Genomic DNA, 1,107,158 nt, shown 5'->3' on the forward strand with positions numbered 1-1,107,158 from the left:
TAGGTGCCCCCAGGATCATATGTATTCAATTCTTTTGAGTACATATACATAGGAGTGGAATTGCAGGCTCATATGGTAATTCTATGTCTAACTTTTTAAGGAAATGTCAAACTGTTTTGCACAGTGGTTGCAACATTTTCTATTCCCACTGGCAATGTGTAAGGGTTCCCATTTCTCCATATCCTCTCCAATCCTTGTTGTTTTCTGATTATCATTATTTTTATTATTGCCATCCTAGCAGGTGTGACATGGCATCTCATTGTGATTTTGATGTTCATTTCCTAATGACTAACAATGTTGAGTATCTCTTCATGTGTTTGTTAGTTGTTGGAGAAATATGTATTCAAGCCCTTTGCCTGCTATTTGAGTGATTTGTCTTTTTGTTATTGATTTGTATATACATACTCTGGATACTAGACTCTTACCAGGTATGCAATTGGCAAATATTTGCTGTAGGCTTTTGATGCCAGGTTGATTTTGTTTATGCCACCCTTTTAGATATTCCTGCATTACTGGAAGACATCCTGGCTGGCTTGTAACTCTGTTTTCCCCCGAAATAATAATAACAATAGTAAACATCAAAATCAATATGAAAATGGTTCATTAAAACTCTGGAGTTAGGGGTAAGGGTGTGGGAGGGAAAGAAGAATGTCAAATGTTTAAAGTCAATGGTAGATGAGAAAAAAAAGATTTTTTTTAAGATTTATTTATTTATTTGTTTGAGAGAGAGAGCACACTGGCATGAGCAGGGGGAGAGGTGGAGGGAGAGGGAGAAGCAGACTCACTGCTGTGTGTCCAGCTGGACTAGGATCTGGAGACGGGGCTCAACCTCACAACCCTGAGATCATGACCCAAGCCGAAATCAAGAGTCTGTCACTTAACTGACTGAGCCACCCAGGCATCCAGAGGAAAAAAAAGAATTTAAAATATAGGAATTACTTTGCGAAAGTCAGTATATTAATTACAAGGGAAAAAAATAGGAGGATGAAAGATGAGAAGTTTAAAAGCAGCAAGAAAGAATTTAAAAAAAAAGAATTTTTTTTCAAAATTTAATGACCATTTTTATTTTCAGATGAGGTTAGGTAACCATGAGGCAAAATTAAAAGAAATGTAAATTAGCATATTTGTTTGGGTTTGAGGTCTCATTTGTTAACACAAACACTTTAACTTAAAAGAACTTCTGGCAAACCAAATGTGAATTTTCAATACTACTCGTATTTATAAAAGAGAAAGGAAAAAAATGAATGAACCCAGTGAAAGCCATTCTTCCTAAACAGACTGCTGACTGGTGTACAGATGGTAAGAACCTTCTGCTCTTGCTGAAACTTCCAGAACAACACTGTAGCTCTTGCAGCATTTAGAACTGCCAGCCAAATGAAATATGATTACCTCCATATGATTTGTGTCAACTCCAGTTAGCAAAGGTATAAGTAATCATTTCTTTAGTTATAGGACTTTCTACTTGTACTTTTGAAGATATGTCAGCAGTTTGCATTTAAATCAATTGCATTTTATTCATATATAAAGGCACAGACTGAAAGACAAAGTTACCTGAAAAGATACTTCTGCAGTGAACGTCTATAAAATTAAACTTTTTGAAAAGGAAGAGGGCACTCTCTCATATGTGTTTAAATATATTTTGGCAGTCGGCCTGACATTTAGTTTTGATTATAATAAATTATTATTACAACTACCTATATGTTATGTTTTCTAGTTATAGTTTCTCAGAAGAGACTAGTAAAATTAGTTTAGGCTCTCTGTTAAGGACAGTGAGGGAATTTCTTTTTATTTCTTATGGAAGGAGCAAGACCAACTTAATATCTCCCAGTAGCACCTCCCAGACAGAAGCACAATAAGTATTTGACAACTTATTTTATACAATTTTAATACAACATACTGGAGACACAAATTAAAAGTAAAAACAAGCCAGAGGGAGGAACAGGTGATTTAAAGGATCCAAGCCTTGAAGACAATCAACACCACATAAAGTAACTATGAAACAGGCCTTAGAGGCACCTAGGTGGCACAGTGGTTCAGCATCTGCCTTTGGCTCAGGGCGTGATCCCGGGGTCCTGGAATCGAGTCCTGCATCAGGCTACCTGTGTGGAGCCTGCTTCTCCCTCTGCCTCTGTCTCTACCTCTCTGTGTGTGTCTCTCATGAATAATCTTAAAAACAAACAAAAAAAAGAAACCGGCCTTAATTTTTTTTAAAGATTTTTTTTTTTTTTTTTTTTTTATGATAGTCATACAGAGAGAGAGAGGGGCAGAGACAGAGACCGAGGGGCAGAGGGAGAAGCAGGCTCCATGCACCGGGAGCCCAATGTGGGATTCAGTCCCGGGTCTCCAGGATCGCACCCTGGGCCAAAGGCAGGCACCGAACCGCTGCGCCACCCAGGGATCTCCTATTTTATTTTTTTAGAGAGAGAGAGTGAGCGCGATTGGGGGGGGGGGGGGAGGGAGAAAGAATCTCAAACAGACTGCTGACTGAGCGCAGAGCCTGACACAGGACTGGATCTCAGGACTCTGAGATGATGATCTGAGCCAAAACCAAGAGTTGGAAGCTCAACCAACTGAGTCACCTAGGTGCTCCAGGTCTCTTTAATTTTCAAGGAACAAAGGAACATATCAATAAAAAGGACAATGAATTTGTTCATAGCTCTGCACTTTGAAGCTTACCGGTGACCAAACTGTGAACTGTTTGGGAAAAATATATTGTGTTGAAACTGTGGCACTACTAGGTCACCAAATCAATTCCAACATGAAAATGTTCAATGTTGCTTTCTTCATAAATAAATGCTGACAAACTGTCATGTTTTGGACAAGAGGATAATGGATAGTGGAAGAAGAGTACGGTATAGGCACTGGCTAGAGAAATGTACAATTGTTTTGCATTCACTTTTTTTTCCCCAAAGGAAGAAAATGGTAAGGGTATTAACCCTCTGAACTCCACCCAAATCAATTTATGGTGCCATAGGAAAATAATGATACCTAAGCATCTGGAGATTGGCATAGAGTTCATAGTTAATCCAGGGTTTACTGTGGTGGAGACTGCGGAGACTAGCAGTGAGGCGGACTGGGCTAGAACTCTGATGCAGTCCAGGCAAATGGGCAATTTCTATGTGCATGGGTTGGGCCAGTTATCCTCACTAGGAAAATGAGGATAGTGACTATGTCTTCATAGGTGTGTTGGCCAGATTACATGAGGCTATGCAGGTAAGCCTCAGCTCAGTGTCTGGTGCAGAATAAGCCCTCAGTAAACTTAGCTAATAGGATCTATGAAGAAAATGACTCAGTCTGAAATAATTGGGTCTTCCCTCACTTTCTTCTGGTCTAATTTTTTTTTTAAAGATTTTATTTATGAGAGAGAGAGAGAGAGCACAAGCGTTGGAGAGGGAGAAGCAGACCGCCCATCCAGCGGGGAGGCAATGCTGCGCTGGATCCCAGGGCCCTGGGACCATGACCTGAACCAACATCAGCTGCTTAACCAACTGAGCCACCCGGGCGCTCCTCTTATGGTCTAACTTAATGCCATTCCTCTGATAATTTTTCTGACCTTCCCACCCTGGTCACGCCCAGGTTATATGCTTAAATTGACCCTGTACACTATCAGTCACAGCCTTTATCATACATTATCTTTGTTTATTCAACTCTTTTGTCTCTCTGTCCAATTTGTTTTGCCCCAGGGACTTGGAGCTCTGTTTGAAGGGAATATCCATGATGTCTGGATTCTAATCCCTAGTACACAACAGAGTATACTTACTGGAAGACTTTAACATGTGTTTGTTGGATGAATAATTTGTCACTGAAGTTTTGTCAACATATGGGGTTAAGAAAAGTTGGTGGCGGGTGCGTTTAAAATACATAATTTTACAAAGCTAAAAATGCCCCCTCCCCCCCAACAATGAAATCAAGTGCAATCCTTGGAGAGAGGCTTAGTGAAAAGAATGAGGTATTCTCTGGGGGTGAGTAAGAGGGTAGGTTTTTTTCCTTTGGTTTGATTTTGCTGGGCCGAGGAGGAGAGCCAAGCACGGCTGCGTGGGTGCCTGGAGCCGGCCCGCACAGTGCCCAGGGGCTGTTTGCACAGCGGTGTCTCTAGCCGAACGCAAGCTGCCTTGGGACTTGGACGGGGCCTTCGTGGTCACCGCATCCCAGGCTCCGCTTTAAGGGCGAGGCCGACAGGGCGCGGTGCTTCCCTCCTGGTGGGGCTGGGCCGAAGTATCAGGTCCGCGGACTCTCCAGACCGTGTCGGAAGGGCCGCTCGTTCTTTAAAGAATAGTCGCCGCTGCGTTAATAGCATCAGCACCTGTTGGTTCAGCTCCCGCAAGGGAGAAGCTATTAATTCCTCCTTCATCACAGCCGCATCTCGGGCGGCGTGGACCCCGTTTTCCTCCTCGCTGCAGCTGTCTGCTCCCGTAAGGCACGCGTCGAACGGACGCGCCTCCCGGCCTCACCCCAGCAGTAAGCGGCCGCGGCCGAAGGAGGGAGGGGAGAATCCGACCAGACCCGCCAGGGGGGGCCACGTTGGCGGCGTTGACCCTGGAGGCCCCTCGTTGCCCTGGCGCAGGCCCGGGGCGCGCCCTGCACACCTCCCCGAGGGCGGCCTGGGGCGCGCCGAGCCCGCACGAGCCGCGGGAGGCGGCGGAGACGCTGGGCCTGAAACGGAAGCGATTCTAATCCTTCCTTTAGGGGAAGTTTTGAGGATCGGACCGAAAGCCGGGGCCCTTCCCCAGCCCGGTGCGGCCGGCGCCCCTGCCCCGGCGGCTCCTCCGCGCCCTCCCGCGGCCCCGCGGGCGTCGGAAGGCCCGGGGCTCGCGGCGTCTCGGCGCGGCCGGCGGCGGGGAGGGCGGCGGAGGACGGAGGGCGGCCCGCGCAGGCGCATGCGCAGCCCCCGCCGCCGGCCCCTCTTAAGAGCGCCGCGCAGCGCCCGGGCGAGCGCAGTGGGAGCTGGCGCGGAGCCGGGAGCCGGGAGCCGGGCGCCGGGGCTGTGCGGGTGGCCGCCGCGCTCCGCTTCCCGCTTCCCGCTTCCCCGCGGCCGCGAGGGCCGAGACCTCGTGGGAGGCTCCGGCCCGTGCGCCCCTCCCGAGGGAAGCGGCGGCCCGGGCGGGCGGGCCGGACGGAGGCTGCCGGGCTCCCACGGAGCGAGCTGCCGCCGGAGAGGCGGGGCCGGGGGCCGGGGGCCGGGGGCGAGCCGCCCGCCTGGACCCGCGCCCAGCAGCAGCCGCCCGGCCGGCTCCCGGGGCTGCGCCGAGGGCACTGGCCCGCCGCCCCGCGGACGCCCCGCGGACGGGAGCGCTGCCCCGGCGGCGCGGCCGGAGCCATGCGGACCGAGCTCGGGGCTGGGCGGGCTGAGCGCCGCCGGCCGCTGCACTTGCTGCCCGGAGCCCTGCGCGCGCTGCCCGCCTCCGCGGCCCCGTCTCGCCGCCCGAGGGGGGCGTAAAGCGGGGGAGGCGCTCCCGGACCCGACTCGACTCGGGCGCGGGACCCCGAGGCCTCCGCTCCGCGGCAGCGCCCCGGCTTCGGGTGGGCAGCGGGAGGGAGCGTCCCCTCGGGGATGCGCGGGGAGGCTCCGGCCGCGGGTGACGCCTCCCGGGGCTGCGGCACGGCCGCTCCGGGGCCGCTCTGACCGCGCGCCCCGACAGCCCCAGCAGCGCCCGCCGCCCGCCGCCCGCCCGCCCTCCAGGCAGCGCCCCCGGCCGAGGGAGGGATGGCTTAGGACTCGGGCGTCCTCCGCTCCGGACTCGGCGGCAGGGGCAGGGGCCGGGGCCGGGGCCGGGGCCGGGTCGGCGCCGCCGGGAGCCGGGTCGCGGGGACCGCGCCGCCGCGGAGCCCGCCGCGCGCCCCCTGGAGCCGCGCCGCCCGCGCCCGGGGTGGTGCCATGTGGGGCGGACGCGGCTCGCCGGCCGCCGCGCCCCGGGGCGCCGCCTCGCTGCTGCAGCTGCTGCTGGCCGCGCTGCTGGCGGCGGGGGCGCGGGCGAGCGGCGAGTACTGCCACGGCTGGCTGGACGCGCAGGGCGTCTGGCGCCTCGGCTTCCAGTGCCCCGAGCGCTTCGACGGCGGCGACGCCACCATCTGCTGCGGCAGCTGCGCGCTGCGCTACTGCTGCTCCAGCGCCGAGGCGCGCCTGGACCAGGGCGGCTGCGACAACGACCGGCAGCAGGGCGCGGGCGAGCCGGGCCGGGCGGACAAGGACGGCCCGGACGGCGCGGCAGGTAGGGCGCGCGGCGGGGAGCGCGGCGGGGGCGGCGGCGGGGGCGGCGGCGGGGGCACCCCTGCCCAGCTGTTAACCCGTGCTGAGCGGCGCACCGAGCCTCAGTTTCCCCATCTGTCACCCATAGACTGGCTGGGCTTGGACTTTGCGAAGAAAACTACGCACCCACGTAAGGCAGCGTGGAGGTGCAGACGGCCCCGCAGGCCTCCTGGCCGGGGACCTCGGTTTCCCCTGCCACCCCTCCTGCCTTCGTGGGTCTAACTCCTAGTAGGGGTGAGCGTCGTGGTGGTACCTGGGGAAATGGCGAGGGCGCCTCGTCCATGGCAGGCAGCTCCTCAGGACCTTCCCGTGGGATGCTGCGCTGTGCCAGACCCCGGGGCATTCCCATCCCCTGGAGCGCTTGGCTGCAGGGCCCCCGGCCTCTCTGGTTTCTGGGCAGTTCTCCTGACCGCTCAGACTTAGTAGGTGTGACATTAGAGCTATGCCCAAGCTTGCTCTTTGTGGTTTTAGTTGTTTTTTTTTTTTTTCTTTTTAAAATTCTTTATTTTTTCAAGTTGCCAAAGCCAGAGCTGGAAACCTAAACAAATCCACGAACGAATTTGATAGATTGCACTTCCTTCATTCTTCAGAAACCTCACAGACCGTGTCCCTCGAGGGTCTGCACTAGTGTGTGCTTGAGGACAGAAGGGAGGATTTAGCATCGGGCTAGAGGTAGAGGTCAAATGGCAGACGCGTCATGGACGGATGCCTCCTTCTGCAGCTGGTTATGCTAAGGAGAGGACTTAGTATCAGTGCGCTGAGCCAGGGTTTAAGCTGCCTGAGCTTTGGCACTGCGTGGCCCCGTGTTTACAGAACTGTCTCCTGGGCCTGGTAAGAGGCCACTCTCTTCAGTGCTGTTCCCTTTGCAGTCAGGCTTTTTATGAGCAAGTTACTCCTATTGTCCCCCGGCCTTGACTCTGAAGAGTACAGAACTGAGAGGAGTAATTCCAGAACAGGTGGCATCTTAAAGCTCGAGCTCGTTGTTGCAGGGTGTGTGGTGGTGGGATAGAACCTTGAGAAATGAGCCAAAGTCAGAACTGCTCCCTTGATGGATCTGCTAAGTTGGGCTCATCAGCAGTCTCTAAAAAGTTGGGGTTGACTTTGGACAAAGCAGGAGGCAGCTGACGTTTCATGAGGCACATTTCATGATGTGCGTGGGTGCGTGGGTGCCACTCTAGTTTTAAATCTTTTTCCTGAAAATTCTGTTATTCTCACTTCTCTCCTACAGTCCAGAAGGACAACATGCCTAATCAAGTGGTGCGGAGAGTTTATGGGGAGCACTGCATTCTTCACCTCTGTGCAGTTATTTACTTTCCTCGTTAAAAATCCTGGAAGGAGAAATAGTTCTTTCTGCTCCAAACTCATTCTGTGAACTTACGCTGCTTTCAGCTAGTTTCTGCTATGTTTGGAGCATTTTTTTTTTTTTTTTACTTTTATTTGTTTACATCCTAATAAGGTATTTGGAGAATGAAATATTTATCACCTGCGTCCCCTGCTCCAGTGTGTTACTGCTAGCCTGTTAGAACGGTACCATGGTCTGAACACCTGCTGTGCTGCGAGCTCTGGAGCAAGTGTTTCTCCCTGTTAAGGGGGGGGGGGGGCATTGTGTAAATGCAGTGTTTATTCCTCAGCAGTGAAGGTTTAGGAAATCGTCAAATGCCAGCCTTTGGTGAAATACCTTTGGTGAAATACCAAGCAGAGTTTTACTTCATGAGGCATTATTCTCCCAGGACTCCGTGTGGCCCTATGTTCTCAAAACCCCGCCGTCAGGAATATCAGAGTGCTGATAATTAGAAAGGCCACTGCTCTAGGACATGGTTCAAGGGTTCTTGATGAATTTGACCTCAGAGGTGCAGGAGAAATGGGCCTTTCCCCCAAGTGCTGGCTGTCCTGTACACTGCGCTGGCCCTGTGCTTTGCTGGGACTCGGGAGCCTGGTTCCTGTCCTTATGTATTTTCCGATCAAATAGTCAAGGCAGTGGGCGGGAGCACACCCCAAACACCGGCGCCTGGGTGGCTCATAGGGCTAAGCGTCTGCCTTCGGCTTGGGTCATGATCCCGGGGTCCTGGGATCAAGCCCCGCATCAGGCTCCCTGCTCAGCAAGGAGTCCGCTTCTCCCTCTGCCTCGTCCTTCTCCCTCAAATAAATAGAATCTTTTAAAAACCCTGATTCTTTGTAACATAGGGTGGAAGCCTGCAGCAGTGGCCCTGAGGCATTCTGCAGCCTCCTCTCTGCCCCCATCAGCCAGTGTGTCTGGCTTCTGGAAGCCCTAGAGTGCTAGCCCTATGGCTTCCAAAAGCATGTTTTAAGTAAAAGTGGAGCTACCAACTAAGGAAAGATGTTATTTTCATCTTTCACATTGTTTTTGCAGAATAAACCTCACTTGTTAAATATAATGCCTACTGCTCTATGGTCTGCACGCTTTCCCTGTGGCTCTTCACACACAACCCAATGCTGTTAAGTCCAGGTGTCACCAGTCCACCTCGGCCACCCTGGTCCCACCTGGGTGCCTTCTTGATCACTGGGGGCGGCCCTTCCTGGAACAAAGGTCTCATTGCTCCCAACATTTGTTATCCTTGGTCTATTGTTTCGTGCTGACCTGTAGCCTGGAATAACTTCCCTCTTGGGAATTCACTTCCCCTTTCCACCATGCAGCGTGTGTGGTAGGCCCAAGGACCAGTCCTCAGAGGCAAGTGAGTGTAGAGGGTGCTTTGTTTTTTTTGTTTTTTACCCTTTGACCTCTTGCCTTACATTACAGGTTTGGTCAAAATTTAGGTCATGGCTAGACCTAAATTTTTTATTTATTTATTTTTTAAAGATTTTATTTATTTGGGAGAGAGAAAACATGAGCAGGGGGAGTGGGAGAGGGAGAAGCAGGCTCCCTGCTGAACAGGGAGCCCAATGTGGGGCTCGATCCCAGGACCCCAGGATCATGACCTGAGCCGAAGGCAGACGCTTAACTGACTGAGCCACCCAGGTGCCCCTAAAAGAACAGCTCAAAAGTGCCAACAGAGGTTTGTAAAGAATGTAATTTTCTGGGGGGGAAAAAAAGACTCTTAAACAATGTAATTCATTTCTATGCAGGTCCTACAGCTATTTGTGAGGGCAGACTTAAGTTTGAGCAGTTTAGTTATTGTAGGAATCTTAGAAGTCTCAGGACATAAAATTCATATTTTTGCTAAATTGGACATCTGTCTCAGCCGTGTTGGGTGGGCCAGCCTAGCTGCAAATGTTAACCATTTTGCTCTGGGTGGTGCCGAGGGGGCCCTAGCACCTGCCCTGAGTGCCTGACAAAGGGACAAGGGCGTCCCATGGGCTGCTAAGAAGCACACAGACCGGCCCAGCTCTGGTCCTTCAGTGCCGGGTGTGGGTGTTGCTCATTTATGTATCTCTGCTGCCAAGCACCTATTTTTACTGCATTCTTAGAATAAATCATGATGATGTGTTTTTATCCTTTAGTCCCCATCTACGTGCCATTCCTCATTGTTGGGTCCGTCTTTGTCGCCTTCATCATCTTGGGGTCCCTGGTGGCCGCTTGTTGCTGCAGATGTCTCCGGCCTAAGCAGGAGCCCCAGCAGAGCCGCGCCCCCGGAGGGAACCGCCTGATGGAGACCATCCCCATGATCCCCAGTGCCAGCACTTCAAGGGGCTCGTCCTCCCGCCAGTCCAGCACAGCTGCCAGCTCCAGTTCTAGTGCCAACTCGGGGGCCAGGGCACCCCCAACAAGGTCACAGACCAACTGCTGCTTGCCCGAGGGGACCATGAACAACGTGTATGTCAACATGCCCACAAATTTCTCTGTGCTGAACTGTCAGCAGGCCACCCAGATTGTGCCCCATCAAGGGCAGTACCTACATCCCCCATATGTGGGGTACACGGTACAGCATGACTCGGTGCCTATGACTCCTGTGCCCCCTTTCCTGGACAGCCTGCAGACGGGCTACAGGCAGATCCAGGCGCCCTTCCCTCACACTAACAGCGAACAGAAGATGTACCCGGCTGTGACTGTGTAACCCGGGGCGCAACCAGGCTCCTAATGAGACAGGAGCATGGAGAAGCTATGCACTTGGACCAAAGGATCTAAGTGGAGGTCTGCCCATGTTGCTGGTGCGGACAGCCCCCTTCTCCTCGATGGCTTCGTTTGCCCCCAAGTGTATGAAACATTTCTTTCCAAGTTAGCCTTTCTGGATGTTTCCTCCCAGCGCATGATTGATTTCCAATGGAAAAAAGCATCATCTGGAGATGCCCATGTTGTTGCCAGTGGTTGTGTGACAGATGCTTGGGCCTTATATGCTCCTGAGGTCTGGCTGTCAGAAGAATTTTGTGATGGGATAGACTGAGGGTTCTCATTGTATCCTTATTATTGTCTCTTTTTGTTTTTTACTGTACAAGATCAGAATACTTGTTCCCTCCCTTTTACCTGGGTAAGATTTTTATAAGCATCCAAGTTTCAGGGGAAGATGTAAAGAACAAAACTATTATAAAGGGAAATCCAGTAGGAACTCCCTGAGATTAGTCCTCGATCTCAGTGTTTCACAGGCACATCTTCATTTCATTGTAAAAAGATATATATATTTTGTCTATTTTTGTGCTTTTGGGGGGGGGGTCTATTTTGTGCTTTTTTACCTTGTGTAGAGATCTTATTACAAAGTGATTTTCTACATTAAAAAGAGACTGAAAGAAATTGTATAGTTACTTAACTAAGGACATTTCAGAACTCTGGGATTATTTCAGTCTTGGAAGTAGCCAGTGGCGTAGTAATACAACCATTCATCTCACTCTTGATCATATCATCTAATTTTCTGGCATTAGAGTGACATCTGATAAGTAATTAGATGTTTTTTTTTTTTTTTTTTTTTTTTATTGAAATCCTAAACAGTCACCTGCTACTTCTCCAAGTTACTTTGAATTTTACCGTGTGGTATGGCTTGTCATTCATTCTATTTGGCTTCAGGATCCCCATGTCTGTATGGTACTGTGTGCAGGTAATTCCTGTTATAAATGAAGATCAGCATTTCTGCCTAGATCTGATAAAAAACATTCTCGTTTTCCTATAAAAATTCAAAGAAATGGTTTACAAAGATACTTCATATAGCTTCTCAGCCATAACCTGAGACTTGGGATGAAATTTAAACCACAAATAGAATTTACTTTGCAAATCATAAGGCTTTTTATAGTCTTATTATCAAAATGGCTTATTTTTCAGGCAGTGAGGACTGTTGAGTCAAGAGAACAGCTTTTCAAAGAGATACTGCCTTTCTTCCCTCTTGAGGTTAGTTTTTGTTTTCCTCTCTTAGTTCTCAACAAGCACTGTATTCATTACTAGTGTTCTGAATTATGAAATTTAAGTGAGTCTCTGTATTGTTTACTTGAAAGAAGTAAGTCTAAGTATGCGCAAGCAAATTTCCAACTGCTGGCAAAACCGAGATTTGCAATTAAACAAAAACGTTGTAAGGTATGGTCTTACACACATTTATATCTATCGTTTATTTATCTACCCGTCCATCCGTTCATTATCTACCCTATTCTCTCCTCTCTATCATCCCCCTCTCTCATGACTGAATGATGTAAAACCATTGTTGGCAAGTGGTATCAATGAAGATGCTCAAAATTTTTTAAGCAACAAAGGCAGGGGAAATCATTTTACTTACTAATAAATATTTTATGGTATTAATTCCAAGGGAGTTGGTTTTTTTTCATTTTTGTTTTACTTGGTAACTTTTCAGATGGTTTATTAAAACTAGTAATGTAATAAAATGGCTAAAGAATGATAAATATTGCTTTCTAGAACCAAGAGCCTACCTTTAAAAGTAATCAATATCAGCAAAATTTATATGTATATTCTAGTAGTATTATTTCACGTATTCCATGGGAAGTGTTGACAACACAAAAGATTCAGTCTTTTGGGATTACTGTAGTATGTGGCTAATGCATGTTCTAAACCTTGTCCTTGATGGAGGATTCTGGGTTATTAAAGTAAAATTCCTAGAAATGTGGAGACGAAAAGGATCTCAGGGATCACTCAGCCTAGAGATTGGCAAACTTTTTTTTTTTTTTTCTGGGCAGGAGCCAGAGAGTAAATATTTTAGGTTTTGCAGGCCAGATGGTCTCTACCAACTATTTGACTTTGCCATCGTCACACAAAAGCAGCCATGGGGATACATAAACATATGAGTATGGCCGTGTTCCAATTAACACCTTACTGATGGACACTGATGTTTGAATTCCATACAATTTTCAAATGTCACAAAATACTTGTTTTGTTTTTTCTCAACAATTTCAAAATGTAAAAACCATTCTAAACTCTCGGGCCATAAAAACTAGGCAGTGGACCAGATTTGGCCATTGGTCTTTGTTCATCAATTCGTAGTCTAGTCCACCCTTCGCTGACGCAGGAGTTGCTCTGTGACATCTTTGACAGGCCTTTCTTAACATAGAGGGACGGGGAGTGCTGGCTTCTCTGCGACTATTTCTTTCCTATGTGGTATTAAATATGCTGAAAGCAAAAGTGCATTTTAACGAGTTCTTCACCTAGTGAGTGAGGACAACCAGGTCTTTCCAAAAGTATAGATAACATCATTGGAAGAACCCTCAGGCCTTTTCAGTTTTGGTAAAAACACTCAAGAAGTTGAGCTTTCAAAGTAAAAGGTCAAACAGTTGGTTTAAGGATACCTTCCATCCTATCATGAAATCAGAATCTGTAAAGTATAGTTTGCACCCAGGAGAAGTATTTCAATGTCGGGGGCTGGGGGTGGGGGGAGGAGCAGTTACAAATAGAATAGTTTGTTACTGTACATTTCTTTCTTGGATCATGATGGTTCTGGGGATTTCTGTATTCCTCTGTGTGGGACAGAAAGACCCTCTGGTTGAAAGAAGAAATTAGCCAGCTCTTTCCATTTAAGGGCCTCGGGGAAGCTGCTTATCTCCTATCCTTCCTGCTGTGGCTGAAAAAGTTACAATTTAACAATAATATCAACATTCAAAGTGGCAAAAAGACCATTAAGACAAATGCACGTAGGTCTGGCGTGTTTACTCTGCAATACTCCTAGTTTCAGGCTAGAGTTCCACTTCTGATTATGTTCCTAGCTGCTTGGCTAATATTTCCCATATTAAATTTATCACGAGCTCATTTTTCTCAAGACTGCACAGTTTTATTTCATGAATTCTATGACTGATCTTTTCTCCTTGTTTTATACAAATTAGGGTTTAAGTTGCCTTCAGAAGTGCCTTCTGCCTGAAGAAACCGTGACAATCAGAACCCAGTTGGCGAGGAAAGTTAGGGCAGATGTCCGCAAATGGACTGGACACGGGAGAAAAGTTTCAGTGGTGCGAACCCCAGGGAAGGGTCTGGCCCCTGCCTGGTAACAGCACTCGCACGTACTCCCTGTCTGCGTCAGAGGCCCCGTTTCCTGCAAATTCACATTCTGTCTCTACCACACACACCCTCAGTGATTCAGTAAAAGCCATTTAAATGGAAGAGCAGCCTACTTGCCTTTGATTGCTTATGCTTTTTAAATGCTTGAATACGTTTGTTTCTGTTGAAGGGAATTCAGAACCCAGACTTCTCACTAATTTAGCCTGGGCTTCTTCCGTCAGAACTGGCGCAAATGTGTACTCTGTATTTTCCTACACTGTCCACTGCAGACCTCTGCTGGAGGTATGTGCTTGGCGAAGCTTGCTGGAATTTGGGGAGAAGGCTTATGACGTGCAGACAGAGAAAGTCCACTAACCCGCCTGTCATTAGGATGGACAAGGAGCAGCCCAGGAACTTGCCCGCCCTTCTGGACCTGCTGAGTGACTGCTAAGCCAAGAATTTATGAGCAGTAACAGCGAAGGGAACTTTCTAGGATTCTTAAAACCTGTGATCACTTCCCCATTCTGCTTATTTTCCTTGCCTCTGGAGCAGGAGACAAAGCGTCCGAGCAAGCTCTATGATCTTGAGTGGAGGAAGCTCAGGGAGGAGGTGGTGGCAGTGGCTTTCACAACCCAGGGAAGTGCGTGGGCTCCCCGGGGGGCCGGCAGTAGGTCTGGACCTGGCCACTGGGGAAGGTGCACCCTTTGTGTTCAACTTTGAGCCCCTTTCATTTTTAAAAGGAGCAGCCTAAATATTGCAAGGAGGAATAAATCATGCATACAAATGAGAACACCATTCCTCATCACTCAACGTTAATCCTCCTTTTCTTTTCCTTCTTAGATGCTAGAGCCTTGAGGACATTTCCACCCTGCTACCCCTCGCCCTTTCTCTCTGTTTTTTTAAGAGCCAGAGATCAGCTATTTTCATTCAGCCTATTCATTCCAAAATACTTATATAGAAAATTTCTTTTGCCTTCTGAAATGTTTTTCTTAATTGAAAGCATGAATGTTACTGGGCTTCAAGTGCCTTGGAGGGGTTGAGTCGGTGAGAGATGACAAAGAGTTAGAAATTATTAACTCTTTAACCAAAAATTAGAGATATGCTAGGTAAGCATTTTTTAGTGTGTGATTTGCATTTGCTTTTCTTTGCCCTCTGTTCTTCCGGATAGAATCCTTTATCGGTGAGAGATGGAAGAATTAAAAACCCTAGAGAAACAGTTACTCCTGTCCAAGAAGTTCAGTGTTTTTGATTGTTGACTATAACCCCACAGCACCATGACAGCATAACTCTGAGATAACGTTACAGTTTTACGCAGGGAGTTGGCAGTGAGGGTCACTGTGCTGTTCACAGTTTAAATCTTTAGCATGCCTTCAACATTTCTACACCAAATTGAAGGAACTAGACTCAAATCAAGAACAAGAAATTTAAAATTAATGCTTTAAAAAAAAGCTTTTAAATGAGGGATGATAAAAGGGGTAAAGTTTATGGTGGCAGCCTTAAGATTGATTTTAAACAGAAACCTTGCATCCCAGTTTCAACTATCTTGAAGTGTAGGTCTTTTCATTTAGAAAAATCATAGGTTACACAAGACATTATTTACTCAGACATAATAACTGCAGAAGACTGATTGCCATCTGCAACATGTATATAAAATTACCACATGTGTATACATATGTGTACAGAATGATCACAGGAAAATTTGAAACAGAAGTAACTTCTTCTATGAGGCTATCTCATTCAACTCTGGTCTCAATTCTTGACTGATTTTTTAAAACTGGAGGGGGTCTGCAGCGCTCATCTCTCCCTGTCTCAGCTGTAACTGGTTTTGTCGCACTTCCTCTGGAGATGAATGGACCCTAGTTAGAACCCATCTCCACCACCGGCCGTGTGCCTTCAACATAGGCTTTCCTGTCTCTGGAAAAGGGGATCTGCAACACCTACCTCCTCGGGTTGGTGTGGAGACAAAGGACATAGCGTAGCACGATGCTAGTGGCATCTGATAGGCTTTTATAATTTTTATAATACACATATAATTTCTTTTCAGATACTTTTAACCTGCTCAATACAAAGAAATACATAATTTATATTGACAAAATATGTCACAGATGAATAGATAGATCCTTAGAACTGCATTAAGAGGTTTTCCTTATTTTTCTTTCAATAACCAGTTTTACCTGCGTTAGTATTTCTAGCGTTGCCTAAGAGATTTGCACAGAAGTGGCTTCCTGTGACCCTCAAATCAATACCACTTTTTGTGATGCCCGAAATGGCCTTATTTCTCTGTGCTGTTCCTGTGTAAATTCACAGGATCTCTCTCCTCCCTGTACCTCCACTAGCTCTGGCTGTACCTATGGAACCTTTCTAGACTGCCAGTTGGCATCCCTCTGAACCAGCTGGGGCTCAGTCAGGAACATTCACTGCATCATTTTCTACACACAGTAAAGCACACAGTCTTCAGCGTACAGCTCAATAAACCATCATCAAGGTCAAGAGGCAGAAAGAATTCTGTTGACAGTTCGCTTCAAAGACAAGGGCTCTGCCGCAGTCTCTCACCATAGGTGAGCTTTGCCTGGTTTTGAACTTCATGCATATGGGATCACACAACACATACTTTTCCATGTCCAGCCTCTTTTGCTCTGTGTTGTGACTGACGTTGGAGGGAGCCGCAGTGCCTTTTCACTGCCGTGTAGTATTCTAGCATAAAAAATGCCATCGATATACTAAATTGTCCTCTCTACTGTTGATGGACATTTGGGTTACTCCCAGTTTTGGGCTGTTACAAACATTTTTAAACATGTGTTTTGGTGAACACAAGCACTCAGCTCTCTTGGGTGGAACTCCAGGAGAGGAACTGCTGTGTCGGGGTATATGAATGTTTGCCTTTAGTAGATGTGGCCATTGTCACACCAGTTATTTGCGACAGAGAATTTGTAAAAAGAGATGGTTAGACAGGTGTTAAGGAACTGAAACAGCAAAAGGGGAAACTGAGGCAATGCAGAGCTAGTGATGACTTGCAGTTACTACCTCTAGGGCCAAAGGAACAAAGGGAAGAAGTGAGGTGTGGGGCAGGCGGGGTCTTAGAATCCAGGTGCTTGAAGGAAAGGCCCTGTCATGCTGAGAGGGGGCACCTGCTGACTGGGACACCGCATGGTTGGCTCTGGGAATGCAAATTTTTTTCAAAGCTGGACACTGGTGCCAACTGCCGCCAAGGTGAAGGCTGTGTCTGTGGACCCGGATAGGTCAGGAGACAGGCAGGGCCTTGCCCTTGTGTTCCCTCAGTGTCTCACTCTCCCTCTAGTGCCCCCTGTTGGCAGAGCCTAGATGGCCAGCGGGGGCTCAGCTGCCCCACCGCAGTCCCACACAGTAGGGTGGGAAGGGTGGGGGTGGAAGTCAGTAACTGGAGTCCTTCTAGCTGACACTAGGCTTTGTGACCCGAATGGGTCTTAGGATTTTCCTCCTCTTTCTGATGTACATGTTGCAAATATATTAATCTACTTATGACAGCTGTGTATCAAGTCAGTGACTGGGAGAACTCAGTGTGTCTCATTTCAAGGCAAAAATAAAAACTCAATGTTCCATCAGAACTGGGTTTAATAGCATTCCTTGGGCAGCTGCACTGGTCGGGACTTTGCAGGCGTCTTTTTGAGGGCCCCGCTTGAGCATAGTCCTTTGTTTTATTTATAAAGCACGGACTTGGGAGGAGGTGGGAGTTGGATCCAAGTTCTTCTTCCATCCCTGAAGTGTGTGGCAAGCCAGGACGCCTCTTGGATCTTCAGTTGGTCAAAATGGGACTCAGCATCACGTCTGCTCAGGGGGCAGTTATGTGGGTTGACATAATATGGCAGTGCTGGCTACCTCAGTTTTCTCCATCGTGGTACTGGTTCTGTAGGCTGCCTTTCGGCAGCTCTGCTTTTATGTAAGTGGGGGTCTTTTGGCTGAATTTTAAACTATCTTTAAAACCTCACCTCGCCGTATTCTTTGTTGATCCTTTGTTGTTCTTCTGTCTTCATGTTATCCAGTAAACCTTAGAGATTGGGCTTTGGGAACTAAGGGAGGTAGAGACCGGGGAGGGCACAGTGCTGCTCTCTGCTCCTTTCACACACACTGGGTGTAATTCCCCAGTTCTCTACAGCACTTGTGTCACGCTGCTTGGTGCCACATTGAATTATGTAGGTGTCCCCTGAGATGGCGAGTTTCTCAAGGATGGAGACTAACACTTCAACTGTAAATGACGCCTCTGCACCCAGCACAATACCTGCGTCCAGTGCACATGTGGAGGTAGAGGTAGAAAATGTATTTGGACATAGAGATTTTAAGCATTTCAAAAGGAATTTATTGAGACATCCTTAGGCCAAGGCAATGCCATATTTATTGAAAAGTAGCATCCAATATAACTTGACATTATGGACTGGAACACAGATTTTTCTCTGCTCACAAAATTTTTCAAATAGCCATTCAGTTAACAATGCCTGAGACAGAAGAGAACTTTAGTCCTGTTTTAGATCCTTCTCGTGGCAACCTCTATAAGAATACTTGCTGCTCCCATCTAGATTTTTGTGACAGGTTGACTCCCAACATTTGGTCCAACAGAACTATGTGAGGATGGCAAAAGTTTGAAGTCACTACAGCCATCTTTTTTTTTTTTTTTTTTTAAAGATTTTATTTATTTATTCATGGGAGACACAGAGAGAGAGAGGGAGAGAGAGACAGAGATACAGGCAGAGGGAGAAGCAGGCTCCATGCAGGGAGCCCGATGTGGGACTTGATCCTGGAACCCCAGGATCAGACCCTGGGCTGAAGGCACCACTAAACCGCTGAGCCACCAGGGCTGCCCCACTACAGCCATCTTAAAACAATTTCTCCTGATAATAAATTGGAGGACTAAGAGTGATCTGTAGTGATGTATTAATCACTCTTACTAAGTTTTCATTTTCTTCTTTTTTTTTAATCAGTACAATTATTTCTGCATTCATTTTAAGAAATTTGTTTTCAAAGATTTTATTTATTTATTCATGAGAGACACAAAGAGAGAGGCAGAGACATGAACAGAGGGAGAAGCAGGCTCCTGTGAGGGGCCTTGTTGCAGGACTCGATCCTAGGACCCCAGGATCACGACCTGAGCCAAAAGCAGACACTCAACCACTGAGCCACCCAGATGCCCCAAGAAATTTTATATCTAATGAAAGGTGTTTTAGAACAGGACTCCTTTGTTGACTATCTAAGGATCAATATGCATTCAGGAATCCTTTACTGAGAAGTATGAGGAATTCATGTAGTTCAATGACTGCTGTTTTTCACAGTATAGTTATAAGAAAACACTGTGCTCAGCAAACAGTAGTCCAGCCCACATCCAGCCTATGATTAATAGAAAGTGAGTTAGAACTATGTGAGAACCTCATGGCTACAATTCACTTTGGAGCACTGCCCGTGTGGTGTTCAGTGCACCCAGTGGCCTGGATTTGCCGTAGAGTAGAATGCAGAATGAGGAGCCCCCTTGACATCATCCACAGGGCGTGTGCTTCCCGAAACACGTGCGCACCTCCCCACATGTTGCTGCAATCATTTCCAGGTTAGCAGCCCAGGCCCCTTAAGGAACCAAGAATAGGGCTCTTCCCAGACCCAATCTGCAGGCACCCTGATCACAGTCTTCCAGCCTCTAGATGGTGTTTGTTGCTTATTAGCCAAATAAAGGTTCGCTGTTTGTCAGCTACCCAGTCAACAGCATTTTTGCTCTAGCAGCCCAGCTAAGACGCCATCTGTCCTGCACAACATGGTATCGGCTTATATATTCTTTTGGGGGTTTTTTGTTTTTTTAAAGATTTTATTTATTTATTTATTAGTGACACAGAGAGAGGCAGAGACACAGGCAGAGGGAGAAGCAGGCTCCATGCAGGGCGCCCGATGCGGGACTCGATCCCGGGTCCCCAGGATCACGCCCTGGGCTGAAGGCGGCGCTAAACCGCTGAGCCACCCGGGCTGCCCTATACTTTTGTTTATTGTCTGCCTCTCCCTCTAGAATAGAAGCTGCGTGTGGCCAGGACTTTGGCTCAGCTCTACATCTCAACACATCTTCCATCTGTGTTGGAGGACAGCTTGTGTTCCAAAGGGCGGCGAGAAGGGGTGTCTGATACCCTCCCAGCCCGGGCCCTGGGGCGGGCAGAGTTCGAGCCCAGCGCAGGAGCGCACACGGGTGGCACCACCCATGCTCTCCCCCATCAGCATCTTACCGTGAAGGCCCCGGGTTCTCAAACTTCGTGCTGTCTGCTCAGTGGACTGACAGAGCCCTGCAACTTTCCCTTCAGCATATGGTGGCAGGGAGTGGCTTTTCTCTTGTCTCCTGACACAGGGACCGTGGTAAGCCTTTCCACCCTTTCCACGGCATTGTCCAACCTGCTTCGCAAAGTTCTCCAGAAGAAATTTTTTCTGTTGTGTTCTTGAACATTTGCGTCTGCTTCATTTTCTCCACAGAGCTGGTGTGTATGTGTGATTACACACACATGCCCCCACACACACACAGTTTCACGGGCCTCCTGCATGTGTGACTGAATCTCCCTCACGCACCAGGGTAGGTGCCTTGGGGGGCACCCTCAGCGCCCAGCCCCTCAGTGCCTGTCAGCAGGCCTGTCACCGCGCTGACAGGAAAGTGGGATCCCATTAAAACATTTGCCCAGGGGTGTCTGGGTGGCTCCGTGGCTGAGCATCTGCCTTCGGCCCAGGGTGTGATCCTGGGGTCCTGGGATCGAGTCCCGCATCGGGCTCCCTGCATGGAGCCTGCTTCTCCCTCTGCCTGTGTCTCTGCCTCTCTCTCTGTGCCTCTCATGAATAAATTTTTTAAAAACCCCACATATTCCCAGCTGAAGTATTCAAGAAATTTGCTCAGAGGTGGATTCTTTTATAGCCGAGGAAGGGTCTCCCCCAGCCCCACTCATCCCACCCCCATCTGACTTTAAACGTATCCGTGGAACGCATCCCAGGCCCTTTCCTGCAGCTGTCTTTGTAAGTAATTGCAGGCAGCTTCTCTTGACACGGGAAGGGGAAAAAGCGGCACGAACAGCTTTGTCGGTGGCTAAGGGCTGTTCTAGTTCGGCTCGCAGCAGCTACCACAGCCTCCATCCAAGGCCCTTTGGAAAGCGACAGCGACAACCATGGGTGCCCCTGAGCCACGGGCAAGGTGTGTTAGGTCAGCAGAGGAGCTTTAAATCAAATGAAACTTAATATAGGCACGGCTGCTATTTTGAAAGTCGGGAGAAAATCAGGAAATTTCTAGGCAATTAGAGTATTTCAAATCAAAACATGTTTTCTCCAAAGGAGAGGAAAGAGTACAGGTAGTATTCAACGTCAACAACTCTAACAGCAATTACACAGAAGCCCCTGAGACGGACCCTGCCAATTCTCGGCTCAGGCCAAGGCTGTGGCTCTGAGTCCCCACGCACCGTTCCTTAAACTTCCATCGCTCTGCAATCGAAAGCCAAGGACGAGTGCAGTTGCCAGAAGAGGCCAATAGTTGAAGGTGGAACTTTGGGGCCCCCCACCAAGAAACATAAGTCATTTTATTTATGCGTCTGGCCTGCTTCGGATAAATGAAAGCTTAATGTTTGTGAGCTGGACTATGCATGTCTGGTACTTTTAGCATTGGTGGGTGGAGGGATTTTATTTTGTCCTCTTTGGGGAAAAACATAAAGTCCCAGACTTCATCCATAGTTCCAGTTACAGCAGTGGCTGGTCTTTTCAACAATTGCTGGAAAGTTCCCTTGAAAGAGTCATACGTGGAACGGAACGTAGGCAGAAGATCAGAGGCTGAGGTGGGCGCCTGTCCTGTGCCCTGTGGCTTTGATAGACATTTTCAATCCCTCACATTCTATGTGTCTCTTACACAAACATGTGGAAAATAAATAGAATCTGAATGATTTTTCAAAGTAGCTGGAGTCTTTTTCACAGGGAAAGCTATTCTAAAGAGTATTGCTGTGGGCAGAAATGGAGGGTCTGACAAGTGTCTTCAGCTGCTAGCAGCCTCTCGAAGATGCAAGTTCATTCTGGTGAGCACAAGTGAGGGATGGCATTTCGAAAAAAAGCAGCGTAGCAGCAAAGGCAGATACTGTAGACATGACCGAGAAGTGGCAAAGGTTTGGAATATAACACTTTGCTATTGATTGTATCCAATCATTTTCAGTTTTGCACAATTTATGAAAAATAAGGCTGGGCCTGTGGAGAGCAGAACAAGGTCCTTCCCCGTTCTGCCCCAAGCTGCAGAGCTCTGCCTGGGGAGGGGCCCCGCCTCCCGTCCCTGCCCGTGCCCAGGATGTGGCCACCAAGGTCGTGACTGCCCTAGACCAGCCAAATTCAGCGATAATAAGACCGTCTGGGAGGAATGAGAGTCCGCTCTGGGAATCTGTAGTGGATCTGAAGTGGGCTGTTAAGAGGTTTGGGGGTTGCAGGCTCAGCCCGTGCAGGGAACCATCTCTCACAGGCTTTCATTCTTTTTTTTTTTTTTTTTTTTTTTTAATTTTTATTTATTTATGATAGTCACAGAGAGAGAGAGAGAGAGGCAGAGACACAGGCAGAGGGAGAAGCAGGCTCCATGCACCGGGAGCCTGATGTGGGATTCGATCCCGGGTCTCCAGGATCGCGCCCTGGGCCAAAGGCAGGCGCCAAACCGCTGCGCCACCCAGGGATCCACAGGCTTTCATTCTTTACTGTCCTTCACCCCTAGACTCTGACCTCACTGCAGTGGCTGAAGTGTAGAACTGCCCACACAAAGCCAGGCAAGCAGGTGATACGCCGAGCCAGCCCGAGGTGGACTGCAGGGCGGAAGGCCCCTGCATCCTCACTTCCCAGGCCAACGTCTGGGCCCCCAGATCCCCCTTTACCCAAGGTTCAGTGTGGCCTCAGCCATGTGATTTGTGTATCCCAGGGAACTTCAAGGCAGTGGATGATTTTCTAAATGTGGCTCAGGGTGTCTACAGGGAATAGGCAGGTGTCTCCTTACTCTTTATTTTTAAAGATTTTATTATGTGTGAGAGAGAGAAGGGAGTGCATGAGCAGAGGGGAGGGGCAGAGGTTGAGGGAGAAGCAGACTCCCCACTGAGCTGGAGCCTGATGCAGGACTGGATCCCAGGACCCTGAGATCATGACCTGAGCTGAAGGCACATGCTTAACTGACTGAGCCACCCAGGTGCCCCTCCTTGCTCTCTATAAAATAATGTAAGGGAGAACTTCTTTCCTTCTATCCTCTTGGGTTCTGTGATAGCCTAAGAATTTAACTGACACAAGACAGACTAGCAGGAGAAAAGCATACAAGTACATTTTTACATGTACATGGGAATCTTCAGCAGGAAGATGAAGACCCCAAGAAGCCATTAGGTCCAGAAGCTTACACACAGTTTTACACAAAGATAAGCTGGGGATGGGACCTGACAGAGGGGCTTGGGCTGGGGCAGTAAACCGTAGGACAGTCCTTGGGAGAGATCCGGGGTAATTTAATGGAAGGTCGGGTTATCTTAGTAGGTTTGTTCGTACAGATCCATTCCAGCGTGGATGCCCCAGTCTTCAGTGATAAGAATGTTCTTCTCTTCCCCGTGCAGGGAGGGTACCTTTCTCGGTGGCAGTGCTGGGACCTGCATTATGTAGAAGGGGGAGGTGAGAGAGCTCTCTCCCTGCATCTGCTGCTCCTCATTGGCCTCCAGTTCAAAAGAATCAGTATGTCAGAGTGGCACCGTTGGGGGGGCGTGTTCTGTGCCCCTTCAGTGACGGTCTTGTAATTTCATGCTTGACGATAGAATTTGAACTTTTCACATCTGCGTCTGCAGGGAAGCTGAGATAAACCAAGGGGAGGCCACTCATCAGTGGGAGAAGCCCTTCTCCGTACAGTTCTTTCCATCGTGTGATGAATCCAATTCAGTGTGGCCTCTCGGACTCTGCTCTCATAAAGGGGACCGGGGCTTGCACAGCTCATGTTAATCTACAATTCAGATTCTCCTGCGCTCCTGCCATTGAACTGCGTTTCCTGGGCCATCAGCTTTGGGGCAGAGCGTATACATGGCCTGTACCTGCTGACAAAACCTCTGTGTTATTGTCCCGAGTCCCAATGGCAGTGACGGCTTATTAGTGCAAGACAAAACTCCAAAATAAATCACGGTCCAATCATTTACTTTAACAAAAGATTTATTTGAAACAGATTTGTGCAGACATATACCAGTCAACAGGATTGATCAAAGCCACAAATCACTACGTTTTTCCAAAACCTCTAAAAATACAAGTAAATGCCCTTCATTTGTATTCACTCCAGGAGGGAACCCAGCTCCGCTATAATGTGCTGCTGTAATTTAACAACCAGAGGACATTAATAGGACGTGAAAATGGTAACACTTCGAGAGAGAGGGAACAAAAAACCCCACACTCCATAGACGCGCTCACTACTCTGCTGGGAGCCAATTAAACGTGCCCCCACAGCCCCGCTTCCCTCTGCATAACCAGATTAAAACCTCCCTGTCGCAAACAATATTTAAGCAATCTGAGCACAGATGCGACAGCAGACAGGAGGGCACATGGCTTTGCTTGCATGGGAAAGACACCACAAAGATGCTGCATTCAAACAGCAATTCGGTGACCTGCAGGAAGGATGAGGCACCCGGCTGCAGACCTGGGCTGCAGACCTGGCTGCTCCTGGCAGAGCCCTGTGCGCCCCACCCCTGCAGCTGGCCGGGCTGCAGCTGGTAGCGGGGCCCTTCAGAGGGAGGCTCCTGGGAAGCAGCAGGCACACTTCCGAACTCAGCAGTCACTGGCAACGCGGGAGAAGGACAGCGGAGGAATGCACGTGTCAGCACACACACTGATTTCATTAATGAAAAACCCGAAAAGCATCTATTTGTGCAGGGATCTTGTGGGAAGCAGAGAAACCCTATGACAGGGCAGATTTTCTTTTTTCCACGTTTTAATTGGTGTTTACTGATCCACCCGCAGGTGCATGGCTGTCCTTAGGGATGACTGGGTCCAGTGCCATTGGAAGTGAGTTCACAGCCTCATCTCCAGGCTGTCCCCCTCCTTCTGGCCCCTTCTCTGCCATACGGAAGAGCTTGCCTACAAAAGGCTCTTGATAAGCCCTCTCGACCCCTTGGGTTCCTGGGCAGGGTTATTTGGATAGCGCTATTACCTCAACTTTCTTCTTCCTATTTCTGTCATAAATCAAAGCCACCTGACACTTTGTTCCTGACTTTTAAAAGGAACAGGTCTCCTTTCTTTCTTTAGCCAGGTCAGAAGAAATGCCGATGGGCTAATCTTGTGAGCATGTTTTTCTTGGTCTGGAGCCTGAGAGAAAGAGCAGAGTGGTTGTCTCTAAGGCAACTAGGGCAAGAGATTGTCATTGAAAACGAGCCAGCCCGGGTGTAAAAGAATCACTCTTTTGTCTCCCCTCAGTCAGGGGAGCAGAGGTGTTTGTCAGAGTTAACAGCTCTGGATTATGCTTGGGGTGGGGTAACAGGGTGAGCTCGCCCTTCTTTTCTGCCCCCTTTTGTTTCACAGCTTCTCAACCCTGTGTTGGCTCCATATAGCCTTTTCTTCCCGTTGAAGACGGCATGCCGGTTTGCCACACTCAGACCCAACAAGCTAAGAGAGAGCTTTCAACAGACTGCTAGTGGAGGCTTGGCAGTCAATGCAGCTCTTGTAATGTCAAAGGAAATGTGTACTGTGGGACAATGTGGGATGCCGAGAAAAAAATAAACAGAGTATGACACATTAAGGTAGAGTATTTCATGTCTATTCCTTTTGGGGATACTTATTAATATCTTCTGGGGACCTCAAACTCTCACCTCTACAACCCACTAGAAACCCTTGTCACCATCCTCGTTGCCTCTGAGGATGGGAAAGTGGCCAGGATGAGGCTAAATAATCTCCCCCAAGGCTATACTGAGACCAGCAACTGTCTTGGGCCAATGGAGAACCAGCAACAAAGCCAAGTGATGTATATGCTTTCCCTTTGAGGAGGGAGCGCTTTCTTTCACTATCCATCCCCATCACTACTAAATTTGCTAATACAAGATTTGGTATGGAGAAAGCATTCCACGAATGTGATAGGGGATGCCATCCTTTACCTTGACCTGATAAACTCCTTTGTTTGCCAGGTTATTATTTCAGGCTCTACTTAACCACAGTTTCCCCGTTCCCATTTTTTATGGACCCCAGGAGATGAAGTCTACATTTCAAATGCTGAGGCTGAATCACTCCTTGAATTACCTTGGGACAATGACTCTTGGTAGTAAGCCAAACGCCAGCTGGAATGTGTGCACTTCCTTCACATGTTCAAGACGAAAGACTACCTTGCCCTCTGGCAGAGTTTTGCAAACATCCTATTCAACTTATGGTCTAAAACATAAACCTCTAGAAACGGAAACAGGATAGAAAATTCTCTTTAAAAAATGAGATAAAGGGTCATTGTTATAACAAATGGAGATTACAGACTCTAGCTTTCTTTTAAAAATTCAATTGTTAAGCCTATAATATATATGTCTATATGCATTTTCAGACATTAGTTACTCATACTCACTTTTTTTTTTTTTTTTGCATTTCACTGCTTCTTGACAAGTTATCACTGATTTTCACTGCCAGCTCCCTACAGCAAGACCTGCAGCCTTGTCAAGGAAAAGAAAACGTCAACAGAGTTCCCAGCCATGCTCTGCCAAAACTCAGGTTCATATTTTAGGATATTACTCCACGAATATTAAAGCAACAGCATCTCCCTTCTCCAAAGAACGGGTTTTGTATGCTCTACCGATCCCCTCCCTAGATGATCACACGTGTGCTGGGAGATGGGTGAACATAACACTGGTCAAGAAGTCCTGAACATTCTGCAGAGACAAAAGGTGGACACATCAGCCACACCCCCAAATTATGATCACGCCCATTCTGGTTAGCAATGAAGTGCTAATCTGGGCAACCAGGCAGAAATGGTTGGTCCATTCTGTTTCCCTACCCTGCCTTTTTAACATGCACTTTTCACGGCCATCCTTGCTGGGGTGCCAGGACGTAGGGGAACTCAGAGAGAAGTGCATGCGATGGCTGCTCTCTTCCTTCTGCAGACTCAGCCAGAACGGAGCACACATTCAAGAATCGGCAATCTGTGTATGACACCAGGCCGAGGCTGGGCCTCTGTGGATCCTGCTGCTTTAGCCCAATCCAGAGGCCGGCTCTAGAGTGCTGACCAAGTATGACCTGCCAGCCTGCATGTCACTTACCATGTGGCAGAGTGACAAGTCCCATGTGGCGTTTCCACTGAACTGACAGCTAGAGTACGCAACTTACTCCAGTCCACCCTGCTCCCTGGGGAGGGGCTTATGTGACACTCTGACCTCAATTTGAAGACAGGACAAATGACACAGCCCCCGAGTTGGCCACAGCTAACTGTCATACATCGCACAGATTGACAGCTGCTCCTCCTTGAAGCCCAATTTAGTCATTTACCAGATAGCTTAATCATATACGAGAATTAATAGAAAGGTATCCCATCTAATGCTTCCTTCTGTGTACATATTTCAGTATTGCAAACACTGTTTAGTCTGGTTCTCAAAAGAATTGGAATATAGACTCCAGTCTCAGAAAATGTGACTGCATTTAACATAAAAAACACATTTAACATAAAAAAAAACAAAATAAAAAACAAAAAGCCCAAAACAAAACATATACATGCTGTAATCTGAAAATCTAAATCAGAAGGTTTTAAATTTAAGAAAGAGCTAAGTGTCAGACAAAGAATGAGTTTTAGTTCCCCTTTCCAGAAGGCTTAGTTCCAAATGAAAAGTTCCAAATGAAACCATTTAGTCGGGATGCCTACCACACAGTTGATTCAAATTTTTGTTTCTCCTCTGTATTTAGGACATCATCTCTCTGGGTGTCCAATAAAGACCTAAACCTCTGTGTATTGTAATTCCAGGCACATTTTTTTTAGGGGAGGGGGTTGTAATTCCTGCATGACAGTCTCAGGGATTCATTTTGTTGAGTGCTCTAGTATTTAAAAATGGCTTACCACCTCGGGCAGGAAGGAATGGCAATTTTCTAAGCCTCACCTGTTCAATTCATTGTTCTGCTTCCCCGTAAGCCCTCCCTGGATCGTGGTCACTTTATAAGTAAAGGATTAGTTTTCTCAGTCAATGCAAATCATACTTTAAGTTATTACAATGCCAAATAAGATGTGGATGCTCCAAAAAATGAAGGATGAGGAAGCAAAGTGCACTATTGTTTTATTTCCCAATTTAGCACAGCCATCCCCAGAAGAACTGTGCCATTTTAAGTAGTAACAGCTGCCCAGAAGTATTTATGTTAAGCCATCCAAAAATCTGGTTTGGCAACCAAAGCGGAGAGGAGAGAATGTGCCTCCAGGCTGGCCATTTATTAAGGGCTCCAGGTGCTCACATTCATGCCTGAGGGCACACAAGTTCTATCCAAATTTAGAAGGTGGGACTCCACAGTTTGGAAAGTCAGTGACGCAGCACTTCTCCTCCTGTCTTAGACTCGGGACACTTTATTTGCAGAGGTACTCGTATCTACCACTGACGATAAGGAAGGACACCTCATCCATATAGAAACGTTTGGAATTCTTTCCAATTAAAACTGCATGTCAATGTCTTGCCTAGCCTCCTGCACGTATGATCACAACTGCCTGGGCTTCATTTCCGTTTCTACCGAGGAGATGTGGCTAAGGCGTCCTCTGTGTCCTCCTCCCGCGGTCTCCGTGTTCCTTGCCTCTTGCCTTCCCCTTTGATGGTCATCTTCCTCCACCAGCCTCAAGGGCCCCTACTCTCCCTCCGGGTTCACTCCTCCTCCTCTCTGACTATAGAGTCACAGAGGGACAGACGTGTCCCTTCGCTGGGGAGACACACTAAACTAATTCACTGGTTTCCCCACAGTGAAGATCCAAAATGGGCTCTGAATTCCCAAGAAAACAAGTGTGGTCTGACTTAAGCGATGCCCAAGGTCCAGTGGTCTGGAGGTCGGGAAATGCGAACTGAGGGCCTGATCAGAGCAGGAGTGCACTGCCCTGCAGGCTTCCCTGTCCTCGGGAAGAGGCAGGTAAACACTTGAGTCTAGGCGGGATAGCTATGCTTCTTCTCTTTAGTTATTGGAGGGGAAAGGGCGGTGGCAGAAGCGATTGCTCGCATCCACATGTGAATCTGTGCTAGGACAAGACGTGGAGCACATCTGGGCAGGTTGCCCACCGGCTGCCATGCACGGAGCACAGCGTCCGCCACGCGCAAGGTCTGCGATGAGGGCAGCCCGGACAGCCCCGGAGGCACCTGCGCGCTGGGGATGGGGCCACGGGGTTCAAATAAGCGCTCTCACCCCGATGACAGACAGGGCTGGGATTTCACCGCAATCAAGAGATTTATGCCAACTTCAGACAAACAAAACAGGAATCAAAGTGAGACATCAAGCTGCCTGCCGTGAGGTCCATGTGCTGCCTGGCGGACTCCATCGGCGAGTCAGCGGCACAGGAAGCGAGCGCCCCTGCTCCGAGTCCGCAAGGCGGGTTTCTCACGCAACATAAAACTCTTACCTTTCTCCCAGACCAACTAGTACTGATGTTAAATATTGGTGAAACGTAACGCTTTTAATTTCACACCTCACAGAGCAGAGCTGAATGCTTCATAATAACATACACAGCAGTTAGGCCAAGCACTGCCGACGAACTGGAAGGGGTCGGGATGGCTTCCCCTGCGGAATCTACTCCAGGTTCGCGAGGGAAGGGGCATCTAACAAACCGGTTGGCTAAGGCCACAGAAATGTGTTTCGTGGTGTTTTGGCTGCTGACACCAGTCTCTTCCGACAGAGATGTGTTAACACTGGGTGCAACAAACTGCATCTCTTTCCTGGGACCCATCAGGACAATTCATGTCTCATTTCTTCCTCAATTTCTTTTTGGTGGTGTCATAAGCACGGACTATCTCTTCCTGAGTAACGGCTCCATGCTCCTCTTGAGAGAAGGCATACCCATCTGCAAGAGGAGCACACACAGGGCTTGGTTAAGAGGACCATCGAGGAGCACGCTGCACTTAGAAAAAACATTTTTGTGGGAGACAGGCAGCTGACCTTTGCCGTGCGCTGGGCTCACCAGCCTCGGGGAGGTGGGGACCGAGACAGACAGACCTGTGGCTCAGAAGGGAAACATGGGCAGAGTGTGGGGTCGGGCAGGACAAGGCCTGACCAGACAGGGCCTGACTGATTCTGGCTGCTGATGCCCGCCCGATGCTGGGGTGGGAGGGATTCAGGGGGCAGCCTCCCTGCAGCTGAGCTCAGCCCGGGAAGCATAAACAGTGGGTCACTGGTCTGTGTCTGCACTTTCCCAGCACCAATCAAGAGGAGAGGCGACTTGCTCTGCTGCAGAAGTGTCCCAAGCTGCCTGAAGCTACAGGCTGGCTGGGTAATTTATGAAGCCGTAAACATGCCAGGGGACACACACACAACACTAGTGGTGAAAACTGGCAATGTGCACGTGATGCTTGGAGCATTCCTGCTTTTAAGCTGGACTGATTTGGACTGCTAATAAGAAATTACAGTGGGTTTATTCTTGTGTAAATAAAGAAAAGATCGCAAGATAAAGTCAAGAGGCTACAGGGCCGCAGAAAGACTGGCTCTTACAATCAGTTCCAATAATAATAAGAATAATACTAGCAGCAGCTGCCAACGATTAGTAAAAGCTATGTGTATCAGGCCTGTTCTATGTACTATACACAAACAGCTCATTCATTCCCCACAATGGCCCTATGAGACAGCTGATGGTATTCTTCCCATTTCACAGATGGGGAAACTGAGGCACTGGGTCACAGACCTAGTGAGTCGCAGAACTGAGAGCCAAATCCAGGCAGTGCTTTTGTAGGACCAACATTCTTTCTGCATCTCTAGTTCTAAGAGAGGTTTAGCATTCAAAAGCCCAAGGGTACTTCCCACCAAAGGAGCATTTACAAGACTCTCTCTCTGTTGGCAAATCTTTCTGGGCCAGGGCTAAGAAAACGTCCTACAGCTGGATTAGACGTTCTGACCAAAAGACCACACAGTAAAATGTCTGAAAAGGGTGAATCCCATCCAGGTGTATACATGACTTGTCAATGGATGTGTTAGTCCACTGTCACATTCTTTAAAGGAGAATAAAAAATCAGAAATTGTGTCCACGTATCACCTCCTGGATTGCTAATTATTTTACTCGGACACTTGGCTTACAAAGGAAAGTTTCGGAACTATAAAGACATCTAACAGCAATGTATAACACAGCTGTGGTGGGGCTGGAAGAGGAAGAGGCTCCGACAGAGGATGTGCAGGGTGATTCTGTACTCTGCATATGCTCGTAAACCAGAGTGTCTGACCCTGGGCTGGCTTCCCAGCTCTCCCGGCCACCGCCTGAGAAAACCCCATAGCTCAGGAGGGCCACCCCGGGAGGTGAGGGCTTGTCAGCACAGGTGGCCTGCAAGGCAACTGAAGACACGGGCTAGGTAGCAGGGGTGGGTGGGAGTGTAGGAAGAACTCGGGAAGGATAAGCACAGAAAGGAATCTTCCCCAGAGATCTTCATCTACTGGCTCACCTCCATCTCTACCAGAACCAAATCCACAAACCAAAAGATGGCACCATGTGGCAGCCATGGCGCAGCAGCCCCTGGCCAGGGTGAGCCCCATCTGGCGGAGGCCGATGTCCTGGGGCTGGAATGCGGGGCACAGGCCTATAGAGGGGGGCCCTGGGGGTGCTGGGTGCAGGGCCCGTGAACGTCTTTTGATGGCTTTCCGACACCACGAGGCTTCAGAGGCTTCGAGGGATCCGAAGAGGAAATGCCTCTTCTCTCCTTTGTTCCTCTGACAGCTTTTAGATTTCCCTGTGCCTGATCAGGGAAGCCCAGGGAGAGGGGGAGACGAGCAGACGTCCTGTGTCCGCCTTCTGAGGTGGGTGCCCCTCTAGCACAAAGTGTTTTTTTTTTACTGTAGTCCTAGGCCAGACGCCTTTCCCTGGCATGTCTCAAAGCACAATCTAGCAAACAATACTGGCTCCTCTAGTCGCAGGCTGTGCTCTGTGGTCACTGTGGATAGTCTTTATTCTGCGCTCTTCTAAAGGGAACATTTCCAGTAAACACCTGATGTTTTCCTGTGGGGGCCACGCGGCAGTCCGTGGCCCACCGTGCCACCCCGGGTGGACACTCCTCAGCCCGGCAGAAGTGGCTCTGGCCCAGTGGGGGCGCCCTCCAAGCGCTCTTCATGAGCCTTTCTGGTGGCAGGCCCATGACTATTGAGCTCTCCACCCTGCAGGCGGCTTTCTCCATCTGCTCTGCTTTCATCTTGGATCCTGGCACCCAGGGCCTGAGGCAAGAAAGGTGGTTCTAATCCTTGCTTGGCAGTGACTTGGCCATGGGACCATGGATTTTTTAATTTCTCTGAGTGTCCTTAGTTCACTGTTCTATAATATAAAGGGCCTGGACCAGGTGAGGTCGAAGTTCCCTCAGAGCTCCAACCCCCTAAATGGGTGCCCAGCTTTTCCAAGGCTAACTATACCCAGGCCACAGAACCCTCTCCTTCATTCAGGGCCAATTCACACTCAGCACCAAGGGAGGAAGCCTCTACCTTCATACCAGTGAAGAAGGGAAATTGGTGCAACAACCCATCCAAACAGAACAACTGCTACCTGTCTTTTTTGATGGGTTTTTTGGAGGGAGGGTCTTGGTGGAGAGGAAGAAATGCAGGGGACTTGTTGAGACACACAAAAAAACACGTTTGGGAGTGTCCTTTGGGGAAAGGTATCTTAGCATTTGGAACAGTCTACTCCTTGTTCAAGTAGAAGGAGCAAAAGTCGTTTTCATTCACATCCTGCCTCTGCCTACTGGGACAGAATAGAGCATGTAGCTGTAAGGCTTCTGTGGCTTGTATTTGTCTCACTGGTACAAGGGCCTTCTGGTGGGATTCCTCAGCCACTCCAGACTGGGAAGAGCTTGCAGGTGTCCATCTGAGAGGACCTTCCAAATAGCAGTTTCTTCTCCTGGGATAAGCTGAACACCCAGAAGTTACTACCAAAAGGCTTGTGCCAGCAGTTCCCATTGGTTGCATCTACCATCATGTTTCCAGAATGTTATGCACTAAGACTTTCTTCACTAGACTTTCTTAGCCACAGCAGAGACTTAAAGTGAACTCTGCAACTCAAGACGAAAAGGAGGATAGCTTGGTGGGGTTATCCTGGGGCAGGGTATCTCACTGGTTCAGATACAGTATTTTCCTTTCAGAAAGCAGGCCTGCTAGAAGTTAGGGCTGTAATGGGAAAACTTTAGTGCAACAACAGACTATAACCACTCAAATAGCCTCCTCCTGTCCAGCCAGCACTCCTCAGCCTGACAAAGACAACCACCATCAGGTCATCAGCTTCTACCTGGTGAACATTTAGATACCATTTGTATCCAAATGGGGAACTCAGAGGAAGCCTCCAGCTCTTAGCCTTTCCCACTTTCATTTGTCTTTCAGGAAGTCCTGGCAGCCACAAAGTAGTGATGGGGCTTAGGGAAAGCCCTGGATGGACCCAACTTCTGAACTTCCCCGGGCTGACTTCCCAGTGTATCTGCTTCCTACATGCTCAGCAGTAGCCAGAATCCTGGAGCAGAGTGAGGTAGGTGAAAGGACGCAGAGGGGTAGCTGAGTGTCTTAGTTGTTTTGTTCTCCCCAGAGAACACTTGGTGAAGTCCATAAAATCATGTCATTTTCCCCCCATTATTTTGGAATAACACTCCTCTTTTTTTTTTTTGTTTTTTGTTTCTGTTTTTAATAAAACTCCTCTTAAGTAGCTCTGATAACATCTTCATGAGAGTAGAAGTTTCCTGTGAAAAAGATTCCTAAAAGTAACAGAAATGATGGGGCGACCATGAGGAAAACAAGGAAATGAGACTATAGGAAATGCTGATCTGTTATAAATACTGTGTGTTGGTGGCCTGTAAGGAACTCAAAAATGCTGCCAAGATGAAAGTTTTTCTTCCAGTTTCCTAGGAAGACAGGCCCAGGACAGCGGAGGACAGACCCGGGAGGGATAGCTAGGCAGAGGCTGAGAGGAGAACACAGAACATCTCATAGGCCAGGGCCACTTCTCATTGCTCCATGGCCTTCTCTAGTTATTTCTGACAGAATGTTTGGTTAGTGATTGGTTTTTTACTATTAGTTGGTGGGTGTTTTTAAAATGTGGTGAGGGACTCCTGGGTGACTCGGTTAAGCATTTGCCTTCAGACCAGGTCATGATCTCAGGGTCCTGGGATCGAGTTCCAGGGCTCGCTGTTCAGCCAGGAGTCTGTTTCTCCCTCTCCCTCTGCCTCTGTGCTTTCCCTTCCCTCTCTCTCTTGCTGTCAGATAAATAAGTGAAATCTTAAAAAAAATAAAATGTGGTGTGACTTTAGAGGCTTTTTATTTCTTATACTCCTTCATTATCAATTTCTTTTGTCCTTCAAAATCCTAAGAGTTAAGAAAAAATTTTTAGTAGTTGTTTCAAGACATTTTATGACTCACAAAAGTTCTTACTCAGTCTTTGATCTCAATATATGTACCTTATATATTCTTTCTAGGGTTATTCTGAAATATTTGTTAGGGAAGCAGCAGGGCTCCATGGTACGAACCCCACCGTTTACAGAATCGGTACTCATTTTCTCTGTGCCTGCTATAGAGAAGGTGCTTTACACACACCATCCTGAAGCCTCACAAAGACTGTGTAAGATGTGTATCATTTTTTTTCCTTTTAGATGTATATTATTAGATTTCCTTTTTCCCACACTGGAGGAAAGTTTAGAGAAATATGTATGTCACCCAAAGTTACTCAACTAGTGGCAAAAAAAACCACCAGTAATACCTCACATTTATTGGACTCTATATTGTCAGGTACTATTCTAGGCACTTGGTCTAAATGTTCTAATTTAATTCTCTCAAAAAACTCAGTTCTTACATCTTCTCCATTTTACAGATACAGAAACAGAGAGGTTAACTTACCTAAGTTCACAAAAAAGTGACAGAGCTGAGGCAAGACCCCCAGGCAGCCCTGCTCCAGAAGCAGGCCCCACAGACTTACTCCCTGGACACTGGATCAGAGAGATCATGGCTATGACCCAGATCGCTGGGCCTTGTGGGGCCAGTTACTATGCTGACCTGAGTCTCTGCCAGGTGCTCTCAGCACTGATACCACCTACTCCCTGGGACGGGAAACAAAGCGCGTGGGATGCCATATGGAGTTGGTCTCTGTCATGTTAATATTCCACGTGGGAAAGTGAGGAGAGGGAATCCATCCCTTTCCTTCCTCTGTGAGAAAGTCTGTGAAGATCTATTGATGGGTAGAGCTCAACTGAGCCTGATATAGACCCCTCAGTACTTGTACTATGGATAAATGATTCTTCATTTCTCCTAAACCATCCCTGTTTCCTTCTGAACACCTCAGGAAAAGAAGAGAAAACAGGAAGCAGTGTTGTTGAAGAGAAGAGATGCAATGTGAGAGAGAGGGGGCGCTGGAAAAAGAAGCAGGAGTTGGAGGGGCAGAAGCAGGTGACAGACGTTGTGCCAACAGGCCTCACCTTGAGGAAGGTAGGTGACTGCCTCCCAAAGGACACCTGTGCTAACAACACCCCTCTGCAGGGAGCCAAGTGGCTGAATTGCTGAAATGGCCCCACAATCCCCCTGAGCTCTGCCACCCATCTCTTTTCATGGCCTCCTGCCCCCTCCCCTGGGGTCTGGTGCATTCCCACTGTCCCTGGCTTGGGTCTGAACCCTTCAGCAGAAATCAGGCCTGGCCTCCACTGTCAAGTGGGGGCACCAATGCTGGACTCAGCCTTCCTGGGAAATGTACAGAGATTTTTCCCCAGTGTTTGTCATTGTTTTAATTAATAAGCTAATATTAAGTAAGACAGTGCATATTGCTATCTTTGGGGCCAATAATTCAAAAGTAAGATCACTTCGGCCCTAGTTCAAAATCCTAGGCTGACAGAAGGATCTCGACCACATCAAGATTTTAAGTTTCAGGATTTTGTCATTCAGGCATTTGATCGGGTCTTAGGGAATTACCTACACTCAAGCCGCACTTGCCTTGGGCCAAACACACAAATTCCACCTCCAAGTGTGGGGCTCTGGCTGGACAGCGGTCTCCATCCCTATATCAGCACCAGCAAGCCTTAACAAAGCCATCGCCTTCCCTGAGTGGCTGGGGTCAGGCTAACCAGAATGTGGCACAGGTACTTACGGGGAACACACTGCTGGATGGAGCCTCCCCGGAAGAGAGTGGGGGGTGTCTTCCTGCTGAGCCTCTTCAGGAGGCGGTCACGTTCATTCATCCTGTGGGTAGATCAAACACAGTGAGTCCCGGCTCACGTGAACACCTCTCAAAGGGCCTCAGTTTGCAAAATAAATCAGGGGGAGAAAGGCTTCCTCATGTCAAGGAAAATGTCCAGTTTGGTGAACAGCTCTATTATTTACGGTAGATGCTATCTTGACACCTTGAGTGCACTACTCCCTCTTCTAAGAGGCGCTCTGTTTCCAGTCTGTCCTGTACGTAACGCCTCTCCACACTGCCTTCCTCTTAATTGAAGTGCACTACAAGTGCACTTTTATACCAGGCACACCCTTGGCTTTCCAGAACACTTCTGTGAGCAGTGATCTCTTTCTATGGTCAATGTCTTAATGCCTCTGTTTCACCTGCAGCCGCCTCTTCCCAAGCCAACAGCTGTACCAGGGTGAGAGCCTTGGGTCCCCAGCAAGAGACTTTTTTCTGCACATCCTGATTGTTAATTTTGAAACAGTGAAAATCAAGGTGAGTCTTTTCTGAAAACACAAGGATTAGGAGCTCTTCTTGCCTTTCCTGAAATGATTCCCTGCAAGTTTGCTGCCCCTGTAAGAACTATGGAGCACAGCTGTTGTTTATTCCTATATAGCAAAGGGGGGGGGGTGTACTTTAAAATTGCCCAGGTAGGCCACAGGTCTTTGTTTTCTTATCATTACAATGTCACTTGTTCCAGGAGATTCCTGGAGTGTGGGAGTTTGCCAATGCCTTCTGATAAGGGCTAAAGTGTATTCCCCCCCAATTCATACGTTGAAGTCTTAACCCTCAGTTAGTTACCTAGAATGGGACTGTATTTGGAGATGGGATCTTTATTTTTTAAAAAATATTTTATTTATTTATTTATTTATTTATTTATTTATTTATTTATTTGAGAGAGAGAGTGAGAGAAGACAAGTAGGGAGAAGAGGAAGAAGCAGGCTCCCCATGAGCAGAGAGATCAATGTGGGGCTTGATCCCAGGACCCCGGGATCATGACCTGACCTGAAGGCAGAAGCTTAACCAACTGAGCCACCCAGGCACCCCAAGAGATGAAATCTTTAATAAGGTGATTAAGTTAAATGAGGTCACTAGGGCGGGTCTTCATCTAATAGGACTGGTACCCTCTTAGGGAGAGGAGATTAGGACACAGACACCCAGAGAAGGAAGACCATATGAAGACAAAGCAGGCAGCCATCTACTAGGGGAGGAGCCTCAGAAGGAACCAACACTGCCAACACCTTGATCTTAGAATGCCAGTCTCCAGAAGAGTGAGAAAAGAAACTCCTGCTAAGCCATTCAGTCTGTGGTGCTTTGCGATGGCAGCCTTAGCAGACAAATCCACCCCTGACGGGTTGTTTGCCCGTGAAAGCACAGAAGCTGTGGTTGTCTGCTGACCTGAGCACCTGTCTTATGGGCTTTGAGCCTGAGAAGGATGGTCCCCTGACCGGAGTCCACTTCACAGCAACCTCAAGGGCCTTGAAAGAAGAACAGGGCCCAAGGTATTCTCAATAGTTTTGGAGATAAAGTTCATTTTGCACTTGCGTTGCCAGAAGAGAGCATTTTTCTGATTATGCTGGTTGAAAGGACAACATTTAATTCATCACCAATTAGAGGTAAGCCTCAACTAGCTAAGCTTGGCAAAATGTTTGATGGCTGATGAGGAAAAACACTTTTTTCTATCCGTTCACACTGGCTTTCCCTTCTCTCTCATGCCTTTTCTTCCATGGGCCGATTAATCTCACTGGGCCCTGCTGAGCAACTGCCCCAGACAGCAGGCAGAGAGGAGCAGATGAACAAGGACAAGCCCGTTAGCGTGCCCTGTGCTGACCCTCTGTGAGCTCACTGCCCCCCAACAGGCTGGTGCCCCCTGCACTGGCTACTTTTAGGACACGGGGGAGGGTAATGAAGGGCTGTCCTCCCTGTCTGACCCAGCTCTGGCCAGGATTCCTCAATGGAAGGCACTGCCAAGGCTCTACCCAGGGCATGAAGTGGGGGCTCCTGAGGGCTGAGCCGCAGCTCTGGAGGGCACACTTCCCAGCCAGGTTGTGGTAAGGGAAAGGAATTCCCTCCCCAGGAACCTAGTGCACAGACGCAGCCTAGGCTCTGCTCTCATACCCCTCCTCTGCCCTGGCCATCCTCATCCCTCCATGCTTAGGTCCAGAAGCTCTGCCTTGCTGTGGGGCGAATGAGAACTTCACAGGACCACACAAGTGGGAAATCACACATCTTGGTCCCTCAGTGGGCAGGTGAGGAAACAGAGACTGAGCTGTACCAAATACAAAGGTCACAGGATGCTTTGCTGGCTGTGTTCTTGCCCCTGCCTCTGTGCTAGGCAGATGTCCCTAATTCCCATGTGAAATACTATATGCTTTTCTCTCTTTTTTATAATGAAACACTCCAAACACAGAAACTAATACAGCAAAGGTCCACCGACCTGGTCCATTTAGCAAATGGTAGTTCCACTGCTTGACCCCTTGTTTTAAAGGGACCCACTCTTTCCTCCAGCCCTTCCTTCCATGTGGCAAAGGGTCCATAGGGTCAAGGAGACACGTTCACCAAGCCCATGCCTGTCACCTGGCCCAGGTATTTGGGACATCAGAAGTCTCTGTGGAGTGATGCCTCTCCAAGTTAGTTATCTAAGGCCAACCTGAACTCCTCACTAGCTCTATCCTCATAAGAGCAGATCCTATAGCCAGTGTACAGACTCCTCAGCTTGTGGGTGGCCAATGAGTGTTTTTTTGCATGGGGTGTGTATGGATGGAGATGTCCAAACACATGTGCGCAAACCCCTCTCAGTGCAGGACAGAGCTGGGGTTGGAAGAGAGGGTAGGGGGAGCAGCACAGCTAACTATTCTCCATGCCACCACTTTCTGGCTCCAGTCCCAAAGGATCTGGGAATCACAAAGCACCACCCTCTTTATGAAGGTATATTGATCAAGGTATATGGCTATTTGTTAGCTTGACTTGTAACTTTCACACACTCAGACACAGACATGGTACTTGGTCTCTATTTGCACTCTTGCACCAAGTCCTGTCCTGGTTGTGGGAACTACTTCACATTTTTTTCTAAGTGTATTTATTTTGTTAGTAATCTCTACACCCAATGTGTAGCTTGAACTCATGACCTTGAGATCAAGAGTCACAGACGCCTCCGACCGAGCCAGCCAGGCACCCCTACTTCAAATTTTAACAAAAATAAAATATCAAATATGAAGTCCCTTATATTCCTCCCAGATCCCATTCTTTTCCCTTCTATTATAATATGGTTAGAAATAATCTTCTGTGTTTCATACTTTTGTTTTACATATATATGCTACACAACTAATACTTATGTTCTAAAATACGTCTAACTGGTGTCATTTATTTTATGCTTCTCGTGTATCATTTTTCTTTGTGCCTTCTTTTTTCCTATCTTATATTCTTTTTAATTATCTCCTCATTTACAGAACTAGTTCTTTGCAGGTAATCTTTTTCCTTCTAGATAATTTTCTAATTACTCTGTCTTTGGTGTTTTGCAGTTTCATTACAACATTTAGTGTGACTAGGTGTAGATTTGTTTTTATATCCTGCTCAGCTGCTCAGACCTGGAAAGCCACTATAACTCAAAAGTTATCTTCATGTATGCAAAACACTCCCAATACTGACTGTGCCCCATTCTCTGTTTTTTCTTATGCAGGAGCTTCTTACATATAGAATTCTATCTTCCACATCACTGTATCTCCTCTACATTATCCATTTCCTTTCTTTCTTTAACTTTATTGAAACTATTATTCAGCTGACTGGCATGCTTTAATTTAGATTAATACCCTTTTCATGTTTATTTTCCAGACCCACCTGTTCTTACATACGGTCTTACTCTTGCTTTTTGATTTCTGTATCTTCTTTCTTCAGTATTTTATAGATTCTTTCAGACATTCCTTGCATCTCCAATGCTTTGGTGGAGAGGGGAAGCTAATAAATGTCTGCAGTATTCCATGACTCTCCTTCACTGTAGTTCATTTACTATATGTGTTCTAGTTATGAAATCATTCTTCAGAATGATTTTCTTTTGCCTCTGCCAGGATCCTATGGGTTACATCAATTTTTATATTAGCTTAGTTCCTATAGCATTGGGAATAGTCTAAAATTGGACCTCATACATAAGCATAGGCTTCCAGTTACTAGTGGATAAATCTTTCCTCCACATTGCTGCATTGTCAATCTAATAGGTTAATTGTTCCTAGTCTCTATTTCATTAAAATAACAGCCCTGTCAAATCTGCAGCTTTATGCATAGAGCTATGTGAATTCTATCACAATTTTTAAAAAAGAAAATTCAATTAAATGGAAAAGAGAAGGAATGAGTCCTGAACTGAAGTAAATTCCCTCCCATACCATGAACTGTTGCTAATGATGTGGGGGATGCTGGAGCTAATGTGTTTTCTTTGATTGTGTTCTATCCTAGCTGAATTGTGCATGCCAACTGTGACTTATGGATACAAAAGCTGTATATTATGTACTTTCACCAAACGTATATGCAATCTTGGTGCCTCCCCAGTAATGATGGTGAAACCCAACCTCATGCGACTCCATCCAGACAGGCTCTGTTTAGAAGCCGACATATCCTAGAGGTGGTAGTGTCCTCCTGTTTCACAAAATGAGCAGTTTAGGAAGAAGCAGGGAGCTAAGAAGCATTATGTCAGGGAATAATAAACTCTTAATATCACATTTCTGTCAGAAGGCTATTCCTGCAAAAATCACACGTGCATAACTGCCAAAGAGCAGGAACACGGAGAATATAGCAAATAATTGCAAATCTGTTTTTAGATCTTGTCAGGAGTTACAGCTGCTAGGAATCACAGCTGACATACAAAGCCAAAAACAAATAAGTATTTTTAGAAACTTATTTTTAAGTTACTGGACCATATTCAAAACAAATCTGACAGGTTCCTCAAGAAAAAAGCTAGTCTCCAAAGTTCCTTTTCCTTCAGGTGAGGCTAAACATCTACCAATCTATCAGACTACTGAAATTTTAACCTATTTTTAAGGATCCCTAGAGAATGAGATTTCATAGCCTTAATTGGTAACTTATTTTACGCCTTATAATCTGAACATCAAAAACTAAGAACCTTAAAGGCTCATGTACATTCCAGACCTACAAACGTTACCTTAGTAAGAATAATGTAATGAGGGAAATAACAAGAATAAAAACAAAATAGGTTTTCTAGCTTAAGATTCCAATAAGATAGGAGTTATGACCCTGGAGCTAGGGGGCTTTTATAAATTCTGTTCCATTAGGTGGTAGTAAATCATTCTCCTTCTTTCTGCCAGTCCATATACATCTGCCTTTAAAACATGACTTCCTTTCATTTAGCAATTATGGTGCAATTATGCTGCACCTGTTATGTGTGAGATCCAGTGCTGTCCCTGAAGCTCATAGTCTCTAAAGTGACCTTGCCATGTAGACGTATATTATGGCAAAGGTGATGAGTGCCGTAATGGAGATTATATGGGCCTCAAAAGTGGTAAAACTGAGGAGTGATAACTCAGAGAAAGTTCAGGAAGGCTTCAAGAAGAATCAACACTGAAGCTGCATCCTGAACAATGGACAACTCCTTGTCGGTCATCCAGATGGAAACACAGAAGAACAGATTTAGTGGGAAAGACAATGAGTCCAGTTTTGGATGTCAGGCTTCAAATTACCTCTGACACATTCAGGAGGCCATGGAATATTGGGATCTAGAGAGATCCAAGCCAGAGATGCCATTTTGGATTCCTCAGCCTGTAGAAACCCACAAAGACTAGGCAGGGTGAGGAGGTACCATAAGGGGTGATTCCTAGAAGCACCAACATGCCATCTGAGTGTTCAGCCAGAGGGTCTGTTCTCTCAGGGACCAAGTCATACTGTCTTGGTATTCTTCACAGTACCCACGCTGGGCTGAGAACAGTGTGGTTACATACATAAAGTTGCATTTGTGCTCTGTATTTACTGATTTGGGATGTCTTATTCTGTCTTTATTACCTTGTGTCTCCACAGCCTGATCCTGCCATCATTTGTCTCTCCATCTGTCACAATGCCCAACATTGGGTTAGCACACAGTGGGCTTTCCAGTAGCAGCCAAGATGAATTCCTCTATATTATTCTTTACAATTAACAGAATAGGGACATCGTCCCAATTCTCTTCCAGAAGAGGAAAGCCCCTTCTAAACTCTAGACTGTGAGAAACAAAGCCTAACAAAACAACTCCATGGCCTTTACAGAGATAGGACATTGTGTTTTGTTAAGAATTCAGATTACATGGAACAGTTGAAAGACAGTCTGGCTGAGGACTCAAGGTTAACTAACTTAATACAAATTCCGTTAAAAAAATAAAAGGATAGATCCGTCTTGTCTTCCCTGGTCTCAAGTCTCCTCTGACCACCACAATGAGGAACTAGAGGAAAGAAAGGCTTATACTAGCAAGGAACTTATTTTCTTCTGTTCAAAGTTTTGGAAACGGGGTATGGGATAAGGGGTAAGTGGACTATTCCAGGTGTTAGAAGAAATGTCACTCTCTTACAATGTAAGTTAGATGATTTCCTATCAAAAAGACAAGTTTGTCCTCAAAGGAGTTGTAGTACCAAATTAAGCAGTGAATTTGCAAGAGGAAACAGTAGATTTGCAGCCTCAAGATAGATGGGATCAGTCTGTTGACAACCACTCTGGGTCAGAACACAGGTGTTGCACGTAAGTCAACCCTGCTGCTGGACAGAACTGTCTGGGAAGCCTTTAACAAAAAGAGGAGCAGAGGACATTGAAAAGATTTAAAAGCAAAAACAGGTAACGTGATCTTTTCTAATGTGTCTGCTAGCAGGAGTAATAACTTAAATAAACCAATGCAGTTGGGAGGAAAGATCAAGAAGAAATAGAAACTAGCAGCTGGCAACCATATTGTCCTTTTACCTGAAACAGCAACTTGGATGACACTGGTGAAAATGGGTTCTCCTGAGAATTAGTACTATATTACCATATCCCACTGCCATTCAATTAGTGTAAAAAAGGCCATTTAAATGACATTTCTATCCAGAGAGACTTCTACTTTCAGGAAGATGGAATAGCTGTATCTTCCCCATTCCTCTTGCTAAGGACAGCTGACAACCCTGCCATTATATATAAAACAAATAGAAGAAGACATTAAAAAGTGAATAGAAGAAGGAACCTCAGAGTATGAGAAGCCTCAGTTTTCTTTTGGTGTCACAGATCCCAGACTTGGAGCTGAAAAGCCTGGCAACCCAGAAATGCCATGGGTACCACCAAGAAAGTCCAGAAAAAAGCCTATTTTCTCTAGCCAAAGGAGCAGGAAAGAGGCATTCTAGCAAGACAAAAATACCCTTTTAGAACATAATCATTCTATTCCAGCCTAACACCCCCCCCCAAAAAAAAAACCATGGCTCTTCTCCCACTCATGCCAGCAAAGACCAAGTGATAAGCCTAGACTTCCACCCTTACAAGGCTAAAAGGCACCTTATGGCCCTACTGAGGTGGTGATAGAGGAGGCCAAGTAGGGACCTGGGATTTTCAACCTTGCCAGCTGATAATGAGGTTTCAGGCCCACTGTGGTGTCTGCAGAGAGAACATGGGAAGAATGTTCTTCCCAGAGAAAGGAGGCATTCCTTCTCCTCCTCACTGGGGTGATATGAGAAGAGGTCTAAAAGAGAATTAGTACTTTCATCACTGCCCAGTAGTAACAGGAGCAGACCCCTGCCTCTTCCCCTGTCTCCCACCTACCTACCCATAGCAGTGTCAGTGGAGATCATGTGGACAACAGAAACTCACATCCCCACCTAGTAGGTTTCGATGGAGGTCAAACAGAGGATCTGGATGACTTCTACTTGGCAGGATCCAGAGTCAGATAACACAACACCTAAGATATCCATGTTTCATTTGAAAGTGACTTGTCATAAGAAGAACTAGGAAGATGTCCAAATGAATGTAAAAGAAAAATCAACTGAAGCCAACAAGATGACAGAGATGGTGGTATCATCTGGCAAGATGTTAAAGTAGCTGTGATTAAAAATGCTTCAATGTGCAGTTAGGAATATGCTTAAAACAAATGAAAATAAAAGAAGAAAGCTTCAAAAAGAAATATAAGATATGAAGAAGAACGAATTATAAATTTTAGAACTAAATAATATAATAACAAATAAAAAGATTAGTGGATGGGCTCGATAGCAAGATGGAGAGGTCAGAAGAAACAATCAGTAAATAGAAAGACAGAACAGTTCAATGATTGAGAAACAGACAAAATAGACTGAGGAAAAAACTAACAGAGTCTCAAGGGACTTGCAGGAATAAAAGATATAATATTCACATCTTCAGAGTTCCAGAAGGAGAGGAGAAAGAGAAAGAGGTTGAAAAAGCACTCAAAGAACTAAAGGCTGAAAACTTTCCAAATTTGGTGAGAGACATAAACCTACAGATTCAAGAAGCAGCACAAATTCTAAATATGATAAGCCCAAAGAAATTCAACCCAAGATAGATTATAATTAAATTTCTGGAAACTAAAGACAAAGAAAACATCTCAAAAGCAGCCAAAGATAAATGATGCTTTACCCATAGGGAAAACCAAATGGAATGATGGTGGGTTTCTCATCAGAAACTACTGAGGCGGGCAGCCCAGGTGGCTCAGCGGTTTAGCACTGCCTTCAGCCCAGGGTCTGATCCTGGAGACCTGGGATCAAGTCCCACATCAGGCTCCCTGCGTGGAGCCTGCTTCTCCCTCTACCTGTGTCTCTCATGAATAAATAAATAAAAATCTTAAAAAAAAAAAAAAAAGAAACTACTGAGGCAAGAAGTGGCCTAATATTTTTCAAGTGCTGAAAGAACTGTCCACTCAGTGAAAAGCTCTTTTAGGAATGAAGAAATCAAAACATTTTCGAATGGAAGGGACTAAGAGAATTTGTCACCATCGGAACTACCCTGTAAGAATAGCTAAACAAAAGGGAAATGATAAAAGAAGGAATCTTTTGGGACATCAAGAAGAAAGAAAGAACATGGTAAGCAAAAATATGGGTAATACAATGGGCTTTACCTTTCCTCTCAATTTCCCCAAATTATGTTTGACTAAGTTAGAGCAAAAATTATATACTGTCTGATGTGGTTCTAAATGTATATAGAGAAAATATTGAAGAACAGCATATTATAAGTGGGGGTGGGTAAAGAAATGTAAAAGGAAGTAAGGTTTCTGTACTGCACTCAGACTGGTAAAATAACACCACCAGTAGATTATGATTAGTTATGTAAATATAATACACAGAACAACAATAAAAAAAAGCTACATTGGGAAGCATATTCAAAACTACGATTGGTTAAAATGGAATTCTAAAACATGTTCACATAGCCCACAAAAAGGAAGAAAAAACAAAACAGAGAAATGAAAACCAGAACAGAGAACAAAAGATAAAATGGAGAATTTACTGGATTCTACTCTCACTGCAGAATTCTACCAAATATATTTAAATAAGATTTTTTTAAAATTTTGTATTTATTTATGATAGTCACAGAGAGAGAGAGAGAGAGAGAGAGAGAAAGAGAGAGAGGCAGAGACATAGGCAGAGGGAGAGCAGTCTCCATGCACCGGGAGCCCGACGTGGGATTCGATCCCGGTCTCCAGGATAGGCCCTGGGCCAAAGGCAGGCGCCAAACCGCTGTGCCACCCAGGGATCCCATATATATTTAAATAAGATTTAACACCAATTCTACACAATCTTTTCCAGAAAATCGAAAAAGGACATTTTCCAAATCACTTATGAAACCAATATTATTCTGATACCAAAATCATTTAATGATATAAAAAAAGAAAGAAAAAATGAAACCACAGCTAATACTCCTCATTAATATAGATGTAAACTTCTGAACAAAATATTAGTAAACATAATTCAGCAATATATAATAAGAATAACACCACATAAACAAGTGGGTTTTAATCCAGGGATGCAGCACTGGTTCAATATGCAAAAATCAATCAGTGTAATTCACCATATTAATAAGCTAAAAAGGGAAAAAAACACATGAGCATACCAGTTGCCACAGATAACAACATTTTTTAAGATTCAACACCCATTCATGATTTAAAAAACAAAACAAAACCTCCTAGCAAATTAGGAATAAAGGGGAACTTTTTCAGCCTGACAAATAACATCTACGAAAACCCCATAGCTAACACCATACTTGCTGATGAAAGATACTGATACTGATACTTTCCCCCTAAGGCAGGAAGCAAGGCAAGGTTGTCCCTTCTCACCACTCTTACTCAGCATAGTGCTGAAAGTTATAGCCAGTGCAATGCGGCAATAAAAGGAAATAATAGAAATATGGATCAGAAATAAAGTAATAAAAGTGTTTCCATTTGCAGATGATGTGATGGTCTAGAAAATACTAAGAAATATAAATAAGAAAATACAGACACACAGATACACATGCATATAAAACTCCCAGAACGAATAAGTGAGCTTGGCAAGGTTATAAGATGCATAAAAAAATCCGCTATAAGATAGCATACAAAAGTCAGTTGTATTTCTATGTACTAGCAATGAACACATGAATCCTGAAAGGAAACATATGATGTGATTTATGACTGCTAAAAAATATGAAATACTTAGGTGTAAATCTAGCAAAATACATATAGGACTTACACACCAAAAACTACACAATGTTGACAAAAGAAAGGTCTAAATAAATGGAGAGGCATGTCATTTTCATGGATTGGAAGAATCAATATAATAAAAATACTAATGCTTCCTAAATCAATATATAGGTTTAATACAATTCCTATCAAAATCCCAACAAGATATTTTGTAGGTATAGAAAAGATTACTCTAAAAAGTATACAGAAAAGCAAAGGAGCTAGAGTAGCTAAAACAATTTTGAGGGGTGCCTCGGTGGCTCAGTGGTTGAGCATCTACCTTTGGCTCAGGTTGTGATCCCGGGGTTCTGGGATCAAGTCCCACATCAGGCTCCCTGCAAGGAACCTGCTTCTCTTTCTGCTTATTTCTGTGCTCCTCTCTCCGTGTCTCTCATGAATAAATAAACAAAAATCTTAAAAAAAAAAAAGAAAGGATACACAGATGGCAAATGAACACATGAAAAGATGTTTAGCATTATTAGCAATTAGGGAAATGCAAATTAAAGCCACAATACACTTTTACTACACACTTACCACAATGGCTAACATAAAAAAAATAGTGACAACAAATGCTGGCAAGGATGTGGAAAAACTGGATCATTCACATATTGCTGGTGGAAATATAAAATGGTATGGCCACTCTGAAAAAGTCTGTCATTTACTTAAAAAACACATCACAACTTTGTGAATAAACTAAAAGCCATTGAACTATATATTTTCAAAAGGTAAAGTTTACATATTTGAATTGTATGTAAAAAGAAAAAAAGATCAGATAAACCTGAGCTAATGTGCAGTCCAAATTACCAACCCACAGATGGAAGCTAAAAAATGGTTCTTATTCTACAAAAGAAAAAAAAAACATCTAAATATGCAACTACCACAAACCCAGCATTTGCACTCCTGGACATTTATCCTAGAAATACAAGGACTTATGTTCACACAGAAACCTGTACTCATAATAGCCCCAAGCTGGAACCTGCCCCCCCACCAGATATCCTTTAACAGGTGAATGGTTTCATACCATGAAATACTACTCAGCAAGAAAGAGGAAGAAAGCACTGATAATATACAATATATATAATGTATATAATATACACTGATAATATACAATATACTCAACCTCAATATACAGGTTGAGTCCCTAGAGAATTATGCTGAGAAAAGGTCACTATATTTTGTATGACTCATTTACATAACATTCTTGAAATGACAAAATTATGGAAATGGAGTAGATTCAAGGCTGCCAGGAGCTATCTAGAAGGTAGATGTGGCTATAAAAAGACATGAAGATCCTCATGGTGACTAAATGTTTCCTATTTTAACTGCATCAATGTCAATTCCCCGGCCATGATACTGTTCTAGTTTTGCAGGATGTCCCCATCAGGGGAAACTGAGTAAAGGCTACATGGGTTCTCTCTTTATTCTTTCTTACAACCACATGTTGAGGCTGCAATGATCTCAAAACAAAAAGTTCAAACAAACCAAAGTATGCATTTCCTTCTATTTTGTGTTTCTTTGCAGGGTGAAGAAATACTGCATTGCTGAGCTCCTCGAGAGGGGGTAGGAGAGTCTCATCCATCTCCTGCAGCCGCCTACCCCAGGGAGAGGCCGTCCACCCCAGCAGAGCCGTCTGACCTCATTAGCAGAGCAGGCAAAGTCCAATTTGAATGACAGGCCCGGCACATATGGAAACCATTACCTCATTCTGCGACTGGTAACGAGGTGGTGAGGCACCCCTTACACAAGGCTGAGTTCCGTGGTCCAGTCAGAAAGCCTATGAAAAGGTCAGGTTGGAGTCACGGGGCTGTTAGGAACAGATAAATTAGCAGGGCACCTGGCTGACCCAGAGAGGCCTCGGACAAATGCTGTGCGGTAGCCCCTGGTATGCTAGAGTGAGTAAGGAATAGTTTAGGCTCTGTGCATTTCCTGATGGGGCATCTGGGAAACAACAAGGCCAAAGAACTCAGGGGTACACCCTCATGCTGACCAGGAAGATGCAGCTTTCCTGGCATAAAGTTCTGTTCAAGTTCTATTTCTACACACTGGACTATGCCATGTCCCTGCTCCAAATCATACACTAAATGTAAGACCCTGGCTTCCTCTCAAACCCAGTCCCCTACTATATACTTCCCCTCCCTCCCTCTGCTCCAGCCACATGGCCTACCTTGCCATTCCCAGAACACCAAACAGTTTCCCACATCAGGGTCTTCGCATGTGGCTGTTTCTCTGTCCGGGATATTCTTCCCACAGTGGCTCTCTCTTTCAGAGCAGCCTCCTCAAAGCAGATTGCTGTAAAACCTCCCCGCCTCCTCACTTCCTACACCAAAACCTTGCTTTATTTCTCTTTATCTCCCTTATCATGCTAGAGTTTGTGCTTATTTTCAGTTCCCCACCAGAAGGTGTGTTCTCGGAGGGTAAGTTCTATGGCTTTAGTTCACCACAACCAGTGCCCAGCACGGGAAAATGCTTAAGCACTCTTTGTGGAAGGATTGGAAAGATTAAGAGATGAAGAAGTGCAGGTGGGCCAAAGTACAAAAGCAAAGACAAAGATGAAAACCGCCAGGCCACAGGGCCCTCTGTCTTTCTCCTTCCCTTTTTTTTTTTTTAAGATTTATTTATTTATTCATTCAGAGAGAGAGAGAGAGGCAGAGACACAGGCAGAGGGAGAAGCAGGCCCCATGCAGGAAGCCCGATGAGGGACTCGATCCCAGGTCTCTAGGATCACACCCCAGGCTGTAGGCAGCACTAAACCACTGCACCACCAGGGCGGCCCTGTCTTTCTCCTTCCAAAGGCCATACTAGCACATCGTCCTGGAAGAAGAGGGGAGCCGGTGTGACCTGCCGGGATCTTGTCACAAGGAGCTTCTTTGTAAAGAAGAGTGTTTCCAGGGCCACAGGACTATGAAGTCTACATTCGAATGTTGCCAAAGAAAGATCAACGCTTCTCAGACAGACGCACAGACCAGCTAAGAGTTTCTTTCTTGGACAATGGAAACCAAGCATTTTAGCACAGGTCCAAAGTTCTTCCTCACGTGAAGTCAGGAAACAATGGCCTCATTTAAGGATGTTAAATTAATGAAACAAGGAGGCCCTTAGACTGATGTGGTTTTAACTCCATCGTGGCCTATGTAGGCGAACCAAAATCTAAGCTTGTAAATACCTCAAAGTTATGAAATTGAAACCTAAGAACAACCAATCACAAACCCAACTGGGCTTAGGGGATAGCCAATCCTTCATTTCCTTCATTTGCAGCTGACTCTTCTGTATAAAACTCTCTCCCTGGACAGCCCAGGTGGCTCACTGGTTTAGCGCCACCTTCAGCCCAGGGTGTGATCCTGGAGACCTGAGATGGAGTCCCACATCGGGCTCCCTGCATGGAGCCTGCTTTGCCCTCTGCCTGTGTCTCTGCCTCTCTCTCTCTCTCTCTCTCTTTCTCTCTGTGTCTCTCATGAATAAATAAAATCTTTTAAAAAAATAAATAAAAGTCTCTCCCTGAGCTCCTTCCTGTTGGTGGAGCGCTCCTAAACCCACTTCAGGTCTGCTGCTTCTGATTCAAATTGATTTTTGCTCAAACTCTTCCCATTTTTAGTATGCCTCAGTTTAGCTTTTAACAAGGGGCAAGTATGTGAATGTGGCCAAGGAGGGAAGATGCACACTTGGGAGGGTGGAAAGAATATTTATAAAAAGTTAATGATGATTTTTAAAGGGCTTGGTGCTTATAGAGAGTATCTGGAGAGAAATAGCACAGGGTGCTGGAAACAAGCAGAGGGAAATTTTAGCCAGGTATTAAGGACAGTTTTTGAACAATGAAGCCTATTGGGCGAGAATATAGTTAGCAGCTTTATCACGTAAAAGATTGAAAATCAGCTGTGACTTGACAGAGCATCTAATATATGAAGGAAAAGACACGGGGGTAACGACTTAATAATAGTATTTTAATCAATTAAATTCCTTGAATGTGAACTTGCCTTTATATGTAAAATGAAACAAATATGCCTACTTCAGCTTAAAAAGATTTGGGTCAAGTTTGAAGCCATTGAGAGTGTTCATGAATGTTAATTTCTTTTAAAATAGCAAACTTTTTAGCAGGCCTGTTAAGCTGCAAATTAATTACAGTAAAAATTGCTGTCCCATATGATTGGTCCTCTTCTCCTAGCACCCCTTCAACACACACACGGTCTGGGGCTGGACAGTAAACATGTGACTTTACAAATTCAAGTAAGAATCCAAACAAACAATTCAAAGTTGGCCCCAACGTCCCTGACTCAATTGTTGAAATAAGGAAAGGTAAGCTTCACTACCGATTAACCTTCTAAGCACTAATTAAAGATAATGAGGGATCAAGGTACGTGGCACAGCCTGACCTCTGTGTCCTCCCAGAATTCACCAGAGTCTGACGGCCCATGTAAGACTCAGCAGAGAGGGAAAGGATAAAGTGGATGCAGGTGCCTGCATCATACGGTTTCCCTGGGAAACACACACAGCCCAATGGGGGGAATACAATAAAGTCTCTTTATGAGAATTACATGGAGAAAAATGTGTAGATCTCAGCCTAGGGTATTTGTTTATAGGACTTCAGACCACAAGTCACTCAAAGTGGGGTACAGCCCTTGGACAGAACTAGAGGGCTTCAACAAATTATCTTTTAAACTATAACACTGATTCATGTTTCTGAGCGGCTTAAAGTCCATTCTGGAACAAGGTGGGGTCTTGTGTGTAAGTAAGATGTTATAAAGGGCAAATGAATTCAAGATTGTGAGTACTCTGGAGTCCAGCCATGCCACCACCAACCTTTGGAAGTATTTTCCTCTATCCTTCTACCTCATCGCTCATGCAGCAATATAATATTATCAATTAAGTCCTAGGTAGACTCAGACAAAGCTTTTGGAAAAAGGAATTTGTGTGCATCTGAATTTCCTTCCCTTTTCCAATGAATATATTGTAACTAGGATGTAGCACGGAGCCTAACCCTTCCTACATGTGTGTGGCTGCCATTCTCATCACTTGTGAGTCAAGGCCTTTTCTTAGCTTCACATGCAAGCGCTGGAGTCCAGTTTCTTCTTTCTCAGGGCAGAGAAGGCATCTGAGGCATAGGACATGGCAGGACAAGCAGCAAACACAGCCCCCTGAGGCAGACACCCACACTTAGTTAGCCAGGGCTGGACATGCAGGAGAGTCAGCTGGGCCCTCTGCAGGCACTAACCTGAGTTAGGTCTCCATTAACCAGCTGAGTTGCTTTGGAGTTGGAGCTAAAAGTCTCATTTTCCATAATCCTGTATGGATACTCACAATTTTGTTTCTTGTGGTCAAGCAGTTGGCCTAGTATCTGAAAGTATCTCTTGAAAAATGTCTGTTTCATCCAAAAAAACAAAACAAAACCCACACTCTTCAGCAGAACGTGACTATAAGTGGGTTTTCAAATCAGCAATTTGAAGAGAACAGGGGTGCAGTAAGTGTTCCAGTGAAGTCACACCTGCTGAAAAATTCTGTGTGCAACAAGCAGGAACCATACTGCAGCTGCCTTTTCAAATCTGTGTGTTGACTGTTAAGGTAAACAGAAAAGGAAAATTAACATTCAGTTATCTGGTGCCCTTTGAAGACTGTCCAGATTGAGAACCAGACCTACAGCCTGGGTTGCAGAGGGCTGGGAAATGTGACTCCCCGACTCCACTTGGCTGGTGGCCACAGATAGTCTTGGCAACCCATTGAATCCTCTCTGGGTCTCCTCTTTAAAGAAGCATCTTCAGGGAGAATGTGGGGAGTGAGGCAACACCACACAGACTTTGCCAGGGCCTTCTTTCACTACTTTTAAAGCGAGATTTACTGAAAACTGATAAGCACATGGATAGACAAGGCTGAAGGGGCTCTCCAGAGGTTAGGTCCTTGCCTTCTCCCAGGTAAAATAGCTACTAAACCTGCCTGGCATTTCTGGCAAACCATTTCTTTTCAAATTTCAAAATAAGATGATTGTCCACATCATTGCTTGCTCATGTTTTCCAGGTTAGAGAAGAGCACTCACTGAAAAGGTTCACCTGGATCCCACAGTGTGTGGCTGTCCTGACAGGTCTGGCCAGATTACCTTATTCTTGGTTCCTAGCAGTCTGTGGAAAGATGCATGGCAAATAGTGTTGGGATAACATTAGGAAAGATGTGGTAGAAAATAAAACTACGTGGGGCACAGGACAGGGAAAATGTGTTTGCCTTTTCTTTCCCAGTAGAAAAAAAACCTCTGGATTGTGAATTTTTTAAAAAATGAATTGGATGTTTGCAATTAATTATTCATGTGTTATTACTTGGCCTCTCTCTGAGTCATCCATAAGAATTGGGAAATTGTGAATTATAACCATAACGTATCTCCAGTGTCAGATGGTGTATTTCCAGGATAGAGAAAGAGGACAAGACAATGCTAAAAGCTAAGAAGGTGCATCTGGAAGTGACATAGTTTTTCTGAAATGAAGAACAATAGTCTTCAGAAGGTTAGCAAATCCCCTAAAAATCTAATGCAAAATTGCCATGTAGAGGGATGGGACAGAACTTTCATTAGATTATCAGAGACCTGAAGTGGACATGTTACTGTTTCCACCAACATCCACATCTTTCCTCCCCTGCAGAGGGGCATGCCTTCTCAGAGTGATACCCTGCTACCCCAACACTCCCCTATGGATGGATTGGGGTAATCCAAACTTAAACCAAGCCACCATGGCATTTCCCTGACCATAGGATATGCACAGGATGGCCCCATCCCCTTCCAGAAAAACAGAAACTTGGCAGCCCGTGTGGCTCAGCGGTTTAGCACCTGCCTTTGGCCTGGGGAGTGATCCTGGAGACCAGGGATCAAATCCCGCATTGGGCTCCCTGCGTGGAGCCTGCTTCTCCCTCTGCCTGTGTCTCTGCCTCTCTCTGTGTGTGTCTCTCATGAATAAATAAATAAAATCTTAAAAAAAAAAGAAAAACCGAAACTTGTGAACTGCTTGTCAGCGGCAAACTCTCCTTCCAATGGTTGTGAACAAGTTTCATGTAGGATGACCTCCCTGTGACCATGACAGGGGCTGGAGCAGATTTTGTATAAAGTGTTGGAGCAAAAAGATGGAAAGATTCTGGGTCCTGGTGACATTCCTGGCCAGGGATCCATCAACCATGACTGCCCTCCAGCAGGATATTCAAATTGTACAAGCTGGGACCTCTCATGACCTGAAGGGTGGTTTGAAATGGGGTCTCTCTGATTTGCAACAGGAAGCAGCCTCTAGTGATAGATTTCTTGTTCCAAAACAATTGTGAGCCACTGGCCCAAGGATAGACTTTAAGGAACCAAGAGTGTATGCCCAGGACAGTGACTAGGAGAGTAAATTGAAAGGGTACGGAGAGGAGATGGGACTTGGCTATATATTCTTGGCTTTGTGACCTCGAGGTGCATCTTGTGGTTATTTTTGGAATCTATAGGTTTTACCACCTTTTTCATTCTTATAACAGCATATGTTATTTCTAGCTGTTAAGGACATATAAAACATGTATGTTTTATAAACAGCCACCCATTAGGTCTTGTGTGAGAAACAACATTCCCCACATCAGCAGTGCCAGAAAGTTCCCAGGGCTGGAGATCAGCCTAAGGGGGCATTATCCTAAATTTGCTTATTTGGTTGCTTAGTGCTTATCTGCCAGGGGGCTAGTAACCTACAATTTCCTTTTCTCCTCAAAATGGTGTGAAGCCACTATATGAAAGCCTTCTTGTAATGTAAATCATTCAAGAGCAGGGGATCCAATGTGCATGTCCTGACACAACTCTGTATGACAGAGGAATTCTGAGGACAGCTATACCTCATTTTTGCATGGACAAACTGTAGAGACCTTGGTGAAGAAAGGCCAAATGGTTCTTTTTAATATTCCTTACTCATGAGATCTTATGCCACAGCTATTTCTAATTAGTGAGGCTTTTAATGGCTCCCTGTGGTTCACAGAATAAAACCTCAGCCTCATCACGGGTCATATGATTTGGTCCTTCCCTACTTGTCCAACCTAACCTTTCACCACCATGCTGGACTCCCGGCCCGTCATATTGAGCTTTTCATTGTGTTGGGAGAACTCTGCAGAGTTATTCCCTGCAGCCAGAATCCCCTTCCCCTGCTTTGCTCCCTGCGAACAAATTCTAATTTGCACTGGGCTCTCCCCTCCCTACAGTGTCTCTGTCATTCTTTTAAACCACTTTTCACACTGTATTCCCATTCTGTATCTGCTCATCTGACATCATCACTTTACTCTTTTCCTATTTCTTCATCAGCTAGCATGATCTCTGGCCAAATGCAAGACTTAATACATGCTCTTGCCTGGATTAGCATCACCACAAAGGATGACAACATTGGTATCTCTGGGTGAGTGACTATGAATGAGCAACCATGTGTGGAAAATTCTCAGAAACTCCACTTTTATCTAGGCTGACCCCTGAAGCTTAGAAGAGAACACACCAAGGTTCTGTCAGAGGAATCTACTGTTATAAGGAGACATTCAACAACAGGATATGCCCACTCACAGACATTTAAAAAAGTCATGATACTACTTGTTAGCAGGAGTTTTGTACAAAATGTTTTAAGAGTTTGGATACAAATGGGGAATGGTTTATAGAAGAGAAGAAACCAGAAGCGCTTGGGTGGCTCAGTCAGTTAAGCATCTGACTCTTGGTTTCAGCTCAGGTCATGATCTCAAGGGTCACAGGATCAGGCCCTGTTTTGGACTCTGTGCTCAGTGGGGAGTCTGCTTAAAGGTTCTCCCTCTCTCTCTCCCCTGCTCCTTTTCCTACTAGTAAGCACGGATATGCACGTGTACTCTCCCTCTCTAAAATAATCTTTTTAAAAAAAAGAAGAAAAAAAAAAAAAGAAAGGAGCACCATGTCCTGTCCTTCTCACAGATGGGTAGACAGTTTTGGGAGAACAAATGATAAACTTCACTATGAATTAATTCAATGATCAGATTTTTCTTTTGTTGCAACTTCATTTTCTTTTGTCATTTTTATAAATGGTAGATGTTCTTTTGTTGTAAATGGTAGAAGCAGGTGAGAAATTCTGTATACACACATTATATACACACATCTCAGTTGTTAGAAAGATGAAAATATTTGCTGTGGACACTAACGTGAACAGCAGCACAGAAAATCAAGATGGGTAAACAGAAGGTGCATCTCAGAGCCTGTGCAGCATTTCTAATGATGTCATAAGTTGGACATGCTCCAACAGAGCTATAAAAGAACAAACGTTGGAAAATACAAAATCTACGTGTGGTTTGAGTATAAGCTGCTGTGTTCAAGAAAGAAATTAGTGCAAGGAATCCAGCAGTGACAGAACAATGAAGTAAACTTGATGGAATGATGTGGTTATGTCCTTTGAGAATACTACATACAAAGGAAGAAGAAAAAGTTGCCTAAAGGAATAAGAAGCAAGCATCTAAAATACATAAATGAGGACGTATGCTGGGCCTCATGGAAGAAATCCCTAAGGAGCCTCAAGAAAGCTCTTTATCTGGAATCAGACGGTGCACTTTTCCCAGAGACATTCCTCACAAAACAGCACAGATACAAATCAACTGTTTTGAGGCTCTAAGTGGATTTTCATTTCCCTGTACTGAAGAAGCTAAAGTGAAAAACTTTGAGGGACAGCAGCAATGTAGTCTTCAGCCAGTTGACCTAGGATCACATGGTTTATGGGTGTAAAAAAGAGAAGGCCAAAATGGAACAGAAACACGTGGCTGCAGCATTTCTCCGGGTTATCAAACAAAAAGCTCACTTGGCTTTTACTCTGAAAAGTCATCGTGTCTCCAGTGCTCCTGCATACGGGGTATCTGTGGATGGTTGGTCAAAGAATACAACCAATTTGTCCAGCAATATGGCAGCAACCAGACTTGCTCACAATCTGGCCCCATGCCTTTTTGCTCTATCTGAGCACTTCAGGGTCTTTGATCTTCTGCAGCCAGTGAAAGACACTGCATGAACTGAAAACATGCAAAGAACTTTGTCTTCAGCCTGTGGCAATTTGGATATATTTTCAGTTTTCAATAGATGTGTGAGCCGGGCAAAAAGATGATAACAGCATGGACAATGATCCAAAAGTTGCACACGGCAAAAGTGCTATCAGCAAGTTCCTGTCCTTAGCTCTTTTCACAAAAGCAAATGCTTTCTGGACAGGTAGGATATAGTCGAGATGACAGAAGGTCTGGGTGACATACCAACACTTTGATAAACAAAACAACTATCATTCTTAGAAATACATAAAAAAAAGAAAAATACATAAAAAATCTAAAATTTTTTCCACCTGAAATCTTGACTATTTGTGATGAACTGGAAAAAATAAATATATGGCAGAATTGAAAATATTTTATTCCATTCCTGAAGAGTTATATTTATCCATAAATTCAAAGAGTGCATGTGAAACTCTTGTCATACTTTTTCATTGAAATGCCAGAAGTTTGTTATTCATTTTATATTCCTTAAACTAGATGTGTAAGTGATATAAAATAACTACCTGTGTTTTACTTTTTCTAAAGTATATGTTCTTACCAAAGTCTTCAAATGTTTTGATGAATGTATGCATGTGGATATTGTGACTAACTTGAAATACAGGGGTAATGTATGCTTTTAAGGTTATGGCACTGTTTACTATTTTCAACCTCTATTTTTAAAATTATTTATTTATTTATTCATTCATTCATTCATTCATTTGAAAGAGAGTGAGCATGTGTGTGAGTTAGGGGAGGAGCAGAGGGAGAGGGACAAGCAGACTCCCTGCTGAGCACAGAGCCCAGTGGCTGGCTAGATCCAAGGATCCTGAGATCATGACCTGAGCTGAAACCAAGAGTTGGACATTCAACTGACCGAGCTACCCAGGTGCTCCTCAACCATTAGTTTTTAAAATGTTTTCTGTATGCATTAAATATTTTTAAAATTGTTTAAGAGCCTTTAAATATTTCATGTAATGCACATCAAACCTTAATATATTAAAAGTCACAAATGTTTTCAAGTTAACCTGTTTCTATAAAGATTTCAGATTAAAGTTTTTTTATCTTTAATCTTATAAATATGTTACTTCTTAGAAAAGTGGTAATTATATATTGTTATTTTTAAAAAAGCATTATATGTCTGTTGTATGTAAAATAATACACAATTAATCTATTCTGTTCCAAGTGCATTGCTTGACCATATTCCTGTCTGCATAAGTCAGTCATATAACAAGAGAACAATCAATATCAGATGACATTATTCTGGAGAATTTTAATGCTTGTACAAACCATTGGCTGCCTCTTTATGTGACTGGGACATTTATAAGATACATAGACAAATTTATATTATTGATACAAATTATTTCTATATTATTTGTAGTTATATTTAATAATTGCACAATTATTTAACACTACTTATATATTATTATTTATGTTGTTTTATATATTAAGCAAATATATTATTACATTAAGTAAAAACCAAAGAAAATAGTCTGAGGTCACAAGGTGAACCCAGAAATACTTTTTAAAAAACTTTTATTTTTATTTATTTGAGAGAGAACAAGTGAGAGAGCACAAGTAGAGGGAGAAGGACAGAGGGAGAGGGAGAAGCAGACCCCCCCCTGGGCAGGAAATCTGACTCACAGCTGCATCCCAGGACCCTAGGATCATGACCTGAGCCAAAGACAGATGCTTAACTGACTGAGCTACCCAGGGGCCCCATGAAACACTATTAATATGGCAACTGATCTTCGTACATCAGGGCTTTTCTCAATACAGTCAAAAGAAAATAGAAAAAATTTGGATAAGACATCTGTCCTCTATAACACTTAGTTCAAATTTCTGTCATTTAAAAAATCATCTAGGAGCACAGAAAAAAAATAAAAATAAAAAAATAAAAAATAAAAAGTAATCTCACTGTTACTACTAATTAGCTTTAAAACAAATGTGTTGATTTTAACTGTTATAATAAATTCATGGGCAGCCTGGGTGGCTCAGCGGTTTAGCGCCACCTTTAGCCCAGGGCATGATCCTGGAGACCCCAGATCGAGTCCCACGTCAGGCTCCCAGCATGGAGCCTGTTTCTCCCTCTGCCCCTGTCTCTGCCTCTCTCTCTCTCTCTCTCTCTCTCATGAATAAATAAATAAAATCTTTAAAAAAAATAAATTCATACTAAAAATACTTTCTTTTTTACTTTTTTTGTACTTTCATATATATATATATTTTACTTAACATTTTAAGAATGGGACTCTTTGGCTTGAAAACGGTATGACAATCATGTATTTTACAATATTGGGTCATGCATTTCTCTTGCTTAAGCCTTCTCTATGGCTTGTGGTGGCTGAAATCCTGATCCCCTAACCTTACCTGCAAATTCTCATGTGAGCTGGCCTCTCAGGTGACTTTGCCCTGTACTTTGTGGGCACCAGCCAGACAACCACCTCTTCTGCCATTTGCAATGCATCTTCCCCAGATCTTTGTTGGGTTGGCTATATGTTTTATTTAGGTCTCTAAGTGACATCTTGAGAGGCTTTCCTGACATGCAAACCCATTCATCCCCCCATGACAAACTTCTGTTCCATGTTCCTCACAGCAGTTATCACTGATTCTCTTGTTATTCGCTGTTTGTTCAATGTCTGTTACCCTCACTGGAATGGGAGCTCTAACATGATGGGGACCTGTCTGTCTCATCCTACGCCATGCCCTGGCACATCCTTGGTTTTCAATAAATATCTGTTGCATGATGAGTAAATGACTTGTCCCGTATTAAGCCAATCACTGATTCTATTTGCTATGAAGCCAACATGTTTACTCATTAGCAAGTGTGAATTCCCAATTACCACCACCTAAGGTGCCTTGAGCCAATCCTAATTGCTAGGGCAGGAGAATAAACACTGAATAACTATATTATCACTGCCTTGTTAGCAAGGGACGACATAATTGCACCTCACTGAATGGCTAAACCACCAAGGCTCTAAGATAAGCAGGCATTCCTATGTCCTGTCCTACAGAGGGATTTACTCTTCTGTGCTCTAGAGAGACACATTCACTTTTTTTTCTGCTCTTATTAGTAGAGAAAATCTTCCCCAAATTTCAACAAATCTATTGCTAAATGCAGCAATTCCCACTACAAGGATCATCTCTGAGCACTAACTTTTACAAATTCTCTGAGTTCTCAACTCCAAGGTCAGTGATGTCATATTCACCTGTGGCCAAATGACCCTTAATGGGCTTCCCAGGTGCCAGGCATAGAGATGGCAACTACCGCGCCCTACCACAAACACCACACCTGGCACCTGTGTGGGCTGACTGAGGAAAAAAACCCACCAAAAATAAACAAAAAATGTCCAACCCTGCCTCTCAAGTTCTTTTTTCCTCTAAAAGTCCAATAGATCCAGGAGATCCAGTAATTCTCTTAAATGTACTCCAAGAGCAAATTTGTACCTGTTCCTCCAGGGTGCTAGAAGGTCTACACTTCTTTCCTCAGCCTCCCTAAGGATTTAGAAGTGGCCCCACTGAGAAGCAAGTGGAGGAATCTGGCTGTTCCTGGATTATGTTTAAATTGTTACTGGATTTCAGGATGGATGCTTCTGGTCATCTGTTTTCTGCTGGCTGGAATGCTTCACCATCACAGTTGGAGGCAGGGAGGAAAAGGGAGCCAAAGTGAAAGGCAGACACTCACTGATAATGAAGTAGAAAAGCGATTAGCCAAGATCTGCTAAAAAAAACTCCTGAAGAACTAATCTCTGCTTGGAATGTGAAATATCGCTATTCAAATGATAAGACCTACACCACACTGTGAAAAAAAAATTTTTTATTTAAAAATTCACCTCTGCATGTTTCTATTGTTGTTCAAATGGGTTAAATAAAATGACTTTCAAAAAAAAAAGGGGGGATTAGAGTTTTTCATACTGCTTTCCAGGGCATGTGATGAGCCATCAGCACTAGTTACTGACATTAAGCTCTCAAGTAAAAATAATTTTTGAAAAGGGGTCTTGTTGGCAAATAGAGAAAGCTGACATTAAACTAATGGAAGCCACGATGGGAAAAACAAATTTGCTCAAGTCATTCTGGAAACGGAGTCTAAGGATGCACTGCCAGCACACCAGAGCTGGACACTAACCTGCCTCCACGCCTATCAGCTAACCTAACTGCAACACAAATTAGACCATGATTTCTTCATCCTCTTTCAGAGATTGCATAAAGATTCAGTAATCCTATCATTACAGCAATGGCCAGGGGCTCAGCTCCTGGGATGTCCAGCATGGCTAACGAGCCACTAAAAGGGGAACTGGAAGTCCTTTTCCTTTTCTTGCTTCATAACAAATATAAAAGGTATTTATAAAAGTATTCTTAAATTATTAAATACAAAAGCTATTTATAAAAAAAAACCCACCACCACCACCATCAAGGCACTCAGGATTTACCACCCACAAAAATAACAGAGAACCAATGATTTTCTGTTGACACAGGAGGATTAGGTATTAGGTAAATGCTAATTAGGTGTTTTATTTCCTTAGGAGTTGCTTTTCTTCATCCTCTCTCTTTCCTGTGTCCAGGATGCAAACAATCACCAGAAATCCCCATTTGGGTAATCCAGTGAGCCTTTTGGTAATTTCCTGGACCGTTTACTCCCTTTCTTCTACTAATGCATTTCCTCACCTGTACTGAGTGTTTGTCAGCAATGGGGCAGGATTCACTGGGCTTGCATGGGGGTGCGATAGACTCTGCACTGCTCTAACACACTCTCCCTGTGGTCTCAACTGTGTGTGCCCTCTAAGGCCTCACCGTGGGTTCTTCCCTACACAGGATTAAATCCACTCAATTAATTTCTTTGATAGACCATCTTAGTCTCCATTAAGGTGATTCTAGCTGGAAATCATCTTCCTCAATAAGGCTTTTCTTTTCTGAATCGGATCAAAACAGCTGGGGGCCTTTGTGAACTCTTGTTCTTCTTTCTCTGAAGTCGACAGACTATTTGGCTTCTGTATTCTTGTAGGGGAGGGCAGAGTCTCCATGTGGGTTCCATGTTCTCTATGTTAAGAGATGCATAAGGCACCAACATCCAGCTATTATTTTCTGGTTTCCTTGGAGTTCTGCAAGTGACTTTATCATACTGGCAGGCTTTGAGTTTCTCCTGAGGCCTCCAGTCAGATTCCTGCTCTCAGGTGGCCACCCCTCCTGGTCTCTCTGGGGGCTCCACTGCTTTCCACATGTTCTGGGATGCAATTGGAAATGGAAGCATTTGGGTGGCTCTCAATACCTTGCCTTTGTAAAAGGAAGCCTGGAGTCAAAGATGAGGGTCTGGCCTCTGACTTTGCTTAGGTGATGCTGGGGGTGCTGGTGACACCATCACCTTGAGGCTGAGTTCCCTCTTCTGCAGAGGAGCAATTCATTCACAGCATGTGGTGATAATCATGGTGAGAAAAAGAAAATGGGGCATAACTCCTATTAAGTCCATGGCATTAAAAACAAGGCAGGGTGGGGGTAAGGGGGCATGCTTCTTGAGATTAAAAGAAACTTAAAAACATAGCAACCAACAGTTACCTGTGGCCCTTACCTAGATCCTCATATAAACCTAATAAATCTCTAAAAAGAAAGGTTGGGAGGACCCAGAAAATCTGTTTGTGGACTGGGTATCAACTAAAACCAAGGAATTATTAATTTTTTACCTGATAACAGGCATGAGTTACCATGTTTATATGCAATAGCACAAACAAGTATAACATGTATTAATGATAATACATGTTAAAATGGAGGATGTGATATTTAGAATTATATCCTGAAGTACATGAGGGTGAAATATGATGTCGAAGATTTGCTTTATATGCTTCAGCAAAACCAAAATGGGGCCAGGAAGGAGTCAGATGAAGCAGTTGTGGCAAAACGTTGGTAAATGTTAAAAATCCGGGCAGTGAGGATATGGGAGTTCTTCATCCTAGCTGCTCTACTGTTGTGTATGTTGAACATTTGAATAACTGAAAAAACTTGTCCAAATTAATATATTCAGGGCAGCCCAGGCTGATGTGATCACAGTGGTAAGAAGTCAGAGACAACTTAGTAATGTCATGGGGTGTGTCTGGGGGCAGCAGCATTTGTCCTCAGGGCTGCAGGTCCCTCCAGGACAACAGTCTCTCTGCCTCATTTGTCCTGAGCACCCAGAGCTTGACCCAGTACGACACTGTTGTCTAAAACCAACTAACCGAGAAGGGCCAAGAGGCAGCAGCAGCTGCAGAAAGGTATGACCAAGTTCGGGGAGGAGAAGCCTGGGAGGGCAAGGGGAGAGATGGGAAGCTAAGATCCATGCAGGTGAAAAGAGGGAGAGAAGGCAGAAATCATGGTGTGGCTCTGGTCTTCTGGTCTACACTTACCTGGACAAACTAATAGGAAAGATTCTAGACCAGGGAGCGGCATGAGTAGGGCTGTGCTTTGGAAATAGTCTTGGCTGTGTGTAGGGTGGAGCGAGGCAGGAAGACACCCCAGCCGGGAGACCAGCCAGGGAGACAGAGTGGCAAAGAAGCTACTGCCATTGACCTCGGGAAGGATGCTAATCCAGGGGCTGGAAAGATGGTCTATTTAGGAGTCCTGGCACCCTGCCACATGTGGCAGCAAAGAGGGGACAGGATGATGCCAGCATTGTGTGTGAAGTACTGCAGCAACCTGTCACTGATGAGGGCAGGGAACTCTGAAGGAAGGGCTAGTCCTCAGGAGAGATGGCGCACTCAGGTATAGACGTGCTGCGAGCAGACAGTCTGGACTGGGCACGCAGCCTGGCTGGGAACACACTCTTCTTTGCAAAGTGGAGTTAGGTAAAGCAAAAATCCAAGGTTGGCTTGGGAAACTGTCAGGACTGTGAACTCTCCCCCATGCTCCTGACCCAAGAGTCACCACTGCTTCCTTACACTGCTCTCATGTGCCTGGGGCCCAGCCAGCTCCTTGTCCTTCCCCCCCAGTCACGGGAGTGTACCCTGATGACACAAACCGAAGAGTACGCTGTGCTCACACTCTAAGAGCTCTGGGAAAAACCCACGTGTGTTATAAATGGCCAGAGAAACCTGTTACTCAGCTTCTACACTGGGGGACAACATGGGTGTTCACACTTGCCGAACATCTCCATGTGCTTTAACATGTATTATTTCATTTAAACCTCCAAGTAACTTGAGAAAGCTGAAGTCCAGAGAAGTTAATAACCCAGCAAAGGTCACACAGCTGAGCGAGTGGCGGGGCTAAGAGCCCAACTCCAGTCTGTCTGCCTCTCTGCTCTGTGCTCTTTCCTCTGCTTCATGACACAGTGATGGAAAAAATGCAGCTGGAAGTGAAATAAATCTTAACCAGGTGTTGGAAGCAGATATTTGCCACCTGGCCTGGAGAGGTTTGCTAAAATGATGCCATAATTTCCTATCCTTCTAGCTAATAAAAACCTAGTAGATACTGTAGGGAGGACAAGTGTAGAAAGGGGAAACAAAGGAAAATGGAGAGGATGTGCTGCCAACGGCCACTGCAAAGAGGAAAAAGGAGTTCTCCTGAAATGATAGAAAGTCTGTATTAGGGAAATGATATGCAATCAAGCTGGAGTATCTCCTATTTTGAGGCTTGCTTACACTCATCTTTGACTCAGCAGTTGTACAATTTTAACTTGGAGGTGTGACAACACCAAATAGCTTTTACACATTAAAGATCAAAGAATCTCTGTTTAAAGCCCAAAGCATAATGGATATTTTTTTAGTTGTGTACTCACCTCAAAATGTACTGGGGAGTTGTGTTTTGGTATAGTTGGTTTTTTAAAAGAGCATCAGGCGAGTGCTGCCTGGAGTGGAGGAATCATCTTTGGCGTGTTTGAAAATCGGGCTGATCTGTCTCAGGCTCTGGCCCCTATTTTTCCACTGATAAGACTCCATTCGGATTCCCAGATGGCGAGGTTGGACCAGTGCCCCACCTATCTGCACAGAGGTAGGCCCCAATGACATGGGAGCTGGTGAGCACAAGCTGCAGCACCCCGACTTGGGAGAGAATCACATTTCCCTCCTGGATTCCCGAAAGGCAGAGCAGCTGTCTAGATTACCCTGTGCACGCTGGCTCGGCCCCGGGGTCACACAGCCTGTGTATCAGCATTCACGAGGACAGAAAACCAAGTAAGAGATTCAGTGATCGCTCACCATAAGGCGAAGACCAGTCACCTGGCTACCTTTACCAAGGGCACAGAGTAAACTGTACTCCAGGGAGGCACTTAAGTGAAAGAGAATCCCACCGCTGTGCTGGTGAAAGAGAGGAGCAGCAACCAGAACTCCCTGACCTTGCAAGAGGAGAAAATCAGCCCAGGGCCTACCCTGCACCCCCTCCCCCACCCACTGCGATGAACAGAAAGAAGTTCTCAAACAAAACAAGGGTCTCCTTGTGGTTTATTCAGATTAAGCAGAACTGGGAAACTAGATGTTTTCATCAAATACATTCACCTCTCGACTGCTCTAATACCCAAACATCAGAACACCCTCTGCCTTGCACCAAAGGAGAAAACAATTTAGTCTGCCACTCCTACGTGACATCTTAGGCCTATTAGAAATTATATTTGTAAGGTAAGTGGCCACCGGTAGATCTTCTTCCACCAGAGAAAAGCAAAAATTGCCTGAGTTACCCTTTAGGAATAAAGAGGGAGCAAATACTCCCAAAAGATTGAAAGAAAGAATTCTTCCCTTTAGCTAATGTTCAAGACACGTGCAGAGTATTGTCGTGCTATCCTACACACAGAACAGCAGGGATATCTCGTGGTCAAGACTTCTGGGGAAGATGGTTTGGGGAAAGGTATTCTGAACAATACAAATATTAACAAGTGTCTGGTGTTTGTGAGGTACACAGACAATACATCAAGGAAAAGACAAAACATACATTAGGAAAAGAAAAAATAAAAACATTTCTGTTTGCCAGTTGAAGCATTTTCTTACTTCCCTGTAGTTTCTGGGCATCTTATTCTCAGATCTCATCTTTTCTCTTTCTCAGCTTGTTTTCTCTAAGTCATGAGCACAGGCTTAATTATGCATAAATAACACAGCTTCATTTCAGAAGACAAGACTTCCTAATGCAAAAGTGCAGAAGCATGCTAATGAGATTATCATAACATTATTGTGTTTACCAAAATAATAGAGAGTTTGGGGCTTGGAAAAAAAAAAGAGTTTGGGGCTTGGACAAGATCAATAAAACGGTAAGTTGAAGTATTTTATTGAACAGAGAAAGAGCATAGAGGGACACTCAGAATTCGTAGCTACTGTTTCAAATTTTTAATTGTAAATTTGGCAGCAAAGTGCTTTTTTTTTTCAATTACTGCATAAAAATTTTTGTTCTATTTCTTCTGAGCACATTCCTGAGAAAACCTGCTAGAATATTTGCCAATGACTTGGACCCAGGTTTTATGACTTGGCAGGATGTCCTGGAGGAAGGCTTTCAGAGTGGAGCAGCGGGGCTCTCCTGCGGCTGGGGATGTTGAGGACACCTGGTGTGCAGAGGCCCTGCCGGCAGGGGAAGGCAGGGTGGGTGGGAGGACGGGCTCCCAGCCTACTCCTCTTCGCGGGGTAGGGCGATGCTAATAGGCCACGTGTCTGTCCGTCTGTGAGTCTGCTGGCTCTACTCTGAAGCCCTGAGGTAGGTGGCCACTCACTGCAGGCCTAGCAGCGGCCTGCCCCTCTCCCAGTATCTCTCTGTGGCCACTCTCAACAGGAGCCAACGCAACAGGCACCACAGGTCTCCACAGACAATGCAGGCTCACCCTCCCTTTGTCACCAGCAACTCACCGGGCTTTTGCATTTGTAGTCAGTCAACAAATATTTACAGAGCTTTTATTACGTCCAGCCTAACAACTGAAGCAAGATGCACAAGCACACTTTAATACTAGACGGGGTGGGGTGGGGGGGCTGGGATTAAGGACCCGGGAGCTGCAAGGAGAGGGGAGAGGACTCGGGTCCCTCAGGAGGGTGTCCCTAAATCTTTACAAGGAAGCACCTAGCTGAAAAAAACCCCGCCCCACCACCCACACCAGAACCCTGGGCTTCCCCCTCCCGCCCCCCCCCCACTCCTCACGAGCACCAGAGGCTCACAGGAATCCGGGCAGGTGTGAAAGAAGCACACAAAGGTGATAAAGGAACAGTTGTGAGGCCAAGCAGAACAAAAATCTGAGTGGCCCAGTCGCCACTATCTAGTTTGCAAATAGACCACCCAGAAAATCTGGGAGCAATTAGGAGACAGAAAAACAAATGGTGGTGGTGGTGAGGAGGGTGCTCTGAGGATCTGAGGATGGTGGGAGGCAGGGATCACCAAGCGGAGATGGAGGCGAGACCCGGCCTGGAGGAGACTGGAGTGGGGGCGGTGCACTTACATTCACGCGCAATCCCCGCAACTACAGAAGTTGGAACATGGACAAGGCGATCAGAAAACAGATTTTCAAATGCAGACGGGAGGAAACCACATCTAAACTCTAATCATCTTCCCATACACATGTGAATGTTGAAAAGTGAACTTTGAACAGGATAAGTGAATTTTAAAAATGTCATTCTTTTTATCAATGGTCAGGAGGGCTCACACCCCTCCTGGGGCCAAACTGAAGACTAGCAGCTGACATTCCACATTCCTGCTGGGGGGTGGGGGGAGTGGGGGTGGGGGGTGTCAGGCACCAGGCCTGGGTGTACAGACTGCTGCAGGAGCCCCGGCTCCAGCTCCACCCCCACCCCTACGTATTAGTCTTCCCTTACACAGGAAGGGACCAGCTCACTGTACGAAATGGAATGTCCAAGGTCATGTGGCTGAGCAGCAGCTGAGCCAGAATTCAAACCCAGGCTCCCGATCCCCATGGGCTGCATGACCGCAGGCAATCCCAATGGTGCCTCTGCACGGGCTGCTCCCTCTGCTGGAAATACACACGCATCATTTCCATCATTTCCGTCTACTCCCTGCCTCCACACCCTTGTCTCCCATGTGAAGCTGTTGGTCTCTCAAGCCAGATGGCCTCCTGGATTGCTGCCTCCTCTGAATGCCTCCACGCTATGGACCCCAGACCTGGCCCTGTTGTAACCTCACGGGCCAGAACAAGACCCTGACCCGCATCAGATCAAACATGGTAAAGAGCATTCTTAGGCCACCCTAGACACAAGGTTTTCCTTTCAAGTGCTGGAGAAGAGTTTGATAGTTTGGCTTTCAAATTCTCCTTTTATGGGACACCTGGTTGGCTCATTAGGTGAGCATCTGCCTTTGGCTCAGGTCATTATCCTGGGGTCCCAGGATTGAACCCCACATCAGGCTCCCCACAGGTTGTTGGCTTCTCCCTCCGCTGCCTGTGTCTCTGCCTCTGTATCTCATGAATAAATAAAGTTTTGCAAAAAAAAAAAAAAAAAAAAAGGAAACTCTCGTTTTACTTAGAAACTACCTGTGATCTCTCAGCAGTTACTGTGTATATGTGAGTATTCTTGAGATCTAGGATGCCTTGGGAATTGTTTTCAGTGGTGCTAAAACTTGGTGTGCTTTTTAAGCTGAGCAGTTATTATGACTGATAGGCATTTTGTAGAGTTTTAAGTGTTTATTTATTTCAATTTGTAGTGGTTTCTCCCTATTTTTAGAATCTATGAACATGTTTTTTTCAGGTCTTAAGAATTTTGTAAGTCCTTGAAAATCTAGTAGGTGCTAAGCACTGTGCCTAAAGCATCTAACGGACAGAGCAGGCCTTAGCCATGTGCTGCCTTGTGTAACAGTTATATATAGATCTGCTTTAAGCCCTGCTGCTGTCCCCACAAACTCATGGCTTTCAGCTTACTGAAGACAGTGATTTTTGTCTTGTTGACAGATTATTTTTAGAGTGATGAGCACAACTGCCATGTAATGGATGCTAATGGACTCACTTGTTAAAAAATGTCATAAACACAAAAACCACAACTTCAACTGCGTACTCTACAACCCCTTCCCTAAAACATACGCAGTTATTTGAAGTTATATTCCTAATACTTCTCACAATCTGGATTCTCTTTCCTTCAAAAAAATGCTTTGTCTTCATTGCTTTGAAAGATGGTATGAATAAACAGAACATAAACAAGACACATAGTAGCAATGTCTAAAAGTATTCAAATTGTAGATTTCTGTTGCCCTGGCATTTAGCTACAGATTTCCTTGAAGCATTTATAGAAGAGTTATACTCATAATTTTCCAGACATTCCATGTGTCTAAGACAGCAATTTGTTCTTGGGTCCAGGTAGACTTCTTTTGGTAGTATATGGGCTTTAACTAGATGCAATCTAGTAACATTATAACATGCACGATTAATCAAAAGCTTTTCATATGCCAAACTTTTAGGTATGGGGAAGAGGCAGCTCATGCTCTACCACAAATAATGAGAGGGAACAGCAGCATATGTTTCTGTGAACTAGCCTGCACGTGACATGAGTTTTCTCGGCACCAATAGAAAATCATAATTCATTAAAAGGAAAACAAAAAACCCCATGTATACTTGCTGTGAACTGTAACAAGATTTACATGAATAACATGTATTATTTAGCATGCAAACCTTCATGGTAGATGCTCATCCTTTAGTATAATATTGGCCCTGCTATCAAAAGGCCTAGCTTTTAAAAATTCTTTGGTAATGTTACTAAAACAGAACATTTCCACCTTAGGCTAGTGTTGCTACTATTTCCATTTTCTACATGTGGGTTGTTTTTTACCCATGCCTGGACCCAATAGAAACCCCTGGGGACAGGCCAGATTTCATGTGGCCACTGACAAAATGTCATTTAAATCTCCTTTTGACTGTATTCTTAGAGAATAACCCAAACACGTAAAACTAAGTGGTCCTTGCTTGCATAGAATGTTGAGAAGAGAAAACAGGGAAGGGAAAGGTAGGGAGATGGGCCGGGAGAACTGGCCCCCACTCCCCACATTTGGCTGGAGATGGCCCACCTCTTTCCATTACTGTCCCGAAGCATCGCCTTCCCCATCACTCTGGACTTCGTCTCCAGCTCTTGTACCTCCTCCAGTAGCGTTTTTTTGCAGGTATGCTTGGCCCTGTGTCACAAGGAAAAGATAAAGAACACACGACACATGAACTTTCCATGGCGGTAGAGACTGATTGCTCCCTTTCAGGCCATATCTGGATGCCCTTTGAGGCTGTGGCTGTAGCTTCAGACATCACAAACATTCACAGTCCCTGTGTACAGCCAGGGCTCCACTCTCATAAACAAGGAAGCAGGACATAAACAAGTCCTGTAGAACACATTGGGGCCAGGAAGTTACCTGGCATCTCCTCCAAAGAACACTGCTTGTTCCCGAAAGCCTGGGGATCTAACTGAGGACCCCAGCCATTCAGACCAAAGACTGGGGTTAGTGGATATTCTGGGGTCTATCTCTAAAGCTTTTCACTGTCGGACCTAAGAACCCAAAAGATGCTTAAATCCTTACGTTAGTGGATGTGTACAGGTCCCTTGGCCCCTGCTGCTGCTGTGATCACAGAGCCCTGGGTGAGCAATGTGTTCTGTTTAGTATGAAAAGAGCCACTGTCACAGCAGGAATGGGATTTATAATGCTGGAGTTCATGCTTTCAAGTCAAATCCTAGACCTGAATTTTAGGGTCAACACAAATATTCAGACACAGCTTTTCCACCCTTCTCTTGCACAGACTTCTCATCAGGGCCCATAATCGTGGGCCTCCACAGGTGTAAAACAACTGATAGAAGAACAAAAACATGCTGGACTCTCCACTGCAGTTTAAACCGTCAGCCTGGTTGGGTCACTCCCCTTGAACTCTAGGAAGAGCTGCCTGCACCCGTTTTCCGGTTCAACTAAGAATACCTTACAACGTTCAAATACACAGTTGATCTCAGGGTCTTCCTAAAATTGAGACTAAACACAGAGCTACCGGCTGGAAATGATATAGTTGAAGAGAGGCATTTAACTAGACACAGGAATGAAATGGGAAGAGAAAAACAGAAAAAAAGAAAGAAAAAAGGCTCTGAGCTTAGCAATCAATCCAGGGCAGTTTTCCTTATTATGAAAAGCTTTTTCATTAGTTTCAAGAGTAAACAAATGTGAAGATCCTGCTAAGTACCAGGACTCAAAGACAGAAGAACAAAAAGGGAGCATCTCTGCAAGGAAGTGAAAAACAATGTAACAGGACTCAAGCTGTTTTAGTGGAATCACATAGTCCCACCCCCCCACCCCCCACCATCAAGGGAAGAAAGTCTGTTAAGATAATGCATCCCCTAACACTCCAAGTTAATCTATAATGGAGTATTAGTCCTAAAACACCGTATATGTGCCTGCCATTCCTTTCCCCCAAAGTAAACAGGAGAACTTAGCCACACAGGTTTTAACACATAATACCTTAATTACATCAAGCCGAGTCCCAGGACTCGGTAGAGATAACATGCTGCAGTTCAAAGCAGAGGCTGTGGAATTTTATTTTAAACAAGAAATAAGAAAACATTTAACATTTTGCTGGAGACAGTCAAAAAGGATGTTAAAATTTACACTGTCCCATATTATTGAATATGGTGGGCCTCCAGCTTTCATCCCATGGGCTTACAGGGCTAGAATGATAACAAGACAACTGAGCAGCAAGGAGAACTTGTTCTCCCCAGGAGAATCTGTCTGCGCATCCTGAGGATGAGTGTGTGTTCTGTTTCAGGACCCTCTTCCCTCCACCATCCTCCTCCTCTCCTTCTTCTGACTTCCTCCCCACACAGAGCAAGCAGAGCTCACCAACCTCTAGAACAGCCCTTGAAGTAGGCTAAGAACAGGAAGGGCTGGACTAGTGGGTGCAGGACACGGGAAGTCTATACCTTAGGCCAAGGGAGAATGTGACCCACTGCATCAAAGCTGCTGGTTTGGGCTCATTCATAAAATCACTGCAGAAGGAAATCATCTGAGTATGCTGATGCTACCAGGCACTGTACATGTTCTCAGTGGATTAAACTCCTATGTCTAAGAGTTATTTGGCAATTTTTCAGTCTTTCCACTAGGCTAACTCCCATGGGCTAGCCTGGGGACTTAACCACTATTTGGGAACACCGGGTGGCAACACCCAGTGTTGGGGGTGGTTCTGTGAGTCTTTCTGAATGTGGCACTGGGGTAGAATGATAGCAATGGAAAACTGCTTTCTCAAGAGACCTTAACTAATAAAGCCTTAATTAGATAAAGGATCCCTCCCCCATCAAAGTCCACCTGTGAAAAGCCAATCTTTAAGCATTAGCCACCGGCATGCAATTTAGATCTCACCAGGAGCTGAGGTTTGGCTTGCTTGGAGTCACAGCTGACGGAGTGAGCTCCATTATCCATGAGTGGCTTATGCCTGGTGGTCCAGGGCTGCTCCATCTAACCCCGCATCCAGAGACCAGATGATTACAGAAGGGATAACATAGGGATGCTTAGCCACTGTCAGAGTGTTAAGAATCATCTGTGAGCCTCCAGGTATAGTTGTGGGTAACTCCAGGTTATTAGGGACTTAGCTTAGAATCTTGAAATTTTCATCCTTTTTTTCCCTGGAAACTTTTTTCCTCAATTCTTTCTTTTGCATGGAAAAGTAGCAAGTCGAAAGGAAACATGAAATTCTAAATATGGATGAAAACGTAAATACAATGTGCTTCACGTGAACTTAGTTTCATTAGAAAGTTTTTCTTTTTCAAAAAAAATCAAGACTCATTTGTATACAGAAATTTCTTATTACCTTTTATTTCCTTTTAACTGCCTATCTGGGATTATAATAAGGAAATGAAGTCATTCTGGAATTGCTGAACGTATTGTGTGCTGACTGGTAAAGAATAAGAGATACAGTTAGATAAAAAGAGACTGGTTCCTGTGTTCAGTGGCCTTGAGCTTTATATTATTTTTATAAAGCAACTAGTGGATTTCTCCTAAATGAGAATAAGTATGTGGCAGCTTACCTAAGAATGCTGTCATGGGTAAACATTTTGGAAGTGTGTAAGCTAAAGGATATTAAAATAGTTCTGGGCAATTTAAACTTCATGCTTCTAATAAAAATACTCATTAGCCAGGTATCACATATAATCAATCAATTATTTTAGTAAAAGATGTGTTAGTTTGTCCCTCATGAAAATTGTGGTTAACAGGATAACAGAGTAGGTACTTTATGGCATCCAAATCTGACTTAAGATAGTCGAGTAATGGATCTTCAAGCAGAAAGCTGACAGACTTCATGGAAAAAATGACTAAATGACCTCATGCTGGTTTTTTTTTTTTTTTCCCTCTGACTCTGAACGGTCTAGGTCCTAAAATGGGTGAGAGGGACTGTAAGTAAGTGGGGGAAAATGCAGAAAGAGCAGCTCACTTTCTTAAGTACTCATAGAAATACACATGAAAACACGGGCCTGCCTTCTGCTGTGATTTAAAAGCTCTTTGAAAATAGAGTTAACCACTAAAATGCAAAACAAAGCAAAAGGTCTGTAAGATCGGTCCTAGGCAAGATGAGAGAATGCAACTGCACCATGGAAGACTCCAAACATTGCCCATGTCACCGTCACGGCACAGGCTTTTCACATGCTCCAGGAATCCGGTTCACTTTATTCAAAACTCTCCTTGGAAGTCCAAGGAGAGCCACAGCACATCATGTTTCAATAAATCGTTGACAATTGGAACCAAATGACAATTGGTGGTTGTGGACAGTCAGGATTCATGTTTTTTGTTCAGGGTGCAGGAAGGGGAAAACAGAACACATTCTGGAAAGCTGAAGCTCAGAAAGAGAAATCACAGTCCCGTACTATGGCAACTCTTAGTCTGCTTTCACTTCCTGAAGAAGCCTCTGAATTTACTGGACTCAACAACATCTCTTTCAGGCTAGGAGTATAACAGAAGATAAAACATGGGCCCCATAATCTCAGGGAGATCAAATCAGCTTGCAAAATGCTTGTCTTTGAGGAGAGAGGTGACTGTTATTTAGACTTTAACCGTGTATTATAAATTGAGCCTATACTTTGGGCAAATACTGCAGGGGAGAGCCAATATATACAATCCTCCCTGGTTTCCCCAAATAAAAAGAGGCAAAAGTACATTTCTCTAAGTGCCTCTGGAATTCAGTAGCGGCCTTTCCAGCTCAGCCCAGAGCTGAGGCACCATCTGCTCCTGGGAAGGGCTGTTTTCTGGGCCTATCTGGGGCAGGGGGCAGCAGGTAGGGCCAGCACCTTCTTCTTAGCTCATGGTCCCTTCTCCCACCTGGCTGCCAAGTTTCTTGGAAACAAGTGACTTTAACTCTTTCCATATGGTGGAGCTGGAGGCAGTGTCCTTTGATTTATCCTTGCTAAAAATGTAAATGGTGCTAATTTTACAGTGTCAGGAGAAACCAGAAACAAGTCCTGTTTGAAGGAATAATTTGCTTCATTGGTGACTGCTAACTTTTACTTGGCATGGATTGGGAAAGATCCAGAAGACTGATGAGGAGGTAGAGACATTGTAATCTGTAGACACTTTTTGAAATGGTAGAAAGATAAGATACTTCTGCTCAAGTCTTGCTTGGCAAATACACAGGCTCAATAAAATTTTTTTTCATGACATTAATCAAAATAGTTGAATTAAAATAGGCTGAGATTAATTTATAATCACATTCCTATTCTCAATCACTATAAATTGTAAAGTGATCTGATATAGCCAGTATCATGTTGTATTTACCCGAAACTAACCTGATTGGTACATAAAATTAAAGAAATTTAGCAAGGTAATACAGTGAGCCACAACTGGGCTCTGTGCTTTAAGAACAAATAATAGAACTAGCATTTTGTTTCAGAGCATTTATTAGATTAAGAAGACATCTTTCCGGGCTATAATAATTTTATTTCCCAGGATTCTAGCTATTTACAGAACACAATTTTAGCAGATAAAGGGAAGTAGTGGTAAATCAAGCCATTTAATAAATTAGAATTGTTTAATTTTTACTAATAGTTGCAAAACTTAGTTAAGAGAAAAAAAAAACACCCAAAATATGTGCTATACAATTCTCTCTCTTCCTCTCTCTCTATTAGGCATCACCAGTTGTCAAGATAATGCCAAAATGAAGACTTTTTCAAAAGGCATCCTTAACTGTCAGGCAAGAACAATTCACATTGACTGTGGGAGGAAGGGGGAAAGATAAAAATGAAATCTGATGTCTTTTCCTGGAAGGTTTGGATTAAAGTTGCAATTCTCTACCTCAGGGCCCCAAAATAATTATGCTTTGCCCAAAGTAAAACCAATCCAGGAGTCTCAATTTTCAGGGAAGTTGGCAACTATTTGTAGGAGTAATCAGCCTACCCCAAACAAAAATCATTATTATCTCATTTGGAGTATTCCATGTCTTTCTCATGGATGAAATTAAAATTAACATTACCTTAGAACTTAGTCGCTTAGCTAACCTTGTGTACAAGATATTTCAGAAACAGTATATTATTGTATTTTGAAACATATAAGCAAAAATTGAGCATGAATTATTTCCTATTTAACCTATATGATCCTAATTATTTCCTCTTTAACCTACATTATAATTTCATCTTTGTGATTAATCTTCTCATAGATCTGTACAGTGACACTCTAAATTATATTTGAAAGATTCCTACTATAAATTACATATATACAATTTACATTTAAATATGGGATTTAAAGCCAGGTTTTATTTGTGATCGCTTAGGTATTGATTTTTAGATATAAGGGGAAATGAATTTTGAGTTATGCTTCTTAAACCTGATGGAATGAATCTGTACCTAGAAACCCTCCTTAAAAATCATGTACAAGAAGCACCATACCTATTGACCTACACAGCCTGTCTCAGGACTCCTTTTTGTCTATATTCTCATATCAAGGTGAAACACAGGTTAAAATTAACACACACACACACACACACACACACACACACACACGGGAAACCCAAACCCCCAACATTCTTTACATCTGTTGCTGGCAGGAAGCAGGATACCTGTTCCTTCAGAACTCCCACAGCATCATGAAATAACCCTGTGGCGAGGGTTCACGAAAGGTGATTGCAAGGACGGCTGAGCAAGACTTAGGGTGACTATTTCACTTTTCACTTACGCTCTCCATGCTACATCTTCGATCAAACATGCTGTGGGCACCAGAAATAATCCCAACCAGAAGTGTGCGGAGCTCAGGACCATAGTTGCCTGCAAGAAACAGAAGTGACACCTGTATGAATACTTGTTCTTTCAAACACAGATGTAATTTAATCTCCCAGAATTGATTAAATAGAATGTGAAACATTCTATGACACAAAACCAACAGAAAAGCATTAAAATCAATCACAGTGAAAACATACACCCAGGAAGAATGTCAAGGGGACCTGACATGGTGAATGCCTCTTTCTTGATCTCCATCAGCATTGGCCTCCTTTTATTTTAACAAGTGTTGTCTCCCTCTGTCTATAAAGTGCTTTTAAGCCCCCTTCTGATCAGAATGGTGACCCTAAAGCCCTCCTTTGGAGAAAGCTAGAGCCAGACTCCTATCAAATGAACTTTTCTCTACTAGGCTTTTTATGTCCACTTTCCCTAGCCATGAGTTCATGTTCCTTCACTGCTCATTCATTCTTGGAACCGGTGCCTTGGTCCAAGGCATGGTGATTCAGAGGAAAATGTATGGTTATAGTCTTTGCCTTTAAGGAGCTTAAAATTATAAGTACAAACATACATGCATACACACCATTGTACAATACAATCTACAGGTCTTCCATGACTTATGATGGGGTCACATCCCAATATGCCCATAATAAATTGAAAATATCCTAAGCCAAAAATGTGTTTAATACACCTAACCTACTGAACATCATAGACAGTTGGGCAAAACCATCTATTATAAAATAGGCTTTTGCTTTTGCCTATTTTATAATATAGTACCAATGTGAAAGATTGCATGGAGTTTCCTCAAAAAGTTAAAAATAGGAATACCATATGATCCAGTAATTTCACTACTGGGTATTTACCCAAAGAAAACAAAACATTAATTTGAAAGGTATATGCACCCTTATGTTTATTATAGCATTGTTTACAATAGTTAAGAAATGGAAGCAACCTAAGTATCTGTCCATAGATGAATGGTCGAAGAAGATACGGTGTGTATGTGTGCACGCGTGTATATATACAAAGTCATGCACACATAATGGAATATTACTCAGCCATAAAAAAACAATGAGATCTTGCCATTTCTGACAACATGGATGGACCTAGAACGTATGCCAAGTGAAATAAGCCAGACAAAGACAAATAGCCTAAGTGAAAACTTACCAGTAAGATCTAAAAAACAAAGAAATGAACAAACAAAAACACCAGTTATGGAATGACTAAGTCATGGGGAATTAAATGCACAGCACGGGGAATATCGTCAATAGTATAGTAAATGTTGTACAATGACATGTGGTAGCTACACTATGAATAGACTTGTCAAATCACTATGCTGTACACCTGAAAATAATGTAACATGTATCATCTATGCTTCAATAAAAAGGAAACAAGAAGCAAGATTAAAAATATAATAAAGTTGTTGAATATCTTGTGTAATGTATTAAATACTGTACTAAAAGTGACAAATGGCTGTCTTGGTGTAGAATGGTTGTCAGGGGATCCCCGAGTGGCTCAGCGGTTTAGTGTCTGCCTTCGGCCCAGGGTGTGATCCTGGAGACCCAGGATCGAGTCCCACGTCGGGCTCCCTGCGTGGAGCCTGCTTCTCCCTCTGCCTGTGTCTCTGCCTCTCTCTCTCTTTCTGTGTCTCTCATGAATAAATAAATAAAATCTTAAAAAAAAAAAAAAGAATGGTTGTCAGTGTGTTGTTTATTTACCCTCACAGCACTATGGCTGGCTGGGAGCAGCCACTGCCCAGCCTCATGAGAGACAATCATGGCACATACTGCTGGCCGGGGACAAGATCCAAACTCAAAACTCAAAGTACGGTTTTTACTGAATGTATATCACTCTGACGCCATCACAAAGTTGAAAAATCGTTAAGTTGAAAGTCCATCTGAAGTCAGGGACCATCTGTACACAAGACAGAGGAGTATGATATGTATCATGGTCATATTCTACGGGGTTTCACAAGGCTAGAAGGCTAGTAAGACTTCTTAAAGACGTCAGAATGTGAGATGTGGCTGGAAAGATAAATGGGATTTCCACAGCTGAAGAGGGGTCGAGGGAGAGCTTTCCAAGGGTCAGAATGAATGATGGGGATAGGTAGTGAGGAGCACAGCTTTTGATGAGATTTACTCGATCCTGGCATTCTGAGTCACGGGCAGAGGATTTTAAGGAATAGAGTTGCACAGCCAACTACAATGTCAGGTGAGGAACTGAAAAGAGAATTTAGGGCCAAAGCAGAGGGAGGGACAAGTTTGCTCTGAACAAAAACAGGGGCTGGGGAGTATAGAGTCCTTAGAGTTCAGTTTTAGTGAGCAAGGCCTGGAGCATGGAGCTGGCTGGCAAGTGGCAGGCCGGCCTGGAAGGGTGGGCTACTTTCAAAAAGGACCAAAGTGACAGAACCCTTTACATCCGTTGGTTTGCTTTTCTGGAGGCCTCACCAGGTGATTCCACTGGAATAGATCTGTTTTGCCACAAAAACTCATTACAAAGCAGCATGAGGCTTTCCAAGGGCAGGTGGGCAGTGGGGCTGGGGCACTTGTAAGGTGAGGACACCTGCAGGGACTTGGTAGGGCTGAGAACATGGGTGGCTCAGGGCAGCTCTCTTCAAGTGTGAGAGGGTGGGGTTCACCCTGACCCCAGGGTGGCAGTGGCACGCAAGGATCCACTCACTCTCTGGTTTCTACCTTCTCTTCTGGGAGCGGGCCACACCCACTGGGGCCCTGCTCTGTCCATCTGCTTGTACCTGAGCATGGCTTCTGTCTCTGCCATCTCGGCTTCTCTGTCTGCACCCCCAATCCCCAGCGGCCCTGGCAAAGCCCACAACTGCCCACACTGGTCTTGCCTCTGAAGTCCGTCACATAGCTCTGCGTGGTACTCAGAACTTCATGACAATGAATCTGAGAAGCAGTGAGGTCTGGGGTAAGGCTGGACTCCACCCTGGCATTGGAGGACTGGCTTTCATTTTCTAAAACAAGAGAGCCAGCCTCCTAAAAGAACAGTTTTAAACCTCAAAACCATTTGAGTACATTGTGCCCTGTCAATTCATCCTCAGGAAGGAAGAGAATGTCAAAAGAGGTAAGTATGAGAATTTCCATTTAGTGCGGCCACCAAAGAAAGAAAGAAGTGTCCAAGAACAGGACTTAGCTGTAGAGGGGTGCCTACACACAGTGGGCCTCCGAGCAGCAATTCAAGTGATAGAGCATTACATCCGCTAACAGAGAGAAATGTCAGGGTATACTGCTATGGAAAGCTCCAGGTCCTGACACCTCTTACAGCAGACCTACCGTGGCAATGGGGAGGGGCGGGGGAGAGGTGGGAAAAGTGACATAATTAGGCCAAATCTCAAAACTGAACTTGAGACACCATGTCCTGATGCACGTCATTAAATGTTGAGCATTATACATATGTCTGTAGATGTCAATACAGACTCTAATTTTTGTTAAGTCCTGCTTTAGGACTTCCTCACCTTTCACAGACACATTCTGGGACTTCAAAAACTGTCTGTGGTCCCCGCCTTCTGACTTGGGACCACCACCCCCTTTCACAGGTGCATGCTGACACGTTCAGGAATAATCAGGGGGAGGATGATGGCTGATTGTTGTTTGCATATCTCTTTGAGGCTATCTCCATTTCCTGTTTTTTTTTTTTTCTGCACAAAACATGTCTTCCTCACATGGAAGAAACCTTTAACTCAAGCCCACCATCCCCCAAGCACACCATGGGAAGGAGCTGATTGGCCAGCTCCCTCTGCAAACCCAACCTTCCACCAACCTCCCTCCACCCCCAGCCCCCTACCCTGGGGTCAGTCCAGTGGCAGCTGAGCTGGCATCTTAGGTTTGGCTCTCCTATGCACACACGGCTAGGGTGGTGCGCCAGTGGCCCATGGAAGGTGGACTCCTTCGAGCTATACTTATGGGGATACATCCTGGATCATCCACCAGGTATATTTATCAAAAAGTAGGGTCATTTGAAAATTACACTTTACAACAAGGTACTACTTAAAACAGATTATGAAACTCCATGAACTTTGAACTGCCCTGTTGGCAATATGAAGCCCCTTCCTAAATGAACAAAAGTTACAAAGAGGTTTGGAAATATTGTTTTGTTGTTGGTTTTCAAAGCTTGGAGCTGGGAAGATTTCATGTATGTGAACCTAAAGCTGTGTCTCCAGGAAGGTTTCTACAGATTTTTACAGAATGACTGAGGCCCAAAGTCCTGAGAGTTTCCCTAAGGCCACAGCTTTGGTTATTCAAATTTAATTACATTTTTCTTGTTCTCTTAGCATAACAAAAAAAATGTTTATTGAGCTGGGCTGGGTAACAAATGGCATTTAAATTACCCTCTGCCCTCACCCCTCCTAAATACTACAGAGTAGGGTTTTAAAAGCATCCTTTTGATGTGCTGACCCTCTATTGGGAAGAGTGCACCCCTCAGTTAACACATCTTTACTGGCACTGACCTGAACCATTCAGATGCCAAGTGCAGAGGAACCCAAATGCAGGTAAACGGAGGCTCGGGTAGGTGAAACGGGTTGACACATTAGGGCATGAAGAGGTGAGAGCCCCGACAGGACTGGAGGTTTGTTTGTCTGACTGCAATGAGCTGCCCAGGGCAGCCTTGAGTTAAACCAGAAGTATTAATCATGGGCACCCACTACACGAGTGATCAGGGATTAGCGCATTCCTCTCCTGCAGCGTGCTACTAATCACACACACACTCACACACACACACACAAAACACACACCCCCAGGTCCAGCCACCCAAGAACGTGATGATAGACGAGAAGTTTAAAACCGGAAGCAGAAGTAACCAGAGCCAGTTAAGGGAAGTCTGTGCTCCCAGTGTGGGGCGCAGGGGAAACAATGAATGGAAAGTGGAGAAGCCAACAAACAGCTCACCTGCCAGAAGAAGGAACTAGGCTTTCTTTGCACACCCCTAAGTGACAGGGTTTCTCATTTGATCCTTCACAGTTCCCATTTCATAGAAGAAAAGTGAAGTCTGCAATCTTGCCCCCTGCCCAGGACCTGCTGCTAGATTCAAACACACTGGTTGGCCCCAAATTCCACTTCCTCTCCTCAGCATGAGGTACGATGAGCTTTCTTCTTCCCCGACCCCTCACTCCAACCCGTCCCTGAGCAGGAGAGAACATCTCCAAGTACAGATGTGACACCACGCTCCGGGCAGGAGTCTGACTTCGATTCAACATCAGAGACACAGAACACTAAATTCAAAAAGTGAGTAAAAAAATCTGGACACTTGCAATGTCACAACAACAGAAACAAGGAAAAACTACCCTGAGCCCTTCACCCTCAACTGGCCACAACTACAACAAAATTTAACCAAACTTTAAGGACCTGGTAGGAACAGGTTTGTAATCCCTAGCTCCTCTTTCGACTCTGGCTTACCCCTCACCTTTCCTAATTTGTTTTTTCCATTCAAAGTCAAGGGAGCCCTAGTTTTGTTTGTGAGCTCTGGCTTTTTGAAAACCTTGTTTTCCATGAATGTACATGAAGGAAGTTCAATCCAGTCTTCTCTTCACAGGAGCCCTTTTCAGAAGGGCAGCAGTGTACCTTCTAACATCATTCGCTCTGGGTGACCATGCAACAGGTGATATGTTTGGGAGCGGTTCACCCCTCCCAAGCCTGGGCTGAGAGGCAGGTGTGCTGCACACATCCAGCCTCCATGGGGAATTCTTGGAGCACGTGAACACAGACAGGTGTGGATTCTGTGGTGCAGAAGGAAAGAATTTCCCGTGGCCCCATAAAGGACAGAGCGAGACCTCATTCACTTGCCACAGGAGGGAGGATGCAATTTCAGGGTGAAATTGGGTTCCTTTCCTGTAATTTTGCATGCCCATTCTTCCCCTGTACAAAATGCCTATGGCCTGGTGCCAATTTTAAGCTTGGATTTACTGAGAAGGGGAAGAGATCTCTCAGGTGTCTTCCATGGAAAACATTCTTTTAAGATTACCCTACTGAGCACTCTGTGAATGCAAATGAATTTTTAGAAAAACAACCAAGTGATCCCAGAAGCACCTCCATGCCTGTGCTAACTCAGAAACTACCCCACACGCCTAATTCTGATAGTTAAATGCCAATCCAGGGGCACCTGGGTGGCTCAGTCGGTTAAGCATGTGCCTTCAGCTCAGGTCATCTCAGGGTCCTGGTATTGAGCTCTGCATGGGCCTCCCTGCTCAGCAGGGAGTCTGCTTCTTTGTCTCCTGCTACTGCTCTCCCTGCTTGTTCTATTTCTCTCTAATAAATAAATGAAATCTTTTTAAAAAAATGCCAATCCGTGGCATGTCTAGGTCCACCTGCACTAAAGGGGATTTGAAACCATAACCTCCAGCACAGAAATCTGCTGCCTCAGCCTCCCTCTGATCTGTACCTGATGGTAGGAGAGAATAGGCAGCCACCTAAATTTATCATTCCTACAATTGTATGGTCATTAAAAACAAAATGTATAACAAATCCTCTCTTTCTGACAGTGGACTTCATTAACTTTTTTTTTTTTTTTTTTTTTTTGTCATCAAAGCATAAGGTAGCCTTATCAGTGGACACTACTATTTTGAGATCCTGAAAAGTGACTGCTGGATGATTAACATATAGTCACATGAAACGGATTTTTTTAAAAGCATCCCCTTTTGCTCTCAAAAAAGTGTATTCACCCTCCAGGAGGATAAAAGAATGCTTTCATGATGGGGTTATAACTTCAAGAAACTCAAAAACACAAATCTTATGGATTTAGTTCAAAGAATTTTAACAATTATCTGCAACTGTATAACTACATCTGTATGTGCAAAAGGAATATGCAATCCCTGCCCTGATTCTTCACTATAGCTAAGTTTTTGCCTACTTTAGAATTTCATATAAGGGGAAAGTATTCATATTTTTGATTCTAGCTTCCTTTACCCAACATGATGCCTTTGAGATTCATCCATGTTCTTTTTTTTTTTTAAGATTTTATTTATTTATTCATGAGAGACACAGAGAGAGAGACAGAGGCAGAGACACAGGCAGAGGGAGAAGCAGGCTCCATGCAGGAAGCCCAATGTGGGACTCGATCCCGGGTCTCCAGGATCACACCCTGGGCCGAAGGCAGGCGCTAAACCATTGAGTCACCCAGGCTGCCCCTCATCCATGTTCTTGTATGTATCTATAACTCACTCTTTTTAAATATTTTGAATAGTATTGTGCCATGTGAATATATCACAATTTGTTTAACTAGTCTCCTATGAATAGGCATTTGTGCTATTTCTAGTTTGGGCCTATATTTAAGAATAAGGCTGCTCTCCACATGTTTGTACAAGTCATTTTTGTGTGCATATGTCTCTTTCTTTGGGGTAAACACTTGGGAGTGGGGTTTCTCTGTCATATGGAAAGTGCAGGCAGACCTCAGAGGTATTATGGGTTAGGTTCCAGAACACCACAATAAAGTGAATATTACAATAAAGCAAATTACATATTGCTTTATTGTAATAAATGCATTTTTTGGTTTCGTAGTGTATATAAAAGTTAGGTGTATACTATATTTGTAGTCTGTTAAGTGAGCAATAGCATTACACATACTTTAATTTAAAATTACCATATTGCTAAGAAATGCTAACCATCATCTGAGCTTTCAGCAAGTTGTAATCTTTTTCTGGTGGAGGGTCCCACCTTGATATTGATCTGCTGACTGACCAGGGTGGTGGCTGCTGAAGGCCGGGTGGCTGCGGCAGTTTCTTAGAAGACAACAGTGAAGTTTGCTGCACTGAGTGACTCTTCCTTTCATGAAGGATTTCTCTGTAGCATGTGATGCTGTTTGATAGCATTTCACTCACAATAGAACTTTCAAAATGAGTCAAGAGTCAATCCTGTCAAACCTTGCTGCTGCTTTATGAGCTAAGTTGATATAATATCCTAAATCTTTTGTTGTCATTGCAACAGTCTTTACAGCATCCTCACCAAGAGTAGATTCCATCTCAAGAAACAACTTTGTTTGTTCATCCATAAGAAGCAGCTCCTCATCTGTTCAAGTTTGATCATGAGATGGCAGCAATGTGGTCCCATCTTCAAGCCCCACTTCTAGTTCTCTTGCTGTTTCCACCATCTCTGCAGTGACTGCCTCCACTGACATCCTGAACTCTTCCAAGTCCTCCCTGAGGGTGGGTACTAACTTCTTTCAAACTCCTGTGGATGTAGATAATTTGACCTCTTCCCATGAATCATGAATGTTCTTACTGGCATCTAGAATGATGAATCCTTTCCAGAAGGTTTTCAATTGATTTTGCCCAGATCCATCAGAGGAATTCCTTTCTATGGCAGCTAGAGCCTCTCAAAATGTATTTCTTCAATAAGACTTGAAAGTTGAAATTATTACTTGATCTGTGAGTTCCAAGTATCAATATTATGTCAGCAAGCATGAAAACAACACTCATCTTGTGTATCATTGGAGTTCTTAGGTGACCAGGCACATTGTCAATGAGCAGCAATATTTTGATAGAATTTTTTTTTTCTGAGCAGATCTCAACTATGGGCTTCAAATATTCAGTACACCATGTTGTAAACAGATGTGCTGTAAAAAGATGCATCATCCAGGCTTTGTTTTCCATTTATAAAGCATGGGCACAGTATATTGAGCATCATTCCAAAGGGCCCTAAGATTTTCAGAATGGTCAGTGAGCACTTTACTGACTTTAAGTCACCAGCTATATTAGTCCCTAACAAGAGAGTCAGTCTGTCCTTTGGAGCTAAGAAGCCAAGCACTGGCTTCTCTGTTGTTCTAAAAGACCTCAATGGCATCTTCTTCCAATAGAAGGCCTTCTCATCTACATAGAAGATCTGTTTATCAGTGTAGCCACTTTCATTACTATCTTAGCTGGACTTTCTGGGTAACTTGCTGCAGCTTCTATACCAGCCCTTGCTGCTTCACCTTCCACTATTATGTTATACAGCTGGCTTCTTTTCTTAAACCTCATGAACCAACCTCTCCTAAATTCAAATTTCTCTTCGGCAGCTTCCTTACCTCTCTCAGCCTTCATAAATTGAAGAGAATTAGGGGCTTGCTCTGGATTAGCCTCTGCCTTGAGAATGTTGTGGCTGGTTTAATCTTCTGCCCAGACCACTTGAAATTTCTCCATATCTACAATAAGGCTGTTTCACTTTCTTATCAGTTGTGTGTTCACTGGAGTTATACTTTTAACTTCCTTCCAGAACATTTTCTTTGCATCCACAGCTTGGTTGTTTGGTGCAAAAGGGCTACCTTTTGGCTTGGTTCAGCTGTTGGCCTGCCTTCCTCACAAAGTTTAATTACTTCTAGGTTTTGATTTAAAGTGAGAGATGTACCAATCTTCCTTTCACTTGAACACTTAGAGACCATTGTAGGGTTATTCATTTACCTAATTTTAATACTGTGTCTCGGGAAATAGGGAGACACCCAAGGAGAGGGAGAGAGAGAGATGGGAACATTTGGTTGACAGTGCAGTCAGAACACATACATTTATGGATGAAGTTCATGGTCTTACACGGTTGCGGTTTGTGGTGCCCCCAAACAATCACAATAGTAACATTAAAGATCACTGATCACAGATTCCCATAACAAGTATAATAATGATGAAAAACTTTGAAATATTGCAAGAATTGTGAACATGTGACACAGATGCAAAGTAAGTGAATGCTGCTGGAAAAATGGCACCAGTAGATTTGCTCAAGGCAAGGGTGCCACAGACCTTCAATTTGTAAAGACACAGTAAAAGCACAACAAAACAAGGTGGGGTTATATGATTAACTTTATAAGAAATGGCCCACATAGGGGTACCTGGGTGGCTCAGTAAGTTGGGTGGCTGCCTTTGGCTCAGGTTATGATCCCCGTGTCCTGGGATCGAGCCCAGAGTGGGATGGTGGTGGTGGTGGTGTCCCTGCTCAGCGGGGAGTCTGCTTCTCCGTCTGCCTCTCCCCTTGCTTATGCTCTCTCTCTCTCTCAAATAAATGAATATAATCTTAAAAAAGAAATAGTCCAAGTGTTCACTGAAGCAGTTGTAGGAGTGAAGTGAATGTATGAGCATTTCTATTGTTTCACATCTTCACCACACTTAGTATTGTCAGTATTTGAGCTGTTCTAGTGGCTCAGGGTGGTAATGACATTCATTTTGCTTGCGGGGTCTACTCTGATATTATCATCACTTGAACTACTTATGACAGAAGCCACAGGACTTGGGGGCCTATCCCCACTGAATGGCAGGGCAGTTGTGACAAAGTTAAAAGTTCCAGAAAGAAAACTCTGAAGCCAACACAGATGTCCCTCACCACACTCCACTTCCATTCAAGGGAAGGAAGTCTTATTTCAGGGCAGGTAGAACAGGGTGATTTTTTTTTTTTTTAATTTTGTGGTGAAATTTAAACTCTTATTTATTCCCCAGCCAGTGATGAGACAACAGCTCCAAATTTTCCCAAACTCACTGAAAACAGGCAGTGTTGTTCCTGTAGTTCGCTTACTTAGAAAGCTGAGGTTTGACGTCCCTTGGATTATTAACTTATCCTTTTCCAGGTAGGGGTCATTTTTATTTCTCATTTTGCTCTTTAGCACCCCAGTTTAGAGACCACTAATTTCCTGAGATGGGTTTTTGGATGAGAAGACAGTTCTTACCACTCTGCAAGGGCCTGGTGTGTGAAATTAAGGGCAGGAAATCGGCTATTCTTCTCAGAAATGTGGGACTCATGTCCAAGGTGAAAAGAGGTCAGGTTTAAAACTGGTTCTGTATAATTTTTAAAATATGTAATCTGTACTCTTCTACCTTCAAGAACAAAAGAAGTGACATTCACTGAAGACATTCATGTAGCCTCTGTCTTCTGTGTCTTGGGGCAGTTGTCCTGCAGGGTGGATGAAGAGGGCCGCAGGGATTCCACGGTACCAGCTCTGACTCTCCTTCCATAGAGGTGGGCCTGCTGGCTTCCAGAAATTATGCTGTGGTTCTGAGTGTCTGCAGCACAGTGTTTCTTTCATGTTAAACAATTTCAACAATCACTATTTCTAGATTGAGATTCTCAGGTGGTTGCACATAAAGCCAAAAGAGTTGTGCTGTCACAGAAAGTTATCCATTTTCCTGAGAGAAAAATCAGATGCCTCACAGTTGCAACCACTATGGTAATTTAGAATATTAGCAAAGTATTTAGGACAGATATCAATAAAGATGGCTCATCTCACCTATTCACCATCTGAGTAATGAACTCCTAGAAGAGAGGTAAGTTTCCCTCATCATAATTATGACTAGCTGGGCCCTGAATCTAGAAGATCACAGATAAAGACACAGAGACTGGCTCCAGGTATAGCTAAAACTGCCCTCTTGCCTCCACAGAGCCCAGGGCTCTGGAACAGACAGGTGCTGCTTTCACTGCATTCATTCATTGGCTGCTATGGTGCCAATGGAATATACACCTTTGTGACACAACCTATGGGGCACATGCTCTTCCTATGGTAGAATAAAGAGGTTTTTCACTCACTCCTCTTCCCACAGAGGTGGATAAAATCAAGGTCTTGAATCAAGAGTTTGGTGGAGCCACTGCTGAGGAAAGGCATCAGAAGGACCAAAGAAAGTGACCAGCAGGTGTTTCTTGAAAGGGAGAGGGGCTGTGGGAGGCTGGATTGCACAGTCTTTTCTTTTTTTTTTTTTTTTTTAAGATTTTATTTATTTATTCATGAAAGACAAAAAGAGAGGCAGAGACATAGGCAGAGGGAGAAGCAGGCTCTCTGTGGGGAGCCCGATATGGGACTCAATCCTAGGACCCCGGGGGTCACGCCCTGAGCCGAAGGCAGACACTCAGCCACTGAGCCACCCAGGCACATCTGGATTGCAGAGTTTTGAAGAGCATTGTTTGTCAGCTTGAGCTGCCATAACAGCATGCCAGCGGCCGTGGGTGTAGGCCACAGACATTTATCCTCATAGTTCTGGAGGCTGGATATCCGCCCTCAGAGTCCCAATATGGCTGGTTTCTCATGAAAGTACTCTCTCTGGCTCATAGAAGGCTGCTATGTTCACATGAGCTGTGTGTGTGTGCATGAGCATGCACGCATGCAAAGACGGGGAGGAAGAGGGAAAGAGAGGCAGCAAGATCTCTAATGCCTCCTCTTACAAAGGCTTTACTCCCATCATAAGGGCCCCCATCCCTACCACATGACCTCATCTAAACCTAATCACCTCTCAAAGATCCCATCTCCAAATATCACTATATTAGGGCTTAGGGCTTTAATATATGAATTTTGGGAGGACACAAACATTCAGTCCATAACAAGCACAGACAGCCTGCCCAGACACCAATCCCAGTTCTGCCAGTTACTCTTATTTAACCACCATGCCTGAGTTTCTTCCTCTGTAAAATGGTAAAAATGTAATACCTTATTAGGGATACCATGAGGCCTAAATGAATTAATAAATGTAAAGTACTACAAAAAGTGCCTGGCACATGGTAAGTACTATACACATTCCTTTAACTGATTTTTTTTAATGCTATTGCTATAAGCCCAAATCTCACTTGGACATCCTTAAAGTGGACAATAGTGATGCAGAGTGATTCTTGAATGAGCTTTGAGGGTGAGCTGGGTAATGATGTTCTGCTCTAACTGTTAGGAGGTTTACCCACCACTATCCTCGGGTGGGTGGACAGGTTGAGCTGAATGATGCAGAATTCCCAAATTATATTGCAAATAGGTTGCTTAATGGTGACAGGCAGCAAGTGTTAACAGTGGGAACAGCTAAATAGTGAAATAGCCAAACTCTATTCTTTATGCTCAGGTACAAGCATTGCTCACTTGTGCTTACTGCTGATAGGGTGCCTTCTATTTTTAACTGATCAAGGTGAGCTTCCTATCATTATACCAGGCCAAGCACTCCTCTTATCTCTATAGAAAACCACTCAGTGCATAGACTCAGCTGTCATTCTACAATGATAAAAGATGTCCACTGATAACTTTATGCCTGAGTAGAAAACAGAATGGCTGCTAATTGTTCAGGAAAAATGTTCTCCATATGGGTGCATGTCAGAATGCTAACTATCGTGCCTGTTTGAGTCTTGGCCCAGGAAGCTGGGGGAAATTCTCAACCCAGACTGTGTCAAAGAGCCTAAGCTGCTTCCAAAGGGCCGAGGAGTGAGTGAGGTCTCCCCAGTGATACAGAATTGAACTGCTGTAGAATAATCAGCCAACAACTATCTTTATCCTTAGCATAAATGGAAAGGAATTCAGAGCTGGAAGATCCTGGAGATCCTGTCAGCCTTTAGGTTTTTCTGTAGGCCCCTTGGTGGCAGGAACCACAAACTAAAAACACAAAATCACTGTTTCGGGTGATGATAAAAACTTCTACCCCAGGAGATGGCCTTATGAGTACATAAGGCCAGCAGCCACTCACATGGCCTGACGGGAATGATCCTAGGAAAGACTGTCTCTCTAGCTTTTGTACTTGAAATTAATGAAGAGGTAGACAATGGGAACTGCATAATTAATAGAATGTATACACTCTCACACACATATCCTAAATGTGAGAAATTTTATCTCACTAAAAAGTCCTCATTAATCACTCCTTTGTGCATTTAGAATACCTTTAAAAATGCTAATATGAGCTGAAAGATTTGTGTGGTCTAAATTATAGTAAAAACCACAGATAAACAAGACACATCATCCTAGATCTTTAATCTCACCCAAAGATTTGAAAAATAGATCACTTCATGTTAAAACCAAGAAAAGAGGATAAGAGGTCGATGGTGGCAGAGTAGGAGGACCCTGGGCTTGTCTCATCTCACAAACACAACTAAATAACTATGAAATCATCCTCAATACCCCAGAAATTAACCTAAAGGTTGACAGGACAAACTCCACAACTAAAGCTAGAGAAGAGGCCAAATTGAAGAAGGTAGGAAGCGAGGAGACCTAGCTTAGGAGAGAAACAGATTGTGGCCACTATGGTGGGGAGGGAGCCATAGTTGCAGGGAAGGTCAAGAGAAAGACTACCCCTCTGGGGAGCGAGTGCATGGTGAAAAAGAATCCCCCTTGGCAACTGGCTTGGAGAGTGAGAGGGCCTGAACTTCATGAGTTCTTGTACCCAGCAAGGCTTAAAGCTTGAGGTTTTAAAGGTCAGCAAGATTGGTCCTGGGAGAGCTCAGAGGGCACTGCACTGCTCTTGGACAGAAGGCAGGGCAAACAGCCCACAGACAAACAGCGTGGAAACATGGATCTGAAGAGCCCCTGGAGCACACAGTTGGGAGATTATTTGCTCATCTCAGACCACATCTCAGAGGACAGCATTAATGAAAGACTGCTCAGAGAACAAAGGAACTGGCCAGTGCAATTTCCTCCCCCCACCCCAGGGCCACCTGCGGGAACCAGCAGAGTGCTGACACTCACTAACTTGCTTACACTAAGCCCCGCCCCCAATGTTCTCTTGGAAAACCTCCTTTCAATCATGATTGCCTCAGTCCCAGCATGGTGGGGGGCCCTCCCCCAGAAGACTGGTCCAAACCCCTGCCAACACATCTGCTGACCAGGGAGTTTTGCAAGGTCTCAGTTCCAGTGGCAGTGACAACAGGTCTTACTTCCCAAGCAGACCAGAGCACACCTAGTTAAAGTGTATTACATTCAGGCCAGGGACCAAATACTGCCCACAGTAGGCAGGGAGAGACTCTGGAAATGGCTAGCTTGAAGGATAAAGTGGTCAAGACACAATAGCAGAATGTACACAGCATACACTGGAGACACTTCCAGAAGTACCAGGCCCTGGGGAACAGGGGACACTACATGGCAGGGCACTATAAGACCTCTTCCTCATAAAACTACTACCCTCAAAAATAAGAGACTTTCCTTTTTATTTATTTATTTTTTTAAAAGATTTTATTTATTCATGATAGAGAGAGAGAGACAGACAGACAGACACAGAAACACAGGCAGAAGGAGAAGCAGGCTCTATGCCAGGAGCCCGATGTGGGACTCGATCCCGGGACTCCAGAATCACGCCCTGGGCCAAAGGCAGGCGCTAAACCGCTGAGCCACCCAGGAATCCCCAATAAGAGACTTTCCTAACACAGAAATAGGAAAGAGGAATTTGTCTCAAATGAAAGAACAGGACAAGGCCATGGGTGGAGACCTAAGTGAAACAGATATTAGTAACATGCTTGATAGAGAACTTAAAGCACCGGACTTGAGAAAAAAGTGGAGGACATCAGTGAAACAATTAACACAGAGATAAGGAATAACATAGCAGAGAAGATAAAGGGCTTAATAATGAAATGAGAAACACACTTGATGGAATGAACAGCAGGCTGGAAGAAGCAGAACAATTAATGACCTAGAAGACAGAGTAGTGGAAAGTAAGCAAGCTGAACCAAAGAGAAAAAAAATAGAATTATGGAAATGAGAATAGACTTACAGAAGTGACTGACTCCACCAAATGTATTAACATTCATATTATAGGAGTCCCAGAAGAAGAAGAAGAAAGAAAAGGGGCCAGAGAATTTATTTGGAGAAATAATAACTGAAAACTTTCTTAATCTATAGAAGGAAACAAATCCAGATCCAGGAGGCACAGAGAACCACCAACAGAATCAATGAAAGCAGACCTCCAACAAGACCTATTGTACTTAAAATGGCAAAATATAGTGACAAAAAATACTAAAAGCAGCAAGAAGATAGTTACATACAAAGGAAACCCCATAAGACTATTAGCAGATTTTTCAACATAAACTTCGCAAGCTAGACATGGCATGATGTATTCAGAGTGCTAAATGGGAAAAGCTTGCAGCCAAGAGCAATCAATCCAGCCAGGTTATTATTCAGAATAGAAGGAGAGATAAATGGGCAGCCTGGGTGGCTCAGTGGTTTAGCACTGCCTTCAGCCCAGGGCCTGATCCTGGAGACCTGGGATTGAGTCCCACGTCAGGCTCCCTGCATGGAGCCTGCTTCTCCCTTTGCCTACATCTCTGCCTCTCTCTCTCTCTCTCTCTCTCTCTCTCTAAAAAGGAGAGATAAAGAGTTTCCCAGACAAACAGAAACTAAAGGAGTTCATGACCAGTAAACCAGCCCTGCATGAAATACTAAAAGGCGATTCTGAGTAGAAAGGAAAGACCAAAAATGACAGTATGAATGTAGGAAACACAAAAGTAGTAAAAATGAATATTTCCATAAAAAATCAGTCAAGGAACTCACAAAATAAAAGATATAAAACATGACATCATATACCTAAAGTGCAGGAAGGACAGAAGCAAAGAATGGATTCAAACTCAAATGACCATCAACTCAATATAGCCTGCTATATGTAGAAGATGCTGTATATAAACCTAATGGTAACCACAAATCAAAACCACTAATAAATATGCAAAGAATAAACAGAAAGAAATCTAAATATGTCACTAAAGAAAATTGGCAAATCATGAAAGAGAGAAAGGATCAGAGAAAATCTTCAGAAACACCAACAAAACAAGTAATAAAATGGCAATAAATACATATCCATCAATAATTACTCTAATGTAATTGGACTAAATTCTCCAATAAAAAGACATAGGATGTCAGAATGGATAAAAAAAAAAAAAAGAATGCATCTATGTGCTGCCTACAAGAGATTCATTTTAGGCCTAAAGACACTTGCAGATTGAGTTAGGGAATGGAGAAACACCAATCATGTGAGCAATTATAATAAGGAATAAGAGTAGCGATACTTATATCGGACAAAATAGACTTTTTTTTTTAATTTTTTAAATTTTTATTTATTTATGATAGTCACAGAGAGAGAGAGAGAGAGAGGCAGAGACACAGGCAGAGGGAGAAGCAGGCTCCATGCACCAGGAGCCCGACGTGGGACTCGATCCCGGATCTCCAGGATCGCGCCCTGGGCCAAAGGCAGGCGCTAAACCGCTGCGCCACCCAGGGATCCTGGACAAAATAGACTTTAAAACAAAGACTGTAGGGGTGCCTGGGTGGCTCAGTTGGTTAAGCATCTACCTTCGGCTCAGATCATGATCCCAGTGCTCTGGGATCGAGCCCTGAATCGGGCTCCCTGCTCAGTGGGAGTTTCTTCTCCCTCTCTCTCTGCCCCTCCCTTTGCTCATGCTCTCTTTCTCTCTATCAAATAAATAAAATATTTTTAAAAACAGCACAAAACAAGACTGTAACAAGAGATAAAGAGGGACACTATATAATAATAAAGGGAACAATCCAACAAGGAGATGTAACAATTGTAAATATTTACACTCCCAATATAGGAGCACCCAAATCTATAAGATAATTAAAAACAAACATAAAGGAGCTAATCAATACAGTATTAGTAGGAGACTTTAACCACCACTTGCATTGATAGATTATTTAAACAGAAAATCACCAAGGAAATTACGACTTTGAATGACACACTGGACCAAATGAATTTAACAGATATATTCAGAACATTCCATCCCCAAACAGCAGATTACACATTATTTTCAAATACACACGGAACATTCTCTAGAACAGATCATGTATTAGCCCACAAAACAATTCTTAACAAATTCAGGAAGATTGAAATCATACCATGCATCTTTTCTGACTACAATGCTATGAAACTAGAAGCCAACCATAAGAAAAGCCCTGGAATGACCACAAATACATGGAGGTTAAATAGTATGCTACTAAACAATGAATGGTCAACCAGAAAATAAAAGAAGAAATTAAAAAGTACATGGAAGCAAATGAAAATGGAAAATGAAAACTTAATGGTGCAAAACCTTTGGGATGCAGGAAAAGCAGTTCTAAGAGGGAAGTTTATAGCAATGCAGGCCTACCTCAAGAAGCAAGAAAAATTTCAAGTAACCTAACTTTATGCTTAAAAGAACTAGGAAGGGATCCCTGGGTGGCGCAGCGGTTTAGCGCCTGCCTTTGGCCCAGGGCGCGATCCTGGAGACCCGGGATCGAGTCCCATGTCAGGCTCCTGGTGCATGGAGCCTGCTTCTCCCTCTGCCTGTGTCTCTGCCTCTCTCTCTCTCTCTCTCTCTGTGACTATCATAAATAAATAAAAAAAAATTAAAAAAGAAAAAAAGAACTAGGAAAAGGGATGCCTGGGTGGCTCAGCGGTTGAGCATCTGCCTTTAGCTCGGGGCATGGTCCTGGAGTCCTGGGATCGAGTCCCACATCAGGCTTCCTGCATGGAGCCTGCTTTTGTCTCTGCCTGTGTCTCTGCCTCTCTCTCTCTCTCTTTCTCTGTGTCTCTCATGAATAAATAAATAAAATCTTAAAAAACAAAACAAAACAGAACACAGAGCTAGGAAAAGAACAACAACAAATGAAGCTTTCAACCAGCGGAAGGAAGGAAATAATTAAGATTAGAGCAGAAATAAATGATATAGAAAATAAAACCAAGAACATTTTTACAATAGATTTGAAAGATTTTCTCCCTAAAACCAGAGTCTTCAAATCAGTATCATATTTGAGATGCAATGCCAGAGGATATAGCCCCAGGCTTCCCTGAGGGATGCATGTCTCCTCTCTCCTCCACTGTCAGGGGTGTTCCATGAACAAGTTTAAGGAAAAGTGTAATTAGCAGTTACTAAAACATATCTGGGTTTGAAAATAATTTGTACATTAGAAGGCCAATCAGCAGGCATAGGACATTTCCAGAAGTTGTAAGCAGGAGCTTACCGGGGATGGGAGCAGAGGTGGGGGCAGACATGGAAAGCCCTTAAATCATTAAGCTTTCACTACATCACACTTTTGCTCAGATCCAGTGAATCTTGATCTCTGCTGTGGATCAAGGTTTCTCTGTTCCCTACCCTATTGGGATAGTCGTTGAGGTGCTTCTCCTTTTTTTAAAAAAATCTTTTTTTAAAAAAAAAATCTTTTTTTTTTTTTTAAATCTTTTTTTAAAAAAGAGTTTAATTATTTTTTTAAATATTCTATTTATTTATTCATGAGAGACACAGAAAGAGAGAGAGGGCAGCCCCCGTGGCTCAGCAGTTTAGCACCACCTTCAGTCCAGGGCGTGATTCTGGAAACCTGGGATAGAGTCCCACATCGGGCTCCCTGCATGGAGCCTGCTTCTCCCTCTGCATCTGCCTGTGTCTGTGCCTCTCTCTCTGTCTGTCTCATGAATAAATAAAATCTTTGGAAAAAAAAAGAAAGAAAGAGAGAGAGAGAGAGAGAGAGAGAGGCAGAAACATGGCCCATCCATGCAGGGAGCCTGATCACGCCCTAGGCCGAAGGTAGGTGCTCAACCGCTGAGCCACCCAGGCGTCCTGAGTTTAATTATTTTTATGTGTGTGTGAGAGAGAGCACAATGAGCATGAGCAGGGGGAGGGGCAGAGGGAGAAGCAAACTCCCCGCTAAGCAAGGAGCCTGATGTACGACCTAACGTCCCTGGGATCATGACCTGAGTTCAAGGCAGATGAGCCACCCAAGTGCCTCCTTGAGGAGTGCTTCTCAATCTATATTCCAGAATGGAGATCCACAATCAGAAGGATTCTCACAGAAAGAGCGATGTCTTCTTGGGGATACAGATGCTGTGCTCCATTGCCTCACAAAGTCACAATGCACAGTTACTGAGGCAGCAGAGTTCTAGAACCCAGTGCAGCAGCCTTGGGCTAACTCCTAACTGCTTCTGCGGGGTCCTTCCCGGCAGCTGAGTACAGAGGTGAAGAATGAGGACTTTAGATTCAGATGGACCTAGGATGGAACTGTGCCTCTAAGCTTCAGACCAAGACACTGAAATGGGGTTAATTAACCTCTCCTTGCCTCAATTTCCTACATTGTAGATCAAAAGAGCAGCAGCACCTCCCTCCCAGGGCAATTGTGCCCAGCATCTAGTTAGCTGTGTTCATCCACATTTCATTTCACCTGAATCCCCAAGGAGGCCTGGGTTCACCCTTCAGAACTAAGTATGTATTCTTCCTTTCTTAAACTCTGCCTTGTTTCCCCCACCCCCAAACATGTGCACAGTGCCTCATGCTGATCTTGAAGTGGCTCCATGACTAAAAATGACTGAGGTGGAGCAAATGAGCTCAGTGGCTGGTGTGTGGCACCCAGTCTTCTGAGCCCCTGCCAGCTGGCCTTGGGCCACCCCTCAGCTGGCCTCCTCACAGCAGAACAATCCAGTGACCCCTCGATGAGACATTTTCTCCAATGTTTTCTTTAACTCTGACAACTGCAACTGAAATTTAGCAGCAGCATGTAGCCCCCCAGGGACGCCTTCTGCATATTTCTCTCTCTCTCTTTCTCTTGTTCACTCTTGCTGTTACTTTTCACTGCTCCTCCACACCAAAGTTCAGATTTCCTTTTTTTAATAGAAAAAAATGTTCTTGGGGGGAGGGGTTTGGTGGGGGAGGGACTCAGTTTAATCAAGCTTTCATGATAAGCAAATGAGTATTGCAAAATACCCATCCTGAGTACCAAATTAAGAAATTAAAATAATGCTTTCTACTACTCTTCAAGTGGATTTCTTTCTTTCACAAAACTACAAGCTTCACAGCAGCAACCAACCTGCCTTCCTTCCTCCAGTAGTTTTTGAGCACTCATTAGTGTCAACCTTTGCACTGGTCATGGCTACATCCACAGGCATCTTATGCACACTGACAGAATGCAGAGCATTGGTTCAGCTACGTATTCTTCTCTATGTATACGCTACTGGATGCCCTTGTGGATTCACAAGCATAACCTGCAATAACTCCAGCCTCCCAGCGAGGGTATCCCAAGCAATAGAAATGTACATTATTACTCTAAAACCAACCCTCACTTCTTCCCAACCCTTCCCTATCATTTTCTATCTTCCTTAAAGACACCACTGGTCTCGGTCAAAAGTGGGTGAGTATGACTTTATTTGAGCTTTTACTCTGTTTGATGGAACACCTCTTCCTGGGTACCCCCATGTATATTATTTCCAAGCCCCACAAAAACACTGCAAGTGAGAAACTAATTGTTCCCATTTTACGGATGATGCAGCTAAGACTTGGTGGTTAAGCAATCAACTCCAGGTCACATGGTGAGGGTCTAAGTCAGAATTTGAACCCAGGTCTCTCTGACTCCAGAGCCAGGGCCTGGCTGTCCCATGGTATGAGAGCCATATTCCTGACAAACACTGGCTGTGCTATCTACTCATAATTGACTAGTATCCTGCGACGATCTGTTCACATTTCAATAACTTTCCTTTTAATAAATTGTAAGCCTTTATGTTTGTATAATCCAGCTTCCATTTTTAGCTCAGAAACCCTACTTTAACTTTACAGTACATAAATTAATTCTTTTTCACATTTTGGACCCTTATCTTTTTCTATTTTGCTTGAAATGTGACATTTTAAAATAATACATTTAAATAATTTACATAATTGACCTATTTCATGGGAATTTGTCATTTCCCTGGCACAGTGCAGTTGTGCTGAGCAAGCAGTTATGTACCTTCACTCAATAAAGTAAAAGCTGCCATGTGTTGCTGCACCAAACAACATGCTGCAAGTAATGTCTGTTAATGAATGGCCCACAATCTAAATAGGCTGCAGGAGCTTGGCTGGCTCAGTCAGTGCAGCATGTGACTCTTGATCTCAGGGTTGTGAGTCAGAGCCCCACCTTGAGTGTAGAGATTACTTAAACAAACAATAAGTAGGCTTCAGGATCTGTTGGGGTTTCATGGTTCCTCATTATTCCTCAGTAGGACAAGTCTTATTAAAGTTGATATCTATGAAGCAAAAATAATATCTTGGCCTTCAAAGCATGCCAGAGGGCATTAAAAGATTAGAAAATAATCATTTTTATATAACGGAAGTGATGTCAGTGAAGAGAGGAGGCTTCCAGGCCTCTAGCTGATGGCCCAGCAGTTCTCCAAAAATAACTATATTTATATAGTATATATTATACTATATGTACTATTTTTGGCTTAACTATACTAGAGGTCTTATTACTCTGAGGCTCTCTAGAGAGAGTCTCCTGTGCAGGGATAATGGAGCATCTCAGATGCTCTCTAGGTTCAAACCCATTTGCCTGGAGGCACATGCTCATGTTCCTCTAAGTGTGGCTAGCAGGGTATCACCAGCCCCACTCTGCTCAGATCCTGCCCCTGAGAGGCAACACAAGAGAGGCGGGCCATGTAGAATCCCATATGAAAATACTAGAAACCTAGCCGTCGGGTGTCCTGTGCATTAGCAGGGGAAGGAGGGCTCACTAGTGCATGGCCCTGTTTGTCTGGTTGCCAAACTTCCAATTGTACCTGCTTCATATCAAGGCACACGTCACTTTCAAGTGGTGAAAAAGCAAAACTTTAAAACTTGTGGAAGAAAATGTGGAAGAATACTTTTATGACCTTGACTAGCTTTTAGAAAATTTGATACAAGACAGTAGAAACCATGAAGGAAAGAGATAAGTTTGTCTGCATTACAATGAAAACCTCTGCATTAAAAGACACAAGTTTCAAGAAAAGCCACAGGGTGAGAGATTCCCAGTACACCATTCCATTCCTGGGTATACACTCCAGGGAAACTTATACATGTCCACAGATATGGTCAGGAAAGTTTGCTGACGTATTTTTGATAATGGCAAAGTGTTTATCAATAGGAGAATAAATAAATTTTGGCATATTTATGTAACTGTAAACAGCATTAAAATGAATGGACTACAATTATGTCACTGTGGATAAACATCAAAAGTAATTTTGAAAGAAACCCCAAAACAACCCAGTGTTGATGAGAAGGGTATATACGATACAATATATCTAAAGTTTCAAAACCCTGAAAAATGCAACACCATGGATTGTTTATATTTCCTATAGGTTTATACATACATAATACATGCATGAAAATAGTAAACATTAAAGTCATGAGAGTATTTCTAGCTCAATATGAATGAGATTGGGAGAGCCACCAGGGGCACTCACAATATGGATAACATTTTGTTTCTTTTCAGAAAGAGATGAAGCGAGTGCCATATTAATATTTAAGTAGGCTGGGTATTTATTCCATGTCCTTTGTCTCTATGTGGGAAAGTTGTCACAAGGTTGAAAATTCCATTTTTTTAGGCTGTGGTGGCAGCAGCATATGGTGCAGCTATGTGTGGCTTGTACAAATCACTAGACTTAAAGATGGGGGTGGGTAGTATCCAGGTATGAATTCACAAAGTTCATTTCAGTGTTTGATGCTGCGTGGACCACATGGGGAGCAAGAGGGAACGGGCCTGTCATCTAGCAGCTTCTGGTTGGCAGAGCAGGAGAGGATATCCATATCTAAGGCAAAGTAGAGTAGTTTATAAGAGGGAAGTTTGTGTTAGGTTCAATAAATAGGTTCTATTTAGTTTCAAGTAATGAGAACCCTTCATCCAGAAAAGTTGGAACAAAATGTCAAGCTGGGAGTGATAGGAGTATATTCTGCAACAGAAAAATGTGCGTGGGTTTGGGCCATGTGTAGCGAGGGAGGCCTGCATGTTGGCCTGAGGGGTTTAGATCTAATTCAGGAGACAAGAAAAAGCCACAAGAGGGTGCTTGGAACAGGGGACGTTAATCACAGCAAACTCTGATGGCTCCCTATAAACTAGGATTATAGGAGCCATCGGAGTGAGGGCAGAAGCTGGAAGACCAAAACAGGGCCTCAGAAGTAGCTGAGGAGACAAAGAGAACCTCCAGGGGTAGGAGGCACAACAGAGGAGGTGGAAGCTTCTGGAGTGTGGAGAAGCAGCAGGAGCCAGCAATGAAGGGGAAGGTAGGACCAAAGGTTCTGAGGCTGACTGACTCTAGTTGGTTTTGGAGGGAGGCTGAGAAATGAGGCTGTGGAGCTTTTAGTAAGATGAACACAGGGCCACTGATGAGGATGGCCATGACAAAGAGAGAAGAACTACACTTATTCTGTGCTTGCCCTGTGCCGGGCAGTGTTCTCAGCCCTCTCCACAGAGTGGCGCGTTCCATCCTCCCGGCCATCCTGCAGGGGGCGCATTGTTGTTCATTCCTGTCTTATACACAGGTGAACTAATTCAGGTGAGAACGGTCACGAGACTCAGCCAGGGTCCCACAGCTGGCATGTGGCACAGCCAGGGTTTGAACCCAGCTGCCTGACCCCAGAGCCCAGGCTCTGTCACAAGAGAGGTGGGAAAGTCTTATGTATTTAGGTGTCCCTTGTACCACCGTGAGAGGTGAACCCCATGATTTCTGGGTGGCAAGAAGATTGAAGAAACTGGTAGGAAATGACCTCAATGTCTGTAAGTAGAAGGTGGAGTCATACATATAGAACAAAGCAGTCTGTGGCCACAGAGAGGCAAGAAACCTTAGAAAATGCTGCTTGGAGAATGCAATTCAGATAAACAGATCTTGCAGTACCAATGAGAGTCAACTATAAGCATAAACAGAGGAATCTAATGAGGATACAAACCATCTGACTTTCTTTAAAACTGTTGACAAGCCGAAGAGCACAGAGCTGAGCAAGCAGATGGTGGGAAGAGACAGGTGGAACTCTCAGAACAAAAGAGGGCATAGGAATTAAGGACAAGAAGGTACAAATCACTTAAATAATTGATTTTGGAGTCCAGCTGAGAAAAAGAAAGATGAAGGCTGGGAGAATGGGGAAGAGAGCATTCATAGAGTATTTACTGGACATTGGCTACAAGGTTAAGAGACTGGTAATGACAGTGACATTGGACAACAGGGTCAGTGGGAATGATTCAGGCATCTAGAGGCAGTAGAAGAACAAGGGCTTGCATAAGTCCAGGGCAATCAGACACTAAGATCTTGTAGAAAACACAGATTTCAGTGACCAAGTCATGGAGGTGGAGCAAGGCCAAGGAATGGGAAGGTGGCCACAGAGAACCTCACAGGCATTGAGGAGGTAGATAAAAGGATTACGAAGACCAGATAAACAGAAGAATCATCTTTGTAGGTAGAAAACTTACTAATAATGGAGCCAAAGTCAGGAGTGAAAAATCAGTGTGTGGCTATGATGAGGGCAGAAGATGGTAGAAGGAGACACATGAGGTTGAAGAGAAATGGCCTGTACAACGTTGCAAGAAGAAGAGTGTGGATTCCTCCCTCCTGGTCCTATGTCTGAAGAGAGATATATTGGGATATACAGCATATAAGTTGATTGCACTTTTTTAAAAAAGCAAATAGCAACAATAACATATCAAATGACAACCTAGGTCAGTAGGTTGGTTGGATACATTAAAAGGAAAACATTTCATTTTAGCTCCTGTAATGAGCCCAGCAAGAGAAGAGGTATACAGAGGGGAGAAGTGGATGGTAATTGCGCAAGAAATAGGGATAAAAGGAGCAAGGAGCTTATTAGAGAGATATAAAGTAGTTTGCATGGGGCGAGTGAAAGGAAAGGAGAAATCAGAGTGGAGACACATTTAAATCCAATGTGTTGTCTTGGGAACGTCCTATAGACTTCCTTCCATGTACCCAGGACACTCATGACTTCTTTACAGCTGTTAAGAAATGCACGAATCTTCCCAATGCCTTTGGCGAACAACTGGCCTTTGAATCAAAGCCTGACTCCTCCTCCACTTGACTCCAAGATGCTAGACTGGCCTGGGCTCCAGTGCTCCTGGGTGACTTGTGAAAGGAGCAGGCAATCCATTACGTGTCCTGTTTGCACCTTTGTTCCCATTACAACCGTAATTCAGACGAAACACACACACACGCCCGCATGTTCAGGCGTGAAAGTTAACACCATATACAGTAATATGAAATACTACATATGTGCACTGGGGTTAATTTACAGTTATTGTGGGATCCATAACTTTGTAATTTCCTGGCTTTGGTCTGTATAGTTTTTCAGACTCGACATTTTATTAACTTTTTCTTTAAACCAGCTATCTGTCTTTTGGCTGGTATCCCCCAGCGTATTAGCTTGCATATTTCCAAGCTGAATATCATGTTGTAAAAGTCTGTCTATTTCCCCTCATCTCTCTCAGTCCATCTGTATTTTTTTACATCTAACCTCCTGGGTCTTTGCCTTTTTTGGCTCTGTAAATTTAATTAATGTACTTTGACTTTCTTTACCAGGTCACTGTTGAAAATTTACATAAAACAGATCCAATTTTTTTCACCATACCCTAATAGAAGCACTTCAGCTACATTTTCCTTTCCCATAGATCTCAATTTATCTTTTCAGTACAGCTTCCTTCATTTAAAAATTCTTAGACGCAATCAAACATGAATACTTTTGACTGTACTTTCTACAGAGAGTCTGGTACATTTGAGACATTCTCCCATGTTAAAAACGGGTTAATATGTAAACAACATTTGATGTCATAATGCTCTTCATAAAATTATTCAGACCTTCTTTTTGTCTTTGTTCTTCTTAATCTTGAAGCGTCTGAGGGATTTCTTTGCTTTTATAGAATTGTTTTCTTATATTTCTCTTGATTTGGGAGAAATGAAGATGTTTTTCAGAGGAGAAACAAAATCTAGGTATTAGCCTTCTCCTCCATTTTCTTGAAAACAAAACCAATGAGGTTACCTTGAGCTGCTATTAAAAAAACAAACACAAAAGCCCTCCTAACTGAACAAATTCGAATGCATTTGAGATTTTGAATCTTAGAATATTAATTGCAAGGATCCATTAAGTTTTTCCTCATATTTTGCTTGCTTATGGTATTTAAAGCCAGTGATACACAAATTTATGTCTCTTTTATCTCTTTTTTATTTAAAAATATTCACTAGTAACCTATTTTCAGTTTCTCTGTTCTCCCTTTTAACAATGTGCTTTCTTGTTAGCAGAAACATTTTTATGTTTATACCCAGAGAAAGTAACATATATACTACATTCTTGGAAAAAAACAAAAAACTCAAATCAAGTCTAAGGCAGTAAGAGCTGAACTTCCATTTTGTCTGTAATTATTACTACTGATATCCTTAACAGGTTATAAATAAGTTGGCAATGAAACCAATAAAAGAGACAATGCTGAATTCTATTATTATTAGAAACCCTATTTAAACACTTCACCTGATTTCTACATTTTTCTTTGATGATCCCTACAGGTTGAAACAGTTCTTTTTTTAAATTTTTTTTAAAGATTTTATTTATTGAGAGAGAGAGAGAGGGAAAGAGAGAGAGAGAGAGAGAGAGAGAGAGAGAGAATGAATGAGCAAGGAGAGCAGCAGATGGAAAGAGAGAAACCGGCTCCCCACTGAGCAGGGAGCCGGAAGCAGGGCTCCATCCCAGGACCCTTGGATCAGGACTTGAGCCCAAGGCAGATGCTGAACCGATTGAGCCACCCAGGTGCCCTGGATGAAACAGTTCTAATTGTATCATGCCTTTCTTTTTGGGTCTTGAAATAATGTGATTTTTAACCAATAGGATGCTTACCAACGAATACAATGTACCAACGAATACAGCTGGATTGCTACGAGAGGGATCAGGCTAAAGTTCACTAAATCTACGGAATGCTATCTGGAAACACTTAAGAAAAAAGGAAGTTACCTTCTGGTTAGCTTTCCGCAGAGCACTGCTAGAGTAAGAGCTGAGGATCACAGTACTCTGCAGAGCAGACACATGAACTGTCATAACCCACAGCCTTCTACAGTTTGGACCTCTGACTCCGAAGGTCTTGGACAGTGAGCTGAGCATTGGGCAGACAGTACCATCGGTGGGTTGGCTAGATAAAGAAACTCCAGGACAGCCAAAAACAACCAGGAAGAAATAGCTTCATGTTATATGGGGGTAAATTGAGTCCAGCCTTGAAGGAATTTTGCTGGAAGGTGGGGTCGGATGGGGGTGGAGGGAACAGCCAACCTTGGAGCATTCTACAAATGGTCTTCCACTGCTTTCCCGTGGGACCCATTAGAGGATTCTGCTCTGACACTTCAGTGTCATGATACCACTAGTAATCATAGATGAGAACTTCAATGGAAATTTGTGGGATTAGGCTCCCACCGTTCTACATTTAAAGATGATTTATTATTTTTCTTTTAATTAAAGGACACCAGGAAAACATTTGTTTTCAGTCCTGATATGCAGGCCCACCGAGGCTTATTTCATAGAACTTCTCACTGAAGGTTCAGCAGGTCCTGTCTGCGTTTCCACAATGAATTACTTCCGTGGACACTCAGGCCCACAGCTTCCCCAAATCCTTGCTCATAATCCCCAACATCTGTTCTATGTCCAGTACTGACCAACGTGGGAATCGGCAAGTATTGGCTGTCAGCATCGACACAGATGAGCAAACATGCTCACAGAGCGTCAGCTGGCCCTGTGATTTCAGCTGAACATGCTGGACATAAGCTCGGCTCTAGTTTAAACCATTTGTGACACAGAGGAAACACCTGTTTAGAAGTCATCCCAAATAAATGGTGTTGAGTCATTGGAGAGGTTGGGGTTGATAGCAAGAGTTCAGATTGCAGAGCTCTGGGTACTTGGGTGCATTATGTACCTCAGATCCCTAGGGTTGATGTTAACATGTATTTCTCCAATATTTGGAGTGAGGATGGTCCATCTAAAGTTAGGATGAATCTTACTCCTTTTTTGGTAACACAAAATTTCATGAAATCCATAGCATCAACCTCAAACAAATATCCCATATTACCTTATTTTGGACTCAAGTCTAACATCTATCATTTAAAAAAATTAAAATATAGTGTGCTGTTCTTAATAGAATGCTTGATTTATGTGGGGAGAACAATATGACCCAAAGGAAAACTGGATCTTTGTATATTAGTGAATTACACTGTATGATGAACCATGTCTCTGTTTCTGCCCAGTCCCATCAACTGCCCAGTTGGGAAAAGTGACCAAATTCACTCAAGTCTGACGATCAGTAGAGGCATTCTACCTATTTGTGGTGTTGCTTTGTTCCAGACATATGCAGAAGAGAATAATAAAGAATAATGGAACAGAAAGAAAAATAAGGCAACACAATTTAACATGAAATATTAAATGAGACCACACATCCTTCACATATACAAACTACCTAACTTACTGGAAGCTAATATGGTGAGTTGAATGATTAAGTAACAATCTCCTTGAATCTGAGTTTGCTCCTACAAAATGTTGCTATCTACAAAATGGGGCTATCTTATTCTTGCAAGGTGTTTGCTGGGCATCCAATAACATATATAAGTAGCCTGGTACTTGGCACTGGAATTTTTAGTACACTGCAAACTGGCAAAATCTAACTCTGGCATGGAATGTGAGGTTACTCATGGTCCAGCCCCTCCTGTCTATCACCAAGACCCTGCTCTTGGCCCTTCATCACCAGAAGCCTGCACTCTAGCCATGTTGAACCATCTGCATGTCTCCAAATCCTCAACAGTCCTTTTTTCTCGGCCTTTGCTCATCTTGTTCTTTGCCCAGCTGACAATGCCCCATTCTGCCATTGCTCTGACTTTGAAAATTCCTCTTCCTCCCCTCAAGACTCAGTTCAAATATCCCTTCCTCATTTTCTCCAGAAGGATTATATACTTCCTCCCCTGCGTACCTCTATGATGATAACAATCTTATTACCACCACTTTTTACATGGCTACTACTTGTCAGGCACTGTACTAGTAACTTGCCCTCCCCTCATTTAATACACATGGATGGCCCTAGAAAATTCACATTATTGTGAACTGCCATCTATTGAATTTATTCAATTTATTGAACACTCCATTTATTGAACACTCCTCCATCTTATAGATGTGAAAGTTTGGTTCAGAGAGGTCACACGATCTTTTTAAGGTCATGCTGCTGGCCAAAGGTAAGAATCACTGTTTGCTTCAGGTCCATCAACCCCAGAGTGCCTGCTCTTTCCACTGTACCCTGTGATATTGCATTATGTTCAACATTATGCTTATTTGCTTATCCATCTTCATTAGACTGAAAGCCTCTTAATGGTAGGGATGTGTTCTATACATTCCTGTATCTGGGCAGTTGGTTTGTCACAGGCAGCCAGTTATTAACAGACTCACTAGAGACAGTGAAGGGGAACCTTTTTTCTGCACAGGCTATCCATGTATACTATATATTTGATACTGCCTGCTTTGTTGGGGTATAAACAGCTGGAAAGGAAGTTAAAGCCTAGCACATGAGTACCATCCAGGGAACACCTGTTTTTAAATCTTTACCAACTGACACTAAATATTTTTGTCTGGATTCTTATGAGTTCTTCGATCAACACCAGGTAACCTTCCCTCCTGGGTGGCTTTCTAACAGTTAGGGATTAGAGCTGGGTCTCAGCACATGGGTCTATTTTAAGCTAATTAGCTAGAAGCATACACTCTATGAGGTGCAGCATGCCCACAATCAGGCCGGCCTGCCTCAGCCCTCGGAGATAGGGCTGCTTGCCTTTATTGCCACCACCAGGATCCTGGCAATACATTCCCCCAGAGACCTGACTTTGAATGGTAACTTCAGAGCAAAAGTCCCATAGCGTAGACAAAGTGGCTCCGGTTTAACTTACTGTAGTAGTTCTTGTCACTTCAATGACTGCTGGGAAAGCTGGTCACATGACAGACGTTCCACTGACCTCAGCAAGGTATGCAATCTCTCACGTGACCCGAGGCTTCTCAGAGCAGGCTTGTTCCTAGCATAGAAGCTGAGTCTATCTATTGCATGTTTCTGGGAGTAGCTGACACGCACAAAGCTTCCAGTCTTCCCTCACCTGTTGGCTGCAGCTAATGGAGACATGTCTACCTATGTCCTGGGAGAACCATGATAATCGTTGCCATTTATTGAACACTCCTCCTGAGCCCGGCACAGTACTAAGTGCATTACCATGAATTATTTTATCGAATTAACACAGTGTACAGTAAACACAGCAGTTTCCACCACCCTGATCTCCTTTTTGTAAATGATATAAAAACAGAGGAAGAGATTTCAGTGACTTGTCTAAGGCCACATAGACAGGAAGTGGTCTAGTGGGGAGGCCCTGTGCTCTGCACTGCCTCTTGGGCAACCCTGGGTCTTATTAAAGCAAAGACCATCAGTGAAAGGCAGGAAAGGGATCCAAGAGCATGACTGACAGCCAAACCAGGCAGGAAGATCTGGCTGGCCCTGCCGTGTAATCTGGTATCAGGGGAAGAAGCTGAGTAAACGGGAGTAAGAATAGTTCTTGTACAGCTCACAATTACGCACTGGTAATGGGAAACCCAAATAAGATAAAAAGTGAAATTTGGGGGGCATTAAATATGGTTCTTTTCAGGTCTAAACCCCATGACTGACTTCCCCAGCAGGCTTTGAGCAGTCAAAACACCCAAGACAAATCCCATAAGCATACCTAATTGAATAATCCAGATTCTGTTTGCTTGGGTTTTGAAGCATCAAAACAGTTCCTTTATATGCTGACTTTGGCTCCCCTGCAGTTTTAATTAAGCCTCCCAAGGCTCACAAGCATATTAAAATGAGGCGGAAAGAAAAACCTGCGGCCTTTGATGCCAATGACCACAAGGTGCAAGTATTCTGGTTTGATCTGTGCTAGAGCAGCTACAACTGATGTTCAGAGCCGGCCCAAAGGGAGAATTTTCTGTTTATTTTTCTTTGTGGGGAGGGGGCGGTGATTACTCAAGTGATGAAAAGGTTTCTTTCTTGTGGGAAGTTGCAACAAAACAGGCACCAGGGAATCCCCAGGCAGACGGGTGTTTCTTCTTTGACCAATCCCAAGAGACTGGGGATGGGTGCTCTTCTTTCAATGAACACAGTGGACTCTTCCCTCTTTGTTCCTCTCTGAGATCCGTATGCAGTACATCTACTCAGCCAGCTGAGCCAAGATACTTAATGCTTTTTTCTTACTTTAGAGGAATGAAGTTACATCATGCCCACACCTTAAGGGTAAGTTTATTAGAAAACCCTAAGCTCTCTGGCTCTATCCTAGCTTGAATGACACCTGGGGCTTCTTATCAAGTATCTTCTCTGTGGTTGGCCAAGAACTTCAAGATGATTCCCCAATTTTACCCCAGTTAGGGATCTGTGTTTCAAACAGATAGCCTGGCTTGCTCTCCCAGCCTCGATAGTAGGCATAGCACCACTGCTCCAGCCCACCTGTTTACCCAGCAGTCTGACCACCCAGGCCCTGTGTTTAGCAGAGTGCTGGGTGCAGAGACCAATGGGTCACATTCTTCTCTAGCACCTTTGAGAGAAAAAAACATAGACCATTTCCTTTATCCTATAAGGATAACATAGCAATGTACTGTGGGACAGCAAGAGTGGCAGAGATCACTTCTAGTTGGGGACAAATAAAAAAATCCCTCATAAAGTGGCACGTACTGCACTAGTAAAGGATGGGTAGGGTTATGATGTAAAAAATGGCAGTGGGAGGGACGTCCAGGTGGAGGGCTGGGAGAAACAAAGGATGCAGGTGGTGGTGAAGAGCTCCATTTGCTCAATCACACATCATGTATGGGTGTTGTGAGGGAAGAGGTGGGAAAGGTTGGTGGAAGTCAGCCTCTAGAGGCCCTGGAGCAGGAGCCTGAAGAACTGAGATTTCATTTCATAGACAGTGAGACCACCTTCATTTGTTATTCATGCAAAGAGTATTTTTAAGGCCAGGTTATGAGTAAGACACTGAGCTAGCTGCCGGGCACACAATGAAGGAAAAAAAAAAAAAAACCCACGTAAGTTTCTTCATCTCAAGGTGCTGACATTCTAGGTGGGAGGGATAAAATGTTACACAAATAGCACAACTGACTTTCTTGTCATTCATGGCAATGAAGGAACGTGTTCTGATGTGATTACAAAGAATAATGAGGGGGCCTAGGGCTTCTCTTAAGAAGTACCATTTGAGCTGAGCCCAAACAAGGGGGTGGAAATTTCTAGGAGAGTTTGGGCAATGAGGTTTGGAGTACTGTACATGGAAAGAACAGCACATGCAAGGGCCCTGTGGTAGGGGGAGGGGGAGGGGGAGGAGGAAGCTTGTCAATGTAAAGCACTGAAAGATGAGCGGTACAACCAGACAGTGTGTTACGCTGAAGCTGACAAGATGCACAGGGCTAGGTCAGGCTGGGCCTTGTCTGCCATGTAAAAGATTTTGGTTCTACATAAAATTCTAAATCATCAAAGGATTTTTAAGAGGGGAGGAGCACAATTTTATACTGTTGAGTGAACATTCCAGATCTGGTGCAGAAAATAGGGAGGAACAAGACAAGAAGCAAAGGGCCAGCCCAAAGGTGGTGTCCTGCGCCAGGGTGATGGCATGGAAATGAGGATAAAGGGGAGGACTAGGAAGATATTTGGATAGGACTAATGATGGATTAAGTGTGAGTTGGGGTGAGGGAGGTGCCAAGGTGGTGGTCTATACTAGGACAGACTCACACAGAAAAGCCAACTAGGATATTCCTACACTTAGAGGCTACCATCAGCAGATAGCACTGGAAATATAAACTGCAGCAAAGGTGTGAGAAATTTTTGCTGAGGGAAAATGCGCAAGATTTGATGTTTCAATGCAGAGGTTGTGGGAAGAGGATGAGGGAGATGCTAGGGTGACTTGAAGTAAAGATCTATAATCTAGCAGTTGGAAACAGAGACCACTTTCAACACTGGGCCAAAGTGGGACAGACTGGAGACACAGTTACAGAAATAATGATCACAACTGGGTTTAGAATAGATGAGACTGGCAGAGAAAAAGGGGAGAGAGGGCAGCCCAGGTGGCTCAGCGGTTTAGCGCTGCCTTCAGCCCAGGGCATGATCCTGGAGACTGGGGATCGAGTCCCAACTCGGGGTCCCTGCATGGAGCCTGTTTCTCCTTCTGCCTGTGTCTCTGCCTTTCTCTCTCTCTCTCTCTCTCTCTCTCTCTGTCTCTGTCTCTCATGAATAAATAAGTAAAATCTTAAAAAAAAAAAAGTGGGGGGAGAGAGAAGAGAAACATGTCAGAAACTTGAGGTACCCATACATTTCAGGGAACAAAGAAAGACAACAGGAAGACTAGAGGATCAGAAGAGAGCTTCAATATGGCGGGAGAAGACAGCAGTATCAAATGTTGCAGAAAGCCTGGGGAAGAGCAAGACTAAGACCCATAGTTCCAGAGACTAGAAAGGCATTTATGACCTATGAGAGAAAAGGTTAAGGGGTGAGGGCTTAAGTCCACTGCCAGGACTAAAGGAATGTGAGGGACATAGGAGGACAAGTATAGGTCACTCTTCCACCACGCTTGGGAATGAAATAGAGCACAGAGTACTGTAAGGGGAAAACCAAGGATGGGGAAGGTGTTTGGCGAGCTCACGTTAGGGAAATAGCTAGTAAACATAGAAAAATTAGAAATGTACATGAAGTCCCGGGATTAGGCCAGGTTTTTATACTTGCTTTGTTTTGAGGAGAAGGGGGTACCCGCTAAGTTGTACTTATCCATGCATAACTAAAAATTCCACAAACAGTGCTCAAACAACAAAAACAGTTGCGACTATTCTCCCAAAATAATTCTGGAAGTAGGTACTTGCTCCTTTGTGCTGTCAGGTTCCCAGGCTTTTTCCACCCTGTAGTAGTACCACCCTTAGTGTTGGCTTTCTGTCCTCTTGCTTTTGGTTTCACTGTCCCAATGTGGCTGCTGTGGCAAGACTTTCTAGCTGCCTTCAAGGAAGGAAGAGAAGGTAGCCCCACCCAGCTCCACTCTCACGAAGGAAGCCTGTGGTCAAGTCACCCTAGTGCTTGCTGGCCATTTCTGGCTCACGTGGCCATGTAGCAGTATAAAGGAGGCTGGGGACTCAAACATTTGCCTTTTCAGCACCGTTAGTGGGAAGTGGTAGAAATGAAAGGTTTGTTAATGGCATCTGAAATTACCAAGAGAGATGCAGAATATGATCTGGGCAAGAGGTAGTTATCCTACACACAAAGAGAAAGTGTAGTTCCCGAGAAGGAAGGAGAAGACAGGGGATACAGAGGTGTCCTGAGACAGGGAACAATGCACCTGGCGTGGGTGAGATGGGTGGGTCATCACCGTGGGACATGGGACTGTCCTGTCAGCGAGCACGAGGGAGGGAGGAAGAGTAGGGTTACACAGTTGGAAGAGAACTGCTGACATGAGAATCTCACCTGTGGTAAAAAAACAGAGAGTTGGCCAAATGGGGAATCCCCAAGAGCTGCCCAGCTCTAGCACACAAATCCTAGAACAATGTTGTCTCACCGAAACGCGGCTGCTGGATATCAGTTTTCTTTTTATTATTAAGAACAATCACTTTGTTTTTTCTTAAAAGGTTGGCTCTTAACTTTGTGGGCAGTTCTTGCCCTGTTTGCAAGAATTTAAAATTCCTGAAAATATTTAAGGGACTGGTTGAGCCCCTTTACTAGAGAAGGAAATAAATACCAATCAGTATGGGCCTAATGTAAAGTAGGGAGAGAAAACAGAGGAAAACGGTCAATGTTTTCATTTGAACAGAGAAGTAGATGGAATAAATAATTCTTTTACATTCTTCAAAGACGGAAATGATGTAATTTTGAGTCAATTGAAAGGATTCTAATATCTCCTATTCCAAAGGGAACCTTTAAATAATGCACGTCTGCTGACTCTTTGCCTCATCTTTCAAGCAGGCCCCCGGGCCATCTGCTCTGGGAAGCCCAGAAGTGTTGGGCAGGTTGTTACCTCCGCCAAGCTGGAGCTCCTTTCTAACTGACGCAGAGAAAATGTGGCCTTGTAGAACTCACCAATTGTTTTCTCTGGGGTTTGAAACCATAACATTTCCATTCAGAGGAAATAGCTTAGGATGTTTATTTTTTCAAGACTTCATGAATATTAAAAGCACCATAAGTGAAGCCAAAATGTAAGAAAAACGAATGCAGTGATACCAAATGTGGGTGTTCTGCCTTCAAAGTCGTCTTCATCCACGTAAAAGGTCTGAAGCAAAAGAAGAGACATGGTGTACATATAAAGCTAGATTGAAATATAGTTCTGGAGACGAAGTGATCACAATTTTATCTGGGCTCTTGCCACACTCCGTGATGGAAGGCAGCCGGAGTAAGAGGAGCTGTTACGTGAAGGCACCACCCAGAAGAGTGAACAGACGCCTCCTGGAAACTCCATGCGCTGTTTCGTTCTCAAAGGTTCAGATTTATTCAGCCCGGATATACCATGAGGATTTACATATCTTCAATTTAATGTGAAGCACTAATAACCAGTGAGTGGCTTAGATAAGAAGCCTTATGAATATTCAAGCCTTTTAAATCTTCCAGTGCCAAGATACACATTTCTCAACATGAACCCGTGTACCACAGTGTGCAGGATATTATTTCTTTCCCGATTCTGCTGGCACAAGAGCAGCCCCACAGTTGGAGAGATACTAACTGGCATTATGACAAAAACAGTTGAGAACGCTGACAGAGACAGCTACCAGCCTATTTTGGGATTGAGAATGATTCAGGTTCTGCAAAAGTCAAGATTTCTGTTTTGTTTTGTCTTTGTTTTTTAAAGAGAAAAACCAAACACTAAGTCATTTCTGAAATGGAACCATTAAAATTCATCCAACAAAGGTGATAAAATGCAGAATTCTAACCTTTTTTTTTTTTTTTAATTAAATGTTTTTCCCAATGTGTTGAGTAGTACAGGGGGCCTATAGGATTCCCCAGCACAAGGACCACCACACATTTGGGGTGGTGGAAGTAATACTGAAGTGGGGTTTATGCACGTGCATGAGAACAAACTGTGTAGCGGACCCCCAGGAAAGGGAAGAGGATGAAAGAGTGGAGAGAGAGCAGGAGGAAGAGAAAATACAAAATATGCACACAGAGGAGAGATGGGAGAGGAGAAGAAGGAAGCCTGGAGAGTCTAGGGAGCACACATCTGCTGCTATTCTGTGGTCCTCTATGGCTTCCTGGCTTCAAGGCAGGTGCAGACCACCTCATCTTTCAGCTTACTGGTTTACTCTCTCAAATATTTCTGAGAGTTAACTAAATACGAACTGTATCAGTTTTTTTAAAAAAGATTTTATTTATTTATTCATGAGAGACAGAGAGAGAGGCAGAGACACAGGCAGAGGGAGAAGTAGGCTCCCTGTAAGGAACCTGATGTGGGACTCAATCGCAGGACCCCGGGATCATGACCTGAGCCAAAGGCAGATGCTCAACCACTGAGCCACCCAGGCATTCTCAAACTGCATTAGTTTTGCAAGAATTTAAAATTTAACTTTTTTTTTTTTGTGACTGGTAATAAATATTTTTATTTTCTAACTTTGAACTTGTTTCTGAGACATGATCCATCAATTACATGTTTCTCATTCATTCATTTAGCAAAACACTCACTGAACACCTGCCATATGCCAGACATAGTATTGTATGCCAGAAATATTGTAGACTATAAGGGAGACACAGTTTATGCCCTCCAGAGCCTCCTGTCTATTGAAAAAGAAAGATATTCAGGAAATAAGTGCCACAGAAGGAACAGAGTAGACAACAGCATGCGCTGTGGGGTGATGGCAGCTGCGGCAGGAGTAGGGAGCCCTCAGAAACTACCTCACCCCCCAACCCCCCACCCCCACCCCGAATGACCCACTTTTTGGAAAAGCTTGAAGGAGGAGGAATGGATCAGGTAACAGGCCGGTGGTGGGGCATGCCACTGGAAGGAACAGACGGCCCTGTTCCAGGCCTGGGCAGAGGCCCAGATGCTGGAGAAAGCTGGAACATTCCAGGAGCTAATATGGCAGAGCAGAAAGAGCAAGGGAGAGCTGACGCAAAGAGAAATTAGATTGTGGAGGGTCTTTAAATCTTGTTAAGTATCCTGGACTATATCAAAATGTCAAGATGAAGCTATTACGGGGTTTTAAGCAGCAAAATGACACACTCCAATTTACATTTAAGAAAGATGATTTAACCATGGAAATTTCCTGTAACAATGGAACATTTTAGCTTGAAATCTTCAACTCTAAATCTTTTTTACACTGTTAAATGTATCTGTAACCACACCCATATTAACTATTTTCATTTTAATCTTAGATACAAGGTATTTCTCTTCTTGTCCTAAGCCACTGTTTTGTCCCAAGCTCAATTCCACATTTTTCTTTTTGAGTCCATTCGTTATCTTGCTATAAGCCACTCCTTCCCATATCTTATCAGAACAGTTCTTTCCCACTGAAATGCTTTCCCACTTCTTAAATGGTGGTTGAGTGTGGGGGTGTGGGGTGTGGGAGGGGTGGGGGTAAGGGGTCAGGGGTGGGAGGGATCTCTATTTTTCTTCAGGAACATGTTGAGGGGAGTCATGATTATCCCTAAGGAGTCCCCACAGTTTTTTTTTTTTTTTTGACTCCACCTCAAAGCTGATCTTGTCCTTTTGTAGCTTGAGTCCATACATCATTCATTACACAGAACATATTGTACTAGTTGCTTTCTTCACTAAACCTTTGAGGACAATAGCCACACATTTTTATATTCTCAGCACCAAGCTCAAAGCCTGACAGAAATGAGACCTGTTATTTTTTTCCACCTGAATTTAGTAAAAACAGCAAGCATTTGAAAGTCCTTGTGACTCCCCAAATCTAGATGATAGATGATTCTCCTGTCATCTGGGCTACAGAAAGCTAAACAATTTACAAAACAAGTGCAATCCAGTCTTTACCTGCTTAGCTCTTAGTGAGAATTATATATCATAGGAACCCAAAATACTTCAATGAAAGATCAATTTATGATACTGTTATAGGTTGAGTTATCTCCCTCCCCAAATTCTTAAGTTAAAGTCCTAAAACCGACTACCTCAGAATGTGACTTTATTTGGAAATAGGTTCACTGCAGATATAATTACTTAGGATGAGGTCATTAAGGTGAGCCCTTAATCCAGTGACTGGTCACAAAAGGAAAAATTTGGTCACAGACATGAATACAGGGAGAACACCATGTGAACATGAAGGCAGGGACCAGGGTGATGCTTGGGCAAGCCAAGGAAAATCAAAGATTGTCAGATACTGCTAGGAGGCAGAGACATGGAAATATTCTCTTTCACAGCTCTCAGAAGGAACCCACCCACCCAACATCTTTATCTCAGACTTCCAGACTCCAGCTCTGGGAGACAAATTTTGTTAAGCTATCCAGTTTTTGGTATTTTCTTAGAGCAGCCCTACGAAACGAGTACAGATATTAATAGATGGTCAATTGTTCAGAGTTTAATGGCTTTTACCAGGCCTTCAGTCACTGTGTTCTGGATGGGAGGAAAGGCACAGCAAACAGGGAAGAGAGGGTAGATAGAAACTATTTTATGGGATGTACATATTATCAGCATTATCACCTGAGTCTTGCAAAGACAAGGGAAAGTAAGTTAAAGGGCACCTTACTAGCTAGTATTTATTTCTCCTGTCCATGTCAGCTATTTGGAAAAGAAGTACCCTTTGACAGTGACACAAATCCATCAATTAAAAAGCCAGACACTGAAACTATACCAACAATTTCTATAGTGTTTTACGCAGCCAGAGAACAACTTCACGGTAAATGCTAAAATTACATAATCATGACTAGATGATATTTTTAGAGAAAGAAAACCAGAGGGGATTTACACCGTCCAACCCTCTGTGTACAGAAAAACGAAGATTAAAGCCCTCAGGAAATACTCTATCGTGGTTGTGGGCAGCGCCATTAATGAGAGTACAGCACAGGAACACCATCGTCATTAGTATGGTAGCTTCTAGGGACCAGGGGACTTAGGATCATCCCCTGAAGGAAAGTTCAGGCTAGAGGTTGTGTTATCTCAGGCTACCATATTAGCAGATGGTAGGATGGAATCTGGACCTGATCACTGGGACTTCAGTCTCAATCATTTTCCTAAAATAAACGTTGTCTGGACGTACATCAACATTGAGAGTCCTTTTTCTTAACTTAAAAATGGTAATGGTAAAAAGCAGAAAAAGATTTCATGCATTGTGCATTCCATGCTCTTTAGGGCTTGGACTAGCCCCCAGTGGCTGCAGACCATGGCTTACCCTTGCTGCCTGCAGCACCTAGCGAAGCTCTGGCTTATAGTAGGCAAACAGAATAAACGTTCACAGCAAGTGAAATAAAAGACTTTAATAAAATACTATTTTAGAAGACTCCATGAGCTGGCAAGAACACCACTGCTTCTCTTGGCAGGGCTGTGCTGGTGGATCTGGTTATGGGAAAACTTTACTATACTATTCAGCCAAATATGATAACTGCTCAACCTTTTCTGATGTAAGGAGGGGCATTACTTTTTACTCTGTGTTCCTACCAAGACATGTGTTTCTAGGTTGTTCCCTTGCTTTCTAAAGTAAACAGGGTAGTTGAGTCTGGATCTGTTTAACCCCACCTGTCCTTTCCCTTCAAGTTGATAATAAAACGAAGAGATTCCAGTTCAGATCTAGACCAACACGGCATAGAGCCCAAGACTGGTTCCCTATAAAAGAAGGCGTTCCCGGAGCTTTCTAACAGGCAAGGCTCTGTGTACAATTATGGGAATGAGGTTACAAGGATTAGAATTAGTGCATGTCACAGTCGGAAAGTGCGGCTGGCGGGCAGTTGCCTATGATGCGAACAGATGAGCAGCAAATGTGTGTAGCAGACCAAACCTCCCCCTTTTTGGGAAACCACACCCCAGTCAGGGATATTTGGACACATGCAGGCATATTAGACGTGGCATATCAATTCTAATAGCAGGCCAAAAAAAGAATATGAGGAGTTGCTAACCTTCTTAATGCTTTCTGAAGGGGCTCCAATAATTGCTTATTTATAACCTCTGAACACTTGGTGGCCTTCCATGGACAGAGCAAGCAGCTGCCTACAGGAAACCAACTGCCCTGCCCACTGACTGGAAACACATGCTCCTTTCTGTCACCTTTGGGAATAGTTGCAATTCCATAATGTGATAGTTGTCAACTTATTTCCTTCTATTGGTGGTTCACTGAAACTTCAGAATCTAAAGATCTCATCATCCTGTCATCCTGTCACCAGCCGCTATTAGTGCCTGAAACAATGCTGCAATAATAAGACCAATCAGACTTATTCTTGTAAAATTATCCCTTTATTCTAAACTCCTACAAATCACTTGGCGACCCTTCTCAGGCTCGCTTGAGATACCCAGATTCTGAATGCTAGAATAAAATTCTTTTTTTTTTTTTTTTAAGATTTTATTTATTTATTCATGAGAGACACACAGAGACACAGGCTCCTGCATGGAGCCTGACACAGGACTCGATCCTGGGTCTCCAGGATCATGCCCTAGGTGGCGCTAAACCGCTGAGCCACCGGGGCTGCCCCTAGAATAACATTCTTAATGCTTAGAATAAAAACTCTTAAGGAGCACAATGAATTGAGATTTTTAAAAAATTGCATGTTACTGATTAGGATGATGGACCCATTAGAATTTTAGAGTTGAAGAACTCTTATTGATCATGTGGCACACTTCTACTTTCCTGTTTTATATCATATATGCAATTGCTGTGCCAGGATTTTCCTAGTATATTCTACAACTCTGAAAATGCAACTAATTCCTACTCTTCAAAATTAAATGTAGTTGATTCTTACTCTCCGAACTTGACAAGTGTCACTCTTCTTAGATTTCAAAAGCATTAAGAAATTAAATTGCAGAAGGAAATATATTCTTTCCTCAATAAATTATTTAATTTATTAGGGCACTTGGGTGGCCAATTGGTTGGGTGTCCAACTCTTGGTTTTGGCTCAAGTCATGATCTCAGGGTCATGAGCCTAAGCCCAGCATCACAGTCTATACTCAGTATAGTCTGCTTGGTAATTCTCTCCCTCTGCTCCTCCCTCCATTCATGCATTCTCTCTCTCAAATAAATAAATAAATCCTTTAAAAATTATTTAATTTATTAACTTATTTCTAGCTTAGAAGTGTTACAATATACTTTTTGCTTTTACACACATTTGATCAAATAAACACCAAAACTATACTTCGAACTGTAAATATTATACTGTTCTTTGATATATAATCAATCAAAATAGCATATCTTGGCTTTTAGGCTTAAATCTTTCACACCAAGGGTGCCTGGGTGGCTCAGTGGTTGAGCATCTACGTTTGGTTTGGGTCATGATCCTGGGTCCTGGGATCAAGTCGCACATCGGGTTCCCTGCAAGGAGCCTGTTTCTCCCTCTGCCTATGTCTCTACACCTTTCTGTCTCTCATGAATAAATAAATAAAATCTTTCATGCCAGCACAAGATTTTACAGGTAAATAAATTAAACGGAACACATAAATATGAAATTGCCTTCAGTTCAGTTTTTTTCAAATATCTGATAATCTTTTACACATTTTAAAGGGGAAAAAAGCTCAAAGCATGAAAAAGCTCACACTAGCTTATTCTGTTGGAGTCAAAGTCTTTTAGCCTTTCTGTTAAGTTTTGTTAGATCTTATTCATTAGATATTGCTTTTAGGTGTATATGGAGAGTGAAAACAGGATAGAGTTACTTCTTGGAATATAAGAGAAAGACACAGAGTTTCTGTCCTCTGGATCCTTATAGTTTTGTTCTGAGCAGAAATAAGTAGAAGTAAAATAAGAAAATGTTGGGAATATTCAGGAATATTCAGAAGAGCCAGTGACCAAGCTGTAGAACGGGGACTCCTATGGCCAAATTGGCCAGAGATGGTGAGATTCCAATGAGGCCATGCAGAATAGAATGCAGGGAGACTTGGCCAAGTTTCAGAAGTGGAATTACCATACTTGGTGATTGAGGAGCCTGACAAAAGGGAGGATTCTGGTCTCTAGCTATGTGAGCTGGTAGATGGTGGTGCCATTTACAGAGACAGAAACACAGACAGGTGAGGGGGTGTGCAGGGGAACATGAAGATGTCTCATACATGCGAAACTCAGGATGTATGGGTGTGTCATCCAAGTTGGGAAGTCTGGAAGACTCTGGGTCCCAGAGTCTGGCACTTAGATCAGTGATTTAACCTTTCAGAGATTTAGACTTGGAGCTCCTAAACACATAAGTATTATGTGAGATGTTCGAGGAAATGAGATGAGTAGATAAGACCATTTAAGAATGAGCCAGTGGCTAAGGACAGAACTTTGGGGAACTTTAGCACATAAGTTACCAAGGGGGAAAGGAAGTCTAGAATGAAGAAGCAAAGGCTTAGCTGAAGTATAGACAGAGTTCCAGAGAAAATGGTTCTAAAGGAAAAAAAAAGTGAATTTTATTTTATTTTAATATTTTATTCTATTATTTATTATTATTATTATTATTATTTTGAGAGAGAGAGCATGTGTGCACACACATAAGTGTGGGGAGGGGGCAGACAGGAGGGGCAGAGGGAGAGTGAGTGAGAGAATCTTAAGCAGGCTTCATGATCAGCATGGGCCTGACACCGGGGCTTGATCTCACAACCCTGAGATCATAACCTGAGTTGAAATCAAGAGTCAGATGCTTAACCAACTGAGCCACCCAGGCAGCCCAAAAGAAAGGAGTTTTAAAAAGAAAACCCAACAAACTATAGAGAGGTCTATAAGAAAGGGAAAATGTTCTTTGAAATTGTAATTAAGAACTGGCTCCAAACTTTGGTGAGAATAGTTTCACAGGAATGATGAGAGGAGTAGGCTGATGTGACAGGTTAAGGGCTAAATTGAAAGTTGAATAAGGCGAATTTCCTCTAACAGCATGGGGTCTATTAGGACTATAGCAGGGGTAGGGATAGAGAATCCAGAGGGCTGGCTACCCATTTTACTGCACTTTCTAACTTAGAGCTTAGAGAATGCACCTCTCTACTGGACCATTTTTCTCAGTACAGAAATATATTATTATTTTTTATATCCTAAAACAAAAATAAAATCTAAATATCTCAAATCTCCTGGGTATAATGATCAGAATATAGTTAAAAAGGAGGTGGTACACCCAATCACGCCAACCTCAAATGTTAAAAGTTGTTATTCCTGGCCAATGGCTTTAGGTAATTTTTATAATATGTGATATACATATTATAACAAGTACATTTAAGTATTTGAAAGAAAAATATTTTAAAACTGAAATTTAAAGCATACTAAGAAGTTTGTGATCAAGATAATAGTCACAATAATAACCAAATAAAGTTTTACATTTAAAAATTAACCCTTGGTCAGTTAAATTGTAAGCACAGAGCTTTGCAAATAGTAGATATGCAATAAATGTTTATTAAAGTGCATTCTAGGGGATCCCTGGGTGGCTCAGTGGTTTGGCGCCTGCCTTTGGCCTGGGACCTGATCCTGGAGTCCCGGGATCAAGTCCCATGTTGGGCTCCCTGCATGGAGCCTGCTTCTCCCTCTGCCTGTGTCTCTGTCTCTCATGAATAAATAAATAAAATCTTAAAAAAAAATAAATAAAGTGCATTTTAGGACATCATTTTAATTGTGGGCAAAGGTCTAAGTCCTCAAGCTATTTCTAGTGTCAGACCAACAGGCAAGACTTCCTGGGGATACAGGAAGCCAATCTCATGGGGATGGCTGCCTTTTATGAATACCTGTAAAGATATTAATACTCTCAAGAAATGGACCAGCTCTAGCTTTCCTGTCCTTTACTAAAGGGTGTGTGTATGTACAGCGTTCATCAAATATTACTTTCAGAGTATTTAGCAAGAGCTAGATGTCATGATGTGCCTATAGTCTCAGATCCTATAGTTTACTCTTGAAAAGTATTCACAAGCTCTTTTTGTCTACCCCTTAGCTCAAGGATCAAATACAAGGAATCAAAAAAAGGAGAATGAGTCATTTGCCATAATGCTGAATGCCTTAGCCAAGATCTTTTTGTGTGTTGTTTTTTGTCCCTACATCTAAGTCCTGACTATGAGCTCACCTGAACATTTCCAGTAAAAAGGACAATGTATAGTTTTGGAAGAGAATACTTTAAAACACGAATGGCTTCATTATCTGGAAAAATATACATTTCTTTAAATGTGAATTTCATTTACTTTCCAGGCAGCACTTAGTCCAGTTTTAAAAAGCAAAATCATTATTTCCGATCTTAACCAGCTCTGTCCTCCAATTCAATAAAGTCTCAATCAACACAGGTACCCATACTGACTTTCAGGATTCATATGTATTAATATCCCTGCCTAAAAGGAATAGTATTTTAAATCTCTTCTTCCTGCTGCTTAACTTCCTTTCTAGTGCCAAACCCTAGATAGCAATTTGCTTTCTTAAATAATTCTTTTAAGATGATAACAGGAGAAGTTAATTTAAAATCATCTCAGTAACAAATACAGTAGCCCCTAACATCAGGTTACAAGTGGGATCCAAAGTGAAATGAAATGTCCAGCGACAGGCTGCTGGAATTAATAGGAAACAAGTGCCAATCGTGATATAGGAATTCATGCTATCCTTGCTTTCACTGTGCCCAAATCTTCTCGGTACTGATTCATCAATTTTAGGGGAGTTGAGGACTCAAACTTCCACAAATTAGAACAAATCTTTAAAATACGCCATTGTAATATTTTATCATGTAAACGTTTCCTTCTGATATGAGAGGAGGTTCTTTTTAGGTTTCCCTTTGATGCCACAGACAGAGTTTTCACTCTGTTGAAGGGTCTACACAACCTTGGTCTTTTTCTCCAGTGGATCTTGCTCTTTGTGCAACAATGTAGTCACCCACAGAGTAACTTTGTAATTGGAACATCACATAGCTGGAAGGATACATAGTCCAATCAACAAATATAACATTTTGGCTTCTTCATTTCCTGTTACAAATTTCTCTCCCTCCTATTTTAGTGATTGATGTTCTTCCCAAGAAAACCTCTTATCTATCACTCATGTACCTCTAGCATCTTGAAGTATTTTGTTTTTATCGGAATGTATTGGGAAACCTATCCTTCAGGCTCTACCAGTGACTTTTCATTTCTAAAACGCTCCTTATCTGGCAGTCAGTTCAACTTCATTTATGTGGTTTGGCCAGGATTTCCACTTCATAAAAGATGAATTCACTGAATCTAAAAACATATGTCCTTCTACAGATAATTATTCTCTTTAAACATCCGCCTTTTCTTATTTTCTCTCATCTTCTTTCTTCATGGTCCACAATTTTTGGGGGGCCTCTAATACTCAAAGATTAAAAATGTATCCTGTGATATTTAAGAGATTTTAGAATTAAATAAGTTATCTTATTCTGTTACAGTCCATTGTTATGAAATATCAACTAACATTTTACAAAAATACACTCCATTATGAAGAAATTATTTTTATACTTATGGGGTGGGGTGTGGGGCGGAATACAGGTTTCTTTAAATACTTGCCAGCACAGTAGAAGCCATGCTGTTTTTAAGCTTTGCCAAGATAGAATTTTCTAGCAAATAATTGATGTCAACATTAATTAGGGATTGTTCCTGAAATTATGGTGATTTATATGAATTCTGATTGGTATAGTTACCAGTTAATCATATGTATCATAACACTGTATAGTGATAACATAGTGTGGTCATGAGCAGGTCTGAAGTCAGTCAGATCTGGGACTGAACCAGAGCTGTGCATCTAACATCTCTGTGATACTGGGTAAATTACTTAATCACTCTCTCAATTTCTTCATAAAGTCCAGAAATTAAAACTGGCACTTCAGGGTTACTGTAAGGAACAGATATAATCAATGTAAAACAACTAGTATAGTATTTGGCTTGAATTAGACATCTACTAATGTAACCTGTAGAATTAAAGTTGTTTCTCGGCAGGTTTAGAAATCTTTACATGGGGAAGAAAGGAAAGGAGGGGAAGAAACTGGAAGGAAGAAAATAAGGATATTATAATGTCGTCATGTTAAACATTTGGGCTCAGCTTTGGTGAATTCCACCCATACTGCTCCTGGGACAGAGGAGACCACTGCTCTTGGCCAAGAGCTGAATTGGATGACAATCTCAAAGACACACAAATTCCACCTACATGTAGAGGTTGCTACCAGGCAGGGTGGCTAGATGCAACCCTTCTGAGCTTAGTAGCCTGTTCGTGCAGTAAGGAGTCAGAGGGAGTGTGGGATATAAGGAATTGGGGATGAGAGCAACTGGACTGAAAGGGAAGGACATGGTGCTGGGAAAAACAAAACAAAACAAAACAGGAAACACAGACACAGAACATTGGAGCCCAGCAAGTGTTCAATATATGGTCTCAGAGTCCAAAACTAAAATAAGCTAATAAAAGGGACAGAAAACAACTCGATTAGAAATAAGGGGAGACACATACAAAGGAGAAAAGCAAATTAATTCACTAACATGGACAGTGACAACACTGCAACATTCTGTTCAAGGTGAGGGTTTCACACAACTTCTGAAGCTTGTGTGGCAAAAGAAAAACAACCATGGGCAAGGTATGGCATGAGCTCTCTTCCAGGCCTGGTATGCTGCATCAAGTTATGGGCTGTGAGTAACCCTCACCTCTCCTGAGCTTCCATTTCCTCCTGTGGAAACAAAGGGCTTGGGATGTTCACTAAGATGTCCTCTGACCCTGCTTGGCCATATGCCTCGAATATTCGATCCTGCAACACATTTGAAGTTCTAACCCTATGTCCAGCCCATCCAATCAATAGGATTTTGTAGCAGGCAGGAGTCACCAGAAGAGTAACACTGGAAGCTGCTTCTTAAGCAGGAGTGTGACCTCTGAAGGCACATGCGTCTGAATGCCACGGCCACAGGTGCTGTGGTGATGGCCTTTCTTCTTTGGAATGACTCTCTGAGGGAAAGCAAGACAACTTAAAAAGGGACGCTGGGACTGGCCAGCCAGCCTTCCACCTCCCTCCGTGAGGATGCTACACTCCTCTTGAAGCTCTATCCTGAGGGGTACAGGGGAGCCTGGCCATAGACCAGTGTAGGAGCCTGTTCAAAGGCATATTTAGGATGAGTTATGTGAAAATTGCCCACAACAACATTTTTTTCTTTTTCTCTCACATTGTTAGCATTTATTAAATCAATGTCTCCATTTCCCTTCCTGTATTTTAATCTGACTCACAGTTGGTGGAAAAGTTTTCAGAACCAACCCAGAGCTGATAAATAGCATGGGCTTAATGTTAATAAAGGAACAGAGTTGAGATTGAACTAAAGCCTGGGTTTAAGTAAATAATTACACAAAACCTATGATTTTATAAAGAAAAATTTCATGGAAATATTTCATGTTTTTGTTTCAACATTATGATAAATGGAGGTAATACACTGGTAGTGAAAGCATAATTTTAGTCTTGGAAGGAAACTGTAGAGTTCACTTTGATTCACTAAATATTTATTAAACCTTTCTTCGTGCTAGGCACTAGGGTTACAAAAGCAAGTCAACTGAAATCTGTTTTTAAGCAACTTTATATATGTTAAGGAGACAAAATACAACCTGTGCCTGTGCTTGGTCTCTCCTGTACTTAAACCCCTCTGCACAGCCTTGCTTTGCTGTCTTTTACAGGCCTGACCCCTGCAGGCTGCAAGTTCTGGTAGCTCCAACTGGGTTCTGCAATGGGAGCTTCTGGCAAGAGATCGGAGAGTGGGAAGAAGGGATAGATAAGTCAGGGTTTCTCTTCTCTGCCTGAAGGTCTCCAGAAGTGGCCATGCTTCCACTGGGAATATGGCTCCAGCTGGACAGACCCATCAGGAATCCCCCTCTGCAGAGTGACCCAGCTCCTAAGCTGATACTAATGGCCTCTTCCCTTTGGTCTTCCAGCCTACGGTGGTAGGGACTTTCTATTGTGGTTCACCTCTGGGTTCTCTCTCAGACCCTATATTACTTCCACAATCAATTCTTTGAATTAAAATATGCTATTTTAAATAATTAGCCTGGCTTCTGTATTCCTGGTTAGACCCTGATACACAACCTCTTAATGATAACAACGCATAACAGACATTCTTCCAGCAAAAACACTTACGAGCTATGGGTTGGCATAGAGAAAAAGCTGAATTTTGCTGGGAAGTCTGGAAAACTCCACCCAGGTAGAAATTCCTGTCATGGTAAAACACTAATGATAAGGGTTTGGACCTTGAAAGGTGAGCCAAACCTTAGCAATTGAGGGAAGAGGAAGACAGGCACTCCATAGGGAAAATAGCATAATCCAAAGCTTGGAAATGCATAGCATGTTTCTACACAGGGTATAGTGAGAAAAAGAGGTAGTAAACAGGGTACAGAAGGGCTCCACTGTGAGGCTCCTGGAAATCCTTCCAAGGAGTCTTAGATCAACCTGTAGATAACTGTGACCCTTATTAACAAGTTTCTAAGCAGTGACAAGTTTGCATTCCAGGGTAAAACATGGAGTGAAGGAGGTTATGACATGGGGATCATCCTGAGTAGCTGCTAGAGTTGAACAGAGGTGATGAGGGGGACAATCATCATGATAGTAGTTGAGAATGTGAAGAGAGGTGGATTTGCAAGACATGTTGGTGAAGAGAAGCATGGGATTGGGAAAAGATGGATGTGTAGGTCAGGGAGTAGCAAGAGTATATGAAAAATCCCATGTTCCATGTTTAAACACAGAGATGAATAATGATGTGTTAAGCACAGAGGTTGTAAGCCATGAGTTTGATTTTTGAGTATGTTGAATCTTAGGTGACCATATGAACACATAGAGGGCAAGTGTGAGAAGTCCTTAAAAATGTAAGCCTGGTACCCATGAAGAGGTAAGGGTTGGGGATTTACATTTGCAATGTAAATATTTATATTTGGTTGAAGCACAGCAATTGAAGAAATGGTCACAGGAAGTGATAAGAAGCCCATGAAGGATGCAACTGAACTAAAACACCACACATAATGGCCAGAAAGGAAAAGAAGAACCAGCAAATGAGGTGGAAAGACATGGATAGGAAGTTAGGCAAGAGACATAACTTGGGTGTCAAGAGAAAAGAGTTTTAAGAAGTAGAAGGTGACCATGAATATATACTAGCATAAATGTCAAGTGAGATGATGACTGGAATGTCTTTTGGTCTGGTGCTGTGATATTTACTTTATACATCAACTTGAGTTTTAGGAGGTCATCTTGTTCTATCCCTTCATTTTACAGTTGAGGAAACAGAGCCTGGGTGACTGGCTAAACTGCCCAAGGACTCAGAACTGCTGAATAAAGCTGGACCAGAACTTTGGATTTTGCTGAACAGTCAGAATGTTTTCCACCCAAGAGTCTGCTCTCCATGAGAAAAACCAAGGTTTCTCATAGAGAATCTCAGAAAGACTTGGTACTCTACATCATCTCCCCAACTCAAGTCACTTCAAGAAATTCAGGTGCTTTTGTTGTTGTTAGTCATTTTTTATATTTATCCACAGAACCTAAGAAAACTTAATTCTTAAAGACTGAACCTATTAACCTGAAGATCAAACATCCAAATGAATACAAATATCAACCTCTAATTGAGGCATTTGAAATTAAAAGATCCTTTCTATCATGTTCAGGCATTAGCATATGCCTATGCAATCTCTTCAAAAATTGTACCTTTTCTTCATGGGAAACATACAGCTACCTTGAGAACCAGCAATTAATACTCTGCTTCAATGTTTTCCTTTCCCTGATAGAAACTTGCTAGAGATGGAGCATTTGGGTGGCTCAGTGGTTGAGCATCTGCCTTTGGCTCAGGTCATGGATCCTGGAGTCCTGGGATTGAGTCCCACATCAGGCTCCCTGCAGGGAGCCTGCTTCTCCCTCTGCCTCTGTCTCTGTCTCTTTCTATGTCTCTCATGAATAAATAAAATCTTTAAAAAAAAAAGAAAGAAAGAAACTTGTTAGAAATAAATGAATTTCCAGTTTTATGAAAGGAAAATAATTTCCTGACCAAGATGAGAATGTACTTTTGAATTTTTAATTATATTTGACATTTTTTCTCTTCTTATGTTTTTACTTATTTATTTTAAAAGATTATTTATTTATTTATTTATGAGAGAGAGAGAGAGAGAGAGAGAGAGAGGCAGAGACACAGGCAGAGGGAGAAGCAGGCTCCATGCAGGGAGCCTGACGTGGGACTCTATTCCGGGTCTCCAGGACCAGGCCCTGGGCTGAAGGCGGCACTAAACTGCTGAGCCACCTGGGCTGCCCTCTTCTCCTGTTTTTAAAGATGAAAGTAAGCATTACTATTTTATTTTTCACCATTTTTGAAGTATTGTCAAATTTTCTCTGAAACTTTAGGGATGGCTTAACAAACAATGGAGCATCCTGGAAAAGCTTAGGCTTAAAGAGTCAAATAGCAGCAGTACAGTCATACAGTCTGTATCTCCATCACTTCCTGGCGTTGCAATCCTGGGACAATAATTATAACAGATGGCGCAGGGTGTGCTACTACTTACCTGATGCCATATTGAATAAAATAATAGATGAGCTCATTTATGAGGTAGGCATTTTACTTCCTTTTTAAGGCTGAAACTTAAGTTTTAGGAACTTCTTTATTTTTTTTATTTTTAAAAATTTTTTAAAAAGACTTTATTTATTTATCCATAAGACACACACACACAGAGAGAGAGAGAGAGAGAGAGGCAGAGACACATGCAGAGGGAGAAGCAGGCTCCATGCAGGGAGCCCAATGTGAGAATAGATCCCAGGACTCCGGGATCAAGCCCTGGGCCAAAGGCAGGTGCTAAACCACTGAGCCACCCAGGGATCCCATAGGAACTTCTTTAAAGGTCACATTGGTTGACTGTAACTCAGGTAAGATGAGGACCTGGTTCTGACTGACCTCACAGGTGAAAGGACCCAGCTATAGCCTTTCAGGGGTCTCACAAACACTCATGCTTAGATTGAGCTGTTACAATCACTACACAGAAGCTCCATGTGAAATGCCAAGCACAAGGTAGTGTCCGGTGGGCATTTATGATGGGGATAAAGGGCTGCTAGTTTAAAATCTAACCTTGATTAAAATTTGGACATAAACTGCAAAGTAGATTTTACGAGGTAGTATATACCTTGCCATCCCATCCCATCCCATCCCATCCCAACAGTTAATTTTTTAAAAAAAGAAAACACTTCTCTAACAACCTCAGTACCATACAAAATTACCTGTAAGATAGCTTATGATTTATGATAAGAGAGAAGGAGGTGACACCGAGTTTTGGGACTCATTTGACCCAACATTTGAAGTCAAATGTCCCTTTTTCTAAAGAGGGGGAGGGGAGGACTGAAGTATGGGCTGGAAATGAACCTTCATGTGTAGAAGCTTTGGAACGTTTCTACCTGGGCCAGGTGGGGGGGCCTTTTGCCCCAGATCTTCTCACTGACCACATGAGTCCTAAACTGCCAAGCTACTAACTAGTTTCTTTCAAATTCCTAACTCATTCCTTTATGTGCTCCTTTCTGTTTCTGAGGATAGATTCTAATGGCTCTCAGCACATTTCCTCCTGGGTAAGCCCAAATTAGTCCCGTCTCAGACTCCCACTGGGCTGTCTTGGTACATCACAGAACGCTGGCTGAGAAAATCCCTTTTCAGTCCCTACAAATCACCCTAGTACCTGCTACTCTGACGAGGCCTGTGCCATTATTTATTACAGAATAAGCACTAGCTGTTGAGGGTCAATTATTCCATTGACCAGGCATTACAATAATTCCTGGTAATTAAAAGAGGTACTTAATGTGAATCTGGGTGCATATTGAAAGAAACATTAGTCCTTTTGTCATCTTGGCAAGTCTATTGTTCTGAGCCAGGCCCAACCAATTAACATCTTTTGCCAATCCCTGTCAGCTGGAGCTTAAAAAAAAGGAGAGTTGGGGGGGAGGGTCAGTCAGATGCTAATTTAGATACAATTGTGTCAGGGCTGTTTGGAAGGGACTGGCTCTAAGGAAGCCACCAGGGTTTAATGAAGCAAACAGCTTGGGTCCCAGTGACCCTGCAGGGGTAATTTTAAAAAGACCCCTCTGTGTTCCTGTGCCAAATAGCGGAGGGGCATCACAAGAAGCCCTTCCTTTAAAAAAAAAAAAAAAATGAAGAGAGGGATAATCATCCGTTTAATCTGCTCATTAAACAAATCTCTCAGGCGGACTTAACATGAATTAGCACTTCTCTAGAAAGGTAAAATGTGACATACAGCAGACAGTCCAGATAATTTGAAAGGTCACAATTCTTTATTATAAGCTCAGTTGTTATTACTGTATTAATATTCGATGATATTGAGTAAAGACCCCCACCTTCATTCAGCCTTGGGAGCAAAACAGTATGTTTCCCTGACTGGAAGACAACACCAAAAAACACATTCATCAGGCCCCAGTACAGACCTAATCACAAGCTAAGGCCAGACAACATGTTTTATTCCATGTTTTTCAAACACAGGAATTAAGAGGGAGAGAAATCTGAGGCTGCCAACTCCTTCTACTAGCTTTCCACTTAACTCAGGCTTGGCTCACACGTGTGGCTGGGAATGTGATAGTCGGGCCTCAAGAAGACTGAATTTCTGCACAGAACCTCAGAAGCCCAGGGCATGCGTTTTGGCGGCCACATGGTCTACAGCGTCACAGCCTGGACACAGTGATTCAAGGGGCCCAGGCCCCGGGACGATTCAGGATTGACAGTGCCTGGGAGGCAAACTTCCCAGAAAACAGGGGAATCTTTTATCCACAAGCAAGACACCACATTGACATAAACACCTCCTTCACAAATCTCCCAGTGTTATCTAAGGGGGATAATTAGTCTGCTCTTCGTATTTACTTACTCATTCCTGGGTGCCGAGAATGGTCCTGTGATCATGTTGAGATGGTGTTTACAATGAGGCCCGAAGACACAGTTCTCTTTTTTTTTTTTTTTTTTTTATTATTATTTTTTTTATTGGTGTTCAATTTACTAACATACAGAATAACACCCAGTGCCCGTCACCCATTCACTCCCACCCCCCGCCCTCCTCCCCTTCTACCACCCCTAGTTCGTTTCCCAGAGTTAGCAGTCTTTACGTTCTCTTAACTAGTCAACCTAAACCCTCAGATAGGAAGCTTAGGCCCACTGAATGATGATTTCATTTGAAAAGAACAAAAAGGCTAATACTGGACCACTTTAGAAATCTTTAGTATTTCCTATCATAAGGGAAAGAGTAAAGCACATTTCAAAATAAATTGACACTAAAACAGAAACTTGCACACCAGTGTTCATGGCAGTATTATTCACCATGGCCCCAAAGTGGAAACAACACCAATGTTCATCTACAGATGAGTTAATAAACAAAATGTGGCATACAATCATGGGGTTCAAGAAATGCTGGCTGGAAAATACGGCATCTAGGCATAGTAAATATTTTAAGCTGAAGGAGATTGAGAAAATGGTAGAAGAGAGGTTCTTTCTGACCTCCTTCTACCCTTCTCCCCTGAAGCAGGTCATAGGACTCTCATGTGAGAAGTGTCCTCCCTAGGTCCAGAGTAAAGGAACATGGACACGCTGCAAAGATTTCAAACACACAGCCTTGTTAAACACCCCCCAGTTTACTACACTTGGCTCATACTCTGGGCCCTATCATATCTTTCTAATCTTTCACTCTTCCCCAAACCTAGCAGAGAAACACTCAGGTTGAACCATTTCTTTGGGTCTTTATGGCCTTATGATTGCTCCCATGTGACATGAAACTTACATAAATGAATTTGTATGCTTCTATCCTGTTAATCAGTTTAATTTTCAGACCTAGCCAGGGACCCTAAGAAGATCAAGGAAAACTTGTTTCCTCTTTTACAAACCATTCAGTAGAGTAATGTTATTTAGTCTTAAAAAGGAAAGGAATTCTGACACGTCCTACAACATGGATGGACATGTTAAGTGAAATCATCAGTAAGACACAAAGGACCAGTATTGTAAAATTCTACTTTATATATGAGGTGCCTAGTCTAGGCAAATTCTGAGAGACACAAAGTATAATAGGATCTGGGGACAAGGTGGAATAAAGAATTATTATTTAATATGTACAGATTTTCTGATTGGGATGGTGAGAAAATTCTGGAGATGGACAGCGGTGATGGTTGTACAACATGATGAATATACCTAATGTCAATGAATTGTATACTTACAAATGGAAATGATTAGAATATAAACTAAAATATGACATGGATAGTCATAATTATATTTTTTATTAGCTACATTATTCTGGGAACTCACATCATTAAACTTGTGAAACTACTTACCTGGAATAATTATTACTATCATAACATCAACATGTATTTAGAGTTTTCTTTTACATAAACTAAATAAATGAGAAGATAAATAAGTCAACAGCTCTAATGTACATTTGCAAAGCTTTCATACTCAGCTAAAATGTATCAGATTTAAATAAAGATTTAATCTATGGATATTACTGGTAAAGAAATATCTTCAAGTTCAAGGCAAGCCCTGAATAAGATATTTAGTTTTTAAAACACTCCTTAACACTGTTTGCTCCTTTTATCATCCAAATAATATTTTCTACTTTATTGCTTGTTATTTAAAAGTTAACCATCACACACACACAAAATCAAAATCATTGAGCCAAATGTCCCCACTATGAAAGGGCCAGGAAACTAAAATGCTGTTCAAGTAAATGGAACTAAGATTGTGACTGCCTGGAAGAGCTGTTCCTCTAAAGTCCATTTCTTCAGAAGAAAGCAGCAGTCAGTTGGCATTTGAAATGTTTTCTCTCTTTGGAAATTGTTGCCTGAACAGTAAGTCATGTCAGCTTTGACTCAGTTCCCTTGAGGCCTGAACCAAGTGAAGCCCGAAGCTAACCATTAAGCAACTGCAGCAGCCATGGGGTGTCTGGAATTTGTTGAGTGTGCTCAGCCTTAAAACAGAACAGCTGTTGTGGAATGCTGTTACAAGACACCTACGGGGGACTTGAGGCCTCAGGGACACCCTTGTCTATTCTGCATAGGGAGGCAGATCACTGCTTCATTACTTCCTCATGAGAAAAGAAGTTGTAGAGATGAAAGTACCCATGCGCAGGTCTGGACAAGACAACGTGATGAGTGAAACTATGCTCAACATACCTAAGTCACTGTTACCACAGCCCAACGTGCTCAGAACAGAGTTGCACACATTGCCAGTGCACAGCAGTGGCTGACTTTCAGAAATCATCAGAACCATGACATTAGAAGATCTGCTGCAACAGACACAGGAACAAATATGGTGTATTTCAGTAGGCAGCCGTTAGGCATTGAGGGGTTATTTCTCAATGAGATTTCAAAGGTTGATCTCAAATCACGATATTTATATAAATTACTTTAATTATGAGAGTCTGTTAGGGGAGATACTAGACCATAGAGCTGATCTGTTATCACAAAATCTTATCTGAAAAAAAAATCTGCCAGGGATATAGAAATAAAGTCAAAGGCTTAGACTAAAAAAGCAATGCAATAGGATAGTTTAACTCCTGGAAAGAACAGGTGAGATCCTACTTCTACTTGAAGAGCTGGCTCTATCATATCATGCTTTGGACTATCACAGAACTCAGACAAAATCTACACTGGCTCTATATTCTACGGTGGTTATCTAGGAGTATAGTACGATATATGATGGCTGAAAGCACAGATCTATCTATCCTTGGATTGGACATAAAGTAAGGATTAAAAAAAGTCATGAAGGGTGGATAAAGAAAGACTATAATGGCAAAAAGAAAATTGGAAAAAAAAAATCTCTGAGAGGCCTGCTAATCAAGTAATGTCTTTGTGGTAAGAAAATGTCATCACTACTGTGCAGCTGAAAGGGTCGTTAGAGATCAACACGTCCCCATCCCAGGGATTCATGAAATGATTGCTTGATTGGCTGAGTCAATAAGTCCTTAAACAAAAGAAAAAGCAAGAGATAGGGACACCTGGGTGGCTCAGTCTGCCATTGGCTCAGGGTGTGATCCTGGAGTCTCGGGACCAAGTCCCACGTTGGGCTCCCTGCATGGAGCCTGCTTCTCCCTCTGACTACATCTCTACCTCTCTCTCTGTGTCTCTCATGAATAAATAAATAAAATCTTAAACAAAAAAAAAAAAGCAAGAGATAGAAATCTAAGACCTCTGTCATGGAGAAACCCATGGAGACGGCCAGGATTCCAAATGATTGTTAGTAAATGGTTATCAAACTGGCAGACTGATTGTAATTTACCTCCTTTTTAAAGTTATCATTTGTTGGAAATGCAACAATACCAGTCCCTTGGATGTTTCCTGCCCTATTTAGATTGCTCATCAACAAAACATATTTATTAAGGACCCTGTGGGAGAAACAGACGAAGGTCTGAGGCCAGGTCAGGAAAGTGTACAGGACTGTCAAGTTGCAGAAGAGAGCCTGTCCTAAGACTCTCATCTCATCATCTCAATAATGAAGTAGAAATAGCACCAGAAAAGCAAAAACCTGTGGAGAAAGTACTCACAAAGGAACATGAACCAGAAGAAAGGAGGGGAGAAGGAGGGAGAGCATTTTATACCAGAAGAACAAAAGCATTCATAGGAAGGCAGAGAAGAAAGGCCAGGAAGGAGACCCCACTGCTGGGGCAGCAGGGTTCTGGGGGAGTCCCTAAAGTGGGACAGGCTGTAGAGAGCCTAAAACTGGGTAGAGTTACTAGAAGAAAAATAAGGGAGTCTCTGCAACTGAGTGACAATGGGATCTTAGAAAAGGCATGGCTGTCGTTGTGCGCACCAGCAAAGGAGAGATTGAAAGCAGGAAGATGGCAGCACTAAAGGATCTGAAGGTTACAGTGCGGGGAGGGAAGGAAAGTCAACGAGGTGCAGAGACCGATCAACTGTGAAGGGCAAAGAGGGGAGGGGGCCAGCGACATGATCAGAGGCTTGGGACAGTGACAGGAGTCAGGAGAGGAAGGACAGAAGCAGAGACATTAGGAAGGATGTTATCTGGAAGGGGGTGAGGGATAGAGAAGAAAAGGTGTAGACATGCAAAGCTGAGAGTTAGGGACATCAGGCACACAATTGGAAAGTACAGACAGAAAGCTGGGGTAACTGTTATTTTATAAGAGACAGGTTTTCCTGAGGTGGGGCAACAAGGAACAAAGGGAGGAGAGGAGCAAGATTTGGGAACAAGACACAGGAGTGTGTTGAATGCTTAGGTGGCCGCAGGCTTTCTTGCCAGTTCTGTCATTCGTCGTCCAGCAGCCTGGCAGGGCTGGGAGGGCTGGCAGAGGGAACATGATGGAAGAGGTGGGAAGGGGAACCAGGGCCTCCCAGGTGCCCTCTGGGGAAGCAGAAGGCAAGAGGCTGAGGCTGTGTGCCAGTGGACAGGGGAGAATCAGGATGGGGATGGGTGTGGAGTCTGGGTTGCGATGGCAGCTGGTGACCTCCACATTCAGGGTCATGAGGAAGTAGAGGCAGCAAGCAGAAGCTCACCAGCTGATGAGGGTGAAGTGGCAAAGGGAAGAAACAGGCCAAGCTCAGCGAGAGGATCAGGCAGGCCGTTTTTTTTTTTTTTTCTTAACTGTTCTTATTGTTTAAATGGTAGAAGAGACCAAAATATTAAAAGACAAAAGGAGAGAGAGAGACAGACATGAGAGAGACAGAGATACGAGAGAAGGTGAGTGGGCATTAAAACAGAATCAAGGCCTACCAAGAAGTGATGGACAACAGAATCAGAGAACAGGAAGAAAGCAAATCTGGAGAAGAGAAAATCTTATCTGTTTAGAAAGGAGTACAGACTTAGGCACTCTTCCTTTAGAAAACTTTTTAAAGTGGGGTACTTGGGTGGCTCAATTGGTTAAGTGTCTTACTCTTGATTTCAGCTTGAGTCTCAATCTCAGGGTCATGGGTTCAAGCCCGCATTGGGCTCCATGCTGGGTGTGGAGCCTACTTAAAAAAAAAACTGAATGAATGAATGAATGAATGAATGAATGAATGAATGAATAAATAAATAATGAATAAAATAAAAATGTTAAGTGCCTAAGGAAGTCATCTGCTGAAAGAAAGAGTAGAGATTAAATTAGGGGCAAGAGAAGGTGGAAAATTGGCAGTAACAGAACAGGACCAAGAGACCAGGGCTGGACACGCAGAGATCTGTCTAGATATCTCTGTGTATCTGTTCAAGTATCTAGCTACTGAATAACCAAGAAAACCCAAAATAGATATCTCACATCATTAAGATTATTTTTGTTTGGGTACATAAAAGAACTGTATCTAATAATTTGTCAGATATTGAAGATAAAGCAAAGGATATCCCTGTAATCTTTTAGGAGTTTAGAGTCTAACGAGGAGCAGTCCAGTTTTTTTTTTTTTAACTTTAATTCATTTAAGTAATCTCTATACCTAATGTGGGGCTTGAACTCATGACCCTGAGACCAAGAGTCATGCCTTCCTCCAACTGAGCCAGCCAGGTGCCCCAAGAAGCTGTCCAATTCTAACAGAGTAAGATACGGATAGGGTGGACAATGAGCTACAAAAGTGACCCATAGTTATTGGGATGGTTGTAGAGAAGTGAGTGTGTAAGGGAATATTATACTTAACCACTGACATTTGAATCAAAATGTTAACCAGAAGCAATTCACTCAAAGAGAGTGTGAAAAAAAAACACTTCAGCAGAGAAAATATTCATGAAGCATGTAACATGCTAGGGAAGATACAAATGTCTCCACTTGAAAAGTCCCCCAGGGGTTTGATTGGCACAGGGTCTTGACTGGCACCTTAAGGAGTTTGGGCAGGCGTCCATAGGAAAATGGAGAGCTGTGGAGGGTTTGAAGCTGGGGCCATCTATGGTTTAAGAAATTTCTCTGGCAGCAATGGCTTCCAATCTAGGCTGGGGATGGGGTCACCTGAGGACCTGGTACAAATATTAATTTCTGGACTTCCTATCCTGAAGTTCTGATTCAATATGACAGAGGTAGAATTTGCACAAGAGTGTTTTTAAATGCTTCCCAGATGACACTCATTCATTGATTTTGAAACTATTTAATTCCTAATATTTTAAGCTGAGAACCCAATAGCAAATAAAACAGACAAAAATTGCAGACTCATAGAGCTTATATATATAGGAAGTCAAGTCAAAGACATATGTAAATTGTAAGGTATATCAGAAGGTGAGCAGAGCCATGAATAGGAATTAAGCATGGGAAGAATAAGGTGGGTGTATAGCACAACATGTATACTGTGTTGTTGAGGAGGGCATTGGTGAGAATTTGAGTAATGACCTAGAAGGGGTGACAGTACCAGGACACTAATTTCTGAGGAAGAGGGCTGTTGGCAAAGGGACCAGCTAGTTCATAAACCTTAAGCTGGAATTTATCTTGGATAGTTGAATGACAAGACCAGCATAGTAGAGAAGAATGTGTGAGGTGGACAGTAGCAAAGGATGATCATGAATGGCCTTATAGACCATGATGAGGACTTACTCTGAATGAGGTGAGAAGCCACCAGAGGCTTCTGAAGAGAGGAATAACATGAGTGATTTAGGTTCTTAAAGGATCATTTGGGTTGCCGTGTTGAGAATAGATGGAAGTAGGGAGACCAAGTGGGTAGCGGTGGAATTGGTGGGAAGCGATGGAGACTGGATACATACTCCAGGGAGGGCTGAGATGAGGAAGGAAGAGAGAAGCATCAACCAGACCAGTCATGAGGTCAATGCTATGGTTGAGGAGGAAAGAGACAAGGGTTGTAGGCTGGGGAAGACTAGTCAGAAAGCTGTGTCACAGTTAACACTGCCATGCTTAAGGATCACTTGTACAGAGGTCAAGAATGAGTGTTGGGTTCCTGGTTTGATTTACTTGAAACCAAGAACAGATTTATAGCAGGAGAAACAAGTTTCAGTTCTGCTCTGACCAACTCCTTCCCTTCCCCCACCTCTGGTGCTCACATGAATACGCAAACCGCAAACCTCCTCTATTTGGGAGGTGCATTGAGTTAGTCAGTGATTGGATATGTTGCTTTTGAGAGGCCTAGAGACCAAGAGACATTTAGGAGGAAATGGTCAAAAAGATGGAAATTTATCCTGTAAATGTGGGCTTGAGGCTTGCGGGGTGGGGGGGGTCTGAGCTGGACACGGGATTAGGGTCACTAAGAACCCTGGTTGAAAGCACGGGAAAAGGGATCTCTGGGTGGCGCAGCGGTTTGGCGCCTGCCTTTGGCCCAGGGCGCGATCCTGGAGACCCAGGATCGAATCCCACATCAGGCTCCCGGTGCATGGAGCCTGCTTCTCCCTCTGCCTGTGTCTCTGCCTCTCTCTCTCTCTCTGTGTGACTATCATAAATAAAAAAAAAAATTAAAAAAAAAATTAAAAAAAAAAAAAAGAAAGCACGGGAAAAGCAGAGGGACAGAAGAAATTGAAGACCAGCACCTGGGACTTCAACATTCAAGGGAAAATGGAGGAAGAGGACCTTTTATTAGCCTGACGCAAAATGCCTACAGAGATGTGTGTGCGCGTGTGCACACACACACACACACACACTTTGGAGAATCTTTTTTTTTTTAATGGATACTTCATATAGTTATGGTTGTGATGTGCCAAGCATGTCAAACAGTTACGAATGATTATTTTAAATACAAATGATCCAAAATGTAAGTATCCATACGTAGTATTTATTCTTTGCCCACCAGATATGGGGATTCCTATGGGTGGAAGCTGGGTTTTCTATTTTGAAAATGCTGGTGATTCAAACAAATAATCCAATCTGCTTGTACAATGTCCAATATCCCCCAAAGCTTTGGGGAAGGGAGTAAGGATATTACTGAAGCTTTGCTGCAAGTAAAAAAAAAAAAAAAAAAAAAAAAAAAAAAAAAAAAAAAAAAAGCCAGATAAGACTATTAGCATCTGACTTTACAGTCAGATGATGTCTTCTGGCTAGAATCATGTTTGCCTTTTGAAATGCAGAGATGATGGTGGGAAAAATGGTTTCCTGCAGATCTGTTGAGCAAGCTTTCCTTCCTGCTAAGTGAACTTTTTCATTATCCTTTTTTCAAACCCCATGCTCTTGTTTCATTTGATTGCCCAGAATGTTTTATTTTGTTATCCTTTTCCATAAATACTAGTCTGGTTACTGAATTAGATCCCTAATCTACATTATTATAACTAAATTATTGTGAATTATCCTTATTTGGGAATCATCCAATTTGGTAGATCAGCTGGTGTTTATAGGCTCTGTACATATGCTATTTTCATTCAAATTGTCTTTATATGCATGTTTAAAAGGAGTGGTTCCCCTGAGCACCCAGTGATGAGCTATTGTCAGCAGAGCAATGATCATTAACAAATAATCACCATATCCTGTTGGAGATAGTTTGCCAGCTAACAGGCTATGGAATGACTATAGTTTAGCTAATAAGCTCAAGAGTGAAATCTAATCTAATTTTGAAACCTCAGCCCTCCTTGCCAGGTATCTTTGGTATTAGTGGCAAATTTAAAGCATGCCTATTTACACCTAGAAACTGATTTCTGAAACTGCCCTGTTCTTGCTTCTAAGATTTATATATGAAAATAATGGAAAAATAATGAAAATTTAAAATTTGTCCTTTCTAGTTTAGTTTCTTCTAAAAAGCACACTTTAAATTATGTGCATATAATATACTTATGAGTTTGTATTCATAGCCATGATCAATTTTTACATTAAAGTATGCCATCTACTGAATATAAAATTTAACTCTAAAGGCATACACATCATGTAACACTTCTCAACCCCAAGAACTGAGGGATTTTTTTTTTTCTTTTGCACATACACAGATGCTGCTGGAGCTCCCTACTTAAAAATTCTCCAATCCCAGGAAACTCGCAAGACCCTTTCAGTTTGGGCCATTTCCTTTTTCTTCTTCAAACCAACTCCCAGGCTCCCTTACCCCAAGTCTACTTATGAAATCCCTTGGCCCAGGGCCATTCATCAGCCATTTCCAGAACTACCCGGGCTGGCAGAATCATGCCTAAGAGTTTCTTCTCTCAGGGCTGGTGTTTCCAGTACAGCTCCTCAGACAGTTGTGTGCATTCCCAGCCCTGTCCCCACTTCTCTGTCTCCCTTCACTTCTCTGCTTCTCCTTCACTACATGCGGGGCTGCCTCCGAACGCAACACTAGCCGTACTACTCATCTGACTCTATGACGGGTCATGCTTCCACACAATGCTGTATCAAACAGGGAGTTAGCCCTTTCTCCCATCCAGATCCACACTCCAGGAAGACTCCCAGATTCTCTTGCTTCTTCTGTAGACCTCCTGTCTTAGCAGCTAACCTGGACACAAGAGAAGAGTCGATTTCTCCCATAAACCCCCTCCTCTCACAATGTTTCCTGTTTTGCTAAACAGCACCACACTGTCTCCTCCTTGTTCAGATGAAATACCTAGAGGGTATCTTGGATTCTTCCCTTTCTCTAAGCCCCTCATCCAATCCCTGTGCAAGTTCTATGTGTCCTGAATACATTTCTCTCACCTCCACCCTCCACCCTACTCCAAGTTTTTCCTATTGATCCTGGGCCTTCTTGCTTCCACTCTTTCCATTGAACCACCTACATCCTACGTAGCAACAAGCTGACCTTTTAAAATGTATATCAGACCATCCAATTTTCCTGCTTAAAACTCTTGAAAGACTTTTCATTCCATTTAGACTAAGATCCAAGTTTCTTATTTTGTCCTTTATAAAGACCCCCATGGTCTGGTCACTACTCACACCATGCTTTCCTTTCCTGCCACCCTCCTCTATTCCCACTCCAGCCAAACTGACTGCTGTTCTGTATTTAGAACATACCACTTTCTGCACCTTCTAATCGGCACCTCTCTCCCAACCTTAGGCACCATGGGCTTCTGCTTCCCACTCGGATCCCAGGCAAGATGGTGGCTCCCCTGAGATGTCTCCATTTCTACCCTATCTGAAGGAAGTACACAGTCACTTGCTGTAATTCTCTATAGAACTATGATACAGTTTTTCCTCCTGTTTATATATTATTCATTAGTTTCTGCCTGACATCACCAGAATGGAAGCTCCATGAGAACAGAGGCACTTGTCTTCATCCTGGTTGTATCTACAGGTCCTACAACAGTAACTGGTACATCATAGGCATAAATGAATTTGTGCTGAATGGCTACATACAGAGTTTTTGATGAAAAATTACTCCCAAACCATTTCTGACAGGTTGATATTGTGAAGACAGAAGAATCTCATAATAAATGCCATGTACCAAGAAACTATCATAGGGACTTTACCAGACACTTTCATGTGTTATCTCATAATATCCATAATAGCTTGGGTTCTAAATCCTCTATTTGTCAGACATGCTCAGGAGGTTAAGTAAGTTGTGGCATGTCACACAGCAAGGGGCAGCTTCCCGAGCAGGGTTGAAATGGCCCCTCCTTACACAGGCTCACAGTGGCACGTTAGTGGGCCATCCCAGAGGTGTTGTGGCTCTATGGAGTCCAGCATTCACATCACGAACTGAGGAAAATGAGCATCATGCTTGCCAGTAATAAGCTTCCCCAGACCTGTATGAAGTCAATATCTGATTAAGATGTCCAACAAGCTTGATGGAAATAGTCCCAAACCTGGGCCAATCTAATATTAACTACCACTTAATACTTAGTGTTTAATACTGAATGCTTTCAGCCCTGGGTAGTGTTTGAAGAATACTTTCAATTAGGGGTCACTTAATGATCTAGTCCTCATTTCTATGCCAAAAAACAACCGGCACACAAAACACCTATTTGCTTCACACAGAGGCAACTTAGCCTGTGACGCTGTACAAATCTCCTGTAGCACTGAACACACCATTGCAGAGGAGAAGTGAGCTTCCAGCCCTTAAGAAGAGAGATCTCTGCACCAGACATGCACAGAATTTGCCTGAGTATCTCAGTAACGCAGGTGGAAGAAATAAGAGGAGTCACTAAGGGGTACGTGTGTGAAAACAAAGTTTTCTGTCGTTGTTTCCATTGCCTTTAACTTATTTTCCACAGGCATCAAGAAAATTCCACCCCTAAAGCCAAAATGAGTATCACATAACCAAGGAGATGCTGTACCATGCCAAGATAGGCTCTGCATGGTAGGCTACCCAAACCAACACACCCTACTAATAAAAATAAGAGAAAGATTTTAAAAGGCCACACACCTCCGTTTTTCAAAAGGATGTGAAGCCTCAAAATCAAGCAAACAACAATAAAATGCCAGATCAAAATCTATGTTAGAGAGGTTACCTTGGGATTTTTTTTTTTTTTTTTAACTTTTGTCTTCTTGCTTTTTTTGTCCTTTTGCCAGCATGGAACACTTTGGTTCTACCCGGAGAAACACTTCTACACTTAAGTACAGAGCTGGAGACTACAGTGTGTCCTCTCCACAGTTAGAACCCACCAGAGAGTCCCAAATGTAAATTATATTCATGTATAATTTTTAACTCATAAGGGTAATGGCGGGTAGTGGCAGGAATAAAATGGTTCAGATCTAAGAAGCAACCCAATTCCACTCCATTCTGAATTCTGTAGGCTTGAACATGACCATTTTAGAGTGATACAGCTTTGCCCTAAAGAAACTTCAAACACACTTTGAAGAAAACCACAGGTTTTCTTGAGTGACAGCAATATACAGGATCTTTTAAGACACATTTTTCATTAAATGAAAGTAAATCTCAAAGACAACACTGCTTGCATTTTCAGCATCGCTCTTTGGCTTTACTAAATTGACTCAGGAAGAGAAGCAGGCTACTTCTCAAGCAATGGGAGTCCATTTCCGCTTCCCCAGCCCATTGCACAATGCCAGCACTCTCAATCACTGCAGACCCTCAACCAAGGAGCTCTGCTGAGTTGTCAAAATGGGTTCCAGGCTATAACTTGGCAAACATGACTTAACCTGAGAGAAATGCTTTAAAACAAATTTTCATAACATCTGCCATGTCATTTTTAAGCAATACCTTCTGTTTCCACAGAACTTAAACACAGCTTTGTTTTTAAAAGCTAACTTTCGTAGGACTTTCTTCAGCTCTATGGGATATGCACTTCTGGCAATAAAAGGCTCCCACTAGGGGAAAAAAAAAAAGATTCTCAAATGTTTTAGCATTTCTGCTCCATGGACTTAAGTTCAAAATCAGTCTGTCCCAAAAGAATCAGGGGGAAAAAATGCAGCAAAGTGTCATCTCAGTCCCTAAAATACACTTCCACAAGAAGTCTGATAGGCAGAGTCTTTTGCTAAAAATGCACCAATGGTGATGGTGGCCTGCTGATCACCATGACAGAAGTATCAGGGACAGGAAATATCTATATTCATTCTGCTGGTAAACCCTTGTTTGAGGGTTATTTTCCTTAGAAGGAAATCACAAAACTGAACACAGAAATTTAGAAACTTTATTGTTGTGAGCATGCTTTTCATCCATCTACTATGTATTATGTACCAGGTAGTCTATTAGTATTTAAAAAGATACAGAAGATGAAAAGATCTGTCTTCATTTTCAAAGTAAATTGAGTTGTAGGCCACAATAAAGTATTGGTCTAAAGATATATAGTTGGAAGTTGATTATTTTTAGCTAGAAATGAAAGCCTTCGGTGCATATGATGTAACAGAGGGATAAAGTTAAAAAAAAAAGAAAAAGGTGAGTAAATAATCCTTCAGACTAATTACATTTAAGGGATAGGACATGGAGTAGGACAGACCAATGAAATATATTAAGGTCACAGTCAGGAGAGATAGGAAAAGATTATGTTTCAGAAGCCAAAAGATAGAATTTCTAGAAGCAATGAGTGTCAAGTGTTGCCAGAAGATCAACCACTATGAAAATGAAGAAGAGGTTACTGCATTAGGGAGGAAGGATGTGAAAGTGGTATTGATAATATCCAACAGGAAAAGAGCTAAGGTTCCATGCTGAGCCTAAAATAATAGTTCTTCTTAAAGAATATTTTATTAATCTGCCATTGAGCTTTAAGCAAGTGTGAAGAGAGTTATGATCAGACCACATCTCAGAGTTTTTTCTTTTTTAAGAGAAGTGAAGTCATTTCTGTAGTCCTGTAGCCAAGATGGGGTAGGGGGTAGGGGGATCGTGATTTAAACAAAACTTATTCATACAATGTTCTAGCCAGGGGATTCTCAACTTCCTGAAATCTTTTTCTTTTTTTTTTTTTTTTTTTGTTTTTATTTATGATAGTCACAGAGAGAGAGAGAGAGAGGCAGAGACACAGGCAGAGGGAGAAGCAGGCTCCATGCACTGGGAGCCCGATGTGGGATTCGATCCCGGGTCTCCAGGATCGCGCCCTGGGCCAAAGGCAGGCGCCAAACCGCTGCGCCACCCAGGGATCCCAAATCTTTTTCTTTTTAAAAGAGCTTATTTATTTATTTGCGAGAGAGAGCATAAGTGGGAGAGGGGCAGAGGGAGAAAGAGAAGCAGACTCCCCGCTAAGCACGGAGCCTGATGTGGGGCTCCACCCCAGGACCCTGGGATCATGACCTGAGCTGATGGCAGATGCTTAACTGACCAAGTCACCCAGGTGCCCCTGACTTCCTGAAATCATGAGACCTTTTGTTATTATTATTTTTTAAAGATTTTATTTACTTATTCATGAGAGACAGGGAGAGAGGCAGAGATACAGGCAGAGAGAGAAGCAGTCTCCATGCAAGGAGCCTGATGTGGGACTCAATCCCAGGATCCCAGGATCACACTCTGAGCTGAAGGCAGATGCTCAACCACTGAGCCACCAAGGCATCCCCCCCTCTTTTTTAAATAATTTAATTTATATATATGCCAATGATGATAAAACAAATTTAACAGCAACAAATAGACATTGGTCTTAGCAGGGAAATGAGAAAGAAGAAAGAATTGAAGCAACAATAAGACAAAAATAACAAAACAATAAAACAATTGTCTGAAGATGGTCTACAAATAACAATTATTTATAAAAAGGAAGTTTTTATATGTTGGAAGGAAGTTATTATGTAGTGGAACTTGAAGTGTTTGCTTCCTGGCAATAATCCTTGAGAGGTCATAGAAAAAAATGCCATGTTAAAGTGGATGGAAAAAAAGCTTCAGAAATAGTATTTTCACATAAACATGTGGAAAGAAACACACCCGTTGCAACAGAATTTTTATCCAAAAGAAAGAGCCGGTGAGCCTGTACTCTATACATGCCCTGTGTGAACAGTGTGGTAGCAACACTTGAATGCACTGTGTTCGCCAAGCAGTGATCCTTTCGATTATGTGCTGCACACAGAGCCCATATGTGGTTGCCTTCCCTTTTGTTTTTAGCTTTTTCTGAGCTTGATAAAGAAAACAAAGAGACATTTTTTTTGTCAGTTTCATGAAGTTTATATAAAATATCTATGGGCACATTATAAAAGTCCGTTCATGAGGAAAACTGAAATGGTACTAAATTGTTAGTCGGGGTACTATTTTGGTTCTGACCTAAAATTTCAGACAAGGAATTTTATAGCAGCCCAAAGCTATTTCACTTTGAATTATTTTTTTATTAGAGAGAGAGAGAGACAGAGAGAAAACACAAGGAAGGTGCTGAGGGAGACAGAGAGAAACATACTCCCCACTATCCGGGAACCCAGCTTAGGTCTCAATAGATCCCAGGACCTTGAGATCATGACCGGAACCAAAGTCAGATGTTTCACTGACTGAGCCATCCAGGCACCCCAAAGTTATTTCACTTTTTACAGAGAAAACAAGATTGAATTATTTAGGCAGTCTTTATAGAGTAATCACTGTACTGTGTACTTAACTTGTGCTACCTCTGGTGAGCAGAAGGCTATTTACCTACCCTATAGATGCCAGCATTCCCGGGGGCTTGGAGCTCTGTTCTGGGTTTTTTTTTTTTTTTTTAATCTCTTTGCCCATCTACCCTGGGCAGTACCATCTACTCCTGTGACTCTAACTACCATCCAAATAGTGGTAATTTCCAACTCAGTATACTAAAATAATTTTTTTTTACATTTTTTTAGATTTATTCAATGCATAAGCAGCAATGGAAACACTTTTCAAAAGCATTCTTCTGAGATTCAAAAACACAGTGATATATTTTATTTATCATTATCCTGTTAAAAAAAAAAGCAAGCTAAAAAAAGCAAACTGGGAAACCCAATAGACAAAGCAAAACTTGAGAAGAGTTATTAAAAGCAAAGACCCACTTGGCTGGCTGAGTTGGTTGGGTGTGCAACTCTTGATTTTAGGGTTGTGAATTTGTGCCCCCACGTCAGGCATAGAGATTACTTAAAACTAAAATCTTAAGGGCAGCTCTGGTGGCTCAGCGGTTTAGCGCCGCCTTCAGCCCCAGGTGTGATCCTAGGGACCCGGGACCGAGTCCCACGTCGAGCTCCCTGCATGGAGCCTGCTTCTCCTTCTGCCTGTGTCTCTGCCTCTCTCTCTTTCTCTGTGCCTCTCATGAATAAATAAATAAAATATTTTTAAAAAATCTTAAAAAGGGGGCTGCCCATGGAAATACCCACTTTGATTTGTGGCTGCCTTCTCATTCATTTCGACGGAATTTATTAATTAATGAAAGCTAGATTGAAGAAGGAAGTTTTCCTTATGTGCTTGTCATATTTTTAAGTGTAAACTTTAATCAAAGTAAAATATATATACAACAAAAAGGTGCACACGTTATTAGTGTACATCTCAAACGATTTTTCATTTCATACAGTCAGTACCTGCACACAGCACTCAGATGAAAACCTAAACCCAAATCTAAACCAAACTACCCAGAAGCTTAGCAGAAATCTCCTCATGCCGTTTCCACTTCCTGATTATCCTTCCTGTACTCAGGAACTACTATCCTGACCTCTAAACAGCATAAATCAGTTTTGCAAGTTTTTGAACTTTCTAAGATGTAATCATACAGTATGGACATTTATAGGGATCACTTAGACATTATGGATAGTTGACTAGCATATGGAAAAATGTTCTGTGTCTGATCATTGACTAGATGTTCTCAATGTGTGTAATTCCCTTTCTCTTTGATTCCCCTTTTCATTGATTCCCTTTTTCTTTGTAAATGTGATTCTAGAATGAATAACCAGCAATACCACATACACAAGGTCTGGGAAACACTAAGGGGTTAGAAACTGGAAGCTTCATCATATTTTTCTCATAATTCTCTGCTCTCTCAGCAGTAACTCTGACAGTCCCTCTGGAGAAGGTCCCGAGTCTCAGAACACCCTCAACAGCTACCAGATGGCACACAGGCTCTGGGCTGCTGCTTGGCATGGAGTTCCCTGGAGTGGCCCAAGGAGGCACCCTGCCCCTTGAGGGTGAGCCCTTGGGGCCTTCCCTCTCTCACTATTGGCATTCAGCACCTGTGGAGTGTATAAGGCCATGTGTGACGTCAGATGTATTTCACGCCACTAGTCTGGAATTAGTGACCTGTTTACAAAAGTCAGACTGCGCTTGCAGATGTGACAAAAAATAGGGAGGCCAAAAGGGTAGGCAACATATGACAGGCACTATATATAAACCAGAAGCACAGAATCCCCTTCTAATTATAAAAACACACAAAACATGTGCAGTCAAATCCAGCTTGAGCCAAATGCCACCATTTCCACACTCAGAATCTTCCAGAAAAAGAGCTAATTTAGATTTATGACTAAATCCCAGTGAGAAATGCTTTATTCCTCCATCAGCACCCCCACATCCCAACTTCTGTTGTAGGGGAGTGAGTGCCATATTAGGTAATTTGGAAACCTCAGTGTCATTACTGATTAGTTACAGGTACATAAAAACATACCCCTTACCTATGAGATGATATAACTTTGCCAGCCAATTTCAGAACTAGCTACTGTGGTATTTTCAGACTTAAAAACTTCCTTCAGACCAAGGGTAACTTTAAAACAATGGTGAGTGAGCAGAGATAGTGCTGCTACCTTGGAAGACTACCCTCTTAATTTAGTTCTTTTCCCACATCATCTTTGGTAGGGTTTTATTCAGAGTTACTCTCAGGAATTTTGAACCTGCAATTCACTTGGCTTTTCTTTGAAACATCCTTTCCTTCAACAGGCATCCTGGTTATTACAAGTTAATACTGGATTATTATAGGGCAAGAGTGAATTGTGTGGGTCGAGGTAAATAAACATATCATTAAGGAGTAATGCATGGAAACAATCCCTGTGACTCAGTAAAAGGTCAATTTTAAAAGAGAAAAACAATGCCTTGACTCGACAAATACCCTGCTCTGATTGAATTCCCCTCCTATCAGATTGTGACTGCTTTACTGTAAGAGAAACCAGGCTAATAGAACTAATCGGAAGATAATGGCATCATGGGAAACAGCAGGCCACTAAGATGGCTCTGGGTCAGGGCTGCTCTCTTCAGGCTGTAGGTAACTCTACCACCAGCCACCACCATCTATTCTGTTCCTCAGACCATTACCAGAGACAGTATGAGCCTTTCCATTACCCGCTTTTTTTTTTTTTTTTAAGATTTTATTTATTTATTCATGAGAGACACAGAGAGAAAGAGGCAGAGACACAGCAGAGGGAGAAGCAGGCTCTATGCAGGGAGCCCTACGTGGGACTCGATCCCAGGACTCAAGGATCACGCCCAGGGCCAAAGGCAGGTGCTAAACCACTGAGCCACCCAGGGATCCCCTCCATTCCCCTCTTGAAGGATCATGCCTCTCATGCAGGGTGGAAGGATGGAAGGAGGGAAGATAAAAGGATGGAAGGACAGAAGGATGGAAGGATGGAAGAGCAGGGTCCAGGAAAGAGACACAGGAGAAAACATGCCGATGAAAGGAAGCCGGGCTATAGGCTGGGGTGGGGAAGGCAGTCCTGGGAGAAGCAGGAGCGGGACAGCCTGACCTTCTCTGATGTCCTTGCTGCAAAGACCAGGGCCTGGGAGAGACAGGCAAATGCCACACAGTGCTAAGTCCCCTTCTTCTCCTCAGAAAGTTCTCTTGGTCTCAACTGAGTAAACAGCCAGCAGGACAGGGAAAAAGGGATGAGGAGACATAAGAGGAGATGAAGAAGGGGCCCGGGGACTTGAGAAGGCTCAAGGGTGGTGGTCAACAGGTGACACAGAAGCAGAGGCCTTAGGGCAATTGAGTTCTGTTGACCCGACTGCTCTGATTGACTTGGGCCTCATTCCTCAAACATCAGACTTCTCAAAGCATGCTCAGGACTTTCTCAGGCCAAGGTAAGGAGCAAGAGCTTGCGAGTGGGAGTAGCCATATCACCAGAGGAAACAACAACAGACAGGAGAGGCTCACCACGGACCCAGCTCAGGTGAGCAGGACACAAGATCCCACTACCTTCCCAAGGAAGATGGCTTGAAGTGCGAGCCAGCACAGCCACTGACTTTAGAATCATCTTCTTGCTTCCTCCCATAGCCTGCTTTCTGAGATTCTGCTAATGAGCAGGAAAGACTGGAAGAGACAGGCAGGCAAAGAGAGTGGGAGCAGGAGCAGGGGAATGGCACTTCTCCACAAAGAAATCAGTCCTTGAATATTGGGTAGCTGGGCGTGTGGGTGGTGAGTGACAGAGAGTGAAATCCTGAGATGATTTTTTTTTCCTCCAACACTGTTCAACTGCCATCCCCAAACCCCAAGGACAGAGGCAATCTGTGGAGTCCCTCTGTAATACTGCTGTGATGGCCAAGGGAGCAGAGGCCAACTCGACTTCAATTTGTACCGTTTGCTGAAGGCCACCCACCTTCTCAGAGGTGGCTACTCACAGCAGGGCAGAGCAAGATGCCCACTGTCCTTTCACTAACCAGCCTCCCACAATCTTGTGGAAGTGAGAACACAGAGAGTGGGCGAGACAGATGGGCCCAAAGAACTTGATTTCTCATCTTTTTTTGCCTCCACTCTCCCCTCCCCCAAGAGAAAGGCCAGTGTATGAAAGCGAGGAAATAACCAGAAATAAAAACTCCTTGCATTACTTCCTGTCCCTCTCAGAGTTTAAATCCATCCTGAGCTAAAAGCAGTATGTCTGCCAAGACTGTCAATCAAGGCCTCAATGACTTGCCAGATTTTTCTGTGTGTCCCCTTGACTTACACCTGCAGCCTGCATCCATCCGAGTTAATGGGAGTTCCATGTGGGTGCTGCAGCCCACACGGTGGTCTCCGGTTTTACCCACCATGGCCTATAGGGGGAGGACTTTTCTCAAGCCTTTTAAAGAAGGGATAAAGCTGAGAGGCAAGGGCTCTCCTCCACTTTTCCCCAGAATGCCACTCAGAGTTGGTAAAGCCCAATTACCTGTGAGTCCCCCTGCAGGGCCAGAACAAGGCACAGGGTGGAAGACACTGCTTGTCATTCAGGAGGAATTAATTCTCATTCACTGAGAGCCTTGTCTAGGCCAGTCGCTTCTAAAATTCCTAACAATCGAGTGCATGAGAGACTTGCGTACACATTGGTTTGTAATAATAATAATAAAAATGTTTTTTTCATAACAAAATTATGCAGAAGGCTCTAAGCGCAGAGGAAACACACAGCACTTGGGGGACAGCATGTAGGGGGGGTGGCGATTCAAAGAGTGCATTGGGTGGGTGCATTGGGTGAATGGCTGCTGTTAGGAGCCCCCCCTTGCAGCCTAAGGTCAAATCTCTGGTACCCTTCTGATCATATGACCATGGTAGGTAGGTTCCTTAACTTCGCCAGGACTTGGTTTTACATCTCTAAAATAGGAATTGGACTGACAATTAAATATATAAAGCATTCGATAAAGCGCCCAGCACTTGGTTAGCTTTTTTTTTTTTTTTCTTAAGATTTTATTTATTCCTGAGAGACACAGAGGCAGAGACATAGGCAGAGGGAGAAACAGGCTCGCTGCGGGGAGTCCAATACGGGTCTCGATCCCAGGACCCCGGGATCACGACCAGAAAGAAGAGGACTCTTCTCAATATTGCCATTCCTTCAGAGAATAGGGACGAGGAACTTGCGGCTGATTTTTTAAGCTGTAAAGCAGATGTTTCTTCGGAATAAATAACATTGAATGAGCTCCTAAAAGTGACAGTATGCAAACCATCTTTTAATGATTAGGCAAGCATTTTTGCCTAGCATGCCACATGGGGTTTAATAAATATTAACTAGAGATGATTGCTCAGCCTCCGAAACAGTTAACAAGCACAAAGTGCCAAAAATCAAACCTATGAACATTTTACAGATTTAGGGTACATAGGAGTTGCTCTCGCCCTAGAAAACTCAATTTTCTCTGCCCTGTTTCGCACGGACTCGGTTTTATAGGGAAAAGGTGGACTTGAATAGGTTATTTATTTGGAAACTCGGACCGGCTGCATAGGACTGTGGCACTGTCCTTCTCATTTAACCCCTTTGGAAATCTGATCTGTACTGATTTTAAAAAAGGAGGGAACAGTCAGGCATGCTTAATCTTTTCAAATAATTAAGATTTTATCTATGCCTCGCACAGCCTCTCCTGTTCCCCTTGGTTTGGCACTTAACTCTGCGTTTAAAACCTCCCTAATACGATAATGATAATGCCATCTTCTCCGTCATTATCTCGTGGTTGCAGGGCTATCTGACTGATCCCCAGTCAGGTTTTGGCGGCCACTGGCCCCTGCATTCCTGCCTGAGCCCTGCAGGAAACAGAGCCTCCGCAGCTGCCAGCGTTTATTTACACACATTCCTGCCTCAAATTGAATTAATGAGCATAATTTAACTCAGGCGATGTCCTCCCTGGCTCTCCTTCCTCTTTGCTCCACTGGCCAGCCTGTTTTCTCCCTCACACCCTCCCATGGAGATCTTACTGGAATGGATTCAGGCACTCTGCTAGCATGGACAAAACTCCAGACTTCTCCTTTAACGTCCTACTAACCACGTGGGGCACTGGTTAGAATGTAGATCCTAGTCTGGCAGCTCCACGTTGGGGATTGAGATTCAGCATTTGAACAAAGCCTCTCTCTAGTGATACTGAGGCTGCCTGTCTGGGGGCCACACCTGGAGTAGCAGGGTTACTGAAGGCCTCACCTGCACTGAATATAACAAGCCATGTCCTCAATGAGTCATCGAAAGGCAAATGCTAACTTCTGATCTTTCCCATCAGTCTGATGTCAGGGGAGGTTTACCAAAAGATTCCCCACAGGGGATCTGTTTACCTTGTCTACCTTTCCCATGTGTGTACAGAGAAAACAGAGTAAGTCAAACCACAAGTCCCATGAACTCCTAAACACAGCCCTACATAAATTCCAAACTTAGGAGCTAAAGAAAGTGCAGAATTGGAATCCTGGGACCTTTAACTTTTACCCAAAAAGCAAAAGTAACCCCACCTAAGAAACTTCAGTGTGGATGTGGTTAGATGCAGGAGGTCTGTTTATTGCATTGGGCAGACCAATAAGGAATTTCCTGCATGCTATGCCAAAGTCAGAGCGCAAGGAACTTTCTCTGAAGTCTGTGCAGTGAAACCAGCAGATCTCCTGTGTATTCACACATTGTATACCTTCGCTAGCTATCCCTGGCAAAAATCCTTCCAAATTCTACCAAGTGTGGAAAAGGATTAAAAGGGAAAAGAGAAAAACATCCCCCTAAAACAAAAGAAGGTAAATGAATATATTTGAAAACCTCTGTTGATGGGTTGGATTTTATTCTTCCTGGAAACAAATGCATGTAATACCTCCAGCAATAAATATCCTTAACCTTGGACCTCAGACTGTTTGTCCAGGTCCACACAACTCCATATCTGGCTGCTTCAATAGAGAAAGGCTTTCACGTCGAATTTTGCACAGAAAAGTAGATTTGGGGAATTTTTTTTTCTGAGGAAAGATTGAATTTATCATGAAACATTTTTCACTGAGAAACCAGTAAAATGAACCACCTTTTTACCCAAACCACAACGACTGCAAATTCCTTTGCTAGAAAAGCTGGCTGCTTCTGTTGAAAAGATTAACTTATGCTGACTAGCTTTGGGGGCATGCAAGGGTACATGTGGTTGTGTTTTCAGTGTACATGTAATGACAAATAGTAGCTACTGCAAGGGGGAAGAATGGTAGCTTATCAATACTATTTCCTGACTGTAAAGGTTCTTCCAGCAGATGCGTATGTATTCACCTGAATGTATTCCAGAAGAATCTTTAAAATGCCTAAATTCTGCAAAAACAAAGTTCATCTGAAACTTAACTTCGTTACCACTTACAGCCTCACTGTCAGGATTATAAATGGGGTAGCAACTTCCCTTGGTTTTAGTAACTAAGTCTCTCAAGCTGAACCTGCCACAGTGTTTTAATTAATATGACGGAGCAATGCTAATCACATTTTTTTCTCTTCTCTCTCTCTCTCTCTCTCTTTTTTTTTTTGGTTGCTCCTGACTTGATAGTAACTGAGAAAACAAAGAAATTACACTTTTTAATCTGATGGAAGGTTTAGCTCTTGTGACAAGGGGCAACCCTCCTATGGATCGGCTACTGGATATTCTTGATGCGCTAGGAAGAGGAAAATTGTTATTTGAATAGTTATAGATAAGTTTTAGGTAATTATCTATCTACAGATCATTAATTTCTGATTTTAGGATTATCTGAGATTTGATTATCCATCACAGGCCTCTGTTCCAAACAGGCCACACCATGGACAGTCCCTGCAGCTTCTGTCCTGGATGCCACCCCCTCTTTACCATCTGCATTTAAAAAAATATTTATTATTTGTGTGTGTGTGTGTGTGTGTGTGTGTGTGTGTGTGTGGTGTCTCAGAGAGAGAGAGAGAGAGAGAGAGAACACATAGAGGGAGAAGGAGAAGCATTTTTCCCACTGAGCAGGGACTCCGACCTGGGGCTCGATCCCAGGACCTCAAGATCATGATCTGAGCCAAAGGCAGATACTTAACTGACTGAGCCCCCCAGGTGCTCCTACCATCTACATTTTTAAGCATGCTAAGCTCAGGTCTGCCTTTCCCCAAACTCTAGTCTTCTTACAGGGAGGACTCTTGCGTTGTCTCTGCTCATTACTGAGTATGATGTAGTGTGACTGTACTTCTCAGAAATACTCCAATTACCTGTTAAGTTAAGCAAATTTTCTTCTCACTAAGAGAAGCTGTGCCAGAAAAGGTCTAGGATTCTTCTCACTTCTTTCCCATATGGAAGCCCAATGGAAAAGATGTTTTTCCCTCCTGTTATTTGCAGGAGAATGTGGGCACTGCCAGGATCATTATAAAATACATTTGGGTCAGCTGATAATAAATCTGCTAGAAAAACCATCCACAGAAAGGAAATGGCTGGTGCACAGCAGCAGACTGGGGTGGTCCATCACATGTTCCTGCCTGCACTTCAGGTATCTCAAGGATTGTTTGGAGAAGTTGAGTCCCAAGCCCATCACTAGAAGAGGTACATAGCTAATGGCCATGGTGCCAGGTGGTGTCCTGACCACATGGTCCCAGGGTGGCTTCCATAGGTTCTACCAGCCTTCTTAGCCTAGTTCTTAAGCCTTTCCGTACATTCTGTGGGTTGCATCACTTCCTTCCACATATTCCTTTTCTGTTTATCATGTCAAAGTCAGTTTTCTTTTCCTTTGTTCACTGCAACCAAGGACCCTGACTGGTGTAATTAACAACAACAACAACAATAACAACAACAACAAAGTGAAGCATGTTTGGTTTATAGCCCCAAATAGGCAAGGTCAAGTCTATTGGCCAATGGAATAGCCTGCTCTCCCTCAGAAGACTTCATTCAGTGCCGCTACTGGAGATATTTTCCTGGGTGTTCAGTGAAAAGAATTTTGAAGAAAGAGACACTAGCAAGGAATAAGAAATTTAAATTTTAAGATTTCTTTTCCCATGGAAATAAAGCCACAACAAAAGATAATATCTAGAGTCCTGATTCTTTGAGTTTACTTAAAATCTTGTCCTCAATGCCAAATACCTTTTCCTCCTTTGCCACTTCAACATGGCCTATAGATCAAGTATGTGTGCAGACCACTTGTGTCCTATTGGAGAAAATAACATAAAATATCTGTCACGAGACTGGTGGGACAATGCTATAAATGCTATAATGCAAGCCCACCAGCACAAGTGAAAATTAATGATGCTAGGTGCATCTCTGAATGTGTTGGGTGGAACTCTGGTGATGAGTGGGAGTGAAGGGAAGGTAGCTTCAAGGTTGAAGCCTGTGTGACTGTGGAGGGTGGTGATACCCCTGCAGAGGAGGAACCAGGGAAGGCATGAGAGCCAGAGAAAGACAATGAAGATTTCAGAGGCTAAGCAAGTGGCTGACACAGAACTGGTCAAAATTATTTAGATTAACCATATGGTTGGTACCATCCTATAATATTACTCGTTGGTTTTTATACGATTGTACAACAAATAACAACCCAAAATGTCTGAGATTGCCTGATTGGCAATGATTTGGGGAGGATGAATATAATCATTTGGCTTATATTCTAGCCCTTTCCTCCCATCTCAGTCATTGGTTCTTTCAACGCTTACTGAAATGTCTTCTACATGCCAATGACTGTGTTTTCCTCAAAAGTTTTCCAAACCACGGGAAGAACTGAAAACCTCGTTTTCTCCAATGTTGAGTGGATGTGAGTGGCTCAACTATCAACCTTTTGCTTATAATCTATTTACCAAATTATTTTCTTATGTAATCTTCTAAGATTGACATGTATTTCAGGTTTTGAAGGCTGTCTTTCCACGTACAGTATGGGCTCTGTTAGGAAGCCATTAGAAAAGGAGCATTTTCCCCTTTGATAGCAACTGCACGCAATGAGTAATGTCCTCATGAGCTCTTAATGAACAAAACTACTTTCCAAGCCATGTCTGAAGGGTTGAAGGGCTTGTAAAAATTGTTTGAGAATTCATGGAGATAGTGATGTTAGTAGTAAACAGTATGAGAAGGGCTTTCTCGGCAAAACTGTGATCAATAAACTACAATGTAAACTTAAGCCATTATAGTGGTGGACAAAAGCTTAGAAAAACCCTCGTGCTAAAGAACATGAGAGAAGATATCCTGGAGGTGGCAGCCTGGGTGGCTCAGCGGTTTAGCGCCGCCTTCAGCCCAGGGTGTGATCCTGGAGAGTCGGAATCGAGTCCCACGTCCGGCTCCACGCATGGAGCCTGCTTCTCCCTCTGCCTGTGTCTGTGCCTCTCTCTGTGTGTGTCTCTCATGAATAAATAAATAAAATCTTAAAAAAAAAAAAGATATCCTGGAGGAAACTACTACTGAAAGGGATCTTGAGTTAAGAGAAAGTGAAGAGCAGGGGGTGGAAATAACAGAGAACATCAGAGGGAAAAAGAGTCAAGAACTAGCTTCAAAGAAGGCAAAATACATATAAAACTAAGGAAGACAAGCAACTTTCTATGAAACTGAAAGCAAAATGGCATGGAAAATTCCGAAATAATACATCTTCAAACACATCATATTATTAGTTAGATGTTCAATGTTTAGAGCTTTGAGTTTTGGAAGCTCATCTCACCCCATCCAGTTTAGAGAATGAAGAGGTGGGCTCTGGAGACCACCCGAACCCAAACTGCAACTTTCTAGAACAACCACCCAGTATTTCAGGTACATAAACAACATTGAGAAATAAAGGAGTAATTCCATTTCTCTAAGAGAAAAAAAGGTTGTTTTGGGGAGAAAGTAGCCCTAAAATGGCATCTATCTGGTAGGTGGCAGCCTATCACTAAGACCTATGTTAGAAGGACTTCAGCTTGAGCAGAATTCACATTCATGCTGTATATGAGAATACTGCCTTCATTAGGTTATTCCACTATGTTTGAACCACCAAAAACACTGGGGAAGAAAAGGATTAGTTTTTCTTTTAACAAAATGAACAAATCCCCAAGTAGACAATTTGCTAGTTTTCTAAAATTGCTTCTTGATTTTATATTTTCTGTTCAAAACAAACTATTCTGACATAATAAGTTGCTTTCTAAAATCATGGTCATCTCATATTTTAAAAAATCGCATTTAGAATCAACAAGTTTATATTACAGAAAACTACCATAATGCCCTAATGCAATTCTCTTTGAACGATGGAAGAATTTAATGTGTACATGTGTGTATGTGTTTTACCACCCAGGCAAGGGCTTTTTTTTTTTTTTTTTTTTTTCACTTTAAATGATTTAGTAGTCAGGTAAGTTAACACAAAATAACTTATATGTCCTCTATTTTCTTTTGTTTCTAAGAATTAATTTTCCCACATTAATCATAAAAAGGGAAGATCCTGACTTCCTGTCTTATAGGACTTTTATGCATGGTCAATTTTTCTCTTTCTAGATGCCATAACTGGGAAACTCAACAACTCTGCAATTTCCTTCAGTGAAATGTGAAAACCTTCCCTCTCCAGATTGCCTTGTCCCACCTGGCCTTCTCTGTCACATTAAGACTTCTGGTGCTCCCTGTTATCAATCACATTTCCCTCCCTCATTTTCTTCCTCTCTTCTTCTGCTTCTGGTTTTACTGGATATAGAATCACTTTACTTACTGCTTTTCTTTCCTTTACTTATGATGCTCTGTTAGAGACAAAAAGTTTCAAATCATAAACTTTTCCTTTTCTTGTAATATCACTTTACTTGACACTAAAATTCTATGCCCCAACTTGGCTCTTGGTTCCAGATCTACTCATGCTTTAAATCTCTTTTCTAAGGCAATAAAGGAGCCTGGAATGCTCCACCATCTGGCTGAGGTCCAGTCCCCACAGAGAAGGTCTAATTTCTTCCATGAAATCATCCCAGATTTATCAGAGGCCAGCTGTCACCTAAATTCTCCCTAACCTTGACCTTTTTTTGACCAAAACCTAACTATGAACTTATATTTATTACTCCAAATATATATTTGTCCCTTCAATATAATAAGGAAAATGCCATCCACTGATACAGTGGGTTAGAGAACTTACATTTCTGCCAAATGCACTATCTTCAGCTTTATCTCCCATATTGAGACCACTGGATAATGATTAGCTTAGCACTTTCTCCACTTGTGTACTCAAGAATTCGTCTTTATCCATTCTTGCTGTTCCTTTACTAGCAGTTCCAAAACAAACACTTGCCATGAAATAATTTAACCTTACTATCAATCCTTTACAAATACCAGTATCAATAAATACTATATCCCAGATATCACCCATGTAGCTAAAGTAGCCTGGCTACAATTTTATTATTTTATTTTATTTTATTTATTTATTTATTATTATTTTTAAGATTTTATTTATTTATTCATGATAGTCACAGAGAGAGAGAGAGAAAGAGAGAGAGAGAGAGAGAGAGGCAGAGACACAGGCAGAGGGAGAAGCAGGCTCCATGCAGGGAGCCCGACGTGGGATTTGATCCCGGGTCTCCAGGATCACGCCCTGGGCTGAAGGCAGGCGCTTAACCGCTGAGCCACCCAGGGATTCCTGGCTACAATTTTAAATGGAGATGTTCTAGAGATCTTTTTTTGAAAAGATTTTATTTATTTATTTGAGAGAGAGAGCAAGCATGAGCAGTGGGGAGGGACAGAGGGAGAGGGAGAAGCAGACTCCCCGCTGAGCAGGGAGCCCGATGACGTGGGGCTTGATCCCAGGACCCCAAGATCACAACCTGAGTCAAAGGCAGACACTGAACTGACTGAGTCACCTGGGCACCCTGTTCTAAAAATCTAATAATCTGGAAATTATTCTTTGGGTGGGAAAAATGCATTTTTTTAGCTACTGCTTTTTTAGCACACTTAAGGAAAAATGTTAAATTCATTAAACTATCCATCACTCATTACGCACAGATCCTTTCTAGGCTATTTCCAAATGTTTGAATGTGTGGCATCTGTTTTCATTATCAATTCAGCATATGGATATTAAGAACCTATTGCACAAAGCCAAATCCATTCCCCAATTCGATATGAGAGGTGTTTCATTTAATTTTGTTAATTCACTCATTTAAATATTTACTGAATGCTAGGAAAGACAGGAGACAGGTTTCAAGGCTATATTGAAGAGCACTCACTTTCCTCTTATAGCTTCCAGTTTAGAGGGAAAAAACTGATATAAACTATGAAATCACATCAATGTATTTAAAACATATTTTTAAAAACTGTGGCAAAAAAACACATAGCAAAATTTATCATCTTAACCCTTTTTCAGTATGTAGTTTAGCAGCATTAACTGTGTTCACACTGTTGGGCAATATATCTCAAATATATTGAGATATATTTAATATATTGCAAAACTGATATATTTAATATATATCAGATATTTAAAATATCAGATATATTTAATATATCAGATATATTTAATATATTGCAAAACTGACACTCTGTTATACCCATTAAACACTACCTCATCTCTCCCCTGGCCTTCTAGCCCCTGGCAACCGCCATTCTACCTTCTATTTCTATAAACTTGACTTTTCTAGGTAGTTCATATGAGTGGAATCATAATGGATTATCCCTTTTGTGCCTGGCTTATTTCATTTAGCATCATAATGTCAAGGCTCATATGTATTACAGCACATGACAGGACCTCTTTCTTTTTGAAGGCTGCATAATATTCCTTTATATACATAGATTGCCTTTTGGTTACCTATTCACCTGTCAGCAGACATTTGGGTTGTTCCTCTTTCTTAGCTGTTGTGAATACTACTGCTATGAACAAGGTTGTACAAATATCTCTCCAAGAGCCTACTTCCAATTCTTTTGGGTATATACCCAGAAGTGGAATTGCTGGGTCATATGGCAATTATGTGTTTAATTTTTTAAAGTTTATTTATTTAAACAATTTCTACACCCAATGTGGGGCTTGAACTCACAACCCTGAGATCAAGAACTGCATGCTCTACCTACTAAGCTGCCAGGTGCCTCTCTGTGTTTAATTTTTTTGAAGAACTTCCATACTACCTACTGTACCTGGTGTACAGTGATACACCATTTTACAGTCCTACCAACTGTGTACAAGGATTTCACTTTTCTACATTTCATAACACTTATTATTTTTTTTAATAGTGGTCATCCTAATGGGTATAAGGTATTATTTTGTGTACACGTGTAAATTTTTCATTGTGGTTAAGTGCAACAAAAGGAGAGGTAAGTAATGTTAAGGGCACATGTGCTAAGAGGATTTAATTCTGGTCAGGAATGCAAGGAAGGGCACCCTCATGAGGTAATGACTCATGTGGTCTGAAAAGTATATAAACATTAGCTAGGTGGAAGGCAGAGACCAGGCTATTCAGAAGGAGAGAAGTAGGTGCAAAAGCACTGTGAAAGCACTCCAGGAAGTGAGAGACCGGCGGGGATGGAGTGAGGAGTGAGGAACCGTAGGACAGGAGCGGGTCAGGGCTTCACAGGGCCTTGGGAACCAGGTAAACAATCTAGAACTTTATCCTGAAGGCAACAAGAAGCAGAGGAACAACCACATCAGATTTGTGTCCTGAAAGCCTGTTTTGACTATAAGTAGAGCAATGGATCCAGACAGACTGGATGCTAGATAGCTAGTCAGAAGGCTACTGCAATAGTCTAGGCAAAAAATGCTATAGCACCAACTAACTGGATGGGCTAAAAATGGAGAGAGAAAGATATATGTAAGAGATATTTAGGAGGTTAAAATGACAGAGGGCTTGTATTAAGTATCATGATGGAGAAAAGGGGCTTGGAACTCTATAAGGAAAAAAGGACACAGGATTCACATGATCTTAGAAATGACACAATAATCTGGGGTGCCTGGGTGGGTCAGTCAGTAAAGTGGCTGCCTCTGGCTCAAGTCATGATCTCAGGGTCTTCGGATAGAGCCCCACAACAGGTCCTCTGCTTGGTGGGGTCCTGCTTCTCCCTCTGCCACCACTCTGTGTACTTGTGTGTGCTCTTTCTGTCAAATAAATAAATAAAATCTTAAAAAAAAAAAAAAAGAAATGACATACTAATCCTACTTAGAAATTGCCACGTATTGAACAAATTAACCATTTATTAGTAACAGAGCTAATTTATTTTTGGTGCCATAGATTATTATTGCTCAGCTGGTTGCAGTGTGACATAAATGTGACCAGAGTCCTGGATCCTGACCCCTTCTCTCCCACATTCAGGAGGAAATGTCTGGCCAACACTTTGGAAAAACTACTTAAAATCAGACCCACACTTTATAAATCATGGTTTATAAACCCTGCTTAAAGCAATTAATAAGCATAGATTAAGAGCTTGGTTGTCTGAGATTTAATTTTTAGGGAAAGCATTATGTAAGAGCCAAGACCCTTTTAAGAGCAAGCAGCTACAATGAAAGTTAGGTAGTCCCTACCCTGCATGTAGGGAAGGGACTTGATGGACCAAGCTTCTCCCAGGTCCCAATCTTATCTGAGGCTGGGTTTCCTTACATCTTAATCTTACTTGCACTAAAATTGAACTTTGGAAAATAAAGCTGTATTTCCAATTCTTAGTTGGTCAAGAGCTGTGCCGTCCAGTACAGTGGCCACTGGCCAGAGGTGGCTCCAGGTCTGATCTGACTTGAGATGTACCATACGTCGTCTAACACACACAGGGGATTTCAAAGATTTAGTACAAAAAAAGAACATAAATTATCTCATTAATAATTTCTTTCAATGTTGGGCTAAGTATATTAATAAAACTAATTTAACTTATGATTTTTTACTTTTTTAATGGAGCCACTAGAAAACTGAATGTTATACATATGTCTCCCATTATGTTTCTATTGGATGGCAGTGCTCAGGACCATTCGACTCTGACATTTTGAATTATTGGCTGTCAAGGGGAAAAGACCTCTCTCAGAAAAACTTCCATTTCTTAACATCTCTGTCTCAAACAATTAGTTCTACCCAAGGCTGTCTTCTTGTTTTTGGTGGGGAAGGAGGTGAGGGAAGCTACACGTAGGCAATATCCCTTGGTGCTCAATGTAGAGACAAAGTAGAAAAGTTCACCAGCTGCTTTTCTGCATCATATGCAGAATGACTGCCGATTTTCCAGAAGGATATGAGAGTTTCATCTTAACTTGACTCAGTCAGTTTTACCTTTTGTGTCTGTGACTTAGCAATTTCTTCATTTTCAGAAGTACCAGAAATCAAACTCCAATGATCTTGAGCAAAAATGGGAATATATCAATTTATACAGCTTCAAGCAGAGCTAGATTCAGCAGTGCACTCAGTGCCATGCTCTCTCAGTTCAGCTTTCCTCTGTGCCCTGTTCATCCCCAGCCAGGCTTTCTTTCTGTGGTGGCCACTGGCAGTTCCAGCCTGACATCATCCCTGTATAACAAACCCAGCAGCAAGGGTGCTTTCCTCTTCCCTTACTAGTTTCTGTAGAATAAAACCCCCAGTGTGGGTCATCATGCCCATTCCTGGATCAGTCACCGTGGTCCATGATATGAATATCCTGGTTGGCTCGTCCTCGGTGGCAGATTCAGACCCCGAGGTGGAGCAGAGGCAGAACCAGCACTGTCTAAACAACACATTCTGGAAAAGGGGGAAGGGATTTAGGGGCCAGAAAAATGGGAAGCGGATGTAGGGCAGGGGATTGGTGGCAAGATGCTCTGGCACCTAGGATGCAAAAGGCATGTTTGCTGCTGCTGAGTCGAGTGGGTGGGACTTGCTCAGAAGTCTACATATTTAAACATGTCCTTCTTTCAGTTTCTATCCTATATTACAATCAGGTTGTGGTAATCAAAAAACTAAAGCAAAACTCATGAATGAATGTGCACTATAGGCACAGACACAGGAAACTTATGTTTCTCTTTTCTCATCTTTAGCCAAAGGAATGCCTAGCACTTAGTATAGCTGGTTAATCTTGGTTCAAAAAGCATATAATCTTGATGGATTCTGATTTTTTTTAAAGATTTTATTCATTTATTCATGATACACACACAGAGGCAGAGACATAGGCAGAGGGAGAAGCAGGCTCCCTGCAGGGAGTTCGATGTAGGACTCCATCCCAGGACCCCGGGATCGCAACCTGAGCTGAAGGCAGACGCTTAACTACTGAGCCACCCAGGTGCCCCGAATTCTGATATTTTGTGATGTCAGTGGCCACAAGCGTAACTGAAGATCTCGCCTACTTTAAATCTTTTCACTATTTTCATCTTCTTAGGTTCTGTCAACAGCAGCTTTATATCACTGTTTATACAAAAGAGGAAAGTCCTGGCCTGCGCTTAATAGCGCGTGGTGATTCTATGGAGTCTAACCTTTCTTGCAAGGTTATCTTTCCTTGCACAAATCCATTATGTCAGGCAGCTCTCCACCTCCTAAATAGAACAAACCTAAAGAACCCTGTTGTCTCTGGGCGGGAGGACAACGCACCCCCAGGATGGTCACCCAGACAAAGCTATTTTCCTCTGCAGATGTCAGGGTAAGTCAACCCCTGCATAGAATCTCTCAACTCCAGTGCCCCACATACACATTTCCACATGTTTGGAGAAAGGAAAAGTTCAAAACCACATCAAATGTACTCTGTGACCACAGAGTATAAATATTACAAACAAACAAAATCAGCATGTAATGTGTACTTTAATTTGCTGACAGATATTTAAAAAAATTAACATCCGAATGAATGGCAAATGCTAACACCACAACAAAACCTTTCACTGAAGAGAAAAATAACTCACAATCAAAGCCGCCTGGTCTCTAATTAGCACACAGCATCCTTGAAACAAGAGGCCAAAATAAAATAAACTGCCAAAAGAAAGAACAGTTGTGGTGGGTGGATGTGTGTGTGTGTGGGGGGGGGGGGGGGGGGGAAGGAGGCAGGAGCTAAAACATTAGGCTTTCCATGAAGTACTTAAAAAAAAGACATTGTCTGAAACCTTCTTTCCTGGGGTTCAAGGCCAGAAGATTGCAGCTCAAACTCAGTGTACGTGTATGCTTCTGACTCTATGATCATGTTTTAAAAATTCTACTACACTGCAGGGCAAGTGATTTCAGATGCAACTGAATAAAAGTAAAATTTTAAGGGGATTCAACTGACACCTGGCTTGGACCATGCATCACCCTGGGTGCTCTCTATGGTGACCACGTGTGGGCATCTATACCCCGGAGTCTAGCAGACTTGGCAAGACTCAGCTACTCCATTCCATAGCTTGACCAAAGTGCTGCTGCTTTCTTCCCAAGCCTCTGTACTCTCCTAGGGCTGCTAGGTTATCCGATGAGCTAACACTTGATTCACTGTGTAATTGCCAATGTATAGCAATTTATTCCTGTATTTACAGGAAGGTACATCTGTCTGAGACATAGTTCTCAGTAAACATCACCGACCATTATTCACCTGCCTTGGTTTCTTCAATCTCCCTATTTGTTTAAAAGATTTTATTTATTTGACAGAGCACAAGCAGCTTCAGGCAGAGAAGGAGAGGGAGGAGGCTCCCCGCTGAGCAAGAAGCCCCATGTGGGCTCCATCCCAGGACTCTGGGATCATGATCCAAGCCTAAGGCAGATGCCTAACCAGCTGAGCCATCCAGGTGCCCTTCAATCTCCCTATTAACTCCAAAGTAGATACTATCTACTCCATATACTTGATGAAAAGGAGGCTCAAAATAACACAGTTGCAGACAGTACAAACAATGGACTCAACTTTATGTATTCTTAGGCGTTAGGTTAACAGGGTTCAAATCCCACTTTCAATGTCAGGATTTGAACTGAAGAGAGAGGTTTGATTCTGGTGACCCCAAAACTCAGACTACTTCTGCAGATCCCGTCAGGCTTGGCACAGAAGTAACCAGGAGAAAGTGGTGCTGGCCCCATTCCTGCCTGTGGAAAGAATCTTTAAAAATATACTTTCCCCCTTGTTCAGAAATCAGGGAAAGGCAAACAAAAACAACTTGGCATGACATGAAACAAATACAAAGGCCATGTTCGGATGGAACTGTTATTCGATGCCTGAATTTTCTGATTTTAGAGCCCAAATATTTATAGGCCTGGGAGAACTCATCTTGATATCTCTGATCAAGGGAAGGTTTGTTTTTCTTTTCATTATCGATAAAGAATTTTTGGTTTTAGTTTCAAATTTTTCCCGGTGTAGAGATTGTCTCTGACAGGAATTAGTGTGTGGTGCCTTTAAGGAAGGCAAACATGAGAGGAGGGGCGGGGGGCCCTGGTCATCACAGGTGATAAGAGTTAACAGATAACAGGAGAAACCAGAGTTTTTCATTTTGCTCATTTTGTTATTTATTCAGATAAAAACGGCATCCAGAAACACAGCAAGTCAATCTTATCATTACACAAAATGTATGAGTTTAAAAGCCAGAATGAAAATCAGGCTTTAGCAAATAATTTGGCCAAATTCAATAAACAAGAAAGCTTGCACAAAGAAGATGCCAGAAAGTTATTTCAAGCCAAGAGGCAAGTCTCTACTGATGGGACTTTCTACCTTATCAGGCTGACCACTTTTCACACAAGCTAGGCCATAGGCCTGTGTACATTATTTGAGGAAAACAGGACCTGCTCTATTCAATGTTGCTGTGTTATTCCAATAAGACAATTCCTACAAGCTTGTGGTATTCATGTTAGATGTTTCTGGGATGTTATTACCTAAAATACTAGTAACTGTGACATTAAAAGTAATTCTTTACCAAATATTTATTTATTTATTTATAATTTAAATTTTACTTAGTTAACATACAGGGCAATATTGGTTTCAGTAGTAGAATTCAGTGATTCATCACTTACATAGAACTCTCAGTGCTCATCACAGCAAGTGCCCTCCTTAATCCCCATCTACCTTCCCCCATCAGCCTTCAATTTGTTCTTTATCGTTAATGTCTTATGGTTTATTTCCCTCTCTACCCCTCTCTACCACTGTGGCAATCCAGTGGTTCCCTTCTCCTATGTTCATCTGTTTTCTTTCTTAAATCTTATATATGAGTGAGATCATAGAATAACTGTCTTTCTCTATCTTATTACACTTGGTATAATACTCTCTAGCTCCATCCACACCATTGCAAATGGCAAGGTTTCATTCTTTTTGATGCTCAAGTAGTATTCCATTGCATATATATATATATAAACCACAGCTTCCTATCCATTCATTAGTCAGTGGACATTTGGGCTCTCTCCCAAGTTTGGCTATTGTTGATAATGATGCTATAAACACCAGGGTGCGTGTATCCCTTCAAATCTGCATTTTTATATCCTTTGGGTCTAAATACATAGTAGTGCAATTGCTGGGTCACAGGGTAGTTCTATTTTTAACTGTTTGAGGAACCTCCACACTGTTTTCCACAATGGCTGCACCAGTTTGCATTCCCACCAGCAGTGCGTGAGGGTTCCCCTTTTTCTGCACCCTCACCAGCATGTTGTTTCCTGGGTTAATTTTAGCCACTCTTACAGGTGAGGTGGTATCTCATTGTGGTTTTCATTTGCATTTCCCTGATGATGAGTGATGCTGAAGATCTTCTCATATGTCTGTGAGCCATCTGTATGTCTTCTTTGGGAAAATGTCTGTTTATAACTTCTGCCTATTTCTTAACTGGGCTATTTGTTTTTTTTTTTTTTGGGGGGGGGTGTTGGGTTTGATAAGTTCTTTACAGATTTTGGATACTAACCCTTTATCTAATATGTCATTTGCAAATATCTTCTCCCATTCCATAGGCTGCCTTTTAGTTTTGTTGATTATTTCCTTCACTGTGTAGAGTTTTTATTTTGATATAGTCCCAAAAGTTCATTTTTGCTTTTGTTTCCCTTGCCTGGGATGATGTATCTAGTAAGAAGTTGCTACAGCCAAGGTCAAGGAGGTTTCTGCTTATGTTCTCCTCTAGGATTTTGATGGTTTCCTATCTCAAATTTATGTCTTTCATCCATTTTGAATTTATTTTTGTGTATGGTGTAAGAAAGTGGTCCAGTTTCATCCTTTTGCATGTGGCAATCCAGTTTTCCCAGCACCATTTGTTGAAGAGATTGTCTTTTTCCCATTGAATACTCTTTCCTACCTTGTCAAAGATTAGTTGACCATAGAGTTGCGGGTCTGATTCTGGATTATCTCTTCTGTTCTGATCTATGTGTCTTTTTCTGTGCATTACCATACTGTTGATGACTACAGCTTTGTAATATAGCTTGAAATCTGGAATCATGATGCCTCAAGTTTTGTTTCTTTTTCAGGATTGCTTTGGCTACTCAGGGTCTTTTGTGGTTCCCTACAAATTTTAGGATTGTTTTTTCTAGCTCTGTTAAGAATGCTGGTGGTATTTTGATAGGGACTGCATTAAATGTGTAGGTTGCTTTGGGTCGTATAGACATTTTAATGATATACGTCCTTCCAATCCATGAGCATGGAATGTTTTTCCATTTCTTTGTGTCCTCTTTAATTTCTTTCACAAGTGTTCTAAAGTTTTTGGAGATCTTTTACCTCTTTGGTTAGGTTTATTGCTGGGTATCTAACTTTTTTTTTTTAACCATATCTTTAAATAAATCTGTAAGTTCCCAACTTTGAATATAGTATAATATAATACTATAGTATAATATAATGTTAACCCTTAAGCTTGTTTTTTTTAAAAGCACCTGTTTCCTTGATTGACTATATGCTGATGACTATAAAAGAAACATCTTAACATCTATGTGTGGGTGGCATATCTTTCCTATGTACTTGCTACTCAGATGACAGGCAGCAAGAAGCATGGGTGTGGGGTCGGGGGGCACTTGAGGCTATTTTCTTTTGGTGGTTCAACAATCACATAAGAGACTTTGGTTGTTTTTTGTTTTTAGATCACATCTTTCATGGCAGCAGCAAGACACTGGAGGTAGCTTCCCTCCATGTAATTGAACAGCTCTGGGCAGCACAGTAGCAACTACATTACACATAAGAGAAGCCCATCTCTTTGATGGACTTCTTTCAGGAGCAAATGGACTTCTGACATAGAAGCCAGTGAATGTCTCCTGTGTCTCCTGAAAGGTTTCTGAATCACTTACTACAGAATCACTGGGATCAAGCTCTCCCCTGGAGTCAGAGATGAAAATGACTTCCCCAAAGGTGCTGGGTCTCTTATACAAGGTCTGGTATTTGACTACATCCTAGGCCCCTTCAGAAAGGGTGGTAGAGGATGGATGTTGGGGGCGAAACAACCATATCTCACACCAGGAAGGTTAACCTGGGCACAAGTCCTCTCCTAACCCTGGTCAGACTTAATCCTACAGAGATGTCCTGGAACCCCCGCTGAGCAAAGATGGTGATCCATGGGGCCATTACTCTCCTCTCTCATCTCCCAGAGCATATGCCACCTGGAAACAAAAACTGCTCTTTTTACATTTGGTGTGGAAAATATCTGGGCCTGAGATCTTACCAAGCTATAAATTCCAGGAGCAAGGAGTCACTTAGGGAAGAAAAGTAGTGGATCCTTTTGACCAACGATGGCCAAGCAGCAACCACTCCTCTGTGTACTTTTAGTCCATTGGGATTTGTACTGTATACACAAGGGTGAGTATAAAATTCAAATGTAAACCCATTCCTGTCTTTAGGATTAAAAAAAAAAAAAAAGCCTGTCATATGCCAGAAACTGGCTGGAGCCTAGAGCTTGGCACTGCAGACTGAGTTAGCAGTTTGTAGGCTTTGAAGTGAAAGTTTTTTCCTCTCTTTTTTACTAGCAATGAAAAGAACGTTAAAGGAAAAACACCAAAGTTGATGAGGAATATTTTTCCATGGTGAACGATGTAATGTCTTTCAGTAGAATTCTCTATTTAGAAAGCTAGGTGCCTTCAAGCAGTCACTGGTGTAGATACCTGCCATGTCTTACATAACCACTGCCCAGAGGACATAAATCATCTGTGAATATTTTCAATATACCATCTTCTCCTAGAACACCCTGCATGACTCAAACACTGCGATAGGGTAATATTTTAGGTGTTTTGGAGCAGTGGTTCTCAAACATTAAAGGGAGGAATAGCTTGGAGGTTTATTAAACTTTCAGAGGCTGGGGCTATGTACCCAGGGACTGTGGTTCTGTGTGTGTGTGTGTGTGTGTGTGTGTGTGTGTGTGTGTGTATTGCAAGAATATATTCTCTGGGTGGGGAGAAGGTTGTTTTCTAACAAGCAACCCAGATGACTCAGATGCAGGTAGGTCACTGGACCTTACTGAGAAACAGCATATCTAGAACCTATACAATGTTAAAATTCTTGGCCAAAAGAATTAGGAATTGAAGTCACAATATTTCTATTTGTAAAAGTTCAAAAATAATTGGTTACTCCATGAAAAAGATCAGGCGTGTTTTCTATTTCCCTCAGGTTTTCTTATTATATCTGAAACACATCCTCTGAGATAATTGGGGGGGGGTAATATTATCCTGACTTTGCTGATAAGGAAATTAACATAGGTTAAGCAATTTACCAAAGGTTACAAAGCTAGTTGGGTCAGGTCTCTAGACTTTTACACAGACTTCAAATGAGATGGCATCCCTTCAGATACTCAAGTCAAAAAGCCTTGAGAAATATGTGAAGAAAATATAAATATGTTTCCTGATCTAGGTTTAGATAGTTTTCCTCATCTCTCTAATTGAAAGCTCTCCTTCAGCAGGCAACTCTAAGCTAAATGAAGTTTCTAATTTTCTACCTTCAAGCATTGGCTCTGGGGACCCATTATGGAGATCCTTGTAACCCATGGTTATGCTATTGGGAGAAAGAAAAATATATGGTCCCCTATGGAAAAACATCAGCACATATTTTCCCTGGTAGGGGACTTTGGCATTAACCAGGATTGACACAACTTGAGTTTTTAATTCACTTTAGATCTAGCTTGGACCTAGAAAAATGAAAAAACAGGTGTCCCTTAAAATCCCACCAATGTTGCATACTTTCAGGAGAGGAAGTACACAGACTTCTTTGATTTCAGAAACTTCCATTGGGACATCTTGGCTCACTGTCTGGTTGGGTTTTGTGTATCATATCATGAGGTGTTGGAGGGAAGATAAAGACTCTTTGACAGTGGAAAATCACTCTCATCTAGAGCCTTCTCCTCCTGTGCCCTGGAGGGAAAACCTGCCTTCTCCTTCTTGAGAAAGAGTCCAGATATAATGGATGAGACAAAAAAAGACATATTTAACCAAATCCGTTAAGAAACCCTAGCAGAAACAATGCATCTTTTTAACAGTTGAAGATGTTATGAATAGACAGAATGTTTTGTGTGGGGAGTCTGTCTCGGGCTCCCAAGTGAGAAATGCCGTTTGCCATTAGACACTAGTTTAATTCTAAAGCTCCTAAGGACTGTGTTCATTTGCCAACATCCTACTGCTCTGTGAACTACAAAAAATGATTTATATGAATCACTGGAAACATCCAATAACAACAACAACAACAAGAAAAATAGTCTTTTCCCAGAGTACCCCTCACTCCTAAGCATTCACCAACTGTCTCAGCTTGGGCTGCTGTAGCAAAATGCCATAGACTGGGTGGCTTATCAGTCACGGACATTCATTTCTCATGGTTCTGGAGGCTGGGCATCTGAGATCAGGGTGCTGCCATGGTCTGGTAATGGCAAGGACCCTCTTTCAGGTGCAGACATCTAACTTTTCATTGTTATCTTCAACATGGCAAAAAATGAGGGAGCCAGCTCTCTAGCCCCTTCTTATAAGGGCACAAATCCTCTTGATGACCTAATTACTTCTCAAAGGTCCTACTTCCAAATACCATCACACTGGGGCTTAGGGATTCAACACATGAATTTGAGGTGAGGACATAAACACTGAGTTCATAATGCCAACCTAAACCAAAGGGATGACCATGGCTTGGGCAGGTTTTCAACAGTATCCCAAGAAGCCCTGTTATTGCCTGTACCTGAGCCCAGCTCCCATCTTTCTTTACAATAGCCTGTAATTCCTCCTAAGGCAGAAGGAAGTCTTTGGGAGACCTCAGGCTAGTTTTGGCCATTCTCCATGTAAGGACTTCTTCAAAAATGTTTAAAGAATGAATGAACCACTGGGCCGCAGACACCGGGTGAAAGAATGTTCGGTTGGTTCTGACATTGTTTTCTGATATCCTGTCCCCACTAAGAGGTCTCCTTTGGAGGAAGACTAGTGATAATAAACAGCTCTTTACACGGAGACAGCAGAATACCCACTTGGAAGTCCTGGGAGTATTAACTATATTAATCATCTCATTCAACGTCTAATGAGAACCTCAGTCTCAGTCAGCTATTTTCGATTTCAAAACACCATTTGCCTCGTGCAAACCAACCAACCAAACAAAAAAGTCAGAATGACAGGGAATATGTAAAAAATAAAAAAATTTTATACCAAAGTGAAATATGACTTGATATTATCATTTCTTTGCTTTGGGATGGGATGGTAGGAATACCTTGTTAAATGTGTTCAAAAAGTCTCCAACCACAGAAACTTCACCATTAAGCTGAACCCTAACACCCCACGGACCGGCATCCAACCTGGATAGTGAATATGTGGCACCTTAGTAGTGTCTGCCTTGCAGATGTGGCCTGTCTGCACTTGGCAAGTGACTTCTCACTTGGAGTGAGAGTCAGAGACCTGCCTCGCTCGCGCACCATTGAATTAGAGCTGCTGCTGCTGCTGCAAATGCACACAGAGGGTGCACACTAGAGCATCTCTCTATTGAGGGCCCCAGGAGGGGTCCTGTTGGCCAGTCACACAGGGACTGATTCCATTCTGCCGGCTGTCACTCTCCTCTCATGTAAAAAACTGACTGCAGTAGGATTTTTTTTTTCTTTTCCGGGCAAAGTGAGCTCGGTAGCTCGCTGGGAAGCCCCGGGGCCCTCGGAGAAGAGCAGCTCTGGCTCTGGCTCATCCAGGCAAGGAGGCAGGAGGTGCTGTTTCCTTCAAGACTGGCTCACCTCCCTCCCTCCATGTTTAATCACGAGCATTTCCGAGATGCACTGGGTAGCCTGCTGTAGGACCTCTTGGGCCTTGGAGCGGGAGAGTGGGACAAGCCCTCCCAGAAATGAGACGATTCCTCTTTGATGGACAACACGATGAGGGCCACTCTTCCAAGGGCAGGCTCTCCACTTTGATGGGAATCACTATTGCTTTAAAATAGAACTGATTTCTTTAAATGCTCCACAATCTTCTCAACTCATTCAGTGCACTGTAATCTCCTCTATCACCTGCGTTTAGAAAGGAACTGCAAAGTGTGTTATGGGTTTGTCCTCATTCCTTCCAGACTGTAGATGCATCAGGGGACACACCTGTCTGCTTCTGCAGACATGGGTGTGTCTGTCCTGCCCAGCACCCATGCTTGAGGAGGTCCAGGACACCCTGGGCTATGTCAGCTACTGATTTGCCAAGGGAAAAAGGCAAGAAGTGCCACCCCTGGATTGTCTCACATGACACAGCTGCTGCACATATATTTAGAGTTGGGAAGGCCCAGAAGTTTGGGCTTATTTCTGCAGAGTAAGTGAGGCTAAGGTGATAGCCAGATGTGCCATGCACAGGCCCATCCCCCCAAAAATACGCATTTCTAGAGCAACAACACCAGAGGAAGCCCCTGACCCATAGACCTTCTCTTCTTATTTTTGGTTCTGTTCCATAGTATGAGTGTCCTCATGCAAATGGGGGTGGGTATATAGATACAAACATACAATTGGCCCAATGCATGTCCTTGCAACTAGCTGCCCTTTGGGCCAAGGGTGCTCACAAAGGCCTGAATCTGGGGCAGAGGACCAGGAAGGCCTGGGAAATGGGCTTTTGTGGCTATTGGGGAAGGAAATTTAAGATCCTAAGAATCCAGCAAAGGGACTAGAAGGAGGGTTCTGGCTCTTTGTACCATGGGCTTCTCATCTTGTGAAGAGAAACATACCCAGCCAAGGATGGCCAGCTCAGGGGCCTCCAAAGCACAGAGCCTGGGGCAGCCACTTCCCAGGTTCTTAGGACAGTGCTGGCTATGGGCAGACCCCAAAATAGGGGTCTTTGGGGTAGGCCTACAGTGTTTGGGCCTGCATAGCTTCATTTGTAAATTGAGATGGTTTGGAACCTGGGACTGTCAAACTCCTCCCCAGATCCAATAGGGGTTTCAAAGATCCAGTTTGTCACTATTGATAGCTCAGTCTCAAGCACTGGATAAAGATAATACAAAAGAAAAGAAAATACTAAAAAAATTCAAATGAGTATATCGGTCTTCAGTCTCAGCCTCTCTAGCTCAAGTGATAAATAATGAGATAGTCTGGTTAATTAATGATCTGGTTAATAGAGTTGTTAGATTTATCTTTCATAGGTGACTAATTATCAGAGCATAATACACTTAACCTCACAACCACCATCAACAGTCAACAGTCATTGGACTGTGAAAAATTCAAACATCTCCAGTTTTCCAAGGGCCATGAAACCACCTGTATGCAACAGAACTGTGTGTAATTAACATATAATTCATTATGGAAATATGGATGTACCAGGTAGGTCAGACGATTTAAATTGATAATATCCAATAGTTAAAATTTCAAATGCCATGTCTGAGGACAAGACAACCTCTTCCAGGTGTTTTGATTTGGTCTGTTTCCCTCCTGATGAATTTTGATGGAAGCAGGCCACACCAACCACTCCTGAAGTTCATTTGGTGTCATGAGACAGGGAAAGCCCACTCACAGTTAGTAGCACTGACCTGTCCTTTCATATCTGGAGCAATGGGAATGGTGGGCCAGATGGTTGAGTAGACGCCAAAAAACACCAGCCAGATCAGCATGCTTCCCCAGACAGCCAGATGACTGAACTGCAAAGGAAACACACACTCAGGTGGGGCTTCTCTGCTAGTACAGGAGAGCCACCTGAACTCCACCTGCAGCAGAATCCCTGTGGCCAGGCCACTTTTCTTTATGGGAATATTTTGACTAGTCACCAGCCATTGGAAGGTTCCATCTTGTAATTATCTTGTCTCAAAATGTTACACGATGAATTCAAAGAACTGGTGGCTGCAAACTACCCTGAAGATCCAGGTGCTTTCACCACAGCTGACCTTCTAGATCCACCCCACAGTTTTAGCCAGCCCCTTGCTGTTCCTCACCAGTGTTTGCTCTAACCTGGAGCTATGTTTCCTGAAAGCAGTAAGAATGCACTGAATGGACAGAAAGAACAAGATGTTCTTACTTATTGAGACTTTAATTATTACTTTCATTTTCCAAAGAACTTTTTTTTTACAAATCTGGGCTGGATATTACATCTTAACAATCCTTTAAAAATCTGCTGAATTGCTGGCTTTTTCTTCTTTGCCCTCTTAATATGATGACCTTTGACTTCTTCCTTTCTTTCGCACTCTATGATATAATCTATCATCAAGGTCTTTTAGCTCTTTAAAAATAATACCTCTGGGTTCTGACCATTTCTCACTACCTCCTCCTGTAACAGTCCAGGCCAAGCCACCATCACCTCTCCTCTGGATTAATTGCCATTGTCACTTAATGGATTCCCTATTTCCACATTCATCTCCAGCCTTCTCCCTCACCTTCCCTGCATAGATTTAGGATCCTATTTAAGCAGCAGTGATAGACAAAAACGAAACATGGGTTATGACCCTGAAATGTGGCAAATCACCAAAATGTCTAAAATTGGGGAATAATTAAATGATGGGATACTGGTCAAACTTAATACTCCTTCATCATGAACAAAGATTTTGTAGTTGTATACTTTAAGGTATGGAAAAATGGGAAAATGTTCATGATATATTTTTTTGTTGTTGTTCATGATATATTTTTAACTGAAAAAAGGATCACAAAACTATATGTTCTGAAATGCACTATCTTCTTAAAAATACACACATGGAGCAAAGTCTGTAATGTTAAAAGCATTAACGGTAACTGTCTCTTGTCTATCAAGTTATGGAAATTAAATATTCTCCCTTTTGTCCTTCTGTATTTTCCGTGTGTATGTGTGTGTGTGTGTGTGTTTTACAACATGTGTATACATTTGAAATGAGAGGACTGTTAATAGCTTAGAGCTGTAAGTGCCAAGCAAATGAATCATCAGAAAGTTTTGGATTGCAAATTTGCCCTGATGAAGATCAAATGACAATTTTTACATGCAAAATTTAAATGAGATAGCTACATAGTGCTGATTGGTTTCCCAAGGCTGAAAAAGATTCATGCTATCAAAATATCTATAGTGGATAAAGAAACGATTCCAGAGAAAACTTACTTTAGTCCAAGCTGTGGTCTCCAAACCAGCTTTCAGACACACAGTGACAACAACATACTGTGAAAACAAACAGGAATTGGGGAAAATGTATTATCCTTGGTGACTTATTTTTACTTTCCAGGAGAAATCATAAGTCTCCCTCCAGAGGCAGTGGGAGTTACTTTTGTGCTTTTCTTAGCTTGGAAAGAATTGGGGAAAATCACCTTCTTCAGTGTTGCTTTTTTCACAGGTAGATGTGAAACTGTCATTTGAAGAATGGGGTGATCTATCTGGTAATCAATCACCTGTCCAGAGATCTGGACTCTGCAAAATCTCTGCTAGGGAATGAGGGTAAGCATTTCACAACCATTTTGAGCTTTAAGGTATCTACACTATATAGTTTAAAGATTTAAAACAAATAATATGAAGGAAGACCTTATATAAAAGGTTTCCAGAGGCAGAGCCCACACATATGCCACTTAAGAATGGTTCCGTAAAAAGAGAGATAAACTTACCGTGTAAACAATATTTCCAACAAATAAATAGTCTGTGGCATGGCCACTGGCCAACGGAGTATCTGAAAAACAAAGAAGTTATTACTAACTTCTGGGGAAGAGCACTGTAACCTGTTTTGTTCAGAACATGAAAGCAGAACTTTAGAAACATTTATCAAATTGTAGGGGAATTTCAAAAATTGCATTATCTGTCATTCTAATGCCTCTTCTTTCTAACTGAATTTTTTCACCTTATATTTTCTCTAAATGAAGCAAACAAACAAAATCAGGTTTCCAACAAACTGAACCAAACACTTAAACTGTATTGAAATTTACATTTTTATAAAGATTAGTTTAAACAAAGAGAAGAGTAAGAACATAATAATCTATCCTTATTAATTACAATATTAGACTTTTTCTGAGTGTTCTTTTACTATTTACTATTTATTTTGCAAACTGGAACTACAGGCTAATAAAAGAAGGTAACTACATGAATACAAATCAATTCATAATTATTGAACTCAAAATACGGGGGGATATTCATTATTCACGTTCTCATATGCAACTGCAAGAACTTCTGAAGTCTACAAATTGAGAGAATGCAAACAATCTAATGTGAGACATCTAGAAAATACAAACTAGGATTTTGAAGCTTTAATTTTATCTTTTCCACTTTTTTCTTTTTAAGGATGATTATTACAATGTATAAAACAATCACTAAGGCTGAGCTTTAATAGAATTGCCTAACTTCCATCAACTAGCCTGCTGTGAAAAGTCTGATTATTATCTTGAGGGATCAGAGCCTGTTTTGATATCAGGAATGGTTTCTTTAGATGACACTGCTAATCTCCTTTTATAATCAAATTTAGATTTGTGGCCTACAGGCCAAGAATTATATGGATTTTTGTGTTCGAATTTCCAACCCAGTAGCTGCCATACATACATATTTGGCCTGACTGATTTACCCATTTGCTTGTTGAAGAATCTGACTCTTAACTAAAGATTCAAGATCTGTTTAGTTTTCTAAAACACCAAAATGACCATGTAGCATGATAGGCAGAATCTGGTCATTGTTGGGCCATAGACTGAGCTCCAGGGCATGGCCTTTCTCCTGATTCTAGTAGGTAAATTTGTGACTATAAGGAAAGATGAACTGCAAAGGAAGGAACATTACAGGCTGTATTAGTTATATACCTAATGGGACTGCTGTTGGGGAACATAAGAGTTATCCAAGGAGAACAGAGAGAGATGGCCACTGACTTACAAAGGAATGATCTCGAAGCATAGGGAAGAGACTTGAAAATCCGGCAGAATGTCATTAAACGGGAAGGAGGGAAAAAGTTCAAAACACCTATTATTCTATTCTTGAGCAATAAAGAAGAATTAAATATTGAAACATGCTATAACATGGGTGCACCTTGAGAAACTTGGGCTAAATGAAACAAATCAATCACAAAAGCCCATCTTTTGTGATTCCCATTGTAGAATTCTACTTCTTGAGCTGTTCAGAATAGGCAAACCTACAGAGGAAGAAAGTAGACTTGTGATGGTCAGGAACTGGGAAATTTTTTTGGTGGGGGGGAAATGGGAAGTAACTGCTCATAGTTATGGGGTTTCTTTTGGGGGGCAATGAAAATGCTCAAACACTGATTAAGGTGACAGTTGCACAATTACATGAATATATTAAAAACCACAGAATCATACCTTTTAAATGAGTGCATTGTAGGGTATGTGAATTATGTATTGATAAAACTGCTATAAAAAAATTCAGTTCCTCAGTCACACTTAGTCACATTTCAAATGTTCAATGGCTACAGGTGGCTAGCGACTACTGTATGGGACAGCACCGATACAGAACATCTCCACTGTCACAGAAAGTTCTACTGGACATTGCAGGCCAGAGTGGCTATGTTGGAAGTGGAAAGAAGTGATAGGAATTGGCACATATTTTGAAGGTAGAGATGATAGGATTTAGGATTTGGATGTGGGGTGGAAAAGAACATGAGGAATCAATGGTAATTTAAAGTTTTTTCCTGAGTACCTACCTAGGTCAACAGTGATAGCATTTACCTGATTCTGGTCATATTAATACAGGAATACTGATTAAAAGAGTGACACTAAAACTTGGTACCGAGTGGTCAACACTTTAAATTCACAATTGGAAAAACAGATAAGGAAGAAGCATGATGCTATTAAGAGAGGAACAAAAGTATACTGAGAAAAATTAGGTGGTAAGAAGGACTCAAGTTGGTGGGGAAAAAATCCCAGCAATGAGCGTTAGAAGACTGTATTCCAGCCCTGTCCTCTGGTTCCAGCTCTGCCATTATTTAGTTCCTTAAAATGTTTGGTTCTAAGTCTTTTCCCACATCTATAAGATGGGGATTTTATTAGGTAAAATGACTAAATTATCACCAAAGTTCCTCTAAGACAGAAAATTCTAAGACTACAAGGTCTGCTCTCTTCACTGCTACATCAGGGTGTGTAGTGGTAGAAATCAGAAAGTTTCAGATCTTTTTTTTTGTTCACTTTAGCTCAGGGTGGATTTCCTAGTCTCAGCCCATGTTCACAGATGAAGAACAATGAGCTGAGTGCCCTGAAGTTCTATGTACACTAAGCCCCAACAGAGTCTAGAGTCAGTGCTGACCAGATGTTAGAGTTAGAAGGGGTATGAGATCAAACTGAAAATCAAAGTTTACAATCATGACCTGACAATTTTTGAATATCTTTTTAGTACTAATATTTCTAATGTTGGCTGATGCACATACAAAAACATACCTGCATACTTTAGATAAGAAAACTAGGGCAGGGATCCCTGGGTGGCGCAGCGGTTTAGTGCCTGCCTTTGGCCCAGGGCGCGATCCTGGAGACCCGGGATCGAATCCCACGTCGGGCTCCTGGTGCATGGAGCCTGCTTCTCCCTCTGCCTATGTCTCTGTCTCTCTCTCTCTGTGTCTCTCATGAATAAATAAAATCTTAAAAAAAAAAAAAGGTACTCCTTTGAAATGTCAAAACCTAATGAGGTGAGAGTTATGGAGGTCAGAAAATTAGATTTCTGTGACCACAGAGGAAATAAGTACAGTGCACAGACCTGAGAAACAGTAGCAACCTCCATAACCTGAGTTAGGGTGGGCACTTCATCAGTCCTGAGGATCTCAACTTAGTCACTACTGACACTTTTCCTGATTATTCTTTGTTGTGAGGGACTGTCCTGCGGATTGTCAGATGCTTGGCGCACCCCTGCCTCCACCCAGCAGATGCTAGGACTACCCACTCTCCAGGTGTGACAACGAAAACCTTCTCCAGACATGGCCAAATATCTCCCAGGGGTCAAATTGCCTGGTGTGAGAACCAAAGCAATGATAGAAAGACAAAAGAGGAACTGGAAATATATAAGTATACAGAAAACACCCTGAAGGGAAAGTGTCTAACATACCAGGGAACCCTCTTCTCTCTGGTCAGACTAGGAGAGGACGAGGCAACACCTAGCTGTCCCACCATGGACACATGGAACAGCACCAGGCTTTAGCACAAAGTGAGGCAACCCCCAAGGCCAGATGGCCTTTAGAAGTGGGCCAACTCTGGGATTACCTGTGGGCCTCTGAGAGCTCACCCAGGACGACAGGACCTCCATAGGGACCCTTAAGACTGCTGAACACTCTGCAGGCAACTTGGCGTGGAGAGAAAGCAGAGAAGACTAAAAGACATTTTCCAACTGTAGCTTCTAGGGTTTTCTAATGCATTAATTTCCACCTTGTCAAGAGAGTAAAATTAAAATGCTCACTGGCATTTTACTCTGGTATTTAATATATGATGATTACACTTGTGGTCATCTGAATTCGCTTAAAATAACTTTTAGAGAAGACAGGATCAACCTTTTATTTCTGTTCATCGTTTTGGAAGGATAACTCAGACTGCATTCTTGTTTTCTGCTGAGGAAAGAGTACCTCCTGCCCCACTGCAAACTAATACCATCAGGAAAGAAATTATTCCATGAAGGAGAAATCCCTAAACCAACTTGGGACCGCCAAAAGCCTCAAAAAGATAGCATCCCTTATACAAGTCACAAATCCTCACTCTGCACGCCTTGTTGGGGAAATACCCATGGAGTGGATTGCTCTCTTGCGGGTTATATTTCATCTGTGTTAAAAGCGAATACTTGTGGGCATCGTCTTTGTTAAATCTTGCCAATAACATACTACTGAAGAAAAGATGAGAAAGTCCTAAGAAAACATTTGTGAATGAATGTATCAATGGGCTATAGCTTGCTGGTAGTTCAAATATGGAAAAGCCCATTTAGACTGTCCAGTGTTTTCCTGAAGCATGCTGCTGACAAATGACTTCTTCCCACTTTGCCTAAACTTACTAGCACTGTTAGGAATCCAACAACCCACTAAGGAAAACATCTTTTCTATAGTTGAGCTGTTTTTATTTTAATCGGATATTTAAAATTGCAAGTGATTTTTTAATTTTTTTTTGAAAGGGAAAAAGTAACCCTCAAACCCAGATGATTGGTCGAGTTCCCTCAGCCAGCTTTCAGAATATTATTTGATCACCATCTGTCTAAATGAGAGTGAGAACATTGCTACACACAAAGCAGTATGGGGTGGTATAGACAGCTATTTGGGAGGAATGGAAAGAGGAAATCAGCTTGCATAAAGGCATGGAGGGGGACCCCCGCCCAGCCAGGTGGAGGGGTGAGCAAGGTGGAGTGGGACCATGGTGGTGTATGCTAGAATGGTGAGGGGGCAGGGGCCAAACCAGGCAAGGCTCTCTAAAGGTCCTTCATAAGAGAGAACCGTCAAAAATGCAGGTGGAGAGATATGATCTCACCAAACCTTTGTTTTCCTATCTTAACCAGCATGATGCTGAGCACTTCGTAACAGCAACCCGTCATTAGCACACAAAGGCTTAAATAAGCAAGGAGAGAGGTAAGGATTAAGCTGCCTATTGCACTAGAACAGCTGGCCCTTAACTGAACTAGGACCAGTCAGCCTTTTGCAAATTGAGAATCAGATTCACCCAGATGAAAGATGAGATGAGAGAGGAGGGCATGCATCTTCCCAAAGTCTACAGGAAGGTTTCCATAGAGTGAAGAACCTAAAAGAGTAGGAAATATTCCCCATCTACTTTGATAAAACAGAGTCACATTTAGAATGATTTTACTGTGGCTTCATGTGATGTAAAACCCAATATAATGATGGTGTTTACTATATCATCAAAAGTGTTAAATTGACTGTCCCAGGTCATCAGCTCATTCTTTTAGAGGCCCACGTAACGCTAGGGTTTCAGAATCCACTGACCCACAGCAGCGGATGACACTGTTCTTCCAGACTTAAATTATTTGCAAGATCTGGTTGGATACAGGGGCCAGCACAAAGCAGGATTAGCCAAATGTGGTTTAAAAATAGTCACTAAAACAGATGATTGTGAACAACTGGGACAAAACCACACGGACCCTCCACATTAGTAGTGACAGTCCAAAAATGCTGCATGAAAAAAACCTCTCTGAAAATATTTGTGGGAAAACCCACGATTTGTAAGGAAAGTATGTCTCATTTTCTGAGCAGACGGAATGATCAAGGAACTTACTTCAGAATATTCCAACGGGCTAGGTTGGTGACATTTTATAAAGATGCCATTTCAATTAAATGCTCATTAAAAGCATTACATCATGACCCAGCTAAACCACATAAATGCATCCAGAAATGGCTCTGACAGAAAGCAAAATCTGAAGAAAAAGATATAGCATGGTATGGTACAGTCAGAGAAGACAGGATTTAATAATCAAGAAAACAGATGGGGTGAACTTATGTGGGCATTTTTAATGAAGTAAAAATCCATGGAACACCTGAATTACAAATCACAGGCACCTCACTCACATATGACTCAGTAGGGAGCAATGAGGTGGAGGGGTACCATTCCCTTGACATCCAGGCACCTGCCAAGAATTTTGGCTGGAGAGCATATGCCAAATTTCTCCTGCTTTCCCTTTCCCTCCCTTTGGCCTCAAAATGCTCAGCTGCTTTGGTTCAGAGTGGCCCTTATTCCAGAATATGAACAGGGTGTCTCTTCCCCGTCTTGCTCTCTGGGCCTCTCAAGACTGCAGACATTTGAAGGAGGTACTACACCAACTGGGTACTATTAGATTAACATCAAGAGTGAAGATGTATTCCAAGTTTCAAGTAACTAATTTACAAACAAATTTTTACAACTCAAATGCCTGGACTGTAACTGAAACAATTCTTTCTGCTTCCAAAGCTATGTATGCACGTAGAGAAAATTTATTTTTTCCTTTTTGTGTTAAGGAGTAGTATAAAATACTGGAAAGAGTTTATAGAAGGTAGAGTTTATACAAGTGTTAGTGATTATAATTACATTCATAACCAGTGCTGGGTTAAGTTCCTGGTTATATAAGCCTTTTGCTGGATTTTCTCCTCTCTACTCCCATTACTGTTGGAGAAAGTCAAGGGTATGAAACTTAAACTTCCATCTGTTTTTTTTTTTTTCACTTTTGTTTACTAAAAATGGATCTTAGAAAGGTAATTTTAAAAAAAGGTGGTAAAAATGATGAAAAGTGAACTTGAATGTTAAAGTCAAACAGCCACCTGTGTGGCTCTTGTATCCCTAGCTCCCTGTTCCTGGGTAGGGCCCTGTGACCAGTCCTTGCCAATCAGACATGAGCAGAAGTGAGGGATGACTTCCTGCCAGAGATGGTTAAGAGCAACCACTCCTTCTCCTGGCTCTTCCCCTACTAATGTTAAGGCTGAATATACATTCAGGGGTCATGCATGAAATGGATGTGGAATGTGGTATGTGGTAAGATAGGCAGACGTGGAAATAGTTGTCATGAAGGAAGAAGTTTATACTTATAGATCCCTAGAAACAGGAGGCATGAATGTCATGCAGGGCTACAAGGGGAAGCACCAGGGTCAGTAAGGAGGCAAAAGAGACAAAGGGAGAACACAATCCAGAGCCTTTACTGGGGTTTTCAGGGGATGGAATGGACAAATCAGAGAAGGTATGGATTGGATGGTGTGAATAATTTCAGCAGGCTCTGGGTTATAGAGGTGATCCCTAGTTGTCTGGTATCTGGCCCCAAGGTGATTTAGGACAGGGAGAACATTGTATTGGTGTTTGAGTTAACAGGAGAGACACACAGAGAGAGGCAGAGACATAGGCAGAGGGAGAAGCAGGCTCCTCACAGGGAGCTCAATGTGGGACTCAATTCCAGGACCCTGGGATCATGACCTGAGCCAAAGGCAGATGCTCAACCATGGAGCCACCCAGGTGTTCCCGGTGTGTGAGTTAACAGAGGAGATGGTTGAGGTGTGGTCTCTATTGGTCAATAGGAGTATCAGAGACATTCTTGCAGGGGAGTCCTTTGCTCTCTCTAGGAATTAGGTAGCTCCGGGAAAACATTTCCAAAGTATTTTGTCTTTCTAACTTTTGGTGAGCACGTCTTATTTACCTCACTGGGATGCTTCAGGGTCTTGTGAAGATGTTCCACTAGGCTCTCCTTTCAGAAAGAGTTCCAGATGGTGGAGGCCACATGGCCTTACCACTCCCCTTTCTGTCCCATTCAGCATTTAATGTTCATCCCTACATCTTTTAATTTTCGATCTTTTAAAATCTGTGCGGGATGCCTGGGTGGCTCAGTGGTTGAGTGTCTGCCTTTGGCTCAGGGCATGGTCCCGGAGTCCCAGGATTGAGTCCCACATCGGGTTCCTTGCATGGAGCCTGCTTCTCCCTCTGCCTATGTCTCTGCCTCTCTCTCTCTCTGTCTCTCTCTCTGCCTCTCTCTGTGTCTCTCATGAATAAATAAATAAAATTGTTTGGGCAGCCCAGGTGACTCAGTGGTTTAGTGCTGCCGTCAGCCCAGGGCTGGATCCTGGAGTCCTGGGATTGAGCCCCGCATCAGGCTCCCTGCATGGAGCCTGCTTCTCCCTCTGCCTATGTCTCTGCCTCTCTCTCTGTCTGTAAATCTGTGCAGTGTGGTAGCGACTTTTAAAGTGGAACAAAATGTTGGCTTATTGTTTCACATACCTTCCTTGAAAATACAGCATTTTGGTTGGGAAATGTTGTGACTACAATAGCACATTCTCCTGGTGGGTCCAGGCTGTCACACCATCAGGCAGGTTAGGGAAATATTCACTAATGCAATATTGGGCTCCTACTGGATGCCCAGAAGCTAGTGTTGGCCTGGCACAGAGAATAGACTCACTTAGCTTTTCCTTTTTAAAGAATAAATAACTGAGCTTAAGAAGTTGCAATCTCAGAGAACAATGGCAGCCTTGCCCAAACTTAGCCGAATGTGTAGCAAGACAAGTCATCAGGATTTACATGATATAAAATAGCTAAATTTGCAGGACCAGGTACAGATCAGAAATAGCTCAAGTTAAAACGATCCAGTAATTCCATAAGCAGAGAAGAATAGGCTACATTTTATACATGTGCACAGTTTATGAAACTGATCTTTTTTTAAATTTATTTTTTATTGGTGTTCAATTTGCCAACATATAGAATAACACCCAGTGCTCATCCCGTCAAGTGACCACCTCAGTCCCCTCAGCCAGTCACCTCCACCCCTGCCCCCCTCCCCTTCCACCACCCCTAGTTCGTTTCCCAGAGTTAGGAGTCTTTCGTGTTCTGTCTCCCTTTCTGATATTTCCCACTCATTTTTTTTCTCCTTTCCCGTTTATTCCTTTTCACTATTTTTTACATTCCCCAAATGAATGAGACCATATCTTATGGCAGCACATTTATTAAAAAGTATAAAATGGCCTTTTCCAGAACTCTCCAAAGCCCTTGCTGCTTAATTAGTGCCCACAGAATGAGTATCCATATCCTTCTGAAAAGGGGTGGGAATGATTTCCAGGGTGTGGACTGTGAAGAATTGAGAAACAAATGTTTTAGGAATTTTTCTCTGCTGGTAAGTATATTTTCTTTCTCATCACCCTCCTCTTAAATTTCATCAAGAAAAATCTGAAAATTTCCTTTTTTTTTTTTTTTAAAGTCAAAATTGATTTTACTTTCTTTTGCCAATAACCACATTCCACTTCAAGGAGGATTACTCAAATATGCAGATTGGATCCACTAGTGGAAAACCCGAGTGTGGCCTGACACCAAGGGTCTTGATGAATTTTGGTCCCCGCAACAGTGGCATCTCTGGTTTTAACCTGGAATCACTTTCAGATCAAAGGGTGAGAGCTGTAGACAGGCCACGGGACTGAGCATAAGGTTGTGATGGTTGGAAGAAATCTGATTTGCTGAATTGCTTGAGTGGAAAAATTTATTTTGAAACTTGAAATGAATCATCACAAACTCCATCAGCAAAGGAGTGCTTTGAAAGGTCTATCCAAAACCACGCAAAAATAAGCAAAGCAGAATTCTTGGAACCTTTCTAAGGAATGAATGACAGGCTCACACCTTCTCAAAAGTGTTTCTTCCCAGCCATTATGTGCCCAAAGTGAACAACACTGGTATGTATCAAAGCCTCTCTTCGTGGATAGTGGAGAGAGAACCAACTAGTAAAATTCACCATCTTTGTGACATAACCCACAAAGTGTGGAAAAATGAAATGAAGTACTCTAGGGTCTGTAGCACATCAGGCAAAACTCCTGTAGGGCCCTGGGTGTGGGGTGGAGTCTGGGGGACAGCTTCAGGTGGGACTTAGGGGCAGACAGCCTGAAGTCTGTCACACATCAGTACCATGTTCCAATGTTTCTTTGAGGGTGGGGTGATACATCATTCTAAGTGGTAATTCAAAGTGTAATAAGAACTCATTTATAGGTAAGACAGTAAATCAGCACACATAAACAAGTAATCCAATCTGCTATCATATCCCTGTCTTCTCAAACTTGCAATCTTTCTTGATTTCCACCACTAACTTACTTCCTCCTCCCACCCCACCCCCTCACAAAATAACTCATGCTCTTACCAAACCTTATGTGTTTTTCTACACAGTAGTCTTCCTACCTCCAACCCCTTCCCGAGAAAAAAGTCCACACCTAGGTTTTCCTGATCTGACCCTCACCTAAACCTAACCTCTCTGCCCTTTTTTCCAGCTACTCCTCTCGCTTCTATGCTGTAGCTGTCTCACCTAGGGGTGCCATTGCTGACCTCAGAGGGGATGATGGGAATATGTGAAGACATATTTAGATTGATCACAGTGCACAAGAATAGGGAAAGGAGGAGGGAAGGTTACTGACATTTACTGTCCAGGATCCTGAAAGGCTCATCAGCGGTTGAACAAAGTCTGGAATCCAGGTCCCCTTGGCCCTATATTGGGAAATACTGCCTGTGACCTCTTCGGATTCTTGTGTGCTTGCCTTGTTGGGCCAGAAATGCTCTCTCTCCCCCTTTTCCCACACCTCCCCTGCCCTGCTTGATCATACCCTCCTCCTCTTTCAAGAACATACATGTCATTTCCTCAGAGAAGCCTCTTCCTTAGCCCACTAGACTAGACTGTGTCCTTGCAGCACAGAGTACACTGGCCATGAAGCAGTGATATATGCACCCCTTGATCATCAGCTCTGACCTTCTGTAAGCTTCCAGGGGGTGAGAGAGAGAATCTATTATATGTGTGCACTCTCAGGGTCTGGCACATCACCAACACGCCATGATTCTGCTGAATCAAGAAGTTCTCCAAACATGTTCCCTCCTATCTAAGCACTTTCCCATTTCCTGAATGTAACTCTCCTTACACACTCCCTGAAATACCTGGAGACACATTTAATGTTCTTGCCACTAGTTCTCCTTCTACCATTCACTTTACCGGACATGATACAATTGTTCCCCCAAATTGCTCTGATCATGATACTCTCCTTGATCTAAAGTCTAGGCTGGGGATCCCTGGGTGGCTCAGCGGTTTAGCGCCTGCCTTTGGCTCAGGGTGTGATCCTGGAGACCTGGGATCGAGTCCCACGTCAGGCTCCCGGCATGGAGCCTGCTTCTCCCTCTGCCTGTGTCTCTGCCTCTCTCTCTCTCTATGTCTATCATAAATAAATAAATCTTTTTTTAAAAAATAAAGTCTAGGTTGACTCCACTGAACATCTAAGTCCTGACTTCTTAACCTCACATTCAAAAGCTTGTGCTGTCCAGCTTTCACTCACCTTATCAAACCTTTTCTTGTCTTCCACCCTTGAAGGCATCAATTCCTCACAGCTTTCCACATCTGCCCTGAAATTCCCCACTTTGTTCAGCTCTTGATTCCATTCCTATACATCTCGATCCTACTTGGACTTCCACACTAAGCTTAGATGTTATCTCTTCTAACCAGTCATTAATAATCCCAAATGAAAGGCATTTCTCTCTCAGCCCTTTGAAATCCCATAGTATATTATCTGTATTTTACTTGAGGCGATTATTTTCTACTTTGTACTAGAAGTTTCCATGCACGAATCTGGTCTCCCTTACCAAACTATAAACTCTTTGATGCTAAGACCCATATTGATTCATTCACCTAATACCCTTAGAATCCACCATAGTTTCTTAGACATAAATATTACACAAAAAAGATTAATGGGCAATGATGCAATCATTTTTGCTATGCCTTAATAGTGAGAATTTAGAAATTAATTCTAAAATATTTATTTGTTAGAGGACATAGACTAATGAACAAGAACACAAATTAATTCTCTGCCAAATATACTTAATATTTGCAATTTATTTCATTTATATAGTTTCACTTAAGAGGCTAATGTTTACAACACAATTAAAAGAAAATCTCTATCCTGAAAGCTTAGTAAATAATGGCATCGATGATGATAGTGATGATAATACAAACTGGAAAAACTCATCTTATAGGCTGGCTACTAGGCAAATTGCTAAGTTTGAGGGAAGCAGATAAGGGTGGAAGAAATGAACTTGAAATTCACTTGGGGCTATCTCTCAGCTAAATTAGTAACTTTTGGGAGTCTATCTGCTTTTAAGCATAGGCTATTCTAGGTGAATGAAGATTTACATAATGACATCTAGTAGACTATATAGCAATTCCACCATAAACAGCAAGCTATAATTCTGGAGTGCAGAATCCTGACTCCAGGATTGGAAAACCATCACCTCTACTGTAAAATGGGCCACATTAGTGTTTTTTGAAGCACGCAAGAAATGACCATTTAATAAATCATCTGAGAGTCCAAACGCAAGCACTTCAGAGTTAGGAACAGAGTGCAATGTCTAGATAAGAAGGGTAAGGGGCCTGGAGAGAGTACTTGTCATCAGTCCATGCTATTCCCTGTGTCTTCCTAAGTATGAGAGCAGGGACAAGAGGACAACTGCCCAAATTGTTCTTACTCATCAGACAAATTGCTTCCCATCACCAGTCCATCGTAATGCCATGATGGCTGCTTCTATCACTGAACTGGCAGAGCTTCTAAAACAAACTACATTCAACATTCTTCTGTTTGTAGACCCTACTCCGTCAAAATACAGAAAAATCCACACTGAGTAAAGATGAATCACAGAAAAGCTTTAGAGTTCAAAGAACACGATTTTGCTAGAATGCCCTTTGTAGGGGTGGGGTTAGAAGCAGAAAATTTTATTTCCTGATCTAGAGACTTAGGGACCCTCAAAGGAAAAGGAGGTCAGATGAAACTCGAAGAACAGATCATAGGGTATAATAAATTGGCTATGCATGCATTTTCTCTGTCAGTATTTAATAGGTTAAAGAATATCAGTAAGGATGAATCATTCTGTTTGAAGCACAAAACACATTGACACAGAAACAAAGAGGCTTGGAAGCTTTATATTCTTCGGTTCTCTTAACAATAAAAGGCCTTGTCTAGTCAACATTTAGAGTAATTTTTCCCAGGGGGATTATTACTATTTGAGAGGGATGAAAGAGTAGCATTCTCATGATACATTTTCCTTTTCTAAGACTCAAAGATGTGTCTCTTTAGGAGGCAACCTTTTGGATGTACTATGGAGTGTGAGCAAATACAGACAGTCACATTTCACACACATTGTCTTTCAGCTGGAGGAGAGTCCAGCTCTCAGTTGAATCATTCCTCCAACTTTAAGTTTTCTTGAAAAGTGTATGTCAAATAAGGGTGACTCTTTCAAGAACTAGGCGTAAGTTTAGACACTCACAAGATTTGAGTTATTCTGCATATAGGGGTGTGAGGTTGGAAAACGAAAGCCCAAGTAATTAACAGAAAATGTCAAGCTCGTGGACAAGTGGCATCGACGTTCCATTGCAGTACAGTGCTTTGCTTCAAGTTCCAAGATTCAAACAGTTATTAAAAATAAAGTTTAGAATTCCTAGCATTTAAACTCTCCAGGCAACTGGAAAGAAAATAGGCTCTCAGAGCCAGAATGGATGAAACCTACAAGCTATAAACCTGAGCCCTAGCTCTCATTAGATTTTAGGTATGTTTTCCTTCTAAAATGTGTTCTTGTGATCTCCCAGTCTGCAGAACTGGGAAAAAAAAAATTGTGAACAACTGGCACCAGAGGGACTACTTGCTGACAGTTGAAATCATGAAGCCGTTACCATGCTCCAGCGCTTTCATGGGAAACCAGAAGAGGATGAGGGAGTGGACCAAGGCGTTGATGCAGTGACCCCAGAAAACCTAAGGGAAAACAAACCAAGGGAGTCAGGAGCTGCCCACAACTCTTGACCTCTGTGCAACTCAACAAACGCCTCATTGTGAAGGATACTGGCAGTGTGCTGCGTAGCTCCAGAAGTAACGTATTATTCTTGAAGTTAAAAAAATACTTATTTCCTCATTTTTACATACAAATGACTGGACTATATCCAGATAATATTACCTTGCAGCAAAGACCTAAACGTATATGCACTTATACACAGACCAGTATGTAATCTGTCCACATCCAAAAAATGAATTATAAAATTTTTTTTAGAATCATAAAAAGAGACAACAAACTTTTACAATCATCTAGAAACAGAAAGGTATTAGGTCAAAGTTGTTAACAAGAGACAGAAACTGTGGACTTTTTGAGAGCATTAAAAACACTTTAAGTGTAGATTCCCTACAGGGCGCTCTCTCTCTGTTTTGCTTTTTAAAATCCCTCCCGAGCAACTTGTTAATTTCTAGAAGTTTGGTTAATATCATGCACATTTAAAAATTCTCTTTAACACTTGAAAGGTCAAACAAAAGAGTACAAGTTTAGTTTCTTCTAAATTATAGTTTCATAAATGCATTTCAATTATCTTTTTAAATACTAAGATGACAGAACTACGATACTAAAGCCAGCTTGAATTTATTTAAAAAATCTACAGATTGTTCTGGGATTGTCATATAGTTTGATCTTAAAGTAGTGGTGGGGAAATGGAAAGTAATGAAAAAAATTATAAGACAATGGGATTTTCCCATTTTAAATGTTCATGTTTTTCTTCCTTCTCCCTGACCTCCTAACTCCCCCCCCCCCACCCCCCAAAAAAAAGAAAAGAAAATCTCCAAGGTATCTGTAAATAAGTCTTGGAGCATTCTTGCCTCTACTACCTTTTAGGTGGGTCCATTCCCTACTTCCCATCTTACAGGGCTTTTGAATTCAAGCTCTGTAAAAAATGGATTTATGTAAAGAATGCAGAACCAACAGGCCATACTTCCCACTGATAAAATAATAGTAAACAAGGACTGATACAATTATTCATCCGAGTCTTCCCTGGTATGGAAGACACTAGAACCAAGAGGATCCATTTTGTTTTTTCCTGTCTTGGATGTGCCTAACGCTTTCCTCAAAATAAGGCAGCTCTGAAGGGAGACTAGCTGGCTCAAAACAATGGCTTCATAGATTGTTCTCTTACTGAGGACTTCCTTTGTCATCCTTACCAAGGCTACGGTGGCTAACCAAGCAAATCTTGCACACAACCCATGCCCAGTAATTTAATTGACCTCTCTCAAAATGTTAAAATATTTAAATGAACCTGTTTCAACTTCCTAATCCCCTCCTGCACAAAAATCTAAGACAGAAACATGGCAATACAGGCATGTTGCACCAAGCCAGGCACATGTCTTCCCTTCTGGCCAGTGGCCCTCAACCAACTCCGCCACTTAGCTATGACTGGCAGACCCTGTGAGATTCCCCTTCACCAGTCCTGACTGCGGAATCCTGGTAACACCTAACCCAGCTTCTGCTTGGCCCTTTGTAGGATTGCTTATACCTTTTAGGTCTAGAGGATTTCTCTCTGCTGGTTCTCCAGTCTGAAAAAGAAAATACCTATGACTGACTTGATTCCTGTGTTGACATCTGGCCAATTTTACTCGCTAGCTAAAGAAATGTTTTCTTTTCAATGAAAAACCAAGCCATGGTGGTGAGAAGGCTCTGTTAGGCAAGCTTCCAGCCCGCCTCATGTAGGGCTTTCTGAAGGGTAAGGGGAGTTTCTGACAGCTGATCCTAAGGTACATGGGCCCATGGGTACTTCTGGCCAGACTAGTGTCAGAGGTACATGTGGATAAGAGGAAAGGAGTCCACACACAGGAATTGAACGTGCAACACGGAAGCTTCCTTTCCAAGTGGGCATCTTGAATTCACCAGCTTGGTCTACTGGGAGAGGGCTGGGGTTTCACCTCTTCTCAAACGTTCTCTCTAATGCATTAGCTCTCTCACAGGAGGTGCACTTGAGCTGGAAGACATCAAGCAGTGCCTATGCCCTTCTCAGGGGACAATTTTGCAATAACACCATATACCTTTGTATTGAAGCCTTCTGCATTCTGGGTGATTTTGTAGAGCTGTGGGAACCTGAGCATGCTCTCCTGGGTGCAAGACCTCTCGAAGATTCCCAGAGTGAAGGGTGGTAGTGCGGTGAAAATCTGTGTGGAGAACAATGAGCCATTAAAAGAGGACTTCCCGATTCATGCAAGTTTAGGTGTTTCCGTTCTATGGAGTGATGACTTAATTTTCGGTCAAGTCCGAACATGAGATTCAATGATTCACAATTCCCCAGACACCCTTCACACAAAGCAAGTACATGAAAGACTGTTTTTAATTGTTACTTCATCAGCATAAAATGAATCCATTGACCATGAAAAACACCACCGTAAATATTCGATTAGCTAATGAATCACGTTTAATTAACAAGTACCTTCCTTTGTCAAACAAGCGGTGATTTAGGTGGCTTTAGCGGTGATTTAGGTGGTTTTGTGAAGCAACCTGCTTTCCCTTAGCATTGCTGTGGCACAGTTTTACACCTTCTCATTCTGATTTTATACTCAAATTTCAGGAAGCACGAGGTACTTTTTCCATTTCTTCATTTGACAGACATTTATTGGGAATGAACTACGCGCCAGACGCTGCGATAAGCACCAAGAACACGCACGGAGATTTAAAGACAGAAGAAGAAGGAAAAGAAGCAGGTCTCTGACCTCCAGGAACTCGGTCTACTGCAGAGGTGGAGACGGGCAGCCGGCAGCAGCCGTATAAATAAACACATAAAACATAGAGCTCTGCAAAACTACTCCTGGGGGAGAGGATGGAGAAGGGGAAGGGAGGGTCAGGAAAGGCTTCTGGGACCAAAGAGGGCCTGGCCTGTAAGGGACTGGATAACAAGGGACTTTGGGGAGAGGGGTGCAGCGGGAAGCACTCCTGGGAAACAAGCATCCCCTAACAAAGCTTCAGGTATAAACACCTGTGGGACGTTTAGGGGTGGGGGTTGCACCTCTAAGACATCCAGGATGGTGGCTGGCTGAGCCATGGAACAAGACAAGACTGGGAAGGAGACAGAGCAACCTGCCATGACCACGAGTTTCTTGACTATCCAAGATGCTGGCTTCTGAGACTTTTACCTTTACCTGTAATCTACAGGGACTGACATGCTTATATTTGTGTTTTGGAAAAAGAAAGCTAGATCCTGGAGAAGAGGTTTAGAATAAGCCCATTAGTTCAGGGTGCAGCCGTCCTGCAGGTCATTCTCTTACTTGGTTCTGGGAATGGGTCAGAGATTGGGTCACTCACTTTTTAGCATGTGATGCTTCGGGAAAATCCCTACCCACAAACCCAGCAAGCCCTCAAGCCCGTGGGAACTGGATGTGTGCCTCTGAGAACTCTGTGTACACCAGTTACAGAGAGCCTGAGTCCAGATAAATAAGCCTCTTCTAAATCTCTTAGGATAAAGCAATCAGAGATGTGGTGGAGAAAGGCCAATAAAACTTGCAGGCTCCTCTTTCACCCAAGAGCAGAAAGGAAAACAGCCCTGGGATTTCAGCCTTCTCTTGATTTCCAGGATAAAAGGATCAAGAGTGGTGGCACTTGTCTCTCTCATAGGAATACAAGTCACCTGTTTAAAGGAAGTGCTCCTAACAAACAACTCAGAAGCTTTGCACACTCAGTATATCAACTCACCCTTGTGGTTTTGCTTAAAGGTGCTATAATGCATACTTTATACTGCTATCCTTACTTTTTTTTTTTCCTTTTCCACTTGACTTTCTACCCACTTCAAATCTTCTCACCCTTTACCAGTGGCCAACCAATCAGTAGGATCTACCATATTTTCACCCTGCTTACAACATATCATGTACACATAGAGTTTGGGGATCGTTCTTTGTTTTTACAGAAACAAGACATTATATACATTTTTCTTCATCATATTTTTCTCACAAAACAATACATTATGGGATGTGCTTCAAGTCCCTTGGGATTACACTAATGCAATCTTTTTCAGGCCCACATAAGAATTGATGCACTGTATTTTTTCAGCCATTCACCTATAGATAGGCATTCGTTTGTTTCCACAAACATTATATTAAACATCCACAATATATTATAACATATATACTTTATCTTTTATTTCTATGGGAAGGATTCTCAGAAACAGGGTTGTGGAGTTAAAAGATACATTTATTTTAAATTTTAAAAGATGCTGCTTGGTTGCTTTCAAAAAAGGTTTACCTTTCTCTTCACAAAAGACAACAATCATCTTGTCCCTGCTTCCCTATCAGCAATGGGTGTTATATTTAATATTCTCCAGACTAAAAAAAAAATCAAAGATATTAACTCTTAGTTTAAAAAATTTACATTCCTGGGGCACCTGAGTGGCACAGTTGGTTGAACGTCTGATTTTTGGTTTTTAGCTCAGGTCATGATCTCAGGGTCCTGGGATTAAACCCCAAGTTGGGCTCTGTGCTCAGTGTGGAGTCTGCTTAAGAGTTTCTCTATTTCATTCCCCCTCTGCCTCTTGACCCTCTGCACTTGCTCATACACACACACACACACACACACACACACTCTCTCTCTCTCTCCCTGTCTTTCCCTCTAAAATAAATGAATAAATCTTTAAAAAAATTTACATTTCCCTGACTACCAGTGTGTTCAGGCATGTTTTTATTTATTTGTTGGACATTTGGATTTGTAATTTTGCGAACATTTATTAAATTCTCACATATTACAGATCTGGAATCCAAAACTAGAATTTACTTCTGGATTTTCTAACTTATTAGTCCAATTTCCTGTCAGCACCACATTAACTTGGTTACTACAGGTTTGTAGTATAGTCTGATGCTTCAGAAAGAGAAGTTGATCCTTAAAATTGTTCTTTTTTGTACTTTACATATTTATTCACAGGTACATGTTAATTCCCTTTATACTTTGATATCATTTTATGCAACTCCCCTTCCCCCTACCAATACTGGGATTCTATTTGGAATACATAAATTTATATATCAATTTAGAGGAGTTTTTTTTAATGATACTATCTTCTCATATAAAAGGATAATATGCCTTTCTATTTATTCAACTCTATTTTGTATACTTCAATAAAATTTTGGACTTTTTTCTATTTGGTACTATAAAAATTATTCCTATGTGATGTATATGAAAGGAATTATTACACCTTTGCATTTATAAGTGCTCACAACTAGAGTTAAAAAAATAAGCTATTGATTGCTAGGATAGAAAAAAGCTATTGATTCTTACATATCTATTGTGTATCTAGTCACCTTATAAATTCTCTTATAATTCTAGTATTTCTTTACAGGTATCTTTTGGGTTTTCTAGGTATCCAGTCATATATGAACACATTTAAAAGGCCACTTTTTGTGTGCATATTTATATAAGCACAGATATCATTTTTTCTAGTATTTGTAATAGTTAAATTTTCTTGAGAGTTGCTGAAAATTCCAAAAACAATGCTGAATTATATAGTGATTTCAGGCATTCCTGACTAATTTCTTATTTAAAATGAAATTGTTTAAGAATTTTACCATTTATGGCAATATGCCATTTTTTAAAATATAAAAATAGTCAGGATTATAGTTAATTGGCTTCTTTCTTTCCTAATTTACTTAGAGTTCTTATTTTGGGAATGGCAGCCGACTTGCCTCAAATACTTTCTCAGCATCCACTGATGAGATGAGGTTTTTCTTTTCTCTTCTGTTGATATGATGATATTTAGAAAGGTTTAAAAATAAAAATTTTAAAAATTTTAAACCTCCTATATTCCTGAAAAAAACCTACTTGGTCAAATATTTTACTCTTTTGATACACTGATGAACTCTATTTGCTGCTATTTTTAGAATTTTTATAATTTTGTTTATGAGTGAGGTTGGCTCACAGTTTTCTTCAAATTATGCTGGCTTGATAAGATTAAATGGGATAAAATTTTGAAACAGCTTAAAACACATTAAGAATTATCTCTTAATAAAATAAGAGCTTAAATCTTACTGAAATCTATCTGATCATTATGATTCTTGTAGCCATTAAATAAAATGATGGAGAAATCTGACTATGGATACAATGAGAATCCAATGGGATGGCATTCATTCATTATTCTGAGAGATTTAAGAGTTTCAAGTCAGTTTTTTTTTTTAAGGTTTTATTTATTTATTCGAGAAACAGAGAGAGGCAGAGACACAGGCAGAGGGAGAAGCAGGCTCCATGTCAGAAGCCTGACATGGGACTCGATCCCGGATCCCCAGGATCACACCCTGGGCTGAAGGCGGCACTAAACTGCTGAGCCACATGGGCTGCCCTCAAGTCAGTTTTAATGCCATTTAATCTGCTGTGAGAAATGATGACTTGCTACTTTAGTGGGCCTGGGGAATCAAATATAAAGAGCAAGCACAGGAGAAGACAAAGCAAGACTGAAAAATTGTCTGGAGAAAATGGCAAGAGGAAATCCAGCCCAGAAGAGGTAGGCTCTAGTGAACGTCTTGGATGTCCCAAACTGTCTCTTGTACCGTGAGGTTGGAGTGCGAAAAACTTACTAAATAGGTATTATTGGAACAGCAATGGCAAAAATGGAATATGGACTAATGTGGATCAGACAATAGTACTTTATCCATGCTAAATTTTAGATTTCCATCAGTCTACTGTGGTTATATAGGTAAATGGTTTTAGCATCTACGCACCAAAGTATTAAGCAGTAAAAGGGCCTGATGTCTTGTTAGTTTCAAGCAGTTCAGAAATCACGGTGTTGGTGTGTGTGCACCATGAGTGCCCGTGGGGCATGCCTATGTGTGCACGCACATGCATGTCTATGGGTGTATGCATATTTGCCCATGAGAGGTGTGCACACACATGTTCATGCGTGGATAGACAATTCAAATGAGGACAAAATGCTAATAACTGAAGAATATAATATAGTTCTTCGTACTCTTTTGGCAGTATTTTTGAGTTTCAAATAAAAGTTACCAAACCATTTCTGTGGGGATAAGCTTCCATGTTCTCAAAGGGTTCGGCCCTTTCAGCATGACTAACTTCTGAAGGCTAACACCTTTCTGACATCACTTTACAGATCCTTGATCATGCCAACTCTGCCACCACTTGCTGGCAGCTCACTCCAACACCTGTACTGTGGACTGGAGTGACAGAGGGTCATTTCACCTTGAAATTCACTTCTCTACCACAATATTGTCTGTTCTAAAGTCTGGGGGACACAAAGAACATGTAACACATTCCCAACTTCAGGGATCAAAAATCATTGCAGGTCCTAAATTTTCACATGCACAATCATTACTAAAAAAATGTGTTTAAAATGTTGTTTCTCGCTATCTCTGAGAAACTCTGATGGGGCTTAGGAATCTGCATCTTCAAACAAATCCTGGTTATTCTAATGTAAGTGGTGTGTGGACCATATTTTGACCAACACTGTTTTATAGCCTATCAGCGCCTTATGCAGAGCAGGTCCTCAATACAAGTTTGTTGGATTTATTTGAATTGCCCAAGGCTGCACAGAGCTAAGAAAAGAATCTAGCTCTCATGGCTGAGCATCAAAGTAGGGCTAACCTCCATGCATCATGTGACCAGGTGATTTGTATTTCATTCCTGAGCTCTAAAGCACAGTCTCACAGGTCTCAGCTTTCTATCTATAAATATGTTTATGAGCATGGATTTGACCCTTTCTGGCACTAAATCATTATGGAGCAGTGAGCATAATTTTAATCTACTAAAACAGTTAAGTTCTGCAAAGTGAACAATCGGTTTGAGGGAAGGTCCTGGAGCCTCTATCCATGTGGCAGGTGAGTCAGGGTTGCTGTTCCAGCACAGGTGATGAATGGGCATTGATTCAGCCCTGCTCTCACCATGGTCAGCTTTGCCTTTTGAGCCTAAGTATTAGCAACAGACTCACTAATGCTTGGTCGTAGCACACTTATTAACTGACCAACACTGTCTAAATTCAGGCTGCTTAAAATCTGAACTCAGGCTCAGTGGCAGCTTAGTCTATTCATTTGGCCCTCTTAACTTGTCAAACTCCACAGGGCTGGGGAACCTATCATATGCAGCATCTTATACACAGCATCTTAGCCTTGTAGCTACCAAAAAAAAAAGAAAAAAAAAGGATTGAGTGGATAGATGACTCGCACATCCAGCCACAAATGTCTACACAAGCTGTAAATATTTATAGTGTCACTATGTGTACCGTATGTCTGGTAACTTCTGTCTACTTCTACCTATAATAGCTGCTTCTGACTATAAACTCCCCCAGGGCAGGCAATGTCAGAATTAGTGTCCAAAACACATGAGAAAGTACAACTTGAAATGTTGCATGCTGGGGTCTCTAAAGCACCAAGCTGTGAGTCCCTCAGTTAGTTCTCCCTGCCAAACAAGAAGCTAAGTAGCTATACTTCATCATTTTGGCTTACCGTTTATGTTTGTTTCCAGTTTTTGAATTCATGATAGTGAAGCAATGAAAAAAGAACTGTGAAATCATGAAAAATACCTAATAAGCTGATTACCATTCACCATGGGAGCTGGGAGTCAGCATTCATTATTTTAGCACTAGCTGTGGAAGAAAACATTCCTCCACAAGGACAGATACTCTTTTAAGAAGGACAGAAAGGACACTAGATTACATACTATATATGTGTATCTATGTTTAAGAGTTCAGAAATAAAATTATGAAGTGAAATAGGTTTAGATGTAGCTCAGAAGTTTCTACTTGAGCTAAAAACATGGAAATGTTGTGCAGGCATTTAGTAAGGAGGTAACAAGGGTCTATTATCAAGATATATGGGTTAATAATTTCATGGGGTTATTCAAGAATGATCTGCTATGATTGAAACCATGTGTGGAGAGCACGGGCTTCTGCAGGATGTGTCGCAGCAACAAAGGCTCTAAAGATATATTTGTGCTGCCTGCTATGTATACAGATGATTGACTTAGATACACTTCCCAGACATAAACAGTAAAGGAATGTCACTGAAGTTCTGCATGCTATCTGATAGAGATGGAGAATGCTTACCACATTGTACAAGCCGATGCACCAACGTTCAAATAAAATCTGCCCAGAAAATCCATTAACAAAGGCGAACCAAAGCTGAAAGAGAAGAAAGTTCAAGAAGTTTTATATCAATATTGACCTAAATGTTTCCATTCACTGAAGAAGTAGCAGGGGGAATGAGGACCACCAGCTGGACACAGCTGCTGAGGGATAAAGAGCCACAGGACGTGGCGGTCGTTCTTTCATAAAATATAAGTTCCCAATATCACATGTACCGATATTTTAAGGGAAATGTATCTTAAGGCATATGTCAATTTGTTAATGTGCACACATTTACGGAAAAGCAACTTATGTTTAATTTATTTTGAATATGTTTTGTGGCGACACTTTCTCATTGATTGGAAAAGTCTCAAATTCATGCTCTTTTTCCCTATAAAGTTGACTTGATAAATATGATTTATCTTTGTTGGACTTTCAAACAGATAAAAACTATAAATAAAAAACAACAAAAACTCCTTTGTTGGTCATTTGTGTGTTTAGCTCATAAAATATCGACCCTCCTTAATCGAATGTCCACCACTTCAGCAAAGGTCAAAAGGTGGTAATATTGAAGAAACATGCTCAAATCATCTGGAGTAACATGGGATGTATAAATAAATAAAATGTAGACGATTATTTATGTCTTCAAGTGGACTATAATTCTAATTGATTAAGCAAGACCAACATAAAAACAACTGCAGAGCAAAATGCCAGGGAATAAAAATATTTTAGAGAAGGAGCCATCAGGCAGGCATAATTAGGAGAAGACGTGGAGCAGTAAGAGTGCAACAGAAGAGGGGCGAGCCATCATGAGGATGAACGAAAACGTGATTTAGAAGGCAGTGAATATGGAAAAATGGAATACAAAATGCTTCTGTTTAAAAGTCATCTAAATTTATGGGATACAACAGGATTCCAGTGATTTGGGGGTAGACTTTAAAGCATCCCATGTGAATTACAGAATCCACCTTAGTGGTAAAAAGCATGACAGACTGAATCTGTTACTATAGTAGAACTACAATTACAACACAGAGGAGCTACACCATGATAGTAAGAGTTGAGATCAACTCTGCTACTGCAATGTTACTGAGTCAGAATTTTTCAAATCAGCTTCTTGAACCCACCAGACTAAGTTCCTTCTTGCAAGTTCCTTCTTGCAAGAGGAACTGTTCCCTACACTGTACAACTGTACTGAGTGTGATACCTAACATAAAGGACTCACCGAGTTCCAGTGGGATCAAATGAAATACACCTCAATTCAAATGCCAGATGAAGTTCTCGTAAGCACAGCTTTCAGGATCTTGTACCCTGGTTCAAAATACTACTACAGTTCTCCCCTAAACCTAAGATAAGCTTGCTGACCTTACTGACCTTCAAAAATCTGTCCACATGCCAACTCACTCTTAAATCCAACTCTCTCCCAAGAGGTCCCCATGAGGCATGGCCGTTCTCAGTCAAAAAATACTGATGGGGAACTAAGAATCAGAAGTCTGTGCTGTATTCTGCATTCAGAATATTTTTACAACATCTGTTCAAATATTAGCTGTCCCCTAAAACAACATTTCCAATCGCACAGCTTTCTAACCACTTGAGGCCTTGACAATCAACACTTCAACCAAACTTTTGGTGCAATGAGAACCTGAATCCACATCTGACTCAAGCATATTTGTAAATTGTTTCAAGAGTTTTAACCTTATTTCCTCACAATTACGTTTTACCTCTATATTCTCCTATTCAAACAAGTGAGCAAACACTAATAAATGTCTAGTGAACACCAAACTATTTTATTGCTTAATTCAGTTAATTCATCTTTTGTTGAAGGTAGAGTAGTGATATTTCTATAGCTCTCCTCTTCCCCTACTATCGATTGAAAAAAGCAAAAATAATTGAAAATAGAAAATAGCTATTTTCAATGAAACTATGGGACAGTCTTTATTAAAATACAGGTGACACAGAACGGAAATAATAAACACAAGATTACCTCAAACAAGGGGGACTGCCAATAGACAAAGCCTACAGAGTAAAAAGTTTTCCAGGAAATAGGAAACAATCCAAGAAACAGCTGAACCAACTCTTATTTAAAGGTGAAATCTAGAAGCAGGGACAAGTCATGGCCTAGGTCCCTTGCCCTATTCAGCACAGCAAGCAAAATGAAGGTGAAGGGCTATGGACACGCAAACACCGTTTCCCCCCAAGAAGCAAGTGAGGAGGATGGTAGGTAAAGTACGGAGCCTAAATGACCATCAACTGGGTGGTGACTGACCGAGGGAACCTGGAAATAAATAAATGCAAATTCATCCAACAGAAAACCCATAACATACAGGCATTCACTCTGAGATACGGGGCCCTCCAACTCGCCAAAGGAGAAGAAATGGTGGTGAGGGAGGTACTTATTGCAGCAAAGTGACAGCTGCCCAGGGTGGAAGAGGCAAATATTTGATGAGAAAGTGTTCTGAGACAATTCTGCAGCCCCTCTTCCCTCGACATCATCAGAAAATAAGAAGGAAAACAAATATATATGTATATGAAATAGTATGATAGATAGATAAATGACAATAATATGAAATGATCTCTACAGAAGGAACTAGGTCATAGGGCAGAAGAATATCTTGAATGCTCCTGAGAAACACAGAAGAGCTAAAGAAAACGTGACTTTTCATGAAACGAGCTAAAATAAGATGTATAAGATATCAAAGAAGGAAACAAATAAGTCTAACAAATTATGGTTCATCCTTAACAATGCAACACTGGGCAGACATTTCAAAAAGTAATATAAAACTCATAGATATGTTAAAATGAAAAATATCAAGGTATATGTTAAATGGGTCATGACTGTGCAGAATAGTTGTACATACTTTTACATGGCAACTTTCCGGAAGACATAAAAGAAACATAATATTCATTATTTTTAGGCAGAAGTGTTCTTCAGGAGGTAGTATGGACTCTCATACTTCTTGTACAGTTCTAAACCTTTCAAAACATGTTCATATTTTATTTACATAACTATTTCAAGCAATAATTCTCAACTAGGATTGATTTTTCCTCTGAAGGCAATGACAATGGCTGGACACCTTCGTGAGGGTACTATTAGCATCCCATGGGTAGAGGCCGAAGATTTTGCTAAATATCCTCCAATGCCCAGCATAGCTCCCTACAACAAAGAATCATCTGGCCTCAAATGTCAATAGTGCTGCCACTGGGTGAAAAATAAATTTATTAAGTCAACCTGATAAAGTTAGAAATCTCAGTGTAACACGTTTATTATAAGCAAAATAATGGTATGTGACGGATTACACAAAGGCACACTTATATTTGTGTTTACAGGCTGTGGGTTGAGAAAGCTTCATTTCCTGCCCCCCTGGACGGATCTCATACATAGAACCATAGGCTCTTTTCTGTAGAGGCCATGGTAGCACCAGATACGAATCTAGAACTTCACACATTGAGATCCTTATACCAGAAACATATCTTTATAAATTGTTAATGAGAAATTATTCTAAAGACTGAGTGAACTCCATGTAACTAAGACACTCATGTTGTGGAAAATAGACAATAAGGGAAAAAAATCCTAGGAAATCAACCATTTCTTTCTCAGCATTAACCTTTGCTCCAAGCAATCCTGAACCATGTAAAACATTTTAATCTTTACTTTGGATTAACATCTTGATTAGTTGAATGTTGGGATATTTCCTCTAAGCAGCCAGTGCTCTGATTCTGTCCAAGTTGGCACTGGCTTGGCCACATGTCTCTCTAAAGATTTTTGATATGTTTGTACTAATTTTTATCAGTTGCAGGTGGTGCTGCAGCTTTTTGAGAAGTATAAACATGCTTGTTCTCAACATTTCCAATTCAATTTCAATCTCCATTCAAATAATCCATCATTAGACGATCAGACCTGTTTATTTCATCAGAAATATTTGCAGAGAAAAAAGAAATTAAAACCAAAATAAATGAAACAAACAAACAAAAAATCCATCTCTTAATTTCAAAATCCACAAACTGGTTTTCTCTTACATTGTAAACACTCAAACTTGATTTCATTTTGGCAAGAGTTCCATAGGTGAAATGGAAAAAGGAAAGAGAACACACTGTATTTTTAAATAATTCATACAAATGTACTTAGTTTTTATTTATTTATTCATGAGACAGGTATCAGTGGCTCCCTGACACACTATAAAATCAGACTTTCACACTGGGTAGCCATATCCAAATGTTAATTCATATATAAAAAAGAAACCACTGCCTGATTCCTAAACATTAATGTCATTTTTGGTGGACCACAACCTCCAAGCTGCATACATCCAACAGTGCATACACCCCACAAGGCAAACAGACAGCCTGTTTCCCTGCTGATGGAGTTACTTGGATTGTGCTTAGAGCCACTACATTTTGCTCTTCTGGATTAATGGGGAGAAAGATTCCTGCCTTCACTTTCTTGTTAACTAGGAATGCTATTAAATGAATACAGTCAAAGCAGAGGGAGCCAAGTTCTGCCTGGCCGGCCTCAGACTTGGTGAGTTGGTGGGAAGACCTGCCAAGCACTGACTTGCCAAGCTCCTGGGGTTTCTGGTCCTCAAATGTAGGGCTGTTATGAGCAAACTGACTCAAACTTATTAAATGGCTTTTCCTTCTTGGAAAAAGATCCTTCTTTGCTTTAACTGCTGCTTCACTGCCAAAAACGCAGTAACCGTCTTGGCTAATTGCACAGACTCCCGTCTAGAGGTCCGGGCCGCATTGCACAATCTCAGTGGGCTGTACCTGCTGCCACTCAGGTTCTCAACTAACAGTCGACATACTTAGATGATTGCCTCATTTGGGAAAGGGAGGACCTGTTCTTCGATTTACTCTGTTCTTCCAAGACCCAGGGTAGAAGACTGAGGTGGGAAAGTACCCTACAGGGAATAATTAAATAAATTAGCCATATGGTTTCTTGCTAAAGTGGCAATAACATCATGATCTACTGATTTGCACGTCAGGGTCTGAGCTGATTAACTGGCATTAAAGATACCTGTTTAAAAGTCAAAGGGCCACAGTCTTTCTGGAATTTGATCTGGCAAAGTGTAGTAGGATAAAGAATAAGCATATACTTCATCTAAAAGTTCCTAGTTTTAGAAATTCATTCTCATAAATAAAAGCTCTTCCATATAAAAACCTTTCTTGTTTTTCAGTATTATTAATAGTGGAAAGCAAAAAATAAAACAAAGCAAATAGCGCAGGGAAAAAAGTCCTGAAAGTTCTTTATTAGGGAGTGAATGTAGCAAGTCTGTAAAATATTAAGCACTTATCTTTTAAAATTTTAAATCTATAGGTATGTAAGTGAGGGAATGTATGACAAAGAAATAGTATTAGATTGACAAAAGAAAAGGCAAAATAAATAGGTAAGTTGGTAGGTAGGTATGTAGAAAGGAAATTAAAAGAAAAAATTCAAGGATGCTATTCTAGAGCAAGGGTTGTCAGAAATAATAATGGTAATAATAATAACAGTAGTAACAGCAAGATACTCTAAAAACTTCCCCCTCAAGTGTTTCAGTCCAATGAATTATGGGATGGAGTGGTCCCCATTAAATAGTGACTACTGGGCAGCCTGGGTGTCTCAGTGGTTTAGTGCTGCTTTCGGCCCATGGCCTGATCCTGGAGACACGGGATCGAGTCCCACGTCAGGCTCTCTGCGTGGAGCCTGCTTCTCCCTCTGCCTCTGTGTGTGTGTGTGTGTGTGTGTGTGTGTGTCTGTCTCATGAATAAATAAATAAAATCTTTAAAAAAATAAATAGTAACTACTGTAATAAATGGGCAGGGCTTCAGCTCTAAAATCTTTGGGGAGTTTTCTCTGAGTCGATCCTGGACATGTACAATGCTAACAGCCAACGCTATATACTTATAAAACTCATAAGGACTTTTTAAGGCAAGCAAACAAAAAGAAAGTCTTAATGTGTACAGGATCCATTTTTTAAAATTGTTTTTTTAAGTAAGCTCCATGCCCAATGTGGCACTTGAACTCACAACCATGAGATCAAAAGTAACATGCTCTGTGAACTGAGCCAGTGTATAAAATCCATTTTTTTTGTAGAATCACAAGAAAGATGCCATAAATTTAATGTCTTTGTATGAGTGCAAAGGAAGGTAGCCTAGTTAAACTGTTCCTATTGAGTACCTGGACAGGAATGGAGGCAGATGAGAAATTATTTTTCTTTATACATCTCTATGATTATTAAACAAATCAGTATTACATTAAAGAATTATGTAGGAAAAAAGACCTTGTTAATGTCTATCACTGTACCATGCACATTTCTCTGTTAGCTTGTCACATCTATAATTTTTGTCACACTGCTTGCTGTCTGTCTGGTCTGTCCCACCATGTGTAAGATGTATGAGGTCAGAAATTATAAAAATTCTGCTTACTATTATGTACTCAGAATCTGTACAGTCCAGGAGTTCATTAAACGAATACATGCAGAATATTAGCATTTAACATTAAAAAGGTAAGGTCACTCAAACAGAGCACAGGACAGATCATGAAATCGGCCAAAGATATTTCATCCTAGTTTGAGCATTTAATTGCTACATGAGCACAGGCAACTTCCTTAATCCCCTAGCTTTATTTTTTTGATGAACAAATGGAAAGGCCACAAACTGCAGAATGGTCAGTTTGGTATTTTTGATGATGATAAAAGCTAACATACGTTCTGTGCCAAGAATTTTCACAACATTCCAAATGAATATCTCATTTAAATCTCATAGTAATTTTCTTAAAAGATATTATTTCTTTATTCATGAGAGACACACAGAGAGAGAGGCAGAGACACAGGCAGAGGGAGAAGCAAGCAAGCCTGATGGGGGACTCAATCCTGGGACCCCAGGATCACACCCTGGGCCAAAGGCAGGTGCTAAAACGCTGAGCCACCCAGGGATCCCCTCTCATAGAAATCTTAACAAGTAAGTATTGTCTGTATTTCACAAATGAGGAAATCAGGGCACAGGGAAGAGATATTAGGGCTGGTACCAAATAGGTAGTTGTTAATACCAGACCCTGTATAACATGTGATTTAAAAAAAAAAAAACAAAAACATTGAAGTTAAGGCAATTTAGAATTGAGCAAACATTTATGGCTACTAATTTACAACATTGATGTTTTAAGATTGTAACATGAACACAATATTTCACAACTATAAGCATATAAGCAAATCAAAAAACTTGAGAAAATTATCCAAATCTTAAGCCTCTAATGCCATGTAAGGAAGCTAAAGGATCCTTTTTACATTAGGGTATGTATATATATATACACACACTATATGTATAAACACTATATATATATAGTGTTTTTGAAAAAAGGGCTGCAAATCTTCCCCATTTTGCATAATAAAATGCAGTCACTCTGGTTTGAAACATTTTCCTGCAATATTGTGAGCTAAAATATTGTGATCCTTTGTTATTATTGAAACCAAGCTAGTAGACAATCAAAAGCAAACTTCTTGCACTTCATTATTCAGTCTTTGAATAAAAAGACAACACAAATACTAATGTGACGATCTAAGTTTTGTTTAATTGAACTAGAGTTTCAAAAATCAAAGACAGAAACTATTCATGAAAATAAATTTAGCATATGATGTACACATACACATTTCTTACTTTATTTTCCATTAAAATCCTAAATGATACAAAATATTAAATCTTACAACCCAAAAGTCACAAGAGTTAGTGAAGGAAAATCTAGTAAACACTTTTAAAGTTTCTTTAATCATTAACTTTTCAGTGCTACAAAATTCCCCCCCCCCTTTTTTTAAACTCCCCCCTTTTTATGAAATGATGTGCTTATCCAATAGAGCACCAGGTAAATACAAAATCATGGTTCTCTCCCATAAAAGACCATAATACCGACCAGATGGTATAGGCACAATTAAATTGATTTTTAATAAGGAATTCTTGGCACAATAGAATGTAATCACTCCAAATTATGTCAAGGACTACTTACTTTTTTTTTTTTTTTTTAATAGTTCAAGGCTTAAACTCTTCAGTCTAAATTCTGTGCTACAGTGTTAGGGAACAAAATAGCTCTGGAGACCAGTAATGAAATAATGAGCCTTTCATCTGGAGGTCATTGGTTAGGATCTGGTATCGTTCATTAATGACACAGTTGTTTCCAAACCGTGGTGTTGGAACAGCGGCGGGGGGTTTATTATGGAAGGAGTAGCAGGAATATGTATAAGATCATTTCATTTATGGACAAAACCTATGGCAAAAATTCAAAAACATGTGTTTTATAACCAATAAAGTAATGCTCTTAACATATTGGCGATAAGATTTAATGCCTGGCTCCACAGACCTGGGTTGTAAGAAAGCAGATTTTTGATGCTGTGTCTCCACCCCCATCAGCCACCTGACGTCTGTAGCCTGAGCAAGGTGTGACATTTTCTTACTTTCTTGTTCTGGAAAGTAGGGAAAAGGTGTGCCTTCTCTCTCAGGGAATTATGAGGAAATAATCTCATGTACTTTTAAAAATTCCGTTATTGACCTATTTACTAAGATCTTGCTTCAAATTACACTCTGTGCCATTCATCGGGAGTAACAAAGATGAAGCATATATCATCCTTGCCATTAAAGAATTCAGCTTGGTTGAGGACAGGTTTGGGGTGAATCAGAGGCACGAAAATGCTCTTTGGGGACACTACAGAGGGAGCACTCCTTTAGGAGTCACCACAGCTTTTCCAAAGGTGGTGGGTACTTGGAGTATCAGATTCCATTAATCAATTTGGTGGGGGTAGGGGTGAATGGGTTACAGGTAGAGGGAACAACTTGTGCATAATTATAGCAGATGTGAATTTCCAGGTGGCTAGAACAAAGAAAATGAAGTGAGAGGAGAGGGCTGGTCCACACTGTGAAGGACACTGGACACCAGGTGTTCTTCAAGTATGTGAACAGCTATGCATGTATTGCCAAAATGTACTTCCAAACCTGAACAACTCTCTTAATAGATTTTTGTTTACTTTATTGTAACAAAATATATATAACTTAAAATTTATAGTTAATATAGTTAATATATATAACTTAAAATTTATCATTTAAACCATTTTTAAGTGTAAAATTCAGTGGCATTAGGTAACGTTCACATTGTTGTAAAACCATCACCACTATCTCTAGAGTTTTTTCATCATCCCAAACAAAATCTGTTCCCATAAACAACTGCCCATTTTCCCTCCCTCTTACCTCTGGTAACCACTCTTCTACTTTTTTTTTCTGTGAATTTAGCTGTTCTAGTCATTTCATATAAGTGGAATTGTGCAGTATTTGTCCTTTGTGTTTGTCTTTTATCTCTCAACATAATGTTCTCAAGACTTATTCATATTGTAGCAATTATTAGAATTTCTAAGGCCACAAAATACTTCATTGCACATATTAACCACATTTTGCTTAGCTATTTATTCATTGATGGCTACTTAAGTTGTTTCTGCCCTTTGGCTACTGTAAATAATGTACCTATGAACCCTGGTGTCCATATATTTGAGTCCTTGTTTTCAATTCTTTTGGATATATATCCAGAGGTAGAATTGCTGGACTATAACACAGTTCTATGCTTAACTTTTTGAGGAAGCTCCATATTATCTTCCACAGAGGCTGTATCTTTCCCGCCTGCAAGGCATAAATATTCAATTTCTCTACATCCTCACTAACATTTGTTATTTTGTTTATTTCTTTTTAATAGTAGACATACTAGTGGGTATGAATTGACATCTCATTGTGGTTCTGATTTGCATTTCCTTAGTGGATAGAAATGGTGAACATGTTTTCATGCTTCTCGGCCATTTGTATACTTTCTTTGGAAAAAATGCCTATTCAAGTCCTTTACTGATTTTTTAATTGGGTATTCTTGTTGTTGAGTTGTAGCAGTTCTTTATATATTCTGGATATTAATCCCTTATCAGACACATGATTTAAAAATACTTTCTCCCATCCTGTGGGCTGTCTTTTCACTCTATTGGTAGTATTTTTTGATGCACAAAAATTTTAGTTTTCAGTAAGTCCAATTTATCTGTATTTTCTTCTGTTGTCCTGCTCTTGGTGCCACATTTAAGAAAACATAGCTGAATCCAATTTCATGCTCCCCTCTATGTTTTCTTCTAAGAGTTTTAGAGTTTTAACTCTCATATTTAGGTCTTTGATCCAGTTCGAGTTAATGTTCCTATATAGTATAAAGTAAGGGTCTATTTTTATTTTGCATATGGATATTCATTTTCCCAGCACCATTTGTTGAAGAGACAACCCTTTCCTCATTGAAAGGTTTTGGCATCCTTATAAAAAATCACTTGGTCATACACATAAGGGTTTATTTCTGGGCTCTCTAGTCCATTGCTCTATACATCTGTCTTTATGCCAGTACCACACTATTTTGATTACTGTAGCTTTATAGCAAGGTATGGAATCAGGAAGTGTGATTCCTCCAACTTTGTCTTTCTTTTTCAAGGTTGCTTTGGCTATTTGAGGTCCTTTTAGATTCCATAACAATTTTAGGATGGGTTTTTCTGCTTCTGTAAAAACTGTCATTAGGATTTTGATAGAGATTGCATTGACTCTGCAGAGTGCTTTGGTCTCAATATATTTTTAAGGTAATGTAATTTTTAATGATAAGGACAAGCAGTTGAAAAATAATTTATGGCATAATGTAAATATTGACATTTTAAAACAAATTTCATCATTCTTTTAATGTATCCAATGGATTCTAAGTACTACATACAAGTGGATGCCCATTATAACTCACTTTAAGAAAGCCATGAACAAAGACCTAACAATCAGAAAGTTTACATCATTCTTTTCGTCTTGAACTTGTTTTCCATTCCACTTGACTCAGATATAATTTAATCCTAACTTAATGTATTTTTGTTTTAAAATCTTACATTGATCACCCTATAATATTACACAAGAATAGAAATTAGAATCAATTTTCTTTTAATTTCTTGTGGCTATATAGCTCTAAGTGCTCTAAGTGTTCTTCTGGATTCAGTTTTCATTACAAGTACTAGAGTATACAATTGATAAAAATATACATTTGATAATCATTAAATAATAAAAAAATTTTGTTGGAAATACATCTTTTAATGAGATAGATGGAGCCAAGTACCCTCTCTACCCATTAGTATATTTAACTGTGGAAGGGTATCACCTATTGCTAGACTGAGACAGGGTTCAGCATCATTTGTATTTTATAGATTTAAGTCCTGAGAAATCTAATTCACATAATAAATGAGAATGTAAAGTTTTATTAGAGCAATATCCATCAATACGTTGGATCTCTGAGCCATTTGCTAAAAAATAACACAATGCTCTAATACTAAAGTTATTGGAAATAATCTATGTGCTGACATTTTGATTAGGTCCTTTTTTAAAGTTTTCTGAGAGCAAAGAGACAAAACACATTGATTTGCCCAAGATTTTGTTAACTATTCATCACAATAATTTACTTTATCTTAATTTCTAGGAAGTATACCTAAAGACTATACCAAGAATTTTCAAGTAACTTTTAATATTCTTGCTATGTTTTCATTTAGATACAATATTTTATTGTGGGGAAAAATAAAATATTTTTAATTTTTAATATACTATTGCTATTATATTATTGTTTGATAAAATAGTTTTCTTTTATCACATGGGGCTACCTTATATTGCATTTTCTGTGCATGAGGTCCTCTGAGCACATGACACAGTCACTCTTTATCACATCCTTTAAGTATTTTCCAAACCTCAGAGTTGGAAATTTAGCTGATTCAAGGTTTGGAAGATTTTTGCCATAAAACCTAACTGGCAACACCTATCTTCATTTTTTAACTAATTAACTAACTCAGAAAAAATTCTAGCTTTGATATTCAGTTAAAATGTACATTTTAAAAAAAGATTTTATTTATTTATTCATGAGAGACACAGAGAGAGAGAGAGAGAGAGGCAGAGACACAGCCAGAGAGCAGGGAGTCCAACATGGGACTTGATACTGGGTCTCCAGGCTCACACCCTGGGCTGAAGGCAGTGCTGCTGAGCCACCCGGGTTGCCCTAAAATATACATGTTAATATTCATATCTCCATGATGAGCATGTCACTTCTGAGCTTCCAGGCACAGATACGTATCAATGGGATGAACAGAGCCTTGCCATGAATATGGTATCCACATGAAATATGGGACAGTTGCCTTCTATGTTTCACACTGAGATTCTCTCTGGACAGTTCCTCAGGAGCTATGTGCCACTGACCACTGTGTGGGGGGTAGAAGAAGGTAGGGTTTTACTTTTTCAATAAATGCTGTCTCGTTGGTTTGTGTCTGAAATCTTTTTGTACCTTGGTGGATGCCCCACAGTGAAAATCAGAAGAGATGAGATGTATGTTTTTCTTTCATAAACTAGGAAATGTTAACTATGGACAGGGAGGTGGGGAAGGAGAGTGCCCTGGAAGTGACCTCTGGGAATGGACTCCCATGGGAAGTCTTCATATGCTCCCAGAGTACTTTCTGCTCTAGAACATGCTTTCTCAGGTCAACTAGGAAGCTTGGCAACTGCAATCAGGCAGGAATGTGGCATAAGCCACTCACCTTTCTAAAAGTTTACCTAATAGAAAACTGTAGACTGGAGAGTCATGAAGGGAAGGAATCAGTTGGGAACAATCTTAGAGATCCTGAGAGGTCCTGTTTGATGGAATTTATATGGAGTGGCAGCCACAGAGGATTCTGAGAGTCCCCTGAAGGGAGACTGGAGCCACAGTCATGATCATGATTAGAGGTAAAGCTTGGTGATGAGAGGGCAGTAGATGAGGTCATTTTGGGGGCATGTGAAATGTGCATTACCTGTGGGCTTTCCAGGAAGAAATTCAAAGTCCAAGGCTGATGTTCAGGGGAGAGTTTTAGATAAGAGAAATGTATGTAATATTAGTAAATAGACAATAATCACATCAACAAGAACAGAAGTTATACAGTGAGAGAACCATGCAGGAGGACAGAAGAAATCCATGGATGGGCTTCTGCATGACAGCAACATTTATAGGTCAGGGGACACAGACAGAAGCAAAAAAGGGCACTTTGCATTAAATTTTATAAATGATACTTGAAGTTTATAGTTCATTTACTTTAACCCTAAATAAATATCTCCTCATGGGCCAGGCACTTCTGCAAGTCCCACCCAGAGACTTCCATTTATACATGATGACCAGAACCAGGTCACACAGCCACCTCCGGAATAATCACTGAGAGTGGCTACAGGAAATGAGGTGACATTCAAGGTCAAGCTAGTCCAACAACCCTGTCTGTCCCATCAGAGCAAAACTACATGACACAATAAAAGCTAAAACCATGCCATACTTTGAAAAACTCCCACTCACTCTGCCCTTCTTTCTAGATGTTACACATAATGCTTCTGGCCATGAACTTCTGGTCCTTAGAAATGGCAGCATCTTCAAAGGCCTCAGATTGTGAGCTGCTTCAGTAGGCTTAGCTATACAATCCCTGAATGAATTAAAATGGGAGACAATGTCAGGAGTGACACTTCTCTCCACTAGTACCACCAGTCTGTCCCAGGCTTACAAATTTGCCAATATAAGGCAGAATGATGCTGGTCAATTAAACTTAGAGGTTCATGTGGAAAACCATCCTTGAACACATTTTCCCTTCTTTTCTCCCTTTTCTTTGCACTCAGCTTTTATTTCAAAATGAACAAGTAGCATTTCCTTAATAAATTCATAGCAATCAAGCTACTGCAATGGCCATTTTATTGCCTTATGCCCAATTATGGCATTATTAATATTTAGAATAAAACATTATTTATTTCATGTAATTTTAAGGTATTGATACAGCTAACTTGTCCATTTTAAGTGTATATATTTATGGTTTCAGAGTAATAGTTTAACTACTGGCAGAAATATATTTTCAATCTTGCCAAAAGCCCTAGAATACTAATATAGACAGTACACCAGTGGTTGCTGAAGGCACTAATTACTGCATGGTACATGTTTTACGAGGAGTTAAGTTCTCAAAATATACTTTCTTGTTACAGATACTTGTCAATCTCAGACTTCTACTAAATAAGCTAATACATAATTTAACCTGAATGGTATATACAACACAATTAATTATTAACATCTGGGAAAAATTCCAGAATTCATCTCAGAGAAGGTCCTCTTAGTTATTATACAAGTCTGTCTGAACATATATAGTATTAATGATGTGTTCTTTATATTTGGATGGTGTAAAGCTCTTTTTTACAATAGAATCTGAAGAAGCAAGCATAGTACCTGTCATTATCTAGATGTGCTCAGAAATTTTCTATTATTTTCACAAATTTTTTTTTGGAAATTTTTCTAGGAGAGGAAAAGAAAATGTGATAAACAATGGGAGAAATTGTCACCTTTTATCACTTGGCCAAATTATTATAAGCACATATTAATTTTATTAAAATCTGAAATGTATTAACTATTCAGCATTTCAATGTTCGCATTATTAGTTGAATGTTAAAACATGTAAATAAGAAATAAAACCTAATTACAGAAGGACTAAAAGCATATACTGGAGAATTTAAGAAGAACTTTCAAAAAAAGAAACCCAGAGAAAATGGAGATAAATATGGAGAAAAAAAGAAAATTTCAAATCAATTTTATTTTGTATCCTCATGGAGATCTAATAAGCTATTACATCTATAAACTAAGATCAGAATGTTATAAGAATAGGAAGAAAAAAATAAAGGACTTGTGAATTTAAAAGAAAAAACATTAGAAAATTCCCTGAAGTTTCAACAGTGACGGGCTAGAGGACTCTCCAAGAGGGCAAAAAAGTTAAATTACAGAAAATATAAGGAGACTGGGAGATAAACCCAGAAAGTTCAATACATGACTTAGTTTAGAAAGACAAAATGCAGAAAATTAAAAGGAGGATATTATATAATTTCCCTGACTAAAGAAAACCAGTCTTTAGGTTGAAAAGGCACATAAAAGGAAAGGACAGCCACAGCCACACGCGCACACACACACACACACACACACACACACCTTTGCAAATTTTGGAACACTAAACAAAGAGAAGACAGAATAATATTCTGGAGTATAAATACAAAGGGTTGAGAATCAGAATTGCACTGAGTTTGTCTTTAGCCAGCCAAAAGGAGGGTAAAGGACAGAGAACATTTGGAGAGAAAAAAAGAATTTCAGCCTAGAATTTTATACCCAGCCAATCTACCAATCAAATATAATCATAAAATAAAGATATCCAATGTCTCAAATATACTTCTTATGTAACACTTCAAGGATCCACCAACATATGTGGTACAGGAACATGAGTGAAGAAGTCAAGAATAATGATAACAAGGAATCCAAGAGGCAAACTTCAGTAGCAGGCAGAAGGCCTAGGGAATAGGCAGTCCAGATGGGGTCAGAGGGAGAGGAGGCTTCAGCGGGGAGGTGGGAGGTGAATAGTTTAAGAAAATACATAATATAATGAAACTTCTGGAGAGTATTAAAGGTACATGGAATTCAGTTAGGGTAAGAGACAAAAAGAAAGGAGAAATTGAAACCTGAGTAAGGAAGGAAAAATTATCATAGCATAATTTTGGCTCTTCAGTGAACATTATTTACATATTGTTAAAGAGGTTAATTCCTGAATTAATCTATTAATCCCTGAATTGCTTAATTAAAATAATAGCTATAAGCTATAGCTTAAGCTATACTGTAAGGGAATAGGAGGGGAGGTTAAACAGTAATGTACAGGAGGGAAATCCTTACTTGTCAAAACAGGAAGTTGAAAGAACGTCTGAAGCAGAGAAATAGAAAAATAACAGATAGCACAAGGATATTACTCTTTAGAGATAAGAAGGTAACTTCCAGAAGAAACATCTAAAAAAGGTTTTCTTTTGGGATTATAACTAGAGGTAAAGTAGGGATGAGGATCACTACTTTTAATGATATGAAATATATACATACATATAAGGTATAAACATATGTACACACACACACATACAATGCCTCCACGTCCTATAACTTTTTTTTTTGGTCCTATAACTTTTAAATAAACTACATATTTTGTTTTGATTAAAAAATTTAAATGTCATTCAACTGTATTTCCCCAAAACATTTTATCAAATTATCAACTATCTGGTCCTGGTTTTATTTCTGCACTGACATTTGGATTATATTTATATTTTCCTATTGCCAAAGTTATGCCACTGATACGGCTCTGTATTTCACTGCCAAATGCCTTCCACACACTAATTATCAATTTAAAATCATGTTATTACATCCCACTCAGCGTAGCTTATATAATTAAAAGGGAAAAAAAAAAAAACAGGAAAAGAGCTGCCTCTTAATTAAGATGACAGAGTCTTTTAATATAGTATGGATATTTTTTCTTTTAGGGGAAGTAAATGGCAAAAATTTTGTGTAACTCTCTATTAAATTCATCCCTTAAGATCCTTAATTATAACATCATGCACAAAATTTATAGGACAAGCTGAAAACAAAATGATGAAATAAAATGTAAACATGATCATAATTCTCTCCTTTAATATTTACTTTCCAAAGATTTGGCAAAGTTCATCAACAATTTAATGGTATTAATATACCATAATCACTTCAGTAATTGTTTTCAAAAAATCAAATGGTCAACCCAGGAAACAAATGACCTGCCTGGAATTCTGCAATTAAGGTTAAATCTGGCTTCTCCGGCAAGTGTGCATTATCCTGTTCCTCTCATTGAGCCTTTCATTCACCCCTGTATTTGAGGTTTCTGGAAATTTACTTAATATTACAAAGTCACATATTACTGCTGCTGAAAAATAGATTCATGGATCAGAGATATCAGCATTTTAAAGCTGGAAAAATTAATTGATTCAACTTATTCTATTGAATGCTTTCTAGAGATACAGGTGTTTAAAAAAAGGCTGACATGTTCTCTGGCCTCAAAGAACTTTTTAGACTAGGCCTGGGCCTAACAGAATGTACCGTTAACTTTGTCATCTGGAATGTGATAAATGCTGTTAAGGACAGTAAAGGCTGATAATGACCTCAAACAAAGCTTCCTTGAGGAAAGACCGCTTGAGCTGAGGTTTGAGTGGTAAGGTAGTAGTCAGCTGCAAGGATCAGTAGATAGGGTCAGCACCCTCCATTCACACTGCTATTTTTAACTTGCTATCTAAAGAAACAGAATCTTGTGTAAATTCATTAGCAATAAGATAAAAAATAGGGGTGAATTCAGAAACAACAGGAAGCCTCATTCAGAGAAAGTGCTTTTCCTACAACAGTCCATGCAGAATGAAGGCCACAACCTATAGGAGTGGAACAAAAGCTGTTACAATTACTTTTCTGGGGTTCAAAGCATAGTGAAAATGCAACTAAAGAAAATGAAAACAACTTTTTCCTTTACTGCATTCAAATGGTCAAAGATGCTGTGAAGTGGACTCCCCTTATGAAGTGAGTTCAGAGAGCCCACTCTGTGGCAATATACTAATTATGGCTCTATACATATGCATGTCCTCTCTGATTCTCCAGGGTTTTGATTCTGGGCTATAACTCACTACTATTTGATCATTTATTGGACACATATTTATGGGGAACCACCTGTGCTCTAGGCACAGGTACTGGATATTTAGGGGAAAAGATAGATCTTTGCCTCCAAGGCAATTATGGACAAGTGAGGGACACAGGTAATGTAGAAGAATCCCACAAATCAGAACATCAGGGCTCTGAGGAAAATAAGCAGGGTGATGTGAGCTGGAGGTAAGGACAACAAGCTTTTCTTTCAAAGGGCAATGGAATAGCTCAGAGAGAAAGGAGAGTTTGGTCTATTCACATAACAGTAATGAGGGCACTTGGGCTGAAGCTTAGTAAGTAACCAGCAGAGCAGCACAAACAGGTTGAAACATTTTTAAGGTCAGATCACAAGGGAAGGGCATGTGGGGGACAAGAATAGGTTCTGAGAAGAAAGAATCAACAGCTGTCTTTGGACATGTCAGGTTTGAGAAGGTAAGATAATGTAGATTTTAAATAGATGATGGAGATTAAGGAGAGCACTTGTGATGAGCGCTGGGTGATATACGGAAGTGTTGAATCACAACATTGTACACCTGAAACTAATATTACTAATATTACTAACTGGAATTTAATTAATTAATTAATTAATTAATTGTTTTATTTCTTATGAGAGACAACAGAGAGAGAATGGCAGAGACATAAGCAGAGGGAGAAGTGGACTCCATGCAGGGAGCCCCACCTGGGACTCAATCCCAGGACTCCAGGATCATGCCCTGAGCCAGAGGGCAGACGCTTAACCCCTAAGCTACCCAGGTGTCCCACTAACTGGAATTTAAATAAAAACTTAAAAAAGAAAAAAAGTAGTTTTATTTTATTTTTTAATTTTAAGAAATATATTATTTAATTATTTGAGAGAGACAGAGTGTGAGAGAGGATGAGCGGGGAGGAGAGGGAGGAGCTGGGAGTCTGATGCAGGGCTCTATCCCAGGATCATGGGATCATGACTTGAGGTGAGGGCAGATGCTAAACTGACTGAGCCATCCAGGTGCTGCCCCCCCCTCAAAAATATTCTTAAATAAGAAACTTCATTTTAAAAAGCAGTATTTCACAGTCTAATAATTTTTAAGACTTTAATTCCAGTATAGTTAACATACAGTATTATATTAGCTTCAGGTGTGTAATACAGTGATTCAACATTCTATACATTACTCAGTGCTCATCATGATAAGTGTATTCTTAATCCCCATCACCTATTGCATCCATTCCCCTCTGGTAACCATCAGCTTGTGCTCTATAGTTAAGAGTCTGGGTTTTTTGTCTCATCCACTGTCTAATACTTTTTAAGCTAATATTATTTCATATACAAGCCAAGTCATTGTCAAATCTGATAATTTATAATGTAGCATGTGAATATTCACTGGAACCATAAATTTTTGAAATATTACATGTTTTTCATGACTACCTTTTACCTAGGACACAGTCCTTCCTTCTGAGATTTCAATTCCTTAGATCTCTTTCAACTTTTTGGAAAATCTCTGGGTTCTCTGAATATATGGATTCCCAGTTTGGTTCTCAGGAGATCTCTTTGTTTATAAGGTCACAGAGGTTTTTAAAAGTTAAATCATGGGAATTAAAGGACAGATATCTGTAGGATTTTAAAAAAATATATGTTTCAAGTAGAAATATGCTTTAAATAGATATTTCAGGTATAAAAAAGTCTTTGGGGAGCAAAAAAACCAGTGTGAACTTGGGTTCAAAAAAGGTTTATGTTTTGTTCAGAATGTTCTTTTCTTGCTCTTAAATTAAGGTAACTTGTTATTCAAAGTTCTCATGAAAGTATTTATAAAAGGGCACTCATGTGCACAGCTGGTGTAGAGCCTCAGAACCACACTCAGTAAATCAGTGGCTTATGATAGAAACAGGAACAACAAAATACAAAATATTAAAAGGAAATTTAACCTCTACCCCTTCCTCTGTGCGTGTGTGTAAAGTGATTTTAGGGATCCTGCAGCTTTGTCCATTCCTTCTGTCTTCTGCCTTCTACAGTATATGGGAAAAGAAATGAGCACTGTGAGCAGAGGGTTGTTTTTTTGGGGGGTGGGGGGAAAGAATAACAACTATACAGGAATTAAATGGTCTAAGTCTCGCTTGAGGGAAATATGGCAAAACATTTATAGTGAGAGGTTATAGATACTTTTCCATTCTCTGTTTTCCACATGGATTTATTAATATGACTAAATTAATTGTCTATTTGTTTTTAAAGAGTTTTTACTTTAAGCATATAGATCAATAGAATAGAATTGAAAGTCCAGAAATAAACCATCTCACTTATGTTCAATTAATTTTCAACAAAGGTACCAAGATAATTCAATGATGGAGAGTTTTTTCAATAAATCATGGTGATGCAACTGGATATCTACATGCAAAAGAATAAAGTTGGACATCTATCTTACACCATATAAAAAATTAACTCAAAATGGACAACAGTCCTAAATTTAAGAGCTAAACCTACAGAATACCTAGAAGAAAACAAACATAGGAATACATTTTGGGGACCTTGGGTTAGGTAACAGTTTTTAGATAGGACCTCAAAAACATAAAAGACAAAAGAAGAAAAAGTTGGACTACATGAAAATTAGAAACTAAGCTTCAAAGGATACCATCAAGAAAGTAAAAAGACAACTCACAGAAAGGAAGAAATATTTGAAAATCACAGAGCTTGTAAGGGATTTGTATTCAGAATACATAAAGAACCCTTACAACACAAGAATAAAAGAACCCCAAATAATCCAATTGGCAAAGGAAAATGAGGCAAAGGATCTAAATAGACATTGCTCTAAACAGACATATAGATAAATGGGTAACAAGCACATGCTCAACATTAATTATTAGAAAAATGTAAACCCAAATCACAATGAGGTACTACTTCACACTCATGAGGATGGCTATAGACCAAAAGAAGGATAGTAAGTGTTGGTGAGGATATGGAGAAATTGGAAACCTTGTACATTGCTGGTAAGAGTGTAGAATAGTGCAGTTAGAGCTCATCTACTCCTTAAGCCCCCAAAGTCCCTCTATATTGAGGTCTTTCAAACTGTGTTTCTACAGCAACTCTTACCACCCCCAGGCTGCTGCCCATCTTCTTATATCACTGTATTTTTAAAAAATAATTAATAGACTTATGATGTAGAAAAACTGAGATTACAGAAAATTGCAGAAAAACTGAGCAGGAGGCACAAAAGGCCCATACTACCCACAAAACGGCACACACACATCCACACAGTTTCTCTAATTATCTTGTATCACTGTGGTACATCTGTCCCAATTGATGAGTCAATACTGATGTATAATTATTAACTACAGTCCGCAGTTTATACTAAAGCTCACTCTTTGTATTACATGGTTCTGTGGGTTTTGACAAATCCAAGATACCACATGACATTCCAGTCTCATGCAGAATACTTTCATTGCCCTGGAAATCTTGGGCTCTACCTCTTCATTACATCCCAATTCCCAACCCAACACTGCAATTTTATCTTGGTACTTTTTATCTAACCAGATTTCTCTCTAGATGTCCCCACTGGAAGGCTTAAAATCTTGAGTTCAAGATGTCTCTCCTTCTTGCTCCCTTCTCATTTCTCTTTTGTGGTGTATCTTTTGTTTCCTCTACCTACAGTTTTCTTTGTTGTTCTATTCTACTGTAAATTATAAGATTTGATTCAAGCAGGGAATTTGCTCTGCCTGTTTGTAGAGCAGGTATCTCTAGAGTCTGAAATAAACTCAGTTTTCAAACAAATGAAAAATGACCTCCCATGGCATTCACTAGGAGTTTGATCTTGTGATCTGTTCTCCAAAGTAGCAAGTGCTATATTACATTAAGAGTGTATTGTTTCTGCTTTTTGCAATTTTTTTAAGTATTAAGATATATATGCATGGATTAAGTAGTCCAGAAAAATGAATCCTTATATTCCCAATCACTTAGTATCTATGAATGCCTTCAAATCAACATTAAGAACTTAGGGTTGTAAAAGCTGTAGCCTTCATAAAGACAGTAACTTAATAATTCCACAGTTTCCAAATTAAGTGCCACATGCCATTTTATAAACATACTTGTACTTAATTTCTGAAATGCCAGTTAAGGTTTTCACTGTGGAATACCTGTGGAGACTTTAACTACATGCTTAAGTTAAGACTTCAAGTAAGTGGAAAAGAAAAAAAGATTTCGAGCATGCGGAAATTTCAAAAGCAACCTGGCTTTTGAATAAATTATACATATTACAGTTTTTTAATAACAAAATAAAAGGCATGACCTCATTATCCTTAAATAAGGGTAAATAAGAAAAACATAAGCTATCTCTAACGCAAAATTGGAATTTGCAGAAAAATGAACTCAAACAACAACAAAAAAGATATTTAACAAAATCCTTAGTCAAACACCTAAAACATATGGACTGAAAATTAACAATCAAGAAAACAGAAGCTGGCAACTGAATGTTTAATGTCTGTGAGTTGGATAACTGTTACATTCTGGACCTAAGACCTGAATACTTTGGAACTATTAATCAATGTGAAAAATCTGATGGCAGTGTCTAACTGTTTAACACCTCATTTTTCTCCTAAATAAACATCTTAAACCTCAGCTAACTTCTGCTTTTTCTTTATGCTGGAAGTTCCCTTGGGTAAAGACTCTGATTTTAAGGTCGTGGAATCCATTTTTCTACACACAAAGTAAGGAAGTCATTTAACAGGGCCACCAAATCCAGACTGTGGCAGCTTGGTGGTAAGGCCACATTCCATTCAGAGTATTTCTCCCTAAGGAGCCTCCCCTTTATAGTAAAGAAAAATGTGGGCCAACTGAAATTTTGCCTTAAAGGAAAAAGGGAAAAGTTCATTTTTAAAGATATTGTTAGTTTTAGAATGTGTTTACGGGAAGTTCTTGGTAGTTTGGGGACCCAGTAATAATGGAGAAGCTAGCCACATACAGTCCTATAAATGGAGACACAAGCATTTCTATTTCACTGTTAGATCAATACAGTTACAAAGCTACAAAACACACCATGTGAAATTGGTTAATATCATAGAAAAATAACCCCCAAACACATGTTAAAATTAGTGTCTCCATCCCTTGTTAGATCAGGTCGTTTCTGAATTTTATAGCTTCCCAAGTAGGTACCACTTATTTCTATCTTCACACTTTTAGTATAAATTGCAATTGTTACTAACACTTCTTCCGAAACAAAAATCTTCTCCATGGTAATATTCTTCAAGTGACCATTCCTCATGCTTCCCAGGAAATAATCATAAGTTAAGATAAGCATTTTTGAATATCCTAACAAAATCTGAAAGGTGCTCTAAGTTTAAACAGAACATTTTGCCAAAGCACGTAGTGCACCATATGTACAGGCAGTCACTTCCAAGAGAATATTAGTAATGTATTTTTTTCCCCTCAGAAAAATGTCTGTTTATGTTTGCTGTGATAATTAACTGTTATCTCTTCTGATACATAAATGGAAGTTCTTGGGGCTCTTCACAGTATTCCAATGTGTGTGCTCTTACCTAAGTTAGGCAAAGTATCAACGACTGTGTTCGGAACAACAGGAGATGCTGTACTGCACACAGACACACACACAGTACGAGTACATCATCATTAAATAAGATTCCAAAAATCATAGTACCTGGACCAATTCTAAGGAAAATAGTAGGCAGTACTACAATGTATTATGAACAAACACGTTTCAGGAGTCTAACGCGGCTTCACATAGAGAACGCTTTTTGGTAGGAAACGCTTTTTTAGGAAAGCTTTTTGGTAAAAGGTAATAATGGAGCTGGTTTCTGAAAGATGGTAAAATTTCAATACTAAGATAGAAGAGGTAAGTAGCATTTTGGTTCCAGGTGCTGATACAGACAAAAGCATGAGCAAAATAGCATATATAATCTGTGTGATAATTATTTAGTAAAGGACTGACGCTAAAGAAAACTTATATCTGGGCCAAATCTTCATAAATATATTATTTAGTAAATACATATACAAATTCATATAGTACAGGATATCCCATAAAATGACAGCATGAATCTCTATTAAATTACTATGCCGGGATGCCCGGGTGGCTCAGTGGTTGGCCATCTGCCTTCAGCCCAGCGCATGATCCTGAGGTTTCAGGATTGAGTCCCACATCGGGCTCCTTGCATGGTGCCTGCTTCTCTCTCTGCCTGTGTCTCTGCCTCTCTCTCTGTCTCTCATGAATAAATAAATAATAAAAATCTTTAAAAAAATTACTATGCCATGTATTTACTTGTACCCCAAACACTGAAGTGTAATTTTGAAAAATAAAATGTATTGGGCAGCCCTGGTGGCCCAGTAGTTTAGCACCGCCTTCAGCCCAGGGTGTGATCCTGGAGACCTGGGATCAAGTCCCACGTCAGGCTCCCTTCATGGAGCCTGCTTCTCCCTTCTGCTTGTGTCTCTGCCTCTCTCTATGTGTGTGTCTCTTGTGAATAAATAAAATCCTAAAAAAAAAAAATCTTATTTATTTATTTATTTTAGAGAGATCAAGAATGAGCCAGAGAGAGAGTGTGTGGGGGAGGAGCAGAGGGAGAGGGGAACCCAATGCAGGGCTGGATCCCATGACCATGAGATCATGACCTGAGCTGAAATCAAGAGATACTTAACTAACTGAGCCACCCAGGTACCCCTGAAGTGTAATTCTGATATTTAGTTTCAATTACATTATGAAGCTCATTTCAGCAATCTATTACAATCCCCTCATCTGATTTAGCTGCGGTTTGCAGGAAGTAGGTTAATTAAAAAAGTAGTCAAATCTTATCAATAAATATTTTACTTTGAATATATAAATGTAAATTCCTTCACCAAAACTTGATTCCACAGGCATGATGGCTCTCCTGGTTCAAAGTTCCATTTTCTCCATCACACTTTAATGTCACAAACTATCAATAATATTCAATTACAAAATGCCAAGTTTTAGGGGTTTTTTTAGTAAAGGGGAAGACTTGAGAGACAATTTGAATGTAAATCATTCATGATATAAAAAAAAAAATTTGCAAGTTTTTCATTTGTCTTACTAACTGGCTTTCAAAACAAAACAAAACCCCTCACCTGTGAGTCTTTCCAAAACATACAAATTAGTTTTCATTAAAACAACACACCTCCCTGACTTTCTGCATATGTATCTCATCACTTCCTATAATAGTTTATAGCCGTATGATGATAACAACTTTCTCCTGGAGAAAGGTACCACTGAAGGGGCACATGGAACGAAAGGGAAACAGAACGTCATTTTTCTTTCTCATAACAGGAAGAGAAACAATTTCCATGTGGAAGATTAGAGGTTTATCTTTATGTCAAAATTAAAAACAAACCAAGTTTGGGGTGGCTGGGTGGATCAGTCGGTTAAGCATTTGCCTGGGCTCCGCACTTAGCAGGGATCCTGCTTCTCCCTCTGCTCCCCGCTCCCCACTTGTTCTATCTCAAATAAATGAATAAAATCTTTAAAAAGTCCAAAGAAACCAAGTTTCAGATTCATCTATTGCTAAGTTAATATCTAGCATGTAAGCCTATTTAACGAATAAAATTACTACTGGCATGCACTGGATAACAGAATTCCAGTGGTGAGGAGGGGGCAAGATGGCAGAAGAATAGGGTCCCCAAGTCACCTGTCCCCACCAAATTACCAAATAACTTTCAAATCATCCTGAAAACCTACGAATTCGGCCTGAGATTTAAAGAGAGAACAGCTTGAATGCTACAGTGAGAAGAGTTCGCACTTCTATCAAGTACAACTTGTTTTTGGCCACTCTGCACTGAGCAAAATGACTAGAAGGAAAAACTCACCTCAAAAGAATCAGAAACAGTCCTCTCTCCCACAGAGTTACAAAATTTGGATTACAATTCAATGTCAGAAAGCCAATTCAGAAGAGCTATTATACAGCTACTGGTGGCTCTAGAAAAAAGCATAAAGGATTCAAGAGACTTCATGACTGCAGAATTTAGATCTAATCAGGCAGAAATTAAAAATCAATTGAATGAGATGCAATCCAAACTAGAGGTCCTAATGATGAGGGTTAACGAGGTAGAAGAACGAGTGAGTGACACAGAAGACAAGTTGATGGCAAGGAGGGAAACTGAGGAAAAAAGAAAAAAACAATTAAAAGATCATGAGGATAGGTTAAGAGAAATAAATGACAGCCTCAGAAGGAAAAAATCTACATTTAATTGGGGTTCCCAAGGGCGCTGAAAGGGACAGAGGTCCAGAATATGTATTTGAACAAATCATAGCTGAGAACTTCCCTAATTTGGGGAGGGAAACAGGCATTCAGATCCAGGAGATAGAGAGATCCCCCCCCACCAAAATCAATAAAAATCGCTCAACACCTGGACATTTACTAGTGAAACTTGCAAATTCCAAAGATAAAGAGAAGATCCTTAAAGCAGCAAGAGACAAGAAATCCCTAACTTTTATGGGGAGAGCATTAGGATAACAGCAGACCTCTCCATAGAGACCTGGCAGGCCAGAAAGGGCTGGCAGGATATAGTCAGGGTCCTAAATGAGAAGAACATGCAGCCAAGAATACTTTATCCAGCAAGGCTCTCATTCAGAATAGAAGGAGAGATAAAGAGCTTCCAAGATAGGCAGAAACTGAAAGAATATGTGACCATGAAGCTAGCTCTGCAAGAAATACTAAGGGGGATTCTGTAATAGAGGAAGTCCAAGGGAACATTCCACAAAAACAGGGACTGAATAGGTATCATGATGACACTAAATTCATATCTTTCAATAGTAACTCTGAACGTGAATGGGCTTAATGACCCCATCAAAAGGCACAGGGTTTCGGACTGGATAAAAAAAGCAAGACCCATCTATTTGCTGTCTACAAGAGACTCATTTTAGACATAAGGACACCTACAGCCTGAAAATAAAAGGTTGGAGAACCATGTACCATTCAAATGGTCCTCAAAAGAAAGCAGGGGTAGCCATTCTTATATCAGATAAACTAAAGTTTATTTTTTTAATTTATTTTATTTTATTTTATTTTTAATATTTATTTATTTATTTTTTATGATAGTTACAGAGAGAGAGAGAGAGGCAGAGACACAGGCAGAGGGAGAAGCAGGCTCCATGCACCGGGAGCCTGATGTGGGATTCGATCCCAGGTCTCCAGGATCACGCCCTGGGCCAAAGGCAGGCGCCAAACCGCTGCGCCACCCAGGGATCCCTAAACTAAAGTTTATCCTGAAGACTGTAGTAAGAGATGAAGAAGGAGACTATACATACTTAAAGGATCTATCCAACAAGAGGACCTAACAATCATCAATATTTATGCCCTGAATGTGGGAGCTACCAAGTATATCAATCAATTAACAACCAAAGTTAAGACATACTTAGATAATAATACACTTATACTTGGTGACTTGAATGTAGTGCTTTCTACAATCGACAGGTATTTTAAGCACAACATCTCCAAAGAAACAAGAGCTTTAAATGATACACTGGACCAGATGGATTTCACAGATATTTACAGAACTTTACATCCAAACACAACTGAATACACATTCTTCTCAAGTGCACATGGAACTTTCTCCAGAATAGACCACATACTGGGTCACAAATCAGGTCTTAACCGATACCAAAAGATTGGGATCGTCCCCTGCATATTTTTGGACCACAATGCTTTGAAATTAGAACTAAATCACGAGGAGAAGTTTGGAAGGATTTCAAACATGTGGAGGTTAAGGACCATCCTGCTAAAAGATGAAAGGGTCAACCAGGAAATTAGAGAAGAATTAAAGAGATTCATGGAAACAAATGAAAATGAAGATACAACCATTCAAAATCTTTGGGATACAGCAAAAGCAGTCCTGAGGGGGAAATACATCGCAATACAAGCATCCATCCAAAAACTGGAAGGAACTCAAATACAAAAGCTAACGTTGCACCTTAAGGAGCTGGAGAAAAAAACAGCAAATAGATCCTATACCTAGCAGAAGAGAATTAATAAGGATTCGAGCAGAACTCAATGAAATAGAGACCAGAAGAACTGTGGAACAGATTAACAAAAGCAGGAGTTGGTTCTTTGAAAGAATTAATAAGATAGATAAACCATTAGCCAGCCTTATTAAAAAGAAGAGAGAAAAGACTCAAATTAATAAAATAATGAATGAGAAAGCAGAATTCCAGTGGTTACATTTTCTATTCTCAGTCCGCTGTTTTCAGTCTGACTTGAGAAAGTTATCAAGTACAATTAGTCCTCCTGTGCCTCTCCCTACTCCTGAGGAAGAAGATCAACACGGGAGCTACTGGTCTGCAAGGTCTCAGGCAAGTGGCTGCTAATGGTGCTCAAGTACTTTGGTTGATCCCTTGTTTGTTTTCACTGCAACTATTCATCATGTATATTTGTAAAGACAAGTTCTAAGATGATGTATGCTTATTTTTAATAACAGGAAGTGTCTCTAGTTTCAAAAGTTCTATTATCTAAATAATTCATCTGTCATTAATGTAGGTCACAATGGGGATTGCACTACTAATAGTCAAGTAACATTTGTGTCCAGGTACTTAATTATCTTAAGTTTCAAGGCTTTTTTTTTTTTTTTTTATCCCAACTACTCTGGCAAGGGGAAGGAAGAATATCCAGAAGCAATTCCTCTCTGATTGATCTGAAACTCTTTGCCATCTTCATGAGAGTCCCACCCACAGGCAGGGACGTGGGAGGTAGATTTTAAGAGGAGCACTGGGTAAAGTTTACCTGTATGAGCTTCCAAAAGAGTTATGTGTTTGGCCAATAGATTAGAAGGATGGAGCAATACTGAAGCCTTAAAGAATTTGGCTTGAAACTGAGAAACAAGGGGATTTCTATTCGGGTCAGGACACTAACCCATTCTAGGTAAGCATGTCTGGACAGCCTACCAGACACAGAGGACATCTTAGAGAGAGATACTCTGGGCTCCTCAGCCATCCCAGAAGAGAGAGCACAGATTCCACAAGAACCTAGAAAAATCCCCATCCAACAAATTGTAATTCTCCTTCCATAAGGCAGATCCCTTTTCTGGTTGTAACTATATGTGCCTTATGAAACAATTGCCCAATATGCTCCTATAGAAAGACATCGGAAAATAATGCAAGATTAGGGCTCAGACTTAGGTTCCATGGCTGAATGGGAGTATAGTTTCACCCAGGGTCAAAATCTCAACAATTTCTGGACCTTGAAAGATGCTTTTTTGCTGCTTTTGCTCAGGATTAATACAGATTTGGGCAATTTACAGTTTTTATGAAAACTCTTAGAATCCTGAGTCCCTGTGCTGCTGAAACAATGGTCCAATCACACTCTTTGGTTATTCTTGCTGCTGCTTTATGAGAATTTTACAAAGGTTAAGTTTTTCCAGCGTCAATGGAGATGGGGAGGCAGGCAGAGCATGGCTTAGAGACAGAAAAACACAAAACAACAGTCACAGTTGGGGCACTATTGCTTGGCACTGAGACACATACACATTCTTTGTGAAATGCTCAATTTCACAACTGAGCAATCTTCTCCCTGGGGACAAGTTTTTAAGGGAGAAAATCCATATAGTGTCTCCAGGTGATCAGAAACCTTCTACACAACCTCAAAAGTCAAAATAAGTAGCTGTACCATAAATCATATGCAAGATTTTTGAAAATCACTGGAAAGAAGATTATATTAGATACTGGGCCTGATTCAGGTGACTACGTGGTAATTTCCAGTATATCTTTTGCTTGACTTCTTAGGATGGACCTGTGATCCAATTTGAGATTTTATTATCATGTGCCTGTGTTTGGTAACTGTGCTTATTACCCTTCCCTTTAGTAAACAATTAACCTGAGTTTTTCTCTGACCAAGTCAGTGCAGATGTCCAGTCCTCATTCCCATTGTGTTGAGAAATATATGGTATAGATAGAAGCTGGTGCCCTAGAATCAGAATGCCTGGTTTAAAATGTTGGCTTGGCCACTGTTTGATCATGAGCAAGTTACTTAACCTGTGCATGCCTTGGTTTCCCCATGGAAAATGGGCACAATGGCAGTAAACATCTAATAGGCATTGGTGGGTATTAAATAATATGTGTAAAGCACTTAAAACAGTGGGTGGTACATGAAAAGTTCAGTACATGTTAGCTACTATTTTGACTATAATTACTATAGAATACAGTACAGTCATCAGATAATATTTCACCTTTTTAACTTCCTTTAGAAAATGTATTACATTTTCCTGAAGATCTGGGTTCTCTATCGGAAATGTCCAAATTTTGTTTTCATGAAGAAGGGCCACTCAAAAGAGGAGTGGTAATCTCCCATTAAGAACATTCTTGTGCCCTAAATTGGCTTCATCTGGCATCAGTAAGAGCAGCTGGAATCCTTAACTGGAGAGCTTGCATTGAAAGGAGTCCTTAAAAATACATTCAGAGAGAAAGTTCCCTGTTCTTCTGCATATAGTTGCGGTTGGGAGCAACTCACATGGATTCCTCTGTGCAGGCACCCTTTTGTCCACATCTTTCCTCCAAGGAGGCAGACTGGTTTAAAATCATTCTCAAGTGATGAACATCCATCATACCCAATATAATCATCCACTAATAGGACTCTGTTTAGGAGAGGGGTGCATTTAGTACTTAGACTCTGGAAAGAGCTCATTTGCTGTTACAATTGAACTTCCACAACTGTCCTAAGAGGTTGGTTAAGTCCCATTTTATAATTAGGACACCAAAGGGCAGAGAGATTACATACACAATAGGCACCTGAGTCAGAAGTTACGCTTCCCAGTCTCTTCCTTCTAACAACTAGCTTTTATAATACTCCTAAATCCTGTCTTAATGCACAGACATTTGATATTATTTTCTAAGCATTTAAAGCTGCTTGAATACTCCTTCTCCACTGAGGATTGGACATTCAGTCTTTAAAAAAAAATCTACAAAAAGAATCCTCTACCTTCTGTGGGCCAAGTAGACAAAAGTCACATCGAAGTACAAGACTGCTTCACGGCTGTGTGTACCAAATCACAATGTGTAGATACCTTCCATCATGTTCCTGTGCCTCGCCCCAAAACATACAGAGAAAGCTGAAGAAGTTCTTAGAAAACCAGGTGACATTTTCCACAAATAATAGATGTTTCCTGGAGGGTTTCAGAGTTATGTGAATTGCTGATCATTCTGTGATAAGTGTCTTCACAAGAGAATGACTACTATTGAAACAAACAAGATCTGAAATTAATCTGAAAGCTCATTCCATGAGCCAGACATGGTGGCCAGCAGTCATGTGCGTCAACTGGAGATCCTCAAGGGTAAAAGTACCTTGTACTGAGGGTAACGTAGTCTCGGCAAAATTAAACAGGAAAAATAACACAGGTGCTAGGGAATTCTTGAAATAAAATTAACCATGGAACACGAAAAGGGATCTGTTATTATTGGATATAGATCCAATCTGCATAAATTAGGCATCTACAACTCACTCATCTGGGTCAGATTTACCAAGGCACCCTTCCCATGGACAACCATTTGCAGTTCAACAGGATCAGTTTGCCAAGGCTATACTGTTTTCCCCGTTTGAATACACTTAAGTATCAAGACCTTTACTTTCTTATGAATGCAGCATGGGATGTTACAAAACTTTAACACTTCAAAAGTGTGCCATTATGAGTGGCACTGAAACACCTAGTGGCCCTTGGAAACTGCACCCATGAACAGTCATGTCAGCAAATAAAACTAGTCTAGCCCCTCCAAAACTTAGAGATATAGTAGAAAGTAGAACATAAATAAAACCTACAGAAATAAGGCAACCTATACAACAAATTCCTTTTAAAAAAGTGCATGTGTACTTGATAGAAGAGTCTATATACGTTATAGATGAAATAGTTCCTTTCAGGTTAGTTAATGCAAAGTGTTATTTGGATTAAAGCTTTTTTTCACACCAATTATGATGATCAATTACCACTCAAGTAGAAATTTTTCAGTACACATTTTTAAACCAGAAAGGAACAAATTAATATAGAACTCTGACTGCAATGGGAACTAAGCTGTTTTGGGTGCGATGTCCGTATCTGATGAGCACTGTACCTGAAGTTCAGAGAGAGCAATATGAAATTTGTGACTGAAACAGATTTTACTACAATGCTATTTTGTTTCTCCTGCATCATGGTAAGTTTGTATTATTATTTGGGTGTGTTCTGAACTCACAAAGACTCTCGAAGACATAGTTCAGGAAGCCCTGCTAAGTGAGTGGCATTTTGGAAAACTATTATTTATCTTTCAGGGAGAACTATTTGTAATAAATACGTCATGTTGACTGCAAAAGGTATTATGTTATAATAATGTAAGATTCCATAAGTGATGCTTTTCCCATAATATCCTGATTTTTTGTTGCAAAGGCCTAACTTTTGTTTCTGTGGGTTTTCTGGGTGATTTTGTTTTTTAATATTCATGTCAACTCTAACTTCCAATTGTCTTTTTCCTAAGCCCCATCATTTATGGCATCTACTCACATGTGTATAAATTGACATTTTCTGCATATAAAATCAACATACTCCTTTTAGAACATTTAAAAATATCTATAAAACATAGAAAAAATCATCCATACATTTACTGACTCAAATATAAGTATGAATATATTGGGTTTGTCCTTCTGGTCTGTTTTATATGCCCATATATTTGCATAGCTGAGTTTATGTGGTATAAAACATTGTCACTATTTATCTCAACAAAGCTTTTTCTTGGTAATTAAACATGTTTGGTAATTAGATTTTTAAATAGAGATTTATAGTGGCCCAGTAACTGCAAATCAAGTTTCTAAATGTGTCCTACCCATATTACTCGTCATCCTAAAAAGGATTCAACGCAGGCTACGACCAAAGGCATAATCTGGCCAAGGGGTCCACTTCTAGGGTCTGAGTGAAGCTATGAATGGAACTTGTATCTGCAAGTATGTTTTAGTAGTTTTATTTATGTATTCTTCTTGGATTTGCTATTATCATCTTTATTTATATTACCATACTATCCCTGCAGCAGGTTGTGGTAATAATGCCCTGGGGCCTCCTTCCATCAAGAGTAGGAAAAAGCCTCCTGGTTTGACAGCCAGGTGAGGCTCAGGATGGCGCAGGACAGGACAAAGAAACCTGAAATCTCATGGGTGCACCTCAGCCACCCAGGGCTAGGGTTCTACAGAACCAGATTTATCTTCCCACAGGACATTTATGGATTCACTTGAAAAGACTCCGCTAATGATCACACCAAGGAAACAGTACTCTTTGTAGGCACTGGAAGGACTGAGGGTTCCTTAGCAGCTGTTAATTATTTTCAGAGAAAAATTAAAACTGCTTTCTTTTATAATAAAATTTATTTTCTTCAGTAATTTTATAGTGTTTTCTCCTCCCTGGCTCCAGGTTCTTAAAGATTTCTACTTGAAAATCTTCCCAGTTTAAAAGGAATCAAGTTAAGGCAGGCCAGTTTTTGTGTGGTACAATGGCCAAAGTGAGTATGAAGAAATACATTGCTTTGGGCCAATGCTGAAGATTTAAGAGAGATAGTTACTTAGGAAGCCAGGCCTATTCTATTACCCATTAAGTCCTTGACTAATTTTATCCCCTGGGAACCGATGTGGGCATTCCTTACATTAAAAGTGATTTAACATGTATCCCACTCTCCTATCTCAAGTCCTCAGGGCTCATATATGGTAAAGAGATGGTCCCAAATGTTCAGAGTCAGAAAGCAACACACAGCCTCCTTACTGAATGATTTCCAGTACCTGCAGGTAGCAGCTAGGTCATAAGCACACAATTTAGCCTCTGATCCCAATAAAGTACTCATAAGAAACCAGGATCTCATTAAGTGATCATAGTTCTTAGATATGTTAGGGAAATACTATTCTGTGAACTCCAGATTTTAGTTCACTTTCACAAATAAATGTAGAGAAATGCCCTATCTACCAAGTTTTCATCAGTCTCTTTTCCCAAACATTATCTAAGTAATAAAACATGATTAAGAACCAGGAGCAATTCTAAAGTATTTTAAATTATTTTTTTCTCTATCTTGAGCCAAGAAGATGGAGATAATTTCCTTTCCTATTTATTAACATGTCTATTTTCATAGATGTTAGAATATTTTTAGTGAACTCCAATTTTCCTCTTTGTTTTATAAAATACTTGTTAATAATTACAAAGTAGGTTGACCACTAACCAACAACATTCTATAGGTTTGACACATGGAATAAGAGTTCTCCCTATTATATTTCTGAGAAAAGCTCAGCTAAAAATCATTCATTCTCACTAAAAATATACATCTAACACAATCTGTGTCAATCTGCTGACAATCTGTCATCTCAAAGCAATTCTGTCAGCTGTCATTGAGTGGATACGGAAAAGAAACTGGCTAAATATACTAAATGTGGGCACAGAAAGGGTTTGCATTTTTGAATTGTGGTTTATGATTTACTCTAATATTCATATTTGAAGGTTAAGGAAAGGTACAGAAACACAAGCATTTTAATTATACTCTTACAATTCAGAAATAATGAGGAATAGGAGGCTCTGACAGCCCAGTGATCCATAACTAAAGTCCCGCCCCCACACATTTGAGCCACCTAACCTCACAGGAATGAGAAAACCAAGTGGGAGAAGACTCCTTGCTGTTGTTCACATATGCACACATAAAGTGCCTGTGTGACTTTTCCAGGCTGGAGTGTCTCGAGGGAGACTAAGTTTAGTTTTGTCAAATGTTCCCCAAGTCTCTACAGTAGAGAACCAATATTTTGATCACAGCTCTATTTGTTGAATCCCAACTTGGGCATAGATGTATGAATCACCTTTAGCAGGCCTACCCCAAAACCAAGTTACAAAAAACTGTGAGATTGTGAGAGAGAGGATGTGTGTGTATGGGGGGGGGGGCAGTTAGAGAAGGGAAGGAAAGGGGAGAAGTTCAATATAAACAAGACTCTTTTGATAGATGTGGCACTAGGCCTGATTCAAATATCTAAGAGCAATGATCAGAATCTCTCTCTGCCTATTAAGATATAAATTAAGATATAAGTAGCATACAGGGGATCCCTGGGTGGCACAGCGGTTTGGCGCCTGCCTTTGGCCCAGGGCACGATCCTGGAGACCCGGGATCGAATCCCACATCAGGCTCCCGGTGCATGGAGCCTGCTTCTCCCTCTGCCTGTGTCTCTGCCTTTCTCTCTCTCTATGTGACTATCATAAATAAATAAAATAAAATAAAATAAAATAAAATAAAATAAAATAAAATAAAATAAAATAAAATAAGTAGCATACAGTTAAATTCATCCTTTTTAGTGTACAGTTCTAGGAGTTTTGACAACTGCATATACTTGCATGGCAACAGCAAAATCTGATATTTCTCTCTCACCAGAAAATTAATAGTTTTGGTGTCATGGTCAGGTGGGGAAAAAGATACCAGTGTAGGGAGAGTGGATTGTGCTCACAGCATTGAGCAGTGTGCCTGGTGCCTGATCATTAAACCTCATGGTGACAAGGTCCTTGAAACTAGGTTTCCTTTCAATGACTTTATCATCTGTACAAAGAAAGCATGAAAAAAAAAACAAAAACAAAAACAAAAAACAAAGAAAGCATGGCTCAAAGGTACATGACCCAAAAGATAAAGAAACTTGTCAGCCTGATGGGACAGTAATTAATTTACTTGAATCAAAATTGGTATAACCAAATGTTCTAGGGATTATGATGACTTACAAGTTATTTCCCCCACCCCCAAACTTAGTGATTCTAAACAATGACATGAATGATTCTGCTCACAGATCTAGAACTGGGCAGGGCTCAACAGGGATCATGCATCTTTCATCCATCAGTATCAGCTAGAAGACCGGAGCTGGAGTCCTTTGAAGTTTGCACACTCACACAGCTGGCAGCTGAGACCTTAGAGAGAGAACCTGTTGGCCACAAAGTTTCATGTGGCTTCTGCGTGTGGCCTGGTCTTCCTACAACAGGTCAGCTGGGTTCCAAGGGAACCTACTCATTGGAAGTCATCTGGTGTCTACTGCTTGAGGCTGTTACAAAGGTCCACCTAGACACAAAAAATGGGAACACAGACTCTCTGTTCAGTAGAAAAGTGTCAGAAGAACTTTGTGTGATGAGCATGGGACTAAAAAGGTATATTGGTGTAGCCATCTTTGGAAGATATAATCTGCTGCTCTGTAATGAGCTGCCAAGATGAAAAGCTACAGGAATGATCTTTCAGAAGTACAAGTATCATCACATCACTACTACTGTGCTTAAAATGCTATGACTTACACATCCCCAAGGCTTAGCTGATGTCACCCCAATTTTCTCTCCTACACTTCCCATATCCAACTTTCAAGCATTCGGAGCTACTTGCAATTCTGCAGACTCACTTGTATACCCTCTTCCTAGGAAAAACTTCCTTCCATGCTTGTCTTTGTTTGCTTTCACTCATTTCTTTAGAAACCACTTATCCTGAGCCATGGTCTTCTTAGGATGCTCTCTTTGAAAGAAGCAGCCTGTAACTGTGCTAATGCCAAGAGGAGGAACCTGTGTTCTCACCCTGGCTTTGGCCCAAGGCCAGTCGTCTGACCTAGGATTTCATTCATTTACCTGAGCCAGTTACTCCATGCTTCTATGTGTTCCCCTTGGTACACATTGATCTCAAGGGCACTCCTTAACAAAATCCCTCATGCTAAACTCCATCTAAGTCTCCTTCCCAGGCTGTGATGAACAGTCTAGAACTATTTCAGACTTTTACTACAAGGAAAAGTAAAATACTTGCAACTCATGCCACTAACAATGGGCTGATCTCCTCCAATATACAAAGAACTCCAAGAAATTTAAAGAAAAGAGGGAAAATGCTAGTACTTATCAAAATTATTAATGCATTTACCCTTTGACATGGAAGTCCCACTTCTGGGAATTTATCCAACAGTGCAGCAGAATTTGTTGAAGGAAAATGTTGAAGTTGGAAATATCCCAAGTGTCCATCAATAAGGGACTGGTTAAATAAACTATTTACCTAACTGAACACTCTACAGTTGCAAGAAGAACAAGGAGGCCCTCTAGCATTGATGTGGAAAGACCCTGGGATATACTGTTAGGGCACAAAAGGAAAGGGAAGAACAGGTGTCTAGACTGCAGCCTTTTGTGTGCGAAAGAGGCCCATGATGAATAATCACACAAGCTGGTGTCTGCATGAACAAATGTAGAAAGGATGTATCAGGGGCACCTCTAGAGAGAAGGGGGCAATGATGTGGATGGGGCTAGAGACAGGAGATTTTATGATGTTTAATTTTCACTGGGTTTTATAGTATAGAACCATGTGAATCCATTACCTTTTTACAACATGGAGGGTTGTTTTTGTTTTTTTAAGAAAAAAACATCCAAATAAAAACAAACCTCAAATCCATTTGTAGTTAATTTTGGTGGAAAGAGTAAAGCAAGAATTAGGAATCCAAAGTAATATCTTCTCCAAATGACTTTCACCATTTATGTAAAATATCTTTTACTCACTTACTTCAAATACCAGTTTAATCATGAACCAAAGAGCCAGCTGTATTTGGACTGGTTTTTGTATTCTCTACTTGTTTCTATTGGTCTGTCCATGTACAGCCCCAAACTGCTTTTATTGTTACACCTTGTACTATGTGTAACATCTGGCATGACAAATCCTATTAATACATTTATTTTCAAGATTTCCAGGCTATCTTCTCATATACTTCCTTAGGATCTTCAGCATTTCCTTGCTTAAATAATCACTCTGATGCTTGTATGTGTACATATTTCTTCCTATCCCAGAGTGGGGTAGGTCTTTCTATTTATTCACACTTTTACAATAGGGCTTTTCTTATAATAATTCTAATATGATTAAGTTCATTTTAAGTATTTTATACTTTTGATTAATATTCAAATTAAATCATTTCTGACTTATGGAAGGCAGAAAAGCTTGATTTTAATTATTATTTTTATTGTTCTGAAATGATTCTACCAACTTAATTAGCAACAATAAAGACTTGATTGTTTTAAGTAGAATTTAGGGTTTTCTCCCCCCATTTATGCTTATTGTTTTGAAACCACGGATTAGCATTTCTTGATATGGGCAGTTATCACTTGTGAGATTAATGTTGTGACAGATGCTATAGAAGCAGGAAGGAGAAGCAGCAGAAAGATTAATCATGACTCCTACTTGTGTGGACTCCAGCTAGAGGCAAGTGAACCATGGGGCTGGCTATAGTTATAAGAGTAGCCGACAAGGAGAGGGAGGCAGGCAGAGGCATCCTTTGAGAGCTTCCTTGGGAGGCACCCCAGGTATTACCATCACAGACAGATTTCTATCGAACCACACGAACAGAGGAAAACAAAACAAAACCCCAAAAGCATGTATATATACATGGTTCCTGTAAGTATTCAGCAGTGCTTAATCCAGGAAGCACTACTAGAAAGATAGGCCCAGGAGATGAGGGTAAAAACAAAGGCCATCTGCTTGGTGTCATTCAGGTGGGAAGAAAAATCCAGAGCTCCTCTAGAACTTCCCTGTAGTGAGTATTACTTACACCAATCCTTTCAGATGCATTTAGGGTTAATGCAATAATGTGTTAGGAACACTTAATGTGAGCTTTCAAAATTTCCAGCAAGAAGGACCAAGCCAAATGTATATTTTGCATCAGCTAATGATACTATGAACAAATCAAGAACAAGAGAGATACCAGTAGCCTTTACTGTGACCTATCAAATAGCAAAGAAATTTTTCACAGCATTGCCTTTTTGGGTAAGTTTCTCTGGCAAGACTTTCCTCATAAAAAAAAAAAAAAAAGGCAGCATTTATTAAATGCACCCAGCTTTTACAGATTCAAATAACCTCAGGAACAGAAACAGCAGTGAGTCCAGGAAAACTCATTTTCCACTTTCATATCAACACATGCTAGTGGCCTGGATATATTTCACTGTTGTTTGTTCTTATGGTGGAGTGTTCCAAAGCAGGTGGATTTCAAAGCACCCTGAAGGCTGGTGTAATTGATAGAACTCTTGGATACTTTAAGGCTATACTTGGCCCAGGTAAAAAATATCCAAGATCAGCACAGCACTTTACCTACCCTCTATAGTACTGACATTTTCTTTGTGGACAGCACAGTTCCCACCTTGTTTGTACACATAGAGAAAGGGACTTGTGTTTTCAGGTAACCAGCAGGCATCTGGAGAAAGTGCTCTCTGGACACTAACACGGGCATGTGTCTCAGTCCACCGCAGTCTGGAGGACTAGTTTCAGTTAACATGAGATGGCTTGGCTTTGAAAGAAATTGGTGAAATTCTTATTCTGGTAGCAGAGGATACTCTCTCACGTGACTTCTTCCAGCAAACTCCAAGAGAGTGTACTGTTTAGGGGGAGTTTTAAGGGACAAGTACATCAGTTTCAGTGTTTCCTTTAAATGTTCTTGATAGAACTCAGGTAAAGTGTGAGAGCATCAAGGATTCTAGGCTAATTAATGAAATCCATAAGGCCACTCTGGGGTCAGGGGAGAATATCCGGCCACAGATGATGTTAGAAAAATTTACTCCTCAGTTATGAACAGATGACCACATGACTGGAATACAATCACTTATTAACACCTGAATTGTTAGCAATACACAGACAAGAGGCAAGCAAACTTTATTAATCTACCAGATTGAATCATGGTTATTTTGCTCTACAATGATTATAGACAGTCACAGCATAGAAGAGGGGCTACATTTAAGGTAGAACTGTCTAAGGAGGTGGCAAAAGTGAGACTTACCTCATCCTGAAAGGTTCCTGGTACAGGGTAGACTGGATGACTGTCTGCTATTGTAGGATATCCTATTCTGGGATGAAGGATGAATTAGAAAAGCCTCAAACCTATAACACTATAGTCAAAAGATTGGTCAAATATTAAATACCTTAAAATAATGCTAAAGGATTAATTTGACTCTATGGTTTGGTGCCATGCTAAAGGCTTTCCTGTATGGTTTGACTTTATCCTCACAAACTCTTTGATGTATGTACTTTATTGTCCTTGCTTTACAGAGAAGTGGACACTGAGAAGGCATGTGCAGAGTTGCAGGAGAGGAAAAGCCCCCAGGTGGCCTGACTGCCGAGCCTCACCCCACCCTAACCCTGCTGCTGTCTATTCATGGCTACTGCCAGTGAGACAGCAGATGGAAGAGTGGTTGTAAGAAAACAAGTCTGTGAGTGCCTGGCCCTTCTCCTCCCCAGAAAGGTTAGCAGAAAGTATTCAGCAGGCCAACTCACTCCTCCACCACCATCATCTTGCCTTATTATGATCAGTATTATTCCAGTCAAATTTTACTCAAGTTATTCCTTAAACTATATTATCTGCAGTCCAATGACATCCTGGTCCCTGGTTCACAACCCCTGGGACTAGGCTTCCAGAAACTCCCCAACCATGGGAATCCCTATTTCCAGAATGGAATACTACTTGGCACTAAAAAGAATAAACACTGATACTCATAGCAATGTGGACAATTGCAAATGTGTTACACTGAAGACCACATACTGGTATGATTCTACTCACAGAGCCTTCTAAGAAAGGCAGAACTGTACAGTCAGAAAACAGGCCAGTCATTGCTAGGGACAGGATGTAGAGCTAGGGTCAGGACTACAAAAGGGGCTGAGGGAGTTTTTTGGAGTACTGGCACTGCTCTGTACGTGACTGTAGTGGCAATGATGCTATTGTATGTATGCATCTGTTGAGATTCAGACTGTACACTAGAAAGGGATTATTTTATTACAGTAATTATACCTAACAAAAAAAGGAAGTGGTATACCAGTATACTGTACTAATAAAAACCTTCAAAGGAATAAAGGAAACCAATAAGGCAAGGCTAACGAGGAGGTAAAAGTTTCTTGTTAGTACTTAATATTACAAAGAAGTAAGTTGAAGATTGACAAGTGATTGACAAAAAGGTCATCAAAACAACATGCAACATGCAGCTTAGTTAAAGGAGCAATAATAAACCTTATCCTATAATCCCTGGATAAAAGAGGTCAACATTTTAATCAATATTCTTTTATCGGTATGCTCCAGAGGTATAAGCAGTATGTAATAACACTAACCTACTTTGCCTCTCCTCACTTTGAAAGATGAGGCAAGAAAGCACATACATCACTTCCTGAGCCTTCTTTAAATAGTTCACTTAATCTGCCAGGGCACTGCAACTAAGGAATGAAGGGCACTCTAAACTCCCAGAACACCTGTTGGAAAACCAGTATGTTGGCTCAGATGAAAACCAATATACTGGCTCCAGTGAGTTGTCAGAAGGCAATGAAGATTATTTACCACTTAAAAGTACAGGCATTTACTAGTGGAGAGATGAGCTCTCTGATGTGATACTTATTCACAGAAGCTATTTTAACTGAAGATCAAATCCAAAAGACTCCTAAATCCAAGAAAAAGAAGGATGAATTTCATGATCACAAACACATTTTACTTGCTTGCCAAAAAGTATTTTAGAACTATGGGCTAGAATCTATTTCTCTTCTTAAGTTAGGCTGACCAATTTAGAAAAAAAAAGGAGAAGATAAGGCACCTGCTCCCGATCCTCTCAAAGCAAATGCAGGATTGTCCAAAAAATGTGATTATTTTCCATCATTGGAGCACTACGTTATGAATTCGTAGTGGGAGGGTAGTAAGAGGTGCCTCTTCCCACTACCTTCCCCTTATCTGCTACAGAAGGTATTCTTTCTGTTGTCACCTTATCTTTTCCACAGCCTATAACTGAAGTCTCTGTTCTTGATTTTGGACTTTCAACCACCCTTAATCAAATGTTGCTCATATTTACCTGCTCAGAAGAGTGCTCATGGCTGTACATGGAGATCAAAATGGATAGATAGGCATGATCAGGGGATTTGTGCTTAGACACTTTCACAAAATTAATTTTAAGAATTAAAGGACAACTGATTTCAAAAGTCTTAGGAAAGCTAGTCTCTAGTAGCAGAAGAAAGGGCAAGAAGAAATATAGAAGAGCAACACAAATGGAGCAAAATGGCAAGAAAAACCTAGTTGGTAAAATCAACTTCACCAGAGTGAAAATCTACAAGTTTCACCTACATAAAAGGTAGTCTAAGGTAGGAATGCAATCAAAATTATCTTTCATTCTTTCTCAAAGGATGAGGTTAAACAATTCTAAATATAAATAATTAATCTCCTAATACTTAGAGGGTATAGTTCTTTGTATGAAAGTTCCACCAGGAATGATTTAAGTTAGACCAGAAAGGTATTTCCTAAAAAGAAAGCAGAAATACAATATGCTACTTAAATAATCTTCTCTTGTATTCTAAACACACACACACACAGACACACACACAGACACAATCCAATAGATTCTGACATGTCAGCCTCTACTGAAATGTGTTCAACTAATTATCTCCTTATTGAGCATTGTGCATTTAGTCCTGTCTGGGGGCAAAGTCAGAAAGAAAGGGTTCCTGCCCTTAGGGAAGTCAGAAGAAATTTGGTAAATAGAAATAACATTCACCATGACAAGCACACATGCTAAATTATGCAGGTGCAATGTCTGAATGAAATAGAACTTAATGGAAAGGAATAAGTGAGGGCTTTAATGCACATGGTGATGAGCTGACCCCCCCCACCGCCCTTGCTAGGGTTGCTTCGTTTCTGCCACAGCATTAGGAGGGGAGGAAAGACTGGGCACCCTAGAATAAGACACAATAGACCTCTCAAAATTCACATTACCCCGAGTCCTTTGCATTGATTTGTTTTTGGACTTGCACTTTTTCTCCCCACTCAGGGAGGTTTTATGGAGTTAGAGACTCAATTTTTAAAACATCAATGCCTAAATACATTTTTTTAGAATGTTGGATCTTTATAATGATCCTTTCAGGTAAAACAGCTGCAAAAACATCATTAAAAAAGCATATATTGTCATATGTAAAAAGGGAGCAAGCAAGAGTCTATTTTTATAAAGTTCAAAGTGATGGTATATCTTGTAGGGGACTCCCTCCAGACTGTGAATATTTCTCTGGCTTTGTAACAACTCCTCCCTGTCACCCCTCCCTCCCCATTTGCTGATAAACTTCCAGCTCCATAAATGGGCAGCAACCAAGTCAGCTTTGAGAGAACATTCCTAAGCCCATGTGCAGCCAGTTTTGCAGCCATCTTCCTACTGAAACATAAACCCCAGCAACGACACTTCTTCCCTCTTGTTTACCAAGGGCCTGGTGACTTCTGACATTTATCTCGGAGCTGGAATAAACAGAGAGGGTTAAGTGGGGCAGAGAGGTGTGGGCCTCTCTCTGGCTCACCAACCTGCTCTCCTCCAGTCCCCCTCACTTAATCAGCTCCTATTCATCCTTCAGGTCTTAGCTCAGTTCATCCTGGAAAGCTGAGGCTCCCACGGCTGTAAAACACCACTTTGGAGAGCTCTCACTGTGTACTACATGCAGTCTTCCTGTGAGCCAGCACCCAGCAAGCTGTACTGTAACGGAGTCTTATCTGTATCCCCTCCTTGCTTCCAAGGGCAAGGGATTGGTCTGGTTCCTTTATCTGGATCCTATGACCCCAGAGCACTTGACCTGGAGAATGAGGATGCACGAGAAGGGGAAAGTACTCTTCAGAATATTCCTACTTCTAGTTAATTCCCATTTGCAAACTGCCCACTGGAAAGATGTTCTAAAAATGGTTTCCCTTCCAATGTATTAAATTGTAATTATTGCTCAACAACTATCAGCCCCAAATAGGAACCCCCTAGGTAATTACTAACTCTACATGCTGGGATGTTCTTGGAAAGGGTTTGGCACAGACTTGTGCATACAACCACTGGGGTTGTGCATACCACCACCACCCACATCAACTGGGGAACTTTGCAGAACTTATCCCAGGGCTCCTGGCCCTCGTGTTTCACCTGCCACAGAAGAGGTGGGTCAACATCTGCTTAAAGCATTCACTAAAAAACAGATGGTTTCATGTTTGAAACCATCTCTACAGATAGCTTCATATGTTGACTGTGCTTTTCAACTCACCTTCACTTATTAACATGCTACCATTAGCCTTATAACTCCAATCTAGCCCCTCAAATAAGGACTCCTTATCAGGAAACATAAAGCCAACTCTGGCTAGGAAGACAAAAGAAAGAAAGAAGCCTACCTATCAGGAGCTTTGTCTTCAACCATAAAGAGATCTTTTGCGTATTAAGAATGAAACATTTTTTGAGATGTATTTAAGTTGTACATTATAAGCAAAAAAGGGGAAAAGCTATCGGGTAATATTTTAAAGTTTTAAAACATCTATTCTTTATGGAGTCTAACACTTAAAGCAAAATCTACCCAAGGCCAGTGCTTTCTGCCCTCCATTTACAATGCAGTCTGGGTTATTCTCAAGGGGGTGGGGTGGGGTGTGGGGGAAAGCCAGTTTGGAACACAGCTGAGCAAATCCACAGCATCTTTGCACATTTACATATTTAAATTAAGCCTCCACAAATAAGAAGCTGGTCAGACAGTAAAGACAGAAATTACTGCCTACAAGTAATTTAGATATAATTATTTTCAAACAATAGTGATCTGAAAAATGGAGAAAAAAACCTCAAAACCACTCAGAGGTCCAACAAAAAACTGTAATACAACTGAAAAGACTGCATATGTGTTTTCAGAAAACTAGATTCAAAATTCTTTTCTGAGAACATTTTGGATTAGAATGACAGTTTATATGCAAACCATAGTTCATTTTACTGTTTTAGTTTTAAGACAGAAAACGAAATGCTGGTGAACGTTTTGGAGTCCAGAGTGCAGGATTTTTGTTTGTTTGTTTTAGGCTTGTCAGGTGTTGAGAAGTCTTAAGCAGCTTTCAACAAAATTCTGTTGTTTGGGTTGCATTTGGTCTCAAATTGCTGTGGCTTAAAGCACTGTCTCATTCAGTGATAATATTTCTAGCCCTCCGTGCTAAATATGCATCCCAGTTCCTGGCCAGCATCCCATACCAGTTTAATGGCCCCATGAAAACAGTAGAATTTCTTATATATGTTGCCAAAAATAAGTAGACACCCTACATAGTATAAAGTTCTCAGGTTTTCACATTAATACCTATATATTACAATTATTTTACAATTATTCTCTTTATTAGGATGGCCACCAACTAATCATCATAATTTCAAAGTCTCATCTCTATTTCACAGATGATTTGGCATCTTTTTACGTTTCTTAAGACGTTAAAACCAAAGTTTTAAGGGGTCTGTATCACAATTTTTTAAAATACAGGTTAAAATCAAGTAACTTCCTTATTGTTTTCCTATTTGTGTTATCATCACTAAAAATTTTCTCCATTCCAAATAACCTTTTCCTAGGGGTTCAGAAAGTCTGAGCTGGACAAATGCACACCTAGACAATGCTTAACATGCTGAGGCTGTTATGCTTTGAAACTCCTTGTTATGTTCTGTATGCTATTCAGGAAATTCTGAATAACAAACTCCTAGTTTGTTAAATAGCATAGGAACTTTATTTTTTTAATGAGCTTGTTATTTTATTTTATTTTATTTGTATATTTTTTTTACTGGAGTTCGATTTGCCAATATACAGTGTAACACCCAGTGCTCATCCCATCAAGTGCCCCCCCCCCCAGTGCCTGTCACCCAGTCACCCCCACCCCCCGCCCACCTTCTTTTCCACCACCCCTTATTTGTTTCCCAGAGTTAGGAGTCTCTCATGTTCTGTCACCCTTGCTGATATTTCCCACTCATTTTCTCTCCTTTCCCCTAAAATCCCTTTCACTATTTTTTTATATTCCCCATGTGAGTGAACCCATATAATGTTTGTCCTTCTCTGACTGACTTACTTCACTCAGCATAATACCCTCCAGTTCTGTCCACGTCGAAGCAAATGGTGGGTATTTGTCGTTTCTAATGGCTGAGGAATATTCCATTGTGTACATAGACCACAGCTTCTTTATCCATTCATCTTTCGATGGACACTGAGGCTCATTCCACCGTTTGGCTATTGTGGACATTAGCATAGGAACTTTAAGGAATTTAAGCGACCCTTCTCTCTTTGGGAATTATCACAGAGCAGTCAAATGAGGACCTCAAAAATATATAGAAATATTTCTCCAATCTTTACATTTAAGATAAATTCCTCCCATTGTCAAAATCAGAGTTTTAAAAATCAGTCATTCCTCTCTGCTTATGAATTATTCTGTGAAATAATTAAAGGTTAAAACTACAAAATTACATTAAAGGTCTCTGCTTACCATCTGCCCTACATATTGACATACACATTTTCTGAAATTGCTTTTACTGTGTCACTTGCTTATTTCAGAATGAAAAAGGAATTCCAGCTTCCAATAGCAAGAAAACTCTTGTCTAGTTATTTAGATCCCCATCCCTAGCCATTTATATATCCCACCCAGCCCTATCTCCTTACCTTTGCTAATTTCATTCCTTTACCTGCCCCCCACCTCAGACACACAGGGAACCCCATCAGCTCCACAAGACTTGGAGATTCTGCATGGTCTAGCCCACAACAGAATTTTACCTTCTGAGAAATATGGTCCATCTAGTCACAGCCACAAAACTTAGCATTTAATTGCTGTGACAAAACAAAACTACATGTCAAGTTTGTTTTTCAAACCTTCAGGGAGCTCTCCAAAGCATGTGGTCTGGCTACTCATTTTTGTTTCCCTCCAGTGATTCAAGTCCAAGGTACTTATGATACTCTTTTAAAAACTGTTTCAGCATTTTTTTTATTGTGGTAAAATACACATAACATAAAGTTTACCATTCTCATCATTTTTAAGTGTACATTCATACTGTTGGGCAACCCTATTTGTGATCCATCTCCAGAAACACTTTGTGCCTCCTACCGGAGGCAAACAGACAACTGCCAGTTAGTTTCTAATGATAAAATCCAGTTTTAATTTACAGAACTGTATAATTAATAAAGGTGTATCTAATTGCATATTAGTGGCACTTCCAGAGCACTGGTTGAAAACAGAATAAGGGATGGAGTGGGAGATGAGGCTGATGGCAGTTGGGATCCATGATGGGCAGGGGCACATGGGGATTTCATCAGAGGCCATAGGAACTTGGAGAGTTGAAGAGGACAGTGGCACTCATTCACTCCCTGCCATCAGGTCTGAGCACTTCAGTTCTAGAAGCTGTGCCAGCCACTGAAGTCACTCATGTATTTGTTCAGGAACCTCATCCTGGGTGCATTATAGATGATGGTCAGTGTGAAGCCAGCAGTCTTTGCTATCATGCAGGTAAGAAGTACTAAATTAAGGCAGCAGTGGAAGGAAATGGAGAGTCAAGGTTTATGCATTTTTCATTTTGCCTACTGATAGGGTGACCTGAAATCACCAATTCCATCATTTTGTTCCTATTTTAATCACTTGAACCAACAGTTATTTCAGTCTGAACAAATTTTATGACATATCAAATAGCACTGAGGTCTGTCAGCAACAAGGAACCAGGGGTACAAATGATAATGCATAACCCTGATCATGTGTTATGTTCAAGGTGCTGAAGGTGCTGTGGTGGTAATGCTTGAATTAGATCACTGTCATTCTGGTAGAAGAGTTATGGTCTACTGAGAGGGAAAGCTGTTATTCCACACGGCTTTTAGTGGGTAAGAAGGGAGATGACTTGAACATCTGTCAATATAGGAATGGTTAAATAGATTGTAGGAAACCATACTGTGAAACATCACACAATGAATCTATATGTAGTCATGGGAATGATCCCCCAAATACAATGGTAGGTATATCATGAATGGCAGAACATATTACAAAGCATGAGGACATTTATGTAAAAGCAACGATTTGTTTGTATATGTAAACAGCTCCATAAACACAGGAAAAGGTCATAAAGGAATATACCTAAGGGAGCTAGGGATGAGAGTGGAGAGAACTTTCAGATGGTGTTCCATATTGCAGTGAGGATAGAGCCATGTATTCCTTCTGCAGAAAAATCAAGTTTCATAGGTCAGTGAACCAAGCAAGTAGATTATATTACAGGCTCATAGGTCTTCCATACAATCTTTCTTGGTAATTCAAATCATACTGATCCTCATAACTGCCAAGACTATTGGTATGTGCACATACCCATTTGTGCATCTTTTTTTAATCTGCCAAACTGCTTTTAGACTACATCTATAAGTGACTGACAGTTACATATATCAGAGGACCTCTGAGATGAGAACATCCTGGGTTTCTCCCTGAGTTACAAGAAAACCGTTTAAGAATAAAAACCATTTAAGAATAATATATAATACAATTTATTCTCCAAAAAAAATACAATTTATTCTCAATTAGTTACAAGGTAACCTTTAGATTGCAAAATATTCACTGCAGAGGAGCAAATTAAATGACAAAAATCTTTGATCTTTTGGTTCAAAACACAATAAGATACCATGCAAGTGTACTTTCCTGTTTTTAAAATTATATTTGGAGTACATCTTGATGCCACAGAGGTTGGATAGACACTGAGTCAGTGCTCTGTCTGGGCTCAGTTGAGGATTTTGTTTTCTTGGTTTCCAAATTAAATCTCCTAGCAACACTAAGTAGAAAACTGAGACCACAGTGGTGGGGACTTTATTTAATTTTTAAATTTTATCAAGAATGTTTTTAAAGGCTGTTTACAAAGGACCGTTTACAACTATGGCTCAACTACAATTGAAAAATTAATTTAATTAATTTAAGGAACTCACATGGCATTTTCAGGGCCTCATTCCAAATAGAATTTTCCAGACAGACAAAAATTGTACTCTTCTCATCCTTAGCCCTCTTGAAGTTAAAAAAAAAGGCAAGATAGGAGGTGTAAATGACTAAGAAGGGCCCCAGAGGAAGCTCTGGGAAGCTAGAGGGTTGGGAGCTTCATGTAAAATGTCTTGATAAAGAAGTCTAGACTATCTGTAATTTGCTGCTTTTGAGGAAAACCAGATTATTAAGAAACCTTGTGAAGCCAACTGCTACAGGAGCTGAAAATGCATGTGTAACATGGAATGGCACGTGGAAGCATGGATTCCCACACTCCTTTAGTCCACAGCCCTAATTATCTATGACCCCAAGTGACATTCAGGAGTGACTGCTATCATGGAGACCAAAAAAAGTCACAAAAACAGAAAGACAAACATATTTAAGTGCCAAAAAAGACTCTAAAAAATGTAGACAGGAGGAAAGTAGAAACTATAAAATCCTTTACAAATAACATCTAGAAGTTCTTACTCAGAGTGGACTGAGCTGAGTATTACAGCACAAGACAAGCAGACAAGGCAAGTAGGCTACTCTTTGTGTAAATTGGAATAATATATATCTTCTTCTGGGTTTTCCTACATTTCTGTCCCATTTACCCTTTTGGCTGGGCAGCTTTGTGCAGTAAACAACCTGCACAACTCAGGAAAACATTCATTAGTAGTTTGGTTACAGATTGAATGATGTGAACTGAACCTTTATGTTTCACCTGAATATTTGATAGGAAAGAGTAGACAATTTGAACATAAAGAAATGTTTAGTCACAGTCACATTAGCAAACCACTTGCTAAATTCCCTAAGCTGTGTATTTTAAAGGATCACATCAGATAAAGATGATCTATGTCTTGGTTATTATTTCTGCCAAAACTTCAGAAATCAGACACAAAATAATGTGTAACAGAATGAGATATTAACCCCATATGCAATTATCCCTGCTTTTCTATTTCTCCACAGAGTGACTGCCTGCTTCCTCTTTTCTAAACACACATGGAAATCTAATAGCCACCTTGGCCTCAAAAGCTACACCTTTGTGGCAGAGTGGTCCCTAAAGGGGAGCAGAAAGGTGGCTGGCACTTCTACTGAGTTCAAACAGCAAGTACCCATTCCACTTTTTCCTGGGCCCGCCCCCTCTCCTTCTAAGGAGAGGTGTGTATAAATCCCTTCTAATCCCTCTAATAAGTAAAATAAATGTGCTTGTAATTGAATCAACATCTTGAAAACCAGCTTGACGACCCAATAAGTTCACCGAGATATTTTTAATTACCTTATTTGTTTACTCCCCACTTACTCCCACATCTTCCCCATTTAAAGAGTATCATCCAAATATCCCAGAGGCAACGAATCAATGCTTGGGTAACTTGCAGATTCCATGGGAAATATAGCAAGAAATGAGGACCTTTCATTCTAGGACAGAAAAGAATGACTGGGTTGCCTGGAAACATCTCAGTGCCCACAAGAAAGGTACAAACATCAGCTGCCCAGGCTCTGACCTCCCAAGGATGAGCAGGGTGTAAATGACAACATTATACCCGGTCCAAGGACGCAAAGGCTCCCTGAGTGGTTACTTGGCCTGAGGCCTTGATCTGCAAGTGTCTCTCGCTTCGCAGAGGTCGTGTGTGTCTGTCCCAGCAGCAGCACCTTTTAATTTTACAGGACAAAATCCTTTCTCGAAATTACCTTAAATATGTGAAGATGCCCTCTTCCCCCTCAAGGAAGAAGTTGGTCTTGCTCACCTCTATAATGTAGAGGACCACATTCTTGTAGAAACAGTACAGTATGCACTTGGTCACCCGATTATAGCTCCAAGCACCGTGGACCAACAGGAGCTTCTCCAAGTAGGAAAACTGAAGGGGAAAAAATGGCAAAGTTCAGGATTGCCCATCATTTAGGAGCCAAAGTCACATAATCTCCTCTGGATACAGATAAGGTCATTGAGGAAACCAGATTCTGCAGATAATTCAAGAAAACCATTCACTTCTGGAAACTAAAGGCAGAGAGAGTCCTTAGGTCCAGGGAGGACAGCTAAAATCTCCTCTTACATCGATGTACTTAATATTTTTCCCAAATGCAAGTGTGAGCTTCTCATTGCTATTCTCACGAATTCTGTTTACACAAATACTTTTTTAGGGCCTTAATTCTTAGGAGAAGGTGGTCGCTTGAACTGCAAGAAAAGAAAAGCACAGTGGCCCCCAGATACTTCTATTCAATCAGCTTTGATGATGACTTCACAAACAAGGGACAGGAACACTTATGCACTAGTACCCCTTTTTAAAACAGGAATGCACATATGTACACGGCCTATTTCCACTGTCAGTCCTCAGGTTAAAAGCAACTGCACATGCACAGAGATGCACAGACACTCAGGCACAAATACACAGCATTACCTGATACACCAATTTTGTTCTCCTTTTTTTTGCTTCCAGCTAGTACAGAGTACCTCTTACTAGAGTGCTATGCAGTCAAGGAAAACAAAACAAAAAAACAACAAGCAGCTAACTGATACTAAGTGACAGTGATGGAACAGCTCTTGCAGTTTGAAATAGTGAGCCATATTCAATAAAATCCCTGAATCCTCTTGGGGCTTTCTGTGTCCTACTTCAACAAAGGACCCCACAAAGTGTGAACATGAGCTGGATGGAAGGAAATGAGGGGATTTGGTTGTGGTTCATTCTATGGACGGTGTTGCACTCCGGTATGAAGGCCAATCATGTTTAAATTCATGATTTCTACTCATTGATTAGCCTTGTACCTGCACTGACATCCCCCTGGGTTTCCTTGAACTAAAACATAACTTTCCCAGTTTCAAGTCACAGGACAGTCCTCGGGCTCATTCTCTTAGAAGAGATCATTGGGCCCGATGGAGAACATCCATAAACTTTAGAAATTCTGCTGTTGCAAACTTCCTATTAATTTCTGATTACTTTTGAAATTACATTTATCAGTAGAAAGAAGGACTCTGATTGGAAATGCAATATTTAAAAAATTTCTTTTTTCAAGAGGCAGCCACATAATAATTTTCATTAGCCCTGAAGAAGGGAGCTTGATCTGACATGACATCACGTTTCATGAGTTCTTCCAGATAATGGTAAGGCAGGTCACTCAACTACATAGTCCAAAAGCTGAATGGCCACTTCAACATGGCAGGAGTAGGTGCATATGGAAAAATAAAACTCCCCATAAAAGCTCATTAAGGATTCCAAAGGGGAATGGGGAATCATAAAATAACTGACTAAACAAATAAAAAGGAAGTTTACGTTTGACCCGGACCCCCTGACGTTAAACTTCAGTGGGCACACAGAACATCTGCTGGAGTCATCCAGAATGACTCATCTGTAGCGCTACAATGATTTGTTTTCAGGAAAAAAAAATACATATTACCCTAAATCAAAATGCTATTTTCATGACGTCGTTCAAAAAAACGTTAAGAAGGTAGGGGGCGGGAATGATGGCCTCCTGAGGAGAACAGGCAGCTGGGGTTGCAGGCACAGGGTCATATGGCCCCAGGCACGGGCTGCCCATAGGCAAGGCAGCAGATCAGGGGGCGGCTGGCAGTCCCAGGGCTGCCCTGCTGGATAAAAGCACACGCAGGCAGGAAAGAAGCAGAACCGGAGCTTTGCCTATTTCATCATTTTCCCCAAGGACTGTGAGCTCAATTGTTTTCTTCTGTATATAACCTTCGAGGGCACTTCCTCAACAATCCAATCAAAAGTGTATTCATCCACAGGAAACAAGGCAACAAAAGCACAAGATGTTGACTTCAAGCAGAGACGTTTATCATTTCACTGGGGCAGAGGGACTCAGGAAAGTGTGGCATCTCTCGCTTCTCACTGAAGTAGGGGAGGCATAGTGTCGGGGAGAAAAGGTGTAAGGCAGGAAGCAATACTACCTGAAACAGCAGGGCCCCTGCGTAATCATAGGCGGGACCACAGACAGGAGAAACGAAGAACCACAGACACACGCGGCCATTCATCACTCCTTTTGGCAGTGGAGACGATTCCACTGGAGGGGCGAGAAAATCCTTAACTCTAACTCTCTCTTCCCTACATTTCTTTGATGCTTTTAATTTGAAGAGAGCAATTGCTCCAGATTCTACAGCCTATTAGTATGCAGTTTCAATAAAGCAGGTCATGGAATCTCCCTTCCCCAGACATTTTAAAGAAAAAGACAGACAAATATTTGCCTGGAACTCCTAGGAAACCTCTAAAGATCCCTTCCAGCCACATGATGCTATAACTCAAGTATTTAATAATGCTGGGGTGTATAACATCTACAGTTGCTGACAGACTACAGGAAGCATGAGTCCCACAGGCCTCAAAGTGGTTGACTTGGGAAAGTGAATGGGCAGGTGTGTGGGGCTGGTCCCCGAGGTCACGTACAGGTCTGGCGTTCTCTGATCCTGGATGCTCGGAACCGAGGCAGGTCACCTAATGTGAAGGAGCCCCAGCGTTCCCGCCTGTAAAATCAGAATTCCTTCCCCTACCTACTTTATCAATTATCTCGAGGATTTATTTATTTGAAATTAACAGAGAAACAAGATTGATTTCACGTACTTTCCAGAGCCATGAGGATTTTTGTAATTCTTCCCTGTGTTTGCAGAACCATGAGCTGTGAGGGAATTTGAGAGGTGATCTAATGCAGAACCCCCCTCTGGGGAGGCAGAGCCCCAAAGTCGCACAGCACCAGCTTGTAGCCCTGGGGTTGTTGGAAGCTCTTTCACATTTTATACACAGCCCCTGATTTCAGCTTGAAGGGATAAAAAGCCATTGTTACCTGTGCTTATGTGATTAGGGTTAACACATTCTTCAAATGATGAAACACTGGAAGAGCATGATGGGGGGACCCTAGCTAGCCACCAAATGAGCAGGCATTTTATCAACACATACTGCAATCTGTAGACAGGAGGAAATGATTGGTGTCCATTGTGAGGTCTAGATTTTATGGATGATCAAGCAGGCCAAGTGATTTAGATATGTCACCTAAGGTCAGGAGGTTGGCTATTTTCCTTCACTCTTTGGCCATCATTGAGGAGTAGGCAATTCTTTCATCCTCAGGCCATCTGTTCAGTAACTACAAAGCACATCAGGAGCCTCTGCATGCAACATCTGATCCAGAGAGGAGTAGGTTGAACTTGACCCAATAGCAGGACACTGTTTCCTACTGACTGTGGGTTATAGCTACAGAGAAGGTGGCAGTTGTAAGCCCACTGCTTTCCCCTAACCTTAAATGCCTGATGAGAGAATGTTCCAGCACCTTCTTCAAAGAGGACAGATTCTGGGCTGGGGATGGTAGGGAATGGATGTAATGAGCACAGCCACTCTTTAGCATGGGATGGCACCAGGAAAAGCACATGCAGCAGATGTGGGAGTTGAAAGTGAGAGACTATTATTAGCAGGATCAGAGACCTATCTGTCAGGCATGATGCCCTGCCTGAAGGACAGAAAGCTTGGCCAACTCACAGCCGGCAAAAAAAACCCACAACCACCATGACAACCAGCACCACAGGGCCTTCAAAATGCACAGCATCAAGGCCACAGAGAAATCTGAATACTCTGACGATTGTGTTTACACACAACATCAAAAGGGGTGGCAGAGTTCATAGGGCTGGACTGAAGGTCAAGCATTAATCAGGACTTCATGCCCAATGGACATCTCTGTCAACAGGATAGGACAGCTGGTCAACCACACCTCTGACCTGTGCAATGGCATAATCCGAGTTATTGGTCGCCTGCATGCCTTCATTTCCACTGATTCCTACACCCACATGAGCTGTCTGGATCATCCCAACGTCATTGGCACCGTCTCCAATGGCAAGGGTGATGGCCTTTACCCGCTTCTTAACCACGTCCACTATCTCTGATTTCTGCAGAGGAGACACCCTGTAAGAGAAGAAAGAAATGATAACTCTATGCATCTTTCCAGAGGAAACAGCTGTAATCTACATTTAGATGCATTAAAAGGGCAGTTATTGGACAATTTCCAAATCCAATACATACATTTTATGCTCATGTGCAAAGAAGTTTTCAGAAAACAGTAGCTTGTGGCTTTCAAGTATTTGCCAACTTCACAGATGAAATACCCAAGTCAAAACTAACTTAAAACACAGCCTGTTTGTAATCGCTCTGCCCAGTGGGAACCATTCATGTAAACTCCTCAGGGGCATGTGTGCCCCACCACCCCCCTTAATGATAAAGGAGGGAAGCTGGTTACAGAGGTCTTAGGAAGTGTCTTCCAAATAAATCAAAAAATGAGCAGAGACCTTATCGTTGCTTTGCTGTACATCACACACAACCTAGGGCTGGCAAGGGAATTTTCTGTAAAATCTGCTTTCACAAAAGGGAAAGAAAATTGGCAGGGCTTGAGAAATACAGAAAGAGGACCAGAGGGAGAGAGAAGAAGAAAGCCTTCCCATTCTCCACAGAAATGGAGGCAGCGTCTGAAGGCAGCCAAGGCAGAAGGAATTAAGAATTGGGCCGGAGAGGGTCACAGGGACAGAAAGTCTACCCAAGCTCCACTGTGCAAAAGCACAGTCCAAAAGGGGAAGATAAGATTGCTTTTGCTGAAAAGGGGTTGTTTCTGCAAGGAATCAAAGAATGTGGGTTATTTTTCATAAGTCCTCCAGTCATCTGGAAAGAAGGCCCAATATATCTATGGGGTCTAAAGCACAGTAACATTAATTATTTCTTTTTAAAGATTTTATTTATTTATTTATGAGAGACACACAAAGAAAGGCAGAGACACAGGCAGAGGGAGAAGCAGGCTCCCTGCAGGGAACCCAATGCCGGACTGGATCCCAGGACCCCCTTGGCTCAAGGCAGATGCTCAACCACTGAGCCACCCAGGTGTCCTAGCAATGTTAATTAATTATAATGAAGTGTCTGCTTAGAGTGTAAGATGATAATACAATGACTTGAGAAAACTATTAGTACCTCAGGACTGATTTGTTTTAAATTCTGAACCAGTGAGCTGACAGTCACTTTGGGAAATTTATAGGTAAATTCTTTTTTTTTTTTTTTTTTTAAAGATTGTATTTATTTATTCATGAGAGGCACAGAGAGAGAGAGAGAGATAGAGACACAGGCAGAGGGAGAAGCAGGCTCCATTCAGGGAGCCCGACGTGGGACTCAATCCCTGGACTCCAGGATCACACCCTGGGCTGAAGGTAGGCGCTAAACCACTGAGCCACCCAGGGATCCCTATAGGTAAATTCTTGAAGAACTAAAACACACTCATGCACATACACATACACCACATGTGTGTACATGTGCACTCTCATAGTAAAAGGCCTGTCCAGGCTTCCCAGAGGTATACTGGCTGCACCCATATAGATACTGTACTTGTAAACTAGAAGAGAGACATTCAAAGACTCAGTACAACTATGACCTCTTATATGACCTCTGACCTTCAAAATACTGGTTTCCAACAAAAAAACTGAAAATTTACCTTAATTTTTACCTATTTAATTTTACCAACTTACAGACGTATCTGTTTGGTGAGATGGCAAACTGAATTTAAAGCACAGGTACCCTGGAAGCCTTTGCTCAAAGAAATAAAAATTAGCAAGTTAGAAAAACAGAATCTACAGGTTGAAAGGCCTTTACGATAGATGTTGAATGATCTATCTCTTTTTATCCTTTTCACAGTGATATTCAATAATGGAATTTACTGCCTCCTGGGGCAATTGCAACCACTAAAAATTATTATTATTACTTTTTTGTGGTTGATAGACTAAGCATACTTCTAAGTACTAATTCCGTCCTCTGGGTTAGGCTAGAACAAGTATAACTCTTCTTTTCAAACTCTTGGAAAGGCTGAAATAGAAAGATACCTAGGGGCACCTGGTGCGTCAGTTGGTTAAGCATCTGCCTTCAGCTCAGGTCATGATCTCAGGGTCCTGGGACAGAGTCCTGCATTGAGCTTTCTGCTCAGCAGGGAGTCTGTTTGTCTCTTTCTTTGCCCCTCCCCGCCACTTGTTCTCTTTCTCTCTCTTGCTCTCAAATAAATAAAGAAAATCTTAAAAAGAAAGGAAGGAAGGAAGAAAGACACTTACCACATCCTTCCTCTAAAAATTCAGTGTCTGCTAGCTAAATAGTCCCAGGTCTTTCACCCATGATTTAACAGGCATGCTTCAGAACTTACAAATAACTTCCAAGTATGATCTTCCAGACAGCTACAAGCAGAGCAGAATAGAACAGAATCCCCATCTCCCTGGAACAGATTACTACACCTATTGTAATGTATCCTAACATGAAATCACTGAAAGCTTTACTCTGTCCATCACTGACCTTCCAGGCACCTAAACATACACTGCTGTAGCTCTTCCTTCCACATTTGTACCAGGGCTACTTGTACCAGAGCCAAGGGCTGACCTTGACACTCTGCTCTCATTAAACTTCTGATTGGCAGACACAGCTCTCACAATTCTAATCTGCTACACAAATGTGATTTCCCATTTCATCTCTAAGCTCAACAGAAGCAGAGGCCAAATATGGTGTGGAGAAGACATAACTGAGCATGACCTTCTCCTGTTCCCTCTGCTATTTAAACAGAGGAAATAATTCTGAGTTCTTGTCTTTCCATGAATAAAACTGGAAAAATGAGAACCACCAATCTCATGAGATGGTTGATGTATTTATGTGAAATCATTGTTAACTTGCCAGTATGAGACACATGTTATCTCCTGCCCTACCTGCAAAACTTCGATTACTGGAAAAAAAATTTGGACACATTTGACAATTGCATACCATCTAACCCCTGCATCCCAGCAATCCAGTAAGTACCCTGGGGTGCTGCAAGGGGAAATTATTGATATTCAAGCAAAATACAGCAACATTTCTCAGCTAGGAGTACAACATATTAGCTCAAAGTAGCTCATAGTTTTAATGTTAAATCATGCTACATTTCTTTTTTTTTTTAAGATTTTATTATTTATTCATTAGAGACACAGAAAGACAGGCAGAGGCACAGGCAGACACAGGCAGGCTCCCCGCCGGGAGCATGATATGGGACTTGATTCCAGGACCCCAGGATCATGACCTGAGCCAAAGGCAGATGCTCAATCACTGAGCCACCCAGGTGCCCCTACATTCCTCTTTTTTTTTTTAAGATTTATTTATTTATTCATGATAGACATAGAGAGAGAGAGAGAGGCAGAGACACAGGAGGAGGAAGAAGCAGGCTCCATGCCGGGAGCCCGACGCGGGACTCGATCCCGGGACTCCAGGATTGCGCCCTGGGCCAAAGGCAGGCGCTAAACTGCTGAGCCACCCAGGGATTCCCCTACATTTCTTTTTTAAAAGAGATTTAATTAATTAATTTATTTGAGAAAGAGAGTGAGCAGAGGGAGGGGCAGAGAGAAAGAGAATCTCAAGCAGACTCCCTGCTGAACATGGAGCCTGGAAAAAGGGCTCGATCTCATGACCATGAGATCATGACCTGAGCTGAAACGAAGAGTCAGACGCTTAACTGATTGTGCCACCCAGGCACCCAACTACATTCCTTTTTATGACACATCTTTGTGACACTGAGTTTTCACGGCTGCTATGATAAAAAGCAAATAACTTGTGAAAAATCATCGTGGAATAGGAAATGAGGGATGCAGCATTCATGCTTACTCCAAGGTTTGAGAAGGTGTGCAAAGCTCAACAGGTGCACATACCATAGCACTGGCAAGTTATAATGGCTATTTAAGGATGAAAGAAAGTATTATTTCTTTCCAGCTACGTGCAGTATTGTTTCAAATGTCTGCTAAGTTGTTAGGACATAAATAATTCTTAAATTGTTTGACCTCCCCTTCCTAACAGAAACTATTCCATATTATTTCTTGGCCTGGGGGCTTTGCAAAGGAATTACTGAGACACTGGGGTACTGTGAATGCTGAGGATCTGGGAACCTCTGCGTTGATCACTTCTCTCCCTGGTTACATTGCTCAGTCTTCAGGTACAATCATTCATGTGCTGAAGTAGAACTTCACCACCATTTAATCTTGAACTCTTATTCTGCGTCCACTGACATATCACAGGGCATAGTAGACTGACACTTAAATAGCACTGGGTAGCCTGTGGCTGTGACTTCTTGAGATCCCACATGCCACCTCAGTAATTGAGGAAGCTGGTCTCTGTATCAGGTGGCCTGAGGTGATGTAGAGCAACAGGAGGTCTACAGGGCAAGAGGGGAGTCCACAGGACAGAAAGTTCAACCATGGGAACATGGTGCTATGGGAGGTTGGAAGAGCTGTGGTGGTAGAATGGAGAAGCTGCTGAACAAATCCATGGTTTTCTCTGAGGTTAAAGATGTTGCTATTTTGTCAAGGGGTTTAGCAATAAGCTAAACCAACAAGCAAGTAGCAAGTCAAATATGCTCAATACATCTACCACTCTGGGCTTTGAATTTCTGGCAAATCGAGTCATGGTTCTGATGGCTTGCTGCAGCAAAATCTCTGAAAGTCCAACAGCTGCCTTTTCCCAAAAAGCAAGACTAAAGAGAGAACCTGACTGGGGTATATAAACTGAGTCATATCCTAGCATTTTAGAAGCATGAAATTCTCATCAAGGATTTATTATGCCCTCGGCTGTGATGCCTTGAGAAAATATAATTCTAGCACACACGAGGGGTTCAAAAACAGATGTCCAACAGCTAATTTCTACAGAACTGAATAGGCATCATTACGCTTCAACCATACATAGTATTTTAGTATGCCAAGTTGCCATGAAGCACAAACCAGCTCTTTTTTAATCTTAATTTGTAACCTGGAATCACATGCCACACTTAAATATTCCCAGCATATAATACATTCACCCTATAAAATAAGAATTCCAGACCACATCTGAGTTAAGCTAGGCACTTGGGACAGTTCTATAACCTGTTTTAGTGCTTTATGAATAAAAACACAAAATCAAAGATCTCTAATCAACTGGAGAGATATTCTACCTACTTTTTTGGCTTACAATAGATTCTAACACAAAAAAATAAGTTTTCCTCTTGAGACTTGAAAAAATTCAGAGTCCTGGAGAATCTAATTTTATGGGATAAGTGTACCTGAAATTTTTTAAAGATTTACTTGTTTATTCGAGAGAGAAAGAAAGAGACACCAAGCATGGAGGATGGGGGAGCTGAGGGAAAGACAGAGAGAATCTTAAGTAGGCTCCACAATGAGAGCAGAGCACCACGTGGGGCTTGATCTCACAACCCCGAGATCATGACCTGAGCTGAAACCAAGAATTGGACACTTAACTGACTGAGCTACTCAGGAACCCCTGTGTTCCTGAAATTTTAAAACTTATTTTCTAAAATTATTTCAAATATAATGCTGAAGTAGGACCTTTGGTAACTACTCTTCTAGAATTAACGATCATGCATTAATTTATCTGATCTACAAAAGCCCTAGTCTCAGAATAAGTTTCTAAATTCTAATTTGCAATATCATGTGAGCAAACTTAAGTAAATCCCTTCCCGTCTCAGAGCTCTCATTTGTCAAAGAGGGGTAGACTTCTATTACTGATTTGTAGACTAAACTCAGTTCAGTCAAGGGAGTCATAAGAAACTCCACCCAGGGCTATCCAAGAGAACTTCAACTAGAGCCACAACACTTACTCATTAACCAGATTCACTAAATACTTCTACTAATTGGACTCTCAAACTTCTCTATTCCATATAGAAAGTCTTTATGACAGAAAAGGAAGTATGAAGACCATTCGCCTAAATCAGTAAGTCTCGAATTTTAAGTGAGCAGAGAACTTGTAAAAATATAGCTTCTGATTCAGAAGTGCACATTTAACAATGCTGCTTGCCTATGGACAACGCTGAAGTAGTCAACATTGACTTGGACAAGATCACAAGATCTCTCTTGTTCAAATGTTTTAATTAGCTAGGCTTACATTTATTATAGCACAAGGTACATGCAAAATTTTCATAAAGCGACATCAAACAATTAGCAGGAACACTGAATCTCATCCCCTTCTTTCAAGCTTTGTATATACAGATTATTTTTTGCTTTTAACTCCCATCTAGGAAGTACAAAATAAGGTTGGAATTTCACTTAAAATAATCTTCCAGGGGTGGCTGGGTGGCTCAGTTGGTTAAGTGTCTGCCTCCAGCTCAGGTCATGATCCCAGAGTCCTGGGATCCAGTGACAGGGTGGGCTCTCTGCTTAGCAGGGAGTCTGCTTCTCCCTCTCCCTCTGCCTGTTGCTCCCCCTGCTTGTGCACTGTACGTGTGTGTGTGTGTGTGTGTGTGTGTGTGTCTGCGTGTGTCAGATGAATACAATCCTTAAAAAAATAAAATAAGGGGCAGCCCCAGTGGTGCAGCGGTTTAGCACCGCCTTCAGTCCGGGGTGTGATCCTGGAGACCTGGGATCGAGTCCCATGTCGGGCTTCCAGCATGGAGCCTGCTTCTACCTCTGCCTGTGTCTCTGCCTCTCTCTCGCTCTCTCTGTGTCTCTCATGAATAAATAAAATCTTTTAAAAAATAAAAATAAAAATAAAATAAAATAAAATAAAATAAAAGTCTTCCAATCTAAGTGTTCCACATAAGAGGGTGAAAGTACTAACCAAAATATGGTCTACAGGATTTTGTAAGTTTATTTATTTATTTATATTTTTTATTTTTTTAATGATACAGAAACCAATACCTATGATTTAATTTATGAAAATTTCCATTTTCCCATTAACTTAAAGAAAGCATCCTTATGAAAGAGATTCTTTCATTAAAAAAATTAAAATATACTTTTTCATAGCAGTAAATAATCCTAGATGTTTCAAAGATTGCAACATCTTAAAAAATCTTAGTTTATAGATATATGAACACCTAATATAGAGGTATAAAATCTAAAAACAATTAAACTTCCTACATATTTGTTTAATAAGTGCTTCTGTAACTGACCAACACCTACTCCGACCCTATGTTCTTTCCTTAGACGCATTTAGTGCATTGATGCAGGGCCAGTTGTCCAGGCCTCCTGGATAGTTTGCCCTTCAGGAACATTCAATCCCTGTGCTCTGACCCAAAATATGTGACTCTCAAATTTAATCTCATGTCTCAGTCTCACTGAATCTTACCATAGGCCTTAGCTCCAAAAGCAGATCATGTTGGCAGCTTGGGACAGTCCCTAGAGCAGAGTGGCAGATGCGAGGTTGCAGGGGAGAGGGGGTGGCAGAAGGGTGTGTCTGGGCAAACCCAATAGGTAGCTGAGGCTAGCTAATCCACAGGCACAAAGAAGTGAAATTTAAACTCACTCACTCAGTGGTTCTCAAGTAGACTCAAGGGCTCCTTCATAAAAATGTACACATAGCAAGGAGCTATCTTATATGTGAAGAAGCCATAAAAGATAGTGTCTCAATGCCTCACAAAGATGTAACTGAAGATGTGGTTCAGGTTTTATTTTAAAAATTCAGTTCCTGACCAAGAGGCGGCCTCATTGGGTTGTGGCTGGAGCAGAACACCTTCTCAAAAACAGACTGAGTGCTTACTGAGAAAAAAATCACCCATGAGATAAATGGGTTTGAGAGGGTAGCACCATACACCTAGTTGCTAAATGAGCAACATATAGACTCTCAGGGATGAGCGTCTCTGGCTTTGGTTGCTTCAGCAGTGAAGGGTTCTATCCCACCCCAGCTTTTCCTACAAAATTTCAGATGTTGTGGAGGCTCTCCTGTGGAAGGATTTCTTTCCATCCTTGAAAAGTTTAAACCACATTTGTTGGTAATATAAAAGTTGAGGTTTCCTACAAAATGCTTCATGACTGATGTTACCATTCTTTCCACTACCTTATTAAAAAAAGCTGCCTCATAAAAGAGCAGACAGATGACAGACCATAAGCAGGAATATCATGGACACCAACGTTTCAGGAATTGATCCCAGAATTATTTAGCAGGTACATCTCTTTCAATAAACTCAATGTGTCCAGTGTGATGATTATACCCACTATGGGGGATGTGCTTGTTTCCCTCCCCATCTACATCCCCTCCTTTCCCAACTGGTTTAGCATGCTAAACCTAAATGCTAAACCAGTCAATTTATATGGCAAATGTTCAATAAATGGTGACTAACTCCCAAAGTCATGATTCTAAGACTAATTATATCTCTAATGATAATTAGGAAGAATAGGAAAAAATATAATTCTACTTAAAAATACATTAACTTTGGGACACCTGGGTGGCCCAGCAGTTGAGTGTCTGCTTTAGGCCCAGGACGTGATCCCGGGGACCTGGATGGAGTCCCGCACTGGGCTCCCTAAGGGGAGTCTGCTTCTCCCTCTGCCTCTCTCTCTCTCTCTGTCTTTCTCTCTCTCTGTGTCTCTCCTGAATAAATAAACAAAATCTTAAAAAAAAAATACATTAACTTTCATATAAACGGGAACAATGCTATTGGTGTGTAATTCTGAGAGATCTCTTCAGTTCACAGATGGAAACAATGAAAGCAATATAAAAACAATATGCGCCTCTGTGAGATCTAAAGTTATCATCCATGGAAAGGAGTTAGAAACAGCCCACTATTCCCGTGGTCTGGGGATGGACACTGCAAACTTCCTAACCAAATATGCCAGTGGTCTTGATTCTGTTTTCTAATATCCTTAAAAACATTATAGGCTTATTATAGGCTTTTTGTGACAGCTCTTAATGACATGTAGCAGGCAACAATCCTTGCTTCATATAGGGCTCTCTTGGGAAGGGCTACTACATAAGCCTGGACTTTTTTCCCCCTGCCTCTTTCGATCCTAATGCTTTGACTACAATAAGCCAACAACCCCTGAATATCGTCTTGCATAAGTACTTTGAGAGCTTAACACATACTGGCTTACCAAGTCTTTTCAAATGGACTCAGGGATGTCCAGCGATGCAAATCATCCAAACAAAGTCTTTATATTTAAGCACCTCACCACATATTTGCTTCTTGCACAGGCAACTCAGTCTAAAATTATCTTCTATCACAATCTTGAATACCTATATACCTTTGTACTATTAATAACTTTTCAACATAGTGCCTAGGAGAATAGGCATTTAACTCGCTGGCTGAGTAAAATGATGGACTTATATCTCATTATTGGTGATAGAAATCTGCATGAAATAACTATGAACTCTGATACGATCCAACCATCCTAGAGAAATACAGGCCAATATGCCACAAGATCTGCTGAGTAACTGAAGAGCCCAGATGTACTGAAGGTTGAATACATGTTGCTGGCACAATGTCACAAGTCTGACTGTGCCAGGTGAGGTGACAAATAGGTAGCTGTGTCATCATCTTGCTTTATATCTTGGTGGTGTAATTCCACAGTCATTTTAGAATTTAACATGTATATTTATTTGGGCATCTATTAAATTCAAATTGCAGAAAGCTTAAAATTTCCATAGCGTCCTAAAAGTATAAAGATTATTTTCAATATGGTATAAGAATTCACTTAAAAAAATACTAAGGTTAAATGTTTCCACACTCCAGAAGAGACCTCAACTTTCAGAAACAAGAGATGAGCTCTCCTTCACACTCTATCACAAAGGGGGAGGAAAAAGGAGGGGTAGCCAGACAGGCTGGGAGTGGGATAGAATGTGAGAGCTCCTTAAAAGTATGATTTATATAAAATTACCACTATACCAATATATTAACAATTACTAGTAATAATTTCCTTGTTGTTTAAAAGGTTTGCTTGACTCCTACAGTATTTAACAATACTATAATCTTAAGGGGTCACTAATTATCTGTGTTACACACACTCATACACACACAGATTGCACAAAATATGGTCTTGATTTTCCTATCTTTTAGTATCGAGCCTTGAAAAACAACCTTGCCAATGTCTTACTCAAAGTATTCCACACTTTCATGTTGGATGCATTACCCAGAGTTTAAATATGAATGATTTTATGATTAGATATTCTAGTCACCTGAAGTCACCTTTATATGGCCCCTAAATCTTGATTTCAAAATCTAGAAAACATCTCAACAAACAAGAATTTTCAAGGGGGTAAAACCCTAATGACGGATTTGAAGATGAGGCAATATATTTATCACTGATCTTAATTACTATTTGACTGCTGACTGCCTCCACTGTCCTGTGAGCATTCTCTTCTATCCAACCTAGGAGGTAGAGATCAACCATCATACTGTTGTGAGCTGTGAGGGAACTTGATATTCTTTATTCACTGAACAAAAACCTTATAACCTGATCCTGCCTGCGCTTTGGCCATAAATGCTGCCCGCGCAGCTGAGGCTTTCAGAGTGGCTCTCTGAGAAAGGGAGGACACCCTGTCTGCCCAAGATCAGTTTACTCCACAACTAGAAAGGGCTCACTTTGAAATAAGTATCCCCTGCTTGGGGGTTCAGAATTTATGCATCTGTACTTGTGTCCATGACAATTTTATTGCATGTCCAGGAAACAGAACAATTAAAGTGGCGCTCAGACAGGAGTCTAGCTTCTGAAAATCTAACATCTCCACTAAATGATATAGAATATATTAAGATCAGGGCAACCGCATTTGATGTAAAAATTTAATAGGTCGTATGTTGTGAATTACATACGGGTTTATATTCACTGAAGTCAACTGGCTATAGTCGGTTTCTTCCTGTACTAGGCTGAAAAGAAGGGCCCAGACTAGGAAGGCTGGGATTTAAATAAAAGATATTAGATCCTTCTGTTCCCAGGCTGAAACAGGGATTAGAATAACACATTTAAATACCTTAATGTTTTTAGCACAAAAAGCATTAATTCGATACTCTGCTTCCTTGAAATGCTTTATTAAAGCCCCCAACAACTCTCTCAGGAGTGTCTGCCTTCCTTGGAGTTAACATACATTTATTGTTCTCCACTGCAAATTTCACTAGTATTTCAAAACAGCGTGCCTGGCCTCTGCTGTGGGGATGGTGGGAATAGGAAATAGAACAAGATGAAACCTGAGAAGGCTTTGAGTTTTGACATTTCAGAGCAAGCTTATGGCTCCTTCAGGACCAAGCATCATGAGCTCATGCACCACTGAAAGTAAATGACGACCAAGATGCTTAATAGAATGATTTTAATTAGACCTGCCCTTCACCTGTCACAAAGGTCATCTGGTTACCAATCCAATAAATAAGCAAAATTGTAACTACCTGTACTCCAGAAAAAGTGGGGCAGCCTGTCTGCCTCTTGACTTTTACCCCAGGCCTAATCCAAGCAACCAAGAACCTTAAAAGCCACAGGGATGGCAGTGACAAACACCATGTGCCCCACTCTCTCAAACTGGAAAATCTGAGAGTGGAATTTGTTGAGTGGAAATGCAGAGAAGTTAGACAAAGCTCCTTCTTCTAAGAATCATATATTCCTACTCAAACCTAGAGCCTGTACTTAATAAGCTGCTAATTCTTGATCTCAAGAGCAGGAAATGAGAATGCTTTTCTGGGGGTACATTTGTCCAAACCCATAGAATATACACCAAGAGTGAACTCTAATATAAACTATGGACTCTGGGTGATAAGGATATGTCAATGTAGGTTCGCTGATTGTAACAAATGTACCACTGTACGGGGGGATGTTGATAGTGGGGGAAGCTCTGTGCATGTTGTAAAAATCTCTGTACCTTCCACTCAGTTTTGCTGTGAACCTAAAACTGTTCTAAAAAATAAAGTCTATTGGGGGTGGGGGAAGCATCAGCATTCTACCATTGCCACAGAAGAACACGCAAATGACTCCTACTGGTTCTATACATCAGCTATAGATGTATATATTTTCCAGAAGTCCTGGAAAGTGACAGAGAAATATCTACAGACATCAGGTGGATGGGATAGTGGGGCCTGGGTGAGGAAGGGGTGAGTATAGGCACAGTGACCAATCACATGAAGGTCTATGTTAGGAGAGAACACGAGCCCCAAGACACTCTACCCACAGGAGAAATTAATGATAACAGCTAAGTATAGGAGTAGTCAACTTAATCTATTGCAAGCTTAATTTGTAACTTGCTCTTCTAATTGATTAAGACTACCATAGTAACACTTCTTTGGATAAAGTCTGGTCTGAAATGTGGTTGGCTGTGTATTTCTGTCTCCATAATTAGGCTATTAGCTACCTGGCTTTAGGGATTTCTATTACTCATCTTTAAAACCTATAGCATCAAATATGGTAGGTAACAAACAAATGTCTGTTGAATTACCAATTTTTCAATGATTGTTTTGGACTTCAAACATAGCTCTCCTTGTCTTCCTTCTTAATTTTAATTGTTTGTATTTCATGTTCAAGAATATACTTATCATACTAAATGAATAATGATCATCTTTCAGTTTTGATCAAAGAAAAAGAAAGGTTAAAGTATTTGTTCATTACAATGCCTGTTCAGAGAAGCCCAAATCTCAACCTTCAAGTTCACCTGGTAGCTACACTTTTCAGAGTCAATTAGTACACTAACTACCACCTTTACCATGTTACCACCTCCTATAAGCAACAGCCACCACCTAAAAATCAAGTTTGCCGGGGATCCCTGGGTGGCGCAGAGGTTTGGCGCCTGCCTTTGGCCCAGGGCGCGATCCTGGAGACCCGGGATCGAATCCCACATCGGGCTCCCGGTGTATGGAGCCTGCTTCTCCCTCTGCCTGTGCCTCTGCCTCTCTCTCTCTCCCTCTCTCTCTATCATAAATAAAAAAAATAAAAATCAAGTTTGCCAATTATGTGGTTTGGTAGGTGGGGTCAGTGCTACTAACACCTGCCCCATTCACCTTGAATGGCACGCAGTGGTCAAGAGAGCAAGGTCACACTGCTGTCAGGGCAGAGAGCCCAATCCTGAGCTTGTAGAGGAGCTCAAGACCAGAGCTAGCTACACACATGCCTGCTTGGATTAGATCTACAATCAGAGGGGAGTTTAGAATGAAGAAAGTTCCAGCCAAGAAACCGGAGAAGTCAAGGGGACATTTCAGGAACACTTTTAGCAGGGGTTCCCAGCTTTATGCAGAAGGCATAAAAGTCTAGAAATGCAATGCAGAAGGTGAGAAATACTTAAATCTTGCAATTATACCCACACTCAAGTTGAGAATAGGAGTCATCAACAAACTGAGCCTCAACTAAGGGAATATGATAGGAAAGGCTAAAGCAGTGTCATAGCAGACAAAGTTAGGGTGAATATCCTCTTTTCCTTTTATTTCTCACACACGAATGCATAGTACATCATTAAATTGCATTGGTATATACTATAGAAAGAATCTAAAGTAGCGATACCCTTGGTGTCATAATTTTTTAAACAATATAACAAAATGACCTATCACCCACTTAGAGTAACCCAGTTTCCAAGGCAAAGTGACAAAGGCATGCCAGGCCTTCCTTTGGGCTCCAGGGACATACTGGTGATAAAAGTATGCACTGTGCCCAATAAAGCTTGCTTCCCGCCCCCCAATCATACAGCCCACACCCAGATTCTGTGGCCTGTGGTCCAAGGTGATACTAACCTACACGTGGGGAAAGCTTTTATGATCCTGTGGGTTGCTAAGAAAATTCTACCCTTCTTAAAATAATAGTTCTCATCTTCCCCTTCCCTGAGTTAGTTCTATTTCAGGTTTTCGGTGTGCTCCAAGTTTGAGCTGTGGAGAAGGGAGGACATAATTCAGGTGATGACCACTTGTGATCAGAGGAACAATGACCACGTGTGATCAGAGGGATGGTGGAGAATGCTCGAATTCCTCAAGTGAGAGGAACCCACAGATAGGGCAGAACTGGCATCCTTGCCTCTGCTCACCCTCCCTGGTTCTGTTTTCTCTCCTCTGTGACCAACAATGAAGATTTCTAATGTTTCTTAAGCTCTAAATATACTGCTTTTTCTTTTTTTAAATGGAATGCCTCACAAATTTATGTATCATCCTTATGCAGGGACCATGCTAATCTCTGTATTTTTCCAATTTTAGTCTATGTGCTGCCAAAGCAAGCATTAAAACGTATACTTTCTGGGATGCCTGGGGGGCTCAGCAGTTGAGTGTCTGCCTTTGGCTCAGGTCGTGATCCTGGGATCCAGAATCAAGTCCTGCATCGGCTCCCTGTGGAGAGGGAAACCCTCTGCCTGTGTTTCTCATGAATAAATAAATAAATCTTAAAAAAAAAAAAAAACCTATACTTTTAGGCTGAAAGCAAAAATATTTTCTTTTTTATTATTATTATTAATAAAAATAAAATAGTAAATATAATATATAATAAATATATAATAAATAATATATAAAATAAAATAATAAATATAATAAATAATAATAACAACAATAATAATAATAAAGGAGCAGCAGCAACAAGTGCTGATTTAACACACATTACCTATTCATCAGTAACCGAGGTAAGCACCCTTCATGCACTAGCTAATTTAATTCTCACTTTGAGAAATCAGTGGTGTCATCCTGACCAACTCAAGGGCAAGAAAACTAGGCTCAAAGAGGTTGACACAGTGTGCCCAAGGTCAAAGAACCCAACAAGTGGCCAAGACAGTGCCTAACCGCAGCTCTCTCACCCAGGGTCTCTCTGCTCAGCCACTCTGCTACTGTACAAACATCACTAGAGAAGCTCACAGAGTTCTGCTGAGGCACTGGGCCAGGCCAGGCTGGGGAACACAGCACAGGCAAGGGATCATCTACACCCAGCACTCAAGAGCCCCACAAAGTTACCTGAAGGATCAGGGGTTCTTGCTTTTAGCTTGAAGGTCTTGCCACTGCCACATGCCTCACATGATAGTCATGAAGACCAAATAAATGCTGAAGGTGAGGAAGCATTTTGAAAGATGGGGAAAAAAAAAAAAAACCCCATCTTAGCTTCTACCTGACTCTTGGCTAAATGCCAACCAGCCTTCATCACCTCTCCCATTGAGGACACCATCCAGGCTTCATGCCTGTGCTGGCTAGTAAGGTCCTCCCCTAAGTTACTGGCTTCAGAGTCTCCCAGGATTTCTGGATGGAGGTGGGATGAGAAACAGCAGAGAAGAACATTTTGGCTCATATGTCCCTATTTGAATTTACCACCAACTCCCTTAAAGTCCTGTATCAGATTGTTTTCACATATAATTTTACATAATTTCTTTATATCCAAAACTGTTAAATTGCATACTGATTCACACTAATATTCATACATACTGAATATGAATGTGTGTAAACAAAATGAGACTGTGAGTTCTTGCAGGGTAAGATTACGTCTTCAGTTTTTACTTGTCCATACATCCAACAAAGTGCTCAGTGCACAATGGCTACTGCTAAGTTTACCTCCACGGATCACATTGCAGAAATAATAGAAGCAGTTCTGCTAGATGCTGGGAGGGAAATGGAGCACACAGGGGCTTAGAGCAGCAAGCAAATGGGAACAGAGAACAATGGTCAACACATCATTCTCAGAAGCTTTGTCCCTAGGTAAAGTTGGGAGTTAAACTGGGGAAAGCCTACCTCTGAAGATGGAGTTGTAAAAATATTAGAGGGTTTTTTTGAATAATTAGAACTGTGTAATTAGCTTAGTCTGCCCTCATACCGTAAAATCATGTCAGCTGTTTATCAGAACATGTTACAAACACCACCACCACAAGCATGATCCCCCCTAAAACAGTACCAAACATGGAAGTATGATTCTCATTCATGGGCTAGAAACAGTTTTTCCTCTTCCTCTTGTCTCTCGAAGTGAAACAAAACAGAAAACAACCCAATAGGGATAAAATTAATAAAATGGAAGTCTATAATCCATTTTACTCTTCCCAAAGAAAAGGTATAGAAATTGATAGAAGACAAATTTCAAACAAGCCTACCCATGTAAAATAACACCAATGAATAAGTCAAAAACAGAACTAGCCCTTCCAACAGATGACCATTTTCAGTCAGCATCACATCACAGATGATCTGTTGTTATAGTAAAAAAATAAAATCTAAAAAGCACTTTATCTCTCAAATGATAATATTACAAAATAATTAAATTAAAATTTGAACTTGTTTATATTTCATCTGCACAAAATTTAAAGCTATGATTTCTCTGCCTACTTTTTGACATCAGCCAATTCTTTGAGACATTCACTTACCTAGGGCTTTATGTGAGCTCCAAACCTCTAGGTAAAGTTCTTTTAAAATTGTACATATTAATTTTTACTCAAAGAAAAGTATTTCTCAACATTATTGAAAAGATAGTTTTGGCTGATTTTTTGTTGTTGTTGTTGTTTTGGCTGATTTTTAAGAAGCTAGCTGTAAGCCCATTCAATCAGATTAGTAAAAGCTAAAAAAAAAAAAAAAAAAAAAAAATCACATAGAGTTTTTTCCATTTGAAATGTTTAAAGTTGAAACTTTCCTAAGAAGCAAATAGAAGGCCACTGCTCCCTGAAAAGATAATGGTCTGATGGGTCTGGGCAGTGAGCATGGCAATGAGCATGTTCTGTTTGACTTATTCTCTGATAATCTGAGCAGTAGTAAAGCGATAAGAGGTCAGGGCCAGTTAGTTTAATAAGCCACCAATACTCTTTGTCAGCTTTCTTTGTATATTCTGGAACTCTTTATTGGCAGGTAATGAAGTCCAGGTCATTAATAGAACAAAGAAAAATATATTAAATAATCCAGCCACATAGACTGCAGCATACTAGTTAACCAATATAAATGCATTGGCAATTAAATTAGATTTGTAACACTAGCCTAATGCTTTTTAGGTGCTACAGTGATAAACTGGAGGCTCTCAATCTTGATGGAGTCAAATGGTATCGGCAGTATGTCTAATGGTTCTTGGAGTAAGTCATATACACGTGATGCTGACTGCAAGGGAAGCAATTTCTTTTTTCAAGTCCTTGAGTGACTGAAGGAGAGAAAAGTATGCATGAAGGCTGGCTTAATACACTTTAATGGTAATTAAAAAATAGCCATTCCCTATTTCTTCTAGATGCTATGTTAACTAAGGAAACAGACTTTTCTTTAACTTTGAGAGCTAAGTGTTGATGCAGGTGGTTCTTTTCTGTTCTTTTCTCTTTTCTTTTCTTTTCTCTTCCTTCCTTTTCCCTTCCCTTCTCCTTCTCCTTCTCCTTCTCCTTCTCCTTCTCCTTCTCCTTCTCTTCTCACCCAGCTACCAAGCACAGTGGCAAAGGAGACCCTTCACACAGTCAGGGAGATGCTTCACTCCAGAATGTTACTGTGTGAGTCTTGCAGGGCTGCCGGTTCTTGTGACAGCATGTCTCTGAGACAGAAGCTGGGAAACATCATCACAGAGGCCATCCCTCCTCCACGCAGAGGATAATTTTTCCTCTGTGATCCCCCCACGAAGGTCAGCACACCACATTCGTTGATTTGCAACATACCCCAATGTTCACCTCAAGACCTGGCACATGGCTGGCACTCAGACAATATTTGTGGAAACTCTTTCCTCATTAGAATGAGTCTCCAAATTTATAGCTAACACAGTGCCCTAAAAGGCAGAGCACTGTATTCATTAAGGATAAGAGGAAGTGTCTGGCTCATATTCATATGAATCAGTACTGAGCTGGGTGGCTGAATAAGCTAAAAATGGTTTTCTACATGTGGATGGGTGGAGCCAAAGACAGTCAAGGGGCCATGCCCCTGGGTGTCATCACTCAGTCTGCAAGTCCCAATGTGCATCATCCACGTCTGTTTATGATGCCACTTCCCAGATTTACCTGCTTTGTTGCTCACACAGTGTTCTTACACATGCTGTGACTGGTACTGTGTGCTCCCATAAGAGCACTAAGACCTATTTATGCACCACTCCAACCAGCTGCACATTACATGAAGACAGCTGGAACCTAAGCAAGCAGCCAATGACACAGTGAAAGGTGGTGAGTCAGAAAAACAAAACAAAACAAAAACCATAGATATCTTTCTCTGAGCTAGTTCGAAGAGAATGGAAGGAGATGGTGGGTCAACCAGACAAAAGAGCATTCAGGAGAAAGGAACAGCTTGAACAGAGTTTGTCAAAAACTAAATATACCAAAAAACAAAACAAAACAACAACAACAACAAAAAACCAACAACAACTAAATACACCAAATATACACATCTTGATGTGTGAGTAAATGAGCACCCTAATCTACTATGCACATATATATGACTATATATAACTTCTGAATAGGCAATTTAACAGAGAGAATTTATGCTAAGAAAGTAAGCAGATCCGCAGATGAACTGCCAGACCTAAGGCAGCCCCAAGAGCACCATCCATAAGTACAATGCCTCTAAGAATGCCATAGATCTAAAATATGTCCCCATGGACCATGGACGCATATCCACTGTATACTGCTGAACGAAGACAGCAAGCTGAGAGATTGCACGTACAGTGGTGTCCATGTGGGACACGCACTAAATAGACGTGGGCATGCAGAGATAAAAGTGCAGGAGAAAATTATTCAAAGTAGTTTTCTCTGACAAGAACGGATTTAGAATTAGTCTTTCATTTTTATTCTGTTTCACATTGAAAATAGGTACTGCTATTATACCGAGAAAGCAAATAAATTCTTAAAAACAAAAGCTGATTAAATACCCTTTGAGACCTTACGTTGCTACTACATTACTCCACCAGACTGCCAATATAATCCCAAAAGGACTTCTATGGTTCTCCAGGGTAACTGTTTCAAAAAAGAAATTCTATATATATGAGGAGGAGCCCTTTTTACACATCAATAATTATTTTAAAAGTAAACTTAGATGTCACTGATCAGAAACGAAAGAGACAATATCACAGTTACCTTAAGTAATTCATTCTTTTCAGTAATGATCAGAACTGTCTTAATTTCCTTTTCATTATTAAAGAAAATCTGAAGAAATACCATGGGTTTGTTGGTCTCCACTCCTGTCCACACTGTAGCCTTGCCCTACTCATAAGGCCACTCTTCCTACTGCACTTTCTTGAATTCCTCAGGGTCCTCCCTTCAGGAACAAGCCTAAGCATAGTAGATACCATTCCAGAGGCTTCCTGATCACACTTTAGGAGGTTATGGGTATATGTCCATTATTTTTACCGTGGTGATGGTTTCATGGGTGTTTGCATTTGTCCAAACATCAAATTGTGTACATTAAGTATGTGCCATTTTAGAATATGCATCATACCTCAACAAAGCTGCTAAAAACACTTAATAGTAATGGACTCTGAGGGGAGCACTATGTCCATATCTAGAATTGTCTGTTTTCCTGTGTATGCCTAAACTTTATTTTCTGGTTTTCTGAGCCTCTTCCACATTTGGGCTGCAAAGTAAACTAATAATTCAAACACATAATTTCCCCTTTATTTCTCCAAACTCATTTCTTTAAAAAAGAGGTTTCCTGAGCACCCTGTGCCTAACGAGGCTCCTTTCCAGACTCTGCCTTTCTGACAATGCCCATGCCCCATCCCCTAACCATTCATGGTCCTACAGCCCTGCCTTTCCTCCTGACAAATCCTCCTCCAACTCTTTATCTCTCCCCTCCGCTAACTTCTACTCCATTTTGAAGACTGGCTTCAAAGTCACTTTCTTCTTGGGAGAGGTCTCTCCTAACCCCACCAACTAACTTAGCCAGTCTCCCCTATGTTCTGGAGCCCCCTGGTTAATCCTTTAAGCAGCACACTCACCTCATCATCCTTAAATGACCATTTATGTGTCAAGGGACTAATTCCTGGAAACCAAAGACTATCTTCTTGTGTATTCTTGGTGCCTAGTACAATGCACGGCACAAATAGTCCCAATGATAATAACAGTGTCAACATCTAATGGAAACAAAAACCCAACTACACTTTTCTGTTGATAAGAACTGCTCTTAGAACCTCTTAGTTGGCATTATAAGTTCATTGTCCTCTAATGACAAACAATGGTTCTCCTTCATGTATTTCAGATTTCAAACTTCATAGAAACTTTGGCATAGGACCAAACTGGCTTTCCCCATTTTGATTTCCATATTTCCATATATTGAGATGGAAATGCCTGTGGTGTGCATGTGCAGTAATGATGGTAGGGGTGGCTCTTTGCGAATGCTAAAAACATTATAATAAAGAGGAGAAAAAAACATTTTGAAAATGCTACAACCCAAACCAGCATAGCTGCTAATACAAACAGGCCCCTTCCCAAATGTAAGCGGGTCACAAGTAATGGCTCACCTCAAAGCAGCCGCAATGCGACTGTTTACTCTCCATTTGGGTCTTAAAAGCATTTTCGTTGATGAACAGGCCCTAAAGCAGAAACATCTAAACCCATGCTAATGCCCAGCAGAGCAGTAACTTCTTTTGATTAATTTACCAGTACTGAAAGCACAAGAAAGAGATCAAACCACGTTCTGTACTAAACAATTAAACAAGCAGACGATGCCTCCAGGATGGTGTATGTCACGATGAAAGCTCGTTGGGGTCGAATGAAAAAGCAACAAATATCTTACATTGATTAATGCTTATAGGATTTTTTCCCCTTAAATGTCATAACATTTCATTCAATGATCAAACTGAAGAGTTTATATAACATTTAAGACAGAAAAAAAGTTCCAAAAGCTTAAGAAAATTTAGTTGTGTAGTGAGGAGAAAAATCAGGTCAGTCCTTAAGAACCCTCAACACAGTTTGGTGGAACTCTGACCAGTCTGTTGAAAAATCTTCCACATGGAATATAGCACAGGGAAAAATCTTAACAACTCCTTTCATCGAAAAATACCTTCTCTGAGATTTGCTTAATTATTTAGCCCATTCACAATGTTCAATAATATCTATACAGACTGTTTTGAAAACAGAGTCAAAATATAATATGAATGTATCTTTACTTGATTTTTTTAACTGGAATTTAAAACTTGACTCTCAAATCAGAATGAACCACAAATATGTTAGTAGTTAACCTTCAGATTTTCTGAATCAGTTTTTTAAAAACCCAATGAATGTATTTGTAAGAAACTATTTTAGTTTGTAAAAAAAAAACAAAAAACTTAATTTATATATGCTTGTAGAAAAATAACTGAATCAACCCAGCTAAAAATGTCATCTTGCTGAAAAGTCACAATTTTCTAATTTTAGATCCCCAAGGAACATTTCTTAGGTAATTCAATATTATCTTAATGAATTTACTGGTGTGTTTGGGGCTATTCCCTACTACCCTTTCCTAATCTATAAAATGGGGATGATGGTGCATGCCTTGTAGGATTTTAAGACTAAATGGTGTAGTATATATAAAGGATAAATCTTTAAACACTGCCACCATGTTACCTCCCTCTCTAGTCTATGCTGGATTTTTTGCAGAGCATTCCCTCTGTGTAGAATGCAACCCTACGTGGTGAATTCCCCCTCCATGTTTGGGGCTCATCTCCTCTATTTTCATACTGATCTCCCTGTATCTTAAGGGCTCCTTCACAAGCAGCCTTAAGGGCAAATATTGTTCAGCAAAGGTTCTCTGGTATGTGGAAGACATTATGATACCCTTTACTACCTCTGCCAAAAAATGAAAATTGAATCCCTTCAATGTTTTTAAAACTTGTATGTGAAAACACCACAAAAATTGGGAAATACAAACCTGAGAGCCAACTCTTCTACTGACCTTCCCACAATTCTTTCCCTCTTATGAGGACAGATGAGCCCAAAGAACACAGACATATAGGTATATTTTCCTACTCACTCTGGCTCTAATAGGCTCTGATCCCTTATTACTGCTAATAGAGAGGATAAATGGGTTGTAGTTGAAGTGAGTATGTTTCGACTGATCCCCATTTCTGATCTCTTCTGTACATACAGAAACACAAAAATCACAATTCTAAGTCCTCTCAAAGATGGTAACACCTTCCCTTGTTAAAAAAAATACTTGAAAGACTCCTGGGTAGGATCAGAAAACACAAGGAAGGAGGGTCTCACTTTACAGGGGAAGTAAAGGACCATAGTGAAAGTGAACACGAGCCTCAGTGGGCTCTGGGATCCCCCAGCTGGAACCAGACATCCTATCTAGGAAGCTCTGGTCACAGGGGTATTTTGAAAGCACAGGCAGAAAAGCTGGAGATGATACCACAACATCAAAATGTAGAATTAAAAAATGCTTATGAATTGCTCCACAGTGATTTTGACTCTGGTTGTTAAAAAAAAAAAATGCTTTCACTCCGACCTGTTTATACAGCTCAGTGTTAAATGTACTTCTCTCTAAACACTCTTCAGCTGGAATATTCGGTCAGATTTTTAACTATTGAGGAAATGTTATGGAGGCATATATAACATCTGTCCAGGAGAGAGATCGTGCTGGTAAAGTTCCCTTTCAGTACCTGATCATCAGATCCCCAACAAATGAGCCGGGTACATTATCGCCTCAACCTGGGTTAATTTTTTTTTTCTGACTACAATGAAATTTCACAGATACTTGTGTTACTCTAGTATACAAAGTAACCTCAAATAGTTTCCTTAAAAAAGAGATCATTACATGTAAAAAAAGGGACCGTAAAAAGCCCTACTTCAAATTCGAATTCTTTTAAAAGCTTCATTACTTATTTCCCTGTGTGCTACCCCCTTCCCATTTCCCAGGTTAAATAACCAAGAAAGTTGCCCAAGCCCCATCATCCATTCTGCACTGTTTCTTTCAATATGTAAATTCCAACTGCCTGAATGCTCTGCACAAGCCCTTCTTGTTATCATTGGGGTTTTTGTTTGTTTTTAGGTTTTTAGTCTTGAGTGGGCTTTTACTATTAGCTCATTGAGAATGTTATTGAGCATGCCAATTTCAGCTGGAAAAATAAGGAATACAAATTCATTATCTGGATTTCAAAGTCTTTTCCAGAGTATTTGCAAGGGAGGATCCTTGTGGGTATGGAATGCCATTTTTATAAAGGTTCATAGGAGAAGGATGAGAAGTCACCCCCTAAAGTATCCAGAGTATGGTGAAGACAATATAGGGCACAAATGTAGGATTTAGTCAGCCATATATTTAGCATTCTGTCAAACCCAGGGAAATCTATTCTAACACTATTTCTCTTTTAATAAAATACCATTTTTGGCATGTGCACACACACACACACACACACAGACACACACGATAACCCTAGAAAACTAAACTAGAGGATGAAACGTAGGTGTGTATCTGCTTAAAAATCATCTTATTTTTAAAAAGCATAAATAATAAAGTTCTACTAGCATTAGCATAATCCTGACACTTATTTCATTCATGTGATATTAATTTCATTCCTTAAATATGACCACATTATGCTATTTTTGTATCGACTGTATCTTGGCTGAATTCATATTTACTCCTATATGTATACTCCCCAGAATATCCCTAGTCCCCAGGAAAATTCTACACTCAGTCACAGGGCAGATATGGAGTTCAGAGCAGAGATGGACTAAAGCAAATGAGATATTCTAAGTGCTCATGAGATAGTTCTGAAAATGATGCCATATCAAATGCCAACATCTTGTATCGGGTTTTTAGAACCGGAACAGAATATAAAGAAAGACAAGTTAATTGTACAGTTTACTTTAAATTCTAGGCTGGCTTCTCTGTCACCTGAGTATGACACTTCCCACTGACATCAATCAGCTTGCAGCATAAGGCACATGGCTTGTCATTCGCCTCAGGAAAACAAGTAGGGAAGTGAATTATGTACTATCAATACTCCCACCTAATACCTACAATTCCAAAGCCAAATCAGAGCAGGTGGGTCCCTTACTCTAGTGCTCTCCTACATATACTCCTCTCAATCATATAATACAACCAGAAATCATTATACTTTTCTCCAAAGTATAAGAACACTTCAGTATTTCCCTCTGGAGGAACTCACTTTTAGTTTTACGGCATGCCTTGTAAGAAGCGTGTTATTACAAATACTGTCTAGGACCAGTTGCTGTCACCACAGTGGCTTTTGAGATTTCTCCAAAGGTGTTAATTTCCCTTTCCTTCACCTAGGTTTACTGAGATATAATGGACATATAACACTGAGTAAGTTTAAGGGACACAACATGCTGATTCGGTACAGATAGATTGCAAAATAATTACCGCCAGTGTGTTAGCTAACAATTGTATGAGTCACATGATTGCTATTTTCTGTGGAGAGAATATTTAAGATCTACTCTCTCAGCAACCTCCAAGTACATAACACAGTATTGTTAACTCTAATGATCATGCTGTACATTAGATCCCTACAATTTATTCATCTTACAACTGCCAGTTTATACTCTCTGACCAACATCTCCTCTTTTCCCTACTTCTCAGCTGCTGGTTATCACCATTTTCATCTCTCTTTCTAGGAGTTCAACTTCCTTAGATTCAATATATAAGTGATATCATACAGTATTTGTCTTTCTCTGACTTCATGATTTCCCTTTGTGTTGTCCGCAGGACATGGGACCGTATTCTTCAAAAATACATCTAAGGTTCTTTCCTCTGAAAAATCAACGTAGCAAAGATAAGAACGCTCCAGTATTTCCCTCTGGAGGAACTCACTTTTAGTTTTACGGCATGTCTTGTAAGAAGCGTGTTATTACAAATACTGTCTGGGACCGGTTACTGTCACCACAGTGGCTTTTGAGTTTTCTAACCAAGGTCACATAATAAGGACACAGCTGAGCTGGATTCACATCTGGATTCTCAGTGTAATTATCAGCCTGCTATTATTTCCTAATTGTTAATATCACCGACGGAACTGAAATGATCTCATACTCTCAAAATATGAAACCATGTGTATAAAATGAAGCTCTGCCCGTTCTCCATCTTAGTCCTTTCAAAAGAACCAAGGAAAGTGCATTCTAAATGAAATGTCCCAAACCTCATTTGTATGTACAGCATGCATTTCCCACTAGCATCTCTGACCCCACAAACCTGCATATTTGGCTGATGCACACATGGAGCGGAGGCAGGAAAGAGCAAGCAGGAGGGCGAATGCAAGTATCACCATCTATTTTACTATGGGTAAAGACAGATGAGAATGAAAAAAAAAAATCTACCTCCAGCTTCAGGGCTAAATAACATCTACTGCCTTCATAGCACTTTATAAGCTGAGGAACCAGAAAGAATTGGGCAATTGCCCGAGAAAATTCATACTTGGGGTGAATGGACTGCAGTCTTTACCCACTCCCAGGATCAAGGCACATACTGGAGGATGGTGGTTTATAAAAATTACTAAACCAGAGCCATAATAGAAGATAATTAATGACTTTAAAAGTTTCTCCTATATTAAAAGATAACGTATACTTTTTCTTTCATAAGTAATAGATGTAGTCACAGGATTAACTTACATCCTACAACATTTCAAAAACTTCCCTCATAACCTGCAATATGCTTTCCAAGGACATTCCACCAACGAATAAATCAACTGTTAACTGATGGTGTACACGTTCCTCAAAGGACCTTCACCTCATTCATCAATATAGGTTTTCATAACTAATTAGCATTCTTGCTAAGGTTCAGAAAAACTCAGCAACAGGTGAAGTGGATGAAATTGATCAACTTGTTGAAAGCTTCAGAACAAATCACCGCAGAACTCTTTCAGTGGTGCTGCTTGACACCTCAAGACACATTTGTCTGATGTTTCTCTAAGCCTTTCCAGTCCCACATCTGCCAAAACCTGATGCAACTTCCACCATTACAAATGAAAAATGTGACTGGTAAATTCCATATGTAAAAGCAAAGCAATGTTCCCAGACTTTGTGGCCACCCACAATGGGAGCAAGTCCTGTTATCTCCTCTACATCGAGCTTATTCCCTGTGCTTCCTTCCTTTCCTGTGACCTGACCATCTACCACTCTGTTAGAATCCTATAAGAATTTCTCCTTTGTGACAGCATCTTCTTTTGTATTAATCTCCTAGGGCTACCACCACAAAATGCCATAAATTGGTTGGCTTAAAACAGGAAAATTTATTGTCTCACAGTTCTGGAGGCTAGAAGTCTTAGATCAAGGGCTTGGCAGGCTCCTTTTGAGGACTGTGAGGGAGAACCTGTTCCATGCTTCTCTCTCAGCTCCTGGTGGTTTGGTAGCAATCTTTGGCATTCCTTGGCTTGTGGAAACATTACCCCAACTTCTGCCTCCACCTTTACTGGAGTGTTTTTGCTGTGTATCTGGGTTCAAGCTTCCCCTTTATATAAGGGGAGTCCTACTGGATGAGAGACACAATTCAACCCATAATACCCCTAGAACTTCCACCTCTTCAAAAATCCTCCACCTCCCAAAGGAACTTGACTCTCCCAGGAAAGCCCCCCCTACAACTCTTGGGTGCACTACACATTGCCCCACATTCCATATACTTGAGACAGAGAAAGTGAGCAATGGCCTTCTCTTAAAAAGGTCATTTCCAAACCACTGCTTATTCCACCTGCTCTAAAAAACCCAGGTTATGAGGTCCCAATGCATATTCCTCAGGATAATTGTCCAAAGATTCATCACCAATAAGAAAAGTAGGGGGTACTTAAATAAGTCAAAGCCTTGGTTCCTAATTAGTCCCTACCTTGTCATACAACTTATCTGGTGACAAAACACATGTGTCCCTCCTTGTTATAGGCTTTGGCCACATGGTCAGTCATTGCTGACATTAACAATGTACTTTACATATGTACCTCATCTTATATAGCTCATATGCACGTTGAGCAATTTGACTCTTAGAAATATCTCTAAGAAAGATTGCTGAGATTTCCATCAATAATCATCTACATCTCTTGAATATTTACAACAAAGAATGAAATGAAGGCGGGTACCTGTCCTCAGGTATGGTGGACTCGGGTTCAGGCATCTCCAGAGCCTTGTCAGAGTCACACATCCAAGGGGGCAGATCCAGCCTCAGAAAACAATTCTCCTGATTCCTGGGTCCAGTGCCCTTCCTGCACATGTCATAACATTGAGCTGGCATTTCACAGAAGTTGCATTTTAGTTGAATCAATAATTAAACTTTTCTAAGCTTTTAAATTTAAGAACTAAAATTTTGCCTGAGTGTATGATTCAGCTATCTTGGGGACACTCCTATTCTCGATACTCTGCTCATTAACTGCTAAGTACTACCAAGGGAGACCATCACTCCCAATATTTTGAGACACTAAGCAACAATCTATTTCAACTTCACACTTCATCAGCAGTCTTAGAACGTTAAAATTATATCTAATACTCATCCAAATTTCCATGGTTTTCTAGAATTAGTTGATTTTTAAACTTTTTTCAGAAAAACTAAAATATGAGAACTCATTTTATCCTTAAGAAATTATTTTATTATGTAGTTTTGAAAAACTATGTGTTATAAATGTCTGATTTTTAAAATAGATTTACTATAGTTATAAGACAGGTGAATAGGTACAGACTTATGGACAAAAAGGAATTCTTAAAGATTGGCTTTCTTGTTTTGGCAAGGTGTCTGAGATTCTCACATTCTTCAGCCTTCTAGAATAAAATCTAAAGGTCTACATGATATATTGACATTTTATATCAACCACTGACACAGCAAATTAGCTTACAGATTAATCCAGTTGGACTAAACATCTATTTGTATACTAGAAACTCCTTTAGTTGAGTATCTCTTTAGCTTCTACAAATCAACAAATAGGAGATTCATTGTCTCTCCTGTCAACTTGGACTTGCTTGCTATAATCCCTCTTGTGGGTATTACAATGACCATCCACTCTGCCAAGCTCCAGTGATGAAGCAATCTACAACTTCTCTTGCCTCCCCCTTGGATCTTCAACCTGATTTTGCCTCCTAGGTTTCCTTGTGGTCCATCTATTTTGATCAACCTCACTATCATAGTCTCATTTTAGATTTTCCTCACTTCTGCTGTTATATTCCTATCCTCCCTGGTGTTATGTCACTTTCTACCAATGACCGCCTTCTAGTCTCCTTAGCTCTTCAACAGGGAAAATTATGGAAACCAAAATAAACACTGCTGGTTATCTTTTCTACAAAACAAGCCAACTCTTTATTGAGGATGAGCAACGTAGGTGGCCCCTAATGGCCCATCCACCGTAGTATATTGTGGGGGTCCAGTGGATACTTCTAAAGATTGCTATTCTTTGGCATTTTAGTACACATTTCTTCTATTCACTTGGATTCTGCATTTCACATTATTTTTCCCCAGTTGTATGAGTATGCATTTTCCAAGCTGTATCTCATTTTGTTATTTCCTGCCCATATTTTTAATCTCCTAAAGGTATAATTATAATATTTCTGTCTTTCCAGGTTTTTGAAATCTCCTCTGATTTGGGATCATCTGCCAACTTCATTAATATGAAGTTTATTTCTCCTTAAATAAAATGGGATACAGCATACAATCCCAGTAACATCAAGCTACAAGTGGTAACCTTGCCATTTATATTTTATTTACTGTCTCTCTACTATTTTCCATCTGTGGGGCTCTGCTCCAAGCCAAGTTGGACTTATTTTGCAGTGGAACAAGGTCAAAATATATTGTAAAGAAAATAAGAAAAAGAAAACCTCCTTCCACACTATACAAAGGCTGTTTTCATCTCTCAGTTTACCCAGAGAGAGAGAGTAAGAAGGTTAACAGCCATAGGTTTCACTCTTTAAACCTTTCTGTTCCCATTTTAATATAGTTTGACTGAAAGAGAAAAGAATTTCTCTTGCAAGTAAGAGCATAAGGCCAAGAAGCTCCATTCAGGGTAAAGGAGGAGTCAGGTGGGATGTGGTGAAAGCCTCTGATGGGTAAGCAGCAGCTGCTCCCATTGCCTCCCTAACACATGACCAAGATGCCCAGAGACCCGGGCTTACAAGCACCGTGGAGGGCTGGCACTCCAGCATTCAGGCCCTGACCAGGAAGGGATCATTCAGACATCTGAGAGAACTCCAGACAATTCTCTTCCCCTCCTTGAATGAACGACGTGACTCTCCTGCTCCAGAAGTTCAAGAGAAAAGGGAGAGTTTTTACTCACCAATTTCACGTGTCAATCTCTCTTTCCCTCCCACACTCACCAGCCAGGTAAAAGACCTTTACTTGAGATTAGTCCAATTACCAGCTCACTAATTTACACTATTTTGGATTTTGAAAGTTTTATGTTTTTATGTTTCTTTCTAAAAAAGAAACCAATATTCACATATCCTGTGCTGAACAGCTGTAACAGATGCAGCCTTATCTTGCCACCTCATTAGGAGAAACAAACAACTATAAATCTTGTATTACATCCAGAAAGTTGTCAGCTTGAAATAAAAGCTGGCAGGGATCCAAGTGGCATGCCTTCTTGATTCCAGTCTTTTTGCCTGTAGTTCTTACATATGTAAATTGAGAAACTGTTAGCAGAAGCAAGCCAGCTAAAAACAGATGTGTTTAGGGTACACAGACACATTCGAGGGGCCCTCCAGGCCTGGCCCCCTCCCCACCCTTCACCACAAATCCCTGCTCCTTCCTATTCTGGGTTCTCCCCCCACACCCACACCCTTTGCCTCCCCACCTTCCTCCCATCACAACACGTTTTTATCATTTACTACTGGCTAAATTCTCATGTCCAGCCATGGTGGTAGACCTCAGAATGAAAATACAGGATATAAAAAAATTCCACAGCCCTGCAACCTTTCTAAAGATTAAATCATAGTAACTATCAGAGAAAGAGATGGGGGAGAGGGGCAGAGACCCTAGGATTAGAGACTATAGGGACATCACACCTGTGTTTCAGATTTGCAGTCAGTGCCCCTCTGCTTGTGAGAAGTCTCTGGGATAGGGGTGTTTAAATCCCAGCCCACCACTTACTCTGGGCGGGGATGGGGGAGTCATCTTGGACTCTACTAGGGTTTTCTCATGGGTAAGATGGAAATAATACTTCTGAAATCAGAGGGCTGATACACAGGTTAAATGAGCTAGCACACCTGATGCTCTCAGCCCAGGGTAGGAGACAGTCCTCAGACTCAGCAAGTGGTATCCTTACTGATTGAAAGTGTTGTCTGGTCTCTGCGAGTGAACGTGATAGTCCCTGGGGGCAGAGTCGGCTGTGGGTTACTTCTAGAAGGGAGGTTCTACTACCTGCATACTGGTAGACCAACAGGTAACTCCTTGGTCAAACCAGAAAGGATTCTCTTAACTTGAGATTTTACAAAATAACCAAGAGAATTACCTCAGGCCCCAGTGGGGATAGTTTTTAGAAACTGCACACAGGAACAAGATGCAAATTCCTGAGTGTGTGTGTTGGGTTAGGCCTGAGTAATCTGCTTTACCTTTGTGAGAGTCTGTTCCCTCATATTTAAACTTGGGATAAAACCCCACACCCTTACTTACTCACCCTTTGTTTACTCTTCAAAGTGCTTCTGTCCCTACGATGCCACCCTCCTGCCGGATGGATACCATGACATCACTACTCCAGCACTTAGGTCATCTCAGTGGACTCTGACCCACACCCCCTAAACACTGAAAACCTCTCTCCTTGACAGGCATCTCATTTGATGGTTTGTCTTCCTTTACGCTTGCTGGTCTGCATTCCCTGGAGCTCTAGATCAGGCATATCTACACAGCATACACTCTGATCCACTCCTACGATCAACTACAGTCTCCCTGTTGAGAACTATCTAGACCAGGGGTCAGAAGACACATGGTTCTAATCCAGCTCACTGCCCATTCCTGCTACTAAGTTGTACTGGAACCCAGCCACTGGCATTGTCCACAGCTGCTTCTGTGCGACAACAGAATTGAGTGCAGGGAGACCATGAAGTCTGGGGTATTTACAAGCTAGCCCTTCCAGGACACATTTGCCAGCCCTTGGTGCAGGTTGTATCCTCAGTCACACTTGTATCTATGGCTCCGGCTCAGCCTGCAGACCATGTCTCACGTCTCATAGGTCTTGTGTTGCACTCAGGGCTCACAGAAACACAACTCACATCTGGAAATATGACAGCACATCCCTAAAAGGGCCATCTTTAAATCACATCCATTTGTGATAGTTAGGTCATCCTTACTCCTGCTCTCAAAATCCCTGTCCTGGCCCCAGCCCACTATTGTCAGCCATCTCCTGGGCTACCATCTATTCTCCCTTGGAAGGCTAAAAACGTTTCCTGGTATCCTTACTTTCCTGATTCACCTATCCTCTCATTCATCCTTCCTCTCCTGTCAGTTATTTTTCTCACTTAAAAATTTCTGACTTTTATTTCTCACTCAGTGTCCTCTAAGACACAGCCCCTAACTCTTCAGATATATCTAAACTTATGTCTCCTTTCACATCCAATACTCAAGCTAGCCAGCAACCAGCAACCCAGGATTTCCAAGAGGGAAGATCTAATACCCAGCTTCTAGTGGGGGAATTGAACCACGGAATTCAACAAATGAAGTTATACTTTAGGTGTCGTGCTAGAACCCAGGTCAACCACCTTTTCTTGGGTCTCCCTTGACCATCAGAAAGAACTAATCACATGTTCCTTTCTGCCACCACTACACCTTTATCTTACCTCTGTTAGAAAGCTTATCACAATGGCTCATGATGATCTGTTACATTCTGTCCCTTCTATGGGTCTGTGAACTCTCTGAAGGTAAGAGCTGCTTTAAACAACCCTGAAGCTCCAGTATCTCATCCATTGGTAAAGGGCCACCAATGGGAGGTGCTCACTAAATGCTTGCAAAGATCCTATGTGTTTATAAATGGCAAAGTACTACATGAACATCAGTTGCAGAAGAGATAAACCACTGTTCCCTAATGTTTTATGTTCAGTTTACTCCCCACTTCCAATACTACAGGCATAGACTAGAGATGAGGAAAAGCCTTTAGCTAAGAACTTCAAGTCCTTACAGACAGGCTTTCCAAGTGTTATCTCAGCAATGGGCCTGGTTCCTATTCCCAGTTGGACACAGAGGCCTTTCCAAGTAGTACTAACCAGGAACAGAAATGGGGACCAGGATGGGAAGGGTTTAGAAAGGAAGGCAATGCTTCATGTATACAGCAACTCACAATCAATACTGAAGTTTATCCAATTAAACTTCATTTCTGAACATGCACCACATGTTGGGTGCTGTTTGCAGTCTTCATAGCAAACTTGTTGTGGTAAAAGAGGACTCAGAAGAAATTTAACGTGAAAAGAAAGTTAGAGGGTAACTTGATCTTGTTTGTTCATTGGGAAAAGGCAATGTTACAAAAGAGGTAACCAGCTGCTCCTCATCTCCAATGGAGAAAAATCAAAAGAGAAAGGGGTTAAGCTGTGCCATAAGGTATTGAAATTAGGTAGAAGAAATAATTTGCTGACATCAAAGGGTATTAAACACTATTTGTGGTTTACAATTTTATTGTTAGGAGGTCCTTAAATAGAGAGCATCTGGGCAGTTGTAGCTGAAGAAAGGAGATAGAATGGATAAATTCTCAAGCTACCTCTTTGGACCACAGCTGATTTTTTTTTTTTTTAAGTAGGCCCATGGATAAAATAGATTAAGTGACTCAACACTCACAAGTACTGTACAGCATACCTTTGAAAAATAACCATTAAAATCCAGTAAGTGAGAGGGTAAACAGAGTATGAAGAACAGAACAAATAACTATTAAATTAGCATGAATTAAAAGGCAGAGATTCCTCATGAAAAGAATATAAGTTTGGAGTTCTCTTGCCCTAGGTTTCTAATCTCCACTTGCCATTTCTGACCTAGTAGACTTTGTGAAAAATGCATAATACACAAAGTACACCATGAAAAATAAAACATGTGCACTCACATGCAGGTACATGCAAACAAGAAGAGTTACAAGGAAATAACAGTAGTTGTCTGAGAATGGTGACACCATTAGTGACTTTTATTTCCTTCTTTTTTTCTTCAAAATCAACAATATTTATTACTTTTACAGGGGCAGGAAGGAAAAAATTCCCCCCTCCCCAATCTGTCTTGGTTTTCTGGGCAATATAATCCCTCATGCCATTCTTTATTATGCTATAAACTAACTTCTCTGTTAATTAAAACACCTGCTGTTAGTCCGATTATTTCCTTATTAGGCACTGAAGCCTTTCATGACACACATCTCCCACTGTCTATATTTCATCATAAAGGCATGTACTATTATTCTTAGATCCAACCCATTCACTTTTCTCACATGCAGGGAAATCACACCTCTGAGATAGAAGAAAAACCATAGCCAACTACAATAATTCTACATTTGGGATGGGAACAAAGGAAGGATGGAAGTTTTGTACTCCATTTTCAATAAATTTTCAATAACTTCCAAATGTTTATGCTTTCCAGGTTTCTTTACACCTGTGGGATGAATCAGCATAATACAGTAATACAGGGTATATTTTTTCAGCCATAAGTTACTTCTTTTACTGGAATAAATCATGTATTTTTTTTCACAATTTTTATCCCTTTGAGACTTGACTGATTGATTTGATAAAACATAATATCCATTCTGTTATCACTTAGTTTGTTAGACCAACTCAGCTCATAGACGCATTGGAATCCACTGAAAGGACACAATGAAAAATAAAACATTTCAAGTAAAATAGTCTCACAGGAAATAAAATAACACTTCTTTAAATGATTAATTTACATCAGTGAATATTTTTGGCCACAAACAATATATTAAAAATAAATTCAGGAGACATTTCATTTATTTATCTTAGGTATTAAAATTTAAATAGTATCTAGACTTTTGGAACAACAACAAATAATACCTTAGAGATCATGTAGCCTATCCCTCTGATTTCACAAACAGGAAGTGGAGGCCTGAAGTGTGAACAGTTTGCTCAAGGCACTGGAGGTGGCTAGTGATGGGATCACTGTGTGGCCACCACCACATCTTCTGAGTTCTGGTACAGATACTTTCCCATAGTGCAATGCTGCTCACCTCTGCCGTGACACTGGAAGGAACAACTGGCAAGGGACCATCAGTATTTCCACTTCCAAACACTATTTTTTGGGGAAAAAGTTGCTTCTTTCCTCTAATCCCAATGATTGGGAGTAAGGATTTCTTTCCTCTTGGAAAATCCCAGCTCTTTGGGCTGGGGAGAGAAAAGCTTGGTTTTATCCTGACCTGAGGGAGATAGAGCAATATGTCTGAGGAACGTTAGAGGATAGGCAAGGGAAGAGGCTGGAAGGTGAAAAGTCAGTAGCGCAGAGAAGCGGAATACAGTGCTAGGGATGTCTCAGGGACACCAGAACTGGGAGGATACTCTGCCCACCAATGAAGGAAGACATTTTCCTGTTTTATGTTGTCAATTACAAATCAATCGCTTTTATCTCTGAGCCTAAGTTTTTCACAGCCTTTCATATAAATGAAATCAAGTTTCAGATGTAGTTGCTCACAGTTTTGTGTAGAAAGAACAAGTTTGCTGTACATGAAACAAAGTGTTTTCCCAGTTCTAAGTGACACCTTCATATGAGTCACCTAGTGAGCCCCATTTCTCGTGTTCATGTGTGTCATGTGTTAGATTCTGCTACACATCCCTCCACTTTTTAAAAAAGCTGAATAAAAAAAAAAAGCCGACTGGAGCATTATACTTTTGTGAATTTGATTATACCAACAGAGATGTTCCACTTACCATCTGGGTGATGCTAAATATCTTACATTGGCTCTCAAGGACTTAGTAACTTAGTAACTTAGTACAGGGGTCCCTCCAAATAAAAAACACCCTATGGCCAAAAACGTCTGGGAAGAGGATGCGGAAAACCGCAGGCACAGGAATCTAACTGGACAATATTTTAACTATTATGGCTTTAACAATTATCTGTAGTCCTTTCTTTAACCAATTAAACCATAAAAACCCAAGAACTCCTTGTCAAATCCCACCTTATGTAGTAAGCTTTTCCCAGATCAGAAAATTGAGCAGGGAGTCCACAGTTGGCCTTCTTTATGGCATTCATGTTAGGTCTATTAAACCTGAAAAAACTGCAAAGTAAGAATACAGAGCAAAGTGAAAAAGCTCAGCCCATAAAGAGAAAGGAGCACTGGGTAGTACTTGTGAGTCTGTGAAGTAGCGTACCACCAGAGGCTATAAATTCTGAGAAGGGCAGAAGCTACCACGTGAGCCCTTTTTCACACGTTTACTACATTTTAAACACCAGCAGTAAAAGCAGAGAACACCAATATAATAGCAGGTAATCCTGACACACAGCTGACACTTGCAAGCCTACCTGACTTGCAAACCACTATTCCCTTTTGTTCTTCCAAACTAGAAGCAATTTGATGGACTTGAAGACAAATCTGCCTTAATCTGATGTTTGCTTTCTAATAAATTGAGATATGGACAGACAAAAATAAATTCGAGAAGTGTCTATATACTGCATTCCCTTTTGACACAAGGCATGTGAGCATACTAAACACTCAGGGTCTTGGAAGAGCCACCAAATTTAACACTTTCTTTCACAGTGCCATTATTAGCACTTTGTACAATCTTCCCTTAATTGTAATTTATGAAATGCTTAAGGAGGATGAGTTCCTAAGTCTCTTATAGATCTTTTATCACCAATTCTAACTTTTTTAGTTAAACAAAATCATCTAAAAGTGAAGGGGAAGAAACAAATCAGACAAAAGAAGCCAAACAAGTATAGGACAGGACCAACTTCATCCAAGCCTTGCTAGGGCAATAATGCTAATAATAGTAATAATAATACCAAGCCAAGAAAAAGATCCAGGTGTCACAACAGACTCCAAGTAATGATGTAGTAAGTTGGACTCAGACCCGAATTCTGATCCTAAACTGCCTACTTGTAAAACAGCAGACAAAGTACTTACTCCAGCTCAGTGGGAATGTCAAGGGGGTGATAATTAGGGTCAAATGAGAATACCTGAAAGCACCTGCACAGCATCTGGTCTGGCCACACTGCGGGTGGCATCTCACCCCTTCCCTTCCCAGTACTCTGTAGGACAGAAGCGCCAAGAGGCACAGGGAAAGTGAGAGAGCGGGAATCAAAGCAAGGTCACCTTGATCCTGCCTTATGTGGTAATAAGTGAATATGCTTAGATTAGAGTCCTAAAACAGAGGAGAAAATGAGGAAGAGCACAGTGGAACCAGTAGAGGCAATTCAAGGGCGTAGTCTTGTGTAAGGGTAACTGAATAAACCCACTAAAATCTTGTGTAGGGTCAGCACTGAGGGTATATGGACACAACAGGAAGGGCACCCATGTGACAGGATCTGAGATGAAGTGACATTTGCATTCTGAAAGAGTTCTCCGAGGCAGTATTAACAGCTGTCACCTCCCAGGGAGAATGCAATTGCAACTAACTGGACAACAGTTTCAGGCACACCATTCTCTGCCCACATTTATGTGCTAATTACACAGTTTCCCCACATTTGTTGCAGTGGATGTGGTGAGGACGTCTACCTGAAAGCCCACAGTTGTGGAGACAGCACAAGAGGGAAGACAGGACAGAAGTGGCTCTGTTCACACAAAGCCTTAGGGCCTGCGACACAGGAGACCCCTTCTTGGAGGCTCAGATGCTGCACCCACAATTTCCAGATGAGCATCTCACATGTCTGCTAGCAATAGTGTGATGCAGTCTTGGACCACATAAAATGTCTATTTTCTCCCTCAGGCAGAGACATTTTATCTATCCATCTCATGGATCAAAGAAATATCCTAAGTTATCCTGAAAAGCAATATGACTTTTACATATTGGTGGCTTCTGCTCAAGATGCAAGGCCCAGCATAGATGAAATAGCGGGCAAGAACTCGATGCTACTTTTACTGCCATTATTAAACAGGTAATGTTATCAGCCAACTACTATACTAAGGACCATTTGTATGGATGTGTCCTTGAGGTAGATGTCCCCACTTCATACCATTTAAAAGGCATGATTCTAGCCAACTCCTGGATGAAGGCCACAGCTGGTAGATGGTAGAGGCCAGATTGAAAGCCAGGAGTGTTTCACTTCAAAATCTTATTTTTGTTTTGTTTTTTTATCGCTATGGTTTCAAAGTCAATTCACAGCAGGAATTTAGATATTATTAAATTCTCCATAAGAAATTATTAGTAATTTGTTTATTAATAAACAGATTAAATAAAATAGGAACTAAGGACTATTATTCCAAGTCTTGACGTTTCATAAAGACTATAAAAACAGGTTTTGGCTTTAACTAAAGCCAGCATGTGGTTCTTTGAAGCCAAGCCGTATGTGAGCTAAAAGCAGGAAAGAGCCTTGTGGATGACCTGGCCCTCACCACACCCTGGGGACAGAACTGCAAGGTAGGGGAAGCTGTGCTTGGTGAGCAGCCCACGTACCACGGGTGGGCCTCAATGCTAGGACCGCAGCACAGAGGCCTCAACTCCAGAGTCAGGGTCTGGCCAATTTAAGATTTCCGTCTGGGGTAGTTTCCCATATGCAGACTTTGCAGAGTTAATGTTCTATCCATAACTGGGGCAAATCGGTAGGAAATTACAAAGGGGAGCATATTCCCAGTGCTTTGTCATACTTGAGGAAATGAAAGGATTTAAGCATATCTGGCTTGGGTAAATATTTTCTCTATAAAAGTTAATCTACAATTACACTTAATATGAAATATTATATAGAAAAACATCCCACGTGTTTTTGTTGCTGGAGGACACTTTCTAGTTTGTGTTTTATTAGTGGTCCCCACGTAAGTCTGAACAATTCCCTCTGGGGAAGTTTATTCCGGATGATGGCTGACTTTAGCCATGAGCATTTCCAATCAGCCAGGACACAAGTTCTCAAGTTGTCCAAAGACCTGTGCTATTTGCATTTCAGTATTGCAAATACAGCTCTTACCGTCTGGTGGATGCTGTGGCTTTGACAAGAGAGAATACAAATAATGACAATGACAAGATCGCCTCCCTGGTTGTCCATAGCACTGTGTGGTGACTAATGTTCCTGTGAAACTAAACACCACCAAAAAACAAAAAACAAAAAAAAACCCAAAAGCTCCAAACTTCTTTCTGTAATGTTCCAGTAAACAATGTTTCGCAGATTACCAAAGTTTGTTCACGGGTTGAGCTTGAATATTTTTCAAGGTTAATGATTTATCTTGAAAATTCCAGTGACCTCTACATTCTCTATCACACCACAGAGTTAGGCTGATCTACATATAAAAAGCTTTACTCTGAGATCTGGGGGGGAAATGTGCCCCAGATTTTGTGGTTTTGTTTACCTCAGCTCTGCACAGAGGTATGTGCACACTGTGCCCCAGCAGGAGGAGGATGGGGATGATAAAGATACCAGATTACTACACTGAAAATCAACAAAGAAAAAGAAAATCAAGATAGCCACATGAAGCCATTGCACCCTCTTCTCAGGGCCATTCTCTAAGCTTTTCTCTGTAGAGCCCCCCAGCACTCCTGCCTAGTGGCTGGGATTTCCTCCAGACCCCTGAAGCTCTTGCCTTCCCATGAAAAGGACTCCTTGCAAGTGATCAATTGCCATGTGCTCCCAAGCTGAAGAACAACCTCCTAAATATGTCCACGTCTGAACCCTCAGAACCTGTAAATGTTACCTTATCCAGTGAAAAGGAATTTTGTGGATAAAGTTAGGGATTTCGAGATGAAGAGATTTTCTGGGGTTATCTGAGTGGCTCTAAATGTCATCACAAGTGTCCACAGAGGGCGATTTTACTTCAGAAGAGGAGGAGGTGACGTGATGACAGAAGCAGAGAGTAGAGTGATTTATTGCGAGGGTGGAGGAAGGGGCCACAAGTCAAGGAATTTATTATTTAAAGAAATCCTTTAGAATTCAGCATCTATGGGAACCTGCAAAAGGCAAGGAAACAGATTCTCCCTTGGAGCCTCCAGGACTGTAAGAGAATAGATTCGTGTCGTTTTCAGCTACTGGGCTTGTGGCAATTGGCAGCTAGGACCCTCACCTCCCAGGCATCGCCCTGCCTACCCCTGCCCCCAGCCCCACCACGTTTCTTACATCTAGTTACAGAGACACGCTCTGCTGCTCTCATCTGCCTTCTCAAGCACAAGGGTACTTCGGCTCATGTACACAAAACATTATAGTTTATTTTATACAAATCAGAAAAATATTCTCTTTGGAAAATAATGCTCATTAAAGGATTTCTTTAACTGAAAAACACCACTGATGACTTTGAGATAAATAAGTCTACACTATTTTACCTTTAGCTTTCTAGTAAGTGTATTTCTCTCTATACCCCAAGGGGAAACATATGTTTAGCAACAGTATTTGCTTGTCAAGTTACTTATTCTTCCTACACTTCAGTTTTCTTACCAGAAAATTGGTGTTGCCATGTGAATGAAATAAACCCCACATATAAAACTCCTAGTATAAACTCCTGGCGCATAATAAGTGCTCAATATGTACTGGTACCAGTACCGCCACAGCAGGTGACATTCAGCCACAAGGTCCTCAGACTGATCTTCTGTGTTCCTTATGGAGATAGGACTTAAGTCAGAAAGAAAATCAGTCTGATTTCTTTCTAGTCTTACCACATGTGGACTCGGGCTCTTTTTCCCCTTGGGCTTATTATAATTAATTCTTTTTGCATGAGAAACAAAAATGTCATTTACAATGCAGGAACCCAAACAAGAATGAGGACCTATGGGTATTGTGGACATTAGGAGCAAAACTGGGGTAGAGTCAACAATATAGAGAAAGAAAGTAAAAGCAAGGTTGGGAGCAGTGTCCAGAAGTAAACCGAGCAAAAGTGCAATGTCCCAGTAATAAAGTCAGAAAAGCATTCAGTGAGGCAGGCTCAGAGTGTACACAGCTAGGGTTGGCTAATGCACCAAGGTGTTTGATAGTTCTGGTCAAGCAGAGGGTCACCAGGCTGGTCTACCCAGATTTGTTTTGTTTTGTTTTTTAAAGTTTTTATTTTTATTTTTATTTATTCATGAGAGACAGAGAGAGAGAGACAGAGACAGAGACAGAGACAGGCAGAGGGAGAAGCAGGTTCCATGCAGGGAGCCCGATGTGGGACTCCATCTGGGGTCTCCAGGATCACATCCCGGGCTGCAGGCAGCGCTAAACCACTGCACCACCGGGGGCTGCCCTGGTCTACCCAGATTTGTCTGGGAGTCACACTCAGGAGCCTGGCTACCTCAGGCAGACTCTCAATTATCTACCCACAGCACAAAGTGACAAGAGGGGTTCAGAAGACCTGGCTCACTTTTTCCACCCTCCACCCTCACACCCATGTGAGAGAAAGTTTGCTGGTATCCTTCCTGCTGGTCTTTGGTCCTTCAGGTCTAGGAAGGTCCACCTTGGAGGGCCAGCATCAGCACAGATTGAACACTGGCCTGTAAAGGACCTAAGATCCCACCCTGGTCAACTGTCATTGCTTCTAACCCTGGTGTGCAAGATCAGAATGTAGCTCTATACTCAGAGTTTACTGCAGACATCTAAGTCCATCCTCCTTGGCAACAGGTGGGGGGGATCCCTGTGGTCTGATGTACCAGACATGACTGTGGAAGACAAGTAAAGCATAAAATATTTAAGAAAAATTGTGGGTTTAAGGGAAAGTTTTTTAGTTCCAGGCTAGTTTTGTTCCTGTGTTTTTTCCTATTGGTAGAGGAGGATTGTTTCTCCAGGTGAGCAGTGGTCCTCAAAGGTGATGTAACAGAAAAGCCAGCACACTGCAAGGCCTCTATACGGTACTGGCATGCTTGCTGCCCAGCCAGATGGATGGGGGTTGGGGGAGGGCAGGGAAACACCTATATTGGGTGACATCTAATATCCAGGTGCTAGCACAAAGGTTGCTGAATAATTAGTACTTCAATCACTTGTTCATTCTGAGAACACCTGTTTATTTAAGACACCTGGAAACCAGGATGGTCAATCATTTCCTGGGCTTGGTATAGGATGAAATTCATCTGAACCTTATATCCACTCTCCTTATGTTGGTTACCTGACCATCCTGACCCTTTGCACACTCGCCCTCCAGTTACCATCCTAGGACATCAACAGATACGGGTCTGCTTTTCTTCATTTTTTCCACTCCTAACATAAGGTATTCCTACCAAAAGGGAGATCAATAGACATTTGTTTCTCTTCCCTACCCCCCAGGAAACGACCTGTGGACAAGGCAGCAGTCTGTATATGCTGGTGAGTTTTCTCACCAAAGTCACCAGAAAATGTGAATTTTCTAAATGGAGAAAAAACAGTGAGACCACTGTGTATTTCTGAAAGTGGTTAGTACATAACCTGTGCTCAGCTCATAAGGCAGTGACAATTTGCCATTGAGATAAAGCTTAGACAGTTTTTGTAACTTACATTGCTCTGAGCTCTACCTCTTTGCCCATCAGACCCTTCTTCACAATTCCACGGTTGGAAATGGGGGTGCTGTTCAAGTGCTCTGTTTAGATGCTCTTCACCTATTTGCTTTCTGATTCACCTTGTTTGTCCTCACGTTTCTATAGCAACAGTTGTAAATCTATCCCAGACTAGATCTTCCTCTCAAATAGAGGTGTTTTTTTCCCAATTACCTTCTGAAAATGCCTGAACAGTGTCCCGAAGCTCTCTCAACTGCAACGTGATTGTATTAGTTTTTTACTGTTGTATAACAAATCCTTCCTACCCTGGAGGTCGGAAGTCCAGGCCCAGGATAACTGGATTCTCTTTGCAGCATTTCCTAGACTAAAATCAAGGGATAGGCCAGGCTGGGTTCTCCTCTGGAGCTCAGGATCTCTTCTAAGCTCATAGGTCTGTGGCAAACTCAGTTCCTTGAAGTTGTGGGAATGGGTCCACATCTCCCCACTGGCTGCATGTGGGGACACTCCCAGCTCTGATGGTTACCTATATTCCTTGCTCTGTGGTTCCCCTCCAGCTACAAAGAAGCAACTGCCCATCAAATCCTCATCACATTTTAAATTTCTTCAACTGCCCCATCTCTGACCTTTCGAACCAGATTTAAAATGCTCATGTGATAGGTCAGGCCCACTTAGATAATCTCTCTTTCTTAAAGTTGACTGTGCCATAAAGGATAACCTAATCATGGAAGTAAAACCATTATATTCTCAGTCCTGGGGATTATGTAGGGAGTATCCATCAGAGGGGCAGAGAATCCTAGGATCATCCTGGAATGCTGCCTAGTACTATGGCCACATGCAAACTCATTTCTCCCATTATTCATGAATCCCAAACAACAATCAATCACTAGAGTCTCTGTAGTAATGGACAAAATTCTCCAGCTTCACAGAAACCTCCGACTGGAATTAGAAACAAAAAACTAACAAAATCCAGCTAGGATGTTTAAAAAGAATACAGAAAAGCCAAAAGTAAAAAGACACGAAAAGATGTGCTAGGAGGATGCTAACTAAAAGAAAAGTCATCATAGGCAAGTTAATTCAGATATGAGACTAAGGCAAAAAAGGATGGCTAATAATAAAGTCCCCTTATGAACAAGTGAGAAAATATAAAATTGAAACCAGGAGATAAGCCGTTTCACACTTGCAAGGTTGGTAAGATTAAAATACTTAAAAAATACAGGTCTTGGCCAAGATGTGGATTAGGGAAAACTTTTATAAATTGTTGGCAGTCCACTTAAGAATATAATTTTGCATTATTAGTAAAGTTGAAAATGCACATTCCCCACTACCAAGCAATTCTACTCCCAAGTATTATACCCTAGAAAAATATTCGCACATATGCACAAGTAGACATTTACTATTTTCTCAGCCATGTTGTGTGTAATAATAAAAATCTGGCAACAAGCCAAATACCTACTGACAAGAGAATAATAAAGTAAGTTGTGGTAACATTCACACCATGGAACTTCATGTAGCAGAGAGAATGAACACACTAAGGCCACATGAATTAACATGGATTAAAACTAAACCACCTTGAACAAACTAAATGAGACTGCAGTGCAATTCCATTTCCTCTATATTCAAATACATGTAAGGAAAACAATATGAATCATAGATGGGTAGAAACTACGAAAGAAAGCAAGTGAAAGACCAAAAAAATTGATGAGAATAGTCACCTCTGTGGGATAAAAGGGGTGATGTGATCCTAGGTACAAAGCAGTCTTCGACAGCATTGGTAAGGCCTGGCTTCTTAACCAGGGAGTGACAAATAGTGGCCTTTATTGTGGCTGTTCTATGTGATATGCATTTTTGGTATGTACACACAAAAGCCCAAATAGATAACAAACGCCAAGCAAAAAATTGGTGCCAAGTGAGTGTTGGTAATAATAAACACTGAAGGAACATGGAAGAAATCCATTCCATCTGGCAGAGGCAGAAAGGGTCTCATGGAACAGAAGAATTGCAGGAACAAAGGTCCAGAAGTATGAACATACTCAGCACAAGCAGGTTATAATAAATATACCAGTCTCATTAGTTAGACAGTCTCTACTCTGCCTAAAAGAAGACTGGAATGCAAGGCCGAGGTCAACAGCAGTGTGTTTGTAACCCCAAAGAAGTATACACAGCACCCTGCAGGAAATGGGGATGCCCCTGAGCATCCTGCTCTGGGAAGCTCTTGGGACCACACAGTATGTCAGTAAGGCTCTGAGAGGGCGATCTTGATGCAGTGCTGGGAAGCCATGCGGACTCCCATGACTGTGGAAGAGGAAGGGGAAGGCACATAGAGGCGGAGGGAGCGCTGTGGGGGTTCAGAGCCCACAGCCCCCATGGGGCCATACCACTCACACTCGCCAGGATGGCTGCAGTGACCATGTCCCATAATAACAGGTGTGGGGGAGGACGTGGAGTAAGTGGGACCCTTGCCCACTGCTGGCAGGGGTGTCAAACGGTGTGGCCACTGTGGAAAGCATTCTGATGGGTACTCAAAGAGGGAAGCATACAGTGATTCCACATTCTAGAGAAGTGACAACATATGCCCACATAAGAGCCTGAACATGGGTGTTTACAGCAGCATTATTTGTCATAGCAAAAAGGTGGAAATAGTTCAAATATCCATCGACCAATGAATAAACAAACAGGGTTGTCTCCATACAATGGAATATGACTTCACCATACCTAGTGACAGTGACATGGATAAACCTGGAAAACATTTTAGGTGAGAGAAGCTAGTCACAAAAGATTGTTTCATGATTTCATCTACATGAAACGTCTGGAATAGACAAATCTAGAGAGACAGAGAGTAGATTCCGGGCTGCTTAGGCTAACGGCTGGGATTTTAGGTATACAGGATCTCTTTTTGAGGGTATGGAAATGTTTGCCAATTGGCTGTGATGGTAGTTGTTCATATCTGTGAATACACAAAAATCCACTGAACAGTACACCTAAAAAGGCAGAATTGTTTGGTACAGAAGACACAGCTGAGCTTCTGCTCTCCAGCCCTGGGACACGCTGTTCCATACTTGCCTCCACGGGGTTAGGACGAGGACTTAGTAAGAGAATGTACATACACTTCTTAGAGGAGGCTATAGCACATTTACTGAAGACTGAATGGATAGGAAAAGTTAGATCTAAAAGAAAAAAAAAAAAACAAGAATCAAGAACTGCTAATGGAATAAGAAAAAGGAGTAACACAAAACACTGAGGACTCATATGATGGGGGGTGGGCAGGTAAAATGAGACTGTCGTCAGCAACATCTTAAAATTACAACAGCTAAAATCAGTGAGGTAGTAAATGTTCTTGGAATGCTTTCCTGGGAATCATTCATCTGTCCATCCCTGTACCTATATAATCTATCAGTTTTTCCCATTTAAGAGGCAATGTTCACTTCACTCTCAGAGCTGATAGGCCAGTGGCTCTCACTGACTGTCCACATAAATCCAGGCAGGCTGGGGCCCCCTAAAGAAACTCATTCCCTGGGTTTGAGAAAGTCAATCATGCCAAAAAACAGTTAATCTGATTTTCCCTCTCCTTCGTGAATGGACTAATTAAAATGTTTTTGGCAATCTCTGAAGGAGAACGAGCAGCTGCCCAACAGGCACAGGGGTGTGATGCTGTGGAACTGCTTTATTTTGCAAGAAATGAAATGGGAAGACATTCAAAATTAAAGCCTAGAGCCAAATCATGAAGCTTTTCCCTGGCACTGAATCGGATTCATGAAATCTAAGTGCTTAGCTGAGGAAGTCCATGTGGAAAAGCATTCACAGAAATTGACCTATGAGCTTCACACACAAGTTCAAATTCAAAAAGGCAGAACAAGGCAAAAGTCTTTTGAAACCCTGCAATCCACAGAACATGTCACTGGGTATCCACTGCATGCAGGTACGTTTTGTATGAATGATGGCCCATTCTCTTTGAGTCCCTCTGCCATTTTGCACCAACTTTGTCCATCTGCCCATTCATTCATTCTGACCGATGCCAAAAGCCAGTTACAACAGAAGAATCCCAAATTTCGTTTGTTACTATATAAAATGGTACATATTTGTAAGCCTTTACTCTTAAACAACTTTTAAAAATAGCTTAAAGCTATTTGCTGATGTTTTAATGTTTCATTGTTAATTTTTGGCTTAATAAAAACAAACTGCTCAACTCCATCTTCGTGGTAGCTGCTGCGGTGTCCGTGGTTGTCGCCGACATGCAGCTCTTTGTCTGCGCCCAGGAGCTACACACCCTCGAGGTGATCGGCCAGGAGACAGTCGCCCAGATCAAGGCAAGGCTCATGTAGCCTCGCTGGAGGGCATCACCCTGGAAGATCAAGTCCTGCTCCTGGCAGGCTCACCTCTAGAGGATGAGGCTACCCTAGTCAGTGCGGAGTGGAGGCTCTGACCACCCTGGAGGTAGCTGGCCACATGCTTGGAGGTGAAGTCCATGGTTCCCTGGCCCGTGCTGGGAAAGTAAGAGGGCAGACTCCCAAGGTGGCCAAACAGGAGAAAAAGAAGAAGACAGGCCGAGCCAAGCGACAAATGCAGTACAACCGACGCTTTGTCAACGTTGTGCCCACCTTTGGCAAGAAGGGCCCCAATGCCAACTCTTAGGTCCGTTGTAATCCTGGCTCTCCCCAATAAAGCCACTTGGCTCAGTAAAAAAAACAAACAAAAAAACAAAACAAAAAAACAACCTAGTTTTCTTTTCCTGATTCATATTCTGTCTCAGGAGGCTGAGTCTATGTATTGGTGTTCTTGGCAGATGTTTCCTAGATGGCTGCTAGACTTTTAGCAGCATCTCTCTCTCTGTCTCTCTCTTTTTTAGTACATATTGATTTTCATAGCTCATTGCGCAAAAAAAAAAAAAAAAAAATCTATATTCCTCCAGACACAACAGATTGGCATAAAGATAACAAAAAGGCTCTCAGTTTTGTATACCAGCTGGCAACCACAACCACGAAAGTGATAAACAGATAAGAACCAAAAGATTAATCAAAACCACAATGAGATACCACCTCACACCGGTGAGAATGGGGCAAATTAACAAGGCAGGAAACAACAAATGTTGGAGAGGATGCGGAGAAAAGGGAACCCTCTTACACTGTTGGTGGGAATGTGAACTGGTGCAGCCACTCTGGAAAACTGTGTGGAGGTTCCTCAAAGAGTTAAAAATATACCTGCCCTACGACCCAGCAATTGCACTATTGGGGATTTACCCCAAAGATACAGATGCAGTGAAACGCCGGGACACCTGCACCCCGATGTTTCTAGCATCAATGGCCACGATAGCCAAACTGTGGAAGGAGCCTCGGTGTCCAACGAAAGATGAATGGATAAAGAAGATGTGGTTTATGTATACAATGGAATATTACTCAGCTATTAGAAATGACAAATACCCACCATTTGCTTCAACGTGGATGGAACTGGAGGGTATTATGCTGAGTGAAGTCAGTCAGTCGGAGAAGGACAAACATTATATGTTCTCATTCATTTGGGGAATATAAATAATAGTGAAAGGGAATATAAGGGAAGGGAGAAGAAATGTGTGGGAAATATCAGAAAGGGAGACAGAACGTAAAACTGCTAACTCCGGGAAACGAACTAGGGGTGGTAGAAGGGGAGGAGGGCGGGGAGTGGGAGTGAATGGGTGACGGGTACTGGGGGTTATTCTGTATGTTAGTAAATTGAACACCAATAAAAAATTAAAAAAAAAAAAGAACCAAAAGATTAAGAAAAATATGGCAATAAAAAGGAAACAAAAGTCAACAAATAGTAAATGAAAGACTTTTATATCTCTAGTCATTTGTATTTTTTCTGCTCCTAGTCTCAGAGATTTAAAATGTTCCTTAAAACATTTTATAATTAGAGAATGGCTCCAACTTAAGGAATTATACAAATGTCAGTTTTAAAATAGTTGCTGTACTTCATTAATATGACAAAAGAGTGATCTCAATCCAACTTTCCTATGTCATTACCTGCTCTAAAAAAAGTACACCACTACACAAATTAAAATCTGATGACCTAACCAGTTCCAACATCGAGGGAGTAAAGTGCCAGGATGAATGTGACATAATTTATGAACAGGCAGCATGCACCACACCCCAGAGTCCTCCTGTCACCTCTCCCACCTAACCCCAGGTATTACTGATAATATCGCGTCTTTTTTTCATTAGCCTAGACTTTTAAGCACTGTAATAAAAAGCATACATCATGTAGTAAGAGAAAGAAATTAAAATGCCAAAGATAAGCAAGGTTAAGCTCATTTCTTAAATTCAACTTGTATGCATGAGGCACTCACCACACCATAAGGACCTGTCCATCGAGCACACCCTATAAGACTAGAATCGAGGGCAGCCCCGGTGGCTCAGCGGTTTAGTGCCACCTTCAGCTCGGGGTGTGGTCCTGGAGACCCGGGATCGAGTCCCACATCGGGCTTCTGGCATGGAGCCTGCTTCTCCTTCTGCCTGTGTCTCTGCCTCTCTCCCTCTCTGTGTCTCTCATGAATAAATAAATAAAATATTAAAAAAAAAAGACTAGGATCGATTACACAAAGTGTGTTCAGAAGAGGGTTTCTCTCTCAAAAAGAAAGCATATCCACCAATAGATAGTCACTTGTTATATAGAGTCAGTGAGATTATGGGAAATTTAAGTGCTTTGATCAGTTTTCCCTTGGAATTTTCTTTGTTAACTATTTAATTAGAACTATTATATACTTTTTCTTTCAATATTCAGATACTTTTTGAAAAAAGCTTGACAAAGTAAAAGCATTATGACAGTAGTAAAAGGCACTGTTATTTATTAAATTTCACAGTTTTGTGATCAAGGGCAAGTCTACAGTGGCAGTGGTGGTACCTACTTTCAGAGGAATTTTTTGAGCACTGCATGGCACAATGCCTGGAAAGTGCTCAACAGAGAGACCACACTCAGCATTAAGTAGCTATCATCACCATGAAAATACTGAATCCCTGATCCCATTCTTGACAATTCCCTGTTCTTCACTCTTATCTTTCATAATTGATTACAAAGTCCTCTCCATATTATATCTAGACCTTCCTCAAATCTGTTTCTTTTCACCTCCTTAATCTAATATACATGAATGAATGAAAGAGTGGTCATTCTTTCAATCTGTCAGTTTGGCAATGCTGCCAGCAGTTGGATACACACATTAAGTAAAACTCAGAGGGGAAAGTAGCACACAGGGCGCAACGACACTAAAGACATCTTTCTTTCCATAGTCACCCAACTCATGTGACTTGGCATGTTCAACCAAAGTATAGAGACATATCTGAAATTAAAAGGAAAAAAAACTCGAAAAGTTTACATTTTACCAATTCAATAGCCACATCATTTCTGTGTACAACATCCCTGCTTCTTCTTTCACAATTTAGAATCATCTCATTTCCTTTGGTCTTTTTCCTGTTAGATTTGCACCCTTGTCCTCAGTACCAGCACGAGGTTGGGCTACCTCTGACCATATTGTTTATCACCACAGTTCCAGTACCTGTTTAACACAGGATAAAAGCTAAACAAGTATTTGTCCAATTGACCTCCCTTTCTCTACTCTTACCATCTTTTAAGCCACATTGCTGCCATTTTGAGTACACTTCTAAAAATAGAAATCTGGCCCAGACCATTCAGTAGGGAATAGTCTGTTCAACATGTGGTACTGGAACAACTGGATAGCTACATGAGAAAGAAAGAAACTGGACCTTACCTCACACCATATACAAAAATTAACTCAAATGGATCAAAGACTTAAATGTAATAGCTAAACTGTAACTCTTATTAGACAACATAGGTGTAAATATTCACGATCCTGGATCAGGCCATAGCTTCTCAGACATGATCAAAAGCATAAGGGACAAAAGATAAAGTGGAAAAATGGGGTTTTATCAAATTTATAAACTTTTATTTTGTGAACAATGCCATCAAGAAAGTGAACAGACAATCTACAGAGTGGTAGAAAATATCTGCAAATCATGTATCTCATAAAATACTTGTATCCAAACTATATCAAGAACACTTACAACTCAATAATAAAAAGACAACCCAATTTAAAAATGAGCAAAGGATTTAAGTAGATATTTCTCAAGGAAGACATAAAAATGGTCAGTAAGCACATAAAACGATGTTCAACATCACTAATCATTTCGGAAATGCAAAGAAAAACCACAATGAGATGCCACTTCACAACTGCTGGGATGGCTATAATAAAAACGACTGATAGGTTTGGGCAAAAATGTGGTGAAATTAAAGCCTCAGACATTGTTAGTGGGAATATAAAATGATATAGTTACTTTAGAAAACAATCTGGCAGTTCCTTTATTTTTAGAAAACAGATTTACCAAATGACCCAGTAATTCCACTCTTAGGTACGTACTCCTAACTACTGGAAATATACATTCATACAAACATCAATGTCCATATAAGCATTATTCATAACAGTCAAAATGTGTCAATAACCCAAATGTCCACCAGCTAATGAATGGATAAACATGTGATCTATCCATCCTAAGAAGTAAAATGACACAGTATGGATGACTCTTGAAAACATTATGCTTAGTGATAGAAACCAGCCACAAAAGACCACATATTATATAATTCCATTTATATGGAACATCCAGAATAGGTAAATATATAGAGACAGAAAGTGGACCAGCAGTTGCCTAAGGCTGAGGGTGGAGGGGAACTGAGATTGACTAACAGGTGATGAAAATTTGGGGGGTGATGAGAATATTCTAAAATGGATTCTGGTGATAGCTGCACAACTCTGAATATTCCAAGAAGGACTGAATTGTACACTTCAAATGTGTGAATTGTACCACATGTGAATTATTTCTCAGTAGAACATTATTAAAAAGTACCTATTGGGGCACCTGGTTGGCTTAGTTGGTTAAGCGTCCAATTCCTGATTTCAGCTTAGGTCATGATCTCAGTGTGAGATCAAGCCCCATTTCAGGCTCCACGCTGGGCTCGGAACCTGCTTAAGATTCTCTCTCTCCCTCTCCCTCTGCCTCTTTCTCACTCTCTCTCTCTAAAAAAAATATATGCATCTGATCACATCATTCTTTGGTTAAAATTTTTTAAGGCTGTACACTGTGCTGAGGATCAAATCCCACTGTGATTGACAGATCCATGTGACTGTGCCCCAGCCTGCTTCTCCAGCCTCATCTTGCCTCACTCTCCTCAACACAGTGCAGGCACCTAGCAGCTGCTTCATAAACTTTAGCTTAATGAACCAATTTTATGGTAGCATTCAGTGGTACCAGCTGTCATTGAAGTTAACTTTACCCTTAGGAAGGGATGTGTACATGAGGAAGGGAAAAATAATAATGTAACTTCAAAGAAGCATTTATTCATGTCCAGTCAATGCTTTTTTTTCCTATTTCTAGTGCCCAAGTGGAGATCCCATAAGCATGCTGAACTCAGAACCACATGCTAATTCAGATATAAAAGGCTATGTTTTCTCCAAGAGCTTTTATATTCTCTTACACTGATGTCTATTTTCTATATGCAGGTAGGTGAACCAGCTAAGCAGGTGCCCTGAATTGGAAAATTAATGGAAGGAGAAAAGAGTTGACTGTGATACCATAAATATTTTCTTTTCATTGTTACATCATCAATGTTCTCAGCATTAACTTCAGCAATTGTCACAAAAAGGGAGTCAGCTGCCTCCCAGAAAATAAAGGTTTAGGGAGGCTATCACACCATTCAATCATTTACAAATATTTATTGAGTACTCACTTATGTGCTGGGCATCATTTTAGGCACTGTTGATGGAGCAGGGGGAAAAAGACAAAATAAAATCCCTGCTTTAATGGAACTTACATTCTGTTGTGGGGGAGAGAGAGTATTGATAATTAAAAGTAGAGTAAGTCAGGTAGCGATAAATGCTATCTAGCAAAATAAAGCTAAGTTTTGAAAAAGGAAGGGGCACTAATCCAACCAGGAATTCAAGGACACTCTTACTGAAAAGCTAGTATTTGACTAGACACCTCAATCAGGGAGTGTGTTTGCCATGTGGCATCTGGGGTAAGGGCTTTACAGACAAAGAGAATGATCCTGTATTGGTCCTGAGCTGGTGGCCTGTCTAGATTGCAGAGGTAGAGAGAGAGTCTAATGTGGCTGGGGCATGGGAAGCAAGGGGGAAGCAATATCCTGTTAAGGCCTTTTAATTTTATTCTCAGAGAGATGAGGAGCCTCTAGAAGAGTTTTTGTTTTGTTTAGCAGAAGCATATAGCTTTTTTCTTTTTAGCCAAACTTTGGACCAATCAAAGCTGATCATTAAGGGTAGCCACAGAACCGACATGGGCCTACAGCATTAGAGAAGCTGGTGTAGTTAAGAATTCTATCTACCAGAGATCAAAAGCTTCTATATGCTGAAATACTAGAGACTAAGTAGTAAATTCAGAATTATATAATCCACATAGTTTTTATGGTTGGCCCTTCCTTCTCCAGACCATGAGTACCATAGAGACAGGGGCTATGCTGATCTTGGTCCCCACAGGATAATTATCTCCCCGGGACAAACCAGGAGCCCATAGAAGTATCTGGGAGGAAACATTTTTGTAACACATACCTTTAATTCATTTAGCATATATGCAGATCTCATTTTGATTTTCATTTCAAGAAGCACAGTGTGACCTACATTTGAAATAATCCTTAGGAGACTTTTCCATTTGCTGGAATAGCAGCAGAGAATGTACTAAGGTCTAAACAGGAAAATTAACAAATCGCTAACAGCTACTGGGTTCAAGTTGGGCTTTTCTAGAATTGGGACTGAGAATCTCTGTTCAGGGAAATGAGGACCTTTTAAAATTTTTCTATAGAATATCCAAATAAAAGCTGTAGCACTCATTATAACACTGGTTAACTTAAGGATTTTCAGAAGCGGGCTAATACACATGTTCTAAATCACTCTCCTTCCATACAGAAAGACCTGCTTAAACAGTATGATGCATGAAAACCAGCAAACATTTCTAAGCCAATAAAACTTGCCTCTTCCTCCTATCTGAAACAACAGACTTAGTGAGAATGATGAAATTTGTTACATGCCATTGTGAAAAAAAAAAATGCTTTTCAAGTTGGAAAAAGAAGCAATGTCTGCTTTTTAAAACTTACATCAAAACTGAGATATGGAATGAACAAAGTTGGGAACTTAATGAAAGAGAAACAGACATAATTTTGGGAAAAGGGGATTTTGTACAATGGTCACCATCTATATTTTTTAGGGATTAAGTTGCTAAACTTATTTTAAAACAAAATCAACCAGGCTAATCCTAGGATAGTTTTAAGGGAAAATGGGTGTAGTAAACTAAATATAATATTAAAGATTTTAGCCCCATAAAGATATTCCTTACTTTTGCTTTTATCATGTAAAAGGACTTAACCTTTATTGGAATGGCACAATTTTAAATACAAAGCATTCCCAGGCTTATTCTGCAAGGAAATATTCTTAAGGCTATCATCTGCTCATGCAATTCTTCCCACCTGTCACTCACTGCCCCCTTTCCAATCCTTCCAGATTCACAAACTCAGAATTCATTAAGGTAATTCCAGCTGATTAAAAAGAAGTGAGGATTTTATTAATTAGATTAGGCAATGTAGAAACAAACCCAAGCTTGTGTATTAGTCAGCACAGGCAGGCATAACAAAGCACCATAGACTGGGAGGCTTATATAACAGAAATTTATTTTTTCAGCTCTGGAGGCTGGGGGTCCAAGGATCAAAAACCAATTTGGTTTCTGGTTTCTCCTTCTTGGCTTTCAGATGGCTGCCTTCTTAACTGTGTATTCACATGGCAGGGAGCTCTCCTGTGTCTCTTAGTATAAGGACACTGATCCTATAGGATCGGGACCCCATCACTAAGACCGGATTTTACCTTAATTACCTCCTAAAGGCTCTATTTCTGAATACAGTCACATTAGGGATTAAGACTGCATAGAAATATGGGGGGAACACAATTAAGTCCATAACACTTTTTTTAAAAGATTTTATTTATTTATTTATTCATGAGAAACACACAGAGAAAGGCAGAGACATAGGCAGAGGGAGAAGCAGGCTCCCTGCAGGGAGCACAATGTGGGACTTAATCCCAGGACCCCGGGATCACGACCTGAGCCAAAGGTAGAGATGCTCAACCACTGAGCCACCCAGGTGCCTCAAGTTCACAGCACTTAGTATCAGATTTACTTTCACTGTGTTTTTTGTCTTGGGCAAGCACTAGGGGAGTCACTTAGATCCTTTTTAGTATCATCTAGACCCTTTGAGCCCTCAGAGCTTTGGCAAACAAACATGATTGGCCTTGCTATGGCAGCATATGGATTCTACCCTGAGTGGGCTTCTTATTCAAGCAAGTCTGACCTCACCTAAAGCCCTGCCTCTCAGCCACCTTGACAGAGGGTCTGAGTTATGTGAAAACCTTCTCTTTCCTCAACTTTTTTTCCTGTTCTGAATGTGTCCCTAGAAAGAGGGATTTCCTACAAAGCCATTGCTTGGGCTCTGGAGTCCTAGAGGCCACAGCACTAACCAGTGAAGATCATCTTAACACTTCAAAGGTGAAGACCTACACAGTCTGTGCAAACTAAGGGGGGGTTCAAGAATCTTTTTCTAATGGGAGAACTGCTCACACAGCCCTGGCTCAGAACCTAAAGTCAAACATCAAAATAAGTTGATAGAGGAGAGCATGTATTTTGAGTGACTGCATATAGGTGCTATTTCACATCACAAGAAAATTAACATGGGACAGGAAATGCCTCCTCAAAATCAACTACAAAACATTCAGATTTCCGTTGCCTGTAAAAAAAAAAAAGGGTAACAAATATGTTCTATGAATGAAGATGATCACTTCGTCTAGTGCCCCCAAAAGACACGTCATCCAGGCTCCTAGATTGCTCCAATTGTGACAGTTATATTCCTTCTAAAGGCTTGCCCTTCTCAAATCCAGCCTGGTTCATCCAGCCTGGTTCAGAGGCAAGTGTGGGCCTCTCCCCATGTTTGAAAACTTCCATCACCATCTGCAAGAGGCAGAAAGCTCACCTGCATTTGGAAAACTTTCCCTGATTGGACAAATTCCAATAATAAGTACTAGAACTTACAGCTTTATAGTAAATTTTCAACCATTGTCTTCTACATGTGTGGTTTTATGTATTTTCTAAAGGCATATTACTTTCTTCCACAAGAACCACAGGCTAAGGGAAACCATATCTCTGACTCTTTCTCATTTTTCTTCCATAGCAGCACAGACTATAGGGACTGATCCAAAATGGTCTTTCTATAAATGCTAGCTAAAAGCAAATAGCCAAGAAGGCATTTTCTATAGCTTCATACAGATCAAGAGCCTGTCACTGGAGGAATCTGGACTTGGCAGTCACCCACCTGTACCAGATCTGAACCCTTGGCAGCTGCTAGAGATTATACAGCACCTAGAAAGGCTGGAAATAAATAAATTCCTCTTCTAGTATCCCCTCTGACATGGCCTATCTTACAGTGGGTCTTAACGTCTCCCCCATCCTACCAGCTCCAACTACATTCACTCACTCACTAGGAGTTATTGATTCTAACTCCTTAATGGCTGCTAAGTTGGATCACAGTCCACTCCAGAAAATCTGGAAATTCAGTCCAACAGTTGGATGAATACCTACTTTGTGTCAGAGACTCAGGCTACCACCACCCTATTTGATGTCCCCACTGTTGCGAAGTTGAAGAATTGAAAGGCCCTCATGCCTCACATACACAGTCTATGCTGACCTTCATATTGTTGTCTTCCCTAAACACGTGTGAGCTCTGCTCATCTGGATAAAACACTGCAGCTCCTCCCCATTATCTTTAGAGTTGTTTTCCACCATCAACTCTGGAGTTAGGTTACCAGGGTTCACACCTCGGACCTACTCATTACAGCTAAGGGACTCAGGGTAATGTCCTTAGCCTTCTGTGTCTGTGCTCCCCAAACCATAAGGTAAGGATCCTAAGTTTCCTCTCTGTGGGACTACTTTAAGGATTCTCCAAAGTAATAGATATTAAATGCTTCTAGACAGTCTGGACACAAAGACAAGTTGAGTGTTACTGCCAATAACATCAGTATTTCCCACCAGAAAGCCAGCCCTTGTGCTAATGATACCCCTCGTCTTCCTAGATTTGACTTTTACAGCACCTCACACTATGATCTGTGCTACCATTTGTCTTTGATGGGTTGCCTGGCCTTCCTATTACTCTGAATCCTCTTGGAAGGAAAAGTTTGTGCCATTTGCATTCACTCATCCACCTTTATCAGTAGACACATCCTCCGCCAGGCCACAGCACAGAGCCTGGGCAGGCTAATGAGCTGACCTGGGGTGGTGCCGTTATGTGGTCCATCACACAGATACTGGTTTATTCCCAAATAATAACAGGATCAAATACAGCAAAAGAGATCTAAAAATAGGCCTGTAAGATGTGGGGAAAGTCCTGTTTTTCTCCACACTTTAAACACACTCAATACTTAATATAAAGAAATCTTTGACTTGAGACAGTCTTGAGTATAAATGTAGAAATGCAAGATCCCCAACAATTGAATCATACCCGAGACTCTTTGAAGTGGTTTTCAAACAAAGGAAATACAAGCAGAACCCCAGCAAACTTCTACCTTATTTCTTTCACTTCTATGATTATAAATATTTTCAGACTTGATGAGATGTTGGTATTAGCACTAAAGCATCCATCATTTATTACTCTTTATGTAGCTATGTTTATACTTACATGTGTTAACATATAATTACACCTACACAACAATATAAATTCAGACCCCAAGTGTTGTTCAAGTAAATGAACATCACTCAGCACTTATTTGTTTTTCATTTTTAAAAGGCTTCACTACCTTCTATGATATTCTTATATTTGTTTCCAGATTTGATCATTCAAAATTCATAGTTCGATGTGAGTACAGAGTTTGAAAAACCATTGAATATGTCTCTATATCCATATACTCAAATAATCTACAAATAAGCAGCAATCCCTGTGAGGAAAAAAATTCAATGTGTATTCGTCATGATTTCACAAAGAGAAAACACGAACTCAAGGTTCAGTTATCTGTGAACTGGCAAAATACTGTGATAACATGGGACTGCTAATTTCTCAAGCTCCAGTATTTTCAAACAACACCTACCCACTAAAACAAATAAAAGTAAGGAAAAAAATGCACAAATGATTGACAGATGGTTTTAACTTGGCACTTGTATATTTGAGAAAGGATTATCTTCAAACTGGTATATTTACTCTGGTCTTTAATGGCTGGTATGTCCAAGTGGTGAAAGGACACTGCTATGAATACTTGCTTAGCAGGAGAAAAATGCTGGCTCTGTTTTTCTCAAATGACCCAAGTGTCAAGATTTTGATGGAATAGTGGGAGAGAGGTTGGCTGTCCTTTTGTCCATCCATCTGTCTGCCTACCTCTTTTGCATTTGCTGGCCTATCAGGAACTAAGCCACGAAAGCCAGCATGGCCCTGGAACTCCAACAGAGCTCAGTTACCTGATTAACAAGAAACAACAGAAACCAAATCTTTCAGCAGATGCTCTTGGTCTCTGCTGACCCAGCAAAGCTGTGCAGATGACAATGAAATAAAGCTCAAGAATCACCAACCATAAAACTCAAACCAAGTCCAGCTTCCAAAATTTGGCAACTTAAGTTAGCTCCATCAATGTGACATACTTCCTGTTGACAATTTACCTGTTGCCCAAAATGGGGCTAAATGTATTATTTAAAAACTCTGACAAACCAAAGATGGAAACATTCCTTTCTTGTCATTTGTTTCTTCTTGAAAGTTAAATAAGTAAGAGACTGAATCAGAGACACTTCAAGCAGATGGGCCTTCCTACCATTGTGATGGCACGGGGGGACCTGGAAGATATTATGCTAAGTGACATGAGTCAGTCATGCAAGGACAAATACTGCATGATTCTATTTATTTATTTATTTATTTATTTATTTATTTATTTATTTATTTTAAAGATTTTATTTATTTATTCATAGAGACAGATAGAGAGAGGCAGAGACACAGGCAGAGGGAGAAGCAGGCATCATACAGAGAGCCTGACATGGGACTTGATCCAGGGTCTCCAGGATCACGCCCTGGGCTGCAGGCGGTGCTAAACCGCTGTGCCACCGGGGCTGCCCTGCATGATTCCATTTACATGAAACATCTAAAATATAAAATAGTCAAAGGTATACAAGTAGACAAATGGTCTTCAGGGGGTAGGGGAGAGGGATCTGGGGAGTTGCTACTCAATGGGTAGAAAGGTACAGTTACACAAGAGCAAGTTCCAGAGATCTGCTGTACAACATAGGGCCAGTGGCTGACACTAAGGTGTTGTGCACCTAAAAAGTTAGGAGGGTAGGGGGCAGTCTGGGTGGCTCAGCGGTTTAGCGCCACCTTTGGTCCAGGGCCTGATCCTGGAGACCCAGGATGGAGTCCCACATCAGGCTCCCTGCATGGAGCCTGCTTCTCCCTCTGCCTGTGTCTCTGCCTCTCTCTCAATCTCTCTCTCTCTCTCTCCCTCTCTCCAATCTCTCTGTGTGTGTGTGTCTCTCATGAATAAATAAATAAAATCTTAAAAAAAAAAAGTTAGGAGGGTAGATTTCATGCATCTTACTGCATCCGAAAACAAACAGAACAAAACCAAACAAAAAAAGGCAAACACTACCCAAACCAAAGGGACACAAGGGAACTTTCGGAGGTGATGGCTATGGTCATTACTTGGACCCATCACCTGGACTGTGGTGATGGTAACAAGAGTGTGTGTGTGTGTGTGTGTGTGTGTATTCAAACTCAAATTGTATATGTTGATCATGTGCAATATTTTTGTATACCAATTATACCTCAGTAAAGCTAGAAAAACAAACAAACAAAGCCAGAGAAGGCTTCAGTCTATGTGTAGTTGCTAACTATAATCCTGCTGCTTCCTGTTCACACTAGAGGACAGCAGGGCTTCTAGAGCTTCCTCATGGTTCTCAAAGTCATAGGAGGAATACTAGCTGTCAAAATCAGGAAAGGGAAAGCATCCATAATTCAGCAAGTACTAAATGAGGGAAAGTGTCAGATGTATAGACAGGAAACTGGAAAACATAATTTTCTTTGGGACCAATTAACATAAGAGCTACTTTGCATACTCTCCATCGGAAAGGTGTCAATGTTGTCAGAAGAAGTGAATTTTTTCCTAATGAAAGTTAACACGGCACTTGTACTAATGAAACACATTCTGAACTACTTCACAGGAAAAAGAAAAAAGGCACCTTAAATACAAATACTATCACAAGGCAAGACATGGCGATATAAATATTCATGACATATTCCACATGTTTAGTTAGGCTCTATTCTTGACTTTTTTTTCACGGTTTGTTTTTTTAGTAGGAAAGATGCCAAATATTATGAGCTTCTACTTCAGAATTTTGGACCTCGGTTTGACCTAACATCACCTTGTTTCATTTGGCAGGCACTGATGTCAAACATGACACGCACTGATGAGTTAATCATTCATGAAAAGAGGAAGAGGAAGAAACACAGGAAAAAACTTGAAAAGTGATGTGTCTACGAGCTCTTCTGGCATCTCCTGTGGCTTCCAATGTGTTGAGAGCATCTGAGTGGATAGATGGGAGATCACACAGATCTTATTACCATAATCCTTAGACTACTGCCTTAGAAGAAGAGAGGGTCTTGCTACTTCCGAAGTCCATTTTGTATCTGGGTGTCTGTACCGACCACCCACTAGTGTGAGGATGGCCAACCAAAGGGAACTTCTAGCACAGAAATCACTTCTCAGAACTCTTAGGAAGGATAGCTCTCCTATAGAAGAAAAGTGGTATGATAAGACCAGTTTTATAACCAAAAAAAAAAAAAGGGGGTTTCCTAAGAAATGTGCTCCCAGTTATACAGCATATCATCATTTATCAAATCATATTACTAAATGCCCCCTGGTAGAGATTTCTGTCATGTTAACATGCCACAAACAAGTGCTAGCTTTTAATGTGGATTACTTAACAGAAGATTTTCTTAAAGAAGAGCTTTCTGTATTCTCAATCTTATTAAAATGTGTGCCTGCATTTCATAACATGTACGGTATCTCCCCACCAAAGTATTTGGCTAGTTCAGGATGCAAGCAACAAAGGTGACGGGTTAATTTATTTTTCTATTTCTCACCTGAAGGAGTTTTATATAAATTGTGATAATATGTAACTTTCTAAAGGCTGGAGAAAGATCAAAACTGTCAGAAATTCTTAATAGTCAAGCATTGATATTATAGAGTGATTGGTATAAATTATTTCCTACAAGAGTTATTTAAGATGAAAATAGTCCTCCATTTGTAAACATAAGTAATCATCAAAATTGGCTTTGATTCCAAAAAGTTTAATAAATGTTTCTTTCTAAGCTAGAAAGAATTACTTAGGGATTCCTTGTTCTACTTTGTATTAATACTGCAAAGTCTCCAAATACGCCAGTCTACACAATGATTTAGTAAGCTATTTCTACATAGCACGGAATTTACATCATTATAATTTTCATTCTGAATAAATAATGGCCAAACCTGTGGATGGAAGAACATTTTTTAAACTGTGGGCTCTTGGATATTGTTTTTATTCAACATGATGCTAAGGAGCTGTTACATCTGAGCACACTCACCTTTAGCAGTGCAACATTAGGGCCAGTTAGTATCAAATGAAATCACTGCAATCATTCAAATAATAGCATTCATTTTAGAGCTAAACGGGTAAAAAAAAGAAAACAACCCTTAGAATTCGTCTAAGAACAAATTCTTCCTTAATTGCATGTAATCAACAAATGGGCAAACATGCTAAGCTGTAATCCAAACAATCCAAGGATAGGCTTACAACCTCGACAAGTTAATAATGTTCTCTGGAATAAAGTGTCAAAGGAGGAAGCTGACTTATAACTAAAACATGTATGATGCTGAGAAATCGTATCATGAAAGAAACTAAAGAAAAGTTTTATTTTTGCAAGGATATGCCTGGACCCCTTACCAATGTGGAGGCCAACCAAAACACAATCGGTGGTACAATTCTAATTAGTGTGTCTGAACTCTGTTTTGATATCATTCTTGTGTGTGGTTCACAGGCTGAAAGATACCACACACAAAATGCACAATGTTCTACGATTTCTTATTATCCATCAAGCCTCATTAATGTAAAAAGCTAAGCTGGAGTGAAGAACAAATTGGAAGAGCCAGTTCTTTTCTACCCTACGTAGTTTGAAGGTAAGACAGATGTGCAGGTTTTTGGACACAGAAGAAGTGAGTCACAGGCTTAAGAGAGTCCAGAAAATGAGTGTAAGATTGAGCCAGCTATGGAAATGATATACCATCAGTGTATAAAAATGCTGTGTTGGTTTCTTTTCGGATTCTACTCCTATACATATCCTGTCACAAGGTAATCTCTTAACTGCTCCTCTTTCTTAGTGAGGATAATAAACCCCAGCCTTTGCTGACTAAATGGAGGAGAACACATTTGTCCCAGCAGGGAGTGAGCTACTGACCACAGCTCTCTCAGTCCAAATCAAACAACTTCACTTTCTCAGGTGAAGGATACAAACCCTTCTGCCAATTTCTCTGTGGCTTGCTCTTGAATCCATTATTATTTTATGGAAATCATCAAATGTCTTTGCAAAGAATAAGTTATAAAAATCATATTGCCGTGATATTTATACTAGTAAAAAATTACTTGTTAACCTGAATATCCAAAAACTAGGAAGAGATTAATTGATTGTGTTTTCATATAGCAGAATAGTAGCAAGCTTTTTAAAAACATTTTATAATGCTATTTGACACAGGAATTAAACCTTTATAACCTATTTTAAAAGATTTATTTATTTGAGAGAGAGAGAGAGGAAAGCATGAGCATGAAGGGGAGGGGTAGAGGAAGAGAGAATTCTCAAGCAGACTCCCTGTTGAGCATGGAGCCTGTTGTGAGGCTCAATCCCACAACCCTAGACCCTAAGATCATGACCTGAGCCAAAATCAAGAGTCAAATGCTTAACTGACTGAGCTATCCAGGCTCCCCTATAACCTTTTGCATTTCGTATATTGTGAATAATCTAACCTATTTCCAAAAAAAAGTATTTTAACTGAAAGAGATCTAAATTAAAATATAAATTGCTAACAGTGATGAACTCTGGTTGATAGGATTTGTGAATTTTTTTCTTTCTTCTTATCTGAATTTTCTAGTTTTTTCTATAATAGAAATTACTATTAAAGTTAGAAAAATAAACCCCAAAAGAGAAACATTCATTGTGCCCACTCTTTTTTCTTCTCTTGACTATTTCTATGGTATCACAGAAGGTTCATACATTTATCTATGAATCTACCCTGAAAGACAGAAGTTGAAATATATCCAAGAAAATAAATGATGTCTTCTGAAACCCTTCATTTGCACATCCAGTGGAAATCCCTGCTGTGGTGTTTTCCTCCTACTCCATCTCCTGCCCAGAGACATACAGCCATAAATCATGTCTGTTAATATGGCGGCACTGGGGACAATGAGCATCACCTGTGTTTGCAGGGAACTGTGACGGAGCCGTGAACCAACTTCCTCAAAAGGGGAACCCTGATGATGCTTTCATGACTCTTTTCCTGACAATACACATTGACTTTTAAGATTTCTGAACGTTCTCAAGAGGTCAAAGACTGCCTCCCAACCCCACCATCCTAAGTCTGTGCCTATAAAATTTATCTCCATTTTAATAAAACTAAAGAACTTCAAAGAAAAAGGAAAAATGAGAAAACATGAAAGACGGTATTTCCAAGGACACAAGGAAGACAGAACAGAGAACCCCTTCTTGAACACATAAAAAATGGTTTACACATTTTCTACATGACTTCTTGTAGAAAGACAGATCCTATAAGACTTTTTTTTAATAATAAATTTATTTTTTATTGGTGTTCAATTTGCCAACATACAGAATAACACCCAGTGCTCATCCAGTCAAGTGCCACCCTCAGCGCCCGTCAGCCATTCACCCCCACCCCCCCGCCTTCCTCCCCTTCCACCACCCCTAGTTCATTTCCCAGAGTTAGGAGTCTTGGGAAGTTCTGTCTCCCTTTCTGATACTATAAGACTTTATGCTAAAACACATTCAAACAAATTCTACAGTTTGAAAAATATGTTAAAAGCAAAAACTTCATATAAAACTCAAGTACTAACAGTAATAAACACATATTTATATAAATTAGCTGCCGCAGCCAGCTACATAATATAAGAACACAGGCCCTCATACTACTCATACCTAGGATAAATTGACAATGCCTCCATTACTACTCGGTGAAGCCATGGGCGAGACAATGTAATTTTTCTGAGGCCTCTATTTATTCATTTATAAAAAACAAAAACAAATTTTTACCAAGGATCAACAAATTAAGAGAGTATAATTTCTGACTCAATATTATAATTTGCTTATATGATTTAGTCTCTGATAGGTTCCTTAAATACAAAATCAAGCTACCAAAAGGCTCTGGCAGCTGAGAGGTGCATGGTACCATCACCTGAGACAGTAAACTAGTAAACTAGTGGAAAAGATCAGAAAGAATGGGGAGATGCACAGATGAGGGCATTGTGACTAATTCAGTTTATACATTTTGAATTTAAGATGTAAAAAGAACGTCAGTGTGAAAAAGTCTCAGATACAGGTGAAGCTCAAGACAGGGGTCATGCTAGACATGCCAATGAACTAGGGAAGCCATCTATTCACAACCCTGAATATCAATACCCATTAGAATCAGCCAGGACTATTGTATAATCCCTAGAGTTCTGATTTAATTGTCCTGGGGTACAATGTTCATAGCAGCAATGTCCACAATAGCCAAACTGTGGAAGGAGCCACAATGTCCTTCGACAGATGAATGGATAAAGATGTGAGATATATCTATATATCTATATCTATATCTATATCTATATATATCTCCATTGTGTATATATATATATCTCCATTGTGTGTGTATATATATATCTCCATTGTATATATATATTCCATTGTGTATGTGTGTATATATATACACACACACACACATACATATATATATATATATATATACACAATGGAATATTACTCAGTCATCAGAAAAGATGAATACCTACCATTTACATCAATGTGGATGGAACTAGAGGATTTATGTTGAGTGAAAGAACTCAATTGGAGAAAGACAATTATCATATGGTTTCATTCATATATGGAATATAAGAAATAGCGCAGAGGACCATAGGGGAAAGGAGGAAAACTGCATGCGGAAAAATTAGAGAGAAAGACAAACCAAGAGAGACTTCTGACTCTGAGAAACAAATATAGGGTTGCAGAAGGGGAGATGGGTGGGGGGGATGGGTAACTGGGTGATGGGCATAAAGGAGGGCACGTGACAAGATGAGCACTGGGTGTTATACTATATATTGGCAAACTGAATTTAAATAAAATGTAAAAAAATAAATTTAATTAAAAAAATAATTGTCCTGGGGTAGGGCCTGGGAATCAGTGTCTTTTTTATTTCTTTCTACCCAGATTTCATTCAACATTCTGTTTTGTTCATTCAACAAATATTTCGTTTACATGGATGAATTCTTTTATTAATTTTTTTTCTTTTATTCATTTTTTAAGATAAAGTTCACATAATATAAAACTAGCCATTTTAAAGTGTTTATCAGCTCAATGGCATCTAGTATATTCACAATGTTGTACAATCATCACCTTTATCTACTTTTTTTTTTTTTAAGATTTTATTTATTCATGAGAGACGCAGAGAGAGAGAGAGAGAGAGGGAAAGAGGCAGAGACACAGACAGAGGGAGAAGCAGGCTCCACGCAGGGAGCCTGACGCGGGACTTGGTCCTGGGACACCAGGATCACTCCCTGAGCCGAAGGCAGGCACTAAACTGCTGAGCCACCCAGGGATCCCCTCCTTTATCTACTTCTAAAACATTTCCATCATCCCAGAAGGAAACCCTGTGCCCATTAAACAGTCATTCCCCATTCCTCATCCCTTAGGCCCTGGAAACCACTAATCTGCTTTCTGTCTGGATGGATTTACTTATTGTGAAATATTTTATGAATGGAATATGTGATCACACATAATCTGTGATCTTTTCTGACAGCTTCTTTCACTGTGTATATGTTTGAGGTCCATCCATATTGTTGCATGTGTACCTGTGCTTTTTCCTCTTTATGTCCAAATAACATTCCACTGTATGAATATACTACACTTTGTTTATCCATTCATCTACTAGTGGACACTTGGGTTGTTTCCGCTTTTAGACTACTGTGAATAGTGCTGTTATGAACATGAAATACAAATATTTGTTTGATTTCCCAATTTTAATTCTGTGGGTTGCATACCTCAGCAGTGGGATTGCTGTGTCATATGATAATCCCACATTTAAATTTTTGAGGAAAAAATTGTTTAAGTTCTCTAGATGATTAAGTGTAAATCTGGTGTTGAGAATCATTAATGTTGAAGATGAATGAAGCCATGAAAATAAATGGAATGCACCAAGGAGAAGATATGGGTGGGAATATGAAAAGGCCAAAGGCAAAAAACCTTGGAAATACATTTCAAAGGCTGCTGAGAAGATCCCATAAGGAAGATACATAGGAGGAAAAAGAGGTGCCATGGAAATAAATGAGAATCCAGTGGGGGGAGCCATTGACATCAGCTGCTAAGGAGGAATCAAGAATATGTTTGTTGCATATGGCAAGATGGAGGTCACTAGAGTCTGGGGATCTGCTAGCTTTACTGAGGCCCTGCTTTCAAGGAGTTGAGGCCTATATGAGATGCAAAGTAGAAGAGAGGTGAGAACTGTAATATACTCTTATTCACTATCCCATGACACTCAGGAACATACAGTACAGATATCAAGCTTACCACAAAAATGTTATTAGACCAACCGGTTTATACCTCAACAAATCATGTGGCAATGTTCCTGACAGCTACAATAGTAAACCACACTAAAGTATTGACCAGTACCTGTTTTGCTGACCATATTATGACCTTTCTAGGATTTTAACTACATGGAAAATATTTGGGTATAATAATATATAATTAGCTAAATTGTCTGAGTCTAATGTCAGCAAAATATTTAACAAATTCTTACATTATTTCCTCTATTTTCTGCCTAAAATAGTTTTAGCTTACAAGTATTTTTCAGTTTTTATAAAACATTCACCAGTCTCTGAATCAATATTGATGGCAGACAGTGCTTCATGATTTCACTGATTTATTTCCCAAAAGAAATTATTTTCTTCTATTATTAAAGAAAAGGGTAACCTTAACAACGACTGAGTTTTAAAGATGAAAAGTGAGAATTAAGGTCAACCTTATGTTTGAAGTCATATTAAATTTAACTTAGGTTTAAATTCTCAATGAATAGTAAGCAACATCTGAAGTACACGAGTGCTTTTATTAAAAAAAAAAAAAAAGTATGTGTTGATTTTTTTTTTTTTTTAAATCTTGAGTGTGAGACCAGCCAAGAAATGTCTCCTGGAGCAGTAAAGTAGTACACTATCCTAGATTCCTTTTTTCAATTAGCGCTTCTATTTTGTAGACAGTAACAGTATTTAATTTGAAATTTCCTCTTTCTGTGCCAATTCCAGTTTGAACTCCTTCCTGTGAAGTCTTTGAGTGTACAGCTTTATGTGACACACAAAGCCCTCTGAAAGCAGCCAAAGAAAGAAGGGGGAAAAAGATGTTTTTCTTTAGTATCAAGCACCTGGCAAGCAAAGAGCGTGTTCCTGTAAAGCCTTGAAGGCATTCCTGCTCTCCCCTGAGAATCCAAACGGCCTCGTTTTGATTTCCCTTTGAAAAACCATGAAGTTGGAGCACGTTTGCTTTGATTTACAGTTTACCAGACTTTTCCATGTTGTTTCTTGTTGCTTATTTCTGCTCACCAAGTCAGGGTGACGGCCTCTTGACCAACTGGCAGTTGGCAGGAAGAGGGACTCCCTCACCCATGACTTCTGGCTCTGAGTGAGACAACCTCTTGTGCTGAGGACCTCACAGAAATCAGGTACCTACTCAGCAGCTTCACAACACAGACACAAAGAGGAAATTAGGAGAAAAGTGCATTTCACTACAGTTCCTCCCCTTCTTGCCATTTGCATGTCCCTGAGCTAACCTGTCCAAATGGAACACAGCAAAGAAAGCACAGTATCAGCTACTTAAAAAAGGGAGCCATTAGACAGGACAACAAAGGAGAGTGAAAGAATAAACAGATAAAATGGACTTCATCAAAATTAGGATCTTTTGTGCGGCCAATAATACTTTCAAGAAGATGGAAAGACAGCCAACGGAACAGGAGAAAATATTTGTAAACCATGTTTCTGATGAGATACTTGTATCCAGCATATATAAAGAACTCTTAAAACTCAATAATAAAAGACAAGCAATCCAATTTAAAAATGAACTTGAATAGACATTTCTCCAAAGAATATATACAAATGGCCAATAAGCACATGAAAAGACATTCAACATCATTAACTATTAGGGAAATGCAATCAAAACTATGAGATACCACTTCACACCCACTAGGCTAAACAATGAAAAGACAGATAATAACAAGTAGATGGATGTGGACAAGCTAGAACACTCACAAACTGCTGGTGGGAATATAAAAGGGTGTGGCTACTTTGGAAACCAGTCTGGTGGTTCTTCAAAACATTAAACATAGACTTACTAGCTGACCCAGCATTTTTCTCCTCAGTATATACCCAAGAGAATTGAAAACAGATGGCCATACAAAAACTTGTACATGAATCCTCATAGCAGCATTACTCATAATGGTCAAAAATTATAAACAATCCAAATGCTAATCAATATGGATGAATAACAGTGGTATATCCATACAATGGAATATTATTTACTTGTGAAAAGGAATGAAGTACTGATATATTCTACAACATGGATGAACCTTGGCAACATACTAAGTGAAAGAAATCATAAAAAGACCATATCTTATATAACTGCATTCATAAGAAATGCCCCAAATAGGCAAATCTGTACAGACAAGAAAGCAAATTTGTGGTTGTTTAGTACTGAGGGACACTGTGGGAGGGTAGAGGAGGATGGGGATTGATTAATAATAGATAAGAGGGTTTCTTTTGGGGGTGAATAAAATATTCTAAAATTGGTTGTGGTGATGGTTACAAAACTCTAAATATACTAAAAACCATTGAACTACACATTCTACATGGGTTAATTATATGATATGTAAATTATATCTCAATAAAATTGTTTTAAAAAGAGAGAGAGAGAATGAGAGAAAACCAGGAAACATGGTCTTTCATTTCTAGTTGCTCTGGTCATTCCTCACTATCCCAGGTCCCATTTAGTTGTACTAAGTTTCCTGATTTAGAAGAAACACAAAGTTCTTATTCATTGTTTCAAACACATTTGAATTTGTTCCTCACCCTGAGGTCCTCGAACAACCTACAACCAAGCACAACAGCTACACTCCTTATACTCCTTTTGACCATGAGGGCACCACCAGCCACCATTCCAGCTCTCGTTGGCCTTTGATGAGGCCAAATTATGGAAAGGGATCAAGAGAGCAGCATAAAATGATAGAGAACTATCATCATGTGAACAGTTTCAGGGCTCTGAGTAGGGAGGTGTATTGATGGAAAAATGGCAACAAATTGTTTGCTCTAAAATAAGAACAACTGGGAGTGGGAAGCAAGGTTAGAGAGACAAGGAGAGACTTTCCTGTTAGCTCTCCCCTAGACTTATTGGTCATCCCAAACAAGCAGTGTCATGAGAGGTCTGGGTAGAGTAGCATGGCAGATGATGTGCCAAGGGACTTTTAGTAAAGCAGAAAGAGCAAGACCGTCTTGTCAATGTAATAACCATTATTCTGAATAGACCATGATTGAATCCGAAAGAGGAGTTCTAAAAGGATTAATGCCCAAGTGAGGAATTTAAAAGCATCCTGATAACTGACTTCTGACAAAATATCCAAGAAAACAAGGTACGAAAAAATGTATAACTATAACATAAAAAAGCAAGCACAAATGAGATTATTAATCCAACGATATGGATTGTGTATTTAATCACATACCAGGTACCACCTAAGCACAGCATTTTCAGAAATGGACAGAGCTCTTCTCACCTTTCAAGTTGTTTGCTGCATAATCGGGGTCATGCTGCTCATTGCTCTAGTAGTTTATTTTCTTTATAATTCTGACTCAAATCTCTATGAGAACTGGACCTCGCATAGCCAGTAGTCAATGGAATGTTGCAATGTCCACCCTCAAAAACCTTCCCAGATTTCATGAAAAAAAAAAAAAAAAAAAAGAACAACAAAGTCCTTCACCTGAAACGAATATAACACCATATGTCAAGTAGCTGGAATTAAAATAAAACATTAAAAAAAATTCAACAAAGTTGTCTGGGTAGGTCCTAAAACAAAAATTGCCAACCAAAGCTCCTTATTGACTGAATAGAAATATCCACTGTATATCCCATAAATCTTGGAATTTGAGCTCAGATATACAGAGTCAAGGAACCAAGTATGCAGGGCTCTTCTAACTTTCCACACTTGCTCGTGGCAGACTTATTCTAGTTAACCTCCCTGGAGAGAGGCCCTGGCTCTTCTTTTCTCAGATGACAATAAACAAAACTGCAAAAATCACTAACTGCTTCTTCCCCCCAAATCTGTGGACAGTTAAATTAGTATTTTTATTTTGCTTTTTAAATTTTATTTATTTATTTATTTAAAAGATTTTATTTATTTATTCATGAAAGATAGAAAGAGAGAGAGAGAGAGAGAGAGGCAGAGACACAGGCAGAGGGAGAAGCAGGCTCCATGCAAGGAGCCCAACACGGGACTTGATCCCAGGACTCCAGGATCATGCCCTGGGCCCAAGGCAGGCGCCAAACCGCAGAGCCACCCGAGGATCCCCTATTTTGGTTTTTTTAAATGAAACTTTATCCCTATACTTTTAATGCACTATTTTTTTAAAAAATAAAAACACAGGATACAGCCACATTGGAACATGAACCATGAAAAGCCTGTGCATGCCTACCTGCAGCATATGACAGCTTTACACGAAAGCGCCAAATCCAGGAAGCTTCTCCTGACTTCAAAGGAGAGAGCATACTTCAGGGTGTGGCCATCGATGATGAGGGCCACATCGTTCTCCTTGCCCAACAGATTCCCGAGGTCAGTGCAGTGCTGGGTAATGGCTGCCCTTGTCGCCTGAAACAAGAGTGGAAGGGGGGAGGCGGTCATGTTTTTATGTGTTTGATATATCAAAAACAGAACTTAAGAAAAAAATCACAAGTTCCTTAAAGTGAGAACATGCCCATTCTAATGTAAAACACACAGCGTTCAACTTGTTGTGAGTATATATAAATGCACATTAAAATTCCATTGAACTGCCTGCTAGGTCTGTTTTATTTTATTTATTTATTTATTTTATTTTATTTATTTATTTATTTATTTATTTATTTATTTATTATTTATTTTTTATTTTTTTTATTGGTGTTCAATTTACCAACATACAGAATAACCCCCAGTGCCCGTCACCCATTCACTCCCACCCCCCGCCCTCCTCCCCTTCCACCACCCCTAGTTCGTTTCCCAGAGTTAGCAGTCTTTACGTTCTGTCTCCCTTTCTGATATTTCCCACACATTTCTTCTCCCTTCCCTTATATTCCCTTTCACTATTATTTATATTCCCCACATGAATGAGAACATATAATGTTTGTCCTTCTCTGACTGACTTACTTACTTCACTCAGCTAGGTCTGTTTTATGGAAGAAAACATCCCCTTTAATGATATTTACATTTGATATTTACAATAACCTAGTCTGGTTACAGTTCTAGGCTGAACTAGAGCATCCAAATTCTTCTCCTTTGGAACTTTAATTGCTAAGGTTCTTATGACTCTTTTTCTCCCTTCATGGTGTCTCTGGAACAGGAAACTCCATATAAACAAATGTGTGATGTTATTTTTTTTTCCAAAAGATAAAGTTGCTAAAAAATGGCAAACATTTCTCAGTTTGCTAAAGATAATCTTTAAAAGCCCCCAAGAAGTATTAGGGGATATAAAATTAACACAAAAAAATTAATTTCTGTCCTCTGCTGAGATGCACAGATTAAACTTCTCCCCATGGGTCACCAGAAGAAGACCCAAATTGATCATTTTTTCCATGTTACAGAAAATATCTAATAAAATTAAACATTTTAAAACAGTACTTTTTAAGACATTACTACCAGCCTAAGTAAGTATGTTGGTATGATGTCTCTTGTGCAATTAAAGCACAGAATCATTCTTTGGATTTTAAAAAAAAAAGTATGTCTGATTTCCCAGTGAATTTATGACTATGAATAGGATATCTGGTTCAAATATAAGAATTAAATTTTTGGATCATAATAAAAAATATGGTTTAAGCTAATCTGAGAAGCACAAAAGTCTGCTGAAATTATTCTGTTTGGACAACTGTCCTTTGGCTATTAAGCTACATTTACAAATAATTTATCCACCTGATAACATGAATTACTGTCTTAAAGAAATATGTTGAATGAACAGGAATCTTTCTATTCCTAGTTAAGCTGAGGATCTGCTACCATCACAAAGTGAGGCACAGATTCTTTTGTCTTACTGCTCAGTTTCCATTCTCAACAAGAGACTTGAGACAACACTTATCGGAAAGATGTATTTCAGGCATAACTGTGGTTTAGAGCCCTGTTCTGTGGTCAGATGGCCCAGGATCTGGTCCTAACTCTGTACTTATTACCTCTGTGACCTTGGGCAAGTTACTTCACCTCTTTAAACAGCAATTCTTAAGTGTAAAACAGAGCTAAGAATAGGTACCTCACAGCACTTTTGTCTCTAACAAATGAGCTAATCAGTGCCACCTGCTTAACACTGGTCTCGGGACATAATAAGCACTCAATGAAGCTCATTCTTCCTCTGGTTACTATTTATTCACTAAGAATTTCCTACATCTAGGAAAATACACAGTTGTGCTACTTCAGGCAGTGAATAAATGCTATCACTGACAATGCCTTCTTTGTCAATGTAATAACAGAAGCATAATTGATAGAATATTGTCCTAAGAATAAAAGTTGACTTTTAGTAAAACTACAGGTAACTTTATACTTTTTGAATTCTTAATTAGTTGCCTAATTCTGAATCTCAAACAAAACATCTATGTTTACCTTATCTGTGCAAACAGCCTGCCCTTTAGAATCTGGGTAGATAGAAGAAAATCCCACCCACCCAGGGAAATCCCGGTGTGGCATCCTGGGTGTACTCACGGGGGAACTCAGACAAGTCTGGGCAATTCTGAAGAGTGTGCTTGCCAGGGGTCAAGTCATGGTAGACAGAAAAACCCCCTGGGAAATATTTTACTGAAAGAGATGAGGCAAGCTATGCAGACCTGGTCTGTGGACAACATGCCAATATTGTCATGGAAGCACAATCTAGCCTACTGTCCGAAGGACACTTCCATTGCCACCCCCTCCCCCATGGACTTATGGAGGAAAAGGTTAAAGAATACAAATCCCTGAGATGAGGAGACCCCTGCCTGTGGCTTTTTTTGTAAGGGGGCACAGTACAAATGAAGATATGCAGCAGTAGCAATATTATGAAGGGTACTTTCTCCACTTAGGGTTATTTCTGGCCCAATCATGAAGACAGACTGGACCCTTCTTCCTCAGCCCAAGTGCTGGCAGCTCACCACCTATGAGGCTCTGAGGCAGGAGCAGAGAGGGTGCCCAGTACTGGGAATGTGAATGGCAGAAATGTAGCTACTGAGGAAACCAAGTTCCTGAGACATATACAATCTTCCCTGTCCCTCTACGATTGGTCAACCAACAAATTGTGCAGGGAAGGACCTCAAGAGGGAACTGGAGTTTCAACTGTGGGAGGCAGGACACAGAGTTGCACACATGGCCCCTCTTCTTGAGAGACTCATATGCAAAGGCCAACAGTGGTCTGGGGAACATGGAGGATACTAAGTTGAAATATTTTCAGGGTGAACCACAAAAAGTGCTATAGACTGAATGTTTGTATCCTCCAAATTCCTATATTGAAATCCTAATCCCTGGTGTGGTGGTATTTGGAGGTGTGGCCTTTGGAAGGTAACTGGGTCACAAGGGGGAAGCACTCACCTGAGATTAGTGCCCTTACAAGAAGCTACCAGATGCAGAGAAACCACCAGACATTACTAGGTTACTATGTGGGCCATTCAGCCTTCCTGGTACATTTTGCATTACATTTTCCTCCCTCCTCAAGTTTTTATTTAAATTCCAGTTAGTTAACATACAGTATAATATTAATTTCAGGGGTACAGCCCAGTGATTCATCACTTACAACAGCGGGTGCTCATCACAAGTATCCTCCTTAATCCCCATCACCTATTTCCTCTATCCCGCAACCCCACCCGCCTCCCCTCCAGTAACCTTCAGCTTCTTCTCTACCATTAAGAGTCTGTTTCCTGGTCGATCCTTCCTGTTCCTCATATCTCATTCCTCTTGCCTGCAATGTTTTCTGCTCCTCACCTCCTACCTGAACCATCCTGTTCTCCTCTCACTTCGTCTGTGCAGAATCACACCTTTGCCTGTGAGATTGGAAACCTCCCCTACCACCAGAACCTCTCCAGATCCATCCTCTTGCTCCACCCTTGACTTTTCTCCAGCCCCTGCTTTGGTTTTCATTCCAGTGCCCGCTCGGCAATAATCTTTGATCAAACCCAGACTAGCTGGGTTCCCTGCACATGTGTGGTAGAATATAGGTCCCTTCTGTGCAGTTCTCAAGCAAGCCAATCGAAGGAATTACTATCACAAACAGTTCCTTATTCTCAAATGGACTATGATTCAAAAGTCTATTTGTAAGTTAGTTATTGGGCACTTAGAATCTATTTTCCCAGAGGAACGATGTTACAAATTGTGGTTGGATCCCAGGACCTGTTAATGCCTACTTAGCCTAGTCGCTAAAATTTATACTGCAGTCTCTTATTTTAATAAAAAACCAATTACTGAAAGTTACAATGGACTTAGCTGTTACGAGGGGCATAGGGAGTTGGGACCGGGAGTTTCGTTCCCAGAAAGATACAGAGCATTCCAAAATCCTTCATTAGAATGTGCCTATTAGGCATAAATATTAAAAAATCTATTTCCAGGTTTTCATACGTGTTCTACAATTTTATTTTCCTTCACGATTAAAAACACACATGACTTAAAGCCAAAATGAGCAAGTGCAATGACAGACTGTTCCCAAAGCCACACCGAACACTCACCTCTCCCTTGCTTGTGCCGTACTGGGAACCCTACATTTTTTAGCAGCAAGCTCAGTATTTGCCTTTGCATTTCCAGTTTTTTAAACAAGGTCACATAAACACCACAGATAGTGCCACACTTAAGTTCAGGAAACAGCTGTCTGTCTGCTCAGAGATAAGAGATTTACTGGAAGTTCAGCCTGCCCAACTTATGTGTGGATGGGACCCGAAAGGTAGCTCTACTGTCAGTCATTCTGGATTTAATAAACTGGAAAGATGGAGATTTCTAGAATCTGGATGCATGTCTACCAGTTTGCAGGTAGCAGGAATCTTTCCTCAAAATGAAACCATTCCAGCAACACTGAAATCTGTCGAGGCAGGTGACCCTCTCCCTCCACGAGCTTGGCAGTGTCATAAGGAATTTCTTAGACGCTGAGCTAGCAGCAGCTGCCTCAGACCTCACTTTGATGTTCTGCAAATTCCAACGGGCTCAGAGCTGACGATGCTGAAAGCCAGGATGGTTCAAGTTTCATGAGCAGCAATTCAGCCAAGTCTTACTTCGCCTTGGAGAGCAAACTCCTTTCTCCTGAATTAACCTTAGGCTAATGAGTATCTAACCATAATGCTCACCCTCTAGACCATGGATTCAAAATGGTTTTGTTTTTTTTTTCCATTCCAATCATCCATTTTTCTTGTCCCTGGCCAACTGTTAGGTGTGCCTTCTCTCACCACCGTATTCTATTCTACTACTACTCCTGTCATTCCCACCGTCCAGCCTCCCAGATGGGCCACAGTGGCAATCTCCTTATTCTTGCCACTTCCATTTTTTTTTAACTATCATTTCCATTTCCAATATAATCACACCTGTTTCCTGACAGCATTAACAGTCTCAATACTTTTGCATTTATAAACCCTAATGGGCACAGAATTTTGTAAAGCTAAAGACAAAGCACGAGTCTAGCAAACCCATTATAGGAAAATAAAGAAGGTGAAGGCTGAAAACAAGCAAATTACTCATGGCCCCTACTGGCAGCTGTTGCCGACCTTTTCGCTTTAGATATTGCTTTGTTCTAATCAATGAATATCTCTAAACTTAAAGTTCATTAGGAAGTAAGAGGAATCTCTGTTAAGTTTGTAATATTTCAAGATTTCCTACAATACTAATAATTTCAAGGAAGATGGGATGCTATGTCACAGGCATTGAGCAAACATTCTTAAAAGATAATCTGGCCTCTTGTCACCAAGCACCCACATAGCTAGCTGGTACCCTCAGGTCACCTTTAACCCCCCTCTCCCTCAATCAGGCATTCTCTACATGGGCTGCCTCCACCCCCCCACAAAATGTTTCTATTTCTGATAAAAAAAAATTGTTTATCTTCTTAGATTACTGATATTACCCAATTTACTGAATTCTCAGTAATATATATAAGCCTCTATAGAAGTTATGCTTTGGTTAATCACCTTCATTGAGTTATAATTAAACATACGATAAAGTTGAGCCATTTTAAGCATATAATTCAATGAGTTTTGGCAAAGGTGTGCAGTCACGTCACCTCCTCCATAACCAAGACACAGAACATTTCCAACACCTCAAAACGTTCCCTCTTGCCATCCTGCAGGCAATCCCATTCCCCTACCCGGCCCCTGGCAATCACCTATCCACTCTGTCACTACAGTTTTGCCTTTTCTAGAATGCCATATAAATAGAATCAGACTTTACAGTCTTTTCTGCCTGGCCTATTCATTTAGCCTAAGGCTCTGAGATCTGTCCAGTGTTTCTGTGCTTATCAATTCCTTTTTGTTTCTGAGTCCACTGTATAAATATACCACAAATTATTTCATTCACTTGCCATTAACCATCTGTGTTGTTTCCAGTTTTAGAATATTGTGAATAATTCTATAAATATGAGTATACTAGCCTTTGTGTGGACATATGCTCCTATTTCTCCTGAGTAGACACCTAAGACTGGAATTACTCTGTTACGCCACCTCTACAGACACACAGAGCAAGTGTATGTCTAACTTTATAGAGATGGTGAGGCTGTTTCTAACTTTAAAAGATGTGGTTATGGCATTTTGCTTTCTTACCAGTCCTGCGTGTGTGCTTTGGTTGTTCCTCATCTTTGTCAACACTGGCACATTGGTCTTTTCAATTCTAGACATTCCCATGGGTATGCAATTAATAGCTTGTATTTGCATTTCCCAAATGATGAATGGTGTGGAATATTTTTCTAATGCTTACAAATTAAATGATTTTGTTTGCTGAGATTTTAAGACATACAAGTAAGCAAAGTGGAATAATGCAGGTAGTATAATGGGGGTCATCCTTGTGCAGAGTGATAACCGCTGTGAACTCACAAACAAGCCCCAATAACCTCTCTTCAGGGGAGCTGGGATACCCTATGTTGCAACTTCTTTTTACATCTCACATCTCTAAAAGATCTACACATTTCCCTGGAAAGGTGTCTTAGGCAGTATGAGAAGAGTGAGTCAGGAGGTGGGGGATATGGAAGAAAACTGGCAGCAGCTGTTAGTGAGCAAGTATCATTTATTGGAAGAAAGAGAGAGAGACTTTTTATTCACATAATCTTCAAAGCCTAGAGAAAGTCTGAAAACCTGAAATCACTGCTATTTATTGAAAGACAATGTGACTAACAGTTGTGACTGAGCTCAAGTCATTGACGTCATAAAAATCCCTGAAAATATGTATTTTCCTTTTCACAAAGAAGATTAAATAGCAAACCTACTAGGCTTACTTTATTTTCTTTCAAGAAACTAGATTTTGATTTTAGTACTAGGAATCCTTTTATATGCTGAACAAATATATTCTTGAATAAAAAATAATTTATATGCTTTAAGAAGCATTCTTATTCCAATCTTGACTATGAATCTTTTTTTTGCAATTTTTTAAAAAAATGTGGAATTCTTCTTAAAGGAGATAACCCTTTTCCTATAAGAAAACAATTTTGAAGTGTGACCCTCCTGTGAGAAGAATGCAAAATCAGCATTTGTAAGTGATCAGTCAGCTGTTGTATAAAATGGCCCTCCATAATTTCATGGAATAGATGCTTGTCACACATTTGTCCAGACTGGATCTTTGGGAGTCACTGTATACTTCAGAGACAACAATGAATCAATGCCACGGTTGATATCACACTAACTAGGAATAATTCTACTATGAACATAACCACTTTACCTTAATTAATTTCCTGACTTTGGGGATTTAAATTTTTAACTTTCGATGTATCAATGTTATAGTCACTGCACTATTTTTAAAATCTTCTTGATTCTTGGGGTTATTATAAAGTGCCCAGACCAAACACAATGGTGATCGAGTTTATAAATTAAAAAAGAAATGACTACAGAAAATAATCTCTAGACAATTAAAATTTGCAGTGTTTTTAATGAACTATGTGATTACATATGTCAGATAAACTTTAGCAAAGGAATATGGAGCGCTATTGGTCTCACACAGAAAGATAAAACTACCAGTTGCAAACCAGAGATCTACATTTGGCTTACAGTGACAAACACTGGAATCTGTTATGTCACCCTAGAAAGCACAGCATAAGCAATGCAAAGTAATTTCAATTCCTGAACTACTTATTTGCTTTATGATAAAACCAGTTTCTTAAAAAAAAACATATGCTCACTTTCTGAACAATCCTTACAGATGCCATAAAAAAATGAATATAATAATCTTAATTAGTTAATTTCCTGCCCTTAAGGACTTAAAGTTTTAACTTTAATATTTCAATAATACAGTCACTGCACTTTCTAAAGTCTTCTTGACTCTGAGAGGAATTACAATGTGCCCAGACTGTGTTCAACTTGTGCAAACAACAAATGAGAACTGGAAGAAAAATTCTGAAAGAGACAGTGAAGGCAGGTCATTAAAAAAAATTTCCCAAATCCATGTGTGGCAGCTGTCAGCTGTTGGAGGGAATAAAAGAATATCTTGAAGGCTGTAGCCACGTGAAGAAAACGCGATCTTGGGCTCTTGGGCTCACCACTAGTACCTATCAAATCAAAAAGATTGCACACACAGGGCTGAGACTGGCCACCACCCACAGCTCCCCAGGCTACAGCTAAGCCACCATGGGCAGGTTCCAAGAAGCACCTGCCAGTGTGACTTCTTCTATTTTCCTTGAATCAGTAGGAGTTAGGGGTACAGAGAGAGTTATGTGAGAGGAAAGAACAGCTGTATACAAATCCTCTGCTGTGTTAGGAAATATTTCATGTTTATGTGGAACACTGTTAGCACATTTAAAACTGGGAGTACTTTCTAAATGATAGTTTCCAGTGGGAAAAGCCAGTGGCATACATTATATATATATATATATGTATATATATATATATATATATACACACACACACACACACACACACATACACACACACACACACACAGATTTTCAAAATGAAACCAAATAAGCCAGAAAGTGCAGAGAAAGTCCCATTTTCACTGGAGACCACCACAATGATGAATGAGCAAGGAGAAACTTGCAACACATGGACCTGGCCAGAAGGTTCCCCTAATTGTGCAGACTCCATAGCCAAACAGGGTAGGTGAGGGCAGGCTCAGAGTCAGGCTGGAATACACCTTACCATTCTCTTCTCTACATATCCAGGCAAAGATTCAAGGCTACAGAGGTAGACAGAAGTTTACATTGAAATATAGAGCAAAGAAAAAAAAAATCCTTCACTTAACCTTTAGCTATGAGAGCCTATAATGTGCACAGACTTCTAGGAGTGGAGAGGCCCACAGGCAAGGAAGGAGCGACTCCTCCGAGGAGGGCACCCAATAGCCAAAGACTGCTGTGTGCCCAGGACATCCGTGAATACCTTAGCAGGTACTGATGTGGCCTGTAAGGCATGAGGAAACAGGCACAGTGAGGAAAGTGCTGGGGGTGGGCAGGCTGGGAAGACACGAGACAGGACAGGAAGCATTTGCACATCCTGTCAGAGCCCATAGGGAGCCAGTAGAGGCTTCTACATATGAAAATACCACACTCGGACGTTCCTATGTGGAAGCTCCCCACCAACGGTAGAGATGATGGATTGGAATAGGAAACAGACCAGCAAGGAGCCTTCAGATGATGAGTCTCAGCTTTGACTGGGATAATAGAGACCAACACCAAGAAATGCATTTCAGAAGGAGACACAGTGCCTGGTGAGTGGTCAGAGGGCAGAGAGAGGGTATGGGGATAAGCAGTGTCTGGCCTGGTAGGTAAAAGAGGTCAGTTGCTGGGAAGGGGACATAACAGGATTGGGGAAGGTGGGAGACTATGACTGGGGGGTCAGAAGATAATTCATTTTGACTTCATGTACAGAGTTGGCTCTTTTGTTCAAGAGCAAGCTATTAGTCCATGCAAAACTGGTGAGAAGGCCTGCAGGGACAGTAGGGGATTATGGAGCCTCTCCGGCCCTGGACCACCCAACACTGCTCTCTAGGGACACTGCTACTCAGAAGTCCCTCCAACTTCTGCACCCCCATCAATGTCTGCAGAGCTCTGAGCGAACATCCGGCAGCCATCACTTGTCCTTTGTGGATCATATAACCTCTCAATCAATGCTGGTTGAAGAATGGAAAAAGAAACCATTTGGGTAGTTTCCTTACCACTCCCTCTGGGTGAAAAAAGCAAACAAACAAATCACTCAGCATACAGCAGGTGCTGAGAAAATGCTTGCCACCCCTTGTTTGGGAGATATTTGCTGCTTCCTGAACTCCTGACCCTGACCAGAACAATCGCTCACTGTCTGTTGTGAATCATCTCTTCTCTGCTTCTGCTGGTCCCTTTTGCACATCACTGCATTTGCCTTGTGACAATGGCCTTCTATTCATATTTTTTAAAAGTATTTGAGACCTTAGCTTGTTGGACCACTCACATGGTAAGTAGCTATGCATGCCAATTTCGAGGACACAGCCATGCATGGAACTATGAAGACCCCCCTCTCAAGCAGCTTACATGTTGGTGAGGAAACAGGTATGAAGCAAATAGACAACTAATACATGCCATGTTGTACATGCCGTGGAAGAAAGTCAGGTAGGGTTTAGGAAGCAGGAGTCCATCAGGAATTCGGGAGGATGGGTCTCAAGAAGGCCAAGACTGGATTATAGGCAGAACTACAACAGTTTATGCTTAACTGGACAAAAGGTCTCAACGGTCAATCTGAATGGCCAGGAAATAAAATCAATAGGTTGAGTTTAGGTTAGTTATTCATCTCCTATTTTTTTTTTTTAAAAAAAACTTTTTTAGCCAAAATTTAAAAGCCAGGTGATTTCACATGAAAACTCTGATACTCAACTTCTCTTGAAAAATTACAGTACCTGGGACCCTTGGCCCATGTTCCTACAAAGCAGTACCCAGCTATATTCAACAAGTACACCCTGGCCATAGTGCCCCAGTCCCTATTGCCTTGCCAGTACTGGAATGCCAAGTGTCACTGGTCACCGGGCATGTGCTACTCTGTTGCTCTGACCCACACCTCCATCCATCAAAACTGGAAATAAGAAGTGCAAGGGCATGCCAGAGCTTCCTGGTGAGGGGTCACAGAGCTCCATTAGCATTCCTACCATGTCTCTGGCCCTGTGGGCCTGTGCCATAGCCTCCCAAGTTTGTGAGCACTTGTTCTTTAATTTCTAATGGAACGTAACTTTGGATCCCACCATGGCTCTGTGCAGATTCTCATTAGGGTTGTCATGGACAGTTGCTAATACAGGCATGGTGCTGGAGCCTTTATTCTATCCAGTTGATAAAGGTTCAGTCCCTAAAATTAAACAAATAATACTGAGAGAACATACAAATTCCCAGATTTAAAACCCAAAAGCTATCAGGAGGAATGAGGATTTCCTGAAGCTTCTTAAATTGCTTTCTGCAGAGATTTCACCTTTAACACATAAAGGCACACATGCACACACACAATTTTCCAGATGACTAGCATTTCTATAGGGAAAAACAAAGTGTCAGTTTTAGTACTGAAAATTTTAGTAAGATGGCATATTGCATGGAGTTAATAACTTTGACTCTGCCTATGAGAACTTCTTCATTCATATATACATTTTTGGGCTCCTAAGTCTTAGTCCTAAATGTTTGAGAGAAGAGATGAAAGTTATTGAGAAAAAAAATACATATGAATACACACACATGCACATATATACCCATATACATACATACACTATGTATTTGATATACTGTGGAAAAGGCATAAAATATATAAAATCTTCATTATAAAATATATATTATCTACCCTACCAAATATATGTGTATATATGTATATATGCGTATATATTACATACATATGTGTGTGTGTACGTATAATATAAAGCAGAAACCACTTTTGTGAATCTTAAGAAGTTAAACTCAATTCTACAAACTCTATGCTGTGACATACAGGTGATAGTGAAAGTATGGGACAAAAAGATGGAGAACCACCTCACCTCCCACCAGGTGCACATGAATGAAAAACCAGGCTAAGTACTATATTATGTAAGACTGAAGAAAAGAATGAGAATGTACATGACAAAGACATAGATTCTAATAGGGGAAGGGTAAGAGCAGGGAAAACTGGACAAAAGGGACTCTGTCAAGGAAAACAATTCTGCAAAAGAACTGCAGCTTGATAACTGACCTCACCTGTCAGTGTATCTAAGAGGAACAGCTAGAGACACTCAAGAAAGCTGGGCTTGGGACAAGGAGGAAACCCTGCAGTAAGAAAGCTGAATTTCTGAATTCTATAAGATAAACAATTCAGGGCTCATGAGGTCCAAGGACCTTTCCTACTTGTCATCTTTGGGGATCTCAGCTGGTCTTATGTCCTTAAATATGTTAGACTCACACATTTCTCTTTTTTTTATTTAAGATTTTATTTATTTATTCATGAGAGACACAAAGAGAGAGAGAGGCAGATGCATAGGCAGAGGGAGAACCAGGCTCCCTGAGAGAAGCCTGATGTGGGACTCGATCCCAGGACCCCGGGATTACGACCTGAGCTGAAGGCAGATGCTCAACCACTGAGCCACCCAGGTGCCCCTAGACTTACAAATTTATATCTTCAGGTGGAACCTCTCCCCCAAATTCCAGACCTGAATATCTACCACCTAAGTTGGTATCTCTAGTTGGTTGTCTTATGAGGCCCTGCAAAACAGATCATGCCCAGGCTGAGCTCCTGATTCTCTCCTTCCCGAGCCTGCATTAACTCTTTTGAGAATATAAAAAATGGGGACAGAGCGGGGACAACTCCAACTTTCTAGGCACCCAAGCCAAAAATATGGGGGTTATTCTTGTTTCTTTTTTGCACACCCTAAATAATCAATCCATCAGCCAACACACCACCTGTGTCTTTGAAACACATGTAGAACCTGGCCCCATCCCACTAGGGCCTGGCTAACATCACCCCCAGACCATCAGAGCAGGCTCCTGAACTGCCTCCCCTCTGCTGTCCACCCCCCACGCACACCCTGCACTCTCTTCCTAATGTAACAGAGTCCTGGTAACAAGGCAGATCCTGTCACTCTGTTCCATCTTTGGAAGCTTCTGAAAAGCCAGGGGCTTTACCATGCCCCACAGGGCAAAGCACCCCCTCTCACCATGGCTCAGGCCACAGCACCTACTGATAACTTGGTGTTACTCAATATGCCCTGCTGCTACCTTCCAGCCCTTAATACTGGAAAGCTTAGCAGAAGCAAGAGCTTTCCAGTGGCCCCTCCCCTCTTCCCGATGAGATCCTTCTTAAAGACCCTACTTTAAGTTACACTCTCCTGGGCACACACATTTCTTTCTCCTGCTTTGTTTCCCTCAGGGCACTTATTTGTCCAAATCTTTGAGTAAAAGGCCATGGGAAACTGGGGGACAAGTTTAGACACCATGCCAACACCTACACCTACGGTGAGGCCTGGACTGAGGAAGTGACAGGATTGAGGACCTTTCAGGAGTAGAATGTACAGGGTTTGGTAATAGTGTGAGGGGTGTGGGTGGGAGTCAGTAACATGGGCAAAGCTTGACAACCTTCATGGAGATGGACAAGGCCAGAGGGATGAGGGAAGGAGAAGGGAGAGGAAGGGTGGGCACAGCAGTTCAATTTCTGAGCATGTTAATTAAGGCACGTTAACATATGTACTAATATATCCTTCTTAGAAACAGCTCAGAGCCTAATAAACTCCTCCAAAGTAACTGCTAAAGTTTAAGTTACTCCTAAATTTCACAAGCCCAAAGACTCACAGGGGCTCAAATTCCCTAGGCATAAAGGTTACAGGTAACACTCTATCATCCAGAACAACAACAACAAAATTACAAACACCAGAAAAATGTGGGAAATGATGATTTGCAGAAGACCAGAGTGTCCCTAGTGCTTGAAACTATGTAGAGAATAAAAAAGAAGTGGCTCTGTTCTCCAGACTTATATTTAATAGGCTCTAAATCCAGCACAGATTTGACCTTTGCTTTAAATAGATTTTCTTGGAGAGGAGGGAAGAAAACATTGATTCATCGGAGACTCCTGAACGACCTACTGTTCACATTACTTGAAATAAAGTCTGCTTTAAATCAGAATTCTTGAGACACAGAAATAAATATACCAAGAGGTTTCTAATTCTATGCTTTCGCCAGCTGATTATTTTCATTCACAACAGTGGACGAACTCGATATGGTCTTTCCAGAAGAAGGCCCATGGCCACAGAGAGAGCACACAGAGGAATCAATCAGATCAATGCCATCCAGGCTCAGACTTCAGCTTGTCTTGTGATCAACACTTTCAATAGAACAAATATGAGAAGTATGTGAAATGGAGATGACTCTTCGGGGGTTTCTAAAGCCCATGTTAATTTAGCAACGTTTGAGGAGTAAGGGAGACCTAGGAGCAAAAATGTTTCCAGTCCGATTGAAAAAGGTTAAACCAGAATTGTTCAATACCAGGACTGTTCACTCAGGAAATGGGAAACACACAAGCTTTCCCACTCTGCTAAATGCAGTCATTAAGATCAATGCCACAGATTTAAGGGCTAATTAGGCAGTTAATATATAATCCTGGCCCTAAACCTTCTTAATCTATTTCTTAGCAATTTTGAGTGTTTCACTGCTCATTTTAAACCATTGTCAGAAGACAGAGAGACAAAACACAAATATATATCAAACAGATGTATGCCTTACAAGCTATTTGCTTCTGTTTGAGGAAGAATTTGAAAATGCGCTTTGGGTACCAGGTAGATAAAGGACCTCAGGGCACCAAACAGGTAATAAAGGAACAGCTACAACGTTAAGAAGTAGTGGGGTCTATAGCCAACTGGGAAATGTCTGTCCCACCCACCAATATTCACAGTGCTATCCAAACAGAACACTACTACATGCTGCATTTGGCCCACTATCAATTTGACACAAAAATCAAGCATGATCAGAGACTCACAACTAAAAAAAAGGAAATGATGATTCATACAGCATTTTTCCAAAATGATGAAAGTTTCTTTTTTTTTTTTTCCTATGCAAGCTAGTGTATCTTATTTATTTTTTACTAAGTTTTAAATAATAGGGACGCCTGGGTGGCTCAGTGGTTGAGCACCTGCCTTCGGCTTAGGGCATGATCCTGGAGTCCCAGGATCGAGTCCCACGTTGGGCTCCCTGTATGGGGCCTGCTTCTCCCTCTGCTTATGCCTCTGCCTCTCTCTCTCTGTGTTGCTCATGAATAAATAAATAAAATCTTTTAAAAAGTTTTAAATAATAATTCTAGTAAAGTTAACACACAGAGTTATATTAGTTTCAGGTGTACAGTACAATGATTCAACGATTCCACATGCTACTTAGTGCTCATCATGATAAGTGTACTCAATTTTTCTGAACAACAAACATTACAACATGCTTTCCCAGATGCCACCACTTATGATGGAACATCACCCTCTTAGTGGTTATAGGAAAGGAATGGTTTCTGGACAATTCAGTTGAGATGAGGACTCATACCTACAATCATTTCAGAGCTCTAATGATAAGAATCAAATACAAATCTGTAGACTTAGGAATGCCTGGGTGGCTCAGCAGTTGAGCATCTGCCTTTGGCTCAGGGCATTCTCCCAGAGTCCTAGGATCCAGTCCCACATTGGGCTTCCTGCAAAGAGCCTGCTTCTCTCTATATGTATCCGCCTCTGTGTGTGTGTGTGTGTGTGTGTGTGTGTGTTTCTAATGAATAAATAAAATCTTTAAAAAATAATCTAAAAATAAAAAATCTGTCGACTGAAACAAAGAGTAAACATATGAACTAACATACACACACCCACAAAAGTACACACTGAATCCAATAGAAGAATATTACTCTCCACCAATTCAAGCATTTTGAGAACCTTATGTATATAGAAGACAACAAGCAAAAGGACCAACTGTAGCCCATACACCCAGGCCTGATGTAGAGACGGAGTAAAAACCACTCACCTACACTATCAACCAGAGCCTCACCTTGGACATTGCTATGCTCACAAGCTTCATGCCTCAGGGCAATGTGTTTACATAGAGTTTTCCTCCTAATCTTTTTGTCTACTTTATCCCACACACGTTACTAAAATAACCTCAAATTGCACTATTAGCTCATCATTTTTCTGTTTGTGGTCTTTTGGTGTCAATTTATGTCCTATCAAATGCAATATTTGGAGATCAATTTAATGTTTCCTCTTCTTGTTTTATGGTTTACCGTATTAGAGCTTCCAACCTTTTACAGCAAACAACCACAGAATCTCTCTCATTGCATTAAGAATTTCTCCTTCAAATCCAAGGAAAGACTATTAGATATAAAAGAAAGTCATAAATGCATATGAAACCAGCCAGAAGGGACCTAGCCTGTACCACAGGCCAACCCTGAGCTCCTGGCCCCAGGAAAGCACTACCTCATATTCCCTAAGTAACTTAGCCATCTATGGTGGGGAGAAAGCTTTAATGTTGCTGTAAACCAATACACACATGTGAATCCTCAAAGCGGGCTTCGCAGTACAAGAACTTTTGGGAAAGACATACTGCAGCTGAGAACCAGGTTCCACATTCCTTAGGGTGTAACTCAATCAGTCAGCCTGCACAAACTCACAAACGACTGCTTTCTGAAGAAAGCTAGCAGAGGAGTGTACCAGAGGGTGCGGGCCTAATCACCAGCAGTATGCCCCACGGAGAGAAAAGAGCCCGCAATAAAGAAGGTGGGGAAAATGACTCTCGTGTGAGTTTTAAGAGTTTTCATGACAGATGAAGAGAACTGTGGCCAATTAAAGCAGCAATACAACTAAGAAAAACAACTGTGGGCCAGTGCGCCAGGCTGCTCCAGTCACTCAGTCTGGAAGGTGATGAGGGTCCCAGAGCCAGACCACGGGAAAGGATTTTGTGCCTGATTACCACCTCTCAAAACTATACGGTGATTGGAGAGGAATACAGAGGGAGGATCCAACTAACAATAGGAACCCATGGGAAGGTTGAGAAGACATACTTTGGAAATGGAGTGTGGCTGATACAAACTCTTCACTAAATCTTCTAGCATCTTCGCTAATACTCCATGGTACTTCTTACTAATAGGGTCTAAATTACAAGGAGTGGCAATCATTTTTTTTCCAAACTTCACTTTGCTTCAGCTATAGTTACACACATATAGTTACACATGGAAACTGATATGCAGTAATTTTGCTTCATTTTGACGTTTTTCTTCTACATGCTAGCCAAAGACCAGAGTGTTTTTTTGGCCTGGATTATATCCAAACACAGTCACTGGTAAAGACTCATTCTTCTATCAGAAGGTGAAGCAGATCACATCCCAAGCAGTCAGTCCAAAGTTTTCCTCTTTTCCCATCTGTTTTAAAAGGTACACAAGAGGGATCCCTGGGTGGCGCAGCGGTTTGGTGCCTGCCTTTGGCCCAGGGCGTGATCCTGGAGACCCGGAATCGAATTCCACATCGGGCTCCTGGTGCATGGAGCCTGCTTCTCCCTCTGCCTATGTCTCTGCCTCTCTCTCTCTCTCTCTCTCTCTCTGTGACTATCATAAATAAAAAAATTAAATTAAAAAAAAAAAGATACACAAAATGCAACCACTGAGGTTTCTTTTTTCCAATCTCTTAGATCACGGTTTTCACATATCTTCAGCAAATAAATCATTTTGAGGTGTCCTCAAAGATGTGTTTGCTTTGTTTTAATAAGGGGCAGGAGGGAGGTAAAAAGCAAAAAATTAAATACTTGTATCTAAGGAGGAGAAGGAAACAAACCTGTCCACAAGTTCACACTGGCACTATTTCTCTTTTCCACCAGGAGCCAACCACCATTCCTATAAGTACACTGGAAATTGCACGAAGGGCTCCCTGCAGCTTTACTTCCCTGGCAATGGACTGAGCAACAGGAACCACTATCTTGAACCCCACAGCAGTCAGGACTGGAGGAATACACACAGGTCATGCCATTACCTAAAATCATGTACCTGTCAATCTGCAAAAATTAGGAGTGTGGAAATACCAAAATAAGCACTAAGTGAGGGGCATACAAACATTTCATTCTGCCTCCAACATGGGAAATATATTCTAAAACATTAGCACTAATCCCAAGTTCATTTTCTGATACAAGAACTCTAGGGTAACAGATCAAAGACATTCATTTTCTTCATACCCACACTGTCTGGAGTGTTGAAAGCACAGGCAATGGAACCCCGTAGGGCCTTTTGCCACTGCTCTGCTCTTAATATTGGTTACGTTGGGCATAGCTTTTTCCTTCTTTTTAAAATTTTCCCGTTTCCCAATCTTCAAAGACTCTTTTCTCTAGAAAGCAGTCTAGAATTCCCAGTTTTCGTGGATACCCTTGCAAGAGGAATCAGTCACTTGAATACCAACTGTTTTCCTCTCTTCAGAATATGTACTAGGGCGTACTGCTAGATTGCGTTCTCTGCAAGGAGAACTTAGGCAGGGAGTGATTGGCACCTTGAACCCATTCAACCTGAAGACTTCAGTCCTATTTAGATGCATAGAGCCCCTTTCATAATACCTCCAAAGAAACCAAATGTCCATACTGAGTGCAACCCAAACTCAAATAGCCAGGAACTGACAAACCTAGACTGAGATGAATAAAACTTGAAATGTAGAAGGAACTTCATGAGGATGGCGAAAGTTCATTGCTTTATTAAAAAAAAAAAAAACAAAAAAAACAAAAACTGAGGTAGGAAGAGCTCATGATGGCATGGCCAGTTAGCTATGGAGGCCACAGAATACTTCCCTCATCTAGAGGCTTTTAGCACTCAACATTGTTTTCTTCGCTCCATCTCTCGCCACTATTCTCCAAATATTGAACACTGCAACCATAACTCATACCACCCTGGTTTCCATGACCTTCATTTTAAATTCCCTTTAGTCACTATAAGTCTCCCAGGGCTGCCATAACTGACCATAAATGAGGTGACTGAAAACAACAACAACAAAATTATCTCAGTTCTCAGGGCTAGAAGTCTGAATGCAAGGTGTCAGCACAGCCATGTTCTCTCTAAAACATGTAGGAGAGAATACTTCTTAGCCCCTAGGTCCTTCCTATCTTCTAGTGGGTTGCCAGAAATTTCAGCCTTGTAGCTGCAGTGACTTCTGTCTCTGCCACGGCTCCCTTTCTTGTATGCATTCATCTCTTCTCTTCTTATAAGGACACCAGTCATTGCACAGGACCTGCTTAACTCTAACATGACCTCATTTTAACTAATTACATCTGCAATGAACCTATTTACAAACAAGGTCACATTCTGAGGCCCTGAGGATTAAGATTTCAACATATCTTTTGGGGTAGACACACCTCAACCCATTAAAGCCACACAATTAGCACAGCCACACCCAAGAAACTATAACATGAAATTTCCCTTTCCTTCCCTCTTACTCAATTTCTTCTACCCACCTCAACACTGCCTGCCTTGTTTTTAACATGTGTTTTGTTCCATAAGCCCCTGAAGACTTCCTCTTAGGCCTTTCTTGGCTTGGGTCGTTCTCCAGTTAACCTGGATTTCACAAATATTGATGCTGTCCCAATCCCCTTGACCTTCATATTTCTACATTTCCTAATCCACCATCAACAATCTATACTCTCAACTCATTCTCAATCTACAGACCATCAAAGGAGAAAGACACTAGCAATACCAACTGGTCCCACTTAATATCACTTGACCTGGAATAGGCCCAGTATGGTAACCTTGAGCCAGGCCTCTCTTGATCTTCCATCATCATGCCTTAGTTTCAGAGCATTCATTCATTCAAAAGAATATTTACAAATACTGCATGCATCTAGGCATTTAAGCTTATGTTCAAGATCAATAGTACACAAGATTAATATACTCTCCCTCCCAGAATTAAGTGTGTATCAGGAATATGAACAAGTAAACATGTAGTGTTAAGTGCCTCAGGCATGTAGGGAAGACCCACATCAAAGGAACTTAAATTATCTCCCCCAAGAGTCTGACCCTGGCCTTCTTTTGATTCTTCTGCCTTAGTGATAGCATTCAATTCCAAAACTGCCAACGCTGTTTCCAATGGTTGGCACTCAACCCTAGCCTCCATTTTCCCTCTGTGCTTTCAAACTAGATTTCTCCTGGCTATTTCTAGCAGGATGTTCTAGCAGTACCTGGAATTCATGTAAGCCCAACACAAAGACCATCCCCTCAATTGCCAGTCTTTCCCTGCACTACTGTCCTCACTACCACTATGCTTTCAGTCATTCAAACTCAGAATCCTGGTATCCTCCTTCTCTTTCATCTGGCTGCCTTGACCCAGTGCTTAACTGGCTTCCAAGTTCAAGTTTTAAATTCTTATTAGAAAAATTTATATTCATTGTTTGTTTGTTTCTTTCTTTTTTTTATCTCCATAGACTGGATCCATGTTCTCATTAATTCACTGTGATTATTATAAAGATATCTTCACCAAATTTCCTTTGCTCAGATCTCTACTACTGCAATACAATTTATAACTAACTTAAATTTTTATAGCATGTTATTAGAGCTTATAAAATACTTTCACAAAAATTTCTTTCATCCCCACATCAGCCTACATTGATTGACAGAGTAAGAATTAGTCTTCTCAGAAATGACCTGAGACATTAAGTGCCAAGCAAGTAGCAGCAGAGCAACCATTCATTCAATACTAATTTCAACTGCAGAGACCACCAGCCACATTGCTGCCAAAGTCATCTTCCCAAAGAGTTTTTCTGATTCTCTTCATAAAACATGAGCTCACAAGCCAGCCACCCTCTAGGAGATGTCTTCCAGAGATGGCTACAGCAGCTGTCACCTCTACTCAGTTCCACCAGTCCTGCCCTCCTGCCTCAGAAGAACCCCATCCACTGGAGCTGCTCTCAGGCCAGAGCCAGGGCTGGGAGGGAAATGCCTGTAGCTGAACCAGCAACATTTACTTTGGCACCTTGGGTCTAGGTAATGCAATAAACTCAGCAACTCTCCAATGGGTCCTTTTAAGTCCATAAACTCAGCAATACTCCCAGCCACATACTCCACCTGCTACCAGACCCATCACTAAAGACCTTTACTCTTCTCCCACCTCCATATTTCACAACTGCAATTGCCACCCCAGGTATGGATATGTGTTTGACACCATACTCCATGACTACTCAGTTTGGCAACAGGCAACAAACATTTAATAGCAATCCAGTAATCATCAAGTGCTTTGCAGGTCCTTGGGACACAAAGTTAAGGGCCAACCATGAACTACCTGTACCTCCATTTCCCTATCCATTGCAACCTATGTGGTCTGAGCTACCATGGATAATCTTCCATTCATCTTAAACTTCTTAAATCCCTTCATTGTGGTCATGATTAGAATCTGACTTTCCCTCAAGATATCACTTTGCCTCATACTCCTGTAACATTTTCTGTCTCTCCTGCACTTCTTATCCCCTTTGCACCACATCAGCCAGTGATTTCTCCAGAACCTTTGGACCTCTAAACTCCCACCATCATCTTTCCTTCCTTTCAAGTACATGTTTATCCACCAACACCCTTGTCCCCATATTCTTTGCAAATATTGAATCATCTTTTTCATGTTCTCTTTTCGATGACAGAAGAAATTAAAGATCATTAAAGATGGTTCACTTCAAACATTGGCAAAAGACCATGTGGAGGCACTTTCCTATATAAACCCCTAATAGAAGATACTGGCCACCTGTCTCTCACCTGCTTCCCTTTATTCACTTTATACTTCACCAAGACAGAGATCCTCTACACTCTCCAAATGATCTTCACATTCATATATTTTCCCAAAACCTTCTTCTACCACCTCCTGCCTGTTGGAAGACCATTCATTCTTCCAAAAGGATTAAAATGCCTCTCCTTTTGCACCAATGCTTCCCTGATCACAAGGATTTTTGTGACAACCTTCCAATCAGTTATATTCAATCTGTACACACATAAGCAAGATTTTGGGAAGCTTGGAAGCCAGGCTGAGGGTCTTAAAAAGGAGGAAACTCTTAGGGGTATTAGACCAGCATTGCCCAATAGAACTTTCTATAATGATACAAATATTCTTCTGTACTGTCCACATGTGGCCCCTGAGAACCTGAAATGTGGCTTGGACAATGAAGAAACAAATACTTCAATTTAACTTAAATAGTCACGTGTGGCTAGTGGCAACCATAGTGAGCAGACTTCTAGATTAAGTTGATGCCATGGTAGAAGAGTTTAAAAAGGTGAGTCTGATGCAGTAGCAAGGAAGACAGTGTGCTGGGTGCACAGCAAGGGAAACTATCTAGCTAGGAATCCCTGGAAGTGATCTGGGTGGGATACTTCCCTTTCTCTAGAAAGGAGAAGAAATACATGACTCTGCCCCATCACCAAAGCACTAGGAAAAGAAAAGCACATACACAAAAAAGGAGTAAGAGGCTTCTAAATCCCATTTAAAAAAAACTACAGAAGACATCTTTTTGTTTGCAAGTTTTAACTCGTCAAATTGAGTTTCCTATTGAATATCTATCTACCAATGAGAAGTTCATAGTTTCATCAAGTCAAACTAATTATTTTCTGGAGAAAAATGCATAAAATGAAAAATCATTTAATATGCTATCTACTTTTTCCTTTTCACTCTGGCAAAATTAAAACTTTTTGTTCAGGCACATATAAAACAATAGATATCTGATGAAGCATGGTGAGGCTGGGGAGAGATAGTAGGGTGTTACGATATGCTCACAAAAAATAAACCTGTTGCCAGGGAAATGATTAGAATGTCCTAGGGGAGAATTCACGTGTGGTCTCCGAACCAGATTACATCTCAGACTTCTCGACAGAGCCCTGAAATGACTTGCTTATTTCCTTTCTATCCTCCACCTCACACAGTGGTCTGTACCTTTCCAATGCAATTCAACTCAGAGGGAGAGCTACTGAATAGATCCAATTTAGAAATATCTAAGCCAGATGGGAAAAAGAACAATCTAGCTCATCCTTCCTCAGATATCTGTGAAATGTAAGGACATTTGAAGATATGTTTAAAGCTCTCAAATTAGAAACATATTCCTTAATTTGAAATTTCAATCCTCTGATCTGTACTGCCAATCAGATTATCTGATAATCACTACCTACTTGTCAGATTACTTATCCTCCAAGGCACTACTGATTTTTTAAACAAATAGATAAGTTAATTAATCATATCAATTTGATTTATATAATATAAATCAAAAGGAAAAAACACTAATCAGGGAATTTCCATTTAAAATGTTCTTTTTTTGATGAAAGGTTCAGCACAGGGAGTAGAGTCCATGGTATTTCAATAGTGTTGTATGATGACACATGGTAGCTATGCTTGCAGTGAGTGTAGCATAATGTGTAGACTTCTCCAGTTACTATACTGTACACTTGAAACTAATGTAAAGTTGTGTGTCAACTGCACTTCAATAAAATAAAATAAATGACAAAATAAAATAAAATGTTCTTTTTTGTGGCCTCTGTATCAACCCATTGGAAGCAATCTGGCCCACCTGCCTTCTAAAGGTGAGCTCATCCAGCTCATGAACTCCAGCAGAGCCTGAGGAACTACTTTCAAACACCTTCACTCTCTCAAATATATTCATCAAAACAAAATTATTTGCCCACATCTTCTAAAACTTGTGTGTATGATATTCTTTCATAATTCTTCCCTATTTATAGTGGAATGTTTTCACTTTCTATCAGAAACACAGAAGATATTAACTAGAAAATGTTGTCTCATCACATTTCCCAAAATATAAAAATGAGAAAGCTACTTCAGAAAGCACATAATTTCCACAGAGTTGCCAGCATCTGAAAATAATTGGAGGTATTTCCCAAGGTACTGCTCTGCACCTGGCCTGATTTGTTTCTGTCTGTCCTGTTCTACAACTCTTCTATCGACCAGGCTTTATTTCAACAGCATAAATGTGTAAACATAGGATGCCCTCTGGAAAAGAAGAATGTTAGACATTTTTAAGCATTTGAGTTTGACAACTGCAGGACAGTGGCCCCAGAGAAATTTAACTTGGCTCCTGCTCAGCCACCCGGCATTACAGGTCACACGATGCAAATCCTAAGGACAAAGCCAACATGACAGACGTACACATTGTTGCCATTCCCAAAATTCTGTCCCAGTAGGGCCTCTCTGTCACCTCAAGAGGGCTGTGTTTATTTCATATGTTCACCTTTATTATAAAACCTGAATGCTAACAAGCTAGAAGGCACACTTCGGTGAAGTGATCAGAATTTAGGGACAGAGGAGTAAGAAAAAACAGGATTATTCCATCTAGTTACAGAATACTCCCATAAAAACAGAGAAGTAAAGAGAAAAGAGAAAAAAAATAAAGCATCCTTTAAAGCTGTCTTATATTCACTTGGTGACTACAGTTTGCTTTTAAATTACTCAGAAGAATAATTAGTGAACCTGGTATGTTCAAGAGCTTGTTAGTGGGGCACCTGGGCGGCTCAGTTGGTTAAGCATCCAGCTCTTGATTTTTGCTCGGGTCATGATTTCAGGGTTTTGGGACTGGGCCTGGAATCAAGCTCCAGCTCAGCATAGAGTCTGCTTGAGATTCTCTCTCTCTCTCTCCCTCTGCCCCTGCCTACCCCCCTTGCTCTCATGTGTGCACGCATACACACAAACACACGTTCCCAAATCAATCAAGCAAGCAATCAAATATTAAAAAAAAAAAACACCTCAAAAATAAGATCAACTTCTGGAGACCAGAGGGAAACAATGACGACATGGTTAAAGCCCACAATCAACTGTTAGCTTCACCATGTCTCCCAGTTCAATTCTATTTGCTATTGTAGTCATATTGCAATTTTGAAAAATTACTCAAGTTTCACTTTCTTGATAGCCAAGACATGGAAAGAAATGTACTGGTCAGGACTTGAAAGTGAGGAAGAACAGTCAATCAACACTCTTTCTCATGAAATTTTACTCTCATTTTACTCTCCAAGTCTGATGGGAGTTTCATAGTCTAGAGACAGAATAAATAAGAAACTCAAGTCTGTTGCAGGGATTGTAAAGCAACAATTTACTAACTATTCAGAGAAAGAAATGGGAGGACAAGTGTGGCAGGGAGCCCGTTCTAACCCTCATGTGCTGAAAAATGTGGGACAACAGGAATCGGAGACATTTCAATACCAATTTCTTTCAAATAATTCAAGGCCTAATACCTTGATTTGGGAGCCTAAAACTAATTGGAATGGAAACAACATACTATTTGCGGGGCATAATTTATAAAAATGCTGAATTTGCATGCTTTATCCCATGCACAACTGAAGACAGAAGAAAGTGCCCTAGATCCTCACAAACAGTTTCTTGGGGGCAAGCATCTGAACCCTCACTGGGAACCCAGAAAAGACACCATGAGCAGGATGAACTGTTCACAATAACCCAAAAAGAGACAGAGGTCTGATGGCTTCTCTGAGTGCTGAAACACTACTTTGGGAAGAAAATGGAGATCCTCTAATGGTTGGGCATCAACATTAGACATCAACATCATGAAAACTGCTAAACCATTCCACAGATTCATTCTATTGGGGGGATGTAGCTGCAGTGGAATCAAATTGATTCCACACTGCAGTCAAGCTCTTGACTATGATCTGCTAAACTGCAACAACAACAACAAACAAACCACAATGTGTTTCAGAAACATAAGCTTAATGATGACACAATAGCACACTGACTATATAATTTTCAACTAAACGTTCTGTACCATCTTTCATTTTTTCCCCTAAAATCCTTTTCATCTTTTTCTCCTGTCCCTATGTGAAACCCAATATAACTAGGACCACACAAGCAAATAAATACACATTTTGGATAATGGAGTTTTTCTTATACATTAGTTCAGTAGCTATTTTTCAGGTTTTTTTTTTAAAGATCTTTATTTACTTATTCATTCATGAGAGACAGAGAGAGGCAAAGACATAGGCAGAGGGAGGAGAAGCAGACTCCATGCAGGGACCCGGATGTGGGACTCGATCCTGGGACTCCAGGATCATGCCCTGAGCCTAAGGCAGATGCTCAACGACTAAGTCACCCAGGTGTTTAAACTCCATTGTCATGAGTCATCCTTTACCAGACTAAACCATTCTCTCTACTCACTGATAGCTGTTTTGATGAGATAGATGGAAAAGCACAATTAAATTAGTGTCTGGGGTAAGAAGTGAACTTACTAGAGGAACCAGCAGGGTAGACTGGGAGCAATAAATGCTAATTTGTAAAATATCATGAAATTAGGGTAAATTAGTAAGGTTGCAGGACTTCTGGTATCACATTTGTTGGGATTTTTTTTTTCTTCTAGCTCTATAATTACATCGGTTTTATGTAGGACAGGATTACAGTAATGAGACTCGATTTCCTGTGTGGAATATAGAAACCAGAGTCATTGCTTTGCAGCTACAGCAATTGGTCTCATTTGCCACATCATGGTGATCTTGTAACCCATCCAGAATCTGTGTGAAGTTAAGCAATAATTATCACGTACAGTCCCATACAAATATATAGAAGGCCATCAGTGGGCAACTGGGAATAGCTCCTATAGAACTCTGCCAACAGTGCAATCTAGAAGCCACAGGGCAACCAGAGGTAAAGAAGAATGTATTCTGCTCCTTCTTCTCCTTGCCTCTTCCATCCTGGTGGGAAAGAGCCAGGGCTGGAATGGAAAGGCAGTGCTAATGCAGGAATTCTGGGCTTTTTCAAGCTAAAACACACTTCATATTTTCATTCTGAAGAAGGAACCTGCAAAAATTATTTTCAGGGAATACTGATCATAAAACCTACCAGATGAACAAACATTTTTGTCTCTGTCCTGCTCCTTTCATCTTTTCCAGCAATGCCTTATATTATCTCTGTCTCCCAGAGTCTCCCAAACCACTCAAGTCTGTCCACTCCTACTCTGTAATTGCCTCCTTCTTCCTCTGTGACCTGGGCTTTTCCGGTCTTAAATAAGCATGTTCACAGTCTTGAAATGTTTTAATAGCTATCATATGCAAGGGAAATTAGATTGAATATATTAGTGCAAAACAGCAGAACTGAGACGTACTGGAACAGAGTTTGACCCTGTCCTAGAGTCAACTTTATCTTTACTCTAAGAGGAATAAAACCAGTGCCTGCCAACCAGTATAGGCAGCTCCAGAATTTCTACAAAACAAACTTAGAAAATGAAGAAAATAAATGGGAGTTAGAATTAAAAGTTAGGAAAGAGGAAAATTTAGTGCTTTTGTTTTAAAAAAAAGGTAAACATTTAAAAAATGAATTTCTTGGGCAGCCCGGATGGCTCAGTGGTTTAGTGCCACTTTTGGCCCAGGGTGTGATCCTGGAGACCCAGGATCGAGTCCTGCATCAGGCTCCCTGCATGGAGCCTGCTTCTCCCTTTGCTTGTGTCTCTGCCTCTCTCTCTGTGTGTCTCTCATGAATAAATAAATAAATAAACCTCAAAAAATGAATTTCTTATAGTTTTGGATTTAACTTCCCTTGCTTAATGTGCTAGAAAAAACTATCTTCCCACCCTCAATTCCATCCTCAAAGAGAAATGGGAAGACTTTGCTAGCACACCAACACATAAAAATGATGCCACAGGAGGTATCCAATACTTAAGAAAAAAGTTTATGATGCTACAGTCTGAAAAAACAAAGACTTGGGATGCCTTTTTAGGGTACCTTATAAGAACAGCTGAAATGGAATCAGTATCCCTGGATATCTTGTGTTTCCCTTCTAGGAAAAAACTAAAATCCTCAAACAAGACAAAACCACGCAAAGCAGCAAAGAAATAGATGAGAGACAGAAAAACAGGCAGACACTAACTCCTAGTAGATGCCCATATAAGATGGGTGCTATGGCCAACAAAGTCCCCTGTTGAACAAAACTGCACCATGCTCCTTGGTACCTCCCCAGAGGCTGAGGCACAACTAAGGCATGACATACAATAGAATATGAATAAGAAGTAAAGTAAAAAACCAAAAAACAAACAAACAAACAAAACCCAACTTTCAGTAATGAAATGGACAAGGTAAGAGCACTATGATTTCACATATGGTCCAAGCCATCAGTGTTAGGGACCTAATGCAAGTTGGAAAACCATCAGGTTGTGAATCCAGGTGAAGCACTTGAATAAAATAATGCATCTAAGCACACAGACTGCAAGGAAATCTATAAGCTTCTCATTAAAGTATAAGTAGGAACACATACATCCTTAAAGACACTGAGAGTTGCTAGTTACCAGGTTTTCCCCTCAGGAAGTCAAACTAAACTAAGAGCTCTCCCAGTCAGGCTCAGCAAATTTATTTAAATTTAAAATCACACCATTGGCAATACGGAGTTGACAGCTAAAACATGGTAAAACATTCTTCCAAAAGTAGTTTCTTTTTATGTAGCTAAACTCAAATACTCATTTATTTGGCAAATAATAGTAAACATTTAAAACAGTAGGGCACCATGCCAAGATTTTCAGAGAATGTCAATTGAACCAGGGATGCCTGGGTGGCTCAGTGGTTGAGAGTCTGCCTTCAGCTTAGGGCATGATCCTTGGATTCTGAGATAGGGTCCTGCATCAAGGTCCCTGTGGGGAGCCTGCTTCTCCCTCTGCCTATGTGTCTGTCTCTCTCTCTGTCTCTCAAGAATAAATAAAATCTTTAAAAAAAAGAATGTCAACCAATATATGCTATCTTCATATATCTTAAAGTCTAAGAGATAGAATATATACCAAAAATAACTATAATACAAAGTACTAAAGTACTAAGAGCCAAAAAGAAGTAAAGTTAAGTAATAAGGATTTTTTAAAGTAGTTATTAACAAAGCCTTCACATCTGGGCTACGTTTTATCAGAGTGGTAGATTATGAGCACAGGAAGAAAAGAAGATGAGAAAGAGAGAAATTGGAGTAAAAGAAACCACAAAATGGGCACCCTCAGTTTCTATACCAGAAATGGTCACTCTCTTCATTTAGTGGGAGTAGAAAGAAATATAATGGGAATTGGTGGGCAAATAAGACCAGGCTAGCTTATTGGAGCATCCTGAAGGTGAGCCCCAGAAGTTGAAGCTTCCTTCTAAAATTATTAAAAAAGTATTTTAAAAGTCACCAGATCAAAGTAGCTTTAAAAATATTAGATGGGTTAAAACACTGAAGAGTAAAGAATGGAAAAGTAAGGGGCCTGAAGCTATAGTGACAACACAGGAAGAAGGCTGAGGGAGAGTCAACTAAGAACACAGCAGCAAGAGAGAAGGAAAAGAACACATTTCCCCTCTGACTCAATCCACACAGCTGCAGGGCCTTGACAGTGGGGTGAGAGGCTGCTGTACAAAACAGCTTATTTAATAACTCCTAGGCAGGAAAAGATTCCCAGGCTCTGAAAGGCAGCTTTAATAATAGCATGTTTAGATAAAAATATTATTACTCAGATTTGTTTGAAGTGGGAATATCATCCTTCAAAAAGTAATTACCTGCACTTATTAGAATGGCCAAAATCTGGAATGCTGACAACATCAACTGCTGGTGAGGATTTAGAGCAACAGGAACTCTCATTTATTGCTGGTAGGAATACAAAACGGTGTAGCCAATTTGGAAGACAGTTTGGCAGTTTCTTACAAAACTAAACATACTTTTACATAAAATCCAGCAATTGCATTCCTGGGTATTTACCCAATGGAGTTGAAAACTTATGTCCACACAGAAACCTGCACCTGGATGTTTATAGTAGCTTTATTCATAACTGCTAAGATCTGGAAGAAACCAAGATGTCCTTCAGTAGGTAAATGGATAAGCTGTGATATTTCAAGACAAAGGAATATTATTCAGTGATAAAAAGAAATTACTTATTGGCCATAAAGAGACAAGGAGGAACCTTAAATGTGTACTACCTAAGTGAAAGAAGCCAATCTGAGAATCCTACATACTGTGTGATTCCAACTATATGACATCTGGAAACATTGAAAACTACCGAGACAGAGAAAAAAACCCCACACTGGTTACCAGGGGTTGGGGAAGGCAGGGAAGAACAGATGATACACAAAGGATCTTTAGGGCAGTGACACTATATGACACTATAATAGCAGATACTTGATATTCTATATTGGTTCAAACCCATAGAACGTGCACCAAGAATGAACCCTATAATAACCATGGGCTTTGGGTGACAAAGATGGGTCAATGTGGGTTCACTGACTGTAACAAATGCAAAATGCACCACTCTGGTGAAGGATGGTGATAGTAGGGGAGGCTCTGCATGTGAAGGGGTAGGGGATATATAGGAAATCTGTACTTTTCCTTCAATTCACCTGTGAACCACAAGCTGCTCTAAAAAATATTTTAAGTATCAGCTTTTAAAAATGACCAAAGAAGAAAGTTATTCCCAAGTTATGTCCCAGAAAACCATGGAATAGGGTGCTCATAGAAATCGTTCCTCCACTGAAGCAAAGACTAAGATGAAAATACTGACATGGTCAAGTTTTTGGAACTCTAGGATTTAATTTAAAAACCTACAGTAACTAGGGAGTGCTTAGTGAAGATAAAGGTGGCTGAATTTCATTAATAGAGCACTGTGGCCTTTTTGCTTCCCTGCCTGCCAGTCCCCATTCCCTGGCACCACGCTGTGGCCATGAGGATGATAGCCCACATTCATAGTACACCTTGCTGATGTCAAGGGGCTCATGTGAATCTTATTCATATAATACTGCCGTTGTGCATTTTGACTGGTCCTGTGGTTCCCTGGAGGGACTGGTGTATAGGCTGACCTTTGTTTCATACCACCCTGTTCCCTTGGGCTGGAGTGGCTTTCCAGGTGGTGTTGGCATCTGTTGCAAGATTTAAAGATATACTCCCCATGCCTACCTAGGATAAGCAACAGCAGAGGGGGCAAGCAGCAGATAGATCCAATAGCCTGGGAAGCAAAGGGCAAGAGAGCAAAGGAAGTCTCTTGAATGAGTAAGGGCTTTAAAGGGCCACCCACGACAGATGCACAATCAGAAAAGATGTTAGAGGACCAAAGTGTGTACTTCTAGCAATTCTGTCAGTGCTTTACAAACAAGAGGTAAAGTTAGAGTTGTAGATGACCTAGTTTAACATTAAAGGACTACCCCAGCTCACAGCTAAGCTGCAAATACAGAGAAAATATTTATTTTCTTTTTGGATCCAGACATTTAAGGAAATCTGACAGGTCACTGGATGACCAATGAGAAAATAGAGTGGAGACTTAAATAACTACACATCAGCAGAAGAGACTTCAGTGATAACACATGACAAGGAACACAGTCTTTGCAAGATGGATTAGAAAACTCACTAAACAAATTGCAGCACTCAACAGTTGACAACTAACCCTAGTTATGCAGAGAAACTGATTTCCAGGTCTATCACATTACAATATTTAAAATAACCAGTTTTCAACAACAACAACAACAAATAACAAGGCACACAAGGAAACAAGAGAGAATGTTACATTCAGAAGGAAAGAAATCATCCCAGAGGAGCCCAAACACTGAACTTACTAGACAAAGACTTTAATTCAACTGTCTTAAATATGCTCAAAATGCTAAAGGAAACATGGAGAAAGAAGTGGAGGAAATCAGGAAAAGGTATAACAAATGGAGAATATCAGCAAAGAGGTAGAAACTGTAATAAGAAAACCAAATACAAACTCTGGAGCTGAAAAGTATAGCTGCTGAAATTAAAAATTCACTGAGGGCAGCCCCGGTGGTGCAGTGGTTTAGTGCCGCCTGCAGCCCAGGGTGTGATCCTGGAGACCTGGGATCGAGTCCCATGTCAGGCTCCCTGCATGGAGCCTGCTTCTCCCTCTGCCTGTGTCTCTGCCCCTCTCTCTCTGTCTCTCATTAATAAATAAATAAAATCTGTTAAAAAAATTTTTTTTTAAATAAATAAAAATTCACTGAAAGGGTTTAATAGTCAATTTGAATAAGCCAGAGAAAGATTCAGCAATCCTGAAAACAGGACAATTGAAATTATATAGACTGAGGAACAGAAAAAAAATGAATAAAAATAAACAGAGCCAGAAGGACATGCAGGAAACCATCAAGCACAACAGCATATGCTTTTGAGAGTCTCGGGGCGGGGGCGGGGGGGGGGGTGTGGGTGGGAAGAGAGGAATAAAGGAGAAGAAAAAAAATATTAGAAGAAATAATGGCTGAAAAATCCTAATGTCCATAGAGCTCAACAAACTCCAAGCAGGATAAATTCAAAGAGATCTACATTAACACACAGTATAATCAAACCATCAAAGACAAAAACAAAGAGAATCTTGAAAACTGCAAAAGAGAAGCTGCTCATCATGCATAAGGCATCTTTAATAAAACTAACTGCCTGGCAGCCTGGGTGGCTCAGTGGTTTAGTGCTGCCTTCAGCCCAGGGCGTGATCCTGGAGACCGGGGATCGAGTCCCACGTCTGGCTCCCTGCATGAATCCTGCTTCTCCCTCTGCCTGTGTCTCTGCCTCTCTCTCTCTCTCTCTCTCTCTCTCTCTCTCATAAATAAAATCTTAAAAAAACAAAACAAAACTAACTGCCAATTGTTCACTGGAAATCATGGATGCCAAAAGGCAGGAGGATAACTGTATTTAAAGTACTGAAAGAATAAAGCCTGACAAACCAAGAATCCTGTATTCGGCAAAACTATCATTGAAAAAATGAAGGAAAGAAAATGAAGGAAAGCGGAGCCTGGCTGGCTTAGTTGGTTGAGCATGCTACTCTTGATCTTGGGGTTGTGAGTATGAGCCCCACATTGGGTGTAGAGATTACTAAAAACCAAAAACTAAAAATTAAACCAGAAAAATGAAGACATGCCCAGAAAAACAAAATTCACAAAAGTGAATTAATCACTATACCTGCCCCACAAGAATTACTAAAGAGCCATGCTTCAGGCTGGCTCTAAAAGGACACTTGAGGCTTTATGAAGAAGGTCTCCAATAAAGGTTACCTCCACAGGTAGAACATAAAATCCAATATTAGCATATTTTTGATTTGTAGCTCTTCTTGTTTCCTATTAAAAGGTAAATCCAAAAAATAATTATTAATCTATATTAATGAGTATATAGTATCCAGAGATGAAATTTATGATAAGAACAATATAGACAGGATACAGAGCTGTCTAGGAGAAATTGTTATGTTATTGCTATCAATTTAAATTGGACTGTTACAAATTTATGATGTTGGTTGTAATCCCCACAGTAGTCACTAAGCAAATAATATATGGAAATGGAAAGGTAAATGAGACATATCTTAGTCTTCTCAGGTTGCTGTAAAAAAATTTCATAGACTGAGCAGCTTATAAAAAAGTAGAAATTTATTTCTCACAGTTCTGGGGGCACCCACATGGTTGGCTGAGGGCCTCTGGGTCCAATGATGAGGACGCCACCCTCAGGACCAAATCATCTCCCAAAGGCCCACCTCATTATACCAATACATTGAGAATTAAGATTTCAACCTATGAATGGTGAGGAGGCCTGGGATGGGAGAAAGGAGGACACAAAATTTCAGACCAGAGCAGGGATGGCATCAAAAAGATACACTAGAAAAAAAAAAAATCAAGCACAAAAGAGGGCAGCACTGGTTACTAAGTAAAGAGAGACACAAAGTGGACTTCCCACAGGGCAGGGGATGAGGGAGAGTAGTAAATCCTTAATAAGCACAGGGTTTTATTTTGGGGTGATAAAAATAATTTGGATCTAGACAGAGGTTATGGTTGCACAACATGGTGAATGTACTAAACACAACTGAATTATTCATTTTAAAATTGTTAATTTTATGTGAATTTAACCTTGGTGGGGGGGGGGGGGGGAAGTCAGCTGGAAAAAGAAAAATACCTCTAATTTTGTTTTCATTCTGCCAGTAGTAAAAATCAACCAACCAAAGCTTATCCCTTTTAAGAACATACTGAACAAAATGGTCTTTCTAAAGAATGAGACACTAGTAGTAATTTTAGAATCATCTCAGCCTTGCCTCTACCCAGAAAACCTTAGATTAAGGTTAGTTGCAAATCCATTTGGAAGTTTTACACCTTTGCCCTCATCTTTCTGAAAGCAAAGTTAAAATGTATGTTCATTTGTCATATTGAAGCTTGGTGTCATCAAGCCAAGAGTTTCACATAAATAACAAGGAAAAGAGAGAAAATACCAAAAATACTTCCTTTTAAGCCTACAAATTCAAATAATTGTTATAATAAACCCCAATATCTCAGATAGCAAAGTTTAACCTGAAGTCATTAATTTAGAAACTAATGTTTTTAAGACTCAATAATCAAAATGTGCCAAGAAAAAGCATCTTCCCATTAAGTTTAAAACCTATGCGATTCCATGCCAGTATTTGGAAACATAAAGGCAAAACAACCATGGCCAGGATAAACATTTTATAACTTTGGCTTGCAACTCACTGATGCCCTTCCCATTGGCCAATAAAAAGAAAAGGATAGAAACACCCATTAATAATCTTAAAGTCTCTGCCACACATTTTATTAATATATAAGCTTAAAAACCTAGCTCTGGATTAAAGAACCTAGCCAATGTAGTTATTGTATGCAATTTTAAAATCTATGATTTCTGGAATTCAAGATTGAATGACAGGAGGTATGAATGGATTCAGATTAAGCCCTTACCTGGCACCAGTAAGACTGTGCAAACACATTAGTGCTCTTCCCCATGAACCCCATAATGTGTCCACATTTCCCACATGCTGTTGAGGCCAGAATCAAAGTCACGCACCAGCGAATGAAAGTTTGCCTGTAGCATCTCTATGATTGATAAAAATAATAAACTGTTCCAACTCTGATCTATTTTTCCTAAAATCCTCAAAAGAGTTGAATGAATGAGCAGTCACAATTTCTGGGTATAATGACATAATCCTGAAGAGCTGGATATTAACTTGAGAAATCAATGCTAGGGATCCCTGGGTGGCTCAGTGGTTTAGTGCCTGCCTTTGGCCTGGGGCGCGATCCTGGAGACCCGGGATCGAGTCCCACATCGGGCTCCCGGCATGGAGCCTGCTTCTCCCTCCTCCTGTGTCTCTGCCTCTCTCTCTCTCTCTCTCTCTCTCTCTCTCTATCTCTATGTCTATCATAAATAAATGAATAAATAAATCTTTAAAAAAATAAAAATCAATGCTTACCCAAAAACAGTTGCCCTGTCCTGAGAGGGAAAACACCTCACAGAGCATAGAGACTTCCATCACCCAGGACTCTGCTGGACACAGCCTTTGAAGTTTCTACTGCTTTGGACAGCTGAGCTCTGGTTTTCAATCATGACCATGCTGCTCCCAGGATCTCAGACTTTGGTTATCTCTAATGCCACAAGAAATTATTTTCTTAATTCTCCAACATTCTAGACCAGAGTGTGGATCTTTTTCTTGAGTGCATGGAACAGATGTCTTTTTAAGTGTCATTCTCCTCACAATTAAGGCTGTCTCTACCATCCAAGAACATGTGGGTGCTGTCACATGTTCCCTCAAGGTAAAGGGTGTACAGTCACTAGATATGCAGGAGAAGATGAATGCCAAACCTCAGGAAGCCAATAACTAGAGGCAGCAACAGGAATGTGGACAAACCTTTCACAGCTTTTTGGTGATATTTTTGGGTCTCTCTATATCTACTTGATCAACTGGGGTTCCCTCTCCATGCCACCCCCCCCCCAGTTTTGGCTTCACAGGACCCATCATAGCCAAACAGATCTAACCTTTATTTGGCTTTCCAACTCCACCAATCCCTGCCCCTGGCATTTGCACTTGGTTTTGAACAGTTTCTCTGGGCATTCTTTTTCTCTCCCAACTTTACTGAGAAATAATTGACAAATATAATTGTATATATATAAAGTGCACAACATGATTTGATACCAAGATCAAGATAGCTAACATACCCATCACCTCACACAGTTAACTTTTTTATTTTTGTATGGTCAGAATGCTTAAGATCTCAGCAACCTTCAAGTATACAACACCATCTTAACTACAGTTGTCATGCTGTACATTAGATCCTTAGGAAGTTACTCTTGTAACTGAAAGTCTGTATCTCTGGGCATTCTTTTTTCTTAATATTTTATTTATTTATTTGAGAGACAGAAAGGGAATAAGCAGTGGGAAGGGACAGAGAAGGTGGGGGGTTGGGGGAGAGAGAGGAAACAGGCTCCCTGCTGAGCAGGAAGTCCAATGTGGGGCTCAGGATCCCAGGACCCTGAGATCATGACCTGAGCAGAAGGCATGTGCTTAACCCACTGAGCCACCCAGGCACCCTCAGGGCACTCTTGATGGTATGGCTCATCTGAGTCACTCTACATCAGAACCCTTACAAGCAGGACTACAGACACTTCCTTACAGTGATTTCCATGATCCTACTGGGACAGGAGTCATGTGATTCACTGTCACCCTGGAGAGATGGGGGCGGGGAAGGCAACAAAACAATCTCAAGTATTAGCATCATTCTAATTTCAAGTTCTCCCCTACAACCTAATCAGCATTTCAGGCCTTTCACTCAGCATGCAAGAAAGTAAATTACTATTTTAATCATTCATCTTGTAACTTCTGTAGTTTCTAATTAAACTTCAGAATTTCCCTTCTCATCCTATGGTAATTCCTAAAAGTTTGAGGTTTGACGATGGTTTTCAAACATCTGTGGTTAGCAAAGATTCCTATTTAAAGAGACCTCCAAAAATGTCTTTGACCTTAAGCAAAGGGCTACAATAGAGGCAAAAGTCATATTAGTTCTGCACAGAATGGGTTGCAATAAGGTCCTACTGCCAGATGTGAACCAGGTCAAAGACGCTTTATCTCTTTACATTACCAAATAATGGGTCTAGACCAAGGAGGATTCTAGTCCTGAAAAAGAAGCTTGTCTGCAACCTTGAAATAGAGAATTTAGGACACAACTCTGGAGATTAAGGGATAAAAGCGAGTAGCCCAATTTATTTTCAGTGAAACATAAAAGAAAGTGGATTACAAGGCTATTTGAATATTACATCAGGTAATGAGGTTAAATTGAGACATTCTTACTCTAGTTACTCCATTTCTATTGCAAAGGTGACTTGAAGAATACCTCTCCCTAAACTCATAAATGAGACTTGCTTAGTAATGGAAAAAAAAAAAAAAACTTCAATCCAAATTTTATAATATAATGAAACTGAAATAATGCATAATAAAAAACTGAATTAATATTGATGTAAAAGTCCATCTGCACCAAATTAACTTTTAGAGGCATTAGTCGACTATTATTAAACCCATATATTCAGGAACTTCATCAACTCTGGAGTTGAATTTGAATCCTGACTCCGTCATTTACTGTTTGTGATCTTGGCCAAGGTATTTATCTCCCCTAAGTCTCGATTTCTTCAAAGGGCCAAATGAAGAAACCACGCCCTATTTTGGATGCCTATGCATGTTCACTGGGATGATCACCTAATGGCACCCAGCACAAAGCACAGGCCAGTGCAAGCAGTTAAATGTCCACTTCACTCCATGCCTGCTATTTAAGTTCATAGATTATCTCTTTTCCTTTGTATTTGGTCTGCTGCCCTCTGTTCACTGACAGGGCGCTTGGCAATAAGTTAATATTTGTGTCTAAGGATTTTCTTCTCCATAACGAAAGGATGTTGCATGCAAATATTACGTTGCACCTGGATACAACCTTAGCACAGACATAGGTTTCTTTAAGACTTTCAAGTGCACCTAGTTAGATCCACTAGCTAATAGTTTTAAGGGGACATTTGCAGTAGCCGAAGCCTAAAGACAACTACACATAAATACCCTGATGTGTAAGGTTTATTTGTTGCCAAGGGCTCATTTTCTTCTTCCAGATTAGATTAATCACTAATTCACTTTATATTGTGAAATGGTGTTTCCCAGAATAATTGTTTCAGTCTGAAGTGGCTCACTGCTAATTTCCAGTCAGGTGTTTGTCAGTTACACAGACTATCTCAAGAATGTTTTTATTTTTATACAGAAGAACCTAAAAATTGGTAAGACCTCTCTCCTACTCAATAAAAATTAAGGGGAAAAAATTCTATAGATAAAGCTAGAGAACAACGAAGTTAATTGGGGAATCAAAATCCCATTCAGGGGTGGTCTGAATTGAGGTTGAAGTCAATCACATGATTAGCCTTTAAAGTTTTTCTTTCTAAAACATGAGGAACCATCTTGGGGCACCTTCTAAACTTTGCCAAGAATGTAGCCCCAAAATAACTTCATCTCTGAGGCTGTGAGCCTCCTCTGTGTCCTAGTAAATTTCTGTCCATTAATCATAGCGAGTAATGGAAACCAACAACTATGGTTTTTACAATATGCTATGCATTCTTTTTAATACACTTTACTCCTCACAATAATCCTATGAGGTAGGTGTTTCACAGTCAGGAAAGTCTAGGCACAAAATTTAAATGATTTGTCCCAGGTCACAGAGAGAGGAAGCAACAGAACCAGGATTCAAATTAGAATGCTTGTGTTAACCACTCCCCTGTGCTGCCTCAAGAGTTCTGGAAACAATGCTCAAGGTAATAATCTTCATTGTTTGCACTTGTTCTCACCACCCATCAAATAAATGATTCCCTGCATGTAAATCACAGTTTCATACAATCACTCCAATTAGCATCTGATCCTTTCTTTTTACTTTAAAATATGATGCCATATTTTTTAAATTATCTTTATACAAACAACAAAGTGACTCATCACCCCTAAAGAACGTGCTTACTCAAATCTCAAATTTCAGTGCCCATCAGGGTGTTAAAAATACCTAGAGGTAGGCCGTACAAGTCATGATTTAGATATTAGGTCTCACATCTTTTAAATTTCGCTTTACACAAGTAATACAAGGAAAGATAGTCTCTCCAGAACTATGCAAATTGATTTAATCCTGTTTAAATTCCTAATCATTTCCCCACTGTTTTCTTAAGCAAATTTCACTTTACTTAGTATATAATTGATTTGTCACAAGCTAATGAGCAAGAGAGAAAAGATAAATCTTAGGTTCCACACAATGATGAGTAACTATAGTCAAAACCAAAAATTGTGCATCTATCCTAACCAGGACCAAAAGACTAATTAATGGAAATGAAACAAAACAAAACAAAAGACAGAAAAGCAAATCAGGAAACAGACTCTTAACTATAGAGAACAAACTAATGGTTACCAGAGGGGAGGTGGGATGGGGATGGGGGAAATAGGTGATGGGGATTAAGGAGGGCACTTGTGATGAGCACTGAGTGATGTATGGTAGTGCCGAATCACTGTATTGTACACCTGAGACTAATATAACAACATATGTTAACAAATTGGAATTTAAATAAAACTTTAAAAAATTATGAAATTTTAAAACACAAGAATATATATGAATTAAAAAAGAATGAATATCATCTGAATCATGAAAGGTACAAGTAAAAAATAAATTTGACCCTTACTGCCATGCATTCTTTTCAGTTTATATAGACATTTAAACTAGGTGGGGATAGCCTTAGGCAGCAGCACGTTTTTTCGGAAACAGTAAAACACATGATTCCTATAGACAGCATCTGATAGGTAGGCCAGATTACACTCCTCTGTCAGAGAACCTGTGTACCATAATATTCTTAGATTTCCAGGAACTCACATTCCAGCAGAGGAATGCAAATACCATACACACATATAAAGTTAACTCTCCCCATATCCCCAGACCCACAAACTAGCTATCACTACAGATTTATTATTAACATATATTAAAAAATGCAATACATCTCATACATTTTCTGTGAGTAAAGATAATTCTTTTAAAAGCACCCAGCATGTTGTAAGCACTCAACAAATCATGTCCATTACTATAACAGGGCTGTTACCATTAAACTGAGAAATACATAGAAATACATACTTATTGCTGGGGTCAAAGACTTTTTCTATCAGCTAAAATGCATATATAATCATATATTAGAAGTCTACTATTTGCCCTGATTTGCTGAAAATATGCTAAAGGGATTTTCTTTAAAAGCATCCATAATGTAATCACCCTAGCTCATTTAAAAAAAAAATTGTACCTTTTCTTTACACCTACACAAACCAGTTCATACACTGCTACTTTCATTTATAGCATTCATTAACCTACCTTAGCAAAGGTGTGGGCTTTTACTAAGTGGCTGTGTTAGGTGCCAGAAATCAAAAGACAACCTGACAGGCTCAACTCTCAAAGAGGCCTTGTTGCAACAAGGGAATAATTCTGGATTTGTGACTTGACCTATTGCCTCAACCAGATCATGGTATCTTTTTTATTGTTCTACTATGTTTCCTACACTTTACGAATTTGTCATCTTTAGTCAATCTGGAGCATCCTCTTGGTTTGTATTAGGTTTATACTGTGGGATCCAAACTTTGGCTCCTAATTGCCATTTATCTATGCCAACATCATACGTGAACAATTCTTGGGTCTGGCTCAGAGTATTATTTGATAATAAAATAGACCAAATTTGCTAGCTGGTGATTCTCTACTGTTCTCTACTGTTCTCTGGGATTCTATTATTTTATGTCAGCCCCAGCACTTAAGGATTAATGTTTTACATTGAGTTCTAATATTTGATGGACACAACCCGTTCCCCAGATCTGTTGCTAGATGTTGGACTTCCTGTTCTACTTATTTTCTGCACAAATTTTAGAATCACAAAATTTCAATGAAAACTGTACATTTTACTTTGGGGAAGAAAACCCAAGCATGAAGCGGCATCTACATATAAAAGTGGAACATAATGGATTTTCCCAATCTACATGAAAAAAAAAAAAAAAACACACAAAAAACTTGATACCTTGGAGAAGGCTTAAAATGCTAACATTCAGGACAATAAAACTGGCCTAAAATAAAGGGCCTGATAGTAAAAGATGGTGAGTTCCTTTCTTACTGCGTACTGTGAAACAACTGGCTTCAACTTGTTCTAGTTCATTAAAAATAAAAGGGAAAAACTGGCTAATAGCAAATTCAAGAGGGTAGCTTGGCTCTCGGTAATTTAATTCTAAATGTAATAACATGCTTATTAAAAATGGAAGGTCACTCTTCCAAAAATTTCCCTAAAGGCACAGCTGCCAAATTGACTTCTGATCTAGTCTTTACAACATTATTAATTCAATGACATAATAAAGCTGGCAAGGGAAAGCTTCATGTCTGCTTCACAAAAGGAGAGAGCAGTGCCTGAGAACTTTGCATGTTTCCTAGAAGAGTGACCTGAAAAAATATGCTTACGTTATGTTTTTTTAACTGTCCTGATAAAGGACTGAAAATGCTTTTCTCTCACTTTTAGGAAAAACCTACTAAACTGGAACCCCTAACTTCTACGGACTTATATGCTTTGTGTTGCCTTCATGCGTTAGCAGCAAAGCATTCTATCTATAACCAGTGGCACAGAGATAGCTTATCCCAGAGCAAAGCCCTGGGATTTGGTCTAATACAAAGCTGGCCTGGAGAAAAAGCAGAGCCTCCTTGCGGGTTCTCCACAGCTCAGACTGAAGACTGTCGAAAGGCACCTGGCTTGGAAGTTGGGCTCCAAACCATGACTTGGCAGCAAACTCTAATTAAATGAAACTTGACCGCAAAATGCTTGTTGATCTTAACTTGTCTAAAGTTCCAGACTCGGACAGCAGGTTGAAGCCTGCTAGGATCATAATCAGCACAATCTATAGCTTTTGGAAAGAGCTTATTCTAACTAGGTTTCAAAGGGTCATGTCCTCCTAATCTGCAACGTGAATCACATTATATCTGCCCATAGACACTGACAGGCTTTCCCACATGCCTTAGCAGTACCATATACCCAACTTGGAAAGGAATACAATTTGTGAAACAGCTTTGATTCCAATGGATCATTCAGTCTTTAACATTAGCCCCCCTTTATAAACTTTCCCATGTCTTCTGCTTTTAGTATCAAAAAGTAAATAACTGCATCTTATCATGAAATCTTACATAGGTATTAATACCTTTCATCCACAGATCACCAGGACAGATTGGCAGAACCACGCTGGGCTTATTGGCTTGCTGCAATCAGGGAGCCAGGCTGTGAGGGCCTGTGGGGTGGCTTATTACCGATTTGGGTTCTGTTACGTGAGTTTAGGAAAAATTCACAGAAGCATCATTTGCTCTGGACTGGAACTATCAGAAAACAGGGTAATAAAACCTGTGATTGGGTGTTTGGTAATTTCATCTAGAAGATGGGAAGACCAAACAAAAACTAAATTGTTAATGAGTAAAGAAGTAGTAATCACTCATATCAGCTGGGAAACGAGAATGGTCATTTTTATGGTTGGGACACAGGTGATTCTAGATGTATACCTGCCTATATGGTAAACTCACAAATTCTTAGAACTTTTGCAAGTAATATGCTTCAGCGGTTGAACTGACTCTCACTGATGCAGAAGAAAATAGGCACATCCATACCAGCAGGCTGGGGGCCAGTGATCCAACAGATTCAGCTACCTCCATTAGTTCCTAAAGTTTCCTGAACTCTAGACCCCCAAGCCATAAAACTAATGTTCTTTAGGAGATGACATTATCATCTGAATATGAAAGAACAGAAGAACCAGAAGTAATGTTTCATTTATCAAACGAATAGTACCTAAGAGGCAAAAGATAACCATTCCAAATATTTTACAGAATGATAACTTATAGTTTCTGGGCCAAGTCTATTCCCTCCGAAGAACATGCTACCTATAGTAGGTAGTGATTCCTACAGTAGGTATGCCTTGAATCACTGAAACCAAGCATCATACAACAACCTTAACTAGTCCACCAGATACCTTTTTACTTAGAGATTCTAGCAAAATTCCCTACCACCTTCAATACTGGTGTGCTACATGTATCATAAACATTTTCTTCTCATTTCAGAGTCTGAAAGCTAGCAGCCTTAAGCCTAATCCAAAGACAGGACTTATTTGGACCACGCAGAACTCTTAAAACTTTGGTTTCCAACATGTCAAAATCTGAGATTTTATGTAAAAATCTGGATTTCAGTCTTCTCTTGTCCCAGACCACTGTAGTCATATACTTTGCCTGTCTTGCTCTGGAAGCTGTCTGAGCATGGGAACCCCCTCACTTTGCAGAAAAGGACACTGAGGCAAAAAGTCAGCTTCTAGGATGGGAGGGATAAGATTCTCCAGTGTTACTGTGTACTCTTTAAATCATGCTGCTTCTAGGACTTCCCTGTTCTCAGCACCCTGCACATCTCCAGACCAAGCCTCTGGAAGAGAAGCACTTTTTCTTGTGTCCACACCTTGCTTTCCTGACCCAAATGCCAATGATCAATTCTCAATTCACTTTATATGGCTCTCTAGGGTTAAAAAGCAATATAGCTCCTATGTCAAAGCTTTTTCCCAACCTCTCTGGACACTTAATATCCTGAATTAACTAATAAAACATACTTTAATAAGAGATTATGGATTTTAGTGATCTGAACCCAACAGGCCTTTTAATGAAACAAATAATCAAAATCTAAATAGTATAATTCACTAAGAATCACTTATTTTAAGTTAGCATTCTGGTCATTAAGTGAGAGCTACATTTTAGGAACGACTTCATAATAACATAAGCTGTAACATTTCAGCATTCATGCTTTGTCAGATACAATTCTTCAAGCTTTTCCATGAACCTGTTTAGTCCTCAGAGCTTCCCCAGAGTACCAATATTATTCCCATTTTACAAAAAAAAAAAAAAAAAAAAAAAATGTTTACTGCGGCACAGAACATTGAAGTAATGGGTCCCAAGATACAGAACATGGAGTCACAATTTCAATCCAGGCACTGACTCTACCTTCTGTTTGTTATTTCATTTGTTGAAAGACTCTTAGAAATTAGTCGTGTTGCACCTGGAAAGAAAGGCCTGTTTATAACATTCCTTGAAATCAAGGGACCTAAGCAGTGACATCTGATGAGCTGGCACAACAGCTGGAACTCCCAGTTCATCCTGCACATTTGTACACAAGTAGTTCTAGAACAAAATATAAATCACATAGGGTGCATACCGCATTCACTATAATGAAGTTTGGCAAGGATTCATTTAAACTATAAAAAATGGGTAGTCAAATAATTACTAATATAGTTGGCAATTTCTATTAGTGATGTGTTTGGGGCCATGAGGTTGGGAAGCAACATACTGATGCTCCGGTTTAGCTCTAAGGAATCTAAGGGATCTCTTTCCAGTCAGAACTATTTGAGAGCTGCTCAGCCACTCCCCAGCTGTGTCTCACCTGTCTACCATGAGGGATCATTTCGGGGGAGGCAGGTAGGGAGGAGCGTGGATTTCACCAACTGCAGAACCTCACTATTTCCCACCATCTCTAGTCCTGCTGGTATCAACTGCAACAGTAATATTCTAATGACGTTGGGAACTCTGTTGAGGAAGCAAGGAAATGAGATGCATCACCAGTGATAGCGCATTTCACCAATGGAGAATATGAAGCTTTTCCAATTCTTCCCTCACCTCAGACATCACCTATAAAACATGTAGGTTCATTGAGCAGTTAATCCTAGTCTCCTTCCACCCATTTACATTACTGTTGATAAACCAGGCAATTCATGTAACCCTGAACTGGTGCCAATTCTGGGGACTTCTCTTGAACACAGTGGGGTGCCAAAAGGTACCCTAAATAGGGCAGATGTTCATTGAAAATTCCTCAGGGTCATAGGATCATCGAAACCGTTCCACTGATGAGGATTTCAATAAACCACCTGTACAACATCACTTGCAGAGAGACTTAAAAGTGGATCCCAGTGAGAAAGAAAATGAAAAGAAAAAGAGAGACATCCTTCTATGCCTACAATCCATGAGCACAGATGAGGGGCAGAAACAAACTCTTCCATTCAAAGATCTGTCCACCCAAGATGAAACCATACATTAGAGGGGGTCTGAAGATGGAATTCCACCATTTTCTATCTTAAGGCCAAAGGATAGCCTAATGATTTGGTGCAGTGGCTTAACATCATAAGAACTATTTTCAAAATGCTGTCAGTCTTTTTTTTTTTTTTTTAGATTTATTTATTTGAGAGGGAGTATATGGGGAGGGGCAGAGGGAGAAAGAGAAAATCCTCAAGCAGACTCCCTGCTGTGTGGGGAGCCCAACTCGGTGCTTAGTCCCAGGATCCTGAGATCATGACCTGAGCCAAATCAAGAGCTGGACACCCAACTGATTGAGCCACCCAGGCTTCCCAAACACTGTCATAGTCTTTAAAAGCAGTATGAGCAAAGCAGAACTACTCTCTTTTTGCACCTGAAAACCATTTTGTTAGATTTTGAGGTAGATACCAATTCCTAAAGTATGTTGCTTCATGCCTTATCTTCAGGGGATATGGGGGAAAAGCAAATATCACCACCTTTCTCCTATGGTCCCCCATGGCCAGTTCCTCTGCAGCTACCCTGATTCACTCAGCTCTCTCTCCTACACCTGCATCTAACTGGCACCAAAATGTCAATCACACCTCTTCACTCTGAAATCTAATCCTTACTCTCCATTCTAAGGAAGTCTACCTAATGTTCACACTCTCCTCTGCCTGGAAAACTGCAGCAGACCTTCCCAGGATTCCTGACATTCTCTCTCCTCTTCTATCACGGTCTCCACATTGCCAAATGGATGCTGCAAAGACACTGGCTCGTGCACTAATTTAACCAACGGATTGAGTGCCCACTGTGTGCTGGGCACTATGTGTTGAGAGATGGCAGCAAAGAGACCAGAATCTCCCTGGCCCTCAAGGAGCTACAGTCTAGCAGGAACGAGTGACACTGGATGAGTGTTTGCACTGAAATAAACCATCAGGATGGAACATAGGCTGTTAGGAAGTATACAGGCAGAAGACAGAACTTAGTGAAAAGCTCTAAGATGACATCTGAGGGAAAGTGACAGTGCAGCTGAAATCTAGAGCTTGAGGAATAATCAGGAATGAGAGTAGGGGAAGCAGTGGAGAGGACCACATATAAAAGGAGCATTAGCACAATTCAAGGACAAGTGACACAGATCAGGAACTGAAAGGACTCCAATGGAGCCAAAATGCAGCATGTACTTTCATCGTTCTACTAAAAGAGAATCGATGGCTTTCCTATGCACCAATAATAGACAGTTAAAATCAATAAAATGTCATTCTTTTCATAAACTCAAAGAGAAAATGAAAGAAAATTCCATGACAATGAAAGTCCACATGGAGAAGAAATAATCTTAACAAAAAAGGAATGAAAATTACACAAAAAAAGGTGATAATGTATAACAGACCCTGTCTTGAATGACATGTGTAAGTGGGAACACATACTACACTATTCTGAGTGGAGAAATGAGAAATGTTTTTTAAAAATAAGAGTGAGGAAAAGGGCAGTGCAGCCTCACCAAATAGGCAAATGTATTCTAAAGCTCTCCTCCTCTTTTAGTCTGTGATACTGGTATAAGATCACACTGTAAACAGAGCCTTATAATAGTCCCTAGATACCCTGGAGTTTAACACACATAGGAAGGGAGGAATCTTATACCAGCAATGAAGGAAAATACTGCTTCATAATTGTTGCTTGAACAACAAAATACATCTTTATCTAGAAATATACATTTAAGTCAGTCATCCCCATCCCTGGTTGCATATCACAACTATCTGTGATATTTTTAAGAAGCAAACATTCTAAGATCTTACCACCCCACCTTATCCCCAAATGTAGGATTCAGTAAGTCTAGAAAAGGACTGGGTGAAGTTCTTTATAGGAAGCTGGAACTTTGAATCACTATTTAGAGTCTTATTTCACATTATAGGTCAGATTAAAATTCAAAATAGAGTTTTATTAGAGATACAATAAATTAAGTTAGAAGAAATTTTTAAATCTTGAATTTCTAGATAGAAGATTTTTCTAAGTTTAAAAACAATGAAAGAAAATACAAACAAAAGCTTTAACTAAAATAAAAATGAAAGATAACCAGAGAAAATCATTTATACCCAAGTTATCTATTAGATGATGAATATCTTCCATATATAAAGACATAACTTGTAAGAAATAAGAAAAATACTTATATCATAATTGGCAAAAGAGAAATAGACATGTATAATTTAGCCCCCAAACAGCTTTCAAATAAAGTCAAAAGTTTGTTCTTTAAAAAGTCTAACAAATTCTCTCAGTAATACTGTTCTAATAAACAAGATCTCAAATAAACAATAAATTGAAAGAAAATGAGAGGTGCTACCATCACAAGCTGAGGATCATAGCTTCAAACAACTTCAAGTCACTAAAGTTGAAAATTTAATGATATAAACAAACCCAGAGGGGGTGGGGCAAGTATAGCCTAATAACCTGACTTCCAAAGAAAAAGAAACCTGAATAATCTTATAACGATTAAGAAAATTGACTCTAGTTTAAATCTTTCCACAAAGAAATTTCCAGGTGAGTTCTAGAAAGAAATAATCCCAGCTTTATCCAAAAGAAGTCAGAGCAGACAAAAACAGAAAACAAGTTCAAAGCCTTTGGGAGTTACAGAAGTCCAATGTCATAATCCAATAAGGATAACACAGGAAAACAAAAATTATAAACAAATTATATCCAGAGACAGGCATACAATTCTAAATAAATATTTACACACAGAAGTCAACAATGAATAAAAAAAGTAATTCATCGTGATCAAGGTGACCATTTCTGAAAATGCCAGATTGGTTCAATATTGGAAAACTAGTAAATGTAATTCAAATATCAAAAGATTTTTTAAACATTATATAGAAAATCTACAATAAGCATCATTTCTAAAAGTAAAACATAAGAAGAATTCAGATCAGAGAAAAGCAAAAGTAGCCCCATGACTGCTTGTACCTGGCAATGCACAGGAGAGCCCTAGTTGGCAAGATAAGTCAAGGAAGGAAAATAAACCACCAGGGCTGGAAAGATGTACCCAAATACCATTCAAAGGCTGTATTATTATTTACTTTTAAAATTCCAAAGGAATTTACATATTAAAATTGTTGAGTCTAGCAAGTTTCCTGGATTAGAAAATAATAGTAAAATTCCATTTAGAAATACCAGCAATGCACATGTAGAAAATAAAATTCTTGAAAAGTTATTATCTATCATAGCATATGAACAGCAAGTACTCAGAAAGAAATCTAAAACTAACAAAAAAAAAAAAAAAGAAATCTAAAACTATATGGGAGCTCTTTAAGGAGAAACCATATGACAGAACATGAGAGACACCTAACTCTGGAAAATGAACAAGGGGTAGTGGAAAGGGAGGTGGGTGGGGGGTTGGGGTGACTGGGTGACAGGCATTGAGTGGGGGTACTTGACAGGATGGGCACTGGGTGTTATGCTATATGTTGGCAAATTGAACTCCAATAAAAAAATTTTTAAAAAGGAGAAACCATAAAATTTTATTTGAAAGGCATTAAGGAAATACTAAATATTTAGATGAATGTCATGCACTATGTGACTTTAATATCAAAGATGTTCAGAAAATGATCTATAGACTAAGTGTAATTATATGTGAAATCTCAATAGAATACTTATATAAAAGAAAAGACAAGGGTCAATGAAAAGAACAGAAGTGTCAGAAACATATGCACACATATGGGCGCTTCACGGATAAGAAAGCTGGTGTTTAGGATAATCAGGGAAAGAACAAATAACTATTCAATTAATGGTGCTCATACAATTCCACACAATTGCTTGTGCCCATAGAATAAAATCAGACTGCATCTTCACATCCTGTGCAAAAATCAATTCAATATTTAGATGTGGAAAACAAAGCCAACAAAAACAACGTATAAAACTACCTTTAGGATCTCAAGGAAAGGGTTTCTTAAGAAACAGAAAGAACAAGCCATAAAAGGAAAAACCATTGATTATTCTGATTGCATCGAAATTACAAACTTTCCTCCATCAAAAGAAACCACAGAGTACAAGACAAGCCACAAGGATGGAAAAGGTGCCACATGCACAAATTAATAAAATTTTATATTCAAAATATATAAAAGAATCTCTACATATTGGTAAGAAAATTACAAACAACCCAAGAGAAAAACCAGAAAAAAACAGTAACAAGCACTTCACAAAGGACGCTGCCAAATGCAGACTGGCAAAAATTAAGTCATCTTACAATACCAAGGGCTGGAGAAAAGAAGCAACAGAAACTCTAATACAGGAAAACATATAAATTGCTACCGCTATTCTGAAAAGCCGTTGGCATCATCTCACAAAGTTGAATACACTCAAACATGATGACCCAGCAATTCCACTCATGGGTTTACGCTGAGAAACCTGTACACAGCAAGGACTGCATACAAGGATGTTCAAGGAAAACATTGCTCATAACAGCAAAAAACTGCAAGCACCCCAAATGTCCATCACAGGAGAAAGTGTGAAAACATTATCCTACAATGCAATAATAATATTCAGTAGGGAAAAGGAACTATACCTATTTTAAAACACAGATACATTTTTCAGCCTAACTTTGATAATGAGCCAAATCCAGAAGAGCCCATACAACTTATTTTGTAAAGGTCACACACAAGCAAAGCTAACAATATGTTACTTAGGAAGACATATATAATGTGGGTGAAACTATCATTCTCTGGCTTTTGAAAACAAACACAGAGTTCAGGATAGGGGTAGAAATACAGAGGAGATGGTGGTAGGGAACACCACGCAGGTGGATTCAGAAGGATCCCTAGCTGGGTGCTGGGTTCAGGGCTGCTTAGACCTCACAACTTGCCATATCTACTTTGTGCCCACTGATACCATAATTTTAAAAAAACAGTAAGATGGAAAACTAAAAACATGAGGTAAAATCAACATGGCTACCTATAAGCGAGGTTAAATGTGGCTTGGTGGTAGCAACAATAATATTCACCATGAGACTTTTATGAGGTTTGCACAAGCATATCCATACACTGACATTACTCATGTGAACTGAAAGTAGTCATTAATATGAGGTAGCAAAATGTCCTTATACATTATAAAATATAATTTAATCAGTCAACTCATATTTCTTGATATCTATTTGGTGCCAGGCAAGCATCCAGGTAGAGACATGGCAGGGAGTTTCTAAAAAGGCCCTGCTCCAAGTAAGAATATTTGATACTAAGTTGTTCAAGACAAAAAGCTTTCAGAATTCCAAGACATTCCTTCTCTAGCCTCCAAATCCATTTCCCCAATCCTTCTACATCTTTCCCATCAGTCCTTGAGGCTTTAGCACTGGAGCTCCATCATCTGGTAATCCTGGTACCACCTGGTCCTCATCCTGCCTGCTCTGACCCAGCCTCCAGGCATATGCAAATCAGGACACGGAAGCTTCACCACATCCCAGCAGAACATTAGGGAGCTCTCTCTTTGCTTAGAGAATCATGCAAAAGCTCCATTTACAACAAACAGACCCTAGTATCAAGATATCTTACATTGCTGACTCTCCATTAAGCTGGAAGTCCCTGGAGGGAATCAAGAGGCCAGCCACTTCCTTTTATGTCTCCCCAAAGCAGAGAGCCTCAGAGTAATTACAGCAATTCTCTTTCTGATAGGGGATGGGAAGACACTAACATTTTTACACAAAGGAAAAATTCAAACTTGGAGCATGGCCTATAAGACTTCCTATCGTCTGGCCTGGGCCAAGTTTTGCAGCCCCTCTTCCACCACCAGCAGACAGTACTTCCTGAGCCACTGAGCAGAAACCATTCCGTGGAATATTACAAGGATTCCATGTACAACTAAATTTAGAAAATGCTGGATTAAATCAACGTAAGCTGGTTTCTTGGCAAGCGGACACCTCAGAGACTTTAAAATGGTTATGTACTCTGAGCATCTCCAAAAAGGAACTCTGAGATGTTTCACCCTCAAGCTCACTTAACCACAGCCACCCTTTCACACAGAACACATATTTATAGCCTGCAGTCCAAATATCCAGTTAAACACCCCCCCAAACTACTCAATGTCCTTTAAGGAATGGCTTCTTGTTCCTCATTTTTCCCTGTGTGCTTCTCTCTCCAATTCATTTTGTCAGGTTTCACTTTCCCCAACTAAGGTTCCTGTCCTGAATTCCCCCTTTATTCCCGCAGCATTCTAAATATCTGGTTATGAGTTTTCATTTTTAAAATGTTATGTGCATCCTCCTCCCTTCAACTGAACTCTGTAAGTGGGCTAATTCTGGTTAGCCCCTGCACCCCCAGCACAGAGCAAAGCTCCTGGCACATAGCACAAATTGTCAGACACTAGTGACATTGAAATAGCACACATACATTTGCATGATTCTTTAAACAAGGAGAATGCTCCCTAATGTTCTGTGGGGATTCACTTCTTCCCCCTAGTTTTGCTCCTGTACTTCTTTTAAATTAGAAAGAACATTCCTCAGAACAATTTCGGGAGATATTCTTCAGCCTTAAAAAAAAAAAAAAAAAAAAAAAAAAGTGCTCACTAATGATCTGATGATGGTTTTTATGGCTTCTAAACCAATTGCTAACCACTATGGTAAGCGTTAAGGCGATTAGCCTTCATGGCCGTAACCTTCTGGGAGGCCTATGCATGGTCAGAGACCAGAGAGTTACAAAGGCAATTCTAAATAAACTTAAACCAAATTAGAGGAGGAAAAAGGAAGAAATGTTTGGTACAGATCTTCTTTCAGATGTCTTTCACTAAAAACCAACCAACCAACCAACCCCACCACCCCGGGAGGCAAGGGCAGAACAAGGATGCGTAGACTTATTACAAAGATGCGTAGACTTATCACAAAGGTGCATAGACTTATTTTCAACATCACCATTTGGCACAGGAAAATTTAAAAGAAAACTTCATCAGTTCACACTTCCTAGGGGAGTCTTAAGAGGTCATTTCAGTCATATTTAAAAGCCTTAAGACAAACTATGACTCATTACATTTTGAATTTTTGTATCTTAGTTTTAGGATGAGTGTAGGGCTTGTTAGAACTTTACTTGCAAATGATCACTTTCTGGGCCTGATGAACACACACACTCTAACAGCACTTACAACAGAGCATAATGTCCCCATTTTAAAGGGCTAGTGATGCTGAGTTACTAGATATTTACTTTTAAGAAATCATTAATATTCATGGGTCTAATTTATTTGATGCCTCCTCCATCAGGAGCACAGTTCCTGATTGTAGCAAGAGTCCCTCGGGAGAACTTGACGGCTTTTCTGAGAACTCATTTTGAGATGCTGTCTCCTGAAACAACCCTAAACGTAGAGACAGCTCATGTGTGTGTCACGCTTGACTGAGTTAATTGACTTTAAATTCTTACATTTTTCTAGTGAAATTTTCAGTAGATTTGTAGATATAGCATTTAAGTTCATTTTTCCCCTACCCACTTTTAATATTTAGGTGGCTTTTCTATGAACAAAAAAAAAAATATTTGCAAAGTGCTCTTGATTTCACTCCCATCTTGATTTAGTTGGCTATATTACATCCACCTTCTCTCACACCTAAATTCGCAGGATACGGAGATTTCCCACAGACTTGTCTGCATAAAGTGGCTGTTACATCATCATCATATTCATTGTCATCATGGTTATTTTATTGCTGTGGTTGAAAGGGCATAGTAAGAAATTAAGTTTGATGCCCACATGTAAGACTTCTAAAAAGACAAAGGGTTGATCTCATGCACACTCTCTGGTGCATTCTCTTTCTCTTTTTGGGGGAAAAAAAAGCAAAGCTGGAATTCAAATGAGGTATTCTGAGGCTGATGATGTATATTATTTACCCTTAGATTCTTAGAAATCATACTATAAGATGACTCCCCTTAAAAACATACTCCCAAACAGTGAATATGGAATATATAATGAATCCTCCAGGAAGGAAGGAATTTCTTTACATGCCATTCTTAAAGAGCAGTGATTACTTACTTGCTGGGTATACTCGAGAAGCAAAATCTTGATTCTGTAAAACAGAGCATATTTGGCCAGATCTACATCACTCTCTGAAGGTTACTATAAAGGCTATCACCAGGCTCAAGAGAAATCTAACTTCATTCTTCTTTGGTAATGGGAATAAGTAGAGGCTTGAAAACATCACCAGGATCTTCTTCAGTACTTTGGGAACCAGGGAAATATTCTTAGATAAGAACTATAGTCCCATGACTCAGTGCGGTTGAATTATAAACAGTTTATCGCTCAGACATAACAGCATAACCAAACTACCAGTAGTAATTAAGCTATGTGGTTCTGAGGGTGCCTTCCAGAGTCTTCTCACTGCGGAAGTGACAAAAAACTTGGAGAGGTGAGCAGAGCACAACCTCTTCCACAGACAAGAGCAGCTTCCCAGCTGAGGTGGAGAATTAATAAGGTGCCTCATCACAGAAGACACCGATTCCCACTCTTCCTCTGAATCTCTGTTAAATTAAAGATACCCCCCACCAGGTACCCCACATAGAGGCTCAGGATTCTACCTTTCATGTAACTCTCACCCTACCCAATGAGCTACTTTTGTGCTATGATTCATGCACAGCCTTCAGAAGCCAACCAGGCAAAACACAGCATGAGGTGAAGGATGGGAGCTTTAGGGCAAAAGCCAGGTTAGTTGAGAATATTACGTAAAGCTGAAAGTGGAGGAATGACTCCTATGTTGATGGTAGCAATATTTTAAAGATACCTTTAAAAACACTAAAAATAGGGCACCTGGGTGGCTCAGTTGGTTAAGCGTCTGGCTTTTGATTTCGGCTCAGGTCATGATCTCAGGGTCTTGGGATCAAGCCCCACATTGCAGGGGGCGAGGGGGGGAGGTCCTACACTCAGTGGGGAGTCTGCTTCAGGATTTCTCTCCCTCTACTTCTGCCCCTCTCTTCCCACTCATGTACTCTCTCTCTCTCTCTTTTCTCAAACAAATAAATAAATCTTTTTAAAAACACTGATAATGTCCCATGGGTCACTATAAGGTAAATTAGCATCAGCTGAGAAAGCATAATGCCTAACACAGGTATACATTTGTCCTCTTGACCTTGTAAATGAAGCCAGAGAACACCAAATTATTTCTCACATATAAGCAGCCAGCATTTTCTGTTAGGGTCAATGTAATCATCAACCAGCAACTGACAAAATGATGTTGCATCAATATAAAGTTTAGGTGACTTGGAAAACATAAGCTTCTTCTCAAAACAGCTTAAGACCACAAATATAAACTTATCCTGGAGAAGAGCTAAGTGCATTAAATTTATTCTGAACCACCAGGTAAAAAATACTCTAAATCTACACTGTCCAATATGGTAGCTGCTAGCCACATGAGACTAGTTATACTTAAATTTAAATTTAATAAAAAAAATAGGAGTTCCTCAGTTGTACCACCCACACTTGACCATAGGTTGCCATATTAAAGCACAAATGATCATTTCTACCACTGCAGAATGTCCTATTGGACAGCACTGTTGTTAAGTTCTGAAGACTAGTTCTCCTCACGCAGAAGACACAAGTAAAGTTTTCTTTTATCTAACAATTATTTGCTTAACTGGTAAAAGTTATGTGCTTGCTTGGTCAGAAACTGAAAACCAAAAGTCTCTCAAAGTCACAGAAACCCACAGTTAACAGTTCAAGATGCAAATAATGTAATTAAGCTATGACAATAGAGGCACCCTGGCATTTCACAGGTGAAGCCTATAGCCTCTGGCACAGCCAAAGGTCTTTGAATCAGACATAATCCCCAGAAAATACTCCAAAGTCAGTCCCAGAAGCAATCACTGTTTTTGTAAATTAAAATGAAGAATGAGAAATAGGACTCTAAGGACCTTTTCTTCAATAGATGATGCAGTTTGCTTTGGTATGTCCAGAGTACTAATAGAGAATAAACATCCTGTTCATTAGCCAATCACATTGCTCAAGTTATCAGTCAACACTCCATTTATCTGATTATCATGAACATGTATTATTAAGAAACATATTTTACATGTATCAACATAAGAGCTGTCTCAAGATTTCCTGTAGAACCATTCCCTCAAGGAAATATTTGGAAGATCTTTCTATTCATAAGCGAACATAAGCAGCAGCTAGCTGCATTTAGCAAACCACAGCTCCGTCACTTAAAATTGTTAGCCTGCAGCCAAGCTTCATCAATGAGGGGATGAACACTGATGCATGTGAAATGAGGATTAGGGCTGAGCATATTGGCAGGGAAAATTGACACTGTGAAATAAGTGTCACACCAAATAAATGTTGTCATATGAACAAGGGAACGAGCTTATTCTCAATTGATTAGTCATCTCTATGGAGATCAGTCACTTCTCTCGGATACATGACTGTACCTGGACTGGGCCTTTTTTTGCCAATGGGTCTGTGTGAGTTATAAATTGTTCTATGAACACATTATTTTCCACTAATTGCAAGCAAAACTAGAAACATTTCAAGGCCACAAAATTAAATCTCTGAACCCCCTAGCTTTGGGTTTATATGCCCATATGGTCTCAATTCACTTAGAAATAAAACATTAGAAGCAAGCACAAAAAAAAAAACCCCAGGCCTGGTTTTCCCTCCCTGTCCCCTGCCCAGGGAAGGTTAAAAAAAAAAGTGTCTTTAACAGCATGAGGGTGGTGTGCACGTCTATGATAGAATAATAATTGCTTTCTTTGAAAGAAGTTGCCAACACAAAGCTTTCAGTATTATAAATACGTCACCATTTCTAAAGTCATTGATTTTGCCATAAAATTAAACTGTGGCTGCCATGTGAACTGCAATATTATATTACCCCATCTTCCCCACATCTTAAGTTCTCTCTCAATTGTCAAAATAAAAGTATTAATATAAAGTTGTCATAGAAAACAGACCGACTTATGCTGTGTTAATCTAGCATTTGTTCCTTTGAGGTCAGAGGCTTTATACGAGAAAATTGAAGCCACACCAGCATAAGCAGAGAGATAAAGCAGAGGGAAAATGGGTGGGTGAGTGGGAGAGGGGTTGGGTGATCATTGAGGAAAGGCAAGAACATAGGAGAACACTTGGATGGGCCCTCTTACTAGTTTATACCATCTCATTTACACTAGAACACTAGCAAACACTCTCCAAAACCCATTGTGGTCTTCAACATATTATATGGATCAAGTAGCCTAATACAAAATATTTGGCAGCTCTTAAAATATCAGATGAAATAAGATATTTTGAGTTATTTCAAAATGAAAAAATATTACTAAAGATTATAAGAAAGGTATTTCTGAAGACTATGTACAAGACTAAATAACAAGAAAAAGTAAAAGGATCCATATCAAAAAGGGAGAAGTGAAACTGTCACTATTTGCAGAGGATATGATGCTATATACAGAGAACCCTAAAGATTCCACCAAAAAAAAGTTACAATAAATAAATTCAGAAAAGTTACAGAAAAATACAAAAACATACGATGTTTCTATGCAATAATAACAAACTATCAGAAAGAGAAAATAAGAAAATAATCCCATTTATAATTACATCAAAAAGAATAAAATATCTAGAAAAAAGTAACTAAGGAGAAGAAAGACCTGTACACTGAAAACTACAAGACAGTCATAAAGAAACTGAAGATGACACAAATAAAGGGAAAGATATCCCATGCTCATGGATTGGAAGAATACTGTTAAAATGTCCATACTCCCCCAAACAGTGCACAGATTCAATGCAATCCCTACCAAAATTCCAATGGCATGTTTTACAGAAATAGTACATTCCTAAAATTTGTATAGAACCATAAGAGACTCCCAAATAGTCAAAATAGTATTAAGAAACCAGAACAAAACTGGACAACAAACTGATTTCAAACTATACTACACAGCTACAGTAATCAAAATAGTATGGTACAGCACAAAAAAATAGACACATAGATCAATGGAACAGAATAGAGAACCTAGAAATAAACCCATGCACATATGCCAATTAATTTATGACAAAGGAGCCAAGAATACACAATGCAGAACAACAGAGTCTCTTCAATAAATAGTGTTGAGAAGACTGGATGGCCACATACAAAAGAACAAAAATGGACCACTTTCTTACACCATACATGAAAACTGACTATCCTTGTCTTGTTTCTGACTTTAAAGAAAAATCTCTCAGTTTTTCTCCACTGAGGATGTTAGCTGTGGGTTTTTCATATATGGCCTTTATTATGTTGAGATATGTTCCCTCTAAACCTACTTTATTGAGACTTTTTATCATGAATGGATGTTGTCAGATGCTTTCTGTCAGATGCTTTTTCTGTGTCTATTGAAATCCTTTCTCCTATTGATGTATCACATTGTTTGATTTGCAAATATTGAACCACCCTTGCAACCCAAGAATAAGTTCCACTTGATCCTGGAAAAGGTTTTTGTTTTTTTTTGTTTTTTTTTTTTAATGTATTATTGGACTCAGTTTGCTAGTATTTTATTGAGGATTTCTGCATCTGTGTTCATCAGGGATATTGGTCTGTAGTTCTCTTTTTAGTGCTGCCTTTATCTGGTTTTGGTATCAGGGTAATGCTGGCCTCACAGAATGAATTTGGAAGTTAGCCCTCTCTTTGTATTTTTTTTTGAATAGTTTAAGAATAGGTATTAACTCTTCTTTGAATGTTTCGTAGAATTTACCTGTGAAGACATCTGGTCCTGGACTTTTATTTGTTCACTGATTCAATTTCCTTGCTCATCATTGGTCTGTTCAAATTTTCTATCTCTTTCTGTTTCAGTTTTGCTGGTTTATATGTTTCTAGGAACTCAACCATTTCTTCTAGGCTGTCCAATTTGTTGACGTAGTTTTTCATATTTTTCTCTTATAATTGTATTTCTGTGCTGTTGGATATTATTTCTCCCACTTTATTTGTGATTTTGAGTCCTTTCTCTCTTTTTCTTGATAAGTCTGGCCAGAGGTTTATCAATTTTACTGATTTTTTTCAAAGAATCAGCTCCTGGTTTCATTGATTTGTTCTCTTGTTTTTTTTTGTTTTTTGTTTTTTGTTTTTTTTTTTTTATCACTACTCCAGTTTTATTCTGACATCTATTCGCATGATAAATGTTTCTCTATCCCTTTACTCTCAACCTGCAGGTTTAGGTCTAAAATGAGTCCTCAAGTCTAAATAACTAAAGGTCTAAAATGTGTCTCTTGTAGGCAGCATATAGATGGGTCTTGATTTTTATCTGTTCTGTCATCCTATGTCTTTTGATTAGAGCATTTAGTCCATTTACATTCAAAGTAACTATATTTTTTAAAGATTTTCTTTATTTATTCATGAGGGACACACACACACACACACACAGAGAGGCAGAGACACAGGCAGAAAGAGAAGCAGGCTCCATGCAGGGAGTCCAACCTGGGACTCAATCCCAAGTCACCAGGATCACGCCCTGGACTGAAGGTGGCGCTAAAACGCTGAGCCACTAGGGCTGCCCCAAAGTCATTATTGATAGGTATGTATTTTATGTCATTTTACTATCTATTTTGTGTTATTTCTAAAGATTTTCTCCATCCTTTCTGTCTCTCCTTCATATTCTGCTGATTTTCTTTAGTGATATATTTGGATTTCTTTCTCTTCATTCCACAAAGAATTTTCACTTTCATCCTGGCTGGAAGAACTTGTGAGCCATGGCCGTGTCTGAACCCAACCAGAACACTGACATCTAGACATTCAGCCAGAGTGGCCAAAGGAGATTCACTCACCCCGGCAACTTCCTCATCTTACCCCAGCAACTTCCCCATCTGAGTACATGGCAGTACCCAACAATTAGAGGCCACACTGCATCTAGAATAGCCTCGTCTCCTTCCATGTCCTTTAGTCACCTGTATTATATGCTCTTCCCTCGCTTGCTTCTTGACCTCCTCCAGCACTAGGAGATCTTGCTCACTAGGCTCTGCTTCACCACTGCCTCTGGGTTCTACCCAGTGTGCTATCTGGAGAAGGGAGGGTTCACTGGCCATTTCTCTGTCTCGCAGCCTCCTCCCCTGCCCCATATCATCTCCACTAGTTCTCAGGCCAAAAGTCACCTCCTTACAGAGAGTCCTTGATCAGAAGGCACTCTCCTTTATCCCCAAACCACTCCTTAACACACCAGCCTTCAAGGCACTTACGCCATTCTTGTTAATTCATTCGTTTTTCGTCCACATGTATCCAACGAAACTTGGAGCTCCACTTAAAGGACTGTCTATGCCATTTTCAACCACTTACTCCCAGTTGCCTGTAGGTGTGCTTAGTACAGCAGGTGTTCAATACATTTGTTGAACCAAAGAATAAAACCTCCTGTTTAATGAGTGTCCAATCTTTATTCTTTGAGCTTGGAATGGCAAATCAAAATTGCTTCAGATACAATTTTGACTATAAAATATCTGAAACATCAGAACAGCTCAGATATAGTAAAAAACAAAAAAACAAACAAACAAAAAAACATTCGGAGCCAGCAGAGCTAGTCTCAGCAATTCTATTAATTTGTGTGACCTCTGATAAGTCATTTCTGAGCCCAACAGAGCTGTGTGTGCAACAGAGACAGAGCCAGTCATGTCATAAGCTGTGGTGAGCATTAGAAACAACTGAGTTATGTACCAATGAACATCTTCAGCTCATAAGTAATTTTACCTAATTTCTAGTTATTCGGAGATGAACACAAAACAATACTATCAAGTGATCCAAGAGATCTCTGCTTTTTTAAGCATCCTATAAAGTGCTAACAAAAATCTCCAGTAGGAGGGAGCGACAACCCATAAGAACTCTGCAGTAGCAAAGCTGTAATGAGACACCCATCGCCCCTGTTCCCCAAAGACCTTCACTACACACTGCTCAAATGCATTAATATGGGTTCCCACAAGAAGGTGTAATTTAATAATCTTTGAATTGCTGAGGCCTGTGTATTTTTAAACTTGAAGGCTCAATTAGTAGCTGCAGTTCAATCACTATAGTAGCACTTGTAATTTTAGACAATTACTTCACACTGTATAGAAAACTACAAATGTAAAGAGCATGTATTTTAAGTCACATTTGCACCACTGCATTTCTGCACCCTTTTCTGAACACTTGATGTTTTCAAAGACTGTCTTTGTCCTTCCTCAAAAAGGGATCTGATAGAATAAAAAGTTTTTTCTTATAGGACACGTCTCACATCTCTTGATTACTGTGTCCCTCCTGACGTACAGTGTCTCCAATTCTCTGCTTGTTGAAGCAAGAGCCATCTTTGGATTGAAAACCAATCTTTTGCCTTCCATCACTAAATGTCTATTGTCTCATTACCCACCTTGCTTACTTAGAGTTCTTATCCCTCCCAAATGTAAGACCTATAATAGGTTGCACACAACCCATTGTTGCTGTACATTTTCCTTGGGCCATTAAATAAAAACATAACCTTTTCATGTTTTTAGAAACAATTCCAACGCAAAAACCTTATGGATCTCAGCTGATTCAAGTATGCCATAAGCAGTACAAATAAGCAAATGGAAGGGATTTCTTTTTTAAATGATATCATTGTAAAACTTCCAGGAGCTGAAAAACACAGAGGTGGTCATCAGGAAAATTATACTCATCACTTTATTTGGGTAAATTGATTATTTCTGGAAAGCAGTTCACATTAGCAAGACCACCTCTGGGCAAGTATAATTCACACAGCTTGTACTTATCCAACTAATAGCCAATCAGCAACGTGATAAACACATAATTGCATACATACTCTAATTGCCTTTTGTGCATATAATTGGGGAAATATTGTAATTTGTGCTTGGAAAGTATGTCATTCAACCTTCATGCAATATTCCAGAATACAGGTGCCATTGAAAATACACTGAAAAACTAACATTCAGTATCTTGTTAAAGTTAACCAGGTCTAACAACAAAGTAAAACACAAACTGAGTTGAAATTTAAAAGGTAAAGCACCAGCCTACAGTTACAAAAATCAGAGGCTTAAGTTTATAACTCAATCAGCCTGAGGCAATTTCAATAATTAAATTTCCTCCAAATTTCTCTCCTTTTCCTTGTCTGTATTATTAAATCATGAGCTATAAATAGGTAGTAAAGGAAGTCTAGCCTCTTGGCCTAACCTGTGATCTCTTCCAAAGCCTTAAATGCCATATACTAGGGACTCACATGGACCAGCAGAAGAAAAAAACATGAAGGATATATGAACTACTCAAGTAGAGAAAGTTTGCCATTAGACAATATGTTTCTGGGATGCCTGGGTGGTTGGTTCAGCGGTTGAGTGTCTGCTTTTGGCTCAGGTGGTAATCCCAGGGTCCAGGATGGAGTCCCATATCAGGCTCCCTGTAGGGAGCCTGTTTCTCTCTCTGCCCATCTTTCTCTCTCTCTCTCTCTCTCTCTCTCTCTCTCTCTCTCATAAATAAATAAATAAATAAATAAATAAATAAATAAATAAATAAATAAAATCTTTAAAGAAAAAAGACAATATGCTTCTTAGGGATTTCAACTCAATGTGTGTCTTGAGCACCACTTATGTGCAAACTATTTTAAAGTTCTCTAATACAAAAAGAATGATGTCTTAAACAAGCTTTCAGCTCAGGGAAAGGAATGAAGCAAAACTCCACTGTATCATTAATAGAGGGTAGAATATACCCCCTAAGATAAGTACATGAAGATCTAAATCTAGTTGGAGAGATGGGTAGACAAAGCAAAATAAGTCAGAAAGAAATAATATTTCCCATGAGCAGGATTAGGGCTGGTGTTTTAGGGGAATTGGAAAACAGAACTTACAAAGTGTTAAATTCATGCTTTCAATCTATTGAGTACTTAACAGCATATTAGGCGGTGTGCTAGATGCTGAGGATGTAATGGTGAGGGGTCTGTTTAATGAACCATCTAAACAGAATTGTAGAGAAAAAGCAAGGGAAGATAGATTTAAACCATCTTTTGGTAAGTTTCCTACACTATGTGAATAGTTAGAGCAATATTATTTCAATCAAGGTAAAAACCACCAATGTCCAAAAATCCATGAAGGTGATGAATCCAAAACAAAGAAATTGGGATAATAACAGAATAACAGATAATAACATAATCAGAAAAATGAAACTAGTTAATTAGAAAAACTCTATAGCACAATATATATTTAGTGAATTTATACAATTTTTTCCTTTATCATTCAAATCCTTCCTTTAAAAGAAAAGCAAAAACAAATTAAGGAAAACAAAAACCAAAAAACTCTTTCATCACTTCTGATTTGACACTGAGAAGAACCTTCAAAAAAAAAAAAAAAATCATGGTCCCAGCTATTATGTTCAAGTTTAATTTGGGGGTGGGGAGGTGGGGAGGGAAGAACAGAGCATTTTAGAATATATTTATAATTCAGTTGCTCATAACTTAATTTTCACAAAACATTAAAGATACTTGCTTTAGATTTCTAATAGACTTAGATATCTAATTTTAAACGAGCACAACTTTGTAAGACAATTTTTCTCTTCAACCAGTATGATGACTTAGATCTGTAATGACTCTACAGTTAATATTTGTTTCAGATCATTTTACTCTTTCCTAAAGTACGGGAGGGGGAAGAAGGCAGGATAAGACAGGATTTGTTACTTTTCTAGGTTTCAAAACACAGCAATTTTATAACTCAACATTCCTACTTTCTTGTGATAGCCCTTCTCCTTGCTTCTGCTCATCATGGTGTTTATCTCATTCTATTCCCATTTCTTTCTTTCTTTTTCTTAAGAAACTAAACTTGCCAGTTGCCAAAAATCTGCTTTACTTACACACTTCCCACTTGGTATACAAGTTCCCTGAAGGTCTTAATTTATAAAAATAATGCATGTCTCAATGCGTGATTGCATTATATCCACAGGACAAAATTCAGGGCCCGTGGTAGAAATTAAAGATACCAAACTTTGGGATAAATTTGCTCAAGATTCAGGGCAAATTTGTTTTCTACCATATCTGATTTTGATTACAACCTTTCAATACTTCAAAACAAACAAACAAAAACAACCTCCACATTCCTACAAGGGAATCCACTGTCACATAAGCAAGCTACCTTCCCTCTACCACTGCCAATTTTCTTGGTGATATTAAGATTGGATCTGGTAAATATCAAGCTAGGATGAAGCCAGAATGAAGAAAAATGGGCTCACTCTAAAAAGGATGGTTTTTGACCACACACACACACACACACACACACACACATTATGAAAATGTATAAATAACCCCTTGGGCTGGAAAAAACAGAGATAAGATATATACGATATTTTGGATCATTTACTTATTACTCTAATACAAACTCAGAATTAGAAATGCCTTGTGAGGTTCCTATAGGAAAGCACATGAAGCAAATATATTTTGCTCCATGAACTGAATTCATAGTTAATGAGTGTTTGCCACATGCATGCAATTGAAAACAAAATCTACAAGACTAGAGAAAGAATAATTGCCCTTTTTTGGGAACTTTTAAGCATAAAACTAAAATTCCAAATGCACATGTCTTATAATACAAGAATAAAAATGCATAATGGTAAATGTACTGTTTGTGAATTATATTTCAATAAAAATAAGAATGCATTAAATAAAGCCCAAGAAAAACTGTACTTAGAGAAAGGATCTGATCTGTCAGCTTGGTAAGGTACCTCAAGAACTTCCAAGATCAACATTTACAGACATTATCAGCCTCAGATAATACTTTAAGTATATCGAACTTTCACAAACCCAAATGATAAGAAAACACTAGGCAGCAGAAAAGGTTGAGGAAAATAAAAGTAGAGAAATGGACAGACAATAAAAAATAGGCCAAATCTCATGGCTAATTTATCCTCTGATGTCTCCACCAACACTTGGCCCAGTAAATAAAAAAATCTGACACTTGACATGCTTATGAAGATCTCATAGTTTTTAATGCATAAAAGTTATACAAAGAATATCTTTCCAAATTATGAGGTAAATATCTCCTGACACATCTCAAAGTACCTGCTTGTGCTCTGGAGAAGAGGATGGAAAAGGACCAGGGAAAAAGGACTTTCCTAGATGCTGAATCTAGTGGGGAGGACGCTGGGATCAAGAATTCTAACAGCAAGGCGACACTAACACAGATGCCAGACAGTGATGTCAACAACCCTTCTGTTCCCATTGGCAAGCACACTGCTCAATTCTCAACTCAATCTCCCTCAAACTAGCTTATGATCATCGTGACTTGTTGAGGTTTTTGCTATTAATTTTAGGTCTCTTTTCCTTCTATGGTTTCATACAACTTTATTGAAAGCAGTAAAAGACCACAACTGGTTCACTGATTTCCTTTTCTTTCCCCTTGATAATAGGAATCAAGCAATAGGCTTCACAGTGCTTATTTCTAACATTTTATTCTATTATTCTATTAAATATGGAGTAAATGGCTTTTAGCCTTACGATTCCTACCAACTGTAAAGCTGTTTGTGCTTGAAAGTTATTTCTAAACATGAGGATTTTAAACACCTATTTTCCACTCTTCTCCACTTGTAGGCTATAGTTATATTCCAAATTGACTTCACTTCCTCCTACAGATAGTGTTGAACACATTCAATTTTAATCTAGGTTTTATCACGTATTTGACACTTCCTTTGCTTTTTGTTTCTTTGCCTAACTCAGATGTTCCATCCAGAATCATTTTCTCTCTGTGTAAAACACAGCCTTTACAATTTCCTTTAGTAAGGGTCAGCTGGTAGCACACTCTCAGCTTTGTTTCTGTTTTGTTTTTAAATCATTCTTGAAATAATTTTTGCCTTTACAACTCTCAGTTGGCGGCTATTTCCTTCCAGCATTGAAAACACCATCCCACTATGCTCTAGCCCCACTGTTGCTGGTGGAAAGTCACCTGTTTCTCCTAAAGAAGTAATCTCTACCCTTCCCCTAACACCCTCTCCTGCTTTCAAAATCTTGCTTTGTGCTTGGTGTTTGGAAATACCAAATGGTGTTTGGTAGTTTCCCAATGATGTATCCTGGTGAGGATGTTTTCACTGATCTTGTTTAGGGTTTACTAGGCTTTTCAAATCTATGGAAAGAGGTTTTTATCACTTCTGGAAAATTCCTAGTTATTATTTCCTCAGACACTTCTTCTGGCCTGTTCTTTCTTTTCTTACCTTCTAGGACTAATTAAGCACATGGCAAACTTTCTCCTTCTGTCCTTTATCCCTCAGCCTCTTCTGTATTTTCTCTCGTTCCTCCTCTCTACACTGTAAGGAGAACCCAGGGGTCAAATCCACAGGAAGCCAGTTTTACTTGTGCCTCACTCTCATCCTGGGGCTGTAGCCCTCCAAGGGCCCCAACACAAAGCAGCTTCATTGTTCCAGTACTCCTCATGCCTCTCTGGGCTCCCATAATTCCTTCAGTTTTTCCTGAGAATCCCTTACTATCTTGTCTTCTCTTCAGTACTTTTTAAAATATATTTTTAAAATATTTTATCCAACAGTTTTACTTGTAGTAAACTGTTGGATTTTTTCAGTAGGAGAGCTGGTTATGGTAACCTCACCTACCATTACTGGAAAACAAACTGGAGTGCAAGTCTTTAATTACATGGCTTACATTTAGAGAATTGGGAGTTCTTTCCATTTTAATGTTAAGAGGCTGGTTAAGCAAGCTCCTTCTCATCATCCAAGAACCTAATAAAAATGCATGTTGGATGTAGTCCAGGAGAATGCTATTCCACATGTTCCTGCAAGGTCTTAAAGCACCTACTGACTACCACTAGGCATCAACTTTTTACCAGCATGAAATCTCTCTGCCTCACATAGGGAATCCTGCTAGAAAAAGGAAATTTTAACTATTAACAAAACCTTAAATCCTACAATCTCTAAAGAAGGACATGGTCTCCCTTTTGGACAAATTTTATTGTTATTAATGTAATTATTCATTGCTCTAGAGCTTAAAACAAACAAATTTCCTAACGAGATGGTTTTTCCAGTATCCTAAATGAGCATACTTACAAGATAAACATACAGCTAGCCAACATTTGCCAATCACATGCCACTTCCCCGCCTGATACCCATTCCAGCACACTCCCTCCCCCAAGATGACAAATCTTCCAGATAGCATCAAGGTCATCTCGGAAGCAGTATCAAATCTTGCATGAAGAACCATGTACTTCATGGGGCACCTGGGTGGCTCAGTGGTTGAGTGTCTGCCTTTGGCTCAGGTCATGATCCAGGGGTTCTGGGATCAAGTCCTGCATCAGGCTCCCTAACGGGAGCCTGCTTCTCCCTCTGCCTATGTCTCTGTGTCTCTCATGAATAAATAAAATCTTAAAAAAAAAAAAAAGGACCATCTACTCCAGTGTCTTCTAACATTTTCCCCCCTAGATTCCTCAGCTCACTGTGCAGAGGGAAGCTCACGTGATTACGCTCAAGATGTAAAAGCATATGCTCCTAACTAACCCTGGGCCAGGTACCAAAGTCACTTTCAACTCACCTGTTCTATTTTAACATTTAAAATTACTGAAGTCCTAGAGAGCAGGGCAGTGCCACTGATGCCCATGTACTGAGGGACAAAATCAGAAATCTAAGTGAAATTAAATATAGGGACTTATGCCATCCACATATTGAGTATGTTGAGAAATCTCCTTACAAAACTGTAAGTATCTATACATGCTCATGTGGTCTTTCAGCTTCTAAAGAGATTTTTATAGGGTCGGCACCTTGCCACAAATTCTAACACTGCTCTCATGAACTTAACATGCTTATTTGCTGAGGACTTGCACATAACTTACAAGCCAATAATAAATTTCTGTATGATTTAAGTTAACAATATAAACATGGCAACCCATAAATTAGCTAATACAAACAACGTGTCATGAGGAGTTGGTAGATTGAATGGATTAAAAAAAGGCTTGGCATATTAAATTCTAAACACACATATCACATCACCAATTGCTATCTTGCAAAAATGTAAGAAGACCTCTCTTCTCTTTCCCTCTAGGACTTGCTTATCTGTTGTGTGTATTTTAAGTGTAGATATTGAGACTGATGAAGGCAAGTCCAGAAGGAAGAATAAAAAAGGAAGAGTGTTTCTTAACATGCTCCTCAGGACTGCTCTGATCTTTCCAATTCTGCAGGAATGAAAGGAAACCATGGATAAATAGAAGCAATTCAGTAAGTTTCATAATGGAATTCTAAGAAAAATAAATTCAAGAAATTCTTAAGAAAACCACCATCAACAACAAAGTCAAGGTCATATTTTGACTAAGAATTGAGTCTGCAAGGTCAATATCTAAGTTCTCTTCTCTGTCCCTAAGTGTTTTTTTGTCAGATAAATCAGATTTTAGTTTTATTCTGCTAAACTTTTCAAATCATTTACCACACACAAAGCTATCCTGTCAATTCTCTAAAGAGAGAACTGAAATAACATAAACTATAACTCATGGATTCAATGGAACAGAAAATCCCAAATTTAAATAGAGATATAAAAATAATCAGCCCCTAAAACTAAAATCTATTATCTAAGTTCTGCAAATGCCACATAAATAACAAATAGAAGACCTTCAAACTCAGACAATGCTAAAGTAGTTGTATATAGCCATGAAATAAAAATTTACCATGTAATTATAATAAAAATTAGCTTTAATGAAATGAAACTGTTTTTACATTCAGTTTGGCATTATAGCTTTTGTTATTTCTACATAAATGCAGTAGGATTCTTAGTCCTACTTGAATCCCTTTGTGGAGATTTATCAATTCAGTCTTGTCTACTACTAAAACTATAATGAAACTGAACAGTAAGCTATTTATATGTCTGCAATGATTTCCTTTTCAAGATACACCAGACTTCAGTTTTATTCTGCAAAATCATTTTCAATTACATATTTAATCTCTATGTTATTGCTTAAATTACACATGCACCACCCTCCAGCTCAGATCCTGGCTGCAGACTCTGGCAGCAGCTGCCACACATGTCAAAGGGTTGGTTATTATGTTCAATAGGAGCCACATGTGCCAGTCGGCCACAACAATTTGTACCCTATGAGCTAATTCAATCTATCAGATTTTGCTAATGTTTTTTTCAAGGAACAAAGGGTGATTCCTAGTACTCATGATTCAGAAACAAAATAAATGTTATGGAAGTGAGGCATCCTAGAAGTAGCACTTTCTCTTGAAATCCCAAAACAGGTAACTATTTAGGGACTTGGGAGAATCTGACAAATAAGCTGTACCAAATATTACTGCTCTGAAAATTTATATTTCATTAAGTCATCACTAAAAAATAGAATACAAAACCAAACTGATGGTTACCAGAAGGGAGGTGGGTGGGGCTTGGGTGAAATAGGTGATGGGGATTAAGGAGGCACTTGTGATGAGCACCGGGTTATATATGGAAGTGCTGAATCACTAAATTGTACACCTAAAACTAATATTACACTATATATTAACTAACTGGAATTTAAATTAAAAAAAAAGAATAGAAAACAAGGAAAGTATTCACATTCATGTATTTGGGGAAAGAGGGTTGCTCTAGAACAATTTTACCCACAAAAAATGGAAGAGGGAAGGCCAACAAAAAGTTATGTCAGGCATCCTGGGCTCAAGACCCATAAGAAGAAAATAACATTTCAAACACTGATATCAATTCTTCATACAGATGCAAGTAAACTTCTGGTAAATCAGGGTGAAGTAACCTGCTTCAGATTTTTCTCCCAAGTAGCCAACAAGCAGTAGGAGTAAGTTTCATTAAAAACTCACCCTCGGTCCTTATACAGATAGCAGAGAAAATGGACATCTTTTTCTTCCTTTTGCATTAAGGACTGAGCACCTATGTTGACAGGGATATGGAGCAATAAAAATTTGTACACACTCCTGCAGAAAATAAAATTGGTAGAACCATCCTGGTGAAAAATTATGTAATACTGACTAGCCCAATTTCTGTTTCTAGGCACATACCTGAGAGATTCCTACACATGTATCTAAGAGACAAGTATATACAATGTTTTTGGCAGCATTTCTGATAATATAAAAAATGCAAAGCAATCCAAAATGTCTGCCACCAAGTTTTAAATCCCAAATAGCAACTAACTAGAACTAAATATATGAACGTGAGTGTCAAAAACATGAGTGAAAAAAGCAAACAGCACAAAGATACACATACAATAGGATTTCATTTACATAAACATGAAAAATGCCAGATAAATTTACATATAGCATATGGATATATACACAAGTATGGCAAATGTATGAAAAAATTCCAGAGGGTGGTTTCCTCTCAGGCAATTGGGATAAAGGAAGAGAACTAACAGCCCTTCAATTATCTGTAATGTTTTGTTTCTTTTAAAATCATTTTGGCAATCTCTCTTATCTCCTAGTTATGATTCATCTGCTGATTTCTTGCATCTTATATGTAGACAATCATTTTATATTATTAATGAAAGTTGTCTATTTTCATCCTTTGTTTCTTTATCCTGTCACATTGGAGATAGCACCTTTAATATAATGTTAAAAAGGACTGTTAGCAAGGAATGTGACTATCTCATCTTTATTTTTTTTTAAGATTTTTTTTATTTATTCATGAGAGACACAGAGAGAGAGAGAGAGAGGGAGAGAGAGAGAGAGGCAGAGACACAGGCAGAGGGAGAAACAGGCTCCATGCAGGGAGCCCAACGCGGGACTTGATCCCGGGTCTCAAGGATCATGCCCTGGGCCAAAGGTGGTGCTGAACCACTGGGCCACCAGGGCTGCCCTCATCTTTACTTTAAAAGGAATATTCTATCACCATTGGTTTTGGTAGATACATCTTATCAGTTTAAGAAAGGCTACTTCTATTTCAGGATGAAAAGTTTGTTGCTTACTGATAAATCCTCATTAAAATTTTTTTTCTGTATCTAATTAGATAATTGCATGGGTTTTTTTCTTTTATCTGTTAATGAGATGGAAGTATATTATCAGATTTTTTTTTAAGAAAACACATTTACATTTCTGGAATTAAACCCAGCTAGATCATAATGTACAGTTTTTTTTGTTTCTTTCTTTTTTTTTTTTTTTTTTTTTTACATTCCTGGATTGGGTTTGCCATTGTTTTATTAAAGAATTTTACCTCTCAAGTTCACAGCTGAGATTGGCCTATAATTTTTCTTTACCATTCTGTGCCTACTGGTTTTGACTCAAAGGTTACATTAGCATCAAACTATGTTGAAAGGTAGTGAGACTTATTTTCTGGAAGATTTTTCTTTTTTTTTAATTTTTTTTATTTTTATAAATTTATTTTTTATTGGTGTTCAATTTGCCAACATATAGAATAACACCCAGTGCTCATCCTGTCAATGCCCACCTCAGTGCCCATCACCCAGTCACCCCCACCCCCCGCCCACCTCCCCTTCCACCACCCCTAGTTCGTTTCCCAGAATTAGGAGTCTTTCATGTTCTGTCTCCCTTTCTGAAATTTCCCACTCATTTTTTTCTCCTTTCCCCTTTATTCCCTTTCACTATTTTTTATATTCCCCAAATGAATGAGACCATATAATGTTTGTCCTTCTCCGATTGACTTATTTCACTCAGCATAATACCCTCCAGTTCCACCCACGTCGAAGCAAATGGTGGGTATTTGTCATTTCTAATGGCTGAGTAATATTCCATTGTATACATAAACCACATCTTCTTTATCTGGAGGATTTCTCTATAAAATTGCAACTGTTTCTTTTAATGCTTGATAAAACTAGACTATAAACATTGCAAGACTGTCTGGTGTTCTCTTCCTAGGGAAGATTCTAAGTAGTGATACCACATCTTTAATAGTTGTGGGGGTTTTCTATTTCCTTCAATCTGATGCTGACAGTTTTGTATTTTGCCTGCTGTCATTTATAACTATGTCTATAATAACAGCAATCTGGCCTATTAAAAGCACTCAAATATTTGTTGATATAAGTTTGGAAATTAAACATACATTTCTCTATTTTCTGAGCATTCTCTTTCATGTGGTTTTTATTTTTATATCAATGAAGAGGAAAACCCCCTATTTTTAAAAGCAGCATTTTTAAATCTGTGTTCCTGTCACAAGAGTTACTCAACAAAAAAGAAATTCAAATAAGTTTGGTTAACAAAATATTCTATATCTAATTCTTTAAGATTTACAGTACAATAAATTTATTAAAGATTGCATAAACTTATAGTAGAGAAATCTGTTATTTTAACTCTGTATCTCACCAAAATAGCCATAGATCCCATTTCTTCCATAATGCTTAACATTTCAAAACATGTTTTAGAAAATCAACAACAATCAGGAAACACGTATGTTGCATTGTGAATGAAGAGAACCAAAAATATAAATATCATAAATACATTAATATACAAATATGTGGATATAGTCTACCAATATATATAAACACACATATATAAGTATATATCTATACAGAGAAATAAATAAAAATTTATGTGGGTGTAAATATATGTGTATGCAGAAATAAAATAGATGTTCTACTTGCCTCAGAAAAGTTCTTAGACTCTTGACCAAATTTTTAATTGTAATTCTTTGGGTAGTGGGATTCCAAGCGATTTTTTTTGTTGTTGTTTATATTTATTTTTCTACATTTAATGGATTGATTCTAGAAAGGGAGTAAATGAGGTTTAAAACTATTAGATTACCATAAAATCTAAGTTAGCCTCAGAACAAAGGGTGATAAACACTCCCACTAATCAAGTGAACTTCATCAAAGGTTCTGTCTTAGATACACCTTGGAAGTCACTCCAAGCAAAACATGCTCAGGTCTATCTAAGTTACCTCATAATGGAACAACAATGCTTAGAAACCAGACACAGAATCAACTTCATTGATGGAGGAATTTGACAGACTTAAACCTCTGATGTAATTTTTCCTCCTATGATACTCTGGCTGCACTGTCACAGCAAAGAAAGTTGTTATCTCAGGCTAAGAATGCCATCATTAAGCAGTTGTCATGATATACCTTTATGATACACCATGCAATTACCGATTATCTCCACTTAGGCAGTCAGCAGTAGTTAAGAGTCATCAGGGACCTTGACAGGTTATGCCTTCCTGTTCTCTATGCTGTTGATGCTTTCAAGGATACCATTAGCAATAGAGGTGGACAAAGCCTTCTCATTCACTCCCATCAAGGCTGGATTGCATAGACATGGATCACCGTAAATAAACCCATTGGATGGGAATGATTTTTGACATAGCTACAGTAGAACAAAAGAGTACTACCAACTCTATTTTGTAAAAAAAAGTAGGTTTAAAGTTCTGATTGAATCAATTATTTCAAAACCATTTGTGACAAATACCCACCACTTTCACTTAAACAGAAAATGTTAAAAGAATATTCTTTTTGTTGATAATTTATTTTTTATATCACATTTTATGATAGATTAATAGAAGAATAAATTACCCATAAACTTGCTTATCAGAATAAGGAAAGAGGTCACCATACCAACCAGAGTTCTGTCAAAAGTTCCGTTAAAACTCACAGTAATCTCTATACATTCTTTCTCCCATTCTTCTCCACCCAACTCTTTGAACCCCCTCCAATCAGACATTTACCTCTATAACACCCCCCAAACAACTCTTTTTTTTTTTTTTCCCAAACAACTCTTAAAAGGTCACTGCTGACCTCCACTTGCTGAATCCAGTAACAAATTCTCAGACCTCATATCACTGGATCTGTAAAGTAGCAACTGATACAGTTGTTTGTCCTTCTTAAAGCCCTAATTCTTTTTTTTTCCAAGATTTTATTTATTTATGATAGACATAGAGAGAGAGAGAGGCAGAGACACAGGCAGAGGGAGAGGCAGGCTCCATGCCAGGAGCCCGACGTGGGACTCAATCCTGGGGCTCCAGGATCGCGCCCTAGGCCAAAGGTAGGCGCTAAACCACTGAGCCACCCAGGGATCCCTTTAAAGCCCTAATTCTATATTTGGTTTCCAAGATACCAACCTCTTATTTCTCTTCCTACTTCAATGGCCACATCCGTCTGGCCTCCTTTGCTGGCTCTCATCTCCTAATCTGTTACACAATAAACTTCCCCAGAGCTAAATCCTTTTTTTTTTTTTTTTTAAGAATGAATGAATGTGGGATGCCTGGGTGGCTCAGCCGTTGAGCGTCTGCCTTTCGCTCAGGTCCTGATCCCGGGATCCAGGATCGAGTCCCATATCGGGCTCCTTGCGGGGAGCCTGCTTCTCCCTCTGCCTATGTCTCTGCCTCTCTCTGTGTCTCTTATGAATAAATAAAATATTAAAAAAAGAATGAATGAATGTAAAAAAAAAGAATGAATGAATGTATTTATTTGTTTGCTTGTTTGAAAGAGACAGAGAAAGTGCATTAGATTGGTGAGGAGGAGCAGAAGGAGAAGGACAAGCAGACTCCCCGCTGAGTGTGGAGCCTCATGGGGGGCTTGATCCCACACTCTGAGATCATAACCTGAGCTGAAATAGAGTCAGATGCTTAACCAACTGAGCCACCCAGGCCTCCCTACAACCCCAGAGCTTAATTCTTAACCTCTCTGCCATCTCTAATCAATACTGAGGGTCCCATCAAGTCTTAGAGTTTAAAATGGTACATTGACTATTGACTACTCCCAAGAATCTCTTTCCATCCTGGACCTGTTCTCTGAATCCCAGACTTGTATGTTCAACTGCCTGGCAATATCTCATCACCATGCAATCCTAACATGCCCAGAAAAGACTTCTTTTTTTTTTTTTTTTTAAATTTTTATTTCTTTATGATAGTCACACACAGAGAGAGAGAGAGAGAGGCAGAGACACAGGCAGAGGGAGAAGCAGGCTCCATGCACCGGGAGCCCAATGTGGGATTCGATCCCGGGTCTCCAGGATCACGCCCTGGGCCAAAGGCAGGCGCCAAACCGCTGCGCCACCCAGGGATCCCCAGAAAAGACTTCTGATTCCCCCAACTACACTTGCTCCTCCTACAGTCTTCATCTCAGAAATGGCAACTCTATCTTTCTAGTTGCTCAGAGTTAAACCCTTAGAGTCCTATCTTCTTAAATCCCAACATCAATATATTAACAAATCCTGTCAGTTTTACTGTGAAAATACTTTATGCCCAGAACCTCACCACCTCCCATCACCAACACTGCCAATGTTCTGATCCAACTTTCCCCATCACCTCCTACCTGGCTTGGCACAACAGCCTGCTAACTGGGCACTCTGTTCCTGCTTCCACCTCCCTTTAGGTCTACACCCATCCTAGCAGCCAGATACTGTCAAAAAGTAAATCACATCCTATCACTCTGTTGCTCGGACTCCACCAATGACCACCCATTTCATTCAGAATAAAATCCAAGTCATAATAACAACCTACAAAACTACAAGGTGAAGCTCCTGCCATTTCTCTGACTCCCTCACACACTCCACAGCTGAACTTGCTGCTCAAGAGAGTAGGAAGGCACCAGCCTTGGAACTTGGGTGAACCACCTTCCTGGGACACTAGTCCCTAGATATAGAATGATGATGATATGCCAGGACAACAGGTATAAACTGAAACTATCCCAGGCAAAGGGAGATGTGCAGTCCCCTGTCCAGACAAGCACCCAGGCTCCCACCCTCCACCTCTGCTCAAATACCATCCTATCAGAGAGAATTACCAACCAACCTATGTAACAGAGTAATGTCTGCTCTTTCTGCTTTTCATGTTCCCTTCATCCTGATTTATATTCCTCAAAAACTTAACAGTCTCTCTGCCCTTTATTTTTTTTTAATTTTATTTATTTATTCATGAGAGACACAGAGAGAGACAGAGGGAGAAGCAGGCTCCATGCAGGGAGCCCGATGTGGGACTTGATCCGGGGACTCCGGGATCAGGTCCTGTGCTGAAGGCAGATGCTCAACCACTGAGCCACCCAGGCATCCCTCTCTCTGCCCTTTAAATGTTAAGTACCTTTGGAGGATTAAAATAATTATTAATTTAACATGACTAAATTAAATCAGATAAAAACTTGCTCATGCAACATTTCTAGTATACCACAAAAAAGATGTTGAAGAAAAAATATAGTTATAAATGATCTTACCAAGTACATAAGTATTATTGGGATGGCAGGGGGAAAAAAGGGAGAGGAATTTTTAAAAAAATATCTTACTACCAGCCTTAGAAAGAAGAAAGTTTCACTACTTTTTTTTTTTTTTTTTTTTTTTTTAGTTTCACTACTTTTAAGAATTGCTAGGAAGTTTGAGAGCGAGAACTCACACTGAGCATCTGGCACTCACAAAGAAGCATTCAACACACAGGAGCTTTAATTATTGGAGAAGCGGTTTTGTCCACAGCTTAAGATATACAACCCACATTTTCTGCAATGCAAGCATTTCTAAACATATCTTTCTCAAGTGTTTTCTTCCTACCAAAAAAAAAGCCATCATCATAGCGTGCATTAAAACATTACCTTCATCTTCTTTTTAATTATTGAAGTATAATTGACATATGATGTTGTGTTGGTTTCAAGTATGTAACACTGATTCAACAATACTATGCGTTACTCCAAGCTCACCATGATAAGTATAGTCAGCATCTGTCACTAAACAACATTATTACAATATTAACTGTATCCCCTATGCTATTTCTCAGACTTCTCATCTCTATGACTTATTTACAGATGGTCAACAGACATATGAAAAGGTGCTCAATATCACTAACCATCAGAGAAATGTACATCAAAATCACAAGGAGATATCACCGCACACCTGTCAGAATAGCTAGTATCAAAAAGACAGAGGTGTTTGTAAAGATATGGAGCAAAGCAAACCCCCGTGAACCATTGGTGGTGATGTAAATTGGTGCAATCACTGTACAAAACAGTATGGAGATTCCTCAAAAAAGTAAAAACTGAAATACCATATTATTCAATAAAACCACTACTAAGCATTTACCCAAAGAAAACAAAAACACTAACTCAAAGGATAAATGCATCCCTATGTTTATTGCAGCATTATTTATAATAGCCAAGACATGGAAACAACCCAGGTGTCCATCAACAGATAAATGGATAAAGAAGATGTGGTACATACACACACACACACACACACACACCAATATTTTGGCCATACTCGGCCAAAAAAAAAGAATGTAATTTCACCTTCATCTGGAAGCAGCAAATGACAGTATACCTGTGGGTATATACTGTGGGTACGAATGTGTGCTTACATATTGTAAACGTACTTTAGGTAACTTACGATGGAGCCACCTGTCACTAGAAAAGAGACCAAACTAGAAAAGTGGGTTTTTGTAAAAGAAAAATAGAAAATAAATAGTAACTATGACTTACTAGGAGAATTTGCTGTGAGTCAAAGACTTTTCTAAGCACAGACATCAATCAGGATTTGAACGAAGTCAGGCATTCCAGAACCTGCTTCCTTAACCACTATATGCTATTAAGTCTGACAACTGTTTTGTGCTTTGCCATGAGAACAACAGAAACAAACTTCTGAGTGGCACACAAAGTGTTCACGGTGACTCTACATGTCATTACAAAGTAAAGGATCTGTTGTATGTTAAAGACCTTTATAAAATCAACCACATCAGTGAGGTCCCATAGCATTCTGGGTACTCCTGACTCCCCCTTCTTGCCTACAAATTCGCCAGTACTAAATATTGTTTGCTGACGGATTTTCACGATCTATTTTTCCATCCTCTTCTATGTTTTTCTCTATATTGCAAGGACAGCAAAGCTAAAGACAGCATTTCCCAGACTCCCTTATTAACAGGATTCAGGGTGGATTCTATCAACAAGATACACTTGTGTAAGATTTGGAAGACAGAAAAAAGAGAGCTATTCCTTTTCACCAGGGGAAGTATACTACATTCTACCCCCGCAGTACCAGCTGCATGGGTGTGGTAAACTGGAATATCAGTAGTGATTTCCTCACCTGCTTGGGTCTCAAGGCAGTGAAGGATCCTCAAGGAAGAAGATGATCTTACCACCAGTGGGAAAAAAATGCCAGTTATCTATGACAAGCAGCATCAAAGCAGTTATTTAAATTATCATCTATGATATTTTTTTCTCTGCTTTTCCAGCCATCCTCTTGCTTCTTCCCTAGAACACCCTACTCTTCTTTTCTTTTCTGAGCCAGCTGTTACCCTAGAGTTCTCAAAATCAGAGACAACTGGCCAAGTTCCAGGAGCAGCAAAGAAAAAGTCAAGTGGTGCAGACCTTCAAACTTGAAATTAGTATTTATTAAAGATGACCTGACAGAGGAGGAAGTGGGTTTATCAAATTCTGCTTCTAGACATCAAAAAGTAACTGCGACACCAGACTTGTAAACAGCTAGAAAGTTGGAAACAATAAATATGAAACACTGGATAGGAAACTCAGGACTAGGATCCTTTTAAGAAGTGAAGTAAATGAGATGAGCTTGCACTTATATGTGAGATGAAGTGAGAGAAGCTAGATCCAATGTTTCTAATTCTTGGGTCATTTCCTTTGTTTCTCTCTCATCTGCTTCAACCTCAGAGCTCTACAACCTAAAAAGCTCAACTTGGGAGCTTCACAAGGATCTACTATATACCTAATTTATTTCCCTAGTATTCTGCTTTTATTCCATTCCTACCAAATGAAATATTTTGAGAACAGGAATGCCTTCACCCTGACTAAAGAATGAGGTGCAGGGAACAAAATGAAAGGGGAGGAGGGGAAGGGGAAAGAAGCAAAGGACTCTAGTTAGAAATATGTAAAATGTAAGTATGGAACAGAAAAGAGTACATAGAAATTGTGCCTCTGTTCAACATATACTGAGTACATGAAAGTCATTATACAAAAAGATGATGTTTAACACTGGTTAGGAAGAAGAATTCTTAACAGGTTGTCAAGAGAAACCAGGCACATCCCAAGAAACTTATTTGGTTTCACAAATTACTCCTTGATCTAGGTCAACCAAAAGTCCAAATTTGAACCTATGGCCTTAGAGTGCTATGTAACATCAAAGTCCATCTCTTGGATTCCATAGAACCCCTGGCATGAAAGGAAACTATAGCCTCACTTCTGAGTTATGACCATATGAGACTTAATTTAAGATTGTGGATGCCTTGGAACTAGAGGATCATCAGCAAACAAGGGAGCTCCTGGCACAGATATTCTGGGTGTGCTCATAGGCTATGTAGATTCATTCAAGGGTGAAGCTCCCAAGCCATGGAGCAGTATCTTGCCAATGGTGCTTTGGAAAGTACACAGACTCACCCCCTGACTCCTGCCTTTGGAGTCCTGAAGAGGTAGAGCATGTGTTGGCCTTCACAGTTGGATTCGGGGCCTCCCAGATCTGCAAGTATAAATGTCCTGCACCATATCTCTTTCCTTTCACTAACCCTGTCATCTGCGCTTAGAAGAGGCTTTAAATATACTGCCTGAAGGGTGGTCCTGGGTTCCAAGAAGTAAAGCCCTTGTGACAAGTCCTGACAAATGGAATCTCATTGCTCAGATGGTTTCTCCATATCAAACTACTTCCCAGGTCACTGGTTAAACTCAAATCAGTTCCCACCCCTGGTCTCATCAGAGGCTTTAGGTCATGACTGGGCCTGTACAGGTCTATAAAATGCTCAGAGAACCATGCTGTTCAATCCTCCATGTGGCATTGGAATGTCAGGGGAATTAAGTGTATATGTAGCCTACTCCTATATAAATTCAAACAACCTGACACATGAGTATTACCTTTGTTAAAATGTGTGCTAGAAAGAAAATCCCACAAGTCTCCTTAGTAACCTATTCTGGAGTGAACCATCACCGTTTAGCCAATCAAAATAGGTCCCATTCACATTTTAAATGCACAATTCTAGATAAACAAAGGAAAGCATCATGAAGCAGTGTTCCAAATTTACTATTTTTGGTATTTAAAGATAGGAATTTATGACAACTATTCATAAATAACAAAAGAGAGTAAGTTTTATAATTGTTTTTTAGTTAAAAAAGAAAAACTCTCATTATCAGTTACAATAGAAATAAATAAACGAAGAGTTTAATACAGTAAAAACAAACACTACTTTTGAAAAACCACTTACATCCAAAGAATCTTCCTTCAACAGGATAAGGGCCATATTCTGTGATACCAACCGGCAGGAATATCCTAGAGTTGAATAAAGAGCAACACAAGTGAGTTAGTTTATCATTCCTTCCATGAATTCATCACTTTTCAATAGCTTTTTTTTTTTTTAAGATTGTATTTATTTATTCATGAGAGACCAAGAGAGAGAGGCAGAGACACACAGAGAGAAGCAGGCTCCATGCAGGGCGCCCAATGTGGGACTTCATCCAGGAACTCCAGGATCACTCCCTGGGCCAAAGGCAGGTGCTCAACTGCTGAGCCACCCAAGCGTCCCTCAATAGCTATTTAAATTCAGCCTCCCTTCTTACAGCTTTCTTATTACCTTTTTAAGCCTGTTGGGGAAGACAAAGGAATTGGACAAGCGGCAGGGTAGGAAATATAAGTTCTTTAAGTAGATTTTGATTCTTGCAGACAGCTTGAATAGAGCTAGCTGGGGAAGTCTTCATAACTATTGGCTAAAACAAGTATTTGTCAATTTTCTGTGGATTTTTATTTATGCTTGTATAACATCAGTGTAAGTTTTGAATTATCTTTTAAAAACAGCTAACACTTTAGGAAGATACATGGAATCTAATGGTGCTTCCAAATCAGCATAAACAAGTCTACCCTACTATCAAGATTCATTTGTTTGTTTAAAAAGTAGGTAACTCTCACAACAGATTTCAAAGGAATACTACGTACATCAAGGGAATCACTTTTCCTACCCAAGTTCAAAGCAGTCCCTACTTCAAGAATTAAACCTTAGTTAAAAAAAAAAAAGCTTTAGAACAAAAGTACATATTCCAAAACTGATTCTTATCAATAATTTCCATCACATTTAAAAATAATTATCATTATAGGCTAAAGAAGATACTCTTCTACTTTTCCTCTCAGAAGGTGAACATATTTCCTCTGAACCACTTCCCTACTCAGGCTTTGCAATCCACTCCAAAATACCTAGAGACACTGTGTGATACCACAGACCAGGATGAGAGATCCCCCCCTCAAAGTAGCATACTAGAAAAGAGCAGGTCCAGCAAATCCTAAGACCTGGGATGTCTGTCAGGACTGGACTCTTTCTTTCCAGCTACCCTCGGTGTCCCTTGAGAGAGCTGGCACTTCTCACCAACCTCCAATCTCAATTTATATCGTTGAGAAAAAGCAAGAAAAGAATCCCTCCACCTAGAAAACTGGCACTCACAGGTTTTTTTTTTCCCCCTCAGCACCTGAAGATAAAAGATTAATGATTCTCAGAAACATGAAATGAATCATCAGCACAGAGAATTACAACCTCTGAGCAAGTATCTATCTGGGTGACAATCTCAAGGAAGGGGCTCAACTAGTGCTGTCCCAAGGCAAGTAGGACCCTGGATCCTCCTCCACATAACAGCTAAAATATCCATTCCCACAGATGGCATATTTAAGTGGAAAAGGAATCAGGCATTTAACTAATGGCAAGTCCCAGAGCTGCTGCATTTAAGTGACAATTCCACTCAATAGGGCTTTTCCTATGCTGAGGAAACCCTATTAAAAGGCACCAAATAGATTCAAGACACACAAAAATTAAGACCAAGAAAAAACTTGTTTTGCTGTTGTTGTTTAGGAAGGAGAGAGACAATAAATATTTGTTTATTTTGGAATGTACAAAGTATATTCTTCACTAACAACTGCCATTTCAGAAGAATACTTTGTAGATCACCTCAGAACACAAGTCTTTAAGCACAAACTTACGGTTTTTCATTCAAATATTTTTTAAAGCAATATAAAGATATAGTCCAGACCGTTAACAGTAGTTACCTCAAGGAAATGAGATTATTTTGCTTGTTAAAACCACTATACATTATCTTAAAAACTAAAACAAACTGAATGATTTAAAATCATAATGCCACATGGGCAAATGCCTGTTTAACCTCTAAGACAAAATAAAGGGAAGAAAGACAAAACAATTTTCTATACATCTTCAAACTTGTTCAAGTCCATATTTTAATAAAAATGATGAGTAAAAATGAGACTTTCCCACAATGCCATTCAAAGTTCTGCCTGATAGGACTGACATAATTGAAGTCTTTGTCTACCATTAAAATTTTACAAATGTATTCTTTTTTCCTATCAATTCTTAGATCAGGTCCAGAAGGGAGGTCTACACTTTATTTTCATTTACAATAGGGGATGTTGCACCTTTACTTATATCCCACTATGGGAGGACTACTCCTTCTTTATATTCCCAGAGACCTCAAGCAACTTCATGCAACATAGACTGTTACGAATTTAGTATAACTAATGCAAAAGGATTTGCCAGTAGTTTTAGATTTGAACAACAGCTGCAGAAGTGAGCTATAATTTTTAAACCCTAGCTTGTTGCTTTATTTTCTATTTTTCAGTTTCAGCAAAATGCTGCTTGACAACTGAAGCTGCACAAAGATATTATGGAAAAACTCTAAGTATTTTTCTAGTCATTGCAGGAGAGGCAAGAAATAAAACCACTGACACATCCATGAATTTAAAAACACAAAACTAAAGGTTTCTGGAAATAGGTTTTGTGTTTTTTTTTTTTTTAATTTGGAAAATGAAGTGAGATTCTGCTTAGAGAATTATCACACAGAACACCTGCAGTGACAGAACATGGAAGTTAAACACAGTTAATTGTGACTTAGCTAATGTGGCAAATTAAATTATGTCAACCCCAGTTTGGTGTGCTTGATTTCTAATGTTTGTGGATAAAATGAGATCAACTCTTGGAGAAGAGCCAGGTATGAAATGTCAATCCACACTTGTAAATTGAGGTCTAGTTCTTTAATCTTGCAATCTAAAAAAACGACCATAAAAATCAATGAGAGAAGAACCTCTGGGATTTCACTTTTTACTGTAGCTGAAATTAACAGCATACTACAAAAGTGTTTAGTCTTTCTACTACCTGAGTATAACCAATATTCAAAGCAATCAAAACATTACAGACTTAATGGTACTTAGAACAGGACTTCGTTTTAAGAAAATAATCATCCATGCTAGAAAGTATCACCAAACCAAATCTCTCAGATCTTGCAGTCATTCTCTCTCTCTTTTGAGATAAATTCACATTGTCAAAGATACTCAAATCCAGACTTCTTTGGAGACATTTCTGGAAGGGTTAGGAACAGTTTGTCCTTACTAACCATGTATCTTAGGGTCAGTTTAAAAAAGCTACCAATTGCTAGGCTTCAGCATGGTTCTAAACCTTCAGTAAGTGTGTTGGTCCTAAATATTTTCAGAGACAGTCTGATCAATATTTGAGGATAAAGGTATGAAACACATTGCCAGACATCAGGAATGGGTAATAAAAGGTGGTATTCTTAATCTATTCCAGATGGGGTCAAAGAGGCTCAGTACAGAGTTCTCCATAATCCAGAGAGCCAGGAAGCTAAGGACTCATCCACAGAACCACATATCTAGGCAGCTTTCCCTCCAGATCCTTCTCAGTACAGCTGCATCACAGGTAAGAGCACATGTCCTCAGCCTTGCCTCACGAACCCTCTCCCCCCACCAAACTAGACTGTCCTGACCCATTCTATGCTCAGACTTTTTACTTCATTTTTTTTTCAATTTAAATTAAATTAGCCACCACATAGTACATCACTAGTTTCAGATGTAGAGTTCAATAATTTACCAGTTGCCTATAACACCCAGTGCTCATCACATCACATTTCCTCCTTAATGCCTTTTATTTTAAATAAATTCTTAAAGGCTCAAGTTTTAAACCTATGTTATCTATGAAGCTTCCCTGGTCTTTTTTGACTCATATATTTATCCTTCTGGGAAGTCGATATCAACTGTCACAGGTACATGCTCAGATGTTCAGCACTTTCATAGTCTTTGTGATCTAGGCTAAGTTGCTTGGTATTTCTGTGCCTCAGTTCTATCTTTAAAAAAGGGTTGATGGCTATCTCCAAGGAATCAAATATAAAACTGACAGAGAGAACTGAGCACAGTATTTGGCACATTATAGCCAACATTCACTATTATTAACACTAGTCATACTTAATATCTATCCTGCACAATTAGTACTGTCTCATCTACTTGACTCTCTGCTTTGTCTCAGAATTAATTCCTGCCCCAATTAGGGAATGTGAGTTCCCTGAGCCTAGAGTACAGCATCTGGCAACAATGCCCCAGCTGCAGGTAATCAAGAAATAATGGGGCTGACTTTTTTGTGAAAAGCAACACTCAGATTGAGACCACCACCAATGTCCCAGCTTCACTGAAAACAGAAATTTGTCTTCCTTTCAGTGGGCAAGGCAAGCTACAGGCAATAATAGGAGGAGCAGGCACCATATTTATTCACTTTTTAAAAAATTAAACTTCTAAGACTGTAAGATGTGGTTTAAAAGTATTAAATGAGTAACAACAATTTAGAAATGGTTTATAATAAAAGCTCTTTCCTACTTAATGACTTCAAAATGAAATACACACTAGGATTTTGTTCTCATTCATCCTACATCCATTAGAAAAAAATTAGAGATTCCATAGACTTCACATCTATTGTATACCTATTTAATAGATGTTTTATTCAGTGGTAATAAGGAAATGACACGATTCACAAAGGCTACATCTGAAATTTCACTTTAGACTAACGGATGCCAAATTTTTAAGCTAAAAAAGAAAATTGCCAACTCCTTGAAACACAGCTAGTTAGCATACATTCAAGCCCAGCACAGCAGGATTCTGGCATCATGCCAGTTCCAAACTACCTAAAACCCACAGGCAAGAGGACTGTCTACATAGTATTCATTGGCTCCTAAGAGACACACAAATACCCTGGAACTTAATTTGACTAAATATTTCCAAGCTACAACTAAAAGTTACATTTTATAAATGTCTCTTAAACTGTGATAGATAAATGCAATGCTGAAGACAGTCAACAACCCCAAACAACAAACATACTGTCACCTCTAAAGGTGAACTCTTACTATACATACACTAAGAAAATGTGATTAAGTTGTAAGAGTCAACAGTCATAAGACATTTCTATCTCAGGGACGTTGACATATGATAACAATGTGCATCCTGGAAGGGCTGAAACACAAGACCATTGTCTCCCAGTCTTCAAATTTCAGAGAACAGTTATATGAAAGCCATGTGATTCTGTTTAAAATGAGCCCTGCAGCAGAAGTGAAGAGTCCTGAGACCTCATACCAACTTGGTCATTAAATAGAATATAACCTTCATAAACACTGAATTTCCCCCCTTGAGCTGTAAGACCATTCGTATGTAGACTGAAGATGGAATTCAGAAGGCACTCCTAGCAGAGTGCTGGCACTCAGCAGACATCCCATGAATTTGCTCTCTTGTCCTCCTTTCATGGAGAAGTAGAACTGCCAGACACTTGATCTTTCTCCCAAGTATCTTCTGAGTGCTCAAAACTGCAGATAGAATGCACTACAATGTACAGAATATCCAGTATTATGGAAGACAGATCAATAATGGCTCATATTACCCAGGATATGGGAACATGATTAGTAAACAGGCATACAATCCATACTGTATCTGGAGCATGACCTCATGCTGCTTATAGCTGTCACCTGTGGTCTGGCATGGACAAGTCTAACACAACGTCTGGATGTCTACACTTTGCTGAGCCTTCGGCATCATTTGCAGGCTCAACAGATATCCTAAATCAGAAAATGACATTTAATTCCTCGACACTGCCCAGGATTACCAATGAATTCTGAATACAAAGGGAAAAAGTAATTCAGGCAAAGCTCTTTCAAAGAATATCAGTTCCCTGGCTGTTGGCTGCATACTTAGTAACACCAAAGATATGTCTGAATCCTGATACACTAGAAAAAAAATGGGAGTAGAAAAAAGCCTTCAGAATACAAGACTTCAGCAAAGTCATCAGCTTTATTATATTTATATAATATAAAGCTTTATATTATTATATATAAGCAGGAAGCATCAACTTCTTGTGGTCTTGCACAGAGTATTTGCTAAGAAAGCTCAATTTTAAAATATCCAATGGCCATGAATGCTTCCAGTACTCAAACTACAAATGTTGCTATACTCTCTTTGAAAAAAAAGTACAGAATAATATAACCATTATTTTTACAAAGTCTTTGGTTGGGTATCAATTATCTTGTAAGGCTCAGAGAAGCCTTATGGCATTCGAGTCAAGCTTTCCTTTATGAATTATAAACCCATGAATTCATTTGCTTTCATTTGTGTCCATTCCAAACTCCTCCAGACTCTGATACACTCAGGTATGACAAAAAGAACAAACAAGAAAAGGGATGTGTGTGCTGCCCCAGGGCAGAGAGGTCATGAGACAGACAGTGGCCTTTTTCCAGCTAGTACAATGCCAGTGCACTCACATTCGCCTTTTTTTTAAAAAGATTTTTAAACAATTTATTTGGTAGAGGGGCAAGAACAGGGTGAGAGGCAGAGGGAGAAATAGCTCTCTGCTGCACAGGCTGCTTAATGCAGGGCTCGATCCAAGGACTTTGAGATCATGACCTGAGCCGAAGGCAGCCGCTTAACCAACTGAGCCACCCAGGCGCCCCTCACATTTGCTTCTTACAACAAACACAAGAAAGCACTTAAGGAAGGCATCTGGGGCTAGATGCATAAAAAGGTTAGTCCAGCAGGAACACTCAAGCTCTGTTTTCCAGATCTTATCATTACAGTGCAATTTTAACTCAAGGCATTACTCACTTCTTTGATATTGTTCTCAGAAAGCAGAAAGCACTCCCCTAAATTTCCAGCATTTCAGGGCAGCGGCCAACTTTATGTACCCTATATGAACAACAGGAGCCACATATCAGTAGCAGGTGTTTTAGCCCAAATTTATATGGGAAATCATACCTGAAGAGACAACATATATACATAGAGAGGGGGCCATTATACAAAAAGCAGGTGTTCACCTTCATTTTACAAAACATCACTGACATCACCAAAGGGCTACACACTCTGGGTTTTTATTTTCTAGTAGTAGTGAGGGATCTGCACAGAAACATGGACTTTTGTCCAGAAACATGCATTTGAAAGACAATACAAATCAATAGACAAAGTCTGTACCTGAAGCTTCAGAGACTGTTTATGAATCACATAACACTTGCCTATGACTTTAATTTTGGTTGTATGGGAGCCCAACTGCATGAGCCCAACCTTGCGAAGAAATGACTAAATGACTCTTGTCTACTAAACAAACAACAAAAAAATTCACTTCAGAGGGTAGGGTCCTTACATACTCATTTTATCACATATGCACCAGGGCTTGTCATGCCATGATGGTGCTAGAAGTACCAGATAACTTTTGAGTAACTTAAATAACAAAAATGAGATCTTTTCAAATTAGTCATTTCAACTCCTTTCACGCTGAAAATGTGCCTCTTTAACATCAATGAAGTTATCTGGTCTTAAAATTCCCTTTCTTCAATTCTCATTTCTGTGATGTTTAGCAAGCAAAGAGGTTACCAATCCAGACAGGGAAGGGAAGGAAAGATACAACATTCTTGGAAGACCCATTAGCTGGTAAAATAATTCAAGTGCTTATAATTATTTAAAATTATAATGCATATTACACTTAGCAAAAACATGATCTCAGTCTCAGACTAGAATTTTGTGAAGAAAGCGGTAAGAAAAACTCATCAAATCTTGAATTCTGTATCCTATATAAATAAATTTGTTTAATACATTTCAGGGAGATACAATAGTTTTAATGTTACAGGCAGATAATGCTCACTAAAACATCTTCATTTGATTTAGGTAAACTTTTCTTGGCCTTAAAACATCATCTGTCAATGCATTTGAGGAAACCTTAGGCACTTTTAAAGATGTTTTCAAAACAATATGAAACCAGCATCAGGAAATTTTAAAATTAATTACCTATATTAATTGCAGTTTCTTGTTTATCTCCTGTCAACACCCAGATTTTAATTTCTGCCTTCAACAGCGTTGCTATGGTTTCTGGAACACCTGCCTGAAGGCGATCTTCTATGGCTGTGGCTCCAAGTAACAGTAAATTCTAGATAGAAAAAGAACTTCAATTAATGACTGGTCCATACTTAAGAGCAACATGAATGACAAAACTGATGCCAAAAGGCAGTCAAAATATTCTAACAGTTCTCTTATTTCTTCTATATTAATACTTTGTTTGCAGATAATTAATTTGCTGATTAATTGCTGATAACTTCATGTGTGGCATTTCAAAACTATTTGCAATGTTAGAACCACTCGAGACACATAGGCAACCCAGCATTCATCATGTATTTCTTGGTCCCTGGGCATGTTAGAAGAGAAATCACCTAGCAGTAAAGACTATGGGCCAGTCATCCCAAGGACATTCATAGTAGGTAAGCCCTTCCCTCTCACTCCACTAATGAGTAACATACATATTATATTCTGGTTGACACAGGAGAAAAACTGATTCTAGATGATAATACTTATCTGACAATACAAGCCTAAGAGACAGGTGATGCTAACAATTTAACAGCAGAGAAGAAAATATCAAATTATCTTAAGATTGAAGAGCCATCAAATGTGGCCCCTGTTACACTTCTTCCAGGCCCATGGAGGGCCAGTTCACAGCGAGGATGGGTGTGGATTCACAAGGATATGGAGATGCATCAGCAGCCCTGACCTTGCCTGCTGCTCTGACAGGTTGCAGAGCCCCTGCACAGAGGGCTGTTAAGCACTCACCTACCTCCCGAGTCCTCCTCTGATAGGGCACCATCGCTTGATTTCCCAACTGTGGGTAAAGAGTACCTCCCGAGCAGCCACCACAGGCTTGGTGCCGCACGGGACCATCACCTAAGCAATCGTTTTCTGATTCTAAAAGTAATTTTGGTTATTTCCAGTGAAGTGGAGCAAACGAACACTTGAATCCAGCTCTACTCCTACCAAATTCCATTAAAGTGACAAACAAGTAAATATAAAACTTAAAAATGTAGTATAAAAAAGGTCAAGAGTAATTTTAAAAAACACAAGGAATAAGAAAAGCTAATGACTTCAGAGTTCTAGAAACTGGAAGGAAGATGAATGGGCCAGTGGTTGCTGATATGAAACAGGAAAAGGTAAAATCCAGCTGCCAGATTTGAGGGAATCTGATACCTAGAAAGCTACCTAATGCCTTGGGATAAACTGCAAAGAGCAGCAACAACAAGGAAATTCAAAGTAAGCAATGTGGAGTAGCTATGGCAAAGGTGGCTATTATTAGAGTAAGTGTGAAAATGCTTAGAACGAACAATGTCCAACCAGCCTACACATTCTGAAGGCTCCTGTAACTCAATAGGGTGAGCAATCTCATTAAGCCTAACCTGAGGTAAGCCCTGAAAGTCACTGACACTGTTTTTGACCTGATACTTCTTAAGACACCATTAACGCTTAGCTAAAGGTGCTTCGACCTCTCAGGTAGCCCATAAAAACTAAGTGTTTCTTAAAGCAAGAAAGACATCATTAAAAGCCAATGGTTAAGATCTGCACAGGAAAAGGGAGTGTGGCCATATGGCAAAATGATTCCTGTCCAAAGACTTTGTTCAGTCCTTGACGGAGCCCCTCACTGGGCATGCAATGACTGTATCGCATGTAATTACCTTCTCTATGATCTCATAGCACTCCTCCAACCGTTGAGCTCTGTCTTTCAATATGGTGCTGGCTTCTTGATAGACTTTCAGCCACTCTTCATACTCATGCTCAGAGAGGTCGGCATAAGCTACACAGAGGGTCCTCAAGCCTGCAAAACAGCCACAGTGTATCCAGCAATGGAAGCAAGCAGTATACTTTCCCTCCTAGGTGACATCATGAGGCTCCATTTTATACCAGCATGCTCAAAAAAATTGAAGAAACTATCTGCTTTTTTAGGTCACTCTAATTCAACTTTCACACATCTAAAAAGGGAGTTGAAAAGAGCTCTACTTCATTTTGTTATAAAGCCCCTCGTGCATAAATTTGAGAGTATGTGAGAAGCCACAGAGTGAATTCCCCACAGCAGAGAAGTACAGGAGCTGGGCATAAGCCTTATTCACATGCACCCTTACATGCAGTGGGCAGGTAGCAGCAAGTAGAGGAGGCAGGAGGTACATTTCAAGACAGTAATAAAAGCTCAGTGTGCCATTATGTGAAAGATCCAGGCTTTCAAGCATATATACATGTGCACGCACACACACATGCACACACACACGCACATAGCCGCAGGACCGCACGAAGTTGAGAAAGCGGCCGTCAGCACTTAGGCAAGGCTCCAGCTTTCATCATATTCACTTGCTGGAAACCCTGACATCAGTGTTATTTGAGGCCTTTCACAGAACTCCCTTCCTGTTCTCTATGGGCTCAATGAATTATTGTTTCCTCAAGTCATGGATAAGCCAGTGTCATAAGGATAACATGAGGAGGACAGGGAAATAAGCACATGAGTTTTCTGAGAACAGGAATAACTACAAAGTGATTCTACCCATCGTGAGCTGGGCTGCCCGTTCCTTTCATACTTCTGATGAAGAGTTAGCAGAGTCACATATAGGTAGCTGAGTGTAGACTCTGGTGCACATCTTGTCACTGTCATAGGCACAGAGCATGGGGGGGGCACTAGAAAAGTATACTCCTACGAAGCAAACCAAGTACTGCAAAAAAGGGACATATCCATTCAGAACATGACTGCTCACCCCAAGCATCAGCTACAAACACGTGAAAGTACAATTTCAATGGAAAAACATTTCCAAATTTCACTTACCTTCTGTGGCAAAATATTCCAGGTGGCACAGTGTTTCCTCCATGTATTTTGAGTCTTTTGAAAGTCTGTCAAAAATGACATTATCCTATAAAATAGAGAAACATTGTGACTGGCAATCCCGTAAGTAAGCCTTCCAGTCAGTATTCTAAACCTAGCTTTGTTTTAATGGAGCTTATACAGTGTGCATGAGAATACTTGAGTGGGCAAGTAGAAATATAGCCTTGACCAGACTCAGTCGAGTTTTGGAAAACAAACTGGATAGGGATGTATCCAAACAAAAACTTTTTGGGGAGAACCTTAAGTGTCAAGAGAATTATCGGGGACATAATGGTGCCTACATTTACCTAAATTTGCATAATACATGCCTATGTTTATAACATCTTTATGCAGAAATGGGAAGAGTAACATGCACATCCTAAATTGCTCAAATATACTCTTGCTTCCTGACACTGCAGGAGCTCATAACCAGGGAGTACACAACCCACTAGCCACTGAACACAATTCAGCTAAGGAACACAGCTCAGGATGAAAAACCAAACCACAACTAAGAAGAGCTGCTAGAGAACACACACACACACACACACACACGCATGTACACACACATATACGTAAAATCTCAAAGTACTTGAAGATTATCACAGGTCAATATGAATTATTCTATCTTTCCAAAGTCATAACACACTGGTGATGAAACTAGAATCAGAAGTCATGATCCAAGGATTTCTCACAACACAGAAAACTGCTATTTCTGAAACCAACTATTGGCTAAAAGCAAGCTTTTCATGGGCCATCATCGCTACACTGGCCTGAACACCACTACTACTACCCTTCAATGGGCTTTTACTTCAGGTCAATTTTATGGCCAATCTGAAAGAGTCTTTCAACTTTGGGCAAAGTCTCAGGGCGTAATGAGGACAGCGGTCAGGAGAAGTAGCAGATAAACAAAGTAGCCAACAGGGGTGTCCTGCTATGTGAGCTGGTACTTACAGCCCCCTTACAATAAACACTGAGCTGGTACTTACAGCTCCCTTACAATAGAGTCGAAGTTGGCCTGAAGGAGTTCGAACAATTACAGACATTCTTTTTCTGTCACTGTAAGGGTTAAAAAGAAAAGAGAGAGAGAGAGAGACAGAGAGAGAGAGAATAGTTGTCATTGGTCTGTATTATAGGACCCATGCCCTATGATTAAGCACCAGACAAATCTAAAGATGATCTGGCCATCCTAAAAATGGCAAAACTCCATTTTCCTTACCTTTTCCTTCAAAGTTGAACTTTAAGTGTATATCTACTACTCTTTTTATTTCTATATAATGGACATAAACCTATTTTTTTCCCTGCCATGAAAACTTGCTAGTATGGTTATTTATAGCAGAAGAGCAGAAACGGAAAATGTGACCATTTACTATGCACATCTAATTTACTTCTGATAATACTCTATACAGGTATTATTTTACAGCTCAAAATGTTAGTAATCTGCCCAGTAAGTAGTGGAGTGGAAGCTTCAATATAAATCCACTTAGTTCAAAAGTCCCTTGTGTCTTCTTTTAACTGGAGTAGAAAAAAAATTAGAAATGCATAGAACACTCCTGATTCAGCGCCGAGGTGTGCCTTATTACTGCCCTCCCTACTCCAACACGGACACTCCTGCACTCTTCTTTCATTGTGACCCATGCTCACTCATGGAGCCTTCGATGGCTCCCCACTGCCTACAGATTCCAACTCTTGCTGGCCTCCACTCACCTCTGCAGCCTGGCCTCAACCCCCACCCACTTACCCTCCCATTCATCTGCAGGCTTCCAGCACACCAGGACACACACCACACTCCTCCTCTACATCCTGTCCCTGCCTTTTGCAGACGTTTCATCCCCCTGAGACACATCCCAACCACAGTGGGACCCAGACCAACCACCCCAGTCACAGGATTTCCAATGGACTCTTCGCTCCCAAGACTGAACGATTCTCTCTCCAGCTTTGTATAAATTCCCACATCCTAACCCATAGCACTCTGTCTGGCCTGGCTTTGAATTCCTCCCTCAGCTAGCTAGTAGCCAGGTACTCTCAAACACAGTTGTTCACCTGGCATCTCAGTTCCTGAATCTATAAAGCAAGGCTGCCACTAAGTACTGTGAAGGAGTGCTGTCAGCATGAGGTTGCATCTGGAAAAAGTGGAGTTAACTAAAAAGAACCACAGCTATAACTACCAATGACCTTTCTACTTCCTCATATTCTCCCAGAAGTTTTTAATACATCCTCATGTTTTTACCTGGATTCACCTGTTTTCATCTACCTCCTTCTCCCTGTAATAACTGCTGGTCCCAGCTGCCACAGCCACATAACAGCACAGTCATCAGGACATCAACAAGAGATGGAGCACAAGTCTGGAAAAATGTCTAGAATGTCCCTTACCTATACACACAGGGACAGTGGCCCTACTCCCCTACAGGAACCACTACTGTTATCAACCATCATGTTTTCCGTCTCAACACCCATCCTCAAGGGCTCTTGACCCACCAAAGCTTCAAGTTTTCAGTCCTACAACCAATGACTAGGGCTGGAAAGCATTTCCCACAAGAGGGTTAAAAGTTGATCTTTTTCAGATAGTTTATAAAGCAGATGGCAAAAATAATGTGTGAATTGTTTAACAATGGTTATTGGAAAAACTGATTTTAATCAAGGGGAAACATGCCTTTGAGGTAGCAACAGAACCTTGCTCTAGTATTGACAGTTCAATGATAAGAAGGAAAGAAACAAAACATTAAGATTTTTTTGATGACAAGGGAAACAAATAATCCAACAAATATTCCTGGGCCTTAAATAAACCACATTGGGGGAGAACAAGCTTGAATATATACAGGAGAACTGCCCAACTTGGACAAAGCCTCTGATGGGATGGACTGATCTTATCGGCCTCTGCTGGTCAGTTTCCCAGGCCTGGCATAAGAGCGCTCAAATGGAGCACGAGCACAACCTCATGGGACATGGGAAAAAACAACAGAAATAAGGCCCTCATCATATACTCCAAACTATGCAGACGTGTCTGTAGCTGCTGATGTCAGAGGGTCTGGAAACCTAAGGAAAGGGAGGATATGGATGCGGAACGTTTCGAAAGAAAGAAAGAAAGAAAGAAGAAAGAAAAAGAAAGAAAGAAAGAAAGAAAGAAAGAAAGAAAGAAAGAAAGAAAGAAAGAAAGAAAGAAAGAAAGAAGAGAGGGAGGGAGGGAGGGAGGGAGGAAGGAAGGAAGAAGAAAGAAAGAAAGAAAGAAAGAAAGAAAGAAAGAAAGAAAGAAAGAAAAAAGAAAGATGACCTACTTTACTTTCTTTAATGAAAGTCACAAATTCCAGAGAGGAAATGGCTTGTGGAGATATATTTACTAAATTGAATACTTAGGTACTATATTTAACCATATTATACAATCTTGCAAACATGGTGATGACATTGTTAAATATATATGGAAGTATTTTATTTCAAGTGCACAAAAGAGAAACATACCTAGAAAATTCCAGGACGTTAAGGATTCCAAATGTCTGTTCCTGTCCCATCTAAAGGAAGAAAAGCAGGCTCTTACCTGAGGTGCAAAGGATTAAAATCTCAAAACAACAGTTTCCCCAGTCATAAACCTCTCTATACATACATCTCCCTGCCCCCCTCTCCTTCCAGCACTTTCTTTCTCTGTATATGATACATGTATATAACTCTCTCCCTATCCAATATATACACATATATTCTCTCTCCTGCTCTCCCTCTCCACCTCATTCTCTCTGCATCTTCTTTCCCTCTGCAAAGGCCTTTGTAACAGGTATGGTTTTCTCACAAGCCAGTCTGTGGGGTCATAGCTCCCCCTTCTGGTAGAAGCTTCTCATTTTTCTCCTGACCGTCACAACAGCTGGCTGACACAGTCCCTTCCAGGACAGGAAAACTCAGGACACAAGCTACACAGGTCCACCTGAAACCTTGGGACAGGTCATGCTTCTAAATTCCAAATTTTACACATTTTATAAAAATATATGCATACATCATGTGCCATAATTATCCAGAGGGGTCTGGGGCAACACTGAGATTCCTAAGACCACAAACGGCCTCATGTCATTTACATTTTGCTGCAAAAAGCCTAATTCCCCAAATATGGGGGGGAAATTTTTAGAATTCAAAGCTTCTTGGATTTTGGATTTAGAAATAAAGATGATGGATCTGCATAAGATTCTAGGGCAATTAATCTAATGTTACATCAGGTTCTTCAAAGTTGGAACCTCATCATCCTCAATTTTTCCATTAGGTTCCAGACTATGTGTGTATCATTTTCAAACTCCTTGATCAAATCTGCTCTCTATTTCCCCAGTACATCACCGTGGAAAGAATATGGGCTTTGGAGTTCCATATGAGTTCGAATTCTGTATCTGCCACTAAGCATGTGCCTTCCTTATGAATGGTGGTAGCCCTGTCCCGTGGGTTTGAGAGAAGTAATGAATGAAGCAACACGCAAATTACCAAGTGCACTACTGACACCCAGCGGCACCAGGTCACCATTACTGCTCTGTCAACAACTCCCCACCCCTTCTCCTCACATCCTGAAATACACTCAGGGAACCACCTCATCCAACTTTCATAGGCTTCTGTTCCTCTCTTTCTGCAATCATCAGTTCTTTCTCCTCAGCCTGGCTCAACTTGGTCAGACGCTCATTCAGAAATGTGCCCACTGACACCCCACAAATGGGCACGAGTGCTGTGACTGCCAGGAGCCAACCCCTCTTTGCCATCCCATCAACCACCAGGCAACCACATGCAGCACACAGACTCAGCCATTAGGATGACCAAGAGGGCCACACCGTGTAAACAGCTGGTAACCAACTCAAGAATGCATAGTTTGAGGATACTCTGGTATTAATGATTAAATAGGATTTTAAAGTTATTATTATGAACCTTAACTAGTCAGGTAGTCTTATTTACTCCCAGAAACATGGCCTTAATAAGTTAATAAAATGACAAAAAGGGATGCCAATTCGCTTTTTGTCAGCATTTACTGCCATAATGACACCAGTGGGCTCTCTCCCTAGCTCTCCATATTTGTCTGGTACTGTGAGCAAAGCAGAAACAGCCATGTTCTCCTCATCTCGGACTCTCCTGTGGCCTGTCAGTCCACACCCACCCCCAGTCCCTATCACTGCAATGCAGAGAAAACAGTAGCACCCATACAACAGAAAATCCCAGAGCAAATGTTAATGAGTCTCCTCATACTGAAGGGGGGTAAAGACTTCATTTGTGAAAAGCTTCTGAGAGGGAGATTCGATGCTCAGTTACTTTCTTTCACTTTAAAATCAAGTAAAAACAATTATGATTTGATTTTTGTTCTCCAGAAGACAAGAACCTGAAAGTGCCAAGAAATGGGCACACTGTATAAGGCCTGATATTTTCCAGGTTTTGCAAATATGTACAAGAAAAATGGAGCACTGTGCCAAGTCAGAAACAGTAACAACTTTTACATAAGTTAGAAGTGAATTTCAAATGCATCACCAAGGCCTAGAGACACAAGGATGCATGAACGTAAAAACTGTTAAAATCCATGAATCCTCCCCAAATTGAGAGGTAGAGGAAGGCAGGAGTGAGGGAAGGCAGTAACAGCCTCCAGGCCCTCATCAACCCATCCTATAGCAAAATGCAGCCCCTCTAACTGGCCAGCACGAAACACGCCAACACCTTGCCAGTCCTAACCCAGCAATTTCCCCCACTTCCCACCTCAGTGGTTCTTACTGGATGTTATTCTTGATTTACATTTTTTCCAATCACCACATTTCTCTCTCAGGCTTCCTGAGCAGGGAAACTCAAAAATCAATTATAAGATAAATAAACCCTTTGACCTTAGGGAAAAGAAAAACTCCTACAGATAACAAAGATCTTCAGTGCCGCCTCACCTCTCCCCCAGCTGGGGACACTGAAGCCAAAGCATTGAGGGCTTCACTGAGCAAGTGCTCCAGGTGCTAAGGCTGCAAAGACAGAGCTGCAGATCCTGCCCTCAAGACAAGTGGGCCATGTGGTTATTCCCATGTCCTGTTACAGAACAAAGAGCAGGCTTGCTAGGCCCTTTACTACAAGTCACACCAGCATATGAAAGCCTCATGGAGAAGCATCTCTGAGAGAGAGAGAAAACTGCCTGCAACACAAACACAACATGAATAAGCTGATGTAATCATGTGATACCTGCAGCTTTGCAATGGATCTGGTTTCCCACAGGAAAAAAAAAAAAAAAAACAAACACAGAAATATGGCTATCGTATTTACATCGGACACGCTATTTCAAACACAGAAGTCTTCAAAAGGCAGGTGATGTACCACAACAAGAGGTGCCCAGGCTTGTCACTTACGGCTTCTATGATGACGGAGTACGGTGTTCTGGCTGTGAAGACAAAGCCCAGCTTCCTAGCTCCCTTCACCAAAGCAGCTTCATCTGTCAATAGAGTTGATGAAGCATTAACTAATCACAGGTAACAGTAGAATCCTGTTGAGCATGTATTATTATTATTTTCAAATCAACCAGATCTGCAGCAGCTGGAGTGGCCTGGCCTAAATGCACAATGGTAAGGATTCAGGATTTAGGAGGCACTCACTCACTCCCACCACCAGGGTCCTGAGGGCAGCACCTCTGTTAGGTGGGAAGACAGGACCTAAAACTAAGTCATCTGAACAAGAGTGATGGCATACCTACTATTCTCGGTTGGGGTCAAGTTCTCCCTAAGGAATATCAGTAACATTCCCATGACTTGCTGACTAAACATCTTCTCTGAGTGAACAAAGAAGCCAGTCCACCCTCCCCTGAGAGTTTTGTCTAGAACAGTGTCTTCTGCTAGGAGATGCAAGCTGGCCTGGGGTCTCCTCCTGTGGTCCCAGTGTTACAGAGTCAGGAGGGCTCATCATCACCTTTCTGTGGGTTTATCATTTGGAAACTGTATGAGGCCAAAGGTAAACAGTGGGGTCTTTGTGGGGCATGCCTCCCCAGCACACCTGACAAGTAACTGCAAACATCCAAGTCTCCAGAGAAGGGGACAGCAGGGCACACGCAGCCCAGAGCCCTCACCTGGGGAGGAGGCCTGGTAGATGATGTTATCTCCATCCTTCTCAGGGACGACCGTGTGGCACACAGCCAGAAGGGTGAGGAACTCCTGTATGCATGGAGCCGTGGGCTACAGACAAAAGGGCAAGATCATCTGTTAAAACATGGCTGACATAAACCAGAGTTAGATTCAGCCACCATCTGCTTAGAACCCTGTGCTGGCTTCCCCCTCCCTTTAGAACAAAGGTCGAGATCCTAGCACACACTCCACGTTCCCCATGATTGGCAGCTGCTCACCACACAGTTCCAGCTCTCCTGCCTCTTCCCTCCTGCATGCTCCACCAGCCACTCTGCTCTGTAGTTCCTCAAACAAGGCTCGATCTGTCCCACTGCTCCATCACCACCCTCCACCTGCGTGCAGTCAATTCTTACTCATCCTCCAGGCTTCAATCCAACGGTTGCTTCCTCTGAGAAGTCCACTATCACCCCTATCTTAGAATACTGTTCTTGACCTGCTAACCCTGGGGTCATGTGAGAACAAAGAGGCATGTGCCCTTCCCAGGGTTCCTCCAGCACCGGCCTCACTTGTTCCAACATTTCAGTCTTGCTGCTCACATGCTTCTTCCCATGTCTGTGAGTTCCAGGAGTGCCAGCAGGTCATCTGCCTTCCTCACCAGAGTAACCCCAGGCCCCACAGACAGAAGGCACCCAGATCTATGTTGGATCAATATACCGAGAACGGATTCACCAAAAGCCAGGTGAGTCTCTGGCTTTCTCTTCCATTGTCCTGGCACTTACTCTACATCATGTCTGTCCTTTAACTTGATAATAGCTTAAAACCTATAAGGCAGTGCATCCCTCACTTATTACTTAAAAAGAATCATCCTGGATATGTATTTAATAAATTTCTCCCATCTCCACACACATTCCTTGTAAGTTTTCATTGGGATCAGAATATGACATCTTAATACTGTTTCCCCATCTAAGAATACAGAATGCCTTCCTATTTATTAAAAGCTTTTAATACTTCTAAATATAGGTCATGGCATATTTTCTTAATCTTTTATTAAAAAAATATTTACATGCCTACCATACGTGAGGCTTTTTATCTATCATACTAGGCTTTTTATCTATTGCTTTTCATATCATGAACAGAATCTTATTTCTATTATATTTCACAAGAGTCTATTCAGATGTAAGTAAAAATACTGAATTTTATAAATGAATTTCATATCCAATTGTAATTAACCTCTTACTGGTTTCCCAAGTTTAGCTGACTCTCTGGGGTTTTAAGGCAGCCAATTATTGTATCATCCACAGATGAGGATGTTTTTCCTTTTCTTTTCTAATATATACACTTGAGTTCTCACTTGTCCACTTGGTCTAATGCTTTCAGGATGATGTTCAAAGCCAAGGGTGACACCATGCTTTCTTGTCCTCAGGTTATCTTAACACCAAAGTCTTTAACAGTTCACTTTTCAACAGGCAACTGGCTATGCATTGGAGATCGATTTTGTATTTGCACATTCAGGAAGCAATTCTGTGTTTTCCAATTTTTGCAGAGTTTTTGTCTTTGCTTTTTAGTCACAAATGGATGGTGACTAATATTTACAACATTCTAGTTTCTCCTCTGACCTATTAATGTGATTTAAGAGCAGCTGTATGGAAGCAAATACAGCTGCTCATGTGGCCACTTCTCATCAGCTTTCAGGAAAAGGAAATACACAATTACAGTTCAGTGAAATCAAGTAAGTTTATTTATAAGTTCCCCAAGGTCTACACTACAAAATGCCAAGGAATTTTATCCAAAAGCACTGTGGCACCTGGGCTTTGATTCCAGAGAGCCTTCCCCACCTGCAAGCCTCTCCTCATATCTCATTGGACAAAACTGTGTCAACGTCCACACCCCTGACCTAAGCACTGGTGCTGGAGTCAACTCCCCAAGTCTCTTCCAACAGGGTACTGGAGAATCAGCCACGGTGACCCTGACATTGTGTAGTAGAATCTTTTGCTAAAGTTAAAAGTGACAGTCTCCAGGAATATTAGTTATTAGTGTTTGGGGGACATATTTACAACAGAATGCTAATTTCTTGAGAAGGCAGGATAAAAAAAAAACTTTATATGCCGTATGATCTCAATATGTGTAGTGTGTTTTTTTGTGAGTGTTCACATGTATATGGAAAGGGACAGATTGAAATGTTAACAGTACTTTGCAGCAAAGGATAAAAAGAGATTTACAGGATTAAAAAGTATATTTCTCTTCATTCTCAGAGCTTCCTACAATGAAACTAAATTGCTTTTTATGTAGAGGCAACCACTCCTTCCAAGTTTCTGAGAGTTATCACAGCAGCCTAGAGAACTGGCTCTAGAAGAGGGGACATTCTGTTGACTGCCAATAAGAGAAGAATTCTACCTTCGACAAACTCTCCCTTGTGTAGCTATCACACCCCTTTCTCAGGCACACTCTCCCAGTCCTTGCTGGTATGAATTACCAGGACCTGCAGCTCCTTCAGTGAATAATCCCTCTTCCAAACTGGCCATCCTCACCCTAGTCTCCATGCTGAATGTGCCCTAGGCTTGATCTAGTGGCTAAGGTGGAGACAGACCCTGAAGGAGATGAGCAGTTTCTGGCCAGACATCTGCTTTAGATGAGACCTGGTCATGGGAGCAAGGAAAGCTACCATCTTCTATGAAGGGCAGTAGACCATACCCACTGGCTCCAAAGTTCCAGAAGAAACTGAGGTTCTCAGGTTTTTGAGTGCATCTACCAGGAGACCCCAACCCTAGTCCCAATGTCTCCTTCCTACTAGACTTTGGTGCAGATGATTTCATGAGGCTGCCACTTCAGCCTTTTAAGAAGTTCTGCCAATTTTACAATTAGATCTTGGGCCTGGTCTTTGGCTGTATTGGCCTCAGTAGCAGGAGCTGAAGGAAATCTTTAAAGGCTGCCAAAGATGACTCTGGCTTCCATACTGTGCCTTACATAGGCAATTAATTGACCTGGGCTTATTGTTTTATTTCTTTGACATAAATGGTAATTAGTAACAACCAGTTCCACAGACAATTCAATGAAATAAAACACATATATAAAAATGTAGTATGTGAGGGGGTGGGGAATTGCTTCCTCCTGCATCTGAGAGCTATGGAGCTAGCACATCACCTCATCCCACAGTGAAACATGAAAGAGAGTCTTTGATTTCATAGCAAATAGTAAAATATTTCTGAGAGTTATAAAGAAGAGTTGCACACACTCTCAAATTAAGTTTCCACTTTGAGTAGTAGGCCAGACAACATTCTTTAAAGATTAAAAAAAGTCCCTCAGACAAAAACATTCTAACTTTGGTTCTCTAGTTAATCTGACATTCTATAATAAATTACAGAAAGGAGACAAATTCCATTTGCAGCCTATGGATGTTTGTAATCTATTTTAAACAAGTGCTCCATGTTTGAAAATAAGCTTTGTTTTCTATAACTTACAAGAAAAACCTTTTATAACTTGAAAGAACTGATTGTTGGAGAATGTATATAAATTAAAGCTTTTATGTGCAGAAAAATATACATACACTATTTTATCATTTAACCATCTCTAAGTGCATGACTCAGGGGTATTAAAAACGTTCACATTGCTTTGTACCCACCACTATATCTATACCCAAAATTTCCATCTTCCCAACAAATCTGTATCAATCAAACAGTAACTCCCTGTTCTCAGCTTCCCCTAGCCCTTAATAACTTCTATTCTGTTCTGTCTCTATGAATTTGCCTATTTTACTATTTTAGGTACCTCATAATCATAAAATATTTGTCTTCCATTTAATAGATTTTAATCTACACAAAATGCTTTATATATCTAGAAAAAAAGTACTTTTTATGTGATGAATGTAAAAAAATAGAAAACTAGGCATGTATAAAATTGGCAACCAAATTACACCTATAAAGTATTTATATATACATATACAAATAATTATTCTTGAAGACTCATCAGAAGTTCCAGACATAACGATTAAAAAAAGAAAAAGGTTGTATGTTCTTCCTTGGTAAATCTTTGGGAACTTATCCCACAAATAGGAAGTCATGGGTTAGCAATGTAACCAAAGGACCACGTGAACTGTTCCTTGAAATTTTCCATAGGTTGATTCTTTAATAGGCAAATTCCATCTTGGCTATCGGCTCACACAAAGCTTAAAACATAGTCCTAAAGAGCCCAGAGTATCAAAAATGATGACCCATGAAAAACAAAAATTCTGTAGCAGATGGAAGTACTCCCTTGGGAGGAAAGTAAAGATTTTCTTGGTCCAAATGCTTTAATTTCAGTCAATGGTCCCAAGACAGTTTAGATAAGAATGTGGGATATCCATAGGCTAAAATCCAGAAATGCTTCTTCCCTTTCCTCAAGCATATTTTGGCAAAATAACCATGTGATCTAACAAGCTCTGTATTTAAAGTGTTTTAAAAATCTATTAGGTACACTTAATCCAATCTCACATTTTCTGAAAGAAAAATATTAGAGCCTATAGTCTTCATTATTTATAGTTGAGCTAAATGCTAAATGTCAATGGGATCATTCACATAGTAGCCAAGATGAAGACCACCTTAGAAAGCTTCAAGCATAGCTTAAAAAATGTTGAACGTAGGCAAGCAGGCTTTTACTAAAAAATTAGAAAATAAGTTCTCCAATCCATAGCCACATTATGCATTTAATGAACCGTGAGTGTCCAGATGATCAAAATATCCTTTAAAGTTTCCATGTTTTCATCAATACTTATGATAACCTAAGTCAGGGCTTCCTTTTCATAATGGCTGCATCTGCCCCTACTCCTGATAGCCTTCCCACTGGAATAAAAGGAAATTTGGCTCAGTAGGGTAGTAGGTGAAAAGGAAAAGGAAGAAAGGAGCTCACTAACTTCTCTAAAGGTGACATTCCTTCCTAAAATGCCTGCCATTGGCCATAGGCAAGAAATGCTCATTAGAAGATCCTCTCCATTCAAAGGTTAAAAGAGGACAGGCTCGAGAAGAGCATGTGAACAGTGGTCAAAAACCCAGCACACACTCATGGGTACAGCTTTGAAGAGAACATCTGTATGTGTATATAAATTAACTGTAAATCAGTATTTCAAGATTTCAAAAATGGAGATCCCAGGAGCAAATAGTGTATCTCTCAAAGATCTCTACTCCAAATGAGATTTGCCCCCTGTCCACTGATTTTCTATACCCGAATTTTAGGTGAATGCAAATACCATTCAGTGCAGTGCCCACAATGCCCACATTTCAACAATTATGTTAGCCCTAACACCCACAAAAGAGATCAGACTCCTCTATCTACACAAAACAAAATCGCCTTCTCAGGGTGTGGTATCATACCTATCCCTATGATGCAAAGGTATACCATGGCTCCTAATGATTTTACATCTGTTTTGCAAATTAGTAGAAATCCCTTGAGTATTTTTTATTCATCTCTTCCCCTACTTCCTAGCAAGGTGATTGATATAAACTAGGCCCTTAAACTGTTTACTAAATGAATGAGTAGATAAATGAGTCTCTTATTTAAACAAGGATCCACTTGTATACACTGTTCCTGAGCTTACACTGGGATTCTGAGGCTCTAGGCTGTGCACTAGGCTCACCTCACTTCCTCTGCTGCTTTCTCACCTACTGATCTGGGCCAAAAAAACAAAATTCATGAAAGGAGACTAAGAGCAGTTTCCTAAGCCTCTAGGATGCCTTTCCACCTTCTTTCCTATTCACCACCCCAACCTCAACGGACACATTTAGTCAACCTGAACACTATCTAAATACTATTTGAGAATACCTAAGTCCTCTTTTCAAAAAGCAAATTGTCACAAGGTCCAAGTATCTTCTGACATCCTTGGTTAAAGCTACCCTCCTCCACAGAAGTTTCTTCTCAGATACCACTCTTCTGTTTGAAGAACCTCTAGCCTCATAGCTGAACCTACCTCTAACATTGAAATTCGAAAAAAAAAAAAAAAAGACCACATCGATGCCTGTAACTGCAACACAAAACAATGACTTCAGCAGCACCTACTGTGTGGTCTGGGACCACATCAGCAGCATCCCCAGGGGCTGAGACAGAATGTCCGGATCCTGGCCTGTGGATATAGGTACCTTACATGCTCACATTTGAGAACCATGGCTGGGAAGGTTCTAGCATCAACAAATGGGTAACTGCAGTAGAAAACAGGAAATTTCCTTGCTGAGAATTCAGAGAAATCCTTATATATATTTGTATCTTAATGAAATTTTGGAATGATTAAGTTTTAGTTTTGCTCAAGTGTACCTAACTTTAAATTTTTTTCAGAAAAAAATATTAGATCTAATTTATACTGATTAAACTGGTTGCAAAACATTTTGATCATTAAATACTCTTCTAAGTCAATATTTTTCAAAGTACCCTTTAAAATGAATTTAGGCAATCCTACAATTAATCCTGGTTTGTTAGAATAGTTGAGATAATGTGATGTCCTAGTTAAGAATCCAACAGATGAAGGTTCTGAGTCTCATTTCTAGATTTGTCTGCTGGTAATTCTTGGCCAAGTCAGTATTTCCACGCAGCTTCCTATCACCTCTCTGGCATGACCCAAGTGTTAAAGGAAATACACATCAAATTTCTGGCACACAATAGAATGCTATAAATGCTACATGTCCTGCCATATTTTTCTTCCCTAAATTATCCTGATCCAAGCACACTGTGATTGTTTTTCAAAATGCATGACCTCTTAAATTCACAACTGTGAAGAAATAGTACTTCAGAAATCTTAAAGAGCTAGAGAATTCACAATGTTAGAGAATTCCATGGTAAGACTCATCTTAATCTTGAGGTGAGACTTTCAATCTTCACCACATATTTAATTCAGCTTTTCATTAACTTACACTGAGCATTAACCACACAGCATTTATTTAAGATCACCTCCCTGAATATTAACGCTAGAAAAGTAAAACTGCACATCTTCCCTAAGGTCCCAAATTGCAAATTTCAAGACACTGCATGTACACATAAATAAAAGTGCATTATAAGCTATGTAATGTCCTAGAAGCAAAATGATGGCCTTACGTGATGATCTTCGATGTTCTTCAAGAGCCTGGGATCATCAAAGTCACAGGAGTCACTGGGGGGAGGAGGTATCCGGCTGTGAAAGAACAGGAAATACGAATTCAGTTCAGAAGGTCCTTTAAAATTAGCCCAAACCTTGTAAGAATCTGTCTTTAAGAAGAAGTAAACCTAAAAAGCCCATCAATTTATATTAAACTTTTAAAGATTTGGAATACTCTATATTCTTTCAAACCATGAGACAGAAAAATTTAGCCCTACTATAAGCAAAATATTTTATAAGTTATTATAAACAACAACATGGTTACAAGGAGAAGAAACATTCAGGAGTCAACACTTTGTCACTTTGGTTGGTCTCTGTGTAACTCCTACCAGGGAAAATTTCTGAGTATCTGCTCAAAGCAGGAAAAAATTGAGGAATGATTGCATCACATCTGCGCAATGATTTATGGCCAGAGTTCATACGCAGGAGAGAAAAGGAGGCAAATAACTGTGAAAAGGAAACTTGATATGATTGCTGTGAGCTATCAAACTGGAGAAAATGTGAACAGTTAAGTATATTCCTATATTTCCACTCCTTCTTCAGAACAAAGACAATGGAAGAAATGACCACAGTCAAGGTGATATCAATCTGAACTCTGGATGTCAGAGTTTGGTGCAGCAGAAATCAGCAGTTTACGAGAGGAAGCACCTAGAACACAAGCTGATGTCCCCAGCCGAACTTTGAGAATGCTGAGGAAATGGCAGCCTGAGGTACCTGTCTGATAAGGGGAAAGTGGGAAGCAGGAGGGGTCTAGATTCATCTGAGAAAGATTCAGCCCGCAGAAACCTTCCCTCATCTCTTGTAGCCAGGTAACCGAAACTTTTGCACCCAGGAAGCCATAGAAGGTTTATCGTTTAGAGAAGTTAAATTAGAGTAACCTTGGACCCAGCAACACTGGGCATACAAGTAGGTTTAGGGTAGGGAATTCTCCCAAGATAGGAGTTTTATGTGAAATCTTTATACTCTGATAAGTATGATCACCAGCCCTCTGCCTCCATTCAGCTCCCATAACAGCTACAGCCAGATGTATAGCCTGGAGAGTTCTTCTCATGAGAAGAAGACTTATCAGTTCACAAAGAAAGACAGATGCTGACATCTAAGGATCCATTAATAAAACAGTAGGTCCTGGCTGATCATCCCATAGGGAATCCAGTCAGTCATCAATACACTGTCTTCCCTACACACACAGCCCTACCAATCAGCTTTGTTAGTATATAAATCTTAAAACATGAACACACAACATCACTAATCCCAAGAGAAATGTGAATCCAAACCACAATGAGATACCACTTCACACCCACTGGGATGGCTATTAAAAAAAAAAAAAAAAAAAAAACAGAAATTAACAAGTGTCATGAGGATACGGGAAAATTGTGTGTTATTGACAGGGATGTAAATGGTACAGCTACTGTGAAAAACAATGTGGTGGTTCCTCAAAAAGTTAAACATAAAATTACCACACAACACATCAATCCCACTTCTAGGTATATACCCATAAGAACTGAAAGCAGAGACTCAGATACTTATGTTTGCAGAGACTCAGATACTTAGGTTTACAACAGCCGTATTCACACTAGAAAAAGTAAAAAAGTGCAAACGCCCATCACCAGATGAACGGATATACAAAATATGGTATACACATAAAATGAAATATTAATCAGCCTTTAATGAGGATAAAATTTTGATATATGCTACAATACATACAATACAACTTTGAAGATATTATGCTAAGAAATGGGAAGTGAGCAGGAAGTAATAAACCAAGGACTGGCTATTTTTAGTTCTTGTAGTTCCACTATGCTTTTAAAACCACATTCATATTAAAAATTTTAATTTGATTCTCTTTTAGAATAACAAATGAAATTTTATTTACAAAATATTCAGGTAAAAATGCCAATACAGAATCGTTCTTTTCCACTAAAACATCAAGAAGTGCTAGAATCTACTTACCAAAAATCATCTGAGGATGGTTCTCTTGTCAATTCTGGAAAATGACTGCCAGAAAGAGGGAAATAGAGTGGTCACAAAACTGTGATCAAAAGAGGCACTCACATAAAAACATTCTCCAGGATTGATCATAGGCCATGAAACAGTCTGCATAATTTTAAGAAAAGTGAAGTCCTATCAAGCGTCATTTCCAACTATAATAGTATAACTAGAAATCAACCAGAATGAAACCAAAAATTCACAAATATGTGGGATTAAATAATATGCTACTGAACAACCAATCGGTCAAAGAAGAAATCAAAAGGAAAATCAGAAAATATGTTGAGACAAAGGAAATAGAAATATGACATAGTAAATCTTATGGGATGAGGCAAAAGCAGTTCTAAGAAGGAAATTCATAGTGACAAATGCCTACACCAAAAATCAAGAAAAATATCAACCTAATTTTACACCTAAAAAATTAGAAAAGAAGAACAAATGAAACCCAAAGTTAGTAAAGGGGAAAAGTAGCAAATATTAGAGTAGAAATAAATGAAAAAGAGAAAGAAACAATAGAAAAGATTAATGAAACTAAGAGCTGGTTCTTGGAAAAGATAAAATTGGTAAACCTTTAACTAGATCCACAAATAAGAAAAAAAAAGGGAACTCAAAATTAGAAATGAAAAAAGAGATATTAAAACTGATAACACAGAAATACCTGGAACATAAGGCACTACTATGAACAATTATATACCAACAAATTGGACAACCTATAAGAAATGGATAAATTCCTAGAAATATGCAACAAACACCGTATCATGATGATGAAACAGAAAATCTTAGATTGATTACTAGTAAGAAGATTAATTTAGTAATCAATAACCTCCAAACAATCAAAAGTCAGGTCCAGACAGCTTCATTTGGGTGACATTTTCCCAAACAGTCAAAGAAGGATACCAATCCTTATCAAACTCTTCCCAACAATAGGAGAGAAACTTCAAATCTGTTTTACAAGGTCAGCATTACCCTGATACCAAAATCAGACAAGGATACCACAAGAAAAGAAAATTACAGGCCAATACCCTTGCTGAACATAGGTGCAAAAATTCTCAGCAAAGTATTAGCAAACTGAATTCAACAATACATTTAAAAAATCATACACCATGATCAACTGAAATTTACTCCAGGGATACAGGGATGGTTCAACACCTGCAGCCAATCAATGTAACACACCACATTAACAAAATAAAAGATAAAAATCATATGATCACTACACTAGCTGCAGAAAAAGTATTTGACAAAATTCAACATCCATTTATGATAAAAACTCTCAACAAAATGGGTACAGGGGGAACATACTTCAACATAATAAAGGCTATATACGACAAGCCCACAGTTAACATCATACTCATTAGTGAAAAGCTAAAAGCTTTTCCTCTAAGATCAGGAACAAAACAAAGATGCTCACTCTTGCCACTTTTATTCAACACAGTACTGGATGTCCTAGCCACAGCAATCAGGCAGGAAAAATAAAAGGCAAACTAGTGAGAAGTAAAACTACCTCTATTTGTAGATAACATGATACTATATGTAGAAAACCTTAAAGAATCCACCAAATAACTCTTAGAATAAGTGAATTCAGTAAAGCTGCAGGATACAAACTCCATACATAAAGGTCTGTTGTATTTCTATACATTAATACTGAACTATTAGAAAAGAAATGTTTAAAATCCCAATTACAGTTGTATAAAAAAAATACCTAGAATAAATTCAACCAAGAAAGTGAAAAACCTGTATACTGAAAACTGTAAGACATGAAAGAAATTGAAGATGCAAATAAATGGAAACATACTCCATGCTTTTAGACTAAAAGAATTTATATTGTTAAAATGTCCATACTACCCAAAGCAATCTACAGAGTCAATCCAATCCCTTCCAAAATTCCAACAGCATTTTTCACAGAAACAGAATAAATAACTCTAATTTGTATGGAACTACGTAAGACCCAAATTGCCAAAGCAACCTTGGGAAACAAAAGCAAAGCTAGGGGCATCACATAGTCTGATTTCAGACTATTATTACAAAGCTATAGTTATCAAAACCAGACAGTATTGGCATAAAAACAGACTCACATAGATCAGCAGAACAGAAAAGAGAGTCCAAAATCAAATCCATGTACTTACGGTCAAATAATTTCTGACAAAAGTCTCAAGAATATTTTAATGGGAAAATCATGAACTCTTCAATAAATGAGAAAACTGGACAGCTACATGCAAAATAACCAAACTGAACCACTATCTTTAACCATATACAAAAATTAACTCAAAATGGACTAAAGATTTGAATGTTAGACCTGAAACCTAAAACTCCTAGAAGAAAACATAGGTTGTAAACTCCCAGACACTGTAATGATTTTTTGGATCTGACACCAAAAGCAAAGGCAGCAAAAGCAAATATAAACAAGTGAGACTACATCAAATTAAAAAGCTTCTGCACAGCAAAGGAAATCATCAACAAAATGAAAAGGCAACCTACCTATAGGAGAAAACACCTGCAAATCCTATACCTGATAACATGATAAGGGATTAATATGCAAAATATATATATAAAAAACTCATAGTACTCAATAGCAAAAAAAAAAAAAAAAAAAGAAAGAAAGAAAGAAAAAGAAAACAAAACAAAAGAAAAAGAAAGAAAAGCCAATCTGATTAAAAATGAGTAGAAGATCTGAGTAGGCATTTTTCCAAAGAAGACATACAGATGGCCAACAGGTACACTAAGATGTGTTCAACATCACTAATCATCAGGGAAATGAAAATCAAAAGCATAATGAGATATCAACTCCTACCTGTTAAAATGTTAGAAGAATTAACAAGTGTTGGCAAAGATGTGGAGAAAAGGAAACTTTTGTGTGCTGTTGATGGGAATGTAAACTGGTGCAGCTGGTATGGAAAACCATATAGAGTTTTTTTCTTTTTTTCTCAAAAAATTGTAAATAGAACTACCATATGACCCAGGAATCCTAATTCTGGGTATTTATCCAGAGAAAATGAAAACACTAACTCAATGTGATATACTCACCTCATGTTCACTGCAGCATTATTTACAATAGTCAAGATATAGAAACAACCTCAATCTCTAATCAATGGATGAATGGATAAAGAAAACATGGTACATGCACACAATGGAATATTATTATTCAGCCATAAAAAGGAAACTTTGCCATTTGTGACAATATCCATAATAGGATATTATGCTAAGTGAAATAAGTCAGACAGAGAAAGACAAATACCATACAATCTTACTTAATACATGACTCAAAAAAGAAAAAAAAGGCAGCAGCAGCTCATAGCCACAGAGCATAGGTTAGTGGTTGCCAGAAGCAGAGGGTAGGAAGTGGTCAAATAGGGAGAAAGGGGCAAAAGGTACAAACTTTCACTTATAAAATAAGTAAGTTGCAAGGATTTAACAAACAACATTGAGACTGTAGTTAATAATAAATACTATTGCATTTTTGAAAGTTGCTAAAAGAACAGACCTTAAAAGCTGCACTGCAAGAAAAAATAAATTTTGTAACTGTATGCGGTGACAGATACTAACTAGACTTATTGTGGTGACCATTTTACAGTATATACCAACACTGAATCATTATGTTGTACATCTGAAACTAATAATGTTACATATCAATTAAACATCAATAAAAAAGACAGGCATTCAGATCAAAATATGAGTAAGGCATTTATAATTATTAGATTATAAATATAAATATATAGAAGATAAATTAATAGAATTAAGGTTTTAAAATTAAATTTATAGCATTAAATCCAAGGATTTCTCACTAGGCAAATATTTGCAGAATAAACTGGCTAACTGTTCAAAGTTGGGGCCAATTAAATTTTATTTATTTTTTAAATTTTTAAAAAATATTTTATTTATTCATTCATGAGGGATACAGTAAGAGAGGCAGAGACACAGGCAGAGGGAGAAGCAGGCTCCATGCAGAGAGCCCAATGTGGGACTCGATTCCAGAACTCCAGGACCATGCCCTGGGCCAAAGGCAGATGCCCAACTGCTGAGCCACCCAGGCATCCCCAGGACCCATTAAATTTTAAATACATTGAGTAGTAATTACATATCTAAACCTCTTATAAATATCCTTCGAAAATATCAAAAAGGCATTTGGCTAGCAACTAAAAATAAACTCATTTTGTTAGAAGAATACAAATCAAATTTTTAGTAAGTGATAAATATACTTACCCATAGGTTACCCCAGCAATGCTACACTTCTTGAAGTTCATGATATTGCATGTAAGCGTTCCAGTTTTATCAGAAAATAGGTATTTTACCTACATCAAAGAATGGAAGAAACATGCATCAAAAATGTAGTTAAAAAGAAAAAAAAAGTAGTTAAGATGCAGAGACCAATAGACAGTCTTTCCTTCTATATTTTTCAAAATTTCTATTAATTTTAAAAGGCAAATTTCTTTAAAGTAAAATAAATTTTATAATTATATATGTTACAATTTTATGTTATTATAAAATTAATATATTTTAATGCTTAGACCACTTAAAAATCTTTTCCACTAACCAAGCCTAGAATCGAATTGTGTGGAAATGTGCAAAGGAGGCTCCAGAAACAGCCCTGGAGCCATGTCGACCTATAAGCATAAGCACTAAGTTCTGCCACAAGGTAGCTCAAAGACACAGATCAGTCTCCAAGCTATTCCCACCATCTCATACCTCACTCTTAGTGTTCAATATATCAAGACAACAAGCTCAGGCTTTGGCAACTCTTAAAATATTTTTTATCACTACACTCCTAGTTGGATTAAGAAAGCATATCCTAAAACAACACAGAGCAAACAAAGCTCTCCTGTCACAATAACATTTAAGATTACATGAAGACAACATAGGACTGCTATAGATTATATATAACTTTCTGAAACTCAAAGGTTTACAAATTTAATACACAAAGCTCTCAATATACAAAGATGAAAAGACAAAATTTCTAGAGGTCAACAATCTAAGCATTTTGACATAATTAACTGAATGCAAAAGAAATGAAATCTAAATGCTTATGTGCTGTGTGAATTAAGTTCTCTCCAGTGGATCATGTGACAGGGAAGAAGGAGAAGAGTTCAAGATCACAAGAGGGTAGGTTCCGAATACTAAGGCATCATACGGACAGACTCTAGAAAAGTCACCTCATCCTTCTTGGCTCCAATTTCCTCATCTAGGAAATAAAGAATTTTGCCAGAAGATACAGAACATAATTTTATGTGCAACATCCTGGAAAAATATGTCCAGTTTCTTCACAGTTTTCTAAAGAGAGCCCATGATTGCTGCTGGATGTACTCCACAAATCACAAATGGAAGCTATGCTTTACTGTTTTATGGAAGAGGGATTAATACTGTGAATTATTTATTCTGTACTTTTTTTTAATGAGACAATATAGGCAAATATACTATGAAGTATTTTAAAGCAATCAAAGGGCTGTCAGGTAAAGGAAAATTATTAATGTTCCTAAAGAAGTCAAATAATACATAGATATAAAAAGTATGGGTCATTAATGCTCCAACTATAAATAAGTTTTTATATGAATTTTACATGAAGTAAGTCTAGGGATACAAAAAAATTCAATAGATTCAGCTTTCCAATAAACAATGTCTTTCTGCCCCTTTTTAGAAAAAATTATAAGATTGTATCAAATGTTTAAAAATGCAAAATTTCCAATACAGAATTATCCAGATTTGCTCTCATTCTCCTATTGAATTTTAACTTATCCTTAAGTTCCAATTCAAAACTTTTGGAGCAAGCAAAGTTTTCCCATATTCCCAATTAGGATGAATTATTATCCTGGGTAGAACAGGAGCACTTTTTGTTTTGTTTTGTTTTGTTTTGTTTTTTGAACTGGAGCACTTTTAATCCTTTAATTACTGGAATCTAGTTGAATGGGTCCTGAGAACAATAGTATACTGAGCACTATGCTAGACTGACCAAGGCAGCCAAAGACCTTATCCCAGGCACAACCACACCCTCAAAATGGGCTCAAAAGGCTCCAGGAGAAAATAGACACCACATCACTATCATGTCTCTCATTTTACAGTATTCATATTTGGGGATACTGGTACGGGGACCTAGAAGAAAGATAAATTTACTCTACCCGAAAAACTGAAAAAGGGTTCAAAGAGAAGAGAAATTTAGTCTGACATATATAGCACCCACCCCTGTAGGGCTGTTGGGAGGTTTAAATAAGATGTATAAAATGAAATTATCATCTCTAATTGCAGTGCATTCAAAAGGATAGTCCTTACAGTAATTTCAACAGAAGATGAAGATATAATGCAAAACAACTCATTAAAGGACACATGGTTTCAAGGGTGATGACAAAAAAGAAACTTATTCCCTGGGATTTTCCAGAAACAAAATCTAAAACATGTGAGAAATTTAGTAGATTTATGTCCTTCAAATTAGCTCCTCCATGTTTTGTAAGATTACCTAATACCTACAGATCTGAACCACTGTTTTCCCTATCATTTACTCCTGATAAACAATTTTAATGTCTAAAATAATATTATACTTTATTTTTCGTATTTTTTTGCAGGCACCTTCTAGATAATAAAACACATCAATGCCTCAAAAAGCAGGTCAAAGCCAACTAACATTTCTATTTCACAAAACTTTCAAATGCTATATATAAAGCTCTTTAGACATCAAAACTACATAGAGAACTATTTTTCCAAAATGTTTTGTGGTTCTAACACTGGGCTCCCCTGATGCTAGAGTCACCCACCACTGCCACAGGTCCCAAAGAGGCTCTCACCTGCCCAAGCTCTTCATTAAGGTTTGAGGTCCTGGCCATTGCGGGAGTGTCATTTCCTAGATAATACATGTCTGTGTCCTGAGAGAGAGAAGGGGTGAGGGAGCTTCAGAAAATATATACAATTAATCCTTCATTTAGACTAACACAGAAAAGAAGCTACAACAGATAACTTAATATTAATGCTCATTTTTAATTTGGGGGTGATAGTACAGTGGCTATTAGTATAGAGAAATGCCGTAATAGAAGAAAACATGTAATTTACATACAGAAGATTTGGTTTCTAGATGATTATTGCATGACCTACACTAACCCATACTTCTGAGCTCAATATCTCCCTCATGGGATTGTTGCAAGGATCAAATAAAAATGCACATGAAAGTGCCCAGTCTACCAATATTGGCTGCTGAGGTCCAGTGCTTAATGGCCAGGGCAGTTCCCTTAAAATTCCACCTCCACTCTTGCAACCAAATCCAAGTCTATGGTCCTCATAACCTTTGATATGAAATTGCACACTGAAACAGACAACGCCTATGAGACCTCTTGTGCAGCACTAATCAGACTGTAAAAGCAGAAGCATTTGCAGTCATTTTATCCCCACTCACCAGAAGGCATGCATCTGCTAAGCACTCTGCCTCCATCATCTCACTTAATCCTCATAAGAACCCCATGAATAAACAGGCACCAATATCCTCTTGTCTCACTGACCAGGAAGCTGAGGTGACAGGTAACTAGTCATTGCCATCACCAGCTCAATGATAGCTTTGCCAGAGATCCCTTGCCAGTTCTCTGGCTAGTTCAAGTCCTAGACCCAATCATAAATTATCCATATTCCTCCTTTTCTGGGGGCTCAGCTGTAGGACTGATGCTCTGAGAGAATATGAGAAAACGTGGTTGGCATTGTTCCGGCAGCTCAGCTTTGAAGCTCTGCTGAGATACTCACCCAGTTTATAAAAAGAGCTTGAGTGTATTTCACAACCTCAAGAGTCACCAACAGACTAATGGGAATAAGATTGTTGTATAGGATGATGAATGTCAACAAGTTATATCCGAAATTATCCGAGGTTGTGTCTGTGGACAAAAACCAGAGTAACTGTATAGCTTCAGTTTGTCTCATTCGGTTTCCTTTTACTTTATTATTGGGAACTTTTTCTAAAAGATGTTCACAAAAAAAGTCTACTGGCTTACATAGAAATTTTAGAGATTTGAGTTGCTTATGTAGAAATTTAGAGATTTGAATTAAACCAGTTATTGACTATTTACTATATGGAATGACCTGTGAATACAATGACTATTAATACAATCTCTCCTAATAAAGAGTTGGCTTCAAACAGGAGGTTGTAGGGGAGGGGAGTAAGCAGGAGCAAGCCTGCCCCTCACTGACCATGCAGCAGCATACATCTACTGAAGAGAAGTTCATAGGGCATTGCTGAAACCAGGACAGGAGGGTTTTTTTAATGGGAAAGCATGGTCACCAAAGGCTAGCCAGAAGAACAGAGGCTTTAGTCTAGTTTTAGCAGAAAAAGACAGCTAACAAAAAAAAAAAAAAAAAAAAAAAAAAAAAAAAGCATAAAAAGAATACAGGCATTTTAAATGGCTGTGAGGAATATCTACAACCTCACTAAGGTCAGAGTCTATCTGGGATACTCCCAAAAGTCTCAATGGTAGCAGGAGAGGGAGGCAGGAAGACTGAAGCCTATTTATTGAAGATAACAGAAGAAAATCTTAATATAAGAGGATCCCTAAGGATGGATCAAGACCCCTAGGGGGCAGAATCCAAAACAGAAGTGGGTCAGCTTAGACAGGAACAGGAACCAGGAGAGGGAAAAGAGGTACAAGGTCTATATCGAAAGAGAAAAGTTATTTTCCTGATGATCATGACACACTAGTTGAGGGAAAAAGTAGTAGGATCTTGGCAGGAGGAGGGGGGGACTGCAGAAGACTAAAGGTTTGACTGGTATTAACGATGCCTCTTGAGGGAAACTGGTATTTCAAGATAGTGAAAGGCAAGGATTGGAAATTAGTAATTTCAAACCACAATTGAGTTTTTCAAACCACAGTTGAGTTTTTCCCCCAGGAAATTAGTCAAATGGTGGTTGTTTGACAGCCTGAGAGTTCTGGAGGGTAGTTGTGATGGCAAGATAAGAGGCTGGGAAAGTAAAATAGGCAAAAACTAGTCAGTAGTTTTATTTTCCTACCATCCTTTCATTTACTTTTCATCTACTAAGGCTTCCTGCTGATTGCTTCTTTTCTTTCTGACATGCTACTTTGCTATCTTGTTCTTTTGAATTAAGTGGTTGCTAAATAGGATCTCTAAGTACCACAGTTAACAAATGTCCCTGAGGTATAATCTGCTTAGGAACAAGTATCTGCCAATTAGAATTATGTATTAAGAAATTTAAAATTTCAGGTTTGAATACAGGCCCAAAATAGCTTTGTGCCATCATACAGGTGATCAATAAGCAAAGCATATTCAGGAAAGACCCTATGTATATAAGTTCATTCAGCTAAATAAGAACAATCAAGTAGAGATGAGTGAGGACAGAATATGATAGAAATTGAAGTCAAAGCTCCAACAGTGACAATGAGAATGTGAAGTCTGATGGCTTTATAACAGAGCGACTCCAAATTTTCCATGAGAAATCAAAGCAGACAGCATGATGGGTGGGACAAAAAGACCATTCGTTCATCATGAATCATGCAGTTCATACTGGAGTTTGAAATTGCCTAATGTCAAAACTATGAAACTATATATGTACACGAAGTATTAGTCTGCATATCTGAAGCTAGACATATAACATGGTCCAAATCCAAATTTTAAGGACCAAAACCAAAGGTTTTGATCCAACCTATGAGTCCCAGACATATTTGTAAAGTGGCAACAATAGTTCTCCCAGGCAATTAAAAGTGTTTGATTTTTCTGCATGAAATAAATAGAAAAGGGAAAAACTGTTTTGATCGATTTAACCAAAATATACTTAAAGAGTAACAGAAACCTCAAAGATTCCAAAGTTTTAAAATTCAAATTTATTTCTCAAAATATTTTGTCATTAAATAAATTCCATTAAATGGAATTGCTGTGTAAGGAGATTGGCAAATCTCTCCAAAAAAGGAAGAAATAAAGCTGAACAAAATTATCAAAAACTAGCAGTTAAGGTGCTTGAGAATTGATCACAGTGCGTACAAAAAAATTCAAAAGCATGTATTCAAAAAAATCTACTTAATGTAAGTGGAAACCTTTGGCATTTATGTCAGAAGCTATTTTTCTCTCCTTTCCCCTTGAGCCATGATGCTTAAGTTCTGTTCTGGATGGGTGGTTGTGACTGGCAGCTCGCATCCCCCACCCCATCAACCCCTGCTCCATATTGCAGAAATTCTATCCCAAGGTGAGGCAGGCTGCTGCTCCAGAATAAGGCAGGTTGTTAGGACAGGAACAGCCTGAGGAAGATGACATTATTTGGAACATAGCATGAAAAAAAGACACGCCGGGGGCACTGTCAAAAATAATAGAGATCTCAGTGGCTAATAATCAGAGAAGACAAATATCTTACAAAATCAGTAGGAGCAAACAAAGGAGGAGACTAGCCAGAAATTAAACAGGGATATCCATGGAAAGAAATGGTCAAAGAAACCTTGGTAAGATCACACCGAATCCTGGTAGTCCCAAAGGTCATGTCCATGCACAAGGCTGTAGCTGCTTAGGAGAGACCAGACAGGGTACTTATGAACTACTACTCCCTGACTGAATGTGAGCAGACTTTAAATTCCCCAAAAGCTGAAGGCATTACACAAGCCATGCATACATAGATCAAACAACCTCTGACCAATCACTGGCTAACCTCTAAGCTATGCTTACCCTTAGGAATCCAGACTTAAAAAATAAAATCAAGAAGAATGCTAATGAGGACAGGGTTTCTTTCTACAGCGCTGAAAATGTTCTAAAGTATGTAAGGGGTAAAGGTTGCACATCTGTGAAAATACTAAAACCCACTCTATACTTTAAACTATACATTTTAAAGGCATTAAAAAGTCAAAACATGGAAATAAAACTGAGCAGTAACAGCAGAGGCTATACACTGCAGGAGAAAACAGACTTCATAGAATTTTTCCAGGCAAGTCACTAAATAGATAAACAAAAACAGCAACAAGCCCGAGGAAGAGGAAACAGAATCCAGAATTGCCAGAACATATTATCCAAAGCGCCCAGTTTTCAAGAACAAAAAAAAAACGAAAAAATATGAAACATACAAAGAACCAGGAAAAAACAAGCAATAGAAACTGCCCTTGAGGGGGACCCAAATGATGGACCAGAGACTTCAAAGAAGCTATTATAAATATATTTAAAGAACTAAAAGAGGGGATCCCTGGGTGGCTCAGGGGTTTAGCGCCTGCCTTTGGCCCAGGGCGCGATCCTGGAGTCCCGGGATCGAGTCCCGCATTGGGCTCCTGGCATGGAGCCTGCTTCTCCCTCGTCCTGTGTCTTTGCCTCTCTCTCTCTCTCTCTCAGAAATAAATAAATAAATAAATAAATAAATAAATAAATAAATAAATAAATCCTAAAAAAAAAAAGAACTAAAAGGAACTTTTATGGAATTAAAAGAAATTATGATGACAGTGACTGATCAGAGAACACTGATAAAGAGATGAAAGAAAGAGCCTAGCAGAAATTCTGAAATTGAAAAGAAAAAGAAAATCACTAGTGGAACTGAAGAGTAGATGTGAGCTAGCAGGAGAGAGAAACAGACAAACTTCAATATAGATCAAAAGAGATTACTCAATCTCAAGAACAGAAAAAAAAAAAAAAAACAGAATAAGGAAAAATTAACACAAACTAAGGTCACATCACGTGGACCAAAGTGTACATAATGGAATTACCAGAAAGAGAAGGGAGTTTGAAAATGTGGCAGGAACAATATTTGAATAAATAATTGCTGAAAACTTCCCAAATTTGGTGAAAAATACTAATGTACATATCCAAAAAGCTCAACTAAACTCTAAACAAACTCAAAATTACTGAAAACTGAGGACAAGTTTGAAAGCAGCAATAGAAAAACGACTTACATACAGGTAAAAACTTAGTAAGATTAACAGCTGACTTCTCATCAGTAAAATGGAGGCCAGAAGGCAGTAGGATGGCATATGCAAAGTACCAAAAGGAAAAGAACATCAACCAAGAATTCTACAATTCTTGAGAACACTGTCTTAGCAAAACTGTGCTTCAAAAAAAAGGAGAAACTAATACATCCCAAGATAAAAATAGAGGATTTGTTGCTATCTGATCTGCCTTACAAGAAATACTAATGGAAATTTTGCAGGATGAAAGGAAATGACACTAGATGGGAATTAAATCCACATAAACAAAGGATATCAGTAAAGGTAATAACACAATCACCTATAAAAGACAATTACATATTTTTATCCTTTCCTTTGAATTTAAGAAATATGGCAAAAATGAATATAAAAGTACATCATTGGACTTTATACAGATGTAATATATATGACAGCAATGACAGCACAAACGAATGAGAGGACAAAGCTACATGAAGCAAAGAAATGACACAAGCTGGTATCTTAAATTTACAGAAAGAAATGAAAAATACTAGAAATGATAAGTATGTTCATATAAAATAACTCTGTAAGGATATTTTTTCTTTTTGCTTAAATAGACATTACAAAATATAAGGCAATAATTATAACACGTATACTGGAGTAGTAACATATATGTAATAGATATGACAATAACATAATGCAAGGGAAGAAATGAATCTATACTGGAGTAAATTTTCTGTATTTTACTGTAATTAAGTTAGTATTCATCTGAAGCAAATGCTGATAAATTAAGACATTTATTGCAACCCCAAGAGCAACTACGAAGAAAATAATTTTAAAAATTGTTAAAAATACAATCATCTGAATATAAAACAACTCCATATGTCCATCTTCATTTCATCCCACAACTCCTAATCTTTCAGGAGGCTGGCCTTTTATACAGTAGCCAAAATAATGAAGGATGGCATGGCCACCACACATAAACCATACTTTTCCAAAAGTGGTCCTACTTTTATCCTACATCAACAGTCACTCGATCCTCACACTTACCCATCTTCTTGATGTACCAGTTCTTTCCACCTTGAGATCCATTCCAGTACAGGGCCCCCACTGAGCTCACCAAGGCCATGACCAAGAGGATGCCAAACAATACCAGGATCTGCACATTAGTCACTTTCTCAACATTCGATCTTTTGAGAGGTGCCTTTGTGGAATTCTGTACAATAGCATTGAAAGTGAATAAGAGTCATAGAACAGGCTTGAGTTAAAGAGTTGAGAGAAAAGGAGGTAAGTTAACCAAATTCAACAAATAAAAAGTGAAAGAATGTACTTTTGACAAATAACCAATGAAATTAAAACATGCACCATACTCCTGAATGAACAGCTAGTTTTGAATAAAGAACACATTTTGACTCCTCATGATTCAATCTGTACTTATTTACATTTTAGTTTAAAATTAGCTACTTTTGCAATCATAGAAAACAAGTTCTAAATTACTTAAAATCAGTTTAAAAGATATCAGAATGTTATTAATTCAAGAGACACTAGAAACTTAAAGATTCTGTACCATAAAAATCTAGACTGAATCTTCAAAATAATATAATTCTATAATTAATATACAAAGAACTATTTTTGCAGTATAGTTTCCTCTTAAAATTGAGAAAAAAGACATACACAAACACATACACATAAAAAATGCAAAATAGGTGTTGACATCAATAGGTATCAAAATAAATGAATGGACAAAGTTCATTTGGAAAAATGTGTGTGAACAGGAAACAAGCAGGAAAGCTCTAGTGGATGTGAGAAACATGAGTGCATTCTTGAATTATAAACAGAATGTTGACAGGAAAGTAAAACAAAAATGGAAGACAGCCTAACCATCTATAAAAATACATGCTGATTTCTCATGGCAGATGAGGAGATAATCCCGGCTGGAAGAGAATCCAGTATTGGCAAGTGAAATCAGAAAGATTCATTAAAGCCAGATTCGAGGACCTCTGCACATAGGTGGAAAATCTGAAACTATATCCTCTCAGTGTTGGAAAAGTCAATGGAACTAGTTTCACTAAACAGTTATGCACCTGAAGTCACTTTACTAAAAATTTTCTGATTGTCGTGGTGGGAAAAATAATGGTTTCCCAAATGATGGCCATGCCCTAATACCTGGATCCTGTAAATACATTATTTTACGTGATAAAAGGGGTTTTGCATATGTGATTAAATTAAGGATACAACTGGGGCACCTGGGTGGCTCAGGTTGAGCATCTGACTCTTGGTTTTGGCTCAGGTCATGATCTCAGGGTCCTGGGATCAAGCTATGTGTCAGGCTCCACACTCAGCATGGAGTTTGCTTGTTCCTCTCCCTCTGTTCCTCCCTCCCAGTCACTTTTTCTCTCATTAAAAAAAAAAAAAGAAAAAGAAAGTTTAAATTAACAAAATTAAGGATATGACTTAGGGAAATTATCTTGGATTATGCAAGTGGGTCCAATTTAACCCACATAGACCTTTAAAAACAGAAAATGAAGAGATTCTTCCCTGGCTACAGTCAGAGGGAAATGTGGTTACACAAGAATAGCCCAAGAAATGCAATATGCCAGCTTTGGCAATAGAAAAAGACAGTCATGTGCCAAAAAATTCGGGCACGGTTCAAGAAGGCTGGAAGAGGCAAGGAACAGATTCTCCTCTAGAACCTCCTAGAGTATCCTAGAAAGGAATGCTGCCCTATGGGCATCGTGATATGGATGAGACCCCTATCAGACTTCTGACCTACAGAACTGATAGCATGACAACTTCGTGCTATTTTAAGCTATCAATTTGTATAATTTGTTATGGCAGCAATAGGAAACTAACACAGTAACCCAGAAGATGGTAATAATCCACTCCTACAGGTGAACAGAGCCTGGATTAGATCAGAAGCCAAGAACTGGATAGGGGAAGATGGACACAGGAGCTTCAGTCTGCAGGAATCACAAACCGATCTCTCTACTACTAACACCGATTTGCAAAAATCAGGTGATTTGAAAGCTTGAAAGGCACTAACTAGCCATACAAATGGTGCCTTGGGCAAAATTTAAGTCAGCACACTTCACTGTTCTCAACTTGTCTGATCGTTAAAAGAGCTAGGATGAAAATGTCTCCAAAAATTAAGAATATGAATAAAGTCACAACATGAAAATAAAATCAAATAAAAAGAGAGTGGAGATCCCTGGGTGGCTCAGAGGTTTAGTGCCTGCCTTCGGCCCAGGGCGTGATCCTGGAGTCCTGGGATCGAGTCCCACGTTGGGCTCCTTGCCTGGAGCCTGCTTCTCCCTCTGCCTGTGTCTCTGTCTCTATCTCTCTCTCTATCTCTCTGTGTGTGCGTGTGTGTGTGTGTCTCTCTCATGAGTGAATAAATAAAATCTTTAAATAAATAAATAAATAAAATAAAAAAAAGAAAGAGAGCAATTCATCCCTAAGTTCCTTCAAGAAGCTCATACCACATCACTGAAACAGTTATCTGAATTCTATCCCCAAACCCACAAATACTACAATCTTGGCCTAGTTTTCTGCAGGGGCAGAGACATGTAAGAACCCGTTTAATGGCAGTTTTGAAATGTTTCAACATTTAAACAGAACAACAGTATCTTTCTTTATATTCACTTTTCTCCCTTTCACTTCAGTTCTTTGAATTATTTGTCCTTTACAGACTTTTTTAAAAAGTCCTTTAAACTTCTAAATGGAAATCTACTAGTGAAGGCTGATCCATCAATCAAATCCCATCTACAGGCTGATGGGGACAACATACTACCTCTGCTCTCACCGAAGAAACCAACAGACCAGTTCCAAGAGTGCCTATCCCAAGCTTTTAAAACACATGATCTTATCATTTTTAACACACATTCACTGTAGGCACAGGCAGAAAAAAAATTATAATAAGCATCATTTCTATGACTCCATTAGTTCACTGGCTTCTGATCTTTTCCAGTGGTTGAGTTCTGGCCAGTTAACAAGGTTAGGACTCCTCCAATGTAAGAGCCCAAAACTTTATCACATGCACTTTGTAGAAAGTCAACCTCTGCCTACTTACTCCCATTCCCTGAACATTTCAACATGCAATGATGAGCAGGTAATGTTAAATTCAGACTAGCATTTTAAATTCTTCTATACAATTCTTAGAAAATATTGCTGCTTTTGAGTAATGGAGTTCTTAATAGAAATAAGCATCTTTCGAATAACATCTTTCATGAATATGTTAGTAATTATGTGAATCTATACACATGTTAAAACACATACAGTTATATAGCCAAAAAAAGTTTTGATTATTTTTATCACTATTAAAATTCATGGTTTGTTAATTTAACAAAATTTTAATAGTGATAAAAGTAATCAAAACTTGAATTAATTGGCTATATATAATTCCAGAATCATCCCTATTGTCATTTAGGTTTCCTAGAATGTTTTGCTATTACAAACAGCCATTAAACCAGTGCTTATAAGTGTATTTAATTAAAACTTTACTCATAGTTACAAAAAAAAAAAGAAAAGCCAAAAATGTCAGAGTCTGAAATGTTTATAACAGATCTGAATTCTATACACTTTTGCCCTCCTAAGAAAGTAGTCAGTAGAGTAACTAGTGAGAACGTGTACTCAAGAGTCAGACTGCCTAGGTTTGAATCCCAAATCACTCTTACTGGGTAGGTGTATAACTTCATTAACTTACTTAGACACCTGGTCTCATTGTCCTCATCTAAAAAGGAACACAATAATAGCATCTTCCTCACAGGGCCACTATGAAGAATAAATGAGTTAATATATGCAGATTACTTAGAACTAGGTATGTGGGCACTAAATATTTGCTATAATTAAGGTGATGATACCTTTTCCCCATTAAATTAACCAGTAGAAACAGTAATATTAAAAATATTTCCAAGTGTAACTACAGTGAACTTGAAATAAGGGAACTTTGAAGAGTAGAAGACAGGTAAGAGTTTACAGAACAAACAAAAAAAGTAGAAGAACCCTAAAGTAATGGTGCTTCCTCTCTGTGGTCGAGCAGAACAAGTACAGACAAAAAAATATTATTTCACAAACAGGATAGCTTCCAGCTCTACATGTTCTATTATATTCCTCTTGAAAGCTCATTATTTTTACTTCGTGTTTCAGTTCTAAAGGCACAGCAAGTTTAGCGCAGATGTTTCTGGGGCTTTCCGTCATTCTATATACTATTAATTCTATACATATAAGCCTTGCACAGGTTTATCACATGCAGGTGCAAAGAGAAGTGCCTATCTCACTCACGAGATATAAACTTCCATGAGGTAATCTTGTGCATGCCTTGCTCACTGAAAAGATGATGGGATCATTTTTAGGTGTGACTTAATTATCTCTTACACCTTAGCTAAAAAGCTGCACTTCCAGTGTCATCCTGAAAAAAACAACTGGTATACAAGGAACCTTGGAGAGTGGTTAAATTTGTAATATGCCCAATCTCAAAACAGGTCTTGTGGCCCACTTAAATGTAAGCCAAGTCTTTGTCGGACACTTCATCATAAAAACTGAAGTGACATGTGAGTGGACCTCCAACTATCAGACATAGCTGCTGGCACTGGCCTGGGAAGTCAGAGAATTCTTACTAGATGGAGAGCACTAAACCATTCAAGATAAAGCCTCCACATACAAGCTACTCAGAACCAACAAATTTTAAACTTTCCAATCAGTTCTGAACCAGTGAGGATCTAGCAGGAAGGACAGATGAGACACATTTCAGATATACTCAATCATCCTGATCCAACCAAGAGGGGCCTGAGCATTCACCAACAATTTGTTCTCCCAGATGCAATGGATCTCCACCCTGGCACACAGACTCCCTCTGCAGCAACACACCCTCCCATCCCAGGACCAAAAATTCTCCATGTCCTCATCCTCCTTCCGGAGCTTTTCATCCTGCTGAGGGCACTCTTTCCCTGAAGCCCCTTGAGCAGAAGATGCTCCAGTGAAGACTCACATGTCTTGGAATCTGAAGCTGGTAGTACTTCTGACACTTTATGCCTCTGATGCTGTGTTAAAACATTCACTCATGAAATTCATGCCATTTGGCTACACTGCCTTCTGACTCTTCCCTCAATAAAGCTACCAACCTCTCAGCCACAACCCTCACCCTCTGAAGAGGTGAGCAGTTAGCTTATGGTATCCATCTTGGCCTTGGCTCTGCCATTATCCATCTTCAAAATCTCAGCACTGAGCACAGATGCATTGTCTTCTCAGTCCTTTACTTCCCAGCATGAAATGGCCTCCTAGCATTAGCTCTACCATTAGCTTCTACTCCCATGGCTCACTCCCTGGTCTTTTCACCCCCAGAAACTCCAAGACAAGCACCTTACACACTGATCAACCTGTCGTGAGGCAACTCCAACAGTCTAAATGTCACAGGTCTCTGAAGCTTTCTCATGCCCACCATCTCCCACACTCCCCACCACCCACCACCCTGTCTATATTGCATTTCCCAGCTGGGGTAAACATAGGGTCTATCACCTCATCTAAAATAATGAACATTTAACTCTCTCCTCCTCCATCATCTTACCTCAAACAGTGTACCAACACAAGAACCTCCCTCTATAACACTCCATCTAAAATGGGCTTTGAGCATCTAGTCAACTAACAGCCCCAACCCTGGGTTGTTTGGCCCTTCTGTAAATATCTACAGTACTTTGTCATGACACATACTGCAGTAATCATTCTACATGATAATTCCTTAGTCTGCGTGGCTCCCAGAAGTTGAGAGCTGAGCATTTCACTACTGTATCCACAGTAGTGAAGCCTACTTCAAGACTTGGTTCAACACAGTCAAATACATGCTTTGGAAGTGATAAAAAAAAAAAAAAAAAGAGCAGACAAAAGAGCTCAAAAGCTGATTCTCATGAATAGCAACCATTAGCAAAATAAGATCCAAAAGATACCAAAGAAATATAAGAAATGACACATTGGGACACTGATTTATACAGAATTTCTAAAGTTGTCTGGCAAAATATATCATAATACAAATGAGGGCTGCTATAAATTCACAAATCATTTAAAAATCATTAACAGGGAGAAAGAGCAAAATCATTTTAACTTAATTTTTTTGTGTGTATGAATATGAAGAATAAACATTAGTTCAAAAATAACTGATTTTAAATTGCCGATGATTCAATTAAAAGAACAATGTACTATAAAATCCTAATTTGTGGAGTGAGGAAGAGAAGCAGAGAAATAAAGAAGTTAGAATGAATCCCCACGTAAGTCCAGAGGATAAGCTAGAACTGATTGTCCCCCTAAATCTGGAAAATTAAGACCATTGATATTTCAAGCAAGAGGTAACAAACATCTGATACAATAATGGAAATCCAGGAAAAACTATCCCAGCATCAGAAATAATAGGTACTTCCTTTCTAAATTTAGGTTCACAGACAAACTTGAACTCCCTAAATGCAGTATCTGTATTTGCACGCTCTACTCCATAAAAATGGAAAGAAAAAAATAAAGACTGAAATCAGCATTGTTTTTCAGCATAGAAATGTTTTACCTGCATGAGTTTGGTGTCGTGTCCAGTATAAACAACTATGCCAAAGACCCACTGAGTATTTCTAAGCTGTGTACCTCTTAATAAGATCTGGTCAGGCCCAAGGGGAACAGGGCTAAAAATAAGAAACAACATTTATATTTAATGATAGTTTGATAAATGAGCATGAGCTTTCCCCCTTAAACATAAACCCACAATTAACCAATTAATTCGATCATTTCTTTTAGTCAAATTTGAACTGTTTCACTGAGACACAGGAGCAATAAAGGTTACCACTGCCTTCATCTACCAAAAAAAAAAAAAAAAAAAAAAAGACCCACAAAAATATTTTATCCTATCAATTCATCACTACAAGAAAAAAATATATGTATATATTATTATCATATATTGTTTTCTTAGAAAATGTTAGAGGGATTTGTATTCTTTTATAACCCAGTTATAGAACTCCACACCCAAAAAAGAAATTGCTAAAATAACCAGGAGCTTATTCATTTAGAAAACTCAGTTTAGTTTTTAGACTATAAAGCTAGAATATCAAATTTGTCAAGGATGACTTAATGGTTAAATAAAGGGCTGAGTGATAATTTAGAAATTCAAAATGGCTCTGCATGCTAAATGAAAACCAAGAAACCAGTCACAACTGCCATAGTTATTTTGGGTTGATTCCCACAGTCAGGTCCTTCCCTTTGGGTCTGTTCAAAATATAAAGGTGGGAAGAATCGGTAAGGAGCATACAGATTAAAGACAGGCAGAAGGAAGAAACTGCACCCCAACATAATGACAAAAATGACTCTCCAACAATCAAACAAATGCCAAGAGGACGAAGACAACAGAATAGAGACCACAGGGCAGTGAATATTCCAAAGGAAGAGTAATTGCTGTTCCTTCCACTCAATAAAAACAAATGCTCTTAGAAGAATGCTAGTCAAAGGAAAAAAAAAAAGATATTTCTCTAATAAACAGATTAGCTCTTATAGACCTGACATGCTTCTCTTCTGCTTTTCTAGAAAGTTTTATGCAGCCCAAACCACCTCTCCTTCCTGGTAGGTAAATACACACAGAAAAACAGTCAGTGCCGATAATCTCATTACAGACCCAGGCTGTTTTTATTGACAAAAATCAGTTTTTTCCTTAAATTTAAGGGAAAGAAGGTTTATATTGATGGAAATTGTGCTTCAGGAAAAGCTCAGTCTCTCATATCTAAGCTAAACCAAGAAATTTCACGGTTTTAAAATATTATGAAATCAAAAAAACAAACTGATATTTTACCTAGGTTCCAGTAATTCCTGGTCCCATTTAAGAACTAACTAACTAACTAAATAAATAAATAAATAAATAAAACGAAGAAAAACTAAAGTGTTACCTTTTCCCATCAACATGCAGGTTTCCAGTGAAGTCATAGAGGTGGCGGTTGGGTCCCTCACATTCTATAGTTCCAGATAACTTCATCAATACTTCCCTTGTTTGCATGTCAGCAGTGTGACTTAAACCCTAAGACATTAAACCAAAAGAGGAAACTGAATACAATCTTCCAGGGTCAAAGACAACATTCAGCATCCCCATTGCTAATCCAAAGGAAATAATGTATCATCTAAAACAGGAGTAACTGGGAAAGGTAACAAATCAAGCTCCCAGAGCCTCAATATAGACTTCCAGGCAGCCTTTGCCACAGCACCTAATGCAAAAGTTTACAAAGAATTTAATGAAGTGCAAAGATTCTCCCACTATGTTGGGAACATCCATGTTCAAGGAACCACGTACTCAAGCACCTTGCACAGAGCACTCTATTAGCTCTACTTTAATACAAACGCAAAAACATTCATAAAAACAGAATAAAGCATTCTTTTAATATAGTATTTTATTCGTACCAGTATTATTTCTAATACTTAGCAATTCTTTAAACAAACAAACAAAATCTACCTAAATCAAGTATCTAAGGTAGAAAAGAAAGACAGGTGGACAGAACTATCAAATTCAACTTTATGTAACAGAAAATTTAAATGCCAAATGCTTAAAATTCATATTATAGTAAAGAACATTTTTCATTCTAGAATTAAAATATATAGTAAGAACAGCTTTAAGGCTGTACTTCTATATAGAAATTTTGTGTCTAATATATTACTCTCTAGAATTAAAGTCTCAGTTACAACAACAATGTAAAGTAAGGTGTCCAGAGCTTGTCTAGAGCATCTCTCCATATAGCTGATGCCTTTTTCACCACATGGCTCAACCTAGATGATGGGATCTCTTCCCCCCTGCACTAACAGACACAGATCTAAGACATAAATTAAGGCAAGATACCCTTTGTAATCCATACATGAGTGAAGCTCACTTTTTCTAACTCTGCTGTCCCTCTCAAGGGGTTCCCTTCATACTAAAGGCACATGTTTCCCATGGGTTCTATTACGGTGAAGGCATAACTCTAACAGACCATTTTTCTCTAGAAAAAGACTAACTAGTACAGCAGACCAAATTCACAGTTTGGACCTCCATAACAACGCAAGTCATAAAAGATTACTTTACCTGACGTATTTTAAGGTTCGTCTCTCCATCTAGATTAGCTGTTTCAACATAACACATTGCCTGAGGTTCACTATGGAGAGAGAAATTTAAAAAGTCCAAGTTTAGTCATGTCTCCTCCACAAATTCATAGCTCACAAAGTCTCTACCATGGAAATTGTGTCTGCTGACTGGCCTTCAACAACCTTTGTAGTAAGTGACCAGAAAGACACTCGTCTCTGAGGCTCAACACCAACACAAAGTTATTTGCCCCATGATCCACCTTTATGGCCCCCATATAATGGCTACTTGAACTTAGGTAGCAGAAATAACTGAAAAAGAATGAGAAGAGGACTGGTGGGTTAAGGGAAACACAGTATGTGCCAACTCAGACCCCACTACTGTGTTTGAGTGACCCTTAGAGTCTGAGACTTGGCCTGCTCCTGACCAAAATAGCTACCCTAGACACAGCTGGTACAAACACATCCTTTGAAAAACATTACAGCCCGAGTTCAGGAATGAAGACACAGGCTTGACAGGCTTTGTCTTCCTGGCACCTTCTACTATGTCAACAGGTAACTTTGTAATCAAAACGCCTAATTTTAAGGACAGAACACTTGAAGAATAACAATAAACATGGCAGGGGTGCCTGGGTGGCTCAGTTGGTTAAGTGTCTGCCTTAGGCTCAGGTCATGATCTCAGGGTCCTGGAATAGAGCCTTGTTGTCAGGCTCTCTGCTCATCGAGGAGTCTGCTTCTCTCTCTCCCTCTGCCACTTCCTCTGCTCATGCTTTCTTTCTCTCTCAAATAAATAAACAAAATCATTTTTTTTAAAGAAAAGCAATAATAATGGCAGATACTGTGTATTGCTACCTCCAATCATCGAGGTTAGATGCAGAGTTAGTGGTTAAGAGAATGGAGTCTGCAACCCACTGGCTAAGTTAAAAATCCCCTACTGCTACCTTTATAGGCTGTATGGACTTGGAAGTTGTTTAATCTCTATTTTCTTGTGCATAAAGTAGGGATGGCAAGGGTTTGGAGGAAGATTAGATGGGATGATGTACTCAGCAGAGTGCTTAGCACAATGTACAGACTCAAACACTAATAAGCATCCTGAAAACACCCTATCCACTCAAACAAACTCATATTAGAACTAGGTTTTCTGAGGGTTACAGTGAAAACTCATACACCAAACTGTCAAGTGATCCACATTTCACTATTTCTGTTGTTACCAATCAATAGGGATAAATATGAGTCCTGCTGTATGTATATGGTGCTTTTCCTTCTTTATAGGCCTGGGATCCTATTTTTAAACCTTTTATCTCGAGCAGAAAATTCATGCTAAGGCATAAAAAAAATGTAAAATCAAATCCAATGAAAGAAACACTGTCTGCATTCAAAGAAAATGCCAACAGTATGAGTATCTAGGATTCCCAGCAGCATATAAACACAGAAGTTTTAGTCTTAGCATAAAATTTAATTTTGAACTCATAAAAAGAAGTTTATTCATGTCCTAATTGTAGCATACCCTCTTTGATATATACTTTTATATATCAAGCCAAGGAAAAGTCAAGGACTGCATGGTCCATTATTCATGTCACTTAGTGATTGGTGATACCTTTCCAGCACAAAATTACCTGGAGAACATAGCAATAGCCCTTGGGCATAAAGGGGGACACAGAGTGGACGAATGAAGGGAGAACACCAACTGCAGGTCATGTCTAGCCTGCAAACATGGCCCGGATCTCCGAGCAGTTAGTAAAGGAGTCCCTGGCTCCATGGGAAGTCTCCTAGCTGGACTCACCAGGAGACTGGTTCTCAAGCCTCAGAAAAGCTGCATGCAATCTCGTGTTACTGATGGACTCACGCCACTGCTCTGGAGCATCACATGAATGAAGAATAGCCTAGAAGCCCTATGAGACTAAAATAAATCAATAAATCTAAGTGTTCTACCAAAGCACAAGGGGATGAATGGGAGAAAGAAAGGTGGGAACAAAAAGGCAAATGACAAGTAACAGAAGAACCCTCCAGAGAGAGAAAACTGTTGCCTGGGGGTTGGAAAGAAAAGAGGTGCTTGTGATTCCTGTAGTCACCATCTAATGCTTAATTGTTCTTCACATTTATTTCAAACACTGTGGCCGCTCGCACACCTGACCTGGAGGAGAGCAGGGCCATGTCTGCTGGGAGGTACTGTCCATTGATGACCTTCACAATGTCTCCCACGGCCACCTAGAAAACCAGGGACAAGGACAGAGGAGCATGAAAAACAAGAATGCACAGTGATTAAGGGGGCTAAATATTTGAAGAAAAAATTTCTATATAATTATGTCATGAAGCTTAAGACAGAAGCCCAAAATATTTTCCTTGACAAGAACAGAAGGAAAATATTTCAGTACAAATGGTAACACTGCCTTTCCACTATGACACTGAATGAAAAAGAAAAAAAAAAAAAAACAAAAACAGAAAAGGAGAGCAAGAAAAGAGGAGAATCAGAACAACTATTAAGGTTTCATTTTGTTACGGTTATTCCATCCACTTGCAAATTCCACTCTGGAACTCTGGAACAATCCTACAGCTGTCCACAGTAGGGGAGAGTGGTTAAGTGCACAGCTCCAGAGCCAGCTTGAATACTGGGCTCAAGTACCCCGGCTGGACTCTTTGCTAGTCCTGTGTAACCCAGAGCAAGTTATGTAAACTCTGTGTGCATCAGTTTTCTCATCTATATATAAAAAAAGGTTGACATCACATATTTCATGCAGTGATTGCAAGGATCAACTGAGTTAACACATATATTTTCTCCATTTTACAAATGGGGAGACTGAGACTCAAAGAGAAAGAATTTGATCAAGGTCACACAGCCAATGAGTGTTAGGCCCAAGATTCAAAACCAAGCAACTAGCCAGTGGTCGATTATACGGCAATACTAAATTCATCCAACAACAGTGCATTTAAGAGGTCCCCTGGAAATATGCCTCTTAAAACAGAGAAGATTTGTACAGCATCAAGAACTTGCCTAAAAAAAGAGTCACAGCCAAAATCAGAGACCACCTAGGGAAACAGCATAGGTGCTTAAAAAAAAAAAAAAAAAAAAAAAAAAAAAAAAAAGCCTTAACCTGCTGAACATGAACACTGTGCCCAAGGGTTTGTAAATGCCTTAAATGACATCACAGAAGCACCCAGTTAGGTAGAATATGAGCTTTCAAGTCAGGCAGGCTTAGGTTCAAATCCAAGCTTCATGGACACACTAGCCTTGGGATCTTGGCAAGCCCTTCACCTCCCTGAGCTCCAGCATCCTCACTTATAAAATGGAGAAATATCAATACTTACCTGTAGGCCTGGTGCAGTGATAAAGGAAGCATATGCAAGCACCGGGAATGAAACAGGCATGTGCTAACTGCTAGTCTCTACCAGCAGGAGTGTAACCAAATGGACACTAGGAGTGTGAAAGAGAGGCCATGATTCTCAGCACAAGAATAAAGGCTGTTCTCACCACACATGAGTAAGTTCAAAACTCAAAATGGGCATCTAGGCCTTGCTTCTTATTCTAACACAAGTTACTATTCTCTCAGAAATCAAGAATTTCAAACAGAATACTTACGAAATACTTATGAAAGTAATATCTATGAAAGACTACTGGATCTTGTAAGGTAGGAGAATGGGCCTGGCAGGTGCCTATATTTAACTTTTTATTAGGAAAAAGGAAGGTTTACTAAAAATATCTCCTGCTAGTGCTCTGAATCGTTTATCAAAGCATGTATGTAGGGAAGTCAGGAATTAGGCTCGATATTAGAAGGGGGGGGGTGTTAAATTCCAGATCCACTGTACATTTGAACTTAGTATCAACTTAAAGGCAAAAAGAAGGTACATAAGTATATTCCATATTCTACAATAAAGAGAATATCAGGGAATAGAAGCTACAGAGCTATCTTAACAACCACCAGTACAAAAGCAAGGAATGCTTAGGAAAATTGAAAATGTTTTTAAATGTAGAAATATTTTATGTGAATAGTTTAATTACATAGAAAAAAATCAGAAGAAGCAGTTAATTAAAAACTAGAAAGGAAAATTGGTCATGTTTTCCAAAGAAAAAGGGCAGTGGATTTTTTGCTAATTCAGTGGGAGGACAACGGAAATTATGGCTTTCTCCCATCTTAGTTACTTGAATAAAGAAATATTCATATCCCAGTAACAAAGTACTAAGAAGTTTCATGTGCATAAAAAACTACTTAGCTGGAAACATTTTTGAAAATGATTTTCTATTTGGCATTCTTGGGCATGGTTGTCCCTTGAGTGTGTGAACTTTCTTGAGTGAGAATTCTTAAAGGTGAGAAGGAGCCCCTTGTAGATCCCTGAATCCACTCTAGCCTCAGAGGATTTCTCAAGCTTCTTCATTTTGAAAAATAAGCTCAAAGGTCTTCTCAAAGTCAAGCAAAGCTATCGAGCTGCACCAAAGAACTGCCTCCCAGCATTCACTAACTATCCGGCTATAGCCCAGGGGATTGCCAACTCAAGCTTTAGCATTTCAGATTAGAGCTGTATCACTTTAGGAAGCTTAAAGATAGCCAGGTCCACCTTGCCTGACATCTCTGGTGTTTGATATCTCTCATCGCCTGTCTTCTCCCATATTCTCATCCTTGTTTCAAGCCACACTGCAGATGTGCCTGGCTTTCCTTCCCAAACACTTCAGACTTTCACCCACTTCCCTCTGTTTTGAATAGCATTTCCCTTAAGATAGTTACCCCTCATTCATCCTTCAAAAGAACACCAGAACATCACACAAGGGAAGCCTTTGCTCATCTGAACTGATGGATCTAGGCTGGTCATCTTTCCCATATGTTCCAGAAGCACCTGAAGCATGCCCCTACACAGAGCTCAGCACCTGCACTGCATTCTCTCCAGCCGCCTGCCACTCCCACTGCATCAGTGGTTTAGGGGTGTAATCCCTGGACCAGCAACATCAGCTTCACCTGGGAACTTGTTACAAATGCAAATTTTAGGGCCCAATGGAACTCCCAAAATCAGCCCACACAGCATTCATTGTTAGACCGGCTAGTCAAGCAGATGGGATGCCCAGCGAAGGCTGAGAACCACGGTAGGCAGCTTCTGAAGGGCAGGGGCCATGCTTTATTTAGTTATGCTTTACTGCATCTCCAGTACTTAACACCATCTCTAGGACATACTAACAGTTCTATTTAAATGAACAAAAGCATTTTAGTTGAAATAAAAATATACATGACAAAGCATATAACAGGTATTGAGTTTGGGATTTTTTTAACTTCAAATGTGTGTGGGAAGTGGTAATGAGCCTTAGGAGTCTGTGAGGCCATCGACTCCTCAACCCAGAATTCAGAGATTATCACTCCATTTTCTACTCTTTCAAAGAGTGCAAACATCCCAAATCTAAATCATTCTTTACTCTTACTCATTCTGAGGCATGAGGGTGGCAGGAAGAACTTAGAGAAACAGAAGCCATTCCTAAATGCAGTGGGAATCCTTGAACCCTCATAGCACTGGGAGCATTTCTAACTTCTGTGAGGTCAAGAATTTCCAACCACCTGACCAGGAACCGGAGACTTCCAAATAAGAGGAAGGTCAATAAGTATTTGCCTTATAGGACTTCAAGACTGCTATCAAGGTTAAGGTGTTATCATGAAACACTATAAAGAGACTTCATAATTCTCTTAAACAAAACAAAAACTAAACCAAGGGCTGTAGTTAATGTATCACAGGCATTTTGCAGAGTAAAAGATCATAGAAGCATTTTTAATTGCTGCTTATTAAATGGTTAGCAAGAGAAACTATTGTTAAGTGAGGCTTCAAAAAGTAATTTGTTTTCAAAATTACGTTAATCAGCTTCAAATACTGAAGTCATTAGAGTCACTCTCCAAAAAAACCTTGTGACCATTAAGAAAGTCCAGGTAAAACAGAGGCTCACTTAAAAAGCTAACTTTATCAGATACAAGACACCCAGATGTCACAAGCATATTTCTTCCACCTTTTCTACTCATCACTATAAACAACCAAAAAAAACCTCAAAATAAAACAAAAAAACCCTCATCCATCCCCAAGCCCTCCAAAACCTCATGTTTCCAGGGACGTGGAGGCAAACCCTTCTCACTACTGTAAAGAGCAGTGACAGCTGGTCATGACAACCAATTTCAGGTTCCACACAGGATGGTTTCCAAGCCTATTTCACCCCTGCTTACATTTCACAGTAATCCTAAACCCAAAACTCTTCCCACCAAAAACATTAGAAGTGAGGTTCTGGGCAGCCTGGGTGGCTCAGTGGTATCAGCGCCGCCTTCAGCCCAGGGCCTGATCCTGGAGACCCAGGATCAAGTCCCTCATCGGGCTTCCTGCATGGAGCCTGGTTCTCCCTCTGCCTGTGTCTCTGCCCCTCTTTCTCTCTGTGTGTGTCTCTCATGAATAAATGAATAAAATCTTTAAATTAAAAAAAAAAGTGAGGTTCTCCAAAGTTAGAAAATCTTTTAAAAACTTGATTTAGATTAGTCTAAGAGAAGACCAGGGAAAAGATTTCTTGGACTGGAATTGGAAACTAGAGAATGCTTTGATATTTCAGAAATATCCATCAAGGAGCAACAAATTTCACAACTGAAAACGGAAACAGTAAGCACTTTCCAGAAGAAGCAGGGAAACTAAGTCAACATGTAGTGGTTCTACCTAAATCTCGTGGGAAACTCCACAATGTAAAATTTACATTAGGGATGACCAATGTCTTAACTCGAGCTTTATCTATTGCAGTCAATACTAGCAATTAATTACAAGTCCCCAAACCTGTACTTTCTGCAGATCTTTAAAATTAATTTTTACCTCTTTCCACATAATGGTATGCCACATACCATTTCTTAACACTGAAAAAGAAAAAACAATGTACCAGTTAATATTGGTAACAATCAAAATAAATCAGCTTTCCAAAATCTAAAAGGCTCCTTTCAAAATTCCACTTATTAATTCCAACATACCATATCTTGAGACATAAAGGCACATCACAGCAGTCCCCAAAATGGAGCCCCAAGCCATGTACCATATATACATTAATGCATACACATAAATATAGGTATATGCATATAAGTTAAATCTAGCTATATTTATCCCAGAAGAAAAATATCACCCTATTGTTACAAGATTAAATACGTACACACAACACAGACCTAAAAATCAATACAATAAAAAATAGAGGTAAGGAGCAATTATAGACCAAGGATGTGAATGCATGGACTTTTTATAGACCTAAAATAGGCCTGAAAATTCCACCTTTTCCAAACTTCTAAAAGACACAAATTCTATTCAAAGCTTCACAGCCAGGACTCACATTTTGTTGGACTGGTTTGTAATTTTTGCTATTTCTTTAAAATATTTTATAGATCATTTCCCTCAACTTACCTCAATATCATTAGCTACTTATTTAAAATGCCTTAAGTTTTCTAGCAGAAAAAGTGATTCAGCCTGGTGTCTTACCTATCGTTTTCTTTTTGTTCACTGCATTGTCTGCCTTATGCCGCTTCTGTTATGAAAAAAAAAAGAAAGAAAGTTCTTAGATTCAAAAGTTCCAAATGAATAATTGAAATAGCAACAACAGATCAGGAAAGAAACAGGACTCAAGGAAACGGACTAGCAGCAATGGTAAGGCTGCAAGACTCAGCTTAGAGGTCTGTGACCCAACAGCCTCACTAATCCACAAACAAATGTAGCAAACATGGATGCAGTCTATGCTAGTGTCAACCATGACATTTTGGCTCCAACAAGGAACAAGCACTCTGAAGTATGAAACTTTTCACTCCTTATTTGTTTAAGATGAGACTAAAAGAATTATTCAGGATAATAAACCCAGCAACAACTGAATTCATTTTATTGGTAAAGAATTTTGGACATAAAGTACCTTTGAATTGCATTCCATTTATTCACCTATTCCCAGAAAAATGTAAGTGTGTGAGTGTATGTGTGTGCGTGAGAAAGAGAGACACAGGGGTGGGGGAGGGAGAAAGAGAGAGAAAGAGGGAGAGAGAAAGGGTGGAAGGAGGGAGGGGTAGGGAGGAAAAGAAAGACCCTGCAGACAAGACCACAGATAGGAAAAAGGGAAGAAAGCACGAATATGGTTGTAGCCAATGAGCCTGGAAATACACCAAGATAAGTCTGAGGGGAGACAGGACTCATAAAATGACCTCAGGCACAGCCAGCCCAATGCTGTGATACTAGGCAGCAATACCATCCTTTTGCTACCCAAATTAGCAAGCTGTAAAGAAGGATATAAGGAACATCAGTAATAAAAACCAAAGAGGGTTCACAGAGCTAACATTTGAAAACACAGTCTGAACTACTGAAATACTATCTAAGTATTTAAGACACTGTGTGTACATGTCCCTTCCCCTAAAATGCCATCAAGAGCCTTGAGAAGTCAGTTAAGCTATTGACCAATTTCTTAACTTCAATGAAAAAACCAAAGCAACAAATAAGTTACAAGTTATGTTCAATACAATGTTTTTATTATATGAAAGCAAAAACTTACAAAATCTTCTACAATCTCTTTGATGCCTGCAATTGTTAAAATAATGATCAATGGCACCAGGGTGGTATATCTTCCTGTTGGAGATACATCTGGAATTTGCTGTAAGACAAGAGACCAAAAGAGGGAAGTTGACAAATTAAAATTTTTCAATCAAAATCCTCCCTACAAAAAAATATATGACACCACTCACTTTTTGGAAATTCTGTTACATTTCTGTTATACCAAAGTAATTATCTTCTTTTTAAAAACTAGCTACACATTTTACATATCTTAAAAATTTTATCTAACATTGTATATCTGTTTAGAACTGAAAAGGGGTTAAAATTATGACCGTATGGTAATTTTTCAATGCCTCTTTTAGTAACTGCAATTATCCTTATGGCAAGATCTAAAGAAGTCAGCCTTTATGCAGAGATACTGTCTGTGCACGAAAACGATGTTTGGATAAGGGGACAAATTACATTTAAGTATTATGACGCTTTTTCAGTTAAGCGACCTTTTAGCAAAATCTCATTTTGCATGTAATTAACCTTATGAATTTTAAATAACTTCTTTAAAAACATTACCTGTAATAAGGCAATGAAGAGGAAGAAGGCATTAGCAGCTCTTCTAATCTGCTCATACAAGAATCGAGGTAGAAACGTCAACACACTGTACTTGGCCGTACTAGAAGTATAAAGGAAAATACTACTATCAGCTACAGATGTAAATTCTTAAAAGAAAATGAAAAGTTTCAAGAGTTTTACAAGTGGTTTTAAGAATAAAATATTTCAGAATCATGACAAGAAAATTGCTATGCTGGCCCTGTCCCTCAAAGATTTAGTAAAAGGACACACCTGACAAGAAAATCTTCTAAGTTTTCAAACTTAGATATATTTACTATTCACACAGTATAAGCAGAGAGATTTACTCGCCTTCCAGGAGCTACAGTACGCATATCAAGAATATTTGTTAGGGTGCCTGGGTGGCTCAGTCGGTTGAGCGTCTGACTCTTGTTTTGGCTCAGATCATGATCTTATGGGTTGTGAGATCAAGCCCCATGTGGGGCTTTGTGATCAGCAGGAGCCTAATTGACATTTTTTTCTCTCTCCTTCTCCCTCTGCCCTTCCCCCTGCACCTGCTCTCTTTATCTCGCTAAAATAAATAAATAAATCTTTTTAAAAAAAGAATATTTGTTAAAGGAAGATATGCTTCAAGAATCCCAAAACAGAAAGAGGTACACATTCCAAATATAGCAAAAGACACGAACACTGAAATAGAGTGAGATAGAAACACCAATTAAGTGATTCACACAAGCAAGTAGAATTATTCTAGGGTTTGTGATGTATAACAATTCTTAATATAAAGCCACTGATTCCATATAGCAAGTCAACTCCATAAAGGATGCCCTGGGTCCCAGGCATATGTATAACAGGTCAATGTGTCCCTCCAGATACCTACCAGGGGTGTTTTTTTTTGTTCAACCACACCCGAATAAACTCTATTCCTATCACACCCTTTGCTCATGCTTGTTTGGAATTTTTTTCCAGTCTTATTGAGAAATAATTGACATACATCATTGCATAATTTCAGGTGTACAGCAGGATGATCTGATTTACATAACTGTGAAATGATTACCACAGTAGGTTCAGCTAATATCCATCTTCTCACATGGGTACAAAAAAAAGGGGGGGGGGGAATTTAACTTTCATATATATCATACAGTACGGGCAGCTACTGCATCATATTGTATATTACATTCCTTGTACGTATTTATCTTACAACTCAAAGCTGTACTTTGTATCACCTTCCCACCCCCCACCCCACCTCCCACTTCTGGGAATCAGAAGTCTTATCTTTTTCTATGAGTTTGGGTTTGTTTTGTTTTGTTTCTTTAGATTCCATGTGTGAGACAGGTCTTGCCATTCTGATTTCCTTAGTATGTCTTCAAGGTCTGCCCATGTTGAAAATGATAGGATTCCCTCATCTTCTATGGCTGAGTATTATTCCACTTTATGAATATATTACAACCTCTCCAATCCATCAATGGACACTTAGGCCGTTTCCATGTCTTGGCTATTGTAAACAATGCTGCTATGAACATGGTGGTGGAGATATCTTTTTAAGTTTGTGTTTTCATTTCCTTTGAATATATTCCCAAAAATTGAACCGCTAAATCATAGGGTGGTTCTATGTAATTTTTTGAGGAAACTGCTTACTGTTTCCCATAGTGGCTGTACCAGTTTACAGTCCCACAAACAGTGTTCCCTTTTCTCTACATCAATGCCAGCATTTGTTATCTCTTATCTTTTTGATGATGACTATCTCAACTGGTGTGATGTGATAGATCCTACGGTTTTAATTTGTATTTCTCTAATGACTAATGATGCTGGGCATCTTTTCATTTGCCTCTTGACTTTTCATATATCTTCTTTGGACAAATGTCTATGCAAGTACTTTGCCCATTTTTTAAATAGATTGTTGTTATTGCCATTGAGCTGTATGAGTTCTTTATATATATTACATATTAGCCCTCTATCAGATATATGGTTTGCAGATACTTTTTCCCATTCCAAAGGTTTTCTTTTCATTTTATTGATGGTTTCTTTTGCTGGGCAGAAGCTTTCTAGTTGTATGTAGTCCCACTTTTTATTTTGTTGCTCGTGCTTTAGATGTCACATCCAAAAAATCATCACCAAAACCCATTCAAGGAGCTTTGTTCCTATGTTTTTTCCTAAGAGTCTCATGGCTTTGAGTCCTCTGTTTTAGTCTTTAATCTACTTCAAATTAATTTTTGTAAATGGTGTAGAATAAGGATCCAGTTTCATGCTTTTACACGTGAAAATCCAATTATCCCAGCACCATTTATTGAAGAGACTGTCTTTTCTCCCTTGAGGATTCTTGGCTCCCTCTCCAAGTATCAGGGGACCATATAAGCTTGGGTTCATTTCTGGGCTCTTGATTCTGTTTTGTTGGCCTATTTGTCTGGTTTTTTTATGCCAATACCATACTGTTGTGATGACTATGGCTTTATAGTATTTGAAATCAGGAAGTGTAATACCTCCCACTTTGTTCTTCTTTCTCAGAATTTCTTTAGCTATTTGGGGTCTTTAGTGGTTCCACATAATTTTAGCAGTGTTTTTTCTACCTCTGTAAAAAAATGCTGTTAGAATCTTGATAGAGCTTATGTTGAATTATAGATGTTCACATTTTTGCTTGGGGACATCCTCTCTCACCTACATGGTCTCTCCATAACTAAACTGCCCTTCCCATTTTACTCTCCCATTCAAACATATCTTCCATTAAGTTTGATAAAATCACAAAGACTCTTCTTCCTCTAAGTCCACAGGGTGGTATTTACGACCAGACATTAACTGGTCTCTGCTTTGTTTTATATTTTATTTATCTATCCCCAGAATAGATTCTGGGAACATTAAGAATGCTTACTTCAACTTTGTATGTTCCCACCACACATCAGATAATCAACGAACAATGAAATAATCCAAAGGCATAAACTGAGAATCTGAAGGGGCAAAATAAATCATTGGTCTTTTGGCTGCTCAAAGATTTATCCATAAAAATACCTGCTTGACTCCTAGCTTGCCTTCTAAGGACATGATTCTGAGCCAAGCCTTAACTGAAATAGATGGTAGCAAGATTACCTAGCAGGTTTCAAATACACAACAAATTAGAAGCACCAAAATAGAAGAGCAAAGGGTCTTCTTTTGCTTAAGGTATTAAATATATATATTAAAAAATATATTAAAACCACTGTTAAGACAGTTTAAACTTAAAGATTCTGACACTTGAAAGGATATCACTAACTAGCTAGAAAATGTGCTTGCATGGAGCCCCTACTCACTTAGGAAGCCTTTGGGGTATAAGATGTCAGTAGAAAAAAATTTTTTAAAGATTTTATTTATTTATTCATGAGAGACACACAGAGGGAAAGGCAGAGACACAGGCATAGGGAGAAGCAGGCTTCCTGTAGGGAGCCCAATGCGGGACTCAATCCCAGGACCCCGGGATCATGACCTGACCTGAAGGTAGATGCTCAACCACTGAGCCCTCCAGGCGTCCCAACACTGTAAAATTTTGCCAGACAGAAGAAACTGGCTCAAATCAAGCTTATTAAAGTGTAGGGAAAATATATCAAATTCATGTACATAATAAGCTCATGGTACAAAGTTCTATGCATTCCTTTATGGTGTACTGACCATTGAAATAAAGCAAACAACATTTATCATAAAGAAAACATGAAAATTCACACACTCTAAGACTAGAAAGCATTTTATATGGCAGTTTGACTATAATATTTGAACCCTACATTCCATCTGTACAAAACAGACATGCACACATACAGTTGGCACATGACCCCATCTATGTGTGAACATTTCTGACTTGAGTAAAGTACTAAGTGTGCTTAAGTGTGTTTAATGGGACCCACATGTCTCTGAAATGCCATAAAATTAAAGGTTTGGAGCAGAAAGAGATCCCATTTATGTGAGAAAACCAAAGATGGGGAAGGAAAGCATACTAACTTTTATTCTAGTTGAAATAGAAAAATGAGTCTAAAATATTTTCAAACTGAAATAGAATGAGCATAATCAATAATTTAGAGAAACTGGCATTCATCCAAGAGATGGCTACTGTATAGTAAAATAATAATCTTGATATACAACCTGATGTGTCCTGTTTAAAACACATAAAACTACAATCAGCTAAAGGCAGCACCCATCATTCTACCAGAAGAGTTTAGGATAGTGCTTCTCAAACTTAAAGATGCATACAAGTCACCTGGGGATCTTGTTAAAATTTATTAGAGTTCTTCAGATAAACAGGACCAACAAGAATGTATACACGCAGAGAGAGAGAGAGAGAGAGATTGAGAGAGAGAGAGAGAGAGATTTTAAGGAGTTGGTTTACACGATTATGGAGGCCTGACAAGTATAAAATCTTCAGGGTGGGCTGGCAGACTGGAGACCCATGGGAAGATCTAGTGTTGCCTTTCATATGTCAGCAAAGCTGCCTGATGACAAAATTCCTTCTTGTCTAGGACAGTCAGACTTTGTTCTATTCAGGCTTTTCAACTGACTGGATGAGGTCCGCCCACATCAGAGGGTCACCTGCTGCATTCAAGGTCTAACAATTTAAATGTTAATCTCATTCAAAAACACCTTCCCAGAAACATCTACAATAATGTTTGACCAACATCCAGGTACCATGACCAGTCAAGTTGCATATGAAATTAGCCATTAAATCTATATTCAGGCCCATTCTGAGTGGGCCTGAGATTTTTATTAGATTTCTAAAAAGTTCCAAGTGAAGCCAATGCTGCTGGCCCAAGGTCCACACTCTGACCATCCTTGAACAGGTAAATCTGTCCAAATCTCCTATTTGAAGTCAATCCAGCTGAACACTATTAAGACATAAAAGGATAAGAGCCATTTACCATCCACTGTATCAGGGGAAAGAAATATTCACAGGGAATGAGTCACCCTCAAAAGATTCCCACTCAAACCACATATGTCAGCAAGCCTGCCGGCATGGCTGTTAACAACAAGGACAGGCTCTGGGTGCAAGCAGTCCTTGGTATTTAGCACATCTTAAAGCCTGGGAAAGGGGAACAAATGACCAGGAGAAAACAAGCATTTCCTGTGGTTCACTCAGGTTCCCTCTAAACATGTTAGACCAGTGTTTCCTGAAATTGAGTGACATGAGGAATGGCCATGGGTTTGTCAAAATCCACCCCTCCTGCCTTTAACAGATATTTACTGAGCCCCATCTATATACTAGGCACTGTGCCAGACACTGCAGAGAACCAACCAGTCAAGAATATATATCCTCAAGGGAATTACATTCTAGAGGAAAAATAGGTTTGGAAAAAATATACTAGAGGATAGATGTGATAAATAGTGTGGAAGAAAATAAATCAGAGAAGGAGGATACAGAGGGCTCCAGGGGTGGGGGTATGGGGCTGGGGGAAGGAGCACAATTCTCAATGGCATGATCAGGGAATGTTCCACTGAGAAGGTGATGGGTGTGCTAAGAACTGAAGGAGGTGAATCATCAGGAACCTCCACGTGGGGACACAGGGGAAGAGCGTCACAGAGTAAGAGAACAGCAACCGTAAAGTGCGCAGTGGGAGAGCTTGAGTTGTTCCTTCTGTGGGAGGGATAGGAAAGGGACAATGTGGATGGAGCTATGTGGAGAAGTATGAAGAGACCAGCATGGTCACATGCTGGCCATTTCTTCTCAGGAACGAGAAGCCTCCAGATTCTAAGAAGACAAAACCTGACAACAGCAGCAACCAGTAAACTCCCTCCTCTGGGGAACTTGGTTCAGCAGGGGTGGAACTCAGTTATATGTATGGTAGGCATGCTCCTCTTGGATACTCTAAAGATCTGGTGAATATGGGAAACAATCTATGTAGAAAATAGGGACTGGCAAAAATGTGGGTCTGGGGCTCCGCATGCTACAAATCACGAAACAATGTGGAAGTCTGATCTCCAGGATGCAGCACAAAGCAAGAACCCAGACATGTTGCTTGTGCTTGACTTTCTTGTAGTGAGAAAAACTGAAGTTGACAAGTGTTCTCCAAAGGCAAACCTAAAATGCAGTAACTGCTCAAAGTGTAACCTCCCCCTAAAACAAGCCTCCCGTAACCCAGAACTTAAACTAGCTTAACATCATCTTTGAAATGTAAGCGGAAAATCCACCTGACGTATACATATAGCCAAAAAAGCAAGCATTGTTTTTATTCTCCTACATTACACGAGCAAATACTTTTCTTGCGTGCCCAATGCACAGTAAGTGTTCAATACTGACTGAAAGAATCAAGGGCTCTTTTAAATAACTCTCCATGGAAGGCGGACTATGAGCTAAGCCTGTCCTCCATGATCATGTTCTGGAAATTTCCATTCCACTCAGGCCCTGTAAGATGCCATCCACCTTTCTCCTCTCAAAGTATTCACTCAGCAAGGAGTTCTGGGTTATTGCACAGAAGACAAGAAAACACAGTGTCCTAAGAAGGTTGGTCATGTCTGCATAAATAGCTTCATTCATTTATCACTTAGTGTATTAAACTAATTCACAGCAAAGAGCAAGAGTGAGTGAGACACTAAATGCAAAGGCCAGCAGAGCCCCAGCCACGCCTGCTGACAATGGACATCAGTGAACACCTGGGAGTCACCCAGGAGGACGTGCCAATGGACAGCAAAGCCTGTGGCCCTCCCTGTCTATCTAGCATGGACTCCCAAATTATATTCTGGAAATCCTCTCCAATATAGAAATTCCTGCGGATAAAAAGGGATATGACCGCTTCGCTAGAAATTTTCACGTTGTTTGCCTGAACTACTGCAATTTAACCAGTTGCAAATAAAGGTTAAGAAGCTCATTTGAAAACAATGATACTTCTATTTTCAACACTTTTCCTACTTCTTAGTCTATAGCTGGTGAAAAATACTGCCTTATCTAATAGCCTACTCCCAGAATGTAATAATTGGACCAGACCAGTGCTATTAGTAATATACTTCTTTATAGCATTTTATTATAGCTTACGCAGACTTTTTTAGCATATTCTTTATAATACACATCCAATGAGAAAAAACGAGCTGAGTTCTAATCAATCAACTTATAAATACACCTGTGAACATAACTGCATCAATTAAAGATTCTCTATAATTCCTACTAAATAGTGTGAGTGTCCTGTTCCTATCATATTTTCCAATCTGTTCTATTACAGATAATGTATTATTCAATAAATACCCTGGACATCAAGCATTTATTTCAATGCTTTCATGGAAATGAGGACAGAGGGACGCCTGGGTGGCTCATCGATTGTGCACCTGCCTTCAGCTCAGGTCGTGGTCCCAGGATCCGGGATCAAGTCCTGCACCAGGCTCCCTGTGGGGAGCCTGCTTCTCCCTCTGCCTATGTTTCTGCCTGTCTCTCTCTGTCTCTCATGAATAAATAAATGAAATCATTAAAAAAATGCAGACAAGGAATAAGAGAATAAAGATACAATAACATTTTGAGTGCAAGGCATGCTGCCAGGGAAATCTTCCATCATGCATAACTCTTAGATAAGAAGTTCTAAAATGCAAGACATTGGACTTTTATAGCTACTATCTTTAAATATGGCACCACTGAAAAGCAGATTTTGTTCAATTGCTTTATTAAGAAAACTTGTGAATTCAAGGATATAAAATCAAATGAAAATGAGTTGTGAGACTCTCATTCAAAATAAGCAAAAAGGACCATTTTTGATGAGATTCTATCTTCAACAAAAAGAAACAATATTATGAAAATGCCTGGGCTAAAGGCACAGGTATAAGAGTCACAAATGAAGCCCGATCCTGCTACTGCCCCCAGGAGAAGCAAAACAGGTCAAAATCTATTGCATTTAATTATACTTCTGGTCCTTTACTCAGAATTCAATATATTATTTCCGTACACAGGAAGTAAACCCAATCAAAAGGAAAGTTTAAGGCTGTCTTGGAGGCTAACAGACTACAAGTCAAACAAAGTGTGACAGGACTCTGAAATAGAGACATCAAAGTAGAAGTGCCTACATCCTGCTCATGCGCCACAGTGGCTGCTGCTCTTATACAGCTGGTTGCAAGCAGAGGTTGAAACTAGTCAAAAAAAAAACCTCACTTCCCAAGCAGGCAGAGCCTGATGATGAACACCACTGATGAACCAGATCTACATGGGATGCTAGCCAAAGCAGACAAACTGGGAAACTAGCAGGAGGTACAGAGTTCTCTACTGTGAAATGCACAGAAATTCCATTCAGGTCTGGATATAAAGCAAAATCTGTGAGTCCCGTGTGCTATATAGAGTCCAAGGAGTTTATAGATATCAAAACCCAAGATAAGCAGTGTCATTTTTATAATCACATGTAATTGCCAAGCTTTATTCAAATGTTTAATTTAATTTTTAAAAGATTTTATTTATTTGAGACAGGGAGCACAAACGGAAAGGAAAGTCAGAGGGAGAGGGAGAAGCAGACTTCCCACTGAGCAGGGAGCCCCAATGTGAGGCTCAATCTGAGGACCCTGAGATCATGACCTGAGCTAAAGCAAACATTTAACTGACTGAGCCACCCAGGCACCCCCAAATTTTTAATTTATTTTTTTTACCAGTTTTTATTCTTTTTTAAATAAATTTTACTTAAATTCAATTTGCCAACATATAGTGTAACACCTAGTGCTCTTCCCATCAAGTGTCCTCCTGCCCATCACCCAGTCACCCCATCCTCCGACCCTCCTCTCCTTCTGAAACTCTTTGTTTCCCAGAGTTAGGAATCTCTCATGGTTTGTCTTCCTCTTAATTTTTCCCCACTCAGTCCCCCCTTCCCTTATGGTCCTTTTCACTATTTCTTATATTCCATGTATAAGTGAGACCATATGATGATTGTCCTTCTCTGATTGACTTACTTCATTCAGCATAATACCCTCCAGCTCTATCCACGTCGAAGCAAATGGTGGGTATTTATCCTTTCTGATGGCTCAGTAATATTCCATTATATGTTATATATATAGTAATATATATGTAATATAATATATATGTAATATAATATATATGTAATATAATATATATATATGTAATATATATAGTACATCTTTATCCATTCATCTGCCAAAGGACTCCTTCCACAGTTTGGCTATTGTGGACATTGCTGCTATGAACATTGGGGTGCAGGCGTCCCATCATTTCACTACATCTGTATCTTTAGAGTAGTAGTAGTACAATTGCTGGGTCATAGGGTAACTCTATCTTTAACTTCCTGAGGAACCTCCACAGTTTTCCAGAGTGGCTGCACTGGCTTTCATTCCCACCAACAGTGCAAGACAGTTCCCCTTTCTCCACATCCTCACCAACACAAATTTTTAATTTTAATTCAAGTTTTTCTGCTAGGTTTTCTGCCCTTTCCCATATGCATGAGGAACTAAGCATATAGCTTAAATTTTCATAAAGTGAACATAAAGTGAAAGATTTCATATAGGGACATATAGTTGTCTACTTGGAATTTCACATAGAGACATGAGGAAGATAAGACTTTATGCATGGGGCTCTAATAGCATCTAATAGCAATAGAGGACCAACCTAAAAAGTACCTGGCATCGGACCCACAATTGTAAGATGGACACACACATTTATCATCTTCATCCACTCAGGGACTATAAATTAGTAGAAAGTAATATAAAAATATACAATCACGGTTTTATAAACAAGGAATGGAATCATCAGCAAAGGAGATTTTCCCCCCTAAAATAGACACCGTTCTGCTTTTGGCAAGATAGTTGAGCACATGCCCCTAAGACACCCTCTGAACAGGACCTGCAGTGAGAGGAAATCTCCAGAGGGGACTCCCACTTCCTCACTTGGGGAAAGGCTGAGAGAAGAATAGGGTCTAAATTCAGAACAGAAAGACAATACCTTTCTGAAGAGATAAGTCAATCCATTTTTTAATCCAGAGTAATTCAGTACAAGTAAGAGCATTTCTGCAATTGTCAGGATTCTCCAGAGAACCAGAACTAACAGAATGTATATGTAAAGAGACAGTAAGATTATAAATTGTTCAAACAATTATAGATTTTGACGAGTCCCAAGATTCGTGGTCAGCGAGCTGGAGACCCGGTAGTGTAGTTCCAGACCAAAGTCAGGAGAAAGGACACTGTCCCAGTTCAAAGGCTGTGAGGGCAGGTTCCCTCTCACTTAGCCTTTTTTTTCTTATGTAGGTCTTCAACTGACTAGATGAAGCCGACCCACACTGGAGAGGGAAACCTGCTTTACTCTATGATTCAAATGTTAATATAATCCAAAATCATCTTCACAGAAACCCCCAGAATAATATTTGACCAAATATCTGGGCATTCCGTGGCATATACATAAAATAAGCAATCGTCATCACTTAGCAGGCAGGGCAGAGGTATGCATATCCCGGTGTGTCAGAGGGGCCTGTGGACAGGAAGAGAGAGGCATTCGCCTACAAAACAGAGGTGGCTCAGGAGGTGGAAACACCAACAATCGATAAAGAATGGAGGCCAGAGGGAAAATAAGGTGAGCCAAGCCAGGAGATCAAGGTTAAGAATCTGGGGAAAATTCAGGAGATAAACTATGAAGGGCTAAAAGCAAAGGCATAAGAAAAGCAGCACTGTTCTTCTCTCATAAGCCCCCCTTCTTCTGGCTGCACAGAAACTTCACATGGCCAAACTTTCTACACTTGTGGCCAGAGAGCCAAAAATCATGCCCTGGGCAAATGCTGAAACCTCACAAGAAGACAGGAAAAAAATCCTCCCCATACTGACATTCGAAGTCCTTCACCTAAAGTCGAACTTGCTATCTGACCCATGCTCAGAGAGCTCCCTTTGGTTTTCTATGCTCTGTGGAAAACTATCAGATAAGTGCAGAAAGTTCTCGTAATGAAAAAGAGATTCAAAAATGAAAACGGAAAAAAGAAGAGGAAACACAATGCATCAAACTTTAAAAATAACATTTCCTAAAATGCTCACATCTTCAGAGTTATCAGGGGTTAATACATTCATACAAAACCAGGACAAGATGCTATTTTTAAAATATAAAAGAATAAAAGAGCTATTAGGAGCTAGAAGTGTGATAGCCTCAGATAATCCAACAATAGAAGTGAAAAATAAAAATAAATAAAATAAAAAATAAAATAAACCTCCCCAAAAAAGTAGAACAAAAAAAACAAGATGAAAAGTGAAGACCTAATAATATTGATATGAAAGTCAATATCCAACCATTAAGAGCTCTACAAAAGTCAGAGAAAGAAAACATTTTTTAAAAACATACAAGAAAACTCCTCAGATTTTTTTCTGACTGAAAAGTTTCCCCAAGAACATAAAACAACAGACTTATACCAAAATCGGAAATTACAGAATACCAAATATTTCTTTAAAAAAACACAAGATTATAAAAAGAACTTCTTTATAAAGGGGGAAAATATCATGTTGAACTTAACAAACAGCTAGAGAAATACTTTATATTTCTATACCTAGCCAAACTATCAGATCCTTAAATTTAATTTTCATGTAAGCTTTCTTAGGAAACTGCTTACTGCAAGATGGGCTTCAACAATACTAGAGATTAATCAATAAATAAAACACACTCTCACATGGTATCCAAAAAAACAGGAATTCAACTCAACAAAAGAATAAGACAGTTCTAGTATGATAGCTTTGCAACACATCCACACAAGAGCCACTTTACCTGGGAAGGATGTCTCCAGGGAAAAAAAAGTAGAACTGACACACTCTTTTGAGAGCTTCTTTTCATATATATATATATATAGAGAGAGAGAGAGAGATTATATAATAGACAGTGATCTGAGAGGAGAAACAAGGATATGTGAAAAAGTGTTCTGGTAGAAAAATGAAGCAGAAAAAGCACATTCTATCAGGAAAGAAACAAACACGATATACCATGTCACTACTTGGCACCAAAGCCCAGAAGTTCACCTTTAGAATTCATTTCTAAATCTCATTTAGAAATATGGTGGAAACCATAAAAGAATTAAAAACAGAATGAGTTCAAAGTGGTTGCTTTTGGCAGAACAGAACCAGAATGGCAGCAATGGGGAGGGAGGCTACAGCTTTTCATGGTAAACTTCCACACTAATTCAACCTTTAACAACTTACATGTATTACTTTACTAATAACTAAATATTTTAAATAAAAATTAGTAGCATCTAGATGTAACTGCCAAGCGACCATTAGTTCTTTTGTTTTTAGCTAATTTCAGGAATGGCACACATAAGGAGCTGTTTATTTAGAACATGAAATTAGGCATAAGCCTTAATTTATTTTTACAGTGCTTCCTGCCACAAATGTTGTAGTAACCACCCATATCTGATATTAATCCCTACGGTCATTTTCTTCTGCCAGCCATAGCCAGGCCCTACGATACGCAAGGAAATTCTAATCCATCCTACTTGAATCTAACAAGAAACAAACATCAGTGTGACACTCAGAGTATAACCTTTCTACACAGTTGTTCCTTTGGAAAGAGCAGTCTGGCTTTCAGCACGCGAGTCTTTACCCTGCAACTCAGCCCACCAGAAAAATGAGAGTAAAGTTCCTCCCCACATTAAATAGGAATCACTTTATGGTGAAGACTATTCGCTTTTTAAGCTTTCCTGCCTCCTTTAGTCCCCTGCCAAATTCCTACAACATCTTTCTTTCCTCTTTTCATCAAACCACACACTTCTCCACTTCTAAGCCAACAGCCCAAGGGGTCATCTTCTCCAGCAAGCTTTTCCCTGATCATGTCTACCCAATGCACGATCTGTAATACATGCGCTTCAACACTCAGTGTGTGTGCACGAGAAAGAGAGAGAAAGCAGGAGCAGGGGAGGGAAGAGAAAGCCATTTCTTCTCCTCTTACACAAGCACACAGAGCTCTGGAGATTCCCATCAAATATTTATTCTCTTAAACACTTCAATGGGCCTGGCAGGCAGAGCTCACAGCACACCTAGACTGGCAGCATGGTGCCCCCTGCTGGCCAGGCCTCATAGCAATGTTTTTTGCAATGAAAACCACTGGAGCTGCACCTCGGGGCCAGAGAAAAATCAAGTCCCTCGGCAATTTTCCAAGGCAAACCGTCAGAGAAGCAATGATTAAGGAAGAATATTAAAGCTGTATTTCATTCTTAACAATTGGTCCTTGGGATCCCTGGGTGGCGCAGCGGTTTGGCGCCTGCCTTTGGCCCAGGATGTGATCCTGGAGACCCGGAATCGAGTCCCATGTTAGGCTCCCTGCATGGAGTCTGCTTCTCCCTCTGCCTGTATCTCTGTCTCTGTCTCTCTCTAGCTCTCTCTCTCTCCTAAATTAAAAAAAAAAAAAAAAAAGAATATTTAGAATGAGGGAAAAATCACAACATAATTCATAAAACCTGAAATATACTATATTGCAACATCCAGAAAACACAGTACTTTTATTATCTGTCTGGCATTCTATAATACTTTTTTGCTTGTATTTCTTTTATTTCTTTTGGCTCAGATAATTTCTTACAGGACAATTTTGAAATAGTTTTTGTAGAAAGATAATTCATTCTTTCCTCTATGGCTTAGAAGTTATTTTTCACTGATCTTTTGATAATGTTTCTTTCTATTTCACTATTCATGAATAATAGTAATATCGCAAAATGTGTATGATTGTTGTCAAATTCAAAGAAACTTCTATCAAACTTATATTGCGAATGAAATTTAAAATCTGGAAGCTATATATACAGACCAGCTTCTGGCCCTGTACATTTCAAACATTGTTCCTGCACTATGACCCACAAACTTTTGTGTAATTTGATACTTCTAACTTTACACTGTCCTCCCACAACCCCAGGTGAGGTGGTGGCAGTAGGAACACTTCTGATACTTCTCCTATGCTAGGACAGTTGATAATTTATTCACGAAAGTGACCGCACACCACATAAATGTATCTCTAAACCCACACAAAATGTTATTTCCTACTTTTCCTTACCCAGATCCCTACAATGCCGCTCCAATGCCATCTAACAAAAGAAGTGTCATAAAGGGTGATGTCCAAATAAAAAGAGATAGTGGTCTTATCTGATCAGAGTTCAAATCTATTTTTTTTAAGATTTTATTTATTTGTTGGAGAGAGAGAGCAAGTGAGCAACCACAATTGTGCAGGGGGAGCAGCAGAAGGAGTGGGAGAAGAGGTTCCCCACTGAGCAGGGACCCTGATGTGGGGCTTGATCCCAAGACCTTGAGCTCATGACCTGAGCTGAAGGCAGACGTTTAACCGACTAAGCTACCCAGGTGCCCCCAAATCCATGTCTTATACAAAAGTCACTGGCCATGTAAACATGTGGTAAGCTCCCTCCCCAGGCCTGGGAATGAGCAGATGTCCTGAAGCTTAAACTCCATTAGCTTAAGTAAATCTGCCTCTGAGGATATATACATAATACAATACAAATACATAAGCAATCTACACTTGGTTACTTAAATAACAACCTATATGCCCTTTCATAATTTTCTCCAAGTTTATAAAATCCTATATAGACATGGACACATAGCCACACATGTACAGTTGCCCATGTTCCACAAAAATGGAACAATATACCATTTTCTGAATTTTGCTTTTCTCAAAATGGCAAAATCCCTGAAAGTCAAAGGTACAACTCTAATTCTATTTTTTAAGATTGATTTATTTATTTTAGAGAAAGAGAGCTCCTGAGCAGGGGGAGGGAAAATCCCGAGCTAACTCTGTGGAACACAGAGCCAGACACAGGACTTGATCCCATAACCCTGAGACCACAACTGGAGCTGAAACCAAGAGTCAGACACTTAACCAACTAGCCACCAGGCACCCCTGCTCTAATTCATTTTTAATGACTATAAAATATTCTTTGATTTACTTAATCATTCTATGATGAGCATTTACTTTATTTCTTGACTTTCATGCCCTAAAACTGTCATGGTAAATAGCCATGTTTGCATACCCATGATTGCTGGTGAGTTTACTGCTAGGAGATAGGTTACCTTAAGAGAGATCAAGAATCTAAGGATCATGTACCTCTTAAAATTATTAACCAAAGCCCACACTTCAGATTTCCTAAGTTGCTCCTAATGTGCCTTTTCTGTTCCAAGAGAATCATAAATTTTTAATTTCAATAGATGGCAAATTATCTCCCAAAAGCATTTTAAAAGTTCATTATTTCTACCAGCAATATATAGTAATATTCTTTATCTTCATATCCCTGCCAATAATAGGTATCAACAGTCAATTTTACAGCATCGGTCTTCTGTCAAATAACATATCGTTGTTAGAATTACATGCACTTCCTCGATTATAATAAAGTTGAACATATTTTCATACATTGTGGGCCATGGGGCTTTGCTCCACTATCATTTCCTCAGAGACTTTGCCAATTTTCCTATCAGCCTGGTAGTATTTTCAGTGTCCATTTGAAATAATTCTTGGTACAAATTAAGTCTAATTTATATAAAATAGATTTCCAGACAACTCATTTATATGGTGAGTTTTTTAAAGGAATCTCTAACATATGAAGAGGTACTGGACAATGCAAATGTTCCCCCAAAATTTATAGCATCTTGGTTTAGTATTGGGAAATTCTTCAAGAAAGAAAGAAAGAAAAAAGAAAAGAAATTAAATTATTTTAATGTCAATCTTTTTGTAATCAGAATTTATTTTTACATATGATACAGCAAGGAGCTCAATTTTGTCTTTATCCCTATAGATGGGCATATTATTTAATAAATGACACCAGCACAATTATTTATTCCACCTAATGGAAATATCACTTTGTAATACACTGGCATGTATTTAGTTCTCCAGATATATTTATCGGTTCCAAACCAATACCATTTTGATTCACAGTAGTTTTGTATATGTTCCAATATTTGCTAAGGTAACTCCTCCTTGATATTCTTCTTTCCCAAAATTGTCTTGCTGTCCTTGGGAAATTAACACCACAAATAGAAATGCATTAGGAAAGATGCAAAAGGAAGAGCATTAGTTTTCCTGTTTTATTTTTTAAATTTTTAAAAATATTTTATTTATTTATTTGAGAGAGAGCTAGAGTGAGAGAGATCACTGAGGGAGAGGTAGAAGGAGAAGCAGACTCTCTGCAGAGCAGGAAGCCAGATGTGGGGCTTGATCCCAGGACCCTGAGATCATGACCTGAGCCAAAGGCAGACACTTAACTAACTGAGCCACTTAGGTGCCCCTCCCAATCTATTTTTTTTTAAAAATGGTTATTGCAGATTTGAACATGATCACTTGATGAAATAATACAGAGAAAGTGATTCCATCTTAAGTGCCTTTTATTATTTTTTTCAAGTCATACAAACATATGCATTGTGCTGTAGTACAAATTCCCAGGTGGGGATTTGGTTCCTTGATCTTTTAAGTCATCATTTAAGGAAATACACCTGCATTTCTCTAGAATTTTTTTGCATGATTAATAATTCCACTTAGTAGTAATGTTTTGATAAATAGAATATATTTTGGAGAATGGAAGTTATTATGAGCAAATGGCAAAATAGTCACATGGTCATGGTCATAAAACAAAAAGTCAATCTAAGACCGATCCACAATATTTATACAATAATATGGCCAATTTCTCAATCTTGCAAATTTTCAAATGTAAGCCACATTATATACCATTACTAAGAAAATTCTTTGTATTGAAAATGAAGGAAAATAGAAGAAAAACTGCCAAAAAAAAGTTTTTTAAAAGGCAAACCATGAATGCATGTGAATTCTTAGAAAAGGAACAGATACTTTGGTTGGAATAAAAAATATTCTTAATTAGAAACTGAATTCTCCTTATAGCAAAGATTTATCCAAAGCCACCTAAGTCACCTGGGGGGAGGGAGTTCCTCTCAGAACAGAAATTTCAGAGGTAAGCAATCCAGTAGGGGTGCAGCAGTTCCACAAATGTCAACGTCCTGGGTGTCCTCTCACATTTTGCCACCCTGTTGTCACAAAATAGCTACTCCCCCTTCAGATTCATATCTGTGTTCCACACAGAAGACTCTGCACCTCTATGGAGAAGTAGAACATCCCTAGGCACCCTCAGTCCATGTCTTATTGGCCAGAGCTGCATCTCACAACCATTCCTACCTCCAAGTATTTTTACACACCTGGAACAAAACTGGCAGGTGGTATCCATCTTAATGCCATTTTCTGAGGAAAGCAAAAGTCTGAGACATTTCGTAGCCTCTTGGTTTTATAAATGGCAGGTTAGCCAGGTGGCACATGTCCCCAGTCCAAGCCCAATAAGAGAGTCAGGATGGACTGAGGTTTGGAATTGAACTGAGACTGTTCAATATAATGATTAGATTAACAAAGAGTAGAAATATTAGTGGTTTGGGTTTGGGGAATGACAAAAATCATATGCCCATATCCATACAATGAAATCAGGGGTGAAAATAATATGTCTGATCCCCTCAAATGAGCGCTGAGCTAGAAAATAACCAACTTTCTGTGATGAAAGCAGGAAAAGCTCTGGACATAATAATTAGGTATTATCTATGATAAGCACAGAATTAGAGATTTAAAAAAACTAAAAGCCATTGTCCTTTATTTTGAAAAGTCATCAAGCATTTATTTGTTAGATCTAGTTTCCTCTGAATAATAAAGGAGGAAAAGTCCCATTCAGGGAGTATGGAAAGCTGGTTTCTAAGCCCATCTCCAGCCAGGAAAAGCCACTTGACCTTTCTACACCTGTAAGCACAGACTACTTTTATGAGGGTGCCTGGGTGGCTCAGTCAGTTAAGCATCTGTCTTTGGCTCAGGTCATGGTCCCGAGGTCCTGGGATCAAGTCTCATATCAGGCTCCTTCCTTGCTCAGCGAGGAATCTGCTTCTCCCTCTCCCTCTATAGCTCTATCTCTCTCTGTGTCAAATAAATAAATAAAATCTTTAAAACAAAAATAAAGACTATTGTTTTCCCTTTCTATGTCACAGGCCTTAGGAAGGTATGGCTAATTTTATAATTCTAGGGCAAGAAAGAATACCTGTATAGGAAAAGAGAAAGAAAAATAAGAGTTTTATGTAGTATATGTCATATAAAATAAGATGTGTAGAACAAGAACAATGGAAGCTGGCTGGCTTCCATTGGGATATAGATGGACAAGCTCTCATCATGAACAAGGTTCACCAGACCTGAGGAGCTAAGAGCCAGAAAAGCATATATTGCAGATAAAGTATCTCTAGGTTAGATATACTGAAAGTAAGAAATATAAAGAGCGGAGAATGAACTAAAAAGGTAAAAAATTCATAGTAGGTTGTATTTTAAGAAGCCTGAGGTACAATCAGATGTGAGAGGGGGTCTTTGACACACATTACTAGCTGTACAGTGCAAGGTGGTTTTACTATTCTGACTTTATAACTAACTCCAGACATTAACGTTATGTGCTGGAAAACAATGGTCTTATGAGGAAATGTAAATCAATGTTTTGGCTTTAACAAAAGAAACTGAAAAAAGAGAGAGGGAGAGAGAGAAATCCTGCTAAACTAAAGAAAACAAGTCTTATTGGCTGCAAGCTTGAGACCAAGGCCTGAAACAAGACAGTCTCAGACACAATCAATCTGATCATCCTAAAACTGACACACACTATTCTTGGTGAAGTGACTACCATCAGGATATTACCCCACATGGGAAGACAGAGAAGTGTTTTTAATAACTAACCATCAGTCCTCAATCACAGTGTGATTCTAAGAACATAGGCCAAAGTTAATAGCTTCAGAGGGCCTCATGGCTGCCGACCAAAGCAAAGATTTTAGAAGTAATGAGAACAGCTGAATTTATGAGCATGCACTTACTAACAAGGGGGTTATAAATTACACGTGGCCTTTCTCATCATATCACAAAGTGACAGTCTGAATAGCAAATATTTTTTTAAAGCACAGGAAAATAAAATGTACACTTAATTAACAAGAGATTTCCTGTAACTACAACTTTAAAAAAAAAAACCATATAGAATAGATGTCAGATGAAGAAGAATTTTTAAAGAGTAGGGTACCAATTCAGTCATGCCCTTTCAAAATCTTACACCAATCTTTGAAAAATTCTACCAATACTGAATCCTCATACCTTTCATATACACAATATGGAATAGTGACAATATTCAGTCCAAAACCTGACTATGGGGGAGGTGGTTAGGCACACAAAATATACCACTGAACAACATTCCATTGGCATGAAGTAGAGGAATGTGACCACAAATCCACATCAGATGCTCCTAACATGCTTTCCAGTATAGAGGTATACCTGTGTGCACTATGGAGTCGTCTTCTCTTATAGCACAACAAATCCATGATCTCAATATCCTATTTGAGAAGATATTTTTAAAAGACCTACACACCTTGTTTGGCCATGAGCTATTCTATTGTGCCCAGTATGCATATACCTGCTCATCTTCATGCCATTATTTGCTGAGTCCTAGCAACAGGCTCATAGCTACATGGCACCCTAAATTAGTTAAGTATTCAGTCTTGATCCTTGTGACTTGTTTTTTGACCTGAGGTCTTAAATTTTCTTCAAAATTTACTGCATGACTATCCATTTCAGCATTATAGGGTGGGTGGCAAGCATTCAAACTCTGAAAGATCCACAAGAGAAGGTAGCCAGAGTGTTTAATTATTTTTCTGAACATCTTACTACTTCCAAGAGGAAGTTATGTCTTTCTACTGAGCAAATGAAACCTTGCCCTGGCTCCATGTGTAAAAAGATGCTGAGTTCTCATGTATTTGGGTCCAATTGTCTAAGGACAGAATCAATGCCAAGTATTTCACCCAAAAAGCCAACGTCCACTTCAACACAACTCCTAAACCTGGAAAGCTCTTTATGAGTACTATTCCATAGCTCATTTGTTATTAATATGCTGACCTCCTTCTCCAACCTTACACTTGGTAAGATTATTTCCCTTTTTATTCAGCTCTCTAGGGGACTATCCCACTTGGATATATGACCAATCTGACCTCAACCAGTACCCCGTTCCAGGGACACTACACAGAGCAACCAGACTGTCACAAGAATGACATCGGTGTTTCCTTGTGTGGCCCCGCATGGCACACCCCATCTCTTGCTTCTTGAGAGCTGTGAGCACAAACATCTTCCTTCTCACATCATTTCTGTGTCTGCCTGTCTCACCATACCTGACTAAAACACATAAACTGTGTCGCTTTACGGACTTCCCCTTCCCACCCAAACATACAACTAAAAGTGTCAGAGGGGGAGTCAAATATGTCAAAGGAATACAAACACGGATTGGGGCAAAAAGATCTGAAGGTTTAAGTTTTCAGATGTGAACATATACCTAAAGGATACAAATCAAGGATGACATGGAATATATCTATGCCTCAAAAGAATCAAAATATAAAGATTTCAAGCCAATATTTTATATTGGACCTCAAGTACCTTGTGTTAGTCTCAGAGTCTATTTCTGCTTTAATTCCACTCTAGTTTTCTTCTCTAGAGCCGCACGAGCCCTCTGCAGAAACAATCTCTCAGAGCTGATCTATGCACCCAGTGTAACACCAAGGAATTTTGTTTGTTTGTTTGAGCCATTTAAATCTCTTTGGCAAGTCTAACAGTGTTTTTTTAAAATGATATAAAACTTTTATGCGTGTCCTCTCATGTTACACCTAAGTATTTCAATTACACCTTCAGGAAAGCTCTATCATAATATAATTGAGTTCATTTGGCTTCTCTACAGGAATAAGGGGCTTGGACACTCCAGTAACTTTTAATAACTCATCTCATTCACTATGCTGTGTCTTCTTTTCAAGTTCAAAGAAAAGGAAATCTTATCTTTACCATACTGCAAAGTAATATAGCATTAGGAAAAGCACTTTTGGAGGGCACTTGGATATCTTTAAAAGGATAGGTTTGTAAGGAAATAATTTACTCTTCCCCACCAGGATACATACATGTTGGTGGACCAAGGGGTGGTCATACTCGGGAGTGCTGGCTCTCCTGCACTAGGACCATGGGGGCAAGAACACATTGCTGTGAACAGCTGGGGTAACCCTGAAGGTGACAGAGGCTCCCCAGTTTCCTGCCCTTCACCCACTCTCACCATGCTCAGTTATTTCATTTTCTGTTCCTACCCTCTGATCAGTATCCTCCCCACCCCTCTTCTCTAGGTGGTTGGTCCTTTCTCTTCCTGGTATGTTGACAAACACTTTGCCTCCAGAGAGACACTGGTTGATCATCCCCCACCCTATCCTCACTGTTCCTTACGTTCCCTTATTTTCCTGATAGCCTCTGTTTCAATCTGAAGCTTACCACTTACTGTATATTTCTAACCAAATCAGACACTTAAGTATTCAGCAAATATTAAAGAATACCCCAGAGAGGAGAATGGGTGCCTTTTCTGGCAGGGTGAGAAAGTAGCTATGTAGTTCCTGAATAATAGAAGACAATGCCCATATGAGAAATTGTTGCCATCAGTAATTAACATATGCCAAGTAATTAACCTTTAGAACAAATCTATTCTCTGGGTGCTAACTTTTAAGATAGAAATACTCTCAAAGAAGGTACTGGCCTTGCCTGAGATCACATAGCTAGTCAACACCTAAGATTCAAACCAAGTATGTTTAGTTCCAAATCTCATATTCTGAAACAATACATAGACAAGGATTAAAAAGTAGGAACTACAGGGGTGCCTGGGTGGCTCAGTCAGTTAAACATCTGACTCTTGGTTGCAGCTCAGGTTATGATCTCATGAGGTCATGGAACTGATCACAGCACCAGGCTCCACACCGAATGGGAAGTCTACTTGAGATTCTCTCCCTCTCCCTTTCCCTTTGCCCCTGCTCATGCACACGCTCTCTCTCTCTCTCTCTCTCATGAAAAAATAAATAAATCTTTAAAAAAAAAAAAAAAAAAAGAACTAGGAACTACGTCTGTAGTAGGGTCGAAAACCTACACCTTCTCAAGCCACAACCAAGGTCCATATTCCTTTGTGGGTTTTTTGTTTGTTTGTTTGTTTTTGCTGTATTGTAATACACTGGCCTTTGCACCAAGACTTCCTTAAACATTATGGAAGCAATCCAGTGATGCAACACTATCGTATTCCACTTAGGCTGCTGTAACAAAAATACCACAGACTCAGATGCTCACAGATCCATTGTCTGAAGACAGCCAGATTCCTAGTTCATAGATAGCTATCTTCCAGCTATATCTGCACAGGGCACAAGGGATGAGGGAGCTCTCTGGGGCCACTTTTATAAGGTGGCACAAATCCCTAAGGCCCTCATGACTTCCCAAAGGCCCCACCCCCAAATGCCATCACATTGGGGATTAGGTTTCAACATGTAAATTTTGAAGGAAATAAGCATTTAATCTATGGCAGTTACTATATTTTAGGGTCTGTGTTCCTAGCTGGACTGAGTAATACCACCTACCTAGGCCAAATATGGGAGCTGCAGTTAGCATGGGGATGAGCAATGATGAATGGATCTTGAGGTACATTTATCCCCTCCCATGTGGTACTATTATTTTATTCCTGATTTTCCTTAAACAAAGTGTCCATGTTCTCATGTTCTGATTTGAATGAAATATCAGCATTGCCTATATATGAATTATCTCTGGATACAGGACTCAGTATTATTCTAGTAATGGATCCAGCATAGTGGCTAAAAGCATGAGCTCTGGAGCCAGACAGCTGGGTTTGCTGTGAAGGAAAGCAGAAGATATGAACCCAAAATATGCCATTTGGGCATACAGATTATTTTGAGCTGAAACCAATCAAACCTTTCTCTCTCCCTTAACTAAAAGAACTTAGGTAGGGGGCCTGGCTCAGAGAGAGAACTATTACTAGAGATAATTTTTATCTGAATGACCTATTTGTATGCAGGGCAAATATCTAATTACCAAACATCTGCTCTTATTGTCCTATGGATTACCCTCTTTTCCTTTGAAGCCCCAAGCCCCTATCCCATTCCTCACCTCAGGATGGGATATAAGCCTCAATTGCCTGACTTACACTTGGACACCATATTTTATGGGTATTCGATAAGTACAAAATTAAATTTGTTTTTTTTTTCCTGTTAATCTAATTATGTCAACTTAACTAGACCAGCCAAAGTATCTAAGAGAGCAGAAGAAAATTTTTTCCTCCACAACACTAAAAGAACCATGAGCCCATCATTTGATCACTCTGTGCCTCAGTTTCATCATCTATAAAATAGCATAGTTAAATATGGATTCAATAGAAATCATGTTTGGCATGCAGTAAGTTCTCAACAAATGTTAACTATTATTACTATTATTCTCCAAAACCTCTACCTTCAAATTTTGACTCAAACACACCTAGAGGGAAAGAAAAAAAAAAACCTTTTGAAACTAGCTTCATTTACCTAACATCATCTTCTGAGCTTGGCTAAGGTATATTATTGACAAAGCCACCATTATCCACATAGCTAATCCCATAACCAAAAAGGAAAGTTTTATAGAGAAGCTTAACTGTCAAGCACATCATCAATACGAGAAAAACGTAGAGCCCATGTCTGAGAGAGTGAATCTGTAGTATCATTTGAGAATTTGTGATTACCAGAAACACTCATGTGTATAAAAAGAACATCTTTTTGAGAAGGATGATTATTGAAGAAAGAGAGTCTTTTACAAATTATGAAGCTTACTGATTTCTATGATGGGAAATTCTAAAGATAAAATTTCAAATTCTATTAATGAAAGTCTGCCATCTAAAATTCCAGTCAGGCATACAAATATCACTGCTAAGTTTGCTGACTCCTACTGACACTCTTCTCACAAGCATCCATCACACCATGGCTGAAGCTTCTGCTTCTCCCTCCTATCATGCCAGTCTCAACCTATTGACCTTTGGATCCCCAGTGCAGAGCACGATGCTTGGCCATAGTGGGCACCCACCATGTTCAACTTGTATTCACCGTGCATATTTGTGTGTGTGGGTATACAGCTTTAGTCAGGTAAAATAGGAAACAATTATGAAGAACAAGTACCAGAGAATGAAAGTTTTATTTTTATATCACTATCATCAAGAGGGAGAGTAGACCAGGAAAAACCAATGTCTAAACTACAGATACTCATTTTCATTGGCTTAGCACACCCACAAGTTCTCCCATTAAAGGAAAAAATATAATAAAATTAAAAACATTCCTAAGAATTTATCTGGAAAGAAAAGTTTATTCTTCCCTTAAATCTGAATAAACATTTGTCCAAACCAAATTAGGCATTATAAATTCAATTTTCATTCAGCTGTTAAAACTTCTTTCCCTAGGCAGAAATTGAGTAGGCAATGATTCATCTTAACACTAACCATTATTTTGAATGGCTAAACCAAACCTAGAAAGTGGTAACTTTAGTTACTCTATGTTTAATTCAATCTAAATAGGTGTTACATTGAAATGTGAAGCCTGTACTCTTCACAAGAAATAAAAGATCATTCAATGTCTCTAATCACCACATAATATTCCCTCCATCTTTTTCTGATACTAATGGTCTGCCTTGGAGTTCAAAGAATTTCTCAAAGCAGGCAATTAATCTGGGTTGGTTTATCTCTAACATCTAATAAAAGCTGACCCTCCCTTTGTCTCTTGCCTATGGTTTGCTTGTCCCGAATTGCAATTCCTCTGCTATTCCCAAATAAACTCATTTTGCTAATAAAATAACTATTTTGTCTTAAAGGTTGACAGAAACATCTCTCAAAAATGGAATTTTGTTCAAAGGACTGTCAGAGATCCTATCACATGGCAATTATCAAGCTCCCATCACCTTCCATTTTACTAGTAACAACAGCATTGACAGAAGATCCCAAGTGTCCCAGGGACTATTCTCTGTGCATGTTTGCATTTGTATGTTTTTTACATCATGTATTTAGTCTTTAAAAATCCCTTCACAAATGAAATCAACTTCATTTTCTCTAGTGAGGAAGTCCATTCAGATTAAGCTGCCTTTATTTTTTTTTTCAAATTTCTTTAACTAAAAACTGTTCCTGTCAGGGGCTAACTAATGTGAGAACAAAATATTTTTTCCTTTTTAATACAGATTTCATGCAGGGATTTGTTTTGTGTTTTTTTTTTAAAGATTTATTTATTTATTTATTTATTTATTATTTATTTATTTATGATAGACGTAGAGAGAGAGAGAGAGAGAGAGGCAGAGACACAGGAGGAAGGAGAAGCAGGCTCCATGCCGGGAGCCCGATGTGGGACTCGATCCCGGGACTCCAGGATCGCGCCCTGGGCCAAAGGCAGGCACTAAACCGCTGAGCGACTCAGGGATCCCCCCATGCAGGGATTTGAAATAAGTCAGAATCAATAGAAAAACTATTCATTTGTCTAACAATCAAGTGGGAGATGGCAAAGAATTAGCAGGTCCAGAGAAACAGAGGTCAACTGGACTGCATAACATATTCAAGGTGGTTCCATGTTCGAAGATACCCTCAATTTTTCCCCCATATAGTCTTCTCTTCAACAACTTTTCATTTGGAGGACATCATGCAATTGCATTGTCTTTAATTGTAGAATTAGCCTTTTACAATAAAACTTAAAACTTTTTTTAAGAAAAAGTCTAGTTTTTTTAAGAAAAAAAAAGCTGAAATTTTCATTGAAGCAATATTTACAATAAGCAAGATATGGAGATAAGTGTCCATCGATAAGTGAATGGATTAAAAAGATGTGAGATATATATATATATATTTCATATATATATTTATTTATTTATCATGGAGTTTTACTCAGTCATAAAAAAGGAAATCCTGCCATTTGCAACAACATGGATGATCCTAGAGGATATATTATGCTAAGTGAAATAGGTCGGAGAAAAACAAATACCATATGGTTTCACTGCTATTTGGAATCTTAAAACAAAATCAAGACTCAGATGCTTTTATTCTCCTCAGAATAAATTGGTAGTTGCCAGAGATGGCGGGGAAGGCGATGGCAAAATAAGTAAAAGGGATCAAGAGGTACAAACTTCCAGTTATTAAATAAGTAAGTCATGAGGATGCCAGGCACAGCATAGAGAATATAAACAATAATATTTCATTAACATGTAGGCCCACATTGGTGTTACATGTGGATGACAGTTAGCTCAGAGACATCTGAGGAAACACCTAACTCACTTTGTAAAAGAAAACAGTAAACAGATAGGAGAGGTAAAGCTCTGAAGAAAAGGAAGACTGACCCCAGGGATGCCACTTAGCAAAGACCCATTAGGGGACTGGTAGAACATGGTAGCACTTACGGCTAAACCCATAGGTCTGTGTGTTTGCTGACATCACTATCGAAATTATCATCGTCAACCTTACTGCTAGAAGGATTCAGGCAGAAGACGTCTGAGAAGATAATAGGATAAAAGTGAACTGCGCTTAAGAACAATTATAAAAGTGTCAGAAACTTGAGATCAATTTTTAGCCTTAAGTTTTCAGTTTTTTAAACACAGATGAAGGACCAGTGAGTCCCAGAACAGCTCTTCTAAAAAACAGCAGATACCAAGCATTCCTGCCCCTTATTTTTTTTTTCATTCCTGCCCCTTAAAAACAAAACAGAAAAATTAAAAACAAATAATAAAAAAAAAAACAATCGGCTGTGTTCCCTACATTCTCCCCCTCTTATCATAAATCCATCCTGTATTCATCTCTGCCAAACAAGCTTTTATACCCTTTGCAGCGTGGTTTTGCTCCTAGGAAACCTAGTAAAATATTTATAAATGATTCAATATTGGCAGCAAGAATTCTCTTCAATGGCAGAAAGGTCAAAGCTTTCACTCATACCCCAATATACACAAAGTCCCCATTTGGAGATTATACCTACAATACACAAAAAAGCAACAGATTCCAACTGATTACATTTGGTATTTTCCTCCCACCAAAAGATTAAAAACTAAAGTATATTATTCAACAAAGCAAAATTAAGTGGGCCCCTTCACATAGAGTAACCTATGTGTATTTTCCAACATCACCTAAGTTTTCTGTGCCAAAGAGCCTGGATAGCTCCCTCTCTCAATCACTAATCACTGATCCAACCCTTCCACCTCCTCAAACTCTTCACCCTACCCTCACCCCCTCACTTAGAGTCTGTACCCCCTCCCATGTCTGGTATATACAGAAACCTGTCAATTGAACTTGATCCACCTGGATCCCCATAATATATGCAACCTGCCTGCATGTCCCGCCTTAGCCCCTTCCATCTTATCTTTTTTTTTTTTAAGTTTTATTCATTTATTCATGAGAGACACACAGAGAGAGGCAGAGACATAGACAGAAGGAGAAGCAGGCTCCCTGCAGGAAGCCCAATGTGGGACTTGATCCCAGGATCCTGGGATTGTGACCTGAGCCCAAGGCAGACGTTCAACCACTGAGCCACTCAGGTGCCCCCCCTTTTTTTAAGATTTCATTTATTTTATTTGAGAGAGAGAAAAAGCACAAGCAAGGGTGAGGGACAGAGGGAAAGAATCACAAGCAGACTTCACACTGAGTGCGGAGCTCTCTCCAACATGGAGCTCAATTTCACAACCCTGAGATCATGACCTGAACCAAAACCAAGAGTTGGATGCTTGACCCACTGAGCCACCCAGGAGCCCTTCTCCTATCTTTGAAAGGGAACAATTCCACTCTGTACCCAAGCTCTGGATCTGACATCCCAGGCCCAATATCCTTAGTCCATCCTACCTCCCTTCTCCACCACTTTCAGCAAGACAGTTCTTTTTTTAAAAAGACAGTTCTTAAAATATCTCCCTTTCTCTGCTTCTTTCAGCTTTTCCACATCTCCCTTTATTACCAACTTCATCCAAGAAGACAATTCTACCTTGCCATCTCTCCACTTAGCATTTAACCTTTAACCTACCACGACCTGGCTTCTGACACTCTTGTTAACAGAAATCACTCAATGACCAGAATGTCACAATGGAGGGATTCTTGCCCACATCTGACACCATTACTTCCCATCTTGAGGGGCCATCCTGGGCTTCTGCAGCCCTCTTTTTCTCCATCTCCATCCTGGATGGCTCCTTTTCTTTCACTGCTGGATCCCTGAACAGGGATCTTCCCTAAGGCTCTGCCCTTGGCTTTATTCAACATCCCAACCCATCTTTTCCACTTCCACAGTTCAAATTACCACTATTATGCCCACGGTCACTGAATCCACTTCCAATCCCAACCTCTACCACAAGGCCTCTCTGGACACAGCTGCCTGAGTCCTAGCTCACAGACTGCAAGGTCAATGTGGCCAAAATGGATGGCTCTGCCCCCAGTTTCTTGGTTTAGTAATCCCACAATGAATTCCATCAACCAAGCCCAAGAGTCAAGGAAAAAGTAAGCAAACAAAAATAACAGAATGGTCAAGAAGTTATGAAAATAAGTCAAGTGCCCCTCCTGAATGGAAAAAGGATCTCTGAAGGGATTCTGTTATTCAATACAGAAATATTTATGAGCAAAACCATACAACACAAATGTGAAAAAAAAGCAAGCAAAGGCTACAATAGTAATATTAACATACAATCAAATTTAAGACCAAAATAACAAGCAAAGGCCAAAATACTAATTATAGCCATGTTACCACCAGCAGGACAAATTCTATGTATTAAATTATGCAGCAGGAAAAGCATGTAAAACAAAAATGATAAGCAAATTGACCAAAAACCTTGTAACGAGAGACTAATGTTATTACTAGACTAATTGAATAGACTAAGAATATAGACTTGGAAAATGTAATTAAGAAGCCTCGACAAATGAACTTTGGATCCTATAGAGAATACATCTTCCTGCCAAGTGCAGAGGGAAACCTAGAATAACTCCCTCATGCTTAGTCTCAGAGATTAAAGCAGCAGAGAAGAGATGACCACATCCATGAACTAAGTTGAACTTTTGCCAACGGCACTGCATTGGACACTGGGGATCAGCAGGAGTGGAAGGTGTCATAGCAAGAGCTGGCCAACAGGTCAACCTAAACACTGTTCCACTCATGCCACGTCCCCCAGCTTAGGATCCATTCAGCCACAGGATTTCAAAACTGGAAGAGGCCTTGAAGAGGTCTGGAGGAAACCAAGGCCTGGAAGATAGGGTGCTACATCTAAATATACATACACAGGGGCAGGGGGAATTGCAGCTCCATGGTTAATGAAAGTCCAGAGCCAGGTCAAGGCTCAAGGCTGGCTCACCATGATGTCAGCTGCAGGCAGTGATCCACCTACCAATGTGTCTGACACCTGGAGGAGAATGGTTTGGTTTGTTTTTCTTTTAAAACACTCCCTTCCTTAATACACAAAATTACTTTCAGTAACAATCATGAAATAAAAACAAAACTTTACCAGGAAAAAAAACAGATATCACACATTGTCTATATTAAATTTTATGTAATCATATCAATAAATTTTTATTGTAGCACAAAAAAAAAGCAAAACTATTTATTAGATCTTTTTTCTACCATAAATGTTCAAACTTTAATCCTTTGGTCATAGGCTACTGGGATATTTATGTCAATAACTATCAAGAAAAATGAAATTTAACAAAACCAAAATGTCTACAAAAGGTGTAATTTAGACAACTACTATATAATACCACTAATGTTACATTTTACTGCCCTTGTTGAGTTTTTTATTTTAAAACCATGAATAGGGCTGCTTGGTAGTTAAGCATCCGACTCTTGATTTCAGCTCAGATCTTGATTTCAGGATTGGGAGACTGAGCCCTGCATCGGGCTCTACACTGAGCATGGAGCCTGCTTGAGATTCTCTCTTCCCCTGCCCCACTTCCCCTCTCTAAAAAAATAAAAATGAAATGAAACAAAACCATGAACAATTATGAAAAAAAGTTCAATTTTAAGATTTTTTTAAAAGACTTTATTTATTTGAGAGAGAAACAGAGCACAAGACTGGGTATGGGGAGGGGCAGAGGGAAAGCAGACTCTCCACTGAGCAGGGAGCCTGACATGGAGTTTGATCTTAGGACCCCAGGATCGTGACCTCAGCTGAAGGCAGACACTTAACTGACTGAGCCACCCAAGTGCCCCAATTTTAAGATTATTACACATAGTCTAGGTATACTGGGGGCCAGAGGGTTACCTGGATTTGCTAAATGACTTCTATCTAGAGTACAAAACCTATTTAAAATAAAAATATACTCATTTGAAGCATATATATGTATATACTATACACCTACATATAAAATCTTCCAGATTAACAGTAACCAGGGAAATTGGGGCACCTGGGTGGGTCAGTGGTTGAGTGTCTCTGTCTTTGGCTTAGGTAGTGATCCAAGGTCCCAGAATTGAGTCCTACATCGGGCTCCTCACAGGGAGTCTGCTTCTCCCTCTGCCTATGTCTCTATCTCTCCCTGTGTCTCTCATAAATAAATAAATAAAATCTGTAAAAAACAAAAAACAAAAAACAAAAACAAAAAAAACAGGGCAATGGTTTAGAACTCAGTTCAACTGAAGACGTTTTGAGGGAGAGTATTTTTAATGCCAACCTTGCTTACAGTACCTGGTGCACAAGGATAATAAAAGGCATGCTGACTTTCAGGCAGTTTCATTGTTTACACTTCAGGTAGGTCACTCCCAAGTCCTGGGCAGCCTGTGGGGTCTTGGGCAAGTCATGTAACCTCTTCTTCTTAGTTTCCCCAGCTGTGAGGTGAGAACACCAGCTGGCAAGAGTAGCTCAGCCTAGCCCACTCCTCCCTTCTGACCTATTGTTAGGGGGGTGCAGGTTCAGGTGCGGGAGCCCTGTCTCTCTAGCCTGGGATCTGTCTGCATCTCAAAGTGAGCCTAAGAGAAAGTGCCATGGGAATGAAAGTACAAACAGGGCAAGCCCTTGAGGAATGGCACACCCCACCTATGGCTGAGGAGAACATGCCTGAACATTGCTCTGACTTTCTGTCCGGTAGCTCCTCTTTTAAGAGGCTAAGGGCCTGGGCTCAAAAGCGGGGGGGGGGGGGGGGGGGCGGCTACACATGTATTCTCTAAGTTCTCTTTCTCAAACCTACCCAAAAAGCTAAAGAGAACTATGGGGAAAGAGGAGAAAAAATAGTAACAAGAGAATTAGGATCATAAATACAGCTGCCTTGCATTCCCGCTACCATATCCCCAAGACCAAACACAGTGACTGGTGTGTACTAGGTACTAAAAATAAATTTGATGAATGAACAAATCTTAAACTTCAACTGATACAAATGACTAAGGATGCCAGCAATCACATTAAGTCCCAAAGGCACCTGCATTTGAGGGCAGACATCAATCTGTTAAATCTGAAGAAATGACATTAAAAGCATTTAACTCAGCAGCCCCCTTGCAAGAGTACTTTATTTATAAAAGCACATCCAAACCACACAATACATCAATTTTTTAAGGCTTAAGTAACTGCTTTGGGGGTTCTGCTTTGTTCAATAAGCAATTAAGTGTGAAGGGAAATCTTAGAACAACACATTAAGCCAAGTCCTATTTTCTGTGCAATTCTGACCTTCACCTGTAGGGCAAAGTCATTTAGCCAAGATTTTCCATTTCCTATTGGCCAGAACTGTGCTCAGTGCTGGGAGAACACAACATAAAACAGACAGACTTTGCCATCAAGGATGATACAGCAGAGCTGGCGAGTCAGAGACATAAAAATAGATACAATGCACCTTGCTAAGTTCCACAACAAGAGTCTGTGCAAAGCTGTGTGCAGCTGTATAGGAGCTGCTCAACCTGTAAAGGATCTGGACACAGGGCAAGAAGAAAATGCTTACAAGATAGGAGACCTGAGCCTTAAAAGACAGATCTTACTAGGTGGAAAAGCTTTGTAGAAGAAGACAGCACTCTAGGGAAATTACTGTGAGTCAAGGCCCAGGAGTACTCCCTGCTGCCAGAATGCCGGATGAGCAGGGATATGGGGACATGGGACAGTCAATGTGGATAGAAGGAGAACAGCCTCACATGCCTTTTTTTTAAATAAAGATTTTATTTATTTATTCATAAGAGACACAGAGAGAGAGAGGCAGAGACATAGGCAGAGGGAGAAGCAGGCTCCATGCAGAGAGCCCAATACGGGACTCGATCCCTGGATGCCGGGATCATGACCTGAGCCAAAGGCAGACATTCAACCACTGAGCCACCCAGGCATCCCAGCCTCATGTGTCTTACCAAAGACAAAAGAATAAGTAGCAATGGTCACTGAACAGGGACAAGCATAGCACCTTGACCACTTGCAGACCCGTAACCTCCAACAATCTAGATGGAAGGGAAAAGGGTGTGGAGGCCAGTGATCATGGTAGGAGTGAAGAAGTCAGAGCCTGAAGCAGTGCCATAGAAATCACCTACTTGACAAAGCAGATCTGGCTTAAAACCCCATGCCAACCCCCTGCCCATCCCTACCACCACGTTCCCTCCTCAGCCCTCTGGTTCTCCTGGTCCCAGAATCTCTCACCTTTCCCAGGAGGGTGGGAAGGATGGGCATGATAAAATCAACCACACTGCTGAAGTGGAGAGGGAAAAAAATAATATGAATTTCCATTAAACCTTTAGATCTGTCTTTTTAATGGTGTTTACTGTGGTACACAGCGAGCAAGGAGATAAATCAAACAAGAATTAAAGGACAGAAACTGACCACTTGCTAGAGAACCAGAACTCCCCATAGTGGTGGAGAATTGCGATCTTAAAAAGCAACAGGACTACTGCATGAGGTACCCAGAGTATCAGGTTCATAGAAACCAAAAGGAGAATGGTGGTCACCAGCAGCTAGCTAAATGGGGGAATGGGGACTTGTTTCAAGGACATTAAGTCTCACTGTGAGAAGATGAAGAGGGTTCTGAAGATTGGTAACTCAACAGTGCGAATGTCCTTAATACTATTGAGCTCTATACTCATAAATGGTTAAGATAGTAACTTTCATGTCGTATGTATTTACCACCATTAAAAAGAGCAATAAGCCTATCTGCCAGGTTATGGAAGATGGGATATACAATATCCGTGGTACAGTACATTCTAGACATTTTCACATTTATAACCTCATTTCACTACATGACAAGCCATCAAAGAAAGTCTGCTTCCCACTCAACAGGTGAGAAAACACAGCTCAGAGAAATTACAAGTGAAAAGTCATTCAGCTAGTCACCGGTGGAGTTAAGACTTCTACACCAATTTTCCTTTACCCTTTTACTTAACCCAATTACCTTCCCCCTCTGGCAATTAAAAAAAAGAAACAAACAAAACAGTTTACACTGCTAGTTTATTCCATTGCTGTTTTTCCAGTAAATACTGAACAATTTAAAATTATCCATGATAACCTCAGGCAAATACTAAAGTTAATCCGGCTGCTGCAAAAAGAGAATGTGTTTGTTCCTTAAATACACTCCTTCTACTCAATTTGCACATTATTTTTTAATCCCTATGAATGCAATTCAAAACCTGGTTGTCTTTAACTCAAGTGATATGTAACAAGTTTGGTGAGAGAGTTATTGCCAAACATGTAATCTAAAATACAAATGACAGTAACTTCAAAAGCTACAGAGCACTCAGCCAGGCACTGTTTAAAGTGCTTTATACATATTAACTCACTTAACTAATCTTCACAATAATCCTATGAAATATGCACTGTAGGACGGAGATGACTAGAAATGAGGACCATCTTTAACAAAATCCCCTAGAGTGTTAATTTCCCCCTAGAAATCAGCCTTGCCCCAGACCAAATAAACTTAGATTTTTCTTATGCAATGCAAGGTTTAGAAAAAGTGAACCATCAACTGGGGTCTCACCAACCGAGTGACTTTTACATTCATGCAACAGGAAAGGAGAAGCACAGCACAGCCTGTGGCGTGCAAACATGACAAGAATGACAAATTGAGGGCAAAAGTGAATAATCAGCACGGATAGTATTTTATGAGGATTCCACAAAAATACACTTGATAGTTTTTAGGTACATAAACCTTGGCAAAAAGATTTTAAGACAATGCACTTTTTATCAGATACTATCTTTAACCTCAACAAGCAGAGAGTACATCTTAGAAGTTACTACATAGCTACAGCACTCTTATAGAACTCAACCACAGCTCTATTATCTCATAAAAATTATTCCATGAATGTATATGGACTCACTTGTAGGCTGTTCTAATTTCTTTAAATACTCAGTGTATTTTCAGAAAATAAATAGCATAGGAGTTTCTTTAAAAGGCCAGATATTATATATTTTAAAGATCTTAGTAATCACAATACCCAACATGGGACTCAAACTCACAACCCCAAGATCAAGATTGCACACTCCACCAACTGGGCGAGCCAAGTACCCCAGTTATTATATTTTTTTTCTACTGGTAATATCTCAAAATATCAAAAATCATGAGGTCCCTTGGCACAATAGTTCAAAAACCAATTTATCTTCAACTGCTGTGTGAGAAAACATTGGACTGTGAAGAATGTTAAATCAATATTTTCCAACTATTTATGTAAGTATTAGGATTTAAAATCAAAGTCTGTTAAGTTCCTTCTAAAGCAGTCTACTATTCCAAAATCCTTAAATATGATGGGCTGATTTCTATATGACACTTACTTTACTCTCAAGCAAATGCTAACACTGTATTAAAAACAGCTTGTCTAATTAAGTATATGACATATGATAAAGTATTTTTTGAAACATTGTGCTGTGCCCTTGTACCACCCAAAGAAAATACTAGCAAATGGACCCAAAACTAGAAATACGAGGTCCTGAGAAACTAGAAGAGAAACACATGAAAATACTGTCAGTTGCTGACTGACCATATCCAGCTGTCTCAGCATTTTCCCAAAATTCAAACGATACTAAAAACCTTATCTCTACAGATGAGTCTATGACTATTAACTAAACATTAAGGGCACTATTAAATGCATGACAGTTCATCAATACTAATTCAGATGTAATATTAGAATATTTTATTATAGTGACTAAAACTATTTATGGCTGCTTATGGGCCAGTTGCTGCTTTTTACACGTGGGAATCACAAGAAGCCTCACTGTAAAGGAAGAACTTCCCCATCAGCTGAGCATGGTCTAGACTGGTTTACCAGGTGAATTAATGCATTCCCAAAATAGACACATGTTCATGTTGCAGGACAAATGAATTATGAGCATTAAGAATTTCAGGGTATGTATATGTGGGAATACATTTAAACAAAGTGGTGGAAGAAAACTGGTCAAAGAATTAGTAGGAACCTCTCATTAGTTTATTTTTGCTTTGTAGTTCTACGACTTTATAATCTCTACAATGCTTGGTTTACAAATATGGTTAACCCAGGTCAAGATCTCCATATCGAGAATACCAGTGATATGGTACACACACTCCATCCTGTATTTAAAATTATTTCTCTCATGATGTCTCGGCTTATGTAATAAACAAAACTTTATAAAAATATAAATGGCAATGAAACCGACAACTGGTAGCAGGCAAAACAGTAATACTGAGAGAAGTGAATGTCTCTGTCTGCCCTTGGCATAGTCATTATATGAAATAATTAAACTGATACATCAACAATAGAGTGATTAAGGAACTCTAATTTATAAAGGTAACATTAAAAATTAATATGAGGCAGTTTTAACAAAGACAGAATACTAGGTAAGTAATTGCAATACTACTCAGCAAACAACCTTACTGTCTCAAAATAAAGAGCTCTATTTTTAAATTGTCAGGGCTTTGGAAACGCATTTCATATGTGAGACAGTAATACTTTCAAGACCTCCACCTTTCCTGGAATACAAACAAAGGAGTAATATTTTTGATTGGATAAGAATACTCCTTTATATAATTGAATAACAATGAAGTGTTCAAATTAAATATGATACACAGCATTCCTTAGGGAGACTCGAAGCAGAGTCCAAATGGCTGAAAAGCTGACTGTCCAGAACAAGGAAGGAAAGAAGGAAGGAAAGGGAGGGAGAGAAAGATACAGACTCTATGTTCATAACTCCATAACATTCTAGTTCTCCATTTGGACCAGGAATATGATTTTCGCCATTCTGTGGTCACCAATCTTCATTGGTGTTTGGTTGCAGGTGGATGCTTCAATGAGTTTAGTGAGAACCTGACTCTGTTCTCTCCATACAGCCAAAAGCAGCTGTCATTTCTTAATGTAATGATGATATACACGCGCACGCACATGCACATACACACGAACACATCTCAGCCCTGTCTTATGCTCTCAGTACAGCATGCCTGCCTTAGAAGTTGCAGACCAGGAAACATATACAGAAGCCCCTCATACCCCAAATCCACCTTGTTATTCTTTAACTTGCATGTTCACTCCTCAAGTACCCTTAGTCCCTTACGTAGGGTAGTACTCAAGTACACCTTCCTTCCCCTTCCCCCCCAGTTATGTTCTGGCTCTCAAATAATTGGATAGTGAGCAACGTAAGTTGTATAAAAGAACATTAGTGATAACTAAGATTTTCAGCTACTCTTTGCACACAGTATACCTAATACCACCTTGGTTACCACCACAGTATATCTATATACACTTTGGGTTTTACACACACACACACACACACACACACACACACACACACACACATATTCTCATCAAATTCCTACCAGTCTATGAGGTACAGCACTATACTTTCTGGTTACTGAGTCAAATATCTTGGAATCAAACATTATCTCAAGGTAGAGAAAGATCTGTCAGAAGCTGAAGTGACTCTGTTGAGCTGATGCCACTCCCACCTTGCTGAAAGAGGGAGACAAAATGATAGCTCTATGCCTTGATGACTCAGCTAACAGAGGTCACCACATATACCTCTGATCCCCTGGAGTGGAGTAACTAAGCAAAAGGGAAGTTTGTGCTATTTTGAAGTCACTGACCTTGCCCTAACTCAGTTCAGTAGAGTTTAGAAAAAAAAAAAAAAAACCCTCAGGAATATGAGAAACATTGTTAGCACTTTCTCTGTCGCCAAACCGGAACCCTGAGGACCATGCCTATCTATTCCTCCACACACTCATGACCTCCCATCTGACCACCCCTAGTGACTTGTGCTTCTAAAACACTACAGCCCCACACCTCACCTCGGACAATTACAACACTAAACTCTGCTCTAAATACCACAGCGTGCTAGAAGGTTCTCAAACACAAACACAATACTTTACTGTGCTTTTCAAAGCTTTTCCTGGCTACACCTAACCCATCTCTAGTAGCCAGGCTTCTCAAAGCATATCATCCATCATCTCTGACTGCTTCCACATCCTTGCTGGAAAGACACACACTCGGCTTTTCTACTTCTCTGCACCTTCACATGTGCTGTGCCCCATGCCAAGGACACCCTCCCCACATGAACCACACCTTGTCTTTCAGGCTGACCTCAAACTTCTCTTCCAGCCCAGCTCACCAATCACCCACCTGCAAGCTTCCCCCCATTCTGCTTCCTGCCTCTCCCTGCAGCACAGCCAGGCACCCAGCCCCAATTAAGTATGCTTGGTAAAAGGGACTGAGGTGCATTTCTAGTATATATCAAATGCAGGGCCAGATATGGTGCTAAGTCTCACTGCTGTGACCAGTCTCAGTGCTGCTGGGGTCTGAAGTCAAAACCAGAATGGGTCAGACCAGATAGACTATCTTCTTTGGAGATAACCTAAAACTGGTGGTTCCTAAGTAGAAGGCAGGAAGAGGTCATCAGCTTTATGTGTATATGCACTTCCAAACAAGTAAGATTTAACGTTTATTGAAGGGATTGGCACTGGTGCCCCAACATGGTCCTATGTAATGTGGTTTGAGGGAAAGCTCTCAAAGGAGGAGAGAGGGAGTTGCTGGTGCAATGAACTAAACTGTGTCCCTTGAAAATTGATATGTTGAAGCCCTGCCCCCCAATGTGATAGAACTTGGAGATGGGGTCTCTGTGAGGTGATGAAGTGGAGCTGAGGTCATGAGCATGGGGCCCCATGATGCGCTTCATGCACTTATCAGAAGGGACACCAGAGAGCCAGGTCTCTCACTTCACCACATGAGCACATGGCAAGGCGGCAGCTATCTACAAACCAGGAAGAGGGCATGCACCAGAACCTGGCCATGTTGCCACTCATGGTCTTGGACTTCAAGCCTCTAGAACTGCAGGGAAAACAGTGCTTATTATCATGAGAGAATGTTGTTCAAGCCACCTAGGCTATGTATACTCACGGCAACCTCAGAAGACATTCTCACGGCAACCTCAGAGGACTAACGAGGGAGTGACAGTGGTACCCTCTCCTGTCTGTTCGCTCCACTTATTACTACATAGTTCCATTTCTGTGTCCAGTTAGGTGTGTATATGGAGTAATTTAGCTAACTTCAGCTCAACTAACCCTCGCAAGGACAAGTGGCTTAAGAATCATGCAATGAAACTAACCACAGATTGAAAATAAGCAAATGACAAACAAACAAAAACACAAAAACTGACCTGATAGTCCCCTTTCTAATAAAAGCTCTTCAAATCCATTCTACCAGGTTAAATATTGGGACAATTTAATGAAATCTGATTAAGTCACCCAAAAGTATTCAAAATAATCAAAATTATTAACATAGATTTACATCTAATTCTTAACTGAGAACCTTCGTAAATACATGTTAAGTCTTGAGATAAAAACTAATGATAGTAATATATGTACAGATACTTAATATACATATTAAAGTTTCATGGTAAGTGTTTTACTAATGGGACATGTGATCGAAACAGTCTGGAGACCATGGACCTAAACCTAGAACTTCGATGAGAACACTAAGCCCACTCTCAAGTGGATGTCTTTTCTCAGGCAGTCCTGAAACTAAAACTGGCCAACACTCCTTTGGAGTGATAGTTTATGTAACAAATACCAAAGATATATAGAATAATTCTCAAAATGACCAGCAACATCCCAAATTCAACCCCAAATCCTTTTTTAACTGTATGTAATATAAATCAGTAAGGGTAGCTAAAAATATAGAATTCAAGAGCTGCTTTAAGAGAAAAGGTTCGATCAGCATTTATTTTTTTTTTTCCGATCAGCATTTAAATGATCAAACCCAACCTCATGGATTTCAGGAAATTTCTTTGTAAAACAGCCCTGCATGTCTGACCCCAACAATGGTCAGACCTCTCCTTTTGTTCTCTGTAAGCATTGTCCCTCTTGAAAGGGATGCTGATTAGCATTTCTGAGTAAGCTTTTGCTGTCTGTTGAGTGACTCAGCCACTAAGTGGAATAAGCACTTAGATGCTACTTTCTAGAGAACTATACAAAGGCTCACGTGACTAAACTCTGACCACAGACTTTTCTGCATTTACTTTGCTACCTACTTTTCAACTTCTGTACAAGTAGGTCAGATGCTATGCAAACAGACTCTCAGTGTTGTCATCTAAGGAATGTTGTTTGACACCCAAGGAGTAAGTATTCTCCCATCTAATTAGCATAACAAACATGTCAAGAGATGGGTCCAGTATACATGACCATCAACCCTTCAAAGCTATGTCTGTCTCCAATAGAGGACCCAAACATGTCCCAAAGCACCAACACAAAGACAGGACTATAGTATTCAGTTCCTATTCCCCCAGACACTTCTGGTTAGTTTTTCAAATATTTTGAGGTAACTGTCTTTACAGAAGAGTCACAAAAATAGTAAAAGAGTTGCCATATATCCTTCACCCAGGTTCCCCACAAGGTTAATATGACCATAAGCATAAGGATCAAAACTAATAACACTGGATGTCACCTACCTCAAAAAAATTACTAAGACAAATATGAAAATAACACTGGCACAATACTAATCCAGCTACACCATTTATTCAAAGTTCAGTTTCTCCACTAATGTACTTCTTCTGCTCCAAGATCTGATTCAGAACTCACACTACATTTAGTTGCCCTAGGTCCTTAGTCTCCTCTACTTCTGGTTCAATTTTAACTTGTTTTTTTTTCACAAATTCTGATATTCAATTCTTTGTATTGGTAAGAATCAGAAATGCTCACAAGCTCACAGAAGGCAGTAAGACTTAATAAAATTTGAGAGTAGAGGATAAGGGAAATAAGTTACTAACTGAAACTCTCAAGCCAAATGCCTTTACCTACTTTCATCAATAAGAATGGCATAGACGTGTCTTGGACCGAATTCAAGGTATGCTCCCGATCCATCCATACAAGGGTCAGCTTGATAAAGAAATTATCACTTGAGTCTGTTTTCCTAGACACGTGCTGCTTCTGTACAAACATCAAATACAAAACTGGCCCAAGGCTGACACGCATTTCTGTCTCTAAAAATACACTTCAGGAAAGCCCATGCTTTCAATGGTTACCTGAAATACAGTGCTAAAGTTTCCTCAATTTGAATATTTTTATCTGTACCATGCCTCAAAAGCCTCGTCCAAGGGTGTAAACTTGATAACGTTCTAATAGCAAGAATCTTCTACGGCATTAGTTGCTGCTGGTATGTACAAATTAAGAACTCCCAACATGCAGTGACATTCATGTGCAGAAAATACACCGCCTGGTTTGGAGATTAACCAAGTGTATCTACCTCTAAACTAAAAAGTGAAGAAATGAGTAAATGGTCACTAAGTGAGGAGATGAGATTAGCTTGACTAAACATCTCACTATGTATACACACATCAAATCATGTTGTACATTTTCAATATATACAAATTAAAAATACATAAATAAGTCAATAAAAACAGTGTACATAAACAGTGTACATAGAACACCTTGAAGCTGTTTTGAGGTAGGTAACAGGAATGCTCTCAACAGAAATTACTCTTTTTTTAAAGAGATTTTATTTATTTATTTGAGAGAGAACATGAGTCGGGAGAGGGGCAAAGGGGGAGGGAGAAGCAGACACCCCGCCAAGCAGGGAGCTTGATATGGGGCTTGATCCCAGGACCCCGAGATCATGACCTGAGCCAAAGGCAGATGCTTAACCGACTGAGCCCCCAGGTGCCCCACAAATTACTCTTGATGAATATTTTACATATTTTATTTTTGCCAAGCTTAAGTGTTGCAACCAGATGCTACCTAAATTCTTCAAGCTTTGGAAGAGAATCCTCCATCCTTTCAGCACTCAGTAATATTAGATCTAGAATAATGTATGTCATCTATCATGGCTATTCCAGCACAAACTGGCATCTCAAGATTCTGTGCCCCTCGTTCCTTTGACAAACACGCACCCTCAAACATTAGGATCCCAGCACAATACCATAAAACTTTGATACTCTCAAACCTACCACACAATGCTCAATTCCTTTTTCTAGAAAGGCAAAATTCCATTTTAAACTTATCTTAGCAAAAACAATATTAAGCAATTTTCCTTTAAGACAAACCAAGAAGAGGGATCCCTGGGTGGCGCAGCGGTTTGGCGCCTGCCTTTGGCTCAGGGCGCGATCCTGGAGACCCGGGATCGAATCCCACGTCGGGCTCCCGGTGCATGGAGCCTGCTTCTCTCTCTGCCTGTGTCTCTGCCTCTCTCTCTCTCTCTCTCTGAGTGTGACTATCATAAATAAATAAATTAAAAAAAAAAAGACAAACCAAGAAGAAATGCAAAGCTTGACAAAGCTCAAATTATTGCTTTAATGAAGATTTTTGTTAGCTAGAACTCCCACCTTAAATGATTCATTTGAAATAGAGTATCTGTAAACATTCCTAACTTGCTATGAGGACCTCACTTCAAACTGCCTCACAGCCTTGGAACTATTTCAAATGACATGCTGATAGTCACATAAAAGGACTGCATACACCTGATCTTGATTGAAACAATTTTCAATCCTTGTTTCTTGATCAGTAAGTTTCAAGGTATTTTCCAGAAAAAAAATTAATTTTAATCATTATTTAAAATTTAGATATACGAAATTAAAGATTCACCACCAGGTTGCTCTAAATAATAAGCTTTCCATAAGCATTTAATATTTAAGTTAAAACACTTAAGATGAAATAATAGCATTCATATGAAATGTCCAGAATAGAGAAATCTACAGATATAGAAAGGAAATGAGTGGTTGCTCAGGGCTGGAAGAAGAGGTAGGAAGAGGGCAGCTAAAGGGTATGGGATTTCTTCTGGAAGTGACGAGAATGTTCTAAAATTGACTGTAGTGATGGTTGTATAACTCTGAAAAACACTAAAAAGCAATGAACCATATACTTTAGTAAATTAATTATATGGTATGTAAACCATATCTCAATAAAGCTATTATAAATATTTACAAGGAGATTGTACACCAGAAAAAAAAGAGATCTTGTTAGGTGGGTATATACAGAATCCTACACATGTTTGTATGTACATTATAATATTCCATTAATTACTACTCATAATTAAGGCCCTAGAAAAATCAATGCTTAGGAGAAAAAGACCTATTTTCTCATGATTACAATAATCAAAATTCACTGGCTTCAATAATTCTAAAATTGACTTACACCTACCACAGCTTTAAATCAATCACTAGTGTTATTATTTTCAGTGTCAAAACAAGAACAGGGTTTAAAGAGACATTTACTGACATAGGGCAGATCCTCCTGGAATTTCAAGGAATTGCTTGGGATTTGGAGTTACCATGTCTGATATTCCCCCAGGGGGCCAAGGCCACAGTCAACTCCAGCAGTGACCTTACTCCTCCTCACCAGACCCAGCCTCTTTATTGGATACATTAGTTGAAACAACAGCCCAAATTTTCACTGCCTGTCCTAAATTGTACCATTCAGCCCCTCACCAACCTTCCCCCAATGCTGGACAACCACATCCCTCCTTAGCAAACTCTGATCTCTTTTCTGAAGTCAAAGTGCCAGGTGCCCGTAAATGCAGTCACAGAGCAACTGCCATGATCCAAGGCTCTGAGCCATAAAGGGCCTGGAGTGCGGAAGTAAGAACACCAGCCTCCTGAGGCGTAGAGCAGCCACAGTCAGCACCCTTGACTCCTCGACTAGAATGAATCTAATCTGTCCCCCTGTTCCCTTCTTTTCAAAAACTGATTTAGAAGCAAAAAATCCAGGATACATACTCCATGTCCCTGCCTCAAAAACAAAAAACAAAAAACAAAACCTTAACCCTTTCTCAAGAAAAATTAAGAAAAAAAATAATTTATCAACTTCCTTTTATGAAAATAGTCCTTTGTATAGCTTTATCAACTTTTAGCAAATTTTCATGGCCAAGACTAAGAGTGGTTTTTTGTTTGTTTGTTTGTTTGTTTGTTTGTTTGTTTGTTTGTTTTTTTAAGATCTTATTCATTCATTCATGAGAGACACAGAGAGAGGCAGAGACATAGGCAGAGGGAGAAGCAGGCTCCCTGCAGGGAGCGCGACTCAGACCAGGCCTCCAGGATCACGCCCCGGGGCCGAAGGCAGGTGCTAAACCCCTGAGCCACCCAGGGATCCCTAAAAGTGTTATTAAAAGAATTAATGTTTTGGGGTGTCTGGGTGGCTGAGCCTTAGGCTTCGGTCATGATCTCAGGATCCTGGGATTGAGCCCCCACATTGGGCTCCCTGCTCAGCAGAGAGTCCACTTCTCCCTCTGCTTCTGCTGCTCCCTCTGCTGTGCTCTCTCTTACTCTTTCTGTCAAATAAATAAATAAAATTTTTTTAAGAAGACAATATTTTTATAAGACTTGACCTCAGCAATATTAAAGTACAAAAATAATGTGGCTCAACATTTTGCAAAATCCTTAAGCTTTAATGTCAAGAAGTTTTATAATCAGTTCCTTAATGAACTAGAATTCACATTACCATTAGTAATTCCCCTAAATATAGAGTTGAGGTGAAGTGAATACTCAAAAGCCATTTTACAAAATAGCAAGGGCCACATTTTAATTTTGTAGACCCTATTCAGTGGGTCTGAGTATGTCATGTTCACATTATAAGCCAAGAACTTAGAAACTATATGAATTTTAATATTTAATGATATATTTTAACTAATGGAATTATATTCCTATACAAGACTTTAAATAGAATAGTTGGTGTCTACCTATTTTACTCGTGGCCAACCCCACTGTATGTCTATTTCCATACTTATTCCTCCCCTGACTCCAAAAAAGTACAACTGAAACTATACAACAGGTAGCCAGTTGAAAAATTCAGATAATAAAATCAGCCTCAAAAGTCAGCTTTGCACTAGTATAGTGCAGCCACATTATCAAGACTTTTAAAAATCTTTATCTTCCATATAATTCAAACAAAACAAAGACCCTTATTTTCCCAACTTTAAGCATGCTTAAATGAATACCAAAGTCAAAGACATTAAGAACTAAGATAAAGTACTACTTGAAAATATCCTAAGATTTTTAAAAAATCTTCAATTCTATATCCTTCTTATGTAGTGTGTACATAAATACATATATGCATACATATATATATTGGCCTAATACATTTACTGTTTATAAAGCACATAATATAGTGAAAAAGGCAGTACTACATATAAATCTCTTGAATCCCAAAATCGAGCAAAAAAGAGACAAGATCAGATCCTTTTTAAAGTAACCTTTCCATCTTTTTAAAAGTAATTGAAACATATATAAGGTATGAAGAAATGGAACTGTATTGGCAATGCAGGATTCCAAATGGTTTTAAGTGTATTCACAGAGTTGTGCAATCACCAGCCCAGAATGAAACCCCATGTACATTAGCAGTCACTCCCATTTCTCAACCTCTTCCCACTTTCCTAGCCCTAAAAGTCACTAATATATGTCTCAATGGATTTGCCTCTAGACATTTCCCGTAGGTGGAATGAGTGAGGCCTTCTATGACTGGCTTCTTTCATTTTATAAATGTTTAAGTCTCACCCCTATTGTAGCATGTATCTGTATTTCATTCCTTTTTATGGCCAATAGTATTTCATTGCATGGATAGGCCACATTTTATTTATTCATTCATCAGTTGATAGATATTTGGGTTGTTCCACTTCAGGACTATTGTGAATAATGTTGCTCTGATCATTTGTGTACATGTTTTTGTATGCATATAGGTTCTCCTTGATCTTGGGTTGGTGGGTCACATGGTAATTTTACATTTAACCTTTTGAGAAACTGCCAAACTGTGTTCCAAAGCAGCTGCACCATTATCCATTCCCATTATCAAGATATGGAGGGCTCCAATTTCTCCATATCTTCGCCAACACCCAATGCCTGTTATCTTTTTTTATTAGAGCCATGTGAGTGTGTGAAGTAGTAACTCATTGTGGGTGCTGCTCTGTATTTTAAACCAAGCCCACACATTCTTGAATGGGACCTCAGCTACTCTTCTAGGCTACACTTTTAGGTGAAGAATGTGCCCTAATGGTCATTCCTAAAACCCAAAATAAAGCCAAGATAATCTAATACTCCCTTAATAAATGAAGGTATCATCTCCATATAAAATGCATCATTATTCTACCATAAATTCTGTCAAGCTACAGTCATGCCCAGTAGCCAATCCTTTTTCAATAAAGATATCAGCCTAAGCAGCCTATGTAAGCGCTAATGCTGTAGTGCAATACTTAAACATGCAATGAAGTTTTAATCAGGGCTTTCAAGAAACACTGGATTGAAATTCAAGCCTGTCAATAATCTACGTGTAACCTGATCATTTAACTTCTTTACACCTGAGCATGATGCTCTGAGCCACTCACAGAAGTATATCCTCTGAAGTCACTCACATAAAGTTGTCTAAGTCAGAAAGTTTAATGAAATTTGAAAAAGTACTAACACCCATGCCTAAAGATCTAGCTTTGCACAGCAGAAAGAATTTTAGCTATAGTAGTCAGAAAAGGTGGTTGCTACTCACAGCTTGCTAGTTAGTAGCCACATGACCACATGACCAGTACATTATTGAACATCTTTCTACCTCAGTTTCCTGATCTGAAGGTAATGCCTTCGAGAGGTTACGAGGATTCCTTGATCTAGTAAAACTAAAGCATTGGACACAGTAGCCAGCAAAAAGCAGACACTTGCATGTTAACAGAAAGATGGATGGAAGGTAACTCTGGGCAAAGTTTCCCAGCAAACAGAGACCTCATAACCAATGTTGGGGACCATTTAGGGCTGAATGCGAGTCCCCGTGACCTATGGGATTCCTTTATAAAGCATTCCCCACCACCACCACCACCACCACCACCAAAAAAATAAATAAATAAATAAAAATAAAGCATTCCCCCATATTATGGTCTGCAAATTGATAAGGAGAGCTATCATCTGGCTTAAAACAGGTCTAGGAGAAATTCTTGGAAGGGAGCCCAGGGATGAAAAGATAAGGAGAGACCTCATTTTTGGTCAGGAACACGAGAATAAAAACTTCCTCGGGGCTCACGGCGAGCCCGAGCCCAGAAGGGATGCCACGGAGACCAGATAAAGGCTGTACCCGCCCGACCCCACCGGGGCGCAGGCAGAGGGACCGCGGGCGCCAGAGGGCGGGGGAGGGGAGGGGCTGCGGGCAGGGGCGCGGGGCCGCGCGGCGGGGGAGGGCCACGGCCACCTGCCGGCCACCTGCCGGCCACCTGCCCGCCACCTGCCCCGCGTCTACCTGATCTGGTTGTCACGGAATTTGTTGAGATGCGGTTGGTTGAGGTAAATGGTGCGGGCCGGCGCCTCCAGCTGGTCTCCAACAGACGTGGCCCGGGACATCTCATCCTCTGCCTTCCTGTAGCCCGAAGAAGGACGAACAGGTCCTGCAGAGACGGGGCGCGGGCAGAGAACCAAACACAAAGAAGTCAGGCCGGGCGGGAGCGGCGAACGCGGGCGACGGGCTAGCGGGCGGGGCCCCGGGGAAGGATGCTCCGCGCGAGGCCGGGCCGCCTCTGTACCGTGGCTCCCCCTGGAGACCCGCCGCCGCAGCTGCTCGCGGCTCGCCCCGCCCCCGCCCGGGTCCCCGGGGCGCCGAGCCGGGAGCGCTCCCGCCGCCGACTCCGCCCCGCACCCCCCCGCCCGGCTGCGGCGCGAGGCCCGGCTGGGGGCGGGGGGGCGGCGGGGCGGCGGGGCCGCGGGCTGGGGCCTCCCCCCACGCCCCACCTGCCCGGGCGGGCTCCCCCCTTTGGGTCCAGGGACTGCGCTCCGGGGCCCGGTTCTCGGGCGGCTTCGACTGCGCTTAGGACAAAGATACCAGCAGAGGGGATGCGCCCTGCATTTCAGTCGCCGCATAAAAGGATGGAGAAAGCACATCGCCGCGCCCCACAAACGAGAGCTGCCCGACCCTCAGGGCGATGGGCTCGGCTCCACCGCGGCCGGAGCGCCCAGCTCCTCCCTCCCCAGGGGCGCGCGGCCACCTGCGAGCGAGCGGTAGCGCTACCAATCCCAGCTCTGGGGGCGATGCGGGATCTTTCACTTATGGCTCCGGTGAGGCGTCTGTGGTTAAGATACAAGCAAGTCTGTCTCCTTAAGAGTTGATTTCAGTTCTATAGTCAAGGCTTTCTGTGAGCTCAACCTCCCCACAACCTTCAGGTAGGGAGGTGTCTGCATGGAGAATAATGACACACCCATTACTCACACTACCACACCGGAGGACACACATGCTTCAGCTACAACGTCTGTCCCTCCTCACAAGAGGCAACCCACCTCTAGAAGGGACCTTGGGGCGGGGGGGGGGGGGGGGTGTCTGAAGTACAGGATCACAGAAAAATAAATCGCCTGCAGAGGCAGCCTTCTCTCCTTTTCCTTGCGTGTATTTTCACTCTGATATTGGACATCTCATTTCAATAAACATCTACTTCACAGCTACAAGGAATATTCACTGACAGAGAAAAATCTTGGAATAGAATGTCTTGGCTACTTAAGTATGTCATCGTTTTAAAGAGATTATAATCCTATTATAATCCTTATCACAAGAGAGGGACAACCAAAACATGAAATCGGTTGACAGCTGACATAGCAGCCTGGAGAGTATTCATAGCTAGGTCCCTGGTCACAGCACCCTGGCTGTTCTCCATTTAGGGACTCCAACCTCAGATCCTCACTCCCTTCCTCCAGCCTCCACTCTCCCAGGCTTCTCTGGCTCCACAGGGGACTACTCTGCCCTCTGCTTAGTGACAAGGGGCAGCAGGGAGCAGAAGTCCTCACTTCAAGACTGGCTGGCCTGAGAGCTCACTTCAGTCAGAGAAGGTTAGGTTTTTGTTTTTGTTTTTGTTTTTAAGGTTAGGTTTTAAAGCATTTTCTGATTTAAGGCAGATAGGCTAGTTTCAAAATATTCCTTATATAAAAATATTGCTCTTCTCCCTGCCCACTTATCCCTCTTTGTTTATCTCCAGCATTTATCATCATTACTTGACATTATTTATTTACGGTCTGTCTTCCCATGGCTCCAGGACAACAGGACATGTTTTGTTCACTACAGTCATATCGGCACCTACAACAGTGCCTGACACATAATGGGCATTTATGTTTGCTAGTTGAATAAACCATTTGCACCCAAGTCTTATCAAGGGTCACTTTGAATTCTCCAGGCAGAGATGCAGTGATATGCACAGAGGGCTCAAATGCCACATACTCGTATGGGTCAGAAGAGTTCATTGCTTAGACTGTGTTCACTCAGTGGCTCTTGATCCTGGCTGCACATTATCACCACCAAGAGAGCTCCCATAATGAATAGATCCTGGGCCCAACCCCCACAGATTCCGACTTTTTTTACTCTGTTTTATAGTAACCTAAGGGATGCCTGGGTGGCTCAGTGGTCGAGCACCTCCCTTGGGCCCACGGTGTGATCTTGGGCTCCCTGCATGGAGCCTGCTTCTCTCTCTACCTATGTCTCTGCCTCTCTCTGTGTGTGTCTCTCATGAATAAATACATAAAATCTTTTAAAAAATAATAAAATAAAATAAAGTAACTTAAGAGGTGGGGGCCTGGGTCACTCCCTCGGTTTAGCTGACTCTTAGTCTCAACGCAGGTCTTGATCTCAGGGTTGCAAGTTCAAGCCCCACACTGGAGCCTACTTAAAAGCATGGAGCCTACTTAAAAATAGTAATAATAATAATAATAATAATAATAATGTTACTTAAGGCTTATAAGTGGGCAGCCACAGTTGAGAATCACTTGTTAAATGCTGCTGGGAACGCAAAAAAAAATTAATTAATTAATTAAAATAAAATAAAATAAAATAAAATAAAATAAAATAAAATAAAATAAAATAAAATAAAATAAAATAAAATAAAATAAAATAAAATACCTGGCTCCTGCTCTCAAAAACTTTAAGGTGCTAAAGTATAACCATGGTTACCAGTAAGCCACGGTTTATGACAAGTGACTAAGATCAGGCTTGAAGACGCTAAGGAGGGTCAGGAGTCAGCAGCCTGTTTGTGCTTGAGGGGAGCTGATCAGAACAGAGTTTGAGGATGGATATAAAAGCCTTAATGTATGGGTAAGGTTTCTATTAGGAAAGAGGAGGACAAAGACAGTTGGGGTGAGAACAAGAAAGAGCTTCAGCAAAATCCCAAGTAGACAAGATGTATAAGAAGCCAATTAAAATAAACAAACTTAAAATCAGCACTGAAGGTCCAGAGTGGGAAATAGAAGGAAAGCTCAGGTTGGCAGGGAGGAGAGGGGAGGGCCATTGAGGGACAGGGAGGGGGGAAAGACTGGGAAGGACTTCAATGCCAGGCAAAGAAGCTTCAACTCCATCCTGAAGGTCATATGAAGCCCCAGACAGTCTCCAAGCAGGGAACAAGTGCACCTGGCAGGGATATACAAGTAGGAGCAGAAAGAGGGGAGAATTTGCAGATAAGGAGATCCAGGTAGGAAATTAATTCTACATCTAGAAGCAAGACATTAAAAAGCAAAAATTAAATGGAGAATGGGTAAAAAGAAAAAGAAAATAGACAGGAGAACCATCTCAAAAGAAAACCCTGCAAGACTTTTTTTGGATTGAATGTGTGGGCCAGAAAAAAAAAAAAAAAAAAAAACCATTGGGTAATTGGGATTTGAATAAAAGAAGATTGGAACAAAAAAAAAAAAAAAAAGCATTTCTGATAGAAATGAGAATGGAAACAGTTTTCCCAAACAAGAATTTAAGTGTTGGATAACAAATATTGGGGTGCAAAATAATTACACAATTAGTGATAGAATTACATGAAATGATATCTCCCAAGCACCTACCATGCATGAGGCCAGCTCACCTTTCTACACTACAACAGGGCCAGCCCTAGAGTTTTATTCTAGGTAGCAATTGTTATAGTCCCCCCCTCCCTAAGACTGTGATAACTGTCTTCTACCTCAGTGGCCTCATCTTGACCCAATCCTGCTTTGGAGAAAAACATTAATCTTTTCAAAATATCACACATCTGTTGAAAATGTATCGCCTAAAGAAAACACTATACCATATATAGTGAAGCACGTTATGACTAAGGTTTCAAATTCAGACTCATGAGATGAATTCTGAGCTAATGCATTTTGAAAATACCACCATGCAAAATTAGAGGAGATGCTTACAACTCCCCCATATAAACAAGCACAGTGTCAGCAGACAGTGGGAGTTCAATAAATATCTGTCGAGAAAGAAACCAAAGAAAAAAGGATAAAGAGAAACAAGAGTAGGCAAATGGACAAGCACTAAGCTTGCCTATTACAAAATAGAAATGCAGACAAGACAGCTGCTGGCCAAGGGCACGAGGGCAGGAATATTGCCTTGCTCATGGTTCTAGCACCATCATCCTGAATAAAATACCAGGCACACAGTAGGCAGTCTGTAAACACAGATAAATAAAGGGCTAATGTAGCAGGTGCCTTTTGAGGTTGCCTACCCAGCTAATGAACCTCAGACTCCCTTGTCTGGTCACTGAACCTTTACCCTCCTACATACAGGCCAGGGAGCCCCCAGACAGGTCTAAAAATGCAGTCCCTTTCATCCATTCACAGCTCTTTGCACGGGGGACAATTATTTGGCCCAAGCTAGACCATTAGGAGTCTTCTGGAAACTTTGAAGGGGGACTTAAGGAAGATGGTTTCTACATGTGGCTGCTCTATTAATATATACACTCTGGGTCTCTAATTGCCATCTTCTACCCATGGAGTAGGCAGGGAAATAAAGGCCTTCTTTTGGAATAAAGATGAAGCAATTTCATGGAGAGCAACAGAAACTATCCCAACAATTCCCTGGGTTCTGGGTAAAGTCCCCTCCTAGACCCTAGCCAGGGGTTCCATGACTCACCCCTGAATAACCATAAATGCCAACCAATACTGTAAGGGAGCTCACAGAGAACCTATGTTTTCCCTTTAAGACAGATGAGTGAGTAAGGTTAAAGAGGAAGAATAAATATGTATTCACTTATAGATCACCCTGGGGTGGGGGACAAGGTTTTAGGTGCCTCTAGCACAGGTGCCATTAGATGCCACAACCCACACTCAGGGAAGCCAGACCCAACAGTGGAACATCTTCATGGCAACATTTAAGTTGGTTGGTTTGGAGAAGGCCCAGAAATTGTTGGAAGGTGACTGGATAAATAAAGAAGACCCTCCTCCCTTCAGACTTTCTGCCAAGATAGGAGAAACAATTCTAAGAAACAGACATAGATGACAGGCATGTCTCCTGGTGGAGGGCATTCTCAAGGAGGATGGATAAAGAATAGGGAAGGGAAAGAGAAAACCAGACTAGTTCTAATACATAGGCCACTGACACCAACAACTCTTGCACAGGCCCCAGCCACACTGTGGCTCTAGCTTGCCTATTAATCTCTTCCTACTCACTCTGTTCATGTCCTTAGAGTATTTTCATTTTACTAAATGGCCCAAATTTCTCATTTCATTCACATAACATAGGGATGGGCAGTCACTAGCTAGGAAGGAGGGCAATGCTAGGCCTCCCACGGGCAGGCAGCAGACAAAAGTGAGGACAATGCCTCATGTCTACTCATTACATAAATTAATTCCATGGAGAGCGTTCTGGAAAGAGAAGGAAAAATCTTAACAGGTTTCTGAAATTTGTTCCTATCTAATTAATTATATGTTATTTTATGATTATTTATATATTATACATATTAGTGTGAATGAAATTGGTCCAGGGAGTTAAGAACCTCAGAGGGTCAAACACAAAAGGGGAGTTAATATAAGGTCAATTTTTACTAAGCATTTCATTGCCTTAAGCAACATAGAAATAAAATCCTTTACTCTGAGCTGCCATATTTTTCTCTAACTCAGAATATACTGGTGACTTATCTAGTCCACATCCCTTGCAAAGAAGTCTCACTATCTCACAGTAGAAACTCTTGGGAAAGAAATGCTCTAGGCTTCCTAAATGAGAAACCCATTAAAGTGTGGAGGCTTTCCCCAGAACTTCTATAACTAGCTCTGTGGGAAGTCAGACCTTGGCTAGACATTGTTGTAGAATAGAGAATTTGGCTGGTCTCTGTCCTGCTTTCTGGGGAGGCTTCTAAACCCTTAGAAATGCCCCAGTGACAAGAGTGTCTTTGTTATTTGTGGTGAGGCCCTGGGACCACACTCAGTTTTATGCTAATAAGGTGACCCTGGTGGGCCCCTAGACCATTTTAGAATGGGGGGTGACCATGCCGTGGAAAAACCAACCATGTGATTAGAGGGTTGGGGTCTGACCTCCCAATTCTGTGGAGAAGGAGGGCTGGAGACTGGAATTCAACCATGTGGCCAATGATCTGATTAATAATGCTATGTAATGAAACCCCAATAAAAACTATGGACACCAAAGATCAGGTGAGATGCTCTAAGGACACAGAAGCTTCCTATGTGGGATCCTCCCAGACCTCATCCTGCGTGTCTCTCTTCATCTGGCTGGTCCTGATTTGTATCCTTAGGATAAAGACTGTAATCCTGAATATAGTGCTTTTCTGAGTTCTCAGTTATTCTAGCTTATTATTCAAACTGAAGAGGTAATGGGAATCCTTGAATTTGTAACTATTTGGCCACAAGTACAAAAAGTCTAGGCATCCCAGAGCTTGAAGCTGCTGTCCGAAGTGAAGGAGGTCTTCTAGAAAATTATGCCCTTAACCTGTGAAGTCTGAGCTAACTCTGGGTACTTAGTATTACAACTGAACTGCAGACATTACTCTGTGAACTCTAGAATGACAGAACCAAAAGGGAAACTTTACGAATAATCACAGAAGTATATCAGGTCAAACACAAGATAGGATTAAAAGCCAGATCTGCAGAAACTTGAATCCAATGCTCCTTCCATTAGGACACGCTGCCTCTATGAGCTTCGGCAAGTCAGGACACCATCTGAGCCCTGGCTTCTTCATCCACAAACAGAAATCAATGATATAAATCAAGGGTTGGTAAATTTTCTGTAAAGGGTCAGACAGTAAATATTTTAGGCTTTGAGCCTACAGCCTCTCTTTTTGAGACACAAAAATCTTAAAAATATAAAAACCATTCTTCACTCACAGGCCAGACTTGGCCCACAGGCCATAGTTTGCTGAACCTTCACATAAACTAAGTTCTTCACAGTTAACAACACGATTATATCTTAACTGCTACCTTAAGGAAATATTAAATATCTCCCCTATCAACAAAACAGAGCATAAAATTCCTAGTAAACAGGTTCTTCGGACTTTGGTTACTGGAGTTAAGTTGATTATGTATTATCTCCTAATTTTGCATGTACTTTAAAAGTATGTAAAAGGTTATTCTCTTTGCCTCCAGAAAAATTTCCAGAAAAACAGTACGATCATCATAGAGCTTCATAACAAGAAGCACGTGTGTGTGCACAGGTGTGCGTGTATGCACACACACACACACACACACACACACCCCTCCTTTTCCCAAAAGGGTTTCAAGTTCAACTCTGGCCTCTACTCTATATTTACAAAGATGCTTCATAATCCTTCAGAACACAGAAACAAAGCAGTCCAGCAGCTGGGGAAGCACTTGAGCTGGTTATTTCTCCTAATCAAACGAACAAAATGAAAATGCAGTGCAAAGGCAAGATGTGATTATTCTAGCCCTGGCGGACACATTTCAAAGGTCTTTTCTAGACACCACTTTGAACAAACTACATCTCTCCAAATATAGCATCTGTGATCCATTTCCACCCAAGAATTGAAAAGAAAAACAAAGAGAGAGGGACACTTTTTACTGCCAATACTTATTGGCTTCTCTTTTCTCTTTTTCAGGGATAAAGAAAGTGAGAGGGGGAAGTAACTGGCCCTGAATTACTTAGGATTTGAAATATTGTTGGCTGCTACATTTATGTAAGCACATATTGGGCCCTTCCTAGATCTAGGGCATTTTGCCAGGTAGTGGGAGGGAAAGGTGCACAGCATAGCCATGGACTTACACTTTGGTAGAAGCAAAAGAAACAAGAGAGACCAAGAAATAGGAGAATCCAGGGGACAGAGATGACTGCCAGTCCCATCTAGGGCCAAAGAACTGGGTGACTTCATGGATGAAGCACTTGAACTAGGCTTACAAAAACGAGTATGATGGTATAATTTGGTTGTGTGGAAAAAGAGTGTTCCAGGAATAATGGCATGTGAGCAAAAACACGTGCCAGCGATACTTTATTTACAACCTCATTGGCTTCAGCACCATGGGTGAAAGTGGAGCCACAGTAATTTGAGGTTTTGTTTCCAGTAAGTACAGGAGAACAAATCAGCCTTCTGTTCCTCAAAACCCATTCTATACCTTAGATAATTCACAAATGAGGAATTTTAATGTAGTGAAGGCAAATGTGTTTTTAAGGAAATATCTTTAATATCTAAAAGCATAAACAACCCACAAGACATCCTAGGTTTTACAATACTCAATTCAGAGGATTTTTCTGTATGGACTGGATTGGCTACGGCTTAAAAATACAAGCCCAGTGGGTTCTCTGTAGCAGCATCCTGTGTTGCTAGGATAGATATTCGTTACTCCTGGGGCCAGGAAATAGGGTGCAAATTAAGGACACCAACCTTAAAAATCACAATTCAGTATGCATGAATGCAGATTTTGAACAGTGAATCCTAGGAGAGGTGCAGTTTTCTCTGAAGTTGCTTCGCCTCTCCACAGCATTTGGAAGACACACAACACCTTGGCCAGGGGTGTTTAGATTCACTGAACATTGTCTCACAGCCAGCTCACCTGTCCGGTGTCATCAGTGACCAACCTCTTTCTTGCTTGAGGTCATCAGCCACCTCAGAAGCCCTGACAGGATCAGCCCCTGGAAGGCCCAATGGCTTTTAAATCTGCTCCCAGACCACATGAGAAGTATAGGTGGCCAATTCAGGAAAATGAGAGCTCGTATTACTCCTGTTTTATCCTCATGAATGTCATATGTCTCCCCTTTGATTGGGGGAAACTTCCCTCAGAGAGGAAAAAATTAAGAAGTTTCTTCTCGGATTGATTTCTTCTCTCTCCACCTTTCGTCCTTTCACCTCCTAAAGATCAAAAGGACAGGCAAGCTTTTTAGTGTACATCTCTGACATCATTCTCTTTCTGGATTCTAAACAATCCTTTACAAACCCACTGAGATAGCTCTTCTTCAATGAAGAAAATGCTGAAAGTCAAGCCCTCTAAGTTCTATTTTAAATACTATAAAAGGAGGAAAAATTAATCTACAAAACCTCAAGAATTTAAAAATAGAGCTACCCTATGACCCAGCAATTGCATTGCTGAGTATTTGCCCCAAAGATACAGATGCAGAAAAACTATGGGACACCTGCGCCCCAGTGTTCATAGCAGCAATGTCCACAATAGGCAAACTGTGAAAGCAGCCATGATGTCCTTAGACAAATGAATAGATAAAGAAGATGTGGTCTAAATACACAATGGAATATTACTCAGCCATCAGAAAGGATGAATACCCACCATTTACACCAACGTGGATGGAACTGGAGGGTATTATGCTGAGTGAAATAAGCCAATCAGAGAAAGACAATTATCATATGGTTTCACTCTTGTGGAATATAAGAAATAGTGAAAGGGACTATAAGGAAAAGGAGGGAAATTGAGTGGGGAAAAACTACAGAGGAAGACAAACCATGAGAGACTCCTAACTCTAGGAAACAAGCAAAGGGTTGCAGAGGGGAGGAGGTTGGGTGGATGGGGTAACTGGGTGATGTGTACTAAGGAGGGCACTTGACGGGATGGGCACTGGGTGTTATAAGTTGGCAAATTGAATTTAAATAAAATATTTTTTTAAAAATGTGTTTAGTCTCTATAAACAAAAGGCTAGCTTGCTTATCACTGCCATTTCTGAAAGGCACAAAGTGAAGACACCTTGATATTTCTCTTGGTGGTGGAGGCTCCAAATGCATGGAAATCAAATGTCAAGAACAAGAGAAAGGCACATTCATTTGCTCCAATTATTATCCTGCTTCACATGTATAACTGCCTGTCATGTTGCTTCTCTCCACTGGTCATGTGAACCCCACACCTTTTACTTCTATCAACAATCTTAATGTAACCTTCAAAATTACACGCAATCAGATTTGGAAGAGCCAACAAAGAGGGCAACTTAATTCCTATTTCCACTAAAACAACATTCTTTTCCAGTGTGATGGCTTTTCCTGACTTTCTTATTGATGTGACATTTTGTGTATCACGTTTCTTCTCAGACACAGAAGTGAGAAAGTTCCAAATACAGAAAAATCTTTAAAAAGGAGGAGTAATGCCAAAGAAATGCAGATGGAGTCCGTTAAATCCCCAGCATCCTCCACCAATTTGTGTTGCCAAACCAATCAGCTGTCTTTGCCATGTCACTGAGAGGTCATAAATAGTTATGGTAAGAAGCACAACAATATCTTGTTGAGCCTGGTCTAAGCACTCCATATGTATTAACCCATATAATTCTCAAAACAATCATGAGGAGCATGTTTCTTTTGGAAATAATGAGAATGAGGTAATTTACCAACTAGCTCAGTATCTATGAGTTGAATTTTGTTCCCTACTATACGAGTCATTTATAGGACCTACCTTGTAAATAATTTGGGGGGGGGAGGGCTTCAAGGAGTTTCCTAAAATAGACAAATATTTGTTGACTGTCTTTTACCCTGAATAGATTTTGGTTTATTATTTTTTTTATTTAACTGAAAGTACATCCCCAGAGTCTATGCATAAAACAAAGCAAAACAAAACTCCCCCAAATGCCAAATTCACAGGTAGCATGGAGGTGACAATAGTGATTATGAGATTGGGTGCTTAAACTAGGAAAGCCAAGTCTCTAGAGATTCAAGTGCCCCAAAGGCAGGAACATATATACAAGAAAGCAGTAAATCAAGCAGGCAAGCAAAAAAGATTGAGGCAGACAGGAAGTCATTCATACATCCAAGGTTCAGAATATTCTATGTGCACAATGCCAATGTCAAAACTCTCTCCCTGCATTCAGAGAACTTGTAATCTGATGAAAACAAATGGATGCAGAGTAACACAGTGCACGATGTGAACGGTTTCCTTTCTCCTGGATTTTCTTCCTTTTGGGGTGTTCTCCACCTGCCAACAACTCATCCTTAAGCTGTAGCTCAGGGTCTCTCTCCTCTGAGAAGTCTTTGCTCTTCACACATCCCCAGGTTGGATAAGATGCCCCTCCTCAGATACAGACAGGCAGTGAATTCAGTTCCTCCAGGAGGGCATTTTTCTGTTTTACACAACCTATATAACGATATGCAACTGTTTAGTTTGTGCATTTTCCATGTTATAGTCACTGTTTATGGATCTTTCTGATTGAAAGGTCTCCAATTGGAAAAGTATAGGCTGTGCCTTGTTGATATTACTATCCTCAGCATCTTTGGGAGGGAAAGAAGGAACAGTGAACACTATGGGTATGTGGGGCCTAAGAGAAAGACTAGTACTTCCAAGTGGAGTAGAAAGGGGGGTGGTATTGGTTGGAGAGATTTAGGAGGTCTCTCACTGAAAAGCCAGCAACTGAGCTCTATATAAAGGACTCTAAAGGGTAAAACAATGGAGAAGGACGTCCACAGAGTAAGACAAAGCCATGGGTAAATATGTGATGTGAGCAGCTCTCATGCAGCCTTCTGGGATGTCCTCTTAGGAATATGTTCTACTCCCCTCCATACCTGGACAGATACAGAAGAACAACAATAGCATTTAGTTTTGCTTCCCTATACAACACTGTCTCTGAAGACCAGAGCAAAGAGTAGGGAATGGAAAGACCATTTTGTTTTTTGGGGTTTTTTTTTTAAAGATTTTATTTATTTCTTCATGAGAGACACACACACACAGAGAGAAGCAGAGACGCAGGCAGAGGGAGAAGCAGGCTCCATGCCCAGAGCCTGATGAGGGACTTGACCCCGGGACTCCAGGATCATGCCCTGGGCCGAAGGCAAGGCTAAACCGCTGAGCCACCTAGGGATCCCCGGAAAGACCATTTTGATAGACAAGGTGTAAGAGGCTCAATGACCAAGTGGTGAAAACATGTACAAAAGTACACAGGTGGAGAGTAAAAAATGCTGTAATAGAGCTACACATTGGGGAAGGTATTCACACAGAGGAAGGGTCTCTAGCTGTCAGTTAGTGAGCCTTGGGCACCAGAAGGACAACAGCTGATTTTAGAAGCAGATTAAATAAATTAATAACAAAGCCTTGCAAGTGACTGGATGACAGAAGAAGGAAAGAGCAGAGGCTTGCCAATTTCTGATGCTCTTCCTTTTTACCTATGGATTTCTGACCATTTAAGCAATTAGTTTCCCCTTGAATGAAAAGATTTTCACAATTGACTATTAAATTGTAAAGTTAATGCAATCAAATACACTACCTTTGTAGTAGGATATCCTTATGACCAATAAATCTATAAAGATGAGAATTTGAGGCCCAAGTAATAAAAGCATTACATACCACTCTTGGACAAGAGTTTGACCTACCAAAAGCATTATTTAAATAGACTGAGTATTACAAAAACCTGCCAGAATTATCCCAAGTTCTCACTAACATCTGACATACAATCCTGGATCATAACTGTTTCTGTGGCATACTCCGCTTGCAAATCCTTTGCCGATGCATTAGCAGCAAAGGTGGTCACAACCAGAATCCTATATTGTTTCCAGGGCTTTCCTTTTATTACCTTTTACTCTGCTGACAATCCAACTCAGTTCTATATATACCTGTGGCTGAAGACGTTGGGGAGAGGGAGAGAACACTATTCAAGGGACCATACCACTAAAGAATTTAGGGACCTCCTCTGAAATAGACCTCTTGGAAGGAGATAAGTGGACTTATAAAATGGGAGGAAAGGCCCACACACAAAAAAAATAGCTCTCCAAAAGATCAGTAAATATGATGTGACTAAGACCTGAATAGCTCTTAAAATTCTGCAATTAGTCCAAGCCAGTAAGATGGTGACAGGCCCACAGGCTGGAACTTGCCAAGCCTAGTTCTAGAGGTTCCCACTGGACCAGCATCACAGCTCAAGGCTCTTCCATACCAACTCTGCTGCCTTCCTTCTTTTCTGTGACAGGCAGCAGATCAACACTGCTGTAAGAAGGCTCTCTCAGCTCAATCCCATGCAACCCCACCTCTACTTTCATCTTTCAGAGGCATTGCCCCTTAGAAACCTCTTCTACTCCTAACCCCATCTCAGTGTCCATGGTCCCTAGATCTAGTGTGCCCTAGTTGCAACTTCCATTTTTCCATTCACAGAAAGAGCAGTTTCTACTTTCATGTGAATAATCACAGCAATGGTTGAACTGCTATATAGTGGATTGACAGATGTACCAACAGCAAAGTGAAACACACAGTACTTGCAAAGAGATAGCCAGGCAACAAAGGATCGAGCACCAGTAATAAAAAGACCATCCCATTTACCCTAGAGAGGCACAATCCAGAGGATCCAGGAATAGAAAGACAAATCACCAGTGAAGCTCTCCAAGTGTTTAACGAGGCCAATATCAGAAGTACACATTCCGTGAGGAAATAATTCAATTTCGATCTTCAGCCCTGACACACATGGAAGGCCCTCAAAGCTCAGCTGGCAGAGCAAGGGATAAGGTTATTGGAACTTATTTTCTTAAGACATATTTCTCTTTTTTTTAGGATTTTATTTATTTACTCATGAGCGACACACAGAGGCAGAGACATAGGCAGAGGGAGAAGCAGGCTCTCCGCTGGGAACCCAATGCAGGACTTGATCCCAGGCCACCAGGATCACATCCTGAGCGGAAGGCAGATGCTCAACCACTGAGCCACCCAGGTGCCCCATAAGACATATTTCTTAAGAAAAATGCAAATAAAGCACAAATGCTTTTCAAGTGCATGGTTTGAAATGTATTGCCTCAAATCTTTGTAAGTAGAGATGCTTTATTTAAACCTCATTCCCCAGAATATATCAGGTGTTGCTTAGATTCAAACATCCCCTTGTCCAGCCTCATCTCTCACTGCTGCAGCGATCATTCAATCTTGGGACTTCTTGGACCATTAGCAGCAGCTGAATGAGGTCAGTTCTCTTTATCACAGTGTGACGCCCGTGGCTCCTAATTCTTTCTTCACTTGGGAAGCGACATATAGGACACAGTAGCCACAGAAGGGCCCGTGCTGGGACCCTGCCTCCCCATGTTTCCCCAGCTCCTGCATTTGTAGCACACCTTCCTATGCACCTTTACCCTTCCCACTCTTGCTTCTCTTCCCCGCTGGTTGCATTAATCTCTCAACAGATTGCTAGGTCCACCTTGATCTGTGCTTTCAGAAGACAGACAAATCTTGACCCAGAGACTTCCAGGCATTGAGGCAGAGTGCACAGAAGATGTCAGGGGGCCAAGCAGTTGACTGGAGGCATCATCCTGGCCACAGCATATATACTGAAATTCTATTATGGCTGGTAATAACCTTTCTCTCTATTGAAAACCTATTTTAGGGCGATCATGGCCTTACGTAGTCCAGGGCTAAGGTGGAAGCAGTGCAGTAACCTCAGCACACAAGCAGCCAGCCAGATACCAAAACAATGTATCATACTCATGTACTGAATAAAAAGAAACCTGATCATTTTATTCCTGATTAGATTTTTACCACTTTCTGCTGAAACAATATAGTATGAAATCCAAGGGGGAAAGCTTGATTTACTTTAAATAGTGTGAACTTTGATGATGTGGAAAATATTTCTCAACTTTAATTTTCTGAAATATTATTTATGTAAATTCCTTCTTTTTGTACATTTCATAGGACATGCATCTCTAAGCTTTATCATTGCCAATGTGTACAGAGAACAAAAATATAAGCATATGATGTAAAAAAGAAGCCACATAATTCAAACATGTAATGTTTGACAAAGATGATAAAAAGTAACTTTAGTCTTCACTCCATGGATTATAGGGGAACACATTCATAAAAGCCAATGGCACCCATGGTGTTTCCTATTCCTCTCCATTCTCAAACCATACCTCCCCCTGGATATTTTCTCTGCCAGAACTTTCTCCTCTGTTGGTTTTAATTCTCTCTTCCTCCTAGAGGACAACTTGAACTTTCAGGGAAAGTCTTGCTTTGGGGTCCTTAAAGTCAAGGACTGTCTTATTTCCCTAGAACTCTCTGGCATTTACCATGTGCTCAAATTGAATAAATGGATTGTCTTTATATTGTGGAGGGCAGGAAATCCCTCCAGGAATGACTGGCCTGAATTAGAAGTAGTTCAGCATCCTCCCTTGCAATTACTTCCCAAATATTTTGGTTTATCTTTCAATCCCACATCCAGGCAGTCAGGAAATACCATCAGTTCTACCCCCACTCCTAACCTGAAAGGATCCTGAATTAAGACTACTTCTCTTCCCGTAGGCTCCTGCTGCCCCAGATCATCCTGTCACCATTCCTCACCTGGGCACTGCAGTAACTTCTTAACCCATCCTCCTCCTGCCTTCCACACAGGAGGCAGACTCATATTTTTAAATGCAACCCCAGATCTGGTGAACCAGTTTTCCACTACGTTTTGAGTAGCAAGCAAACTCCCCACCATGGGCTAGCAAGGCTCTATCCCAGACACACAGTTCCAGAGGTGGGACTCCCTTCTTCTACAACTTCACTTCTCTGGTTTCTTATTGCTTGGGTCTCTGCTCAAATGTCACATCTTTAAAGAATTCTTCTTTAATCATGCTGTCTACAGTAGTTCTCTCCTTTGGTCATTTGTTATCCAGGCTTTCTTTAGAGTAGTGATAACCCTTATAAGTATCATTTATCCACGTGTCATCTGTCTACCCCTCTAGAATTTAAGCTGCATTAGCTGAGCTTTTCTTGTTCTCTGCTCTCCCTCTGGTGCCTGATACATGTGTTTGGTACTTGCCTTTTGAATGATTCGATGAATTCAGTCTGCTTTGAACAAGTCTTAGCAAATCTACCCAACTCTGTTGCTAAGGTTCATCAATCACCTGGCATATATCAACATTACCCCTATCATCACTTCTTTTCACTATCACCGTAAGTAGACATATTGTCACTTGGTAGGCCAGGCTTTGGGCCTTGCTTTACTAGTTTCCCAAACCCATAATGTTTTATCTATAATTTAAAGCTTAATATATAAGATTTGACCCCTTTATCTGAGTGATGAAAATAATACCTACTTTGCCTAATAATTGTATAATGCTAAGGCTAAGACCTTGAGTTTGAAAAAGGTAAGTAAACTACAAAGTTCTGTAATAAAATAAGGAAGTTATTATAAAATCGCAGAATACAGTCATTAGTGACTGTGTGCTAATAATTAAACTTCCATTTCCTAAGACCTCCCTACCAACTGCCAGATGCTGCCCATATAAATCCATATTTAATTCACAACCACCCTCTGAGAGTTATCGTCACCCTTTAACAGATGAGAAAATTGAGGACCTGTGAGGTTTAAGAGCTGATCAAGGTCATTTAACTCATAGGTGATAATATCCAAAGTTCAGATCTAGTTCTGCCTGATTTCATTGATCAGGCTTTGAAATTAGACAATATTGTTTTATAAAGATGTTACATAATAATAAAAAAGTCATCCAAGAATCTATATAATATTATTGGCAGGAGCAAATGGAAGAATTTTTAATGTAAACACAATGACACAGTGAGAGAGTGATCAAGTCACACAAGGCAGCCAGGGGAGTTCTTCTGGTGTTCCGAGTGTCCCCGTGGTGCCCACCTGCATTTCTGAAATAGGCAGAAGCCCATGCATTACCCATCAACGCCATGGAGAACATAAAACAAACACCTGTGTCCAAATGTGGTCCAAATGTAAGAATAAAGGGCAACAAAAAGTTCTGGCAACATGAAGAAATATGCTAAATAAGAAGACAGGGTTTGAAAAAGCAGCCACATTGAGACAAAGCTGCACATGTTTCAAGTTACTTGGTCAGTTATGTCAAACAATTTACCCAAACATAATTTCTGAAAATAAACGTGCTAGAACAGTTCTTTTTGGCTTCTTAGTTGGCCTATGTAATGTTCAAAATGAGGCTTATTTACTTCCCATTTTGAATTTTGTGATTACCTTGAGGACAACTTGAAATCAGAGATTTGAAGAAATATTAAGCAAAAGTTCAAAGTCAAAAGCTAATGATCTAATAAGCAAATTAGACTGCTTTATAGGAAAATAAAAAATACTATAGCCAACCCCAAAAGAGAATTCTTTGAAGAAGATATAGAATTACATTTTATACATGAAACATACAATGACTCATCGTCACAAAGGCCTCGCTCCACATATGTGTTTGCCCGAGTCAGTGCTCTTTCTCTTTCTCACTGTCCCTACTATTGTGTGGAGCACTCATCTGCCAAGTGGCTGCTCCCGTAGGTTAGAAACACAGTCTTTTTTTTTTTTAATTTTATTTATTCACAAGAGACCCAGAAAGAGAGGGAGAAGCAGGATCCATGCAGGGAACCCAATGTGGGACTTAATACCGGGACCCCAGGATCACACCCCGGGCCGAAGGCAGGTGCTAAACCACTGAGCCACCCAAGGATCCCCAGAAGCACAGTCTTACAGTAAATACAAAGCTACTCAACTCTACAGAAAGCCCACACACCTGACACTGATGTTGTTAATACAACAATCTCATCACAACAGCCATACACAGCAGATTTTGATTATTTTTATGTTTAAAAAGGAAGTAAAATGTCTCAATTTTTCATATTGACTACACACTGAAATAACATTTGGGATATATGGACTTAAAAGAAATACACTGTTAAAGTACAAATTGCTCATATTAGATTTTTATTTCACAACACTGGCTTGGCAGTTGTAACTTCATTATTATCTTACCTGTCAACACAGTGCATAGCCCGCCTCACCCCTCAAACTCACAACATGTATCTAAAGGAGGAAAAGTAATTTTACTTATTTTTTTCTTAAAGATTTTATTTATTTATGAGAGACACAGAGAGAGAGACAGACATAGGCAGAAGGAGAAGCAGGCTCCCCAATGGGGTATTCGATCCCAGGACCCTGAGATCACACCCTCAGCTGAAGGCAGACGCTCAACCACTGAGCCACCCAGGCACCCCGGAAAAGTAATTTTAATACCAGCTTCAGGAAAACTTAACAGGGAAGATAGATCTATACCCAGAATCACTGCCTAATGCTGAGTACCAGCACTTTCTCTAGCTACAACTTAGCCTACTGGTAAATACCCCGCTAGCGGTGATTCAGACACCAAAATGCCTGTCTGTAGAGAAACCCAAGTTGATGTAAGAGTTTTTAACTAATATCAAAACAGGTTTTTTTTTCTTTTCCTTTTTTTTTTTTTTAACAGTTTTCTTATACAAAAACTTTAGTTCTGCCTTAGAGGTAAGCCCATATTTTGTTTATTCTTGTTTGTAGGAAGATTAACAAATTAGACGTTCCCTATAACTCAGATTAGAGACAATTAGAGGAAAAAAGATCATTATAGTCAACCACACATCAGTTAGAAGTGACTGTCCACAGCGAGGAAGGGCACAGAACTTCACAGGCCCCACAGGTGTACCACACACAGCAATCCTTAGGCCATACGTTAGAGAGAGTATGTAGCCCTAAAACCCCAGCCACAAAGACAACCCCTAAGTAAACACCCAATAAACACTTATTTTCACAATGACCATTTGAGTCCTTAAGAAAAGCCTGTGTAGGGGATCCCTGGGTGGTTCAGTGGTTTAGCGCCTGCTTTCCGTCCAGGGCCTGATCCTGGAGACCCGCGATCAAGTCCCACATAGGGCTCCCTGCATGGAGCCTGCTTCTCTCTCTCTCTCTCTCTCTCTTTCTCTCTCTCTCTCTCTCTCTCTCTTTCAGGAATAAATAAATAAAATCTTTAAAAAAAAAAAAGAAAAGAAAAGTCTGTGCAACACTTTCCTAGGAGTCCTGATGCTTTGCCCAAAGTTATTTTTAATTCGAAAGCTTCCTATTACGTGTGGATAAATATTTTTTCAAAACAATGTTAATTTATCAAAACTACATTTTTTAAAAGATATTATTTATTTCCTTAACAGAGAGAGAAAGAGCACAAGCGGGGAAGCAGCAGGCAGAGGGAGACAGAAAAGCAGGCTCCCCACCAAGCAAGGAGCCAGATGAGGGACTTGATCCCAGACATTCAACCACTGAGCCACCCAGGTGCCCCAAAACTACATTTTTAAACAACTTTAAAAACTTAATTTAGTATCTCTGGTAAAGCTAAAGAAAATATTTGCTGTTTTAAATATTTAAGATCTTCCTAAAAATATAAAGTTTTTCAAACAATATACAATAGTATACCTTATAAAGACATCCATGTCTATAAATACATTTATAGCCAGTGAATTACTACTTAGTACTTATACAAACTTAAGTAGCATATCAATCTTCAATACCTCTTATCTTTAATAATTAATAATTATTTATTTAATTATTTAATAATTAGCATCTTTAATACCTCAAGCATACTATATGGATATTTGATTTATACAAAAAGTCATAGTGGACATAAAAACCAGTCATAAGATTATAAGGGAAGAAAAGCACCTAAATAAAATTTAGTAGAAAAAAATCAAGATAATATTCTATGGCATACAAAGAATAGAATGTAACATCCTTTTTCTACCTTCAAAAGGGACGATGCCAGAGCTAAGTGTGCAGCAGTCACCTACTTTTCCAAACCTTGTGTCACAGCTGTCACTTGTGTGACTACCACTTGAGCTAGGCTGTGTGCTTCCACTAAGTTCTCTAAAACTTGTGGACTTCTTAAATTCATGAAGATGTATTTGCTTACAGAAGAGGACAGCTCTTCCTTTTTTAAACTCTATATTGAGATTTTAAAACCTGAACCCAGCATGATGTCTGTGTTTTGGGTAGTGTGTGACTTCCTGCTACTGTAAGAACCATCCAGTGAGATGATGGCCAAGCAACTGGCTCCCTCAAACTATTCCATGGTAAGCCGAAGAAGTGTAAGCTAATTTAGAAGACAACAAATATACATCAACAATGAAATATAAGTTAAAATGAAATCTTATCTCACAAATTGATAGTTTAAAATACACCAATTGGATTTCTGTTTCTGACTCTTAGGAGTATAAGAAGGTCCAGACTAGCACCCTTCCACTAATGATTAGAAAACTAGAGAAAACATAGGAAACAACTATTTTCTGATATCAAGTGACAGGTGGGTGGTATAAGTAATCCTTGAGAGAAGAGAAACAAACAAGGTGAGCACTATGATCATAGCTTTCTACCTAAACACAATTTCCAGGCCAAAGTGCAGTGAGCAGAGAACCCCAAAAAAACCTTACAGTTTTGGGACACGTGGGTGGCTCAGAGGTTGAGTGTCTGCCTTTGGCTCAGGGCATGATCTGGGTCTGGAGATCAAGTCCTCCATAGGGCTTCCCAGGGAGCCTGCTTCTCCTTCTGCCTATGTCTCTGCCTCTCTCTCTTTCTCTGTCTCTCATGAATAAATAAATAAAATCTTTAAAAAAAAAAAAAAGGTTCATCTTGAATCTTCAGCTAAATTCCAATCTGGACATACAAATGGCAGAACTCATCAAGGCCAGGGAAAGAATAATTACCAAGGAACTGTCAGAAGAATAATTTTAAGAGGTCACACAAAGCCAGGAAATTGTTAGAGGTGCCAGGAACCACGGTGGAGAGGCCTCATTGACTACACTGGGAATCATGTTTGAACTGTGAGACTAGAATATGCCTCTAAGAAAAGCTACCCTAGGCCCATTGTATATAGCTTAAAAACTAGCTTAAATAGGATCAAATTAATCTACAAATAACTAAGCAGAACAAAGTCCAAAAGTCCTGATAGAAACTAAAATCTAGCACTCACTTCATCATGTATGGTATTTTTTTTCATGTATGGTATTAAATCAAAATTACTAGACATGCAAAGAAACAGAAAACCCATATGAAACAAATGATTCATAATCAAAAGATAATTCAGTCACAGAAACAGGCCCGTAAGTGAGAACAATGTGGAATTACAACACAAAGACATTAAAACAACTCATATAAGTAGATGCAATATGCTCAAGGATTTTTTTTCAAGATTGTATTTATTTATTCATGAGAGACACACAGAGAGAGGCAGAGACATAGGCAGAAGGAGAAGCAGACTCCATGCAGGGAGCCCGATGTGGGACTCGATCCAGGCATTCTGGGATCACGCCCTGAGCTGAAAGCCGATGCTCAACCACTGAGCCACCCAGGCATTCCATGTTCAAGGATTTAAAGGGAAAAAAGAATATGAGATAAGAAATGAGATATAATAAACAGAACTTCTAGAGATGAAAACTAGAATATCTGAAATGAGATGATGCTGGGTAGGGTTAAAATCCAAAAAAAATTCATGAATTTGAGGACATAGCCACGGACCTATCCAAACTGAAGCACTGAGAAAAATATATCAACAGAATATCGACGACATGTGAGGCAGTAACAGGGGTCTACAGTATATACAGATGGAGTTCCAGGCACAAAAAAGGGTCAGGGGGTGGCAAGGAAGGAAAGGACAGAAACAGGTGAAGACATAATTTGGAAAAATATTTCAGATTTAATAAAAACTATAAACCCAAAGGTCCAGAATCTCAATGAACCCCAAGCAGGATAAACTAAAACACAACAAGGCATATCATATTAAAATAACAAAACCAGAAATAAAGAGAAATATCTTAGCCAAGAAAGTGCATACTGAAGAACAGAAGAACTTTCTCATACTTCTCATCAGAAACTATGAAAGTCTAAAGAAAATGGAGTATTTCAGTTTTTTTAAATGTTAATTTTGAATTTCCTATCAATCAATATCTTTCAATAATGAAGGTGAAATAAAGATTTTTTTTCACACAAGCGAAAGCTTATAGAACTTAGGTACTACAAGTTAAAGGAAATCCTGTAGTCTAAAGAAGTCTATCAGATGGAAATTGATCCCATACAAAAACAAGGAAGGCCTAAAGCTGGAAATATAGGTAAGTGAAATATTTCCTCTACAAATTTCTAAAAATTATTTGAGAGTATAATAGTGTATTGCGGGAATTATACTTAGAACTAAAATGGAGGAAGCCCGGGTGGCTCAGCAGTTTAGCACCACCTTCAGCCCAGGGCGTGATCCTGGAGACCCAGGATCAAGTCCCACGTCAAGCTCCCTGCATGGAGCCTACTTCTCCCTCTGCCTGTGTCTCTGCCTCTCTCTTTCCTCTCTGCGTCTCTCATGAATAAATAAATAAAATCTTAAAAAAAAAAAAGAACTAAAAAGGATAGTGCAACAGATAAAGGGGGAGTGAATAAAAACATAGTATAATAAGGCATTTATAGACATAAAACACTATTGTTATTTAATAGAAAGCAACAAGTGAAAAGATACACATAGGAAATCCTGGAGCAACCCCTAAAAATATAAAACAAAAAGCTACAGTTAATAAGCCTAGAGTGAAGATAAATAGAACACCTAAAATGCACAATTAATACTGTTTTAAAAAGCAGTAGAAAAGTAAAGAGCAAAGAAGAGACTGGATACAAGTAGCAAGATGACAGACTTAAATCTAACCACAATGATAGCTACATTAATTATAAATGTTCGACATACTCCAATTTATTCAATTGTCAGATTGAATAAAAAGATCTAACTGTAGGCAATCTGCAAGAAATCCACCTTAAATATAAAACAGGTTAAATGGGAATTGGAAAAAGTCATCACACAGACCATCAAAAGAAAGCTACAGTATCACAGCATTAGACAAAACAGATTTTTCAGGGTAAAAAAGTACATTTCATAATTATAAAAATGGCAATATACCAAGAGGATTTAATCCTAAACACTCATGTATCTAATAACAGATCTATGAAGCAAAACCATTAGATCTGCAAGGAGAAATAGGCAAAGCCACAGGTATACTTGAGAGACTACAATACCTCTCAGTAGTTGATACAACAAAGAAAGAAATCAATAGTGAAAAACAAGATGTGAACAACACTATAAAGCAACCTGACAACACTTCTAGAACACTCTACCCAACATATGAGAAACACACACAGGCCATTCAACAAAATGAACTACAATCTATACAAGTCTCAACACATTTAAAAGAGCTGAAATGATATAAAATGTGTCCTGACCACAATTAAAAATAATAGAGAGCTCTCTAAAAATGTTTGAAAATTAAACACACTTCTAAATTGTAGGTAAAAGAATATTTTAAAAGAGAAATCAGGAAATATTTTGAACTGAATAAAAATACAGCTCTAGTTTGGGGCCAGGAGGCAAGGCAGCAGTCTGAGAAGTAGACACATGAAAATATTTAAAATGACAACGTTCTTTGCTTTTCTTGGGATTATTTAGGAGAGAGGTAAGTGAGATATATAAAAATACATTCTGGGTCGTGTTGCAAGCACCAAGAGTTATGAAGAATGCCTTCAGCAGTTGTACACCCTGGCCTTCTGCACGTGTCAGGACCAGACGAGGCAGCCGTGGACATGTGGATAAGGGAAGAAACAGGCAGAGGAGGCAGTCCAGCAAGACAGAAGTGAAACCAAAGTATAAGCAATACCAACACTGACATCTGGAGCACATATTGTGCTTTATATTCATATCCTCTCATTTATAGCAACTCCAGGAGGTAGACATTAACTTCATTTTCTATATAGGAATCTTGTAAGCTGGTTACCTTGTTCAAGTTCACAGTAGCTGTAAGAGCTGGGAAAAGAGTCAGAATCCAAGTGCCTCATCACTGCCTACTTGAGAACCCACAGATGGTTCTTCTATGAGTGTACATCTCCGGGCATCCCACAGTCTTGTCCCATCAAGTTCACTTGGTCTTCCCACAAATCCACCAGCCACACTCACGCTTTTGCTCCTGCTCTGCCCAAATGCTTCCCTCCCAAGCCGTGCTCTACATGAGCCTTCCTCACTGAGACCAAAGAGTCCTCCTCTATAACCTTTTCATGGCCTGTTTAGAATTTAAATTGTCTTTCTCTTATACTGTCTCTATCTAAGGAGCATAGTGAGAATATATCAATATGTGAAGATGATATAAAAGATATTTTAGGTCAAAGAAATTTTGTAAATGCTTGACTAAAGTCAGCATACCTCAATTCCATCAATATAACCAGTGTCCACTTGTGCTCAGGATAATGTGGCGCAAAGACGGAGATGACACTGCCCTTCATGGATACCCCAGTGCAGGGGTAAAGGAACTCTATAAACAAGTGGTTTCCAAAGAGAATATCAAGTGCTACAAGGAACTCAAGTACCAGGGTCCCTGGAAACACGCCAGGTGGCCTCCTAACCAAGTCAAAGGAGTTCTCAAAGGGGGTAAATAGCTAGGCCCATATTTAAAGACAGGGTGCAACAGGACATTCTGGATAAAAGCAGCAATATGTGTAATTTCTCCAACGTGATAACAAATATGCAACATTATGTTCTGGAGGCTGCAAGAAGATCCACATGGCTAGAACACAAAGTATGTGTCATGCATTGATGGGAGAGAAGAGCAGAAAGTAGAAACCCAAATCTGAAGGGCCTCGAAATCCATATGAGGTCATCTAGATATCATAAGCCACCTGAGAGGTAAAAATTGAAGAGGGGAAAAAAGATGTAATCAGCTTGTCAGTACTGAGCAAAGTCACCCTGCTCAGTCAGAGAGGGAGAAGAATAAAGCCTGTGGAGGATGAGGAGGATGATAGACAGGTTAAATCATCACAGTGGTCAACCATGGAAGAGACAGTGGAAGAACTGAAGGCAGCAGAGAATTCTGGAAAATCACTAAGTCACTAGACTCAATAGGGTTACCATCTGAAAGAGAAAAAGCAGCGCCAGGAAGGACACTGGTTTGGGGCCTGAGCAATCGATGGGGAGACCATCAACCACAGTGGAAAGAATAATGTTGGGGTGTCTGAATGGGTGAAAGGATGCCAAGGGAGGAAAGCGTGAAAGAAACAGAAAGAGGGAGTTTGTTGTTTAGACATGTTAAGTTTGTGGTTTCTACCTTCAAGCGGAAATATTCAGTATACATTTAGGCATTTGTGCACAGAGGCTGAAGTCGATCTGAACTAGAGCTTCAGGAATCCTGAGCATGGATAAAGGATCCGAAGCCTGGCAGTGGTGGCCACCAGGGTAGAAGGAGAGACTAGTAAATGAGAAAAACAAGACCGGCATTGGATGCATAGAGTGCTGTGGCTTAGAGGGAATGCAAGCTTTAAATGCTTATATTAAAAAAGAAAAAATGTCTAAAATAAATGAGCTAATAAAGCTTTTACCCTCAGAACCTAGAAAGAGCAAATTAAACACAAAGTAGAGAAATATGGAAGGGGGGAAAAAACAGGAACAAAATAAATCCTAACAACTGACTGACAAAAGATTTATAATACATACATCTGCAATTGTGAATAGAGTAAAAATGCTTACAAAGTAATAACAAAAAGAAAATGTTTACATTGAGGCACTTTGTATATCTTTGCATATACCTGAATTCAAGTGAATTACCTGGTACAATGTCTTTTTGAAGGGGTGGCTGGGGAAAGGTTTCTATTTTCCTAGGTCATATTTAATTTTATCTTTCTTATATTCAGGTATATACAAAGATTTTGTTCTCAGGTATATACAGCAACCTCAAATTTTGCCAGCCATTAATCTTGCACCCAGGTGCTACATTCCAACACCCTGATGGGCTCTGGCATGAAGGCCACAGCTGCTGCCTCCTTTGGATGCTGGGTTAGCACAATTAGAAAAACAAAATAATTAAAGCTGATAGAAAAAAGTTCACTAGGGGATCCCTGGGTGGCTCAGGTTTAGTGCCTGCCTCTGGCCCAGGGTGTGATCCTGGAGTCCTGGGATCGAGTCCCACATCGGGCTCCCTGCATGGAGCCTGCTTCTCCCTCTGCCTGTGTCTCTGTGTCTCTGTCTCTCTCTGTGTCTCTCATGAATAAATAAATAAAATCTTAAAAAAAAAAAGTACACAAGGGAAAGGGGAGGGGCAAACAGGAAAAGTTATGCCCAAAATTTGTGAAGGAGACAGAAGACAACGTTTCCAAGTCCAAGTTCAACAACTTACTCCCAAATCACTGTCCCCTTACTGGGGCCAACAGACCATCTTCTCTTAACATTAGGCAATACAGAGTTCAATTTAAAAAAGTCTGTGTATGCAAAAGGCTGTATAAAAAGAGGCCTTGTGTCTTGGTCTCACCCTTAAAAGAGATATTTGGATTCTGCACTTGTTTAAACTTAATTCTTTGCCCCGTTTCAAATGAGTCTCTAATTTGAGCTCACTTTATTGTGCTAACTGTATTAATGGCTTTAAATCATTCCAGATAGGCAACATTTTTCTAAACAGAACACAAACAATAATCTTTGAAGTAACCTTGATCAATTTGACTTCATTAAAATTAAGAACTTTGATTCATTAAAAGATAGTACAAAATGGAAGAGGCAAGACACAGACTGGAAAAGGATATTTGCAATATGTATATCTGACAACAGACTTTTGCCCAAAATAAAGAATGCATACAAAACAACAAGAAGTAAAGACAAGATGAGCTAAAGACTTATTCACAGAGAATACCCAAATGGCCAATAAGCACACGAGCAGATGCTCAATCTCACTTATTAGAGGAATGCAAATTAAAACCACAGAGGATGCACTAGACATCCACACGTGTGGATTAAAAAGAGAGGCGGGGTGCCTGGGTGGCTCAGTTGGTTAAGGTCTGACTCTTGATTTCAGCTTGGGTCATGGTCTCATGGGTCATGAGATCCAACCCTGAGTCGGGCTCCATGCTCAGCATGGATTCTCTCTTCCTCTCTCTCTGTCCTTCCCCATGCGCACGCGCTCGCTCTCTCTCAAATAAATAAATAAAATATTTTTAAAAAGAGAGAGATACACTCCTCATGTTCACAGGACAAGAGTAAATTGCTAGGAGAATATAAATCACTTTCACCACCCTAGAAAAGTATTTGGCAGCTTCTAAAGTATGTATCTATTCCATGAGTTACTCTTGTGTATTTTATCCAAGTTATAGCCACAGAAAATACATACAAGAATCTTATTCATAGTAACAAAAACAAAACAAACAAACAAACAAAAAACCTTCAGGGGGATCCCTGAGTGGCTCATCAGTTTAGTGCCTGCTTTCGGCCCAGAGTGTGATCCTGGAGTCCAGGGATCAAGTCCCACATCAGGCTCCCTGCATGGAGCCTGCTTCTCCCTCTGCCTATGTCTCTGCCTCTCTCTCTCTCTCTCTGGGTCTCTCATGAATAAATAAATAACATCTTAAAAAAAAACCCTCAGATGTCCATAAGCAAGGAAGCAGATAAACAAATGGTGATCTATCATACAGTAAAACACTCACATTACTAAATCTCACAGACATTACTCTGGCTGAAAGAAGCCAGACAAAAGAGTATATCCTATAAAATTTCATTTAATTGAAGTTTGAAGGCAAATAAATCTATGGGTCATAAAAATTAGAACAGTGATTACATCTGGCAGGGAGAGGACTGTCTGCAGAGGGGCACAAGGGATCTTCTAAGGTGGAAATAGTCTACATTTTTATTTGGTTATGGACCACAAGCATGTAGATACATAAGTATTCACTGAATTATATACTCTAGATTTGTATGCTTTATGTTAAATCTCAAAAAGCCATTAACATAAAATATCCCAAATGCATTTATCCTTCAAGTGACTTATTTTACTTATAATATTTTATCACTCCACAGATATTTGCTGATCTGATCACCTACTATATGCCAGTCACCCTTCTTGGCACTAGAGCAATGAGCAAAACAAACAGAAGTTCATGCCCTCGTGGAGCTTACACTCTAGAGGGAAAGGAGACAACAAAGAAAAAAAGTTGTATAGTATTTATAAGTAAATAGCAAAAAAAATTCTAAAAGGGGATGAGGATAGGGAATGGGGGCAAGCAGATTACAGTCTAGGCATTGACCTCACTAAAGTGCTGTTTAAATCAAACCATGAAGGACAGGCACATGCAATAACTTACACGTATAGTTTCTTAATTATGGTAAACATTTATCTTAATCATTTGTAAGTGTATAGTTCAGCAACATTAAGGACATCCACACTGTTGTACAGCCATATTGCAGAACTGGAACCCTGTACCCATTATTTTTTTTGAAGATTATTTATTTATTTATTCATGAGAGACACACAGAGAGAGGCAGAGACATAAGCAGAGGGAGAAGCAGGCTCTTTGAAGGAAGCCCGATGTGGGACTCGATCCCAGGACTCCAGGATCATGCCCTGAGCCAAAGGCAGACACTCAACTGCTGAGCCACCCAGGTGCCCCCTGTACCCATTAAATACTAAGTCCCAGTCCCCTTCCCAAGCCCCTGGCCACCACCCTTCTACTGTCTGTCTCTACGAATTTGACTGCAGGCACCTCTTACAAACAGAATCCCTATAGTGCTTGTCTTTTGTGACTGCCTATTTCACTTAGTACAATGTCCTCAAGGTTCATCCAGGCTGCAGGCTGTCAGAATTCCCTTCCTTTTTGAGGCTGAATAACATCCCATTATGGAAATACCACATTTGTTTATCCACAGATGGACACCTTGGTTGTTTCCACCTTTTGGCTATTGTCAATGTGTGTGCAAGCATCTCAAAGGCCCTGCTTTTAATTCTTTGGGGTCTATACCCAGATGCAGAATCGGTGGCTCATGTGATAATTTCACATTTAAAACCATGAGGAACAGGCACCTGGGTGGCTCAGTGGTTGAGCGTCTGCCTTTGGCTCTCAAGTCATGACCTTGGAGTCCCAGGATGGAGTCCCACATCAGGCTCCCCACAGGGAGCCTGCTTCTCCCTCTGCCTGTGTCTCTGCCTCTCTCTCTCTCTCTGTGTCTCATGAATAAATAAATAAACAAATTGTGAGGAAGCTCAGCCTGCTTTCCACACAGCAGTGTGCTTTTACCCTCCTACCAACAGTTCATGTGGGCTCCAATTTCTCCACATCCTTGCCAACATTTTTCTTTTCTGGGTTTTTTAAAAAAAATATGTTATAGTAGCCATCTTAAAGGATGTGAGGCACTTTTTTTCTTTAATTGCATTTCCACGCCATCGTTGTGAAGTACAGACTCACATTTCTGGAAATGGCAGCAGTCTGTCCTCCCAAGTTAGCTTACCTGAAATTTACTATCCCTCTGACTTTTATTAGAGTTTCTATTGTCTGCAAAGGTTTCAAGGGGGGAAAAATCCAATAAAGGTCCTATTGCCCTTCAACGGATCTCAAGGAAATGACAATATTTCTGCTCAAGATAATTTTAATGTAAAAATAAATATCCACCTGCATTTAGAATTAATCCTGGTCTTTGTAGCTTGAAATTTTTCATTTCTACTCAGTAGGTTTCATTTGTTATGCATAATAGTACAAGAAAAATATCTACCTCAGAGTTATAAGGGGAAAATAAAACTGAAAAAATTAATCTAACCATTGAAAAAAAATTATACCTACGGGCATTTTCTAGTGTTGAGTATTTGTTGACTATGGCAATTTTCCCATCATCCAATACTATTTATATAAAGTAAGTATGAGAGGATCATAATTGGTGTCGAAGTTGCCTGAGTCCCCATGTTGTAGCCAGGTTGAAAACATGAATGAGGAGACGGGTCATGAATGAGAAGACCAGACAAGTTAAGCAGCAAAGCTCCCAGAATACTTTGAAGCACAGCCCGCATGGACTTCCTCATCACACACACTTGGCATCCAGAGGTCAGTTCTGTACTCCGGGCCCTACCACCGTTGTTCCAATTGTCAGGTTGGGACAAAACCATTCAATTGCCAAAAGCAACAGATCTTGGCAAACAATGCTTTGGATTCTTCTCCCTACTATAGTTTTCAGCAGCTGCAACTTTTACCAGTGAAAAGAAGTGGTCTAAAAAGTCCAAATCCAATCCATGTTCTCTGGATTTATGTATTTCAGTAGCCATTACATCACTATTCTAGGGTTGCAAAAGCAAATTAAATACCTGGCCATTTGGGATGATATTTAAAACTCCTAGACCAAGAACAAATTAAGAAAAAGTAATTTTAAAATAATGTTAATATCATGATACACACACATCCCAGTCAGAAGCTAATTAGTTTTGAGCTCATGGTTTTCCTTTTTGGTGCCCAGTGAGGTAAACAACCTATTCTAAGATGGAATATTATTAGACCATTCTCACGTGTAACTTCTGGGCTTCTGGCTTCCTATATACCATCTAATTCATCTTAAGGTTTCACCTAAATATTTTTATTGCAAAAAAAACTATTTTAAGGTCCTGAACATATTTAAAATATATTTGGCTAACATTTACAAAGAGAAAAAAAGAATTCCTTGAATCGCCTAGGCTGTTTTTACTTCTTTTTAAGCTATAGGACGAATAATCCTTATCTTCAAGGCAGAGAATTGAAGAAATGCTAGCTACAGGCTAACCATCTGCTCAAAGCATTGCTGCTCCATTCGTTGTCCTCTGTCACTCATGCCTTGGGGAGGCTGCATCTACATTAGAACAGCTTTGTAGATGGAATGTGTTACCTATGGCACAGCATCTCTTCCAGCCGCAGGTCAGGGGCATGGCGTTCAGTCCTTACATGGGGTGCACGAAGACAAAAGCAGCCGTAACTGTTCGTATGTGTCTAGGTATTAAGAGCTCAAAGCTGATCCCCAAGATAATCTGAGAGAATTATATTATGCCCTGCAAATGTCCTGTTCTAATTCACCTGGCATGAAATATCGCTCTGGAGCACAAGAAATTTAGGAGGGATAGCAGAAAGTTAGAGATGGGAGCAATTTTTAATGAAAAAAATTTTCTTGGGAAGCCCAGGTGGTTCAGCAGTTTAGTGCCACCTTCAGCCCAGGGCGTGATCCTGGAGTCCCAGGATCGAGTCCCACGTCAGGCTCCCTACATGGAGCCTGCTTCTCCCTCTGCCTGTGTCTCTGCCTCTCTCTCTCTCTCTCTCTCTCTCTCTCTCTCTCATGAATAAATAAATAAAATCTTAAAAAAAATTTTTCGTAACATGTGGCCTACCAAATTAGCAAAAGAAAATACTGAAGAACACTCATCAGTCTATCTTGCTAGATTGCAGTAAAACTTCTAGATGAATAGAAGCTTCTTGGCTTGCTTTAATTCTTGCTTTAAGTCACATCTGAGGATTCATCTTTGAGCCTGGGAGCAAGTTATGAGGAGAACCACAACCAAGACCCAGGCTGCCCCAGCACCATGCCAGAGCTCCTTCCAGTTCACTCCATCTCCACCCAGAACTCAGCTCCACCAAGGCAAACAGCATCATCACATCATTTAAGAAGGGGCAGATGGGTGACCCAAGCACCTCACAAAACTTTTCCCTGGTTACCACCGCTCATAACATGGCTCTTGGATTTTAATTCTGAAACTCCAGACTGCAAAGATTTCTCAACATGATGGCTTTGGGTGGATATTTGTATGGAAGAAAATGTATGCAAGACCCAAAACTCAGTACACATAACAAAACCCTCTGCAGGATAGTAAAAATCTAAAAATAGGTGGGGGAAGAAAAGTTAAAATCTTTTTTAAAAAAAAATTTTAATTGGAGTTCAATTTGCCAACATATATCATAACACCCAGTGTTTATCCCGCCAAGTGCCCCCCTCAGTGCCCATCAGCCAGTCACCCGAACCCCCGCCCACCTCCCTTTCCACTACCCCTTGTTCGTTTCCCAGAGTTAGGTGTCTCTCTGTTTTGTCACCCTCACTGATAAAAGTTAAAATTTTATGATTTTGTATGTATGTATGTATGTATGTATTTGAGAATCGTGTGACATTTGAAAAGCCTACCAAGTAGCAAAGGATGGGCAGAGGCAATGGCAAGGTTATCCTTGAGTGGATGGCAAAATAAGACTTTCTTCTATAAAATGCCCTGACCAGATTCTAGAGCCCCACATGGATAACACTTACAGAAATCAACAAGACTGTGAGTAGAGTTCCATTTTGTAATTTTTTTCCATCCTGAAGCAACTTCCACCTCCTTGGAAGATTTAACACTGTCTCCCCCATTAGAGAGACCCTGTAGCAGTGCCCAGGCCTGCTAACAGTGCCCAGATTGTTTGCCAGAATTGCCCTTGCTCTGTCCCAGCTCACAGCTGGTGCTGGGAGAGCTCAGACTGACTGGTGCACCCTCAGGCAACACATCATTACATTTTCTTTAGAGATGGTGTAAAGGCTGTGGTCCCTTATCACAGCACCTTTTGGGATTCCTAAGAGAAATCCAAACCTGGACTCTTTATTGGAAATAGCTCAGTGTCTCCAGAGCAGAATTTCTCCTCCAATGGACACTAATTCTCATGACTGAGCATGCCTCCTGTTTGCTTTGGCCACTTTGAGGATGAGAACCAAATATATTTTTACTTCTGATTTTGTCTTTTTCTTACTCCTATTTCCTTTTATCCCCCATTTTCGCACTTATTTCCAATTGTGGAATTATTTCCAATAATATACCAAGCTATGTTGCTTTGTGGGATAAATAAGTCTTCCATAAAAGGTCTAATGAAATATAATTAGCAACAGAGAAATAAAAGCCCATCATAAATGAGTCTGAGTTTGTTAACAAATTTGGTTCAAAACTGGGAGACTATATTTTCTAATTCATCTCTTATGGTCTTAGATTATTTATAAAAGATAAAAATCCCTCTATAGAAGTCATCCAAAAAAGTTGATAACACCTTTAAAAGCTCTTGAAAATATGGTATTTTAGAGATGGATGGACATCTTTCTTAAAGATTTCCTGAACTCTGCTAGGTTGCAAATCTCCAACCCAGAACCTCCTTTATTTCTCATCTGTCCTCAGAGTTGAACTGTCTCACAGGTAAAAATCCACTAAGGATCACAGAATGCCTTAGAGACATTCACAGATTTAAGATTTTAAAATTGTGAGTCTGAAAAATAACAAATATAACAAACTGGGAAAAGAATTAAGACTCTTCATATTTCCTAAGAGGATATACACCAAAATGTTAATAGCAGTTCTCTTCTTTGGACTTTAAGAATATACAGGACTTGTTTCTTCTTTATTTCTGTTTTGTATTTTGTTTTTAAGTAGGCTCCAAGCTCAGCATGGCACCCAACTCAGGGCTTGAACTCACGACCCTGAGATCGACATCTGAGCTAAGATCAAGAATCAGATGCTTAACTGACTGAGCCACCCAGGTGCCTCTTCTTTATTCCTGTTCTTAGTCTCATTTTCTAAAATGAAAATATTTTATAATCAGAAAAAGATTAAAACAGGAAGGTTGTTTTCCTTATGATTTTCTTATTTTTTAAAAACTGCCTTCTTCACATTGGATTGATAAATCAAGGCTGTCTTATCTTATCAACATATAGTATTCTGTATCTAAATTGGAGGTTGCCCAATGGCAAAGAATCCTTTTGGGAATTTTGAAGACCTGAGTGTCCACTTGTTTAAAATTTGTCTCACTTTCCCTGTAAATCAGAGTAAACACTCCTTCAACACCTTCTCTCCTATCCATTCTTTGAGACTTCAGATAAAGTAGGAGCTTCCTTTATAAAATGTACTTTCTTCAAATTCCATTTGTAATCCTGACTGAAAAATATGTATTTTAGAGCTATGTAGCTCTCTAATTCTGTTTAATGGTGAGGCTTTCACCCTCAAGAAACTGTTAGAGGGATGCCTGGGTGGCTCAGCAGTTGAGTGTCTGCCTTTGGCTTGGGGCATGATCCCGGGATCGAGTCCCACATTGGGCTCCCTGCATGGAGCCTGCTTCTCCCTCTGCCTATGTCTCTGCCTCTCTCTCTCTCTCTCTCTCTCTCTCTCTGTGTGTGTGTGTGTTTTTGTCATGAATAAATAAGTAAAATCTTTAAAAAAAAAAAAAACAAAAAAGAAAGAAACTGTTAGAAATGCTAAATACAAATCCCCAGTATACCAGGAAAAGCTTTATTTAAAAAAGAGTGCTATTGATTTTACTTACACTATTTCCTGAAATATCACAGCTTCTAAAGCTTTGAAGACTAATTTTATAGGGCTTTGATCTGTTGAAAAGCCATCAAATTTCTTAGCATAAACATATCCCTGGGAGGAAAAAAAAATACCAAAATATGTAAACATCTGAGTTTTAAAGTTAAAGCAGTTATTAGCAATGATGTCTAGATGGTCAAAATATTACTCTGAATCGAAATGACTAATTCTGATCCTCATTGGAAGGTTATGAACACACCTTCTAAGTCGAATTATTGCACCGTGACTGAAGGTAAATTTGAAACCTCCAGTGCTAAGGTTTATGGCCTTGAACCAATAAAAAAGATAGCCAACAGCTTAAATTTAGTCAGAAAAAGCATGTGAACACACATACATGCACAGAGTATTTTTTTAACTGTGCAAAAATTTTCATGAGATTAGTGTAGCCTGTAATTTAAGATAAAATTAGGGGAAGAATAAATAAGATTCTGGCCAAATGGTGTTCCAAAAATTAGTGGTTTACACTGTATTTCCCATTTCTAATGCATGAGCATTCTGTGTGCAAATAAGCACTGCAGCCAAAACTCAAGGATCAAGCATACGCACTGTACTGTCATATATATAAGGAACATTTTAAGAACAGGCTAGAAACAATGTGAACCGCAGGACATACCTGAGATTGTCAGAGGAAGTCCACACCACTCCTTCCTCCTTTCCCTAGCCATACACACCCAAATCCAGGAATAAACATATTACAAAATGCTTTTCCACATAATCACAGAAAGGCATGGGGCCAAGGCTTAGGTAGGAACTCAGACCTTGCAACAACTCACAGATTAAAAACAAAAGGAAAGAAGAATTAGAAGACATTCTCCAGACTAGTTTAGATTTCTCCTGAATTGAGGAAGAACACAAGGAGCTTCACTACAGCGGCTACACCCCACTCCACATAGTACCATGAAAATCCAATGGTTGGCTGTACCTCTTTACGTAACATGACTACTGGAGGACTCTGATCACCGACTGTCCCTCACTGAGGGACATTCACTGAGAAGTAAAATGTGTGTGTTTAGGGAAAAAAGATATAAAATCAAGAGTGTTAAGCTCTATGAAAGAACATTTACCCATGTAAGAACACATATATACCTAGAAGCCCTCCTGGTTATGAATCTTAAAGGAATTTCTGGGAGAGCTCCCTTTTGAGAAAGGCAAACATGGTTGGTCATGTCATCCACAGAAAAAGTGGACAGGAAGAAAATGAGCAGGTTCTACTTGTGCAAACCCCAGGAACATGACCTTGGTTGACAGAAGCCTGGCTCCTAGTTGAAGTATCCCTGGCCAGGAGGCTTCACCACACCTCCAAGAGCCCCTCCCCGATCAGGTCACCTACATGAGATCAGATACAGCCCCAAGATTTTGCTAGGAATCATGAAAGCTCCCAAACTAGTCAATATTCACACCAGCAGGAAAAAAAGCTCACTTCATGTTTATGCAAATCTAAAGATCCCCAATGATGAAAGTCAACTGACACTTTGCTGGGGTTTCTTCTCCATCCTAGGGACCCCATAAACACCCCAGCCTGGGATCCACTGCAGATAAAACCCCAAGCTGTCCCAGGCTATAAGCACACAAGTGTGCAGACACATAAGGGCCTCAGAAATCCATCAGCAAAGGAACCTCAAGTGCCAAGTGATGTGGGCAAAGCTGATAGCATAGCTTCTGTGCAGGCCCCTATGTGGCCCTTCATGCACAGAGCAAATGCCAAAGCTTCAAAAATTAAAACATTAAAAATCAGGGGCACATGGGTGGCTCAGCGGTTGATGGTCCACCTTTGGCTCAGGTGTGATCGTGGGGTCCTGGGATCGAGTCCCGCATCGAGCTTCCCACAGGGAGCCTGCTTCTCCCTCTGCCTATATCTTTTCCTCCCTCTGTGTCTCTCATGAATAAATAAATAAAATATTTTTAAAAAGTCAATCACATGCATGGATAAACAAAACGTGGTATATCCATACAATGGAATATTATTTGACCATAAGTAAGTAACAATCTAATTTATGCTACAACACGGATAATCCTTGAAGACATCATGCCAAGTAAAACAAGTCAGATACACAAAACACCACATATTAGATGATTCTACTTATAGGAAATTTCCACAATAGGCAAATCCATAGACACAGAAAATAGGTTAGTGATTGCTCTGGAAAAGTCAGGAATCAGCAGTAACTGCTAATGGGTATAGGGGTGCTTTGGAGCAGGGGCAAAATGCTCTGTTATTAGTGGGTGTAGCTGCTTTGGGAAAGTATTAAAAACTCACTGAAGTGTACATTTTAAAGGAGTACATTTGATGTATGATTGATAGCTCAGTAAAAAACAATCGTGCACTTCTCAGTATGTAGGTTATAACTCAATGAAGAATTAAACTTTAAAAAATGCTACAGGTTCACATTTCACTAAGAAGCACCTCATACTAAAGCAAGATTTTTGCTTAATTAGAAGAAATCAAGTTAGTACTAAAAACTAGATCTCAAATAACCTCAGGTTGTCTTCTGGAGCTGGGGGCTTGGGGGTAGAGGATGGAATCACTTCCCATTGCACTGTGACTACACAGGATTTCCCTGCACTGAAGTAAAAAAAAATAAATAAATAAAATAAAATAAAATTAAGTCTGAGGTTTTCCAGTCCATTCAAATACTTTTTTTTAAATCAAAAGAGTCAGGAGACAGGTTACATGTATATGCATACATCATATGTGTAATTTATATGTTATAAATGTGTATATAAATAAATATATATATGTATTACATGTGTATTACATATACAATGAATGCCTATTTGTAAAATACATTTTAGGAGAGAATATACACTTACACAAGGAGACACACTACCAACTATTCCATTCCTGTTAAACATGCTCCAGTCTATACCATAACCTTCTGTCTTATTCATCTCTCAGAACATCCCAAACAATCCTCATGTCTAACCACCATTCCTCAATCCACTATAGTGGCTTCCGGCTACCACCTTTCTTGAATCACTCTTCTAAGGTCAAGGGCAGCCCCTTACCTACCAAATCCAGCTGTCCACATGCTCGTTCCCACAAACCCCTCTGCAGCATTCAGTCTTATAAAGCACTCCCTGCCCCCTACCCCATGTGGCAACAATCCCTGTTTGGGCTTCTAGGAATCTATGTGCTCAACTATCCTTAAAAGTCCCGCCCCAATGATCCTCCACATGTGAGGTTCCACACAGCTCCCTCCCGTGCTGCAGATTCACCTGAGGTTATGGCCTCCTTTTCCAAGCTGGTCTAGGTGCCAGACCACTCCCGCGGACATGAGCCCACATTTCCAGCTGCTGATCAGACGTCTCTACCTAGAGGTCCCACATACTTCTCCAACTCTCTAAAACCAACTCTAAAACCTCATTAAATGTGTTGTTTATCCAAGCTCTCAAACCGCACACATCAGAACCATCACTGATTTCCTGCCTGGGAGGCGACTCAATGGTTTTATCTCCAAGCCCTGTTCCTCCTCACAGACCTTGAGGTCATTCATCCCCAGGGTCTCATCCTCCCAGTCTGGGCCATCACACACCTGCTGAGTCCTGCTCAGACCGCATCCCTGGTCACAAACACCTGACCCTTCACTCCAGGCTTGTGATCGAACCTCCCACCTACCTGGGTCCTCCTGGGCTACAGGAGGAACCTGAACACTGGTGTGAAACACATAAGGCAAAGTGACGTCTCCTGCCTCGGCTGCCATTCCACCTGGGACGTAAGCAGTGAGTGAATCCTGAAGGCACCAAGTTCCTACATGACCCCAGCTTTTCACACAACATCTGGCAGTTTGTTACGTTTACCAATTTCTTCAATAATTAATACACTTAAAATGGAAACACTCAAGGGGTACAAATGGCTGCAGCATAGAGAATAGCCCAACCATTCAACCATCTGGTTTTCCTCCTTGCCAACAACAACCAAGTTTGGAGGAATCCTTCCAAAGAATGAACACGCTTGATGTCTTCTCTAGATTCTAACTGCCTACTTCCGCTGGAACCTAAACAAATTAAAAATAGAAATACTATATGACCCAGTATTTCTACTTCTGGACATTTACCCAAAGAAAATGAAAATGCTAATTCGAAAAGAAATATGCACCCCCATGTTTACTGCAGCATTATTTACAAGAGCTAAGACAAGGAAGTAACCCAAGTATTCACTGATGGATACATGGATAAAGATGATGTCACATGCGCATGCACACACACACACACAAACACACACGATTATGTAGCCACGAAAAAGAATGAAATCTTCTCATTCATGACAACATGGGTGGACCTAGAACATTATTATGCTAAGTAAAATAAGTCACAGAAAAAAAAATACCATGGAATTTTGCGTATATGTGCAAACAAACTAGACTCAAATACAGAGAACAAACTGGTGGTTGCCAGTACCATTTCAAATGTCCCATACTGCATCAAACACTTGCCTTCCAAGGAAATCTGAAGAGTAAATTCTCACTAATATCTCCAATAAGAAGGACGACCTTTGGGGGTCAGGGAAGCAACAAGCAAAAAAGAGTCAAGTTATATCCTCTACACACACCCCAAATTTAAGACATACAGGAGATTTCTTAGTAAAAGATTAAAAACAACAAGAGATCCATTTTATTCAGGTTCAGTAATAAAGCTCAAAAAGGGAGACACCTGGGTGGCTCAGTCAGTTAAGCATCTGCCTTTGGCTCACGTCATGATCTCAGGGTCCTGGGATTGCGCCCTGCATTGGGCTCCCCAGCCAACAGGGGCTCGACTGCACTCTTCTCTCTGCTCATGCTCTCTCTCTCTCTCTCTCTCTGTCTCTCTCTGTCTCTCTTTCAAATAAAAAAATAAAATCTTTAAAAAGAAAAATAATGCTCAAATAGGGTGGGGCTGGGGGTACAATAACAAAACACTATTAACTTTGACTTCGGTCCTAGGAGTCTGTCCAGCTTCTCACCCTCTATTAAACCACATCTCAATAGATCTCAGCAGGAAAGCACTCTGTGTGTCCTCCACAGACTTTTTTTTTTTTTTTCTTTTTGGAAGTTTCTAGCTTTAAAGCAGAAAGATCATCTTGGGCAAGAATGTAAGGAAAAGCAAATGGGAAAAATGTATATTCAAAATACAGCAGTAATGGTACACATACATGAATGTGCTAATGGTAGCGGAAGCAAAGAGAAGCCCATTTGCAGAGACTTTCACAGAGCATGTGCTTCAGGGCGTATGCTTTAGTCAGGCCCTTAATTTAAGAGATGGGTTGCATTTGAAACTATCAAAAACCATCCATAGCTAGAAAACAAGCTACAGGGCAACGATCATCACTGAAATGCACAAGGTCTACAAGTAAAAAACTCAGGATGCATTTTTAAATACATAAGCCACTCAACAAAATGACTTGGTTTAAGTGAACTTGTTTCCCAAAAAGAGCTTTCACTGAGTATTTTACAATTAAGTTTCAAAGAAATCCTGTAAGCTCTTTAATCTGCTTTGCTATACACTTTACATTAAGAGAAGTAGCAGTTAAACCTAAGTGTGTGCATACGACTGGAACATTCTGCCCAGAAGTTCCTGCGGGGACCCAGCAGTGTACAGGGGACAGAAGAAGGTCACCACCAATCAAGTCACTCCTAAATCGGAACATCGCTAAAATCAAACACCACCTTGTTTGATGATGTGGTTATAGAGACCGTAAGATTCAAACTGCTTTTAGAACCACTGGCTTCAAGGACACCTGGGTGGCACAGTGGTTGAGCGTCTGCCTTTGGCTCAGGTCATGATCCTGGGGTCCTGGGATCAAGTCCTGCATCAGGCTCCCCAAAGGGAGCCTGCTTCTCTCTCTGCCTATGTCTCTGTATCTCTCATCAATAAATAACATCTTTTAAAAAAATAAAAAACCATCAACTATAGAAGAAATACCACAAATATAGGAAGAGGGAATGGCAGGTGAGGCTAGTGACCAAAGACAGAATCACATAGTCAACACATATTATTACAAGATAAAAATTACTTCTAGGAGAACAGATTTGCTGGGCCTCTCAGAAGAAGCCTCTTCTCCCAGGCCTGGGACAGGTGACCCCCAACGCCTTCCTGCTGCATTTCCCACCCCTCCCCACTCCTGAGCTTTCCCAAGTGCCACAGGACAAAGCACCTTTCTGAGGCCCCATGTGATGACAATGTCCTGCCGTTAGGGGGGCCCTGCCCATGGCCCTACTGTTTCCCACCTGAGAAGTCTTCACACTCTCCTGACACCCCTGTCCATGCTTCCCCTCCTGCCAACTTCACTCACACCTCTGTCCCCATCTGGAGGGCCAATGAGCATGGACTTCCGCACTCTGGTTCTGGGAGAGGGGAGTGCCTTGGGTGGGCTGAGCTTTGTTTTTAGGGCTTTTTCTATGGTGTTTCAAAAATACTAAGCCCTTTTTTTTAACATGAATCAGGTCAGGTTCTACATATTTGCAACTGAATTTATCCTTGATATCTTCACTTATTTGTATGTCTAGTCTATTTTTAAAAAATATTTTATTTTTATTTATTTGAGAAAGGGAGAGAACAAGCAGTAAAGGGGCAGAGGAAGAGTAAGAAGCAGACTCCCCGCTGAGCAGGGAGCCCGACTTGGGGCTCCATCCCAGGACCCTGAGATCATGACCTTAGCTGAAGGCAGACACTTCAGTGACTGAGCCACCTAGTGATCCTGTCTTGTCTATTTTTTAATGGCGTTTTTATATATGCCATGGTATGTGTGGGCCAAGATAACTAAATGATCCCTCCCCCATTGATAAACTCAGTCAGTTAAGCATCTGCCTTTGGCTCAGCTAGTGATCCCAGGGTCCTGGGATTGAGTCTCATGTTGAGCTCCCTATCCAGCGGGGAGTCTCCTTCTCCTTTTACCTCTGCCCCTGCTTTAGGGACAACTCTCTAGGTGGAGTGTATAGCCGACCACACATATGCACTCTCAAACCTCGGCTCTGCCCTCACGTGAGGCATGAAAAACAAGTCAATGCTTTTCAAATAAGCATCTCAGTCTACAGAGCAAATGCTTTTGCCAAAATATGCAGATAAACAGTACACACCTTCAAAGAGCCTTTGTAGGTATTTCTTAAGTCCTTAAGGAATTCTTTATATTGTTCTTGATTCTCAGAAGTATTTTGTCTCTTTAATACTATAGAATTAAGGAATAAGCCAGAAAATGAACAGTTACACTTTCCTAAGAACCAGAAAGCAAAGTTTGAGCCCTACACCTGCAGGCCTGTTTCAATAACTTGCCAATAATTGCTCATTATCACCATTTTACGACTGGTAGGAATGTGTATGGGGACGTCACAAGAGGACTGCCACTGCGCCTAGCTGGGGCCCTGCCCATGCTGACCCTCTTCCAGCCAGTTAATTCTAAAGTGGCTCTTCACAAATGGCTCTAAACACAAAGCAAAAATAAACAAATTACACAAAGAAAGAGACTGGGCCTGAAAGGAAGAGTCCCATTCAGCTCTCCGCCACCCTGAAGATGAAATTCTGAGATGTTCTCGAAGCTTTGGTTGAAAGGCTGTTCCTGTGGCTGGGTTTTCCAGAGGCTCTTTAATAAAAAAGCTGAGGGTTGCCTGGGTGACTCAGTCGGTTAAGCATCTGCCTTTGGCTCAGCTAGTGATCCCAGGGTCCTGGGATTGAGTCCCATGTTGGGCTCCCTACCCAGCGGGGAGTCTGCTTCTCCTTTTCCCTCTGCCCCTGCTCTCTCACTCACTCATGTGCTCTCTCGCTCACTTGCTCTCTCAAATATTTATCAAATAAATAAAATCTTTTTTTAAAAAAAAGCTGAGACCTCGGAGATGACGTGATTCACTCAGTCGATGCACCTGCGCACATGCCCGCACGCACTGGCGCACTTGTCCATGAGTAATCTACGATAGTCCTTTCTAGAAATGGCATTTATCATTTACTGACACTGGTTCACAGCACTGGATCCTGCTTTACTTTTGTACTATTTCCTACCTGTTAAGCTTATGTTTCCAGTTAAATATAATAAATGTAAGTTTCGTAAAGCATGGGATCATGTGTTAATAGTTCTGTAGAGGTCTGCACGGGATCAGTGTTTGTACTAAATACACTGTAGCTGGTGGGGAAAAAACCAAACTTACCAACAGTTCCCGTTACTCTTCCCTATTTGAATCCCAGCACTTCCTCTATTATTGCAAACTCAGGGAGCCTAGTGAGAGAGCACCCAGGGTGTTGGTTAAATTTTCTGGTAGTTTTGTGATTTGGATGATGTCAGGTTCACACCTCTTCTTTAGCCCCCACCCCTTGGTGGTTGAGGAGGATAAAGTCAGTGGATCCAGAACAGGCAGCAGAATTGGCAGCAAACTCACCTTTGGAGAGCACCTGCTAAGTGCCAGGTACTTTCCACGTCCTTTCATTTAAACTCTCTGAGATCCTAGGAGGAAAGACTTATTATCTCTTGAAAGAGGAGACATCTAGGGCTCAGAGAAGTGCAGCAACCTGTCAGTCCTACAAGCAAGGAGAGCTAGAAGGGTCTGACTCTAGACCTTTGCTCTGTCTGCTCTCAGTAGTGAAGGACCAAAACCAACAGCAAGGACTGAGGAATAACCCACAAAATCATGAGCAGAAGAACAGTCACGCTGCATATTATCACATGTAGAATGTTCCAGCATGTGTTACATGAGCCGATCCTCAAACATTGTACAACATGCACATCGCATTTCCCCACATTTTAGATTAAGGTATCTAAAGTTAAGTGATTGGTCCAAAGCCCCCAAGGGGTGTAAGTAATTCAGTAGGACTAGACTTTGGGTCTCTAGGGCCAGGCCATGAGTCATTGCTTTGATTGATCAGAATTGATGGGGACCTAAAGCGTTAAAGCAGTCCTGTATCTCAACAAGGTAGCGGAGAGCTTTTCCAACACACACACACACACACACACACACACACGCATGCACAAACGCTCACATACGCAGCCCTATAGGTGATTCTGATACAGCCATCTCCCACTTGCATTCTCCTCCTCCCCCTCCCTGCCAAGTCAGCTACCTCAAGGACCCCTCCTTCCGTTAGCTGACTTGCTCCTGTTTTAACACAAGGGCTTAGGTGAGGAATCTGAGAGCAGCCCAATTTAGCTGAAATTCTCTTCTGCAAATTGACTGTTCAACATAAGCAAATAAAGCCAAAGTAGGCACCATTTGTGCTTCGACAGAAAACTATGAACTGTTGAGCTCATGTCCTTCAAGGTTATTTGATTTTCCCTTTTCATTGTCTTTGAGTTCTGTAAATTGTAGATAACTGAAGGCAATTCAAGGTAATTCTTGTCTGCAGGCACGAAAATGCTGCCAGGAGGCAGGGAGTTCAGCAGGCCGTTCCCTGCTCCCCACTTCTGCAGAAAATCCTCCTTTTGCCTCTATGCAAAACGTATCCCTCCCTACATACATTTCTATATTCCCGATCTATAAATGTGTCTTTGTTGGATTAGGCTTTGAATGGACTGTAATGTCTTCCCTGTTCCCTCTTTAACACTATCTGCATGAGAGTCATGATTTCATTTAAAAGCAAACAAAAATCCTTTAATACAGCAAAGTAATAGGTGAGGAGGCAGGCAGAGCAGCCTTGTCCCCAGGAGAGGAGAGCTCCCAAGTGGAGGGCTGGCAGCTGGAAGGCAACAGCCCTGATCATTAACTGCTATAGAGCTGCCATTCCTGCAGAGGCTTTTAAAAGACTGCTGACCCCTCTGCAACACAGAGCTTCCCCTGGTTCTATGCAAATGTGAGATATATTGGGATCTCTTTATACAGTTCCCCTTCTTCCACATTTGAGGGTCTGTCTCCATATGCCACCAGCAGGGAGATACTGGTGGCTTCCTACACCAGGCCATCAGAGGAAAAAGAGGGTTAGAAATAGCTGTTCATTAACCAGGGAAATGACAGCTTATTAGGAGTGTGGGTGGCATGAAAGGTGTGTGCAGTAAAAATCTGAAAGCACTGGGAGGGCAGGAGGAGGGAGTCCTGGGAGCACGGTGCACAGAGCACCAGCTAATTTTACTTTCAGGTAGATAACTGAGTCCACTGGAAAACCAAGTTTCCCGCTGTATCAGTGGGTAGGCTGCCACCTGGTTACCTATGCTGGCAAGCTTTCATTCTATTTTTGCTGGTTACTCTGGACAGTTGTGTTGTCCACAGACTGAGCCAACGAACATCCGATGACCATCTACACTGTGTGAGCACTGTTACTGTGTCGGCGCAGCAGGCAGTGCCCCTCCAAGTGCAGTCAGAAGATCCCCGATCAGAAATGCTGCCATCCCTTGTGAGAAATGAAGATTCTTGGGATCAGTGAGTCAGAAAACTCCACTTTGGATAAACTTACTTGTACACACTCAAGTCTGAGAATCACTGAAACAGAATACTTATACACTAACTAGCTTAAGCTAAGGAATCATTGTGCCTAAGGAATCGTGGATTTGAAACCTCAGAAACTTCCCAGACGAAATCTGAAACTGGCCCCCATACAAGAAAGGCAAAGAGACACAGGAGGAGGAGGCAGACCTTGCAGATTGGGAGGCAGCAGGCCTCGTGAGCAAGAGAACCTACACACAAAGCTTGTTAGGACAAATAGATCCCTGCACCTGCCCAACAAATCTTCAGATTATGTAGAGGCCTCAATGCAGTCCCATCGGTGTACAGTGCAAATGTTCTCAACATCATGTCACTATCTCAAGGCGAGGTCCTTGGGGCACCTTCTGGGAGCAGGGAAGGCAAGTGGCAGCCATATTCCAAGGACAGGGGAGGAGGAGTGAGGAGCCCCTGAGTGCCCAGGCCCAGCTCACTGGTCCACCAGTGGTCGTGTCCTCCTGATGCCCCTTTTGCAACAATCATCAAATCTGGATTGCTGGAAGGGTCTTTCATCCCATCTGTACCACGGAGCTATACTACCTGCCTCACAGGACTATTACAATAATCAAACGGGTAATATATGTGAAGGTGCTCTGTATGCTGTGAAAGCAAAGATTATTACTCCACTTCCTTCAATTCGTTCTGAAACAAGTAGAATATCAGTCAATGAGTAAGTGAATTAATCAGCACAAAATTCTCCAGTATCTGAGAAGATGGTAGAAGATAGAATATTTGTTGATAAATGAATTCACTTACAGAATTCACTTACCATCTCATAGAAGAAGAAACTGAGTGCCAAAGTATCAAAGTAACTTGGCCGAGACCACAGAGTTAGACCATGACAAAATCCTGCATAGGCCAAAAAGACAGGATACAGAGGCCATGCATCTGGAGAAATGGAAGAAAAGAGAGTAAAATAAAGTAAAGGTTACTGTGTATTTAGGACACAGCTTCATAGAAGGTGAAGACTCCGTTATACCAACAGGCTAAATAAAGATGGAACAAAATGTTTGCTTCAACCTACACTGGGAAAAACTGGATCATACCTGCCTTTAGAAACAGCTGCAAATTTATGGAAAACTGGGGACAAAAGGTCCCAAGGGATAAAGGCATGCTTTCAGACAACGAGAAATAAACTGGATATCCTAACACTTCATAATTAAAGTACCGATTAATGTTATCACTTAATCTGGAATCTAGTTCCCACACTGCCCCCCAAGGTGGTCTACATTCTAAGCCACAAGGCAATCCCAAGCAGCAAAGATGTACAAGACCTCACATCACATTTCTGGGACACAGTCTGTGAGTACACACCATGAGTGTGCCTACTGTTTCATTCAAATGACTTTAATTCACATATGCCTCAATATTTATAACCTGAAAATCATAAAGAAAAACTAAAAGAAACCATTCAGAGATTAAATATTAAATAATATTAATAAAGTTGGTCATTCTGGAAGAACTATTGACAATTTATGCTTCTCCCTGGCAGTTTATGAAGTCTTGTGATATATCAAATGAAATAAATAATGACAGTAATGGTCTACAGCTAATGCTTCCAGAGGGGTTTCTAATCTCTTCATCTTGAGAGGAGTCCGGAAGAGTGATACAGACTCTAAAATTTCTGTAAAGGAGGTAAACACATAGACATGAAAGCTGCCCAGAATCAATGCACACTGTCTAGGCTTGCTGTTGATAGATGCTGGAACACAAGAGAATACCCACAAGGCTCTCACCTTCTAACTCATGCCAGAACTTCCAAGAGACTTTCATATAAAATCTAGAGATAAACTTATATAAAATAAATGGGGGTAGGGTGGGATGCAACAGCAGCACAAATAAACCCAATGACAGTGAGGGAAAAAAAACAAAAAACAGTATTTTCCCATTTGCATGTTGCCAGTGCCCTTTCAGTCCTAACCCACAGGAAAGCTCTTGGCTTTAGTAGGACAAGAGCTGATAACTGTCATATAGTTCTCAGATGGTCCCAATTATTCATTTAACAAATATTTGTATTCTGCAAAAAACAAAAAACAAAACAAAACAAAAAAAAACAAACTCAATGAACAAAACCCAAACCCTATCTCATAGATCCTGCAATGCATTTGGGGGTGGGGGTGTAAATAACAAACACATACATATATAATATAGGCAATAAAGCAAAATAAAAGGTAAGGGCAGAGACAGTGACCAAGGAGTTCAAGTTCAAATGTAGGAAATGAGAAGTCCAGTGAGAAAAGCACACCCACAATGAAGAAAAGAGCAAGTGCAAAGGCCCAAGACAAGGACTTGTTTCCTGCATTTGAAAAACAGCAGCAAACGCAGTACATCTGGAGTGCAGGTCAAGACGGGGAGATTGGTAAGAGCAGGCCTAGGGTCTGGTCATGAGGACCCCTCCCCTGGTACATTTTACTCTATATTCTAAGTAGGACTAGAAAACACCTTCCTATTCGAGCAGGAACATGATATGATCTTATTTTTTTTAAGATTTTATTTATTATTCATGAGAGACACAGAGAGAGAGGCAGAGACACAGGCAGAGGGAGAAGCTCCCATGGGGAGCCTGATGCAGGACTCGATTCCAGGACTGAGATCATGACCTGAGCTGAAGGCAGATGCTCAATCACTGAGCCACCCAGGCATCCCAGAACGTGGTATGATCTGATTCGATCATAGAAGGATGTCGGTCAGAGGATACGTGGCTGGGAAAGGGAGCGAGTCAGGAGACCAGTGCAGACTCCACTTGAATGATGCTGCCTTGGACAGAACCTTATCCTTAGTCGTAGAGGTGGTGAGAAGTGGCTCTATTTGGGACAATATTTCTAAAGTAGAAACCACAGGACTTGAGGATGGGTTTGATGGGGGTGTGAGAGAGAGCAGTCAAAGAATGCTCCAAGGATTTGTGCCCCATAACTGGATAAATGGTGGTGCCATTTGTCAGGAAGGAGAGCACATGCAGAAGTGGGAAGCACTCCATTTAATATATACACAAGACTTCCAATGAGTTCATCATGTTCACGGGTAAACGTGACCATGAATAACATCCTGTGGTATAAGATCTATGATGGTGGAAATGTGAATCTACTGAAAAAGCTTATAAACTGTTACAGCTGCTATATTCTGTTTGCTTAGAGCATCAGCTTTAACAGCAGCTGTCCATCTTGAGCATCTCCTTGATGTGCAGAAGCACCACACTCTTTTGTTTCTTCCCTGGCAAATTTCAAGTAGGTGCACTCTCCCGGTTAATTATTTATGCAGTACCTGCTTGCCACGACCCTGTGCCGCCAAGAGCTGATGAGATGGGAGAACAGCTGGGTAGTGGCGAGGGCACAAAAGGAGGGAACAGACAAAAGGAACGAAGGGCAGCGCTCAGAACAAAAGGTACATTAGGTAATTAGCCACAAACCAGGCAATGAAATTCCGCACCATGTATGGTTCTGGGGCACGGAATTAATATTACAACTAGGGTTATTAATATGTAGGAAGCCTTAGTTACCTAGATGGAAGCACTCGATTTATGGAAAAGAGGCATACATAAGATGATCCAGGGACTGGCAAGGACATTTCACATTATGTCCTTGGCCAAAGACCAGGCAGCTTCATCTCCTAAAACTTATTCTATTTAGCTCTAAAGTTTAATACAATTGATACTTCTGTTTAGAGACACAGTCCTTGTGATAAAAATCATAGAGTCAAGAGTCTCAGGTGCCAGTCGAGGTCTGGTTTGGTCTTTATGGGTCTCCGTTTCCCACTCTGAAACTGAAAGTCAGGCCCAGTGATCACCAAGGCTCCTCTGGTTCTAACCATCCACGGTTCCACTGGCTGCTGTGATCACCCCACATAGACAGCCCTGAACTCATCCTCTTGCTCACATCACTGTGTCAACAAGGAAGAGCCACCCGCTTTTAAAAAGATTTTTGATCAACTTGTGGGAAAATGATAAACTTCATCAGTGATCAAGGAAATACCAATTAAAATACACAGATATTGAGGAATAAAAACAGAGCATCCTTCAGGGACATGAAGAGACTTTATTCTGAAATGGTGACGAGTTCTTTGGTTAGTGAAGGACAAGGAAGACATTCCTAGGTGAGAAGTTTTTTAATCCAATCCTATCAGCCTCCATACCACTGCTGATTCTGGGCCAGTCACAGAACACTTCTGGGCTCCATTTCCTCAATTAAAAAAAAAAAAAAAAAAAAAGAGTGAGTTGAACTCCATGCAAGTTTAGCTTAAATCAGAATCAGAAATAGTAACCAGGCTCACTTAATTTTGAACTGAGATTATCACATTACCAAATCAGTTTGTAAATCTTTTGAAAAATAAATCTGACTACAGGTGTAGAAGATATTCTCACAAGAACTATGTGATTGATGTACTCAAGTACTTCACATTAAATCAAGCATAAAGTTAGATTTTGTCTTCGCTTACTGAATGAACAAATAGATCCGTCTGACATTCTGAGGGTATACCCACGTTATGTCCTGCCCTAGCACTATGGGGGTCCAAGAGAGGACAGGCTGGTGGGTGACCGGTCAGCTCTGCTGGTCCCCTGGGGGTCTAGAGGCCTCATTCTCCAGACCTCTGGCTCCTTCTTGCTGGTATAACTAGATACACGACACCTGAAGTGGACCATCTCTGTCTTTTGCTCAAGTCCCAAGGCCTCAAGAAGCCATGGAGGCTGCTCTCACCTGGCCAGTAGTGAATATGCACAGTAAGAAGTTTGGGTCTTTGCTTCCCTTAAGTGGATTACTTTGGCACCTAATACATGTTGAGCACAGCCTGCGGCTGTGGAAGGCAGATGGTCTCTAAACAATCAAATCATGTCTCCATGGGAAATAAAGACATTGCTTGATAGATAGATCCTTTTAGCTACCAGTCCCCAAACATTGTGGCTTAAGCTATAGTTCTTGGATAGTAAACAGTTTCTTCATCTTCAGTATTGCTTTATGCATACTAACTGTCCTACAAGAGCTGTCAGGTAGACTACCGCCACCATGAAACAGCCCCGGCGCTACAGCCCTGAAGTTGTCCTTCCTCATGTTCCAAGCAGCTCCACCTGACCCACACCTGTACCTGCCCTGCAGGTGGCCATCTGTCTGTGGGAGGGGCACCCCCGCCCCCAACCCTGCTAATATGCATTTTCGGTTTCCAAAGTTGCCTCTATTTTAAGCTTCCCAACATTCCCTGCAAATTTTGCTAAAAAAGGTATCTGTATGGTATTTTGGCCTAACCCAAGAAAAGAAAAAATTGCAGACAGACAAAAAGCGAATTTTATTTATATAGCATGAGGAGGACAAGAGTTTAGGTGGGAAGATTTAGAGTCCGTTTTATCCATTTGTTTTAAGTGCTGCAAAAGAGAAAGCAAAAGTCACCCAGAATCCCAGCATTTTGCAGAAATGTGATATGGGATATGATATGATACCAAAATGATATGAAATGATACCAAGCCTCCATCCTCATGCTGTACTCACAGCATCGTACCCCCTTCCAGGGCCTGCCCCACTTTACAGATGTGTGTATATACACAGGTGCATGTGTACAGACACATACATGCTTCTTTGACGTAAAATAGAATAGGGTAACTTTTTATTTTTTAAAAGATTTTATTTATTCATGAGGGACACACAGAGAAAAAGGCAAAGACACAGGCAGAGAGAGAAGCAGGCTCCCTTCAGGAAGCACGATGTGGGACTCCATCCCAGAACACTGGAATCACGCCCTGCGCCAAAAGCAAACACTCAACCACTGAGCCACCCAGGCGCTGAGGTAACTCTTTTTAGCATCCTCACTGAGCCATAACTATAAAGCTACAACTTGAAACCTTATTATGTGGATACACATAATTTGTTAAATTAGTTTCTCCCCGGTCTCCTAACAATGGTAAAAGACATTTTTGCTGACAAATAGATGACACCTTCTGAGGGAGACAAGGACCATTAGCCCTGCTTTATGTGTCAGAAAACTAGGGCTGAAGTGGTTAAGTGACTTGTCAGAAGTCACAAATCACACGGCTGCACAGGGCACCGACATAAGATGCTCCCTGTTAATCCAGGCCTCCTCCTATAGTCCTGGCTCCTCTCACTAACCACTTGCCATGTGGAAACATGCATCTGACATTTTCCTTCTAACCAGGACTCCTCATCAGCTGCATCAGGGAAAACCTCAGTCTTTGCAAAAACAGTCTCCCTCCTTAAAATGTATGAGTAGTATGAAGCCAGTAAGAGGATTTTTTTTTTAATTTATAAGCTTGACAGCATTATAAAGAAGCCCCTGTTTTTGGTTAACATTGTCCTAATGGACAGCGCTGATGACAAATGGTAAGGGAATAATCTAGCTCAGGCGGTCGGGAGCCCAGAACACCAGGAAGATAGTCACTAGAAGAACCAGGGATGTTAAGAACAGAGCAGAACTGGCTGAGCCTTGCAGGATCATGGGTGTATATATGAGAGTGCTAACAGCAAGAACAAGGATAATGATCAAAGGAGTGATCATGAAACCTTGGAACAGCTGCAAGTCCAGAAGGAAGCCAAAGCCAGTTCAGGAAACTTCCCAAAGTGGAATTCCTAGAATGGTGTTAGGTCAGTGGACGCCAAGGGGAAGGGCCTGCAGTATGGCCCATTGGTGGTAAAACACTTCTCGTCTTTACTGCAAGGCTGAGCAGAACACATGACCCTCACACAGTGTCTTCTTCACAAGGGGTAGTAAAAATCTATGTGTTATTTAGTAAATACACAGTGATGTATTTAAGAGTATAAAGGAATATGATGTATGCAACTTCCTCTCAAATTGTTTAGAAAAATATTGTGTGTGGGACGCCTGGGTGGCTCAGTGGTTGTGAGCGTCTGCCTTCAGCTCAGGCCAGATCCTGGGGTTTGTGATCGACTCCTGGATTGGGTTCCCTGTAGGGAGCCTGCTCCTCCCTCTGCCTATGTCTCTGCCTCTGTCTGTGTCTCTCATGAATAAATAAAACCTTTTAAAAAAAAATAAAAATATGTGTATTTATGTGTACAGATGCATATATATATATGCCTATAATATATACATAGATAGGCTGAGAAAATGAATACATAAACTGTTAAAAGTTGGTGAACATGAATAAAGCATTCTGAATTCCCTGCACCATTCTTGCAAAACACACACACACACACACACACACACATACAAGATAATCTATGTTTTGATTTAACATGATCTGCTCCACCTAGGTATTAAGACTTTACTTCATTTAAAATTAATTTATTTCTCTAGCAAACACTCTCTGAGGGCCCAGTAGGTGCCTTATGGTGTGTAGATCATTGAGGATACAAATAAGAACAAGATACACTCTTTGAGTTCAGGTAAGTTAAAATCCAATGGGAGAGACAGGTATATAAATGAAAATACATGACAGTGACTTTGACTTCTGCATAGAAACAGACAACAGTGCAGCAGGACTTTTAGGAAGAGTTAAATCCTTTCTGACAAGACAAAGAGAAACAGCTCCACAGGGGAAATAGCATTTGACCAAGGTCTTGAACACAAACGTGAATTCAATAACCAGAAACTGGAAGGAGAAACCTACCCTTCAGCCCTGTCTGTATAAATCCACTCACCCTTGTAAGCATTGTGCCTGATTTTCGAAGCCAGGAGTGTTTGTGTTGTGAACTAAACCACGGCAGCAGGAGCCACCCGCAAGACTGACTACACTTCGTATTTCATTAATTTTGGAAAAGCACTGTGCTAATGGGGTCAGCCTCTTTGGCCATTTAGAGTCAGAAAGTGCCCTAACCTCTGTGACTTGCTGTAAAAATAACCAGGTGTCAGCACAATATGAAAATTCTATTATCTCTACTGGCAAAACCTAAGAGCCTATCACTCTTCCTTTTTTTTTTTTTAAGATTTTTATTTATTTATTCATGAGAGACACACAGAGAGAGGGAGAGACACAGGCAGAGGGAGAAGCAGGCTCAATGCAGGGAGCCTGATGCAGGACTCAATCCTGGGTCTCCGGGATCACGCCCTGAGCCAAAGGCAGGCACTCAACCACTGAGCCACCCAGGCATCCCCCTATAGCATCCTAACCGTCAGGCAATACATCCTGTTTTGTGGCCATATGTTAGTGGGGGTTTTTTTCTACTTTTTCCATCTTTTTCCCTGGTTATCCTAGCTGATTCAAAGGCAATACCACATTTGACCCAAATTTCATGGGGCCTGGCTTAGTGCTTTGTCTCTTTGAAGGTCATGATTCTTCCTTAAAAGAACCTGAAATAAAACCTGATCATTCTTTTGAGTCACTTTTTCCATGTACTCTTCCAGGTTATCAATTTTACCATCTCTGTCCCAGTTCAGCTTACCTATTTGCTATGGCATTTGGATTCTTTAATCTTAGATTCTGAGCCCCGGGTGTCCAAGATCTTATCTTTTTGTTTTACGTCGTCATGCTTCATAAAAATCATGCTGAGAGTGATATACAAATGTCCATAACCATCTCCTTCCTCCCTGAAAGGAAATGAAGCCCCAGCAAATTCCTTTTCTTTAAATAGACACAATAGACATTATTACCAAGCCTACAGACTTTAAGTCAATACTTCAGTAGACAGAGCCTATCATGGCAGAAAAGGGATGAAAGCCAACCTGCTGGGCTAGCCAGTAGTGACGTTTCCAGAAACTGTTTACATAAAAAGAGAGCTTTACAGGAAGATCAAAATAGAAAAGGGCATATATTATACCAGTAGAGTCTAGGAGCAGAAAAATAAAGAAGAAAGAGTTTTGAATAACAATTCCATGAGCTGGTCTGTGAATCTGCAAACTATAACTGAGGGTACTAAAATCCAGCATCAAGATGATGCTTTATTTCTCCAAGTGTTGTTATAATTCTTTGCATGTTTGCAGAAAACCCATTAATTCTATATTTGAGCCGCTCCATTTGCAATAGTCCAAGAGAATCACAGTATCGTTCTGCATTTATAATCAGAAATTAAAATTATTAGATGTAAAATTATTTTCCTTGAAGTATCAAAGCAAGGAGCCATGCAGGCTGTCCCAAAACATAAGAGATAGGAGGATTCCCTAATTAAACAGTCTTTTAAAATAAGGCCAAGATTATTTTGGGAGAGACAAGAGCTTAAGGTAATGGCTTAGTCTAGATAACCCATAAGTAGAAGTCATTAATAAGACACTAATATACTTTTTAAATTTTTTATTTAAATTTAATTTAATTAACATATACTATATTATTAGTTTCAGAGGTAGTGATTCTTCAGTTGCATGTAACACCCAGCGCTCCTTCTATCAAGTGCCCTCCTTAATGCCTATCACCCATTACCCCATCCCTCCACCCACCACCCCTCCAGTGACCCTGTTTGTTTCCTATGATTAAGAGTCTCTGGTGGTTTGCTTCCCTCTGTTTTCATCTTATTTTATTTTTCCTTCTCTTGCCCAAGGTTCATCTGTTTTATCTCTTAAATTCCTGCACAGCAAAGGAAACAGTCAACAAAACTAAAAGGCAGCCTATGGAGTGGAAGAAGATATTTGCAAATGCCTCTTTAGATAAAGGGCTAGTATCCAAAATCTACAAAGAACTCTTCAAACTCAACACCCAAAAAAACAAAAAATCCAGTCAAGAAATGGGTAGAAGACATGAATAGACACTGCTCCAAAGGAAGATATACAAATGGCCAACAGACACATGAAAAAATGCTCCACATCTCTCACCATCAGGAAAATATAGATCAAAACCACAATGAGATACCACCTCACACTGGGCAGAATGGCTAAAATTAACAACTCAAGACATCAACAGTATACTTTGAAAATTTTTACCTGCTATTCTACAAACCTAGTACCGAGTAGATATCCACTGACTGCAGACTAGGAAAAAATGTCTTTTACCAAGATTACATAGCACATGGTGATCCTGTCACAGGAAACAGCATCTTCACAGCAAGCATCTCCAGAGCCCCCTATCCTGTCCCATTAGCACCCCAGAGGGCAGGGCCAACTTATTCTGGGAACTTGATCAACCATTTTAACACCGGAGAAGAGAGGGCCCTCTCTGACTCCAGTGGGAGTATCTTTGGCCACAAGAGACACGAGCTCTACAACAGTCAAATTAGACAAGTTACACCAATTGTGTGACAGCAAAACCAGAGTGCATCCAGGCCAGCTCACGTCATCTGCTGCAACAGCTCATCTCCTGGAACAGAGGCCACAAAGTGGCAGCGTGGTACCCAACAGCAGCAGAAACAAAGGTGGGATCTGAGCAGCCAACACGGAAAGCAGGGCCGAGGAGGGAGGAGTCTGAATGGGGGAGGCAGGAGTGGGAATGAGTTCCAGGCATTCTGCTCGTGGGCACTCAGAGCCTGAAACCAGGGAGAACTGTGCCAGGCTGCTACGAAGGTAGGATGATATGGCCCTACAGTTAACAGGAAATTCACCTGTCCATTCAAACAGGATTTGAAAAATCCAAAAATTTCATAATGGGTGGAGCTTTAAAGGGATGAAGCTTTTCTCCAGGAGTGACTATCAAATTGAGGATCCAGAAGACACTGACTCCCTCAATGTCCCTCTCTCCTTCACTTCTCACTCTGGGCCTCGAGGCAGCTTGAGGGAGCTCAGAAGGGTCTGAAAAAGAAGCTGAGATACTACTTAGCCATAAAAAGAAATGAGCTATCAGGCCATGGAAAAGACATGCTGAACTTTACACACATATCACTAAATGAAAGAAGCCAATCTGAAAAGGCTGCACGATGTCTTAATCCAACTATATGACATTCTGGAACAGGTAAGACTGCAGAGAATAAAAACATGGGTGGGTACCAGGGTTGGGAGGCGGGAGGAATGAATAGGAAGCACACAGGGATTTTAGGGCAGGGACACTATTTTTTTTAAGATTTCATTTACTTATTCATGAAAAACACACACAGAGAGAGAGAGAGAGAGAGAGAGAGAGAGAGAGAGGCAGAGACACAGGCAGAGGGAGAAGCAGGCTTCCTGTGGAGAGCCCAATGTGGGACTCGATCCCAGGACCCCGGGATTATGACCTGAGCCAAAGGCCAATGCTTAACCACTGAGTCACCCAGGCGTCCCCTGGGACACTATTCTTTTTCTTTTTTTTTTAATTTTTTTTTAATTTTTTTATTTATTTATGATAGTCACAGAGAGAGAGAGAGAGAGGCAGAGACACAGGCAGAGGGAGAAGCAGGCTCCATGCACCAGGGAGCCCGACGTGGGATTCGATCCCAGGTCTCCAGGATCGCGCCCTGGGCCAAAGGCAGGCGCCAAACCGCTGCGCCACCCAGGGATCCCTTTTTTTTAAAATTTTTATTTATTTATGATAGTCACACAGAGAGAGAGAGAGGCAGGGACACAGGCAGAGGGAGAAGCAGGCTCCATGCACCGGGAGCCTGACGTGAGATTCGATCCCGGGTCTACAGGATCGCGCCCTGGGCCAAAGGCAGGCGCCAAACCACTGCAGCACCCAGGGATCCCCCTGGGACACTATTCTATTGATACCATAATGGGAGATATATATCACTACATGTTTGTCAAAATCCACAGAATGTACACCACAAAGAACCCTAATGTAACTAACCTGGGGACTTTGGCCAAATACTCAGGTGTCAGTGCTGGGTCACTGACTGTAAAACACATACTACTATGGTGTAAGAGGTTGATGGTGGGGATGGCTGGGGCAGGGGCTGGGGCAAGGAACTCTATACTGGTGACCAATTTTGTTGTAAACTTGAAAAATAAAGTCTACTGACAGAGATAGAGAAGTGGGATCGGGCCAGATCCAGAGCCCAGAGAATACAGGAAAAGGTTATGCAGACAGCTGGAGGGAAGAGAGACTGGTGTGGTTAATGTTAGCTGGGCCAACTACAAACCATGTAGTCAAAGTGTTCCTTGCCGTATTGATTTTTGAAAACTGTTTTATATAAGAGTAACTCCTCTCGACTGAATGGCATTGAGAGAGGATTAGTCTATGCCCCTCGACTCAAGCCATTCCACACGGCATGCTTTTGTGGTTCCCACAGGTCAGAGACCCTGCCTATGGTCGCCCCACAGCACTGGCATGATGCCGTCCACCAAATATGTATCCACATTATTTGCAGAAGGAGAGACAGCCAATTTTCTTGGAAACCCACCTGGAGCCTCCCAGGGGTTGCAAAGGCAGGAAGCCTTCCCAAACATCCTCTTTGATTTCAATCTGCTTTCTTCAAGCCTTTTGGTTGTTTTTGGTTGTTCCCTGCTGTGAAATTTCTTAAGATCTGCTTATTATTTTCCTCTTAATGCACCTGTCTGTTCCTCCCCTGAATCAAATCATCCACACTTTCCAATCCCACACCCATTTCCCTGGACCTCAATATGAGGTAGAGGTGAAGGTAAAGATGCCTTTTCCCTCACTCCTCACTAACTTCATGGGATATTTGGAGTACAAGTTGCTGACTCAGATGACATTTCGGTATTACCATCACTAGCTCTAATTGCATTTTCCAAAACAGGCAAAGTTGGAAGAGTCTGGTTCCTTAAATTTGTTCCTCATTAGGTGGACTTTAACACTTAATAATGAGTAAGGGTCCTTACAGGAAACACAAAAGTCAACTAGCCTTCTACTCGAGCATCGGGGCACAGGGGAGAGAAGCAAAGCCCTGAGGCCTTGGCCTGCCCCAGACAGCACAGCTTCCCTCCTTCCCTGCGGCCCACGTGCCGTATAGCATCTTATGAGCTGAACGTCAGTGATGGTTATTTATCTATGGTCTGTTACTTCGATGAAGAAGTAACATGTTTATGTCCTGTTTATGCACCTGTTTATGTCCCCTTTTTCCAAGACCAAGCTGAGGTGAAGAAAGGACACGCAAGGCAGTTCATAAGATACCTGAAGGAGCGTAAGAGTAAAGTCTGCCTTCCAGTGGTTAAGAGGCTTGACAAAGAGTACTGGGGAACGAACGTGCAAGCTATAGTGATGGCTCTGGAGTTGGAAAATGGGTTACACAAGCTCCTGCAAGACCTGCAGAACTTGGCTTCTCAGAAGAATGAAACTGATCTCTTAGAATTCCTGAAAAGGTTCGTGGGTAAACAGAAGAGGAACATAAAATATCTGGAATACCAGCATAGCTATCAGAAGGAATTAGAAAGGCTGACTTCGAAGGAAGGCATCTCGGAACAGTTTGGTGAAGCATCAGGCAGTCAGGCTTAACATCTGAAGGCAACACAGCAAGTCTTCCATCGTAGTAGTTTCCAAAAGCAGCTACTTGAAAATCTGGATCTCTATTTGTTTTTTTGTTTTGTTTTGTTTTGTTTTTTCTTTTCTTTTTTTTTTTTTTTTTGGATCTCTATTTGACAGAAGACTGCTCTACTTTCATTCCCGCACCTTCCTCTTAGGGCATCTCTGCTAAATGGGGACTCTTTCCAGGTGTTTACGTTTCATAGGGGACCTCAGATCTAAAAGAATGATGAGATGAACCATAGTCTCTCCTCTACCCACACCTACCACCTGATCATGACATCAGCCATGTCTGGACATCAGGGCTCCCCAAAGCTTCTGGGGAAGAAGATTATTTGTTACCTCCTTACACAAGGACCAGTTCCTAAACCACCAGGGTGCAACCAGACAAATAAAGCCTGCAAGAAAGAGCCAGAAAATGCCAGAAGAGAAAGATATCATGGATTTCTCACCACACACTGTCTTGCAATTACTTGAGGATGTATGATTTCCAGAGAGTTCCAGGTAGCAGAAACTAATTTAAGTCTCCCCATAAAGACAGATTTGGCCAAGTCCTAAGATGAAAAGACTCAGCTCTGAAGAAGAGAGGAAACCAGCTGCACCCACTCTGCTTACTGATAGTACGTCTGTAGGTACTAACTAGAGACAGAGTCTGGGGTTAATGAAAAGCAGAAAAGTGCTACCTTCAACTTTCAGGACAGTCTGACCACCCCAATCAGAGGAAACTCCCTTCACTCATTCTCTCATTTGCTTAACAAAGGTTTATCATGAGTCTGCTATATCCCAGAATGTGTAGCCTTACACATTATCCTTTGCAAAGTCCGGTTTCCTATCTCACTGAGACCAATTTGTCTGAAGTAGTCTAGAAACAATTCCAGAAACCTTGCATCAAAATTCAAAGACATTCTTCTTTTTATCTAAGAAGACTGCCCAGAAAGGATCCCAAGGTTTTTTCTTGTAAATTACCCTTTAAATTATCTCACCAACAGGCGCCTGGGTAGCTCAGCGAGTTAAGCATCGGACTCATGGTTTCAGCTCAGGTCAAGATCTTGGGGTCGTGAGATCGAACCCCACATCAGGCTCCATTGCTAGCTGTAGAGCCTACTTAGAAGTCTCTCCCTCTCCTTCCACCTCCACCCCACTTGCACACATACTCCCTCTCCCCCAAAAAAATAAAAGTAAACAATCACACAAAAAAAAATATCATGCAGTCAGGATTATGGGACATCAATTATCTTCTAAAGTTATCAATTTCCCCACTTTGATTAGATTTAAAGATAGCAGCTTTTCTGTAGCGAAACTGAATTGACAGAATGTTAGCATTACACTTGAGACACTCTTCTGTGGTTCTGAATTCAACCCAGTCACGGGGTCTATAAGGGCCCTTACAGATCTCTGCTACCAGGCAAATGGTCCCTTCTCAATAATGCCATCGCTTTGGCCACAATCTGGCAGCAGGAGTAACAGGCTGAGACCAATCAAGAGGGTGCCTCTGCCTGTGGCATGACCTTCTGAGAGGCACGACTACCTGGCAGCCTGAAAACACAACCCCTGTTATAGCCACTGCTTAGATGGAGGCATTAGCCATACAGCAGCATTGTTAAAATAAAAATATCTTACCTGGAGGATATAACACAGTTTCTAGGAAGGGGGACAAAACCGTCTCATCAACTCCATAACCTAGAATCTGACCATCCAAGGATGAAATGGGTGCAGAGCAGAGAGATGGATTTGGAAAGGCAGAAGGGGATTCCAAGCACGGGCTCAGCTCAAACCACCTGGAGAAATTCAACTTTCCTCTCCAGGCTAGACTCAAACTTTGCCTCCTCCGAGAGGCCATCCCTGACCTTTGTGTGCTCCCAGGCCTCCTAGCAGGTTCCCACTGAAGTATGTGCTTGGTCTCCTTAGAGGATTTGTCACATTGCCCTCACGGGGCAAAAGTCCCATTTTGTTCATCTTTGAATCCTTAGCGCTAATCACCACCAGGCACACAGATCCTTAAAATACTTTTTGTTGAAGGAGAGAATGAATGAATGAATGAATGAATGAATGAGTCATGACCCAATAGGCCAGGAGCCGGCTGAGAGAAGCTAGGGCAAAAAAGAAGCTAGGTCAGGGGAATCAGAGTGTGGCTAAAGGACAGAGGGAAGGAAGGCTGTGTACCTGTATCTAACTCATCTTTTCAGTTTCCCCAGAATCTTCCCCACACAGAATGTGCACTTGGAAGTACACGTAGCTACCAAACCTAAAAAATACAACAAAACAGTGCACAGAACATTATATCCTGAGTCTGTTTTAGTATATGATGTTTAGGATTCTGTCCATGTATTCAAAACTCATGATCCAGAAGGTGTGGCCCTGAACCAGCCCTATCTGTGGGCATGCCAGGCTCTCCAGGAAAAAGCGGTGCAATGTGAGGCCTGGGCAGGGCCTCAGTGCAGAGAGTCCCACTCAGACCCCAAAGGCCCGGGGGAGCAGCTCAAGAGTGGGGTGTGCAGGGATGGGAAGCAGAGGCTGCGGGCTGCCAGAGCTCTGAGCTAAGGGGACCTTCTGGAAGAAAGCTCAGAAGTGGGCTGAGGGAGAATGAAAGAGGCACACGGATTTCACGAAGGTCTGTATTCTAACTTGGCCTACAAGACATGACCAGTCTTTGTGGCAGGCAGCGCTCCTCTTTGAGACTCCATTTTCTGTACTTTGACTCATTTTTCAACAGCTTCTTCTCCCCCCCCCCCCCCCGCCCCCCGGAAAGTGAGTTTCTGAAAGCTCTGGCTATGCTGGGCCGCTGGCTTCTCCCCTCTCCCCGGCCCCTGAGCCCCGCTATCCAGCTCCACACAGCAGCTCCCCTCATGGCCTCCGGGCCTGGGCCTCGCGCGGCGGAAACCAACCTTCTCGGCCCCTGCCTTCCTCGGGCCTGGCCGCACCGGCCCTGCTGCCTGCTCCCCTCCGGAGCATCCCTCCCTGTGCCTCTGGGAGACCACACCGCCGCTTTCCCTCAACGTCCCTGGTCACTTCTCTGCGCATTTATAGCTTTCTCCTCCCTTGCCTGTTCCTGCCATGCTGTGGTTCAGGAAAGTTCTCTCCGGGACACACTTTTGTCACCTCCCAGGGGCTCCTCATCTTTCGCTGAAGCCGCAGGTCCCATGAGCACCAGTCAATGACGTGCATCTGTCACATCCCAGGGCCACATGCTCAGATCCAACTGCCCACTGGACACCTGCCCTTTATTGTCTCAAAGCCACGTCAAACCAATGTGGCCAACAAATAAAAGCACTTATCTCTCCCCTCCCCTATTCCTCATCCACCCAGTTGCCCAACAAGGAGGCTGAGCAACACGCTGGCCTTTCTTTCTCCCTCAGTGTCACCTTCCGTCAAGTTTCCCCCGTGAGAGCCACCTCCCTCACCCTTTCTGCCACCCTCCTGCGTTCCCCTCCACTCTTCTCCCATCGATGTTTCTTTGGTAATCACTCTCCTCTCCAAGCCACTCTCCACGGCGAAACTGGAGTCAAAGCTCTCTAGTGCAGATCTCACTGCAGCACTTCAGAATGCTGGAGAGGACTCTCCACCATCTTGTCATGAAGTTCAAATTACTTAACAAGGCCAGGCTTTCCAGCACATTCTGTCTCCCTTCTCCAGTGCCAGCCAGTGTGGAATGCCCCATGCCCTCCTTGCAGGCTTCAGTCCTCTCCTGGCTTCTGCCCACACAGTCCCCTTTGCCCCAAACACCCTGACGCCCCCAGCACCCTTGTATGCATGACTCAGACTTCATTTGGTTCCGGACACCGCTCCCTCCAGGAAGCCTTCTCTGTCTTCCAGGTCTGGGGTTGGGGGGGTGGCAGTTCGCATGTGTTCTACCTTCCCTGTGGTAATCTTTCCCACTGTTCCAGAAAAGCCTATCTACCTGTCTGTGTCTTCCACTGGGCCAGAAGTTCACAACACCCACCCCCGCCCCCACCCCGCCCCAGTCAGGACATTACCGGCACCTAACTCAGTGCCTTGCACATTCCAAGTAACCAGTAAACAAACATTCAAACAGATGGATAAATAAATGGATTCCTTTCAGCAGCCCCCCCCCATCCCTCATGCTGTTAGGATGTCTTACCTGTGACAAATAAAGCACACTGATAACTTTCATGCCGATGAGAGCAATCATACCACAGGATTTTCTTGACCAACTCAATTTCAAGCTCTCCACTCTTCTAAACCCTTAAACTTCAAAGTGTGGCTGCAACTAGCAACCAAATGAATCAAATCAGGAGACCATACTCAATTCAAAAGAAATCGAGGCGAGAAAAAAACAATTTCCAGACCCACGTTCCTATTGGGTTCTGGGGAAATGTGGTTGCCACACATACAGAGCTAGCTCTCCAATCTCTCTGTACAAAAAAGGCTGGCTCGGACTGAAAACTCTGGATGCAGAGTAGCTGAAAACTTATTTGAGATCACCCAGTGAGTTCCTGGCAAAGGTAGAGATAGAATTTACAAACCAGCCTGAATTCTGTTTAGAGGTTTCTGCCCATATATTCTCTCATGCAATTGATGCTCTACTTTCATAGCTGCATTCAACCAGTGTCTTCTAACTCAATATTACCAGCCAAGATGGACCACTCCACAGAGCAAGAACCAGCTCACCAAGGAAGCCCCTCTATTGTCCTTCTAACTGGTGCCCAGCCTGATTCAGTTACACCCTCCTGAAAGGCAAAGAAAATATGAGATTAGACCATAAACCACATGCTTGCTGGGACAAAGACCCAGGACCTAGCACCATGGCAAAGCAGCACAGAAAAAAAGGCTATTTTTATTTTTTAAATTACTTTATTTATTTATTTATTTGAGAGAGAGTACACAAGAGAGGGCACAAGCAGGGCAGAGGGGCAGAAGGGGAGGAAGAAGCAGGCTCCCCACTGAGCAGGACTCCAGGATCATGACCTGAGCTGAAAGCAGATGCTTAACCAACTGAGCCACTCTGGCGCCCCAGAAAAGCTATTTTTAAAGGACATTTTTAAGTCAATCCTGTCCTGGAGCACCTGGCTGGCTCAGTTGGAAGAGCATGCAAGTCTTGGTCTCAGGGTCATGATTTTGAGCCCTACAGTGGGTGCAGGAATTACTTAAATAAAACTTTTAAATATATATATTATATTTAAATACATATATTAAATATAACATACATGCATATATATATGTAAGATATATATATTTTAGAGAAAGATATCAATCCTGTCCTTTCGCCCATGCAGAAAGACACACTGACTGTCACATACAGAGGACCAGTGGCCATGAGGCCAGTTTGTGGCTGATATACCTTGCCCTCATATCCACCCCCAACCAAAAAGCACTTATCTTTGTCACTCACAATCTAGCCTAAACTGTATTCATCACTAAATAAAGAACAGCTGGAAGCAAGAGAATAGCAATGAAAAAGTGGTTATTTTGGGAGAATAAAGCTTTTGGCTGCCACTTAGAGAAAACAAGAGCCCTCTTATGACATCTTGAGCAAGCGTTTATTAATAATATTGCTTCTGGTCCTTCATTTTATAACTTGATAAATAAGAGCATTTGCTATAGGGCACCAGGCTGAACATTTTTGAGAAAGTGCCACTTCCATGACAGCATGATGCCACTGATCTGGACTTCCTATTTTTAACGCATCCAATACCAAAAAAAAAAAAAAGATCTTTTTCATTTGTATCATACTTAACCATTTTAAAGAGCTTTTGCAGGGCACCTGGGTGGCTCAGTCAGTTAAGCATCTGACTCAATTTCCACTCAGGTTATGATCTCAGAGTCATGAGATCAAGCCCCGAGTCAGGCTCCATGTTTATTGGGAGTCTCTTGAGACCCTCTCTCTCCCTCTCTCTCCACTCCTTCCCCTGCTCACACACTCTAAAAAATATAAATCCTTAAAAATAAAAAGCACTTTTGCATATATTTTTCGTTTTATCCTCACTACTCTGGAATATCAGAAGGCCAAGAACACAACCAAATTTTGCCATGAAAACACTGAGTCTCAGAGAAGTGGTGGGCCCGGAGCAATTTCCCAGCTGAGCAGCACACTCACTATATGCCCAATTCATCTTTGTATGAACCCAAAGTGCTTGGCAGTTGTTTAATGAATGAATCAAAGTTAACAATTAATGATAGCTAAGGATTTGCCTAATAAGAAGAAAACACTAAATAAAACCTGCCCAGTATTGAGCTGGGCAGTCACAGAACCGATGTGTTCAGGGTTGCTATGTGTAATACAACACTACTGTTGTTAAAATATGGAAATGTTCCCATACCAAAAGTAAAATGCCACCATCCCAACCTCCTGAGGGGGCCTCTGAGCCCTGGTCTCCTCTGACACTCTCGGGACCCCAGGGCCACCCCATGGACCAGGACTGCAAGATAAGTGCCTGCCAAAATGCAGGCCTCCAGGATGCATCTCCACTGGAAGACAGGATCTTGTGCTGACCAGCAGGGCGTCTGCTGTTTTGTTAATCGGTTCAAATATCACCCCTTTGCATTACTGAACAGAACCAGGATAAATGTTCATGATGATAATCCGGAGTCATCCAGACAGAGTCCAGTGGTGTTCAGAAACCATTCATTAAGGAAATAAAGGAATGCAGAATTCATTTTGGAAAGTGTTCTCCTAACATGACTAAAAAAAATTAAGGATTGGCATTTGGAGGGATAAGTTTTCATTACCTGGGTAAGTCGTTCCTGTGGACCACTCCTGTGGAGACCAATCACTCTGTTCCTCAGAAGAGCCATAAATCAGGGGGGATCTTACACACCAGTGATTCTCCAAGTGGGTCACAGACCACCACCAGCAGCAGCAGCATCACCTGGGATTTGTTAGAAATATAACTTCTTAACCCCACCCCAGACCTGCCGAATCAGAACTTTTTGTGGGGGAGGGAGCATCCATGTGCATTTCGACAAACTCCCAAGTGATTCTGGTGCCTGCTTCAGTTTGAGGATCACTGCTCATCCCCAGCAGTCCCCATCCTTGGCCGTATGTCAGATCCCCCAGGGAGCCCATCAAAAGTGCAGATTAACTACCCAGCTTCCATCTCCCGGGACTGTGACTCAGCCAGTCTTCAAACTGGCATTTGGAGGACTCCTGGTGGCTCAGTGGTTGAGCATCTGCCTCAGCTCAGGTCGTGACCCTGGGTCCTGGGATCAAGTCCCACATCGGGCTCCCCACAGACAGCCTGCTTCTCCCTCTGGCTATGTCTCTGCCTCTCTTTGTGTCTCTCATGAATAAATAAAAATCTTAAAAAAGAAATTGGCATTTGGTGGTCACTGCTGTAAACTGCAGCAAACTTTTCAAGCAGAGGTAAAGACTTCTAACAGTAATGATATCTTATTATACATATTTATACAAATCCACAGAGCCTTAGGGCGTATAATGTCTGTCCCCTGCCTTCTTTCCACATTCATTACTTCAGTTACATGAGGACACTTTATAATAGTATCACTTTCTCTTGCGAAGTTTTCTTGATCTCTCCCACTCCCGGCAGAATGAACACTCTTCTCTTCCCTGTCACCCCTCAAAATCACACATATCTTTTAATAAAATTTATCACATTGTATGGAAAGTACTCTAGAAAGATCTTCCTCCTCTTGTTCTCGAGAACAACTCAATTGTTCTTGACTTGAACAAGTCAATTTAAATTGGTATTTCCACAGCTTTCAGCACAGGGCTTTCGGTCAATGATGTTTACTGAGCATCTACCAAGCACCAGGGACACAACAGTGAGGCAGAGGAGACACAGGCTGTTCTCGTGGACCTACGGCCTGTAGTGGTGGCAATCAGAAATCCTACACATGGAGTGGCTAATTATAAAGAAAATTCCAGCAGGTTATAAAAAAGATTCCGGATTGTTATGGATTGAAATGTCTGTGTCCCCCCAGTATCCATATCCTGAAGCCCTACCTTCCATTACAATGGTATTTGGAAGTGAGACCTTTGGGGTGATCAGGTTTAAGGAGGTCTTAAGGATGATGCTTTTGTGATAGGACTAGTATCCTTATAAGAAGAGGAAGAGGGGGCATAGGGTAGAAGGGGGATAAGGTGAAGGGGGGTGTGAATTTAAAAGAAAGACCGGAGCTCGCTCTCTCTCCACCTATGTAAAGACACTGCAAGAAGACAGTTGTCTGCCAATCAAGAAGCAGATCCTCACTGGAGAACCAAGTCAGTCAGTACCAAGTACCTTGATCTTGGACTTCTCAGCTCCCAGAACTGAGAGAAATACATACCTATTGCACTTCATCCATCCAATCTATGATATTTTGTTATAGCAGTCCAAACTGAAGAATGAACACCAGTGAAGAGAGATATTGATTCCCAGAAGTGCAATATTATAAGTTGCTAGTCCGAGGAGTGCTGGGTGGTGCTGTCGGTCGAGCATCCACCTCTTGGGTTTCAGCTCAGGTCGTGATCTCAGGCTCATGATCTGGAGCTGTGCATAGGGCTCCATGCTCAGCCAGGAGGTCTGCTCAAGACTCTCTCACCCCCTCTCCCTCGGCCCCTCCCCCGTGCATGAGCAATTTCTCTCTTCCTAAAATAAATAAATAAATCTTTTTTAAAAAATAAGCTGCCAGTCCTAAAGTGTGAGCCATGAGTTGAGCCAAGGAGAAGTGAGGACCCCCCCTTCTCCAATGCCCAATCAGGAAATTGCAATCATCCTGAACGGCAGCAAAGCAAGCAGGTTGAAAGGTCCCTGTGCATCTCTGGATTTCTACCACCTGTCCAGAGAGGTTGGCGCTTTAAGACTCGGGGAAAAAAAAAGTATCAGGATGTTAGTGGTGTTGGAATCCTTTAGCAGATTTCAGGAAGGTCCTATAAGCAACAGACAAGCTTTTTTCTCAGTTTCCTGGTCTGAAAGTAGAAAGGAAAGGAAATGCACACTTGCTAGAAGCAGGCTTTCCAACGATAGCTGGGGCTCAGTGTTAAAAACCATGGTAATATTACTACTGTTAGGAGTTAGTGGGACAGTTAGGTAGTCAAGGCCAGGGTCCCCAACAAGAAAATATGGAGTCAGGAGGGCTAAGATCAAACAGCACTGACATCCTGTTTTGCAGCTCAGACAGGGCCCACCAGCATTCTGTTTTGCAGCCTTTGCAGAAATGAGTTCTGTAAAACATCCCAAAATAAAGCAATTAACCACAAAGTATTTGTCACTATCACAAGTTAGGGGCAGTTAAGACATAAGCCCCCCAGATGTCAGCTCCAGAAGACCATCTGAATATAAATATTAACCTTAAAGCTAGACAAATGCGTGGTCAAAGCCCTGATTGGCAGGCACGACTCAGCACACCCTGGTTGCTTAAGATTGTTCCGAAAAAGAGCTCATAAAAACCCCTAAACTTAGAAACTCCAAGGGCAATCTTCTTAGGTCCCCTCTGTCCCGGGGAGCTTTGTACTATTGATCAATGGTTCTGCTTTGCTGCCCACCAATCTTCATCTGGTCTACTTCTTCATTCTTTGAAGCAGCATGACCAAGAACCACAGGCACAAAAAGATTAGAAATCCTGCGCCAGTATGAACACGAAGACATTAATGCATCTGAGAGCACTCACACTGTCACAGGCTATCTGAGGTCAAGGACACATTAGCTCACGTTACTAGATGTCCAGGCCAAGACAGAAGCCACAGAGCCAAGGGTGAGGATGACAAGCGGAACCCTGTGGCCTTCCTCTAAAAGAGAGATTCCCTCAGGCTGGAGATAAGATTTTTGGCTTTGGTACCTAGCTTCTGGGGTGGACACACTGTGGAGGGGACCAGTGGTCTACTGAGAGGTGGCTCGAAGAAATGTCAAGCCTATGAAGCCTAGATCTTACCTGTGTCATCACCTGGCCAGCAACTGGTCTGTGCAATCTCCTGCTTTCTGCTGACCTGCTTCCACCTGGGTCTGCCCCTCAGGCTGCTGGGGGCTGGGGTGGGGGCAGGGGCACAGGGTAAGCCTGCTGCAGGTCGGTCAGACTTGCAGTCTTCTTTTGTCTTGCCTTTTTCAGTTTTCTTTTTTCTTTTGTTCCTTTATATTTCTTTTCTTTTCTTTCTTTCTTTCTTTCTTTTTTTTTTTTTTTTTGGCTTTTGTTTTCTATTGTAACATAAAACACAGATACCAAAAACCACACAAAGCAAATGGATGGCTTAGTGACTTATCTGAAAGCAACGCCCTTGTTGATGTCTGCCTGAAGTCCAGTTCCCTACATCATCACAAATTTCTAATGAGCTAGGAGCCCCCATCCCCCAGACTGTCCCCCCTTCTCTCAAGCCTACTTGTGGCCAGATTAGGCCATGACTAATCACAGTGCAGAGGACACACCCACCCACCTGCAGCCCAGAAAGGAGACCCAGAAAACCAAAACCACCCACACTAGAATCTTTCCAACCTGTTAAGATATAACTTACAAAGTGATGACAACTATACTGATCACTTGCTGAACTAGTTGACAACAACCAAAACAATAAAAGCAGTTATTTATGGAGTAACTACCAAAAGCCAGGTGCTGTGCAGATAGCCTAGTTGCTCTCACTGATCTTGAGACAGTATTCACATGTTTTAAGTTGGTGGCCTGAGTGTGAAAAGTTTCATAGTTTTCCCAAGGTCTCATGACCAGACTCTGGGATCTCAGGCTCAGTCCGCCAGATATGGAAGCTTAGACTCTTCCTGTTTAACTCCACTGCCTTGCTAGTGAAGGGCAGCAGAATACGCCACCCCAGAATATGCCTTGTTGGCATAAGAATTATTTTGAGTTGATTATTTTGAGAAACTGCAGAGACAAGAAAATCTCTGAAAACAGAATAGCAGTGACCCTTTTGGAAGGGAAACTTACATTAGAAATTGGGTGGTGCCAGGAAGAGAGCTACCACCAGCTCAATAACTTCATCACCTGAGGGGTAACCTCTGTTTGTCAAATATTTCCTCTTCTCACCTTCCTGTGAACTGGCTCCCCTCTTTGAAGCCCTAGATCTTTCCTTAGTTTAGGAACTAGTCATCTGGCTGCCTTCTGAGTCTCCCATCTCTGTGGACTTCCTGTGTACACATGCACATGTAATTAAAATTCATTATTTACTTCTGTTATTTGATCTTTTATCACAAGGGGAGGAACCTAAAAGGGTGGAGGGGAAATTATTTTCTTGTAGATGAGATTTTTCTTTGAAAAAAAAAATTGGTTGATTTGAGAGACAGAGAGAATGTGAACAGAGGAAGTGGCAGAGGCAGAGCAATAGAAGCAAACTGTGCTGAGCATGGAGCCCAACATGGGACTTGATCTCATGACCTTGAGATCATGACCCTGAGATCAAGATCCAAGCCAAAATCAAGAGTTGAACGCTCAAGCAACTGAGACATCCAGGCACTCCAAGATGAGACTTTTATTTTTATTTTTTCAAGATGAGATTTTTAATAAATGTGTACTGAGCACCTATTGTAGTCAGGGCCCATACAAAATGTAATGAATCCTAGATGAACTCCTTCAAGATGATGAAGTCAAACAGCAAGCTCAAAACGTATCAGATAGAGAAAGACAAACACCATATGATTTCACTTACATGTGGAATCTAAAACACAAACAAACAAACAAAAAAAACAGAAACAGACTCCTAAAAGCAGAGAACTGATGGTTGCCAGAGGGTTGAGGATGGGTGAAATAGATCAAGGGGATTAAGAGGTACAAACTTCCAGTTACAAAATAAATAAGTCATGAGATGAAAAGTACAGCATGGGGAATACAGACCATTGTATTGCAACAACATCGTATGGTGACAGATGGTGACTACACTTATCATGGTGAGCACTGAGTAATGTACGGAATTACTGAATCAATATGTTGTACACATGAAACTAATATATATCAACCATGTTCCAATTAAAAAAAAACTGAAGAAAACAAATGACCCAATTTAAAAATGGGCCAAAAATCTAAAAAGACACCCCAGCAAATAAGGTATATGGATGACAAATAAGCCTATGAAAAGATGCTTAATATCATTTGTCATTAGAAAAACGCAAGTCAAATGCACAAGGAGGTACCACTGCTCACCTACTGGAATGGCTCAAGTCAACAACAAAACCGAGTACAACAGGAACTCTCACTGCTGGTGGAAATGCAAAATGCTAATACCAGTCACACTGGAAGACAGTTTGGCAGTTTCTGATCATGGGAAAACAACAGACAAACTCAAATAGAAGGACACTGTATAAAATAACTAATTAGTACTCTTCAAACGTGCTAAGGTCATTACAAAATAAGGAAAGACAGGGAATCCCTGGGTCACTCAGCAGTTTAGCGCTGCCTTCAGCCCAAGGCGTGATCCTGGAGTCCCGGGATCGAGACCCACATCAGGCTCCCTGCATGGAGCCTGCTTCTCCCTCTGCCTGTGTCTCTGCCTCTCTCTCTCCGTGTCTTTCATGAATAAATAAATAAATAAAATCTTAAAAAAAAGTAAGGAAAGACAGAAATTGTCGCAGATGAGAGATGATGAAAGAGCGACAGTCACTAAACACAACGTGGGATCCTGGGCAAGATCCTGGGGCAGAAAAAGGACATTAGGGAAAAAAACTGGTGAAATCCAAATAAAATGTGTAGTTTAATTAATTAGTATTTTGTCGAATGCATCACAGTTACGTAAGATACTAAAATAAGGGAAGCTGGGGGAAGAACACACCCGTGCACTAACACTGCAGCAGGTGACTGCTGTCAGCCTCCTGTGACCGTCTCCAGGGACCTCAAGGAGAAACCAAAAACAAGAAGAATCAGAAAATCAGTTGAGGGGAGGCAAGCAGGCAATATTTTTGAACAATCGGATATGGCAGAAAGGTACTGTTACGAAGGCCTAAGAGTCTTCCACATGTCTAGGTGGAAATCAGTAAGTCTTAATTTTACAACCCAACACACCTTGTGCGGGGTAACTACACTCTGGAGAACCGCTGGCAAGCACGCACACCCCTTCCCCGTTTTGCATACAATCCACTGTAAATCAACAAGCGTTGGAGCAGTTCTTGCAGAGCGATCCAACATACTGTCTCCTGGGCTACTGTCCTCACTAAGATAGCGGATATAGCATTTTCTAACCTACTTTGAGGTTGACTTTTTTTTTCCTGTGGACATACCAAAACCCTCTTTATCTTTGCAACTTTTCTGTAATTCCAGAATTATTCAAAGGAAATAATTTATTAAGAAACCCCGGAGGCACCTGGCTGGCTCAGTCAGTAGAACGTGCAGCTCTTGATCTCAGGTCGGGGTTGTAAATTCAAGCCCCCTTTTTAGGTGTAGAGATTACGCAAAAATTTTTTAAAAATCTTTAAAAAGAGAAAAAAAGAAAAGAAACCCTGCAGTTAGAAATACACCCATGAAGGTGTCTAATATAAAAAACAGTATGTAGGGGGGCACCTGGGTGGCTCAGTTGGTTGAGTATCTGCCTCCAGCTCAGGTCTTGATCCCGGGTGTCCTGAGACTGAGCCCCGTATGGGGCTCCCTGCTCAGGGGGAGGCCTACTTCCCTCTCTCCCCACCCCTCCCCCCTGGCTCGTGCTCTCACTAACTCTCTCTCTCCCCTCTCTCTCCCTCTCTCATAAATAGATAAAATCTTAAAAATTATATATATATATATATAAAGTATGTAAATAATTCTGAGAAGGTTAAAAAATATATACAAAAATTCAAAAGTAGGGCAGCGCGGGTGGCTCAGCGGTTTAGCGCCACCTTCAGCTCAGGGTGTGATCCTGGAGTCCCAATATCGAGTCCCACATCAGGCTCCCTGCATGGACCCTGCTTCTCCCTCTGCCTGTGTCTCTGCCTCTCTCTCTGTGTGTGTCTCTCACGAGTAAATAAAAGAAAAAAAAAAAAGAATTCAAAAGTAGTGCAAATAAAATGCCAGGGTGGCTCAGGGAAAGAAAAGCTCATTAATTTTGATCAGCCATGAAGGGCTCCATGGAGGAGACATTGGCATCTGGATGGACCTGTGCAGATATGGAAAGGAAAAGCACAGTATGTGTAAAAGGAAGAGAATTTTCTTTCAATTGGAGTGTCAGACACTTGCCAGTATAGGACTCACCATCAATCACTAGTGCCACACCAACTTTCACCATGGCAGGGGCCTAAGCCTGACCACACTTCACATCGCCTTGGCTCAGCACTAAACATGTGACCCAAGGGCATCTTGGTCGCCTTTGTCCAATGCCTTGTGTAATGGAATTTGATAGTTTTATTTTTTTTTAATTCATGGACTTAACTATTGTACATTACGATAGACTGGCTTATTGGCATTTTCAAACGGTTTTCTCAACCACAGATAGGTATCAAGTAAAATGTAACTGCTACAAGCTGTGACTTTCCCTGAGCCCCACACCTGCTAAAATAGCCTGCTCAAAGGTCCCCATCTTGACCAAAGTTTCTTCTGTAATGCACCTACAGGGCAAAAACATAAACATTGATACAAGTAGGTTTCATCTCTTTCCCAAAGACCAAAAGTAATCTAAACAGCCTCAACCACCTTTTATACTTGAGAGATATCAGGACATTCAAGGCACCAAAATGGAGGGTAAGGTGATCTTCCTGCCCTAAGGGGACCCAGATTGGAAGTTAAGTAACAATTCAAATTATTATGTGATAAGTGTTTTTGCTAACTGTTGATGTTCCTGTTATGTCCTCCACTAGATTAAGAACTTCTTGGGGGCAGAGAGTATGATTTTTAATTTGTTTAACCTGATCAAAACTCAGTGCCTAGCACTTAGAAGGCTCGGTGATGAATGAACAGAATAAGTAAACAGATGATGGAAGAATGGATAGATAAAATGATAGATGGATGATGGATGGATGGACAAATAGATGAGCAAAGAATGGATAAAATAATGGGAGTCCAGGGTAGGGAGAAATTACTGCTAGTTGGTAATGAAGATGGAGGAAAGACTTAAGCCGGACTTATAATAAAAATGCAGATAAAGCCTCTCTGATTTACTGGTTATATCTCAGAAATTCATCCTATTCTAACTTGTGCCACTCTACCTCTGAGTCTCCCCATCTCCTCCCCATCACCACACCTCCACTTAGATCTGTCCATCCTTGAAATCTAACTCAAGGAAATGAATAAAAGGATAAACAAATTGTGGTACCTCCGTACAAAAAGCGCTCATCAGCCATACAAAAGACATGGATAAAGCTCAAAAGCAGAATGCAAAAGAAGCCAAACATAAAAGAAAGCAATACAAATGATTCCATTTGTCTGACATTCTGGAAAAAACAAAACTGTGGGAACAGAAATTGGACGAGTGTTATCAGGAGCTGGTAGAGGGGAGGGAACTGGCCACAAAAGGACAGAGGGGGAAACCCAGGGGTGATGAAATTGGTCTGTGTCGAGATGGTATGCAGCTGTATTAATCTGTCAAAATCATCAAGCCATACTACCCACATAAAAAGGGTGAATTTCACTGTAGGGAAATTATACCTTAATTACCCTGACTTTTTAAAAAGCCAAAAAACAAAAATCTCACACAAGTCCAACTCTGAAAAGCATCCCATGACCAGGCTCTGCTTCAAGTGTTCATTTATCATCCTTGTAACTCACTCAGCAATTAATCATGCCCTGTGGGCACCTCTTCTGTTATCATCTTGAAATACTTTTTATTTTTATTACCTCCTCTTTACATGTCTAGGTCTTATCTCCCCAACCAGATGGCAAATCCCTTGGAAACAAGAACCTGGTAGTATTGTGCCTCCTTTAGCCACAAAGTATCCAGGTCACTGCTTGACACATTACACAAGTGAAAGGTTGAATAATTATTTTTTTTATTTTAAAGATTTTTATTTATTTATTCATGAGAGACACACACACAGACACACACACACAGAGAGAGAGAGAGAGAGAGAGAGAGAGGCAGAGACACAGGCAGAGGGAGAAGCAGGCCCCATGCAGGGAGCCCGACGTGGGACTCGATCCCTGGACTCCAGGATCACGCTCTGAGCCGAAGGCAGGTGCTAAACCGCTGAGCCACCCAGGGATCCCCAAGGTTGAATAATAATTCGTTGATTTCAGCAAAAACCAGCAAAAACCATACATTCCAGAATCTGGAATGTATGAAGTTATTTTGCATACATCTTCAATTCAAACTTGACCATGATAAACAGGCTGCGCAGTGTCTTTCTCTGCTAATTACCAAACACACTTTTTCCTGCAGCCTCCTGAATTCTCTACATCATTCATATGTTTCACCCCCAGGAGCTCTCTGGTTGATCCATCACTGGTATAAGATATGACACCAAAGATTTCCAAATGAACCTGAATCAAGGTGAGGACGCTTCCCAGAAAGTGCTTAGACTAAGTGCTGCTACCTCCTTTCCCAAGATTATTGACCTCAATTAAGCCCAGAGCTTATCAGACACAACAGAATCACATTCCTGTTTGAACATTACAAAATCCAACAATTTCTATTTCATTCTCCTTACGTCTAAAATGCTGAGATTTCCAATTTCCAAACGTGCCTATTGTCAGTTCCTGAAAATAAAACAATGGCCACTTCTCTCCCTATATTCCCTCAAATTTCATGAAGAGGCACTATCCTAATTAAATTGCTGTCTTACCACATCATTTTAAAAGGAAATTTAATCTTCATTAGTCTGGGGCGAGGGGAGAAGGAGAGTAGTTTTTCCTGTGCTCATTAACCCCATGTTAGCAGCAGAATGCTGTTCTTTGACATTGCAGGGCTTTGACCTCACCTTTAATGGGTTTCCTCTCAGATCTTTCCTGGCCACCTTGGTGAATCTGTTTTCCATTAAACAGGTAGAGCAACATTTCCTTTAGGCACAAACAACCGTGACCACAAAAATACTTTAAAATATTAATAAAGAGAAAAAAATCAATGTATAGAAATATTTACATTGCATTTTATATATAAAAATACTGGGACACCTAGGTAGCTCAGTGACTGAGTGTCTGACTTTGGCTCAGGTCATGATCCTGGGGTCCTGAGATCGAGTCCATGTCAGGCTCCCCACAGGGAGTCTGCTTCTCCCTCTGCCTATGTCTCTGCCTCTCTCTGTGTCTCTCATGAATAAATAAATAAAATCTTTAAATATATACGTATATACACATATATATAAATACTTTCAGGTTAAAGAAAAGAAACACCTATTTTTCTCATTTACAGAAACTCTTATAATTACAAAATTACTGTTCGAGTTTTAGGAAGTTACAGCTCAAAGTAATGTTTCAGGTACTTCAATAGTAACTTGGTGAAAAGGTTTTTATTTATTCCCATTTCAGAGAGCAGTGAAGTGAGGTTGTGCAAGTCTGCTTGAAAGAGCCTGCATAAACACCCAGTGCCCACCAACCTGAAGCATGGACTCTATGAGGTGAACACCTCCAGGGCTTGACCCAAGGTCTCTCTCCAGCTGCTCAGAGCTTCACCTCCCAGGCAGAAAAGTGCTAAAGCCAATGTACAATGTGCATCTGACCCACAGCCCATCTCAGTGTGACCTACAAAAGCAGCAGAAGCAAGTATTTAGAAATAAGTACATATAAACATATAAAATTTTCCATAAAAAGGGAAAAGTTTAAGATGTGGAAACAACATGTTTGTTTAAGACCCTGTCACACAGAACCGTCTGCACAGTTTGAATTCCTGCTAAAACACACAGATGGAGGTTCGTGGCTGCTCATGCTGCCCTGAGAAATTCTCAATGGCTCTCAAGGTTCTGACCACCTCAGCAATGTCTTCTTGGGGTACTTAGTGCCTTCGGTCCAAGCACAGAATGAGCCTGTTCTTTATATTTCTGATGCTAAAAGAGTAGGAACATTTCTCCCTGAGGGTCCAGAGAAAGTGATTTAATCCTGCGTTTATACAATCAGCTGAGAAGCCAGAAGGCCCCTGAAATATGTGCTCTGTGGTGGAAATCAAAACTGAAAAAAAAAAAAAAAAAGAGAGAGAGAGAGAGAGAGACGCCATTAGATTGTTTCAGAATCTGGAATGTATGAAGTGGTCACACCTTACATGTTTAGTGGTGAGAGGAAATGACAATTTGGATTCCAAGAGGGAAAAAAACCCCATCCCTATTAATGCTCAAACTACTATTTGGCTTAACATAGTTTCGATTAAAAAGTGCAAGTCTGCAATGGTGCCAGTGAGGCGTGCCCCATATCCCTCCCGGTGGCCGGCGTGGGCACAGGGAGGTTGGGTAGCAGGGCTCTGCAGGGTCACGGTATTCCTCTAAAAGCACCCTCATCAGGCAAAAAACTGGCTTGTTTTCTCAAGAAGAGACAGATTCCCCCATGCATTTGCTGATACAAGGAGAAACTGTCATGCTCTTTAAAAATTAAGCTCACTACAGGGGAGCCGGGGTGGCTCAGTCGGTTAGGCATCTGACTGTTGATTTCAGCCCAACTCGTGATCTCAGGGTCATGGGACTGAGCCCCACATCAGGCTCTGGGCTTATCAGGGAGTCTGCTTGAGGCGCTCTCTCTCCCTCTCCCTCTGCCCCTCCCCATGCTCACCCTCTTTCTCTCTCTAAAAGAAATAAATCTTTGAAAAGAAAAAAATTAAGCCCATTACAATTGTCATTTGACTTTCCAGACAGACTTTGGTATCTATATGAAATTGACATTAAATGGAGAAAAGTTAACAGTCGACCTATGGACAAAAGAAAATGGGGGAAGGTCAGAGCCCTATATCCCTAGCATATTACTCTTGAAATAATTACAGTAGCATTTTATGCCTTAATGTTTTTAATTATTAATTTTATAATAATTAATGAATAACATGAAGTTTCTGGTAGCAGTAGGTGCTCCATATGGTATCCTGTGTAAGAACTCTCAGCAATCAGCGAGGTAGGATATTATCAACTCTAAAGCAGCTCTGATTGGAGTCATCTGGGCTGTATCCCTGCCTGAAGTCAGGACTTTGAGTTCAGCCTAAACCACAGCACAGATCAAATGAAAATAGAGAACTGTGGGTGGCTTCCCTCTGCAGCCAGCAGGCATGCAGTTAAGCAAAAGAAAGAGCAATAGGAACACCTTGCATGGCTACTGTGGTCCCACAGGACACCTGGCAAGGGTTAAACCACAGCCACACTGGCCCTTTGGAAAGTGACCAGCCCTTTTCCTTTGGAGACAGCTTCCCTGTTCATGGGACCCAGAGCTGGTCGTGTGGAAGGAATGAGAAGCCAACAGGCTCAGCAGACTATCAGTGGAGGCAGCCCACCTGGTAGCATGTCCTGACCACCACCCTCCCCCACCCACCCCACCCCCACTCCCACCCCCACCCCCGTGTGCTCACTGAAGACGGTGCAGACACTCCTGCAGCTCTACTCTGCCCTCTCCGGGGACCCTCAACTGAGGGGAAAAAAAATGATTTCTGGAATCACAAGGTACTTAAAGTACATGAACAGCATGCAAAGGAGAAAACAAACAGAACTCAATGCTCAGATGATGAAACCATCAGAAAAAGACTTTGAAACGTGAAATTCACACCCCCCAGGAAAGGAGAGTGTCCCATACCTTACGCAACTCTAGACTGCTCTGAAAAAAGAATCCAAGACCATGGAAAGAAATCACATAGCTGTTGAAATAACAACTCAACAGATATTTCAAACTAAGGAGGAAAAAAGAAAAGAAAGCCAAAGCTGAAGAGTGCATTAGTGAACTGAAAGGTAACACCAAGCAATGACACCAAAATGGAGCATTAGGGGATAACGAGTATAAAACCAATTAAGGAACCTTCAGGGAGAGACAGACGTGCCAACAGCCATGTGGAGGAGGTTGCAGGCAGGAAGGGGGAGAAAAGATGAAAAATTCCCCCAAAAGTAAAGACAGTATTCTCAGATTTGAAAGGGCCCTCCAGCACTGAGCATTTGATGGGGAAAAGAAAATACTTAGACCATCAATCACGTTGGAACTCAAGAACATCAAGGACACATTTATCATTAAAAACTGATCAAAACGGGGGATCCCTGGGTGGCTCACCGGTTTTAGCGCCTGCCTCCCATATCGGGCTCCCTGCATGGAGCCTGCTTCTCCTTCTGCCTGTGTCTCTGCCTCTCTTTCTCTCTGTGTCTCTCATGAATAAATAAGTAAAATCTTTAAAAAAAAATTTAAAAACTGATCAAAAAAGAAAACAGTTTTGTGGCAAAGGAACAAGAATCAGATGGACATAGATTCTCATCAGCAAATCTGGGTATGGGAAAATAATGAAGCAATCTCCTTAAAGTGCTTAAGGAAAAGAGTTTTTGAGTCTAGAATTCTGTATTCAGCAAAACTATTGCTTAATGGGGAGGATGACATAAAAACATTTTCAGGGACATGAAGAATCAGTTTTTAGTCACAGATGGTCACTGGGCGATCCTGAGGGATCCACTCCAACAAGAGGAATGACACATAAGCACTGCACTCTGGGGATTTCAGCAGAGAAGAGAACAGGGAGGGAGGCAAACGGCCAACGTTTTTGTCTTCTTTTTGTCTGCAGGGCTCAGTTGTGGAGAGGAAAATGATACACATACTGATTAATTCTCGCCTCTGTTAGCAGAAAAAAATATATGTAATTTGCAATTTAAAAGTGCCCTCTAGAATAAGAAGTTTACACATAAAAGGTTCAAAAAGCTAAGGAAAAAATTATGATAGAAAAACTTGAAATAACTTGAAATAGCATAATCCATGAAAGTAAATGTTGGTAAGTTGGATTTTGTTAAAAATTAAAAACATGCTCTGGGAGAGACACTCAGAGAATGAAAGACAAGCCACAGACTGGGAGAAGATATTTGCAAAACATATCTGGTAAAGAACTTGTCTCTAAAATATAGAAAGAATTCTTCAAACAATAATAAAACACCTAACCTGATTTACAAATGAGCAAAAGATTTGAATAGGGGCTTCACCAAAGAAAACACACAGAGAGTCAGATCAGCATGTGCAAAGGTGCTCCATATCAAGTGTCATTAAGGAACTGCAAGTTAAAACAACTATTAGAATGGCTAAAATCCAAAACACCGAGGACACCAAGTGCTGGTGAGGATGCGGGGCAACAGCCATTCTTACTCACTGTTGGTAAAAATGTAAAATGCTACCGCCACTCTGGGAGACAGTTTGGTAGTTTCTTACAAAATTAAATATACTCTATACAATCTAGTTTACTCAAAGGAGTTGAAAACTTATGTCCACACACAAACATGCACACAGATGTTTATAGCATATTTATTCATAATTGCCAAAACTTGGAAACAACTAAGATGTCCTTCAGTAGCTTAATGGATAAATAATCTGTAGTACATCCAGACAACAGAATATTATTCAGGGACTAAAAAAAATAGTCCATGAAAAGGTATCACACCATGAAAAGGTATGGATGAACCTTACACGCATTATCACTAAGTGAAAGAAGCCAATCTGAAAAGGCTACACCCTGTAGGATTCCAATCAAATGATATTCTGGAAAAGGTAAAATATGATGACACTAAAAATGTAGCCAGGGGTTGGGGACAGAGGAGGTGAATAGGTAAAGCCCAGAGGATTTGCAAAGCAGTGAAAATACTGTGTGATACTCTAATGTTGGATGCATGTCATGATACATTTGTCACGGTGCAACACTGCAGTGCCAGCCTCAGGGTATGACACCACAGCACTGAGTTCAGTGTTGACAGAGACGTCACCACATCCACGATGGCATCTTCCCTGCCTAGGCACGATACTGCTGGCATTGCCCTGGTATATCCTGTCAACATACCATTCTGCATAAAAGAGCCTGGATGGTAGACTGCAACTATGGACTGTCTCCCCTACCCTGGGTATCTTCAGCCATTCTCTACAGCCATGCTCATAAAGCCAAGACCTCTACTGAAATATATCCTAGACAACAGACAACACAGCTCTCCATTATACAGACTCACAGACTGAGTCAAATCATATCCCTAAAGCAAACCAACCCCATGCCACTGATACAAGATATCAGACTGCTAACAACAACACAAGTATCATCTCGGTTGCCAAGCCTGTATTGAGTACCACAGCCCATAATCTCACCAATGTTAAAAGGAATTCCTAAAAACTTAAAGTACAGGAACAGTCTAAAAAGCCCAGCTTCATCCCCTGGTAATAAAACCTACTTGTCTTCTCAATAAAATGCCAGGCTGCCACTGACACAGTCTGAACACAGCCCTTGGATTATTTTCTCTTTTTTGTTTACTTTCTCCATTTCTGGGGGATATACTTTTGAGAAAGTTGTGAAGAAAATATTCACTAAGAGGGAATTATTTTTAAAATGTGTTTCTTTAAAAAACTCAACTCCAATTACTGACTGGCCTTTGGGAAGACGAGATCTATATACCAAGATGCCTGCTGGTTATAAAGGAGATTCTCATCTAGGTGGCTAAGATTTGCCAGCTGCTTGCTCTAGACTGTGCAGCACGTGGTCAAAAGTTTGTTTAATCATAAATTGCAGGTGCATAATATTTGAAGATCCTCTCTGCAAATATTGACTGATAAACTCAGATTACAAACACTCAAGTAGGTCTTATTAGATGTTAGGTTCAAAGAAATATAATAGTCAGTAGCCCCCCACTTCTCCACAAAGACATGTTCCAACACCCCCATTGGATAGTACCGAGCCCCATAAATCCTGTTTTTCCTATACATACGTACTTATGATAAAGTCAAATTTATAAATTAGGTACAGTAAGAGATTAATAACTACTAATAAACAGACCAAATATAACAATATATGATAATAAAAATGATATGAATGTGGCCTCTCCGTCAAAATATCTTATTACACTGCACTCACCCTTCTTCTTGTGATGTGAGATGATAAAATGCCCATGTGATGAGATGACATGAGGTCAGTGACACGGGCATTGTGATGTATTCTTAGGCTACTATGGATCCTCTGCTGATTGTCCAGAAAGAGGATCACCTGGTTCCAGATGGCATTTTGACTGCGGTGACTGAAATTGTGGAAAGCAAAACTGAAGACATGGGAAGGGCACTACTGTACCACGAACCAATTAATTTTCAGAATAAACTTAAGATGGATTGCCTAGATGGTGCCCAAGAAAGATTTTCACTCCATGTAAGAGAAAGACAAAGTAACCCTGAAAAGAATATTGGAGGAGTGGAAAGACATGGGCTCCAGGCTGTCACTACCCCTGGAATGCTGGGCAAATTCCAGAATGTAACCCTCCATAGCCTGGTTTCCTCCCCAAGGAAGGAGGGTGTTGGGCTCCCAGACAATTTTATTTCTGAAAGTCTGCAATTCCACGAACAGCAAATCACAAATGTTGGCACAAGACCATTCATGACAGTGTTGTCCAAGTTACATAGAGCATCTTAAATTTTTTAGTAAGCACACTGAAAAAAGTAAAAAGAAACAAAATAATCAGAATATTTTAGGGCTGTCTGAGTGGCTCAGTGGTTGAGTGTCTACCTTCAGCTCAGGGCGTGATCCCCCATGGGGAGCCTGTTTCTCCCTCTGCCTGTCTCTCTCTCTCTCTCTCTCTCTCTCTCTGTGTGTGTCTCTCATGAATAAATAAATCTTTTTTTAAAAAATTGGAATATTTTATTTAACTTGACCTATCCAAAATATTACTTCAATATGTAGTAAATATAAAACATACTAATGAGATGGCTTAGATTCTTTTCCCATAGTAAGTATTCAAACTCCATGATACTTTCAATACTTTGAGCACAGCTCAATTCTGACTCACTCCTCAAGTGTTCAGTAGCCACTGTGGCTAGTGGCCACCATCTGGGACCGCACAGATCTAGAAAGTCACCTTTGACTTTGATAATGTCTGACTCTCCAAGTACTGCTGATGCTCTGCAAAGTACGCTCTCAAAGGACAAATAAAGATCAGGCAAGGATGGACAGATTTTTCTATCTGCCTGGTTCCATCTCTACACCTTGTTGATTACAACTCAGCCTTGCTTCCCACAGTTACTCCCCTCTTTGCATCTCTGGTGTTGCCCTGGACCAGGCCCTCATTATTTCTCACCTGGAATACTGTAATAGCCCCTTACCGTGCACTTCATTTGCGATCTTTACTGATCCCTTGTGTTTACACCCAGCCCAATTTATTTTTACCTGGGGCCCCCTCAATCACTTGCCCACACTGGTGTCTTCCCTCCCAGAACATTTGCCTACACCCTAACATCTGAAACCCAGTCAGTAGAAGAGTCAAACAGAGTTGAATAGACGTATTTTCAAGCATCAGGGTCAACAGGAACATGAATGTGGGGTGGATCCAGAGAGCAGTATCTGTAATTTTCTTGCCAGCACCAATGAACAGCGCAGGGAATCTGGGGGAAGGACTGTGGGGACTGAGGACAGAACAGAAACACCGCACACCACCTCACACTCTTAGCAATTCGGTCAGTTAAATTCAGCTGCTGAGCCAGGCTCCCAAGATCCCAGAGGACAAAAGATCCATTTGTGTGTTTGCTAGATAAACAGTAACTACCTCTTTGGGGGTCCAAAGATAAAAACTGTGTAGTTTCAAAACCAAAGTTCTGTCGCCTCGGTGCATTGGAATAAAGAAAACAGAAAGAAAATGGAAACGAGTCTTAAATAAGGATAATCGTTATGTAGCTAAAAATAGTTCATAAGAGGCTGATCCCATGGAGCACGAAGCTGAACAGCTCACCAGCAGGCCACGGTTTTCTCCCTCTGAATGTGAATGAGCTTCTCCATGATATGCATGCATCATTTAAGGCTGGTGAAAAAAGCAATGCTCCCTGAACTTAAGATCTGGAATGAGATTCTAAATGTCAGAGTAGAGAGGTCCTTGCTCTATGTAGTATTCACTTAGCCCCATTTCCCATATGACCAATCTCAGTAATGTACTTAAAATGTTTACAGTAATCCTGGGAGCCTCAGCGCTGATTGCAGCTAACACAGTATCTCTAGAGACAGAAGAGGGAGAAGCAGCCCCCAAACACTTCACCAAAATGTGTGAAATGTAACATTTGCTTATTATTTGGCATAAGATTATAAAAGACTGGAAAGCTTACTTGCAAATGTAAAACCTCTACATCAAAATTAATCAGGATTAGATCACTTTTTAGGGTGAAATGTGATGTTATATCAGATTCTGATTCTTACAGACAGGCAGTGAGCAAGGTAAGACATGTAGTGTCTGAGCAAGAGACACACATAAATAGCACGTGTGCACATACACACACACATACACCACCTACGGTAATGTGTTGACAGTGAGCCCTCCACAATCCCTGCTGATGAATGAACAATATTATTCATGCACTCTTATGAACACAGCTTTGCAGGCAGACCCAGCATCCACGCGTGACTGCGTCCCCATGGGCTGTCAAGGTATTCTGCATGGGTGACTGGCCATCCCCATGGCCTCTGTGCTCTGTCCTGGCAAGGGCTCTCTCCCAGGTCTCGTTCCTGAGTTTGCCCTTAATGATGGAGAAAAACTCCCTGGGCATAGATATGAGGTCACTTTTATTTTTAGTCTTAATGGTTGTTAACATTCATCCCGAGCACTTTTATTGGCCTAAATGGATGTAAATAATATCTTATATCCAGGATGGTATTGACCAGAGGTTATATTTGGTAAACGCAAAGATCTGAGGAGGAAAGGCAGAAACTCATCTTTAAAGGTGTTCTGTAGACATCCTCCCATAATGTCTGAAAACTTTTTTAGAATAATTTAATTTAACCCTTTGATCTAGCTGGCACCTCTGTCAGAGAAGGGTTTAAGATAAAATATCCGCTGTGAAAGGAAAATCAATTATTAAGCAACTTAAGCCATCAACTGAGGTGCTTATTGGCCACTGTAGGGTGAAAAGAATGGCCTTGAAGCCAGGACAAGTGGACAGAAGGTGAAAGCCTCCAGAGACACTGGTGGATGAATTATGTATCCCTAATCTGAGTGCTTAGTGGGTGATCACACACACCTAGACAATGGCACACGAAGGATACCTAAATGCTCCAACAGTGACTCCTTGTCAGGCCTCCATGGTGAGATTTAGAGGGGGAATAATGACAGGTGAAGTTTCCTCCCATCCTGATGGCATGAAGGGTAAGTATCTGGGTGCAGGAGTTTACCTTGAATAGTGATGGGCAGCCTGAGTAAGATCTGACATGCTGCCAATATAAACTTGATTATATCACAAAGTTCTCTAAATGCATCAAATAATTACCGTGCGTACTTTTATCCACATTGCTCACTCATCACAACTACCCCGTGGGGTACAAAATTTATTTTCATCTGCATCTGTAATCGAAATAAAGGAAGCTTTCCAATATCATACAGAACTGAATCCAATTCTCTCCAATCCCAAAGCGAGGTGTTTTAACCCTGATATATGACTGCCATAAAGAACCTTCCAAACATAATCTAGACCGTTAGGCCAAGTTCAAAAATTAATCCATGACAGAGCTCAGTCAGAGCTTTTTTTATTGAGTACTCACAGGGTAGACAGTACAGAAAACCGAAGCAGAGCCAATTAGGCCCAGCTCTTTATGTGTTTCCATTTGAGGAACAGAACACAGAAACAGAACTTGTTCTGTTCAACCTGGGTGTCATATTGAACCAGGCGCACTGGAGGAGTCGACAGTGCGCTGGGTTTGGGGATTACCTGGTCCTGCTGGAAACTAACCAACAAGCAAGGAGTGTCTCTGAATTGTTTTTTTCCTCTGTGAAACCAGAGGATGAAGCCATTTCTGAGATGCCATCCAGCCCTTTACGATGAAAGACCACATCTGTGTTTCAGAGTCACCACTTAAGTATTTTACAGTCTGACAACCCGACTCATAGCTGGGGTCTGGGCAGGTGGATACAGGCCTGAGTTTAGGAGGGCACTACTAAATTTTGCTTTTCCCCAGGTGCCTTTTAAAATAAGCGCTTAGAGTTAAGGTTGGAGAAAAGTTAGTACCCTCTGCCGATGGCCTTTTAAGTAATAGGTGCCTGCTACCCTGTTTTCTCTCCTGTTCACTCCTGACCTGGGCTGGAGGGCTGCCCTTCCTGCAGCTCACTGCACCCCCATCCCATTTCTGGGCTTTGTAAGTAATAAGTCTTGTGACCACTTCCCTGGTTAAGTGTACTGAAACTGCACTTTCGATCAAAATGAGCCTGAGGGTCTTTGCTTTCCCAAAGCGGGCGCTCGAGTGTTGAGCAGCTGCCTGCCAACCGCAGGTGGGCACCTTGGGCCTCTCTCAGCAGGTCATGAGCTGCATATTCTAGATCCAATAGACCAGCTCTAGCTTCCAACACACCCTCATGTTCTAGTATCAGAGCTCTTTCTACTTTCATCCACCCTAATTTTCCTACACCCCCTTGAAACTTGGGGCAGGTTGTTATGGGAAAACTAAGTCCAGGTGGGAACACTTTTTAAATAAAACACAGCAAAAAAACACCTTTGCTGACCAGGAGAGGACAGAAGAGATGGATAGGTCCAACACAGGATTTGGACGAGGACACTAGGGGCAGCAGGTCCAACACGGGATTTGGACGAGGACACTAGGGGCAGCTTCTGGAAGATCCATACTTCTCCAGGTTCTGTATTTGGCCTGTATGCTTACTGCCCACTAGCTCTTCATTGCTAATATGTGTCATTTAAGCCAAATCCCTAAACCTAATAAAATAGGGAGGAAGCTTCTTCCCTAGAAACTGCTGACATCATATCTCTAAAAAACAACTCCTCTTCCTTTTTGTCCTCACCATTCACCTCCACCCCCCTCCGCACACCCATACACACACACCCCCACTTCACTATTCAACTGTGTGCACCGTCCATGAGTGTCACTGTTCATGAGTGTCACAGCAAGTCAGGATAGGAGTTGAGAGCACTGACCCCGTGGGTTGTAACCAACCACAGTGCGACAAGCTTCATGAGAGCACACCTGCTCTGCTCACCACTCCATCTCTAGCCCCAAGAGTAGTACCCAGCACATAGTAGGCACTCAACATTCGTTTGTTCAAATCAATAATTCCAATTCCAACTGTCTCCCTTACCGGACCAAAAGGCTCAATCTTGAGCCAACTGTAAGCTTCATATGGGCAGGGGGACCACCCCTTATTAGCCTTTGTATTCCCATCATCTGGTAAAATGACTGAGACACACTAACACAAAGTATCTAACTGGAGAAAAGTAGAATTGGCAAATGTGCCCCTGAATACCCAGATTAAGGAAGGAGTCAAAGATATCTCATAAGCAAAAAATAATAATCTCAGAATTATTTTAATAAACTGTATGCAGCTCAGCACATAATCTTGAGGCAAATTTCACCGTGAGTTTATTTTTAAAAAATGAAAATAAATGTAAGGTAGTACACCAAGGTCTGAGTTCACCCCTACCCTAGACCCTACCAAGATACATCAAGCAGGCGCTAATGTGCCGAGCACGAAGCTTCTCAAACACAGAGGTTCTGCTGTGGACAAAAACAGGTGGTTTACAATTTAATTGCCCTGAGGGAACAGCCTATCAATGAAATTACAATGATATCATTCAAATGTCTTGAATTGAGAGTGTATTTCCAGACCTGAAACGTGACGACTATTTTCTTTTGATAAAAATTACTATAGTTTACCTTTCTTCCACTAAACTTTTTATCTTGGTATCATTCTAGATCCACATGCAGTTGTAAGAAAATAAAGAGATTCTGTGTGCCCTTTACCTAGCTTTCCCCCCATGGAAACATCTTGCAAAACTATAGCACAATATCACAACCAGGACACTGATAGCAGATAAGTCAGGATATGAAACATTTCTATCACCACAAGGATCCCTGAGGTCACCCTTTTATCCTTCCCATCACCACACCTTCCTTCACTCCTGGCAACCACTCATCTGTTCTCTATTTTTGTAATTTTGCAATTTCATGAATGTCATATAAATAAGATAACATGTAGCCTTTGGGATTGAAATTTTTGTTACTCAGCACAACTCCTGGAAACCCATCCAAGTGGTTGGCTCCTTTTCAGTGCTCAAAAGTATTCCATGCTGTGAATATACCAAAGCTTGTTTATCCTTTCAGCCATCGACAACATCCAAATTTTGGCTATTATGAATAGAGCCGCTATGGATACTCATGTGTAAGTCTGGAAAAGAACGATGTTTTAATGAACAATGGAATGCCAAAATCAGGACAACAAGGTTACTGACAAGAAAGTCTGCATTCAAAATAAGCATCAGCTACTAGGATGCTAGTCATGGTGCAAATTAAGTTAACTGAATTAAAGATAAATGCGGGAGTCTGACTCCAAAGGGGAATTGTGAATTTTAGAGTTGCAAAGGATCTTAGAGATCACCTCATCAAAATTCCCTTAGAAAGATGAACAGAATTGCTACCTGCACCCAGACCCTTTCTTTGGACATCTGGTTTAATGTTCTCCCTTATTAACACAGCCCCTATGCTCCCAGTTCACAGCCCATGATAATACATATATGAATGTAAAAAAAAAAAAAAATAAAGAAGGAAATAAAGGTTTCCATTTCTCCATAATCAATGCCCAAGATTACAACTGCTATATCAAAGGACACCTGCATGTTCAGCTTTATAAGAAACTACTATACCCAAAATACATAAAGAGTTTATACAACTCAACACCAAAAAAAAAAAAATCCAATTAAAAATGGGTGGAAGATCTGAATAGACATTTTTCCAAAGAAGACATCCAGATGGCCAACAGACACATGAAAAGATGCTCAACATTACTCATCATCAGGGAAATGAAAATCAAAACCACAATAAGATACCACCTCACACTTGTCAGAATGGCTAAAACAAAAAAGACAAGAACTAACAAGTGTTGGTGAGGATATGGAAAAAAAAAAAAGGGAGCCCTTGTGCACTATTGGAAGAAATGAAGACTGGTACAGGCACTGTAAAAAAAATATGGATGGTCCTCAAAAAATTAAAAATATAAATACCATATGATCCGGTAATTTCACTACTGCATATTTACCCAAAGAAAATAAAATTACTAATTCAAAAAGATATAAGCACCTCTATGTTCACTGCAGCATTATTTACAATAGCCAAGAAATGGAAGCAACCTAATTGTCCATTGATAATTGTGCACTGATCATTGAAATGGATAAAGAAGATGTGATATATATACACACAATGCAATATACTCAACTATAAAATGAATGAAATCTTGCCATTTGCTACCATATGGATTGGCCTAGAGGGTATTATGCTCAGTAGAAGCAGTCAGATAAAGACCAATATATTATTTTACCTACATGTGAAATCTAAAAAACAAAACAAACAAAAACAGCAGAAACAGACCCATAAATCCAGAGAACAAACTGGTAGGTTGCCAGAGGGGAGGGGAGTGGGAGATGGACAAAACGGATGAGGTAGAGGCTTCCCGTGATGGAATGTCTGTCATCCCATAATCACGGGGATGAAAAGCACAGCATGGAGAGTAGAGTGCACAGCGCTGAATGGTGACAGTTGGTAGCGACACCTGGGGTGAGCACAGCGTAACATACAGAGATGTCGAATCACTATGCTGTACACCCGAAGCCAATGTAACCCCGTGTGTCAACATTACTTCAATTTTTAAAAAGCAAGCAAGCAAAGAAGTCGCCAAATCTTGTCCCTGAGTGGCTGTGCCATTTTCTGCCCCCAGCAACAACGGAGGAGTGATCCAGTTTTCTGCATCCTTGCCAGGATTTGCTGATGTCATTATTTTTTATTATAGCCATTCTGATATGTGGGCTGCGATTCACTTTTAATGAACACAAAGATCCAGAGAGGAAAAGGAAAGGCCTCACAACCACCCAGGTATCTTTAAGTATTTTGCTGATCCCTTGTGATTACCTTAATAGGCATAATAAATCCTCCTCTGCCCTAAATGAAGTACTGGGTAGGAAGAGCAGGGTGCTTCCTTCGAGTAACACAGAGCAGCTACCAACAGCAAACATCATCCTCACCATGAAATTCTGGAAGCATTCCCTTTAATGTTCTAAGAGCAAAGCAAGAATAGCACTTCCGGTCAAAGTTTTTATTGGCAGTACTAGCAAATATAATCAAATAAGAAAAATATTACGACTTACAACTATAAAGGAATAAATGAAATTATTTGCAGATAATGCAAATGTCTACACAAAAAAATTAAACGAATCCTAAACTTTCAAAATTTATGATAGTTCACTAGGTTGTTGATACACAATCACCAAAAAATTTCAATAGCTTTCCTAACATCAGCAATAATCCAATTAAAAATGTAATTTTTGAATAACCCCATTTTTTTCTAGTAACAAGTATCTCTGAATAAACCTTTTAAAATGCATAGGAATCTAGGGAAAAAATTATACCAGTTTAACAAAAGACTTAAAGGACACATTTAAATAGTGAGAAATACCACGTTTATGGTTAAAAGGACATTGTTTTAAACGTCTACTCTCTCCAGATTAATCTATAAATTTAATGCAAATTTAACCCAAATTCTATCAGGATGTTGTTTTATTTCACTTCATTTTAGAAAAGGTTCTTTTAAAAATACACATGGAGGGAAGCCTGGGTGGTTCAGCGGTTGAGCACCTGCCTTTGGCCCAGGGTGTGATCCTGGAGTACCAGGATCGAGTCCCATGTTGGGCTCCCTGCATGGAGCCTGCTTCTCCTTCTGCCTATGTCTCTGCCTCTGTGTGTGTGTGTGTGTTTCTCATGAATAAATAAATAAAAATATTTTTAAAATAAATAAAAAAAATACACATGGAGGAGTAAAGGACCCAAAGGAGACAGAACATAAGGACTCCTAACTCTGGGAAACGAACTAGGGGTGGTGGAAGGGGAGGAGGGAGGGGGAGGGGGGTGAATGGGTGACGGGCACTGAGGGGGGCACTTGACGGGATGAGCCCTGGGTGTTATTCTGTATGTCGGTAAATTGAACACCAATAAAAAATAAATTTATTTAAAAAAAAGAAGTCAAGACATTCTGCAGAATGGGTGACAAAGGGACCCAAAGCTCTGAGTGCTAGCTGTGCTGATGCCAATGTCCCATTCATGGCGGCACACTTCTGTCAATGGAAAGAAGTGGTTTCAGAGCTCAGGACACTCCTAGACCAACCTCCCAGCACCCCCAGCCCTAGCACTTCTGCTTGCCCTGGTCATCATCCAAACTCAGTCTATCAGGCCCTTCACCCTCTTCTATAGGAGTGTCCCCACAGAGCCCACACAATCCAAGGGCCCCCTTCTTCCTCACACTATATGCAGATTCTTCACAAAGACACCACCTCTTAGAACCTTCCTGTCTTCTGGAACTTGCAGCCTTTCATCAGCAAATATCCTATCTCCCCTACCTCTGGACTTCTTGCCTTCACTGCTCTGCTTTGATGACCCTGCTCCTCATTGTTGATTTCAGATCACTGTCCCTCCTTACTTCCTAAAAACCGCCTTACTTTGACACTCCATCCAACTGTATGACTGTAATACTAGCCTTCAAATAAAACAGTCTGAAACACATCTTCCCGACTCCAGCTACCACTCAACTTAACCTCTGCCCCTTTGCTACAAAATCCACCCAAAAGAGTATTCTGCACTTGCTGTTTCCTTTTTCCCCCCCAAAGATTTTATTTATTTATTCATGAGAGACACAGGCAGAGGGAGAAGCAGGCTCTCCGCAGGGAGCCCGATGTAGGACTTGATCCCAGGATCTGGGAATCACACCTGAGCAGAAGGCAGACGCTCGACTGCTGAGCCATCCAGGTGCGCCTGGACTTGCTGTTTTCAGTATCTGTCCTCTTACGTCTCTCTCTCTCTCTCTCTCTCTCAGGCTGTTCTGTAGACATTCTCGCCCACGCTTACACAAACACAGCTTTTGCAAGGTCACCTGTACTCTGTGATGGACTGTTCTCAGGCCTCGCCTTTCCTGAGCTCCCAGCAGCACTGGGCACAGCTGAGCATCCCCTGCCTTCTGAACAGTTGGCTCACTGAGCTCCAGAGCGCCACTCTGGGCTTTGCCTGGGACCTCGCTGGCCATCCTCTAAGCCCCTTGGCTATTGTCTTAACCTCCCTGAACTTGTCTGTGTACCCAGGCCTCTGTCCAAGGATCTTTCTCTTCTGGGCCACATGTATACACACTGGTTACATCATATGCAGGGCCCAGGACAATATGAAAAAGCAGGCCCCTCACTCAAAAATTAGTAAGGCTTCCAACACCACAACAGCTCAGCACAGCATTAGAACAAACGCAGGATTCGTCCAGAAGTGGGGCTCTGTGCAACTCTTCTGTCACACAGCTAGGGAGCTGGTCCTGCCGAGGACCCCAATCTACATCTCTGGTCTAGACCACTCCCCTGAACTCCAGGCTCATAAATCAGAGAAGCTCATAGACTCCTTTTAAACATCTCCACTCTGCTCTCTCTAGCAGGCACTTCAAAACCAAAGTCATGGACCTCCCCCTCCACAAATAAGTACCCTGTTCTTTCTGGACTTTCCCCCCCTCTCAGTGAGTGGCATGTTCTTCCACTTTCTTTTTCCTTCTAGCCATCCCTTGGTTCTCCTTTTACTGAAGCGTCACATCCAAATCATGAACAAATGTTGTGGGCTCTCCCTTCAGACGTATGGAGGATGTGCCCACAACCCCCCCCCCCCCCCAGCACTGCCACAGGTACCATCTGGCACCTGGATTACTGCTGTCGCCTCCCAGCTGGTCTCTGGCTTCAGCCTGCACTCCCTGCAATCTAGCCTCAACCCCATGGTCCTCTCACACCGGGGTTCTCCTCAGGTGGATGTGAAGGTGCCCCGACGTTCCTCAGGAGCACAGGTCTGAACTACCAGATAGCGCTTTCCATGTCGCATGACTCAGCTGCAGAAATCGGCAAGTCGTTAATTTTCATATGCCTATCCTCTCAGAACAACAAAAACCTCACGGAGACTACAAATGCCCCAGCCCCACACTGCAAACCCTGTTCCCTCCTCCTACCAAAGAGCCGCCTGCAAATCTGCGGGGAGTCCTAAGACAGTCGGAAAGCTGGTCCCCTCTGAAGCTCTCTTTCAACTGTTCACCATGTAAGGGAGGGATCTGGGTAACGCAGCGTGGATCATAATCAGGGAGCATCCAGCTTAACACGCTCGGGGTTCTAAATATGTTCGCAACCAACGAAATGCACGAGTCCAGCCGTGAGCGGCCGGGGCCGTGCTGCGAGGCCAGGACTGCGGGCTCCAGAGGAGCAGCAGGCGTCGGGACGCGGACGCGCGAGCGCGGGGCGTGCGGGGACCGAGCCTGTGCGCCGAGGCTCCCCGGGGCTCTGCGGCAGCAGCGCGCGCGCGGGCGGGGCGGGGCGGGGCAGGGCGGGGCAGGGCAGACGCCCCGCGCTCTGAGCGCCCCCCGAGCCGCGGCCCGGCACCCCCGCGCAGGGCGGCAGGGCATGCGCGCGGCGGCTGGCGCGAGCACACACACACCCACACACACACACACGCGCGCGCACACACACACGCACACGCACCGAGCGCGCACACGCACCCCGGGCCCGCGGGCGGACGGGGGTCTCTGGCGCCCCCGCCCCTCCCGGCGGCGCAGGTGTCGGGCAGCCCCGCGCTCCAGGGGCCGAGAGCGCCGCGCCGCGGGGGCCCCGCGCAGGGAGGCGGGCGGAGGGCGGGGCGGGGGCGGGGGCGGCTCCCCCCGCCCGCGGCGCCCCCGCCCGGCCGACCCTCCCCGCGCGCGCCCCTCCCCGCTCACCAACGGACGAGCGGATCCGCGACCTTCGGGGCAGGGACATCTTAGGAGCTGCGTCTAGGCCGGAGGCGTTGGGCATCGCGCCCCGGGCGGGGGCGAGGCGGCCCCGGGCGCTCGGCGGGGGCTGCGCGCTGGGCGGGGCGCAGGGGCGGCGGCCCGAGGGCCATGGGTGGGCGCGCTCCCGGGCCGGACGGCGGGGCGCGGGGGGCGCGGGGGGCGCGGGGGCCGCGCCTGTGCCGCCGCCGAGGACGCCGCGCCGGCCGTGCCGCAGCCTCGGGCCAATGCGGCGGCGCCGGCGGACGCCACGGCTGCGGGCCGGCGGGCCCGGGAGGGGGGCGCGGGGCGGGGCGGGGCGGGGCGCGGAGGGGCCCGGCGGCGGGAGGCGCGGGCCGCGGGGGCCGTGGGGCGTCCCTCGGGGCGGGGGCTCTGCCCGGACCCGACGCGCCTCCCGGCCCTTCTCGGCCTGTGCCCGTCCGCTGCGCCCTTTACCTGTCACTCGTCCTGCGGTGCAGGTGTCCCGTGCGAGCCCTTCAGGGCTCAGAGCGTCCTTCCTGTTCTCGGTTTCTGCCCCGGGTCCATTTTGGTGCGCTCGGTCTCCGTTCTTCAAGGGACAGGTATTTCGAAGACGCAGGGCCTGGAACTAAAAGAAATCCTGAGCCCCCGGACTCCTAACCCCCAACCCGCTTAGAATTCTAATTTGGTGGCATGTTAAAACTGTAAGGAGCCCTTAGGAATGCTGCTCAGCTCGCGCCACACACACGCACACGCACACACACACCCCGACACACCTTCCGTAGGAAACAAAGTCCATGAGAGGTGAGGTGAATTGTCCAAGGTCACTTGATCCATTTTTTGTTTTTACTCATCAGTGTTTATACCGCGTTTGGTCCTTCTGGGCACAGTTCCATAAAAAGGGGGGGGGGAGGCTGAATCTGTTTAATATCTGATGAAATTCTGACCTCAGAATGAAAACAAAGATGATTCAAGAAGAGTCCGACCTTACATTTATTGATGTGCTCATCACATTAAATTTAACATAAACATGGAGGGCTGATGAGAAGGACAGAGTTCCGCAGAAAGAATTGGTGCCCCATGAGAAAACACCTATGCAGCCCCTCAACCTCCTACTGGCTATCTCTGCTCCGAGTTTTCTTAGGAAAAAATAGCAGAAGGGATGGACAGTAGGCTGGCAACTTTAGCTTCCAAGTAGGAGTCCCTGCTTGTGTCTTCTGGGCTCTCAAAACAAAACAAAACAAAAAGTGGTTCTAATAAGAAATGAGTTTTCAGTAGGATGTTGAAGAAGAAAATTTTCTAAATTGTTGAGCTGAACTTCAGGATGGGGAGATGTTTTCTCAGTGGGTCCTCATAGCTGCTGAAGGTAAACTTCAAGCCGCTTGATCCTGGCAGTGACTTTGTCAAAAACTTTGTCTCTAATAATTCAGTCAATTTTCTATTGATGATAACCCTTTGAAGGCTAAGCAGAACTGAAAAGGACTTGAGTGAAAAATGGAGTTTTTTCAACCCCAAATTTTAGGATGAAAAATGTTCCTATCATAACCAGATGGAAAAAGAAAGCGTAGATAGAAGTTATTTTTCATTTTTGAGAAGCTGAATATGTTAAATATAGAACATTGCTTTGACCACCACAGATTGACCCAGTGCCTTGCCCTGATTTTGTGCATCCTTATCATGAAATGAATAGGGGCACTTCTGTTTCTGTAGCTTCTCAGAACCAAAACTTCTCTAACAACTTGGTAGAGCATTGAGATTCAGTTGGCCCACTTTGAAGATGACATGGTAGGTGCAAGGAGCAATAAATGGGTAATTCATTTGAATTTGTGTTCTCTCATTGACTGCCATGGTTAATTTCCCTGATCTGACTAGTTAGCATCTCTCTTGGGAACTTAAGGATGGCATTTCACTATGGAATCCAGACCAAACTCCTATCTTTGAGATCTTCTACAGACATACACGCACAAAGAACAAAAGCTAGCCGATGACCAGTATTTACTATTAGTCTTAGAATCCAAATGCCAATATGGATCATTCAGGAACTGGTATGTGACATCTGGGAGAAATATATTCATCCACGTCAGAGGCAGCCTAGGCTAGAACCAAAGGAGATGCAAGAAACTTGTAAAAAAAAAAAAAAAAAGGCAATGCAAAATCAGAGCAATAGGGATAGAGAAATTTATTTTTTGTCTCTATCCTATAGAAGCAAGAACTTCTCAAGAAAGAGCATTTGCCTCAATTCTCTAGAGTCACCACCTCCAGCATTTACAAGTCAGGTGACAGAAGCAGCATGGAGAAGAAAATCCCTCCAAAGACAGGCCAACCAGGATACACCAAGCCCCTAGCACTGTGGGTTGATAAATATCACTGAGCTAAGTCAGAGTAGCTCTTTTCGTCGTAATGTATGATGTCGAATAAAAGGAGGAATTGGAGTTTCTCCATCCTCTCTATACTCTCTGCCCCCTCGCTAAGCAATGAGATGGGCCAAGACACACCCATCTCCCAGAGAGAGAACCCCCCCCCCACCAACATACACACATACACACCGTGGTGTGACTGCAGAAAGGCTGAGCATGTTTTCAAGATTCCAAGGAAGGAAATCTTGGCAGCACAGTCTGATGCTAAGGAGCTAGGGCTTTCAAGCAGTTCTTCCTATGACCATCTTAAATTCTATTTTAACTTAAGTCCATTCTTATTTAATCTTCATGGTTCTAGAGAGCAACCAGCTTGCATCCTTCTCGAGTTCTTTCATATAAATTAAGATTTTGAGCCATTCCTTAAGCTCCTTTCTTCAAACTAAAACCCTATTTCTTTTTAAAGTGTTTACACATGAAAAAATATTCATACATGTATACATATATGTATATCCCTTTTATGTGTGTACATATATGTCTATACAGAGGTAAACATTTTTAAAAAGGAAATTGCATATCTATGCCATATAAAAAGGTACAGAGATGCATATAGCATTCATCCGTGTACCTACGTCCCCAGTTTAGGTAACAATATAGACAGAGCGGAAGGCACTACTAATCTCTAACGCCTTCCCTTTCCCTCTGTCCCCATATCAATTTCCTTTTAGGCTTTCTTCATAGGGCCTCTTTCCTCTTTCCCTGTTGTTATTTACAAACAGGCTACAAAGCAACCCTGATAGTATTGGGCAAAGAATCCAGGAAGGAAGATGATTTAATAAAAAACTTTATTCTTCTATGGCAGGCTTCTACAACATCCTGTAAATGTGTTCTGATGACTCCAGATTCCTTTCGCTTTACACCATATCCCAAATTGAAGCAAAGAAGAAATATTCAGTAGAACAGTCAATAAGGACTGAAAGGGCAAGTGCCCTAGAACCCTTCCCCCTCAATGACTTATTAGCATTCATGTCTGGCTTTTGATGCTGGCTGCAGCTGGAATCTTTGCTGGGGCTGTCATCTGGTATACTTCACCGTGTCGTCTCCAGGTAGCCTGGGCTTCCTCACAGCATGGTGGCTGCTTCCAAGAGTCCCAGGAGACAGCCAGGTGGAGGCTATGGCATCTTTTCTAACCTAGCTTGGGAAATCATGCAGTATCACCCCTACCACAACCTGTTGAGGCAGTCACAAAGGCCCAGTCACTTCAAGAGGACAGGAAATAGACTCTAGCTCTTGATGGAAAAGGGGCAAGATTCTGCTAGACGGTAAGGATTGGAAACACTGTTGCAGCCATTTTTGAAAGTATAATCTATCAAAACTAGCAACAAATAATTTTAATAAAATATAATTGCACCAAAATAATAAAATTTTTATGGATATTAATGAAAGACACGCAAGACATTGAAAATAAGGGACCCAAAAACAAAATTGAAGGACATACATTACCTGTTTTCAAATCTTTTTTTTTTTAATTTTTATTTATTTATGATAGTCACAGAGAGAGAAAGAGAGAGAGGCAGAGACATAGGCAGAGGGAGAAGCAGGCTCCATGCACCGGGAGCCTGATGTGGGATTCGATCCCGGGTCTCCAGGATCGCGCCCTGGGCCAAAGGCAGGCGCCAAACCGCTGCGCCACCCAGGGATCCCCTGTTTTCAAATCTTAACTGTAGTGTGAATTCTGGTCAACATAGTGTAGTGTAGACACATGAATAGACAGATCACTAAAATAAAGTCCAGAAATAGTTCCATGTATATATGGTTAAATAATTTTGACAAAGACACCAAAACAACTCAATAGGGAAAATATAGTATCTTCAATAAATAGTGCTATTACAGAGATGCCTGGGTGGCTCAGTCAGTTAAGCATCTGCCTTTGGCTCAGGTCATGTTCTCCAGGTCCTGGGATTGATCCCCACATTGGGCTCCCTGCTCAGCAGGGAGTCTGCTTCTCCCTCTTCCTCTGCCCCTCTTCCTACTTGTGCTTTCTCTCTCTCTCAAATAAATAAAAGCTTTTAAAAAATAGTTCTATAACAACTTGATGTTCTTATGAAAAAAAATAAGCCTTGATCCCTTAACCATACCAAATAATTAATTCAAAATGGATCATAAACTTAAAGTCTAAAAAAACTAACTTTCTCTTCTAGGAGAAAATATGTCTTACACAAGACATAGAAAGCACTAACCATAAAAGAAAAAACTTATAAATTGGACATTATCAAAAATAAAACTTCTGGGGACACCTGGGTGGCTTAGCGGTTGAGCGTCTGCCTTCAGCTCAGGGTGTGATCCCAGGATCTAGGATCAAGTCCCATATCAGGCTCCTTTCGGGAAGCCTGCTTCTTCCTATCCCTGTGTCTCTGCCTCTCTCTCTCTCTCTCTCTCTTTCTCTGTCTCTGTCTCTCATGAATAAATAAAATCTTTTAAAAAATAAAATAAAACTTCTGTTCATCAAAAAACATCACCAAGAAAACAAATAGGTAACCCACAGACCAGGAGAAAACATTCACAATGCATACATCTGACAAAAGGCCTGTTTCTAGAATATATGTCACTACTACAACTCAATACTAAAAAGACAAATTGAATTTGTTAATGATCAGGAAAATGCAAGTTAAAACACAATAACATTCCACTACACACCAGGATGCTGAAATCAAGATTAACAACTCTGAATACTGTAGAAAGATGGTGAACAACCAGAATCCATACTTGCTGGTGGGAGCGTAAAATGTTATAACCACTTTGAAAAACTTGTAATTTCCTATACAGTTGAATGTATACCTTCCCTATGACCCAGAAATTCTACTTCGAGGTACTTGCCCAAGAGAAATGTACACATATTTACAAAAAGACTTTAAAAATATTAATAGCAGCTTTATTCATAATAGCCTCAAACTGGAAATAACTGAAATATCCATCACCAGGTAAATGGATAAATTGTCATATAGCCATATAATGGACTATGACTCAGAAATAAAAGGGAATAAATTACCAATGTATATAACACCATACATGAATCTAAAAAACATTATGCTGAGAGAAAGCAAGACACAAAAGGGGGGAGATGGTCTGATTCCATTAGAGTAACTAGATTAGGTCCAACTTGAAATTCCTCCTGCTAAGCCCTACATAAGCAACCCAAAACTTAACTATGTTTCTATGCTCTGTGCTTGGCTTCCCCAGAAAAGAAAGGTCCAGGACAAATTACCTAATGTTGTTCCAAGATGTTCCTTTGCTCCATACAAGGAAAGTAACCCTGCTTTAACCAATCAGCAAATGCCCAGTACAACCTCCTTGTTCCTGCTCACCTCGACCTATAAATATTTTTTGCCAGGTGCTCAACATCACTAGTGATCCGAGAAATGTAAATCAAAACCACAGTGTGATAGCACCTCCCACCTTTTAGAACGGCTATTATCAAAAAGACCAGAAACAACGAGTGTTGGTGAGGATGCACAGAAAAGGGAACCCCTGTACACTGTTGGTGGGAATGTAAATTGGTGCAGCTACTATTGAAAATGGTATGGAGGTTCCTCAAAAAATTAAAAATAGAAATACTAGGGGCTTGGGGTTGGCTCAGTCAGTTAAGTGTCCAACTCTTGATTTCAGCTTAGGTCATGACCTCAGGGTTGTGAGATGAGCCCCCATATAGGGCTCCATGCTCAGTGGGGAGTTTGCTTGTCCTTCCCCACTCACGCTCTCTCTCAAATAAATAAATAATTTTAAAAAATAGGAATACCATATGATCCAGCAATTCCACTTCTGGGTAGTCATCTGAAAGAAATAAAAACACTTACTCAAAAAGATATCTGACCAAGTTAATTGCAGTGTTATTTACAATAGTCAAGATGTGGAAACAACCATTTTATATATATATATACATACACATATACATATACTGGAATATTACCAAGCCATAATAAAGAAGGAAATCTTGCTGTTTTAGGCATGGATGGACCTTGATGGCAGTATGCTAAATGAAATAAGTCAGACAGAGAAAGACCATATGATCTCACTCATACTAGCATACATCAGAGATATTGCAGGATTGGTTCCAGATCACCATAATAAAGCAAATATCACAATAAAGTGATTCCAGTGAAATTTTAGATTCCCCAGTACATATAAAAGTTGTTTATTCTGTAGTCTGCTGCATGTGCAGTCACATTATGTCTAAAAAAAATGTGTGTACCTTAGTTAAAAAACACTTGCTAAAAAATGCTAACCATCATCTGAGCTTTCAGCAAATAGTAATTGTTGATTACAGATCACTGTAACAAATGTAATAATAATGAAAAAGTCTGAAACATTGCAAGAATTACCAAATGTGACACAAAGACCTGAAGGGAGCAAATGCTGTTGGGAAAATGGTGCCAAAGGACTTGCTCCACTTTTCATTTGTAAGAAACATGATTATCTGTGGAGGACAGAGAAAAGGCCAATAGACAAGGTAAACCTATATATGGGGGTGTGGAGTGGGGAATGATATGAGTAGAGGTGGTCAAGAGGCACATACTTAACAGTTATACAATAAATAAGTCCTAGGGATGTCATGTACAACCTAGTAACTATAGTTAATAATACTATATTGTACATTTGGAAGTTGCTAAAAGAGTAGATCTTAAAAGATTTTATCAAAGAAAAAATATTTGTAACTGTATGGTGACAGATGTTAGACTTCTTTTAATCATTTCACAATGTATTCAAATATTGACTCATTGTGTTGTACACCTGAAACAAATATAATGCTATATACCAACTATACCTCAATAAAAATCTCTTGCCTTGTACAGCTCTTTAAAGCTGCCTTTTAACCTGCTAGACAGAACACTCCTTAATTCATGAATTGCTGGATAAAAGCCTACTTGATCTAGTAAGTGGATTGTAAATTATCTGTGGGAAACTTTCTTTTTCACAATTCCCTTTAAATGAAGCTTAAGAAAAGGCAAAAAAAAAATTTCTAAGGGTCAGGTTGTAGAGATTCACTGAAAAGGGACTCAAGGGAACTTCCTGGAGTAATAAAAAGGTTGTTTTGGGGGTTTTTTTGTTTGTTTGTTTTCTTTTTGACAAAGGAGTGGACATTGGGTGTGTGCATTTTCCAAAGTTCACCAAACTATACAGTTAAGATCTACACTTTTCACTATAAACTATACCTCAACTTTTATAATACTAATAAAAGGAAGTGAGTTTTTAAATGCTTGCACTGGGATACTCATAATGATGTCTTTTATAATAGTAAGAACTTGGGAAACAAGCCCAATGACAAAAGAATGAGAAAGTAAATTAAAATTCTTTAAAAAAACTAATTCTCTTTAAAAATAAAATTTTCAAAAAATATGTAATGGCTTGAGAAACTTTTGAGAAACTATTTAGAATATGATGTTAAATGAACAAAGGAGAGATGAAAAACTGTATATATGTTGTGATCTCTCTATATACATATGTACATGTATATACATTTATATATACAAGTATATTTAGATATTTATATTTGTATAGCTTTCTAGAGAGAGAAGTATTAAAATATTAACTGTAACTATCTCTGGATGATGATTTTTAATTTCCATCTTATACTCTCTCAAATTTTGTACAAATCATTCTCCTTAAAGTGTAGGAATATAGTGAGTCCATTGGCCTAAAATTGTTGCTTTGCTACAATTTCAGTTGGCTGAACATGTGCAAAGGATGAATGTCAGAGTGATTAAAGCAAGTGTTTGCTGCCAAGCAGAGCTGGGGGCCAGAGGGGATGTCAGAATAACAGAATAAAGCATATCTAGGAAATGTGACACAGCTGCAGAGTATTGGGGAATTCAACAGCCAACACAGTGAGTCCATGACAAGTGAACAAGTCAAAAAGCAGATGAACTAGTTTTATCATAATGATAAAAACAGCTAGCATTTTTAAGTGCTTATTCTGCACCAGGCAATAAGCTAAATGCTTGACTTACATTTTACCATGTAATTTCCAAAACAATATGGAGAAAAAACTACATGATTCTCCCCATTTTATGGATGAGAAAACTCAGGGTTAGAATAGTGCAGTAATTTCCGCAAGGTCACATAGGTAGGTAGTAAGTGCAGTTAGAAGGCAAGCGGTTGTCAGTTCTGTGTCTAGGCCACATTCATAATTATTGTACCCTCCAAAGAGGTCTTTCAACAGAGAAGTCAAAAAATAAAATAAATAAATAAATAAATAGACAATAATAATAATAATAAATAAATAAGAAGAAAAGAAACAAAGTGTTTCAGGATCCCTGGGTGGCTCAGCAGTTAAAGCATCTGCCTCTGGCTCAAGGCATGATCCTGGAGTCATGGGATCAAGTCCCGCATCGGGTTCCCTGCATGGAACCTGTTTCTCCCTCTGTCTCTCTCTCTCTGTCCCTCATGAATAAATAAATAATCTTTTTAAAATGTTTTAAAAAAAGAAACAAAGTGTTTCTAGACAGTCATAATAACAGGAACCAAAAGCATACTTTTATATAAACAGAATGAAAGGCTTTAATCGAGTATCTAGATTTTCTTCCACAGCTGCTGGCCAAAGACCACCAAAGGTAGCCACAGCTTGAAACACATGCCCTTTCATATACAATATGAGTAAAAACTCACTTTTACTAAATTCTGAAGTTCATCAGACGAACATCTGTTGCTTTGTCATCTTTTATGACCTGCTCTCTGTCCATGACAAGTGATTGGGAAAGAGCTAACAGTATCATAGCCCACACCTGCTACCACCGGAGTGGCCTGAGGAACCACACAGACAAATCAGACTAAGTCTACCTGGAAACGAGGCTTACTCTCCAGGTAGAGAGGTGATTCTGAGTAGGAAGAACCAGAAGGCTATCCCTTTAGCAGTTCCTTAAAAAGGTAAAGATAAATTTATAATCCCAGCAATTTTGCTCCTAGGAATCCACCAAGAAAATGAAAACATTCATCCATACAAAAACTTGTGCCCCAATGTTTATAGCAGCATTATTCATAATAGCCTCAAATCGGAAAAAAATGAAATGTCCATTGACAGCTGAAAAGATGAATAAAAAGTGGTGTGTCCATACCTGGAACACTATTTGGCAATGAAAAGGAAATAAGTATTTTTTAAAAGGATTTTATTTATTTATTTGAGACAGAGAGCGCCCCTGTCCTCAAGGGGAGGAGAAGGAGGGGGAGGGAGAAGCAGACTCCTCGATGAGCAGGGAGCCCACGCCCGGCTCCTTGCAGGGCTCTACACTGGCCTGGATCCCAGGACCCTGAGACTGGGACCTGAGCCAAAGGCAGACACTTAACTGATTGAGCCACACAGGCTCCCTGAAAAGGAAATAAGTATTAACACAGCTATGATATAGACGGATCTCACTGACATGATCAGAGTCAAAAACACCCTCTTGGCAAACGGGCTCCAGAATCCTGGAGAATTAGTTGCTTGAGCATAACTCAAAAACAATGTTTTGGGAGGCTAACATTGAATACTTGGCTTGCTATCTTATCTGCTTTATCACCTCTGTGGGCTGAAGATACTTTAGAAACATTGATGCTAAAGAAAAGAAAGAAGAAAGAAAGAAAGAAAGAAAGAAAGAAAGAAAGAAAGAAAGAAAGAAAGAAAGAAAGAAAGAAGAAAGAAAGAAAGAAAGAAAGAAAGAAAGAAAGAAAGAAAGAAAGAAAGAAAGAAAGGAGAAAGGAAGGAAGGAAGGAAGGAAGGAAGGAAGGAAGGAAGGAAGGAAGAAAGAAAGAAAGAAGAAAGAAAGAAAGAAAGAAAGAAAGAAAGAAAGAAAGAAGAAAGAGAGAGAGAGAGAGAGAGAGAAAGAAAGAAAGGAAAGAAAGAAAGAAAGAAAGAAAGAAAGAAAGAGAAAGAAAGAAAGAAAGAAAGAAAGAAAGAAAGAAAGAAAGAAAGAAGGAAAGAAAGAAAGAAAGAGAACATTAATGCTCACATCACATTCAACGTTTTTCTCCTGCTTTCTACTTTCTTGCTCTGCATTTAACAGGAGGGGCAAAGATAGATGGACGTTTTCTGAATTATTTAACAGCCAGAATGCTTTAGGTTGCATTTTGGCAGAAGCGCAAGGGAAGGCGAGGAGCCAGCGTCTGGGGGTCTGCTCCAGGCAGGAGGCAGAGGGCAAGGCTGGGACCGACAGAAGAGCGCCCTTGTGGGCTCTGGAGGGTCAGGAGTGGCGGGCGGCAGGCGGCCTCCGCCGCAGGTGTCAGAGGCGTCCGTCCCTACCGCGCTGCGGCCCCGCCGTGCCCCCTCCCGTGATGACCGCCGAGCACTGTCTGCACAGCAGATGCAGCGTGGGCCCGCGAGCGTCCTAGACGGCGGCAGGCACACCAGGTGGTTTGGGGCTGAACCTTGAAGAACCAGTCTATGAGATACCCCCTGGTGACGGAGAGCGCGGTGCGTGTGCGGGAGGGCAGGCCCTCTGCGGTAAGAGAAACCAGAAACGGGGGGGCCGCAGAGGCCCCCGCGGGAGCAGCTCGGAGCCCGGGCTCAGGGGTGAGCGTCTGCCGTGGCCCAGGGCGTGATCCCGGGGTCCTGGGATGAGTCCGCCTCGGCTCCCTGCAGGGGGCCTGTTCCCCTTCTGCCTCTGTCTGCCTGTGTCTCTTACGAGTAAATAGGTAAGTAAGTAAGTAAGTAAATCAATAAATCAATCAATCAATAAATAAATAAGCAAGCCTTTTTAAAAAGGAAGAAAGGAATGGGCGCAGCTCTAGCCTGTGGCAAAGGCCCATTCCTCCTGCCATCCGTCGGTGCTGAAAACAGGTGATGGTGGTGATGGCGGGTGGAGGGGCCCAGGGGGTCGGTCCCCCGCCTGCGCCCTCACGTGATCACTGTCTTGCGTGGTTGTTCCTTCCTTGCTTCCACCTACTTTACATTCCGCGGCAATGAAACCGAGCCCCCCCCGCCCCCCGCCCGCCTGCCGACCCGGGGCTTCATCCCGCACCTGCTCATCTTCTGGGCCCGACGGTGGAGACCCCCCTCCCCGCCCCCCGGCCCCGGACTCGGGGTTCAGGTCGCATCTGCACCTGTTGGCGGGGCCCGCCCGCCCGTGGAGCCCCTCCGGGCCTCTCTTTGCTCCGAGATACGGGACTCGGAGGCGTCGTTTCGTCTCCCATCGGAAGACCCCCCGCGGCAAGTGCGGACCCCGACATCCCCCTCCAGGCCTGGGCAGGGAACGGGTACCGCTTGGCATCCCGGTGAGGCGTGGAGGGCCTATGCCAAGGTCACGGTAGACTGTTCAGCCCGAGGCTTCTTTTTTCCCCACTGTCTTCTTGGCTAACTTCTCCGCATCTCCTCTTCTTTGCAGCCCTTTCCTCCGCCGGAATGCGCGGCTCTCTTTTTCATGGGGATAAACAACATAAATCGCAATTGCTTAGTCCGCTGAAGGCAGCGGGATGTAAAGTCTCAGGTCAACAAGTGACTGAATTAGTGAAGTTGTCAGACGGCAGTGCCCCCAGCACCCAGAGAGGGAAAACACGCTCGGCAGCCCCGGGGCAGCATCAGCCGTGGGCGTCGCCGAGCTCCAGGGCCCGGGAAGGTTTCACATCTCCGGGTTTGGAGCCTATGGATGCAGAACAGCCTTGAGGCCCGTCCAAGGACCAGAGAAGAACCGCTCTGCAGAGTAGAGACACCAGCTCTGTTCCCGCCGCCTCCTCCCCCTCCAGAGACCCCCTCTTGCCACCCCTCCCTCTCTCGCCCCTGAGTCATCACCTTCCAACCCTAATGCCTCGTGCTTAGACAAAGACTCTGAGGTCTCGTGTCCCCCCTTCCGGGCCCTCCGCCCCCTGCCGCAGAGCACCGCCTATGAACCTGTCCTGGAATGGTGCCTTCCGGAGGGACTGCAAACCCAAGGTGAGGTATTGCGAGCCTTCCCCATAGTAAGGGGAGGAAAGCAAGGCCCCAGACATGAGATCCTACCCTTTGCAGTGTTTATGGAATTTAGGAAGAGCAGAGCTGATGATGGGATGCCCAGCTTACTTACCAAGGGGATGATAGAAGGCATGGGGCAAGGTTATGAGATGACTGCCTGGGACTGGAAGACTTTGGTCCACACAGTTTTAACCACAGCCTAATACAGTGTTTGGTTACAAAAACTTAAAAGATGTAGCTACCGCTATCTCTGGAAAAATCTGGAGAATGCAATTCCTATAGGGTTTGATATGATCACTGGGTCTGGCCCCTTATGTTGATCCTCATGCCCAGGCCCAGTTACAAAGGCAAATTTTTAGTCAGACATCTCAGGAAGCCATAAGAGCCTGGAATAAGATTCCTGAAGTCAATATACCCACCAGGTCCTTCACCACAATCAGGCGAAATCCCACAGACCCTTAAATTGACTTTACTAATAGACTACAAAATGCTGCCATAAGGCAAGCCGATACCCCAAGTAGCTGAGGTCCCGGGGCTGCAGTTGACTTATGAGAATGCCAATCATGATTGCCAAAAGGTCCTTGCCCCACTTTGAGGCAACCATCATAACATTGCGGAAATGATAAAGGCCTATGAAATTGTTGGTATGGAGACTTTTAAGGCACAAGTCCTGCAGCAGCTCTCCAGCCTCAGAGATGCTACATTTGTGTTCAGGAAGGACATTTGCAAAAGGAATGTAAAAAGAAAATAGAAAGCGCCCCTAAACCCAAACAAAAATGGCCTAAATGCAAGAAGGGTTTTCACTGGGCCAATCAATGTCATTCAAAGTTTGACTCAGAGGGGAACGACATTTCAGGAAACAGGAAGTGGGGTGCCAGCTTCCGAGCACCAATAAAATCTGGGAGTCAGGCCTGCAACGTGCATGCCCCTTCGTGGGACCCAGAGACCCTTCAAACAGGGTCACCCTCTCTGGTCACAAATAGCTGAACTACAAACAGAAACCTCTGGCAGTGCTGGTTTGGACGTATCTCTTGCGGAGGACCTTCTTTAGATGATGCTAATCAAGTAAAAGTAGTTCCTAGCACAATATGAGGCCCCCTAAAAGGCTGTGCTGGCCTCATATTGGGAAGATCAAATGTCATCTGTCAGGGCATTCCAGTCCCTCCAGGACTAATAGATTGTGATTGTACTGGTCAATTCAAAGTCATGATCACAAGCACTTTCATTTCTTCGCCACTGCGACACGATTGACACAACCCCATTGCTTCCTTTTCTAGTGCCTGCCCATAAAGAGAAAACAAAAGGCCCCAAGGAATTTGGGGGCACTGGGGCTTTCTGGGTAACCAAACTCTTTCATGGGAGGCCTCTTCTAACTCTTACTGTCGAACAGAGATCTACATTGGACTCCTAGACTCAGGAGCTGATATGACCATCACTGCTTCCAAAGACTTGGTTTCCTTTATGGAAGGAAGTTACTCTTTTATGACTGTTGCAGAGTTGGGTGGAGCACAAACAACCCACCACCACCACGACCACCAAAGTAAAAAAAAACACTCAAATAGACCAGACCAGAAGGTCAGATTGCCATGACTGTGCCGTATGTCTTAGACCTTCCCATAACTCCATGGTGCTGAGACCTAGCGAAATGTTTGCATTAGCACTCCTTCAAATTTATCCTAAGGGCCACTGTAATTCTCCCACCAGCTGAGTGAAGTAAGTCAGTCAGAGAAGGACAAACATTATATGTTCTCATTCATTTGGGGAATATAAATAATAGTGAAAGGGAATATAAGGGAAGGGAGAAGAAATGTGTGGGAAATATCAGAAAGGGAGACAGAACGTAAAGACTGCTAACTCTGGGAAACGAACTAGGGGTGGTGGAAGGGGAGGAGGGCGGGGGGTGGGAGTGAATGGGTGACGGGCACTGGGTGTTATTCTGTATGTTAGTAAATTGAACACCAATAAAAAATAAATTAAAAAAAAATTCTCCCACCACTCCGCCTACAATGGGTCCCTGGCCCACCAGTTTGAGTGGAACAGTGGCCTTTAAAAGGGAAAAAAAAAAATGCAACAAGCAACATTCTTAGTTCAAGAGTAATTTAAAAAAAAAAAGAGTAATTTAAAAAGGCCACAGAGAGCCCTCACATAGTGCCTGGAACACATCCATTTTCTGTATCCTTAAAAAGTTGGGAATGATCTCCACCAAATAAATGCCCATATAGTCCACATGGGCACACTATAACCAGGTCTTCCAAACCCAGCATGGATTCCCAAAGGTCATCACCTCCTCATAATCGATTTAAAGGACTGCTTCTTCACTATTCCTCTGCACCAGGATGATAGAGAAAAATTTGCTTTCTTTTTGCCTTGTATCAATTCAGGAGCCCCACTAAAAAGGTACTAATGGAAGGTCCTAGCTCAAGGAATGGTTAACAGCCTCAGTATTTGTCAGTATTCATGGGACCGTGCTCTATGGCCCACCCATGCTACATTCCTTAAAGCTCTGATATATCACCATATGGATAATATTCTCTTGGTGCACCAGACACCATCTCCTTGGCTAAGATATACGCCCATTTGGTAGATCATACCAGCCGGTAGGCTTACAAATCACCCTTGAAAAGGTACAGAAGATGGATCCATGGAAATATTTGGGTTATATTATTACTTAAAGACACATCTGATCACAGGGAGTCACTTTGGCAATTAAGGAGACTATGACTCTTAACAACCTTCAAAAATTGCTAGGGACTATTAGCTGGCTTCAGCCCCTCTATGGGCATTCCCACCTATAGCCTGCAGCATCTCTTCGACACCTTAAAGGGGGACCTCGACCTCCTTTCTCCTGGAGTCCTCTCAAGCAAAGGAGGAGTTAAAGAAAATAACTAAATGGCTCAGTACTCGTCACTTAGTACGAGTCACCCTTGATAGTCTGATACATTTAATAATCTTAAACATGCCTCACAGTCCCACAGGCTTCCTCTGTCAACTTCCCCCACATCTTGGGATCCTAGAATGGATATTTCAAGCCCATCACCCCAAAAAGAAATTATGTACTCAATTTGAACAACAGGCTTACTAATTAAACAGGGCTGGCACCAATGTCAAATACTGGGCAAGACCCAGATATAATTAATCCAGGAATCAATAAGACGGATTTTTAGGCAGTGCCCTGCCAATCTGAAATCTTTCAAATAGTATTAGCTGATTATCATGGAAACATTGATTTTTCTTTGCTTTGAGACAAAATCTTGCAAGGCTTTCAAATCCTTCCCCTTGACCCTTTTACTTGTCCCATCTGCCACTCCTATTCCTGATGCCTTAATAGTCTTTGTCAAAGGTCAAAAAAATCGGGTAAGGGCTCTGTCACTTGGCTCAAACAAAATACTTGGAGACATTTTCTTACTATACACTGCAGCTCCACTCATTGGGCAGAACTTAGTGCTGTCATTGCAGCTTTTCAACATTTTCATGACCACCCTTTAAATATTGTTGCAGACTCTGCTTATGTAGTTGGTACTATTCAGGTCATTGAGACAGCCCTTATCTGTGACAGTAACGATGAGATATGTCTAGACACCTTCCACATCTGATACAGACCAGGACAGAGTGAGTCTATCTCACTCATATCAGATCTCATTCTGGCTGGCCAGGTCCTTTAGGAGAAGGTAAGGATAGAGCTGACAAATTAGTGATGTTTTCTACAACTATTCAGGAGGCACTCGCTTCTCATCAATTTTTCCACACAGACACCAGAGCTTTGGCCCTAACCTATAAGATACCTTTATGGCAGCCTTAAGAAATCATTAAAACCTGTCCTGTCTGTCAACGATACTCCAAAATTGCTCCACAAGGAGGGATTAATCCACAAAGATTAACAAAAAGTGAGATCTGGCAAATGATGTCACCCATTAGGAGTCCTTTGGTACCTTAAATACCTCAGTGTCACTATTGATACTTTCTCTGGCCTACTCCATGCCACAGCCCAATCAGGAGAAACTAGTAAACATGTTAAAAAACATATCCTATCTACAACTGCTGCAACTGGGCCTTCCTGAACAGATTAAAATTGACAATTGCCCTTGCAATCTTTTTCAAAACATGGAACATTAAGTATGTAACCAATATCTCATATAACCCAACCAGACAAGCCATTGTTGAATGGGCCAATGGCCTTATAAAAGCACAGCTATGTAGACAAAAAAGGGGGGATATGGAGAGATACACTTCCCCTCAGGAACAACTTTATAAATCCCTATATCCTCTAAATTTTAAAAATTCCAAGGCATCAGGTCTTACAGCCATAGAATGACATTTTGTTACGGCTCAGGAAACGCCCAAGCCTCTAGTCCTGTATCGGCATCTCCGACAAGGACCCCAATGGCAGGCACTGGTGGGATTGTTAATGTGGGGAAGAGGGTATGCTTCTCTGTTGTCTCCTTCAGGACCCCTTTGGATTCAGACTAAAGCCCCCCCCCCTTTTTTTGAGGGGCATCAGAAAGGCTTTATTGTGGATTTAGGGCAGCAGCCCCAAGGGCCCACGCCATCTAGTGCTCCCCAGGGGTACGCGTGGGGCGTGGGCAACAAAGGAGAACCTGGGTGAGCACCTGGAGAGACACCGGCCTGCGCTAAAGCAGATCCCCGACGAAAAAAAATGGAACCCTCCCATGGCATCTACAGGTATAGAACCCAGTCCCAGAACTTTGGCAGTTTGCAGTCCAGCCACCTCTGGGGATGGTGACCAAAAAAGGAGGGTGGAATCTGTAACCTCCACGATGCAGTCCTCTGGGCCAATGTGGGGTGACCTGAAAAAACTCACCACATAAATAGAAAAAAACTTTAGAAATCGTGGAAATACCTATGACCCCTGAAAATTTACTCTTTTCCATGTTTGCAAACATAACCATTAACTCCCAAGTTCCCAAGATATCTGTGCTGTTCATGTTATGGGGATTCCTTGGCTTCCTATCTCTATAGGAAATCACACCTATTGGACACATATCTTGAACCCCCCAGTCTTTGACCTCCTTTCCTGGGGGACCCTAAACTCCCCATTTCCACCAATAACACCACTTACACAGGGGGTAACTGGCCTCCGCCTTCCCGCCCCCTTTAGGGCTGTGGAAAATTCTGCAACAAACTTGGGTACCACAGTGGATGGCATAAACTCACTCATGATTTTTTCTTTTTTACTGAACAGTTACTTTCTGTGCTGTAGTGTACAATACAGCCAGTAATTATTGTATTCCTTTTCAACCACGATGGTTTATAAACTGCATCTTTACAGGAACGGACTGTATAAGGATGGTAAAATATCCAATATTCATCAGGACTTCCCGGGTAGGGGGTAAAATCAAATTGGGAAAAAATTATTCTAAACCTAACTTTCCTGTATGTTCCCATCCTTGTGTACAAATTGGAAAAGGCTTTGATTTGATCTGGGGCACCAGCTTTACTGAAAATCCATTATTTGAGGGACCAGTGCTAGAAAATTGGGGCCCAATTGGTCTCCTGGTTCAAAACTCTAGCATTACAAGGCATTGTAGCCTTCCTTACAACTATTCTGGACAATCTTTATCTTGGAACCGGAGACTGGGGAGGCACCTGCTACCTGTGCGCCAGCGCTCTCACTGGTTGTTGTTGACAAAATACATCTGGTGTCTGGCAATTGTCTTTTTTTCCTTGCACGATGCGTCAAGGAGATTATCTAAGACCTAGGGGTAAGAAGATCACTTGGGTTGCCAATGATCACTTGGGTTTGCATCTCTCTCCCCTACATACTTGCTCTGTCTTTCCATGAGCCTTCTATCTCTCAAACAAATTCTTCATCTTCTCATTATCCCTGGATGAAAAACTCTAATGTAACACTAGCTGCCAATTCACATGGCTCACTCCCCTGTATTACACACTTGACACATATTTGCAAATCAATCAACATGATATAAAACACAAACAAAAGAAAGGATTAAAAAAACATGATCATTTCAGTAGATGCAAAAAAAAGCATCTGACAAAGTACATCCATTCATGATAAAAACTCTCAACAAAATAGGTTTAGAGGGAATGTACCTCACCATAATAAAGGCCATATATGAAAAGAAAAAAACAGCTAACATCATACTCAATGGTGAAAAACTGAGAGCTTTTCCTCTAAGATTAGGAACAAGACAAGGATGTCCAGTCTTACCACTTTTATTCAACATAGTACCAGAAGTCCTAGCCACAGCCATCAGACAAGAAAAAGATAAAAAAAAAAAAAAAAAAAAAGGCATCCAGGGCAGCCCTGGTGGCCCAGCGGTTTAGTGCTGCCTTCAGCCCGGGGTGTGATCCTGGATACCTGGGATCCAGTCCCACATCCGGCTCCCTGCGTGGAGCCAGCTTCTCCCTCTGCCTGTGTCTCTGCCTCTCTCTCTCTGTGCCTCTCATGAATAAATAAAGAAAAGAAAAACTACAGAAAAAAAACTATAGAACAATCTCATCCATGATATTAATGGATATTCTAGCAAAATATTAGCAAATAGAATTCAGTAGAATATTAATAAATGGTACCACTTGAGTAGATGGAGCTATTCTAAGAAGATGAGGATTATTCATTATTAGGTAATCTGTTTAAAAACCTTGCCACAGGGACACCTGGGTGGCTCAGTGGTTGAGCATCTGCCTTCAGCCCAGGGTGTGATCCTGGAGTCCCCGGATCGAGTCCCACGTTGGGCTCCCTGCATAGAGCCTGCTTCTCCCTCTGCCTGTGTCTCTGCCTCTCTCTGTGTCTCTCATGAATAAATAAATAAAATATTTTAAAAAATAAAAAATAAAAACCTTCCCACACTAATGTCAAAGGGGTAAAAATATAAATGATATTGCTTACTTAAAAAAATTATTCAAATATAGGTCTTTGATTTATTTTCCTTATCATTATACTCTCTAGCTCCATTCATGTCATTACAAATGGCAAGATTTCATTCTTTTTAACGGCTGAGTAATATTCTATTTATATGTATGTGTGTGTGTATATATATATATATACATATTCCATATATTTTTATTTAAGTTTTTCTTTTATATATATACATTCTATATATGTATATATGTATAGATACACATAAATATGTATATATATTCCACATCTATTCCATATATATATTCCATGTATATATTCTATATATATGTATAGTCTACATCTTTTTATTTAAATTTTTATTTTCATTCTAGTTAGTTAATGTACAGTGTTATATTAGTTTCAGTTGTACAATATAGTAATTCAACAGTTCCACATATCATCACCCTGTGCTCATCACAAGTACACTCCTTAATCCCCATCATCTGTTTAACCCATCTCCCCCTCACCCCTACCATAACCATCAGTTTGAAAGGCAGATACCATATTATTTCACTCATATGTGGAATTAAGAAACAAAACAGACAAGCAAAGGGAAAAAAAGTAAGAGACACACACACATACAAATTAGAAACAAACTCAGGTTTGTTCACCATAATGATTGCCCATACTTTATATCTCGTTGACTGGATTATGTCCATGAGTAGAGTTTTCAAGAGGAGAACATGCGCAATTTACTCCTCTCAACTCTGGAGACATTCCTGAGGTGAAGTGGCAGCTGGCTGTACCCTCCCCAGAGGTCTAAGCACCAACTTGGTGGGTCTCCCTTTCAAATTTCTGTTTTCTATCTCTTCAACTCCCTCAATTTAGGCATGGTAGCTCCTTCCTGGAGATTTTACTGTCTTCGGTTTTTGCTCCTTTTGCCCCCAGCACCTCTGTAACCAATTCCTCACATTAAACCCCTTCTGTTGATATGCCTTCTGTGTTGTTATGTGTTTTCTGACTCTACTGTGGTCATGAACTGAAGAAACATTGGTTGGATCCACATCTTCTTCCAATATGACCAAATTATATTTTGTCTGATATAACATTCTTTGGGATTGATAGCACAAATTTGAAGACTCTTTACATTTTAACATAAAACTTTAACATAAAGCTGTAACATTTTCCTTTCTGTTTCTTTTTAAAATGTATTTTAGCAAGTGGGTCCTTTCCACAAAAAAAAAAAAGGATAAAAGAAAATATGATGAAATTTTAAACAGTATTATTTCTGAGTGTTGGGCTTTCGTGTGTGTTTTTAAATTGTTCACAATAGGCATGTATTAATTCTATAAGTAGCAGCTAAGAGATATTAAACTTTTTTGAATATTTTTTGGTAAAAGTTATTCCCAAAAATAATGATGGGGGCTAGCAACCAATTCTTGATTTCAGCTCAGGTCACAACCTCAGGGTCGGGGATTGAGTCTCGAGTCCGGCTCAGTGGGAGTCTGCTGGAGATTCTCTCTCCCTTTCTCTCTGCCCCTCCCCCTTACTCTTTCTCTCAAATAAATAAATCTTTTCAAAAAATAAAAGTAATGATTATATTCTGGAACTTGATCACTTAATGTACAAATCTTGTAGGTCAATTTTCTTCATGTATTCACTTAATCCATCTGCAAAAAAATGTTGTCCCTTTCTCCCAGGGATGTTGGGGTTACTAATTAAACCAAATAAAGATAAAAGATGCCCGGAAATGTTATGAACTCTGCAAAAGAAACATGATGGTATTTTTTTTAAGATCTTCTTTATTTATTTGAGAAGAGGGAGGGGCAAAAGGAGAGGGAGAGAGAGAGAATCTCAAGCAGACTCTGCTGAGCACAGAACCTGACATGGGTCTCGATCTCACAATGCTGAGATCATGATCTGAACTGAAATCCAGAGTGGGGTGCTCAACCACCTGAGCCATTCAGGCACCCCTGTGATGGTTTTGTAAGGCAGAAACATAGAGACCATTCTTGGTATTTTAAAGATTTTGTCCTTAAATAACATCCTATTTGCAGAGAATAATTAAGGAGCCCCCAAATTAACACAAGGGCAGAGTTCTTCAGAATGTAAGGGTACTCTTCCACTAAAAATAGCTCACAGAAAAGTCACATCTTTCTCTAAAACTTGGAAACACAATCGCCACTGACAATCATTATCTTGTCTTTTGGAAACTGGATGTTTGGCATTTTCAGAGACCTGATGTGTCTGGCCTTCTTGGAAAACAATCTAGCACAGACAGCCCTGCTCCTTGTTTTTCAATGTTAAACCAAGATTGAAGAGGACCCTCAACAAGGCAGCTGCCACTGCCAAGTGAATTATAGCAACTCCCTCCACACGGAGTGCTATTTCTACACAAATGGGCCCTCCTCCTGCTGGAGATCACTCAAGCAGAAAAGGTGGGCAGTGCTCATTAAATGTTGGCCTGGGGGTCGTATGCGTGAAGGTGCACAATAGGCAGCTTAAAGATTCTGATTCTGCATTTTCAGTCTGTCTCTTTTATGGAACCATCTCTATGGTACAGAATCTGATTTGTGTTTTACAAGATTCTCTCCCCTCTTCCCCTGTACCATCGAAAGGATTCTTTTTTTTTTTTTTTCCGAAAGGATTCTTTATGGAAATTTTCAGAGTCAGTCTAAAGACATAGATCAGCCAATTTACCTTCAGTGAAAGATCTTTAGGGAAAAGCAGATTTACATAAAAAGGATCTGGGCAGCCCCAGTGGCTCGGTGGTTTAGCGCCTGTCTTCAGCCCAGGGCATGACCCTGGAGACCCGGGATCGAGTCCCATGTCGGGCTCCCTACATGGAGCCTGCTTCTCCCTCTGTGTCTCTGCCTCTCTCTTGCTCTCTCATGAATAAATAAATAAAATTTAATAAAAATAAAAAAGACCCTTTCCCAACCCATTTGAGGCATTTCTCTTACTTTTCCAGTGTAGCCATGCAATGAGCCCAACTAGTAAAGTATTGTCAGAGATTTGTTTAGCTGTGCTACATCCCAGCTTGTGAACTGAGACTAGTAACAAATTTCTCTCTCTCTCTCAGCACAGGACATTAATCATCCTATCCTGAAGGGAAATTGGAAGGTTCAAATTTTGAATGTAATGTTAAGTATTAAAAGGCAAATTATATAAACAAAAGGGTGAGTAAAACTGGAAATCAAGGACAGTGTGAGGCTCCTGCGTGGCTCAGTCAGTTAAGCGTCTGCCTTCAGCTCAGATCATGATCTTGGGGTCCTGGGATTGAGACCCCGGGGCTCTGTGCTCAGTGGGGAAACTGCGACTCCCTCTCCCTCTGCCTGCCACTCCCTCTGCTTGTGCTCCCTCTCTCTCTCTATTAAATAAATAATATCTTTATTTTAAAAAAAAAAGGACAATGGAAACAAGGATTAGTTCAAGTCTACATAAGACAAAATGTCTGTGATTTGGAAACGTGGAGAGTCAGAGGTAGATAGTTAAGACCCAAGACTGAAAGATTATAAATTTAACCCAGCAAAATGCCTACAACCCAGTGAATAGGCTCTTAGAACCTAAGGTGAGGCTCAAAGGAAGAATTTAAAATATCTTCCCTTATGGGTCAAAGTAAATAAAGTCACAATCATTGCTAGGTAGAAATATAAATAGATGATGAGCCTCTGTATTTGTCATCAAGCTTGTTTATTGGGAAAGCAAATGAACATATCAAGGATAACTCCCCCTTATTCCCAAGTGGGATTCTGATGTAAAAAATTAATTAAGTTTTGCTGCCACTTTCACAGAGATATCTCATACTATGCATATTCTAGATCTGCATTCATGTAATCCCTATCTGGTCTCTCTCATGTCACAGGTTAATACTCACATAAACACTCATATAAAGAGTTAAAATCTACTACAATTAACTGAGCACTTTAGGACCTTCAGCTGGAAGCATGTAGACAATGCCATCATCATACCTTTTAAAGTATTGCTGAGTTCACAAGTAAGCATCATGAGCTATCAAAAGAGGCACCTGGGTGGCTCAGTGGTTAAGCATATGCCTTTGGCTTAGGTCGTGATCCCCAGATTCTGGGATCAAGTCCTGCATCGGGCTCCCTGTAGGGAGGGAGCTGCTTCTCCCTCTGCCTGTCTCTGCCTCTTTCTGTCTATAAATAAATAAATAAAATCTTTTTAAAAAGCTATCAAAAAAGGTAGTATTGGGGGAAGCCTGGGATAAAAACAACAACAACAACACAGGGAGCTGAAATGAGAATAGTAGGCAACAAGCAAACAAACTTGACCAGTTTTGCCCTGGAAGCAGCATTACCTCCTGAAGCCCACCACAAAGTTAAAGAGTTGAACCTTAAACCCTGCCCTCCCTACCCTATTAGCTGAGGCCATCAAAGGGAAAAATTAAACTTGAAGCTGAAATGACAATTTAAACTGAGAAAAGCAATTAATGAACAAATTAAAAAAAATTTTATCCAGAATTACAGCATAGAGAGCAAGGAGATGGAACAAATTAATCATTAAGAATCACAGCAAGAGCAAACTTCTGGGTCACTGAGGTCATGGTGGTCATCTATGCTGAATATTCCCACACATACTCCAGTAAAGTAAACAGCATGAAGACAAAATAGCCTGAATCCCATGCTGTCAGCATAACTAGAAGATAGAGATTACAAACTTTAAATCACTTGTGTGTGAAAAAATAAACAATGGTTTCCAGAGAGATATACCTCAAATTCTCAACTCAAGATACTGTGGAGAGGAAGGAAGGTCTCCACTAAAGAGAAACTAACGGAACAAAGGGCTTACTATTCACCTAAAAGCTCCCCAAGGCACAAAAACTCCACCTCAAGAATGAAAATATTGAAAAAAGTATCCTAGCACATCAGAGTATTAACCACAGGGATGGAACTTAAAAGTACATTAGGCTCAAGGTGGCAGTCACATAAAAACACCACTTCTGCTGGAAAAAATGCTTTAAAAGATAAGCAAGGCCCCTTTGGAGACTTAGCAGTGAAGGAAAAAATAAACGAGAGGGGGAATTTTAGGATCCTCAAAGATAAAAGTGAACTAACAGTTGAGGGACACACACCCTCAGCCTCATTTGTTCTTCTCAAAAAAAAAAAAAATCATTAAAAAACAGTAGTTTCTCACATATTCACTTACATAGAAGAGGTTTCTCTTGGAATTAGTGATTTTCTGTAGAGATTATTCACAAAAATTGATGCAATAATTCCTCTTATCCATCTGTATGTGCCCTTTGCAGAGATTTAGCACTCTATTTCCCCTCTGCCTTGAATCTGGGCTAAGCTCATGATTTGCTTCGATTAGTAGGATGCAACTGAAGTGACACTCTGTGGTGTCTGAGCCCAGGCCTTGAGTCCTTGCAGCTCCCATGCTTACCCATATAGAATACTGCCTTCAGGATAAAAGACTCCAGAAGAGTCCCAGTGGTCCACCCCAGCTGATCCCACCCCAGCCAGCCCATCAGCTAAATGTGACTGCATAAATGAGCCCAGGTGAGACAACTGAAGAATCACCAGTAGCCAATACACACCTGCAAACCACTAAAGTTACTATTTGAGGCCTGTAAGCATTATAGTCATTTGTTCTACAGCAAAAGATAACTGGCAATACACACACACACACACACACACACACACACACACACACACAACTTGCCCCTAAAATGAATAGATGTAAGCTGTCTTCTTCTATACAAAACTATCATAATGGGGAAAAAAATAATCAGAAGGTAAGAATTAAAGGATTCAATTAGTGAGCCCAATGAACTGTTTTTCCTTGGCAAAAGCAAACAGCTAACACAGTGCTCTAGACAGAATTAAATAATCTCAAAACCATTAAGGAAAATGAAAAAAATACCCTTGAGAAATTTTTGTTAAAAGAAAGGAATTAAATGGATTCAAAACCAAAGAAGGAAAAGGAAAATTTGATGAAAATGAGGAAAGAAATGAAAGCAAAAGACAAAATCATATCAGAAATGAAGACTAAATTACAGTGCTTCAGAGAATAGACTCAAAAGAAAGTCTACTTTCTTTTGCATTAAAGAAGTGCATTAAAGAAGTATAAAAAGTGTAAAAAAAAATGAGATGAGATTTTAAAAGGAGAAAATGGTTTACACAGCATACAGGAGAAGATCCAACATGGTTATAAGTAGAGCCCCTCACAGAGGAAAGTAGGAAAATAAACCCTGGAACAGAAAGAGGACACGTGGGAGTAAAGAGGACAGAGAAGAAGAGAAAGTTGTTGGTGGAGGAGGGATAAGGAAGAAGAGGAAAAAGAGGGCACTCTCACAGAACTCATACAGAAGATTGTTCTCTAAGAGAACTCTCATGAGGCAGAAGAAAAGCTAAATATACTTACTGAGAGGATCAATCAGATACCTGGGAAAATTAAGAGAACCTTATAAAACTGTTAGAACTTTAAAGATAAAGAGAAAAAAATCCTCAGGGCCTCCAGGCAAAAAAATAACTTAGAGGGGCAAGAGAATTAGACTGCTATCAGGGGACGGACAATGAGGAAGGCACTTGATGGGATGAGCACTGGGTGTTATACTATATGTTGGCAAATTGAATTTAAATTTTTAAAATGTTAAAAATATTAAATAAATAAATAAGTAAATAAATGGAAACAATACACAGGGGGAAACCACACAGCCACAGGCAAAAGAATGAAAGCGGACCACTTTCTTAAACCAGACACAAAATTTAACTCAAAATGGATGAAAGACCTAAATATGAGACCTGAAAACATAAAACTCCTGAAAAACAAACAAACAAAAACAAATAACACAGGAAGTATCTCTTGGTCATTGGCCTCAGCAACATGTTTCTAGATATGTCTCCTCCTAGGGTAAGGGAAAGAAAGGCAAACATAAACTATTAGGACACACCAAAATAGAAAGCTTCTGCAGAGCAAAAGAAAACATCAACAAAACAAAAAAGGCAATCTACTGAATGGAAGAAGATATTTGCAAATGACACCTCTGATAAAAGCTAATATCCAAAATATATAAAGAACTTCTACAACTATGATACCAAAAAAAATAAACAATCCAATTTAAAAAATGGGTAGAGGGGCAGCCCCACTGGCACAGCAGTTTAGCGCCACCTGCAGCCCAGGGTGTGATCCTGGAGACCAGTGATGGAGTCCCACATCCGGCTCCTTGCATGGAGCCTGCTTCTCCCTCTGCCTGTGTCTCTACCTCTGTGTGTGTGTGTGTGTGTGTGTGTGTGTGTGTGTGTGTGTGTGTTTCTCATGAATAAATAAAAATAAATAAATAAAATAAAAAATAAAAATAAAAAATGGGTAGAGGACCTGAATACATATTTTTCTAAACAAGACATGGAGAGGTCCAAGGGACACATGAAAAGATGTTCAGTATCACTCATCCTCAGGGAAATGCAAATCAAAACCATAAGGAGATACCACTTGACACCTGTCAGAGTGGCTTATATCAAACAGGTAAGAAATAACAAGTGTTGGTGAGGATGTGGAGAAAAGGAAACCCTCAAGTAAAATCATATGGTATTTGTCTTTTCCTGACTGACATAGTTTGTTTAGCATTATACCTTCTAGATCCTTCCATCTTGCTGCAAATGACAGGATCTCATCCTTTTATATGGCTGAGTAATAGTCCACTATATGTACATGCCACATCCTCTTTATCCATTCATCTGTCAATAGACACTTGAGTTGCTCCCATATCTTGGCTATTGTAAATAATGCTGTAATAAACATAGGGGTGCATGTATCTTTTCAAATTCGTGTTTTCATTTTGTTTGGGTCAATGTCCAGTAGTGAAATTACTGGATCATATGGTGATTCTATTTTTAATTTTTTGAGGAACTTCCATACTATTTTCCACAGTGGCTGCACCAATTTTCATTCTCATCCACAGTGTACAAGGATTCCTTTTACTCCACATATTTACCAACACCTGCTGTTTCTTGTATTTTTTATTTTAGCCATTCTGACAAGTGTGAGGTAACATAAACATGAGAGCAACATTTTAGAGAAATTCAAGGAAAAACACTGTGAATCAAAGTATATAAAGAAAATGTAAACCAAAAGTGATATAGCCAAACTCTTTGAAGCTAAAGGGTTACAGAAAAAACAACTTTAAACATACAAGGTACAGGAGATGCAAGAAAAAATAGATACAAATACATTAATAATAGGAGATTTTAAGATCCTGCTGTTATTACAAATTAGATCAAGTGGATAAAAAGCTAAAAATAATGAAGACTTAACAATATCACCAATAAAGTAGAACTTCTGGGATATATGTAGAACCTCATACACTAATACGAGAGAATATATCTTCTTCTCAACTGTTCGTGGAACAATCACAAAAGTTTATCTTATGTTAGGTAATAAAGAAACATCAAGAACTTCCATAAAAGAGAAATAACGTAAAGGATACTCTGGTTACAGTGTAATAAAACTGTTAATTAGTAACAAACTTTTTTTGAGAAATATCACCATTTAATTGTGATATTAAATATGGCTATGAAAACTAATATATACAAACAGAATTTTTAAAAGATTTTATTTATTTATTCATGAGAGACACAGAGAGAGAGGCAGAGACACAGGCAGAGGGAGAAGCAGGCTCCATGCAGGGAGACTGATGTGGGACTTGTTCCTGGTACCTCAGGATCATGCCCCGAGCCAAAGGCAGATGCTCAACTGCTGAGCCACCCAGGTGTCCCAAACAGAAGATTTTCATTATTCAAGATAGTAAATGCACAGAGGTTAAGAGCATAAGCTCTGCCATGTATCAGCTCAATGAGCTTAAGCAATTGTTCAATTGTGATAACTTTCCTTTCCCTCATCTGTAATACAAAATTAAAGAGAATTAAATTAAGTACATCACTGAGTTTACTTCCTGCATACTGTGAGCACTCAGTGATTAATTGTAAGCTCTAGCCATTATAAGGGGTTGATATTGCTCTGTAAATCTCAATAATTGAAAATTATAGATCTGATAATATCAGGACTTTAACAAATCTTTTTAAGCATAGGGAAATACAGAACTCAGTCTAAAGCCCTGAAAAACAGAACTCAGTCTAAAGTCTAGGAATTTTAGAATTTACACTGTGGCTAGCAGAGTTCTACTTCATAGTGAAAAATGGATGTGCCCCCAGGGAAACTGAAAACTACCATGAGATATCACCTCATACCTGTCAGAATGGCTAAAATCAAAAACACAAGCAACATGTTGGTAAGGATGTAGAGAAAAAGGAACCCCTGTGCACTGTTGGTGGGAATACAAATTGGTACAGTTACTGTGGGAAACAGTATGGAGGTTCCTCAATAAAGTAAATACAGAATTACTATGTGATCCAGTAATTCCACTACTAGATATTTACCAAAAGAATACAAAAACACTAATTTGAAGGGGTACATGCACGCTTATGTTTACAGCATTATTTACAATACCCAAATTATGGAAGCAGCCCAAGTGTCCATCAACTGATGAATGGATAAAGATATATATAATGGAATATATATATAATGGAATATTATAAAACCATAAAAAAGAGCGAAATTTTGTGATCTGCAATGACATGGATGAAACTACAGAGTATTATGCTAAGGGAAATAAGCCAGTGAGAGAAAGACAATACCATATGATCTCATTCATATGCAGAATTTAAGAAACAAAACAAATGAGGAAAGGAAAAACAAGGTGGGGAGAGAAGGAGACAAACCAAGAAACAGGGTCTTAAATAAGGAGAACAAACAGGTTACCAATGAAACTGGTGAGGTGATATTTTACAGAGCCTGGTAGGATCAACGTACAAATTTTTTTCCTCTGAAAATTCTATTGGGAGATTTGATGAAACTTAACCAAATGTAGCATACCCAATAAATTAAAGTCAGATAGTGGGCTTGAGTGCATACCTGCATGTTTCTTCATCTTTAAAAGTCTTGGCACAACAAACATATTTTAAAAGTTTTCTTCCGTGGAAATTTGAAACCTTGTATTTAACAACTCTCAGGTGAAAGGGGAATTTTTTAAATTACAAAATTCCTACTAAATAAAGTTATTGAAATGCCCTTAGTATCAGAATTTATGAGATACTTTTAAAGATAATGATAAAATTTTCACTTTCAATTATTAAGCTAAGTGGTATTTATAAGAGACATGCCAAAAATATAAGGACACTGAAACTTTGAAAGCAAAAGAAGGGAAAGGTTACATTGTTCATATTAACAAAAAGAAAGCAAGAGGGACTGTTAATGAGACAAAACAGATAATAGTAATATTGCTAAAGGTAAAAAGGTTCTGCCTAAAGATAAAAGATTCAATTCACCTAATATAATAGCCTTAATGTGTATAATGAAAACTTGCTAGAACATCAGTGTGAAATCGACAGATACGTCAGGCCTGGAGGAGATTTCAATTCCCTGAGTTATTGACATGTCATATCATATAGCAGTTAAGAACATGCATCCTGCAAGCAGAGTGTCATGTGTGATTCCTTACTCGGGTACCGACTAGCTGTGTGATCTGACAAATTACTTAATTCCTGCCAGTTTCCTCATCAGTAAAATGAAGGTGATGATAGTACTCACTTTAAAGGATGGACAGCTAGAATTATGGGTTAATAAGAAAATGATAACCCAATAGAAAAACAAGGGGCAAAAGATATCACTGATATTTAATTGGAAAGAAAAATATGAATGGTCCATATACATGAAAATATTCTCAACCCTATTAGTCAGTTAGTAATTAAATTCTAAAACAACCAGGAGATACCATTTAATACTAATTAGATTGGCAAAAATTAAGGAATTTCTCATTATTATTGTTAATGAGGACTCAGAAAAAGATAGTCACAAACACTGCTGGTAGGAATGTAAATTTAAACAACTCATGTGAAAGACTATTTGAATATTTGCATACTCAAATACTCTATAGAAGAATGACTTTAAATCTGTGACTGTGAGCTGCAATCATGTATTTTATATCCCAAACCAGTATAACAACACAAGTGAAAATAGTGTAAGAAAGCAATAATAGAATAAATTTTAAATAAATTAAAATTTATTTAATAATAAAGCAATAATAGAATGCTCTACCTAATATACTGATATTTTCTATTTTTTCATACAAAAGTCTTCATTTCTTTTATACTAATCCTGTCATGAATTTATTTTTTTAAGATTTTATTCATTTATTCATGAGAGACACAGAGAGAGTGGCAGAGACATAGGCAGAAGGAGAAGCAGGCTCCCTCTGGGGAGCCCAATGCAGGACTCGATCCCAGGACCCGGGATCACGACCTGAACCAGAGGCAGACACTCAACCACTGAGCCACCCCGGTGCCCCTGCCATGAGTTTATATAATCAGTCCCAGCAGTTTAAACCTCTGACCTTGGGCCTTCATAAAAGCATTATTTTTACATAGATCAAGCTGGTGTCCCAGTTAAACCCCACGCTTTTTTCTGTTGACTTCCATTTTTGTCTGAGCATTTTTCTTCACATTTCAGTAAACTCCCTCAGTTCATTAGAGTGCTTATAATATGCACACATCACATTAGTTTTGGCAAGTATCTTCTTTGATCCAATAATTTCAGAGTGTGGTATTTGACATTCTAGATTCTTTCCAGGTTTGTCACAATAACATTTGCAGGGCCTTCCTTTTAGAATAAGCTCTATCCCCTTCATGTCTACAATATAAACGTTTTCATGGATTCCCATGTATGCAGCCAAAGGAGCAACTCCATGTTTTTAACAAAGGCCGGGGAACTTGTACAAAGTCCCTCCTCTTTTCCTCTATTCACCATTCTGGGAACCCCTAAAAGATATATCGCACCTCTGGTTGAAATCTGTAGATGCTGGTGGCATTCTAAAAATTTGTTTTCATGACTTACTAATGAATTGTAACCCACTTTTTGAAAAACACTGCCTTAGAGGACTTCTTATTTGGTGTGTCAGGAAACACATGCAGAAGTACACATCACAACCATTTGTTCATAGTAGAAAACAATGTAGAAAGTGCCCACTCTCAGGAGAAGGGATATTTAATTTTACACAATGAGTGTTTGTGTAGTCGGGAACATTCATGAGCCTAGATACACCTAGATACAACACGGATAAATCTTGGAAATATGTTAAGTGAAAATAAGCAGTTTGCAGACTACATATAAATACCATTTTTGTAATATTCAAAACAAGCAAAATACAATGCTTAGGGAAATGTACATATGTGATAAAAAAAACTATTTTTAAAACATCAAGGGAAAATTTAGAAATTTTAGAAAATTTAGAGTAGTAGTTACTTCTACAGGGAGCCAGGAAGATGGGATTGGGTAAGAAGAACACATAGGTAACTTCATTATTGATCATGTTCTGATTCTAAATTGGATGATGATTTCATGAGGGTTTATCATTACTACTCATAATGTATATCTATATTAATATACTTATTTGTTTTATTATGTGCTTGTTATATTATGCCTTATCTTGTTATCCCACATAACTCATACTTCCTTTTTTAATATGTATCAGATAGCATATAATGCACTTTTGAAATGAAAAAACCCTGTGGGTTTGGTCCAAGTTGCCCTGTACAAGAGTCAAGAGTGTGTACCATATGCTCAGAGTAAGAACAGCTTTGCCCCAGGCCCCAAATCTCCACTAACAGTCCCTAAGAGGGGCACTGGAACTCTGCATGCTCCAGGCAAGATTCCCAGTTCATCTAACACTCAACCCCACAGCTTTGACACCATCAGAACTAGGTTTATAATGCCCTAGGATCCACACAATCCTAGGATTTCCCATTTACCCCTCAATTCCCACATTCAAACTCTATATAACTTTGCATAAAGTTGCAATCTCATCACCCTCCTTTCCTCAATTCTTAGATCCCATGTCGTCTGCAAGGCTAGGTCAATCATCAGCAAAATCCCTTATGGCCTCAAACTCTGAATATTCCTGTCAGGAATATTCATCTCTCTCCTGGGGATACTTCTTCCCAGCAGCCTTCATGTAGGGTTGCTGCCTTCTCTCACATCCCCCATACACCTGGCCAGGAGATGGTGAAAGTGTCCTTTCTTCATTGCTGTTTCCAGGCCATTCTCTCTCCTTCTCCAAAAAATCCCTGAACTTCAAAACTCAGGCCGTTTGACTATACCACTGGCTACCCTAGATCATTCCTCTTTACCTTTCTTTGAAGACTTTAGCTCCTGATTCCCTACTCTCTCCAGTGCTACTCCTGCTGTGATTCTTAGTGACTCCAATGTCCATGTAGATGATCTATCCAGTACGCTAGCCTCAGGGTTCCTTAACTTCCTTTCCTCCAGTGATGTTTATCTTCACCAACATTAATTAGCATTCATCCTCATGGTCACAAGCCCAGCACCACCCAGTACATCTGTCTGTGATGACGGAAATTTCTGTATCTGTACAGTTTAATATGGTGGTCCTCTGTCTCATGTGGCTTTTCAAATGGGGCTAGCATGACTGAAGAATTGAATTTTTAACTTTGTTTACTTTTAGTTATTTTAAATTTAAATAGCCAGCCAAGCCTATTTGAAAGCACAGCTCTAGACTGTCAATACCAGTAACTGGAAAGCTACTCTACAACTTTAATTTCAATCATCACATTTTCCTACCAGCTATTTTCCAGCACATTTTTTTGAACATCATCTATCATAATTTTTTCATCACCATAGGAGCTAAAAACCTACTGACTCTACAATTATTTCATTGCATAATTTCCCTCTTTACACAATTGGAATTCTATAATCCTAAATGCCTTATGATTCCCCAGCTTCATTTTACCTGATTCAATCCAAGTCTCTGCGTTCTACACATCAAAATTTGACTATCTGAATGTGGAAAAGAAAAATGCCCAACTTTCCAGACTGGGCTTGTTGAATGCCAACTTCAAAAGGGTACTCAGTAAGTATTGTCTTGCAATCTAATTTATTCACTTTCTATCACAGGGTAAATATTTTATATCTTCTTTCTTCTCAAACCTCTCCACCTTACCTGCATCAGCACACTCAGCTTTCACAAGTTCTACCATGACACCCCATTCTACATCTACTCCCCTTAGCTCTGCATTCGTTTGAGTTATAATGGATCATCTGCTCTTGAGACAGGTCCCATCTCCCCTCACTTAACTAAGGACCTCATTCCAGCATTCTCTCCTCTATCCCTGGCATCACCAATTTTTCCCTGTCCATTGGGTTTTCTGTCAGCATACCTACATACCATTATTTCTGACATCTTAGAGAATTCTTGATTCTAATTTTCCCTTGAATTCTTACCCTGCTTTTCAACAGTCTCCTCCAAAGTGTTGCCTTTACTTGCTGAAATTCTGAATGTCTGAGTCTCTCTCTTCCTATACTCTTTTACTTTTTTGAAGTAAAATTGGTGTACTATAAATCACATATACTTAAAGTGCACAATTTGAAAAAGCTGGGCATATGTATTCACTTGTGCACAACCAAATTAATATTTTCTTCAATCCCATAAGCTTTGTTCTGTTCCCCTTGTGTAACTTCTCTTAAATATTTGAGCATATTTAGCATTCTATTTTAATTCATCTATTGACATTTTGGTTATATCTCTGTATTTTTGTTGTTGGTTGTGGTGGTTGCTCTAGGGATTACAATTTACATACTTAAACTTTCAAATCTATTAATTGTAGAAATCTTGCAACTATAGAGATCCTGTTATTCTCCCCACAATGCACTTTGTGTTACAGTTATTATAAGTATTACATCTCCATATATTTTCTTTAGACTGTTTAAGGCTGTTCTTCCAGTGAATGTTGGCATCCTTGGTTTCTGATGAGAAATTCATGATTATTTAAACTGTCATTCTTCTGTAGTTACTTTAAACCTTTCTTTATCTTTAATCATATGCAGTTTAATTATGATATACCTAGGCATAGCATATTTTAACTTGTTCTGCTTGGAGTTTGGTGAGCCTTTTGAGTCTATGAATGTATGCTTTTCATCAAAGTTAGAAAGTTCCTATTATTTCTTTAAATGTTATCTCTACTCTACCATTTATCTTCTCTCCTTCTGGGACTCTTGTCCCAGACAAGACATATATTAAATTTTTTTAAGATAGTGCCACATGTTCCTAAGCTCTGTTCATCTTTTTTTTTTAATTGTTTTTCTCTGTTCTTCACATTTGATCATTTTTATTGATCTCTGAGTTCACTGTCTTTCCTTTATCATTTTATTTTATTGTTAATTTCAACAGTTATCCCACATATTTTTTACTTCAAATGTATTTTTTAGTTATAAATTTTCATTTGGTTTTTCATTATAGTTTTTGTTTCTCTATTGAGGTTTCTTATCTTTTAATCATCTCAAGTGAATTTTCTTTTACTCTGTGAAGCATCTCAGTATTGTCTCTTCCATTAGGAATGAGTCACATTTTCTTGGTTCTTTGAATGTCATGTAATTTTGTATTGTGTCTTGGACAGTGTCAATATTAATGCATACAGCTTCTGAGTTCTGTTCTAATGCTCTAGAGAATGTTGATGTTTTTATTTTTTACTTTATTTCTGTACTGGTTAACCTCAGACCATAGCTCCATTTTGCCTTCAGTGATTTCAGTCTGAGTTCTGTTATCTAAGTGTTTGGAACCCTGACTTGGGTCTGCCCTGCACACGTGTGGTTCAGGGTTGATCTGAGACTTATGCAGGTTCATATACAGAGTTAAGGAATCTCCTTCTCTACTTTTTTCCTTCTCAGATCTGTCCAACCCTCCACCACCACCACCCCTCAACAGACTACACACATACTCTTTCCAGTTCATGGGGCTCCTTTACATGAATCCTCTGGCCAGAAAGACTGGGGAGTTTTGCCTGGAATGTCAGCTTCCTAAAATGCACTGATATGCTACTATGGCCTGCCCCTGGAGGCAAAACATTGAGGGGAAAAAAAAGGAAACTGGCCTCTGTTCAACAATCTGCCTTCTGTTGCATATTTTTCAACATCCTTGTGTAGTGTTTTTGTGTTCTGTACAGAGTTTATATGCGTAGTCAGCATGAGGAATGTGCTATCAGGGGAAAGAACATAGTAACCAGAATAGGAATCTCCCACTTCCCTTTGACCCCACCTCAGGCAGGTCTTCCTCCTCACCACTGCACCCAACTGTGCTGCTAAAGGTGACCAGAGATTGCCTCTTACTTGACAGCTAACTCCTTTTTCCTTCTACCTCACCAGGCATTTTTTTCTAGTCTCCTTGACTGGTTCCTGCTCATTACTCTGACTTTTTTATGTTGGAAAGCCCATAGCTTGTCCCCTTTCTAACTCACTCTTTTGTTAATCACCTGGCCTAGTAAAATCCCAAAATTTAGGGGCACCTGGTGGTTAAGTTGGCTAAGCATCTGACTCTTGGTTTTAGCTCAGGTCATGATCTCAGGGTCCTGGGAACCAGCTCCACATTGGGTCCTCTGCTCAGAGGGGAGTCTGCTTATCCCCTTCTCTCTCTACCCCAAACCCGGCTCATATTTCATGCTCTTTATCTCTCTAAAATAAATAAATCTTTTAAAGAAAAAACTTCCAAAATTTATATCACCCCTCAAGATTCTTTTTAAATGCAGACTTACCAACTGCCTACTTACCGTGTCCACTTGTATGTCTGAAGGCATCTCAAACTTAAAATATCTGGCTGTACCCATAATTCAGCTCCCCTTCCCCTCCTCCTCCTCAGTCGGACCCTCCCAGTGAAAGCTAACTTCACTTTTTCCAAAATCCTTGAAGTCACCTTCGATTCTTCTCTTAATTTTACCTCATATTCCATCTGTCAGCAAGTCCTGTCAACTCCAACTTCAAAATACATTCGAAATCATCGAGCTTATCACTCACACTGCCTCAGCCTGATTTAAGTCACCCTCATTACTTAATTATATTGCAGGAATAGTCTCTCCACTAACCTCCTGTTTCTTTGCACCAGTGTTTTCTAGCACTGCTCCTATTGACATTTAGTGCATTGCAATGTTTAGTACCTCTGGTCCCCAGTCACTGTGACAACTAATACCCTCTCACCCAAGGATGCATGCACAAATGCATCTCTAAACATCCTGTTAAGATGGAGGTCAAAGAAAGATATTTCACACTCATGAATTGCAAGAATTAATATTGTTAAAATGTCCATATTTCCCAAAGCTATCTATAGATTCAATGCAATCTCTATCAAAACTTCAATGGCATTTTTCATAGAAATAGAAAAAACAATTCTAAAATTTGTATGGAACCACAGAAGATCCTGAATAGCCAAAGTTACCTTGAGAAACAAGAACAAAGCTGAAGGCATCATGATTCCTGATTTCAAACTCTATTACCAAGCTATAGTAATCAAAACAGTATAATATTGGCATAGAATAGATACATAGCTCAATGGAACAGAAACGAAATAAACCTATACATATATGATGAATTAATATATGACAAAAAAGCCAAAAATATACAATAGGGAAAGGATGGTCTCTTCATTAAATGGTATTGGGAAAACTGGACAACCACGTGCAAAAAAACAAAATTAGATCACTATCTTATATCACACACAAAAATTAAATCAAAGTGGATTAAACATTGAAATGTAAGACCTGAAAACATAAAACTCCTAGAATGAAGCACAGGTAGCAAGCTCCTTGACGTTGGTCTTGGTGATGAATTGTTTTGAATTCAACATGCAAAGGCAAAGGCAGCAAAAAGCAAAAAAATAAAAAATAAACAGGTGAGACTACCTCAAACCAAAAAGCTTCTGCACAACAAAGAAACCCACTAACAAAGTGAAAAGGTAATCTACTGATTGAGAGAAAATATTTGCAAATCATATATCTGTTAAGGGATTAATATCCAAAATGTATTTTAAAAAGATCATACTACTCAATAGCAAGCAAACAAATCAACTTAAAAACGGGCAGAGAATCTGAATAGATATTTTTCAGAGAAGACAAGGAGATGACCAACAGGTATATGAAAATGTGTTCAAGGTCACTCACCATCAGGGAAATGAAAATCAAAACCACAAGGAGATATTAACTTATACCTGTTAGAATGGCTAGTATCAAAAAGACAAGAAATAACAAGGTTGGTGAGGATGTGGAGAGAAAGGAACTCTTATGCACTGTTGGTGGGAATATAAATTGATGCAGCCACTATGGAAATTTTTGAGATTTTTAAGAAATTAAATATAGAAATACCAGATGACCTGGCAATCCCACTTGGGTATTTATCCAAAGGAAATGAAAACAGTAATTTGAAATGATATGCGACAACCCATGTTCATTGCAGCATTATTTACAATAGCCAAGAGATGAAAGCAACTTTAGTGTCCATCAATGAAGAAGAAAATGTGTATATGTTTGTAATCGAATGTTATTCATCCACAAAGAAAGAAGCAAATTTTGCCATTTGTGATAATATGGATGTAAGTTGAGGGCATTATGCTAAGTGAAATTAAGTCAGAGAAAGGCAAATGCTATTTTCTACATGAAATTTTTTAAATGAACAAACAAAACCTGATGGATACAGAGAACAGAGTAGTTTTTCCCAAAAGTGGGTGTGGGAGGGTAGGCAAAATTAGTGTAGTTGATCAAAAAGCACAGACTTTCAGTTATAAAATAAATGAGTCATGGAAATGTAATGTGCAACATTAATGTGAAAATTGGTAAGGATAGATCTTTAAGGTTCTCATCACAAGAAAAAAGTTGTAACTATATGTAGTGATGGATGCTAACTACATTTACTGTGGTGATCAATTCACAACATATACTGCTACTAAATCATTACATTGTACACCAAAAATTAATATGTGAACTATATCTCAATTAAAAAAACTATTGATCCTTGAACTTACTAAAGTTTTCTGATAAATAAGGAAATCTCTCAAATTTATCTTCTTCCTGTAAATTGCTAAATGTTTTACATATTTCATGCTTTATGACATGCAGCTATATCTCACAGCCAAATTTTATGCTTCCAAGCTTTATGTTCTTTTTAAATTTAAGTCAAATAAACTTCAGTGTTATTTTTTCCCAAGACCAAAAGTATAACTATTAAACATTTCTGATTTTATCAGTGTTCTCTAAATATTATAAAATCAATATTTAAAAAAAGATAGAGATCAGATCATATACTCCTCTGTACAAATCCTCCAAAGACTTACCATCTCACTCAGACTGACAGCCAAAGCCGGTATCACGGCCTACAGAGCCCTACACAATCTGATGGCTTTTTACCTCTGATTTTCCCATAGGTTTCTACTCTCCTCCCTCTCTTCATCCCTGCCATACCGATGCTCTTTGAGTGAGCCACTGAACCCTCCTGCCTTTGATACATTCATGCTTTTTCCCCAGCCTGTTTTTGCCCATGTCTCCGCATGGCCCCCAACCATCATCTCTTAGGTTTACTTAGACCCCATCTTCTAGGTGAGGCCTTCTGCAGCTACTTCATCTAGCATCATAAGCCTTACCCCCAGAACTATCTCTCTTTCCCTCTTTATTTCTTCCATGTACTTATCACCACCTCACATTCTACATATTTACCTTATTATTATTTACATAGTCTGTATCTTCCAACTAGAATATATATGTTCCACGAGGGCTGGATATTTTGTTTGATGTATTCATTTACCTATTCTGACATTTAGAAAGGTGTCCAGCACATAATAGTTGCTCAACAAATATTTGTTAATAGAATGAACATGGGAACGGTGTATGCTTCATAAGAATGAAGTGCATAGGGCAGCCCAGGTGGTTCAGTGGTTTAGCACCTGCCTTCGGCCCAGGGCCTGATTCAGGAGACCCGGGATCAAGTCCCATGTCGGGCTCCCTGCATGGAGCCTGCTTCTCCCTCTGCCTGTGTCTCTGCCTTTCTGTCTCTCTCTTTCCATGTCTCTCATGAATAACTAAATAAAATCTTAAAAAAAAAAAAGAATGAAGTGCATAATATACAAATGGCCAATAAGTATATGAAAAGATGGTCAGTGTTATCTGTCATTAGGGAAATTCAAATCAAACCCACAATGAGAGGTGCCTGGGTGGCTCAGTTGATTAAGTGTCTGCCTTTGGCTCAGGTCATGATCCTAGGGTCCTGGGATTGAGTCCTGCATCAGGCTCCCTGCTCATCAGGGAGCCTGCCTTTCCCTCTCCCTCTGCCTGCCTGTTCCCCCTGCTTGTGCTCTCTCTCTGTCAAATAAATAAATAAATAAAATATTTTTCAAAAAATAAAACCCACAATGAGATAACTACTTCACACCCACCAGGATGGCTATAATTTTTTCAAGACAATAACTGGATATAAAGAAATTGAAACCTTCATATATTGCTGGTGAGAATGTAAAATGTTTGGAAAAGTTTGGTAATACCTCAAAATGTTAGCATCACCATGTGACCCACCAATTCCTTTCCTAGGTACATGTCCATGAGAATTGAAAACATACATCCACACAAAAACCTGTACATAAATGTTCATAGTAGCATTATTCATAATAGCCAAATAGTGGAAACAACTCAAATTCCATTAATTAATGAGTGAATAAGCAAAATGTGTTATATCCATGCAAAAGAATACTGTTCAGCAGTAAAAAAAGGAATGAAGTACTGATATATCCGACAATACAGTTGATCCTTGAACACATTATGCTAAGTGAAAGATCCCAGTCACATTTACATGAAATGTCCAGAATAGGCAAGTGTGTATATATACATACACATATACAGGAAGGAAATTAAAGTTTCCCTAGGACTTGGGGCGGAAGGAAGGTGAGGAGGAAGAAGGAGTGAGTTCTCATATGTAAGGGGTTTCCTTTTGAGGGGTCAAAAATATTCAAAAATTAGGGATCCCTGGGTGGCGCAGCGGTTTGGCGCCTGCCTTTGACCCAGGGCGCGATCCTGGAGACCCGGGATCGAATCCCACATCGGGCTCCCGGTGCATGGAGCCTGCTTCTCCCTCTGCCTGTGTCTCTGCCTCTCTCTCTCTCACTGTGTGCCTATCATAAATAAATTAAAAAAAATAAAATAAAAATAAAAAAAAAATGTTTAAAAAAAAATATTCAAAAATTAAATTGTTGTATTGCATAACTTTGTGAATACACTAAAAACCATTGAATGTATTCTTCAAATGGGTGAATTGTATGGTATATAAATTATATTTCAGTAAAGCTGTTTTTTTAAAAAAATGAGTTGCATAATTAAAGTTGATAAATATTTAATTCACTATACTTGGTCAGCTCCTTCTGTAAATTTTCCACAGTTCCTTATATACACTGAATTAGTGGCCAACTTCCTAGTTTTTAAAAACATTCTCAGTAGCTGGTATATGATCCATTAGATCATCCTTAAACATCAAAGGGCAAGTTTTCTTTACTGAATTCAAAACATCTTGACCACACTCACCCTAAGCCTTATAGTTCTATTCTTAAATAGTGAGACTCATAGAATAATAATCAGAAGTTCCTTGCAAAGTAGATATTTGTCGATTCAAAGACTGCTCAGAACTGGATTTTTCTTCCTACTTCATTGGTTTCTGTAACACTGGGTTTTCGAAATCCAGTTAAAACCTGTGATTTGTTGCCTGAGAGAAAAAGAAAAATAGTTTAGACTGTATTGTGACACTTAAAATTGTTAATATTTATTGCACGCTTCACACTGAAGCATCTTATGTGTGTTAGATCATCTTAATCCTTACAGTCAACCTATAAGATAGGTATTATTGTCTCTATTTCATTAATGGGATACTTAAAAGACAGGAAATAACTTGGCCACGATCATATACCTACTAAGTGGTAGAGCAGAGATTCTAACCCTGGCAGCATGGTTCCAACACCTATACAGAGAAAGATCAGCAGTGGGTCACTGACTTAACCATTTTCCTATGGCAGTAATCACTCAATTCATAAATATTTATGGAGTCCGATCAAATGAAGGTACAAAAACAAACCAAAATAAAACAGGGCTCTTGTTCTGGAATTACATAATCTAATGTGGGAGACAAATATATTCTTGAGCAACAAAAATATAATGTGGTAAGCCTGTATCATAAGGTCCAAAGTCCAACCAGAGTGAAGAGGTGCATATTAATTTTGCTGGAGGATATGGGGACGGATGAGGAAAGATAGCATTAAGAGGCCATTTATTCCAAAGGAAGTACAGGATGCAAATGCAAAGTGGTATGAAAGAACATAGTGTCCTGGAATGGCCTTGGTATGTGAGAGCCCCAGTAGAGTGCTGGTAAAGTAGACGCCCGAGTGTGAGGAACCATGTGTGTTAGACTAACGTGTTTGAGTTAGTCTTTTGGCACACATGCACCAAAGTGTATGGGGTTTACATAACCCTATTTGCATTTTGAGGAGGTAACTAAGAATTCCAATTACTGGGATGCCTAGGTTGCTCAGTGGTTGAGTGTCTGCCTTTGACTCAGGTCATTATCCCTGGTTCCTGGGATCGAGTCCCACATCATACTCCCCTCAGGGAGCCTGATTCTCCCTCTGCCTGCATCTCTGCCTCTCTGTGTATGTCTTTCATGAATAAATAAAATCTTAAAAAAAAAAAAAAGAATTCCGATCACTTTCAAAGGTACAGACAATGAAACAGGTGGCAGTTGGGAGGCCTTATAGCAATAGACATAGATTTTTTTTAAAGAAACACATTAAAATTTTGCAATTTATTTCTCTTTTTAGGTCTATGATAAGCCATTTGTGGTCCCAGGACCATGATGAGTACTATCTCAAGCAGTACTGTCCAAGAAATATAATGCAAGTCAAGTCACATATATAATTTAAAATTTAAATTAAATTAAATTAAAACTTAGGAGCTCCATTAAAACAAGTAAGACAAACACATGAAATTAATGTTTTATTTAACCCAATATATTATCATCTCAACATGAAGTTGACATAAAAATTTTAATGAAGTATTTTATTCTTTTTTCATGCCAAGACTTCAAAATCCAGTGTTGATTTTACAACTAAAAGCTTCTCAAGTGCTAAATTTGCTTGGAACTACTTGATCTGCATGTAGATTAAATAAAATTTACAATCAAAAAGTAGACTCGTGTATCCAGGTTGCTCCAAACACACTTATAATGTTGCCCAATATTTAAATTAAATGTCCATTTCAAATTTAAATTGATTCAAATGAAATTTTTAAAAAATATTTACTTAATTTATTTTTTAGAGAGAGAGAGAACACAAACAGGAGGGCCAGAGGGAGAAGGAGAAAGAATCTCAAGCTGATGGAGCCTGACACTGGGCAAGATCTCATGGCCCTCAGATCACAACCTGAGCCAAAACCAAGAATCCAAGGCTTAACTGACTGTTCAAACTCAGGTGCTCCCCAAATGAAATTTTTAAATTCAATTTTTCACAATTTTTCAATCACACTAGCCATATTTCAAGTGCTCAGTACTCACATATGGTGAGTGGCTACCATTTTATACAGAGCAGATTGAAGTACTAATTCTGAATGAAGGCAGGATGACTTTCCACATACTCCTGCTTGGCTTACCATAGGTGTTCACTAAATGTGTTTGTTACTATCAGGAAGCATATGGTTAAAAAAAATAGAGAATCACTAATTCTAAATCAAATACAAATAAAACAGTGTATGAGAGGAATTCTTTTGGAAACCAAAAGGAATAATGCTCAGCACGTTACTGATTTTGCCTATTATTTAAAAGAACTTTTCTTCAGACCAATCTTTTGTTCAGCTACATAGAAAATGTAAACAATGATTAGAAAGAATTATTCTTTGTTATTAATTACCTACAAAATAGTAAAAGACAAAAAACAATTCTCACAGGCCAGGAAACACACTGTGCCTTGAATAATAGTACATGAAATATCTAACTAGCTCTCCTCCGGCAGAAGGAAAATCATTTCCCCTGCCCCGTGCTGTCAGCTGCCCTGCACTGCAGAGCTCCAGTTTTGGATTCACTGCATTCAGTGATGATGGATGGCCTGGGGCTTTCCACAGCTCTGAGAAATTTGCCAGGTGGTGAATACATTTTCCTTCCTAAGGATTATTTGAGAAAAGGCTAACCATCATCACTCTCACATCTCTCTGAATAGGGAAGGCTGGGGCATGGATCTCTGTGAGTTAATTTCCCCACCAGTCATGGCACTAGTGAAGGAGAATGTAGAGAAGACTCCTATGATAGTTAAAGGAGACAGAAGAGTGGACAAAGCCAGTGTACAACAGAGCAAATGATTATATTGGTACAGCAGGTGATTCAACAAGTGATGTGAATGCAGGAGATAGCAGGGAGCAGGGAGACTGGGGTAAATTGGAAGGTCAATGACAGCTCTGAAAGGTGCAGCTCCCTGAGTAGGTGGGGTGGCCAGTCACTGCTGCCAAATCTGTCCACAGTCTGTTTACAAGAAAGAGATGTGGGATTTCATGTAAAGTCTGATTTTTAAAAGTCAGCAAACATTCTGTGGACCAAACAGATCAAGTTACATGTCTCTAGTTTGTACCCTCTGAACATAAAGTTACAGAAGGTCAAAATAGGGTGCCTGGGTGACTCAGTCAGTTGAGTGTTGAACTCTTGATTTCAGCTCAGGTCATGATCTCAAGGTTGTGGAATTGGTCCCGTGTTGGGCTCCATGGTCAGTGGGAAGTCTGCTTTTCTCTGTCTCCCTTTACCCCTCCCCCTGCTCATGCTTTTTCTCTGAATCAATCAATCAATCTTTAAAAAAAAAAAAAAAAGGTCAAAATAAAGAGCAACACCAGAAACAGAGTTAAAGTAAAAGCTAGTCAAGAATAGTTATTTTGAAGAAAGGATAATACAAACTAGATCATAGACAAAAAAGTAAAATCACTGCTGGGATAGATGCAATGTAGGTCAGCTTACATCCATATCAGGAATAAGATAGATTCAATAGAATATGTACCTGTAACAATTAAGTAAAGGGCCTCTCTTTAGAACTCTATTTGGGAGTGCCTAGGTAGCGCAGTTGGCTAAGTGTTTGACTCTTAGTTTTGGCTCAGGTCGTGATCTCAGGGTTGTGAGATCAAGCCCTACACATGGGGCTCTATGCTCTGTGCCATGCCTGCTTGAGATTCTTTCTCCCTCTCCCTGTGCCTCTCCCGTTCATGCTCTCTCTCTCTCAAATAAGTGAATAAATCTTAAAAAAAAAAAAAGGAACTATATTTGGATTAGATCTCCTAAAATATACTCCCACTACAAAACAACTGAAAATGATGGGTAGAATTTTTTAACACTTTTTTTAAAAGTAGGCTATATGCTTAATGTAGAGCTTGAACTCACAACACCCAAGATAAAGAGTTTCATGCTCTACTGACTGAGCCCACCAGGTGCCCCTAAAAACACCTTGTAGACTCATAGCTGAACTAGCTAGGAAAGGCAAAGTCTTAGAAGTCAAACAATTGAAGTGAAAGTTTGAGGAAGGAGAAGCACAGAGTCTGGCAGCTACCAATGATCTAAAGGTTTTAGCAGCTGTTCAGGAGATAGGCCAAGGCCCAGGACCCCGTGCAGTCTAACAGTTTTCCCCCAGAAAACACTGTCCCCTTCTTCTTTACCAATGGGCATGATCCTGGAGACCCGGGATCAAGCCCCACATCAGGCTCCCTGCATGGAGCCTGCTTCTCCCTCTGCCTGTGTCTCTGCCTCTCTCTCTGTCTCTCATGAATAAAAAATAAAATCTTAAAAAAACAAAACAAAAAACAGACTGCAAGTCCTCTTAAATCTTAAAAAAAAAAAAGAAAAAGAAAAGAAAAAGACATATCCCAGCCTCACTTGTAGCTATGTGGCCTCATTCTGGCCACTGTGATGTGAGCAGAAGTGACATGTGCAACTTCCAGATCACACTCTTAAAAGGAAAAGAGGTGTTCTCGCCACATTTTCCCTCTTCTCATGAGCTGGAATGCAAATATATTCCATTGTGTAGACAAGAACATCACTGTCCAAATAGCAAACAACACTATTAGGAGTCTGGACCTCTGAGTCTGCTGAGCAGCCAAATCACCCTGGACTGCTACTTGGACCATATGAAAGAGAAAGAAGCTATCTTGTTCAAGCCACTGCATTTTGAGGTCTCTTAATTAAGCAGTTTTGCCTATATCCAAATTAATATGAGCCATGCAAATTAAGGAGTAAGAGGAACCCCTCCCCCCTCAACACAAACACATCTGTAGAACAGGGACACCAAATGTCCATACTAGGAGCCATCCTTTTTATCTAATGGACCAGAAGACAGTGATTATTTTAGGCTTTTTTTAGCCTCTGTCCCAATGAGTTAATTCTGCTATTGCATACCAGAAGCAGCCATAGACAATAAGTAAACAAATGGCTATGGTTGCTTTTTTTAAAATAAATGTACAAAAACAGGAAGTGAGCTTGATTTGGCCCACAGGCTATAGTTTGCCAACCCCTTGTCAACATACTACTACATAAATAATAAGAAAGTGTCTGATAAATAAAATTTGCCTGTTGTAGCCTTGGCTCTCTGAAATGAAAGAAAATTCTGCTGAGAATTCATTACTTAGAGCTGACTCTCAGAAGGGACTATGGTTTCAATTTACACTATATATGTCACCTAAATAATCCTGAGTGAGATGTTATTTTGAAGTGGACCTGGGTCAGGTGCCTAACAGAAGCAAATGCAAATCCTCTTTGGAGGAACACATCTTCAGCCTCAGATAATTCCCAAAGATAAGTTCCTATCAAGGATAAAAATTATAAAACACACAAGGAGAAAGACAAGTCATGTTGAACAAATCAACAGAAAAAAAATCAGATTCTATTGACTTTAGATATCGGACTTGTCAATGACAAATATAAAATGAGTATATTAAATGCATAAAGAAAAGAAAGTTTAAGTAAGGATAAGAGATTATCAAATGACCAGGCATAGTTTTTAAAGGACTAGTGAGAATTTCCACAAAATAAAATCAAAATGTAAAATTAAATGAATTTTCAATAAAATTACCAAAAAGGATCAACATTTTTAAAAGGTAGTCTAAAACCACAAAGACAATGAGAATAGGAAAAAAGCTAATAGCAAAGAAATTCTAGGAACTGGAGTGGAAAATGAACTGACTTAGCAGATCAAGAAGGCTAATTTTCTTTTTTTTTTCTTTTTTCTTTTTTTTTAGAGAAGAAGGGAGGGGTAAAGGGAGAGGGAAAATTGTAAGCAGGCTCCAGGCCCAGCATGGAGCCCCAGCTCAATCTCACAACCTGAGGTCATGACTGGGCCGAAATCAAGAGTTGGATGCTTGAGCCACCCAAGTGCCCTGAGAAAGCTTTTACTTATGGTGGGGAAAGCTGAGCAGGAAGCTACTGATACTTTTTTGTAAGTAGGGGTGAAGGTGGGACTAAAAACAGAATTGACTAAAAGCTTTAAGGGGTCACTTAATTTCATTAGTCACTTCCAAATGGAGAAAAGGGAGACTGCTGCTTTTGTAACAAGGCTATCTAAACAGTTGTCTCTTTAAACTGTGTAATGTGATTTTGATAAAAAATAAGGATTATTAAAATTAAAAAATAAAATTCTGTTTTCAAGAGTAAGAAATTCACTAAACTATTAAGTCAGAAGGGCATAATATTGATATACAAAAATATATTAAAATATATCTTTGAATGTTTATATGTCATCAAAAACAGGGATAACTTTCAATGATATATTTTCCATCTTATATACAAATGATTTTAATTATATTTGTATACACACAGACACAGATACATGCACCTCACACACAATTACAGTTTTAGGGAAAAAAATACAAATAAGATCACATAGGCTCAACACTACATAAGGAATCTAAAAGTGGCAGTTTTTAGAAACCTAATAGATTATTTCAAAAATATGATAAAATCATTACATCAAACAAGGGCTCAGTCTAGAAGGTCCAATTAAAAGATAGTTTATTTCAGTTTTCATAGTGGCATCTATACAGTTTGCAAGAGAAAAAAAAATAGAACTTGTCACTCGTGTTAAGAGTTGATGTCCTTCAATTAAGTTCTCATGTCCATTTAGGAGAAAAATTTTTTAGAAGAAAAATGCATTGGCCACAACATTTAACTTTTCTTCTGCCTTCTCAATATATAACAATATAGAAGGCATTATCTTTGGAAATGACACTGAGCTGGAAGTGCCATTATTTGATAATCGATTTCTAAAAGACTTCATTAGAATAGCACCTGTGATACTGGAGTTTGAGTTTTTAGAATCCTCACTTAGGACTTTAGGACTTTGAGCAAATTCCTTAGGTTCGTCTCTCATCTCTAAAGAGAAATAAATGATGATATCACCTACCTTAGTGTTACTGCAATGCTCAAAAACTCCATTACTGTCAATGCACTCTGGAAAGTGGTGTGCATGAAGTCTCCTTTCAGTTCTGCCATCCTCTAATTACAACCTGGCACCAGCCAGCTAGCTGAATCTTCTAAAGACCACTTCATACAATTACGAAGTTGTAGTGGTAAAAAAAAGACTATAAATTGTAGAAGTTAAAATGTCTTAATCTCTTTTGTCTTCTCATTGACCTCTCACTCATTCCCAGAAGTCATTAAAAAAAGACTAGTAAATTTTGGTAAAATTAAATTTTTACACAGCAAAAAGAATAACCATAAACAGGTGAAAAGGTTAGCTGCAAAACATTTGCAATATATGAGAAATAATATAAAATATTAAAAAAGTTTGAGGGATCCCTAGATGGCTCAGCGGTTTAGCGCCTGCCTTTGGCCCAGGGCGCGATCCTGGAGTGTCGGGATCGAGTCCCACGTCGGGCTCCCGGTGCATGGATCCTGCTTCTCCCTCTGCCTGTGTCTCTGCCTCTCTCTCTCTCTCTATCATAAATAAATAAATAAATCTTTAAAAAAAAAAAAAGAAAGTTTGAAAGCAATATGAAGAGATGATGATATAATTTTCATTTTTAAAAGTAACATGGATCCAAGACTAAAGGTTTAAAATTATTAATTTTTCCAAAATTAATTATCTTGACATCTCGACAAAAAGTGATTCCATCCAAAGAGCTCTTACAAATAATTTTTTTTAAAGATGGCTAATAATACACAAAAATGTTCAAACCCCCTCATAATTAAGGAAATGTCAATAAAACTGGATACCATTTTTACCTATCCTACTAGAATTATTTCTAATATAGAAAAAAAAAAAAAGGAAAAGGAAAAGAGACAAACAATCTAAATATTCACCCAAACACATAGGTTATCAAACACAGTGTGGACATACATGCTATGCAGCTATGAAGAAAAACAGTAGGTATTAGAATAAAAAGAGATTTAACAGAAACTTATTCTGGGAAGTATTAGTTGCCTTTATTCCTTTATGTTGCTCAAATGCAAAATTTATCTTTAATTAAACAATGTGGTTCTTTAAATTCAAATTGCTAATACTTCATTGAAAATAAATCATAATTTGGGGCCCCAGAATTGGCTCAGTTGTTAAGTGTCCAACTCCTGGTTTCTCCTCTGGTCATCTCAGGGTCAGGAGATCCAGCCTTAAGTAGGGCTCCACGCTCGGCACGGAGTCTGCCCCAAGGTTCTTCCTCCCTTTGCTGCCTTCCCCACCACCACCACCCTGCTCTCATGCTCTCTCTCAAGTAAATAAATAAAATCTTATATTTATGCATTGCTCAAAACCACCTATTATAATTTGGGAGGTGGGCTTCCTCAAGCCAGTTAACATCTCTGTGCTCTCAACAATTTTCTTTGTACCTTTATCCTATCACTTAGTAAGAAGTTCAAATTGTATTATACTACTTACATATAGTCAGAATTAGGATCTTAGACTCTAGAAAAATAGCCTGGCCTAAAATGCTGGCCCATCTACTTACTAGTGACCATTAGAAGTTATTGAACTCTTTTGTGCCTGTTTGCTCATTTGTAAAAAGGAAATAATAATATCCATCTCAAGAGGACTGAGGAATAAGTTCATACGTGTAAAGCTCTCAAAGGTAGACCATAGCCTCCACTTAGCACTGGATGTCAGCTGGTATTATTGAGCATAGAAAATACCCTATTCATAGTAATATTCCTCTAAACTCCCAGCAGTGACTGAAATATGGCAAATAGTAACAAATGTTTGCTGAATTAAATGAAATGAATTAAAATGACTTGCTATCAAGGGATTCAGAGGGGTGAGGATGACAAAGACAAGGTCTCTGGGCAGCCTAGGTGGCTCAGCGGTTTAGTGCCACCTTCAGCCCAGGGCCGGATCCCCGAGTCCCACGTTGGGCCCCCTGCATGGAGCCTGCTTCTCCCTCTATCTGTGTGTCTGCCTCTCTCTCTCTGGGCTCTCATGAATAAATAAAATCTTAAAAAAAAAAAAAAAAAAAAAGGTCTCTGCAAGTTAAACTTACAGCCTACTCTTCAGCATGGCAGCCTTTGTGAACGGGGTATTTGTTGCACTTAATTGGCAGATTACATAGAGAGAAAACGTGTGTTAGATTGAGTAGGAAAAGGCAAACAACTTGGACCGTGACCAATTCTTCCAGTAATTCCTACTCCTTCCTCTATGTGCTCTTAGCACCTGAGCTTCTTGCCTATTTTCATGGTCTCCTTGGGCCAGATGAGGTTCATCGCTCTGTAAGGCAGGAAAAGGATCTAGTCTCATGCCATCTGAGCACGCAGTGCTCTCTGGGGGAACAGGAGTCAGGGAAGCCTTCTTGGAAAGGCTTTCTTGTTAAACTTACCTTCCTAGGATCCCAATAGCCCAAATTACTCCCCCTTACCATTTTCAGGATGAGCAGAGCACCCCTCATGCTGGAATGACTGGCTCCGCTCTGAGCCTCTTCATAGGGAAGCAGCGGGGAATAGTGGCTAATAGTAGCCCTGCTTTTTCCTCCTTCCACCATGATAGGGTTATTCACCTTCAAGTCCCATAGCCCTTTGTACTTACCTTGCCTTCATCTATACTTTATTGTATACTTGGAATGTCCCTCATGTAAATCATGCAATATCATTACCTTTGGTGCCTTTGAGAGGCTAGCCATGAAAATCAGTGTGCTATTCCTGTTATCACAAATAAACCTAGCTCTATGACTTGACAGCCACACGACCTCCAGTAAACAAAGTTCAACTGCAGTTTCTTCATCTAGAAACTGGAGTTTTCTGCTTTATAGGATGATAGTGAGATTAAACATCATCAAGTATATAAAGTTGTGAGTGTGGTGCCCAGAACAGACTATACACTCAATAAATGGAGGTCCCCATAGGCAAAGGGGGCTTTGTGAAAGAGATTTAAATTAGCCCCTCCAGGGCAGCCCGGGTGGCTCAGCGGTTTAGCTCCGACTTTGGCCCAGGTTGTGGTCCTGGAGAACCGGGATCGAGTCCCGTGTCGGGCTCCCTGCGTGGAGCCTGCTTCTCCCTCTGCCTCTCTCTCTCTCTCTCTCTCTCTCGCTGTGTCTCTCATGAATAAATAAAATCTAAAAATTAAATAAACAAATTAGCCCCTCCAGCTCAGACTTTCAGGACACTGACCCTGGGTTACAGAGTCCTAAGGACGCATCCTCTAATAACTTGGTGGTGTAAGCCCCCAAAACTACAGTGCAGTCAGGTTTACAAACGGTGAGACTGGAACAAGGCACGGAGGGGATGCTGAAGTAAATGTGATAAATCATTCAAACCCAAATATTTCATATGTAAAAAAACCCATTACAGTATTTCTAAAGGGACTATTCAAATTCCCTTGTAGCCAAAAAACACTATCTGAGACTAGTAAGACATTAACTTAGGTTTACTGTACCAACACAAAAGAACAGTTAATCTGCTTCTGTAATAATGTGAATGACCTTGTACCAAGTGCAGGATAAAAATCCACTCAGAAATAAAATCAAGATGCTGTTAGGAAAAGCAATTAACCAAATATCAAATAAACACTGTAAAACCTTGCTGAAAGAATGAGACCTAATATACGCATACATCATGCTGTGTATATTGTCAACTCTCCCCAGATCATAATGTATTTTACTTGTATAAACCCAATCAAAATCCCAATAACATCTTTTAAAGGAAAATATAGGTATCAAGTTTATCTTAAAGAATAGGTGTCTTAAAATAGCCACCCTACACACACACACACACACACACACGAGTAAAAACAGGTATCTTCCCTATCACGTACCAAAATAAAGCTCCCAGTTATACTGATTAACAGCAGTGAGGTACTGGTGTGGTGCAACACTGATGCTTAAGAAGTATCAGGAGTTCATGCCATTCAAGTGCTTTAATAGATTAATAATAGATTCTATAATTAATAGGACTACCCATCTTTATCATCCCCACTTTTCAGATGATAAAGCTTAATTAAGGTCTAGAAAAGTGGTTAATTTGCCCAAGATCACATAGGCTCAAGGCAAGGGTCTGAACCCAGCTGAGGAGTCCAAACTACCTCACAAGAAAAATATTAATGTCCACTACCTACAGAGATCAAGAAAAAAACACTACTAAATAAACTGGTATAAAAATGGACAAAGGATATCAACATACAATTACAATAACATGCAAATGGCTAACTATATATTAAAAAGCTCAACCTCACTACTACTTATTATTAGGATTGATCATATATAGGGTGACAGAGAATACTAGGAAATGGGTACTCATACACGCTGCAGAAGTGCATTACTTACACAGCAATTTTAGAAGGCAATCCAACATTAAGAAATACAATTTGTATGCCTTTTCAGCAATTCCTCTTCAAGGATCAATTCCAAAGAAACATTAAACATAAGCACAAAGAGCCAAGTACAAGGATATTCACTGCTTTTTCTGTAAAACTGAAATACTGGAAAGAATCGAATTGCCCAACCACAGAAAATATGCTATGGGATGGCACATAAAAGCAAATTTCATGGACTGACATGGAAAAACATTGGCGATCTATCATTAAAGGGGAAAAAAGGCAAATCAGAGTATACAGATTTTTAACTCATTTGTTAGAAAAAGAAGGATCTGAGAATGATAAAATGTGAGAAAGAGAAAAAAAGAAAAAATGAACATATGTACACGTATGTGGAAAACTGCATTTTTTAAAGGGGTTCAAAAGGATACACACCAAACTATGACGAGTAGATACTCAGGGAAAGAAAGTAGAATCAGGGCTTGGGAATTGAAGGGGACTTTCACATTCTACTCAATATTCTTCTATATAACTATGTTTTTGTAACCTTGAAAGGACAAAAGCAAGGGACAACTTACTATCTTGTGTTCACTCTACAAAAAGAAGCAAGATACATAAACTGGTAAAAAGAAAACACTAAAAACTGACCAAAGAGAATAAAAGACCAATAAAAAGAAACTTACATATTAAGAACAACTATTGACACCTATAAGATTCAAAGCAACTGACACAATAAATTTTATTGTTTACATAATGATAGGCTCTGGACAGAGTGAAGACAATGGCGACAATGACAACACATTTAAACTCCTATCACAAATTGATCTGTAACAAATTTCCAGTGGTTCAACATATTAAAATGTAAAATATATAAAGAAAAAAATAAGAAATATAAATATTTAGATTTTTGCAGCACAATGCAACGTCCTTTTAAAAAAAAAGTTTGCTGTAATTGGGTATTTAATTCTGACAGTAATTCAAAACACAAAACCTCGCATTTTCCTACCCTTCCCCAAAATCTGGATCTGGGGATAGCAGTATTAGAGAAGTATGCAAAAATAAAAACAACTTCAGTGCTCAGAAACAAAGCATTTTCCTTATTTTAATGCATCAAGGCGCAAAAGTTTCAATCCCAAAAAGCCAATCAGTGCTATATGCAGATAAATAAAAGATTTAACAACACTTTAATAAATCAAACCCAACTAACATTATACTAAAAATATATATGTGTGTGTGTGTGCGCATGTGTGTGTATATATATATATATGCAATACCTATTTTAGAAAAAAAGGTGCCTTGGTGAAAATGATTCTGAAAATATTCACTTGATGCACATTATGTACAAAACCTTCTATATAAAAAATTAAACTATTTTCAATGAAATTCCATGTTCATATCCCATTTAAAACTGTACTTGAAAGATAAGTAGGTCTACCTAACGGTTTCTGACTGAAATCATGGCTAAGGCAGTTCTCTTTCCAAGGGCCCTCTTTTTCACCCACTCTGTCACTAATACTAATATAGACAAATATTACACAGATGCAATCTGACATGCCTATGTGTCACTACCTGGAGTTCTGTTCACTGTTAAAATGGGATAGTTTATAGTTGCTACAAAGAATACTTTTTTTCTTAAAATATATTGTTTCTCTATTCCAAATTAAGCATTAAGCACTTACTTAAGACATTTAAGAGGCTGATAAACCACTCCATTTGGTGTCAATATCAATAGCCCTGTAAGAAAGAACTCTGTATTGAACAGCTAGAAAAGTTTCCACTAAGGTAATAGTGCATCCTTCACCTGCATAGAATCAATTTGGCTTTATAGCTCTTTGCCTCCAGACACTAGTCTGGAGTTCAAATATGCTCTTGAAGGTTCAGCTCAATATGAGAAAACATCTCATATAGGTGTAATGAGGGTATATGGATAATAAAAGTTGTTAAAGTCTATTTGATGATTCTTACAGCACTCTTCCTTCAGAGTAGCTGCTAAAGGTTAAGGTGGAAACAAAAATGAAAAAGACTGGGGGCAATGAAGCAGAGTTGGTCAAATATTTACACCAGTAATTATTTCATTAAGTCTTTAAGCAAATAACTGCAATGACCTGATACCTCTAGCTCATCATTCTACAAGCACTGAGGATTTGAAGCTTAAAAGGTGAAAAATAGAATACCCTTAGAAAAGGGAAAAAATTCTGAGGCAAAAGTTGTAGGTCTGTAAATATATATTTTATATGAACACACAACTGTGTGTATTATTCTGTATATATTTACATATGTATTCACAAGATGCCCTGCAGTGTAGTTCAAAAGGCCTTTATCAAGGAACAAACTGATTCTAGTATAGGACTTAAAGTTTATACCATCTGTATAAGAAACAAATGTGCATATAATTCACATCATGTAAACCTTATCAACAAAAACATTGCTATGACACTAGGTTAAATAGGTTTTACTAATTAGTGATGTAATCAGAACAATTCTTACACTGACAATCAAAATAATGAAAAATACACAACTGGGTTTCAAATTCACAAGAAAAAAGATGTTTAGCATGGCAAATAAGAACAAAGTTCAGATTCCAGAGTAGGGAAAAATATCAAAACTTTATAAATCTCCTGGGATGCAATTTAATTACTGCATCGATTTTAGAAAAATAGACTCATAGAATGAACGATGCTGCTATGAATTCTCTCAACCACATCCACCCATATGTTTATCTTTTTCCTCTTTTGTTTCCAGCTGGAGGTTTCTTCAACTGAAGGAGTTGTCCTCCTGTTCCAAAACCTGCAGAGGCAGGATTGGACACCCCAAATGTCAAACCAGCTGACGCCGTGATGCCAGGATTGCTGAAGTTAAACCCAGATGTACTTGAGCTGCCAAAGCCTTATGTTTAGGGAAGAAAATATTCATATCAGAAATTAAATCACAAAAACAAATATAAAAAATGGGAAGAGAGGTAAATTTCTAGCTAAAAGAATATATAATTTATAAAAATAGCAAATATCTTAGAACCCTAAATTTGTAACATGGAATTTTACAGGAAAATAATTTAGCGAACAACTAAGAGGCACCTTTAAAGACAGAAGTTTAGTGATCCAGGCCCAAAGAGCCTGAGCACAAATATCTGAACTCTACAGAAAAATTCAAGTTGCCAGATACTTTCCTGTTAATTAAATATGTCACGGTGCCTTCCTCCTTCAGCCCCTCTAAAACATATTATTAACAGTTAGAAGAGAGACTTCACAACCTTTGGACCCATTCCTATAATCCTAAATCCTCTAAGAAGGCCTTAACCCACAATTTTCAGGTCAATGAACACATGAAAGAGTAGTACCAATTGTTCTGATTTTGTAAGAACCCCTGCATCACTAAGATCAAGTACTATCACTGCCTACTTCCTCATACCAGTGAATGCTCTTATCTTACTCTTTTGGAACTGTTGATTTTAAATACCACTTAATATTAAATGGAATTTCCTTAAAACTCCCTCAATTTAAACATAATTTTAAATGTATTATATGTCATTATTTTAGACATGCTATTTATCCCTAAGCACTGCATGTTAAAAAAAAAAAAGCCATTATTTATACATATAGAGAAAAATGGAGAAGAAATTTAGAATTTTCTACTAGAACAAAAGATTACATATCTATTCCAAATGAACAAAGAATCCAATCAATCATCATCTCTAATACTGGCATTCTTAAAAACCAAAGGACTGATAACTAAAGAACATCTCTTTGGGAGAGAAATTATTTTCCTAAATAAAAAACGATAAAGGCTGGGTTAAAACCTTTATGATGGGTTCATTTTTGTAATAATGAAGAGACTTGTTTAACCATGACACTAGTCTGGGTTTAAAAGAATCTCTACTTAAATGATAACTTATTATATCAAACTAATAAGTCTTGTTAGAAATATTTCACAAATCTGACTTTTTAGTTTATAAGAGAGAGAAAACTGTATGATTTGTTAGGCTTGCATGCTTCATTCAGGGGATAGAAACTGAATCAGGGATTGTTTTTGGATACTGGAAATAACAATACTTATATTTTTAAATTAAATAATTTGCATCTTTAAATTTGCCTGAAATTCAGGCCAAAAACACACAAACCTGCACTAAGACTTCCTGAGGGTTTATTTGTTGTTCCAAATCCAAATGTGGAGGCCCCTGTGGTGCTGCATCCAAAACCAGAGCTAGTTCCAAATCCTAGTGGAAGGGTAATAGAGAAATATACAATGGTATGTAAAACACAGGTTAAAGGATACTGACAAGTAAAACCTAAAATTATCAAAGGTCTAATAAATATAGTGCTATTACAGAAATCTATTTACTCTTTCACAGACTTTTCGAAGAATCAGGTTAATCTGAAATAAACATTTTTATGTATTTAGACTAAATTTATGACCCATCAGCAATTTTTAAAGAACAAAGCCATAGAGAAACAAGATATTAGTATTTTCTCTCCCAAATGGACTAGAAATGTTAGTGATCATTCGAATATGATGTTAGTCAAACAGGTATAAACATATCTACTTAGGTATATTTCATTTTGGGGAAAAAAAAAAGCTGACTAAATTTATAAAAAAAAGTATGACATGCACAACTTAAACACCAAGTACCATAAGGTAAAACTTTATTCTGCTTTTTACCAAAACATTTTCACTTACAAACCTTTACCATTGAAAAACTGCATCATTACAACACAATCATGTTAAATATACTCAGTTAACGGTAGACTTCTATCATATACCAGCTGATATTACAATTGAGAAAATTAGAGTGAGATCATCATGATTTTTCTAATACTATAGTCCACAATTTAAATAAATATATTTCATTATATAAAAGAGGTGATTCTAATAAGTAAAGACCTGTTTCCATTCTCTTAAAAGTCAGGTGCTCTAAAAATAAAATTCAACTCTTCTTAGGCTACTCTGCAACAGATTATCTAAAATAAGGAGTTTGATAGTATGATGGCCTATAAAGCTAAGATATGTAATAGCAAATTGGATTATAGATCATAGGAAATATGCTGTCTGCCATAATTCTAGTAATTCCAATAGAATTTACTACATTAAGTAATCTTGATTGCTCGCAGGCTTCTCTCTTATGATGATACATTTTAGTGGAAATAAAGGAACTTTAATTCATTATATGACAATACACTTGCCACAGTACACTCTTTCAAATACCCATAGCAGAGAATTGTGAATATGTTTTTACTTAACATGACGACTTACAGAACACTTACCTTACTAGTTAGAATTAACTTATAAAACTATTCATCACTATATATACAAGTATGCATAAAGGCAAATATGCCCAAAATGCTCAGGAAAAGACAGAAGCTGAGCTGTTCAATTATAATAAAATTATTTCCCCATTTAAAGTGTTCATTTACAGAAAAAGAAGATAATGATTAGGATGTATGTCCAGAAGTCGTTTGGACTCCAAACTGATATTAAGACCACTGATTTTTTAAAGTTAATTAAATTTATTAAAACTAAGTAATTTTCAAGTTCACATTTTAGCATATTGCTCTGAAAATATGAACATCCCTACCGGTTAATCTTACTACTCTTTTATATTTACTATTCACCGAAGATGAAATGATTTTTTTTAAGTTCTAAATCTAATACTAGAAAGCATGGATTATGTTTGTAGAACTGCTTTTGTCAGGTGGAACCTTAACTTCCAAAGTAGCAGAGCTTCTTAGAAATTTTTTACAGGCTAGTATCAATTCAAATGTATAATAGTCCAATGCAATATTAGAAAAATGAAAGTGTACCTCCAAGGTTTGAAGAACCTAAGCCACTTGATTGCAAGCCAGTGCCAATACCTGAGCCGAATGGCGTTCCAAAACTAACTCCCAGAGATGGCTGTGGCCCTGGTATAACAAAAAAACAAAACAAAACAAAACAAAAACAAAAACAAAACAAAACAAAACGGGGGGGAAAAAAAAACAAATTTGCCTTACTCTTTCAAGATTAAAGTTTCTTTATGAAATTATTTTTTAAATAAACAGTGATTAATTTTGACAAATTCTATTTGCTAAAATTCAGTTTTCAGGATGTCTCCCCAGCCTGATTCATCTATCCCAATGGATTTACCTATCAAAAAAAAAAATTGTTTTTAAGTGACTTGTTCACGCCATACAATTAAGAGGCTTACCACATTGAAAAATGATTGTTAGTTTAACCTACTAAATAATTTGAAATCTTTAATGTATTGTAAATTATAATTCTTTTAATTTTATTTCTAGGATGGTTTTAGCTCTCCCCACTTGTTTTCTGATAAAATTACTTGGTGTAATTAGTAAAGGTTTTTTTTTTCTCTTTTTAAAACAAGCTCCTTACCGTTAGAGTCAAGTCTCAACTGATCAAAGAGACTGACACTAACATGGCAAAACTATCATGTTACTTCATAAGAGTAAGTACCAAAAAACTAGGCATCACTTTTTTATATGAAATATAAATGATATATACAATAAATAGATAAAAAACAAGACAATGTTTTATTTTATTAAATTTATTGTTCATTTTAAAGCAAATCAATTACACAGTAACATGACAATTCCAACTTGTTCACAAAAAGTGATAATTGAGTTCTATTATTAAGCTCTGCTACATTACACCACTTATCACCTGATTAAATAAGATAGATAATGAACATTTACAAAGGCACCGCTGTGTACCTTGACAGATTCAATACATTCAAGATTTCAATTCAGAAGTTTCTTTCCAACATTTTGGAAAACGTACTCAGATGCAGAACAATTAGTCATCCTTTTCCCGTTTGTTACTTTAAAGATTTTGGCTGAGTTTGTTTGGCAAGAATAGCATCAAACTTACTAGCCTCTCTTTTTAACTACTTTTTTTTCTTTAAGCAGAATACAAAAATCTAAAAATCTCTCATTTGATAAATAATTTATGAAAATTATTCAATAAATTTCATAGTACAATCTTCAGTCTTGTCTTTTTCAAGCACAGTGATCAGTGCATCTCAAAGTTGAGGGAACAGCCAAAGTAATATACAGATTGAAATTTAAACTTTTCAAAAAAAAAAAATCAAAGCCTTCAAGTTGTTTAATGAAGAATGAGGTTTGTATATTCAAAAGGTAGTGTAAAATTATAAAGCATTAAAAAAAAAAAAGAAAACTGAGGAAACTGCATTTTGCTACACTGGGACAGAAACTGGACTTTTCAAATAGCTTCTACCCAGAAAATAAAGAATAAGAACTAATAGCAGCCGGAGTTCTTATACTATTATTAAAAAATAAATTAAAAAAGGATTTAAATTTTTACATCCAGTTTGAGATTAATTTGAGAATAAAATACCTGCCTAGCAGCTCTTTTGTAAAATGTTACTATAGGAAAAAGAAACTAAGCATATTACTCTCTTATTTTGAACAAAAATAATACATAGAAAACACACGTCCAGTTTCTTTAACACTGAGAGACTTAAGTGTCACATGTTAATAGGAGGCACTGCTGGTGGAAGACCCTAAAGAATAATGCACACCACAGCCCTCAACCCTACAAGTCGTAAGAGTTACTCAAATAACATGCTTTTTTTGTTGTGTGTGGGTCTGTTTTTAAGAGTAACCCTAATCATCAATATTCAGGATATAGGTAATCAAGAACTCTGACAATGACAAGACTTTCCATTGCACAACAGGTACATGATTACTTTGAGTTTTGTACCTTCACACAAACTCTGAAGGCAACATCATTTATAAAACTAGTAGGCAAATGTATAACATTTTTTAATATTAAAAACTCATGATAAATATCTCCCATGCCAAAGTATTAGCATATATTACACTCTGGCCACCATATAAATTAGTTTCACTATTAGAAAGCAGAATCTAAATCCTTCAGGCAAAAGTCACGTAAACAATTCAAGAAATCTGTTTCAGAATCTGAATAGTCATTCAATGAGAGGCTTAGTTCCATAAATAAAACCTAGTTAGTAGTAATATATCCCAATAATTGCCTAAAGTGAAATCTTCATGTAGAGTAACATTTTACAAAAGTTACCGTATAATATATTCACACACAACAAAATCAAGTTTAGCACTGTAATTCATATTTTCCAGAATAAATTCTACTTTCTTAAAAGTAAAACTGCATTCACAGGAAAAGGACTAAAGTGCTAAAATTTTTAAATAATTTTCAATAATTACTCAAAATACCTAATGTAATTAGTATGATTATTCCTAAGTCATATTTTAAAAATAATTTTTCTTAGAAACAAAAAAATGCCTTTTTTCCCCAATTTGAAAATTTTTACTTACTGATTTAATGGGGAATGTTCCTTTGGTTGTTTAATACAACAAAACTACAAGAAACTAAAATGAAATACTTAAAATTTCCTACTTAACACTACATCTTAAATGTTCAAACCTACACTAAAAGCTAGAAATTAGAAATTCCTAACAAAATGTCTCAGCTCTCCTTAAAAATAGCAGCTAAGTCACATGAGAATAGTCTTATTATGTAAACATTAAGAACTTTTAAAAGTGTCAAAACACAACAGCAAAACTTAATCCCAGTACCTTAGCTTAAAACAATCTATCCTAAGTTAAAATTATATTGATAATCCTAATGTAATTGTCTTAAGCTTTTTAAGAGGCTTCAAAAGCACTGATGGACAAGTATACTCAAGATCTACTAATATGTCATTTACCCATGTACTGATGCTTATTTGATATGTAATTAGCCTGCTGATTTTTCATCAATTCTCTTCAGCCTTCAGAAGCAATAATGATAAATCATGCAGGCCTAATCTCTATTATTTTTTTTTTCATTAAAAAACACCAAAGAAAAGTTAAGAAGTCACTTCAATCCATACTTCCACCTTCAAGACTACGCAGAAACCACCTTCAGAAGGTAGCAGCCTAAGAAGCTATCTGCACTTTTTACATTAGTGAAGAACCCATACGCAACCTAAAGAAAAAACCCCTGACAACTCAAATCTTGCACAGATCAACAGCGATGTATAACAGCACATATGCTTTACCTAACTAAATCTAGATGGTCTTTAAAATTTGTTACTGACACTTAAAAAGAAAAAATGTCCTCAAAGTTGCAGGACCTAAACAATCACTGAGCACAATGCAGTAATTTCTCAACAGGCTGTAACTCATGAAATCAGAATGTATCTAAGAGACCTCATCCATCTCACTGTAGTGGTGGACATGACTGGAATAACTAACATCCTATCAGATGCATAAAGGAATGCACTATGGAACTGGGGAGGACCTCAAAGAAATAAAAGGAAAAAGAGAAGACATAATACAAAACTGTTATTACTATTGTTTAGCTTCTCAGTTCTAAAAATCCACACAACACAAAATGAAAACACTGTAAGACTGTTTAGCCTGATAAATTATAATCCCTGCCAGCCAATCAGGAAGCCTTATTGTAGGCTTCAAAATTATGGGGAACATTAGAAAGCAGTCAAGTTTCCCTGGAGCCTGGCAAAAGTCACAAATAAAATTAAATGAACAAAGCCTCCTCAAGATGATTCCTCAAAATTAAGCTAACATTCACCACCACCACAGAAAGCAAACACCATACTCCACTCGTATTGTTTACCTCTGTATCCTTGGAGCCTAGCACATAGTAAGCACTCACTTGTATTTATAGAATGAACATATATCTTCATATGTTCATGAGTCCAAAATGCATGACCTCTCAAAACTCTCTACATAAAAGAATTAAGAACAACCCTGACAAGTGGTTTGGCTTTAAATTTAGTTATACACCACAGAAGATAATTCATTTATACTATGACATTTTACGTAACTGACCTTTCTCAAGTTGTATTTATTAAAACGGAAATCTCTTAAGTTTTAAAGAACACACTACCAAAACCCATGCTTATTTGATCTATTTTAGGATTAATACTGGCTCCAGAAAGTAAATCAGTACTATGTTGGTTTCATTAGCTAAATAATCATGAGAACTGATAATCCTAATTATCACGGGGCTGATTCCTATACTGACTTGACAGCAATCAGCCACATACTGACTTTTTTCCCTCCATAACTTGAGAATGAATCCTACACTCCAGCCAGCTAGAGAACTATTATATAGTGCCACTGTGAGCCACTATTCACATGGGTCCAGCCATGGAATGTGGACGGTTTGGCATAAACCAATCATCAGCCATTCACTGATGGTAAGTCAATTCTGTCATCTCCAAATGTGAAGAACAATTTTTAAACTGCCAGTAATGAAAACCAGAGAATGCTTCCCTAGTAGAGGCAGCCTGAATACAATACTCTTTTTGTACTATAATTTACTATTGGACTATATGGAACTTTCAGAAAGACACATGCTATAGGATAATAATAAGCATTACTCAAAAATTATGAACGAGTAAAAAAAAAAAAGTCAATATCCATTAAGATTATATTTTCTACATCCTACTTCAAGCCTGACAAAAAAAGAGACTGGAGGAGTAAAGACAATAATCTTCAAAAGACATAGGACCAAACTCCACACTGCAGAACTAGACCATAAAAATGTTTCTCCCATTAGAAGTGGAATTAAACCAAGGACTGAAATTATCTGCTTTCCCATATCTCATTAATTATTTTCATCATCTGCCCAGCTTCCCAGTTCATACTTCTTAATATGCAATCCAGAACATCTCAAAACATCTTTTTCCTGCTCTTGCTACTGTTCTGTTCATTCTGAAAAGGTACAAAGAATTCTAGTATGTACTTTCTTCCAAATTTGGTTAAAAGGACCTGCCCTCTGATTTCAGTCATGATGCATAAAAACAACCAACTCATCTTCAACACGCCTTCAGTCATAACAATGTACTTCATCCTAGATGTGGGGTACTCTGTAATCACTATGTATGAGGAAAGGAGAATGCACCATCTATCAGTATTATATGAAAAATGCAATGTATGGCTGCATTATCTCTGACTTTTAAAACAATAAATGATACAATCACAATTTTAGAATCTAATATTCTTAAATGTAATTCGGTAGTGAAACACCATGTTCTAAAGGGCATTTATAGCAATACAGCAAATAACATTAAGTAATTCACAATATTCAGTATCTACTTGATGTATAATTATTGCTAAGACTACCCTGCATTTTTTATCAGGTATGTTTATAATTGTGTCCATCACAATTTTTAGATTGTATTGGAACAGCTACTCATAGAAATTTCTTTAGTGCTAACACAAAAGGAAGACTTTTAAAAATGCACATCAATGTTCTGCATTTGAACAGTAAGAAGCTATAACTTGAATGCATTCAGACCTGTAGCAGGCTGTTGCTGCTGTGTAAGTGTTGCAGCCATGGCAACGGCTGCTGCATTTGGCATGTTGCTGAAAGGGGTGGGCCCAGTAGTAACTCTGGGCGCATTCTGCCACTTCTTGGCTTCTGCTCGCCTGGCTTCAAATACATCTACAGCATCTCCTAAGAACATTTTCCTGTAGCCAAGGTACTGTTCCTTTAGCACCTAAAGGAGAGAAAAAAGAGGTTAAGAAGTTCTGTTGACTTTGGTAATATATGAATAATCTAACTAGGAAGTAAGGAGGTAAGCAGACAGATGAAAGACACTGCCAATATTGCCATATTAAACATTCTCCCTAAAGTGCAAATCAAAGTGCTAGTGATGCGTGGTGTGGGAAATGATGTGTGCAAGCTCTATTACTCTCTTTGAGTATTTTCTTCCCTATTTTTGTCATGTCTTTACAATAAATTGCCTAATATATTCTGGCTTCATGAGGCCCTCTTTATTTTTTTTTTTTAATAATAAATTTATCTTTTATTGGTGTTCAATTTGCCAACATACAGAATAACACCCAGTGCTCATCCCATCAAGTGCCCCACTCATGAGGCCCTCTTTAAAATGAGTTAGTTCAGCTTTTAATCAAGCAAAGTAGTATCTAAAATTCCAGTTTCAAAAAAAATAAAAAATAATAAATAATAAATAAAATTCCAGTTTCAATATTCCAGTTTTTCACATTTCCCCCTCCAGTATTCGACCTTTTGGAAACTTTCAGATTCAAAAAGCTGAAAACATGTACTAAATCTATATTTGTTAAATGTCTTCTTTAAAAGGCCTGGGTGACACAGGTTAAAACAAGAGGTTACCTTAGTAGAGAGGGCTTGGGGGGTATAAAGACAGCTTTTACTTTATCAATATGATCTGCCTATTTTACAACGAGAATGACTCATGTTGAGCTTGTGTAACCAAACCGGGGGTGGGGGGGATATAGAGGGGAAGGGAGTGAGTTTATAATTTCAGAGTAAGAAAGAAAAAGTACCAAGTTCATAAGGTGGGCTGGTTCACCTAGTGCAACATCTGCCTTGATTAAGGCAATTAATAGGAATGATTCTACCTCATATCAGAATTACTAAATAACTTTCATTAAAGGTTTAATCTAATTTAGATCAGTTTTAAACAAATTTTTAAAGAGATGTAGAATTCTCAGACTCCCTACCATTCTCAACAGAAATTAATAAACATTAATCTTTTTGGTCTTAACAGGTAGAACATTTAGAAATCTTACTGTTATTTACAATATTTAAATGTTATCAACCCCTTTTGTGTGTATTTGATGTTCCGGTTCCAAACTTTCCTAACATATTGAAGCAGGCCTGCCAAGAACTGAAAACCGTGGGATATGCAGTCAGAAGTAGGGAATGTGATATCACAAGAATGAATTATATTAAAATTGATCTCCCCCTAATCCATCCTCCCTTTTCTCTGTACAATTAAATGCACATACCCATGCAATGTGACATAACAGCCTATAAATATCCGTTCTACTTCGGATACTAGAAAATAATGACCTGCCCAAGAGACTTGAAACACAACTGGTTTAAGGGAAAACAAAACAAAACAAAAAACTGACCTCAGCCACAATTTGTATAATTACTGATAAAATGTCCAATTTTGTTAATGTCACTAAAGACAGGCTGGCTCAGGTAGTTTAAGCCAATTTTAGGAGATTATCTCATGAAAAACAATACACAAGAAACAAAAATAAAAAACCACCTCTTGTAAGATTTTTATTAGCGATTGAGTCCAGAAATTAGTCTGCTCACTAAAAGCAGCTGAAAATAATTGGCAACATAGTCAATCTGATCACAAAACATCCTTTGGTTCTCAGGAATGTAAATTCCAAAAAAAAAAAAAAAAGAGTAGGTCAAATTGTCATGTAAAGCTTATCCAACATGATCAGAGGTGATTTTGTGTGAATCTGTCCCACTGTTTTATGGTCATGTTACTGAAAAAGGTAGTTTTCAAATCAGAGAGGAGAAACTGCCATTAAAAAAACATGTATAGGACGCCTGGGTGGCTCAGTAGTTGAGTGTCTGCCTTCGGCTCAGGGCATGATCCCGGGGATCAAGTCCTGCATCGGTCTACCACCTACCTCTTCTATGTCTCTGCCTCTCTCTCGGTCTCTCATGAATAAATAAATAAAGTCTTTAAAAAAAATTAAAAAATAGCATGGGTACTTACAAATGACATGTCTGGAATTTGCTTTAAGATATTCTAGCATCTCTGTGTAGAAGATGGATAAAGTTAAGACCAGCAGGGTCTTGATAATGGTTGAAGCTGAGTGATGAGTATGTGGGCATTCATTACAATAGTGCCCTACTTTTTTGTGAATGTATATTTGAAAATTTTCATAATAGTAATTGAGAAAAAAAATCTGTACAACGCAAGACTCATCTGTGAGTCTGTGAGACAACAGGGAATCATCTTTATCCCTTTAAAAAAATTAAAGTAATATTTATTATAGACCTTTACATTTCAGGAAAATTTGATAAAAATTCCTCCTTTAATACTAACTTATTTTAAAAATTTGGTTTAGAGTTTTAAACATATTAAAGCAAAAGGTCCAAACTATGCTCATTCCAAACACTGTATAATTTAAGTGGTCAACTTTTTAAAAAATGCATTACAATATGCCAGATTAAAATAAAATGAAGAGATGCCTGGGTGGCTCAGTGGTTGAGTGTCTGCCTTTGGCCCAATGCATGATCCCGAGATCTGGGATTGAGTCTCACACTGGGCTCCCTGCATGGAGCCTGCTTCACTACTGCCTGTGTCTCTGCCTCTCTCTCTCAGTCTCTCATGAATAAATAAATAAAATATTTTAAAAAATAAAAAATAAAATAAAATAAAAATGAAAGTAATAGTAATCTCAAACTCTATTCTATGCAATTAATGATTCACTTAGACTCAGGTTTGAACACTTTGAATTTTAAGTTTTTAAGACTATATAACTCCAAGAAAGCATTTAATTGTATTTGCCTGACTAGCTGGAAAAAGCATACTTACATTTAATATTTCACTTAAATTTTAAAAGCTTTAAATAAGGTTCAAAATGTTCAGTGACAAATTATTTTATTTATATTATTTAATAAACACAAATAGTTCCCTGTTATTTAGAAGGGATAAATGTGAGTCTATGAGACAACAGGGAATCATCTTTATCCCGTTAAAAAAACTAAAGTAATATTTATTATAGACCTTTACATTTCAGGAAAATTTGATAAAAATGCTTGTAAGCATTTGATGACTAATACGTATTTAAAACATATGTAAAATTAGAGGGATCCCTGGGTGGCGCAGCGGTTTGGCGCCTGCCTTTGGCCCAGGGCGTGATCCTGGAGACCCGGGATCGAATCCCACATCAGGCTCCCAGTGCATGGAGCCTGCTTCTCCCTCTGTCTGTGTCTCTGCCTCTCTCTCTCTCTCTCTCTCTGTGTGACTATCATAAATAAATAAATAAATAAATAAATAAATAAATAAATAATAAATAAATAAAACATATGTAAAATTAGAGCAGTGCAAAATGCTTTTGCTACTAAGAATGTTTATTTTCTGTAGTGCTGCTTACAGTGGTAGAGATGGAAACCTAAATGGCCAAAAAAAAGAGGATGGGTTAAATAAACTATCTATGCACATATACAATGAAATGCTACATTAACTACTAAAAATGTTGAAGAAACATGTGTATTAACACAGAAAACTATTTACAACAATAAACTGAAAAAAGTTAAAAGAGCCGAATGCATATAACACCTGGATCTTTAAAAAAAAAAATAAAAAAAAAAAAATCTGTGATTGTGCCTGAGCATGATTGCAGATTATTTTACTTTTAGTCTTTTTCACTTATATGTAATTTCAGCTGTTCCATAATAAGCATGAATGCTGTGCCCCACAAATAAATACTTCACTTGGGTCTAGATATACAGATATGTGAACTGGTAATGAACTTACCTTTACATTTTCATGAATAGACTGAAGTTGTGCAGCTAAAGCTACAAATGTTTGATAAATTTTCTGCATAGCCATTGACAAATCTATAAAAGAAAATTATATTATCACACAAATATATATATGTAACAATCAGTATTATTTTTCTATTACTTGAGTCAAATTTTTGGTATAGTTTAAAGTATAAGAGGAAAAAAACTAAATAAATATTTGCATGAATAAGAGAAGACAGAACAGTGAGCAGACGGAGAGCAGTGTGCCTGCATCAGTTATCAGGGAAAGGGAGGGAGAAGGCCCTGAGACTTCTGTAACAGTTCATAATAAAGCATTTTCTATTTACAGAGAATAAAGATCTATTCAAGGCCTTAAGGAAATTTTCTTATGGCAGCTTAAGACAACTAATAGTTATGTATAATATCTATTATTAATAACACCTTAACCTCTCTCACCAAAAAATAATGCTATCCAAAAAAAGAAAAAAAAAAATCACCACAGAAAGCACGTTACCTTGAGGGGTTATATGTGAGTTATTTGCTTGAGTGGCAAGATGGTTTTCTAGTTCTTCAATCTGCTGTCTGTACTGCTGAAGCTGTACCTCAAACTGCTGAACCAAGATTCTGAAGTAGCTATACGAAAACATTTACAAAGTCAGATCAAAGTTTTAAAACTAGTATTTTCCTTACATTCCAAATACCAAAACGAAAACTTGTAAATTATCAAGGTATCAAAAAAAACGCACATCCTTATCTCAATTGCGAAAAATATCTATGAAGAGATAATCTACAAAGTAACTTGATACTCTTCAAGATATCAGGGTCATGAAAGACAAAGACCAAATAACTGTTAGAAACTGGGAGAGAAAAAAAAAAAAAAAAGAAACTGGGAGAGATAAAGGAGAAATAACAACTAAATGCAAAGTGAATAGGATTCTGGAATGGAAGAAGTACAGTAGTGGAAAAGATTGGATCCTGGAAAAGAAAAAGCACGTTAATGAAAAAAATCAATAAAATTCAAATAAGTTCTGTAACTTGGTTAATAATATCACACCTATGTTAATTTCCTATCTTTGATAATTATACTGTGGTTACACAGTTTGTTAACATTAAGGGAAGGGATATAAGGAAATTCTTTGTACTACAATTTTTCAAATTTCCTGTAAGTCTAAAATAAGTTCAAAATAAAAAGTATTTTTAAAAAGTGCAATTGTCAACCAGATTTTACAAGCAATTACTTACGGTTCTTATATTCTGAAAACACTATAGTGTCTATAGAAAGAGGATGCAATACTATTACACTATTCTGATAAATGTAACCAGAGAATGCCAGAAAGAAAAGAAACCTTGAATAGCATGCAAAGTATGCTGAATGTTATCCTATAAGAAATGGAGAACTATGAAAGCTTCTTGTAGTGGAAAATCAAACAATTCATCCCATTTCAAAACTAGCTCTGATGATAGCATGGAGAACAAGACAGAGGGATAAAATACTAGAGGAAGTCCAGTGAGGAAGCACAGACTGTGCTAATCTGAAAAAGATAAGAGTATCACTGTCCTTGTCAATGTCCTGATTTTGATCAACTGTGGTTATGTAACAGATTATTATATTTAAGAAATACACACTGAAGCACTTTAGCATAAAAGGCATCATGTCTGCAAATAACTCAAACTGTTTAGGGAGAAAATATGTATATACATATAGAGAGCAGAGAACAAAATAAGTATTGTAAAAATATTATTAACATGTAAGGAAACTGGATAAAAGATATACGGGAATTCTTTGTTTTATACTTTTTTTAAAAAAAATGTTTTATTTATTTATTCACGAGAGACAGAGAGAAAGGCAGAGACATAGGCAGAGGGAGAAGCAGGGTCGGTCCCTGCAGGGAGCCTGATGTGGGACTCCATCCTAGGACCCCAGGGTCACGACCTGAGCCAAAGGTAGACACTTAACCACTGAGCCACCCAGGTACCCCTTCTTTGTTTTATTCTCGAAACTTCTCTATAAAACTGAAATTATAGCATAATAAAAAAGTTATAAGAAAAAAGAACGTGAGGGACCAGGAGTCAGACCCGTATCACTCACAAGCTCAGAGTTTCACCTCTTCATGCCTCAGGCTCCTCATCTGTAAGACTGGAATAGTAACAGCTGTAGAGGTTTTGTGGAAAATGAGATAAAGCACATAAAGTGCTAAGCACATCGCTTGGCATATGGTAAGCATCTGATAAATATGAGCTATTATCAGCTCTAGCAACACAAAAAGGGTATAAAGAAAAGAGACAAGACAGAGATCACATGGCAACCGTACAAATACACAATCTAAGTGACAAGAATGCAGGTGGATTTTTTTAAATTTCAACTTACCTACATTTTCTTATTACTCTTTCTGAAAATTTATTATCTATGTGACTAAAACTATGCAATAAGTGTTAAACTATTTCTAGAACGCCCTATTTAAGAAAGAGACCATTATAAAAAAAATTTTCAATTAAAAAATCCTTATTGATAAAAACATAAGTTTCTACTACGTGCAGAATCTCATACAGTGGAATAGGCCCTGTACATAACAGGTAAATAAGGTACAACTGCATAATAGTGATTAAAAGCCCAAATTTTAGCTGTCACTTACCCTCCAATAAAATGAAGGTAATGAACTGTCTTCTTATGGTTATTATGAGAATTAAATGGAGGAATCCAGGTCAAGTGCTACTCAACCCAGGCTTGCTACAGAGTAAACTAAAAATTCTTAGCCAGTGTACTGTACTGTTTTGCTTTATTAAAGTGAGAAAATCCAGTAACTTACTCAGCAGGAGCTGTGTTTTCATGTTGGAGTCCAGGTGGTGTTTTCTGGGTTCTTAAAGCGATTTCAGCATTCTTTAACTCCTAATAGATCAGAGGTTTAAAAAAAAGAAGAAGGAAAAAAAAAAAAGACGGGTTAAATATTAGTTTAAAAATACCAATTTTCTCTGGACTGAAACTTCAATGCCACTCTTATGCTATTAGAAGAACATGCTATATTTAACCTGCTTTACAAGTTGCTAAAATCTCTCTCCAAGAAGACAAAGCAAACCTTTAACAAACTTTATGATAAATTTATAATGAGCTGATCTATTGTAAGAACAATGGACTTCTGTGAAATTTATGAATTCATCTATAGCAAAAGATGCTATCATTTAAAAATCTTTAATACACAAATATAGAAAATGCTATTTTAAAAAAGCAATGCAGCAGCAGTTAACATTCTGTAACTCACTAGGTATCAAGCCTATACTTAAGGCATTATGTGTACTGTATCAAGGTTCATCTTCAATAGCAAACTTATAAGGTACATGTCTCCCTTTTAACCAATGAAGAGGGCATCTTACAAGGACATGAGGTAACTTGTCCAGACTCATGTAGCTGGAAGACCTGAGATTACACAGAATTTTAAAACTTACAAACTTAACCATTCTTATATTGCCTTCTACCATTCCTCAATGCCAACCCTATCTTTTAGACAGTGGTTTTTCAAGACCAATACTCTGGTTTTACTACCTTACATCCCACGTTCCTATTACCTCAGTGATTTTCAACCTCTGTTTAAGTTCTTTTATTTAGAGGGGGGAAAAAAAGTACCTTACTTTATATTTCCTGCAGCAACCTCTTACCTTCATTTTACTGCCAAACTAAGTCTCTAACAGTCTCTGTTTTTCCGCTTCCTTTTCATTCAGCATCTCAGTCTTCCAGCCTACCTGACTTCAGGACAAATGCCCCAAAAAGATCTGAACTATTAACTCTGAACTCTGCCTACCTCTTGCCAGGCCCACACTCATAAACAGTGTTCCTATGATACCAAACTGCTTATAGATCCTCAAACATGCCTATTTCACGGCTCCATGCCTCTGCTTGGTATTCTTTCTACCAGCCTGGTGAACACTCATTATGTTCAAGATTCAGCACAAAGGTATCCTACTATGGATGGATGATAAAAGTGCCCACTTAGCCCTTTGTGCCTCTATCATCATACCTTGTACCCGGGAACATGTTACCCAACCAATATAACTCTCTCTACGGTATATTTTAAGTCTTTTGATCCAAACACTTCTGTTCAAATGCTCTGTGTATAACAGATCCTTAAAAATGTTCACTGACTACAAGGACTCAGCAATATAACCTCAACAAACTACTGGCACCTGCCCTACCCAAAAAAAGAAGAAGTTTAAATGCCCTTCTTATTTAAACTCGAGTCATGTAACCAAAAAACGATTTAAAAGACTTTGCTTCCATAAAGTTCTGGTTTTTGCAGTCACAACACTGCTCCTCAGAATTGCCTGTATTTCCCAAAATGAAGTTGTTTTTTAAAAAATTTTATTTATTTATTCATGAGAGACACAGAGAGAGGCAGAGACACAGGCAGAGAAAGAAGCAGACTCCCTATGGGTAGTCTAATATTGGACTCAATCCCAGGACCCCGGGGGGTCACTACCTGAGCCAAGGTAGATGATGCTCAACCACTGAGCCACCCAGGTGGCCCTAAAAGGTTTTCAAGATGAAAAGAAGACTGATAACTACTTCACTAAAGGAGTCAGAACTGATGATTCCCTAAACTGTGGGTAGAGCACTAATTCCTGGAATTAGAAATAAGAATAATCTTAGATCAAATTTCTTTGATATCACCTATAACATTTTCTAAACTGAGATGACTTTTTCTTTTCTTTTTTTTTTTTTTTTTTTAAGATTTTATTTATTTATTCATGAGAGACACAGAGAGAGAGAGGCAGAGACACAGGCAAAGGGATAAGCAGGCTCCTCGCAGGGAGCCCAATGTGGAACTTGATCCCCAGACCTGGGATCACGCCCTGAGCCAAAGACAGACACTCAACCACTGAGCCACCCAGGTGTCCCTTGATGACTTCTTTCTTAAGGAAACTTTCTTTGACTCATCCTCTTCTTCATTTGCCATCTTTATACTACACTCAATCTTTTATTATTTCATTTGTACCCTAGTCTTTTAGTGTCTTTGGAGTTGGGTTTGTGTATCAAGTCTGATACACAAAAGTTATTCCACAAATATTTATAAATAGAATCATCCACCGCTAGTTATAGTGGACCACATTATAGCATACATTACTCTTTTTCTTGAATTTGCCTCCTCTATTAGTGTGCTAATGACCCTCCCCATATAATTTATATAATTCTGTGTAATGTTTAATCAGTCTTGGCATTCTTCACTGTCTAAAATCATAACATTTCCTTCCTCCGAAAAAGATGATACATACATATCTGATGATGCATACAGAAGAAATAAGTGGAAAAGAAACATGGGAGAATATCTTAATCATATTTAACTAAAGAGTTCGTAGGCAACCAGGAAATCTGAGAGTAGACAATAAAGACTTTTAATTCCGTTGAAACATCAGAGTTTAGAATAGCTCCTTCAGTGAACATGTTTTTATTAAAAATATCACAAAGTGTTCTCTAATAGTTGACTTTTCATAAGCACAGGTAAATGTCTAATTTAAAATCAAGTAAGTCCTGGGGATGAAATGTATAGCATGGTGACTATGGTTAATAATACTGTATTGTGTATTTGCAAGTTGCTAAAACAGTAGATCTTTAAAGTTCTCATCTCAGGGGGAACCAAATAAGTATGGTGGTGGATGTTAACCAGATTAGTTGTGGTCATTTTCCAATATATACAAATATTGTATCATAACACTGCACATCTGAAACTAACATAGTTTTATATGTCATTCATATTTCAATAAAAAAGGACATATAAGCACCTTTAAAATTTTTATTTAAATTATTATCACTTCATTTATGAAGAGCATAGCACTCTCATAAGCCCATGTTTTAAAAAGGCATATATCATAGAAGTGCCTAGGTGGCACAGTTCGTTAAGTGCCCAACTCTTGGTTTTGGCTCAGGTCAAGACCTCAGAGTCAAGACAAAGAGCCCTGCATTGGGCTCCCTGCTGAGTGTGGAGTCTGCTGGAGATTCTCTCTCTGTCTCCCTCTGCCTCTGCCTCTTCTCTCCCACTGGTGCTATCTCTCTCTCTCTCTCTAAAATAAACAAATATATCTTTAATAAGGTATATCACAGGGACTCCTGGGTGGCTCAGTGGTTAAGTGTCTGCCTTCAGCTCAGGGTGTGATCCTGGAGTCCTGGGATCAAGTCCCACATCCGGCTCCCTGCATGGAACCTGCTTCTCCTTCTGCCTATGTCACTGCCTCTCTCTCTGTGACTCTCATGAATAAATAACTAAAACCTTTAAACAAGAAAAAGGTATATCACATAGTTCATTAACAGATGAAGGGAAACTTAAGGAAAGATTTCTAACCTGCCATGATCAGATCAAGTATATTTTATAATTGTGAAACACAAAACAAAAATAAATCTTCTACCATCATTCTTTCCCAACAATGTAGATTAAAACTATATATTATACATATATTATACCATAATGGAAACAAAAAAAAAACAGACATAAGTGACAAAAAACATGAGCCTCATTAACATTTTTAACTAAGATCTAATACCAGCAAGTCATCAGAACTTAATATTTATAAAGCACAAAACAGTTTTTATTTAATTGCTGAGAGATTTTAAAAACCTCTTTTTCTGCCTAGCTTGTGTAATATAGCAATTTAGCCAACAAGCACTTTTAGGAAGCAAACCAGTTAAGAGCATCAACTCTAGAGCTGGATTACCAGGGTCTGAATCCAAGCTCTTCCATTTACTAACAAAGTTCTCTGCCCATTTTCTTATTTATATAACAAAGAAAAGAGTGCCTACTTCATAGAGCTGTTTTCAGGACAGCTATTAGTCTATTAACTGGACTAATAAATATAAATTGTTTAAAATACTGCCTCATAAATAGTAAGCACTCAATACAAACCAGTAACTATTACTATTACAGCAACTTAAAACTACACAAGCTATACAGTTTTCTTACAGCATTATCTGTATTGTCTTATAATTGACAAAAGACTGATTTCCACTTGAATAAAACAAAACAAAATGAAACTCTATGATAAAATTATTCTAAGTTAGTTTACCTGAGCAGTTTCTATTTTCAACTTGTCAATATTGAGGGTGTTTCTCTGTAATCCACTGGCAGCCAGTGACAGAAGCTGCTTCAGAGCTTTAATATCTTCTTGTACTTTAAGCATGGCTTTTGAAGACATTCTACTAATTTCTTCTTGTACCTGTTTTTGCTCCTTCACAAATTTCCTAAAAAGATACATAAAATTGAACTTTAAGAAAAAAATACACCATTGGTTTCCCACAGGAAAAAAGTACATTTATGATAGGTTGGTCAGAGTCCTAGTGTTTCAGAAGGAAATATTAAAAATCCATCTACGGTTCACATGCTTTTTTCAGAATGACAGTAACAAAATTTTAATTCCTGTTATTCTGTTTTCTCTTGAGTTTATAGGAATATTGAAATTTTTATCCAACTTAAAATATTTAAGAGGAAGAAGCGATTTTCCCCCTAAAATATATTCTACTATTCTTCAATATGACTTATCTAATTATATTTCACACTTACTGGAGATTTTCAACATCCTGGCAGATGACAGGAGGTAGATTTTCATCCTTCAGTGCTTTACTATCCCTAAGAAAAAAGCCACAGATGTATTAAAGGCATTAACAGTATAAAAAGCTGACAGCTGAGTTTCACTAGAGCATATGTTGAAAAGAAAATAAAGCAAATATTCCCCATGTATAGCTTTCTTAGGTGATTTCAAAGCTCTTTATTAGAAAACCCTCTATTTCCTGACCTTTAAAATAACTTTAACAATTCATCTGAGAGGGAGATGTTTTTCTAAAAGACTGGCATCTATCACAAGTACACATAAATGCATCTGACCAAATGTTTAAGGAAAAACTTAGAAAATACAGCACATTAGACTAATATTGAACTAAGTTCCCCCATCTCAAAAATTCTATGACTGACATATTTAGTTAAAAAAATCAAAGCATTCATTAAAGAAGGTCTATAAAATTTCTTGTAACAAGATGCTCACTATATTTTACTTTATTTTAATAAATTCAATTTGTTCAACAAAATGAAACCTAGGAATAGCTTAACAGAATCATAAATATTTAATGAGATAGGAATAAGTGAAACTTGACATGTTGTAATGTAATTATGAAATAAATTTCAGTCACAGATTTGCTACTTGGCAAACCTCAGTCTCTTCCAGCTTCCTCATTCATATGATAGAGTTAAACAAGTTGTTTTGGAGGTATGAACTGGATCATTTATTTATATATGTTGTATTTAATGTAATATAAATTAGGTGAGAAAATATAAGTAGTAGTAAAAATAGTGATCTTTACACATATGATGTATATGGAGGCTTTTTCTCCATCATCAGAAAATAAATGGTACTAGTATAGTTATTTATAAAAGGTATATATATGTAAAATTAGGTAGAAAACATTCTAGAAAGAACTGGTTATAAATTTTCCTAATGATTAAAAACTACAGATTTAACCTTCCAAAATCTTTCCAGAGCTTATGTTTATTTTAGTTTAGACAAAAACTGATTCAAATATATTTTCTTCTAAATGACTATAAAGTTTCATTTACTTACAACCATACCATTTGCCTATAATTTAATATATAAAATTCTTCAATGAAAATGTTTTAAAAGTTAAATTGTAAACTTACTCTGGTCTTGTTCCTGTTTTATCACCTAGAAAATTTAAGAAGTTTCATGTAAAAACAGGTCATTTAACAATGTACTCCCAATTCAAGTTTTAATTTAATACAAACTAAGGTATAAATATAAAAACTGCTAAGTATTTCTTAGACTGCCTCTTACATATATGTGAGGTCATGATGTCATGGAGATATGTTTGTGTACATATAGATAATTACATAGCTGATTTGTATCTATTTCTTTCAAGGGCAAGAATCTTCCTCTTTCAACTCTCTGATGAAAAATATTCTTGTGTAGCGCAGTTTAACTGTTCAGAGTGAGGTTCTCTATCAGTTTAGAACACTAAAAGATGTCAGATTACTGGATGTCTCTAAATATTTAACAAAAGCAATTTTTTTAAAGTTGAAGTTTTTAATGTGTGTAGATATATCAACTTTCTAACATCTGTTTAATAGTTCATTAATAGTATATATCTAAAAGTAGAAAAGTAAAAATGCTCCATCAGCAAAATGCAGTGATTCACTTTCTGCTTTTCAAAAATGTATTTCATGTTACAAAATAAAACCTGCTTAATTAAGAAAATACAGGAACACACAAAATTTCATCCCACCAGAAAATTTCAATGATCCTCTTACAACCTATTTCTGCACTTATACACACATTTTTTTTAAGATTTTATTTATTTATTCATGAGAGACACAGAAAGAGAGGCAGAGACATAGGCAGAGGGAGAAGCAGACTCCCTGTGGGGGGCCCAATGCAGGACTCAATCCCAGGACCCCAGGATCACAACCTGAGCCAAAGGCACACACTCAACCACTGAGCTACCTAGGTGCCCCTATGCACACATTTTTAAAAGCAATCAGGATGACTGTAAGTTACGTTAACATATTTTCTCAGCATGCTGCATTAAGTCTTTTCCATGTCACTTAACATGATTTTAAGTGATCACAGGATACTGATAACATAGCTGTATCAGAACCTTTATGCACAACCTTCTTCTTAACATATGAGCATTCACTATATAAACAATAGTGCTAGAGTCAATGTCTTTAAATCTCCAAATACTTGTCATGACTTTATTTATATTCCAAAAAAGAGGAATTTATAGGTCAAAGATTATATCAGGGAAAGCCTTTGATATATTATCAAACTGATCCTTTAAAACAATTGTTCCAATTTATCTTCCCATCTACTATAAGTGTACCTTTTCCATCACACCCTCAACAATGAACATATTTTTTTAAAACAATTCCTGCCAGTATATAAATGAAAAATGCCACTTCATTATAACCTAAATTCACACTTCTGACAGCACTAAGCAAAACATTTCAAATGTTAGACAAGTCTATTTCTCCTTTAGTGAATGGCCAATCAGGGTATTTGTATATCTTTGAGATATGTTTCTTACTGACTTCTAAGAGCTATTTCAACATTAAGCATATGAATTGTCATACATATATATGAGATATATATCATATACATATCTCATATATATATGTATATTACGTGTCTATTTCTAGAATCAGACACTAATTTTAAGATACATCTCAATTTCAGATGTTAAAATGTAAAAAATTGAGCACCTAGAAATCAAGTATTTTACTTCTGATTTGCCATTTACCTTTTGCCTTTGTCCATCAGCTTTGTTTTGTTTGCCTCTTTAGTCCAACTACAATTTATTTTTCCGTATTTTGTATTTCACTGATTCTAAGATCTTTCTCACTCATAGTTAAACATTTCTGAAATTGGACCCATGTTCTATAGATGGGTGTCTTCGACTGGATAAGACACAGTTATATAAAGTAGGGATTTCATTTTTTTTTCCAAATAGTTCAACTTTTTTACTGATTAATGTACTATTTTGCTCTTTCTTTGATATTCTGTTTCATTGTATTTACAGAAGTTTATATACAGATAGACCTGAGTATATAAAATTTAGGCTTATTTTTAGCTTACCATGGGCCCTGACTAGTCTGTCTCGCTCTGTGTCTATAATACCTGGACTGCTATAAAAGCTCCGTAACAGCACTCCGTATCTGTTCTTGCTTTCCTGCACATTATCTTCCACATGGCTACCACAATGCTCTTCTTCAAATATGTATCTCATATCAAAACTCTAGTGGGTCTCAACTGTCCTCAGTGTAATTCCAAAACTGCTTAATGTGGCACACATGGCCCTACGGCCCTTTGCCGACCTCTGGAATCTGATCTTTCTGTTGTAGCTTGCTGGTCTTCCAGCAGTTCTTCAAAAGAGCAAAGATCATCCTCTTTTCTAGGTCTTGCTCCATGCTGCCACTCACAGATCATTGTTTCCTACTACTCTTTATCTGATCAAACCCAATATTGCAGGTCAAGACTAACTGATATAGCTGCTAGAGAAACCAAGAAATCCTTGAGATTAAAAAAGAATCCCTTGATACACAGAGGAGGTTAAAGGGAACTGGACATAATACATCAGTTTCAAGTCACATGCACTTATTCTTCATATTCCTTTTGTTCAACTCTAAGGCACAACAGAAGAGGAAGACAATTGGGGAGGAGGCAGGGGGAAAAGAAGAGAAATTAACTCTTTCCATTTCTCTTACTCTTTTGCCTCAATTGGTTCTTTTAACATGAAGGTTAAAAGCGATTACAATAAAGAAACAGTTTCATAATTAAAATAAAAGTAGTTGGACAGTACCCAGACTGCTCCAGCAGAGTAACAAATAAGCTGCTAAAACACCTAAGATTATTCTTCTAATTTTGGAGTTGCTACAAAGAAAACTAAGTAAAACAAGAGAGAAACCCCTATGTTTAAAAATCAATTTCCAAAGAAAAATAATCCCAAATTTTCAAAATTTAAAAGGATTTTAGGATTGCTAACTTTTAAAACAGTACTTCACCCTAGAATAGTATCTCTATATAATAAAATCCACATCCAAATAAAAAAATTCTTACATAGATATATAAACACAGCATTTTTACACCTTCATCTATTACCTCATTCTAAGTTCTCCATAAGAGTTTAATACAATATGCATGAATATACCCTAGTGAAACAGGCTTTCATCAGAGGCAGAAGAGATATTGCAAAACAAAACAAAAAATCAAGCAGAGACTCAACAAAACTAAAAAACTTTTCAAAATGAACCTGGATTGATAATTTTTATTTTATTTATTTTATTTTTATTATTATTTTTTTAAGATTTATTTACTTATGATAGACATAGAGAGAGAGAGAGAGAGGCAGAGACACAGGAGGAGGGAGAAGCAGGCCCATGCTGGGAGCCTGATGTGGGACTCGATCTCGGGACTCCAGGATCGCGCCCTGGGCCAAAGGCAGATGCTAAACCACTGAGCCACCCAGGGATCCCCTGGATTGGTAATTTTTAAAAAGAATATTCAGCATGGCAAGAGCGCAACAAGAAGGGTATTTTCATACTGGTTGGTGGGAAATAAATTGGTAAAACATTTCTGGAAAGTAATTTGACAATATATGCCAAGAATCTCCAAGACCGTCCTTCTCTTTAAGCCAATGATTCAGTTTCTAGGTATTAAAAAAAAAAAAAAAATCACCAAAAATATGAATGGAAATTTATAAGAAAAGCAAACACCTAGAGAGTATTTACTATGTGCCTGGCTCTGAGGTTTTATAAATAGTAATCCTCAGACCAACACTGAAGTAGGTACTGTTATTTTCTTGCACTTTACAGATAAAGAAACTAAACCAGAGGGATAAATAACAAGGTCACAGAGCTTGTAAATAGGATTTGAAGACTGGCGATTTCAGCTCAAGTCTACACCCTTAAACTACAATACCATGTTGCCTCTCCCTATAAAGATGCTCAATATGTTGATACTTGCTATAATTAAAAATGAAAATGAACACTAATAATAGAATGATGGTAGACTGAAATATCTATCCATTCACAGAGTTGACATTAAGCAGCAGTAAGGGATCCCTGGGTGGCGCAGCAGTTTGGCGCCTGCCTTTGGCGCAGGGCACGATCCTGGAGACCCAGGATCGAATCCCACATCAGGCTCCCGATGCATGGAGCCTGCTTCTCCCTCTGCCTATGTCTCTGCCTCTCTCTCTCTCTCTCTCTCTCTCTGTGACTATCATAAATAAATAAAAAATTAAAAAAAAAAAAGTTTAAGCAGCAGTAAAATATTTCTAAAGAATTACAGAATTGACAAATACTTAGGAAATAATGCTGTAACACATGAGAAAGAACAGGTTAAAAAGCAATACAGTTGACCTTTGAACAATGTAGGTATTAGGGGTCCCAATTCCCCAGGGAGCTGAAAATCCACACATAATTTTTGACCCCCCCAAATCTTAATAGTTGCTTACTGTTGACCAGAAATTTTACTGATAATATAAACAATTAACACACATTTTGTATGTTATATGTACTATATACTGTATTCTTACAATAAAATAAGATAGAGAAAAGAAAATATTAAGAAAATCATAAGGAAAACACATTTATAGTACTCCACTGTTATTTATTGGAAAAAATCCACATGCAACTGGATCTGCACAGTTCAAAGTGTGTTATTCAAGGGTCAACTTGTATACCGTATATTTGTGCATCTCAACTTAAGAATATATATTAATACACATATTAAGACAGCTACATAAGAGATGCACGTACAAAACTCAATTTTCTACAAAAATAAAATCTTAAACACACAAAATCTGTGGAATATAAAGCAAATTTAAAAGTAAAAACTTTATTAGTGAATATAACTAAAAATCTTCTTGACATAGGAATTTAAGTTACTGTTAGAACGTAACATTACTTACTTTTTTTATCTGATGAACTACTAAAATCAATACCACCAAGGCCTTCATTGCCTGTAGTTGAAGTAGCCGCTGTGGTTCCCAAAGTCAATCCTAACGCATTCTGTCCAAGTCCTACAAATAAGCCAAATATAATTTACAAAGTTCATTGGAAGTCTTTATATTGATTTTTCCTTAGAGACCAAAGCTCTCAAATAGTTTTAAGTTGGATCCTATTTTTCTTCTTACTGGATTTAAGCAAATAACAAGGAGTAAGTCTGGAGCTGGATTCAATAGTATATGTAGTTTGGATAATGTAATTTTAATTACTTTTTAGGTAATTTTTTTAAGTGTAGTAGATGCACAACGTCACATGAGTATAGAGCAGTGATTTGACAAGTCTATACACTATGCTATGTTCACCACGAGTGTCACTACCCCATACAACCTTTTTACAATACCACCAACTATATTCCCTAGGCTATACCTTTCATGCTTCTGACTTACTCCGTAACTGGAAACCTGTACCCCGTGCTCCCCACCCACTCACCTTTGCCCATTCTGCCTATCCTCCAAACCTACCCTATCTGGTAAACATCAGTTTGATCTATATATTGATGGGTCTATCAATTTTTCTTTACTAAAAAGGTCAGAGTGTATCTGTTAATTCAATATATGTGGACATGTTAATTTACTTGTTTTTTTAAACCCTCTCTTAAAAAAGCAGTTTTAGTTTGTTTATTTTCAGATGAATACTTCTTGTCTTCCAATCAGGCTTTGGAATTACATACTTTTAAAATAATCTAGAATTGGATGTGTTAATTCATTTGATGGGCATTTACAATGTGCATGTATATATGAAATCATCATGCTCTACACTTTATAATTTTCACTTCTCAATTATACCGCAATAAAGCTGGTGATGGATAAATTAAATAATATAATAATGATCTGTAAGACTTCAGTATAACATAAAGCAAATAGTTTTACTATTAAATTTTAAACTGATTGGTGGAAGCCTTACAGTTCAAATATCATCAAATTTCATACTCCAAGCATTTTTAACAAAACTTTAATGAACAAAGTAGACTTCATTTATTTAAATCCTACCTCACTGACAAAAGGAATTGAAGGCGCTAGACTATATAGTTAATCTTAAGTCAATAATGTATGTTTGTGAATCAAGTTGCAAAATTTTAAAAACCATGCATTGGTAAATCATCTAAGTCCATGCACACCCAAGCTGACACAACTGTGGCTCTTTTGGACAAGATGCTATCTACTTTTAAAACAGAGGAAGCAGTAGGATGTACTGGGTAAGAGCATCGGATAACTGAAAACTAGATTAAATACTGGCAATGTGTGAAAAAAATACAGCTTACCGTTAATTTTTTTAAAAAGTCAACGGCATCTTTAGGTTAGAAAAGCCATAAATTAAATACTGACATGTGTCTAGAGCCTAACAAAAATTAGAACAGACCTAAAAACTCATTAGCAGAGCAAAAACAATCCTCTACCTCCCCTTTCTATTAATTTTATGTTCTGCTCTCATAGGAATCTTTGGGAAGGATGTTTAAGTACTTATCCTGCAAAGAAATGTATGTTACAGTCATCCAAAGATTTGGTTGTTAGGGACATTTTGAATACCTACAAGGTTAGACAATAGTGACAAAGATAAATATTTGAAAGATCAATGTAAACTTGAACACTACAAATTTTTACAGGTTATCTTCACCAACTTTTTTCCCCATTCACTGGCCCAGAGTTCCTTCATTAAATTTAGTATCTGAATAGAGCACCTGCAAGAACCCTATGTTTATTTATTTATTTTTTTTTTTAATTAACTTATTTATTTATGATAGTCATCAGAGAGCGAGAGAGAGAGAGAGAGGCAGAGACACAGGCAGAGGGAGAAGCAGGCTCCATGCACCGGGAGCCCGACGTGGGATTCGATCCCGGGTCTCCAGGATCGCGCCCTGGGCCAAAGGCAGGCGCTAAACCGCTGCGCCACCCAGGGATCCCCAAGAACCCTATGTTTAAAACACCAGGCCATACTCCATTTCTCCCACACAACCAAGTATTAGACATCTATTAGGTGTTCAGTAAAACTTCTGAAAGTAAATAGCTGTTGCAAATAAACATATGTATTATTGGAAATTCTGTGATTTCAACATCTTACTAATTTTTCCTAACTAAATCGTTAAACAGAAATTCTTGATGTTATATTGCTATCTGAGATCATTACACAATGTTTTCATAGCGGAGGAAAGCTTTTCTCACTGCTACATTATATTATTGTATTACATTATATATATTCTATCATGTTTAATCTATTATTTATTTCCAATATTCAAAACATCTGGAGAATCCTTAACATGAAACTAATTTCAAAATAAGCATGAAATGAAAAATCAATCCAAGATAGAAAATATTAAAAATTCTCTGCCTAGAGAACTGATACTTTAGGCTTTTTTGCCTGACTGTAATGAATTTAATACAGGTGTTCTAAAACCTTGCCTTCAAAGCATGCTAATACCCTTTCAGTCTATCTGTAATGGAAAGCCATTCTTAAAACCAGGACTTACAAGGTCAAGTTGTTTTACAATGAACTTAGATACTCAATGATCCAAGACTATGCAACTGCCATTTTTAAAAAGACAAGTTTCTCTAGAATAGTTTACTACAGTCTCCTTCAACAGGCCCTTCTTTGCTTCTTTATCTAGTCAGTCAATATTGGGAAGCAGAAAAATTCAATTCTACAATGTGTAAGATGTCCAATTATGTATGGAAAACATTTTATAATTCAGTTTTCATACTAAACGAAAAACATACAGGTTAAAGAGACAAAGTGATCTGTTCAAAAGGTCAAAATACAAAGTAAATTTTAAAATAAATATTTACAATTTCGGAAAATGAATATCATCAATTACCTGATGTTGCTGTATTTGAACTCTGGAAAAGCGAACCTCCCAAACCAGCTAAGGCTCCACCTAAGGAAAGGCTTGTTGAGGAGCTAGTAGTTGTGGCTGTTGTTCCACCCAAATTATTTAGGGTAAATCCTGTAGATGCTATAAAAAGTGAAATTTTAAGGCTTTAGAAGGAAACAACATTTCTAAGAACACCAGAAAAACTACAAAACATGTCCAACAACAACAAAAAACCAAAAACAAACAAATCAGCCAACCTCATATCCATGATAAAATTCACACTTGGGAAAAACTACTCACTAAAGATAAAATTATATATACTTAAGAATAAAGAAAAATAGTACCTTCAAAGCAAAAGCTAGTGAAAGGAGTAAGAGTTCTGGGTAATACTAGAATGGTATCAGGTAACTGATTCTGGATTGTCATAAAGAGTTTTCAACCCAGGATACCAATTTCGCCTTCAAAATGGAATGAATCCTAAGCCAGGCAAGGTTTATACAGACTCCTTATCCTTTCTTGTCATCAAAATACTCCTTGAAAACAAAGTGGATATTAATAGTTTTACATTTTACCTCTCACCTGGTCCCTGCTTTGCTCTGTAAATAGAGACCAACTTCCAAGATGGCCCCAGCTGCCATTTAGTAGGTCAAAATTGCTGAACGATTGAAATAAAAACTTTCCAAAATCAGTTATCTTTAATAAAGGTGGATATCTATATACATGAGCCAAAAACAAAATAAAATTCAACCATAAAATGTCACTTTTTGCATTCTGCCTCACCTGATGGAGTTGATGTCAGAGCAGACGAAAGAGTAAGACCACTAGCTGAGGTAGAAGTAATAGGTAGAGCAAATGGTGTGGCAGATGCGGCAGGTTTAGTGAATCCTAAACTGAAACCTGTTGTAGACGTAGACGTAGTGGCTGGTGTTCCTAGGTCAAACAAACAGACAAATCCTATTTTACCATAACTGTGTATGTATTATACCAGTTTCGATTAGGATCCCTAAAAGTTTGTGATTCTACTTTTGTAGATAAAAGAAAGATTTATGTATTTGTATATGTATGAAAGAGGAAAACATAAAAGTTGGGACCAGATCATACTGAATACTTAAAACAGGACCCTGTGATTTAAGAAAGGCAAAAATCAGTCCAATCAATGTGGTAATATTAAAATCCAATTTTAGTTCTACCCCTGGATTTACCCAAAACAGCATTTATCCTTCCTTTCTCTATACTTAGCAGAAAGATATTCCTCCCCTCCAAAAATATTTGAACCATTCTCCACTGCTTCCTCTTCCTTCTGTTTCTGTCAGCTCCTGCTACCACACCTTTCAGACTGCTTTTGTCCAACTCCTTCTTCCATCCACTTCTTAAATGATACTGCCTACAGCTCCAGGCCTGCTCCCATACTTCCTAACTGCAGATTTCCAACTACAGGAACATGAGTCTAAATGTACACCTATCAGAGCCTCCATTGGTTAGCTTTACTTGGATATCTCTTCCCTCTGCACCTCTACATCTCTCTATACAAATACTTTCCTGAATCCCCTGCCATGGTCCACTCAGTTGCTCAAGCCAGAAACCATATGACCCCGAGGTCCCTTCCTCCTGTATTCTATTAGTCACAAATCGTGTCAATTCTACTGCAGAAATATCCCTGGAGTACAAGCATCCGCAAAAACACTAGCTCAGGGGCACCGGGATGCTCAGTGGTTGAGTATCTGCCTTTGGCTCAGGTCATGATCTGGGAGTCCTGGGATCAAGTGTCACACCAGGCTCCCTGTAGGGAGCCTGCTTCTCCCTCTGCCTGTGTCTCTGTCTCTCTCTGTATGTCTCTCATGAATAATAAAATCTTTAAAAACAAAAACAAAAATCCTTAGCTCAGGTCATCTCCCTCTCAAGAACTATTATAATAACCTCTTAATTTGTTTCTGTGCTATCAGCCTAACCTTTAATACATATGTTCTTGGAATTAGTTCAGTTACTTTGAAAACAAGAAAACACACACAAAAAAAATAATACCCTGGTGATTCTCCCTGACTGAAAGCTCTCACTAGCTCTATACTATCTCTACAGTAGCATCTAAAGGCCTGGCACACAACCACCTTTCCTATCTAGTCCTAACATACTCCTCACTTCCCCTCTCCCTACTATTCCCACTTCTGAATCCTAACTCCAAGAACCAAGTACTTTTCCTATTCCCCTGGATCCCTTTATGATTAGGCCTTTCCACTCCTCCATCAGCAATGTTTCCTGTCCCCAAAATAAATTCCTGCTTTTTTCTTCCTCTGCCTTCCTTGGTGCCTTTCATTTATCTGTTAGAGCATATAAGAACATATTACTATACCTGCAAATCACCTTCACCTCATAACCATGAACAATGCCTTGTTCATGCAACTCAGCAGTTCTTGACATTATCAGTACAATCCTCACCATCAGTACCATCACCACACCTACAGCTAATAGGAAATGTTCAAAGTATTATGTATACCTAAGGCAAGAATCAGGAAGTAGTAGCTGCTTAAAAGAATTATATATATATATATATATATATATATATATATATATATATATATATATATATATAAAATGACCTGCATTTTGGCTTCTCTTCAAAGCACTAAGCAGCTGCCAGAAATTAAAACTTCTGGATTGCCCTTACCACAACCAGAAGTTCCTGCCAGGATACAGTGCTTTAAAATCCTGTAGAGGTTCTACAATCTCAGAAAAATAAGAGAATCCAAATGCTTCCCCCTGAAGCCAATCCTGTCCAAATCTCTAGTAGTAAATAGATGTGTTACGCTTTCTGCTAATAACAGGTGAGTATCATCCAAATGAAGAAAGGCTACCATCTTTAGTTTATTTAAATTTTTTACTGAATTTTACTTAATTGTAACTGAGTTTCCTCACTGTCCTTTCATTCATTCATTTCCTTTGACATTATTAACTGCCATCCTACTCACTCACATCCTCTTTGGCATATCACTACAGCGAACAATGATGTTTTGGGGCTGGAAGGGAATCCAAAAACTTTTTAGTCCAATACATTCATTTTATAGATAACTAAAAGCTGCCAGATACATGACTACCTAAGACCTCACAATGATTTGAGGTACAAGCAGGGTTTAATTCCAAGACTTCTGGCCCATAGTTTGTTGCTTCCCCCCCCCTCCCAAAAGGACGCAATGACTACAAAATACAATGTGAAATAAATCTCTACAGAAAAACCATTTCTGTATTTAAGGTTTCTTTCTGAATTAAAAAGTAATGGACTTTTTAAAAAAAACTCCAATATCAAAAGGTTCTGTGGTGAGTCAGTGTCTGTGATCTATACCCCAGCTCTGTGAGATTTAAGAGAAGAGTAGAAAACCCTGTGGTTTTCTGGGATCTTTCCTCAAAAATTCTTACCCAGAGTTAATCCTGTAGTTATAGTTGTTGCTATTCCTGGGGACAAAAAGAAATAAAATTTAATCGTCAATGGAAGATGGCATATTTTGGGGTTTATCACAATGGCAAGACTTGGAGTCATCCTCAGAGTGTAATAACACTACAACAACCAGTATCCTCCACCATAACCACTAATACAAATGTTCTTCCTATAGCACTGGCTTTCAATATTACAGGCTGTATATAATTTGATAAATTAGGGAATATTTATAAATGCAAACAACTCCTGCTTATAACAACATTAGGCAAGGAGGAAAAAAAGCTACTCCAAGCAAACACTGGCACACAGAATTGTATCAAGTAGTTCACTGGCTGGTCTATTTACTCCTGCAGTTCTTTCATTTTCTATGTGTGGCTGTGAAAAGATGCAACTCAAAGCTAGAGGGTCAATGCAAAAAGCAGTAACAGAGACCAAGAGGCCCTGAGGGTAGAGAACAAAAGAGTAAACAAGGAAGTAAACTTTTTAAACGGCAGCACCAGTGAAAGGTATTTTTAGTAACAAAATATCTTCAAGTATTAAAAAACAAACAGGATTTTATTATTGAAACGTCTACCAGAAAACTTGACCTCTTGCCCTTTTCTCATTGAAACAATTGTTTTAATAATACAAAAACTTAACACATCTCTAAGGAAGGTAAATTATGTTATAGCAAGACAGGATCTGCTGGTCCTACATATGCAAATTAATCAATGTCCAAATTGGTAAACTTATCGTCACTAAGGTAAAACACCGCATTATATAATCTAACATAAAAATTAATTTACTATATTTAAAGAGGTATGTCTTTTGTCAAAGTATACTCCAAAAAAAAGTTATTAAACAAAGAGAGATCTTATTTCTTTAAATATATTTTCCTTTTTCAGATTTTTTTTTAAGATTTTATTTCTTTTTTCATGAGAGAAAGAGAGAGAAGCAGAAGCAGAGAGAGAGAAGCAGGCTCCCCGAGGACCCTGGGATCATGCCCAGAGAAGAAGGTAGATGTTTAACCAACTGAGCCACCTAGATACCCTATTTATTTATTTTAGAGGGAGAGCTTGAGTGTACAAGCGAGGAGGGCAGAGGTCTAGGAGAAGAGATAGAATCTAAGGAGACTTTCCACTGAGCCTGAACAGGGCTCATTCTAAGACCATGAGATCATGACCTGAGCAGAAATCAAGAGTTGGATGCTTAACCAACTGACCTACCCAGGCACCCCTAAATGTGTGCTTTCCTTCTTTACATTAAAATAGATTATAACCAATGTTAGGCCTATCACTGGCCCTTAATTCCACATCCCTCTATATTTTTTCATCGTACTATTTACCATTTTTTAGATCTGTCGCCAATGACAATCCTTGTAAAGGAAAGAGTTATAAAAGAGAACTTAAAAAAGAATACCCATACCAACTCCCTGCAAGTGGGACAATCCTCCTTACCTGTATTTGTTCCTCCTAGAGTGAACCCAGTGGTAGGTTTTGATCCAAAGAGCCCAGTTCCAAAACCACCTGAAGGAGCAGATGTAGTTGCAGGAGTTGCAGTGCTTCCAAGAGTTCCAAAATTGAGCCCCACAGAAGTGTTGCTTGTTTATAAAAAACACAAAAAAAGTCTACTAGAGCCATTAAGTACCTTCTTTCATTTAACATATTTAATATATCTCCATAGAATACAAAAGGGATTAACTATTTTTAAGCAATCAAATTCAAATATTTTCCTGTTCTCTTTTAAAATAAGTACACACAAAATTAGTCTCAAAAAATATGAGACTGGTCTTCAAAAAAAGCATAATCCATAACAATTAAGATTTCAGGTCCCAAATAATCATAAACAGCATCACACATATACTGCTTTCATAAGTTTTATTGAAAGCTAGCATACTTTAATATGGCCACAAGGAAATCCTATGAATGTAGGTCATTTTCCCCTTAAATGACTCATGTACAGTTTATATCTCTAAATTCACCTGTTCTTCCCCAACTACTAATGATATGAGAAAAAATAAAACATACTCAGAAATAGAAAAGTTATCCTAAATTCCCTTTGCCACCTCTCTGTTACTTATCACCATATTCATGGAGTAGGGTGGGGGAAGAGGGGGTTGCAGTTACTTTTCTTGCCACCAAAACAGCAATAAGAACTGGAGTAGGGGTGGGAAGAGGAAGACGACTAAACATAACCTGGCAAGAGTAAAATGCAAAGTAAGATTACCCTCTATCCAGATTATGTGTTCATCAGCAGAAATACACTTTAGAGTTTTTGAAAGCTTAAAAAGAACAGCTGATAATAACAACTGATGTGAACAAAGTTCACAACTTTCAACTGTTCTCATCAAAACTCAGGGACTCATATTTGCTATCTACAGTGGGAGAGCAAATTATAAAAATAAAAATTCTTGACAATTTGACACTCCAAAAATTGTGTGGAAGAGTCAAGAGAGATTATAACAACACATAACATAATGGGAGATCCATTCATCCTACATAGGTTTCTTTATTAGGTCGGCCTGCTCTTCCATACAGACACAATCTCCATAAGAGAAGCCAAGATCAATTTTAAAAAGCTTAAAAGTCTGAGACATTTCAACTTAAGGAGGCAGCAGTGTTCCAGTACCAGCTCCCCAATGTCCTGGGTCCTGTGTTACATCACTTAGCCTTTTTCATCCTCTAATTCCTCGTGTGCAAAATGGGAATAATAGTGCCCACTTAACAGATGTTTTGCAATAGATTAAGAGATTATGCATGATGAATTCACTTAATAAATGTTGTTACTACTTTCGTCATTAGGAACACTTATAAATTCAATTAAACACATTATATACAAGGTATTATGCCAGCCAAGCACTGTGAGAACAGAACCTGAATCAGTCATCAAAACTGAGTAGGAGGGGAAAAAAGGGAGCATACCCTAAGTTTATCACTTATTTTAAAACAAGCTCTATGAGCATAATAGGTGTGTGAAGTACAGAGGGTTAGCAGGACAAGGCTACAAGGTCTCACCAACAAAGCACAAATCTTTAAACACTTAATCAACTGAATTAAAAGGGTATTTTAATAAACACTGGCAAATTCTGAAGACCCCAAATTAAGAAAATGTTTATTATGCTCTCCTTCCTCCCAAATAATTCACTGATCCCATTTGGTTTTACTGCTATTCCACAAATATACAAAAGATGTACAGTTAAATTATGTATTTTTAGACAATTAAAATACCTAAAATTTCTTGACAACTTAAGATAACTGAAGACACTATGAAGTGTTTCATAACTAAAGGTGAAAACATTACCAAAGAAATACATCAAAGTGGTATTAGAAAAGCAAAAGAGAACTTCCTCTGTGGCAGAGAAATTTACTTATTTTAACAAAAGGTACCCCCAGACAGGAACAATTTTTGCCTCAACCCACTATTATCTGCCAATAACTCATCAGAATGTGTTACAGAAAAGCCAAGTTGACTCCAGCAGGTCAGGAATAAGGTTTTAACTTCTCCAGCATGCCCTAATGTGGACTTAAAAAGTAACATTTATTGAACACTTACCAAGTGCCAGATATGATGCTAAGTACTCTATACGCTTTACCTCATTCAACAACTCAGTGAGATAAATATATCCCTTTTCCAGATGTGGGAACTGAGGCATGGGGAGTAACTTCGCTAAAATGATTTACTTAAGAGACCAAATCACCAGATGGCACTTGGGGCAGTTAGGTCTCCAAACCAGTATTCCACCAGACAAGTGTTAGACTGTCTTTCCTTTCATTTATCTAAGCCCTTCTAAAATTTTTGTTTATTTATTTTTATTTTTTTATTTTTTAGATTTTTTATTTATTTATTCATGAGAGACACATAAAGAGAGAGAGAAGCAGAGACACAGGCAGAGGGAGAAGCAGGCTCCCTGCAAGGAGCCCGATGTGGAACTCGACCCCACGTCCCCAGGATCACACCCTGAGCCGCAGACGGCACTAAACCGCTGCGCCATCAGGGCTGCCCAAATTTTTGTTTTTTAAATTTTATTTAAGTAACCTCTACACCCGGCATGGGGCTTGAACTCACCATCCAGAGATCAAGAGTTGCATGTTGTTCTGACTGAAGCAGGCACCCCTTATCTAAGCCCTTCCGAAGACTATGTACATGTTTATAGCTGATCACTAATAAATCTTTTACTCATTCAACAAATATTTATTAAAGTCCTCTCCACAGGAGCTGTCATAGGGATTGAGAATGGAGTGGTAAATAAGACTCAGATTCTGACGTCAGGAAGTTTCCAGTCAGAGAGAAAGAGATTAACCAATCATTCATTCTCTCAAAAAATGTGTACTGAGCTCCACTGTGTCTCCAGAAAAAAACAGTACGAAAAGGTATTCGCTGTCATGGAGCTTCCATTCTATCGCTGGGATCAGAAAGTAAGTCTACAAAAAACACAGTAAACTGATACAACTGTGATAGGTACTATGTTACAAGGTACAATGAGGATGGAAACCTCCTCTACATTTGCAGATCTAGAGACCTCTCTGGAGATGTCAACATGTGAGTCCCAGAAGTATACACCAGCTTGGTATATAAGGCAGGAGGTGGGAGGAGAATTCCAATCAGTGGGACCTGCCCCCAAATGGGAAGCGGTTTGGCCAAGCCCAGCTGAGAAACTGAGAAAATGCACTAGTTGCTACAGCAGCATTTTTCAACCTAAGATTAAGAGCCATTAGGAATATAAGATCAATGTAGCCAATCACAATCAGCATTTTAAAAAATAAAATGGAACAGAACAGGAAATATCAAGGTGCATCACATAAAGTAAGGGTAAATATCTTTCTTTGAAACTCTGTTTCAGTTATTTCTTTGTACTGGATAATGATGTAAACTTATTTTTTTCATAGAAGCTCTGTATTACTGAATTGGAGCAAACTGAAAGGAGGAGATGGGCTTAGAGTGAGTCTGAAGAGATTCCAGAATATTTGGGTTTTATGTGTAATGGTCAGATGTATTTTTACTTCATTCCAAGGATAATGAAAAATCATGAAAGGTAGGCAATGGGAATTTTAAAAAGTGACTCTGACTATAATGTGGTAAAAAAAAAAAAAAAAAAAGACTGACATCTCCACTGAATTAATCAAAGCAGGAGATGAGAAACAGTTGTCATCAAATACGAGAAGGGTTACTGGATGAAAACCTGGAAGATATCCTAAGTGTTTTCATAAGAATGTAAGCTTAAGGAGAGCAGGACCCTAATTTATCTCATCACCTAAGACAGAGTCTAGCACACAGGAGTGTGTTCAATAACTATCTGTCCATGAATGACACAAGCTTGAAACAGGGTGGTGGCCCTGGGAGCAAAACCAATGGGAAGTCAATTATCAGGCCTTGTTAATTAGGGTGCAGAGGGATCCACAAGTGGATGTTAAAGGAAATCCCCAGATTTTTTACTTGACTATGTAGTCTCTGCCCCCCCGCCTTAAAACAACAAAGGTATTTTTGCCTTTTTAATCTGCAATCATATCCCTTAAGCTTCAGGCGATACCTTGAAACACTTTCTGTGCACACCTCTTGATTTAATGAGCTCCACCTCTATCTCTAAAAGACTGAATTCTAAAGATGCAATCTCTCACCACGAAGCTGACTTTCAGCTCTTCTCACGGACTCTTTCTGGACCTCCGCTAGCTGTACGTACGTCGGCACCGCCCGAAGCGGTGGTTCAGCAGGTTGCACAAAAACGATAAATATGCTACCGACATTTTTTTCGGTATCAGCAGAAGACCATGGGAGTCATCACGACACGGCTCTCACGTGTGCTAATTTGCACAAAATGTCCCAAATTACCACCAGTGAATGCTGCAAGACTTACTTAAAACAGGAAAGAACAGCAAGAAAGGAACCTTCGTACCTTCGTGAGGTACGAAGGTTCGAGCTCGTTTAAAATACCACGAAATCATTAAAGCGCTGGGATGTCCAAGACCCTACCTACACCCCGCTACGGGAACTGAATCACCAGAGGTAAACTTCTAACTGCCCTCCTTAAAATGTTCTAGGAATCGTCGTGTGCCGCACGCCCCGAGTAAGCCAGGATGCCGTTCACACGCCTCTGCCTCAGACTGCCGGACCGCGCGGCGCGGGCTCGGCGGGAGACCCCAGGCCCTTCCCGCAGCCAGAGCCCGGGCGGTGGACACCGGGTGCGGATGCGGCGGGGACCCGCGGGGACGCGCGTGGACGCGGGGGCCTCCCAGCCCGGAGCCCGCCCGGGCCGCCGCACGGAAGCCAGCGGGAGGGGAGAGGGACGGGCCCGCCCACCCCGGGCCGGGAAGCTGAGGAAGGGCGGTTACCTAGACGCCCCGGTCCCGAAGGAGAACCCGCCGCCTGCGCCGCTCCCGCCGGCGGCTACGGTACCGGAGCCCAGCGTGCCGGTCCCGAAGGAGAAGCCCGTGGACATGGCTGCGGAGGCTCGGCGCCGTCGGCGAGCGGCAAGGGGTGCGGGACGCTCCTCTCTCAAAGCCGAGGCCGGCCGGGCAGCATCGCTCTGGCCCAGGCGCGACCTGGCGGGAACTTCAAGCCCCGGCCGCGGACGAGACAAGGCCCAAGTGGGTGGGGCAACCACCCGAGAGCACGTTCGGCGCCCGCCGCGCGCGCGGAGCCCGCCGGGAGCGAGCCCGCCGCGCAAGGCACCCTGGGATGGGAGCGGGTGGGCGCGCCGCGCAGGGCGTTCTGGGAGGGCCGGCGCGCCGCGCGGGGCATCCCGGGACGCCGCCTTCCGGGCGCGCCGCCGGCTCCGGGCCAAGGTGGGCGCTCCGCGTTAGACACGAGCCCAGCCGTTTCCTTCAGCTCTGAATTGCATATGCGTTGGCGCAATCTGTACTTTATGGCTGCTGGACCTCTGTTGCCTCTGTCCTTACTGCTACCGGGGATGCGCGGAATCCCAGAGCGGGGAAGGCCCGATTGAGCAGTCCGAGCCCAGTCTCTTCCCGGAGAGGGACGGGGAGCTGTCTGCGCCCTGACGGTCCGGAAACCGATCGATAATCATTCATTCACGCGCTCCGCGGTGTTCGGAGCCCGTCAGGCACAGGAAGGCTCAAAGAGCGGCCTCTGGGGGGCGGGGTGCTGCGCAAACCCCTGGAAGTCCGAGGACGTGCGCAAGCTCGAGGTGCTGCGGCGTGTCCCGCGGGGTAGTGTTGGGGAGCCCGGCCGGTCGCGGGAGGTGTCCCCCCGCCCCCCGTCGTGGCTGTCTTCTGGCCTTGGGCTTGGCGTTGCTGACACCTCTCTGCTACCTGCTAGAGCAGCTGCAAGGTGGAAGGGAGAAGTACAGAAACAAGCACAGGATAGTGTGGAATTCAAGGGTTCCGTGAGCAACCCTTAAAGATAAGAAAAATGTAGATTTAAGGAAGAGATTCCCGTGTCAGTGGTGCACTTGAGGTACTGTGATAATGTGGGTCTTTGTTTTTCCTTCAGGGATTATTACATTTCTCCCGCAAATGGGTTTTCCGGTCTGTGATTTCTTACAATAAAATTCATCCCCTAAGCAACCACCAGAGTTGCTTTCCTAAACCATAACTCTCACCATTGCACTGCCTTGATGGAACACTGTATTCTGGCACTCACCCTCCATATGGCAAACATTTCTAAGCTCACCTCTCACGACGCCTCGTAATGCAGCTCTTTCTCCGGCGTTGAGGTTGGACAGGCATTGCTGCCTCCGTAGGCTGAACTGTATCCCTCCAAAATGCCTGTGTTAAAGCCTTAACCGCCAATGTGATGGTATTTGAAAGTAGGGCCTGTGGGAGGTAAACAGGTTTAGATGAGGTCATGAGGGTGGGGTCCTCATGATGGGATTAATTCCCTTGTGAGAAGAGACATCAGAGAACTCTTTGTTTCTCCACTTCCGAGGAGACAGCTAAAAGGCATCCTTTTTATTTATTTATTTATTTATTTATTTATTTATTTATTTATTTATTTATTTATTTATGATTGTCACAGAGAGAGAGAGAGAGAGGCAGAGACACAGGCAGAGGGAGAAGCAGGCTCCATGCACCGGGAGCCCGACGTGGGATTCGATCCCGGGTCTCCAGGATCGCGCCCTGGGCCAAAGGCAGGCGCCAAACCGCTGCGCCACCCAGGGATCCCAAAGGCATCCTTCTTAAGAAAAGAGCTGATGGGCACCTTGATCTCGAACTTCTTAGCTTCCAAAATCGTGAGAAGTAAATTTTTGTTGTTTAAGCCACCCGGTCTGTGGTATTTTGTTATGGCAGTCTAAGCACTTATACATCACCTCTGTATTTGTTTAATTAAGAAACTAATTAGCATTTTAAATATGGAGGTTACCATAAGAATAATTTAAAAGGAGACATTTGAACTATGGTAGAAAGAAAAATTTCATAATGATTGAACAGGAGGAGAAAAAAAATATTGAGGGTTTTAGATCTTCAATGATCTAGAGAATGCTATTAGTGATGACTAATAAGATGGTCAATAAGAGGACTAGAGAAGAAATCTAGGGTACTTTTGCCTGGGGGAAAAAAAAAGAACCAGATGAGTTTTGGAGGAAGGTAAAATATGGCTCCCTACATCTTTTAATTCCATTCTTTCCAAAACTTTTGAAGAATACCAGAACAGCATAAAATTTGTAAGATCAAAATGCCTGGCACGTGCAATTTATATATTATTAACAAAACATTAGCTGGATGGAAAGAGTGTGCAAAAATGTAGTAGGGACTACTTTTGTTCATAATAGGGGAAACTAGGGGCACCTGGGAGGCTCTGTTGGTTGGGTGGCTGCCTTTAGCTGGGGTCATGATCTCAGGGTTCTGGGGATCAAGCCTCACATTGGGCTCTCTGCTCAGTGGTGAGTGAGCTTCTGCCTCTCCCTCTGTGATCTCTCTAGTTCTCACTCTCTCAAATAAATAAATAAAATCTTTAAAAAAAATAGGGGAAACTGATGTGGGCTATATAGGAATTATCTTTGTAATCATTCTGTAAATCTAAAACAGTTTTATTTATTTCGGGTGGGGAGATTTCTTTTTTTAATTTAAATTCAATTAATTAACGTGTAGTGTATTGTTTCAGAGGTAGAGTTGAGTGATTCATCAGTCTTATGTAACACCCAATGCTCATTACATCACCTTCCCTCCTTAATGCCCATCACCCAGTTACCTCATTCCCCACCACTTCCCCTCCAGAAACCCTCAGTTTGTTTCCTATGTTTAAGTCTCGTATGGTTTGTCTCTCTGATTTCATCTTGTTTTATTTTCCCCAGGCTCGTTTTTTTTCGTAACCAAGATCACGCTCTATGTTCTTTGATGTGTTTGTTGGAGATGTTCTCAGCCTAGAACACTCCTTTTATCTGTTATATATTCCACAGAATTAGTGTCACTATTCCAGTTGCTTCATTCTATACTGTCATCATTATGGCCACTTTTGTGGACAGATTTGAGCACCAGGGCTGGAATTTGAGGGAAAGAGTGTCAGTTTGAGTCCGTATTGATTTGAGGTGAAGATGTGTTGACTTGACATTGAGCAGGTAGCTAGCTGGCAGTGCATGCTGACTCAGGCAGGAAGGCAGCTGGACTGTGACTTTGGGACCCACAGACCAATGGCATCATGTGTGACCAGGATGTGGCTGTTTTTGTTCCTGGTCATGAATCCCTTTAACTTTTGTTTTTCTGAGAAAGTTTATCTTTCTATTCTGAATGAAAACCTTACTGGATAGAGTATTCTTTGCTGCAGATTTTTTTCCTTTTAGCACTTTCAATATATCATGCCACTCTCTTCTGGCCTATAAAGTTTCTGCTGAAAAATCCACTGATACTCTTATGGGGTTTCCCTCGTAAGTAACTGCTTTCCTTTCTCTTGCTGCTTTTAAAATTCTTTCTTTATCACTACTTTTTGCCATCTTATTTACTTTATGTCTTGGTGCAGACCTCTTTGATTTGGTTTTGTTTGTGGGCTCTCTGTGCCTCCTGGATCCAGATTTCTCTTTCCTTCCCCAGATTCAGGAAGTTTTCAGCTATTATTTATTCAAATAAATATTCTGCCCCCTTTACTTTCTCTCTCTCTCTCTCTCTCTCTCTCCCCCTCTCCCTTCTCTCTCTCCCTATCATGTGACTATTGTGTCTGACATTGTCACTGAGTTCCCTGGGTCTGTTCTCATTTTGCATATTTTTTCCCCTCATCTGCTCAGCTTGATTACTTTCCATTACTCTGTCTTCCAGGTTGCTGATCCATTCTTCTACTTCCTCTAGTTCACTATTTATTCCAGGTAGTCTATTTTTAATTTCACTTAATGAGTTCATTATCTCTAATTGGTTCTTTTTTAGGTCTCCTATCTCTTTGTGGAGGGTCTCATGGAGATCCTGTATTCCTTTCTCAATTCTACCAAGTGTCTTTATGAGAATTACTTTAAATCCACTATCATAAATAAATAAATAAATAAATAAATAAATAAATAAATATCAGACTTATTACTTATCTCCATTTTGTTTAGATCTTTTGCTGTGATTTTGTTCTGCTCTTTCATTTGGGACATATTCCTCTGTCTCCTCATTTTGTCTGTTTCTGTGTCTCTATGTGTTAGGAAAGTCAGCTATGTCTCCTGCACTTGAAAGTAGTGGCTTTATGAAAAAGAGGTCCTGTAGTGCCCCACAGTGCAATGTCTCCTTTTTACCAGAAAATGGTGCTTTGGGGATGTCTCCTATGTATGTTGCTACAGGGGTGTCCTATTGTTGTGGCCAAGCTTTTTTTTGCTGTCCGTACAATCTGTGATGGCTCTCTGCCTATTGTGGGTGGAGTCCGGTGCCGTCTGGGGCTGCCTTGGATGAGTTAAGTCAGACCAGATGTTTGCCAGAGGTAAAGTAGCACCAAACTGCAGGGCACTTTCCCTGTGTTGTCCCCTGAGAAGCTTTTATTAGTAGATAGGGTGTGCAGTTAGAGTAGCTGCCTGCCCCTAACCCACTGCTGGGGTCGCAGAAAGACTGGTGTTTTGTTATCTTCCCTTCTCCCTAGAGCAAGACTCACTTTGGAGTGGTGTTGGCCTTTGTCTGGGATGCCTGCACACTGCCAGGCTTGTGGCACTGCTTTGATGGGATTTTGCCAAGAGTGTGTCAGAGGAGATGGATCTGTTTCTTGTGGCCTCTTGTCTGTGTCTGTGGAGAGTCTGTTCTTCCAGTCTTTGGGTTGCTTTCTGGGTCATTTGTGTCAATGCAGGTGTTCTCTAGGTGGCCATGCCACACTAGGTAAGCCCAAGATCCTCCTACTCTGACATCTTCCCAACAACCCCTGCTTAAAAAACAGTTTTAAAAATAAGTTTATATGGGACCCCTGACTGGCTTAGTTGGTAGAGCATGCAACTCTTGATCTCACAGTTTGAATTCAAGCCCCATGTTGGGTGTGGAGTCTACCTTCAAAAAACTAAGTGAATAAAATAAAAGTAAGTTTATAAAGGAAAATAGTGAGAAATATGATGTAGATAAAAGTTTAAGTTTTGGGGAAGCCACTCAAATTGACAAGCAAATCATTCTTTTAACTTTACAAAAGTTTTAGTACAGCGTTTCTTGTCTTGTATCTGGCAGATACAAGTTTGTTTATTTTAAAGATTTTATTTATTTATTCATGAGAGACACAGAGAGGGAGGCAGAGACATAGGCAGAGGGAGAAGCAGGTTCCCCATGGGGATCCTGTTGCAGGACTTAATCCTAAGACCCTGGGATCATGACCTGAGCCAAAGGCAGGCACTCAACCACTGAGCCACCTGGCAGATACAAGTTTAAATTATGCAGCAGTAACCTCCAAGATGCTACAGAGAGGAGCACTACTGAGATAGATAGTGGACCACTTAACAAATAGTAGTGTTACCATCTATTACATGGCCCTAGATACACTGAGTGCGAGACTGGACCTGAAAGACCTTTTTTCATATACCTTCTTCTGTTTGTCCTATTAGCAAAAAAGAAAACACTTTTCATCCTTTCTTCTACAGAAATAAATCTCCAAAGAAAGCAGTTTCTATAAGCCAGTTGTTTGTTTATTCAATGGGAAGCCTGATAGTAAAATGTCGATATAAGCTTCATGCCTATTTAAGCCGAAAGCCTATGCAGCCAGGCAAAACCATAGAGCACTGGAATTTGGCTTAACCATTCTTATTTAGCGTACATATCCTATTCTAAAGGATGTTTCAAATATTCCTCTTTGACATTGTGGGACCTGAACCCATGTATCAATTCTATGTGAATTACTGCTTTCCATAGATGAAGCAAATGATTCAGATTCTAAATTACATAGCAAATCATCTTGCTTCCCCTTGTTTTTTATATTACGAGAATCATGCTAAGAAACCCCATCTTTTGCTGATTTACTGGCTGTATGGTGACATTGTTGATGTCATAAACTGAATTATCTGAAAGGCAATAGCACTGTAAAAACTTTTTTAAAAAAGATTTTATTAATTTATTCATGAGAGAGACACAGAGAGAGAGAGGCAGAGACACAGGCAGAGGGAGAAGCAGGCTCCATGCAGGGAGCCTGACTTGGGACTCGATCCTGGGTGTCCAGGATCATGCCCTGGACTGAAGGAGGCACTAAACCTCTGAGCCACCGGGGCTGCCCTGTAAAAAACAATTTAATTTCGACTTGCATTAAAATGTCTAAAAAGGTTTGTTTCCATGGTATGTTCAGATCAGGATAACTCTTTGAGAAGTATCATTTGAGAGGCTCTAACATAGAAAGGAAGTTGGAATTGTAAGTCTGTTTAAGAGGATCTGCAATATTTATGGTCTGATCCTCTGAAATAACCAAGAGAGAATTTATAATTTAGAGCCTATGTATAAGCAGTTGACCTCTGTCTTGAATTTATAGATTCCTATCTTGAATAATAGATTCCTGGGAATCTATTAACTTTAAAGATTTAGGTAGTGTCCTTCCTTTTTAAAAATCCTATTAAATTTTCAAAAGATCTAATAACAACAAAATTTATGGAGAGATAGATCAATGAAACTGTGACAAAATGTCAATAAATGGTGACTCTACAAGAAAGATATATGGGTGTTCATTGTACTGCTCTCTCAACTACTCTACAGGTTTGAAATTTTTCAAAATAAGTCGGAGTCCAAAGCTAAAACAAAAGTTTCCAACAGTAGATCAGAACAGCAATGATCTGTTTCCTGATATAGCTTTTACCTATCACCCAAAAAATCAAAAAAAAAAAAAAAAAGCAATACAGGAAGTTTTACATGAAGCTAATTATATGTATTTATTTTAAGGATTTTATTTTTTTAAAGATTTTATTTATTCATGAGAGATACAGAGAGAGGCAGAGACATAGGCAGAGGGAAGAGAAGCCGACTCCATGCAGGAGCCTGATGCAGGACCTGATCCCGGATTCTGGGATCACGTCCTGAGCCGAAAGCAGACGCTCAACCACTGAGCCACCCAGGTGTCCCAAGATTTTATTTTTTTTAAGTAATCTCTATACTGACATGGACCTCGAACTCCCAAACCCAAGATCAAGAGTCACATGACCTATTTTTTTTTCCCACATGACCTATTATTGACTGAACTAATAACCAGGCAGCCTGAAGCTAATTATATTTAATTTTAAATATGGTCATTTGTTTTGAAATTATGTCCTTCCTTTTGGTGAGTGTGGGTTATGGGACTCGAAAAGGTTGTTTTCATGACCTGATAATGATATTGTATAAGAATAAGGTCAGGAAAAGAATCTTGGCAATGTCGGCATAAAATAAATAAGGGAAGCTACCTTGTTGTCATTAATTTTCATGCTTCCCTTTTCCCTTAAAAAGAAAATCCCAATTTTGTTCAAAGTGGCATACATTTATTTACCTGTGGCCAGTTGAGTGTAGAGGAAGACTTGAGATTCACCCCAGGTATGAGTATGACTCATTTAAAGGAGTAGCTACCATATATCCCTTTTACCATTCTCCTCCTTCTTTCCTGCTGCCTGGGACTTAGACACATGGCTAGGTCATGGATAGCCATCCTGGTCTGTGAAGACCTTAAGAATGAAAGTCTTAGGAGGTGGGTGTTGGGTGTAGCAGATGGGTGAGTGGGAAGGTATAGCAGAAAAATAGTATAGAGTCACCATACCAGCCATGGTTTGCTTGCCTTTAGACTTCTTTTAATTTTTTTAAAAGATTTTATTTATTTATTTATTTGAGAGACAAACAGACAGACTGAGCACAAGAGGAGGGAGGGGCAGGGGGAGAAGGAGAAGCAGATTCCACACTGAGCAGAGAGCCCACGTGGGGCTTCATCCCAGGACCCTAGGATCACAATCTGAGCTAAAGGCAGACGCTAAACCAATTAAGCCACCCAGGCGCCCCTTCAGACTTCTTTTAAATTAAAGAAAAATCATCTTCTGTGTTAAGTCATCATAGTTGGGTCTCTGTTATTCATAGCTAAATTTAATATACCAATTTAAGTAGGAACCCACACTAAAAGATAAATGTTATATGTGCTACTGAAGAAACAGGAAATATCCAAAATGAACCAAGACCAAAGGACTATCTATAGGACCAGAATATAGTGATAAAGGCAACAACAAAATAACTTGTTATCTAATCATTATTTAATTGATTAGATTAGCTGAGGGCACAGTCAGGTTCTAGTTTCAAAAACACGGGAGCCAAAGAGGGAGAATGTGACTGCACTTATTCTCATATTTTAAGGAAACAAGTCACTATATCTGAAGGACCCAGTGTCCACTGTTATGAAGCAGTAATACATTCATATGACTGTTCCATAACAAGGACAAAATTTCCCTCAACCTCTCCAATTCTGTTTGATCAGTTTTCCCATAGCCTGGTTAGACCTCTTTTGGTTACAAAGAATAGAAACCCTCTCAAAGTAGGTTAAGCACAAGTGTGTATGTATGTGGGGGAGACACGGGAAGACAGAGTTGGTAGTCTTGTTATTGAGACATGGGAGACAAGCCTGGAATACAGAGAAGTTTGAAGTAAGTCTAGAAGAAAAGGAATAGCCAGACCTCAAGTATATCAGAAAGCAACAGCTAGCTCATAAGAAATGAACTGGAGAGGGTTACACTTATTTCAGAGAACTGAGAAGATCTGGAAGTCCCAGAGGATGGAGGAATGGTTAACTCCCTGAGTGCCCAAGGGAGACAGAGGGGCATTTGGGAATCTGCCACACAAGAATCTGAGACCCGACTTCCAAGGAGCAAAGGCTAGTAAGCAAGCAGGGAGAAAGTGAAACAAACTTGGCAAAACAGATTCCCCTCACTTCTGTCCCCACCTCCAAACCCACTATTATCAAACCTGGGGGGTATGGGGAAAAAGAAGCTTTGAATAGGATTAAGGGGTAAATTTATGTGAGATTGAACTCAGATTCCTAAAAATCTTATTTTTCTAAAACCCAGAGTAATAGGTACAAAGTTGTCAAGAGGTAAAGGGAAAGCCAACAAAGCCACCTAGAAGGGTAACTGTGAAGAAAAAAGTGCTATCTATTTCACCTCATAAGAATCCAGTGTTCAATGAAGGGATTACAAAGAATAGAACACAACCGGGATCCCTGGGTGGCGCAGCGGTTTGGCGCCTGCCTTTGGCCCAGGGCGCGATCCTGGAGACCCGGGATCGAATCCCACATCGGGCATCCCAGTGCATGGAGCCTGCTTATCCCTTTGCCTGTGTCTCTGCCTCTCTCTCTCTCTCTCTCTATCATAAATAAATGAAAATTGAAAAAAAAATTAAAAAAAAAAAAGAATAGAACACAACCGACCATTGTATCAACCAGAGTGAATGGACAGAAAGACCAGACATGGATACAATTTGGGTAAATCATCAAGATTCACTTATGTAAAGGACTCAGAAAGTCACACAATCAGGATACACTGAAAAATGATGAGTACTTTTCTTTAAGATAGAATGAGGAGCAAGCCTCCAAATCCCCAACTCCTGAGGGAATGAGAACCACACTAACCTGCAAACATAGTATTTCACCCTCCCACCTAGTATGAGACGGAGGCATATTGGCTAACTTGGCTATGTGCACTTTGCTGGGCCAGGTACATGTCCTCAACTGCAGAGTTCTAGAATATATAATGTGATCACTTGCATACAGTGTATAATTCACTCAGATAAGAACAAATGTTTCATCTATCATCCATTCCCCTTAAATTTCTGAACTCAGTGATAAAGAGTTAGAATGAGGATAGCAGGTATGCAAACATCTTTAGGAATGCAGTCTTCTTTTTTTTAAAACAACTTTATTTTTTTATTTTTATTTATTTATGATAGGCACACAGTGAGAGAGAGAGGCAGAGACATAGGCAGAGGGAGAAACAGGCTCAATGCTCCGGGAGCCCGACGTGGGATTTGATCCCGGGTCTCCAGGATCGCACCCTGGGCCAAAGGCAGGTGCTAAACTGCTGCACCACCCAGGGATCCCAGGGATGCATTCTTCTTAAAACACACATGCACACACCTATTATTTTTTGAGCATTCATTGAGACCAGCTACAAGCTTGAACATTTCTTCTCATTACTTCACATAACTAAAACAAATAACTCAATGGAGAAGGTGATGGTAAGTACTACTACTTACAGATAGATAAACTAAGAGAGGAATTAAGTAATTTTACTAAACTCACACAGATAGTGAATAGCAAAAAGGAGATTTGAATTTACATAGCTTTGATTCCAGAAAGAATTCTGATCATAGATTTCATCTTCTGCAATAATATGCCTAAAAATAAAAGCTGAGAAAAATGAAAAGCTGTAGTCAAACGAAGTATTCTTGCTCTATTAGTGGCTTATGTTTATTTAAGAAGCACCCAAATTAAGAAGTATAATTGCTTTTACAACATCCCATTAGATGGCAAATAGTAAACATAATTACAAAAGCAACAACATTTTAAAAATATGAAATGTTATCTCACATGACAAACATAGTATCAGACACCTCTTACACATTTTGTAGGGGAATTAAGTGTTTTCTTTTTAACAGTGTAAAAACAAACATTAAACATTAGGGAGAAATGAATCTAGGAGACTGATTCCTTATTATTTCAAAGCATCATGATTGTTTAATGCTTTTTGCATATTTGTTACTTTTAATGCAAAACCCACTTGGATGATGAAGTTATAGCTTTACACATCAAAACAAAACTAATCAAAGCACAAATACTTAAAGACTCCATAGAAAGACAGCATGGCTTCTACACCATGTCTTGATAGGAACTTAGTTGGCATAAAGAAACAACAGGGCCCTCATAAGGGGGCTTTTCCAGCAATAAAGCCTAAATTAGGGTTACTTGATATATTCCTATAATAATGAACCTTTAGGGCTGCCTCAAGGGGCTTCCCTGGCCCAGAAACACCACTATATTGGTACATCTCAATAGGATTTACAGATACATCAAGATTTTGCCTGAATGACGACAATCTATAACATTTTTTTCCTTGCTCTGAATTCATGCTAAGTAAACTTCTCAAATGTAAAATGTCTGCATAGCTTTATAGGAAGAGAACATGCAGATACTCATTACTGTTTACTTTAAACTTCTATTTCTCATTGTCAGTGATTAAGTTGATATTTTGATATTTACCAGCCTAACCCTAAGAAACAGATCTCTTGTTGGCTGTCTGGTCTTCCTTCAGACTAGCCTCAGTGGACCCCTTCATTGAAAACTACAACTATTATAAGACCCCTGTTTGCATAAGTGATGAGATGAAAACAGTAGGAAATACTTAGTCTGATTAATTTTATTGTGCTTCCACTTTTTAAAGAAGGAAAGGATTTAAGACCACTGGTACACATTGAAATTTTCTTAAACTGGACCATATGCTTGATGAACATTAATAAAAATAAAACACATCTAAATGAATGAAACTCTTCTTCTTTCTAGTGTCTCTTTATTTCCCTTGAGTGAACTGCCCTTTTGTAGTGACACAGGAACTGAGGCTCTTTGTTTCTTGCAGTAATAACCAGGGGTAGAACTACTGACAGAGAAGCTAATGGCCTGGATCCCTTGGATCTGTGTGTGCTGCCTAACCGGGGCTTGTACTCAATCTCTGCTGCTGCTAACAAGATATCTGTTCCCAGACTTCCTTGAGCCCATTTAAATGCACAATCCCCCTTTTTTGCAATGGGTTTGCCACCAGAACACAGGTGAAACCTAAACCAAACCTAAACCGCTAAACCTAAACCAAAATGGGAAAGGAAAAGACTCACATCAACATCATCGTCATTGGACACGTAGATTTGGGCAAGTCTACCACTACTGGCCATCTGATCTACAAATGTGGTGGGATCGACAAAAGAACTATTGAAAATTTTGAGAAGGAGGCTGCTGAGATGGGAAAAGACTCCTTCAAGTATGCCTGGATCTTGGATAAACTGAAAGCTGAACGTGAATGTGGTATCACCATTGATATCTCCTTGTGGAAATTCGAGACCAGCAAGTATTATGTGACCATCATTGATGCCCCAGGACACAGAGACTATATCAAAAACATGATTACAGGCACAACTCAGGCTGACTGTGCTGTCCTGATTGTTGCTGCTGGTGTTGGTGAATTTGAAGCAGGTATCTCCAAGAATGGACAGACCCGTGAGCATGCCCTTCTGGCTTACACACTGGGTGTAAAACAACTAATTGTTGGTGTTAACAGAATGGATTCCACTGAACCACCCTACAGCCAGAAGAGATACGAGGAAATTGTTAAGGAAGTCAGCACCTACATTAAGAAAATTGGCTACAACCTGACTCAGTAGCATTTGTGCCAATTTCTGGTTGGAATGGTGACAACATGCTGGAGCCAAGTGCTAACATGCCTTGGTTCAAGGGATGGAAAGTCACCCGTAAAGATGGGAATGCCAGCGGAACCACACTGCTTGAAGCCCTGTATTGCCTTCTGCCACCAACTCATCCAACTGATAAGCCCTTGCGTCTGCCTCTCCAAGACGTCTACAAAATTGGTGGTATTGGTACTATCCCAGTGCGTCGAGTGGAGACTGGTGTTCTTAAGCCTGGCATGGTGGTCACCTTTGCTGCAGTCAATGTTACAACTGAAGTAAAGTCTGTTGAAATGCACCATGAAGCTTTGAGTGAGGCTCTTCCTGGGGACAATGTGGGCTTCAATGTCAAGAACGTATCTGTCAAAGATGTTCGCCGTGGCAACGTGGCTGGTGAAAGCAAAAATGACCCACCAATGGAAGCAGCTGGCTTCACAGCTCAGGTGATTATCCTGAACCATCCAGGCAAAATCAGTGCTGGATATGCACCTGTGGTGGATTGTCACACAGCTCACATTGCTTGCAAGTGTGCTGAGCTGAAGGAAAAGATAGATCGTCATTCTGGAAAGAAGCTGGAAGATGGTCCCAAGTTCTTAAAATCTGGGGATGCTTCCATTGTTGATATGGTTGCTGGCAAACCTATGTGTGTTGAGAGCTTCTCTGACTATCTTCCTCTGGGCCATTTTGCTGTTCGTGACATGAGACAGAAGGTTGCTGTGGGTGTCATCAAAGCAGTGGACAAGAAGGTAGCTGGAGCTGGCAAAGTCACCAAGTCTGCCCAGAAAGCTCAGAAGGCTAAATGAATATTATCCCCAATACCTGCCACCCCAGTCTTAATCAGTGGTGGAAGAACGGTCTCAGAACTGTTTGTGTCAATTGGCCATTTAAGTTTAATAGTAAAAGACTGGTTAATGAGAGCAATGCATCGTAAAAACTTCAGAAGGAAAGGAGAATGTTTTGTGGACCATTTGTGGGTTTTTTTTTTTTTTTTTTTTTTGCGTGTGTGACAGTTTTAAGTTATTAGTTTTTTAAAATCAGTACTTTTTAATGGAAACAACTTGACCAGAAATCTGTCACAGAATTTTGAGACCCATTGAAACAAATTTTAATGAGAAAAAAAAATTCAAAAAAAAAATTCACAATCCCTTCAAATCGTGATACAAGGGATCCCCAACAAAATGCTTATCATCCTATAGTTTGGCTTGCCAATTGTCAAACTCTCCTACAAAGATTCCTCCTAATTGACATTTTATTTATTGAAAGGATGGTCAAAGACCATCAGATATTAGAGAACAGTTGTGACATGAAAGTTAGAAACCAAAACAGCAAACCTAGAAGGAATCTAGAGGGAATAAAGATAATTTGAGGAACAAAAATAAATTAATACCTAGAGATATGAGATCCACAAAATCAGAACTAAGTGCTACCAAAAAAAAAAAAAAAAAAAAAACAATGGAAAAAGAAAAATGTATGTAACCAAATGAACTCAGTGGAAGGAACAATGTTCCATAGCAGTAGGCACACCTAGTGCTCAGATCTTGGATTCTATTATTATTGCAATGAAAAGGACTGGATCTCCTTGGAGAAACTGTTAATTCTAAGAGCTGGGGTAGAAAAGATACAAGATGAGACTGGGACATATTTTAGTGCCAGAAAGTAAGGAAGTGCTAAAAATAAAAACAAAAAAAAGCCCCACCTATAAGGTATGTCAAAGGGACATAGGAGCCCAGGGAAAGGTTTCCTGATGGCCAAAGCTGGAACAACTCAAGCAAGAAAATAAGGAACTCTCAGATTATAACCAAAAGTATAAAATGAACATCCATGAGTCCATAATGATATAAACAAAAGATGGAATGAATGAATGAGAATAGAAAAGTATCTTGCGTGAAGAATTCTCAATAGTTTACATGTAGAAATACTGCCCTACAAGAGAAGAATTAACTCCCTACTCTGTAAAGTGTATAATGTGAATAGCAATCTCTTTCAAAAGAGGACACTACAGAAATAGGGGAAATAGTACCTTTATGGAGGAGAAACTTGACAAACATTACCTCAGTCAAATGATTAAGGTGAACATGAACAGTGATTAATTATGTTGGGGGTATGTACCCTTGATATGATGTAATAGAAATGGCATTTTATCTCTGGGATCTTCCTCCCCCAAATCCTTAACCCTAGTTTAACTATGAGAAAAACATTAGGCAAATTCCAACACGAGGGCATTCTACAAAATACCTGACCAGTACTTTACAAAGCTGTTAAGGTTATAAAAAGACAAAGAAGGGGCAGCCAGGTGGCTCAGAGGTTTAATACCACCTTCGGCCCAAGGCCTGATCCTGGAGACCTGGAATCCAGTCCCGCGTCGGGCTCCTTGCATGGAGCCTGCTTCTCCCTCTGCCTGCATCTCTGCCTCTCTCTCTGCCTGCGTCTCTGCCTCTCTCTCACCCTCTCTCTGTGCGGCTCTCTTGAATAAATAAGTGAAATCTTTTTTAAAAAAATAAATTTAAAAATAAATAAATAAAAAGACAAAATAAAAAACTATGACAGTCAAGATAAACATGACTCCTAAAGTAATGTGGTATCCTGGATGGAATTCTGGCACAGAAATAGGACATTAGATAAAAACTAAAGAAATCTGAATAAAATATGAACTTTAGCTAACAATAACATCCATATTGGTTCAATAATTGTGACAAATACACATTATTCTAGTAATAGAAGAAATGAGATATGAAAGGATAAATGAGTGGGAACTGTCACCTTACCTTTTCAATTATTCTGTAAATCTGCAAGTGTTCTAAAAATAAGGCCTATTTAAAATTTAAAAAGAGGTCTTGGGCATTAAAAATATAACTGCAGCAATTAAAAAATATCAAAAACAATGGACTATAAAGTTGCAAAAATTTCCCTGAAAGTATATTAGAAAGACAAAGGCCTAGAGAATAGGAATAAAAGGATAATAAAATTAGAATCAGACCAGTAGTTTCAATATCTGATAAAAGAAAAAGAAAAATAGGAAGGAAGAGCAATGAGGAACAAAAGAAGGAAGAAGAAAAAAATACAGAAAAGGAAAAAAGAGTAATTATCTTAGAAATAATACAAGAAAATTTCCCAGAATCAAAGAAAATAGTGTTTTTAGATTAAAAGAGATAGCATGTGCGAAATACACTGGATGTAAATAAAAAAGAAAACCAAGTTTTCTTATTTTAAAATTTCAGACCAAAAAGCTTCCTGAGAAAATAAAGCAAGGACACCCAAAGGGACACCAGGAAATGATCAGATTTCCAAACAAGTACCTTGGGAGTTAGGATGTGTTTCTGGGAGCTCTCAAAGCTCAAATTTTCTCCTAAGAGAAAATTTTTTTTCAGCACAGGATCTTAGACTTAACTAAACTATCCATCAAAGATGCCCTTCACTTTATTTCAGGAAGTCAATAAAGAGTATACTCCACCAAAACAAAACATAGCAAAGTAAGCAAATAAAGAAGAATAAAACATAAGATCTAGGAATTCAACATAAATACTAATTAGGACATTTCCCTAGTGGAGGATGAAAGGGAGTCCCAAAGATAATACCCGTTTGGTAGGCCCAGAGAACTAGAGCAGACTGGAAGAAGAGAAGAGGCTCCTGGAGATATCTAGGTACCTCTGGAAGGATGTCTCAAGGAAACACAATGGAACTGAGATTATCGGCCAGTGTTAACCATGAGGAATACTGAATCTGGTGTGAGACTAGTTAATACAAGTGTCAAAGTAGGCTAAGTAAATGACTCCAAGAGGCAATTGAGCCAGGAAAAAAATTTTAATTATATAATAAAGGAAATGTGAGTACTTAATTTGTATTAACAGGGAGCAGTATAAAAGGATAATAATGACAACGTGAATGTGTATTTAATTTTTAATTTTTATTTTATTTTTTATATTTTATTTATTTATTCATGAGACACAGAGCAAGCAGCAGAGACATAGGCAGAGGGAGAAGCAGAGTCCCCTCAGGTAGCCCGATGTGGGACTCAATACCTGAACTCCAGAATCATGCTCTGACCCGAAAGCAGAGCTTAACCTCTGAGCCATCCAGGCATCCCACATTTAAATTTTTTAATGTGTTAAAACTCTAGGAGGACAAGGGGTGGGAGAAATGTGAGTCTGAGAGCAGGGAAGTTGCAAAATAGCGAAATTCTGACCTTCAGGGAAGGAAGTAAACAGAGATTGTCTAAATCTGAAAAAAATGTCAAGAAGGAGTCCCATAACTATGTTACTTAGACACATGGAGTTAAAAACAGGAAAAAGACAAAAATCAAAATGAATGCTTTAGGAAGTGGAAATGGTGATGAAGCATGGGATAACCAAATTTTGTTATAAGCTTATTGCTACTCTTGAACTTTTAAAACCCTTATATATTGTTTTGGAAAAAAGTTAAAATTTTCCACTTCATAGACTTTTCCCAATTGTCAAAATGTTATACTTAGAGAAGAATGCATAAAGTATGTAAGTACTGTTTATAAACTAAAAATTCTCATTTCTTTAAACACCAGACTGTAACTACCATTCATACCAAGAAACTGAGTTCTGCAAGCAACTTAGAAGTTCTTATGCCCTTCCAATAGTAACCATTATCCTATTATAGGAATATGTTCTTTATTTTTCTTTATAGTTTCAGCATCTACATGTTCACCCCTAAACATAGTTGAGTTTTGCCTATTTTTGAACTATAATACAAATGAAATCATACCATATGCATCATTTTGTGCCTTGTATCTTTTTTTAAAATTATTTTTTGAAGAACAAAAACCTAGTGTAGGGCCCAAAGCAGGGCTTGAACTCACTACCCTGAGATCCAGCATCAGATGATTAACTGACCCAGATGCAAGGCATCCCTTGCATCTTTTGCTCAAGCTTATGTTTGTGAGTTTCATCCTTGTTACATGTGACCGAAGATTATTCCTTTCCATTGCTGCATAGTATTCCATTTTATGACTATATCACCATTTACCCCTCTATTTTATTGTTGCTATTGTTTGTAGTTTTAGGCTATTAGAATGGAACTGCTATAAACATTATTATATGTGTATCCTATTTCTTATGCTTAAGGTTCTCTACAGTCCACATTTAGGAATGAGTTGATGATTCCTAGGCTATGTAATGTTCCACTGTATAAGGGGATGAAAAACTGTTTTCAAAAGGCTTTGTAACAAATTATATTCCCACAGCAACCATGGTCAGAGAGTCCATGCTGCTACATATCCTTGCCAAAACATGTCGCTGTCCACATTTTTTAATTTTCCTGATTAATAACAAAGTTAAATACTTTTACATATTTTTAAAAATATCTATTTATTTGAGAGACAGGGAATGAGCAAGTGAGAGAGAGCTTGAGCCGGAAGAGGAGCAGAGGGAGAGGTAGAAGCAGACTCCTTACTGAGCAGGGAGCCTGACATGGAGCTCGATCCAGGGACTTTGAGATCATGACCTGAGTCGAAGGCAGATGGCTAACCAACTGAGCCACACAGTTGCCCTCATATATTTATTGAACTTTCGGCTATCCTATTTTGTGAAGTCCTGTTCAAATGTTTTTCTCATTTTTCTGTGGAGCCTCTGTCTTTTTCTAATTTATTTGTAGGAATTCTTTATATTTTCTGAACATGATTCCTTTATATATTATGTGTTACACTCCAGTTGGTCTTTGTACTGCCTTATCATTTTTTTTAGGAATAGAAATGTGCATTTAAATATTGTTCAATTTACTATCTACAATGTTTTTATGGTCTATTTTAAATATTTTTCTCTAAAATAAAGTCATGAGAATATCCTTACCTACCCTCTGAAAGTTTATTATGCTGCTTTTCACATTTGGGTCTTGGCGTAAGGATCAAATTTCATCTTTTGACCCATATAGAAATCAAATTTTCCCAGCCCCATTTACTGAAAAGTCCCTTTTCCCACACTGTTCTGCAATATCACATTTTTCATAAGTATCTATATATATATATATGTGGCTTTATTTCTGGATTCTCATTCTGTTCCACAAGACTGCCTATTCTTGCAACATACCAATTTAATTACTATAAATTTAAAATGGCTTGAAAATTCCTTTGGGAAAATCTTGCCTTCTTGTTCTTCCCCAGAATTATTCTTAGTCCTTTACATTATCATATATGTTGTAGAGTCAGCTTATCACACATACGTACTGACAGTTCTCCCACGCTCCCACAATATATGCAATGCATATACCAAGCCTGTTAGGATAGTGATTGGGAGTGCATTGAATTTATAGATAGATTAGTTTGGAAAGAATTGAAATATTTTAAAATTGAGTCTCTTTTCCATTAACATAATGCATCTTTCCATTTATTTAGGTCTTCTTGTGTGTGTGTGTGTTGGAGGGAGAGAGAAATTGTGATTCATCTATCTCTGTATATCTATCCATCTCTCCATTTGTGGAGTTTATAACATTCCCTATAAATATCTTACATATATTTTGTTAATTTTTTCATTGACATTTAATATTCTTTTCATGCTGTGGCAAATATATCATTTTAAAATGCCATTTTCATCTTCTACTAAATTGGAACTTATATGCTGTTTCTATTATTGTATCAGTTACCCTAGCAATTAAAACATACAAACATAACTCTTTTTTTTTTTTTTTTTTTTTTTGAGACAGAGAGAGGGAGCGAGGAATGGAGGGTGTAAGGGGAAGGGGCAGAGGGAGTGAGAAAGAGAGAGAGAGAGAGAGAGAGAGAGAGAGAGAATCTTAAACAGGCTTGATCTCACAACCGTGAGAACATGACCTGAGCCAAAATCAAAAGTCAGATAGTTAACTGACTGAGCTACCCAGGCGCCCCTAAGCACAACTTGTTAAAGCTAAAGTTAACCAGCACTACTACTCTTTTCTAAGGTGATGCAAGGATTCTAAAATACTTTATTTCACTCCTCAGTCATATATTTGAATTGTTTTTCAACTTTACAAAACTTTATTATTGTTGTCTTATGCAGTTAGTGTTGATTTACATTTACTCATTTCTTTACATTTAAAAAAAACCCTTCATTTCTTTTGTGTCTTAGATCTTCCATCTGTGATCATATTCCTTATCCTGAAGTATTATTTAGAACTTGCTTTAATATGGGTCATGGCAAATTCAGTCTTTTTGTTTTTTGGAAGATGTCTGAGGGTTTTTTCCCCTTACTCTCATTTCTTGAAAGATTTTTTTCTCCTGGGAAAAGTGCTTTATTTTTTAAATTAATTTTTAAAATATTTTTTCTAAGTAATCTCTGCACCCAATATGGCACTCAAATTTACAATCCTGAGATCAAGTGTCACATTCTCTATTTGATGAGCCAGCCAAGTGCCCCAGGGACAAGTATTTTAGATTGCCAGCTGTTTCTTTCTGTATATGGGAGTTACCATTGCAATGTTACATGACTTCTACAATTACTAATAAGAAGTCAGCTGTAAATTTAATTGTTGATCTACTGGAGATAATTTGTACTTCTACTTTGGATGCTTCTAAGAGCCTCATTTTTGTCTTTGGTGTTGCCATAATGAATTCACCATAGTGAATCTATAGTTCACTATCACGTGTCTAGAGATGGATTTCTTTTTATTTATCATACTTGGAATTTGTTGGCTGCTTTATTCCGTGAATTGGTGTCTTCTATGCATTCTGAAAAAATCTTCAGGCATTATCTCTTCAAATATTATCTTTGCCCCACTCTCTTTCGCTCTGTCTCTTATTCTTATGAAACTATTAGGTTTATATTAGATTTTTATATTAGGTTTATATTAGATATTTAACTCTATCCTTCATTTTTCTTAACCTCTTTTATATAATCTTTTTGTCTCTTTGTATTCCTTTCGTTTGTCGATAATTTTCTTTTATTAATTTATGGTTTTCTAATCCTTTATTTTTTTATCCTTTGTTATTTTTAAAGATTTTATTTATTTATGAGATAGAGAGATAGATAGATGATAGATAGATAGGTAGATAGATAGAGAAGCAGAGACATAGGCAGAGGGAGAAGCAGGCTCCCCACGGGGAACCCGATGTGGGACTTGATCCTGGATTCCATATCCCGGGATCATGCCCTGAGTCAAAGACAGGTGCTCAACCGGTGAGCCACCCAGGCATCTCTAATTCTTTCTTTTAACTTGTCTAATCCAATGGGCTTCCCATTCCAATTCTTGTATTTCATTTGTAGAAGTTACATTTGGTTCTTCTTCATATTTACTATATCATTAAAAAATCCCGTATATTGCAAGTAATTTAAATGTCTTTCATTTCTTTAAACAAAACAGTTGCTTTATAAACAAAGCCCGATAATTATAAAGCCATATTGCCATTGTGTTGTAACTGCCAATAATCTCTTGAGCACTGTTTCCTTGTGTGCAATTTTTTTTATTGTGATGAATTATTTTCCTTTGAAAACTAATTGTAAGAATTATTTGAAACCTATATCATACAGGTACTGTGCAACCAACGAGGATTTGTATTTGCTATAATAAGATTCCTAGGCACCGCTAATTGCAAACATTTTCAACTATATTCACAGCCTGGCATTTGGGGGAAGTTTTTTAGGTGGTATGAATCTAGGCTGTAAATCCATCTATTAACTTTTTTTTTGTGGTTGCAATATTTCCAAGACAGGCAATTATTACACGCCCTTCTTTTCTCAGGTCAATGCAAATTTCCTGAAATACTCTGGAGATTGGGTTGGTTGTGCTTCCATATGGCCCTGGCTTTATGTGGCAAGAGTACCTTATTAGACTCCCTACCTGGGGTGGGCCCTGGATTTTGACTTTTGAATTTTGTGCCCTGCAAGAAATGGAAATGGCCCTCTTGCCACAATATTAGTATCCTGCTTACCTCTCTGGGTATGCACTTTCCCTTATAGTTTGCATTGGTATGGTCTCACTAACTTGTCAGTTACCTGATGCTTTACAGAGCTTCATTTCTACTTTGCCTATTATTCTAAATTTTTTAAGGCAAGGTCATTTCCTAGCCTATTTTATTATCATAAATGGAACTTCTATATAGATTTTGAAAAACAAACCAGTATAGAATAGTTGTTAAGACTACAGACTCTGAAGTCAGACTGGCTCGCTTTGCATCATGGATCTAGGCTTTACCTGCTCTGCAATATTGGGCAAGTTACTTAACTTCATGTATTTCACTTTCTTCATCTTTAAATTGAGGAAAGGAATAGTATTTTCCTCATAACACAGGTGAAACATTTGGTACACTTTCTGCCTCTTGATAATCACTATTAGTTATTGTTATTACCTCTCTATGAAAATTGGTGAGAGAGAAAAAGTGAGAAATGACAAGAAAAAAAAAGGAAAGGATAACCTGGTATGTGAGGGTTAAACAGTATGGGAACAGGAAGAGGGAGAAATGACAAAAATGTGGGAGAAACAGTATACAAAGAAGTTTTATTAAGGAAGTCTTGATGTTGCTATCCAATATAATTCACTCTCTTCTGTTTTCTCAAAAGATCTTCAGTAACGACCTACCTTAGTTTCATTTTTAAAAAAATATTTTATTTTTATTTATTTATTCATGGCTGGGCGGGGGGTGCAGAAACCTAGGCAGAGGGATGAAGCAGGTTCCATGCAAGGAGCCCAATGCAGGACTCGACCCCGAACCCTGGGATCATGCCTTGAGCCAAAGGCAGAAGCTCAACCGCTGATCCACCCAGGTGTCTCCCTATATTGGCTTTCAATATGGTTTCTGTTTTGTTTTGTTTTCTTGGAAGCAGGATTTGTGTTTCTTCTGGATGTATCAAGACTGTGCATCCTTGATACTGTATCAAGACTGGTTTGTAGGAGACTCTGTCTTATTCTCATTTCCTATTTACCTACAGGAGTCAGTAATTTCATCACAAAGACTGCTGTATTTAATAAGCCCTTGCTTTGGCAATCTGTCTGAAGCATAGCAGGCACTCAAAAAAACCAAACCAAAACAAACCAACAGCAAGACAAGTTGAATAAAATAAGTGAATGAAATGCTGGCAAAATTTTAATTAGAAAATAAAAGCTAGATGTTAGGCCTTTACAGCACCAAACACAGTGAGAGAGATGATGTAAAAATGATGATGATGTTTTACAAATAGCATTTTCTAGTTATAAGTGGAACTGCTAGGTGCAGAACACCTGGGAAACATAAAGCTGGGTTTTGCCACCTTTTCAAAATTGACATGTTGGTCTGGATAATTCTTTGAAAAGTGTGTTTGGTGCACTATAGGACGGACATTCAGCAGCAGACCTAGCCTCTACCCGCTAGATGCCAGTAGCACTCTCCACACATGCACCCGTTGTGACCACCAAAAACATCTCCAGATGTTGCCGAATATCCCCGAAGGGGCGAAATCACTTCAGATGGAGAACCACTGAAATAGAAGAATTACAAAAATTACAATCCTCCCATCTAGAAATGCAAACTTTTTGTTATATAAATAAAAATTATGAGAGTCACATTGATCTTATCATTCTATAGCCAGCTTAATTTTCACTCAGTAATACAGCATCAATATTTTTTTGCTATATTATATTCCTCTACAGCATAATTTTTTTGGTCGTGTGAGTACTTCATAACCAAATAATCCTAATTCCTCCTTCCTCCCTCCCATCCTTTGTCCTTCCCTTCATTTCACTTATACATAAGTGTGCACACTCATATATAATCAGATACATTATTGCTATTATTCTTTTAGACCAAATGTTTCTTACCAGATCAATTAAAAGTGAGGAAATGTTTTTATTTTACTTTCATTTACTTTCCTTTTCCAATGCACTTCCTTTCTTTGTGTAGATCCAAGTTTCCAACCTCTATCATTTTCCGTCTTTCTAAAGACTTAACATTTTTTTTCCAAGGCAGCTCTACTGGCAACGAATTTGCTCATTTTTTTTTTTTTAATCTGAGAAAGTATTTCACTTTACTCTTTTCTTCCTTTTGCAGCCTCATCACATCTGAAAAGAAGTCAAACGTGATTCTTATCTTTGCTTCTCTATTGGTAGACGATTTTTTTTCCCTCTGGCTTTTTCAGAATTTTTTCTTTATCTTTGACTTTCTATAGTTTGAGAATGATATGCAGTTTTCCTCATATCTATTCTGCTCGGTGTTCTATGATCTTACTGGGTCTGACTTTGGTGTATGACATTAATTCGAGGGAATATTTCAACATTATTGTTCCAAATACTTGTGTGTTCCTTTATTCCTGGGATATACATTACATGTATATTACATCTTTTGTAGATCCTGGATATTCTGCTCTGTTTGTTTGTTTGTTTGTTTCAGTTTTTTGTTTTCCTTGTTCTCCAGTTTTGGAGATTTCTGTTGAGGTATCTTCAAGCTCTCTGAGGACAGAGATCTCTTTCTTCAGTTATGTCCCAATGACTAATAACCCCATCAAATACATTCTTCTTTTCTGCTGCAGTGTTTTTTTTATCTCTAGCATTTCTCTTCAGTTCTTTCTTAGGAGTCTCTGTTTATGTTGTCCATTGGTTCTTGCCTGTTGTTGCCTTTATCTGGATAAATTAGAGCCTTCAGCATATTAATCCAGTTTAAAATTTTCAATTTGATAATCCCAACATCCTTGTCATACCCATATGTGGTTTTGATGCTTGCTCTGTCTCTTCACAGTGTTTTATGCCCTTTAGTATGGCTTCTAAGTTTTTCTGGATTGTTGGAACTGATATACTGGGTAAAAGAAACTGCCCAGCACCGGTGCCCAGTAAAGTTGCTGCTTGTGGGTTTGTATTCCCTTAAGTCGTGATTCTCTGTATTTGCCTGACTCCTCTCTAATTCTGGGGGTAGCAGTTTGCTCTGTGACCTCGGTTCTCTTGCAAATCTAGGAAAGGTTGATGATTTTTCCGTTTGCTCAGCTTTTACTTGTTAGGATCTACTGCATAAAAAAATGTTTTCCCATTGAACATTTATTTATTTATCTATTTATTTATTTATTTATTTATTTATTTATTTAAGATTTGCTCCAAAAAAAAAAAGATTTGCTCCATGATTTTTTTTTTAATGGATAACTAGTGTGTATGTAGTACTGGGAATTCTGATTGTTTCAAATAAGGCTGCAGGAAATGTATCTGATCATCCTTAGAAAAGATTCTTGCTGTGGGGGGAGAAGTGGTGATGGCGAGCCTCCACAAGCAGGGGGCGCTCTAGGATCGACGGCGGCCCGGGAAAAACTGGACGCCGCTCTCCCTCGCAGGACCCTCTGCCCCGCGGGTTTCCGCTGCCTCCGCGGCCGCCGGTTTGAGGAAGTGTTTCTAGGAGACGGCGCCTGCGCGGTCGACGCTGCCGGGCGGGGAGGGCGGGCTAAGGGGCCGCGGCGCTGGCTGGCTGGCGGTGTCTGCTGTGCCCGGGTCGGTGTACCCGCCCCGGTTCTCCCGCTCCATGGTACGCCTGTGAGCCCCGTCGCCGGCGGACTCGTCCTGGGGATGGAGCACATCCGTACGACCAAGGTAGCCCGCCGCTCGCCGTGGCGTGACCCGGCAGGGCTGGGAGGCGACGGGAGCTCGGCTGGCTGGACCGGGGCTGCGGGCCTGCGGGGCCCTGTCCGGGAGGGCCGGGGCAGTTCGGGCCCGGGTGGGGACCTGCGGGAGCCTCGCTTCCGGGCCCGGTGTTGGGATGTGGGTGATTTGGGCTGCTGGAGGTCGAGTCCCATGAAACTGGTCGCTGCCCTCTGAGCGCTGCACCTTCTTGGGCAGAATTGGGGCTGCTTTAGCTCCGGCTGCTCTCAGGCTCCTCCGGCTGCTTTCGCCGCCCCAAGACCGGAAAACGGCCGAGCGCTCAGATTAGCACCTGATACTGTGTAAGCTTTTCCTTGTTCACGTTGCACTGTCCCGCGTGACAGCCTTGATGCGAGTTTTGGAGGCGCCGAGGTAGGTCAGCCTCGGTCTCGGCGCCCGGTGGTTTGAACGGGGCCCGCCGGCTCAGGGCTCAGCACTTCCTTGTCCGTGTCAGTAGTTGAGAGGGGTTAGGGACAAGGAGAGCGCGGCATCCCACACCGTAAAGTGTCTGACGCAACGCTTTTTCGCTTAATCTTGTTAAATCTCATGCTTAATTTTTGCCTGCAAAAGGCACTGATTTCTAAGGACGAACAAGCGTTCGTATAACTCCATTACAAATGTTGAAACCGAGGGAAGTGGCGTCAAAATATTGCCGAATTACGTTACCAACAGTTAAGTTCGGCCTCAAATTTGAGGGAGGGAGAAAAACATAAATCAAGAAGAATCGAATAACACGATGTTGGGATCGCCCGGAGCCTAGCAGACTCCGGAAGAGGACCCACTGTGAATCTTGACTCTTCAGGTCTTGCTGAAACCATCTCTCAGTTGCCACGAATCCTAAAGTCACCCTTAATTTAGAAAAGAAAAAAAAAAAAAAAGCAGACATACGTTATCCCCGTTTGTTCCATGGAGAATTTGAGGTCTACTCATTAAAATGTTTCACAAGCCTTTTTAAGGTGCCGCGGATTTTTTTGTTAGAACTTGTTTATGACACTGCACATACTATAATAAAATTGAAGATGCTAAAAACTAATCCTTGTTTTAAAAATGTCCTTTTTTTTTGTTTTTAAGAGAATGTTAAATTAACTGTATAATTCAAGCTGCTGACACTTTAAGTTTGAAAATGGAAGGGCAGTTAAGTAAATAACCCAACTAGTAGAAAATGCAGAGGTGGAAGAGCGGCCTAGAAGATGCATCAGACCAGATTTTTGTCCTGATTGGGAGGTTCCAAATGTGTATTACCATAGTAGCTTTTCACAATGGGCCTGTCCTGATGGTTTAGTAAGGTCCTTTTATGACTTTTTAAGGAGCAGGAAATTTCTGAATAATTTTCTATTAAAATTACTTTTCAAGTTGTGTACTTTGAGTTATTCTTCTAACATAGGACCACCAGTACTCTGGAATAATCCTAAGTGGCTGTAGGTAGGCTGCAATTAAACTGATACTTACTAGGTCCCAGTTATGTGCTAGGCACAGACCAGCACTGGCTATAGAGCAGTGAGCATAATAGACTTGGACTTCACTGTACGTTCTGATAATTGTGCGAACTATAATATTTTCTAAAATTATGACTTTTGGGCAGCCCCAGTGGCCCAGCGGTTTAGCGCCACCTTCAGCCCAGGGTGTGATCCTGGAGACCCGGGATCAAGTTCCGCGTCAGGCTCCCTGCATGGAGCCTGCTTCTCCCTCTGCCTGTGTCTGTATCTCTCTCTCTCTCTCTCCCTCTCTCTCTCTCTCTGTCATGAATGAATAAATAACATCTTTAAACAATAAAATTATGACTTTTTAAAAGATTAACATGAATATAGCCTATTGCATAATTATACTACTTTGCATAACCTAACTTGGATGTAGTTAATTTACTGCAAAGATGCTTGTATTTCAACACTAAAAATGAGTTGCTTTAACTTTACTTAGCTGTTGTGAACTATACAGTTTAGTCACTATGATAAAAAATTGACTGTAGAGTATCCTGTGTAACTATTGGTTTGTTCTGTGTTGAGACAGGTTTATTTGAAAAGTAATGATTATATTTCCTAAGAACTCTATGTCAGTGTAGCCAACTGTGCAGTATTACTTTACAATACTTAAAATTTCACAATTATGCTAATCTATACAAAATTGTCACTAATTTCTTAAATAACCTTGCAGTTGGGTATATTATCAGCATTTGCAGATGAGAAGGAAATAGGCTTGGAGAGCTGAAATAATCTGCAAATTATCTCATGAGGGGTGGATTGAAGTTTTTTTTTAATAAAAAAAAGTTTATTTGAGATAGAGCGAGAAAATGAGTGAGCACACAGTGGGGAGAAGGGCAGAGAGAGAGGGAGAAGCAGACTTCCCACTGAGCAAGGGGCCCAACTGTGGGGGGGGGGGTGGCGTTTGATCCCAGGACCCTGGCTGGGGTCATGACCTAACCCAAAGGCAGATGCTTAACTCACTAAGCCACCCAAGCGCCCTTAGAGTTAAGGTGTTTTTTTGTTTTTTTTTAAGATTTTATTTATTTATTCTTGAGAGACATGGAGAGAGAGAGGCAGAAACACAGGCAGAGTTCAGAGAAGCAGGCTCCATGCAGGGAGCCTGATGTGGGGTGCAACCTGGGACCCTGGGATCACGCCCTGAGCCAAAGGCAGATGCTCAACCACTGAGCCACCCAGGTGTCCCTAGAGTTAAGATTTAAACCAAGGTTTGTCATAATTTTTTTTCATTACTTCTCTGGTTTTAATCTAATTGTTAAAATGTATTAATATTCAGAAATGAATCCTAATAATAATTCTGAGAGCTTTTTTTCCTCCCCAAACCTCTTCTTGACGTAAGTAAATATTTATGTGGTATTATTTTTGTATTGTTTATGATCATTGTGGGGTTTTTTTATTGTTTATGAACCTGAGGTTTATAAGATAAACTGTTTTAGCTGAGTACTGATTAAATGACTTTATAGTTATAAAATTCAGGAGCAGATACACCATCCTAATTGGTCATATTTGGTTTACTAACTGTATAGCATCGCCAAAGATGTCAAGACTGAATTTGAATTTCCAAAAGACTATTTCCAGGCTCTGCCTATCACTTTGAGCTCTAATTTTTCCATAATGAGGTAGTCTTGCCAAGAAACAATGGGAAATATGCAGAGACAGTTCTTCTTTATGCAGTCTTTCTCCTTTCCCTGCCAGGCTCTAGTGCTTTGGCTGACATCATCTGTTGATGTCGAATGATGTGCTGTTTGTGAATGGAACTTTACAGAATGTAATGGAAGAATGTTTTCCTAAACTATATATGGTAGACTGCTTTATAGAGTTTGTTAAAGAATGGAATGTCCCATGAAAATCTGACCCCATTGGGGCTCAAGTTGAATTATTGCAAAATGCCTAGCTGCTACTCATTTTTGTCATTAGGATGTGCGGTCATGTGTATGTATACAAGTATGTGTAATCAGTTACAAAGAGGGAAAGAGGTGCAAACTAAGAATAAGAGCCAGTAGATTGTGGGGAGTATCTGAGTGCTTTTCCTCACGTAAAGCACTATTTTGACTTATTAATATTATCCCATTATACAAGTGAGAAGACTGAAATTTGCAGAAACTAAATAATGTGTCCTGACTCAAACAGATAGTTCTATTAAGGAAGAGGTGGAGCTGGGAACTTGAATCCTGATCTTTCTGATACTAGTCTTATTCTCTTAACCATAACACTCCTCTCCTCAGAGTAATTGTCTAATCAAGAGATTTGAGTGGTGCCTGGGTGACTTAGCCAGTTAAGTGTCTGCCTTAAGCTCAGGTCATGATCCCAGGGTACTGGGATCGAACCCTGTGTGATCTGGGCTCCCTGTTCACTGGGGAGCTTGCTTCTCCCTCTCCTTCTGTGCCCCCTCCCTCTGCACACTCTTTTTTGCTCACATAAATAAATAAAATATTTTTAAAATAAAGAGATTTGAATAGTGAGGTAAGTCAGTGTTATTGGGACTGGAAGAAAGGCAGGGGATGGAGGAGAAGAACTGAGGTGGTAGGATTTTGTCCAGTAGGTAGCTGATTAGGAAGGTGTAGGGTTAGGGAAAAGGTGTGGTCCAGAAGAATAGATTTGGGAGTAATCTATTGATGTAATCACGGTATTTTCTGGATGATTTTGTGCAAGGTACATGTAGAGGCTCTGTGGTGGAGAAGAGTGAATGTTAGAGCCCCAGGAGTACTTACAAGGGGCAAGCAGAGGAAGAGGAGTCAGAGAAAGAGTGTTAGGGATAAAATGGGAAGAGACGAATCACAAGAAAAGAAGGCTTCCCTATTCTAACTTCCTTCTTTGCTCCTTCTTCCTCTTCTCTCTCCTTTTTTAGGGCCTGGTATTATTCTAGGTACTGGGGAAATGGTAGTTTCCAGACAAAAGCCCCTGCCATTCCAAAACATCTTTTCTAGTTGGGGGAGACATGACAGTAAACAAAGTTAATAAGCCAAATACATAATACAGTAGATGGGAGTGCTATGGGGGGTGCCAGGGTGAGGTTGGGGGAGAACAGCTGTCAATGTGGTAGTTTGGGGAGCCCTTACTCATGATACTTGAGTAGAGAGTGAAAGTGGTGAGGGAGCAAGCCATCTTCACAGCAGTAGGGGTTGGGGAGGGGTGGCTGGGAGAGTCTCAACAGAAGGCACAGCAGGGGCAACATCCCTATGCTGGTCATACCTGGTTAGTAAAAACTAGCAAGAAGACCAGTGTGGCTAGAGGAGAGTGAGTGAAGGAGAGAGCACAGTAGGAAATGAAAAGTTGGAAACAGGGGCAAGCCTTTGCAGGCTAATGTGAAATCTTGGCTTTTACTGAGTGAGACAGGAAGCCATTCATGGAAAGTCACCTGTGCCAATGCTGCAGAAAAGCAAAGTGAGAGAAGACTGAAAAATGTCCTTGGATTTATGATCTGTTTTGTTTGATGATTTATGCAGCCAGACGCTGTTGTAGAACTTGGAAATACATGAACAAAGAAAGATTAAAATCTCTGCCCTTTTGAGGTTTACCTTCCCCTTCGCAAAGGCAACTTGATGCTCTTTCTTTTTGAAAGAGATCCATGCTATGGAGTGTGGAATAATGGTACTAAGAGTCCTGAATGGGTGTCTTGTTATAGGGGTTGCTCACAGCAAATCAGAGAAGCCCTGACCGTGTGTTTTCTGCTTCAGTAGCCCTTGTCATGTAGTTGTCAAATATAACTGTTAGCTGCAGAGCTTTGGTTGAGGATGGGGCATTGGTCCTTTCTTGTCCCAGAGTCTACTTGGTGTCTGAATTTTCTGGATATAAATGCTGAGTATGCGTGATTTCCTGTGTTTTTCATTTCTAGCTTTGTTATCAGCTGAAATATGAACTTCTGTTGAGAGACCATTAGGGTACCTTTAGTGCAGGCCCAAGGTTGGCAACAATTCAACTAAATGGCCCTCAAAGTAATATGTTGGCATTTCCCATCCTTACCATAGTGACCACACTGCAGTTCTGTTCTCCCTACTCTGTTTCTTCTTTTCCCGAAACCTTTTACTTCTTCCCCATTCTTTTTTTTTCTGGGGGTGGGGGGGGCTCTGGTAATACCTAGAATTAAAGGGTCTTGACACTCTTTCTGTAATGCGTCAGTGTCCATGACCTGAAAGAGTTGTGATTGCTTTCTAAATACCTGCTTAAAACATTTCCAGGAACACATGGAAAAATCTGTAGCAACATCTGTAAAATACTCTATACCTTGGTGTGAAAGGGAAATATGAGGCAGCAGTTGGCGCTTAGAAGTTGACTAAGTCTCTGGTTTGAAATTTGTATGCTGATAATTTTAGCAAAGAAAAAGACCTATTTTCCTTTGTTTTTTTTTACATTTATCTTAGGATTTTCAGTTTAGAACAGAATAATCAGTAAATTTTCTCAGAACCTAAAGTTTCTCCAGAACCTAAAGTGCCAAATAAATAAATGTTTTGGAATAATGTTCAGATTACTTTTATTATCAGTCATATCCATATAACAGTGGCATATTGAAGCAATCATGTAATGAGTTTTCTATTATGTTTTCTTGAATATGATTACTATGGTAATAATCCTCAATTTATTAAAGTCTTATATAGTCTCTTTTCTCTCAGACTTACATTGCCTTTTATACTTTATCCTACTGAATGGCAGCTAGCCTCTGTTTTTCCTTCCTTCTCACATAGGTTTTGTCATCTCAAGATGGGCTTGGTTTTGTCATCTCAAGATAGGCTTCCTCTTTAACCTGTCTATGGCAGCTTAATCCAGGCTCTTATCACATCTCTCCCAGGCACTCCTAGATTATTAGCTTTTTACCTGGTTACTCACCTCCTGTGTCTTCTTTACTCAACATTTTCTCCACATTATCATTGGAAAGATCTTCTTAAAAACCATATCTGGTCATGGGCTACTGTGCTTAAAAGTCCTCTGTATCCTTTTATCTACAATGCAGATGCTCTACCCTAGCAGGTGTTTCTTTTTCACCAAATGTTATTGCCTCTCCCCTTTTGTGTTCTAGCTCTTCTATTGGGAATTCTGTATTTTCTGTGTATTAAGAAAAATTTTGCTGAGCTTTGCTTCTAGTATTATATTAGAAAAAACAGGTTTTTCCAGCTCTATCACACATTAGAATATTGAATTTGCTTTTTTTTTTTTTTAAGATTTTATTTATTTATTCATGAGAGACACACAGAGAGAGGCAGAGACACATAGGCGGAGGACGAAGCAGGCTTCCTGCGAGGAGCCCTCCCGGGACCCCAGGATCACAGTCTGAGCCAGAGGCAGATGCTCAACCACTGAGCCACCCAGACATTCCTTGAATTTGCTTTTAAAGTCCGTGTGCCTTCTCCTTCCTTTCTCCATTTGAACTTGGCATTAGTTTAATACAGAGGACTGTCAGGGCTCAACTTACCTCATCAGGTTACTAACTTACTAACAGTCATTTTTGCAAACATGAGCATTTTATTGCTTACTGTTTGTCAAGCAAACTTGGGGTAAAGTACCTACATGTCTTATCCAGTCTTACTGCAGCTTTCAAGGAAGAGATTGTTGTCCTTATTTCACAGATAAAGAAAGTGAGACCCAGACAATTTGGTTAGTTGATAGCCAGTGAATTTTTATGGAGTGAATTAGTAAACTCTTTCTGAAAATGTATAGTTATGTGGATGTTCTTCAAAGATGTGTGTGTGTGGGAGGGTGTATGCATATGCCAATAATGTGGTTGTATATTTTAAAGGGCCATAAGTTATAAGAAGCTCTTTTAAAAAGTGGGAGGATACAAGCTGGGACCTTAAATATTCAGGAAAAGAGCATAAAGATAGAGAAGGAACCTAGCCTGGTTAAGAGTTAAGAGCAAGAGGGGGACAGCCCGGGTGGCTCAGCGGTTTAGCGCCAGCTTCAGCCCAGGGTGTGATTCTGGAGACCCGGGATTGAGTCTTACATTGGGCTTCCTGCATGGAGCCTGCTTCTCCCTCTGCCTGTGTTTCTGCCTCTCTGTGTGTGTGTGTGTCTCTCATGAATAAATAAATAAAATCTTAAAAAAAAAAAAAAAAAGCAAGAGGGATTAATTTGGAATTTAATTAATTTTAATTAATTAAAGTTAGAAGGAATACTATTTGCATAAAAATGACCTGGTGAGCTTCTTAAAAATTCAGATTCTTGGTGTCCTGTCTGCTGAGACGACTGAGTGAAATTGAGTAGGGCTTAAGATTTGTATTTATGCAGTTTCAGAGGTGATTCAGATGAACAGCTAGACTTTGGGACTTTTATGTAGGTAAGAAGAATTAAAGATTTAATAAATGGAATCTCAAGTTAATTTTGGATATAGAAATTAGGGAGAATCAAGGAATAGGGTTAGAGTGTTAGGGAGAGTATTTTTAACCTGAATTTCCAATCTTGATAGATGACAAGCCCAAAAGAACTGTGTAGTGTTAGGCAGTTCTAGAGGAAGAGTGACTTAATTGGGTGTTGGGGTGGGAATAGCAGACTGAGTGTCCACATGTGGCTTTAAAAACAAAAAAGCTGATCTATAACTGTACACTATTAGTAATTTTTCTACTTATTTTAAGTTCATCTATTTGTAAATTACTGAATGACTGTTTACTGTTTACCCTTTATGTAAGGAAGAAGTGGCAGAGAGAAATGAAGGACAGTATAATGTTACAAAGTAGAATTTTATATAATAAATCTCTTGGGTGATGTCAGCAAAAGAGACCACTGGTAAACTGTGGGCATCTTCTGTTTTCATCCTGTGGAAAATGTGTCTATGGCTGATCACCCTAGTCCAACAAATACTTATTGTATCAGATGCTATACTAGTCATCAGGTAGTCAGACATAAATAAGAGACAGTTCTTGCCCTGGGGTATGTCATAGCTTTAGTGGGAGAGATGGACATGAACAGATGTTTTATAATGTAGAAACTACTCTAACAGTAGTGAAAGGTGCAGATTTTTAAAATATTTAGGCTATAAAATTGGTAGGAATTGGTGATTTAATTGAATATTGGGAGTTGGGACACCTGGGTAGCTCAGCAATTGAGCGTCTGCCTTTGGCTCAAGGTGTGATCCTGGGGTTCTGGGATCGAGTCCCACATCAGGCTCCCTGCATAGAGCCTGCTTCTCCCTCTGCCTGTGTCTCTGCCTCTCTTTGTGTCTCTCATGAATAAATAAATAAAATCTTTTTAAAAAAAGAATATTGGGAGTCAAGAGGAAGTCATAGGATGATTCCTGAATTTCTAATGTGGGTGACTAGATGAGGATGGAGTCCTATATTAATTCACATCAGAAATACAGGATTAGGAACCTATTTGTGAGGAGTGAGGAAAGATCCATTTCATTTTCAGTATGCTTAACATGAGTCTTAAGACATCCAAGTAGAGCAGTATAGCATGGTGGGAAGGAATCAGACCTATGACATAGGGTTATTACTCTGCTGTTCCACTTACTGTTTCTAGCTTTGGTGTTGGGACATTTAACTAACTTCTCTAAGTCTCAGTTTCTATGCAGAGATTAATAGTACTTAACTAGATAGGAATTGTGAAAATTAAAAGAAATACTGTATGTTAAGCACTTACCAAAGTACTCCGTATATAATGAGACTTGAGTACTATGTCAGGAATGATTGTAGTCGTTATATGTATAGCAGGCAATATGAACTCAGGAGAGCTCAGAGTTGGGCATTTAGTTTGGAGAGTCATTCACATACAGGTTAAAATAATGACAGTGGATAAGCTGCCTATAGAGAATGGGGCCCCTGAGGAAGAAGGGTAACAAATAGGAGATGGACCAAAGAGAGTTAAAATCCAAATGAAAGTAGTGTGATTGTTTTGCATGTAGATAAGTGCATGTAGAGAATTTGTGCTTTGTCAAGAAATTATTTATGGGGCAGCCGCGGTAGCGCAGCGGTTTAACGCCGCCTGCAGCCCAGGGCGTGATCCTGGAGACCCTGGATCGAGTCCCATGTCAGGCTCTCTTCATAGTGCCTGCTTCTCTCTCTGCCTGTGTCTGTGCCTCTCAATCTCTCTCTCTCTCTCTCTCTCTCTGTCTCTCTGTCTCTGTGGATAAATAAAGTCTTAAAAAAGAAATTATTTATGATGATTAATACATAATATATGATTAATAAGAAATATTTATGATCTTTTGAAAGTCCACAGATTAAACTTCATATGGACTTAGAAATAAAAAAAACTGTTCAGTTAAATAAGTAGTAATGACATCAGCTCCTACTCCCTTTAAATTACTTACCAATATCCTTTTTTTTTTTTTTTAATTTTTTGAGTAATATGTGAAGTGCTGCAAAATGATATTGGCATTAATTGCTTGAGTAGGGTTAATACTTTGTAGTAACCTTTATTTCTATATGTATTCATTAATTCTCTTTAGAAACATTAACACTTTGCTTTAATTGCTTTGGAGATAAGGCAGGTGAGGTTTATATTACGGTATTACTGTTGGTTGGCTGTAGTGTCCTTACAACTAAGTCTAGCACAATTGAAGGAGAGTAAACAGTAGTTGATTTCATTGTTTTAAAAATTTTAAATTTTAATTCAATGTGAGTTATATAATTGAGTTATGTTTTAAAAGGAAGAAATGGTCCTAAACAATGAAATAAATGCAGATCTCCAAGAGAAATCTTCATATAGTCTTTTCCTATTGTCTTAAAGGATAGTGTGTATAATTATCTGATAGCTTTTACATGTCAAATCAACTGTCAGATCTGAGCTGTATAAATTAGATCGTATCTAAGTTTCCAGAAGAAAATGTTAAAACTCAGTTCATTGCCTTACCCATACAAATAAAATTTTGTGTCAACAACAGGTATTTCAATTTTACAGTTAAATTTTAACTTATTTGAACAGCTGCTGTTAAAAGAAAAAAAACTTTTGGAATTAAATTTCTTCAAAGGGAGCTAATTAGCTTTTTACGTGGTAGTTATTATTGTGGAAATCATAATTTCATAATTAGGGGCATTTGTTTCTTCAATTTTAGTAAGGGAAAAGGAAATATATGTGGGGGAAAAGTACAGAATTAGTGAGATAATTGTTAGACATAGAAGTTAAAGAACTATCTGCAACCTCCTGTTATGGCTATGGATTAAAAATTTTATTTATTTTTTTTAAGATTACTTATTTATTTATTCATAGAGACAGAGAAGCAGAGACACAGGCAGAGGGAGAAGCAGGCTCCATGCAGGGAGCCTGACGTGGGACTCAATCCAGGGTCTCCAGGATCACACCCTAGGCTGCAGGCGGCGCTAAACCGCTGCGCCACCGGGGCTGCCCAGGATTAAAATTTTTTAGTGGGAAATGGTTGTTTTACCTTTTTTCCCCCCTTCCAAAAAGAATGTACAGCAATAAATAACTATGTTTTCAAAACAGTAGTCTCCTACACAGTAGGAGTGACCAACTCTAACCCCACAGTAGTAGTGGCCAACTCTAACCCCACTCTCCAGTGGCAGCTCTGTGTGTGTGTATGTGTGTTTATTAATAAAGGAGTACTAGGTACCTTACTGCCTCAGCCACTACAGGACACAGAGGCAACATGTGATATAATCTGTGATAGGGAATTCAGAGCCAGAAGGAACAATGAAACTGAGACTTTTTTTTTTATTTATGATAGTCACACACACACACACACACACACACACACACACACAGAGGCAGAGGGAGAAGCAGGCTCCATGCACCAGGAGCCCGATGTGGGATTCGATCCCGGGTCTCCAGGATCGCGCCCTGGGCCAAAGGCAGGCGCCAAACCGCTGCGCCAACCAGGGATCCCAAAACTGAGACATTTAAGTAAGTCAGTCAGTTTTCTGAGAAAGGATTCCAGTTAGGAGATAGGGTATCAGTGAGCCCCAGAGAATGCTTACTTAGCACTTAGCTAAGCAGAAGAGACCATTTTAGGAAGGGAGAATGGTATGAGTAAAAGCATAGAGCAGACCACAAAACAATGTCTTGGGTGGAGTGGTGAGGAGAATATAGAGATTAAGTTGGAGTTTGCAACCATTTAACTGTTGATTTAATTTTTCTGGTAGTTTACTCCATGATGCTAGATAATAACCTTATATATTTATTACTTGTTTTGCCAACTTAAATGTATGGACTCTTGCATCTGTCAGCATGGCTAAAATTAACACAAGAAACAAGATTTGATGAGAATATGGAGAAAGGGGAATTCTCTCTTGCACATTGGTGGGAATGCAAATTGGTGTAGCCTGGAGAACAGTATGGAGGCTCCTCAAAAAACAGCATGCAAACTGATGCAGCCTGGAGAATAGGATGGAAAACAATATGGAGATTACTCAAAAAGTTAAAAATAGAACTACCCTATGATCCAGCAAATTCACTATTAGGTATTTACCCAAAGGATTAAAAAATACAGATTCAAAGGGGGTACAAGCATCCTAAATGTTTATAGCAGAATTATCAACAATAGCTAAACTATGGAGAGAACCCAAGTGTCCATCAACTGATGAATGGATAAAGAAGGTGATGTGTGTGAAATCTTGCCAATTGCAATGATGTGGATGGAGCTAGAGGGTATTATGCCAAGTGAAATAAGTCAGTCAGAGAAAGACAAATACCATATGACCTCACTCATATGTGGAATTTAAGAAAGAAAACAGATGGACATATGGGAAGGGGAAAAGAAAAGTAGAGAGAGAAACCAGCCATAAGAGACTCTTAACAATAGAGAATGAACAGGAGGGCGGTGGGTGGGGAATGGGGTAGATGGGTGGTGGATATTAAAGAAGGCACTTGTGATGAGCACTGGGTGTTAATAAGTAAGCGATCATTACAGAATTTTCTCCAGAAATCAATATTGTACTATATGTTAACTAAATAATATTGAAATAAAAAATATATATGGACTCTTGGATATGAAAACCATTTGTTTGTTTATACCGTGGGTCTCCTTCCCGTTCTCCTTAATATTTATGTTGTTTTTTTTACAGAGTTCCTTTATTGGTTGTATTTATAACTCTAAATAGTACTTGTGTTACTTGTGGTTTATATACTCCCCAAGATACATGAACTTTAATGTTCAACATTAAATAAACTCATGTTTTTTAATAGAAAGAGGAAAATGTTATCCCAGGATTTAAATATACCATTTAAAAGAATAATAATAAAGAATTTGCATTACTTTTGAAATGAAAAATAACTTTTTTTTTTTTTTTTTAGGTTGAACAAGTGAAATTACTTGACCGATTCAGTACCAGCAACAAGTCACTAACAGGAACACTCTATCTTACGGCCACACATCTATTATTTATAGACTCTCATCAGAAAGAAACCTGGGTAAGAAGGGCATCTGCTATACTGCTTACCATACTTAGAATAATGGATTTGGCCTATTGCTGTATTTCATTTTGATCATGTAAAAAAAAATTAATCATTGGTTACCCGTTTCAACAAAAATTTTTTCAGTCGCCTCATCACTTCTACCCTCCCTTTTAATAAAACAAGGATACCATGTGGAATGTGGAACTCTTTTATAGGTTATAGCAAGATTTTTTTATCCACATTAATAATTATAAAATACCTACTTGTTCCTTTTAATTTTTAAAAATATAAATAGTATATGTACGTGTTTAATATTTAACAGTTTAAGTGACAGTCATGCTATTTTTTTAAAGATTTTATTTATTTATTTGAGAGAGAAAGCACACACATACACCCTATCCATGGTATTTTTATACCAAGTTGCAATTATGGTATTTTTTAATTGATTGATTGTAGATCAAACAATACAGTAATGGATATTTTGTATATATTTCTTCCTGTATATGCACCAGAATTTCTCAGAGGTATCTGCCTGCGAGTAAAATTCTAGGTCTTAGAAAAGTGCATATTTTCCTTCACTAAATGTGGCCCTTGCCAAAATAGTTGTTTCAAAATGTTTATTCTCAGTAGAGTGTGATGTGTTGTCTGCCATCATTAGCAACATTGATATTATCAGCTTTAAAATTTTTGCCTCTCTGGTGGATATGCAGTTGTGATTTTAATTTGCTGATTACAAGGAAATCATCCTTTCGGATATTTTGGCCTTTAGCTTTCTTTTTCTGTTGGGCTGTTTGTCCTTTTATTGGCTTTATGAGTCTGGTTTTTAATGTTTCGTCAGGTATGTGTGTTGTAGATAACTTCTCCCAGTGTGTGGCTTGTCTTGTGTGTATATACATCTTTGAATTAAAGTTTCAAATTTAGTGTATTAGAAATTTAATTTAGTGTATTAGATTTTTCATTTTTTCTTTTATGGTTTATGCTGTTTTCTTACTTAAGGGATTCTTAAAGTCATAAAGATTCTCCTGTATTTTTTTCTAAAAGCTTACATTTTGTATTTCAGGGTAAGTTGTTAGTTAATACATATGGAAGATATTTTCTCGGATGATATAACTTAGGGATTCATTTTAACTTTTATCCTTTTCATTATTTTCATATGGATACTGGCATTGTTTATTGATGGTTTCAATGCATTAATGTGTAGTATCAACTCTGTCAAACAAAGTAAGGGTTTGTTTTTGAGCTCTCTATTCTGTTCTTTTGATATATTGATTCCACTGTATAATAGCACACTGTTTTATTGATTCTAGCTTTTTAATACAATCTCTCTTTTATTGTACTCTCTTGATTTTCCCAGGAAGGCCATCCAGTTGATATGTGATTGCAATAAGTAAGTCAAGATACTTACCTGAGATGTTGATCTCAGAGAATTTGTATTCCCTTGAGACACTGAAGCTTATCCCCATCTAGTGTTGGCCCGGAAACTGTTAAGGATTTCACCTAGCAGGGCCTTATAAAATGATTAGTCATATTATCATCCACTCTGTCCACCCTTCCTTTGTCCGTCTGCTTTAATATCTTCTCAGTATGTTTTTCATCTCCTGAGATACACAGGGAAGTTTCCCATAGATCTCTTCTTGCAGATGTTGGGAAAATAGTTTGAGGGGCAGTGGAAAAGCATCTATTTTATTCTCTCCTATTACTGTGTTTAAAATGCCTTTTTATCAGTATATTCCCATATGTCTCTCCTGAATTAAATGTTTAGTAACCTAGATCTATAGAAATAAATATTTTAGATCTAGTAGTGGACTTACTAACTTTATCTTTTTTCTCATTTTACAGATAATTATTTTTTCAAGATCACATAACTAGTTAGTGGCACAGTCAGGTCTCTTCAACATTTTCTTCTTATAAATAATTTTGGGTCTTAATTAGAATCATAATAGTGATATTATAGTAGCTTATTGTCTCTTACTCTCTTTAGATGTTACTATTAGATCATTTTGAGTAACTTGGCACAGGCCTGCTAATATAAATGTTAATAGTGCTAAATCTTGGCCATAAGTTTGGGCTATATATGTGCAATGTGTGTTAAATATCTGTGTAGTGTATACTTTTAATGTCTGTAGAACAAGTTCTAATTAGTCTTTTTAAAGTTTTTCTTGATTATTTTGTACATTTAATCTTACACCTGAACATTAGTCACTATATATAATTTATATGATTAGTATTAGCATTTAATATTATAATTGTATAATATATATGTATGATGTATGATATAAATAATCTCTTACCCTGCCACAGAAAAAGGCAAAAAGCAGTTTGGAACTTTTTATCGAACTTATGTTAAAGTTTTAGATTAATTTGGAATGAATTTCTTGCCATGATTCAGTTTTATTCAGGAACTCTAGGATCTTTTACTTTCTAGAAAAACTTTCCATAAATATTTTAAATTCATAGGAATGATACTGAGAAAAAAAACTTTTTTAGTAGCAAAGAGAATATCAGAACTGCTATGAATGATAATCATATATTTAAACTGCCATTATGGGTTGAGTTTTTAGTAGGACTTTCTTCATTCATTCAGTAAACATTTATTGTGATGGAGGTAGAAGCAATGACACCTGTATTATTGGTCTGGTCAAATTTTAAGTTTGGATTTATGAGATACAACATTTTAAACTTTTTTTTTTTTTTTTTTTTTGAGGAGGGTCATTATAATGCTTCAGATATTGTGTTAGGTGCTACAGATAGAATGATGCTCAACTTAGCTGTGGTATTGCTCCTTACAAAGTTCCCAACATCTGGCTGGAAAAATAGACATTCACTATACAAGGAATTATTCATGTTCTAAGTGCTGTGAAGGAAAAATATAGTTGATAAGGCATAAGAAAATGGAGGGGGACCTAACTTACTTGGGAAAGGCCATGAGAGTTGTCAGGGTGTTCTACTTGGTGATGAGGGTTAAATAAAGGCCAGACAGAAATAATAGAAGTTCCTAGGTGAAGAGGTAGATCTATAATTTCCTAGTTAGTAGGAAATGTCAGTATATGTAAAGGAGACTGGTGAATTTGAGGAGCCAAAAGAGAACTGTCACTTGCACTTGATGTGAAGAGGTACTTGAGATGAGTTTGAGCCTAGAGTCTGGGAAATGACATAAACTATATTGCTTTTTTAATCTTTATTTATTTTTTGAAAGATTTTATTTATTTATTCATGAGAGACACAGAGGCAGAGGCATAGGCAGAGGGAGAAGCAGGCTTCCTGAGGGAAACCTGTTGTAGGACTCGATCCCAGGACCTCGAGATCATCCCCAGAGCAGAAGGCAGATGCTCAACCACTGAGCCACCCAGGCATCCCTATATTGTTTTTTTTTTTTTTAATTGTTTTTTTAATAGTCACTCACCTGCCTTTTAGAAAATGGATTAGAGGGGGTCAAGGGTAGATACAGGGAGAGCTTTTGTAAGACTACTTACAATTAATTAGGTGAGAAACGATGGCAGCATTGCAGCTGGGGGAGTGACAGCGGACAAAGAGAGAAGTAGACAGGTTACAGATATGTAGGAGATGCAGTTCTTAGGGTTTGATGATGTAGTGAGTATGTGGAGTGATGGAAGAGGTATCAGAGCATAGTTCTAATGTAGACAGGTTTTGAATACTTTATATGAAGAGGGCATTTCTAATATATGCTCTGGAAGAGAATACGATACTGAGCACTTTTTTATGATGATGATCACATGTTTTTTTCATGCTGTAGATATTGCACCACCATATTGCCTTAGTAGAGAAACTAGCTTTGACTACTTCTGGATGCCCACTTGTGATTCAGTGCAAAAACTTCAGGATTGTGCATTTCATTGTTCCCAGAGAAAGAGATTGCCATGATATTTACAATTCTTTGCTACAACTCTCAAAACAAGGTACTGTTTTTAGAGACAAACTTACTTAATTTTGAGATGGGTTATCTAAGATACTTAATATGCCATTGTTACTTTATACTTGAAGTAACCCTTAAGTTCTTATGCACTCTATTTCCAAAAATTTGGTTTGGAAATAATTAGATGCTTCTGATCTGAATTGTAAGAATGGTTAGAGTAAGGAGAAGGTTAATAAACATTTAGAGTACAGTTTTTAGAAACTATAGATTTATATTAATTTTTAAAAAATATTTATTTATTTATTCAGAGAGAGAGAGAGAGAGAGAGAGAGAAGCAGGCTCCATGCAGGAAGCCCGATGTGGGACTCGATCCCGGGTGTCCAGGATCACACCCCAGGCTGCAGGCGGCACTAAACCACTGCACCACTGGGGCTGCCCTATATTAATGTTTTTAAAGTTTGTTGGTAGCCAACAGCACAGCTTTTTATTTTTATTTTTTATTTTTTTCACATGGGTATCCACAAACCAGGGGGAATGACTTGGAAATTGATTGCTAAAAGAAAAGTTAAGGAAGGACAGGTTCCTCTGGTAGCAGTGAGACCAATGAATTTAATTGATCAGAGTGGAGCATAAGGGAGATGACCAGAGGGAAAGTAGAGGTTGAATCCTACTTGACTAGAGGTAGAAGTGAAAGTCATGTAGTTCCGAAAAAGGAACCCATCATTATTTATGCCTTTGAGATCTGGAGGCTTCCTTCCCCCAGCATGACTTGAAGTATGTAGATCTCTCCAGGAGACAAAGCACACTGGTGACTGAATGTTACTTTTTTTTGTTGAACACCTAGACTGCAGTGGTCTAGGAGCAGGTGTATGTACACCCTTCTCTCCTAATACATAAAGCCTATAGCATTTACCACGTTGTTTCTGGAACTCTGTGCAACTATTGCCATTTTTGGTCAACACTGTCCTATAAGAATGTATATGAAATTTCATGTTCTATATGCCACCTCTAGTTTTTTATCACAGCATTAGTATTTCCATTTTATATCTCATTTGGGAAGTGTGGTGGGTGAGAAGTGTCTGTGTCTGTCTTTGTCATTAAAATTTACTTTTTAAGAAAAGGAATTATTACACTAGAGTATTTAATATAAAAGTATTGTTTATTAGCTTTTGCTGATTATATAGGTGAATCTCAGATTGATATGCATGCCTTTAGATACAATCATTTGAAATAACTGAGAAAATAAGTTCAAATATGTTCAGGTATTAGTTATCTCTGAAAATTTTAAAGAAATAATGGAGGGATAAAACTGAAAAGTTACTATTATTTGTAGAGTTTTAAGTCCTAGCAGTTGGATTGTAACATTTGTGTATTTTGTAAACTATAGCAAAATATGAAGATCTCTATGCATTCTCTTATAATCCCAAACAAAATGATTCGGAACGACTACAAGGTTGGCAGCTCATTGACCTTGCTGAGGAATATAAGAGGATGGGAGTGCCAAATTCAAACTGGCAGCTGTCTGATGCCAACCGAGAATACAAGGTAACTTAGCAGTCTTTTTTAAGTTTTTATTTAAATTCCAGTTAGCTACCATACAATATAATATTAATTTCAGGTGTACAATATAGTGATTCAGCACTTCTACACAGCACCCAGTCCTCATGACAGCAAGTGCATGCCCTCTTTAATCCCCATCACCTATTCCCCCCATCCTCCCACCCACTTCCCTTCTGGTCACCATCAGTTTATTCTTTACAGTTAAGAGTCTGTATCTTGGTTTGTCTCCCTATTTTTTCCAAACCCTTATTTGTTTTGTTCAGTTCCACATATGAATGAAATCATATGGTATTTGTGTTTGTATGACTGACATATTTTGAGTTAGCAACCTTTTGGAGAAATTCAGATATTAGTACTGAGATAGAGTGTCATAGTAGCATGTTGTCTCAATATTGCTATGTACTGTTGTTGCATTTAAGAAATTGTAAAGTTTTTTAAAGGTGATTTTTAACCTCATGATTTTTGAACTGTGGATAGAATGGCTGTTTTATTTGATTTTTACAGATTTGTGAAACTTATCCCAGAGAACTTTATGTTCCCCGAATAGCAAGCAAACCAATAATTGTTGGTAGTTCCAAGTTCCGGAGCAAGGGAAGATTCCCGGTTCTTTCCTATTATCATCAAAATAAAGAGGTAAGAAAAGAAGGTTTCCTTTTTTCTTTTACAAATGTGGTATAACCTCTCTTCAGGTTTAAGTATCCAATTAAACACTCATTTTTATATAGGGAGGTCATTATTATAATATTGCTGATAGAGAGTGTTGGCTTTTCTCTTGAGTATGTTTTTGAAATTTTAAAATTACCCTGAAATGTAGAGATTCTCATACTTGTCCTGTTTGTTTCCTCCCTTACCCTCCTTCAGTCTTGTCCTGCTTCTGGTAGGGACTTGAAATACTGAGATTAGTGAACAGATATAGCTGCTTCTTTCCTGTGGTTCTCTTTTGATCCTGCTTGTATTTGGGAAAAACAGATAGACAAACCAACTACTGAGAAAAAGAAGAAAGCCAGCTACATTTCAGCTCTCGCTTTTTCTAGAAAGCTCTCTCAATCAGAAGGATTTTGCAGTATGAAGAGGTGGAGGAGGAAGTATCTTTATACTGAGGTACTATAATAGGTATTACGACAGCAAAATTTTCCCTTGTAGCTTGTAACAATAGGCCACAAGTCAGTATGTTATAGATGCTTTATATGCATGTAATCTCATGTTAATTTTATAAGGTAGGCTTTGCCAATTACCTATAACTTTCAACTTGTGAAGAGAGGGTAAATCACTCTCCCTAAATCTAACAGCTAGTAGGTTATGGAGTTCCATGCCAGTTCTAACTCCCAGTGTTTTGTGACCTGATTTTTTTTCTCCTCAGGAAGCTTTTAGAATCTTTTTTCCCCAGAGTTCTGAAATTTCACAATGAAGTGCCTTGGTACGTTTTTTAAGATTCTGGGAATTCACTTTTGAGAAGTTACTTCTCTATTTCTGTGGTGACTTCCTCTCTTCTGTTACTTTGTTTTGCACTTTTGTGTGTTTTTGTGTGTGTTGGTTGGCAAATGGGCTTCTGTAAACCTCCATTTTTCTTAATTTTCTCTATTTTCCATCTCTTTCTAGGTTTTAGAAGATTACTTCAACTTTGTTCCCAGCCCATCTCTTTATTTTTTCTATATTGTTTTTAAAATCTAAGAACTCTCCCTACTTTCTGAACTTCTTAGACACTTTTGTATTCATGGTCGTGATGACTGGTTTCTCTGAAGATGTTAAGGACTTTTTAAAAAGAATTCTTTTGCTTCCCACATTAGTTGTCTATTGCTCAGAGTTTTTTCTTTTTGTTTTGTTTTTCATGTCTTTCAAATACCTGATTCTTGGGAACCCTGGGTGGCGCAGCGGTTTAGCGCCTGCCTTTGGCCCAGGGCGCGATCCTGGAGACCCAGGATCGAATCCCACATCGGGCTCCCGGTGCATGGAGCCTGCTTCTCCCTCTGCCTGTGTCTCTGCCTCTCTCCCTCTCTCTCTGTGTGACTATCATAAATAAATGAAAACAAACAAACAAACAAACAAAAAAAACACAGTGTTAAAAAAAAAAAAAAAAACCTGATTCTTGGCTGGCCTCTCATACTTAACGAGTGAGGTACCACAAACTATTTAGAAGTTTGTGTGCATGAGTGATCTCTATCTTTGGATTCTTTCTGTTAATTTTCATCCCAATATGGTGTGTTAGTTCTGTCCAGGATTCAAGCGGGGGAAGGCAGATGGGAGGATCTCACATTTTGTTTTGTAGGCTTTACTTAATCCTCTTGTTCTGGGGGGTACAGGGCTTCCCTCCTACCCACAACTATGCATATTGTCCCCAGTCTTCAGGTTAATCCTTTTCATAGAGTAAACTTTGTCTTCAGGGCGAGGGAAGATCTGGGAGCCTTTACTAGTCCCTATATGGATATTCAACCAGTTCTATTTTCAGTTATACTCCAGCTCAGGCTTTCAGAGGTACCAAATCCTGAGTCTTTCTGGGATTTTGCTGCTCAAGATGCTTGCTTATTGTTGACTCATAACAACTTGGCACCTTTCTTTGTCCTGGTAAATTGGTCATTACTAACTTGTCTATTTGCTTTCATTTCCTAAAATTTTATTAAAATCTCTACTCTGGGGAAACGGCACAGGGTTTGAAAGATGGCGGACGACGTGGGCGAGCAACAAACTACCAACACCATAGAAGAGCCCCTGGATCTCATCAGGCTCAGCCTGGATGAGCGAATTTATGTGAAAATGAGAAATGACCGAGAGCTTCGAGGCAGATTACATGCATATGATCAGCATTTAAATATGATATTGGGAGATGTGGAAGAAACTGTGACTACTATAGAAATTGATGAAGAAACATATGAAGAGATAAATAAATCAACAAAACGGAATATTCCGATGCTTTTTGTCTGGGGAGATGGTGTTGTACTAGTTGCTCCTCCATTAAGAGTTGGCTGAAACAGAGTTTATCATGTATGGAATATAGGAGATTTTGTATGATTGCCTCTTTAAATGTAGAAGACATCCAAAAGAGAAACCTGCGTTCATTTTGATATTAAGAAATGACTAAGGATTCTTCCACTCCTGAAATGAGTTGATTTGCAGATAACTCAAAAATTCTTAAGCTAAAGGGCATTTTAATTTTTTTCCAACTCTTTCAATAAATGTGATCACCAGGATGCAAAAAAAATTTTTTTAATTTTAAAAAAATTTTAAAAAATCTCTACTCTATTTTTCTCTCCTTTTCCATCCTTTTTGATCTTCCAATTTTATACATTTTAGATGTCTTTATTAGAATTTTACTTGGTTTTTGGGAAACCAGAGGTGGAAAGTGAAACTTTGAACAGAAATTCCTAGTCTGTTCTTCGTAAAAAAGTCATAGGAAGGGAGGTAGTACTGGTTATGGCCTCGGTTTGACACACCCATATTTTTATACATTGTTTATTGGAATGTTGGGCTGAAAATAGATATTCAGTGCCCAATTTAAGAAATCAAAAAGTACATCTGAAAAGAATTTTATAAAGCAATCTTCATTTTCTTCTATCTTCTTAAATTTTCATGGTTTTATGTGTGAATTTATGTATACTTTTTTCCCTTTATGATACTATGGTTTGAATGATTGGGTAGGGTTAAGTTGGAGTTGGTATGAATGAGATTGTAAAAAAAGTATTTCGGTCTAAATCTTCTAATCTTTTTTTAAGACTTTGAACAATAGTAAATATCTAATCCAACAATCACTACTTCTTACAGATATTTTTGCACACTTAGATTTATATTTTAACTCAAATTTGAAGTTCACTTTTTTCATTGTAGTCTCATTTTATATAAAGATAGCTGATTTCTAAATAGAGATCTGAAAGCTAAAATAATACATTATAAGAACTCAAATGTTGCTATTTTTAAAAATCCTGTTCTATCTTTATTGATTAATCCCTTACTTGAATTTCAGTGGAAAGTATCTCATCTAGAACATAGCATGCGAGTATCTTAGTAGGTTATATGGTAGAGAATTTATCAAGTGTTGCTTCTTAGAACTTAAGATTTTTTTCATCAAACTACATAAGGAGGCATTTCAGTTTTTCAGAAGAGAATATTGGGAAAACTTATGTGACATCAGGATGTTCAAATAGTGTTTAATTCAAATAGGATTTCAGGGTTAATATCTTCTAATTGTCCTGCCAACTTTTAAACAGATTACATGTTTGATTTTAACTTTTGTTTTTCTTTTAAGCATTTTTTTAGACATGTTTTAGACATCTTTGGATAATCTGTTTTCTGTCCTTTTAAAATTAGGCTGCCATTTGTCGATGTAGTCAACCACTATCAGGATTCAGTGCCAGATGCCTGGAGGATGAACATTTGCTTCAAGCCATTAGTAAAGCCAATCCGGTCAATCGCTATATGTATGTCATGGATACCAGGCCCAAAGTATGTGTCTTGAATGTAGTACAATCTGTTAGTTTAATTATCTTTGTTACTTTAATTAATGAGAGTTGATCAATTTGCCCGTATTTAACCTATCTGAATCCCAGTTTTAAATTAACTGAGGCTAATGATACTGAGGAGAGCAATCTTTTAAAGGATACCAACTTAGGAGACCAATTTCCCAGATGGTGATTTCTTATGTCTTCTGATTTATATGTAAATCTAGAAAAACAGAATTTTATATTGGGAACTCTTGATGATGTATAAGTCTTACATTATTGTCAAGAAATATTAAATAGTGTGTGTTGTGAAAAATTAGAAAATCTTAGTAATTTTTTTGGTAGAATTTTTAACTGTCAAAACACTTTGTATTAAAATAATGGGCCTCAATTTGAAATATTCAAGAAAATAAGGAAAATAGTGAGGTAGGAAGCATTGAACTAGAGAATTATAAATAGTGAACAAGAAATAGTTGTTCTGTTAGGCATCTGTAATGTTAGGTTCAGTTTTTATCATTGAGACCAATGTCAGAATCCCTTTTTCTTTTAATAAACATGGTTAAACAACTCATTCATATAGGATCCTGAAACTAAAGTAATTAAAATCCTCAATGGTAATAGCTAACATTACTTTTGATTTTTATTATAGCATCGAATGCAGAGCTGGTGGGCTACACAAAAGGACATTGGCAGAATTATAGTGAGGATTTCTTCAAAAATCTGGAATGATGAGAAAATAAGAGAAAGCGATGAGAAAAAGCGAGTGAGCGATATAGAGCACAATTTTAGGCAGCTTTGTTGAAAAGACTGATAACTGTTTTAGAAGTTATTCTCATCATTATGCATTCTCATAAAATATAATGGAGGAAACAGAAGAGGAGATTGAGTAAATTAAGCATTAAAAACTAGAAATTGATAATTTGATAATCTTTTATCTTGTTAACAAGAAAAGACTTTCTTAGAAGTCAGAAATGTTGATGATATCTCTTGTAAGACAAATTTTATTTTTCTTCCTTGTTCGATCTGGGTGAATTCAGTGGTCAGAACTACTGTTAGGTGATATTAGATATAAAAGATAATTGTAATCTGAGACTTTCTGAATATGAGGCCCTAAGGCGATCTGTTTCCCAGGACCTAGTATCTTTTATTTGTATAATTGATTTCTACACAGCAAATAGGCATTTCTTTGATTGTTTGTACTAGTTTAAACTTCAACCTAATTAGTAATATTGTAGAAGTATTTGAATATCTAACTCATCTTAGCCATCATAGGTGCTGAATTAACCAGTGAGACAGTAGGTAGAATTGAACTGTTCTTATTACCAACCTGGAACCCCATCTACTGAATAAAAAGCTATTTTTTCTTCCAATTTAGCTGTTGTTACATCCAGGTTCATAAGAATATTCTGTAAACTGTAGTAACGTGCAACATGAAATCCTATTTGAAAGAATTAAACATACCAAATCTTAAACGAACCTGTGATCTAGTAACCAAAGACCATGGGCCTACTGGCAGTCTGTTTTTCCCTTAGGGGCCAGTTTATATTGGCCCAAGTCTTGGAGCTGTATCAAGCTATTGGATGATATGCCACGGTATATACTATGTGGGCCTCCAGTAATCTCTAATATGGAGGACCTTGAATAATCTCACGTGTATTTCAGATGATTCCTCAGAGTCCCCATGGCTCTCTGAATGATCAGGTGTTCCACAGGCTTGCTCTGAAGTGAATCTAATAGGTTCATTATGTAACAGAAAAGCTTCCCTGCTTGGTTCACCTCTGAATTATTTAGGATTCAGATAAGAGATACTTCTTTCCTTTTTAACTTTTAACTTTTGAAATATTACAAACATTTGGAAAACTGTCTAAAACCATAAGTGAATTAGTTTCATAAATTATTTGTGGGAAACTTCTTGTCTGACCTTTCATTTTATAGCAGTCATGTTGTTATTTATATAAAGTGTCCTTCATTACTCTTAATAACATGTGACACTTTTACTTATTAAAAAATAGTAACATACTCAGTTTTGAAGAGTTCTTTAAATTCTACTAAAATGTGGTTTATTTAGTATTTATTTCCATTATGTTTTTGGTAAACTAAGAGATAAAAGCAATTTGTCCATAAATTTCTAAAATTTTAAATTTTAGCTGAATGCAATGGCCAACAGAGCAGCTGGAAAAGGTTATGAAAATGAAGACAACTATTCTAACATTCGATTTCAGTTTGTTGGAATTGAAAATATTCATGTCATGCGGTCCAGCCTTCAGAAATTATTGGAAGGTATGATTATTGTTTGCCTTTGAGGCAACTTTGTCTAATAGAAATATGTTAGTCACATTATAAAATTTAAAATTAGGTAATTTAAAAATTTTCCAGGGGGCAGCCCAGGTGGCTCAGCGGTTTAGTGCCTGCCTTCAGCCGAGGGCCTCGTCCTGGAGACCTGGGATCAAGTCCTACGTCAGGCTCCCTGCATGGAGCCTGCTTTTCCCTCTGCCTGTGTCTCTGCCTGTGTCTCTGCCCCTCTCTCTCTCTCTCTCTCATGAATAAATAAAATTTAAAAATCTTAAAAGAAAAAAAATTTTTTTCCAGGGACGCCTGGGTGGCTCAGCAGTTGAGTTCTGCCTTTGGCTCAGTGTGATCCCAGAGTCCCCACATTGTGCTCCCTGCGAGAACCCTCATTCTCCTTCTGCCTATGTCTCTGCCTCTCTGTGTCTCTCATGAATAAGTCAATAAAATCTTCAAAATAAATAAAAAGTAAAAATAAATAAACATTTTCCAGGATGCCTGGGTGGCTTAGTGGTTGAGCATCTGCCTTTGGCTTGGGGTGTGATCCCAGAGTCCTAGGATTGAATCCCCCATTGGGCTCCCCACAGGGAGCCTGCTTCTCCCTCTGCCGGTGTCTCTGCCTCTCTCTCTGTCTCTCTCATGAATAAATAAATAAAATCTTAAAAAAAAACTTTTTCCTATATTCACATTCATAAAAAGTAAAAAAAAAAAAATTGAAATTAACATAATATATTTAACCTAATGCATTAAAAATATGTTAACATGTAATCAGATAAAAAATTAGTAATGATACATTTTAGGTCTTTTTTAAGTCTTGGAAATTGACTAGTGTGTACTTGATACTATTACACCATGTTTCAGTTTAGATTATTCACATGTCACTTTGGGTAGTGGCTGATGTATTAGTACAGTTCTAATAGTTTTGCAAAAAAAAAATTGTTATTATTATATAGATAGTCTTGCTTAGTCTGTACAATGAAGCTTAATTGATAATAATGCTCCATATAAGTATCAAGGTATCTTTCCAGTTGTAGTGTGGAATTTTAAAAATTAAAATATCAGACTTTTTTTTTAAGATTTTTATTTATTTTTTTCATGAGATACACAGAGAGAGAGAGAGAGAGAGAGAGGCAGGGACATAGGCAGAAAGAGAAGCAGACTATGCAGGCAGCCCGATATGGGACTCGATCTTGGGACTCCAGGGTCACGCCCTGGGCCAAAGGCAGACGCTCAACTACTGAGCTACCCAGGTGTCCCAAAATATCAGACTTTGAAATTAAGTACTTTGTACTGTAGATTTTTCTTTTTTTAAAGAAGAGATTGGAGCTTTTTTTAAGCACAAGGAATGACCAAAAAAAAATGTACCCAGAAAATCCAGTATTGAGGTTCTAATAGCATCTTTTCATTTATAGAGTCTCGCATTTTATTTTGTGTTCTTCCCCCCAATTCACTCACTCAGGGAGCTTGAATAGGAGAAGTGGAGGCTCTGGCTGCATTCTAATCGAAATGTTTTTTCCCCCTTTCAGTCAATGGTACCAAAGGGCTTTCTGTCAGTGATTTCTACTCTGGTTTGGAGAGCTCAGGATGGCTTCGCCACATCAAAGCTGTTATGGATGCTGCAATCTTCTTAGCCAAAGTAACTCTTCTTCACTCATTTTTGATTGGGGATTTTTAATGGTTGGGAAGGATTGCATTTATTCTGTTGGGTGCTGGTACCCTTTCCAGTCAGATAACTTTTATGTTTTACCTCTTTAATAAGGCTTATTTTAATTTGAGCTTTAAAAAATCATGTAGCACTTTAGGGACTTATGTGAGATCCCTAGACACTTGGAAATAGCAGTTTTGGTTTTGTTTTGGTTTTGCTTTGTGTTTTGTCTTGTTTTTTAAAAAATATACTGTGGCAGCATTATCATTGCAGTCCTTGCTCTTCCTTGTAATGCAATATTTGCTAGTATAGTTTTTGAGTAAGTAGAACTTAATTGATCTACCTAAAATGTATTCTGCTGTAATTGAAGTATGTGATCTTTCTTTGCAGGCGATAATGGTGGAAAATGCAAGTGTGCTGGTACATTGTTCTGATGGTTGGGATAGGACTTCCCAGGTTTGTTCCCTTGGCTCTCTTTTATTGGATTCCTACTACAGAACAATCAAAGGATTCATGGTAAGGAGTGATTTGGCTAGACCAGTGATTCTTAAATAGGAGTGATTTTTGTCCTTCCAGGAGACATTTGGCAATGTTAGGAGACAGTTTGGGTTGGTACAAAGAAAAGGACACAACTGGCACTTAGCTGGTAGTGGCCCAGCATGCTGCCAGTACTCTATATTGCATAGGTTAGCCTCCAACAAAGATATATCTGGCCCAAAATGTATATAGTGCTGAGGCTGAAAAACTCTGAGTCAGACTGATTTCCATTTCCACCTCTTTAGTTTTAAACGTTTTTTCCCCCTAAAATGTTATAGTAGAAATATTCAGTATTTTCTCCTTCATTTTTATCCAACGCATGTGAGTGATATAAAACAAGGCACAAATAAGAATACTTAAAAATTTTACTCTAGAGTAAACTTTCTGTTTAAAACTCCTTCATTTGTTAATTGTAATTACACATTAGGAAGCATGTTTTATATCTGAAGATTAAATTTCTAGTTGAATAGATTTTCTGCTTTGTGAAGTTAAAGCCCTGGCTACTGTTTTTTTATTTGTCTTTTAATATACAATCAGATTAACTTATGTTTTCAAATTTTACATCTTAATTCATGGCAAGTAAAAGTTTCCATTAATTTAATTAAATGCAGTGCCATCTTAAAGCAGGGGAATATTTAATATCACTAGATGCCTTTCAGCACCATTATTTGGTGGCACTAGCATATTGAGTCTTGGACAGACGGAATGAAAGTGCTGCTAAATAAAATTACATACAGCTTACCTTAAGAATGTAAGACAAGGAATACTTTCTCTGCCATGTTTGGCTTTAATTGCTTGCTAGACATTCAGATGAAATCATGTAATAAGTGCCTAGGGACAATGTGAGAGCTTCCCAGGCAAAAGAAACAATGCAATCCAAAGCATAGCTCTGTAGGCTTACTGCAGGTGATGTGTGATGGCTGGAATTCAGGGTTTTAGAGCAAGGCTCTTAGGTGCAGAAGGATATGTTAGGATGAAGACTGGAATTTAGCCTTTACCCTCTTTGGGTAGTGAGAGCCATTAAAGAGCTTCAAATAAAAGAAATGGTAACTTGCTTAGATCTGCTTTGTAAAATGATGGCTTGCTATCTTCAAAGTGGAGGGGCATGGACATGGAGGCAGGAAGACCAGTGTAGAAACTGGTAGAATAGCTCTGGAGAGAAAAGAGGTCCCAGGAGTAAGGCAGTACCACACAAATGCAAGAGGAGGTAGTAGGTTCAGCCTCCAGGGATGCTGAGAAAGTAGAATCAGTAAGAATTGTTCTTGGATTGGATGTGGAGAAGAGAGGAGCTCTCTTCCAGGATGATTTCCTGTCTCTGGACTCAGTTGCTAGGATGGATTGTGCTGTTCTCTTGGTCACTACTGAGAGAAGTAGAAGTCTAAGTTGAGTGAGAAAGATACTGAGTTAGGTTTTAGATGTGGGTGTGTAGAGGAGCAGCAGAGGACCTTTGGTAAAACCTGGGGCTCCAGCCTGAGAACCACTTGCCTGAGGTCACACAGGTGGAAGTGGTGAAGCTAGGATTTGAGCTTAGGCAACATGGCCCCAGAAACTGAATCTTACCCTGTCACAATATGTGGCTTTCTGAAGAGATTTACAACAAAGAGAAGCTAAAGGTGGTTGTTTTTTTTAAATCCCTGGCAGTGGATACTACCTCCCTTCTTTCTTTTGGGGTAAATTTCTCTGTCTCATCATTTTAACTGGTAGGAATTTAACCTCCCTGTACCAGAGAGTGCTCAGCTGAAAGTAAGGATCATGTTGCCACTCAGTGCTTCTTCGATGAGGCTTCTTCTCTCCCCATAGTTGTAGAGTTTGTTCCATCAGTCTTTAGGCCAGTTTCTGGGGGTGTTAGGATGATTTGATAATTACCTGTGTTCAACTGACAAAACCAGCCTAGAGTCCTCCTATTCTGCTGCCATCTTAGCTCCCCTCTAAAGGTGGCAGTTTTGACACTGAAAAGAATGTGCTTGGTGATTATTTAATGAAATTACAAGATACATTAAATACTAAGAAGATACAATGTATAAATTAGACTGAAAAAAATTAGAAGCCTATTGTTATTCAGTAGAATTATATTCAGTAGCCTATTACTCAGAGAAAACAGATTAAGATAGTCCATTCAAGAGATTAGCTATCACCATCTGAATTTGAATATACACTTTTTATTGGTCTCTTTATCATTCTTTTTTTGGTAAGTATTATATAAGTAATGTACAAATAAACCAAAGGTTTAAAGCATACACTCCAGTTTATACTACCCCCAGTTAACACTGTTAACATTTTGATTTACATTTTCCTAGCCATTTTTCTATGCAGATATCATCATTAGATATGCAAAAATGTAATTGTGCTAGTGCTTTATAACATGTAGTTTTCACTTAAAAGGTAATAAACACAACCAAAATGATTTAAGTCCCAGGACTACCGTATTTTTCTTTTATGTGTCATTTTTACTCTTTGTTAAACCAACCTCTAATTCAGGTTCTTAATGTCTTTTACCTATAATTAAACAACAGTTTGTTTTGTTTTGTTTACAACCTTAAGTTAAAAGGATAAATGTTGTTAATAGAATTGAATCCATTTTAGACAAAAGAAATGGAAAGTAGTTGTAAATTGGATTTTACTTTTTGTCATTAAGGTTTTAATAGAAAAGGATTGGATCTCTTTTGGACATAAGTTTTCAGAAAGGTGAGTCATAGTTTTACATTTATGTATTTTGTAAAACTAATAAGACCATTTTAGAGTGCGAAGATATTTCTGTTCTTCATGAATTCGCATGTCCAGTGGCAGATGAGAGTGCCAATAGGTTTATTTTTTTTTTTTTTTGGTATGAAAATTGATTTAATTTTTTTCTGTCATCTCTTTCAATTCTCATACCTTTGTTAATTTTCTTTTTTTTTTTTTTTTCCTTTGTTAATTTTCATGGCAGCTTGTTACCTTTCTTTTTTGTCTGGATTGTGGTACTTAAAAGGTAATAGACCCTTTAATGTTGTGGTTGAAAACCTCCTAAATTTAAATTGTTTTAGTAAAAACATTATGCTTTTTTTTTTAGATGGAATGTTTTAGGTTCCTGTGTGTATGTTTAAATTTGATAATACCTGAACAAATTGACTTCTTCCAGAGGCATTTTTAAAAGCTTGTACTTTCTGTGGGGCTAGGTGTGGCCATTTGGATGGTGACCCAAAGGAAGTCTCACCGGTGTTTACTCAGTTCTTGGAGTGTGTGTGGCATTTGACCGAACAGTTCCCACAAGCCTTTGAATTCAACGAAGCATTTCTTCTTCAGATCCATGAACATATTCATTCATGCCAATTTGGAAACTTCCTTGGAAATTGTCAGAAGGAAAGAGAAGAGCTCAAGTAAGATAGTTTGCATACAGTGGGCTCTTTTTTTCCTACTTAGTTGAGTTCTAACATAAATCATGGTTGAACATAAAATATCTTGACAGTATGTAATAAAACTGAATTTTAATGTAAAGATTTTATTGTATTTCTGAAGCTAAGTGCCCTCTTTCCCTCACATCCTCAGGTTGATAGTAAAAACACATTTTAAAAATTTGTTTTGAAATGTAGCACATACATACAGAAAAGTAATATAGCATAAGTATAAAGCTCAATAAATCTGAAACTCATTCATTTATGTAATCAGTACCTAGAACAAGAAACCTTTACCAACACCCTGGAAACCACCCTCCTACTCCTTGCTGGTCTGAATATATGTGTAAAACAGAAAAATTTTAACAGTATTTCATTTCCTAGAAAGTATTAATCACTAAGCTTTAATGTTTGGTAAAGGATTTAAAAACTGTAGGCTTTAAGGTAAGATGAGGCCAGTTCTCCTCACACTTCTAGGCAGGTTGAGGAACATAGATCTATCTATGTTGGCTGCAGTGTGTCCCTGAGTTGGGTCTTAAACCTCTTCTTTCCTAACCAGTCTTTGGGAGTAGGGGTTTCTCGCTAAATTTTGCTGCAAAGGAGATGCAGGATAAGACAGCGAAAAGTTCTTATATACTTTTTTTTTTTAGGTTGGGTTTCTAACTTTTAGATTTCTTACAAGTCAATAAAGAACAGTTGTAGATTCTTTTTTCTTTTTTCTTTTTTTTTTTTTTCAGTTGTAGATTCTTAAATGTCCAAGTGACATATTAGAGAAGCTAAATCTGGTAGTGGTTTGAAGACAGCCACATACTCTCTCACTCTCAACAGAATTGAAGGCACCTGGGTGGCTCAGTGGTTGAGCCTCTGCCTTTGGCTCAGAGCATAATCCCGGGGTCCTGGAATTGAGTCCTGCATCTGGCTCCCCATGGGGAGCCTGCTTCTTCCTCTGCCTGTGTCTGTGCTTCTCTCTCTCTCTCTCTCTGTCTCTCATGAATGTATTTAAAAAAAAAAAAGAATTGAAGGCAGAAGTGAGAGCACTTGGAAGACTCTAAAGATGTGTAAAGGGAATTACAAGTGAAATAAGAGTATGACAGAGATGAACAAATCAAAGAGCGTTAAGACTTTAGCTCTGTGCTATAGTAATTCATAGTAGCTTATTATAATTTGGAGCAAGTGACTCTTAAAGTAGAGAGCTATTTTAGAAAAAAAAAAAAACTATTCTTCTCAGTTAGTGCCAAACATCGTCTTACAAAGGAAGATGATAATAAAAACATTTATTTCCTAATAGTCTTTCTCTAAGAATTTACTTATCGGTCATCTTAGGAGTCATAGAGAAATGAGCAGACTCCATTTTTCCCCTGGTCCCCTATCTATTTTATGGTTATTTGGCCTAATCCATTCTACCCTTTATCCACTTACTTCACGTAACTTTTAGAGTTGCAATATAATTGGCATCTTTTTACTGTTGAATAACATCCTGATTTTTCCTACTTCCTTTTTTTGCTATTCACTTGCACTTAAATTTGTCCCTGCTCTATAATACATGCTGCTACACCCAGATACAGTGATTCAAGTGTCTTACTCAAAGCGTCTGCTGATTTGAAATAGGTATAACAGAGACCATGTCTATGAAATTATGTGAGCTGAAAGGAATCTCTTAACGTGTATGGTTGTGAGAGAAAATGGTAGACCTATGTTATGTCCAAAGAGACCTGGTTTTATTTATTTCATGATTATATGTGATAAAGGAGAAAAGGGAGAATACAGAATTCAGAGACAAGGTGAGGTCAGATTGCAAATAGAAGGAAAAATTAAAACTGAAATCTACTTGGGAAACAATTGCCTGTTTATAAAAATGAGTATTAGCATCTGTGGGAAACATCTTGGTTTTTCTCATTATGTTAAGGTTAAAGGAGAAGACTTACTCCCTGTGGCCATTTCTCCTGGATGACCAAAAGAAGTACTTAAATCCCCTCTATAGTTCCAAATCTCCAAAATTTGCCGTGTTGGAGCCAAATACAGTCTCCTTCAATTTTAAGTAAGTTGACATCATTGAGGTATCTATACCTTATTTTTCTCAAACACAATTTATTGAGTTGTTGTTTTTGTCTTTGTCATAAAGGTTTTGGAGAAACATGTACCACCAGTTTGATCGAACATTGCATCCTAGACAGTCCATGTTTAATATAATTATGAATATGAATGAGCAAAATGAACAGTTAGAGAACGATATTAAAGACTTAGAATCTGTAAGTATTCTGAAGTATCTAATATATTTGGAATACTAAATTAATGTGTTTCCTTACTTATATTCTTAGTGTAAATTAGTATATATGGAAACCTCAGAAGTATACATGATTGCTTCAAAGTAATCAGATCTCTGTTTTCAATAGGTTAGTTTGAATTGTTTTCCCCGAATTTTCAAATTGAAGTAGTTGAAGTACAGTTGACCCTTGAACAACATAGGTTTGAACTGCACAGGTCCACTTACAAGTGGATTTTTTTTCGATAATTACAATACTGTAAATGTATTTTCTCTTATGGTTTTCTTAGTAACTTTTTTCTTCTCTAGCTTTATTGTGAGAATATGGTATTAATATACCTTAAAGAATATGTGTCAATTGTGTCAATGTGTATGCTATTGGTAAGAAATCCAGTCAACAGTTATATTATTAATATTAATATAACTTAGAGAATATATGTCAATTGTATCAATGTGTATGCTATTGGTAAGAATTCCAGTCAACAGTAGCTATTAGTAGTTACGTTTTGGGGGAGTCAAAAGTTATATGTGGATTTTTTATTTCATGGAGAGTTGCTTCCCCCAACCCCTGTGTTGTTCAGGGGTCAGCTGTATATAGAAAAGTAGAGATAAGAACATAATAAATATCAGGGTATTTACCACCTAGCTTTGTGAGATTTTAACATTTATCATATTTGCTTCAGATTTTTCATGTTTTTGTTTTAAGAAATGAAACATGATAGATATATTTGAAGAAGTATACTCCTGCTCAGCCCTCCCCACCTACTTTGGGCTGAATTTGGTGTTAATTGGTCCTGTGCATATTTTTGTACTTCTATATATGTTTTTATCCACGATTTATAATATTATTTTGTGTGATTTAAAATATTTTTATTATATATTGAAAAAATACAAAAGAATATATTTTTTATAAGGTATAAAAGAGCAACAGACAACATGAATGCATATGTGCCCTTCACCCAGCTTTTAAGGAACTGCATGCTTTAAAAACTGTATAAAGGTTGTTATACCATGATGCTTTATTTTACTCAACATTGTTTTTAAAATTTATCCATGTTGATACATGTAGCTTTAATTTATATGTTTTATTAATATCTACTATATAATCTCTTACATGCATATTGTTTTCAGTTTTGGATTTCCTTGATAACAAAGGAAGTTGAATGACTTTTCATATATTTAGTTGGCCATTTGATTTTTCCTGTTCTCTGAATGGCCTATTCCAAATTCTATTCATTTCTCTGTTGGCATATCTGCCTTTTCTTTATTGATCTGTAAGAGTTCTTTGTATACCAGACATTAATTCTTTATTAGAGGTGTGTGTGTGTGTGTGTGTAACTCACAAGTGGCTCTGCTCAGTCTGTTCTCATCTTCTCCATTTTATTTGTGGTATGTTTTTTATAGATGTTTTGAATTTTAATGCAGTCAAGTTATGTTTTGTGCCTTTTGTATCTTGTGTAAGAAGTCTCTCTCCACTGTTAGACTTTCTTATAATCTTTTCTCTGTCATCATATATAAGCAAAGAGGATCAGTAAATACATACTTTAAAAATCCTAGACAGTTGTTGTAACTCAGACTGTCATGTCTGTCTCTCAAGCAGATAAGAAGGTAATTAATGACTGCTTGAAGAGAAGGTAGGAAAATATGTCAAAAGAGAGGCAAGCCCATGAGTGGCTAGAGATCAGTCCAAGGATTTGGAGAGTGTGATACTCTGCCAAAGAATACTTTTAAAATCTTATGTTTTAAAAAAGTTCTGTTGGGGCGCTGGGGTGGTCCACAGTCAGCTGAGTGGCCAACTCTTGCTTTTGGCACAGGTCATGATCTCACGCTTGTGAGATACAGCCCTTTGTCAGGCTCTGCACTCAGCAGAGAGTCTGCTTGAAATGCTTTCTCTTTCCCTCCCCTGCTCTCTCTTTCTCTCAAAAATGTATATATAAATATTTCAAAAAATAAAAAATTTTTTAAAATTTTGTTGTATTCTACCTTTTTGTGTTTATCTAACAAGTCATTGTAGGGGAACCATGTAAGAAAGTTATTTAGGCAATAAAACCTTTAGGTAATAAATAAGTGTGTGCTTATTACATTATACAGTTATGATTCTAGGTGAAGTCTCATACATACTTCTTTTATTATAAGATATTTACTTTTTATACTTTCTAGGTAATGTGTGCTCTTTTCAGATATGAAAGCCTAATGATCTTTTGCAGTCAAGTGTAATAACCATTTTCCACTGTAAAAGTTGTACACAATTAGGATTCTCAACCATGTCTTATTCTTCTGCACTAGGTTTATTAATTTTTTTGAGATTTAACTTTGTATTGTTCATAAAGAGATCATTTTTTTTCTAACCTATATTGAATATGTGGTATGTATAATTAATTTTTTTCAAATTTGGATTTGTTCTAGAAAATTAAGCAACGTAAAAGTAAGCAAACAGATGGAATTCTTACCAAGGAGTTGTTACATTCAGTTCATCCTGAATCACCTACCCTCAAAACTTCCTTGTGTTTTAAGGAGCAAACTCTGTTACCTGTGAATCATGCTCTTCGAACTATAGAGGGCAGCAACCCAGCAGATAATCGTTACAGTGAATATGCTGAAGAGTATTCCAAATCAGAACCCGGTGTGGTCAGCCTAGAGTATGGTGTGGCAAGAATGACCTGTTAGATCCATAAAATCTGTTCTGGACTGACTGTGGTGCAAGAAATGGATTATTGCGAAGATGATCAGTGTGCATGACCAAAAGGAATTTGTCTGATAATGATCTTAGAGTTTAATAGTTGGAGAAATGGTAATAACTCCTCCTATGAGAGAAATAAGTCAGTTTAATTGCATTTCCAGCAAGGAATGACTTTCAGTTCTTTAAGAAACAAGTGGTACTGGCAGATTTATTCAAAACACAATTTGTACTATAAACTAGTGAATTGACATTTCTGTATGATTTATATGTTAATTACAGCCAAACATGAACAACTTTCCTTAACTATAACTTAATTGCCAGAAAACAAAACTTGACAAAGCTCTCCCTTACTTAATAATTGACATGGCATGTACTTTTGATTACATAACTATGTAACTATGAATATTTACATGTTTTGCCAATTGGTGATGTTTAATGTAGAAGTGCCATGAAAAATATTCTAAGAAAGCCTTAAAATCTCAATTCATCCTTTACTCTTAAGTTTTATAGCCAAGAGCGTTTTTGGATTTTTTGTTTTTTTCTTTTGGTCAGCCTTGTTTGATTTTTAAAGAAGTACACTGTCATTACTGCAGGGGCTGCATGCTACAATACTCCTGTGCAAACATGTAGAAGTGCACCATTAAGTTCATGGTTGGCTGGTCCCATGTCCATATTCAAAATTAATGAAACTGAACGTTTTATTCTGATGACAGTTTGTGCAGTGCTACATTTGATGACATTATTTACAGCTTAGAGTATTGATTTCTTGAATATGTGTAAACATGTTTGACTGTCTTTTATGCATAGATTACTGCATTCTTTTGATTCTTACTTGGTGGTGGCTTTATTCCCTTGATAACTGTGAAACTTTAAAAAGCGACTGTAACACTGTTCTTAAAAGACAATGAAGAGTATATATGTATATGGTTTTCTTTCAGTGAGTTACTCTTCCTAGGACAGACTTTCAGTTTCCCCCAATTTTGGGGGTTAAACAAAAGGGAAGTACAAATAGTTTAGATTTCGCTTGGTTGCATGAATTTTAAAGCAGCCATTTCTATGTGGAACATTTTTTCTTCTCTGTTAACATAGGGAAAAAAAAGGGAAAATTAAGGATAGCCTAGTGCAAAGCTAATGTTTAGCAAAAACAACTTAAATGCTAGGAAAAGTTTCATTTTCCAATGTTATGTTAACCATTCTGTGTGCTAGGAACATATCTTTAAATGACAAAAAAAAAAATTCACAGTATCATCCAGCTGACTTTAAAATTGAAGGTTGAAGTAACATGACTGGCAAGAGGTATGATGTAGGGGTAGTAGGAAACCTGGATAGGATCCCTAATGCTTCTCTTTACTATACTTATATCTATTACATTAGTTTTGAGCATAAGCAAATATCTTTTTCAAATGAAAAAAAAGCTTTATTGTATAAGAACTTATCCTGTTTATTTTTCCAATGCTTTTGTGTAATGCATTATGTAATAAGAAAAATACTCCTTTTTAAACAGTAACAGAAATGCACTATTAAATATAGTTTGTGATTTAGCCAAGCCTATTTCCATACTTAAGCACTGGGACAGGAAACTTAATCTTTGTGACCACAAAGGGAAGCTTTTGTGCCTTGTTATTTGGTTCCAGTTACTGATTGTGGTTTTAGAATCTTCCTTAGCAGATTTCTTATATTCACATGTTTTTGGTTTATTATCTTCAACTTCAGGCATATGTATATATATATGTGTGTGTGTGTGTGTGTGTGTGTGTGTTTATGTGCTCACACATGGACTGAGAAATTAGTTAACATCTTAAGTGACCTACAGAGTATATGTTGGCAGAAAGCAGATTGTGTATATGTCATATAAAATTTACGTTCGGTGTGTTTGGGGATGTATAGCATGTAAATTATTAGATATATTATTTAAAGGTAATTAAATATTCATATTTTACTTTGGATATTTTTCTTTTGAGGAAAAAAACAAATGGAATCAAGTTGTGGTTGGTTTTTTCTTTGCTCAAGTAGGCAATTGGACCTGCACATTATACTAATCTAAACAGTATAGGGTTTGAGCAATTCCTTTTCCCAAAGTTCGATCTTGATAAATAATAACTTATATATAAAAATAATTTCCAAAATATTTAAAACAGGTATAGTGGGCTAAAAGTTTCAGCAGATAGAGTTGATAATGTCACAGTTTTGGTGGAAGGCAGTGTCTAGTGAGTATATACATTCAGAGTAAAAATGTCTCCCCAAAGGCAGATCTAGAGATCTGGAGATAAACACAAGGAAAATGACTTACAGGAAAAAGTTTATATGAGAGTGTTTTGAAAGGTTAGCTAGGCGAGAAGTAGCTCAGGGAATCTTGACTAAATAGCGATGGAGGGAAATTTTTTTTTTTTTTTTAAGTTCTCTTTATTTGGTAGAGTAGCAGGGCAGCAGGGGTAGTATCAGGACCCCTCCCTTTTTTTTTTTAAAGACTATTTTTTTAAGAGTAGTTTTAGGTTCACAACAAAATTGAGAGGAAGGTCCAGAAATTTTTTATATACCCCACCAGAGTGCTACATTTGTTCAATTGATGAACCTGCATTGACATCATCATTACCCCAAGTCCATAGTTTACCTTAGTGTTCATCCTTACTGTTGTATATTCTGTGGGCTTTGGACAAATGTATGATGACCTTCATAGTATCATACAACGTATTTTTCATGGCCCAAAAAAATCCTCTGTTCTTCCTATCCGTCCCTCCTTATCCCCCTACCTCTGGCAACCACTGATCTTTCTATTGTCTCCATAGTTTTATCATTTCTAGAGTGTCACATAGTAGGGATTGTACAGTGTGTAGCCTTTCACATTGACTTCTTTCACTTAATGCATTTCAAGTTCTAAAACTTGAAGTTTTAGAAATTTGAAAAAGCTTCTGTGTTTTTTCATGTCTTGATAGCTCACTCACTTCTTTAGCACTGAATAATATTCTGTTGCCTGGATGTACCACAGTTTATAAATCCACCTATTGTAGGATGTCTGGCTTGCTTCCAAGTTACAGCAATTGTGAATAAAGTTTGCTTTAAACATCCGTGTGCAGGTTTTTGTATGGACAGAAGTTTTCAACTCCTTTGAGTGGATACCAAGGAGTGCACTTACTGGGTTGTATAGTAAGAGCATGTTTAATTTTGTAAGCAACTGCCAAACTGTCTTCCAAAGTGTCTGCACCATTTGCATCCCCACCAGTTGCCACACATCCTCACCAGTGTTCAGTGTTTCCAGTGTTCTGCATTTTGGCTATTCAAATAGCCTTTTCTACCTTTTTTCTTTTTTTCCCCAGGTCAGCTTTAGAGTACTGAAACATTTTCCATTGGCATTCTAAGTTGGGTGAAATTCTGTTCATTTACAAAACTGTTTAGAACAGTTGTAGACTTTTATCAGTGATATCGATCTATTTTCATTGGCCAAGTTTTAGCTATTTTGTTGGCTTTTCCATGCAGTAGTCTAATTGGCGTTCACATGTTTTAGTTAGTTAAAATGTAGAAGCTCTTTTTAAAAATACAGACTAAGCTTTAGAAATCTGTCTCTAGAAAAAGACTGTAATTTAAAATAATTGACTAAAGAACAGGATATATACTATTCTAAGAAAATAAAACACTAATTTCTGCCATTTATATAAACAATATTAGTGCTACTGTAGTTATTTCTAAGCAAGTAAAATATCTCTGCACAGTGACTTTCGTAAGACAGTGGAATGTGTAACAAAGCAATTTTCAGATATGTTTGCATTAAATATGTTTTGGAGATTCTGCTGCCTAATGGTAGGAGAATCACACTCTAAACCATGACCCTGATCAGTAAGCATCTCTTATTCTTAAAGGAAATGCAGAATTACTCTTGGGTGAAGAGCAATAGCTTGGGGGCGTAACACCAAAATGCTACACGAGAGGGGTGAGAAATAAACTTGTGTTTGGGCTCATTGTTACTATAGCATCACCTAGTTTATCCCGAATGATGAAACCATTAGCACACCTAAGACGTTAATAATCCACTGATTTCATCTAAAATCCAGTCTTTCACTGACTCCATATGGCTTTTTCCTTAATTTTCAACTCCTGTCCAATGAAGGTTCATGCATGGCATTTCCTTGTAGCTCTTAAATCTCTTATCTTGAACAGTCCCTTACTTTCCTTTGCATTGATGTCTTGAACAGCAATAGAGTATCTTACCACTTGTAAAAAAAAAAAAAAAAAAAAAAAAAAAAAAAAAATCTAAGCACAATAAAACAAGGTATGTCTGTACTAATTTGAAATACAACTGAGACATTTTGTTTTCAAACTTAAGATATACTAATTTTCTTTTTCATTTAGTGGATTTTTAAATAGATAAAGCATAGTTAAAAATTCAAACTTATGTATAAAGGTAAATGCAGCGGCACCTGGGTGGCTTAATGGTTGAGCGTCTACCTTTGGCTCAGGGCATGATCCTGGGGTCCTGGGGTTGAGTTCTGCATCAGGCTCCCCACGGGGAATCTGCTTCTCCCTCTGCCTGTCTCTGCCTCTCTCTTTGTGTCTCTCATGAATAAATAATCTTTTTTTAAAAAGTGTATGCAGAAGTCTTATTTTATTACCATCCCTTCCACCCTGTTTTTTTTCCCTCTACCCTTCTATCCTTCCCACATAGGTAGCCATTTTTATTGGTTTCTATTGCTCTTTCAATGTTTCTTTTTGAAAATATGTATATATGTGCATACTTATGTATATACATATATATATTTATTCCCTTTTTTTCTTGAACAAAGGATAGATCATACTGTATATACTATTCTATACTTTGCTTTTTTATTTTCACTTAACTGAGTCTTGGAGATTACTTTGTATCATTACAAATAGAGCTTGCTCATTGCTTCTTTATGGCTGCATAGTACTTCATTGTATAGATTTTATTATACTAGTTAAGTCATTCCTATTTTTTTAAAATTTTAATCATGCAAATGTCCAAAAGTTCAAAATTAAGAGTAATATAATGAAACCATGTATCTCTGTAGAATCAATTATTAATGGCAGTTTGCTAATTATATTTGATACTCTTGTTTTTTGTTATTGGCATATATTAAAACAGATTTCAGAAATGCCATTTTACCCAAATAATTCAAAATGTGTGTGTGTAGATAGATAGATAGATAGATAGGCATTGTAAAGATACTGTAGGTGGTTGGATAAGGTATCAGTATATTTTTTTCTTTTTCATATATTTAAGGCCATTTGCACTTTTCCATGAATTGTCTATTTATCTCTTTTGCCCATTTTTTTCTGAACAGGTTCTGTTTTATCTTTATGAGCTTTTTATATTTTAGGGAGACTAACTCTTTCTCTATGATATAATGTGCTAAATATATTCTTATTTGTCATTTGCTTCTGGTGCTTTTTGCCATGCAACAGAGTTTTATATTTTGGAGATGGAATTATGTTAATCTTACATTGCTTCTCGTTTGAGTTATAGTTAGACTTTCTGATTCTAGGCTATAAAAGACTTCACCTATGCTCTTTTAGTACTTACAAGATTTTGTTTTTTCATTTGACTCTGATTTGAAGTTTGTTCTGGTATATAAAAAGAAATATGGCTCCAAATTTATCTTTTCCCAAATGGTTATCTGGTTATTTCAGTCATTTGTTAGTAAATTCACCTTCTTGTCAGTGATTTGAGATGTCATATTTATGTGCTTCTGGATTCTCTTCCTTAGCGTTCGTGTGTCTATTCATGTACTAAAGCCATACAGCTATATTTATCAAGGCTACATAATAAAGCTAACCCTGCCTTGTCACTTTTCTTTCTCAGGGTTTTCTTTACTAATATTTTTAGTATTTATTTTGAGACAATCTCAACTATTCAGAAAAGTTGCAAGGATAGAAGAAACTTTTTTTCCTGAACCCTGTTGATAGTAAGATGCTGACATGTTGCTCCATCTCCTTTAGGCACTTAAGTGTATTTTCCTTCCAAAGATATTTTCATATAACTGCAGTGCGGCCATCAAAACCAGAAAGTTAACCACGCTATAATCCTCAGACTACCGTTCAAATTTTCCAGCTGTCCTTTCCATATCTTTAAAAAGTAAATAATAAAATATTTAATAAATTAATAAATACCTTTACCTAATTAATAAATTAATAAATTACCTTTATTTTAAAAGGCAATCCAACTATTGAATCCACATGTTGAATTTGGTTCTCTCATTAGCTTCTTCAATCGGGAACCATTTCTCAGTGTTTCCTTGAATTTCATGACGAGTTCTTTTGTATTGTGAAATCATTTTATTCTGCTACTGGGTGGTATTTATTACGATCCTTTGATTAAAGTGGTATGTCCCAGGGTACCTGGATGGCTCAGTTGGTCGAGCCTCTAATTCTTGATTTTGGCTCAGGTCATGATCTTAGGGTTGTGAGATGGAGTCCCACGTTGGACTCCATACTGAGTGCGGTGTCTGTTTGAGATTCTCACTCTCCCTCTCCCGTTGCTCTCCCCTGCTTGCTTTTACTCTCTCAATAAAATTTAAAAAAACAATTCTCTCCCTCTGTCCTCCCACTCTTTCTCTCTAAAAATAAATAAGTAAAAAAATTTTAAACGTGGTCTGTCCCAGATTTCTTCAGTGTAATATTACTTTTTAAAAGTAGTAATACTAGTATTTTGTGGAAAAGCAATTTGAGCCTATGTAAACAATCCTTTTTATCATCAAAATTTATTCATTTTCAATTTATTAATTTGTTTATATTAACAGACTCATCTTTGGTGTCAGCATTGTCATAATTTATTACTTTATTGTGTGTACATTTGCTACAATTTTTTTGCTACAACTTTTTATATTTGCTGTGTTTTTACTATGTAGTCTTCTTTTAAAAAATAGTTTTAAACATTTCTTTTAGTAATTACACATTTGGACTTGTGTTCAAGTGGGTGCCTTTTTAGTGATACATTATATGATGCATCTAGTTCATTTTTTACCTTACTTAGGTTTCTAATTTTGCTATCTGTAATAACCTTTGGCTCCCATCTTACTTACATGTCAGCCAATGAGCCAATTCTACTCTTCCCTTCTCCTCCCTGGTTCAGCTGTGTTATTTCCACTTTGTCAGAGCATACAACATTACCTCCCACCTTTATCCTCAGTTATGTTGTACTCTAGAATGCTTCACTAAGTATCTTCGATGCTCAACACCAGACTTTTGCCAAAGTTCCCCCAGTGGAGCTTATCACCTATAAGATGCTTCAAAACGGCTTACAGATACAATCTTTCTTTAGTTCTTGTGTGTTCAAATATTTTCTATAGATTTTATTCTTGAAGGGTAGCATGGCTGAATGGCTGAATATAAAATCCTTTGCTCAGACTTTCCTGAAGTTTCTTGAAAATGTTCTTTTTTTTTTTTAAGATTTATTTATTTATTCATGAGAGACATAGAGAAAGAGGCAGGGGAAAAACAGGCTCCCTGCAAGAAGCCCGTTGTGGGACTTGATCCTAGAACTCCAGGATCACACCCTGAGCTGAAGGCAGATGCTCAACCACTGAGCCACCCAGGCATCCCTTTTGTTTCTTTATTATTGAGAAGTCTGGTGCCAGCCAGATTTCTTTTCTTTATGAGTGACTTGGTCCTTTCATTTTATACATATGAAGGTCCAGTGCATTTTTTTCTATTTAAAGTCAAGTCATTTTACAAACATGTCTTGTAGTTACCTCCTCTAGATCAGTTTTTTCCAGGTATATTAGGGCCCAGCTCAACATACCAATGTAGATCTTCTATGACAGTGAAGTTTTCTTGAATTTTCTTTTAAATGTTAGTTTTATTGTTTGATTTTACTTCTTCAGTAAAGTGTTGGATCTTTTTAAGTTTTCTGTATCAGTTTCTCTTTTTTACCATTTTTGTTCATTTGTTTAATTTTTACATTTTTTTCTTTATGCTGCTTAATTATATTCTCCTTTTGGAAACTTACAATGTAATCTTTGTTTCTGGAATTTTTTTCTTTTGCTTCAATTTCTTTTTTAAGTTCGTTAATTCTTTACATATTTTTGTCCATATCCATTCTGAGTTTTTGAATTTATGATCAGTGGTTGCTTATATCAGCACTTCCTTTAATTATATTTTGGTATTACTATAGTTTGCTTTTACTTGAGCAGCACTTTGGGCTCCTCATGCCTCTGAATATACAGACAAAGAAGGGAGTTGCTGTGCTGGCTGAGTGATTGATCCTAACTACCAAGAGGAAATTGGGTTGTTGTTACACAAGAGAGGTAAGGAAAAATATATCTAGAATATAGGAGATCCTCGGGGTGCCTGGGTGGCTCAGTGATTGAGCGTCTGCATTGGCCTCAGGGTGTGGCCCAGAGTCCCGGGATTGAATCCTGAATCAGGCTCCCTGCAGTGAGTCTGTGTCTCCTTCTGCCTGTGTCTCTGCCTCTCTGTGTGTCTCTCATGGGTAAATAAGTAAAATCTTAAAAAAAAAAAAAAATAGGAGATCCTCAGGGATGTCTCAATATTACCATGGCCTGTGATTAAGATCATTGGAAAATTGCAACAAATCAATCCAGTCAGAATACTAACAGCCCAGACACTTCAGGAATATAGATAGGTCTGGGTCACTCCACCAGGTAAAGAACCATGACCATATGAAGTTCTGGCTGAAGGCAAAGGGACTACAGAATGAGTATTAGGTATACCAGAAGTGACCATGTGACCAGTTATAGATATAGGACTATAATTGTCATGAGTATTTCCTTATTTTGTTATGAATACATCTGTGTGTGAATACATATGAAGCAAATATTTTTGTTTTTTTTCCCTGTCTTATTCCCTTATTATATAACATATAATGTGTTGACTGTATTTTAGTATCTAAGTACTGTTAATTTTATATCATAGTATTTAAGTTATAGGACATCAAAGTAAAGAGCAAACATCACTCAAGGATTTTATTTCCTTTTTTTGGGGAAGGGGTTAGTGCTTTTTTTTTTTTTTTTTTTTTTTTTAAGATTTTATTTATTTATTCATGAGAGGCAGAGACCCAGGCAGAGGGAGAAGCAGGCTCCATGGGACTCGATCTTGGGTCTCCAGAATCATGCCCTGGACCGAAAGGTGGCACTAAACCGCTGAGCCACCCGGGCTGCCCGGGTTAGTGCTTTTACAGTTGTATGTGGTAGCATTGTATCATGTGAGGCAGAATATGACCCGTTATTTCTCTATTTAGAGATTAAGGAGATGGGTATGGTGCCAAGTTGACAAGGGAGTGTGGTGGTTAGTTTCATATGTCAACTTGACTGGGTCATGGATACCCAGACATTTCACTGAATATTATTCTAAGTGTTCTGTGATGCTGTTTTGGGATGAGATTAGCATTTGAATTGGTGGACTTAGTAGAGCAGATTGCCCTCTCAACGTGGGTAGGGATCTTCCAATTCACTGAGGGCCTGAGTAGAATGAAAAGTGGGGGAAAAATTTACCTTCTTATTATGCCTGAGTGATTTAGCTAGGACACTGGTGTTCTCTGCCTCTGGACTGGGGTTTACACCATTGGGTCCCCCTGATTCTCAGGCCTTCAGATGTGGACTGACTCATATCACTGGCTTTCCTTGGGTCTCCAGTTTGCAGATGGCAGATCATGGGACTTCTCAGCCTCCATAATTATGTGAACTAATTTCTCATAATAAATCTCTTTCTCTGTATATATCCTATCGGTTCTGTTTCTAATTAGAGATAGCTACAGTTAGCCCACGGGAACCCAGAAGTCCATTTCCTCTTTTTATGTTATTTTTGTGGTAAAATATACATAACATTGAATTTACCTTTCAGTTGTTTTTAAATGTACAATTCAGTGGCATTAAGTACATTCACAGTATTGTGAAATCATCACCCTGTCCATTTGTAGAAGTCTTTAATCATCCCAAACATGCCATTAAACAACAACTCCCCAATGCTCCTGGAAGCCATTCTTCTACTTTCTGTCTCTATAAATTTGACTATTTTAGTTACCTTGCGTAATTATAATCATGCAGTTTATGTCCTGTTATGTCTGGTATATTTCATTTAGCATAATTTCATTTTGATCCATTTTGAGTAAATTTTTGGTGAATTTTATGGTAGGATCAGTGTCCAACTTCATCCTTTTGCATGTGGTTACCCAGTTTTTCCAACATTGTTGAAAAAACTCTTTTCTTTGGCATACTTATTGAAAATCTACTGACCATATTTGTGAGGGTTTGTTTCTTTGTTCTTGGGCTCTATAATTTACCCCAGTAGTCCACATATTTGCCTTTATGCTAGTACCACACTGATTTGATTATTGGAAATAATTTTTGAGGGACGTCTGGGTGGCTCAATGGTTGAGTGCCTGCCTTGGGCTTGAGTTGTGATCCCAGGTCCAGCGATCAAGTCTGGCATCAGGCTCCCTTGGGCAGCCTGCTTCTCCCTCTGCCTGTCTCTCTGCCTCTCTCTATGTCTCTCAAGAATAAATAAAATCTTTAACAAATAAATAAATAAATAAATAAATAATTTTTGAAATCAGGGAGTGTGAGTCCTCTAACTTGGTTCTTTTTTCAAGGTTTTTTGGTTATTAGGATCCCTTGAAATTCCACATGAATTTTTGGATGTTCTTTTCTATTTCTCCAAAAATGCTGTGGGATTTTTGATAGGTGTTTTATTGAACCTATAGATTGCTTTTGACAGTATAAATGGCCTAACAGTAATAAGTCTTCTGATCCATGAACAAGGGGTATCTTTCCATTTATTTGAGTTTTATTTCTTTCAGCAATGTTTTATAGTTTTCAGTGACTTTCACCTGTTGGTTTAAGTTTATTCCTAAGTATTTTTGTCTCTTTGATACTATTATGAATGGAATTGTTTTCTTAATTTCCTTTTTAGACTGTTCATTGCCAGTATATAGAAACCTAACTGATTTTTGTGTGTTGATTTTACATCCTTCAACTTTGCTACATTCATTTATTAGCTCTAACAGTTGTGTGTGTGTGGAATCTTTAGGGTTTTATACATATAAGATCATGTTATCTGTGAGCAGAGATAATTTTACTTCTTTCTTTCCAATTTGGATACATTTTGTTTCTTTTTCTTGCCTAATTGCTCTGGCTAGAACTTCCAGTACTATGTTGCATAGAAATGGTGAAAACAGGCATCTTGCATTGTTCTTGATCTTAGGAGAAAAGCTTTCTTTCACCATCGAGTATGGTGTTAGCTATGGGTTTTGCATAAATGGCCTTTATCATATTGAGAAAATTTCCTTCTATTCCTAGTTTGTTTAGTGTTTTTATCATGAAAGGGACTTGAATTTTGTCAGTGAATTTTCTGCATTGAGATGATCATGTGGTTTTCTTCCCTTTTTGTTAATGTGGTGTATTATATTGATTGATTTTTGTATATTGAACCATCTTTGCATTCCAGGAATAAATCCCACTTGGTCATGGTCTATAATCTTTTTAATGTGTTGTTGAACTCAGTTTGCTAGTATTTTGCTGAGGACTTTTGAATCAATGTCCATAAAACATTTTGCTCTCTTGTTTTCTTTTCTTATGGTATATTTGGCTTTAGCCCAGCTATTCTCTAGTGCTGGCATGGTATAGGTTGAAAAACTAAAGGAAGAGTGACCACCATGAAAAGCTGATACTTCAGCAAGGAAAAAGAGAGAAAAGCATTTCTCAGCTGCATTAACTGAGCCATCATCCTTCAACTCATCTTAAATTTTTGTTTTGATATGGTTACCAAAAATATGAAAATTAAAATAAGAAACATGGCCAAAAGGATCAGGCAAAATGTATGAGAAATTCTAGACTCATAACTATATGAAAGCAAACACAGAATATCGTAAAGTAAAGAAGTTGGAGACAAATTGAATAGCACAAACGAGTATGAAATTGGGTGAATGAGAAGCTGCTATTTAAGTTACAAGATCATCTGATGTTATTATCAGTGGTGAAGTCCTGAATGAGAAATAGTTGTGAGGAAAATCCAGATTAATACTCTTGTAGAGAGGGGCACCTTAGTGGCTCAGTTGGTTAAGCATCTGGCTCTTGATTTTGTCTTAGGTCTTGATCTCAGGTTTGGGGGATTGAATCCCAGGGTGAGCCCTGCATGGAGCTGCATGTCAAGCCCCAGGGTGGGCTCTGTGCTCAGTGGGGAATCTGCTTGAGATGCTCTTCTCTCTCTTCCTCTGCCCCTCCCCCTGCTCACACACACACTCTCTCTCTAAAATCAATAAATAAATAAATATTTTAAAAAAATTTTTAGGGGACCCCTGGGTGGCACAGCAGTTTAGCTCCTGCCTTTGGCCCAGGGCACAATCCTGGAGACCAGGAATCGAGTCCCACATCGGGCTCCCTGCCTGGAGCCTGCTTCTCCCTCTGCCTGTGTCTCTGCCTCTCTCTCTCTCTCTCTCTCTCTCTCTGTGTCTATCGTGAATAAATAAATAAAATCTTAAAAAATAAATGAATAAATAAAATAAATAAATAAATAAATAATAAAATTTTTAAATACTCTTCTATAGAAATATAGAAATATATGTATATATATAATTATATATATATGTAATTTTAAAACTTTCTAGGAGCCACATTTAAAAAAGTAAAAAGAAACAGATGAAATTAACTTTAATGATATATTTCATTTAACCCAATACATCTAAAATATAATAATTTCAACAAGTAATTGATATAAAAATTTATGAATGTGATATTTAACATATTTTTGTACTAAGTCTTCCAAATCTGGTATATTTTAGATTTACAGCACATATGAACTTGGACTCACCACATTTTACATGCTCAGTAGCTACATGTGCCTGCCATATTGGGCAGTAAAAATCTAAGTGGAATTTCACTTGTCCAGATCTGCTCAACAGTTAATTTTCCAGAGCTTGACAGATGGAATTGTTAGCTTTTCTGCTCTCTGTTCTTAACAACTGTATACTCTTATACAAGGTAGTTCTATAGGAAGGTATAAATTCTGAAGTCTTTCTCTAATGACATATTCTTTAGAAATAGCCGACATTGGACAGATTGTCAAGAAACAAATCCTTGGCAAGCAATCTTGGCATTTGTGGAGGGGAAAGGAGGTCTGGTGGCTAAGTAGTTGTGGCAGGTGAGGGCCTAAGGGAATTTGTTGAGGATTTTAGGCTCACTGGATCCAGCAGGAGGTAGATTTTTTGAGCAGTTGGTAGATAGGGGAACAAAACATCAGGGAGATTGGGAACAAAAGTTGAGTGGGCAGAGAAGTTGGCCTTTCTTCCCTGCAGAACCATGGGTGTCTGGATTCCAGGTACACAGTAGCAACAGCAGCTCACATAAGTCCCTGTCTTGAGCTGTTTCCCTTTCACCTCACTTATATGCCACTCCCCAAAATATCCATTCAGTGTGTTTAATGTGTGTCATTCTTGTGCTTAAAATTTGTGTGTGCTTTACATTAATGTAAGTGTGTTGAGTATTTCTTCCTGCCTGTTCTTCTTACCTTTGTCTCACTCCTGCTGTCTTCTCATTATCTTTTCCTTTGATGCTTTTCCCACTTCAGTGCTTTTCCCCATTTTTTTTCTTTCAGGCATTTGGCATTAGCTGAGTGTCTAGTGCATGCCAGGTAGGATGCTGGGTATATCACATTGTTTCATTAAAGTCAGTAACCCTGCAAGGATGGTGCATTTCCTCATTTTGTGAAGGAACGAACTTTGAGCAGTTAGGTGGCATGCCCACTATCAGACAGCTAGCGATCCAATTCACACTTCACCTTTATGATTCCAAAATTCATGCTCTTTCTGCTATTCAAAAATTCTTCTTCTTTAGAAAAAAACATCCCCCTCTTAAAAGAAGAAATTACACAAGTCAACTTGGCCATCTCTTGGGATGTAGAGAAGCTAGTTATTTACAGATTTGGTAATAAGAGCAGCTAACATTTATTCAGTGCAATGGAAAGCAGTATAGAGCAGTGATTAAGTGCACAGACTTTGGAGCCTGGCTGATCCCAGCTCTGCCCCCAAGCCCTTAAGTATCTGTATACTTTGGGCTGGTTGTCAACCCTTCCCTGGAGGAAGAAGACAAATTCTATGCAGTAGAGAGAGTGCAGTAGAGAGTATAGTAAGAACATAGAGATTTGCATGTTTTTCATTCATTCATCCATTTGGCAAATATTTGACATGTACCATGTACCACAGATTACTCTAGGATTATTCTGGGACCTGGGGTTATAGAAGGCAACAAGGTATAAAAAGCCCCTGCCCTTGAGAAACTTACCTTTTAGTAGCAAGCAGGAAGTCTGACACTAAATGAAGGATGGAGACCTCAGCTGGAGGAGGAAACAGTAATAGGCAATAACTTCAATTTACTGCTGTCTGCTGTGTGCATGCCTCTGAACAAATTCCATTCCCTATGGATAAGATTTCATTGTTTAACAGCTTTATTGAGGCATAACTGACATACTCTAAAATTCAACCACTTTAAATGTACAATGATTTTCAATAAATATATAGACTTGTGTAACCCTTACCTTAATCCAGTTTTTAGAACACATTCATCACTCCATAAAAATCCTTCTTATTAAGAGCAAAGTGTTTTTGTGTCCTTGATAAATGAAAGGATGTGGAAGGAACACTGACCCAAGGGCCAGGAGAAGCCAGACCTAGTCCTAGCTTTGCCACTGTACCCCCAGGCAAGAGTCTTCCCCACAGAGTCTCACTTTCCTCACATGTAATGTAAAGGGCAACACTTATTGAATCTTCTCATAGTTCCAATATCTAACAATTTTATTTAAGAAAGATCTGAGTATCTGCAGCAGTTATAGAAGACATTAGAGAAGAGCTATAAAAATATAACAGGAGAGGGAATGTTGATTAGAAATTATTAGAAGGCATTCATGTGGTGGGATTAAGTCGTTCATCCTTTTCTTTGAGCACTTTGTCCAGTGACATTAGGATCAATCACCAATGTTGTATGCCTTAGTTTCCCAAAAATGTTCCAAAGGTTATATACTGAATCATTTAGTGCCTTCTTATAATTGGTTAATCAGGAGATCTAACGCAGATGGTATTTTGCATCTTTCCATAGATGGTTTATAGCAGGGACTGTCAGTGAGCATTTGCTCACTTGGTGTCTATGGCTCACATTTTGGTAATTCTTGCAATGTCTCAAACTTTTTCACTATTATATTTGTTATGGTGATTTGTGACCGACCAGTGATTTTTGATGTTACTATTGTAATTTGTTTGGGGGGTGCCATGAACTGTGCCCATATAAGACAGCAAACTTAATTCATAAGTATGTATGTTCTGACTGCTTCACTTACTGACCCTTCCTCCATCTCTTTCCCTCTCCTTGGGCCTCCCTTTTGCCCAAGACACAGTAATATTGAAATTAGGCTAATTAATAGCCCTACAGTGGCCTCTAAGTGTTCAAGTTAAAGGAAGAGTAGCACACCTCTCCTTTAAATCAAAAGCTAGAAATGATAAAGCTTAGTGAGGAAGGCAGGTCAAAAGCCAAGGCAGGCCTAAAATGTGGCCTCTTGTGCCAAACAGTAAGCCAGGTTGTGAATGCAAAGGAAAAGGTTCTTGAGGGAAATGAAAAGTGCTACTCCAGTGAACACATGAGTGATAAGATAGTGACACAACTTTATCATTGATACAGAGAAAGTTTGAGTGGTCTGGCTAAAAGATCAAACCAGTCACAATGTTCCCTTAAGCCAAAGCCTAATCCAGAGCAAGACCCTAAATCTCTGTAATTCTTTGAGGGCTGAGAGAAGTGAGGACACTATAGAAGAAAAGTTTGAAGCTAGCAGAGGTTGGTTCCTGAGGTTTAAGGAAAGAAGTCAGTTCCAGAACAGAAAGTGCAAAGTGGAGCAGATCGTGCTGGTATAGAAGCTGCTACGAGTTACCCAGAAGGTCTCGTTTAGATAGTAATGAAGGTGGCTACACTGAACAACAGATCTTCAATGTAGATGAAACAGCCTTCTGTTGGAAGAAAATGCCAATGAGGACCTTCATACCTAGACAGAAGAAGCCAATGCCTGATTTCAAAGTTTCAAAGGACAGGCTGCCTGTCTCATTAGGGACTAACGCAGCCGGTAATTTTGAGTTGAAGCCAAACTCATCAACAATTCCCAAAACCCTTGGGCCCTTAAGAATTATGCTCAATCTGCTCTGCCTGTGCTCTATAAATGGCACAATGAAACCTGGATGACAGCACAACTGTTTACAACATGGTTTGCTGAATATTTTAAGACCACTGTTGAAACCTACTTTCAAAATATTACTGCTCATTGATAATGCATCTGGTCACCCAAGAGCTCTGATGGAGATGTACAGTGAGATGAATGTGGTCTTTATGCCTGCTAACACAATATCCATCCTGCATTTCAAAATAAAATCATAAAAATAATGAACAAAATAATAAAAATATATTTCATAAGACTGTAGGTGTCATAGAGAGTGATTCCTCCAATGGATCTGGGCAAAATCAATTGAATCCCTCCTGGAATGGGATGCCATTAAGAACAATAGGAAGAGGTCAACATATCCACATTCACAGAAGTTTGGAAAAAGTTGTTTCCCACCCTCATGGAGGACTTGGAAGGGTTCAGGACATCAGTGGAGGCAGTCACTACAGATGGGGTGGAAACAGCAAGAGAACTGGAATTAGAAGCGGGACCTGAAGATGGGACCACATTGTTGCCATCTCATGATCAAACCTGAATGGATGGGGGGCTGCTTCTCATGGATGAGCAAAGTGGTTTCTTGAGATGGAATCTACTCCTGGTGAACATTTTGTGAAGACTCTTGAGATGACAATAAAGGATTTAGAATATACACAAACTTAGCTGATAAAAGAACAGCCAAATTTGAGAGCATTGATTCCCATTTTGAAAGAAGTTTACTGTCGGTGAAATGCTGTCAAATAGCATTGCAAGCTCCAGGGAAATCATTCAGGAAAGGAAGAGTTACTCAATGTTGCAGACTCCATTGTTGTCTTCTAAGAAATTGCCACAACCACTTGAGCCTTCAGCAATCACCATCCTGATCAGTCAGCAGCCATCAACATAGAGGGAAGACCTTCCTCCAGCAAAAAGATTATGATTAGCTGAAAACTCAGATGATGGTTAACATTTTTTAGCAATATTTTCAAGCTAAGGTATGTACATTATTTTTTAAGATATAATGCTATTGTACACTTAAAAGACTATAATATAGTGTAAAGATAACTTTATATGCACTGAGAAACCAAAATATTCATTTGTCTTGCATTGTGATATTCACTTTAATACAGTACATCTGGAACTGAACCTGTAATATCTCTGAGATGTGTTTGTGTGTGTGTGTGTGTATAAAATATACATATATGGGACGCCTGGATAGCTCAGCAGTTGAGCATTTGCCTTGTCTCAGGTCCATGGTCCCGCAGTTCCGGAGACCAAGTCCCACATCAGGCTCCCTGCATGAGCCTGCTTCTCCCTCTGTCTGTGTCTCTGCTTCTCTCTCTGTGTGTCTCTCGTGAATAAATAAATAAAATCTTTAAAATATATATATATATACATAAAAATGTATATGGAATATGAAAATTTGTTATAGGAATCAGCTCATGCAGTAGAAGAAGACAGGAAGTCCCTCAGTCTGCTGTCTTCTAGCTGTTGAACTAGGAAAGCTGGTGCTGTAATTCATTCTGAGTCTAAAGATGTGAGAAAAGGGGAAAGGTAGGCTGATGATGTGACTCAGGTAAAAGTTCAACCTGATGTCCAAGAGCAGAAGAGAGATGTGTCAGGTCAAGAAGAGAGGGTAAATTCACCCTTCCTCTGCCTTTTTGTTCTATTTGGATCCTCAATGGACTGGGTGATACCTACCCACATGAGGGAGGAACATCTTTACTCAGTCCATCAACTGAAATGCTAATTTTTTCTGGAAATACCCTTACAGATATACTCAGAAATAATGTTTTACTAGCTTTCTGGGCATCTCTTAGCTCAGTCAAGTTGGCACATAAAATTAGCCATCACAAGGGGCAGGACCCTTAAAGGCCTTCAAACCCAAGCCAAGGATTTAATTTAGTTGAATGGCATGGAGACATGATTGAAACTTTTGGTTATTGCTTTTGTATGTCAGTGAATGATTCAATATATGATATCCTGGAACAAGACCCAAACTTAAATCCTATCATTCCTGTCTGTGAATTTGATCAAATTAATCTCCATATGCTTCTATTTCTTTATCTATATAGATAATACCAACCTCACTGAGCTTAACATAACTGACAGGTATATGTGAGGCACATAATTGTGTTTGGTGCCAAGTACTTGATGTTTTGAAATTATAAAAGATACTTTATGAATATTAATTTGGGAGCAATGTATTGACTCAATTGACAGGAAGCCAGTTTGATGTTAAGTACTTTTCAAAATATGGTTCCTAGATCAACTGTGTCAGAATCAGTTTGAATATTTTGTTAAAAATGTAGGTTCCTGATCCCAGTCCCAAATCTGATGAATCTGAATATTGGAATGAGCTTTGGAGACTATCATTTTAACATTCCCAGGTGATTCTAATACACATTTGGATTTGAGAACCACTGTGACTGGTTAGCCCTCAGTAAATATTAGTTGTTTTATTACTTTTGCTGCTGCTGTGAGTTATTACTATAATAATGTAGAGAAATCCTAGCCCAGCTTAGGGAGGGGCCATCAAAAGGTTGGTTTTAAATTGTTTGCACGAATGGGTAGGCTTGGGATGGATGTACAGGCTTTGGCCATGGAAGGAAAAGGGGAATATATTCTATTTAGAACAAAGGCACAGAAATAGGGGAGAACATGGCTTTTGCAGGGAACTCCAAATAGTTCAGAATATGATCACAGTGAAAAGTGTTACTAGAGAGTAGTAAGAGTTGATATTGGATGTTATGTTGAAGAAGATGGAAAGGCAGCTTGAAGTTTTGGTTTTAAACGAGAGTGGAATAAGGCCAGATTTGTATTTTGGAAGGACTGCTCTGGACCAGAGGGGGTCAAAAAGAGGTTGCTGAGATTACCCAAGAGAGAAGCTATGGAGGCCTGACATAAGATTTTAATGAAAGATAAGGTGCAACCTGAATAGGAAGAGAATTAGAATAGACTGGGTTTGCTGACCAATACATTGCTGAGTGCCTGAGTGTGTGCATAGGCACAAGTCAATGATGACTTCCAGATTTCTCTGGAAGGGTAACTGAGTTGGGTGGGACTACCATTCATCTAGGTGGGGAAGAGAAGGGGAGAATAAAGTATGTCGGGGGAAAGATGCCCTTGGGCTTAGTTATATTACACTAGAGATGTCTATGGAACATCCAAGCAAAGATATTTTTTAAAATATGGAAGCATGGAGCTGGTATTAAGAGGAGAGTCCTCAGTTATAAAAAGAAATTCTGGAAACCACCAGTTTCTAGTAGAGGATTAAGATACGGGCGTGCATAAAATTTATTGGGAGTCCTTAGAATGAGAGATTGGAGACTGACATCTTAGGAAGGAAGCAGAAGAAGAGATACCCAAGAAAAAAATTGCAGGACAGAGAGAGCACTGGGAAACCAGAGTTAGAAGGTTCCAGGAAGGAAGAGTCTGAAAAAACTATTTATTGTGTCAAATGCTATAGAGATAATTTAAAGAAAAGAAATTAGATTGTAGAGGCAGAAATTAAATTTATGGCTGAATGGGAGGTGAGCAAATAGAGACCATGACTAGAGACTATACTTATAATTGGGAGAAAAGAATTTCTTAACTTACCTGTAAAACCCTTCTATTGAAAGAATTGAAGTATTATTAAAGATGACTGATTTAAAAAGTCCAAATGAACATATCCTATGGAATGTACATGGAAAAAGAAAAGAAAAAAAATGTCTCAAAGGGGATTTTGGTCCTGGATTGCAAGCCTTTGATGGCAAGGAATGTCTTCCTCGTTTTATCCACAACCTGTGAGCATGTTGCCGGGCATCCAGCAATTGTGCAGGATAGCTTTATGGATTGGGTGGGCGGTGGACACAAAGGCCCAGAATTAATTAATTAATTAATTTATTTATTTATTTATTTATTTATTTATTTATTTTACAGGCCTAGAATTTTTAAGGTTATTTTTTCTAATTTCAGATGGAGTTAAAAGAAAGGGAATTAAAAGGAACCATGTTAAAATATTGATACTTACCAAGAATGATGGTTTTAATTTTCAAATAGCCTCTTTTTTCCAGGATTTGCCAGGATTATTCTCTCTCTCTCTTCTAATAAGCTCTCTCTTCCCTTCCTCGTAATTCCATGCTAGTATTTAATCTAAATATTTTAGCATCTGATAGAGCTTGGAAGTAAGTTAGGATTTTAAAATTTGTATGTTGCTGTTGGACAGTGAGAACATCGGGGATGTATCTAACGCTGCTTAGAGTCCTGTGCCCTTCGGCAGAGATTCCATTTAGAAGGCTTCTGTGCTCTGAAGTCAGCCTCCTAGCAGGTGGGGCTGGGACCACTGCTCCCAGAGTCAGGCCAGGTGGCTCTTGGCCAAATGGTTTCTGAAAATAGGCAATTTTAATAAATGTTTAATGCTCCTCCTTCCCATGCAGCTGCTACAAAATGCTGTCCTCTTTGTGAAGACCTTGTGTTTGGCACTGTATTCCCTGCTTGTTCCCACCGAATGTTTTAATCCAGTTTCTTACTCTGCTGAGCCATTGTCTCCATTTGCACTTTTCCTGGGCTGTCTGTGAAGCCTCTGGTTCAGTGTCCATTTTCACGTTTCTGGGGATTCTGAACTAGTAATATTTACAGCAGTTGCTCTCACAGGACCATAGTTTAAAGTATCACAGATAAGAAGAAAGAGCAAGCTGCTGTCTATGGTAGAGAAGGTAAGCGGTAGAGGGATGGAACCGTCAGCTCTTCATTTGATCCTTTTTGGACCACATGATGGCAGAGTTTCAGGTGTACTTTATTTGGGCAAGTTTTTGATTCCTCCATGAACTTACATGACACATGCATTAAATGCTTAGCAAAGTGTCTGTGTTGTAATTCAATAAATATCAAGTGAATGATCTTTGGGTCAAACACTGGTTAAGGCACTGAAAATACAAAATTAAATAGGGCTCTTGACCTCAAGAGTCTCACAAGACAACGAGGAAGGGGTGCAGACATGTAATACCAGAGGATAGGTGAAATTACAAAGTGTGTACATTATTCTCCCTATAACATTTCCTTGTAATTATCTATTTTTAAAGCAAAGGAGGGGAGCTTTAGTCTTTCTTTGTGGGCCGAGCTGGGGGTACATGGTAGGCATCAGGAAGGTTCTACAGGAGAAATGGTAGTTGGGTTGGGTTTTAGATGATAAGTAAGAATTCACCAGGAAGAGAACAACATTTAAGATGGAAGGATGAGAAAACATCACAGAGAAGTATCATGACTAGTCCAAGATGGTATGGCTGGAGCCCAGGGGCACTGGTAGGAATAGGTAGGTGGGAGGGGAGGTCAGGATTCCTCCTTTTTTTTTTAAAGATTTTATTTTATTTATTCATGAGAGACACACAGAGAGAGAGAGAGAGAGAGAGAGAGAGGCAGAGATACAGGCAGAGGGAGAAGCAGGCTCCATGCAGGGAGCCCGATGTGGGACTCGATCCCGGGTCTCCAGGATCACACCCTGGGCTGAAGGTAGCACTAAACCCCTGAGCCACCTGGGCTGCCCAGGATTCCTCCTTTTAATCTAGAACACAGTATGACAATATGAAACAAGAACCTTGTAGTTCATTTCACTTGGCCTATTTATTCTACTCTAATGAATGTAACTTAAGGCAATCATCACAAATTTCAGAAAATATGTATGTACACCACTCACAAAAATTAACTTGAAGTGGATTAAAGACTTAAATGTAAGACCCGACATTGTAAAACTCCTAGAAGAAAACATAGGAAAAAAGGCCCCTCACAGAGGTCTTTTTTTTTTTTTTTTAAGATTCTATTTATTTATTCATGAGAGAGAGAGAGAGAGAGAGAGAGGCAGGCTCCATGCAGGGAGCCTAACGTGGGACTCGATCCCGGATCTCCAGGATCATGCCCTGGGCTGGAGGCAGCGCTAGACCGCTGAGCCACCTGGGCTGCCGCACAGTGGTCTTTCATGCAGGCTGTATACTGTGTTCTAATGGATATGGTGTTTTGTTGTAAGCTCACTGAACTGGAGGATTTTAAGCAGGGGGATTACATAATCAGATTCATATTCTAGAAAGACATTATAAAGAAAGGTGGGTTCAACAGGGCAGGTGTCAGATATCTCTGGTACCTGGCCCAATACCCTTTTACCTGGGCTCTCAAGTGTAGTCAATTTAACACCCTCATAGTAAAGACTAGGAGCCAGTGGGTAAATGCTTCTTCTGGTCTCTCTTCAGTGAATAATTCCAAGAGGAAATCTGTGTGTGCCTGTGAGTGAGATCAAGCCCTAGCTACCCACAGAGGTGGTCTTAGTTGCTCATCCTTATATTGGCTTTTGCTCCCATCACTCAGCTCCCTCATTCCCACTGCCTTGAGCAGGTTCTAATCAAGCTCTGCCTTAGGGGAGGAAGGAAAACACCAGGCTGTGACAGAAGGTACCAAAGAAGAAGCTCTTGCAATAGTTCATGTAAAGATGATAAAGGACCAAAGCAAAATATTAATTGCCAGGATGTCAAATAGGGGAAGGAGTGGAGAGGGTTGTAGGAGTGAGAATGGAAAGATCTCGATGCCAGGTCAATGTGGGGGGTGGAGAAGAAGGAGGGATTTCTGATGTCTCTTGGACTGCTGAGAAGGATAATGTCATTCATTAATCAAGCTGAGAAATAAAGCTGTTAAGAGGAGTGTATGTGGGGGATAGTATAGGTTCTACTTCTCATTAGAAGAATTTGAGACACTGTGGAAAACATGGGCAAAGATGGTTAGGAGGAAGTTGGATTCAAGAGTCTGGAGCTCAGGAAAGAGGTCAGTTGTACCTGGCACTTTTGTGAATCATGAGCATATAGGAAGGAGAGGGCACCTACATTTATTGAGGGTCTAATATCAGTTGAATGTAGCTCTTTCCCCAGACTTTGAGAGGAAAAGGCAAGTGACCTGAAAGTACCCCCTATTTCCTTCACCGTTTTGCTTTTGGTTTTTGTTTTTGTTTTTACTAAGACAGTGTTCATTTGTTAAAAGTTATGTCATCATAGTTTTCTATTTAAATTTTGTCTTCCGGGATCCCTGGGTGGCGCAGCAGTTTGGCGCCTGCCTTTGGTCCAGGGTACGATCCTGGAGACCCAGGATCGAATCCCACGTCGGGCTCCCGGTGCATGGAGCCTGCTTCTCCCTCTGCCTGTGTCTCTGCCTCTCTCTCTCTCTGTGTGTGACTATCATAAATAAATAAAAATTAATAAATAAATTTTGTCTTCCTAAGGAGGGGACTTATGGCAAAGTCCCTGGATCACATTTGAGAGCAGTGCAGAAGGGAAATGAGGGCAGACAGGCAGGCTCACAGGTTAGGTGCTTGGGTTTTATTTCGGGTGTGCGAGGAAGTTATTGGAGAATGCCGCCATCCAAAGATGGTGTGTGCTGCATTGCAGAGACCTGCCTGGAAGTGGGGCCGCTTATTTGCTCTGTCAGTGTAACCCTTGTTTTTACTCCCCCTTGTTTTTCTTCTTGGCTAACTTCTCATCCTTCAAACTTCCTCTGAGGCCAGTGAATCCTTGAACTCATGATCAAACAGGAGTGGTTTACCTGGGAACCCCCAGCAATTTAGATAAATTCGTGTATATCTTCAGCATAGCATCATGAAAATGTTCACAAGTGTGTTATATGCCTCAAGTGTATTATAAGCTCCTTGAGGACAGGGACCAAGGCTTATTTCAGCTTTATATCCTCAATGCCCACATATCTAACATATCACAGGCACTAAATCATTGTTGAAGAGAAGTAAGTGTGACACCCAAGGGAATATGTAAGGAACAAGTAGGACAAGAGATACTGGAACAGACTCAGAAGGGGCTGCTAGGAAGGAAGGAGGCTGTTGATAAACTATAACCCCTGCAAGTGATTTAGATGGTATGGTAGAAACTGGAAGTATTATGGAAAAAAAAAAAAAAAGAGGGCTTAGGAGGAAGGGAAGGCTGTGGGTGGCGTACGGTGATAATGGTGGAAGGAGGAGATGGCATGGGAGCAAAGATGGACAGGGAATGAGGAGTTGGCCATCAAATAGAAAGGCCCCACAGCAGGAGCTGCCTGGCAGGCCTGAGGAACAAGGGTGAGAGTGGGTGAGAGCAGACACTGGCTTCCCTGCACCCCCATTTATGCCCATCCTTTTGATCCAGTTGCAGCATAGCCCTCTTAAACTCTCAGGTAGCTCCCTTGAACATATCTGCTCCAAGAGACAAAGGTGTTCATGACATAACCCAGGGGCTTAGTGTAAAGTGGGCACTCTGGGATTGGTAAAATGACAGTGAATATAGGAAGTCAAGAGGCATCAAGGTTTGGAAAGGAGAGTGGATCACCATGTGAAGTGCAACAGAACAGTGAAAGAAAATATGCCCTGAAAAGAACCTTTGACTTTGGTAACCTCTCCATGATGATGGTTGCTATAAAGAAACTTCTGAGTATAAGGCAAATTTTCCATGTGATTCTAAAATTAAACCATCTTCATCCTCCTCTGGCCACCTTATTTACTTGTGAAAGTCTATCTCTTCTGGCTTCTGTCTCTTGGGCACTGTTAAAATTAAAGCTATGAAGAATTTTTTCTTATTTATTTGAATTATCTATTTTTGTCATCTTCTATTTATAGTCTCAAGGTCTGATGTGGAGAATGTTCCATTGTTCTCCACAAGGGTTTTACGAGTGTGTTTGGAAAATAGATGGGAATAAGCTATTTAAGGAATTATCTTTAAGAGTCCCATCCCAGAGCTCAAATGCAGCATTGCAAACATCCCCACTTGATGGTGTGGCTTCAGATCCAAAGTTAAATACAGTAGTTCACTCTTGGAATACGGACTTCTCGTGTCTGTTTTATCATAGTGTACAACTCACAGTTAACATTGACATGAAAATGAAAGAAGGTCAAATGTCCTTTCATAAATAGTAATGTGGTGAAACCCTTTAATCTAGAGTTCTAGTCTCTGGCACTCACTTTTTAGATTCAATTCATAACTAGGTATCTGTCATAGAGATTTGGCGTTACAGGAAATGTGCAAAAGGAAAATGTCTCACTCTTTCAAGAGTGACAGTCAGTCATCAGAAAGCCAAAGGAAAGGTTAGAGATGATGTCCGGGGCAAACAGGCTACAAGGAAGCCTTTTAAGTCCTGGGATTCACTTTTCGGTGGTAAAGTACAGTTGTTTTGACAAGGAAAGCTTGCTTTTAGCCATCTCAAATATTTATGTACTTGACTTCTATTCAATTCATCCATAGAATAGGAGTACATTCAAAGATAAGCATTTAAACCACAGAGAAAGATAGAGGTCCCTGATGGGGAATGCTAAAAATGTGTGCTCAGGAAAGAAGAGGCATGTTTTATTCAGTAAAAGCATGTTTTATTCAGTAAAAGCAAAAGCAAGTATGTAAAATAGCCTTCACTAGGTTTTGCAATTTTAAGGATATTTATGAGAAAAAAATATTGGAGGTCCACATCAGTCAAATTTAAATAATTTCCAAACATATTAAGTCCATTTTCTTCATAGAAGATGAGGCCATGTCTAGGAGGATGGTTCTGCTTTGCTTAGGAAACTCAGGATTATGGTCCCTGCTGGGTGACCCACTGCCCAGCCTGCTCGATCTGTCTATCTGAGCAATCCCTTTACAGACTCTGGGCAGCTGGTGGACCACTCTAGCTACTTGGGGTTCTCTCTCAGTACCAGCTTTAGAGTGCAGTTTATCCAGCTTTCATTCTTACATCCTCTGAAATAAAACTACACACATGCTAGGAGGATTTACTGCTACAGAAACTCTGAAATGTTGAGGGAATTTCAAATGCTCAAGGAATCTCAAAAAGATGCCAACAACAGTAGGTGATGGTCCCCCTTTCAGTGTGGGCCCACACATTACCTTTCCTCCAACCTCCAACATTCCCTTCTGCCTCCTTCCTCCCAGATGATGGCCTGACCTCTCCACTCACTAAGGTGCCATCAGAAAGAGCTACCTTAGCTTCCAACTACCCCCAATCTCCCTGTTGCTGCCTTCCATGGCCAGCTTTCATTGCTCCCCTCATCTGGTTTTCTAGGAACATTGAATATGTTTAGTCATCCCTCCTTTTCATGGAACTTTTTCTGCTTCAGCTTCTGTTAAGTTCCTCTGTTACTGTGTGTGGTTGTGGCCCTTGTTGCCTCATTTCAGGAGGGCTCTCACAGCCACTGGTTCTTCCTGGCACTGGCTTCTAACTGAAAGCCTAGTGTCTGTGTCCTAATGCAAGGGGAGGTAGGAAAGTATCTGGGATTTCCATGTAATATAGGGTAGGCAGGTTGTGTTTCATACGGTAAGGAGTTCCTCACACATACTAGGTTTCAAAAAGAATGACAAATGTCCACATGGAACCTTGACCTAGTGAAATTTGAGTCATTTATGTGATACAATTAGTACTCCCAACTGGCAATGTCTGCTGAAACTAAGATTTTGCTTCCTCTCAGGTTTAGGGGGTATGCTGAAATCTCTAAATGACTTTGATTTTAAAGAAAGCAACAAACCAATGAGCTAAGAATCAGAAAAGAGCAAAAGGACAAAAAGTAAAAAAGAAAAGTAGAAAAAGTCATACAGGTCAAAACACCATTAATGGAGAAGAAGAAAAAGAGAAAAGAAAGAAGAAGAAAAAAAACACCATTAATGAATTATTGACAAGAGAACATCAGAAGAGTAAGTCAGGAAACCCAAGAGTTGTTTCTTAGACAAAAGCAATCAAATTGGCAAACTTCCAGAATATCTCCTCAAGGGAGAAAAAGACAACTCAAACATACTGAAAAAAGGAATATGGCAACACTTTACACCACTTCCTGGGCAGACACAAAACCACCTAACTAGTCTCTCAGCTGCAGCTGCCACTCTTATTCCCTGCCCCAACACTCTCTATATCAGCCAAACAAATCTCCTGAAGATATGCATTGGATCATGCCCAACCATGATAAAAACCCTCTAGTATCTTCCCATGTGATGTGTGATGGTTGAGTGATTTCACATGTGCTTTCCTCTTTGGCCTCTTTTATTATTACCTACCTGCTTTTTCTTACTGTCCTCTCTTTGCTCTTTATTCTGCTGTGCATATTCTGACTTTGGAGCCTTGGCAGTGCTGGCCCCCTGGCCTTTGGAAGCTTCTTCCCATGAAATCTCAGCTCCTCTGGCCACTGTGTTCCAGGCAGGGAGGCTGGCTGACATCCATCACATGGTCTTGTCTTACCATCTTTTTGCCACCGCAACCAATCTGTTTACTTTCATCTGTGGTTTCCCCCACTAGAATGTAAGCTCTCATCAGAAAGGACTTCTCACGGCATATTCATGACTGGGTCACCAGCAGCTAAATCAGCACCAGGCACAGTGATTATATCCCTTAATTGTGAAGTCTCTGTGGCAGACATCTTATTATGAATAGAATCTATTAAGTCAGGTTCAATTTACTGAATGAAGCAAGAAATGACTAAGTATAGAGTAATATTGAAAGATTATTAAAAAACAGTAAATGCTAACAAAAAGAAAAATCTTTAACTGAACAAAATGGGAAACTTGGATAAGACCTATAATAAAAAATAAATTTTAAAAATTTGTTAAAAATGTATCTCCCCCAAATTCCAGAATAGAAAACTCACCTTTATTTTTTTTAAAGATTTATTCACTTCTCTGAGAGAGAGAGAGAGAGGGCACACTCAAGTGGAAGGAAGGCAGAGGGAGAGAAACTTCAAGCAGTCTCCCCGCCCAGCACAGAGCCCCATGCAGGGCTCAATATGATCCATGAGATCATGACCTGAGTGGAAACCAAGAGTCTAATACCCAACCGACTGAGCCCACCAGGCACCCCCAGACTCACCTTTTAAGGTAGATGTGAAATCCTACATCAAATGCTAATAAATTAAATTTGACAGCACATTTAAAGAACGATTTATTATGATCATATAGGATTTATTATAGAAATACAAGAATAACTACATTAAAATATATTAATAAACCAAATCAATAACTTAAAAAGGAAAAACTTTATCTTGTAAGATGCTAAAAAGATATTTGTGAAATTCAAGGCTCTTCTTGTCCTATTGAGATAAAAAAAAATCTTCAAAACACTAGGGATATGAAGATGCACATTTGGGATAGAATATGTAACTCTGTTGAACCACAGCTCCCTTAAATATGAACTCCCAGAAGTATTTCTATTAAAATTGTGGAGGAACCTCAAAAATTCTGCCATTACTATTATTCACCATTACCTGGAAGTTCTGGGCAATACAATTAATATCAAATAGAGGATATATAATTATTTAAAAGGAGGAAAAAACTGCAATCAATATTGTCTACTTAAGAAAGTGCCAGACAATCAATTAAAGAACATTTCATTTGATGAAGAATCAGCAAAGTGGCTGAATGCAAGATAAATATCAAAAAATTGATGGCTTGCTTCTATACCAGCATAATGTTGCCTTTTTTTTTTTTTTACCTGATCTGAAACAGATTAGTTTGTCATACATAATTCCAAAGTGTAACCAGGGTTGCCCTAAGAGATATTATCATTCCTCATTGATTGTGGTTTTGTTTTCTTCCTTACTCTACCACATACCACTACCCTACAGAGAAGTTTGGAGGCTAAGGAAACAGCTCTAAATCTTAAAGGTAAGAGCTACTTACATAAAGTAGAGGTGTGTGTGTTGGGTGGGGTGGGGGTGGGGGCATGATCATACAACACAGTGTCCTCGTGCTGTGTAAAGGGTGGCTCGCAAAAAGAATTACCCAAGGGGTCAATATCAATTGGTGCAAGTTGAATAATTTAAGACCTTTAAGCGTTCCTTTTTGGAACAAGAAATCCAGAGCTAAATGATCTCTGGAAATGATGAACCCCATGAGGCAGTGAAATCGAATGGAAGGAAAGGGGTGGCACCCTCTTTCCAAGCTAAGGCATCAAGAGTCTATGAGTTTAGTAGTCTTGACCTTTTACTGTAGCAGACATTGCAAATCAGAGGCTTCAGCTTCCAAGAAAAGAGAAGCACACACATTTGGTGCAAATTTCTTTTGCTTTCTCATTGCGGTATCCCTCCTAGTCAGAGAGTTTCTGTCAGAAGGGTCATTTTCTGGCCTGGGGCCCCAAACACCAGCTAGCCTATGGGCTGCTGCTGGCTTCAGGACATGGTAAGGTTTTCCTGGTATTTGACAAGATGATTGAAGGACAGTGTGGTGTGTACATATGTGTTTGGATCAGGTTGTGAACTGCCTTCTCCTGGGATGGATGATCTTTGTTTCTGAGAATATGTCATTTCCACGTTTTCAACTGTTATAATCTCTTTTCTTTGTTTTTGTTTGCTAATTGCTTAATGACCCTACTTGGAGTCATGGAATGCTACTTACCTGTCTGCCTAATGCTACTTTCCCTTTTACTTTTTCCAGTACATCTTATTTTATTTTTATTTTTATTTATTTTATTTCATTTTATTTTTGTTGGCTTATGTATTCGTTTATTCCTTTATTCAACATATATTAATTGATCATGGAATTTAGTGGGTCTTAGGCCAAAACTAAAAAACAAAACAAAAACAAAAACAAAACACAGCTTTGTGGGATATCTGGGTGGCTTAGTTGGTTAAGCATCTGCCTTTGGCTCAGGTCATGATCTCAGGGTCCTGGGATAGAGCCCCACCCACATCGGGCTCCCTGCTCAGTGGGGAATCTGCTTCTCCCTCTGCCCTGTTCCCTCATCATGCAACTCAAAATTTAAATTTACTCATTTACTCTCAAGTAAATAAATAAAAATCTTTAAACAAACAACTTTGCCCCTATTGAAACACACTTTGAGCTTCATCACTTCCTTAAACTTCAGTGTGGGTAAGTTTTAGATTCTCTCCTGAAAGGCTGGAGTGGAGGGAGAGACAATGAGAGAGCTTGGAATTCTAAAGAGAGTAGAAAGGATATAGAAAGATGCACAGGAAGTCACCGAATTAAAATTGGTCAGTGTCCCAACTTTCCAGGCATCTGAGTGGATGAGTGTTGACTTTGGTAAATTCACTATCATCAACCGAAAGAGTCATTCTTAAATTGCACAGACTTTAAACATGATTGAAGGAGACTTTCACACGTGAAAAGCTGCAGGATCTCAACACCAGAGAAAATTTGGGTATTAGTCTATAAGTGTTCTAACTTGGGGTGAGTCTATGAAACATATAAAAGCTAGATGAAATTAGAAGGAGTCTTTCCCAACCAGTACCCATTCCTGCCTCTCTCCAACACTAAGCTGTAGGCATCCTAAGGGCAGGGGCTGAGTCTTGATCATCATTATTCCTGGCGTTTAGCACAGCGCTCAGCACGTTGCTGGTACTGAATCAGTACTTACTAATTGATGAAATGAAAAAGCGCTGTATGATGGGGCCAGCGTGCCAAGATCCTTTTCTTGAATTAAGCCTTGATTCTGCCTTACAGTAGGATCCCATGAAAACAGCTTGCTTGTGGGGTAAACCTTTCAGGAAATCAAGACTTTAGGGAATTGTTTCCTTTGACCCCAATTTTCTAACACATCCTTAAAATTTACGAGGGAGAAGACAGAGCCAATAAACTTCCCCCCATTCCAGGCAGGTCTCTTAAGTTTGCCAGCACACACTGTCCTTGAACGGCAGCACCTTCTAGTGACTTCCCAGTGCACTTGGAATAAATCTAAACCCCTCACTGCATGTGTAGGCTTTTCCCCGCTGGCCTGTGCTGCGTGAGAATGTGATAAAAAGAACCTTTGTCCTCACCATGAATCCTTTCTTAGGAACACAAAATCAAACACACTGTCAAAACCATGATATTACCGCTGCTGGTGTATGAATGCTGGCTCATTGAAAAAGACAGCGATGGGAAATGGAACAGTGGGATGGCGGAAAGAAGGGGTACTTTCATAGTGCCCTTGGCCTGGCCTCTCCTCTCCTCCGAAGGCCTGGGAAAAGAGCTACATGTAAGGCTGAGCTGGCCAGGGAAGAGCAGGCCCTCCATTGTGCTGAGCTTGGTTCCCCACTGAGCTGCCACTCAATTGGCAGCGTGACTGGAAGTCAGTGACCCCGTTGCCATGGCCAGACAGGCCGTCTGGGTACCATCTCCACTGGGAAGCCAGTGTGGGAAAATGCTGTTGCTCTGGCCAGTGTCACCAGTATCATCTTCACCAGCACTTTCAGGGTTAAAGCTCTAAGACTGAATCCACTTTTCTGCTCCCATAACCTAGGATTAGTTGCTGTCCATGGTGAGTTTCATCGGGTAGCCTGAGGGCAGGAGAGAGGCCGAGGTATTGACTGGCCATCCTTTGCTGAACAGTAGTCATCTTAGGGAGGAAAACATTCTGATTCCCAATCCTTTGGTGTCATTGCAAATGCAATTCACAGTTCAGAGATGTATTCGACTGGGATTACCCGAAGAAAAAGGAGCACAATCTGCAACTCAAAATTTAAATTGAATCATAGCCTGGTTAATTTTTTATAATTAATTACTCCGTGTACTGTCACTGATAATTTAAAAATCATAAGTCCCACACATCTGAGGTAATTAGCGTTGGGTAATGCCATCATGCTCTTTTGATCCCGTTTGTGTTGCCTTCACTAGTTTTGGAGGTGCAGGATCCAGGTGTCGTGAGGCTTCCATTCCTTAGTCTCATTCATGACTTAATATTGCCATAACTTAGGCTCAGAAAACGTTTGATGTCAGAATAGTCTCAGGTTTATGGAAGAGGCGCAGAGATGGCACAAAGACTTCCATACCCTGAACCCACTGTCCCCTGTCGTTAACTTCTGTCATTACTTACAGCACCTCTGTCACAGCTGAGGCACTAACATTAGAGTATTACTATTTAACTGTACACTTTACTCAGATTTCACTAGTTTTTTCCTAATGCTCTTTTTCTGTTCAGGATCCTATCTAGATTACTAATATAGTAATTAAGACATTTCAGTGTCCTGTCTTTGTGACCTCCTTTGGTCCATGATGATTTCTCTACCTTTCCTTGGTTTTTGTGACCTTGATGGCTTTGAAGACAACCAGTCAGGTATTTTGTAGGATGTTCCTCTGTTGGGGTGTATGAAATCTGACTACCCTGAGACCACCCCAAGCCCAGGGAAGGATCCCCCAAGGATGAGATGCCAGGTAGAGAGGGGGAGGCCTGGAAGCCTTGGTACTAGACGGGTGTGAAGAAGTTGCCTTGGAAGTGGCTCCTTCCATCTCCATCCCCCCACTTGATGCTCTGTGAATCAGAGACAGATTGCTCAGCTCTGCCTTCCCTGCCCTGTGAGCAAAATCAAATGGCAATTTCCGGAGAGGAAGTGTTGGGGTCGTCTTAGAACTATTAAACAGAAATTATTCTGACACATGTGAAAATGGCATAAAGAGTTTATTCAAAACAATTGCAAAAGGAGGGGACTATTGATTGCAGTAGGGGAGAGAGATTGAATGCAACTGGGAATACAATAGGAACAGGTGGGGGTTTCTGACCAATTGGCAGGATGAGGCAGCAGATGGGAAATTACTAGGGGGTTACATGGTTAGCTGTGGAGGTTGACAGGGTGAGGAAGAGGAGTTTGCTTGGATCTCAAGGATGGGGGTTTTTCAATAAGCTGACTAAGCATCGTCAGTAAACCTGGACTCCCTAGACCAAGGACAGGGGCCACGGATGAAGCTGAGTAGAAGAGGACTGTGGAGCCTGATTGAAGTTTGGTCAAGGAGGTTGTCCTTGTCTTGTGCAGCAATGGAGACGGGAGGGCTGGAGTGAGGGTGGCTGGAAAGCGTGGCAGAGGGTGGTCTAGCTTCCCCTGAACCCTCCTGGCTCCTGACTTAGGAGTGACTGCAGGGGCTGGGCCCCTTACCTCTGCCCCAGGAGGACACCCGGCTCAAAAGATAATCATAACTTCAACACTTTACCGAATTCTAAAGAGGGATCAAGGAAAGGAAATTTGGGGTCATCACCAGGGAAGCCGGTGCCGTGGCCAAGGTGGTACTGTGTGTAGATGCTTGAGTGATGGTATTGGAAGAATGAGCCCTGTGCTGGAGGCCGGGCAGGGGGAGGGAGCCCTCAGGTTCCCGCTGAGCCAGGACTGAGCCAGGGGAGAGCTCATCACTAGGATTTTCATCTTATTTTTCTTATTTTATCTTTTTGACAGTGACCTGCTTGCCCACCTCTCTCTGTGAGTGAAAGGGGCCCAAACCATGACCCCTTTGCTTGTTCTCCTTTGCATCACTATCCTTTTTTTTTTTTTTTTTTTTTAATTTTTATTTATTTATGATAGTCACACAGAGAGAGAGAGAGAGAGAGGCAGAGACATAGGCAGAAGGAGAAGCAGGCTCCATGCACCGGGAGCCCGACGTGGGATTCGATCCCGGGTCTCCAGGATCGCGCCCTGGGCCAAAGGCAGGCGCCAAACCGCTGCGCCACCCAGGGATCCCTGCATCACTATCCTTAATAAACCTTCTGCCGTAGGATATATGGCCTATAATAATGTCAATCTTCCCATCGCCATTGCTAAGAAACAGATGCATTTTCTATGAAGGTATCTTTGTAATTATTACTGGTCCCCCGTGGGAGCCCTTCTGGTATGGCATGAGGCCATGGCCCAGGACAGCCCCCCTGAGAGTGTGCTAATGCGAGCGAGCGCACTGACAGGTGGAAGCCTACTTAGTACCAGGGGCAGTAACAAGGACCCCTGTTGAGAGTGTTAGCACATCCCCACCCCATTCCCAATCCAGACAGGTCCTGGGATCCTAAGCAAATCTAGAATTGGCCACATTAGCCCCTCTTGGAGTCATGACCAGAAAGTCCCTGGAAGGTGCCAAGGAAGACAAGATTCCCCAGCACCACATACTATCATTAGCTACCCCCACCTCGCATTCACCATCTTGGAGGAGAGTGAGAAGAGGGGGAAATATCTGAGAGCCTCAGCATTTTACTTAAGGGACTGATATAGCAAAGGTAACACTTGATTGATTACGTCAGACTGAATTTACTGAGTCTGGGGAAATTCCGATCCCCACCTTCCCTCCCTGCAGTGCATGGGGCTCCTGAGGAAGAGCAGCTCAGAAATAGAGAAAGGCAGAGGCCAACTTTCTCTGCCTAACTGAGGGCAGGGGTACACATGGACCCTCCTACACCCCGGGTATAGTGTTCATCTCTGCCATGACTACTGGGGGGGAGGGGAGGAGGGAGGGATCCCAAAATCACGTTCTAAGTTTCACGTGCCCAGCACTCCCTTAAGCATCAACAGTCTAGATGGACTTCTGCGCTTCCTAGTTATAAATTTCATCTTTAATCATCATTCTTATGGAAGGGACTCACCACTGGTTTCAAGATAATCACCGAATAATGTGATGAATGGAGCTCAGAGCTATAGACATCCTTTATGTGACACGAGCACCGTGGCTTGCCTAATGAGTTAGATGATAGATTTATGACCTTCATGTTTCACTTTCAACCCAAAGCCTGGAAGATTTCATAAATATTATTTTATATCAAAGCCTGAAGAATCACTATTCCGGAAGTATATTATCATTCATATATTTTCTCTCTGAAATCTCTCTCATGAGATAGGAGTTATGCGTGTAGCCTTATGGGGTACACATGCAACAGGCAAGCCGGTGCACAGCCCTAGAGCTGTGGTATTGAGAGCCACCCTCAGAAAGGAAACACTGGTTTCCACTCTGTGCCATCAGCACCAGTATTGGGCACAGAAGAGATGAAGTCTGAAACAGAAATGGAAAAGACCTTCAGTGGGTCCAGTTCTCCCTCCTGCCTGGGAGCACGCAGCAAACCAATTTCCCCATGGAAATTCCTTCCATGGAAGGAAGAAGAACAGAGCTGGGCTCCCCACCCCCAGAGCGAATGATGACATGAGATGTTTGGGTAGAGTATTAGGGTCACAGAGCTCCCCCAGGGAGGGGGTGTGGTGACTCCCATGGTGCAAATGAGGAGGAGGAGCCTGAGAGGTCCCGAGATTTGGATCAGGGTCCTATTCTGAGGCTGCTACGTGGGTACCAGGGTACATATTCACCATGTTCCTATAGATTTGGGATAGCAGGAAATATTATTCTCCTTTGAGTCACAGAATGGGAAGCTCAGAAAGACCAGTCTCCCAGTTTAAAGCTGGTGCTGACCCTTGATCCTGGCAGCCTTGTGGTGCCCAGTTCCTGGGAGAATGAAGTGCCACCTGGTCGTACCAAGGTTGGCTGAGGGGCTCCTGGTTCCAGAGTTTCATGCCCTACTCCGTCAATGGGGTTGTTTTCTCTTCTCTTTCCAGATCAGGGCAGTGATGTAGGATGGGGCTTAGCGGACTGATCGATCTCTGTGAGCATCCCAGTGTTAGCCCCACAATCTGCTGTGGTCAGGCTGGCTTCCTGAAAGGTGATTTTTTACCCCCACTCCGTTTCCTCCTTGGACGATGGGGATGTAATGAATAAATACACGTGTGCACGCCACACACACGTCTGCCCTGCGTTTGCTGTGAGGATGTGGTGAGATGGTTTGCTGAACAGTAACACCAGGTAACCCAGACCGAGAGCTTTCCCACAGGCTAAACATTTGACATGAATCCTGTCCTTTGGTCCTTACAACCCGGTGAGGGAGGTAGTTGTACAGTCTTCACTCTATGAAGGAGAAAGTGGGGGTGCAGGGGGCAAGGTCCCTTCCTGAGGTCACCGGTCAGCAAAGCGGGGAAAGGTGGTACTTGCCCTTTCACCGTGAGTCCTGCCTCTGGGGGTGCCCGGCATGTGGTGAGGCCAGCAGGGAGAGTAGTAGCGCCCACTTTTATAGCCCTCATCTGGGGTGCCTGGGTGGCTCGGCAGTTGAGTGTCTGCCTTCAGCTCAGGTTGTGATCCTGGGGTCCTGGGATCGAGTCCTGCATGAGGCTCCCCTCAGGGAGTCTGCTTCTCCCTCTGCCTGTGTCTCTCTCTCTCTTTCTCTCTGTCCCTAATGAATTAAAAAAAAAAAAATCTTTTTTAGCTCTCATCTGTGACACAGAACCAGGAGATCTGGAACATGCCTCCGCCGGTCCCATGGGGGTAAGGTAGCCTCTGGATGTAAATCTAGGAGAAAACAGGTTCCAACAGACCTCGCGTTGATTCTCTTGTCAGAGAATCTACATCATTATGCTCAGTATGTGGAAAGAATTTATTTTCTAGAAATGGCTTCTTTAAGAGGCTTCACACTGCTCTCCACATCAGGGCATTTTTCTGGTGGAGAGCCTTTGAGAATATTCATCTTTAATGACATGGACTAATATTAAAATGTAATTAATATGGTCAAACCAATAGTTTTATGAGAAAAATTCTTAAAATGACTATTTCCTTGTAGAGTATGAAATGAGTCACCTGCTGAAGACATCAGCTTGTTCCTGGCCCGTCCTTATGTCTGTAAGTCAGTGGGTAGGAGAGAGGGAGCTTCCGGCCTCCCCCCACCCACCCAACCCCATTCCTTGTGAGCCTGCTGGCGCCAGCTAGTGTGCTGGTTACTGGGGGTGAAGATGAGCGAGAAAGATGAGGTCATGCCTCACAAAACTTAGTCTAAAGAGGGACTGGGACGTCTGGGTGGCTCAGCGGTTGAGCTGCCTTTGGCTCAGGGCATGATCCTAGAGTCCCCAGATGGAGCCCCACATCAGGCTCCCTGCTTGGAGCCTGCTTCTCCCTCTGCCTGTGTCTCTGCTTCCCTCTCTGTGTCTCTCATGAATAAATTTTTTAAAAAATCTTAAAAAAAAAATAAAAGGAGAGACCATTATATCAATGAGCACATGTTTCCAGCAGAGGGACATGCTGTGAAGGTACAGGGTGCATGAGGGTTTTAGCAAGGGACCTTCTCTAGGAGGTTCTGGGGATTAACGAGCTGAGCCCCAAACTCACCTGGAGCAGGAAGTGGGGGGTGGGGTGGAAGGAGCTGGAGTATGGGGAGACTGAGGTAGGGGCGGGTGAGCACTTGGGGCCAGGTGGCTGGAGCCTTGGACAAGGGGACAGTGGCAGGAAGTTGGGTAGGATAGAAAACCAGGGGCTGTGTCAGCAGGGACTTGTGGGCTAGGTTAAGGATTTCAGACTTGGTCGTCCTAAGAAAACTGGGAAATGACTGGAAGGTTGTAATGGGGCGGGGAGGGCTTCATTTTCAGAATCTCACCATTCTGAAGAGGAGCCGCCTGTGGGGCTGTGTGGAGCTACTGTCACCCCTTCTGGCTTTGGAAGCCCGCCCGTCCTGTAGCACCACCAGCCCCCGGTACAGGTGATCTCACCTAGAGGGGCCCGGGCACAGCTAATGGGGCCGGGACAGTCATCTGTGAGGAACCCTGAGTCGTCCATTCGACAGAACTTACTGAGCCCCTCCTGCGGGTAATGACATAATGACAGTTGCTACTTGGTGAGATATAAGAGCTCTTTTTAAAGCAATGGTGATTTTGTGAGTTGTTGGGTATTTTTTTTCCCCATGTGTCATTCAGATAATTGGACACCCTCTGTTTCCTATTTGGGATGTGTCGGGGGGCTGGGTACCAAGTAGAGTTTCCGGAGAGACCAGTGGTGACTTTTGTCCTTGCAGACCAATGGCTGTTTCTGCTTGACAGAAATGTCCGGGGTGTCAACATACAAACTATAAGGGAAACTTATAGGCCAACTTCCCCTCATGGAACATCCCTCTCCAAGTGCATAGTACATTCTGGAAGGAAATGAAGCAGAGCTGAGGCCAGGTGAACTCAGCCAGAGTGGTGAGGAGAATTTTGTCATTGTGGAGAGTCAAAACTCTTCATAAAGTCTTTATCTAAATGCCTTATTTTTGTGCTCTATTTTCCCCCCCAGATGATTAGGATGATTTCTTCAAAGGCTCGTGAGTCTGAAGTTAAAGGCTTTGTTTCCTGTCAGGAGTTTTCCATCCTGGATCCACATTTCTTCATGAGGGATTTCGATCTGGGTATAATTCTTCTCACTTGTACCAAGAATGGGCTGTTGAGGGAGGTGTGGAAAAAGGTGTTGCACAGATGATAACAGTCGCCACTGTCTTTGGGTGGCTCCCATGCAGTGTGTAACAGTCCAGTGGTGATATAAAAATAGTAAATATGGCACATAATAATTCTTGGAGTGTAATGTCCAAAAGATAGGGCATAAAGTAGGAAACATCATCCCTCCTTTTGAAAGTGTGCTAAAAGCATATCTCTCACAACAGGGTTGAAGGATTCTGATGGAACTCATGCATCAATTAGATTCCGAATGATGCCACTTCCCCCAAAAAATAAGTGATGTCCCCCTGAATCCACCATCCAGTCTTTGATTTTGGCCATGAATCAGCTAGCCAATTAGCAGCAGCAGATCCTTCTTGATTATTCAAAATATAACCAGCAAATGCTTCAGCACAATCATTCATTCTAAAAAGTCCTGGCACCTTTCTAGAAGTCACATTTCCCTTCCTTGGAATGCATCTGAAACCCTGGCACACAAAATCCCTCACATCTACATGGCTCTTTTGGATTAATCATTTATGACCCTGTTATAGTCACACTTGGCCTCACACACCTTTATTATTTTTCAAATTTAAAAGGCAACACACAGCCACCAATGTCCAGAATGTAGGCTTTGTCCCAGCTGCCTGGGGCTTTCAACGCCCCTGAGAGGAGCACAGAGAGCTTGGTTCGGGTTGGCTTCCATGTGCTGGCAGCCCTGGGGCTGAGGGGTGGCTCTCCACTAGGGGTGCTGGCAGGAGAGTTTTGGGTGGTCCTGAGGCCAGGCTGCCTGTCTGGAGAAGACCTAGTGGCACTGAAGACGGGTGCTGTCATCTGCCCGGCAAAGACCCAAGGTGCATCCCTGGGTCATCCCTGGGTCATCCCTGCATTTCTCTGCCACCCCCACCAGGAAATCGTCTCCATTCAGAAGGGCCTTGTGGTCCTTTCTTCTTCCATAAGGCAAGCGAACATTTTCGTTACCTTTCTTCCTCTATAATTCACTTGTTTTTGGTTTCAGTTTTTCTATACTATTTCCTAAGGTATAAAATATTCCAGATAGAACTGTGACACATTCATGCCATGTTGCTCATCCTGAAACTGCATAACCTGGCACCTAGTGAGATTAAATATATATGTTGAATGAATGAATGAATCTATACTTTGGCGACACAGGCACACACCATCTGTACCAGAGCCCTCACTCATGGCATTCATGTGCAGAGACCTGGGACATAGCTCACCATCAGAAAAATGTTCTTGGGGATCCCTGGGTGGCTCAGCAGTGTAGTGCCTGCCTTCAGTTCAGGGCATGATCCTGGGGTGCCAGGATCGAGTCCCACGTTAGGCTCCCTGCATGGAGCCTAGGATTAAAGCAACTGTGATTTTGTGAGTTGTTGGGTATTTTTTCCCCCATGTGTCATTCAGATAATTGGACAGATTATCTCTCTCTCTTTCATGAATAAATAAATAAATAAAATTTAAAAAAAAAAAGAAAAAAGAAAAATGTTCTTATTGATTTGGGGTCAAAATTAAGAAGCAATAATTGGAGAAGGTTAGAGAATAGTCAAGTACTAAACAATGATCCTAATGAGCTCTTTCAGTGCTATAAAAAGGTCCTCATCTGGTTACTTTGTGTAAGGAGGGCTTATGGAGGGGAGGTGTGAGGAAATAAAGGAGGTGTGTGTCCCATGGCAGGGGATTCAGAGGACAGGGTGGGAGGTGGACTTCCTCATTCTTTGGAAAAAACAGCTCTGGAAACAGGATAGCCCGCCCTGCCAGTGGGAGCATCCTGAGCTTGGATTCCCCTGCCCCAGCACCCAGGTGATCAGTTCCCAGTTTCTGATGCTAGCAGGCTCATCTCCATCACAGAACAACTTCTTCCAGCGATTCTTTTGGCCAATGCTCCCTCCCCGCCCTGTTTTGGCAGGCTCCCGGCGCTCTGATGGTCTCTGCGGCCTGCCTTCTGTCCTGCACTTTGCGTCCTCTTTCATCTGTTAACTCCATCCCTGTGTTTCCCATTCAAACTTCCCAAGAGGGGAATTGGATTAATCTATGACAGTGGTGAAAATTAAATTAACCCCCAAACCCAGAGCATGGATATTCAAACTAATTAAAACCAGGCACACGCTAGCCTGCCAGAGTGTTCATCAGGAGGCAGCAGGAAAGAGAACTAGAGGTAAGGTCTGCAGCTCTCCCAGCACGCCGCCAGCCCCAGCTCTCCACCTCCTTCTCCTGCCGGCCTCCATCTACTTAACCGGCTACAGGCTGTAAGGTGTCCCCGGGCTGGGCAGCCCCTGCCACATGCTGTCAGAACTCCGACACCCATGGGCAGCCGGGTGGCTCAGCGGTTCTGCTCCTGCCTTCAGCCCAGGGCATGATCCTGGAGACCCTGGTTCGAGTCCCACCTCGGGCTCCCTGCATGGAGCCTGCTTCTCCCTCTCCCTCTGTCTGTGTCTCTGCCTCTCTCTCTCTCTCTCTCTCTCTCTCTGTGTGTATCTCTCATGAATAAATAAATAAAATCTTAAAAAAAAAAACAAAAAAGATTAGAACTCCGACACCCCTCACGGTGCTTCTGGCTGGTTTTCCCAGCGTGGCCCAGCCCTCCTGCTTCCCCCTCTCTCCTGGGCTTACGCTAAACAGCACCTGTTTCTGTTACTACATCGCAGCGCCGAGTCCTCAGCAGCACCCACCCCAGAAAGTGGAAGAGAGAGTCAAGGGGGGGCTGGCAGCGCTGCCCAGGGGAGACACCTGGGAGGGCACCTGGGAGGATGGACCCCGAGGTGAGGTGGCCGACCCTGCAGCCCAGGGCATGCGTCTTGGTGTGGCACCTGCAGTGGCTCCCGCTCTCCGATTCAGGGACTTCAGAGGCACACTGCATGTAGGAACCAGCCTATTTGAACTGCAGAACACTCACTCATACATGTGATTGTTTTGTTTCTAAGAAGGACTGATATCTGCTGTCTCATGATTTGTCCCCCAGGCAGAGTCATGAAGCAGAAGGAGGTGGCATTCGTCTTTGGTGCCTGTAGTGACACTATGCTGGTCTACCAACACCCAGTCATTTCTTTCCCCTGCTAATGAAGTCTCAGTTGTGTTCTAGGATTGGCTGACTGGAGGAAGAGGGAACCAGCTCCAGAGGATGAATCACGACAAGTCTATGACTAACCCTATTCCTTTTGTTAGTGATTGGGTCTGGGCAATGGATGAATGAGGGCATGTGATCCTACTCTGGCCAATGAGTAAAGGAAAGCCTGTTGGAGAATTTGGGGCAACAGTTTCCATTCAGAAGAGAAGTACATGAAGTGAGTTTATCCTTCCCTTCCTGTCTTTGTTTGTTATGGTGGATGATGTGATGTATGGAACTGCGGCACCCATCTTGTGAACAAGAAGCTCACAAGAAAGATATCAAGAGAATGCAGAGAAGTTGACCTAGAGCCCTAATATAATCAAACCACCAGGTCAACATGGAACTTTCTACCTCTATACTTATTATACATAATAATAAACCCTTATTGCTCAAGCCACTCTTAGATATTTTGTTACTTGCTGCCAAAAGGTCTTTGACTGGTATATTAGGCACCAACATACCTTAGGACCTTCTGGGAGAGGCCCACAGTGGTGGATTTGGTCAGGAGAAGCTTGTTGCATACATGGCAGAGAGGAAGAATGATAGGAAAAGATGGAACAGGTTCCTTTTTGATCATTGTTAGCCAAGAAATAACAGTAGCCCTTGCCCCAAGAAATGTCACCATCCATTGTTGTCCCCACCCCATCCCCAGATTACCACCTCAGTCAAAAGTACCTACTTGCCTCTCTTGAGAGAATTTGGGAAAGAAACAAATAAAGGGACCGCAAAGTTAAGGAACACCCTCTATCTTGTTGCTAGGGCACCAGGCTAGAATGGGATGTGATCTACACAGAATAAAGAACTGGACTGGAGCCATCTTAAAGAGGACTTCATCTGAGTAAGCCACAGGCAAAAACATTGGGGCAGCAAGAGTCTGCATGTGTGCATGGGGGTTGCACTGCTGGGAGGTCGGAATCTGTGGGGCTGGGGGAGATAAGTGGCCAGCCTGAGGTGGCATTGCCCACACTAAGGGGCCTGTGGGTGAAAGAGCCCCAACAAAGAAGAGTGTCTAAAAATTAACATAAAGTTTATCCCTGCACCCCTCAAAATCAGCTTTGAATACCTGCCAGTCCAGAAAGCACCAACATTTGATCTAAGAGCTTGAGTTGAAGTTGTAGCTTCAATCTGAAGGCAAACCAGGCAGAATTCAGTCTTCTTCAGTGATCCTCTATTAGCTCCTTCAACTGACTGCACGAGGCCCACCATGTTACAGAGGGTATTCCACTTTACTCAAAGCTTATTGATTTAAAATGTTTATCTCATTTAAAATATGTCTTCACAGAAATATCCAGGCTGGTGTTTGATCGAATATTGGGGTACCATGGCCCAGATAAGCTGATACATAAAATTCACCACCACAGGCCTTACCTAGAATGAGAGAAGGCAGGGATCATCTTCACAACAGAGGTTGGCTGTACTGCCAGCTAGAACACCTGTAACAAATGCCAAGTCAGTGGCTCCTAGCCTGAAGACATGTTGAGCAGGAGACGACAACAGGTGGAACCGTTACTCACCTGAGAAGCAGGTGAGGGAGGAGGTGAGGGAGGAGGTGAGGAGTTCACTAGTAACTGAGGTGCTGGGATCTGCAAGGGCCTGTTTCATGAGCTTCCCTCAGGGTTCTTAACAGCTGTCACCACCTGGAGCACTCGTGCGGCCAGGTGGGGTGTCTGACAAGGACATATGCAGTGCTGGAGTGACAATCACTTGTTTGTCCTTCCCCCTGGGTTGCAAGTGTGAGGACAGGACTGTGACATGCTGGGCAGTGAGGGCCACTGCCTCTTTGACACTGTGCTTGCCTGGGGGTAGAGGCGACAGTCCTTGCTCACGAGTCTCTGCTGGCCTTAAAACTCACTTGGCTGATGGAACGCAGCTGATGTGTCACCATGTCCCTTCTTGGGGAACCCAAGAGCCTCACATTTGTGCTCTTGGAACCCAGCCACCATGCTGTGAGGAAGCCCAAGCTGGCCTGCTGGAGAGAGGCCACATGGGATGGCCCCGGAACAGGAGACAGCACGTGTGCGGAGGGCGGGCTTGGGGGGGCTGTGAACTGAGGCACTAACAGACACTTGGTGCCAGCCCTCCATCATGCGACAGACCTTGTTGGGCCTCCCAGGCCAGCCCGTGCACCACACGGACACATAAGTGAGAAGTGAGATCTGCAGTGAGAAGAACTGCCAGTCAGACCATGAAATCATGAGAAATAAAATGTTGTCTTCAGCCCCCATGCTTTGGGGCAATTTGTCATGCACCAACAGATCATCGAAACACACTAGGAACAGAAAGCGGCCAGAGGCCAGATTAAAGAGTTTTATTCAGGAAATATCCAGCCCTCATAAAAAAGGAAATTAAAGATTTCATGTAGAAAAATGATTCACTCACGACCTACTTGTTAGACATATGCAAAGGCTTGGCAAGGGTCTGATCATTGGAGCAACCACTGAGTGGGTAGCGCTGACATTCCGGACGCCAGGGAGAACCTCAGCTTGGCCATCACCAGCTGTGACACCTGGGGCTAATCATTTTCTGATTTGTGACTTAGAGAAACACCCCTGAAGTTGTAGCTTTCAGAGCTGCTAAAGGAAGGCTGTTTGTCACACAGGAGAAATGGCCCTGGTGATGCTGACATGAGCGCCCAGGCCCCCAAGCTCCACAGGGGTAGCAGGAATTCTGATAGGATAGCGAGAGAGCACGGAGATGTCCTAAAGGCATTTCATGCTCCTGGTGGGATGATTTCGGGAACCAGGAGCCCAAGTATAAAAAACCGAGGAAGCAAACAAACTGAGGTCAATGGTGTACATTCCCAGGGGACCTGGGGCTTCCTGACTACCTCCTGACAGTCCTAAGGAGTTAAATCCAGAGAGATCAAGGCAAGTGAGAAGCAAGTGAAGTTATTAGCTGCCTACAATGGAAAGCTACACCTGTCTCTGTAATCCGGAATAAAAAATGCCCAGAAGCCGTGATGGAAAGCCCCTTCCAGGTGCTGGAGCCTCTCGCCTATAGAAAGAGAGCCCTGGAAGCAGCTCTAGAAGATAAAGCAGGGCCAGCAACAAGCACATGAGAAAATGCTCCGCATCACTGGCCATCAGGGAAATACAAATCAAAACCACAATGAGTGAGATACCACCTCACACCAGTGAGAATGGGGAACATTAACGAGGCAGGAAACCACAAATGTTGGAGAGGATGCGGAGAAAAGGGAACCCTCTTACACTGTTGGTGGGAATGTGAACTGGTGCAGCCACTCTGGAAAACTGTGTGGAGGTTCCTCAAAGAGTTAAAAATAGACCTGCCCTACGACCCAGCAATTGCACCTCTGGGGATTTACCCCAAAGATACAGATGCAGTGAAACGCCGGGACACCTGCACCCCGATGTTTATAGCAGCAATGTCCACAATAGCCAAACTGTGGAAGGAGCCTCGGTGTCCATCGAAAGATGAATGGATAAAGAAGATGTGGTCTAGGTATACAATGGAATATTCCTCAGCCATTAGAAATGACAAATACCCACCATTTGCTTCGACGTGGAGGGACCTGGAAGGTATTGTGCTGAGTGAAATAAGTCAATCGGAGAAGGACAAACATTATATGGTCTCATTCATTTGGGGAATATAAAAATTAGTGAAACGGAATAAAGGGAAAGGGGAGAAAATGAGTGAAAATATCAGTGAGGGTGACAAAACATGAGAGACACCTAACTCTGGGAAATGAACAAGGGGTGGTGGAAGGGAAAGTGGGCGGGGGGTTGGGGTGACTGGGTGATGAGCACTGAGGGGGGTACTTGGCGGAATGAGCACTGGGTGCTATGCTATATGTTGGCAAATTGAACTCCAATTTAAAAAAAAAAAGCAGGGCCAGGCTGGAGGGGAAAAGGGAACTCTTGATGGGTCTTTTCCATGACTGACGATCTGAATCTGTCTTCTTCCAGGACCCAGCCCATCAGTGCCCAGCCTGCCCTCCAGCAGCCCCACACAGCACCTATTACACAGGTCTGCTATGGCTCTGCCTCAGGGCAGGTGTTTGGGGGAAGGACATAGGAAGGAGAATAGCCATCACGACTCTACCTGAATTGTGTCCATGTGTCTATGTCAGTAGGAGCTTCTCCTCAGCTCTGGCACCCAGCAGTGGAAGCCAGTGTCCTTCCCAACACCCATGGATGGTCAAACACCTCCAACCTTGGAACTCAAATAATTGTGCCACATTCTGCTGCTCTGGTACCCCACTAAAATGCCAATCTGGTGCTCTTCCATTTGTTCCACACTTTCCTTCTGATCAGTTGCCATTTCCCTATATTCATTGTTCCTCTCAAATTCTCTTCCTCTTCTCTTCCCACTCACAGTTCTCCCCTCTCTCCTCCTTAGTCTCACCCTTTATCTCCTCCTCTGTCTCTCCCTCCTCTTCATAGCATTAAAAATCCTTTCAGATTCTAGTTAATAAAAGACTGGGGCACCTGGCCAACTCAGTCAGTTTTATGTTTGTTTCCTTTACCACAATTTAAGGGTGGAGATCCTGCCTCATTTGAACTATGTTCGTTCATTTGATTAATATTTATTGAGTGGCTACTATATGCTCTTGGGGCATTGTGGGAAGCATGAGAGATACAGACAGACGTGGCCCCTATTCTCATGAAATTTGCAGCCCAGCCATGAACACAGATGATTGGGGAGTAAAAATTAAATGGGGTGATTATTTTACTGGGAGATTCACCCTTCCACAGGATTAATGTAGTACCTGACACTCAATTTTTATTGAGCCAAATACTCCTTCAATGCAAGTGATGATACTGATGTCATATTCCTACTAAGAGATTATAGGGAAATTAATATCATGCTTGTTTTCAACTGCTCCCATTTCAACCTCAAAGTTAAAATAGAAGTAAAAAACATTAGTCTAATGACACACTTGAACCGAGCTAATATGAATCTTAAATTGGCTTAAGTATTAATATGATTTGGGCATCTGTTGTCTCCTGGAGGACAGTGCTATGTGTCAACCTCAAGTACACATCCCTAGCTCAGCAAATGACTCAACAGCAGTAAAGTGTGGTTTCTTTCTGAAATTGGACTAAGTTCAGCGACCCAAATTTAACTGCCTTCTCCTCTCCCTAGAATCTTCTCTATTGAGGATTTTCAAACCTTGAGTGAAAAGCTCCCCATTTGGACTATAGCAAACAGCACAGAGCGTGCCACTGTTGCATGCTCAGCTGATGCCATATTCCTTCATTGCGTGGCCCCACCCAGACTCTGGCAGCACATCTGTGGTTGACAATAAGTCTGATTTCACATTTTGGCTCCGCCATAGGCATTGTCATAGGAACTGAATGCATGCCCAAAGGATTGTAAACAAGGAGCTATTCAGCAACAAATATCAAAAAGAAAAGAAAAAGAAAAAAGTCTGTGTCTTTCTCTTTTTTCTAGTTCCCCAGGATTCCTTCATAGGTCCTCATGAAAACCCTCCACCGTATTGGTTTCCACCTAAATGCTTAAAGGTTTCTTTGGAGAGAGACAGCAGCCTCTGTCTTGGAAGAAAATGTACTCCCTCCAGCATGTCGCCCTATTGAAAATGTCCAGCTGCCCCAACATGAGATAGCAGAGTGTGGGGAGATAGGCCAAGACTGCAAGAACAATGCTGCTGCGGTCATCAGCAGGAGAATGGGGAGCAGAAAGGGCACTGGAGTGGCCAAGCAGAGCGCTGGTCCCTGCTGCCTGCTATTGAAAGAGTCAAGTGTCACTGGGGAGAATTAGGGGCTGGTAGAGGTGAGTCCAGAGACAGAAAAAGGTAAATGGTGCTCCTGGGGCAATCCTGCTCCTCCCAGAGCACTCCTGCCCATGCAGGCACCTCCATATTTTCCTCTTACTCCCATCCACAGGGCTTCTGGAAGGTCCTCCCTTGAGCTTGTCTTTCCCTGAGTCTGACCATATTCACTTTAGGGTCCTTAGGGACTCACAATGTTCAAGATGTGAGACTTGAGCATACTGCTTACTGAAGTGGTTCACTCAGCCTCTGTGGTCTTGGGGTGTACACAAGTGTGTTCACATAGGATGCACACACAGGGGTGCATATATTTTTGTTTCAAAATACACATGATACTACTTACTCTTCTATTAGTGGAATGACCCATCATCCTGGGATGGCAAGGATTTTCCTGATTTTCAAATTGAAAGTCACACATATTTCAATCTCAGAAGAACTGAGTTGGTTGGTTGCTATCTCTGTAAAGGAAATTTAGAAGATTTCCATATATTCTGACCATCATGCTGGCTCAGCAGTGTTCTCAAATGGAAACCTTGCATATAATACATAACTGAGTGAGGGTAAATTGGAAGCCAGAGGACTGAGATCTTTCCTATGTAAAAGAATCTGAGGGGTGCCTCGAGCTCTGGAACCCCCTGGCTCAGATCCTCCCGCACTGGCCAGCTGGACCCACTGGACAAAGGCAGGGCCAATCTGTGCCTCAATTTCCTCAGGTCCAACAGTGGCTCCCTCTCTCTTGTGATTGTGAGAATTAAAAGTGATGATATAAACAAAGGACTCGGCTCTCTGCTCCTCCCCGTCCGACAGCCAGCCGCAACTTCTGGTGCAGGACCAGCTGTGTCCCCGAGACGCGATGGTGAAGGTCGGAGTGAATGGATTTGGCCGTATTGGGCGCCTGGTCACCAGGGCTGTTTTTAACTCTGGCAAAGTGGATATTGTCGCCATCAATGACCCCTTCATTGACCTCAACTACATGGTGTACATGTTCCAGTATGATTCTACCCACGGCAAATTCCACGGCACGGTCAAGGCTGAGAACGGAAACTTGTCATCAACGGGAAGGCCATCTCCATCTTCCAGGAGCCAGATCCCGCCAACATCAAATGGGGTGATGCTGGTGCTAAGTATGTTGTGGAGTCCACTGGAGTCTTCACCACCATGGGGAAGGCTGGGGCTCACTTGAAGGGTGGGGCCAAAATGGTCATCATCTCTGTCCTTCTGCTGATGCCCCCATGTCTGTGATGGGCGTGAACCACGAGAAGTATGACCACTCCCTCAAGATTGTCAGCAATGCCTCCTGCACCACCAACTGCTTGGCTCCACTAGCAAAAGTCATCCGTGACCACTTCGGCATCGTGGAGGGCCTCATGACCACCGTCCATGCCATCACTGCCACCCAGAAGACCGTGGACGGCCCCTCTGGGAAGCTGTGGCGTGACGCCCAAGGGGCTGCCCAGAACATCATCCCTGCTTCCATTGGTGCCACCAAGGCTATGGGCAAAGTCATCCCTGAGCTGAATGGGGAGCTCACTGGCATGGCCTTCCATGTCCCCACCCACAACGTGTCAGTTGTGGATCTGACCTGCCGCCTGGAGAAAGCTGCCAAATATGATGACATTAAGAAGGTAGTGAAGCAGGCATCAGAGGGCCCCCTCAAGGGCATCCTGGGCTACATTGAGGACCAGGTTGTCTCCTGTGACTTCAACAGTGACACCCACTCTTCCACCTTCCACACCTGGGTGGGCATTGCCCTCAATGACCACTTTCTCAAGCTCATTTTCTGGTATGACAATGAATTCGGCTACAGCAACTGGGTGGTGGACCTCATGGTCCACATGGCCTCCAAGGGGTAAGAGCCTCGTGGACCACCAGCCCCAGCAAGAACAAGAGGAAGAGAGAGGCCCTCAGCTGCTGGGGAGTCCCTGCCCCAACTTAATCTCCCAACACACTGAGAATTTCCTGAGCTCCAATTTACATCCCAGACCCCAAGGAAGGGGAAGGGCTTGGGGAGCCCTACCTTGTCATGTACCATCAATAAAGTATACTGTACCCCCCAAAAAATAAACAAACAAACAAATAAATAAATAAAGGACTCGGCATAGGGCTTGATGCACTGAGCAAGCATCTAACATTATCCCCTATCATTATTAGTGTTAGTGGTAACCAACCAGTCTATTTGTAAATGGGGCCTGTGTTTTCTAATGTGTTTAGAAGAAGTCAAATTCTGTGGGTGAAACAAAAAGCCCTCTGAAGAGGGGAATAGATGATACTTGAAAATAGCCTAAGATTTGGATTAATATTTAAAAGATTCAGTAAATGAATCCATAAACTCTAAAAGGGAAGAATGACTTTACTTCAGTTATTTGAAAAAGCAGTAGAAATACTTCATAAAGAACAATCTTGATTGGTGGAAGATGGACAGATTAAACAGAATGATCCCTTCAGTTTCTGGGTTTTAAAGGTTTTTCTACTGTTATGAAGATATATGTATCTACGGGAAATAATTTGATGTAGTTTATAGGTGAAATAGTGTATTTCCCTAGTTTATAGATTATGAGGCTAAATGAGAGAGATGGTTTGGTCCCCAGTTCACCAACTTCAGCCAGTCTCAGGAGACATCTGTATATGGTAACGTTTATTATTCATAAAACAAGAAAAATTTGAGGATCATATAGGATCTTTCAGGACTAAGGGGTAATTTGGACACCACTTATTTATAGTAGTCAGTAAAAGGTTGTAAAATGGGAGCACGATTGATTTATTTTAAAGGCATTGCAGTTTTGTCTCCTCTGAAGCATTCAATTTGGCTAAGAAAAATCAGTTCCTTTCCTAAAATTTTCAGAAAAAAATTATGGAAAGTTGTTGCTTGGCTCATCTATCATAAAATAGGGCACATATGCCACAAAGTCACAATTATCTATTTATTCTGGGATTAGACATAGGGCTAGACCAAGAACAGATTAAAATGATCTGACTTCATTAGCTTAATTAGGGAGTCCCAAATTAGATTTTTGCAGCTAAATTCTTCAGCCACTCAGGGTGAGCAGCTGTTGCCAGGCGCCGACCTCAAAGGTAGAGCTCCCAGCATGGCTGGTGAGCCCCAAAGCTGACCTCACTGTGGGAAGCCCATGGGGCCTCAGCCTTATAGTCCTGCGTTGCTTTGACCTAAAGAGCCATTTCAAACATTGTTTCCAGCAAAGACCCCACTGACCTTTTCCATTATTACTGAGACATGTGTTTAGCTCTGCAACAGAACTGGCCGCATAATCTGTGGGGCCCCACTGCAAAATAAAAATGCAAGGCTCCCTGTTCAAAAAATGTTAACAAAAAAAAAAAAATGTTAACAGTTTCAAGACGCAGCAGCAGGACATTAGCCCTGCACGGGCCCTGTGCAGCTGGACACGCCCAGAAGCTGGCTCTGCCCAGCAGCCTGAACTGTTCATAAACTTACCATCTAAGATGTGGTTCCTTCTCTCTGGCTCCAACATACCCTCTACACATAGGTCCCCACTTAGGATGGTTCAATTTAGGATTTTTTTACTTCACCATGGTATAAAATTGATATGCACTTAGTAGAAGGAAAACTTTGAATTTTTATCTTTTCCAGGGCTAGTGATAATGCAGCAAGAGCCTCTCTCCTGATGCTGGCCAGCAGCCGCAGCCCCTAGTTCAGTCACATCATCACTAAACAACCAATACACTGACAACCATTCTGAACCCAGACCACCACGCTATTTGACACTTTCAGTACAGAAGCCAATATATTACATGGGATTTTCAATACTTTATTATTAAATAGGCTTTGTGTTAGATGATTTTGCCCAACTGGAAGCTGATCTAAATGTACTGAGCACCTTTGTATAGGCTAGGCTAAGCTATGATGCTCAATATGTTAGGTGTATTAAATGCATTTTCAATTTATTGGGACATAATCCCATCATAAGTGAACGAAGGGCAGCGCGGGTGGCTCAGCAGTTTAGTGCCACCTTTGGCCCAGGGCCTGATCCTGGAGACCCGGGATCAAGTCTCATGCTGGGCTCCCTGCATGGAGCCTGCTTCTCCCTCTGCCTGTGTCTCTGCCTCTGTGTGTGTGTGTGTGTGTGTCTCATGAATAAATAAATAAAATCTTTTAGAAAATAAAATAAAATAAAAACATAAGTGAATGAAGATCCAAACTCAGGAAATGATGGCTGAGGTCCTTAATTTTGTACATAATGTGTACACGATTGGATTATTTACCAGGTGGGTACCATTTTTTAAATCTTGGTATACATAAATACAGCATGATACAATGCTAAAAGTGGTATTCATGAATGGCAATGCACTATCACAAATCAAAAAAAAAAAAAAAAAAAAAACAACAACAACAACAGAAAGTACACCAGTCTAGAGTTTGAATATCATTGAATGACTTTGAGATAGCCTGGAAGACACAAATACTATTTATAGAGTTCTGGAAGCCTTAAACTGCAGAGTTATCATCTGATTTTGAAAACTTGAGGTTTAGCAAGCTCATAGACCAAATCCTACAACAGAAATTTTGTCAAAGACTTTTCTTAGCAACAGTAAATTCTATTCCTTGGGCATCATAGTGTCGAATGAAGTAGAGACAGACTACCCAGACAAGCAAGCCAGAGGTCACCTGGGACATTATCAAGCCAGCAATGTGCCCGGGTGGCATTAAGTTCCAAGCAAGTTAAAGGTCAGGGGCGCAAAGTGTCAACCAACTATCTTGATAACTGCTCTCCTTGTTGTTCCTTACCTGCAGCCTTTCTCAGTCCCTCCTCCTTGATTCTACATTATCCTTTCTCAGCAATTTCATGGACCCCTTTGCTTTGAGTCTTACCTCCAAGGAGGAGGCTCAGGGAGGGACCCCAGCCCTGGTGTCCCTGGGCATTAGCTATGCACCTCCATCTGCCTGTGCAGTACCTCCACCCTTGCGTGCCAGGTGCACCTGAAATTCAGCTAGCTAGAAACCAATGGCAGCCCCACCCCTTCTGGTCACGAAACCTTGCTTTAGTTCCCTTTTCTTTCTTCTTCTCTTCTTCATATTCAACCAGATAATGACAATCATGGCTCGACACCCAAGTATTTCTCCAATCTAGTTTCTTTTCCTGTCTAGAGTCAGACCCATCTGTGACCGACCTCCCAGTCCTGACTTTGCCTCCTTTAGCCACCTGCGATGGACAAAACAGTAAGCTCTCTCAAGCTGCAATACTCTCCTGCTCAAAACCTTCAGCCCGGGAGTAAATTCTTTCACTTGTCTTTATAGTTTCCTTAAACTGATCTTAATCTACCCTCAAACTTTCTCTTCCAGAAATGTGTCACACATGATCCTTTGTGTGGATCTTACCCTCCAGCCCAAACCACCGCTTAGGACTTTTGAATACACTTAATACCTTCCAGTCCCTGTGCTATTCCTATCCCATTTGCCAACACTTTGCCCAGAGAGGCTTCTTCCCCTCGTACAATCACTAAGACCCTCATCCTTCGCAATTCAACACATCTGGGCCTGCTCCATGGAAGCACTCCTAGATTGTCCCAGGCAGTGATCATGTCTCCCCGTTGGAGGATCTGAATTCCTCTATGTTGTACTTCTCAAGGCGCTCATCGCATCTGGTCAGATGCAGAACCTTCCATTCCAGCTTTTACAAGCAGCTTAAAGATAGGCCTTTTGTCTTATTTTCCTTTACCGGGCTCAATACATTACTGACGAAATAGTAGTGATTAAATGTAGAAATGGTTATCATAGACGGCACTTCCAGCTTTGCAATGGTTAATGTTTAACTTAGGAGGATTGTCACTAACATTGAGGGCTAAGAATGCATTGGTTAGCACATGTTGCAGCACACGTTGCCTCCCCCACTGCCTCTGCTGCCTCCACCTTAGTCCAAACTTGGATTGCCGAAGATCCCCTAACTGGCTTCCCCATGTCCTCCTTGTCCTGCAAATTTAACCTCTACCTGTTGGCCAGGAGGTATTCTAAAAATATGTTGGTTCTCATCACCCCCTTGTTTAGAATCCTCCAGACTTTCTATAGAGGAAGGGATTTAGTCCTAATCTGGTCAGAAAGGGAAACTAGGAGAATTGTCTAGAGGCTCCTATTTGCGCCCCAAGAACACTGCTTCTTTTTTTTTTTTTTTTTTTTTATTTATTTGTGATAGTCACAGAGAGAGAGAGAGAATGAGGCAGAGACACAGGCAGAGGGAGAAGCAGGCTCCATGCACCGGGAGCCTGACGTGGGATTCGATCCCGGGTCTCCAGGATCACGCCCTGGGCCAAAGGCAGGCGCCAAACCGCTGCGCCACCCAGGGATCCCAGAACACTGCTTCTTTAGCAGTGTTGAGGCTGCTTCAGGATGGCTGACGGAGAAAGGTAGTGTTCCCCAAACCATATGGCTGCTGGGACCTGGTTCCCAACTGGAGTGTGTGAGGTGGGAAGAATTAAAATGGCTTGGAATCTACCAGAGGGTTCTTCCTCTTGCTCCCTCTCTCTTCTTTTATGTTTGTTCCCTTCCTGACTCTCAGTTGTGCTGGCCTTCCTCCCTCTTCCTTCTGGGGTTGCGTGTGGACCCTCGGTCCCTTTCTTTTCCAGTACTTCCCTCAGTCTGTACAAGAACAGAGACTTCTTGCCTGACTTCTTGCCTGCAAGGGGGAGTGGGGTGAAACGGAGGCAAGCTCAGGAGTTCAGATCTATGTACAAAGTGAGAGGAGCCGAACTCTGTAAACACAATGTGTTACACATGAATGAGTGGAGTGACAGTGGGGTGACAGAGTGCTATCATTTTCACAGGTGCAAGAAGAAATCCTTCTCAGCTTATGCAGAGAACCCACCTCTCGTAATGATTTAAAGACATAAAAGAACAGTGTCTGCTCGCACCACCTACAAGCAATTTCATGCACATTATTAATGGGGAAAACATTCTCTTCTAGTGCTTCATGTTGTTGGAGGGAGGGAGAGAAGAGAGAAATGAATTGGAGTACCACCTACCCACAAGCTCACTGTCTATATCCTAGGACGAGCTGTGAATAGCTGTTGTGCTTCCCAGACATCCCCGGCAGCGAGATTGTGTGTGGCTGTGAGGTAGTTCTGTGAAAATTCAGAGAAATGACTTCAGATGGAAATACCAGTGGCCCTTCCCTATGCTCATGGATCCTCATGTTTCTTCCAGAAACAGGCCGGTGAGCTGTACAGAGCCTCCTTGTTTACATCCTGGGTGATGGTTGTGGATTAGTTAGAGGCTAAATGTTTAGCAGAGGCAAAAAAAAAAAAAAAAAAAAAAAAAAAAAAGAGGAGAGAGAGAATTTGCCCAGGTTAACTCCCGTAGTCTTGCAGGAAAATGGAAGCCGAGCAGCACCCCTGACCATGTAAGTCCGAGCGAGGAGGGAAGTTGCCACCTGAGTGCCACCAGGAGGAAACCGGCAGGTGCATCCTGGGCATCACAGCCACAGGTGTCCTTTGGTCCAGTGGGGAGGAAGCTCTGTTCCCCCCAGAAATCCTGCCTAAGTGCCAGGTGTCACAGAGGCAGTCTGGCAACAGGATGAGAAGAAGTCAGATAACTAATCAAGCTTTCACTCGGAGGCAGGTGGCTATCTTCGAAGGGCAAGGAGGGCCGGGCATCCTTTAGGAGCGCACCGGCTGTGCCAAGGCAGGGGTGGTAGCCTGCCTTTCCTGTCCTGCCCTGGCTTTTCTTCACTTCCTGGCCTTCATTTTTCCAAATGGTGATATTTGGAAGTACTTGGGCTCCAAATATTTTCGTTATCTTTAAAGACTCGGAAAATATAGCAATGTAGGTATAGAAGAACAAAAATCTCAGATCCCCCTTACCAGAGGTGGCCACGGCTATTGTTAGATTAAATCTGCTCCTTAATGCATATAGTTTTACATGGTTGAGATTATACTGGGAATCGTTGTAGGATTGTATCTTGCTTTTTTCCTGCTTAGCTCGTGTTATCATAAGCATTTTCTCATGTCATAAAAAATTCTCGTACAGTAATGTGAGGGGGAAATGTATATTATTAGCAACTGATATGAGAATTCCTTTTAGGGAAAAATGTGCCTTTATTGAGAAGAAAGCTCTGGGGAGAAGCAGGGGGCATCCTTTGTCAGTTGCTCCAGGGAGCTGAGGGAGCAAGCCCGTGAGAGTGAGGGGGAGCTGGGTTGCTTAATCTGAGCCCCCTTGACGGCTCCTCACAACGACAATAAATCATCCAAATCACAGAATGCTTGTGGGGAGAATGGAAGCTGAATTAGGCAGCCCTGGACAGAGCGTTGACAGAAAAAAAAGTCCTTGGAAGGAAGGAAGCTCTCGTTAATCTAAATAATTAGTGGGAAAGAATTGCATTGTCATGAACTGTGGAGCGGAGAATCAGGGCATGGTAATCAGATATCTGTGAGACAAGGGGAGGGCCTCTTCAGTCCCTGAGCTGATATCAGGTTGACATTCTCAATCTTTTGATGGCTGTCTAGTGTTCCATTAAAGGGCACTATCACTTCAATCACATTTTGAATAACTTTGTGTTTGGGTTAATTCCTTGGACATTGAAAGCACTTGGTCAAATGATAGAAGCATCTTAAAGGAATCTGGTACACTACTACCTGGCTGTTTTCAAGAATGTCTGTGAACAGGCAATGTGAGAGCCACTTCTTGGCATCCTTGCCAGCATTCACCTGCTACTTAGGATCTACTCCACATGCCACTACCTCCAAGAAACTTTTTCCTGCCCAAGTAGAAATAATTTGTCTTATAAACCTTGTAATGCCTCACTTTCATCCCCTAAAGGCAGTGATCATGTTACTGTCATTAGCATACACACCTCCTCCTTGAACTATACTATAAGTGGTTTGAGGGTGTAGACTGTGCCTTCCTTATGCCTGCGGTGCAATCAATGTTGTAGGGAAGCAGAAGCCCGCATTTCTTGAAAACAATGGGCAGCACCTGACACTGACTTTGTGTCTGCTGACCCAGATTCATAAGAGGATCAGGTTCCAAGAGGTGTTGTGATTTAATTCTGTGACTACACCACTGAGGTGATCTCTGGGGGAATCTGGAAAACAGAGAAGTACCAGAAGGCTGCAAATGGGTGAACAGTGTGCTGGTGTTCAGAAACAGGCAGGGGTGGGGGTGGGGGTGCAGATTCTGGCACGGAGCGCAAGCAGAATGATTTCAGAAGGGGAGGCTGTGATCACCAGGAGTCAGCAGGGACTCGGTGAGAAAATTCGGACTGACCCAATTTCTTTTGCTGCCAGTATTATGCTTGTGGCACACTAGAGAAAGGCGAAGAGCAGGGAGTTTCCAGAACCCAGTGAAAGTGCTAGCAGTGGATCGTCCCACCCTCCTGAGGCCAACTGGGTGTAAAACAGTGGGCTGGATGAAAAGCAGGACAAGATGTAAATCCACAGATGCCTGAACAAATCTGCCCTACCGGTTAGCAAACGTGCAGATCAATGGCTAGATGTCAATGTGGAGAGAGGTTTTTATTTTTTTATTTATTTAATTTAATTTAATTTAATTTAATTTAATTTTTTTTAAGTGGTATTTTTCAGAGTCTCCTTCTTGTCTCTGAGTGGGCCCGTAGTCTTGTCAGTGACTTGGAAGAAGATGTGGAAGGAAGAGGTAAGTCATGCATCACACATAGAAACCTGGAGAGGAGTGTGAAAACGGCGGGACACCAAATCAGGACCGAGGAAAGCCTGATGAATCAGGGTACCAGGCCACATTCCATAAAATGAAATGGAACTTGAGTCCCTTGAAACAATTGCACAGGTGTGGAGTGAGGGGCAACACATTTCAGGTGGCAGAATTTCTATGTGACGCTGTGTGGCAGTCATAAATTCCCATTTGGGGCAGCCCCGGTGGCTCAGCGGTTTAGAGCCGCCTTCAGCCCAGGGCATGATCCTGGAGTCCCAGGATCGAGTCCCACGTTGGGCTCCCTGCATGGAGCCTGCTTCTCCCTCTGCCTGTGTCTCTGCCTCTCTCTCTGTGTGTCTCATGAGTAAATAAATAAAATCTTTTTTAAAAATCCCATTTGATTCAATATCCATATCTAGAAGTCAGGAGGTGATGGTCATTCTGGTCTGTACCAGCCTAGGCACACCCTGGAATATGACACTAAGTTCTGGGGTACATCACGGGAAAAGGATACGATGATAAGGAACAGCTCAGGAGCAAAGAAGGCTAACCCAACAGACTGAAGTTGCAGAGCTCCTGGAGGCCGTTTCCAGAAGAGGTGTCATTTGGGAGTACGCATGAACCTATTTCCTAGAAAAAAAGAAATTGTGGTTTTGGTAGACGGTATTCTCTCTGATGGTCATCATCATCTTTCTCATTCACATGTTGTTTTATGCTATGATCTTGCACTCTCCAACAAAGACATAGAGTTTAGTTATCCTCCCCTTGAACCTAGGCAACCCTGGGACTTCCTTTGACCAGTAGAATTTGGTAGATGTGATGGTGTTTAACTTCTGAAGCTGGACCTTCGCTTATGCAGCTTTTACCTTTGCCAGTTGAAATGCTTGCTTCAGGGTCCAGTTCTAGCCGCCATTCCACGGCAATCCACAACAGATCTCAGTTGATGCCAGTTGGAGTAGGAGGAGATCCACCTCGCTGAGCCCTGACAAAATACCCGATCCACAAAATTCTGAGTAAATAAAATGGTCATTGTTTGAAGCCACTGAGTGTTAGCGTGGCAGTGGTATGTTATTCAGCAACAGATAATCAAAATAATGATTAAGAAGGAAGACTACGGAACCAGACTATTTACTAGCTGTTAGATCTTGAGCAAATCATTTAACCTCTTTGCCCCAGTTTCCTTTTCTGTAAAATAGGGAAGACCAACCTCATGATTATTGTGAGGATTAAATACTGTGTGAGAATCCCTTGGAATAATACCTAGTCCATAAAGACTGATCAGTACTAGTGTAATAATAGGACTAAGGGGTTCCCACTATGAAGATACACAGTAATTCACAACTCTATTTTTAAAGAATTCTCTAATGGAATTGTCCAAACACGGTGTAAGCTGCTTCTGGATGTGGTGAAGCCCCCTTGGCTGGTGAATTCCAATCATAAATGGGAGGCTGTTTGTAGAATTTGGAAATTGATGACTCCTTCAACCTTAAGATTCTATATCCTGTCATGTTGGGGCCAAGTTTTTGATGGAGGAGGCACTCAGTGTGTTCAATATGCTTTTCTTGAATTGACTTGAGCTAGATATGTAAGAAAGGCCTGTTCATCTGGCTAGATCATTACGATTTTGAGATTACCAACATATTTTACTTGGCATAATGTTTTCTCATCAACCTTTAATGTTCCTGTACATATCCTTCTGAGGTTAGCAACACCATTCCTGTAAGATAAAGGACTTGAAGCAGAAGAGCTAAGTGGCTTATTAATTATTGAACAAACTGCTTAGAGCACCTTTCTGCTTGTGAATTCAAGACTAGAACATGAGGCCCAAGCCATTCAGCTTCCTTGCCCGGCAAAGTGGTACAGAGACCACCCCGAGCTCCCCAAACACAGGGGTGAAAAGGCACAGAGACACAGTACAGATCTTAACTTCACTCCTCTCCAGCTCTGAAATCAAGAAGCACCCCGTGTAGCTCCTGAATTACAGAAATTCAAGAAAGGAGGAGTTGCTCATTCAGAAGTTAACAAAGAAAGAGAAGATCTGGAATGGAAACGTTATGAACTAAGAAACCGTCCCAGACCTGATCCCAAGGGCCCTGAGAGATAACAACCCCAAGTCACTTGCAATTCAGCTGACAGTTTCTTGCCAGGACATTCTAGGTCAGAGCACAAGCTAGGGAGAGAGAAACAGGAGCACAGAAGTTCCGGGTGATATGGGGGCAGGGGCCCCAGCTTGCTTCCTGTGCTCTTGAGTTTCTCCACCCACTGGCATCAAAGACAGCGATCTTAGGGCTCTAAATGAGGACAGACTGACCCAAGAAACAGGGACAGGTGGTCACTTTGCCACTCACTCTGAAACCCTACATGGGGTATTTTAATAGTGTTCTCCATCTGTCCAACCTCGGAGGCTAATCCCTTCCTAATCTGAGTTGTAATATAATAATTGGGTAATCAGACAAGACACTCCAAAAAGCTCAGGCCATAGTTTTGCTGTTCTTTTTGGCTAGATTCTCCCTTTATTAGAGCAAAGTATAGCTGACCTAGAAGTTTCCCTATTTGAGCTTCAGTCTTCGCTAAATACAAACAGACCCGCTGAAGAAGTACACATGTTTAGAAAGCACGGCCCTCCTTCTTGAGGGTAATTTCAGTCCCAGCTCCCTGTGCATATAGGAATGAGCTGCTAGGAGACCACATGATCTTGCTCTGTGCTGCAAACTGGGGGGAGAAAAAAAGAGGAAAGAGAAGAAAAGACAGGGAGAAAAGCCTCATGGTTAGCTTGGGCTAATGAGCTCACTGGTGTGTGTCCAGGAAACATCCCAGAATGAATACATCTGCTGAGATTTCTGTCTTTTGAAAGAAGTAACCTTGTTGGGATGGTTGGAAATGAAACATAAATGCAAGCCACATGAAGCCAGATCAGGGACTGAACCTAAAGCCCATGCAGAAAACCCAGTAGGTGGTTAGGCTCTGGGCTATTTGGGGATTAACCCATCATGGAGGAAAATGTAGATTTTTTTTTTTTTTTTTTTGCAAGGGAGAGAAAATGAACATTTAAGCTGCCGAGAGGCCTGATGACACTGGCCTAGCACCTGGAAGGAAACAAAGGTGCTGTCAGTCAGTCGGCTAGGGGTTTCACACTGAACCAAGGCTCACAGCGGGGCGTCTCCCGGTTGCCATTAAGGGCAGGGTCATAGCTTATTCATGCCATCCCCCAACACACAGTAGACACTCAATAAATGCTAACTGATGCAGCTAAGACAATATGGGAACCATCCTAAAACAGTCTGGATGCGGCAGTAGCCACAGTCAGGTATTCACTTGAGTCTATTTCAAACATTTGCGAAACGTATTTGCTTTAACCAAAAAATATTCTCTCCAAAGGAGAAGGCTAAAGGAAATGGAGAGAGCCAGGAGCGGATGATAGAGACCGGAATGTGGGGGTCTGGAGGTCTAATGCACGGTCTGTGGCAGGGGGAAGCATAGAGAGGAAAGTGAGCCCACTGGGGGATGTGGGATGTTTCCTTTCCCTGAATGGCTGTAGAGTGGGCTGATTTGCTAGCAAATTCCGCTAGCTGTCTGCTCTAATCTATTCTCTCCTTCCATAGTAATAGGGATGTGGCCAGGCACATGGTGAGACCATATTTCCCCCTTTCTTGTGGCTACATGTGGCCCTATGACTACTTGTCACCATTGCAATATGAGAGAAAGTGATACACACCATGTCTGAGTCAAAGCTTCTTCTAGGATCTCTTTCCAACAACCGACTAGATGTGGACGGAGACAAGACCCCAGGGGAGTTGTGAGGCATGAAGCCTGAGACCGTGGATGAACAAGGAAGAGACCCCTGCCCTATTGACTTAGATACCTTCCTAGAACTGGTAGGTGACCAAGAAATAGACTTCTGTTGGTTTGAGTCATTATTTGGGGGGGATCTGTTACAAAAGCTAACACAATCCTAAGTAATGCTTAGAATACCAAGGGAAGTAACGCCCTCATCCCATGTAGCTCAAAAAGGGGAGAAGAGGCCCCAGAAAGTGAGTTATTAGCCTCTGACTGGGATGTCTGAGCAACTCACCTGCAGCTCTGCTGGTTGGCAACTCTGCTTGTCACAGAGGGAAGAACTATGCTCTTCCTTTTCAACACAATTCTTAGCCCGTCCAAGCCAGAGTCAATTTATGAGAAGTGGGCCCTGGGACACCACAATGATTGAGGTTGTGCAGAAAACGCCTGATTGTGTGTGACGTATCATTGGAATCGGCCACACCTCCTAGAGCCACAGAGGAACCTGGCTTCCAGCCATGACATAGAGAACGCATGGGATACATTAGCTGTACAGGTGAAGCAAGAGTACTCCAAAGGATAGCTACAGTGTGGACCAGGCAGATGGACAGTGACACATTCAGGGAATTTGCTCAGGCTTGTTGGAATATAAACCATGAGAGCAAGTGTGTTTGTTTCTTGTGCATAGGGGTTTAAGGATGGGACAGAGCTGGGAAATTAGAGTAGAAAAAGTAGGCAGAGATGCAGAAAAAAGAAAACAAGAACAAGATAACTCTTTTTGAAGTTCAGAATAAACTTTTGAAGCCCATGGCAGTATCTTCAGGTATAAGGTTTTTTTTACCTGCATGAGGTAGGGTTATTTAAACTTTACGAGCCAAGGTTCCAACTTCAGTGATAAAAGAACATGTATATGTTTCGCTGGCCCAGACTACTCAAGACCCCAAGGCTTTGGGGAATGGAAGAGAAAGAAAGAGTGCTAGGGTCTTTAAGAAGAACGGGCTCTGCTCCATCCAAGTTAGCTCCAAAGAAGTGGGCATGAGACACACTTCCCCATGTCACCATGGGCTCAGGAGCTGAGACTAGGAAGGACCCTGCTACTATCAGTCTGGAGCTCTTATGTATGTCCCCTGTGCCATCATGCAGGGCCAGGGGAGCAGATGTTATGACGTGGAGCAGGGGCAGAACCAGAGTGGCATGGGAAAGCAAACAAACTCTTCATGTTTCAGAGATTGAGGTTGAAGTAGCTGAGAAAGGGAGCCAGCGATCCAGAAGGTGTGACGGTTGTGATGAGGAGATGCTGTGGTGGAGAGCAGCTTGCTCGTGTGACTGGAAACCAGGTGGGAAGGACAAACCTGGGCAGAGGGCTTTCCTTAGCTGCATGGACTGGTTCATGCTCACTCTCTGTCTGCTGAGAGGGCTGGACCAACCCTGTGTGTGATACTGCTCTATGTCGGAGAAGCAGACACAGTAGAATTTCTCTAAGGTGAGAGCAAGTACACCCAAGGAGGGGCAGGTGCTTGGGCTTTAATTCACTTTTGATAGCCTCTCTAGGCTCTCACTCTGGAATTCCTCTGCCTCATTAACACCTGCAGGCCTCATCTTGGACTCTGGTTTAGTTCACACCCTCTGTAGGATCAGATGCTTCCCACCACTGAGTTTGGCCGCTCCCTCGCATGCATTCATCCATGCCCCAAGCCCTGGCATCCTGTCCACATGGCCTCAGCTTTCTGACCTCATTCTGCCCAGTTTTGGCTTCCTTGCGCTCACCTTGGTGCTGACAGCTGGAAGGACCCCACGCCACTCTGCAATCTGAGACAGAATATTTTCTAAGAGTAGCTTTGGCCAAATACCAGGCCAGGGAAAAGGGGAATTATGGGGAGGAGCAGATTAATGGTTATGGTGTAATCTGCTTCTCAGGCTGCTCTGGCTCATGTGTAGGAAATCAGAGAACAAGAATAACCACAGTGTTTCTCTTATTCTATCCCATCCAGACAGCCATCTAGGTTCCTCTTGGACGGTCCCAACAGACCCCAGAAGCCTCATGTAGGTGTGCCAACAACTAGTTGGCAACCCTCTGAGTGCCCTCCATGACCTTGAAATGACTTTGAAATCTGCCAAGTGTCTACACTTGCTGGAGAAGCCCACATCCAATGTGAACCCCCCAAAGTGAGTCTAAGCACATTACTGTCTGTGTCAAGGGCACTAGCGGCTGCACTGAAGGGTAAAGGTGAGGTGGATGCCACCACCATCACTGGCGGTGATGCTTGTCATGGGTTGAATTGTGACCCCCCAAAGACACATCACAGTCTTAACCCTTTGATACCTGCGAATGTGACCTGATTTGGAAATAGGATCTTTGCAATTGTGACTAAGATATAAAATTAAGTTGAGGTGATGCTGGAGTGGGATGAGCCCTTAGTGCAACGTAACTGGTGCTCTCATAAAAGGAGAGGAGACACAGGCAGATGACACTTGAGGGAGAACACCCTGTGAAGATGGAGGTGTTTGGGAATGATGTGTCTAGAAGCCAAGGGATGCCAGTGATTACCAGCAAGAACCAGAAGGTATGAGAGAGGCCTAGGAGCTACCCTGATGCCAGCATTGACAGCTTCTGCATGGCCTGTGCTCCCTGAGATAGGAGAATATCATTTGACTTTGAGGGGGAAAAATCTTCTTAGGATATAGATTATAAATATCATAAAGGGAAAGATTAATGCATTTGACTACATGAATTTAAAAACACATCTATGTAAGATGCCACATACCAAACTGAAAGACAAACCATAGAGTAGGAGAACATAATTTCAACCCATGTATCTAATGTAACCCAAAAAAAATCTAATGATAAGGATGCTTGTTATCATGACTTTTATTCAAACCACCAAAGTTACAGACAAGTGCTCATTTTGCTTTTGTTTGGTCTTTTCTTCATACCCTCTTGCTCTACAATCCAGGTACAAACCCACAGGGGCTGGGCCAAGGTGACACCTTATGAGTGGTGACCCGTGGAACCCAGAACACCTCACTCCCTGAGCTTCTGGGCCATTCCAGAGCCAACATGGGATTCTCTCTCCTCTAGACATGAGCTCTCTCCCCTCTGCTGCCTCAGCTGTGCTCCAGGGTTAATATGGAAAATTGAGAGTTGGGGCAGTTTTTACATGGCATGTTACTAATTAGAAATGAATTTCTTCTCTGTGTAAGCATATACCCAGAACAGCTATTACCCCACATTAGGACAGATTAAAAATCAAAATATGCAAACGAGAACATAAGAACTTCAGTCTAGCCGCAGCCGACTGTGCTTAGACCTCTGTAGTCCTCTGCCAAGTGCTCACCTAGAGCCGTGTCTTCCGTGGAAAGGAGGGCACAGAAATATGTCAGTAGTGTGGACCCCTGGGCCAGGCTCACTAGCAAGGGGCATTCACACATTTCTCCCCTGGCCACTGTACATTTCACCTTGTAGTCTCAGCTTATGGAGGCCCATGGCATCCCTTGTAGGGCAAGGAGGGACCTTGGTCACGTGGACAGAGTTAACTGCAGGACGAGGGTCAAGGTTGGCAAGGCTGGAGCTCCCCTCAATCATCCTCATAGCAAAGATGTTTGAGGATCTTCACTCTTCTGGCCTTCGAGGATAATCATGGTGGGCGGAGGTCGGGGGGTGGAGGTGGAGATGGCCAAGAGCAGGAAGGCGACATTGCCATTGGGCCGGGGTCCAGAGCAGGCTAAGTGGTCTGGAGACGAGAGGTGTTGATCCCAGTTCAAGTATCATTTCCAAATGTCATTGATGAAACTATCCTTTTAAAGACCTCAGGCAGACATACGGTGAAGCCAGCTGCCTCCTTAGCGGGAATGCCGTGATAAGGGGAGATCCACAGTATAGCCAGCCCGTGGCTTGAAGGGCAGCTCCACCCCCAGCCTTTTCTGCAAAATGTTCTGGGTGTTTCCCCTCAGATAGAAAATTCCACCCAATAAGCTCAGGACACAGACTAGAGTTAGGCTGGTCAGAAGACTCCCTGAAGAGGGGATTGATGATGATGATGATGATGATGATGATGATGATGATGATGACGACGACGATGGTAAGCTCTCAAATGATTCGTCCTGGGCTTCTCTTACCTTTTTTTCTCTTCTTTTGATTAACCTCCTCCAAAGATGCTTGCTACCCAGAGAAAAAAGCCCTGACTGAATAATAAACACTCCCTTGTGCCAAAAAAGAAAAGCATGCACATGTCTCCAGCAAAACCCGCTTGCTGTTCACATTTGTGAAGCATCTTATCATTCTGGAATAGCTTTTTTTCTGAAACATTTCTCCTCAGCTCCTTCCTACTGTAATTTTCTGTTTGCTCTCTCAGATGGCAGGTTTGGGGGGTGCGTGGGGGCACTGGTGAAGTAGGGGAGAGAGAATGAAAGAGGAAACTATAACCCCAAACAGGCATACTTTTGGTAAAATCATCCTCACCGTCATGATCTGTCTTTCAGGGACAATAGTCGCCATTTTGTGCAAATACAGATTTTGCCTCCCCTACTCTTGACAGTGAAGAGTGATTTAAGGTGTCTGTAAACCTTTGCAATGATTCATAGCAATGGCCTTTGGCTTCAAAATGCACCCCCAGCAGTTGGGCTGGAACTCAACCATCTACCTCCCTCGCTGGCTCCTGGGCCCTAGAAAGGGGGTGCTCTCCCTCTATGTGCCTGATTCTTCTGGTAAGATCCCCATAGGCTGGCCACACTCTCCTTTTTTTGATAGTCCCCATAGCAAGGACCTGGGGTTGGAGAATATTTGAAGGTCCCCATTCACACCATGGCTTCTAAAGCTCCCCTTGCCTAGGGCCTTCAGATGAGGAGGAGTCTAACTGTCTTGCCTTCTTCTGCCTCAGGGCCAGGGACTGGCCACCACAGCATCTTCCTAGATTAAAGACTGCTTTGTCTCTTTCTCTTTGTTTTAAGTGTCTGTGTCTCAAAGGAATGATATCCATCCCAAAGTCCTGGCCATATTTTTCCTGGAGGGGGGTGGGGAGTGGGGGTGAGGGTGAGAGGCAAGGATTCTCATGTAAATGAGACTCACATTGGCCTGTCCTGGGAAGTCAGAGCTCTGCAGTGGATAAGCAGTCCACCTTCTCCCAACGTCAGCCTCAGGGATGGAGACGGGGAGATTTTTTTTATAGACTGCTTTATTTTTTCCTGACCCCAGTCATAAACTCTTTCAGACTGACACAGTTATGTAGTAACCTACCAATCAGAGCAATTGTATGGTGTGTGTGAAAGAACTGGAAAAGATTTTCAACTGCCTTCAAAAGCTTGTGAAGAAGTAACAAATGCATTTCTCTTTATAGTTTTTCACACCTCTTCCCTCCCCAGGGCAATGAGAACCCTGATTCACCGTGGCAAGTGGTCAGTTAAAACTAGCAGTGGCCTCTCTAGTCTCAGGTTTAAACCCTGTCCTGGAGGGATGTGTGGCATGAGTGGCAGAGACCTGGCCAGATTCAAATGCTGAGAATGGGGGCACCGGGTTGTTCAGTTGTTGAGCGTCTGACTCTTGGTTTCAGTTTAAGTTGTGATCTCAGGATCATGGTCTCAGGGTTGTGGGATGGAGCCCCCTGCCAGACTCCAAGCTCAGCAGGGAGTCTGCTCAAGATCCTCTTCCTCGGCCTCTGCCCCTCCCCCCCACTTGCATAAATGCTCTCTCTATAAAATAAGTGAATAAATAAATAAATCTTAAAAAACAAAAAACAAAAAGGGACGCCTGGGTGGCTCAGCGGTTGAGCATCTGCCTTTGGCTCTGGGCATGATCCGGGGGTCTTGGGATCTGGTCCCGTATTGGGCTCCCTGCATGGAGCCTGCTTCTCCCTCTGCCTATGTCTCTGCCTTTCTCCCTCTCTGTGTGTCTCTCATGAATAAATAAATAAAATATTTAAAAAGCCCAAACAAACAAACAAAAAACAAATGCTGAGAATGAAAACCTCTCCTGAATCCAAACCGCTTATTTTAGAAATTTTATAAAACAATGCTCTTGATAAAAATCAACAGAAAAGGGCAAGTATACAGCTAACAACCCCAAGTCCTAAATTCGAACCAACTGTGTTCCATGCTACAGGAGCTGCAGTGGCTTAACACATTATTAGTAAAACTCTGACTTCAACCCATAGAGAATGGAGTTTCCAGGTATAATGCATGTAACTCATAAAAAAATGAAGCTCAAGATGATTAGGGAAAAGATGGATATTCACGTATACATAAATATCACATATTGCTAAACAATAATAATGAACAAAATAAATCATATATTAATATTATATCTTTATCACATATTATTAAATATTAGATATATATAAATTATATATATGTGTAGATGCTTTTCCAAATTTCTTCTTTCATGTATATATGACATGAATATATGTACATGCTTCTCCAAATTTCTTCTTCCATTGCTAATAAACCTTCAGTTAGGGTCAGGAAATTAGGTGTCAAGGTTATAATATTAGCAGTCACCATCGAAGTCAGATTACAGAAAAGATCCCCAGATCGGGCCATTCCCTGGGGCAAGGTTTCCCTTTTGCCCAGATGACGTGGGTCAGAGCAATTGCAGAGACTCCCCGGCACTCAGGGACCCTGCCAGGCTTTTCCCTGTCCCAGAGGGGGCTGCAGGAAGCCCTGGGGATGTGGAAGTGGGTAGGGGGTGGCAGCAGTAGGGATCGGGAGTAAAGCCCTTGTCCTGCCCAAGGGGAAAGAAGGCAGACCCTGAACTCCAAGGACCACCTGTGGAGTGGACCTGAGATTCTCAAACTGTGTCCTCTCTCCTCCACTCATCCATTGTGATCAAGTGCAGGCTAGGCCGTGGCTTCTGTGACCTGAGCCCCAGGACCTGGAGTGTGGGATAAAAGCCACAGTTGCCTCTGAGGACCAGTCACCTTCCACTTTACAGAACTAACTGCACTTCTTTCCTTGCGGAGAGTTGCTAATTGGTATTCGGCGGATGGCTGGTGTTTTTGCAGCAAGAATCTGGAACCGCAGTGCTAAGGATTCAACATCGACCTGGAGACTGTGGCTCAGCAGTGGACAAGCCACAGATGTCAACAAGACACGCTCCATGCCTGCTGGGCTTGGTGCCCAAGTGATAAGGACAGAGGTGAAAGGCTTGGGAAAGACACAAAGACTTGTGAAGTCCAGGAGAGGCGCTGAGAGCAATGACCATTTTGTGTTGGGGGTGAATTTCTTTGTCCTTTTCCTTTTTTATTTTTCATTCATTCATTCATTCATTCATTTATTATTTTGGTGGTGGTGGTGGTGGGGGGGGGTGCTGGTGGTTTTTGCGATCCACCACCGGGCTTCTGGAGAGGAGGAGGGACCCGAAGGTGGGTGAGGCGGGCGGGAGTCCGCCTTCCATCATGACGGCTCTAATCTCTGCAGTCGCCTGGAGGCTCTGCCGCCTGCCCTGCCCCTGCCCCACGCGCGCAGACCGTGCAGCACAAAGCCGAGCCGGCTCCGAAGTGGGTTAGGGTATTATATAAGGCCTGGGCGGGAGGGGAGACGCTCTTTGATGCGCGCTTCTGCTGCTGCGGCGGCGGCGGCGGCGGCGGCGGCGCGAGCGGCTCAGGTTGATGGAGGGCGCGGGTGACAGCGGGCTGGCGCGAGCCCGCGCTGACGAAAGCGGCTCAGCCCGCTCGGTTTCCATGGAGACGAGCGCGGGCCGCGGCGGCGGCGGCGGCGGCGGCGGCCAGGCTGTCAGCGAGCGCGGCGGCGGCGGCGCGTCCGCGGGGGGCTGCAGGAGGAAGGCGGAGGCGGAGGCGGAGGCGGAGGCGGAGGCCGGGGCCGGGGCCGGGGCCGGGACCCTCGCGGCAGACATGGACTCGCACTGTGACTGCGCCGCCGAGACGCCGCCGGCCGCCGAGCAGCCGTCGGGGAGGATTAACAAAGCCGCCTTCAAACTGTTCAAGAAGAGGAGATCGGGTGGCACCATGCCCAGCATTTTTGGGGTCCGAAACAAAGGGGACGGGAAAGGCGCGGGTCCGGCGGGGATGGTGCGCAGCCGGACGCACGACGGCCTGGCCGAGGTGCTGGTGCTGGAGAGCGGCAGGAAGGAGGAGCCGCGCGGCGGGGGGGGGGACCGCGGCGGCGGCGGAGGAGGCGGCGGAGGAGGCGGCGGAGGAGGCGGCGGCGGCGGCGGCGGCGGAGGCGGGGGGCGGCCGCACCCGGGGCCCCCCAGGCCGGCGGGGCCCGGCGCGGGCTCCCTGGGCGGCAGCTCGGTGGCCAAGTCCCACAGCTTCTTCTCCCTGCTGCGCAAGAACGGGCGGCCGGAGAGCGGCAGGGGCGAGCCGGCCGACGCGGGCAAGGCCGGCGGCAAACAAAAGCGAGGGCTCAAGGGGCTGTTCAGCAGCATGCGCTGGCACAGGAAGGACAAGCGCGCCAAGGCGGAGGCCAAGGGCGAGCGCGCGGGGGCCCCGGGCGGCCTCATCCTGCCCGGCTCGCTCACCGCCAGCCTGGAGTGCGTCCAGGAGGAGGCGCCCGCGCCCGCGCCCGCGCCCGCGCCCGCCCGCGCCAGCCCGCCGGAGCAGCCCAGCGGGGACGCGCCGCCGCGGCCAGCAGGTGAGCTCGCGGGGGGGCAGCCGGCGCCGGCCGGGGAAGCCCAGGAGCCCCGGGCCGCCCGGGAGCTGCGCCCTGGGGAGGGCCGGCCGGCCGACGACGCCCGCAGCCCCCGCAGCCCCGGGGACCGCCCCGGCGACTCGGAAGGCGGCGGCGGCGGCCGCGCCCCTGACCCCGGCTCCGTCGACCCGCCCTCAGACCCGTCGGCAGAGCCTATTTGTCTCATGTTTTCTGACGTGACTTCACTGAAAAGCTTTGACTCTCTTACAGGCTGCGGAGATATTATCGCAGACCCCGAGGACGAGGCAGGCCCCGGCCGCGCCCAGCATGGCCCCGGGCCCGGGCAGCCGGGCCCCCCTAGAAGGAGCGCCGGCGTGGTGGCCTACCAAGGAGGAGGGGAGGAGATGGCGAGCCCGGACGAGCTGGACGACACCTACCTCCAGGAGTTCTGGGACATGCTGGCCCAGGCCGAGGACCAGGGCCCGGCGGCCCAGGCGGCCCAGGCGGCCCAGGCGGCCCAGGCGGGGGCGGGGGCGGGGGCGGGGGCGGGCGGGGACGCCCGGGGCGCGGAAGGGGCCAGGGACGCGCCCCCGGGCAGGCACCCGAGGCTCGACCGCGGCGCCCCCGAGCCCCCGCCCCCGCCCCCGCCCCCGGACCAGCCCCCGGACCAGCCCACGCAGCCGCGCCGCGAGCCCCCGGCGGCCGTCCCCAACGGCGACCAGGGCTGCTGGGCTTCCCCGCCCGGGCCCGGGCCCGAGGAGGACGGCCCGCGGGCCAGCGCCCCCCGGCAGAGCCCCAGCGGGGACGCGCCCCGCGACCCCCACGCCGACCCCGCCGCCCGCCCCGCCAGCGACGAGACGCCCGGCCCGGCCCGCTTGAAGCCTGTGTCTCCGGTCACCATCACCTGCCCGCTGCGAACACCTGGCACTTTGCCCAAGGACTCCAAAATCCCCATCAGCATCAAGCACCTGGCGGGCCTTCCGTCCAGCCATCCCGTGGTGCACCAGCAGCCAGTCCGGAGTGAGATGCCCAGAACCAAAATCCCAGTCTCCAAGGTGCTGGTCCGCAGGGTCAGCAGCCGGGGTTTGGCTGGGACCACCCTGCGGGCCGCGGCGTGCCACGACAGTGCCAAAAAGTTGTGAGGTCTACGAAGCCCAGGTGGATGGACCACTTGTCAAGGAATACAACTCCCCCCCCCGCCCCCCCCCGCCCTGGAAAGCACGAACAGAGGTCTTGCTTCCCCTAAAGAAAGGCTTGTAGGGCCATCCCTGCTCCAGAGCCCACACCGAGGAGGTCTCGGCGACGCCAGCAGGGCCCGGATACACCAGAGACGGGGTGCTACACATGGGATTCTCCGCTCAAATAAGCTACCCGAGAATGATTTCCAAGCACTTTTAATTTTTTGCCTTTTAAAAACATCTTTTTTTTTTTTTTCCTTTTTTCCTTTGATGCACTGAACACCTGGAAGTCACCTTTACTTGCCTTTGCAGAAAACAGGACTTAACCAAACCCAAGTGGGCATCATGCCATGATGTTTGGCTGTGCCAGCGTCCAGACAGGGCCTGGAGGAACCACTGCCAGCACCAGAGGAGCCCCCCTTCTTCCATGACACTTTCCTTCCTTCCTTCTTTTCCTTTTTCTTTCCAGGAAAAAGAGAAAGAGAGAAAGAGAGAGAAAAGAAAAAAGACTTTTTGCTGTATCACTGTGTGGGAAACACCTACAGAGCTGAAAGAGCCAGGTATTTTACCTGATGAGCAGAAGGGGTTGTTCATTGGCAGAAAACTTGCCTACTTTCAGTTGATGGGTATGCAAATAGGTCAATATCTACCACTAGGACAATAAAGGAGCATTTTGGTTTGGTTGGTGTAGACCATTTGTTAGGGGAGAAATAAAAAGCTCAGCAGAGCAGGTTTCTTCTTTTTCTTTCCCACCCAGTGAAGAAATAAGGATCAGGGAAAGATTCCACTAAAATGCCAATAGACACAGTATTCTAGCATTTATAAACTGTAACCTTTTCATGTGTAGATAATGCATATTTTACAGTTTATCCAGCTGTTAACATTTTATAATCTGTCAGTAACCTCGGATTTAAAATCTGGTTTTATAACTAGTTATGATAACTGTCCACGAACCACTGATGTTCTTTTATGTACTGTAACCTAAAGAAATTCTGTTTTTGTTTTATATGGGTTCTCTGGCTCTCAATGCAGGAGAAAAAAAAAAAAAAAGAAAAGGGTCTATTGTGTTGATGTCCCAGAGAAATGGTTCTGTCTTGTCTTGGGTAAGAGACTATTTACTTCTCACCCCAATCCTGGTTTTCAGAGAATTTTTTTTTTTTTTACCTTGGTTATAAAAATTTTGGATTCAACCATTCTACAACATGGGGATTTCCAAATGAGGAACATATGGGAAAAAAAAGAAAAGAAAAATAGAGTTTCCCATGTTATTTGACTTTTGATTTATAGACTTATGATTGAGACAGGTATGTTCAGAATATGACACTGGCAAGCATACATATCATCAACACTCTATGCCAAGATTTTCTTTTTTGAAAAGTGGTTTCCATATTGTATAGGTTTTCTATTCTTTTAGACGAAACATTTATTTCAGAACGGGTTACCATATGCCTGAATAGTTTGAGCAATTAACTGAAGCAGTTCCTAGAATGCTATTAGCATCTAATGATTATATAATATCCTCTTTGAAATGCACTTCAGTGTGCTTAATCAAAAGACCAGAGCTTCTACTAGGAGTTGATTCATGGTATCAGGAAGATTAGACATTTTCAAGCAACACTGCATGTATATGAATGGCACAAACACTTCTATATAACTCCCATTTTCCAGAGAGATTGCCTAAGTGATGAACTGATATTTTACATTTTCTAAGCTTGTTTTCTGTTTCATAAGGGAAAGAAAGAGGCAAGTTATGTATATGGAAATCTATTTTAAGAATACAAAAGAAACAAAATAAACGGACCTCAAAGACAAACAAATTTGAACCAGTAGCATAAATTGTTCTCCATTTTAAATTTGCAATGATTCAATTAGAAGAGGTGGTAGAGATTTGTTGGATCTTCTTATTAGTCAGATTATCGGCTTTTATTGCATTGTATCAGATCCCTGATGTTATTTCAAAGTACTGTTTTAATATTTAATTTCCTTATATAGATGAGGTCCTATAATCAGACATAGCCTTAAGCAAGCACTCTGAACCCACCACGAGGAATTCATAAAGCCACTCACACACGTGCTTATGCACTCAACTGTGCACAAACTAACAGACAAAGGCATCTACTGTATACTTGGAAATATTTTACAAATTATTTCTGTCTTGAGAAAGGGATTTAAATTTGATTTCACGCTGATAGTACTATTTAGACTCCGAATGCATTCATTTTCCCCTAGTGAATGTAAAGAACGTAAATTTTATTCCTAGCCCTAAAACAAAGGATCTTTATTTTCTTCTTGTTCATTTTCTTGTGAGGATTATATTCTCCTCTGTGTGACTCCACGACAAAGTTATATTTGTTCATCTGTTCAATTGTACAGGAAAGTTAAGGGTACCTGAAGTACTGATGGGAATATTATAACGGTAAAGGCAATCTATTGATAAATCTATTTTGTTAGCACTGAGACAAACTATTTTTGCTTTCATGGCTTTGGGGACTTATTTCTGCAATTATACCACTAGGCTGTGTCTTCTTTTTGTAAGTAAAGGAAAATGACAGCAAAGCTTACCTTCACTTCCCCTTGCCTGTCAATTAACCCATTATACAAGATATAAAATATTTTCTTTTTATTCTTTTTTCCATATGCTTTCTATTTTCTAAAAAACTCTCTATCTTTAAGAATTCCACCCACACAAGTCAAATGAAAGATGCAGGCAATTAATTAAGTGGCGTCAGTAGCTAGATGGGAAATCAGGACCAATGCAGGAAGCCTGCAACTAAACCTTTTCCACCCACTAATAAGGCTTTGTGGTTGCTTTTTTTTTTTTTTTTTTTGTGCCAAGGGCTACTTTCTCTCATTCGTATTCCTGGAGATTGCTGGGTTTGTTTGTGTTGTTTTTTTTTTTTTTTTTTGAGCATTTTAATATTTATATTCTAATTAGTATTAATGCATTTCCTAATTTGGCCATATTTGCTGATTTTTTTTAATGGGAAGGATTAAGTATGGGCTGATGACCCCTTTGCTGTGTGTGTATATGATTCTGAGATATGGGGTTGATGAGGTCTCTTTAGTCAGAGAGCTGGACAAATTAGAGAGGAAAAAGTCAAATCAATCGTTGGCCCTGAATTTATCAGTGAGTTTAATAGCTCTGCACAAAGACAGCCTGACTTTAATATCTACATTACACAGACAATGTTACTTGAACTACTCTGGCGTCAGTACTAATGGCAGTTGGAGGCTTTTATTCTTCCATTAGCACTGACGGGGAGAAATTTTATGATAGCATTTTCAATAATTGCAAGAGAAAACAGATTCTTATTATTTTACCTAACAACAACGACATATGGGACGTTAAAGACTTTTATCCGTAAGATAAATTTTCTACTAATTATCTGCTTATTTAAATACAAAGTGTTTAATGTCTATGAGAGTGATAACTTACTGTAGGATTTCAAGGGTTTTGTCATTAGTCTCAGAAGCAGTTTTGAAGCATTTGCACATGGATGACTATTCAAATAACCCTTTGCTTACACAGTTATGAAGGTAAAAGACTATATTAGGTATCCAGATTTCTTCGACTGGTCTTTCTGAGTTTTCATTATTTACATCTTTGTCAGATTAGGTTTCAGAGGCTTTTTGCCACTAACTTTGCATGAAGAAACAGACTGAGGTAGTTTCTGTCCTGTCCCTACCATGTTTGCTTACTGAGATAGCAATAAGGGGACACTTCTCATGATGGTGGCATCTTTTGACACTGGTGTAGTGGAACACATTTCTTGATTGTCATTCCAGATTTCTCTCCTGAACGATGATAATCTGGCACTGGTCCCCTGTGCTCGGTTTCTGTGGAGGCGTGTTCCAATTTAGCCACATAGACTTCGCTTCCCTTATCCTTCTTAAGAAATTAATTCAAGAGTTTTATACTCTTAAAAAGAGAAAGCACCACAATTGCCTCTTATCACCACTGGGAATGACCAGTTAGAAGTACTTGCATGAAATAAGAGGAGAAACCTGAATACCTTGGCGCTACCTGTTTTCCCTCCCTTTTCGCCAGATGGAGCAATGAACTGCAACACACATTCTTATTTGTGGAAACTGGGCCTAAGGAATTTCTGATTCCTTATGCACAAATATTCATGACAGTTTGGGACCAAAAGCTAGCATGGCAGATTGGTGGCTTATACACCCTGTGTGGGAAAGCAAGAGGCAAGCATTTACTTCATAAAAAGATGTGTCTGTAACATTGTCAGTAGCTCCCCCTCCCTAAGCGTGGCTTCCCCTCAAGGGCAGTCACCCGAGTGCCTCTGAGGATTTTGTGATGGCTGTCATAAATTGCTTCTTAAAGCCTTTGCCCTGTGCTAATGCTTTAGCGGAGATAGTTTGTTGCAACTATAGCTGCTTATAAGGAATGTTATCATCTCACTCCAGATAATGCTTTTTAAGGAGTGATTCAGAATGATGGTTTCATGATTATGGAAAGGCGTTCTTTCTCAAACTGAAAAAAAGCAAAGATTAAAATAGTCACAAAGCCTCCAGAATGGGAACTGGGCGCACTCTTATGACCAATGTTTACTGTAATTCGATGCAACCTGTATTTACGGGGCATACGCTATATAAAAACACGTGCAGTTTGGAGCTCACACATGGTCATACTGTGACTGGACCTTCTTAACAGTCATTAAAAACATCTTTTATTTTACCTACTTTTTTTTTTTTTTTTTTGCATTTGTTGCTTATGGTTTGTGGGATAGAGCAGAATGGGGTGAGCTTGAATATGAATGGAATGGATTAAGCCACACAAACTCCTCTCAAAACAATAATAGTAATTTTAACAATGATGAGCATGTGTTGAGTACTTGCTAAATGCCAGTGACTGCTAGGAGCTTTACAAATATTTACTTGGTCCTCTTAGCAGCTGCGTGGGTTGAGGCAATATTATTTCCCCAGTGTGCCATCTTTAATTCATGCTTTTTGTTTCCGTCCCATCCCATCTCATCTCCACCCACCTCCCAACTCCCCTCTTTCTCTTTCTTTCTCTTTTCTTCTAGCCTCTGGGATGGAAATATAAACTCTTCAGTAACTTAGAGTGACACAAGAGCTAAGAACACAAGAGCTAAGCTCAATGTCATGACCAGCTCACTTCCAATAGGAACAAAGCTAACCCATGTCATGAAGCCGAACATTGGTTTTGTGTTGGAGACAATGGTGGTCATATCACTGGCAGAGAAACCAGGCACAGTTAATAGGCAAACACTCTGCTTTCTTTTGATGGTATCTTCTCCTCCTTGAGGTTAACATAAAACATATAGACAGGTTAACATAAAAAATATAGACAGAAATCTGTTGTCATGGTGATACTTCCCTATAGGATGTCAGTCATTCCAAGCACGTTGCACTTGTTTTTCCACAATAAGCCCAGTCTAGCCTTGCTCTGGGTGTTCCATGTGGTTTGTTTAAATAACTACTAGCTGAGTAGTAGATCCCTGCATTGATACAATTCTGAACTTCAGAGAGAAGCTCCTGGCTCTTTAAAAAGTAGTGCATCCTACATTCTGTCTATGGCCACTGCATCCTAGGTCATATTTTCTGATTCATTAATTCACTCAATATTTATTGAAGACCTATTAAGTCAGTCATCGTAAATTTGAGTATTTTATATTAAAGTAAAATAACTGACATATACTGTGTGTTTGCCCTGCGCCGGGATGATGCTCTGTGCTTTCTTTTACACTATTATCACCACTGTTCACAGGGACCATGCAGGCTGGGTATTGGCTCCATCCTGCAGAGAAAGAAAATGATGCTCGCAAAGGTGAAATACCTTGTCCAAAGTCACCCATTTCATAAGTAACAGACAAAATTTGAATCAGAAACCTAACTATATACCTTATGCTTTAATTCTACATCTTTTTTTAAAGCCATATGATCAATTTCTGTAAAACTTGTTTTAATTAAGAAACTGATCAAAGTTCTTAACTGCAAGAGCCAAACCAAATTTTTATAATTGTGGGTACCATCCAACTGATGATTATTTTAGTTAAAAGGAACTTGTATTTTTTTTTTTTTTTTTTTGATTCTTTGATGGCTTTTCAAAAGCAAGCCTAAAAGGTAGAGGTCAGAGACTAGCAGGTTTTCTTCCCACCTGGGCCAAAGTTGTGGACTATATTCATCAATTACTTTGGAGTTGCAAACAAACAGGTCTACATACAGATTTTGTGATCTGATATATGTTCTGTCAATAATAAAACCAAACACAGTTTTAGTAGTGAATCCAGCAGGTTGCAACCTGAATTTTCTCCCATTCTGATTCTGTTAGTACTCCCAGTATTTAGGGAAAATTCACTTGAAATTGCATCATGGTCACAATTAACGAGACTATTTCCCTAATATATGGCCTGCCTACACTTGGTAAAATGCTTTTAAAATTAATTTCAGACCTCATTTTAATGAGACTCGGTAGAAGATTTCAATAACAGGTGGTCATTCTACTGAAATGTAAACTGGGGTCATTTGTGGTAATTACTCAATAATTGGTGGATTGACTTTCTGCTTTGTGTGAGAACATAACATTTCTTTAAAAAAAAAAAAAAGATTTTATTTATTTATTCATGAGAGACCCAGAGAGAGAGAGAGAGAGTCAGAGGCACAGGCAGAGGGAGAAGCAGGCTCCATGCAGGGAGCCTGACAACGTGGGACTCGATCCTGTGTCTCCAGAATCAGGCCCTGGGCTGAAGGCGGTGCTAACCGCTGAGCCACCCAGGCTGCCTGAACATAACATTTCTAATAAAATATAGCTGAAGTGACTGGTTATCGGAGACATATTAAACTTTCTAGATACCTACCTGGAATGTCTAATAAGCTAAAGAAGAGATACTAAAAATATCTGGTCAGCCTGCATAAACAGAGTGGACAGAGAGTAAAAACTTGTAACATAACATGAAATGGTCCTAGGTAGCCTGAAGGAATTAGTGAACTTTTTCAAACATCTGCATTGCAACCATTTATCCTCCCACTATAGTTATTTCTAAAGAAAGGAAGAGAAACTCTAACAAAGTTAGAGTTATTGCTTCTAGGACAAATTTAACTGAACATGAAGGATCGGAGAGTAGTTGTTTTATCAAGAACATCAGGGAAAATGGTTTTGATGTTCTAGGCAAAGTAAATTTTTGTCATTTTTACATGACTCCAGCTCTCTACCAGGCTCATTACTAACTTCAGGTTTTGACCAAGTTATTTATATGAAATATCTCAGTATAATATAGGGAATTAATTGCAGGTTATTTGAAAATAATGACAAAGAAGACCCAAATGAAAAACTCCATTTCTATAATTAGTTTTCCTGAAAGTCAGGCATGTCTTTGAGGACAAGCTTCTGGCTGTATTATTTTTGTGCACAGGAGGAAAATTGTTAGTAGGTTTATAGATATTATTTTTATAATAGAATGTTAAATTCCCCCCAAACATCAAAAATCGTCTCCTAGAACTACTCTATGTTTTTAAAACTTGTTTTAAAAAAGGATTCTAAATAGCAATAGGATCTTTTCTCCTTTCTCCACTCCAATGATTTAATGGGATAAATGAACCAATGTTTATATTTTTAAACCTGTAAATATTTTTATTTTGGGTATTTTGTATATTTGTTGATATAACTCCATTTTGTGCATATGTATCATTGTGCATGTTGCTGTTTTTGATAGTCATTCTTTTAATGAATGTAAGAAGCTTGGACTAATAGCACTTTTCTCGTTTCATTCAAACATCTTAAAATGAAAATACAACACTGCCATTTTAACTGTTGTGTTTAATTCAGTTAATAAATTTTGTTGCTCCTTTACATTTAAAGTGAATTCTCTTGGTTATTATTTTTCCAGGATGAATTTTATTTCCAACCTTTTTAATTTTTAGAATTGATACTAATGATGGTGATAATGATAATCTGATGTACGTGTATGAAATTGGTGGAAAAACCAATGGTGGCTTGTATTTCTTTTCACACTTTGTAAACAAGTGAAAAATTATTGTTCGGTTTGGGTAATTGCCTTTCAAAAGCCTTGTTATTCTGATGTGGATCTGATTTCTGAGCCTTTTACTCAGAAAATCTCCATTCCTCATAAGCACATGTGAGGCCAACTGATCTGTGATAGGAGCAGCCAACTGGAGTCTTTTTTTTTAAAGAATTGTTTTCTGGGTTTTATTCTATTTTATTGGGGGGGGGATGTTAAAAAGCAAATTTAACCAAGTAAATTTGAAAATAGAATTGGCTTTATTAAACAGTTCATGAATTGGGCAGCATCCCTTCTAGCAAGTAGAGAGATGCTCTGAAGGAATTGTATGAAATAGAGGGTTTTCAAAGGAAGGAGAGTGGGGCAAAGACCTATTAGTAAAAGAAATAAAAAAGATTATTTCATGCAAGGTCACCTCCCCTTAGGGGGAAGGGCTGTGGGTTTTAGTAGGTGGCTGACCCCATCTTCCTTTGGGAGATGGAGAGGACCCATGTGGCAGAAAACCTCTGATGCTGACGAGAAAATTTCCAACTGACCAGTTAAAACTTATAATTTCTGGGGGAGGCATAGGTTAGGTACTAAGTCCTGGTTTGGTGACTTGGCCTAGGTTGGCCATTTTGGACTGTGGCTTTCTTTTTAACAGGGCTATATTTTCACTTTATATGTCCAGCAGTTCAAATCCAGAGTATTTTGAAATTCAGTGTAAAGACTAATGAGGCTGTGCCGTTTTATGTTTTAAAAAACCTATCGATGACTGCATAATTTTTTTTGAAATATACTTCCCTTAAAATAGGCTTGTTCACACTGCGCTGGCTTGTATTTCTCTTAAATAACAAGAAAATTTTATATCTGTCTGTAGAATGTGAGGGTAAACTTCCAAAGGGAGATCTGATTAGTCACAGGAAGCAGGGTAAATATACATCGATAGAACCACAAATAAGGGCAGAAGAAACTCACAAAGCTTCTACTCCCTTTGTGTTGTGCCTCCCCCTTTCTCACAGTCTCTTTTAATTCCCTTTCACTTCTTCTCTTATCCTAGAATCAACATAGAAGCACCTCAAAATAACTGAATTCAATTTCCCTTTAATGAGGCAATGAGGAGGCTAAAGCTCATAGATGCTAGACTTACCCTAAAGTCTTTGAAGGAGAAAGGTGTGGTAAAAAGAGGCCAAATTTGGAAACCAAACAGAATCTGGGTTTGAATTATGGTTTGGGCACTTATCTGTTCTTCAGGCAATTTCCTTAACTTCTGTGAGACTCATTTTCCTATTCTATAAAATTAGAATGATAAGATTTAATTTAGAAGAGTGATTGTACCACTATTAACTTTCAGAAATGTAGATGTCTAAGACATAGTATGTTTTTTGCTTATGTTCATTTAGTTATTCTTGTTTTTTTAAAAAAAGCATTTATAAAGATTAAAACTTTATGGGCTGGAGTTGAAATTTCTTGAACAGAGAACTTGCTTTGATATACATAGAGATAAATAGGAACTTCTTGGATGGGGTGGAGGTGTAGAGTGGTGAAGTATGCTTATATACAAACAAGGAAACAAATGGGAGTCAAGGTGGTCTTAAGTGTCTTATTCTGAGACACATTATTTTGAAATGAAAAGCCTACATACAATTAGGAGAGACTAAGGGGGAAAGCCTAGTCTTTGTGGAAGAAGTCAAGGACAGTAGCTGAGCTGGTTGGAGAGTTGGCAGCTAAAACAACAATGACCAGACACAGTGGTGCTAAAATTGGAAAGGAGCTTACTCCCTGAGACACCAAACAACTAGCTGTAAGAAATAGCACAACCATAACTGAAGGTAGGTAGCTGAGGGGTTTAGTACACCCACTTAGTAGAGAGAGATCATTGATGTCCTTAACCTGAAAAAAAAAAGTTACTGTATCGGTTTAAGAGATAGAAAATAATTTACGCAAGTGGACAATAGCTTCTACCATTTCAAGCCGCAGACGAGCAAGGCCTGTGCTCTGAATCAGCCTCAGTTCCTAAGCACTTCTCACAGAATGAGCATCTCTCTGCCCTCAGGGGGATGTGGGATTCTGGGATTTAATGATAATAACATTTTCATTGACATGGCAGCCAAACTCAATCCGAGAAACTCATCTATTTCTGACAGGAAGAGAGTAGTTGGCCACACTGAACATACTGATAGACGTGGGTCTCCATTGTGACCCTTCACGGGAGAGTTTTAAGGGCATACACAATTTTCTCCTTTTATGCTGTTTTCACAGAACTTTAAGCCAAATGTATAGAATCCTGAGGAAGCAACTGCAAGCCAAAGGGGAGTTAAAAACATGTGTCTCAGAAGGAAGAGTTTAATGTCATAAATCGAAACTAAGAGAACAAAGCAATGGAAAACTGCCCTTGAATTTTCCTATCCACCTATGCTTTGTACTCACAAATTCCTGCACACTCCAGGATATGTCAGGTGCTCATGAACCAGCAGTAAGATGAAGAAAGGGACATTCCCAAGAACAAATAGAAGTCTGGGCAAAGACTAGGACCTAGGGCTGTAGACACATCCCCTTTTCCTTGTTCCCTGGGTGGAAGCAGCAAAATGTGTATTTGTGTTCCATCAAGAAGAGGGTTCCCACTTAAGATCATTTAAGATTTTATGCTTTTCTAGCTTCTAGGTGTGTAAGCTTAATGTCCTTCTCAGCTCCTGAGATCTCTAGATTCCCCATGCTCTGTGTAAAGTGGCCTTTCAGAAGTAACTGAGAATCCTTGATAGTTGTTCTCAGTACCAGAAGCTGCCTGCATGTTGGCTTGTTACCCAAGGGATGTAGGCACTTTTTAGAGGAGTCTTGTTCTCTCAGTCAGGGACAACTCTTACCAGGTGCTCCAGTGGTCCCATGCCCGATGTCACAGTCTAGTTGCAGCTCTCCATCCCATGAAATAGTTATATCCATTATATGTGCCAGAAAATAGATTCATGGGAGGCCTGGGTGGCTTGGCAGTTGAGCATCTGTCCTCGGCTCGGGGTGTGATACTGGAGTCCTGGGATTGGGTCCCACATCGGGCTCGCTGCATGGAGCCTGCTTCTCCCCCTGCCTGTGTCTCTGCCACTCTCTTTCTGTGTCTCTCATGAATAAATAAATAAATAAAACTTTAAAAAGAAAATAGATTCATGCCATTTGGCTTAGCTCAAGAACCATCAACTACTTAATGTGTTCAGTTCATGCTCAACTTGATGGGTATGAGGGAGTGAGGTATAACACTCTCTGCTAAGGCCACTTACACTTCCCAACAAACTCCCTGAATACAAATCTCTGTCCTGGTGTCATTTCCTGGGGACCCTCAACCTCAGATATTATTATTTCCATTTTCCAATGAAAAAGTGAGGCTTAGAGATCTTACGTGTTTCTGGCAATATAAAAGTTTTAAAAATCTCCTGTATAGAACTCTTAAAGATGACAGACAAAGTTCATTTTTTTTTCCTCTACATGGATTGTTGAGCTATTATTACAGGAGGGAGACCAGAAATCCTTGGATGTTATTACTGATTCCTGGAGGTCTAGAACTTTCAGTTCCATGGTCCAAGAATGGGCTGGGAACCATACAGGAGACAGTTAAATCCACAATCAGAGCAGAAGAGCAGTTTTGTGGGCCTTTTTGGTAATTGAAAGATCAAGCAGGCACAAAATCAGTAAGGATAAAGATTTGAGAAACACTTATATATTTGGATGCATATAATCCTGGATCAAACAATTAGAGAATCCACATTCTTTTCAAGCACAAACAAAACATTTATGAAACTTGGCTACATCCTAAGCCATGAAGTAGGCCTTAAGCTTTAAAAAAAAATCAGTTACATGCAGAACATGTTCTTTTATTATAAATATGCTAGAAATTAGTAGAAATAAGATAACTAAAACCACACCATACATTTGGAAAAAGTTTTTTTTTTTTTTAGTTTTAAATGTGCCTTTAAATAACTTATGGATCAAAGAATAAATGAGAATGGATACTAGATACTAGAAAACAATTAGGAGTGCATAATTATGAAAACATTATATATTAAAACATGGAATATAGCTAAAGGTTACTTAAAAGGAATTTTACAGCTTAAAATGCTTCGATCTGAAAAGATAAAAGGCTAGAATTAATGAGTTAATAATCCATTTTAATCAAATGTTAAGAAGTTAGAAAAAAGAATAACAGAATAAGCCCCTAGAAGGTATAAATAAGGATTTAAATTAGCAGAAAGTAATGAGATTGGAAACAAAGATACTCTAAAGTGGATCAACAAAGAAAAAATCAATTCTTTTGAAAAGCATCTAATAATATTTATTAAGAAAAAGAGATGATACAAGTAAGATTCAGAATGGGAAGAGAAAAAAAAATAAAATAAAAAAATAAAAAATAAATAAATAAATAAATAAATTAAAAAAAATGGGAAGAGACAGGCAGCCCCGGTGGCTCGGCGGTTTAGCGCCACCTGCAGCCCGGGGTGTGATCCTGGGTACTCGGGATCGAGTCCAGCGTCGGGCTCCCTGCATAGAGCCTGTTTCTCCCACCGCGTCTCTGCCTCTCTCTCTCTCTCTGTGTCTCTATGAATAAGTAAATAAAATTAAAAAAAAAAAAAAAGAATGGCGAGAGATGACTTCTGTGTGCCAAAGATAAAAAGATAGAGTGCTAGCTATAAAGCCATGCCAATAACTTTAAATTTTAGACAAAATATGTAAATTCCAAAAAATATATAAATTGCCAAAAGTGACTTGAGAAGAAATAGATAACGTAGAAAGTCCTAAAACTATTATAAAGACATGGAATTAGTAGGGAAAACTCTTCCTCCCAGTAAAACCAGGTGGCAGAACCAACGTTCTAACAAACAATTAATGATAAGATAATTCCAATGTAACACAATGTCTTTAAGAGAAAGAGGAACCATTCCTTGTTGCATATATCTGAGGAAAATTAAAGCCACATCTCTATTATGGAATTCAACATTTCCATATACGCTATTAGAAAATTGAATCTAGTAGTCTATAAAACCAATGCTCATCTTACCATATTGGGTTTACTCCAGAAATGGAAATATGGTTCAACATAAAAAAGTCTATTACTATAACTTAGCACATTAAGAGATTAAATGAGAAGCATATGATATCTTAAAGCTATAGATTTACATGCCCAAAGGTGCTTTTTAAGGTTCTTTAACAATTCTAGAATTTGGACAGCTAATTCCTGTCATGTTCTTAAAGCATTCAAGCTGTTCAAGACAATGGGGCTCTTTAAACTTTAAATGTTTTATCCAATAACATTATTTTAAGCAATTGCCCATATTTCATCCAATCTAAGTTTCTATAGATGCATATTCTCTTATGTATCATAAAGAAAAAATAATCCTTGCAATTATAATTGTGAGATACCACTGATTCAAATAAGTACCCAGTTTTAGAGATGTAAAATCATGAAAATATGCATCTTAGAAAGGATGTAATATTGGTGTATTTGTTAAAAGTTTTAATAATAGTATTCTTCACTTATCAGGGAAGTGAAAGTTTCTGTGAAAAAATAGTTATCTAAACGTGGAGTCTACAGTATACCAAATGCCGTATGTTTGGAAGCAACTAATATTTAGTGAAGAACATATTAAACAGGTACAATTAAGGTCTCAATGTTTAGGAAAATTGTATATTCCTTTTTGTACAGACTTATGCACTTTTCATGAAATGAACATAAAAAAATCCACACTATATACAGGCTTAGTTTTCAAACTTCCCACTTTGAAGAAAATGAAGGCCTGTACATTTGACATCTTTGCCTCTAATCTTGCTTCACTTACCAGGCTGTCCAAGTTGTCAGGCAAGAATACAGTGACAATCTAAAAAGATCTTTCTCTGCTAGCACCTCAGTGTTTCCCACAAGACACCAATTTCACATAGATCTATGTCTTGTACTTACTTCCAGATGGTAATGTGTTTTTTAACAAGCTTCTAAATCTTTCTTTTGCCCATGGGACTACATTTCAGAAGATTCTTGTCACATCTTGTTTTCTCAATCTGGCAGATATGCACCAGCCTGATGCATGACCATAGCCATCAATTTGTGCCTGCCCGGTGGGTGTTAGGTAGATTTCTTCTTAAGTGGTTGGAGGAGAGCCCCATCAACTGGCAAGTCCACATCCTACATTTTGTTCAAAAGAATATTGGTCTTCCCATAGTGATACCTCTCAACCTATAGGTCTTTAAATAGTAATAAAAAGTGAAACCTTACTTGGCTCCATTCTTCCTGATGGTTTATAGTTTCCCCACCCCAAGCACTTGCATTTTTTAATCATTTATTTTATGACTGTGCATTTTGGTTTTGTTTTCCTTCTTCCTGCCATCTTTGTCTTTTATTCTCCTAACGACCTGCTCTCATACGACATTTAGCCCAGAATTATCTTCCCAACAGTTCATTTGTTCTCTTTTAGTGGAAAAATCCATAAAATACCTGCTTTTTCTGGGAGATTTATCCTGAGAGTCTTGTATCAATAAATTAATGTTGTTAGGGATTACAATAGAGTTTATCTGGTCTTGCTTCCTGAAAGATAACCTGGAAATCTTTGAAATTTCCTGAATGATAGGAATGTCTTTGTTATTCCTAGTGGGCTGCTCATCCACATGTGAGTTTATGCTATGGAGGTGTCTCAGAATGGGACTGGTCTTGCCAGAGAGACCAACCATGTGATTAGAAGCCTAGGGCCCCAAGCCTTGTGACTGCAGTCTGACCTTTCCATTCCCAGGGAAGAGAAGGGGGCTGGGGATTAATTGAGTTCAACTTTGAAGCCAATGGTTTAATCAATCATATCTAAGTAATGAAACCGCAATAAAATCTCTGGACACTGAGGCTTCTGAGGGTAGCTTCCTTGTTATGAGTACATTGTTATTCTGGGAGGGGTGACAACCCCAATTCCAATAGACAGGACACAGAAGCTCTGTGCCTAAGACTGTTCAGAACTTGCCCTATGTGACTCTTCACTTGGCTGGTCCTGACTTGTATCCTTTTTCATAATTTCTAAGTACAGTACAGTCCTGAGTTCTCTGAGTCATTCTAATGAGTTATCAATTAACTCTTTAACCCTGAAGAGGTCTTGGGAACCCCCCAAACTGGTAGCCATTTAGTCAGAAGTGCAGGTGACCAAACCTGTGGCAGGCATCTGAGATGAGGACAGCTGAGGACCATGCCCTTACTTAACCTGTGGAATCTTCTATGCTGACTCAGAGTGGCTAGCATCATAATTGGATTGCAGTATTTCAGGGATGCGGGGAAGGGGAGGGAGGTTAATTTTATCAGGCCCAACTAACACTTTTCAAAAGTTATTTTTGTTATAGTGTTTATAAGTAAAGAAATTAACAAATTGAACACCAATAAAAAATAAATTTATTATAAAAAAAGTAAAGAAATTAAAATTGATACTATAGTCTCATAACTTACATGCCCAATTGCTCTACCAGCTACACTTGTTTCTTATTTTATGAGGCTGTTTCTCTGAACCTTTAAAGAATTACTTTTCTACTCCCTGCTTGTGGCTCTAACTTGACATTCCTCAGAGGTATGCTTAGAGGAGCTGATCTCCTGCAGGGCCCAGAATGGTTGGCACTACCCTGGTCTGGAGTTCCAGAGAGTGGCTTGGGCAGAGGGTAGAGGGCCTATCCCACAGTATTCACTGTATTGAATCCCACAGTATTCATGGGCCTGAGAACAGAAAATAAAGCCTGGGACTCCCTGCAGTGCTAGAAAATGCAAGCAAGGTGATCCAGCCCCTGGAAATCCACCTCTACCACTGCTGCCCACTTGACAAAGAGTAGAGACATGAGTGGAGCCTGTGCTGGAAAGGTGCAAGGGGAGGGTTCCTCTGCCCCAGGCACAGCTGAGCATGGGCAGGGGAGGGCTTGGCTGGGCCCCAATTTCTGTCCTTCCGGGTAGCATGCTTCTGGCCAAGGGCACTTTTAGCAGACTCGCTGTCCTCTGAGTGACTGCTCTCATATATGAAAGCTACACAAAGGAGAGTTTCCACTTTTGGAGTCATTCGTGTCAAAAAGGCAAATTGGGTCCAACATCCACTTGCCCTGATCAAAGAAAAGAAGGAGCTGTTAGACTCTTTAAACTTAATTTCAACTGTTATAAATGTTTGAAAGGTTTGCAAAATGGCTTTCAATTTTTTATCACCCATTTGGGTGAACATGTTTCCTCCTCCATGGTAACTTTCAAGGTTTAGAAAAGGACTGCTAAGGCTTAAACCTGAGGGGCAAGCCATGTGCAAGGAGAGCTAGGTTGGGTTCCTCAGTAAAATTCTTTAAAAGGTTTTATTGGGGATGCCTGGGTGGTTCAGTCGGTTGCATGTCTGCCTTTGGCTCAGGTCATGATCTTGGGGTCCTGGGATCCAGCCCAGGGTCAGACTCCCTTCTCAGCGGGGAGTCTGCTCCTCCCCCTACCCCATCCTCTGCTCATGCTCTCTCTCTCTCTCTCTCTCTCACATGCTCTCTCTCAAATAAATAAAGATCTTTAAGAAAATTAAAAATTTCTATTAAATAGTCTTATGGAAAGTCAGTATTAAATATATATTTTTAAGATTTTATTTATTTATTCATGAGAGACACAGAGAGAGAGGCAGAGACACAGGCGGAGGGAGAAGCAGGCTCCCTGTGAGAAGCCTAATAAATCTCAGTGGATTCTAGTGTGATATGTAGTAGTGAACACAGGTCAGTACAGAGGCTTAATATATTTTTAATTTTAAAAAGCCAGAAAGCAATACAGTTGTGTTATGTTACTAACATAATGTAAGTGACAGCTGGGGTCACTTGGTCCTCTGAGCCTAAATGCCATCCTTCCAGGGCACCTGGGTGGCTCAGTGGTTGAACATCTGCCTTTGGCTCAGGGCGTGATCCTGGGGTCCTGGGATCGAGTCCCACATCAGATTCCCCGCAGAGAGCCTGCTTCTCCCTCTGCCTATGTCTCTGCCTCTCTGTGTCTCTCATGAATAAATAAATAAAATCTTAAAAAAAAATGCCATCCTTCCAATTGGAAATCTAGTTAAGCAAGGAGGTAGTTTCAGGAAAGTTCCCTCAGCCTGATCCCACAGGGAACTCAGGAGAATTTATTTCACTGCGAAGTCCATCCCACCTTGAGGCGAGCAGGGCTTCTGTATTCCTCACCAGTCAGCCATTTGCTGGGAATCCAAGCAGCTTTTTCTATATTTGCTGGCTGTTTGGGTTTCTTTTTCTCTCCACTACCTACTCCTATTTTCCCCTTGGCTTCCCCACCTCCTACATGAGCACGCTCCCTCACTGTCCCCCGACAGTCTGGTTCAGGGGTTGTCTTAAACAGGTGTCTCACTGGTAGAAATCTGGTGCTGCCTACTAAAACAATTTCCCTACCCCTGCTATCTAAGTAATTAAATAAGAGAAAACGATAAAGGAGTGAAGAGAAGGAGGCTGTGCCAGATGCTAGAAGAGCCCTGGCCCGGTCCCCTGGGAATCTGTTGCTCTAGTGCTGAGGCTAATAATGACTCAGACACACAACCTTCTCTGAAGTCCTGCCTGCCTGATTGGAACTAGCTCTCCAGACCTACCTGGAAGCTGTCCTCCAGTCCTTCCCAGGGACTAGAAATGGTTCCCAAAGCCCTACTCCCTGGACTGAATATATGTGACTATGCTTGAAATCTCTGACTTATGAGGCTTTAAATCTCTAGGGATAGGATTCATTACTATGAATTCATCAGTGTCACTTCCAACCGGCACTAAAAGTACAATAATTTTAATTTTCCCACTAATGTCGTGAGATAAATGGGGTGTGGACAGAGTTGTTGGAAGTAGAATTCCAAAACTTTTGAGCTGGAAGGACCTTGGAGATTATGTAGTCTAACCCTTTCATTTTACAGATGACACTGAGGAAAAATGATTTCCTCCTGGTGAGTCCGGTTCCATGGTGCGGGAGGAGACAGATTTAAAGCCAGAGCTAAAGTCAAATCCTTGTCTGGTTCTCCTTTCCAGCGATGGAAGGAATGGACACAAGCATTTCAGGCTTTTGCTATAAGTCCCAGAAAGTTGTCCACAATTCCTGGAAAGGGCCTTCTTAATTAAGGTAGGCACAGAGGAGGATGGAAAGATACAGATTTGAGAGAGATTCAGGAGGTAGTAACAATACTTGATGACCAATTGGATCTGAGAGAGAGATGACAGGCGACTGAGACATTTCTAATTTGTTGAAAGATTGATAGTAATTATAATAGGGAATATTGAACAAAAAATGAATATTAAGTAACTGGGTCTGGGTGGGGATAGTGCTTGGGAACATTTTTGGATACCACCAGATAACACTAGGTCATAATTCACTGTTTCCTCTATCTTGGGAACATGTTTTAAGAAGCTTGTTTTGGGATCCCTGGGTGGCGCAGCGGTTTGGCGCCTGCCTTTGGCCAAGGGCGCGATCCTGGAGACCCGGGATCGAATCCCACGTCGGGCTCCCGGTGCATGGAGCCTGCTTCTCCCTCTGCCTGTGTCTCTGCCTCTCTCTCTCTGTGTGACTATCATAAATAAATAAAAATTAAAAAAAAAAAAGAAGCTTGTTTTAAGGTAGTCACCTACTCAGACCTGTATGCCTCTTCCCCAGAAGATAAACTACACTAACAGAAGAGAAAATATAACCCTGATAGAATTGCTCAAAATCATGCTTGCTGGGAAATAAGATAATTGAGGTGAGATATGACCACTGAAACTTCCTTAGATGAGCTAAATTGGATATCTCAATTGATGAGCCCAAGGATCAAGAATTCTGTTCCTAAAGAAGAAGAATAAATAAATACATTTTTAAAAATATTCCTCAACAAAAATGTCTGTGTCCACCATGTTGACAAAATGACAGCAAACAATTCCATTTTCAGTAGAAGACCAGAAGGAGTGTGAGTCATTTCAGAATGTTGTTTAATATGTTTTTGGATCGGGAAGAAAAAGATAGTGCCCCTCCTCCTTCTAAAAAATCCCTTTAAAAATTTCCTTTCAGGGCAGCCCAAGGGGCTCAGCGGCTTAGCACCTGTCTTTGGCCCAGGGCATGATCCTGGGGTCCCAAGATTGAGTCCCACATCAGGCTCCCTGCATGGAGCCTGCTTCTCCCTGTCTTCTCCCTGTCTCTACCTCTCTTTCTCTGGGTCTCTCATGAATAAATAAATAAAATTTTATTTATTTATTTATTTATTTATTTATTTATTTATTTATTTATTCATGAGAGACCCAGAGAGAGAGAGGCAGAGACACAGGCAGAGGGAGAAGCAGGCTCCATGCAGGGAGTCTGATGTAGGACTCGATCTCGGGACCCCAGGATCACGCCCTGGACCAAAGGCAGGTGCTAAACCGCTGAGCCACCCAGGGATCCCCAATAAAAATCTTTAAAAAAATTTCCTTTCAAGTGGGCTATATCTTTTATTGACTTGATCTTCCCATTTCATTGGATGAAAATAATCAAAGTAAGGTTTATTCCAGACACCAGGGTCCTAAGCCCAGGAAGTAGTTGAAGCCACAGAAGTAAGTGAGATTATCCAAAGGGAATCTGGAACAGAAGGCAGGAAGTAGAATTCTGGTGTAAGGGATAGCTCTTGAATTTGCCTTTCCAGCATCCATTCTCCCTCCTTTGGCAAACAATATACTATTTCCTCTGGGGAGCACCTCTATTCCAATCCCTCAGTTCAACTTGTTCATGTAGAGATGCACCTCCCATGCTGGACTCGGGACTGGGCACACCATTCAAACACGGTCCATCAGAGCTCTGCAACCCCAGGTCACAATGGTTGATTCAAGGAGAAGCACCTGACTCACTGGTCCAACGAGACATCACTCTAGATATGCTAAAACTATTTGGGAAAAGAGGCTCTTTGTCTGCTGGGGTTGTTGTACTGGTAGGAATATGAATAGGCAATTGCTGTTGGCCAATCAGTGCAGGGAGATCTTGCCTAAGAGAGAAGCAGTGGGAACAGAACTAAGAGAATGAGAGAGATCCTAAGTGAGCAAATTCTGGTGCCCAAGATCATGAACACATTTTAACAAAGCTAGCTCTATTTTTGAACTTTTTGTCTGAGCCAATAAATTCCTTCTCCTATTAAAGGCAATTTCAACTGTGATCTGACACTTGTGACCAAAAAAAAAAGACCGAAGACTTAACATTAACATTTAAAATGTGTTTCTTGGGATGCCTGGGTAGTTCTATTGGTTAAGTGTCTGCCTTCGGGTCAGGACATGAACTCAGGGTCCTGGGATTGAGCCTCATATTGGGCTCTCCACTCGGTGGCAAGTCTGCTTTTCCTTCTCCCTCTGTGATCTCTCTCAAACAAATAAATAAAATATTTTTTTAAAAATGAAAGATAAAATTTAGTCTTTGAGTTTTACATTTACACACACAGCGATGCAGTAGATTGACTAGCCCAACACTATCCTGCTTCACCTCTTGTTACAGTGCAGAGCTGGAAATGTGGAAAAGACATTTCCCACTCCCTTTGAAGTCAGGATTCTGCATGAGACTTAGGCTCTGCCCAAGAAGATGGGCTTGGGAAAGACCTTGATTGGAAACTGGGTCAACTGAAGACAGTGGACCTGGTGAGGGACTCCCTCTGGATGGAGTTACACGAGGAGAGAAGTGCAGGGTGCAGGGCACCACTTTGCTGGCACAGTCCCTGCTAGAGCTGCTGTAGTTTTAGTGCCAGCAGCTCGGGTGGTGGCTTTTATTTTGAGAGCTTTCTCACCCGGCAGAGGAGTTCCATTGTGTGTTTAAAGTTCCTGGAAGTTTCTCATTCCCTAAACCTTTATGTGAACCACCGCAGATTTTAGGAAAGCCCTTTCTGGTTCTTCTAGCTGGAGTATATTCTCCAGTGTGTTACGAACAACCTTGATAGATACTATGCAAAAAAATACGTTTCTAGGGAAACAAACCATAGGCTTTGTCAATTTTTCAACAGGTTTTGTTATCCAGAAGAGGCAACACATTTGTTGACTGGAGGGGTGGAAAATGGAGAAGAACCACTGAAAAGGAGCTGTAAGATCTATGAGGGAAATGCTCAACGGGCCATTTAGAAGAGAATAAATCAGCAGAATAAACTGTTACAGAGGAGTGAAATGTTGAAATTAGGCCACTGCACTTGGCAGTTCCAGGAAAGTAGAGGGAAGGAATTCTAATTGCAGTAGTGAACTGAGAAGTGAATGAATGATAAGAAAGTACAGGGAGTAGAGAATATTTTTTGAAGCGAACACATTGTGAGGTCAAGAATGGTGATGATAGATTGATTTTCCGGAAGGAAAATTGTTTTTCTTCCTCTCTTTTCTTTCTTTTTTAGTTTGTCTGCTCAAGAGAAAGAGCCACTGGAGCAGAGAGATTGGAGATAAAATAGGGAGTGATTGGTAAAGCTAAGTCCCAGAGGAGGGCAGGGGGGAAGGGGGGACGGGATCCAGAGCAGGGGGAACCCAGCTCACTGTGGACAGGTGGAAGTACTCCTCTGAGGATATTCCAACAGTGATGGAGGTGAAGGTACATGAGAAGTCAGAGAGAAGCTGTGGACTTTGTGCAGGTTGGCTTCTCTTTCTCTATGGAGCAGGAGGCAGGCCACCTGCTAAGGGAGTGGGGTCGTGACCAGGTCTGTGTGGTGAACTGCAGAAGCTGCATGGAGCATGGGAAAGGACACTGGATGTGTCAGTCTTGACCAACAGCAGGCACAGAAAACCTGGCTCAAACAGACTGTAACTGAAAAGGAACACCTGGTTCATGTAGTGAAAAGTCCAGGGACAGGGCTGCATCTCAGAGTTCCAACAATGCCATCAGAATTTCATTTCTGGGCTCCTGGGTGGCTCAGTCGGTTAAGTGTCTGCCTTTGGCTCAGGTCATAGTCCCTGGGTCCTGGGATTGAGCCCACCTAGAGCTCCCTGATCCCTGAGGCACCTGCTCTCCCTCTGTCCCTGCCTCTCTCTCTCTCTGTATCTCTCTTAAGTAGAGCTGGGATCACACCCTGAGCCAAAGGCAGAGGCTTAACCACTAAGCCACCCAGACGTCCCTCTTCCTTCCTTTTTCTTTCTTTCTTTCTTTCTTTCTTTCTTTCTTTCTTTCTTTCTTTCTTTCTTTCTTTCTTTCTTTCTTTCTTTCCTTTCTTTCTTCTCCTTCCTTCCTTCCTTCCTTCCTTCCTTCCTTCCTTCCTTCCTTTCTCTTTCTTCTTTCTCTCTTTCTTTCTTTCTTTCCTCCTCTCCACTTGGTAGCCAGCCCTGCAGTCTAAGGAGAAGAAGCAGAGCTATTAATAGAAATACACGCATTACACAGTTATACCCATTGCAGACCTCTCTACATCAGCTACTGTGCATGTTTCATGGGAAATTCCTGGCTTAGCCTTGAAGGCATTCCTGTAGGACATACACAGACTCCAGGAGAGCAGCAGATGTGGCCTACAGCTTCCTGTGCAGGCAAAGTTACTCTCAGGGGTCGGGGAGGGGTGGGTAGGGGGAAATGTAATGACATGCATTGGAATGATCCCCAAACAAAGAGGAACAAGTGAAGGATTGTGACATGTGTGCCTTTTTGATTTGATGGGCTCCTCTTAATCACATGTAGTTAAGCCAGTACTTAAAATAGCTGGGCCACTAGGGAACTGGCGTGCCATTTGCATAAACTCTGCGTGTTAATTTTATGTTGCTCCCCTTAAGGTATTCTTAATAGCTGTGATGTTTCTTGATTCCTGAACTTATACCCACCCTTAGTCTCAATTTTTCTCATTCACTCCTTACAATAACCAGAATTTTCTCTACCACAGATCTATAGTTGAGTCAAGAAACATTGAGCCTACTGGTGAAATGGGACAGTGAGGATTCCCTAATAATCCCTGTGGGACAATTTTGAGAATAAACAGGGAATACATCAGAGTTTACAGATGGAGTTAAGTATGTATCATAGGAAGAGCAAGAAAGTAAAGTTATATGTGGCTGGTAATTTCTAGAGCACAGCTCAGACAAGTCTGCCTTCTACTCAGTCTTTTTTTTTTTTTTTTTCAAATTAAGTTTGCACAAATATTCTTTTTAAAAAAGATTTTGGGCAGCTTAGGTAGCTCAGCGGTTTAGCACCGCCTTTAGCCCAGGGCGTGATCCTGGAGACCCAGGATCAAATCCCACGTTAGGCTCCCTGCATGGAGCCTGCTTCCCTCTGCCTGTATCTCTGCCTCTCTCTCTCTCTCTCTCTATGTGTATCTCTCATGAATGAATAAATAAAATCTTTTAAAAAGATAAATAAAAATAAAAAAGATTTCATTCATTTATTTATTTATTTATCTATTTATTTATTTATTTGAGAGAGAGAGAGAGAGAGAGAAGAATAGAGCATGAGTAGGGAGTAGAGGGAGAAGCAGACTCCTCACTGAGCAAGGAGCCCAACGAGGGGCTGTGACAAAGGCAGATACTTAACTGACTGAGCCACCCAGGTGCCCCTGCACAAATGTTCTTAATGCCTAAACAATAAAGTTCAGAATCCTAGGCATGGTATTCTAGATCCTTCAACCTCTGCTCTCAAACTTTCATCATTTTAATTTTTTATGTTTAAATATTAAGGATTTCAATGCACAGAAAGTTCAGAGAGGATAATAGACACCCAATGCCCATGACAAAAATTAGACTGTTTGCTGGTTTGCCTTATTTGTTTCACATCTTTGTGTAAAGAAAGTCCTAAACAGATAAGGTGATGGGGGCAGTGGGCGGGGCCCTTGGGCACCTTGTAGGTGAGCTGTGCTCACTTGGTGGCTGCTCGCCGTGCACAGCTTGGACCCTGGTGGAGGCTGTCTGGCGATCTGCGCCCCTGGGCTGGGCACCAGAGGGTAGGCTGGAGGAGGGGCTACAGCTCTAAGATGAGGACGGGCAGTGAGTGCGGTAATTGGAGGAGGAGAACTGAGGAATAGTGGTGCTTGGAATAAATAGAGCTAATGCCAAAACTCATTCAGTAAAAATCTGATAAAAATGCTCTCAAAAGCTGTGGATGCTTTAAAATCTGATAAGAAACTGAGGTCAGTGGGCACCTGGGTGGCTCAGTTGGTTAAGTATCTGACTCTTGATTTCCCCGCAGGTCACGATCTCAGGGTTGTGAGATCAAGCCCTGCTTGGGGCACTGAGAGTGGATCCTGCTTAAAATTCTCTTTCTCCCTCTGCTCCAGTCCCCCCTTAAAAAGAAGGAGGGAAGGGAAGGGAAGAGAAAGAAAAAAAATGAAAGGAAAGGAAGGAAAAGGGAAAGTCAGGAATAATAGTCAGGAATGAAGTTCCAGGGATATTCTGTGCTGTGTGGATCTTATAGAGAATGAGAGCGTCAACATGAATCCCAGTGAAGTTGGTCCTTTTGTCTCCAAATTAAGAGCAGTGATTAATGAAATTAGTGGGGACCCAGTAACTCACCTAACAGGATGTCTCTGGCCAAAGAACTTTTCTTCTCTGCACGTGTGCCCAGTGGCCAAGAAGCCAAAGCTGTGACCTTGATCAGTCATGTTCTAGAACAGAACCCGGAGGGGGATGCTGCCCACTGCAAGGCCTTGGGCCTGGCAAGAGTTTTTACCTCAGGGACGTGTTATGATGCGAGGCAAAATTAGCAATTAATCAAGGGATGGAGGTTGATTTAGTAACAGGATTAGCCATAGAAGAAGCTTGTCATGCTCAGACTACTCCAATAAAAAACAGGCTTGAAGGTCTTCTTGCTTTTAAAGAGACAAAGTCTCCTCACTATAAAGCAAAGTAGAGGAAACAAAAATCCTTAAAATGCCTGTGTAACAAATATACTTCTGGAAGTATCTTTCAGATCCACATATGCTTCAACTCCTGGAATCCCAATGACCGAATGAAGAACGAGTTAGCCATGTAGTGAATTAGGCATCTAGAGTGCATCCATATGTATACTTTGTCCAAATGTGTATCATGTCATAGTCATTCAGATTTATAAAGTTCTTTATGTGTACTGTCAAAAAACAGATTCAAAATTAAGTACAAATTCTAATATCTCCTGCATACAAGGCTTCCTGTTGTTAATTTTTTAAAAAAGATTTTACTTATTTATTCATGAGAGACATGGAGAGGGAGAGAGAGAGAGAGAGGCAGAGACACAGGCAGAGGGAGAAGCAGGCTCCATGCAGGGAGCCCGACGTGGGACTCGATCCTGGGTCTCCAGGATCACACCCCAGGCTGTATGAGGTACTAAACCGCTGAGCCACGGGGGCTGCCCCTGTTCTTAATTTTTTAATGTGAATAATTTATACATTTGTACACCCTAAGAAATAATATTGATTATATGTCTACTATGCTGCAATACGAAATAAAATTATTTCTATGCACCAAAAAAAAAAAAGAAAAAGAAAAAGAAAGAAGAAGGGAAGGAAGGAAGGAAGGAAGGAGGGAGGGAGGGAGGGAGGGAGGAAAGGAAGGAAGGAAGGAAGGAAGGAAGGAAGGAAGGAAGGAAGGTAGGAAGGAAGGAAGGAAGGAGGGAGGGAGGGAGGGAGGAAAGTCTTAGAGATAGTGGAAGCTCCCTGACGCCCTGCATCCCATATGGAGTTCAAATAATGTCATGACCACCATATTCTTCTTTACCGTCCTAGAGAGAATCAGCATCCTGAAGTTGTTCTGTTATCTTGCCATCTATGTTTCTATGTTTTTGTTAATTATTTGTTTTTATAGTATTATTCAAGGAGATTTAAACATTTATGTCAATTAACACTATATGTATCATATTCCAACTTGCTTTTTAATTCTATGTTTTTGGGATTTATCCATCTCAATAGTGTAGATCTAATTCATCTATTTATTTCAACTGCTGTGCTGTATTCCCATGTATGGATATATCAAAATCTGTCCATTCTCTTAATGATGAACGTTTATTTTGTTTCTATATGACAGTGCTGCCCTTAGGCATACTTCCTTGGACACGTATGTGAGTTTCTCTATGGCAGTGATTTTGCAAAATTGTGTTCTAGTCCTTATTTTGGAAACACTACAATTAAGAAAACAAGAGTTTTACAATTGTTTAACCAATCCCTCCAGAAATTGCTATCACAAGGCACAAGAGAGAATATTCACTCAGGTTTTATAGTTAAGAAACACTGAACAAATGAAACACTCTTTTTCTTCTGTGAACCTTGTAATAATTGGGGTGTGCTTTTTGCTTGGGCTATTAAGAAGCCTGGCACCAAAGTTGTAGCCCACCCTGTGAACTCATAGCATTATGTGGCATGTATTCTATGTTCTAATTTTTCCCTAGCGGAATTATTTTTCCTTAGCTTTATTACCTCAAGTATTCTGTGTGTGTGTGTGTGTGTGTGTGTGTGTGTGTGTGTGTAGTATATGTATGCATGTGCTTCCTGGAAACATTTGTGGAGTACAGCATAAATGAATCAATGAATAAATAAACAGATTATTACAGCAAGACTAGACAGGATGGAATGAGCAGATCAAGTAATCTGTACCCATTACAGAAGTCTGCCTGAAAGCTAATTTTTTGTCAAGACACATTCCTCTTTCATAAATAATGTAGTTTATAGTTTCATAACTTTGGCATTTTCTAGTAGGGAACTAAGCTCATTCTATCTCAACCATTTTAAAGATTAAAGGTTAGATTTTTCATGTTTCCTTGCATGGATCAGAGTGTTAATAAATAAATCAAAAGGATGATTTGTGAGCTTGCAAATATCCAGTGGTTAGGGACAGAAACAACAAAAGCTGCCATAACTAACACATCTGAGAGAAGTCCATACTGTTAGCCAATGGATCTTTCTCTTTGAAAAAATAAAATAAAAAGTTCAGACTTGTGAATGCCATAATCTGCGTGCAAAAAGGTTGTGTATGAATTACCTGCAAATTATCCCCATTGGGCTGACAGTGACTAGGAGCAGTTATTGTGTCTCACATGCTCAGCTAACAAGAAATGCGGGCTGTAAAGTTCTTTAATGGTATTTTGGGAGCTAAGCCATCCTTTGGCCCTTACTGAATAGGGCTTTTCAATGTCTTGCCCTGATTAGCCTTTTGTGTTATGTGTTGGAGTCTTTTTCCACCTCAATTTAAGAAGGTCTTCTGATGTTCAGCCACTTCATTTCATTATAAATGTCCTATTTTTTTTCTTTTGTCATCATGGAAACTATCTGTCCCATAATGTAGAAGGTACCCTAAGTGCTTGCTTCTTTCCCTCTGATCTGTTCTGCTTCGGTTCTGTTTTACACATAGATTGCTTTGGCAGTTTTTCATGACTTGGCAGGTCAAAATAGTTTCTGGAAAAAAAACAAAACTTAAGAAAGGAAAAGCCAGTCAAACTAGAAAATTTTTTGACCTAACCAGTCATGGCGATTGCTGTCATTTTCTGGTTTAGTGAACAATGAAGTAAAAATTAAATGAATATTAAAAACCCTACTTAAATTATTTTCACATGGATGGATTTTCTTGCCCCTCTAAATGCTGATTTCTCTTCGTGTGATTCTATCTCATGCATTTTCAAAGTGCATTGGCTGTGGACAAATTGGCCCACTGGGTGAATGGAGAGAGTTTGAAGGTCAGTGGGTTTCCAAGGGCTGGTTATCTTGTTTAAATTACTAGCTGAATCCTGTGCCACACTCTGGGACAATTCACTTCTTTCCTTTACTTATGGCCCCAACCACATTATAGGGAGATTTAAAATGCAAGAGAATTGTCTGAGATCATACGTTCAGTAGCATTTCTTGTTTTTCGTTTCAGAGAATTTGTCCACAAGAATACTTTTTACATTGTTGCCTCCCACAACTTTTTTTCCTCACTTAATTAAAAATACCATTTTATCTGTGAGCACATACACTCCAGAGACAGGGTCTATTTCAACATTTTCTACCTCAACACTATCAACATTCTGGGTTGGGTAATTCTTGGTTGTGGGGGCTGTCCTGTTGTCCATTGTGTGATGTTTAGCAGCATCCTTGGTCTCACCCAACAGATACAAGTTTCACCCCACCCACCCGTAGTTGTGACCAGCCAAAAATGTCTCCCAATATTGCCAAATGTCCCTGATGGGTGGGAGACTTCATAAGATTGCCCCAGTTGAGAACCACTGTCCTGTTTTTCTCATCTGAGGAAAGCAAAGTGTGTTGAGAATGAGATCCCATGTCCAGGCAGACAGGAAGGACTGTGGCTCCTGTGTGGTGGTGCCAGCCTCTGAGGAAGGCATGCAGGCCTTTTCAACTGACCCTCATAATAGAGCCAGTCAGATAGGTACAGGAACCCCCAATCCAGCTTTGCCCAAATCAGGATCAAATAATCACTCTTGGGAATGTGTGTTGTTTCAGGTACTGGCTTTTACCCATAGTCTTCTGAGGCAGGTAGTATTATCCAAGTTTTACAGGTAGGGAGACTGAGTCTCAGAGAGGTTAAGTAAACTTGCCCACTGGCAAGTTGGGGAATTCAAGATTCAGACGCTGAGCAGGGGGATGGTAAAGCTTGTAGTCCACCTCCTACCCTTACACAGAAAGGTGGTAGGTGTGATCAAGGCCTGCAGGGGATGGCTGGGGAAGTAAGCCAAAGAGGAGGTGGGGTCTGGGCTTGTCTGCCTAGAAACCACCCCTTTTGTTCATTGTAGAAAGTCAAGAGCCTCGTACTCTGGGGCCCTTTAGATCATGACTGATGGAGGGAGTTGGTTTGGGCATCTCCAATATTCTCCTCAAAATGTAGCAGTGCAGGATGGGAACAGAAAACCAATTGTCTGCTCAAAGCCCAGGGGAAAGGGAGAGGACTGAAAGGTGAGCCCCTAAAATCATAGGCCCACATGGGTAGCCCTGAACCCCTCAGCCATGCAAGCTTGAGCAGCCCTGGAAAAACTGTGAATGAAACTCATCGTGTCTCACTTTGGGGTTGCCTTGTATTTCTTCCTCCCATGAGGCCAGGAGAGAAGAGAATCCCAGAGAGAATTGATCAGGACCACAGCTGTGGAGCTTCAGAGCCACCCCAGCTGTTGGGTCAGGCAGGGATTTGCTGACTGCAGCCCTGTGTATGGCAGTATGATGCTGAGGGTAGGCCTGGATTGCTCAGGGTATCAGGTCAGGGCTTTGGAATCTGTGTTTCATCACTTCTTGGCCTTTTGGCTAGTGTAATCTGTGTTTCAAGAGAAGGAGAAGATGTGAAATTGATTACAGTCAAGGGAAACTTTTGAAGAAAGTACTGAGGTGTTTAATGGGGAATTTTATTGTTTCTGCTGTATGTTGGAGGCCAAGACCTCTCTACGAAATCCTGCTAAAATCGGGATCCCTGGGTGGCGCAGTGGTTTGGCGCCTGTCTTTGGCCCAGGGCGCGATCCTGGAGACCCGGGATGGAATCCCACGTCGGGCTCCCAGTGCATGGAGCCTGCTTCTCCCTCTGCCTGTGTCTCTGCCTCTCTCTCTCTCTGTGACTATCATAAATAAATAAAAATTAAAAAAAAAAAAGAAATCCTGCTAAAATCCCCACTAAAATATGTGTTTCACATTTTGCACCATGGAATTGGATCAGCCGCTGGAGACGGGTCAAAGTACTAAGGTCAGCTCAGAGTGGGCAGGTGGAGTGAACAAAGGCAGCCCATGTGGCGCTGGTCCATCCAGTTGTTAGGATGATCATAACATTTTATAGGAGAACATGTTATAACACATCACAGAACAGTTGGGACAGAATTGCCTGGGGTTTCCTGTTGACCCCACACTCTATACTCGCTGGCAGCCAATCCTTATCAGAACCTTATGATGTAGGTGATTACTTTTGCCATTTTACAGTTACAGAAACTCAAACTCAGAGAAGTTAAAATGATGCAAGTAGTAAGTAGCAGAGGAGAGATGTTAATCCATCTGTGATGGGCTGCAAGCCAGTGCTTTTGCCTGCTCCATCATGCTATCTACTGAGGAAGAAGAGTAGGACTGGGAATTTTCTTTGTTCGTTGATTCCTTCACTAGGCAGAGGTGTCCTGGATACTCTACTGAGACAGAGACATGGGGTCTCCACAGGGACTCCACACCAGCCAAACTCTAGCCTCACTTTGTGGGAGACAGCCTGTATCCATAAAGCCCCTTGCTGTAATTCTTATACGAGTCTTTCACCTCTCTGCCCCAGCACTCAGGCAAACATGTGGCTGTACCCGGGCACTATTAATCCCAGGAACATATGTAATGCTTTTAAAGAGAAACGAATCAGGGTGTAGTGACTGCTATATCAGTCCCTTCAGCTGAGATCAACTTGGAGAGCTACAGTGTTGGTAAGCTTATCAATATAGCCAATCCAGGCTTCATGGAGTTTCATGGAGCTCATGCACTCAGAAAAAGAAAACACAAAGATCTATCAACAACTCTCTGAAATCAAAAGAAGAGAGTGGGAACCTTCATAGTCATTCATACCAGTATGTGTGTATGTGTGCATTTGAAGACAATGTTGGTATTAGAAGACTATATTTATATATAGTGGTTACTTCTTTTAACCTCTAATGTAAATATAGTCTTCTATGTGCTAGCACTTTTCCAGGTGGGATAAAACAATGGACAATATAAACCAAAAAAAAAAAAAATCCTTGCTCACATGAAGATTACATTATATCTCTATTTCTGTGTATGTATGTATGTATAGAATGTATACATGTATGTATTTATTAAGTCTTACCCACTTGAGACCATACTAGTGGCTAATAAAGTATGGAAAACCACCATTCTTTCTTTAAAAAATAGATGATAAACATGAACATTTTAACTGACTTTGCACATTATGTCGCAAAACACAAAAGCACTTGCTCCTTATAGATTATTATCTTGTTTCTACTACCAATTGATTTAGCGAGGTTTTATGAAGAAATTATGCTGCAGAAGGTACATTTCAGTTCATTATGTGTTCAAATATCATGACGGAAATCAGACTTTTCAACGATCGAGTTTTTACTGCAGCCATTTTCAGCAGAGCAGGGTGGGGCTTTGGGATTTGCTGAGTTTGGACTAGAGTTTATGAATGCATGGATTGCCTCAAGGTGTTGACATTCTTTAAATAGAACAAATTATGTATGACAATGGCTCATCCACTCAGTCAAAGTTTTTTTATGGAACTTAATCTAGTTTCCTATTTCAAGATTTGGGAAATAATCCACTGCAGTTGGAAGGGAAACTGCTGCCAGTTAGCAACCAGGCTTTCTTCTCTGAACTACTTTATTCCTTTCTTGTTACTAAGAAGCAACAGCATTGGACTGTAATATTACACAGTAGGACATGCTGCATTTTCCAAGACATTTTGCAAAAACTGACCAGACTCTCACTCGTTGATGGTGGGAATGCAAAATAGTGCAACCACTTTGGAAGACAGTTTGGAAGCTTCTTACAAAACTAAATATACTCTTACCATACGATGCAGTTGGACTCCTTGGTTTTCACTTCAAGATCTCAAACACTTGTCCACCCAAAAACCTACACAGAGATAGATGTTTATAGCAGCTTTATGCGTAGTTGCCAGGCACTGAAAGCAACCAAGCTGTCCTTTAGTAGGTAGGTGAACGACAAATAAGATGGTACATCTAGACAATGGAATATTATTTAGCACTAAATAGAAATGAGCTATCCGGCCATGAAAAGACATGGAGGACACTTAGATGCGTATTACTGAGTGAAAGAGGCCAGTCTGTAAAGGCTACATACTTATGGTTCCAACTATATGACATTCTGGAAGAAGCAAGCCTGTGGAGACCGTGAAGGGAGCAGAGGTTGCCAGGGGTTGGGGGAGTGGGGTTGGGGTAGAAAGAATACGCAGATCACAGGCGATTTTAGGGCAGTGAAAATACTCTGTGCACACGTGTCATTATACAGTTGCCCCAAACCTTAGAATGTACAACACGGAGGAGAGTGAACACTAATGTGAACTATGGCCCTGAGTGACAATGTGTCAGTGTAAGTTCACCAATTCTTTTCATAAGTGCATCAATTATAACAATGTAGTGCTCTGGTGGGGGATGTCATGGTGAGAGGGTTGTACAAATGTGGGAAGAGCGGGTATATTAGAAATCTCTGCTCTCTGCTCAGTTTTGTTGTGAGCTTCAAACTGGTGTAAAAAATAAGGTTTATTAATAAAAAAATAATAAAAAACTTAAAAAAGACTTACCGTGGATTTAATGAACCAGAACTTGTTCATGCAAATATTACCAATCAGATAGGTCTTTTTCAAACAAACATTGTCCGAGTGACGGATAACAAATTTATATAGAAATATTAATTGGTGGGGCCTTCAGCAACTTCAGCTCACTCTCTGAACATGAGTGTCTTCTTCTTCTTCTTCTTTTTTTTTTTTTTGCCTCCAGCAAGATTTGCTGGTGCAGCAATGGTGCATCCCCTCTGTTTTTATGCCCTGAAAGCATTATTGTGTAAGTTCAGCCTCCGTGCCCGTTGGCAATTTTCACTAATTGTTTACAGTGCTCTAATTTTTACACTCTCTTTAAAGGATCTTTGTGTGTGCTGATTGCAGAAGGTAATATTTCGGGCATCAGTAACCATGGTAATGAATCATTCTCTCAGAATTGGTGCCAGCTGCACTAGCGTCTAGATAGTAGCACCCCGGTGTTTTGCTAATGAGCGACTTTTCATTTGCTGGAGGAGGACGTTTCCCCTTCTTCACGTGTCTGCTTGTGTTTTGTTAAAGGCTCTTCCTTGAGAACAACATTAGAAAAAATAAATCCCATTTGGTAAAACCTTGATCTCAAAAGGAAAACATTCCGAGTTCCAGAAAGCCGAGCATGCAGAATGAGAGCCTTTGAAGGTTCTATGGGGAGGTCATTCCCGCCTGCTCCAGGCTCCAGTCCTACCCCACCCCCCCAGACCCATCCCCCAGCATGGATCTGTCTCTTTGGGACATGCACAGAGAGCTTTCCATCAGCCTTCTCCTTTAACTACGGAGAAAGGAGTTTAAATATTTCAAAGATTTATGTTATGAATAATTTAAGGAAATAAAGAAAGCTCCTAAACTCTCTTTGAATTATGTAATGGAAGCTTTGAAATATGTTAGCATTTTACTTTATCAGATTAAACCGTTTTTTGTGTGTGTGGGAAGATGGAAGTGGAACTGTAAGCTATTGTCGCCCTTTATTTCACTGACTCATGATGATTCTAGGAGAGACAGAGAGCTTCTTAACCTTGCAAGAGATAAGAGCCCTGGGTAATGGACCCTCTTTCCATCTACTCTACATCCTATTTGCTCTTTCCATGAACAATTGACAGGATGCTCTCAGCAGCTTTTAAAACATTTGAATCCCATACCACTGCCACTTCTAGCCTGGGTGGCCTTTTGACGACAGCTGAGGAAAACTGATATCCAGGATACCTGCTATGCAGAATATTTCTTCCTTCCTAGTCACTTAGACATGGACACCTGATCATATGATTCTGGTGTGGACACTGACTTTTATGCTGAAACTTCACTCGCAGTGATAGGTTCACGAAAGGCAAACGCATGGTGCTTTCCACGCTGTCTTACGTGCTTTACATGTGTTAACTTATTTTATCCTTATAATGACTCTACCATGCAGACATTATTTTTATTTATTTTGTTTTATTTTATTTATTTTCTATTAATTTGGAAAGAGAGATCACGCACACGGCAGGGGGAGGAGCAGAGGGAGAGGGAAGGCCAGACTCCTCACTGAGCACAGCACCCCACGCAGGGCTTGATCTCACAACCCTGAGATCATGACTTGACCTGAAATCAGGAGTCAGACACTCAACTGACTGTGCCACCCAGGTGATGTAGACATCATAATTTCCATTTTACAGATGAGGAGGGAGGCACAAAGAGGTTGGGAAACTGGTCCAAGTCTACCTGGATGGTAAATGGCAGGGCCAGGATTCACATCCAGGAAGTCTGAGTGCAGAGCTTTTGGTATTATCCACATACTTGTGCATCCATGCACCCATCTCAATGCTACCATGCAAGGAAGCACACAGGAGGGCTCACCTGCCACTTGTCTCACATAAATTCCTTTCTCTTAAAAAAAAAAAAAATTCTTTTCTCTTCCTGCATCTCAGCTTCTTCAAGAAATGGAAATCACAGTACCTGCTTCACAGGGTTCTTGGACGATCACATGAGATAAAGCATCTGAAAGCTTTTTAGAAACTACAGGTGTTCGCAAGTGGGTGTGTAAGGATGGGGATAAAGAAGAAGAGAATGCTGATTGCTGGAAAGGCAAATCATAATGAAAAATGTATCCTTAAAGAATATTAAAATAAGTGATATTAAAATACTCTAATTTCTCAGAATTGTATGATTAAAAACTCACTTATCTCAAAATATCATTCCTGTTGAATTAACTTGAAAGTTTATAATACATGATTCCAGAACAAGTATGAGGACTAGGGACGCCTGGGTGGCTCAGTGGTTGAATGTCTGCCTTCAGCTCAGGGTGTGCTCCTAGGGTCCCGGGATTGAGGCTTACATCAGGCTCCCTGCATGGGGCCTGTTTCTCCCTCTGCCTGTCTCTCTGCCTCTCTCTGTGTGTCTCTCATGAATAAATAAAGAAAAATATTTTTTTAAAAAAAAGTATGAGGACTACTTAAAAACAGGGTAGTCTTGGGGTGCCTGAGTGGCTCAATCGTTAAGCATCTGCCTTTGGCTTGGTCATGATCTCAGGGTCCTGGGATCGAGCCACATGTCTGGATCTGAGCTCAGTGGGGAGTCTGCTTCTTCTTCCGTCAGTCCTCTCCCAGCTAATGCTCTCTCTCTCTCTCTTAAATTAATAAATAAAATATTTTATAAAAGTGGGGTGGTCTGCAGCCATTATTATTTTAAAAAAATATATCCATCCTTTATGGAGAGATTAACATAATGTGTCACTTGAAAAAACAAAGAACAAATCCCTTGAAATGACTCAGAGTGTGAACAGAAGCAAGTGTCTCATGAGCGAGCCCCTGCTGGGAGCTCGTGAAGGCCAGAATTGCTGGGACTGTGAGATGGGGCCATCATGTCCAGGGTGACAGAGGAAGGAGCATGAGCACAGCTATAACAGAGGAACCCTAAAAAGGATAAAACTAAATGACATAAATGGTACCAGATACACAGTTTAAAGCTTAGTTAGCAAGATGTATTTGAGAGTGAGAGAGAGAGAGGAAAGAGCAAAAGGGAGAGAGCAAAGGAGAATCAGAGATGGAGAAAAATGATAGATTTCACGTCTAAGGCTCAATTGAGGTCTAAGTGTTCAACTATGGGAGGTTCAGTTTTCTTCCCTCCAGAAATGATAACCTGACTCTTAATTTTTCCCTTTAGACATTTTCCCAGTAGAAAAAAAAATGAACTGCAAGAATATTTACTTTTTTAAAAGATTTTATTTATTTATTCATGAGACAGAGAGAGAGGCAGAGACAGAGGCAGAGGCAGAGGGAGAAGCAGGCTCCATTCAGGGAGCCTGGGATCCTGCTCGACCCCAGGACCCCAGGATCACACCCTGAGCCAAAGGCAGATGCTCAACCACTGAGCCACCCAGGCGTCCCAAGAATATTTAATATACTTACAGAATTCTTTAAGTGGACTAAAATAATCACTTGCATTAAGGTGAAGATTTGTTTTTTGAACTTAGCTGTGAGTTACCAATCATGTTAAATCCTTTATTATTGTAACTATATTCCAGAATTGACAAGTGGGAGATCCAGAGGCTTTGGTCTTTCCAACAATAAACCACAGTGGAACCAGCTTTACTGGTATTTTCTTTAAAGAGAACACGACCCGGATCCCTGGGTGGCGCAGCGGTTTGGCGCCTGCCTTTGGCCCAGGGCGCGATCCTGGAGACCCGGGATCGAGTCCCACGTCGGGCTCCCGGTGCATGGAGCCTGCTCCTCCCTCTGCCTGTGTCTCTGCCTCTCTCTCTATAACTATCATAAATAAATAAAAAAAATTTAAAAAAAGACTTAAAGAGAACACGACCAAATTCCTTTAAGAAGTCAGTTGTGGTGTTGCACCCATGAGTCATGAATACTCACGCTTCTGAGAAGCAGCGATCAGGTACGAACATGTTTGCTGGCGCTGACGAGGGTGGGGAACAGAACAGCCCTCCTGGTAGCGGAGCGTTTTTTCGCGCATTTATCCTGCATCAAAACCTGTGAACGTCTTGGAAGGGCTCCGGGAAGGCACGCTCAAAGGCACAGATGGTGAATGAAGGAGCGAATGTTATAGTAGAAATGAATTCGCTTATTAAGAAATCAGCTACTTGGTATAACGTGGCAGGTTTCCATGGAGTGCTGCATGGGCTTTGACTCAAAGACGAGAGGGCTTTCCCAACAGCTTGCTCCAAAGTAAGGATTTGTTTTTGGATCACCAAGATTCACCGTCATTGCACAAAAGCCTCCCACACTAAGGCAAGGATTCCCGTGTGGGGTCTTCTGCTCTCCCCTCCCCGGTCATTCCTCGGGCGCCCCTGCTCCCCACTCCTCTCCATTCTGCTCCTGCCCAAGGGTGGCCCCGCTGAGAAGCATCGCTGACAGCTCCTACCACCCCAGGCGTGGCACTGGGCTCAGAAAGGAACACAGATGCCTAAACAAGACACACATTCTCATGGAGCTCCCAGTTGGAGGAGGGGACAAGATGGAGAAGATGGTTTCACAGGGGCACAGTGGGAAAGCTGAAGCAGCCAGGTATTAGACCTCGGGGACGAGTGGGTACTGTGGCCATCTGGAGAGAGCAATGGGGATATGCAGATTTTTGTGTGAAAATGTCTGAGTTTTAAAACACTTATGGCGAAGCAAAACATATTGAATTCAGCTTGGAGCCTGCCAATTTGTACGTGACAGTGACAGGTGGGAGGGCAAGAAGCCGGAGGATGAAGTGGCCCAGGACTCACCAGTCCCTTCCTTTATTTCTCCTTGGAATAGTACAGTTAGGATGGTTATCTTAAATAAGCAAAACAAAACAAAATACTCCAAGGAAAACAAGATGAACAAAAAGCAAATACAAACAGCTTAAGATCCTACGAGGCATAAGAGCATGGCAGTAAAAAAACCTACAAAGTCAGGAATGCTATTGCCTGAGTGTAAAGCCTGGTTCTGGGGCTTGCACCATGTGGGCTTGGGGGGGGGGGTCACTTCACCCCAACCCCTCAGTTTTCTCATCTGTGCAACTGGGAAAATATTCATCACCACCTTATGGGTTGTGAGGATAAAATTAGTCGATACATATAAAGTGCTTGGAAGCGTATCTGGCACCGTATAAATGTTAGCTATTATTATAGTTATTTAGATGGGTGATTTCAGCCTGTCAGGATCTCAGAAAATGCAGTGAAGAGGTTTACTCGACACAAGATGGCTTTGCTCTCCAGACAGTCCTTTATAGCAACATCTTCACATGTTCCACCCCCACCAACCCTTGTGTTTACCCTCTATCTTCTTCCCAGCTGTGTCCTGGATCATACTTTCTTTTCAGATCTAGACTTTCCAAATCTATCCTAGGCTGCATCTTCTTTTCAGATCTAGACCAGTACCATGGAAGCTGTGATGTGCATGTGAATCACCTGAAGATCTTACTAAAAAATGCATATTCTAATCCTGTGCATCTAGAATGGGACCTGAGATGCTGCACTTCTAACAAGCTGGAGGGTTTTGTCAACTTTGAGAAGCTAGAAAACTAAACAACAGGCTGCCTCAACATCCTCTTCCAAACGAAGTTTCATATCAAAGCTTGCTTTTTATTCATTAATTTTTAAATATTTATTTATTTGGAGTGGGGCAGAAGGAGAGAGAGAACCTCAAGTAGACACCCCCTCCCCCACGATGCAGGGCTGATGTGGGGCTCTATCTCATGACCCTGGGATCAGGACCGGAGCCAAAATCAAGAGTTGGATGCTTAACTGATTGAGCCACCCAGGTGCCCCTCAAATCTTGCTTTTTAAAGTTTGAAGTATCCTTTAGTCCTGAGGTCTAGCCTATTCAAGGATACCTTCCCTCCCCACTTCACAGTTCTCTTACATGACAGCCATGGAAAATGGACCCGGTGCCCATAGAATATTCCAGCTCTTGCTATTAGCTCCATCTGCCTCTTCATGTTTTCTGTGACTCAGCAACGAACCTCCTCCTGTGGGAATGTTCTAGTAGGTGTCTAGTATGAATAGAGTTTTCAAAATCATTCTCCAATCTCATGACATTCTGAGGAAAATCATTTCTTCCCAGAATAAACAGAACAAAACAGAAGCTTATGTTACAGGGTATTATATTTCCCTGTGGTTTCATCTTCTTTCAAGACAATAATTTCATGAAGGTGAGGACGTCTTGTTCACTTGACTTCTACCACCCTCGCTCTGTTAGATCCTTTGCATACAGTCAATCCTCAACGAATGTGTGGGGAGGATGTGAATGTATTTCCACACTGCATGTGCAGTTTCACCACATTCCATACCACACTTTGGTTCCAAGATGCCCATGCCACAGATATCCTATGAATTTATGAGGACATCCCAATTCTTTTGGCTCAAACTTCCCCTAAAACCCAGGAAAATGGAACCACCAGGCTTCTCTGTATATTGGCTTGTGTATATCCCAGACACAAAGTAACAGAAAAGAGTGTTATTAGAAGAAGGAAGGATCTATGAACATGTATTTTAAAATGGAAAAATGACAATTACTTAAAACATGGTAATACTACACAGTCTTCCCAAAGCTCAAATGCAACTAGCCCCTCCCTCCAGTGTCATTTCTTATTGCACTAGAATTGAGGGCACTCTAGGGGGAGTTTTATTTTAATTTTTATTTTTTTTTAAGATTTTATTTATTCATGAGAGACACAGAGACAGAGGCAGAGAGTCAGACACTTAACCAACTGAGCCACCACTGAGGCACCCTAAGATGAGCGTCTCTTAAAAGGAACTCATTATTCATTCAGAACAACCTTTCAGTCTTTATCATTTGGTGTCTTAGAACCTGACCCTCCATCCATCTTTTACCCCAAAGTGAAGGGGGCTCATCAAACAAAGAATATTTCACTATGTATTTGTAGTGAAACTCTTGTTTTACTTATGAGAGTGCACATTATATGTTGGACTGAGAGTCCTTCTCGCTCTTGATGTGGAGGAGGTGCCTTCGTGCAAGCCTCCACACCTACAGGGTGTCCTGACAGGGGAGGTGGGACGGGGCAGCCCAGCCTTCTCTCCTCCTCCCCTTGATTATTGGCTCCTTGGTGGGAGAGCACATTCCATGGGGTTCCTTGTGCTGTAGGTTCTAGCAGGGTCTGCCTTGGAGACGGACGAGGTGGGCCCAGCTCCCCCGTTCTGGGGTCAGGTATAAGGAAGCCCACTCTTCTATAGGCATAAGCCACATTCTCCAGTAATGGCTTTGTCTGTAATAAAGGTAACGTTCTGTTGTCCCATCAGTCTGACTCTCTGCTTGAATGGAATTACCCGTATTTGATTGAATTTCTGATTCTTTCCACTAAAAATTTTCCAGAGCTCAGAGGAAACAGAAGCTCGCCTCACTGAGTTATTTGCAAGAACCCCAAATGTGTCTGCTTTAATAGATATAGTTAAGGAATTTAGCTGGGCAAGACTTGTTCTTCTACATTATGTGCTGCTCCCAAGGCAGCAGAATTGTGGCAGCCCCAAGCCTCCCTCCTGTGTGCAGAGCACACAGCAACAGCCCTTATACAAAAATAATAATAATAAGTCCAAGAATTCAGGCCAAGAGACAACCACAGTTTGGATGATTTTTGTAAAGTGGGACATCTGTGGTGGCCCGGGAATGGTCTTCATTGCCTCTCCTTCCTCTTCCCTGCCTGTCTGTGACTTTTTTTACTGGACATCAATCTAATAACTGATGTGGTCTCCCAATTTTGCTAACAAACTCACAACACTGGAGTATTGATACGATCGTGGTACCTGAAGAATGGCTGAGTCACTCACGCACTCGTAATCAAAGCAAGTGCTATGTCCTAGTTTTCGAAGCATCAGACATCCTTATGTTGCTTTCCTGACTCTGGAGCTTTTGTCACTTTTGGCCTGAAGTCCCACTGGGGGGGCCAGAGACATCAAACGTAGGCCAGATGTGAGTTACTGGATTCTCAAAGACTGCCTCCTCCTTCAGTCTCAAAACTCCTAGAGGCTCCTGGCTGTCCAAATGTCCAGGAAAGTCATCCATTTAAACACATAGCTGAGTTTTTATGGCATATGGCAGATATTATGTGGGAGAGGTGTATACTCTAGTTAGAGAAATATAGTAGCACGTAAAGTATTAATAATAGCAGGAGGGACAGAGAGTGATTAGCAAGTTTTAAGGGTCAAAGGATAATTATGACAATAAATATTAGGGGGATTTGGGAATCAGGGGGAAGATCCTATCAAGCTGGAAGGTTCAGAGAAAAGTTTTAAGAACTGGCCTTGCAGAGTGGATCAAATGGAGACTTGCATATAGGAAAAGGAAGGCTGTCCTAAGCAGGGAAAGGCCAACCCCGGCCCCTGCCACCTGCCTCCCTGCTGCCAGCACTGGCCTAATAAATGTCTTCCAACGTTTCCAGCGTGGTGGGCACCAGCTCTGGTCAGGGTACTTTGACCGTTGCATCTTTGGTTGTAAGTCGTGAGGGGCCACAATCCACAGCTGCGATAAACCAGCCCAGGAGGATGGAAGCCCGTCTCCTCAGAGTGTCCAGGGTGGCCTTACTGTGTGGCTAGATGCTGTATGTGTGTGTCTGTGTGTGTCTGTATGCGTGTGTCTATGTGTTTGTGTGTGTGTGTGTCACATTGTGTATCTGTATGTTTATGCATGTGCCTGTGTGTGTCTGTGTGTTTGTGTGTGTATGCCTCTGTGCCTGTATGCACATGCCTGTGTGTTGGTGTGTGTCTCTGTATCTGTGTGTGTGTCTCTGTGTGTCTGTCTGTATATGACTCTGTGTGTGCCTTTATGTGTCTGTGTGTGTCTGTCTCTACATGTGTGTGTCCATGTGTATTTGTCTGTATGTGTGTGTCTATGTGTGTCTGTGTGTATGTATCTCTGTGTCTGTGTGTGTATGTCTATATGTGTGCATCTGTGTGTGTCTGAGTATGTCTACATGTGTGTATGTGTCTATATGTCTAACTGTGTGGATCCCTGTATCTGTGCATGAGTGTGGGTCTCTGTATGTGTGTATCTGTGTGTGTGTCTGCGTGAGTGTGCACGTGCACACGCTTATCCACACGCTGGCAGCCGGCCTCCCACACCCTGAGGAGCTTGCCTTCAGGCTCTGCCACCCCCGACTGGGGCCACCAGTTCTCCCTCGCCATGTTATTATCTGTGGTTTGAAAGAGTTCCATGGCCCCTTTTTTCTTATTCTCCTCAACCTGAGGACTGTCACCTCCTTCTCATTTATTATCTGGGAAAGAGTACTTTTCTCTCCTTTTTTTATCCGTTCCTTCCGAGAGGTCCGACCCACACCAAACAGTTATGACTACCACTGTCTACCGACAACTCCAAGATCAATACCTCAAACTTCATTTTCATTTCTAAATTGAGCTCCAGTCACACTCTGTATGTCTTCTTCCTAAGGGACATCGTTAGGTATTTCAAATCGAACATGTTAAAAATGGAACTTGCTTTCTTCTTCCTAAAAGTGTCCCTAATCTCTTTCATCTGTCACCTTCCTTATTCAATTCATTCCAAATTGTGTCAACCAAATCTCAGGTTTGTACCCAAACTGCCCCAACTTCTCATCCTGGGTCATTACCAGACCACCTCTCAGGAGGACAAAAGCCTTTAACTCAACTCACTGCTGCCCTCTCTCCCCTTGGATTTAGCTTTTACACTGCTACCGGAACAATTTTCCTAAAAATAAATTCTTTCTTTAAAAGGCTTTAGTTGGCGTCTAACTTTTATAGAAAAAAGTTCCAATCTCTTACTGAAAACGTAACCTCAACATCACCTTCCTGCTGCTCCCAGCCCATATCTTAGGCCTCATCGTACCTAACTTCTCCCCAGTCTATAAACTATAAGCCAGTTCATGCTGTTCCTGTGTCTGGAATGCCTTTCCCGTCATTATTCATCTGGTGGACTCCGATTCGTCCTTCAAGACCCGTGCTTTGATTAGAGCCTCTTCCATGAAAATGCAACCGGCATTGCTTCCCCTTCACGCCCGCAGAGCACTCTGCAGTCACCGTCACGGTGTAGCCAACATCCAGGTGGGGTTCTCTGGCCCTACTGGTCTCACATCCCCTTCATTTTCTTGCCAAGTCTTTCCCTACCATCGCCTCCATGTCTTCAGCTCATGGAATGGAGAAGGGAGATCTAGGACCCAGGAAGCACACATTCTGTTCCCTGTCTTGTTCATCAACTTGATATTCTCTGAGATACTATCTCTGAGATGATATTCTTGGTTTGCATCAGGGCAGGGGGAGGGGGGGCGATGACAATGTGTTCAGATGGTCAGTACCTCCAGAGGCCTTCCTCCTGCCAGGCCCCTTCCAAACACCCCCTCCCTATGCCACCTCAGATTCGTGGAGATGATGCTGAGTTCAAGAGGCTGTTTCCTTCATCCCCCAGAAATGCCGGACCAAGGCTTGGAGAGATATAGGGTGTAGTGGGGTGCTATCAGAGGATGCTGATCCCAAACATGTGTCCTGGAGGGACACCTCTGGTTTGGTGAATGGAGCAAGCTCTTGCCTTCAGGTGCAGAACAGAGTGTGGACTGGCTAAGCCGGGTCAGTACCGTCACTGCATTGGGAGGGGGTCTGCACTGTCTTCCAGCTGACGGTGGACACGTTCATCAACCTCTTTATTCCCAAAGCCTGTGTTCAATGAATGAGTGTTTGTGGGATGAGAGAATGGGTCACTTTATTACAAGAGTTTCAGGGGTTTTTCTTGTTTTTACACTTTGAATAGTGTAAGAACAGGGCAGACTTTCTGAGGAATCTACTGCCCAAGTGGTTTGCCCACACTTGATGCAGGAGCCATGGGATACTGAGTTCCAGCCCTGACACACTGGGTTCCTCTCCCTTCTTTGACTCATGGACCCATGAAGGGGATCCAGCAGACGTGAGGGTTAAATAACAAAAATCCAACTGGGTAAATTTTCTTTTTTAGGATTTCATTTATTTATTCATGAGAGACACAGAGAATGGCAGAGACAAAGGCAGAGGGAGAAGCAGGCTCCCTGCAGGGAGGACCCTGGGATCATGACCTGAGCCAGAGGCCAGATGCTCAACCACTGAGCCACCCAGGTGCCCCCCAACTGGGTAAATTTTAAAGATTAAATTGGTTTTATTAAACAATTCACGAATCAGGCAGCATCCCAGATAGTAAGTAGAGGGAGTTATGAGGAGTCGTACAAATTAGAAGGTTTTTGGAAAGAGGATGTGGGGGAACCCTGGGTGGCTCAGTGGTTTGGCGCCTGCCTTCGGCCCAGGGTGTGATCCTGGGGTCTCGGGATCTAGTTCCGCATCAGGCTCCTTGCGTGGAACCTGCTTCTCCCTCTGCCTGTGTCTCTGTCTCTCATGAATAAATAAATAAAAATCTTAAAAAAAAAAAAAAAAAAAAAGAATGAATCTTCTTTAAAAAAAAAAAAAAAAAGGAAAGAGGATGTGGGGAGAAAGTTACTGACAAAAGAAAAGGATGGTTCTAGCCAAAGCCCCCCTTCCTTTGGAGAGAGGGAGGCAAAGGGTTTTACTAAGCAGATTCCCCCGTCTTCCTCTGTGGGATGGAGAATGCCCAGTGGCATGACCAACAACTCCCCACTGACTAGTTATGCCTGAATCTTTAGGGGAGCTTGAAACTGCAACCCGATGAACCCCCAGTTTGGGATCTTGGTCTCAGTGACACCCACTGGGGGCCCATGGTTTCCTTTTTAACAGCATCATGCCAGGATCAGGACCACCTTTGCTCCTCAGAGAGTCGGAGTCAGTGTTAGACATGGCCCAAAGGACAAAGTTCACATTACCACTTCCTCCCTAGAAGGCATGAATTGAGTGAATTATAACCTCCTTTTCACCTCAGTTTTCTCCTCCATAAAATGGGTCAATAAATCCTCTAGAACTGCAGACTGTGGGAGCCAGGGGGGACCTGGGGCCAGTCTTCTGGGACCATTACGGTAACTTCTGCCCAGCAGTACCTGGTATACGTTGTCTACACATCTGTCTCCCCCACCATCACCAACTCTTCTGTCTCTGAGATCTCCATGTCTGACACCTAGGAAGGGCTCAGGTAAATGTCTGTTGAGTAAATAAATGAATATGAGAAGAAAAAGAGAAAGGAATAAAGGACGATACGACCTGAAGCAGTACCTGTGATGTACTTTGTTGTATTTTGTTGACGTTGTTCTCAGATACTATTCATCCATTGAATTGCTAGAGCCAAAATTCTGAGTATTTAGAAATTACACTGAAGAGGTGGAAATCCAACCTGTGGATTTTATTTCTTGACCTGGAGAAGGAGGTGCCTTCAGAGGAAGGGACATAGCTTTTAAAGGGTGGATGAGTGTCTCCATGGCACAGGAAGCAGGGGTGGTTCTAAAAGGAGAAGCTGCCCCAAATTGGGGAATGGGCGGGAAACAGAGGGAGAGGGTGATTGAGGCCTGAGCCCATTCTGAGAAAGCTCTTGGGTGTCAGAGTTGGGTCCAGGGGACAGCCCCGCTTGGGAACCAGGACTGCTGTGGGGAAGCTGCGGCCCAGCTCTGGACAACACTTGATCTAGAAGTCCCTGCTCATCATAGCAGAGACCCACCCTCAGGCCAACTGCTGCTTTTGAGCCAGGCTCAACCTCACAGCGGCACTGGGGACTCTGAATTGTGTGAGTCGGAGGCAGACACCCCCTGCCCTTGGTCCGGGATTCACTTAGAGGACTGCCTTTTCTTCCTCTTCTCCTTCTCCTTCTCCTTCTCCTTCTGTCTTCTTTTTCTTCATTCTCTTCTTTTTATTCATTTGAGAGAGAGACAGAGAGAACCCAAACAGGGGGGAAAGGCAAAGGGAGCGGGGGAAGCAGGGTCCCAGCTGAGCAGGGAGCCCGACATGGGTTCATACCCCAGGACCCTGGGAAGCAACTGAACCGAAGGCAGTTGGTTAATCATCAGAGCCACCCAATTGCCCCTGCCTTTTATACTTCTTAAAAGTGCTTTTTCAAACTCTGCATAGACAGTCTGCTGGGGAAACAAGAAACATGGATTAAAAAAGATGCTAACTCAGAAGTGAGGCTAAGCCACTGTGGAGTTGACCGCATTACCTTTGGCTAATAAATAAAAATAAAATTCTTCCAGAGTGAAATAAGAGGCCACGGTTGCACCTAGAACACCATGACCTTGCAAAAAGAGATGAAGCTATCTGCAGATGTTCCAGCAAAGCACTTCCTGCTTTGACATCTCCATAAAACACAAGATTATCTGCAAAGCTGATCTGAGGGGAATCAGTGTTCCCATTATTAACATCTCAAACAACAATGTCAAATAGGAGCTTGAGAGTTCTTAATTGCTAAACCATATCACATAAGAAGGTAAGTGATTAGAAAAAATCTCAGCGTGATAAAACTTAAAGGAACTTTAGTGAAAAATCTAGTTCAGCCCCCATATTTTCAGATGAAGCAAGGTGTGGAAAGGCCCCAGGGCCTTGACTGGCAGAACTGGAATTAGAATCCTGAATCTGGGCTTCTTTCTGCCATATTAATGCTTCCCTGAATAAGTTGGATAGCAAAATACTTATTTTGTTATTTCTAAATGTGTATCTAGACATTCCCATAAACCTGTGGCTTTCTAAGTTTTACTTATAAGTTGCACCTAATAAATTTTGCTGAAATGAGATCACCAGAGTCCTTTATAGGAACAGTCTTTCCTGAAAGGGATTTAACCCTGACCTAAAACTTATGTTTGGGGAGAGTTCATCTGGAGCATTTAATCAAGAGTGGAAAACTCAGGTCACCTGGGTGGCTCAGCCAGTTGAGCATCTAACTTTTTTTTTTTTTAAGATTTTGTTTATTTATTCATGAGAGACACACACAGAGAGAGAGAGGCAGAGACACAGGCCAAGGGAGAAGCAGGCTCCATGCAGGGAGCCCGATATGGGACTCGATCCCGGGTCTCCAGGATCAGGCCCTGGGCTGAAGGTGGCACTAAACCGCTGAGCCACCGGGGCTGCCCAGCATCTAACTCTTGATCTCAGTTCAGGTCTTGATCTCAGAGTCATGAGGTCAAGCCCCTCATTGGACTCCACACTAGGTGCAGAGCCTACTTAAAAAGAAATAATAAAAGAAAGAAAGAATGGAAGACTTTCCTGAGAAGTAATTGAGGCCAAGAAGCCTCATCAGGTGGTTTAAAGACAAATGCCCACTGGGGTGCAGGGGAGTGTGCATGGCCTGGCTCTCGAGGTGGCAGGAAGTGGGGTGAGCAGGGTGTGGCCACACTGAGCAAGGGGACCGAACAGCTCCATCCAATTGGCTCCCAAGCATGCGGGGAGTGGAGGCCAAGTGCGCCACAGGGTGGCACCTCAAGTATAGCACAGAAGGCAGGTGACATCCGCAGAGATGCAGGCCTGCTGTCCCTTCTCACATGCTGAGATTGCTCCGGCATTCTGTGAGCACCGATGGCCTTGGATTGAACGAAAGATGCCACAACGAAGCCGGACCCTAGGGCAGCCTGGGGCAACAGGGAAGGGCCCAGCCGCTCAGCCGAGAGCACCAGACTCTTAAGGAAAATGAGAATCCTGGATGGCTGGAGGGGCTGGGATTTCCAGAAGGCAGATGGGGCTCTCGGTAGGGGCATTGGCAGGATGGAGGGTGCAGGGATGAATCTCATCCACTGAAGTCTTGATATGGCAATGAAAATACAGAAAGCTATTTTGGTGTCAAGAAATGTGCAACTGTGTCTCATGCGCTGAGTTATTCGTCCACTTGGGGGGGGGCGCTGTAATGTTTTGGGTGCTTAGGGCCTTGGACCCCTCAAGGCCTGGGATGGGGCTCCCCAAAGACAAGGAAGCAAAGCCCCTCCTGAGCTGCGGCCAACTGTGGAGATGCCCAGCTCGTGTCAGGACTCCCCTCCCCACCTCTTCACATCACCTCCCCCCACCCAGCCTCATTGCTCAGGAGGAAGGATTTGGCTCAGCTCTACCTGAGGACACCCTTGGACCAAGAGTGTTTGGAGGAAATGACCTTTTCTACTTAATGAAATCACCGTACGTCCTTTCCTATCTCATGTTCCGCTGATCTGATTCCCCTTTCTCCAGATGGTTCCCAGACCCCGTCCATTGTGACCATTCACTCTTGACCCAAACCCAGTCCCTCGCATCTGAAGGTCTGCCTCGCAGGTACATTTACATCTCCCTGTCACTCCACCTCACTGCGTCCCCAAGGGCACCTGCCACCTTCCCCACCGGGCCAGCCATGCTGCCTTCTGTGTTTCCGTCATCGGCACCCTCAGCTCCTCATCATCTGGGTTTACAAGCGTAGATCATTTTGTATCCCATCTTCTCCCAATGTGGTGTTGTGCCCTGTAAATCTTCCTTTCCGCTGTCTTTTCACATTTGTATTCTCCTTCCCAGAAACAACATCGCCTGGAGAATTCAGGCCCGTGCATTCAGTTAGTTCACTTTCAGCGATTACCAGTGTCAGTCAGTAAATGTTTGCTGGGAGAAAGGATGCAAGGAAGAACTCAGAGTTTACCAGCCTCTGTGAGATGGGAGTCGCCAGAAGGCAGGAGCGAGGTCTGAATTACCCCAGTGTCTAGGAAGTACCTGGCACAGTCGACCGGATGCTAGTTAGAGGAAAGACACAGACGATTCCTTGGGCTTTCTTCATCTCTGCTCCTGCTAATCCAGCCTGTTAAACTTTCATAAATAATTCATATTATTAGGGTTCTCCTCTCCTCAAAAATTTCAGTTTCCTATTAAAAACTTCCTTTCTGTGTCATTCAAGAGTTTGATGCGGGACGCCTGGGTGGCTCCGTGGTTGAGCATCTGCCTTCAGCCCAGGGCGTGATCCTGAAGACCCGGGATCGAGTCCCACATCAGGCTCCCTGCATGGAGCCTGCTTCTCCCTCTGCCTGTGTCTCTGCCTCTCTCTCTCTGTGTGTCTCTCATGAATAAACAATACATCTTTAAAAAAAAAAAGAGTGTGCTGCATTTGGCTTCAAGCCGAGGAGAAAGAGGAGGGTAGGTGTGTGTCTGTATGTGTGTTTGTGTGTGTCATGTGTATACGTGTTTGTGTTTCTGTGTCTGTATGTGTTGGTGTGTACGCTTGTGTGTTTGCACTGTGCATGTGTGTATACTTTTGCATGTGTGTTTGTATGTGCTGTGTTTACATGTCTCTGCGTGTGCATTGTGCATATGCGTCTTTGTACGTGTGTGTCTGTATATGTTTGTGTTTCTGTGTTTGCATTGTGCATGTGTCTTTACACTTGTGTGTGTATTTGTATGTGTTTGTGTGTTTTTGTAGTTGGGGGAAAGAAAAAGGTTGAGACTAGACTGTATGAGAAGGTGGAGGGAAGAAAGCAAATTATCCACCAATCCCACACCTGTCTCTCCCCGGAATGCAGGTCATTGAGGTTCTGAACCTTGAGGATGAGGACTTGACTGACCAGCAAGCATTTCCTCTTTATTTCCAGGGCAACTCCTCTCTTGAGCAACCTCCTACAGTGGGATTTTTACTCAATATTTACACTTGGTGGAGGATCCGCCTTCAGTGGATAGCAAGGCTTTACAAGGTGAGCTGGGAACTACAGCTGGGCCTCTGAGGACATCTCCTGCATTGTCAGCGAGTCAAGACAGGCCAAACAGGAGGGCACAGCCACAGGCGACCCCTGGAACTGGCCACAGGGCGCTCTCCCCACTGTGCTCCCCTAAAATAGGCTGGAACCCACTCGGAGCCAGGAGGGGAGACACCACGGATGCTGAGCCTGCCGATGACCTTGACAAGAACCCCGTCAAGCAAGCTGACATCCCCAGGACTGTTCTCCACACCTGTACCTGGCAGACTGACTCGTGCCAGGAGCTCAGCAGCATCCCAGAGCAGAGGACATGGACAATGGTGGCTTCGGAGGCTGGAGGCCAAGAGATAAGTGGATGCAGGCGTGGGGGAGGGAATGCGCTGGATTTCTGGGCTCTGATCCTATTTATGAGTTAAATGGCCAAAGGGACCGGCAGGATGAGATGGTGTTTGACGTCGGGATGGGCTCTTCCCATCAGCTATCGCAGTCATATTTGTAGGACAGCAGAAACGATGCCTTCATGCTTTTGCCGCATATATCAGAAAGTCCGTCTTTTCCCTCTGTAAACGCACCTGGAGCAGCAAATGTAGCAACAATCAAGAAGCGAGTATTGCAGAGACAGAAACCTCCAGCAGATGGCAGCACTAAGACAGCAGCGCCGCGTGGTCGCAGCCGCCAGTGTTCACTCTGAGCGGCCTCCCTCCTACCGGCACAGGTGTTACCTGTTCCACTCGCTGCCAGTGGAAATATTCACTAAATGGAGTAGAGTCATAATAGGATGACTGGTAAATCCCAGAACCAATTCATTCAATATTACTGAATCATAAAATGAGAGAAATAGAAAAGACCATCTTTCCTGCAAGCTCTAAACCAAGGGCTGTGTGGTTCTATCCTCATTTCCAGAAAGTAAACGTTGCAAATACTGTTGAAATTCATTGCTTCAACAAGGAATAAAAGATTTTATTTATTTATTTATGATAGTCACAGAGAGAGAGAGAGAGAGAGAGAGAGAGGCAGAGACACAGGCAGAGGGAGAAGCAGGCTCCATGCAGGGAGCCTGATGTGGGACTCGATCCCAAGACTCTGGGATCACACCCTAGGCCAAAGGCAGACACTGAACTGTTGAGCCACCCAGGCGACCCTCAACAAGGAGGGTCTATTGCTTGAAAATTTGCTTTTGCTACAAGATCTGGAAAAGTGATATTTTGGATTTCTCCTATCTAATATAGACTTGTGGTAAAATGGAGTCTCAGAAAGGATACTGGTCTTTTCCCTAGACAACAGAAGATTCAATTTGGTTTTTTAGTGAAAGTTTAGGAGTTAATTGTGTTGATAGAAAGACATCATTCAGTGGCATTGGATATGCTCTTTTTGTTAAAATAAGGAGACTGAAGTATAAACCTAATTATTACTCAAAAAGAAATGCAGAGCTTCTTAGATATGTCTATTATGAATCCATGTAGTTTGTAAGTGTATATATTTATAGTTTAGTATATTTTTCTTATTTAAGAGATATATGTCTGCCATGAATCTCTGATATATAGATATGGATCGTAATTCACGTCATAGGAAAATTCTTTTAGGTCTACTTTCATTTTATATTAAGGCTATAGATGGTTGCTGCCTTAGAGATCTGTACTTGAGCCAAGTGGTATTTTTAAAAGCAAGCCAGTCTATATCTAGCCCTTTGTAGTTGGTAAATCCCAGAGCCAATTGTGAAGCACAGAGCACCTTCCCTTAGTAGATTGTCCTAAGTGATGAAAATTGCATTTGGGATAAATACCAGTTTATCTGGATATACCTGAAATTCCTCAGAGGGCCATGGTGGGGAGAGAGTTAGCTGTTCTCTGAAAATGGGATATGCTGACTCCTGTTGTCCATAATCCTCTGTGCTATTCTGTAATCACACATCTATGAAAAATCATTTTTACATTTGCTTTGACTCTATGGCAGAGGACCCAAGTCCCAGTCCCACCAGCAAAACTTCCAGATATATTCTGTAAATGACACACAGGGCAGAAGGGCTGACAAAGGGTCTCGTAGATTTTTTTTTAAGGTTTTATTTATTTATTCATGAGAGACACACAAAGAGAGGCAGAGACACAGGCAGAGGGAGAAGCAGGCTCCTTGCAGGGAGCCCGACGTGGGACTCGATCCCAGGACCCTACAATCACAAACTGAGCCGAAGGCAGACACTCAACTACTGAGCCACCCAGGTGCTCCAAGGGTCTAGTAGCTTTAACAAAAACACATTCAACCTTTGTCTCAGTCTCCTTGTCTGTAAAATAAGGGCTGTGGATCACATGGCTTCTAAGAGCTGTTTCAACTTTAACATTTCAGTATTTCTTCTTCTAGAGATACTAGGAGAGGATTAAGGATTTACCTCCTCCCCTTACTGCTGTGCAACTCTGCCAGAAATAAGAGAGAACATTCTCTTTGTTTCAGCACATTCAGATAAGCTGGCTCAAAAGACAGTATTGAAGAAACATAGGCCTTCCATGATTCTCCAAAATCTAAGTCTTTATTTTTAACATACTACTTTTAGTACTATCTCCCTAAGCCTCAGATCCTTACAAAGATAAATATTGTGCTTTCTGGGACTACATTCAGAAAACCCATTCTCTCTATCTGTGTGTATTACCTCTTGGCAGGAAGCAAATGTCAGCTCATTCCTGTGTAATTGATCTGTGGCATCTTAGTTTCAAGGCTTAGCCAAAGTAGTTACTAATAGATTTTAGATGACAGATAGAGAATTTTCTTCTCTCATCTTTCAGTGGGAAAATCAGAAGGACAGACCTGTGATGGTAGGTTTTGATGCCTTTGTAGTAATTTGGGGAAAGCTTAAAACAGTGTTAAGAAAAAAATATTGGAATATGTATGTAACAGTGTTGTTTTAGTTATCTTTTTAATGAATGCAAATGTATTGATCTGGCAGGTGAACTCTATTTATTTACATTATTGTCAAATTTCATTAAACTGGGGACTGTGTATATAAAAGTACCAGAGCAGGGAACCTATCTGGGTGGCTTGGTGTTTGAGCATCTGCCTTCAGCTCAGGGTGTGATCCAGGGGTCCAGGAATCAAGTCCCGCATCAGGATCTACACAGGAAGCCTGCTTCTCCCTCTGCCTGTGTCTCTGCCTCTCTCCCTATATCCCTCATGAATAAATAAATAAAATATTTTTTTAAAAGCACCAGAAAAAAAAAAAAGCACCAGAATAATGCATGGAACGGTCCCTCAACAAATGGTAATACCATTTTGTACAGAGTGTACTTGGAGGGTTATTATTTGTAATCATCTCAGGAATACCTGAATTATTTACATGACAGTAGCTCACGTTAGGAGACTGAAGATAAATAAATATCCTAAATAAACGTTGGCTAGTTTTGCACAGTATTTTCTTAGACTTTAGTCTAAGACCTAAGTCTGATGAGGCCCAAGGACCTTGAAGATGAATTATCCTGAAATATCCAAGATATATGTGGCCCATGCAGCCCACTTTATGCCTCTGGTCTGCAATCCTTTAATTTCAACTACACACACTCAAAGATCAATGTCTCTAGGAGGTTCGGGTCTTAAGCTTTCCTCCTAAACTCCAGAAGTCATGGGAAACATTGCATAGGTACCAAGTGTTCACTAGATTTTCTAATGTCATAAAATCTCTAGAAGAAATAAAATTTCCGGGATCCCTGAATGGCTCTGCAGGTTAGAGCCTGCTTTTGGCTCAGGGCGTGATCCTAGAGTCCAAGGATTGAATCCCACATCAGGCTCCCTGCATGGAGCCTGCTTCTGCTCTCTCTCTCTCTCTCTCTCGTGTGTCTCTCATGAATAAATAAAGTCTTTAAAATAAAATAAAATTCTTAAAAAAAATAAATAAAATTTCCTACTGCAAGGGATGGACGTGCCTATCCCGGTGGCTAAGATACTTGCTGGAAGTTGTTATATTTTCACAGAATCTGCACCATAAGAGCTTATTTCTTGATTGATATTTGACACTTCCCTTGGTGATGCTATACAGCAGGGTCTCAGCGTTTATGAGGTGGCTGAAGAGACAGCAGAGATGCTGTATTTATTCTCAAGGTGCTTCAAGATGCAAATGATAGGAATGAACACCGGGCACAAAGATTGTCGGGACTGGGGTGCTCATCACTTACGACCAAAGGAAACAAATGTTTTTTTGTTTGCAAGATTACTCTGACAAAGAACATGTCAGAGGAACGCAAGTCACAGCCTGCACTATCTTCTATCACTATAGTTACTGATTTACGGAGTCGTCTTACCTCTCTGAAGTATCAATATGGAATAACTTTATTTTTCCATTAACAGGCATTGGCTGTGCTCTGTTGAACACCGCCACTCCTTGCTCTCTGGCCAGGCCTAGCTTAATCAGTCCAATTATATAAACCTTTAGTATTTCCAGTTATTAGAACAGTCTCTTTCTACAAGCAATCAGTCCTGTTTATTTTCTTTAAAACCACATTTTTTTTAATTGAGGTAAGCTTTATGCAGTAAAATGCCTTGTATCTTACATGCAAGATTCAATGACTTTCAACAAATGTATATACCTATGAGGAATGCAAAATGAATACACATAGATCAATTGTATTTCTGCATAGTAACAGTTAAAAATCTGCAAATAAAATTAAGAAAATAATTCCATTACAGTGGAATTGTAGGAATACAAGAAGGAATAAAATATTTGAGAATCAGTTTAGAAAATAGTGGAATAAAATATTTAAGAATCAGTTTAGAAAATAGTGTAAGACCGGTACCCTAAAAATGATACATTGCTGAAAAAATTTAAAGAAGACTAAGTAAAATGGAAGACATCCCATGGTAATAGATTGAATGGCTTATTACTGTCAATAATGGCAGTATACTACAAACGGACCCACAGAGTTAACACGACTCCTATCAAAATCCCAGCTACCTTTTTTGTTTTTTTGCAGTAACTGACAAGTTGGTCCTAAAATTCATATGGAAATGCAAGGAACCCAGCATAGCCCAAACAATCTTGAAAAAGAATAAGATTGGAGAACCCATACATCCCTGCCCATTTCCAAGCTTACTTTAAAGTTCCATTAATTGAGGCTCCTGGGGGGCTCAGTCAATTAAACAGCTGCTTCAGCTCAGGTCATGATCTCGGGGTCCTGGGATTGAGCCCCACACCAGACTCCCTGCTGGATGGGCAGCCTTCTCTTTTTTTTTAATTTTTATTTGTTTATTAGTGAGAAACACAGAGAGAGAGAGAGAGAGAGAGAGACAGGCAGAGACACAGGCAGAGGGAGAAACAGGTTCCTCACAAAGAGCCCCATGCGGAACTTGATCCTGGATCCCTGAGCTGAGGGCAGATGCTCAATCACTGAGCCATCCAGGCGTCCCATGGATGGGCAGCCTTCTTCTCCCTCTCCACCACTTGTGATCTATTGTGGACTCTCTCTCCCCTAAGTAAATAAATAAAATCTTTAAACAAATTAAAAAAAAGTTCCATTAATCGAGACAGTCTGAGACTGGCATAAGATACTCATAAAGGTCAATGTAATTAAATTCCACCCAGAGATAAAATGCTTACACGTATGGTCAATTAATTTTTGACAAGGGTGCCAAGACTATTTTATGGGGAAAGAACTATCTTTTCAACAAATGGTGTTTGGACAACTGAATATCTGCATTAAAATTAAATAAAGTTTGACTTCTACTCACACCACATACAAACTTAATTCAAAATACATCATAGACCTAACTCTAAGAAATAAAACTCAGGAGTAATCTTCATTAACTTGAATTAGGTAATGGTTTCTTAGATATGACACCAGAACACAAGCAACAACAACAACAAAAAAAAATAGAAAAACTGAACTTCATCAAAATCAAAAACTTCTGCACTTCAAAGAACCCCACCAAAAAAGAAGGAGAAAGACAGTCAATAGAATGGGAGAAAAAAAATACACAAATCATATCTTAAGAGACTTGTTATATAAAAACACAAGTCAAAATGAAGATTCAAATAGATGTTTCTCCCAAGAAGATATGTAAATGACCGATAAATGCATGAAAAGATGCTCAACATCATCAATTATTAAGGGAATGCAAATCAAAATCATAATGATGTGCACAGCAAAGGAATCTATCAACAAAGATAAGGCAAAAAAAGGCAACCTATGGAATGGGAGAAAAATACTTGCCAATCATATCTGACAAAAGACTAACATTTAAAATATATAAAGAGCCTATACAACTCAAGAGCCAACAAGTAAACATGTTAAAAAATGGGCAGAGAATCTGAATAGGCATTTTCCCAAAGAACACATATGTGTAGGAAACGGGTACATAGAAAGATGCTCAACATCACTCATCATCAGGGAAATGCAGATCAAAACCACAAGGAGAGGGATCCCTGGGTGGCGCAGCGGTTTAGCGCCTGCCTTTGGCCCAGGGCGCGATCCTGGAGACCGGGGATCGAATCCCACGTCGGGCTCCTGGTGCGTGGAGCCTGCTTCTCCCTCTGCCTGTGTCTCTGCCTCTCTCTCTCTCTCTGTGACTATCATAAATAAAAAAATAAAAAAAAAAAAAACCCACAAGGAGATACTGCCTCCTATCTCTTAGAGCAGCTTGTATCAAAAAGATAAGAATAACAAGTGTTGGCAAGGATGTGGGGAAAGAGCAACCCTCGCGCACCATTGGTAGGAATGCAAACTGGTGCAGCCACTGTGGAAAACAAAAACTAGAACTGCCGTATAATCCAGCAATTCCACTTCTGGGAATTTATCCAAAGGAAACAAAAACACTAAGTGGAAAAGATATCTGCACTTTCAAGGGGCCATTGCAACATTATTTACAAAAGCCTAGACATGGAAATGACCTACATGTCCACCAATGGCTGAATGGATAAAGAAAATATGGAACATATATACAGTGGAAATTACTCAGCCATAAAAAAGAAGAAAAACCGTTGCTATTTGTAACAACATGGATGGACCCGAGGACATTATGTTAAGTGAAATAAGTCAGAGAGAGAAAGACAAATACTGTATGATCTCTCTTATATGTGGAATAATTAATCAAACCAAGCTCTGACATAAGAGAACTGATAGATGGTTACCAGAGGAAGGGGACTAGGGGCTGAGAGAAATAGGTGAGCTATTTTTGGTTTTGTTTTAGTTTAAATAAATTGAATTTTAAAGTAATTTTTCCCTAAATTTTAGTCAGTCCTTCCTCCTCTACCTCAATCATATCTGCTGCGTCTGATAATTTCCCCTGCTATCCTCCTAGCTCAAAAACATATAAAACATACTGCATGATGGCAATAATCTCACTCAGTGATTCTCAACCCTGGTTTCACATTAGAATCACCTGGAAGGTTTTTAAATAATTCTTACGTCTGGTCCCAACCTCAGAGATTCTTGGCCAGGATGGGGCCCCAATATTGTCATTAAAAAAAAAAAAAACTGTTCAGGAGGATCCCTGGGTGGCTCAGCGGTTTAGTGTCTGCCTTCTGCCCAGGGCGTGATCTTGGAGTTCTGGGATCGAGTCCCACATCGGGCTCCCTGCATGGAGCCTGCTTCTCCCTCTGCCTGTGTCTCTGCCCCTCTCTCTGTGTGTGTATGTCTCATGAACAAATAAATAAAATCTTTAAAAACAAAAAAAACTGTTCAGGTGATTCTAATATGCAGCTAGGTCTGAGGACTACTTGCTAACCTTCCATTTGTCCCCATCTTTAATCATTTTGCATGTTAGATTATGAACTTAAAGGATTCTTCTTTCATGTACACCCACTCAAAAGCTTTAATTCATTAACACCTTTGTGATAATGTGCAAACCCCATAATCCGACCCTGTCCCCTAAGCATGAATCTGTGATTTGCTAATACTTTGTCTCCTGAAACGGCCTTGCAATTTTCTGCCTTCGTGCATTGCTGACACTTTCTCTGTGCCTATTTATGCCTTGGAGAATATGTTCAACATTGCTATATTTCCAGCCCAAAGCCTTTCTCTATTTTGCCAGCTGATCATGTTTTTCCCTAAAATCCAAATCATTTCCAATTGATGACAGACTCCTGGCACTTTTTTCACCAGAGCCTAGTGGTTGAAAGTTCAAGCTCTTGCAATACACACAACAGGTTCTTTTTTTTTTTTTTTTAAGATTTTATTTATTTATTCATGAGAGACACACACACAGAGAGGCAGAGACACAGGCAGAGGGAGAAGCAGGCTCCTTACCGGGAGCCTGATGCGGGACTTGATAACAGGACCCTGAGATCATGCCCTGAGCTAAAGGCAGACACTCAACCTCTGAGCCATCCAGGTGTCCCCATACAGCAGGTTCTAATCCTGGTTTCTCTGCTTCTTGCAGTGTGACTTTGGGATGTGGTGGGGTCTCTTGAGTTTTGTTTCTATGTCTGTTAAATGAGAGCACTCACCTCTTAGAGTTGTCTGAGAACTAGGTTAAGTGAAATAAGATATGAAAACTATATCTTACACAAGAAATGCTAGATAAATGTTAACTATTTATTGGTTTTATTATTGTTATCACTGTGTACGTGTGCCATCACCCCAAATAGATTATAAGACATTGGAGTAAAAGTCTTACAAAACCTCTTACACTCACAATATCTATTATTGTTCTTTGAACATAGTAAGTGTTCAACATGCTTATTCAATAAATAATTTTTATAGGTAATTCTAAATATATCAAAGGCAATTTAAGTGACCATGACCTCTAGCCTGGCTGTAATGCCCTTTGGTTGTGAACAGACTATATATAACATTCTGATTAAAAGCTTATCTTTTTGGGGAGGCCTGGCTGGCTCAGTCAGTAGGGCATGTGACTCTTTTTTTTTTTTTTTTTTTAATTTTTATTTATTTAAGATAGTCACAGAGAGAGAGAGAGGCAGAGACACAGTCAGAGGGAGAAGCAGGCTCCATGCACCGGGAGCCCGATGTGGGATTCGATCCCGGGTCTCCAGGATCGCGCCCTGGGCCAAAGGCAGGCGCCAAACCGCTGCGCCACCCAGGGATCCCGGCATGTGACTCTTGATCTCACATTGTAAGTTTGAGTTTGGGATTATAAGTTTGAGCTGCACATTGAGTGTGGAGATTACTTAAAAATAAAATCTTTAAAAAAAAAAGCTTATCTTTTTATAATATAGTTTTAGAAAGAGATACAAAAATACCACAAAGCATTTTAAAATGTTTACAATTCCCTGGGTGTAGTTCTAATGTCACTCTTTCAAGATCTCTAAATATTCCAAGATTCTGCTAAATATATTTGGTGTATCCTCCCCAGAATGAGTATTCTTATATAATCCTAACAAAAACGGACCAGCAATATGAGGTGGAATTCTTTTGAGGCCTATTTCCTGAATTTTTTTGTTTGTTTGTTTGTTTTGTTTTTTGTATTTCTTGTCTAGGGCAGCATTGGTTTAAAAAAAAAAAAGTGTATTATCATTGGGCTTTTTTTTTTTTTTTTAAGATCTTATTTTTGGGCAGCTCCGGTGGCCTAGCGGTTTAGCGCCGCCTTCAGTCCAAGATGTGACCCGGGATCCCACTTCAGACTCCCTGCATGGAGCCTGCTTCTCCCTCTGCCTGTGTCTCTGCCTCTCTCTGTGTGTGTCTCTCATGAATAAATAAATAAAATCTTTTTAAATAAATCTTATTTTTAGGAAATCTCTATACTCAAAGTGGGACTTGAACTCACAATCCTGAGATCAAGAGTTGCATGCTCTTCTAACTGAGCCACCAGGTGCCCCAGCATTGGTTTTGGGTTTTTTTTTTTTTTTAAAAGATTTTATTTATTTATTCATGAGAGACACACACAGAGAGAGAGAGGCAGAGACACAGACAGAGGGAGAAGCGGGCTCCATGCAGGGAACCTGATGTGGGACTCGAACCGGGTCTCCAGGATTACGCCCTGGGCTGAAGCCGTATTTAAATTTTACACTTCAATTGATTCTCACTAGTATCTAACAATACAACTGCGTTTTAGATATTCACCTTGAATTCAGTGGCCTCTTGAATACACTTGTTATTTCTATTTGTTTATGGATTCTTTTGGCTTTTCCATATATGCAACTTTGTCATCTATGAAAAGGACAGATTTACCTTTTCTTTCCTTTTTTTTTAAGATTTTATTTATTTATTCATAGAGACACAGAGAAAGGCAGAGACACAGGCAGAGGGAGAAGCAGGCTCCATGCAGGGAGCCCGACATGGGACTCGATTCCTGGTCTCCAGGATCACACCCCAGGCTGCAGGCGGATCTAAACCGCTGCGCCACAGGGGCTGCCCTACTTTTTCTTTCCTATCTTTATACTTTAATTTCTATTTCTAGCCTCATACAGGTTAGGTCTTCCCATACAATGTTGAATAGAAATGGTGATAATGGATATCCTTGTCTTATTCCCCAGTGACAGGAAAAGCATTTAATATTTCATTAGTAAGTATGATATCTTAGATTCTTTGTAAATATACTGATTGTTTTTATGACTGGGTCTCAAATTTTATGGAATGCTCTTTCAGCGTATGCAAATATATGGCTTTTCTCTTTTATTCCTGTTAATATGATGAACTACACTGATTTTCAAATGTTAAACTAACTTTTCATTCCTTTTCTTTTTTTAAGATTTTATTTATTTATTCATGAGAGACACACACACAGAGAGGCAGAGACACAGGCAGAGGGAGAAGCTCCCCGCAGGGAGCCCGATGTGGGACTCGATCCCGGGACCCCAGAATCACGCCCTGAGTCGAAGGTAGACGCTCAACTGAGGCGCCACCCAGACATCCCGCATTTCTTGAATAAGCCCCAATACCACTTCATTTTGACAATATTCCTAGAAAAGAGGAGGTTTCCATATAAATGAAGTCTACTATCACCTTAGAAGGAAACTCTTCTTTAATACTTTATTGGGGAATGTGGGGGTATTTTAAAATTGTTTTGCTGGCTTTAATAATAATATATTGAACACAATTACATTTTTTTCCCTACTGACTGAGAGTTATCATTGTCCTTGACATTTATTCCACAAATGTTTCTTAGGTGCCTTTTATTCTTTGTTCTGGTTAATGAATTAATGACCATATTTAGAATGTGCTGTGATAGGGGCATCTGAGTGGCTCAGTTGGTTAAGCATCTGCCTTTGGCTCAGGCCAAAGATTCAGATTTCAGAATCCTGTGATTGAGCCTGCCCACCCCTGCCCCCTCAGCAGGAAGTCTGCCTCTCCCCCTGCCTCTGCCATTCCCTCTCCCTCTGCTCCTCCTGCCTCACCCCTGCTCATTCTCTCTTGCTTTCTATCTCAAATAAATAAAATCTTAAAGAAAAGAAAAAAAGAAGATGGCACCTGGGTGGCTCAGCGGTTGAGCGTCTGCCTTTGGCTCAGGTCATGGTCCTGGGATCGAGTCCCGCATCGGGCTCTCCACATGGAGCCTGCTTCTCTCTCTGCCTACATCTCTGTCTCTATCTTTCTGTCTCTCACGAATAAATAAATAAAATCTTTAAAAAAAAAAAGTGTGCTGTGATATATAAAGGATATGAAGAGTAGTCAATATCTACTTGGTTTTTATTGTTGCTACTGATGTTATTTATGTTGAGTATTTATGCTGGTTTTTGCCTGTTACTATTTGACTATCGAGTACTATTTGCTGCTTTTTAATGTACTTGTTTCTGATATTCTGTCCCCCCCCCTTAATTTGTTTTTTTTTTAGTAGGAAGGAAATAGGAAATACGCAACATAAGAGTGACTTGGTTCTGAGTGTGTATCCACTGTTCTAGAAGAAACAAATTCCTAGTCTTTGTACTACTTTTTTCTGACTGCCTGAGAACTTGTTTGCTTATTTAGACATTCTGTTATTCCATTCTGTATTAAATACTTGAGATTGCTGAATACATGACTTATACTTGAATATACCACAGATGAAGCAGCATGGACTCAATTCAACTCTGAATAGTTAAAAGCAAGAATACTCAAGTCAAATATCAATAATATACACATTTTATAGAAATTATAAAAATTTGGGATGCCTGAGTGGCTCAGCGATTGAGCATCTGTCTGCCTTTGGCTCAGGGTGTGATCCTGGGGTCCCAGGATCCAGTCCCGCATCAGGTTCTCTCCATGGAGCCTGCTTCTCCTTCTATGTCTCTGCCTCTCTCTGTGTGTCTCTCATGAATAAATAAATAAAATCTTAAAAGAAAAAAAAGAAATGATAAAAATTTTATATGATATAAAATCAACATTTTGTCATTTTAAAATTATAGCTTATAAATTCAATTAATAAGTCCTACTTACTTGTAATACCAAACCTCATTAGTTAGAAAGATTTTTTTTAAAACACAACTCCCCAAGAATAAATTATATGCCCTTGTCACCAAAATTAACCATCACTTAGGGCTGGTTTCTTTATGTTTGTTTTCCTTTATGCTTTGGTTTACCTATAGCTCTGGGTCAGGTCTCCAACCTAATGATTCAAGTGTTTATTAGACACTGTTTTATTTTTGTTTTAGTCACCAGAAACACTAAATTGAAAACACTCCTCCAATTGTCCACAATCTAATGTGATGTGCACATCTGGGGTAATTTTCTGTGCTCCCTCCTGCCCTCAGGACATTTGACAATTTCCAGAAATCTTTTTTGTTTGGGTTATCACAAGTTTGGAAGGTATGGGCAATGCTCGCTCACAAGCTACTAGCATCTAGTACATAGGGGCCAGGGTTGCAGCTACATCTCCTATCAAGTGTGAGATAGGCCCCCACAACAATTATCTAGGCCCAAATGTCAGCAGAGCTGAGGCTGAGAAATTTTGCCCTCAAGTGACAGTAATCACACAAATAAGACAAAAGGAGATAAGTGGTAAACCAATGAAGGGCTGTTTTAGAAGACTTTTTTTTTTCTTTTATAGGTACATTAAAACTTTGTTTATTATGAGAATTTTAAACATACACAAAATAAAAGAGAATACATACCCCATGTATCAGCTTCAACTATTGTCAACGCTTTGTCAATCTTGTCTCAGATATACATGGCCCCTCTTCCTCTGACAGATTATTCTAAAGCAAACCCAGATGTCATATATTTGCATGTGTAAGTACTTCAGTACGTACCTCTAAAAGATAAGGGGATCTTTTTAAAAACATAACTTTTTATTTTTAATCACAGCAAAAAAAAAAATCCTTAATACATAGATGCCATCTTCACACAAAAGAGACCCAACTCTACAGATTTTTTTTTGCCCAGAGTTATTAATAGATATCTGCACTCCCCATATTTTCCAGTTTTGAGGTAAACAGGAGAGTTGAAATCTCTCATTTTGTATGCCTTATTAATTTGCACAATCCATCAAGGGATTCTATGTTGGTGAATGCTATCAGAGCAATGATCTAACCTGCAAAGTTTGCCCTTTTTTTTTTACGTTGGCATGATCCATAGATCTGATGAAAATTCTACTATATATCCAAATTGTCTGGTTAAGACAAGATTAACAACAAACTGTGTCTTTATTCCAAGTTGATTATTCATGCATCAGAACAGGATGTGATTTCTCAATGTGCTTGGCTCTCTTCACTAGGAATAAATTAATCCTCACATAGAATTTCACTTGGCTCCTGCACTAGGGGGGGGGGGGGTGTGAGTGGTGGGGTGACATTTGTATTTGGTGAGAGAAACCGACAAGGGAAATGCCACAATGGAGTTCATGAAAATGAGTCAGGAAAGGGCAAAAACATTAAAATATCTCCTGATTCCCTTTTTTGTGGAACGTATCTGGGGACTCTGAGTGTAGCAGAGAGCTCTGAGGGTGTCCCACAAGGTATGGCAACCATGGCTCTGGAGTGAGGGCTCTTGGATTTGAGATGTCTTTTTTCCTTGCTCAAGTAACTATCACTATCATGTCTACTTCCTTACCTCTAAAATATGCAAAGAAAATTACCTGGTGCTGAGTGAAATGAGAGAATTAGCAGAGCATGCTTATCATGGTGTCTGATAAAATAAATGCTTAATAAACAAAGTAGCCATCATTATCTACTGGAAGAAGACATTCAAGTTCATCCTAGAAAATGGGCGCGAGAAGGAGATATCTGGGCCTGTTGCCGTATGTGACGATGGAGCACTTGAAATATGGCCAGCCTGAACTGAGATGTACTGTGAGTGTTCAATTACCACCTGATTTTGAAGTCTTAGTTTGATTTTTTTTTTAAAAAGAACACAAAATACCTCATTAATAGTCTTTATATTGACTACATGTTAAAATAATGGTCTTGGATGTTTGACTTAAAGAAAACCGTTTTTTTTTTTTTTTAAGATTTTTATCTATTTATTCATGAGAGACGAGAGAGAGAGAGAGAGAGAGAGAGAGAGAGAGAGAGGCAGAGGGAGAAGCAGGCTCCATGCAGGGAACCTGATGTGGGACTCGATCTCGGGACCCCAGGATCACGCCCTGGGCCAAAGGCAGACACTCAACAGCTGAGCCACCCTGATGTCCCAGAAAACCAACTGTTAAAATTAATTTTACCTCTTGTTATTTTTTAACGTGGCTCCTAGAAAATTTAAAGTGAAACACGAGGCTTGCATCATAGTCTCGGCCACAGCTCTGCTTCAGGCAGTGCCTCTTTAGGGTTGAAGGCAGCTGCCTGGCTCTGTGCCATGTTTGCCTACAGGTGAATGTATTATGGAATAGGCAACACCTCTAAGTTGGGGTGCTCAGCTCTGGCACCACATGACCGTAAGCATAAATATGTGTTCTTGCAGCCAGCAGTGTGCAGGCCCCAGAGAATCCATTTTTTACATCTTAATGCCATGAAGATGTGGAGGGTGCCTCAGCTGACCTTAGAGATGGACATTGCTCCAAAGTACCAGGAGGACTCTAGGGCACAGGAGCAGAGAGACTAAGTATTCTGATAAAAGACAAATTAACTAATTCATCAGAAGTTTCCTCTCAGCACACCGGTACTCAATGTTGGGTAACAAAGCATCACTTTCCAGTAGCGTGGCTCATCCAATGTCTTCCTTCTCTCTGCAGCAGGTCTGAGTGTGTTCATGACTTGCATAGATGCAGACTGGAGTGGAGGAACCGCAGATTTACCTTCCCAGCCAGCACAGCACTCTCCCATCCACCCTGCCCCGGGGGTGCTGCTGCTTAGGGCCTGTGACCATCCCCAGATACCTGTCCTCGGGAACCTGGAGGAGTCCTTGGATGTGGCCAAGACTGACTTGACCTTGTGCAACATTTTGCAATATTAAAATGTGCACACGCATGTGCGTGCGTGTGTGTGTGTGTGTGGAGGGGGTGTCTATACATAATGTGTGGAGCATTTATCCAACTCTTTCCACAAGCAACTATACGGGAATTGAACACTAGACTGAGATGTCTTTATATAGCTATAGTATATATATATAAATATATATATATGTCCTTGACAATAATATTTAATATTTAATGAAATTTTAGAAAAAAATGATTTTCAGCTTTACTTAATTGATTTTGAATTTAAAATTTTGATATTAATTTACTGTAAGTTGCATTTTGCCTTTACACTGAAATAGGTCATTTTACTATATTTTAATAAAACTAACCTTTTGGAAAATGTATATTAAAAATAATTTAATTTTGGAGGGCCCCTGGATGGCTCAGTCAGTCAAGTGTCTGCCTTCAGCTCAGGTCATGATCCCAAGACCCGCATTGGGCTCCCTGCTTATCAGGGAGTCTGTGTATTCCTCTTTCTCTCCCCCTGCCCCTCCTCCTGCTTGTGCTCTCTCTCTCTCAAATAAATAAATAAAATCTTTTTTAAATTTTAAATTTTTTCATTTACTCTACATTTTAATAATATATTGAAAGTTCTCATACTTTTAATACAATTAAATTTTCGTTTTCTTCCCATAGATTATTATTGTCAAATAACAGAATTTTATGTTAATGTCTTTTTTAAAGTAATCTCTATACCTACCAAGGGAGACTTGAACTCATGATCCCAAGATCAAGAGTCTCATGCTCTTCCATCTGAGCCAGTCAGGCACCCCTATGTTAATGTCTTAATGATAAAAACCTAAACAGTGATTTTTTTTTGACTTGAGTCATATAAAAATCATAGCTCTATACATACTTTCCTAGTCCTCTCTTATGAAGCTATATTTTAAGGTAATAGATCTATTTTATTTGACTGTTTGTTAAGTTGATCTATAATTTTTCTTACTTGGACATAGGTAGACCTCTGTTCTTTTGACTGTGGACCCATAAATATCAGCTGGACTAGTGCCAGTGTGGTGGGTTATGTCGACTTCTAGTGGCCTACTGATTTTTGAAGTCTGTTACATAAACTCTTTTATAAAATACATTAGAAGGAAATAGCTCCTTTTAAAATGCTGTGATATATCCTTGGATGATTGGTGTGATTGTCCCCAACTTCTTGCTTAGATCCATCTGCCTGATGATTATAGTCAGACTCCTGGTCCTAGTTCACATGCATATCCTGGTGTTAGGTTAGAAATATCAAAGCCTATTTCAGTGTGTGCAGTGCCTAATCTTAGTGCCTATGTGATCTTTCTAATAAATTCCCCTGGAAGCTGCTTCCACTAGTAGGTTTCCCTGCCTACTGACTTCCTGGCCCTTAAAAGCACAGTTGTGTCTCTTCCTCGAATACTGTTGAGAGCAGCATGAGGTAGAAAGCCCACAATGCCTGTACTGATGCTGTTAGAGTACCTCATTTCACTTTGATCTAAATACATTCATGTAGGCATGGGCTGCCTATTTAGGTTAGAAAGTCACAATTGCCCTTGATCAAGACCCCAGATTTCTAGCTACCTGGTCCATAAAAGCTCATCCCCAACAGACACACAAATATTGTTCTGATACACACGGTTCCTTGCTTTTTATGAGAGAATGTTAGTCTCAAAATCCATGCACTCTTCTCCTTAAAAATGATACCCTTGATAGGTATTTTTAAAACGGTAAAGCCAATAAGTCGTGAAAATACAGAATCTCATGGCAAATCATGGTTTAGGCAGAAATACTGATAAGCCCTTGGCAAAGTATATCCTGGTCTATTTCTCAATGCTTGTCTCCTTTAGGGTGACTGTTGGGTGGCAATCACCACCATTTTCCTCAGACTGGAAGTAAAAATCCAAGGGATGGGACAGATATCCAAATCTGAAGTGCTAACCAATGTGGCTCTTCACAAATCATTACAACAAGCATTATTTATTTATCTATTTATTAGAACAGCTATCAATCCAGGTGAGATCCCAATTGCATCTGAATTCTCATATATCCCTGGATGCTTTGTCTCAACACACATATTGGTGCAGGCCTCAGAATGGTGGGAATTATATAGATTTGTGTGCAGTTTTATGTGTAAGTCTTAACAGACATTTGATCTGGAAGTAGAATAGTCACTTTTTATTTAAAAGCTTCTTCTTGACTTGACTTATCCTTAAGGGCAATGGTTAAATGTTAACCGGCTAGAGTCAACTTACATCCAGTGATATGATCAGATTTGACATTTATTTTCTGATTGAATTTCAGTCCAATCTCTCAGAAGGCAAGCCAGTCACCTACATGGACTTTGGTCTCCTTCAGGAAGTCTAATTACTTCCCATCACCCATCAATTGCATTGCCCAGAAAGCCCCGAGGGCCTTGCACTGTTAGTACTGTCCACTAGGAGTGATGATCTGGGCAGGGGTTACCCACAGAGCTCTTGGAAATGGGGAGAGTTTTATGTAGCATTTAAATATCCACTATTTCTCAATGGTTCCTCTTTCCCTTGGAAAAAGAAGGATTGGAATCCCCAAAGGGATTGGAATCCTCTCTGTCTAGGAGATGGAGAAAGGGAAGATGAAAAATATACCTATTTCTCCAGTGCCTTGCTTCAAATGACACATGTCACTTCCCCTAACATTCTCTGGGGGACAATCGATGGTATGCTGTATCTAGATGCAACAAGGAGCTGGGAAATCCAGACTTTGGAAGGAAAGGGATTGCAAAATCTGGTGAGTAGTCATCTACCTTTAATAAAATTCCCTTAGGATCCCTGGGTGGCACAGCAGTTTGGCGCCTGCCTTTGGCCCGGGGCGCGATCCTGGAGACCGGGGATCGAATCCCACATCGGGCTCCCTGCATGGAGCCTGCTTCTCCCTCTGCCTGTGTCTCTGCCTCTCTGTCTCTCTCTGTGTGACTATCATGAATAAATAAATAAAATCTTTTAAAAAAAATTAAAAATACAAAAAATAATAAAATTCCCTTAACCTGTTACACATATTCTCCTCTTTACTGTCTATCGAAATCTTATTCATCTTTAGCTTAGATACCACCTTATTCACAAAGTCCTCCAAAATCTCACTGTTGGAAAATAATTGTCCTTCTCCTATATACTTGCCCCATGCCTCTATTATGGCACAAGAAGCCACTTGTTTCCCTGTCTGCCTCCGCAACTACAGAACGTGTTCCTTAAGACCGTAGACTGGAAGTCATTTCTTTCTATACTTCCCACATCACCTAGAATATCTCTGCATACTCACATCAGTGTTCCCTCAGCCCTTCTGAGAAATGTTACTAGAATTTAAACATTAAGTATATAAAATTCTCAGGAAGTATGATACTGGCCAACCAATAAGCATTTCTTAATTACCTGCTATGAGAAACCCAGTTCCTGGATTTAAGATGCTTATAATCTAATAGAGATGTCAGATATAAGCCCCTGAAAAAACAAGAAAAAAATATTTAAACTCTTGAGTTCTGCTAACAAGACCATCAGCCAGCAAACTGGTATTTAGCAACTCAGAAACTAGTGACACCTGAGGGTTGAAGTGTTGTTATACACAACATACACATCAAACATGATCTGTCAGTAGATAAATAATAAAACTCAAATCCTTTTTTATATTTTTAAAAATATGAATATTCTGATTTTATAAATTTTAAAAATCATTTAAGTATAATTGTACCATATATATAGAACATATACAACCATAATGAAGTTCTCTGTGATTTACCTATAGATTGAATCCAAAAGTTAAAATCAATAAACTGCATTTATATTATTATGGTTACACATATATATATCTCAAATGTTACACTTTGTGCAAATGTTTCTATGTATATGCACACACGTCCATCGTACATATAGTGACTTATTTTTTTAAAGATTTTTATTTTTATTTATTCATGAGAGACAGAGAGAGGCAGAGACACAGGCAGAGGGAGAAGCAGACTCCATGCAGGGAGCCCTATGCGGGACTCGATTCCGGGTCTCCAGGATCACACCCCGGCCCAAGGCGGTGCTAAACTGCTGGGCCACCAGGGCTGTCCCATATAGTGACTTTTTATAAATGTTTGTATGTACATGCACACATGTAGTACATACAGTGACTCTCTCTCTCTCTCTCTCTATATATATATATACTTATATACTTAGCAGATTGCTAAGTAATATGATTATACTTCTTTCTATGGTGCAATGTCATGTCCTCTGCTTGCGTTGAAGGAAAATGCTTAAGTAGGCTATCTTTTTTATATTTCACCAGATATAACATTGATTAATATAATTATAATATGAATGTTTATATCAGCTTTTAATACCAATTAAAGAATGAAAAATAGTGATGGTTTATATTAGGAGAAGGGGGAAGGATAAGTGGGAAGAAATAAATAAAACATATTCTCATCTGTCATAGCAAAAAAGTCAATAGTTATATTGCAAGTTTGATAAACCAAGAACTGACTGTATACAATTATTATTAATGAAAACCAACTACTAGAAACACTAAAAACAAATGGCTAAATATCTGATAAGTTAATATCCAGCATATATGATGAACTCCTACTAATTAATGCAAAAAATATATAACCATGAAGATATTCAACATCACTAATTATCAGGGGAAATGCAAATCAAAACCACAATAAGATATCACCTTACCCTGTTAGACTGGCTATTATCAAACAAACCAAAACAAGTGTTGGTGACTGAGGAGTAAAGGAACACTTCTATGCTTTGGTGGGAATGTAAATTGGTGCAGTCACTATGGAAAACAGTGACAAATGCAAAATCTTCCTTTGGAGGTTCCTCAAAAAGTTAAAAACAAAGTTACTGTGTGAGCCATCAGTCCCACTTAGGGGTATATATCCAAAGGAATTGAAGTCAGGATCTCAAAGAGCTACCTGTACTCCTGTGTTCATTGCAACATTATTTGTAGTATCCAAGAGATGGAAGCAAACTAAATGTCCATTGATGAATGAAAGGATAAAGAAAATGTGGTGTATACATATAATTGGATATTATTCAAACTTAAAAAATAAGGAAATCCTGCTAATTGAGACAGTGTGGCTAGACCTGGAGGACACTATGCTAAGTGAAATAAACCAGGCAGGGAAGGACAAACTCTTATGAGGAATGATCCCACTCTTATGAGGAATCTGAAATAGTCAAAGTCATGAAACCAGAAGGTAGAGTAGTAGTTACCAAGAGCTGGGAGGAGGGGGAAATGGGGAGATGTCAGTTAAAGGGTACAAACTTTCAATTTGCAAGATTAATAAATTGGAGATCTCTCCTGTGCAACATGGAGCCTATAGTTAACAGTACTGTGTTATATACTTAAAAATTTGGTAAGGGGGTAGACCTTATGTTAAATGCTCTTACCACAAAAGGAAAAAAATTAAAATAAATAAAAGAAGCAGAAGGAAACTTTGGGAGGTAGATGAATGAATTATGGCCTCAATTGTGATAGTTTTAGGGGTATATTCTTACCCCCAAATTCATCATGTTGTATACGTTAAGTAGATACAGCTTTTTGTATGTCGATCCTACCTTAATTAAGTGGTTTCTAAAAAGCAAATGGTTGAGAGTGAATATCTTTGTGATCAGGAGCAGACATAGCCACCTATTTAAGTAGACTTTTAAAATTATGTGTGTTTGTGTGTTTGTATCTTTGATTAGCTATCTTAAAAAAAAACACAGAATTTAAAGTTAATTATGTTATAATTAATATAACATATAATATTGTTGAATTTATAATAGCTATTTTATTATATAATTTACATAATGACATCTAGTTTACATTTTATATAAATATGTAACTATGTGATAACATATAACTATATAAAATATATAATAAGTATATACTTAATATAATACTTATATATATATTCTCTTGAGGTCAAGCTGGACGTTCACATCTTAAGTATGAGTTTTATACTCAAAGGTACACAGTCTTAATCTTGGGACCTGATATAGCTATATATCTAAGTAATTGACAATCTGAAGTAATTCTGTTTAAAAAAAACCCTTCTAAAAAGGTCCAGTCCTGGGGCATCTGGGTGGCTCAGTCTGTTAAGCATCTGCCTTTGGCTCAAGTCATGATCCCAGAGTCCTGGGACCCAGCCCCATATCAGGCTTCCTGCTCATCCCTCTCCCTCTGCCTGCCATTCTCCCTGCTTATGCTCTCTCTGTGTCAAATAAATAAATAAATAAATAAAATCTAAAAAAAAAAAAACTTTAAAAATAAAAATAAAAAGATCCAGCCCTACAAAGAAGATCAATTGGGAAGCTCTATTCATATTACAAAGAATTTACAACAGGGCTTCTGTAAATCATGGACTTCACTAATATAAAATTCATTAGAGGTTTAAAAATTAAATCAATACACAGCTTTTTAGGAACACAGTCCTCATTTCAAGAATGCAATCTTGTAAAAAAGCAAGTGCTAGGAAGGGTGTGATTACTTACAAATGTGTGGTGAATTTTCTGCCTCATTAACAAATGCAAAATGCTCTTTTCTTTCAAAGAAAGGCAGCACAGTAAAACCATTTCAATGTGTAAATGGATAGGAAAGCAGATTCACAAGGATGTGAATATAGACTAGCTTTTATTTCCTAAAGATGCTACTCATAGACTACCCACTGGGCAGAATAGAATTGGAATGGAATCACCAAAATCCTGGGCTGGAGACCCATTTTATAATTTCACTTTCAAATTTCTCCAGAAATTTTGAGGATTGTAGTCCCATGCCCAGTGACACCGACACATTTGAAACAAGGCTAGACCATGTATTATAAGGCCATTTCCTGGGATGCCTTCATGGCTCAGTGGTTGAGTGGCTGCCTTTAGCTCAGTGTGTGATCCTGGGGTCCTGGGATTGAGTCCTACATTGGGTTCCCTGCATGGAGCCTGCTTCTCCCTCTGCCTGTGTCTCTGCCTCTCTGTGTGTATGTCTCTCTCATGAATAAATAAATAAAATATTAAAAATAAATAAATAAAAGGCCATTTCCACTGGACAACCAATCTGTCCATTGTGGTATGGTTTATAGAAAAATCTTGATCATGGCTTGCAAGCAAATTAATTTCTGTAGGAAAATTTTGCCTGGTATGAAAAGGAGCTAAACAGATCAAAGGGATATATTCCTTCCAAGATGCTTCTGAGTCTATATAGGCATATTATGTGGTTTAATCAAATCTCTTGGTCACCATGGTTTCCAAAATAAGAGGGAGAATAAATTCACTTATTTAAATCCTATCCTTTTCTCTCTTTCCGATTGTGGAAGGTTTTTTTTTTTTTTTTTTTTTTTTTTTTTCCATTTTGTGATTTCCACCAATTACAGGTTTGAATGCTCATCTGCTAGAGAGCCAATGATCTGTAGAGAACATCTAGTCTTAGATGCTTTTGTAGATAAAGATTAAGATTGTCTTATGCACAGATAAGTCAGAATGAACTAGGTTCCCATGTAAAAAAAAAAAAGAAAAAGAAAAAATGAAAAGCATCAAGTATGTGCTGTCAGGCTAAACTAATGGCATATTATTATTGTCAATGGTGTTGAATTGTACGGTGGGGTTGCAAATGTTGCAACTGCATATATTAACTTGTCCAAATATAGAAGTATGAAATTATACTTTTGTACTTGTCCAAATAAGGAAGTGCATAAATGCACACTTTTGAGGCTATGAAATTCAGTGTATGTGGAGACTCAAAGCCAATGAGCAGAGAAAGAATCATCCTTAGGGCAATTCTCATGGGTCAGAGTCCTGCGAGGGGTTAGGAGCAGAATAAACGTATCTAATCACTTCTCATTAGCAAGGCTGGGAGGCAAAGGTTACAAGACTTGCTCTTGTGTGTTCTCTCTGAATGAGCACAGAAAATGCTCATTGTACAACATGGGGAACAGTGGGTGTGATGAGCCCATTGTAAGTTAAAGAGTATTTCTGAATTTGCAAACTAATATTCATCATTCTGAGATTTTACTTTTAAGAATACTAGGTCTTGGGACACCTGGGTGGCTCAACGGTTTGGTGCCTGCCTTCGGCCCAGGGCGTGATCCTGCAATCCCGGGATGGAGTCAGTCCGACATGGGGCTCCCTGGGTGGAGCCTGCTCTCTCTGCTTGTGTCTGCCTCTGTGTGTGTGTGTGTGTGTGTGTGTGTATGTATGTGTGTCTTTCATGAATAAATAAATAAAAATCTAAAAAAAAAAGAATACTAGGTCTTTATATTTTGAGAATTGTGAATAGTTACAGGGTTCAACACCTTTCCAAATAGAAGAAGGTAAAATGATGACAAGCCTCTTCCTACCTCTGTCCCTTATCCACCCAGCTGTCACCACCCGTAGGCTTTGTCTCTCAGGTGACCACTATGACTAGTTTCTTGCCTATTCTTTCAGTGTTCTTGTTTATAAACAAACAACTGCAAGTATATATATTATTTCTTTCCTTTCTTGTTGACACACTACGTCTTCAGAACCTTGCTTTTTTTCAATTTGCATTTCTAATTCTCTTTATGCCAATGAGTACACAGAGCACATTTCAGTGTTTGTTTAGGCTGCAAATTATTATACTGTATAGATACATCATAATTTATTCAACAGGTTCTCCATTGTTAGATATTTAGATTGGTTTTGGTTTTTGCTATTAAAAACAATAGTGAGGTAGAAAGCTTATATAGACATAATTTCTCACTTGTGCAAATATATCTGCAGAGTAAATATACAGGAATAAGATAGCTAGATCAAAGAGTAATTGCATTTGGAATTCTAATACATATTGTCAACAGCCCTCTGTAGAGCTGATACTGATTTGTGCTCCTAAGAGCGGTGCATGATAAAGCCTGTTTGTCCACAGCCTCACCAGGAATACTTTTTCATATTTTTGCATTTTCTTACCTGAGAGAAGGACAGCGATTTCTCAGTGTTATTGTAATTTGCATTTCTTCTCTTCTGAGAAAAGTTGAGTATCTTTTCTCTGATTAAAAATCAATAGCATGGGACGCCTGGGTGGCTCAGTGATTGAGCGTCTGCCTTTGGCTCAGGGTGTGATCCCAGAGTTCCTGGATGGAGTCCCTGCATGGGTCTCCCTGCAGGGGCCTGCTTCTCCCTCTGCCTGTGTCTCAAAACTCAATTGCATTTGTTTTTCTGTTAACTGTTCTGGTCATTTTTCTATTGGACTGTTGGTCTTTTTTTTTTTTTTTTCTTATAGATCTCTAGAAGCATGTTGATCCCTCCCACTTCATGTGTTAGCATTACTTCCAGTGTTTTTTGTTTTGTTTTCTTTTTAAAAGATTTTATTTATTCATGAGAGAACGCTGAGAGAGAGAGGCAGACACACAGGCAGAGGGAGAAGCAAGCTCCATGCAGAGCGCCCTGATATGGGACTCGATCCCGGGTCTCTAGGATCAGGCCCTGGGCTGAAGAAGGCGCTAAACCACTGAGCCACCCGGGCTGCCCCCAGTGTTTTTTTGTAATACGAAACTTTAAAAACATTTTTATGACTTCTGGATTTTAAGTCATAAATAGAAAGGCTTTTACCACTCTACAATTATAACAAATGCTCTCATATTTACTTCTAGTACTTTTTGACTCCACTTTTACACTAAAATTTTTTATTCATTTGGACTTTTTCTGGATGTATGTTAAACTGCATGGATTCAACTATACTTCCACCCCCCTGCCCCCAGAATGCTACCTGTTGTCTCCAAAACATTTATTAAATAGTCCTTTCCCCAACTGATTTGAGATGCAATTTTTTTTAAGTAGGCTCTACTCTTGTGATGCAATTTTTATTGTAATGTCTTATAAGGATTTGTATATATTTCTGGGTTTTCTGTTTAATTACATGGGTCTTTTCTGTTCATGTTCCAACACTATAGGTTTCTAAAACATTGATGACAACTTTATTTTTCAATGTTTGCTTTTCTTTTTCAGAGTTTTCCCAGTTATTCTGGTTTGCTTGTTTTTCAACATAAATATTAAAACTGATTTGTTTAATTAAAAATGAAATAACAGTAATAGCAACAAAACAATAGAAATATCTGTCGGTGTTTGATATACAAATTAACTACAGAAGAATTGACATCTTTAGAGTGTTGAATTTTTTTGTTCAAGTACGTCGATGTCCCTCCATTTGTTTAAGTGTTCTTTGGTTGTTGATTTTGAACTGTTTTTACATAGATCTTGCAATTTCTGGTTTGTGAATCCCAATGGAGTTTTTATTCTTTGTTGCTATTGTGAGCTCTGTATCAATAAAGTTTCTTTTTTTAAAAAAAAGATTTTATTTATTTATTCATAAGAGACACAGAGAGAAGGCAGAGACATAGGCAGAGGGAGAAGCAGGCTCTCCGCAGGGAGCCTGATGTGGGACTGGATCCTGGAACCCCCGGGTCATGCCTTGAACCAAAGGCAGACTCTCAACAGCTGAGCCACTCAGGCATCCCAGTAAGTGTTCTAATAAAGAAACAAATGACACCATTTAGGTTGGATAACTTGAGATAAATATGAGAAAAGTGATATTTACAAATATCTCAACAAAGTATAGAAGAAGCAAGAGGACAGAGTAATACATTTAGGATAGTGACAACACTTCCAGGGTCTTTCATTTTCACACATAGGCTTGAATTATTAAGGGCAAGGAGTTGCTGTACCCCATATACACAGCTCCTGTTGGAGATAGGAGTTATAACCTTGGTCCAGGAGTAGTACCACTAGCCTTCTGTGGTCCCAGCAGAGAGAACAGAAGTAGAGGAGAAGTAAATATGCTACCTCTCCCTAATCCCTCCCTTCAGATCTTCCACTGGGGCACTGGCTCAATCCAACCATAGGCAAGAGCCCATTGATAGAGTCAATAGGCAATATAATTAAGCCTATCTGGGTAGAGAACAGGGTAGGATTAGGTGAATGAATCTAGTAGAGAAGCAGAGGATATCCAACACATTGTCCTTTCTTCCACTGAGTCTTTTACTGGTTGATTTTTTTTTTTAAGACTTTTAAATTTATTTATTCACGAGAGACACAGAAAAAGAGAGGCAGAGACATAGGCAGAGAGAGGGAAGCAGGCTCCCCACAGGGAGCCCAATGTGGGACTCAATCCCGGGACTCCAAGATCACACCCTGAGCCCAAGGCAGACCCGCTCAACCACTGAACCACCCAGGCATCCCTACTGGTTGATTTTGGGTTTTTTAAAATTATATATGTATTTTAAGTAATCTCTGTGCCCAGTGTGAGGCTCAAGCTCATGACCTCAAGATCAAGGGTAGCATGTTCTACCAACTGAGCCAGCCAGGCACCCCTGATTTTTTTTTTTTTTAATATTTAAAACATACTGATATTTTGCAGATGGATTTTTGGCAATGTTTGAGATAATTTTCTATTCAGTAAAATTCATAGATTTTAGAAGTATAGTTGTATGAGTTTGCAAAATGTAGACAATGAATGCAAGCCTCACCAAAATCAAAATTCGTGTTCCCTGTCAGTCAATCTGTTCTTCTAGCTCTGGCCCAAGACAACCACTAATATACTTTTTGTCACTCTGATTTTAACTTTTCTAAAATTTCTTATTTAAAAAAAAAAAAAAAGATCTATTTATTTATTCAGAGAGAGAGAGAGAGAGAGAGAGAGAGACAGGCAGAGGGAGAAGCAGGCTCCATGCAGGAAGCCCAACGTGGGACTCGATTCGAAGTCTCCAGGATCACACCCTGGGCTGCAGGCGGCGCTAAACCGCTGCGCCACCGGGGCTGCCCTAAAATTTTTTATGAGTAATGTGTGTCTCTTGTGTCTGGTTTCCTTCAGCGTGCATATTTTGGAGCTCTGCTTATGTGTCCTACATGTATCAGGGGTTCGTTCTGTGATTTCACCAAGCAGTGTTTTATTGTCTGGATATACAACAACTTGTTTGCCAATTTACTAGTTTATGAATATATTAGTTGTTTCCAGCTTGGGGCAATTAAGAATAATGTTGCTATGACCATTCACATACAATGTCTTTGTGTGGATGTATGTATTCATTCTTGGCTATCTAGCAAGGAGTGGAATTGCTGGGACGAATAGTAAGTGTGTGTTTAACATTTTAAGAAAGTGTCAACTTGTTTTGCAAGTGGATAGATCATTAGAGTATCACTACTAGCATTAGGTGAGTATGCTGGTTGCTCCATCTCCATGCCCATACTGGGTATTGTGAGGCTTCTTAAATGTTAGCCTTTCCAGTGAGCATATAGCAGTATTTCTTTTTGTTTTAATTTGCATTTCTGGGCAGCCCCGGTGGCTCAGTGGTTTAGCGCCGCCTTTAGCCCAGGGCGTGATTCTGGAGACTTTGGATCGAGTCCCACGTCGGGCTCCCTGCATGGAGCCTGCTTCTCCCTCTGCCTGTGTCTCTGCCTCTCTTTCTTTCTGTATCTCCCATGAATAAATACACAAAATCTTAAAAAATATATTAAAAAAAGATAATTTGCATTTCTTCAAAAACTAATGATGTTGGGCACCTTTTCATCCCCCCCCCCCTTTTTTTTTTTAAGATTTTATTTATTTATTCATGAGAGAGAGGCAGAGACACAGGCAGAGGGAGAAACAGGCTCCCTGCAGGGAGCCCAATACAGAGCTCGATCCCAGGATCATGATCTGAGCTGAAGGCAGAGGCTCAACCACTGTGCCACCCAGGCGACCCGCACCTTTTTGTTCCTTATTGGGCTTTTACATATATTCCTTTATGAAATGTCTTTTTTAAATCTTCTGTCCATTTTCTGACTAAGCTGTGTGTCTTTTTATAGGCAAGTTGTAATAGTTCTGTATATATTCAGGACACAAGCCACTTGTTGGATGTATTGCCAATTTTTTTCCACTTTATTTTCTGAAGAGTCTTTTGAAGAGCAAAAGATTTTTGTTTTAATGAAATCCAATTTATCAATATTTTTCTTTTGTTTCATACCTTTATGTCTTTTAAAAATTTAATTAAGTGTAGAAAGAGAGTGCAGGAGTGGTGGGGGGAAGCGGTAGGGAGGAGAAAGAGAACCTCAAGCAGACTGTGTGCTGAGTGTGGAGCTCAATGCTGTGCTTAATCTGACAAGCCTGAGATCATGACCTGAGCCAAAACCAAGTGTTGGATGCTTAACTGACTGAGCCACCCAGAAACCCCCATGCCTTTATGTCTTAATAAATTATTGCCTAATCTTGTGTTACATATATTTTCTCCCATGTTTTCTGCCTAAAACTTTTAAGATTTGAGCTTTTAAATTTAGGTCTATGATCCATTTTCACTTAATTTTTTTCATATGGTGAAAGTAAGAGTCAAGATTTTTTTTTTCCGATGTGGACAGTGTGGCATGGTTCCAATGCCATTTGCTGTCTTCCCATCATTTAATTACTCTGACACCTTAGTCAAAAATTAGTTGATTATATATGTATAGATCTATTCCTTGACTGTACTCTGTTGCACAGATTGGTGAGCCTTTCTTTACATGTATATTACACTTTCTGGATTACTGTAGTTTTACAATGTCTTCTTATCAGGTGGTTTAAGTCTTCCAACTTTTTTCTTCTTTTTTTTTTCTTTTTTCTTCTTTTTAAAATTGTTTGGTTATTTTAGGTCATTTGCAATTCCATGTCAATTTTAGAATCCACTTGTCAGTCCTAAAAGAAAATGCCTGTTGGGACACCTGAGTGGCTCAGCGGTTGAGCATCTGCCTCTGGCTCAGGGTGTGATCCCAGGATCCAGGATCGAGACTCATATCAGGCTCCTTGCATGGAGCCTGCTTCTCCCCTCTGCCTATGTCTCTGCCTCTGTGTGTGTGTGTGTGTGTCTCCCATGAATAAATAAATACAATCTTAAAAACAAAATACTTTAAAAAAAAAAGAAAATGCCTGCTGTGCTTTTGATTAAAATTGTATTAAATCTGGGTACCTGACTTAGTTGTTAGAGCAAGCATCTGACTCTTAATCTTTGGGCTGGGAGTTCAAGCCCCAATTGGACATGGAAACTACTTTAAAAAAAAAGAGAGATTGTGTTAAATCTATTGATTAGAGAAGAATTGCTGTTTTAATAGTAAATCTTTCAATGTATAAACATGGCATATCTCTCCATTTATTAAGGTCTTTTTTTAATTTCTCTCAACATTGTAAAAATCTTCTACACCTTTCATTATATTTATTTCTAAAGATATTTTGTGCTATTGTAAATTATTTTTAGATGCCATTTTGCTCTGTTAATGTGTAGAAATAAAATGAATATTGCATATTAATCTTTTATCTTGGAGTCTTGCTAAATCATTTATTAATTCTCATAGATTTTGTATATTCCCTTAGGATTTTTTATATATGTGATCGTGTGGACTGTAAATTCAGTTTTACTTCTTTCTTTACAAACTCTATGCTTTGGGATGCCTGGGTGGCTCAGCAGTTAAGCATCTGCCTTCCGGCTCAGCACATGATCCTGGAATCCCTGGATTGAGTCCCACATCGAGTTCCCCGTGGGGAGCCTGCTTCTCCCTCTGCCTGGGTCTCTGCCTCTCTCTGTGTGTCTCTCATGAATAAATAAATAAGATAAAATCTTAAAAAAAAAAAAAACCTCTATGCTTTGTATTTTATGTTTTCTTGCCTATTCACTCGTTTAGGACCTGCAGCTGAATAATAATGCTAAATACAAGTTGCAACAGTGTGTATCTTTGTCTTGTTCATGTTTTAGGGTAAAAGCATTTACTTTTTCAACATTTGATATGATGTTCCATGCTAAGGTTTTCACTGATGTTTTTTCCAGGTTGAAGATATTTCGTTCTGTTCTGAGTTTGCTAAGAGTTTTATCAGGAATGGGTACTGAACTTTGTCAAATACTTTCTCTGCATCTGTTGAGATGAATGTGTGGGTTTTCCTCCATTATTTTATTAATATGATGAATTACATTAATTGATTTTCATATATTAAACCAATACTACGTTTTTTGGACAAACCCCATTTGATTATGATTCATGATTCTTTCACTATATTGCCGGGTTCAGTTTCTGAATATTTCCTCAAGGGTTTTTACACTTATATCCATGATGAATATGGGTCTATAGTGTTTTTTTTCTTGTTATGTCTTTGTTAGACATTAAATCAGAGCCATACAGTAAAGTATTTCCTCCTTTTTTGTGATGTAATTTGTGAGAGATTGGCATCATTTATTCTTTAAAGGTTTGATAGGATTACCATGAAATCAGCTGAAACTGGGGTTTTCTCTATGAGAAGACTTTTAATATAAAACATTTTTAAGCTTTATTTGTTATAGGTCTTCTATTTTCCCTGAGTCTGTTTTTGTAACTTGTGTCTTTTGAGGAGTTTGTATATTTCATATGTCATTGAATTTTTTGGCATAATGTCATTCACGTTCAGACCATTCCTTTATTATTCATCTTTTAGTGAGTATAGAACTATATAGTAAGAATCTTCTTTCAGTTTTTCATCTTATTGGTAATTTGTGCATTTGTAATTGACCAGTTTACCTAGAAATTTATGTTTTATTGATGTCTACAAGAGACCAGCTTCCAATGTCATTGATTTTCTCTTTAGTTGTGTCCATTTTCTGTTTCATTGATTTTCACTGTTACCTTTATTATTTCTTTCCTTCTACTTGCTTTGGGTTTAATTTGCTCTTTTTTCTAGTTCCTTAAGAAAAAAGTTTATATCATTGGATTTATTCATTTCTTCTTGATCTCTGATATAAGCAATGCCATAAATTTTCTTCTAAGCATTTTTTCACTCTATCACACAAATTTTATGTGATATTTGTTTACATTTTTGTTCAATTCAAAATATTTTATAATTTCTCTTCTGACTTCTTTTTTCCTCAAAGGTTATTTAGAAGTAGGTTTAATTTCCAAATATTTAAGGATTTTCCAGGGAGCTTCTTATTATTGACTTCTAGTTTCATTCTATCGTGGTCTGAGAATATACTCTAAGCAATCCCATTATGTTTATATTTATTGAGACTTGTTTTATGGCTTTAGATATTCTATTTTGGTGAGTATTTCATGTGCACTTAAAAAAGAACATATTGCCAATACATTCTTTGAATGCCAATTAGGTCAGGTTGGTTGATGATGTTGTTCAGGCTTTATCTATCATTACTGATTTTCTGCCTACTTGCTCTATCAATATTCGTCGAATTTTCTCTGTACTGATTTTCCATCTACATGATCTGTCATTAACTGAGAAAGTATGGTTTCTTCTGTAGCTGATATCATGGATTTGTCTATTTCTTTCCTTTTTTGTGAATGTTTAATGTTTTGGAACTCTGTTATTAAGTTAATATACAGTTGTAAATGTTCCATATTCCTGCCTTTTGATCTTTGTATCGTTTTGAAATTCTTTGTTTCTCATAAAACTCCTTCCTTAAAATCTATTAACCTATAACAACATAGCTACTTGGGCTTTCTCATGCTGTTTCCATGATATGTCTTTTTCTGTTCTTTTACTTTCAACTCATTTGCATATTTGCATTTAAAGAACATCTTTTGTAGACAGCACATAGGTTGGTTTTGTTTTTATATTCCATCTGCCAATCTGTCTTTTGATTGGAATGTTTAATCATCCACTTATATTTAATTCTTGATATGAATTATTTTAAGTCTGCCATTTTTCTATTTGTCACATCTCTCTCTCTTTTTTAAATTACTCTAGTCCTGCTTTTTTTATCCTCCTTTTTATGTGTTAAACTTTTTTTAGTATACTGTGTAACTAATTTCTTGGCTTTTAAGCTAATTTAGTTTTTAGTGGTTGCTCTAAGATGGCAGTATTTGCTTCTTAAATGTCATTTTCAGTCATTTGCTGTTAATATATACAAATAAAACAACTCTTATATATTGATCTTTTATTCCTGGTCATATTCTGGAAATCTTTTGCATTCTTTCTCACCATACAATCTTCTTAGATCTTATCTTTATTTAGCACATGTATAGTGGTCAGTGTTTGTGTGAGATAGTATCATATTCATGGGTCATATGTCATTTTAAATAGCTACATATATATTTATTTAAAAAAAAACACATTCTTAATTTTTAAGGCAAAATTTTCCAGTTTTCCTCATTGTGTAGCTGCCTTCATTTGCAATTCATCCACAGAAACACTTCCCACTCTCACAATCTGTCAACATCAGCTAAGCTTATAGAAGCTTTACCTTGTAATGGAGATTTAGTCTCCCTATCAGATAACAATTTGAAGCAGATGGCCTTAATTATCAGCAATGGGGAGCTGAACCCATCAATTAGTGCCCACAAATCTGGCCTAGGATATTGTCAGTATATTGATGAGTGACTAGGAGAAAGAAGATACTTTCTACCTTAATTCTACAGTCTACATCGTATAAAGAAAAACCAAGATCACAGCACACATATGAGGAATCAAAGCTATTTCTCCAAAGTAATACAGTTAAAGCACCAACTTCTTTCTAGACTTGGCAGAGGCTGCAGGCCTTGTCATAAGCACTCCTTCCTCCCCCTCTTAGCTGGGAAAGCCCCAGCATCCTGTGATCTAAGCTGGAGCATCACTCGACTTTCCCAAGTCACTGCTCCGCCCAAACCACCTGCCCAGATTCTCCAGGCACGTGGCCTCCTCCATCACAGCACTTCCCACCCCTGTGATTTCACATTATTTGTGTGACTAATTAAGGAATCTATCTTTTCCAGCAAACTGTAAGTTCCAAGAAGACAGAAACCACATCCATTTCTGCTCTTGGTTGTGTGGCTAGCCCCAAGCTGAGCAGAGCCTGCACACACTGCTCATTACCTGCTTGTTGAGTGACAGCTCCTATGACTTTGTGCCACAACTTTTGGGGCATGAAAGAGATCAAGTACCTTTGTGTGATTCTGATTTGTAGAAGAGATCATATGAGAATCTGAGAGCAGATAAAAGAATTTTTAAAAGTAAATGAACATTTATCTGCTCAAGAAAGAGTTAAAAGACTAATTCAAAGGCAAAAGGGGTAGGAGAATTAGGTTTAAAGAGATTTAAACATTTTTAACTCTTTCTCATTTCCTTTCTTTCTTAATTTCTTTCCCTGTTCTATTCCCCCTCTGCATGTGCATGTTCATAGGCATACAAACAAACATACTACTTTTTTTAAAAAATATTTTATTTTTAAGTAATCTCTACATGCAACTTGGGGCTCAAACTCACAACCTCGAGATCAAGAGTCACATGCTCCACTGACTGAGCCATCCAAGTGCACCACAAATATACTACTTTTGATGGGGGAGGGGCAGAGGGAGAGGAGAGAGAGAGTGCAGCTGGATGCAGGGCTTGATCTTACAACCCTGAGATCATGACCTTTGCCAAAATCAGGAGTCAGAGGCTTAACTGACTGAGCTGCCCAAATGCCCCAACATACTACTTTTTATACATTTTTTTCTTTACAGGTAGCCAATGATCCCGTCCTGTAGATCACTGACACTCTCTCATTTGTCACTTATGATGCTTTCAAGAAAATCTCTCCTTTTTAACTTCTCTCGGTTGATGTGACCCAAGAAAAACTAGAGTCATGGAATTATATTACATATATTAAGTCTCAAATGAAGTTATTTTTTAGTCTCTTGAAATGAGATCTTCTTACACTGTAAAGTTTGGATTTAAGAAAGACGTTTATATTCAACACTCAAAACTTATTAAAAAGTCATATCAATATATTATATTCTCTAGAGACATTTTTACAGGCTCTTTTAGATCTTATGACCTCGTTAAAACCTTATGAAAAGCATAGGCTCTCTGGAAAAAATACACTGACGTGCATTCTCAAAAATTTGCTCACAACTTTAGGAGAGTCACAGAACTAAAGTTCATTCATTAACAACAAAGATCTGATGGCAAAATTCCCTATTCAAGAGTGATCTAAATCCTACCAAGGAACATAATTACAAATTCAATTTTGCAAACATTACCTCATAAAAAGCATTAACATTTAAACATAAACATTTTGTAACAGCACTAAGAGTACTCTGCAAATGTCTTTCACGTACACATACAGAACTCAGAGTAGTGCATGGCACATGGTAAGTAACCAGATGCATATTTATTTGGACCACCTCATGAGTTGATACCAGCAACAGTAATGACGACCATCATCACCATGACTGCGTGTCCTTCTGCACCAGTCCTTGTGTGCTAAGCACTTTATAAATATCGTCAGTAACCCATGTAACAATCTGTTACAGTGGAGATTTTAAGTTAGTTTTCATTTTCATCAAAGTAATGTATGCACATAGCTCAAAAAAAATCAAATGTGGAAGGCTCAAATCAAAATAAAGCCATTCCTTGCTTTTGCTTTTCCCCATCCATTGCTATCATTTGCCTTTTCAGAAACAACCAGTTTTAACTCTTTGTGATGTTTGTTCTGGCACTTAAACATTCCCAGAGGCCTAAACAATATATGTATATTGGTTTTTTTAAATCAATTTCAACATGACTTATTGACTTTCTATACTTCTGATCCACCATCATGTTTTCTGCCTTTTCTCCTCCTTTTGTTCAATATAGTTATAATTTATTTTTTATTCTTTATTTTTTAAGATTTTACTATCAAGTCATCTCTACACCCAATTCAGGACTTCAACTAACAACCCAGAGATCAAGAGGCACATGCTCAATTGAGCCAGCCAGGTGCCCCTCGAAATAGTGATAATTTTAAATTAAATCTATGTTCACTGTCCACATTTTTCTGCTTATGCAACTATTAATCACAGTTCAGGATTTAGTGTACTGTGATGATTTCCTTTCTTTTCTGGAAGTCAGGAATTCCCTGGCTTATCAATCAATTAATGATTTTCCTCATATTCTCCAATAGTGTCTCTCATGGCTAAGGAATTCCAGAGTTCCTTGGCCGTGATCCTCCTTAAGGTCTCTCTCCTCCTGTGAGGCTGACAACTGTCCAGTCTGCTGCAGCTGGCATCTAGCTTTTTCTAACCTCTTCCATGCATTTCCCCACTCCCTGGATCTCATGACCCCCTCTGTGTTGCTTCAGTCTTTTGTTTTGCAGGGGCTCATCCTCTAGTAGTTCACTCATTAAAAGTTGGTACAGAGGCAGGCTGACCATGCCAAGTGCCCTAGGCTCTGTCTTTGAGGGTGGCTGGCGCCCCCAGGCTGGACCAACGGCCCTCTGCTCTCGGATCAGTTGTCATCCCGCATCGGCCCTCTGGAGAGTCCTTTGCTGTTATTCTCTGGATCTTCAGTCTTCCACCTCACTTTCATCTCTTTTCCAGTTTACTCCTCATCTGACTAGAAGACATCCTTAAGATACTATGTGTACCAATTTTAGAAAAAGGCTCTAAGGCCAAAAGAATGGCCTCAAGTCTCAAACTGGTAAGTGCTGGCTGGACTTCAAAACTGGCTCTTTTGCTGACCTAAGCACCTGCTCTTTTTGTGGCTCCATATAGAGAAGGCAAGGAGGGAACAGAGCATCTCTGTGTGCCATGAGTAGAGACTAATTGCCCCTGCCCAGGTAGCCACACAGCAGAAGGGGGACTTGGGCTTTTGGGGCAGGTGCCCGGGCTCTGGTAGACCTAAGCTGACTGGGAAAACAAGATTATGGTAGAATCCAGTTTCAATGCTCAGACATAGATGGGTCAAGGTCCAAAACTGAGCCTGACTTAGCTTCCTGCTTTGGATCAGCCCACAGCATTGGCTTTCCCTCTCATTTTGCCGGCTTCGGGTCCATCATTGCTATGGGTCTCTGGAGTGCAACCAACACTGCTTCTGTATAACTTTCTTTTATTTTTTAAAGGAAAACAGCTGAAGAAAGGGGCAAGACATTGACATATGAGTGACTAAAAAACAAAGGACCTGGACTAATGGGGGTTTAACTGAAGGTATTAAGGAAAATATAGGTGTACTATTGTCTACTATTGTCATCTTGTATATTTACGTCTATTCACATTAGTGTATTTTCCCCCCATGATTTCTATGATCATGTAAATGCAAACGGGGCTTGTGTCAACCAGAGCATTTGTTTTATTTATTTATTTATTTATTTATTTATTTATTTATTTATTTATGATAGTCACAGAGAGAGAGAGAGAGGCAGAGACATAGGCCACAGGAGAAGCAGGCTCCATGCACCGGGAGCCCGACGTGGGATTCGATCCCAGGTCTCCAGGATCGCGCCCTGGGCCAAAGGCAGGCGCTAAACCGCTGCGCCACCCAGGGATCCCAACCAGAGCATTTAAAGAAAAAAATAGCAAACGGATTTGCAACAATTTAACTTAACCAGTTTATATATCTCATGTAGCCATGGTCTTTAGAGAAGTATGACTTGGCCCTAATGTGTACATATGTATTTGTGTTTCCTGCTTATATAATTTATCTGTTCTCTGACCTTTTTTTTCCTTTTTTTAATATTTTATTTATTTATTCATGAGAGACACACAGAGAGAGGCAGAGACACAAGCAGAGAGAGAAGCAGGCTTCCTGTGCGGAGCCCGATGCAGAACCGGATCCCAGGACCCTGGGATCACACCCCCAGCCAAAGGCAGATGCTCAACATCTGAGCTCCCCAAGCATTCCTTTGTCCTTTTTTTTTTATCAATTAAGGATGAAATTGAGAGGCATTATGCCTGGTGTCAAAATACAGATCATTTTAGAAACTTAAATAAAAAGATCCAGGGACTTATTTATGAGGGCACAATGACCCTCTTGTTCTCAACAAAATCTTGAGATAGATTTAGAACTATTGGAATACTCTATTTGAAAGTGGCACTCTCAGAAAAATCTAGAATGTTGGGCTGCCAAAAAAAAAAAAAAAAAAGCAGCAGCCAGGTCTGTTCTGGATCACTTTCCAATCTTCTGACTCTGAATTCCTGCTACATTTCTTATTTGTACTTAAAATAATAATAACATTAATAATAGCTGATATTTACATAAAGGCTTAGTATATGCCAAGCTTTGTCTTAAGGCTTAACAAATGTTAGCTCATTCAGTCCCCAGAACACTGGGAAATGGATCCAATGTTATTCTCATTTCACAGAGAAGGAAACCAGCACACACAGGGGCTAAGTAACTTGCTTGAGGTCTCATACATCCGGCAAGAGGCAGGAGGCCAGGAGGGCTGCCCCCTATGGGCTTTCTTATCACCCTCTCTCCTCTCATAGCCCCCTTCCTCTCTCCAATTTCCACCTGTTCAAATCTAGTCTCATCTTTCATGGCATGATTCAAAATCTTGAGAAACACAAGTGGAAGGTCTTTTTCTGAATTTTCTTAACACTTACATGTACGTTATTTCTCTTCATGCAGCCATTCCATGTGCATGAACTAAATGCCTCTGTATACCAGATCTATGACCCCTGGGTAATTCCTGCCCTCAAGTAGTTCAGTCTGGGGATCAGGGAGGTGGATAGATGAATTGACAGGCCATTAAACAGTGACATTAGTGCCAGAGATGCTCCGCTGAGCAGGATCTCCTGTGCTGGGAGGTCAGAGGATGCTTCCTGGCAGCGGTCCTAAGCTCAGCCAAGCCAATGAGTCTGGGGAGCAAAAAGGTTTTCTTGACAGAGGGTTTGTAGAATCCCATGAAAGAAACTGCAAGTGAGTTCAGCATATTGGAAGTTTAGGGTGAGACCCTAAGGGGTGTGTTCACTGCTTGATGGCTGGGGTTTTATTCACAGCACAGCTTATTTGGACTCACTGAAGCTTCACTCAGGGTGAAGATCTCTCAAGAGCAGGAAGCTAAGGTCACCTATTACTCCTCTTGGCTGAGAGCCAGATGGGGGCAGGCCTCACTGCTACGGAAGCGGGACAGTTTAGGATACAGGGCTGACAGGGATACATGTTGGGGGCCAGAAACGGTGTGCACTGTTGCTCACTGGCCACCTCAGTCCACCAGCTACACTTATGCTTTTTCATCCGAATCCATTTCCTCCCCCTCCTTGGGACTCAGGTGTCACCATGAGGCTGTCTACCTCAGGGAATGCCAGTGGCACAAAGTAGCAGTCCTGATGTCTTTCCAGCCTCATCTCAGCTTTTGTCGTCCTGCTGTCTGGACTGGGGTGCTGGGGTGGGGAACACCATGGGAATAGTAACCACTGTGCCCCTCCTCGCCCAGCTCCTGGAAGTTAGGGGACCTCAGAGCTGCAAGGAGATGGGGCTGTGGCAGCAGGTCCACAGCTGCTGCACGATGCTTCCAAAACACTGTCAAGTGTGATAGAATTTGATCCACAGATCACAACACTCAAAGCTTTTTGAAATTTTCTCCATTTAACTTCCTCGTCTTCTCTCTGATTTTTTTTTTCTTGAATCCATTATCAAATGCAACTTCCTTTAAAGATGAGTCATCTCAGATGACTTAACACAGAGATCAGGATCTGCCATTAGGCCCCACAGATTTTCAATCAGTATTAAGATGCAGAGAATCCTCAGCAGGTCCTATGTTCTGAGACCTTCTTTATGCCTCCATTGTTGGTATTTTTTTAACTAGTGACCATAGCTGGAAAACAAAAGTACCTGTTTGCTAGCTGCTCAGCATCTTCCTGAACACTTTCTAAATTCATGGGGACTGGTCATAGACATTTAGTATCTTTCTCCTTTTTTTTTTTTTTTTTTTAGATTTTATTTATTTAATAATGAGAGACACAGAGAGGCAGAGACATAGGTAGAGGGAGAAGCAGGATCCCCATGGAAAGTCCGATTCCAGACTCAATCCCAGGCCCCCAGGATCATGCCCTGAGCCAAAGGCAGATGCTCAACCACTGAGCCACCCAGGTGTCCCTCTCCTTCTAAGTTCATGAGGATTGAAGATCAAGTCTTACATTTTGAAATTCAGAATTCATTAAATAAATATTTTTGAATAGTTCTCAAATATTCTAGGAGCCAAAGATAGAACAGAACAAAATAGAAAAAAATCTTTTCTTTCTGGTGCTTTTTTTTTTTTTAAAGATTTTATTTATTTATTCATGAGAGACACACATAGAGAGGCAGAGACATAGGCAGAGGGAGAAGCAGGCTCCCTGCGAGGAGCCCAATGCGGGACTCGATCCCAGGACCCAGGATCACTAACTGAGCCAAAGGCAGATGCCCAACCGCTGAGCCACCCAGACGTCCCCTCTGGTGCTCAATTATAGTGGGAGAGGAGAGGCAGTGAGCACATGATTAAGCATATAATATGTCAAGTGGTTGTATGTGGGATGGAAATATAAATATGAACATATCATGTATAGTTTAGTGGACTAAAAGCATCAAGGTTGCTAGTTAAATGGCATAAATCAATGTGTTTTATTTTCTATTTTCATTGCTTTGTCTTTACTCAGGCCATAAACACTTTTTAATGAAATGTGTATCCTTCTGTGTTCCTGAAAGACAAAGAGGCAGGAGAGGACTTCTCATGTGTGATCTCTTAGTTTCCAAAAGGAGGCTTGTGGCGCATCTACAGGTGCAACTACTAGCATCTGTGGCTCTCACACCCTCCTAACAAAGGTCTCAAGGTAATTGTAAAAGCCCTCCATCAAATGCTTTCAGGAGCTTTCTCCTGTCAGGGCAGCCAGAGAACTTTCAGCATCCGTGACCTGAATCACAAACTTCAGAATGGCTCTCATTTTTCAAAAGTAGAAGTTAGTTGCCAACAATATCCTGTTTGGCTGTAGGTGACTCTGGGATTTTTCTCACCGGCCTATCACTGATATTTTATATATCTACTCAAATGTCTTACAAGAAAACACACATCCTTTTAAGAACAGTTAGTTGTCACGGATACATTCTAAGTAAAGCATTCTGGGCAGGAGGTTTAGCACTTATGAAAGAATTTAGCCAACGTTAGCCTCAGTGTACCATGAAGAGACAGACACAAATGAGCATATGTGCACACACACCATCAGTTCGTGGCAAGAAGAGAAGTTTTCTAGAGTGCCAGGTTCCCAACAACTACAATTTCAAGAGGATTTCAAAAGAAACTAATAACTGCAAAATTATATGTGAGATTGATATTTAAGAGGGAAATAGCCTGAGGGCACAATCTTACCTTTTGATAATGTTGTGCCCACAGTTGAAAGATTCTTCAAGGGCACCCCGGTGGCTCAGCGGTTTAGTGCCGCCTTCAGCCCAGGGCGTGATCCTGGAGACCTGGGATCGAGTCCCACGTCAGGCTCCCTGCATGGAGCCTGCTTCTCCCTCTGCCTGTGTCTGTGCCTCTCTCTCTGTGTGTCTCTCATGAATAAATAAATAAAAATTAAAAAAAAAAAGAAAAAGAAAGATTCTTCGATTTCAAGTCAAATGCCAAGAAAGATATAACAAATTGTACATTTAAAAAGTTAAGGGACACCTGGCTGGCTCAGCAGTTGAGCCTCTGCCTTTAGCTCACGGGGTGTGATCCTGGGGCCTGGGATCGAGTCCCGCATCGGGCTCCCTGCAAGGAGCCTGCTTCTCTCTCTCCCTGTGTCTCTGCCTCTCTCTCTGTGTCTCTCATGAATAAATAAATAAAATCTTAAAAAAAAAATTCAAGAATCTACAGAGGCTTCCATAAGGGGCTGGATAAAAAGATAAAAATTATTTATATTGAAAAACTAAAGATAATAACAAAAAAAAATCATCGAAATCTAAAATGTCTAGACTGGAAGTGGCAGGCAAATTCCCAAAGTATTGCATATTATTTTAGGAAGGCACTTTTCTTCATTGCTTCTACAGCACCTTGCTCAGACACTCCTACTCGTGTTCCAACTATAGTGTCAGTTTTCCCAGTCTGTCTCCACCATTAGTCTATGAATTCCTCAAGAGCCGGAAGCATGTTGCTTTGTTTCTTCCATGCGTGGCACAGAATCCAGCACCTGGTTTGTGCTGAAGCAATGCTTATTGAGCAAATGCATGAGTGAAGGGCAGTAAGCTGAGTGCTGAATGAGTTATGTACTCTGTGTGTACTCTGTGACACATGAATATCCTACCAAGGTAAGCAAAAAAAAATAAAAAATAAAAAGTAGATCATTTTTCAATGATTATTTTTTTTTAAATCTTTTTTTATTTTTTTAAATTTATGATAGTCACAGAGAGAGAGAGAGAGAGGCAGAGACATAGGCAGAGGGAGAAGCAGGCTCCATGCACCGGGAGCCCGACGTGGGATTCGATCCCGGGTCTCCAGGATCGCGCCCTGGGCCAAAGGCAGGCGCCAAACCGCTGCGCCACCCAGGGATCCCCATTTTTCAATGATTATAAAGACACAGCTCATTATTTCCAAGATATGCACAGGCTAAAAATAGAAACAGTTCAGAAAGGATTTAAATAAGCTAATGGTTGACGGTTCCACATGGATTATTTGAAGGAAGCTAGGACAGGAAAAGATAAAACATGTCACAAAGGTGTGTGTATCCAGAGAGCTGAACAAAGGTGATGGTGCCAGGTATGCAGAATGTGTTCAATAAAACTCTTGTCACCTTCCCTTGTTTGTTCCAGGGTGAATAGTCCTTGATCAACTGGAGGCTGTCGCCAGTGATGTAAAGATGCTTCTCTGGAAAGGCTGCTATTTTACATGGCAAGAAGTTGTGGCTCTCAGAGACATTGGCTCTTCTGTGTGTTTAATGAAGCGCCTGCCTGTCTCCGTGGAACTTAAAGAACTAGTGGAACCTGGATGAATCCGAGTGTGGTAAGGAGCAGCTGGCAGAGAGCTGGGGTGTGCTTAGCTGCCTCTCCATTTCCTCCACATCAGTCTCCCTGGGCACAATTCCTTTCTCCTGGAGTCCCTTGAATCTGTCTCAATCTTGCCCTGTCCTGAGCCCCAGCCCCATGCTGTCCATTCCTGGGTGACCAACAGCTGTGATTGTTTTACTGCTTTGGGCCACAGGACTGTCACAATGATACAAGATGGTAGCCCTTACTAAAGGCTGTTTTTTTGTTTTTTGTTTTTTGTTTTTTTTAACCAAACTCCCAGGTCCTTGAGGGTGACAGTGGTCATTTAATAGCTGTGCCTTAGATCAGAGGCCCCTTCTCAACTGGTGCCATGGTATCTCTTGCTCTTTGTGGTTCCATTTCCCACCTTGTGGCCTTCCCCCCTTCCTTCCATTTAGCACCCTGGTCCGGGTCCCTCATTGTGTCCAATGCCCTTCTCACTACTTATGTAGCTTGAGGAACTTTCATAAAGAAATCTGCCGTCGGGTTGCCTGGGTGGCTCAGCGGTTGAGTGTCTGCCTTTGGCTCAGGGCATGATCCTGGAGTCCCAGGACTGAGTCCCACATTGGGCTTCCTGTATGGGGCCTGCTTCTCCCCTTGCCTATGTCTCTGCCTCTCTCTCTCACCCTCTCTCTCTCTCTCTCTCTGTGTTTCTCATGAATAAATAAATAAAATCTTAAAAAAAAAAAAGAAATGTGCCGTTCCTCAGCAACCTCTCACCTTAAAAATGTGTCTTTATACTGAAATTCCAATTTACAAATTAAGACTGTTGTTTTACAATTGTATTCTTTGCTTTATAAAAGAATTTTTCACAGAATTCTTCAAATTGTTCTTTTATTTTTTTTCAAGATTTATTTATTTATTTGAGAGAGAGAGCATGCGTGCACAAGTAGGGAGTGGGGGAAGGAGAGAAGCAGACTCCCTGCTGAGCATGGTGGAGCCTGATGAGGGGGCTCCATCTTGTGACCCTGAGATCATGACCTGAGCTGAAATCAGAGCCAGAAGCTTAACTGACTGAGCCACCCAGAAGCCCCACAAATTGTTCTTTTAAAGTCACATTTAAGCAGCAATTTAATTTACAGGAAGTAGATTTACACATATATGTTCTCATTATATTTTCATGTCCTTATGGACAAAGGTTTTTAAAAAAATTCCCATGTGCCAGGCGTCTTGCTTCATACAGAGTTGTGCGAAAAACAGCTGCCAAGTGAACGAATGAACACAAGTCAAAGTGAGGAAGAACAATTTGTAATGACTTCTTCAATAGCAACAGAGCCATGTGCAGAGCTGGTCATAATTAATGCTTTTGGGAAAATCTGATTAGCAATTGATAAGGGCTTCCTAAGTGGTGACTTTACAACAGAACCTTGACTCATCTCATTTCTCCTCCCTCCGTATCTACCTGGTAGACTGAGAGCCAGGAGGTGTTAGTATGTAGCAGCATATCATAAGGGGATTCTGTGCTACGATGATCAAGTTTGACGTCGGTGGTTAATAACACTGTCAGAGCTTGTCAGTTTTGCTTATAAGCCTATTTCTCAGGGGTACACAATGAAAATGATGAAAACTGACTTTAATTAGGATCTCAAGGTAAAATCCTAGTTTGATGCCTAGAATTGAGAACAGTAGACATATGCGAATCTTTATTACCACCCCACCCCCCGATTTCTTTTCATTTAATTTGAGTCCCAGTAGTGCACTAGAGCAATTCATGGGAAGTCGGAATAATATTACATTTGGAAATTTAGAGATTCTAAAGCATGTATTTGTGTTTGTAAGCAGCATAAAATAATAAACTTCCCCCATAATTAGCCTAACAGTATTTGTGTATTAGGAATCCAGGAAGAGAACACAATGCATTTCTGTGTATTTCAAATGCAGAAGAAATTCTCATCCAAATCAATTAACCATACATGATCACAGAGGCTAAGAAAAGAATTAACAAGGGTGAAAATTGAGTTAAATCTTGTAGATGACAATATCTAACAAAGTAGTGTGTTCATAACAAGATTCAAGATCTCCAGACAAGTGAACAAATATTTTACTGTATTTAGAGCATGCTACTAGGAGGTAACATTAGTGTCTGGCCATCATTTGTGAGCTACTTACTTTTTTTTTTTAAAGGTTTTATTTATTTATTTATTCATGAGAGACACAGAGAGAGAGAGGCAGAGACACAGGCAGAGGGAGAAGCAGGCTTCCCACAAGGAACCTGATGCGGGAGTCGATCCTGGACCCGGGGATCACACCCTGAGCCAAAGGCAGAGGCTCACCCGCGGAGCCACCCAGACATCCCTGTGAGCTACTTACCTGAGATCTAGTTGGCACCTCCAGGTGTGGCTGAATTACTGGTTGTCTTTCCTGGAGTCCCAGGCATTGCTGATTCATGCTGCTGTGCCACGGGGCTGCCATTCACCATGGCCTGGCCTCCCCCACTCCCCTCTTCTCTCCTTCCTCGTTAGTCTCTTCCTAATCCTTTGTGTGAAGGTCAATCTCCAACCCAGAAACACTATCTAAATGCTTACACAGATAAATTTATGGCTAATGTCAGATCTATTTCTCGGTGAGCTCTCAAAGTAGGCTTGCAACAGAGATGGGAGAAATACCCATCCAGAAAACTAGTCAAAGTCATTCACAGGAATAAACAAAAGAAGAAAGGCTGATCAGCAAATTAGTTAACAAGGACTTACTGCTGCTCATAGGTTGTAGAGGACCCTCTTAGACTAGAACCTGGGGGAATGGACATAATTGTTAACCCCTGGGTCTCTAAAATGATTTTATTTTATTATTTTTTAAAGATTGTTATTTATTTATTCATGAGAGACACACAGAGAGAGGCAGAGACACAGGCAGAGGGAGAAGCAGGCTCCACACAGGGAGCCCGATGTGGGACTCGATCCCGGAACTCTGGGATCATGCCCTGGGCCGAAGGTGGTGCTAAACCGGTGAGCCACCCGGGCTGCCTTAAAGTGATTTTATTTACTCTCAGAATCACTGTAGTAATTCTACTATAGTGCTAATGAAAGACAATTACAGACACATATACACACACAGACACAGGTATATTAGATTTTTCTCCTATCATCAGGAAGCAAAACAGTAAATGTTCCAAAAGTACACAAAACAAATATGTACAATTAAAAAAATTATAATTATTTGCATCTTGGAAGCTTCTAGATCTCTTGCCTCATCACAACTCCATCCTTCCCCTTAAATGTGATACTGTTTTTCAGGGCCACCTGGGTGGCTCAGTCAGTTAATCATCTGCCTTTGGCTTGAGTCATGATCTCAGGGTCCTGGGATCAAGTCCAGAGTGGGGTTCCCTGCTCAGTGGGAAGTCTGCTTATCCTTCTCCCTCTGTCCCCTGCACCCATCTTGTGCACTCTCTCTCTCAAATAATTAAATAAAATCTTTAAAAAAAATATAGTTTTTCATGAAATACATCATGTCTTTTTACTTATTTTAAATGGACTGAAGATTAATTTTTGTACGGTTTGCTTACATTGCTTTCAGAGTTAGTTCTAAAAGGGTCTTGATGAAAACAGATATAAATGCACTAATTTACATAAGTATGTGAATGTGTGTTCATCTTTTCTGTTCTCATTTCCCGTGTGTTATATTTTCCTCATCTGCCTGTTTTTAATTCTCTTTCTTGTTCTATTGGATTGGATGTATTTACATGTGCCACCTAAAATTCTTTCCAGACCAAAGTGTGACGTTAATAAAACAAAAACAGGGATCCCTGGGTGGCGCAGCGGTTTAGCGCCTGCCTTTGGCCCAGGGCGCGATCCTGGAGATCTGGGATCGAATCCCACGTCAGGCTCCCGGTGCATGGAGCCTGCTTCGCCCTCTGCCTGTGTCTCTGCCTCTCTCTCTCTCACTGTGTGCCTATCATAAAAAAAAAAAAAAAAAAAAAAAAAAAAAAAAAAAAAAAATTAAAAAAAAAAAAAAAAAAACAAAAAAAAAACAAAAACAGACTTATTCAGGACATACTGACAACCAAAATTAGCGTTTCCAAAAGTTTAAAGTTTAATCCATTAAAAATGGATTCCAACACATATATCAGAAAATAATATTTTATTTTTTAAAAAGATTTTAGTTATTTATTCATGATAAACACAAGGAGAGAGGCAGAGACACAGGCAGAGGGATTAGCAGGCTCTCTCTGGGGAGCCTGATGTGGAACTAGATCCCGGGACTCTGAAATCATGACCTGGGCCAAAGGCAAGCAGTCAACCACTGAGCCACTCAGGCGCCCCCGGAAAATAATACTTTGAATAACATCTCCCAATAAAACCAAGTATGAATGCTTAGAGAAGTGATGCAACATTGTACCTAGAAAAGAAGGAAACAAACTCTTTCTCAGTTTAAGTGGAACATTCAAGAGGTTTATTCTTAGATCTGCACACATTAATTTAGATAGAACCCTTACTCAGGGCAACTTTATGCTCCAAATCCTTCTTTTCTTTTCATTGACCTCTAATTTCATTTTTCCCATTTCCCTGATGCATCTGATGCCCACCAAAATTTATGCATTTCAAAGCACTATGCCATATGGGGGGGATTGCTCTATAAGCTCCCTTTGGAACCTTGGAATATTTCCATGGTTTCTTCTACTGGGCCCTCAATCAGAAGACTTATTTCTAGGCAGTGGGCTCTGACAATGTCTGGTGTAAAGACATCTGGGTGTCTTCCATGTTCTTACGTTTGGGAAGTGGGTGATGAGAGGAGTTGTTTTGTTGGGAAGCAGCCTTCAGTGGACACCCCACAGGAGGACTGACCAGGGCCCTCTGGGAAGCAGTTTGACAGGGGGGACCGAAGGTAGGGTCTCCTCTGCTCTACCCCCTGCTGCCCAGAGGCTGGTCCAGACTAACCTCCTGTGGTGTGTTTCTCCCTGGCACCTTTCAGGGTTGGGGTGGTGATGGGAGGCAGGTCAGGTGCAGCTCTTCTCTCTAACTCACTGCTATGACCCCAGAGATACATCCAGCTGGCTCCCAGGAGCTAGAAGATGTACCTCCCTCTCATTTTTGTATAAGAAAATAATCACATATTATTATTATTATTCTATTGTTTTTTAAGTTTTTATTTGAATTCCAGTTAGTTAACATACAGTGTAATATTAGCTTCAAGTATATAGTATTGTAATTCAACACTTCCATACAACACCCAGTACCTATCACAACAAATGTCCTCCTAACTCCCATCACTTATTTCTCCCATTCCCCTACATACCTCCCCTCAGGTCACCATCAGCTTGGTCTCTATAGTTAAGAGTAGGCTTCTTGGTTTGCAACTCTCTCTCTTTTATTCCCCCTTTGCTCATTTGTTTCTTAAATTCCACATATGAGTGAAATCATATGGTATTTGTCTTTCTCTAACTTATTTTGCTTAGCATAATACCCTAGCTCTATCCATGTCGTTACAAATGGCAAGATTTTTCCTTTATGGTCATGTAATATGGCCACATTTATCCATAAATCAGTCTCTGGAAACCTGGGCTTTTTTCATAATTTGGCTATTGTAGGCAACACTTTTATAAAACCTAAGGGGGGGCGGGAAACCTCAAGGGGCGTGCATCTCTTTGAATTAGTATTTTTGTATCCTTTGGATAAATGCCTACTAGTGCAATTTCTGGATCATAAGGCAGTTCTATTTTTCACTTTTTAAAAAAATTTATTTATTTATTTATGATAGTCACACAGAGAGAGAGAGAGAGGCAGAGACACAGGCAGAGGGAGAAGCAGGCTCCATGCACCGGGAGCCCTACGTGGGATTCGATCCCAGGTCTCCAGGATCGCGCCCTGGGCCAAAGGCAGGCGCCAAACCGCTGCGCCACCCAGGGATCCCTATTTTTCACTTAAAAAAAAATTTTTTTTTTAAAAATTTTTATTTATTTATGATAGTCACAGAGATAGAGAGAGGCAGAGACACAGGCAGAGGGAGAAGCAGGCTCCATGCACCGGGAGCCTGACGTGGGATTCAATCCCAGATCTCCAGGATCACGCCCTGGGCCAAAGGCAGGCGCCAAACTGCTGCGCCACCCAGGGATCCCCCTATTTTTCACTTTTTGAGGAACCTCCATACTGTTTTTCCAGAGTGGCTGCAGCAGCTTGCATTCCCACCAACAGCACTGCAATTCTATTATTAAAGAAACAGCAAACAAGGAGAATCTTCTCCTCTTGCTTCACAGTGGTTTGTTGCTGCCCAAAGTAGCACATGCCCTGAAGGAGCCCGGTGCTGTGGGCTGTAACCTGGCTTTGGGAGGGAGGGATTAGAAGCCCAGCTCCACAGTAATGTGCTGCCAGCTGTTGGCAGGGAAATTGACCTCTCAGATCCTCTTTTGAATTTGTACAACGGTTCGTGGTAGCTATGACAAAGAGATAATGTGGGTAGAAGGCTAGCAGGGTGCCTCGGTAACCATTAGCCTTCTCCCACTCACATCTTACTTCTCTTTATAGGGAAAGAATTAATTACAAATGACCAGCAAGAATTAGAAAGCAGCATAGTCTTATAATCAAGCAACCACAGCTTTCAAAGCATGTGCCACAGGCTAGCCTCCTGAAGGCCAGTGGCTCCAGTGAGAAATTATAATAACTAACCCTGAGATTTTTGTACATTATCTTATTTAATATTCTTAGCAACTGCTGAGGTGGTTTTTATTTTTTTATTTATTTTTAATTTTTTTTGAGGTGGGTTTTATTACCCATGTTTACAAGTGGGGAAACCAGAGTCAGAGATGAAGTGTCTTGCCCAGCTGATGGATTTAGAACTCAGTCTTTAGTGCTTGTTGACCAGCAACATTGTCAGACCCTCTGAATCTCTGTGTACACTAAATTAGTACAACAACTTTCTCTGTCCATTCTAAAAACTACTGAAAATAGAGACTACTCTTTGTTTGTTTGATGGGGAAACAGGTTCAGAAAGGCACCCATTTGCCCATATACCTAATTGGACCTAAAACCCTACCAGAAAACCTCAATTTAGTCTCCAGTCTTAGTGGGTTCCATCGGGGAATTTATGACACTTCCACACTCCCTGGGCTTCCAGCACCTTTCTAAATGGCTTTATTTTTTTTTTTATAGCAATAATAACTGCCTGACTCTTATTTCTTTGTTGTCTGTTCTGCACTCCAAGTTTGGCTCCCAAGGCAGGGACCTGGGCTCTTTCCTTGTCAGTGGTCTCCCCAGCATGCACCATCCACCGGTAGATAGCCAGTGAGGATTTGTGCAATGAATGGATTTCTAAAGTCTGTAAGTCTAGCTACCTGCAATTGCAGAGGGGTAATGAGTACAGGTCATCTCTTTCAGCTAACAGGTTTATATCTTAACAGGGAGTTTTCTGTAGCACTTTAACTCAGATTTACTATCAGATTTACTGATAGTAAAAGCACCGGGCAGGCTGTTTGGGGGTTGAGCCTTAGGCAGAAGAATCTTTGCATCCATTCAGATCACCTTACCCAGGTAACTACCTGTACCTTAAGTGGTAGACTGGATCTGAATTCCAGGCTGTGCTTTAATGATGATTCTCCTGGTGGAAATTTCTGGTAGGAAAGAGAAACCGTTCTGGAGGGCTGCTTGTTTTGTCTGGGTAAGAGTTCCCCGCCAATGGCTTTTACTGCTTCTCAGACTGTCCTTGTCCCCTAAGTGAACTTCCTAGGGCTTATCATTTTTCTTACTCTATTTTTATGTTCTGAAAATGGGTTCCAATTAGCAACTTGACTGTTTATAGATCAGAATATCTAGCTTTTGGGGGGAATGGTGGAGGGCTGTGCCAATCAATGATGATGCAGTTCAATAGAATGGATGCAATTAGCGGGGTCTGTATATACAAATTTTCAACCGCTCTCTTCGGTATGAAGAGCACACGGTTCAAATCATTGTTAAAAATCCTCGGGGAAAAACAAACAAACAAACAAACAAACAACACCAGTTAGTCTAATAATTAGGAGCAAGAAATTTAGTCAGGACCGTCTTGAAATCTCCTTTGCCCAATTCAGGCTTTGAGAAATGGTGAGAGTGTGTGAGTGTGTGTGTGTGTGTGTGTGTGTGTGTGTGTACGCGCATGCGACCGGTGAAATAGGGGTCCTGCGTTTGCTTATTTAGGTTACCAGTTATTTTCCCACCCTCTTCTCGCAGCGTTTCCTTGCAAATCAAACCGTTCCTCTCCCTTCCCTCGGCTTCCTCAACCCGGAGGATTCAAAAACGATGGAGAGAGACTCCGCCCTCTCATGAATATGCAACCGCGAGGGGCGGGGACGGAGCCGGGGAGACCAGCCCTGCGAGGAAATTGACCCAGGGCCGCGGGATCGGGCTCCGCCGGCCGCCCCGCCCTGCGCCCGCGCCCCCGCCGACCTGCGCGCCGGCCGAGCCGCGGGCCCGGGGAGCCCCTCGCCCGGAGGAGGGTCAGCGCCCTTGCCCTCGCCGGGGGCATGTGGCATCTGAGCAGCCCCTCGGAGCCGCAGGGAACTCCCGCCGGGAAGGCCAACGCCGGCCGGATTAACGTCTCCCGACGGCGGGGCCCGAGGTCCCGCCCTTTGTGGTGCAAATGAGGGGCGCTCAGGGGCCCCGGGGGCGGCGCTCGCCCGGGTGCAAGTTTGCGCGCGGCTGCTCCGAGACTTCCTTCACACTTTGAGCTCGGCGCGGGATGCTCGGATCCTCCCGGGGAGCCCCCTGCCATCGTGGAGGGATGCTGAGGAAGGTAAGTGGGTGTCCTTTGCCGGCTGTCCCCTCTCCCTCACGTTTGCAGGGGGACCACCCAGCAGCAGGTGGCTGCAATCCTGTGCGCGTGTAACGCTTTTTCGGAAACGAGGGTGAGAGCAGGCGGGGGTCGGCGGCTCTGGGGAGGAGCCGGGCAGAGCCGTTGGACGGCGAAGGTTGGGAAAGTTGGTGCCCAGCAGGTGCCGTGGGCGAGCGCGCCGAGCGGTCCCCCGGCGCCCCGAGCACAAAGCCCGCGCGCCGGCGCGGCCGCGTTGCCATGGCAGCAGGGGCGGGGCCGAGCCACGGCGTGCCTGGGTTGCCGGGCGACGGAGGGGCGCGGGAGGGGGGGATGCAAAATCTTCGGGAGCTTTTCCCCAAGATGAGCCAACTTTTGTCTCGCCCCGATCGTTAACTCAAGTGTATTGGCCGACACTTGTCCTTCGGTGAGGCAATCAGGCTACCACCTGCTGAATGCTGTAGTCCTCTGCTTTCGAAATGTTGGATTGTGGTCTGATAGAAGGCATGGAAAAGTTAGAAAATACTCCTTTCTAAAGTAATAACAATAAGTACTCTGTTTCATATAGCATCAGCTGAAGGATATTCCTTAATTTTTATTTTTTAAAAAAGATTTATTTATTTATTCATCAGACACACACACACACACACACACACACACAGAGGCAGAGACACAGGCAAAGGGAGAAGCAGGCTCCATGCAGGGAGCCGGATTCGGGACTCAATCCCTGGACTCCAGGATCACGTCCTGAGCCAAAGGCAGAGGCCCAACCGCTGAACCACTCAGGCGTCCCTTTATTATTAAAAAAATACGGAACCCGGTTTGGATGCATGCAGACGAATTGGCCTTCAACCTTCCAACATAGTGACCAAAATCTTTGCAAAATAAAAGCACATGCAGTAGGTAGCAGGCACAGTGTGAAACGTTCAAACAGTTGCATCTTAACATGTTTTACAAAGACACGAATTTCACAAAGCTTGAAGGAGAATATCTTTTTTTCACTGGACATTTTCTTACATGTAAATGTGCCAGATAATTTTGGCTTATTATCTCAAAGATTATTTGTTTTAGCCATACACTGCAGAAAAAATATTGGAAAGGAATTTGAATGCTCTTTTCCAGAGTAGTGATTGACAGCTACAGTAGTATTTTTACACCCTCCCTGCCTTTCCCATTTATCCTATTATAGCTAAAGCTATCTTTTGGTGTTTTTAGTTTGTTTCTCAGATTTTCATTGTGTTTGTCAAAGATACTGATCTGTTAATAGTTCATAAGCTGCATTCCAGCTTTATTGATTTATTTATTTATTTATTTTGATAAATAATATTTATTGATTTATTTCTTTTTCTGCTTCCAATTATTTAATTAATTAACTTATTTAGAGAGAGTGCACGAGGGTAGGGATGGGTGGGCAGAGGGAGAGGGAGAGAGAGAATCTTAAGCAGGCTCCATGCTCAGGGCAGAACCCCACGTGGGGCTCCATCTCATGACCTTGAGATCCTGATCTGAGCAGAAATCAGGAGTGGGTCGCTTAACCCACTGAGCCACCCAGGTGCCCCTCATGCCTCTGATTTGAAATTATCTATGTGGGGACGCCTGAGTGGCTCAGTCAGTGAAATGTCTGCCTTCAGCTCAGGTCATGATCCCAGTGTCCTGGGATGGAGCCCCCCGTGCCTATGTATAGAGCCAGACTTGGGATTAAGTGGTGAGAGAGACATACAAAGTTGAATTAGAAAAATTCACAGTTTAGGGAGAGGAAAAGGCTAGAAAGCAACTATAAATCCATTCTGATATGTTCTTATATAGAAATTGCACCCAGGATATCCCCTGCCACTGATCTGAACAGAGTTGAGCTTTGTGCTTCATCTATGCCATCACCTTTGCCTTTGCAATGCACACGTTATTCATGGACCGATTTAAACTCTGAGGAAGATGAGACTTGGAAAGTACAGTAATTTGCCTCAGGTCTTACAGTTAGTAAGTGGTAAAGTCAGGATCTAAATCCAAATATGACTGCTAGGACATGCTGCTTCTGAAGCATTAAATCTTTTATCCCCATATCCCTACCAAATTACTGTATTTGGATCATTCTTAATAGTGACTATAAATATCTAAAAATAATTATGTGGTTTTCTTTTTGGTTGAGATGTTTTCAAAGTCAGATATCTCTAAAGTCAAATATTAGTTGCATTTCTGAAGAGTATATGTTCTTTCTACTGGAATGTTGCTATTGTCAATTATCTTATTTTCAGGGGTCCCTGAGGAGCTAATGAAAAACAAAGAATTTGATTATTCAAATCAAGTTTTAAGAGTATTAGAGATACTTATTTATCTCTAATGTTTGAGATAATAATGTTTATGAAAGCATTCTATTTTATAAATAATTATAGAATTAGATTTGTTTAAAGTAAAATACACTACTTAGCATTCCGGTTTTTATTACCTTTCTTAATTTTAAATCTTTTAAATCAGATTTATTATCTTTTGCTGGCAGTGGCTTTAGTACATGATAGTTGGAAAGTGCTTTCTGAGTAGTTGTCCTGGAGAGTTCAGGTAGGTACCTGATTTGACCTGATCAGAACCCTGAAAACCACTGTGAACTGATTTTATAAGCGTATTTTACTATAAAAAATATTTTTCTAAATAGATTACAGGATCCATGAAGGCAAGAACCAGGTCTTTTTTGTGTTCAGAACCCATCTTTCAGTATCAAGTACAACATTCTTCATAAATATTAAGTGGCAGGAGAAACAAAAGTAAATTTTATTGGGCCAATGAAATATAGAGTAGAAATAATCCTTTAAAATACATAGTATCAAGAGTCACAAAAGTTCTAATTATTTGCTGATCTGTTTTTTTCATGGTACTATACTACAAACTTCTAGGCAGTACCTATTTTACCAATAGAAAAACTGAGCCACAGTGATTAGTATATAAAGTATTTTCCGAGGACGCCTGGGTGGCTTAGCGGTTGAGCATCTGCCATCGGCCCAGGGCGTGATCCTGAGATGTGGGATGGAGCCCCACGTCGGGCTCCCTGCATGGAGCCTGCTTCTCCCTCTACCTGTGTCTGTGCCTCTCTGTCTCTTTGTGTCTCTCATGAATAAATAAATAAAATCTTTAAAAAAAAATAAAAGAGCATTTTCCAATGTTCTGTCTGAATTGAAATTCACAACCACCCCATGCAATAATTCCCATTACTATTTTTTTAAATATATAAAGACATAGAAACTCAGAGAAGTTGAGTGACGTGGTCAGAGTCAGCCAGAGAGGATACCAAATGATTTTGTGCACTAGGCTCTTGAAAACTAGATGCTTCGGGAACCTAAGCCTCTAGACAGACACGGGGATGCCAGATGTAAGATGCCTTCCAAGGTTTCACATCTGGGCAGAAGGGAAGAGACCCTCTTTTAAAAGACAAGTATAGACAGAGTCAAGGCCAATGAAAGGAAGACATGCTCAGTAGGGTAAAAGAAAGTGAAGGGAAACAGTGAAATGAAGTTCATAAAAGAAGGAACCAGTGTCCACAATTGGTAGTGAGGAGCCCTGGATATATTAGTTTTCTAGGATTGCTCTAACAAGGTAGCACAGACTGGTTGATTGAAACAACAGACATTCATGGTCTCATAGTTCTGGAGGCTGCAAGTCCCAAGTCAGGGTGTCAGTGGGGTTGTTTTCTTTCTGATACCCTTCCTTAGCTTGCACATGGCCATCTTTATGCTGTATCCTCACATTCTCTTCCTCTGTGTGTACATAGTCTGTGTCCTAATCTCTTCTTAGGACACCTGTCCTGTTGGATTAGAGCCCACCCACATGACCTCATTTTACCTGAATTGCCTGTTTAAAGGCCCTGTCTCCACATACAATCACATTCGGAGGGAGGGTTAGAACTTCAACATGTGAACTTGGGGAGAACTCATTTCAGTCCGTAATGGAAAAGTGAACTTGATCTATTATTCTGAAGACATGGCCTATTGCAGTTGCTTTCTTCCTGCGAGTATTTTCTCCTGGCACAAATAAATGTTTGAGCAAGTTGTGGCAATTTTTTTACATCAGTGTATTCCACTGGATGTACAAAGGGGAAAAAAAGAGAAGATGAGAAGATATTCAGAACTGGATTCTTCTATATTTAGCTTGCTTCATACTTTATTTTCACTCTCACCTCTGGAGGGCCAGCTTCAAGCCTTGTCAAGTTTTGACAAGGGCAGACGAAGCAGATGATAATCCCATTGCCAGCTAGGTCTAACCTATCTCTCTGCCTTTTTTTGAGCTCTGGAGTGCATACAATTTGAGTCCTACAGTCTTATGCACTCCCTGTGTACCGTGATGAATCCAGTAAAAATGAACACACAATACTGAGAGGACAATGAAGCATAGATTTTACAACCCTCACAGCCATGGAGCTAAGCTAGGGTGACCTATCTGAATGGTTTTTCTAGCTTATTTAAATAAGATGTGTTCAGCGTGGGATCCCTGGGTGGTGCAGCGGTTTGGCGCCTGCCTTTGGCCCAGGGCGCGATCCTGGAGACCCGGGATCGAATCCCACATCGGGCTCCCTGCATGGAGCCTGCTTCTCCCTCTGCCTGTGTCTCTGCCCCTCTCTCTCTCTCTCTGTGACCATCATAAATAAATAAAAATTAAAAAAAAAAAAAAAAAAAAAAAAAAAAAAAAAAAAAAAGATGTGTTCAGCGTAAAATTTCAGACTGTAAAAGGCAGCCAGAAGAATTTGAAAGTTTTCTCTGAGGCACTGAGCAGCTTACAAAGTTATAATTGGAATGTGTTGCAAAGACTCAAAGTATTAAAAAGCTGTGGTCATAGAATAACAGGGGCGAGGGGGAAGCCTGTGAGTCTTGTGGCCAGCGCCTTGCTCAAAGCACAGAGACTGCTTTGTAAAGGTAGGAATCAGTGCTGTGTTTCAAGACAGCCAAAGAAGATTCCAGAGTCTTCTATAATAAAAGTTTCTGTATCTAACCAGTCATCAGAATCTCAAAGTACTTTTGTTTCCTTGACTTCCTTCATTACTTCACGTTCAGCCTTCAGAAAAGGCTGAAACATACCTGTCTACTTTTCTTCATGCAATATCTTGTGATTTGCTAAAAGAGTTTTTATAGGTCACTTCTTGGCCCTTTTTTTGTAAGTTGAACTGAAACTCTGTCCATTGTTTTTAGGAATCTGTTTCTATTAGTCCCACAAAAGCTACCCCTCACCATCTGGCATTGTGGAGTTGTTATTTATGTCTTCATGGCACCTTCCTGACTTGTTCCCTTTGGGGACCATCCTATTTACGTCAAGTATGAGGCTCCGGACTATATTCTGAAATATCCCTACTGAAGAATATGCATCCAATATACTTGGTGGAGCTTTTTCAAGAAATACCAGAAGCTTTCGAAATGCACTCTCTGGATGTGATCCAGTAGCTTTCCATTCCATGATGGGTGGTTTCAGAAACAGGTTCTTGTGTGGAATAGCTATTGTTACCCAGCCAAAAAAAGAGTGCCTATTTCTCAGAGCAATGCATACTTAATTAGTAAAGGGATTGATGCCAGTGCCTGGAATTTGAAAAGTCAGCTTTGAAAGTTAGTGTAAGTCCCTGAAGGGCAAAACTATGTATTTTTCCTGATATGAGCCAGATGTTGGTCTAACTGGTCAGTTGTGCGTTTCGGCTGACATCGGTCCAGGAGGTGGGTTGACCTGCTTCATAGCTACTTCTGTGACACTTTTTCATTAAAAGTTTGCCTCAGAGGCACTCCCCTTAAATTAGGAGAAAAGTGCCAAAGATATGTGTAAGGAAAACCTACCGTCCATGGCTGTTTAGACTTCTCCAGATTTTGATACAGTGAAATACCTTTCACTCCCCTGTGTTACTGAAGAAAATCATGCCCTTGAAGTGGCTTGAAAGTTCCCAGGCAGTCAGCAAGTATTTATCAATCACTTACTATCTACTCAGTGCTGACAGGGCATAAGAAGATATATCATGAGTTTTCTCCTCAGGTAGCTGATCCTGGAGTTCCGGGTAAACAGGCATGAAAATAGGAAAGCTCTGTTGTGTGCACCGCTAGACAAAGGGCAGCCTCAGCTGGGGCTGGGTGGCCAGGGAGCTACATCCTCCTTCCTCTCTGTGGCTTTGAAGATGCTTATCTCCTTCAAGTTCTCATCTTCCCAACCCCCTAAGCCCAGGCCCTTTTTGGCTTTCAGAGTCTTGCTTCAATCCGGTAAGGATGCTCAAGAAATCCTATCTTTGAATGTGTTTACACCTGGGTGAGTCTGGCCACAGGATTCTAAGCCTTTATACACCTGGAGGAAACTCATCACCATTTGAAGGAAATAAAAGAAGGGGCTAGGGTTGAAGGAGCAGAAGAGACAACCATTTCTAATCTCTTCCCTCACTAAGAGTAGTTGTAAATCCTTGGCAAGCCATAAAAACACTGCTTAAGTGTACATTTGAAGGACAGAAAGGTATGTGGCAACAACATAAGACTATGAGACTGTGTTGAGGGCAACAGCAGGGCAGAGAGGAGAAAAACACTGGTCCAGAACCCTAGATGGTGACAGAAGATAGGGCAGCAGCAAGTGGTCATTATCTCAAGCCTGGGAAGAAAATAAACATGGCAACTGGGAAGCCAGCTCCGGAAACAGAAGTACCCCCTGGGGTTATCCTCCGGAAGCCCCAAGCTTCACACTCCTCACCCACTGGACCCCAGCTGAGCAGCAGGGATTTGGAGCTGGAGGGGTCCTCTGTAGGAAGTGTAGATGCCTCTGTTCCTTGCCTTTCAAGGCGGAACATACATTCAGTTCAGTGTTAGATTTACAAGAAAACAAGTTTGCTTGTTTGTTTTTCAAGCATACCACTGTTTCATGTGCATGCATTCAGTATTTGGGGCTGGCTCCGAGACATAGTCATTGTATATCTATTGCTAAGGAAAATATATGCCAAATTCCAAACAAGTGAAATGTATTTTTATTGCACTAAGTGTTTGTGAAGATTAGTGAAGATTAGTGCAACAAGAACTTTATTTGGCTGGCCAAATGTAAGAGCAAAGAGCATCAGTGGAGGGTTAGGACATGTGCATGTAAGCTTTGTGTCTAATACCAATTAAGAAATGTTTAGCAAGCCAAATTCCCAGAGGTTACATTTTGTTATCTGTAAGAGGAGGGACTTGATTACATAATTTCTAAGGCTCTTTATTGTCTGGAATCCTGTCCTTTCTAAAAGGCAGCCTGAAATGGAATGTGTCTTCTCTAAGAATCCCAAATGCTCAGTCCTGTGCCTTTTCACCCATTAGTTTTCCAGGGACCCTATGGGACTATAACTGTCAGTGATAATGTTACCAACCTGTTTTCATGCACAAAGTTGGGAAAGTCCAGGAAAAGTTTTAGAGGTGAGAAGTTACTAGCTTTTCTTAATTCATACTCTCGGTTCATGGCTTTGTAAAAATGTAATTGTCTTTGGATGCTCCTGGCTTTCGTGTCTTGACTGTGAGCTCTCAGCTTTGAGAAGCCATCAGGCTATACAGCAGTCATAGTGCCATAAAATGTCACAGTCCTTTGAGGCTGTTTTTGTTGTGATTATATTATATTTCAAGTCGAATATCACAGGATGTATCCTCAACCCAAACGCGTAATTTCTTTGGATTGGGAACTTAGAAGGATATCCCTGTGTAGTCAATTGCAACAAAACAAAGTGAAGTACAATTATCATTTAGTGTAGAATATGTAATAGGGTAAATACTTACATATTTACAAATAGTGTAAACTATGAAGCATAACATGAAATTCTGAAAAATTTTAAATTTTGGTATTTTAATTTATATTTTAAATGAACTAGTGGATCAAAGCTTAAGAGAAAAAAAAAAAGAAAGAGAACAATTTTTTCCCATCTATCTCTTAAATATGTCTGTGACTTGAAAGCTAGGAACCACACTACTTATACTCACATTTTTAGTGGGTTGGAAGATAGTTAAAATAATGTGGAAATCAACTGTTCCTCTGTGGGAATATATTCTCTGGAGAAAAGTGTAAGCAGTTTTACAATTAAATATATTAATCACTGTCAGCTCTGGGAATCTGCCCAAACAAATCATTGTTCCAGCGATGTTTGTGTTGAGCCAACTTGAACAGTCAACCACTGAATGAAGCACTTTTTTACCCCTAAAAGACATGATTTGGCCGGTAAGAATTTGGCTATGCAATTAAATGTTCACCAATTAGGAGCTAAAAGCTCTGGATTTGGAAAAGTTTGGTATTTTAATGATCCAAAGTATAAATAGTTTTTTACCCCCCACAATAAATAACAGATGTAAAAATTTTAATTTCATATTGGCCAGTCTTCACAGCCACACTGCAAGCCGTACACTAAAGGTATTGAGGATAATAAGAAAAACTAGAATGCCACTAGCAGTGAGAAACTATTTTTAAAAGAAAAAGAAGGGCCAATTCCTTCAGAAAATGACTTAAGATTCTTTTCCTATTAAACTTGAGAAAAGTGAAAGAATTTTCCAAGAATGTTGACCAGTGATGGAGTCTCTGTCCATCTAGTAAAAATACAGTTTTTACTAGAACTCTAATCAGAAGTTTAGGAGTCACATTGCCTCTTCTAAAGGCAATAGGAGACAACATGATCAAGATTTGATGAGTATTATACCTGCAGATTTTAATCGCAGGCACTTTGTGCTAGTTATGACTAGATGGGTGTAAAGGAGAAGAGACAGCAGAAGTCCCCAGCCACTGAATGGAAGGCACCAGGCAGGACAGAAGCTACGGAAGCAGACTGGAAGGAGGGTAGGGACAGTGCTTCCCAGTGTCCTTGTTTGGCTCTTTCTTTGGGAAAGGTGCTTCTGGAATTTTTACTGGCATCCGATTTATGCAAACAGCTTATGAGAAGATGGGAAAGATTGGGGCAGCCCGGGTGGCTCGACGGTTTAACACCGCCTTCAGCCCAGGGCCTGATCCTGGACACCCAGGATCGAGTCCCACATTGGGCTCCCTGCATGGGGCCTGCTTCTCCCTCTGCCTGTGTCTCTGCCTCTCTCTCTCTCTCTCACTCTCGCTCTCGCTCTCTCTGTGTCTCTCATGAATAAATAAATAAAATCTTAAAAAAAAAAGAGAGAAGATGGGAAAGATATAACCCAAGTAGCTGGGCTAAAGGCTATGTATGAATTAGATGATAGAAAACAACATCCTTCATTAGTTATTTTTATTCAAGTAGTTTCATATTAAACATTAGTGTTCTTGATGGTTTAATTTGCTAATTAAACAAAAAGATCTATCCCGCTGGTTTACTAAAAATCTAACTTAAAAAACTGATGACATGGGTTTTCATAGTGGGAAAGATGGCAGGAAAGCACGAAAAACTCTTATTTTACTTAGAAAATTAAGTGTATTAATTTTTAAAAATTGTGTGAATTTAAAAAAATATGTAACTTATTTATGTGCTGCGAAATTAGAGGGTAGAAAACAGCATCTACTGAAAAGTCGCCTCCTGTCTTCTCCTGTCTTCCACCCCACTACCATTTCCATGTCACCAGCTCCCTGGAAGCTGCCAGTATTACCTGCTTCTTCCATATGCTTCAGAGGAAGTCTGGACCTGTGTTAGTGAATATAATTTCTTTTATCCCCTCTCTATTTGTTATATAAGTGATGACATCATCCACATGCTATTCTGGATCTTTCATTTTCAGTGAATAATGCATTTTGGAGATTATTCCTTATCGGTACATAAAGCAATTCTCCATTCTTTTTTCTATTGTGGTAAAATATGTATAACATAAATTTTATTATTTTAAAGCATACAGTTCAGTGGCATTAAGTACTTTTGCATTGTTGTGCAACCATCAGTACCATCCATTTCCAGAACTTTTTTATCATTCCAAACTGAAACTCTGTCCCCATTAAACAACAGCTCCCCACACCCCATAGCCCCTAGTAACCACCATTCTACTTTCTGTGTCTACGAATTTGACTCTTCTAGTTTGGCTGTTCTAGCTGCTTCCAACAAGTAGAATCCTACAATATTTGTTCTTTTGTGTCCAGCTTGTTTCACTTAGTATAATGTCCTAAAGGTTCATCCATGTTATAGTCTATATCAGAATTTCATTTCATTTTAATGGATGAATAATATTCCATTGTATGTATATACCACATTTTATTTATCTGTTCATCTGTCAAGGGACATTTGGGTTGTTTCTCCTTTCCTTCATCTTTTTTGATGGCTGCATAGTATTCTGTTCTGTGGTTATAACAATACAAAAACCAGTTTCCTATTGATGGTCAGGTTATTTCCATGTTTCAGTGGATAATTGTGAACTAAAACCATTTCATACATGTATATCTATTAAACTCATTTCTTGAAATGGATTTGCTGGAAAAAATGTTATAGGTATATTAAATTTGAGGCCATTACTAAATTATCCTCCATGGAAATTATACCAATTTTACACACTCTTTAGAAGCTGTCTGTTTCCCTACCTCTTTACCAACACAGAGTGTTACCAAACTCCTTCATCTTTGTTCATCTTTTTTTTTTTTTTTTTTAAGATTTTATTTATTTATGCATGAGAGACATAGAGGCAGAGACACTGGCAGAGGGAAAAAGCAGGCTCCATTCAGTGAGCCCGACGTGGGACTTGATCCCGGGCCTCCAGGATCACACCCCGGGCTGCAAGCGGTGCTAAACCACTGAGCCACCTGGGCTGCCCATCATCTTTGTTCATCTTATGGTGGAAAAGAGTGTCTCAGAATAGTTGCAATCTCCATTTCTCTTATCTTGAGTGAACTCTGGGAGTTTTAGGGCCTTCCCCCCACCCAGGACTATCTTCATTTCCTTTGTTCATTTCTCAATTGGGCTATTGAATCCCCCCCACCACCTCTGCTATTATATTGGCTGTTGTTGAAAAATTTGCTTTTGTTTGGAATCCTTAATATAGCTTACGGGAGACTTTTGGAGACTTTTTGGAGCTCTGCTGTGAAACAGGAGCTTTGTCTAAGAATAATGGAACCTGCTTTTCAACACCATTGACCAAATGCTGGCTCCATGACAATACATTTTACTGAGGGGACAGACCATCTGATGCTGTAGGAGGCTTTATTGAAGAGGTTATATTCAGAAGAAAGTGTATCGCTGTGAGAACATTATAAAAACTTCTCACCATGTGTTTTAATGCTGTTTAGGATTTACTCATCTTCCAAAAGGTAGATGTAAAAACCCAAGGTAATAAATAGCTTGGTATATACTGAAAAAAAAAAAAAAACAAAAAAACCACAACAACAACAAAACAAAATAGCATATTGTTAAATTTCATTTTGCTAATCCAAATACCCCATCCTGGATACCTCCAAGTCAATAGGCCCCACTCTGGACTCATGTTCCTTGGACCCACAAAGCTCGTCCTCAGTTCCTCAACTTCCCATGTGGATTTTCTAAGGCAGTTGTAACTCTCCTCCATATCCAGCTGGCTTATTGCCAGTGTCCCTACCATGTACCCACCAGCCTGGGTCCCCATGTCCATCATCGTGTCCAGACCCCCACTGGAGCTCTTTGGGGTTACTGGAGCAACCTCCAGCTCATCTTCTGTCTCCAGAGTTGTCCCTGTTCAGTAGTCCTATAATCTGTAGCCAAGAGCGAAGTTTATGAAATGCAAATCAGATTGGCACATCTTTGCTTAAAATCCTTTGATGAGGGATCCCTGGGTGGCGCAGCGGTTTAGCGCCTGCCTTTGGCCCAGGGCGCGATCCTGGAGACCCGGGATTGAATCCCACGTCGGGCTCCCGGTGCATGGAGCCTGCTTCTCCCTCTGCCTGTGTCACTGCCTCTCTCTCTCTCTCTCTGTGTGACTATCATAAATAAATAAAAAATTAAAAAAAATAAATTAATTAAAAATAAAATCCTTTGATGGTGCCCTTTTGCCCCTAGGATAAAGCTCAAACTCCTTAACAGGGCTTCCAAGGTCAGCTCGCCCTGGCGAGCTGACCAGCTCTCACTTATCCCTCGAGCCTCCTTCACTCACCCTTTTTTCTACACTTCTTCTTCCCTTTGTCATCTTTCAGTTTCTCAAACTCAGGGTGCACACTCATGTTTTGGGAACTTTGACATTTTTTTTTTTAAAGATTTTATTTATTTGTTAATGAGAGATACAGAGAGAGAGGCAGAGACACAGGCAGAGAGAGAGAGAGAAGCAGGTTCCATGCAGGGAACCCGACGTGGGACCCGATCCAGGTCTCCAGGATCACACCCTGGGCAGAAGGCAGGCGCCAAACCACTGAGCCACCCAGGTGTCCCGGGAACTTTGACTTTTCTGGAATGTTCTCCCCCGTTCCATTCCCTCTACCCCCTCCACCTGGAAAACTCCTACTCACTCTTGATCCAGCAAGACCTGCCCAACACTCCCCGAGTCTGAGTCAGGGGTTTCTCCTGGGCCCCTGAATATTTATCTTACTTGACCACCCTTTACTTGGAGGGCCTGTTTCCTTGTACAAATAAGTGCTCCCCACCAGACAGTAAGTGCCTAAGGAGCAGGACCATGTCTCCATTGCCCCCACAACTAAACACATTGATTGCTCATAAGTGTGATGAATGGTTGTTGAAAGATGCCTAAAGAGCTGAAAGAGAGTGTCTTCTGGGAATGGAGTGTTGCTATGTGTGAGTGGGTTGTGATAATATGTTACGTATTGAAACCTTGAATGCCTTCCCTGCAAATTCTGAAATCTGTGCAGCAAGTGGGTGAGGTTAGCTGTGCTTTTGTTTGCTTAATGGCATGCTGGCCTCATGAGTGTGACACTGAGCATAAGACTTGCTCAAGGTCAAGACTGGGTAGCTGGGAAACAAAGGGCACCTGCCAATATTCTGGGCAGAGTCCCAAATAGGGAAGGAGCTCCCTGAGGGCAGTTGGGGTGTTCAGGTTTGGGGCAGAGGTCCCAGCTGTGGTCTGTGAGGAGGGGATTGGTTTTGAGCATAACATAAATTGCCTTGGAGTATAGCCTTCAAGAGAGCCTCTGCTGTCCTTTCTTTTTTAATACCATCACGTCCTCTTTTTGAGAAGTAAGTGTGGTTTCGGGCTGATTCAGGACAAGGAATCCCGTGTTTGCAAAACAGAGTCGCTGATTTGGGACTTAGCATGCAGTAGAGTAAAAATAATAAAGGTCCTGCTTTAGTGGATTCTGTCTAAAGTAAGCAAGCAAATCGTGAGCTTAAGACACTCTTGAAGGGCATCCCTCCTGCTCACCAATTCTCCTTGGAAATTTACCGTGAATGTCGTGGTCATAAGAAATTTTTCCTCTGCCGGGCTTCCCCTGCAAAATTAGTGTGATCCAGCTTCCCGGTGACCAGTAGTCTTTGTGCTGTTATTTTATTCTCTCCCTCCATAGGTCAATAGAACTAGTTTTCATGGCGAGGTTAACAAGGAAAAAGAGAGGGGATTGTAACTGTAGTACAGTTCATGTTGCCATTGGGATCAAAGGCACCACTTTTGAGGACAAGCGTTTAAGAGGTAAATATTCATCTCATTCCTTAATACCAGGAGAACCGAATATTCAAAATACTGTGTGACCTCTATTTATAGAAGATTGGGTCAGAGAGACTGTACTAGTTGGTGTTGGGGAATGCAGTTTTTGTTTTTTTTTTTTTTTTTTTTGTTTTTTGTTTTTTGTTTTGTTTTTTTTTTTGTTTTGTTTTTGAGAAGAAAAATCTTATTATTTTTTTAAAGATTATTTATTTATTTATTAGAGAGGGAGAGAAACAGGCAGAGGGAGAAGCAGGCTCCATGCAGGGAGCGGGTCTCGATCCCGGGTCTCCAGGATCACACCCCAGGCTGCAGGCGGCTCCAAACCACTGCACCACTGGGGCTGCCCGGGAATGAAGATTTTTAATACACTGAAATGTGTAAATATATATAGTGACCCTGAACAGGAGGAAGAAATGGTCATGATGACCACATGGTTATTGTAATGATAGGAGCTAATGTTCTTAAAGCCAAGCCCTCTGCTAAGTGTTTTACCTGGATTATTCCACATAGCTTTTGCAATAAGATACAGAGTCTGTAAAATAATTAGGCCCACTTGCAGCTGGATGACTGAGGCACAGCACACTCCCTGATGCTCCCCAAGTGTTCGGCAGAGAGCTGGAGTTGACCCAGGTGCTCTGAGCCCTGGACACAGCACACCCCCTCAGTGCCCAGGAGCCATGGCCTGGGGTGAGCCAGCTGCTTCCAGCTGGGTGACCCGTGCAGTTTACAGAAGGCCCCGCTTCAGAGCCACATGAGGCACACAGGCTGTTGCTAGGATTAAATATAACAGCGTCGTGTCTTAGAGTAACACTAAGTCCTACAAGAAACAAAGCCCAATGTTCTGGTGGCTTGATGCAGGAAAAATGTACTGTTTCACTAACGGCGGAAGGCAGATGTTCCTGGTCAGTGGTGGGTGGCTCCTTTCTCACAGTCTGCAGGGACCTCAGTTCCTGAAGCTTCTAGCACCTTCAACAGGTGATTTCCAGGCCCCCAGGGCCTGGATGACTTACCCACAGGCCAGGGGAAAGGTGTTGGCAGGAGTGGTGGCAGATATGAGGCCTGGAGAGAATACCATTTGGGAGACACCTTTAAAAAAAAAAAAACAAAGTGGCCTGTGACCAAATTGCTACAGATCCTTACAAGGCCCAGATGGGGCCCTGCAGCCGAGATTCATTGGTTTCATGGCACATGCACCTCTGTAGTTTACACTCCTTTGGCTGGACCCTGGGGGCTGTCGAGTACCCAGAAACATGTCTGGTATGTCCAGGTGAAATCACTGCTAGAAGTCTCTGCTACATGTATGAAAGTACTTCTAGCACATGGCAAAAGCTAAATAATAGTGCCAGCCACTGGTTTATAATGCTGCATGAGGATTTCTATCAAGACCAGCATGCCTTGATGGTTACTTGCCATTTATACCAGTGTGTGTCAGGCATTGTGTTAATGCTGGACCTACAAGCAAGCTTAAGTGTTCAACAGCCTAGATGAAGAGATACCATGTTTCTTTAGAAAAAAAGAATGGACAATACAAAACCCTGTCACCAAAGAGACAAATGTAGTATCTATACGAGTAATCCTTTTGGGGTGGGCAGACCGATCAGAATGTGTGTATACACATACCCACAAACATACACATACATGCACATGTGTGTATATATCAGAATATACATGTATCTTTATCCAGTTGAAACAACCTAACTTATAAATTAATAAAACATGTGTATAGGGACATATAGAATTTTTAAAATTTGTTTATAGGGATGTGTAATTGGAAAGGTATGGAGACCATTTAACTTGACAGTAGATGCCCTAGGAATAAAATGGCAACATAACCTTTTAGAGTGTTTTTAAAAAATATTTTATTTATTTATTCATGAGAGATACACAGAGAGAAAGAGAGAGAGAGAGGCAGAGACACAGGCAGAGGGAGAAGCAGGCTCCCTACAGGGGAGCCCAATGTGGAACTCGATCCCAGGATCATGCCCCAAGCCCAAGGCAGATGCTCAACCGCTGAGTCACCCGGGTGTCCCAACCTTTTAGAGTTTAATATGCACACACCTACTGGGTACAGTACAGACATTTTAAAAGAACACTCTGAGACAGAAAGATACTGTCTTTGAAGGTTGATGTGATGGTTAACTTTAGGTGTCAATTTACCTGGACCACAGGGTGCCCAGACATTTGGTTAAATTTTGTTCTGGGTGTTCTATGGGGTTATTTCTCTTTTTTTTTAAATTTTTTAAAATTTTTATTTATTTATGATAGTCACACAGAGAGAGAGAGAGAGAGGCAGAGACACAGGCAGAGGGAGAAGCAGGCTCCATGCACCGGGAGCCTGATGTGGGATTCAATCCCGAGTCTCCAGGATCGTGCCTTGGGCCAAAGGCAGGCGCCAAACCGCTGCACCACCCAGGGATCCCTATGGGGTTATTTCTCGAAGAGATTAACATTTGAATTGATGGGCAGGGTAAAGCAGATGGCTCTCCCCAGTATGGTAGTCCTCATCCAGTCCACCCAAGGGGGAGTTTGCTCTTTCTGCTTGTCTCTGAGCTGGGACATCTGTCTTCTCTCACCTTTGGACTCAGATTGAAATTTATGCCATCAACTCTCCAGCATGTTGACTCACCGGGGAGATCTTGGGACTTGTCAGCCTCCATGACCATGTGAGTGGATTCCTTATAATAGATCAGTTTTTCTCTCAATTGGTAGATAGATAGGTAGATTTCTCCTATTGGCTCTGCTTCTGTGGAGAAACCTGATGGACACAGCTGGTTAGGTCCTTGCGGCAAAGCAGTGTTAGGCAAGGTGGTTCTCAGTCTGGCTGCCTGTTGAACCACATGGGGAGCTTTAAAAAAAAAATCCCAACGCTTGGGTCCCTCAATCAAAGATTCTGATATAATTGGACCTCTTTATTTTTTTAAGATTTTATTTATTTATTCATGAGAGACACAGAGAGAGAGAGAGGCAGAGACACAGGCAGAGGGAGAAGCAGGCTCCATACAGGGATCCTGACGTGGGACTTGATCCTGGGACTCCAGGGTCACGCCCTGGGCCGAAGGCAGACACTAAACTGCTGAACCACCCGGGTTGCTCCTAATTGGACCTTTTTTAAAAGCTCTCCAAGCATTTCTAATTCTTAAGGTCCCCTAGGGACGCCTGGGTGGCTCAGTGGTGGAGCGGCTACCTTTGGCTCAAGGCCTGATTGAGTCCCACATCGGGCTCCCTGTGGGGAGCCTGCTTTTCCCTCTGCCTGTGTCTCTGCCTTTCTCTCTGTGTCTCTCATGAATAAATAAATAAATCTTTAAAAAAATACATAAAATCTTTTAAACAACAACAACAACAACAACAAAAGGTTCCCAAGTGGTTGGGACTGAGAATTGGGACAAATTCTCTGTAGCATTGTAGGTGTTAGAAATGTGATTGGTCAGCACTGAGAAAGTGACCCTCTGTTTCAGGTGTGGGCTCAGACTGGCCAAGCATAGGACTGAGGAAGATGCCAGAGTGCTACGAGGACTAATTGCCATCTGAGACTGTCACTTAGAGGAATAGATAGGAATAGATAGCTACCCCCCACCCCTCCTACCCGATGGCCAACAGAGGTGGGGAGTGGAGCCTGGTTCTGTACTTGGAAGATGGCTTTGTGAGCATGTGGGCAGGAGAAAGGGGCCGCGAGGCTGGATGGTGTCATATATGGGACCCCTCACATCCCAACTTTGCCACCCTGCTGTGAGCCTTCCTCTAATTCATCCATGCCTGAGTTTACCCATCTGCAGAATTGAGATGGTTAATGACAGAGCCTACCTTCTAGAATTGTTGAGAAGATGGAGTTAATATATAAAGAGTGTTCAGAGCAAGAATTAATTGTCACTTGCTTAGTGCTCAGTAATGTCAGTTATTGTTCCTCATATGTTTGTGGCCCCTCAGCGAGATAGCAGATGTCTGGGATGTAGCCCTCCTTCACGTACAGTTATACTCTTTCTTCCAGTTTGCATTCTTTCCATTGCTGACCATTACCTCCCTTTTTGGTTCTTTCTTGACTATAGTAATTAATGTCTTTACTAGGTGTACTCAAGTTCCCTAGATCCAGAAGGCTGCATATATTTAAGTCTGAGAATAGCCCTGCCTAACTTCGGGTTTTTCTGCTTGGAACCTGTGTTAATTTTTAAAGTGCAATTCTCAAAGGGACTCTTTAGTTGTATATCAAGGTAGGATGTCTCACTTTTAGCCACATTATCTACTGACAAGGTGCAGTGGTGTCACCTGCGCTTTCAGAAAAGAGTGGAAAGCACTAGGAAAGATGTGGTTTTAAAAAGTCAGCGACCTGAGCTGCCACATAGAGGATGAAATGAGCCAGCTCTATGAAAGGCCATGAACATAGAATCCCCCAAGCGTGTCCTGCCATGGCAGATCAGAATCCTAAGCCTGATACTTTACACCTGCAGAATTACACACAATTTATTGCCTCCTGGAGAAGGACAGAGTATCCCGGGGTCAGTGGCATTTATAGTTCAAGGCAACAGCTTTAGATGGATGACAAATTACTAAATGTGGTCATTTTTATTAATGGTTTTGGTTGATCTGCTACTAAGTAGTCTGGGACTGGTGTAAATTGCATTAAAATGCTGTTATTTCTAACAATGTGTTATGCACAAAATCAGGCATATTTCCCTTGTCAGCAATTTACAGCTATAAGGCCTGTCTGCAAATAAGAGATAACACCACCTCTCAAGAAGGCTGACATTGTTTCATGGATGCCAAGTACTTGATGCCAGATTCTGCTAATGACATTCTCAGCCAGGGAACCGATAGGATGTGCATTTATCATCCCCATCCCCCGCCCCTCCTCACAGACTGCCTATATTACATTCTTGAACCATAGATTCAAACCCACAAAGCTAAGATAAAGAATTTACCTAGAAAAACCCATCTTCTGGCAAGATGGAGAGAAACTGGCGGATCCCTCTCTGATGGGGTCTCTGGGTGCTTTCCCAGAGAACCCCTTCATCTGGCTGCAAAACCAATCCTACTCACAGCAGGTGATATTTATGCTGCTTGAGGGTGAGATTGTTGAATATTTGAACAACAGATTTCGTTAGGAAATTAAATTCATTTACTGTGTTCAAGGCACTAGTGGTTTGGAAGGCGGGGGATGCTTCTCTGGAGTCTGAGAAGTGGGAAGTGTGTCATGCTTCTTCAGTCTTTTTTTTTTTTTTTCCTGACGAGTAACAAGCAGTTACAACGAAACATCCTTCTTCTCAATAATGAGGTGATGGCCAAGCTTTGGAGTCAGAGCTCATTCTTGCAGGTTTGGGGCAGGCTGCTGCAGTTTGGGGTAAAGGAGGTGTATTCCTGGCACCATAAACTTCAACTTGGAAAAATTCTCTAATGGAAACATTCTCTAATTTCACTACTATAAAATGTATTAGGGGCTTAATACCCATAATACTGGCTTACAAAATCACCTTTAAAAAACTTTTGGCAAAACTAGGGTTTAAAAGGTCCTATGTGGGCTTATGTCATAAAGTTGTCAAGAATTTGAAACATAATGTAGCATGAATGGAACACTAACATCTCTAAGAGCTTCCTTCCAAGGAGGACCTTGACAGATTCTGCCGTGGCCCTGGAAAGCAGACTTAGGGTGAAAGCTAGAGGATGTTGGAGTCTTTCTTAATAAAGGCAGCACTTTCTATCCGAATAAAAATAGAGATATGGTTGAGAAGATTCACATATAGGGTTGGCCAACATTATTCTGAAGGCATCTTTCAGAGGTGAATTCTGTGATCCTCCAAGTGGTGGAAAGGCCCCACCCATACATAATTGGGAGCCTGTCTTTAATGGCTACAGGTGGGAAATGTTGGAGTTTCCAGTTCTTCAGTGAGTAATGACAAAGAGGGGAAAAATGAATGTAGAGTGACTTTTAAAATTTTATTTAGTTGTTATTAATTGATTGCTTCGCTTTGCAAAACTGGTGTCTCTGAGTACTACTTTTGGGATACAGAAAAGTAGAATTGTAATAGGCAACAAGCAATAGATTTTCTCCTATAACTCCTTGGAATTATGTAGAAAATAGCTTGTAACCAAGCCCTACATTTTAGGAATATAAAGCAGATTAGAAAGTAAATTTACATGGGGAGAAAGTAAATTTAAAGTATCTGCTTTAATCTACAAAATGTTTGCTTTAATTGTTACTAAATAAGTGAGCTAGTTTAGCTGTGTTCTCAATGGGGAGAAGAGTGATTTTTCTTCCAGGGGACATTTGTCAGGGTCTGGAGATGTTTTTGATTGTCCTGAGGTATGAAATAGGATGCTTTTAGCATCTGAAGGTAAAAACCAGAGATGTTGCTAAACATCTCTCAATGCACAGGATGGCCCCTAAGCAAAGAATGATGTCCAAAATGTCAATAGCGCCAATGTTGAGAAACCTTGGTAGTCATAGGATATATAGCAATCTTTTATTTGTTTTTGGAAAACTATGAAAAATTATGTGTTAAAATGATTTATCATTCATGGCTGATCTTCTGATTCCTAGAAAGACAAAGAAAGAATTGATCTTTGAACACATATGAGTTAAAGATTATTTTGTTTTTCCACTTTGCTTTGATCAGATCCAATGAGAGTTCAGTGTTGTCCTTGGATGAATTCTATTTAACTCGGTTTGACATTAACATCAGCACTACTGGGTCTTAGTTTCTAGACTGGTTATTATTTCTAGCTTATTTTTAGAACATTGATTATACTGATAACTTGAAATGAATCATGCCCAGATGCAGAGCCACAGAAAGCAATCAGCTTGGGCAGGTGGCCTTAAAATAAGATGACAATATCAACACCAAAAAATGCAATCCTGTGGCTGACTGAGGTTTTCTTTTTGTAATAAATATGTGGTGTTATGTTCATCTTTATATGATATGCATTTTCATGTTTATAATAATCACATTCTGTGATCTGGATCATTCTGATTCTTCTTACCAAAATCCACTGGAAAAAAAAAATCCACTGAAAAAATAATGTAGATAGTGAAAGGCAGGGAAATGAAGAAGGTGATGTTAAGTAGCATATTTATTTGCAACTGAGAACAAAGGATCTAAGTCTGAAAAGAGGAGAGGATAGGGCAAAAGGCACAGAAATTCAAATTGGCAGCCTTCCCAACATGGAAAAAATGAAAACGTTCATCCTCTGGCCATGAGAATTCCTAAGAGTGAGGCTGCCTTGAATTGGATGGGAATCAGTGATCCATTACTCCTAGTACTGATCAGACTCCTAATAGCATGTGTTCTTTCCATATCTGATTTTCATTTTTTAAAAAAGATGTATTTATTTATTAGAGGGAGAGCATGTATGTGTGGAGTGCAAGTTCGGGGAGGGGCAGAGGAGGAGGGAAAAAAAGAATCCTTAAGCAGATTCCACACTGAGTGTGGAGCCTGATGTGGGGCTTGATCCCAGGACCCTGAGATCATGACCTGAGCCGAAATCAAGAGTCAGATCCTTAACTGACTGAGTCACCCAGGCACACCTGAGCTTCCTTTTTGAAGAGGGGCATGTGAGTTTGGAGAGCAGGTTAAGTGGAGAGGTACAGAGATACTGAACAGGTCAATATGGTGTCTATGAGATGCATAGGAATCGAGATATTCATTCTAGAAGAGAACAGACCCTTGATGGTGGTCTTTGAGGAAATGAAGGCTTGTGCATAGATTATGAATATATTAATTTCTTCTCCCTGCTGTAACATGTTACCAAAACACACACTTAATGGCTTAAAACAACACAAATTTATTATCTTATAGTTCTAGGGGGCAGTACAAAATAGATTTCACTGGGCTAAATTTAGGGTATCAGCAGAATTGCTTTCCTTCTGGAGGCCCTAGGAGAGAATCCACCTTCTAGAGGCCACCTGCAATCTTAGGCTTGTGGTGTCTTCCTCCAAAGTGAGTGAGCACATCACTGCAACCTTTGCTTCTACTGTCACATCACCTTCTCTGGCTATCCTTTCCCTCTCTCTCTTTATAAGGATCTTATAAGGATCCTTGTGATTACATTGGGTCCATCCGGATAACCCTGTAGATAGGTGTTATTATTCCCATTTTATGGGTAAGAAAATGTGGCTCAGAGTTCTTGCTCTTTCTCTTAAGAACAGTGAAAAATGGAATAAGTCGTATTAGTTCTAAGTTTCTAATCACTCTTGTAAAGATCAGTTATGATTAGCAGAAAAACCTAGGCACCTAAAAGTAATACTTTTTAGGCACACCAAGGTGGCAGAGTCAGTTAAAGGTCAGACTCCTAATTTTGACATTGGGCTCTGTGTTCAGCAGGGGGTCTGCTTCTTCCCCTCTCCCTCCCCTGATTTGCAGTCTCTCTCTCTAAAATAAATAAATAAATCTTTAAAAAAATAATTATTTTTTGTCTATTTAAACATCCACTAAGTTTAAATTAGGAATATTATGAGTGGAAATGGTCACCATTTTTGTTTTATCTTTGCTTTTTTTTTTTTTTAACTTATTAAGGTATAATGGACATAGGATAAGTTGCATATATTTAAAGTGTACAATCTGGCAAGTTTTAACATACGTACACACCCATGAAATGATGACAATAAAAACAATGACTATATCCATTCCTGCCAAAAGTGCCTCATGCCCCTTGGTAATCTATCTCACCTTCATACCCTCATTTCCAGACAAACATTGATCTGCTTCCTATCACTATAGATTAGTCTGCATTTTCTAGAACTTTACATAAAAGAAATTAAACAGCATGAACTATTTTTTGTCTGACTTCTTTCACTAAACATTATTTTAAGATTTATTCCTGTCGTTGAATATATTGCTAGGTCATGCCTTTATATTACTTAGTAGTATTCTTTGCATGTGTGTGCACGTGTGCATGTATCAAAATAATTTCCCCCAGGGCACCTGGGTGGTTCAGTTGGTTAAGCATCTGACACTAGCTCACGTCATGATCTGAGATCACGTGAGCCCCACATTGGACTCCCCACTCAGTACAGAGTCGGCTTGTCCCTCTCCCTCCGCACCTCCCCTACACTTGTACTCTTTCTCTCTCTCAAATAAATAAAATCTTCTAAATAAATAAATAAAACCCCTCCCCCCTTAGTGATTTTATTTTTTAAAGTAATCTCTACACCCAACATGGAACTTAAATCCACAATTCTAAGATCAAGTGTTGCTTGTTCCACCGACTGAGCCAGCTAGGGGCCCCCAAATAATTTCCCCTTTATAAGATCAAATGTTGCTTTGTATTCTATTGTTTATCTAGTCACCTATGAATGGACACTTGTGTTGTTTCTAGCTTTTGGATATTACAAGTAAAACCATTGTAAGCATCACATATAGGTCTTTGCATGAACAGATAGATGCTTTCTTCTTTCCTGTGGTCACACTTGCTAATGGAGTGATTGGGTCATGTGGTAGATGTGTTTAAATTTTTAAGAAACTGACAAACTTTTCTAAAGTCATTGTATCGTTTTATATTCCCACTAGCAGTAAACGAGAGTTCCAGTTACTGTATATTCTCAACAATGCTTAGTATGGTGAATTTTTAAAATTCTAGCCATTCCAGTTGGCATCTTAGAGAGGTTTTAATTTGTATTTCCTCAATAACTAATGATGCTGAACATTTAAAAAATTTTTAGATATTTTTCTTAGTGATTTTTACACCCAAAAAGCGGCTCAAGAGTTATGTGCTCCACTGATGGAGCCTGCCAGGCACCCCTGAGCATTTTTTTCATGTGCTAATTTGCCATCTATATATCTTTTGTGAGATGACTATCCAAATCTTTTGCCCATTTTTTAAAATTGGATTCTTTGTTTCCAAATAGTTGCATTTGAGAGTTCTTTATATATTATGGGGAAAAAAGTCCTTTATCAGATATGTGATATACAAACATTATCTCCCAGCCTGTGGCTTAACAGTGTCTTTCAAAGAGCAGAATTTCTTAATTTTTATCAAGTCCAATTTATCAAGTTTTTTCTCTTGTGGATTATGCTTTTCTTTTCCAGTGTTATATATATATGAAACCTTTGCCTAACCTAAGGTCACAACGATTTTCTTCTATGTGTTCTTCCAGAAGTTTTACATATCTAGATTTTACATTTAGGGCTATGATCCAATTTCAATAAATTTTTATATATGATGTGAGATATAAGTAAGGGTTTTTTTTTAACCTTTAAACATATGTATTCCTTTAACCTTTTTAACCTTTAAACATGTATTCCATATATATTTAGCCAATTTAAACATATGTATTTCTATTTGTTTTGGCACCATTTGTTGAAAGAACTATTTTTTTTTATTGAATTGTTTTTGCATTTTTTGTCAAAATCAATTGACTATGTATGTATGAGTCTATTTGTATACTCTCAATTTTTTAGGTACTAGAGGCCCTCCAACTTTTGTTTTCAAGGCTGTTTTGGCTATTTCAGTTACTTTGTATTTCTATTTATTTTAGAAATAGCTTTTCTATTTCTTAAAAAAAAAAAAAAAAAGGATGGGATTTTTTTTTTCCTAAAGATTTTATTTATTTATTTGAGAGAGAGCATGAGAGAGCATGCACATAAGAGACAGCACAAACAGGGGAAGAGGGAGAGGGAGAGGGAGAAGCAGGCTCCCTATTGAGTAGACAGCCTGATGCAGGACTTGATCCCAGACCCCAAGATCAAAGACAGTTGCTTAACCAACTGAGCCATCAAGGTGCCCCAGACTGTGGGGATTTTGACTGGAATTATATAGAATGTTTAGATCAATTTGGAAAGAGCCGACACGCTAGCACTGTTGAATCTTCTGATCCATTAACACAGCATATCTCTCATTTTTGTCTCAGCAGCATTTTGTAATTTTAAGTGTATGGACCATGTTCTTCTGAAAACACAATTCCATCTCAACTCAGGGAGATCTCTAGACTGAGTCTGGATCCTTCCTCCTTGTCCAGTAGCTTAGCTCTCTCCTGGCATTCACTGGAGCAATCAAAAGCTCACCTAATTTGTTTTTTTAAGTAAACTCTGCACCCAACCTAGGGCTTGAACTCATGACCCTGAGATCAAGAGCCCCATGCTCTCCTGACTGAGTCTACCAGGCACCCCAAAGGGCTTACTGAATTTGTCTCCTGTCTCTCTGGGATCACTCTCACATATTGCCTGATTTTTAATGTTTGAAAACTGTTGTTTCATATTTTCAGATTTTTAAAAAAAAATTATTGCTGTTTGGTATTTTTTAAGGTGAGATGGTAACTCTGGTTCCTAATACTCCATTTTTTTCAGAATCAGAAATCTTTTTAATTTTTAATATCAGACTTTCCTCTACTTAGATATTTAGGTAAAATGAATCCAAAGCCACTTTATTATTAAGATTCCTAAGCCAAGTATCTGGCCTGTAACAATACTAAGTGGTCAATTCACTAAACCTGAGAGACAGTATAGTAAAATATATTCAACAACAAGCAGCCCCAAAACATAAAAAAATGCTCACCCTTATTGGTGAGCATCAAAATGAAAACTAAAACCACAGAAAGATGGCATTTGATATTCCCCAGACTGGCAGAAAATTTAAAAGTTGGGTAATACTAAGTATTGAAGAGGTTGTAGAACAATTGAACTTTACTGGTGGAAGTAAAAAATTGGTATAACCACAATAATATAGAACTTTGCCTTATCTAGAATCTTAGTCTAGATTCTATGGAAAAGAGAGCTTTAGGCAAAGCTCTGCTCACATGTTACTGGGGAGCACAGTCCCAAGAAGCAGGAAGGAAGGAGACAGAAGGGAAAGCAGAGGGAGTTGCTTCTCTGAGTGACCTACTGGGCTGTTCTGCAGTGGGTAGGGAGAGTGAACTTGCCTGCTGGTTCTCTCTCTCTCTCTCTCTCTCTCCCTCCTTCCTCCAGCTCCCCATGGATTCAAGTTTGCCCCATGGGGAGCTGACTTCCCTATAGTTTCAGGTTACATGTGGCCTAACAGCTAGAAAGGTAGAGTTCATGGCCAGCATGGCGCCTCATCAGAGTTCGAAGCAGGGAGGAAATTAGGAGCTAGCAGTAGAGGCAGAAACTGCCTGAAGTTGTCTCTGCTGGTGGCAGCTGAGCAAAACTCACCAAGCTGATTGCTGCAGGGACACCAGGACAGAATGTGTAATCAGATTTCCTGGAGATGGCTGAGAGGTTCTGAAGTGTCAGAAAACTGATGTTTGGTATGCCAACACAGGTGAACGTGTGCTGTGCTCTTAGATACTACTTCAGAGACACAAACACACATACAAGGAGATAAGCGTAGGGATGCTCATGACAATGTTGGGGTTGTTTGTAACGGTCACAAATTGGACTTTTAGAGGCTATGAACGGTAAAAAATTAGAGAAATTGTGGTATATTCATAAAATGGGATAACTGTCCAGCAGTGAAGGTGACCTCCAACTGTACACATTAATATGAAGGAATCTCAAAAACATAATGCTAAACAATAACAAAAAAGCAATGCACAAAAGAATATATACATGCTCCGTTAAATAGTATATTACTTCGAGATACATCCTTATCACAAAAGCAGGAACACAGTTAATAACATTTTGGATGGAGGATCCCTGGGTGGCTCAGCGGTTTGGCGCCTGCTTTTGGCCCAGGGTGTGGTCCTGGAGTCCCGGGATCGAGTCTCATGTCGGGCTCCCGGCATGGAGCCTGCTTCTCCCTTCTCCTGTGTCTCTGCCTCTCTTTCTCTCTCTCTATGTCTGTCATGAATAAATAAATAAATAAAACAATTTAAAAAAATAAATAACATTTTGGATGGCAGTTACCCCTGGGAATAGTAAGGGGATGCTATTAGGGAGAGCATACCAGAGGCTTCTAAGATAACAAAGGTATTTTATTGTTGAACCTGAGCAGACGTGAGTACTCTTTTTTCCTTTAAATTGTACATACGCATTTTACACATTTTAATGTATCATGTATTTGCATATGTATCTATGCAAGATACTGAGTTAGGAAATGTGGGGTCTAGTCCCTGGTTGGCCTCTAATAATAAGCTATGTAACTTTGAGCAAATTGCTTCATTTCTTCATCAAACAAATATTTTTTAAAGCAGTGATATGCCAGTGTTGTGCTGGGCACTAGGATACAATGGTGATCAAAACTGATTATGATTCTTGCCTTGAGGGGCATATGGTCTTCTGGGAGAGTTAGACATTGATCCAATGGAAAATTTCATTTCTGGTAGGAGGAAGATGTTGTGCCAGAAGGTACAACAGGGAGCCTGACCTTGTGTGGGAGCTGAGAAGCCTTCACTGAGGAAGTGGTGGGTGTTAGAACCTTTGAAGTATGAGTAGGAGTTCAACCGGACAGATATGGATAGACAAAAGGAGTCCTGCCTTGGAGGAGAACATGCTGGGTGTGTGGAACCAAATGAGAGATAGTGTGGTAGGAGAAGAGACTGCAAAGCCAGGCAGGCTTTGAGTGTCTAGGAACATTCCCAGACATTGTTTTTTTTTTTTTTTTTTTTTTTCATTCCCAGACATTGTGCATGTGATGATGGACAAGGCAGAAGCAGCCCTTGGTTTCTCAAAAGAAATCTTGTGGAGAGACAGACCACAGCAAAATACATGACAGCAGAAAGTTCACTAATGGGATCAGATCTATGAAGGAAATAAATAAGGCTAAGATAGAGAACTGCTCCAGAAGAAGTGACTCCGGATAGCACCGGCCAGGGGGGCCTTTCTGGAATGTGACATTTAAGCCGAGAACTAAATCACACAGAGGACCTAGCCATGTAAAACCGGGGGCAGCCCCAGAAGAGGATTCTAGGGGAGTACATGAAGCATCCCTGTGTGGGAGAAGGATTGTGTTGTGTTTAAGGAAATGAAAGACCAGTGAACAGTGGTGCCAAGGGAGAGTGAAACCAGATGAGACTAGAGAGGTAACCGGCTCAGAGCAAGTGGCACTGCTACCGGTCCTCCTGAGTGATCTTGAGCTCTCTCTTCCAGCAAGGAAATGATGACACCTTTTGCCTTGGAGTTGTTGGGACAGATAGAATATAGAGGATGACTTGAGAGCATTCAGAGTTGGTTGGATGTGGGACCATGCGGATGGAGTAAGAGGTTTTAAGAATTATCATCATGTTTCAGGGGAATATGACTTATTGCAATAGGAAACCTTATATTTCTTTCCTTCTTTCTTTTAAAATTTTGATTTGTAGTGTTTTTCTGACATTCCACAAAAGGTGTCGAGTAGCCAGTTAAGATAGTGGATTGGTAGCTTGTGAGAGAGGTCTTAGATTGGAGATAGAACTGTGGGACTCGAGAGTGTCTCAGCTTCCTATGGCTGCTGTAACAAAACATCACATACTGAGTGGCTTAAACCACAGAAACTTACTGTCTCACAGTTCTGGAGGCTGGATGCTGAGGTCAAGGCATCTGCAGGCCTGGTTCCTTCTGAGGGATGTGAGGGAGCATCTGTTCCAGGCCTGTCTCCTTGGCTTGTAAGTGGCTATTTTCTGCTCATGTCTTTGCATCATCTTCCTTATGTGTATGTCTGTCTCTCTGTCCAAATTTCCCCTTTCTGTAAGGACAGTCATACTAGAGTAGGGCCCAGGCTAATGACCTCATCATACCTTCATTATCTGAAAGACTGTTTCCAAAGAAGGTCACATTCACAGGTGCTGGGGATTAGGACTCCACATTTTTATGGTGGCACCATTCAACCTGTAGCAGACAGTAATGCAGCCTGGGTGAACTTACCTAGGGAGAGAGTGTAGAATAAGACAGAAGAGGGTCAAGGACCAAGCCTAGAAGAACCACATCAGGTAACGGCCAGGTGGAAAAGAGGAACCTGGGAAGGAGAGGGAAGGGCCTTGTTAGAGAGGACAACAAATAGAGCATGGCATCACAGAATTCAAAGGAGGAGATGTTTTATGAGAGAGAGATGATTAAGAGTTTCAAAGGCTGCCGAAAGGTCAGGTATTTTGATGTACATTGAGGACTAAAATATCTCCATTGGATTTCGTAGCACAGACATTATTGGTGCCCTTTTGTATGAGTTTAGGAATGAGAGAGGAACCCAGCTGAAGAAGGATCTGAAGGGAAGAGATGAGGCATGTCTTGTATCTTGCTTTAACTGTTCAGGGAGAAATGGGGTAGGGTGGTATAGCCAGAGGCATGTGGGGTCCAGAGAGGAGAGCCCTCCGCTCTAAGTGTAAGACAAAGGAGAAGGGACACATGGAGCCATACATAGGTTTACAGGCATGGCAAGGGACTTAATGGACTTTCTGTCTGATGACATGTATTTTCTCTGAGAAATAGGAAGTGAAGCTGTCTACCAAGCAAGAGGTTGTGATAATTGGGTAGTGGTTGGGAATTTGAGGAGAGTGGAGAAAGTGTGTAGTAGTCACCACAGGACGTGGGAGAATGAGTTGATCAGAGAGATGTCCTTGTTGAAGTTGGCGATCATGAATTGTCTCTTCTTACTTGACTGTGATGCTCACTAGGAGAGCCCACAAACTGATGAAGCAGGGAGTTAAATCCATCTAGGTGAGTGTGATGGGTGGGATGACAGAGGGGTGAGGGGGCTAGGATACTGGCATGGCTGTTATTTAAATGATGACCCTTAGATAAGGAGGGCCATGAAGAAAAGAGGGGACTGATGGGTTGGAGAAAGTAGAGGACTTAATGGAGTTCTCTAGAGCATCTCCAGGGAGGTGATAACTGAGCAGGCAATCTATGGGGAAAGGCTATGGAGAAGCTTGCTGAAGAGAATGGGACATAGATTCTGGGAGAGGACAGGTCCAGGATATGACTATGGGAAAGTTGGCAGAATAAAGGAAAAGATCATGGGAGGTGAGGAGATGAGGGGAATTGAGAGGCCAGCAGTCATTTATGTAGACATTTAACTCACTTAAGGTGATGGTGGAGATGGAGAGGTTGACTGAGCCCCATACCCAGGCTGCAAAGACATGATCTGGTGCATGCTTGAGGTATGAGCTTCTAAAAAGCAGTGTTAGGGTTTTCTTCCCCCATAACATGACGTGGTTGTGTCAGAGGAGGTCTGGTCACATCCATTTATTTATTCATCTATCCATCCCATAGCTCATCCTATCACCGGACCTAGGATCTAAAAGCATTTCTAAAGATGTGTTGCATGAAAATATATTGAATGACAAGAATATAGCAAACTCTGAGTTAGGCTTGCAGTTCCAGGGGTAAAAGAAAAAGTCTCTTCCTGGGGTATTTGCAGTCATAGGCAAGCCTGGTGTGTTGAGAAATGGATTGATTCCAGTAATGGATAAATGTCACTCTGGATCTGTATTTCATAGAGGAGAGAGTTAACATATTTGGGTTCGAGAGTAGGGGAGCTGGTGATGGCTTTCCTAGGACAGCATTCTGGGCTTGGAAAAACACACAATTGGCCTACATGGCTTGAGGTATGGACAGAAGTGGGATTTGTATTGGTCTTCGGGATTCCTCAATCCATGCCTGTTGGACTGACCTGACTATAAGGATTAGAAGCCAGGGAAGAGTTTCCCCAGTTCCCTCAGGGTCTCCATGAAAGGAGATTGCCCCAAGTCTAGTCTGGCTCATCTAGGGATGGATTCAGAATCTCAGCATCCCTAGAACCCATCCCGTAGGTGGGGCACAGCTGTATTCTCTGACGGAGATTCCTGCCTGATGCTGCTCTGCTTCCCTCATTCTTCAGCCGTGTCCTTAGGAACCCCCGCTTCCCTGTCCTCATAAGTCATAATATACAGGATTGGTACAACCTTAACGTCACCTGCTGTCCCCTTTAGGAACTGGGTCCCTGTCAGAACCTTTGCTTCTGATGTTCCCAGAAGTGGTGCAGCTAAGTATTTTTCTTTTTTTGCATATGGGGTGACCAGAGAATATCTCTGTCGTTTCTTCTGTTGATTGTCCCTGTGAACTCAGGCCTGGGTGTGTGGCTGGCTCCCTGGCTCCCTGAGGCCATCACGAAGTCTTACGAAGAACAGCATTTGCAGTAATTCAGAATCCTTTTTGTCTGGTTCTACATCATTCTGTTTATAGCACTCTCCCCCTGTCTCCCCACATTGGTCTATAAATGCAGTGTGTGTGTGTGTGTGTGTGTGTGTACATATATAGAGAAGGAGGGGGAGTACCTGTATCAAATAACTCCGGGAAAGGGTTGAATTACTTCATTTTCATGTCTCAGTAACAGACATCTCAAGCTAAGTAAGCATTGCTTCTCAGACACTAGTGACAATTGCATTGCTGGGCCTTGAGATAACAGCAAGTTTACAAGAGAAGGTTTGGTAAATTAGACTTTAAAAAAGATTGGCAGCTTAAGTAATGAATGGAACACACAAAGAAAAGACGGTGTTTTGTGTATCTGTGTGACAAACATGAATTAATAGGCTGCTGTGCTAAATATGGAGTAATGTCCTCTTGGGAGGCATGAAGGGACTTGATGATAACAAGTAGCTTTTGAGAAAACCTAAAATTAAAACAATAATAGAGTTAAGATTAGCATCTTCATTATGTAATCAGCTCTTTATATACTGTATTGGTAGTACCCTAACACAGACTGAACTGCATATGATGCATTTCAAAAAACCTTGAATTAAAGCAAAAAATAAATTATTAATAATATGAAAGGAGAAAGTCTGTGGTTCTTTTGCAAACGCAAAATATTTGCAGAACAATTTCTTTTACATTATTCATCAGCCATTATTCACTATGTTAATGATATCTTAAAATATAGCTTACTTTTTGTTCTATATTTAATTTAATTTATATGTATAATACAATGTTAGAAACATTTTAAAATATATGAATAAAAACACAGTACACATCTGTGTACACAGTACCCATAAAAAGAACCAATACAGTTGAAGCTCCTGCCAGTTCCATTTTCTTCTCTGGCCACCTCATAAATCATTTTGTATATTTACTACATATATGAACAATCTATATTACTATTGTTTTTTAAATATAAAAATTTACTCTTCTCTCCTTTCGTATGTCCTGGTGAGCAGTCTGGAGTTCTGGTCTACCTCTAAAGGCTGTTCAGGGACATGGGTTCTTTCCAGGCATGCTATATCCTCTCCAAGGCAGAGCCTCTCTGCCTTTGGTAAAGGATTACTGCTTTTTTCTTTTTTTTTCTTTCTTCTTTTTAAAGATTTTATTTTATTTACTCATGAGAGATACAGAGCAAGCGAGAGGCAGAGGGAGAAGCAGGCTCCATGCAGGGAGCCCGATGTGGGACTCGATCCCAGGTCTCTAGGATCAGGCCCTGGGCTGCAGGCAGCACTAAACCGCTGTGCCACCGGGGCTGCCCTCTTTCCTTTCTTTTCTTTCCTTTCTCTTTCCTAGGCTCTGTTGCCTAACATGGGACTTGAACTCATAACCCTGAGATCAAGAATCACATGCTCTATTGACTGAGCCAACCAGGTGCCCTGGTAAAGGATTGCTTTTTAAAATCTCCAAGTATCGGGGATCCCTGGGTGGCTCAGCGGTTTAGCGCCTGCCTTTGGCCCAGGGCACGATTCTGGAGTCCTGGGATCGAGTCCCACGTCGGGCTCTCGGCATGGAGCCTGCTTCTCCCTCTGCCTGTGTCTCTGCCCCTCTCTCTCTCTCTCATAAATAAATAAATAAATAAATAAATCTTTAAAAAATAAAATCTCCAAGTATCATGAACAATATTTGTAAATTACAAAAAGAAGGAAGTTATTATACAAATGAAATAAAACCACGAAATATTGCTTTGCTGTCAACTACATAGTTAGGAGTAAAATAGTGACTCCTTATACTGACAGGCTATGTGTGCATTTTGAATGCATATCATTTATATCAACGTTCAAAGTTTTTAACGTGTCAATTGCTTATTTCTTCCTTATCAAATTGATATAATTTAGGTTGGATTGACATTTATATATTTGTGATTCATGAAATATGGAAGCCTGTGCTACAGATCATTTATTTTCAGGCTATGTAGTTCTCCAGGTTTTTGCTTTCTTGACTCACTGGCCATCCAGGAGTGTGGTGCTCCCCTTAGGGGAGAAGACTGAACAGTCGGTGAAGAAGAGACTTCCTCCATCATGACTCTGTTCCTTCAGGTGTTTTCCTAGAACTGGTAGAGGCATCATAGAAGACATCATAGAGTCTTCCCTACTACTGGGAAGACTCTGGAAGGATCAAAACACTGTACCAATTAATTAAGTTCCAAGATTATTCTGTTACAAGGGCTGAAAATTTACTTTCCATACTATTTATCATCCCAAATGATGTTCATTCACATTATCCAATGTCAGTTACCAGGGACTGACTCTACAGTGAGCTTAAGCCAACAGTAGGATGAAAAGGGGCACTCAGATAATAAAATAATAAACCTCTTCCCACCATCAGCTTCCCAGGGAGAACTTAGCTCCTACTTTGCTTCTTTATTATTATTATTATTATTATTATTATTAATTATCTACTCTAGGTGAGAATAAATCAGAGGAAGTAATTGATAGGCATTTGAAAATGCGTTACATTCCCTTTTATATTTCTACCTTTTACTAAATATAAATTATCTTTGCCAACTTGCTTTCAATTTAAAAAACTCTAAAATTTCCTTAAGTAAATAATACCTGGAAAGTCCTTATTTTATAATAACCCTGCTTTTTCTGCTCTCTAGGGGAGGAGTTAAGTGCTAGATGACATAACATTTAATTGTAAAGAAATTCTGTTCTTTGGGGTGCTGGGGTGGCACAGTTGGTTAAGTAGCTGCCTTCAGCTCAGGTCATGATCCTGGGGTCCTGGAATCAAGCCCTGTATCGGGCTCCCTGCTCCATGTGGAGTCTGCTTCTTTCTCCCCTCTGCCTCTGCTTCTGCCTCTCCCCACTGCTTGTCATGTGCAATCTCCTTCTCTTTCTCTGTCAAATAAATAAATATAAATAAAGTCTTAAGAAAAAAAAAAGAAATTCTGTTCTTTGACAACCTGTATACAGTGCTCACATTTTCATATTGTTTTCATTTCTCATATTCTGATGAAGTTGAGTAAATTTAGATGGATATATGAAACCATGTTCTAAAAGATATGCATGTTTAGTAGCAAACAAGAATCAAGGACCAATTTAGGTGAAATGGACAATTGCCTAGTCTCTCAGGCCATGGAATTAGCTCACAAATAGGGTGCTAGCTCCAGGGCTTAGCAGGGGAGGTCCAGAGGCAAGAGTTCAGATTTAAGTATGAAAGATAGAGTACAGTTGACCCTTGAACAATGTTGGGGTTACGGGTACCAACCCCACACACAGTCTAAAATCTGTGTATGTATAAATTTTGACTCCCCCAAAACTTAACTAGTAGTAGTTAACTGCTAATTGTAGTCACACATTTTACTGTGATATACAATTTACTGAAGAGATGAACTACTCACCAGAAGATGATTAGCATTATAGGCATTTTAAGCAGCTACCTTTTTTTTTTTAAGATTTTATTTATTTATTCATGAGAGACACAGAGAGAGAGAGGCAGAGACACAGGCAGAGGAGCAGGCTCTTTGCTGGGAGCCTGATGTGGGACTCGATCCCAGATCCTGGGATCATGCCCCTAGCTGAAGGCAGATGCCCAACCACTGAGCCACCCAGGCATCCCATGTTTTTATTTTTCTTAACTGGAAGTGGTGCCACGTATGGTCTTTGGGTGTGTAAGTTTTGATAAATTTTAACTTTTTAGAATAGATTCATATATATTATAATGGTAGTAAATGATAGACTACTATCTACATATATTTTATGTATTCATGACATATCTGACTTTTTAACTTTTTATTTCTAGGCTAAACAGTTTGTGGGTGAGTTCAAAGGGTCACAAATCTCCAAAAAATTTTCCAATCTATTGAAAAAATTTGTATATAAACAGACCCCTGCACCTCAAACCCACATTGATCAAGGGTCAACTGTATCTGCAGGTATCAAAAAAACAGTATTTTTACGGGTGCTTGGGAAATATGGAATCAAGGCTGAAAAAGTGCAACTGGATAGCTTTCTTATCTGGTGAAAGAATGAATTCATGTATTTTGACCACTCTTGGTGTGGGGATGAGGGTAAGATGGAGAAGATTGTAGTTCATGAAACTGTCTTCCAAAGAATCACTCTGAGGAAGAACAGCTGATAAATGTCACATTGAAGGGTCTGAGGACACGCAAAATTTAAAAGGGCATTTTCCAAGGAATGCACATTCTTTCAGATTTGTCAACAAACCTAAACGTTGCCTCTGAGGCACAAGCAGCAGCCTCGGCATTTTTGTCAATAGAGGAGTAGATTCCTTTCTACATACACAGCAACATAACTGACATTTTTTTCTCTCCTTAATAAAGACTTCCACTCCCTTGACCTTTAGAATTGACCTTCTAAGATACAGTCCACCATTTCTTGCATAATTATCACCTGTTCTGCTACACAATTGCCACGCTTGTACTCACATTTCTGGATAGAAGACGTTCAGACCACTTGAGCTGGAAGCACCCATAGGTGCCTTCTACATTCCTTCGGTTTTCACTGTGAGCCACAGAGAAAATATAGCAATTTTGTGAGTAACCATCCATAATTCTGTTAAGTGAGAGGTGAATAATGGACAGAGTAAAAACATATCTGAGAGGATATGAGGGTAAGTTTATATGTTAGCATCCATTAGGAGTTATTAATTTCTATAAAAATTTTCTTATTCTGAGTGTATCTATGGGCTGACACCCTGAGTCTAGGAGACCCACCAATTCATTAGCAGGTGAATATATAGGGCTTGCCTAGTGTCCTTGAGCATTGCACAAAACAGTCTTCTAGGCATTGAGAATGTGATAGAAAAAAAAAAATCTGGGGGCACCCAGGTGGCTCAGTGGTTGAGCATCTGCCTTTGGCTCAACCCAGGGTCCTGGGATCGAGTATCGCATCGGGCTCCCAGTAGGGAGCCTGCTTCTTCCTCTGCTTATGTCTCTGCCTCTTTCTCTGTGTCTCTCATGAATAAATAAATAAAACCTTAAAAAAAATCTGTAACTGGTATTAGTAAGCAACAGTTTCAGACAAACACATGGCAAATTTGTTTCCAGTGTGTTCTCACTTCATGTGCTGTGATCTATGAAGAAATGGAAAGAAGGCCAGCATGGAGGGCCTTGAAGGGAGAGTTGGGGTACAGCAGAAGAGCTGGTGGGGCCCGCGGGCGGGCCTCTGTAGTAACTACTGCTACTCTTACTGCTAGTGCAAAGGGGAGCTGTGCTGTTGGGCACTCACTGTGTGCAGTGCTGATGTGAGCACTTGACACGGGCCAGTGTTAATCCTCACGATAATGCCATGGCAGGTACACAGTGACCAGCCCAGGTCACGGCTGTGGGACTGAGTCTCAGGGAGGCCAGCACCTCAGGCAGGGGGGTGCGGGGGCGGGGGGGAGGCTGGTGGCAGGTGGTGGCAGGAGAACACCCAGAAACATGACCCAAGCCCCTCCCACTTACCCATCGTGCCTGTCAGCTCCCAGTGAGTGCTGTGGGTTTTGTTCAAGTGCAGAGGGAGCCAGGTCCGTGGGGGCAGGGAAAGGGATGCTCTTGCTGTGTGATAAACATAAAGCTGCGGCTCAGAAGGACAATGCACAAGGTCCCTGCAGCTCCCACTGTTTCATCGTTTTGGACCAGCCTCTCCTCGTGCCCACTGCCCCATCCTTGGTGATCTTACTCGCCCACAGCCGGCCTTTCCTTGCAGATCCAGTTGAAATGCCTGCTCCTTCACAGAGCCCTCCCTGCGGCTCCCCTCAGCTCAAAGCACCTGTCCTGCCTTGGCCCCCACCTGTGCTTCTTAAGAGAATCACTTTCTACCTGTAGTTACTGTAGTCATTCTGGTGACCTCTTGCCCAGCTAGAAAGCATCAGGTCCCGTAGGGGTCCCCTAAAACAATAGGCACAGCACCTGTGTAGAGTCCGGACGAATTTTGTTGAGTGGCCTCTGGGAAAAGGGACGGACCGGCTGGACAACCTCCTCATGTCTTCCTAGGGGGCAGTTGGGACCAGAGCTTGCTCTTTGGGAGGGAGCCTCCTCTGTGTGTGGCATCACAGCTGGGGTTAGGAGTGGGGCCCTGGAGCCCAAAATCCTGCTCCTCCGATGACAAGCTGTGCAATCTGGGGAAGTTACTAAGGCTCAGGCTTTTCTCCACTTTAAATTTAGGGGTAATAGTACTATTTGCCTCAGGTGTCTCTGTGAGGATTAAATGAAATTTTATATGTGCTTGATACATAGTAAATCATAATAAACAGCATTTATTCTCATCAGAGTCTTTGTGCACGTGCCACCCCAGAAAGTGCACATTTTACTTCTACTTTAAGCCGTGAAGCATAACTGGGAAGTTCTGCAGGAAAACTGTGGTAGCTGCAGCTAAAAGGCTGCTGTGTGGGCCTGGGCTGCAAAGAAGGGTGGGCTCCCCTCGGGGGAGCTCAGGTGTAGACTGTGTGTCTCCTGACTCTCTTAAAGCAAGGTTAAGATTAGTAGGTTCAAGGAGAGACCAGTATTCCAGACTTCTTTCCTTTTTAGTTTCCTAGTCTGCTGAATGAGAGAAAATGTGGCCCCACATTCTTCCTACTCCTGTCCCATGCTCTCTCTTCCTCTCCTTCCCTGGGTGCTCCCTCCCCTCTATTTCCATGGGTGCTCCCTCCCCTTTCTTTCCATGAGTGCTCCCTTCCTACCCCTTCCCTGAGTGCTCCCTCCTCGCCTCTTTCCAGTGCTCCCTCCCCACTCCTCAGATTGCTCCCTTCTCACCCCTTCCCTGAGTGCTCCCTCCCTACCCCTTCCCTCAATGCTCCCTTCCCTTTCCTCACACATCCCAGAGAGCTCTTAGTTTTCTTTTTCTGCAGCCTCTACTAAGAAAAACACTTCGTGCCTCCAGCTGATAGGGTGACTTAAAGGCCCAGGAGCCCATGTGGCTGAGCGGGAGGAGGGGTGGCAAGGATACAGTGATGGGACCAGGGGCTGGAGGCTACTCATAAAGCAGGATGCAGGGTCATGTGGCCTCTGGGAACACATTGGAGCATTGAGAAGTGAACCCAAGGAGCACTTTGCTGCAGGTCCCTGAATGGCCAGGCCCTGCCAAGGCCTGCGGGTTGTGGGGGGCGGGGGTGTCACCCCGCAGGTGTGAGCCGGCTTGCTGCCCGCCGTCCAGACTCTGCTTCGGCTCCGTCAGGAGCTGCCGAATACAGGTCTGCGCGTCACAGACATGCCAACTCGGGGGCCAGAGCCGGCCTGCTGGTCTCTTCCTCTTCTTCTCTGGGCCCTCGCGGTCCAGCAGGGCCACCTTCTCTCCCACCGGCCCTGCTCCCCTCTTCTACTGCCGGTGCCACTTCCCATGTCCTTTGATCTTCCTTCCACAAATATCTATTCCCATCCATCGCCTCCTTCCATTATTTCCTGCCTTGGTTCCCTACCCGTGGCTCCCTACCCGTGGCCTGCCGAGTGTGTCCCGTGCCGCGTGTCCCGTGCCGCGTGTCCGGATGCTTTGGCCTGCCCCTGCCCGGTTCTCGAGGGACAGCACACTGGCTTTCCCTATGCAAACTCCCTCCCTGAGCCTGGGAGGGCATCTCCACCTTGAACTCTTAGTCTTTTCCCGTTTCCGTCCTGCTGTGATGTGTCTGGACGCCCCAGCAGGCTGACCCCTGGGAGACCTCGAGGTTCCCTTCTTCCCTGGACCTGATCCATGAGCGGGGCCCCCTCCCGGCGCGGCCGTGCTTGGCCCTGGGTCCGCCAGCTCCAGCCTAGGCTGGGCCCACACTGGGGTGTCTGCTCCCGGCTTCAGTCAGCGCTCAGAGGTCTCACCTGCCCCCGAGGGAGAAGTGGGTGCAACACCCGGTCCTGGGGCTCTTTCCTCTCCCCGTTCCCGAGGCAATGCCAGCGTGGCTCTCCTGCTCAGTCGTCACATTCCACAGTTGGTCTGGGCCCCGAGACAGTCCTAGGCTGGAACTTGGCCTTGCTGCCCCTCCCCTGGGCACCATGGTGACCCGGCTGCGGGGCCTGAGAGTGGGGCTGCTGCCGAGGACAAATCCCGGAGCCACAGAAGAGTCCTGGAATCCTACCACTGCTCCCTCTGCGGGCTGGGCGGTGTCCGTGAGGCCTGGGGCTGTCCTACAGCTGGCGGACTCTGCTGGCACACCCAGTGGCACCAGGACCCTTAGACTTGTCCAAAACAGACTGATCCTGCCTTACTTTCTTCTTCAGGTGTGGCTGAAAACACTGGCCTGTAACTTTACTGGGGGAGCAGAGCTCCTGTCTCTAATATCCTGCCTGGCAGAGAACACACTGAGACAGTGGCCTCCTCCTCTGGCCAACACCTGTCCGTCCAAGCCTGCCCGGTCAGGGTGGCAAGAGGCAGCCAGTGATGCCGACTGCAGGCCCTGGCCCGGGGCTCAGGGCTGGCCCTCCCTGCACAAGCAGGTCTGGGAAGGGCCCAGGTTGGGCACAAAGAAGGAACTGGCCAGAGCTTATGAAGCCCTGAAGCTTATGAAGCTTATGAAATTTTTCTGCACTAACAAACCCAGAATTCTCAGAGCAGGTGACATCCCCAGGCGTCTTTGACCTTCTTTATACACTTGTAGTGGTGGCTTCCCTGTCCACCTCCTCCTGCCTTCTAGACTGTGAGACTCGGGGACAGGACCTAGTCTTGCCCACCACTGTATCTGAAATAGAACTTAGTGCGGGACTCACTGAGGATAGAGGTCTTGGGTGTCCTGCAGCGACTGCCTGTGGTCGCTGCCTGTGACCAGGGGCCCAGCAGGAAGGTGAGGGACCTGGTCGCTGGCAAGCCATTGCCGAGAAGCCCAGGGTATAACTGGCCAATGATGCAAGATCTGCCCGGGAATCTTGCTGCCTCCTCTGCATCTCAGCCAGACCCTCCATCATGGGCACCGGGTCTGTGGACCATTCCAGAGCTGGGCACTTTTCTCTGCTTTCAGACCAAAATACATTTAGACCCTGGGTGACGTGGGAAACAATGGCAGAAGGAAATGTAGATGAAGGGAATTGTCCTTATAACCTGCAGCCCCCCCCCCCCCCCCCCCCCCAAGTACTTGAGGCCGGCAGAGTGTCCTGTTCCTCCGGGAAGCTCCCAGCTATCTTAATGTTAATGCCTTACTGGAGAGAAAAACAACCTTGGTTTGACAATAGCCAGGCCTCCACCATTAGCATATGAAAGCCCTTTTGAAAGTTTCTTACATTTTCTTCGATCCAACCACAAAGTGTATAATCAGTCGCCCCTCCCAATCCTGGGGCAGCAGCTCTTCCTGCCCATGGGTCCTGCCCCTGTGCATTAATAAAACCACAATTTTGCACTGAGGTCGTTTCAAGAAGTCTTTCTTGGCTGCCGGCTCTGGACCCTACCAACCTCCCCAAAACATTCCAAATGGTGTATCATGGGGTGAGGGGAGGGCAGGCCAGCTTGTGGACGAAACTCTCATGGTCTCCTCTCAGATGCTCCCTGCTGGTCAGTATCTGGAGGAGCCACAGGCCACCTGGAAGTACCTTTGGGGTACTTCCCCTTTGGGGATGATACTGGGGTATCATCTAGGTAACTAGGATGAGTACAAGGATTATACCTCCTGGGTCTAAGGGTGAGAGAGACCCCCGTATAGGAAATTCTGACAGGCTGCCCTTTGGGATGTCAGGTTAGGACCCCTGAAATTGGCCAAGGTGATCATGGTCATGGCCTTCCAATTTTAGTGGCTCCCGTGGTTCCTTCCTCTCTCTGCCCCTGGCGTCTGTGGCTCACCTATCTCTCGTTACCAGCCCCACAACCCAGGTGTGTGGTAGGAGGCTCTGGTCTCCAAGAGGAGTCCTTGCCATAGCTGCCAGGTCAGTCATCTGTTCCCACATCTCTACCATGTGATGAGCTACTGCAAAGCCTAGTGGCTCTCAGCATTCAGTTAGGGCATGGGTCTGCAGGCTGGGGGTTTACCTGGGCTGGCCCAGGCTCCCTCACCTCGCGGGCGCCCAGACGGATGGTCCAACTGAGCCAAAGGTCTCTTCTCCAGCAGGCTAGCCTGGACATGTCCTTAGGATGGTGGGCGAGGGGAGAGGTGAGCAAGTCCAAACCTGTGCTGTGTCCCATGTGTTAGTGCCCCATTGGGCAAAGCCCACATATCTGCCCCAGAACCAGGGTGGGAGGATGGCACAGGGTCACCTGGGAGATGTCGCCAAAGCTTGAGGAACTTTGACCCGAACCACAGACTGAAAGGGGGTGTGAGCTTGGCTTTTCTTTTTTTTCTTTTTTTTTTTTTTTTTAAATTTTTTTTTTAATTTTTATTTATTTATGATAGTCACACAGAGAGAAAGAGAGAGAGGCAGAGACACAGGCAGAGGGAGAGCAGGCTCCATGCACCAGGAGCCCGATGTGGGATTCGATCCCGGGTCTCCAGGATCGCGCCCTGGGCCAAAGGCAGGCGCCAAACCGCTGCGCCACCCAGGGATCCCAAGCTTGGCTTTTCTGAGCAGCACTCGGTGCATTTAGTATGCCCTCCCCATGCATGCTGCTCCGATCCCATGTTCCCCCCTCACAGAATTTCTCCAGGTCCCACTGCCTGCTCCTTGAGTGGGGCTCTCACTTCTATTTGAGTTCCTTGGTTTGCAGAGCATCTCATTCCTTCTACCTGACCCGTGCCCCTCTGTCTGACCCCCTCAGATGACCATTGTCTGGTCTGTGACTCCACTTGCCTCTTGGCATTTCGGCTCCAGGCTCTGGAGCACCCGGAAGAGGCAGGGCCACACTTCACCCTGTGCCTTCCCCAGCACCTGAGGACATAGTCCAGTTCCACCCATTCTGAGAATGAGGATGAGATATCTACAACCAAGATCATCCTAAAAAATACCTTTTTCTTGGGCAGCCCTGGTAGCCCAGCGGTTTAGTGCCACCTTCAGCCCAGGGCATGATCCTGGAGACCCGGGATTGAGTCCCACATCGGGCTCCCTGAGTGGAACCTGCTTCTTCCTCTGCCTATGTCTCTGCCTCTCTCTCTCTCTGTGTCTCTCATGAATAAATAAATAAAATCTTAAAAAACAAAACAAAACACTTTTTCTTGACCTTGTGTGTTCTTCAAAGTCCCATTTCTTTTTAACTTTCCTTTTAACAATAAAAAACAACAATGGGGCATCTGGATGGCACAGTGCTTAAGCATCTGCCTTTGGCTCAGGTCGTGATCCCTGAGTCCTGGGATTGAGTCCCACATCGATCTCCCCTTGGGGACCCTGCTTCTCTCTCTGCTTATGTCTTTGCCTGTCTCTCTGTGTCTCTCATGAATAAATAAATAAAATCTTAAAAACAGCAACAATAACAAAAGCTTTGAAAGAGTGGTTCACACCTACTTCTTCCACTCCTTATTACCCACTTGCTCCCTGGTTCCCTACAAGTTTTTCTGAGTTTTTTTCCCCTTTTTTTTTGCCCTAGAAAATACTTTCTTGAAAGTCAGCAGAGTTCGGAACATCACATGTGGGTTTTTTTTTTTTTTTTAAGATTTTATTTATTTATTCATGAGACACAAAGAGAGGCAGAGACACAGGCAGAGGGAGAAGCAGGCTCCATGCAGGGAGCCCGACGTGGGACTCGATCCCCTGTCTCCAGGATCACGCCCTGGACTGAAGGCTGCGCTAAACCGCCGAGCCACCCGGGCTGCCCATCACATGTGTTTTTTATTTAATTCTTGAAAAACCCTGACAAGACAGGCCTGCATGTTACCATGGCCCTTTCACAGAGGACGAAATCAAAGCTTGGCCTGAGTCAGGACAGGTGATGGAACACGGGCCTGACCACAGGGGCTAAGTTTTTAGCCATCATTCTAACCCTGAGTACAGTGCTGGAATGTGTTCAATGGCGGATCCCTCCGAACCCTGGCTGTGCTGAGGGGGGTGTATTCGTTTGCTTAGGGCTGCTGGAAACAAGTACCACAAACCGAAGGCTTAGGCAACAGACATTGAGCATCTCACACAATTCTAGAGGCTGCAAGTCTGAGATCGAGGTGTCTGTAGGGCCATGCTCCCTCTGAAGGTTCTAGGGGAGGTTCTGTTCCAGGGTCCTCTCCAGGCTTCCAGTAGCATGACTGCAGACTTCACATGGCATTTTCCGGGTGTCCACATCTATGTCCAGATTCCCCATTTTATAAGGACATCAGTCATAGTAGATTAAGGCCCACCCTGATGACCTCATCTAAACTAATTGTATCTGTATCAACCCTCTTTCGAAATAAGGTCATGTTCTGAGGTACTGGGGTTTAGGACTTCAACGTATGAATATGGGGGTGGGGGTAGCAGGTGATCCATGGACAGCCCATAAGCAGACAATGTAGATGGTACCTTCAAGCCCCTCCCCTGATGTACTGAAGGAGCATTTGCATTTTAACAAGATGCCCAGGCAATTCCAATGCACATTAAGATGTGAGAAATGCTTGTCTATAACACCTTCCGCAAAGAAGTATGGCAGCATGAAGCAAGATTCTTAGGATGATCCTAATTGTCCAATTTCAGTTAGAAGAGAAATAATTTTAAAGATGGACAAAAACAATGTATACAAAGAAGTTTAGTCCAGGTTATTCCATAGAAATAAAACATTTTTGTGCGGTAAGCATTACTTGCTACCATTTTTAGCTGGAAAATTGTTTGTTTTTTTATTGTTCCATTTCAGGTGACATTTGAGTTAAAGTTGCTTTTGTGGGAAATGTTTCCTGAAATCTAAACTGGCTTATAACCAAATTTCTGGAACACGACCTATTTGTAAACTTGGAGATTACAGCAAATCAACCGTTGAACTCAAGAGCTTACTTAACTAAGGAATACTATTTTTGTTCAGTATGATAATGGCATTATGTTTATGTAGGAAAATGGGCCCTTCTTGAGAGGATATTGTATGATTCAGGGGTGAAGTGGCATGAAGACTGGGATTTGCTTTTTAAAAATACAGCAAAATGAAAATTAATGGAATGAGTGTAGTGAAATGATGGCTGTTAAATCTGGGTGATGGGTTCATAGAGGAAATTTCTTTCTTTCTTTCTTTCTTTCTTTCTTTCTTTCTTTCTTTCTTTCTTTCTTTCTTCCTTCCTTCCTTCCTTCCTTCCTTCCTTCCTTCCTTCCTTCCTTCCTTCCTTCTTTCCTTCCTTCCTTCCTTCCTTCCTTCCTTCCTTCCTTCCTTCCTTCCTTCTTTCTTTCTTTCTTTCTTTCTTTCTTTCTTTCTTTCTTTCTTTCTTTCTTTCTTTCTTTCTTTCTCTCTTTCTCTCTTTCTCCCTTCCTTCCTTCCTTCCTTCCTTCCTTCCTTCCTTCCTTTCTTTCTTTCTTTCTTTCTTTCTTTCTTTCTTTCTTTCTTTTCTTTCTTTCTTGGCTTAAAAACACAGGGCTTGAACTCATGACCCTGAGATCAAGACCTGAGCTGGAATCAGGAATCATACACTTTACCCAACTAAGCCACCCAGGTACCCCCATGGAGGGAATTTCAACTCTATTTTTTAGCGTACTTGAACATTTTTACTATAAAAAAAGTTTAAAAATACGATCATGTAAAGTGTTAAAAATTAATTTTCTCTCAGGTGTTCTTTTGACAGCCATGTCTTTTCAGTTATTTTATTTATTTTTTATTTTTAAAAAATATTTTATTTATTTGTGAGAGAGAGAGAGAGTGAGCATGAGCAGGTAGGAGGGAATGAGGGAGAGGGAGTAGCAGATTCTCCACAGAGTAGCAAGCCCCATGCAAGGCTTGATCCCAGGACGCTGAGATCATGACCTGAGCCAAGGACCGATGGCTTAACGGACTGAGCCACCCAGGTACCCCATCTTCTCAAGTATTTTAGTCACACGATGTTTAACCATCTATTCCTCTGTTTCCTCAGTTTTTTAGTTTGTGACAAACTCATGCAGGTCTTCCTCCCCATGTTGATCATTGTTACTTACTGGCCTCCTTTAGAAGGAAAGACTGCTTGGTTTAGTGTGGGACAGACGAAAGGAAATAATTGCCCTGCTGGCTAAAGTTGTGATCTACACACATTTTGTTAGCCTCCTACCATCCCTCTTTCTGGTGCTTTTATGACTCTGGATTTTAGTGGTAAGAACAACAATAATTTCTCAATAGAGCAAGACATGATATTTCTAAACAATGACCTAATATGAGTTTTAACAAGACCGGCCTTGGAAGAAGAAAATCTACTATGATGAATGCTTACTCCAAAACTGATGCATGGAGTTATTAAATGTTTCTTTTTTTTTTTTTTCCTTTTCTTCCTTCCTTCCTTCCTTGAGTAAGCTCAACACCCAGCATGGTGCCCAACATGGGGCTTGAATTCACGACCCAGAGATCAAGACCTGAGCGGATATCAAGAGTTGATTGCTAACCATCTGAGCCACCCAGGCTCCCATTAAATGTTTCTTTTAAAAAGTATTCTGAGAATGTCAGTTAAAGCCTTACCAGTTTACCTTTCCCTGCCAGGTACCAGATGGACTGGACACGTTAAGAAAACTCTTCACAGTGCGGATCAATAAACACGAAATTTCAGAGATAATACCCAGCTTCCTAGGTCATTTCTTTCCCTGAGGTCCCTTCTCCCCCAGGGGGTGATTTATCAATAGCACAAATCTGACCGTGTCACGGTGGCTGACGATCTTCAGGATGGGTTCTAAACCCCCAAGCGAGCCATCTGAATCTGTCTAGCTCTTCAGCCACACTTGTTGCCACCCCCTGCTGCTCGGGCTTCTGCTCTGGTCATTGCTAATCACTTGTGGTTCTCTGCAGCCACCTCCCCACACAGCAGCAGCACAGGAACCACCTCCTACACCTGTAGCCTTTAAGTCCTTCCTCCCAACCTTCCCCCTGCCCCCAGGCAGTCCTCTTGGTCCCCGATGCCCCGATGCCCCCGCTCCTTCATCAGCCTTCACAGGAGCCACCTCTCCCAGGATGGTTTTCTTGAGTACCCCTTGGATCATGAATTTTGGCTAGCAAACCTTCTAGAGTCTCCATCATGACAAAATCTAAATAATTAAAACAAAGTTAATTTTACTTAGAAATAATTTACCGGGCAACCCGGGTGGATCAGCGGTTTAGCGCCGCCTTCAGTCCAGGGCGTGATCCTGGAGACCTGGGATCGAGTCCCACGTCGGGCTCCCTGCATGGAGCCTGCTTCTCCCTCTGTCTCTGCCTCTGTCTCTCTCTCTCTGTGTCTCTCATGAATAAATAAAATCTTAACAACAACAACAACAACAACAACAACAAATAATAATAATAATAATAATAATAATAATAATAATTTACCATCCAAAAGGGATACTTTCATCATTTAGTGAGACTTTATCATGAAGCCAAAGCACCGTTTTGTGTTCCCTACACCCCCTGAGTGCTGGCTTCCTCTTCCCATGTGGAGACAGAGTTGATGGTGCTCTGTTCTCTGACGGCACCTGTAACCCCAGCCCTATGGTGATGTGGTGGGTGTAGGGTGTGTGTGTTAGGACGTGGTGGCCATGGTGACAAGTGTCTGGGTTCTGAGCCCTACAGTAAAATAGTAGGAGCCCCAATCCAAGCCCTTCTGTCCCCTGGCAGGATTTGAGACACTTGGTACATTTTCCCCAGATGTTCTTACAGTCTGTCAATCGTTGGGCTTGGCTTGTGGCTTTATCCTTCTACTCTGCTCCTGGTGGTTTCTCCTGATTGGTCAGGCTGAGGCCAGTATGATTTGGGAGCACTCCTCCTTTGACAGGACTCTAGTAGCTCTGAAGGGCAGTAGCTGCCCTTCCTGAGCTGGGATGTCTGTTTCCCAGCAGTTTCAGTTCTCATCAGTGTCCGGTTGGAAATTCTTCCCATTTCTGACAGCACCCTGCATGTTGCACTAATTCTATTTTTATTATGTTTTATTTATTTATTTGAGAGAGAGAGAGAGAGAAAGAGAGAGAGCATGAATGGATGGGGGGGGGCAGAAGGAGAGAGAGAGAAGCAGACCCCCTGCTGAACAGGGAGCCCTTTGCTGGGTTGGATCCCAGGACCCCGGGATCATGACCTGAGCTGAAGGCAGATGCTTCACTAACCCAGGCACCCCTGCACTAATTTATTTAACTGGCTTTCAGCTTTCTTGAGTTCTTGCTGAAAGAACTTGGGACATCTATCCTTCAACAGCAGGGAGAGAAAGTGATACAAACTACACTTATACCATTGGGCCTAAAATTGCCTTCCCATTCCTACAGCCAAGGTGTCATTGGGCTGACCTTGACACCACTGATGCTACTGGAGCTGACTCCCTTTCCCAGGAACCTATGCATAACCCAAGAGCCTGAGCACCCTCTACCAGCTCCCTTCCTCCCTTGCTCTTACCCTCTGAGCCATCGTGCCTCTAGTATTCTCTCTTCCAAAACTTTTATTGCCTCCTTGTTCAGAGAGTAGCCCTATAGGATACTCCAGAATGTGGAGTACGCAGTTTGCCACATAGTTCCAGCAATAGGGTGGAGGTTCTGTTCCCACCCTGCCTGGACCCCCAGCATGGGAATAAAGACATGATAAGTCACGTGGGTGCAGAGATTGCCGGCCTCATTCATGCCTATGTTGTTCCCACCCCGACCCAGGGCCAGCATTCACTAAATATGTGTTAGCTTGGTGAACGAAAGAGCGAACAGCTCTCTATTCACCCAGATGGTATGATGATCATAAATTAACATGAACCTAACTAAGAAGTGGCGGGCAACATCCAGGAAAGGGTGGTTTCTGGAGGTAAGAGATGGTGATGAGCTCGGGACGCATGGAATGAGGCCATAGGGACTGGGGATCAGAAATTCTTTACAGACGGGGAGCCAAGTAGTGAGCCAGGGGAGAGAGTCTAATAAATATCTATAAAGGAACAAGGATTCCTGAGAAAGTGTCCAGTTTTTAGCCATGGAGAGCAAATCCCCAAAATAACTATATATTTGCATATGTTTACAAGTGCCAAGCCCTGCTCTAAGCCCTTTCTATACATTAATTCACGTAGTTTTCACTCAATTCTGCTTCAAGCCAGGCAGAGAGGTTACATAATTGCTGTGGGTCCTGCAGCAAGAAATGATGGGATTTGACCCTATGCACTCTGACTTTGGAGTCCATGCACTTAACCAAAGATCAATGGATTTGAAACCCAGTGCTTTCAGTTATAAAATAACACAGCCAGAACCATGGGGCCGCTGCACAATCCAAGTATGTTGGGTAGAACATGTCATTTTCTCAATGCTATTAAAATCTGCTATTAAGGCCATTTGAGATGTATGTGTGTATATGTAAATGTCTACATGTATGTATGTGTATATATTTTTTTCTTTATACATTTTTTTTCAGGTCAAATAGAGATCTAACATCCAAATTTAACTTCAAACAATCTTTCACACATCTGTGTGCTAACAGCACATCTTTTCCTTCCTTTCCAGGACTTGTCCTTACGAGTCTCCAGTGCTCCAAACCTGGTAAGAAGGGCTTCCATTCCTGTCCCCTCCCCTACCCCACTATCTCTTCTACACTTCTGGAGACTCAGACTGACAGCTTTATGCTTTTCTTGACTTTCAACATTCACCTTCTATCAAAGCCTTTGAGTGACATCTTCCTTTTTGAGGTTAGGCCTCCTCTTCCTATAATTAAGAATTAGACCATAAATGAACTTTATTAATCTGCAGTATTGGTACCAAATATTCTGCTGTTGTGGCCTATCCATCTGTAGGCAAACTTTGGGATGATTTCATTTTGTAAGCAAATGCAAATGAGTCACCTCACATCAGTGGAGAGTCAAGCATGAGATTTCTCACATTTTTAGGATATTTTATTGTGATAAAAAACCTGGGAGTGTTTTGGGGCTCTTTGTTTTTTATTGGATGGATATACACTTAGGGTTTAACACATTTTAGTATACACGTCCATGTATATAACATATTCATGTCTTCTTACAAATTAAGTTGTATTAACAACCACCTCATGATTGTAAGGCCAAAATGTCTTTTCTGATGGATGGATAGATAGAAATGTTACAAAAGATCATGTTTTTCATCTCAGCATTGTTTATAGCCATAATTTACCCATTGAGGTTAACTAAAGACTAAAAAAGAATCTAAGGAAGGCCATTTAGGTCTTGAATGAAATATCTTTTTATACTCCTTATTCTCCAACTGAAGTAGATGAAAGCTTATGGAAAGCTTTAGCTGAGCTAGGCAATACATAATTTAGGAAATCCAATTTGAGATTACATTCACATGTCAGAAACCCAATGATGTCTATCCATTAGTAGACAAGTAGATGATAAATAAGGTGCAACTTATTAGCTAGGTGATCAGCTGGCTTGGTTGAAGTTCATTGATTTCGCACACCATCAACCTTACCTGACATTTTGCCATTTACCATTGACCTGGAATAAAGGCAATTTTAAACATATTTTGCTTACTTGATGAATTTTTAAAAATTTTTAGCTATTTGTGTTTGTGGAAAAATTACATAATGGGATTTGGGTTCCAAAATTTTTTCTTATTAAGTGGATAGATTATCACATACTTTTTAAATATCTTACTTCAAAATCATTTGGTGTACATTCAGATGAAAAGCAATTATGATAAACTCTTAAAAATTTACTCAGCCTATTTTACAATGTTTTTAATATTTAGGATGAAGGAGAATATTGAAGCATCCCTGACCAGGTGGATTTCAGTGGGCATATTATTATAATTTAGGTGATACTCAGGGAAGGTGAATGTGTTTCTAAAGAAGGAGGAGCCCCAAAGTTATATGATTTTTATTAATGATGGAGAAAAACAGTATACATTTTTACTGTAGAAAAACTACAAATTTAATAGCAATAGAACTAGGTACAATTTCTACGTGTTTTTTGTTTTGTTTTGCTTTTTTGGTAAACTTGTGATTTAAAAAAAATCTCTTACCTAGCAATAATTTATGTGTATTTTAAAGCATTTTTAGTCACACGCTAAAGGATGATCTAACTTACAATGCATACGTGTGTTCTCCTCTTTTATCTTGTGCTTCCTTCCCAATTAGAATAAATATCATTAATGAAAATGCTTTGCTGAAGTCAGATTTTATACAAAAATACAACCACAGAAGGGAACCATCAAACTGTTCACAGAACTTATGTTGCTTGGAATTAATTGTTGGAATCCTAGACAACAATGGGAACCCAAAGGGAAAGAGACAGTCTGTATACAAGAAAAGCTTCTGTTAAATAGATGTTTTAATTTCTCAAACGAGGTCATTTAGCAATGACAGATGGAGACTTCAGTGATGCCCCTCTCTTTCTTCTCTTCCGCTCTGGAACCAGGGAGGACTGGGGGAGGTTAGGATCCCCACCCCTTTGTCCCTGGAGTCCTTCTGGAGAGCCTTCTGGCCAGCTGGAGCTCTTTGTGTGCTGCCAGAATTCAGACACTTTATCTTTACTGAAGCTTAGCCTCTCACCGTGTGATGTGCTGCACTGAGGCAGGCTGCTCCTTAGGAAGCCCAGCACAGAGCGTGGAGACCCACCCACAGCCAGACCTTGACCTCCTCTGTCGCTTTTCCCTTTATGTCAGCAACCCCCTGGGATCTTAGGCATGGTGGCTTGAAGGATTTGGACCTTGTTAAGTGCTGTACTTTTGAGTTTAAGGTTTTGCAATTTTACTTGGTCCCTTGTTTTAAATTGTTCCATTGCAAACTGAGCATTTGATTGTATAGTTACAATGCTTGAGCTTTTAAACTTATTTGTCATTGAAACTGTTCCAAATTTTGGAAAAAGCAAAAATAGAATGTTCTATATTGTCACTGAGTTCCAAGGTATGTTCATTCTCATGTAATGAAAAAACATATGTGACTTTCTGAAAACTTGCTTTTAAACCTTAATCAAATATTTATTAACATTTAGGGATCCCTGGGTGGCGCAGCGGTTTGGCGCCTGCCTTTGGCCCAGGGCGCGATCCTGGAGACCCAGGATCGAATCCCACATCGGGCTCCCGGTGCATGGAGCCTGCTTCTCCTTCTGCCTGTGTCTCTGCCTCTCTCTCTCTCTGTAACTATCATAAATAAATAAAAATTTAAAAAAAATATTTATTAACATTTAAATTAAAATATGTTCATTTTTAAAAGCAGGTTTATAGTCATTTGAGATGGAAACCATTGACCAATAACTGTCTCTATTCTTCACATAAAAATGACACCTTTATGTCAAATAAAATTTACCATTCGGTGGTAACTAACTTTTTAAAAAAAGATTTTATTAATTTATTTGAGAGAGAGAGAGAGAGAGAGAGAGAGCACAAGTAGGCAGGGCGGCAGGCAGAGGGAGCAGGAGTCTTCCCAACTATCAGGGAGCCCAACACAGAGCTCCATCCCAGGACCCCAGGATCATGACCTGAATCAAAGGCAAATGCTTAACTGACTGAGTCATCTAGGTGCCCGTGATAATTAACTTTTAATATCAAAACTGAAATTGATTGAGAATCACTTCAAATGAAAATTCTAAAAATAAAATGAAATTCTGTTTTAACTCTGGAGGCCAGCAAGCTCAATTTCCCACAGAGGCCACGAGAGGGAGCTGTTGAATCTTAAACCAAATATATTTGAATTTCAACAAACCTTTGGGTAAACTACCCAGATAATCTGGTCTAAACAATGTAATGCATTGTAATAAGCAGTAGCACGGTTTTCATTCCTATTAGGACAAAATTTATGCCTATAATTAAGAGGTACTGCAGTTCAATTCGATGAATACTTTAAAGACATGTTGTTCATAAGTCACTCTCTTTTAAAAGGGGATATAAAGCATTCAAATGGTTCATGAGCAGATGTGTATGTCTGGGTATGTGCACTTGCATGATGATATTAGAACATAATATATAAGAACCATAAGAAAGAAACAAAGTACCATGGAGTTTCAAAAGAGAGAACTGGCATCCTGCAAGGTGGGTTGGAGAAGGTGGCATTTAAGGATGCACAGAGGGGTACCCCGGGGGTGTGACAATAGGAGATGGGGAAATATGCTAAGCGCAGAACATAGCATAAATGAAGGAAAGGAACTTAGGAGAAGCCTGAAAATTCCCATTTGCTTGAAGCTTCAGTTATGTAAAGGTAATTAAAGGAATATCAAGCAGGAAAGGCAGGTCAGGATGCATTGTGAACCCATGTAAATAAATACTGGAGGACTTATTTGTACCTAATTACTCTGAATGTCAAAGTGTGACCAAAGGAACTCTTAGCCTGCACATGCTAACACTATTAAATGCTATAGTGTTCACTGTTAATTAGGCATTATTCATCAAATATCTCTTGAGCACATACTAGACATAAGTTCTTAGAAAATATTTTTTTAAAAGATTTATTTATTTATTTGGGGTGGGGGGGGAGGGCAGAAGGAGAGAGAATCTCAAGCAGACTCCCTTCTGAGTGTGAGCCTGATGCAGCTCTTGATCTTCTGTCCTGAGATCATGACCTCAACAGAAATTAAGAGCCAACTAAGCTATCTAGACACCCCAAGTTCTTAGAAAATCTTAATAGTTTTTAGTTACAGTATTCTGAACCTGCTAAAGCATTTGTAAATTTTTCAAAAGTCATTGAAAGTGATCTTCTTTTAAAAAATGGTTAATAGAAACTTCTACTATATTTATTAAGACAGAAATGACTGCTTCTTAGAGTACTGTGGTATCTTTAAAAATACAAAATAAGAAAAATTTTTAAGAGTTAAAACAAAACAGAAACTATCTACAGGAAGTGGGATGAATTTCATTCTGAAGTTTTCTGACCACCAGTGCAAGGCAGGCAGTCCTGTGGTCCACGTTGTTTGCATTTGATGAATCCATCTGCCGAATTAGAAGTTTTCCTGGAATTAAACTCCAGCAAAAATTTATAGTGTAGGCTGTTATATTAAAAGAACATTTAATAGTATGCCAGACAATAACTTTAGCTGTTTCTAAAAATTACATAGAGGTTGTTCAATCACCCTTGGATCCTCTATAAATGTAGATGTTAAGGCATAACTCAAGTAATTAATTTCTCTGGAAAGTAGAGATAACATGGTCCTGATAGCTTGCTTAGATTGTCTAATTTAGAGAGAAAATTAGGGAATAACAAGTGATGTCTCATAGTGTGATAGGTGGAATAATTCCATGCCTACCTCCAAAGTTGTCCTTGCCCTAATCCTTGGAACCTAAATATACTACTTTGTATGGCAAAGAGTGCTAGAACAAAGATCCTGGATTATCCAGTAGACCCAATGAATCACAAGGGTCCTTAAAAGGGGGGAGGGGGAAGAAGAGTAGGTCAGGGGAATTCTGTGTGAGGACTTGATCTGACATTGCTAGGTTTGGAGGTAGAGGAAGAACCAGGAGCCCAGGAATGTGGGTGGCTTCTAGAAGCTGGAAAAGGCAAGAATATAGATTCTTCCCTAGAGCCTCCAGTAAAGAATGCAGCCCTGCTGACATGTTAATTTTAGCTCTGTTGGGCTTTTAACCTACAAGGCTGTAGGTGACAAATCTGTGTTCAAGCTACCAAGTTTGTGATAATTTATTACAGCAGCAATAGGAACTAATATATATAGACCCTCTCTAATATCACAGTCAGTTCATAATAAAAATCCCCTGATTACCTGTCATGTAGATATCTCATGTTAGTACATGTGAGCTGTGAGCTTCAGTTACTAGGATTGAGGGGATGAAAATGGCCAACATGTGGGAAAGATTTATGAATCATATGCTATGCAGGTTTATAAATCTGAATAATCCATGTCATGACACATTAGCAGGAGAGGTGGCCAAGAGAGAGTGATCAGATGTACCTTAGACTAGACTTCATCCATGTATCTATAATTTGCCAAATCGTTTGCCAGTCATCTCCCTAAGATTCTTCAACTCATGGAAGTTGGAAAGCTGAAGTCTGGAGATTTTCAGACCTTGGAAGGTGCTTAAATATTTATTGAATGGATGGATGGATGGATGGATGGATGGTTGGATGAATGGCTGGACGAGGAGGATGAACAGGTAAAGACAAACCAGGCTGTTGGCTAAAGAAGAAACACTACTTTATTCTCCTGGGTTGTGGTTGGGTCGATAAGACCAGCCACATACATGAATAGGGAGTCCTATCTGGAAAGTTAGTGACCTGGTGCCCCTGAGTCCTCTGCCACTGGAGATCTGGTGGCTGCACAACACCATTCCTACAGAACAGCAGACGCAGTAGCTACTGTGTTATCATTAAGTATTGAATGCTGACTATGTGCTATACAGTAAGTTCTTTTTCAACATTTTTCATGTTTTTATAAATATTTGGTAATGCAAAAGAATACTTGTGTGTGTTATAATGCATAATAATAGACTGAACATCTGGACCACTGCATATATATTAAGAGATAGAACATTATGTTTATAATGTTCTATAATAATATATAGTATATAAAATGATATAATACAATAGAGTTCCCTGTGTGTTAGTCCTTGATTATGTACCCTGTCTTCTCTCAAAAGATAGTATTCCAAAAATTGGTTTTTAAAATTTTTTTATTTTTATTTTTTTAAATTTTAGTATAGTGTACAGTGTTATTTAAGTTTCAAATGTACAATATAGTAATTCAACAATTCTGTATATTATTCTGTTCTTATCAAGATAAGTGCATCTTACCCCATCACCTATTTTGCCCATTGTCCCACCCACCTCCCCTCTGGTGACCACCAGCCTGTTCTCCATAGTTAAGAGTCTATTTTATGTTTGTCTCTTTCTGTGTTTGTTTTGTTTCTTAAATTCTACATATGAGTGAATTCATATGGTATTTGTCTTTCTCTATTTCACTTAGATCTATCCATGTTGTTGCAAATGGCAAGATTTTTATTTTTTATGACTAATAGTCCATTGTTTATATATAACCAAATCTTCTTTATCCATTCATCTATTGATGGACACTCAGGTTGCTTCCATTATTTGGCTATTGTGAATAATACGACTACAAACACAGGAGTGGATGTATCTTTTCAAATTAGTGTTTTTGTATTCTTTGGGTAGATACCTTGTAGTGGAATTCTTGGATCATAGGGTAATTCTATTTTTAATTTTTTGAGGAACCTCCATATTGTTTTCCACAGCAGCTGCACCAGTTTGCACTCCCACCAACAGTGGAGGAAGGTTCCTTTTTCTCCACATGTTCTCCAACACTTGTTTTTTATGTTTTCGATTTTAGCCATTCTTACAGGTGTGAAGTGATATCTCATTGTGGTTTTGATGTGCATTTCCTTGATGGTGAGTGATGCTGAGTATCTTTACAGGTGTCTGTTGGCCATCTGTATATCTTTGGAGAAATGCCTTCTGTCTGTTTTTAGTTGGATTATTTGTTTTTTTGGTGTTGAGTTGAATAAGTTCTTTATATATTTTGGATACTAACTCCTTATTGGATAGATCATTTGCAAATATCTTCTCCCATTTCTGAATATTGTTTTCAATTCTCTTCTCTTTGTTGTTTTACCATAAATACATATGCCCCTAAGGGAGAGAGAGAGAGAGATGGAGAACGTGCACATAAGTTGGGGGATGGTTTGCAGAGTGAGAGGGAGAGTCTTAAGCAGCCTCCGTGCCCAGTGCAGAGCCTGATGCAGGGTTCAATCTCATGACCCTGAGATCATGACCTGAGCTGAAATCAAGAGTTGGTTGTTTAACCAACTGAGCTACCCAGGCTCCTCAATTGTTGCTTATTTTTAAAAATTTTATTAAAATGGTATCATAGTGTATGCCTTCTCCTTCTCATTGCTTTTTCATTCATCATACTGATTCTTGAGGTAATAATGTATGCATTTTCTCTACTCTAAAGTATTTCACTGTACTTATATCACAAAGTGTATGTGTATGTATCCATATTATCTTATGAATAAACATTTGTCTTAACCGTTGCAGACACGCTTCTATGAATATTCTGTACAGGTCTCCCAGAATCCATATATAAATTTCTTTAGGACATACATTTAGAAGTTGTTGGATCATAGTGGAGCTATATGTTCAAATTTTTTTTTTTAAGATTTTATTTACTTATTCATGAGAGACACAGAGAGAGAGGCAGAGACATAGGCAGAGGGAGGAGTAAGCTCCTCTCAGGTAGCCAGTTGTGAGACTCTATCCTAGACCCTGGAATCACACCCTGAGCAAAAGGCAGATGCTCAACTGCTGAGTCACCCAGGCATCCCTATATGTTCAACTTCTAAATATTTTATATATTTATTCATGAGAGACACACACACACACACACACACACAGAGGCAGAAACACAGGCAGAGGGAGAAGATGTGGGACTCGATCCCCAGACCTGGAATCACGGCCTGAGCCGAAAGCAAGAGATGCTCAACCACTGAGCCACCAGCCATCCCCCTATATTCAACTTTTAAAAAGAATCCTAAATTCTTTCCCAAAGTAGTTGTACAAATTTATACATAAAACCAGTGGTTGGTGCAATTTCTTTTTGCTCTAAATCCTTATTAAAGTCAATATTTTCAGTTTTCAAATTTCTGTAATTGAGTGGGATACAAAATTATATCTCACTATGATTTGAATTTTCCTTTTTGTGAATTCTAATAAAGTTGATTTTCTTTTTCTTTCTTTCTTTCTTTCTTTCTTTCTTTCTTTCTTTCTTTCTTTCTTTTCTTTCTTTCTTTCTTTCTTTCTTTCTTTCTTTCTTTCTTTCGATTTTGTTTTTATGTAATCTCAACCACCCTTTGTGAGACTCAAACTCACTACCCGGGATCAAGAGTTGCACACTCCACTGACTGAGCCAGCCAGGTGCCCAAGCATCCATCTTCTCATAATTATTAGCCATTTACATTTCTTTCCAATAAAATATCTGATCATATATTTTGTCCTTTTTTAAAAAAAATTGGCTTATTTTATATATTTTGGGTACTAATTCATTGTTAGTTATATAGGTTCCAAACATCTTCTCCCTAATGCGTGACTTATTATTTCATCTATTTTTATGGCGAAACAGAAGTTTCAGAACAGAAGTTCTTTTTTTTTTTTTTAAGATTTTATTTATTCATAGAGAGAGAGAGAGGCAGAGACACAGGCAGAGAGAGAAGCAGGCTCCATGCAGGGAGCCCGTCATGGGACTCGATTCTGGGTCTCCAGGATCACACCCTGGGCTGAAAGCGGCGCTAAACCTCTGAGCCACCCGGGCTGCCCAGAACAGAAGTTTTTAATGGATTCATTCTTTTTTCCTTTTATGATTAATGCTTTTTGTGAGTTAAGAAGTTCTTTCCTATCCCAAAATCATATAGTCTCCTCCAAATACCCTTTTAAAGTTTGAAGTTTTATGTCTTTAATATTAAGGGTGCCATGAATTATTATTCATGGGTGTAGGGGAAGGAAGTATGAGGTGAAGCAGAGCTCCTCTCCTATCTCACAGATCTGTTTCAATATTATTTACTCTTTTTCTGTTCTGTTTGAGTTTGGGTGAGATAGAATTATTTGATCCTTTACTGTTTAGTAAAATTGTTTATAATAGTGTGTAGAAATTGGTTACAAAACTACTGTTCTTTTTATAGGAAGGTTTTATTTTTTATTTATTATTTTTTAAAGATTTTAGTTATTTATTCATCATACACGCACACACAGAGAGAGAGAGAGAGAGAGAGAGGCAGAGACACAGACAGAGGGAGAAGCAGGCTGCATGCAGGGAGCCTGACATGGGACTTGATCCCAGGTCTCCAGGATCACACCCTGGGCTGAAGGCAGCACTAAACCGCTGAGCCACCCAGGCTGCCCTGAACTTCAGCTCTTATCTTTAGAATAACACTTGGTCAAAAGTAGACAAGTGCTCCCCGTGACTCCCATCTTCTTCTTTCTCTTCCTTTTCTTAAACTTCACATAGCTATCAAACATCAAAAACTCTGATAAAAAATATTTTTGTTATAATTCAATTTTAGTTGTTTCTACTTTCCATTATACTGTTTCTTTGATACATGAATTATTTATATTTTATAATTTCTGAATATATGAGAGGATTTTTTTTAGCATTTTAAAAATTGATTTATCATGTAAGTATAGTGTGATCAGAAAACATGGTCTATTTGACAACAACTTTTCAGAATTTGCAAGACCTGATTTGTGGTCTAATGTGTTTTTATAACTATTTTTTTGTTTTGCTTTGTTTTTATTCCCACAGGTTAGACTATTAATACTATCTTATACTATTGATCATTGTTTAGATTTACTTACATAGTTACCCCTTTCTTCACTCATCATTCCTTTTTGTATCTGGGCTTATTTTCTTCCTCCTGTGGTAAATTCTTCTAAAAGTCTTTAGGGACAGTCTCTTGTTGGTATACAGTTCCCAATTTATCAGAATGTATCTGTTTATCTGAAAATGTTTCTATTTTGTCATAGTTCTTGAAAGATAGTTTTGCTGGATGTATAATTCTAGATTGATAGTTGTATTTCTCCTAGTACCTTATAAATGATATTCTTCAGAGTTCCGTGGATGCAACTGTGATGTCAATTGACTGTCTAATTAGATATAAGGTAGTATCTTTTTCATTGGCTGCTTTTGATTCTTTTTTTGTGTGTGTGCGTGGCTTTGGTGTTCTTTGGTTTTTTTAGTAATGTTTGTTTATTGTTTTAAAGTGATCTTGCTTGGTATTCTTTATAATTCTCAATTCTGAGGATTTAACAATCCTCAAAACTACTATCAGTTTTGGAAAATTTGATCTCCTCTCCTTTTGGAATTTTAACTGAATGTTGGTTCTTCTTACTCAAGTTTTGGTATTCTTTACTTACCCATCATATTTTTCTTTCTTTTTCTCTGTGTTGGATCCGGATGCTAAATCATTGATTCTTTATTCAATCATGTCTAATCTTTGAGGTTTTTGTTTCAATAATTATATTTACTTTAGAGGTTTATTTTTATATTTCTGGTTTTAAAATTCTTCTTGCTCATGGTTTCAATTCCTCTTTTATTTCTGTAAACAATTTATTTTCTATATCTGATCATTCCTATATCTAAAGTCCTGGTGAATCTATTCCATTATTTTTTTTTCCTGTGGTTCTTTGTTTCCTTATATATATATATTTTTTTTTATTGTAATCTTATATTTGTTTGAAATCTATTTGTAGCACACCTGGGTGGTTCAGTGGTTGAGCGTGTCTGCCTTTAGTCCTGAGATCAAGTCCCACATTGGGCTCCCTGCTCAGTGGGGTGTCAGCTTCTCCCTCTGCCTGTGTCTCTGCTTCTCTCTGTGTGTCTCATGAATAAATAAATAAAATCTTTAAAGAAAATCTATCGTGAGAATGTTTTAAGGCCTGAGGTAAAGATACATTTTTACAGAAGTAAAAATACGTTTTTACAGGAAGAGACTTTTTGTTTGCTTTTACCAGCCACCTAGGGATACCACAGAATTTATCTATTTAATATAAGTATTTTAACTTACAGTTTTTAGACAGATAATGTGAATTTAGGACCCAGATCCATATTAGGTCTGGCAAATAGCCACGGAGTCTCAAGGGTAGTGTTGTCATAAAACATACAGGATGACTTGTTAAATTTGAATTTCAATAAATAATAAATATATTAGTAGTATATATTATTTATATAAAATAAATAGACTTTAGTCTTTAGAGTAACTTTGGGTTTATAGCAAAATTGAGCATCAACCATAGGGTTTTCACATACCCCTCCTCCGCATACTCGCACAGTCTCTCTCCCAACAACATCTTCTTCCTAGAATGGTATATTTATTACAATCAATGAACTGGCATTGACACATTATTATCACCAAAGTCCGTAGTCTACATTAGGGTTCATTGTTGTTGTACATTCTATTGATTTTGATGAATGTATAATGACATGTATCTACCATTATAGTATCAGAGAATAGTTTCACTACCCTAGAAATCCATGGCACTCTGTATTTTTATTTCTAAATATGACAACCTGACTCATGGGATACTTTTTCTTCTTACACTAAAAGTCAAGACCAAGGCAGGTAACTTTCCTCGTCTACTGCTTGGGTAGGGTGTTTATGTTTTCCCTTTATTTAACATTTCTCTGAGGGCATAGCCTTTTAAGAGCCTTGTCTTTCTGTAGTGGTCTCTGGTTCTCCTCCCACCAAATCCCTTGCCCACCCATGTTTCCTTTAAGATGAAAGCTTGCACCATCTGGGACTGGAACATGCCTCCAGGCTAGCTGAATGGCCAAGAACTTCTCATTTCCTTGGATTTATCCTACAGCTTCATTCCTGGTTACAGAGGAATGTTTTACTCTCTTGTGACCTAGTCCATACATTTTTAAAGATTAAAAAAAATAAAAATACTGAACTTAGCATTCTTAAGTATTCTGTAGTAGGAAGATTTTTACAATCTGTAGTTCACTATATTGCCAGCAATGGAAAATTTTATATCTTTACATAGATTCTCTCTTTCAATCCTCATTGCCTAATGAAATTGATATTATTATTATCTCAATTTCACAGAGAAAATTGAGGTTTAGAAAGGTTAAATAATTTGCTTAAATTCACAAAGTAACCACCAAATGCAACCCTAGTTTTTCTAACCTCTAAAACCTATATTTTCATCTAGTTTGCTATATTCTCTACTATTTCTTGATACCTTTTACCATTCAAAGCAGCAAAAAAAAAAAAAATATATATATTCATTTATATAGTTTTGTCTTTTCTATTTATGTCACCATTAGTACTGGTAATGGGTGGCACTGATGCTGGTATCAGGACTGACCTGCAGCATAGGTAGGACCTCCCTTCGACTGCCATCTCTTGAGGGTTTGGCAAGACTAAGGTCTTTTCCTGAGCTTTACTGATTTGGAGACTTGATTATTATCAGTTTACCTGGAGCTAATCAGACTCTAGTATACTGACTCATGCTAACAAATCATGAGCCAGAATTCCAATATAAAATTTATAGTGGGAGACAGTCCTTTTCAGTGACTAGACTATTTGTACCCACTCTCCAGGGTCTTTCTAGATATCAAGACAGTGGGTGAAACATACCTGTGGTGACTGGTATGCTTGGCAAAGTTTGAATTAGGAAAAGGAAAATTAACTAAGAAAATTAAATGGCCTCCAGGCCCAGTAGGGATATCTGATAAAATTAATGTTTCTAATAACCAAGATTTCTACCATAAAATAGATCAATTATGAACACGTACTGAGCATTTATTTCATTTTGGTCACCATGCCACACACTGTAGATGCAAAGATCAATAAAACAGTGACCTGTCCCTGATGAGTTTATGATCTCATATGTTCTCACTCCCTTAAACAATACTCAACCAAAGTTGAAAATTCTCTCTTTTATATCTATATGCAACGTTCTTTAGTTAAATCCAGACTTAAGGACATGGACTTCAGATACCCAATTAGACTTCTGGGCCCCCAAGATGTTCTCAGTACCAGATTTACAAGCTATCTCTTTGGGCAAGTTGCTTCTTTGGGTCACTCTTCTCCATTTTTAGATAATTCTTCACCCACAGTTGTCCTCTGGGTGCTGAGTACTTGGGGGCACTGTTGTTTCTTAGCAATTACTCATATGGCAGTAGCAAGAAGTGAATGCTTTTGGAATGAATCCACCTATGCATCTGCCAGAAATTTCACAAGGAGTGATTATAAGTATCTTGAGTTTCCTTTTGTATTTGTTCACAGGGGTGGTTGTGTGGAAAGTCTGCTTACTTATTTCTTTTCTGTAGTAATGGAGAGTATAGAAGCTTTGGGTTGCAAATAAGACATTACAGATTTGGGAACACAGGAAAACCTAGTTCCTGACCAGAATAACTTCAAATTAATTTTACATTTGAGAGTTAAGTTTGCTCCAAAATGTAACCAAACTTTTAAATGAGAGTAAACCTAAATCCCCTCACTACATCAGGGTGGCCTTCCCTAGAGGGTTGCCATAGGTCAGGGTCTGGTTTTCATCCTTATAATTCAGTTTAGTTGAGTCAGTAGGTCTGAGACTTAATCTTTGTTTTCTGAGTCACTAAAAACTGGAAATACTGGGGCATTTGATATAGTCTTGGCTGGGGAGTGGTTGACTCATTTATTTGTTTGATTCAATTTGGAGTAGATTGGAAAGGTTAGCTTAATACAATCCTCTTGATGAGGAGAAAGAAGAAATTCACATTTTATCTAGATAAATAAGATATTAGTTTAGCTTTTTAAAGATATTTAACTGTTAGGGGCTTGTAGCAAGTCCTCTGGTGTTAGGTAGCTGATGAAAGTACCCTGGACCTGCAGGGTTGACTGTACCATTGAGGAGCAAGATCACTCACCTAACATCATAGGATGTGTGAAGTCCCCAAATTTTATAAAACTGCTGAGAAAATAGAACTTCAAAAATCTAATAAAAATGAAAGCCAAAAACAGCCAAGTTGAGAGGCATGTAAAAAGCAGCTTTGTGTTTGGAAGGGTCCATGGGATTTCTCTACATTATCCATAGCCAAATCCTCACAGTATCAGAGATAGACTCATTTCCACTAATAAGTATGCTAATATGATCTGTGTGGCATCTTCCCTGACCCAAAGTATTCTGCTAACTTACTGGTTTCAACCCAGAATGGTAAAATTGACTATTGTAATTAACTCTGACATGGAAGAGAGGACTAAGGAGAAACTGGCCACAAATCAGCTGTTTCCAGTCTCAGTTTTGTAGGGCTCATTAAGGCCCTGGTCCCTGTCCTAGCCTGCAGTGGGACCCAGCACGATGCTGGAGGAGCTGTGGGTGCTCTGTGTACCCTCTGGTCTTATCCCAAATGAGGCAAAGCTTTGTTTAGGATATTGCTTAGTGTGTCATAGGAGAAAATCACCTTTGCCCTGGCTGCCTTTCCGTCCATTCCATGGCAGGTGAGTCTTACAGTTCAACCATGTGACTGCTTTAGGTAGTCAGTGCCAGGAGAAATGTGTTAAAGTGAATGCAGTTATGGAAGCTACCCGTTTATCAAAAAATAGTCTTTTCAGTAAATAGAAAGGAAGAAGGCAATAGGGAGTTTTCTATAGCAAGTCCTTATTTATGGAAGAGGGGACAGTTTATGTTGAGATTCTGAGGATCCCACACTGTTCCTTTCATTGTTGTGGGTGAGCTTTCAAACATTTAATCAAGAGTCAGAGGCGGTGGCTTCCCCCACCCACAGAGAAATTCCTTTAAGGAATCATGAAACCATCAACATTCTGCAGCTGTTTAAAAGACTGTTTAGACTCCCTGGAATGATGCTGGGAAATTCTTGGATTTACAGTCTTGGGCAAAAAGGGCACTCAAGAGTGGGAAAATCAAGTAGTATAACCACCTAAATCAAAACCAGGGGAACCTTCCTTACATAACCTACTAATCTGCTCCTCTTAATATAGTTACTGCCAAGTGGCAGAATTTAATGGAAAAAAAAAAGGTTAATATCCTTTCTGCTCTGGATCAAATACAACGCAAGAGACCAAATTCTCCATGAAATTGGCTGGATTTAATCATTTCATGATGAATGCTTACTTTAGAGTCTGTAGCACTCATTGTTGGTTCATTGTCCAATAAACCCTCTCAGGTCTCAGTAGATGAGGTGACTTGTAATGTTGGTCCACTGCACCATCAATTCAGGTACTCTCTCCCTAAATGACATTTTTAAGCCACCTGGTTTAGCTTTGGCCATGGAGACATTGAACAGAGTGGTAGAAACCTTAAAAGCCAGGGGTTCCTGGACACATAGCTTAACTTAGAAGAAATAAGAAGCAGACATGAGGAAAAACATGCCAGAGAAGTAAGACTAATTGATTGCATGTCAAGTTGTATTTAGTTCATATAAGGCAGTGGTTCTCAAACTTGTTGGTCTAGGACCCCTTTGTGCTCTTAAAAATTGAAGAGGCTGGGGGTGCCTGGCTGGCTCAGTGGTTGAGCATGTGACTCTTGATCTCAGGGTCATGAGTTCAAGCCCAATATTGGGAGCCTAGTTAAAAAAAATGGAAAAGCCTCAAGAGCTTTTGTTTACAATGGGCTAAATTACTAATATTTACTATATTAAATAAAATTGAGAAATTTAAAAAATACTGATTTATTTTAAAAGCACAGTAATAACCCTATTACATAAATGACATATTTTTTGAAAATAAGTATATTTTCCAAAAAAATATTGAGTAAGAAGAATGGCATTTTTGGGGCACCTAGGTGGCTCAGTCCTTTAAGCATGTGCCTTTGGCTCAAGTCATGATCCCAAGGTCCTGGGAACAAGCTCCAGATCAGGCTGCCTGCTCAGCAGGGAACCTGCTTCTTCCTCTCCTTCTGTTCTCCCCCCACCCCCATGCTGCCTCTCTCAAATAATAATAACAAAGTCTTAAAAAAAAAATTCAGCTCAGATCATGATCTCGGAATCCTGGGATCGAGCACCAAGTTTAGCTCCCTGAGCAGTGCGGAGCCTGCTTCTACCTCTCCCTCTGCTGTTCCCACTTCTTATACTCGCTCTCTCTCAAATAAATAAGTAAAATCTTTATTTTAAAATTTTATTTATTTATTTATTTATTTATTTATTTATTTATTTATGTAAAATCTTTTTTTTTTTTTTTTGAAGTGGCACTGTTTGGGAGTTTTGCAAATTTCTTTAATGTCTGGCTTAATAGAAGATAGGAATTTCATCTCTGCTTTTGCATTTAATTTGAATCTGTTGCAATATGTTGTCTTGGTTGAAGTGTATGAGGAAATCTGGCCTCACACGATATATAACTGGAAAAAAGAAGTAAACAACCCTTTCAAATGATGGTGGGTTTGAGTTTCTAGACAAGCGTAGTTTCTTAAAAGTGAATCACAGTGTAGAATCGAAAGTCCTATCAGTTTCAGATTCATTCTGTTATGTTAAAATCTGTTGTTCTATTTTGCACTCTCAATGGCTGCTTTACTCATGCATGATTTGATAATATCATCCATTGATCACTTGAAAAATATTGGTTCACTGAATTATACAGATCTTCCAAATGTTGACATACATATCAAGAAAGCACATCTGTTAATATCAACACCAATCTTATCAGAAAAGTCTTGAGATATTGGAAAGCTGTCAACCTAATGGTGATGGACAGGTTTTCAGTAACCTCATTTTTGCTTGAAACTTGAATTTTACTATTGGCAACAAATACCTCCTGTTGTTTTCCTTTCAGTGCCTGGATTTTTCAGAAAATATCTAACAAACCCAAGTGTGAGTAACCAGAGTCTGTCTGTCAGTCATTCTTTCAAGTAAAAATAGTGCACCATGGTAACCAAATGCTTTTGCAACTCAAGCTATTGCACAAGGATTCTTCTGCAATTATTGTACTTCTGGGGTACAACAGGAGTGCTTTATGAGTTCTTTCATTTTGTTACACAGAATATTAAAAAGGTTGAAATTTAAAGTTTTACTACATCATCATGGACATTTTTTGTTTTTTTGTTTTAAGATTTTATTTATTCATTCATGAGAAACAGAGAGAGAGAGAGGCAGAGACACAGGTGGAGGGGGAGAAGCAGGCTCCATGCAGGGAGCCTTATGTGAGACTCGATCCTGGGTCCCCAGGATCACACCCTGGGCCTGAAGGCGGCGCTAAACCGCTGAGCCACCCAGGTTGCCCCATCATGGACATTCTTAAGTGAAACTGTTTGGTTTTCGTTTTGTTTTTTTGTAACTACAAGTACAGGGTAGTGACAAACTTACTGGGACTCCTAGTACAGTTGGGGGCCATGACTCAGGCCAAAGACCCTGTAGCTTTACCCACCATTGCTTTAGCAGCCTTGGTACAAGCATCAATATAGTTAGAATCAAATGACATCTTCATATTTTATTACAGAAATAATTTTGATCTCTAGGGCTCCTCAAAAGGGTCTTGGAACCCTTGGGTCCTATAGAGACCCCACTAGAATACCACTGACTTAAGGCATCTGGATCTTTTAGAACCATACAAACGTCTCCATTTTTGTCTAGTTACAAAAGACTTAAATTACATGGCTGGCCATTCCCATCAAAGCAAGCTGAATTTGACTCTAGAGCTTCCTGCCCATATTTAGCTTAGCCAAGCTCTAGTTTTTTAATTGTCAGATTCAAATATTATACTTTTTATAGAAAATGGTTGGCTCCCCTAAATGAAGTATCATGAAAGCATGTGGTCCATTAACACTTTCCTTCTGCTCATTTATTTTACATTTTGTATTTATGCCCTGAGGAAGAGTTCAAATTCATTCTCTTAGTAACAGAATCATTGTGGTGGTCTGTTGGATAAATACTAGGTTCTTTCTCTACATCTTCTTTTTTTTTTTAAGATTTTATTTATTTATTTATTTAGAGAGAGAGTCCCTGAGCTGAGAGAGGCAGAGGGAGAAGGAGAGAGAATCCCAAGTAAGCCTCCTATTCAGTGCAGAGATTGACATGGGGCTGGATCTCATGACCTGGAGATCATGGCTTGAGCCAAAATCATGAGTCAGGCACTCAACTCAGGCACCCATCTTTTTTTTTTTTTTTTTTTTTTTAAAGTAAACTCTACATCCAACTTGGGGCTTGATCTCAAGACCCCAAGATCAAGAGTCACACACTCTACCCATTGAGCCAGCCAGGCACCCCTATACTGAGTTCTCTAAACCAAGTTCGAACCTTGACAATTCCACCTTTTTTTTTTCACTCTATTCAAACTTAGAGTTCTTCATTCTCAGAAGAAAAGCAAAATCTCCAATAGCAACGAAGTCCTGAAGGAAATTGCTTTGAATTAACTGTGCAATGAACAGATCATGAGCCTTATAAAGGAAGAAAAGGCTGGTCCTTCATGCAGGTCAATGGATTGGAGCCTCTTGAACCAAAGACTCTGGATGGGTAAAAGGGACCAACCCGAATTGTTACAGCAACTTGCGGGAATAAAAATACAGAGTAAGCTTTAAAATAAAAGGCATAAATAGTGAAATTAAAAATAAATATTAAAATCTTTCTCCCCTCATTTAGTTATAGCATTTATGGATTGGTTTTCTTTTTAAAAAATGTGATGGAAATCCTAAAATTTAGGAAAGCAAATTTAAAAAAAAAAATTTTTTTTTAAATTTTTTATTTATGATAGTCATACAGAGAGAGAGAGAGAGAGAGGCAGAGACATAGGCAGAGGGAGAAGCAGGCTCCATGCACCGGGAGCCCGACGTGGGATTTGATCCCGGGTCTCCAGGATCACGCCCTGGGCCAAAGGCAGGCACCAAACCGCTGCGCCACCCAGGGATCCCTAGGAAAGCAAATTTTAATCACACAAGTGAAAGATTAGACAGCCATTGCTATGAGAGAAGTTAGAAGATTATAATTTGCTTCATATTAATCATTCAAAGGAGTTTAAATTTATTCATAAGACCAGGTGACAAGTCCTTAGTATGGCATATAAGAATTGGGGCTCTCTCACCCTTGAGACTAGTGTCCCCGCTTGGGGATGGGGGCAGTGGTTCATTTTCTTGTCTTCTTATCCATGTTTGATCATATTACTATTGGATCCATTCTTCCCCCAGGATCAACACTGGCTACAAAATTTGCAGGGCCCAGTTCAAAATGAAAATGCTGTCTTTTTGTTTAAAAAATTATGACAGATTTCAAGAAGGCAACAGGAGAACATTAGGCTGAGCATGCATGAAGCCCACTCTGGCTGAGATCCACTGTTGTCCTGAATGCAAATCACAAGAATACCAATAAACAAGGTACAGAGATTTCTTCTGAGGCCTTAGAAACTGGAGATGTGTAAGGTGACTCTTTTAGGGATGTTTTGGATGCTCCTCTGCCTGGAGCCTGTTGGAAAGAAACCTAAGACTGGAACTAAACCTAAGAACTGTCTGAGCCTGGAAAACATTTGTGAACCATCCGTCCCTGCTTCTTTCTGCACTTCTAACACTTAGCTATTCTTTCAGAGCTTAGGTGATTCACATTTCTTCTGTGAAGGCTTCTCTCACCCTACTGAGCAACAATAATCTCTTTTTCCCTCAATTTCAATAAAGTTAGTTGCCAAGTATGTACTTGTTAATTGTTAATTAAGTTAATTGAAAACAGGTTCTTTGACTAGTGCTTTTTAAAATTTATTTTCCGGGCAGCCTGGGTGGCTCAGCAGTTTAGCGCCGCCTTTGGCCCGGGACGTGGTCCTGGAGACCCAGTATCCAGTTGAGTCCCACATTGGGCTCCCTACGGGGAGCCTGCTTCTCTCTCTGCCTGTGTTTCTGCCTCTCTCTCTCTCTCTCTCTCTCTCATGAATAAATAAAATCTTTAATAATAATAAATAAAATTTATTTTCCCACAACTAGCAAAAAAAAAATCAGTTTCTTAATCTGGTTTTTTGGAGTTGAAGAACCTCTGGAAATTATAAATGAAATTGTGGATGCCTACGTATATGTCATTTTGCAGAAGTAGTAACCATTTCTCCCCAAAAGGGTTAATAACAACCAAGCTAGATCCTCAACAGATATACTCTGATTGGTTCTTTGGGGATTTTATTTATTTATTTATTTTTAAGTAAACTCTACCCTCAATGTGGGCCTCAAACTCACGACTCTGAGATCAAGAGTCTCATGCTCTACCTACTGAGCCGGCCAGGCACCGTGGTTTTTAGGGGATTTTAAACCCAAGATCTATTATAACATGGTCAGGAAAGTTCTCACAGACCATCTCATCCTTTAGACCCTCAGCTATAAATGCAAATCCTTCTTGAACTGTGCCAGTGGGCTTTTATTTCTCTCTGTTGTGTGTTGACAAGGGGGTCTATGTTTGGAAGAGAACTCTTGGTTTGCCCCCTCTGTCTTGTCCCATGCAAATATGAGGTTAGTCCTCGGAAAATAGGCCAGATGACTACAATATTTATCACTGTGCCTCTGTAGTGCTAAGAAGCAAGACAAGCATTGAACTCAGGACTCAACAAACTTTTTTAGTAAAGGGCAAATAGTAAATATTTCAGCCTTTGCCGGTTGGATGGCCTGTTGCAACTTCTCATTCTACTATCGTTGCATGAAGATAGCCATAGGCAAACAATAAGTGTTGTTGTGTCCAAGTACAACTCTATTTACACCGTCAGGCAGGGGCTACATTTGGCCCGTGGGCCAGAGTTTGCCAACCTCTGATCTAATTCATGGCTCACTGGGACCTAGGAAATCCCAGTTATAACCAAAAGGCACAACACTGACTAATTAGGCATGCCTTTGAAAACTCTGCATTTCACCAATAGCATGTAATTCTAATCTTGGCCGAAAAATGAGCATGTGAATCCAAAGGAACCAGCTCATCCCAGGTAATGGCTCAGACTGGCAGCCCAGTGACATAGGCAAGGAAATAGGGGTGATTTTGTTGTCACTCTTCCAGTTCTCACGCACCCTTTATCAGAGACAATAAAAAAAGGTTATTGTTGACACCACCACCGACAAGGAGAGGGCAGGCTCCTGCTATAAAATCCAGATTGCTCCCTGATCAGCCTCTCTGTAATTAGTCACCCTTTCTTTCTCTGTTCTGTGCAGATGATGAATAAAAGGCTCACGGTGTATGATGTCACCAGAGTTCTAAAAACAATCTCTTGATTGTTCCACGTTAAATTCTACATTTGCACCCGGCTGTGGCTGCAGCTGCTAGTCGTTTCTCTACCAGCTACTACTCATTTACCAAACTGGCTTTGTCAGCTTCCCCGCCACTGATTTGCCTGGCAGGAGGAAACCCTGGGGGGGGAGCAGGAATCATAGGTTGAAACTTGATAGTGTCATGGCTAAGAGAGCGCAAATAGTGGAAGTTGATTCACAATTTATTTTACAAGTTTAATGATCTGGAAACAGAGGTTTAAGCAGTTCAACTTGCAAATCAGAATTTTAAAACACGGCAAATGCTTAGACTTCTTTAGATTTCTTTTTGTTATCAAGTTTTATAAAAGGAAGCCTTGGATCTCAAGAGGAATCCTTTGACTTTGGTCCTTTCTTGTCTTTTGCTGCTCTATCAACTAGAGGGATTGATGAGTTATATACATTTATTTTTTTGTCTTTAGTAAGTTGCCATGTGTTCTCCCAGTCATGTGTGTGATTGGGAGTGGAGAGAATTCTGTAGCTGGCTCTGGTCCTGTGTCTTCTCTACCAGAACTTGGTTTTCTGGCAACTATTAATGCTGTCATTGGTGATGCCGCGTTTGCCCCAAAAAAGCACCCTTCCAGTGACCTCTGGTGCTGTCCTCACTCAGGAGAGACTGACCCCTGGCCTGTCTCTCTAGGGTTGCTATTCTCTGTCAAAGTATGGTGAGGTCTTTTTCTTTCTTTCTTTCTTTCTTTCTTTCTTTCTTTCTTTCTTTCTTTCTTTCTTCTTTCTTTTTCTTTCTTTCTTTTTTATTTTATTTTATTTTTTTATTTTTTATCTTTTTTTATTTTTTTTTATCTTTCTTTCTTTTTTAAAGATTTTATTTATTTATTCATGAGAGACACAGAGAGAGAGAGGCAGAGACACAAGCAGGCTCCCTGTGGGGAACCCGATGCAGGACTCGATCCCAGGACCCCAGGATCAAGACCCAAGCCAAAGGCAGATGCTCAACTGATGAGCCACCCAGGCGTCCCTGGTGAGGTTTTTCTGACTGTGCTGAGTGCCACTGCGTGTCACAGACTGCATGCCACTGCCCTAGAAACAAGGGAGACTGAAGACCAGACTATGTTTGGCCAATCACAAGCAACTTGTCATTAGATTAGCACCCTCAGTAGCAATTCCCCTGAATTGCCACTAAAACCCAATCAACAGACATTCCCAAAATACAGACAGGGTCGAGGTGCTGGATGGCCAAACCAAATAGCAAGGGTCCCACTACTCTAGCTAAACTGGATAGACAGTGTGAGCTGGGACTCTGGTCCTAGAGAGGGAGCAAAGAGAAAGGAACTAATCTTTTTACTGAATGCTTACCCTGTTTCAAGCTCAGGCAAGGCACATGTCTTATTTAAAGCTCCACAAACCTTTGAGCAGTGAAGTTCCAAGGCTTTATAGGTGGTAAGTGATGGAGCCAGGATTTGAAACAAAGTCTGTCTGAGGCTGTCTGTTCATAGTCTTTTAAACAAATTGATTTTTTTTGTCTTGTTTTGTTTTTGTTTTTTTTTACCAAATAGTAATTAGAGTATGGGGCAGAAACTGATAATACTGTGAAGAGAAACTGGCAGATCTCCACTTTTGTGTTCTAAGTTAAAATAGGTTGGGGAGAGAGACAAGGCCATGTGTTGGAGAGAGAGACAAAGCCATTCACCCTGGCATTGTAGCCATCGAGAAGGCAAAACACAAAACCAGCAAGACCAATTTTGTGAAGCCCAGTTTTGTGAAGCCCAGTTTTAATGAGGAGAAATTCCTTGAAGAAGATCCAAGTGGGATATCTCTGTTATGGATACAAATTTTTCCAACTGGAAGGGTCTTCGAGGCGCTTCAATTTAAATATTTTTATTAATATCAATTATTAATTAATATTCTAAATCTGCTTCCTCTGGCTCTTGCTAATTAGTTATTATCATACCTTTTATAAAGCTCTTCCTTGTTTTTTGAGATCAGGGACTGTGGCTGGCCAATACAAGAAATTTTGGCTGAGATCAGATCACAATGTGAACTAAAATACTGTGGTCATGGTCCGCCAGGAGACCCCAGCCTTGTGGTGGGAGCAAGCAGAGAGAAGGAAGCTTGGGGTAGGTGCTAGTACGTCAGTTAAAGCCACATCCAGACATGTGCAGCGAAAACAGTTTTATTTTGAAACAACAAACAGAACAATATATAAATATCAACCTGTGGTCTTATCTATGGGAACACTGTAGGGTGGGGATAGGATGGAGCTGAAATAGTTCAAGTTTGCACACTTAGCTCAACTCAACCCACAGTATGCTCAAAAAGCACCGGAAATTTTGGAAAGCTTTTTCTTGTAATAAAAACGACATGTTCTCTTTGTAGAATCCCCTGGCAGTTTCAATGTTATATAGATGACTTGGATTTTCAAAAGGATGGGTTCTCAACCTGGATTTTGGATATAAAGATTTTTTTGTTTTGTTTTTTGATTCTTTTTTTCTCTCTCACTTGCTCTTGCTCTTCCCCTCTCTTTCTTTCTGATAAAAATATCTATTTATCTATTTATTTATTTATTATTTATTTATTTATTTATATTTTTAAAAGATTTTATCTATTTATTCATGAGAGACACACAGAGAGAGGCAGAGACACAGGCAGAGGGAGAAGCAGGCTCCCTCTGAAGAACTTGATGTTGCACCCTGTCCCAGGATGCCGGCATCACAACCTGAGCCAAAGGCAGATGCTCAACCACTAGCCACCCAGGTACCCCAAAAATATCCTTTTAAAGCTCATTTTCCTAATTGAAAATTTCTGGCCAGGTTCAAATTAGTATAGTCTGATGCTAATGTCAAAGTTAAATGCCTCAGAGTTAGAATCTCACATGTAAATAGCCCTGGTATAAAAGATGTTGTTATATGTTATATAAAACCAAACAAAAAAGTCCGTATCGGTTTTGTCAAATAATTCGTAGATCGAAGTTTTAAAGATAATAGAAACACAGACAAGCCTGGAGTTGGGTTAGGGAATCATGGTGGTATTAAGAAAATGCTTTCATTTTAGTTTTTTTGCACCACCCTACCACCCAGCTCATATTTTCATGCCTCCAAACTTGGAGGGGACATACCAATCAGAGAGTAGAAATATAGGAGGTATGGGCTGGGCATGGGGAAAAGCAAGCATTAGCATAGATGGTGGATCAGGGCTGTTGGCTTAGTCTCATTCACTCAAGAAGATGGTCACAAGCACACTATACCTACAAGGAAGGAGGCAAGGGGCAAGATAGGTAAATAAAGGGAGGTTCCTGTCACCTGAGAACAGGACAGAGGGGACTTGGCAACCCACTGCAGAACTGCAAAGGCCAGCTGGAATCAGAGTGAGTCATCAAGGTCAATATTTATGCTTTAACACACAGCCTTCTCCTTTTCATCATCTTATTAGAAAATGCAGTGGGAATTCCTTGCTCTGGGGTTGTGTGTGGGACACAGTGAAGGCTGTGTGCGGACCAACGTTGGCAACCCGGTAAGTCTTCCCTCGAGTACATTGACTACCAGAGCCGAGGCTGCAGGCAGTTTATGTAGATGGTGAGAGAGAAGGCAGGGGTCAGAAGATAGTTTTAGGGACTCAGTACTTGCTCTGAAGGCTCATGGAGGAGTAACATTGGTCTCAGCGGAAATTTTAAATTCTAACTGAATGGAAGAAGGAGGGAAAAGTAACACAAAACTAAAAAGCACAAATGGGATGGGGAGGCAGTGATGAGGTGCTGGGCCGTGTTCTTAAATGCTACATATTTAGAATACTGGAGCTTTCAAAGCACACGAGGTTGCCAGACGAAACCATTGACCACCCTCCGCACAAGTCACGTAGGTGTGAGGCACAGGGTGCATCAACACACCTGCTCTAGCTCATCATTTCACAAAACTGGCTCCCAAGTAGTCATTTGTGTGCTGACCATCAGGTCGGCCTTCCTGAATTAACTCTAGGATGGACCTTCTCGAGATGTATTGTACATAGATCTAATCTGAGCAGTTGACCAAAAGAGGAATTCCCTCCCCATCATCAACCCCAAGAAGGGCTGCCCTATTTGGCCAGTGCTGGAGCCTGGTAATCTGCATTTGATCAAGCCCTCTCCATTCTCACACATGTTCTCTGAGAACCCCACTTGGAGAAGTACCGCTGGGAATGTACAGTAGAGAAATTGGTTCTTCAGAGGTCTACTGTTTATTGTGTTTTAATTTTTAGAAAAATTTGTTTATTTATTTATTAAAGATTTTATTTATTTATTCATGAGAGACAGAGAGAGAGAGAGAGAGGCAGAGACACAGGCAGAGGGAGAAGCAGGCTCCATGCAGGGAGCCCGACGTGGGACTCGATCCCAGGACTCCAGGATCAGGCCCTGGGCTGAAGGCAGCGCTAAACCGCTGAGCCACCTGGGCTGCCCAAAACCTTTTATTTAAGTAGTCTCTACACCCAACGTGGGCTCGAACTCATTACCCCAAGATCAAGAGTCACGTGCTCTTCCGACTGAGCCAGCCAGGCACCCAATCTACTGTTTGTTTAGCTCACACTTTCAAAGCATTAACAACAGTTTGGCAGGTGATAGGGTGATGCAAACGTGGTATGAAAAGATACACAAATATAACTTCATCTTGTCTGAGTTGATAATGAAGACTTTGGCATTGTGTGGCCTGGTTAAAAATGCCAATCATGGCTCAGTTGAATGGATCATACAAACGCATTAAATCTCAGGTACTTATTTTTGGTGTTGGCAAGGTCCTTTCTCTTCTTCGGCTTTACATTCATAGATAGAGAGATGCGAACAGCGTACTGGGTACTGGAACAGTCTCCATTTTCCCCTTCTTTTGCTCAATGGCATGTTCCTTCTCTGCTTGGCCTTAGCTGCCTTACCATGGATATTTGCTTTGGCAATGACACTTGTGAGACACAAGAGGATAGGATGCTTACGTGACATATGTTATGCTTTTTTCTCCTTCTGGTTTTACTGAGATATAATCGATGTACAACATCATGTGTGTTTTTAAGGTGCAGAGTATAAAGACTTGTTAACTTAAGAAATAATTACTATGAGTTTAGTGAACTTATTGTTAACATCTAATTACAATTTTTTCTTATGAGAACTTTTAAGACCTACTATCTTAGCAGCTGTCAAATAATGTCTTTTTAAAAAAATCGAACACTGTGCCAACTTCTCCCATCTCAAGGGTGGTGGCTCTTGCAACTTGAGAGATTTGTAGCAATCACTTTTCTACTCAGGGAAGAGAGGAGGTTCCATCTGCCAGATTCTGGGCCTTCATTGTGCGATAGTTACAAAAACACACATATGTACATGAACATATGTTTATGTACACACATCACACATATGCACATACACACACCGAGTGTGGGGTTCCCTGGTAATTTCCAGATTGGAATGCATGGTTGTCAGCTCAGAGAAAACGAGCATGCGTCTCTGGAGGATAAAGTCCTCAGTGAGTTGCCTCTCATAACTTTAAGTGGGGGAATTTTTGTATTTGTAGACTCATGCCAGAGGGGAAGAACAGAACACTGGGCAACAACAACTCATAGTGAAAGGTCACATTTTTGTAATTCTGTGCTGATTCATCACACATTGAGATCTTCTAATAAATGCCCTTCCTGACAAAAATGGAAAGGACACTAAGGCGGAACAAATGAAATCACCCTCAAGACATAGGTTATGAGAATGACAGATTTCTCAACCTTGAAAACATGGTTGGTTTTTTCCCCTATTTTGACAGCCCTGCTAGAGATGAGAAGGTAGGTTTATCCTGGTAGAGCATGTTGCCTTGCACAGAATGCTGTAATGTGCAGCAGGCAGGGTGAGGATTGCTATTTCTGTGTTTTGCTTGGCAGGAAACATAAAGGCCTTGAATGAAGGTGAAGGGCAAACCTGGCCTCCTGGCCTCCCAGAGCTGACAGAGGCACCACAACCGCCTGGCCAGCCCAGTGGGTGTCCGCTGCCTTTTAGAAACCAGAACCTTGGGGATCCCTGGGTGGCTCAGTGGTTTGGCGCCTGCCTTTGGCCCAGGGCGCGATCCTGGAGTCCCGGGATCGAATCCCATGTCAGGCTCCCAGCATGGAGCCTGCTTCTCCCTCCTCCTGTGTCTATGCCTCTCTCTCTCTCTATGTCTATCATAAATAAATAAATCATTAAAAAAAAAAAGAAACCAGAACCTCTCTTTGCTTCTCTTCTCCTTTCTTTCTTTCTTTCTTTCTTTCTTTCTTTCTTTCTTTCTTTCTTTCTTTCTTTCTTTTCTTTTCTTTCTTTCTTTCCTTTCTTTTCTTTTCTTTTCTTTTTTCTCTTTTCTTCTTTCTTTCTTTCTTTCTTTCTTTCTTTCTTTCTTTCTTTTTCTTTCTTTCTTTCTTTTTTCTTTCTTTCTTTCTTTCTTCTTTCTTTCTTTCTTTCTTTCTTTCTTTCTTTCTTTCTTCTTTCTTTCTTTCTTTCTTTTTTCCTTGGAACTTATTCTTGAAAAATAAAATCCAGGGATATATCATTTGGAACATGTCCTCCTAAAATGACATTTTAAAAAAAGATTTTATTTTTAAATGATCTGTACCTAATGCGGGGCTCAAACTCACAACCCCAAGATCAAGAGCTCCACCTACTGAGCCAGCCAGGCGCCCCTGCAATGATACTTCTGTCGCTTTATATCTACATATGATTTGTATCATTCATTATCAAACCTTTTGTATAAGTTTCTTTGGCATGCCTCTTGGAAATTTATATCTGGAAAATTATCTTCTTTGTATAACTGATTTCTTTCTGTCAGATTAGGAGATTTATGTACTTGTTTTCCAGAAAGGTTAGAGTTCAGTGATTTGATTTCAATGTTCAGTGATGGCTTTTGTATTATCCTAAATTAGTTTCTTTCCCTTTCGTGAGGTTTTTAAATTGTGTATTTCAGCTTTATTTTATTTTATTTTTTTAAAGATTTTATTTATTTATTAGAGACACACACACAGAGAGAAAGGCAGAGACACAGGCAGAGGGAGAAGCAGGCTCCATGCAGGGAGCCCGATGTGGGACTTGATCCTGGGTCTCCAGGATCACCCCCTGGGCTGAAGGCAGTGCTAAACCCCTGAGCCACCGGGGCTGCCCTCAGCTTTATTTTATATGCACCTTTTATTATGTGCCAAAACTGCTTGGAAATAGGCAGGATGTGTGTATACATTTTGAATAAACACTTTTTGATCTGAATTTAACTTGCTATGAAATAAAAACATCAAATGCCCCAAATAAAGCTGCAATATTATTAAGTGGAATTGGGTGGATCACATAATACATGTTGTTGTTGTTGTTGTTGTTTTTTATCATTGCAAATACTATAAGGACAGATCTTGTAGCAGAAGAAATCTAGTGTATAAAACACTATAGGGACAGCCCGGGTGGCTCAGTGGTTCAGCGCCGCCTTCAGCCCAGGGCATGATCCTGGAGACTCGGAATCGAGTCCCCTGTCAGGCTCCCTGCATGGAGCCTGCTTCTCCTTCTGCCTGTGTCTCTGCCTCTCTCTGTGTATCTCTCATGAATAAATAAATAAAATCTTTAAAAACATAATAATAAATAAATAAAGTCTTAAAATAACACTATAAACACCATCAGGCTTTATGAGAAAGGGTGCTAAAAGAAAACCAATGTGCAAGGGAAGCTGAGAAGTTCGATGGAGGAACACTAAAGTTTAATTTCAGTTTGAATTATCTCTAAGCAATCATATGAAATACCATGAAGGAAGGGAAAACACCCACTGCACCCAGGGTTGCGGTGACTTGTACTTGCTCCAGGCTTGCAGCTTCAGCAGGCTGCCAACTGGATCCAGCAGCCTCCAAGGGGGAGGGATCAGCCACTTAGCAGATGTGTGGTCTTGAACAAACTGATTCTACTCAGAGCCTCCCTTTGCTAATCTGCAAAATGGGATCATAAAACCCACTTCATTGGGCGGTGCTGACGATTTTACAAAATGACTTATGAGAAGACATTCGGATGGTGCCTGGCACACTTTTCCTTGAAGTTTGAATTTCAACCTCGTAAAAGAGGTAAAGTGTAAAAAAAAAAAGAGAGAGGTAAAGTGTGACATTTTCTGTTTCATGATAAATCCTGTGGAGAGCCTGTATTAGATTTTTACCAAAAATGTTTGCTGGAGTATATCACACACACAGAAAAGTGCCTGAAGTCTTACGTACACAGGCAGTTGCTGGGATCTTCCCAAAGCGACCACACTCATGGACTAGCATTGAAATTGAGAAACAGCCCGCGGGTGCCCTCATCCCATCCCTGTTGCCACAACTCTTCCCTAAGAGAGTGTCGATCCACTATCTAGATTTCTGACGCCAGAGACTTGTGTTGCCTATTTCAGAATTTTATATAAATGGAATTCTCTAGTGTGTACTCTTTGTGTCTGGCTTCTTTCATTCAACATAATATTGGCAAGATCCCTCCGCAATGTGTATAAAGCTATAGTTTGTTTATTTTTGTGGCAGTATAGAAGTCCATTATACAATACCAAAATTTATTTATTAAATTTACTATTGACAGAAACTGGGGCTTCCAGCGTGAGAGCCGCTATGAGCATTCTTGTACGTGTCTCACAGTCAGTGTGTGCGTACATTTCTGTTAGATCCCTGAGAATGTAGCTCGTGATGTGAGGCTGTGCATATTGACCAGCTTCAAAAAATCCCATCAGTTTTCCAAAGTGTTTGTGCCAATTTATACCCCCAATACAGGGTGGGAGCTCTCTTCATCCTCCTCAACACTTGGCCTTGTCTGTCTTTTTCATTTTGGTGTTCCCACTATCTGGCGGCAGAGCGAGATTTCATTATGCTCTTCATTCGTATTTCCTGGGTGACTAATGCTTCTGTTGCATTGTTAACATTACCTTGTGTGTTGGGATAAAGTTAGATACTGACGTAAAAAACAACGTGGATCTAAACATAAAGCAAAAGCTATTAGAACTATAAACAGAACTTGATAAGCACAAATATAATGAATGTTTTAAATATTTTTATTTCATGATTCAGCAGATCTGGTATACTTTAAATTATCCAGGAAAAATAGGATCTTCACACATTCATAATTTCCTGTAATAATACATAATGAAATTTGTATTCTATAAGTGGAGAATATACAATTTTTCCTTTTTTTTTCTTTAACATTTATAAAATTCAGTTTGCTACTTGATAATGAGAGACATTTCGAGGGCTCAAGAAAGTAGAGATTTTATTATTTATTTATTTATTTAAAGATTTTATTTATTAAAAAAAAAAAAAAAAAAGATTTTATTTATTTATTCATGAGAGACACAGAGAAAGAGAGAGAGAGGGAGAGACATAGGCAGAGGGAGAAACAGGCTCCATGCAGGGAGCCTGATCCCTGGACTCCAGGATCACCACCTGAGTCGAAGGCAGACACTTAACCACTGAGCCACACAGGCATCCCGAAAGTAGAGATTTTAGTTAGCACCATCTGCCTCAAAATCCAATCAAATTAGATAAATTACATAAAGACCCAGTCTAAAATACTTAGAAATTAGTGAACACTCTCATTGGGTATGCACAGAGCAAAGAGGAGGTTGAGGGTGAAGTTTCAAGGTATCTAGCAAAGCTTTAAAACTAGGAGACCTGGGGATCCCTGGGTGGCGCAGCGGTTTGGTGCCTGCCTTTGGCCCAGGGCGCGATCCTGGAGACTCAGGATCGAATCCCACATCAGGCTCCCGGTGCATGGAGCCTGCTTCTCCTCTGCCTATGTCTCTGCCTCTCTCTCTCTCTCTCTGTGACTATCATAAATAAATTAAAAAAAAAAACTTAAAAAAAAAAAAAAACTAGGAGACCTTAGGAGTGCCTAGCTGGCTCAGTAGGAAGCATGGAAGCGTGTGTAGCTCCTGATCTGGGAGTTGTGAGTTCTAGCCCCATGTTGGGTATAGGGATTACTTAAATACACTTAAAAAAAAAAAAAAAAAAAAAGGCTAGGAGACCTTATACCAAGCCTATGGACTCCAGGAAAAGTTGTATTTAGAGGAAATAGCCTTTAATACCTCTTCACTAGAGAAGGAATTTTAAAAAGGTTAGAATTCATTTTAAGAAATGAAGGAAACCAAAAACCCCCAAAAGACTTACGAAAGGAAATTAACTAAGATAATAATAAGTTGACGCTAATGAAGTAGACAGGAAGACTATTAAATCTTTGGCTCCTTGATTTCTGTATTAGGGTTCAGAAATGTCTGAATTCTAACTGAAATCAGATGAGAGGCTAAAAACAAACATATCATTTCTCCAGTTAGTTTCCTTCATTGTAAAATTAATAATAGCAGTACTCTGAGTTGCAGTACCAGTAATAATAATAATACCTAAGACAGTGTAAATGGTCATAATAGGTTTTAAAAATGTAATATTGGGGGATCTCTAGGTGGCTCAGTGGTTTAGTCCCTGCCTTCCACCCAGGGTGTGATCCTGGAGTCCTGGGATCGAGTCCCACATCAGGCCCCCTGCATGATGCCTGCTTCTCTCTCTCTCTCTCTCTCTCTCTTTCTGTCTCTCATGAGTAAATAAAATCTTAGAGGAAAAAAATGTAATATTGTTGTAGTGCAACTCAGGGTAGAGATTTCCTCCATATATCTGCTATCTCGCTTCTATATACTAAAGACTCAAAATTGATGTTAAAGGGAGAGCAGAGGTGCTATTTATAGAGGAGGGTTTTGTGCCAGGTGTGTAAATACTCTGAAGAAAGGACCTGAAGTAACTTTACAGTGAGGCCACCATAGTCATCCGCAAGCCAAGAGGACATTAAGTCTGATTATTTACATCTGTGGATGCTTTCAGACTCTTTCTGAACCATCTGTGTACGTCAGAGATTGATACTAACCAAGAATTTGTGGGAAATTGTTGTAATGTTACTTGTATATAGAAGATATTAGAAAACAGGTAGAAAGTTGATTTTAGCTAACAGAAGACTAAAACCTTCCTTGCACTTCCAGCTCCGTGAAATCTGATAACCCCGACTGGTCACTTTCCCAGAGCCAGATTAACCTGCTCAACTGGTCCTCCCAAGAAGCCAAACATCCTTGTTATAAGAAGAGAATGTTGAAGCAAACAAACAAACAATACACACACACACAACACCACACACTCAGAGTAGTTGAGGTGCCTTACGTTCTACAGTCTGCAGGATCCGAGGCTGGCTCAGCCCCTCTCCCAGACCTCAGGGCCCACTTTCCTGAGTCTGGCAACAGCCAACAAAAGAGGAAGGGGAGACCGGGGTGGTGGCCAGCCAGAGCAACTCCGGCCACAGAGGGCAACAGTCCACAAGAGGAAGTTAAAATGCCTGGATGCTAATGCACTGTCCTAATGTTATGTAAAGCTTGCCTTGGTCTACCTCCAAAACTGGGACAGGGCGTGCTGTGGACGACCACCGTCTGTAAGGTCCTGGGCGGTGCAGGCAGGACCTCTGTGCGCAAGGAGCCGTGTATGGCCCACAGCCGAGGACTGTGTTGATTTGCACAACACTCAGAAACAAAATCGAGGGGGAAGCCTGAATAGATGCTCCCATAATGTCCTGCGAGGTCTACCCACTTCTCAGAAACCTGCCATTTGTACCTTTTTTTTTTTTTAAGATTTTATTTATTGGGTCTCCTGGGCATCTGCCTCTGGCCCAGGTCATGATCCCAGGGTCCTGGGATTGAGTCCTGCATCAGGCTCCCTGAATGGAGCCTGCTTCTCCCTCTGCCTGTGTCTCTGACTCTCTGTCTGTGTCTCTCATGAATAAATAAATAAAATCTTAAAAAAAATAAAGATTTTATTTATTTATTTGACACAGAATGAGAGTGCACGTGTGTGAGTACACAAGCAGGGAGAGGGGAGGCAGAGGGAGAGGGAGAAGCAGACTCCCCGTTGATCAGGGATCCCACTGTGAGGGGGGGACCCGATCCCAGGACCCCGGGATCACGACCTCAGCCAAAGGCAGACGCTTAACTAACTGAGCCTCCCAGCTACCCCCCCCCCCATTTGTACTTTTGTAGTAAAACATCTAAGTTGTGCTACTTGGGGGTTTTTGCCCCCCATCATGTTCGTAGAGAGGCATGTCCTAGGAGTTAAGCGGTGTTCTAGACCAGATCTGCCATCGATTAGGTGGGAAGCTGTGAGAAGCGTCTTCTCCTCTCTGGATTTCCTGAACATACAAGAGAAGCATAGAGTGTGTGACCTCTACGGGAACGCTTCTGGTGCTAACCTCCTTAGATTCTCCGAGCTGTTAGCTCCCTGTCCTGTTTGTCCACACAGCACATACCTTGTTGCAGGGGCCTTGTGATCGGCCACGAGGATGTGAGCAGCAGAGGGTGGTTTCCAACGTTGGTGGACAGGTTGTGCCTGCAGAGGTCTGAGTTGCCTGTCTTTGTCCTGACATTTTAAGCGAATGACATTCTGCTTGGGGCTGGAGGTAAAGCTTCCTCAGAAGCCAGATCTTTCCTGTCCTTGGTGTTCCTGCTTGGCACCCCCACCCCGCCCTAGTCTGTCCAGTGGCCCCACTGACACCTGTCACCACCCTCGCCCCCACCCTACAAACTCCAGTTTGCAGCCTGTCCTGCCACATCAGACAGCCCTTATGGACTCCCTCAGGGCTTGCTGGCCTGTCACGTTCTGGCCGCACCCTGGCCGCTTACCTCTGCAGGTTCTGTCCAGCTGCAACAGGTGCAACTCACAGGGTTCCGTCTCATGCTTGCATGCCCTTCGCCTCCTGCTTGGGGGTTCTTCGAGGATGCCAGGCATGGGATTCTGGGGGGAGGCATTTGGGGCACACACATGTGCAACCTGGAAGGTAAGGGGAGGTTAAACCCAGGGGGTCAGTAGAAGGAAGTGGATGAATAAATGCTGTGTGTCCGTAGTTGAGTACAGCAGAGCCCAAGGGAGAGAATGACCCCTTTCAGGGGTTCTTGAGGGATAAGGGAGGCTAGGAAGAGATTCCACAGAGGAAACATCTGAGATGAATCCTAAGAGAAGTGGGCAGGCAGGGTCCGGGGATGGGGGCAGAGGTAGCAGAGCTATGAACATCCTAGGGGGAAAAGCATGCTGTTAGTTGAGTCTGCGAGAACAAGGAGGAAGGCAGGGGACAGGGAGGGGTGCTGTGGTGGACGGACGAGGCGGTGGAGGCTTGGGGCCCCACGAGTTCCCATGACCTTCTGTGCACAGTCCCCTTGTCGCCTTATCTCCCAGTCCACTCCTGCCTGGGTCCCCTCCCTGCCCCTCCCTGCAGCAGCAGTCACCTGCCTGGCTCTCCTGCCGTGTTCAGATCTCCTGTCTCCAGCTTTTCCATGACATCTGTGCTCGTCATCAGTTGTCTCCTTTCTCGTGGAGGAGCTGAAACCTTGCTACTTGCTGGGAGTGAGTATGGCTGTAGGTGAGGCTTGGCTTTTTCACGTGACTCACTCATACCTGGCCTCCAGGGCTCCTCAGGCCTCTGTTCTGAATGCAGTTCCAGATGGAAGAATGGAGGACAAGCATGGCTCGAAAGGATCTTGGGGCCTCAGTGGCGTAGTTTGGTCATGAAGTGTTTGTTTCTTGATCACCATTAAGAACTGATCTTAGATTTATTTTTTATTTTATTTTATTTTATTTTTTGATCTTAGATTTAAATTCAGAGCAGACCAGGTTCGTTCAGGTATGTTTACGTTCAGGCATACAGGTCTGATACATAATATATAATATATATAGTTGTTACCTGGGTTTTGTTTTCACTTTTTAATCTACTATAGGAGAAATAAATGTTCCAGGCAGATGGCTAGGAACCTCCGCCAGAGCATCTCTGCCTGACTCCCCCCCATTTCCAAATGAAGGCCAGTTTCCACATCTGCTGGCCTGATTTCAAGGGGAGATGGGAATTATAAATGGATCTTGCTTTAAGGAACTCTTTGGACACAGTAGAATGTGATGAAATTTCTTTATAAAATAAGACACATTTTCCAAGAAGAATATAAATATTCAGAGTCTTGGCTTTGGAACTCACAGCTTTCCTTTGGGGAGGGCAGGCTGACACCGGAGCGCCTGCTTGGTCAGCTTTGCCCTCCTTCCTCCACAGATGACTTGTGTTGCTCACAGCCCTGCCCGGTTTGTTATGTATGAGACATGTCTCCTGCTTGCCATGGAAAATTGTTCCACTGAGCTTCCTGTAGGGATATTTTGGGACTAAGAACCTTGGCTTCTTCTTTCCCCCCCTCTACCTTGTGTAACAGCTCTGATTCCCAACTCTTTTGAATTTTCTCTCTCCCCTGCTGTTCATTAATCTGTAAAATAGCAAGTCTCATTTAGCATCCTGTTTTAAGTTTATGGGACCACCCTGTATCTACAGCATAAAGTTATTTACCTCTGTGACTTCTTTTATTTTAGACTTATTACAAACTTTTATTTTAGATACAAAACATCCAGCGTTTGGGGAGCAAGTGTATTTGGTTTGCTTGCATTTTATTATCATGAAATGCAGAAAAGGTCTTGTATGAGTTAAGTTTGCAGAATTTCGGAGCTAGAGAGAGCACTGCCTCATGTGCCTCCTCTAAGCTTGTTTGACCTGTTCCTCATTTAGACTGGGATGTGAACTTTGACTTTTTTTTTTTTCATAAAGCAGTGAGTGCCCTGATCAATAAAGGATGGATGATAGAATTTGGAAAATCATTGCATTTAGATGCAAATACCTAGTGAACCATAAAACCACTGAACTCCCTCACCCACTAACCATTGTTGCATGGGTGATTTGCACCGAGTTCCTGCATATTAATATTCAGGTAGCGGTGACCTGGGGACATAAGTACTACCACCACCCATTACAGGTGTGAAATTGGGTGAGCTGTTCTAACCCCAGGCTTCAACTTTCTTACCTGGAAATGAGGAGTGTAAACTAGCTTGCTGCCTAAGCACCATTCTAGACCTTTCTTGAGAGTGGAGGTGGCGAGCTAGGCCACTAGGCCAATAGGCCACTCGATACCGATGTTTCTGGGAGACCCTGGGGCTACTTCCTGTTGATGCTGCTTCTGCTGGCTTTGTCCTCTCTGAGAGCTCCTGAATCCTGCAGATGTGAGGACTGTGATGTGTTGGTTTCATGTTTGTAATATTTGGGGGCTGGTGACTCAGCCATTGACACTCAGACAAGAATTTTAAGAGACACCAAAACAATCCCTTCGTTCTCCTGATGTCTCTTTGAAACCTGACTGGGAACCATCACACTTCCAGGAATGGATTATTGTGTGTGCCATGGAATAGGAATTTACAAGGATTTTCCCAACATATATGAATCAACAGAGGAAGAGTTATTATGGATTATTTATAAGCTTAAGGTGTAGACATTTTGAAAAATGAAATAGCCATCACAGGCATCCCCTCTGTGTTCAGCATCTGCCTGAGGCTCCTGCATAGCTTTGCCTGTGCTGGGTCACTCTGAATAATGGGTGCCCTGTGCTCAGGGTCAGCTCTGCAAAGGGGAGAGGAAGAGGGGAGATGTGGAGGAGGATGTGAAGAAGCCCACAAAGAGTAGTCACTTCAAGGGCAACATGACAGATCCCTCCTACGCTACTACCATCGTGGGAAAGTCCATGGTTCCCATCACACCCTGTCCTGGCAGCCAGTGTGGTAGACCACTGGTTCATTTAGCCAGGAAAGGAAGAAAATCATTCAGGGGAGTTTAAAGAGAACTTCAAATCCATTTGCAATAGTCCTGGATAGGTAAATGTCAAGTTTGGCAAAATTAGCTCCATTCAAGTTTTTTAAGTTTTTGAGGAGGAGGGACTTCTAGAAAATAACCGCCAAGAGGAAGTGTACATGGTAGGGCATTAGGAATATCAGCACATCCAGACGTAACGTTCCAATTTAGTGTTGGGGGAAATTGTATGATAGTGCGAGAATCATAGTTCTTACTGATAAATGGTGCAATAATGGTGTTAACTTCTTTTATCTTTATATGTTCTCTGGCACTAGATTTACCTAGGTATCTTTCAGAAGGTGGTTATTATGACTACCATTTTACATTTTTTTTTTATTTTTTTGCCATTTTACATTTATAAATCAAATTTTTATGAGCAACCTAGTATCAATTGCTATAGTTCAAAATTTATAAAGCAAGAAAGCAAATGTTGTGCTCTACCTTACTTTACGTAGCCTTTGAGGTCTGGATCAGCAACCCTACAGTGTCTAGCAGTCTGTAAAGGTATCAGACTGTGGTTAATGTGTATACAGTATAAAACGCATATATTTCTGATAATTTTACACATTTGTATGACACTCAATTTTGGTTTTGTGGTTCTTAAATTCTTCCCCCAGCCCTCTTCTCTTCCTCAGGGTTATATAATCTGTTATGATGTGTCCATCCCTTCATTGTTGGTACCGCATAGTCTTCAAGATCACAGACTCAGCCAGGGGCCCTGGAAAATCCTGGCTCTGACTTTTTCTATTTGTGTTCTCTTAGGCAAACTTTTTTTTTAAAAAAGATTTTATTTATTTTTTCATGAGAGACACAGAGAGTCAGAGACATAGGCAGAGGGAGAAGCCCTCGGGGAGGGCTGATGCAGGACTCAGTCCCAGGACCCTGGGATCACACCTGAGCCAAAGGAAGCCACTCAATCACTGAGCCACCCAGGTGCCCCCAAACTTCTTAACTTCTGCACACCTTGGTATATTAAGGGGATTAACAGTACCTACCTCACTGGGTTGTTGTAAAGAATAAATGAGTTAACACATACAAAGGTCTTAATCATACCTTCAGGATTAACCATTCATCCATTTAAAATGTATGTATTGCATGATATTTCATGGCACCACATACCAGGCACTATACTAAGCCATAGGGAGCCAGTGGTGATGGTAGGAAGAGCACCAGAGACCAAGGCCCCCCCCACCAGTCCTTAGGGGCTACTAAATCTTACCAGCCAGGTAGCTCTGGGGCTTTAGTTTTTCCCTTTTGCCAAATAATAAAGATGGTGTCAATAATCTCAAAAAGTACTTTCCAACTCTACATATTCTTGGATGTTCTAACATGAAGTCAAATAGGCTTGGTGGAAATTCATCTCAGTGAACTAAGGAGGTTATTAATTCCCACAGACCTAGAAAAAAGTGATTGTGATGTCTTAGATGAATGACCTTGGCAATGTCATATCTTATTATGGAAAGCAGTTTCTGGATGATGGGGATGAAAGGGGATATAAAGATATCACATATTAATGTTAGTGGTTTGAACAATTTAGGGAGCATATTAACAACAGTTTTTCATGATGTGAGGAGCCAGCAATGCTCTCAATGAAAGCCCTCTTGGACACTGTAGCTTGTCTTTTGCAGGCTGAAGATGGGATAGAGGGAACTCTTTATCATTTCATGGATGCAAAAACAGTCAAATAGAGGAAATTCGTCACTTTTTACCAAATGAGTAAATAGAGCAAGTTACCCCTAGATGAGATGAGAGACGAGAAGAAGGGTCTGAACAGCAGTGTCTGTGGTATACCCAGCTGAAAGTGTTTAGGATCCAGTTAGAGATGCTTTGGGAGTTCCAGAAAGGGGCAGGTAGGCAAGGCTTAAGCATCCGATTAACCCAGGAGATTGGTGTTTGGACTTTTAAAGTAGTAACAGAATAAACCTAACCTTAGATCTGTTATTCTTTCTCCATATAAGAGGTATGTCCAATTAAGTCCTCCTCCTACACATTCCCAGAGCACTCCACTCTTCAGCTGAGATGACACTCTTACTTTCTTGCTTTGTGCTGTGTTTCCCCCTCCAGAATTTCTGCTCTGTGGCTGTGGAGATGTTATCTGATGGTTTGTTGTTATGCCCTAAGGGCCTAGCACAATGTCCAGCACGTAGGAGGAGAATATGCAGACATGTTTGTATCTTGAGTGAATGAAAAGATTAGTTTGTTTTAGTGGACTTGTCTTCTGAACTGTGCATTCCCAGTACTTGAAAGACCTTGCTGGGGCACCTGGGTGGCTCAGCATTGAGTATCTGCCTTTGGCTCAGGGTCATGATCCTAGAGTCCTGGGATCAAGTCCTGCATCTGGCTCCCCACCAGGAGTCTGCTTCTCCCTCTGCCTATGTCTCTGCCTCTGTCTGTCTCTCATGAATAAATAAATAAAAATTTTTTAAAAAAGAAAGAAAGACTTGTCCATTTCCATGTGCTCTGGTGGCTTTTTTTGGGAGAGAGGACTGAGGACAAGAATAAGCAAGCTGCCCTGTGTTTCTGACAAGATATCCAAACTGTGCAAACCACAGGTCCCACTGTGCTCCTCAAATTGTCCCGAGATAAAGGGGGCGGGCTTCCTTACCCGCCAGGCTTCTGGGGGAAAGGAGAAATGGAACTTCTTAGACTCACCCCCTCTTCAGCCTTTGATACCCGCCATCCCCCTGCAGCTGCTGATCTTCTTGAGAATATCCTCAACTTCCCCTCTCAGTCTGCAAAGGGGTGTCTTCACTTCACTTCTGGTGAGCAGTTTTCTGACATTCTCCAGTGGAGAGGCCCTCAACCAAGCCAGTGTTCCCTGAGTCCTAGGATAGCATCCATGTCAGACCAGGTTGCTGTGGGACGTTCTGCATGAATGTCTAAATGTTGAAGGCACTGAAAGGTCTGATTCAGTGTGATATAAACTCTGTTTCTTTGTTCTCCTGGTCTACCCCATCCCTACCACCTTCTCCCCAACCTTCAACCATCATGGCACTAGAGATGTAGAGTCTCAGAGGTGGACGGTATTTGTCTTTTGGATTCTCCACGCCACACATGTCACTGCTTTCTTTTCTCTTTTCTGCATGCAATGACTCTAAACTAAGGCTGTAATTGGGGTGGGTGAGAAGGTTCACAGCCCATCCCCTATTCCCCAACCTCAGGGGTCCAGGAGGACTCAGAGGAAATCAGACTGAGGTTCATTACACCAGATCCCCTTCCTTTGTTTTCCTGTGATCTCAGCGGCTGATGTGACTTGCCAAACCCCACGCTGCTGTATCTTCATTCTGTGGATGCTGTGGCAAGGGGCTGTAGAATGCAGAAAGGAATGTTCAGGGTCAGATTCAAACTTGGCAATCTGCTGCCAGCATAGCAACATGAGCATCTCGTAGGCTCCATCCTGGATGAACTCCCATTGCACCACACTCATGGCCTCCATGCCTCATGCCACATCAGAGGATGTATCTTTATTTTTGTTTCTCTTTGCGTACTCATTATGCCACATAAATTCAGTTTTTTCTGACCATGAAACAAAACCCAGAAAGCTTACTTTGGATGACATCTTTTAATTTTAAGGGGAATGCAGGATTCCAATACAGAAAGCTGCCAATAACCCACTACCTGGTATTATTGTTTGGGTATCGGATTAGAATAACAATGGTCATAGCAATGCACTGTGCTCCTAGCCCTATTTAAACCTTTTAAATCCTATGGGCTCATTTAATCCTCACCACAGTATTTTGAGTAGGTAATTCTAATATCTCCATTTCACAATTAAGGAAATCAAGGCAAAATAGAAGAGCGTTAAACCTCCTACCTAGGGTGGCTTTTGTTGTATACAGGATAAAAAAACAGCTCACAAGTGGAAGCTTTGTCTTTGTGTTTATAAAGGCCATTTGTTATTTAAAGTAATAATTAATAACCTGATTAGAGATTCTTTTTAAAAATTTTTTTATTTCTTTACTTGAGAGAGAGGAAGTGAGAGAGAGAGAATGCACAAGCAACAAGGGGAGAGGGGGAAGAAGTAGATTCCCCGCTGATCAGAAAGCCTGACCAGGACTCGATCCCAGGACCCCAGGATCATGACCTGAGCTGAAGGCAGACGCTTAACTCACTCAGACACCTAGGCGCCCCCTGATAGAGATTCTAACAAAGAAAATTATTAGTAACTTTCTTGGTTTGCAACCCCAGGTTTGGAAAATGCCTACATAATTATGAAATTCAAATAATTTATTAGTTGCTTATTTTTATATGGTAAAACCATGCCAGATTAGTAAAGAATAACTAATTATTTGGGGAATTATCTACTTGATTTTTCTAATGATTTATGTACAGTCTTTATAGGTTTATTGGTTAAGATATGAGGCAGCAAAATTTATTTTTATTTTTATTTATTTATTTTTTAAAATTTATTTTTAAACAAAGTTTCTAGAATATCTTTAACCCTATATACATTATTTTTAAAAACTCCACTAGCAATGCCACAGTAGCTCATATAGACCCGTGAGCCTCTCAGGACAAGGCCTATCGTCTGTTTACTGTTGTAGCCACACCACCCAGTCCAGTGCTTGGGACATGGTGAACGTCTAGAAAAGTTTTTCATTTGCAGAAACTTTCTCATTGCAGAAAATAATTCTTGCGAACACAGCAGCTGCATCTTGCATTGTCCATTTGATCGCTGTCCTTTATCACACTTGAATCCTAATAGCTTTGGTCCATGTTCAAAGGTATAATTCGCCCTCAGAATGGAACGATTTGGCACCACTCAGTTACTTAAATGAATGCTTCACTTTTTGAGGAGAATTCCCAAAGGAGAAAGAAAGAACATTATTTCTGAGAATCTATTATGTACTGAGCACAGGTATTTTCATTTCCGTCATCTTATTTAATCTCATCAATTTCGTAAACTAAGCATAATTACGGCTCTTTTTTAATTGGAGAAGGTACAATTCAGAAAGGTTAAGTAACTCACCCAAAGTCACACAGCTGGCTAGTATGTTTTAGAACTAAGATTTACTTTGGGTACTTTTTTTTTTTAATTTTTATTTATTGATGATAGTCACACACACACACACACACACACACACACACACACACACAGACACAGGTAGAGACACAGGCAGAGGGAGAAGCAGGCTCCATGCACCGGGAGCCCGACGTGGGACTCGATCCCTGGTCTCCAGGAACGCGCCCTGGGCCAAAGGCAGGCGCCAAACCGCTGCGCCACCCCCAGGGATCCCAACTTTTTGCCTCAAAAGCCTACTTTGCACTGCTATTGCTATCTTGAAGAGGAGGTCCAGGGATGTGGTGAGCAATAGAGACCTCACTGGAGAGAGACATAATCCACCAATGGGAGAACTGCGAAGGAGAGCACGCTCATTTCCATGTGTACTTGCTAACAGGTTTGGTGGCATCTCAGACTGTTTTACCAACAGTGACTGTTCCCAAGTTATTGCTTAATGCTGATGCTTTTCTAGGAGGAGCTGTCAGAACTTCTAGCCCCATGCCCAGTTCTTGTGGTCTCAGAGTTCTGTTTACTGAGCACCACCCAGATGATTGTGGGTCTGGGTGAGGTTGCATCATTTGAGAGAAGGCAGGGGAGCGGTTGAACAGGACCATCCGGGACAACTTAGGGCAGGTGGTCTTGACGGGATTCTCACTCTGATGGCCTTCACCCGGACAGTGAGGGTAGAGGCTGGTCTGCAGCAACAGGGAGGGGTCCTGCCTTCCCCTTAGCTCCAACTTCCCAGAGGCTCGCATTCCTGGTCAGACCACCTCACCCTCTGGAACTCTCCTTTCTTATTTGCAAAACAGAGGACATCAGTTCAGGTAACTGAAGAGCTTCTATCCAGCTCTAAGTTTCCAGGTCTTTACGAATCCGAGGCTTGAGTGTGGGTGGAGCGCAGTAAGGGGACCCAGGGCAGAAGCAGTGCGGTACCTGTATGGGGCAGGAGGGCGTGCGTGCTCACATTTGCATGTGCACCTGTTTGCATGTGTCATTGCTGTCCTGCTGTTCGTCTCAGAGTCCCATCGTAGGATTAAGTAAAGGAAGAATCAGAATTGCTACACTTTGATTTCAGATCGATTGTACTCTGGGGCTGCTGCAGACGGTGCTTTAGTTGTTGGTGCTGTTCTGGCTACAGTTAGGGTCCTGCCTGTGACACGGCCCGGCCTCGGTTAGCTCCAGCACCCTTCAGGCTGGGTGTCCCTCGGGTGGGGAGCTCAGAGCCCGCAGGCGGCAAGGACACACTTCCCACCTCTGCCTAGAGCTTCCCGCCAGCAGCCTGGAACTAATAGGCCTTTCTCTGGAACCCATGTGAGCCACGAAGAGCCCGGGCTCAGTAGACTATGTGTGCCTCCTCCGGAGGGGCCAGATCCGTCTAGGTGGATGCTGACTGTTTTTAGAGACCACAGCCCCTCACCAGAAGTTATTTCTGTTTCCCATATTTTGTTTGTTTTGTTTTTAAGATTTTATTTATGTATTTGAGAGAGAGCACATGCACATTAGGGAGGCAGAGTGAGAGGGAGAAGCAGACTCCCCACTGAGCAGGGCGCCTGACCTAGGGCTCGATCCCAAGACCCTGGGATCATAATCTGAACCAAAGGCAGATGCTTAACCCCCTGAGCCACCCAAGCCCCCCTGTTTCCAGTATCTTGTAAGTCTTGGGAGCCAAAGACCAACTTTGGCTTTTCCCAACTCACTTCTAGGGCAGAAAAGAAACCCTACTCCTGCATTCGGCTGAGAGGCCCAGGCCACACTTGTCTTCGTGGATGCTGATGGAAGTGATGCTACAGATAGCCTGACGCCGCAGGTCTGTGGTGTGACATCAGATCGTGACACTTCCGCACTCAATGTGCCACTAGCCTGGCGTTGATTTGGAATAAAGTTCAAAGACCAGAGCCTACCTACTCCAGGCCTTCCGTCCCACTTCTCCTTTCCCTCCCCTGCCGCTGCGTTTTGGCCCCTCTGTTCTGGAAGCCTTCCTCCACACACCAGATGGCTGCCATGGCCTCTGCGGGAAGACTCCTCCTCCCGCTCTCCCAGCTCCCTTCAGCTCTCTGCTCAGTGTCATCCCTCAGATAGGCCTCTTCTGACCACCTTACCTAAGAAAGCACCCCTGTCCCTCTCAACTCCCTTACCTGCTTGATTCTTCCTCACAGCACCTCCCCAAAGCCCGACGTCTGCCCCACTAGAAGATGCTCTGCACGTGGCGGGGACTTTGTGTTATTCACGTCTGTATTCTCCTTGCCAAACCACCATCTGGCATGGAGAGCTCACTCAATACATATTCATAGGATGGATGAGTGAATTATTGTAATTCTTGATCCACACCCAAGTTATAAGGCCCTCTGGCCAACCACCATCCACTTCTCTTGACCCCAAACTGATCTGGGCTTCCTCTCCCCTGACCCAAGGCCTCTGCTGACTATCACTCAAACATTTCTGCCCTACCCTCTGGAGCTCTCATTGCAGGAAAACACACTCCCCTACATCATCACTAAATCTTCCTCCACCTCGTTGCCTGAACTGACCCCAGCAGTCGCTCAAGAACACAGCTGCCCTGAAGCCCACTCAAGTAAGGGCGGCTTCTTCTCCCATATCCTCTGTACCTTAGGGTCAGGAAGAAGGGTTGTACCCTGTCTCTACAGCAGCCAGATTCAGAAACTCAGGCTAGACCCAACCAGCAGTCATGGAACTTCAGCCTGGGAAGGGACAGACCAAACCAAGAAGAGGCCTGGGGTTGCCATTTGCACTATTCTAGCTACAGCAGCCTCCATGAATCTTATAAACCTAGTGCTCAGTTGATTTCTCCCATGCTATTCTGAAGATAAGAATTCAAGGCTCCATTGGAAGCAGATGACTTGGTTGTACTTCCTTCGGCCCTCTCCCAATCTGTCATACAGACTCCCCAATCCAGGCTCTGCTGCCCTTCCAATACCAAACCTCTAAGTCCTGTACTTTTCTCATCCCTGGTCAGAAGTTAACTCTGTTATGACTTTCATGAATAAATACCAGAATCCAGGCAGCAGTGGAAATCCCACCGATCCTAGATTTCTGATTCTTGCTTCATGTTTTATTTACTTTTTTTTTTTTTGGTTATAAATTGAGCAGGATTATGATTAGGTTGAATAAGCATTTATTCATTAACTTCAGAGCATCAAAACTACGTGGTTTAATAAAAAGCAAATTGTGAAGAAATACCTACCCGATAAAGCCTAAATCTTTGTGTAGGTCAAAAACATGAGTAGATTGAGGAGGGTTACATAAGTAAATTCACAGATGACATATCTATAATAAATATGAAATCAAAAAGTCATTAGATGGGAAGTTTAGGCTAATATTTCTTTTGAAATTGGCAGCATGGAAAGGAACCTCTTCTCTTACCAACTACCTCCTATTTCTTTTCTCAGGGAAAGAATTTGGGGATAATAAAAAGCTGCTGATTTGATGGAATACAGTTTTTGCTTCCACAATTATACTTGCCAGTAACAACTGTTCTCTCTTTGATCATTTATTTTGTTTTTCCTGTCATATTACCAATGCAATAATTCTTCCTATCATTTAGTCATAACCCACGACCAGATGGCACTGGCTACTGAGAAAAGGAGAATGCTGTCCCCCAAAGGTGACCCGCAGCTCAAATCTCAGGGCCAAGGGAATGTTCCAAATGGGGGTTCACTCTGGGACAGCATTCCTGTCTGCTTGAGATTTGGTGGTTTGGTGGGGCAGGGTAGAGAGGTCATTCTGGTAAAACTAGGCAGAGGTGATGTTTGAGGGAGACTTTCCAGCTTCTGTACATAATTTAGCTCAGACAGAGTCCCAGATACTGACTGCTTTTACAGAGACAGAGCTCAGGAGCAGAGCCCAGATTGCTGACAAGAATGGTCCTAGAGTTGGAGTGAATAGGCCAGTTAGACTTTATGCTGCAAGTTCCAGAAAACTCAACCATTTTGGGTTGCACAGTAGAGGATGGATCTGCTCAGGCAATACAAATGTCCTGAGGTAATCAGACTTTACATATAGCTTGATCAGGGCCACAGCATTCCTCTGGGACTTTCCTGGCCTGCTCTGTGCTCCTTACACTAAATTTCCTCAGGATGGTGAACAACTATAGCAACTCTAGGAATCCCATTGAAAGGAAAAGAGGAGAGGATGTCCTTTCCCAGAAATCCACAGTATATGACTTACCTGATCTGTTTCATTAATGGTTTGTCATGTGTCCAGCTTTAACCAGTGGAATCTTACTGATTAGCTGAGGCCTGAACCTTGGGACTATATGCTTATTGTAATGGTAAATTTTATATGTCAATTTGACAGGGCCCCAGGGTACTCTGATATTTGTTCAAACGTTATTCTGGGTGTGTCTGTGAGAGTTCTTTTATTTTTTTTTATTTTTATTTTTTTTTAGAGTTCTTTTAAATGAGATTAATATTTCAGTTGACAGAAGAAAGCAGATTGTCCTTTCTAAGGTGGGCGGGCCTCAACCAATCAGTTGAAGTCATAAGCAGAACAACAACAACAAAAAAAACCCAGACCTTCCCCAGAGTAAGAGAGAATTCCTCCTGCCTAAACAACCTTTGAATTGGGACACCAGCTTCTTTTCTGTCTTTGAACTCAAACTAAAACATTGGCTCTTCCTAGGTCTCAAACTTGCCAGCCTTTGAACTAGAACTATATCCTTGTCTCTCCTGGTTCTCAGACCTTTGGACTCAGACTGGAACTAACCCGTTAGCTCTCCTGGGTCTCCAGCTTGCCAGCTCATCCTGGAGATCTTGGGACTTGCCACATTCTGCAGTCACATGAGCCCATTCCTTTACATATTTTCTTTATATTTATATCTCTAATATACATCCTATTGGTTCTGTTTCTCTGAGAACCCTGACCAATACACTTATGGTGCAGGGAAGGGCTTTCCTATAATCAGGGGAACTAGAGGTGCTCAGAAAACTAATGCCTTCACTCAGTCATAAACTGATTGAACATGGCAGTGTCATTCCTTTAGAGAAGGGAAGTCTATATCCCAGGAGACTCAGAGGAGCCTAGAATTCATTCTAAACACATTGGAATAGAAAGCAAGGCCAAATGGCAAGGAAGCTAGACATTGTTGGAACTGGCACAAAAGCTAGTTGGAGCTCAGCCTGCTATGATGAGCTTCAGAGGCTGTGACCAAAGTGGAGTAATAATGATGCCACCACTGTTATTGGTGTAAGGCATGGGAGTGAGACTCCGTCTGCATCAATATGTTCAGTCCTCATAAGAAACCTGTGATACAGGTCTGATTATCCATAATTTATAGATGGGGAGCAAAGGCTTAGGCCCTTACTTCACTGAGGTGGAATGGTGGGTGGGGGGTGAGCGGTGGGGAACAGGCCCTCCCAGATGTGAACCTTGGTCTGATTCAGGCCTCTGTCATCTAGAGTTTGTTCTTGTCATCTCTGCACTGTGAATTTAAACATTTAAACAGACTTCTTGCCATGGGTCAGGTCAGATTTAATATTCATCGCTGGCATTTTGGCTGCTAAAACTTTTTGTTGTTCCATACGTCATAGCATTTTGTGAGAAGGAGGAGGCTCTTGGCATTGTCACCCACTTTGCTATCTTTCTGGAAGCCCATGAGCTCTGTTTTTGCATTGGCAAAAGTTTAAACATTGCAGGAATTTAGAGAGTTCTTGAGTAAGGGAATTCTCTCCTTGTGCACTTGATGACAGCTGTCCCTGGGTGCTCCAGTAGCCGGAGGATGTAAAGAAATCAGGCTCTGCAGCTAGTTGACAGCATGCTGTTGCTGGTTTTGCTGGCATAAATATGTAGCATGTGCTGCTATATTAATCATTCAACTCATATGCCCTTTACCCATTTTTTATATTTTATTTATTTATTCATGAGAAACAGAGGGACAGAGAGAGAGAGAGAGAGAGAGAGAATGGCAGAGACACAAGCAGAGGGAGAAGCAGGCTCCCCTCAAGAAGCCCGATGTGGGACTCGATCCCGGATCCTGGGATCACACCCTGAGCGGCAGGCAAATGCTCAACTGCTGAGCCACCCAGGCATCCCTCTTTTCCCAATTTTTATAGAAAACTTAAAAAGTGCACATATCCAATCAAGGATATTAAGTAAGAATGAACTGGACACACTACAAAATTGAACACACAAGTATGTAAGTTATTCTCTGTCACAGGGTAAATGTTTTCTTAGAAATGATTTGTAACTCACCCTAGAAACACAAAACAGAAATATCTAGAGTTACTGGTACAAACTTGTTTCTTAAAGCCCCCGAATTGCTGCCAAAACCAGCATCTCTATTTAAGTACCTATTTGCAGAACTATTCTAAATTGAAACAGTCTCTAGAATCTTTGTGCCTGAATAAACTCAATGGAATCTTTGCAGAAATATAAATGAGAGACCAAGCATATTTATGAACTGGGCACACAGATGATCAATGTTCACGTTGACCCGTAGACGGGTTGATCTCCACAGTGTGTGCTCATGTGGGAGCTGAACACCAGCCACTCTGTTATGTAAGGGTTTCTACCACATTCCCCCACCCCTTCCTTTTAGAGACAAACTTCATAATAGGGTTGGTTGGCGTAGACTTGGCTGCCTCCCCTCTGGGCCTCCTACTCATGCACCACCTAGTCCCCTGAGTTCTAGCTTGCACTCACAGTTTGGTTGAAGCTATGTTCTGGAGTGTCACCGAGACTAGAGACTCTTCTCTTTCCCAGTCTCTGCACCCTTCTGTGCTTGTGATGCTCTTGGCCACTCCACTGGCCTCACTTCACTCCCGGTTTTTCCCCTAATCCTCAGCATCCTGTCTTGGCTGCTTTTCTTTTACATCCTCATGAACTGTTGCCCAAGATTTTATCCTTGGCAATCATGCCCAACAGCAAGCCTAATGCACAAATGACTCCTCCATTCATATGTCCAAACCAGACCATCTCCTCGATTCCAGATTTGACTTTCCCTTTAGTGTTTCAAACTAAACCATTCCAACATTGACCCCACTGGTTCTTGTCTCCTTAAGCTTAGAGGTTGATTTAAGGATCATTGATATTTTGATGTCACCAAGTTTTTCCACCCAAGACAATGATGGCAACTTTTTGGTCATTTTTCCAGATCATGTGTGGTTATGAGTTTCAGTGTAAGGAAGAGCATATGTTGATGCTACAAGTCTGAGTCAACTGTACAGACACATTTGTTAAGATTCTGGTGGCCCTGTACTTTTCACTGACACTATTTTGTAAAATTTCCAGATTTATGAATCCCATGATCCCAAGAGAAACCCAAGAACTCACTTTGCCATATCACGTAGGGCACAGGCAGGTGACTTTCACCCGTCAGTCCTAGTCCATATACAAGTGAGAAATTTGGAACAGGAAGTTCTACATAGAATTTATCCGTGCTGGTGAATGACAGCTGAGGCATGTATTTTTTTTGGGGGGGTGGGGGGTAGAGTCTATCCCACCTACAAGTGACATTGGTTGCTGACAGCAGCAGTAGTTACAGCTACAGCTGTGTAAATGATAGCATTTAGGATTGAGTGACATCAGTGGTACAGTTTTCCAGCCAGCTCCAGACAGCAGCATGCTTTGAGCTCTCTTCCTGGAAGTTTGGCTTTAAGCCTACTTCTCAAACCCATGTAATATCCTTTAAATAAACTCATCTCCTTCCAATTTCTGTTGCTTGCAACAAGAACCTTGACTAACACATCAGGGAAGTGTGAGAAGGGAAATAGTATTTTTTTAAAGACTTTATTTATTTATTCATGAGAGACACAGAGAGAGAGAGAGGCAGAGACATAGGCAGTGGGAGAAACAGGCTGCATGCAGGGAGCCCGACGTGGGACTCGATACCGGGTCTCCAGGATCATGCCCTGAGCCAAAGACAGATGCTCAACCGCTGAGCCACCCAGGTGTCTGGGGAAGGGAAATAGTCTTAAGTGAAAATTCCATCCGTAGTCACCATGAATATCCAGGTAGTCTGTGAGCTGAACAGATCTGGGCTGGCAACCATGTAGACTAAAGTGATAAATCGAAACTCTTGGAGATGTACAACTTCTCATGTCCCAGTAACTTTTGCTACTGTGTAGCTGCTACTCTGTCTCTACCTTGATTTGATTCTTACATTGTACTTTATATTTAGCACTTTAAAAAAAATTTTGGTGAAATACACATAACAAATTTACTATCTTAGCCATTTTTAAGTGTCTAGTCCAATAATGTTAGGTATGTCCACATCATTGTATGACCATCGTCACCAGAACTTTTTCATCTTTCCAAACTGAAACTCTGCCCCCAATAAACACTAAGTCCTTGTTCCCCCTCCCCCACCCCTGGCAACCACCATTCTACTCTCTGAGAATTTGCCTACCCTAGACACCACATATTGGGTGAAATTGTACAATATTTGTCTTCTTATGACTAGATTGTTTTGTATAGCATGATGTCTTCATGGTTCATCCATGTGGTGTGTGTCAGGATGTCCTTCCTTTTTAAGGCTGAGTAACATCCCATTGTATGGAAAGGCCACATTTTGTCTATCCATTTACCCATCAGTAAACATCTGGGTTGCTTTAATTTAAGCAATTGTGAATAATGCTGATATGAACATGAGTGTATATACTTAGCACTTTTTATAAAAGATTTTATTTATTTATTCATGAGAGAGGCAGAGACACAGGCAGAGGGAGAAGCAGGCTCCCCACAGGGAGCCCAATGCGGGACTCAATCCCAGCCCTGAGCCGAAGGCAGATGGTCAACTGTTGAGCCACCCAGATGTCCCTACTTAGCACTTTTGATGTTAATAGTAGTGATCGTCCCTCGTATCACACTTAGCATGTATTGGGCATTATTCTAACATACATGAATCGCTTTGAAGCTTGCAACAATTCTGTGAGTGGGAAACTACAATTATCCATATTTTACCAACAAGGAAACAGAGAGTTACAACACCCTCAGAGGAGTTAGGGGGCATATTCCTGGTACTTGAATTCTGGTGGTAGAACTAGGATTCAGATGCCCCAGTGTGGCTCTTGTGTGGAGATGCTCATCTGTGCTGCCTCTGAATACACTGCCTTTGGACCTCAGTCACTTCCTGGGAGGAAGTGTGCCCTTCTGGCTGCCAGGAATGGTGTCCTGACCTCTGATGGCTGGTTCCTTCTTGCCACTTACATTCCAATTTAAATGTCTTTCCTCAGAAAGACCTTTCATGACTCCTCACTTTAGTTTGTATTTATCACAGTACCTTGCTTCAAATCCATACAAAGCCCCACTTCCTCTCCAACATCTTAGTATTCATTTACTTTTTTTGCCCACCACCGGTCACCCACTACCACATAAGCTCCATGAAAGCAGAGGCCTGTGCTGACCTTATAAGGTTATATCTCCATCACCTAGAACTCCAGTTAGCAGATCATAGGTACTTGGTGAAGAGTTGTTAGCCATAACAGTGAATGAATGCGTAAAGGAATAAGCTTGGCCCTTGTAGAATTTCACATGAAAAAAATTAAAAATAGAGCAGATGTTAATATAGGAAATTCTCTCCATTGAGCCAAGGGTTTAAATAAACCCAAGAGCAAAGCAGAATGGCTAAAATATTCTCTCATTTCTAATGACCACGCACTATTCTGATACCTTCTAGCTGCATCTGCTGATTAGATTCACCTTAATGCTGGCATTGTTTCTATTTTATGCAATTGGAAAGGTTATGACAAAGTTGCTTATCCAGCTTCATGAAAGTTAAGTATTTAGTTCCAAGAAACCTGAAGATTGTCTGTAATTTCAGCTGAAGTTAAAATGAGTGAAAGTTTTTCATCTTACCCTTCAAATCAGGAGTGCAAGAGATACTAGACAGGAAGCTCTGCTCACTCTGCTCCTAGTCACGGGGTCACCTGTGTCTCAGAGACACTCCTGAACTGAAGGGAAAGCCAAATCCTCAGAAGCATCTGCCTCTTTTCTTTCTCTCTTTATTGAGAAATTCCTGTGGAAGAGAAATCCTTATAGAAGAAAAAATTTCTGGGGCACCTGAGTGGCTCAGTTGGTTAAGTGGCTGACTCTTGGTTTCGGCTCAGGTCATGATCTTATATGGGTTGTGGGATCGAGCCCCGTCGGGGGGGCTCTGCACTCATGTTGGAGTCTGCTTGAAGACTCTCTCCTTCTGCTCCTCCCCCGTCTTGTGCTCTCTCTCTTTCTCAAATAAATAAATCTTAAAAAAAGAAAGAAAAAATTCTGTAGCAGCTTAGGAATAAAAATGGTCTAGAATAGAAAAAAAAAGTACCTAAAATAAGGAAATCGTGTGGCAGAAAACTTGATTTTCTGTAAGGTCTTCTGTTCCTATCAGTATCTTTAGAATGTGCTGTCTAAACCAAGCTGACCATTTTCTTTTTCCCTCTCATATAAACATGTTTTTCCATCTGTAAAATAAAGAAAGTGTTTACTTTGGATTTCATTAAGATAATAAGCATCATTAATGTACATTGTTGACTGGGAGGTTCTCAGAGATCTTTATATAAAAACAGAAACATAGCATTTTATGTGTTTTAGCCATTTAAGAACAGCTATAAATTGAGAATGTAACTAAACTGTGGCACGTCAGCTAATGCAGGAAGGTTGAAAGTTAGGATCCCAGTATATTAGGAATTAGGATTTTACTTTTGTAACTCAGGGCCAGGAATCCAGTATGGAGATAGTCAGCTGAAATCTGTTTTATATCACTTCTAGAATTGAAATACTCTACTCAGTGTCCTTAAGGAACTAGCAAAGAACACAGCTGCTATCCACTTGCTTACTTCATGGACAGGGAGTACGTTCCACTGGGAAATGATCTATTCAATTTTCCTCATTAAAGTTGAATGAAATACAGTGTCCATACTGATTATAAACTTTGCAGATTGAATTCCTTATGGGGTAAGAGTGATTCATCTTTGTGTGCCAGGTTACAGCCTCGTCTGGCAAGTGCTCCATCACTGAGTGATGGGTGAAAAACTAAACAGATCAGTGGTAAAGCATTGTCAAGGACTGAGGAAAGTAGATGTTCCAAGGGATAGTAACATTTACAGATTTTTGTTGTTGTTTTGTTTCTTTATTCTTTTTTTTTAAGATTTTATTTATTTATTCATCAGAGACACAGAGAGAGAGGCAGAGACACAGGCAGAGGGAGAAGCAGGCTCTATGCAGGGAACCTGATATGGGACTTGATCCTGGGACTCCAGGATCACGACCTGAGCCAAAGGCAGATGCTTAACTGCTGAGCCACACAGGGGTCCCTTGTTTCTTTATTCTTATTGGATATCATTTGTGAAAGAAAGAAAGAAAAGAAAGAAAGAAAGAAAGAAAGAAAGAAAGAAAGAAAGGAAGGAAGGAAGGAAGGAAGGAAGGAAGGAAGGAAGGAAGGAAGGAAGGAAGGAAGAAAGGAAGGAAAAGGAAGGAAAAGGAAGGAAGGAAGGAAGGAAGGAAGGAAAAGGAAGGAAGGAAGGAAGGAAAGAAGGAAGGAAGGGAGGGAGGAAGGAAGGAAGGAAGGAAGGAAAAGAGCTCTTTGTTAATAGAGGAAAAAATTACTATAAACAAACTAGCAGAATCTGAGACATTAAAACTCAAGGCCATATAGTTGTGGCTCTGGTTACCCATAGGGCACCGTGGGGTGCTGAAGTAGGTGTAGAGTGCTAGAACTAAGGCAGTGAGAAGGAAGGAAGAAAGGAGAGAGAGAGATTTTGTTTTACAGGAAACAAAAAATCTAGAATGTTCTGCTTAATCAAAAGACAATTGCTGGGATCCCTGGGTGGCGCAGCGGTTTGGCGCCTGCCTTTGGCCCGGGTCGCGATCCTGGACACCTGGGATTGAATCCCATGTCGGGCTCCCGGTGCATGGAGCCTGCTTCTCCCTCTGCCTGTGTCTCTGCCTCTCTCTCTGTGTGACTGTCATAAATAAATAAAAAAATAAATAAAATTAAAAAAAAAAAAAAAGGCAATTGCTTCCCCCCCCCCCAGAAAGGAAGGCAGAAGCCAAGCAGAAGGCAGCTGAGAAAGCAGAGTTCAAGTGAGGTCCTCCCGAAGTGCAGGCGAGACTCCTCCTCTAATCCTCGTGCATTAGGCGGCCTGGTGGGCTGGCACATCCTTACAGCAGGATGACCCCATTAACCTTGCTATGTTCTCAAGAACAACTAGCTTTCAATCAGAAAATGCCAAGCTGTCTCCCTTTAATTTATATGTTGTTGAAGGGACCCTGGGTTCCTTTGTCAAGCCACAGTTTTCGGTATTTCTGGTTTTTGTTAAAATACCATCTCTTGTGGATAAAGAGAATGAGGACTAAAGTTGAGGAGGAGCATGATATCATTATCGTTGAGCTTAATCATCAGCAAATGGGTTTTTCCACTGGGGAGGCAACCTATGAGTGGTTCTGTTCCAAGAAGTTCTCTGGGATTTGGAATGAATTTTCCCACAGGAAATAGAAATAGGAATTAGACTCCCAGTTCCAGTCCACAAGAGCTGGTTTAATTCACAGTACAGCTGAACTATAGTTATAGGGGTCATATTTTCTGAACCCCAAATTGAGATCCATGATTTGGCAAGTACATATGTTCTGACCACAATAAAAGAACAGAATGGGAATACTGAAATGGGATTTGTACTGGGAGATCCAGGAAGTCATATTGTAGGACTTCGATGCTCCACTGTAGACCTCAACACCATGTATGACTATGCGTCCACAGGAAAATGCACATCCAGCTCCAATGTGGCGCATCAGGGTCACACTCCTCCTGCTGCTACCTGCCCCCCATGCTCCCCACCCCTGGCTTCAAGCCTCAGGAGGGGGCTTTACCACTGTTGTGATACCTGCTTCACCCCACAACTCTGTTCCCATGGCCACGCCTTCATTCCTCCCTCCTGCAACCTAGTGCCATCCCAAGCTTCTAGATCAATCCCAGTCTCAAGCTACAGACCTCTGAAGCCTGGTCTAATATCACCAACCATCTTGTTCACCCCATACTAACTTTTCAAACTGGTACCAGCCACTGTCAAACTTTTTTTAAAGATTTTATTTATTTATTCATGAGAAATACAAAAATAGACAGAAACACAGGCAGAGGGAGAAGCAGGCTCTCTGAAGAGACTCGATCCCAGGACTCTGGGATCATGACCTGAGCTGAAGGCAGATGGTCAACTGCTGAGCCACCCAGGTATCCCACCACTGTGAATTTTGATGGAGCTTCCTGGTCCTATCACTTGGTCCCTGCTTTACTTCTGTCCTGTAAACTTAGACTTTGTCTAGGTACCTGTGGCCAGAACTCTGTGTACCTGGCTGCCTGCCCACCTGTACCTCTGCTCATGCTCGCTCTCACCCCACAGCTGACCCAGTCTAGCTAATTTGCAGACACTGAAGACTGTCAGCCTAGAGGCTCAGTGCTCCCAGCCCCTAAACGCAACAGCGTCAAGAGAGGAAAGACTTTGGAGACAGATTCACCCCGGTTGAGTTCTAACTTAGCCATTTGCTCACTCTGAGGCTTTAAACAAAGTACTCGAATCTCTCTGAACCCCACTTTCCTTACGGTTAGAACGAGGATGATAATAATAGCTATGATACCCGTAGTGTTTACCATGGGCCAACTACCCTTGTGTACTACTTTGTGTGTGTTAGTTCATTGAAACCTCACAATAATGGTCTAAAATAAATGCCATCATTTTCCCATTTTACAAATGAGAAAGCAGGAGCCTCCAGCACTTGAATACTTAAGAAAATTTTTTTTAAAATTTTTTTTGGAAGATTTTACTTATTCATGAGAGACACACAGAGGGGCAGAGACATAGGCAGAGGGAGAAGCAGGCTCCCTGCGGGGAGCCCGATGCAGAGCTCCATCTCAGACTCAAACTGTCAGCCTCCAGAGACATCACGTGAGGCCCAGCACAGTGCCCAGCACGCGGGGGCCTCAGCAACCAGTCGTTGCTACGTGCTGTTTCTGCCCGTCTGTGTCTCCATTTCCCTGTGGATGTGCTTGGGAAATAGTTGTTGACCTAATCGAAGGTCGTGTTACTAAATCTATCAGCCTATCCACCTCTGCCCTACGTCTGCCATCCCAATAGTGTGAGCGGATTTTGGCCCTGGTTTGTTCATCCCTTCCTTTACCCATTTAGGCAATTATTAATGAAATTGCTGTTCTGGGCAGCCCGGTTGGCTCAGCGGTTTACTGACGCCTTCAGCCCAGGGCCTGGTCCTGGGGTCCCGGGATCAAGTCCCACGTCAGGTTCCCTGCATGGAGCCTGCTTCTCTCCCTCTGCCTATGTCTCTGCCTCTCTCTCTTTCTCTCTCTGTGTGTGTCTCTCATGAATAAATAAATAAAATCTTAAGGAAAAAAGAAAGAGAAAGTGGAAAGATCTGTCTAAAAAAAGAAAAAGAAAGAAATCGCTATTCTGGAGAAGGTGAGCACAATTTGCAAGATGGACACAGCCTCTTTTTCCTCAGTGTTTATGATTCAGTGGGAAACCCCATCAAAACATCAGCCAGTGAATGTAAAATTACAGTTGGCAAGTGCTCTGAGGCGGGTGTAGAGTGCTATAAGCCTATCATGGCATCTGATCTAACCAGAGAATCAGGGAGGGGTTCTTGGAGGAAGTGATATTTACTTGAGAACTGAAGAGTGAGTAGGAAGCAGTAGACGATGAGAGAGAAAACATCCCCGTCAGTGAGAACAACATGTGCAAAGGCCCTTTGGTGTAAGGGAGCAGGATGTGTAGAAGGCCAGTGTGGCTATAGGCCAGTGTGGCTACAGCAGAAATTGTGTGGCATGAAATGAGTCTGGAGATAAATAGGGGCTAGACCATCCAAGGCCTTGGAAGCCACAGTGGGGTTTTATCTCTATACCCAGCACACTAGGAAACTGTTAAAGGTTTTTTGTTTGTTTTTTGTTTTTAAAAGATTTGATTCATTTATTCATGAGAAACACAGAGAAGAGGCAGAGACACAGGCAGAGGGAGAAGCAGGCTCCATGCAGGGAACCTGATGCAGGAATCGATCCCAGAACTCCAGGATCATGCCCTGAGTCAAAGGCAGACGCTCAACCGCTGAGCCACCCAGGGATCCCCTGTTAAAGGTTTTTAAGCAGAGTTCAGGTTGGAGAGGGGATGACATGATCCAGGACACTTTTGAAAAAGATCACTGATGCAGGGTGAATTAGAGAGAAGTCAGAGAAGGAGAGAAGAGGGTTCTGGTCTGGACTTTTCCACATGAAAGACTCTGGTTGAACTTTCTTTGCTGACCTGGTAGCTCATTGCTCTCAGGGAGTCTTTCTAGAAGGTTTAGCTAAGAATCCTGACTTAAGACTTAAAATGTACAGATGTCTAATGATTCTGATTTGGGGAGAGTCTTGAGGATTTGGGGGAGAAGCTATTCCTACCAGGTATGATCTCCAGTACTTTCCTGGCTCCTGCTTCTGTCCCTCAGCTGACGATGGTGATTCTTGTGTGTAGCCACATGCCTTTTACACTAAGTCACAAAGTTAGGCTGTATCCCCAGCCAGCATCTCTCTAAAGATGCTATGACTTTCAGAGTAAGATCTGACAGCATTTCTTTTTAAATATTTTATTTATCCATGAAAGACACAGAGAGAGAGGCACAGAGACACAGGCAGAGGGAGAAGCAGGCTCCATGCAGGGAGCCTGACGTGGGACTCGATCCCAGACCCTGGGATGACACCCTGAGCCGAAGGCAGATGCTCAACCATTGAGCCACCAGTGGTTTACATTGATTTGTAAACACCAATGTCTCAGAAAGGAAATGACACCAGAAACAAGAAGTAATTCCATATTAAAATATGCAATAACACCAAACTGAAGGAGAACATTGAGAATTCTGAATGGTCTTGTTTCTTAGGGTCCTTACCTACAACAGGCCAATCCAAATCCCAAACCCTTATAACCCCAAAGTTCATCTTTGCTTCATGACAGTCTGTCCCCTGTAGCTCTGTCTGTCAGAATAGAAATATCTAGAAAAAGGTTCTTAAAACAGACTTCAAAAGTTTTACTGCTATAAAGACAACTAGGGACAACACAGCAAATGGGAAAGTCTCCTGCTATGGAATGAATGGCCTGTGAAGAGATTAATTAGGTAGCAAGGATGTATCAGAAATTAAAACAAAGAATTGGACACGCTGCTTGATCTCGATCACTTGCCACCATCACATGCCTCATTGCTTCAAAATGAATAAAATGCTCAAAAGGCACATTCTCACCCAATAAATACAGAATGGGGTAGTAAGGGAAAATCGGAGTCATTGTGCACATTTGCAGTTGGGATGTGCAGTTGGGAATTTGAGCCCAGGCAGACCCTGGAATCCATTAGCCTTGACATGCCATATATCATCGCAGAGGTAATTTCCCCTTAAATTTGCAATTAGGCCTGAGATTTGGCCCTCGACCCTGATGTCACAGAGCATCAATTACCCTGCTTGGTGTACCGTGTGCCTTACCCCGTAACAAGCAGAGTCTTCTTCTGCCGGGTTCTATAAAGTTCAGAGTCCAACGCACTGGCCAGTTTTGTGCTTTCTCATGTCTCGTGGGTGCTTCCTATTGTTTCCTCTGCTTAAGGCTTACGTCCCTCCAGAGATGATACCAACCTCCTTGAGGTTTGGGAAACCAGCTCCAGATGACTCTCTTCCTTCCTCCTCATCTCCGAGAGGCATCTGTGCCTCCTAGTAACTTCGCAAAAATGCCTTCTCTCGTTCCAAGGTTTCGGTCAGCCTCCAGGACATAAATGCTCTATGTGAGCATAAGTATGTTTGGTTTCAGACATTCACTCAAGCATGGGTTTTCTGCTTGTCACATTCTAGGTGCTGTGGGTATAAAAAGGAGTCTCCAAGAACTCCACTGGGTCCTTGCATTTCCTTTCAAGGAAATCTATCCAAGCCACACAGCAGAAACCAACACACTTTTTTCTAACATAAAGTGAAGGGATGCGTTCATCACTTCAGTTCGCCAATAGTCTGGAAGAGCCTTCTCTTGTTTTATTTCACTCCTTTTTCCCCACTTCTTCCTCACTCCCCACTCTCATTAGCCCTTCTCTCCTCCGACCCTTAAGCACCTGCCCTGTTACGTTTGGCACACATCCTTGGGTCTGTACAGATCTTCGAAGAGTACTGAGCATGGTTGCCTGAATGTAAGCATTTTAAATTTACAACAACAGTAATAGTAATAGTGTGCCGTGAGAGTCATCCTATTTCTTAATTTTAAACAAATGGCAGACTGTGTTTTGAAGACCAGTGGATGGGGGTGCCTGGCTGCCCCAGTTGGTAGAGCATGCAACTCTTGATCTCAGGGTTGTGAGTTCGAGTCCCATACTGGGTGTAGAGATTACTTTTAAAAAGTAGAAATCTGGGCAGCGTGGGTGGCTCAGTGGTTTAGCACCACCTTCAGCCCAGGGTGTGATCCTGGAGACCCAGGATCGAGTCCCACATCGGGCTCCCTGCATGGAGCCTGCTTCTCCCTCTACCTCTGTCTCTGCCTCTGTCTCTGCCTCTCTCTCTCTCTCTCTCTCCCTCTGTGTGTCTCATAGATAAATAAAATCTTTTTTAAAAAGTAAAATCTTTAATAAATAAATAAAGACCAGTGCATGTTTCTGATGGTACCTCTGGCTTATTCCTGTGTCTGCTTCAGTCTTCGATCAGGGGCAGCCACTGTTTCTCCCAACCATTCCCCCAGGTTAAGCCCCATTTAAAGTGCCTCCCACTTTCCCCACCCACAGAGAATGCTATGATCAGTCACCTGAGCCTTGTCTCTTGTGCTGTGCTCACTGGGAGTCTCCTTCTAAAAGTGGGACTTATGGGTCATAGGTCGGATACTCACCTAATTTCACTGAGTTCTGCTGCCACATTGCCCTCAGATGGCTGCACCATTTACACCCACAGCACCCCTTCACTCTCTCCATATAGTCAGCTTGGTACCTCAAATCATCATCATAATAATAATGCCCACTGCCACTGCCACTTGTTGAACATCTGCTACCTGCCAAGCTGTATGCTAGTTGCTTCTTGTGCAGAATCCAGAATACTTACATCTTTGCAAGGCGTTTATCAACATCTTGTTGGCAGGTGAGGATAGTAAGGTTCAGCCAGGGTAAGTTCCTCATCAAGGGGCAAGCAGCTCTCCTGTGACCGAGGCAGGCTCAGTCCCTGGTGCTGAGCTCCATGTGACTTGAAAAATATGTACTACCGAATGTACTAGGTTAGTTTTATTAAAATCACATAACTAGCTGTGATGGAGGAAGGTGACACTGGTCAAGCACTCCCCTTTAGATGAGGGGGTACCCCTCTGCAGAGTTTTGCCCATCACAGTGGGGTGCTCAGAGAGCCACAGAAATTCTTCTTTGCAACTAGAACTGAACTAAAAGTGAGATCTTCACGTCATTTCCACATAAATACACTGACAACAGTACCCCAAGATTCCTAAATAGTCTCAGTATGAAGGGCAGTCTTTACTAGAGACCTCTTTGATATATTAGAATAGTAGTTTTGTAGAACTTTTTCTCAGTATTTTAGAGTATAAATCTAAATGGTTAATGGTTGGAAAAGTCTAAGCTTTCTAAAGCAGACTAGAAATTATAGCTTCCATTTGAGGGTGAAAACTTATTTGTTTAATAAAAAACCTTTATGGATGCAAAGAGTAACAAGGCATTCTCCAGCCCTGAGGGGCTTACAACCTCCGGGAGAGAAAGGCATCAATAAATAATTTGGAGGGTGGCTGGGTGGCTCAGTGGCTGAGGCTCTGCCTTTGGTTCAGGTCACCATCCTGAGGTGCTGGGATCGAGTCCTGCATCAGATTCCCCATGGGGAGCCTGCTTCTCCCTCTGCCTGTGTTTCTGCCTCTCTCTCTGTGTCTCCCATATATTCATTTATTTGTTATAAATAAATGAATTTATACAGAAATATATTTATAAATAAATAAAATGTTAAAAATATGTAAGTAAATAATTTGGGGACCGACTAGATCCCGCACCAGCAAATGGAGAGCTCCCAGAGAAACAGAATAGAGGCAGATGCCCAAAGGCAAATGCAGGGAGCATCAGCTCCTGGCATCTAACAAAGGGTGCCTTGCGCCCGAGTCAGCCTCGGCCCTGCCTCTTCGGGCACTATGAGAAAACGGGGACCGGACCCGCAGATCATAAACAAGCCGGTGGGGTCAAAGGAGGATGGGTCTGGCTTGGGCCAGGGGGTACCGGGTCATTCAGGGAGTAACCGGGACCCCGACCTCAAGAGAGCATATGGTGCCTTCTCTCCGCTTGCGGGTGGTTGGAGTTTCGTTAGATTTCCCTCAGTTTCCGACCTGTCCTCCTTCACCATCTGTGCAGAGAATGATGTTGCAGGTGTCAGGGGAGCTCATTTTGTAACATTAATCAGGGAGGATTAAAACTATGCTTTCTTCCGATCTGTCCTGCAAGGGTTGCTGGGGAGTCCGGGGGAGTCCGTCTTCGGACACAAAGGCCGCTCACCGGTTTGAAGTACCACGTTCAGCCAAACGGTGATTAGACGGATTCCGCCTGCTACTTTCCAATTCTAAAGTTTTAACTGCTCATTTCCGGGCTGCTCCATCCCTTGTCCCTGGGCACCAGCAATCCCCATCTAGAGGCCAGGTGCTTTTCTGACATTTTCCTCAAAGCAGGTGTTGGGGGGGGGGGTGTCCAATGACATGTTTCTGGATTTCCGCATCCCGTATTCATCGGTGCAGCTTGCAAGAGCCCGCTGCACCCTGCCCAGCACCTGCGTTACCTGCTCTACGAGCCAAGGCTGGGCTCAGTGAGTATTTTCCTCCTGCTCCTCAGAAAAAGAGGGGGGCAGAGAGAGAGCACCGTGACTGGAATTGTAATGAGCTCCCAAACCTGTTCCTAATTATCTTCCGTAACTTAGCAACGTACTGGATGAGAAAGGAGCAGAACGATTTAAATTCATTGCTGAGATGTGGGTGGAAGTTGGGGAATCGGGCACCCTGGCGGCGCTCCGGGTACAATGTGAGGCGGCATCTGCGAGGTGGGGAAAGGGTATGTGCCCCCAGTTCAGCTTCTGTAGAGGAACAAGGGAGGGAGGAGGAGCTGAGCCCACGGGGGTGGAGAAGTCGCTTGAATTGCTACTGTAAGATTCCTAGATTGCCCAGGGAAGGGAATCTGGGGCCCTCACTCTTACCTTCTAATAACCATGTGCAGTCGTGGGCTGGCCAACAATTGATTCCAGAGAACTAAGCAATTTCTGCAGCCTCCCCCCAGCCCTCTGAGCTCTCCTTTTCAAAATGTCAGGGTATCTTTGCTATCTTGTGTCTTGCATGGAAAGAGATATGCTGTACATTTCTTGAGCTGCAGATGAATTTCAGGTGACTACGCAGTACCCATCGGTGGGACTGCCAGTGGTCACGTGAGGCTCCAGAGCGTGCTCATCAGAAAGCACAGGTTGGGAATGATCGCCAGTGGAAGAGTTGCCAGAACCAGGTTTTGAATACAGACCTGAAATCAAGGAGACATGTAAAGGCACTTATTTCCTTTTTTTTTTTTTTTAAAGATTTTATTTATTCATTCATGAGAGACACAGAGAGAAAGGCAGAGACATAGGCCAAGGGAGAAGCAGGCTCCATGCAGGGAGTCCAATACGGGACTTGATCCTGGGTCTCCAGGATCACACCCTGGGCCGAAGGCAGGTGCCAAACCACAGGGCCACCCAGGTGTCCCCAGCCACTTATTTCCATTGGAAAATTCAAGTATAGGTCAGAGGAAGCCTCGCTTGATAACAATTTATGAGAAAAGCACTGGGTATTTTGCTGAATCATGAACTAAATATAAAACTTGAGGGGATCCCTGGGTAGCTCAGGGATCTTTAAAAAAACAGATTTTATTTATTTATTCATGAGAAACAGAGAGAGAGAGAAAGAGAGAGAGAGAGGGCAGCAGAGACATAGGCAGAGGGAGAAGCAGGCTCCATGCAGGGAGCCCGATATGGGACTCAATCCCGGGTTTCCAGGATCACGCCCTGGGCAGAAGACAGGTGCTAAACCACTGCGCCACCCAGGCTGCCCAAATAAATAAAATCTTAAAAAAAAAACAACAACAAACTTGAGAATGACAGGGGTGATGAATACCTAACTGAATCTCATGTGTCCCATTAGAAGCATGGGATTCCAGTCAAGGGGAGACCATTGTTTTGTTTTTAGCTTTAATCCTGGAGACCCTAATGCAGAGTGTGTGATTTGGCTCTGGCTCTGCTTTTCAAAAAGCAGCATTGATTGACTTGAGAATGTCCAAGGTAAGAGTAATGAATCTGGAAGCTTTGTTAGGTGGGGACAGCTGCAGAAATTGGGAGTTTTTGGACCAAAGCGGGGAGCCCAAGGGACCCTAGTCCAAGAGGGAGGCTCCCTCACCTGCAGTAATGTACCTTGTATAGATGTTGAATTCGCCCCTACCTGATTTTTCCTTCACTTCCGTGTGAACCATCTCCCTTTGCAGGCAGGGCTTTCCTCCCATGCTGTGCAGGATTGTTCCAGGCAGTTTGCAGTGAGCTGCTTACTCGGTGTGAGCACTGCTGCAGCTGGCCTTTCTGTGGGACTCAAGCCTTCCTGCTCCTGCCCAGGTGAGGAGCAGAGTGCCATTTATGGCCAATGCATCCCCTAGCTCTTGGGGTTACTGAGTCCTAGGGTGCTCTTAATATTCCAAAGCGTCTTAACCAGATCAGAGCCATGGAGTAAATAAACTCTATAGGCTCAAGGTGCTAGCTCTCAGAGAGCCCAGGGAAGGATTCAGGGAAGAAAGGGAGTTTCAGAGATGCTTGGATTTAAACAAGCAAGGAGAGGGAGGGGAGACCCTGGGCTGGAGGAATATTATTGCCAAGGTAGGGAGTAGACAAGCCTGACTGTAAGGACAGTGGGACAAGGCTGTGGGGAAAGGTCAAATGATGGGGAGCCTTAAATGCCACATAAGGGTTTGACTTCTGTTAGGGAGGCAAGGGGTAGATTTGTCAGATTTGGCAAATGAAATACTGTGCCCAGTAAAATCTGGATTTCAGATCAATAACAAATAACTTTTAGTATAATGATGTCCTAAAAATTGCATGGGACCTAGTCTTCTGAAAAAAAAAAAAAATGTGTTTGTGGTTTATTTGGAACTCTGACTTAACTGGGCATTTTGTACTTTCGTAACTCATGCAAGGGGAATTCACTGAAGTTTTATAACAAGGGAGTCCTCTGTGTCAAGTTTGGAAAGAGTCATCTGGCTGCTGTGTGGCCAATGAATTTGAGGAGGAAGACACAGAGTCAGGGCTAGAGAAGGAAAAAACTCTATTCGTCCTGTACACCCAATACTTCACCTCTGCTACCAGATGTTGGGGGCAGTTTCCGACCAGATGGGTGTCCTACGATTCAGCTCAGTTCTGGCATTATCTACCTGGACAATGTCAGATCTCACAGGTTGAGAGCTCAGATCCCACAAGACTGCCCCTCCCCCTAGATGTCACTCTCCAGGCCAGGTTATCACACCAGCTACAAATCAGAGGTTCCCACAAGCCCTTCCTCCGTTCAATAATTTGCTAAAACAGCTTATAGAACTCAGGAAAAAAAAAAAAAAAAAAGAACTCAGGAAAACAGTTTACTTACAGGAGTAACAGTTTATGATAAAAGGATACAGCTCAACAACAGCCAGATGGAAGAGACACACAGGGCAAGGTATGGGGGAAAGGGCACAGAGCTTCCATGTCCTCTCTGGATATTCCAGCCTCCCACTACCTCTACCTGTATACCAACCCTTCAGTTGGGGTTTTTTTATGGAAGCTTTGTAATGTAGGCATGATTGACTGAAGCCTTGGCCATTGGTGATTAACTCAACCTCCAGCCCAGCTCCTCTTCTCAGAGGTCAGGAGGTGGGACTGGGGATACCCACGTGGGTCAGCGGTTGAGCTTCGGCCTTTGACTCACAGGATCCCAGATCAAGTCCCATATCGGGCTCCCCACGGGAAGCCTGCTTCTCCCTCTGCTTGTGTCTCTGCCTCTCTCTCTATTGTGCCTCTCATGAATAAATAAATAAATCTTAAAAAAAGAAAAAAAAAGGAGGTGGGGCTGAAAGTTCCAGCTCTCTAATCTCTTGGTTGTTTCCCTGGCAACCAGATCCCATTGTGGTTATCTAGAGGCTTTCCAAAAACCACCTTCCTTAACTTGGACTTCAGATTGAAAGGGCTTGTTACGAATAATAAGACACTTTTTTCCCCTTTTCTATTCAAGACTTGTCTCAGGAGCCGTGGACAAAAGACCGAATGTTGTAACAAAGGATGCTCCTATTTTTCTTATCACTTAGGAGATTACAAAGTTTTAGGAGCTATGTGCCCCATGTGTCCCTGTAGAACTACGGCCATGGGTAAAGACTAAAATATATATAATATTATGTATTACTATAAATCACAGTACCACAGGCAATAAATTGGAAAATGATTGAAATTGTCCCAACTTGACTCTATAAAAGAGCCTTGGTCTGCGTTATAGTAAAAATATGAACAAAGGGATGGATTCAGGAGATGAGCTCAATGGCTCAGTCAACAGGCTGTGGTGACTGGCCAGAAGTAGTTCGGGGGAGAAGGCAGAGGAGTGTGGCGGTAGCGAGGATGAGTTCAAGGTTTAGTCTCAGCGGCTGGGATGAATCCTGGAGGAAATAGTTCAGGGGAAGAATGACATAGAGGAAAGAAGGTGGAATTTTGAGTTCTCTGGAAGACCTTCTCATGGTAGATACCAAATGGGAGTTTCCGCAAGCAGGAGAGAGGCAGTACTAAATTCCAGAAGAGAGAGTGGGTAGGAACTGTCGGCTTGGTAGCCCCTGGATAGTGGCGGCAGCTGAAGTAGGTTGAAGAGTGGATGAGCCCTCCAAGGGAGGAGGAAAAGTGAGGTTCAATATAATGGTGGCTCACGGAGGGAAGAAAGCTAAGTTCATTGCATATTTAATAGATTCCGGTCTCTACTCTGGACTAACAAGTGAGTCTCAATTACTAGTGGCTTCAACCTTTTCTTCTCATTTCAATAAAGGTGGAAAGCAGATATGGAGAAATAGTGTAGTTGCCATAACAGGCTTCCTTATATGAACATAGTTGGGGGATGTAGTCTTAAATCTCTGAATGCCCAGAAAGACTGGCCCTCTGAGCATCACCCAGATGCTTCAGGGATCACAAGTAAAACCTGATGATGCTGTTGGCTCCCATGCTTGTCAGCCCAAATCTAGAGCGAAGGAGTTGAGGGGAGTTTAGGAGGCCTGACACTAAGGGTCTGGGGTCCTCCCAGTCCTGGCACTAATCCTGCACCAGAGCCGTGCTAGGTGGCTCACTCAGTGGCCGGCTCCTTGCCTCTGCACTTCTGCAAAGTGGCTCAGTCACAGCCAACTGCTGATCAGCCCATTGTGCCCCCACCCCCACCCCAAGGGACAGTATTTGGACACATACTTGACCAATCACACATGCTGGTTTTCTCTGAGTCAGGGACACAGGGAAAAAAGCAATCTTGACCCTTAGCTATGGACAGCATCCAGGGACTGCAAGTAGTGTAATTTATTGGAATCTTAATGAGATTCTAAGGATTTCTGGCTCCTGTTCAGGTGAAAATCTTTGGGTTTTAGACATTCTGACTGCAACGTTAAAGATTTTTAAGTGAAAGACTCAGTTGCAAAGTCAGAGAATGGCAGGATGCAATGAGGCATTCTCAAGTGAGGTGAGAACTGGCTGAAGTACCCTGGCCCTTCTTCTTTCCTTCCCACCCAGACACTCCCCTGGGTCACCCTGGGAAGTGCTTTGATCTCCCACTCACTGGATCTTATGGAGCCTGGCACTCTGGGAGGCCACAGGGGGGCCCCTGCCTCTCTGCCTGGAGGCACTGCTGGTGATGCAGCTGCTGTGGGAGCCGACAGATAAGGACCTGCTAGGGCCTTTGTGATGCAAGTTGCTGGCTGGTTTGTAGCCACTCTGATGAGCCGCTCACCCAGAACCAGCCTTCCAAGGCTCAGGCCTTCCTTCAGCTTCTCCCCTGGCCTCCTTTTTCCAACTGCATTTAATAATAACTTTCTAATATCTCCAGAGCTGTGTCTGACCCTCTAATTTGTGAATTTGTCAACTGTCTAAGTAGGATTAAGCAACCTGAGATCACACATTTCTGTTCTTGTGATCTTAATTCTCTAAGTGAAGACAAATTGTCACAGGAAGTTGTGTGCTGCTGAGACAGGGTTCCAGGAGACTGGGAATTAACGTGTGCTAAATTCTGCTCTGCGGCACTGGATCCCCAAACAATTTTTGGGGTAGGTCTTGTTTTCATCTTACAGACCTGAGGTTCAGAGCTTCCAGAATGTACCCAAAGCCACGTAACTACCAAGTGTCTAAATTGGATGAGAATTTAAACTCAACTGATGGGACGCCTGGGTGGCTCACCAGCTGAGTGTCTGCCTTCGGCCCAGGGTGTGATCCTGGAGTTCCAGGATCGAGTCCCACTTCGGGCTTCCTGCATGGAGCCTGCTTCTTTCTCTGCCTATGTCTCTGCCTCTCTTTTGCTGTGCATGAAATACATAAATAAAATCTTAAAAAAAAACAACTCAACTGACTTCAGATTCTGAACTCTGTTTAGACTCTATGCTCGAGTGTGGAGCTTCAGTTTTGGTTTTCTTCCCCTGGAGATAAAAATATATATGGAACTTAGTGTGTAGCTCTGGATGTTTACTGTTTTATCTTCTAACTGATACATTTGTTAACAAATATTGATTGATGGATCAACGACTGGAAGACAAAATTTTGGTGTTGTCCTAGCAAGTAGCAACTACATTTACTTTTTTTTTTTTTTTTTTTTTTTAAGATTTATTTATTTGAGAGAGAGAGTGCAAGAGTGGCAGGAGGGGCAGAGGGAGAGGGAGACAGAATCTTAAGCAGACTCTCTGCTAAGCATGGAGACTGACATAGGTCTTGATCCCACGACCCCGAGAGATTATGACCTGAGTGAAATCAAGAGTCAGATACTCAACCTACTGAGACACATAGGTGCTCCTTCCTTATATTTTTTTAATAGACCTTAATTTTTAGAGCACTTCTTGGTCCACAGAAAAATTGACTGAAAAGTAAAGAGATTTCCCACATTCTCCCTGCTCCCACACATGCATAGCTTCCTGCATATCAACATCCCCCATCAGATTGGCACACTGGTGTACCAATCATCCAAGTCCATGGTTTACATTAGGGCTTGCTCTTAGTATTGTATATTCAATGGGTTTGAGAAAATGTATGACAGGTATCCATCATTATAGTGTCATAAGAGTACAATTGATACTTGAACAACGTGGATGTTAGAGTTACCAACCTCACTGTGGGGTTGAAAATCAGCATATAACTTTTGACTTTACAAAAACGTAACTAATTTAAAATTAAAAAGAAAAAACAAACAAACCCCCCCAAAACTTAACTATTAATAGTTTACTATTGACTAGAAATGTCACCAGTAACACAGTCAATTAACACATGTTTTCTATACTATATACTTCATTTTTACAATAAAGTGAACTAGAGAAAAGAAAATGCTATTAAGAAAATCATAAGTAAGAGGAAGTGCATTTACCATATTGTACTGTATTTATCAGAAAGAAATCCACATATAAAAAAATGGACCCCCTGCAGTTGAAACTCCTGTTGCTCAGGGGTTGTCTGAAGTTTCATTATCCTAAAATTACTCTGTGACCTGCCTATTCATCCCTCTCTCCCTCTACCCCTGATCATTTTACCATCTCCATAGTTTTGCCTTTTCCGGACTATCGTATAGTTAGAATCATACAGTGTGTGGCCTTTTCAGATTGGCTTCTTTCACTTAATAATATGCATTTAAGGTTCTTTCATGTCTTTTCATAGCCTGATAGCTCATTTCTTTTTGGCGCTGAATAATATTCCATTGTCTAGATGTACCACAGTTTATTCATTCATCTATTGTTGGACACCTGGATTGCTTCCATGTTATGGCAATTATGAATACAGCTGCTATAAACATCCGTGCGCAGGTTTTTGCATGAAAATATTTTCGACTCCTTTGGGTAAATACTGAGGATTGTGACTGCTGAATTGCACAGAAGAGCTTTGTGAGAAACTGCCAAACTGTCTTCCAAAGTGGCTGTACCATTTTTCATTCCCAACAGCAATGAGTGAGAGTTTCTAGTGTTCCTCATCCTTGATAGCATTTAGTGTTGTCAATGTTTTGGATTTTGACCATTCTAATAGGTGTATAGTGATATCTTGTTATTTTATTTTGGATTTCCTTAATGGTGTATGATGTTGAGCATCTTTTCATATGCTTATTTGTCACCCACCCAGTTCTCTGTATTTCTACATCCTGTATGGACTTGTATCCGTTTTTTTCCCCATTAAAATTCATATATGGGGGGCTATCTTGCTCTACTCTTGCTGGAGTTGAATGTATGCATGACATTTGTGAACATTATTGGATGCAGATGGAACTTCTACTTTTATAGCTCTGTCCCAACCATCAGATCTTTATATCTAACTGCTTATTGACATCTCCACTTGGATGTCCCATGAATACCTCAAACTCAACCATCTAGCAGAAGCTTATCTTCCCCCACAAACACAAGCTCCTGCTGTCTCCACTCTCACTGAATGGTATCACCATCTAAGCCTCAACCTTGACATCTCCTTCTTGCTCACCTGCCCTCCATGCCACCACCAAGTCGTGCTGACTATCCAGTGAACATAGTTCTCGTCCATTCCACTTTTCCCCATTCTCACCATTGCTATCATACTTAGTCACCATCACCTCTTGCTTGGACCACCCCAACAACCTCCCCACGGATGACCCTATCTCCTCACCTTTCCCTCTCTAACTCACTCTCCCCATAGTCAAGTGGGGAGACCATTTCAAAGTACAAGTTTGCCTATATATGTCACTGCCAGACCATGAATTTCACTTCCTCAGGACAAAGTCCAAAATCCTTAGCATGCTCTGTGGGGCCTGAATAATATGACTCTGTGCTAGTCTTTCCAGATGCAATAGTGAGCCAATCACAAGAGCCCTGTCCTCCTCATGCTCCTTCCAACCTAGAGATAGGAACAGAAAATAAACAGTAAAAAAATATGAATAAGTGGATGGTGATTTGTGTTATGAAGGAATGGATGAGGCGTCTCAATTGGGAAGGGCAGGAGTTGTTACTCTAGATAGCATGGTGAAGGGAGGTCTCTTTGAGGAGGCCACAGATATGCTCCAGGACCTATCGTACGCCATGAGAACTAGTTCTATACAGAGGGAAGAGCATGTGTGAAAGCCAGGTTGGAGTTTCAGGAACAGAAAAGTCAGTGTTGCTGGAACAGAGAAAGCAAGGGGAAGGTGGTGCAAGATGAGCTGGGAAGAGTAGGCAGAGTTGTGGGGAGCATGCTGGGTTTCATCCTGGTAACGTGTAATGTAGAAGAGTGCTGAATACAGTGAGGGGACTTGTCAGAGGCTGGGTTCATGGAGAGCCCTCTGGGGAATCCGCGGTATTCCAGCAGAGATCTCATCACTGACACAGACATGGCAGTGGAGATGGAGGGAGCAGGTGCATTGGAGCAGTGAAGTGACCTGCACAGAGTTGGAGGAAACCTTGGTCTCCAGACTCTTAGGTTGGTTCTTCAGTTTGTTTGACCAATAGTTAAGTCAAGTTGGAGATTTTAAGAGTCCTGAAGTTTTACTTGCTTTGACAGCAATAGCTGTTAGGAGTGATCAAAACCTGCACGTTGCGGCACCCTGGTAGCTCAGTTGGTTAAGTGTCTGACTTTGGCTCAGGTCATAATCCCAGGGTCCTGGGATCGGGCCCTGCGTTGGGCTCTCTGCTCAGTGGGGAGTCTACTTCTCTCCCCCTCTGCAGCTCCTCCTGCTCATGCAACTCTTGTGCTCTCTCTTTCCCTCAAATAAATAAATAAAATATTTTTTAAATGTCAAAAAAAGAAAGAAAGAAAACCTGCACATGAGTTTGCCTATTTCACTCCTAGTAAGAGGCCACAGGCTCTTGAAGGAGTCTTTGTTGTTGTTCATGTGTGGTTGGTTTATGGCTGGATACTGGAGGGTAGGTCTCTAGCATTTAGAGAGGCTGTGTGCATAGTGGTCCCTGTTCTCAGAGATGATGCTCTCTAGCTCTCCCATCAGGCTATGAACAGGACCATGTCATTCCTTTTTTTTTTTTTTTTTGGTCTATTAAAATGACTGTATAGTTTCTGTGCTGTAGTTTATATTGTTTTTAAAAAATATTACAGGGATGGCCTAGCAGCTGAGCATCTGCCTTTGGCTCAGGTCCTGATCCTGGAATCTGGGATCAGGTCCCACATCGGGCCCCTTGTGGAGAGCCTGCTTCTCCCTCTGCCTGTGTCTTGCCCTCTCTCACTCTCTTTCTCTGTGTGCCTCTCATGAATAAATAAATAAAATATTTTAAAAATATATTATATCAATTGCGCCACCTGGGTGGCTTAGTCAGTTGAGTGTCTGACTCAAGTCTTGATCTCAAGGTTGTGAGTTTTAGCCCTGCATTGGGCTCCACATCCAGAGTGGAGCCAGTGTGTTAAAAACAAAACCAAACCAAACCAAAGCAAAACAGAAATATTTTTTTAAAAATTATTAAATAATAATAATTTAAATACTAATAATTAAATTAAATAATAATTTAAATATTATATCAATTGATTTTGGCATACTAAAATAACCTTGCATTCCCAGGATAAATCCCACCTGGTTGTGATGTGTAATTCTTTTTATTTTTTATTTTTTATTTTTTGTAATCCTTTTTATATGTTGCTGGATTGGTTTGCTAGTCTTTTATTTATATTTCTGCATTTTTATTACTGAGAGATATTGATCTATAGTTTTTCATTCTTGTAATGTCTTTATCCATATAAAATGAGCTAGAAAATATTCTTTTCTGCTTTTTGGAAAAGTTTATGATGGATTGGTGTTAATTCTTTAACCAATTTCTGATAGGATTCACCAGTGAAGCCATCTCGGTCTGGGCTTTTCTTTGTGGGAAGTTTTTGGTTACTAACTCAATTTTATTATTTGTTATATGTCTAACAAGATTTTAAATTTATTCTTTAGTCAATTTTAGTAGTTCATGCCTTTCTAGGAATTTGTTTAGGTTACCTAAATTGTTGGCATAAAATTGTTCACGGTAGCCCCTTATGATCTTTTTTACTTCTGTAAGGTTGGTAAGGATGTCTCCTCTTTCCTACCTCAACTTAATAATTTAAGTCTCGGGCAGCCCAGATGGCTCAGCGGTTTAGCGCGCCTTCAGCCCAGGGCGTGATCCTGGAAACCCAGGATCGATCCCACGTCGGGCTCCCTGCATGGAGCCTGCTTCTCCCTCTGTCTGTGTCTCTGCCTCTTTCTCTCTGTGTCTCTCATGAATAAATAAATAAAATCTTTAAAATAATTATAATAATAATTTAAGTCTCTTCTAATTTTTTCTTGGCCAGTCTAGCTAAATTTATCAATTTGGTTGGTCTTTCAAAGAACTAACTAGAATTTGTTGATTTTTTTCAATTTTTTAAAAGTTCTATATTTCAGTATTTACATTCTAATCTTTATCATTGTTTTCATTCTTCTTATTTAGGGTTTAGTTTGCTCTTCTTTTTCTATTTTCTTAAAGTGGAAAGTTATGTTATTGATTTGAGATCTTTCATTTTATTTTTTATTTATTTATTTATTTATTTATTTATTTATTTATTTATTTATTTATTTATGATAGTCACAGAGAGAGAGAGAGAGAGAGAGAGGCAGAGACACAGGCAGAGGGAGAAGCAGGCTCCATGCACCGGGAGCCCGACGTGGGATTCGATTCCGGGTCTCCAGGATCGCGCCCTGGGCCGAAGGCAGGCGCCAAACTGCTGCGCCACCCAGGGATCCCGAGATCTTTCATTTTTAAGCCGGAAATTACAGTAAATTTCTTTCTTATCTGCATCCCATAAGTTCTAGCATCTTTTGGCTTCATTTTTATCTCAAAATGCTTTCTAATTTATCTTGTGATTTCTTCTTTGACCATTTGTTATTCAGGAATGTGTTCTTAAAATTTCCATGTATTTGTGAATTTCTCCAATTTTTTTTTCTGTTACTGATTCCTAATTTCATTTCATTGTAGTCAGTCATTTTGTATGATTTTATTCCTTTTTAACTTTGTTAAAAAGTTTGGTCTGTGGCCTGGCACATGGTCTATCTTGAAGAATATTTCATGGACACAAAGAAAAATGTATATATTCTGCTCTTGTTGAGTGTTCTATGGATGACTGTTAGGTCCAACTGGTTTCTAATGTTATTTAAATTGTTCATTCCTTGTTGATCTTCTACCCAGTTATTCTATCCATTATTGATGGCAAGATATTGAAGATGTTACAATTTCATTGTCTAGTTCTCCCTTTGCTTCTCTGAGTTTTCCCTTCTTGTATTTTTGGTATTTGTTATTAGGTGCATATGTTTGTAGTTATTATGTCCTCTGATGGTTTGACCTTAAAAATTTTTATTTTTTATTTTTTTAAACAATTTTAGTTTTTAATTTTTTAATTTTAATTTTAATTTTTTAACAATTTTAGTTTTTAAATTTATTCATGAGAGACACACAGAGAGAGAGAGAGAGGCAGAGACATAGGCAGAAAGAGAAGCAGGATCCGTGTAGGAAGCCTGATGCGGGACTCGATCCCACGGCCCTGGGATCACATCCTAAGCCAAAGGCAGACACACTCAACTGCGGAGCCACCCAGGAGTCCCTTTTTAAATTTTTTAAATTTTTTAAATATCTTATTTATTTGAGAGAGAGAGAGTGAAATTGAGCATGAGTTGGGGGGTAGGGGCAAATGGAGAGGGAGGAACAAGCTCCCTGGTCAGGAGCAAGATCCCATGACCCTGAGATCATGACCTGAGCCAATGGTAGACACCTAACTGACTGAGCCACTCAGGAGTCCCAACCCTTTAAGAAATGTTAAATGCTCTTTTTAAATCTCTAGTAACAATTTTTTGTCTTCAAGATTATTTTCTCTAATATTGCTATATCTCCTCCAGCTCTCTTTTGGGTATCCTTTGCACAGGATATCTCTTTCCATCCTTCAGTTTTCAATTTATTTATATCTTTGACTCTGAAATGTGTCTCTTATAGATCATGGGTTTCTTTTCTTTTCTTTTCTTTTCTTTTCTTTTCTTTTCTTTTCTTTTCTTTTCTTTTCTTTTTTCTTTTCTTTTTTATTAAATCCATACTGCCAGTCTTTGTCTTTTGATTGAAACACATTTGCAGTCAATGTAATCACCAACTAGGTAGAATTTACAACTGCCATTTTGCTATTTCTATGTGTCTCATGTCTTATTTGTTTTTTTGTTTCTCCATTACTACCTTTTTTGGGTTAGATATTCTCTAGTACCATTCTCTAATACCATTTTAATTCCCCATTTGTTTTACTCTACTGTTTTTTTTTTAGATTTTACTTATTTATTAGAAAGAGATAGAGCAAATGGGAGGGGGGAAGAGCAGAAGAATAGAGAGAGGCAGACTCTGCACTGAGCATGGAGCCTGATGTGGGACTCTATTGGATGACCCCAAGATCATGACCTATCTTTTAAATCAGATAGCAAAATAAAATAATTAAAAGCAGAAGTATATCTGTACTATCTTTCATACTTACCTGTATACTTATCTTTCCAGAGCTCTTTATTTCTCTGAGTGGAACCCAGTCCAATGTCCTCTTATTTTAGTCTGAATGACTCCTTTTAGTTTTTCTGGTAGGGCAGGTCTGCTAGTGTTGAGTTCTCTCATTTTTTGTTTATTTGTGATTAAGTTTTTCTTTTTTCTCTTTTTTTAAGGATAGTATCAGTGGCTATCAAATTCTTGATTGGCAGTCTTTTTCTTTCAGCAGTTGGAATGTGTCTACCATTGATTTCTGGCTTCCAGATGTCTGATGAGAGGTCAGTTGTTGTTCTTATTTTGTATCCATCATGTGTAATGAGTTGCTTTTCTCTTGATGCTTTCAAAGTTCTTCCTGTTTTTGTCTTTCACCAATTTTACTATGATGTGTCTAGATGTAGACATCTTTTTTTTCAGTTTTATACTTTTATTTGACAATCACCAATTAGTTCTCATCCACATTAACAGTCTATAGATTTTTGAAAGTGGTGACAGGTACGTAGGTAACCAGCATGTAGAGCTTGTTTGGTGAATCTTCATCCTCGTTACGTTTTCTGGACAACCGCACACTGATACAGTATGGAACATTCCTTATTCCTTGGCCCAGACAGCTTTGTTGAGCCTGGTGTCAGTGCACACATCTGGAGTTCCCATCTCCTTCATGGCAAATTTCCAGATCTCTTTGAGTGCCCGAGGGGCAGGCTTCTTGAAACCCACTCCATGGATACGTTTGTGAATGTTGATGGTGTATTCTCTGGTCACTACCTCGTTGATGGCAGAACGGCCCTTCTTCTCGCCACCCTTCTTTTCGGGAGCCATTCTGACGGGCCCTAGCTAGAAAGGCGATGTAGACATCTTTGAGTTTATCCTCCTGGGAATTCATTGAGCATGTATATGTAAAATATGTTTTTAAAAGTTTGGAAAGTTTTTAGTCATTATTTCTTCACATATTCTTTCTGCCTCTTTCTCGCACTCTGCCCTCCCTCTGGGACTACTGTGATGTGTATGTTGCTACACCTGTGTGTCACACAGGTTTCTGAGGCTTTGTTTATTTCTCTGCACACTTTTCTCTTTCTGTTCGGCAGACTGGATCATCTCGATTGGTTTTTGGACAAATTCTCTCTTTCTTCTGCCAGTTCAGATATGCTATTGAGCCTCTCTTGTGTTTTCCACTTCAGTATATACTCTTCAACCCAGAATTTCTATTTGGTTCTTTTCAATAATTTCTTTCACATTATTGATATTCTCTATTTGGTGAGATGTCATTTTCTTACTTTTAATTCTTTAGACATGATTTCCTTTAGTGATTTGAACATATTTATAACAGATGACTTAAAGTCTTTGCCTAGCAAATCCAACATCTGGGCTTCCTTCAGCATAGCTTGCATTAAACACTTCTTTTCCTAGGCATGGACTATACTCTTTTTTTGCATTTGTCACAATTTTTTTATGGAAACTAGGTTTTAAATATTAAGTATCCAGATTTCTTTCTCCCTGAGATTTTTTTTGTTATTGTTATTGCCATTTGCTTGTCTAATGACTTTCTTGCATTAACTGTTTACAAACTATGCATTCTTTGTCATTTGCAGCTACTAATATCTGCTCAGTTAGCTAGTGGTTGCCTAATAATTAGAGAGATATTTCCTCAAATGCACTGAAATAATAAGTTTCCAGGCTTTTATAAGGACTTCTGTGTGTGTGTTGAGGTATGCCTTCCATATTCTAGTAGATTGTTTACATCTCTGCCTTAGCTTTCACTCTCTGCTTGTACAAAGTCTCAATGTCAGCGAGAGGTGAGAGATTAAGCCTTCTAAACTCTTGCCTGGGCATATCCGCAGCCCTGCACATGCTTGTGGCCTTCTAGATTCTCAGTAATATGTTACAGCTTTACAAAGCCCCCTGAAGACATCTCATTCCCCATCATTTCCTTTTAAGTTTTTTGTTCAGCCTCTTGTTAGTCTTAACTGGTATCACTACCACAAGCAGCTGCATTGTCAAACAATTGCCACTGACTGTGTTTACAAATGCCCTAGGGATACAGCTCTTTGCACAGAACTTGCTCTGAATAAGGTTGAATAAAGACAAATCCTGAGAATGGAGCTTTGCAGAGAGGCTTAAAAATAACAATTTTCTCATGGTGTGGTTGTAGGAGTTCCAAACTCATTCTGTCCCCTCCTGTGGCTGCTAGGTTGCTGGTTTTCACACTTACCAAGGTATAAACCTGTCATTTTCCAAGGCTACTGTGGAGCGAGGGAGAGCAGTGAATAGGAACAGCGCAAATTGAAATGCCACAAAGTTTGCTGTTCTTACTGAGATTAAGTCATATTCTTTGAATAAATACTCTATGAGTTGTTGCAAACCCTTGATTAGCTTATAGAGCTCTGAAAAAGTTGCGTTCGACAGATTTTGCCAGTTTCTCATTGTCTATATGGAGGTTTTTGGAAGTCCTTACACCACTAATCTGGAGGTGCTTCTCCAATGCTGACCTCTTTAAAGAGGTCCTGACAGTCCTTTGAGGGCAGCAGCTTTAGGAAGGGGATGCTTAGTGCCTCTGGGGTCAGTTAAAAGTGTTAGATACTTGGGGTGCCTGGCTGGCTCAGCCAGTAAAGCATGAGACTCTTGACCTGAGGATCATGAACCAAGCCCCATGTTGAGCTTAGTTAAATGAATAAGTAAATAAATAAATGAACAATAGCATTTAAAAAATAAACTTGCAAAAAAAAATAAAATAAAAAAAATAAAAAATAAACTTGCATTTTAAAAAGCATTAGATATTTATTGCATTTATTTTTCACACCCCAGTAGGCTTTTATTACTAACTTGCTGCTGCATATAGTCACTGAATGATTACAATTGATATTACTTGAATAATAAGAAAAGATAATGGTTTACATATCCAACATAGATGAGTCAATAAGAGTCAGAGTTTTAAAAACAGTGGTGACAATGAAGTACAATGGGAAGCGATTAAGACTGAGAGTTTATGAGGGAGAGAATTTAAATATAAGATTATTCAAAGGAAATTAATTAGGGAGCCCAACCTTAGGGTATGTTAGAAATGGGCTAATAGAGCACTATAGAAAAACTATACCAGGCAATATTCTCTGTTGATCTCTGGCTCTTGAAAACATATTGTTCTATTGATATACTAGTTATTCCCCTTCAAACTACCCCATGTTTGGCACCCTGACATCTCTACGTGATTTAAGTTGTAGTTTATAAAGAAGACAGCCATTTTTAGTAATTATATTGGGATATTTTTATGTGGCATTTTTATGCTCTATTATGTGGAGTTACTGAAAAAGCTAGTAAGAATGAAAAGGTTTCTTGAGTAAGCTTGAAGCAGTAACATTAAGTTGAATTTTTAAATGTTTGGTATCTGCTCATTATCAGTAAAGATGACCATTTCCTTTCAAATAGAGTCTGAGAGCACAATAGCAGACTGGGATAATTAATCTTATTTTTCTAGAACATCCTGGTAAAACAGTAAGAGAGTTCACATTTTTTAGCAAGGTCACATTTTACTTGCATTATTTTCCAAAGCAATAAACAATCCATCCATCTTCCCACCAGAACCTAATAAAAACCAAAAACCAAAAACCAAAAAACCTATATTTCATAGGGTTAAAAGGTCAACCTCACTGAGAAACATCAATGGAATCTGTGTTTTCCTTTGTGGCTGAGCCTGGTTTCAAATATATAAAGGGTGAAAATAATTGTCTATGGATTCACTCAAGCTGGTCATTCTTCTGAATTGAATAAAAGTCAGGAAATGCTGAAATTCACTTTCCATTCACCAGTGCCTCACTGTTCCTTGTCTTTAGGAATGCAAATACTCTACAGTGATTTGCCAGTTCTAGAAGAGACCTTATAGTTAGTGAGCCAGATTTTCTTAAGATATTTACCTGAAATTTGAGATGGACCTTAGGAAGAAACAGTGGCTCCAACAAAAATGCAAATTTGAGGCACATTTCAGATATATTACAAAAAACAGCCAGAAGGTCTGGCCCATATGCTCCCTTGAAATCTGATTGACTTGTCTCTTTTCTGCTAAATGGAGCAATTGTAGGAAAAGGCAGTATCACATAGAAGTAGAAGCTTTAGCTTGGTGGTTATGAGAAAACTGCTGAATAGATTGGTTTTAAATATTTTGAATTTTTTGTAATGTTACAATTTTAAGAAAAACCTGGCTGCTTTAAGAACTAAGAGTCAAGATTCTAACATTAGAATAAAGGGCAAATATATAAGGAAAGAGCCAGACTGTGCTAATAATACTTTGAACACTGTTATTCAAGGTGCATGGGTAACGGAACCTATGAATCTCAGTCAGGATGCTTGTGAAAACACAGCTGCCTAGGGTCTTTCCCTGCCCTAATAAATTGAAATTTAGGACATGGGATTTGAATTTTAAGTCAGAATTTTGTACACTGTAAAGTTTGAGAACCACCAAGAACTCCTGTTTTCCACATATAAGCAACTTAATATCCCAGTTATCACAAGAGTTAAAAATAAAAACTAGCTTCTAGCACAAACTAAATACTCTCCTTTCTTAACTATTGTATCCTCTACTTGCCAAGATTTTTTTCTTTATGCAGCTCTTATTTGGGCTTCCTTATACTGTATTCCTAACTGTTGGCTGGTCTTCTCTATAAAAATCTTCATTTCTTGGGACAGCTGGGTGATTCAGTTGGTTGAAACTCTTAGTTTTAGCTCAAATCATGATCTCAGAGTTGTGGGATAGAGCCCTGCCTGAGCTCTGTGCTCAGCAGGGAGTCTGCTTGGGACTCTCTCCACCTCTCCCTGTGTCCCCCACCAAATAAATAAATATTTTTTAAAAGGGGGGGGTTCATTTCTTTGTGATTTTTTTAAGTATTTTTGTTGTTGTTGATTTGTCTTCTCAGACTAAAAGAAAAAACAAACTTCATTTCTTGCTGCACTTGCTGCAGGATAAAAGATAAGGGCAGTTCTAGAGTCACCTACAACTAGAACCAGGAACATTTCTCGCTATGCTAATATATTAAGTACGGGTCCCTGGATCTTTAAATTATCTACATATGAACTAAGCTGAATCACTGCATCTAAACCAGCTCATCATCACCCCTGTCACCTTTCACCTCATGGCAGCCCCTTCAGTGTAGAGCTAAGGTATGGATCACTGGATCTTACATATCTATAGGCATAATAATCACCTAGGGATTCATTCAAAATAGACATTCCTGGGCTCCAACCACCCAGCTTCTGATCAGTGAATATGGAGCAGATGCCAGGAATCTGTCTTTATCAAGCACATCTCCCACCCCAGGCTATTCTAGAATCTGGACCCAACCTTTGGGCAAACTTTCATAGAGGAGTTTAACTCCCCTATTCAAGGGTAGCTTTGCCGCTCTTAGCAAATTCAGCATTGGAAGATTGAAGTAGAGTAAAGAGAATCTGAGCCATCAGAGAATAGGTCTATGAGGAGAACTCAGGCCCCTTGAGAATCACAACACATGAAACTCTCAGGACAAACATGACTTGAGAATCACAATTCGAGTGGGTTTGAGTGGGAATTAGTGAAGCTGGAATCTCATTGGTGATTTATATATGTGATGAAGAAAGATGTACTTGACAATTTGTGCCTAAATTTTTTTTAAATCTTGACACAAGGAGTTCTGCTCCTCACCTTTGCCCCTCACAACCTTCCACTCCCCATTCCCAGACACACTCACGTCCATGATACCCACATGAGCACTTTGGTGTTTGGTAGTTCTAAAACAAAAGATATTGTTAAGAACTCTGAATTTAAGCACATGGAGATGGCTCTTCAGCAAATGTTTCAAATGCTTGTAAGAAACAGACCAGAACATGTAATCACTTATATTGCAAAAGCGTATTTTGGCATTCAGTGAAGGTTAAAGAAGCATTGGCTTTTTTTTTTTTTTTAAGATTCTATCTATTCATGAGAGACAGACAGGCAGAGACACAGGCAGAGAGAGAAGCAGGCTCCCTGTAGGGAGCCCAATCCCAGGACCCCGGGATCATGACCTGAGCCAAAGATAGACGCTCAACCACTGAGCCACCCAGGTGCCCAGAAGAATTGGCTCTTAAGTGAAATCACATCAAAAAAACTAGAAAGTTTTTTGTCTGCATTGAGATTTTAATAGAAATGTACAAAATAAGTAGTTATGGCTATTTTCTTGAGAGATGTAAGAAGAAAAGCTGTGTTATTTTCTTATCTTAGCCAATCCCTCAGTACCCATACACCTAGGGCCCTCAAGAGAGTCTGACATCCTCTGGAGATGTTGAGCCATTGCCACACCATACTCTCCTAAGCCCAGGGATGCTGTACCCTGTCTTGTGTGTATCTGTCTGGGGCCCCCAGTGTTTGGGAGTCTAGCTCTTGATGAGGTCTGGGGGGTAAGAGGGGATGTGGCCCCAGCTGCACTCAGATGGCATCTCCCCATCCCAGATGCTGCCACAGTGGTGCAGGTCCAAAGAGGTCCACTTTTTGGGGTGCAGATGCAAATAGCAGGTGACAGCATAGGCCAGACTCTCTGGCTCCAGGAAAATTCTGGAACAGACCTAGGATGTAAACTTTTGGAGAAAAACACAAACAGGTTTATACCTTTTGGCTATCAAACCAGTATTATTGTGTTGCAGTTTTTCAATCACAGAAATGTTTGTGTGTCTCTAGGGAGCATGATCATGAGGACTTTGGAAGTGCATGGCATCTAGTAGTGGGAACTTGAAGTTAGTATAGAAAATCTAGGTTTTGGTACATTTAATGATTCTGCATAAGTAGTTCTGTTTGCTCAAATAGTTGGGAAAATGTTTTTTTGGAGAGAACTAGATAATTTGAAAACTCTCTCAGTATAAGTTATCTTAAAATGGTAGGAAGGACAGAGTAGGATACAGCGAAGTAATGTGATCTGACAAAGTTAAGAGATGCTGCAAAGGTGTTTGTTGCTATAGTCCCTACTCTTTCAGTAGACTTAAAATATCCAGAACAAATAAATAAAACTCACATTTGTGAAAGCTTTTTCAAACTCATTATGTAGAGCCCCCTTACTGTCCTATATACGTTAGGATTATTAAAAAAAAAAAAAGAAAGAAAGAAAATAACAAGTGTTGATAAAGATGCAGAGAAATTGGAACCCTAGTGCACTGTGGTGGGAAAATGAAATGGTGCAGTTGCTATGGAAAACAATAGAGCAGTTTCTCAAAAAACTATAAACAAATACCATTTGATCCAGCAATTCTCCTTTTGGATATTTACCCAAAATAATTGGAAAGCAGGATCTTGAAGAAATATCTATACACTCATGTTCACAGTGGCATTATTTGCAATAGCTAAAAGGTGGAAGCAAGCTAAGTGTCTGTCAGAGGATGAATGGACAAAACAAAATGTAGTCTATGCCTATAGTGGAATAGTCTTTAGACCTAAAAAAGAAAGAAATCCTGTCCATGCTATAAGATGGTGAAATAAGAGAAATAAGCCAGTCAAAAAGGGACAAATACTGCACAATTCCACTTATTTGAAGTACCTACAGTAGCCAGACTCATAGAGACAGAAGGTGGAATGGTGGTTGCCAAGGGCTGGGTGAGGGGGGATGGGGAATATTGTATAATGAGCAGAGTTTCATTTTTCTAAAGATGAAAAAAGTTCTGGAGCTTGCTTACACAACAATATGAATGTATGTAACACTGCTGAGAACTGTATGCTTAAAAATGGGTAAGATGGTAAATTTTATGTGTATTTCATCACAATTATTAATTACAATAAAATTTAAACCCACCTTAGAGGGATCCCTGGGTGGCGCAGCGGTTTGGCGCCTGCCTTTGGCCCAGGGCGCGATCCTGGAGACCCGGGATCGAATCCCATATCAGGCTCCCGATGCATGGAGCCTGCTTCTCCCTCTGCCTGTGTCTCTGCCTCTCTCTCTCTCTGTGACTATCATAAGTAAATAAATAAAAATTAAAAAAAATAAAAAAAAAAAAAAAACCCACCTTAGATAATCAAAAAAGTTATACTGGCTATTGGATGAATCCACAAACTCTTCTCGTCTGGGGATACAGAGCTCAGAACAATGGACTTGAAACACCCCCTTTTCCCTGCATAAAATTTGACTCCCAAAGTTAACTTTCCCAGCTATACTTTCTCAAATGAGTCTTCTCTTCCTAGAGAAGTGCTTTTGATCAATTCAGTTGTAGGCATTCTCATTCCTGTCTTTGAAATGGGTCTTGTCTGATGGTACCAGACCCACAGCACTACATCTCTCAGACCCTCTTTGTCAACCGTGGTCTTGGGACAAGAACCTAGACGTCAGGACTCAATCCAGAGCTCTTTATTTTAGAAGAAATATACCTTGATAACTATGCTTGCCTCTGAGAAGCTGCCTGGGTTACTTTACTTCCCATCCTAGTCTTTTTTAATTATACAATTCAGGGACGCATGGGTGGCTCAGTGGTTGAGCATGTGCCAACTCAGGGCATGATCTCGGAGTCCCAGGATCGAGCCCCATATCAGGCTCCCTGCATGGAACCTGCTGCTCCTCCCTCTGCCTATGTCTCTGCCTCTCTCTCTCTGTGTCTCTCATGAATAAATTTAAAAAATATTTTCAAAAATAAGTATACAATTCAGTGGTTTTAGTATATTTCCAAGGCTGTACAACTATCACTACAGTCTGACTACGCAACATTTTCATCAACCCCAGTGGAAACCGAAACCTATTATCAATCACTCGGCACTCCCTTCTCACCCCACGCTGTGGCAATCACAATATATATTCTATCTCTATGGATTTGCCTATTCTGGACATTTTATATACATGGGCTCATACAACATGTGTCCTTTTGTCATATTTTCAAGGTTCATCCATATTATAGCATGTATCAGCACTTCATTCCTTTTTATGGCCAAATAATACTATTGTATGGATATATCACTTATTGTTTATCTGTGCATCTGTTAATGGGTATTTGAGTTGTTTTTACCTTGGGGCAATTATTAGTAATGCTGCTATAAACATTGTTTACAAGTTTTTGGTAGGCATATATTTTCAGTCTTATTGGGTATGTATCTAGGAGTAGAATTAACAGGTGATAGGTTAACTTTCTGCATAACTTTTTGAGGAACTGTCTAATGTTTTCCAAAGCAGTTGTACATTTTTCCATCCCTACCAGCAATGTGTGAGGATTCCAATTTCCTGCAATCCTTATAGACACTTGTTATTATTCATCGTTTGGATTATGGTCATCCTAGCCGATGTGAAGTGGTATCTAGCACTGGTCTTGATTTACGATTCCCTAATGAGTAATGCCATTGGGAATCTTTTCATGTGCTTATTGGCCATTTGTATATCTTCTTTGGAGAAATATCTATTCAAAAACATTGCCTATTTTTTAACTGGGTTGTCTTTTTATCATTGAGTCATAAGTTTTATGTATTTGGGTTACTAGTCTCTTAACAGATACATAATTTGCAAGTATCTTCTCCCATTCTATGGGTTGTCTTTTACTTTCTTGATGTGTCATCTGAAGTACAAAAGTTTTTAATTTTGATAAAGTCCAGTTTATTTTTGTCTTATTTGGGTATCATATCTAAGAAACCATGGCCTAATTAATATAAGGTTACTATGTTTTCCTTTAGGAGTTTTTTAGTTTTAGCTTGTATGTTTAGGTCTATGATTTATTTTGAGGTAATTTTTGTAGATGTTGTGAAAAAGCTATCCAATTTCATTCCTGCATGTGGTTATCCAGTTTTCCCAGCACCATTTATTGAAGAGACTATTTTTTCCTGATTCATTTGACCTGTCATTGTTGTTGAAATTTAATTGGCCATAAATCTATAGGACTACTAGTATTTGAAAAACAAAACAAAAACCATATACTCCTAAATTTGAATTGGAAATATTAGTATATTAGTATAAACTCATCAGATGCTTCATAATGTTTTAAAGATAAAACATTTCTTAATTCTGTTCACTGATGTGGCCTAGAAATAATGACTAACCTCATAGCAGTGAGTATCTTTAGGATCCACATTGAGGTCTAGAAGGATATTTTCCCTCTTAGACAAATTGGAACTCATGAAAAATGGTTGTTTCAGCTGTGAGTTAAAAAATGTAAAAAAGATCAGCCTGGAACAACTTGTCATTTCAGGTGGACCCAAAGCTATCACAGATTAGCAGGGTAATGTCAAAAGGATTCAGGAGCCAGCTTAAGGAGGTTCCCACTGAATGAAGATGGGACACTTGAATTTTATGATGAATGCTAATTGCAATTGATTGAAACTCATATTTAAATCCATGAGTTCATAATAATATCTTAAAAAACTAAGTCACCTATAAAGGATAATGGGGATCTAATTCATTATCTTGAGAATCTGTGAAGAGTGGAGAAAAGCAAGCATTTATTGTGTTTTAATGCCTACACACTGTGCGACTTGGTACAATAAATGAAGATAAGTGAACCATTTTACAAATGCCAGTGAAATGTAAGTATCCTGTGCTGCTCAATGGGGTAGTCACTAACCACAGATGGCTGTGGCTGTTTAAATCTAGATTCTAATTAAGTAAGATTAAATAAACTTAAAATTTTAGTTCCTCGGTCACATTGGCCCCATTTAAAGTGTTCAATAGCCACATGTGCTAGCACCTTCCACAGTGGACAGTACAGATACAAACATTCCCTTCGGGCACCTGAGTGGCTCAGTCGGTTAAGCATCTGCCCTCAGTCCAGGTCATGATCTCAGAGTTCTAGGATCGGGCCCCTGCATGGGACTCCCTGCGGGGAGTCTGCTTCTTCCTCTCCTGTGCTCTCTCTCTCAAATAAATAAATAAATAAATAAATAAATAAATAAATAAATAAAATATTTTTTAAAAAGTTTCTCTCATTGCAGAAAGTTTTATCAGACAGCACTATTTAGACATTGAGCATCAACCACAGCTAACATTACAGAGTGGAAAGCAAACATTATAGCCTCCTGAGAGACCACAACACTATTGATGGTCTTGCCAAAAGATTTCAGCATGATTTGAATCAAGTCTTTGGGTCCAGTTGTCATTAGAGCAAGTAAGGAGGACAGAGGCTCAGTCGGGCCCCTGGTCTGAGGCTGCCCACACTGCTGGGACCCGCTAGAGCTATGGCCCTGGCTTGCCCACCGACCCCAACCTTGACCCCAACCCCAACCCTAACCCTGACCGCGACCCACTGCAGCACAGTTCCTTAGGCACGGCATTTCAGAGCAGGACCCAGCCCTGCAGGAGGAAAACGTGCTCAGCTCCTGGGTAGAAGAGCACTTCAGCAGTAACAGAAGCAAGAGAGTGTTGCAGCCTCTAAGTCTGTTGATAATGGTTCCCTGGAAAACATGCAGCTGGATGCCCAGCAGGAGTCTATTTTATTGCATTGAGAGAGAGAAATTGAGCAAGAGCAGGGCGAAGGGCAGAGGGAGAAGCAGACTCCCCACTAAGCAGGGAGTCCCATGTGGGGCTCTATCCCAGGAGTCTGGGATCATGACCTGGGTGAAGGCAGTTGCTTAACCCACTGAGCCACCCAGGGATTTCCACCAGCCCCTTTTGAAGAAGAAGTGAAACCTGGCCTTTTCCCAACAGAGCCAGCAGCACCCCTGACAGAAGAGTTTTCTTGGTCCTTGGGTAGTAGATGCTCAGGGTGTTTGTTGGTTCTGGAGATGCTCTGTTTGGAATTTAGTGAAAAAGGCAGGACGCTAAAACCAAGCTAACCTGTAATCATACCTTGGGATCAATTAATAAGCATGTCATATCAATTACTATCTACTGTAATAATTTGGCAGTAAGTTCTGTTTGGATATTAAAAATGTCTAAGCACAAATAATGTTAACATACTAGATAGGATGTACATAGCATCTTTTTTTTTGTACATAGCATCTTAACAAAGATTATCTGTAACCAGCTATTCAGTTAAAATACTTTATATTTAGTTTTTTTTTGAGATTTTATTTATTCATAAGAGACACAAAAAGAGAGAGGCAGAGACAAAGGCAGGGGGAGAAGCAGGTTCCCTACTGGGAACCTGATGTGGAACTTGATCCCAGGACCCCAGGATCATGCCTTGAGCCGAAGGCAGATGCCCAACCACTGAGCCACCCAGGCATCCCAAAATACTTTGTATTTCAAAATAATGAATAATTTTTATTAAAATGACTACATAAAGGATTTTTCCCGAATAAGTATTGTGTCATTATAGCCACACTATTATAGGGAATGCTATGTTTAAGTGGATGCAGTTTTTCTAATAGAGACTACATTTTAACTCTGCTGGCTATTCTTTGTGATCCAGTAGAGTCCAATGAACAAATACAGACTCCCCTGTACCATTCCGACACTAAACTGCTTGCTTTTGCAAAGGTAGTGACTTCAATCCCAGGCTGTTAGCAACCACCTGGCACAGTCAGTCTTCTGTCCAAGGCACTTGCTAAGTATCTTATTCTTTTATCACTCTAGGTTGCTGAACTTATTCTTTGTCTTCAATTTTTGTGTGCTTTTAAAATCAGCTTCATTCTAAGCAAATCTGTGTCTATGTTAAAAAACTAACAATAGAAAAAAACAAACCGTTGCCAAATCCTTCAGCAGAGATGACTGTAGTCATATATGATTTAAAACAAAATGTCAAAAAAAAAATAAAACAAAATGTCATAAAAGCTTTTTGGTTAAACCAGGCATCCTCCCCATTGTCACATTCTTTACCTTTTCTGTGGCATAAGATTTTGAAGGCAGCCCCTTGGATATATTCTATGTATCCTGTTGTATATTTGTTTCACACTTCCACACTCAATTCAGTTGTGTTAAAATAAATAACATGGGGGCGCCTGGGTGGCTCAGTGGTTGAGCATCTGCCTTCGGCTCAGATTGTGATCCCGGAGTCCTGGGATTGAGTCCTACACGGGGCCCCCCGCAGGGAGCCTGCTTCTCCCTCTGCCCCTCTGCCTCTCTCTGTGTCTCTCATGGATAAATAAATATATAAATCTTTAGAATAAAATAAAGAAAATAAAATCGAAAATAAATAAATAAATAAATAAATAAATAAATAAATAAATAACATGTTAAGTTAAAAAAAAAAAGTATGGAGTAATATGCAGACCAAACACATGAACATGCAAGCAGAAGAATCCAAATTTGGGGGGAATTCTACTGGTCAAATGACCCAAGTTTTTAAACAAATAAATGAGAAGAAAAAGAATGGGATGAGTAACCTGCAGATTCAAAGGATTTTTAAACTGTCAAGATGAAATCATTGTATCTGTGAATGGACACTTGGAAGAAAAAGTTACAAAGAAATGCAAATAGACGATTACTGTGAACATAAGGATAATGGTTACGAGTGGGGGAAGGGCTGTGATTGGTCCAGGGCCCGGTGAGGGGCTCCCGGTGTGGCTGGCAAAATTCTGTTTGTTGAGCCGGGTGCTGGTTATACGGGTTCATCTTATAAGAATTCATTAAGCCATAGTTTGTAATGGCGTTCTCTATCAATGTTTTATTTTATAATTTAAAAAGTTTCTTTTAAAAAAGAACCTAGGAGTACCTCATCAGAGCACTATGCCTCTGACAAGATAATTTCTTGTGATTTATGATCTTTAAATTTCCTTACCAAACCTCTTTCCTGAGTGACATCTGTATTCCCCACTGCATGAACATTTAAGAAGATTACACTCTGTTCGCCCTGAGGTTACCAATGAGCTCTATAAAGGAGGAAAAAAAATCACTTTCCATTTTCTCCTGCTGTCAGCTTGTGCATTTCATCTTCAGATGAATTTACTTTTGTATCATGAGCTCATGCGTCTTGAAATGTGCTCGCGGAGACCTTGATCTCAACTCTCTGTCTACTGTTTCCAACGAAATGTGTCACTTTTTACATTTCACTGTCTTGTAAGGATAGAATGTTCTGCTGAAGACTCATGAAGATGCCTGACTCCAGCCAACCTTCCTTAATACTCACTTCTGAGAACTGGGGGCCCCCAGAAGGACAGAATTATTTGCCAAAAGTCACAGGAGAAATTTGGAACGAGGCTGGGGCCAGAATTTTGATTTTCTAGCCCTTCAGTTGTCTTTCTCTTCAAAAAAACCCCTACATCCAGACTAGATGTTCTTTTTACCTGAGCTCCTCCCTTCTGGGCCATCCATCATTTTTGCCTTTACTCTTAAGATTCATCTATACTGGGACGCCTGAGTGGCTTAGTGGTTCAGCATCTGCCTTGTGCCCAGGTTGTGATCCCAGGGTCCTGGGATCGAGTCCCACACCCGGCCCCCCGCAGGGAGCCTGCTTCTCCCTCTGCCTGTGTCTCTGCCTCTCTCTGTGTGTCTCTCATGAATAAATAAATCAATTAAAAAAAAAAGATTCATCTATACAGTACATTTTCATCCCAGTCTCCCACCCTCCTTCAAAGGAACTCCTGCCTTTGAGAAAGTGGTTGTTTTTTTTTTTTTTTTTTTTTTTTAAGATCTTATTTATTTATTTGAGAAAGAGAGAGAGAGCAAGACAGCAAAAGCAGGGGGAGAAAGACGGGCAGAGGGAAAGAAACAGACTCCCTGCTGATTAAGGGGCCTGACATGGGGCTCAATCCCAGGACCCCAGGATCACGACCAGAGCTGAACACAGATGCTTAATTGGCTGAGCCTCTCGCAGGCACCCCAAGCAAGTGTTTTAATAGTAATTTCAATGATGCATTCATGCATTCTTTTGACATACATTTTCATTGGGTTTTATAGCACTGAGAAGGAGAAAACTTCTATCTATGTGACTGACAGTATCACAGCATTATTAATGAGAAATATGACCGCCACCAGAATGCATGAGTAACGTGCAATAAAAACTTGCTGGATGCTCTCAAAGGGAAATTCACATACATTTGAGGATCCAGGTGAAACTCTAACCGGTTAAGTGTGACTTTTGGTGCCTCCACTTTTTTCAGTGGCCGTGGCTCCTTCAGCTCCTCCCCATCACATAGGGATCCTGAGTTCCTGTTCCTACAGTTGCTGTTCCCATGGGCCAGGCCCCAAAGATGACAGGGACTTCCCATCCCAGTGCTTCTTTATTTTCCCTGAAGATTCTTAATTTAAAAATCCTGGGTGGCCCGGTCAGTTAAGCATTTGCCTTCAGCTCAGGTCATGATCTCAGGATCTTGGGATGGAGCCCCACGTCGGGCTCCCTGCTCAGTCTAGTTCTCTCTCTCTCTCTCTCTATGTCTGTCTGCTGCTTCCCCTGCATGTGCTTTCTTGCTCTCTCTGTGTCAAATAAATAAATAAAATCTTGTAGTATATGTGCTGCCGAAGCGAGCACATTATAAAAATCTTTTAAAAAAAAAAAAGCTTTTTTTCTGGCTGTCAAAATACATGCCTATTATAAAATCTTGAAAAATACAAAGACCTACTGTTAGCATCCAACATGATTTTGCTTATCAATGCTTGCCATTGGTTTCCTTCCACTCTGCTCTGCTCTTTCCTTTTCTCACCTGTTCCCTTCTTTCCTCCCTCCTCTCTCTCTCACCTCTCTCTCCACACACACTCAAATATAATATTCAAAAACACTCTTAAGTTAATACTATGCCATGATGATAAATATATATTTAGTATTTACCGACCCTCCTTTCCTGGAACCGAGTTCCTAAAGCCCTTGAAATCCCCAAAATGTTGAGTATCTTTTGTATGCTAATAAGATATCTCCTGGATAGCCTCAGGTTGGAGGCTGGTAGCCTGGGGAATCAGCCCCGTGATGAGAGCCTTGGAGCTTTCAACCCCACACCTGGGGAGGGAGAGAATTGGAGACGGAGCTATTCACCAGCGGCTGTTGATTTTATCAGTTTTGCCTATTAATTGAACCTCTAAAAATCTCTAGCAAATTATCAAAAGGAGTTGTAGACACCTCCGATTTATACACAACTGATCAGAAGCACAGGTGACAACCTGGACTGGCCATGGCCTTTGAAGTTGGGGTGGGGAGCAGTCTGGTGGGACAGAGCCCTTAATCTATAGGGCCTGTGCTAACTCCAGATAGTGTCAAAATAGAATTAAATTGTTAGACACCCAGCTGGTATTGGACAATTGGTCAGTATGGGAAAAAGCCCTCACATTTGGTGGTCAAAAGTCAAAATTGTTAGACACCCAGCTGGTATTGGACAATTGGTCAGTATGGGAAAAAGCCCTCACATTTGGTGGTCAAAAGTAAAAAGGTAAACAAGTATGCATGAGAGTAGTAGAGAGTAGAGAAGGATTAGGGTTTTCGCTTACACATATCATTTCTTCATACAGATGTGCTTTGACCATTCTCTCCATTTGGATACGTAGTTTATTCACAATTTAAGAGTACTGTGACCATTGCTATACTTGATTTTTTCCTGTTTTATTGCTACTCATGGTTTGATTATTTTTTTGCCATCTAACTGGAGTTTTTTTTTTTTTAATTTTTATTTATTTATGATAGTCACAGAGAGAGAGAGAGGCAGAGACACAGGCAGAGGGAGAAGCAGGCTCCGTGCACCGGGAGCCCGATGCGGGACTCGATCCCGGGGCTCCAGGATCGCACCCTGGGCCAAAGGCAGGCGCCAAACCGCTGCGCCACCCAGGGATCCCCTCTAACTGGAGTTTTGTTTGCTTGTTGAAACTTTAATACTGTTGTGTGTTAGGTTTATCTATTTGTGTGTGTGTGGTAAAAGACATATAATATGAAATTTACCATCTTAACCATTTTAAATGCACAGTAGTATTAGCTATATCCACATTGTTATGCAACAGATCTCTAGAACTTTTTTTATCTTATAAAACTGAACATCTATACATACCATTCAACAACCCTCACTTCCCTCCATTTTACCCTTGGCCCCTGGTAACCACATTCCATTTTCTGTTCCTATAAGTGACCACTTCAGATAACTCAGTGAAGTGGAATCATACCATATTTGTCTTTTTGCAACTAGCTTATTCCAACTAGCTTATTCTTATAAAGTCCTCAGGATAATATCCATGTCGTAGCCTAACCAGAATTTCCTGTGTGTGTGTTTTTTTTTTTTTTTTAGTCTGAATCATGTTCCATTGTATGTGTATACCACATTTAAAAAAATTTTTTTATTTATTTATGATAGTCACACAGAGAGAGAGAGAGAGAGAGAGAGAGGCAGAGACACAGGCAGAGGGAGAAGCAGGCTCCATGCACCGGGAGCCCGACATGGGATTCGATCCCGGGTCTCCAGGATCGCGCCCTGGGCCAAAGGCAGGTGCTAAACCGCTGCGCCACTCAGGGATCCCTGTATACCACATTTTATTGAGCCAGTCATCTGTTGCGATGAACATTCAGGTTGCTTCACCTCTTGGCTACTGTAAATAATGCTGCAATGTACACAGGAGTGGACATATCTCTGAGATCCTGGTTTTGATTCCTGTGGATATATACCTAGAAATGGGAATTCTACATCATATGGTCATCCTATTTTTAACTTTGGTGGAATCTCACTGGTTTTCATAGTGGTTGCACCATTTTACATTCCCACCAAGGGTGTACAAGGGTTCCAAGTTCTTCACAACTTCCTAGCACTTAATATTTTTAGAGGATTTTTTGATAGTGGCCATACTAACAGGTGTGAGGTGTACCTCATTGCAGTTTTGATTTGCCTTTCCCTGATGATTAGTGATGTTGAACATCTTTCCATATGCTTGTTGGCCATTCATTTATCTTCTTTAGAGAAAGATCTATTCAAATCCTCTGCCCATATTTTAATTGGGCTCTTTGATTTTTAGTGTTGAGTTGTAGGAGTCCTTTATATATTCTAGACTTTAACCCCTTTTCACTCTATTTATTGTTTCCTTGGTTGCACAGACATCTCCCCCCACAGCTTTATTGAGATATAACTGACACATATAATTTTGTGTAAGTTTAAGGTATACAATGTGCCGATTTGATATATGTATGTCTTGTAAAATAATTACCACAATAAGGTTAGTTGACATATTCATCAATATATAGTTACCATTTTTGTGTGTGATGAATTTTTAAAATCTGCTGTCATAATAACTTTTAAGTATACAATACAATATTGTTAAATGCGGTCACCAGGCTTTACATTAGATCTTCAGAACCTTTTCAACTTATAACTAGAAGTACATGTTGACCATTTTTACCCATTTCCCCCACCCCACTGCCACTGGCAACTACCAATTTGTTTCTACGAGTTTGTTTGTTTTCAAAGATTTTATTTATTTATTTATGAGAGACCCAGAGAGAAGGCAGAGACACAAGCAGAGGGAGAAGCAGGCTCCCTCTGGGAAGCCTGCTGTGGGACTCGATCCCAGGACCCCAGGATCATGCCCTGAGCCAAAGGTAATGTCCTCCAGGTCCATTTATGTTGTCACAAATGACAGTTTTTCTTCTTTTTGTGGCTGTTCTATCATCTATCTATCATTTCATAGTTTCTTTATCCTTTCATACTTTGGTCTGTTGATGGACACAGGTTATTTCTATGCCTTGGCCCTTGTAAATAATGTTGCAATGAACATGAGGCTGCAAATATCTCTCTGAAATAGTGATTTCGTTTCCTTAAAATATACACCCAAGTGCTATTATTAGATCATATGGTAGTTCTAGTTCTAATTTTTTGAGGGATCTCCATACTGTTCTCCATAGTGGCAGCACCAATTTACATTCCCACTGATAGTGCACAAGGGTTCCCTTTTCTCCACATCCTTACCAGCATTTGTTATCTCTCATGTTTTTTTTGTAATAGCCATCCTAATAGGTGTGAGATAGTATCTTGTTGTGATTAGTGCTGTTGAGCACCTTTTCATGAAACTGTTGGCTGGCGATTTGTATATCTTCTTTGGAAAAATGTCTATTTTTGTCCTTTGCTGATTTTATAATCGGAATATTCGTGTTTCTTTCTATATTTGGATATTAACCCCTTATCAGATTTTTGGTTTGCAAATATTTCTTCCGTTACATAGGTTGCCTTTTCATTTTGTTGATTATTTGTTTTCCTGTGCAAAGGCTTTTTAATTTGATATAGTACCACTTGTTGATTTTTGCTTTTGTTCCTTGCACTTCAGGTGTCATATCTGGAAAATCATCATGAAGACCAGTGTCAAGGAAATTTTCCCCTATGTTTTCTTCTAGGAATTTTATGGTTCAGATCTTATATTTAAGTCTTTAAACCCCTTTCAATTTAATTTTTGTGTATGACTTAAGATAGGGGTCCAGTTTCATTCTTTTGCCTATGGATATCAAGTTTTCCCAACACCATTTATTGAAGATTACCTCTTCCCCATTGTGTATTCTTGGCTCCCTTGTCAAATATTTGTTGCTGTATATGCATGGGTTTATTTTTGGCATCTTGATTCTGTTCCACTGGTCTATGTGTCTATTTTTATGCGAGTAGCATACTGTTTCAATTACCATGGATCTATAAGACAAATCAGGATACATCTTGTGTGGCTCCATACTACCTTTAGGATTGTTTTTTCTATTTCTGTAAACTATGTCAGAATTGGATAGAGATTGCTTTGAATTAGCTATGAGTAGCATGGACATTTTAACAATATTAAGTCTAATGATTCATGAACATGGGATATCTTTCCATTTATTTGTGCCTTCTTCAATTTCTTTTATCAATGTCTTAGAGTTTTCAGGGTACAGTTCTTTTACATCTTTGGTTAAATTGATTCCTAAGTATTTTGTTGTTTTTGAGCTATTGAGAATAGGGATTCTTTTCTTTATTTCTTTTTAGTTTGTTTTAATATATGAAAGCACAACTGATTTATGTATGTTGATTTTGTATCTTGCTACTTTACTGAATTTGTTTATTAGTTCTAACAGTCTTTAGGGTGTTCTGTATATGAGATCATGTATTCTGCAGAGACACTCTGTCATGAACATCTCAGTGAAATGGGTTCATCTGTTTTCCAGAGGAGATTCAAGTGTGTGTGGAAGGGAGGAAGGCGTAGGGGAGAAATGAGATAAGATTTCCCTACAGAAAAGTCCACACATAAGTATATATATCCTATTATGGAGAATTCTCATCCTTTTGCATAGTTGTAGCATCTATATTTGTAGCATCAGTAACTGCCATTTCATTACTCATGTCCATTTTGTCACTTCTGTTTATTAACCAAGTAGGAGTTACTCTAAGTAGGGCTGATTTCAGCACTTTTCAGTGATTACTTGGTCTGTTTCCTACAGCCTTTCTAATCTCAGTGGCCTTAAATAATCCTGCTATATTAAAAAAGAACACACTGGAACTGAAACTCCTTCTCAGCTAAATTCTGCATCAGCATGTCCACTACCTGTTACTGATATTTTTATTCTGCAACATCAACTTACCACCTTCCTTACCCAAGTATCAGCCAATCACTTAAAGAATCTTTAGATTCTAGAATTCTAGAGTATAACCAGATTTGATAGAATCAAATCTGATAAACTAATTGGAAAGAATCTAAATATCAGTCCCCTCCGCCCTCAAAAAAGACATCCTTGTAGTTTTAAGTATATCTGTTAATTCTACTTAGCACTTACCTAAATTTTTAGGGCGGTAAAAAAAATTGCAACAGTTTTTGGGTACAACTTTATACTGTAGTTGCAGCACAAAAGCAAACCACTATGAGTAGTGGCCATGTGACAGTCATCATCCATGTGACCTCTTCAGGTCACCTCTATACACAGCCTTAAGCACAGACTGGAGTAAGGGCTCCTTTCTAGTGTCACAGGTCCCATCAAAGCACAGACTAAGTGTGTCTTGTTGACAACTTGCTTTATGAGCGCATATTCTCCTATGAAGGGTTTCATGCAAATCATTTTTGGTAAGTTGAATTTAAATTTAAATTAGCTGCTGAAGTCCAAATCAAATATGACCTGGCTGGTTCAACAACTTTTCTGATTTCAGTTGCACCTTAGCCACAGAAAGCTTTGCTGATAAAATCTAATGCTCCAGAAGAATCTTTACCCCAAGAAGGTCTTTCTTTGATGTGAATTTTCACCAAGACTTTAATGGCATTTCCATTAGGTAGTAAATGTAGACACAAAGAGCTGGACTCCTTCAGGTGCTGGAAATAACCCTATCTAGATCTGGGCACAGAGCTGTACTATAAAAATGTGTCCCTTTTTTGTTTGTTTTTCTTTCATTTGTACTCTCATTTTATTTTTCTAAAAGATTTATGCATTTATTTTAGAGAGAAAGAGTGCAAGGGGAGAGTGAGAGGGAGAGAGAGAATCCTTAAGCAGTCTCCATGCCCATTGCAGAGCCTGACCTGGAGCACGATTTCACAACTCTGAGATCATGAGCTGAAATCAAGAGTCAGACATTTAACTGGCTGAGCCACCCAGGTGCCCCACACTCTCATTTTTATTTATTTATTTATTTATTTATTTATTTATTTATTTATTTAGGCTGGAGTATTTTAGGGTTGACATAATTTCACTGTAAACACTTTAATGTACAGCAAAGATTTAAAAGAAAATGTGTGGGGTCCCTGTGGCACAGCAGTTTGGCGCCTGCCTTTGGCCCAGGGCGCGATCCTGGAGACTCGGGATCAAATCCCACATCAGGCTCCCGGTGCATGGAGCCTGCTTCTCCCTCTGCCTGTGTCTCTGCCTCTCTCTCTCTCTCTCTCTGTGACTATCATAAAGAAATAAATTTTTTAAAAAACATAAAAAAATAAAAGAAAATGTGTAACTACAATGCCATTTTATTCTGCAAAAAAATTAATGAAAAGAAGTTTTTTACTATGTGTCACTGACACTTCAATTTATAAAGAAAGAGAGAAAAAACAGATAAACAGGAGCTAAAGTGGGAAGGTGGGAGAGGAGAGGACAGAAGGGGAATGCGGCGGGAGAGAGGAGGAAGTGGAGGAGGAAGAGGAGGACTCTACTCTTATACAGCTACTTGGCCTTAGCCTGTGAGTTTCACTTTCCTAAGTGAGAGATGAGTTCCTCCCTTAGGGTTGCCTGGGAGATTAAATGAGACCATTATAGTACTTGGCCTAGTACCTGCCTTAGGGTTCAATAAATGGTAGCTATTATTATTATTAATTATATCCTTCATAGTTTTAGAAAAAAATTAAAACTTAATTATAACCACCATTCTCAATGTATATTCTCTTTGAGCCATGTTGATAAAAACAAAAGCCTATTGGCGATGTATCTGCTGGTGTAGAGGGAGAAGAAAGCAGGACATTGTTTCTTCCTTGCCTTCCTGAGCCACACACACAGGTCTTTTGACCTTGTACAGCTGTGCCGGAGAGACAGTGCGGTGGGGCGCAGGGCGGTGGAATGCATTGCCAGGCACTGTCCGGCAAGACCAGCACTTTGCTGCCTTCTTCTCCAGCAGCTGCATGAGTTCAGTGAGGAATCAGTCCTATCAATAATCCAAAGGCTCAGATGGTGTACTGATTAATAAACTAATATTTATTAAACCTTCTTGGGCACCTGAGTGGCTCAGTGGTTGAGCATCTCCCTTCGGCTCAGGTTGTGATCCCGGGTCCTGGGATTGAGTCCTGCCTCGGGCTCCCTGCATGGAGCCTGCTTCTCCCTCTGCCTGTGTCTCTGCCTTTCTCTGTGCCTCTCATGAATAAATAAAAATAAAATCTTTAAAAAAAAAAAAAAAAGAAAGAAAGAAAGAAACCTTCTTAACTAGCATAACCAAGATCAAAATGTCAGACTCTATAGTCAGATTCGGTTCAAATCCCACCTGCCACTGATGTGTTATGGTTCTTGGGGCAAGTTGCTTGTCCTCTTTGTGGCTCTGTTTTTACATATTTAAAACAAAGATAATAATGGCACATACCTCACAGATTATTATAAGAATTAAATGAGTTAATTATACATAAAGTGTCGGTACCATGTACCATGTTTGTCATTTTTATTTTCTGTACGCCAGGTTCTGTGGGAGATGGGGGGATACAAATGTACTTTTAATGATTTTTTTTTTAAGATTTTATTTATTTGAGACTCTCTCAGAGCATGAGCACAAGTAGGGGGAAGGAGCAGAGTGAAGGGAGATGCAGACTCCCTGCTGAGCAGAGAGCCTGATGTAGGGCTCCATCCCAGGACCCCAGGGATGACCTGAGCTTAAGGCAGACACTTAACTGACTTGAGCAGCCCAGGCACCCCACTTTTAATGATTTTATAAAGGAAATTATTCAGATGAAACTGTTAGAGAACAATATATAACAAGTTTGAGAATGTCCACCATATATGTAAAAACTAAGAAAATTCCAGTAGGTCACTGTAGGGTGAATAGTTTTGTTTTGTTTTGTTAAATGGTATAAAGATTGAATGGAGGGGCACCTGGGTGGCTCAGTCAGTTACATACCTGCCTTTAGCTCAGATCATGATCTCAAAGTCCTGGGATGGAGCCCTGTATTGGGCTCCCTGCTCAGCGGGGTACCTGCTTCTCCTTCTACCTCTGCTGCTCCCCCTGCTTTCTGTGTGTGTGTGTGTGTCAAATAGATAAATAAAATCTTAAAAAAAAATCAAATGGAACCTTTTTAGGGAAAGAGTGGTGTTTGACAAAAACAGTAGTTGATTTCACTTCACGTTAATTAATTTATTTTATTTATTCAAAAGATGTTATTTATTTATTCATTCATTAGAGACAGAGAGAGGCAGAGACAGAAGCAGGCTCCATGCAGGGAGCCTGACGTGGGACTCGATCCCAGGTCTCCATGATCTCACGCCATGGGCTGAAGGCGGCGCTAAACCGCTGAGCCACCCAGGCTGCCCCACTTCACGTTAATTTAAAGAGATCCTGGTTCTATTGTTCTGTTAAATGAAGACGTGATTTAGTCTACCCAACTTTTAAATAGGTTTTGATGAAAATATTTAAAGCAGGCATAAATCTATCCATCCTTACAAAACTGTCCCTTAAATACACATATAAGGGAAAGTGTTTTATATGTACGACATATGCAAGTATCTTCATCTTCATGGACAGATATTAGGCATAGAGACAATAGTTTCTGAGAAAGAAAAGGATTCCTTTTTTTTTAACCCATTATTTCCCTCACAGTGATGATGATGATAAGGACATATGGAATGCAAATAAAATATTAGATAAAGGTCCTGTCAAAAAAAAAAAAAAAAAAAAAAAAAAGATAAAGGTCCTGTCATTGATGAGCAGAGTCCAGACTGCCCAGGCAAAACTAATTGAGTGTATGTCTAGACAACATAAAAAAACCCTCCTGTGCATATAAGTGCTCTGAAACCTACATTTTATTATTAATTAATTAATTGATACTTTAAAATATTGATTGGCTTTCTCTGCCTAAAGTCCTAATTTCTTAGCCTGGCTCCAACCTACCTCTCCAGTCTTATTTCTGCTTACTCCCTATCCTCAGCCCCCCAGCTTACAACCAAAAACTATGCCATACTTTGTGTGCTCTGTACTTTGTATTTTCTCTTCTCAAATGATGGTTTATCTGTTTTCTCTTCCTGAGGAACTCATATTCATTATTTTTAAGAGCTTCTTAATTGTTATCTTCTCTGCTCAAACTTGTTGGCTCCCAGGTGGAAACCACGGGTCTTCGAGCTCCCACAAAATGTTATTCAAATCTCCATTACAGTATTTTTTGGCCGGTTACAGTTTTTTTCATGTCAGTTTCTGCTCAGTGGCAGGAGTCACCCTGGGATCTCCAGCACCAAGCACAGTGTAAGAGAGCATTATGGAAAGTCAACAAATATATGTTGAGGAATGGAAAAGGCAATGGGTGGTATATGAAATAAGAGCTTAGAATAAGCCTAGAGAGAATATGTTTTAGGAGAACAGAAATGGAGAGGAAAAAAATGTAAAGAACATGAAAGCTCTCTGTTACAGATTGAATTTTGTCCCCTCCCCCTGAAATTCTATGTTGAGGTCCTAATTCCCAGTATCTCAGAATGTAACTGTCTTTGGAAATAGTCTTTAAAGGGGTAATTAAGTTAAGGTAAGGTCATTAGGATGGGCCCTAATCCAATATGACTGGTGTCCTTATAAGAAAAGGGGATGAGGACACAGGTATATACAGAAGGAAGGCACATAGCCTTTAGGCCTAAAGAGAAGGTGGCCCATCTACACCCCAAGGAGAGTGGCCTCAGAAGAAACCAACCCTCTTGACCCCTTGATCTTGAACTTCTAGCCCCCGGAACTGTGAGAGAATAGATTTCCGTTATTTAAGCCTCTGTCTGTGGTTAATACCAATTAATAGAAATCTTTCCCATCTTTCATCTGCTAGAAACCAAGAAGTTTTTTTTTTTTCACTACACCCAACTTTTCATTGTATGTGAAAATGTGAACTATTCTGCCATTGAAGTTGGTGAGAATCATGAGAGATTTTTTGGTTTCCCATACTTCCTCTCACTTCACTTGGGCAGTTGTGTAGCAGAGACTCGCCCCGTTGGTGGATCAGTTAACAGTTGGTCCCTCAGCTACTGGCATTCACAGAACAACACCCGCATTGTGCTTCACTGGGTCTAAGTACCAACAATTCAATAGTTGTTCATTTCCAACATGGAATCCGCTGGTGCTGGGCCCATGGAGTTCGCTCTCACTCCAGAGCAAACTTCACAAACAAGTTCAAGGTGAGGGCCACGACCGCTTTACAAAGATTTCACGTTGCAGATATAAAACCAAGAACCTGCTAAAAGAAATGGGGATAGTAGGCAATCTTGTACAGAGAGAGACAACAAAAGAAAAATCTTGTTCCTAAATTCATTACAGATTCCAGATAAAGCGGATCAGGTGCATTTGAACAAATGTGGGAACATGAATTCAAAAGGTAACCATGTGCTAATGTCTGTGGACCCTTCTGAACATCTGAGGAATTAACTGATAGGATCTCAGTTGCATTTCCTCTCTGAAAACTATATTTCTGGGAACCTTCAGATTAGGCACTAACATGAAGGGAAGATAAAAGCAGAAAAAAAGTAGAGAAGGGAGGGGGAATTTATGCTTGCCAGAGTAGTGGAGGAAATAAATAAAGCTTTTACAACTATATCAGGGGAAGGAAATACTAGAAATTAAAGCAGATATATTAAGTAAAGGAGAATGAAATATGAGATCACAAGATGGCTGGGTGTTCAGATGCTCCTTTGAAGTGTCCCTTTCACAACAAAACGTTGTAAGGCTCTGGCTTTCTGTTCAGTCCCGGTTCCCTGGGTAATGCTGGTGAAAATGTTCTATGTGCACAGTGACAATGAAAGCTGTACCCGAGAGAGGAGCATTCATAATCAAAACCGCCACTGTGTAGTCCCAAGAAGCCAGGAAAATGGTTTGCCAAACTGAAAAAAACAACCAACCAACCTAAGACCCTAGTAAAGAATAAAAGCAAAAGTAAGCACTCTGGCTTTTAATTTGAATGAGCTGGCTCACTCAGAAAATACTAAACAGAAGTGGTATCAATCCTGTGCTTCTGGAAATGCATTGAGAAAAATCATCCTCTTATCAAAGGTACCTCAATGTAGACTCCAACATTTTCATACTAACGCTGTCTCTGAATTCCACATGAGAAATGTAAAAGCACAATGAGAATCTCTACATGCACTTCCCTTTATTTTCAAAATGTTATTAAACTGCATATGTACATGGTCAAAAATCAGTAATTAGGGAAGAGGAAACCTTTGCAGTCATTTCTGTGTTAGACCTTTCGGTGGTAACACTTGTAATTCTAAATGAGATGCATCAGTTGTTCATTGACATTAATATATTAATTTAGGTGGTATCTTGAGTTTCTGGTATGAAAGTCCATTTGCATACTCCTTTAGTTCTTTCTTTTTTTTTTTTAAGATTTTATTTATTTATTCATGAGAGACACAGAGAGAGAGAGAGAGAGGCAGAGACACAGGCAGAGGGAGAAGCAGGCTCCATGCAGGGAGCCCGATGTGGGACTCCATCCTGGGTCTCCAGGATCACGCCCTGGGCCGAAGGCGGCGCTAAACCACTGAGCCATCCGGGCTGCCCTAGTTCTTTCATTTTTAACGACTACTATGTTCAGTCCTTCCATTGGTTACCTTCACACCTTTGTACCTAGACTGAAATCTCAATTTCTTGTTCCTTCAACATTGAACCTGACCTCTCAGTGAGATGCAGCCTCTATATGTCAGGCCTCAGTTAATCATTCTGGATGCTTGGGGTGTGAGGCGCTGCCTCTCTGTTAGGCACACCCTTCATGGGAAGCCTGCCTTTGGGGCTGAATCTAGAGACTTGCTTTCTGGAGAGTTTGGGCAGAGACTCACCCTTCCAGCGAGAAGTCTCCCTCCATGGTTCATTTAATTTCTCTTTAGAAGAACCCTCCATTGGAGATGGGCAGTAAATGCTGGCTAACTTTCCGGTAGCACGCAGGACTGGGGAGACGTGTGCTGTGGCTCTGTAGGCAGGCTTCCAATTTGTTCCTGCTTTCAGCACCTTTCCTTGTTCTTACTCTGTAAGCCGATTGGCCCCAAGCCCAGAGCTTCCCTGGGGTCTTGCCAGAAAGACTGGCTCCCACTCCCCACTCCCCACTCCCTCCTGTGAGTGTTCTGGGCTAGGGTTTACTCCACTCTGTTTTAAGCAATAACACACTTACATTTGCTTTGCCGTCCAGAAACCTTTAAAATCTCTCTCCCTCCGATGTCAATCCCCCCCTCCAGTACCTACACATGAGGTACTTGCCCTGAGTTAGCCATATTGAATCGGAGCTAAACTTCTTTTTTTTTTTTAAGATTTTATTTATTTATTCATGAGAAACACACAGAGAGAAGCAGAGACACAGGCAGAGGGAGAAGCAGGCTCCATGGAGGGAGCCCGATGTGGGACTTGATCCCGGGACCCCAAGATCACGCCCTGGGCCAAATCAGGCGCCAAACCGCTGAGCCACCCAGGCATCCCCTATCGGAGCTAAACTTTATGGCCACTTGAGAAAGAGAGCTCATGCTACACACACCCTTTTAGAGCCTCCCCCCCAACCCCCATTTAGCCACATTTTGAAGTATTTCCTACATCATCTTTATCTTTTTAAATGTGTGCATAGTGCTCCATTATATGGATAGACTGTAATTTATTTAATCAGCACCCCCATACTGGGCATTTCAGTTGCTTGTAAATTTTACTCTGGTAAATCAATCTTTGTTAGCTTCATCTGCTAACATCGCCTACTGTCTCCCTGGAATACATTCTAGAAGTGAAAGTACTACGTCAACAGTTTGCACACTTCTAAGGCTTTTGATACACGTTGCCAAACTGCTTTACAGACTTTCACTTTCATCAGCTTTCACTCCCATTCAAACCTAGTACTAATTTTCTTCTAGCCCTGGATCTCATTATACTTTTAAACTCACAAAGTTGATAGGCAAAAATGCCTTATTTTAGTTGTTTGCTGGACTTTGTTGTTAACCGTGTAACTCCAGGTAAGGGAGAATAATGGCACTTAGCTTCTTTCCCTGTACTGGGTGCACACGGAGGACGTGGAGAAGAGTCAAAACTGGAGCATGTGAAATCCATGCAGCCGTGCTCTCCTGCTGGCTGAGCCTGCCTCTCCTAGAGCACCCTCAGTTCTTCCAGACTCGAGAGCGTTGGGCAAGGAGAGGGCAAGGAAGGGAGGAAGATGGTTCTAGATCATCAGGCTCCATTCTCCTTGATCCAGTGGCATCTACAGGAATATGGAAATGGGTGAGCAAACCTGAGCGATGGACTGCATCTTAGGGTCAGGACTGATGGAACTAGATCCTGACTCAATATTGAAAGAAGTTTGTGGGTCAACTCCACACCCCTTGACCTTCCTGAGTTTCTGTAGAGTAAGTGCTTCCCTGGAAATGCATCAGCCCTGAGGATTTGCTACCCTCTGATCTGGGCCTAAACTTTGCTAAGACCTAGAGGATGGTGGAAGAGAAGCAGGGGTTTGGGGATAAATTACTATTTTTTTGTTCATCAAGCCTTTACTGAGCTCCTACCATGTGCCAAGCATCGTGCTGGATCCTGGGAACACAGAAATGAAATAAACACATCCTTGCTGGTGAGGTACTTAAAGGCTATTTAAGGAATAAATATTTAACGTATGATAATACAGTGATAATTTATAGCCCATAAAGCAGATTACACAGGAGAAGGGCAGATCTTTGCAGTCAGTAACCAACTTCAGGTAAGGATGTGATGAATTGAGTAAGCTAACACCGAGACTTCTGGACCTCTGAGTATGTGTGTGTTATCTCTGATTATAACATATTCTTAACTCCTAATTTATTAGTAAGAATAAGGAAAGAGACTAGGGGAAAAACGTTTCTAATTCTAACAAAATAAGCTATTTTATCTTCCATTCTTTCTACCTTTATTGCTAGTATTCTAATTCAGGCACTCATTATTTTCTCTCTCTATCATGGATCTTTCCCCCTGGAATCCATCCTTATATAGGGGCTGTATTCAAATTTATCATTTTTTTCCTCTGTCATTTGTGCCTTGTTTTATTCAAAATCCTCTTTCCTGGGACGCCTGGGTGGCTCAGTGGTCCAGTGTCTGCCTTCGGCTCAGGGTGTGATCCCAGGGTCCTGGGATCGAGTCCCATATCAGGCTCCCTGCAGGGAGCCTGCTTCTCCCTCTGCCTGTGACTCTGCCTCTCTCTCTGTGTCTCTCATAAGTAAATAAATAAATTCTTTTTAAAAAAAATCCTGTTTCCTTAATCCCACTGTCATGTACATCCTACTTGCTTCTAAAAGTTTTAACGTTTCAGCTTTGAACATTTAGTTCTGTCTCCATTTGGCTAGAATTATTTTTGTTTATGGTATGATTATTTCTACTAAGTTCTCATGCAATCTTCCCGTGTACTAATTTATCAAATAAACACGAGTCCATTTTGGATTCTCCATTTATTCTGTTGGTCTAATTGTCTCCTTCTAGTACCATACTATCTTATTACTATGGCTTTATTGTAAGTGTCCATTTCAAATAAGGCAAATCATATTTACCACTTTTTCAAAGTTGTCTTTGGTCCTTTACTTTTGCATCCATTTTAAGAGCCTGTAAACTTCCTCAAAATATCCTGTTGAAGTTGCACTGAATTTTAGGATATTTGGGAGAAAATTGCCTCTTAATGAGGTGAATTGCATATAAATTTTCTAATGTGAAGCTATTATTACAACTCTACTTGGTTATATCTTTCTTTGGTACTGAACTGTCATTGGCACACAATGTCATGTTAAGTGATTCTACGAACCTATGCGTGATGCTCTGCTCACTGTAAGTGCAGTTCTCATCTGTCACCATGCAACACTATCACAATAATGATACCTTTTTAAAGTACATTTTTGAAATTTATTTGCTAATACCTTATTTCTATTTTGCCTCCATGTTCCTAATCCAGACTGACTCATGATTTTATCGTTTCTACTGTCCTTGTTTGAAATTGTTATTAAGGTTTTACAAGATTTATCCAATCCGTGGAGGAGCATTCTCATTTTTTCCATTCTGCAGGTCATCCTTTTTTTTTTAATATGTTATTTATTTTTATTTGACAGAGAGAGAGAGAGAGGGAGCATGTGCACATGATGGGGGAGTGAGGAAGGCAGAGGGAAAGGGAAAAAAAGCTCAGCGAGGAGCTTGAGATCAGGACCTAAGCTGAAGACAAGAGGCTTAACCTACTGAACCACCCAGGTGCCCCTCTCTAGATCATTCTGAATTACTTAAGGATTATTGTCCTTGAAGACTTGCTAAGTGACAGCTCTTGGGTCTCATCTTCTATTACTTAGCAGCAGCAGTGCATATGGTTGGTTACAGTTTTTTCCTTGGCCTCCAGGACACTCTCATTTAAGGCAACAGCATTCTGACATTTCTGCATTCCTGCCCAGTGTGCCTTCTTGCAGACGTGTGACCACCTTCATGGCAGGACACCAGTGAGGACAGGTTGGCTTCTCCTCTGGCACTGCAGACAAAGTCATATAGTTTGGCCAAAACATCTTCTACCCCCAGTGAACACACCTCCCCCCTGAATGTGCCAGGTCAGTTGGCTACTCTGTTCCTGTTGCTACCATGATACTTCATACCTCTGCAGCACTTACCATGCTATATTATAATTAATCATACAGACGTCTTATCTCCAACCAGTATGTCACAGCACACTGGGCCTTATTCATCTTTGCAATTTCCATGCCTGGTGTAGCACCAGGCACCAGAAAAGACAGCCGATGTTTGTTGAATAAATGAACTAAATGTTCTAATCAGTTAAACACAAATATCTCATTATAGATCTGACATGTGGTCTGCTGTCTTACCAGTTTCTAACCAGGATGTTCTACTGCCACCTTGCCATACACAAATTTATCACATAAACAAGGGTCGATTTGGGAGTCTTTATTTATTCCCTTGGTCTGATTGTCTCTGTTTTTCTTACCATACTGTTTTAATTACTGCAGCTTAATGCAGGTCTCAATCCCACACTGTTTTCTCACTCGCGATCTGCAGTCTCTCCCTGTTGCCTGTCTCCTTGGCCTGGGGGCTCAGACTCTCTCTGGAGTTCTTCAGTGTCTGGTAGTGGTCTTTGATCTTGGCTGCTTTTGCCACCACTTCTCACCCATGCATTTCCTCTTGTATGCTGTTTCTGCTGCTCTGTCGCTAAGGTCTCCGCTTTATGATTCAGACATCCTTGAATGCTTTCTAGAATTCTGCTGTTTTATAGTTGATTCTGACAGACGCCACTTAACAGGACGGGCTACTTATCATGATGACGTACAGACAAGGAAGCCTGACTTCCTGGAGGCCTGGGTGCCTGGGGACCGCATCTCCCAGGCAGCGGGACAGATGCTGTCTCTGAGGTCCTTCCTGGTTCTCTTCCCTGATGTGTTCCTGGAACGCCACTGCAGAGGTCATCTGGACAACATCCATTCTAAGTTTGAGTTTTGTGAGCCAATTTGTGCATATAGCAAAACATTTTTATCTCAGTTATTGGATATTTTAGGCAAAAGTTATTTTGGTTCCAACCATTGTTAATGGTGACATCAACTCTTGGTTTTTTTGAATGAGTGTTTAATAGGTTATTTCTGTAAAGGAACTCTGTTATCTTTTTAAATAAAACAAGAAAATAAAGCAAGTTATATAAACACCAGCTCAAGTACGGAGGATGTGCTGTAAGTTTGCAAAGCATTCTCTGCGGTTATGGGTCTGATCTTTCATGCAGATGGCTTGAGTCACGAAAATGTTTCTACGAGTCTGAATGTGGAAGAGTAATTTAACTTCTCACTGTGCTCACTAGAGAAGTGCACAGTTCATGTGCAGCAAATGTAGACTTTGGTTAGGTTTTTTGATTCAGATGTGCTACAAAACTAGTATGGCTTTCCAGAAAGAGCTTTGGGACTGGAATAGCTTTTGAACTGCTAGTTAGCTCCTTGAGAATCCACAAAAAGATGATTGTCATTCCTCTTTCTGGTAGTCTGTCAACTCTGGTGAATTTTCTTTGTTGCTTCTTCAGCGATGGAACTGACTGGAAACCAATATGTGAGGATGTGGAAGGCAATTCAGTGTGTGTGTGCGCACGCATGCGTGTATATGTGTGTGTGTGCAAGAAGTCAATGCTTTACCTTAAGCATAGTAATATAGTGTTTTTACCTCAGGAGATCGTTTAGTGAACAGAAAAGAAAGAACACCACCCACTGAGGCCTGGAGCCTCCCCCCAGGACCCTGCTCCCAGTGTATCGGGCCGTGGACTGGCTGCTACATTGCTTCAACAGCCCTGCTCCATCAGTCACATTTTCATGTTTTAGAGTCACATGATCTCTCCCATTTTTGCTTTTTGCTTTTGGGGGAGCAGCTCAAGATTAGTCAAACTTCTCTTGGTTTGCTTTTAAATCCAGCCTGGGTTGGGTCTTGGAGATTGACCAAGAAGTTTCTAGAGACATCCTCTCAGGGGAGAAGATAGAAATTTTGCCAGGTAGGACCATGGAAAGGAAATGATCATAAAGGTCCTCTTGGTCTGTACTTTTGATATGATAAAAATCAATAAATACATTTTTAAAAGACGCTTGAGTATTTTCCACAGAGAAACCAACTTGATTTCAAATATGAGTTGGGTCAATCTGATACCTCTCCTGGTAGTGATCATGGCACTGGCAACAGGAAACTAAATTCCCTGAAACATAGAATCATTACTAAATACACATCAGATAAGTCCCATTCATTCTGTCATGGCTCTCAGCCTTCAGTGGGCACCAGTGTCACCCAGGGGCTTGTATATGGCAGATTGCTGGGCGGGGTCCCCAGGAGGTCGAGGTCAGTGGGTGGGGCCTGGGCATTTGCATTTTGAACAAGTCTGTGTTGATGCTGGTGCTGCTGCCTTGGGGACCAGACCTTGAGAAGCACTGTGTTTGCCTGTTTCTTGAGAGGAGAGGCCACACTATGGTCTTACCCATCTCTAGCCCCTGGCCTAGTGCCTGGCACATAATTACCTCTCAATAACTGTCAATATAGCAACATTACAGAGAACTTTTATTTGGGACTCACTGTGCCCTGTTCCCTGCATTAAAAATGTTATAAGGATTCTCATCTAATTCTCACAGCTCCATTATGGAGATACCAACCCATATTCCCATTTTACAGAGAGCCTTGGAGAGAGAGGTTAAGTAACTAGCCTACAGTCACATGGCCAGTATGTAGTGGGGTCAGGAAAGATGTTTGGGGGTTGTTCTCTTTTTTTTTTTTTGGTGATAATTTTCAAGTTCTTATCAAATCCCTGACAAAGAAAAACCTGGAACTATTTTAAAAGAAGAAAATTCTGCCCAAATTCTACAGACAACTTTTCAAATTGATCTTGAGAGAGAAAAAAATATTGACCAAATTTGCCCTTGCAGATACTCATTTTTTTTTCTCAGGAGCTGCTAGACATTTTCTCACAGACCCAGACGTTTAGGAAATCGCCTTTCGTGGGGCATTTATCAGAGCCTGCTCCGAAGACTCCTTTTGCTCCAACCGAGGTGAACACCATGATCACCTCTGCTTGGTGTGAGCGGCTGTCACTAAGAAAGGTCTTGCAAAGGCAGCCGATGAGTCACCCAGATAAAACCAGAACCTCTTTGCAAGGTTTTCCCAGGCTGTGCCTCCAAATTCAGCCAAGAACTTGTCGCTGGGTGGAGTCTTAGGTCGTGTCTTCACTGTGAACAGTTCTGAGAGCTGAACCCCACCACCGGCCAGAGCTGCGGAAGGCCGCCTCCGAAGCCCTGGACAGCGGGAGAGGCCAGCAGCGCCGAGACACCACCTCTGCGAAGCTGGGAGGATGCCTTCAGGGTGTCCTGCTGGGCGCGGAGACCATCCTTTTGGCGTGATGAGTATGCATCAAATGCTGAAGCTCTCGAGGCAGACTGTGGTCTCTGACTTGCCCCCATCCCACCCCCCACCTAGCAACTAGGAACATCACCAAATGGCCCCTCGCTGGGTTGTTTTGTGCAGCTGCCACCAGTGGGACCCCTTCGGGCCAACCCCGCTGCCACCTGCAGCTGCACTAGGCGCTCCCACGCCGCCCGGCCCTTCCTCCCTCCCCGCCGACTCCTGGGACTCTGTGTGCTCCTCCTTTTTTTTTTTTTTAAGATTTTATTTAATTATTCATGAGAGACACAGAGAGAGAGAGAGGCACAGACAGACACAGGCAGAGGGAGAAGCAGGCTCCCTGCAGGGAGCCCGATGTGGGACTCGATCCCGGGTCTCCAGGATCACGCCCTGAGCAGAAGGCAGAGGCCCAACCGCTGAGCCACCCAGGGATCCCCTCTGTGTGTGTCTCTTGTGAATAAATAATATCTTTTTAAAAATTGTGTGGATATTTAGGAGCTTGAAGGGACTGTCCAGATCCCTTGCCCTGGAATCCTTGCCCACCAGGCATTTAAAGTTTAATAGGAGAGATAGGACCAAACGGGTAGTGAGAGACAGTTCACTGAGTTCCACTTACAGATGGGAGTTAGGTACTGCCCTGTCCTGAAAGAAGGAGTGACATTGACTGTGGCAACCTTCCTGGGCCAGAACACTAAAAGATAACAAATGATGAATAAGAAGGAGGAGTTGTCTCCTGCTGGGTTTTTTGTTTGTTTTTTTTTTTTTGTTTTGTTTTTTTCCTTTCTTTTCTTTCTAGATTTTATTTATTTATTTATTTTTTTATTTTAAAAAAATGACCAAAGCAACGAAGGCCCCCTGGGGAATGTTTAAAACAGAAAATAAGTCACTTCAAACTCCTCCACCCAGAGATAACCATTGTTAATTCCTTAACAAATTTCCTGTTTCGGGCTTTTGAGATAACCAGGGAAAACTGGTTATGGGAAAGGAAGGCTCCAGGGTCCAGGCCCCTGAGATGCTTCCCCCACACCCACCACCCACCCGGGCCTCCTGCCACCCCTGGGTCGGGAGGGATGCCCTTGTGGCTCGAGGAGCTCCTGGGCAAGCAGCTGTGGCCACACCAGCGCACAGGTGAGGAGGGCAGGATTTGTCAGAATTGTCACCAGTTATAACCAACCAACCTCCTCTGCCAGGCACAACCTGTTTGAGGTGGGATCTTCTAAGCATCAAATCACCTGTCAATTCACCAAAGAAAGCAGTCATCTGAGTTCTTAGAAAATAGCCAAGGATAAACTGGTCTTTGGTTTATAAGGAATTGCGGGGAGGGGATGTTAAGTTTTGTTTTTTCCATTTTGGGTATTTTATCTATGCTGCAGCCAAATCTCATTGCCCATCTACACGACGAGGAGGACCATGACCACTTTTTTCTCTAAGTTGCAGACTACCAGGGGGCAGGCTGTGGAAAGCCCTCCCGGGATATGGTCCAGACCAGCAGCCCCTACTTAGGTCTGAAAAAACAGAAGAGGGGTAGGAAATACTGGCTCTGCCTTTCCAGTGCAGGGGCAGGATATCTGAGCTTCTCTGCTCTTAGAAAGTTGTGCCTTCCTAGACTTTGCTGAAAATGACAATCCTGGGAGTGGATTGTTCAAAGTCTCACTGAATATTGGACACTCAACCCTTTCAAAAGCTAAATAAACTATTTGACTAAACTTTTCAAGGTGTTTGATGGTTCTGTATTGTATATATCGTACTTGTGTCCCTCAATACAAACAAGAGGGTGTTTACTCCAATTTTTGCCTTTTAAAAAAATTTTTTTTTTATTTATGATAGTCACAGAGAGAGAGAGAGAGGCAGAGACATAGGCAGAGGGAGAAGCAGGCTCCATGCACCGGGAGCCCGACGTGGGATTCGATCCTGGGTCTCCAGGATTGCACCCTGGACCAAAGGCAGGCGCTAAACTGCTGCGCCACCCAGGGTTCCCCAATTTTTGTCTTTTTTATTTGCATCTTTATATAATCACTATTTGGCCCATTTCATTTGTTTCTAATGTTCTGTACAGACGTGTCCAAATGTTTGCAGTGGGACCAGACGTTACTAGAACTTTATCAGTTTTTTTTTCTTTCTCATCTCACACTGTCTGCCCAGATTTGTAAGAGTGAGTCTTCACTGGGGTCAGGGATCTAAAAGGAACTGAAAAGCCCAGGGCAAGAAAGGGTGGAGGCAGAGGGGAGGAGGTCTTCGAGAAGGTAGTGGCAAAGTAAAATCTCTCCACCCTACGTCCCAAGTGACCCCATTGTCTCCTTCTTCCTCTTTCCTTCCTGTGTCCACTGTAAGGCTGCCAGTTCCTGCTCTCTCATAATTTCAGCTTGCACAGCATGTAGAATGGCCACAAAGGCATTGACTCTGGGGTGGGTATTTGATGGCACAGAACCCACCTCTTGTAGATTCTTCTAGAGGAGTCTGTAGGCTCCATATGAGGGAGCTGCTTCCTCTAACACAAGTGGGGAGAGAGGATCCTTGACTCAGAGTAGGGAAGCATCCTCTCATCCCTAACAAGAGTCTCCTCATTGCTTTGGGAAAAGACAATTAGAAGAGACATTTGGAGCCTCAGGATCCAGGGAAGGGGCAGAGGAGAGATGGGATGAGAGGAAGAATGGTTTGCCTCTTTAACAGAAGCTCGTGAATGATCAGGTTAGAAAAGGGGGGAGGAGGTGTACTGCAAGTGTCTCCTTCAGATTTCTCCTTCAGCACAGATAGAGAATGCAAATGATCCCTGGAAGGCAGCACATGGAGCAACCGACTTTCTCCCGCACTTTGTAATGGTTGCCAGTCAGAGATCCAGTGGGTTTAAGATCCTCCTGGCTGAATTAATAATCAGGGAATTTCTTCCTCATAGGTGGCTAGAATCTTCAAGATTCAAAGGATGGGAATTCTTCCTGCTGGGAGTAGGAATGGAAGAGAGAGGTCATTTTAGAGATGAGGAACAAGGAAAAAGCAGAAGTGTTCCGGGTAACCTAAGGGAAAGGTGCCAGAAAGCAGGAGAAGGGCATGGGAAATCCAGCACTCTTCTAAAAATAAAAATAAAAGATGCTCAATAAACATCTGGTCGCTTAGTTGGCAAAGTCAATAAAGGTTGAATAAGACGTGAAAGGGAGGGATCCCTGGGTGGCGCAGCGGTTTGGCGCCTGCCTTTGGCCCAGGGCGCGATCCTGGAGACCCGGGATCGAATCCCACATCGGGCTCCCGGTGCATGGAGCCTGCTTCTCTCTCTGCCTATGTCTCTGCCTCTCTCTCTCTCTCTCTCAATGTGTGTGTGTGACTATCATAAATAAATAAAAATTAAAAAAAAAAAAAAAGACGTGAAAGGGAGCCCACTCTGGAATGTGGATTTCAAATGCTTCATTTTCCCAGAGATGAATGTCCCTGCAGCTGGGAGTAACTGTCCAGTTCTGCTTCAGGCCCTCCCTGTCATTCCTAGAGAGGCAGGGATAGAGCAGGTGAGCGAGGTGCCCTGTCTCAGGCAGGTGAATCTTGCACCTTCTCCTCTGACCCAGCCTGGAAATGACAGAAGGACATCCCTCCCTCCATCCCCAGGTCTATGGTAAGATTCTGCTGCAGTTCTGCTCCCTTCTCTGCCCTCTTGTGCTACAGGGGCTGCCTCGAGGGATGAGGCAGTGGGGCAGGTCAGGACGGCCGTCAGGGGGCACCTGGGTGTCTCAGTGGTTGAGCACCTGCCTTCGGCTCAGGGCGTGATCCTGGGGTCCTGGGACCAAGTCCCACATCAGGCTCCTTGTGGGGAGCCTGCTTCTCCCTCTGCCTGTCTCTGCCTCTCTCTCATGAATAAATAAATAAAATATTTTTTAAAAGAAAAAAAGAGGGCCATCAGGAGTTCAGCAGCCTTCACTGCTGTGATGTAGATCTAGAGGGATCTGGAGGTGGATGCAGCCAGGGGCCTATGAAACACTTTGTCACAGCATTAAATTAACTAGAAACAGAGAGGCCCAAGGTCACATCTTGGTCTCATCATTGCCATGCTCTAACCAGCTGAGTTAACTGACAGATTACTCCTCTACAAATGTTGGATTTAAGTCATTTTCTAAAGCCAATGACAGTTAGTGTTCATTCTGGAGTTTCCCTGGACAGGAACAGAGGTTAGGGGGCAAAAAATAGACATATTTAACTAAGCAGCTCTTCCCTAATCTGTACTACGGAGCTTCTTTCTCTTGAGATTAGAATAGGAAGACCAGAGGTTATGGAGCCAAACAGAAATGGGTTGCCAGGACTTCCATTATCTCACTAACCGCCTGAGACTCAGTCCCAGGGTTGTAAAATTAGCAATGCTTACTTCATTGTGTTGTTTGAGGATTTGATTCAATAATACTAAAGTTGCAATAGAAATGCTAGTCCCTCATGGTAGGAAAAGGGGACATTTGAGAATGTTTCATAAAAGCGTGACTTACAAAGGTGTAGGGAAGCTGACCCAGGCCAGTAATAGTGAGGGCATCAACTCTGTGCCAGGGGAGGGACCTGAGAGGTCATCATCAGAACCTGCAGGCAGAGAGGGCTGCCTTGTAGGTGCTGTCATGACCTTTAGTCAAGGGCAACAGGCCACAGCGCCTCCAGCCTGACCTCATCCCTTCCCACCCTCCCTCCTTCTAGTCTGGGCCATGCTTTCCATCACACAAACCCAACCAGGAGCCCAAGAGCATGGGAGCTCCTGGATGTAGTCCACATAGGCCAGCAGTTAGGTACACAGCAGGCTGGTCAGCTGAAGGGTGAGCCCAGGAAGGAGACGGAAGATATCCAGCATAGGGAGGGTTCAAGAAATGAAAGCCATTGTGCCAAGTCCCTGCAAGTCCAGGTCAGATCCCTTTAAACCCATTTTCCAAAAAAGTATTAGTTAATCCCAGCACTTCTAGGATATGCCAATCAGTGTTTGCTGAACAGTAATCAGGTTCTGGAAAGGGCATAAAATATTGACTTGTGAGCAAGCATAACATTTGCATTAAATGTAACATTAAAGCACGATGATTTAAATTGCTCATCACAGATGGAGATAAAACAGAAAAGCATCAAGTCTGCTATGGCTTTATTCATTCCTTCCCTTTCATTCTGAGTTGAGTCTGCATCCAAGTACTTCTTCCCTTATTGACAAAATGACAGTGTAATTAACTAACACCACTTACAAGTAAATGACTGTAAATCGCTCTGTAGTCAGAGGGCTAACCCCCGCTGCACACCGTCTCTGGTGTCTGCAATCCTCTTTGAAGTTGTAGGGGAGGCTCTGGACGGATGGAACCTCTAACATATCACTTGCAAACTCTAGGGTCCCAGGGGGTCAGGAGAATAAAATGCCCTTCACCAGGCAACACTGTAGGATTCCATTCTAGGCGGTACCCTTGCTCATAGAATTGGATTCCTCGATAGTCAATCGGGCATTTTCCCCATGCGCTGTGGGGTGATCTACATATGTGCACCTGTCAAACCCTGGAGAGGAAATGACATCCGGGGCCTGTTCTGACCTCTGCCTCTGCCTGTTCTGTTTCCTCAGAACCTACCTAACCTGTTCTGTGAGATTTTTAAATATTCTAAAGCATTGACTTAAATTGATTCTAACCCCAATGCTTGGTCAGATTTTTTTGGTTTCTGGTTAGCTCTTTGAAGAGAGGGATAAAGCCAAGAGATAATTCAATAGTGGGGCAGAGCAATCAAGGAGGGTCCCCTGGGAACTACTCAGGCCTCAGGTGGCTTACTACCAATTACCCTGTTCTTCCCTGTCCCAAACTAAGGTTTTTCAACCTTGCTGATCCCAGGCCCAGGAATCTGCATTCAGAGCTCCCAGATGATGGGGACATACAATCTTGTTTTAGAAACAGGATTCATTGGAGTGAGAAAAGCAAAAGATTGTATTCAAAGAGGATTTAGGCATCAACATTTCCTACCTTATAAAAACCTACCCTACTGGGATGCCTGGGTGGCTCAGCAGTTGAGCGTCTGCCTTTGGATTAGGCTATGTTCCAGGGTCCTGGGATCGAGGTCCGCATTGGGCTCCCCTCTGGGAGCCTGCTTCTCCCTCTGCCTCTCTGTTGTCTCTCGTGAATAAATAAATAAAATCTTTAAAAAAACAAACAAACAAACCTGTCTACTTTCCTCTGAAAATATGAACTCAAGGCTGGCCTTCAGTTTCTCTTCTTTCTGGAATGATTAATTTTGTGCTCGCCTTTCCAATGCAATGACATTTTTACTACACATTGATCTTTAAAACCTGGTAAGAAAACAAGCGATCTGAAAACTTTTTCAGTTTTTCTGCCATCCAAAATCAAATCATATTCCTTGCTGCCACCCTCTTTCGTGTCACCCCGAGGCGCCCAGCCAACCATCTACTGAGACCCTCTGACAACCATTTCTGTTATTTTAAAAGGTGACTTCAGCACAGCAGGCCTGAAATCCAAAGTTTGGGTGGTGCCAAGCTGAAAAGAGAGAATGTCTGAACTTTGGTGCCAGGGTCCTCTTTGCACAGCCAACGCTAAAATGTTGAGGGTTAGAGAACATCCAGTGATCAAAGAATTTAGAGAGGAATCTGTCCTGTGTGGGAGGGAGGGAACAAGAATCCAGCCTGACTGTAATCCTTAAATTCCCATGGTCGATCCTTTTAACCTTTTGTGTTTCAGGATTTTAAAAAAAAATGCTAAAAACATAAATTGGGGCTGGTCTGGAGAGATGTTGGGGTGTGACAGAAGAACCCAAGGTTCTTGCAGCCCTCGACCTCCAGAGCTGAGAGTGGCAGGGACACTCAAGATCTGCCTTTTGCTGGAAGCCTAAGCAAATTAGAAACTTTAATTAGAAAGTGCTGGTTTGGGACGCTTGGTGGCTCAGCGGTTGAGCGTCTACCTTTGGCTCAGGTCGTGATCCCAGAGTCCCGGATTGAGTCCTGCATTGGGGGCTCCCTGCAGGGAGCCCGCTTCTCCCTCCGCCTGTGTCTCTGCCTCTGTGTGTGTGTGTGTGTGTCTATCATAAATAAATAAATAAATAAATAAATAAATAAATAAATAATCTTTAAAAAATGAATAAATGGATAAAAGATCATGAGTAAATGGATAAAAAAAAATTGCTGGTTTGTTCCACTAAGCAGCCACTGGTTTAATTCCGCTAATATTTGCTGACGTTTGATGACATGAACAGTGCACTATGTCTGGGGCAGAGGGAAGAGCTAGTGGCTTCTTTCTTTCTTTCTTTCTTTCTTTCTTTCTTTCTTTCTTTCTTTCTTTCTTCTTTCTTTCTTTCTTTCTTTCTTTCTTTCTTTCTTTCTTTCTTTCTTCTTTTTTTCTTTCTTCTTTCAGATTTTATTTATTTATTTGACAGAGAAAGAAAGAGCGAGTGAGCGCACAATCACCCGGCATGGGGCTTGATTCCAGGACCCTGGGATCATGACCTGAGCAGTAGGCAGGCGCTTAACCAATGGAGCCACCAGGCCCCCTAAGCTGGTCGTTTCTGATCCCTGCAAGGGTTTCAGGCTGTTTCTGCCCTATACACTCTTTGCCCAAAGGCTGTGTGCTGGACATGTATTTAACAGTTAAGACTGACACCAAGTTTTTTCAGGCAGAACTCCTCCTTGGAATTGAGCCCAGTCCCACCCGACTCCTGGCTGGGTAGTGACACTGTCTGTGTCCCCCTCTTCAGGACCAGAGACCATCAGTAGCTGTGGAACCAAGAGGGTGGGTTAAAAATCCCGTGACCCTGGGCTGAAAGAAAGGTCAGGACCCTGGAGGACCCTGGAGTCCTAGCCTGTGGTTCCTGTGCTGCTTTCTGATGATCTATTGTCTTTTCCTGATGCAGAAGGTCACCTCGGGCTCCTCAGCATTTTAGGAGAGTGCTAAGAGGTGGGTGAGGTGGCCTGGAGGCTGCTGCACCGCGCCCTTTCCTTCAGGACGTGTCCTTTCTGCGCTGCGCTGGCACTGAAGCCTCAGGCTGACCTCATCCCCTGCATGAGGGCCGGTCATTGCTGGAGGTGTGTTTGCACCAAGCTCCATGTGTGCCCAGAGCCTTGTGTGTGGGAATCATGGCAGGGAACTAAGTCCCCGTGAATACCCAGGAGTCCACGCTTGGAGAGCCACCGGCTGATGCAACAGACGGTGGCTTTGTACAAACCGGCTAATGGTTCTGGTGACTAAGAGCCCAGACCTTAGGTAGTCAAAAGGAAAAATCCTGCCAGCACCCAGTATGAGCCAATATGGACACCTACCTACTAGTGGATTAAAAAGGAAACTGCTTAGCAAACATGAATTGACCCACTGTGCCGGAGTCCAGCTGGGAGGAGAGAAAGCATGTTCAGAGAAGAGAGAAAAGGCCAGGGGCACAGGCAAAAGTAAAGCTGAGAATTCTAGAAGCACATGAAAGGACGAGTAACTTTTCTGATTCATTAGCTACATTTTCTACTCATCACTGAGTGTCAAGAGAACAAGGGGTTTATCAGACAAGAGGAGACGCTTGTAGGGTTAATCATTCCAAATCCATGTTCTCTGAATAGGTAAGTGGATAGTTCTTTGTGCTGATAGCATGTTGAAGCTTCCACCATTTTTCAGGATAAAACCCACTGCCCTTAAAGAAGGAACCACTTATCGTTTGAGTGAGGAGACAGAAACCAACAGAACCTGAAAACACGCCTTTGTCCTGGACCTAAATAAAAGCCTGTTCAAATTGTGACAGCTTTTTAAATTCTTTCCTTTTTTCTCTATAGGCTTTACATATGTAATTAAGGAGTTGGGACTCTCAGCAGGTGAACTTGTTGGAAAGAAAGCTGGGGTAAGCTCTGGAGCAATGCGCTGTCTTGCTTCATTCTGATTCCCACGTTTATCTCCATCTGAGTCCCCGTATGTTCAGAAATAAAAGCCATTCTAAAGGACAAGGATTTTTCAGTGAGCAAATTCAAAAGATTTTCATATACACTTGAAAGTAATCCAGAAAAGGAACTGCATTTGAACATATTGCACTTGGAAAGGAATGCTTTGAACAAAGGCTGTATTATTAAAGCCCATTTAGTGGCTGCTTTGAAAAGACCAACGTCTATCTGGGTTTTTAAGTTCTTGCGCACTTAATTACAGCAAAAAAGAGTAGAATTCAAACCACATTCTGGGCATACCTTGTCCATGTCGGATCAAATACTCCTCTTCCCTCTCCTCACAATCTTCCTGGATTCCTGCCCACACCAGTGTCCCTTCTCTCTGTGGCCCCATGAGGCCCGGACTAACTCACAGAACCATCTCTGCTTACCTGATCAGGACACTGGACCATCTCCCCACCCAGACAGAGAGCACCTGGGTGTCAGGGGTCTTGTCTCATTCACCTCAGCATCCATGGAGTCTGGACAAAGCTCACGATCAAGACAGGTCAGCTGGAGGGATTTTGTGCTACTTCTAGATATCCAGGAGGTCAAGTTTGGATGCAGAAATATTGGGATTTACAAGCCATTCCAGTTGTTTATGAGAACATGTATTTTGGTTTATGGAAGACCACATATTTATAATGTGAAATATAACAAAATCTAGGTTGAACACAGCTTTCATAGAGTCATATTAATTACTTTAATAGAGTGTTGGCTTTTTAACACTTGCGGTGAGGAAATAGAAGTTTTGTTAGCAAACAGGGGCAACAGTTGGGGAGTCTGGCTCCCTTGGGATAGTGTAACACTTTGAGGGGTAGGGAACTAGACTGAGAGAGGACAAGGAAATGAGGAGGCCAGATTACCACGGGGCCACCTAAGGGAAGGCAGCATACAGAGGGAGGCTGTTGCAGCAGACACAGTCAACCATCCGTTCCTTATAATAGCTCTGATTTGAGTCAGGGTGGCAATATGCCCATCTTAATACACCCACACTTCCAGACTCCCTTGCTGCTAGGGTTGACCAGGTGACACAGTTCAGCCAAGGAGGTGCCAGAGGGGTCACTGGGTGCAACTTCCGGGAAAACTTCTTCAAGAAGTAACTGAAAACTACCATTTTGACTTTTACTCTTTGCCCTTCTTCCTGGAATACAGAGCTAGTACTTAGAGGAGGGACTCGTTTCACCATTGCAAGGATAAAAACCACATGCCAAGGGTGATGGAAAAGAAATACAGCAGCCTGGAACCTGATGACCTCATGGAATTGCCATGTCACCCTTGGATGGTTTATCTCAATTTCCAGGGATAGGAGAGAAATAGACCACTCTTTGGCTAGGCCACCATACCTGGTCTTTAGTTCTGCATGGCTGGCTGAATGCAATCCTGATTTATGCTGGGCTGTACCGGAAGAACAGAGCACAGGGTTTCAGTCCTGCCTCCTGCCCTTATTGACAAGTATGCGACCTAAGGATGTCATTTCCCCAAATGTGAAACTGGGGTGGGGGGGTGGGGGGGGAAATCACTGTCTTGACACCTCACAGGTGATGTTAAAGACCAAAAATTATTTGAAAACATTTCAAAAGAATATAGAATTTTATATAAAGTGTTATTAATATCTTTACTAATAAGTTACGAAAAGAGGCTAATGTGATGAAGCCAGGCTTAGAAGACATTAAGAAAATGTGGTACTTGGAATTCAAAGTCTAGGAAAGGAAACTTCAGGCCTCAAGGGATTCCCATAAAGGTAAACTTAGAAGCCAGGGCCCAAATTCTTTGATTTTTATTCCCTCTGTCATGACTATGTGCCAATCACAAAATAGGCACTGATAATTTTCAGAGGCAGGAATCATTACTTGGGGCTGTTGGAAATGTGGCACTTGCCTGAAGGAAATAAGTGCCCGGGCAGGAAGTCCTGAGAAAGGAGATGGGCTGGAGGCAGAAGGAGTGGCTAAAAGGCTTCTTCACTCACAGGCCCAGGGGTTGGAACTGACACAGAACCTCTGCAGATTCTCAAGCAGGAAAGGACGTAAAGGAAATGATGTTCTAGAACTGCAACCTGATAAGCCTAAGTGCTTCCTGGAAGAGAGCAAAGTCAGAAGGTAAACAATGTCGTTGGCATTTGCATGTGGATTCACAGCCTACAAAACTGTTAGATGAAAGGTAAACTGTTACAGGGAAGAAAGTTTATGGTTGGACATATGGTAGCTTGGTTTTGATGCTGAGATCTAGGGAAAGTCAGTAATGGATTCAAATCATGCTCTGTGTTCTTCTGGCCCTGTTCTTGGGTGTCAGGCCTAGGAGCTGGTCTCTGTCTTCATCTTGAGGTCTAGAGTTTACACGAGACCCCAGTTTTATCAAACAATCCATGTAGCTGGGTCCCTTTTTTGGTAATCAGCCAAGTACTGGAGTCTAAAACCTTGCCTCTGATTCCCAGTCCTGTGGCGGGTGCCCTGTTAGCCCCACCAGCTTCTCTGTTGGTCACTGCCCGTGTGCCTGTCTGAATCTAAGAATGCCAGCTCCGGGAGGCCACATCATGGGGTCTGTCTGCCTTGTCTGTCTGCTCAAGCTCTATGAAAGGTGATTGCCAAAAAATAAAAAAAAGAAAGAAAAGAAAGAAAGAAAGAAAGAAAGAAAAAAGAATGAAAGAAAGAAAGAAAGAAAGAAAGAAAGAAAGAAAGAAAGAAAGTAAGAAGGGTGATTGCCCTTCAGTGTAAGGAATAGATATTTAGAAGCTCCAAGGAGATCAGAGAAGGATCTAAAAAGCAGAGAGGGCTCTGGTCCCAATTCTCATTTGTATGGCTGTCTTAGGGTAGAGATGGCGGGTAATGGCTTCCTTCCTGTCATATGTAGGTTCCCAAGGCTTGTAAATGGAGGTGGGGAGGGGGATCAAGAAATTGCTATATTGAGGCATGTACATAAACAGAGAGCTGGTGGGACCCTGAAAGACTTAATGCTGGGGCAAGGAGGACATAGTATATGTGGATGTTCCCACTGAGGCAAAGGAGGGAAGCCAGGATTATTGATTGACTGCCGCCCATCCCAGTAGACAGGTGGATCCGGTGGCAGGTGCAACCAGGAGACACAGGCCCCCAGAGACCCAGGAGATAAGACTGTGAGGTCTGTGTGGACCGGATGGTAGCACAAAGATCAACTACCCCCTCCTTAAACTTGCCCTATGCCCAGATGCTGCACAGAAAGTGGGAAAGAGAAACTTGAAAGACTGAGGATTTGCCCCTGGGAGACTGGTAGAGCCAATTAAAACCACAATTACTGTGCTACACATTTTTTGCCCCTCCCCCCTTAGTAGAGTTAGTAGCTCTTAGGACATTTGGGATCTATTTTCAGAAATAAAGTTAGTTCTGTATGTCTGGAACATTGCCTATAAGTTTCAACACCAGCACCCACTGTTTCCAGAGTTCAATTCAATGGGCAGAGGGAAGACAGAGTGAGAAATGGAACCAGATACTCCTACGGAGGTAGGGCAGGTACTAGATATACCTGAAGTTCAGGGAAGAAAGGCGGGTTGTGCAGGTACAATACAATAGCCAGGGATAAGCAACAGGTGGTAGGTAGGCCAAAAGGTGTCCTAGGGTTCCGTAACAGGTGGGTAGGTGGAGAGGCTGAGCAGAGAGCTCTGTCGACTTTAGCAGGTGGCTGGGGCTGGGGGGCCAGCCCCACCCACAGAACTGGGGCACGGGGCAGAGAGTAGTAGTTCCAGGGCCACTCAAAGGAAAATAACAAAAGAAAGCAGAGTTTTGGTCTGAAAGGGCAAGGGAACAGGACAAGCAATCAATCCAGGAACATAAGAACTCCATCTAGTATGGATGTGGCTTCCGGGAGAGGTTACAGCCCAGTGTCGGACCAGACCGAAAACACATCGACTGGGTGTCTCACTAGAGCTCCTCAGTTTTCCTGGTCTAGGAGGCAGCTGGCTCCAGAACCTACTGTGAGTCTGATTCCACATACTTTCCAGGGGCATGTGGAATGTGTGGTTGCCTGCAGGAAGCCGAGAGAGGGTAAGGAGAGGTACCAAATGGTCCAAAGGGAAGAGAGAGGTAGGATGGTGCCTGGCGGGACCCCGCCTGACCAAATAAGCAAAGAGAACTTCAGAAGCCGTGTGACTGGTTGTGGCTCAGGGCTTGATGAATTTCCCTCCCTTCCATGAGGATGTCTGGGCCTTTATCCAAGGAGCGAGTACGCAGACAGCACCTGCTGGAGATGTTATGTGGCTCTCAGGGCCTATCCAAGCCTCGAGTACCCGGGTGCCCAGCCGCCTTCCCAGTGAGGAGTTCTGCTGTGGGATTGCCAGGGATCCGGTATTAAGTCCTTCAGGGTCCCACCAGCTCTCTTTGTTTATCTACACGCCTTGATGTGGCCATTTCTGGATCTGGGGACAGATCAGCCCTGGGGCTAGCTTCCGGCTGTGAAGGATTCCCCCGGCCCAAGCAGATGGGGAAACACCTGCTGTGTGGAGGTGGAACTGATAACCCAGAGGCTGGTCCCTTCTTGGCAGGCCTAGATCAGCAAAGGGATCCCACTGGGAAATGCTTCCAGAAGAGAGGGGAAGAGACCATTTTTAGGGGGCCAAGGAACTGATGGGTATGCCATACTTAAAAAAAAATTTTTTTTTAAAGATTTTATTGATTTATTCATAAGAGACACACAGAGTGAGGCAGAGACATAGGCAGAGGGAGAAGCAGATTCCCTGCGGGGAGCCCAATGCAGGATTCAATCCAAGGACCCCAGGGTCACGACCTGAGCCAAAGGCAGATGCTGAGAGCCACCCAGGCGTCTCAGATATGCCCTTTGGAGAGACCAGAGGTTCTCACTGGCTCGAGGACGCTGACCTCCCCAAGAAGCTGATGACACACTAAAGACCTTTTCCCAGAAAAATAAGCACGCTCACTCATATGCACGAACCTCAGTGAGATCAGGAACATTCTGTGGAGGATCTTCACTCACCAAGAGATAGTGTTCCTGAGCAAGAGAGTTAGCAGATCCAAGTTTTTCAGCCTCATGTTGCCATTAGAGATGGAATACAAGGGGCAGGAAAGAGGTTCAGATTTTCACCCAAGGTTCATGAGAAGTTAGATGTGAGTGGAAAGTGACCTTGGATACCTGCAGGAACCCTGGGTCTCTGAGTTGGAGAAGAAAACCCTGGATGTGGGGGTGGACAGTGGAAACCATATGGGTCACAGTCTTGGCCCTGCTACTTGTTCACGCCAAGACCTTGGCTGGTCACTTGACCTCTCTGGTTTTAACTCTCTCACCTGAAAGAGGAGGCTACTCTCTCATGTATTGGGTCCTTGGACGGTTTCACCGAGACAACACGGATGACAGTGAAACTCTTGGTAAAAGGGAACATTCTGTGGAAAACGTAAATTATATCATCCGAGTCACCTGCTAGCTCGTGGCCCAGGATAGGACCTGGTCCTTCTCAGCCAACAGTGTTTCCTGGCTCCCGCCTTGGTCCTGGGACAGCCAAAGGAGTAGCCCTGCATGTCCTAATTGAAACTCACTGTCCCAGCCATTTGTGGCACCAACCTTCCCTCCTGAGCCTATAAAGTACAAAGCCTCGGTCCAGTGGTTTTATGAGCCTCAGGATAGCTTTGCTCATTGTCATGTGTTCAATTGTGTCCCCTAAAACGTCATGTATGGAAGCTCTGACCTCCGGTACCTCAGAATGTGACCTTATTTGGAAATAGGGTCATTGTTCATGTCATTAGGTAAGATGAGGTCGTTAGGATGGGCCCTGGTCCCGTACGACTGGTGTCCTTATAAAAAGCGGAAATTTGGACAAAGAGGTAGATACATAGAGAGGGAAGAGGACATAGACAGACACAGGGAAATGGCCTTCTGTATTCCAAGCAGGGAGGCCAGGAGAGGCTCCACTTGTGCCCTCACAAGGGACCAACCCTGCCAACACCTCAAGCTCATGTTACACTTCTGGTCTGCAGACTGGGAGAAAACAAATTTCTGTTCAAAATTTTAGCCATTTTGTGGTGCTTTGTTATGGCATGACAGCCTTAGCAAACCACTACACTCACTGTCATCATAAAAAAAAAAAAGAGAGAGAGAGAGAGAGAGAGAGAAAGAAAAAAAGCAAGCAAGTAATTTTCCCTTCTCTTCTCTCTTTTCTTCAGATTTGTAAATATTGGCCGGGAAATAGCACACTTAAACACATATGTATTTCCGTGGATCCTATAAAATCATATTGGTTGAAGGTTAGAATAATCTCCTAAATTAGGAGTTCAGTTCTTTTTACAAAACACCATCACTCAAGACTGCAAATTACATCCTGCATTTAGCTTTCCTGCTTTCACACTAATGTTAGATAGAACTCCATTGCCCCAACCAGGAGCTTTTTGCTTAATCCTGAGTATTACTGCAGGATAAAGGGAACATAATGAAATGCTAATGGTGTTTACTGAAGGTAAAGACTCCTGAGCTCAGGAGCCTCTGGCGTGACTCCTCTGCCAGCCTGAGACCAGCGCATTTTTCTCACAAAAGTTTGCAAACCTAGCACAATCTGAAAGACAATGGGGACAGGGATACTGCTTTTTAGATAAATCTTTGGATCTCCTGAAAACAATGTGTTCACTTTCCTGAGCCAAATTAAGAGGTTCTGGGCTGCCTTTAAGCAGCAGTCAGCCTCAGAAGCTGTGCAGGCAGCGTTAAGCTCAGCTGGGCTGGTGTGTGGGAGAGAAGTTTTCCTAAGCAGATTATTAACAGGAAATTATTTGTCTGAGATTCCAAATGGTCTTTCACTGCCAGGCCACAAAAATTCCTTATTTTTAAATAAACGATTTTGGGCAGAAACAACTAGAATACTCAGAAAATTCATTAGATGAATTCTATGAATTCTAAGTCGAGACCTCCCCATGCTACACTGACAAGGCTCAGCTTTGAGGACCAGCGTGGCCACCATGCCGTTGACCTCTGAGTCCGCCGGGCTTGGACGGAGAGCCCTCAGCCCAAGGCTGGTGCCCAGTAGGTCTGGAGATATTTGTTTAAGGCATGCAGGATGGATTTTGGTGCAACAAATCCGTATGAGCTGATGGAAACTGGATGGCATATGTTCCGTGATGTAGGAGAGATACGATCATGCGGCTCAGAGACGAGTTTGCACATTTTGTCATTGCCAGTGAACCTGGAGAAATTATCCGGTCTCTTTGGGCTCGGTTTCCTCACCTGTAACTTAGCATCTAAGTCTCCTTTAACCTTGAAAAGTTCAATGCAGAGACTTTCCTTGTGTCATGGTGGAGTGCAAGACCGCTATGAACTAAAATGATAAGATGTGGGTTCTAGTCCCGCTTTGCCACCGCTGAGCTTAGAGGCCTCCTTCAAGCTGCAAAAATTGGGAGGATTTCTATGAGAAATTAATTCTATAACAGAGGAAATAGCTTTTACTATAAAGGCTTGTAGAATGTAGTATGTATCATGAGTTTTGAGCCTGGAGTGGGATTTTGGAACAAGGCCTATTTGAATTCACCTTAGGTGGGACATCTGGGTTGCTCAGTGGTTGAGTGTTGGGCTTTGGCTCAGATCATGATCCAGGGGTCTTGGTCCCCCTGCGGGGAGCCTGCTTCTCCTCCTGCCTATGTTTCTGCCTCTCTCTTTCTCTTTCTCTTTCTCTTTCTCTTTTTCTCTGTCTCTTATGAATAAATAAATAAAAATCTTTTAAAAAGTAAATAAATGCAGCTTAAGTATTATCAGGAAGGGATATTAAGTGACAGTAATATTCTCAAGAAGTAATAGTAACTATTATCAAGAAGCGCTTGTGCTCTCAGACTTTTGTTTGAGAATTCTACATGCCTCGGACCCAGAAGGGTCGCTAACTGTTTTTTTTATAAAATCTGATACCCGGTGATATGTCCGCCTGCCTGCTGCTTACTGTGTGTTCTTGAAATTTTCCTCTGTTCCTTTTGGACCTGATCAGAGGCCCAGAGGTGATAGTGAGTATTGCTATTGAATGACTGACAAATTGTTTCCCAGGAGGGTGGTACCAAGTCCACACTTCCTCTACGACTGTAGGTGTAGCTTGTCAGTTTTCCCACGGTTGGGCGTGCATTGACTATTGACATTAAGCTGAACTTTGCTACTTGAATAAAAGAACTACTGGTCTTTTAAGGGGGCATTTCTTTAATAAATAGCGAGGTCAAATATTTTTTTTCAGTGGTTGTTGCAAGAGCTGTTTGTGTTGGCCATAAAATATCTTTTTATATCCTTTATCAAGTTGGATATTATTGCATTTTAGTGTTGTATTTAATTACATGCTTGTATTCATTTCCTAGGGGTGTCATAATAAATTACCATAAACCCGGCCTTAAAGCAACATAAATTTATTCGCTCAGAGTTCCAGAGGCAGGAAGTCTGAGTTAAAGTGTCAGCAGAGCCATGCTGTCTTTGAAGGCTCAGGGGACTTTCTTTCTTTGCCTCTTCCAGCTTTTGCTACTTGCCATCAGTCTTTGGTGTACGTTGGCTTGTAGACACATCACTCCAATCCCTGCTTCCATCTTCACACAACTCCTTTCTTTGTTTCTGTGTACAAATTTCCCTCCTCTTTGCAGGACACCAGACAGATTAGGACGAACCCTAATCCACTATGACCTCATCTTAATTTTACTGCATTTGAAAGGGCTCTATTTCAAATAAGGTCTAAGACATTAGGACTTAAAACTATTTTTTAAACTTCTTTTTTTTTTTAGAGAGAGAGAAAGAGAGCACACATGAGCAGAGTGAGGAGAGAGAAGGATGAGGCAAAAGGAGAGGGAGAGAGAGAATCTTTTTTTTTTTTTTTTTTTTTTAATTTTTATTTATTTATGATAGTCACACAGAGAGAGAGAGAGGCAGAGACACAGGCAGAGGGAGAAGCAGGCTCCATGCACTGGGAGCCTGACATGGGATTTGATCCCGGGTCTCCAGGATCGCGCCCTGGGCCAAAGGCAGGCGCCAAACCGCTGCGCCACCCAGGGATCCCCGAGAGAGAGAATCTTAAGTAGGCTCCATTCTGAGCTCAATCCCACGACCCTGACATCATGACCTGGGCCGAAATCAAGAGTCAGATGTTTAACCAACTGAGCTACTCGGGTGCCCCTAAACTGATTTTTTTGAGGGGGGCACTCTTTAGCCCACAACAATAGTTAAAAAGAAAATATGGGCAGAAGGTTCTTCTGATGGGGAAGGAGCAAAAAATTGGCAGGTGAGTGATAACTCAGAGAAAAATCTGTGTAGGTTTATTACCATCTGTTACATCAAGGTACTAGAGAAAGCCATGCTTTCTGAATTTTAAACTCTTTGAATTTGAAAAGCATATAAATTGGGTCCTAAGATTTCATAATACTGGTTAATTACGAGTGCAACTATAAAATTCAGCTCCGGTAATCTAGTAAAGTGGAAAGCACATGCTACCATAGGGTCAAACACTCTGGGTTGGGGGGGTGGGGGCTGTCCCTGGTTCTGGATCACTTAGCTGTGTGACTTAGAATCATTTGCTTAATTAACATATATCTATTCCTGTTCTAAAATCTGTAACATGTCAGATATAGTCCACCTTTAAGGCTTTTAATTCTAACCTGAGTCTAATCACCTATGGCTGCAAAGGCCATCATAAGGTAAATCCATTTACTTCAGTGTCCACATTTGTATTTGTAGGGGTAAATGACTCTTCAGTTTTGTGTTTAGGCATCAAGGCTAATCGAGTTTAGGCTAAAGTTAGTTTATATTTAAGGTATTGTTATCCTTGAATATTGTGTTGGATTTGGAGAAGGCCAAGAGCTCTGTCAGATGCTGAGATGCTCAGATAATCAATCCACACTTTGTTCTTTCCACAGGAAGAGAGGATATTTTCCAAATATAAAAGGCTCATTGATGTTGGAAGTGAAACTAGTGATTTAACTATAGAGTTTTCATCTTCAAAGCCCTTTATAAACAAGAGATTTGGTGGGACCTGGGGTAAGAGATTCCGGAACCCAACACAAATAGGGTCAGATGTAGAAGAATCCAGAGCCAGCCTCTGTCTCTGCTGAGATCAAATGTGCTTGTTCAAGTTGGGTTTTATGTGTATTTCTGTTTGCATGCAGGTCCTTCTGCAACAACTATCTATGGTTTATTAAACATTCAGGACTAAAATTAAACTAGATATTGTTTGTGGATGTCTATTCACTCAAGTGAAAAAGCCAAGAATAATATAATGGAGGGAGATGGGCACACAAAATCTGGGTTAATTTTCAACGTTTTTTACTGGTAAGGACCAGGATTCACCTCTTTGATGAGTCTCTACTACATTTTTTTTCCTTTTTTTTTTTTTAAGATTTTATTTATTAATTCCTGAGAGACACACACACACAGAGAGGCAGAGACACAGGCAGAGGGAGAAGCAGGCCCCATGCAGGGAGCCCAATGCTGGACTCCCTCCCAGGTATCCAGGATCACACCCCGGGCTGCAGGCCACACTAAACCGCTGCACCACCAGGGCTGCCCTCTCTGCTACATTTTTAACTCAATGATCGTGAAAGCTTCTCTGTTTCGTGTAATCTTGAATAAGAGTGGTGACAATATTTTTAAAGTGAATTCATTTATCATTCCAAGGAAATCTAATGAAGTTAACTTTGTTACATCAGGCCATGGTGATGCTTTTTTTTTTTAAGATTTTATTTATTTATTTATTTATTTATTTATTTATTTATTTATTTAGATTTTATTTATTTATTCATGAGAGACACACACACACACAGAGGCAGAGACAAAGGCAGAGGGAGAAGCAGGCTCCCTGCAGAGAGCCGGATGTGGGACTCGATCCTGGGTCTCCAGGATCACACCCTGGGCTGAAGGGGGCACTAAACCGCTGAGCCCCCTGGGCTGCCCAATATTTTATTTATTTATTCATTAGAAAGAGAGAGAGACAGAGAGAGAGAACACATGCAAGTGAGGGGAAGGAACAGGGGACAGGGGTGGGGGGTGGGGGGGTTGGGGGTGGTAACGGTGGAGGGAGGAGCCGACTCTGCCTTAAGCAAGGAGCCCAGTGCATGGGGCTCCCTTCCAGGACCCTGAGATAATAACCTGAGCTGGAACCAAAAGTCTGCTGCTTATATGACTGAGCTACCAGGTGCCCCCACGATAGTGCTCTTGAATCTTCTATCATTTCTTGCTTGCCTGTACACTAGTCACTCTCGATTTCTGAACATCAGTCCACACTCCCTCCTATACCAGACAAACTCCTCCTTATTCCTCACAGCCCTACTCCACCCCTCCCACTGAGCTAATCCTTCTCTCTCCTAAGTTCCAAAAATACTTTACGTGTTCCTTTATGAAAGAGCTTATCTATATAACATGATTAAGGTAGTCCCTGTTAGAACAGGAATACTTCAGAGGTACCTGGCTGGCTCAGTTGGTAAAGCATGTGACTCTTGATCTTGGGGTCATGAGTTTGGGCCCACGTTGGGTACAGAGATTACTTAAAAAAAAAAAAAAAGCAGAAAACCCTTAGTACTTCATGAGTGAGTAGTCTGAGTCTTCATTTTTGTATCCTTAGAGTCTTGTATACGGGGGTGGGGGGTATTTAATGGGATGTCTGTTAAGCAGGTAAGAAATAGGGCAACCTATAAAAGTTGTTGCCTTTTATCTCACTAACTGGAGACTCCATTGTATAAGAAAAAGAGATCCAGATATATCATTAAGTGCACATTGTCAATTTTTTTTTCTAACACCTGTATCACTTCCAGGGCAACAATGTGCTATTTCAGAGCAGACTAACCACTACTTTGGGAAAGTCTGGTATTTTCCTTTTCTTCAAAACTGCCATTTAACTGGGGCTGGCAAATGGGGTGTTAGGTCTTCATGTAGCTATTTACCCACCTGGCTCAAGCATCTCAGGTGAGCTTTGTGGAAACAATTCCTTAAAAAAACACTCTTTCCAAGAATGAGCTAAATATGACTTAGAAATACTACGATGGGTGTTCCAGTTTGTATGATTGTAGAAGGTACGTACACCAGGCAGTGTTCCTCCCCACCTTTTTTTTTAACCAGTGATTATCCAGCAAGTTTTTCCCACTTATGATTCATAGTCCTGATGTTAGAGCAATTTTGGACAGTGTTCATCATTTCTAGGGAAAGCTTTTTTAGCCTTTCTGTTAATTTTACACTTTAAAAAAAGTGGTTAAAATAGGATAGTTACTGTATGTCCTTTACCCGGCTTCCCTTAACGTTAACATCTAGCATAACCACAGTACGATGTCTCAAACCAGCATATTAACCTTGATTCAAGACTATTTTTACCAACCTATGGGTTTTATTAAGAATTCACCATTTTTCCCACTCACGTCCTTTAGCTGCTTTAGGAGCCAATCCAGTACTGCACGTTACATTTTGTTATAAAACTAACTGTTTTCTCCAAGCTGTTACAGTTCTTCAGTCTCTCTTTGTCTTTTGTGACCTTGACACTTTCAAAGAGCACCAGCCAGTTATTCCCTCAGTTTGTATTTCTCTGATGTCTTCTTATGTTAGGCTGAGGTCATGCATTTGGGCCAGAAATACCCATGATACCATGCCCTTCCCAGTATATGTAAAAAATTCTCATATTCACATTTTGTGTGGGTGTTGGAATTTGCTTTTTATTTATTTATTTATTTTTTTGGAATTTGCTTTTTAAAAGATAATTCCTTCATCTTTATAAAAATTATTTATTTTTATTTTTATTTATTTACTTTAAAGATTTTCTTTATTTATTCATGAGAGACACACAGAGAAAGACAAGACACAGGCAGAGGGAGAAGCAGGCTCCATGCAGGGAGATTGGAGACTCAATCTCTGGATGCCAGGATCACAACCTGAGCCAAATGCTGATATTCAACCACTGAGCCATCCTTGTGCCCCAAGATTTTATTTATTTAGTTTTAAAGAGAGAGAACATGTGCGAATGGTGGGGAGGGGCAGAAAGAGAGAAAGAGACTCTCAAGCAGACTCTGACCTGAGTGTGGAGCCCCATGTAAGGCCAGATCCTATGACCCCAAGATCACTACCTGAGCCAAAACCAAGAGTTGGACATTCAAATGACTAAGCCACCCAGGCACCCTGATAATTACTTTTAAAACAAATAACAGGGCAGCCCCAGTGGCTCAGCAGTTAGTGCCACCTTTGGCCCAGGGCATGATCCTGGAGACCCGGGATGGAGTCCTGCATCAGGCTCCCTGATTGGAGCCTGCTTCTCCCTCTGCCTGTGCCTGTGCCTGTGCCTGTGCCTCTCTCTCTCTCTCTCTCTCTCTGTGTGTGTGTGTCTTTCATGATTAAATAAATTAAAAAATCTTAAAAAAAATAAAATAAAACAAATAACATATATAAGGATGCCTGGGTGGCTCAGTCAGTTAAGCATCAGCCAGGGTCATGAAATCAGGGTTGTGAGATTGAGCCCACATCAGGTTCCACACTCAGCGGGGAGTCTTCTTGAGATTCTCTCCCTTTCCTTCTATCCTTCCCCATTCTTGCACTGTTCCCCCACCCTCTAAAATAAATGAATAAATCTTTTAAAAAACCCAAATATTCTCTGCATTTCTCAGGAATTTAGCAGATCCCTCAATCACTTAAAGTTTGGAATCATGATTTATGGAAGGATTCCTTTAGAAGACTATCTGTTTCTCTACCTCTGGGGAATTTGAGAAGAGATGGAGCTGGCAGTCCTCCTCGTATCATGACAGGAGAGACTCATTGTCAACCAGCAGCCTTCTGCTGCTGAAAAGCTGGCAGTCCATTTCCAGGCTTTGGCTAATTGTAAACTGCTTCTTAGGTTGGCCTCATCCAGAAGCCAACCCTGAGACACTGAGTTGAATGTAGGTCACTTACCTTGTGGGAGAGCAGGCAAGAGAGGGTAAAAGACTGGAGCATTAATCTGCAGCCCCTAGCAATCATTGGATGAGGGCTGCTCTAGGACACTTTTTTTCTGACATTCTGGCTCATTCCAAATCAGAGAATACCTCCAGATAGAGTTACTGGGGCCCCCAGTAGAATGTCTTGAAAGCCCTTAGTGTTTAAAGCAATTGGAAGTATCTAGAGATCTGGTAGGGACACCCCATGCCCTTTCTGCCCTCCCCTTCTTTCTTTTTTTTTCTTTCCCCACATTCTCCAATATTTAAAAATAAAAATCCTAAGTGGTGGATGGAGTAGAGATGAAAGGGGAGGGCATCAGAAAAGAAGTGTTGTGTAGGTAAAAATCCTCAGCTTCTGGCAGTGCTATCATTAATATACTCTTACATTTTTGGATCAGTCGATGCTAAATTCTATTTTTAAAAGATGAAGACCAAGGCAGAAAAAAAATGTGTATCTTATAAACTTAAAAAAAGCTGTTGTTTTCCAAGCTGTGGTCTTTCTTCCCAAGCTTTAGAACTGCGAGATCAGTTATAAAGAGAGTGCATTACCTGAGCTTGGGGATGTCATGGTACCATCAACACTTCACTGAAAACACGCTGCAATGGAAGTACAGAACACCCAACATTGGGAGTTTATTCTTTTCACAAGCTTTCTGGCGACTCAATGACACATCTTGCAGTGGGGTAGTCTTAGAAGTTCTGAAATGGCCCCCAAAACTGGAGGAAGGAATTAAAAGGGGGTTGGAAACATGGAGCTTCAATATTTTGCTCTCTGGTCAGATGTCTGTAGATGAGTTGTTTACCTAATTCCTCACCTATAAGATGGGAATATTTGTACCTATTTCATGTGGTGACCGTGAAATTAGATAAGGTCATGTTGTTGAGAAATGCCTGGTCTAGGCTTGGCCAAAGTAGGCTTTTAGCATGTGGGGGTGGGGTGGGGAGGCAACTTCTCACTGAACCTTAGGCTTGTGTCATCCATGTGCTGCACGTATTCTATCCCAGGTGACCTTTGTACTAACCTTATGAGGCCTTTATTATTATCCTCATTTTGCAGAGTAGAAATTCAGTTCCCAGGGCACCGGAGTGGTTCAGTCAGTTAAGTGTCTGCCTTTGCTCAGGTCATGATCCCGGGGTCCTGGGAGCAAGTCCCACATCTGGCTTCTCCCTCTGCCCCTCACCATGCTCCTGTTTTCACTTTCTGGCTCTCTCTCTCTCTCAAATAAATAAATAAATAAATAAATCTTTTAAAAAAAGAAAAGAAAGAGAAATTCAGTTCCCAGAGAGGCTGAGTCCTCTGCTTCTGGTCACACAATTGTCAGTGGGCAACTTAGGATTTGAACCCAGATCTGCCTGATTCTGAGTTCTGTTTTACCACACGTTTCCTCTACATTAGGAACACCAAGCCTAAGTGAAGAGAGTGGGTGGAGGTGGAGCACCTTCCTCCTCCTTGTCTTCTCCCATCACAATGAACAAATAAAGAACACCTGGAAGCTCTACCTCCTAAGCCAAAGGGATAAGAGGATAGAATATGAACAACTTCACTCAGCGCTGTGTCCCAGGTGTGATGCTGGGCGCTACATGAAAGGTATCTTGCTTAAGAAGGATTGGAGTGCAGCAAGACAAGCTCTCTGTTCTGGTTGCTGCGCCAGGCTGGCCGGGGAAGGCTTTTCTGAGCATGGCTGAGGAGCTCGTGGAGGTCCTCTGGTCCCTGCAGGCTCCTGCAAACCTGCCCTGGGTGCAGCAGCTGCTGAGCTTCCAGTCCCCAGTCCTGGGCTAGCCCAGGGCCAGGAGGCACAGAGATGGTGGTTCCAGCTTGCATGGTGGCAGTGTCTAGAATGTGGGTGACAGGCCAACTGCTGGCTCTTGGCCTCTGTGCCCTTGTGTTCCAGGTCCTGCCCAGAGGTTGCTTGCCACTTTAAGGTGCTGCCCCCTCTCCTGCGAGCCAGATTTGGACTAAGGTTTCAATAGACCAGGGACGTCATCGGGGAGGGCTGAGGTGTCAGAAAGCAGAGGGGAAAGGGCGTTGGGAAAAAAAGGCAGCATCAAAGGTATAGCAACTCACTGAAGTGAGCCACTATTCAGAACCAGGCAAGTCAAAGGACACCTGTGTCAACCACCTTCTTGACTCCTGGCCACACTGACATCACTTGCAATTTGGGTATTGGTGGGTTTCCACATGGAAAGAGAGTGTGGAAAGGCGTGGACAGGTTACTCAATTAGAATGTATAAATCCTACTACCTTAGAGGAATTTGATGTGTTACAATGGCCATGAAATACCAATTAACTGGACTATAGGTGATGATCGAATTTTTTTTTTCTTAAAGATATTAATTAAGGCTATTTCTACAGTAGCTATGGCATTGTAAAATAGTTAGAGGATTCCAGCCAAATAATGACTTTGCAGGGTCTTTGGACACTGTTTAAAGTGTTTCCCTTCAGAAGAAAAGACTAACATCTGAAGAAGCTGACTATAGCATTTCTTAGTGTGCATCTGGAGGATTCTAGGTGAATTTGAGTACACAGAGGACATAAATCCAGTGGACTGTTAACAGACGTAAGGAAAACAACCGCAGGCCCCCAGAAGAAGAGTCAGAGGGCAGAGGCTGGCACCTGAACAATAAGCATTAGTGTAGCTGGATTTCTGCTTGAGGCAGAGAGAGACGAGGAAGTACTTCCTATAATCCTTAATTTATAGGTTGGAGAAGAAAGGCATTAAGAACCAAGATGGGATTTGTCAGACTGGAGAGGAGCTGCCTGGAAAGTGGAAAGAAAGCCAGCACATGCTGAGGAAAGGGGCATTAGAGCATCGTACGCTCTTAAAGACTAATAGAGTGTGGCTTTGCCTTTTATGTGACACACACAAATATAAAAAAGGAAAAAGAAAAAAAAGTTAATGCAGTGAGAATAGATACAGATGACTTAAGCCATATTTCTGGAAGATTCTTGTCCAGTGTGAGAAGACTGCACTCATAATCCAGGTGGAGAAGAATGTGCATGAACAAAAAATAGAAAACCACTGGATGCCAAATTGGTGGTGCTGGCCAGGAGGGCATGAGGAAGGCTATGAAGGGAAAATCCTTGCAGATGGCATTGGCCAAGACGTCATGGAAGACAGACTATGACCTGGTCCTGGAGGAGAGAAGGCTTTATGTTGGCAGAGGGAAGGAAGAGGCTATTCCAGAGGTGGGGAAGAAGACTGAATGGGTGGTGTGGGGTCGCTTTCTGGAGAGCCTTGGAAGCTAGGAAGAAGAAAACATATTTGGGAACCTTGGCAGACTGGGCGGGAGGGTGGTGTGGGGTTAATGGTATTTTAGGCAGTATCCAAAGCTGGTTTAGGGTAGAGGGCACCTTGGGCAATTGATTGGGTTCTCTGATCTCAGTGACAAAGCCTGTCCTGATTCAAAGATGATTACCAGGGATTCCAGCCAATGAAGCGTGAGCATTCCGACCCCAGCACCAAATTCCTATTGTGGACAGGAGCATCCGACTCTTTAAACCCGACACAGTGAATCACCCAATTCCGTTAACTCCCCGGTCTTCATGCTGACCAAGTCTCCCTGCAATTGCTGGTGGCCTCCACCTGGGCGGGTCAATAGGAAATGTGTCAGTTTAATTTAAAGATAGGAACTGATAAGTAAAATTGCCAAGGAGATAACATAACTAAATAGTCTATAGTTTTATCTACATAGCCTTAATAAGAAATAACCTGTAAACCAGTGTGATCATTAACACATAGGAATGTAGGCTATTAAATGTTCTTTTAAAGGTCATTATAGAAAGTGTACAGAAATTTTTTTAAATTGCCGATGATTTTCTTACTTGCCCATAGGCATTTTTAAAACATCACAATCATGTTATACATTCAGTTAGCACATCCCCTTGCATCTAGAGCCTTTTCTGTTGTGATTGGCGATGTGCCGACAGTCCATGTGTCCTCTGCAACACTGTAGAGTAGCCCATCCCATGGATGGGCTGACATTTAACATTTCCTGAATTTTGACCATTTGTGCTAGTTCTTCCTTTAAGAGGCCTTGTTCAGGGGCACCAGGGTGGCTCAGTCATTTGGGCATCTGCCTTCAGCTCAGGTCCTGATCCCAAAGTTCTGGGATCAAGCCCTGAGCCAGGCTCCTTGCTCAGCAGGGAGTCTGTTTCTCCCTCTCCCTCTGCCACTCCTCCTGCTTGTGCTCTCTCTCTCAGTCTCAAATAATAAATAAAATATTTTTTAAAAAATTGACCTTATTCAGACCTAAAATGTTTTCTTCCTAGAAAGACTATGTGTTCCACATGGTAATAGAAAGAAACACTTTGGTGATTCTTGATCTTTCTCAACACATTCTTTTTCCCTAGAGGCCGTGAGGGAGTGTGTCATCTTCCAGAGTCTGTAACACTGAGCACGTGTCGGGTACAAGATGGTCCCTGCTAAGTAATGATGTTTTTACCACTAAGAGTGGAATGTTCTCCCCATAAAGTAAAAGCTGTCCTTCAAGAAGACTAGTCTGCTTAATGGGTATGGGAGGTTGATGCCTCGACTTGACATGTGGCATTTCTATAATTTAGGCTGAACCCACAGCAGGGAAGGTAGAAGGAGGTAGAATGATGACTTGATTGAGTAACTTGGTCATGACAGCATAGTATAGTCTGCTTTGCCATGGGTTGAGTTTCTGTCGAATGGTTTAGCTCAGTGCAGCCGGCAAACAGGGAAAGGATGTTGACCCAATGCAGAAGTTGTCCTGGTTCATGGAGATTCCTGAATGGTAGTGTTGGGTACCTGCCAGGGCTGCAGCCTGTTCCTCAGCCTCCTTCATCCACTTCCTTCTTCTGTACTCTGTTCTTTCAATCTGTGTGCATTTTGCCCTGGTCCCCAGAACTCATTGATGTCGAACCCTTATACCCGTTCTGTGAAGAGAACAAGAGGGGTGTTTGTTTAGAAATGCATGCATGTGTCACATCATATCAGTAATGCCCATCGAATTGAAAGAAAATAAGCTGGGGTGTGCTGTGTATCATGCTACCTAACTCTCTGGCAACCCTAGAAATGGAACCAAGCCCAGCTTTCTCTTCGGTAATGCTGCCTGCCTGGGCTCTTGGAGGAGCACCTGACATGAGGCAGCAAACCCAAGCACCTGGTCCTCCCATTACAGGAGTTCACAACGCCATCACCTGTCACAGGATTGAGCAGTGTTGTCAACCAGAGAGGGAACTTGGTTGCAGAATTGAGCTGGCAACTGGCTTAGCCCTTCTCTTGGGTCTATTCCTTTTTTTTTTTTTTTTTCCCTTGGGTCTATTCCTGTTTACATCGTACACAGGCTTGATTGACTAAACAGATTAGATAAGCAAAAAAACATGACATTCTGTTCTAACATGAGTGTACTACAGAGAGATTGGAAAGCTTGAGGAGGCCAGGGAAGGGTGGATGGAGGGAAGGAGGGACACAGGAGTTGCTGTCAATTTGGGTAGAACTGCTTGTTTATTCATGGTTTCCATGAGTGTTTCAATCATAAAGAAAGGCTCTTCTCAGCATGTGGCAGAAAGGGGCCCTGTGATTCAGTGGTGCTGGTTAGTCTTGCTGGAATGTAAACTCAGTCTACAAAGAAGCAGAATGAGGGTTTGAATGTTATATTTGACCACTCAGTAAAATTATTTGTGACTGAGGAAGTAAAGAGCTCAGAGACCCCACACGGGAGCCCAGGATTTAGTTTAGCCCTTATAATCCTGAGGGCCTAGTAAAGATATCAATCTAGTCCTCAGCATAGTTAGACTGTTTGAACAATCACCAAAATTGAGTTCTTGGGCTTTCTATTTTGTGAAAATATTAAATAGAAGAGAAAAAGAGCCCCTTTCTGGTTTTTCAATGATGCAACATAGAACATATGTCAGTGTTACTACATAAATAACATTTCCAGTAGCTTAAAGTTACAAGTAGAACCTGCCGAGAAAAGGAAACAATACCTGTTTGTTAGGAAGGCAGATATAAGAGGATCACTAGCTGAAACCAACCATCTTTGCACCCGAAGAGGAAGAGAGTGGGCTAAAAAGGGGGAAGGAAGAAAAGGAGCAGAGGAAGGGGATGTCACGTTTGTGCCCTGTTCACTGTCACACTGTGGTGGTTTTCACATTCCTGAGCACTAGAGTTTATCCAACTATAGGAGTCACCCCTTAGTGAATCTTCTGGAACCAAAGGCAATAGAACCGATGGACTAGAGAATATCAGAACGCATTGCATGTGCTAAGGTTCAGCATTGTTTGTAAATATTTCCTCCGTGTGTCTATATTCATGAAGGTGTTTTCTGGATTATAATATAAAATGCTTTTCTCACTGTGGGTTGTGGTAGAAGTTTGAGGAACATTCTGACTTTTTGCCTGTCTTCTGCTCCCGGACTTTCTTTCTCAGTCAATGAAAATTTTGTCTCTAAATTTGGCTACCGTTAGGGACGCCTGGGTAGCTCAGTGGTTGATCGTCTGCCTTTGGCTCAGGGCATGATCCTGGGGTCCTGGGATCGAGCCCCACATCAGGCTCCCTGCATGGAGCCTGCTTCTCCCTCTACCTATGTCTCTGCCTCTCCTTCTCTGTGTCTCTCATGAATAAATAAATAAAATCTTTAAAAAATAATAAATAAAATTGGCTACCATTAGATTTGAAATAGATGGCCCCTGTGTGCCTCAGGTGCCTGTTACCAGTCTACCATCCTCACCTACTCAGGAATGGGGGTTGCCCCGAGGGCACCCCACACTGCTGGTATGTCTATCAGCTGTGCCATAATGGAAAGTCTCCTGAAGTTAAAACTGAAAACTTGGATTTGAATCTCAGTTTAGCCATTTATCAGTTATATGATTATGGATGTTGTTACTTCAAAATCTCCCAAATCCAAGTCGATCTTTACCAGCCCAATTTAATTCAACGAATGCTTATTGAATGCCTTATTAAATGCAGAGTAGGATACTAGGCTCGAGGAACTGAAGAAGCTGTCAGCCAGGAATGACAATAAACACATAATTCTAAGATATCTATGGGAAGAGAAATGAGGAGGTATTTAATTCTACATGTAGGAAAAGTGTCGTGTGGTATGTGAACTGAGCGACGAAGAAAGAATAACTGAATCGTCAAGTGGAGAACAGCAGAGCTGGCTTTCCAGGCAGAGGGACCATCAGAAGTAGGTCACAGGCTTGGGGAAAGCTCCTGGCATGGGTCCTGAAGGGAAGTATGGTCCCAAGTAATGCTGAGATTTCAGGTAGATGAATGGACAGATGGTCATGTCAAAAAATGGCGGTAAGTAGAGGCATAAGCTGGGAGAAGGACCAGGCCCTGCCTTCACTGAGGTGCCTATGCTTTAAAATGCTTTCTGTCTCCTCTTCCCCCCACTTTTAAAAAAAAAAAGATTTATTTATTTATTTATGATAGACAGACAGAGAGAGAGAGAGAGAGAGAGAGAGAGGCAGAGACACAGGCAGAGGGAGAAGCAGGCTCCATGCCAGGAGCCTGACGCGGGACTGGATCCTGGGACTCCAGGATCGTGCCCTGGGCCAAAGGCAGGCGCCAAACCACTGAGCCACTCAGGGATCCCCTACCTCCCTCCCCTTAAACAGCTTCGGCCTCTCCAAACAACCCAGATTCTCTCTCCTTTCCAGCCCCTGCCCCAGGTACACCCCCTGGCTCCTACAAATCCCTTGGTTGGCACACTACAGAACTTCCTTCATGCCTGTCAGCTAGAGAGCAGATGATAGCCTTAGTTACAGTTTAGCTATCTTTAGTATCCAGAGAATTCAAATCCTATCAGGTGTCTCTGACTGGTACATGTATGTTCTTCCAGGGGACTTGGTTCAGGCAGGATTTCCTTTTTGAAGACTTTCCAGACTTGTCTTCCACCCCTGTATTAGTTGGGATTCTCTAGAGAAACAGCGCAGAATATATACATAGAAATAGAGATACAGACAGAGAGAGAAAGAACGGCTCACATGATAATGGGGACTGGCAAGTCCAAAATCTGTAGGGCAGGCTGGCAGGCTGGAAACTAAGGCAGGGCTTCTGTGTTGCAGTCTTAAGATCAAATTCCTTCTTCCTTGGGAAACTTTAATCTTTGCTTTTAATAGCTCTGATTGGATGGGGCCCACCCACATTATGGAGAATAATCTGCTTTACTCAAAGTGTACTGATTTTAAATGTTAATCATATCTAAGAAAGCCTTCCAGGCAACATCTAGACAGGTGTTGGTTTTTTTTTTTTAATATTTCTATTTATATATTCATGAGAGACACAGAAAGAGAGAGAGGAAGAGACAAAGGCAGAGGGAGAAGCAGGCTCCATGCAGGGAGCCCGACGCGGGACTCCATCCCAGGTCTCCAGGATCACACCCCAGGCTGCAGGCAGCGCTAAACCGCTGCACCACCCAGGCGTCCCTAGACAGGTGTTTAACCAAAGATTTGAACGCCATAGCCTAGCCAAATCAACACATAAAATTAAGCATGTCGACCTTACCCCCATGCCCACTTACACACTAAAGAATCGACAAGTTCTTGTCTGGGCCTTTCCATATTTTAATCCATTCAGTCAGTAATCCTGGGAAGAGGGTATAATTCTCATCATTTTAGAGATGGCAACATTGCAATTCACACAGGTTAAGAGATTTGACCTAGGTCACGCAGTTCTGGAAATGGAAGCCAGGTCATGGCCTCCAAATTCTAGATACCTCCTGCTGTGGCACCAGAGTATCTGTTTTGTGAACATGATGATGGGTCCTCCAGCAGAGGGGAGCAGCAAGATGTATATACTGGGTATGCTGGGGTTTTCAAAGTGAAACACACCTTGACTTGAATCCTCACTCTGCTAAACACATGAGTTGAGGACCTAGGGCCATTTATTTAATCTCTCCATGCCTTACATTCCCCACTTATAAAATGAAGATAATAATAAACTTTCCTGAGTGTGGTTTTATTTTTTTTATTTTTTTATTTATTTTTTAAAGATTTTATTTATTTATTCATGAGAGACACAGAGGCAGAGACATAGAAAGTGGGAGAAGCAGGCTCCTCACAGGGAGCCTGATCTGGGACTTGATCTCTGGACCCAGGATCATGCCCTAGGCCGAAAGCAGACGCTCAACCGCTGAGCTACCCAGGCATCCCCTGAGTGTGGTTTTAATGATGAAATGTGCAACATAGTGCCTGGCATGAAGTAACCATGCATAGATAATGATAGTAGCAAGAATAACAACATTTAATCATTCACAACCAATTTATATGGAAAGAATGTAAATATTCATTTAAATACCTGAAAGTTCTGTCTCTGCCAGGGTTTCATAAAAAAACATTTCAAATTGTGGAAAGCTGGTGGAATAGGAGGACCCTAAGCTCACCTCATCCATGGATACAACTAGGTAATACTCATCAGTGTAAATAACCCAAAAACCAATCTGAAGGCTGGCAGAACAGAATCCACAACTAAAAGTACAGAAAAGGCCACATCAAAGAGGGTGGGAAGAGTAGAGACACAGTGGGGAGCAAAACAGACTAGTGGGACCATAGTGGATGGAGCAGCAGGCGCATAAAAGGAAGGAAACAAACCCTCACACTGGTGAGCCTGCATAGGGAAGATGAATCCCCATAGTATTTGGCTTTGCAAACCAGAGGAGCTGAACTTTGTGAGTTCTTAGAATCAATGAGACTTAAAACCTGGAATTTAAAAATCAATGGGCTAGACTCTGAGCCATCTAGGAGAAAAAGGGGAAACTGAGCCCCCATCCTTAAAGAGACAGCACAAGAAACAGCCCCTAGAGATACAGTGTAGAAGCAGCAGTTTGAAAAATGCCTGGGGCATAGGGGAAGGCAGGTTATTTGATAATCTCAGAGTTGCTGAGGTATTTCTTCAGGAGCAAAGGAGCTGGCAGGTGCCATTTCCTTTCCCTCCCCCGCAGGGTAAACACACTATAACTACCTGCTGAAACCAACAAGGCCTTGCTTACACCCTGCCTCCAACCCCACCAGACTTCCTGGATTTGTCCCCTTCAGCCAGGCCAGACCCCCAGTCTCTATGCTGCTGACACTCCATGCCCCTCCCCTGAACGTGTTATGAATCTGTGGCCTCCAACATGCTGCTGGCCAGAGCCCATCCAAAGCAAGGCCACAAGCCTAGCAGTATACAAGCAGTCCTGACAAGGCCAGCACCACTCCAGTGTGACTCCTGCCCCAGGGAGAGGAGAGGATAACCACACACATGAGTTAGATGGAGGCCCAGCAGGGCACTGGGGGTAGATAGCTGGTCTGTTTATAGGCCCTACCCACAAATGAACGGTTCTCTTGGGACAACATAGAGAAAGTGCCCTCCAGTTTGGTGCTACTTCATCTCTGGGAAATGCCTGGTCTAACTCAAGCTCAGGGTGGCCCCAGACTGGTCCACTGACACCACAGGGATGAAACTCTGTTCACAATAGGCAAAGGGAGCCACTGCAGATGACTGGACTAAAGGAAAAAGTGGCTCAGTTGCAATACCAGGGTGCATGCAACACACCTAGGAGACACCCCTGAAGTGCCCAATTCTGTAAATAAGGGACACTGCCTTGCAGGGCTCTTCAGGACCTCTTCTTTTTAAGTTCACTACTTTCAAGAGCAGGACATGTGGCTGACTTTCCTAACACAGAGAAACAGATACAAAGAGTTAAACAAACTGAGGAGACAGAGGAATGTGTCCCAAGAACAGGGCAAAACCACAGCAAGAGACCTAAGCACAACAGAGGTAAGTAATATGCCTGATAGAGAATTTATAGTAATGATTATAAAGATACTCACTGAACTTGAGAAAAGAATAGAGGATACCATGAGACCCTTAAGAAGGAAATAAAAAAGAACCAGACAAAGATGAAAAAAACAAGAAATGAAATTAAAAATATGCTAGATGGACTAAAATAGCTAACTAGAGGAAGCAGAAGAATTAATCAGCAACCTGGAGGACAGAGTAATGGAAAGTAATCAAACTGAGCATGTGAGAGAGAAAAAAGTTATGCAAAATGAGAGTAGATGTAGGGAACTCAGTGGCACTATCAAGCATAATAACATTCCCATTATAGGGATCCTAGAAGGAGAAGAGAGAATAGAGGATTGATATTTGTTTATCAAGGTAGCTTTGCCTATTCAGGGTCTTTTGTGATTCCATACAAATTTTAGGATTGTTTGTTCCAGTTTTGTGACAAATGCTATTGGTAGTTTGGTAAGGATTGCATTAAATCTGTAGATTGCTTTGGATAATATGGACATGTTTACAATCTGTGTTCTTTGAGTCCATGAGCATGGGATGTCTTTCCATTTGTCTGTGTTGTCTTGAATTTCTTTCACTGGTGTTTTGTATTTTTCAGAGTAAAGGTCTTTCATCTCTTTGGTAAGTTTATTCGTAGGTATTTTTTATTTGTTATTTTGGGTGCAATTGTAAGTAGGATTGTTTAATTTCTTTTTCTATGGCTTCTTTTTTAAAAAATATTTTATTTATTTATTCATGAAAGACACAGGTAGAGAGAGAGGCAGAGACACAGGCAGAGTGAGAAGCAGGCTCCATGCAGGGAGCCCAATGTGGGACTCGATCCCGTGTCTCCAGGATTACACCCTGGGCTGAAGGCGGTGCTAAACTGCTGAGCTACCTGGGCTGCCCTGGC

At 40.8% G+C, this 1,107,158-nt stretch overlaps 7 protein-coding genes, 4 long non-coding RNA genes and 6 pseudogenes across 34 annotated transcripts; 10 read left to right on the top strand and 7 right to left on the bottom strand.

Moving 5' to 3' along the window:
• Positions 1-5,845: 5,845 nt before the first annotated feature.
• On the top strand, positions 5,846-11,921 carry SHISA2 (shisa family member 2). Its single transcript, XM_077868348.1, has 2 exons — positions 5,846-6,209; positions 9,707-11,921. The coding sequence occupies exons 1-2, from the start codon at positions 5,876-5,878 to the stop codon at positions 10,258-10,260; spliced, it is 888 nt and encodes a 295-aa protein (XP_077724474.1). The 5' UTR covers positions 5,846-5,875; the 3' UTR covers positions 10,261-11,921.
• Positions 11,922-23,744: 11,823 nt separating this feature from the next.
• LOC144295815 (phospholipid-transporting ATPase IB) lies at positions 23,745-594,374 on the bottom strand. Of its 15 annotated transcripts, XM_077868352.1 has the most exons (42): positions 594,163-594,374; positions 589,815-589,959; positions 581,805-581,964; positions 576,370-576,514; positions 565,736-565,875; positions 563,678-563,736; positions 501,714-501,858; positions 455,404-455,503; positions 454,838-454,936; positions 453,790-453,835; positions 453,142-453,182; positions 448,466-448,539; positions 446,336-446,405; positions 445,176-445,303; positions 443,816-443,927; positions 437,323-437,488; positions 432,167-432,294; positions 431,227-431,304; positions 428,660-428,748; positions 424,427-424,471; positions 422,437-422,512; positions 415,392-415,497; positions 414,682-414,764; positions 411,815-411,864; positions 409,348-409,417; positions 408,326-408,410; positions 407,193-407,332; positions 405,487-405,625; positions 397,607-397,671; positions 319,262-319,434; positions 249,977-250,160; positions 246,018-246,128; positions 196,074-196,148; positions 189,088-189,210; positions 186,927-187,005; positions 173,456-173,517; positions 172,962-173,018; positions 171,436-171,543; positions 75,542-75,630; positions 69,434-69,538; positions 35,812-35,903; positions 23,745-29,580 (listed from the first exon to the last, which is right to left on the bottom strand). In XM_077868352.1, exons 7-42 carry the CDS (start codon positions 501,812-501,814, stop codon positions 29,483-29,485), a joined length of 3,447 nt encoding a protein of 1,148 aa, XP_077724478.1. In that variant the 5' UTR covers positions 501,815-501,858; positions 563,678-563,736; positions 565,736-565,875; positions 576,370-576,514; positions 581,805-581,964; positions 589,815-589,959; positions 594,163-594,374; the 3' UTR covers positions 23,745-29,482. The 15 variants fall into 15 exon arrangements, with proteins under 15 accessions (XP_077724478.1, XP_077724479.1, XP_077724481.1 ...); XM_077868353.1 differs by lacking the exon at positions 589,815-589,959; XM_077868355.1 differs by lacking the exon at positions 581,805-581,964.
• Positions 93,668-139,265, top strand: LOC144295818 (uncharacterized). 2 transcript variants are annotated; one of them, XR_013362917.1, is made up of 4 exons: positions 93,668-95,441; positions 104,328-104,462; positions 125,290-125,507; positions 138,892-139,265. It is a non-coding gene; the product is annotated as an uncharacterized LOC144295818 (long non-coding RNA). The 2 variants fall into 2 exon arrangements; XR_013362916.1 differs by lacking the exon at positions 138,892-139,265 and having other exon boundaries at positions 93,670-95,441; positions 125,290-125,719.
• LOC144296656 (U6 spliceosomal RNA) lies at positions 264,053-264,152 on the bottom strand (annotated as a pseudogene).
• LOC144296453 (ubiquitin-like FUBI-ribosomal protein eS30 fusion protein pseudogene) lies at positions 295,430-295,904 on the top strand (annotated as a pseudogene).
• LOC144295817 (uncharacterized) lies at positions 391,080-423,482 on the top strand. The gene is made up of 4 exons (XM_077868365.1): positions 391,080-391,470; positions 400,973-401,101; positions 416,012-416,125; positions 423,020-423,482. The coding sequence occupies exons 2-4, from the start codon at positions 400,973-400,975 to the stop codon at positions 423,158-423,160; spliced, it is 384 nt and encodes a 127-aa protein (XP_077724491.1). The 5' UTR covers positions 391,080-391,470; the 3' UTR covers positions 423,161-423,482.
• A 39,600-nt stretch (positions 594,375-633,974) lies between the features above and the next one.
• Positions 633,975-687,032, bottom strand: NUP58 (nucleoporin 58). Of its 3 annotated transcripts, none has more exons than XM_077868368.1 (16): positions 686,739-687,032; positions 681,870-682,012; positions 680,415-680,450; positions 677,787-677,936; positions 677,010-677,147; positions 674,104-674,214; positions 669,320-669,344; positions 668,192-668,257; positions 667,698-667,872; positions 663,461-663,540; positions 661,168-661,286; positions 660,664-660,746; positions 656,679-656,880; positions 651,179-651,277; positions 649,501-649,596; positions 633,975-634,357 (listed from the first exon to the last, which is right to left on the bottom strand). In XM_077868368.1, exons 1-16 carry the CDS (start codon positions 686,843-686,845, stop codon positions 634,275-634,277), a joined length of 1,713 nt encoding a protein of 570 aa, XP_077724494.1. In that variant the 5' UTR covers positions 686,846-687,032; the 3' UTR covers positions 633,975-634,274. The 3 variants fall into 3 exon arrangements, with proteins under 3 accessions (XP_077724494.1, XP_077724492.1, XP_077724493.1); XM_077868366.1 differs by lacking the exon at positions 633,975-634,357 and adding an exon at positions 646,098-648,269; XM_077868367.1 differs by lacking the exons at positions 633,975-634,357; positions 680,415-680,450 and adding an exon at positions 646,098-648,269 and having other exon boundaries at positions 686,739-687,031.
• Positions 687,033-711,437: 24,405 nt separating this feature from the next.
• MTMR6 (myotubularin related protein 6) lies at positions 711,438-750,152 on the top strand. Of its 3 annotated transcripts, XM_077868369.1 has the most exons (15): positions 711,469-711,635; positions 724,340-724,456; positions 728,196-728,358; positions 729,703-729,860; positions 730,380-730,508; positions 734,175-734,309; positions 734,955-735,068; positions 736,453-736,585; positions 738,118-738,227; positions 738,627-738,752; positions 741,409-741,458; positions 741,929-742,129; positions 744,051-744,182; positions 744,267-744,393; positions 746,814-750,152. In XM_077868369.1, exons 1-15 carry the CDS (start codon positions 711,612-711,614, stop codon positions 747,072-747,074), a joined length of 1,980 nt encoding a protein of 659 aa, XP_077724495.1. In that variant the 5' UTR covers positions 711,469-711,611; the 3' UTR covers positions 747,075-750,152. The 3 variants fall into 3 exon arrangements, with proteins under 3 accessions (XP_077724496.1, XP_077724495.1, XP_077724497.1); XM_077868370.1 differs by lacking the exon at positions 734,955-735,068 and having other exon boundaries at positions 711,438-711,635; XM_077868371.1 differs by lacking the exons at positions 711,469-711,635; positions 724,340-724,456; positions 728,196-728,358; positions 729,703-729,860; positions 730,380-730,508 and adding an exon at positions 732,183-732,437.
• LOC144295822 (U6 snRNA-associated Sm-like protein LSm3 pseudogene) lies at positions 732,498-732,843 on the top strand (annotated as a pseudogene).
• Positions 750,153-794,825: 44,673 nt separating the features above from the next.
• On the top strand, positions 794,826-796,079 carry LOC144296454 (glyceraldehyde-3-phosphate dehydrogenase pseudogene; annotated as a pseudogene).
• A 19,015-nt stretch (positions 796,080-815,094) lies between these two features.
• Positions 815,095-825,018, top strand: AMER2 (APC membrane recruitment protein 2). Of its 2 annotated transcripts, XM_077868374.1 has the most exons (3): positions 815,095-815,512; positions 815,570-816,007; positions 816,275-825,018. In XM_077868374.1, the coding sequence occupies exons 1-3, from the start codon at positions 815,095-815,097 to the stop codon at positions 817,144-817,146; spliced, it is 1,728 nt and encodes a 575-aa protein (XP_077724500.1). In that variant the 3' UTR covers positions 817,147-825,018. The 2 variants fall into 2 exon arrangements, with proteins under 2 accessions (XP_077724500.1, XP_077724499.1); XM_077868373.1 differs by having other exon boundaries at positions 815,570-825,018.
• Positions 825,019-829,586: 4,568 nt separating this feature from the next.
• Positions 829,587-832,375, bottom strand: LOC144296455 (uncharacterized). 2 transcript variants are annotated; one of them, XR_013363574.1, is made up of 3 exons: positions 832,321-832,375; positions 831,097-831,318; positions 829,587-829,739 (listed from the first exon to the last, which is right to left on the bottom strand). It is a non-coding gene; the product is annotated as an uncharacterized LOC144296455 (long non-coding RNA). The 2 variants fall into 2 exon arrangements; XR_013363573.1 differs by having other exon boundaries at positions 831,097-831,377; positions 832,321-832,354.
• Positions 832,376-841,108: 8,733 nt separating this feature from the next.
• On the top strand, positions 841,109-842,130 carry LOC144296456 (methylglutaconyl-CoA hydratase, mitochondrial-like; annotated as a pseudogene).
• A 73,886-nt stretch (positions 842,131-916,016) lies between these two features.
• LOC144295825 (uncharacterized) lies at positions 916,017-983,640 on the top strand. Its single transcript, XR_013362918.1, has 4 exons — positions 916,017-916,283; positions 964,148-964,183; positions 982,340-982,566; positions 983,181-983,640. It is a non-coding gene; the product is annotated as an uncharacterized LOC144295825 (long non-coding RNA).
• Positions 970,168-998,605, bottom strand: LOC144295824 (uncharacterized). 3 transcript variants are annotated; one of them, XM_077868376.1, is made up of 5 exons: positions 998,483-998,605; positions 997,883-998,030; positions 997,510-997,653; positions 975,373-975,420; positions 970,168-971,204 (listed from the first exon to the last, which is right to left on the bottom strand). In XM_077868376.1, exons 1-5 carry the CDS (start codon positions 998,548-998,550, stop codon positions 971,184-971,186), a joined length of 429 nt encoding a protein of 142 aa, XP_077724502.1. In that variant the 5' UTR covers positions 998,551-998,605; the 3' UTR covers positions 970,168-971,183. The 3 variants fall into 3 exon arrangements, with proteins under 3 accessions (XP_077724502.1, XP_077724503.1, XP_077724501.1); XM_077868377.1 differs by lacking the exon at positions 975,373-975,420; XM_077868375.1 differs by lacking the exons at positions 970,168-971,204; positions 975,373-975,420 and adding an exon at positions 994,502-997,392.
• Positions 998,606-1,023,719: 25,114 nt separating this feature from the next.
• On the bottom strand, positions 1,023,720-1,030,780 carry LOC144296457 (uncharacterized). The gene is made up of 3 exons (XR_013363575.1): positions 1,030,690-1,030,780; positions 1,026,057-1,026,370; positions 1,023,720-1,025,936 (listed from the first exon to the last, which is right to left on the bottom strand). It is a non-coding gene; the product is annotated as an uncharacterized LOC144296457 (long non-coding RNA).
• An 8,214-nt stretch (positions 1,030,781-1,038,994) lies between these two features.
• On the bottom strand, positions 1,038,995-1,039,363 carry LOC144296458 (large ribosomal subunit protein eL31 pseudogene; annotated as a pseudogene).
• Between the last annotated feature and the right edge of the window lie 67,795 nt (positions 1,039,364-1,107,158).

This window comes from Canis aureus, chromosome 24 (genome assembly GCF_053574225.1).
Source record: "Canis aureus isolate CA01 chromosome 24, VMU_Caureus_v.1.0, whole genome shotgun sequence".
NCBI classification, from domain to species: Eukaryota; Metazoa; Chordata; class Mammalia; order Carnivora; family Canidae; genus Canis; species Canis aureus.

Excerpts from the sequence above, each read along its gene's own strand:
- SHISA2 (XM_077868348.1), top strand. The coding sequence starts at position 5,876 with ATGTGGGGCGGACGCGGCTCGCCGGCCGCCGCGCCCCGGGGCGCCGCC. Across the intron at positions 6,210-9,706 it reads CGGCCCGGACGGCGCGGCAG|TCCCCATCTACGTGCCATTC; the intron begins GTAGGGCGCGCG and ends TTTATCCTTTAG.
- LOC144295817 (XM_077868365.1), top strand. The coding sequence starts at position 400,973 with ATGGGGTCAAAGAGGCTCAGTACAGAGTTCTCCATAATCCAGAGAGCC. Across the intron at positions 401,102-416,011 it reads TCAGTACAGCTGCATCACAG|GAGTGCCAGCAGGTCATCTG; the intron begins GTAAGAGCACAT and ends TGTGAGTTCCAG. Across the intron at positions 416,126-423,019 it reads ACGGATTCACCAAAAGCCAG|AACAAAGACAATGGAAGAAA; the intron begins GTGAGTCTCTGG and ends CTCCTTCTTCAG.
- LOC144295815 (XM_077868350.1), bottom strand. The coding sequence starts at position 593,752 with ATGCCCAACGCCTCCGGCCTAGACGCAGCTCCTAAGATGTCCCTGCCC. Across the intron at positions 409,418-411,814 it reads AACGTCCTGGAATTTTCTAG|TGACAGAAAAAGAATGTCTG; the intron begins GTATGTTTCTCT and ends TAACCCTTACAG. Across the intron at positions 407,333-408,325 it reads GGAATATTTTGCCACAGAAG|GCTTGAGGACCCTCTGTGTA; the intron begins GTAAGTGAAATT and ends GCTGTTTTGCAG.
- NUP58 (XM_077868366.1), bottom strand. The coding sequence starts at position 686,845 with ATGTCCACGGGCTTCTCCTTCGGGACCGGCACGCTGGGCTCCGGTACC. Across the intron at positions 669,345-674,103 it reads TAGTTCATCAGATAAAAAAA|GTGATAAAACAGGAACAAGA; the intron begins GTAAGTAATGTT and ends TAAATTTTCTAG. Across the intron at positions 649,597-651,178 it reads AGGTTCTTCAAACCTTGGAG|GATTTGGAACTAGCTCTGGT; the intron begins GTACACTTTCAT and ends CCCTTCCACTAG.
- MTMR6 (XM_077868369.1), top strand. The coding sequence starts at position 711,612 with ATGGAGCACATCCGTACGACCAAG. Across the intron at positions 730,509-734,174 it reads ATTATCATCAAAATAAAGAG|GCTGCCATTTGTCGATGTAG; the intron begins GTAAGAAAAGAA and ends TTTTAAAATTAG. Across the intron at positions 735,069-736,452 it reads AAAGCGATGAGAAAAAGCGA|CTGAATGCAATGGCCAACAG; the intron begins GTGAGCGATATA and ends TTTAAATTTTAG.
- AMER2 (XM_077868373.1), top strand. The coding sequence starts at position 815,095 with ATGGAGACGAGCGCGGGCCGCGGCGGCGGCGGCGGCGGCGGCGGCCAG. Across the intron at positions 815,513-815,569 it reads CGGCAGGAAGGAGGAGCCGC|GAGGCGGCGGCGGCGGCGGC; the intron begins GCGGCGGGGGGG and ends GAGGCGGCGGAG.
- LOC144295824 (XM_077868375.1), bottom strand. The coding sequence starts at position 998,550 with ATGACGAGCACAGATGTCATGGAAAAGCTGGAGACAGGAGATCTGAAC. Across the intron at positions 997,654-997,882 it reads GCTGGACAGAACCTGCAGAG|CCCCAAGCAGAATGTCATTC; the intron begins GTAAGCGGCCAG and ends CTTTACCTCCAG. Across the intron at positions 997,393-997,509 it reads CACAAGGCCCCTGCAACAAG|GAAATCCAGAGAGGAGAAGA; the intron begins GTATGTGCTGTG and ends TTGTATGTTCAG.